The sequence below is a fragment of the Dendrobates tinctorius genome, unplaced genomic scaffold (genome assembly GCF_039654945.1).
Source record: "Dendrobates tinctorius isolate UK_male_01 unplaced genomic scaffold, ASM3965494v1 ptg000029l, whole genome shotgun sequence".
Lineage (NCBI taxonomy): Eukaryota > Metazoa > Chordata > Amphibia > Anura > Dendrobatidae > Dendrobates > Dendrobates tinctorius.
The window spans coordinates 49,078,243-50,231,675 of NW_027361697.1; the positions used below are offsets into that span (position 1 = coordinate 49,078,243).

Here is a 1,153,433-nt window from a genome sequence, read left to right on the forward strand (position 1 = left end):
GGTCGTCCCCTAGTCCGTGCAATGTATTATATCTCCTTTCAATACTATTTATTGATGTAAAACCGTTAAAATTATAGCTGTCCACTTATGTCCTCCATCTGGGTGGAAAGGCAAGTCTCCCCTCTACGCAGACATTATACAGGGGTGTATATCTCCTTCATGGCTCTTTCTCGTAGTAATGTCTTTACAACAGGCTATTATTTCGATGACCACTAGATGGCAGTAGAGTATAAGGCAAAAAGAGAGCCTTTACTGCTTTATTTTTTTTTTATTTTTTTTTTTTAAGGCAACTGCAGCCCAGTTTCCCGCTCCCTTCTTCTTCAGCTATCAGAGCTTGCAAAATGGCGTCGCCCACATGGAGCCCCGGGGTCCCGAGGGGGGCGCAATTGCCGCCGTTGCACCTCTGGAGCACAACCACTTTGTCACTTGGAGATGCCTCCTTCTCCTCAGGGACACTATCTCTCCCGTGTCTGAACTGGGACAGCACTGAAGGTAAGACCCAGGGCTGCACCCTGACTATGTGGAGGTGCTATAAGAAGGCCTTACCTCCACTGTTTCTCTGTGCGTGCTAGGAGCTGTCCCACGGGTATAGTTCCGATCTCAGTGTTCTGCTTGAAGCCCTCCTGGAGTTATGCTCCCAGCCCAGGTCTGTGTCCAGAACCCGGGGTGATAACCAGGGAACCTGGCTTGCCCCTCGCCGGCCACCCAGGGGTGCTGAATCCTACAGGTATCTTCCAGGGTAGCAGGGGAACCAAGTCAGGATGTTTTGCAGCAAATTGTAAAGTTTAAAGAGGAAGTTTCGTGTTCTAAAAGCAGGAGCCCAAGTGAAGTGCTTCTTCCCTGTTAGGTGCCCAGGCCACGCCCCCCATGATCGATATGTTTTTAAGTTTTGATTAGAGGTTTCCACTCATATATTTGTTGGGATTTGTCTCAACTGCAATATCTAAAATAATGAGATTTGGTTGTGGTCTTTGTTTAGATACATAAAGTAAGTTTTCCAATGGGAAAATTATGGAAATAAACTAGAAATCATGCTCAACTGTTTTAAAATATTGTTAAACTTCATTCCAATTTGCACCAAAAATCTGTACAAAATACCGGGTGAGTCATAAAGGACGGATGTATTTGAAGTGGCTATAACTCACCACCAGGTGGAGGTAGAGATGTGCGGGAGGCGGGGTTATGTTTGTGAGGTGAAAGCATTGTTTTTATTTTAGTTTCAGTTTAAGCTATGGTGCCGTGGACGATAGAACATTGCGTTTTTGCGTACGACAGTTTTGTCAAGAATAATGAGTGTATCACAGCCGTTCAGCGTGAGTTTCGGCGTCATTTCAATATTCACAGAAATCAAGCTGTTCCCGCTCGTAACACTATCCTACGTTGGGTTGAAGCACTCCGTACACGAGGTACACTAATGAACAAACGACCACCGGGGGCTCCACGAACGGCACGTACCGCTGCACAGCCCTAAGGTAACGGTGTGGTGCGCTATGGGCAAATATGGCGTGATCGGTCCGTACTTTTTCGAAGGCGATAATGGCAATACTGTTACCGTGAACTCACAACGTTATATCGCCATGATAAATAACTTCTTTGTTCCTGAGTTACGACGGCAACATATCCCCATCTCTAGTGTGTGGTTTCAACAAGATGGGGCAACGGCCCACACAGCCGGAGCAACAATGAACGTTCTTCGCCCTCTCTTCCCTGGTCGCATCATTTCCAGGTTTGGCGATATTAATTGGCCTCCTAGGTCCCCAGACCTGTCCATGTGCGATTATTACTTATGGGGTCACCTCAAATCACGTGTATACAAGCTTAAGCCTCGATCATTACAAGAACTGAAGGAAGCTATTCGAGTGGAAGTTGCCCAAATCGACAGAGTTGTGTTGGAACGTGTTGATGCCAACTTCCAAGAACGCCTTTGGAAATGCATCACTGATAATGGCCACCACATGGCAGATGTTGTTTTCCACACTTGAATTTGTCAAATGCTATTAGTATACGTAACCAAATCTGTGAATACATTTATATTTAATAAATATTTAACGATTTTATGATTAGTTTAAAAACGTCCGTCCTTTATGACTCACCCGGTACTAAGCTTGAAGCTGGAAATTTTGTTCAGTACACTCCTTGTTAACTAAACCTCTAAATTGGTAGATTTTAGCTGTTATCATAATTTGCAAAACAATTAGGGTTTTTTCATATCAACACCAGTACAAACCCTAGTAATATCAGAATGGGATTGCACTGATTAAACAGAATCTGTCACCTACTTTTGGCGGGCGATGAAAACGAGGTCGGTCAGGTCCGATGGGCGATGTTCCCGATGTGGGCCGCCTCCCCATCCTTGGCCGCCATCCGCAGTTTTTTGAGGAATAGGAGTAGGTGTCCGCCATTTTTTGCGCATGTGCTAAGCATTCTTGGCACAGTATGCTATGCCCAACTGCGGGCAAAGCCGAAAAGCCTGACTGCGCATGCGCCGGTTAACTAAGCCCCGGAACCCAGCAAAATACTTCCGGGGCTTAGTTAACCGGCGCATGTGCAGTCAGGCTTTTCGGCTTTGCCCGCAGTTGGGTAAAGCATACTGCGCGTGCGCTAGCCAAGAATGCTTAGCGCACGTGCAAAAAATGGCGGACACCTTGTCCTATTCCTCAAAAAACTGCGGATGGCAGCCAATGATGGGGAGGTGGCACACATCGGGAACACCTCCCATCGGACCGGACCGACCCCGTTTTCATCACCCGCCAAAGTAGGTGACAGATTCCCTTTAACTGGTGATTTCCATGTATTGCTTTTAGGGTCCATATTCATCTTCAGTAGTAACCCCACAGTGGTTAGTGTCCGGGCTCATGCATACAACTGATTTTCTCAGACCAGTGCTATACAGGTTTTTCACGTACATTGTGGAAAATTATTATTATTGTAGGTACACTTTAACTGTGAGAGACAGAATCTTTAAAAAATCCTGAAAATCACATTGTATGATTTTTTTTTGCATAAATAAATTGCATTTTATTGCATGAAATAAGTATTTGATCACCAAACATCCAGCAAGAGTTCCGGCTCTCACAGACCTGTTAGTTTTTCTTTAAGAAGCCCTTCTACGCTACACTCATTACCTGTACTAATTGCACCTGTTTGAACTCGGTACCTGTATAAAAGACACCTGTGCACACAATCAATCACACTCCAACCTCTCCACCATGGCCAAGACCAAAGAGCTGTCTAAGGACACCAGGGACAAAATTGTAAACTTGCATAAGGCTGGGATGAACTACAGGACAAAAAGCAAGCAGCTTGGTGAGAAGGCAACTGTTGGCACAATTATTAGAAAATGGAAGAAGCACAAGATGACTGTCAATTTTCCTCGGTCTTGGGCTCTAATGAAAGGGAACCTGTCACCTCCTTTTCAGCTATGAGCTGCGGCCACTGCCTTTTTGGGCTTATCAACAGCATTATAGAATGCTGTAGATAAGCCCCCAATCTAACCTGAAAGAGAAGAAAAACAAGTTTTATTATACTCACCCGGGGCGATCCGGTCTGATGGGCGTCGCAGATGTTGGGCCAGCACCTCCCATGTTCATACAATGTCGTCATCTTCCTTCCTTTGTGTCGTGGCTCCTGCACAGGCGTACTGATTTGCCCTTTTGAGGGCAGAGTCAAGTACTGCAGTGCGCAGGCATCGGGAAAGGTCAGTGAGGCCCTGCGCCTGCACACTCCAATACTTAGCTCTGCCCTCAACAGGGCAGATCAGTACGCCTGTGCAGGAGCCACGACACAAAGCAAGGAAGATGATGACATCATATGAAGATGGGAGGCGCCGGACCCGGACCTGCAACACCCATCGGACCGGGTGAGTATAATAAAACTTGATTTTCTTCTCTTTCAGGTTAGATCGGGGGCTTATCTACAGCATTCTAGAATTCTGTAGACAAGCCCTGAAAGGCAGTGGCTGCAGCTCATAGCTGAAAAACAGGTTCCCTTTAACATCTTGCCTCCTGGTGTAAGGGTGATTCTGAGAAATGTCAGTGTAAAAAGGCTGACAAACAAGGGTCAAACACCTCGAATATTGTCAATCTCACTCTTTTAGCAGCCTGAAATCAGCGCCTGTAAATACAACCAAAATTATTCTGTGTGATGGTGTAATATGTTAGCATTTGGGGCACCATTTTAAATGTTTGCCCATGGCCCCACTTTGCCTAAAACCAGCCCTGCCTGTTCCCATGATATTCTATGGGGCTGTGCACATGTTCGACATTTTCCTCAGACAGAGTGGTCCGAGTGTTGGGTCAAAATCGACAGTACAAGTCTATGGGTCCATGAAAAAAATCAGACCACAATTTCATGAACTGATAGAATGGAGAAGGCGGAGAAGCTTTGTTTTCACTCCACATCTGAGAAAAACTGATGCCACTCTGATTAAACTCTGATAAAAGTCTCTGATCAGAAAAATTGTACCATTTTTCTCGGACGTGAAGAAAACAGTGGTGTGACGCTAGCCATATGCTGTATTTGTAATTTCAGGTCATTTTGCAGAATAATCAATATCCTATATAGAAAAGAAATACCAAAAATAACCAACCAATATTTTACCAATGAATATCAGACAACAGTATATAATCCACAAAAAATATTCAGCAAAAACTAGTACCGTATATTTTGCACCATAAGACTCACTTTTTTCCCCAAAAATTTGGGAGGAAAATGGGGGGTGCATCTTATGGTGTGAACGCAGGCTTACCAGGGGGTTGGGGCAGCAGAACCGGCGGCGGCAGAGATGTGGTGATGATGCTGCGGCGGTGGGCAGTGGGGAGTGCACCTTAGCAGGATCCCTTCCTTAGGATGCCGGCAGCAGAAATGTGTCTACGCTGCCGTCCGGTGTCCACGGCGAGCGCATCACCGGTTTCCCTGCGGCCATCTTCCTGAAGCCGTAGGCCACCGGAGGATTCAGGAAAATGGCCGCCGGAGGCCACGCGTGCACAGATTGAAATCTCGGCGGCAATCTGCTTCAGGAAAATGGCTGCCGAGATCTTAATCTGCACACGCGCGGCCTCCGGCGGCCATATTCCTGAGGCCTTCCCACGTCTTCAGGAAGATTGCCGCAGAGAAACCGGTGATGCACTTGTCGTGGACACCGGACAACAGCGTGGACACCGGACAGCAGCATGGACACTGGACAGCAGAGTGGACACAGCTGACACTGGACCCGCAGCATCGCACCCCGGGACTGCAGCATTGCCCCACTTCTGCCACAGCTTGTTTCCTGAGGAAGGAACCATGCCTCCCTTGACCCCGCTGTACCACCACTGGCCCTCAGGTAAGATACCTTACATTCGGACAATAAGACGGCCCCCCATCATATAAAAATCTTTTTTCTGCTATTTTCCACCTCAAAATTTGGAGTGCATCTTATGGTCCGGTGCCTCTTATAGTCCGAAAAATACGGTATGTAATACAATTTCAATGTTTTATTTAATATACAAAAGTTATGATGACACAAAATATCATATAAAAATGAAACTTATTAAACAAATTAAAATCAGTTAAAATATAATGGATACATTAATTTATATTGTAAGTGCAGGGCAGGATATGTCAGACGAATTGGTAAAAAAAATAATAAAAATAGAATAAAATGTATAAATATATAGTGGTTATCTATGCAAAATAATTATATATCATAATGTCAAGTGAATGAAAATTAACCCAAGAGAGATATATAATTAATTCAACATGATAGAATTAAATTTGTGAATAATTATTCAAAATAGAATATATTTATAAAAAAAAAAGTGTTCACAATAAGAGGCATCAGATATAACAAAAAATAAAATATAAATGCATGAGGAAAATAATGGTGAATACTAGATCATATAAAATTCATTTATAAAAAGCAAAGTGTTCATAATGAGAAAAACCTCATGATTAAGGGTGGTTTCACATTAGCGCTTTTTAAGCGCACGCACGGCCGGGGGTAGCTCCGCCCCCGAGCCGGCTCTCTGCCCGGCGTGCCCGCCCCTTGCTTGTAGCGCCGCCTCCTAGCGCACAGCGGCGCCTGCGATCAGCGCACCCTATCTTTAGCATAGGGTGCGCAGATCGTGCGCAGGCCGTGCGCTAGTTGCGCTTTGACCTGCGCTGCGCACTTTTGACGGTGCGCCGTGCGCGCCAAAATCCGAAGTTTGATTTTGGCGCGCACGGCGCACCGTCAAAAGTGCGCAGCGCAGGTCAAAGCGCAACTAGCGCACGGCCTGCGCACGATCTGCGCACCCTATGCTAAAGATGGGGTGCGCCGATCGCAGGCGCCGCTGTGCGCTAGGAGGCGGCGCTACAAGCAAGGGGCGGGCACGCCGGGCAGAGAGCCGGCTCGGGGGCGGAGCTACCCCCGGCCGTGCATGCGCTTAAAAAGCGCTAATGTGAAACCAGCCTAATGTGAAAAAATGATTCAATAAATAGAATATATGTGCATAGTACACAACCATAAATACTAACCAGTATGACACACCTCTGCCCCTGCACATGAAGGGGATCGAAGAAAGATGCCCTTTAGGCTATGTGCCCATGTTGCTTTTTGGAAGCAGAATATTCCTGAGCGGAAACGCACACCCTCTTCCCAGAAAACGCATGCATTTTATGACGCGCTTTTGTAAGCGTTTTTGACGCTTTTGTTAAGCATTTTAGCATGGGTTTTCCTAAGCATTTTTGCAATACAATTGTATGTATGTGGAAACGCGTGTGTGCGTACAAATTTATATATTTTATTCTATTTTTTTTTTTTTTTTTTTTTCCAATTAGTCGGACATACCCTGCCCTGCACATACAATATAAATTAATATATCCATTATATTTTAACTGATTTTAATTTGTTTTAATAAAACTCTCATTTTTTACATATTTTGTGTCATCATAACTTTTGTATATTAAATAAAACATTGAAATTGTATTACGTACTAGTCCTTGCTGACCACTTTGCAGAATAAGCTGCTGTGTGTGAACATGAGGAGCAGCGCTATTTTGTTGCATTGCAGTACATGTACTGTATATGGCATTTTGCAGAATTCTTTCTGTGACATCCAACTATGTACGAGTCTGCAGCAGAAGAAGAGAGGTGGAAGAAGGTAAAAAAAGAGATAACAGACAGGACAGTTGGAGGAGAGAGCGGAATAATTCTAAGGTCCACAGACTCCCTTTACTGCCCATTACCTGCCTTCAAACCTAACACTATGGAGTCCCTTGTTGCAGAGCATTAGACATACTGATTGAGGGGGTAAAGCATTGCTTAGTTCTCCCAATGAAAAAACTGGTGTTATATTTTAAAAAGGCAAATGTAAAATCTGAATATGCTATTTTACCAAACTGAGCCTTAAGTTCAGAGAAAGGAGCAGTATGTTGTATGCATTTGGACTAATTAAATGACGTATTGTGGAGTTGAGTACAGGTATTACACAATATCATAGGAGGCAGTAGCCATACCTGGGCCCTGAGAAGAAGACAGCAGTATTACTGATGTCATGTGGTAAGTGGGTGGGCTAGGAGTTCCATGGTTATGACCCTAACCTCCCTATACATAGACTGTGGTCCTTTCCTCAAGCACGTGCACTATAGAAGCAGTAGTGCTGGTCTTTCCTCCAGACTCCCTATACATAGGGCATCTAGCTGTCCTACCCCTGCTAATAAGGTCCTTTAATTGACTATCCAACTAGCAAGTCAATTCAGTGGAACAGTCAATAGACTTGATTAGCCGTTGGGCCCTATTTGAAGGGGATTTGTCATTCGATTTCACAATTTCAACTGCATGCATTATTAATTAAATCTAAAAAATCCAATGAGGCTGATGTACTTACTTTGAAAATCTATTCCACAATGGCATTACCTTCCTGTGTAAATATTTCCATGTTGAATATTAAAATTAACATTTTAGAGGTCCAGCTTGAGACAGAATTCAAAAATGCTGATCTTAATTTTTTAAATTATACAACCATTCTAATGTGGGTTTTCAGAGTAAGTACACCAGTCTAACCAGATCTAAGTTATCTATTCAATCTCTATATATAAAACTGAATGTATGTATGTATGTATGTGTGTATCACCAACCAATCACGAAGCATCTTTCATTTCACCAGCGCTGTTCAAAAGAAGCTGAGCTGTGATTAGTTGCTATGAACAACAGTTTTCCTTGCAACCAATCACTAAGCATCTCTCATTTCACCAGAGCTGGTTAAAAGAAGCTGAGCTGTGATTGGTTGCTATGAGCAAGTTTTCCCACTTGACAACACTTCAGCAGACACTGACATGGTGGGAGAAATCTAGCATCCCCGGAAACATAAGCTCCCAAACATTGTCTGCCCACCAGAAAGGAGCAGAGTGCACATGACAGAAATGAATCCCCCCCTCCTGTGCCCTTATACACATCACACATCCTCCATGCCATAGGCACATCTTACCTCTTAAAGGGATCTCTGGTATGGAAGTCAGGGCAAATCCATCCAGTGCTTTGGTTTTGACCCCCGGCCTCTCTTAAAGGGATCCCCGGTACGGAAGTTAGGACGGTTCCACTCAGCTCTGTGGTTCTGACCCCAGGGTCTCTTAAAGGGATCATTGGTATGCAAGTTAGGAAAAATCCACTCAGCATTTTGGTACTGACCCCAGACCTTTCTTAAAGGGATTTCCAGTATGGAAGTCAGGGCAATGGCCTTCAAATGCTCTGGTACTGATCCCACGTTCTCTTAAAGGGATCTCCTGTACAGGAGTTAGGGCAAATCCCTCAGCGCTGATTCTGACCCCAGGGTTCTATTAAAGGGATCATTTGTATGCAAGTCAGAGCAAATCCATCCAGCACTCTGGTTCTGATCCCGGGCTTTCTTAAAGGGATCCCCGGTATGGAAGTGAGGGCAAATCCACTCTGCACTTTGTTACTGACCCCATGCCTCTCTTAAAGGGATCCCCAGTATGGAAGTCAGAGCAATTGCCTTCAAATGCTCTGGTACTGACCCCAGGCCTCTCTTAAATGGATCTCCTGTGCGGAAGTTAGGGCAAATCCCTCAGCGCTCTGATTCTGACTCCAGGGTTCTATTAAAGGGATCATTGGTATTCAAGTCAGGGCAAATCCACTCAGCGCTCTGGTTCTGACGCCAGGCCTCTCTTAAAGGGATCCCCGGTATGGAAGTTAGGACCGTTCCACTCAGCGCTCTGGTTCTGACCCCAGGCTGAGGGTATGATGCGGGATATTAGGGGTAGTAGTCAGGTGGCACTGGCTGATGGGATGATGTGTAGAGGTGAGGGCCGAACTGGGGGGGGTGGTCCCTCTTCTTACCGCGCAGAGATAAAAACAGAGACACGATGGAGGCAGATTCTGGGTGCAACAAGTCCAAGTTTATTTCCCACTTGCCGTCCGCCTGACGGCCTCAGAAGCACACCGCACTTCTTTTACCTCACGGCCCACCGTTTCCAGGGCCGCTTCTTACACACCGCACGTTACACTTGGGGACGTGTATGCACACACCGTCCCCTCTTCACTCGTCGACGCTCCTGACAGGTCCGTCACTGTGGCCGCCTTAGGCCCTTAAACCAACAGCGCTTCCTCTGATCAGTCATCGTGTCAAATACGGTGTCTCACACCCAGTGCCTCTTCCCTTCTGCGGTTCTTCCTGTCAGGACCACCCCCCTGACGGTTTCTCTCCTCAGTCCCCCTGGTCTGGATTCACCTCACAGCGCACAGACTGTAGCAGTCCTCCTGTCACTGGAGCTCCCCCTGGGGACTGGAACTTTCTGGAACCCTCCCTCAGTATTTATAGCTCTCCCGGTCCCCTGTCACTGTAACCCCGCCCCCATGACCAACGGTTTCTAAAGCCCTAAGCTGTTGTCAAGTCCTTTGCTCACACTCCTCCCTGCCATCTAATGGTCAACCCAAGGTACTGCACGTCCACTACACTTTCCTAGCTGTTTCCCACTGTACACCTACCTACACTGTGCAAACCTTTCCTTCTTCACTCTGACTAGTCCGTCCGTCTTTCAGGTCACCTTCCCTACACTCTCCCTTCCTTTGTCCATTGTCGTCCTCGACAATCGTCATCCCTGCCTTCGTCGTTCTGAAGCTACACCTACATTCTGTTGTCGGACCAGCTGTTGAGCCAAACCCACTATCTGCGGGGGGCCGAACCATACTGGGAGCACTATGCTCTGAGCAGCCTACTGCTACTCACCAGCGCGCATGCCACATGACAACGTCTTTCAAATTGGGCTAGGTACACCCATATTCTCTCTATGGCGTGTACCTTCCCCTACTCTCCCCTACTGTCACCTTCCACTATTCGGTACGCCATGATTGAGGTCTCTTACCTTCCAGATCATTACCAGCGCCCACCTTAATCCTTCAGGGGTGTCCGTGGTGTTGGGGACCTGACCTAGGATGGCTGTCTCTCTCACGTCTTCCAACTCATTTTCCTTTCTTTCAATAACATGTCATGGTCGGCGTCCCGGTCTCCCAGACCTCCTCAACTCTTAGATCCCTACCGCATCTCACACTTTCCTTTGGTCCCGCAGACCTTCCCTTACCCGGACCTGTTGCATTTTACCTTGGCATATTATACATTAAACAACTTTATAATAGCACAAGTACCCATTTTTATTTTTTTTTTTTTCATTTTCTTTTGCTTCTAAAACCAACATATAACAAAAAACATTGCAGATCCTCTTTCTTCCTCCTTCCTTGGACCTGAATACTCCTCCACTTCTCCGTATCCCCGTTCTGTCAAGTTTAAAATCAGCAAATAACATCCTGTAAGAGGAACATACTAAAAATAAACTCAGCACATCAAACATTTTTTTTTTTTTAACTAGAACTGTTCTCCAGAACCTGCACTACAGTGCACCGAACTCTCGACAGTCTACTTCACTACGCAGTGGCTAGTAGTGAGGGACCCCACAGCCGTGGAGCCCCCGGGGATACTGAGGGTGTCCATTCAAGTCCTCTTCTTTTCCATGACGGCCTCTCCTTGAGTGTGGAGCAGGTTCCACACTTCCTGCTCCCGGGCCTTCTTCTTCCTGATCACCTCCGCTACCCACACGGAGGGAACAGGCACGGGCCCTGGAGTCCGGTGGGCAGGACTCTGCTGAAAAAGACCGCAAGACAGACACGGCCGAAGATTTCTGTGGCCCAGCAGCCGTTGGGGTCAGGTGGCAAATGGGGACAACCGGGTCCTCGGGGGCTGGAATCACAGGGCCCGCTAAGTCGGTCGCAGCCGACTCCAGCAGCGGCATAACCGCGGCCTTAGGACAGGCCGCATCCACTACTTTCAACAGAGCCGGAGTAACGGCCGATTTCAACGATGCAGCTGCTATTAGCAGGGAAAGCGCAGCAGCGTCTTCTTTGGGTGAGCTCTGCACTGGTGACTCCAGGCGGGGTAGTTCGGGGACATGAGCGGGGGCCTCGCTCAGCTCCGCATACACCACGGGGCCCGTGGTAACTAGGCCTTCCAGTGCGCAGGGGGCCGCGTGCTGCAGCAGAATGGTGGGGGCCGCTTGCGGAGGCACTGGTAGGGCCGGGGGGTACTCTCACCTTCCCCGGGGCTGCGGCCTCCATCCCATCATCACGCGGTTTCCCCCGCAGCCTCCGTTCCCCGCTCCACTGTCCTGCGGGCCTTTCCCCCAGACTCGGGGGCTCCACTGGGAAGTCCTCTGCCGGTATTGGTGGCCGCCGCTCTCGCTGACTCCGCTCAGGCTCCGCTCCCCAGCCCAGCATCCCGCTACCTGCCTGTGGTCCTGAGGGCGACTCCTGGCACAGCTCCATCCCCTGCCGCCACTGCCACTCTAGGCGGCCGGGGCCCCGAAACCCACAGCGTCTCATACCGTCCGTGGGGCAGCAATCGAATGGTGCCAAACAGCCACAGCCAAGTCCTTCTTCTGTGCCACTCCTCCTGCTGGGTGGGGCGTCGGCAGGCCTTTCCACCCATCTGCCAGGGTCCAGTACATGGGAGCGTCGGCCTCCGGGCACATACTGCTGTCCACGGGGGTACGTTGGAGGGGGTCCCAATCCATTCAACACGACTGCAAACACCCGGACCTCTCCTCTGCGCTGAAGTAACGCCGCCATCTTGCGCAGCACCTGATACCGCCCTGGATCTTCCGTCAGCACCACGGAGTCACCACAGCGCTCCCAATTTGTAATCCACAGGTAAGCCAAATGTAATCCACAGGTAGTTACAATCCAAGCAGCACAGTCCAAATCCTTCTCCATCCTTTAAGGCAGGCCTGCTGCAGAAGATGATGTATTAGCGGCGGCGATCCTGCCGACTACGCCAAATGTAGATGTGAGGGCCGAGCTGGGGGGGGTGGTCCCTCTTCTTACCGCACAGAGATAAAAACAGAGACACGATGGAGGCAGATTCTGGGTGCAACAAGTCCAAGTTTATTTCCCACTTGCCGTCCGCCTGACGGCCTCAGAAGCACACCGCACTTCCTTTACCTCTCGGCCCTCCGTTTCCAGGGCCGCTTCTTACACACCGCACGTTACACTGGGGGACGTGTATGCACACACCATTCCCTCTTCACTCGTCGACGCTCCTGACAGGTCCGTCACTGTGGCCGCCTTAGGCCCTTAAACCAACAGCGCTTCCTCTGATCAGTCGTCGTGTCAAATACGGTGTCTCACACCCAGTGCCTCTTCCCTTCTGCGGTTCTTCCTGTCAGGACCACCCCCCTGACGTTTTCTCTCCTCAGTCCCCCTGGTCTGGATTCACCTCACAGCGCACAGACTGTAGCAGTCCTCCTGTCACTGGAGCTCCCCCTGGGGACTGGAACTTTCTGGAACCCTCCCTCAGTATTTATAGCTCTCCCGGTCCCCTGTCACTGTAACCCCGCCCCCCATGACCAACGGTTTCTAAAGCCCTAAGCTGTTGTCAAGTCCTTTGCTCACACTCCTCCCTGCCATCTAATGGTCAACCCAAGGTACTGCACGTCCACTACACTTTCCTAGCTGTTTCCCCACTGTACACCTACCTACACTGTGCAAACCTTTCCTTCTTCACTCTGACTAGTCCGTCCGTCCGTCAGGTCACCTTCCCTACAGATGTGCGATATTAGGGGTAGTTGTCCGGTGGCTCTGGCTGATGGGATGATGTGGGATATTAAGGGTAATAGTCCAGCGGCTGAGATGGGATGATGTGGGATATTAGTGGTAGTTGTCCGGTGGCTCTGGCTGACGGGATGATGTGGGATATTAGGGGTAGTAGTCAGGTGGCTTTGACAGGATGATGTGGGATATTAGGGGTAGTAGTCCGGCGGCTCTGGGTGATGGGACGATTTGGGATATTAGGGGTAGTAGTCCGGTGGCTCTGGCTGACGGGATGACGTGGGATATTATATTGAATGTGGCTATGTGAAGTGGGCGGGGCTCTACACTCAGCTTTATATATATATATATATATATATATATATATATATATAGATATAATCATTATAATTTGTTATAACTAACCATAGTTAGATACTATGCCCGGGCAGTGCCGGGCTCTTCAGCTAGTAATGTATAAAGTTTATATTATGAATTCTAATGACAGATTCACTATACGTTTACTGTTTCCTCTGCCTATAGCTATAAAGGGTTGTAGCGGTAGGACACCTAGGTCCTGTTCCCTGATAAACAGTAATACAAATGGCACATGGTAAGAGGGTAGGAGAGAAGCTCCAGAGTTATGCTTCTCATCTCTTTATATAATACAAAATCCCAGTAGCAGAAATCATCACAAACAACGGTGAATAGTTAGTACTAGACACCGCATGCAGGCATTAGCCCATGGAAAACTCCAATATACTGCATATAGAAACAAACAAAGAAAAAAGGAGTCTATATCCACCTACAAAATTCCATTATTATTTATTGATACTCACAAAATAATGTAAAATCCATTGACAAAGATTACTAGACAAAAGTTACACAACCACATATATGACAAATGCATTACAAAGAGACCAAGGTGCAACTGAGTGCAGGGTCGCTAACAGCAAACATAATTAGCATATCTATAGCAAGTGCCATTGTCTCCCAGAGGCCCCATAGGCTACTGCATAGCTTAAAGCCCCCGTTACACATAGCGATATCGCTAGCAATATCGCTGTAACGTCACTGGTTTTTGTGACGTTATAGCGATATTGCTAGCGATATCGCTATGTCTGATATTTACCTCCGACCGCTCCCCCGCTGGTTATCGCTGATCGCGCGAGAAGGTCCTGGACCATTTCTCATCGGGCGCTTCCTGCTGGGCTTCCTGTGGTGCCGACGAGCGACGCGTGGACGCGGGCGGGAGGTCGTCAGGATCGCCGCGTCTGACAGGTAAGTAGCGACCCCTGACCACTGCTATGTCGCTGGTGAGATCTGCCTGTGTGGCAGCAAACTATTGACCACTTAGCGATGCACCAGCGATCCATATCGATGTCGGGATCGCTGGTGCATCGCTAAGTGTAACGGTACCCTGAGTGAAATAATCCTCCAGTGAGGTGTGAGTTAAATACAAGTGTCCTGCTACCAGTCCTCAGGTCATAACCTCAGTAGCCTATTGTGAGTATCAATAAATAATAATGGAATTTTATAGGTGGCTATAGACTCCTTTTTTCTTTGTTTGTTTCATCTCTTTATATGTAGGGTGTTCACACAGAAGAGTTGCTTAAAGGTTCTGGCTACAACAAATCCATGAATTCAAAGTGTGGATCAGACCACCAAAAGTATGTGGTTCAGACAGTCGTTATGGGGCAAAGCGCTCACTGCTGGTATTCTGCACGATCATGGCTAGTCCCATCATGAACCACAGAAGTTCTTAGCAGGAAGCAATGACCTGATCATACACAACTAGTCCAACTCACTCCATTGCGGTAATAAATGAATAAAGTGGGCACACGAAAATGTTGTGGTGCAAGCGCACAGAGATGGTGTTCCTCTTCGTGGAAAGCAATGATGACCAGCAGATCGCTCATATTTTATTCATACAAAAGCATCATACAGTGACACACTTTGGCCTTTTTAGTCACATGTATGATCCTTTCATTTTCAATTTGCGGGTCATCATTGCTCACCCAGGAAATGTACCATCAAGAATATAAAGCTTAAAATAATCAATATTTGAGTCTTTGGGAAAAAGCTTTATATTGTTATAACTATCAACATTGACAAAGAATGACACACAAGTTAGTTTAGTTATTGCATTAGGAATTTGTAGTCATTACAGTTTGGCATTGACATGAATGGCGATAAATGGGTCCTCCGCTGAGCTGCTGATAGTAAAACGAGCTGAGCCGGTGCTGCTCACGGTGACCTGAGCGCCAGTACAACGAGTGCCGTCCTTCTGCCCAGAGATGACATCACAGTAAGTGCCAGCAGGAAGGCCGGTGTTTAAGGTGACGTCCATGTTACTGAAAGAATATTTAAACATTTTACTCTGTATAGTGGTAAAAATATGAAAACTATTAGCAATATTTCTTAAAACTTTTCAATACAAAGTACAGAGGGATATACAGATAATTCTGCAGCGCTGCTAGTCAAGAAGACATCGAATGGAGATGATGGTGTTGAATAAAGAGTATTTTATTAATCTTGGTGTTTGAGAGTTGAAAAACATCTTCATCAGGAAAAAAAAACGCAATGGCTTGTCCTCGAGATAGGTCAACAATAGTAGATCTATGTGGGTGCCCCCATCAATCAGCCAAACTTTGCTCCGGCGGCAGCTGGATGTAAATACCTTTGAGCAGAGATACTGAGCGCCACTCCATTCAAAGTGTAGCAGCTGCTGTCAGTCACTGCCAGCTACTGCAGTACAGCTTCCATTCAAAAGAGCAGGAGCTGCACTGCAGTTGTTGGCCACTGCCAGTAGCGGCAACTACACTTTGAATGGAGCGGCGCTTATCTGATCCATTCAAAGGGTTTACATCTGGCAGCTGCTGGAGCAAAAGACAGATGTTCTATGAGGGCATAAGGTATCGGAATGCCACCGATCGGTATTAATGACCTATAATAGGACATCAAATGCCTGTGCCCTGCCTACCATTTTAAGGATCTAATTGCAATAACAAATAATGAAAAGCTTAATGTAACTAAGCTGTCACTTGTTCATCTTTTATTGCTAAATTTGCTATGTAAAAATCTTGGACATGCAGCTTATACCAAATTGAATGGTTTTTCATAAAATTCATGGACATTATCTGCTTGTGTTTGCCTGTTTTCTGACAAATGTCCATTGAAGAAATATAATGGCTAGCTTTATCTATTGTTAAAAACAAACATAACTTACAAGCTCTCGTTATTGAAGATAATGAACCCTCTGTTTCCACGGCCAAAAGCAATTTGGTTGCCTCCATTTTCCCACAGGTTGGTCAGACTTTGGCCATCAACTGTATTACGGAAAATGACCATGTTCCTTCAAGCAAAACATCACATTCATGTCTGAGAACCACGTAAGACACAAACATCTAGCACAGAAAGTAGTGGAGTAGAAAATTACTTTATTTAGACATCTGTCCCTCTTGCAACAGTGGAATTTCGCTACTCACTTGATCTGGCGCCACCTGTGCTCACACACCCAATCATTGCCACAGGTGGAGTCTGCGTTAATGGTGACGGTCTTGGTTGATCCATCAGAATTCATTGGTGGTCCGATCCAATCGTTGACATCCTATAAAAAGATATTTGGCACATACAAGGATGCAATAAACAGTAAATGCTATAATAAATGTGCATTATAAAGCGAATTCATGGTCAATAGAGCTAAGTAGGTTTTTTTATCACTTATTTTCACAACATAAAGTTTGAGGAGCAATATTGTACTGAAGGATCCTGAAAGAAGATCTAATGCTGCTAAGTGTCACACCGGTTAAGTGACAGAAGGAAGAAAGTATTGCGCTTACCTGTCCGTTAACAAAGTTTCTTGTCCAGCGATAACTGGACATAACACGGGCAAGTCCATAGGGATGAGCCAACATGAAGCCAACTCCCATTTTGTAAAGGCTGTGTACATTAAAAATGGGAAAAATTTTACAATCACAAGAAAGGATATAGAGGAATTTTATGTTTGTCTTTAGTAAACTCTTACCGAGCGTCAAAGAAGGTGAGGATGGAGGCTCCACCGGCTCCATGTCCTCTCTGGTTATCGTGGTTGTCTACAAACACCAAGGCTCTATCATTGGGCATAAAACCCCATCCTTCACCCCAGTTCCTAGATAAGAGATTTGTCAGAGGAAAGTAAAATCTCTAATTCTATTAAGAGTACTGCAGTGCATGAATATTAATTCTGGATTTACCTTAGATAGGACATCTTCTCTCCATTCCACTTACGAATAACATTTCCAAGTTTGGCTCCATACTTGAATTCTGTCACTCGTCCATTTCCATAATATTCACTTGCTGAAATAGCTTCTCCACCCAAATCAATCACCTGTCAGTCACAATGATATTGATTTATTGGAAAGTGTTACATCTCCCAATGTGTAGTTTTCAAGGTGCAGAAAGCAATTGGTGGTCTACCCAAACTGACTTTAGAGCATTATTGAAATGTGAAGGTATTTGCTTTGTTTTAGACTTATTACTCTATTGCATTCATCCCCTGTTACCTCTTGGAAGATGAAAGGTCGAGATCCACTGGAGAACCACTGAGTGTTGAGGTTATTGAGCTTGTTGGTAATGGCTTTGATATCCCCTGGCCACATGTGTTTAGAAGCATCGAGTCTGAAACCTGCCACACCAATGCTGATAAGGTTGTTAAGATAGTCAGCAATCTTTGTACGCACATATTCCTTCTCCAGTGCCAAATCCAAAAGGCTCACAAGACGGCAATCTCTCACCTGCAAACAAGCACATTTGTAATGTGTTTTCATTAAACATATGTCAACATTGTGTGAAAGATCAATTTCACTGACATTAAGGCAGATCTGTCACCATATTTTACAATACAAACTGCATACATTATTAAATCATTTCTGACCTGATGAGGTTGGAGGGCTTACTTTGAAAATCCTTAAAAAGCTTGTTGTAATTTGAGATTTATACAGCCATTCTGACATGAATTACCATATATACTGGTGTAGAAGCTGAGATTTTCAGCACATTTCTTTTGCTGAAAATGCCCCCTCTTGGCTTATACACGAGTCATATGCCAGAAAGCCGGTGGGGGGGAGGGAGCGGGAAACAGAAGACATCATACTCACCCAGGCACTGCTACATCTCCGTCCCGGCGTCTGCATCTCTCTTCCTGTCTTCCTTCCTGTGCTGAGCGGTCACGTGACACCGCTCATTAAAGTAATGAATATGCTATGCGCGTGTCTCCACTCCCATAGTCATTACTTTATTGAGCGGTACCACATGACCACTCAGCACAGGAAGGAAGACAGGAAGAGAGATGCAGACGCCGGGAAGGAGATGTAGCAGTGCCAGGAGGGTGAGTAGGACTGGGGGAGCTGTTATGATTAGGTAAAACAAGGAGGACAACGGGGAATAGCCTAGGCAACAGATAACCAGAGAAGTTGGTAGTTAGCGGATTGCAGTCCCCTAAACTGACAACACAACTAGAATTAGCCGTGGGATGTACCTATGATGCCCTAGACGCCTCGGTACAGCCACAGAATTAACTAAACCTAAAGGGAGAAATGGGAAAGCTAAACTGCCCCGGAGTAGAACCCCAAAGGAATAGACAGCCTCCGAACATATATTGCCGGTGAGACAAGATAAAGCACAAAACAGAGGCATAGAATAGAGTAAGCAAATGATGGAGCCCAAACTGTCTAGATAGAACAGGACAGGAAAGGATACTGTCTGCAATCACGCAAAAAACCCTAAGAAAAATCCAACACGTCTGATATGCAAAAATTCTGAGGCCACACGACCTCTCCCCCACTAAATCAGAACTGTGGTGTGAACTGGTTACTAAAAAGACTAACATACGCTGTGGCATGTGGAACAGGGTCCAGCACAGGTCCTAACAGGGAACCAGGCTGAGCTCACACCAGCTAAGCAAAAATCAGACACAAGCAAAAATGGATCCAATGCAAAAAAAATTCAAGAAGACAAATAACTTATCTGAAAGATGCAGGACGGAGCAGGAGACAAGCAGACTTCAAAATGTGCTCAGGAAGCAATCCAAATCACCGGCAAGAGCTGAGGGAAGGTTGTTCACTTAAATCTCCCCAGTCTGTAACACCTGACCGCCAATCATCCTGCTCAGGTGATTGACTTCTGTCAGCTAAACCAGCTCCATTACCAGCAGTAACCACCAGAGGGAGCCCAAACTCAGAAGCCAGGTCAAACATGTTCACAGCAGTGAGCAATATTCACCTATCCTATTCCACCACCTCGCTGTCTTCCGGGTCCTCTGGCTGTGACGTTCAGGTCAGAGGGCATGATAACATGTTTAGTGCATGCCCTCTGCCTGAACAGTCACTGCAGACAGCCAGCAACGCTGAGGAGCAGTGGACAGCGACGAGAGGTGAGTATGTCATTTTTTTTTAATCGCAGCAGCAGCATTATATGGGGCATATTTAAATATGGAGCATCCTATGGGGCCATCATTAACATTTGGGCAGCATTATATGGGGCATGTTTTTCTATGGAGCATCTTATGGGGCCATCAATAACCTTTCTGCAGCATTATATGGGCCGTATTTTTCTATGGAGCATCTTATGAGCCATCATTAACCTTTGTGCAGTGTTATATGGGGCATATTTTAATATGGAGCATCTTATGGGGACATCATTAACCTTTGTGCAACATTATATGGGGCATATTTTCTTTGGAGCATCTTATGGGGCCCATCATGAACTTTATGGGGCATCTTATGGGGCCCATCATAAACTTTATGGAGCATTATATGGGGCTCCTGATTCAATATGGATATTCAAAAACATTTAACCTACTGATGTCTCAATTAATTTTACTTTTATTGGTATCTATTTTTATATTTGAAATTTACCAGTAGCTGCTGCATTTCCCACCCTAGGCTTATACTCGAGTCAATAAGTTTTCCCTCTTTTTTGTAGCAAAATTAGGTGCCTCGGTTTATATGTGGGTCGGCTTATACTCGCGTATATACGTTATAACCTAACTGCACCATCAAGTGTGAGAGATCTATATGCATAGCCTTATAGTTTAAAATCTGGATAGAATTTAATTTTAAAGAAAGTCTATTATTTCTTCAGCTATTTCTCTAATCTCCACCTTTTATAGGAATATTCGGATCAACTGACCGTTCATGTGTTTGCAAGAAAGTCACTGGCAGATGCATCTGGCAGGGACTTAACTGCATAGAGAAAAATATGGAACTGGAGTTTAAATGGCTGGATCCTTATCTGTGCTGACAACAAGTGACAAGGAGCTCACCATGTACATCAGATGGTCAGCTGATCACACCAAAATCTGCAAGATTAGACAAATTAAATGTGTATAGGCACAATAAAACTTACAGAGAATCTGTAAACAGGTTTTTACTAACCACTTTGAGAGCGACATGATGGAGAGGCCAGAGACTCTTATTGCAGTGATGTATTACTTACTAGGTTGCTTGCTGCATTTTTTATCAAAGTTCTATTTCATCTGCTTTAGATCTACCAGTTGAATGCTGAGAACTGATTGGCAGCTTTCTGTGTACACTGTGCATAGGCAGAAAGCTGCTAATCAGTGGTTGGTACAGGGTTATACAGAGCTCATGAATATAGGGTACAGGTTTACTAGTCCTATAGTGATAATCTCCTGTTAATAAAACACTGGTTGTATGGAAACTACAGCAAGCAGCCCAGTAAATCACAAATGACATATTGCTAGAATTGGTCTATACCCCATATATCTTGGTGCTGTCAGATTAGGTGGCAAAAACCTGCTGACAGATTCCCTTTAATCTGTACATTTATAATTTGTTGTCCTATTAAATAAAAATGATCATATCACCTGGTAAGCATCTCCATAGTTCTCAATGTCACCACTTGAAGACCTACACCTGCCATCATTGAAATCGAGGTTGGAATATGGTACAGCAGGGAAATCTCTACTTCCAGCATTGTAAGAGCTTCCACATGTAGAACCTGTGCCGGAGCCTCCACCAGCTCCACACATATGGTTGATGACAGCATCCACATATATGAACACCTAAAAAGTGTCAAATCAGGTTAAAGAGCCTATAACACTGTTACATTTTTCAATGTAAAAATTCCTTAAATGTACGACATTTAAATATAAATTATTTAACAATAAAGAGATTAAAGAGGTTGTCTGGCATTATGGTACAAGTCTGCAGTCACTTTATGAGACTGCAGACTTGTGACTCCTCACATCATGTGCACAGCACACTGTGAGGATTGAGCGTTGCCGGCAGCGGGTATATGACCGTAAGCATGTGATTTGCATACAGAGTATTGAATATAGAGTTTTGAGTGAGATCAAACACGTCTAGACGGAAATTAGCCAGAAGTATGAAAATTGCATTACTGTAGAGGATTCACACAGTGCACAGTGTGCGCAATGTGAGGATTCACAAATCTGCAGTCACATAAAATGATCCTAAGGCCAGATAACCCTTTTAATAGTGAAAAAAAAGTTGAAATCAAAAAGAATCAGCAAGGACAGTTTACTAGCTGAAGAGCCCGGCGTTGCCTGGGCATAGTAACCAACTGTGGTTAGTTATAACAAATTATAATGATTATATTGCACATATAAACATTTCACATCATATATTCAACACTACAGATTTGCAACACAAATTAACTAAACGATTACCCAAGTATTGATAGTATTTTATTTTCAACTCATTGAAGATTTTTGGTTTTTCCTTTCGGTGCAAAGATGAACAGATTTTTGGCATTTCCAACTCTTGAACAGACCACGTAAAGTTGACCATGAGAAAAGCATGGAGATTGCAAATCGATCCCTACTACTTTCAAGGACTGTCCCTGAGCATTGTTAATGGACTTTGCAAATAGCAGTTGAACTGGAAACTGGAGGCGTTTAAAATCAAAAAACAAATCAGATGGAATGAGTGGAATTCTTGGTATGAAAATGTCCTCTCCTTTGGCACATCCTGTTTCTGAGCTGTGTATCTAACCCTATCCTGTGTGATAATGTCTGCTGAGCTGTTTACCTAATCCTCTCCTGTGTGATACTTTCTGCTGAGCTGTGTATCTAATCCTATCATGTGTTACTGACTGCTCAGCCATGTATCTAATCCTATCCTGTGTGATACTGACTGCTGAGCAGTGTATCTAATCCTATCCTGTGTGATACCGTCTGCTGAGCCGTGTATCTAACCATATCCTGTGTGATACTGACTGCTGAGCCATGTACCTAATCCTATCATGTGTGTTACTGACTGCTGAGCCGTGTATCTAATCCTATCCTGTGTGTTACTGACTGCTCAGCCGTGTATCTAATCCTATCCTGCGTGATACTGACTGCAGAGCCGTGTATCTAACCCTATTCTGTGTGATACTGTCTGCTGAGCCGTGTATCTAATACTATTCTGTGTGATACTGTGTGCTGAGCTGTGTATCTAATCCTATCCTGTGTGATACTGACTGCTGAGCGGTGTATCTAATCCTATCCTGTGTGATACTGACTGCTGAGCCATGTGTCTAATCCTCTCCTGTGTGATACTGACTGCTGAGCTGTGTATCTAATCCTATCCTGTGTGATACTGACTGCTGAGACGTGTATCTAATCCTATCATGTGTGAGACTGACTGCTGAGCAGTGTATCTAATCCTATCCTGTGTGATACCGTCTGCTGAGCCGTGTATCTAACCCTATCCTGTGTGATACTGACTGCTGAGCTGTGTACTTAATCCTATCATGTGTGTTACTGACTGCTCAGCCATGTATCTAATCCTATCCTGTGTGATACTGATTGCTGAGCCATGAAACTAATCCTATCCTGTGTGATACTGACTGCTGAGCCGTGTATCTAATCCTGTTCTGTGTGATACTGTGATACTGTCTGCTGAGCTGTGTATTTAATACTATTCTGTGTGATACTGTGTGCTGAGCTGTGTATCTAATCCTATCCTGTGTGATACTGTCTGCTGAGCCATGTATCTATTCCTATCCTGTGTGATACTGACTGCTGAGCTGTGTATCTAATCCTATCCTGTGTGATACTGACTGCTGAGTTGTGTACTAATCCTATCCTGTGTGATACTGCTGAGCCATATGTCTAATCCTCTCCTGTGAGATACTGACTGCTGAGCCGTGTATCTAATCCTATCCTGTGTGATACTGACTGCTCAGCAGTGTATCTAATCTTATCCTGTGTGATACTGTCTGCTGAGCCGTGTATCTAACCCTATCCTGTGTGATACTGCTGAGCCGTGTACCTAATCCAATCATGTGTGTTACTGACTGCTCAGCCGGGTATCTAATCCTATCCTGTATGATACTGACTGCTGAGCCATGTATCTAATCCTATCCTGTGTGATACTGACTGTTGAGCCGTGTATCTAATCCTGTTCTGTGTGATACTGTCTGCTGAGCCGTGTATCTAATACTATTCTGTGTGACACTGTGTGCTGAGCTGTGTATCTAATCCTATTCTGTGTGATACTGACTGCTGAGCTGTGTATCTAATCCAATCCTGTGTGATACTGACTGCTGAGCTGTGTATCTAATCCTATCCTGTGTGATATTGACTGCTGAGCCATGTGTCTAATCCTCTCCTGTGTGATACTGACTGCTGAGCTGTGTATCTAATCCTATCCTGTGTGATACTGACTGCTAAGCCGTGTATCTAATTCTATCCTGTGTGATACTGCACTCCCCCTGCAGTCTGTGTCAGAGGGTGGTCTGTGTTGGCACGGTAATAAATTGTGTTATTTTTAGCTTTACAGAAGGACGATAACACCATAGAAATGATAAGAAAAGTAGGCCAAATTGTTTGGTGAATTGGAACGCATGGGGTTAAAATTTCACCTCACAACATGTGACGCTCTCGGGATCCAGACGTATGACTGTGCAAAATTTTGTGGCTGTAGCTGCGATGGTGCAGATGCCAATCCCGGACATACACACATGCATACATACATACATACACTTTTTCCCCATTATGTACCTAGGGGCAAATTTTTTTGGTGAATTGGAACGCGCGGGGTTAAAATTTCCCCTCACACCATAGCCTATGATGCTCTCGGGGTCCAGACGTGTGACTGTGCCAAATTTTGTGGCTGTAGCTGCGACGGTGCAGATGCCAATCCCGGACATACACACATACACACACATTGAGCTTTATATATTAGATTTTTCTGAAATTAGGAAAAGAGAATTTGTTTTTCATCCAGAAACAGAGCTTCTCCTATCCATGGCTTATGACTGATATTACAGCACAGACCTCGTCATGTGAATACCAGATACAGGAAATAGACCGCAGCTTTATTGAGATGTTAACGCTTTTCTATTATTTTCATATTGTAGCATAGGAGACCGGACACCACTGTTACCTAGCATGGAAGTGCAGTGGTCGGTCTTCAAGGCAATATGTTGAATACAAAAATGTTAATAACTCAAAAATAGTAAATTTTTTACATTTGCAAGCACTATCCAACAATAATCATTAATGAAGATGGAAAAAAACATTTAATTTCAGCTTGTGAGGAATGATAACTAACCATTTTAGGATCAGATAACATGCATTGAGGGCCAGCATTAGGGCACCCACTTTCTTGGGGATGCCCAGCATCTGCAGTAGGAGCTACGCTGATAATAACAGTAATCAATAACAATAATCAGTGTAACTTTCAATGTGGAGACTGCTTCTGCACCTTTGGTGACATCATGATCATGTGAAGAGTCATGTGAGCATGATGTCACAACAGGTCTTTCACTCTGTGGGACTTCAGGACATTTGGCGATCTCACAATCATGTGATTGGTCATGTTAGTGGTATGTCACCACAGATCCTGCACTCTGCGGGAGTCAGAAGAACTGAAGATGAGATTGACTGGAAGTAAGTCATCTATTGTCTGTGTGTGTGTCTCTGTGTGTATGTGGGTCTGTGTGTCTCTGTGAGCGCCTGTGTGTACATGTGTCTCTGTGTGTGTGTATCTGTGTGTTTGTTCATGTCTATGTGTGTTTGAGTGTCTGAGTGTGTGTGTCTTTCTGTGTGTATGTGTCTTATGTGTCTTTGTGTATGTGTATGCCTCTGTGTGCGTTTCCTGTGTGTTTGTGTGTCTGTGTCTCTCTGTATGTGAGTCTGTGCCTCTGTGTGTGTCTGTCTCTCAGTGTGTGGTTCTCTGTGTGTCTCGGTTTGTGTATATGTGTGTGTTTGTGTCTGTGTCTGTGTGTGTGTCTTTTTGTGTGTATGTGTCTTATTGTGTGCGTCATTGAGTCTAGAATGTATGGGCTCTTTATGGTAGATATTAGTGAACATATCAGAATGTATGGGCTTCTGTTAGGCATACAGTGGGTACGGAAAATATTCAGACCCCTTTTATTTTTTTCACTCTTTGTTTCATTGCAGTCATTTGGTAAATTCAAAAAAGTTCATTTTTTTCTCAATAATGTACACTCCATCTTGACTGACAAAAAGCAGAAATGTAGAAATTTTTGCAAATTTATTAAAAAAGAAAAACTGAAGTATCACATGGTCATAAGTATTCAGACCCTTTGCTCAGACACTCATATTTAAGTCACATGATGTCCATTTCCATGTGATCCTCCTTCAGATGGTTTTACTACTTCATTAGTGTCCATCTGTATTTAATTAAACTGATAGGACTTGATTTGTAAAGGAACAAACCTGTCTATATAAGACCTCACAGTGCATGTCAGACCAAATGAGAATCATGAAGTCAAAGGAACTGGCCAAGGACCTCAGAGACAGAATTGTGGCCATGCACAGATCTGGCAAAGGTTACAAAAGAACTTCTGCAGTACTCAAGGTTCCTAAGAGCACAGTGGCCTCCATAATCCTTAAATGGAAGAGGTTTGTGACCACCAGAAGTCTTCCTAGACCTGGTTGTCTAGCCAAATTGAGCAATCATGGGAGAAGAGCCTTGATGAGAGAGGTAAAGAAGAACCTCAAGATCACTGTGGCTGAGCTCCACAGATGCAGTAGGGAGATGGGAGAAAGTTCCACAAACTCAACTATCACTACAGCCCTCCACCAGTCAGGCCTTTATGGCAGAGTGGCACGCGGAAGCCTCTCCTCAGTACAAGACATATGAAAGCATGCATAGAGTTTGCTAAAAAACACAAGAAGGACTCCCAGACTATGAGAAATATTATTCTCTGCTCTAATGAGATGAAGATAGAACTTTTTGGTGATAATTCTAAGTGGTATGTGTGGAGAAAACCAGACACTGCTCATCACCTGCCCAATACAATCCCAACAGTGAAACATGGTAGTGGCAGCATCATGCTATGGGGGTGTATTTCAGCTGCAGGGACAGGATGACTGGTTGCAATTGAAGGAAACATAAATGTGGCAAGTACAGAGATATTCTGGATGAAAACCTCTTCAAGAGTGCTCTGGACCTCAGACTTGGCCGAAGGTTCACCTTCCAACACGACAATGACCCTAAGCACACAGCTAAAATCACAAAGGAGTGGCTTCAGAACAACTCTGTGACCATTCTTGACTGGCCCAGCCAGAGCCCTGACCTAAACCCAATTGAGCATTTCTGAAGAGACCTGAAAATGGCTGTCCACCAACATCCACCATCCAACCTGACAGAACTGGAGAGGATCTGCAAGGAAAAATGGCAGAGGATCCCCAAATCCAGGTGTGAAAAACTTGTTGCATCATCCCCAAGAAAACTCATGGCTGTACTGGCTCAAAAGGGTGCTTCTACTCAATATTGAGCAAAGGGTCTGAATACTTATGACCATGTGATATTTCAGTTTTTCTTTCTTAATAAATTAGCAAAAATTTCTACATTTCTGTTTTTTTCAGTCAAGATGGGGTGCAGAGTGGACATTAATGAGAAAAAAATGAACTTTTATGAATTTACCAAATGACTGCAATTAAACAAAGAGTGAAAAATGTACTGGGGTCTGAATACTTTCTCTACCCACTGTATATCAGTAACGACATCAGAACTTATATGGTTCTGTTAGGTGTATATTATTGAAGACATCAGAATTTATGGACTCCTGGTGGTGGTACATATTATTGAAGATATCAGAATGTATTGGCTCCTGATAGGTATATATTAGTGAAGACATAAGATTGCATGGGCTGCTAGTGGTATAGTATTAGTGAAGTCATCAGAATGTACTGTATGGGCTCCTGGTAGGTATATATTAGTGAATACATAAAAAAGGTTTGAGCTCCTGGTAGGTATACAGTTGTGCTCAAACGTTTGCATACCCTGGCAGAATTTTTGCTTTCTTGGCCTTTTTTCAGAGAATATGAATGATAACACCAACACTTTTTCTCCACTCATGGTTAGTGGTTGGGTGAAGCCATTTAATGTAAAACTACGGTGTTTTCTCTTTTTAAACTATAATGACAACCCAAAACATCCAAATGACCCTGATCAAAAGTTCACATACCCTGGTGATTTTTGCTTGATAATATGCACAGAAGTTGACACAAATGGGTTTGAATGGCTACTAAAGGTAAGAAAAATTGTTTGGGATGCAAAGAAAAACCCACAAATAACATCAGCTCTCTGAAAACTAGCGGTATGGCTGTTTCAATATGCACAATAAGGAGGCACTTGAAAAAAAATGGGCTGCATGGTTGAGTGGCCAGAAGAAAGCCATTACTGCACAAATACCACAAAGTATCTTACCTACAATACGCAAAACATCACAGAGACAAGCTTCAAAACTTCTGGAACAAGGTAATTTGGAGTGATAAGACCAAAATTGAACTTTTTGGCCACAATCATAAACGTTACATTTGGAGAGAGGTCAACAAGGCCTATGATGAAAGGAACACCTTTCCTACTGTAAAGCATGGAGGTGGATCGCTGATGTTTTGGGGATGTGTGAGATACAAAGGCACAGGAAATTTGGTCAAAGTTGAAGGAAAGATGAATGCATCACATTATCAGCAAATACTGGAGGCAGATTTGCAATCATCAGCCCGGAAGCTGCACATGGGACTTACTTGAACGTTCCAACATGACAACAATCCAAAGCACAAGGCCAAGTCAACCTGTCATTGGCTACAGCAGAACAAAGTGAAGGTTCTGGAGTGGCCATCTCAGTCTCCTGACCTCAATATCATTGAGCCACTCTGTGGAGATCTCAAGTGCGCAGTTCATGCTTGACAGCCCAGTAATTTTCAGGAACTGGAGGCTTTTTGCAAAGAAGAGTGGGCAGCTTTACCATCTGAGAAAATAAAGAACCTGATCCATAACTACCACAAAAGACTTCAAGCTGTCATTTATGTTAGAGGGGGTAATACATGTTATTAAGAAATGGGGTATGTGAACTTTTGATCAGGGTCATTTTGATGTTTTGGGTTGTCATTATGATTTTGAAAGAGAAAACACAGTAGTTTGACAATAAATGGCATCACACAACCACTAGTCATGAGTGGAGAAAAAGTTTTGGTGTTATCATTCATATTCTCTGAGAAAAAGGCCAAGAAAGCAAAAATTCTACTGGGATATGTAAACTTTTGAGCACAATTGTATATGTGTTTGTAGGTATGTGCTTTTTTGTATGCATATGTTTGCATAAATTGGCTCTGTGTATACAAATATGTTCATATTTATGTATGTGCTTTGTGCATGCATGTGACTGTATATACCATATATACTCGTGCATAATTCGAGATTTTCAGCACATTTTTTGTGCTGAAAATGCTCCTCTCGGCTTATACACGAGTCATTGTCCAGAAAGCTGACTGGGGAGGGGGCTTCCAGAAGATATCTATACTCACACTCCATCGCTACATCTATGTCCCTACATCTCTGTCCCAGCACTGGCAGCTTCTTCCTGTGTTCAGCGGTCACATGGTACCGCTCATTAAGGTAATTAATATGTACATGTCTCCACTCCCATAGGTGTGGAGCACATATTCATTACTTTAATGAGCATTACCACTTTACCACTGAGCACAGGAACAAGGAAGACCTGCAGAATGGGACAGAGATGCATTGCAGGGACACGCAAGGAGGGCGAGTAAGACGGGGGTGAGCCATACTGGGGGGGTTGTGAGCTATGAGGGGGTTGTGAGCCATGCTGGGGGATTGTGGGCCATGCTGGGGGGTTGTGAGCCATGAGGGGGTTGTGAGCCATGCTGGGGGGTTGTGAGCCATGCTGGGGGGTTGTAAGCCATGCTGAGGGGTTTTGAGCCATGCTGGAGGATTGTGAGCCTTGATCGGGGATTGTGAGCCATGTTGGGGGGTTGTGAGTCATGCTGGGGGGTTGTGAGCCATGCAGGGGGGTGTGAGCCATGCATACAACACGGGGAGCCACACATAGCAGGACAGGATGGGGGAGCCACACATAGCATAACAGGACAGGGTGAAGCCACACAGAACAGGACAGGATGGGGGGAGCCACACATACCAGGACAGGATGGGGGGAGCCACACATAGCAGGACAGGACAGGGGGAGCCACACATAGCAGGATGGGGAGAGCCACACATAGCAGGACAGGGATGAGGGGACAATGCATACCCGGCTTATACTAAAGTCAATAAGCTTACCCAATTTTCCGTGGCAAAATTAGGTGCCTCGGCTTATACTCGGGTTGGCTTATACTCGAGTATATACAGTATGTACTTTGTATATACATGTTTGTTTGCGTTCTGTGTAAATATAAATGTCTATGTATGTTCTCTGTATGGGCACTGTGTATACATGTGTGTATATGCTTTGTGTGTGGGTGTGTGTTTGGTATATACAGTACATGTGTGCTATGTGTGTGTACACATATGTGTGGTTAACATACAGTGTTTGAGTCACATACTGTGTATATGTATGTAGCATCCATTTATAAATCCTGGCTGCACAGACAGAAGTTCATAGCTGTAAACATATTGACAATTGATGAAAGAACAAGCAAAATGTTGTTTATTCATCCGGGTACTTAGTTTGTTCATGGCATTACAAAAATCATTATTCTCAGCGACACATCAATCGGTGTAAACTGCAGATGTGCTGCTGATAAAATGATACTGTATGCACACAGATTGATCCACTAATAATCATTCTGTGCCCATCATTCTTTGTCAACCGGTAGTTGTTTGTCCTCCTTAGTCGAAGATGACCATGACTTCATGGTTTACACTGGATCAGTGACTGTGGGTCCGGAGATGATTGAGGAAGCCAATCTGGGCCCTGAACGCTGGCCCACATATGTGACATAAGTAAGCAGATGCAGTGAGGACAGTAGATACTGCATGTGCTTTGTGCAAATCTCGCTTTTGTTTTGCCTCAAAGGTTCTCCTGTCTTCAGCTGCACGTACTCCTCAGGCGATCCAGCGTCGCCAAGCTGGACAGTTCAAGGCAAGCTTCACCCATTCGCTGATGCTGACTCCCGGGTTTTTGAGAGATGCTTTAAGGCTGACTTTGTAACATTTCTTCCGCCCCCCGACAGATTGTTTTCTCTAACACAGTTCTCATTACAGCAGTTGTTTGGTCAATCGGCTGTCTGGCATTCTGACCACATGTCTAGCCCACTTGGCTTTGGCTTTTAGCAGAAGAGTGTAAATGCTGCAGAATCCAGATTGTTCCAGGATTACCATGTTGGGGACATTGTCTTGCCACCTGATGTAGAAAATTCAACTCAGATGAAAGTGATTGAGCTGTTTGACATACCAGCTGTAGACAGCCCAGCTCTCGCTGGAATAGAGAAATGTGGTAAGGACCACCATGCTGTTGACCATCATACTTTCGTGGTAAGGCTGAGTCCCCTTCGTTACCAGGCAACGCTGGCTTTGGCAACTCTGTTCTTGACCTCAGCGTTTATGGTCACTACGCGGGAATGTGTGCTAGCCAGGTGGGTGAAGTTGTCGATTGCTTTGAAGTCACTGTAATGCGTTACTCCTAGTGTGGTTTTCCTGGAGCAGGTTGGTATATAACTTCAGACTTTCTAATATTGATAACGAGACTGAAGTTGTCATAAGCTTGTGAAAAGCAGTTCATGTCACACTTCATCTGCTGCTTTGTGCTGACATTGAATCAACCTGTCAACATGTGTAAAGACGCTGGTAAACAAGCACCAAACTTATATAATCAATATTGTCGATCGCGCTCTTTTAACTGTCTGAACTCAGTGCATTTAAATGCAACCTAAATGTTTTCATGCGATGGTGTAATTTTTAAGTATTTAAGGCCCCATTTTGCTTTAATCTGGCCCTGAATGCATTAAAAAACTTGAAAAACAAACTGCAGTGTGTGAACTCTTCTCTAACCTCAGCCTGAAGATAACAAAACATTCTTTGAATTGATTTTTTTACTACCAGCCAAAATGTTCATACCTATCCATTGACATTGCTGTATACTGTATTAAAATACATTTTTAGGGATCTTTTGGGTGTTAGTTTTATTCTTTGGATCAGTATAGTTACTTCACTACAAAATTTGTATAGTTTTTATGCTTCACTGCTTTTATTACAAAAATAATATTTCATGTCGCTATATTCTAAGGTTCAAGTTTTAAATTTTTTCATTGATGAAGCTTTCTGGGAGCTTTTTTTGCAAGAGCATTTTTTTGGGGGGAGGGGGTACAGTTGATTTTGACTATTGTTTATGACTTTCATTTGGAAGGTGAGATTTCCGTCTATTTTGACATTGCCTTGTTTTCTTTTTTTACAGTGTTCAATATGTAGGATAAATAATGTGATATTTTAATAGTTTGGACCATTATAAATTCAGCAATACTAATTATGTTGTTTTAGTGTTTAGATTTTTTATGTAACAAAAAGTAAAAAGGTTTTTTTTTTAAATGACAATGCCTCCAACTTCTCCTAACTTTTTAGACTAGAAAACTGCTTTAGGGTGAGTACATGGCTGCAATCACTCCATGTGAATGCTGACTCGTGAAGCCTCATATTGTGAGTTCTCAACCCCTGCAACCGAGGAGAATCCACAAAGTACACAATACAAACGATGCTATGCATAGCAAAAATCACAATCTCCTATGAACACTGGCCATGAGCTACAGGAGATTCACAATGAATCTGCAGAACTCCGGCTGTCATGACAAAGCATCGGCACTCAATGATCACATGACAGAGGTGTTAATGGGCAGGATTTATGACACAGCTCTGGGCGGCGCTTGCTATATTCCTTTGTCAGTCATTGAGAGCGGAATTTAACTTAACCACCACGGGTGGAGCACTGCTGATTAAGTCAGTTGTCAAATACAGACAAAAATGCAGGCTCATCAACGGAGTCCGCTTCCAGTACGTGAAAGCTTGTGAAGGTTTTAATGAATCAGACATCTTGCACTCAACCAGACCCCTCATCAAAATGACAGTTTTGGGGAATCAGGGGCCACTGTTTTTAATCTTTTTTTAACCTTTTTTTATTCCCACTGGGGACTTGAAAATGTGATCTTGCGTTTTGCAATTTATTGTTATGTCAGCATTATTATTATTAGGCCCTGGCTCTACTTTATAATAGGAATCCAAAAATGACAGATTTTAGGACTTCACTAGTTTCCTGGCTGCCATGACAACCCTTTGACAATGACTATTCATGAGTGAAAAAGGGAAGGTGATAGGTTGACAAATAGTGACTCCTCATTCTTTCTAATCGTTTACAGTGCTCAGCATAAATGAGTACACACCATTTGGAAGGCAGATTTTAATCAATATCTCACTGAGCACAAGAGCGATTTCAAAACTTTTGACAAGATTGTGTGTCATAGAACATTTTACTTAACCCATAACATGAAAGTAAGGTGAATAATATAGTATTCAATACAATTGTTTCAGTATTACTCAATTTTTTGTAACTGCATGGTGCCTACAGTGACAAATGGTGGAGACAGAGTCCTTATGGGGGGGTAAATAAGTGCTCCTGTTATTGGGAAGCTACACTTCATTCATTGTATCATGGATTCACAGATGTACTACTCTGTATTGAAAGAAAAGATGCTACCATCACTCAGAGCCCTTGGTAGACATTCCCTTTTTCAACATGACAATGATCCCAAACACATATCGGTGGCATTTCTGAAGAAAAGAATGAAATTGATTCAGTAATCAATGAGATCTTGACTAACATCATATTTTTCAAAGGATCTGTACTCAATTATGCTGAGCACTATATATTCCACGGATGCTATTGCCTGCAGCATCTAGGCTCTAAGCAGCCAGGATTGGAGTCACCTCTAATCCTGGCTGTTAAAGCATGAGCCTATTGTGTTTTACAGCAATGTCTTAAGCACGCTCTATACAGCTCCTTCCAACTTCCACTGTAAATTTATATCTGATGTTGGGAAGGTGTAATATTGAATGCATCATGGGTTACTTGATATTAAAGATTTTGTAAAATTATCACTTTAGGACTAAACAAATTTGAATTGTTAATAATTTTGCTTTATTATTTATTGTCTACTAGCTGAAGAGCCCGGCGCTGCCCGGGCATAGTAACTAACTGTGGTTAGTTATAGCAAATTATAATTATCCTCCATCCCATAGTCCCGTGCCCATATATCCATCATACATATCTACGATCCCATAGTCCCGTGCCCATATACCCATCATACATATCCTCCATCCCATAGTCGAGTGCACATATACCCATCACACATCCTCCATCCCATAGTCCCATGCCCATATACCCATCACACATCCTTCATCCCATAGTCCCATGCCCATATACCATCATACATATTCGCCATCCCATAGTTGAGTGCCCATATACCCATCACACATCCTTCATCTCATAGTCCCATGCCCATATACCCATCATACATATCCGCCATCCCATAGTCCCGTGCCCATATTCCCATCATACATATCCTCCATCCCATAGTCCCGTGCCTATATATCCATCATACATATCCTCCATCCCATAGTCCCGTGCCCATATACCCGTCATGCATATCCTCCATCCCATAGTCGAGTGTCCATATACCCATCATACATCCTTCATCTCATAGTCCCATGCCCATATACCCATCATACATATCCTCCATCCCATAGTCCCGTGCCTATATACCCATCATACATATCCTCCATCCCATAGTCCCGTGCCCATATACCCATCATACATATCCGCCATCCCATAGTCCCGTGCCCATATACCCATCATACATATCCTCCATCCCATAGTCCAGTGCCCATATACCCATCACACATCCTCCATCCCATAGTCCCATGCCCATATACCCGTCATACATATTCTCCATCCCATAGTCCAGTGCCCATATACCAATCACACATCCTCCATCCCATAGTCAACCATTATGACATCATAATGAGCGGCGGCAGGGCTTGCAACCTATGATTACATCAGTGTCGCCATGGCAACCATTGTGAGGGGCGGGGCTTGATGCGCACACACTGTTTCCCCAGTATGCAAATAGGGGCATTATTACATCATAATGAGGGGCGGGGCTTGACGCGCACACACTTTTTCCCCAGTATGTAGATGGGGGCAAATTTGTTTGGTGAATTGGAACGCGCGGGGTTAAAATTTCGCCTCACAACATAGCTTAGGATGCTCTCGGGGTCCAGACATGCGACTGTGCCAAATTTTGTGGCTGTAGCTGTGATGGTGCGGATGCCTATCCCGGACATACATACACACATGCATACACACACACACATACTGTACATACACACTTTGAGCTTTATATATTAGATATAATAAACTGAAAAGGTATTCAAATCCTCATACCCCAACATTGTTACATCTTGTCACCATGTCCCTGAATTGCTGCTCATTACCAGAACGAGTACAGATCTTGTAGCTGATCGGTTGGTATCTCTCCCACCATGGTCTGTTGGGGCTTTTAATAATCAGGTTCTCATTGGGAGGTGAGACCTGCAATAAAAATGATGAAAACAAGAATTTTAAACATACAAAAACCTACCTGAAGAAAGCATTTACATAATTAAGAAATTTCTGAATAAGCAAATATCATAAGATTTATAAGCAGGGGCAAATTATAGGAAGGGCAAAGTGAATTAAAAAAATTAGGAAACTGTATCAAGTGATATTACTACTTATCATGGAAAAAAATGGAAATTCATATGGTTTCTCCAGAGAGGGGGTATTCACTTCCCCTTCTCACACAGAATCTACAGTAGGAGAAAAAGCTTACAATCTACAACCCTTATTGAAGTAGAAATACACAGCTGACATATGGGGCAGAAAGAAAAAATAGTGGTGACTAAGAAATTAAAAAATAATTAAAACTCCATTTGAAGCCAAAACTTCTTGTTATGGACAAGTAGTTTAGACTGTTAAATTTCCTGGAAATAGACATGAAATCTTGGGTTTGTTTGATAAAAGGAGAAGTAGGCTCTTCTCCGATATGAGCTGCTATCGTGAAAGAACTTCCCTAGACTTTGTGTCTCCAATGTACATTTATGAATATTGAGGTTAGTATTGATCCAATATTAATGGGACATACATTTTCAAGTTCAGGACTACATGGGGAAGAATATGCATATTTTATCATAACTGTGAGACCTGCCGAGCAGCCCCAAATCAATAGTGACAACAGTCATGCCATGTTTCCTATTTAAGGAAACAGATTAAAAGGTAAAATCTTGATAAAAAAAAATATGACAACGATATTGAATGACTGTGATCATAAGGAGTGAAGATATCGTGAATGTTGGGAATCTCATAATTTTCTGAAACAGAAGCCACATTCCATGACCAGCTCTATTATGAGTAATCAAGCGGAGGTGTGTGGGTGTACCTTAGGTACTGATAAAAAGGCAAGGCAAATTACATTGCCGTGTAGGCTTGATCCACGTAGATGGATGTTTTCAATTGGATTGCTTCCATCTGATAAAGCTCAGAAGCCACTGTTTCATTATTTTTTATCTTATTTTATGTAATTGTATAACCTGTATTGTTTTGTCGCTTTTGTAAAATCTTGTGCATATTTTTTAAAAACACTGTCTATCTTTCTGGAATAAATATACAATTTAATACACTGCTCAAAAAAATAAAGGGAACACAAACAACAGACTATAACTCCAAGTAAATCAAACTTCTGTGAAATCAAACTGTCCACTTAAGAACCAACACTGTTTGGCAATCAATTTCACATGCTGTTGGGCAAATGGAATAGACAACAGGTGGAAATTATTGGCAATTATCAAGACACCCTCAATAAAGGAGTGGTTCTGCAGGTGGGGACCACAGACCATGTCTCAGTGCCAATGCTTTCTGACAGATGTTTAGGTCACTTTTGAATGTTGGTTGTGCTTTCACGCTCAGGGTAGCATGAGATGGACTCTACAACCCACACAAGTGGATTAGGCAGTGCAGCTCATCTAGGATGGCACATCAATGCGAGCTGTGGCAAGAAAGTTTGCTGTGTCTGTCAGCGTAGTGTCCAGAGGCTGGAGGCACTACCAGGAAACAGACCAATACACCAGGAGACATGGTGGGAGTCAGAGGAGGGCAACAACCCAGCAGCAGGACCGCTACCTCAGCCTTTGTGCAAGGAGGAACAGGAGGAGCACTGCCAGATCCCTGCAAAATGACCTCCAGCAGGCCACAAATGTGCATGTGTCTGCACAAACGGTTAGAAACCGACTCCATGAGGATGGTCTGAGGGCCCGACGTCCACAGATGGGGGTTGTGCTCACAGCCCAACACCATGCGGCCCTCCAAAGAAAATACTTTTTATAAGTTTGTTTTAATGTGTTTTTTTTTGTTTCAGTCTTTTGGTGGTGTGAACAATGTCATACAGACTAGTTCACTGTGTGCATTGCCCATGTGTTTGTGTCTAATTGGTTTCTTGTTTTTGCAAGATTGGGGAGGTTTCCACCCCTCCCTTATGGGTCATGCACACAAAAGCCGTCTTCCATAGCGTGTCCACATTGGACATTACCTGCCTGAATCCTGCTCATACAGGTACTATACACATAATCGGGTTTTTAAATACATTAGTTAGGGAGTGCTCTGAGATGGGTATACCTTGACGTTTGGTAGAGCGGATTAGTATACATTTTTTGCCAAAAAAAGTATCAAATGAATACCCTGTTTTGTTATCATCTTTTTACTAGCACTTGCTGTTTACTGTTACTTTTTTACAACAGATTATTTTTATACGTTTGCTTTACCGTGTTTTTCTGTGTTTCAGTCATTTGGTGGTGTGAACACTGTCATACAGACTTGCTCGCTGTGTGCATGGCCCATGTGTTTGTGTCTAATAGGTTCAGGATCCATAGATGGAACGGTTACCGACATGGAGTCTTAGACGGGGCTAATTCAGAGACTGATAGGATAGTCCAGATACACTGAATACTTGGATACGCACTGATTCAGATACATGGGTCACAAATACTGATTCAGGGACTAGTAACACACAAACCAAAGGGACAAGGTTCAGGCACTGACCACACTAGGACCAGTGCCTATGGGTTCAGGATTGGCCGCACAAGGACCAGGAACTACGCTTTCAGGACACTGACCACACCAGGAGCAGGGGACCTCACAACTCACTAGTAGTGCCACACTATCGAATAATTGAATGTTGCTTCAGCACATCCCTATTGGGGAGTGTGCCTGTTAAGCAGGATGCCTCTCAACTATTGACTGGGAGCCATCTTGCAGGTGCATGTGCTCACCCTTTAAGTACATAACAGCACGCTCACTAGGCAAGTTGCCAGTACTGAGAACTAAACAAGAAGCAGGAAGTATGCTGAGGACCATGCCGCATTACTGAGGTACTGAGTTTGCTGGCGTCCCTGCATGGACGGGGAAGGAGAACCTTGAAGGGGCATCGGCAATAGCGTTACAGTACCCCTGCATTATAAGAGGTTTAATGAGCATACTCTTCACTCTCTTAGACCAAAATAACCAAGACTTTACGTAAGGTAAGAATTACACAATAAACCACTGATTTAGGCTACCAGAGATATTGACAACCCTTTGCAAGCATGAATGTATTCACAGCCAGAGACCTATACTAAAGCTATCCTTTAAATGATGAGGCAAGGGTAGCACTACAGTAAGGCTGAAATCATACATCCCTTCCGAATGACAATGGTGTTGTGTCCATCCTGGGGCAATGAAAGGCATACTTACTAGGGTCTAAGTCTATGATGATGCATGATGTGCAGTTTATGGATAAAAAACAAATATTCATTTATGTCATAAAATAAACTGTCCCAAGGGTTGATATTCATGATGACAATATCACCAGCATCACCATCTTCTGTCACACAGATACATCCCAAAAGTACAAATGCAAAATTATGTAGATAAATAGATAAAAAGCAGGTATATAAAAATAATGATGTTTTTAGCTATACTCCCATTGTGGTAGAGCACAACTGTAATGTACGTGCCTCTGAGTCCCCTTTCACGGCAGAGGCACCAATGTTCTCACCACCACAGCCCGACATCTCCCTCTCCCCCTTCTGCTGTTCCTGCCCTGTCCTTGACCTTTCAGCCTCCCTCTGACAGCAGAGATTCTAACTCACCTACGCGATCCTGCGCCCTGCCTCCATCATCCTGCAACTGCCTGGGGTCTGTGTACTGCCTGCAGATTCCCGGGCATAGTGCTTAGGGCGCGCATGCATTCCCAGCCTCTTAGTAGGACAGCGCACACTATCCTAAAGTGGCTGAGGAGCACTAATTACTTAAAGCACTTCCACCAGATGAGAGGTGCCTGTGCAATGTTTTGTATTCCTAAACATTTTACCATCTGCATCCATGGTCTTCTTACTCTGCCTGCCTGTATCTATTGGACATTCCCTCAGGCCACCCCAGTTACCCATTCCCAGCTTCCATCTACCCACGGTTAGTCCTGGAGTAGCACCTGGACTATCTCCCTTGTCTCTCCTCAGATCTCAGTGTCTTATGTTGCTGCATATCCGTGGTCAGATTGGGTGAGGCTCCTCCAGGTCTTCCTTGGACTCCGACACAGTGATTCCACCACCCAGTCCGTTACAACAACATTGCATCAACCATGTTTGATATGTGAAAGTAGAAGGACCAACTTTGTTTCATTGTAGAAATAAGCTGAATTGCAAAAATCTAATGGCACTAAACTGAAGATATTCCTTACAACAATGTCCTGAGGGCAGTAAAAACAATTCTTCATTGCCAATGTATACAAGTACGAGGGTTTGGCTGCACATACCTGAACTCCTGCAAATCCATTGGGTCCAAGATATCTCTCACATTCTGCAGCAATATCAGCCCAACGCCATTCAAACAGGTGGACCATAGTCGTTCTGCCTGATCTATAGTTTGGGTTATACTGGGCAGAGCAGAGCCCAGAAACCAAAAGTAGAAGAAGGTGCTTCATTTTGCGCTCTGCTGTAAGCTAGAAACAAGATTCTTGCTATTTATACTGTAAACCTGAAAAAATTTGCCACGTGTCAATGAACACTTGGGGACTGCAGGTGACAGCACAAAAAAATTCTCACGATTATATAAGGGTAAATTCATATCATCATAAGCAAGTCGCCTTGAGGAGGCTTACCTTTGTATCTAATAACCTCTTAAATAAGAAACAGATTATGGAATTAAAGTCCAAAGGAATTTTTCCTTTTTCTATTTTTACCACATTATACCTTTTTTTTTTTTAAGAGAGGTGGGTTGTATTTTTCAATTATTATTGATACAAATAACTTAGTACGTTTTATAAATCCTTTATATGGGGAATGCAAAAAAATATAGATATACTGTCATTATTTTTACATTTTAAATATTGCACTGTGCCGTTTGCAGTACATTATAAGAATAACTTTTATTTATATTTTATTACGAATTTGGTGTAGATCTATTATCATTAAAAATTCTGACATTATTACAGTATATACTGTATATACCTGAGTATAAGCTGACCGGAGTATAAGCCGAGGCACCAAATTTTGCCACGAAAAACTGGGAAAGCTTATTGACTCGAGTATAAGCCGGGTATGCATTGTCCCCTCATCCCTGTCCTGGTATCCATGTCTCCCCCGTCCCTGTCATTGTATGCATGGCTCTCCCATCACTTTCCTGGTATGCATGGCTCCCCTGTCCCTGTCCTTGTATGCATGGCTCCTTATCCCCTGTCCTGGTTTGCATGGCTCCATTGCTGTCCTGGTATGCATGGCTCCCCCATCCCTGTATGCATGGCTCTCCCCATCCCTATCTTTGCATGCATGGCTCCTCCATCGCTGTCCTGGTATGCATGGCTCCTTATCCCCTGTCCTTGTATGCATGTTTCCTATTAACAAAAAACAAACATCCTACTTACCTTGCCTGCGTGCCCTCAATGCATCTCATTCCGGCGCCAGCAGCTCTTCCTGCCAAGCGATCACGTGGCCCCGCTCATTAAGGTAATGAATATTTACTTCACGCCTTTGGGAGTGGAGAGGCGTGCATATTCATTGCCTTAATGATAGATGCCACGTGATCGCTCGGCCAGAAATGCTGCTGGAGCTGGAACCAACGAGGTGCAGCGAGGATGTGCAGGAAGGTGAGTAGGATGTCTTCTGCAAGCCAGCAGCTGTTGGTGTCAATGTGCGTGCTATAAGAAAAATGAATATTAATTTCTCTTTAACAGTGGGCACAGTTTCAGCCGCAGGCTCCTGCCTCCAGTGCCTCCTCCTCCCCCGTCGGCCCTCTTGGACAATTGACTCATGTATAAGCCAAGGGGGGCATTTTCAGCACAAAAAAATGTGCTAGAAAACGCGGCTTATACATGAGTATATACAGTATTTTTTTAAAGTAACATTTATTTTATGATTTGTTTTCATCCCACTAGGGGACATGACAATATGATCTTCTGATAGTTGATATAATTCCTGCCCAATGACAATGTTGCTCATGTTATTGATGTTCTTACTGTAACACATACTGTAGTTGACACCCTGCTGCAATGACCACTCACCCATCTAGATACTCATCTAGATACTGGGAGCATAAGGTATTGCAGCACTTACATGGTTGATAGAAGGATTGGACTTCTTTTGTGCAAACATCTGTCACTAGTTATGTGATCGAAAGGTGCCAGCAGCAGCGTCTAATAGGCAGTGTGTCATTGTAAAATTGAGCAGTATAAAATAGAAGTATTGCAGTATATGTTATATTCAAGTCTCACAATGGGAGGTGAAAAATAAAAAGATAAAAAAAGTGTTTTCTTGGCTTTTAGCCTCGTCAACCCCCAGCCTGTTTTCACTTTCCTTATTATTATTATTATTGTTATTAATTTATATAGCACCATTGATTCCATGATGCTGTACATAAGAAGGGGTTACAAACAAATTACAGATATCACTTACAGTAAACAAACTTACAATGACAGACTGATACAGAGGGGAGAGGACCCAGTCCTTTCGGGCTTACATGCTACAGGATGGTGGGGAAGGAGACAGTAGGTTGGTGGGTTGCAGCAGTTCCGGTGTTGGTTGAGGTGATATCTCCAATAGTGGTGAGGAGGTAGCGGGGTCATTGCAGGCTGTAGGCTTTCTTGAAGAGGTGGGTTTTCAGGTTCCGTCTGAAGGATCAGAATGTGGCTGATAGTCGGACATGTTGGGGCAAAGAATTCCAGAGGATGGGGGCAGTGCGGGAGAAGTCTTGGAGGCGTTAGGGTGAAGAGCAAATAAGTGTGGAGGAGAGAAGGAGGTCTTGGGATGACCATAGATTACGTGAGGGAAGGTATCGGGAGATTAGTTCAGAGACATATGGAGGAGACAGGTTATAGATGGCCTTGTAGGTCAGTATTAGTAATTTGAACTGGATACGCTGAGGGAATGGAAGCCAGTGAAGAGATTTGCAGAGGGAAGGAGCGGAGGAGTAGCGAGGAGAGAGATGAATTAGTCGGGCAGCAGAGGTAAGGATGGACTGGAGAGGTGCGAGGGTGCTAACAGGGAGACCACAGAAAAGGATGTTGCAGTAGTCGAGTCAGGAGATGATGAGGGCATGCACAAGCATTTTAGTAGATTGAGGGTTGAGAAAAGGACAGATTCTGGAAATATTTTTGAGCTGGAGGCGACAGGAGGTAGAAAGAGCTTGGATATGCGGCTTGAAGGACAGGGCAGAGTCAAAGGTTACTCCGAGGCAGCGGACTTGCGATACTGGGGAAAGCGTGATGTCATTAATTGTGACAGATAGGTCAGGAAAGGAGGATCTGTGAGATGGAGGAAAGATGATGAGTTCAGATTTGTCCACATTGAGCTTGAAGAAGCGAGAGGAGAAGAAGGAGGATATGGCTGATAGACACTCCGGGATTCTGGATAGCAGAGAGGTGACGTCTGGGCCAGAGAGGTAGATCTGAGTGTCATTAGCATAAAGGTGGTACTGTAATCCATGGGACTTTATGAGTTGACCCAGGCCAAGGGTATAAATTGAGAAGAGTAGAGGTCCTAGAACAGAGTCTTGGGGGACTCCAACAGAGAAAGGGTGGGATGAGGAGGTAGTGTGGGAGTGGGAGATGCTGAATGTGTGGTTTGAAAGGTATGAGGAGATCCAGGATAGGGCGAGGTCTTTGATGCCAAAGGAGCAGAGGATCTGTAGTAGGAGGCAGTGCTAAACTGTGTCGAATGCAGAGGACAGGTCTAGAAGGATGTGTATAGAGTATTGTCCATTTGCTTTGGCTGTAAGTAGGTCGTTAGTAATTTTAGTCAGGGCTGTCTCAGTGGAGTGATGGGGGAGGAAACCAGATTGTAGATTGCCAAAGAGCAAGTTAGATAAGAGGTGGGAGGAAAGTTCAGCGTGGACATGCAGCTCCAGGAGTTTGGAAGCGAATGGGAGCAGTGATATTGGGCAATAGCTGGACATAGCCGTTGGGTCGAGGGTTGGATTTTTAAGGATAGGCGTGATTGTGGCATGTTTAAAAGCAGAAGGGAAAGTACAGAGCGTTAGCGATTAGAGATGAGTGACTTTGCCTTTTTTAAGGTCGAGTCGGGTTTCATGAAACCCGACTTTTGCAAAAGTCGGGTCGAACGAAATCGGCAGACTATAGCGAAAAGTCGGAGGCCGACTGAAACACGAAACCCAATGCAAGTCAATGGGGAAGCAAAGTCGGCAGGGAGTGGAGGACAGTAAGCACACCTACAGTGCCCATTTCAATGCCAAAAACATCAATTCTTATTACTGAAGCTTGTCAACCTTAATTTACTTCATAATAATAGTTACACATTGAAAACTGGGGGTTATTTGGCTAAAGTTGTGGGGGGGTAGGGCTGGCTCCAGGTTTTCGTGTGCCCTGGGCCAAAGAGTGTCAGTGCGCCCCTTTAACACATACCACAACTCATGATGCTCCGATACGGCACAGAAATATAGGTATAGTACAATGACAAATACTTCACTGCTTACATGACATGACTGATCTATTTTAAATTGTACAATAGCTCAAAAAAAGGACAGTATATTACTCCATACAGTATTATGGCCACCACATTGTGCGCCATACAGAATAATGAGCCCCATATATTTCTCCATACAGAATAATTGGTCACATATAATTTCCATACAGTATATGATGAGCTCCACATAATTCTACAGTATATGATGGTCCCCATGGACGATGCTCCAGTGTGTTATGGGCCCAAATAATGCTCCGTATACAATGGGACCCATTTGTAATGCTCCAGTGTATAATGGGCCCCATAGATGCTGCTCCAGTGTCTGATCTGCCCCATTTAGAATGCTTCATTATATGATGGGCCCCATGGATGATGCTCCAGTGTCTTATGGGCCCAAATAATGCTCCATATATAATGCACCCCATTTGTAATGCTCCAGTGTATAATGTGCCCCATAGATGCTGCTCCAGTGTCTGATCTGCCACATTTAGAATGCTTCAGTATATGATGGTCCCCATGGACGATGCTCCAGTGTCTTATGGGCCCAAACAATGCTCCATATATAATGGGCCCCATTTGTAATGCTCCAGTGTATAATGTGCCCCATAAATGCAGCTCCAGTGTCTGATCTGCCCCATTTAGAATGCTCCAATATATGATGGGCCCCATGGATGTTGCTCCAGTGTCTTATGGGCCCAAATAATGCTCCATATATAATGGGTTCCATTTTTAATGCTCCAGTGTATAATGTGCCCCATAGATGCTGCTCCAGTGTCTGATCTGCCTCATTTAGAATGCTCCAGTATATGATGGGCCCCATGGATGATGCTCCAGTGTCTTATGGGCCCAAATAATGCTCCATATGTATAATGGGCCCCAGTTGTAATGCTCCAGTGTATAATGTGCCCCATAGATGCTGCTCCAGTGTCTGATCTGCCCCATTTAGAATGCTCCAGTATATGATGGGCCTCATGGATGATGCTCCAGTGTATGATGGGCCCAAATAACGCTCCATATATAATGGGCTCCATTTCTAATGCACCAGTGTATAATGAGCCCCTGTAAATGCTGCTCCAGTGTCTGATGTCCCCCATTTGGAATGCTCCAGTATATGAAGGGCCCCATTTTTAATTAACCCAGGCATGGTATGTGAAAAGAGCTCCATGGAGTAATCTGAAGTGTGTGCTGCCGCATCCTTCACTTTTGGTGTGGGTGAAGGACGCAAGGAAAGGGGTTGCTCCTGACCAGAAGCCCGCACAGACGACTCAGTGCTTGCATTTTTTTAAAACTTCAGAAGAGGAGGCTATAGAGCTGGAGGCTGTTTCAGCAATGTAAGCCAAAAACAGATCCTGATGCTCCAGCTTTAAAAGCAGTCTACCTACTCCCAGAAAAGGGAGCCATACAGGCCTTCCAGAACTACACCATGATGCAGGCTCAACACCTCCTGCCTTAGCTGCTATTGTGTTTTTGGCACCACCAGCAGATGCACCACCACCGCCATCAGTACCAGGTGGCCCCCCCACACCCACATCCGTGTCCTCTTCCACCATACTTCCTCATGTTTTGGAAAATGCACCCAAAATACCAGCAGATATATGGTACTGTATCAGAAGCGTACAGCTCTATACAGTCTAGGGATAACAGTAAATCTCCGTGTATATTTCATGAGCCATACACAGACACTCAGAGGCTCAGTATGGAGAACACAATAAAATAAAAAGTTGAAAAAGGGTACAGTATCACCAGATACCAGGTATACATAGTATAGTGTTAACATTAGGAATCTCCGTATATATTTCAGGAGGCAGACACAAACGCTCTCAGGCCCAGTATGGATTACACAAGAATATGAAAAGCTGTAAATGGGTAATGTAACACAAGCGTACAACTGTATACAGTGTTGGGGTAATCTTAGATCTCCAAATATATTTCCGGAGTAACAGACAGACGTTCACAGGCTCATTATGGATTACACCAGAATCTAAATAGCAATAAAAGTTACTGTATCAGAAGCGTACAGCTGTATACAGTGTTGGCCAAATTTGAAATCTCGGTAAATATTTCCGGAGTCACCCTCAGACGCTCACTCACTCTGGGTTTGACCATAATAGAAAATGTTGTAGAAAAGGTACTGGATAACAAGGTAGCAAGTATAGATATTATAGGGTACAATTGAAATCTCCGTATACATAGTCCTGTAGTCACTCTAAGACGCTCACTCAATATGGATTTGACCGTAATACTAAATGCCGAACAAATGTACTGTATAACAAGATACAAGCTGTATCGAGTATAGGGTAAAAATTGGTATTTCCGATTCACCGTATATATAGAAGGCGTAAACCACACACGCTCACTCCCAATGGATGATACCGTAATAACAAATTTTTAACAAAGGTACTGTATCAGCACATACCAGGTGTATCCAGTCTAGGGGTAATTGTAAATTTCCATCTATACTTCCGGAGTCAGACACAGACATTCACAGGCTCACTATGTATTACATCAGAATTTAAAAAGTAGAAAAAGGGAAAGGTATTCGAAGCGTACAACAGTATACAGTGTTGTGGTACTTTTAAATCTTCGTTTATATTTCAATCTGAGTAAGCCAGTCCAGACTCTCCGCTACTGGAAACTATATGGATACAAGTACAGACTGTCACGCCGTTCTGTTTGTATTTGGTTGTTGGCGTGACAATGCATGTTTTTTGCTTTAACCCCTTACTCCTTTCCCCCTAATTGAGCTGGGATACTGCTGGCTTTTACCTGTATGGAGCCTGCTCAGTTCCCTGCTCTGCTGCGTAGCTGCACATGTGGTGTTGGGTCTTTGCTCTGCTGCTTGACCATTCGCATGTGCGGTCCCTGGTCGCCGCTGTGGAAGCTGTCCACGGGTTGTGAAGTCATTTGCAGCTGGTGCATGACTTTCCACGTGTGTCTTGGCTGGCAGCCATGGCCAGGTGCTCTGGGCTGCAGTTCCTGCACTGACTGTGCTGTAATGGTTTCTGTGTGTGCTTAGGGCGTGCACAGCCACACCTTCCCTGCTTTTATCAGGGTTAGTGTGTGTACTTGAAATGCTGTCCCCAGCCAATTGCTGAGGGGCAGCCCCTTTATAAACTTACCCTGCCCTATGGGCGGGGCCAGAGCTACTCACAATTCACAAAGCTCCTGCACTTTGCCATGTGTGTCTCGTGTCTGTGTCTCTGGACCTCATCTGTCTCGGTTATGGTACCAAATTCCCTGCCTTGATTCCTGCTTTGTCCTGTTCCCTCGCCCTGCCCCGGAGGTGGTATATCCGGGCCTGAATCTCTGATCCTGTACCTATCCTGTTCCCTCGCCCTGCCCCGGAGGTGGTATATCTGGGCCTGAATCCATGCTCCTGTACCTGTCCTATACCTGACCCTGTCTAAATTCGCCCTGGCCTAGAGGCGGTGTATCCAGGCTTGAATCCTTGATCCTGTACTTATCCCTTCCCTGACTATGTCTGAACTATCTGCTGTGCTATCTTGCTGGAATCCCTCTGTGTTTGGAGCCCCGCACCCAGTGACTCTGAGACTCTTGCAACCGGCGTTCCTGCTGAGCATCTATTATGCTGTGCTCTGTCTACCATGCGGTGCTAGCTCAATGCAGGCCCAGCAATCCTGCGGTGTTAGTACCATCACGCTTGAGTTCCTTCCTAGGTCCGATGCCTGGAGCCTGACGACCGCAGTCAGGAACCTGATGACCGCTACCTGGAGCCTGGAGCTGGATGACTGCAGTGGTGCCTGTAGGTCGTGTTGGATGTCCGGAACCAAACAACTCCTGTCTGATGTCTGCCGGTGACTCTGATGTCCTGTGGGTGACCCTGATGTCCTGCCTGCATCTGGATGACCTTGTGTGTCCTGATGTCCTGATGACCTCGTGTGTCCTGATGTCCTGATGACCTCATGTGTCCTGATGTCCTGATGACCTTGTGTGTCCTGATGTCCTGATGACCTCATGTGTCCTGATGTCCTGATGACCTCGTGTGTCCTGATGTCCGGCCTGTGTCCCAATGTCCCGCTTATGAGTGCCTCAGTGATCCGATGGGGCCTTGGGGTCCACTGGGTGGTACCCTTCTGGGAGGTGTGGAATCGGGAGCCTGGTTTAGCCCTGTTTTGTCTATGTACTGTGACTTTACTTTAAGTAAACTGTACTTTATTTATACCTGAAGTTGTGCGGTGTTATCTAGTCCTACGTGTCTTCTTAGTCCACATGCTCAGCTGCAACAGAATCCAGGTCGCTGCCCTTCCCTAGTTCGGGTAGGCCCGAGTCCCCCTCTGTGGTATAGAGGGTCCATATTGTGTCCTCGGGGGATGCCCGCCCCTCGCCATCGGCGTGGAGGCGCCTGCAGGGCCGCGTCTGCGGCTGCAGTCGTGACACAGACGGAAAGTTGAGTGTTAGCAGAAATTTGGGAATTACTCAAGGCGGGAAAACCTCCCAGTAGATGTTGCAGAGGCGATGCAGACCCTCAATTACTGTGTCTGTGGAGACAGTGAAAACGGTTCTTTGTAAAGAAAGGATTGCTTTATCGCAGTAGCGTGGATCACATCACCGTTACTCGTCTTCATCAAATTGTGATCACAGGGAGAGATGTAGACATGGTCCTCACTGCCTATCATGATGTGTCTGGTCATTTTGGAGTGCAAAAGACAGAAGCCACAGGCCGTAGGTGATTCTATTGGATTGGCATGAGAGGAGACATTGAAAAATTCTTGCAGGAATGTCACACGTCTGTGACTATCACAACTGTGAAAGGTGATCATAAAGCACCACTGCATCCGCTTGTAAGTTGACGTCCATTACAAATGGTAGCCATTGATCATCTGAAGGTAGAGGCCAGCAGGACAGGCCATAGCTACATCTTAACCATCATCGATCAATACACCAAATTTCTAGTGGCCAATACACCAAATTTCTAGTGGCCGTCCCTGTGAAGGATTTAACTGCCCAGACTACACAGCGTTGGAGCAGGGAGAGGTAAGTATTGCAACTTGCAAATGCTGTGGCCATGACCAAGCAGGGGGGCACACTCGTGGTCGACGGTACTGGCACAGGGCCCCTCATAGTGCGCTGGTGTGTCTGACGGCGAGTGGGACCCCCCACCGTCAGAGAGGGGCCCTGTGCCAGTGCCGTCGGCCATCAGTGGGCCCATCCACCTGTTCAGAGCAATGGCACTTGCTCAGGCGCACCAGGTGTTGACCCCAGCCCTTGGGGGGTGGGCAGCCCAGCTAGGGAGGTTTAAAAAATGGCATATGTTGATGTGTAGGCTGGACATTCATTAAGCTGCTGCAAATGGCGGAATTGGGCAAGTCCGAGGAAGAGGAGGACAAAAGTGAGGCAGTTTTCTGGCAACCTATGTGTCATCAGGGGAAGGTGAGACAAAATCCTTTGAAACCCATGCATGGTTTATTTTAATGAAGGTTAGAACATCAACATTTTGGGTCAACAGATGGGTCCTTTTTTCTGTCAGGATTGATCCAGCAGCACAGAAGACTCTTTCAGATAACACACTAGCAGCAGGGCAAGCGAGCTCCTGTAAGGCATAGTGTGCCAATTCAGGCCAGGCGTCCAGTTTAGAGGCCCAATAGTCAAAGGGGAATGACCTGTGAGGGAGAACATCAATATGGGAGGAGAAGTAGTTTGTAACCATAGTTGACAACTGCTGTCTCCTGTCACTTTTAATCGATGCAGTATTAGCAGTCGTGTGAGCGGTACTTGAGAAATCATTCCACAACATGGTCATTAAACCCCTGTCTCCAACGCCACTTCAGCTGTGTGCACCATGAACACCTCTTCCATTGTGCCCACTACGGCTCGTGGGAGAACCAGCACCGCTGTTGTGTGCTGGGAAAGCCTCAAACAAATGGTTTACCAGAGTTGCTTGTTTGTTAGCCAATATTATCTCTAGGTTCTCCTGTGGCATGATGTTGTGTAATTTGCCTTTGTAGCGTGGATCGAGGATGCTGGCCAGCCAGTAGTCGTCATCCTTCATCATTTTGGCAATGCGGGGGTCCCTTTTTAGGATCCACAAAGCATATTCCAGGTGTCAATAATGAACTGCCACTGCTGGGTGGAGGAGCACTTTCTGGTAAATCCACATCCCTACAGTCACGCACAAACACTGTACCTGACCTTGGAACGCCAACATTTTCTCTTGCCCCCTGAGAAGGATCCTCCTGCCCAAAATAATCAAACTCATCCTCCTCCTCCTCCTCTTTCTCTTCTTCCTCCACCTCGTCCAAGACAGTTCCCTGACCAGACAATGGCTGACTGTCAGCAAGGCTTCCCTCCTCCTCCTCCTGTTCCTCCTCCTCTACTGCAGACGCCAGATCCTGAATGTGCGTCAAACTTTGTATGAGCAGACGCATAAGTGGGATGCTCATGCTTATGATGGCGTCGTCTGTGCTTACCAGCCGTGTGCATTCCTCAAAACACTGAAGGACCTTACAGAGGTCTTTCAGCTTTGACCACTGCACACCCGACAATTCCATGTCTTCCCTCAAACTGCCTGCCCGTGTATTCTCCCACAAATGCATTACAGCCTGCCTCTGTTTGCACAGCCTCTCAACCATGTGCACGGTGGAGTTCCACCTTGTTGCAACGTCTATGATTAGGCGGTGCTTGGGGAGGTGGAGCAATTGCTGCAGCTTCTGCATACGTCTGGGGTGTACGGCCGAGTGATGGATGTGCGAGCACAGTCTGTGGAGCAGTGATGTTAACTCTGGATAATTATTAAGGAAGCACTGCACCACCAGGTTCAAAGTGTGAGCCAGGCAAGGTATGTGTGTGAGTTTTGAACGTGGCTATGGCTGCCTCAAAATTACGGCCGTTATCTCTGACTACCTTGCCTGCCTCAAGATGTAGACTGCCCAGCCATGACTCAGTTTGTCGCTGCAAGTAGTCGGCCAGTACCTCCGCGGTGTGTCTGTTGTCGCCCAAAGACATCATCTTTAACACAGCCTGCTGACGCTTACCACTAGCTGTTCGATAGTGGGACACCTCGTGTGCAACACTGCCAGCTGCGGATGGAGTGCTCTTGCGACTAGAGTTGAGAAAAATGGGTCAGTCAATCTCTAAAGTCGCCGACTTTTGCAAAAGTCGGGTTTCATGAAACGAAACCCGACCATAGTGTGAGGCCACGAGGTTGGCGACCATGGTGCCAAAGTCGCGTTTCAAATTATGCTTCAGCGCCCTTTTTCAGCCAATGATGGAGGACGCACACTGTGGGCAACGCGATGACATAGGCAGCGGTTACCACCATCTTTGAGAAGGGCATGCAAGTGATTGGCTTGCTTTGTGTGGCGTCACAGGGGCTATAAAAGGGCATGCACGCCGACCGCCATCTTACTTCTGCTGATCTCAGAATAGGGAGAGCTGCTGCTGATTCTGTAGGGAGAGCGTTAGGCAGGGAAGAAGATACAAAAACTGCTTCTGCTGCTAGCGATTTTGCCTGTACAACACACCAGTTAGTGTGCAGTGCAAGGGGAGGCTATATGTTGGTGCATCAGCTCTGTTGGTTATTAGGCTGCCTTATAAGGCTCCCTGATAGCTGCATTGCTGTTTTCACACTGCTGTGCAAACTGCTTTTTTAAAAGCAAAAATACTTTTCACCAGGCCTCGAAGGCTCCCTTTTCTGGGAGTAGGTAAACCGCTATTAAAGCCGGAGCTTCAGGAACATGTTTTGGCTTACATTGCTGACACAGCCTCCAGCTCTATCGCCTCCTCTTCTGAACTTTCAAAAAATAAAAGCACTGAGTCATCATTGGAGGCTCATGGTCAGGAACCACACCTTTCCTTGTGTCCTTCATCTCTACCAAAAGTAAAGGATGCGGCAGGCCACACTACAGATTACTCCATGGAGCTCTTTTCACATACCATGCCTGGGTTATCAAGTCAAATCATGAATTACCCAGTCCAAGAAGAATCTGACATGGAGTGCACTGATGCACAGCCACTGCTAGATTTATCTGCTGGTACATTCACTCAGAGCACTACATTGCCCTCGCAGTGTACTGAGCCAGAATCTGACCCTGATGAAACTCAGGTGCCCCTTCCCGCATACTATACCACCTTACATGGTGACACAGAGGAAGGTGCACATGACATTGAAGAGGAGGTGATGGATGACCCAGTTGTTGACCAGATTGGCATCTATTGGGGGAAGAAGGTGCCACTGCCAAAAGCTCAGAAGAGGAGGAGGAGCATCCGCAGCAGGCATCGACATCGCAACAGCTGTTATCTGGCAGGCCCGGAGCAGTCCAAAAACGGGTTACAAAAACCAAAAGAGTTGCAGGACAGCTAGGCCAGACGGTCAAATTAGCACAGCGTGCAAGGCCTCAAAATGTCTTCCATAGTAGGAAGAGTGCAGTGTGGCACTTTTTTGAACAAAATCCTAATGATCAGGCAAAGGTTATCTGTTAGAAGTGCGCAAAGACCTTTAGCCGAGGGAAAAATCTGAGAAATTTGAATACCAGTTGCATGCTTAGTCATTTAACCACCATGCACTTGCAAGCATGGGCGGACTACCAAACCTCACGTACCACATGTGCAACTGCTCCCAATGAAGGTAGTCAGCAATGCTACATCGTTTTCCATTTCCCCCACTGTAAGCCCACCGGTTAGCACACCACCAGCAGCAAATGTTGAGGTGTCGTTGCAAGGCCAAAGCAGTCAGGAAATCACAATGTTATTGCTACGAAAGACTGAGTCTAGGCCATTAGAAAGAACACCAACTCCATCACCATCATCAACCCTCCCTCAGTCCACCATGTCCACCGCTAGTTCCACCATATGCAGCTCTCAAGTCCAGCTCACCCTACCAGAGACTATGAGTAGGACAAGAAAGTACTCATCCTCTCATCAGAGAACACTGGATTTGAACACCCACATTGCCAAACTAATCTCGTTAGAGATGATGCCCTACCGGTTGGTTGAAAGCAAAGCTTTCCGCGAACTCATGGCCTACGCAGTACCACGCTATGATCTACCCAGTCAGCACTTCTTTTCTCGCAAAGCCATCCCAGCCCTCCACCTTCATGTGAAAGACCGCATTGTCCATGCAGTCAAGCAATCAGTGAGTGGAAAGGTGCACCTCACAACAGATGCATGGTCCAGTAGGCATGGCCAGGGCCATTACGTGTCCATCACTGCGCACTGGGTTAATGTGGTGGATGCAGGGTCCACAGGGGACAGCGGCGGTGGGACAGTGCTGCCTAGCCCAAGGTATAGGAAACAGTTGGGTGTAGGCGTTCGACCCGCCTCATCCTCCTCCTCCAGAAGCGAAAGCTCGTCCACAGAGCGCAGTCATACAAGCACTCCATCCGCAGCTGCCAGTGTTGCACACTCGGTGTCCCACTATCGAACAACTAGTGGTAAGCGTCAGCAGGCTGTGTTGAAGATGATGTGTTTGGGCGACAACAGACAAACTGCGGAGGTACTAGCTGACTATTTGCAGCGACAAACTGAGTCATGGCTGGGCAGTCTACATCTTAAGGCAGGCAAGGTAGTTAGTGATAACGGCCGGAATTTTGTGGCAGCCATAGCCCGTTCAAAACTCCGACACATACCTTGCCTGGCTCACACCTTGAACCTGGTGGTGCAGTGCTTCCTCAATAATTATCCGGAGTTAACAGGCCTGCTCCAGAAGGTCCGAAGACTGTGCTTGCACATCCGCCGGTCGCCCGTACACTCCAGTCATATGCAGAAGCTGCAGCGATTGCTCCAACTTCCCAAGCACCGCCTAATTGTCGACATTGCAACAAGGTGGAACTCCACCCTGCACATGGTTGAGAGGCTGTGCGAACAGAGGCAGGCTGTGATGCATTTGTGGGAGGATACACGGCCAGGCACTTTGAGGGCAGACATGGAGTTGTCGGGTGTGCAGTGGTCGAAGCTGAAAGACCTCTGTAAAGTCCTTCAGTGTTTTGAGGAATGCACACGACTGGTAAGCGCAGACGACGCCATCATAAGCATGAGAATCCCACTTATGCGTCTGCTCATGCAAACTTTGATGCACATTAAGGAGCAGGCGTCTGCAGCCGAGGAGGATGAGGAAGAGGAGGAGGGAAGCCTTGATGACAGTCAGCCATTGTCTGCTCCGGGATCTCTCCTAGACGAGGTGGAGGAAGAAGAGGAAGAGGAGGAGGAGGATGATGATGGGGATGATTATTTAGGGGAGGAGGATGCTTCTTGTGGGGCAAGAGAAAATGTTGGCGTAGCAAGGTCTGGTACAGGGTTTGTGCGTGACTGGAGGGATGTGGATTTGCCAGAAAGTACTCATCCACCCAGCACTCGCAGTGCATCATTGACATCTGAAACATTGGCCCACATGTCAGATTATGCCTTGCAGATCCTAAAAAGGGACCCCCGCATTGCCAAAATGAGGAACGATGATGACTACTGGTTGGCCAGAATCCTGAATCCACGCTATAAAGGTAAATTCCAAAACATCATGCCACAGGAGAACCTTGACCAAATATTGGCTAACAAACAAGCAACTCTGGTAAACCGTTTGTTTGAAGCATTTCCAGCACACAGCAGCGGTGTTGGTTCTCCAACGAGCCGTAGGGGGAAACATGGAAGAGGTGGTCATGGTGCACACATCAGAAGTGGCGTTGGAGACAGGGGTTTCATGACCATGTTGTGGACTGATTTTTCAAGTCCGGCTCACACGACTGGTAATACTGCATCGATTTAAAGTGACAGGAGACAGCAGTTGTCAACTATGGTTACAAACTACTTCTCCTCCCATATCGATGTTCTCCCTCACAGGTCATTCCCCTTTGACTATTGGGCCTCTAAACTGGATGCCTGGCCTGAATTGGCACAATATGCCTTACAGGAGCTCGCTTGCCCTGCTGCTAGTGTGCTATCGGAAAGAGTCTTCAGTGCTGCTGGCTCAATCCTGACAGAAAAAGGGACCCGTCTGTCGACCCAAAATGTTGATGATCTAACCTTCATTAAAATGAACCATGCATGGGTTTCAAAGGATTTTGTCCCACCTTCCCCTGATGACACATAGGTTGCCAGAAAAATGGCTTGCTTTTGTCCTCCTCTTCCTCGGACTTCTCCGATTCCTCCCTTTGCAGCTGCTGAATGTCCAACATCAACATATGCCATTTTTTAAACCTCCCTAACTGGGCTGCCTCCCCCCCAAGGCTGGGGTCACCACCTAGTGCTCGCAGCCGTGCGAGTGCCATTGCCCTGGACAGGTGGGTGGGCCGACTTTTGGGCACCGGCACTGGCACAGGGTCCCTCATAGTGCAATCAAGTGTCTCTGACGGTGGGGGTGCACACCCGCCGTCAGACACACCGGTGTACTATGAGGGGTCCAGTGCCAGTACCGACGCCCACGAGTGGGCCCCACTTGCTTGGGCAGGGCCCCAGCATTTGCAATATTTACCTCTCTCTGCTCCTCCGCTGTGTAGTCTGGGCTGTCAAATCCTTCCCTGGGACTGCCACTACAAATTTGGTGAACTGATAGATGATGGTTAAGACGTAGCTATGCCCTGTCCTGCTGGCCGAGCTCTAGCTTCAGAAGATCAATGGCTTCCATTTCTTATGGACGTCAACTCACAATGAGATGCAGTGGTGGTTTATCATCAGCTTTCACAGTTTTCCTACTCACAGACGTGTGACATTCCTGCCCACATTTTTAAATGTGCCCTCTCATGCCAATCCAATAAAATCGCCTACAGCCTGTGGCTTCTGTCTTTTGCACTCCAAAGTTACCTGACAGATCATGATAGGCAGTGAGGGCCATGTCTACATCTCTCCCTGTGATCAAAATTTGATGGAGATGAGTAGCGGTGATGGGATCAACGGTACTGCGATACAGCAACCATTTCTTCACAAGAACTGATTTCGCTGTCTCCACACATAAAGTAATTGAGGGTCAGCATCGCCTCTGAGAATTCTCCCGGGAGTTTTTCCCGTGATTAGTAATTCCTAAATTTCTGCAATCACTCGATTTTATGTCTGTACTTTTATCCATCTCGTTTCCTCTTGCGGAGAGTCTGGACTGTCTTTCTGAGACAGAAATATATATGAAGATTTAAAAATACCCCAACAGTGTATACTGGTGTACGCTTCAAAAACATTTCCTTTTTTCTACTTTTTAGATTGTTGTCTAATCCATACTGAGGCTGTGAGTGTCTTTGTCGTACTCCGGAAATAAACACGGAGATTTTAAATGTTTAAGCTATGCTATATGTACCTGTTATCCAGTGATACTGTACCCTTTCTCAACTTTCTGCAATCTTGTCGAATCCATACTGTGCCTGAGACCGTCTGAGTCTGCCTCCTGATTACAGATGAGTGGTGTTTGAGTGGAACTGTTGGCCAAGTTCAAATTCTAGCTGTTTTGGGCAGTGTTAGATCCGTTAGTCGAACTACAACACTTTGATTAAAATTCGGCTGTTCGAGTTTCCATTCGAGAACATTTCGCTAAACAAAAGCGTATATTTTTTCACATTAATAATGGTTTCCAATGATAATAGACAGTTTTAGGGCATAGTAGCGGTGTCTGGTAGCCAGCGGTGTAGTACACCTGTGAAGGAGCTACACCGTGTGTTTTTCTAATAATTTTTTACCGCATATTGTCCTGAAAAACCTTTTCGGCCTAGTAACTGTGTCTGCTACTCAGAAGAGGAATAAGAACAAAGAATAACACACACCAACATACCTAGTGTAATGGGGTATACCATATACTGAATACTGTCAATAAAGAGGTTAATGACAACCCCATGAAGTGCATGGTGTTATGGACTGAGTAGAGAGCATTTGTCAAATATATATATGCAAGGGGGAGGAAGAAAGAAAAACTTCCTAACAACAAAACAGGTCAATAAATAAAATTGCTTTATTAAGGATACAGGGCAAGGAACAATACCATTAAAAATTTGTATAGGTTAATAACTTGTCATGAAAAAAGATACCAACAGTCCTAACATGTCGATCAAATATAGCCCAAATAGAGAGGACAAAAAGAAAAAATCACAACAATGTTATATCAGCCACACACAATATAAAGTGGGAATATGACCCTCTCAGTGTAGCGGTAATACCATCATACTAAATATTACAAAGTCATGACATATGATAGTAGCGTGGAAATCCCACCAGATATAACCATAATACCATTAGAATGGATTACACAACGTCATGACACAAAAAGTACATTTGTCCTATATTACCAGGTAAAGTGTCCGTGCAGAGCGACAAGTGAAGGACCAGGTACCCGCCCCGACGCGCGTTTCGGGAACCTTCGTCAGGGGGCGCTATGACACAATAATCCATAGAGCTCTTTATACTGCAGAAACCGGAAGGGCTATCCATGTATTGGACGGAAGTCTCTTAGCGCTGCCCGGGTAACTGTGGACCCGCCCCCATGCTCGGCAGATGAACAGCCATGACGTCCGGATAACGCGGGGCCCCACGTGACCGGACGCCCAAAGCTGCCATGCGCCGACCAGGAGGAGGGACCAACAAGTCCCCCAATGTAAATCGGGCATGCGCATAGCAAACATGTAGTCGTGGACGCCATCTTAGTTGGGGGCAATAAGTCCAACAAACCTAAACGGTAGCAGCAAACGGACTAAGGGGCAAAACCGCCAGTATAGTATCAAGTATAGAGTATAGCATTGGTAACACGCGCGATAGAAAGAGTCATTACATAATGATACCACAAATCCAATATACTGAACATATTGATATGAACACATATATAGAGGTTATATGGGAATAGATAAACTTCTATTACAAACCAAACAAATGGTAACAATCAAATAATACCACTATGTTTGGATATAACATGTCAAATATACTGTATATTGAAAAAAAGGGGGAGAAAAAGTTCACAAAGCGGTGTTACCAATATTTATATATATGCCTGTTGTCCGTAACACTGATGCTACTGCTTAGAAGGGATAAAGAATACCCAAAAATGAATACACAAAGATAAACCCGCGCATGTATCGCTGATATATATCCAAATAGCATAAGTATACCTAAAGTAACCTTGGAAAATATAGCATAAAGGATATGCCACCATAAACACGGGTATATAAATACAACTCCACATATAGTACGTGGCCAAATTCAACTTGAAATACCCTTTAGTGGACATAATTACTCACAGCATATTTACAAAATAACCAAACATGTAAACGGCGGGATTCCAAAGATAACAACCCCAACAATACAAAGTCCATAGCATAAAATTCGTCACATGGCGTTCTTTAATGTGAAGATCCACAAGATGGAGTATGGTCCTCTTCATCATATATCCGCAAGACATTCCGGAATCCACAGTATAGAGCACTGTATATGCTAAAAAGAGGATTAAAACAAGGGGAATTAAAAACAACAGACAAGAAAACAACTATTTATCGAACATAAACACCTACTCCAAAAAAGGGGCAAAACTTAAATTTTCATTCAACCCATGAGGGTGCACAGTTTTGAGTGTCCAGATCCATCTGGATTCGAGGCGCGCCAATATGGAAGACATTCTACCACCCCTAATGCCCGCATCAACCATATCAATACCCTTTACTGTCGCTATTATGGAACAATTTAAAATGACGTGGAATTGTTTTCAACATGGATGTGTCCGTATGGTCAGCCGCCGCCTCAATTCCCAAGATGTGTTCACGTACTCGCACCTTAAGTTGGCGCGATGTCAATCCCACATAAATAAGCCTGCATGGACATGTGGCGTAATAAATCACATGACGGGTCTCACAAGTAATAGTTTTCCTTTATGGTAACAAACAGGGAGCTCTGTCGGAAAATTCCCAACAGGTTAGGTTTGTGACTAACTATAATTCTAAAGCTGACAGTATTCGTAGGGCACTTTTGAAATCATGGCCAATTCTACAAGTGGATCCGATTATTTCTAAAATCTTACCTGATAGGCCAGCCCTTTCATTCAGGAGAGCTAGAAACCTAAAGGATCATCTGACCCACAGTCTTTTTGTGGGCGAAGCAAAGACTACATTTTTGGATGTTGTTTCCAGTCGACGTGGATGTCGTCCCTGTGGTCACTGTGTTGCCTGCCCCAATATCGATCGAGCTTCCACTTTTGTGGACTCGAATGGGAAGGTCTTCCGCATTAAGAAAACTATTACTTGTGAGACCCGTCATGTGATTTATTACGCCACCTGTCCATGCAGGCTTATTTATGTGGGATTGACATCGCGCCAACTTAAGGTGCGAGTACGTGAACACATCTTGGGAATTGAGGCGGCGGCTGACCATACGGACGCATCCACGTTGAAAACAATTCCACGTCATTTTAAATTGTTACATTATAGCGACAGTAAATTGATCAGATTTAAGGGTATTGATATGGTTGATGCGGGCATTAGGGGTGGTAGAATGTCTTCCAGATTGGCGCGCCTCGAATCCAGATGGATCTGGACACTCAAAACTGTGCACCCTCATGGGTTGAATGAAAATTTAAGTTTTGCCCCTTTTTTGGAGTAGGTGTTTATGTTCGATAAATAGTTGTTTTCTTGTCTGTTGTTTTTAATTCCCCTTGTTTTAATCCTCTTTTTAGCATATACAGTGCTCTATACTGTGGATTCCGGAATGTCTTGCGGATATATGATGAAGAGGACCATACTCCATCTTGTGGATCTTCACAATAAAGAACGCCATGTGACGAATTTTATGCTATGGACTTTGTATTATTGGGGTTGTTATCTTTGGAATCCCGCCGTTTACATGTTTGGTTATTTTGTAAATATGCTGTGAGTAATTATGTCCACTAAAGGGTATTTCAAGTTGAATTTGGCCACGTATTATATGTGGAGTTATATTTATATACCCGTGTTTATGGTGGCATATCCTTTATGCTGTATTTTCCAAGGTTACTTTAGGTATACTTATGTTATTTGTATATATATCAGCGATACATGCGCGGGTTTATCTTTGTGTATTCATTTTTGGGTATTCTTTATCCCTTCTAAGCAGTAGCATCAGTGTTACGGACAACGGGCATATATATAAATATTGGTAACACCGCTTTGTGAACTTTTTCTCCCCCTTTTTTCAATATATATTTGACATGTTATATCCAAACATAGTGGTATTATTTGATTGTTACCATTTGTTTGGTTTGTAATAGAAGTTTATCTATTCCCATATAACCTCTATATATGTGTTCATATCAATATGTTCAGTATATTGGATTTGTGGTATCATTATGTAATGACTCTTTCTATCGCGCGTGTTACCAATGCTATACTCTATACTTGATACTATACTGGCGGTTTTGCCCCTTAGTCCATTTGCTGCTACCATTTAGGTTTGTTGGACTTATTGCCCCCAACTAAGATGGCGTCCACGACTACATGTTTGCTATGCGCATGCCCGATTTACATTGGGGGACTTGTTGGTCCCTCCTCCTGGTCGGCGCATGGCAGCTTTGGGCGTCCGGTCACGTGGGGCCCCGCGTTATCCGGACGTCATGGCTGTTCATCTGCCGAGCATGTGGGCGGGTCCACAGTTACCCGGGCAGCGCTAAGTGACTTCCGTCCAATACATGGATAGCCCTTCCGGTTTCTGCAGTATAAAGAGCTCTATGGATTATTGTGTCATAGCGCCCCCTGACGAAGGTTCCCGAAACGCGCGTCGGGGCGGGTACCTGGTCCTTCACTTGTCGCTCTGCACGGACACTTTACCTGGTAATATAGGACAAATGTACTTTTTGTGTCATGATGTTGTGTAATCCATTCTAATGGTATTATGGTTATATCTGGTGGGATTTCCACGCTACTATCGTATGTCATGACTTTGTAATATTTAGTATGATGGTATTACCGCTACACTGAGTGGGTCATATTCCCACTTTATATTGTGTGTGGCTGATATAACATTGTTGTGATTTTTTCTTTTTGTCCTCTCTATTTGGGCTATATTTGATCGACATGTTAGGACTGTTGGTATCTTTTTTCATGACAAGTTATTAACCTATACAAATTTTTAATGGTATTGTTCCTTGCCCTGTATCCTTAATAAAGCAATTTTATTTATTGACCTGTTTTGTTATTTAGGAAGTTTTTCTTTCTTCCTCCACCTTGCATATATATATTTGACAAATGGTCTCTACTCAGTCCATAACACCATGCACTTCATGGGGTTGTCATTAACCTCTTTATTGACAGTACTCAGTATATGGTATACCCCATTACACTAGGTATGTTGGTGTGTGTTATTCTTTGTTCTTATTTGAATATTTATACTGTGTTTTGCACAGGTCTTGGTGGCACAACTATGGACTTCCGAGCTAAAGAAAAATCCTGGCTCGGCCAAATGGAACAGGTCTTTGGTTCCAATACTGTGATTTTACAATCCGATGACTCCAAATTTGATGATCTCTGTTCCTCCATTCAAGAGCATTTGATTAGTCGTACTAAATTGTGGTGGAACAGGGCTTTTCTCGATAAATATGTCACTAGTAACATGATACCCAGGGGTTTGAGGGTTCGGGTTATTCCCACCTTCCCCATTGAGGATGCACAGTTTATTTCCAGCTGGGAGGAGGCGTGCAATCTGTGTTCTATCAACCTGATGAAACTCTTAATTGGCCACCATACAACTAGAATTTGTGAATTGGACAAACTGATCGATGCAGCTCAGAACGATATAAGGTCTAATAGTTCGGCTGAGAAAATCCGTAATTTTGACCTGAATCTTGAGAAAACATTGGATGTTACAGTCAAAAAAATACAGGAATCCCAGCAAAACAAATTTGCTAGGGATCAAAGAGATTACCAGCAACGCACTGTATATCTATGGAGAAGAAGGAAAAATTCTTCGCAGACCTTACGTCATTCCTCCTCTATGACATCTTTATCCTTGATTGGTGGCCAATCGGACATTTCATCAGCCTCTATGACCACACGGTCTGGAGCTAGGATCAATAGGTCACGCAACCAAAATTATTATCCACAAAAAAGGCGACATCTTCATTCACCAGATCATTCTAAAAATGATAACAAGGTGATTAATCTGAGTGAACATATTCTGTCAGCTGCTGATCTTTCATTACTAAGCCGTGGTTTGTCTTTTTCACCCACTGCCGGCTTTGATTCCTTCACAGTAATTAAGGATCTTCATTTATTTGCCAGAGCATTACTTTTTAAACGTCATTTTTTTGATAACCAATCATATGATCTATTTCCCACAGAGGAAGAGCAAGCTGCGGTGAGGACACTTGAGGAGCTCTCCACTGGCAAGTCCGATGAGGGAGGTAAGATTCCTCCCATGATTCGACCTCATTCCAGGAAGTTTCCCCCGCTATCAACATGCGCTAGCATTGATATGTTTGTGCAAGTGGTGACACAGGATCTCCTTAAAATTCCTCAACATTTTTGTAGGGATAATTTAAGTAGGGAGGAGAGAGTAAGGTTGCATTCCCTTAAAGAACTCCATGATATTGAATTGAAACCAGAGGGCAAGGGGGGTAACGTGGTAATTTGGCCTAAAGCCATGTATGTAAAAGAAGCTCTGGGACAGCTACACAATACAGTGTGTTATAAAAAACTAACGTATAACCCCCTGCCCGCATTCAATTCTCAATTGAATAATATCTTGTTGTTATCAGTGGAAGCTAATGTTATTACCAAGGAGTTGGCCGATGCACTAAGGGTCCCTGAACCGACTATTTCGACCCTTTATCTCCTCCCCAAAATTCATAAGGATGATAGAACACCTCCAGGCAGACCGATAATCTCTGGTAGGGGAAACTTCCTGGAAAAAGTCAATCGATGGATTGACTTCCATCTTCAACCCCTTGTAGAGACATTGCCCTCGTTCCTTAGGGACACTGGGGAGCTCCTTAAGAAGGTGGATGGTCTGAGTCTTGATGGCGATACACTGTTAGCAACGGCTGATGTTGAGTCGCTATACACAAGTATCAGACACCAGGACAGTTTGAGAGCGGTACGTTTTTTTCTGGAACAATCCAGTTTGTCCTCGCACTTTTGTGAACTCATTTTGGAAATGTTGGAATTTTCCCTAACGCACAATTTTTTTGTTTTTCAGGGGTCCTTCTTCCTACAGCTCCAGGGCACAGCTATGGGGGCGTCTTTTGCGCCCTCGTATGCTAACCTGTTCCTGGGGCTGTGGGAGAAGGACCTCTTCCAGTAAGATCATCAGTTGTCAATGGAACGGGTCCTCTTGTGGACCCGTTTCATTGACGATATTTTTTTGATCTGGCATGGTTCACAATCTGATCTGGCTGTCTTATTATCCCAACTAAATAAGAATGACCTTAATATCCGGCTTACATTTTTATGGGATTCTAATAAAATTGAATTTCTCGATGTACTTGTGAAGAAAGACACGACGGGCTCTTTGCAAACAGATATTTTCCGGAAACCTACGGCTACCAACTCTCTGTTATATGCCACGTCGTGCCATCCTCCACATGTTGTCAAGGCTGTTCCAGTGGGTCAGTTTCTTCGCCTTAGGCGAATTTGCTCTTCGGACTCCGACTTTGAGAAGCGTGCTAAGGAACTTTTTGACAGATTCCTTTGTCGTGGATATAGCCAGTGCGCTCTTAAACGGGCATATCACAAGGCTAAATTTACTTCGCGTGCCTCTCTCCTTTATGGTAACAAACAGGGAGCTCTGTCGGAAAATTCCCAACAGGTTAGGTTTGTGACTAACTATAATTCTAAAGCTGACAGTATTCGTAGGGCACTTTTGAAATCATGGCCAATTCTACAAGTGGATCCGATTATTTCTAAAATCTTACCTGATAGGCCAGCCCTTTCATTCAGGAGAGCTAGAAACCTAAAGGATCATCTGACCCACAGTCTTTTTGTGGGTGAAGCAAAGACTACATTTTTGGATGTTGTTTCCAGTCGACGTGGATGTCGTCCCTGTGGTCACTGCGTTGCCTGCCCCAATATCGATCGAGCTTCCACTTTTGTGGACTCGAATGGGAAGGTCTTCCGCATTAAGAAAACTATTACTTGTGAGACCCGTCATGTGATTTATTACGCCACCTGTCCATGCAGACTTATTTATGTGGGATTGACATCGCGCCAACTTAAGGTGCGAGTACGTGAACACATCTTGGGAATTGAGGCGGCAGCTGACCATACGGACACATCCATGTTGAAAACAATTCCACGTCATTTTAAATTGTTCCAAAATAGCGACAGTAAATTGATCAGATTTAAGGGTATTGATATGGTTGATGCGGGCATTAGGGGTGGTAGAATGTCTTCCAGATTGGCGCGCCTCGAATCCAGATGGATCTGGACACTCAAAACTGTGCACCCTCATGGGTTGAATGAAAATTTAAGTTTTGCCCCTTTTTTGGAGTAGGTGTTTATGTTCGATAAATAGTTGTTTTCTTGTCTGTTGTTTTTAATTCCCCTTGTTTTAATCCTCTTTTTAGCATATACAGTGCTCTATACTGAGGATTCCGGAATGTCTTGCGGATATATGATGAAGAGGACCATACTCCATCTTGTGGATCTTCACAATAAAGAACGCCATGTGACGAATTTTATGCTATGGACTTTGTATTATTGGGGTTGTTATCTTTGGAATCCCGCCGTTTACATGTTTGGTTATTTTGTAAATATGCTGTGAGTAATTATGTCCACTAAAGGGTATTTCAAGTTGAATTTGGCCACGTATTATATGTGGAGTTATATTTATATACCCGTGTTTATGGTGGCATATCCTTTATGCTATATTTTCCAAGGTTACTTTAGGTATACTTATGTTATTTGGATATATATCAGCGATACATGCGCGAGTTTATCTTTGTGTATTTATTTTTGGGTATTCTTTATCCCTTCTAAGCAGTAGCATCAGTGTTACGGACAACGGGCATATATATAAATATTGGTAACACCGCTTTGTGAACTTTTTCTCCCCCTTTTTTTTCAATATATATTTGACATGTTATATCCAAACATAGTGGTATTATTTGATTGTTACCATTTGTTTGGTTTGTAATAGAAGTTTATCTATCCCCATATAACCTCTATATATGTGTTCATATCAATATGTTCAGTATATTGGATTTGTGGTATCATTATGTAATGACTCTTTCTATCGCGCGTGTTACCAATGCTATACTCTATACTTGATACTATACTGGCGGTTTTGCCCCTTAGTCCGTTTGCTGCTACCGTTTAGGTTTGTTGGACTTATTGCCCCCAACTAAGATGGCGTCCACGACTACATGTTTGCTATGCGCATGCCCGATTTACATTGGGGGACTTGTTGGTTCCTCCTCCTGGTCGGCGCATGGCAGCTTTGGGCGTCCGGTCACGTGGGGCCCCGCGTTATCCGGACGTCATGGCTGTTCATCTGCCGAGCATGTGGGCGGGTCCACAGTTACCCGGGCAGCGCTAAGTGACTTCCGTCCAATACATGGATAGCCCTTCCGGTTTCTGCAGTATAAAGAGCTCTATGGATTATTGTGTCATAGCGCCCCCTGACGAAGGTTCCCGAAACGCGCGTCGGGGCGGGTACCTGGTCCTTCACTTGTCGCTCTGCACGGACACTTTACCTGGTAATATAGGACAAATGTACTTTTTGTGTCATGACGTTGTGTAATCCATTCTAATGGTATTATGGTTATATCTGGTGGGATTTCCACGCTACTATCGTATGTCATGACTTTGTAATATTTAGTATGATGGTATTACCGCTACACTGAGTGGGTCATATTCACACTTTATGTGTGGCTGATATAACATTGTTGTGATTTTTTCTTTTTGTCCTCTCTATTTGGGCTATATTTGATCGACATGTTAGGACTGTTGGTATCTTTTTTCATGACAAGTTATTAACCTATACAAATTTTTAATGGTATTGTTTCTTGCCCTGTATCCTTAATAAAGCAATTTTATTTATTGACCTGTTTTGTTGTTAGGAAGTTTTTCTTTCTTCCTCCCCCTTGCATACTCAGAAGTGGAGCCCACCCGTGAACCGAGCTATGCCGCCTGTTTATGAAAGAACCAGTTTTTGACTGCATTTACACCACTTAATACTTTGGGCCTAGTAACTGTGTATGCTACTCAGCATAGTTGGCCACCCGTGAATCAAGCTATGCCGCCTGTTTATGTAAGAACTGTGTGCTACTCAGCAGAGGAGCCCAGCTTTTAAGCAAGCTACAGCACCTGTGGTTTGGACACTTAATTTTTTCACATTCTTTCTGGAATGCCGTTTAGGCCTAATTACGTTGACCTGCACTTACTGGGAAATGCTTGTTCGCAGGGAAGAATTGTAATCCCAGATCCCCATCACTAACGGGGTTCAGCATGTTATCCACACATGTAAGCGATACACACTGGTCCTTTCATTGTAGCACGCGTGCAGCCTCGGACATGTAAGGGCATGACAGACCTGTTATAGACCGATCTCGCGTGCCAGAGCCTCGCGTGTCCCTCTAGTAAGCTGGATGCGGGCCGCGGAGGCATGCCTGAGTGTCGTTCGTTAACGGAATTAAGCTTGCAATCTGTGCAGCTTTTTTCTGGATGGCATGGTTGAGGTTGCCCGTGTTGAGTCCAATTAAGCCGCAGGCTCCACTCCTGGTGGTGCCCTTCTGGACATTCCTTTAAGGTTCAGCTTTGCAACCATACTGCCCCCGGAAACCAAACACTTTTCCTGACAGTGACATTCTGGTCAAAGAGCGCGACGACATCACGTCTGTACGCCCTCTGCCAAAACAGTCCAAGTGCAGAGAGATGGAAGATGGGGATGACGAGGTGTCCAGACTAGTACAGGGATTCCTTAGCGAGGAGACTTATTTAATTGTTTTAAAAGTTGGGAGCAATTTTTGGGGAGCACGACACTCTGGAGAATGATATCTGGGGCCCACCATGCACTGAAGCATTCCAAAGGTGGACATCAGTCACTGGAGCAGCATTTACAGGGCCCATTATACACTGGAGCATTAGAAATGGGGCCCATTATATATGGAGCATTATTTGGGCCCATAAGACACTGGAGCTTCATCCATGGTGAACAACATATACTGTAGCATTATGTGGAGCTCATCATGTACTGTATGGAACATTATATGGGACCAATGATTCTGTATGGAGAAATATATGGGCCTCATCACTCTGTATGGCGCACTATGCGGTGGCCATAATACTGTATGGAGGAATATACTGTCTGTTTTTGGAGCTATTGGAGAATTTAAAATGGATATCAGTCATGTGATGTAAGAATTGAAGTATTTTTCATTGTACTGTACCGCTATTTCTCTGCCGTATCAAAGGATCATGAATTGTGTCATGTGTTAAAGGAGCCCAGTAACACTCTTTGGCCCTGGGTCCACGAAAATCTGGAGCCAGCACTACCTCCCCCCACAACTTTAGCCAAAAAAAAACCCAGTTTTCAATGCCAAACTATTATTATGAAGTAAATTAAGGTTGACAAGCTTAAGGAATAAGAATTGATGTTTTTGGCATTAAAATGGGCACTGTAGGTGTGTTTCCTGTCCTCCACTCACTGCCGACTTTTCTTCCTCATTGACTTACATTGGGCTTCGTGTTTCAGTCGGACTTCGACTTTTCACAATAATCGGCCGATTTCATTCAACCCGACTTTTGCGAAAGTCGGGTTTCGTGAGACCCGACTCGACCCGAAAAAAGTCAAAGTCGCTCATCTCTACTTGCGACTGTGCTCTGTGGACGAGCTTTCGCTTATGGAGGAGGAGGGTCGAAAGCCTACAGCCAACTGTTACCTATACCGTGGGCTAGGCAGCACTGTTCCACCGCTGCTGTTCCCTGTGGAGCCTGCATCCACCACATTAACCCAGTGCGCAGTGATGGACACATGGACATGGCCCTTGCCATGCCTACTGGTCCATGCATCTGTTGTGAGGTACACCTTTCCACTCACTGACTGTTTTAGTGCATGGACAATGCGATCTTTCACGTGCCGGTGGAGGGCAGGGATGGCTTTTCGAGAAAAGAAGTGCCGACTGGGTAGGTCATAGCGTGGGACAGCGTAGGCCATGAGCTCGCGGAAAGCTTCGCTTTCAATCAAACGGTAGGGCATCATCTCTAATTAGATTAGTTTGGCAATGTAGGCGTTTAAACACAGTGTACACGGATGAGAGGATGAGTACTTTCTTGTCCTACTCAGAGTGTCTGGTAGGGTGAGCTGGACTGGAGAGCTGCATATGGGGGAAGTAGCGGTGGACCGGACGGAGTGAGAGGGGGTTGGTGATGGTATTGTGTTGTGAGTTCATTTTCCCCTTCGTCACTGAGGTCTGCTGAACTCCATATTCTGGTAAAGGAAGGTAATGAGCCTGATTATCAGGCACCTGAGTCTAATGAGGATGACTGGCTGAGTGGAGTCACGGACTGGATATAAGGCTGCCGACGCCCTTCTGCCCTGTGGGTGCTTTCTCTGTGGACTTCTAGGACACCAGTCTGATTCCTGCTCCTCTAAAGCTAAGTTTTCTGTTTTGCCTGTTAGCATTCTTGTTTTGTTTTTTGTTCTCCTTGCTTTTCTGTATTCTGCCATTCCCTTCTGGGGTGAGCTGAATCTCCTTTTGCCTGTAGCTCTGTCTTCAGAATATTCCTGAGTACTGACATAGCTTTTTGAAGCCTAGCGTCTTCAGGGCCTATTTCACTGTCAGTCTGTTGGCTCTTATTTTCATAGGGTTTTTCACGGATTGCAGACAGCAGCCTTCCTGTCCTTTTCTATCTAGTTAGCTCGGGCCCCATCTTTGCTCAGTCTATCTTTCTGTCTGTGTTAGTATTTTCATCTTGCTTTACCGTCATTATATGTTGGGGGCTGCCTATTGCTTTGGGGTCTGCTCTGGGGCAGTTTAGATTTCCCCTTTCTTTCTTTAGGCCTATTTAATTCTCCGGCTGTGATCGAGGGGTCTAGGGCATCGTAGGAACCCCCCACGGCTACTGCTAGTTGTGTTGATAGGTTCAGGGGTCTGCAATCCGATAGCTGCCAACTTCTCTGGTTTTCTGGACTTAGCTAGCATTTCTGTTTTTGCCTCCTACGGTGACTCATTCATAACAGAATCACCCGCCATACTGCAGATCCTAGGGTATTCAATAGCAGGAAAGAATTGTGTTTAAAAGAAAAAAAAAAAAGGTGTGTGTATATTCTTTCCTCTATATCTCTGAGGCCATAGGGGGAATTTTTTTTTTTTCTCTCAATGGAGATAAAGCAATTGTCTGATCGTGTGGAGCAGTTCGCTGCGGAAGTGCGGGGAATTTCCGCCTTCATTGCTCATTCGCATGCTGTTGAACCAAAGATCCCTACACCTGAGGTATTTTTTGGGGATCGATCTAAATTTTTGAGTTTCAAAAATAATTGTAAATTATTTTTTGCCTTGAAGCCTAACTCGTCAGGGAGCTCCGCACAGCAGGATAAAATTGTCATCTCTTTGCTGCGTGGCGATCCCCAGGATTGGGCGTTTTCTTTGAAACCAGATGATCCTATTCTGACTAATGTGAACGCATTCTTTCAAGATTTGGGGTTGTTGTATGACGAACCTAATGCTATCGATCAGGCTGAAAAGACCCTGTTGGCATTGAACCAGGGTCGAGATTCTGCAGAGTTGTACTGTCAAAAGTTCCGAAAGTGGGCGGTCCTTACTACCTGGAATGATAATGCCTTGGCTGCTCTCTTTCGGAAGGGTTTGTCAGAAGCCGTAAAAGATACTATGGTGGGATTTCCTGTTCCCTCTGGTCTGGACGATTCTATGTCATTCGCCATTCAGGTTGATCGGCGTTTACGTGAACGCAGGATTGCACGAGAGGTGTTGCCACCGGTTGAACAGACGTCTGAACCTATGCAATGTGATAGAGTTTTGCCTAAGGCGCAACGTCAGGAGTTCAGAAGGCGTAATAAGCTGTGTTTTTTCTGTGGAGATGCCTCACATATTATTTCTGTTTGTCCTAAACGAGAGAAACGCTTTGCACACACGTTTTCTGTTGGTGGTGTTCAACCTAAGTTTCTTCTGGCAATTACTCTGATCTGCTCCCTGTCCACATTTTCCGCCAAGGCTTTTGTGGATTCGGGAGCAGCGCTAAACCTAATGGACTTGGATTTTGCTAAACGTTGTGGATTTCCGATGACACCTCTGCAGACGCCTATCCCTTTGAGGGTGATTTATGCTACTCCTTTGGCTAAAAATAAACCTCAGTTTTGGACCCAGGTGGTCATGCGGGTCGCCCCAGACCATCAAGAAAATTGCAGATTTTTGGTATTGCATGGTCTGCATGATGCCGTTGTTCTGGGGTTTCCCTGGTTGCAAATTCATAATCCAGTTTTGGATTGGAAATCTGTGTCTGTGGTGAGTTGGGGTTGTCGGTGTGCCTTTAGTGAGGCTCCGGTTTTTTCCACCTCTCCTCAGTTGCATGATGTTCCTGACTATTTGGCGGACTTTTATGATGTATTTAGTGAGAATGAGTCTGCGTCCTTGCCTCCTCATAGGAGTTATGACTGTGCAATTGAACTAAGCCCGGGGTGTATATTTCCCAAGGGTCGGCTCTTCAATTTATCTGTACCCGAGCACGAGGCTATGCGGTCCTATATTAAGGAGGCGTTGGAGAAGGGTCATATTAGACCATCCTCTTCACCCTTAGGTGACGGTTTTTTTTTGTGGCCAAAAAGGATGGTTCTTTAAGGCCTTGTATTGATTATCGTGCCCTCAATAAAATTACTATTAAATATCAGTATCCGTTACCCCTGATTTCGGATCTATTCTCTAGAGTTAGAGGTGCTTGCTGGTTTACCAAGCTTGACCTCAGGGGGGCATATAATCTTATCCGCATTAAGCATGGGGATGAATGGAAGACGGTGTTTAATACTCCGGAGGGACATTTTGAGTACCTGGTGATGCCTTTTGGGCTCACTAATGCCCCTTCTGTCTTCCAGTGCTTCATGAACGATATTTTCTGAGACTTTGTCGATAAATTTTTGATTATCTATCTGGATGATATTTTGATGTTCTCCAAGGATTGGGATTCTCATGTGGAACATATTCGGACTGTGTTCCGGATCTTGAGGGAGAATTCCCTGTATGTCAAAGGATCGAAATGCCTTTTTGGAGTACAGAGGATTTCATTTTTGGGATTTATTTTGTCTCTGTCAACTATTGAAATGGATCCGGCCAAGGTACAGGCCATTTATGATTGGGTTCAGCCCACTTCTTTGAAGGCCCTCCAGAAGTTTTTGGGTTTTGCAAATTTTTATCGGAAATTTATAGCAAAATTTTCTAGTATTGCCAAGCCATTGACTGATCTGACTAAGACGGGTGCTGATGTGTTGAATTGGTCTCCTGAGGCTGTTGCTTCCTTTCAGGAGCTGAAGCGAAGATTTACCTCCGCCCCGGTTTTGCGGCAACCTGATGTCTCACTCCCGTTCCAGGTAGAGGTGGATGCTTCTGAGATTGGTGCAGGAGCTGTTTTGTCCCAAAAGGATCCTGTGACATCTAAAATGAATCCCTGTGCTTTCTTTTCCCGAAAGTTCTCTCCATTTCAACGTAACTATGATGTGGGGAATCGGGAACTGTTGGCCATGAAATTGGCATTTGAGGAGTGGAGACATTGGTTGGAGGGAGCTAAACATCAAGTTGTGGTCCTCATTGACCACAAGAATTTGATTTACCTAGAGTCGGCTAAACGCTTGAACCCTAGACAGGCTAGGTGGGCCTTGTTTTTTACACGTTTTGATTTTGTGGTCTCTTTTCTTCCTGGAACTAAGAATGTCAAGGCAGACGCCCTCTCTAGGAGTTTCTTTGCTGATTCTCCTGTGGTGACCAAGCCTGCTACCATCTTAGGCGAAGGGGTAGTTCTTTCTGCCATCTCGCCCGATTTGAGACTTGCTCTGCAAGAGTTCCAGGAGGACAAACCTGAGCGTTGTCCCAGTGGAAAGTTGTATGTTCCTGACCAGTGGAAGAAGAGAGTGATGTCTGAAGTTCATTGCTCTGCATTGGCTGGTCATCCAGGTATTTTTGGTACTAGAGATCTGGTGAGTCGCTCTTTTTGGTGGCCCACCTTGTCTCATGATGTCAGGAATTTTGTGCAGTCCTGTGGGACTTGCTCCCGGTCTAAATCTTGTTCTCGCTCTAGTGGGTTGTTGATGCCTTTGCCTGTCCCCAGGAGGCCATGGACCCATATTTCAATGGATTTCATCTCTGATATGCCGGTCTCTCAAAGAATGACTGTTATTTGGGTGAATTGTGATAGGTTCTCTAAGATGGTTCATCTTGTACCACTCCCTAAGTTGCCATCTTCCTCTGAGTTGGTGCCCCTGTTTCTGCAACAGGTGGTTCGCTTACACGGGATTCCTGAGAACATTGTATCTGACAGTGGAGTTCAGTTTGTGTCTAGATTTTGGAGGACCTTCTGTTCCAAGCTGGGAATTCAGTTGTCCTTCTCCTCTGCTTTTCACCCTCAGACCAATGGGCAGACAGAGAGAACAAACCAGACCTTGGAGTCGTATTTGAGATGTTTTATTTCTGCTGATCAGGATGATTGGGTTCCATTTTTGCCCTTGGCCGAATTTGCTTTAAATAATAGAGCTAGTTCTGCCACTTTGATGTCACCTTTTTTTTGTAACTTTGGGTTTCATTCCTTGATTTTCTTCAGGGCAGGTGGAGCCTTCTGCCTGCCCAGGTGTTGACACTGTGGTGGAGAGAATGCACCAGATCTGGGACCAAGTGGTGGATAAGTTATCTCTCTCCCAGGAAAAGGCCCAGTGGTTTTCCAATCGACATAGGACCATTGGTCCCCAGTTTAAGATTGGTGATATGGTGTGGTTATCATCAAAAAATATTGCTATGAAGGTGGCTTCTCCTAAATTTAAGCCTAGATTTATTGGACCTTACAAGATTTTGGAGATTATTAATCCGGTCTCTTTTCGTTTGGCTCTTCCTGTCACATTTAAAATCCATAATGTGCTCCATAAGTCCTTGTTGAAGAGGTTTGTTGAACCAGTTGTTCCTGGGGTGGCACCTCCAGACCCTGTATTGGTTGAAGGTAACATGGAATATGAGGTAGAGAAAATACTGGATTCCCGTCTGGCTAGACGGAGACTCCAGTATTTGGTTAAGTGGAAGGGTTATGGTCAGGAGGATAATTCCTGGGTCTCTGCCTCTGATATTCATGCCAAAAGATTGGTGCCTGCATTTCATCGGGCTCACCCTGATCGCCCTGGTGGCGTGGTTGAGGGTTCGGTGACCCCTCCTCAAGGGGGAGGTACTGTTGTGAGTTCATTTTCCCCTTCGTCACTGAGGTCTGGTGAACTCCCTATTCTGGTAAAGGAAGGTAATGAGCCTGATTATCAGGCACCTGAGTCTAATGAGGATGACTGGCTGAGTGGAGTCACAGACTGGATATAAGGCTGCCGACACCCTTCTGCCCTGCGGGTGCTTTCTCTGTGGACTTCTAGGACACCAGTCTGATTCCTGCTCCTCTAAAGCTAAGTTTTCTGTTTTGCTTGTTAGCATTCTTGTTTTGTTTTTTTGTTCTCCTTGCTTTTCTGTATTCTGCCATTCCCTTCTGGGGTGAGCTGAATCTCCTTTTGCCTGTAGCTCCGTCTTCAGAATATTCCTGAGTACTGACATAGCTTTTTGAAGCCTAGCGTCTTCAGGGCCTTTTTCACTGTCAGTCTGTTGGCTCTTATTTTCATAGGGTTTTTCACGGATTGCAGACAGCAGCCTTCCTGTCCTTTTCTATCTAGTTAGCTCGGGCCCCATCTTTGCTCAGTCTATCTTTCTGTCTGTGTTAGTATTTTCATCTTGCTTTACCGTCATTATATGTTGGGGGCTGCCTATTGCTTTGGGGTCTGCTCTGGGGCAGTTTAGATTTCCCCTTTCTTTCTTTAGGCCTATTTAATTCTCCGGCTGTGATCGAGGGGTCTAGGGCATCGTAGGAACCCCCCACGGCTACTGCTAGTTGTGTTGATAGGTTCAGGGGTCTGCAATCCGATAGCTGCCAACTTCTCTGGTTTTCTGGACTTAGCTAGCATTTCTGTTTTTGCCTCCTACGGTGACTCATTCATAACAGTATTGGTGGTGATGGCCTAGATTCAGTGTTGTGTTGCAAAACCATTGTGATTACCTGAGTGCTTTGGCCTTGCGCCGACACCTCCACATTTAGTGCTGGTGGTGTGCTTAACGGTGGCAGTGGTCTTACAGTGGGGGAAGCGATGGAGCATTGCTGGCTACCTTCAGTCGCAGCAGGTGCACATGTGGTATCTGAGGTTTTGTAGTCCGTCCACGCTTGCAAGTGCATGTTGATTAAATGTCTAAGCATGCAACTGGTATTCAAATTTCTGAGTTGTTTACCTCAGCTAAAGGTCCTTCCGCACTTCTTACAGGTAACCTTTGCCTCATCAGTAGGATTTTGGACAAAGAAGTGCCACACTGCACTCTTCCTACTATGGTATACATTTTCTGGCCTTGCACGCTGTGCTAAGTTGACCGTCTGGCCAAGCTGTCCTGCAACTCTTTTAGTTTTTGGTCCACGCTTTTGGACAGCTACGGGCATGCCAGATAACCGCTGCTGCGATGTCAATGCCTGCTGCGGATCCTTCTCCTTATCTGAACTATTGCCGGTGCCACCCTCCTCCCCCAATGGATGCCAATCCGGGTCAAGAACTGGGTCATCCATCCCCTCCTCTTCAAAGTCATCTGCACCTTCCTCTTTACCTTCCTCTGAGTCACCGTGTAAGGTGGTATAGTATGCGGGAAGGGGCTCCTGAGTTTCATCAGGGTCAGAGTCTGGCTCAGTAGACTGCGAGGGCAATGTAGTGCTCTGGGTCAATGTACCAGCACAATCATCTAGCAGTGGCTGTGCATCAGTGCACTCCATGTCAGATTCATCTTGGACTGGGGAATTCAGGATTTGACTGGATATCCCAGGCATGGTATGTGAAAAGAGCTCCATAGAGTAATCTGAAGTGTGGGCTGCCGCATCCTTAACTTTTGGTGGGGGTGAAGGACACAAGGAAAGGTGTTTTTCCTGACCAGAACCCTGCACTGATGACTCCGTGCTTGCAGGTTTTAAACGTTCAGAAGAGGAGGCAATAGAGCTGGTGGCTGTTTTGGCAATGTATGCCAAAACCTGTTCCTGATGCTCCGGCTTTAAAAGCGGTTTTCCTACTCCAAGAAAAGGGAACCTTACAGGCCTTCTTTACCAGACGATAACGCAGGCTCAACACCTCCTGCCTTAGCTGCTATTGTGCTTTTGCCAGAACCAGTCGATGCACCACCACCATCAGTACCAGCTGCACCCCCCTGCCCACGTCCGTGGCCTCTTCCACCATACTTCCTCATGTTTGGGAAAATGTTCCAAAAATACCAGCAGAGAGATGATACTGTATGAGGAGCGTCCAGCTGTGCAAGGTGTATTAAAAAAAATTAAATCTACGAACAGTTGTGGCCAAAAGTATTGACACCCCTGCAATTCTGTCAGATAATACTCAGTTTCTTCCTGAAAATTATTGCAAGCACAAATTCTTTGGTATTATTATCTTCATTTAATTTGTCTTCAATGAAAAAACACAAAAAGAATTGTCCTAAAGCCAAATTGGATATAATTCCACACCAAACATAAAAAAGAGGGTGGACAAAAGTATTGGCACTGTTCGAAAAATCTCTAATTTGTGTAATTAACAGCACCTGTTACTTACCTGTGGCACCTAACAGGTGTTGGCAATAACTAAATCACACTTGCAGCCAGTTGACATGGATTAAAGTTGACTCAACCTCTGTCCTGTGTCCTTGTGTGTACCACATTGAGCATGGAGAAAAGAAAGAAGACCAAAGAACTGTCTGAGGACTTGAGAAACCAAATTGTGAGGAAGCATAAGCAATCTCAAGGCTACAAGTCCATCTCCAAAGACCTGAATGTTCCTGTGTCTACCGTGCGCAGTGTCATCAAGAAGTTTAAGGCCCATGGCACTGTGGCTAACCTCCCTAGATGTGGACGGAAAAGAAATATTGACAAGAGATTTCAACGCAAGATTGTGCGGATGTTGGATAAAGAACCTCAACTAACATCCAAACAAGTTCAAGCTGCCCTGCAGTCCGAGGGTACAACAGTGTCAACCTGTACTATCCGTCGGCGTCTGAATGAAAAGGGACTGTATGGTAGGAGACCCCACTTCTTACCCCGAGACATAAAAAAGCCAGGCAGGAGTTTGCCAAAACTTACCTGAAAAAGCCTAAAATGTTTTGGAAGAATGTTCTCTGGTCAGATGAGACAAAAGTAGAGGTTTTTGGGCAAAGGCATCAACATAGAGTTTACAGGAGAAAAAAAGAGGCATTCAAAGAAAAGAACATGATGCCTACAGTCAAACATGGCGGAGGTTCCCTGATGTTTTCGGGTTGCTTTGCTGCCTCTGGCACTGGACTGCTTGACCATGTGCATGGCATTATGAAGTCAGATGACTACCAACAAATTTTGCAGGATAATGTGGGGCCCAGTGTGAGAAAGCTGGGTCTCCCTCAGAGGTCATGGGTCTTCCAGCAGGACAATAACACAAAACACACTTCAAAAAGCACTAGAAAATGGTTTGAGAGAAAGCACTGGAGACTTCTAAGGTGGCCAGCAATGAATCCAGACCTGAATCCCATAGAACATCTGTGGAGAGATCTAAAAATGGCAGTTTGGAGAAGGTACCCTTCAAATATCAGGAACCTGGAGCAGTTTGCCAAAGGAGAATGGTCTAAAATTCCAGCAGAGCATTGTAAGAAACTCATTGATGGTTACCGGAAGCGGTTGGTCGCAGTTATTTTGGCTAAAGGTTGTGTGACCAAGTATTAGGCTGAGGGTGCCAATACTTTTGTCTGGCCCATTTTTGGAGTTTTGTGTGAAATGATCAATGTTTTGCTTTTTGCTTCATTCTCTTTTGTGTTTTTTCATTTAAGACAAATTAAATGAAGATAATAATACCAAAGAATTTGTGTTTGCAATCATTTTTAGGAAGAAACTGAGTATTATCTGACAGAATTGCAGAGGTGTCAATACTTTTGGCCACAACTGTATATATTTTGTTAGTCACAGACGTTCTCCCAGTATGTATTTGACCGTAATTCAACAAGCAGATATGCGGAACTGTATATGAAGTGTACAGCTGTATGCGTTTTTTGTGTAACTAACAATCTCCGTATATGTTTTTAAGGAGTGTCACACACACACGCTGACTTTGTATAGATGTGACTGTAATGCGAACGGCAGATATACAATACTGTTTGAGAATCGGACAGCTCTATACGGTGTCTGTATGGAAAATTGTCAATCTCTGTCTATTTTTATACGGACTGACACACGCTGTCTCTGTCTAGTTTTGACCGTAATTAAACAGCAGATAGACAAAACTGTTTGAAAAGCAGACACCTCTATAAGGTGTAGGTCTGGAAAAATGGAAAATCTCCTCGGCTTCTTTTTCCAGAGTCACACCCAGATAGCTTCTATTTGTCCATTATACCAGCCGGTACACGGTAGTGTGTGAGGAGCGTACACCGCTATACGGTGTCGGTATGGAAAATTGTCAATCTCCGTCTATTTTTATACGGACTGACACATGCTGTCTCTGTCTAGTTTTGATCATAATCAAACAGCAGATATATACGAAACTGTTTGAAAAGCGGACAGCTCTATAAGGTGTACGTCTGGAAAAATGGAAAATCTCCTCAGCTTGTTTTTCCAGATTTGATAGCTTCTATTTGTCCATGATACAAGGCGGTACACGATAGTATGTGAGGAGCGTACACCGCTATACGGTGTCTGTATGTAAAATTGTCAATCTCCGTCTATTTGTATACGGACTGACACACGCTGTCTCTGTCTAGTTTTGACCGTAATTAAACAGCAGATATACGAAACTGTTTGAAAAGCGGACAGCTCTATAAGGTGTAGGTCTGGAAAAATGGAAAATCTCCCATGCTTGTTTTTCCAGAGTTACACCCAGATAGCTTCTATTTGCCTGTGATACCAGCCGGTACACGGTAGTGTGTGAGGAGCGTACACCGCTATACGGTGTGTGAAAAAATGAATGCTCGGTAACTCACCAGATCAAAATAATAAAAGTTGGAGTGCTTTGAAAAAAGCAGCTTGAACAGCAGTGTGCACACAGCAATGCAGCTATCAGGTTGCCTTAAAAGGCAGCCTAATCACCACCAGCGCTGCTGCACACAACAAAAATCCTCCCCTTTCACTGCACACTAACTGTACAGTGAAAAGCGCTATCAGCAGAAGCAATTTTTTTTTCTTCACTGCCTAACGCTCTCCCTATTCAGAATTAGCAGCACCTCTCTCTATTCTAAGATCGGCAGAAGTAAAATGGCGGTCAGCAGTCTCGGCCTTTTATACCCACTGTGATGCCACACAAAGCCAGCCAATCACTTCAATTCCCTTCTCTAAGATGGTGGTGGCCACTGCCCATGTCATCGCATTGCCCACAATGTGTGTCCACCTTCATTGGCTGAGAAAAGGCGCTGGAAGCATTATTTGAAACACCACATTGGCGCTCTGATTGGCGACCTCATGGCCGACTTCACGCTATGGTCGGGTTTCGATCGACGAAACCCGACTTTAGCTAAAGTCGGCTATTTTTTAATTTGACCGACCCGTTTCACTCAACTCTATTAGCGATAGGTTGAAGAGGTGGGTTAGGGATAGGATAAGTGTGGTGGTGTGGTTGGGGAGGAGGTGGGATGGGATGGGGTCAAGTGCACAGGTTGTGAGGTGCGATTTGGAGAAGAGGCAATTAAGTTCCTCTTCAGTGATGTTGGAGAGGGAGGTTATGGGGTTTGGGCATTGGTCAGGTATACAAAGGGGTTGTGGTGGTTGAGCAATGAAGACTTGCCTTGTTTGGTTGATCTTATTTTTGAAGTGTGTGGCAAAGTCCTCAGCAGAGATGAGGGAGGTTGGAGGGGGCAGTGGTGAGCAGAGGAGGGAGTTGAAAGTTTTGAACAACTGTTTGGGATTGTAGGATAGGGAAGATACAAGGGTTGTGAGGTAGGCCTGTTTAGCAGAGGTGAGGGCAGATTTGAAAGCTTGTGTTGCCTGTTTGAATGCAGTGAAGTCATCTTGTGAATTTGTTTTCTTCCAACACCACTCTGCAGACCTGGACACTTGCCGGAGCTTTTTAGTGGTGTTATTGTGCCAGGGTTGTCTATTGGTATGTCGCATTCTGCCATGAGTGAGAGGGGCGACCGTGTCAATAGCTGATTCCTTATCAGGAAATTATTTCTTTCTGCTCTTCACAAGTTGGAAGGTGTGTATGTCTGCATATCTTTGGAATTTTTTGATCATCCTTGGGCAAAACCTCTTTTTTATTAGTGTATAATAGCTTTTTTATGCTAAACATATCTATATATATAATCGTCTTATCATGTCTGTCTGTCTGTCTGTAACTGAAATCCCGCATCACTGATTGGTCGCAGCTGCCAGGCCGCGACCAATCAGCGACAGGCGCAGCTTTTTGTAACGGTAAGCTGCACCTGCCGCTGCAGGCGCAGTCGGGCCAGCGCTCAATCGGGCGCAGAGCTTAATCTGTAAAAAAGAGAACTAAAATACATAAAAGGTTATACTCACCTTCCGACTGTCTCCGATCTCCTTTTCAAGCGCCCGGCCTCACGGTCCCAGTAATTCTTTGCGCCTTAGACCAGAGATGACATCACTCTCGCGAGAGTGTGACATCATCAGTGGTCTAAGCCGCAAACATTACTGGGACCGTGAGGCCGGGCGTGAGGAAATATGTAAAAAAATAGAATTAAGATAAAGTGAAGGGCCAGAGATGACGTCACTCTTAGCATTACTGGGACCGGAAGATGCCGGGCGCGTGGAGCGTGGAGTGGAGATCGCGGGCCGTCGGAAGGTCAGTATATAACTATTTTTTATTTTAACAGAGACCATGCATACCAGGAAAGGGGGATGAGGGGGACCATGCATACCAGGAAAGGGGGGTGAGGGGGACCATGCATACCAGGAAAGGGGGGTGAGGGGGACCATGCATACCAGGAAAGGGGGGTGAGGGGGACCATGCTTACCATGAAAACTGGGTGAGGGGGACCACGCATACCAGCAAAGGGGGGTGAGGGGACCATGCATACCAGCAAAGGGGGAGGGGGACCATGCATACCAGGAAAGGGGGGTGAGGGGACCATGCATACTAGGATAGGGGGGTGAGGGTGACCATACATACCAGCAAAGGGGGGTGAGGGGACCATGCATACCTGGAAAGAGGGGTGAGGGTGACCATGCATACCAGGAAAGGGGGGTGAGGGGACCATGCATACCAGGATTGGGGGGTGAGAGGACCATGCATTCCAGGATTGGAGGGTGAGGGGACCATGCTTACCAGGATTGGGGGGGTGAGGGGTACCATGCATATAAGGATTGGGGGGTGAGAGGACCATGCATATCAGGATTGGGGGGTGAGGGGTACCATGCATATCAGGATTGGGTGGTGAGAGGACCATGCATATCAGATTGGGGGGTGAGGGGACCATGCATATCAGGATTGGGGGGTGAGGGGACCATGCTTACCAGGATTGGGGGTGAGGGGTACCATGCATATCAGGATTGGGGGATGAGAGGACCATGCATATCAGGATTGGGGGAGAGGGGATCATGCATATCAGGATTGGGGGGTGAGGGGACCATGCATACCAGGATAGAGAGTGGAGGGGTAACATGCATATCAGGTTTGGGGGTGAGAGGACCATGTGTTGTGAGCTCACCTGTTGATTCACCTTTTGTGTCCGAGGAACGCCCTCTTCTGGTGAAGGAAGGTAGTGAGGCTGATTTGGATGAAAGAAACCAAACACCTGATCAGGTGGATTGTGACTGGGTAACGGGAACTTCAGGCTGGATATAAGGCAGCCAACGCCCTTCTGAGTGGCTGGTGATTTCTCTGCTCGATTCTTGGAGACCAGTCTGATTCCTGCTTCCCAAAGATAAGTTTTTGCTCTGCTATTCAACTTATTAGTTTTGGTTTTGTTTTCCTTGTTTTCTGAGTTCAGCCATCCCCGGCTGGGGGTGTGCTGGATTCTTTTTCCTTGATCAGTGTTCTCTTTTGCTCTGCTTTCAGAATATTCTGAGTGCTGATATAGGGTTTGAAGTCTAGTGACTTCAGGGTCCTTTTTGCTTATCAGTTGTGTTGGTAATATTTTTTAGCAGGGTTTTCTCGGATTGCAGACAGCAGCTTTTCTGTCCTGTCCTTTTTAGTTAGCTTGGGCCCCATCGTTTGCTCAACCTATCTTTCTATCTGTGTTAATGTTTTCATCTTGCTTCACCGTCATTATATGTTGGGGGCTGCCTATTGCTTTGGGGTCTGCTCTGGGGCAGTCAGTTTTTCCCTTTTCTCTCTTTAGGCTTATGTAGATCTCCGGCTGTGACGAGGTGTCTAGGATCACCGTAGGAGCACTCCACGGCTACTGCTAGTTGTGTGATAGGATTAGGGGTCTGCAATCCGCTAGTTTCCAACCTCTCTAATTTTCTGGGCTGAGCTTGTGTTTTGTTTTTTCCTCCTCGGTGACTCAATCATAACAGAATCACCAGCCATACCGCAGATTCTAGGGTACTCAAAAGCAGGAAGGAATTGTTAAAAGGAAGAAAAAAAAAAAAGAAAAAGGAAAAAAAAGTGTCAGAATTTTTTTTTTCGTGTATACTTTTTCCTCTTTTTCTCTGAGGCCGTAGGAGGAATATTTTTTCTGATGGAGTTTAAGCAATTGTCTGATCGTGTGGAGCAGCTTGCTGCTGAGGTGCAAGGAATTTCTGCCTACCTTGCTCATTCACACGCTGCTGAACCAAAAATCCCCACTCCTGAATTTTAAGAATAATTGTAAATTATTTCTTGCCTTGAAACCTAACTCATCGGGGAACTCTGCGCAGCAGGTTAAAATTGTCATCTCCTTGCTGCGCGGCGATCCCCAGGATTGGGCGTTTTCTTTAGTACCAGATGATCCTATTCTAACAAATGTGGACGCATTTTTTCAGGCCTTGGGGTTGTTGTATGATGAACCTAATGCGATTGATCAAGCTGAAAAGACCCTGTTGGCATTGAGCCAGGGTCAAGATTCTGCAGAACTGTACTGTCAAAAATTCCAAAAGTGGGCGGTCCTCACCACTTGGAATGATGGTGCCTTGGCAGCTCTCTTTCGGAAGGGTTTGTCAGAAACCGTAAAAGATACTATGGTCGGATTTCCTGTTCCCTCTGGTCTTGACAATTCTATGTCATTAGCCATTAAGGTTGATCGGCGTTTACGTGAACGTAAAATTACACGGGAAATGCTGCCACCTGTTGAACAAATGTCTGAACCTATGCAATGTGATAGAGTTTTGTCTAGAGCGCAACATCAGGAGTTTAGAAGACGTAATAAGCTGTGTTTTTTCTGTGGAGATGCCTCGCATATTAATTCTGTCTGCCCTAAATGAGAGAAACGTTTTGCACACACATTTGCTGTAGGTGGTGTACAACCTAAGTTTCTTCTTGCAATTACTCAGATCTGCTCCCTGTCTACATTTTCCGCTAAAGCCTTTGTGGACTCAGGAGCGGCCTTGAACCTAATGGATTTGAATTTTGCTAAACGTTGTGGTTTCCCTATGACATCCCTGCGGACGCCTATTCCTTTGAGGGGTATTGATGCTACTCCGTTGGCGAAGAATAAACCTCAGTTTTGGACCCAGGTGGTAATGCGGGTCGCCCCAGACCATCAAGAAAATTGCAGATTTTTGGTGTTGCATAATTTGCATGATACCATCATTCTGGGGTTCCCCTGATTGCAAATCCATAATCCAGTTTTGGATTGGAAATCTGTGTCTGTGGTGAGTTGGGGTTGTCGGTGTGCTCTTAGTGACACTCCTGTTTTCTCCACCTCTCCCCAGTCGCATGAGGCTCCTGACTATTTGGCTGATTTTTATGATGTGTTTAGTGAGAGTTAAGTCTGCGTCTTTGCTTCCTCATAGGAGTTATGACTGTGCAATTGCGATGAGTCTGGGGTGTAAATTTCCCAAGGGTCGACTTTTTAATTTATCTGTACCCGAACATGAGGCTATGCGATCTTATATTAAGGAGTCGTTGGAGAAGGGTCATATTAGACCATCCTCTTCACCCTTGGGTGCTGGGTTTTTTTTGTGGCCAAGAAGGATGGTTCATTAAGGCCTTGTATTGACTATCGCTCCCTTAACAAAATTACTGTTAAATATCAGTATCCATTACCCCTGATTTCTGACCTATTTTCTAGAGTTGAAGGTGCTTGCTGGTTTACCAAGCTTGACCTCAGGGGGGCGTATAATCTTATTCGCATTAAGCATGGGGATGAATGGAAGACAGCGATTAATACTCCGGAGGGACATTTTGAGTACCTGGTGATGCCTTTTGGGCTCACTAATGCCCCTTCTGCCTTCCACTGCTTCATGAATGATATTTTCCGGGACTTTGTGGATAAGTTTCTGATCATCTATTTGGATGATATTTTGATCTTTTCCAGGGATTGGGACTCTCATGTGGCACATGTTCGGACTGTGTTCCGGATTTTGAGGGAAAACTCCCTGTATGTTAAGGGATCGAAATGTCTTTTTGGGGTACAGAGGATTTCATTTTTGGGATTTATTTTGTCTCTGTCAACTATTGAAATGGACCCGGCCAAGGTACAGGCCATTTATGATTGGGTTCAGCCCACTTCTTTGAAGGCTCTCCAGAAGTTTTGGGGGTTTGCTAATTTTTATCATAAGTTTATAGCCAATTTTTCTGTTATTGCCAAACCATTGACTGATTTGACTAAGAAGGGCGCTGATTTGCTGAATTGGTCTCCAGAGGCTGTTTCTTCTTTTCAGAAGCTGAAGCGGAGGTTCACTTCTCCGGTTTTGCGACAACCCGATGTCTCACTTCCATTTCAGGTGGAGGTGGATGCTTCAGAGACTGGTGCAGGAGCTGTTTTGTCCCAAAAGGATCCTGTAACATCTAAAATGAACCCCTGTGCCTTCTTTTCCCGAAAGTTCTCTCCTTCAGAACGCAACTATGATGTGGTGAATCGAGAACTGTTGGCCATAAAGTGGGCATTTGAGGAGTGGAGACATTGGTTGGAGGGAGCTAGACATCAAGTTGTGGTCGTCACTGACCACAAGAATTTGATCTACCTTGAGTCGGCTAAACGCTTGAATCCGAGACAGGCCAGGTGGGCCTTGTTTTTCACACGTTTTGATTTTGTGGTCTCCTTTCTTCCGGGCACTAAGAATGTTAAGGCTGATGCCCTCTCTACCCTCTCTAGGAGTTTTTTGGCTGATTCTCCTATTGTGACCAAGCCTGCTACCATCTTATGTGAGGGGGTGGTTCTTTCTGCAATCTCGCCCGATTTGAGACGTGCTCTGGAGAGGTTTCAGGAGGATAAGCCTGAGCGTTGTCCCAGTGGTAGGTTGTATGTTCCTGACCAGTGGAGGAGGAAAGTGATGTCTGAGGTTCATTGCTCCGTGTTGGCTGGTCATCCAGGTATTTTTGGTACTAAAGATTTGGTGTGTCGGTCTTTTTGGTGGCCTGCCTTGTCTCGTGATGTCAGAAATTTTGTGCAGTCCTGTGGGACTTGTTCTCGGTCTAAACCCTGTTCTCGTTCTAGTGGGTTGCTGATGCCCTTGCCGGTGCCCAAGAGGCCATGGACCCATATCTCAATGGATTTTATTTCTGATCTGCCTGTCTCTCAGAGGATGACTGTTATCTGGGTGACTTGTGATAGATTCTCTAAGATGGTCCATCTTGTACCATTCCCTAAGTTGCCATCTTCCTCAGAGTTGGTGCCCTTGTTTTTGCAACAGGTGGTTCGCTTGCACGGGATTCCTGAGAACATTGTATTGGACAGAGGAGTTCAGTTTGTCTCTAGATGCTGGAGGACCTTTTGTTCCAAGTTCGGAATTCAGTTGTCCTTCTCCTCTGCATTTCACCCTCAGACCAATGGGCAGAAGGAGAGAACAAACCAGACTTTGGAGGCTTATTTGAGATGTTTTATATCTGCTGATCAGGATGATTGGGTCTCATTTTTACCCTTGGCCGAATTTGCTTTAAATAATAGAGCTAGTTCTGCCACTTTGATGTCACCCTTTTTCTGTAACTTTGGGTTTCATCCTCGATTTTCTTCAGGGCAGGTGGAGTCCTCTGCCTGTCCAGGGGTTGACACTGTGGTGGAAAGAATGCAGTAGATTTGGTACCAAGTTGTAGAAAAGTTGTCTCTTTCCCAGGAAAAGGCCCAGCGGTTTTCTAACCGGCATAGGACCATTGGTCCCCGGTTTAAGGTGGGTGATATGGTCTGGTTGTCATCAAAGAATATCTTTATGAAAGTGGCTTCTCCAAAGTTTAAACCTAGATTTATTGGACCTTACAAGATTTTGGAGATTATTAATCAGGTCTCTTTTCGGTTGGCTCTTCCTGTCACATTTTAGATTCATAATGTGTTTCATAAGTCCTTGTTGAAGAGGTTTGTTGAACCAGTGGTTCCTATGGCGGCACGTCCTGACCCTGTGTTGGTTGAAGGTAACATGGAATATGAGGTAGAGAAGATACTGGATTCCCGTCTGGCTAGACGGAGACTCCAGTATTTGGTTAAGTGGAAGGGTTATGGTCAGGAGGATAATTCCTGGGTCTCTGCCTCTGTTATTCATGCCGAAAGATTGGTGCATGCTTTTCATCGGGCTCATCCTGATCAGCCAGGTGGCTTGGATGAGGGTTCGGTGACCCCTCCTCAAGGGGGAGGTACTGTTGTGAGCTCATCTGTTCATTCACCTTTTGTGTCCGAGGATCTCCCTCTTCTGGTGAAGGAAGGTAGTGAGGCTGATTTGGATGAAAGAAACCAAACACCTGATCAGGTGGATTGTGACTGGGTAACGGGGACTTCAGACTGGATATAAGGCAGCTGACGCTCTTCTGAGTGGCTGGTGATTTCTCTGCTGGATTCTTGGAGACCAGTCTGATTCCTGCTTCCCAAAGATAAGTTTTTGCTCTGCTATTCAACTTATTAGTTTTGGTTTTGTTTTCCTTGTTTTCTGAGTTCAGCCATCCCCGGCTGGGGGTGTGCTGGATTCTTTATCCTTGATCAGTGTTCTCTTTTGCTCTGCTTTCAGAATATTCTGAGTGCTGATATAGGGTTTGAAGTCTAGTGACTTCAGGGTCCTTTTTGCTTATCAGTTGTGTTGGTAATATTTTTTAGCAGGGTTTTCTCGGATTGCAGACAGCAGCTTTTCTGTCCTGTCCTTTTTAGTTAGCTTGGGCCCCATCGTTTGCTTAACCTATCTTTCTATCTGTGTTAGTGTTTTCATCTTGCTTCACCATCATTATATGTTGGGGGCTGCCTATTGCTTTGGGGTCTGCTCTGGGGCAGTCAGTTTTTCCCTTTTCTCTCTTTAGGCTTATGTAGATCTCTGGCTGTGACGAGGTGTCTAGGATCACCGTAGGAACACTCCACGGCTACTGCTAGTTGTGTGATAGGATTAGGGGTCTGCAATCCGCTAGTTTCCAACCTCTCTGATTTTCTGGGCTGAGCTTGTGTTTTGTTTTTTCCTCCTCGGTGACTCAATCATAACAGCCATGCATATCAGGATTGGGGGGCGCATTATTGCATTATTATTAAAACTTCAGAAATAATCTAAATACTTATTCTAGAATACCCGATGAGTTAGAATCGGGCCACCATCTAGTTATGCATAACCAAGAAACTGTAGAGAAGATCAGTGCAAAAAGGGTCTTATCCGAGAAACAAGGTTAGTTTAGCACTCAGATTAAACTCACCTGTTCAATCTGTTAAAGGTGCATATAATGTAGAAAATCAGCTGCAGCGGATCCACGGGTCAGCAAGCAACCATCAGACATCAGACTGTATAGGGAGTTAGTGGACAATATTCCGCTTGGCCGACAGAATGGAGACGCATATCCGAGAATGATACAGCAAGGTGGTGGTTTATTTCAACGCATTTCGAAGTATATAACTTATTCAGGAAAAACCAAAGGCATGACGAGACAGCAAAAGTATCATTTTAATAGGTTAACGCATTGAATGTGGGTGCCAAAAAACTGAACCACATGACTGCATGTCAGGGTTCAGTCCTGTACCACATGGTAGGATACATATTATATATAAACGTTAGTAAGTTTCAATGCAAAACAAAAGTGTCATTTTTAAAAATAACCTATATAGAAATCAATTTTTATGGAACCACAAATGGAAGCTTGAGAGAAAATACGAAAAAAAAAAAATTATACAATGTATTCACCTGGAAAATAAATTTCAAGAAACGACCTTGTGTGACAGACCCTGAGGACAACTGTTTAACTAAACGAGTGTCCCTGATCATTTTGTCTCGTCAATAGGAAAAGGACTATGTATTTAATATCAATTGTTTAGCTGTTCACGTAGTGCAAACTTCAAGAGTGATAGTAAAACCTTGCCTTTTGCTTAAATAAGCTAAAATTTTAAAAATTTAAAATGTGTGTATACTGGGTTCATCTTTATTAATTTAATTAGAATATTATATAAATGAATTTAAAACAATAATTGGTTGTTCAATGGATTAATCACCTGGGGTATTAGAAATAAAGAATTGATGTAAAAATGATTTATGAAATTTGAGAATTAAACAATAAATAAAAAATAAAATGGATAGAAATTGTATTGTGAATTTACATGAAACTGCGCAAAACAAGTACACCATTGTTGAGAACAATGATAATTCACCTGGGAATACAACTAGTGCAGAAGCTCTGATGGCGTGAGAGTCAGAAGACATTCTGCTGCGCTGCCTCTCTGAGCCATTCCCAGGACAGTGAGCGCAGAGCTAGTGGGAGATTGTGAGGTTGTGGTAAGAATTCCGGTGGGTTATTTAAGAAGAAAGAAGTGAACTGGAGTTCATTATGAGATATCGTGATTATAGAGATGAGCAAATTTCTCTTTCGTCTCATTGGGGGACACCGGAACCGTGGTCTATGCTGCTGTCACTCGGAGATTGACACTATGCCATGAAAAAAATGTTAACTCCGCCTCCACAGTATACACCACTCCGACCAGCTGTAGGACAATCAGTTTTGCTTAGTGTCAGCAGGAGGTGGACAGGGGTCTCTCACAGACCCGTGCCTACCACAATGTGTGTCGTTCCTTTTCAGGTATGGAGGGAGACAGAGTAGATCTGCTACATCTGTATTCCCACACTGGGATTATGAGTATGGCGTGTACTGCCACCCCGTATCCTCATGAATCCCACTGGCAGGACCCTAAACCCTAAACCAGGACTCGTGTTCAGGTGGCCGTTTCAGGTCCTGACCTTCGTCTCTCATCACTCGCCCACCAGAGCCTGATGATCGAGAGAGACGCCCTGCAGAAAAGGTTTGGGACAGCAATCTTTTCATGCAGATAACCGACCCCTGTTACGGGGTGAACTGGAGGTAAGAGGCTGCAGTATTTTATATTCTGCCCACCAGCCGCCCTAGGCTGAATGTGACTGCTCTAACCAGCACTCGGGCTTGCAGCCCATGGCTCTATACTTAGTTTAAGAGCCAACACTTACTTTCAAGTACGCGGTGCAACGCGGATCCAGTCTCCTCCTGTGGCAGTGTTATGGCCCTGGGCTCCAGCAGGAGCCCAGCATGGCCGACGCCAGATTCTGGCTTCCAGCAGGCTCTGCCCCTCTTCCTGTACTAGCGCCATCTTGGTGCTCCAGGAGGCCGGAGCAGGGCCCCACCCACCACTTCCAGGTGAGGATTTCATAAAGCTTCTAGGCAGCGGGGGCTGTTCACCTCACTCTCTCTCTCCCTCATCAGCCTTCGGGTGGCAGCTGTGGCAGGGACACAGGTCATGGGTATGTGAGTATTGCACTACAGGTTGCTCCCTCACTCCGCTTTCTACCCCCCGACGGTCGGCACCAGGTAAAAGCCTGTCAGTATGCCCAAGGGAGAGCAATCCCGTTCCTCCTCATCCGCTTCAGCGACCTTGGTCAAATATTTTGTATGCACCAAATGCAATATCAGGCTTCCTTCCAGTCAGTCCTCGCCACTCTGCTCAGATTGCAGCAGACCTACGGTGTCACCTACGCTAGAGAGCAGGTGCAGCCCCCCTGCCTTTCCTGTCAGAGCTCCCGCATTATCCCTGGAACAGGAGGAAGCCACCCTGCCTGCCGCCCAGGGGCCATCCATCGCCACGGGAGACAGTGAGTGTCCAGGATGGGCCTCTTCCTTATCTAAGTCCATGGCCGACCTTACCAAGGTATCACAGACCTTGGTAACGGTGCTTGACAGATTGCCACTTCAGACTCCAGTGGACACAGGAGCATCAAAGGAGCCTCCTTTTGGGCCTTCTAGAGGCCGTAAAAGGTTTAGACAGGACCACCAACCCAGGTCTCCTTCTCACTCCATCTCACTGCCAGAATTCCTCTGGATGTCTGACTCCTTTCGGTCCTCATCCCCGGAATCAGGCGAAAAGAAAAGGGGGAGACAGGGCGCTTCTAATGCGTAGGTCTGTATGGAAAGTAGATGAGTGCACAGCAAGTGTTAGGCTCACCTGATAGGGTTGTGAGAGTCACAACACCTATAATCGCATAAAACAGCTGCAGCAGTCTGCACGAGGTCCAAGGACTTGGTACAAAGAGAAGGCTGGTAGTGCAATAAGAGACTGCGCTGCTGTGGTAGAATTCAAGGTATCTTTATTGCCAATGCATTTCCTGAGCCAGTCCCAGCTCACTTGATGCCCTGATGAAGTGAGCTGGGACTGGCTCAGGAAACGCGTTGGCAATAAATATACCTTGAATTCTACCACAGCAGCGCAGTCTCTTATTGCACTACCAGCCTTCTCTTTGTACCGGAATCAGGCGAGGCATTATCAGAGACACACTCAGAGGAGAGTTCTGAGTACGGGCCAGAACAGTCCCAGGGTGTCGAGGATATGGTTCAGGGCCTCATTGCCGCAGTCAATGAGACCTTTAACATTGGGGACGCCACATCAAAACCTAAAGATCAGGCTTTTTTATTTAAGCGTCATAAGTCCCCCTCTAGGGTCTTCGCCTCCCACAAGAATGTTGAGGAAGTGTTGGCCAGAGAAAGGGAAAACACAAACAGACTGTTTCAGAGGGGAAGTCGTTTTGGGATTCTATATCCTTTCCCTCCAGATCTCACCGCCAACTGGACCGCCTCCCCTTCGGTGTATCCACCAGTGTCCAGACTCTCCAATACAGTCCTCCCACTCGCCAGTGGGGCAGCCCTAAAAGATCCCAATGATAGGATAGAATCCCTGGCAAAATCCACCTTTGAGGCAGCAGCCGCTACATTATGTCCAGCCTTCGCCTCAGCCTGGGTAGCTAAGTCCGTAACAGAATGGGCCAAACAGCTTAGACTGGGCATATTGGCCAGGGCAACACCAGCGAAATTGGCGGAGTTCGCAGATCAAATCTCTCATGCCGGGAGGTATATGGTATCAGCAGCCCTGGATGCCACGTCTTGTGCAGCTCAAGCATCCAGTAACGTGGTAGCCATCCAGCGGACGGTCTGGCTAAAGGCTTGGCAGGCTGATTTGTCCTCAAAGAAATCACTGACCAATCTGCCATTTCAGGGTGCCAGACTCTTTGGGTCAATGTTAGATCAAATCACTAAGGATGCAACGGGGGGTACAAGCTCCCTTCTCTCTCAGGCCAAGCCTCGTCGATATGTTTTCAAACATAGGGCTCAGCCCTTTCAGCCCTTTCGCCGTACCCCAGCGTCAGGCGCTTATGCTCAGGGCCCACAGAGGTCGCAAGCACCTAGAGATAGGAGGAGGGTATCCTTTCGGGCCACCCCTTCATGGCATTCCCGCAGTTCCAACAGCAGAGCTACCAGGTCAGGGCCGAGCAGAGCCACTTCAGCCTGACGCTGGCAGGGAATCCAACTCCCTTCCCAGTACCTCTCAAAGACTAGGAGGTCACCTTCTCCTCTTCAGAGATGTCTGGCAGAGTTCAGTAGAGGATATCTGGGTAAAGGAGGTGGTATCCACAGGACGCAAGATAGACTTCAACGCGCTTCCACGAGACCGTTTCTTTCTATCGCAACCTCCAAAAGACGCTGCTATGGCTCTAGGTTTTTTTGCAGCAATCGACTCTCTCCTCAACGCAGGAGTAATCATCACCATTCCTGAGCAGGAAAGTTTTACCTGCTTTTACTCAAACATGTTTGTGATACCAAAAAAGGATGGCTCTGTTCGTCACATACTAGACCACACAAGGCTAAACAAATGGGTCCGCTAACGCCATTTCAGGATGGAGTCGATTCGGTCTGTAATTACATCTATGGAGGATCAGGAATTCCTATGTTCCATAGATATTCGGGACGTCTACCTGCACGTCCCCATTTTTCAGGGACATCAAAGGTTTGTGTTTTGCTGTCCAAAAGCAGCATTTCCAGTTTGCGGCCCTGCCATTTGGGCTGGCAACAGCCCCCAGAATTTTTACAAAGATTATGGCAGCGATGGTAGCTATATTAAGGGCCAGAGGCATAATATTAGTACCATATCTCGACGATATTCTCATCAAAGCACCCTCCTTTGTTCCGGCCAAGGAAAGCCTAGCGGTGATTTTAAACACACTGTCCCGGTTTGGTTGGATCGTAAACAGGGAGAAGTCTCACCTAACGCCAACACAACGCCTAGAATTCTTAGGGATGATAATCGACACTTGCCGCTCAAGGGTCTTTCTCCCAGAAAGAAAGTGGATTACCCTCCAGCAGGGAATTCGCTCTCTGTTAAAATTCCGGCTTCTATCCTTTCCTGCCACCGTGAGTGTCCTGGGGAGGATGGTGGTAGCCTCAAAGGCAATACCCTTTGCCCTGTTCCATTCAAGGATACTGCAGAGGAACATCCTCATTCATTGGGACAGGTCCATCTCTTCGCTGGATCGCCCTTTCCTCCCTTCCATTCAGACCAGGGAGTCCCTGAAGTGGTGGCTGCCCTCCCCCTTGTTCATCTGGGATGGCCTTTTCCCCCTGTCCACTGGCAGGTGGTAACCACAGATTCCACTCTCCTGAGCTGGGGTGCGGTATTCCGTCACCTGACAGTCAAGGCGAGAATCCTCACTATCAATCAACATTCTAGAACTGAGGGCGGTCTTTCTAGCACTCCTACATTGTGAAAGATACCTCAACAACCAGCCAGTCCAGATTCAAACGGACAATGCCACAGCGGTGGCATACATCAATCACCAAGGGGGAACCAGGAGTCCCTGAGCACTGGCCGAGGTATCCAGAATCTTCAACTGGGCGGAAATCGCAATACTGACATTTACATTCCCAGCACAGACAGCACGGCCGCCGACTTCCTCAGTCGGGAGGGGCTCGCGGCATGAAAATTGTCCTTACATCAGGAATGTTCTGTCAGATATGCCGGCTATGGGGGACTCCAGACGTGGACCTTCTGGCATCACAACAGAACAGAAGGGTCCAACAGTTTGTCTCAAGATACCACGATCCTCTAGCAATAGGGGTCGACGCGCTGGTCATTCCCTGGACACAGTTAAGACTCCCTTACCTGTTCCCTCCCCTTCCTCTCCTGCCCAGACTGCTAAAGAAGATCAAGGCAGAAGGGGTGCCGGTCATATTGATCACCCCGTACTGGCCCAGGAGGGCCTGGTTCACAGATATTATCAATCTTCTCTCAGTCAGCCCCTGGAGACTCCCTGACAGACCAGATCTCCTGGCTCAGGGGCCGTTTTACCACCCGAATTCTCGGTTGCTCAATTTGACGGCATGGCCGTTGAAACCAAAATACTGAGAGCAGCGGGATTTTCGGACCAAGTCATTAATACAATGATCCAGGCTAGGAAGCCATCCTCTTCCTGGGTTTATTATCGAGCCTGGAAGGCCTATTTTGGCTGATGTGAGTCTAATCACATCACACCTATGCGCTGTTCCCTACCATCTGTCCTAGCTTTTCTCCAGGCAGGGTTAGATGCCGGTCTGGCCTTAAGTTCTTTGAAAGGCCAGGAATCTGCTCTCACTATTCTTTTTGAAAGAATTTTGGCCTCCCACTTACAGGTTAAGACCTTTCTGCAAGGGGTGGCACATGCAGGCCCTCCTTACAGATCCTCAGTGGCTCCATGGGATCTTATCTTGCTCTTGGAAGCCTTGACAGATTCACCCTTTGAACCCCTCCAGGAAGCTCCCAAGTCTTTGTTGTCCTGCAAGGTGGTATTGCTTGTAGCCATCACCTCTATTAGGTGGGTTTCAGAATTAGCGGCATTGTCCTGTCACCCTCCATTCTTAATTATGCACCAGGACAAGGTTGTTTTGCGGCCTCCTCCTAACTTTCTTCCCATGGTGGTATCGGCCTTCCACATGAACAAGGATATAATCCTTCCGTCATTTTGTCCCGCTCTAACCCATCCTCTGGAGCGTTCTTTGAATAAGCTAGACCTGGTCAGGGCGATAAGGGTCTATCTGGCCAGGACCGCTCCCTTCAGGAAGGCAGACTCGCTCTTTGTTATCCCCAATGGGTGAGAAGAGGCCTGCCGGCCTCTAAGGCAACAATTGCCCGCTGGATCAGAATGGCAATTCTGGAAGCCTACCCGGTGAAGGACAGGGTGTCCCCTGCTGGGGTCAAGGCCCATTCAACCCGGGCGATGGGCGCCTCCTGGGCGGTAGACAATAGGGCATCAGCCATGCAGTTGTGCAAGGCAGCCACATGGTCGTCCGTGCATACCTTTTCAAGGTTCTATAAGGTCCATACCTATGCTTTAGCGGACACCAGCCTAGGCAGAAGAATCTTGCAGGCGGCAGTGGTGAGTTCTCTGACCTGAAGGAAGTTTCTGTCTTCTCCCGCCCTAGGGACTGCTTTTGGACATCCCACGGTACCTGTGTCCCCCAATGAGATGAAAGAGAAAACAGGATTTTGGTTGCTTACCGTAAAATCTGTTTCTCAGAGTCTTCATTGGGGGGACACAGTGCCCTCCCATGATTTTGTTACTTGTAATGAATATATGATGACTTACATGATAATGTCTCCTCCTGCTGCTTTTTAACTAACTGATTGTCCTACAGCCGGTCGGAGGGGTGTATACTGCGGAGGTGGAGTTAACATTTTTTTCATGGCATAGTGTCAACCTCCTAGTGACAGCAGCACACACCACGGTTCCTGTGTCCCCCAATGAAGATTCTGAGAAACAGATTTTACAGTAAGAAACCAAAATCCTGTTTTGTTCGGATTTTGGCTCTGAATCTAATTTTGACATATTCGGGCCATATTCGAACACTATCCGTGTCGAATATATGTCTTATGATCGGTTCCGAACATATTCGGTAATTTCTACTCCCATTGACTATTGACGTTCGGCTGTGTTCGACGAATATTGCAAAAACAATATTCAATTCTGATCGTATTCGGAACAGAATCTGAACAAATTCACTGATCTCTATCATTCAGTAGCACTTCCGGTATAACAAAGGAGGAGAACGATTTGGTGGCTGGGAGAAGGGGTTTCTTTAGAAGTGATAAATAAGTGTGACCCATGAAAAACCATTAGTGACAATTCATTAAATCATGGTGGTTCTTATAATAATTGTGTAGGAATTTTTTCTCATCTGATATTACCGCAGACATGCTGAACCAAGAGAGGGAATGCGGTTAATAAAAACTAGTGATAAAAAAAACACTTGGTTATTAAGAGCAAATAAAACTGTATATTTGTAAAATTATAAAAAAAAGACTTCTATGACCTCATTGAGGCCATTTTGTTTAAGAGTGTTCAGTCTGCAATTCCAGTAAATCTCCTTTCTGTTTAATTTCTGGACCCGATTAGGTGTGGTTGCCAGGATTAGAGTTGAGCGAAACGGGTCGGTCATATTCAAAAGTCGCCGACTTTCGCTGAAGTCGGGTTTCATGAAACAAAACCCGACCATAGCGATAGGTCGGCCACAAGGTCGGCGACCAGAGCGCCAAAGTCGCATTTCAAAAGATTTTTCCAGCGCCCTTTTTCAGCCAATGATGGAGGACGCACACTGTGGGCAACGCGATGACATAGGCATTGGTCACCACCATCTTTGAGAAGGGCATGCAAGTGATTGGCTGGTTTTGTGTGGTGTCACAGGGGCTATAAAAGGGTGTGAACGCTGACCACCATCTTACTTATGCCGATCTTAGCATAGGGAGAGCTGCTGATGCTGATTCTGTAGGGAGAGCGTTAGGCAGGGAAGAAGAACCAAAAAACTGCTTCTGCTGTTAGCGATTTCCACTTACAACACAACACTGTGTGCAGTGACAGGGGAGGCTCTATATTTGTGCTTCAGCTCTGTTGGTTATTAGGCTGCCTTATAAGGCTCCCTGATAGCTGCATTGCTGTTTGCATACTGCTGTGCAAACTGCTTTTTTAAAAGCAAAAATGCTTTTCTTCCTCTTTTCTGCACAGTTACCAAGGGTTCATTTTTCCACCCTTTTGTGTGTGCACTGTGCAGCAGTCCTGCTTATTAGGCTGCCTGCGTACATACTTGGACTGAGAGCATCATTGTCAGCGTCCTCAAATCTCTAGTGAGATCCAAAATCTCACCAATCCTATAGACACCTTCCACCTTGTCATACACCATCCAATTTCAGCCTGTTACATTGAGGTGTAATCTCTCCTGGGCCAGAGACAATAGTTTTGCGTCCTCAAATCTATAGTGAGATCCAAATTCTCACCAATCCTATAGACACCCTACAAATTGTCATACACCATCCAATTTCAGGGTATTACATTGCGGCGTAATCTCTACTGAGCCAGAGACTATAGTTCTGCGTCCTCAAATCTATAGTGAGATTCAAAATCTCACCAATCCTTTAGACACCCTCCACCTTGTCATTCACCATCCAATTTCAGGGTATTACATTGCGGCGTAATCTCTACTGAGCCAGAGACAATAGTTCTGCGCCCTCAAATCTATAGAGAGATTCAAAATCTCACCAATCCTATAGACACCCTCCACCTTGTCATTCACCATCCAATTTCAGCCTGTTACATTGAGGTGTAAACTCTACTTTGCCTAAGAGAATAGTTCAGCATCCTCAAATCTATAGTGAGATTCAAATTCTCACCAATCCTATAGACACCCTACACCTTGTCATACACCATCCAATTTCAGTCTGTTACATTGAGGTGTAATCTCTAATGGGCCAGAGACAATAGTTCTGCGTCCTCAAATCTCACCAATCCTATAGACACCCTCCACCTTGTCATTCACACATCCAATTGCAGCCTGTTACATTGAGGTGTAATCTCTACTGGGCCAGAGACAATAGTTCTGCGTCCTCAAATCTATAATGAGATTCAAATTCTCACCAATCCTATAGACACCCTCCACCTTGTCATACCCCATCCAATTTCAGCCTGTTACATTGAGTTGTAATCTCTACTGGGCCTGAGACAATAGTTCAGCGTCCTCAAATCTCTAGTGAGATTCAAATTCTCACCAATAGTAGATACACCTTCTACCTTGTTTTACAGTACCATATAGCTGGTGGTATTTTGGGTACATTTTCACAAAAATGAGCAAGTATGGTGGAAGACGCCATGGAAGTGGGCGGGGGTTGCCAGCTGGTCCCGATAGTGGTGGTGTTGCATCTGTTGGTAGTGGCAAAAGCACAATAGCACCTAAGGCAGGAGGTATTGAGCCTGCGTCATCGTCTGGCTCCACAAGGCCTCGAAGGCTCCCATTTCTGGGAGTAGGTAAACCACTTTTAAAGCCGGAGCTTCAGGAACAAGTTTTGGCATACATTGCTGACACAGCCTCCAGCTGTCTCGCCTCCTCTTCTGAAGTTTCAAAAAATAAAAGCACTGAGTCTACATTGGAGGCTCCTGGTCAGGAACAACACTTTTCCTTGTGTCCTTCACCCCTACCAAAAGTGAAGGATGTGGCAGGCCACACTACCGATTGCTCCATGGAGCTCTTTTCACATACCATGCCGGGGTTAGCAAGTCAAATCGTGAATTCCCCAATCCAAGATGAATCTGACATGGATTGCACTGATGCACAGCCACTGCTAGATTTTTCTGCTGGTACATTCACTCAGAGCACTACATTTTCCTTGCAGTGTACTGAGGCAGAATCAGACCCTGATGAAACTCAGGTGCCCCTTCCCGCATACTATACCACCTTACACGGTGACACAGAGGAAGGTGCACATAAAATTGAAGAGGTGATGGATGACCCAGTTGTTGACCCAGATTGGCATCCATTGGGGGAAGAGGGTGCCGCTGCCAATAGCTCAGAAGAGGAGGAGGAGGATCCACAGCAGGCAATGACATCGCAACAGCTGTTATCTGGCAGGACCGTAGCAGTCCAAAAATGTGTTACAAAAACCAAGAGAGTTGCAGGACAGCTTAGCCAGATGGTCAAATTAGCACAGCGTGCAAGGTCTCAAAATATCTTCCATAGTAGGAAGAGTGCAGTGTGGCACTTTTTTGAACAAAATCCTAATGATCAGGCAAGAAGTGCGCAAAGACCTTTAGCCAACGGAAAAATCTGAGAAATTTGAATACCAGTTGCATCCTTAGACATTTAACCACCATGCACTTGCAAGCGTGGATGGACTACCAAACCTCATGTATCACATGTGCACCTGCTCCGAATGAAGATAGTCAGCAATGCTACATCGCTTCCCCCCACTGTAAGCCCACCGGTTAGCACACCACCAGCAGCAAATGTTGAGGTGTTGTCGCAAGGGCAAAGCAGTCATGGAATCACAATGTTATTGCTACGAAAGACTGAATCTAGGCCATCAGCAACACCACCAACACCAACCCTCTCTTAGTCCGCCATGTCCACTGCTAGTTCCACCATATGCAGCGCTCAAGTCCAGCTCACCCTACCAGAGACTGAGTAGGACAAGAAAGTACTCATCCTCTCATTCGCGTACACTGGCTTTGAATGGCCACATTGCCAAACTAATCTCGTTAGAGATGATGCCCTACCGGTTGGTTGAAAGCAAAGCTTTCCGCGAGCTCATGGCCTATGCAGTACCACGTTATGACCTATCCAGTCGGCACTTCTTTTCGCGAAAAGTCATCCCAGCCCTCCACGTGCATGTGAAAGACCGCATTATCCATGCACTCAAGCAATCAGTGAGTGGAAATGTGCACCTCACAACAGATGCATGGTCCAGTAGGCATGGCCAGGGCCATTACGTGTCCATCACTGCGCACTGGGCTAATGTGGGGGATGCAGGGTCAACAGGGGACAGCGGCGGTGGGACAGTGCTGCCTAGCCCACGGTATAGGAAACAGTTGGCTGTAGGCGTTAGACCCTCCTCCTCCTCCTCCAGAAGCGAAAGCTCATCCACAGAGCGCAGTCGCACGAGCACTCAATCAGCAGCTACCAGTGTTGCACACGAGGTGTCCCACTATCGAACAGCTAGTGGTAAGCGTCAGCAGGCTGTGTTGAAGATGATGTGTTTGGAAGACAACAGACACCGCGGAGGTACTGGCCGACTACTTGCAGCGACAAACTGAGTCAAGGCTGGGCAGTCTACATCTTGAGGCAGGCAAGGTAGTTATTGATAACGGCCGGAATTTTGTGGCAGCCATAGCCCTTTCAAAACTCAGACACATACCTTGCCTGGCTCACACCTTGAACATGGTGGTGCAGTGCTTCCTCAATAATTATCCTTAGTTAACACTCCTGCTCCATAAGGTGCGAAGACTGTGCTCGCACATCTGCCGGTCGCCCGTACATTCCAGTCGTATGCAGAAGCTGCAGCGATTGCTCCACCTTTCCAAGCACCGCCTAATTATCGACGTTGCAGCAAGGTGGAACTCCACCCTGCACATGGTTCAGAGGCTGTGTGAACAGAGGCAGGCTGTATTTCATTTGTGGGAGGATACACGGGCAGGCAGTTTGCAGGCAGACACGGAGTTGTCTGGTGTGCAGTGGTCGAAGCTGAAAGACCTCTGTAAAGTCCTTCAGTGTTTTGAGGAATGCACACGGCTGGTAAGCGCAGACAACGCCATCATAAGCATGAGCATCCTACTTATGCGTCTGCTCATGCAAACTTTGACGCACATTAAGGAGCAGGCGTCTGCAGCCGAGGAGGAGGGAAGCCTTGATGACAGTCAGCCATTGTTTGGTCAGGGAAGTCTCGTGGATGAGATGGAGGAAGAAGAGGAAGAGGAGGAGGAGGATGGGGATGATTATTTTGGGAAAGAGGATGCTTCTCAGGGGGCAAGAAAAAATGTTGGCTTGGCAAGGTCAGGTACAGGGTTTGTGCGTGACTGGAGGGATGTGGATATGCCAGAAAGTGCTCTTCCACCCAGCACTCGCAGTGCATCATTGACACCTGGAACATTGGCCCACATGTCTGATTATGCCTTGCAGATCCTAAAAATGGACCCCCGCATTGCCAAAATGATGAACGATGACGACTACTGGTTGGCCAGCATCCTGGATCCACGCTATAAAGGCAAATTCCAAAACATCATACCACAGGAAAACCTAGAGCTAATATTGGCTAACAAACAAGAAACTCTGGTAAACCGTTTGTTTGAGGCACTCCCAGCACACAGCGGCGATGTTTTTCCAACAAGCCGTAGGGGGCAACATGGAAGAGGTGTTCGTGGTGCACACAGCCGAAGTGGCGTTGGACACAGGGGTTTCATGACCATGTTGTGGACTGATTTTTCAAGTACCAATCACACGACTGGTAATACTGCATCGATCGAAAGTGACAGAAGACAGCAGTTGTCAACTGTGGTAACAAACTACTTCTCCTCCCATATCAATGTTCTCCCTCACCGGTCATTCCCCTTTGACTATTGGGCCAGTAAACTTGACACCTGGCCTGAATTGGCACAATATGCCTTACAGGAACTTGCTTGCCCTGCTGATAGTGTGTTATCTGAACGAGTCTTCAGTGCTGCTGGATCAATCCTGACAGAAAAAAGGACCCGTCTGTCGACCCAAAATGTTGATGATCTAACCTTCATTAAAATGAACCATGCATGGGTTTCAAAGGATTTTGTCTCACCCTCCCCTGCTGACACGTAGGTTGCCAGAAAAATGGTTTGCTTTTGTCCTCCTCTTCCGCAGACTTCTCCAATTACTCCATTTTCAGCTGCTGAATGTCCAACATCAACATAGGCCAATTTTTCCACCTCCCTAACTGGGCTGCCGACCCCCACAGGGCAGGGGTCACCACCTTGCGCACGCACCCGTGCGAGTGCCATTGCCCTGGACAGGTGGGTGGGCACACTCTTTGGCAACGGCACTGGCACAAGGTCCCTCATAGTAAAATCAAGGGTCTCTGACGTTGGGAGTGCACACCCGCCGTCAGACACACCGGCGTACTATGAGGGGCCCTGTGCCAGTGCCGTCGCCAACGAGTGAGCCCCCCTGCTTGCTCAGGATCACAGCACTTGCAAAGTTGAAATACTTACCTCTCCCTGCTCCACCGCCGTGACGTCTTCCACGTTTCCTGACAGTGACATTCTGGTCAGAGAGCGTGATGACATCATGTCTGTATGCCCTCTGCCTAAACAGTCAAAGTGCAGTGAGAAGGAAGACGGGGATGACGAGGAGTCCAGACTAGTACAGGGATTCCCTAGCGAGGAGACTTATTTAATTGTTTTCAATGTTGGGACAGCTATTTTTCGGGAGCACTATACTCTGGAGAATGATATATGAGGCCCACCATACACTGGAGCATTCCAAAGGTGGACATCAGACACTGGAGCAGCATTTACAGGGCCCATTATGCACTGGAGCATTAGAAATGGGGCCCATTATATATTGAGCATTATTTGGGCCCATAACACAGTGGAGCTTCATCCATGGGGACCAACATATACTGTAGCATTATGTGGAGCTCATCATATACTGTTTGAAACATTATATGGGAACAATAATTCTGTATGGAGAAATATATGGGTCTCATTACTCTGTATAGCGCACTATGTGGTGGCCATAATACTGTATGGAGTAATATACTGTCCGTTTTTGGAGCTATTGGAGAATTTAAAATGGATATCAGTCATGAGATGTAATAAGTGAAGTATTTTTCATTGTACTATACCGCTATTTCTCTGCTGTATCAGAGGATCATGAATTGTGGCATGTGTTAGGAGCCTATTGACACTCTTTGGCCCCGGGCCCACGAAAATCTGGAGCCAGCCCTACCCCCCCCACAAGTTTAGCCAAATAACCCCCAGTTTTCAATGCCTAACTATTATTATAAAGTAAATTAAGGTTGACAAGCTTAAGTAATAAGAATTGATGTTTTTGGCATTAAAATGGCTACTGTAGGTGTGTTTCCTGTCCTCCACTCACTGCCGACTTTTCTTCCCCATTGACTTGCATTGGGTTTCGTGTTTCAGTCGGCCTTCGACTTTTCACAATAATCGGCCGATTTCGTTCGACCCGACTTTTGAGAAAGTTGGGTTTCATGAAACCCGACTCGACCCAAAAAAAGGCAAAGTCGCTCATCTCTAGCCAGGATATGTTCAATGGGACTGACTTTTAGATTGTCAACATCTTTGTTATGAATCAGGGTGCAGTGCTTAGGGAGACCATGTAGTGGAGAAGTTAGATGTCCACTAACTCCCTCTACAGCCTGAAACATTATGCAGTAATTCATAAAAAATGTTTTGTATTTTTACTAAGTACTCTATTCTATATACTACAATAGTACTAGCTGAGCTTCATGGGTAGACTAAGATGGCAGCTATCGGGGCCTTCAGCAGGCGGCGAGCTGCCACAGTAACCCTGCTGAGGTCTGCGTGAAAAAAATCCCATGTGCATTAGCATATAGCCTAATATTTGGTCTCTGTGTTTCTCACCATAAATGTGTGATCGTACCCTTATTGACATCAACATGGGATAATATATTGTGTTCATCTCTTTTATATCAATAATTTATGACACTTGGATTGCCAGTACATTTGGTTTACCATTTGCTTTTTCTTTTTGGATTGGATGGGGGCCACATCTGATTTTGTGTGTTTGGGGTCATATTAATATCCTATCAATTAAGTCTCCTAACTTGTACAGTTATAGGCAAAGTTGTTACACTGATGCAAATTTTTGCTTTCACAAAGTGTGTCACTGCAGTGTTTTTAGAACTTTTAAGATTTTTCTATGGTTACAATGGTTCAATTATCAGAATTTCATGGGTATTTAACCTTTTTATAATAAATACATAAAGATGATACAAAGAGTTAATATTTGCAGACTTGATCCTTATTTTTTAAGACTTCTGCTAATTACCATGACATATTAGATAAGAGCTAAACTAAAGATTAACTGATGGCAACTAAGATGAGTGTGCATGCTCGCCACTGCTCAATACTCGATCTAGCATCGGGGTACTTGGGTACGCTCTTTACTCAATCAAGTATTGCAGGTGCTTGAGTGCCATACTCAAGTCTCCATCGAGCATGTTTCACACTTATTAGCCAACTAGATGGAGGCCCGATGCTAACGCATTGGGAGGGCGGTAATGTAACGTTGGGGGCAGGCTTTGCAGTGTTGAGAATCTCTCTCCCCATGTGCTCACACACCAATCCACTCTCTCTTTCCCCATGTGCTGACTTCTCCTGTTTGTAGACTCTTCTTTGACCTGTCTACCCCATATTCTATCCCCCTTGTCTGCTGTCTCTCTCCTTCCTGTGCTGTCCCGTTTGAGCTGTCTCCTCCCCCTGTGCTCTGTCTCTCACACCCCTGTGTCTGACTGTGTTCAGAACATACCACAGCTCCTGAGCAGGGGAAGAAGCAAAAGACAATACTGACATTACAGCAGGAGATCGCAGAGGATACATTTTGCGAGGTAAAATATTGTTTAAAAAGTCAGTGAAAATTTTACCTCACAAAATGGATCCTCTGTGATTCCCTGCTGTAATGTCAGTATTGTCTTTTGCTTCTTCCCCTACCCAGGAGATGTGGTATGCTCCATACACGGTCAGGCACAGACAATTTTTAAAATGAACTTTCATTTGTGGGAAAACAATGTGACCGGCTTTCTATGCCTGTAGACACATTGAACATCTGCCGACGGGATCAGCCGAATGATTCACTGTGCCTGCGCAGAATTTGCGCAGGTGCAGTGCGATGGTGTCCTGCTGGTGGTACTGAGTGAGAGACAGTGAGAGTGTGTGAATGTGAGCGTGTGTGTGTGAGTGTGTGTGCGTGTGAATGTGTGTGATAGTGTGAGTGTGAGAGTGTGTGTGTGAGAGTGAGTCTGAGTATGTGTGTGCGAGTGTGTATGAGTGTGAGTGTATGAGTCTGAGTGTGTGAGTGTGTGCGAGTGTGGTGCGTACGGCATATAGTGTGTGTGGTGCGATGGTATTCATCACCGGTATCCCAATATGGCGGTCGGTGAACTTTCTCCGCTTGGAATTCTGGGATACAGTGACATCTGGACAGAACAGGAAAAGAAAACATTACAGGGCAGTTATATAAATAGATGAACATTTGGGGATTGCCTACCATGCACTGTAATGCCATAGCCATATTGATAAGATTGCTGTGAAAGAGAAATAGAGCAATAGTGCATTATCCAATGTGCAGATAACAATTGCAAGTAATACACTCACCAAATGGAGTTTTGTAACAGGGAATGGAGGATTCGCTGCTGCAGAACCACAGATCCATGAGGGACCAACATAGAAGATTCAGGATAGGAAAAATGTGGTCAGACAATCTGGGCTGCGAATCACTAAAAACTCGGATTATTAATACAGTGGTCTTTATTCTACGTGTTTCAGAGTCTCACAGAACTCCTTCCTCAGGAGGACCACCTTTCTTCCTTTCTGAGGAAGGAGTTCTGTAAGACTCTGAAACGTGTAGAATAAAGACCACTGTATTAATAATCTGAGTTTTTAGTGATTTGCAGCGCGGATTGTCTGCCCACATTTTTGCTTTCCTGAACAGCCATATTGATAGGAATACAAGAAATACACAGGCATGTAATTCCCAGAAATCTACAGTGACTTCCCAAAGTGTTTGAATATTTTTGCCCTTCACGAATACAGACGTTCTGCACTTAAATTTTAATAGGTACGTTAGAGATGAGCGGTGTTTTTAAAATGATTTATTTATAATCTTATGATTCAGCCGAGTTCTGAGAGTTCACCGCAGTTCACAGGAAGAAATTTCACTGCTGCACCATGAGAATTTTTCTCACTGTGGTAGTGGCAATTTCACCAAAGTCATGGTAGTTCAGGGGCCTAGCTGGGAATACAGTCTCAGTGACCTGTGGTTTCTAATATATCGTGGCACAACTGAGTCGGTGCACAAAAAGAAGGTTCCCACACCAGAGTAAGTAATTCAAAAAGATTTTTGGCACTCAACTTTTGCGATAAGTGAAGAATTTTATTTGCAGTCACAAATATTAGACGTTTCGGCTATGACAGTAAGCCTTCATCAGTACACAGCAAATTTAACAAAAATTTACATGCAAGCAAATCAGACACTACTTGTAGTACAAAAGGTTCAAATTTTAACAATAATAATCCAAAGAAAGAAACTACAATCAGTGCACAAGTGATTAGGAAGGATGGGTTTAAGGTATTCAAGGGAGGGGTTTCAAAAATGAAAGAAAAAGAAAAAAAGGGAAAAAAAATGCAGATCTACCAAGACTGCTTAGTGTTCAACAAATCTCTGAATATCTAAGATAAGAAAAGAATGTACAAGTATAAGTCGCTGCTGTGGTCATGAGAAAAACATTTTGTAAATAGGATTAATCTGGACTAAATCCACGTTACTCACTCAAATGAAACACCACTAGTAGGATGAGTATGGGCCATGTTGTCCACAATGGATGTAAAAGCCTCAGAATCTAGATCTAAGTAGTATAACATTAGGTATGCAAACTGAATTGATACGTATTATCTAGGTTCAATAAGTGCAAAACTGACCTGGGGAAAATTAGAAGGGAAATAAGTATAATATCCTCAGTGTGTAAAGGGCCTGTCACACTAAGCGATATCGCTAGCAATATCGCTATAACTTGTGACGTTATAGCGATATTGCTAGCGATATCGCTGTGTCTGATACTTACCTACGACCGGCTCCCCCGCTGGTTATCGCTGATCGCGCAAGAACGTCCAGGACTGTTTCTCGTCGTTAGCTTCCTGTGGCGCTTCATGTGGAGAGGCGAGCGACGAGCGTGGAGCCGGGCGGGAGGATGCAGGATCGCCTAGTGTGACAGGTAAGCAGCGACCCCCGTCCCCAGCGATGTCGCTGGTGAGATCTGCCTGTGTGGCAGCTCACTAGTGACCACTTAGCGATGTACCAGCGATCCTGACCGCATCATATCGCTGGTCGGGATCGCTGGTACATCGCTAAGTGTGACAGTACAGTTATACAGTTATAAATGGGAATCCCCTGGAAGGTCTAATGAAGAAAAACAGAAGAACCATAAATACTGATCTATGGTCAGCCCCAAGGTGTATAATACCGTGACTTAGCAATCTCACATATGGGGTTAATATGCCTATATTAGCTAATGAAAGGTAACGGTCTCAGGAATGTATGAACAGCAGTCTACAAGATAAAAGGAACAAAGGGGTTAATACCGCTGTGACCTGTGTAAGGGTACCAATAAGTAAGCTTACCGTTGGTGGGTGGTGGCGCTGTGTAGCCTGGAGGAACGCGGTATCCACCGCTAGTGCTGCAGGTATTAGTGGCCAGCGCTGCCATGGTATAAGTAGACAATGGGCGGGACTATCGCCCAGATTGATTGAACCGCGTCACAGGTAGTGACGCTGGAGCACGCGTTATCTCCCTGTGAATCTGTGTATCAGGACAGCAAATAGGAGGCATTGTATATCTATGACGTCAGGTAGGGACGGCGCCTTGGAGCGTCATCCCCCTGTGAGACTGTGTAACAGGGCGGCAAATGAGAGGCATTGTTTATCTATGACGTCTAGTGGGGGTGGCGTGTTAGAGCGTCTTCAATATGCCAGTGTTATGTGTACTTGTATGTATCTTGTAGCTACTGAATCATTGCCCTATGTTAGAGCACATGTGCCTATGTTGTTGCGGATTAGATGTCATCCTATAAAAAAGTATATACTCATAAAAACAGGGTACAAAAATATGAAAAGGAAAAAAAACTTTAGAAAAAGAAAAGAAAAAAGCAAAAGGGAAAATATGGTCCAGACAAAAGGAGGCGGAGAGGGAGAGTCCGAGGGGTAAAAAAGAGACCAGGAGTGACATTTGCGTGACGTTCAATATAAACGGCTCTGTAAGAATAAGACAATATATTAGAATCATCGTTTGTGAATCTCATGTTTAACAGCAAAAACAGTACCCCATCATAAACACAACCCTCATTTAATTTTGTGAGTTCAAGTCAAGTAAATAGAAATGCAACAAATACCACAATCTATAAAGAAGATCCGTCAGCCAAAATGCACTCTCCCCTATGTAGAGAAAACTTATTATAAAAATGATAATAGGTCATATTCCCTATTAAGGCCCTTTGGTGTTAATGTTTGTAACTCATGTATCCAAAAGGCTTCTTTGTTTGAGAAGTTGGACACGATTACCACCTCTCCGAGGAGAGGGGACATGTTCAATGACTAAAAATTTTAATTGTGGAATGCTGTGTCCAGCTGTAATAAAATGATGTGGTAATGGCAATAATGTATTGCTACTAGTGTTGAGCATTCCGATACCGCAAGTATCGGGTATCGGCCGATACTTGCTGTATCGGAATTCCGATACCGACTTCCGATATTTTTTCAATATCGGAAGTCGGCATCGGAATCGGAAGTTCCAAGATGATTGACAGCCTGACGTCATCATGATGCGCGGTGTGTGCGCATCATGATGCGCCGTCATTTCGGGCCTTCCGGGGGTCTCTGCCGGCCTGCCGGGGGGCTGTGTGGACTGCCCGGGGTCTGTACCGGCCTGCCGGGGGGCTGTGCCGGCCTGCCGGTGGTCTGTGCACCCTGTGGGGGTCTGTACCGGCCTGCCGGGGGGCTGTGCCGGCCTGCCGGTGGTCTGTGCACCCTGTGGGGGTCTGTACCGGCCTGCCGGGGGGCTGTGCCGGCCTGCCGGGGGGCTGTGCTGATGTCCGGGGGTCTGTGCAAGCATCGTCCGATGGGACTACAAGTCCCATCGGGCGATGCCTGCTACCATGACAGTGATTGACACATTAGCCAATGATGGGACAGTAGTAGTCCCATCATCCGGCTAATGTGTTAAATGTAAAAAAAAAAAAAAAAAAAAATATTACATACATACTACATGCATGCTACATACATACTACATGCTACATACATACTACATACATACCACATACATACTACATACATAACACATATATACTACATGCATGCTACATACATACTACATGCTACATATATACTACATACATACATACTACATATATACTACATGCTACATACATACTACATATATACTACATGCATGCTACATACATACTACATACATACTACATACATACTACATGCATGCTACATGCATACTACATGCTACATACATACCACATACATACTACATACATACTACATACATGCATACTACATACATACCACATACATACTACATACATACCACATACATACTACATACATACCACATACATACTACATACATACCACATACATACTACATACATACCACATACATACCACATACATACTACATATATACTACATGCATGCTACATACATACTACATACTACATGCATGCTACATACATACTACATGCTACATACATGCTACATACATACTACATATATACTACATGCATGCTACATACATACTACATGCTACATACATACTACATGCTACATACATACTACATGCTACATACATACTACATACATACTACATACATGCTACATACATACTACACGCTACATACATACCACATACATGCTACATACATACTACATGCTACATACATACTACATACATACTACATACATACCACATATATACTACATACATACTACATACAATACATTCATACAATACATACAACATAGAGTAACATACTTACCAATACTTGTCACATTGTTCCCCGAAGCCATTGTCTTTTACGGAATAAATAGTAACATAACAAACCACAAATACCACAATCTATAAAGAAGATCCGTCAGCCAAAATGCACTCTCCCCTATGTAGAGAAAACTTATTATAAAAATGATAATAGGTCATATTCCCTATTAAGGCCCTTTGGTGTTAATGTTTGTAACTCATGTATCCAAAAGGCTTCTTTGTTTGAGAAGTTGGACACGATTACCACCTCTCCGAGGAGAGGGGACATGTTCAATGACTAAAAATTTTAATTGTGGAATGCTGTGTCCAGCTGTAATAAAATGATGTGGTAATGGCAATAATGTATTGCTACTAGTGTTGAGCATTCCGATACCGCAAGTATCGGGTATCGGCCGATACTTGCTGTATCGGAATTCCGATACCGACTTCCGATATTTTTTCAATATCGGAAGTCGGCATCGGAATCGGAAGTTCCAAGATGATTGACAGCCTGACGTCATCATGATGCGCGGTGTGTGCGCATCATGATGCGCCGTCATTTCGGGCCTTCCGGGGGTCTCTGCCGGCCTGCCGGGGGGCTGTGTGGACTGCCCGGGGTCTGTACCGGCCTGCCGGGGGGCTGTGCCGGCCTGCCGGTGGTCTGTACCGGCCTGCCGGGGGGCTGTGCCGGCCTGCCGGTGGTCTGTGCACCCTGTGGGGGTCTGTACCGGCCTGCCGGGGGGCTGTGCCGGCCTGCCGGGGGGCTGTGCTGATGTCCGGGGGTCTGTGCAAGTATCGTCCGATGGGACTACAAGTCCCATCGGGCGATGCCTGCTACCATGACAGTGATTGACACATTAGCCAATGATGGGACAGTAGTAGTCCCATCATCCGGCTAATGTGTTAAATGTAAAAAAAAAAAAAAATATTACATACATACTACATGCATGCTACATACATACTACATACATACTACATACATACCACATACATACTACATACATAACACATATATACTACATGCATGCTACATACATACTACATGCTACATATATACTACATACATACATACTACATATATACTACATACATACTACATGCTACATACATACTACATATATACTACATGCATGCTACATACATACTACATACATACTACATACATGCTACATACATACTGCATGCTACATACATACTACATACATACTACATACATACTACATGCATGCTACATGCATACTACATGCTACATACATACCACATACATACCACATACATACTACATACATACTACATACATGCTACATACATGCATACTACATACATACCACATACATACCACATACATACTACATACATACCACATACATACTACATACATACCACATACATACCATACATACTACATATATACTACATGCATGCTACATACATACTACATGCTACATACATACTACATATATACTACATGCATGCTACATACATACTACATGCTACATACATGCTACATACATACTACATATATACTACATGCATGCTACATACATACTACATGCTACATACATGCTACATACATACTACATATATACTACATGCATGCTACATACATACTACATGCTACATACATACTACATATATACTACATACATGCTACATACATACTACATGCTACATACATACTACATACATACTACATATATACTACATACATACTACATACATGCTACATACATACTACATGCTACATACATACCACATACATGCTACATACATACTACATGCTACATACATACTACATACATACCACATATATACTACATACATACTACATACAATACATTCATACAATACATACAACATAGAGTAACATACTTACCAATACTTGTCACATTGTTCCCCGAAGCCATTGTCTTTTACGGAATAAATAGTAACATAACAAACCACAAAAATACTCACCCACGATCCGAAGCAGTCCACGAGTGTGTCCCACGACGATCTTGGGTAGAGAACTGCAGCATCAGCTGTTGCTGCCGTTCTCTACGGGCTGCAGGACTCCAATGACGGAAGGTAGGTATCCTTCCGCACTGTATTCCTCCGCCACTTAAAAAAAAAAAGTCCCTAGTCTCACTTTATGCCATTGCTGTGTGGGAAATTCCCACGCAGCAATGGCATAAAGTGAGACTAGGGACTTTTTTTTAAGTGGCGGAGGAATACAGTGCGGAAGGATATGTTATATGTACTGTATGTCTATGTATGTATTGTATGAATGTATTGTATGTAGTATGTATGTAGTATATATGTGGTATGTATGTAGCATGTAGTATGTATGTAGTATGTATGTAGCATGCATGTAGCATGCAGTATGTATGTAGCATGCATGTAGTATATATGTAGTATGTATGTAGCATGTAGTATGTATGTAGTATGTATGTGGTATGTATGTAGCATGTAGTATGTATGTAGCATGCATGTAGTATGTATGTAGTATGTATGTAGTATATATGTAGTATGTATGTAGCATGCATGTAGTATATATGTAGTATGTATGTAGCATGCAGTATGTATGTAGCATGCATGTAGTATATATGTAGTATGTATGTAGCATATATGTAGTATGTATGTAGCATGTAGTATATATTAGTATGCATGTTGCATGCATGTAGTATATATGTAGTATGTATGTTGCATGTAGTATATATGTAGTATGTATGTAGTATGTATGTAGCATGCATGTAGCATGCAGTATGTATGTAGCATGCATGTAGTATATATGTAGTATGTATGTAGCATGTAGTATGTATGTAGTATGTATGTGGTATGTATGTAGCATGTAGTATGTATGTAGCATGCATGTAGTATGTATGTAGTATGTATGTCGTATATATGTAGTATGTATGTAGCATGTAGTATGTATGTAGCATGCATGTAGTATATATGTAGTATGTATGTAGCATGCAGTATGTATGTAGCATGCATGTAGCATATATGTAGTATGTATGTAGCATATATGTAGTATGTATGTAGCATGTAGTATATATGTAGTATGCATGTTGCATGCATGTAGTATATATGTAGTATGTATGTTGCATGTAGTATATATGTAGTATGTATGTATCATGTAGTATGTATGTAGTATGTATGTGGTATGTATGTAGCATGCATGTAGTATGTATGTAGTATATATGTGGTATGTATGTAGCATGCAGTATGTATGTAGTATATATGTAGTATGTATGTAGCATGTAGTATATATGTAGTATGCATGTTGCATGCATGTAGTATATATGTAGTATGTATGTTGCATGTAGTATATATGTAGTATGAATGTAGTATGTAGTATGAATGTAGCATGTATGTAGCATGCATGTTGTATGTATGTAGCATGTATGTAGCATGTAATTTTTTTTTTTTTTTTTACATTCAACACATTAGCCGGATGATGGGACTACTACTGTCCCATCATTGGCTAATGTGTCAATCACTGTCATGGTAGCAGGCATCGCCCGATGGGACTTGTAGTCCCATCGGACGATGCCTGCACAGCCCCCCGGCAGGCCGGCACAGCCCCCCGGCAGGCCGGCACAGCCCCCCGGAGCCTGCACAGCCATAGACTTGAATGGGACTTCCGGTATCGGAATCGGCGATACCGATACTTTTTTTTTTTTTTTTTTAAGATCGGCCGATCCATTCCGATCCGATACTTTGAAGTATCGGACGGTATCGCTCAACTCTAATTGCTACATCTAATTGTGGACTTGTGCTTACTGATACGCTCCCTTATCGGTTGGGTAGTCTCACCGATGTAAAGGAACCCGCAGGGGCATTTAATCTGATATACCACATGCGAGGTGTCACAAGTGGTAAAGTCTTTAATCCTATATCGCTTACCTGAGCATGGGTGATAAAAATGATCACCTTTCAGTACATTCCCACATTGATTGCAATGCAAGCATGGATGAGTGCCCGTCTTGGGGGTTGAAAGAAATCTGTGTGTTGAGGATCTTATACCTGAGCCAATATCAGCCTTAATCAGAGTGTCCCTGATGTTCTTGGGACGCTTGTAGCAGGGTAAAAAATTCTGGCGAAATTCAGTGACCTCTGGATGTGCCTCCCTCAAAAGTCCCCAGTGTTTCCTTATGGAACGATGTAAGATATGTACATAAGGATGGAATGTATGGACAAAGGAAATTTGTCCTGTCAGTGAGTTGCGAGTGGAAGTAGGAGGATGCAGTGCGCTGTCTAGTAAGTCAGCGGGATAGCCTCTACCCTTGAATTTTTTGTACATCTCACTGAGTCTGGTTTCACTAACAGTAGGATCAGAGACAATACGTTCTACCCTCCTAAATTGTGAAGAGGGTATGGATCTCTTAGTGGAGAGGGGGTGCAGACTCTTGTAGTGTAAAAGGTTGTTTCTATCTGTGCTTTTGACAAAAAGGTCAGTGCTCAATTGATCCTCCCCATTCTTAATGATCTTTGTGTCTAGGAAGCTTACTTCGTGTAAATCACTCGTGATGGTAAAGGATAAGCCAGACCAAGCTGCATTCAATATATCATGAACTTCCTCCAAAGTATGTAGTGGACCCATCCAAACACAGAAAATATTGTCTATAAATGTTTTCCAAACTAGACAGTTGGTCTTAAATAGAGGGTTAGGATACAGCCCTCAAAGATCGCCATAAAAGTATTTGCGTAAGGGGGCACGACGTTGGACCCCATCGCGGTCCCTCTCGTCTGCAAATAAAATGTGTCCTCGAAGAGAAAGTAATTCTTGGTAAGTACCAATGTCAATAATTCAACACAGAAGTTGACCATGTCACTGTCCATGTTTGATCTTAATAGTCGTTTGACACAATTGATACCCAAGTCATGTGGGATAGATGTATAAAGGTCCTTGACGTCCAAGGACACTAGGTAAGAATCCCTAAGGATAGGGCCTAAAGACCGTATAACTTTAAGAAAATCTCCTGTGTCCAATAGGTAGGATGATGCTTGGCGTGTCAGGGGAGTTAATATTTTTTCTAAAAGTATGGAAAGTGGTGACAAAATGGATTCTGTCGATGCCACTATTGGTCGGCCCGGGGCACACTCTGGTCTCTTGTCTACTTTTGGAAAAATGTAAAATACTGGGGTGATGGGGTCCGTCTTTGTCAGAAAGTCACCTGTTTTGATGTCAATCACACCTCTCATGGTGTAATCAGTAATGACGGAGTTAATAGAATCTCTAACTCCTTTCGTGGGGTCGTGTGGTAAGACAGAGTAAACCGAACTGTCACTCAGTTGGCGCATTACTTCCCTCATATAGCCTTGTCTGTCCATTACAACGATCGCCCCGCCTTTAATCGGCAGATTTGATGATGCTAGAATCTTGTCGGAGGGCTTCCAAAGCTTGTTAGTCCACTGTATCCAGATTAGGGGAAACAAGTAGAACCCCTCGCTCAATATCCTGACGTAATTTGAGAAATGCTTTGTCAACAAACTCAATAAAGGATTCAACCGCATGGGAGCCAAGTGAAGGTCGATAAGTGCTCTTATTGCGGAGTCGTAGACGATCAATGGAAATCGGACATGGGATGGTAGATAGAGGGGGAACCACCTCCTTGTCCTTTTAAGCAAAGTGTACTAGAAGTCTTATGCGGCGATAAAACCGCTGTAGGTCCATGTCCATTTGGAAAGTGCTCATTCTGAATGAAGGGCAAAAAGATAATCCCCTCTGCAAAAGATTATTCTCTGCAATGCTGAGAGTTCTGTAAGAAATATTAATAACGAGGGAGTCTGTACCTGAGATCTCGTAATCCTTTAGGAATCTGAGTTTCTTCCTCCGTTGGCTGCGGCAGATCCTCTTCTGCGTGGGCGTCTTCTGCATTAATCTAAAAAATGTGATTGTCCAGACTGATAATCTCTTCTATCCGTCTCGGAGCCCGATGTCGAAGGATCGTTGGAAGACTGATGATCAAACCTGGAGGAGTTAGATCGAGAAGTGGTATTATAACGCCAATGGTACACCCTATTACTATTATAATCGTCCGTATCTCTCTGGAACTTAATCCTCTTCCTCTGTTCAGTGTCCCGTTTATGCTGGTCTATGACCCCCTTGAGTTTGTCTTTTAGAGAATTGAGTTCCTCAGTCATGCTAGAAGCCAATTGTAACTCAAAGTTCTTAATGGTATCACAACTAGTGTTAGTAGCTACTTGTAAATGTTCAACAGTGAGGGTCATTAGGTCAAGAGCATTAAGATCATTAAGAATGGGGAGGGTCAATTGAGCACTGCCCTTTTTGTCAAAAGCACAGATAGAAACAGCCTTTTACACTACAAGAGTCTGCACCCCCTCTCCACTAAGAGATCCATACCCTCTTTTTCTTTCTTTGATTATTGTTAAAATTTGAACCTTTTGTACTACAAGTAGTGTCTGATTTGTTTGCATGTATATTTTTGTGAAATTTGCAGTGTACTGATGAAGGCTTACTGTCATAGCCGAAACGTCTAACATTTGTGACTGCAAATAAAATTCTTCACTTATCGCAAAAGTTGAGTGCCAAAAATCTTTTTGAATGATTCAGTGACCTGTGGTAACCTGGATGACGTCGCCACTGACACTGCACTCACAGCAGCTCATTCCTCAGTGGTTCTCAGCCTGGACGATTGCATCTTGGCACTATCCAGGTTAAAAACGGTTGATCCCCAGACATGGACTACGGCGTGGCACAGAACAACGGACAGGTAAGGGATATTGTTTTCAGATTTTTTAATTTTTTTACAGGAGACATTGGCTTCAGTGCAACGTGTGTTAGGGGAGTATAATTGTGTTTGTTATTTATAAATTAAAAAGTAAAAAAAATGTGTTTTTTTATTTCAAATAAAATACTTTAGTCTAGTTGTGTGTTTATTTACAATAAAACTAAAGGATTAGTAATGGATAAGTGTCTTATAGACACGACTCCATTACTAAGCCATGGGCTTGAGGTCACTGGACAATACAAAGGTGACTTCAACCCCACAAATATGAACCAAACTTGCCACCACAGGATAAGTGGAAAGAGCGGCACACTTGACAGCCATCAGCAGCAGAAAGCCAGTGGCTGACACTGCATGCTACTTTAGAGCAATGAATACTCACTGCTCTCTATGCGCATAGTCCCGGCAAGTATTCCAGCAGCTGTGCTCGCTTGTGAACAGCACATGACCTCACCGCCATGCGCCGTTTACAAGCATAAAGCAGCTGCTGGCACCGGAGCAGGACACTGCAAGTGAGCGCCAGGTAGGTAAGAGTAAGGCTTCACACGTAGCGGAACTCTTGCGGAAATTACCGCAAGAATTCCGGAATTCCATTCCACGGGAAAATCGCATTTTAAATTCCCGTGATTTTCCCGCGGAAAAACTAGCATTTTGCAAGCGTAATTAGCTTGCAGAATTGCTAGCGTTTTCCAAGCGATCTGTAGCATCGCTTGGAGAACTGATTGACAGGTTGGTCACACTCGTCAAACAGTGTTTGACGAGTGTAACCAACTTTTTACTATTGAGGCCGCCTATGCGGCCTCAATAGTAAAAGATAGAATGTAAAAAATAATAAAAAAAAAATAGTGTTATTCTCACCTTCCGGCGTCCCGCGCAGCCTTCCCGTCTCTCTCCTCGTCCTCCGGGCTCTGGGTACCATATCCCTGTAAAAAATAGAATTTAAAATAAAAATATTGTTATTCTCACCTTCCGACGTCCCGCGCAGCCTTCCCGCCTCTCTCCCGGTCCCAGTAATCCTTTGCGACAATTACTGCAATGACGACCGTTCTCACGGGATCACGACGTTTCGCGGTCATTCGCGATGACGTCGCGTGAATGACCGCGAGACTTCGCGATCCCACGAGAACGGACGTCATCGCTCGCAAAGGAGGACTGGGAGCGTGGAGAGAGGCGGGAAGGCTGCGCGGGACGTCGGAAGGTGAGAATAACAATATTTTTATTTTAAATTCTATTTTTTACAGGGATATGGTACCCAGAGCCCGGAGGACAGTCTCCTCTCCTCCGGACCGTGGGTACCATCCGCAAATGTTCTGCTTACTTGTCGCATGGTGTGCACAGCCACATGTGGAAAGTAAGCAGAACAATGCATTCCTATGGGTGTGGGATCGCCGCGATTCCGCAAAATTAATGAGCATGCCGTTTTCTACCGCGAAGCGATTCCGCCACGGTAAAAACCGCAGCATTAGCACAGCATTGCGGAATCCCATAGAAATGAATGGGATGCTTATTTTTCGCGGCAAAATCGTGCGGTTAAAACCGCCACGGAAACACGAAAAAAAATGCCACGTGTGAACTGAGCCTAATGGTGTTTTTTTTTAATGTTCTCTGAAGGGGCCATGCATACCAAGACGAGATGGGGGCCCTGCATACCAGAATAGGGATAGGGCCCTATGCATACCAGGATAGGGATGTGGCCTATGCATTATTTATTTATTTATATAGCGCCATTATTTCCACGGTGTTGTACATGGGAAGGGGGGGTTATATACAAAGTTATAGATATCGGTAACAGTAAACAAATTTACAATGACGGAATGGTACAGAGGGGAGAGGAACCTGTCCTTGCGGACTTACATTCTACGGGATAGTGGGGAAGAGAGAGAAGGTCGGGGGTGCAGCAGCTCAGGTGGTAGTGAGGCGGCAGAAAGGTTACTGCAGGCTGTAAGCTTTCCTGAAAAGATGGGTTTTCAGGTTCCGTTTGAAGGATCCGAGGGTGGTGGATAATCGGACGTGTTGAGGCATGGTATTTCAGAGGGTAGGGGATATTCGGGAGAAATCTTGGAGGCGGTTGTGTGAGGAACGAGTAAGTGTGGAGGAGAGTAGGAGGTCTTGGGAGGATCGAAGATTACGTGAGGGAAGATATTGGGAGATTAGTTCAGCGATATAGGGAGGGGAAAGGTTGTGGATGGCTTTGTAGGTCAGTGTTAGTAGTTTGAACTGGATTCGCTGGGGAATTGGGAGCCAATGGAGGGATTTGCAGAGGAGAGAGACAGGGGAGTAGCGAGGAGAGAGGTGGATTAGTCGGGCAGCAGAATTGAGGACAGACTGGAGTGGTGCAAGAGAGTTAGCAGGGAGGCCACAGAGGAGAGTGTTGCAGTAGTCAAGGAGGGAGATGATGAGGGCATGTACAAGAGTTTTAGTAGATTGAGGACTGAGGGACGGATTGTGGAAATATTTTTAAGTTGGAGGCGACAGGAGGTGGCAAGAGTTTGGACGTGTGGTTTGAAGGACAGAGCAGAGTCGAGAGTTACTCCGAGGCAGCGGATTTCAGGTGCGGGAGAGAGCGTGATGCCGTTTACCATAATAGATAGATTGGGTAGGGAAGATACATGAGATGGAGGAAAAATAATGAGTTCAGTTTTGTCTACGTTGGGATTTAGGACACGAGAGGTGAAAATGGAGGATATGACTGATAGTCACTCCGGGATTCTGGACAGCAGAGAGGTGACATCTGGGCCAGAGAGGTAGATCTGAGTGTCATCTGCATACAGGTGGTACTGGAAGCCATGGGACTTTATGAGTTGTCCTAGACCAAGAGTATAGATGGAAAAAAGTAGGGGCCCAAGGACAGAGCCTTGGGGGACTCCAACAGAGAGGGAGCGGGATGAGGAGGTAGTGTGGGAGTGGGAAACGCTGAATGTGCGGTCAGAAAGGTATGAGGAAATCCATAGGGCAAGGTCTTTTATGCCAAGGGAAGAAAGAATCTGTAGCAGTAGGCAGTGGTCAACTGTGTCAAAGGCAGAGGACAGGTCAAGAATGAGGAGGATGGAGAACTGTCTGTTAGCTTTGGGTGTATGTCATTAGTAATTTTGGTCAGGGCAGTTTCAGTGGAGTGGTGGGGGCGGAAGCCAGATTGCAGGATGTCAAAGAGGGAGTTAGATGAGAGGTGGGAGGAAAGTTGAGCATGGACATGCTGTTTGAGGAATTTGGAAGGAAACGGGAGCAGTGATATGGGGCAATAGCTGGGCATAGCAGTTGGGTCAAGGTTTGATTTTTTGAGGATGGGTATTATGGTGGCATTTTTGAAGGCAGAGGGGAAGGTACCAGAAGTTAGGTATAGGTTGAAGAGATGGGCTAGGGCTGGAATGATCATGTTAGTGAGGTTGGGGAGAAGGTGGGAAGGGATGGGGTCAAGTGAACAGGTGGTGAGGCGTGATATGGAAAGGAGATGAGTAAGCTCTCCTTCAGTGATGTTGGAGAGAGGTTATTAGGGAAGGGCAGAGTTCTGGTATTTGGAGCGGTTGGGGTGGTGGAACTGTAAAGGTTTGCCTTATTTGCCACCTACTTCAAAAACAAGATGGACCAAAGTCCTCAGCAGAGATGAGGGGAGTTGGAGGTGGCAGTGGTGGGCAGAGGAGAGAGTTAAATGTGCTTAACAGTTGTTTTGGGTTGTGGGATAATGAAGATACAAGGTTTGTGAAATAGGTCTGTTTAGCAGAGGTGCGGGCTGATTTAAAGGCAAGTGTAGCTTGTTTGAAAGCAGTGAAATCGTCTGGCAGGTGTGTTTTCTTTCAACACCGCTCCGCGACCAGGATATGAATGGGGCCCAAGCATACCAGGACGGGAATGGGGATATGCATACTAGTATAGGGATGAGGGTGATCATTCCTGCCAGGATAGGGATGAGGGGCCCATGTGTATCAGGATGGGGATGAGAAGACCATATTATATATATATATACACACACACATATACACACACCAGGATAGGGATTATTATGTACAAAATTGACATTTTTTTTCCCTTTTCCTCCTTCAAAACTTAGGTCTGAAAAATACAGTACACATTTGGTATCGTCGCTTCAGAATCACCCAATCAAGCTATAAAAAGAATTAATTCAATTGGTAAATGGCGTAGCGAAAAAACCCAAAAAACACTAGAATTACGTTTTTTTGTCGCCGCAACATTGCATTAAAATGCAAAAACGGGCAATCAAAAGATCGTATCCACACCAAAACAGTATCATTAAAAATACTAGCTCGGCACACAAAAAATAAGCCCTCACTCAGCCCCGCATCACAAAAAATGGAGACGCTACAGGTCTCAGAAAATGGTGCAATTTTTTTTTTTTTAACCCCTTACCTACAATTGACGTAATATTCCGTCCATGTGACCATGGACCTAATTACCATGGACGGAATATTACGTCATCGCGATCAGCGGCGCCCACGTGGTGAGCGCCGCTGATCGCGGCCGAGTGTCAGCTAATTATCATAGCTGACACCCGGCACAATGTGTCAGGGGCGGTCACGGACCGCCCCCGACACGTTAACCCCTTGCACACCGCGATCAAACGCGATCGCGGTGTACCGGGGGTTAAAGGGAAGCATCGGCAGGGAGGGGGCTCCCTCCGTGCTTCCCTGAGCCCCCCACGGCAGCGCAATGTGCAGCGCTGCTGCGGGGGACTCCCTTCCTCCAGGCCCCCGAATCCAAGATGGCGACGGGGGCCTTCGGGGGCCTGAGGAAGCTGGCTTCCTCAGTGCCTGCAAAGCGCAGGCATGAGGAAGTCTGCAGCAGTGCCTGTGACAGATCGCTGATCTGTCACAGTGATCTGTGATGTGACAGATCAGCGATCTGTCACAGGACAGTGATGTCCCACCTGGGACAAGGTAATAAAGTAAAAAAAAAAAAAAAAAAAAAAAGTGTTAAAAATAATTTAAAAAAAATCGCTAAATAAATTAGTTAAAAAAAAAAAATATTCCCCAATAAATCCATTTTTTGAAAATAAAAAAAAAAAAAAACAATAAAAGTACACATATTTGGTATCGCCGCGTCCGTAATGACCTGCCCTATAAAACTGTCCCATTAGTTAACCCCTTTAGCGAACCCCTTAAAAAATAAAAAAAAACGAAGCAAAAAATAATGATTTATTATCATACCACCGAACAAAAAGTGCAATAACGCGCGATCAAAAAGACGCATATAAATATCCATGGTACCGCTGAAAACGTCATCTTGTCCCGCAAAAAACGAGCCACCATACAGCATCATCCGCAAAAAAATAAAAAAGTTATAGCTCGCAGAATAAAGCAATGCAAAAATAATTATTTTTTATATAAAATTGTTTTCATTGCAAAAAACCGACAAAACATAAAAAAACGACCTAAATGAGGTATCGCTGTAACCGTACTGACCCGAAGAATAAAAACGCGTTATCAATTTTACCGCACGCGGAACGGTGTAAACGCACCCCCCAAAAGAAATTCATGAAAAGCTGGTTTTTGTTCATTCTGCATCCCAAAAATCGGAATAAAAAGCGATCAAAAAATGTCACGTGCCCGAAAATGGTACCAATAAAAACGTCAACTCGTCCCGCAAAAAATAAGACCTCACATGACTCGGTGGGTCAAAATATGGAAAAATTATAGCTCACAATATGTGGTGATGCAAAAACTATTTTTACAATAAAAAGCGTCTTTTAGCGTGCGACAGCCGCCAAACATAAAAACCGCCATAAATCGTAAATCAAACCCCCCGTTATCACCCCCTTAGTTAGAGAAAAATAATAAAACTAAAAGAAAATGTATTTATTTCCATTTTCCCGCTAGGGTTAGGGTTAGGGTAGGGTTAGGGCTAGGGTTAGGGCTAGGGTTAGGGCTAGGGTTAGGGCTAGGGTTAGGGATAGGGTTAGGGATAGGGTTAGGGTTAGGGCTAGGGCTCAGATTAGGGTTAGGGGTGTGTTGAGGTTAGGGTTGGAGTTATAATTGGGGGTTTCCACTGTTTGGGCACATCAGGTGCTCTCCAAAGGCAACATGGCGTCTGATCTCAATTCCAGCCAATTCTGCGTTGAAAAAGTCAAATGGTGCTCCTTCCCTTCCAAGCTCTGCCATGTGCCCAAACAGTGTTTTACCCCCACATGTAGGGTATCAGCCTACTCAGGACAAATTACAAAACAACTTTTGGGGTCCAATTTCTCCTGTTACCCTTAGGAAAATAAAAAACTGGGGGCAAAAATATAATTTTGCGGAAAAAAATGTTTTTTTTATTTTCACGCCCAGGCGTTATAAACTTCTGTGAAGCACTTGGGGGTTCAAAGTGCTCTCCACACATCTAGATAAGCTCCGTGGGGGGTCTAGTTTCCAAAATGGGGTCACTTGTGGGGAGTTTCAATAGTTTAGGTACATCAGGGGCTCTCCAAACGCACATGACACCCGCATACCAATCCATCAAAGTCTGCATTCCAAAACGTCACTACTTCCCTTCCGAGCCCCGACGTGTGCCCATACAGTAGTTTTCTCCCACATATGAGATATCAGCGTACTCAGGACAAATTGGACAACAACTTTTGGGGTCCAATTTCTCCTGTTACCCTTGGGAAAATAAAAAAAATGGGGACTAAAAGATGATGTTTGTTGAAAAAATACGATATTTTTATTTTCACGCCCGGTCGTTATAAACTTCTGTGAAGCACTGGGGGGTTCAAAGTGCTCACCACACATCTAGATAAGTTCATTAGGGGGTCTAGTTTCCAAAATGGGGTCACTTGTGGGGGGTTTCCACTGTTTAGGTACATCAGGGGCTCTCCAAACGCAACATGACACCCGCAGACCATTCCATCAAAGTCTGCATTCCAAAACGTCACTACTTCCCTTCCGAGCCCCGACGTGTGCCCATACAGTAGTTTTCTCCCACATATGAGATATCAGCGTACTCAGGACAAATTGGACAACAACTTTTGGGGTCCAATTTCTCCTGTTACCCTTGGGAAAATAAAAAAATGGGGACTAAAAGATCATGTTTGTGGAAAAAATACGATTTTTTTATTTTCACGCCCGGTCGTTATAAACTTCTGTGAAGCACTGGGGGGGTTCAAAGTGCTCACCACACATCCAGATAAGTTCATTAGGGGATCTAGTTTCCAAAATGGGGTCACTTGTGGGGGGTTTCCACTGTTTAGGTACATCAGGGGCTCTCCAAACGCAACATGACACCCGCAGAACATTCCATCAAAGTCTGCATTCCAAAACGTCACTACTTCCCTTCCGAGCCCCGACGTGTGCCCATACAGTAGTTTTCTCCCACATATGAGGTATCAGCGTACTCAGGACAAATTGGACAACAACTTTTGGGGTCCAATTTCTCCTGTTACCCTTGGGAAAATAAAAAAATGGGGACTAAAAGATCATGTTTGTGGAAAAAATACGATTTTTTTATTTTCACGCCCGGACGTTATAAACTTCAGTGAAGCACTGGGGGGTTCAAAGTGCTCACCACACATCTAGATAAGTTCCTTGGGGGGTCTAGTTTCCAAAATGGTGTCATTTGTGGGGGGTTTCTACTGTTTTGGTACATCAGGGGCTTTCCTAATGCGACATGGTGTCCGATCTCAATTCCAGCCAAAAACGTCAAATGGCGCTGCTTCCCTTCCGAGCTCTGCCATACGCCCAAATAGTGGTTTACACCCACATGTGGGGTATCAGCGTACTCAGGATAAATTGCACAATATCTTTTAGGGTCCTGTTACTTTTGGAAAAATAAGAATTGAGGGTGAAAAGATCATTTTTGTGGAAAAAATATGATTTTTTAATTGTACTGCTGTACGTTATAAACTTCTGTGAAGCCCTTGGGGGTTCAAAGTTCTCACCACACATCTAGATAAGTTCCTTGGGGGGTCTAGATTCCAAAATGGTGTCATTTGTGGGGGGTTTCCACTGTTTTGGTACATCAGGGGTTTTCCAATCGCGACATGGTGTCCGATCTCAATTCTAGCCAAAAACGTCAAATGGCGCTGCTTCCCTTCCGAGCTCTGCTATGCGCCCAAATAGTCATTTACACCCACATATGGGGTATCAGCGTACTCAGGACAAATTGCACAAAAACTTTTAGGGTCCTGTTACCCTTGGAAAAATAAAAATTGTGGGTGAAAAGATCATTTTTGTGGAAAAAATATGATTTTTTAATTGTACCGCTGTACGTTATAAACTTCTGTGAAGCCCTTGTGGGTTCAAAGTTCTCACCACATATCTAGATAAGTTCCTTGGGGGGTCTAGTTTCCAAAATGGGGTCACTTGGGGGGGTTTCCACTGTTTAGGTACATCAGGGGCTCGCCAAACGTGACATGGCGTCCGATCTGAATTCCAGCCAATTTTGCATTGAAAAAGTCAAACGGCGCTCCTTCCATTCTGAGCTCTGCCATGCGCCGAAACAGTGGTTCCCCCCCACATATCAGGTATCAGCGTAGTCAGGACAAATTGCACAATAACTTTTGCAGTCCAATTTCTCCTGTTACCCTTGGTAAAATAAAGAAAATTGAACCTGAAGTTTTTTTTTGTGAAAAAAAGTTAAATGTTCATTTTTTTTTTAATATTCAAAAAATTCCTGTGACGCACCTAAAGGGTTAATAAACTTCTTGAATGTGGTTTTAAGCACCTTGAGGGGTGCAGTTTTTAGAATGGTGTCACTTTTGGGTATTTTCTATCATATAGACCCCTCAAAGTGGCTTCAAATGCGAAGTGGTCCCTAAAAATAAAATGGTGTTGCAAAAATGAGAAATCGCTGGTCAAATTTTAACCCTTATAACTTCCTAGCAAAAAAAAATTTTGGTTGCAAAATTGTGCTGATGTAAAGTAAACATGTGGGAAATGTTATGTATTAAGTTTTTTGTGTGCCGTATCGCTGTGATTTAAGGGCATAAAAATTCAAAGTTGGAAAATTGCGAAATTTTCAAAATTTTCGCCAAATTTCCGTTTTTTTCACAAATAAACGCAAGTTATTTGAATGCAATTTTACCACGAACATGAAGTACAATATGTCACGAGAAAACAATGTCATAATCACCAGGATCCATGAAAGCGTTCCAGAGTTATGACCTCATAAAGGTACAGTGGTCAGAATTGTAAAAATTGGCCCGGTAGTTAACGTGCAAACCACCCTTGGTAGTGAAGGGGTTAAACAAACTTTGGATTTTTTTTTTTCACCATTTAAATAAAAATCAACCTATACATGTTTGGTATCTCCGAACTCGTAATGACCTGGAGAATCATACTGGTAGATCAGTTTTAGCATTTGATGAACATGGTAAAAAAAAAAAAAAAATCCCAAAAAGAGTTATGGAATTACACCTTCTAAATTCACCTATTGTCTCTTGAGTCCAGAGTATTCTCCCAAAAGTCTTGGGGATCATCAAGACATTTTCTTGCAAACAGCAGTGGTTTTCGTCTTGGAACTCTATCATGCAGGCAATTTTCGCCTAGGCTTTTTTATGCTTGAGTTACGAACAGTGAACTTAACTGTGGTAAGTGAGTCCTGCATTTCTTTGGATGTTGTTGAGTTGTCTTTTTCACCTCTTGGATGAGTCTTTGCTGCGCTCTTGGGGTAATTTTGGTTGCCCAGCCACCCCTAGGAAGGTTCCTAGTGGTAAGATGTGGAAAGCTCAGAGACTTTTCCAAAGCGACGTGCAGCTGTAATGCCGCAATAGGCTCTACAAAGTAAAGACTTTAGGAGGCAATGGGGAAGGGGGGGAGAATAGTTAAGCGCATTCAAGTTTTCAAGTACCTCGTCAGATTTGTTGTTTCATTCACTATAGAAAGAAAATCAAAATGTTCAGCTAAAGGCATATGTTCTTTACATGAACTGATGCAAACCCTCAAAAAACAGGGAAATTCAGGTAGCAGAACATGGAAAATGCCAAAAAGGGTTGAACACTTTCACAAGGCAATGTTTTCCTTATTGGATACTTTTGTACTGACCATTTCCATAGTCCATCAGGTGTGACTTTTGCAGAAATCCACTTTGCAGTCTCTGATAGACTGAACCGCTTTTAGGCACTATTCACATTTGTTATTTATGTGCTTTATGATTCATTGACAAGTTGATATCTGGGCTTAATTTGTGGTCCAGTCTTCTGCTTGACATCTTCATTTTGTTTTTAAAAAAAATGTATTAATTTTACTTTTGGCAATTACACTTACGTGTTGCAGGTTTGTGGTGATTTGAGGAGGGTCCTTTACTACTTTGGTTAATTATAGATTGTAGTGAAATATGTATATGTATGGATGTATGACCAGCAGTAATTAACATCTGCTCTAGACTGCAGGTCTCACAAAGGTGATAAGCATGTTTCCAGGCTGCAGCTCTTCACAAAGGTCACAACCTATGTTATCCTGAGAAGACAGTTTTCCTGGTCCCTGACCCCCAAGGGGCCTTCCTGAGAACACACACAGAATTGGGAACATTTTACACCTCCTAGTGTCTTTGATGGGGAGACGCCAAATTGCAGCCTGACACCATTTACTATGTGAAAGAAAAGTTATACAGACATCGTTCAGAGAAAAATAATGTATTCATTGGCAAAGTAACCATACTCCAGTCACAAACCAGGAATTAGAATATTAACCTGAGAGACTGGTCTCGAAATCTGATCTCCAGGTTAAATCTATAAATTAAGACTTTTATACATAGAAAGTTGTTCACAGACTGAGGGACAGCCAAGCTGGTGTGAGCCATTCCATATTCATCCCCCCCTCAGGGAGCAGAATGCCAGACTGCAAAGTTTAGATATTTCTGTAAGTTTCTCACTTATTTTTATAACTGTTTTGCATATTTGCATGTCACTTTTTATTTCCATATTTTTTATATCCTTTTATTGTAAGCACTGCACCTTTTCTATTAAAGCTTAAAACTTTAAGTTTGAACCTTGTATGCTCTAAAGGAAACCATAGCCTTAGAGTGTGTGATCCTAGTGAAAGGCATATAGTAGTAGTATTTCCAGGACTCATCGCCCATGTATTCGGTAAGTAATGGCAGAGTGTATGAAGCGGGGTGTGTGGTCTGTGTCAGGGTGTGATTTATTCTCCCACTGCAGCATAGAACAGAGGTTGAATGCTGGACTGAGTGAGAGGAGATAGATTAAACCTTGCAGGCGCAACCCCAAGTCACATGCTGAGAAGTGGGTACCTGATATAGATACTTAGTGGGACCATCCAGACCAAATGAACAATTACACAACAACCATAGAAAAAAAAGTATTACTGTTTTTTGTAAAATTAGGTTTATTTATACAGTTAATAAAAAAAAAAAAAAAAAAAACAAATAAAGTGTACGATGCAGAATATTTCTCACTGTTGTAGCCTTGGTCCAATGTCCTGCACCGTTCCCAAGAACATAAGGAATATTTCACCTGGAATATGAGAGAGATCATTTGTGAACAGTAGATTGGTGCTTGGCTTGTAAAGTCAATACATATGGGGAACCTGTCATTGGATTCCTTGTGCCTAAACCATGTGGAGCACAAGTCGAAAGTCGAAGCTTGACTGCACTCGCACAGGTATGTTTTACACAAACAATGCAGTATTTCAGAGAAAACAGTTTGAAAAGCGGGCTGGCGGCTAGAGGGAGAAAGACCCAACTAGTTCAATGGGAGAGGGTACACAAGGAAACACCTGTCAAACAACTGAGGCAGGGTGGGGAGAAGCCAGCTGGGGACATCAGACTAGTCAGGTCTCGCTCCATAGTCCTCAGCTGGCTTTTCAAACAATTTTCTCTGAAACAAAAGCAGCCATGTGCAGTCAGTGTCTCATCCATGCTGTAAGACCCACAGACAGCATGAATCTAATGGCAAGCTCCCTTTTACAAACGGTTACATCACAGTATACTCTGTATCAATACAATTAATCCAGTCGTATTAACCAAGGCTTCAGTAAGTCTTAATGCATGTGCCAGAATATGTAACTAGAAACAAAAATATGCCCAGAAGCTTATTAAACACAAATGGTGGTAATATATAAAAATAAACCACCATGTCAATATATATTCCTACTCCACATACGTGTTCAATAGAATAAACAGAGTACCAGATCAAATATGATAAAAATATAAATTTTATTAATCACAATGCAAAAAATAGAATTAAAATAAAAATAGGGATATACTTGCCCTCTGTTGGCCCCCGGGATCCTCAACGGCGCTGCCGACAAGTTCCGCTGACAAGCGTGCTTTGCGAGAATGACCTTTGTGACGTTGCAGTCGTGTGACCGCTACGTCATCAGAGATCATTCTCGCAAAGCACGCCTGGGAACAGAACTTGCCGGCAGCGACGCTGAGGACTCCGGGGGCCGACAGGGGTAAGTATATCCCTATTTTTATTTTAATTCTATTTTTTACAGCAATATGGTACCCAGGGCATGGAGGACGCATAGCCACATGCATAAAATAAGCGCTTCTATGCAATCCTATTGGCAGCGGAATCGCTGCAGAAAAACCGCAGCATTGGCACAGCAACTGCGGAATCCCATAGGATTGCATGGGAATGCGTTAGTTTTTTTTTTTAAGCGTTTCTGCAGCGGCAAAAATGCGGCAGAAACGATTAAAAACGCAACGTGGGCACACAGCCTAATAGTGACTTTTTAAATATTGCCTCAAAACAGGAGCCGTCATAAAACAAGTGATACTCACCAGTTAAATACGACTGGTCTTTGTCAACGCTCCTGCTGTTATGTGCCGACCGTGTGCAACTGACTGCTGCAACTATGGCTGGGTTCACATTGCGTCTCGGCAGTCCGTTAACGCTGCCATTGCCCTCCATTGTCGGGCGCATCGCGACACATGCTGTAAAGCGGCACGCGTTCGCGATGTGCTGTCATTCAGTGACGGAGCCTTGGACGCGGGCTGCAGCGTCTGAGCTCCATCACTGCTAGCGCAGATGGAGCATCTGCGCTAGCGGTATAGCATAACGCATATCGCGTTATGCTATAGTGTTAACGCAGCCCGTCAACGCTATGCGTTGAACGGGCTGTGTTAACCCAATGTGAACCTGGCCTAATCAGTGGTCTTATGAAGTGCATACAAGCATCACAGTGGGCATAGTGATTGGCTGCAGGAATCACATGCAGTTGCAGTTAATGACAATCAGGACAACTGACGTCATCAGGGACTTACCAGGCAACTGCAATTCATTTTGTAATTTTATCACAATCCCCGCTTTGAGGCATTATTGTTTTAATCCTGAAAAAACACTTTAGACTTCATGTGACCAACGTGCTTGCCTCTATATGAGAGGTAAAACAAAACGACCAGAAATTAACAGGAGCAAAAATACGGCTCAGGATCTTACATCTATTCTTCACGTGGGGCTTAAAAAAAATCAATTGTAGCAAAAGGATACAACAGGAAAGGATACATTTTTTTCCCATGTCAAACATCAGCTACAAGGCAATCCTTTAAGGAGAAGAATAGCAACTGTTTTCAGTGCGAGGTCTGTACTCGACAGAAGACGTAAAGACAAATTACAAACTGCAAAGTTGTAGAGGATCATGGCTGCCATAGATGGAAACCGTGCCACTTGCAGTGGCTGAAGATTATTAGACATGCACGATATAGTCAAAACTATCGGGACACCTGCACATTAATGCTACAGGAGCTTTTATGCCCTCCCATTTGAATTCTAAAGATACGACTATGGAGTGCCCCCTCCCCATTGCAGCTGATAAAGCTTCCACTCTTCTGGGAAGGCTTTCAACATGATTTTGGAGATATCTGAGAATTTGTGTTCTTTCATCCATAAGATCATTTGTGAAGTCAGACACTGATGTTGGATGTGAGGGCCAAGCTTGCAATTTCCATTCTAGATAATCCTAAAAGTGTTCAATGAGGTTGAGGTCTGGGCTCTGTTATATGCCAGTCCTGTTCCCCAAACTCCCCTCAGCAATGGCTTCACGGGCCTTGTGGTTTCAGTGCGGGAGCAGAGTCAAGGGGAGCAGAAAAGGGCCTTCAAACTGTTCCTGGAAGGATGGAAGCTATAATTGTTCAAAACGTCTTGACATGCTGGAGCATTAAGATTTCCATTCACTAGACCTAAGGGTCTAGGCCAACTCCAGAAAAGCAACCCTATAACATGATCTCTCCTGCACCTAACTGTATGGTTGGCACAATGCCGTAAAGCAGGTAACGTTCTCCTGGCCTTCACTAAACATAGACTTGTACAACAGTTGCCAGATTGAGAAAATGATTCTTCACTTTGTACTGCTCCCGAGTGCAGTGGTGGCCGCTTTACATCCCTCCATCCTATGCGTGGCAATGCAAGGCTCACTTGCAGATTCCTGGCCATTGAAACTTTTGCCATACAGTTTTTGCAATGAAGTTAATGCCAAAGAACTTTGGGTACTCTGCTTTTTAGCGACTTTTATGGATATTGCGTCTCATCACTTGGCAATCCCACTCTAACCTAATACGGTCTCCACTTTGTAGCAGAGTTGCTGTAGTTCCTAAATGCTTTTCAATGCTTAAAAGGGTAATCTCGTGAACTATTTTGTTACAATGGTGTCATACACAAATACAGCGAGCTCTTCAGAATGACAAATGTTTGTAAAGGCAGACTGGATGGTGAAAGGATGGATTTTATACACCTGTGATAAATGGACCAAATGAAAAATCTAAATTGAATGTGTGTTCAAAACTTATTTTGCTGGCCTATCCTTAAGATAGGGAAGCAGCATCGAGTACCCTAGCCAATCAGCTGTTTCCGATGCCAGCCATGTTCAGTGGCAGAGCGTACAGCTAAGTGAACCATACAGTGCCTACGACCAGGTAGTCCACATATGCCCTTATTCAAATTAGGGGGATGATTTATCTGGCCGCAGCTGCTATACAGCTGACAAAGCTGTGTAGTTCTGCTTCGCAACTGAGCACATCTGGCCATTTCATGGAAAAACAGCTGGCTGACAAGGGTGCATGGTGTCACACTCACCTATCAGATGTTAATGACCTATGATATGGATAGATTAGTAATATAAAAGTCCAAGACAACCCGTTTAAGTGCAGTGTCCCATACTTTTGTCCATATAATGTATCAAAGGACAGTTAAAGGGGTTGAAATTTAGTAGGATCTGTTTACGGCCAACAGCTTTGCAAGTCCTTGGGAGTTTTCAGTCCTGAAACATGCATACTATTAAAGGAAATGTAATAATGTTACCACGGTGTAATATACCAATTCTTCCCTATGTAAGTTACAGGCACTTGTCTGATTCCCAAGACTACGGGGCGGGCACCTGATGCTGAGAAATGTAAAGAATTTCATTTTTTACCCCCACTCTGAAATGACATAAGTGTCCCAGCTGAAAAGACTAGCGTTAAAGCAATCATCCATATTTTAATCTCGATGGCTTCCTACTTGGAAAAGTAAATGTTCCACTTTTAATTAATGGTTTTATATTGGAAATTGAAATTTAATTAAATATTATAATCACTTCAGTTTTCACCATTCGTGTTCCAAGACCGGTCCTAACTGAAAGAAGCCAGTGTCCCTGAGAGGAGGCCGTCATCTGGAGCAAACTATCAAGGCTTGTATAACTTACCTGCACCACGATTTCTTGGTCTGCGTTTTAACAGCGTTAGGCTTTGGACGAGCCGATCGTGCAAATTGCTGGTGTTGACTTAAGGTAATAATGTTCAGAAGCGATTTACATATACAGACTAGTTTGGCAGTTAAGTCTGTTACTCGGTCCGATGGGTGTCGCAAGTCTTGATCCGGCGCCTCCCATCTTCTTATGATCGCCGCCCTCCTGCTTGCTTCATGGCTCCCCAGCATCGTGCTCCTGCGCAGGCGTACTTATCTGTCCTGTTGAGGGCAGAGCAAATTCCTGCAGTGCGCAGGTGCTGGGCCTCTCTGACCTTTACCGGCACCTGCGCACTGCAGTACTTTGCTCTGCCCTCAGCAGGGCAGATAAGTACACCTGCGCAGGAGCGCGATGCCGGGAACGAGGAAGCAAGCAGGAGGGCGGCATCGCAAGAAGATGGGAGGTGCCGAACCCAGACCTGCGACACCCATCGGACCGGACCGTCCCCCCGGGTGAGTATAATAAGAGTTATTTTTCTTATCTTTCAGGTCGGACCGGGGGCTTATCTACAGCATTATAGAGTGCTGTAGATAAGCCCTGAAAGGTAGTGGCCGCATCTTATAGTGGCCAAAACAGGTGACAGGTTCCCTTTAAACTACAGCACAATGTGCACAGTTGTTCTCGTCTGTTCGTTACAGAGCAGCTAAACAAATCTCTCACCAGATTATGGCACCTAATCAGAGAACAGCAAAATGTAGAGTCAGAGACCCTGATTCTAGCATTGTGTAACTTACTGGGCAGTTAACTTGATCTGTAATAAATATCACTGTTTTATCAGCAGCAGATCAATCAGCCAAGCTCAGTATAACCCCGCCACAACCACCAATTGGCAGTTTTCTGCCTATGCACAGCATTTTCATAAAGTTTCCAATCAGTGGTGTGGTGTGGAAGGGGATTATACAGAGCTCAGCATTCAGAAAACTGGTAGACCTGCAGCAGATAAAACAGTGATTTATCAAAGCTGTAGCAAGCAGCTCCATAAGTAAAATCACTGACATTTGGGTTTCTACCCCTAGAGTATGCTGCCATCAGATATTGTTTAAAAAAATCTGGTAAACATTTTCAATTTAAGTGCAACACTAAGGAGCTGTAACAATTATATCAGGTGTAAAGTTTGCATCCTAGTAGGCAGGGCTGTGGAGTCGGTAAGCCAAACCTGCGACTCCGACTCATCAATTTCCCTTACACCGACTCCGACTCCCACACATATTGCTTATATTTAAGTGAAAAATTTATTGTAGTACAATGTGAACCTCAGACATTTAATCATTTTTATGATCCAATAATCAAGATATTTAGATTGAACAGAATATATATTGGTGTACTACCCGGTTTTCATTCTTTTTGGTAGAGATACGATATGGATAGACAGATATGGATAAATGGATAGATAGAGCAGATTTCTAATCTGCTTTTGCTATTGAAAACATTATCTATGAGCTCAAAAACCTTTCAGGTGATGCAGTTTTTTAAAAAGATGATCAGCTTTTGCAGCTGAAAAACGTATCCTCAAAAAACACAGCAAAAACGCTGTGTGTGAATGTAGCCTTAGATCAGGAATATAACAGCCATTTATAGGACATTTCATAACTTTCCCAAACTCCTATAAAAAAATATTCAGCACATCCTGCATTGAATTACTGTACCCAATTTATTATATATTTTAGGAGTCGGAGTCGGTCCATTTTATACCGACTCCAACTCCACCAAAATGAGCACCGACTCCACGACTCCGAAGCCCTGCTAGTAGGTTAGTATCACTAACTAGCACTATCTCCAATTCTAGGAGTTATTTAAAGGGGTTCTCTGAGAAATGTGATACTTTTAAATATTAATTTTTTTTCTAAATACCATATATACTCGTGTATAAGCTGACCCGCGTACGAGCCGACTCCCCTAATTTTGCCACAAAAAACTGGGAAAACTTATTCACTCATGTATATGCCGAGGGTGGTGCTGCACAAGGGTTAATGGTGGTCCAAAAAGATGATCCATACATAAATACACCCCATATATTGCTGCACAAGGGTTAATCGTGTAGATTGTGAGCCCTCGCGGGCAGGGTCCTCTCTCATCCTGTACCAGTCGTGACTTGTATTGTTTAAGATTACTGTACTTGTATGTATTATGTATACCCCTCCTGACATGTAAAGCACCATGGAATAAATGGCGCTATAATAATAAATAATAATAATATGCTGCACAAGGGTTAATGGTGGCCCAAATAGAAGCTCCATACATAAATGACCCTCATATGCTGCACAAGGGTTAATGGTGGCCTAAGTAGAAGCTCCATACATAAATGCCCCCTATATTCTGCTGCCGCTATATATATTAACCCCTTCACGACCAGTGACAGCGTATGCGTCATGAAAGTCTGTGCCATTCTGACCAATGACGCATATGCTGTGTCATGACTTCAAAGCCCCCCTGCGGGTCGGGTGACCGGGGTCAATGAAAGGTCACCCGACCCGCAGATACAGGGGGCTTTGTACTTCACCCCAGGGGGTGGCTTCGACCCCCCCCATGGCTACGATCGCTCTGATTGACTGTTAAAAGTGAAACAGCCAATCAGAGCGATAGTAATATTTCATCAATGAAAATTGATGAAATATTACAATCCAGCCATGGCCGATGCTGCAGTAGCATCGGACATGGCTGGAGAACCAGATCCGCCCCCCCCACACACACACACACCGACTCACGGGGTCGATCGGCCCCCAATACCGACTGACGGCTGTAATGTGCCGCTGCCGTCATCATCAGCTCCCCTCCCCCTTCTCTCCGCTCCCCCACCTTCCGACCACCTGCCTGAATCTGCAAACGCTGCAGATTCTCATTCATTTTGATCACTATGATATTCTTTCACAGTGATCAAAATGAAAAAAAATAGTAAATAAACCCCCCTTTATCACCCCCATATGCAGGCACATATAACAATATAAAGAAATTATTTTTATTTTTCCATTAGGGTTAGGGTTTGGAATTAGGGTTAGGGTTGGGATAAAAGCCAAACAGTGCTCCCTCCATTCCAAGCCCCGACGTATGCCCAAACAGTGGTTTACCCCCACATATGGGGTATCAGTGTACTCAGTAAAAATTGCACAACAAGTTTGGGGGTCTAATTTCTCCTGTTATCCTTGGGAAAATAAAAAATTGGGGGCTAAAAATTATTTTTGTGGAAAAAAAATGATTTTTAATTTTCACGCCTGGGCGTTATAAACTTCTGTGAAGCACTTGGGGGTTCAAAGTGCTCACCACACATCTAGATAAGTTCCTTAGGTGGTCTAGTTTCCAAAACGGGGTCACTTGTGGGGGGTTTCCACTGTTTAGGAACATCAGGGGCTCTGCAAACATAACATGACGCCCGCAGACCATTCCATCAAGTCTGCATTTCAAAATGTCACTACTTCCCTTCCGAGCCCCGACGTGTGCCCAAACAGTGGTCCCCCCCCCCACATATGGGATACCAGCGTACTCAGGACAAACTGGAAAACAACTTTTGGGGTCCAATTTATCCTGTTACCCTTGTGGAAATAAAAAATTGTGGGCTTAAAATCATTTTTTGAGGAAAAAAAAATTTTTTATTGTCACGGCTCTGCGTTATAAACTTCTGTGAAGTACCTGGGGGTTCAAAGTGCTCACTATGCATCTAGATAAGTTCCTTAAGGGGTCTAGTTTCCAAAATGGGGTCACTTGTGGGGGAGCTCCAAAGTTTAGGCACACAGGGGCTCTCCAAACAAGACATGGTGTCCGCTAATGATTGGAGCTAATTTTCCATTTAAAAAGTCAAATGGTGCTCCTTCCCTTCTGAGCCCTGCCGTGTGCCCAAACAGTGATTTATGACCACATATGGGGTACCAGCGTACTCAGGACAAACTGGACAACAACTTTTAGGGTCCAATTTATCCTGTTACCCTTGGGAAAATAAAAAATAGCGGGCTAAAAAATCATTTTTGCGAAAATAATGATTTTTTATTTTCATGGCTCTGCGTTTATAAACTTCTGTGAAGCACTTGGGGGTTCAAAGTGCTCACTACACATCTAGATAAGCTCCTTGAGGGGTCTAGTTTCCAAAATGGGGTCACTTGTGGGGGGTTTCCACTGTTTAGGAACATCAGGGGCTCTGCAAACGTAACATGATGCCCACAGACCATTCCATCAAGTCGGCATTTCAAAATGGCGCTCCTTCCCTTCTGAGCTCTCCCATGCACCCAAACAGTGGTTCCCCCCTACATGTGGGGTATCTGTGTACTCAGGACAAATTGCACAACAACTTTTGTGGTCCAATTTCTTCTGTTAGCCTTGTGAAAATTAAAAATAGCGGGCTAAAAAAATCATTTTTGAGGAAAAAAAATGATTTATTTTCACGGCTCTGCGCTATAAGTTTCTGTGAAGCACTTGGGGGTTCAAAGTGCTCACTACACATCTAGATAAGTTCCTTGGGTGGTCCAGTTTCCAAAATGGGGTCACTTGTGGGGGAGCTCCAATGTTTAGCCACACAGGGGCTCTCCAAACGCCACATGGTGTCCGCTAACAATTGCAGCTAATTTTCCATTCAAAATGTCAAATGGCGCGCCTTCCCTTCCAAGCCCTGCCGTGCGCCCAAACAGTGGTTTATGACCACATATGAGGTATCGGTGTACTCAGTAGAAATTTCCCAACAAATTTTAGGATCAATTTTATCCTGTTGCCCATTTGAAAATGAAAAAAACTGAGGCTAAATTAAATTTTGTGTGAAAAAAAAGTACTTTTTTTTTTTTTTTTTTTTTTTAAGGATCAATTTGTGAAGCACCTGGGGGTTCAAAGTGCTCACTATGACCCTAGATAAGTTCCTTGGAGGGTTGTTTCCAAAATGAGGTCACTTGTGAGGGAGCTCCAATGTTTAGGCACACAGGGGCTCTCCAAACGCGACATGGCAACCACTAAATATTCCATCATATTTGCCATTCAAAAAGTCAAATGGCGGTCCTTCCCTTCTGAGCCCTGCCGTGCACCCAAACAGTGGTTTATGACCACATATGAGGTATCGGTGTACTCAGGAGAAATTGCCCAACAAATTTTAGGATCTGTTTTATCCTGCTACAAATGTGAAAATGAAAAAAAATTGATGCTAAAAGAAAATTTTTGTTGGAAAAATTAAAATGTCCATTTTTTCCTTCCACGTTGCTTTAGTTACTGTGAAGCACCTGAAAGGTTAATAAACTTCTTGAATGTGGTTTTGAGTACCTTGAGGGGTGCAGTTTTTAGAATGGTGTCACTTTTGGGTATTTTCTGCCATATAGACCCCTCAAAATGACTTCAAATGTGAGGTGGTCCCTAAAAAAATGGTTTTGTAAATTTTGTCGTAAAAGTGAGAAATCGCTGGTCAACTTTTAACCCTTATAACTTCCTAACAAAAAAAACATTGTTTCCAAAATTGTGCTGATGTAAAGTAGACATGTGGGAAATGTCATTTATTAATAATTTTGTGTCACATAACTCTCTGGTTTAACAGAATAAAAATTCAAAATTTGAAAATTGCAAAATTGTCTAACTTTTTGCCAAATTTCTGATTTTTTCACAAATAAACGCAAAAATTATCGACCTAAGTTTACCACTAACATGAAGCCCAATATGTCACGAAAAAATCTCAGAACCGCTAGGATGTGTTGAAGCGTTCCAGAGTTATTACCTCATAAAGGGACACTGGTCAGAATTGCAAAAAATGGCCTGGTCATTAAGGACAAAATAGGCTTGGTCATGAAGGGGTTAAAAAAAAAAGAAAAAAAAAAGCACTGGCTATATTTACCGTTTCCCGCTCAATCGCTGTCTCCTGGGTCCTGTGCAGTGACATTAGCAGAGGGCACGACCTGACTACGTCATCGCGCCCTCCGCTGAATGTCACAGCCAGGGGACTCGGGAGACAGTGATGGAGCGGGGACCGGTAAATATTGCTCTGCTCCCCAGTCATACTCAGCCCCCTCCTGGCGCACGGTCTCTTCAGCCCCTGCTTCCTGCATGATCTTGGCATCCCAGCTGTTCCTGCATTCAGCGGTCACGTGGTACCGCTCATTAAAAAAGCGCATATTCATGAGTTTAATGAGCGGTACCACGTGACCGCTGAATGCAGGAACAGCTGGGATGCTGAGATCATGGGGGAAGCGGGGGCTGAAGAGGCCGTGCCAGGAGGGGGTAAGTATGGTCTCTGACACCCCCCACTCCCCCCGTATATGACTCGTGTATAAGCCGAGGAGGGGACTTTCAGCCAAAAAAATGGGCTGAAGATCTCGGCTTATACACGAGTATATACGGTATCTTTTTTAAAAGTTATGTTTTATCTACTAATTTTAAAGATAAAAGGAATGTAAGTGTAAGGCTGTGTGCCCACGATGCGATTTTTAAGCGTTTTTCCCGCGATTTTCGGCACGAAAACGTTTAAAAAAAACTCGTACAGAACGCACCCCATGCATTCCTATGGCATTCCGCACATGCTGTGCTAATGCTGCGTTTTTTCCCGTGGCGGAATCGCATTGTGGAAAAAAACGCAGCATGCTCATTCTTATTGCGGAATCGCAAAGAATTGCCGCGATTCCGCACTCATAGGAATGCATGAGAACCGCTTACTTCCCTCATGTGGCTATGCCCACCATGCACAAAGTTATGCGTCTCATGTGCGGATGGTACCCACGGTGTGGAGGAGAGGAGACTGTCCTCCAGGCCCTGGGTACCATAACCCTGTAAAAAAAAAAACAATAAAATCGGGGTATATTTACCTTCCGGCGTCACAAGCAGCCTTCCTAGGCCTCAGCGTTCCCAGTAATGCCTTGCGGCAAGGACCTGTGCTGACGTAGTCTCGCGTTACTCTAGCGGTCTCGTGAGATCGCTATAGCAACACGAGACCAACGCCATCACAGGTCTCGCAAGGCATCGTTGGGAACGGGAGCGTCGCTGAGGCTGCGCAGGATGTCGGAAGGTAAATATACCCCGATTTTTTATTTTTTTTTTATCATTTTTAACATTCTTTTACTATTGAGGCCGCATAGGCAGCCTCAATAGTAAAAAGCTGGTCTCACTTGTCAAACACTATGTTTGACGAGTGTGACCAACCTGTCAATCACTTTCCAAGCGATGCTTCAAATCGCTTGGAAAGTGCTTGAATTCCACACGCGAAAATCGCGGCAAAAACGCGAACATAATCGCTTCCAATCTCCTGGAGCAGCACGTCCACACTGAACTTTCCTCCCATCTCTCATCTAACCTGCTCTTTGACAATCTACAATCTGGTTTCCTCCCCCATCACTCCACTGAGACAGCCTTCACCAAACTTACTAACGACCTACTTACAGCCAAAGTGAACGGACAATACTCTATACTGCTTCTAGGCCTGTCCTCTGCCTTCGACACAGTTGACCACTGCCTCCTACTACAGATCCTCTCTTCCTTTGGCATCAAAGACCTCACCCTATCCTGGATCTCCTCATACCTCTCCAACTGCACATTCAGTGTCTCGCACTCCCACACTACCTCATCCCACCCTCTCTCTGTTGGAGTCCCCCAAGGCTCTGTTCTAGGGCCCATATTCTTCTCAATATATACACTTGGCCTGGGGCAACTCAAAGTCCCACAGATTCCAGTACCACCTTTGTGCCGATGATACTCAGATCTACCTCTCTGGCCCAGACGTCACCTCTCTGCTCTCCAAAATCCCGGCGTGTCTATCAGCCATATCCTCCTCCTCCTCCCGCTTTCTCAAACTGAATGTGGACAAATCTGAACTGATCATCTTTCCCCCCATCTCACAGATCTTACTTACCTGACCTATCTATAACAATCAACGACATCACGCTTTCCCCCGTATCGGAGGTCCACTACCTCAGAGTAACCCTTGACTCTGCCCTGTTCTTCAAACCGCACATCCAAGCTCTCTCCACCTCCTGCCGCCTCCAGCTCAAAAATATTTCCAGAATCCATCCCTTCCTCAACACTCACTACTAAAATGCGTGTGCATGCCCTCATCATCTCCCGTCTCGACTACTGCAACATCCTTTTCTGTGGCCTCCCTGCTAACACCCTCGCACCTCTCCAGTCCTTAACTCTGCTGCCCGACTAATTCATCTCTCCTCGCTACTCCTCGTCTTCTCCCCTCTGCAAATCTCTTCACTGGCTCCCACTCCCTCAGCGTATTCAATTCAAATTACTAATATTGACCTACAAGGCCATCTATAACCTGTCTCCGCCATATGTCTCTGAACTAATCTCTCGATACCTTCCTTCACGTAATCTCCGATCCTCCCAAGACCACCTCCTCTCCTCCACACTTATTCGCTTCTCTCTCTCTCTCCTTCCCGGCCAGCGTTTCCTTTAAATTTCCTCATTTTCAGGATCCGTCTGAAAACGTATCCTGTGCCATCCGTTCACATCAGTTGAGAACGGATCTGCTTGTCTAACTTTTTGGCGGATTTGAGCTGATGCAAAAAAGTGAAGTGTGAAAGAGGCCTAAGCCAACAAACAATACTGATTGACAGCTTATGCTGTAAATAGACAAAGATGCCAATGGAGGGCGTGTGGGGCAGCGATAACAAGCGCTGAGGAATATTCAGAACTACATAGCAAGAACTCACGACTGAGAGGACTAGCAGAGCTGCAGCAGATAAAACAGCTATGTTATCAAAACTTGCTCAAGAAGTGCAATTAGTGAACCCACTGGAATTATGTTCTCTACCCCTACAGAATACACAACACTTGCCATGGTGATCAATGATTAATTTGTGGCTCTCTGCAGCAATAACTAATCTACAAAATGTAAAAGACAAGTTTCAAGTTTCCAAGAAGGATACAATGACCATTGGTTTGTTGAAAAGTACATATCCATGGGTGTGTTTCAAGGTCTTTGCGGCAACATCTTCATTGGGAAAGCCTATAAATGCTTGTCCCTTCATCCGGCCTTCTGTCATCAGCCGAATATCAAACCTGCAATAACGAAATAGCTGGGATGAGTGGTTGGCTTGTAAGCTGGGGTTGGCGGAATAGCTGGGGAGAGTGGTTAGCGGAATAACTGAGGTGAGTGGTTGGCGGAAAAGCTGGGGTGAGTGGTGCGGGGTTGGCAGAATAGCTGGGATGAGTGCTCGGTGTATGACTAGAGTTGAGCGAATATCTTCGGCTCCCCAGCTTATTCGGTAAGCTATAGCGCTTGCCGAATAAGCTACAGCAGGAACCCGGCTTCTGGGACAGTGCCGACTGAACAGCTGGATCGCCACTGCAGCTGCATGTGTCGCGACTGTGTGACAGTGTGTTGTGCTCTCCATGCATGTGCTGTTACACAGCCGCGACACATGCAGCTGCGGCGCCAATCAGTTGTTCAGGCGGCGCGATCCTCGAATCCGGGTTCCCGCTGTAGCTTATTCGGCAAGTGCTATAGCTTGTTGAATAAGTCGGGAACCGAAGATATTCACTTAACTCTACTTATGACCACTATTGGACGAGACAAGATTTGTTTTCAGCAAGAACAAGTAACCAAGTACTAAGATAAAACACGGTTACGGTCTCCGACAATTTATTCAACAATTTACAAAAAAAAATTGGCTAAAACGTTAAATTTTTATAAAACACACACATGCACCGTCTAATGCAACTTACATGTTTTTTTCAGTGCCAGATGAAAAATCAATAAATTTCCCAAATATAAATTTCAGATCCTGGTAAAGTGAAAAGCAAAAACGTTGAGAAGTGATGATGAGAACAACAATTCGCATCCACATATCAAAGTATCGGCATACCTTTTCTGTAACTTGTCTTGATAAGTTTTTCACATAGAGCCTGCAATTTGGCTCTCCGGGATCATAGTTCTTAAACACAGAGAGCTTTCGCATTTCTAAAAGAGAAGAGAAATCCCCCACTAAAAAAAACCCTCTTATTTTGGAATTATTACAAGTAAAATCATGCAATGATTAGGCAGGAGCCATATTAGGGCATTAGGAGGGCATAAGGGGCACTTCTGCTCATCACAGAATAGGTCACTCGACTCAATTTGACCATGTAGTAAATGGTTTCCAACACGCACTGTAACTGATAGCATTGTGACACTTGGCACTTCTGCAATTCACAGCTTGTCAATATCGGAAAAACATCTGCAAACGTTAACACTTTTCTTTAATATTTGTTGCCTAGTGAATAATATCTCAAAAACTGCACAAATAAATTGCAAAGCTGCTTGTATTTATGAGCACTAACTGACAATCCCCATCTATGAAGATTGTAATAACCCTTCCATATATTTCATGCAAACATAAGCAACATTCTTCATAGTTTTTATTAAAGGTTTTCTAATCATTAGGCTTTGGCAGAGCATATGAGCAACTAATCATATGCGAGTTCAGTGCTTTCCAACACTGATACAAATTCTCCTGATCCTCGCACGCTTTCCGTTGACAGATCTGCAGTGTGCAAAGAGGGGAAAGCATGTACAGTCTCAGGGAAGGCAGAGAATACAAGCTGAAGCTGAGGAAAGCATTGTTTTTTTCTTTAGGTTTTCTTTATTGTTTTAGAACGGTGCTCATTCACGAGCTAGTGAAGACAGCAGTATCCTTGATATACAGCTCATATTCAGTCTATATTACTAGGAGAGGCACTCCCATAGGGGAGGAAGAGAAAAAAAAAATCTAAACTAGCAGCAGGATGCAAAGAGGGTCTGAAAATGGATGAAGGAAAAGAAATGCAGTCAGTTTTACCCAAAAGGAATTTACTGATAATTGTAAAAATATTTTTCCATGTCATATCATAAGTGTCCATAGCCTTTAATATCCTAGGGCCCATGTATTTAGTTAAACTTATTTTAGTCAAAACAAAGTATTTTCAGATGGCTCATCCATAAAAGTAGATACTGCTAATGAACATAAAGCTACAACATATTTATGTCCTCTACTATTACACCTTAGCGCATGGTTGCCATACATGTTGTCACTAATACTGAGGTCAGCGAGGCAATCAGTGAGCTCATCATCTCAGTCAGTGTAGACGGAACGCAACACTTTGAGCCACCCCCTCATGTCTGCCGTGTAAGATCTCCTATGAAGATCAGACTGTTGCTGGTTCCGGAGGCAGTGGAGAAGAAAGTCGATTTCTCTAATACTACAAAGTTGCTTATATTTGCCTGTACTATTGATTTATGCAAAGTTTGATGAAAGTTCTGTTCCCTTTGAAGGGGTTTATGTCAGACCACATTATAGATCCCTGTGTCACAAATACATAAGGGCCGATTAACAAGAGTGATCGCTATTTTTTTTCTAAGCTTTGTAATTGATTTTATGAACAGCATCTATCAGAAAAGACGACCCATCTTTGGACAGCCAAATACACACTATATCGGTCACACTATTACTAAAAATTGTCATTACACACTTACCTTCTTTAGAAACTCTTCCCTTCTCCAGCTCCCTCCTGGAAATAAATTCCTTTAGCAAATCATCATCATCTTCCTCATTCTCCTCCTCATCCTTGGGCTCAGTAGTTGGATAAATCTTTCCAAATCCAAAAACTTCATCTCCCTCAAGCTCCACTTCATGGTCCGAAAGATAAGCCGTGGCTAGAGGAATCACAATGAATCATCAGTGAACCGGACAATTTATAAAGAAAAATGACATATCTGTGAGAATCAGAATTCTCCCCTTCACCACCTTGGGTTTTGCAGTTTTTTGCTCATCTTCTTCCCAGAGCCATAACTTTTTTATTTTTCTGACAATATGGCCATTTAAGGGCCCGTTTTATTGCAGGATGAGATGTACTTTTGAACGATATCATTGATTTTACCATATAATGTACTGGAAAACGGGAAAAAAATTCAAAGTGCGGTGAAACTGCAAAAAAGTGCAATTCCACAATAGTTTTTTGGGCAGCAATCACAAGTATCTGGCAATGACAACCACAGGGCGCCGATGGGCGGGGTTTAGAAGTATGTTAAATGCCGCTGTCAGATTGACAGAGGTATTTAACAAGTTAACATCTGCGAGTGAATCACCATTCCACCTGCAGCTGTTAGGCACACATGTCAGCTAATGATATTAGCTGACGTGCATGAAAAGTTGCGGGCTCATCGCTGGAGCCCGCAGCAGACAGACGTATAGGTACGTCTAAGTCCTCCTCCTCCTAAGGTCGGAAAGGAGTTAATCACGTATCCTCATGAGTACAACAAAAGATACAGTCATATGTTAAAGTTTGGGCACCCCTATTAATGTTAACCTTTTTTCTTTATAACAATTTTGGTTTTTGCAACAGCTATTTCAGTTTCATATATCTAATAACTGATGGACTCAGTTATATTTCTGGATTCAAATGAGGTTTATTGTACTAACAGAAAATGTGCAATCTGCATTTAAACAAAATTTGACCGGTGCAAAAGTATAGGCACCCCAACATAAAAGTGACATTAATATTTCGTAGATCCTAATGAGTTCCTGGATCCTGGATGAAGGTATTTGTGACCATTCCTGTTTACAAAACAATTCCAGTTCAGTTACTGGGAGTTCTGTGGAAACTGTTTGGGTAAGAATACAAGGACAGAACAATGGAAAGGACACCATTGTAGGCATTTACTACAGGCCGCCTGTGCAAGCTGAAGATATGGATGAACTCTTTATGCATCAAATGGCCAAGTTCTCCAAAAAATATGACATAGTTGTCATGGGAGATTTCAACTATCCAGACATTTGTTGGGAATCTCTCTCAGGCAAAACTAACAGGTCAAGGAAATTCTTATCCTCTCTTGCTGACAACTTTATCTTCCAAAAGGTAGGGGAGAAAACAAGGGGAACTGCTACCTTGGATCTAATCCTTATAAACAGGGAGGAAATGGTTGAGGAGGTAAAAGTGGCTGGAACCCTAGGAGGTAGCGACCATGCTATTTTAGAATTTTGGATAACTAGAGGCGGAAGACCTGTGAAGACTCAGACGTCAAGGTTAGACTTCAGAAAGGCAGATTTTAAGGGATTCAGAAAGATAATTGGAGGGATCCAATGGCTGGATATCCTTAAAGACAAAAATGTCCAGGAAGGATGGGAAATCTTGAAAAATGAAATTCTCAAAGCACAGTTGTTAACAATTCCGAAAAGAGGGAAGAATAGGAAGCATTTAAGGAAACCAGGATGGGTGAACACAGAACTTAAGCACATGCTAAAAAGGAAGAAAAAAATGTTTATAAAATGGAAAGAGGGAGGCATATCTAAAGAAGAATATAATGCTGTCTGCAGAATCTGCAGGGCACACATCAGATTAGCTAAAGCTGAAAATGAATTGAGGCTTGCAAGAGATGTCAAAAGCAATAATAAAGGATTTTGGGGATATGTCAAAAGTAAAAGAAAAGTCAAAGATGCTATAGGATTTTTACAGGATGAAAATGATGAAATGGTAAGACAGGATGTTGAGAAGGCTGAACTTTTAAATTCCTATTTTGCATCTGTTTTCTCTCAGAAAGGAAATGTAACACCAACTGTTATTCACTGTCCTATTAAGGGAATAGAAGAATCCAGGATATCTATAAACAGAAAGATAGTGAGGAAACACTTAGCTAACGTAAATGAATTCAAGTCTCCAGGTCCAGATGAATTACACCCCAGAGTACTGAAGGAGATAGCAGAAGAAATTTCTGAACCACTCTCGATAATCTTTGAAAATTCTTGGAGAACAGGAGAAGTGCCAGAAGACTGGAGAAGAGCAAATGTTGTTCCTATCTTCAAAAAGGGGAAGAAGGTGGACCCAGGCAACTATAGGCCGGTGAGTCTGACTTCTATACCAGGAAAGATCTTTGAACAAATTATTAAACAACATGTAAGTCAATACCTGGATAAGAATGAAGTGATCAAACAGAGTCAGCATGGGTTTGTAACTAATAAGTCATGTCAGACTAACTTAATTTCCTTCTATGACGGTATCACTGATTGGGTGGATCAAGGAAATGCTGTAGATATAGTATATCTTGACTTCAGCAAAGCATTTGACAAAGTCTCTCATACAATCCTTATTGAAAAAATGACTAAGTATGGAATGGACAAGGCAACTGTTAGGTGGGTTCATAGCTGGCTTAGTGATCGGACCCAAAGAGTGGTCGTAAATGGCTGCACATCCAGTTGGAAGAATGTCTCAAGTGGGGTACCACAGGGCTCTGTCCTGGGCCCTGTATTGTTCAACATCTTTATCAACGATTTAGATGAAGGAATTGAGGGTAAACTGATTAAATTTGCTGATGACACAAAGCTAGGAGGGATAGCTAATACTAGAGAAGAGAGAGAGAGGATTCAAAAAGATTTAAATAAACTGGAGAAGTGGGCAGTAACTAACAGAATGGTTTTTAACAGGGAGAAATGCAAAGTACTACATCTGGGCAATAAAAATGAAAAAAGCATATATAGAATGGGAGGAATAGGGCTAAGTGACAGCACATGTGAAAAAGACTTGGGTATACTAATAGATCACAGACTGAATATGAGTCAACAGTGTGATGCAGCAGCAAAAAAGGCAAATGCAGTTCTAGGATGTATTAACAGAAGCATACAGTCTAGATCACGTGAAGTCATTATTTCCCTCTACTCCTCTTTGGTCAGACCTCATCTGGAATATTGTGTCCAGTTTTGGGCACCACATTTTAAAAAAGACATCAACAAACTGGAGCAAGTTCAGAAAAGAACGACCAGAATGGTGACCGGTCTGCAAACCCTGTCTTATGAGGAAAGGTTGCAGGATTTGGGAATGTTTAGTTTGCAAAAGAGAAGACTGAGAGGAGACTTAATTGCTGTCTACAAATATCTAAAGGGCTGTCACATTGTAGAAGGATCAACTTTATTCTCATTTGCACAAGGAAAGACTAGAAGCAATGGGATGAAACTGAATGGGAGGAGACACAGATTAGCTATTAGAAAAAACTTTTTGACAATTAGAGTGATCAATGAGTGGAACAGGCTGCCACGAGAAGTGGTGAGTTCTCCTTCAATGGAAGTCTTCAAACAGAGGCTGGACAGACATCTGACTGGGATGATTTAGCGAATCCTGCTTTGAGCAGGGGGTTGGACCAGATGGCCCAGGAGGTCCCTTCCAACTCTACGATTCTATGAGTTAAGTTTGATGGTCGCCGAGCATGGACAGCCCGCTTCAAATCATCCCACAGATGCTCAATGACATTCAGGTCTGGGGACTGGGATGGCCTTTCCAGAACATTGTAATTGTTCCTCTGCATGAATGCCTGAGTAGATTTGGAGCGGTGTTTTGGATCATTGTCTTGCTGAAATATCCATCCCCTACGTAACTTCAACTTCATCACTGATTCTTGCACATTATTGTCAAGAATCTGCTGATACTGAGTTGAATCCATGCGACCCTCAACTTTAACAAGATTCCCGGTGCCGGCATTGGCCACACAGCCCAAAAGCATGATGGAACCTCCACCAAATTTTACTGTGGGTAGCAAGTGTTTTTCTTGGAATGCTGTGTTTTTTAGCCTCCATGCATAACGCCTTTTTGTATGACCAAACAACTCAATCTTTGTTTCATCAGTCAACAGGACCTTCTTCCAAAATGTAACTGGCTTGTCCAAATGTGCTTTTCCATACCTCAGGCGACTCTGTTTGTGGCGTGCTTGCAGAAACGGCTTCTTTCGCATCACTCTCCCATACAGCTTCTCCTTGTGCAAAGTGCGCTGTATTGTTGACCGATGCACAGTGACACCATCTGCAGCAAGATGATGCTGCAGGTCTTTGGAGGTGGTCTGTGGATTGTCCTTGACTGTTCTCTTCTCTGCCTTTCTGATATTTTTCTTGGCCTGCCACTTCTGGGCTTAACAAGAACTGTACCTGTGTTCTTCCATTTCCTTACTATGTTCCTCACAGTGGAAACTGACAGGTTAAATCTCTGAGACATCTTTTTGTATCCTTCCCCTGAAAAGCTATGTTGAATAATCTTTGTTTTTAGATAATTTGAGAGTTGTTTTGAGGAGCCCATGATGCCACTCTTCATAGGAGAATCAAATAGGAGAACTACTTGCAAGTGGCCACCTTAAATACCTTTTCTCATGATTTGATACACCTGGCTATGAAGTTCAAAGCTCAGTTAGGTTACAAAACCAATTTAGTGCTTCAGGAAGTCAGTAAAAAGTAGTTAGGAGTGTTCAAATCAAGAAAATGATAAGGGTGCCCATACTTTTGCACCGGTCAAATTTTATTTAAATGCAGATTGCACATTTTCTGTTAGTACAATAAACCTCATTTGAATTCAGAAATATAACTGAGTCCATCAGTTATTAGATATATGAAACTGAAATAGCTGTTGCAAAAACCAAAATTGTTATAAAGAAAAAAGATTAACATTAATAGGGGTGCCCAAACTGACATATGACTGTATCATACCTGCAAATGATCACTATTTCAAAATAAACATAATTAATAGGCGACTCCCTATACAGAACAGCCTACAATGAATACTAGAGTCAAATGTCAAAATAGAACTTCTTTAAGATGTTTCACAAAAATATCACTCTTTACACACAAGGTGCAAAGATGATTTTTTATATATATATATATATATATATATATATATATAATAGGTATTAGACCTACCGGTAATGATGTTTCCAGGAGTCCATCCTGACAGCACTATGGAGGACGTCCTCCTCCTCCTTACAGGGACAGGAAAGCACACGAGAGGTTAAAAGGCCATGTCCCACCCCCTTTCCCTCAGTGATTTGACAAGTACCACAAGGTGGATGATGCTAGTAACGGTTTAATGAAACAGTCATATTACAGCATATGACATAACATAATACAACATAGTATAACATACCAGGGAGGGAACTACCCGTGCTGTCAGGATGGACTCCTGGAAACATCATTACCGGTAGGTCTAATACCTATTTTCCAGGACGTCCACCTGACAGCACTATGGAGAGTACCAAAGCACCTCCTCAGGGTGGGATTACTGCTTGGAGAACTTTTCTCCCGAATGCGGTTTGTTGGCCAGCTAACACATCTAGTTTGTAGTGTTTGCAAAATGTATTAAGACTAGCCCAGGTTGCCGCTCGACAAATTTGATCAACTGACGCCCCTGCCCGCTCGGCCCATGAGGCCGATACCGCCCTTGTAGAGTGGGCTTTTAAGGAATCAGGCGGGCTGGCGCCTTCAGCCTGGTAGGCGTCCGAGATTACTGAGGTAATCCAACGCGCTATGGACGCCTTAGAGGCCTTCTTCCCTTTATTCCTACCACCAAAGAGAACGAAGAGGTTCGGGTCGATACGCCAACTATTGGTGGCCTCTAGGTATTCTATAACTGCGCGCCTCACGTCTAGCGAGTGGAGCCGCCGCTCCTTCTCATTTCGGGGATTATCACAGAAAGAGGGTAACACTACCTCCTGGTTCAGGTTTCTTGTGGAGGCTACCTTCGGGGTAAATGCCGGGTCTAACCTAAGGATTATACTATCCTCTCTTATCTGGAGGTATGGATCCTTAGTGGATAGGGCCTGGATCTCCCCTATTCTTTTGGCCGTGGTAATGGCTACTAGAAAGGCCGTTTTACGAGTGAGAGCACGGATGGGTATCTTCTCACTAAGGGCGAAAGTGTCCGAGCAGAGGAACCGAAGTACCAGGCCCAGGTCCCATGGTGGGGTGAGCTGCCTAATCGTGGGACGCAGGCGTTGTGTGGCTTTTATAAACCTTATCACCCAGGGATGTGCAGCTAACTGATAATCAAAGAAGGCGCTCAAAGCTGAAACCTGGACTTTTAGAGTGCTGGGCTTGAGGCCTTTATTAAAGCCTGCCTGCAGGAACCCTAGTATGTTAGGGAGATCCGGGGTACCTGCCACGAGCTCGGACCTGCCACCCTCCAGACAGAATCTCCTCCATATCTTCCGATAGATTGCCGACGTCACCGGCTTCCTGCTGGCCTGTAGGGTGGATATGACCTGCTCTGACAATCCTTTTGCCTTCAGGATGTCCCTCTCAGGATCCAAGCCGATAGATGGAGTCTTGCTGGGTCCGGGTGGTGGATCGGGCCCTGGTGGATGATGTCCTTCCACAAGGGCAGCTCGACTGGATCTTCTACTGCCATGGCTCCCAGAAGGGAAAACCAGCTTCTCCTCGGCCAGTATGGCACTATCAATATCACTCTTGCGTGGTCCTCGCGTATCTTTCTGAGCACTGCCGGTATGAGGGCCAGTGGTGGGAACGCATAAGAGAGGGATTCTCCCCAAGTCTGACTCAGGGCGTCTACGCCCTCTGGATGGTCCATCGGATTTAAGGAGTAGAATCTGGGAACCTTCGCGTTCTTGCGGCTTGCGAAGAGATCTATACTGGGGTTCCCCCAGCGCTGACAAAGCTGGTTGAAGATCTCTATGTTCAGTTCCCACTCTGTCGGGTGGATCTGTTGTCTGCTCAGGTAGTCCGCCACTTCGTTTTGGGAACCTTCTAGATGTACCGCGGTCACGGATCGAACTGTCCGTTCTGCCCACGTGAATATCTTTTCCGCCAGTGCCTGAAGTGGTTGATGTCTGGTTCCTCCTTGGTGTTTCAGGAATGCCACTGTCGTCGTATTGTCGGATAAAATGCGGACATGACGACTCTTTAGTACCGACCGGTTTCTCCGCAACGCTTCCCAGACCGCGAAGAGTTCCTTGAAATTGGAGGATCTGGCCTTGATGCTTGCTGGCCACTTCCCCTGGAAGATCTTCCCTTCTATGTGGGCTCCCCATCCCCACGCACTTGCGTCTGTGGTGACTACTACGTATGGAGAGGTTGTCCAATGCACGCCCACCTGAAGATTCCTGGCCTGTAACCACCAGCGAAGGGACTCCTTTACTCGTCCTGAGAGTCTTAGGGGTTTGTCTAGCGACGCCTGACTCCTGTCCCACCTCGCGAGAATTTCTCTTTGTAACAACCGCGAGTGGAATTGGGCCCAACGGACACACTGGATGCAGGCTGTCATAAGGCCCAGGACCTCCATTGCTTCCCTTATGGAGCATTGACGCTTCAACAGACCTCTGGTTCTGGCCTGAATGGACTTCTGCTTCTGCTCGGGTAGCCAGGATATTCTGTCGGCAGAGTCTAGGAGGACTCCCAGGAATACCTTTCTGGTGTTTGGAGTGAGGTCCGACTTCTCCCAGTTGATCACCCAGCCCAGGAACTCCAACACAGTAGTTGTTCGGATCCTGTCTCGGATGAGCGCTTCCTTGGATCTTGCCACCAGTAAGAAGTCGTCCAGGTACGGCACAATCACAATACCCTGATCTCTCAGGTAGGCCACCACCTCTACCACCAGCTTTGTAAAGATCCTGGGAGCTGAGGCCAGCCCGAATGGAAGACCCTGAAACTGAAAATGGCAGGTCCGGGCTGGTGAACTGATCGCAAACCTTAGTAGGCTTTGGGATGAGGGATGAATAGGAACCTGATAATATGCCTTTTTTAGGTCTAGGGTGCACATAACTGCGTCCCTGTCTATCAGAGGAATTGCGGATCGGATTGACTCCATCCGGAACCTCCTGTATCTGACCCAAGCATTTAGTGGCTTCAGGTTTATGATGGTGCGGGCCTCTCCGGATTTTTTTGTAATTACAAACAGGGAAGAGTAGTGACCTTTCCCTCTTTCTGATGGTGAAACTGGTATTATGACCCCTGAGTCTAGCATGTCCTGAAGATCCGACCACATTGCGGAGTCCTCCTGGACGACAGTGGGGGCAATATATCTGTCGGGGGGAGGAGAATAGAGCTCTATCCTGTAACCCTCTCTGATGGTTCTGAGAACCCACTGATTGTTGGTGACTCGCGACCAGTTTGCTGCAAAGTGGCGAAGTCTCCCCCCAATGCCTATGGCGTCATTGTCTCCTCGACCTAGATGTCGATGCAAATGGGGGATCTCTGCTCTTCCCACTTTGGCTGAAGGAGCCTCTGTAGGAGCTTCTATTAGACCTCGCCCGGCCCCTAAACTCTGACTGTCCTCTGAAGAAGGAGCCTCTCCGAAAGGACTGGGACCGTCTGGGCTTTTCTTCCGGGAATCCCTTATTCTTATCAGACACCAGCTCAAGGATATTATCCAGGGCTGGACCAAACACCCTCAGACCCGAGAAAGGGATGGCACATAACTTGGCCTTAGAAGGGTTATCTCCCGACCAGGATCTAAGCCAGACTGCTCGCCGGGCCGCATTAGAGAGGGAGCTGTTTCTGGCCGCAAACCTAACTGATTCCGCAGACGTATCCGACAGGAACGCCGTGGCTGATTTCAAAAGAGGAAGAGATGCTAGAATCTCTGACCTCGGGGTCTTGATGGTTAGGTTTTCCTCCAACTGCCCCAACCACAGGAACATAGACCTGGCCACCGAGGTGGCTGCTATGTTGGCTCTAATCAGGGCCGCCGACGTCTCCCATGTTCTTTTTAACAAAACGTCCGCCTTTCTATCCATTGGGTCTCGAAGACCGGACGAGTCCTCGGCTGGGATAGCCGATTTCTTCGTAACCTTGGCAACCGGGACGTCGATCTTAGGGACCTCTTCCCACGCCCGAGTTTCCTCGGGATCGAAGGGCAGTCTATTTTTAAAGTTTCGGGAGAGTGTCAACCGACGCTCTGCTTCCTTCCACTCCTCCTGGATCATTGCCTTGATGTGCTCGCTCACAGGGAACACCACCTGTTTGCGGGACACCAGTCCTCCAAACATTAAGTCCTGTCTGGACTGTGGCTTAGGGACTTCTTCCATCTGCATGGTATTTCTGACCGCGTGTACCAGCTCGTCCGTATCCTCCAGTCTGAACAGGTACTTTCTGTTCTGTTCCTGACTATCCCCCAGGATCTCGCCTTCTTCCTCCTGATCTGAGTTCCGGAAATCGGATTCCTCGCTAGGGCTCGCCTCTGATACTGGGACTGGTTCCCACCTCGGACGCTTGCGACCTGGCCCAGGGCTGGGGGATCGACGGGACGTAGAGGCCTGAATCTCTTCCCTTATCAGCGACCTCATTTCGGAAAGCAGAGATGGCTGTTCCTCGCCTATGACCCTGGAGGTACAGGGACCGCATAGGGTCTTGCTATAGGTGTCTGGCAGCTTTACTCTGCACACCGGACATCTGACTGATTTGGCGGTAGCTTTCGCCGGGTCCTTTCCCGAGGGGGACTCAGCCGGGGTTCCCTTTTCCTAATAATATAAGGGGCACCTCATCAGATCTGGGCTGTGGGGACGAGTGGGGAGGGTGGTCTGCGCTATGCGCACTTACCCCTCCACCAGATGCAGTGTTGCCTTCCATCCCCTGGCGTCCTGATGCAGTCACACAGCCTGGAACCGCCTGTGACGACTCTGGAGAAGGCTTTGGTCCAGGAGCGCGCGCGCCCTGGATTTGAAACCGGCGTCTGACGTCACCGGATGTGACGCTGGTAAGCCGCGCCTCCACTTCCTGCCGGGCATCTGCGCTCGACCGCGCTCGGCGCGAGCCCTCCGGCTTCCACTGCCCAGCGTCAGCGTCGTTCTGCGGGCTCGGCCCGCCGCCCCGCTTCTGTCGGTGCCCGCATGGCCAGCCGCCTGCGGGGAGCCGACCCGTCCTGGAGCCGAGAGCCCCCCCACCGGGAGGAACGGCTCCCTCCAGGAGCGCCGTCCTGCTCCTGGCCTTTGGAACCGAGGGACTCCCCACCGGGAAGTTTCGGCTCCGGGACCTCTTGACAGGGGAAGGATTGGACCGGCCGCACGATCCCCTGGGTCCCTCCGGTAAGCTCTCGCGTGTCCCTCCGTGCAGGGACAGGAAAAACACTGAGGGAAAGGGGGTGGGACATGGCCTTTTAACCTCTCGTGTGCTTTCCTGTCCCTGTAAGGAGGAGGAGGACGTCCTCCATAGTGCTGTCAGGTGGACGTCCTGGAAATATATATATATATTATATATATATATATATATATATATATATATATATATATATATAGTGAAAGACAGGCAGATACACCAGGTACGTAAAAATACAAGGAATAGCACAAAAAAGCAAAGATGTAATGGTACCAGAAATCATACACAGCCTATAGTCCAAGGGAAGATAACCGAAGAAAAAGGGGGGTCTAAGACCTCTATTGCTGAGTAGCTGCTCCTAAATCCCAACCCACCAAGCTACTGCATAAAGTGCTGCTAATAGTGGCGAAATGCGGTCCCCACATGGGTAAGGACACATATAAATAAATTTGCCCTATTAGCGGCACTTTATGCAGTAGCTTGGTGGGCTGGGATTTAGGAGCAGCTACTCAGCAGTAGAGGTCTTAGGCTGGTTTCACATTTGCGTTTTTTTGCGCTGGAAAAAAACGCATACGTGCGCATGCGTTTTTTCCCCTATATTTAACATGGGTGCGCATACCTGCGCGCTGGTAAGCACACGTATGCGATTTTCATGCGCTGCGTTTTTTTGGGGTGTGCGTTTGTATTTTCCAGACGCAGCATGTTGCATTTTTTGGCCCTGCAAAAAAGCGTATGCGCACGTTTTGCGCTAAAAATGGCCATTATAGCCTATGGATGCGCATACATGCGCACTGGCATGCTCATGTATGCGTTTTTTTGCACATGCGGTTTTTTTTGTTAACCATGGAATTTAGGGGTTTGGGTTAGAGTTAGGGTTAGTTAAGGGGGTTTAGGGTTAGGGTCAGGGTTAGGGTTAAGTATGGTTTGGTTAAGGGTTAGGGTCAGGGTTAGGATTAAGGTTAGTTAGGGTTTGGGTTAGGGTTAAGTATGGTTTGGTTAAGGGTTAGGGTTAGGGTTAAGTATGGTTTGGTTAAGGGTTAGGGTCAGGGTTAGGGTCAGGGTTAGGGTTAAGTATGGTTTGGTTAAGGGTTAGGGTCAGGGTTAAGTATGGTTTGGTTAAGGGTTAGGGTCAGGGTTAGGGTTAAGTATGGTTTGGTTAAGGGTTAGGGTCAGGGTTAGGGTTAAGTATGGTTTGGTTAAGGGTTAGGGTCAGGGTTAGGGATGGTTTGGTTAAGGGTTAGGGTCAGGGTTAGGGTCAGGGTTAGGGTCAGGGTTAGGGTTAGTTAGGGTTTGGGTTAGGGTTAAGTATGGTTTGGTTAAGGGTTAGGGTCAGGGTTAGTTAGGGTTTAGGGTTTGGGTTAGGGTTAAGTATGGTTTGGTTAAGGGTTAGGGTCAGGGTTAGGGTTAGGGTCAGGGTCAGGGTCAGGGTTAGTAAAGTCATGGTTTGGGTTAGTGTGAGGGGCCACCTAATGTTGGAAAAACATGGATTTTTGTGAGTACTCACCGTAAAATCCTTTTCTCCGAGACGCTCATTGGGGGACACAGAGACTGTGGGTGTGTGCTTCTGCCGTCTGGAGGCCGACACTAAGTGTACAAAAAAAGAGTTAGCTCCTCCTCCGCCGCATACACCCTCGCCCCTAGGCCGGGCGTAACTCAGTTTAGTGCATAAGCAGTAGGAGAACGCGCCTTAAACTCAGGCAAGAAAGTATATGTCTGAAAAAGGGGGCCACCCTAAACCTTGTACAAGGATTTGTAAAACTCAAAATAAGTAAATGCCAACTGGCTGATAGGGTGGGTGCTGTGTCCCCCAATGAGCGTCTCGGAGAAAAGGATTTTACGGTGAGTACTCACAAAAATCCATGTTTCTCCTTCGTCTCATTGGGGGACACAGAGACTGTGGGACGTCCTAAAGCAGTCCTCTGGGCGGGATCTTAGCTCACCCAATCCATGCTAATTTGCGCCCCTGATTAGAGGTGCGCAACTGCTGCCTGGAGAATCTTTCTTCCCAGGCTTGCATCCGAGGATGCCTGGGTATGTACGTTATAATGTTTGACAAACGTATGTAAACTGGACCAGGTAGCTGCTTTGCATACCTGCTCCGCTGAAGCCTGGTGTCGTAGTGCCCATGAGGCCCCCACTGCCCGTGCCGAGTGAGCCTTGATCCCTGCCGGAACCGGCGTGCCACTGATTTGATAAGCTTCTTGGACCGTCAGGCGAACCCATCTGGCCAAAGTCGCTCTGGACGCAGCGAGCCCCTTCCGCCGTCCCTCTGGAACCACGAATAGAGAGTCTGTCTGGCGGAATGGCGCCGTCCTTGCCACATACCTCCTAAGGGCTCTTACCAGATCCAGGGTGTGCAAAGCCTTCTCTACCCTGTGCACCGGTGCCGGGCAAAACGAGGGTAAGACGATGTCTTCGTTGATATGAAATGCAGACACAACCTTCGGCAAGAAGGGGGGGGCTGGCCTTAAAACTACCTTATCCTTATAAAAGGTTAGGAACGGTGGTTTACAAGATAAGGCCGCCAATTCCGAAACCCGCCTAATAGACGTTATGGCTACTAGAAAAACGACCTTTCTGGACAGGTAAGGCAAGGGGACCTCTTGCAATGGTTCGAAAGGGGCCTCCTGAAGGGCTCTGAGCACCAAGTTCAGGTCCCATGATTCCGTCGGCGCCTTATAGGGGGGTACTAAATGTGCGACCCCCTGCATAAACGTCCTAACCTGCCAGACGGAAGCGACTTTTCGTTGGAAAAGTACCGACAGGGCCGAGATTTGCGTTCTGAGGGAACTCGGGGCCAACCCTGCGTCCAGCCCTGCCTGTAGAAAAGCCAGTACGTTGGGGATCGAAAAAACCAGGGGAGCCACTTCACGATCCCTACACCAACGGAAAAAAACTTCCCAAGTTCGATGATACACCCTCGCCGAGGAAGGCTTTCGGGCACTCACCATCTTGGCCGCCACATCGCGTCTGAATCCTGCCTGTGTTAACAGCCAAGATTCAATGGCCACGCCGTCAAACACAGGGCCCCTAAGTTCGGATGGCAGATCGGCCCTTGGGACAGTAAGTCCGGCCGATCTGGAAGACGCCAGGGTACGTCCACCACTAGTTGGACCAGATCTGCGTACCAGGCCCGCCGGGGCCAGTCTGGGGCCAGCAGAATTGCTGGAACCTTTTCTCTCCTTATTTTCCTGATAACTCTTGGAAGCAGCGGCAGCGGGGGGAACAAGTACGGGAGACGAAACTGGCTCCACGGGAGCACCAGCGCGTCTGCTGCGATCGCCTGCGGATCGAGGGATCGAGCGACAAACCTTAGTACTTTGGCATTCTCTCTGGATGCCATAAGGTCCACGTCTGGAGTCCCCCACCGTTGGCAGATCTGCTGAAAGATCTCGGGGTGCAGGGACCATTCCCCTGCCGCGACCCCCTGTCGGCTGAGGAAATCTGCCGCCCAGTTTTCGACTCCTGGAATGTGCACCGCTGAAATTACCACGCGGTTCTTCTCCGCCCAGCGTAGTACCAGTCCGACCTCGCGCATGGCTGCCTGGCTGCGCGTGCCCCCTTGATGGTTGACATATGCTACCGCTGTAGCATTGTCCGTCTGGATGCGCACCGGCCGGTGTCTCAGGAAACACTGGAAATGTTGTAGGGCCAATCGTATTGCCCGTATCTCCAGAATGTTGATCGGGAGAACTATCTCCTGAACGGACCACCGCCCCTGGGCTATGTGACTCTGGAAAACTGCTCCCCAACCTTGCAGGCTTGCATCGGTCGTCACCACCAACCATTGTTCCGGGGGAAAGGGTTTCCCCTGGACCAGAGACGAGTCGCGAGTCCACCACCGGAGTGAACCCCGTACCAGCGGAGACAACTTGCACCGATGACTGAGAGACAGCAGCCTCCGGTCCCATGCTGTCAAGAGCGCATGCTGAAGCGGACGGAGATGGAACTGGGCAAACGGGATTGCTTCTATCGCCGCCACCATTCTGCCCAACACACTCATGCCATACCGGATGGATCTGGAGCCCGGCTGTAAAAGGTTCCGTATCCCTTGCTTGATTTTTTGCGCCTTGTCCTGAGGGAGGATCACCAGCCCCCGGGAGGTGTCGAAAATCATGCCTAGGAACACGATTTTTTGGGCTGGAACCAAGGACGACTTGCTCCAATTGATCAGCCAGCCCAGACGGGCCAGGGTATCCAGAGTAATACCGACATTGTCCTGGCACTCCTGAAACGACGGCCCCTTTACCAAAAGGTCGTCCAGGTAAGGTAACACCGTTATGCCCCGTGCATGCAGGATGGCCATGACCACCGCCATTATTTTTGTAAAGACTCTGGGGGCAGTGGCCAGACCGAAGGGCAGAGCCACGAATTGGAAGTGACGTCCTCCGATCGCGAATCGCAGGAACCTCTGGTGTGGGGGGAATATCGGAATATGCAGATATGCATCCTGCACATCGATTGAGGCCAGGAATTCCCCTGGATCCATGGCTGCAATGACCGAGCGGAGAGATTCCATCCGGAATCGCCTGACCCTGATGAATCTGTTTAGGATCTTTAGATCCAGAACCGGCCTCACAGTCCCGTCTTTCTTGGGGACCGAAAAAAGATTGGAGTAAAACCCCTGCGACTCTTCGCCCTGCGGCACTGGGGCGATGACCCCCTTGTGCTGTAGCGACGTTACAGCCTGTAACAAACTCTCCGCCTGCGAATCTGTTTTGGAAAGTCGCGAACGGAAGAATCGCTGTGGTGGCCGTCCGACAAACTCTATCTTGTACCCGGACGATACAAGTTCTGCCACCCAAGTGTCGCGTGTCACTGCGACCCAAACGTGGCTGAACCTTAGTAGGCGTCCGCCCACTCTGTCGTCCGTAGGTACGAAGTGCCTCGAGTCATTTAGCTGGAGGTTTTTGGGGCTTGGCCCCCTTCGCTCTGGGTAAATGGCCTCGGCCTCTACCCAGCGGATTGGCCCTGTAAGAGACTTGTTTCTCCCTACTCTGGCCATCGTTTGCGGAGGAGTATGCCCTGGCCGAAGTCCCCCCCCAGGGGCTACGAAAGGGTCGAAAACGCCTTTGCGTTTGCCTGAATGCCGGGCAACTTCTCTGCTGCGGAAGGAAACTACTTTTCCCCCCTGTGGCTTCTGAGATAAGCCTATCCAGCTTCTCACCGAATAGTCGACTGCCCTGAAACGGCAATGAGGTTAAGGATTTTTTAGAGATAGAATCCGCTTTCCACAGCCTCAGCCATAATGCACGCCTAATGGCGATCGCATTCGCCGCCGCCACCGCCGAACACTCGGCCACGTCCAGTGAGGCGCTGACAAGATAATCACTTGCTCCTGACATCTGATTTGCCACTTCTAAGACCCCCGCGGGCAGATCCCTGTCCTGGAGGGCCTTATACAAAGCGTCCCCCCACGAAACCATGGCCTTAGCCACCCAAGTCGCCGCAAAGGAGGGGGCCAGAGCCGACCCTGCTGCCTCATATACCGAGCGGGCAAGCCCGTCCATGAGGCGATCAGTTGGGTCCTTTATAGAGGAAACACTGGGTATTGACAATAGCGATCTTGATGCTAAACGTGATACCGGAGGGTCCACTACTGGCGACTCTACCCAAGCCTTATGGAGCTCAGGAGGAAACGGATACTTTGCCTGCAGCGCTTTTTGCATTGCAAAAACGCTTATCCGGATGATCTCTATGTTTCTGGACTAGCTCCTCAAACTCCGGATGCGTGGCAAATCTTCTATGTGGTCGCCTGGATTTCTTAAAAGAGACCTTGTGACCTGAGACTGTGGGCACATCGTCCTCGATCTCTAATGTCTGGTTGACTGCCTCAATAAGACTGTCCACCGAATCCTGGAACCCCAGACTTTCTAGATTCCAGGCCTCTTCCTCCTCTCCTTCATCCTGATCGCTCCCAGCGCTCAGTGACGGGGAACGGGATGCCCTACTACCCGCCGCCGAAGCCCCGGAGGGTCCGGCCGACGGGGAACGAACTCTCTTGATATGAGCCTGCCTGGTACTGGAGCGACCTCTAATGGTTGGAGGGTCCTGAGACGAGGACGAGCTCTCTTCCGCCGGCAGACCCCCCTCCCTGTTCCTGCCCGGGCCCTGAAGGGATTCAATTGCCCTTGTAAGGGACAGCATAGACTGCGATAAGGACACCGCCCATTCCGGGGGGTCCTGACCCCTGGGTTCAGAAACAGTGGGGGGCTCCTGGGCGCGCTCCGACTGACAGGCTTCACAAAATTTACCCGCTTGTGCCTTTGGCAGCCTGACCCCACAGGACACGCAAACCGCGTAAAGGAAAGAATGAGCTTTCCCTTTGGCAGACATACTTGCACAGGCTGAAGGCAGAGTAGAAGGAGGAGGAGGGTAACCTCTTCCCTGACAAGCAGCGCGGTTCTCCAAACGGAGTTCACTCACCCACCGGCTCCTGTCTGCAGTACCCCTGCGTGGATGCGAGGTGTTAGGGCGGAAGTCTCTCCGGGATCTGTGCGCCCGCCGTTTCTCTGACCTCCTGCTCTATATCGCGCGTCTCCGCATTCGCCGCCGCCACCGCCGCGTCAGCGGGCGGGATTTCCGGCTACCACCGGAAGTCAGCCTACCACCGGAAGTCGGCGCGCGGCCTCCTGCTGCAGCGGGGCCGCGGCCGCCGGCGGGCTTCCGGCCGCGCTCCGATACACGCGGCGTGCGGAGCCCGGGTGCAACGCCCTGGCTACCGCTACTCACCAACTTGCGGTGCGCTCCAGGAGCGGCTCCCCCATATATTAAAAGGTGAGCAGGACCATCCGCCGTGCAGGCGAGGGGGGGGGGGCTCTGTCGGTTAACTCGCGGCCTCTTCCCCCTGTACCGGATCCCCCGCTCCTGGGCGCGCTCTCACCTGCGCCTCCGATTCAGCCCCCTGGACTCACAACCAAGGGGTGGACGGGACCTCCATACACTGCTGTTGTAGGAGAGGAACAACGTGGAGGCTGACCACTGGTTCTGCTCACACGTGCTCGCCTGATGAAGTTGTGGGGAAACCGAGTCCTCTAATCAGGACGCGTTGCCCCTCTTTCGTTAAAAAATAGATGTCTGGAAAAAAGTCCCAGATGTGTCCCTCGGTGCGGGAGAGGACACGTGGAGGGTTACTCACACGTGGTCGCCCGTTGGTGATTTGGGGAGATCGGATCCTCTCTATAGGATCCGTCGCCCCTATCTTATCTTCATAGAAAAGAAAAAAAAAAAAAAAAAAAAAATCTAGTCTGGAACTCCAGACTGCGTGTGCCTCCATCAGACACTAAGCAAAAACTGAGTTACGCCCGGCCTAGGGGCGAGGGTGTATGCGGCGGAGGAGGAGCTAACTCTTTTTTTGTACACTTAGTGTCGGCCTCCAGACGGCAGAAGCACACACCCACAGTCTCTGTGTCCCCCAATGAGACGAAGGAGAAAACGCAAACGCGGTAAAAACGCACTAAAAACGCATACAAACGCATAAAAACGCTGCGTTTTTTTCACGCATGCTCATAAACATGCTTGAAAAAAACGCAGCAGTTGTATGCTTTTGTATGCGTTTTTTCAATGCGTTTTTTTGCGGGAAAAACGCGCTGCAAAAAAAAGCAAGTGTGAAACTAGCCTAAGACCCCCTTTTTTCTTCGGTTATCTTCCCTTGGACTATAGACTGTGTATCACTTACTTCTGGTACCACTGTTTACATTGAATATTTATGTCTATTAGTACGCATCTTGTGTTCAGGGATACCTTTGTATCACATGTAGACTTGATTTCATTGTCCCCTCTTTTATCCTTTAAGTCCTATACAACTTGCATGGATGCCATTACATCTTTGCTTTATTCTGCTATTCTTTGTATTTTTACGTACCTGGTGTATCTGCCTTTGTCTTTCAACATATACAGTATATGTGCCCATTTGGATTGACTCTCTATTATTACATATGTATTTGTTAATAAAAATCATTTTTGCACCTTGTATGTAAAGAGTGATATTTTGGTGTGATATTTTAAAGAAGTTTTTTCGGGGGGGGCATTTGACTCTAGCATTCAACGTATCCTCATGAGCCTGATGCTTCTCTCTGAACAAATGAATCAAGGATAATAAGGTCTAAGCGCAAACTCTTCTATAGCTGGGAACCTTACGGAATAACCAATGCAGAAATTAATAACTATGAATCTGCCATGTGTTTTTTACTAGGATTTATACACTACCATTCAAAAGTTTAGGGTCACTTAGAAATTTCCTTATTTTTGAAAGAAAAGCCCAGTTTTTTCCAATGAAGCTAACATTAAATAATTCAGAAATACACTCTTTACATTGTTAATGTGGTAAATGACTATTCTAGCTGCAAACGTCTGGTTTGTAATGCAATGTCTTCATAGGTGTATAGAGGCCCATTTCCAACAACCATCATTCCAGTGTTCTTATGGTACTTTGTGTTTGCTAACTACGTAAGAAGGGTAATGGATGGTTAGAATATCCTTGAAAACCCTTGTGCAAGTATGTTAGCACAGCTGAAAACAGTTTGGCTGATTAGAGAAGCTATAAACCTGACCTTCCTTTGAGCTAGTTGAGAATCTGGAGCACTACATTTGTTGGTTCCATTAAACTCTCGAAATGGCCAGAAGAAAAGAACTGTCATGTGAAACTCGACAGTCTATTCTTGTTCTTAGAATCTCTCTCTCTCCCATGCGAGAAATTGACAAGAAATTGAAGCTTTCCTATAATGTTGTGTACTACTCCCTTCAGAGGAGAGCACAAATAGGCTCTAACCACAGTAGAAAGAGAAGTTGGAGGCCCCGCTGCACAACAGAGCAACAAGACATCTGTAGTTTGAGAAATTGACGCCTCACAGGTCCTCAAATGGCAGCTTCATTAAATAGTACACGCAAAACGACAGTGTCAACGTCTACAGTGACGAAGCGACTCCGGGATGCTGGCCTTCAGGGCAGAATGGCAAAGAAAAAGCCATATCTGAGACTGGCTAATAAAAGGAAAAGATTAATATGGGCAAAAGACACAGACATTGGACAGAGAAAGATTGGCAAAAAGTGTTATGGACAGACGAATCCAAGTTTGAGTTGTTTGGATCACGCAGAAGAACATTTGTGAGACGCAGAACAACTGAAAACTTGCTGGAAGAGTGCCTGATGCCATCTGTCAAGCATGGTGGAGGTAATGTGATGGTCTGGGGTTGCTTTGGTACTGGTAAAGTGGGAGATTTGTACAAGGTAAAAGGGAATTTGAATAAGGAAGGCTATCACTCCACTTTGCATCGCCATGCCATACCCTGTGGACAGCGCATCATTGATTGGAGCCAATTTCATCCTACAACAGGACAATGACCCAAAGCACACCTCCAAATTATGCAAGAACTATTTAGGGTAGAAGCAGGCAGCTGGTATTCTATCAGTAATGGAGTGGCCAGCGCAGTCACCAGATCTCAATCTCACTGAGCTGTTGTGGGAGCAGCTTGACCGTATGGTGCGTAAAAAGTGCCCATCAAGCCAAACCAAATTGTGGGAGGGGCTTCTGGGAGCATGGGGTGAAATTTCTCCAGATTACCTCACCAAATTAACTGCTAGAATGCCAAAGGTGTGCAATGCTGTAATTGCTGCAAAGGAAGCATTATTTGCCGAAAGCAAAGTTTGAAGGAGAAAATTATTATTTCATATAAAAAAATCTTTTTTTTTCAACCTTGTCAATGTCTGGACTAGATTTTAAATCCATTTGGCAACTCATTTGATTAACAAAAGTATGAGTTTTCATGGAAAACACAAAATTGTCGGGGTGACTCCAAACTTTTGAATGGTAGTGTAAAAAAATTAAAAAAGTTTGTCGCCATTTTATGAGATCTGTAACTTTATTATTTTCACATCCAAGGAGGTGAGTGAGGGATTGTTATTTTCTTCCCAGAGGTGACATTTTTAGTGATAACATCTTGGGATACACGACAGTTTGATTGCTTTTATTTTATTTTTTGTTGAGACAAGTAGTGACCGAAAAATGCCAGCTCGATTTTTTGTGTGGGTTTAAACTAACGGTTTACATTTTATGATTTGATTGATAGGACATTTTTAGGAATCACAATACAAATGAGTTTAATTTTAATAGGGAAAAAGGAGGAGAATAAATCAGAATTTTCACTTTGAAAATTCGCTTTTCATTTTTACTTTACTTTTACACCTAAGAGGAGTCAAACAGAACTTGAACCTGCGCTTGTTATATAGCTTATAATACATACTTCAATATGACACATTTGAAGCCCCGAGCTGCTATAGCAAACAAGCAATGGGTTCCCTGCGGAAAGGCGAGTAGTGCGAGCAATGAAGTCATTTAAATGCTGCTGTCAAAAACTGAGCAATCTCTGGTTGATGGAGTTGCAGGCACATGTCAGCTAGGTAACAGCTGGAAACCGTCTGCTATGAAGCAGACTCAACTTCTGAGCCCGCTGTATGCTTTCCTTAGCTTAACAAGACACAGATGTACATCATAGGTTATTAAAGGCATTCAAATAAAGCAGAATATCGTAGTAATCCAATCCTAGGCACCGTTGCTGCATTCGATTTTTGACAACTGAAACTCTCTAACTTGCTTACCATCGGCAGCTGTGGTTATGTCAGCAGGAATGTGAATTTCCATCTTCTTTGACCAAATCACACGTGGCTGCTCAAAAACATCAGAAGGCAACAAAGGTGCGTGGGGATGGCTGGAATCAAAATAAAAATACTTGTTAAATTTTGTATCTTGCACTTAAAACTTAAATTTATTCCTGGATATTAGGTAATAACATTTCAGCACAATACAGTGCGTCCGTAAAGTCATGGTGCACTTTTGACCAGTCACTGGAAAGCAACAAAATACAATAGAAATGTGAAAGCTGCACCAAATAAAAGAAAAACTCTCCCAGTTTCATACCTATTCAGTGCAGTTCGATGTGGGCTCCATTTGTTGCCTTACACACATCCAAACGATAGTGAAGTTCTTGCCACACACGGGTAAGGACGTCTGGTGTGACAGAGTGAATAAAGTCTGTGATTCTCTGTTTTAAGGGATTAACGTCAACATGTTGCTTCACATAACCCCCAAAGTAAAAGTCTAAGAGCATCAGATCAAGGGATCGTGGTATACTTGTATACTTTCCTGTGACTGGTCAAAAGTGCACCATGACTTTAAGGACATACTGTATAATATTATACAAACGGTTACCTTTTAAATCATTTAATCGCCATTTTTTATAAGTCTCGCATACATTGAAATAAAGTTTTGCCAAAGGCACAATTACATTCTAAATCATTCTCTGTGCATAATGCAAAATTTCTACCAGACGCAGCAGTTTAGATAGGGATTTATTTTATTAATTATGCTGATATAGCGGCATCATACTCCGCAGCACTTTACAGACATCATCATCGTTGTCCCCAATGGGACTCACAATCTAAAATCATTGTCTGTCTTAAGGAGCTCTTTCCCCATGTCATGATAGAGCCATGACACATAGTGAGGGCACCATAAGGCACAATGGAGAATGGCTATTTAAGAGGCAGGCTCGCTCACCAAATCATCTACACAGATGCAATGTATAATACATCTGCGCTACAGCAGCCAGGGCATCCTACAGCAAACAATTTGCAAACGGAGTAGTGTCTGATGGAATAATAAATAGTTATTCACACGCTGTACTCTACGTATAATGCATTTTATGTCTTGGATGGAATTGTACAATCTGATTTTAGTTATTAAATATGAACAGCTAACCTGGGCTGCACTGCAGGAGCTGATAGTAGGTCCTTTATCTTCATCTTTTTCCGCGGACGAGATTGTTTTTTGATCCTTGGTCTCTTAGGCAGCAGATCTGCCAGCTCTTTCAGCCGAGCAGCCCTATGTGCATACAAAAAATATGATCAATCACAAGGGACACAGGCCAAGAAATCCTCATCCCTTTTATACAGCCTACAGAAGCTGCACTTAAGAAAATATACAAAAAAAAGTGAAGAAAAATTGAAGCCCAACTATGGTGACTATGATTTATGTCCTGAGTGGACAACTATACTGAAATAAATTTTTTTTTTTTTTAAGATTTGGTGTAGACATTTGGAACAGACCTCTCTTTTTCCTCCTCATCTCCACTTTCATATTCTGACTCTTCTCTGCTGGAAACTTCCATATCGTAATCATCATCCAACTCTGGCAGTGGAGGGTTCTCGGGGAGGTCAGGTGGAACAGGGGGGTATGGTGACGGCTCGGCCAAACGGTCCGCATACTGCATAGGATACATTATAGTAAAATGTACAAGACCAAGCTTACATGTGCAAGTGTCTGCAGGTCAAGAATAATACATTTTGTAAAGAGGGTAAATCACCGGTTCTCCTATTTTCGCTATCAGGAACAAAGAGGACGGACCATGTAAAATGCATACAATCCCTATTAAGTGACAACTGAGGCCAGGGATATGTGATAGACCTGGATATAGCTCTGATACTGGCAATAATCATACTCAGCTAATCAGCTTTATGGATGAGTCAATTGGCCCAATAAGCCAACAGGTGAACTGTATGGTTAGACTAAATGACTTCCCGCTGTTAGAAGTGATGGTGCGTTGCTAGTATACGTCACCAGTTTCTAGTCATTTTTGATCATGCTGCCAGGAATCTGATCCATGCTCAGGATCAAGCATTGCAATGTTACTTAAAAGGAATCCTGTCCGCAGGTTTTTCTGCCCCAAGCTAATGGCATCTAAGCAAAATTGCTTTAAAAGACAATGTATACTTTGTTGTAGAAAAGTGATTTTCCCTTTTTTGCTAAACCTCTTACACAATTTTTATGCTAATGAGCTAAAAGTGTAGCGGTGATGGCACTGCACCTAGTTCTTCTGCCTCTCCCCTTCTTGCTCCAACCATCGCGTTGACCTAAAAGGGGTTGTCATCTACTAAAACAACCTTTGTTTAACTAAATGTTTGGCACTGATAAAAATACCACAAAAACAAATAACCGTACTAGTCTTCTTGGCGGCGCCGTTCCAGCAGTGTCAGAACTTGTGTTCCCGGGGTTTCTCGTTCAGCATTGTGACATGTGATGCAATCAGCGCTGGTGTCACGGTCTCCACCTTCGTATGGATTGCGCATGAAAAGGAAGTCTGGGTTACAGCTGATCCCCGACTCCCTCTCAATCCGTACAAGAGCGCTGACACCACTTGAACGGCACCGGCATCGGAGGTGAGTATAGGCCTTTTCATTTTATTGGGGCCAAACATTTAATTCAAGAATGGGTTGAATGAGTAGTGAAGACCCCTTTAACAGGTCGCTTCTATTTTTTTTTTATACAATGCCCAAGATCTCACCCAGGTGCAGTAATTGCACAGACTACAGATCATTACGAACTGGATTACTTTAAGGCTTGCTCATTGGACTGTCTTAAAGATCTCCATCTAACAAGTACTTGCATTGTGTCAATATGTACTCAGGGAACTGCTAGTGCTATTGGAAAAATAATTTTTTTAATGGGTCTGTGTGCCTCCTTTGTGCGTTTTTCTACTCCTATGTTTATGGGATATTTAAAGGACATGTCCTAAAATTTCAGAAAGATGGGATACAATTTTCTGCAGACTATAGGAAGGTTTGTCTAGAGTACCTTCATTCCTTCCTTACTACAACAGCATATTGTACACTCACCAAGGGAGGCTGTGTGGTCACCAGACCAAAAGGGGCAGGCAAATTCATTTTATTCATTAAATGTAACACCTAACAATAAAACACATCATTAAAGTCTGCGGTATCAAACCCTACACCTTACAGTATTAACTCAAATGTGCATTCTTCCATCAGTACTTGTTCTTTCATTAAAAGACCAACTCTATTTTTTTAACACATTATTTACATCCTTTAGATTTTGTCAGGGTTAAAAGTTTCTTTGAACAAATATTGTATCATGTGTAGTGTTGAGCATTCCGATACTGCAAATATCGGGTATCGGCCGATATTCGCTGTATCGGAATTCCGATACCGAGTACCGATATTTTTTCAATATCGGATACCGGAATCGGAAGTTCCCATAATGCAAAGAGCCACTGCTGTGGCTCTGATTGGCTGCCGAAATGACGTCATCATGATGTGCGGTCTGTGCGCATCATGATGCGCCGTCTGTTCGGGCCTTCCGGGGGGTCTATGCCGACTGCCCGGGGGGCAGTGCCGGCCTGTCGGGGGGGGGGGGGGGGGGCAGTGCCGGCCTGCCGGGGGGCTGTGCAGGATCGTCCGATGGGACTACAAGTCCCATCGTGCGATGCCTGCTACCATGACAGTGATTGACACATTAGCCAATGATGGGACAGTAGTAGTCCCATCATCCGGCTAATGTGTTGAATGTAAAAAAAAAAAAAAAAAAACATACATACTACATACATACCACATGCATGCAACATACATACTACATATATACTACATGCAACATACATACATACTACATGCAACATACATACTACATATATGTAACATACATATATACTACATATATACTTAGTGTTGAGCATTCCGATACTGCAAATATCGGGTATCGGCTGATATTCGCTGTATCGGAATTCCGATACTGAGTACCGATATTTTTTCAATATCGGATACCGGAATCGGAAATTCCCATACTGCAAAGAGCCACTGCTGTGGCTCTGATTGGCTGCCGAAATGACGTCATCATGATCCGCGGTCTGTGCGCATCATGATGCGCCGTCAGTTCGGACCTTCCGGGGGGTCTATACCGGCCAGCGGGGGGTCTGTGCCGACTGCCCGGGGGTCTGTGCCGACTGCCCGGGGGTCTGTGTGGGCCTGCCGGTGGTCTGTACCGACTGTCTGGGGGCTGTGCCGGCCTGCCGTGGTCTGAGCGGACTGCCGGAGGTCTGTGCCGGCCTGCCGGGGGGCTGCGCCAGCCGTCCGGGGGGCTGCGCCGACCGTCCGGGGGGCTGCGCCGACCGTCCGGGGGGCTGCGCCGACCGTCCGGGGGGCTGCGCCGACCGTCCGGGGGGCTGCGCCGACCGTCCGGGGGGCTGTGCCGGCCTGCCGGTGGTCTGTGCCGACTGCCGGGGGTCTGTACCGGCCTGCCGGTGGTCTGTGCCTACTGTCCGGGGGTCTCAGCGGACTGCCGGGGGTCTGTACCGGCCTGCCGGGGGGCTGTGCCGGCCTGCCGGTGTTCTGTACTGGCCTGCCGGGGGGCTGTGCCGGCGGTCTGCGCCGACAGTCCGGGGGTCTGAGTGGACTGCCGGGGAGCTGTGCCGGCCTGCGCCGACAGTCCGGGGGTCTGTGCAGGCATCGTCCGATGGGACTACAAGTCCCATCGGGCGATGCCTGCTACCATGACGGTGATTGACACATTAGCCAATGATGGGACAGTAGTAGTCCCATCATCCGGTCTATGTGTTGAATGTAAAAAAAAAAAAAAATACATGCTACATACATACTGCATGCATGCAACATACATACATACCACATGCATGCAACATGCATGCAACATGCATGCAACATGCATGCAACATGCATGCAACATGCATACTACATGCATGCAACATGCATACTACATGCATGCAACATGCATACTACATGCATGCAACATGCATACTACATGCATGCATACTACATACATGCATACTACATGCATGCAACATACATACTACATATATACCACATATATACTACATGCATGCAACATACATACTACATATATACCACATGCATACTACATGTATGCAACATACATATATACTACATACAATACATTCATACAATACATACATATAGACATACAGTACATACTCACCATCACTTGTCACTTTGATTTCCGAAGCCATTGTCATATGTGGATTAAATATTAAAATAACAAAGCACCAATATACTCACCCCTGATCCGCAGAAGTCCAAAGGTGTCCCACGACGATCTTGCGTGGAGAACAGCAGCATCAGCTGATGCTACCGTTCTCTACGGGCTCCAGGAAACCAGTGTCGGGAGGTAGGTATCCTTCCGCCCTGTATTCCTCCGCCACTGTAAAAAAAAAAAAAAAAAAAAAAAGTCCCTAGTCTCATTTTATGGCATTGCTGTGTCAGAAATTTCCCACGCAGCTTTTGCCATAAAGTGAGACTAGGGACTTTTTTTTTTTTTTTTTTACAGTGGCAGAGGAATACAGGGCGGAAGGATACCTATCTCCCGACACTGGTTTCCTGGAGCCCGTAGGGAACGGTAGCATCAGCTGATGCTGCTGTTCTCCACGCAAGATCGTCGTGGGACACTCGTGGACTTCTGCGGATCAGGGGTAAGTATATTGGTGGTTTGTTATTTTAATATTTATTGACATATGACAATGGCTTCGGGGATCAAAGTGACAAGTGATGGTGAGTATGTACTCTATGTTATATGTACTGTATGTCTATATGTATGTATTGTATGAATGTATTGTATGTAGTATATATGTATGTTGCATACATGTAGTATATATGTGGTATATATGTAGTATGCATGTTGCATGCATGTGGTATATATGTAGTATGCATGTAGTATATATGTATGTTGCATGCATGTAGTATATATTTAGTATGTATGTTGCATTCATGTAGCATATATGTGGTATATATGTAGTATGCATGTTGCATGCATGTGGTATATATGTAGTATGTATGTTGCATGCATGTAGTATATATGTAGTATGCATGTTGCATGTAGTATATATGTATGCTGCATGCATGTAGTATATATGTACTATGTATGTTGCATGAGGTATATATGTTGTATATATGTATGTTGCATGCATGTAGTATATATTTAGTATGTATGTTGCATGCATGTAGTATATATGTGGTATATATGTAGTTTGCATGTTGCATGCATGTGGTATATATGTAGTATGTATGTTGCATGCATGTAGTATATATGTGGTATATATGTAGTATGCATGTTGCATGCATGTGGTATATATGTAGTATGCATGTTGCATGTAGTATATATGTATGTTGCATGCATGTAGTATACACTCACTGGCCACTTTATTAGGTACACCTGTCCAACTGTGTGTTAAGACTTAATTTCTAATCAGCCAATCACATGGCGGCAACTCAGTGCATTTAGGCATGTAGACATGGTCAAGACAATCTCCTGCAGTTCAAACCGAGCATCAGTATGGGGAAGAAAGGTGATTTGAGTGCCTTTGAACGTGGCATGATTGTTGGTGCCAGAAGGGCTGGTCTGAGAATTTCAGAAACTGCTGATCTACTGGGATTTTCACGCACAACCATCTCTAGGGTTTACAGAGAATGGTCCGAAAAAGAAAAAAAATCCAGTGAGCGGCAGTTCTGTGGCCGGAAATGCCATGTTGATGCCAGAGGTCAGAGGAGAATGGGCAGACTGGTTCGAGCTGATAGAAAGGCAACAGTGACTCAAATTGCCACCCGTTACAACCAAGGTAGGCAGAAGAGCATCTCTGAACGCACAGTGCGTCGAACTTTGAGGCAGATGGGCTACAGCAGCAGAAGACCACACTGGGTACCACTCCTCTCAGCTAAGAACAGGAAACTGAGGCTACAATTTGCACAAGCTCATCGAAATTGGACAGTAGAAGATTGGAAAAACGTTGCCTGGTCTGATGAGTCTCGATTTCTGCTGCGACATTCGGATGGTAGGGTCAGAATTTGGCGTAAACAACATGAAAGCATGGATCCATCCTGCCTTGTATCAACGGTTCAGGCTGGTGGTGGTGGTGTCATGGTGTGGGGAATTTTTTCTGGGCACTCTTTGGGCCCCTTGGTACCAATTGAGCATCGTTGCAACGCCACAGCCTACCTGAGTATTGTTGCTGACCATGTCCATCCCTTTATGACCACAATGTACCCAACATCTGATGGCTACTTTCAGCAGGATAATGCGCCATGTCATAAAGCTCGAATCATCTCAGATTGGTTTCTTGAACATGACAATGAGTTTACTGTACTCAAATGGCCTCCTCAGTCACCAGATCTCAATCCAATAGAGCATCTTTGGGATGTGGTGGAACGGGAGATTCGCATCAGGGATGTGCAGTCGACAAATCTGCGCCAACTGTGTGATGCCATCATGTCAATATGGTCCAAAATCTCTGAGGAATGCTTCCAGCACCTTGTTGAATCTCTGCCACGAAGAATTGAGGCAGTTCTGAAGGCAAAAGGGGGTCCAACCCCTTACTAGCATGGTGTACCTAATAAAGTGGCCAGTGAGTGTATATGCAGTATGTTGCATGTAGTATATATGTATGTCGCATGCATGTAGTATATATGTAGTATGTATGTTGCATGTAGTATATATGTTGTATGTATGTTGCATGCATGTAGTATATATGTGGTATATATGTAGTATGCATGTTGCATGCATGTGGTATATATGTAGTATGTATGTATGTTGCATGTAGTATATATGTTGTATACATGTATGTTGCATGCGGTATATATGTAGTATGTATGTTGCATGCGGTATATATGTAGTATGTATGTATGTATGTTGCATGCATGTAGTATATATGTAGTATGCATGTTGCATGCATGTAGTATATATGTTGTATGTTGCATGCATGTAGTATATGTTGTATGTATATTGCATGCATGTAGTATATATGTAGTATGCATGTTGCATGCATGTGGTACATATGTAGTATGTATGTATGTATGTTGCATGCATGTAGTATGTATGTAGCATGCATGTAGCATGTATGTAGCATGCATGTAGCATGTATGTAGCATGTAGTATGTATTTTTTACATTCAACACATAGGCCGGATGATGGGACTACTACTGTCCCATCATTGGCTAATGTGTCAATCACCGTCATGGCAGCAGGCATCGCCCGATGGGACTTGTAGCCCCATCGGACGATGCCTGCACAGACCCCCGGACAGTCGGCACACCGGCAGGCCGGTACAGACCCCAGGCAGGCCGGCACAGCTCCCCGGACAGTCCGCCGCAGAGCCCCGGACAGTCCGCCGCAGAGCCCCGGACAGTCCGCCGCAGAGCCCCGGACAGTCCGCCGCAGAGCCCCGGACAGTCCGCCGCAGAGCCCCGGACAGTCCGCCGCAGAGCCCCGGACAGTCCGCCGCAGAGCCCCGGACAGTCCGCCGCAGAGCCCCGGACAGTCCGCCGCAGAGCCCCGGACAGTCCGCCGCAGAGCCCCGGACAGTCGGAATAGACCCTCCGGAAGGCCCGAACTGACGGCGCATCATGATGCGCACAGACCCCGCATCATGATGACGTCATTTCGGCAGCCAATCAGAGCCACAGCAGTGGCACTTTGCATTATGGGAACTTCCGATTCCGATATTGAAAAAATATCGGTACTCGGTATCGGAATTCCGATACAGCGAATATCGGCCGATACATGATATTTGCAGTATCGGAATGCTCAACACTAGTAGTATGTATGTTGCATGCATGTGGTATATATGTAGTATGTATGTGGTATATATGTAGTATGCATGTGGTATATATGTAGTATGTTTGTATGTTGCATGCATGTAGTATATATGTAGTATGCATGCAGTATATACAGTCATATGTAAAAGTTTGGGCACCCCTATTAATGTTAACCTTTTTCTTAATAGCAATTTTGGTTTTTGCAACAGCTATTTCAGTTTCATATATCTAATAACTGATGGACTCAGTTATATTTCTGGATTCAAATGAGGTTTATTGTACTAACAGAAAATGTGCAATCTGCATTTAAACAAAATTTGACCGGTGCAAAAGTATGGGCACCCTTATCATTTTCTTGATTTGAACACTCCTAACTACTTTTTACTGACTTCCTGAAGCACTAAATTGGTTTTGTAACCTCATTGAGCTTTGAACTTCATAGCCAGGTGTATCAAATCATGAGAAAAGGTATTTAAAGTGGCCACTTGCAAGTAGTTCTCCTATTTGGTTCTCCTATGAAGAGTGGCATCATGGGCTCCTCAAAACAACTCTCAAATGATCTGAAAACAAAGATTATTCAACATAGCTTTTCAGGGGAAGGATACAAAAAGTTGTCTCAGAGATTTAACCTGTCAGTTTCCACTGTGAGGAACATAGTAAGGAAATGGAAGAACACAGGTACAGTTCTGGTTAAGCCCAGAAGTGGCAGGCCAAGAAAAATAACAGAAAGGCAGAGAAGAAGAATGCTGAGAACAGTCAAGGACAATCCACAGACCACCTCCAAAGACCTGCAGCCTCATCTTGCTGCAGATGGTGTCACTGTGCATCTGTGGATTGTCTTTGACTGTTCTCACCATTCTTCTTCTCTGCCTTTCTGATATTTTTCTTGGCCTGCCACTTCTGGGCTTAACAAGAACTGTACCTGTGTTCTTCCATTTCCTTACTATGTTCCTCACATTGGAAACTGACAGGTTAAATCTCTGAGACAACTTTTTGTATCCTTCCCCTGAAAAGCTATGTTGAATAATCTTTGTTTTCAGATCATTTGAGAGTTGTTTTGAGGAGCACATGATGCCACTCTTCATAGGATAATCAAATAGGAGAACTACTTGCAAGTGGCCACTTTAAATACCTTTTCTCATGATTTGATACACCTGGCTATGAAGTTCAAAGCTCAATGAAGTTACAAGACCAATTTAGTGCTTCAGGAAGTCAGTAAAAAGTAGTTAGGAGTGTTCAAATCAAGAAAATGATAAGGGTGCCCATACTTTTGCACCGGTCAAATTTTGTTTAAATGCAGATTGCACATTTTCTGTTAGTACAATAAACCTCATTTGAATCCAGAAATATAACTGAGTCCATCAGTTATTAGATATATGAAACTGAAATAGCTGTTGCAAAAACCAAAATTGTTATAAAGAAAAAAGGTTAACATTAATAGGGGTGCCCAAACTTTTACATATGACTGTATGTATGTTGCAAGCATGTAGTATATATAGTATGCATGTTGCATGTAGTATATATGTATGTTGCATGCATGTAGTATATATGTGGTATATATGTAGTATGCATGTTGCATGCATGTGGTATATATGTAGTATGTATGTATGTTGCATGTAGTATATATGTAGCATATATGTATGTTGCATGCATGTAGTATATATGTTGTATATATGTAGTATGCATGTTGCATGCATGTAGTATATATGTTGTATGCATGTAGTATATATGTGGTATATATGTAGTATGCATGTTGCATGCATGTGGTATATATGTAGTATGTATGTTGCATGCATGTAGTATATATTTAGTATGCATGTTGCATGTAGTATATATGTTGTATGTATGTTGCATGCATGTAGTATATATGTGGTATATATGTAGTATGCATGTTGCACTTGTAGTCCCATCGGACGATGCCTGCAAAGACCCCCGCAGCCTGCACAGACCCCCGGCAGGCCGGTACAGACCCCCGGACAGTCGGTACAGACCACCGACAGGCCGGCACAGCCCCTCGGCAGGCCGGTACAGACCCCCGGACAGTCGGCACAGCCCCCCGGCAGTCCGCTCAGACCCCCGGACAGTCGGTACAGACCACCGGCAGGCTGGCACAGCCCCCCGGCAGGCCGGTACAGACCCCTGCAGCCTGCACAGATCCCCGGACAGTCGGTACAGACCACCGGCAGGCTGGCACAGCCCCCGGCAGGCCGGTACAGACCCGTGCAGCCTGCACAGATCCCCAGACAGTCGGTACAGACCACCGGCAGGCCGGCACAGCCCCCCGGCAGGCCAGTACAGACCCCCGGCAGGCTGCTCAGACCCCAGGACAGTCGGTACAGACCCCACCGGCAGGCTGGCACAGCCCCCCGGCAGGCCGGTACAGACCCCCGCAGCCTGCACAGACCCCAGGACAGTCGGCACAGACCGCGGCAGTCCGCTCAGACCCCCGGAAGGCTGGCACAGCCCCCCCCGGCAGGCCGGTACAGACCCCCGCAGCCTGCACAGATCCCCGGACAGTCGGTACAGACCACCGGCAGGCCGGCACAGCCCCCCGGCAGGCTGCTCAGACCCCCGGACAGTCGGTACAGACCCCACCGGCAGGCTGGCACAGCCCCCCGGCAGGCCGGTACAGACCCCCGCAGCCTGCACAGACCCCCGGACAGTCGGTACAGACCACCACCGGCAGGCCGGCACAGCCCCCCGGCAGGCCGGTACAGACCCCCGGCAGGCCGGTACAGACCCCCGGCAGGCCGGTACAGACCCCCGGCAGGCCGGCACAGACCACCGCAGCCTGCAGAGCCCCCCGGCAGGCCGGCACAGCCCCCCGGCAGGCCGGTACAGACCCCCGGACAGTCGGTACAGACCACCGGCAGGCTGGCACAGACCCCCGCAGCCTGCACAGACCTCCGGACAGTCGGTACAGACCACCGGCAGGCCGGCACAGCCCCCGGCAGGCCGGTACAGACCCCCGGACAGTCGGTACAGACCACCGGCAGGCAGGCACAGCCCCTCGGCAGGCTGGTACAGACCCCCGCAGCCTGCACAGACCCCCGGACAGTCGGCACAGCCCCCCGGCAGGCCGGTACAGACCCCCGGAAGGCCGCTCAGACCCCCGGACAGTCGGTACAGACCACCGGCAGGCTGGCACAGACCCCCGCAGCCTGCACAGACCTCCGGATAGTCGGTACAGACCACCGGCAGGCCGGCACAGCCCCCCCGGCAGGCCGGTACAGACCCCCGGACAGTCGGTACAGACCACCGGACAGTCGGTACAGACCACCGGACAGTCGGTACAGACCACAGGCAGGCCGGTACAGACCCCCGCAGCCTGCACAGCCCCCCGGCAGGCCGGCACAGCCCCCCGGCAGGCCGGCACAGCCCCCCCGGACAGTCGGTACAGACCACCGGCAGGCTGGCACAGACCCCCGCAGCCTGCACAGGCCTCCGGACAGTCGGTACAGACCACCGGCAGGCCGGCACAGCCCCCCGGCAGGCCGGTACAGACCCCCGGCAGGCCGGTACAGACCCCCGGCAGGCCGGTACAGACCACCGGCAGGCCGGTACAGACCACCGGCAGGCAGGCAGGCACAGCCCCTCGGCAGGCCGGCACAGCCCCCGGCAGGCCGGTACAGACCACCGGGCAGTCGGTACAGACCACCGGCAGGCTGGCACAGACCCCCGCAGCCTGCACAGGCCTCCGGACAGTCGGTACAGACCACCGGCAGGCCGGCACAGACCACCGGCAGGCCGGCACAGCCCCCCGGCAGGCCGGTACAGACCACCGGCAGGCCGGTACAGACCACCGGCAGGCCGGCACAGACCACCGGCAGGCCGGTACAGACCACCGGCAGGCCGGCACAGCCCCCGGCAGGCCGGTACAGACCCCCGGGCAGTCGGCACAGACCCCCGGGCAGTCGGCACAGACCCCCGGGCAGTCGGCACAGACCCCCCGGCAGGCCGGTACAGAGCCCCGGGCAGTCGGCACAGACCCCTGGCAGGCCGGTACAGACCCCCGGGCAGTCGGCACAGACCCCACCGGAAGGCCCGAACTGACGGTGCATCATGATGCGCACAGACCGCGCATCATGATGACGTCATTTCGGCAGCCAATCAGAGCCACAGCAGTGGCTCTTTGCATTATGGGAACTTCCGATTCCGATATTGAAAAAATATCGGTACTCGGTATCGGAATTCCGATACTGCAAATATCAGGTATCGGCCGATATTCGCTGTATCGGAATGCTCAACACTAGTAGTATGTATGTTGCATGCATGTGGTATATATGTAGTATGCATGTGCTATATATGTAGTATGTTTGTATGTTGCATGCATGTAGTATATATGTAGTATGCATGTAGTATATATGTATGTTGCATGCATGTAGCATATATGTGGTATATATGTAGTATGTATGTTGCATGCATGTGGTATATATGTAGTATGTATGTTGCATGCATGTAGTATATATGTAGTATGTATGTTGCATGCATGTAGTATATATGTAGTATGTATGTATGTTGCATGCATGTTGCATGCATGTTGCATGTATTTTTTTTTTTGGTACATTAAACACATTAGCCGGATGATGGGACTACTACTGTCCCATCATTGGCTAATGTGTCAATCACCGTCATGGTAGCAGGCATCGCCCGATGGGATTTGTAGTCCCATCGGACGATCCTGCACAGACCCCCGCAGCCTGCACAGACCCCCCGACAGTCGGCACAGACCACCGGCAGGCCGGCACAGCCCCCCGGCAGGCCGGTACAGACCCCGCAGCCTGCTACAGACCCCCGCAGCCTGCTACAGACCCCCAGAAGGTCCGTACACCCCCCTAGAGGCTGTACAAGGACAGAAAAGGGTTTTTCTTATTCCGATACCGGAAGTCCCATAGACTTGAATGGGACTTCCGGTATCGGAATCGGCAATACCCGATACTTTTTTCGTATCGGGCCGATACCATCCGATCCGATATTTTAGGATATCGGATGGTATCGCTCAACACTAATCATGTGTATTAAATACACACATACCACGTTACAATGCTCAAAAAGACAGAACACAGATGGAAGCCAAAGACCTGTGTCCACGATTTTGACCCATGGACACACAGACATGTGAACAGCTCAAAAGGGAAAAAGTCTGTAGGTACCAGATCATTGCCTGCATAGGATTAGGATAGGATGCTTGGTACATAACCTTCTGTAGCTCCATGAGGACTGGAATCGTGTTATGGTTATGAAGGATTAATATATAAAATATTTACCTGGACATAGAAATTGGGAACACTCGCCATGGCATGTGCAATGTTGGTCAATATGGTGCTTGTTGGAGGAGGGTATAAATACTTAAGACTGGATCTTATGGGAAAGACAAGTCTGAAAAAGGAAGCGACAATGAAAATTAACTACGGTATTTAAACATTAAACTGCATCCATTGTCCGATTTCTAAGTAAGTACAACATACAGTAACATGTAAAAGTTTGGGCACCCCGGGTGAAAACTACTGTTATTGTGAAGAATTAAGCAGGTTGAAGATGAAATGATATCTAAAAGACCTAAAAGTTAAAGGATTCACATTTCCAGCACCAGAGGTGCCCAAACTTTTACATACCACTGTACATTAAAGGGGATGCCCACTTTGCCGGACAATTTATTTTTAATTTAAATGCATTTATTCGGGTCTATGAGCCCTTTTTTCCACTCATTAAAAATTGTGCACCGTTTGCCACTGTGAGGGTCACTGTATGTTCCCTCCCAGGATGCGAACGGAGGCATATTGAGGCTATGAGAGTGCATTGCAGTCACAAGCGAAGCTGTGGATGCAATGCAGGCTAAAGTAAGGTCTTGAATATGCTGGTTGTCCAAGGCAGATTTAGGGAAAACGTGCTCTGGGGCTTTTGTGTACTGAAACAGACTACAGATGGTAGTGTTGCAGTCCGTTTCATTCCAGGCCGGGTTTTCCATGTGGTTGAAGGCCACAGATTCTAGGTAAAAGCCCTGGAGTAAAGGGTTTGGGGTGGGTCAGTCGGCTCTGCAGCACTCCACCTGTGTGAGGCAACACAGGCCAGCGGCGCCCAACAGCCAGGGGAGCTGAGACGCCTGGCACCCACAGCGTACACAGCGCTGCAGTCGCCCACGTCAACAGGTCTCAAGAGGAGGACTGGCGTGTTTAGTGACTGTAAACTGAAGGATATTGTGTACTGTGTAATGGTGTGTGTCAAACATTAACATGGTGGTGCAATCTCCAAAGGCACTGGTCTCTAGAGGACTGGCGTGTTTAGTGACTGTAATCCAGAGGAATATGTTTCTCGGCTGCGATCCAGAGGATATCATGTGCTGTGTTTGCCGAGTTGCTGGGTCACTGCCTCATCACTGCCTAAGTGTTCTACCACAGCACTACACCAACCTATTGCCTTGGTGTTGCACTGTCTACTGCTTCATTGGCAGAATAACCTAATGGGGACCTGACATTAATTCATGCTGCCAAAATCGCAGGCATGAATCAGAACCTGGATACACAACTGCAGCCAGGCATATTTTTCTCAGAAACACTTTAGCATGTCAGAGAAGGTGTACTCTAAAAGATCTTAAGACTTGTCATTCACCTGCAGTCAAGGATTTTTAAAGAACATCACCTCTGAAACACAGGACTGTTTGCACTGGTCTGCAATCATGCATTCGGGCTCGGATTCATGCTGCCACAGTTTGGGCACTGTTATCAGGTGACAGGTTCCCTTTAAATGAGAATCAGGCAGCCGACCATGTCAGTTTGATGTGGAGTTTAACTCTTCTATTCATCTTTTCGGAGCTTTTCTCATCTGAGTGATGACCACAGCAATGTTACATTTTCAGGGAAAAAAATGCCCATAAAAGCCAAAAGGTGAATTTTTTTTTTAGTCCTAAATACATGCATTTAGAAGTCTCCAAATCGCTGGAGAAACATACAAATATATGCACATTTATCATCACAAACCCGTGATTTGGTGCGATGCCTCTCTCGATGGTCACTTGGTCTGGAAGTTTTGAGCCTTTACCTTCATCTGCTTTTTCTCCACTAAATAAGAGTGCAAATAACAAGAAAAAAAAGAATGTTATGCCTGATAACGTATGTGGCAGCTTAAAGGAAATCTGTCAGTAGGTTTCTGCCATCACATCCGAGAGCAGCATAATATAGGGGCAAAAACTTAATTCCAGTGATGTGTCACTTACTGGGCCGATTGCTGCAGTTTTGATAAAAAACACTGTTTTCCCTGCTGATCGACCAGTTTCATAACCCCACCCCCACCACTGATTAGCAGCTTTCTACCTATAGAGAGTGTACACAGAAACCTGTCAATCAGTGGTGGAGGCAGGATTGGAAGATCAAGTAGTCCTCCATGTCCTGCTGATAAAACTGTGATTTTACAAAAACTACACTAAGAAGGCCAGTAAGTGATACATAGCTGAAACCAAGGACTCCATCACTACATTACATTGATCTCAGTTTAGGTAGCAAAAACCTGGTGAGGATAGCCAAAAAAAAAAAAAAATATATATATATATATATATATATATATATATATATATATATACACACACACCGTATTTTTCAGACCATAAGACGCACTCCCCCCCCCCCCCCCCAAAAAAAAAAAATTTTGAGGGAAAGTGGAGGGGTGCATCTTATGATCGCAATATACTCACACTGGGGCAGGTGTGGTGTGGCGTGGCTCTGTGGCGGCAGATTGTGGTCCAGTGCAGGGGCAGCGGCTCTCTGTTCTCCGTGTGGGGCTCCGCTCGCGCCGGCATTTCCTCAAAGCCCGGAGGCCCCCGCACATCCGTTGCTGCCATGTTGCGGTGGCCTCCGGGAACATGGCCGCCGGGCACTGTGCATGCTCAGGTTCAGATCTTGTCCCGAGATCTCAGGAGACGAGATTCAAATCTCGGCAACGAGATCTCATCTCCCGAGATCTGAACCTGAGCATGCGCAGTACCCGGGCCGGCGGCCACCTTCCCGGCGTCCATGTTCCCGGAGGCCACCGCAACATGGCAGCAGTGCGGGGGCCTCCGGGCTTTGAGGAAATGCCAGCGGAGTCTCCATCCTGTACCGGAGCTGCTGCCCCTGCACCTGAGCACAGCACAGCGCCCCAGCACAAGCACCCCAGCACAAGCACCGTGCCCCCAGCACAGCACGGTGTCCGCAGCACAGTACCCCCAGCACAGCACGATGCCCCCAGCACAGTGCCCCCAGCACAAGCACAGTGGCCCCAGCACAAGCACAGTGGCCCCAGCACAGCCCCACAGAACAGTGCCCCCAGCACAAGCACAGTGCCCCAGCACCGCCCCCCTTGCCCAGCACCCCTGCCCCAGCACAGAGCCGCCACCGCACCAGCTTGGGATGGGATTTCCTAGAGGCCACCGCAACAGCCTGGAACACCGAACGACCCGTGACCACTTCTCCACCTGTGCCGGATCCCTTCCCTGGTAAGCTGAATTCGGACTGTAAGACGGACCCCCATTTGACAAATTATTATTTTTTTCCCTATTTTCCTTGTGAAAATTTGGGGTGCGTCTTATGGTCCGGTGTGTCTTATAGTCCGAAAAATACAGTGTGTGTATAATACCGGGTGAGTCATAGAGGACGGATGTATTTGAAGTGGCTATAACTCACCACCAGGTGGAGGTAGAGATGTGCGGGAGGCGGGGTTATGTTTGTGAGGTGAAAGCATTGTTTTTATTTTAGTTTCAGTTTAAGCTATGGTGCCGTGGACGATAGAACATCGCGTTTTTGCGTACGACAGTTTTGTCAAGAATAATGAGTGTATCACAGCCGTTCAGCGTGAGTTTCGGCGTCATTTCAATATTCACAGAAATCAAGCTGTTCCCGCTCGTAACACTATCCTACGTTGGGTTGAAGCACTCCGTACACGAGGTACACTAATGAACAAACGACCACCGGGGGCTCCACGAACGGCACGTACCCCTGAAAATGTGGAACGCGTCAGGCAAGCCATGCTGCGTAGTCCGAGTCGATCTGCTCGGAAACATTCTTTAGAACTTGCCCTCAGTAATCGTACAGTAAGGCGTATTTTGCATTTAGACCTGCATTTCCACCCCTATAAATTGGCCATTGTGCAACAGTTGGAGCGCGGGGATTACGCAGCGCGACTGAAGTTCGCACATGAGATGGAAGCAATTATTGAGCAAAACGACAACCTTATTTTATTCATGAGTGATGAAGCTCATTTCCATGTCAATGGCATGGTTAATCAGCAGAACTGCCGTTATTGGGCCTATGAAAATCCGAAAGAATTACATGAACGACCGCTGCACAGCCCTAAGGTAACGGTGTGGTGCGCTATGGGCAAATATGGCGTGATCGGTCCGTACTTTTTCGAAGGCGATAATGGCAATACTGTTACCGTGAACTCACAACGTTATATCGCCATGATAAATAACTTCTTTGTTCCTGAGTTACGACGGCAACATATCCCCATCTCTAGTGTGTGGTTTCAACAAGATGGGGCAACGGCCCACACAGCCGGAGCAACAATGAACGTTCTTCGCCCTCTCTTCCCTGGTCGCATCATTTCCAGGTTTGGCGATATTAATTGGCCTCCTAGGTCCCCAGACCTGTCCATGTGCGATTATTACTTATGGGGTCACCTCAAATCACGTGTATACAAGCTTAAGCCTCGATCATTACAAGAACTGAAGGAAGCTATTCGAGTGGAAGTTGCCCAAATCGACAGAGTTGTGTTGGAACGTGTTGATGCCAACTTCCAAGAACGCCTTTGGAAATGCATCACTGATAATGGCCACCACATGGCAGATGTTGTTTTCCACACTTGAATTTGTCAAATGCTATTAGTATACGTAACCAAATCTGTGAATACATTTATATTTAATAAATATTTAACGATTTTATGATTAGTTTAAAAACGTCCGTCCTTTATGACTCACCCGGTATATATATATATATATATATATATATATATATATATATATATATATATACAGTGCCTACAAGTAGTATTCAACCCCCTGCAGATTTAGCAGGTTTACACATTCGGAATTAACTTGGCATTGTGACATTTGGACTGTAGATCAGCCTGGAAGTGTGAAATGCACTGCAGCAAAAAAGAATGTTATTTCTTTGTTTAATTTTTTTTTAAATTGTGAAAAGTTTATTCAGAGGGTCATTTATTATTCAACCCCTCAAACCACCAGAATTCTGTTTGGTTCCCCTAAAGTATTAAGAAGTATTTCAGGCACAAAGAACAATGAGCTTCACATGTTTTGGATTAATTATCTCTTTTTCCAGCCTTTTCTGACTATTTAAGACCCTCCCCAAACTTGTGAACAGCACTCATACATGGTCAACATGGGAAAGACAAAGGAGCATTCCAAGGCCATCAGAGACAAGATCGTGGAGGGTCACAAGGCTGGCAAGGGGTACAAAACCCTTTCCAAGGAGTTGGGCCTACCTGTCTCCACTGTTGGGAGCATCATCCGGAAGTGGAAGGCTTATGGAACTACTGTTAGCCTTCCATGGCCTGGACAGCCTTTGAAAGTTTCCTCCCGTTCCGAGGCCAGGCTTGTCCGAAGAGTCAAGGCTAACCCAAGGACAACAAGGAAGGAGCTCCGGGAAGATCTCATGGCAGTGGGGACATTGGTTTCAGTCAATACCATAAGTAACGTACTCCACCGCAATGGTCTCCGTTCCAGACGAGCCCGTAAGGTACCTTTTACTTTCAAAGCGTCATGTCAAGGCTCGTCTACAGTTTGCTCATGATCACTTGGAGGACTCTGAGACAGACTGGTTCAAGGTTCTCTGGTCTGATGAGACCAAGATCGAGATCTTTGGTGCCAACCACACACGTGACGTTTGGAGACTGGATGGCACTGCATACGACCCCAAGAATACCATCCCTACAGTCAAGCATGGTGGTGGCAGCATCATGCTGTGGGGCTGTTTCTCAGCCAAGGGGCCTGGCCATCTGGTCCGCATCCATGGGAAGATGGATAGCACGGCCTACCTGGAGATTTTGGCCAAGTACCTCCGCTCCTCCATCAAGGATCTTAAGATGGGTCGTCATTTCATCTTTCAACAAGACAACGACCCAAAGCACACAGCCAAGAAAACCAAGGCCTGGTTCAAGAGGCAAAAAATCAAGGTGTTGGAGTGGCCTAGTCAGTCTCCTGACCTTAACCCAATTGAAAACTTGTGGAAGGAGCTCAAGATTAAAGTCCACATGAGACACCCAAAGAACCTAGATAACTTGGAGAAGATCTGCATGGAGGAGTGGACCAAGATAACTCCAGAGACCTGTGCCGGCCTGATCAGGTCTTATAAAAGACGATTATTAGCTGTAATTGCAAACAAGGGTTATTCCACAAAATATTAAACCCAGGGGTTGAATAATAATTGACCCACACTTGTATGTTTAAAATTTATTAAAATTTAACTGAGCAACATAACTTTTTGGTTTGTAAGATTTATGCATCTGTTAATAAATCCTGCTCTTGTGTGAAGTTTGAAGGCTCTAACTTATTTGCATCTTATCAAACCTGCTAAATCTGCAGGGGGTTGAATACTACTTGTAGGCACTGTGTATATATATATATATATATATATATATATATATATATATATATATATATATATATATATATATACGCACACATACATACCCACATTTCAAATCTTGTAAATCCATGCTGTGCAAAATTTGTCTCAGCGGATGGATATAGAATGTTTTCATAATACATTCACTATAACTAGTCATTTATTCATTTAAAGGGTTTATCCAATCTTTCGCCAAATGTCTGTAGTCACTTTAGGTGACTGCAGACTTCAAAATCCTCAGTCTGCATACTGTAAGTTGTCAGGCTTCTCCAGTGTTGGAGGTAAGAGCGGGTATACTTTTGGCCACATTTCGACTAAACATGCATAGGATAACTCAATGGAAGTGATTGAGTGAGGCTGTGCAAGACTAGTCTGAATGTGGCCCGAAGTATGCTTATGGCCGGGGTCACACTCACGAGAAACTGGCACGAGTCTCGTGTCTCAATACCCGCTGGCACTCGTATCGGAGAGCTCAGCTACACAGAAATACATGCAGCCACACACTCCGGTCCTGAGTGCTGGCGGCAGTGCCGGGTATTAAGATGCGAGACTCGTGCGACTTTCTTGCACGTGTGACCCCGGCCTATCACATACTTACAATCACATGGCCACCAGCCCTCAACGGCAATACCAGAGAATGCTGACAGTGTTGCGTATGCATGATCTGAGATTTCAGAGGCTTTAGCATAAGAATGGACCTTCCCAAAATGTGATGTTATAGTATGTTGCAGGACAGGTCACCATGTATAGAGGAAGCCCCTTGCATATTCAATTTGTACGACTATATGTCCATGGTCAGTATTGGCAGCGCTTTGAACACAGCTCCGTCCAAAGCGCTGCCCCGTTATGTACGTGTAGTGATTCCGTATGTGTTCTTTGAACCATGCGGAATCAACGCATCCTATACATAGGACGGTGATATTTATCTTGCAGAGACTGAGCGTCTCCACAAGTTAAATAGACATGCTGAGGTCTAGAAAGATGCGCCGCATGTGTGTATACGCAGGGCAGCCGAAGGCGTCCCTGCACTCATAATGAAGATGGGATTTCGTAAAATCCCCTCCACTGTGCTGTAACATCTGGCCGCTGCGGATTGAACGCTGCAGCTGTGCGCAGAGTCCACTCCGCAGCGTCTACTGACTGTGGGAACATACCCTAATGCTACAAATCTTCTAACTTACACTCAAGGAACAGTGACCATCCTGCGAGAAAACCAAGACGTAAGGACACAGCAGGAAGACTACACAGCCCTGAGCTGCTCAAGGGGCCACCTGAGAATCACCTTTAACCCCTATCACCACGGCTGATTTTCTATTTTTGTTTTTAACTCCTCTTCTTCCAAGAGCCATAACTTATTTTTCCGTCCATGAAGCCTTTGAGCGCTTGCTTTTTTGTGGAACAAGTTGTACTTTTGAATGACATCATTCATCTTAACATGTGATGCACTGGAAAGCGGAAAAGAAATCCAAGCGAGTTCAAATTTCAAAAAATATGCAATTTCACAATTTTTTTTTTTTTTTGTTCATTATACTATAAAACTAACAGGGCAGTATGATTCTCCAGGTCAGTACGAGTACACGCATAACAAACACGTATAGTTTGTTATATAAAAGTGGTGAAAAAACTTGGAAATTTGTAAAATAAAAAAAAAACAAAAAGACTTTACTTGTGTCGCCATATTCTGAAGTGCTTTCAATTTTTGGGATATAGTGCTGTGCGATGGCTTACTTTTTACATCCGGAGCGGACATTTTTACTGCTACCATTTTGGGGTAGATACAATGTTTTAGGTTCCCTCTTTCTGCAGTGTTGCAGCTGCCCAAAAAAAAAAAAAAAAAACACAACGTAATTTTGGAGTTTTCATTTTTGTTTTCGTTACACAATTTATTGATCGGATAACTTTATATTCTGATATTTATTTTTGCTTTACTTTTAATGGAGCAAGGTGGGGGGGGGGGCGATTTAACCTTGTTTTTCTGTTTTAAAACTTTTTTTTCCCTTTAAACTTTTTACTTTAGTTAATAGTCCCTTTTAGCGGACCTGAAGCTGCGATCGTGTAATTACTTGTGCTACACGTAGCACTGCCATTTACGGTGATAATCACGGTCTCCTATGAACACCAGCTACGGCCTGGCTTTCACAGGAGAATCGTCATGAGTAGCATGGAGGTCTTCATCAGACCCCCAGCTGTCATGGAAAACCATTGACGCCCCGCGATCACATCATGGGCATGTTGAATGACGTGCCCCCTGCCAGAGCATATTAAACACCACTGCCTGGCATTGATAAAGATACGTGATAGCTGATTAAATAAGCCATCATCTGCCAGGAAAGATGCGGGCTCGCTGTGTGAGCCTGCATCAAAGTCAGGGACACGACATACGACTCAAAGTTTAATAGTGGCAAAGTCTAAGTACAGAAGGATCACCTCTTCCTCTTCTCAGAATAGGCAGGCTGGTCAGGTAGATGAATGCTGTCCTCCTTTGCATATTCTGCAATCAGTGTATGGCCCAGCACTTTGAGCTGGTGAAGAATGGATAGCGCCTGGACACAGGAGAGGAAAGTTATTATACCTAGCCTGCATGAATAGTAAAAAGCTGATCAGTGAGGGCTGATTATATATACACATATGCATACATACACAAAATGTAGACATTTTTGCAAAATTATTAACAAAAACCTGAAATATCATATGGTCATAAGAATTCAGACCCTTTGCTCATAGAACATAGTGGACACAGCAATAGATCTATTGTTCAAATACTTATTTCTCACTGCAAAATGCTAATAAATTTATATAAATTTATACAATGTGATTTTCTGGATTTTATTTTTGATATTCTCTCTCTCAATGTTAAAAATTAACCTGCCCTTAAAATTATAGATAAGATCATGTGTTTGTCAGTGGGCAAACTTAAAACGTCAGCAATGGATGCAGTGTGTGTAGATATAAAGACATCTATACATACTCACTATACGCTCTATAATAGGGATAGGCCATCAATATATACAGTATGAAATAGAGTAAATTTTCAATACACTACATATTCCCCAAATATACAACTCTTCAGCAAAGCTGCCAGGACGAGAGTGATCATTAACAAGAAGTCTGGGAAAAACGTGAGCGGAAATTACTGCAACATCAGACAATGCAGAGTCTGTTACTATGGAGAAGCATCAGATTGTATATGAGCTGAGAACGCAAAGCAATAGGAAATCAGTCATCAAAGCCACATCCAAAGTGACCACCCCAAAACACCAAAAGAAAGCCCCAGAGGTATCCGTAGTGATGGAGGTGACTGCACCAATGTCAGACTCTCATAGTGACCGTCAGGTGACCCTCTCTGGACAATCAGCGCATAGTAGCACCCACCTTTCCTGCCGCATACTCATTTGGATATGATGCAAAAGCCACATTCTTCTGAAAGAAAATATAAGATATTACTACAGCACCCGCTATACAACAGGTCCTCCCTACTGCAATCCATTCATGACAGGCGCTCCCCGCTGCCCCCGACCCCACACGACAGGCGCTCCCCGCTGCCCCCGACCCCACACGACAGGCGCTCCCCGCTGCCCCCGACCCCACACGACAGGCGCTCCCCGCTGCCCCCGACCCCACACGACAGGCGCTCCCCGCTGCCCCCGACCCCACACGACAGGCGCTCCCCGCTGCCCCCGACCCCACACGACAGGCGCTCCCCGCTGCCCCCGACCCCACACGACAGGCGCTCCCCGCTGCCCCCGACCCCACACGACAGGCGCTCCCCGCTGCCCCCGACCCCACACGACAGGCGCTCCCCGCTGCCCCCGACCCCACACGACAGGCCCTCCCCGCTGCCCCCGACCCCACACGACAGGCGCTCCCCGCTGCCCCCGACCCCACACGACAGGCGCTCCCCGCTGCCCCCGACCCCACACGACAGGCCCTCCCCGCTGCCCCCGACCCCACACGACAGGCCCTCCCCGCTGCCCCCGACCCCACACGACAGGCGCTCCCCGCTGCCCCCGACCCCACACGACAGGCGCTCCCCGCTGCCCCCGACCCCACACGACAGGCGCTCCCCGCTGCCCCCGACCCCACACGACAGGCCCTCCCCGCTGCCCCCGACCCCACACGACAGGCCCTCCCCGCTGCCCCCGACCCCACACGACAGGCCCTCCCCGCTGCCCCCGACCCCACACGACAGGCCCTCCCCGCTGCCCCCGACCCCACACGACAGGCCCTCCCCGCTGCCCCCGACCCCACACGACAGGCCCTCCCCGCTGCCCCCGACCCCACACGACAGGCGCTCCCCGCTGCCCCCGACCCCACACGACAGGCGCTCCCCGCTGCCCCCGACCCCACACGACAGGCGCTCCCCGCTGCCCCCGACCCCACACGACAGGCCCTCCCCGCTGCCCCCGACCCCACACGACAGGCGCTCCCCGCTGCCCCCGACCCCACACGACAGGCGCTCCCCGCTGCCCCCGACCCCACACGACAGGCGCTCCCCGCTGCCCCCGACCCCACACGACAGGCGCTCCCCGCTGCCCCCGACCCCACACGACAGGCCCTCCCCGCTGCCCCCGACCCCACACGACAGGCCCTCCCCGCTGCCCCCGACCCCACACGACAGGCCCTCCCCGCTGCCCCCGACCCCACACGACAGGCCCTCCCCGCTGCCCCCGACCCCACACGACAGGCGCTCCCCGCTGCCCCCGACCCCACACGACAGGCGCTCCCCGCTGCCCCCGACCCCACACGACAGGCCCTCCCCGCTGCCCCCGACCCCACACGACAGGCCCTCCCCGCTGCCCCCGACCCCACACGACAGGCCCTCCCCGCTGCCCCCGACCCCACACGACAGGCCCTCCCCGCTGCCCCCGACCCCACACGACAGGCCCTCCCCGCTGCCCCCGACCCCACACGACAGGCCCTCCCCGCTGCCCCCGACCCCACACGACAGGCCCTCCCCGCTGCCCCCGACCCCACACGACAGGCCCTCCCCGCTGCCCCCGACCCCACACGACAGGCCCTCCCCGCTGCCCCCGACCCCACACGACAGGCCCTCCCTGCTGCCCCCGACCCCACGCCATATAATCAGTCCTTCCTGCTATTGGCCCACCCCTCACATAACTGTCCCATACTACAGCGCCATTCTGTGCAGTCACAGCCCTGTCCTCTCCTGGCGCTTCCTGCTGGTAGACGCACTGTCAGCCTGGCTGCTCCCTGGGCCCATTCAGTGGACACGGAACCTCTGAACCCGGTGACTGTGTCTTTTACCAAAATCCCGCGAGTCCGCCCGGAACACAACCGCACGCTTTCCGCCCCGCTCTTCTCCAGCAGCTGTCTTTGCTCCTCCGGACTTAGTTCAGACGGGAGATGCCGAACAAGCAGCGTTTTCCTGCCCACGAACTCCATTCTCGCATTACTGGAGGCCTCCAGTATAATTCTGCGAGATCCCGCACCAATACCACCGAACATACTGCCACCTAGCGCCGGAGTGACGTCTCTACAGCCATGCATGCTGCCAATCAGTGTCGAAAGTGCTTCACTCCCGCAACACATATTGCCAACCAACGCCGTCATAACGTCACTTCCGCGATCCCAGCTGCCAACCAGCGACGTAATGACATAACTCCCACGACCCTACGTGCTGCCAACCAACGCCGTCTCAGCTGCCAACCAACGGCCATGTAACGTCACTTCCACATCTCTGCTGCCAATCAGCGCCGTAATGACACACTGCTGCCAGCCAGTGACAGAATGACACTCCTCCCGCAATACCTGCTGCCAACCAGCGCCGTCATAACGTCATTTCCGCCAAACAGCGCTGTAATGATATGATGACTTCCGTCCCTGCTGCCAGTCAGTGTCATCATTAACGTTACTTCCGCCATCCTTGCTACTCACCAGACACGACACGGTAAATGCTAGACTGTATGGGCTCCTTCCAGGTGTGATGTCAGCTCTGGGGGCGTGTCATACCAGGGGGGGCGTGTTCTGACAGCAAAGGCAGGAAGAGAAGACGCCATTACACGTGTCTCTGCCGTCTGGTGCAGGGAGAGAAGCCTCCATTACATACTGTGAGCAGTGTGGAGTTAGGTCAGCCGCGTCGGTGACAGGCAAGAGGGTTTAGTAACAGGTTGGTGTCTTCTTAGATGTTTGGTTGATGGGGCTGATACTTGGGGCTAACTAGTGGAATTTGGGGGCTTACCTGGGGGCTGTTGGGCTCCCGGAGGGGAGGGGAAATTAATGCACGCTGGTGGGGTCTGGTTGGGTCGGGGGGTTAATGCATGCTTACGGGCTCTATTTGGGTTCGGGGGGGGGGAGGTGTTAATGCACGCTTTTGGGTAGGGGTTAATGCACGCTTACGGGGTCTGTTTAGGGTCTGGAGGGGTTAATGCTTGTGGGGTCTGCTTGGGCTCCCAGAGGGGTTAATGCATGCTTGCAAGGTCTATTTGGGTCCGGGGGGTTAATGCATGCTTGTGGGGTCTGTTTGGGGCAGGGGGCTTGGGATATATAATGCACACTTGTGGGGTCTGGTTGTACTTTGGGGGGTTCTAATATATGCTTGTGGGGTCTGTTTGGGGCAGGGGGGTGGGGGTTAATGCACGCTTACGGGTCTGGTTGTGCTTGGGGGGTACTAATGCATGCTTGTGGAGTCTGGTTGGGGAAGGGGGGGTGGGGGGTTAATGCATGCTTGTGCGGTCTGGTTGTACTTTGGGGGGGTTCTAATATATGCTTGTGGGGTCTTATTGGGGCAGGGGGGTGGGGGTTAATGCACGCTTACGGGTCTGGTTGTGCTTGGGGGGTACTAATGCATGCTTGTGGGGTCTGGTTGGGGAAGGGGGGGTGGGGGGTTAATGCATGCTTACGGGTCTGGTGGGGTCCGGGGAGGGTTAATGCATGCTTGTGGGGTCTGGCTGTACTGTTGGGGGGTTCTAATGCATGCTTGTGGAGTATGTTTGGGGCAGGGGGTTAATCCACGCTTACGGGTCTGGTGGGGTCCGGGGGGGGTTAATGCATGCTTCTGGGGTCTGGTTGGGGGTGGTGGGGTTAATGCACGCTTGTGGGGTCTGGTTGTACTTCGGGGGGTACTAATGCATGCTTCTGGGGTCTGTTTGGGGCAGGGGGTGGGGGTTAATGCACGCTTGTGGGGTCTGTTTGGGCCAGGGGGGTGGGGGTTAATGCACGCTTGTGGGGGTCTGGTTGTACTTGGGGGCGGTTCTAATGCATGCTTGTGGGGTCTGGTTGGGGGGTGGGGGGTTAATGCATGCTTGTGGGGTCTGGTTGTACTTTGGGAGGGTTCTAATATATGCTTGTGGGGTCTGTTTGGGGCAGGGGGGTGGGGGTTAATGCACGCTTATGGGTCTGGTGGGGTCCGGGGGGGTTAATGCATGCTTGTGGGGTCTGGTTGTGCTTTGGGGGGTACTAATGCATGCTTGTGGGGTCTGGTTGGGAAAGGGGGGGGTGGGGGTTAATGCATGCTTACGGGTCTGGTGGGGTCCGGGGAGGGTTAATGCATGCTTGTGGGGTCTGGCTGTACTTTTGTGGGGGGGGGGTTCTAATGCATGCTTGTGGAGTATGTTTGGGGCAGGGGGTTAATCCACGCTTACGGGTCTGGTGGGGTCCGGGGGGGGTTAATGCATGCTTCTGGGGTCTGGTTGGGGGTGGTGGGGTTAATGCACGCTTGTGGGGTCTGGTTGTACTTCGGGGGGTACTAATGCATGCTTCTGGAGTCTGGTTGGGGCAGGGGGTGGGGGTTAATGCACGCTTGTGGGGTCTGTTTGGGCCAGGGGGGTGGGGGTTAATGCACGCTTGTGGGGGTCTGGTTGTACTTGGGGGGGGGGGGGTTCTAATGCATTTTTGTGGGGTCTGGTTGGGGGTGGGGGTTAATGCACGCTTGTGGGGTCTGGTTGTACTTCGGGGGGTACTAATGCATGCATGTGAGGTCTGCTTTGGGCTCCCAGGGGGGATAATGCATGCTTGCAGGGTCTGTTTTGTCAGGGGGGTGGGGGTTAATGCACGCTTGTGGGGTCTGTTTGGGCCAGGGGGGTGGGGGTTAATGCACGCTTGTGGGGTCTGGTTGTACTTAGGGGGTACTAATGCATGCATGTGAGGTCTGCTTTGGGCTCCCATGGGGGTTAATGCACGCTTGCAGGGTCTGTTTTGTCAGGGGGGTGGGGGTTAATGCACGCTTGTGGGGTCTGTTTGGGCCGGGGGGTGGGGGTTAATGCACGCTTGTGGGGGTCTGGTTGTACTTCGGGGGGTACTAATGCATTTTTGTGGGGTCTGGTTGGGGGTGGGGGTTAATGCACGCTTGTGGGGTCTGGTTGTACTTCGGGGGGTACTAATGCATGCATGTGAGGTCTGCTTTGGGCTCCCAGGGGGGTTAATGCACGCTTGCAGGGTCTGTTTTGTCAGGGGGGTGGGGGTTAATGCACGCTTGTGGGGTCTGTTTGGGCCAGGGGGGTGGGGGTTAATGCACGCTTGTGGGGGTCTGGTTGTACTTCGGGGGGTACTAATGCATGCTTGTGGGGTCTGGTTGGGGGGTGGGGGGGTTAATGCATGCTTGTGGGGTCTGGTTGTACTTTGGGGGGGTTCTAATATATGCTTGTGGGGTCTGTTTAGGGTAGGGGGTTAATGCACGCTTATGGGTCTGGTGGGGTCTGGGGGGGTTAATGCATGCTTGTGGGGTCTGGTTGTGCTTTGGGGGGTACTAATGCATGCTTGTGGGGTCTGGTTGGAGAAGGGGTGTGGGGGTTAATGCATGCTTACGGGTCTGGTGGGGTCTGGGGAGGGTTAATGCATGCTTGTGGGGTCTGGCTGTACTTTTGGGGGGGGGTTCTAATGCATGCTTGTGGAGTATGTTTGGGGCAGGGGGTTAATCCACGCTTACGGGTCTGGTGGGGTCCGGGGGGGGTTAATGCATGCTTCTGGGGTCTGGTTGGGGGTGGTGGGGTTAATGCACGCTTGTGGGGTCTGGTTGTACTTCGGGGGGTACTAATGCATGCATGTGAGGTCTGCTTTGGGCTCCCAGGGGGGTTAATGCACGCTTGCAGGGTCTGTTTTGTCAGGGGGGTGGGGGTTAATGCACGCTTGTGGGGTCTGTTTGGGCCAGGGGGGTGGGGGTTAATGCACGCTTGTGGGGGTCTGGTTGTACTTCGGGGATACTAATGCATTTTTGTGGGGTCTAGTTGGGGGTGGGGGTTAATGCACGCTTGTGGGGTCTGGTTGTACTTCGGGGGGGTACTAATGCATGCATGTGAGGTCTGCTTGGGCTCCCAGGGGTGTTAAGGCTGGCTTGTGGGGTCTGTTTGGGTCGGGGGGGTTAATGCACGCTTGTGGGGTCTGGTTGGGTCTCCGGGGGGGTGTTAATGCACGCTCCTGGGGTCTGGCTGGGTACAGGGTGTTAGTGCACGTTTGTGGTGTCTGGTAGTCCCAGGAGAGAGGGGTTAATGCACGTTTGTGGTGTCTGGTAGTCCCGGGAGAGGGGGGTTGATGATGCACGCTTGTGGTGTCTGGTAGTCCCGGGAGAGGGGGGTTGATGATGCACGCTTGTGGTGTCTGGTAGTCCCGGGAGAGGGGGGTTGATGATGCACGCTTGTGGTGTCTGGTAGTCCCGGGAGAGGGGGGTTGATGATGCACGCTTGTGGTGTCTGGTAGTCCCGGGAGAGGGGGGTTGATGATGCACGCTTGTGGTGTCTGGTAGTCCCGGGAGAGGGGGGTTGATGATGCACGCTTGTGGTGTCTGGTAGTCCCGGGAGAGGGGGGTTGATGATGCACGCTTGTGGTGTCTGGTAGTCCCGGGAGAGGGGGGTTGATGATGCACGCTTGTGGTGTCTGGTAGTCCCGGGAGAGGGGGGTTGATGATGCACGCTTGTGGTGTCTGGTAGTCCCGGGAGAGGGGGGTTGATGATGCACGCTTGTGGTGTCTGGTAGTCCCGGGAGAGGGGGGTTGATGATGCACGCTTGTGGTGTCTGGTAGTCCCGGGAGAGGGGGGTTGATGATGCACGCTTGTGGTGTCTGGTAGTCCCGGGAGAGGGGGGTTGATGATGCACGCTTGTGGTGTCTGGTAGTCCCGGGAGAGGGGGGTTGATGATGCACGCTTGTGGTGTCTGGTAGTCCCGGGAGAGGGGGGTTGATGATGCACGCTTGTGGTGTCTGGTAGTCCCGGGAGAGGGGGGTTGATGATGCACGCTTGTGGTGTCTGGTAGTCCCGGGAGAGGGGGGTTGATGATGCACGCTTGTGGTGTCTGGTAGTCCCGGGAGAGGGGGGTTGATGATGCACGCTTGTGGTGTCTGGTAGTCCCGGGAGAGGGGGGTTGATGATGCACGCTTGTGGTGTCTGGTAGTCCCGGGAGAGGGGGGTTGATGATGCACGCTTGTGGTGTCTGGTAGTCCCGGGAGAGGGGGGTTGATGATGCACGCTTGTGGTGTCTGGTAGTCCCGGGAGAGGGGGGTTGATGATGCACGCTTGTGGTGTCTGGTAGTCCCGGGAGAGGGGGGTTGATGATGCACGCTTGTGGTGTCTGGTAGTCCCGGGAGAGGGGGGTTGATGATGCACGCTTGTGGTGTCTGGTAGTCCCGGGAGAGGGGGGTTGATGATGCACGCTTGTGGTGTCTGGTAGTCCCGGGAGAGGGGGGTTGATGATGCACGCTTGTGGTGTCTGGTAGTCCCGGGAGAGGGGGGTTGATGATGCACGCTTGTGGTGTCTGGTAGTCCCGGGAGAGGGGGGTTGATGATGCACGCTTGTGGTGTCTGGTAGTCCCGGGAGAGGGGGGTTGATGATGCACGCTTGTGGTGTCTGGTAGTCCCGGGAGAGGGGGGTTGATGATGCACGCTTGTGGTGTCTGGTAGTCCCGGGAGAGGGGGGTTGATGATGCACGCTTGTGGTGTCTGGTAGTCCCGGGAGAGGGGGGTTGATGATGCACGCTTGTGGTGTCTGGTAGTCCCGGGAGAGGGGGGTTGATGATGCACGCTTGTGGTGTCTGGTAGTCCCGGGAGAGGGGGGTTGATGATGCACGCTTGTGGTGTCTGGTAGTCCCGGGAGAGGGGGGTTGATGATGCACGCTTGTGGTGTCTGGTAGTCCCGGGAGAGGGGGGTTGATGATGCACGCTTGTGGTGTCTGGTAGTCCCGGGAGAGGGGGGTTGATGATGCACGCTTGTGGTGTCTGGTAGTCCCGGGAGAGGGGGGTTGATGATGCACGCTTGTGGTGTCTGGTAGTCCCGGGAGAGGGGGGTTGATGATGCACGCTTGTGGTGTCTGGTAGTCCCGGGAGAGGGGGGTTGATGATGCACGCTTGTGGTGTCTGGTAGTCCCGGGAGAGGGGGGTTGATGATGCACGCTTGTGGTGTCTGGTAGTCCCGGGAGAGGGGGGTTGATGATGCACGCTTGTGGTGTCTGGTAGTCCCGGGAGAGGGGGGTTGATGATGCACGCTTGTGGTGTCTGGTAGTCCCGGGAGAGGGGGGTTGATGATGCACGCTTGTGGTGTCTGGTAGTCCCGGGAGAGGGGGGTTGATGATGCACGCTTGTGGTGTCTGGTAGTCCCGGGAGAGGGGGGTTGATGATGCACGCTTGTGGTGTCTGGTAGTCCCGGGAGAGGGGGGTTGATGATGCACGCTTGTGGTGTCTGGTAGTCCCGGGAGAGGGGGGTTGATGATGCACGCTTGTGGTGTCTGGTAGTCCCGGGAGAGGGGGGTTGATGATGCACGCTTGTGGTGTCTGGTAGTCCCGGGAGAGGGGGGTTGATGATGCACGCTTGTGGTGTCTGGTAGTCCCGGGAGAGGGGGGTTGATGATGCACGCTTGTGGTGTCTGGTAGTCCCGGGAGAGGGGGGTTGATGATGCACGCTTGTGGTGTCTGGTAGTCCCGGGAGAGGGGGGTTGATGATGCACGCTTGTGGTGTCTGGTAGTCCCGGGAGAGGGGGGTTGATGATGCACGCTTGTGGTGTCTGGTAGTCCCGGGAGAGGGGGGTTGATGATGCACGCTTGTGGTGTCTGGTAGTCCCGGGAGAGGGGGGTTGATGATGCACGCTTGTGGTGTCTGGTAGTCCCGGGAGAGGGGGGTTGATGATGCACGCTTGTGGTGTCTGGTAGTCCCGGGAGAGGGGGGTTGATGATGCACGCTTGTGGTGTCTGGTAGTCCCGGGAGAGGGGGGTTGATGATGCACGCTTGTGGTGTCTGGTAGTCCCGGGAGAGGGGGGTTGATGATGCACGCTTGTGGTGTCTGGTAGTCCCGGGAGAGGGGGGTTGATGATGCACGCTTGTGGTGTCTGGTAGTCCCGGGAGAGGGGGGTTGATGATGCACGCTTGTGGTGTCTGGTAGTCCCGGGAGAGGGGGGTTGATGATGCACGCTTGTGGTGTCTGGTAGTCCCGGGAGAGGGGGGTTGATGATGCACGCTTGTGGTGTCTGGTAGTCCCGGGAGAGGGGGGTTGATGATGCACGCTTGTGGTGTCTGGTAGTCCCGGGAGAGGGGGGTTGATGATGCACGCTTGTGGTGTCTGGTAGTCCCGGGAGAGGGGGGTTGATGATGCACGCTTGTGGTGTCTGGTAGTCCCGGGAGAGGGGGGTTGATGATGCACGCTTGTGGTGTCTGGTAGTCCCGGGAGAGGGGGGTTGATGATGCACGCTTGTGGTGTCTGGTAGTCCCGGGAGAGGGGGGTTGATGATGCACGCTTGTGGTGTCTGGTAGTCCCGGGAGAGGGGGGTTGATGATGCACGCTTGTGGTGTCTGGTAGTCCCGGGAGAGGGGGGTTGATGATGCACGCTTGTGGTGTCTGGTAGTCCCGGGAGAGGGGGGTTGATGATGCACGCTTGTGGTGTCTGGTAGTCCCGGGAGAGGGGGGTTGATGATGCACGCTTGTGGTGTCTGGTAGTCCCGGGAGAGGGGGGTTGATGATGCACGCTTGTGGTGTCTGGTAGTCCCGGGAGAGGGGGGTTGATGATGCACGCTTGTGGTGTCTGGTAGTCCCGGGAGAGGGGGGTTGATGATGCACGCTTGTGGTGTCTGGTAGTCCCGGGAGAGGGGGGTTGATGATGCACGCTTGTGGTGTCTGGTAGTCCCGGGAGAGGGGGGTTGATGATGCACGCTTGTGGTGTCTGGTAGTCCCGGGAGAGGGGGGTTGATGATGCACGCTTGTGGTGTCTGGTAGTCCCGGGAGAGGGGGGTTGATGATGCACGCTTGTGGTGTCTGGTAGTCCCGGGAGAGGGGGGTTGATGATGCACGCTTGTGGTGTCTGGTAGTCCCGGGAGAGGGGGGTTGATGATGCACGCTTGTGGTGTCTGGTAGTCCCGGGAGAGGGGGGTTGATGATGCACGCTTGTGGTGTCTGGTAGTCCCGGGAGAGGGGGGTTGATGATGCACGCTTGTGGTGTCTGGTAGTCCCGGGAGAGGGGGGTTGATGATGCACGCTTGTGGTGTCTGGTAGTCCCGGGAGAGGGGGGTTGATGATGCACGCTTGTGGTGTCTGGTAGTCCCGGGAGAGGGGGGTTGATGATGCACGCTTGTGGTGTCTGGTAGTCCCGGGAGAGGGGGGTTGATGATGCACGCTTGTGGGGTCTGCTTGGGCTCCCAGGAGGGTTAATGCACGCTTGCCGTGTTTGGTTGGGTCCCGGGGGGGGGTAATGTACGCTTGCCGTGTTTGGTTGGGTCCCGGGGGGGGGTTAATGCACGCTTGCCGTGTTTGGTTGGGTCCCGGGGGGAGGTTAATGCACACGCAGGGTTGTGTAGTCCTGGGGGGGGGTTAATGCACGATTGTGTGTTCTGTTTGGGTCCGGGGGGGGGGTTAATGCACGTTTGTGAGGTCTGGTTGGGCTCCCGGGGGATTAATGCAAGCTTATGGGTTCTGGTTGGATCTCAGGGGTGGTTAATGTACGCTTGTGGGTTCTGGTAGAGGTTTCCGGCGGGATTAATGCATGCTTGTGGGGTCTGGGTGCAGGGCTGTGGAGTCGGTAAGCCAAACCTGCAACTCCGACTCCGACTCCTCAATTTCCCTTACACCGACTCCACGACTCCGACTCCCACACATATTGCTTATATTTAAGTGAAAAATTTATTGTAGTACAATGTGAACCTCAGACATTTAATCATTTTTATGATCCAATAATCAAGATATTTAGATAGAACAGAATATATATTGGTGTACTACCCGGTTTTCATTCTTTTTGGTACAGATACGATATGGATAGACAGATATGGATAAATGGATATATAGATAGAGCAGATTTCTAATCTGCTTTTGCTATTGAAAACATCTATGAGCTCAAAAACCTTTCAGGTGATGCAGTTTTTTTAAAAAGATGATCAGCTTTTGCAGCTGAAAAACGTATCCTCAAAAAACAGGAAAAATGCTGTGTGTGAATGTAGCCTTAGATCAGGAATATAACAGCCATTTATAGGACATTTCATAACTTTCCCAAACTCCTATGAAAAAATATTCAGCACATCCTGCATTGAACTACTGTACCCAATTTATTATATATTGTCGGAGTCGGTCCATTTTATACCGACTCCGACTCCGACTCCACCAAAATGAGCACCGACTCCGACTCCACAGCCCTGTCTGGGTGTGCTCCTTACTGTGGGGGGATTAGTGCACGTTTTTGTGGTTTGGTTGGGCTCCAGGGGGGGTTAATGCATGCTGTTGGGGTCTAGTTGGGCCCTGGGGGGGTTAATGCACATTTGCGGGGTCTGAGTGGACCCTGCATTAACCCACCCCAGAAGCCCAACAGATCCCACAAGCGCGGAGGGTTTAATTCACACTTGTGTGTCTGGTTGGGCTCACGGGGAGGGGGTTAATGCATGCGTTTGTGGTCTGATGGGCTCCTTGGGGGTCTAATGCAGGGCCCAACCAGACCTCTCAAGCGTGCATTAACCCTTCCCCGGGGCCCTACCAGACCCCACAAGCATGCGTTAATCGACCCCCAGAAGCCCAACCAGACCCCACGAGCTTGCATTATCCCCAGTAGGGCCCCCCGGGGACAAACAGACCCCACAAGCGTGCATTAACTCCTCCTGGTCTGGTTGGGATCTTGGGACGGGGGGATTTAATGCGCAATTGTGGTGTCTTGGGGACTTGATGCTAGGGCAACGGGGCCTGTCTGCATCTGTTGTGACTTGAAAGGGGTGGATTGATTTTGGGGTAGGCGCTCGACTGGTAGGGCTTTTTGTTTGGGGAAGAGGTGCCATCTGGTGGGGGTTTATACTTTCGGGGGATGGACATCCGACGGGGGTTTATGATGGGGAAGCTGTACAACCGATGGGACTTATGCTGGGAGGGGGTGGACGTCCGATGAGGTTTATGCTGGGGAGGGGTCAGGGGTGGACGTCCGATGAGGTTTTATGCGGGGGGTGAATGTCCAATGATGGTTTTATGCTGGGAATGGCATCCAATAGGGGCTTAAGGGGGGTGGACGTCCGATAGGGGCTTAGGCTTAAGGGGGGTGGACGTCCGCTGAGGGTTTATGCTGGGGGTGTGGACGTCCGATGGGGGTTTATGCCGGGGTGGACGTCCGATGGGGGTTCGAATTTTTATTCTGTTAAACTAGAGACTTATGTGACACAAAATAGTTATAAAATAACATTTCCCACATGTCTACTTTTCATCAGCACAATTTTGGAAACAAAGTATTTTTTTTTTTTTGTTAGGAAGTTAAAAGGGTTAAAAGTTGAACAGTGATTTCTCATTTTTATAACAAAATTTACAAAAAAAAAAAAATTTTTTTAGGGACCACCTCACATTTGAAGTCACTTTGAGGGGTCTATATGGCAGAAAACACCCAAAAGTGACACCATTCTAAAAACTGCACCCCTCAAGCTACTCAAAACTACATTCGGGAAGATTAGTAACCCTTCAGGTGCTTCACAGGAACTAAACCAACGTTGAAGGAAAAAATGGACATTTTAATTTTTCCAACAAAAATTTTCTTTTAGCATCAATTTTTTTTTTATTTTCACATGGGCAACAGGATAAAATGGATCCTAGAAATTGTTGGGCAATATCTCTTGAGTACATGGATACCTTTTTGGGTGCACAGCAGGGCTCAGAAAGGAAGGAGTGCCATTTGACTTTTTGAATGGAAAATAAGCTGGAATATTTAGCGGTTGCCATGTTGTGTTTGGAGAGCCCCTGTGTGCCTAAACATTGGAGCTCCCCCACAACTGACCCCATTTTGGAAACTAGACCCCCCAAAGAACTTATCTAGATGCATAGTGACCACTTTGAACCCCCAGGTGCTTCCAAAATTGATCCTTAAAAAAAAAAATACTTTTTTAAACAAAAATTTTCCTTTAACCTCAGTTTTTTCATTTTCACATGGGCAACAGGATAAAATGGATCCTAAAATTTGTTGGGCAATTTCTCCTGAGTGCACGGATACCTCATATGTGGTCATAAACCACTGTTTCGGTGCATAGAAGGGAAGGAGCGCCATTTGACTTTTTGAATGGAAAATTAGCTCCAATCGTTATTGGACGCCATGTCACGTTTGGAGAGCCCCTGTGTGCCTAAACAGTGAAAACCCCCTACAAGTAACACCATTTTGGAAACTAGACCCCTTAAAGAACGTATCTAGATGTCTAGTGAGCACTTTGAAACCCCAAGTGCTTTACAAAAGTTTATAACAGCAGTGAAAATAAAAAATCTTTTTTTCCTCAAAAATGATTTTTTAGCACGCTATTTTTTATTTTCCTAAGGGTAATAGGAGAAATTAGCCCCCCAAAGTTGTTGTGCAATTTGTCCTGAGTACGCTGATACCTCATATGTTGGGGTAAACCACTGTTTGGGCACACGTCGGCGCCTGGAAGGGGGTGAGCACCGTTTGACTTTTGGAACGCAAAATTGGCTGGAATCAATGGTGGCACCATGACGTGTTTGGAGACCCCCTGTGATGTGCCTAAACAGTGGAAACCACTCAATTCTAACTCCAACCCTAATCCCAATACACCCCTAACCACAACCCTAACCCCAACACACCCCTAATCCCAACCCTAACCACAAGCCTAACCCCAACACACCCCTAACCCTAATTCCAACCCTAATTCTAACACTAATTCCATCTGAAACTCTAGTTGCACCCTAACCCTAATTCCAACCCTAACTCTAATTTCAACCCTATTTCCAACCCTAACCCTAATGGAAAAATAAAAATGTTCTTTATTTCATTATATGTGGCTACCTATTGGGGTGATAAAGGGGGGGTTTATTTACTTTTTATTTTACTTTGATCGCTGTTAAAGTTTATCACAGTGATCAAAATGAATGAATGAAATCTGCAGCCGCAGATTCAGGTGGGCGCACTGCGCATGCGCCCGCCATTTTCTAAGATGGTGGTGCCCATGATCTGGGACCGCGGGACACCGGGAGCAGCACTCGGAAAGGTACCAGGGGGTGGGAGGGGAGGTGATCGGAAGGCGGGGGGAGCAGATGATGACAGCGGCAGCCGATCGCCGCTGTCATTCAGCGGCGTGGGGCAGATCAACCCCGTTAACCGTGTGGGGGGGTCAGATTGGTGTCTTCAGCCATGTTCGATGCTATTGCAGCATCGGCCATGGCTGGTTTGTAATATTTCATCAAATTTCATTGATGAAATATTACTATCGCTCTGATTGGCTGTTTCACTTTTAACAGCCAATCAGAGCGAGTGGGGGCGAAGCCACCCCCCCCCCGGTGAAGTACAAAGCCCCCTGTATCTGCGGGTCAGGTGACCTTTCATTGACCCTGGGCACCCTACCCGCAGGGGGACTTTAAATCCATGACACAGCATATGCGTCATTGGTCGGATTGGCACCGACTTTCATGACGCATACGCTGCCACTGGTCGGGAAGGGGTTAAGTCATTACTTGTAGGTGGTCATTACTGTATATACAGGAGATCTTCATATAAAGATCTGTGTGGCCCGGTAGTGTACAGTGATGTGAAATACTTTTTGCCCACAACTCCTGGTTTTTTACTCTTGCATGTTTGTCACACTTAAATGTTTCAGAGTAACAAACAAATTAAAATATTTGACAGCACAAGTAAACAAAATTCAATTTGTAAATGAAGGTCTTTATTATTTATTGGGAAGAAAATACAGGGCCCTGTGTGAAAGTTATTGCCCCCTACTTTTTTTTTTTTAACTGTGGTTTGTCACATCTTCGAAAAGCAAAGTTCAGTTTCCGTAGCCCTACCCAGGCCTGATTACTGCCACACCTATCCTCAATCAAAAAATCACTTAAATAGGACCTGCCTGACAAAGTGAAGTAGACAAAAAGATCCTCAAAAAGTAGACATCATGCTGCGATCCGAAGAAATGCATGAACAAATGAGATGGAAAGTAATTCAGATCTATCAGTCTGGAGAAGGTTATAAAGCCATTTCTAAAGCTTTGATATTCCAGCGAACCACCGTGAGACCCATTATCCACAAATGGAGAAAACATGGTACAGTGGTGAAACTTCCCAGGAGTGGTCTGGTCATTAAAGTTAAAAAATACTGGGGGGATGAAAAGGTTATTGAAATTGGCATTTTTTAAAGTTTATTTTATATGAAAAAAATATTTTCTTCAACTGTACAATATAGGAACATAGAGATACATAGTACATAGCAATGCATCTCTGTACTTATATCCTCTGCTTCTGAACTCACAACCTGCAGTACAGCTCACTATTAACAAATGTTCCAATATTTTTTCAGTGTGGGCGGGAGATCACTGACAGAGCTGTTACCTGTGGGCATTATTTTTCATGATTTTAATGTTTTAAATAAAGTTTTTAGTTTATTTCTATTTTTTAATGGTGATGCAGAATTTTTTTTCTCTCTTTATTTACACTCCATTCCGATGTCATCACTGATACAATTGTGCTCAAAAGTTTACATACCGCCGTAGAACTTTTGCTTTCTTGGCCTTTTTTCAGAGAATATGAATGATAACATCAAAACTTTTTGGTGGTCAGAGTGGTCAGCTTTACCATCTGAGAAAATAAAGAACCTTATCCATAACTACCACAAACGACTTCAAGTAGTCAATTGATATTAGAGGGGGCTATACATGGTATTACAAAAAATGTGGTATGTAAACTATGATCAGGGTGATTTGGATGTTTTGGGTTGTCATAATTAAAAAAAGAGAAAACACAGTAGTATGACAATAAATGGCTTCACCCAAACACTAACCATGAGTGGAGAAAACATCAAGACTTTATCATTCATATTCTCTGAAAAAAGGCCAAGAAAGCAATCATTCTGCCAGGCTATGTAAACTTTTGAGCACAACTATACACCTGACAGGCCCATACATTCTGATATCATCACTAAAATATACCTGTCAGGGGCTCATACATTCTGTATCTACAATAATATATACCTGACAGGAGCCCGCACAGTCTGTATCTACAATAATATAGACCTAACAGGAGCCTGTAAAGTCTATATCTACAATAATACATACCTGACAGAAGCCCATACAGTCTATATCTACAATAATATATACCTGACAGGAGCCATACAGTCTATATCTACAGTAATATATAACTGACAGGAGCCCATACAGTCTTTATCTACAATAATATATACCTGACAAGCCCGTACAGTCCATATCTACAATAATATATACCTGACAGGAGCCCGTACAGTCTATATGTCCTCGAGTTTTGCCCAGAGTCACTTTATTCCCCTGGTATTACTCCCACAACCTCTGACCATCAGGGTGGTGGATGGGGCACCATTGCCGTCTCAAGTGACCCATCAGACGGTCCCACTCAGTCTCGCCATGTCCCCCTCACATCGGGAGACCCTGTCCTTGCTTATTATGCCTCATGGCATCGATCAGGTACTTCTCGGGGTTCCCTGGCTTCGTTGTCACTCCCCTCGCATTAATTGGGCGTCGGGGAGAATACTGGGCTGGAGCAAGGACTGCGAGGGAAGGTGTCTAAGGGACAGTCTTCAGGTAGCGTCTACAGAGCTGCCTACAGATCTCTCCACGCTTCCTGAACCATACCATCAGTATGCGGACGTCTTCTCTAAGAAGTCTGCGGAGACACTCCCACCGCACCGTCCCTATGATTGCCCGATTGACCTCCTGCCGGGCACAGAATCTCCTCGAGGTTGTGTCTACCCATTGTCTCTTCCGGAGACAGAGGCAATGTCCCAATATATCCGGGAGAACCTGGCGCGGGGCTTTATCAGGAAGTCGGTGTTACCGGCTGGGGCAGGCTTCTTCGTTCAGAAGAAGAGCGGAGAGTTACACCCCTGTATCGACTACCGGGGTCTCAATGCCATCACGGTAAAGAATAAGTACCCTCTCCCGTTGATCTCCGAGTTGTTCAACAGGTTGCGTGGGGCGCGGCTATTCACAAAGCTAGACCTACGAGGGGCATACAACCTGATCCGTATTCGCAAGGGAGACGAATGGAAGACAGCTTTTAATACCCGGGATGGCCATTATGAATATCTGGTCCATGCCCTTCGGCCTTTGTAATGCGCCCGCTGTCTTCCAGGACTTCGTCAACGACGTCTTCCGTGACATGCTTTCTACCTCGGTGGTGGTCTATCTGGACGACATCCTCATCTTTTCGCCAGATTTGCCCACCCACCGGAAAGATGTCTGCAGGGTATTCGACCGCCTGCGGGCGAATTCCCTGGTCACCAAGCTGGAGAAGTGTCAGTTTGAGCAGGAGTCCTTGCCATTTCTGGGCTACGTCATCTCGGCCCAGGGGTTGGCTATGGATCCGGCCAAACTGCAAGCGGTTATGGACTGGCAGGAACTCCATTCTCTTAAAGCGGTGCAGCGCTTCTTGGGGTTCGTTAATTATTACCGTCAGTTTATACCCCACTTCTCCACTCTGGTAGCTCCTTTGGTTGCTCTCACGAAAAAAGGAGCTAATCCTAAGGCGTGGACCGAACAGGTTTCTAAGGCTTTTTCCTCCATAAAATCCCACTTTGCAGGCGCTCCCATTTTACACCGTCCCGATGTGGATAAGCTGTTTATCCTTGAGGTAGACGCTTCTTCCGTCGGTGCAGGAGCAGTCCTTTACCAAAAGGATGCTCAAGGTCGGAAGCATCCCTGCCTCTTCTATTCTAAGACCTTTTCACCGGCGGAGAAAAATTACTCCATCAGCGACAGGGAGCTGCTGGCCATGAAATTGGCTTTCTCCGAGTGGAGACATCTCCTGGAGGGAGCCCGGTTCCCCTTTCAGGTGTTCACGGACCACAGAAACCTGGTCTATCTTCAGACGGCCCAACGCCTGAATTCCCGTCAGGCCAGGTGGTCGCTCTTCTTCTCTCGCTTCCGCTTCACCCTGCACTACCTCTCCGGGGAGAAGAACATCCGAGCAGATGCCCTCTCGCGCTCGGTGGTCTCAGCAGAAGAAGGAGAAGCTGAGCCCCGGTTAATTCTCCCTCCGGAGAGTTTTACGACCGTGGCTCCTATCGCTCTCGAGTCGGTACCTCCAGGCAAGACCTTGGTGCCCCCTCGGCTACGGCCAGAGGTTCTTGCCTGGGCACATGCCTCCAGGCTAGGTGGCCATTTTGGTAATAAACGGACCACCGAACTCCTGGCAAGGTCATATTGGTGGCCACTTATGGCTCGAGACGTCAAGGCATATGTGAAAGCATGCGTCTCGTGTGCCCGGAACAGGCCCTCTAGACAGAGGCCGGCGGGGCTCTTGTTTCCCCTGCCAGTAGCGGATAGACCATGGGAAATGGTGGGCATGGACTTTATAGTTGGCCTGCCCAAGTCCAGTGGCAGTACGGTCATCTGGGTGGTTACCGACCATTTCTCCAAAATGGTACATCTGGTGCCACTCGCACGCCTACCTTCCGCCCGAGGTCTGGCCGTCCTGTTCATTAAGCATGTATTCCGTTTATATGGTATGCCGGACAATATCGTAAGTGACCGAGGTCCCCAGTTTGCGTCTCGTTTTTGGAGGGAGCTCTGCAGCTTACTCAGCATCAAACTAAATCTGTCCTCCGCCTACCATCCCGAGACGAATGACTTGGTCGAAAGGGCCAATCAGACCTTGGTCACCTATCTACGACATTTTGTCTCTGCCAGGCAGGATGACTGGGCATCCTTGCTGCCTTGGGCTGAATTTGCCCTAAACAATGCGGTGGCCGATTCCACTGGTCAGACGCCTTTTCTCCTAAATTATGGTCACCACCCACGCGTCCCTGTCCCAATGCCGGTGTCCTCCACTGACTCCAGGGTGGCAGACTGGGCAGTGGAGGCCCGGGACATTTGGGATCACACTCAGGATGCTATCCGGGCATCTAAAGAAAGAATGAGGGCGTCCGCCGACACGCAACGGCGACCCGCGCCAAGCTTCTCCCCTGGCGACATGGTGTGGCTCTCCACCCGGAACATAAAATTGCGGGTCGAGTCTCCCAAGGTCGCACCACGATACAGTGGACCGTTCAAGTTCCTCGAGCGACTTAGCTCAGTGGTCTACCGCCTGGCTCTTCCTCCACATTTGGCCATATCGGACGTGTTTCATGTGTCCCTCCTCAAACCAGTTCACATGGTCCGGTTTTCTGAGCCATCCACCGGGTCATCAGACTTATCGTCTGACGAGTATGAGGTTAACGCCATCATGGGGCGCAGGTTTGTCCGTGGCAAAAAGTTCTATTTGGTGGACTGGAAGGATCATGGTCCCGAGGCTCGGACCTGGGAGCCGGTGGAAAATATTCATGCACCGCTCCGGGTCGTGGCTTTTGAGCGCAGTGAGGCTCAGAGGTAATGTTAGGCGGTCGGATTCCTGGCACTGCACAGCGGGAGTCCAGAGCCAGACATCCTGCAGTCTCCCATTCTTCCTCGACCACTCCGGGTGTTGCTCACAAACACGGCGAGCCAGGCTTGCTGCTCAGACTCGCTCTGACAGCCTGGATGTTGCTGCCACCTCTGGTGCAGCAATAGCAGCGCAACCTGCTCTGCAGGGAACTGCTCCTGAGGCTAAGTCCTCATGCCGTGCTACTGGGCATGCCCGCAACTTGACCTCTCACTGGAGAGCAGGGGTCACATGCTCAGGTCCTACGTCGGATCTGATTGGTCCTTCCCAAGCTAATGGAAGGTCCCGGAAGCGCATCGCTATAAAAAGCCCGCTTGGCGGCTCGGCGATGCGCTAGTGTAGCATATTATGCTGCGTGTGTATGGTGACGGATGTGTGGACTGGTGACTGATGCATTATGAAACCCCTTCCCTCGGATATTACGAATGGTGACAGAGAGTTGGATAGTCAGTCTCAGCTTGTGGCAAGCTACACGCCATGTGATCTGCGCCTACACTAGCGTCCGTGTCTCAGCGCCGACGTCTGCGGCTTTACCTGCCGCTGCGCTGCACTAACCGCAGCTACTCTTGGTCGCTGTTGCGACGCCACACGCAGGTCTCTGTGACATTAACAGAGCCGCATCTCGGCATCACATTGCCTCTTGCGACTCTGTGCCAGAACAGAGCCGTCCTTAGCGTTCGGGTGACGTTAACCCGAGCGCAGTACCTCATTGATTAGGTGCATCTGCCATTGTTCAGCAGCGGTCTTGTCACCTACCGCACGGTGGACTCCGGGCGGCGAACGCACCTCCTGTTATTTTATATTTGGTGCGTTCCGCCGTCCTAACACCGGCTATTTGATGTGGCTCTCCGCTCGTAACATCAGGCTGCAGGTTGAGTCCACTAAGTTCGCGCCTCACTTCATAGGTCCCTTCAAGGTCCTGGAGCAGATTAACCCTGTGGTCTACTGTCTGGCCCTTCCTCCTTGGGTATCACTGACACCTTCCACATGTCCCTCTTTAAGCCCGTTCACATGTCCCGGTTTTCGGAGTCATCTACCGGGACATCAGGCTTGTCCTCGGACGAGTACGAGGTGAACGCCATCGTGGGGTGTAAGGTGGTACTGGGCAAAAAATATCTAGTGGACTGGAAGTGTCATGGCCCAAAGGATAGGACCTGGGAATCTGAGGAAAACATACGTGCTCCTCTGCTCATTGCGGCCTTTGAGCAAAGCGAGACTCAGGAGGGAGGGGGCAATGTTAGGTGTCGGATTCTTGCCCCTGCACAGGAGGAATCTCAATCCTTGCCTTCTGCGGTCTCCCATTCAGTCCCAGCCGCAGAGGAGCCTGCTCAGCAAAGACATCGTTCCGAGTGTCTTGCTCAGGCTAGTGCTGTCAGGTTGGTTGCTACTGCCACCTCTGGGTCAGCTTTGGCAATCTGCACTAGCCAGTAGCGAGAGCTCCAGAGGCTGTCCTTTTTGCAGCCTTCTGAGCATGCCCGTGGGGCGACCTCTCATTGGAGGTCGGGGGTCACACGCTCAGGTCCTTCTCCAGCTCGAGTTGGTCCATCAGGAATGTCCTGGAAGTACGCTACTATAAAAGGTTTGCATGGCCGCTCGGCCATGCGCTAGTATAGTCTGTAATTTGTAGTGGTATGTGTGATGATGGATGCTTGTGAAACGCTGACTGACTCATTATGAAATCCCTTCCCTCTGATACATATGTTGTTAGGGTTTAGACTTCGAGTTGGCACCGGGTAGTGGCACTGCTTAGCGCTGCAGTGCTACCAGCTCCCATCACATGCTAGCACCAGTGTGCGCCACACTTCATTAGGCACTACGGTACCGCACGTTCAGCGACATCAGCCTGAGCGGCGCCATGCGCCACTAATTTGCTTTCCAGCCCAAAGCTCTGGCTGGTTAGTGGCGTCCGCCAGCACTGCCCTGTACGTACTGCGTGCGGTATTGATCTATCAGCTGTGGCTGTTAACGGCACAGCGTTCAGTAAGGGTCTCTCCCTGGCGTCGCAGTTGGGACGCCAAACACTGGTGGGTCTATAGGGACTTTAACCCTGTGTCCTTGGGGCAGGGTCCTGTGACCAAAACACTAGTGTTCACTCTGCGGTATCGTGGCCCTGTGAAGCAACAGGGTTCACCTCCTATTCACTGGGTGAAGTTAACCCGTGTGTGTTTGCTATACCTCCAGTTTCTGTCCCCCATTACCAAGCAGTAGAGTTGAGCGAAACGGGTCGAAAAAATTCAAAAGTCGCCGACTTTTGGCAAAGTCGGGTTTCATGAAACGAAACCCGACCCTAGGATGAGGTCGGCGACTTACGCGCCAAAGTCGCGTTTCAAAAGTTTGTTTTGCGCTCTTTTTCAGCCAATCAGGATCCACGGACACTGTGGGCAACGTGATGACCTAGGCACGGGTCACCACCATCTTTCAGAAGGGCATGCAAGTGATTGGCTTGCTTTGGTGGGCGTCACAGGGGGTATAAAAGGGCGTGCACGCCGACCGCCATCTTCTGCCGATCTTAGTATAGGGAGAGGTTGCTGCTGATTCTGTAGGGAGAGCGTTAGGCAGGGAAGAAGACAAAAAAACTGCTTCTGCTGCTAGCGATTTGGCCTGCACAACACACAAGTCACTGTGTGTGCAGTGCAAGAGGAGGCTATATAGTGGTGTATCAGTGGTGTTGGTTGTTGGGCTGCCTTTTAAGGCTTCCTGACACGCTGGCATTGCTGTTTACCCACTGCTCCGCAAACTGCTTTTTTAAAAGCAATCCAATCTCCCTTATCCTCTAGTCACTTTTGTCACAGCTGTGCCATCGAGCCTGTCACATAGCGCTCAGATATCAGTGGGCCTCACACAATCCACAAGTGTCCAGTGTCCAAAAGTGTGCGCAGAGATTCAAAATCTCCATTATCCTCTCGTCACTTTTGTCACAGGCAGCTGTGCCATCGAGCCTGTCACATAGCGCTCAGATATCAGTGGGCCTCACACAATCCACAAGTGTCCAGTGTCCAAAAGTGTGCGCAGAGATTCAAAATCTCCATTATCCTCTCGTCACTTTTGTCACAGGCAGCTGTGCCATCGAGCCTGTCACATAGCGCTCAGATATCAGTGGGCCTCACACAATCCAAAAGTGTCCACTGTCCACAAGTGTGTGCAGAAATTCTAAATCTCCCCTGTCCTATAGACACCTTTTACCTTGTTTTACATTACTATATACAGTGGGGAAAAAAAGTATTTAGTCAGTCAGCAATAGTGCAAGTTCCACCACTTAAAAAGATGAGAGGCGTCTGTAATTTACATCATAGGTAGACATCAACTATGGGAGACAAACTGAGAAAAAAAAATCCGGAAAATCACATTGTCTGTTTTTTTTTCATTTTATTTGCATATTATGGTGGAAAATAAGTATTTGGTCAGAAACAAGCAATCAAGATTTCTGGCTCTCACAGACCTGTAACTTCTTCTTTAAGAGTCTCCTCTTTCCTCCACTCATTACCTGTAGTAATGGCACCTGTTTAAACTTGTTATCAGTATAAAAAGACACCTGTGCACACCCTCAAACAGTCTGACTCCAAACTCCACTATGGTGAAGACCAAAGAGCTGTCAAAGGACACCAGAAACAAAATTGTAGCCCTGCACCAGGCTGGAAAGACTGAATCTGCAATAGCCAACCAGCTTGGAGTGAAGAAATCAACTGTGGGAGCAATAATTAGAAAATGGAAGACATACAAGACCACTGATAATCTCCCTCGATCTGGTGCTCCACGCAAAATCCCACCCCGTGGGGTCAGAATGATCACAAGAACGGTGAGCAAAAATCCCAGAACCACGCGGGGGGACCTAGTGAATGAACTGCAGAGAGCTGGGACCAATGTAACAAGGCCTACCATAAGTAACACACTACGCCACCATGGACTCAGATCCTGCAGTGCCAGACGTGTCCCACTGCTTAAGCCTGTACATGTCCGGGCCCATCTGAAGTTTGCTAGAGAGCATTTGGATGATCCAGAGGAGTTTTGGGAGAATGTCCTATGGTCTGATGAAACCAAACTGGAACTGTTTGGTAGAAACACAACTTGTCGTGTTTGGAGGAAAAAGAATACTGAGTTGCATCCATCAAACACCATACCTACTGTAAAGCATGGTGGTGGAAACATCATGCTTTGGGGCTGTTTCTCTGCAAAGGGGCCAGGACGACTGATCTGGGTACATGAAAGAATGAATGGGGCCATGTATCGTGAGATTTTGAGTGCAAACCTCCTTCCATCAGCAAGGGCATTGAAGATGAAACGTGGCTGGGTCTTTCAACATGACAATGATCCAAAGCACACCGCCAGGGCAACGAAGGAGTGGCTTCGTAAGAAGCATTTCAAGGTCCTGGAGTGGCCTAGCCAGTCTCCAGATCTCAACCCTATAGAAAACCTTTGGAGGGAGTTGAAAGTCCGTGTTGCCAAGCGAAAAGCCAAAAACATCACTGCTCTAGAGGAGATCTGCATGGAGGAATGGGCCAACATACCAACAACAGTGTGTGGCAACCTTGTGAAGACTTACAGAAAACATTTGACCTCTGTCATTGCCAACAAAGGATATATCACAAAGTATTGAGATGAAATTTTGTTTCTGACCAAATACTTATTTTCCACCATAATATGCAAATAAAATGAAAAAAAAAACAGACAATGTGATTTTCTGGATTTTTTTTTCTCAGTTTGTCTCCCATAGTTGAGGTCTACCTATGATGTAAATTACAGACGCCTCTCATCTTTTTAAGTGGTGGAACTTGCACTATTGCTGACTGACTAAATACTTTTTTTCCCCACTGTAGTTTGTTGGATTTTGTCTACATTTCTACCAAAAATGAGGAAGGCTGGTGGAAGAGGCCGTGGAATTGGGCGGGGGTTGGCAGCTGGTAATGATGGTGTTGGTGGTGGATCTGATGGTAGTGGCAAGAGCAAAATAGGACCGAATGCATGAGGTGCTGACCCTGCGTCATCGTCTGGCTACATAAGGCCTCGAACGCTTAGTTTTCTAGGAGTTGGCAAACCGCTTTTAAAGCCAGAGCATCAGGAAAAAGTTTTGTCTTACATTGCTGACTCAGCCTCCAGCTCTATCGCCTCCTCTTCTTCAGTTGTAAAAAGTAAAAGCACTGAGTCGTCATTGGAGGCTCATGTTCATGAACCACACCTTTCCTTGTGTCCTTCACCCCAACCAAGATTGAAGAATGACGCAGGCCATACTACTGATTACTCCATGGAGCTGTTTTCACATACCATGCCTGGATTATCAAGTGAAATGGTGAATTACCCAGGCCAAGATGAATCTGACATGGAGTGCACTGATGCACAGCCGCTGATGGATGATTCTGCTGGTACATTTACTCAGAGCACTACATTGTCCTCGCAGTGTACAGAGCCAGATTCTGACCCTGATGAGACTCAGGTGCCCCTTCCCGCACACTATACCACCATACACGGTGACACAGAGGAAGGTGCACATGACATAGAAGAGGAGGTGATGGATGACCCAGTTGTTGACCCAGATTGGCATCCATTGGGGGAAGAGGGTGCTGCTTCCAATAGCTCAGATGAGGAGCATCCACAGCAGACATCGACATCGCAACAGCTGTTATCTGGCAGGCCCGGAGCACTCCAATGACAGGTTCCAAACATCAAAAGAGTTGCTGGACAGCTTGTCCAGAGGGTCAAAAGATCACAGCGTGCTAGGCCGCAAAATGTCTGCCAAAGTAGGAAGAGTGCAGTGTGGCACTTTTTTGAACAAAATCCTCATGATCAGGCCAAGGTTATCTGTAAGAAGTGCGCAAAGACCTTTAGCCGAGGGAAAAATCTGAAAAATTTGAATACCAGTTGCATGCTTAGACATTTAACCAGCATGCACTTGCAAGCGTGGACACAACACCAAACCTCAAGTGCCACATGTGCAACTGATCACAACGAAGGTAGTCAGCAACGCTACATTGTTTCCCCCACTGTAAGCCCACCGGTTAGCACAGCAGCAAATGTTGAGGTGTCGTTGCAAGACCACAGCAGTCAGGGAATCCCACTGTTATATCAACGAAAGACTGATTCTAGGCCATCAGAAAGAACACCAACTCCATCACCATCATCAACCCTCTCTCAGTCCGCCCTGTCCACCGCTACTTCCACCATATGCAGCTCTCAAGTCCAGCTCACCCTCCCAGACACTATGAGTAGGTCAAGAAAGTACTCAGTCTCTCATCCGCGTACACTGGGTTTGAACGCCCACATTGCCAAACTAATCTCGTTTGAGATGATGCCCTTTCGGTTGGCGGAAAGCACAGCTTTCCGCGAACTCATGGCCTATGCAGTACCACGCTATGACCTACCCAGTCGCCACTTCTCTCGCAAAGCCATCCCAGCCCTCCACCATCATGTGAAAGACCGCATTGTCCATGCACTCAAGCAGTCAGTGAGCGGAAAGGTGCACCTCACAACTGATGCATGGCCAGGGCCGTTACGTGTCCATAACTGCGCACTGGGTTAATGTGGTGGATGCAGGGTCCACAGGGGACAGCGGTGGTGGGACAGTGCTGCCTAGCCCACGGTATAGGAAACAGTTGGCTGTAGGCGTTCGACCCTCCTCCTCCTCCTCCTCCTCCTCCAGAAGCGAAAGCTCGTCCACAGAGCGCAGTCGTACGAGCACTCCATCTGCAGCTGCCACTGTTGCACACGATGTGTCCCCCTATCGAGCAGCTAGTGGAAAGCGTCAGCAGGCTGTGTTGCAGATGATGTGTTTGGGCGACAGACACACCGCCGAGGTGCTGGCCGAGTACTTAAAGCGACAAACTGAGTCATGGCTGGGCAGTGTACATCTTGAGGCAGGCAAGGTAGTTAGTGATAACGGCCGTAATTTTGTGGCAGCCATAGCCCTTTCAAAACTCAGCCACATACCTCGCTTGGCTCATACCTTGAACCTGGTGGTGCAGTGCTTCCTCAAAAATTATAAAAATTATCCGGAGTTAACAGCCCTGCTCCAGAAGGTGCGAAGACTGTGCGCGCACATCCGCCGGTCGCCTGTACACTCCGTTCGTATGCAGAAGCTGCAGCGATTGCTCCACCTTCCCAACCACCGCCTCATTATCGACATTGCAACAAGGTGGAACTCCACCCTGCACATGGTGGAGCGGCTGTGCGAGCAGAGGCAGGCCATAATGCATTTGTGGGAGGATACACGGCCAGGCACTTTGAGAGCAGACATGGAGTTGACAGGCGTGCAGTGGTCGAAGCTGAAAGACCTTTGTAAAGTCCTTCAGTGTTTTGAGGAATGCACACTGCTGGTAAGCGCAGACGAAGCCATCCTAAGCATGAGCATCCCACTTATGCGTCTGCTCATGCAAACTTTGACGCACCTTAAGGAGCAGGCGTCTGCAGCCAATGTTGATGAGGAGGAAGAGGAGGAGGGAATCCTTGATGACATTCAGCCATTGTCTGCTCAGGGTCCTCTCCTGGACGAGGTGGAGGAAGAAGAGGAGGATGATGGGGATGATTACTTAGGGGAGGAGGATGCATCTCGTGGGGCAAGTGAAAATGTTGGCGTGGCAAGGTCTGGTACAGGGTTTGTGCGTGACTGGAGGGATGTGGATTTGCCAGAAAGTGCTCCTCCACCCAGCACTCGCAGTGCATCATTGACACCGGGAACATTGGCCCACATGTCAGATTATGCCTTGCGGATCCTAAAAAGGGACCCCCGCATTGCCAAAATGATGAACGATGACGACTACTGGTTGGCCAGCATCCTGGATCCACGCTATAAAGGCAAATTACAAAACATCATGCCACAGGAGAACCTTGACCTAATATTGGCTAATAAACAAGCAACTCTGGTAAATCGGTTGCTTGAGGCATTCCCAGCACACAGCAGCGGTGATGGTTCTCACACGAGCCGTACGGGCCGGGGGCAGCTTGCCAGAGGTGTTCGTGGTGCACACAGCAGAAGTGGCGTTGGAGACGGGTTTCATGACAATGTTGTGGACTGATTTTTCAAATACCGCTCACACAACTGGTAATACTGCATCGATGGAAAGTGACAGGAGACAGCAGTTGTCAACTATGGTTACAAACTACTTTTCCTCCCATATCGATGTTCTCCCACACAGGTCATTCCCCTTTGACTATTGGGCCGCTAAACTGGACACCTGGCCTGAATTGGCCCAATATGCCTTACAGGAGCTCGCTTGCCCAGCTGCAAGTGTGCTATCGGAAAGAGTCTTCAGTGCAGCTGGATCAATCCTGACAGAAAAAAGGACCCGTCTGTCAACCCAAAATGTGGATGATCTAACCTTCATTAAAATGAACCACGCATGGGTTTCCAAGGATTTTGTCCCACCTTCCCCTGATGACACATAGGGTGACAGAAAAATGGCTTGCTTTGGTCCACCTCTTCCTGGTACTTCACTTATTTCGCCTTTTGCATCAGCTGAATGTCCAACATCAACATATGCCACTTTCTAAAACTCCCTAACTGTGCTGCCTCCCCCCCCATGGCCGGGGTCAACACCTAGCGCACGACACCGTGCGAGTGCCGTTGCCCTGGACAGGTGGGTAGGCCGACTCTTGGGCGCGGGCACTGGCACAGGGTCCCTCATAGTGCAATCAAGTGTCTCTGACGGTGGTGGTGCACACCCGCCGTCAGACACACCGCTGTACTATGAGGGGCCCAGTGCCAGTACCGACGCCCACGAGTGGGCCCTTCTTGCTTGGGCAGGGCCCCAGCATTTGCAATCTTTACCTCTCCCTGCTCCTCCGCTGTGTAATCTGGGCCGTCAAATCCATACTGGGCCTAACACCGTCTGAGCCTGCCTCCTGAGACATATTTTGAATGTGTACGCTATCCATACATGTTATCCAGGGATACGGTACCCTTTCTAACCTTTGTGCAATCACGTGCAATCCATACTGGGCCTAACACCGTCTGAGCCTGCCTCATGCTGTATAGACATATATTTTGAATGTGTACGCTATCCATACATGTTATCCAGGGATACGGTACCCTTTCTAACCTTTGTGCAATCACGTGCAATCCATACTGGGCCTAACACCGTCTGAGCCTGCCTCATGCTGTATAGACATATATTTTGAATGTGTACGCTATCCATACATGTTATCCAGGGATACGGTACCCTTTCTAACCTTTGTGCAATCACGTGCAATCCATACTGGGCCTAACACCGTCTGAGCCTGCCTCATGCTGTATAGACATATTTTGAATGTGTACGCTATCCATACATGTTGTCCAGGGATACGGTACCCTTTCTAACCTTTGTGCAATCACGTGCAATCCATACTGGGCCTAACACCGTCTGAGCCTGCCTCCTGAGACATATATTTTGAATGTGTACGCTATCCATACATGTTATCCAGGGATACGGTACCCTTTCTAACCTTTGTGCAATCACGTGCAATCTATACTGGGCGTGAGAACGGCTGGCGAGCTGTTAAGCAAGCTACAGCACCTGTCCAGACAAGTACAGGGATTCCCTAGCGAGGAGACTTATTTGATTGTTTTCAATGTTGGGACAGCAATTTTTGGGGAGCAGTATACTCTGGAGAATGATAGATGGGGCCCACCATACACTGGAACATTCCAAAGGTGAACATCAGACACTGGAGCAGCATTTACAGGGCCCATTATACACTAGAGCATTAGAAATGGGGCCCATTATGTTTGGAGCATTATTTGGGCCCATAAGACAGTGGAGCTTCATCCATGGGGACCAATATATACTGTAGCATTATGTGGAGCTCATCATATACTGTTTCAAACATTATATGGGACCAATGATTCTGTATGGAGAAATAGATGGGCCTCGTCATGAGATGTAAAAAGTGAGGTATTTTTCATTGTACTATACCGCTATTTATCTGCCGTATCGGAGCATGATGAGTTGTGGTATGTGTTAAAGGGGCGCTCTTTCGCCCAGGGCACATGAAAACCTGCAGCCAGCCCTCCCCCCCCCACAACTTTAGCCAAATAACCCCCATTTTTCAGTGCGTAACTTGTATTATGAAGTTAATTAAGGTTGACAAGCTTAAGTAAGAAGAATTGATGCTTTTGGCATTAAAATGGGCACTGTAGGTGTGTTTCCTGTCCTCTCACTGCCGACTTTTATTCCCCATTGACTTACATTGGGTTTCGTGTTTCGGGACGACCCCGACTTTTCCCTATAATTGGACGATCTTGCTCGACCCGACATTTGGAAAAGTCGGGTTTCACGAAACGAAACGCGACCCTAAAAAAACAAAAGTCGCTCAACTCTACCAAGCAGCAGTCTACCATATCTGCACGGTGGACCCCGAGCTGCGAACACACCGCATTACCATCTTTTATTATTTGGTGCGTTCTGCCAGCCCTAACAGGGCGCGCAAGGAGCCGCGCGTGTACGAGGTGTACGAAGCAGAGATGTGTACAAGATGTACGGAGCGGAGCCGTGTGTGTACGGAGCGGACCCATGTGTGTGTACAGAACGGAACCGCATGTGTACGAAGTGTACGGAGCGGAGCTGTGTGTGTACTAGGTGTACGGAGCGGAGATGTGTACAAGGTGTACGAAGGGAGCCGTGTGTGTACGAGATCTACAGAACAGAACCGCGTGTTTACGGGTGTACGGAGCCGTGTGTGTACGAGGTCTACAGAGCGGAGCCGCGTGTGTACAGGGTTTATGGAGCGGAGCCGCGTGTGTACGGAGTGGAGCCGCATGTGTACGGGGTGTACAGAGCGGAGCTGCATGTGTACGGGGTGTACGGAGCGGAGACGCGTGTGTATGGGTTGTACGGAGTGGAGCTGTGTGTGTATGGGGCATACAAAATGGAGCCCTGTGTGTATGAAGTGTACGGAGCTGAGCCGTGTGTGTATGGAGCGGAGCAGAGCCGTGTGTGTACGGAGCGGAACCGCGTGTGTACGAGATGTATGAAGCAAAGCCGCATGTGTAAAAGGTTTACGGAGTGAAGCCATGTGTGTACAAGGTGTACGGAACAGAGCCGCATGTGTACGAGGTTTACGGAGTGGAACCATGTGTGTACTTAGTGGAGCCGTGTGTGTGCGAGGTGTACAGAGAGGAGCTGCATGTGTACGAGGTGTATGGAGCGGAGCTGTGGGTGTACGGAGCGAAGATGTGTACAAGGTGTACGGAGCGGAGCCGTGTGTACGAGATCTACGGAACAGAGCCGAGTGTGTACGGGGTGTGCGGAGCCGCGTGTGTACGAGGTGAACAGAGAGGAGCCGCGTGTGTGCGAGGTGTACGGAGTGGAGCCGCGTGTATACAGGGTGTACGGAGCGGGGCCGCGTGTGTACGGGGTGTACCGAGTGGTGCTGTGTGTGTATGGGGCGTACAAAACGGAGCCCTTTGTGTATGAAGTGTACGGTGCTGAGCCCTGTGTGTACGGAGCGGAGCCGCGTGTGTACGAGGTGTATGGAGCAAAGCCGCATGTGTACACGGTTTACAGAGTGGAGCCATGGGTGTACAGAGCGTGGCCACGTGTAAAAGGTGTACAGAGCAGAGCCACATGTGTACGACTTTTACTGAGTGGAGCAATGTGTGTACTGAGTGGAACCGTGTGTGTGTGCGAGGTGTACAGAGCGGAACCGTGTATGTATGAGGTGTATAGTGGGGAGCATTCATACCTCCCAGCGGGACAGTCCCGATTCTGAGAGAGAGTCAGCCCCACTGCCCTGACTTGGAGCATACTTTTCCCGCGGACACAGGAGTACACGGCGGAGCCCCGAGGAGCAGTTTAAAATTCGCATGTGACTTTCCACCGCAAGTGACGTGCAAGAAGCACTTTCTTTCTCTCTGTTCTTTCTTTCCTCTCTTTCTCTCTCTCTGTTCTTTTTCTCGCTGTTCTTTCCCTCTCTCTTCTTACTTTCCCATCTTTCTTTCCCATCTTTCTCTCTCTCTGTCCTTTCTTTCCCCTCTTTCTTTCTCTCCCTCCCTGTTCTTTCTTTCTCCTCTTTCTTTTTTTCTCTCTCTGTTCTTTTTTTCTGTCCACTCTTCCTTTCTCTCTGTTCTTTTTCGTTCTTCTTTCTATCTGTTCTTTCTTCCCTTCTTTCTTTGTTTTTCCCCTCTTTCTTTCTCTCTGTTCTTTCTTTCACTCTGTTCTTTCTTTCTCTTCCCCTTTCTCTCTCTAATATTTCTTTCTCTCTCTAAAATCTTTCTTTCTCTCTCTGTTCTTTCTTTCTCTCTCTGTTCTTCCTTTCTTTCTCTCTGTTCTTTCTTTCTCTGCAGAAAAGGATTTCCAGTTTGTCAAGGAGCGCTTCCGGCTGATTCATTAATTACTCCGAATATTTAAAGGAATATCCAGTTTATTATTAAACATAAAAACACAACGCGTTTCGACTATACATAAAATTAGCCTTCATCAGGTAAAAATGGATTTTTAGCTGATGAAGGCTAATTTTATGTATAGCCGAAACGCGTTGTGTTTTTATGTCTAATAATAAACTGGATATTCCTTTAAATATTCGGAGTAATTAATGAATCAGCCGGAATCGCTCCTTGACAAACTGGAAATCCTTTTCTGCATTCTCTGACGAATCTCCTACAAGGTAGTTCGGTCCACCTGTTTTGAGCTGCAGGCCAGCAGATCCAGACGATTACTCCAGTACCCAAACAGGGTTAGGGCAGTTTCACACGACCAGATAATTCCGGTACCGGAAAAACCAGTACCGGAGCTGTCCGTGTGCATACGTATGCCATCCGTGTGCTATCCGTATGTCCGTGTGTACCATCCGTATGCTGTCCGTGTTTTTGAAAAATTATTTTCAATGTTAACCCTTTGACTTTTAAAAACGCACACGGATCGCACACGGACAGCATCCGTGTGCGGTACGTGTTTACACGGACCCATTGACTTGTATGGGTCCGTGTGATCCGTGCTGTTGCACAAAAACGGACATGTCAGCGTGTTTTGCACACGGACACAGGGTCCGTGAAAACACGCTGACATCTGCATAGACACATTCATTCGAATGTGTCTACGTGTGTCATTGTCTCCGGTACGTGAGAAAACTGTCACTACACGTACCGGAGACACTGACGTGTGAAACTGCCCTTATACGCTGAGCAACAAGACACCAAAAAGGTGAGAAGAATTTTTTATTTCTATCTGACATAATTAAAAGTCTGCACTTAGATCTGCACCCCCCTTCTTTCTCTGGATATTCCTTGAAATACTCGGAGTAATTAATGAATCAGCCGGAAGCGCTCCTTGACAAACTGGAAATCTTTCTCTGTGTTCTTTCTTTCTCTGTTCTTTCTTTCCCCTCTTTCTTTCTATTTTCTTTCTCTCTCTGTTCTTTCTTTCTCTTTCTGTTCTTTATTTCCCCCTTTCTCTCTCTGTTCTTTCTTTACCCTCTTTCTTTCTTTCTCCCTCTCTGTTCTTTCTTTCCCCTCATTCTATTTTCTCTCTCTCTCTGTTCTTTCTTTCTCCTCTTTCTCTCTCCCTCTCTGTTTTTTCTTTCCCTTTCTTTTTTTCTCTCTCTGTTCTTTTTTCTGTCCCCTCTTTCTTTCTTTCTTTCTTTTTCTTCCTTTCTATCTCTCTGTTATTTCTTTCCCCTTTCTTTCTCTTTGTTGTTTCCTTCTTTCCCCTCTTCCTTTTGTCTTTCTTTCTTTCTTTCTTTCTTTCTTTCTTTCTTTCTCTCTCTCTGTTCTTTCTTTCTTTCCTTCCCCTTTCTTTCTTTATCTCTCTGTTCTTTCCCCTCTTTCTCTTTCTTTCTCTCTCTGTTCTTTCCCCTCTTTCTTTCTCTTTCTTTCTCTCTCTGTTCTTTCTTTCCCCTCTTTCTTTCTTTCTTTCTTTCTTTCCCTTCTTATTTTTTTTCTCTCTCGGTTTTTTCTGTCCCCTCTTTCTCTCTCTCTGTTCTTTCTTTCTTTCCCCTCTTTCTTTCTCTCACTTCTTTCTTTGTTTCTTTCTTTCCATCTTTCTTTCTCTCTCTCTGTTCTTCTTTTTCTCACTACCAGTCAGTGTGCCCACAATACCAGTAGAATAAGAGGGGTAGGAAACTAGGTGGCACTGGTCGCATTGAGCCTCTCATACTTTTTATTGGTGTATAATCATGCCCTGAGCACCCCCAAAAAGTGAAAATAGGGTACAAACAAGTCACTATTACTATCAGTCCAAGTGGACAATTATATACGTCAAGTTAATGATGTCCCTGTGCTAAGCAGTGCGGAGGATCAGAATACACTGAGAAGACCAGAGCAGCGGGGTATGGAGAGAAGAATTATATGGGGCCCATTATACTGTATGAAGTACTATATGTATGAAGTAATATTTGGGGCCCAATATACTGTATGGAGCATTATATGGGGCCCATAATACTGTATGCAGTAATATATGGGGCCCATAATACTGTATGGAGCATTATGTGGGGATAGAGGATGACTTTCTGTTTGTTGTGGATCTGACCGCTGGGACCCCCATGATCCTGGGAAACGTAGCTTTGAAGAGCACCATGTAAATGGAGCTGTGGTCAATCATACACACTGTGGTGCTATTCACATGTGGCTCTTCAAATAACTCCTTTAAGAGAATGATGAAGGGACTACAAAGTATTGCAAAAATTCCCTGATCGGAGCTGATGAGTGTTGTAGTTTGTGGGCTGGTGGGAATTGTTTGGCAGGGCTGCTTTTTTGTTCCAGTCCGACCCTGTGCCAGGGCTACCATTGCCATTAATGACCCTTGTTCTGGATACTTCTATGTTAGTATATGTGCGTGTGATGGCGCTGACATCCTTGTGTTTGGGCACCTTTTTTCTTCTATTTATCTAATTCAAAATGTCCACTATTGAACTCAGTTTTACAGGATAAATATAAAAATTTACTTTGTGTGCGGGGGGCATCATTTTGCTGTTCGCTTCAGGCAGCAGAGAGGCTAGGTTCACCCCTGAATTGACGTCACCACTATGTACTGCCTGCGCCCCTGTGCATGCTATGGATCGGGAAGAGGACACTGCTTACCATGAAAACCTAGAACAAGTAAGAAGAAATTGCACCAGGATGATAGACATTATTAAAGAAATGGCTCAGGATTGGATATTATTACAGGAAAGGGCCCAAGACAGAGGATATTATTACAATATGGGGTCAGCATGAGGAGTATTATTACAAGAAGAGGCCAGGACAGAGGACATTACTACAGGATAGGGGCCAGAACAAGAGACATTACTAGTTAAAGGAGTCAGGACAAGGAATATTATTAAAGGAAAGGGCCCAGGATAGATGAAATTATTACAAGAAGGGGCACAGGACAGAGGATATTATTACAGGAAGGGACACAGGACAGAGGACAATATTAAAGGAAGGGGCACAGGACAGAGGACATTATTACAGGAAGGGGCCCAGGACAGAGGACAGTATTACATGAAAAGACCCAGGACAAAGGACATTATCACAGGAAAGGGCCCAGGACAGAGGACATTATTACATGAAAGGGCCCAGGATAGATTACATTATTACAGGAAGGGGCACAGGACAGCAGACATTATTACAGGAAGGGGCACAGGACAGAGGACAATATTAAAGGAAGGGGCACAGGACAGAGGACATTAATACAGGAAGGGGCGCAGGACAGAGGACAATATTAAGGGAAGGGGCACAGGACAGAGGACATTATTACATGATGTCAATCCAATTGAGCATGCATTTCACTTGTTAAAGACTAAACTTCAGACAGAAAGGCCCACAAACAGCAACTGAAAACCACCGCAGTGAAGGCCTGACAGAGCATCAAAAAGGAGGAAACACAGCGTCTGGTGATGTCCATGAGTTCAAGACTTCAGGCAGTCATTGCCAAGAAAGGGTTTTCAACCAAGTACTAGAAATGAACATTTTATTTAATCTGTCCAATTACTTTTGGTCCCTTTAAAAACAGGGTGGCACATGTTAAGGAGCTGAAACTCCTAAACCCTTCATCCAATTTTAATGTGGATACCCTCAAATGAAAGCTGAAAGTCTGAACTTCAACTGCATCTGAATTGTTTTGTTTAAAATTCATTGTGGTAATGTCTAGAACCAAAACTAGAAATATGTTGTCTCTGTCCAAATATATATGGACCTAACTGCATGCAAGCACTTATTATGCGAATTCCGCGCAGGCACAGTGAATCATTCAGCTAACCGAGTATGGAGCATAGCACATCTCCTGGGCAGGGGAGGAATCAAAAGACAATACTGGCATTATAGTTAGAACATGGCTGAATGGATCACGATCTTCAATGCTGTTCACTGTCCCAATGGTATGGAGAGCAGAGAGATCATGTAACATTGCTACTTCTGCCTTAAAAATGTAACAGGATATTCAGCAAAGAACAAGAAATCAATAGAATATCCTAATCTTCCTTTAGCCATAAGACCAGTGCCACACGATGAAAGTCTTTGTGTTCCAAAGCCGCCCAAAGTATGGACAATGGAGGATGACGAAGATGAACTAACAGTGTCAGTGGAAAATGAAACTGCTGCAGACTTTGAGCCTTCTACATCTAATCCACATCTGTTCAGTCAAGCTGATCTGAGTGACTTGGTCAGAGATTTGAAATTGTCAAAGAGGCAGGCAGAATTATTGGGACCAAGGCTACTAGAATGGAATCTCTTATCACCAGGAACAAGAGTTTCCGTTTTTCGCAGTCAGGAAGACCTTAATCAAATTTTCAACCATGTCGACAGTTTAACCTTTTGCAACGACGTCTTGGGGTTGTTTGGTGCTCTTGGATGCGAACTTGATCCGAAGGAATGGCGACTGTTCATTGATTTGTCAGTTTTACGTCTGAAGGCAGTTTTACTACACAGCGGAAATATCTATCCTTCTATACATATTGGACATGCCGTACACATGAAAGAAACGTATGAGAATATGGCGCTACTGTTGACCCACATTAATTATAGAAATTATAACTGGAACATATGTGGTGATCTAAAAGTTGTTGCACTTCGTCTTGGACTGCAGCTTGGATTTACCAAGTATTGTTGTTTTATTTGTGAGTGGGACAGTCATGCATGAGAAATGCACTACTTCAGAATGGATTGGCCACTCAGCGAAAACCTGGTTGCTGGACAGAAGAATGTTAAACATAATCCTCTTGTTGATCCAGCAAAGATATTTCTCTCTCCTTTGCATATAAAACTTAGGCTTATGAAGAATTTTGTCAAAGCAATGAACAAAGAATCAGATGCCTTTTCTTACTTGCAAAAGAAATTTCGAAGAATAAGTGATGCAAAGATTAAAGAAGGTATTTTTATTGGCCCACAGATCAGAGATATAATGAATGACAGTAGCTTTGATGGTCTTTTGCAAGGTGCTGAACATGTGGCATGGAGAGCCTTTAAATATGTGACCTTCAACTTCCTTGGTAGCTGCAGGACACCAAACATTGAACAACTCGTGGACAACATGCTCACAGCATATCATTTGATGAAATGCAATATGTCACTAAAAATGCATTTTCTCCATTCTCACTTGGACTTTTTTCCAGTAAATCTTGGTGCCGTTAGCGATGGACACGGTGAAAGATTTCACCAAGACATTGCGCTGATGGAGAAAAGGTACCATGGGAAGTGGAGTACATCAATGCTGGCTGACTATTGCTGGAATCTTATTCGAAGAAGTATCTGACACGGATTATAAACGAAAGTCATCTGCAAAACACTTTTGAATAATTGCTTTTGCTGCTGACATCGATGCACATGTATGTAGTGTCTTGGACATCATAATGTAGACTATAAACTGTTGTTTCTTAATCCCTTACTGCCAGCTGACGGAATAGTTCATCAGCTGGCAGTATACTCCGCTTTGAGGTGGGCTCCGGCGGTGAGCTGTTTTTAACAACTGACATATGCCCGCAATAGGCGCGAGCGAAATCGCGATCCGCACGCACCTATTAAGTAGTTAAATGCTGCTGTCAAACTCTGACAGCGGGCATTTAAATGCACTTCTGGACGCTGGTCCGGAAATACGATCCCCCGTCACGTGATCGGGGGTCATTGCGTTGCCATCACAACCAGAGGTCTCCTCGAGATCTCTATGGCTGTTGTTGGCAGATTGCTATGAGCACCACCCTGTGGTCGGTGCTCATAGCAAGCCTGCAATTCCGCTGGCGATTGCGCTTGTATTGCCAAGTTTTTTAACACTGAGATTCGGATACGGCTTTAAAGAAGGCTAATACTTGCGATATAACGCAATTTTATTTAAAGGTACAAAATTAAAGGAATAGTATGATTGGATAGTATGATTGCGTACACATTTTTTATATTTTAAGATACAAAGGTTAAGTACATATAAAGATTGAATACATATAATGATTAAGTATATATAAAGATTAACTATATACAGTATCAGTGGCGGATTAAGTGGACTATGGGCCCGGGGCTGTTCATAAAACCTGGGCCCCTGTACCCCCCTTCCCACCTGAGCACTGCGGTGCCCGTGCGGGAATTGACAGCCGTACGGACCGCAGCACTTGGTTTGCTGCGGGTCCATACGGAAAACCCGCCACCATTCCACCATGTGAAGCCCCCACTCATCCCCCCTTCATCCTGTGAAGCCACCACTCACCCCCTTCATCCTGTACAACCCCAGTCACCCCCCGTCATCATATACAGCCCCCAGTCACCCCCCGTCATCATATACAGCCCCCAGTCACCCCCCGTCATCATATACAGCCCCCAGTCACCCCCCGTCATCATATACAGCCCCCAGTCACCCCCGTCATCATATACAGCCCCCAGTCACCCCCCTTCATCATATACAGCCCCCAGTCACCCCCCTTCTTCATATACAGCCCCCAGTCACCCCCCTTCATCATATACAGCCCCCACTCACCCCCCCGTCATCATATACAGCCCCCAGTCACCCCCCCGTCATCATATACAGGCCCCAGTCACCCCCCCCTTCATTGTGTACAGCCCCCACTCACCCCCTCCCCCATTTAATTCATTTTATAAATAAAAAAAAATAAAAAAAGTTCCCCATACTTACCTCACAGCCGGCTCGCTCCCCAGCAGCGCCTCTGCTTTCAGCATCCTCTGGGACATGTCGGCGCGTGCACGATGACGTGATCGCGCACGCCCGACATCTGACCCGGAAGTATAGCCGGAGAGATCCGGAGCTGAGCAGCCCTCAAGGTGACGGCCGTGCACAGCTCCCGGCCCCTCATAGAATGTGACGCGGGCGGCTGTCTGCTGCCGGCGGCGTCACAGGCAGCACAGGGCACGGCCGGCCCTGTACAGGTGCTGGGGGAGCGGTCCGGGTGGCATTTGCCTCTCTGCCACCCGGCCCAGCCCGCCCCTGCCCCTGCCCCTGGGCCCCCAAAAAACCTTGGGCCCGGGGTGACCGCCCCATCCGCCCCTATTAGGATCCGCCATTGTACAGTATACTCACAACCTCAATCACATGAGGCTTTTAAACATCATCCGTCTGGAATATCAGAGAAGCAACGCCAGGACAGAGAACCCCTGGAAGATTTACAACACTGCACGGACGTCCCCACTTATGCAGGTATCAACACTGTACACATACAGGTATCCAGTTTTGCTTCTGCCTTAGTCATGTTTCTCTGGCCTTATATACTAAATTACACTTATATGGTACCTTGTATAAATAATATTTGGCTCAAAATAGCCAAGGGTGGATTGTAGTGCGAATATAAAAATGGCTATTTTGAGTCCATATTGAAATATATAGAATGAATTCTGTATATTACATAGCTGCATTTCTAGTAAGACATTAACAGCTACAGACAGACAACGACGTAATCTCTGTCTGTGGTGGATTTGTCAGACCATTAGATAGCTGCATTTCTGATGTGACCGACAATGCTCCCGCAGTGACACAATGTTGAGAACTGTTGTTTCACAAATAGTTCTAAGTTTCTATGTTTGTCATTGTAAAACATTAAGGTTTACTTAACCTCTGTCTGTGTTGGTTTTATCTAAACCAGGGGTGGGGACTCTTTTTTCCTGCCAAGGGCCATTAGGATATTTATACCATCTTTCGGGGGCCGTACAAACTCTGCTCACAAAGTACATCCTGACTCTGGCTCTGGTTTCATGACTTAATCTTTCATTGCATGCCCTTCAGTGTTCAGTAGTGAACACTGTGTGTGTGTGCTAACAGAGCAAGAAGAAATTAATGAGTTTGTGGCAATCAAAAAACAGCTCCCTGCCCAAGAATGCGGTCTCTGAGAATCTGCTCGGGGGCCTGATAAAAGGTCATCGAGGGCCCGTAAATGGCCCTGGGGCCTGAAGTTCCCCACCCCTGATCTAAAACCATGTGGCTTTTGTATTGTAAGGGTTTACGACCCATTGTCTGATGATGCCATGTTGTCTGTTTCATCCGACCTTGAAGGCTGGCCACTGGAAGGGTTGGGTGAAGCAAGTTACACATAAGTGTAATTTAGTATATAAGGCCAGAGAAACATGACTGAGACAGAAGCACAACTTGGATATCTGTACACATGTACAGTGTTGATACCTGCATAAGTGGGGACACCCATGCAATGTAATGAATCTTCCAGGGGTCTCTGTCTTGATGTTGCTTCTCTGATATTCCAGATGGATGATGTTTAAAAGCCTCTTGGTGATTGATGATGTGAGTATACTGTATATAGTTAATCTTTATATATACTTAATCATATGTATTCAATCTTTATATGTACTTAACCTTTGTATCTTAAAATATACAAAAGTGTACGCAATCATACTATTCCTTTAATTCTGTACCTTGTAATAAAATTGCATTATATCGCAAGTAGTAGCCTTCTTTAAAGCCGTATCCGAACTTTAGTGTTAAAAACTTGGCAATACAGCGCTATGACAGCTTTTAGCCTCCTATGGAGTCTACTGAAGCATGCCGAAAGTAAAAAAAAAAGTGTTTAAAAAAATAAAAATGTTCAAATTACCCCCCTTTCGCCCCAATCAAAATAAAACAATAATATAAAAAATCAAACCTACGCATATTTGGTATCGCCGCGCTCAGAATCGCCCGATCTATCAATAAAAAAAGAGTTAACCTGATCGCTAAACGGCGTAGCAATAAAAAAAAATCAAAGAGAAACCTAGACATGTTTGGTGTCTATGAACTCGTAATGACTTGGAGAATCACATTGGCAGGTCAATTTTAGTATTTAGTGAACCTAGCAAAAAAGCCAAACAAAAAGCAAGTGTGGGATTGCACTTTTTTTTGCAATTTCACCGCACTTGGAATTTTTTTCCCGTTTTCGAGTACATGACATGGTAAAACCAATGGTGTCATTCAAAAGTACAACTAGTCCCGCAAAAACTAAGCCCTCACAAGGCCATATTGACAGAAAAATAAAAAAGTTATGACTCTGGAAAGAAGGGGAGCGAAAAATCGAAAATGCTCCGGTCATGAAGGGGTTAAAAACCTTACGTGATACAGACTTTTGGAGCACATATTCGTGTTCACCATATCAAAATCTATAAGATACAATAAAATTTCCTCAGGGGAAAGGACTTCCCTGAAATTTGTTGTGTAGTTTAATTAGAAATATATTTTTAGGGAGAATACCTGTTTAATACAGTGTGTAATGAAGTACATACTGTATGAAAACACAGCAGAGCACCGTGAACTTCTGTGGGGGCCTTACTGCTGTTATTAACCAAGCAGTAATACTGCCATGTACAGTACATGAGGCATTTGGAAAGATAAATGACAATCTTGTTGACATTGGGCAATCGCTTTAGTGTTTATGAGTGTTAAAGGGCTTATCTAGTTGTATTTTAATTCCGGAGACCACCTTGATGATGGTTAATGGGCATTAGTGATGAGCGAGCACTAAGGCTAAGTGCACACGTAGATTTTCCTCCTGCGGATTTTTCCTCGCAGATTTGAAGAAATCCGCAGGTCAAATGACCTGCATTTTTCCTGCGGATTTCTTCCTTTTTTATTGCGGTTTTCCACTGCGGTTTTCCCTCTGCGGATTTGGAGAATGGAGCAGGTGGAAAACCGCACAAAAGAAGTGACATGCTGCATTTTTTTGTACCGCACAAAAACCGCAGCGTCTGCACAGCAGTTTTTTTTTTGCATTGATTTACATTGTACTGTAAATCACTTTGCGGATCTACAGCATTTCTGCGCGGTAAAATCCGGATCCGCAGGAAAAATGCATCGTGTGCACATGGCCTAAAATGCTCGGGTGCTCATTGCTCGAGTCGAACAAATTGGAATACTCGGGTACTCGGACAGAACAACGAGCCCAATATAAGTCTATGGGAGACCTGAGCATTTTTATCGCGATCCCCCTGGGGGTCTTTTAAGGTCTAAAAACATCTGAAAATGATGGAAACACTGCTCAAATGACACGGGAACATCATATCAACTGCCCCTGGAAGCATTTCTCACTCCTAGGTCACAGCTCTAAACAATGTTGTCCGAGTTTCACACCCTTTTTACAGGTGCACCAAAAAACGTAGAAAAACAAAACAAAAATGGATTTTGCTGGGAAATATGTTAAGGTGCATCTTTTCCAGGTTAATGACTTGTATCTAAGCCAAAATAATTAACCCAAAACAAAAATGTTCCTCCACCACTTGGGCTATGTTGTGACGCAGCGGTTTTGAGGCATTTTGCAACTTTAGCATTGCTTTCAACCAATACAAATGCATTCACTGGGAAATGTCATTGTAACATTTTAACAACCCTAGCTGGCCATGTGGTGTGTGACACATAAGCAGACACATCTTGTTTCATTTATGAAGGAGGGACTCTTAAAGTCACAGAGCCTATTTTTACAGGGGCATCAGGCAGAATAAATCCTCTTAAAGTGCCATTATTAAGCAGTGGGTCTCCTATACTGTTATTGCCTATGCAGTGAGTGGATGGGCTACCAAGAATTATGACGCACCCCAATACCCCTTTCACAAGAGGTACAGGAGGGCTTCCTGAAAAAATGATGCATTGAATTAAAGGCCTGGCTTGCCCCAAAGTTACATGCACCCCAATAAGCTTTTCAAGCCACGTATTAAATGGCCATTGGAAAATCCACTTCATATTATTCATTTCGTAATCCCAAACTTTTCTTATGCATTGACTGCAGGGCCTGCCCTGCTACCAAGTCATATGCACCCCAATATGCCTTTGAACCCACATACTGGATGGGCACTGGAAAATCCACTTCACATTATTCATTTTGTACTCCCAATCTGTTTTCTTATGCATAGACTGAAAGGCCTGCCCTGCTACCAAGTCATATGCACACCAATAACCCCAATTTCCCCTTGGAAGAAACATGGAGGAGGGCCTCTTAAAAAGAAATGTCCCATTAAAAAGGAGCAGGTCTCCTAGACTTGTAATGCCCATACACTAAGTGTATGGGCTGGCAAACATTTTCCCCTGTGGGGTACACCTCAACCTTTTCCATAACAAGTATTTTGCGCCCCGCAAAACAACCCATCCTTGTTAGGAAGCAGCACGGAACACGCTAACCCAGGTTATCTAGTGGCGGCAGATGATGAGACGTGGAGGAAGGCTTGATTAAAAAATATGCCCAATTTAAACGAGCGGTTCTCCTAGAGTTGAAATGCCCATACACTGTGTATTGGGCTGTCAAACATTTTCCCCTGTGGGGTTCACCTCAACCTTTTCCATAACATGTATTTTACAGCCAGCAAAACCAGGAATGGAGAGTGTATTTGTTTCCCATACCTGTCCGCTGTACAGTCATGTCACACGCTGAAATCCATTTCAAGGGGTTAAATAGTTTACAACCGCGAGCGGTGGTATTGCGACCGGCCTGACTGTAAACCACGGAGGAATGAAGGAAAAGCTGCCTGTGCAGCCTCCCCTCCTGACCGGACACGAACTGATTAGTGTGGGAAAGTTTCTGAACATTTTCACATGCTGTCAGTTCAACACGGGTCAGGCGGGGAGTCAGCGCAGCCTAAGTGACGTCAGCGGTAGTCACTGAGGCAGTGACAGTGAAAAAAATGCAAATTGTAATTTTTCAAACTTGTGTTGCATAAAACTGCATAAAAAACTACTCACTACCTCCCTAGATAAATACATTAGAGGGTATAATTAGCAAAGTAGACATTTATGTTCATTTTCTGTTGCTCTTGAAGCACACAGGCTCTGCAAATATGACAATATATCTATTCCAAATCGAACTAAAATTCAAATTGTGCCCCTTCTTTTCCGAGCTCTGCCTTTTGTCCAAACATAACTTTGAGGGTACATGTGGGGTATTGACAGACTCAGAAGGATGTGGGCAGCAAACTTTGGGTACACTTTTTGATATCTCTTGCAAAAGTGAGAAATCTGGGGCTAAATCAAGATTTTTGAGAAAAAAATGAACATTTTTAATATGACAACCTACTGTCATCAAATTCTGTGTAGTTTCTATGGGTTTAAAATGCTCGCTAGACCCCTGTATAAAATCCATGAGGGGTGTAGTTTCCAAAATGGGGTCACTTGTGAGGAGTTTCTGCTGTTTAGGCACCTTAGGGGCCCTGCAAATGCGAAATGGTGCTTGCCATCTCTTTCAGGCAAATTTGTGTTCCCAAAATTCAAAAATTGCTCCTTCCATGCCAAGTTCTGCTGTTTGTCTAAACAGAATTTTTTATTACATGTGGGATATTTTCAAGCTTAAAAGAACAAGGGTAAAAAACTTTAAGGTCCACTTTTTGGTGTTATCTCTTGCAAAAGTGAGAAATTTGGGGGTAAAGCAAGATTTGTGTGAAAAAATGAACTTTTTCAATATGACAACTTAATGTCAACTACCGTATTTTTCGCTTTATAAGACGCTCCGGATTATAAGACGCACCACAAATTTTGAGGAGAAAAATAGGAAAAAACGTTTTTTTAATAAAATTATGGTGCCTCTTATAATCCAGGTGTCTTTATTGCTTACCGGGGGTGGTGGTTGCGGTGAAGTGGGGTCCCAGGGTCGCTGCTGGAGGAGGCAGGAGTGGGGTGATACTGCAGGCCGCAGGAAGGGATGAGATGGTGCTCCGATGTGCATTTTGCTGCCAGGGGGGCTTGTGCTGCTGCCAGGGGGGCTCGTGCTGCTGCCAGGGGGGCTCGTGCTGCTGCCAGGGGGGCTCGTGCTGCTGCCAGGGGGGCTCGTGCTGCTGCCTGGGGGCTCGTGCTGCTACCAGGGGGGCTCGCGCTGCTGCCAGGGGGGCTGTACTGCTGCCAGGGGGGCTCATGCTGCTACCAGGGGGGGCTCATGCTGCTACCAGGGGGGGCTCATGCTGCTGCCAGGGGTGCTCGTACTGCTGCCAGGGGGGCTCGTGCTGCTACCAGGGGGGGCTCATGCTGCTACCAGGGGGGGCTTGCGCTGCTGCCAGGGGGGCTGGACTGCTGCCAGGGGAGCTCATGCTGCTACCAGGGGGGCTTGCGCTGCTGCCAGGGGGGCTGTACTGCTGCCAGGGGGGTCTGTGCAGCAGCCCGGGGCTCTGCCCACATTTACCGGGTGTCCGTCGGCGCTGTGGGTGTCTCCGGGTGCCCATCCATGTCTCCACTTGCTCAGCGGTGTCTCCGGTTCCAATCCCGGGGCTCTGGCGACATTTTGCGACAGGCCAGAGCCCCGGGGCTCCCTCTCGGTTCCGTCTGTTTTGGGCTCCGGCAATATGGCGGCCGGGGGCGGCGCATGCGCTGATGGTGATCTCGGGACTGAGATCTCGAAAAGATGAGATTTCGGCGAGATCTGTCCCGAGATCACCATCAGTGCATGCTCTGCCCCCGCCGGCAGCCGCCATATTGCCGGAGCCCAAATCAGAGGGTACCAAGAGGGAGCCCCGGGGCTCTGGCCTGTCGCAAAATGTCGCCAGAGCCCCGGGATTGGAACCGGAGACATGGCTGGGCACCCGGAGACACCCACAGCGCCGACGGACAGCCGGACACCCCTGCGGCCTACACCTGGTAATGTATATCCTCTTTGTAAGACGCACCCCCATTTTCCCCCCAAGTTTGGGGGGAAAAAAGTGCGTATTACAAAGCGGAAAATACGGTAATTCTGTGTAGTACCTGTGGGTTCAAAATGCTCACTATTCCCCTGAATAGAATCCTTCAGAGGTGTAGTTTACAACATAGGGTGACTTTGAATGATTTCTGCTGTTTAGACACCTTAGGGGTATGCGAACAATGTCATATACAGACTTGGGAGTAATAATCACGTCTGAGCATATAATCCCTTAAAAACAATTTTATTTTAATTATAGTAATAAAAAACACCTACTCAGTGTAAATAATTGACCAAAAAAACAAATCAATGTGAGCGTAGACCAAATTGATAGTTCCCCCCCTGTGATTTCTGGCTTATCACATCCACTCCATAGACTGCAGTAAGGATTCCCACCCCCTGCCGGTCAGCTCCTGCCCATATGTGATGTGGATCTCTGCATGTGGAGTAGAGGTGGGAGAAAAACTTTTTCCCATGTTTATTGCTTGATCAGCTGCTATTACTTGCTACGATAAGCTTTATTGCAACAAGTATTGTCAGGCTATGTTCACACAACTGTAATATTTGTCCAAGTGCTGTCTATGAAAAAAAAAAATAAGCCCGACCTCAGACAGAGCTCTAGGAGCAATGTTATGGAATTGTGGTATTTAGATTACAGCTTGAAGATGTCTGTGAGAAACGTCACAGTGCCCACCGGTCTCTTCTGTATTTCGGAGCAGACTCGCCTGTTGAAGTCTATGGGTGTGCAAAAATAAAAAAAATAGGATCCCATATGAATCATCCTTATAGCATCCGATTATTACGAATACATTTCCATTACTAACACAGGATACTATTTCTTCTTTAAAATTTTATTCACTTCTGATGTCTAAAATGGATGCCATACAGATGACAATACAGATGGAAATTCGTCTATTTCTAAATGAAAAAAAACATTTTTTTTTTATACGCTCATGTAAACTTCATCACATAAGCAACTGCTTTTTGTAAAGTGACAAAATTAATATTATGCAGAATTAAGGGTGATCCGAAACCAAAGGTGACTTTCATACTAAAATTAATTCATAATCTAATCACTTTTCTAATATATTTCAGTTAAAAAAATTTCTACCTTTCCCTCTCTACTCTAACTTCCTGTCTGCTTGTGTTTTTCTTTTTTTAAACTTCTAATGACATTTTGTTTAAGAATTCCATTTCATATTGGGACTCTCACATGGGATATCATCAGGGGGCAGAGGCTGCGGTCACTGCCACAGCTGCTTTCCCCACCATGAAAAGAAGCGTCATCTGTTTCAGAGACTGGACTGGTCCCTGCCGGGTCATCTTACCTCTTAAGAACCAGCAAGGGAGCGCACTGTCACTGTGCATTCAAAGGAATATAGCACAGGGAGCTCATACTGAGTATGCGTCACAATTTACATCCAACGCATTATCAGTTTAGCAGGACTAGCCGAACCTCCAAAACAGACATCACTGATGGCGCCTAATTTCAGAGAGGATGCAGAGGCTGTGGAAGTGACCGCAGCGTCTGCCCCCAGATGACAGCTCAATCGAGTATCCCAGCATGTACTGGTGAATCTCAAACAAAATGTCATGAGACGTTAAAAAAAAAAGACAGGTAGTCAGAATGTAGAGGGTACGTTAGGGGATTTTTCATTAAAGTATATTAGAAAACAAGATTAGATTATTACACTGAATACATTTAATATGAAATTCACCTTTGGTTTCAGACCTACCCTTTAAGTTCAGCCAATTTGTTCGGCCCTCCACAGCAGTGCCAGTTTCTCGTGGCCCCTTGGTAAAATTAATTGCCCACCCTTGCTCTAATCTATTTATCTAGGGAGGTAGTGAGTAGTTTGATACCACATGTTTTATGCAATTTTATGCAACACAAGTTTGAAAAATTACAATTTGCATTTTTTACAGTGTCACGTTAATATTTTTTTTTTTTACATTCACACGTCAAATTTTATTGCACTAGTTTTTGGAGTAATTGTCGGTGTACATGTGGTACTCTTGGTGAAGAAATGGTGTCATTAGTTCCCAGATAATTTTACCTGGGATGCTAATTGTCTGGGGAAGTTTGATGGGTTAATTTGACCGTCCCTATCTTTGTAAATTAGATAGGTACACATGTGCCCTGATGTCCTCTCGCACATTTTGCATAATTTTACAACGTATTTGGAGCACTTGGAGGGAATAAATTGGCGGAATGACAAATGGCCCTTGAAATTCATGAGGGACTCTTAGACTGCAACATTTTCCTCTGGGATATAGGAATTTATGAATGATTCTTTTATGAGGGAAATTAGGGGTCACAATTTAAGGCGATTGTAGGTGGGGTCATTTCCTTTGGGTCTTAGGATTTATCACTAAAATGAAGGAATTTCGTTAGGGCTTCATATATGGCTCCAGAGATGATAGCTGCAAATACGGTGATACTGAAAACAGATTCTGTAGCCCAGTAGGAATGGAGAGTGTACTAAACCCATATTGAGAGTAAGGCCCAAATATGTTTTTATTTCAGGGACATTTGTGGGGAATGGATCTATGAATGGAATGAAAGGATGTGGGCTTTTGGAGGGTAAAATTGGTGACATCTAATTTTATTCCAGGGGCTGCTAAAAAAGGATGAGTTTGAGTGAAACATGCATTGTCAGGATACCACAATGGAGGGAGGACTGCAGAATTTGGCCCTGCCTCTGATGATTCAACAGTGACCACTAAATCTACTACCATCGGGCTGTGGGATCTTGTGGAGGAAGAGGAGCCATCACTGTCTGAAAACTGTTCTGCTTCAGAATCAGATTTCATTTGACTCCCGAAAGTAATCTAACAATAGTAGACCTAATGTAAGAGTAATAATTTTTTAATGTTATTTCTTTTATGATTTTTTTTAACTTTTGAATGAACCCTAATTTTAAATTCTAAGCCTAAGCCTAAGCCTAACCCTAATGCTAAGCAAAGCAGGGTTGTACCGCTGCACCTCAGTAACCATTCTGCCCGCCATCATTTTATTTTAAATGAATGAGTAACAATAAAAACTAACCTAATCTAACAATAGTAGACCTATTGTAACAGTATTAATTTTTTAATTTTATTTTTTTTTAATTTTTTTAAACCTTGGAATGAACCCTAACTTTAAATCCTAACCATAAGCCCAACCCTAATGCTAAGTCCAACTCTAACCCTAAACCCAACCCTACCCCAACCATAAGGAGTTATCCCTAATCCCTGGCTAAAAGCAAAGAAAGAAAGAAATCAAAATTATAAAATTAAAACAAAAATGAACAAATTTAATCTTACTCGGGGGATAACAAATATTGGACTTTTGATCACTTTGAAAGGATCTATCACATTTATCAAAAGTCAGGGACCAATAGAGAATATCTCTGATGTTGTTGGGTGCCGCCGGCTGATCATTAAGTGACGTGCGCCTCGCAATGAAGTCATTTTGCTTCAGGAAGAGGAGGAGGAAGCGAATGGTGTCGCTGGTACTAGGGTGCTATGGTGAGCCTAAGGACATCATTTCTCTCTCATCTGACATGTTAGATCATGGCAGAGGAAAGAAAAATGATTTTTAAATCAGACTTTACTTTTTTATGTGATCAATGTTATTCAGTGAATAACGGTGATTATTTGACAGAAAACCGGTAAAAAACATCCCTGATTGTGTTCTCCAGGGTCTCAGCTACCCCCAGTAACTGAAACCCCCGAGAATTTCCAACAATGGGGTTGCTATTGACTTATTTCTGAGGGCCATTAAAAAGCAGCGCTGAGGAATAAGGTCACTTAACCTCTGCTGTTAAAAGGCAACCAACATCCGCTGTACATATACAGCTGAATAAAATCCTCATAGCACACGTAGTAATATATGAAACTCATGACAATGTGCAGTGTTACCACCTTTCTATAGATCACTCACTGGTAATAAATACAGAATTACATGAGATACAGGATGATGATGTTCAATAATTAATAATTTTATTTTTTTCTCCTATCAGTATGTTTTGAGTTGTGGGAGGAAACCGGAGTACCCGGAGAAAACCCACACAGGCACGGGGAGAACATACAAACTCTGTGCAGATGGAGTCCCAGATTTACATCGAAGACCACAGTGCTGCTCGCTAACAGTGCTAATCACTGCGCCACCGTGCCGTCCTGTAGTATGATGGTCCTACCTCTCCAAGTAGCCTGCCAGCCAGATGAGAATGCAGTAGACTATGGTCCCTGATATGCAACAGAGAGGATAGAAGAATGCAGGGGCGGGATTCCTACAGACCCTGCCTGTTTCTTCAGACCACAACCAGGTCCACGCCTTCCTCAGCCAGTCGTCAGGTATTGGGAGAGGGGACTGCATTATATTCCCAATGCTGTCATTGCTGCGGCTTTCACTGCCTTCCTGAGCCAGTCAGGTATTGGGGGAGGCGACTGCATTATATTCCCATTGCTGTCATTGCTGCAGCTTTCACTGCTCTTCCTGAGCCAGTCGTCAGGTATTGGGGGAGGGGACTGCGTTATATTCCCAATGCTGTCATTGCTGCGGCTTTCACTGCTCTTCCTCAGCCAGTCGTCAGGTATTGGGGAGGGGACTGCATTATATTTCCAATGCTGTCATTGCTGCGGCTTTCACTGCCCTTCCTGAGCCAGTCGTCAGGTATTGGGGAGGGGACTGCATTATATTCCCATTGCTGTCATGGCTGCGGCTTTCACTGCTCTTCCTGAGCCAGTCGTCAGGTATTGGGGGAGGGGACTGCGTTATATTCCCATTGCTGTCATTGCTGCGGCTTTCACTGCCCTTCCTCAGCCAGTCGTCAGGTATTGGGGGAGGGGACTGCGTTATATTTCCAATGCTGTCATTGCTGCGGCTTTCACTGCCCTTCCTGAGCCAATCAGGTATTGGGGGAGGGGACTGCGTTATATTCCCATTGCTGTCATGGCTGCGGCTTTCACTGCTCTTCCTGAGCCAGTCGTCAGGTAATGGGGGAGGGGACTGCGTTATATTCCCAATGCTGTCATTGCTGCGGCTTTCACTGCCCTTCCTCAGCCAGTCGTCAGGTATTGGGGGAGGGGACTGCGTTATATTTCCAATGCTGTCATTGCTGCAGCTTTCACTGCCCTTCCTGAGCCAATCAGGTATTGGGGGAGGGGACTGCGTTATATTCCCATTGCTGTCATGGCTGCGGCTTTCAATGCTCTTCCACCTGTTGCTGATGTAGGAGAAGTCACAGAACAGCTGCTGGTCCTCCGGTGTTATAGGTGGTTTCTGAGCTTCAGTGTCAGACATCACTTGGTGTAATTCAATATGTGTGCTGGTTTCTTTAACTGGGATCTATAGAAGAAAGACAAATCAGTCTGGTTAATTCATTAGGTATTTAATTATATCCGTCCCCTCCCGAGGGCACCTGTACAGATTGTGGATGAGCCGTGGTAACCGTGTGCCGATTACCGCTAATCACCATGATGCATCGTCACCTGCAGCTTGAGAACAAGTCAACTCCTGGTGCTGCCTGGCAATCTGCGGTATCCACATCTGCTACAACTGCACCATAAAGCTGTGTTCACATGTTGCAACCACATTGGGTTCTTTTGACGCATTGTCAACAATACTGCATATTTTTGTTGTGTTTTTTCCCCAACAAATGTCCAGAGCATTATGGCTCTTTTTCGTAGAAAAAAATGCACAGTGTGAACGCAGCCTAACAGATCCAAGTTAGTCACTAAATGGTCTTCTGAAGAATTGGGGACAATAATTACACTTTTGAGAAATATGTAAAAGCCAGTCCATCCTGCCACATTCTGTAATTCCACCCATTTACCAGCCGGGGAGGATAAACACATTCTGCCCTACACTATGTAGAATTGTTACTCATTATTTGAGTATTTCTTACACATATTATCACATTACACAGGCGAGGAAGTGACATTGTAATAAAATAACGCTGTGCACTTACAGGTGTCATTGTGAATGGTGGACGGGACCTTCCCGCCTCTAATTCCTCCCAGTTTATGGGCGAGAAGAATGGATGTCCTTTTAGATTGCTGCAAACAACCTGCCTCTTTTTTGGTGTTTTACACAAGAGCTGCAAATATATAAGAATAATTATTATATCACAAGTAATATTATAAATAATCTCAGAAAAAAACAGTAACAGAATTATTTTCTCATTTTCTTATAGAAAGATGAATTTCTTAAAACAGCCATTGCTAGAAATAAATATGATAGGATAGGATAGGACAGGATAGAATAGTACATGATAGGATCGGATAATATGGGACAGGATAGAATAATACAGGGCGAGATAGGATGGTACAGGGCGGCATGGTACAGGACAGGATGGTACAGGACAGGATAGGATAGGACAGGATAGAATAGGACAGGACAGGATCAGATAATATGGGACAGGATAGAATAATACAGGGCGAGATAGGATGGTACAGGACAGGATAATACAGGGCGGCATGGTACAGGACAGGATGATACAGGATAGGATAGGATAGTACAGGACAGGATAGAATAGTACAGGATAATACAGGATGAGATAGGATGGTACAGGACGGGATGGTACAGGATAGTACAGGACAGGATACAATAGTACAGGATAGGACAGGATAGAATAGTACAGGACAGGACATGATAGTACAGGACAGAATCGGATAATATGGGACAGGATAGGATAATACAGGGCGAGATAGGATAGTACAGGACGGGATGGTACAGGATAGTACAGGACAGGATAGTACAGGACAGGATAGTACAGGACAGGATAGTACAGGACAGGATAGTACAGGACAGGATAATACAGGACAGGATAATAGAGGACAGGATAGTTCAGGATATGATAGTACAGGACAGGATAGTACAGGACAGGATGAAAGAGGATAGGATGGTACAGGACAGGGTAGTACAGGATAGGATAGTACAGGATAGGCCATCAGTAGTCGATCAGTTAGGGGCAGATACCCAATAATGCTGATGATTAGCTGTGTGAAGAGGTTTTGGTGAGCACCGCAGCCTCTTTACTGTATAAACTGGCCTGTAGATAAGAACACTGCACACTTAGGAGAGGCTGTCCCGGGGCTCCAGCATTGTCCCAATTCCTTCTATTGGACAAAGCTGAAATACCCAACACAGTGGTGATGAAATGTACGGTGTATTATCAAATCTCCTGACTCGTCTATCCTTCCTATGTCTCCAGGTGGAAGTGTCTATTTACTCACTCTCTCTATGACATCCCTGGGCTGAGAATCCATGCTGTGCGGATAGTTAGGTTTATCACATTTCACTGAACGGGCAATCCTTCGAGAACACTGACCAGAGTAAAACGGGTAAGATCCTGTGGCCATTTGGAAGACTATGATCCCAAAAGCAAACAGGTCGACCGTGTAATTAAAGGGCTGTCGACGAATCATCTGTGGAAATATAAGATTAGAAGAGTAAGTTAGTACAGTGTTCATCCTGGGAGACAGAAAACTACCGTGGTCCATGTTTACTGGTAGTGTTTTTCCACACCTAAGCCCCCATACATAGGACATGTCGGCCAAAAGATCATTTAGTTGATAGCTACCTCTCAAATCGAGAAGCCCCAGTACACATTAAACTGTTTGTTTTTTTTTTTATTTATCATGCTTTTCTTATACAGCGCTATCTTATTCTGCAGTGCTTTACGTACAGTACTTTCCCTATCAGTATGTCTTTGGAGTGTGGGAGGAAACCAGAGAAACCCACACAAACATGGTATTGTCTTTGGTGGGATTTGACCCCAAGACCCCAGCTTTGCAAGACTGTAGTACTAACCACTGAGCCACCGTGCTGCCCTAGGCTGATCCTTCTGATATTGGCCAGTTTGGCTGACTTTAGTCTAATATGTATGGGGGCCCTTACACAGTACATCTATTAGATAGCGTTAGTAAATGTGGGCTGATGTGATGATAGATCTGTGATTCCACAAGCTACACATTAAGTGAGAATTGCAGGTGTATAATAAGAGTTATTAGTAGTCATATAGTCACCTCAGGAGCCATATAGCCAGGAGTGCCGAAAAAAACTCTGATCTTCTGAGAACCAAATACATTCATAGCAGCAAGGCCGAAATCAGCAATCTTAGCGTGTCCATCACCGTCCAGAAGAATGTTGTCTGGTTTTAAATCCCTTAAAAAAAGAAAGAAAAATAGTTCTGTGAGTCAGATATAGATCAGATGTCGTGCTTGGGTTGCTGTGGGGGCTTCACAGGACCACTCACTAAACATTGGGGGACAGATTCACTAATCCTATCTTGTGTAGACATATACCAGGCTTTCTGAAAACACGCCAAATCATCACAGTGGCTGTGTGACAAATTAGGAGCAACTTCAGAGATTTTTGTCTGATGTTACACCACTATTGTTTTCATTACTTAGAGCCAATAATTTTTCACAAAAATCTGATTACAGTTTAGTTGCACGTTGTGACATTGTAAGCCACATGGATTCCTATCAAACTATTCCCATTTCCATAAAAGCCTTGTCCCCTCTTCAAGTGAGCCCCAAAAGCGTCTAAAACACTTCATAAATGTGGTACACATCATGTTCACCATATTTTTGGCTAAATAGCACCACAATTCTGGCACAGTTAACTATTTCCCATAGTAAATCTTTCCCTTGTATAAAACAAGAAATGACTTATTACCGGTGAATAATCCCACGACTGTGGAGAAACTTTATTCCACTCAAGATTTCTGCTGCAAGGAACCTAATAAGGAAGAAAAAACTCCTATCAGCATTAATTGTTCTACTGAACCACTAATAACTATGAGGGGAGACAGCGGCCACAGATATTACAGAGCGGCTGCTCTCTTACCTGGTCGTGCAGACATCCAGTGGGGCTCTGCTTTTGATAAATGCAGTCAACTCGCCACCACTCAGATATTCCATGGCATAAAATGCATAGTCCTGTGCGAGAGTAGGGAAGATGATGGTAAATAATGCAGATTTTATCTATCCTGATAACATTTACTATGGTTCTGGGACCTATACTGTATGTTCAGAAGACATGTCTTTGTGTCTGCACACACTGGAGAGGTGTCCGTCCAGGGTGACAACTAAGTCAAAATCCTCTAATGATAGCCATCAGTAATGGCGCCCAGGACATACAGGCACACAGAGCATGCAGCAGGTCTCTTCATTTACAGACAAAGATTGAATTTGCAATCTGATGGAAGCAAATGGACATGATGGGGAGAAAGGAGAGAATTCCTAGAACGTGAGGAGTCTTTTACCGCTGTCTGGAAGGTGCCATAGGCATGTGTGAAGAATCTACTGTCTTCAGTGATTTCCAGGACATCTCTCTCTATGTGGACGGTGTCTTTAGCATTTTCCAACAATTCTCTCTTCTTAACCATCTTGACCGCCAGCTGAAGTCCGCTGGGTTGATGTGTCGCCAGCATCACCTTCCCAAAACTGCCTTCTCCAAGCTTCCTGGTAAAGATTAAACTCTCCAGGGAAAAACAGGCAGTCACTTGCTCTGAAGGGCTGGTGGTCTGAGCCCCGATTACACCTAGAACAGAAAACAGATATAAGAACTAACAATTAATCACTCATATATAAAGCTCCAATAAATTGGCAATTTTTTAAAAATCTATCATGAGCTTTGAACCATGAGGAACCTGGTTACCACCATGTTCTGGCTGGAGAGCCTTAAGTATAGAAGGTGGAAAGCTCTGATGTACACGGTAGTATGTACGGGACAAGATTATGTCATTAGGTTACATTTTGTAAAATAAATGAACACTTTATATAAAACTAGCTGAAGTGCCCGGCGCTGCCCGGCCATAGTAACTAAATGTGGTTAGTTATAGAAAATTATAATTATCCTCCATTCCATAGTCCCGTGCCCATATACCCATCATACATATCCACGATCCCATAGGCCCGTGCCCATATACCCATCATACATATCCTCCATCCCATAGTCGAGTGCCCATATACCCATCACACATCCTTCATCTCATAGTCCCATGCCCATATACCCATGATACATATCCGCCATCTCATAGTCCCGTGCCCATATACCCATCATACATATCCACGATCCCATAGGCCCGTGCCCATATACCCATCATACATATCCTCCATCCCATAGTCGAGTGCCCATATACCCATCACACATCCTTCATCTCATAGTCCCATGCCCATATACCCATCATACATATCCGCCATCTCATAGTCCCGTGCCCATATACCCGTCATACATATCCTCCATCCTATAGTCCAGTGCCCATATATCCATCACACATCCTCCATCCCACAGTCCCGAGCCCATATACATATCCACCATCCCATAGTCCCGTGCCCATATACCCGTCAAACATATCCTCCATCCCATAGTCCAGTGCCCATATACCCATCACACATCCTCCATCCCATAGTCCCGTGCCCATATACATATCCACCATCCCATAGTCCCGTGCCCATATACCCGTCAAACATATCCTCCATCCCATAGTCCAGTGCCCATATACCCATCACACATCCTCCATCCAATAGTCCCGTGCCCATATACATATCCGCCATCCCATAGTCCCGTGCCCATATACCAGTCATACATATCCTCCATCCCATAGTCCAGTGCCCATATACCCATCACACATCCTCCATCCCATAGTCCCGTTCCCATATACCCATCATACATATCCTCCATCCCATAGTCCGGTGCCCATATACTCATCACACATCCTCCACTCCATAGTCAACCATTATGACATCATAATGAGCGGCGGCAGGGCTTGCAACCTTTGATGACATCAGCGTCGCCATGGCAACCATTGTGACATCATAATGAGGGGCAGGGCTTCATACGCACACACTGCTTCCCCAGTATGCAAATAGGGGCATTATAACATCACAATGAGGGGCGGGGCTTGACGCACACACTTTTTCCCCCAGTATGTAGATAGGGGCAAAATTGTTTGGTGAATTGGAACGCGCGGGGTTAAAATTTCGCCTCACAACATAGCTTAGGACGCTCTTGGGGTCCAGACGTGTGACTGTGCCAAATTTTGTGGCTGTAGCAGCGACGGTGCGGATGCCTATCCCGGACATACACACATACACACATAAATGACTATAGACTTTACCTTCTGGAGCTTGATCGATGGATTTGTCACTCTCACGTCTTCTCTTTGTGGTGGTCTCAGTGTCAGATGTCCTCTTTCTCTTAAGTTGTTCTCTACAACTTTGATTTTCAACTCTCTCTTGATGGATGTGAGAGCTTCTTCCTCTCTTATTTGGGGTTTCATCTCCTTTCTCAGGAGATGTGTTCCCTCTTTTTTTCCCCTTTTTAAGGGTCTTATTCTCTGGAGGATGTCCAGAAGATGATGTACAGGGATCATCTGTATTCTCAACAGGTACGTCCTGTACAATGTCCTGAGAAGTTACTCCTCTCTGGGAAAAACTCTCTTCCGTGCATCTTTTTTTAGCACGTCTCTTATTCTTTTCACCACACTTCCTTTTTCGTCCCATGATAAGTTAATGTCAATAATAATGAATTTGCTAAGTGCGCAAACGTCGTCTTCACTCTCCAAAAGCTGAAGGTAAAGTAAGAAAAGTGACATCGGAATCTTTAACCTAACAATCACCTAGTATTGTGACATCATCGCCATTATGACATCATCAGCCAGAGTGTAAGCGATGATGTCATCGGCTGTTGCAGGACTAAGTTTGACATAATTAGATGATCTAGTATAAAAAAAAGCACTTTCATATGTATGTGGTCTGTTTATGCAGTCCTCCACAAGCGCCCCAACGCGCGTTTGGTTTCTTCGTCAGGAGGTTCGCCTAAGCAGACCGCATAAGCAGACCACATACATATGCAAGTGCTTTTAACAATATTTTTATCATCACAGCAGCCATTTTTAGGCAACACAATAGTAGTCTTATACTGACAGCCAATACTAAGCCAATGTGGAATTTTCTTTGGCTATGTCTGTGAAATATTACATGCACTGATTTGCATAACAAGTAGGTAGGGCTTATGGCGTTTTTGACTCCTATGATGTTTCAGTAGTGACCTTGAAATTGTGAATTGATGTTTTGTGTACTATTTTTATTACAAATTCATTGAATAAAGTAGAATTCATTTTACTGGCATGTTATACTGTTTTTTTCTTATGTGGCTAATTATTGTAGTGAGTTGTGCCATTTTTTTACTTTTATGGGTTTTTGTGCTATACATTGCCTATGAGGAGTTGATTATAATAGACTGCCTATGGGGAGTGCATTATAATATGCTGCCTATGGGGGTGCATTATAATAGCCTGCCTATGGGGGTGCATTATAATAGGCTGCCTATGGGGGTGCATTATAATATAGAATCTGCCTATGGGGAGTGCATTCTAATATAGAGGCTGCCTATGGGGAGTGCATTATACTATACACTCTGCCTATGGGGAGTGCATTATACTATATTGAGGACTATCTGGTGTATTATGATATGGATGCTGTCTAGGTGGCCATCATACAGTGTGGGGATTATAGTGACGGGTCCATCATACAGTGTTGGAGCCATTAAATAGTTTGGGGATATTAAGGGGTCAGTATATATACAGTGAGGGGGCATTATACTGTGTATAGAGGAGCTGTACAAGGGGGAGACTTGGGACATTATTAAATGTGAAGTGGGCACTTGGTGTTACAGGGGAACTTGGGTTACTGTGACTGTCAAAGGGGCACACACAGGGCAATATTAAATTCTAGGGACCAAAGTGTGGGCCCTGTTTTCTAGGGCACTTGCACCCGACATTACTATTTTCTAGAGAGTTGCTTTAGAATTTAAAGGTCACACAGAACCACACAATAGGTGCAGTAATAGGGACACATACGGCAGCAGCGGCTCAGTATTGGGGTATCAGGTGCAGTAATAGGGACACATACAGCAGCAGCTCATTAATGGGGTATCAGGTGCAGTAATAGGGACACATATGTCAGCAGCGGCTCAGTATTGGGGTATCAGGTGCAGTAATAGGGACACATACAGAAGCAGCAGCGCAGCATTGGGGTATCAGGTGTAGTAATAGGGAAACATACGGCAGCAGCGGCTCAGTATTGGGGTATCAGGGGCAGTAATAGGGACACATACGGCAGCAGCGGTTCAGCATTGGGGTATCAGGTGCAGTAATAGGGGACACATACGACAGCAGCGGCTCAGTATTGGGGTATCAGGTGCAGTAATAGGGACACATACGGCAGCAGCGGCTCAGTATTGGGGTATCAGGTGTAGTAATAGGGACACATACGACATCAGCGGCTCAGTATTGGGGTATCAGGTGCAGTAATAGGGGCACATACGGCAGCAGCGGCTCAGTATTGGGGTATCAGCAGGATGAGCAGTTTGTGCAGGTTGGGAATAGTCCAATTGGTGACAGTGCTGAAAATATGAGAAGTGAAATGTGTCTTTGTTGTATTCTCTGCAGCCGAGTCCTGGCTGTAGGAGTTGTCATGTCGGTCTGGGCCAGATGGAAAAGACGTGAAAAGTGAACGGTTCCATCAGAAATAACGTCAGTGGTATGTCATTATCTGTAACTCTGCTGTAATCTATTATATGTTCTGTAGGACTGGTATTATTTCCCACTGACCATATGGCGGTAATATCAATACTGGTCTTTTTATGTATAGATTATTTTTGGCAACAGCGTGGTCATCTGCTGAGGTTCTCTGGTTAGGGGTCCACTCAGAAGTTTCGTCCCCCCTGAACCAAAATCCTAGCTACGCCTCTGACTGTATGAATTGTATTTTTTACATGTGGAGGATGGGCACTTTCTTACTGCAAAGAAAGATTAGTTTTCTGTAGTTTTTAGTGATGATTTCATTGTTAATTATAGAGACTGAAATGTCTAAGAATTCTATGAACGATAAAGAAAGGGGCACAATAGCGCAGTTACCCAATAAACAATTAGTGGATTATAAGGTAGAATTCTCACCTTTGAATGTTGTGAGTATGCACAATACATATAATGAATTTGTCAGGAGGGCTGCAGAGTGCACCGGACCCACGACGGATCTTCAAGAAATTCTTGGACAAAATCTTCAAGGACAGGATGTTCAAGATGCGGATAATTCAGCGCTCCTCCAAAATCAGACAAGGGAACCACTGGGTTCAGAAGAGTTGCATACTTTATTCAGGGCTATAAAACTATGCGTTTCGTGGACGTCCTGTCCACTTCCTCAGGTACATAGCCATAGCCAGGACGTCCACGAAACACGTAGTTTTATAGGCCTGAATGAAGTATGCAACTCTTCTGAACCCAGTTGTTCCCTTGCCTGATTTTGGAGGAGTGCGGAATTATCCGCATCTTGAATATCCTGTCCAGAATTTAAGAATTCTATGATAATACCATTAACCTTTCTAGTAAATTTCTTATTAATTGTTTTAAGTTATTATTTTTATCCTTTTTGTCATATCCCTGTATATTATCCTTACGTTGTCTGTGCGGACTTTTTTCCATCCGTTTGGCTTCTGTGTTATAATTCAGCAGTAAATAATCTTTACAAGACCAATGTGTCCTTAAAAATTGGATGGAAAACATAATGTACTGATTTTTTGCACACCCATAGGCTTGAGAAAGCGAGTCTCATCCAAAGTACCGAAGAGAATGGTGTTATCTGAACTGCTCCATAGAATAACATTGATCCGAGCGCTGTGAGGTCTGTTGAGGCCCTGTGAGGATGTAGGGAGATGGACCAGGCTAGGGCAGCTTCTTGTGGGTCTGGGCTGGAACCATAGGGGCTGTGACCATTGTTGAGGGGTGAAGCACTTTCTGACCAGAGCAGATCTTTGCACCTGACTGCAGGTGGCAGGGTAGGGATAAAAGGAGCTGAGCGCGCAAAAGGGGAACTTCTGGTGGGGAGACAGAAAAAACACAAGGAGAAGGTTGACTCCGTCGCCACGGTTCCCTGCCAATCAGCAGGCCTATGCAGCAGCTTAACCACCTCTATGGGCACAGCCTGGGTTGAGAGAGAGCCGAGCTTCTGGCAGACTTCCATACCTGAGAACTCTGACTTGACAGCACCCTTCGCAGTGCCTAACAATCGTTACCAAACAGACCACGCGCAACTCGCTGACTACGTGGGCCCTTCGGCGGCCTCCTCTCCGAAACTTTGTGGCCCACTTGTTTTTACATCTTCTACTCCCCGTGCAACACCGTGTACCAGGACTGAAAGCCCGCGCCGGGAAAAGCCAGGAACTGCCATTTTATTCAAGAGACATTTCTTCTATTCCATCTGGGATCGCTTCAGAGACTTCTCGTGTCACCTGCTTATTTCTCACTGCAAAATGCAAATAAATATATATAATTTATACAATGTGATTTTCTGGATTTTATTTTTGATATTCTATCTCTCAATGTTAAAATTAACCTTACCTTAAAATTATAGACTGATCATGTCTTTGTCAGTGGGAAAGCTTACAAAATCAGCAAGGGATCAAATACATATTTCCCCCACTGTATATATATTTTTGTTTTTCAATAATTTTTATTAACTTTTTATCATTACATTGAAAACGTATATATATTATATTCATAGGGAAAAGGGGGAAGTATATATATTTTTGTACCAATACACCTTTTGTCAATGTGTTGCTTTTCCCGATGTTTTTTCCCTTGATTTCCATTATGTTGGGGGAATGTTTATACCCCTACGCTGTTTGGTATCTAAATACATTAATGCTACGTTATTAGTGCAACAATAATGAATTCTAGACAATGGTAATACATGTTAGTGCTTCAGCGCGCATGCCTAGATTTGCATAGGAAGTTGTGCTTGCGTTCCACAGTGTGGGACTCACGCTACTGTTCAGAGGGTGCCGGTTAATATCATCAAGGAGGCGCAACAGGAAGTGACGACATTGCTCTTCCAGTCATAAACGTGTTTCCACAGAGTGGAACGCACAATATACACTGGGATATAGAAATTTAGGAATGATTCTTTTATGAGGGAAATTAGGGGTCTCAGTTTGTTAAGGCGATTGTAGGTGGGGTCATTTCTTTTGGGCCTTAGGATTTATCACAAAATGAAGGAATTTTTTAGGGCTTCATATATGGCTCCAGAGATGATAGCTGCAAATACGGTGATACTGAAAACAGATTCTGTAGCCCAGTAGTAATGGAGAGTATACTAAACCCATATTGAGAGTAAGGCCCAAATATGTTTTTATTTCAGGCACAATTGTGGGGAATGGATCTATGAATGGAATGAAAGGATGTGGGCTTTTGGAGGGTAAAATTGGTGACATCTAATTTTATTCCAGGGGCTGCTAAAAAAGGATGAGTTTGAGTGAAAAATGCATTGTCGGGATACCACAATGGAGGGAGGACTGCAGAATTTGGCCCTGCCTCTGATGATTCAACAGTGACCACTAAATCTACTACCATTGGGCTGTGGGATCTTGTGGAGGAAGAGGAGCCATCACTGTCTGAAAACTGTTCTGCTTCAGAATCAGATTTTGTTTGACTCCCGAAACTAACGGAGCAAAGCAGGGTGTACCGCTGCACCTCGGTAAACATTCTACACGTCATCGTTTTATTTTATATGAATGCCTAACAATAAAAACTAACCTAATCTAACAATAGTAGACCTAATGTAACAGTAATAATTTTTTTATTTTATTTTTTTAAACTTTTGAATGAACCCTAACTTTAAAGCCTAACCCTAAGCCCAACCCTAATGCTAAGTCCAACTCTAACCCTAAACCCAACCCTACCCCAACCATTAGGAGTTATCCCTAACCCCTGGCTAAAAGCAAAGAAAGAAAGAAAGAAATCAAAATTATAAAATAAAAACAAAAAAAACAAATTTAATCTGACTAGGGGGATGACAAATATTCGACTTTTGATCACTTTGAAGGGATCTATCACATTGATCAAAGGTCATAGACCCACAGAGAATATCTCTGATGTTGTTGGGTGCCGCCTGGCAGATCATTTACTGACGTGCGCCTCGCAATGAACTCATTTTGCTTCAGGAAGAGGAGGAGGAAGTGAATGGTGTAGCCGGTTCTAGGGTAATATTGTGAGCCTAAGGACATCATTTATCTCTCATCTGACATGTTAGATCATGGCAGAGGAGAGAAAAATGATTTTTAAATCAGACTTTACTTTTTTTTATGTGATCACTGTTATTCATTGAATAACAGTGATTATGTGACAGAAAACAGGAAAAAAAAATCCCTGATTGTGTTGTTCAGCGTCTCAGCTACCCCCAGTAACTGAAACCCCCAAGATTTTCCTATAATGGGGTTGCTATTGACTTATTTCTGAGGGCCATTATAAAGCAGTGCTGAGGCAAAAGGTCACTTAACCTCTGCTGTTAAAAGGCATATCGGAGGCCCTTAAATGTTTATTATTTTCTTATTTATTATCCTTTGCTTATATAGCGCTATCTTATTTCGCAGTGCTTTACAGACATTATCATCGCTGTCCCTGATGGGGCTCACAATCTACATTCCCAGTCACTATGTCTTTGGAGTATGGGAGGAAACTGGAGAACCCAGAGGAAACCCACACAAACACGAGGGGAACATACAAACTCCTTGCAGATGTTGCCTTGGTGGGATTTGAACCCAGGACCACTGTGATGCAAGGCTACAGTGCTAACCACTGAGCCATCTGCTGCCTACTTGTATATGCATGTATATACTATAGGGGACTAATTTGACACTATTTTGATAAAAAGGAGTCATATCATCACTCAAAACGCCATCGCAAATCGAGGCACTAAGCACCTATTATATTATCATTATACTAATTATAATTAGCTATAATTAGCTATTATATTATAGCTAAAGAAAATGTCCTTAACTCATTGAGAGGTGCACGTCACGTAATGAATTATACGTATCTTCGACCGCTTACAATCTGGCTTCCGGTCACACCACTCCACTGAAACAGCCCTTACTAAGGTCACCAATGACCTCTTAACTGCCAAGAGCAAGCGACACTACTCTGTCCTCCTCCTCCTGGACCTGTCGGCTGCCTTTGACACAGTGGACCATTCCCTATTATTACAGACCCTCTCATCCCTCGGCATCACAGACTTGGCCCTCTCCTGGATCTCATCATACCTAACAGACCGGACATTCAGCGTCTCCCACTCACACACCACCTCCTCACCTCGCCCCCTATCTGTCGGAGTCCCACAAGGTTCAGTCCTTGGGCCCCTGCTGTTCTCTATTTACACCTTTGGCCTGGGACAGCTCATAGAATCTCATGGCTTTCAGTATCATCTTTATGCTGATGACACACAGATCTACATCTCTGGACCAGATATCACCTCCCTACTAACCAGAATCCCTCAATGTCTGTCCACTATTTCATCCTTCTTCTCCACTAGATATCTGAAACTCAACATGGACAAAACAGAATTCATCATCTTTCCCCCATCTCACGTGACCCCCCCTACGAACCTATCAATTACAGTAAATGACTGCCCACTCTCCCCAGTCCCACAAGCTCGCTGCCTCGGAGTAATCCTTGACGCTGATCTCTCCTTCAAACCACATATCCAAACCCTTTCCACTTCATGCCGACTTCAACTCAAAAATATTTCACGCATCCGTTCATTCCTCACCCAAGAATCTGCAAAAACCCTAGTCCATGCCCTCATCATCTCTCGCCTTGACTACTGCAACCTCATGCTCTGTGGCCTCCCCTCAAACACCCTCGCACCCCTCCAATCTATTCTAAACTCTGCTGCCCGACTAATCCACCTGTCCCCCCGCTATTCCCCAGCTTCTCCCCTCTGTCAATCCCTTCACTGGCTCCGAATTGCCCAGAGACTCCATTACAAAACCCTAACCATGACATACAAAGCCATCCACAACTTGTCTCCTCCATACATCTGTGACCTCGTCTCCCGGTACTTTCCTGCACGCAACCTCCGATCCTCACAAGATCTCCTTCTCTACTCCCCTCTTATCTCCTCTTCCCACAATCGCATACAAGATTTCTCTCGCGCATCACCCCTACTCTGGAACTCTCTACCACAACATATCAGACTCTCACCTACCATCGAAACCTTCAAAAAGAGCCTGAAGACCCACCTCTTCCGACAAGCCTATAACCTGCAGTAACCACCGATCGACCAAACCGCTGCACGACCAGCTCTACCCTCGCCTACTGTATTACCACCCATCCCTTGAAGATTGTGAGCCCTCGCGGGCAGGGTCCTCTCTCCTCCTGTACCAGTTATGACTTGTATTGTTTAAGATTATTGTACTTGTTTTTATGTATACCCCTCCTCACATGTAAAGCGCCATGGAATAAATGGCGCTATAACAATAAATAATAATAATAATCTTACAAATGCCATGTACCACCAGCGTAAATGTTGCACTTCGATTGAAGCACATTGCTCGCGTAAGCTTGGGTCTGATTTGGTCACAGTTAACAGAGGGGTACCACATGGGTCAGTACTGATCAGATTTTGGAATAAATTCTCGGACTTTTGTGCGCTACCAGATAAATTCACCAATCCAATATTTAGGAGAAAGATTAATCCATTTATTTTCCAACGCGTTTCGAAATGTATACCATTTCTTCATCAGGGGATGACAATATATGATCAAACAGAACTGTCACAGGTTATATACAGCATGATTTCAAAAAGCGGCGCCAAAAAGGTCACATGTCATCTGGTGCAAATGTCAGGGTTCAAAGTATCACAGTTGAACTAATGCACTAATTAATCTCAATTCATTAAAAGCAATGTTTTTATTATAGAAAAAATAAAGAAAAGAAACAAGAAAGAGAAGAAAAGAAGACCGAAAGAAAAAAAAAAATATATATATATATATTAAAAAAACGAACTCATGACATCTTAAAAAAAAAACTTTTTGGCAAAGAAATGTATATCTTAGTGCACTGAACCACGGTCAGGTCATACCTGACAGAGAGGGAGAAAAAGGACTAGTGGAGAAAAGATAAAATGTTATAATTAAAAATGATATGTATAATTTATTTGACAATAAAGGAAGCTTTCTCTTGCTTTTTTTAAAAAATGTATGAATCACCAATTGAAAAAATAAAAAATATATATATATGTGTCGGTGGATACTGCAATTGATTATAAAAAACTCTCACACGTCACTTGAAAAGGAGACATTGGTTTCATTCACAAATATTCAGAATATCTGATAGTAAGAGGGCAAAGACACTGACTACGAAGAGCTTACGTAGCGTTCGATGAAAGAAACCAGGAACGCTACCCGTGTTGACCCTCATGCAGAGGGAGAGAAAGATAAAGAGGGAGAAAAAGAAAAAAACCACTCATCTTCAATACAGGAAAAATAACACTATTTTCTCACAGAAAAAATAAAAACATGTATGTAAAAGTATATAGTAAAAATATATAAAGGAAAGGGAATAAATTAATTCATCCACATTATAGAAATAAAATACATGGAATAAAAAGTCGCACATAAAGGGGTTTAAACATACCAGATTAGATAAAATTAATTCTGAATAACAGGTACATGCATCATTAAAAATTGTTAAAAGAGAAAATCATCAAATTTATTCCATTCTAAAGAAAAACCTCTGAAATTTCGTTTAAACCAAATGGCTTGAGTGTATTTAACCTATAGATCCAAAATACTTCTTTTCTATTTAATTGCCCTATCCTGTCAGGAAAATTAACAGGAATATGTTCAATTGGGCTAATTTTTAGTCCACTTGGATCCTTATTATGTTTTATAGTGAAATGTCTAGAAAGACCATGTTGTAAAAAACCTTTTTTGATGTTACATCTATGCGAATTAACCCTTAAATGTAGCGGTTGGGTTGTTCTTCCAACATATTGTTTTCCGCATCCACACTCAATAAGCTATATCACAAATTCTGTAGTGCAACTCAAATAATTCTTTATAGGAAAAATTTCATTGGTGGTAGATGATTTTACAGATTTTTCTCTATGAGTAATAATATTACAACAGAGACAATTTCTCCTTCCACATTTATAAATCCCTTTCAAAGGGGCATGAATTGGATTCAATGTTAATTCAGTTTTTTGTCGACTAGGGGCCACCAATCCCTTAATAGTTGGTGCCCTTCTGAAAGTTATTCCTGGATTATTAGGTAGAAATTTTTGTAATATAGGATCATTTAAAAGTATATACCAATTATCACACAAAATTTTCCGTATTCTTGTGTGTTCGGCACAATATTGAGTAATAAAATTAGTCATGAATTTTTTATTATCGGGTTTGACTATTTTTTGTCCATAAATGAGAGTGTCTTGTGATATATTGACACATCTATTATAGGCACTTTTGATCAGATTATTGGGGTATTTTTTATCCATGAACCTATTTTTTAAAATATCAGCCTGATCTTTAAAGTCCTCAAAGCTAGAACAATTTTTTCTAATCCTCTTAAACTGATTCTCTGGGATATTCCTCAGCCATTTTCCATAATGTCCACTATCAAAAGGAATATAACTATTAATATCCACATTTTTAAAAAAGGTTTTGGTTAAAATGGTGTTGTCCTTGATAAAATAGTTATATCTAAAAAATTGATACTCTCATGTTCATAAACTGAGGAAAATGATAGTCCCCAGTTATTGTTATTAATGTCATGAATAAAGTTATTAATGCTACTATCAGAGTTATCCCAGATAAAGAAAAGGTCATCAATAAATCTCTTATACATGATTAAATTATTGCACCACTTGGTATTAAAAATATAAAAATCTTCAAAAACCCCCATAAAAATATTTGCATATGTAGGTGCGACCTTCGAGCCCATCGCGGTCCCGAGCTTCTGGTGGTATAAATATCCATCAAATGTAAAATAATTATTTCTCAAAATAAAATCCATGCCTTTTAATAAAAACTTCTTTTGATCTTTAGACAGCCTATTGTCTCTTACTAAAATCTTGTTAAAACAGGCTAACCCTAAGTTGTGTGATATATTTGAATATAGTGAGGACACATCCATAGTGAGTAAAAGATAGCCTGATTTCCATTGAATTTGCTGTAGACATTGGATAAGATGAGTAGAATCTAATGTAGGTTTTTAAAAGTGGAACATTAGTCACCATAATTCTATCGATATAATGGGATAGGTTACTCGTTAAAGAACCTATCCCTGAGATAATCGGTCTCCCTGGGGGGTTTACTAAACTCTTATGAATTTTTGGTAGGTGATAAAAAAAAGGAATTCGTGAATTTTGAACAGTAACAAATTTTAATTCCTTTTTATTAAAAATGTTCGTTTTTTTGCCCTCCTGGATTAATATATCATAGTTTAGTTTTATTCCTGGGATGATGTCAAATGAATTTTTACTATAATATTTTTCATCAGATAGTATTCTCATTGCTTCATTACAATAATCAGATCTATTCTGAATAACTATCCCTCCTCCTTTATCTGCTGACCGAATTATAATATCAGTATTAGTCTTCAATGCCTGTAATGCCAATTTTTCACCCCTACTTGAAGACTAATACTGATATTATAATTCGGTCAGCAGATAAAGGAGTTCAAAATTCACGAATTCCTTTTTTTTATCACCTACCAAAAATTCATAAGAGTTTAGTAAACCCCCCAGGGAGACCGATTATCTCAGGGATAGGTTCTTTAACGAGTAACCTATCCCATTATATCGATAGAATTATGGTGACTAATGTTCCACTTTTAAAAACCTACATTAGAGATTCTACTCATCTTATCCAATGTCTACAGCAAATTCAATGGAAATCAGGCTATCTTTTACTCACTATGGATGTGTCCTCACTATATTCAAATATATCACACAACTTAGGGTTAGCCTGTTTTAACAAGATTTTAGTAAGAGACAATAGGCTGTCTAAAGATCAAAAGAAGTTTTTATTAAAAGGCATGGATTTTATTTTGAGAAATAATTATTTTACATTTGATGGATATTTATACCACCAGAAGCTCGGGACCGCGATGGGCTCGAAGGTCGCACCTACATATGCAAATATTTTTATGGGGGTTTTTGAAGATTTTTATATTTTTAATACCAAGTGGTGCAATAATTTAATCATGTATAAGAGATTTATTGATGACCTTTTCTTTATCTGGGATAACTCTGATAGTAGCATTAATAACTTTATTCATGACATTAATAACAATAACTGGGGACTATCATTTTCCTCAGTTTATGAACATGAGAGTATCAATTTTTTAGATATAACTATTTTTATCAAGGACAACACCATTTTAACCAAAACCTTTTTTAAAAATGTGGATATTAATAGTTATATTCCTTTTGATAGTGGACATTATGGAAAATGGCTGAGGAATATCCCAGAGAATCAGTTTAAGAGGATTAGAAAAAATTGTTCTAGCTTTGAGGACTTTAAAGATCAGGCTGATATTTTAAAAAATAGGTTCATGGATAAAAAATACCCCAATAATCTGATCAAAAGTGCCTATAATAGATGTGTCAATATATCACAAGACACTCTCATTTATGGACAAAAAATAGTCAAACCCGATAATAAAAAATTCATGACTAATTTTATTACTCAATATTGTGCCGAACACACAAGAATACGGAAAATTTTGTGTGATAATTGGTATATACTTTTAAATGATCCTATATTACAAAAATTTCTACCTAATAATCCAGGAATAACTTTCAGAAGGGCACCAACTATTAAGGGATTGGTGGCCCCTAGTCGACAAAAAACTGAATTAACATTGAATCCAATTCATGCCCCTTTGAAAGGGATTTATAAATGTGGAAGGAGAAATTGTCTCTGTTGTAATATTATTACTCATAGAGAAAAATCTGTAAAATCATCTACCACCAATGAAATTTTTCCTATAAAGAATTATTTGAGTTGCACTACGGAATTTGTGATATATCTTATTGAGTGTGGATGCGGAAAACAATATGTTGGAAGAACAACCCAACCGCTACATTTAAGGGTTAATCCGCATAGATGTAACATCAAAAAAGGTTTTTTACAACATGGTCTTTCTAGACATTTCACTATAAAACATAATAAGGATCCAAGTGGACTAAGAATTAGCCCAATTGAACATATTCCTGTTAATTTTCCTGACAGGATAGGGCAATTAAATAGAAAAGAAGTATTTTGGATCTATAGGTTAAATACACTCAAGCCATTTGGTTTAAACGAAATTTCAGAGGTTTTTCTTTAGAATGGAATAAATTTGATGATTTTCTCTTTTAACAATTTTTAATGATGCATGTACCTGTTATTCAGAATTAATTTTATCTAATCTGGTATGTTTAAACCCCTTTTTTATGTGCGACTTTTTATTCCATGTATTTTATTTCTATAATGTGGATGAATTAATTTATTCCCTTTCCTTTATATATTTTTACCATATACTTTTACATACATGTTTTTATTTTTTCTGTGAGAAAATAGTGTTATTTTTCCTGTATTGAAGATGAGTGGTTTTTTTCTTTTTCTCCCTCTTTATCTTTCTCTCCCTCTGCATGAGGGTCAACACGGGTAGCGATCCTGGTTTCTTTCATCGAACGCTACGTAAGCTCTTCGTAGTCAGTGTCTTTGCCCTCTTACTATCAGATATTCTGAATATTTGTGAATGAAACCAACGTCTCCTTTTCAAGTGACGTGTGAGAGTTTTTTATAATCAATTGCAGTATCCACGGACACATATATATATTTTTTATTTTTTCAATTGGTGATTCATACATTTTTTAAAAAAAGCAAGAGAAAGCTTCCTTTATTGTCAAATAAATTATACATATCATTTTTAATTATAACATTTTATCTTTTCTCCACTAGTCCTTTTTCTCCCTCTCTGTCAGGTATGACCTGACCGTGGTTCAGTGCACTAAGATATACATTTCTTTGCCAAAAAGTTTTTTTTTTAGATGTCATGAGTTCGTTTTTTTAATATATATATATATATATATATATTATTTTTTTTTTTTTTTTTTTTTTCTTTCGGTCTTCTTTTCTTCTCTTTCTTCTTTCTTTTCTTTATTTTTTCTATAATAAAAACATTGCTTTTAATGAATTGAGATTAATTAGTGCATTAGTTCAACTGTGATACTTTGAACCCTGACATTTGCACCAGATGACATGTGACCTTTTTGGCGCCGCTTTTTGAAATCATGCTGTATATAACCTGTGACAGTTCTGTTTGATCATATATTGTCATCCCCTGATGAAGAAATGGTATACATTTCGAAACGCGTTGGGAAATAAATGGATTAATCTTTCTCCTAAATATTGGATTGGTGAATTTATCTGGTAGCGCACAAAAGTCCGAGAATTTATTCCAAAATCTGATGTGTAAGCGGTCACGGAGCTGACCTTTGGACGTGCAGCAAGCAGATTACTGATCCTACATGCTTGAACCTCTCCTAAAAAGGGTGAGTATAATCTAAATTACTTTTCCAGCATTAACCCGGATAAGACCCTATTGCGCTCTTTGTGTTCCTTTAGTTTTGACACTATGGGTCAGTACTGGGCTTTCTTCTTTTTAACACATTTATTAATGACCTTGGTCAGAGTATAATTTCAAGATTTGCAGATGATTTTTAAAATCTGGAAGTAATTAACACTGTCAGTTAAATCTCTGTTTTGGCCCATTTTGCCTGAGGAAAAGAAGCTGCCTAATAACTCTGCACACTTTGGTAAAGGGTGTTGATATCCTTAGATCACACTCTCCTTCATAACACAAATAATCGGCTTCATCCAATAAGCATTCAAGTTTATATAACATGGAGGTGGCAAATCTACATAAAAATGATGATGTGCTCAATATACTCACTTGCCTAATAATTCTGCACACAGAGTAGAAGATTTTGTTCAGGAACAGGATGGTGGTTATACTCAGACGCTGTCTAGTGATAATATATGGTCATTGTGTGGCATTTTCCCCCTTTATTGGTTTATTGGTTTTCGTATAGCCGACTTGTTCAGTAACAATATGGTGATGATTGTTGTTTGGTAACTTATGATTACTATTTAGATGTATTGCTTAGAAAATAATCTTATTGCCAGTTTTCTATGAGATTTATATATTTTGTTTAATTTTTTCTAATGTAGGGGAGAGGGTATAAACGTTTCTCTTTATAGGATCTGGAATTCTACAGAGGGCCGTACATCTGACCAACATGCTGGCTGGAGTCCAGGTCCAAATTTCCACTGGGGTCCAGAGGACTCTAGATATTCCACTACATATACATCTTAATGAATCGGCCACATGGAGTTTAACCCCTTATGGACCGAGCCACTTTAATTTCCATTAATCACTGAGCCATGTTTTTGAAATCTGACAGACGGCACTTTTTGTGGTACTCTTAAATGTTTCAACATATCCCAGTAATTCTAAAAATCTTTTTGGTGAAACATTGTACTTCATGATAGTGGTAAATTTAGGTCGATATGATTTGTGCGTATGTCTGAGAAAAATCTCTAAAACTGTATAAATATTTTGAAAATGTGAATTTTTCAAAATTTTAATTTTTATGCTTTTAAGGTCATGGTCACACGTTCAGTATTTGGTCAGTATTTAGTCATACCACCCAAAATAGTTAATACAGGTGCTGTTTACAAAATTAGAATATCACCAAAAATTTTTCTCCTTGGCCCAGGTAAGACTCTTCTGACGTTGTCTATTGGTGATGAGTGGCTTGACACAAAGAATGCGACACTGTAGACCATGTCCTGGATACGTCTGTGTGTGGTGGCTCTTGAAGCAATGACTCCAGCAGAAGTCCACTCCTAGTGAATATCCCACAACTTTTTGAATTGCCTTTTCCTAACAATCCTTTCAATGCTGCAGTTATCCCTGTTGCTTGTGCACCTTTTTCTATCACACTTTTTCCATCCACTCAACTTTCCATTAATATGCTTGGATGCAGCATTCTGTGAACAGCCAGCTTCTTTAGCAATGACCTTTTGTATTTTTTTTCCCTTGTGGAGTGCGTCAATGACTGCCTTCTGGACATCTGTCAAGTCAGCAGTCTTCCCCGTGATTGTGGAACCTACTGAAACAGACTAAGGGACCTTTTTAAATGCTTAGGAAGGCTTTGCAGGTGTGTTTCGTTAATTATTTTAATTTACTGAGATTATGACACTTGGGTTTTCATTGGCTGTAAGCCATGATCATCAACAGAAATAAACACTTGAAATAGATCACTCTGTTTGTAATGATTCTATATAATATATGAGTTTCACTTTTGGTATTGAGGTGCAAGGGACAGGACTGTAGTCGTGACCTGAATTACTGTTATTTTCATGTCCAGTCCTTCACCTACAGAAAAATATACTGTTCTCTTCTGCATACCTGCATACCTGCATCTCCAGAATCAGCTTCCTCTGGGCACTTCCCAGGCAATTACGGTCCCTCTTCCAGGCGACCCCCAGCAAAGGAGGCACAGTCTGAGTCAACTTTAACACTTTCTTTACTGAGAATTTCATACGCTACATCCACAGTTGGTACACTGTGACATTTGCTTATTTCCTCATCTTTCCCTTTCTGGCTGTAACTGCTGTGCAGCACACGCCCGGACCGAACTGTCTTGGACTGCTCCCCAATTTCTTCCTGGCCTTACCTCGCCATGATGACAATTCCTTCTGCCTGTTTCTCCCCAGACTCAAAATCATCAGTCACCAGGTTTAGTTGTCTCTGGTAAAGCATCTGGCCTGTCTGTACTGAACTCGTCAAAGTCCCAGCTTCCTTCACTTCATCTGTCCAGCCAACTCCTGCCCTAAAAGCATCGGCCCAGGCGATAAGTCACCACATCTTTCCGTTTCTGTACTGACTCACTGCTGTGACGCACAGTGGCCATGGGTAACGTGGGCTGCAGCACTTGAACGTTGCATGGCTGCCAAGCTGTCCGGGCCTATAGCCCATGTGGATAATAGGGCACCTTGGCCCCGTCTGAACTAACTTCCTACGAAGTCCACACTTCCTGACAGCCCCTCCTACTGTTATCCCTCTATGAACGTCCTATCAGCTATATCTATAGAGCCCACTCGTATGTCCCATCTAGTGGCCCGCAACAGAACTACACTTACCCATGACTATGTAAACTATATACTAAAGTGCCCTCCTCTAGTGTCCCCAAGAGGATACACTAACTTTCCATAACTGTACATACACAACAGTAAAATTATATTATGCAATAATATAACACAGAAATACAAGACAATATGTTATAACTTTCTACACAATGGTAACACATACATGTGGCAATACCATGAAAGACTAGCGATAATACATCATTAAGTGTTGCAGTACCACAGACGTTAATCATAAGCATTATAACTTAGCACTATATACACAATAACATAGGAGGGGCAATCTGAGGAAGGGACGCAAGAAAGACATCACATTACATCACATCTCACTCCCTTACAGAGGAACTGAAAAAATTTAACTTTTTGATGATATTCCAATTTTGTGAGAAGCACCTGTAAGTTTACCTCGTCTACTTTATATCAGCATCATTCTTGATATGAATTTTTTTGTTAAACTTTTACCCTTTCAAACAATTTATCAGCAATTTTTCATTGTTTCAATGAAATTTAACAAACCTATGTTTTTAGGGACCACTTCACTTTTGAAGTGATTTTGAGCGGTCTAGATGTGAGAAAACTGGCAAAGAATACCGCATTTTAAAATCTGAGCCCCTCTAAACTTTCAATAGTGCACTCAGAAAGTGTGTTAACTTTTTTATGTGCTTCACAGGAATTAATTCAACCTGGAAAAAAGAAATTAAAAACTACATTTTCTTTTCTATAATGTCGCTTAAGCCCCATTTTTTAACTTTCAATCTTTGCAAGGGTAAAAGATGGAAATGGACACCACAGTTTGCTGTGAAATTTCTCCTGAGATCAATGATACCTTTATGTGGTTGAAAACTACTGTAAGGGCACGTGTCATGGCTCGGAAGGGGAAGAAGTGCTGTATGATTTTTGGAGCGAAAATTTGGCTAGAATAGATTGCAGCTGCCATGTTGCCTGTAACTCCAAAAGATTTATTTTTTCCCCAAGTCTTTAATTTCACAAGTACGAATAAGAGAAACTGGACCAAAAAATTTGTCACGCAATTTCAGTACTATAATAATCCATATCTGGTCAGAGCCTACTTTTCAGTCACAGTGCAAAGTTCAGAAAGGAAGGAGCGCGATATCAGAGTGCAGATTTCACTTGTCGGAGAAGGGATTTCTATGTCTCCTCGGGTATAGCTCAGGTGGAGCTTTTGCCTAGGTACCTAGGATTCGGAGAAATAAAACGAGTGACACAGGTTCTTGTCTATCAAGTAAATCTCCTTTATTAGGGGGGTTAGGCTGGATCTTTTATAGCCCATCAGAAGAGGAAATTAACAAATATGGACAATTCTGTAACATTGGCAAAATGAAGAAGAGTTTACACAATAATTGGCAAGAAAGATAAGTTATATAATGATATGTCAACTATATCCTGTTAGTGCATTTGGCCAAGAAGATATTTGGCCTCGACATATTTAGACATCATTCAAATATAGAAGAGGGGAATTTGGAGCTGACCATTGGCAAAAGTATTCAACCACGTAGACAGATGACAATTTAAATGGTGTCATGGGTTACAAACTTGTTTTTCTGATATTTTTCTACACTTTAGAGAACGAAGATTAACCATTTCTTTGACAACTCCCCTCTTTTTATCATTCTGTCTACCTTGTACCTCTATCTCACCCTGCCTTTTTTCCGAGGCCTGCAAGATAACCCTACTTCACAAAATACACGGCTTGTCCTATGTATATCATGGGATACCAGTCCTGCTGTGTATCCATTCAGATTATACTTGAGAATCAGACCTTTCCCTATTTCACTTCTACTGATTTGCCCTATCTCAGAGGAGTACAGGTTTTATTAGGGGAGTAATGTCTGTCTTGTGTGTAATATGTTAATAAGATATAGTGAATACATACTTAATGTAATACACTATAACATATATTTTAATATATTAGTATATATATATATTTTTTTTTTGTTAGTAAGTGTTAATCATTTAAAATCCATAATGCATATAAATCTTCATTGTTGTAGTTCTTTGTAGAGGCTTTATCTTTGTCTTTGTTCAGACCAGCGGTTTTCCACAATGCATACAATCAGCCAGGTCTGCTGACGTTTGCTTGTTGCAGAATATACATTCACGCTGAACAGTGGTTATGAAGGTAGTCATCACTTGGGTTTGCTTTATATCAGAGTCAGTATTGATTCTAGCTTTATGTTTACCTGGAAAATATTTACAATTAGAACCGAGAACTTTATAACCATAACAAATAACTTTATCATCACTGCAATGATCAATATCACAAAAACTGCTTGAATTAGGAAATGAATTACACCCGATATTCATCCACCTATTCATTTAAACAAATTCAAAGGATTTAACCATGCAAGCCATTCAGGGAGGGGCAGGTCTTCCAGGGAATTAACCTTCAGTGTTCCTTCCTTAATCAGCCTAGCTTGTTCTATGTCATGAGTGACTCTCATCAGTCCGGATGGATCTATATAGTGACAGCAGGCGGGTCCCACTACCTGACAGAATCCCCCTTGAGATGCTGTGAGATAGTCGAGCACCATAGAGTGTTGGTTAGTTATGACAATGAGCTGTCTCATATAAGCAGATTCTACATTAATGGCATCAAATAAATACTCTGTCACATTATCAAAGATATCACCCAATTCTTCTATCTTCTGAGCATTTCTTAGCATTCCGAACATAACTCCCAAGGGACCAGTGAGGACCATCCCAGTTTTAAGATAACATGGAGTGTGCATTAAATGCTTAGGTGGCTGTGGAGAGGGTGCTGTTGTGAGTTCATTTTCCCCTTCGTCACAGGTCTGGTGAATTCCCTATTCTGGTGAAGGAAGGTAATGAGCCTGATTATCAGGCACCTGAACCTGATGAGGATGACTGGCTGAGTGGAGTCACGGACTGGATATAAGGCTGCCGATGCCCTTCTGCCCTGCGGGTGATTTCTCTGTGGACTTCTAGGACACCAGTCTGATTCCTGCTCCTCTAAGCTAAGTTTTTCTGCTTTGCCTGTTTGCATTAGTGTTTTGTTTTTGTTTTCCTTGCTTTTCTGGATTCTGCCATTCCCTGCTGGGGTGAGCTGAATCTCCTTTTGCCTGTAGCTCTGTCTTCAGAATATTCCTGAGTACTGATATAGCTTTTTTGAAGCCTAGCGTCTTCAGGGCCTTTTTCACTGTCAGTCTGTTGGCTCTTATTTTCATAGGGTTTTTCACGGATTGCAGACAGCAGCCTTCCTGTCCTTTTCTATCTAGCTGGATTGGGCCCCGTCTTTGCTCAGTCTGTCTTTCTGCCGGTGTTGGTGTTTTCATCTTGCTTCACCGTCATTATATGTTGGGGGCTGCCTATTGCTTTGGGGTCTGCTCTGGGGCAGTTTAGTTTTCCCCTTTCTTTCTTTAGGCCTAGCTATTTCTCCGGCTGTGATCGAGGGGTCTAGGGCATCGTAGGAACCCCCCACGGCTACTGCTAGTTGTGTTGATAGGTTCAGGGGTCTGCAATCCGATAGCTGCCAACTTCTCTGGTTTTCTGGACTTAGCTAGCATTTCTGTTTTTGCCTCCTACGGTGACTCAATCATAACAGAATCACCCGCCATACCGCAGATCCTAGGGTACTCAATAGCAGGAAAGAATTGTGTTTAAAAAAAAAAAAGGTGTTGCGTATATTCTTTCCTCTATATCTCTGAGGCCGTAGGGGGAATTTTTTTTTCTCTCAATGGAGATAAAGCAATTGTCTGATCGTGTGGAGCAGCTCGCTGCGGAAGTGCGGGGAATTTCCGCCTACCTTGCTCGTTCGCATGCTGTTGAACCAAAGATCCCTACACCTGATGTATTTTTTGGGGATCGATCTAAATTTTTGAGTTTCAAAAATAATTGTAAATTATTTTTTGCCTTGAAGCCTAACTCGTCAGGGAGCTCCGCGCAGCAGGTTAAAATTGTCATCTCTTTGCTGCGTGGCGATCCCCAGGATTGGGCGTTTTCTTTGAAACCAGATGATCCTATTCTGACTAATGTGAACGCATTCTTTCAAGCTTTGGGGTTGTTGTATGACAAACCTAATGCTATTGATCAGGCTGAAAAGACCCTGTTGGCATTGAACCAGGGTCGAGATTCTGCAGAGTTGTACTGTCAAAAGTTCCGAAAGTGGGCGGTCCTTACTACCTGGAATGATAATGCCTTGGCTGCTCTCTTTCGGAAGGGTTTGTCAGAAGCCATAAAAGATACTATGGTGGGATTTCCTGTTCCCTCTGGTCTGGACGATTCTATGTCATTAGCCATTCAGGTTGATCGGCGTTTACGTGAACGCAGGATTGCACGAGAGGTGTTGCCACCGGTTGAACAGACGTCTGAACCTATGCAATGTGATAGAGTTTTGCCTAAGGCTCAACGTCAGGAGTTCAGAAGGCGTAATAAGCGGTGTTTTTTCTGTGGAGATGCCTCGCATATTATTTCTGTTTGTCCTAAACGAGAGAAACGCTTTGCACACACGTTTTCTGTTGGTGGTGTTCAACCTAAGTTTCTTCTGGCAATTACTCTGATCTGCTCCCTGTCCACATTTTCCGCCAAGGCTTTTGTGGATTCGGGAGCAGCGCTAAACCTAATGGACTTGGATTTTGCTAAACGTTGTGGATTTCCGATGACACCTCTGCAGACGCCTATCCCTTTGAGGGGGATTGATGCTACTCCTTTGGCTAAAAATAAGCCTCAGTTTTGGACCCAGGTGGTCATGCAGGTCGCCCAGACCATCAAGAGAATTGCAGATTTTTGGTGTTGCATGGTCTGCATGATGCCGTTGTTCTGGGGTTTCCCTGGTTGCAAATTCATAATCCAGTTTTGGATTGGAAATCTGTGTCTGTGGTGAGTTGGGGTTGTCGGTGTACCTTTAGTGAGGCTCCGGTTTTTTCCACCTCTCCTCAGTCGCATGATGTTCCTGACTATTTGGCGTACTTTTATGATGTATTTAGTGAGAATGAGTCTGCGTCCTTGCCTCCTCATAGGAGTTATGACTGTGCAATTGAACTAAGCCCGGGGTGTAAATTTCCCAAGGGTCGGCTCTTCAATTTATCTGTATCTGTATTGGGTCCTGGTGTCTCAATTTAGTGTGATTGATTAACGAGAAGAGAGAGAGCCCAAAAAAAAAAAAAAAAGTTCTAAGTCTTATCCTCCTATATATTCAGACATAGCTTGGGGATAGCATTTATGCAGGGGGCATTTATGCACACTTTATCCAAGTACAGTTTATCAAAGTACTGGCAGTTATAACATGGCAGTTAGACAGGGCAGGAGACAGGTAAGACATTTATATACATCTACTCCCTGTACAATAGGAGTACAACAAATATATACCATATGCATTTGTGTAATTTTAATCCTGGCCGCTGCATTCACACACATCCACCTCCCTGGCATTAACTCTCTACACTCCATCCACATTGGCCCCTCGCTTCTTTCCTCTCCTATGTATAGCACTCACGCTCTTTTCACATTGTTAAACTGCACAGATCCAGTCAGTGCCACCATTCAACATCAGAGACGCTCTCACAAATCACTTAACCATCTGCTCACTCTTTCTATCCTCCTTCTCCTAGTCGCAGGAGACATTGCTCCCAACCCTGGTCCCCCATGTTATAGAAAGTCAAACCTCCTGACTGCTACACTCAGAAACCCCTCTAATCTTATTAATATTCCCTGCATGCCATCTGTCTCTCTTAATTGTGCACTTTGGAATTCTCGCTCAGTGTGTAACAAACTCTCCTTCATTCATGACTTTTTCCTTTCTAATTCTCTTAACCTCCTGGCTCTTACTGAAACCTGGATCCAGCAGTCAGACACTACCGCTGCTGCTGCTCTTTCATACGGGGGGCTTCACTTCTCTCATACCCCAAGATCAGACAATAGAGCTGGTGGAGGCGTTGGTCTGCTCCTATCACCAAAATGTACCTTTCAGGTTATCCCTCAACTACCCTCACTTGTCTTCCCTTCTTTTGAGGTCCATGCCGTCAGACTCCACCCCCTTCTCCATGGGAGTGGCGGTGGTGTATCGTCCTCCCGGCCCCTCCCATCAGTTCCTGGATCATTTTGCCACTTGGCTTCCACATTTTCTCTCCTGTGACATCCCTACCCTCATCATGGGTGATTTCAACATCCACATTGCTCTTCCCCTCTCACCATCTGCTACTCACCTTTTATCTCTAACCTCCTCATTTGGCCTTTCGCAGCTTACTAATTCTCCAACGCATGAAGATGGAAACTCCCTCGACTTGGTCTTCTCTCGGCTTTGTGCAGTGGATGATTTTGCAAACTCCCCTCTCCCGCTCTCTGACCACAATCTTCTTTCATTCTCTATCAAGAACTGCCATGCTGCTCAGGTCACCCCCACTGTCCATTCTTATAGAAACATACAGGCCATTAACACCCAGAAACTTATGAAGAACTTGCAGTCTTCATTGGCCCCTATCTCCTCCCTCTCCTGTCCTGATTCTGCATTGAAGCATTACAAAGAAACACTTCAAAGTGCCCTGGATGAATTTGCACCCCCTATAAATAGAACACCACAATGCAGACGGCGACAACCCTGGCACACGGTGCAAACACGTTTCCTGCAGCGGTGCTCCAGGTGCGTCGAACGTCTGTGGAGAAAATCCAATCTACCCGAAGATTTCATCCATTTTAAGTTTATGCTTAGAACATACAACACTGCCCTTCACCTCTCCAAACAAACCTATTTCAACACCCTCATCACCTCACTGTCCAATAACCCGAAACGTCTCTTTGACACTTTTCATTCTCTACTCAATCCAAGAGTACAGGCCCCAACCACGGAGCTCCGAGCTGACGATCTGGCCAATTACTTCAAAGAAAAAATTGACCAGATCCGACAGGAAATTATCTCCCAATCACCTCATACCATGCACTGTCCTCCCTCCCCCACTGCATCGAACTCACTCTCTGATTTTGAACCAGTCACAGAAGAAGTAAGCAGGCTCCTTGCATCTTCTCGCCCAACTACTTGCACCAGTGACCCATTTCCGTCACAGCTCCTTCAGTCCCTTTCCCCTGCTGTCACCCCTCACCTAACTAAAATATTTAACCTCTCTCTCTCTTCTGGTATTTTTCCCATCTCATTTAAGCATGCCATCATACATCCACTACTTAAAAAACCATCCCTCGACCAAAACTGTGCCGCTAACTATAGACCTGTCTCTAATCTTCCCTTCATCTCTAAACTCCTGGAACGCCTGGTCCACTCCCGTCTTATCCGCTATCTCTCAGAAAACTCTCTTCTCGACCCTCTCCAATCCGGTTTCCTCTCTTTACACTCCACTGAAACTGCCCTCACTAAAGTCTCTAATGATCTGCTAACAGCTAAATCAAATGGTCACTACTCCATGCTAATTCTCTTGGATCTCTCTGCAGCATTCGACACTGTGGATCATCAGCTCCTCCTCACTATGCTCCGTTCCATTGGCCTCAAGGATACCGTTCTCTCCTGGTTCTCCTCCTATCTCTCCGACCGCTCCTTTACTGTATCTTTTGCCAGTTCCTCCTCCTCTCATCTTCCCCTTACTGTTGGGGTCCCCCAAGGATCGGTTCTAGGTCCCCTCCTCTTCTCCTTGTACACTGCCCCTATTGGTCAAACAATCACTAGATTTGATTTCCAGTACCATCTCTATGCTGATGACACCCAATTATACGCTTCTTCACCTGACATCACGCCAGCCTTTCTAGAAAACACCGGCGATTGTCTAAACGCTGTGTCTAATATCATGTCCTCACTATATCTGAAACTGAACCTGTCAAAGACTGAACTCCTGGTGTTTCCTCCCTCTACTAATGTACCTATACCCGACATTGCCATTTCTGTGTGTGGTTCCACTATTACTCCCCAGCAACAGGCCCGCTGTCTTGGGGTCATACTTGATTCCGAGCTTTCCTTTGCCCCCCACATTCGATCACTGGCTCGCTCTTGTCATCTGCACCTCAAAAACATTTCTAGAATTCGAACTTTTCTTACCTTTGACTCTGCAAAAACTCTTACTGTTTCTCTTATTCATTCTCGTCTCGACTATTGTAACTCTCTTCTAATCGGTCTCCCTCTTACCAAACTCTCCCCCCTCCAATCTGTCTTGAATGCTGCAGCCAGGATCATATTCCTCACCAATCGTTACACCGATGCCTCTACCTTGTGCCAGTCATTACACTGGCTACCCATCCACTCCAGAATTCAGTATAAACTTATTACCCTCACTCACAAAGCCCTCCATGGCTCAGCACCACCCTACATCTCCTCCCTTGTTTCAGTATACCACCCTACCCGCGCCTTCCGTTCTGCTGATGACCTGAGATTAGCATCCTTAATAGTCAGAACCTCCCACTCCCGTCTCCAAGACTTTACACGTGCCGCGCCAATTCTTTGGAATGCACTTCCCAGGTCAATACGATTAGTCCCCAATCCCCACAATTTTAAGCGTGTCCTGAAAACGCATTTATTCAGACTCGCCTACCGCCCCAACACATTAACCTAATCTATCCCTGTGTGGCAGAGCCAAAAGTTTTACCATAACCAGGTTCCCCGCATCATGTTCCCACATGCTTTATGCCTCCATTAGCCCTCTGTGTCTGTACTGTTACACACTTAACATTATGACTGGTCCATACAATCAGGGTAACTGTTACCACCCACCTTTCGTGTCTCCCTCTTTCCTCATAGACTGTAAGCTTGCGAGCAGGGCCCTCTTTCATCTTGGTATTTGTTATAATCTACTGTATGTGATTATTGTTATGCTGTAATGTCTATTGTCTGTACAAATCCCCTCTGAAATGTAAAGTGCTGCGGAATATGTCGGCGCTAAAAATAAAATTTATTATGATTATTATTATTATTACCCGAGCACGAGGCTATGCGGTCCTATATTAAGGAGGCGTTGGAGAAGGGTCATATTAGACCATCCTCTTCACCCTTAGGTGCCGTTTTTTTTTTTTGTGGCCAAAAAGGATGGTTCTTTAAGGCCTTGTATTGATTATCGTGCCCTCAATAAAATTACTATTAAATATCACTATCCGTTACCCCTGATTTCGGATCTATTCTCTAGAGTTAGAGGTGCTTGCTGGTTTACCAAACTTGACCTCAGGGGGGCGTATAATCTTATCCGCATTAAGCAGGGGGATGAATGGAAGACGGCATTTAATACTCCGGAGGGACATTTTGAGTACCTGGTGATGCCTTTTGGGCTCACTAATGCCCCTTCTGTCTTCCAGTGCTTCACGAACGATATTTTCCGAGACTTTGTCGATAAATTTTTGATTATCTATCTGGATGATATTTTGATCTTCTCCAAGGATTGGGATTCTCATGTGGAACGTATTCGGACTGTGTTCCGGATCTTGAGGGAGAATTCCCTGTATGTCAAAGGATCGAAATGCCTTTTTGGAGTACAGAGGATTTCATTTTTGGGATTTATTTTGTCTCCGTCAACTATTGAAATGGACCCGGCCAAGGTACAGGCCATTTATGATTGGGTTCAGCCCACTTCTTTGAAGGCCCTCCAGAAGTTTTTGGGTTTTTGCTAATTTTTATCGGAAATTTATAGCAAAATTTTCTAGTATTGCCAAGCCATTGACTGATCTGACTAAGAAGGGTGCTGATGTGTTGAATTGGTCTCCGGAGGCTGTTGCTTCCTTTCAGGAGCTGAAGCGAAGATTTACCTCCGCCCCGGTTTTGCGGCAACCTGATGTCTCACTCCCGTTCCAGGTAGAGGTGGATGCTTCTGAGATTGGTGCAGGAGCTGTTTTGTCCCAAAAGGATCCTGTAACAGCTAAAATGAATCCCTGTGCTTTCTTTTCCCGAAAGTTCTCTCCATCTGAACGTAACTATGATGTGGGGAATCGGGAACTGTTGGCCATGAAATGGGCATTTGAGGAGTGGAGACATTGGTTGGAGGGAGCTAAACATCAAGTTGTGGTCCTCACTGACCACAAGAATTTGATTTATCTAGAGTCGGCTAAACGCTTGAACCCTAGACAAGCTAGGTGGGCCTTGTTTTTTACACATTTTGATTTTGTGGTCTCTTTTCTTCCTGGAACTAAGAATGTCAAGGCAGACGCCCTCTCTAGGAGTTTCTTTGCTGATTCTCCTGTGGTGACCAAGCCTGCTACCATCTTAGGCGAAGGGGTAGTTCTTTCTGCCATCTCGCCCGATTTGAGACTTGCTCTGCAAGAGTTCCAGGAGGACAAACCTGAGCGTTGTCCCAGTGGAAAGTTGTATGTTCCTGACCAGTGGAAGAAGAGAGTGATGTCTGAAGTTCATTGCTCTGCATTGGCTGGTCATCCAGGTATTTTTGGTACTAGAGATCTGGTGAGTCGCTCTTTTTGGTGGCCCACCTTGTCTCATGATGTCAGGAATTTTGTGCAGTCCTGTGGGGCTTGCTCCCGGTCTAAATCTTGTTCTCGTTCTAGTGGGTTGTTGATGCCTTTGCCTGTCCCCAGGAGGCCATGGACCCATATTTCAATGGATTTCATCTCTGATATGCCGGTCTCTCAAAGAATGACTGTTATTTGGGTGATTTGTGATAGGTTCTCTAAGATGGTTCATCTTGTATCACTCCCTAAGTTGCCATCTTCCTCTGAGTTGGTGCCCCTGTTTTTGCAACAGGTGGTTCGCTTACACGGGATTCCTCAGAACATTGTATCTGACAGAGGAGTTCAGTTTGTGTCTAGATTTTGGAGGACTTTCTGTTCCAAGCTGGGAATTCAGTTGTCCTTCTCCTCTGCTTTTCACCCTCAGACCAATGGGCAGACAGAGAGAACAAACCAGACCTTGGAGTCGTATTTGAGATGTTTTATTTCCGCTGATCAGGATGATTGGGTTTCATTTTTGCCCTTGGCTGAATTTGCTTTAAATAATAGAGCTAGTTCTGCCACTTTGATGTCACCTTTTTTTTGTAACTTTGGGTTTCATCCTCGATTTTCTTCAGGGCAGGTGGAGCCTTCTGCCTGCCCAGGTGTTGACACTGTGGTGGAGAGAATGCACCAGATCTGGGACCAAGTGGTGGATAAGTTATCTCTCTCCCAGGAAAAGGCCCAGCGGTTTTCCAATCGACATAGAACCATTGGTCCCCAGTTTAAGATTGGTGATATGGTGTGGTTGTCATCAAAAAATATTGCTATGAAGGTGGCTTCTCCTAAGTTTAAGCCTAAATTTATTGGACCTTACAAGATTTTGGAGATTATTAATCCGGTCTCTTTCTGTTTGGCTCTTCCTGTCACATTTAAAATCCATAATGTGTTCCATAAGTCCTTGTTGAAGAGGTTTGTTGAACCAGTTGTTCCTGGGGTGGCACCTCCGGACCCTGTATTGGTTGAAGGTAACATGGAATATGAGGTAGAGAAAATACTGGATTCCCATCTGGCTAGACGGAGACTCCAGTATTTGGTTAAGTGGAAGGGTTATGGTCAGGAGGATAATTCCTGGGTCTCTGCCTCTGATATTCATGCCAAAAGATTGGTGCGTGCCTTTCATCGGGCTCACCCTGATCGCCCTGGTGGCGTGGTTGAGTGTTCGGTGACCCCTCCTCAAGGGGGAGGTACTGTTGTGAGTTCATTTTCCCCTTCGTCACTGAGGTCTGGTGAACTCCCTATTCTGGTGAAGGAAGGTAATGAGCCTGATTATCAGGCACCTGAACCTGATGAGGATGACTGGCTGAGTGGAGTCACGGACTGGATATAAGGCTGCCGACACCCTTCTGCCCTGCGGGTGATTTCTCTGTGGACTTCTAGGACACCAGTCTGATTCCTGCTTCCCTAAAGCTAAGTTTCTGCTTTGCCTGTTTGCATTTGTGTTTTGTTTTTGTTTTCCTTGCTTTTCTGGATTCTGCCATTCCCTGCTGGGGTGAGCTGAATCTCCTTTTGCCTGTAGCTCTGTCTTCAGAATATTCCTGAGTACTGACATAGCTTTTTTGAAGCCTAGCGTCTTCAGCGCCTTTTTCACTGTCAGTCTGTTGGCTCTTATTTTCATAGGGTTTTTCACGGATTGCAGACAGCAGCCTTCCTGTCCTTTTCTATCTAGCTAGATTGGGCCCCGTCTTTGCTCAGTCTGTCTTTCTGCCTGTGTTGGTGTTTTCATCTTGCTTCACCGTCATTATATGTTGGGGACTCCCTATTGCTTTGGGGTTTGCTCTGGGGCAGTTTAGTTTTCCCCTTTCTTTCTTTAGGCCTAGCTATTTCTCCGGCTGTGTTCGAGGGGTCTAGGGCATCGTAGGAACCCCCCACGGCTACTGCTAGTTGTGTTGATAGGTTCAGGGGTCTGCAATCCGATAGCTGCCAACTTCTCTGGTTTTCTGGACTTAGCTAGCATTTCTGTTTTTGCCTCCTACGGTGACTCAATCATAACAGGGTGCACTACGTTTTGCTATCATGTGGCTAAGGAAATTTTTATAAGGAAAGTTATTCTCATTCCATTCCCAGGTGGCTGGTTCTAATCTAGCCAGTATACATGCACCTTCTTCTCCTTTAGGAATCCACCTATATGCATTGCTCCCACACACTATGTTTATAAACTGAAATTCATTAAGAAAAGCTATTGCTATTGAAACTAACCGGGTAGTGGCAGTGTAAAGACACCAAGAGTCGTCTAAATCTGTAGTGACTGCCCTATAATATCGTAATGACTGGCATTCTCGGTCAGTATTTATACTTATGGACATCTCAGCAGCTCCATCTCCATACTAACCCTCTCTGGTTTCTTCATCTACATGAACTGCCTCTCTCTCTGTCAATGGAGTTACAAAATATTGCATAGTTTTTGCAGCAATTGGGGCATGTGAACAAATCCAGCAATTGGATAGATTTCTGGCCTGGGCAATATAGTTACGGTACTGGACGGACAAATTTATTAGCCCACTGTTTTGACACATCACTTTCCCATGGTTCAAAGACATCATTATCTTTTTTACATTGAATAGATACAATCACAGTGAGAAGCAAGAATGAATAGTACTTCCCAAATTCCATTCTCCTTTAGTTCTTGTGAAATCTCTTGCAGTGAGATGCGTGAATCCAGGCAGACTTTCCTTCCAGCTTAACAGATGTAGGCGTGGTAAGCTGGACTTGGTAGGGTCCTTCAAAGTGAGGAGCTAGACTTTTCCTCGGGTGCTTTTGCGTTACCACCCAGTCTCCAGGCTTAAGGTCATGCGAGCCCGATAAGGAGGATGGATCTGGAAGGGAACTGAAAACACGTGTTGCAATGCACCCACATAGGCCGTCATATTTGAATGAGAGGCCTGCATCTGCTGAGGAAAGTACAATCCTGTCTTGGGAGGGCTCCCAAGCAATACCTCATATGGACTTAAAGTTGTCCTTCTGTTGGGAGTTACCCTAACAGTGTACAATGCAATGGGAAGATACTCAGTCCATGGTTTTTACCTGTTTCTGCCATCGCTTTTTGAATTTTCAATTTTAGTGTACCATTTAACCTTTCCACCCTGCCACTGCTCTGAGGATGAAAAGGAGTGTGAAATGATTTCTCCATCCCTAAGACTCGGGTGATTCCTTGGCACACCTGTGACGTGAAATGACTACCTCAGTCACTTTCAATTACCTCTGGCACTCCAAATCTGCAATCAACTTCTGACAACAGCTTTTTAACCACAGTGTGTGCATTTTCATGAGCACAGGGCCATGCCTCTGGCCAATTGGAGAAAAGATCCACACATACCAGCGCACATTCATAGATGCCTACTCTTGGAATCCGAATGAAGTCAATCTGCAGTCGCTGAAAAGGGTACAATGGCTTGGGGGTGCACTTTGGTGGCGTCTTCACCGTTTTCCCTACATTATGGCATGCGCAGATTACACATCCCTGTACAAATTTTGAAGCAGCATAATGGAGCCCTGGTGCAACCCAACTTGCTTTAACCTGGCTTACTATTCCATCCTAGGATTGATGTATTAATCCATGGGAGAGGGAGCACACCATAGGGAACAATGCCCTAGGCAAGCAATACTTACCGTCCGCTCTCCACAATCCATCTTCTTCCTTCGCACCTGTGTGCCTTTGCAATTCTTCCTTTTCTGGTGCAGAGGCCTGTTCTTGCAGGCTCTGGAGTAATTGAAGATTCACCTCCCCCAACACCTGTACAGTGTATGTTCCTGCGGGAAAAAGGAACAAAGCAGCAGCTTTGGCTGCAATATCAGCTCGGTTATTACCGTCGGCTTCCTTTGTGTGCTCTTTAGTGTGAGCTTGCACTTTTACTATAGCAACTTTTTAAGGCAGCTCCAATGCACTGAGAAGCTGAGCCAACAATTCTGCATTTTTAATGGACTTACCAGCGGAACCAACAAACTTTCTGCTCTTCCATAAGGGACTGCAATCATGGAAAATGCCGAATGCGTGGCACTATCAGTAAATGCTCCTCCATTATACATGTCTCAGCGAGTGCTTTCAATTCAGCTTCCCCGAGCAGACATCCCAGAAGGTAAAGCTTTACTTTGTACCACCTTATGTTGATCAACCACTGAATAACCTGTATAAGGTACTTCATCTTGGTAAATCCTGTGACACATCTACATAAAACTCTGGATCTACATTAGGGATTGGTGTCTCTTGCACATTGGCAAGTAGCCATGTTAAAAATACAGTATACCCTTAGCATGTCCCCCATTCATGACAGTGAAAATGGAAGTGGAGGTCATAATTTGGGATTCCTAGAGCCAAGGCTGAGAGAATGGCCTCATTCAAGTTCTTGAACCCCTCTTTTGCTTCCGGGGTCAGTTGGCATGGCTTCTCTGCAGTAGCTGGTCAACCCCAGGAATATACTCAGTGGCAGATGGAAGTGAGCTCCATTGCTTGGCTTATGGCTTTTTCTTCTGGTGTTATGTGTTTCAGCTGAAGTGAAATGCAATGACCTAAGAGAACAACTTTTTCCTTTGCTATTGGCAGTTACCTCTTGACACCTTACATCCTTCATGGTACAAAAATATTAACAAGGAAGCTGTTTCCATTAGACATACAGTACCTGTTTGATCTGTCTGCTCAGGGGATATCGTCTAATATGCACCGGTACAGTTCCTGGCTTCAATCTGATGAAAACTGGTACTATCCTAAACCAACATCTGTCTTATTCTTTACCCATACTGCAGGTGGTACCTAATCGAACAGTTGCCAAATGTCCTCATCTTGATCAGTTGCAGTTTTTCTCACCATCTAGCTAAATTAGCAACATCATTGTGCGAGGGTTGCTTCAGACAACGGGCCAGTAACAGTAATGCCTTTCTTTCAAACTTAATTAAAAACTGCATTCATAGCACTCAGGATATCAGCACCTATCAAGATTACAGGACAGTTATCTGAGACTAGCAATTAGGCACACAAGTCTGTGGTACGTGCTATTCACGCATTCATGGGTTCTGTTTCATACAAGGGATGAACTATTCCACCTGCTCCTAATCCCTGTACCATTTTCCCTGTCATGAATTGTTGTGGCACATCCTGTTTCTTATATATTATAGTACGGCTCACCCCCTATCAATCAGGCATTTTAATTGTTTGCCAGGAGGAAGTTTTAATTATGTGATTAGTGATTGGACCATCCTGTGGGGGAACCGTTATTTTTGTTTACACTTCTCTGAGTCTGTTATCCCATCTTTCCTTTTCTTCTCTCCCTCAGTTCCCCTGTGATGTATACCTGCCGCCCGCACCACAGTATTCACAGCATTAATAAATGCATCCGGAGGTGTATTCACCATAACAGGAGTTGCCTTCTGCTGCTTCTTTACTTTCCTACTGTTAATCTGGTCCTCTATCCCCTAAACATGGGAAGGGATTGTATATACATTCTGGCCGTACTCACATCACTGCTGTTCTCAGATCTTCCTTCAATCCTGTTATAACATATTTTTACAAATCTAGCTTCTCTGGGGTTTTTCAAATCATAGTTATGAGGTGTAAGGGTTGTCTGCAAGTGAAATGTAAAATGTTTCTTCATTTCTCCCCTCCGTAGGAATTGTTTGGGGCGGTTCCTTACCAGAGTGGAGAAACTGTCTGTGAACCCCTGTGGCAACCCAAGGGTAATAAGTATAGAAGAGAAGCATCATATACAAGTCAGCTAGTTTGCATCTGCGGAGTCATGGGGATCAGTCCTCCCCCGAGTTTGGCACCTATGGGACCCCTGGCTGATGGTATATCACCAGGGTCTACCAGAGATGGGGTGGAGATGAGGCTACACGTGCCAGGCAAGTATAGTATTATACAGATGTTAAGGCTGCAGACACAGAAGAAATCTGTCAGCATGCAGCTTCACTTTTCTTTTGGGCTGCTTTCAAACAGGGGGCTAGTCTCACCCCCCCGCTACTACAGGGGTGGAGGGAGCTTTGGAAACACAGGCTAATCTTGTGAAGGGGGGCTGCCTGTGTGTGGAGATGCTGCAGATTGCCTGACATACATTCTCTCATTCTAACTTCATCACACTTAGTATTAAAGCAGACCATATCATTCAGAAGTTCTGATCCACACTGCAACTTGCACACCCTAGTCATATTTTCTAATCCATACAGCATGCTCCTTACTTAAACACTTATCGTATCTCTCAGCATCCCAACATCCATTCCTTGGCTTTCCTGCCTTTTCAAGAATTGTCAGCGGTATGGTTAACTGCTTTATAATCCTGCCCATGACGTACCAGGTCCTTTATCTTATATCTCGGATCCGTAGTCTGTCCTGACCTGGTGTGCCTGGTACCAATAACAGCTGTCAAGGGTAGCGACCCCTATCTTCAGCCCTATTATGTAATAGCGGGATCCCACTGGTCTAACTACAATAGCCAGCAATCCTATCAAAGCAATAACCTGAACTCTAGCTCTGTTCTATCCTGATGCTGATACACACTTTCCCAAACAATTAGATTACTATCAACAAAACAGCTCCAAACACAAGTGCTGTATACTCCTCATACATCTGGATCTGAGCCCTTACTAGACTCTGAATATGCAAGGTCTATTCCTGAATCCACTCTGGGTTCAATAAGATAATATTCGTGCGTGATATTATCTTGCCACCTTGGCATATACCACCTAGAGTCCAATACATCTACCCAGCTTTTAAACAATGCATATGACAAGAATATACTCTGCTCCTATACTGGTAAACTGAACACAGACCCTTATCACACAGCACATGGTACACACATGGTAAGCATTTGTCCGACATTTCAATCACATCCATACGCGCAGTACTTCTGTACTCTCTCACTCCCCACATCTTATCAAAAATGCTCTAGTGCCAAAAAAAAACATAAATCACATCTATTTGTGGAAACTCTTGCATGGTTCACTATATCCTCTAATTAGTGTCCTATCTGAGTACCGGGTTGCATACAAAAACATTTATATTCCCATGGATTGTCTTCATGTGATTTTCCCTCTTCACTACAAACTCCCACCCGGGACCCTCCTATAAGTTTTTTTTTTTTTTTTTTTCTTTCCCAAGTAGCAACTAACTGGTGAGTTTTATCTTACTCACTGCTTTGAGTAATGAAAAGGTTATTTATACACTGAGCACACATCATTTAGTCTCCATACATCAACAGCACTGCTTAGAACCCCACAACACAGATATATGGTTAAAACTAAAAGAGAAAGAGCGCAATAGGGTTTTACCCAAGTAAAATGGATATAAATCAAGCTATTATACTCACCAATAACAGGAGAGTTTCAGGCACAAAGGAATAGAGGTCAAGCTGCTGCACATCCAAATGGCCACTCAGTGACCATAAATCATCAGATTTACAAAGAAAGAATTTTTGGATTTAAACGTGCGCTGCTAGACAAACGACTCCTTGCAGATTGTATGCTTATATACTTTTAATTCCCAACGCGTTTCGAAGTTAACACTTCTTCCTCAGGGGATGATATGAGTCTGCTAGGCATTGCTTCCACCTAGCCAGAATCCTACTCCACACTGATGAGGGGCAACACCCCGAAACAGCTGTCTGTGGATGGATACCTGGCCTTGGTATTTCCCTTGTCTTATCTGTAAACTTGTAAAGAGCTGGATATTGACTTAAAGGACCACTTAATATGGTGGTAATGGTGGTTTCCGAAAGGAGCCACTCCTTGGCTGGGTCCTTCCCTGGAGGAAGATCTGGCTAGTCCCGTGTTTGAGACTCTTAAATGAGGCTCCACTGACTTTATTTGCATATTCGTATTTCCCAGGGAGCAATGCACCTACGATTTCACTGATTGAGCGCCTTTGCAAGCTACCGCAGTGTTTTCTTTGACTGGTCTCCCTGAGGTCAGTGATAGTTTGGTGATGTTGGTCTGCTAGGCATTGCTCCCACCTAGCCAGAATCCTACTCCACACTGATGAGGGGCAACACCCCGAAACAGCTGTCTGTGGATGGATACCTGGCCTTGGTATTTCCCTTGTCTTATCTGTAAACTCGTAAAGAGCTGGATATTGACTTAAAGGGCCACTTAATATGGTAGTAATGGTGGTTTCCGAACGGAGCCACTCCTTGGCCGGGTCCTTTCCTGGAGGAAGATCTGGCTAGTCCCGTGTTTGAGACTCTTAAATGAGGCTCCACGGACTTTATTTGCATATTCGTATTTCCCAGGGAGCAATGCACCTAGGCTTTCACTGATTGAGCGCCTTTGCCGGCTGCTGCAGTGTTTTCTTTGACTGGTCTCCCTGAGGTCAGTGATTTTTTCGTGAAATATAGAAGAGAGGAATTTGGAGCTGACCATTGGCAAAAGTATTCAACCACGTAGACAGATGATAACAATTAAAATGGTGTCATGGGTTGCAAACTTGTTTTTCTGATATTTTTCTAGACTTTAGAGAACTAAGATTATCCATTTCTTTGACAAACTGGGATGGATTATGGGAACCATGTCATATTGGCAGATTCTCTGAATTTTCTTGATAGCGGGACTCACCATTAGTGACCCCATTTTACAAGTGAAACGTCTTAATGAAATCGTGTAGCGCTGCAGTTACCATATTTACACCCCATGTGTTTCACAAAATTTGATACCATTGGGCGGCGATGAAAAAAGAATTACTTTTTCACTAATATCACATTTTTTATTGTTATACTCAATAGAATAAATATAATTTTGAAAAAGATTAGTGTAAAAATTACAAAATAAGGGAATCAGCGACACCCAGTTACCACACACAGGTTTAGGTAATGGTACAAATTGCAGTATCTAAACAAAGGCATATAACAATAACAAAAAGACGTCCCCCGAAGAAGCAAAACGCGCGTAGGGGTCCCGCAGTCCACACTATATTTGCCCATATATTCATTATTGACTCTTTGGCATTCATTTATATCTGGCTCTATTCCTTTCAGTATCTATTGCATTTTACACTGGCTGACAGCCTTCTTGCCTGTGATTATTAGGGTATGTGCACACATAGTTTTTTGTCTCTGCGGATTTTGTAGAGAAAACCGCAGGAAATCCGCAGGACAAAGTGCTGCGGTTTTTCTGCGGTTTTTCTGCGGTTTATCTGCGTTTTTTCTGCGGTTTTGCCCTGCGGTTTTCACCTCATAATGGATGAGGTGTAAAACTGCAGCGTTTCTGCATCAAACAATTGACATGCTGCGTTTTGAAAATCGCAGCAAAACCGCGCGGAAAAAAACGCAGCATGTGCACAGCTTTTTTTTATTTCCATAGGAAATAAAGGTACTGTACAACGCAGCAGAATCTGCTGCGTTTCTGCAGAGCCTAAAAAGCTGCAGAAACGCAGCAGAAAACGCAAAGTGTGCACATACCCTTAGATTTCTACTTGAGGATTACTCTCATACCTCTCTCACCCTGGCAGATACTTTTTATCTCCTTTTAGATACTGGCAGTAATTAACATTTGATTATATATTCCTCTTTATATACTTGGCCTAGTCCTATTTTTGGGACTATTTTTATGCACTTTATGTAAACACTGTGAGGATACTGTGTGCCTTTGTATTTCAGGAATAACATAGGGAGAGCCGTCTTTTTGTCATATTTTATTTTTTGCTCCCGGCTCTATTTTTTTCTTTGGTTTATGTATTGCTTTAATGGATGAGCTTTATTATTAATAGGCTCCCTGTGGTATCTATAATGAGGCAAGTTGAGCCAGCTGCTGTGCACAGGGGGCGGCATTATGCGCTCTGCTACCCGCAGCACCTACAATTTAGCCTCTGCACGCTGGTGCTGCTGGTAGCGTGCAGAGGCTTGTAATTGATGAGGTCACAGGAGGGAAGGAGTCAGGGCCCCCTGATCATGTGACCCCTGACTCCTCCCGTGACCTCATCACAGGTCCTGTGCGAACAGGCCTCAGTGTATGCAAGACTCTGCTGTGTTGGTTGTCATCATGCTGAATGAGGGAAGTTTATGTGTGGGGTAAGGGGGGGGTTTACAGGGTGGATGGAGCAGAGCTGTGTGTGTGTACGGAGCGGAGCGGTGTGTGTACAAGGTGTATGGAGCAGAGCCGCACGTGTACGAGGTGTATGTTAGGCGTCGGATTCCTGACCCTGCACAGGAGGAATCTCGAGCCTTGCCTCCTGCTGTCTCCCATTCAGTCCCAGCCGCAGAGGAGCCTGCTCAGCAAAGACGTCGTTCCCAGCAAGAACGGAGAACTGCGTCGCTGCATCGATTACAGGGGTCTTAACACTATCACAGTTAAGAATAAATACACCCTGCCCCTGATTTCGGAGCTGTTTGATAGGCTACGGCTTACAACCTGATTCACATCCGTGAGGGGGACAAATGGAAGATGGCCTTTAACACCAGAGATGGGCACTATGAATACCTGGTGATGCCCTTCGGGCTCTGTAATGCTCCGGCCATCTTCCAAGACTTTGTGAACGATATCTTCCGGGATATGCTTACCATCTCATTAGTAGTCTATCTGGATGATATCCTCATCTACTCTCCAGATATTGACTCCCACCGGAGAGACGTTTGCAAAGTTTTCGACCTCCTGCGGGCAAACTCCCTCTACGCCAAGTTGGAGAAGTGTGTTTGAGCAGAAGTCCTTGCCTTTCCTGGGCTATATCATCTCCGCCCAGGGATTGGCCATGGATCCTGCCAAGCTGCAGGCGGTGATGGATTGGCAGGAGCCCCATTCTCTCAAAACGGTGCAGCGCTTTATGGGGTTCATTAACTACTATCGACAATTCATCCCCCACTTCTCGACTTTGGTAGCCCCCTTGGTGGCCCTCACCAAGAAGGGAGCAAATCCCAAGTTGTGGTCGGAACCTGTCTCCAAGGCCTTCTCCCTTAAGTCCCGCTTCGCTAGCGCCCCCATTCTACATCGTCCCGATGTAGATAGGCCCTTCATCCTGGAAGTGGATGCCTCTTCCGTCGGTGCTGGAGCTGTCCTTTACCAGAAGGACACGCAAGGTCGGAAGTAGCCATACTTCTTTTTCTCTAAGACCTTCACACCGGCGGAGAGGAGTTATTCCATCGGGGACAGGGAGTTGCCAACAATGAAGTTGGCCTAAGAGTGGAGACACCTCCTGGAGGGGGCTCGCCACCCTTTCCATGTGTTCACCGACCACAAAAACTTGGTGTATTTGCAAACAGCCCAGCGGCTAAATTCTCGCCAAGCCAGATGGTCCTTGTTCTTCTCCCAGTTCCACTTCACCCTGCATTTTCTCTCCGGTGAGAAGAACGTCCAGGCCGATGCTCTCTCCCGCTCCGTGGTGGCATCGGAAGAGGAGTCTTGGCTGATAGTCCCATCTGAGGACCGTGGCTCTGGTCGCCCTTGAGTCAGTACCTCCGGGCAAGACATTTGTTTCTGCCCGTCTGTGACCGGAGGTCCTCGCTTGGGCTCACTCGTCCAGGGTGGGTGGACATTTTGGGACAAAACGGACCTCTGAGCTTCTGGCGAGGATGTACTGGTGGCTGCATATGGCCCGTGATGTCAGGGACTATATTCGAGCGTGCGTCTCTTGCGCCCAGAATCGGTCCCCTCGGCAACGACCCGCTGGGCTACTCTACCCCCTGCTAGTAGCGGACAGGCCCTAGGAGATGGTCAGGATGGACTTTGTGGTGGGACTGCCCAAGTCCAGTGGCAGCACAGTCATTTGGGTTGTCACCGACCATTTCTCCAAGATGGTGCACCTGGTGTCACTCTCCTGGTTACTTTCTGCATGGGGCCTGGCAGCGTTGTTCATTAAGCATGTCTTCCGCCTACATGGCATTCCAGACAAGATTGTCAGCGATCGGGGTCCCCAGTTTGTGTCTTGGTTTTGGAGAGAGCCATGTCACCTGCTCAGTATTGAGCTGAACCTCTTCTAGGCCTATCACCCCAAGACGAACGGGTTGGTAGACAGAGCCAACCATACCCTGGTCACATATCTACGACATTTTGTCTCAGCCAGGCAGGATGACTGGGCATCCTTGCTGCCATGGGTGGAGTTCGCTTTGAACAACGCTGTGGCCGATTCCACCGGTCAGACCCCATTCCTCCTTAATTACGGCCAACATTGGCGTGTCCCTGTGCCGTCCACAGTGGCAGACTGGGCGGTGGAGGCACGTGACATTTGGGACCGCACTCAGGATGCCATTCGGGCCTGCAAGGAGAGAATGAGGTCCTCCGCTTGATGCACACCGGCGCCCTGCTCCCACTTTTGCTCCCGGCTGTTAGGCGTCGGATTCCTGGCACTGCACAGCGGGAGTCCAGAGCCAGACATCCTGCGGTCTCCCATTCTTCCTCGACCGCTCCGGATGTTGCTCAGCAAACACGGCGAGCCAGGCTTGCTGCTCAGACTCGCTCTGACAGCCTGCATATTGCTGCCACCTCTGGTGCAGCAATAGCAGCGCAACCTGCTCTGCAGGGAACTGCTCCTGAGGCTAAGTCCTCATGCCGTGCTACTGGGCATGCCCGCAACTTGACCTCTCACTGGAGAGCAGGGGTCACATGCTCAGGTCCTACGTCGGATCTGATTGGTCCTTCCCAAACTAATGGAAGGTCCCGGAAGCGCATCGCTATAAAAAGCCCGCATGGCGGCTCGGCGATGCGCTAGTGTAGCATATTATGCTGTGTGTGTATGGTGACGGATGTGTGGACTGGTGACTGACGCATTATGAAACCCCTTCCCTCGGATATTACGAATGGTGACAGAGAGTTGGATAGTCAGTCTCAGCTTGTGGCAAGCTACACGCCACTTGATCCGCGCCTACACTAGCGTCCGTCGGCGCCCGTGTCTCAGCGACGACGTCTGCGGCTTTACCTGCCGCTGCGCTGCACTAACCGCAGCTACTCTTGGTCGCTGTTGCGACGCCACACGCAGGTCTCTGTGACATTAACAGAGCCGCGTCTCGGCATCACATTGCCTCTTGCGACTCTGTGCCAGAACAGAGCCGTCCTTAGCGTTCGGGTGACGTTAACCCGAGCGCTGTACCTCATTGATTAGGTGCATCTGCCATTGTTCAGCAGCGGTCTTGTCACCTACCGCACGGTGGACTCCGGGCGGCGAACGCACCTCCTGTTATTTTATATTTGGTGCGTTCCGCCGTCCTAACATTACACTAGCGCCAGGGTCTGGCTGACAATGGCAGACGTGCAGCAGCTGCAGCGCTACATTCGGCAGCTGGAGAGCAGGTTGGCGGCTATCGAGAGCACCAACTCAGCTGCGAATGCTGCGCTAGCTACCGCCCAGACGGTCGCTGAAGCCGTCTCACGTGTGCCCACACTTTTGCCCTCGCCAACAATCTCTTCCCTCCCGCTCCCCGATAAGTTTTCGGGTGAGAGCGCCACCTGTAGGGGATTCGTCAGTCAGTGCTCCATTCACCTGGAGTTGCTGGCTGCACGGTTTCCTACAGAGCGGCCAAGGTGGGCTTTATTGTCTCCTTGTTAGCTGGCCAGGCATTGCAGTGGGCCACACCGTTGTGGGAACGTGATGATCCCGTGGTTCAGGGGCCTGCTCAGTTCCTCGCGGCGCTCAAGCAGGTCTTCTTGGGACCACGGGTCACACACGATATGGCTCTCCAACTGTTAGCATTAACACAAGGGTCACTCTCGGTTAGGCTAGTTTCACACTTGCTTTTTTTTGCAGCGCGGTTTTCCCGCAAAAAAAAACCGCATACAAATGCATACAAACGCTGCGTTTTTTTCAAGCATTTTTATGCGCATGCAGGAAAAAAACGCAGCGTTTTTGTGCGTTTGTATGCGTTTTTTGTGCGTTTGCGTTTTTTTACAGATTTTGGAAAAAAACCCCAAAAAAGAAAAAACAACCATTCAACAACACACAAGACCAATGGGACTTCATTGTGGGTGTGGTATGTTAATATATAGACCCTGTCTACAGTATTCTTCACATTTGCTTGATTCTTCTCGTGACCATGGATCTGCGCTGGAAGAGTTTTCACTTCAACTTGGATTTGGACATCGCGATGGCTCAGGCGTATGCAGTTGCTTGCCATGAACAAAGGAAGAGAGAGAGAGGCAGCGAAGACGGCAGCGGCGGCGTATGTGGATACATCCGATTGTTGAACTCCGGGAGAGCCGTGGGGCATACCACACCCTCTACAGCGAGCTCCAGTCAAACCCGGAGAAATTTACAGATTATATCCGGATGTCCCACGAAAGTTTCATGGATTTGCTTGCTCGTGTCCAACAATCCATCCGGAGACAGGACACACAGCTCCGTCGTGCGAACGGCTACTGGTGACATTACGGTATGTAATATTTAAAAACCAAGGGGTGCGGTCTGATGTTTTTTTTTTAAATTTAGTATTCAAAACCTTGGGTAATTAGTTTTCGTGAATGTACTAATATTTTATTTTATAGTTTTTTAAAATAATATACTTAAATATTAATTTTACTTCTTTGTCTGTTCACAGATTCCTGGCGACTGGAGAAACCCTATCTTCACTACACTTCCAGTACCGTATTGGAATCTCTACCTTGTCTGGAATTGTTGCTGACACCTGCCGGGCTCTCTGGAATGTTCTTTGTCCAGAATTTATGCCCCTGCCCACCGCTGAAAAGTGGATGGAAATTGCTGACAAATTCTGGACAGTATGCAATTTTCCCAACTGTTTGGGAGCTGTTGATGGTAAACACATACGGATCATCAAACCCAAAAGAACGGGATCTGAGTACTATAATTACAAAAAGTACTTTTCAATAGTACTCATGGCCATTGCGGATGCCGGATGTATGTTTTTAGCAGTGGACATTGGAGCATTTGGCCGTGGTAATGACTCACAGGCTTTTAAAAACTCAGACATGGGCCGGAGGTTGTATGGCAACCAATTTAATTTCCCTATGCCACGGCCTCTTCCTCACACCGAAGCTCCGCCACTGCCCTTTGTAATGGTTGGCGATGAGGCTTTTCAAATGTGCGGAAACTTACTGAAACCCTACTCCAGCCGGGACTTGGACCACACCAAAAAAATATTTAATTACAGGCTGACCAGGGCCAGAAGAACTGTCGAGTGTGCTTTTGGGATTCTTGTCTCCAGATGGCGAATTCTGGGCACGGCCATTAATCTTAAACTTGAAACAGTCGATGAGGTGGTGAAGGCCTGTGTGGTTCTACATAACTTTGTGATGGCTAAAGAGCACCCGACCTTTGAACTGGACGATGATGCTCCTAACCCATTGCCTGAATTCACTCAGCACACTCTCAGGTCATCCGTTGAAGTTGGCCAAATGAGGGACCTATTTGCGGCCTACTTTATTTCTGATGTAGGACGGGTGCACTGGCAAGATGAAATGGTGTAATGTTTTTGTTTGTTTATGGTAATAAAAAACCTTATTTGATACCATTACTGAGTGCACTATATTTTTTAAACTCCAATTAAATAAAAAACTTCCCATGTATAACTGAATTTTTTGATGTTCACACACCTGGGCAGGTAAATACACATATGAGTTAAAATGCAGCATTGCTAGTCTGCGTGAAATATATTGGAACGAGCAAAGCTGCAGGCCATGAATCAGGAAACCAATTTTTTTCAAGAGAAAATTGTCCAACTAGTTGAAAAAAAAGTATGTGATTTTCTCAAAACACAACCCTCAAAACCCAACCCCAATGAAAGTCCATGGGGAATACAAGTCAGCATTGAGTGGATGAATGTAATCTGCTCAATTCCAACTTACAAGTTTCTAGAGTTATTACACTAGGCCTTGGAATGACTATACTAGGCCGTGGTATTTCAAATATGAGTATAGTAGGCCTTGGGCCTACTAGTATAGTCATATGTGAAATACCACGGCCTAGTATAGTCATACCAAGGCCTACTCGATTTTTACCAACTAGGATCTTGTTTCACGAAAAACAAACTGGTGAAACTTGACAAGTTTCAACAGTTTGTTTTTCATGAAACCAGATTCTAGTTGGTAAAACTAGAGTTATTACACTAGGCCTTGGAATGACTACACTAGGCCGTGGTATTTCAAATATGAGTATAGTAGGCCTTGGGCCTACTAGTATAGTCATATGTGAAATACCACGGCCTAGTATAGTCATACCAAGGCCTACTGTAATAACTCGATTTTTAACAACTAGCATCTTGTTTCACAAAAAACAAACTGTTGAAACTAGAAAGAAACTTATTTTTAAGACAAGTTTCAACAGTTTGTTTTTCATGAAACCAGATCCAAGTTGGTAAAACTCGAGTTATTACACTAGGCCTTGGTATGACTATACTAGTCCATGTTATTTCACATATGACTATACTAGGCCTTGGGTTGGTTTTTAACATGTATTTACCCATCAGTGTGTGTGAGCGGCGCAAACAACATTAATGAAACTTTGTAATGGTGAACCACAAATGTAAATTTATTTTTAATCACAAAAATAAACCAAAAAATTATTTTTTCCGGCGTTTGGGGGCAGATGGTTTCAATTTGGGGGTGTGCAGGGAATATGCAACACTTGCAGTTGAAGACGGTGTTTGAGGGGAAGGGGCAACAAAACTTGTGGGGGAAGGTAGTCCAGTTAAGGGAATTAAACTAGGAACACTTGGAGGAGAGGAAATCTGTTCAGGTACATTAGTTGTAATGGCATGTCGCCGTAGGCTTGTGTGCCTGGACCGACTTTGGCCCAATGCCCGCCTTGATAGATTTCGCCTTGAACTAGGGGCAAATATTGAGTGTAGGTCCCCCGTCTGCTGGTGTGGCTGCTGCTGCTGCTGAGGTGGCTGCTGCTGCTGCTGAGGTGGCGGCTGCTGCTGAGGTGGCTGCTGCTGCTGCTGAGGTGGCTGCTGCTGCTGCTGAGGTGGCTGCTGCTGAGGTGGCTGCTGCTGCTGAGGTGGCTGCTGCTGCTGCTCTTGGTTGGCAGTGCTCGTCCTTGCAGGAGGACTGGTGGCGGCAGTGATGGTCCAGGTTTGCGGAGTGGTGGTGGCAGGGCTACTACATGTTGTTGTAGCGGCAGGGCTGTTCCATGTTTGCCTAGTGGTGACTGAGCTCCACGCATGCATGGGAGTGGCGGTGGTGCTCCAGACAGGAGCAGCGCTTGCCATGGTGGTGTCGGTGAAGTGACCAGCTGCACTCAGACTTGTGGTGGTGTAACGGTGGGTGTCCTGGCTTTGAATAGAGGTGTCCGTGTAGTGGTATGCAGCACAAGTCGGTAGTGAGGTGAAGCGAGTCAATGGTGGCACAGGTGGAAATGACACCACTGACTGCTGACTGTACCGATTATGCTGCATAGCCTGCAAGAAAGCATTGTTGCAGGCCTGCAGCACATTCAGCTGTTGCTCAGGACTAAGGTGTTCCGCCATGCCCTTTTCAATCTTACTAAAAAAATGGTGTGCTGGTCTGTTGAGGTCAGCCTCCAGACGGTCAAGGCGCTGTTCTACAGAATTGAAGCGGTGTTCAAAGTGGTTAAAACCACGTTCCATGAGTGCAAAACCGCTTTCAACTCTGTCGGACAGCGACTTGAGGCTGGAATTAAAGGCCTCGCTCAAATGCATAAACTCGGGCAAGACATTCCTGTCCAAGGCCCTCTGCCGCTGGCGGGTAGTGCCCGCATAACCAGTGGCAGAGACCTGGGACAGGGGAACACCTGATGGCCCAGCTTCCTGGTCACCAGCTGTGTGTGTGGCTGACCTGCAAGGTGCTTCCTGGCTGTCGGATGGCTGGGACGGGTCAGAGGACGTCCGAGGAAGGACCGCTCCAGGGCCAGGTTGCAGGGTGCTGCTCCAGGTGCTCTGGAAGAAAGGAAAATCATTACTACCATGCCTTTACAAGAAGCATCAGCTGTGGATTAGAAAAACACAGATTAATAAAAATAAAAACCCAAAATTTATAATACTTACGATCTCGTGGCAAGGACCGGTCTTAGGAACTGCAACGCGTGATAGTGACGGTATCTAGTTCTGGTCCTTGACGCAGATCCACTGCGAACCTGGCCCTCAGCACGAACATCACTGTTGAAGCGGTCCTTGATCGAACGCCAACGTGTTCGGACTTTGTCCACTGTTGGTAAAAAAAAAACAGTGCCGTCAAGGACAACAGTCACTGCGGCACAATATAGCAATACAATACTCAAAGCAGTCACTGTAGAGCCCGATGACACTGTTGGGTTTCCTGCTAGAATATACCTAGCACGAAACCCAACAGTGCCGTCAAGGACAACAGTCACTGCGGCACAATGTAGCAATACAATACTCAAAGCAGTCACTGTAGAGCCTGATGACACTGTTGGGTTTCCTGCTAGAATATACCTAGCACGAAACCCAACAGTGCCGTCAAGGACAACAGTCACTGCGGCACAATGTAGCAATACAATACTCAAAGCAGTCACTGTAGACCCCGATGACACTGTTGGGTTTCCTGCTAGAATATACCTAGCACGAAACCCAACAGTGCCGTCAAGGACAACAGTCACTGCGGCACAATATAGCAATACAATACTCAAAGCAGTCACTGTAGAGCCCGATGACACTGTTGGGTTTCCTGCTAGAATATACCTAGCACGAAACCCAACAGTGCCGTCAAGGACAACAGTCACTGCGGCACAATGTAGCAATACAATACTCAAAGCAGTCACTGTAGACCCCGATGACACTGTTGGGTTTCCTGCTAGAATATACCTAGCACGAAACCCAACAGTGCCGTCAAGGACAACAGTCACTGCGGCACAATGTAGCAATACAATACTCAAAGCAGTCACTGTAGACCCCGATGACACTGTTGGGTTTCCTGCTAGAATATACCTAGCACGAAACCCAACAGTGCCGTCAAGGACAACAGTCACTGCGGCACAATACAGAGCAGGGAAATACTCACTAAACGCCTTTTTGGAGGATGCTGTGGCACTGTCCCAGCCATCCATCAACGCTGCGGCCACCTCATTCCATAGCCGCCGGGTCACCACAATGTCCTTGTACAGCCGGTCACGGCTGTCCCACAACGGCGAACGCTCCTGGACCAGGCTGATGAGCTGCTCATTATCCAGGTAGACGTCTTCATCCCGTTGTGGAACCTAGACAAAACACATTCATTAGAATAATCAAATTTAAATTGAATAAAAAGTTACAAAAAAAAGAAACATAAAAAAGAGTAAAAATAGAAGATTAAAAATAAAGAACATTACAAATCATTTGATACATACATTCCGTATCACCACCGGGACTTGGCTTCGCTGCTCCTGCTCTTCGCCCTCACTAGTCCCGTCCGCAGAAGATGATGATGATGATGTCTTAAAAAAGTTGAAAAAAACGTAAGAGATTTGGAGAAGCAGCAGATATACTTACCAGATGCACGAAAATAATCACCTCACAGTCTGCTTGCGCCAATTCCTGCCGCGATGGGGAATACTCGGATTCTGAAGACATACTGCATGTAAAAATAATAAAAATCATTAGTACATAAATAATTTAAAAGGACAGGCATATAATGTAATATACTCACATTCTTCGCTGATAGAAGATGGGTTCCTTGTTGACTGTCTGCTCTCCAATCTGTCAGTGTAGTAGTGGCAGAGTTTTGGCAGGCACCTCCTTTATATAGACTTTTTTTTTTTACTTTAGAAGATTATAACTAGTACAACAAGTGGACACCACCAAAAAAACGCAGCGCTAAAAAAACGCATACATGCGCATGCCAGTGCGCACGTATGCGCATCCATAGGCTATAATGGCCATTTTTAGCGCAAAACGTGCGCATACGTGCGCATGCGCTTTTTTGCAGGACCAAAAAATGCAACATGCAGCGTCTGTAAAATACAAACGCACACCCCAAAAAAACGCAGCGCATGAAAATCGCATACGTGCGCATGCCAGCGCGCAGGTATGCGCACCCATGTTAAATATAGGGGAAAAAACGCATGCGCAGGTTAGCGTTTTTTTCCAGCGAAAAAAAACGCAAATGTGAAACCAGCCTTAGGCTGGTTTCACATTTGCGTTTTTTAGCGCTGGAAAAAAACGCTAACCTGCGCATGCGTTTTTTCCCCTATATTTAACATGGGTGCGCATACCTGCGCGCTTGTAAGCGCATGTATGCGATTTTCATGCGCTGCGTTTTTTTGGGGTGTGCGATTGGATTTTCCAGACGCATCATGTTGCATTTTTTGGCCCTGCAAAAAAGCGCATGCGCACGTTTTGCGCTAAAAATGGCCATTATAGCCTATGGATGCGCATATGTGCGCACTGGCATGCTCATGTAAGCGTTTTTTTGCATATGCGTTTTTTTTTTTTAACCATGGAATTTAGGGGTTTGAGTTAGAGTTAGGGTTAGTTAAGGGGGTTTAGGGTTAGGGTCAGGGTCAGGGTTAGGGTTGGGTTTTGGGTCAGGGTTAGGGTTTAGTATGGTTTGGTTAAGGGTTAGGGTCAGGGTTAGGGTCAGGATTAGGGTTAAGTATGGTTTTGTTAAGGATTAGGGTCAGGGTTAGGGTTAGGGTCAGGGTTAGGGTCAGGGTTAGGGTTAAGTATGGTTTTGTTAAGGATTAGGGTCAGGGTTAGGGTCAGGATTAGGGTTAAGTATGGTTTTGTTAAGGGTTAGGGTCAGGGTTAGGGTCAGGGTTAGGGTCAGGGTTAGGGTCAGGGTTAGGGTTAAGTATGGTTTTGTTAAGGATTAGGGTCAGGGTTAGGGTCAGGATTAGGGTTAAGTATGGTTTTGTTAAGGGTTAGGGTCAGGGTTAGGGTTAGGGTCAGGGTTAGGGTCAGGATTAGGGTTAGGGTTAGGGTCAGGGTCAGGGTTAGGGTTAGTTAGGGTTTAGGGTTTGGGTTAGGGTTAGGGTTAGTTAGGGTTTGGGTTAGGGTTAAGTATGATTTGGTTAAGGGTTAGGGTCAGGGTTAGGGTCAGGGTTAGGGTCAGGGTTAGGGTTAGTAAAGTCATGGTTTGGGTAGTGTGAGGGGCCACCTAAAAATGTTGGAAAAAAACGCAAACGCGGTAAAAACGCGCTAAAAACGCATACAAACGCATAAAAACGCTGCGTTTTTTTCATGCATGCTCATAAAAATGCTTGAAAAAAACGCAGCAGTTGTATGCTTATGTATGCGTTTTTTCAATGCGTTTTTTTGCGGGAAAAACGCGCTGCAAAAAAAAGCAAGTGTGAAACTAGCCTTAGCCATTATGCTGTCCGGTTTCGGACATTGGCTTCCGAACTGGAGTGGCCGGACAAAGTGTTAGTCCCATTGTTCTGGAGAAGCTTAGCTGAGCACGTCAAGGATGCTCTAGCCACCCGAGATATTCCCACAACTCTGGAAGAGTTGATCTCCGTCTCCACCTGTATTGATCTCCGGTTCACGGAGCGCGGGCTGGAGAGGACTCAATCCAGACGTAAGATTAACCTGGCTCCCACCTTTACCGAACCGCTGAGCCATTCTGCTCAGGAGCCTCCCTCCATCGAGCCCATGGAGGTATCTCGCACCGGTACTAAGCCACGTCAGGTGAGGGGCTCTGTGCGCTGTTATCACTGCCGACACTTTGGCCACTCGGCTGGCACATGTCCTCAGCGGCAAAAGGGACGACCCTGTTCCATGGTTGTAGGTGGTGGCCAGTCCCAGATGGAGCCCTTTTCGCCAAAGCCGGTATTCCGGGGTACTCTGGATAATGGTTCCTCCACCTGGGAGGCAGAGTTTACTCTGGACTCCGGGGCCGAGGGAAACTTTATGTCCTCGAGTTTTGCCCAGAGTCACTCTATTCCCCTGGTATTACTCCCACAACCTCTGACCATCAGGGTGGTGGATGGGGCACCATTGCCGTCTCAAGTGACCCATCAGACGGTCCCACTCAGTCTCGCCATGTCCCCCTCACATCGGGAGACCCTGTCCTTGCCTATTATGCCTCATGGCATCGATCAGGTACTTCTCGGGGTTCCCTGGCTTCGTTGTCACTCCCCTCACATTGATTGGGCGTCGGGGAGAATACTGGGCTGGAGCAAGGACTGCGAGGGAAGGTGTCTAAGGGACAGTCTTCAGGTAGCGTCTACAGAGCTGCCTACAGATCTCTCCACGCTTCCTGAACCTTACCATCAGTATGCGAACGTCTTCTCTAAGAAGTCTGCGGAGACACTCCCGCCGCACCGTCCCTATGATTGCCCGAATGACCTCCTGCCGGGCACAGAATCTCCTCGAGGTTGTGTCTACCCATTGTCTCTTCCGGAGACAGAGGCAATGTCCCAATATATCCGGGAGAACCTGGCGCAGGGCTTTATCAGGAAGTCGGTGTCACCGGCTGGGGCAGGCTTCTTCTTCGTTCAGAAGAAGAGCGGAGAGTTACGCCCCTGTATCGACTACCGGGGTCTCAATGCCATCACGGTAAAGAATAAGTACCCTCTCCCGTTGATCTCTGAGTTGTTCGACAGGTTGCGTGGGGCGCGGCTATTCACAAAGCTAGACCTACGAGGGGCATACAACCTGATCCGTATTCGCGAGGGAGACAAATGGAAGACAGCTTTTAATACCCGGGATGGCCATTATGAATATCTGGTCATGCCCTTCGGCCTTTGTAATGCGCCCGCTGTCTTCCAGGACTTCGTCAACGAAGTCTTCCGTGACATGCTTTCTACCTCGGCGGTGGTCTATCTGGACGACATCCTCATCTTTTCGCCAGATTTTTCCACCCACCGGAAAGATGTCTGCAGGGTATTCGACCGCCTGCGGGCGAATTCCATGTTCGCCAAGCTGGAGAAGTGTCAGTTTGAGCAGGAGTCCTTGCCATTTCTGGGCTACGTCATCTCGGCACAGGGGTTGGCTATGGATTCGGCCAAACTGCAAGCGGTTATGGACTGGCAGGGACCCCATTCTCTTAAAGCGGTGCAGCGCTTTTTGGGGTTCGTTAATTAATACTGTCAGTTTATACCCCACTTCTCCACTCTGGTAGCTCCTTTGGTTGCTCTCACGAAAAAAGGAGCTGATCCTAAGGCGTGGACCGAACAGGTTTCTAAGGCTTTTTCCTCTATAAAGTCCCACTTTGCAGGCGCTCCCATTTTACACCGTCCCGATGTGGATAAGCCGTTTATCCTTGAGGTAGACGCTTCTTCCGTCGGTGCAGGAGCAGTCCTTTACCAAAAGGATGCTCAAGGTCGGAAGCATCCCTGCTTCTTCTATTCTAAGACCTTTTCACCGGCGGAGAAAAATTACTCCATCGGCGACAGGGAGCTGCTGGCCATGAAATTGGCTTTCTCCGAGTGGAGACATCTCCTGGAGGGAGCCCAGTTCCCCTTTCAGGTGTTCACGGACCACAAAAACCTGGTCTATCTTCAGACGGCCCAACGCCTGAATTCCCGTCAGGCCAGGTGGTAGCTCTTCTCTCGCTTCCGCTTCACCCTGCACTACCTCTCCGGGGAGAACATCCGAGCAGATGCCCTCTCGCGCTCGGTGGTTTCAGCGGAAGAAGGAGAAGCTGAGCCCCGGTTAATTCTCCCTCCGGAGAGTTTTACGACCATGGCTCCTATCGCTCTCGAGTCGGTACCGCCAGGCAAGACCTTGGTGCCCCCTCGGCTACGGCCGGAGGTTCTTGCCTGGACACATGCCTCCAGGCTAGGTGGCCATTTTGGTAATAAACGGACCACCGAACCCCTGGCAAGGTCATATTGGTGGCCACATATGGCTCGAGACGTCAAGGCATATGTGAAAGCATGCGTCTCGTGTGCCCGGAACAGGCCCTCTAGACAGAGGCCGGCGGGGCTCTTATTTCCCCTGCCAGTAGCGGATAGACCATGGGAAATGGTGGGCATGGACTTTATAGTTGGCCTGCCCAAGTCCAGTGGCAGTACGGTCATCTGGGTGGTTACCGACCATTTCTCCCAAATGGTACATCTGGTGCCACTCGCACGCCTACCTCCCGCCCGAGGTCTGGCCGTCCTGTTCATTAAGCATGTATTCCGTTTACATGGTATGCCGGACAAAATCGTAAGTGACCGAGGTCCCCAGTTTGCGTCTCGTTTTTGGAGGGAGCTCTGCAGCTTACTCAGCATCGAGCTAAATCTGTCCTCCGCCTACCATCCCGAGACGAATGGCTTGGTCGAAAGGGCCAATCAGACCTTGGTCACCTACTGTATCTACGACATTTTGTCTCTGCCAGGCAGGATGACTGGGCATCCTTGCTGCCTTGGCTGAATTTGCCCTAAACAATGCGGTGGCCGATTCCACTGGTCAGACGCCTTTTCTCCTAAATTATGGTCAACACCCACTCGAGTGTCCCTGTCCCAATGCCGGTGTCCTCCACTGACTCCAGGGTGGCAGACTGGGCAGTGGAGGCCCGGGTCATTTGGGATCACACTCAGGATGCTATCCGGGCATCTAAAGAAAGGATGAGGGCGTCCGCCGACACGCAACGGCGACCCGCGCCAAGCTTCTCCCCTGGCGACATGGTGTGGCTCTGCACCCGGAACATTAAATTGCGGGTCGTGTCTCCCAAGTTCGCACCACGATACATTGGATCGTTCAAGGTCCTCGAGCGACTTAGCTCAGTGGTCTACCGCCTGGCTCTTCCTCCACATTTGGCCATATCGGACGTGTTTCATGTGTCCCTCCTCAAACCAGTTCACATGGTCCTGTTTCCTGAGCCATCCACCGGGTCATCAGACTTATCGTCTGACGAGTATGAGGTTAACGCCATCGTGGAGCGCAGGTTTGTCCGTGGCAAAAAGTTCTATTTGGTGGACTGGAAGGATCATGGTCCCGAGGCTCTGACCTGGGAGCCAGTGGAGAATATTCATGCACCGCTCCTGGTCACAGCTTTTGAGCGCAGTGAGGCTCAGAGGGGAGGGGACCCTAGGGGGGGGGTAATGTTAGGCGTCGGATTCCTGGCACTGCACAGCGGGAGTCCAGAGCCAGACATCCTGCGGTCTCCCATGCTTCCTCGACCGCTCCGGGTGTTGCTCAGCAAACACGGCGAGCCAGGCTTGCTGCTCAGACTCGCTCTGACAGCCTGGATGTTGCTGCCACCTCTGGTGCAGCAATAGCAGCGCAACCTGCTCTGCAGGGAACTGCTCCTGAGGCCAAATCCTCATGCCATGCTACTGGGCATGCCCGCAACTTGACCTCTCACTGGAGAGCAGGGGTCACATGCTCAGGTCCTACATCGGATCTGATTGGTCCTACCCAAGCTAATACAGAGAAAAACTAACATGTGATGTGATTGAGAGACCCAGGATTAATAAAAATGTGTATATAACACACTGAAATAAGAACAAGGGAATAAGTATAATAAAATCAGCCTTTATTATAAATTTTGGCCAGACAACAACAACGGCAATGAGAAAATGTATATAAAAACATATAAATGGTACAAAAATTGGCAAAAAGACCGCACAATTAATTATCAAGTATCTATATTTATAATAGTGTCACCACTGTACAGACAAAAAGTAAATAATAATCTGATAGGGCATATATAGTAGTGGTACCCATATAGAGCAAAAAAAAAACAAAAAAACAAACAAAAACCAAAATAATAAGTGCAATAAATGGTGAAGTGATAAAAATTAAATAAACAATTAAAAATGTGAAAATAGCTAATAAAAATGTGCGTATATATATATAGACCAAAATTGGTGAATGATACTGAACTCACAAAATAATGAGTTCTCAAAGTAATAATGCACTTATGAAATTAGTAATTAATGTGTATCATATAAACTCCATATAAGGGGCCACTAAAAAAGTGCCACTGGAAAATGCCATATGAAGCGCTATTTAGTAACATTGGGCCAAAGCGCTATGTAGTAGACATGGGCCAGAGACCAGACAGCATACATACTAAATAATGCTGTGTAGATTACATAGGCCACGTTGAGCACAAACGTGACATGTATAGCAATGGATAACAAAGCGCTAATACAACAGAATGCTGGCCCAAGTTATACAGTGCAATATAGCGCGGTGTTTTACCTGGAAGACAAATAACCGGACAGTGGTGGAAGCGGTATGCCAATAGAACGCGCCCCGACACGCGTTTCGGAAAAGCTCCTTCGTCAGGGGGATGGTAATGACTCAGAAGGTCTATTTATAGTACACGGATTCTGGTGTATAAAGCAAAGCGGCGCATGCGCTGTCACCGTCAACCCGAGACATAGAAGGTAATTAGCGTCATGCAATTAATCACCGCACAGCGGTGCATATAGACAAATACATAAAGACGCCGATGCCTTCAAGTCTGCCAGGACCTCAGACAGCGATGCGCACAGCAATATACAAGACCTGAATGTATGATTGAACCTATATATCGCATATATAGCATATGTATAATTACTACAAAGACAATAATAATAGCCAATTACTAGTGTAACATGAAGACATATCTCTATGTATATATAACCCATACATGGCATAATACTAATAAAATGAACATATAATCAACATATAAAATATGTAAAAACCACTCACAAAAGAACAGTGGTAAGCTGTGTATAATCAATAATACTTGAAAGTATTTTTACAAAAGAAAAATTAGATAAATATAATAAAAATAAGTATTTCACAAAAAAAATTAAACAAACAAAACAATATACATATGCACAAATACATACACTTTAAATATCTATATAAAGAAAAAAATATTTTTGTGAAATAATGTTTCTTGGCCAATGTAAGGAAAAGATGTCTTCTCTTGTAATTATCACGATGTCCATATATACACAGAAGTAGAAATGCCCTTGTAGTTTCGATGTATATGTATACATTCAGAATGGTCCATAAATTCGTTCACTAGACAGACAACTGAGAAAAATAAAATTATTATAAAAATGGTATAAAAGACAGACTCATTAAGACCCAGTGGGGACAAAGTACGAAGTGTCCAAATCCACTGGGTCTCAAGTTGGGCAAGCTTTTTACTGGTGTTCCCACCTCTGATCCCACCAATAATCATATCTATCCCAACGACCCTAAGTAAAGAAGAATCACTATTGTGATACATTTCAAAATGTTTCGGCAGTGTTTTCAGTGAGGAAATGTCCTCAATGTCCTTGGCTGCTTTTATGCCCAAAACGTGCTCACGAACCCTCACCTTGAGTTGTCGGGTGGTTAGCCCAACATAGATGAGGGAGCATGGGCACGTGGCATAATACACTACCGCCGTAGAGGAACATGTAATATTCTTGGTGATATTAAAAGTACGAGAATTATCAGAATTGGTAAAAACAGAGGCTTTAATAATATTCGGACAGGCCACGCAGGACCCACAAGGTCTACACCCCTTGGTTGTAATTTGTTTAGAGACAGAAGCATTGTCATGTATATCTGAAACATAGTGACTTTTTACTAAGACATCACCCAAATTGGGTGATCTTCTAAACGTAACATTAGGATGGTCCCCTATATATTTGGAAACTATGGGGTCCAATTTCAAAATAGACCAAAATTTATTTAAACAAAATCTAATAGACTCGTGCTGTCCGTTAAATTGTGTGATAAAACGGACAACATTGTCAGAACTGGGGGTTTTTGAATTGTAGAGAGTCTCATGTCGTGACAAAGATCTAGCTCTATTATAGGCTCTCTTGATTGAACGTTTGCTATACCCCCTTTCCAAAAATCTGTCCTTCAAAATTGCTGCCTGTCTATTAAAATCATCTTCAACAGAGCAAACACGTCTAAGACGTAAAAATTGCCCTATCGGTATCGAGCGGATCAACGCTTGAGGGTGTGAGGATGTAGCATGAAGTAATGAGTTAACAGACGTCTGTTTTCTATATAGATCCGTTTGTAGGCAATCATTGGAATCCCTTGAAATCCGCACATCAAGGAACTCGATAACATCAGCATGACATTGATAGGTGAAATGCATATTGATGGCATTCAAATTAAGATTCAAAATAAATTCCGATAATGCAACATGGGTATCTTGCCAAATAAAAAACACATCGTCTATGTAACGTGTCCAAAATGGGACACGTTCTACTTGGCCATAATTACCAGATAAAAAGAGGTCCCTTTCCCACAGACCCAGGAACAGGTTAACGTAGGCTGGTGCAAAGGAAGCACCCATGGCTGTTCCCTGGGTCTGTAGGAAAAAGGACCCCTTGAATGTAAAGAAATTATGTGATAAAGAAAATTCTAATAAATTAGTAAAAAAAACAATAAATGCCCTAGAAAATGAAGAATGCTGTAAAAAATAATTAACCGCCATGATGCCATCAGAATGTCTAATATTTGTATACAAGGACTCCACGTCACAAGTAACTAACATGGAGTCCCCATCTACATACATGCCATCCACCTTTTTGAGGAAATCTCCGGTATCCCTGGTGTACGAAGGAAGAGACGTGACAAATGGCTGCAAAATGTAGTCAATATATTTGTTCACATTTTCCAAAAAATTACCTCTCCCGGAAATAATGGGTCTTCCAGGTGGAGCTTCGAGATTTTTATGTATCTTGGGCAGAAGATAAAGGGTGGGAATGGTGGGTTCCTGAATCTGAAGGCTTGAGCATAGATCACTAGAAATAATCCCCTCATCCTTAGCATCACATAATAAATTCTTAAGTTCCAGATTAAATTTAGTTAAAGGGTTAAATGTGAGTTTTTTATAACAATGGGGATTATTTAATTGTCTAAAAGCCTCAGATTCATACATAGACTTAGGCCACACTACCACATTCCCACCCTTATCTGCCGGCTTAAACACTATATCCTGCAGACCGGATAGCCTTCTAAGACCAATCTTTTCCTCACAAGATAGATTGTCAAACTGAGAAAATTTATTAATTTTTTCAAGTTCTTTAGAAACTGTCCTCACATATGTATCAATGCTTGAACATGATGATAAGGCAGGAAATTTGAATGAAGGTTTTTTAATTATCTCAGGAACCTGACCTTCATCTATGCCAGTTTGTTCTTTAGCCAGTTCAAGAGCGGCTAACGCCTCTTGTTCCGCCTCTGTCGAAAAAAGTTTAGATGTTTTATCATCATGGAAAATACGTTTATAGAAAAGTTTACGAGCAAAAAGATGTAAATCTTTGACCACTGTAAATAGGTCAAAATTGGCAGTAGGGCAAAATGTAAAGCCTCTACTTAAAAGATCAATCTCCAGACAAGAAAAGGTATGATTACTCAAATTGATTACCTTGAGTTGGTTAGAACTTAATTCTGGAGAATAATTCCTTTTATTTGGAAGAAAGCGTAAATTCCTTTTCCTTTTTGGAGTAAAAATGGAAGGCACAGAGACGGAAGACGAGGCAACAGAAACATCACTAGCAGAAATGTTAGAGGCAACCGAGATGGAACGTTCTTTGTCCTGCTCATTATTGTTCCGTCTTCTCCACCTATAGATCTTTCCAGATGATAGATCATTCTGATCTCTTAATAATTTATTGGTATGTTTAAGTTGAATATCCTTCACCAATCCCTCCAAATCCCTGTCCAAGGTATCATTAAGATTGCTGAATTGATCAGGTAGCAAAGCAATCTTCGTTTTGCCAAACAATTCATCGAGTTCTTGATCAATCCTATTGATAGATTTCATATTCAAGCCAATAAGAAGCTCCATGAGTTTCCATGATGTCTCATTACAGACTTTTTCCCACGAAGTCACAAACTCAGCATCCTCAATTACAAAGGATGGTGTCACTTTCATCCTAAGACCTCTTGGTATCAAACACTTCTGAATATAATTCTCTAAAAAGGCCTTGGTCCACCAGATTCTGGTACGCTTAAACAATAATTTTTTAATAGAAATAAAAAAAGAGTCGAAATTTAAACCATCAACAGTTGCAGTAGTTGTGCCCAAATTGCCAAACACATTATTAACTTGGTCCTGCCAGGATAATTCTCTGGTCTTAAAATCCATCACAGAAAGTTGGAAAAACCTGTGCAAAACACAGAAAAATTAGAGAGAAAAAAGAAACAACAGCAATATACAATAAATAAATAATATCCAATAAAGTACAATTTAATAAGTCACCGATGTGTTTCTTTCAAAAGTGGATGGCAGACCATCCGGTGTGTATAGAGAGAAAAACTAACATGTGATGTGATTGAGAGACCCAGGATTAATAAAAATGTGTATATAACACACTAAAATAAGAACAAGGGAATAAGTATAATAAAATCAGCCTTTATTATAAATTTTGGCCGGACAACAACAACGGCAATGAGAAAATGTATATAAAAACATATAAATGGTACAAAAATTGGCAAAAAGACCGCACAATTATCAAGTATCTATATTTATAATAGTGTCACCACTGTACAGACAAAAAGTAAATAATAATCTGATAGGGCATATATAGTAGTGGTAACCATATAGAGCAAAAAAACAAACAAAAACCAAAATAATAAGTGCAATAAATGGTGAAGTGATAAAAATGAAATAAACAATTAAAAATGTGAAAATAGCTAATAAAAATGTGCGTATATATATATAGACCAAAATTGGTGAATGATACTGAACTCACAAAATAATGAGTTCTCAAAGTAATAATGCACTTATGAAATTAGTAATTAATGTGTATCATATAAACTCCATATAAGGGGCCACTAAAAAAGTGACACTGAAAAATGCCATATGAAGCGCTATTTAGTAACATTGGGCCAAAGCGCTATGTAGTAGACATGGGCCAAAGCCAGAGACCAGACAGCATACATACTAAATAATGCTGTGTAGATTACATAGGCCACGTTGAGCACAAATGTGACATGTATAGCAATGGATAACAAAGCACTAATACAACAGAATGCTGGCCCAAGTTATACAGTGCAATATAGCGCGGTGTTTTACAAGGAAAACAAATAACCGGACAGTGGTGGAAGCGGTATGCCAATAGAACGCGCCCCGACGTGCGTTTCGGAAAAGCTCCTTCGTCAGGGGGATGGTAATGACTCAGAAGGTCTATTTATAGTACACGGATTCCGGTGTATAAAGCAAAGCGGCGCATGCGCTGTCACGTCAACCCGAGACATAGAAGGTAATTAGCGTCATGCAATTAATCACCGCACTGCGGTGCATATAGACAAATGCATAAAGACGCCGATGCCTTCAAGTCTGCCAGGACGTCAGACAGCGATGCGCACAGCAATATACAAGACCTGAATGTATGATTGAACCTATATATCGCATATATAGCATATGTATAATTACTACAAAGACAATAATAATAGCCAATTACTAGTGTAACATGAAGACATATCTCTATGTATATATAACCCATACATGGCATAATACTAATAAAATGAACATATAATCAACATATAAAATATGTAAAAACCACTCACAAAAGAACAGTGGTAAGCTGTGTATAATCAATAATACTTGAAAGTATTTTTACAAAAGAAAAATTAGATAAATATAATAAAAATAAGTATTTCACAAAAAAAATTAAACAAACAAAACAATATACATATGCACAAATACATACACTTTAAATATCTATATAAAGAAAAAAATATTTTTGTGAAATAATGTTTCTTGGCCAATGTAAGGAAAAGATGTCTTCTCTTGTAATTATCACGATGTCCATATATACACAGAAGTAGAAATGCCCTTGTAGTTTCGATGTATATGTATACATTCAGAATGGTCCATAAATTCGTTCACTAGACAGACAACTGAGAAAAATAAAATTATTATAATAATGGTATAAAAGACAGACTCTCATTAAGACCCAGTGGGGACACAGTACGAAGTGTCCAAATCCACTGGGTCTCAAGTTGGGCAAGCTTTTTACTGGTGTTCCCACCTCTGATCCCACCAATAATCATATCTATCCCAACGACCCTAAGTAAAGAAGAATCACTATTGTGATACATTTTAAAATGTTTCGGCAGTGTTTTCAATGAGGAAATGTCCTCAATGTCCTTGGCTGCTTTTATGCCCAAAACGTGCTCACGAACCCTCACCTTGAGTTGTCGGGTGGTTAGCCCAACATAGATGAGGGAGCATGGGCACGTGGCATAATACACTACCGCCGTAGAGGAACATGTAATATTCTTGGTGATATTAAAAGTACGAGAATTATCAGAATTGATAAAAACAGAGGCTTTAATAATATTCGGACAGGCCACGCAGGACCCACAAGGTCTACACCCATTGGTTGTAATTTGTTTAGAGACAGAAGCATTGTCATGTATATCTGAAACATAGTGACTTTTTGCTAAGACATCACCCAAATTGGGTGATCTTCTAAACGTAACATTAGGATGGTCCCCTATATATTTGGAAACTATGGGGTCCAATTTCAAAATAGACCAAAATTTATTTAAACAAAATCTAATAGACTCGTGCTGTCCGTTAAATTGTGTGATATAACGGACAACATTGTCAGAACTGGGGGTTTTTGAATTGTAGAGAGTCTCATGTCGTGACAAAGATCTAGCTCTATTATAGGCTCTCTTGATTGAACGTTTGCTATACCCCCTTTCCAAAAATCTGTCGTTCAAAATTGCTGCCTGTCTATTAAAATCATCTTCAACAGAGCAAATACGTCTAAGACGTAAAAATTGCCCTATCGGTATCGAGCAGATCAACGCTTGAGGGTGTGAGGATGTAGCATGAAGTAATGAGTTAACAGACGTCTGTTTTCTATATAGATCCGTTTGTAGGCAATTATTGGAATCCCTTGAAATCTGCACATCAAGGAACTCGATAACATCAGCATGACATTGATAGGTGAAATGCATATTGATGGCATTCGAATTAAGATTCAAAATAAATTCCGATAATGCAACATGGGTATCTTGCCAAATAAAAAACACATCGTCTATGTAACGTGTCCAAAATGGGACACGTTCTACTTGGCCATAATTACCAGATAAAAAGAGGTTTTTTTACTAATATATTAGAATTTTCTTTATCACATAATTTCTTTACATTCAAGGGGTCCTTTTTCCTACAGACCCAGGGAACAGCCATGGGTGCTTCCTTTGCACCGGCCTACGCTAACCTGTTACTGGGTCTGTGGGAAAGGGACCTCTTTTTATCTGGTAATTATGGCCAAGTAGAACGTGTCCCATTTTGGACACGTTACATAGACGATGTGTTTTTTATTTGGCAAGATACCCATGTTGCATTATCAGAATTTATTTTGAATCTTAATTCGAATGCCATCAATATGCATTTCACCTATCAATGTCATGCTGATGTTATCGAGTTCCTTGATGTGCGGATTTCAAGGGATTCCAATGATTGCCTACAAACGGATCTATATAAAAAACAGACGTCTGTTAACTCATTACTTCATGCTACATCCTCACACCCTCAAGCGTTGATCCGCTCGATACCGATAGGGCAATTTTTACGTCTTAGACTTATTTGCTCTGTTGAAGATGATTTTAATAGACAGGCAGCAATTTTGAAGGACAGATTTTTGGAAAGGGGGTATAGCAAACGTTCAATCAAGAGAGCCTATAATAGAGCTAGATCTTTGTCACGACATGAGACTCTCTACAATTCAAAAACCCCCAGTTCTGACAATGTTGTCCGTTTTATCACACAATTTAACGGACAGCACGAGTCTATTAGATTTTGTTTAAATAAATTTTGGTCTATTTTGAAATTGGACCCCATAGTTTCCAAATATATAGGGGACCATCCTAATGTTACGTTTAGAAGATCACCCAATTTGGGTGATGTCTTAGTAAAAAGTCACTATGTTTCAGATATACATGACAATGCTTCTGTCTCTAAACAAATTACAACCAAGGGGTGTAGACCTTGTGGGTCCTGCGTGGCCTGTCCGAATATTATTAAAGCCGCTGTTTTCACCAATTCTGATAATTCTCGTACTTTTAATATCCAAGAATATTACATGTTCCTCTACGGCGGTAGTGTATTATGCCACGTGCCCATGCTCCCTCATCTATGTTGGGCTAACCACCCGACAACTCAAGGTGAGGGTTCGTGAGCACGTTTTGGGCATAAAAGCAGCCAAGGACATTGAGGACATTTTAAAATGTATCACAATAGTGATTCTTCTTTACTTAGGGTCATTGGGATAGATATGATTATTGGTGGGATCAGAGGTGGGAACACCAGTAAAAAGCTTGCCCAACTTGAGACCCAGTGGATTTGGACACTTCGCACTGTGTCCCCACTGGGTCTTAATGAGAGTCTGTCTTTTATACCATTTTTATAATAATTTTATTTTTCTCAGTTGTCTGTCTAGTGAACGAATTTATGGACCATTCTGAATGTATACATATAAATCGAAACTACAAGGGTATTTCTACTTCTGTATATATATGGACATCGTGATAATTACAAGAGAAGACATCTTTTCCTTACATTGGCCAAGAAACATTATTTCACAAAAATATTTTTTTCTTTATATAGATATTTAAAGTGTATGTATTTGTGCATATGTATATTGTTTTGTTTGTTTAATTTTTTTGTGAAATACTTATTTTTATTATATTTATCTAATTTTTCTTTTGTAAAAATACTTTCAAGTATTATTGATTATACACAGCTTACCACTGTTCTTTTGTGAGTGGTTTTTACATATTTTATATGTTGATTATATGTTCATTTTATTAGTATTATGCCATGTATGGGTTATATATACATAGAGATATGTCTTCATGTTACACTTGTAATTGGCTATTATTATTGTCTTTGTAGTAATTATACATAATATGCTATATATGCGATATATAGGTTCAATCATACATTCAGGTCTTGTATTTTGCTGTGCGCATCGCTGTCTGACGTACTGGCAGACTTGAAGGCATCGGCGTCTTTATGCATTTGTCTATATGCACCGCTGTGCGGTGATTAATTGCATGACGCTAATTACCTTCTATGTCTCGGGTTGACGGTGACAGCCCATGCGCCGCTTTGCTTTATACACCGGAATCCGTGTACTATAAATAGACCTTCTAACTGAGTCATTACCATCCCCATGACGAAGGAGCTTTTCCGAAACGCGCGTCGGGGCGCGTTCTATTGGCATACCGCTTCCACCACTGTCCGGTTATTTGTCTTCCAGGTAAAACACCGCGCTATATTGCACTATATAACTTGGGCCAGCATTCTGTTGTATTAGCGCTTTGTTATCCATTGCTATACATGTCACGTTTGTGCTCAACGTGGCCTATGTAATCTACACAGCATTATTTAGTATGTATGCTGTCTGGTCTCTGGCTTTGGCCCATGTCTACTACATAGCGCTTTGGCCCAATGTTACTAAATAGCGCTTCATATGGCATTTTTTAGTGGCCCCTTATATGGAGTTTATATGATACACATTAATTACTAATTTCATAAGTGCATTATTACTTTGAGAACTCATTATTTTGTGAGTTCAGTATCATTCACCAATTTTGGTCTATATATATACGCACATTTTTATTAGCTATTTTCACATTTTTAATTGTTTATTTCATTTTTATCACTTCACCATTTATTGCACTTATTATTTTGGTTTTTGTTTGGTTTTTTTTTTTTTTTTGCTCTATATGTGTACCACTACCATATATGCCCTATCAGATTATTATTTACTTTTTGTCTGTACAGTGGTGACACTATTATAAATATAGATACTTGATAATTAATTAATTGTGCGGTCTTTTTGCCAATTTTTGTACCATTTATATGTTTTTATATACATTTTCTCATTGCCGTTGTTGTTGTCGTCCGGCCAAAATTTATAATAAAGGCTGATTTTATTTTACTTATTCCCTTGTTCTTATTTTAGTGTGTTATATACACATTTTTATTAATCCTGGGTCTCTCAATCACATCACATGTTAGTTTTTCTCTCTATATACAGCGGATGGTCTGCCATCTACTTTTGAAAGAAACACATCGGTGACTTATTAAATTGTACTTTATTGTATATTATTTATTTATTGTATATTGCTGTTGTTTCTTTTTTCTCTCTTCCCAAGCTAATGGAAGGTCCCGGAAGCGCATCGCTATAAAAAGTCCGCATGGCGGCTCGGCGATGCGCTAGTGTAGCATATTATGCTGTGTGTGTATGGTGACGGATGTGTGGACTGGTGACTGACGCATTATGAAACCCCTTCCCTCGGATATTACGAATGGTGACAGAGAGTTGGATAGTCAGTCTCAGCTTGTGGCAAGCTACACGGCACGTGATCCGCGCCTACACTAGCGTCCGTCGACGCCCGTGTCTCAGCGCCGACGTCTGCGGCTTTACCTGCCGCTGCGCTGCACTAACCGCAGCTACTCTTGTTCGCTGTTGCGACGCCACACGCAGGTCTCTGTGACATTAACAGAGCCGCGTCTCGGCATCACATTGTCTCTTGCGACTCTGTGCCAGAACAGAGCCGTCCTTAGCGTTCGGGTGACGTTAACCCGAGCGCAGTACCTCATTGATTAGGTGCATCTGCCATTGTTCAGCAGCGGTCTTGTCACCTACCGCACGGTGGACTCCGGGCGGCGAACGCACCTCCTGTTATTTTATATTTGGTGCGTTCCGCCGTCCTAACACCGGCTATTTGATGTGGCTCTCCGCTCGTAACATCAGGCTGCAGGTTGAGTCCACTAAGTTCGCGCCTCACTTCATAGGTCCCTTCAAGGTCCTGGAGCAGGTTAACCCTGTGGTCTACTGTCTGGCCCTTCCTCCTTGGGTATCACTGACACCTTCCACATGTCCCTCCTTAAGCCCGTTCACATGTCCCGGTTTTCGGAGTCATCTACCGGGACATCAGGCTTGTCCTCGGACGAGTACGAGGTGAACGCCATCGTGGGGTGTAAGGTGGTACTGTGCAAAAAATATCTAGTGGACTGGAAGGGTCATGGCCCAGAGGATAGGACCTGGGAATCTGCGGAAAACATACATGCTCCTCTGCTCATTGCGGCCTTTGAGCAAAGCGAGGCTCAGGAGGGAGGGGGCCCTAGGAGGGAGGGGTAATGTTAGGTGTCGGATTCCTGTCCCTGCACAGGAGGAATCTCGAGCCTTGCCTTCTGCGGTCTCCTATTCAGTCCCAGCCACAGAGGAGCCTGCTTAGCAAAGACATCGTTCCCAGTGTCTTGCTCAGGCTAGTGCTGTCAGGTTGGTTGCTGCTGCCACCTCTGGGTCAGCTTTGGCAATCCGCACTAGCCAGCAGCGAGAGCTCCAGAGCCCAAGTCCTTTTTGCAGCCTTCTGAGCATGCCAATGGGGCGACCTCTCATTGGAGGTCGGGGGTCACACGCTCAGGTCCTTCTCCACCTCGAATTGGACCATCAGGAATGTCCCGGAAGTACGCTACTATAAAAGGTTCGCATGGCCGCTCGGCCATGCTCTAGTATGGTCTGAAATTTGTAGTGGTATGTGTGATGATGGATGCTTGTGAAACACTGACTGACTCATTATGAAATCCCTTCCCTCTGATACATATGTTGTTAGGGTTTAGACTTCGAGTCGGCACCGGGTAGTGGTACTGCTTAGCGCTGCAGTGCTCCCAGCTCCCATCACATGCTAGCACCAGTGTGCGCCACACTTCATTAGGCACTATGGTACCGCACGTTCAGCGACATCAGCCTGAGCGGCGCCATGCGCCACTAATTTGCTTTCCAGCCCAAAGCTCTGGCTGGTTAGTGGCGTCCGCCAGCACTGCCCTGTACGTACTGCGTGCGGTATTGATCTATCAGCAGTGGCTGTTAACGGCACAGCGTTCAGTAAGGGTCTCTCCCTGGCGTCGCAGTTGCGACGCCGAACACTGGTGGGTCTAGAGGGACTCTAACCCTGTGTCCTTGGGGCAGGGTCCTGTGACCAAAACACTAGTGTTCACTCTGCGGTATCGTGGCCCTATGAAGCAACAGGGTTCACCTCCTATTCACCGGGTGAAGTTAACCCGTGTGTGTTTGCTATACCTCCAGTTTCTGTCCCCCATTACCAAGCAGCAGTCTACCATATCTGCACGGTGGACCCCGAGCTGCGAACGCACCGCATTACCATCTTTTATTATTTGGTGCGTTCTGCCAGCCCTAACAGTGCGCGCAAGGAGCCGCGCGTGTACGAGGTGTACGAAGCAGAGATGTGTACAAGATGTACGGAGCGGAGCCGTGTGTGTACGGAGCGGACCCATGTGTGTGTACAGAACGGAACCGCATGTGTACGAAGTGTACGGAGCGGAGCTGTGTGTGTACGAGGTGTACGGAGCGGAGATGTGTACAAGGTGTACGAAGGGAGCCGTGTGTGTACGAGATCTACAGAACAGAGCCGCGTGTTTACGGGTGTGCGGAGCGGAGCTGTGTGTGTACGAGGTCTACAGAGAGGAGCCGCGTGTGTACAGGGTTTACGGAGCGGAGCCGCATGTGTACGGGGTGTACAGAGCGGAGCCGCATGTGTACGGGGTGTACGGAGTGGAGCTGTGTGTGTATGGGGCATACAAAATGGAGCCCTGTGTGTATGAAGTGTACGGAGCTGAGCCGTGTGTGTATGGAGCGGAGCAGAGCTGTGTGTGTACGGAGCGGAACCGCATGTGTACGAGATGTATGAAGCAAAGCCGCTTGTGTACAAGATTTACTGAGTGAAGCCATGTGTGTACAAGGTGTACGGAGCAGAGCCGCATGTGTACGAGGTTTACGGAGTGGAACCATGTGTGTACTTAGTGGAGCCGTGTGTGTGCGAGGTGTACAGAGTGGAGCTGCATGTGTACGAGGTGTATGGAGCGAAGATATGTACAAGGTGTACGGAGCGGAGCCGTGTGTGTACGAGATCTACAGAACAGAGCCGAGTGTGTACGGGGTGTGCGGAGCCGCGTGTGTACGAGGTGAACAGAGCGGAGCCGCGTGTGTGCGAGGTGTACGGAGCGGAGCCGCGTGTATACAGGGTGTACGGAGCGGGGCCGTGTGTGTACGGGGTGTACCGAGTGGTGCTGTGTGTGTATGGGGCGTACAAAACGGAGCCCTTTGTGTACGAAGTGTACGGTGCTGAGCCCTGTGTGTACGGAGCGGAGCCGCGTGTGTGCGAGGTGTACGAAGCGGAACCGCGTGTGTACGAGGTGTATGGAGCAAAGCCGCATGTGTACACGGTTTACAGAGTGGAGCCATGGGTGTACAGAGCGTGGCCACATGTGTAAAAGGTGTACAGAGCAGAGCCGCATGTGTACGACTTACTGAGTGGAGCCATGTGTGTACTGAGTGGAACCGTGTGTGTGCGAGGTGTACAGAGCGGAACCGTGTGTGTATGAGGTGTATAGTGGGGAGCATTAATACCTCCCAGCGGGACAGTCCCGATTTTGAGAGAGAGTCAGCCCCACTGCCCTGACTTGGAGCATACTTTTCCCGCGGACACAGGAGTACACGGCGGAGCCCCGAGGAGCAGTTTAAAATTCGCATGTGACTTTCCACCGGAAGTGACGTGCAAGAAGCACTTTCTTTCCCTCTGTTCTTTCTTTCCTCTCTCTCTCTCTCTCTCTCTCTGTTCTTTTTCTCGCTGTTCTTTCCCTTTCTCTTCTTACTTTCCCATCTTTCTTTCCCATCTTTCTTTCTCTCTCTGTCCTTTCTTTCTTTCCCCTCTTTCTTTCTTTCTTTCTTTCTCTCGCACTCTGTTTTTTATTTCTTTCCCCTCTTTCTTTCTCTCCCTCCCTGTTCTTTCTTTCTCCTCTTTCTTTTTTTCTCTCTCTGTTCTTTTTTCTGTCCACTCTTCCTTTCTCTCTCTGTTCTTTTTCATTCTTCTTTCTATCTGTTCTTTCTTTCTTCCCTTCTTTCTTTGTTTTTCCCCTCTTTCTTTCTCTGTTCTTTCTCTCACTCTGTTCTTTCTTTCTCTTCCCCTTTCTCTCTAATATTTCTTTCTCTCTCTAAAATCTTTCTTTCTCTCTCTGTTCTTTCTCTCTCTGTTCTTCCTTTCTATCTCTCTGTTCTTTCTTTCTCTGCAGAAAAGGATTTCCAGTTTGTCAAGGAGCGCTTCCGGCTGATTCATTAATTACTCCGAATATTTAAAGGAATATCCAGTTTATTATTAAACATAAAAACACAACGCGTTTCGACTATACATAAAATTAGCCTTCATCAGGTAAAAATGGATTTTTAGCTGATGAAGGCTAATTTTATGTATAGCCGAAACGCGTTGTGTTTTTATGTCTAATAATAAACTGGATATTCCTTTAAATATTCGGAGTAATTAATGAATCAGCCGGAATCGCTCCTTGACAAGCTGGAAATCCTTTTCTGCATTCTCTGACGAATCTCCTACAAGGTAGTTCGGTCCACCTGTTTTGAGCTGCAGGCCAGCAGATCCAGACGATTACTCCAGTACCCAAACACAGGGTTAGGGCAGTTTCACACGACCAGATAATTCCGGTACCGGAAAAACCAGTACCGGAGCTGTCCGTGTGCATACGTATGCCATCCGTATGTCCGTGTGTACCATCCGTATGCTGTCCGTGTTTTTGAAAAATTATTTTCAATGTTAACCCTTTGACTTTTAAAAACGCACACGGATCGCACACGGACAGCATCTGTGTGCGGTACGTGTTTACACGGACCCATTGACTTGTATGGGTCCGTGTGATCCGTGCTGTTGCACAAAAACGGACATGTCAGCATGTTTTGCACACGGACACACGGTCCGTGAAAACACGCTGACATCTGCGTAGACACATTCATTCGAATGTGTCTACGTGTGTCAGTGTCTCTGGTACGTGAGAAAACTGTCACTACACGTACCGGAGACACTGACGTGTGAAACTGCCCTTATACGCTGAGCAACAAGACACCAAAAAGGTGAGAAGAATTTTTTATTTCTATCTGACTTAATTAAAACTCTGCACTTAGATCTGCACCCCCCTTCGTTTTCTGGATATTCCTTGAAATACTCGGAGTAATTAATGAATCAGCCGGAAGCGCTCCTTGACAAACTGGAAATCTTTCTCTGTGTTCTTTCTTTCTCTGTTCTTTCTTTCCCCTCTTTCTTTCTATTTTCTTTCTCTCTCTGTTCTTTCTTTCTCTTTCTTTCTCTCTGTTCTTTATTTCCCCCTTTCTCTCTCTGTTCTTTCTTTACCCTCTTTCTTTCTTTCTCCCATTCTGTTCTTTCTTTACCCTCATTCTATTTTTTCTCTCTCTCTGTTCTTTCTCCTCTTTCTCTCTCCCTCTCTGTTTTTTCTTTCCCTTTCTTTTTTTTCTCTCTCTGTTCTTTTTTATGTCCCCTCTTTCTTTCTTTCTTTCTATCTCTCTGTTATTTCTTTCTTTCCCCTTTCTTTCTCTCTTTGTTGTTTCTTTCTTTCCCCTCTTCCTTTTGTCTTTCTTTCTTTCTCTCTCTCTGTTCTTTCTTTCTTTCCTTCCCCTTTCTTTCTTTATCTCTCTGTTCTTTCCCCTCTTTCTCTTTCTTTCTCTCTCTGTTCTTTCTCCTCTTTCTTTCTCTCTCTGTTCTTTCTTTCCCCTCTTTCTTTCTTGCTTTCTTTCTTTCTTTCCCTTCTTATTTTTTTTCTCTCTCGGTTTTTTCTGTCCCCTCTTTCTTTCTCTCTCTCTGTTCTTTCTTTCTCTCTCTGTTTCTTTCTTTCTTTCCCCTCTTTCTTTCTCTCTCTTCTTTCTTTGTTTCTTTCCATCTTTCTTTCTCTCTCTGTTCTTTCTTTCTTTCTCTCTCTGTTTTCTTTTTCTCTCTCTCTCTCTCTGTTCTTCTTTTTCTCACTACCAGTCAGTGTGCCCACAATACCAGTAGAATAAGAGGGGTAGGAAACTAGGTGGCACTGGTCGCATTGAGCGTCTCATACTTTTTACTGGTGTATAATCACATGCCCTGAGCACCCCCATAAAGTGAAAATAGGGTACAAACAAGTCACTATTACTATCAGTCCAAGTGGACAATTATATACGTCAAGTTAATGATGTCCCTGTGCTAAGCAGTGCGGAGGATCAGAATACACTGAGAAGACCAGAGCAGCGGGGTATGGGGAGAAGGATTATATGGGGCCCATTATGCTGTATGAAGTAGTATAAGGTGCCCATTATACTGTATGAAGTACTATATGTATGAAGTAATATTTGGGGCCCAATATACTGTATGGAGCATTATATGGGGCCCATAATACTGTATGCAGTAATATATGGGGCCTATAATACTGTATGGAGCATTATGTGGGGATAGAGGATGACTTTCTGTTTGTTGTGGATCTGACCGCTGGGACCCCCATGATCCTGGGAAACGTAGCTTTGAAGAGCACCATGTAAATGGAGCTGTGGCCAATCATACACACTGTGGTGCTATTCACATGTGGCTCTTCAAATAACTCCTTTAAGAGAATGATGAAGGGATGACAAAGTATAGCAAAAATTCCCTGATCGGGGCTGATGAGTGTTGTAGTTTGTGGGCTGGTGGGATTTGTTTGGCAGGGCTGCTTTTTTGTCCCAGTCCGACCCTGTGCCAGGGCTACCATTGCCATTAATGACCCTTGTTCTGGATACTTCTATGTTATTATATGTGCGTGTGATGGCGCTGACATCCTTGTGTTTGGACACCTTTTTTCTTCTATTTATCTAAATCGAAATGTCCACTATTGAACTCAGTTTTACAGGATAGATATAAAAATTTACTTTGTGTGCGGGGGGCATCATTTTGCTGTTCGCCTCAGGCAGCAGAGAGGCTAGGTTCACCCCTGAATTGACGTCACCACTATGTACTGCCTGCGCCCCTGTGCATGCTATGGATCAGGAAGAGGACACTGCTCACCATGAAAACCTAGAACAAGTAAGAAGAAATTGCACCAGGATGATAGACATTATTAAAGAAATGGCTCAGGATTGGATATTATTACAGGAAAGGGCCCAAGACAGAGGATATTATTACAATATGGGGTCAGCATGAGGAGTATTATTACAAGAAGAGGCCAGGACAGAGGACATTACTACAGGATAGGGGCCAGAACAAGAGACATTACTAGTTAAAGGAGTCAGGACAAGGAATATTATTAAAGGAAAGGGCCCAGGATAGATGAAATTATTACAGGAAGGGGCACAAGACAGAGGATATTATTACAGGAAGGGACACAGGACAGAGGACAATATTAAAGGAAGGGGCACAGGACAGAGGACAGTATTACAGGAAGGGGCCCAGGACAGGGAACATTATTACAGGAAAGGGCCCAAGACAGAGGACAGTATTACATGAAAAGACCCAGGACAAAGGACATTATCACAGGAAAGGGCCCAGGACAGAGGACATTATTACATGAAAGGGCCCAGGATAGATTACATTATTACAGGAAGGGGCACAGGACAGAGGACATTATTACAGGAAGGGGCACAGGACAGAGGACAATATTAAAGGAAGGGGCACAGGACAGAGTACATTAATACAGGAAGGGGCACAGGACAGAGGACAATATTAAGGGAAGGGGCACAGGACAGAGGACATTATTACATGATGTCAATCCAATTGAGCATGCATTTCACTTGTTAAAGACTAAACTTCAGACAGAAAGGCCCACAAACAGCAACTGAAAACCACCGCAGTGAAGGCCTGACAGAGCATCAAAAAGGAGGAAACACAGCGTCTGGTGATGTCCATGAGTTCAAGACTTCAGGCAGTCATTGCCAAGAAAGGGTTTTCAACCAAGTACTAGAAATGAACATTTTATTTAATCTGTCCAATTACTTTTGGTCCCTTTAAAAACAGGGTGGCACATGTTAAGGAGCTGAAACTCCTAAACCCTTCATCCAATTTTAATGTGGATACCCTCAAATGAAAGCTGAAAGTCTGAACTTCAACTGCATCTGAATTGTTTTGTTTAAAATTCATTGTGGTAATGTCTAGAACCAAAACTAGAAATATGTTGTCTCTGTCCAAATATATATGGACCTAACTGTATGCAAGCACTTATTATGCGAATTCCGCGCAGGCGCAGTGAATCATTCAGCTAACCGAGTATGGAGCATAGCACATCTGGGCAGGGGAGGAATCAAAAGACAATACTGGCATAGTTAGAACATGGCTGAATGGATCACGACCTTCAATGCTGTTCACTGTCCCAATGGTATGGAGAGCAGAGAGATCATGTAACATTGCTACTTCTGCCTTAAAAATGTAACAGGATATTCAGCAAAGAACAAGAAATCAATAGAATATCCTAATCTTCCTTTAGCCATAAGACCAGTGCCACACGATGAAAGTCTTTGTGTTCCAAAGCCGCCAAAGTATGGACAATGGAGGATGACGAAGATGAACTAACAGTGTCAGTGGAAAATGAAACTGCTGCAGACTTTGAGCCTTCTACATCTAATCCACATCTGTTCAGTCAAGCTGATCTGAGTGACTAGGTCAGATATTTGAAATTGTCAAAGAGGCAGGCAGAATTATTGGGACCAAGGCTACTAGAATGGAATCTCTTATCATCAGGAACAAGAGTTTCTGTTTTTCGCAGTCAGGAAGACCTTAATCAAATTTTCAACCATGTCGACAGTTTAACCTTTTGCAACGACGTCTTGGGGTTGTTTGGTGCTCTTGGATGCGAACTTGACCCGAAGGAATGGCGACTGTACATTGATTTGTCAGTTTTAAGTCTGAAGGCTGTTTTACTACACAACGGAAATATCTATCCTTCTATACATATTGGACATGCCGTACACATGAAAGAAACGTATGAGAATATGGCGCTACTGTTGACCCACATTAATTATAGAAATTATAACTGGAACATATGTGGTGATCTAAAAGTTGTTGCACTTCTTCTTGGACTGCAGCTTGGATTTACCAAGTATTGTTGTTTTATTTGTGAGTGGGACAGTCGTGCATGAGAAATGCACTATTTCAGAATGGATTGGCCACTCAGCGAAAACCTGGTTGCTGGACAGAAGAATGTTAAACATAATCCTCTTGTTGATCCAGCAAAGATATTTCTCTCTCCTTTGCATATAAAACTTAGGCTTATGAAGAATTTTGTCAAAGCAATGAACAAAGAATCAGGTGCCTTTTCTTACTTGCAAAAGAAATTTCAAAGAATAAGTGATGCAAAGATTAAAGAAGGTATTTTTATTGGCCCACAGATCAGAGATATAATGAATGACAGTAGCTTTGATGGTCTTTTGCAAGGTGCTGAACATGTGGCATGGAGAGCCTTTAAATATGTGACCTTCAACTTCCTTGGTAGCAGCAGGACACCAAACATTGAACAACTCGTGGACAACATTCTCACAGCATATCATTTGATGAAATGCAATATGTCACTAAAAATGCATTATCTCCATTCTCACTTGGACTTTTTTCCAGCAAATCTTGGTGCTGTTAGCGATGGACACGGTGAAAGATTTCACCAAGACATTGCGCTGATGGAGAAAAGATACCAGGGAAAGTTGAGTACATCAATGCTGGCTGACTATTGCTGGAATCTTATTCGAAGAAGTATCTGACACGGATTATAAACGAAAGTCATCTGCAAAACACTTTTGAATAATTGCTTTTGCTGCTGACATCAATGCACATGTATGTAGTGTCTTGGACATCATAATGTAGACTATAAACTGTTGTTTCTTAATCCCTTACTGCCAGCTGACGGAATAGTTCATCAGCTGGCAGTATACTCCGCTTTGAGGTGGGCTCCGGCGGTGAGCTGTTTTTAACAGCTGACATATTCCCGCAATAGGCGCGAGCGAAATCGCGATCCGCCCGCACCTATTAAGTAGTTAAATGCTGCTGTCAAACTCTGACAGCGGGCATTTAAATGCACTTCTGGAAGCTGGTCCGGAAATATGACCTCCCGTCACGTGATCGGGGGTCATTGCGTTGCCATCACAACCAGAGGTCTCCTCGAGATCTCTATGGCTGTTGTTGGCAGATTGCTATGAGCACCACCCTGTGGTCGGTGCTCATAGCAAGCCTGTAATTCCGCTGGCGATTGCGCTTGTATTGCCAAGTTTTTTAACACTAAGGTTCGGATACGGCTTTAAAGAAGGCTACTACTTGCGATATAACGCAATTTTATTTAAAGGTACAAAATTAAAGGAATAGTATGATTGGATAGTATGATTGCGTACACTTTTGTATATTTTAAGATACAAAGGTTAAGTACATATAAAGATTGAATACATATAATGATTAAGTATATATAAAGATTAACTATATACAGTATACTCACATCATCAATCACCATGAGGCTTTTAAACATCATCCGTCTGGAATATCAGAGAAGCAACGCCAGGACAGAGAACCCCTGGAAGATTTTGAGTCCATATTGAAATATATAGAATGAATTCTGTATATTACATAGCTGCATTTCTAGTAAGACATTAACAGCTACAGACAGACAATGACGTAATCTCTGTCTGTGGTGGATTTGTCAGACCATTAGATAGCTGCATTTCTGATGTGACCGACAATGCTCCCGCAGTGACACAATGTTGACAACTGTTGTTTCACAAATAGTTCTAAGTTTCTATGTTTGTCATTGTAAAACATTAAGGTTTACTTAACCTCTGTCTGTGTTGGTTTTATCTAAAACAGGGGTGGGGACTCTTTTTTCCTGCCAAGGGCCATTAGGATATTTATACCATCTTTCGGGGGCCGTACAAACTCTGCCCACAAAGTACATCCTGACTCTGGCACTGGTTTCATGACTTAATCTTTCATTGCATGCCCTTCAGTGTTCAGTAGTGAACACTGCGTGTGTGTGCTAACAGAGCAAGAAGAAATGAATGCGTTTACGGCAATCAAAAAACAGCTCCCTGCCCAAGAATGCGGTCTCTGAGAATCTGCTCGGGGGCCTTATAAAAGGTCATCGAGGGCCCGTAAATGGCCCTGGGGCCTGAAGTTCCCCACCCCTGATCTAAAACCATGTGGCTTTTGTATTGTAAGGGTTTACGACCCATTGTCTGATGATACCATGTTGTCTGTTTCATCCGACCTTGAAGGCTGGCCACTGGAAGGGTTGGGTGAAGCAAGTTACACATAAGTGTAATTTAGTATATAAGGACAGAGAAACATGACCGAGACAGAAGCACAACTTGGATATCTGTACACATGTACAGTGTTGATACCTGCATAAGTGGGGACGCCCATGCAGTGTAATGAATCTTCCAGGGGTCTCTGTCTTGATGTTGCTTCTCTGATATTCCAGATGGATGATGTTTAAAAGCCTCTTGGTGATTGATGATGTGAGTATACTGTATATAGTTAATCTTTATATATACTTAATCATATGTATTCAATCTTTATATGTACTTAACCTTTGTATCTTAAAATATACAAAAGTGTACGCAATCATACTATTCCTTTAATTCTGTACCTTGTAATAAAATTGCATTATATCGCAAGTAGTAGCCTTCTTTAAAGCTGTATCCGAACCTTAGTGTTAAAAACTTAGCAATACAGCGCTATGACAGCTTTTAGCCTCCTATGGAGTCTACTGAAGCATACCGAAAGTAAAAAAAAAAGTGTTTAATAAAATAAAAATGTTCAAATTACCCCCCTTTCGCCCCAATCAAAATAAAACAATAATATAAAAAATCAAACCTACGCATATTTGGTATCGACGCGCTCAGAATCGCCCGATCTATCAATAAAAAAAAGAGTTAACCTGATCGCTAAACGGAGTAGCAATAAAAAAAATCAAAGAGAAACCTAGACATGTTTGGTGTCTATGAACTCGTAATGACCTGGAGAATCACATTGGCAGGTCAATTTTAGTATTTAGTGAACCTAGCAAAAAAGCCAAACAAAAAGCAAGTGTGGGATTGCACTTTTTTTTGCAATTTCACCGCACTTGGAATTTTTTTCCCGTTTTCGAGTACATGACATGGTAAAACCAATGGTGTGATTCAAAAGTACAACTAGTCCCGCAAAAAATTAGCCCTCACAAGGCCATATTGACAGAAAAATAAAAAAGTTATGACTCTGGAAAGAAGGGGAGCGAAAAATCGAAAATGCTCTGGTCATGAAGGGGTTAAAAACCTTACGTGATACAGACTTTTGGAGCACATATTCGTGTTCAGCATATCAAAATCTATAAGATACAATAAAATTTCCTCAGGGGAAAGGACTTCCCTGAAATTTGTTGTGTAGTTTAATTAGAAATATATTTTTAGGGAGAATACCTGTTTAATACAGTGTGTAATGAAGTACATACTGTATGAAAACACAGCAGAGCACCGTGAACTTCTGTGGGGGCCTTACTGCTGTTATTAACCAAGCAGTAATACTGCCATGTACAGTACATGAGGCATTAGGAAAGATAAATGACAATCTTGTTGACATTGGGCAATCGCTTTAGTGTTTATGAGTGTTAAAGGGCTTATCTAGTTGTATTTTAATTCCGGAGACCACCTTGATGATGGTTAATGGGCATTAGTGATGAGCGAGCACTAAAGGCCCCGTCTCACTAAGCGACATACCAGCGATCCCGACACCGATATCAAGGTGTCAGGATCGCTAGTAAGTCGCTATGTGATTGCTGATGAGCTGTCACACAGACAGCTTCACCAGCGATCAGCACAGCGATGCCGAGCGCCCGGCATCGCTTGCCATCCTGTAAAAAATAGAATCAAAATAAAAAATATAGTTATTCTCACCTTCCGACGTCGCGTTCAGCCATCCTGCCTCTCTCCACGCTCCGGTCCCAGTGATCCTTTGCACGAATGACCGCGAGATGTCACGGTCTCGCGGGATAACAAAGTCTCACGGTCATTCGTGCTAAGGATCACTGGGACCGGAGCGTGGAGAGAGGCAGGATGGCTGAACGGGACATCGGAAGGTGAGAATAACTATATTTTTTATTTTTTTTATTATTTTTTTACACCTGATCGCTGGTCTCCCGCTGTCACACACAGCGATGCGTGCTGGCCAGCGGGAGACCAGCGACCAAAGAAATGTCCAGAGATTTCTTGCAGCGATCAGCGATACCAGCAGGGGGGCCGCTCGCTGATCGCTGTCACACACAGCGATCTCGCTGGTGAGATCGCTGTTGTGTCACAAAAGTTGTGACTCAGCAGCGATCTCGCTACCGAGATTGCTTAGTGAGACGGGGCCTTAAGGCTAAGTGCACACGTAGATTTTCCTCCTGCGGATTTTTCCTCGCAGATTTGAAGAAATCCGCAGGTCAAATGACCTGCATTTTTCCTGCGGATTTCTTCCTTTTTTATTGCGGTTTTCCACTGCGGTTTTCCCTCTGCGGATTTGGAGAATGGAGCAGGTGGAAAACCGCACAAAAGAAGTGACATGCTGCATTTTTTTGTACCGCACAAAAACCGCAGCGTCTGCACAGCAGTTTTTTTTTTGCATTGATTTACATTGTACTGTAAATCACTTTGCGGATCTACAGCATTTCTGCGCGGTAAAATCCGGATCCGCAGGAAAAATGCATCGTGTGCACATGGCCTAAAATGCTCGGGTGCTCATTGCTCGGGTCGAACAAATTGGAATACTCGGGTACTCGGACAGAACAACGAGCCCAATATAAGTCTATGGGAGACCTGAGCATTTTTATCGCTATCCCCCTGGGGGTTTTTTAAGGTCTAAAAACATCTGAAAATGATGGAAACACTGCTCAAATGACACGGGAACATCATAGCAACTGCCCCTGGAAGCATTTCTCACTCCTAGGTCACAGCTCTAAACAATGTTGTCCGAGTTTCACACCCTTTTTACAGGTGCACCAAAAAACCTAGAAAAAGGAAAAAAAAATGGATTTTGCTGGGAAATGTGTTAAGGTGCATCTTTTCCAGGTTAATGACTTGTATCTAAGCCAAAATAATTAACCCAAAACAAAAATGTTCCTCCACCACTTGGGCTATGTTGAGACGCAGCGGTTTTGAGGCATTTTGCAACTTTAGCATTGCTTTCAACCAATACAAATGCATTCACTGGGAAATGTCATTGTAACATTTTAACAACCCTAGCTGGCCATGTGGTGTGTGACACATAAGCAGACACATCTTGTTTCATTTATGAAGGAGGGACTCTTAAAGTCACAGAGCCTATTTTTACAGGGGCATCAGGCAGAATAAATCCTCTTAAAGTGCCATTATTAAGCAGTGGGTCTCCTATACTGTTATTGCCTATGCAGTGAGTGGATGGGCTGCCAAGAATTATGACGCACCCCATTATCCCTTTCGCGAGAGGTACAGGAGGGCTTCCTGAAAAAATGATGCATTGAATTAAAGGCCTGGCTTGCCCCAAAGTTACATGCACCCCAATAAGCTTTTCAAGCCACGTATTAAATGGCCATTGGAAAATCCACTTCATATTATTCATTTCGTAATCCCAAACTTTTCTTATGCATTGACTGCAGGGCCTGCCCTGCTACCAAGTCATATGCACCCCAATATGCCTTTGAACCCACATACTGGATGGGCACTGGAAAATCCACTTCACATTATTCATTTTGTACTCCCAATCTGTTTTCTTATGCATAGACTGCAAGGCCTGCCCTGCTACCAAGTCATATGCACGCCAATAACCCCAATTTCCCCTTGGAAGAAACATGGAGGAGGGCCTCTTAAAAAGAAATGTCCCATTGAAAAGGAGCAGGTCTCCTAGACTTGTAATGCCCATACACTAAGTGTATGGGCTGGCAAACATTTTCCCCTGTGGGGTACACCTCAACCTTTTCCATAACAAGTATTTTGCGCCCCGCAAAACAACCCATCCTTGTTAGGAAGCAGCACGGAACACGCTAACCCAGGTTATCTAGTGGCGGCAGATGATGAGACGTGGAGGAAGGCTTGATTAAAAAATATGCCCAATTTAAACGAGCGGTTCTCCTAGAGTTGAAATGCCCATACACTGTGTATTGGGCTGTCAAACATTTTCCCCTGTTGGGTTCACCTCAACCTTTTCCATAACATGTATTTTACAGCCAGCAAAACCAGGAATGGAGAGTGTATTTGTTTCCCATACCTGTCCGCTGTACAGTCATGTCACACGCTGCAATCCATTTCAAGGGGTTAAATAGTTTACAACCGCGAGCGGTGGTATTGCGACCGGCCTGACTGTAAACCACGGAGGAATGAAGGAAAAGCTGCCTGTGCAGCCTCCCCTCCTGACCGGACACGAACTGATTAGTGTGGGAAAGTTTCTGAACATTTTCACATGCTGTCAGTTCAACACGGGTCAGGCGGGGAGTCAGCGCAGCCTAAGTGACGTCAGCGGTAGTCACTGAGGCAGTGACAGTGAAAACAATGCAAATTGTAATTTTTCAAACTTGTGTTGCATAAAACTGCATAAAAAACTACTCACTACCTCCCTAGATAAATACATTAGAGGGTATAATTAGCAAAGTAGACATTTATGTTCATTTTCTGTTGCTCTTGAAGCACACAGGCTCTGCAAATATGACAATATATCTATTCCAAATAGAACTAAAATTCAAATTGTGCCCCTTCTTTTCCGAGCTCTGCCTTTTGTCCAAACATAACTTTGAGGGTACATGTGGGGTATTGACAGACTCAGAAGGATGTGGGCAGCAAACTTTGGGTACACTTTTTGATATCTCTTGCAAAAGTGAGTAATCTGGGGCTAAATCAAGATTTTTGAGAAAAAAATGAACATTTTTAATATGACAACCTACTGTCATCAAATTCTGTGTAGTTTCTATGGGTTTAAAATGCTCGCTAGACCCCTGTATAAAATCCATGAGGGGTGTAGTTTCCAAAATGGGGTCACTTGTGAGGAGTTTCTGCTGTTTAGGCACCTTAGGGGCCCTGCAAATGCGAAATGGTGCTTGCCATCTCTTTCAGGCAAATTTGTGTTCCAAAATTCAAATATTGCTCCTTCCATGCCAAGTTCTGCTGTTTGTCTAAACAGAATTTTTTATTACATGTGGGATATTGTCAAGCTTAAAAGAACAAGGGTAACAAACTTTAAGGTCCACTTTTTGGTGTTATCTTTTGCAAAAGTGAGAAATTTGGGGGTAAAGCAGGATTTGTGTGAAAAAATGAACTTTTTCAATATGACAACTTAATGTCAACTACCGTATTTTTCGCTTTATAAGACGCTCCGGATTATAAGACGCACCACAAATTTTGAGGGGAAAAATAGGAAAAAACGTTTTTTTAATAAAATGGTGGTGCCTCTTATAATCCAGGTGTCTTATTGCTTACCGGGGGGGTGGTGGTTGCGGTGAACTGGGGTCCCAGAGTCGCTGCTGGAGGAGGCAGGAGTGGGGTGATACTGCAGGCCGCAGGAAGGGATGAGATGGTGCTCCGATGTGCATTTTGCTGCCAGGGGGGCTCGTGCTGCTACCAGGGGGGCTCATGCTGCTGCCAGGGGGGCTCGCGCTGCTGCCAGGGGGAATCGTGCTGCTGCCAGGGGGGCTCGCGCTGCTGCCAGGGGGGCTCGTGCTGCTGCCAGGGGGGCTCGTGCTGCTACCAGGGGTGCTCGCGCTGCTGCCAGGGGGGCTGTACTGCTGCCAGGGGGGCTCATGCTGCTACCAGGGGGGGCTCATGCTGCTACCAGGGGGGCTCATGCTGCTGCCAGGGGGGCTCGTACTGCTGCCAGGGGGGCTTGTGCTGCTACCAGGGGGGGCTCATGCTGCTACCAGGGGGGGCTTGCGCTGCTGCCAGGGGGGCTGTACTGCTGCCAGGGGAGCTCATGCTGCTACCAGGGGGGCTTGCGCTGCTGCCAGGGGGGCTGTACTGCTGCCAGGGGGGTCTGTGCAGCAGCCCGGGCCTCTGCCCACATTTACCGGGTGTCCGTCGGCGCTGTGGGTGTCTCCGGGTGCCCATCCATGTCTCCACTTGCTCAGTGGTGTCTCCGGTTCCAATCCCGGGGCTCTGGCGACATTTTGCGACAGGCCAGAGCCCCGGGGCTCCATCTCGGTTCCGTCTGTTTTGGACTCCGGCAATATGGCGGCCGGGGGCGGCGCATGCGCTGATGGTGATCTCGGGACTGAGATCTCAAGAGATGAGATTTCGGCGAGATCTGTCCCGAGATCACCATCAGTGCATGCGCCGCCCCCGGCGGCAGCCGCCATATTGCCGGAGCCCAAAACAGAGGGAACCAAGAGGGAGCCCCGGGGCTCTGGCCTGTCGCAAAATGTCGCCAGAGCCCCGGGATTGGAACCGGAGACATGGCTGGGCACCCGGAGACACCCACAGCGCCGACTGACAGCCTGACACCCCTGCGGCCTACACCTGGTAATGTATATCCTCTTTGTAAGACACACCCCCATTTTCCCCCCAAGTTTGGGGGGAAAAAAGTGCGTATTACAAAGCGGAAAATACGGTAATTCTGTGTAGTACCTGTGGGTTCAAAATGCTCACTATTCCCCTGAATAGAATCCTTCAGAGGTGTAGTTTACAACATAGGGTGACTTTGAATGATTTCTGCTGTTTAGACACCTTAGGGGTATGCGAACAATGTCATATACAGACTTGGGAGTAATAATCACGTCTGAGCATATAATCCCTTAAAAACAATTTTATTTTAATTATAGTAATAAAAAACACCTACTCAGTGTAAATAATTGACCAAAAAAACAAATCAATGTGAGCGTAGACCAAATTGATAGTGCCCCCCTGTGATTTCTGGCTTATCACATTCACTCCATAGACTGCAGTAAGGATTCCCACCCCCTGCCGGTCAGCTCCTGCCCATATGTGATGTGGATCTCTGCATGTGGAGTAGAGGTGGGAGAAAAACTTTTTCCCATGTTTATTGCTTGATCAGCTGCTATTACTTTTTACGATAAGCTTTATTGCAACAAGTATTGTCAGGCTATGTTCACACAACTGTAATATTTGTCCAAGTGCTGTCTATGAAAAAAAAAAAAGCCCGACCTCATTCAGAGCTCTAGGAGCAATGTTATGGAATTGTGGTATTTAGATTACAGCTTGAAGATGTCTGTGAGAAACGTCACAGTGCCCACCGGTCTCTTCTGTATTTCGGAGCAGACTCGCCTGTTGAAGTCTATGGGTGTGCAAAAATAAAAAAAATAGGATCCCATATGAATCATCCATATAGCATCCGATTATTACGAATACATTTCCATTACTAACACAGGATACTATTTCTTCTTTAAAATTTTATTCACTTCTGATGTCTAAAATGGATGCCATACGGATGACAATACAGATGGAAAATCGTCTATTTCTAAATGAAAAAAACAATTTTTTTTTTATACGCTCATGTAAACTTCATCGCATAAGCAACTGCTTTTTGTAAAGTGACAAAATTAATATTATGCAGAATTAAGGGTGATCCGAAACCAAAGGTGACTTTCATACTAAAATTAATTCATAATCTAATCACTTTTCTAATATATTTCAGTTAAAAAAATTTCTACCTTTCCCTCTCTACTCTAACTTCCTGTCTGCTTGTGTTTTTCTTTTTTTAAACTTCTAATGACATTTTGTTTAAGAATTCCATTTCATTTTGGGACTCTCACATGGGATATCATCAGGGGGCAGAGGCTGCGGTCACTGCCACAGCTGCTTTCCCCACCATGAAAAGAAGCGTCATCTGTTTCAGAGACTGGACTGGTCCCTGCCGGGTCATCTTACCTCTTAAGAACCAGTAAGGGAGCGCACTGTCACTGTGCATTCAAAGGAATATAGCACAGGGAGCTCATACTGAGTATGCGTCACAATTTACATCCAACGCATTATCAGTTTAGCAGGACTAGCCGAACCTCCAAAACAGACATCACTGATGGCGCCTAATTTCAGAGAGGATGCAGAGGCTGTGGAAGTGACCGCAGCGTCTGCCCCCAGATGACAGCTCAATCGAGTATCCCAGCATGTACTGGTGAATCTCAAACAAAATGTCGAGACGTTAAAAAAAGAGACTGGTAGTCAGAATGTAGAGGGTACGTTAGGGGATTTTTCATTGAAGTATATTAGAAAACAAGATTAGATTATTACACTGAATACATTTAATATGAAATTCACCTTTGGTTTCAGACCTACCCTTTAAGTTCAGCCAATTTGTTCGGCCCTCCACAGCAGTGCCAGTTTCTCATGTGGCCCCTTGGGAAAATTAATTGCCCACCCTTGCTCTAATCTATTTATCTAGGGAGGTAGTGAGTAGTTTGATACCACATGTTTTATGCAATTTTATGCAACACAAGTTTGAAAAATTACAATTTGCATTTTTTTCAGTGTCACGTTATTTTTTTTTTACATTCACACGTCAAATTTTATTGCACTAGTTTTTGGAGTAATTGTCGGTGTACATGTGGTACTCTTGGTGAAGAAATGGTGTCATTAGTTCCCAGATAATTTTACCTGGGATGCTAATTGTCTGGGGGCAGTTTGGTGGGTTAATTTGACCGTCCCTATCTTTGTAAATTAGATAGGTACACATGTGCCCTGATGTCCTCTCGCACATTTTGCATAATTTTACAACGTATTTGGAGCACTTGGAGGGAATAAATTGGCGGAATGACAAATGGCCCTTGAAATTCATGAGGGACTCTTAGACTGCAACATTTTCCTCTGGGATATAGGAATTTAGGAATGATTCTTTTATGAGGGAAATTAGGGGTCACAATTTAAGGCGATTGTAGGTGGGGTCATTTCCTTTGGGTCTTAGGATTTATCACTAAAATGAAGGAATTTCGTTAGGGCTTCATATATGGCTCCAGAGATGATAGCTGCAAATACGGTGATACTGAAAACAGATTCTGTAGCCCAGTAGGAATGGAGAGTGTACTAAACCCATATTGAGAGTAAGGCCCAAATATGTTTTTATTTCAGGGACATTTGTGGGGAATGGATCTATGAATGGAATGAAAGGATGTGGGCTTTTGGAGGGTAAAATTGGTGACATCTAATTTTATTCCAGGGGCTGCTAAAAAAGGATGAGTTTGAGTGAAAAATGCATTGTCGGGATACCACAATGGAGGGAGGACTGCAGAATTTGGCCCTGCCTCTGATGATTCAACAGTGACCACTAAATCTACTACCATCGGGCTGTGGGATCTTGTGGAGGAAGAGGAGCCATCACTGTCTGAAAACTGTTCTGCTTCAGAATCAGATTTCATTTGACTCCCGAAAGTAATCTAACAATAGTAGACCTAATGTAAGAGTAATAATTTTTTAATGTTATTTCTTTTATGATTTTTTTTAACTTTTGAATGAACCCTAATTTTAAATTCTAACCCTAAGCCTAACCCTAATGCTAAGCAAAGCAGGGTTGTACCGCTGCACCTCGGTAACCATTCTGCCCGCCATCATTTTATTTTATATGAATGAGTAACAATAAAAACTAACCTAATCTAACAATAGTAGACCTATTGTAACAGTATTAATTTGTTATTTTTATTTTTTTATTTTTTTTTTAAACCTTGGAATGAACCCTAACTTTAAATCCTAACCCTAAGCCCAACCCTAATGCTAAGTCCAACTCTAACCCTAAACCCAACCCTACCCCAACCATAAGGAGTTATCCCTAATCCCTGGCTAAAAGCAAAGAAAGAAAGAAATCAAAATTATAAAATTAAAACAAAAATGAACAAATTTAATCTTACTAGGGGGATAACAAATATTGGACTTTTGATCACTTTGAAAGGATCTATCACATTTATCAAAAGTCAGGGACCAATAGAGAATATCTCTGATGTTGTTGGGTGCCGCCGGCTGATCATTAACTGACGTGCACCTCGCAATGAAGTCATTTTGCTTCAGGAAGAGGAGGAGGAAGCGAATGGTGTCGCTGGTACTAGGGTGCTATGGTGAGCCTAAGGACATCATTTCTCTCTCATCTGACATGTTAGATCATGGCAGAGGAAAGAAAAATGATTTTTAAATCAGACTTTACTTTTTTATGTGATCACTGTTATTCAGTGAATAACGGTGATTATGTAACAGAAAACCGGTAAAAAACATCCCTGATTGTGTTCTCCAGGGTCTCAGCTACCCCCAGTAACTGAAACCCCCGAGAATTTCCAACAATGGGGTTGCTATTGACTTATTTCTGAGGGCCATTAAAAAGCAGCGCTGAGGAATAAGGTCACTTAACCTCTGCTGTTAAAAGGCAACCAACATCCGCTGTACATATACAGCTGAATAAAATCCTCATAGCACACGTAGTAATATATGAAACTCATGACAATGTGCAGTGTTACCACCTTTCTATAGATCACTCACTGGTAATAAATACAGAATTGCACGAGATACAGGATGATGATGTTCAATAATTAATTATTTTATTTTTTTCTCCTTTCAGTATGTTTTGAGTTGTGGGAGGAAACCGGAGTACCCGGAGAAAACCCACACAGACACAGTGAGAACATACAAACTCTGTGCAGATGGAGTCCCAGATTTGCATCGAAGACCACAGTGCTGCTCGCTAACAGTGCTAATCACTGCGCCACCGTGCCGTCCTGTAGTATGATGGTCCTACCTCTCCAAGTAGCCTGCCAGCCAGATGAGAATGCAGTAGACTATGGTCCCTGATATGCAACAGAGATGATAGAAGAATGCAGGGGCGGGATTCCTACAGACCCTGCCTGTTTCTTCAGACCACAACCAGGTCCACGCCTTCCTGAGCCAGTCAGGTATTGGGGGAGGGGACTGCATTATATTTCCAATGCTGTCATTGCTGCGGCTTTCACTGCTCTTCCTCAGCCAGTCGTCAGGTATTGGGGGAGGCGACTGCATTATATTCCCAATGCTGTCATTGCTGCGGCTTTCACTGCTCTTCCTCAGCCAGTCGTCAGGTATTGGGGGAGGGGACTGCATTATATTTCCAATGCTGTCATTGCTGCGGCTTTCACTGCTCTTCCTCAGCCAGTCGTCAGGTATTGGGGGAGGGGACTGCATTATATTTCCAATGCTGTCATTGCTGCGGCTTTCACTGCCCTTCCTGAGCCAGTCGTCAGGTATTGGGGGAGGCGACTGCATTATATTCCCATTGCTGTCATTGCTGCGGCTTTCACTGCCCTTCCTCAGCCAGTCGTCAGGTATTGGGGGAGGGGACTGCATTATATTTCCAATGCTGTCATTGCTGCGGCTTTCACTGCTCTTCCTCAGCCAGTCGTCAGGTATTGGGGGAGGGGACTGCATTATATTCCCAATGCTGTCATTGCTGCGGCTTTCACTGCTCTTCCTCAGCCAGTCGTCAGGTATTGGGGGAGGGGACTGCGTTATATTTCCAATGCTGTCATTGCTGCGGCTTTCACTGCCCTTCCTGAGCCAGTCAGGTATTGGGGGAGGGGACTGCGTTATATTCCCATTGCTGTCATGGCTGCGGCTTTCAATGCTCTTCCACCTGTTGCTGATGTAGGAGAAGTCACAGAACAGCTGCTGGTCCTCCGGTGTTATAGGTGGTTTCTGAGCTTCAGTGTCAGACATCACTTGGTGTAATTCAATATGTGTGCTGGTTTCTATAACTGGGATCTATAGAAGAAAGACAAATCAGTCTGGTTAATTCATTAAGTATTTAATTATATCCGTCCCCTCCCGAGGGCACCTGTACAGATTGTGGATGAGCCGTGGTAACCGTGTGCCGATTACCGCTAATCACCATGATGCATCGTCACCTGCAGCTTGAGAACAAGTCAACTCCTGGTGCTGCCTGGCAATCTGCGGTATCCACATCTGCTACAACTGCACCATAAAGCTGTGTTCACATGTTGCAACCACATTGGGTTCTTTTGACGCATTGTCAACAATACTGCATATTTTTGTTGTGTTTTTTCCCCCAACAAATGTCCAGAGCATTATGGCTCTTTTTCGTAGAAAAAAATGCACAGTGTGAACGCAGCCTGACAGATTCAAGTTAGTCACTAAATGGTCTTCTGAAGAATTGGGGACAATAATTACACTTTTGAGAAATATGTAAAAGCCAGTCCATCCTGCCACATTCTGTAATTCCACCCATTTACCAGCCGGGGAGGATAAACACATTCTGCCCTACACTTTGTAGAATTGTTACTCATTAGTTGAGTATTTCTTACACATATTATCACATTACACAGGCGAGGAAGTGACATTGTAATAAAATAACGCTGTGCACTTACAGGTGTCATTGTGAATGGTGGACGGGACCTTCCCGCCTCTAATTCCTCCCAGTTTATGGGCGAGAAGAATGGATGTCCTTTTAGATTGCTGCAAACAACCTGCCTCTTTTTTGATGATTTACACAAGAGCTGCAAATATATAAGAATAATTATTATATCACAAGTAATATTATAAATAATCTCAGAAAAAAACAGCAGTAGCAGAATTATTTTCTCATTTTCTTATAGAAAGATGAATTTCTTAAAACAGCCATTGCTAGAAATAAATATGATAGGATAGGATGGGACAGGATAGAATAGTACATGATAGGATCGGATAATATGGGACAGGATAGAATAATAAAGGGCGAGATAGGATGGTACAGGGCGGCATGGTACAGGACAGGATGGTACAGGACAGGATAGTACAGGACTGGATAGTACAGGACAGGATAGTACAGGACAGTATAGTACAGGACAGGATAGTACAGGACAGGATGGTACAGGACAGGATAGTACAGGACAGGATAGTACAGGACAGTATAGTACAGGACAGGATGGTACAGGACAGGATAGTACAGGACAGGATAGTACAGGATAGGATAGTACAGGGCAGGATAATAGAGGACAGGATAGTTCAGGATATGATAGTACGGGATAGGATAGTACAGGACAGGATGAAACAGGATAGGATGGTACAGGACAGGATGGTACAGGATAGGATGGTACAGGACAGGATAATAGAGGACAGGATAGTTCAGAATATGATAGTACGGAATAGGATAGTACAGGACAGGATGAAACAGGATAGGATGGTACAGGACAGGATGGTACAGGATAGGATAGTACAGGATAGGCCATCAGTAGTCGATCAGTTAGGGGCAGATACCCAATAATGCTGATGATTAGCTGTGTGAAGAGGTTTTGGTGAGCACCGCAGCCTCTTTACTGTATAAACTGGCCTGTAGATAAGAACACTGCACACTTAGGAGAGGCTGTCCCGGGGCTCCAGCATTGTCCCAATTCCTTCTATTGGACAAAGCTGAAATACCCAACGCAGTGGTAAAGAAATGTACGGTGTATTATGAAATCTCCTGACTCGTCTATCCTTCCTATGTCTCCAGGTGGAAGTGTCTTTTTACTCACTCTCTCTATGACATCCCTGAGCTGAGAATCCATGCTGTGCGGATAGCAAGGTTTATCACATTTCACTGAACGGGCAATCCTTCGAGAACACTGACCAGAGTAAAACGGGTAAGATCCTGTGGCCATTTGGAAGACTATGATCCCAAAAGCAAACAGGTCGACCGTGTAATTAAAGGGCTGTCGACGAATCATCTGTGGAAATATAAGATTAGAAGAGTAAGTTAGTACAGTGTTCATCCTGGGAGACAGAAAACTACCGTGGTCCATGTTTACTGGTAGTGTTTTTCCACACCTAAGCCCCCATACATAGGACATGTCGGCCAAAAGATCATTTAGTTGATAGCTACCTCTCAAATCGAGAAGCCTCAGTACACATTAAACTGTTTTTTTTTTTTTATTTATTATGCTTTTCTTATACAGCGCTATCTTATTCTGCAGTGCTTTACGTACAGTACTTTCCCTATCAGTATGTCTTTGGAGTGTGGGAGGAAACCAGAGAAACCCACACAAACATGGTATTGTCTTTGGTGGGATTTGACCCCAAGACCCCAGCATTGCAAGACTGTAGTACTAACCACTGAGCCACCATGCTGCCCTAGGCTGATCCTTCTGATATTGGCCAGTTTCGCTGACTTAAGTCTAATATGTATGGGGGCCCTTACACAGTACATCTATTAGATAGCGTTAGTAAATGTGGGTTGATGTGATGATAGATCTGTGATTCCACAAGCTACACATTAAGTGAGAATTGCAGGTGTATAATAAGAGTTATTAGTAGTCACATAGTCACCTCAGGAGCCATATAGCCAGGAGTGCCGAAAAAAACTCTGATCTTCTGAGAACCAAATACATTCATAGCAGCAAGGCCGAAATCAGCAATCTTAGCGTGTCCATCACCGTCCAGAAGAATGTTGTCTGGTTTTAAATCCCTTAAAAAAAGAAAGAAAAATAGTTCTGTGAGTCAGATATAGATCAGATGTCGTGCTTGGGTTGCTGTGGGGGCTTCACAGGACCACTCACTAAACACTGGGGGACAGATTCACTAATCCTATCTTGTGTAGACATATACCAGGCTTTCTGAAAACACGCCAAATCATCACAGTGGCTGTGTGACAAATTAGGAGCAACTTCAGAGATTTTTGTCTGATGTTACACCACTATTGTTTTCATTACTTAGAGCCAATAATTTTTCACAAAAATCTGATTACAGTTTAGTTGCACGTTGTGACATTGTAAGCCACATGGATTCCTATGAAACTATTCCCATTTCCATAAAAGCCTTGTCCCCTCTTCAAGTGAGCCCTAAAAGTGTCTAAAACACTTCATAAATGTGGTACACATCATGTTCACCATATTTTTGGCTAAATAACACCACAATTCTGGCACAGTTAACTATTTCCCATAGTAAATCTTTCCCTTGTATAAAACAAGAAATGACTTATTACCGGTGAATAATCCCACGACTGTGGAGAAACTCTATTCCACTCAAGATTTCTGCTGCAAGGAACCTAATAAGGAAGAAAAAAAATCCTATCAGCATTAATTGTTCTACTGAACCACTAATATCTATGAGGGGAGACAGCGGCCACAGATATCACAGAGCGGCTGCTCTCTTACCTGGTCGTGCAGACATCCAGTGGGGCTCTGGAATTGATAAATGCAGTCAACTCGCCACCACTCAGATATTCCATGGCATAAAATGCATAGTCCTGTGCGAGAGAAGGGAAGATGATGGTAAATAATGCAGATTTTATCTATCCTGATAACATTTACTATGGTTCTGGGACCTATACTGTATGTTTAGAAGACATGTCTTTGTGTCTGCACACACTGGAGAGGTGTCCAGGGTGACAGCTAAGTCAAAATCCTCTAATGATAGCCATCAGTAATGGCGCCCAGGACATACAGACACACAGAGCATGCAGCAGGTCTCTTCATTTACAGACAAAGATTGAATTTGCAATCTGATGGAAGCAAATGGACATGATGGGGAGAAAGGAGAGAATTCCTAGAACGTGAGGAGTCTCTTACCGCTGTCTGGAAGGTGCCATAGGCATGTGTGAAGAATCTACTGTCTTCAGTGATTTCCAGGACATCTCTCTCTATGCGGACGGTGTCTTTAGCATTTTCCAACAATTCTCTCTTCTTAACCATCTTGACCGCCAGCTGAAGTCCGCTGGGTTGATGTGTCGCCAGCATCACCTTCCCAAAACTGCCTTCTCCAAGCTTCCTGGTAAAGATTAAACTCTCCAGGGAAAAACAGGCAGTCACTTGCTCTGAAGGGCTGGTGGTCTGAGCACCGATTACACCTAGAACAGAAAACAGATATAAGAACTAACAATTAATCACTCATATATAATGCTCCAATAAATTGGCAATTTTTTAAAAATCTATCATGAGCTTTGAACCATGAGGAACCTGGTTACCACCATGTTCTGGCTGGAGAGCCTTAAGTATAGAAGGTGGAAAGCTCTGATGTACACGGTAGTATGTACGGGACAAGATTATGTCATTAGGTTACATTTTGTAAAATAAATGAACACTTTATATAAAACTAGCTGAAGTACCCGGCGCTGCCCGGCCATAGTAACTAAATGTGGTTAGTTATAGAAAATTATAATTATCCTCCATCCCATAGTCCCATATACCCATCATACATATCCACGATCCCATAGGCCCGTGCCCATATACCCATCATACATATCCTCCATCCCATAGTCGAGTGCCCATATACCCATCACACATCCTTCATCTCATAGTCCCATGCCCATATACCCATCATACATATCCGCCATCTCATAGTCCCGTGCCCATATACCCGTCATACATATCCTCCATCCTATAGTCCAGTGCCCATATACCCATCACACATCCTCCATCCCATAGTCCCGAGCCCATATACATATCCACCATCCCATAGTCCCGTGCCCATATACCCGTCAAACATATCCTCCATCCCATAGTCCAGTACCCATATACCCATCACACATCCTCCATCCCATAGTCCCGTGCCCATATACATATCCACCATCCCATAGTCCCGTGCCCATATACCCGTCAAACATATCCTCCATCCCATAGTCCAGTGCCCATATACCCATCACACATCCTCCATCCCATAGTCCCGTGCCCATATACATATCCGCCATCCCATAGTCCCGTGCCCATATACCAGTCATACATATCCTCCATCCCATAGTCCAGTACCCATATACCCATCACACATCCTCCATCCCATAGTCCCGTTCCCATATACCCATCATACATATCCTCCATCCCATAGTCCGGTGCCCATATACTCATCACACATCCTCCACTCCATAGTCAACCATTATGACATCATAATGAGCGGCGGCAGGGCTTGCAACCTTTGATGACATCAGCGTCGCCATGGCAACCATTGTGACATCATAATGAGGGGCAGGGCTTCATACGCACACACTGCTTCCCCAGTATGCAAATAGGGGCATTATAACATCACAATGAGGGGCGGGGCTTGACGCACACACTTTTTCCCCCAGTATGTAGATAGGGGCAAAATTGTTTGGTGAATTGGAACGCACGGGGTTAAAATTTCGCCTCACAACATAGCTTAGGACGCTCTCGGGGTCCAGACGTGTGACTGTGCCAAATTTTGTGGCTGTAGCTGCGACGGTGCGGATGCCTATCCCGGACATACACACATACACACATAAATGACTAAATGACTATAGACTTTACCTTCTGGAGCTTGATCGATGGATTTGTCACTCTCACGTCTTCTCTTTGTGGTGGTCTCAGTGTCAGATGTCCTCTTTCTCTTAAGTTGTTCTCTACAACTTTGATTTTCAACTCTCTCTTGATGGATGTGAGAGCTTCTTCCTCTCTTATTTGGGGTTTCATCTCCTTTCTCAGGAGATGTGTTCCCTCTTTTTTTCCCCTTTTTAAGGGTCTTATTCTCTGGAGGATGTCCAGAAGATGATGTACAGGGATCATCTGTATTCTCAACAGGTACGTCCTGTACAATGTCCTGAGAAGTTACTCCTCTCTGGGAAAAACTCTCTTCCGTGCATCTTTTTTTAGCACGTCTCTTATTCTTTTCACCACACTTCCTTTTTCGTCCCATGATAAGTTAATATCAATAATAATGAATTTGCTAAGTGCGCAAAAGTCGTCTTCACTCTCCAAAAGCTGAAGGTAAAGTAAGAAAAGTGACATCGGAATCTTTAACCTAACAATCACCTAGTATTGTGACATCATCGCCATTATGACATCATCAGCCAGAGTGTAAGCGATGATGTCATCGGCTGCTGCAGGACTAAGTTTGACATAATTAGATGATCTAGTATAAAAAAAAGCACTTACATATGTATGTGGTCTGTTTATGCAGTCCTCCACAAGCGCCCCAACGCGCGTTTCATTTCTTCGTCAGGAGGTTCGCATAAGCAGACCGCATACTTATGCAAGTGCTTTTAACAATATTTTTATACTAAGCCAATGTGGAATTTTCTTTGGCTATGTCTGTGAAATATTACATGCACTGATTTGCATAACAAGTAGGTAGGGCTTATGGCGTTGTTGACTCCTATGATGTTTCAGTAGTGACCTTGAAATTGTGAATTGATGTTTTGTGTACTATTTTTATTACAAATTCATTGAATAAAGTAGAATTAATTTTACTGGCATGTTATACTGTTTTTTTCTTATGTGGCTAATTATTGTAGTGAGTTGTGCCGTTTTTTTACTTTTATGGGTTTTTGTGCTATACATTGCCTATGAGGAGTTGATTATAATAGACTGCCTATGGGGAGTGCATTATAATATGCTGCCTATGGGGGTGCATTATAATAGCCTGCCTATGGGGGTGCATTATAATAGGCTGCCTATGGGGGTGCATTATAATATAGAATCTGCCTATGGGGAGTGCATTATAATATAGAGGCTGCCTATGGGGAGTGCATTATACTATACACTCTGCCTATGGGGAGTGCATTATACTATATTGAGGACTATCTGGTGTATTATGATATGGATGCTGTCTAGGTGGCCATCATACAGTGTGGGGATTATAGTGACGGGGCCATCATACAGTGTTGGAGCCATTAAATACAGTTATGGCCAAAAGTATTGACACCCCTGCAATTCTGTCAGATAATATTCAGTTTCTTCCTGAAAATGATTGCAAACACAAATTCTTTGGTATTATTATCTTCATTTAATTTGTCTTAAATGAAAAAACACAAAAGAGAATGAAGCAAAAAGCAAAACATTGATCATTTCACACAAAACTTCAAAAATGGGCCAGACAAAAGTATTAGCACCCTCAGCCTAATACTTGGTTGCACAACCTTTAGCCAAAATAACTGCGACCAACTGCTTCCGGTAACCATCAATGAGTTTCTTACAATGCTCTGCTGGAATTTTAGACCATTCTTCTTTGGCAAACTACTCCAGGTCCCTGATATTTGAAGGGTGCCTTCTCCAAACTGCCATTTTTAGATCTCTCCACAGGTGTTCTATGGGATTCAGGTCTGGACTCATTGCTGGCCACCTTAGAAGTCTCCAGTGCTTTCTCTCAAACCATTTTCTAGTGCTTTTTGAAGTGTGTTTTGGGTTATTGTCCTACTGGAAGACCCATGACCTCTGAGGTAGACCCAGCTTTCTCACACTGGGCCCTATATTATGCTGCAAAATTTGTTGGTAGTCTTCTGACTTCATAATGCTAAGCACACGGTCAAGCAGTCCACTGCCAGAGGCAGCAAAGCAACCCCAAAACATCAGGGAACCTCCGCCATGTTTGACTGTAGGGACCGTGTACTTTTCTTTGAATGCCTCTTTTTTCTCCTGTAAACTCTATGTTGATGCTTTTGCCCTAAAAGCTCTACTTTTGTCTCATCTGACCAGAGAACATTCTTCCAAAATGTTTTAGGCTTTTTCAGGTAAGTTTTGGCAAACTCCAGCCTGGCTTTTTTATGTCTCGGGGTAAGAAGTGGAGTCTTCCTGGGTCTCCTACCATACAGTCCCTTTTCATTCAGATGCCGATGGATAGTACGGGTTGACACCGTGGTACCCTTGGACTGCAGGGCAGCTTGAACTTGTTTGGATGTTAGTGGAGGTTCTTTATCCAACATCCGCACAATCTTGCATTGAAATCTCTTGTCAATTTTTCTTTTCCGGCCACATCTAGAGAGGTTAGCCACAGTGCCATGGGCTTTAAACTTCTTGATGACACTGCGCACGGTAGACACAGGAACATTCAGGTCTTTGGAGATGGACTTGTAGCATTGATATTGCTCATGCTTCCTCACAATTTGGTTTCTCAAGTCCTCAGACAGTTCTTTGGTCTTCTTTCTTTTCTCCATGCTCAATGTGGTACACACAAGGACACAGGACAGAGGTTGAGTCAACTTTAATCCATGTCAACTGGCTGCAAGTGTGATTTAGTTATTGCCAACACCTGTTAGGTGCCACAGGTAAGTTACATGTGCTGTTAATTACACAAATTAGAGAAGCATCACATGATTTTTCGAACAGTGCCAATACTTTTGTCCACCCTCTTTGTTATGTTTGGTGTGGAATTATATCCAATTTGGCTTTAGGACAATTCTTTTTGTGTTTTTTCATTTAAGACAAATTAAATGAAGATAATAATACCAAAGAATTTGTGTTTGCAATCATTTTCAGGAAGAAACTGAGTATTATCTGACAGAATTGCAGGGGTGTCAATACTTTTGGCCATGACTGTAGTTTGGGGATATTAAGGGGTCAGTATATATACAGTGAGGGGGCATTATACTGTGTATAGAGGAGCTGTACAAGGGGGAGACTTGGGACATTATTAAATGTGAAGTGGGCACTTTGTGTTACAGGGGAACTTGGGTTACTGTGACTGTCAAAGGGGCACACACAGGGCAATATTAAATTCTAGGGACCAAAGTGTGGGCCCTATTTTCTAGGGCACTTGCACCCGACATTACTATTTTCTAGAGAGTTGCTTTAGAATTTAAAGGTCACACAGAACCACACAATAGGTGCAGTAATAGGGACACATACGGCAGCAGCAGCTCAGTATTGGGGTATCAGGTGCAGTAATAGGGACACATACAGCAGCAGCAGCTCAGTAATGGGGTATCAGGTGCAGTAATAGGGACACATATGTCAGCAGCGGCTCAGTATTGGGGTATCAGGTGCAGTAATAGGGACACATACAGAAGCAGCAGCTCAGCATTGGGGTATCAGGTGCAGTAATAGGGAAACATACGGCAGCAGCGGCTCAGTATTGGGGTATCAGGGGCAGTAATAGGGACACATAGGGCAGCAGCGGCTCAGCATTGGGGTATCAGGTGCAGTAATAGGGGACACATACGACAGCAGCGGCTCAGTATTGGGGTATCAGGTGCAGTAATAGGGACACCTACGGCAGCAGCGGCTCAGTATTGGGGTATCAGGTGTAGTAATAGGGACACATACGACAGCAGCGGCTCAGTATTGGGGTATCAGGTGCAGTAATAGGGGCACATACGGCAGCAGCGGCTCAGTATTGGGGTATCAGCAGGATGAGCAGTTTGTGCAGGTTGGGAATAGTCCAATTGGTGACAGTGCTGAAAATATGAGAAGTGAAATGTGTCTTTGTTGTATTCTCTGCAGCCGAGTCCTGGCTGTAGGAGTTGTCATGTCGGTCTGGGCCAGATGGAAAAGACGTGAAAAGTGAACGGTTCCATCAGAAATAACGTCAGTGGTATGTCATTATCTGTAACTCTGCTGTAATCTATTATATGTTCTGTAGGACTGGTATTATTTCCCACTGACCATATGGCGGTAATATCAATACTGGTCTTTTTATGTATAGATTATTTTTGGCAACAGCGTGGTCATCTGCTGAGGTTCTCTGGTTAGGGGTCCACTCAGAAGTTTCGTCCCCCCTGAACCAAAATCCTAGCTACGCCTCTGACTGTATGAATTGTATTTTTTACATGTGGAGGATGGGCACTTTCTTACTGCAAAGAAAGATTAGTTTTCTGTAGTTTTTAGTGATGATTTCATTGTTAATTATAGAGACTGAAATGTCTAAGAATTCTATGAACGATAAAGAAAGGGGCACAATAGCGCAGTTACCCAATAAACAATTAGTGGATTATAAGGTAGAATTCTCACCTTTGAATGTTGTGAGTATGCACAATACATATAATGAATTTGTCAGGAGGGCTGCAGAGTGCACCGGACCCACGACGGATCTTCAAGAAATTCTGGACAGGATGTTCAAGATGCGGATAATTCAGCGCTCCTCCAAAATCAGACAAGGGAACCACTGGGTTCAGAAGAGTTGCATACTTTATTCAGGGCTATAAAACTATGCGTTTTGTGGACGCCCTGTCCACTTCCTCAGGTACATAGCCATAGCCAGGACGTCCACGAAACACGTAGTTTTATAGGCCTGAATGAAGTATGCAACTCTTCTGAACCCAGTGGATCCCTTGCCTGATTTTGGAGGAGTGCGGAATTATCCGCATCTTGAATATCCTGTCCAGAATTTAAGAATTCTATGATAATACCATTAACCTTTCTAGTAAATTTCTTATTAATTGTTTTAAGTTATTATTTTTATCCTTTTTGTCATATCCCTGTATATTATCCTTACGTTGTCTGTGCGGACTTTTTTCCATCCGTTTGGCTTCTGTGTTATAATTCAGCAGTAAATAATCTTTACAAGACCAATGTGTCCTTAAAAATTGGATGGAAAACATAATGTACTGATTTTTTGCACACCCATAGGCTTGAGAAAGCGAGTCTCATCCAAAGTACCGAAGAGAATGGTGTTATCTGAACTGCTCCATAGAATAACATTGATCCGAGCCCTGTGAGGTCTGTTGAGGCCATGTGGGGATGTAGGGAGATGGACCAGGCTAGGGCAGCTTCTTGTGGGTCTGGGCTGGAACCATACGGGCTGTGACCATTGTTGAGGGGTGAAGCACTTTCTGACCAGAGCAGATCTTTGCACCTGACTGCAGGTGGCGGGGTAGGGATAAAAGGAGCTGAGCGCGCAAAAGGGGAACTTCTGGTGGGGAGACAGAAAAAACACAAGGAGAAGGTTGACTCCGTCGCCACGGTTCCCTGCCAATCAGCAGGCCTATGCCGCAGCTTAACCACCTCTATGGGCACAGCCTGGGTTGAGAGAGAGCCGAGCTTCTGGCAGACTTCCATACCTGAGAACTCTGACTTGACAGCACCCTTCGCAGTGCCTAACAATCGTTACCAAACAGACCACGCGCAACTCGCTGACTACGTGGGCCCTTCGGCGGCCTCCTCTCCGAAACTTTGTGGCCCACTTGTTTTTACATCTTCTACTCCCCGTGCAACACCGTGTACCAGGACTGAAAGCCCGTGCCGGGAAAAGCCAGGAACTGCCATTTTATTCAAGAGACATTTCTTCTATTCCATCTGGGATCACTTCAGAGACTTCTCGTGTCACCTGCTTATTTCTCACTGCAAAATACAAATAAATATATATAATTTATACAATGTGATTTTCTGGATTTTATTTTTGAAATTCGATCTCTCAATGTTAAAATTAACCTTACCTTAAAATTATAGACTGATCATGTCTTTGTCAGTGGGAAAGCTTACAAAATCAGCAAGGGATCAAATACATATTTCTCCCACTGTATATATATTTTTGTTTTTCAATAATTTTTATTAACTTTTTATCATTACATTGAAAACGTATATATATTATATTCATAGGGAAAAGGGGGAAGTATATATATTTTTGTACCAATACACCTTTTGTCAATGTGTTGCTTTTCCCGATGTTTTTTCCCTTGATTTCCATTATGTTGGGGGAATGTTTATACCCCTACGCTATTTGGTATCTAAATACATTAATGCTACGTTATTAGTGCAACAATAATGAATTCTAGACAATGGTAATACATGTTAGTGCTTCAGCGCGCATGCCTATATTTGCATAGGAAGTTGTGCTTGCGTTCCACAGTGTGGAACTCACGCTACTGTTCAGAGGGTGCCGGTTAATATCATCAAGGAGGCGCAACAGGAAGTGACGACATTGCTCTTCCAGTCATAAACGTGTTTCCACAGAGTGGAACGCACAATATACACTGGGATATAGAAATTTAGGAATGATTCTTTTATGAGGGAAATTAGGGGTCTCAGTTTGTTAAGGCGATTGTAGGTGGGGTCATTTCTTTTGGGTCTTAGGATTTATCACTAAAATGAAGGAATTTTTTAGGGCTTCATATATGGCTCCAGAGATGATAGCTGCAAATACGGTGATACTGAAAACAAATTCTGTAGCCCAGTAGGAATGGAGAGTGTACTAAACCCATATTGAGAGTAAGGCCCAAATATGTTTTTATTTCAGGCACAATTGTGGGGAATGGATCTATGAATGGAATGAAAGGATGTGGGCTTTTGGAGGGTAAAATTGGTGACATCTAATTTTATTCCAGAGGCCGCTGAAAAAGGATGAGTTTGAGTGAAACATGCATTGTCGGGATACCACAATGGAGGGAGGACTGCAGAATTTGGCCCTGCCTCTGATGATTCAACAGTGACCACTAAATCTACTACCATTGGGCTGTGGGATCTTGTGGAGGAAGAGCAGCCATCACTGTATGAAAACTGTTCTGCTTCAGAATCAGATTTTGTTTGACTCCCGAAACTAACGGAGCAAAGCAGGGTGTACCGCTGCACCTCGGTAAACATTCTACACGTCATCGTTTTATTTTATATGAATGCCTAACAATAAAAACTAACCTAATCTAACAATAGTAGACCTAATGTAACAGTAATAATTTTTTTATTTTATTTTTTTAAACTTTTGAATGAACCCTAACTTTAAAGCCTAACCCTAAGCCCAACCCTAATGCTAAGTCCAACTCTAACCCTAAACCCAACCCTACCCCAACCATTAGGAGTTATCCCTAACCCCTGGTTAAAAGCAAAGAAAGAAAGAAAGAAATCAAAATTATAAAATAAAAACAAAAAAAACAAATTTAATCTGACTAGGGGGATGACAAATATTCGACTTTTGATCACTTTGAAGGGATCTATCACATTGATCAAAGGTCATAGACCCACAGAGAATATCTCTGATGTTGTTGGGTGCCGCCTGGCAGATCATTTACTGACGTGCGCCTCGCAATGAACTCATTTTGCTTCAGGAAGAGGAGGAGGAAGTGAATGGTGTAGCCGGTTCTAGGGTAATATTGTGAGCCTAAGGACATCATTTATCTCTCATCTGACATGTTAGATCATGGCAGAGGAGAGAAAAATGATTTTTAAATCAGACTTTACTTTTTTTTATGTGATCACTGTTATTCATTGAATAACAGTGATTATGTGACAGAAAACAGGAAAAAAAAATCCCTGATTGTGTTGTTCAGCGTCTCAGCTACCCCCAGTAACTGAAACCCCCAAGATTTTCCTATAATGGGGTTGCTATTGACTTATTTCTGAGGGCCATTATAAAGCAGTGCTGAGGCAAAAGGTCACTTAACCTCTGCTGTTAAAAGGCATATCGGAGGCCCTTAAATGTTTATTATTTTCTTATTTATTATCCTTTGCTTATATAGCGCTATCTTATTCCGCAGTGCTTTACAGACATTATCATCACTGTCCCTGATGGGGCTCACAATCTACATTCCCAGTCACTATGTCTTTGGAGTATGGGAGGAAACTGGAGAACCCAGAGGAAACCCACACAAACACGAGGGGAACATACAAACTCGTTGCAGATGTTGCCTTGGTGGGATTTGAACCCAGGACCACTGTGATGCAAGGCTACAGTGCTAACCACTGAGCCATCTGCTGCCTACTTGTATATGCATGTATATACTATAGGGGACTAATTTGACACTATTTTGATAAAAAGGAGTCATATCATCACTCAAAACCCCACCAAGGAATTCCTCTTATATAGACATATACAGTGGGGAAAAAAAGTATTTAGTCAGTCAGCAATAGTGCAAGTTCCACCACTTAAAAAGATGAGAGGCGTCTGTAATTTACATCATAGGTAGACCTCAACTATGGGAGACAAACTGAGAAAAAAAAATCCAGAAAATCACATTGTCTGGTTTTTTTTTTCATTTTATTTGCATATTATGGTGGAAAATAAGTATTTGGTCAGAAACAAAATTTCATCTCAATACTTTGTGATATATCCTTTGTTGGCAATGACAGAGGTCAAACGTTTTCTGTAAGTCTTCACAAGGTTGCCACACACTGTTGTTGGTATGTTGGCCCATTCCTCCATGCAGATCTCCTCTAGAGCAGTGATGTTTTTGGCTTTTCGCTTGGCAACACGGACTTTTAACTCCCTCCAAAGGTTTTCTATAGGATTGAGATCTGGAGACTGGCTAGGCCACTCCAGGACCTTGAAATGCTTCTTACGAAGCCACTCCTTCGTTGCCCTGGCGGTGTGCTTTGGATCATTGTCATGTTGAAAGACCCAGCCACGTTTCATCTTCAATGCCCTTGCTGATGGAAGGAGGTTTGCACTCAAAATCTCACGATACATGGCCCCATTCATTCTTTCATGTACCCGGATCAGTCGTCCTGGCCCCTTTGCAGAGAAACAGCCCCAAAGCATGATGTTTCCACCACCATGCTTTACAGTAGGTATGGTGTTTGATGGATGCAACTCAGTATTCTTTTTCCTCCAACCACGACAAGTTGTGTTTCTACCAAACAGTTCCAGTTTGGTTTCATCAGACCATAGGACATTCTCCCAAAACTCCTCTGGATCATCCAAATACTCTCTTCAGACGGGCCCGGACATGTACAGGCTTAAGCAGTGGGACACGTCTGGCACTGCAGGATCTGAGTCCATGGTGGCGTAGTGTGTTACTTATGGTAGGCCTTGTTACATTGGTCCCAGCTCTCTGCAGTTCATTCACTAGGTCCCCCCGCGTGGTTCTGGGATTTTTGCTCACCGTTCTTGTGATCATTCTGACCCCACGGGGTGGGATTTTGCGTGGAGCACCAGATCGAGGGAGATTATCAGTGGTCTTGTATGTCTTCCATTTTCTAATTATTGCTCCCACAGTTGATTTCTTCACTCCAAGCTGGTTGGCTATTGCAGATTCAGTCTTCCCAGCCTGGTGCAGGGCTACAATTTTGTTTCTGGTGTCCTTTGACAGCTCTTTGGTCTTCACCATAGTGGAGTTTGGAGTCAGACTGTTTGAGGGTGTGCACAGGTGTCTTTTTATACTGATAACAAGTTTAAACAGGTGCCATTACTACAGGTAATGAGTGGAGGAAAGAGGAGACTCTTAAAGAAGAAGTTACAGGTCTGTGAGAGCCAGAAATCTTGATTGCTTGTTTCTGACCAAATACTTATTTTCCACCATAATATGCAAATAAAATGAAAAAAAAACAGACAATGTGATTTTCTGGATTTTTTTTTTCTCAGTTTGTCTCCCATAGTTGAGGTCTACCTATGATGTAAATTACAGACGCCTCTCATCTTTTTAAGTGGTGGAACTTGCACTATTGCTGACTGACTAAATACTTTTTTTCCCCACTGTATGGTTGTCTAGCAAAGTATTCTGATGAGGGATTAAGTACATAATATATTGTAGATGGTTGAGATTAGACCATTAGTCCAGGATCCCGCTCTTCATATTCTCTCAAAGCTCGTTGGAATATAAATTTGGATATCTTGAAATAAAAAGGAAACAAAATGGTGAATTTGAAAGTAGTGATATCTTGGAAGTAAAAATTTGGATTGAAGGTCCTTAAAGGAGTGGAGGGATTTAGACCTATAGTCATTTATACCCATAAAAATATGCAGGCCTTCTTGAGACCATGGTTTAGACAAAATGGATTTAAGGGAACTGTATATGAAACATACATTAAGTTAATGTCAAATGCAAACAGGTTAGCTTAAATCTTTGGAAACATATTTTCCAAATGTCCCTAGAATTATAGGACCTAACAACATGGATGAGAGTGGAACATTTGCACCATTCCAAAGTAAGAAAGTAAAAATATTTAAATATATTTTATAAAGTGACAAAAGTTTTTACTCCACTTCCAAATTTTACAAAGATTTTGACATTTGACGGTCTTTAACGCCAGAAAACTGGAAGAAACGCCATCGCAAATCGAGGCACTAAGCACCTATTATATTATCATTATACTAATTATAATTAGCTATAATTAGCTATTATATTATAGCTAAAGAAAATGTCCTTAACTCATTGATAGGTGCACGTCACGTAATGAATTATACGTATCTTACAAATGCCATGTACCACCAGCGTAAATGTTGCACTTCGATTGAAGCACATTGCTCGCGTAAGCTTGGGTCTGACTTGGTCACAGTTAACAGAGGGGTACCACATGGGTCAGTACTGGGCTTTCTTCTTTTTAACACATTTATTAATGACCTTGGTCAGAGTATAATTTCAAGATTTGCAGATGATTTTTAAAATCTGGAAGTAATTAACACTGTCAGTTAAATCTCTGTTTTGGCCCATTTTGCCTGAGGAAAAGAAGCTGCCTAATAACGCTGCACACTTTGGTAAAGGGTGTTGATATCCTTAGATCACACTCTCCTTCATAACACAAATAATCGGCTTCATCCAATAAGCATTCAAGTTTATATAACATGGAGGTGGCAAATCTACATAAAAATGATGAGGTGCTCAATATACTCACTTGCCTAATAATTCTGCACACAGAGTAGAAGATTTTGTTCAGGAACAGGATGGTGGTTATACTCAGACGCTGTCTAGTGATAATATATGGTCATTGTGTGGCATTTTCCCCCTTTATTGGTTTATTGGTTTTCGTATAGCCGACTTGTTCAGTAACAATACGGTGATGATTGTTGTTTGGTAACTTATGATTACTATTTAGATGTATTGCTTAGAAAATAATCTTATTGCCAGTTTTCTATGAGATTTATATATTTTGTCTTCTTTTTTCTAATGTAGGGGAGAGGGTATAAACGTTTCTCTTTATAGGATCTGGAATTCTACAGAGGGCCGTACATCTGACCAACATGCTGGCTGGAGTCCAGGTCCAAATTTCCACTGGGGTCCAGAGGACTCTAGATATTCCACTACATATACATCTTAATGAATCGGCCACATGGAGTTTAACCCCTTATGGACCGAGCCACTTTAATTTCCATTAATCACTGAGCCATGTTTTTGAAATCTGACAGACGGCACTTTTTGTGGTAATTACTCTTAAATGTTTCAACATATCCCAGTAATTCTAAAAATCTTTTTGGTGAAACATTGTACTTCATGATAGTGGTAAATTTAGGTCGATATGATTTGTGCGTATGTCTGAGAAAAATCTCTAAAACTGTATAAATATTTTGAAAATGTGAATTTTTCAAAATTTTAATTTTTATGCTTTTAAGGTCATGGTCACACGTTCAGTATTTGGTCAGTATTTAGTCATACCACCCAAAATAGTTAATACAGGTGCTGTTTACAAAATTAGAATATCACCAAAAAATTTTCTCCTTGGCCCAGGTAAGACTCTTCTGACGTTGTCTATTGGTGATGAGTGGCTTGACACAAAGAATGCGACACTGTAGACCATGTCCTGGATACGTCTGTGTGTGGTGGCTCTTGAAGCAATGACTCCAGCAGAAGTCCACTCCTAGTGAATATCCCACAACTTTTTGAATTGCCTTTTCCTAACAATCCTTTCAATGCTGCAGTTATCCCTGTTGCTTGTGCACCTTTTTCTATCACACTTTTTCCATCCACTCAACTTTCCATTAATATGCTTGGATGCAGCATTCTGTGAACAGCCAGCTTCTTTAGCAATGACCTTTTGTATTTTTTGCCCTTGTGGAGTGCGTCAATGACTGCCTTCTGGACATCTGTCAAGTCAGCAGTCTTCCCCGTGATTGTGGAACCTACTGAAACAGACTAAGGGACCTTTTTAAATGCTTAGGAAGGCTTTGCAGGTGTGTTTCGTTAATTATTTTAATTTACTGAGATTATGACACTTGGGTTTTCATTGGCTGTAAGCCATAATCATCAACAGAAATAAACACTTGAAATAGATCACTCTGTTTGTAATGATTCTATATAATATATGAGTTTCACTTTTGGTATTGAGGTGCAAGGGACAGGACTGTAGTCCTGACCTGAATTACTGTTATTTTCATGTCCAGTCCTTCACCTACAGAAAAATATACTGTTCTCTTCTGCATACCTGCATACCTGCATCTCCAGAATCAGCTTCCTCTGGGCACTTCCCAGGCAATTACGGTCCCTCTTCCAGGCGACCCCCAGCAAAGGAGGCACAGTCTGAGTCAACTGTAACACTTTCTTTACTGAGAATTTCATACGCTACATCCACAGTTGGTACACTGTGACATTTGCTTATTTCCTCATCTTTCCCTTTCTGGCTGTAACTGCTGTGCAGCACACGCCCGGACCGAACTGTCTTGGACTGCTCCCCAATTTCTTCCTGGCCTTACCTCGCCATGATGACAATTCCTTCTGCCTGTTTCTCCCCAGACTCGAAATCATCAGTCACCAGGTTTAGTTGCCTCTGGTAAAGCATCTGGCCTGTCTGTACTGAACTCGTCAAAGTCCCAGCTTCCTTCACTTCATCTGTCCAGCCAACTCCTGCCCTAAAAGCATCGGCCCAGGCGATAAGTCGCCACATCTTTCCGTTTCTGTACTGACTCACTGCTGTGATGCACAGTGGCCATGGGTAACGTGGGCTGCAGCACTTGAACGTTGCATGGCTGCCAAGCTGTCCGGGCCTATAGCCCATGTGGATAATAGGGCACCTTGGCCCCGTCTGAACTAACTTCCTACGAAGTCCACACTTCCTGACAGCCCCTCCTACTGTTATCCCTCTATGAACGTCCTATCAGCTATATCTATAGAGCCCACTCGTATGTCCCATCTAGTGGCCCGCAACAGAACTACACTTACCCATGACTATGTAAACTATATACTAAAGTGCCCTCCTCTAATGTCCCCAAGAGGATGCACTAACTTTCCATAACTGTACATACACAACAGTAAAATTATATTATGCAATAATATAACACAGAAATACAAGACAATATGTTATAACGTTCTACACAATGGTAACACATACATGTGGCAATACCATGAAAGACTAGCGATAATACATCATTAAGTGTTGCAGTACCACAGACGTTAATCATAAGCATTATAACTTAGCACTATATACACAATAACATAGGAGGGGCAATCTGAGGAAGGGACGCAAGAAAGACATCACATTACATCACATCTCACTCCCTTACAGAGGAACTGAAAAAATTTAACTTTTTGATGATATTCCAATTTTGTGAGAAGCACCTGTAAGTTTACCTCGTCTACTTTATATCAGCATCATTCTTGATATGAATTTTTTTGTTAAACTTTTACCCTTTCAAACAATTTATCAGCAATTTTTCATTGTTTCAATGAAATTTAACAAACCTATGTTTTTAGGGACCACTTCACTTTTGAAGTGATTTTGAGCGGTCTAGATGTGAGAAAACTGGCAAAGAATACCGCATTTTAAAATCTGAGCCCCTCTAAACTTTCAATAGTGCACTCAGAAAGTGTGTTAACTTTTTTATGTGCTTCACAGGAATTAATTCAACCTGGAAAAAAGAAATTAAAAACTACATTTTCTTTTCTATAATGTCGCTTAAGCCCCATTTTTTAACTTTCAATCTTTGCAAGGGTAAAAGATGGAAATGGACACCACAGTTTGCTGTGAAATTTCTCCTGAGAACAATGATACCTTTATGTGGTTGAAAACTACTGTAAGGGCACGTGTCATGGCTCGGAAGGGGAAGAAGTGCTGTATGATTTTTGGAGCGAAAATTTGGCTAGAATAGATTGCAGCTGCCATGTTGCCTGTAACTCCAAAAGATTTATTTTTTCCCCAAGTCTTTAATTTCACAAGTACGAATAAGAGAAACTGGACCAAAAAATTTGTCACGCAATTTCAGTACTATAATAATCCATATCTGGTCAGAGCCTACTTTTCAGTCACAGTGCAAAGTTCAGAAAGGAAGGAGCGCGATATCAGAGTGCAGATTTCACTTGTCGGAGAAGGGATTTCTATGTCTCCTCGGGTATAGCTCAGGTGGAGCTTTTGCCTAGGTACCTAGGATTCGGAGAAATAAAACGAGTGACACAGGTTCTTGTCTATCAAGTAAATCTCCTTTATTAGGGGGGTCAGGCTGGATCTTTTATAGCCCATCAGAAGAGGAAATTAACAAATATGGACAATTCTGTAACATTGGCAAAATGAAGAAGAGTTTACACAATAATTGGCAAGAAAGATAAGTTATATAACGATATGTCAACTATATCCTGTTAGTGCATTTGGCCAAGAAGATATTTGGCCTCGACATATTTAGACATCATTCAAATATAGAAGAGGGGAATTTGGAGCTGACCATTGGCAAAAGTATTCAACCACGTAGGCAGATGACAATTTAAATGGTGTCATGGGTTACAAACTTGTTTTTCTGATATTTTTCTACACTTTAGAGAACGAAGATTAACCATTTCTTTGACAACTCCCCTCTTTTTATCATTCTGTCTACCTTGTACCTCTATCTCACCCTGCCTTTTTTCCGAGGCCTGCAAGATAACCCTACTTCACAAAATACACGGCTTGTCCTATGTATATCATGGGATACCAGTCCTGCTGTGTATCCATTCAGATTATACTTGAGAATCAGACCTTTCCCTATTTCACTTCTACTGATTTGCCCTATCTCAGAGGAGTACAGGTTTTATTAGGGGAGTAATGTCTGTCTTGTGTGTAATATGTTAATAAGATATAGTGAATACATACTTAATGTAATACACTATAACATATATTTTAATATATTAGTATATATATATATTTTTTATTTGTTAGTAAGTGTTAATCATTTAAAATCCATAATGCATATAAATGTTCATTGTTGTAGTTCTTTGTAGAGGCTTTATCTTTGTCTTTGTTCAGACCAGCGGTTTTCCACAATGCATACAATCAGCCAGGTCTGCTGACGTTTGCTTGTTGCAGAATATACATTCACGCTGAACAGTGGTTATGAAGGTAGTCATCACTTGGGTTTGCTTTATATCAGAGTCAGTATTGATTCTAGCTTTATGTTTACCTGGAAAATATTTACAATTAGAACTGACAACTTTATAACCATAACAAATAACTTTATCATCACTGCAATGATCAATATCACAAAAACTGCTTGAATTAGGAAATGAATTACACCCGATATTCATCCACCTATTCATTTAAACAAATTCAAAGGATTTAACCATGCAAGCCATTCAGGGAGGGGCATGTCTTCCAGGGAATTAACCTTCCGTGTTCCTTCCTTAATCAGCCTAGCTTGTTCTATGTCATGAGTGACTCTCATCAGTCCGGATGGATCTATATAGTGACAGCAGGCGGGTCCCACTACCTGACAGAATCCCCCTTGAGATGCTGTGAGATAGTCGAGCACCATAGAGTGTTGGTTAGTTATGACAATGAGCTGTCTCATATAAGCAGATTCTACATTAATGGCATCAAATAAATACTCTGTCACATTATCAAAGATATCACCCAATTCTTCTATCTTCTGAGCATTTCTTAGCGTTCCGAACATAACTCCCAAGGGACCAGTGAGGACCATCCCAGTTTTAAGATAACATGGAGTGTGCATTAAATGCTTAGGTGGCTGTGGAGAGGGTGCTGTTGTGAGTTCATTTTCCCCTTCGTCACTGAGGTCTGGTGAATTCCCTATTCTGGTGAAGGAAGGTAATGAGCCTGATTATCAGGCACCTGAACCTGATGAGGATGACTGGCTATTTCTCCGGCTGTGATCGAGGGGTCTAGGGCATCGTAGGAACCCCCCACGGCTACTGCTAGTTGTGTTGATAGGTTCAGGGGTCTGCAATCCGATAGCTGCCAACTTCTCTGGTTTTCTGGACTTAGCTAGCATTTCTGTTTTTGCCTCCTACAGTGACTCAATCATAACAGAATCACCCGCCATACCGCAGATCCTAGGGTACTCAATAGCAGGAAAGAATTGTGTTTAAAAAAAAAAAAGGTGTGCGTATATTCTTTCCTCTATATCTCTGAGGCCGTAGGGGGAATTTTTTTTTCTCTCAATGGAGATAAAGCAATTGTCTGATCGTGTGGAGCAGCTCGCTGCGGAAGTGCGGGGAATTTCCGCCTACCTTGCTCGTTCGCATGCTGTTGAACCAAAGATCCCTACACCTGATGTATTTTTTGGGGATCGATCTAAATTTTTGAGTTTCAAAAATAATTGTAAATTATTTTTTGCCTTGAAGCCTAACTCGTCAGGGAGCTCCGCGCAGCAGGTTAAAATTGTCATCTCTTTGCTGCGTGGCTATCCCCAGGATTGAGCGTTTTCTTTGAAACCAGATGATCCTATTCTGACTAATGTGAACGCATTCTTTCAAGCTTTGGGGTTGTTGTATGACGAACCTAATGCTATTGATCAGGCTGAAAAGACCCTGTTGGCATTGAACCAGGGTCGAGATTCTGCAGAGTTGTACTGTCAAAAGTTCCGAAAGTGGGCGGTCCTTACTACCTGGAATGATAATGCCTTGGCTGCTCTCTTTCGGAAGGGTTTGTCAGAAGCCATAAAAGATACTATGGTGGGATTTCCTGTTCCCTCTGGTCTGGACAATTCTATGTCATTAGCCATTCAGGTTGATCGGCGTTTACGTGAACGCAGGATTGCACGAGAGGTGTTGCCACCGGTTGAACAGACGTCTGAACCTATAGGAGTTATGACTGTGCAATTGAACTAAGCCCGGGGTGTAAATTTCCCAAGGGTCGGCTCTTCAATTTATCTGTACCCGAGCACGAGGCTATGCGGTCCTATATTAAGGAGACGTTGGAGAAGGGTCATATTAGACCATCCTCTTCACCCTTAGGTGCCGTTTTTTTTTTTGTGGCCAAAAAGGATGGTTCTTTAAGGCCTTGTATTGATTATCGTGCCCTCAATAAAATTACTATTAAATATCAGTATCCGTTACCCCTGATTTCGGATCTATTCTCTAGAGTTAGAGGTGCTTGCTGGTTTACCAAGCTTGACCTCAGGGGGGCGTATAATCTTATCCGCATTAAGCAGGGGGATGAATGGAAGACGGCATTTAATACTCCGGAGGGACATTTTGAGTACCTGGTGATGCCTTTTGGGCTCACTAATGCCCCTTCTGTCTTCCAGTGCTTCACGAACGATATTTTCCGAGACTTTGTCGATAAATTTTTGATTATCTATCTGGATGATATTTTGATCTTCTCCAAGGATTGGGATTCTCATGTGGAACATATTCGGACTGTGTTCCGGATCTTGAGGGAGAATTCCCTGTATGTCAAAGGATCGAAATGCCTTTTTGGAGTACAGAGGATTTCATTTTTGGGATTTATTTTGTCTCCGTCAACTATTGAAATGGACCCGGCCAAGGTACAGGCCATTTATGATTGGGTTCAGCCCACTTCTTTGAAGGCCCTCCAGAAGTTTTTGGGTTTTGCTAATTTTTATCGGAAATTTATAGCAAAATTTTCTAGTATTGCCAAGCCATTGACTGATCTGACTAAGAAGGGTGCTGATGTGTTGAATTGGTCTCCGGAGGCTGTTAATTCCTTTCAGGAGCTGAAGCGAAGATTTACCTCCGCCCCGGTTTTGCGGCAACCTGATGTCTCACTCCCGTTCCAGGTAGAGGTGGATGCGTCTGAGATTGGTGCAGGAGCTGTTTTGTCCCAAAAGGATCCTGTAACAGCTAAAATGAATCCCTGCGCTTTCTTTTCCCGAAAGTTCTCTCCATCTGACCGTAACTATGATGTGGGGAATCGGGAACTGTTGGCCATGAAATGGGCATTTGAGGAGTGGAGACATTGGTTGGAGGGAGCTAAACATCAAGTTGTGGTCCTCACTGACCACAAGAATTTGATTTATCTAGAGTCGGCTAAACGCTTGAACCCTAGACAAGCTAGGTGGGCCTTGTTTTTTACACATTTTGATTTTGTGGTCTCTTTTCTTCCTGGAACTAAGAATGTCAAGGCAGACGCCCTCTCTAGGAGTTTCTTTGCTGATTCTCCTGTGGTGACCAAGCCTGCTACCATCTTAGGCGAAGGGGTAGTTCTTTCTGCCATCTCGCCCGATTTGAGACTTGCTCTGCAAGAGTTCCAGGAGGACAAACCTGAGCATTGTCCCAGTGGAAAGTTGTATGTTCCTGACCAGTGGAAGAAGAGAGTGATGTCTGAAGTTCATTGCTCTGCATTGGCTGGTCATCCAGGTATTTTTGGTACTAGAGATCTGGTGAGTTGCTCTTTTTGGTGGCCCACCTTGTCTCATGATGTCAGGAATTTTGTGCAGTCCTGTGGGACTTGCTCCCGGTCTAAATCTTGTTCTCGTTCTAGTGGGTTGTTGATGCCTTTGCCTGTCCCCAGGAGGCCATGGACCCATATTTCAATGGATTTCATCTCTGATATGCCGGTCTCTCAAAGAATGACTGTTATTTGGGTGATTTGTGATAGGTTCTCTAAGATGGTTCATCTTGTATCACTCCCTAAGTTGCCATCTTCCTCTGAGTTGGTGCCCCTGTTTTTGCAACAGGTGGTTCGCTTACACGGGATTCCTCAGAACATTGTATCTGACAGAGGAGTTCAGTTTGTGTCTAGATTTTGGAGGACTTTCTGTTCCAAGCTTGGAATTCAGTTGTCCTTCTCCTCTGCTTTTCACCCTCAGACCAATGTGCAGACAGAGAGAACAAACCAGACCTTGGAGTCGTATTTGAGATGTTTTATTTCCGCTGATCAGCATGATTGGGTTTCATTTTTGCCCTTGGCCGAATTTGCTTTAAATAATAGAGCTAGTTCTGCCACTTTGATGTCACCTTTTTTTTGTAACTTTGGGTTTCATCCTCGATTTTCTTCAGGGCAGGTGGAGCCTTCTGCCTGCCCAGGTGTTGACACTGTGGTGGAGAGAATGCACCAGATCTGGGACCAAGTGGTGGATAAGTTATCTCTCTCCCAGGAAAAGGCCCAGCGGTTTTCCAATCGACATAGGACCATTGGTCCCCAGTTTAAGATTGGTGATATGGTGTGGTTATCATCAAAAAATATTGCTATGAAGGTGGCTTCTCCTAAGTTTAAGCCTAAATTTATAGGACCTTACAAGATTTTGGAGATTACTAATCCGGTCTCTTTCTGTTTGGCTCTTCCTGTCACATTTAAAATCCATAATGTGTTCCATAAGTACTTGTTGAAGAGGTTTGTTGATCCAGTTGTTCCTGGGGTGGCACCTCCGGACCCTGTATTGGTTGAAGGTAACATGGAATATGAGGTAGAGAAAATACTGGATTCCTGTCTGGCTAGACGGAGACTCCAGTATTTGGTTAAGTGGAAGGGTTATGGTCAGGAGGATAATTCCTGGGTCTCTGCCTCTAATATTCATGCCAAAAGATTGGTGCGTGCCTTTCATCGGGCTCACCCTGATCACCCTGGTGGCGTGGTTGAGGGTTCGGTGACCCCTCCTCAAGGGGGAGGTACTGTTGTGAGTTCATTTTCCCCTTCGTCACTGAGGTCTGGTGAACTCCCTATTCTGGTGAAGGAAGGTAATGAGCCTGATTATCAGGCACCTGAACCTGGTGAGGATGACTGGCTGAGTGGAGTCACGGACTGGATATAAGGCTGCCGATGCCCTTCTGCCCTGCGGGTGATTTCTCTGTGGACTTCTAGGACACCAGTCTGATTCCTGCTCCTCTAAGCTAAGTTTTTCTGCTTTGCCTGTTTGCATTAGTGTTTTGTTTTTGTTTTCCTTGCTTTTCTGGATTCTGCCATTCCCTGCTGGGGTGAGCTGAATCTCCTTTTGCCTGTAGCTCTGTCTTCAGAATATTCCTGAGTACTGATATAGCTTTTTTGAAGCCTAGCGTCTTCAGGGCCTTTTTCACTGTCAGTCTGTTGGCTCTTATTTTCATAGGGTTTTTCACGGATTGCAGACAGCAGCCTTCCTGTCCTTTTCTATCTAGCTGGATTGGGCCCCGTCTTTGCTCAGTCTGTCTTTCTGCCTGTGTTGGTGTTTTCATCTTGCTTCACCGTCATTATATGTTGGGGGCTGCCTATTGCTTTGGGGTCTGCTCTGGGGCAGTTTAGTTTTCCCCTTTCTTTCTTTAGGCCTAGCTATTTCTCCGGCTGTGATCGAGGGGTCTAGGGCATCGTAGGAACCCCCCACGGCTACTGCTAGTTGTGTTGATAGGTTCAGGGGTCTGCAATCCGATAGCTGCCAACTTCTCTGGTTTTCTGGACTTAGCTAGCATTTCTGTTTTTGCCTCCTACGGTGACTCAATCATAACAGGGTGCATTATGTTTTGCTATCATGTGGCTAAGGAAATTTTTATAAGGAAAGTTATTCTCATTCCATTCCCAGGTGGCTGGTTCTAATCTAGCCAGTGTACATGCACCTTCTTCTCCTTTAGGAATCCACCTATATGCATTGCTCCCACACACTATGTTTATAAACTGAAATTCATTAAGAAAAGCTATTGCTATTGAAACTAACCGGGTAGTGGCAGTGTAAAGACACCAAGAGTCGTCTAAATCTGTAGTGACTGCCCTATAATATCGTAATGACTGGCATTCTCGGTCAGTATTTATACTTATGGACATCTCAGCAGCTCCATCTCCATACTGACCCTCTCTGGTTTCTTCATCTACATGAACTGCCTCTCTCTCTGTCAATGGAGTTACAAAATATTGCATCGTTTTTGCAGCAATTGGGGCATGTGAACAAATCCAGCAATTGGATAGATTTCTGGCCTGGGCAATATAGTTACGGTACTGGACGGACAAATTTATTAGCCCACTGTTTTGACACATCACTTTCCCATGGTTCAAAGACATCATTATCTTTTTTACATTGAATAGATACAATCACAGTGAGAAGCAAGAATGAATAGTACTTCCCAAATTCCATTCTCCTTTAGTTCTTGTGAAATCTCTTGCAGTGAGATGCGTGAATCCAGGCAGACTTTCCTTCCAGCTTAACAGAGGTAGGCGTGGTAAGCTGGACTTGGTAGGGTCCTTCAAAGTGAGGAGCTAGACTTTTCCTCGGGTGCTTTTGCGTTACCACCCAGTCTCCAGGCTTAAGGTCATGCGAGCCCGATAAGGAGGATGGATCTGTAAGGGAACTGAAAACACGTGTTGCAATGCACCCACATAGGCCGTCATATTTGAATGAGAGGCCTGCATCTGCTGAGGAAAGTACAATCCTATCTTGGGAGGGCTCCCAAGCAATACCTCATATGGACTTAAAGTTGTCCTTCTGTTGGGAGTTACCCTAACAGTGTACAATGCAATGGGAAGATACTCAGTCCATGGTTTTTACCTGTTTCTGCCATCGCTTTTTGAATTTTCAATTTTAGAGTACCATTTAACCTTTCCACCCTGCCACTGCTCTGAGGATGAAAAGGAGTGTGAAATGATTGCTCCATCCCTAAGACTCGGGTGATTCCTTGGCACACCTGTGACGTGAAATGACTACCTCCGTCACTTTCAATTACCTCTGGCACTCCAAATCTGCAATCAACTTCTGACAACAGCTTTTTAACCACAGTGCGTGCATTTTCATGAGCACAGGGCCATGCCTCTGGCCAATTGGAGAAAAGATCCACACATACCAGCGCACATTCATAGATGCCTACTCTTGGAATCCGAATGAAGTCAATCTGCAGTCACTGAAAAGGGTACAATGGCTTGGGGGTGCACTTTGGTGGCGTCTTCACCGTTTTCCCTACATTATGGCATGCGCAGATTTCACATCCCTGTACAAATTTTGCAGCAGCATAATGGAACCCTGGTGCAACCCAACTTGCTTTAACCTGGCTTACTATTCCATCCTAGGATTGATGTATTAATCCATGGGAGAGGGAGCACACCATAGGTAACAATGCCCTAGGCAAGCAATACCTACCGTCCGCTCTCCACAATCCATCTTCTTCCTTCGCACCTGTGTGCCTTTGCAATTCTTCCTTTTCTGGTGCAGAGGCCTGTTCTTGCAGGCTCTGGAGTAATTGAAGATTCACCTCCCCCAACACCTGTACAGTGTATGTTCCTGCGGGAAAAAGGAACAAAGCAGCAGCTTTGGCTGCAATATCAGCTCGGTTATTACCGTCGGCTTCCTTTGTGTGCTCTTTAGTGTGAGCTTGCACTTTTACTATAGCAACTTTTTAAGGCAGCTCCAATGCTCTGAGAAGCTGAGCCAACAATTCTGCATTTTTAATGGGCTTACCAGCGGAACCAACAAACTTTCTGCTCTTCCATAAGGGACTGCAATCATGGAAAATGCCGAATGCGTGGCACTATCAGTAAATGCTCCTCCATTATACATGTCTCAGCGAGTGCTTTCAATTCAGCTTCCCCGAGCAGACATCCCAGAAGGTAAAGCTTTACTTTGTACCACCTTATGTTGATCAACCACTGAATAACCTGTATAAGGTACTTCATCTTGGTAAATCCTGTGACACATCTACATAAAACTCTGGATCTACATTAGGGATTGGTGTCTCTTGCACATTGGCAAATAGCCATGTTAAAAATACAGTATACCCTTAGCATGTCCCCCATTCATGACAGTGAAAATGGAAGTGGAGGTCATAATTTGGAATTCCTAGAGCCGAGGCTGAGAGAATGGCCTCATTCAAGTTCTTGAACCCCTCTTTTGCTTCCGGAGTCAGTTGGCATGGCTTCTCTGCAGTAGCTGGTCAACCCCAGGAATATACTCAGTGGCAGATGGCAGTGAGCTCCATTGCTTGGCTTATGGCTTTTTCTTCTGGTGTTATGTGTTTCAGCTGAAGTGAAATGCAATGACCTAAGAGAACAACTTTTTCCTTTGCTATTGGCAGTTACCTCTTGACACCTTACATCCTTCATGGTACAAAAATATTAACAAGGAAGCTGTTTCCATTAGACATACAGTACCTGTTTGATCTGTCTGCTCAGGGGATATCGTCTAATACGCACCGGTATAGTTCCTTGCTTCAATCTGATGAAAACTGGTACTATCCTAAACCAACATCTGTCTTATCCTTTACCCATACTGCAGTTGGTACCTAATCGAACACTTGCCAAATGTCCTCATCTTGATCAGTTGCAGTTTTTCTCACCATCTAGCTAAATTAGCAACATCATTGTGTGAGGGTTGCTTCAGACAACTGGCCAGTAACAGTAATGCCTCTCTTTCAAACTTAATTAAAACCTGCATTCATAGCACTCAGGATATCAGCACCTATCAAGATTACAGGACATTTATCTGAGACTAGCAATTAGGCACACAAGTCTGTGGTGCTATTCACACATTCATGGGTTCTGTTTCATACAAGGGATGAACTATTCCACCTGCTCCTAATCCCTGTACCATTTTCCCTGTCATGAATTGTTGTGGCATATCCTGTTTCTTATATATTATAGTACGGCTCACCCCCTATCAATCAGGCATTTTAATTGTTTGCCAGGAGGAAGTTTTAATTATGTGATTAGTGATTGGACCATCCTGTGGGGGAACCGTTATATTTGTTTACACTTCTCTGAGTCTGTTATCCCATCTTTCCTTTTCTTCTCTCCCTCAGTTCCCCTGTGATGTATACCTGCCGCCCGCACCACAGTATTCACAGCATTAATAAATGCATCCGGAGGTGTAGTCACCATAACAGGAGTTGCCTTCTGCTGCTTCTTTACTTTCCTACTGTTAATCTGGTCCTCTATCCCCTAAACATGGGAAGGGATTGTATATACATTCTGACCGTACTCACATCACTGCTGTTCTCAGATCTTCCTTCAATCCTGTTATAACATATTTTTTACAAATCTAGCTTCTCTGGGGTTTTTCAAATCATAGTTATGAGGTGTAAGGGTTGTCTGCAAGTGAAATGTAAAATGTTTCTTCATTTCTCCCCTCCGTAGGAATTGTTTGGGGCGGTTCCTTACCAGAGTGGAGAAACTGTCTGTGAACCCCTGTGGCAACCCAAGGGTAATAAGTATAGAAGAGAAGCATCATATACAAGTCAGCTAGTTTGCATCTGCGGAGTCATGGGGATCAGTCCTCCCCCGAGTTTGGCACCTATGGGACCCCTGGCTGATGGTATATCACCAGGGTCTACCAGAGATGGGGTGGAGATGAGGCTACACATGCCAGGCAAGTATAGTATTATACAGATGTTAAGGCTGCAGACACAGAAGAAATCTCCTGTCAGCATGCAGCTTCACTTTTCTTTTGGGCTGCTTTCAAACAGGGGGCTAGTCTCACCCCCCGCTACTACAGGGGTGGAGGGAGCTTTGGAAACACAGGCTAATCTTGTGAAGGGGGGCTGCCTGTGTGTGGAGATGCTGCAGATTGCCTGACATACATTCTCTCATTCTAACTTCATCACACTTAGTATTAAAGCAGACCATATCATTCAGAAGTTCTGATCCACACTGCAACTTGCACACCCTAGTCATATTTTCTAATCCATACAGCATGCTCCTTACTTAAACACTTATCGTATCTCTCAGCATCCCAACATCCATTCCTTGGCTTTCCTGCCTTTTCAAGAATTGTCAGCGGTATGGTTAACTGCTTTGTAATCCTGCCCATGACGTACCAGGTCCTTTATCTTATATCTCGGATCCGTAGTCTGTCCTGACCTGGTGTGCCTGGCACCAATAACAGCTATCAAGGGTAGCGACCCCTATCTTCAGCCCTATTATGTAATAGCGGGATCCCACTGGTCTAACTACAATAGCCAGCAATCCTATCAAAGCAATAACCTGAACTCTAGCTCTGTTCTATCCTGATGCTGATACACACTTTCCCAAACAATTAGATTACTATCAACAAAACAGCTCCAAACACAAGTGCTGTATACTCCTCATACATCTGGATCTGAGCCCTTACTAGACTCTGAATATGTAAGGGCTATTCCTGAATCCACTCTGGGTTCAATAAGATAATATTCGTGCGTGATATTATCTTGCCACCTTGGCATATACCACCTAGAGTCCAATACATCTACCCAGCTTTTAAACAATGCATATGACAAGAATATACTCTGCGCCTATACTGGTAAACTGAACACAGACCCTTATCACACAGCACATGGTACACACATGGTAAGCATTTATCCGACATTTCAATCACATCCATACACGCAGTACTTCTGTACTCTCTCACTCCCCACATCTTATCAAAAATGCTCTAGTGCCAAAAAAAAACATAAATCACATCTATTTGTGGAAACTCTTGCATGGTTCACTATATCCTCTAATTAGTGTCCTATCTGAGTACCGGGTTGCATACAAAAACATTTATATTCCCATGGATTGTCTTCATGTGATTTTCCCTCTTCACTACAAACTCCCACCCGGGACCCTCCTATAAGTTTTTTTTTTTTTTTTTTTTTCTTTCCCAAGTAGCAACTAACTGGTGAGTTTTATCTTACTCACTGCTTTGAGTAATGAAAAGGTTATTTATACACTGAGCACACATCATTTAGTCTCCATACATCAACAGCACTGCTTAGTACCCCACAACACAGATATAGCAATATCAGGACCGTAGTATAATCAGAACAGTTCAGTACAGCATTATCCGTACTACTTATCAATTAACATCTGACAAGGCATCAGCAAACAAAAGAAGAATAAAAGTTAGAACAAACATAAACCAAGTATAGCAGAGCAGGATCAAGACAATTTGATTCCCATATTTTCAGTATTAACAATCACTAACATCATTTACAAACAGAGACAGGAACACGTTATCGATACAGACAAAACAAATGGAAAATCATCGCACTTCATCCTGAAACAAAACAATTGTTAACAGCACTTAAACAAACAGACAAGCAAGAGATAAAAAAAATATATATATATCTTTTTTTACCCGAGGGCTTTTCCTGTTAGAAATCCCCACAGACTGACTCCAGATAGCCTCTTTTCCCGGAGAGAAAACTGTGTGAGTAACAAATCTACTCACTTACCCGGGATCTGGTTTTGTGTTCAGGATAGAGGCGGTCAATTGTCCAGTCTGAGATGAAAGTTGAAGGGGAATATTATATCTCACTGGGGCCTCCAAGTTGTCGGAGAAGGGATTTCTTTGTCTACTCGGGTAAAGCTCAGGTGGAGCTTTTGCCTAGGTACCTAGGATTGGGGGAAATAAAACGAGAGACACAGGTTCTTGTCTATCAAGAAAATCTCCTTTATTAGGGGGTCAGGCTGGATCTTTTATAGCCCATCAGAAGAGGAAATGAACAAGTATGGACAATTCCGTAACATTGGCAAAATGAAGAAGAGTTTACACAATAACTGGCAAGAAAGATAAGTTATATAACGATATGTCAACTATATCCTGTTAGTGCATTTGGCCAAGAAGATATTTGGCCTCCACATATTTAGACATCATTCAAATATAGAAGAGGCAAATAAAGTCCGTGGATCCTCATTTAAGAGTCTCAAACACAGGACTAGCCAGATCTTCCTCCAGGGAAGGACCCAGCCAAGGAATGGCTCCTTTCGGAAACTACCATTACCATCATATTAAGTGGCCCTTTAAGTCAATATCCAGCTCTTTACGAGTTTACAGATAAGACAAGGGAAATACTAAGGCCAGGTATCCATCCACATACAGCTGTTTCGGGGTGTTGTCCCTCATCAATGTGGAGTAGGATTCTGGCTAGGTGGGAGCAATGCCTAGCAGACCAAGATCACCAAACAATCACTGACCTCAGGGAGACCAGTCAAAGAAAAGACTGCGGTAGCCGGCAAAGGCGCACAATCAGTGAAATCCTAGGTGCATAGCTCCCTGGGAAATACGAATATGCAAATAAAGTCCATGGAGCCTCATTTAAGAGTCTCAAACACGGGACTAGCCAGATCTTCCTCCAGGGAAGGACCCAGCCAAGGAGTGGCTCCTTTCGGAAACCACCATTACCACCATATTAAGTGGCCCTTTAAGTCAATATCCAGCTCTTTACGAGTTTACAGATAAGACAAGGGAAATACCAAGGCCAGGTATCCATCCACAGACAGCTGTTTCGGGGTGTTGCTCCTCATCAGTGTGGAGTAGGATTCTGGCTAGGTGGGAGCAATGCCTAGCAGACCAACATCACGAAGCAATCACTGACCTCGTAAACTCGTAAAGAGCTGGATATTGACTTAAAGGGCCACTTAATATGGTGGTAATGATGGTTTCCGAAAGAAGCCACTTTCTGGCAGTGTCCTTCCCTGGAGGAAGATCTGGCTAGTCCCGTGTATGAGACTCTTAAATGAGGCTCCACGGACTTTATTTGCATATTTGTATTTCCCAGGGAGCAATGCAACTAGGATTTCACTGATTGAGCGCCTTTGCTGGCTACCGCAGTGTTTTCTTTGACTGGTCTCCCTGAGGTCAGTGATTGTTTTGTGATGTTGGTCTGCTAGGCATTGCTTCCACCTAGCCAGAATCCTGCTCCACACTGATGAGGGGCAACACCCCGAAACAGCTGTCTGTGGATGGATACCTGGCCTTGGTATTTCCCTTGTCTTATCTGTAAACTCGTAAAGAGCTGGATATTGACTTAAAGGGCCACTTAATATGGTGGTAATGGTGGTTTCCGAAAGGAGCCACTCCTTGGCTGGGTCCTTCCCTGGAGGAAGATCTGGCTAGTCCCGTGTTTGAGACTCTTAAATGAGGCTCCACGGACTTTATTTGCATATTCGTATTTCCCAGGGAGCAATGCACCTAGGATTTCACTGATTGAGCGCCTTTGCTGTCTGCCGCAGTATTTTCTTTGACTGGTCTCCCTGAGGTCAGTGATTGTTTGGTGATGTTGGTCTGCTAGGCATTGCTCCCACCTAGCCAGAATCCTACTCCACACTGATGAGGGGCAACACCCCGAAACAGCTGTCTGTGGATGGATACCTGGCCTTGGTATTTCCCTTGTCTTATCTGTAAACTCGTAAAGAGCTGGATATTGACTTAAAGGGCCACTTAATATGGTAGTAATGGTGGTTTCCGAACGGAGCCACTCCTTGGCCGGGTCCTTTCCTGGAGGAAGATCTGTCTAGTCCCGTGTTTGAGACTCTTAAATGAGGCTCCACGGACTTTATTTGCATATTCGTATTTCTCAGGGAGCAATGCACCTAGGCTTTCACTGATTGAGCGCCTTTGCCGGCTGCTGCAGTGTTTTCTTTGACTGGTCTCCCTGAGGTCAGTGATTTTTTCGTGAAATATAGAAGAGAGGAATTTGGAGCTGACCATTGGCAAAAGTATTCAACCACGTAGACAGATGATAACAATTAAAATGGTGTCATGGGTTGCAAACTTGTTTTTCTGATATTTTTCTAGACTTTAGAGAACTAAGATTATCCATTTCTTTGACAAACTGGGATGGATTATGGGAACCATGTCATATTGGCAGATTCTCTGAATTTTCTTGATAGCGGGACTCACCATTAGTGACCCCATTTTACAAGTGAAACGTCTTAATGAATCGTGTAGCGCTGCAGTTACCATATTTACACCCCATGTGTTTCACAAAATTTGATACCATTGGGCGGTGATGAAAAAAGAATTACTTTTTTACTAATATCACATTTTTTATTGTTATACTCAATATAATAAATATAATTTTGAAAAAGATTAGTGTAAAAATTACAAAATAAGGGAATCAGCGACACCCAGTTACCACACACAGGTTTAGGTAATGGTACAAATTGCAGTATCTAAACAAAGGCATATAACAATGACAAAAAGACGTCCCCCGAAGAAGCGAAACGCGCGTAGGGGTCCCGCAGTCCACACTATATTTGCCCATATATTCATTATTGACTCTTTGGCATTCATTTATCTCTGGCTCTATTCCTTTCAGTATCTATTGCATTTTACACTGGCTGACAGCCTTCTTGCCTGTGATTATTAGATTTCTACTTGAGGATTACTCTCATACCTCTCTCACCCTGGCAGATACTTTTTATCTCCTTTTAGATACTGGCAGTAATTAACATTTGATTATATACTAGATTATGGCCCGATGCTATCGCATCGGGAGGATGCGATAGCATCACACCTCTTGCCGTGTTAACCCTCAACACACACACTCCTCAACACACACTCCTCTCACCTTTCACCATCTCCACTCGCATCCACTCACTCTTTCACTCCACATACGACCCTTTCTCTCTCACTCCATCTCTCATACTCACACCGTCATCGTCGCTGCCCCGACATCTTCCTCCGCCGCCGCGATCCTGGATCCAGACGTTCTCCAGGCCGCCGACATGTTCTTGCGGCGACGCCATCTTGGATTTCGTGAAATCCCATGATATTAAAGATGGCGTCGCCGCAACAACATGTCGCTGGCGTGGACGACATCGGGATCCAAAAAGATGGCGTCGGCGAAATCTCGCGAGATTACGCCGACGCCATTTTGGATCCCGATGTCGCCATGCCAGCGACATGTTGTTGCGGCGACGCTATCTTGAATATCGCAGGACTTCACAAAATCCAAGATGGCATCCCACAAGAATATGTCGCTGGCGTGGGCGACATCGGGATCCAAAATGGCGTCGGCGTAATCTCGCGAGATTTCGCCGACGCCATCTTTTTGGATCCCGATGTCGTCCACGCCAGCGACATGTTGTTGCGGCGACGCCATCTTTAATATCGCGGGATTTCACGAAATCCAAGATGGCGTCCCGCAAGAACATGTCGGCGGCCTGGAGAACGTCTGGATCCTGGATCGCGGCAGCGGAGGAAGATGTCGGGGCAGCGACGATGACGTTGTGAGTATGAGAAACGGAGTGAGAGAAAGGAACGTATGTGGAGTGAAAGAGTGAGTGGACATGAGTGGAGGTGAAAGGTGAGAGGAGTGTGTGTTGAGGTGGTGTGGTGTGTTGAGGGTTAACATGTGCGTGTGTGTGGTGACGTCACCGGTTACAACTGGACGGAAGTTGTTACAACCGGAAGCTGGTTAGGGCATTTATTATTATAGATTCCTCTTTATATACTTGGCCTAGTCCTATTTTTGGGACTATTTTTATGCACTTTATGTAAACACTGTGAGGATACTGTGTGCCTTTGTATTTCAGGAATAACATAGGGAGAGCCGTCTTTTTGTCATTGTTATATTTTATTTTTTGCTCCCGGCTCTATTTTTTTCTTTGGTTTATGTATTGCTTTAATGGATGAGCTTTATTATTAATAGCCTCCCTGTGGTATCTATAATGAGGCAAGTTGAGCCAGCTGCTGTGCACAGGGGGCGGCATTATGCGCTCTGCTACCCGCAGCACCTACAATTTAGGCTCTGCACGCTGGTGCTGCTGGTAGCGTGCAGAGGCTTGTAATTGATGAGGTCACAGGAGGGAAGGAGTCAGGGCCCCCTGATCATGTGACCCCTGACTCCTCCCGTGACCTCATCACAGGTCCTGTGCGAACAGGCCTCAGTGTATGCAAGACTCTGCTGTGTTGGTTGTCATCGTGCTGAATGAGGGAAGTTTATGTGTGGGGTAAGGGGGGGGTTTACAGGGTGGATGGAGCAGAGCTGTGTGTGTGTACGGAGCGGAGCGGTGTGTGTACAAGGTGTATGGAGCAGAGCCGCACATGTACGAGGTGTATGTTAGGCGTCGGATTCCTGACCCTGCACAGGAGGAATCTCGAGCCTTGCCTCCTGCGGTCTCCCATTCAGTCCCAGCTGCAGAGGAGCCTGCTCAGCAAAGACGTCGTTCCCAGCAAGAACGGAGAACTGCGTCGCTGCATCGATTACAGGGGTCTTAATACTATCACAGTTAAGAATAAATACCCCCTGCCCCTGATATCGGAGCTGTTTGATAGGCTACGGCTTACAACCTGATTCACATCCGTGAGGGGGACAAATGGAAGATGGCCTTTAACACCAGAGATGGGCACTATGAATACCTGGTGATGCCCTTCGGGCTCTGTAATGCTCCGGCCATCTTCCAAGACTTTGTGAACGATATCTTCCGGGATATGCTTACCACCTCGTTAGTAGTCTATCTGGATGATATCCTCATCTACTCTCCAGATATTGACTCCCACCGGAGAGACGTTTGCAAAGTTTTCGACCTCCTGCGGGCAAACTCCCTCTACACCAAGTTGGAGAAGTGTGTGTTTGAGCAGAAGTCCTTGCCTTTCCTGGGCTATATCATCTCCGCCCAGGGATTGGCCATGGATCCTGCCAAGCTGCAGGCGGTGATGGATTGGCAGGAGCCCCATTCTCTCAAAACGGTGCAGCGCTTTATGGGGTTCATTAACTACTATCGACAATTCATCCCCCACTTCTCGACTTTGGTAGCCCCCTTGGTGGCCCTCACCAAGAAGGGAGCAAATCCCAAGTTGTGGTCGGAACCTGTCTTCAAGGCCTTCTCCATTAAGTCCCGCTTCGCTAGCGCCCCCCATTCTACATCGTCCCGATGTAGATAGGCCCTTCATCCTGGAAGTGGATGCCTCTTCCGTCGGTGCTGGAGCGATCCTTTACCAGAAGGACACGCAAGGTCGGAAGTAGCCATACTTCTTTTTCTCTAAGACCTTCACACCGGCGGAGAGGAGTTATTCCATCGGGGACAGGGAGTTGCCAACAATGAAGTTGGCCTAAGAGTGGAGACACCTCCTGGAGGGGGCTCGCCACCCTTTCCATGTGCTCACCGACCACAAAAACTTGGTGTATTTGCAAACAGCCCAGCTGCTTAATTCTCACCAAGCCAGATGGTCCTTGTTCTTCTCCCAGTTCCACTTCACCCTGCATTTTCTCTCCGGGGAGAAGAACGTCCAGGCCGATGCTCTCTCCCGCTCCGTGGTGGCATCGGAAGAGGAGCCTTGGCTGATAGTCCCATCTGAGGACCGTGGCTCTGGTCGCCCTTGAGTCAGTACCTCCGGGCAAGACATTTGTTACTGCCCGTCTGTGACTGGAGGTCCTCTCTTGGGCTCACTCGTCCAGGGTGGGTGGACATTTTGGGACAAAACGGACCTCTGAGCTTCTGGCGAGGATGTACTGGTGGCTGCATATGGCCCGTGATGTCAGGGACTATATTCGAGCGTGCGTCTCTTGCGCCCAGAATCGGTCCCCTCGGCAACGACCCGCTGGGCTACTCTACCCACTGCTAGTAGCGGACAGGCCCTAGGAGATGGTCAGGATGGACTTTGTGGTGGGACTGCCCAAGTCCAGTGGCAGCACAGTCATTTGGGTTGTCACCGACCATTTCTCCAAGATGGTGCACCTGGTGTCACTCTCCCGGTTACTTTCTGCATGGGGCCTGGCAGCGTTGTTCATTAAGCATGTCTTCCGCCTACATTGCAATCCAGACAAGATTGTCAGCGATCGGGGTCCCCAGTTTGTGTCTCGGTTTTGGAGAGAGCCATGTCACCTGCTCAGTATTGAGCTGAACCTCTTCTAGGCCTATCACCCCAAGACGAACGGGTTGGTAGACAGAGCCAACCAGACCCTGGTCACATATCTACGACATTTTGTCTCGGCCAGGCAGGATGACTGGGCATCCTTGCTGCCATGGGCGGAGTTCGCTTTGAACAACGCTGTGGCCGATTCCACCGGTCAGACCCCATTCCTCCTTAATTACGGCCAGCATTGGCGTGTCCCTGTGCCATCCACCAACTAGGGTGGCAGAGGCACGTGACATTTGGGACCGCACTCAGGATGCCATTCGGGCCTGCAAGGAGAGAATGAGTTCCTCCGCTTGATGCACACCGGCGCCCTGCTCCCACTTTTGCTCCCGGCTGTTAGGCGTCGGATTCCTGGCACTGCACAGCGGGAGTCCAGAGCCAGACATCCTGCGGTCTCCCATTCTTCCTCGACCGCTCCGGATGTTGCTCAGCAAACACGGCGAGCCAGGCTTGCTGCTCAGACTCGCTCTGACAGCCTGGATGTTGCTGCCACCTCTGGTGCAGCAATAGCAGCGCAACCTGCTCTGCAGGGAACTGCTCCTGAGGCTAAGTCCTCATGCCGTGCTACTGGGCATGCCCGCAACTTGACCTCTCACTGGAGAGCAGGGGTCACATGCTCAGGTCCTACGTCGGATCTGATTGGTCCTTCCCAAACTAATGGAAGGTCCCGGAAGCGCATCGCTATAAAAAGCCAGCATGGCGGCTCGGCGATGCGCTAGTGTAGCATATTATGCTGTGTGTGTATGGTGACGGATGTGTGGACTGGTGACTGACGCATTATGAAACCCCTTCCCTCGGATATTACGAATGGTGACAGAGAGTTGGATAGTCAGTCTCAGCTTGTGGCAAGCTACACGCCACTTGATCCGCGCCTACACTAGCGTCCGTCGGTGCCCGTGTCTCAGCGCCGACGTCTGCGGCTTTACCTGCCGCTGCGCTGCACTAACCGCAGCTACTCTTGGTCGCTGTTGCGACGCCACACGCAGGTCTCTGTGACATTAACAGAGCCGCGTCTCGGCATCACATTGCCTCTTGCGACTCTGTGCCAGAACAGAGCCGTCCTTAGCGTTCGGGTGACGTTAACCCGAGCGCTGTACCTCATTGATTAGGTGCATCTGCCATTGTTCAGCAGCGGTCTTGTCACCTACCGCACGGTGGACTCCAGGCGGCGAACGCACCTCCTGTTATTTTATATTTGGTGCGTTCTGCCGTCCTAACATTACACTAGCGCCAGGGTCTGGCTGACAATGGCAGACGTGCAGCAGCTGCAGCGCTACATTCGGCAGCTGGAGAGCAGGTTGGCGGTTATCGAGAGCACCAACTCAGCTGCGAATGCTGCGCTAGCTACCGCCCAGACGGTCGCTGAAGCCGTCTCACGTGTGCCCACACTTTTGCCCTCGCCAACAATCTCTTCCCTCCCGTTCCCCGATAAGTTTTCGGGTGAGAGCGCCACCTGTAGGGGATTCGTCAGTCAGTGCTCCATTCACCTGGATTTGCTGGCTGCACGGTTTCCTACAGAGCGGCCAAGGTGGGCTTTATTGTCTCCTTGTTAGCTGGCCAGGCATTGCAGTGGGCCACACTGTTGTGGGAACGTGATGATCCCGTGGTTCAGGGGCCTGCTCAGTTCCTCGCGGCGCTCAAGCAGGTCTTCTTGGGACCACGGGTCACACACGATACGGCTCTCCAACTGTTAGCATTAACACAAGGGTCACTCTCGGTTAGCCATTATGCTGTCCGGTTTCGGACATTGGCTTCCGAACTGGAGTGGCCGGACAAAGTGTTAGTCCCAGTGTTCTGGAGAAGCCTAGCTGAGCACGTCAAGGATGCTCTAGCCACCCGAGATATTCCCACAACTCTGGAGGAATTGATCTCCGTCTCCACCCGTATTGATCTCCGGTTCACGGAGCGCGGGCTGGAGAGGACTCAATCCAGATGTAAGATTAACCTGGCTCCCACCTTTACCGAACCGCTGAGCCATTCTGCTCAGGAGCCTCCCTCCATCGAGCCCATGGAGGTATCTCGCACCGGTACTAAGCCACGTCAGGTGCGGGGCTCTGTGCGCTGTTATCGCTGCCGACACTTTGGCCACTCGGCTGGCACATGTCCTCAGCGGCAAAAGGGAAGACCCCGTTCCATGGTTGTAGGTGGTGGCCAGTCCCAGATGGAGCCCTTTTCGCCTAAGCCGGTATTCCGGGGTACTCTGGATAATGGTTCCTCCACCTGGGAGGCAGAGTTTACTCTGGACTCCGGGGCCGAGGGGAACTTTATGTCCTCGAGTTTTGCCCAGAGTCACTCTATTCCCCTGGTATTACTCCCACAACCTCTGACCATCAGGGTGGTGGATGGGGCACCATTGCCGTCTCAAGTGACCCATCAGACGGTCCCACTCAGTCTCGCCATGTCCCCCTCACATCGGGAGACCCTGTCCTTGCTTATTATGCCTCATGGCATCGATCAGGTACTTCTCGGGGTTCCCTGGCTTCGTTGTCACTCCCCTCACATTGATTGGGCGTCGGGGAGAATACTGGGCTGGAGCAAGGACTGCGAGGGAAGGTGTCTAAGGGACAGTCTTCAGGTAGCGTCTACAGAGCTGCCTACAGATCTCTCCACGCTTCCTGAACCATACCATCAGTATGCGAACATCTTCTCTAAGAAGACTGCGGAGACACTCCCGCCGCATCGTCCCTATGATTGCCCGATTGACCTCCTGCCGGGCACAGAATCTCCTCGAGGTTGTGTCTACCCATTGTCTCTTCCGGAGACAGAGGCAATGTCCCAATATATCCGGGAGAACCTGGCGCAGGGCTTTATCAGGAAGTCGGTGTCACCGGCTGGGGCAGGCTTCTTCTTCGTTCAGAAGAAGAGCGGAGAGTTACGCCCCTGTATCGACTACCGGGGTCTCAATGCCATCACGGTAAAGAATAAATACCCTCTCCCGTTGATCTCTGAGTTGTTCGACAGGTTGCGTGGGGAGCGGCTATTCACAAAGCTAGACCTACGAGGGGCATACAACCTGATCCGTATTCACGAGGGAGACAAATGGAAGACAGCTTTTAATACCCGGGATGGCCATTATGAATATCTGGTCATGCCCTTCGGCCTTTGTAATGCGCCCGCTGTCTTCCAGGACTTCGTCAACGACGTCTTCCATGACATGCTTTCTACCTCGGCGGTGGTCTATCTGGACGACATCCTCATCTTTTCGCCAGATTTGCCCACCCACCGGAATGATGTCTGCAGGGTATTCGACCGCCTGCGGGCGAATTCCCTGTTCGCCAAGCTGGAGAAGTGTCAGTTTGAGCAGGAGTCCTTGCCATTTCTGGGCTACGTCATCTCGGCACAGGGGTTGGCTATGGATTCGGCCAAACTGCAAGCGGTTATGGACTGGTAGGAACCCCATTCTCTTAAAGCGGTGCAGCGCTTTTTGGGGTTCGTTAATTATTACTGTCAGTTTATACCCCACTTCTCCACTCTGGTAGCTCCTTTGGTTGCTCTCACGAAAAAAGGAGCTGATCCTAAGGCGTGGACCGAACAGGTTTCTAAGGCTTTTTCCTCTATAAAGTCCCACTTTGCAGGCGCTCCCATTTTACACCGTCCCGATATGGATAAGCCGTTTATCCTTGAGGTAGACGCTTCTTCCGTCGGTGCAGGAGCAGTCCTTTACCAAAAGGATGCTCAAGGTCGGAAGCATCCCTGCTTCTTCTATTCTAAGACCTTTTCACCGGCGGAGAAAAATTACTCCATCGGCGACAGGGAGCTGCTGGCCATGAAATTGGCTTTCTCCGAGTGGAGACATCTCCTGGAGGGAGCCCAGTTCCCCTTTCAGGTGTTCACGGACCACAAAAACCTGGTCTATCTTTAGATGGCCCAACGCCTGAATTCCCGTCAGGCCAGGTGGTCGCTCTTCTCTCGCTTCCGCTTCACCCTGCACTACCTCTCCGGGGAGAATATCCGAGCAGATGCCCTCTCGCGCTCGGTGGTTTCAGCGGAAGAAGGAGAAGCTGAGCCCCGGTTAATTCTCCCTCCGGAGAGTTTTACGACCATGGCTCCTATCGCTCTGGAGTCGGTACCGCTAGGCAAGACCTTGGTGCCCCCTCGGCTACGGCCGGAGGTTCTTGCCTGGACACATGCCTCCAGGCTAGGTGGCCATTTTGGTAATAAACGGACCACCGAACCCCTGGCAAGGTCATATTGGTGGCCACATATGGCTCGAGACGTCAAGGCATATGTGAAAGCATGCGTCTCGTGTGCCCGGAACAGGCCCTCTAGACAGAGGCCGGCGGGGCTCTTGTTTCCCCTGCCAGTAGCGGATAGACCATGGGAAATGGTGGGCATGGACTTTATAGTTGGCCCGCCCAAGTCCAGTGGCAGTACGGTCATCTGGGTGGTTACCGACCATTTCTCCAAAATGGTACATCTGGTGCCACTCGCACGCCTACCTCCCGCCCGAGGTCTGGCCGTCCTGTTCAATAAGCATGTATTCCGTTTACATGGTATGCCGGACAAAATCGTAAGTGACCGAGGTCCCCAGTTTGCGTCTCGTTTTTGGAGGGAGCTCTGCAGCTTACTCAGCATCGAGCTAAATCTGTCCTCCGCCTACCATCCCGAGACGAATGGCTTGGTCGAAAGGGCCAATCAGACCTTGGTCACCTACTGTATCTACGACATTTTGTCTCTGCCAGGCAGGATGACTGGGCATCCTTGCTGCCTTGGCTGAATTTGCCCTAAACAATGCGGTGGCCGATTCCACTGGTCAGACGCCTTTTCTCCTAAATTATGGTCAACACCCACTCGAGTGTCCCTGTCCCAATGCCGGTGTCCTCCACTGACTCCAGGGTGGCAGACTGGGCAGTGGAGGCCCGGGTCATTTGGGATCACGCTCAGGATGCTATCTGGGCATCTAAAGAAAGGATGATGGCGTCCGCCGACCCGCGCCAAGCTTCTCCCCTGGCGACATGGTGTGGCTCTGCACCCGGAACATTAAATTGCGGGTCGAGTCTCCCAAGTTCGCACCACGATACACTGGATCGTTCAAGGTCCTCGAGCGACTTAGCTCAGTGGTCTACCGCCTGGCTCTTCCTCCACATTTGGCCATATCAGACGTGTTTCATGTGTCCCTCCTCAAACCAGTTCACATGGTCCTGTTTCCTGAGCCACCCATCGGGTCATCAGACTTATCGTCTGACGAGTATGAGGTTAACGCCATCATGGGGCGCAGGTTTGTCCGTGGCAAAAAGTTCTATTTGGTGGACTGGAAGTATCATGGTCCCGAGGCTCGGACCTGGGAGCCGGTGGAGAATATTCATGCACCGCTCCTGGTCGCAGCTTTTGAGCGCAGTGAGGCTCAGAGGTGAGGGGACCCTAGGGGGGGTAATGTTAGGCGTCGGTTTCCTGGCACTGCACAGCGGGAGTCCAGAGCCAGACATCCTGCGGTCTCCCATGCTTCCTCGACCGCTCGGGGTGTTGCTCAGCAAACACGGCGAGCCAGGCTTGCTGCTCAGACTCGCTCTGACAGCCTGGATTTTGCTGCCACCTCTGGTGCAGCAATAGCAGCGCAACCTGCTCTGCAGGGAACTGCTCCTGAGGCCAAGTCCTCATGCCATGCTACTGGGCATGCCCGCAACTTGACCTCTCACTGGAGAGCAGGGGTCACATGCTCAGGTCCTACATCGGATCTGATTGGTCCTACCCAAGCTAATACAGAGAAAAACTAACATGTGATGTGATTGAGAGACCCAGGATTAATAAAAATGTGTATATAACACACTGAAATAAGAACAAGGGAATAAGTATAATAAAATCAGCCTTTATTATAAATTTTGGCCAGACAACAACAACGGCAATGAGAAAATGTATATAAAAACATATAAATGGTACAAAAATTGGCAAAAAGACCGCACAATTAATTATCAAGTATCTATATTTATAATAGTGTCACCACTGTACAGACAAAAAGTAAATAATAATCTGATAGGGCATATATAGTAGTGGTACCCATATAGAGCAAAAAAAAAAAAACAAAACAAACAAACAAACACCAAAATAATAAGTGCAATAAATGGTGAAGTGATAAAAATTAAATAAACAATTAAAAATGTGAAAATAGCTAATAAAAATGTGCGTATATATATATATAGACCAAAATTGGTGAATGATACTGAACTCACAAAATAATGAGTTCTCAAAGTAATAATGCACTTATGAAATTAGTAATTAATGTGTATCATATAAACTCCATATAAAGGGCCACTAAAAAAGTGCCACTGGAAAATGCCATATGAAGCGCTATTTAGTAACACTGGGCCAAAGCGCTATGTAGTAGACATGGGCCAGAGACCAGACAGAATACATACTAAATAATGCTGTGTAGATTACATAGGCCACGTTGAGCACAAACGTGACATGTATAGCAATGGATAACAAAGCGCTAATACAACAGAATGCTGGCCCAAGTTATACAGTGCAATATAACGCGTTGTTTTACCTGGAAGACAAATAACCGGACAGTGGTGGAAGCGGTATGCCAATAGAACGCGCCCCGACGCGCGTTTCGGAAAAGCTCCTTCGTCAGGGGGATGGTAATGACTCAGTTAGAAGGTCTATTTATAGTACACGGATTCTGGTGTATAAAGCAAAGCGGCGCATGCGCTGTCACCGTCAACCCGAGACATAGAAGGTAATTAGCGTCATGCAATTAATCACCGCACAGCGGTGCATATAGACAAATGCATAAAGACGCCGATGCCTTCAAGTCTGCCATGACGTCAGACAGCGATGCGCACAGCAATATACAAGACCTGAATGTATGATTGAACCTATATATCGCATATATAGCATATGTATAATTACTACAAAGACAATAATAATAGCCAATTACTAGTGTAACATGAAGACATATCTCTATGTATATATAACCCATACATGGCATAATACTAATAAAATGAACATATAATCAACATATAAAATATGTAAAAACCACTCACAAAAGAACAGTGGTAAGCTGTGTATAATCAATAATACTTGAAAGTATTTTTACAAAAGAAAAATTAGATAAATATAATAAAAATAAGTATTTCACAAAAAAAATTAAACAAACAAAACAATATACATATGCACAAATACATACACTTTAAATATCTATATAAAGAAAAAAATATTTTTGTGAAATAATGTTTCTTGGCCAATGTAAGGAAAATATGTCTTCTCTTGTAATTATCACGATGTCCATATATATACAGAAGTAGAAATGCCCTTGTTGTTTCGATGTATATGTATACATTCAGAATGGTCCATAAATTCGTTCACTAGACAGACAACTGAGAAAAATAAAATTATTATAATAATGGTATAAAAGACAGACTCTCATTAAGACCCAGTGGGGACACAGTACGAAGTGTCCAAATCCACTGGGTCTCAAGTTGGGCAAGCTTTTTACTGGTGTTCCCACCTCTGATCCCACCAATAATCATATCTATCCCAACGACCCTAAGTAAAGAAGAATCACTATTGTGATACATTTTAAAAAGTTTCGGCAGTGTTTTCAATGAGGAAATGTCCTCAATGTCCTTGGCTGCTTTTATGCCCAAAACGTGCTCACGAACCCTCACCTTGAGTTGTCGGGTGGTTAGCCCAACATAGATGAGGGAGCATGGGCACGTGGCATAATACACTACCGCCGTAGAGGAACATGTAATATTCTTGGTGATATTAAAAGTACGAGAATTATCAGAATTGGTAAAAACAGAGGCTTTAATAATATTCGGACAGGCCACGCAGGACCCACAAGGTCTACACCCCTTGGTTGTAATTTGTTTAGAGACAGAAGCATTGTCATGTATATCTGAAACATAGTGACTTTTTACTAAGACATCACCCAAATTGGGTGATCTTCTAAACGTAACATTAGGATGGTCCCCTATATATTTGGAAACTATGGGGCCCAATTTCAAAATAGACCAAAATTTATTTAAACAAAATCTAAACATGACAATGCTTCTGTCTCTAAACAAATTACAACCAAGGGGTGTAGACCTTGTGGGTCCTGCGTGGCCTGTCCGAATATTATTAAAGCCGCTGTTTTCACCAATTCTGATAATTCTCGTTCTTTTAATATCACCAAGAATATTACATGTTCCTCTACGGCGGTAGTGTATTATGCCACGTGCCCATGCTCCCTCATCTATGTTGGGCTAACCACCCGACAACTCAAGGTGAGGGTTCATGAGCACGTTTTGGGCATAAAAGCAGCCAAGGACATTGAGGACATTTCCTCATTGAAAACACTGCCGAAACATTTTAAAATGTATCACAATAGTGATTCTTCTTTACTTAGGGTCGTTGGGATAGATATGATTATTGGTGGGTTCAGAGGTGGGAACACCAGTAAAAAGCTTGCCCAACTTGAGACCCAGTGGATTTGGACACTTCGTACTGTGTCCCCACTGGGTCTTAATGAGTCTGTCTTTTATACCATTTTTATAATAATTTTATTTTTCTCAGTTGTCTGTCTAGTGAACGAATTTATGGACCATTCTGAATGTATACATATAAATCGAAACTACAAGGGCATTTCTACTTCTGTGTATATATGGACATCGTGATAATTACAAGAGAAGACATCTTTTCCTTACATTGGCCAAGAAACATTATTTCACAAAAATATTTTTTTCTTTATATAGATATTTAAAGTGTATGTATTTGTGCATATGTATATTGTTTTGTTTGTTTAATTTTTTTTTGTGAAATACTTATTTTTATTATATTTATCTAATTTTTCTTTTGTAAAAATACTTTCAAGTATTATTGATTATACACAGCTTACCACTGTTCTTTTGTGAGTGGTTTTTACATATTTTATATGTTGATTATATGTTCATTTTATTAGTATTATGCCATGTATGGGTTATATATACATAGAGATATGTCTTCATGTTACACTAGTAATTGGCTATTATTATTGTCTTTGTAGTAATTATACATATGCTATATATGCGATATATAGGTTCAATCATACATTCAGGTCTTGTATATTGCAGTGCGCATCGCTGTCTGACGTCCTGGCAGACTTGAAGGCATCGGCGTCTTTATGCATTTGTCTATATGCACCGCTGTGCGGTGATTAATTGCATGACGCTAATTACCTTCTATGTCTCGGGTTGACGGTGACAGCGCATGCGCCGCTTTGCTTTATACACCGGAATCCGTGTACTATAAATAGACCTTCTAACTGAGTCATTACCATCCCCATGACGAAGGAGCTTTTCCGAAACACGCGTCGGGGCGCGTTCTATTGGCATACCGCTTCCACCACTGTCCGGTTATTTGTCTTCCAGGTAAAACACCGCGCTATATTGCACTGTATAACTTGGGCCAGCATTCTGTTGTATTAGCGCTTTGTTATCCATTGCTATACATGTCACGTTTGTGCTCAACGTGGCCTATGTAATCTACACAGCATTATTTAGTATGTATGCTGTCTGGTCTCTGGCTTTGGCCCATGTCTACTACATAGCGCTTTGGCCCAATGTTACTAAATAGCGCTTCATATGGCATTTTTTAGTGGCCCCTTATATGGAGTTTATATGATACACATTAATTACTAATTTCATAAGTGCATTATTACTTTGAGAACTCATTATTTTGTGAGTTCAGTATCATTCACCAATTTTTGTCTATATATATATACGCACATTTTTATTAGCTATTTTCACATTTTTAATTGTTTATTTCATTTTTATCACTTCACCATTTATTGCACTTATTATTTTGGTTTTTGTTTGTTTGTTTTTTTTGCTCTATATGTGTACCACTACCATATATGCCCTATCAGATTATTATTTACTTTTTGTCTGTACAGTGGTGACACTATTATAAATATAGATACTTGATAATTAATTAATTGTGCGGTCTTTTTGCCAATTTTTGTACCATTTATATGTTTTTATATACATTTTCTCATTGCCGTTGTTGTTGTCTGGCCAAAATTTATAATAAAGGCTGATTTTATTTTACTTATTCCCTTGTTCTTATTTTAGTGTGTTATATACACATTTTTATTAATCCTGGGTCTCTCAATCACATCACATGTTAGTTTTTCTCTCTATACACACCGGATGGTCTGCCATCCACTTTTGAAAGAAACACATCGGTGACTTATTAAATTGTACTTTATTGTATATTATTTATTTATTGTATATTGCTGTTGTTTCTTTTTTCTCTCTTCCCAAGCTAATGGAAGGTCCCGGAAGCGCATCGCTATAAAAAGTCCGCATGGCGGCTCGGCGATGCGCTAGTGTAGCATATTATGCTGTGTGTGTATGGTGACGGATGTGTGGACTGGTGACTGACGCATTATGAAACCCTTTCCCTCGGATATTACGAATGGTGACAGAGAGTTGGATAGTCAGTCTCAGCTTGTGGCAAGCTACACGGCAAGTGATCCGCGCCTACACTAGCGTCTGTCAACGCCCGTGTCTCAGCGCCGACGTCTGCGGCTTTACCTGCCGCTGCGCTGCACTAACCGCAGCTACTCTTGGTCGCTGTTGCGACGCCACACGCAGGTCTCTGTGACATTAACAGAGCCGCGTCTCGGCATCACATTGCCTCTTGCGACTCTGTGCCAGAACAGAGCCGTCCTTAGCGTTCGGGTGACGTTAACCCGAGCGCAGTACCTCATTGATTAGGTGCATCTGCCATTGTTCAGCAGCGGTGTTGTCACCTACCGCACGGTGGACTCCGGGCGGCGAACGCACCTCCTGTTATTTTATATTTGGTGCGTCCTAACACCGGCTATTTGATGTGGCTCTCCGCTCGTAACATCAGGCTGCAGGTTGAGTCCACTAAGTTCGCGCCTCACTTCATAGGTCCCTTCAAGGTCCTGGAGCAGGTTAACCCTGTGGTCTACTGTCTGGCCCTTCCTCCTTGGGTATCACTGACACCTTCCACATGTCCCTCCTTAAGCCCGTTCACATGTCCCGGTTTTCGGAGTCATCTACCGGGACATCAGGCTTGTCCTCGGACGAGTACGAGGTGAACGCCATCGTGGGGTGTAAGGTGGTACTGGGCAAAAAATATCTAGTGGACTGGAAAGGTCATGGCCCAGAGGATAGGACCTGGGAATAACATACGTGCTCCTCTGCTCATTGCGGCCTTTGAGGAAAGCGAGGCACAGGAGGGAGGGGGCCCTAGGAGGAATTCCTGCCCCTGCACAGGAGGAATCTCAAGCCTTGCCTTCTGCGGTCTCCCATTCAGTCCCAGCCACAGAGGAGCCTGCTTAGCAAAGACATCATTCCCAGTGTCTTGCTCAGGCTAGTGCTGTCAGGTTGGTTGCTGCTGCCACCTCTGGGTCAGCTTTGGCAATCCGCACTAGCCAGCAGCGAGAGCTCCAGAGCCCAAGTCCTTTTTGCAGCCTTCTGAGCATGCCCGTGGGGCGACCTCTCATTGGAGGTCGGGGGTCACACGCTCAGGTCCTTCTCCAGCTCGAATTGGACCATCAGGAATGTCCCGGAAGTACGCTACTATAAAAGGTTCGCATGGCCGCTCGGCCATGCTCTAGTATGGTCTGTAATTTGTAGTGGTATGTGTGATGATTGATGCTTGTGAAACACTGACTGACTCATTATGAAATCCCTTCCCTCTGATACATATGTTGTTAGGGTTTAGACTTCGAGTCGGCACCGGGTAGTGGTACTGCTTAGCGCTGCAGTGCTCCCAGCTCCCATCACATGCTAGCACCAGTGTGCGCCACACTTCATTAGGCACTATGGTACCGCACGTTCAGCGACATCAGCCTGAGCGGCGCCATGCGCCACTAATTTGCTTTCCAGCCCAAAGCTCTGGCTGGTTAGTGGCGTCCGCCAGCACTGCCCTGTACGTACTGTGTGCGGTATTGATCTATCAGCTGTGGCTGTTAACGGCACAGCGTTCAGTAAGGGTCTCTCCCTGGCGTCGCAGTTGCGACGCCGAACACTGGTGGGTCTAGAGGGACTCTAACCCTGTGTCCTTGGGGCAGGGTCCTGTGACCAAAACACTAGTGTTCACTCTGCGGTATCGCGGCCCTATGAAGCAACAGGGTTCACCTCCTATTCACCGGGTGAAGTTAACCCGTGTGTGTTTGCTATACCTCCAGTTTCTGTCCCCCATTACCAAGCAGCAGTCTACCATATCTGCACGGTGGACCCCGAGCTGCGAACGCACCGCATTACCATCTTTTATTATTTGGTGCGTTCTGCCAGCCCTAACAGTGCGCGCAAGGAGCCGCGCGTGTACGAGGTGTACGAAGCAGAGATGTGTACAAGATGTACGGAGCGGAGCCGTGTGTGTACGGAGCGGACCCATGTGTGTGTACAGAACGGAACCGCATGTGTACGAAGTGTACGGAGCGGAGCTGTGTGTGTACGAGGTGTACGGAGCGGAGATGTGTACAAGGTGTACGAAGGGAGCCGTGTGTGTACGAGATCTACAGAACAGAGCCGCGTGTTTACGGGTGTGCGGAGCGGAGCTGTGTGTGTACGAGGTCTACAGAGAGGAGCCGCATGTGTACAGGGTTTACGGAGCGGAGCCGCGTGTGTATGGAGCGGAGCCGCATGTGTACGGGGTGTACAGAGCGGAGCCGCATGTGTACGGAGTGGAGCTGTGTGTGTATGGGGCATACAAAATGGAGCCCTGTGTGTATGAAGTGTACGGAGCTGAGCCGTGTGTGTATGGAGCGGAGCAGAGCTGTGTGTGTACGGAGCGGAACCGCGTGTGTACGAGATGTATGAAGCAAAGCCGCTTGTGTACAAGGTTTACGGAGTGAAGCCATATGTGTACAAGGTGTCCGGAGCAGAGCCGCATGTGTACGAGGTTTACGGAGTGGAACCATGTGTGTACTTAGTGGAGCCGTGTGTGTGCGAGGTGTACAGAGTGGAGCTGCATGTGTACGAGGTGTATGGAGCGAAGATATGTACAAGGTGTACGGAGCGGAGCCGTGTGTGTACGAGATCTACAGAACAGAGCCGAGTGTGTACGGGGTGTGCGGAGCCGCATGTGTACGAGGTGAACAGAGCGGAGCCGCGTGTGTGCGAGGTGTACGGAGCGGAGCCGCGTGTATACAGGGTGTACGGAGCGGGGCCGTGTGTGTACGGGGTGTACCGAGTGGTGCTGTGTGTGTATGGGGCGTACAAAACGGAGCCCTTTGTGTACGAAGTGTACGGTGCTGAGCCCTGTGTGTACGGAGCGGAGCCGCGTGTGTGCGAGGTGTACGAAGCGGAACCGCGTGTGTACGAGGTGTATGGAGCAAAGCCGCATGTGTACACGGTTTACAGAGTGGAGCCATGGGTGTACAGAGCGTGGCCACATGTGTAAAAGGTGTACAGAGCAGAGCCGCATGTGTACGACTTACTGAGTGGAGCCATGTGTGTACTGAGTGGAACCGTGTGTGTGCGAGGTGTACAGAGCGGAACCGTGTGTGTATGAGGTGTATAGTGGGGAGCATTAATACCTCCCAGCGGGACAGTCCCGATTTTGAGAGAGAGTCAGCCCCACTGCCCTGACTTGGAGCATACTTTTCCCGCGGACACAGGAGTACACGGCGGAGCCCCGAGGAGCAGTTTAAAATTCTCATGTGACTTTCCACCGGAAGTGACGTGCAAGAAGCACTTTCTTTCCCTCTGTTCTTTCTTTCCTCTCTTTCTCTCTCTCTGTTCTTTTTCTCGCTGTTCTTTCCCTTTCTCTTCTTACTTTCCCATCTTTCTTTCCCATCTTTCTTTCTCTCTCTCTGTCCTTTCTTTCTTTCCCCTCTTTCTTTCTTTCTTTCTTTCTTTCTCTCGCACTCTGTTTTTTATTTCTTTCCCCTCTTTCTTTCTCTCCCTCCCTTTTCTTTCTTTCTCCTCTTTCTTTTTTTCTCTCTCTGTTCTTTTTTCTGTCCACTCTTCCTTTCTCTCTCTGTTCTTTTTCATTCTTCTTTCTCTCTGTTCTTTCTTTCTTCCCTTCTTTCTTTGTTTTTCCCCTCTTTCTTTCTCTGTTCTTTCTCTCACTCTGTTCTTTCTTTCTCTTCCCCTTTCTCTCTCTAATATTTCTTTCTCTCTCTAAAATCTTTCTTTCTCTCTCTGTTCTTTCTTTCTCTCTCTGTTCTTCCTTTCTATCTCTCTGTTCTTTCTTTCTCTGCAGAAAAGGATTTCCAGTTTGTCAAGGAGCGCTTCCGGCTGATTCATTAATTACTCCGAATATTTAAAGGAATATCCAGTTTATTATTAAACATAAAAACACAACGCGTTTCGACTATACATAAAATTAGCCTTCATCAGGTAAAAATGGATTTTTAGCTGATGAAGGCTAATTTTATGTATAGCCGAAACGCGTTGTGTTTTTATGTCTAATAATAAACTGGATATTCCTTTAAATATTCGGAGTAATTAATGAATCAGCCGGAATCGCTCCTTGACAAGCTGGAAATCCTTTTCTGCATTCTCTGACGAATCTCCTACAAGGTAGTTCGGTCCACCTGTTTTGAGCTGCAGGCCAGCAGATCCAGACGATTACTCCAGTACCCAAACACAGGGTTAGGGCAGTTTCACACGACCAGATAATTCCGGTACCGGAAAAACCAGTACCGGAGCTGTCCGTGTGCATACGTATGCCATCCGTATGTCCGTGTGTACCATCCGTATGCTGTCCGTGTTTTTGAAAAATTATTTTCAATGTTAACCCTTTGACTTTTAAAAACGCACACGGATCGCACACGGACAGCATCTGTGTGCGGTACGTGTTTACACGGACCCATTGACTTGTATGGGTCCGTGTGATCCGTGCTGTTGCACAAAAACGGACATGTCAGCGTGTTTTGCACACGGACACACGGTCCGTGAAAACACGCTGACATCTGCGTAGACACATTCATTCGAATGTGTCTACGTGTGTCAGTGTCTCTGGTACGTGAGAAAACTGTCACTACACGTACCGGAGACACTGACATGTGAAACTGCCCTTATACGCTGAGCAACAAGACACCAAAAAGGTGAGAAGAATTTTTTATTTCTATCTGACTTAATTAAAACTCTGCACTTAGATCTGCACCCCCCTTCTTTTTCTGGATATTCCTTGAAATACTCGGAGTAATTAATGAATCAGCCGGAAGCGCTCCTTGACAAACTGGAAATCTTTCTCTGTGTTCTTTCTTTTTCTGTTCTTTCTTTCCCCTCTTTCTTTCTATTTTCTTTCTCTCTCTGTTCTTTCTTTCTCTTTCTTTCTCTCTGTTCTTTATTTCCCCCTTTCTCTCTCTGTTCTTTCTTTACCCTCTTTCTTTCTTTCTCCCATTCTGTTCTTTCTTTACCCTCATTCTATTTTTTCTCTCTCTGTTCTTTCTCCTCTTTCTCTCTCCCTCTCTGTTTTTTCTTTCCCTTTCTTTTTTTTCTCTCTCTGTTCTTTTTTATGTCCCCTCTTTCTTTCTTTCTTTCTTTCTTTCTTTCTTTCTTTCTATCTCTCTGTTATTTCTTTCTTTCCCCTTTCTTTCTCTCTTTGTTGTTTCTTTCTTTCCCCTCTTCCTTTTGTCTTTCTTTCTTTCTCTCTCTGTTCTTTCTTTCTTTCCTTCCCCTTTCTTTCTTTATCTCTCTGTTCTTCCCCTCTTTCTCTTTCTTTCTCTCTCTGTTCTTTCTCCTCTTTCTTTCTCTCTCTGTTCTTTCTTTCCCCTCTTTCTTTCTTTCTTTCTTTCCTTTCTTATTTTTTTTCTCTCTCGGTTTTTTCTGTCCCCTCTTTCTTTCTCTCTCACTGTTCTTTCTTTCTCTCTCTGTTTCTTTCTTTCTTTCCCCTCTTTCTTTCTCTCTCTTCTTTCTTTGTTTCTTTCCATCTTTCTTTCTCTCTCTGTTCTTTCTTTCTTTCTCTCTCTGTTTTCTTTTTCTCTCTCTCTCTCTGTTCTTCTTTTTCTCACTACCAGTCAGTGTGCCCACAATACCAGTAGAATAAGAGGGGTAGGAAACTAGGTGGCACTGGTCGCATTGAGCGTCTCATACTTTTTACTGGTGTATAATCACATGCCCTGAGCACCCCCATAAAGTGAAAATAGGGTACAAACAAGTCACTATTACTATCAGTCCAAGTGGACAATTATATACGTCAAGTTAATGATGTCCCTGTGCTAAGCAGTGCGGAGGATCAGAATACACTGAGAAGACCAGAGCAGCGGGGTATGGGGAGAAGGATTATATGGGGCCCATTATGCTGTATGAAGTAGTATAAGGTGCCCATTATACTGTATGAAGTACTATATGTATGAAGTAATATTTGGGGCCCAATATACTGTATGGAGCATTATATGGGGCCCATAATACTGTATGCAGTAATATATGGGGCCTATAATACTGTATGGAGCATTATGTGGGGATAGAGGATGACTTTCTGTTTGTTGTGGATCTGACCGCTGGGACCCCCATGATCCTGGGAAACGTAGCTTTGAAGAGCACCATGTAAATGGAGCTGTGGCCAATCATACACACTGTGGTGCTATTCACATGTGGCTCTTCAAATAACTCCTTTAAGAGAATGATGAAGGGATGACAAAGTATAGCAAAAATTCCCTGATCGGGGCTGATGAGTGTTGTAGTTTGTGGGCTGGTGGGATTTGTTTGGCAGGGCTGCTTTTTTGTCCCAGTCCGACCCTGTGCCAGGGCTACCATTGCCATTAATGACCCTTGTTCTGGATACTTCTATGTTATTATATGTGCGTGTGATGGCGCTGACATCCTTGTGTTTGGACACCTTTTTTCTTCTATTTATCTAAATCAAAATGTCCACTATTGAACTCAGTTTTACAGGATAGATATAAAAATTTACTTTGTGTGCGGGGGGCATCATTTTGCTGTTCGCCTCAGGCAGCAGAGAGGCTAGGTTCACCCCTGAATTGACGTCACCACTATGTACTGCCTGCGCCCCTGTGCATGCTATGGATCAGGAAGAGGACACTGCTCACCATGAAAACCTAGAACAAGTAAGAAGAAATTGCACCAGGATGATAGACATTATTAAAGAAATGGCTCAGGATTGGATATTATTACAGGAAAGGGCCCAAGACAGAGAATATTATTACAATATGGGGTCAGCATGAGGAGTATTATTACAAGAAGAGGCCAGGACAGAGGACATAACTACAGGATAGGGGCCAGAACAAGAGACATTACTAGTTAAAGGAGTCAGGACAAGGAATATTATTAAAGGAAAGGGCCCAGGATAGATGAAATTATTACAGGAAGGGGCACAAGACAGAGGATATTATTACAGGAAGGGACACAGGACAGAGGACAATATTAAAGGAAGGGGCACAGGACAGAGGACAGTATTACAGGAAGGGGCCCAGGACAGAGAACATTATTACAGGAAAGGGCCCAAGACAGAGGACAGTATTACATGAAAAGACCCAGGACAAAGGACATTATCACAGGAAAGGGCCCAGGACAGAGGACATTATTACATGAAAGGGCCCAGGATAGATTACATTATTACAGGAAGGGGCACAGGACAGAGGACATTATTACAGGAAGGGGCACAGGACAGAGGACAATATTAAAGGAAGGGGCACAGGACAGAGTACATTAATACAGGAAGGGGCACAGGACAGAGGACAATATTAAGGGAAGGGGCACAGGACAGAGGACATTATTACATGATGTCAATCCAATTGAGCATGCATTTCACTTGTTAAAGACTAAACTTCAGACAGAAAGGCCCACAAACAGCAACTGAAAACCACCGCAGTGAAGGCCTGACAGAGCATCAAAAAGGAGGAAACACAGCGTCTGGTGATGTCCATGAGTTCAAGACTTCAGGCAGTCATTGCCAAGAAAGGGTTTTCAACCAAGTACTAGAAATGAACATTTTATTTACAATTATTTAATCTGTCCAATTACTTTTGGTCCCTTTAAAAACAGGGTGGCACATGTTAAGGAGCTGAAACTCCTAAACCCTTCATCCAATTTTAATGTGGATACCCTCAAATGAAAGCTGAAAGTCTGAACTTCAACTGCATCTGAATTGTTTTGTTTAAAATTCATTGTGGTAATGTCTAGAACCAAAACTAGAAATATGTTGTCTCTGTCCAAATATATATGGACCTAACTGTATGCAAGCACTTATTATGCGAATTCCGCGCAGGCGCAGTGAATCATTCAGCTAACCGAGTATGGAGCATAGCACATCTGGGCAAGGGAGGAATCAAAAGACAATACTGGCATAGTTAGAACATGGCTGAATGGATCACGACCTTCAATGCTGTTCACTGTCCCAATGGTATGGAGAGCAGAGAGATCATGTAACATTGCTACTTCTGCCTTAAAAATGTAACAGGATATTCAGCAAAGAACAAGAAATCAATAGAATATCCTAATCTTCCTTTAGCCATAAGACCAGTGCCACACGATGAAAGTCTTTGTGTTCCAAAGCCGCCAAAGTATGGACAATGGAGGATGACGAAGATGAACTAACAGTGTCAGTGGAAAATGAAACTGCTGCAGACTTTGAGCCTTCTACATCTAATCCACATCTGTTCAGTCAAGCTGATCTGAGTGACTAGGTCAGATATTTGAAATTGTCAAAGAGGCAGGCAGAATTATTGGGACCAAGGCTACTAGAATGGAATCTCTTATCACCAGGAACAAGAGTTTCTGTTTTTCGCAGTCAGGAAGACCTTAATCAAATTTTCAACCATGTCGACAGTTTAACCTTTTGCAACGACGTCTTGGGGTTGTTTGGTGCTCTTGGATGCGAACTTGACCCGAAGGAATGGCGACTGTACATTGATTTGTCAGTTTTAAGTCTGAAGGCTGTTTTACTACACAACGGAAATATCTATCCTTCTATACATATTGGACATGCCGTACACATGAAAGAAACGTATGAGAATATGGCGCTACTGTTGACCCACATTAATTATAGAAATTATAACTGGAACATATGTGGTGATCTAAAAGTTGTTGCACTTCTTCTTGAACTGCAGCTTGGATTTACCAAGTATTGCTGTTTTATTTGTGAGTGGGACAGTCGTGCATGAGAAATGCACTATTTCAGAATGGATTGGCCACTCAGCGAAAACCTGGTTGCTGGACAGAAGAATGTTAAACATAATCCTCTTGTTGATCCAGCAAAGATATTTCTCTCTCCTTTGCATATAAAACTTAGGCTTATGAAGAATTTTGTCAAAGCAATGAACAAAGAATCAGGTGCCTTTTCTTACTTGCAAAAGAAATTTTGAAGAATAAGTGATGCAAAGATTAAAGAAGGTATTTTTATTGGCCCACAGATCAGAGATATAATGAATGACAGTAGCTTTGATGGTCTTTTGCAAGGTGCTGAACATGTGGCATGGAGAGCCTTTAAATATGTGACCTTCAACTTCCTTGGTAGCAGCAGGACACCAAACATTGAACACCTCGTGGACAACATGCTCACAGCATATCATTTGATGAAATGCAATATGTCACTAAAAATGCATTATCTCCATTCTCACGTGGACTTTTTTCCAGCAAATCTTGGTGCTGTTAGCGATGGACACGGTGAAAGATTTCACCAAGACATTGCGCTGATGGAGAAAAGATACCAGGGAAAGTGGAGTACATCAATGCTGGCTGACTATTGCTGGAATCTTATTCGAAGAAGTATCTGACACGGATTATAAACGAAAGTCATCTGCAAAACACTTTTGAATAATTGCTTTTGCTGCTGACATCGATGCACATGTATGTAGTGTCTTGGACATCATAATGTAGACTATAAACTGTTGTTTCTTAATCCCTTACTGCCAGCTGACGGAATAGTTCATCAGTTGGCAGTATACTCCGCTTTGAGGTGGGCTCCGGCGGTGAGCTGTTTTTAACAGCTGACATATTCCCGCAATAGGCGCGAGCGAAATCGCGATCCGCCCGCACCTATTAAGTAGTTAAATGCTGCTGTCAAACTCTGACAGCGGGCATTTAAATGCACTTCTGGAAGCTGGTCCGGAAATATGACCCCCCGTCACGTGATCGGGGGTCATTGCGATGCCATCACAACCAGAGGTCTCCTCGAGATCTCTATGGCTGTTGTTGGCAGATTGCTATGAGCACCACCCTGTGGTCGGTGCTCATAGCAAGCCTGTAATTCCGCTGGCGATTGCGCTTGTATTGCCAAGTTTTTTAACACTAAGGTTCGGATACGGCTTTAAAGAAGGCTACTACTTGCGATATAGCGCAATTTTATTTAAAGGTACAAAATTAAAGGAATAGTATGATTGGATAGTATGATTGCGTACACTTTTGTATATTTTAAGATACAAAGGTTAAGTACATATAAAGATTGAATACATATAATGATTAAGTATATATAAAGATTAACTATATACAGTATACTCACATCATCAATCACCATGAGGCTTTTAAACATCATCCGTCTGGAATATCAGAGAAGCAACGCCAGGACAGAGAACCCCTGGAAGATTTTGAGTCCATATTGAAATATATAGAATGAATTCTGTATATTACATAGCTGCATTTCTAGTAAGACATTAACAGCTACAGACAGACAACGACGTAATCTCTGTCTGTGGTGGATTTGTCAGACCATTAGATAGCTGCATTTATGATATGACCGACAATGCTCCCGCAGTGACACAATGTTGAGAACTGTTGTTTCACAAATAGTTCTAAGTTTCTATGTTTGTCATTGTAAAACATTAAGGTTTACTTAACCTCTGTCTGTGTTGGTTTTATCTAAAACAGGGGTGGGGACTCTTTTTTCCTGCCAAGGGCCATTAGGATATTTATACCATCTTTCGGGGGCCGTACAAACTCTGCCCACAAAGTACATCCTGACTCTGGCACTGGTTTCATGACTTAATCTTTCATTGCATGCCCTTCAGTGTTCAGTAGTGAACACTGTGTGTGTGTGCTAACAGAGCAAGAAGAAATTAATGCGTTTGCGGCAATCAAAAAACAGCTCCCTGCCCAAGAATGCGGTCTCTGAGAATCTGCTCGGGGGCCTGATAAAAGGTCATCGAGGGCCCGTAAATGGCCCTGGGGCCTGAAGTTCCCCACCCCTGATCTAAAACCATGTGGCTTTTGTATTGTAAGGGTTTACGACCCATTGTCTGATGATGTCATGTTGTCTGTTTCATCCGACCTTGAAGGCTGGCCACTGGAAGGGTTGGGTGAAGCAAGTTACACATAAGTGTAATTTAGTATATAAGGCCAGAGAAACATGACTGAGACAGAAGCACAACTTGGATATCTGTACACATGTACAGTGTTGATACCTGCATAAGTGGGGACGCCCATGCAGTGTAATGAATCTTCCAGGGGTCTCTGTCTTGATGTTGCTTCTCTGATATTCCAGATGGATGATGTTTAAAAGCCTCTTGGTGATTGATGATGTGAGTATACTGTATATAGTTAATCTTTATATATACTTAATCATATGTATTCAATCTTTATATGTACTTAACCTTTGTATCTTAAAATATACAAAAGTGTACGCAATCATACTATTCCTTTAATTCTGTACCTTGTAATAAAATTGCATTATATCGCAAGTAGTAGCCTTCTTTAAAGCCGTATCCGAACCTTAGTGTTAAAAACTTAGCAATACAGCGCTATGACAGCTTTTAGCCTCCTATGGAGTCTACTGAAGCATGCCGAAAGTAAAAAAAAAAGTGTTTAAAAAAAATAAAAATGTTCAAATTACCCCCCTTTCGCCCCAATCAAAATAAAACAATAATATAAAAAATCAAACCTACGCATACTTGGTATCGCCGCGCTCAGAATCGCCCGATCTATCAATAAAAAAAGAGTTAACCTGATCGCTAAACGGCGTAGCAATAAAAAAAATCAAAGAGAAACCTAGACATGTTTGGTGTCTATGAACTCGTAATGACCTGGAGAATCACATTGGCAGGTCAATTTTAGTATTTAGTGAACCTAGCAAAAAAGCCAAACAAAAAACAAGTGTGGGATTGCACTTTTTTTTGCAATTTCACCGCACTTGGAATTTTTTTCCCGTTTTCGAGTACATGACATGGTAAAACCAATGGTGTCATTCAAAAGTACAACTAGTCCCGCAAAAAATTAGCCCTCACAAGGCCATATTGACAGAAAAATAAAAAAGTTATGACTCTGGAAAGAAGGGGAGCGAAAAATCGAAAATGCTCCGGTCATGAAGGGGTTAAAAACCTTATGTGATACAGACTTTTGGAGCACATATTCGTGTTCAGCATATCAAAATCTATAAGATACAATAAAATTTCCTCAGGGGAAAGGACTTCCCTGAAATTTGTTGTGCAGTTTAATTAGAAATATATTTTTAGGGAGAATACCTGTTTAATACAGTGTGTAATGAAGTACATACTGTATGAAAACACAGCAGAGCACCGTGAACTTCTGTGGGGGCCTTACTGCTGTTATTAACCAAGCAGTAATACTGCCATGTACAGTACATGAGGCATTAGGAAAGATAAATGACAATCTTGTTGACATTGGGCAATCGCTTTAGTGTTTGAGTGTTAAAGGGCTTATCTAGTTGTATTTTAATTCCGGAGACCACCTTGATGATGGTTAATGGGCATTAGTGATGAGCGAGCACTAAGGCTAAGTGCACACGTAGATTTTCCTCCTGCGGATTTTTCCTCGCAGATTTGAAGAAATCCGCAGGTCAAATGACCTGCATTTTTCCTGCGGATTTCTTCCTTTTTTATTGCGGTTTTCCACTGCGGTTTTCCCTCTGCGGATTTGGAGAATGGAGCAGGTGGAAAACCGCACAAAAGAAGTGACATGCTGCATTTTTTTGTACCGCACAAAAACCGCAGCGTCTGCACAGCAGTTTTTTTTTTGCATTGATTTACATTGTACTGTAAATCACTTTGCGGATCTACAGCATTTCTGCGCGGTAAAATCCGGATCCGCAGGAAAAATGCATCGTGTGCACATGGCCTAAAATGCTCGGGTGCTCATTGCTCGGATCGAACAAATTAGAATACTCGGGTACTCGGACAGAACAACGAGCCCAATGTAAGTCTATGGGAGACCTGAGCATTTTTATCGCGATCCCCCTGGGGGTCTTTTAAGGTCTAAAAACATCTGAAAATGATGGAAACACTGCTCAAATGACACGGGAACATCATAGCAACTGCCCCTGGAAGCATTTCTCACTCCTAGGTCACAGCTCTAAACAATGTTGTCCGAGTTTCACACCCTTTTTACAGGTGCACCAAAAAACCTAGAAAAACTAAACAAAAATGGATTTTGCTGGGAAATGTGTTAAAGTGCATCTTTTCCAGGTTAATGACTTGTATCTAAGCCAAAATAATTAACCCAAAACAAAAATGTTCCTCCACCACTTGGGCTATGTTGAGACGCAGCGGTTTTGAGGCATTTTGCAACTTTAGCATTGCTTTCAACCAATACAAATGCATTCACTGGGAAATGTCATTGTAACATTTTAACAACCCTAGCTGACCATGTGGTGTGTGACACATAAGCAGACACATCTTGTTTCATTTATGAAGGAGGGACTCTTAAAGTCACAGAGCCTATTTTTACAGGGGCATCAGGCAGAATAAATCCTCTTAAAGTGCCATTATTAAGCAGTGGGTCTCCTATACTGTTATTGCCTATGCAGTGAGTGGATGGGCTGCCAAGAATTATGACGCGCCCCAATACCCCTTTCGCGAGAGGTACAGGAGGGCTTCCTGAAAAAATGATGCATTGAATTAAAGGCCTGGCTTGCCCCAAAGTTACATGCACCCCAATAAGCTTTTCAAGCCACGTATTAAATGGCCATTGGAAAATCCACTTCATATTATTCATTTCGTAATCCCAAACTTTTCTTATGCATTGACTGCAGGGCCTGCCCTGCTACCAAGTCATATGCACCCCAATATGCCTTTGAACCCACATACTGGATGGGCACTGGAAAATCCACTTCACATTATTCATTTTGTACTCCCAATCTGTTTTCTTATGCATAGACTGCAAGGCCTGCCCTGCTACCAAGTCATATGCACGCCAATAACCCCAATTTCCCCTTGGAAGAAACATGGAGGAGGGCCTCTTAAAAAGAAATGTCCCATTGAAAAGGAGCAGGTCTCCTAGACTTGTAATGCCCATACACTAAGTGTATGGGCTGGCAAACATTTTCCCCTGTGGGGTACACCTCAACCTTTTCCATAACAAGTATTTTGCGCCCCGCAAAACAACCCATCCTTGTTAGGAAGCAGCACGGAACACGCTAACCCAGGTTATCTAGTGGCGGCGGATGATGAGACGTGGAGGAAGGCTTGATAAAAAAATAGGCCCAATTTAAACGAGCGGTTCTCCTAGAGTTGAAATGCCCATACACTGTGTATTGGGCTGTCAAACATTTTCCCCTGTTGGGTTCACCTCAACCTTTTCCATAACATGTATTTTAGGCTAGTTTCACACTTGCTTTTTTTTGCAGCGCGTTTTTCCCGCAAAAAAACGCATTGAAAAAACGCATACAAAAGCATACAACTGCTGCGTTTTTTTCAAGCATTTTTATGAGCATGCATGAAAAAAACGCAGCGTTTTTATGCGTTTGTATGCGTTTTTAGTGCGTTTTTACCGCGTTTGCGTTTTTTTCCAACATTTTTAGGTGGCCCCTCACACTACCCAAACCATGACTTTACTAACCCTAACCCTGACCCTAACCCTGACCCTAACCCTAACCCTGACCCTAACCCTTAACCAAATCATACTTAACCCTAACCCAAACCCTAAACCCTAACTAACCCTAACCCTAACCCTGACCCTAACCCTGACCCTAACCCTAACCCTGACCCTAACCCTTAACAAAACCATACTTAACCCTAACCCTGACCCTAACCCTAACCCTGACCCTAACCCTTAATCAAACCATACTTAACCCTAATCCTGACCCTAACCCTGACCCTAACCCTTAACAAAACCATACTTAACCATAATCCTGACCCTAACCCTGACCCTAACCCTTAACAAAACCATACTTAACCCTAACCCTGACCCTAACCCTAACCCTGACCCTAACCCTTAACAAAACCATACTTAACCCTAATCCTGACCCTAACCCTGACCCTAACCCTTAACCAAACCATACTTAACCCTAACCCTGACCCAAACCCTAACCCTGACCCTATCCCTAAACCCCCTTAACTAACCCTAACTCTAACCCAAACCCCTAAATTCCATGGTTAAAAAAAAAAAACGCATATGCAAAAAAACGCATACATGAGCATGCCAGTGCGCACATATGCGCATCCATAGGCTATAATGGCCATTTTTAGCGCAAAACGTGCGCATATGTGCGCATGCGCTTTTTTGCAGGGCCAAAAAATGCAACATGCTGCGTCTGGAAAATACAAACGCACACCCCAAAAAAACGCAGCGCATGAAAATCGCATACATGCGCTTACAAGCGCGCAGGTATGCGCACCCATGTTAAATATAGGGGAAAAAACGCATGCGCACATATGCGTTTTTTTCCAGCGCTAAAAAACGCAAATGTGAAACCAGCCTTACAGCCAGCAAAACCAGGAATGGAGAGTGTATTTGTTTCCCATACCTGTCCGCTGTACAGTCATGTCACACGCTGCAATCCATTTCAAGGGGTTAAATAGTTTACAACCGCGAGCGGTGGTATTGCGACCGGCCTGACTGTAAACCACGGAGGAATGAAGGAAAAGCTGCCTGTGCAGCCTCCCCTCCTGACCGGACACGAACTGATTAGTGTGGGAAAGTTTCTGAACATTTTCACATGCTGTCAGTTCAACACGGGTCAGGCGGGGAGTCAGCGCAGCCTAAGTGACGTCAGCGGTAGTCACTGAGGCAGTGACAGTGAAAAAAATGCAAATTGTAATTTTTCAAACTTGTGTTGCATAAAACTGCATAAAAAACTACTCACTACCTCCCTAGATAAATACATTAGAGGGTATAATTAGCAAAGTAGACATTTATGTTCATTTTCTGTTGCTCTTGAAGCACACAGGCTCTGCAAATATGACAATATATCTATTCCAAATAGAACTAAAATTCAAATTGTGCCCCTTCTTTTCCGAGCTCTGCCTTTTGTCCAAACATAACTTTGAGGGTACATGTGGGGTATTGACAGACTCAGAAGGATGTGGGCAGCAAACTTTGGGTACACTTTTTGATATCTCTTGCAAAAGTGAGTAATCTGGGGCTAAATCAAGATTTTTGAGAAAAAAATGAACATTTTTAATATGACAACCTACTGTCATCAAATTCTGTGTAGTTTCTATGGGTTTAAAATGCTCGCTAGACCCCTGTATAAAATCCATGAGGGGTGTAGTTTCCAAAATGGGGTCACTTGTGAGGAGTTTCTGCTGTTTAGGCACCTTAGGGGCCCTGCAAATGCGAAATGGTGCTTGCCATCTCTTTCAGGCAAATTTGTGTTCCAAAATTCAAAAATTGCTCCTTCCATGCCAAGTTCTGCTGTTTGTCTAAACAGAATTTTTTATTACATGTGGGATATTGTCAAGCTTAAAAGAACAAGGGTAACAAACTTTAAGGTCCACTTTTTGGTGTTATCTCTTGCAAAAGTGAGAAATTTGGGGGTAAAGCAGGATTTGTGTGAAAAAATGAACTTTTTCAATATGACAACTTAATGTCAACTACCGTATTTTTCGCTTTATAAGACGCTCCGGATTATAAGACGCACCACAAATTTTGAGGAGAAAAATAGGAAAAAACGTTTTTTTAATAAAATGGTGGTGCCTCTTATAATCCAGGTGTCTTATTGCTTACCGGGGGTGATGGTTGCGGTGAAGTGGGGTCCCAGGGTCGCTGCTGGAGGAGGCAGGAGTGGGGTGATACTGCAGGCCGCAGGAAGGGATGAGATGGTGCTCCGATGTGCATTTTGCTGCCAGGGGGGCTCGTGCTGCTACCAGGGGGGCTCATGCTGCTGCCAGGGGGGCTCGCGCTGCTGCCAGGGGGCTCGTGCTGCTGCCAGGGGGGCTCGTGCTGCTACCAGGGGTGCTCGCGCTGCTGCCAGGGGGGCTGTACTGCTGCCAGGGGGGCTCATGCTGCTACCAGGGGGGGCTCATGCTGCTACCAGGGGGGCTCATGCTGTTGCCAGGGGGGCTCGTACTGCTGCCAGGGGGGCTTGTGCTGCTACCAGGGGGGGCTCATGCTGCTACCAGGGGGGGCTTGCGCTGCTGCCAGGGGGGCTGTACTGCTGCCAGGGGAGCTCATGCTGCTACCAGGGGGGCTTGCGCTGCTGCCAGGGGGGCTGTACTGCTGCCCGGGGGGTCTGTGCAGCAGCCCGGGGCTCTGCCCACATTTACCGGGTGTCCGTCGGCGCTGTGGGTGTCTCCGGGTGCCCATCCATGTCTCCACTTGCTCAGCGGTGTCTCCGGTTCCAATCCCGGGGCTCTGGCGACATTTTGCGACAGGCCAGAGCCCCGGGGCTCCCTCTCGGTTCCGTCTGTTTTGGGCTCCGGCAATATGGCGGCCGGGGGCGGCGCATGCGCTGATGGTGATCTCGGGACTGAGATCTCGAAAAGATGAGATTTCGGCGAGATCTGTCCCGAGATCACCATCAGTGCATGCGCCGCCCCCCGGCGGCAGCCGCCATATTGCCGGAGCCCAAAACAGAGGGAACCAAGAGGGAGCCCCGGGGCTCTGGCCTGTCGCAAAATGTCGCCAGAGCCCCGGGATTGGAACCGGAGACATGGCTGGGCACCCGGAGACACCCACAGCGCCGACTGACAGCCGGACACCCCTGCGGCCTACACCTGGTAATGTATATCCTCTTTGTAAGACGCACCCCCATTTTCCCCCCAAGTTTGGGGGGAAAAAAGTGCGTATTACAAAGCGGAAAATACGGTAATTCTGTGTAGTACCTGTGGGTTCAAAATGCTCACTATTCCCCTGAATAGAATCCTTCAGAGGTGTAGTTTACAACATAGGGTGACTTTGAATGATTTCTGCTGTTTAGACACCTTAGGGGTATGCGAACAATGTCATATACAGACTTGGGAGTAATAATCACGTCTGAGCATATAATCCCTTAAAAACAATTTTATTTTAATTATAGTAATAAAAAACACCTACTCAGTGTAAATAATTGACCAAAAAAAACAAATCAATGTGAGCGTAGACCAAATTGATAGTGCCCCCCCCTGTGATTTCTGGCTTATCACATCCACTCCATAGACTGCAGTAAGGATTCCCACCCCCTGCCGGTCAGCTCCTGCCCATATGTGATGTGGATCTCTGCATGTGGAGTAGAGGTGGGAGAAAAACTTTTTCCCATGTTTATTGCTTGATCAGCTGCTATTACTTGCTACGATAAGCTTTATTGCAACAAGTATTGTCAGGCTATGTTCACACAACTGTAATATTTGTCCAAGTGCTGTCTATGAAAAAAAAAAAAGCCCGACCTCAGACAGAGCTCTAGGAGCAATGTTATGGAATTGTGGTATTTAGATTACAGCTTGAAGATGTCTGTGAGAAACGTCACAGTGCCCACCGGTCTCTTCTGTATTTCGGAGCAGACTCGCCTGTTGAAGTCTATGGGTGTGCAAAAATAAAAAAAATAGGATCCCATATGAATCATCCTTATAGCATCCGATTATTACGAATACATTTCCATTACTAACACAGGATACTATTTCTTCTTTAAAATTTTATTCACTTCTGATGTCTAAAATGGATGCCATACGGATGACAATACAGATGGAAAATCGTCTATTTCTAAATGAAAAAAACAATTTTTTTTTTATACGCTCATGTAAACTTCATCGCATAAGCAACTGCTTTTTGTAAAGTGACAAAATTAATATTATGCAGAATTAAGGGTGATCCGAAACCAAAGGTGACTTTCATACTAAAATTAATTCATAATCTAATCACTTTTCTAATATATTTCAGTTAAAAAAATTTCTACCTTTCCCTCTCTACTCTAACTTCCTGTCTGCTTGTGTTTTTCTTTTTTTAAACTTCTAATGACATTTTGTTTAAGAATTCCATTTCATTTTGGGACTCTCACATGGGATATCATCAGGGGGCAGAGGCTGCGGTCACTGCCACAGCTGCTTTCCCCACCATGAAAAGAAGCGTCATCTGTTTCAGAGACTGGACTGGTCCCTGCCGGGTCATCTTACCTCTTAAGAACCAGTAAGGGAGCGCACTGTCACTGTGCATTCAAAGGAATATAGCACAGGGAGCTCATACTGAGTATGCGTCACAATTTACATCCAACGCATTATCAGTTTAGCAGGACTAGCCGAACCTCCAAAACAGACATCACTGATGGCGCCTAATTTCAGAGAGGATGCAGAGGCTGTGGAAGTGACCGCAGCGTCTGCCCCCAGATGACAGCTCAATCGAGTATCCCAGCATGTACTGGTGAATCTCAAACAAAATGTCGAGACGTTAAAAAAAGAGACTGGTAGTCAGAATGTAGAGGGTACGTTAGGGGATTTTTCATTGAAGTATATTAGAAAACAAGATTAGATTATTACACTGAATACATTTAATATGAAATTCACCTTTGGTTTCAGACCTACCCTTTAAGTTCAGCCAATTTGTTCGGCCCTCCACAGCAGTGCCAGTTTCTCATGTGGCCCCTTGGGAAAATTAATTGCCCACCCTTGCTCTAATCTATTTATCTAGGGAGGTAGTGAGTAGTTTGATACCACATGTTTTATGCAATTTTATGCAACACAAGTTTGAAAAATTACAATTTGCATTTTTTTCAGTGTCACATTCATATTTTTTTTTTTTATATTCACACGTCAAATTTTATTGCACTAGTTTTTGGAGTAATTGTCGGTGTACATGTGGTACTCTTGGTGAAGAAATGGTGTCATTAGTTCCCAGATAATTTTACCTGGGATTCTAATTGTCTGGGGGAAGTTTGATGGGTTAATTTGACCGTCCCTATCTTTGTAAATTAGATAGGTACACATGTGCCCTGATGTCCTCTCGCACATTTTGCATAATTTTACAACGTATTTGGAGCACTTGGAGGGAATAAATTGGCGGAATGACAAATGGCCCTTGAAATTCATGAGGGACTCTTAGACTGCAACATTTTCCTCTGGGATATAGGAATTTAGGAATCATTCTTTTATGAGGGAAATTAGGGGTCACAATTTAAGGCGATTGTAGGTGGGGTCATTTCCTTTGGGCCTTAGCATTTATCACTAAAATGAAGGAATTTCGTTAGGGCTTCATATATGGCTCCAGAGAATACGGTGATACTGAAAACAGATTCTGTAGCCCAGTAGGAATGGAGAGTGTACTAAACCCATATTGAGAGTAAGGCCCAAATATGTTTTTATTTCAGGGACATTTGTGGGGAATGGATCTATGAATGGAATGAAAGGATGTGGGCTTTTGGAGGGTAAAATTGGTGACATCTAATTTTATTCCAGGGGCTGCTAAAAAAGGATGAGTTTGAGTGAAAAATGCATTGTCGGGATACCACAATGGAGGGAGGACTGCAGAATTTGGCCCTGCCTCTGATGATTCAACAGTGACCACTAAATCTACTACCATCGGGCTGTGGGATCTTGTGGAGGAAGAGGAGCCATCACTGTCTGAAAACTGTTCTGCTTCAGAATCAGATTTCATTTGACTCCCGAAAGTAATCTAACAATAGTAGACCTAATGTAAGAGTAATAATTTTTTAATGTTATTTCTTTTATGATTTTTTTTAACTTTAGAATGAACCCTAATTTTAAATTCTAACCCTAAGCCTAACCCTAATGCTAAGCAAAGCAGGGTTGTACCGCTGCACCTCGGTAACCATTCTGCCCGCCATCATTTTATTTTATATGAATGAGTAACAATAAAAACTAACCTAATCTAACAATAGTAGACCTATTGTAACAGTATTAATTTTGTAATTTTATTTTTTTTTTATTTTTTTAAACCTTGGAATGAACCCTAACTTTAAATCCTAACCCTAAGCCCAACCCTAATGCTAAGTCCAACTCTAACCCTAAACCCAACCCTACCCCAACCATAAGGAGTTATCCCTAATCCCTGGCTAAAAGCAAAGAAAGAAAGAAATCAAAATTATAAAATTAAAACAAAAATGAACAAATTTAATCTTACTAGGGGGATAACAAATATTGGACTTTTGATCACTTTGAAAGGATCTATCACATTTATCAAAAGTCAGGGACCAATAGAGAATATCTCTGATGTTGTTGGGTGCCGCCGGCTGATCATTAACTGACGTGCACCTCGCAATGAAGTCATTTTGCTTCAGGAAGAGGAGGAGGAAGCGAATGGTGTCGCTGGTACTAGGGTGCTATGGTGAGCCTAAGGACATCATTTCTCTCTCATCTGACATGTTAGATCATGGCAGAGGAAAGAAAAATGATTTTTAAATCAGACTTTACTTTTTTATGTGATCAATGTTATTCAGTGAATAATGGTGATTATGTGACAGAAAACCGGTAAAAAACATCCCTGATTGTGTTCTCCAGGGTCTCAGCTACCCCCAGTAACTGAAACCCCCGAGAATTTCCAACAATGGGGTTGCTATTGACTTATTTCTGAGGGCCATTAAAAAGCAGCGCTGAGGAATAAGGTCACTTAACCTCTGCTGTTAAAAGGCAACCAACATCCGCTGTACATATACAGCTGAATAAAATCCTCATAGCACACGTAGTAATATATGAAACTCATGACAATGTGCAGTGTTACCACCTTTCTATAGATCACTCACTGGTAATAAATACAGAATTGCACGAGATACAGGATGATGATGTTCAATAATTAATAATTTTATTTTTTTCTCCTATCAGTATGTTTTGAGTTGTGGGAGGAAACCGGAGTACCCGGAGAAAACCCACACAGGCACGGGGAGAACATACAAACTCTGTGCAGATGGAGTCCCAGATTTACATCGAAGACCACAGTGCTGCTCGCTAACAGTGCTAATCACTGCGCCACCGTGCCGTCCTGTAGTATGATGGTCCTACCTCTCCAAGTAGCCTGCCAGCCAGATGAGAATGCAGTAGACTATGGTACCTGATATGCAACAGAGATGATAAAAGAATGCAGGGGCGGGATTCCTACAGACCCTGCCTGTTTCTTCAGACCACAACCAGGTCCACGCCTTCCTGAGCCAGTCAGGTATTGGGAGAGGGGACTGCGTTATATTCCCAATGCTGTCATTGCTGCGACTTTCACTGCTCTTCCTCAGCCAGTCGTCAGGTATTGGGGGAGGGGACTGCATTATATTTCCAATGCTGTCATTGCTGCCGCTTTCACTGCTCTTCCTCAGCCAGTCGTCAGGTATTGGGGGAGGGGACTGCATTATATTTCCAATGCTGTCATTGCTGCCGCTTTCACTGCTCTTCCTCAGCCAGTCGTCAGGTATTGGGGGAGGGGACTGCATTATATTCCCAATGTTGTCATTGCTGCGGCTTTCACTGCTCTTCCTCAGCCAGTCGTCAGGTATTGGGGGAGGGGACTGCATTATATTCCCAATGTTGTCATTGCTGCCGCTTTCACTGCTCTTCCTCAGCCAGTCGTCAGGTATTGGGGGAGGGGACTGCATTATATTTCCAATGCTGTCATTGCTGCGGCTTTCACTGCCCTTCCTGAGCCAGTCGTCAGGTATTGGGGGAGGCGACTGCATTATATTCCCATTGCTGTCATGGCTGCGGCTTTCAATGCTCTTCCACCTGTTGCTGATGTAGGAGAAGTCACAGAACAGCTGCTGGTCCTCCGGTGTTATAGGTGGTTTCTGAGCTTCAGTGTCAGACATCACTTGGTGTAATTCAATATGTGTGCTGGTTTCTATAACTGGGATCTATAGAAGAAAGACAAATCAGTCTGGTTAATTCATTAAGTATTTAATTATATCCGTCCCCTCCCGAGGGCACCTGTACAGATTGTGGATGAGCCGTGGTAACCGTGTGCCGATTACCGCTAATCACCATGATGCATCGTCACCTGCAGCTTGAGAACAAGTCAACTCCTGGTGCTGCCTGGCAATCTGCGGTATCCACATCTGCTACAACTGCACCATAAAGCTGTGTTCACATGTTGTAACCACATTGGGTTCTTTTGACGCATTGTCAACAATACTGCATATTTTTGTTGTGTTTTTTCCCCCAACAAATGTCCAGAGCATTATGGCTCTTTTTCGTAGAAAAAAATGCACAGTGTGAACGCAGCCTGACAGATTCAAGTTAGTCACTAAATGGTCTTCTGAAGAATTGGGGACAATAATTACACTTTTGAGAAATATGTAAAAGCCAGTCCATCCTGCCACATTCTGTAATTCCACCCATTTACCAGCCGGGGAGGATAAACACATTCTGCTCTACACTTTGTAGAATTGTTACTCATTAGTTGAGTATTTCTTACACATATTATCACATTACACAGGCGAGGACGTGACATTGTAATAAAATAACGCTGTGCACTTACAGGTGTCATTGTGAATGGTGGACGGGACCTTCCCGCCTCTAATTCCTCCCAGTTTATGGGCGAGAAGAATGGATGTCCTTTTAGATTGCTGCAAACAACCTGCCTCTTTTTTGGTGATTTACACAAGAGCTGCAAATATATAAGAATAATTATTATATCACAAGTAATATTATAAATAATCTCAGAAAAAAACAGCAGTAGCAGAATTATTTTCTCATTTTCTTATAGAAAGATGAATTTCTTAAAACAGCCATTGCTAGAAATAAATATGATAGGATAGGATGGGACAGGATAGAATAATACAGGGCGAGATAGGATGGTACAGGGCGGCATGGTACAGGACAGGATGGTACAGGACAGGATAGTACAGGACAGGATGGTACAGGACAGGATGGTACAGGACAGGATGGTACAGGACAGGATGGTACAGGACAGGATAGTACAGGACAGGATAGTACAGGACAGGATAGTACAGGACAGGATAGTACAGGACAGTATAGTACAGGACAGTATAGTACAGGACAGGATGGTACAGGACAGGATAGTACAGGACAGGATAGTACAGGGCAGGATAATAGAGGACAGGATAGTTCAGGATATGATAGTACGGAATAGGATAGTACAGGACAGGATGAAACAGGATAGGATGGTACAGGACAGGATGGTACCGGACAGGGTAGTACAGGATAGGATAGTACAGGATAGGCCATCAGTAGTCGATCAGTTAGGGGCAGATACCCAATAATGCTGATGATTAGCTGTGTGAAGAGGTTTTGGTGAGCACCGCAGCCTCTTTACTGTTTAAACTGGCCTGTAGATAAGAACACTGCACACTTAGGAGAGGCTGTCCCGGGGCTCCAGCATTGTCCCAATTCCTTCTATTGGACAAAGCTGAAATACCCAACGCAGTGGTAAAGAAATGTACGGTGTATTATGAAATCTCCTGACTCGTCTATCCTTCCTATGTCTCCAGGTGGAAGTGTCTTTTTACTCACTCTCTCTATGACATCCCTGAGCTGAGAATCCATGCTGTGCGGATAGCAAGGTTTATCACATTTCACTGAACGGGCAATCCTTCGAGAACACTGACCAGAGTAAAACGGGTAAGATCCTGTGGCCATTTGGAAGACTATGATCCCAAAAGCAAACAGGTCGACCGTGTAATTAAAGGGCTGTCGACGAATCATCTGTGGAAATATAAGATTAGAAGAGTAAGTTAGTACAGTGTTCATCCTGGGAGACAGAAAACTACCGTGGTCCATGTTTACTGGTAGTGTTTTTCCACACCTAAGCTCCCATACATAGGACATGTCGGCCAAAAGATCATTTAGTTGATAGCTACCTCTCAAATCGAGAAGCCTCAGTACACATTAAACTGTTTTTTTTATTTATTATGCTTTTCTTATACAGCGCTATCTTATTCTGCAGTGCTTTACGTACAGTACTTTCCCTATCAGTATGTGTTTGGAGTGTGGGAGGAAACCAGAGAAACCCACACAAACATGGTATTGTCCTTGGTGGGATTTGACCCCAAGACCCCAGCATTGCAAGACTGTAGTACTAACCAATGAGCCACCATGCTGCCCTAGGCTGATCCTTCTGATATTGGCCAGTTTCGCTGACTTAAGTCTAATATGTATGGGGGCCCTTACACAGTACATCTATTAGATAGCGTTAGTAAATGTGGGCTGATGTGATGATAGATCTGTGATTCCACAAGCTACACATTAAGTGAGAATTGCAGGTGTATAATAAGAGTTATTAGTAGTCACATAGTCACCTCAGGAGCCATATAGCCAGGAGTGCCGAAAAAAACTCTGATCTTCTGAGAACCAAATACATTCATAGCAGCAAGGCCGAAATCAGCAATCTTAGCGTGTCCATCACCGTCCAGAAGAATGTTGTCTGGTTTTAAATCCCTTAAAAAAAGAAAGAAAAATAGTTCTGTGAGTCAGATATAGATCAGCTGTCGTGCTTGGGTTGCTGTGGGGGCTTCACAGGACCACTCACTAAACATTGGGGGACAGATTCACTAATCCTATCTTGTGTAGACATATACCAGGCTTTCTGAAAACACGCCAAATCATCACAGTGGCTGTGTGACAAATTAGGAGCAACTTCAGAGATTTTTGTCTGATGTTACACCACTATTGTTTTCATTACTTAGAGCCAATAATTTTTCACAAAAATCTGATTACAGTTTAGTTGCACGTTATGACATTGTAAGCCACATGGATTCCTATCAAACTATTCCCATTTCCATAAAAGCCTTGTCCCCTCTTCAAGTGAGCCCCAAAAGTGTCTAAAACACTTCATAAATGTGGTACACATCATGTTCACCATATTTTTGGCTAAATAACACCACAATTCTGGCACAGTTAACTATTTCCCATAGTAAATCTTTCTCTTGTATAATACAAGAAATGACTTATTACCGGTGAATAATCCCACGACTGTGGAGAAACTCTATTCCACTCAAGATTTCTGCTGCAAGGAACCTAATAAGGAAGAAAAAAATCCTATCAGCATTAATTGTTCTACTGAACCACTAATATCTATGAGAGGAGACAGCGGCAACAGATATCACAGAGCGGCTGCTCTCTTACCTGGTCGTGCAGACATCCAGGGGGGCTCTGCTTTTGATAAATTCAGTCAACTCGCCACCACTCAGATATTCCATGGCATAAAATGCATAGTCCTGTGCGAGAGAAGGGAAGATTATGGTAAATAATGCAGATTTTATCCATCCTGATAACATTTACTATGGTTTTGGGACCTATACTGTATGTTCAGAAAACATGTCTTTGTGTCTGCACACACTGGAGAGGTGTCCAGGGTGACAACTAAGTCAAAATCCTCTAATGATAGCCATCAGTAATGGCGCCCAGGACATACAGACACACAGAGCATGCAGCAGGTCTCTTCATTTACAGACAAAGATTGAATTTGCAATCTGATGGAAGCAAATGGACATGATGGGGAGAAAGGAGAGAATTCCTAGAACGTGAGGAGTCTCTTACCGCTGTCTGGAAGGTGCCATAGGCATGTGTGAAGAATCTACTGTCTTCAGTGATTTCCAGGACATCTCTCTCTATGCGGATGGTGTCTTTAGCATTTTCCAACAATTCTCTCTTCTTAACCATCTTGACCGCCAGCTGAAGTCCGCTGGGTTGATGTGTCGCCAGCATCACCTTCCCAAAACTGCCTTCTCCAAGCTTCCTGGTAAAGATTAAACTCTCCAGGGAAAAACAGGCAGTCACTTGCTCTGAAGGGCTGGTGGTCTGAGCACCGATTACACCTAGAACAGAAAACAGATATAAGAACTAACAATTAATCACTCATATATAATGCTCCAATAAATTGGCAATTTTTTAAAAATCTATCATGAGCTTTGAACCATGAGGAACCTGGTTACCACCATGTTCTGGCTGGAGAGCCTTAAGTATAGAAGGTGGAAACCTCTGATGTACACGGTAGTATGTACGGGACAAGATTATGTCATTAGGTTACATTTTGTAAAATAAATGAACACTTTATATAAAACTAGCTGAAGTGCCCGGCGCTGCCCGGGCATAGTAACGAAATGTGGTTAGTTATAGAAAATTATAATTATCCTCCATCCCATAGTCCCGTGCCCATATACCCATCATACATATCCACGATCCCATAGGCCCGTGCCCATATACCCATCATACATATCCTCCATCCCATAGTCGAGTGCCCATATACCCATCACACATCCTCCATCCCATAGTCCCATGCCCATATACCCATCATACATATTCTCCATCCCATAGTCCCATGCCCATATACCCATCATACATATTCGCCATCCCATAGTCGATTGCCCATATACCCATCACACATCCTTCATCTCATAGTCCCATGCCCATATACCTATCATACATATCCGCCATCTCATAGTCCCGTGCCCATATACCGTCATACATATCCTCCATCCTATAGTCCAGTGCCCATATACCCATCACACATCCTCCATCCCATAGTCCCGAGCCCATATACATATCCACCATCCCATAGTCCCGTGCCCATATACCCGTCAAACATATCCTCCATCCCATAGTCCAGTGCCCATATACCCATCACACATCCTCCATCCCATAGTCCCGTGCCCATATACATATCCACCATCCCATAGTCCCGTGCCCATATACCCGTCAAACATATCCTCCATCCCATAGTCCAGTGCCCATATACCCATCACACATCCTCCATCCCATAGTCCCGTGCCCATATACATATCCGCAATCCCATAGTCCCGTGCCCATATACCAGTCATACATATCCTCCATCCCATAGTCCAGTGCCCATATACCCATCACACATCCTCCATCCCATAGTCCCGTTCCCATATACCCATCATACTTATCCTCCATCCCATAGTCCGGTGCCCATATACTCATCACACATCCTCCACTCCATAGTCAACCATTATGACATCATAATGAGCGGCGGCAGGGCTTGCAACCTTTGATGACATCAGCGTCGCCATGGCAACCATTGTGACATCATAATGAGGGGCAGGGCTTCATACGCACACACTGCTTCCCCAGTATGCAAATAGGGGCATTATAACATCACAATGAGGGGCGGGGCTTGACGCACACACTTTTTCCCCCAGTATGTAGATAGGGGCAAAATTGTTTGGTGAATTGGAACGCGCGGGGTTAAAATTTCGCCTCACAACATAGCTTAGGACGCTCTCGGGGTCCAGACGTGTGACTGTGCCAAATTTTGTGGCTGTAGCTGCGACGGTGCGGATGCCTATCCCGGACATACACACATACACACATAAATGACTAAATGACTATAGACTTTACCTTCTGGAGCTTGATCGATGGATTTGTCACTCTCACGTCTTCTCTTTGTGGTGGTCTCAGTGTCAGATGTCCTCTTTCTCTTAAGTTGTTCTCTACAACTTTGATTTTCAACTCTCTCTTGATGGATGTGAGAGCTTCTTCCTCTCTTATTTGGGGTTTCATCTCCTTTCTCAGGAGATGTGTTCCCTCTTTTTTTCCCCTTTTTAAGGGTCTTATTCTCTGGAGGATGTCCAGAAGATGATGTACAGGGATCATCTGTATTCTCAACAGGTACGTCCTGTACAATGTCCTGAGAAGTTACTCCTCTCTGGGAAAAACTCTCTTCCGTGCATCTTTTTTTAGCACGTCTCTTATTCTTTTCACCACACTTCCTTTTTCGTCCCATGATAAGTTAATATCAATAATAATGAATTTGCTAAGTGCGCAAAAGTCGTCTTCACTCTCCAAAAGCTGAAGGTAAAGTAAGAAAAGTGACATCGGAATCTTTAACCTAACAATCACCTAGTATTGTGACATCATCGCCATTATGACATCATCAGCCAGAGTGTAAGCGATGATGTCATCGGCTGCTGCAGGACTAAGTTTGACATAATTAGATGATCTAGTATAAAAAAAAGCACTTTCATATGTATGTGGTCTGTTTATGCAGTCCTCCACAAGCGCCCCAACGCGCGTTTCATTTCTTCGTCAGGAGGTTCGCCTAAGCAGACCGCATAAGCAGACCACATACATATGCAAGTGCTTTTAACAATATTTTTATCATCACAGCAGCCATTTTTAGGCAACACAATAGTAGTCTTATACTGACAGCCAATACTAAGCCAATGTGGAATTTTCTTTGGCTATGTCTGTGAAATATTACATGCACTGATTTGCATAACAAGTAGGTAGGGCTTATGGCGTTGTTGACTCCTATGATGTTTCAGTAGTGACCTTGAAATTGTGAATTGATGTTTTGTGTACTATTTTTATTACAAATTCATTGAATAAAGTAGAATTAATTTTACTGGCATGTTATACTGTTTTTTTCTTATGTGGCTAATTATTGTAGTGAGTTGTGCCTTTTTTTACTTTTATGGGTTTTTGTGCTATACATTGCCTATGAGGAGTTGATTATAATAGACTGCCTATGGGGAGTGCATTATAATATGCTGCCTATGGGGGTGCATTATAATAGCCTGCCTATGGGGGTGCATTATAATAGGCTGCCTATGGGGGTGCATTATAATATAGAATCTGCCTATGGGGAGTGCATTCTAATATAGAGGCTGCCTATGGGGAGTGCATTATACTATACACTCTGCCTATGGGGAGTGCATTATACTATATTGAGGACTATCTGGTGTATTATGATATGGATGCTGTCTAGGTGGCCATCATACAGTGTGGGGATTATAGTGACGGGGCCATCATACAGTGTTGGAGCCATTAAATAGTTTGGGGATATTAAGGGGTCAGTATATATACAGTGTGGGGTGTCATTATACTGTGTATAGAGGAGCTGTACAAGGGGGAGACTTGGGACATTATTAAATGTGAAGTGGGCACTTGGTGTTACATGGGAACTTGGGTTACTGTGACTGTCAAAGGGGCACACACAGGGCAATATTAAATTCTAGGGACCAAAGTGTGGGCCCTGTTTTCTAGGGCACTTGCACCTGACATTACTATTTTCTAGAGAGTTGCTTTAGAATTTAAAGGTCACACAGAACCACACAATAGGTGCAGTAATAGGGACACATACGGCAGCAGCGGCTCAGTATTGGGGTATCAGGTGCAGTAATAGGGACACATACAGCAGCAGCTCAGTAATGGGGTATCAGGTGCAGTAATAGGGACACATACGTCAGCAGCGGCTCAGTATTGGGGTATCAGGTGCAGTAATAGGGACACATACAGAAGCAGCAGCTCAGCATTGGGGTATCAGGTGCAGTAATAGGGAAACATACGGCAGCAGCGGCTCAGTATTGGGGTATCAGGGGCAGTAATAGGGACACATACGGCAGCAGCGGCTCAGCATTGGGATATCAGGTGCAGTAATAGGAGACATACGACAGCAGCAGCTTAGTATTGGGGTATCAGGTGCAGTAATAGGGACACATACGGCAGCAGCGGCTCAGTATTGGGGTATCAGGTGTAGTAATAGGGACACATACGACAGCAGCGGCTCAGTATTGGGGTATCAGGTGCAGTAATAGGGGCACATATGGCAGCAGCGGCTCAGTATTGGGGTATCAGCAGGATGAGCAGTTTGTGCAGGTTGGGAATAGTCCAATTGGTGACAGTGCTGAAAATATGAGAAGTGAAATGTGTCTTTGTTGTATTCTCTGCAGCCGAGTCCTGGCTGTAGGAGTTGTCATGTCGGTCTGGGCCAGATGGAAAAGACGTGAAAAGTGAACGGTTCCATCAGAAATAACGTCAGTGGTATGTCCTGTCCACTTCCTCAGGTACATAGCCATAGCCAGGACGTCCACGAAACACGTAGTTTTATAGCCCTGAATGAAGTATGCAACTCTTCTGAACCCAGTGGTTCCCTTGCCTGATTTTGGAGGAGTGCGGAATTATCCGCATCTTGAATATCCTGTCCAGAATTTAAGAATTCTATGATAATACCATTAACCTTTCTAGTAAATTTCTTATTAATTGTTTTAAGTTATTATTTTTATCCTTTTTGTCATATCCCTGTATATTATCCTTACGTTGTCTGTGTGGACTTTTTTCCATCCGTTTGGCTTCTGTGTTATAATTCAGCAGTAAATAATCTTTACAAGACCAATGTGTCCTTAAAAATTGGATGGAAAACATAATGTACTGATTTTTTGCACACCCATAGGCTTGAAAAAGTGAGTCTCATCCAAAGTACCGAAGAGAATGGTGTTATCTGAACTGCTCCATAGAATAACATTGATCCGAGCGCTGTGAGGTCTGTTGAGGCCATGTGAGGATGTAGGGAGATGGACCAGGCTAGGGCAGCTTCTTGTGGGTCTGGGCTGGAACCATAGGGGCTGTGACCATTGTTGAGGGGTGAAGCACTTTCTGACCAGAGCAGATCTTTGCACCTGACTGCAGGTGGCGGGGTAGGGATAAAAGGAGCTGAGCGCGCAAAAGGGGAACTTCTGGTGGGGAGACAGAAAAAACACAAGGAGAAGGTTGACTCCGTCGCCACGGTTCCCTGCCAATCAGCAGGCCTATGCCGCAGCTTAACCACCTCTCTGGGCACAGCCTGGGTTGAGAGAGAGCCGAGCTTCTGGCAGACTTCCATACCTGAGAACTCTGACTTGACAGCACCCTTCGCAGTGCCTAACAATCGTTACCAAACAGACCACGCGCAACTCGCTGACTACGTGGGCCCTTCGGCGGCCTCCTCTCTGAAACTTTGTGGCCCACTTGTTTTTACATCTACTCCCCGTGCAACACCGTGTACCAGGACCGAAAGCCCGCGCCGGGAAAAGCCAGGAACTGCCATTTTATTCAAGAGACATTTCTTCTATTCCATCTGGGATCGCTTCAGAGACTTCTCGTGTCACCTGCTTATTTCTCATTGCAAAATGCAAATAAATATATATAATTTATACAATGTGATTTTCTGGATTTTATTTTTGATATTCTATCTCTCAATGTTAAAATTAACCTGCCCTTAAAATTATAGACTGATAATGTCTTTGTCAGTGGGAAAGCTTACAAAATCAGCAAGGGATCAAATACATATTTCCCCCACTGTATATATATTTTTGTTTTTCAATAATTTTTATTAACTTTTTATCATTACATTGAAAACGTATATATATTATATTCATAGGGAAAAGGGGGAAGTATATATATTTTTGTACCAATACACCTTTTGTCAATGTGTTGCTTTTCCCGATGTTTTTTCCCTTGATTTCCATTATGTTGGGGGAATGTTTATACCCCTACGCTGTTTGGTATCTAAATACATTAATGCTACGTTATTAGTGCAACAATAATGAATTCTAGACAATGGTAATACATGTTAGTGCTTCACCGCGCATGCCTAGATTTGCATAGGAAGTTGTGCTTGCGTTCCACAGTGTGGGACTCACGCTACTGTTCAGAGGGTGCCGGTTAATATCATCAAGGAGGCGCAACAGGAAGTGACGACATTGCTCTTCCAGTCATAAACGTGTTTCCACAGAGTGGAACGCACAATATACACTGGGATATAGAAATTTAGGAATGATTCTTTTATGAGGGAAATTAGGGGTCTCAGTTTGTTAAGGCGATTGTAAGTGGGGTCATTTCTTTTGGGTCTTAGGATTTATCGCTAAAATGAAGGAATTTCTTTAGGGCTTCATATATGGCTCCAGAGATGATAGCTGCAAATACGGTGATACTGAAAACAGATTCTGTAGCCCAGTAGGAATGAAGAGTGTACTAAACCCATATTGAGAGTAAGGCCCAAATATGTTTTTATTTCAGGCACAATTGTGGGGAATGGATCTATGAATGGAATGAAAGGATGTGGGCTTTTGGAGGGTAAAATTGGTGACATCTAATTTTATTCCAGGGGCCGCTGAAAAAGGATGAGTTTGAGTGAAACATGCATTGTCGGGATACCACAATGGAGGGAGGACTGCAGAATTTGGCCCTGCCTCTGATGATTCAACAGTGACCACTAAATCTACTACCATTGGGCTGTGGGATCTTGTGGAGGAAGAGCAGCCATCACTGTCTGAAAACTGTTCTGCTTCAGAATCAGATTTTGTTTGACTCCCGAAACTAGCGGAGCAAAGCAGGGTGTACCGCTGCACCTCGGTAACCATTCTGCACGCCATCGTTTTATTTTATATGAATGCCTAACAATAAAAACTAACCTAATCTAACAATAGTAGACCTAATGTAACAGTAATAATTTTTTTATTTTATTTATTTTATTTTTTTAAACTTTTGAATGAACCCTAACTTTAACGCCTTAACCCCCAAGGGTGGTTTGCACATTCATGACCGGGCCAATTTTTACAATTCTGACCACTGTACCTTTATGAGGTATTAACTCTGGAACGCTTCCATGGATCCCGGTGATTCTGACATTGTTTTCTCGTGACATATTGTATTTCATGTTAGTGGTAAAATTTCATTCAAATAACTTGCGTTTATTTGTGAAAAAAACGGAAATTTGGCAAAAATTTTGAAAATTTCGCAATTTTCCAACTTTGAATTTTTATGCCCTTAAATCACAGAGATACGGCACACAAAAAACTTGATAACTAACATTTCCCACATGTTTACTTTACATCAGCACAATTTTGGAACCAAAATTTTTTTTTGTTAGGAAGTTATAAGGGTTAAAAGTTGACCAGCGATTTCTCATTTTTACAACACCATTTTATTTTTAGGACCACATCACATTTGAAGCCACTTTGAGGGGTCTGTATGATAGAAAATACCCAAAAGTGACACCATTCTAAAAACTGTACCCCTTAAGGTGCTCAAAACCACATTCAAGAAGTTTATTAACCCTTTAGGTGCGTCACAGGAATTTTTTGAATATTTAAAAAAAATGAACATCTAACTTTTTTTCACAAAAAAAATACTTCAGGTTCAATTTTTTTTATTTTACCAAGGGTAACAGGAGAAATTGGACTGCAAAAGTTATTGTGCAATTTGTCCTGAGTACGCTGATACCTGATTTGTGGGGGGGAACCACTGTTTCGGCGTATGGCAGAGCTCAGAATGGAAGGAGCGCCGTTAGACTTTTTCAATGCAAAATTGGCTGGAATTCAGATCGGACGCCATGTCACGTTTGGAGAGTCCCTGATGTACCTAAACAGTGGAAACCCCCTACAAGTGACCCCATTTTGGAAACTAGACCCCCCAAGGAACTTATCTAGATATGTGGTGAGAACTTTGAACCCACAAGGGCTTTACAGAAGTTTATAACGTACAGCGGTACAATTAAAAAATCATATTTTTTCCACAAAAATGATCTTTTCACCCCAATTTTTATTTTCCCAAGGGTAACAGGACCCTAAAAGTTATTGTGCAATTTGTCCTGAGTATGCTGATACCCCACATGTGGGGGTAAACCACTATTTGGGCGCATGGCAGAGCTTGGAAGGGAAGCAGCGCCATTTGACGTTTTTGGCTGGAATTGAGATCGGACATCATGTCGCGATTGGAAAACCCCTGATGTACCAAAACAGTGGAAACCCCCCACAAATGACACCATTTTAGAAACTAGACCCCCTAAGGAACTTATCTAGATGTGTGGTGAGAACTTTGAACCCCCAAGGGCTTCACAGAAGTTTATAACATAAAGCTGTACAATTAAAAAATCATATTTTTTCCACAAAAATGATCTTTTCACCCTCAATTCTTATTTTTCCAAGGGTAACAGCACCCTAAAAGTTATTGTGCAATTTGTCCTGAGTACGCTGATACCCCACATGTGGGGGTAAACCACTATTTGGGCGCATAGCAGAGCTCGGAAGGGAAGCAGCGCCATTTGACGTTTTTGGCTGGAATTGAGATCGGACACCATGTCGCGATTGGAAAACCCCTGATGTACCTAAACAGTGGAAACCCCCCACAAATGACACCATTTTGGAAACTAGACCCCCCAAGGAACTTATCTAGATGTGTGGTGAGCACTTTGAACCCCCCAGTGCTTCACAGAAGTTTATAACGCCCGGGCGTGAAAATAAAAAATTTGTATTTTTTCCACAAACATGATCTTTTAGTCACCATTTTTTTTATGTTCCCAGGGTAACAGGAGAAATTGGACCCCAAAAGTTGTTGTCCAATTTGTCCTGAGTATGCTGATACCCCATATGTGGGAGAAAACTACTGTATGGGAACACGTCGGGGATCGGAAGGGAAGTAGTGATGTTTTGGAATGCAGACATTGATGGAATGGTCTGCGGGTGTCATGTTGCCTTTGGAGAGCCCCTAATGTACCTAAACAGTGGAAACTCCCCACAAATGACCCCATTTTGAAAACTAGACCCCCTAAGGAACTTATCTAGATGTGAGGTGAGCACTTTGAACCCCCAAGGGCTTCACAGAAGTTTATAATGCCAGGGCATGAAAATAAAAAAATCGTATTTTTTCCACAAACATGATCAATTATTCCCCAATTTTTTTATTTTCCCAAGGGTATCAGGAGAAATTGAACCCCAAAAGTTGTTGTCCAATTTGTCCTGAGTAAGCTGACACCCCATATGTGGGAGAAAACTACTGTATGGACACACGTCAGGGCTCGGAAGGGAAGTAGTGACGTTTTGGAATGCAGACATTGATGGAATGGTCTGCGGGTGTCATGTTGCCTTTGGAGAGCCCCTAATGTACCTAAACAATGGAAACCCCCCACAAATGACCCCATTTTGAAAACTAGACCCCCTAAGGAACTTATCTAGATGTGAGGTGAGCACTTTGAACCCCCAAGGGCTTCACAGAAGTTTATAATGCCAGGGCATGAAAATAAAAAAATCGTATTTTTTCCACAAACATGATCAATTAGTCCCCAATTTTTTTATTTTCCCAAGGGTAACAGGAGAAATTGAACCCCAAAAGTTGTTGTCCAATTTGTCCTGAGTACGCTGACACGCCATATGTGGGAGAAAACTACTGTATGGACACACGTCAGGGCTCGGAAGGGAAGTAGTGACGTTTTGGAATGCAGACTTTGATGGAATGGTCTGCGGGTGTCATGTTGCCTTTGGAGAGCCCCTAATGTACCTAAACAGTGGAAACACCCACAAATGACCCCATTTTGGAAACGAGAACCCCTAAGGAACTTATCTAGATGTGTGGTGAGCACTTTGAACCCCCAAGGGCTTCACAGAAGTTTATAATGCCAGGGCATGAAAATAAAAAAATCGTATTTTTTCCACAAACATGATAAATTAGTCCCCAATTTTTTCATTTTCCCAAGGGTAACAGGAGAAATTGGACCACAAAAGTTGTTGTCCAATTTGTCCTGAGTACGCTGACACCCCGTATGTGGGAGAAAACTACTGTATGGACACACGTCGGGGCTCGGAAGGGAAGCAGTGCCATTTTGGAATGCAGACTTTGATGGAATGGTCTGCGGGTGTCATGTGCGTTTGGAGAGCCCCTGATGTACCTAAACTATTGAAACTCCCAACAAGTGACCCCATTTTGGACACTAGACCCCCCCACGGAACTTATCTAGATGTGTGGTGAGCACTTTGAACCCCCAAGTGCTTCACAGAAGTTTATAACACTCGGACGTGAAAATAAAAAAATCATTTTTTTCCTCAAAAATGATATTTTTTCCCCCAATTTTTTATTTTCCTAAGGGTAACAGGAGAAATTGGACCCCAAAAATTGTTTTGCAATTTGTCCTGAGTAGGCTGATACCCTACATGTGGGGGTAAAACACTGTTTGGGCGCATGGCAGAGCTTGGAAGGGAAGGAGCACCATATGACTTTTTCAACTCAGAATTGGCTGGAATTGAGATCAGATGCAATGTTGCATTTGGAGAGCCCCTGATGTGCCCAAACAGTGGAAACCCCCAATTCTAACTCCAACCCGAACCCCAACACACCCCTAACCCTAATCTCAGCCCTAACCCTAGCCCTAATGGAAAAATGGAAATAAATACATTTTTTTAATTTTATTATTTTTCCCTAACTAAGGGGGTGATAACGGGGGTTTGATTTACTATTTATGGCGGTTTTTATTTTTGGCAGCTGTCGCACGCTAAAAGACGCTTTTTATTGTAAAAATAGTTTTTGCATCACCACATATTGAGAGCTATAATTTTTCCGTATTTTGACCCACCGAGTCATGTAAGGTCTTATTTTTTGCGGGACGAGTTGACGTTTTTATTGGTACCATTTTCGGGCACGTGACATTTTTTGATCGCTTTTTATTCCGATTTTTGGGACGCAGAATGAACAAAAACCAGCGTTTCATGAATTTCTTTTGGGGGAGTGCGTTTACACCGTTCCGCGTGCGGTAAAATTGATAAAGCGGTTTTATTCTTCGGGTCAGTACGGTTACAGCGATACCTCATTTAGGTCGTTTTTTTATGTTTTGTCGGTTTTATGCAATGAAAACTATTTTATATAAAAAATAATTATTTTTGCATCGCTTTATTCTGCGAGCTATAACTTTTTTATTTTTTCGCTGATGATGCTGTGTGGCAGCTCGTTTTTTGCGGGATAAGATGACGTTTTCAGCGGTATCATGGATATTTATATGCGTCTTTTTGATCGCGCGTTATTACACTTTTTGTTTGGCGGTATGATAATAAATCATTATTTTTTGCTTCGTTTTTTATTTTTATTTTTTAAGGGGTTCGCTAAAGGGGTTAACTAATGGGACAGTTTTATAGAGCGGGTCATTACGGACGCGGCGATACCTAATATGTGTACTTTTATTGTTTTGGTTTTTTTTTATTTTCAAAAAATGAATTTATTGGGGAATATTTTTTTTTTTTTTTACTAATTTATTTGGCGATTTTTTTTAAATTATTTTTACACTTTTTTTAATTTTTTTTTTTACTTTATTACATAGTCCCAGGTGGGACATCACTGTCCTGTGATAGATCGCTGATCTGTCACATCACAGATCACTGTGACAGATCAGCAATCTGTCACAGGCAGTGCACAAGGCTTCCTCATGCCTGCGCTTTGCAGGCACTGAGGAAGCCAGCTTCCTCCAGGCCCCCGAAGGCCCCCGTTGCCATCTTGGATCCGGGGGCCTGGAGGAAAGGAGTCCCCCGCAGCAGCGCTGCACATTGCGCTGCCGTGGGGGGCTCAGGGAAGCACGGAGGGAGCCCCCTCCCTGCCGATGCTTCCCTTTAACTCCTGGTACACCGCGATCATGTTTGATCGCGGTGTGCAAGGGGTTAACGTGTCGGGGGCGGTTCGTGACCGCCCCTGACACATAGTGCCGGGTGTCAGCTGTGATAATCAGCTGACACCCGGCCGCGATCAGCGGCGCTCACCACGTGGGCGCCGCTGATCGCGCTAGACGTACTATCCCGTCCATGGGCATAGGGGCCCGGGTCCCATGGACAGGATAGTACATCTGATGTCAGGAAGAGGTTAAAGCCTAACCCTAAGCCCAACCCTAATGCTAAGTCCAACTCTAACCCTAAACCCAACCCTACCCCAACCATTAGGAGTTATCCCTAACCCCTGGCTAAAAGCAAAGAAAGAAAGAAAGAAATCAAAATTATAAAATAAAAACAAAAAAAACAAATTTAATCTGACTAGGGGGATGACAAATATTCGACTTTTGATCACTTTGAAGGGATCTATCACATTGATCAAAGGTCATAGACCAACAGAGAATATCTCTGATGTTGTTGGGTGCCGCCTGGCAGATCATTTACTGACGTGCGCCTCGCAACGAACTCATTTTGCTTCAGGAAGAGGAGGAAGTGAATGGTGTCGCCGGTTCTAGGGTAATATTGTGAGCCTAAGGACATCATTTATCTCTCATCTGACATGTTAGATCATGGCAGAGGAGAGAAAAATGATTTTTAAATCAGACTTTACTTTTTTTATGTGATCACTGTTATTCATTGAATAACAGTGATTATGTGACAGAAAACAGGAAAAAAAACATCCCTGATTGTGTTGTTCAGCGTCTCAGCTACCCCCAGTAACTGAAACCCCCAAGATTTTCCTATAATGGGGTTGCTATTGACTTATTTCTGAGGGCCATTATAAAGCAGTGCTGAGGCAAAAGGTCACTTAACCTCTGCTGTTAAAAGGCATATCGGAGGCCCTTAAATGTTTATTATTTTCTTATTTATTATCCTTTGCTTATATAGCGCTATCTTATTCCGCAGTGCTTTACAGACATTATCATCGCTGTCCCTGATGGGGCTCACAATCTACATTCTCAGTCAGTATGTCTTTGGAGTATGGGAGGAAACTGGAGAACCCAGAGGAAACCCACACAAACACGAGGGGAACATACAAACTCCTTGCAGATGTTGCCTTGGTGGGATTTGAACCCAGGACCACTGTGATGCAAGGCTACAGTGCTAACCACTGAGCCATCTGCTGCCTACTTGTATATGCATGTATATACTATAGGGGACTAATTTGACACTATTTTGATAAAAAGGAGTCATATCATCACTCAAAACCCCACCAAGGAATTCCTCTTATATAGACATATATGTGTTGTGAGTTCATTTTCCCCTTCACCACTGAGGCCCGATGAACTCCCTCTTCTGGTAAAGAAAGGTAGTGAGCCTGATTATCAAGCACTTGAGACTAATGATGATGACTGGCTGAGTGGAGTTACTGACTGGATATAAGGCCGCCAACGCCCTTCTGCCCTGCGGGTTATTGCTCTGAGGGATTCTTGGAGACCAGTCTGAATTCCTGCTCTTCTAAAGCTAAGTTTTCTGCTCTGCTTTTTGCATTTGTGCTTTGACTTTGTTTTGCTTTATTTTCTGGATTTCTGCCATTCCCTGCTGGGGTGAGCTGAATTCCTTTAGCTCTGTCTTCAGAAAATACCTGAGTGCTGATATAGTTTTTGAAGCCTAGCTGCTTCAGGGTCTTTTTCCATATCAGCCTGTTGGTTTATGTCTTTGATAGGGTTTTGGCAGATTGCAGACAGCAACCTTCCTTTCCTGTCCTGTTTAGTTAGCTTGGGCCCCATCGTTTGCTCAGCCTATCTTTCTATCTTTGTGAGTGTTTTTTCATCTTGCTTCACCGTCATTATATGTTGGGGGCTGCCTTTTACTTTGGGGTCTGCTCTGGGGCAGTTTAGATTTCCTTTTCTGTCTTTAGGCTATTTAGCTCTCCGGCTGTGATCGAGGGGTCTAGGGCACCGTAGGAACCCCCCCACGGCTACTGCTAGTTGTGTTGATAGGTTCAGGGGTCTGCAATCTGATAGTTGCCAACTTCTCTGGTTTTCAGGACGTAGCTTCTATTTTTGTGTCTGCCTCCTACGGTGACTCTTTCATAACATATATGGTTGTCTAGCAAAGTATTCTGATGAGGGATTAAGAACATAATATATTGTAGATGGTTGAGATTAGACCATTAGTCCAGGATCCCGCTCTTCATATTCTCTCAAAGCTCGTTGAAATATAAATTTGGATTTCTTGAAATAAAAAGGAAACAAAATGGTGAATTTGAAAGTAGTGATATCTTGGAAGGAAAAATTTGGATTGAAGGTCCTTAAAGGAGTGGAGGGATTTAGACCTATAGTCATTTATACCCATAAAAATATGCAGGCCTTCTTGAGACGATGGTTTAGACAAAATGGATTTAAGGGAACTGTATATGAAACATACAATAAGTTAATGTCAAATGCAAACAGGTTAGCTTAAATCTTTGGAAACATATTTTCCAAATGTCCCTAGAATTATAGGACCTAACAACATGGATGAGAGTGGAACATTTGCACCATTCCAAAGTAAGAAAGTAAAAATATTTAAATATATTTTATAAAGTGACAAAAGTTTTTACTCCACTTCCAAATTTTACAAAGATTTTGACATTTGACGGTCTTTAACGCCAGAAAACTGGAAGAAACGCCATCGCAAATCGAGGCACTATGCACCTATTATATTATCATTATACTAATTATAACTAGCTATAATTAGCTATTATATTATAGCTAAAGAAAATGTCCTTAACTCATTGATAGGTGCACGTCACGTAATGAATTATACGTATCTTACAAATGCCATGTACCACCAGCGTAAATGTTGCACTTCGATTGAAGCACATTGCTGGCGTAAGCTTGGGTCTGATTTGGTCATAGTTAACAGAGGGGTACCACATGGGTCAGTACTGGGCTTTCTTCTTTTTAACACATTTATTAATGACCTTGGTCAGAGTATAATTTCAAGATTTGCAGATGATTTTTAAAATCTGGAAGTAATTAACACTGTCAGTTAAATCTCTGTTTTGGCCCATTTTGCCTGAGGAAAAGAAGCTGCCTAATAACTCTGCACACTTTGGTAAAGAGTGTTGATATCCTTAGATCACACTCTCCTTCATAACACAAATAATCGGCTTCATCCAATAAGCATTCAAGTTTATATAACATGAAGGTGGCAAATCTACATAAAAATGATGATGTGCTCAATATACTCACTTGCCTAATAATTCTGCACACAGAGTAGAAGATTTTGTTCAGGAACAGGATGGTGGTTATACTCAGACGCTGTCTAGTGATAATATATGGTCATTGTGTGGCATTTTCCCCCTTTATTGGTTTATTGGTTTTCGTATAGCCGACTTGTTCAGTAACAATACAGTGATGATTGTTGTTTGGTAACTTATGATTACTATTTAGATGTATTGCTTAGAAAATAATCTTATTGCCAGTTTTCTATAGATTTTGTCTTCTTTTTTCTAATGTAGGGGAGAGGGTATAAACGTTTCTCTTTATAGGATCTGGAATTCTACAGAGGGCCGTACATCTGACCAACATGCTGGCTGGAGTCCAGGTCCAAATTTCCACTGGGGTCCAGAGGACTCTAGATATTCCACTACATATACATCTTAATGAATCGGCCACATGGAGTTTAACCCCTTATGGACCGAGCCACTTTAATTTCCATTAATCACTGAGCCATGTTTTTGAAATCTGACAGATGGCACTTTTTGTGGTAATTACTCTTAAATGTTTCAACATATCCCAGTAATTCTAAAAATCTTTTTTGTGAAACATTGTACTTCATGATAGTGGTAAATTTAGGTCGATATGATTTGTGCGTATGTATGAGAAAAATCTCTAAAACTGTATAAATATTTTGAAAATGAGAATTTTTCAAAATTTTAATTTTTATGCTTTTAAGGTCATGGTCACACATTCAGTATTTGATCAGTATTTAGTCATACCACCCAAAATAGTTAATACAGGTGCTGTTTACAAAATTAGAATATCACCAAAAAATTTTCTCCTTGGCCCAGGTAAGACTCTTCTGACGTTGTCTATTGGTGATGAGTGGCTTGACACAAAGAATGCGACACTGTAGAGCAGGGGTCCTCAAACTTTTTAAACAGGGGGCCAGATTACGGTCCCTCGGACCGTTGGAGGGCCGGAATATAGTTTAAAAAAAATTATGAATAAATTCCTGTGCACACTGCACATATCTTGTTTAGAAGTAATAAAACAAAAATAGGAACAAATACAATATTAAAAATGAAGTTAAATCATCAAACTTACCGATTTTTTGGGTTCTTCGAATATCCTACACTTCGAGTCATTTTTTTCTGTTTCTTGATATCATTGTTTCCTAGGGATTCAAAATTGCTATTAGTAAAATACCAACATATATACAGCGCTACAAAAACAATATACCAGCAATAAAACTGCCCACACAGAGACATACAGACTGCACTGCCCATCAATGCAGCCTGATCAGTGCCCATCAATGCAGCCTGATCAGTACCCAACAATGCAGCCTGATTAGTGCCCATCAATGCAGCCTGATCAGTACCCAACAATGCAGCCTGATCAGTGCCCATCAGCGCAGCCTGATCAGTGCCCATCAATGCAGCCTGATCAGTGCCCATCAATGCAGCCTGATCAGTGCCCATCAATGCAGCCTGATCAGTGCCCATCAGCGCAGCCTGATCAGTGCCCATCAATGCAGCCTGATCAGTGCCTATCAATGCAGCCTCACCAGTGCCCATATTGGTGGAACTCCACTTTTACCTCAGGCTCAGACTGGTGTGGTGCAAGAATCCCCAATAGGCAGCATTGGTCCCTAAAAGGCAGGTAAATGTACCCAATAGGCAGCATACGTCTCCAGTAGGCAGGTAAATGTCCCCAATAGGCAGCATAGGTCCCCAATAGGCAGGTAAATGTCCCCAATAGGCAGCACAGGTCCCCAAAAGGCAGGTAAATGTCCCCAATAGGCAGCACAGGTCCCCAAAAGGCAGGTAAGTGTCCCCAATAGGCAGCACAGGTCCCCAATAGGCAGGTAAATGTCCCCAATAGGCAGCACAGGTCCCCAAAAGGCAGGTAAATGTCCCCAATAGGCAGCACAGGTCCCCAAAAGGCAGGTAAATGTCCCCAATAGGCAGCACAGGTCTCCATTAGGCAGGCAAATGTCCCCATTAGGCAGGTAAATGTCCCCAATAGGCAGGTAAATGTCCCCAATAGGCAGCACAGGTCCCCAATAGGCAGCACAGGTCCCCAATAGGCAGCACAGGTCCCCAATAGGCAGCACAGGTCCCCATTAGGCAGCTAAATGTCCCCATTAGGCAGCACAGGTCCCCATTAGGCAGGTAGATGTCCCCATTAGGCAGATAAATGTCCCCAATAGGCAGGTAAATATCCCCATTAGGCAGCACAGGTCCCCAATATGCAGCACAGGTCCCCAATAGGCAGGTAAATGTCCCCAATAGGCAGCACAGGTCCCCAATAGGCAGGTAAATGTCCCCAATAGGTAGCGCAGGTAAATGTCCCCAATAGGTAGCACAGGTCCCCAATAGGAAGGTAAATGTCCTCAATAGGCAGGTAAATGTCCCCACTAGGCAGGAAAATATCCCCAATAGGTAGCACAGGTCCCCACTAGGCAGGAAAATGTCCCCAATAGGTAGCACAGGTCCCCACTAGGCAGAACAATGTCCCCACTAGGCAGAAAAATGTCCCCAATAGGTAGCACAGGTCCCCACTAGGCAGAACAATGTCCCCATTAGGCAGGAAAATAACCCCAATAGGTAGCACAGATCCCCACTAGGCAGGAAAATGTCCCCACTAGGCAGGAAAATATCCCCAATAGGTAGCACAGATCCCCACTAGGCAGGAAAATGTCCCCACTAGGCAGAAAAATGTCCCCAATAGGTAGCACAGGTCCCCACTAGGCAGAACAATGTCCCCACTAGGAAGAAAAATGTCCCCAATAGGTAGCACAGGTCCCCACTAGGCAGAAAAGTGTCCCCAATAGGTAGCACAGGTCCCCACTAGGCAGAACAATGTCCCCACTAGGCAGGAAAATATCCCCAATAGGACCCGGCATTTAAAAAAAAAAAAAAAAAAGTACTCACCTATGTCCCCGCGCTGCTCTGAAGAGGCGCCCGCTCGTCTCCGTCTTCTTCCGGCACAGGCCCAGGCGGCGTGACATCATCAGACCGCGCAGGCGGCGTGATGACAATCACGTCGTCTCTGTGCACTGTGCTGCGATAGGGCTGCGCAACGCCTTTCCTCGGCGCCTCGTCCCGCCCGCAATTACACGGCCCGCCGGCACTGAACTGCAGTGCAGTTCAAGAGCTCAAAGTCGGCCTGGCGGGGGGCCGGATAAAAGTCTTTGGAGGGCCGCATGCGGCCCACGGGCCGTAGTTTGAGGACCCCTGCTGTAGACCATGTCCTGGATACGTCTGTGTGTGGTGGCTCTTGAAGCAATGACTCCAGCAGAAGTCCACTCCTAGTGAATATCCCACAACTTTTTGAATTGCCTTTTCCTAACAATCCTTTCAATGCTGCAGTTATCCCTGTTGCTTGTGCACCTTTTTCTATCACACTTTTTCCATCCACTCAACTTTCCATTAATATGCTTGGATGCAGCATTCTGTGAACAGCCAGCTTCTTTAGCAATGAGTTTTTGTATTTTTTGCCCTTGTGGAGTGCGTCAATGACTGCCTTCTGGACATCTGTCAAGTCAGCAGTCTTCCCCGTGATTGTGGAACCTACTGAAACAGACTAAGGAACCTTTTTAAATGCTTAGGAAGGCTTTGCAGGTGTGTTTCGTTAATTATTTTAATTTACTGAGATTATGACACTTGGGTTTTCATTGGCTGTAAGCCATAATCATCAACAGAAATAAACACTTGAAATAGATCACTCTGTTTGTAATGATTCTATATAATATATGAGTTTCACTTTTGGTATTGAGGTGCAAGGGACAGGACTGTAGTCGTGACCTGAATTACTGTTATTTTCATGTCCAGTCCTTCACCTACAGAAAAATATACTGTTCTCTTCTGCATACCTGCATACCTGCATCTCCAGAATCAGCTTCCTCTGGGCACTTCCCAGGCAATTACAGTCCCTCTTCCAGGCGACCCCCAGCAAAGGAGGCACAGTCTGAGTCAACTTTAACACTTTCTTTACTGAGAATTTCATACGCTACATCCACAGTTGGTACACTGTGACATTTGCTTATTTCCTCATCTTTCCCTTTCTAGCTGTAACTGCTGTGCAGCACACGCCCGGACTGAACTGTCTTGGACTGCTCCCCAATTTCTTCCTGGCCTTACCTCGCCATGATGACAATTCCTTCTGCCTGTTTCTCCCCAGACTCGAAATCATCAGTCACCAGGTTTAGTTGCCTCTGGTAAAGCATCTGGCCTGTCTGTACTGAACTCGTCAAAGTCCCAGCTTCCTTCACTTCATCTGTCCAGCCAACTCCTGCCCTAAAAGCATCGGCCCAGGCGATAAGTCGCCACATCTTTCCGTTTCTGTACTGACTCACTGCTGTGACGCACAGTGGCCATGGGTAACGTGGGCTGCAGCACTTGAACGTTGCATGGCTGCCAAGCTGTCCGGGCCTATAGCCCATGTGGATAATAGGGCACCTTGGCCCCGTCTGAACTAACTTCCTACGAAGTCCACACTTCCTGACAGCCCCTCCTACTGTTATCCCTCTATGAACGTCCTATCAGCTATATCTATAGAGCCCACTCGTATGTCCCATCTAGTGGCCCGCAACAGAACTACACTTACCCATGACTATGTAAACTATATACTAAAGTGCCCTCCTCTAATGTCCCCAAGAGGATGCACTAACTTTCCATAACTGTACATACACAACAGTAAAATTATATTATGCAATAATATAACACAGAAATACAAGACAATATTTTATAACTTTCTACACAATGGTAACACATACATGTGGCAATACCATGAAAGACTAGCGATAATACATCATTAAGTGTTGCAGTACCACAGACGTTAATCATAAGCATTATAACTTAGCACTATATACACAATAACATAGGAGGGGCAATCTGAGGAAGGGACGCAAGAAAGAAATCACATTACATCACATCTCACTCCCTTACAGAGGAACTGAAAACATTTTTAACTTTTTGATGATATTCCAATTTTGTGAGAAGCACCTGTAAGTTTACCTCGTCTACTTTATATCAGCATCATTCTTGATATGAATTTTTTTGTTAAACTTTTACCCTTTCAAACAATTTATCAGCAATTTTTCATTGTTTCAATGAAATTTAACAAACCTATGTTTTTAGGGACCACTTCACTTTTGAAGTGATTTTGAGCGGTCTAGATGTGAGAAAACTGGCAAAGAATACCGCATTTTAAAATCTGAGCCCCTCTAAACTTTCAATTGTGCACTCAGAAAGTGTGTTAACTTTTTTATGTGCTTCACAGGAATTAATTCAACCTGGAAAAAAGAAATTAAAAACTACATTTTCTTTTCTATAATGTCACTTAAGCCCCATTTTTTAACTTTCAATCTTTGCAAGGGTAAAAGATGGAAATGGACACCACAGTTTGCTGTGAAATTTCTCCTGAGAACAATGATACCTTTATGTGGTTGAAAACTACTGTAAGGGCACGTGTCATGGCTCGGAAGGGGAAGAAGTGCTGTATGATTTTTGGAGCGAAAATTTGGCTAGAATAGATTGCAGCTGCCATGTTGCCTGTAACTCCAAAAGATTTATTTTTTCCCCAAGTCTTTAATTTCACAAGTACGAATAAGAGAAACTGGACCAAAAAATTTGTCACGCAATTTCAGTACTATAATAATCCATATCTGGTCAGAGCCTACTTTTCAGTCACAGTGCAAAGTTCAGAAAGGAAGGAGCGCGATATCAGAGTGCAGATTTCACTTGTCGGAGAAGGGATTTCTATGTCTCCTCGGGTATAGCTCAGGTGGAGCTTTTGCCTAGGTACCTAGGATTCAGAGAAATAAAACGAGTAACACAGGTTCTTGTCTATCAAGTAAATCTCCTTTATTAGGGGGGTTAGGCTGGATCTTTTATAGCCCATCAGAAGAGGAAATTAACAAATATGGACAATTCTGTAACATTGGCAAAATGAAGAAGAGTTTACACAATAATTGGCAAGAAAGATAAGTTATATAACGATATGTCAACTATATCCTGTTAGTGCATTTGGCCAAGAAGATATTTGGCCTCGACATATTTAGACATCATTCAAATATAGAAGAGGGGAATTTGGAGCTGACCATTGGCAAAAGTATTCAACCACGTAGACAGATGACAATTTAAATGGTGTCATGGGTTACAAACTTGTTTTTCTGATATTTTTCTACACTTTAGAGAACGAAGATTAACCATTTCTTTGACAACTCCCCTCTTTTTATCATTCTGTTTACCTTGTACCTCTATCTCACCCTGCCTTTTTTCCGAGGCCTGCAAGATAACCCTACTTCACAAAATACACGGCTTGTCCTATGTATATCATGGGATACCAGTCCTGCTGTGTATCCATTCAGATTATACTTGAGAATCAGACCTTTCCCTATTTCACTTCTACTGATTTGCCCTATCTCAGAGGAGAACAGGTTTTATTAGGGGAGTAATGTCTGTCTTGTGTGTAATATGTTAATAAGATATAGTGAATACATACTTAATGTAATACACTATAACATATATTTTAATATATTAGTATATATATATATTTTTTATTTGTTAGTAAGTGTTAATCATTTAAAATCCATAATGCATATAAATCTTCATTGTTGTAGTTCTTTGTAGAGGCTTTATCTTTGTCTTTGTTCAGACCAGCGGTTTTCCACAATGCATACAATCAGCCAGGTCTGCTGACGTTTGCTTGTTGCAGAATATACATTCACGCTGAACAGTGGTTATGAAGGTAGTGATCACTTGGGTTTGCTTTATATCAGAGTCAGTATTGATTCTAGCTTTATGTTTACCTGGAAAATATTTACAATTAGAACCGAGAACTTTATAACCATAACAAATAACTTTATCATCTCTGCAATGATCAATATCACAAAAACTGCTTGAATTAGGAAATGAATTACACCCGATATTCATCCACCTATTCATTTAAACAAATTCAAAGGATTTAACCATGCAAGCCATTCAGGGAGGGGCAGGTCTTCCAGGGAATTAACCTTCCGTGTTCCTTCCTTAATCAGCCTAGCTTGTTCTATGTCATGAGTGACTCTCATCAGTCCGGATGGATCTATATAATGACAGCAGGCGGGTCCCACTACCTGACAGAATCCCCCTTGAGATGCTGTGAGATAGTCGAGCACCATAGAGTGTTGGTTAGTTATGACAATGAGCTGTCTCATATAAGCAGATTCTACATTAATGGCATCAAATAAATACTCTGTCACATTATCAAAGATATCACCCAATTCTTCTATCTTCTGAGCATTTCTTAGAGTTCCGAACATAACTCCCAAGGGACCAGTGAGGACCATCCCAGTTTTAAGATAACATGGAGTGTGCATTAAATGCTTAGGTGGCTGTGGAGAGGGTGCTGTTGTGAGTTCATTTTCCCCTTCGTCACAGGTCTGGTGAATTCCCTATTCTGGTGAAGGAAGGTAATGAGCCTGATTATCAGGCACCTGAACCTGATGAGGATGACTGGCTGAGTGGAGTCACGGACTGGATATAAGGCTGCCGATGCCCTTCTGCCCTGCGGGTGATTTCTCTGTGGACGTCTAGGACACCAGTCTGATTCCTGCTCCTCTAAGCTAAGTTTTTCTGCTTTGCCTGTTTGCATTAGTGTTTTGTTTTTGTTTTCCTTGCTTTTCTGGATTCTGCCATTCCCTGCTGGGGTGAGCTGAATCTCCTTTTGCCTGTAGCTCTGTCTTCAGAATATTCCTGAGTACTGATATAGCTTTTTTGAAGCCTAGCGTCTAAAGGGCCTTTTTCACTGTCAGTCTGTTGGCTCTTATTTTCATAGGGTTTTTCATGGATTGCAGACAGCAGCCTTCCTGTCCTTTTCTATCTAGCTGGATTGGGCCCCGTCTTTGCTCAGTCTGTCTTTCTGCCTGTGTTGGTGTTTTCATCTTGCTTCACCGTCATTATATGTTGGGGGCTGCCTATTGCTTTGGGGTCTGCTCTGGGGCAGTTTAGTTTTCCCCTTTCTTTCTTTAGGCCTAGCTATTTCTCCGGCTGTGATCGAGGGGTCTAGGGCATCGTAGGAACCCCCCACGGCTACTGCTAGTTGTGTTGATAGGTTCAGGGGTCTGCAATCCGATAGCTGCCAACTTCTCTGGTTTTCTGGACTTAGCTAGCATTTCTGTTTTTGCCTCCTACAGTGACTCAATCATAACAGAATCACCCGCCATACCGCAGATCCTAGGGTACTCAATAGCAGGAAAGAATTGTGTTTAAAAAAAAAAAAAGGTGTGCGTATATTCTTTCCTCTATATCTCTGAGGCTGTAGGGGGAATTTTTTTTTCTCTCAATGGAGATAAAGCAATTGTCTGATCGTGTGGAGCAGCTCGCTGCGGAAGTGCGGGGAATTTCCGCCTACCTTGCTCGTTCGCATGCTGTTGAACCAAAGATCCCTACACCTGATGTATTTTTTGGGGATCGATCTAAATTTTTGAGTTTCAAAAATAATTGTAAATTATTTTTTGCCTTGAAGCCTAACTCGTCAGGGAGCTCCGCGCAGCAGGTTAAAATTGTCATCTCTTTGCTGCGTGGCTATCCCCAGGATTGAGCGTTTTCTTTGAAACCAGATGATCCTATTCTGACTAATGTGAACGCATTCTTTCAAGCTTTGGGGTTGTTGTATGACGAACCTAATGCTATTGATCAGGCTGAACAGACCCTGTTGGCATTGAACCAGGGTCGAGATTCTGCAGAGTTGTACTGTCAAAAGTTCCGAAAGTGGGCGGTCCTTACTACCTGGAATGATAATGCCTTGGCTGCTCTCTTTCGGAAGGGTTTGTCAGAAGCCATAAAAGATACTATGGTGGGATTTCCTGTTCCCTCTGGTCTGGACGATTCTATGTCATTAGCCATTCAGGTTGATCGGCGTTTACGCGAACGCAGGATTGCACGAGAGGTGTTGCCACCGGTTGAACAGACGTCTGAACCTATGCAATGTGATAGAGTTTTGCCTAAGGCGCAACGTCAGGAGTTCAGAAGGCGTAATAAGCTGTGTTTTTTCTGTGGAGATGCCTCGCATATTATTTCTGTTTGTCCTAAACGAGAGAAACGCTTTGCACACACGTTTTCTGTTGGTGGTGTTCAATCTAAGTTTCTTCTGGCAATTACTCTGATCTGCTCCCTGTCCACATTTTCCGCCAAGGCTTTTGTAGCCTGCAGACGCCTATCCCTTTGAGGGGGATTGATGCTACTCCTTTGGCTAAAAATAAACCTCAGTTTTGGACCCAGGTGGTCATGCAGGTCGCCCAAACCATCAAGAGAATTGCAGATTTTTGGTGTTGCATGATCTGCATGATGCCGTTGTTCTGGGGTTTCCCTGGTTGCAAATTCATAATCCAGTTTTGGATTGGAAATCTGTGTTTGTGGTGAGTTGGGGTTGTCGGTGTACCTTTAGTGAGGCTCCGGTTTTTTCCACCTCTCCTCAGTCGCATGATGTTCCTGACTATTTGGCGGACTTTTATGATGTATTTAGTGTGAATGAGTCTGCGTCCTTGCCTCCTCATAGGAGTTATGACTGTGCAATTGAACTAAGCCCGGGGTGTAAATTTCCCAAGGGTCGGCTCTTCAATTTATCTGTACCCGAGCACGAGGCTATGCGGTCCTATATTAAGGAGGCGTTGGAGAAGGGTCATATTAGACCATCCTCTTCACCCTTAGGTGCCGTTTTTTTTTTGTGGCCAAAAAGGATGGTTCTTTAAGGCCTTGTATTGATTATCGTGCCCTCAATAAAATTACTATAAAATATCAGTATCCGTTACCCCTGATTTCGGATCTATTCTCTAGAGTTAGAGGTGCTTGCTGGTTTACCAAGCTTGACCTCAGGGGGGCGTATAATCTTATCCGCATTAAGCAGGGGGATGAATGGAAGACGGCATTTAATACTCCGGAGGGACATTTTGAGTACCTGGTGATGCCTTTTGGGCTCACTAATGCCCCTTCTGTCTTCCAGTGCTTCACGAACGATATTTTCCGAGACTTTGTCAATAAATTTTTGATTATCTATCTGGATGATATTTTGATCTTCTCCAAGGATTGGGATTCTCATGTGGAACATATTCGGACTGTGTTCCGGATCTTGAGGGAGAATTCCCTGCATGTCAAAGGATCGAAATGCCTTTTTGGAGTACAGAGGATTTCATTTTTGGGATTTATTTTGTCTCCGTCAACTATTGAAATGGACCCGGCCAAGGTACAGGCCATTTATGATTGGGTTCAGCCCACTTCTTTGAAGGCCCTCCAGAAGTTTTTGGGTTTTGCTAATTTTTATCGGAAATTTATAGCAAAATTTTCTAGTATTGCCAAGCCATTGACTGATCTGACTAAGAAGGGTGCTGATGTGTTGAATTGGTCTCCGGAGGCTGTTGCTTCCTTTCAGGAGCTGAAGCGAAGATTTACCTCCGCCCCGGTTTTGCGGCAACCTGATGTCTCACTCCCGTTCCAGGTAGAGGTGGATGCGTCTGAGATTGGTGCAGGAGCTGTTTTGTCCCAAAAGGATCCTGTAACAGCTAAAATGAATCCCTGTGCTTTCTTTTCCCGAAAGTTCTCTCCATCTGACCGTAACTATGATGTGGGGAATCGGGAACTGTTGGCCATGAAATGGGCATTTGAGGAGTGGAGACATTGGTTGGAGGGAGCTAAACATCAAGTTGTGGTCCTCACTGACCACAAGAATTTGATTTATCTAGAGTCGGCTAAACGCTTGAACCCTAGACAAGCTAGGTGGGCCTTGTTTTTTACACATTTTGATTTTGTGGTCTCTTTTCTTCCTGGAACTAAGAATGTCAAGGCAGACGCCCTCTCTAGGAGTTTCTTTGCTGATTCTCCTGTGGTGACCAAGCCTGCTACCATCTTAGGCGAAGGGGTAGTTCTTTCTGCCATCTCGCCCGATTTGAGACTTGCTCTGCAAGAGTTCCAGGAGGACAAACCTGAGCGTTGTCCCAGTGGAAAGTTGTATGTTCCTGACCAGTGGAAGAAGAGAGTGATGTCTGAAGTTCATTGCTCTGCATTGGCTGGTCATCCAGGTATTTTTGGTACTAGAGATCTGGTGAGTCGCTCTTTTTGGTGGCCCACCTTGTCTCATGATGTCAGGAATTTTGTGCAGTCCTGTGGGACTTGCTCCCGGTCTAAATCTTGTTCTCGTTCTAGTGGGTTGTTGATGCCTTTGCCTGTCCCCAGGAGGCCATGGACCCATATTTCAATGGATTTCATCTCTGATATGCCGGTCTCTCAAAGAATGACTGTTATTTGGGTGATTTGTGATAGGTTCTCTAAGATGGTTCATCTTGTATCACTCCCTAAGTTGCCATCTTCCTCTGAGTTGGTGCCCCTGTTTTTGCAACAGGTGGTTCGCTTACACGGGATTCCTCAGAACATTGTATCTGACAGAGGAGTTCAGTTTGTGTCTAGATTTTGGAGGACTTTCTGTTCCAAGCTGGGAATTCAGTTGTCCTTCTCCTCTGCTTTTCACCCTCAGACCAATGTGCAGACAGAGAGAACAAACCAGACCTTGGAGTCGTATTTGAGATGTTTTATTTCCGCTGATCAGCATGATTGGGTTTCATTTTTGCCCTTGGCCGAATTTGCTTTAAATAATAGAGCTAGTTCTGCCACTTTGATGTCACCTTTTTTTTGTAACTTTGGGTTTCATCCTCGATTTTCTTCAGGGCAGGTGGAGCCTTCTGCCTGCCCAGGTGTTGACACTGTGGTGGAGAGAATGCACCAGATCTGGGACCAAGTGGTGGATAAGTTATCTCTCTCCCAGGAAAAGGCCCAGTGGTTTTCCAATCGACATAGGACCATTGGTCCCCAGTTTAAGATTGGTGATATGGTGTGGTTATCATCAAAAAATATTGCTATGAAGGTGGCTTCTCCTAAGTTTAAGCCTAAATTTATTGGACCTTACAAGATTTTGGAGATTACTAATCCGGTCTCTTTCTGTTTGGCTCTTCCTGTCACATTTAAAATCCATAATGTGTTCCATAAGTCCTTGTTGAAGAGGTTTGTTGAACCAGTTGTTCCTGGGGTGGCACCTCCGGACCCTGTATTGGTTGAAGGTAACATGGAATATGAGGTAGAGAAAATACTGGATTCCCGTCTGGCTAGACGGAGACTCCAGTATTTGGTTAAGTGGAAGGGTTATGGTCAGGAGGATAATTCCTGGGTCTCTGCCTCTAATATTCATGCCAAAAGATTGGTGCGTGCCTTTCATCGGGCTCACCCTGATCACCCTGGTGGCGTGGTTGAGGGTTCGGTGACCCCTCCTCAAGGGGGAGGTACTGTTGTGAGTTCATTTTCCCCTTCGTCACTGAGGTCTGGTGAACTCCCTATTCTGGTGAAGGAAGGTAATGAGCCTGATTATCAGGCACCTGAACCTGATGAGGATGACTGGCTGAGTGGAGTCACGGACTGGATATAAGGCTGCCGACGCCCTTCTGCCCTGCGGGTGATTTCTCTGTGGACTTCTAGGACACCAGTCTGATTCCTGCTTCCCTAAAGCTAAGTTTCTGCTTTGCCTGTTTGCATTTGTGTTTTGTTTTTGTTTTCCTTGCTTTTCTGGATTCTGCCATTCCCTGCTGGGGTGAGCTGAATCTCCTTTTGCCTGTAGCTCTGTCTTCAGAATATTCCTGAGTACTGACATAGCTTTTTTGAAGCCTAGCGTCTTCAGGGCCTTTTTCACTGTCAGTCTGTTGGCTCTTATTTTCATAGGGTTTTTCACGGATTGCAGACAGCAGCCTTCCTGTCCTTTTCTATCTAGCTAGATTGGGCCCCGTCTTTGCTCAGTCTGTCTTTCTGCCTGTGTTGGTGTTTTCATCTTGCTTCACCGTCATTATATGTTGGGGACTCCCTATTGCTTTGGGGTCTGCTCTGGGGCAGTTTAGTTTTCCCCTTTCTTTCTTTAGGCCTAGCTATTTCTCCGGCTGTGATCGAGGGGTCTAGGGCATCGTAGGAACCCCCCACGGCTACTGCTAGTTGTGTTGATAGGTTCAGGGGTCTGCAATCCGATAGCTGCCAACTTCTCTGGTTTTCTGGACTTAGCTAGCATTTCTGTTTTTGCCTCCTACGGTGACTCAATCATAACAGGGTGCACTACGTTTTGCTATCATGTGGCTAAGGAAATTTTTATAAGGAAAGTTATTCTCATTCCATTCCCAGGTGGCTGGTTCTAATCTAGCCAGTGTACATGCACCTTCTTCTCCTTTAGGAATCCACCTATATGCATTGCTCCCACACACTATGTTTATAAACTGAAATTCATTAAGAAAAGCTATTGCTATTGAAACTAACCGGGTAGTGGCAGTGTAAAGACACCAAGAGTCGTCTAAATCTGTAGTGACTGCCCTATAATATCGTAATGACTGGCATTCTCGGTCAGTATTTATACTTATGGACATCTCAGCAGCTCCATCTCCATACTGACCCTCTCTGGTTTCTTCATCTACATGAACTGCCTCTCTCTCTCTGTCAATGGAGTTACAAAATATTGCATAGTTTTTGCAGCAATTGGGGCATGTGAACAAATCCAGCAATTGGATAGATTTCTGGCCTGGGCAATATAGTTACGGTACTGGACGGACAAATTTATTAGCCCACTGTTTTGACACATCACTTTCCCATGGTTCAAAGACATCATTATCTTTTTTACATTGAATAGATACAATCACAGTGAGAAGCAAGAATGAATAGTACTTCCCAAATTCCATTCTCCTTTAGTTCTTGTGAAATCTCTTGCAGTGAGATGCGTGAATCCAGGCAGACTTTCCTTCCAGCTTAACAGAGGTAGGTGTGGTAAGCTGGACTTGGTAGGGTCCTTCAAAGTGAGGAGCTAGACTTTTCCTCGGGTGCTTTTGCGTTACCACCCAGTCTCCAGGCTTAAGGTCATGCGAGCCCGATAAGGAGGATGGATCTGTAAGGGAACTGAAAACACGTGTTGCAATGCACCCACATAGGCCGTCATATTTGAATGAGAGGCCTGCATCTGCTGAGGAAAGTACAATCCTATCTTGGGAGGGCTCCCAAGCAATACCTCATATGGACTTAAAGTTGTCCTTCTGTTGGGAGTTACCCTAACAGTGTACAATGCAATGGGAAGATACTCAGTCCATGGTTTTTACCTGTTTCTGCCATCGCTTTTTGAATTTTCAATTTTAGTGTACCATTTAACCTTTCCACCCTGCCACTGCTCTGAGGATGAAAAGGAGTGTGAAATGATTGCTCCATCCCTAAGACTCAGGTGATTCCTTGGCACACCTGTGACGTGAAATGACTACCTCAGTCACTTTCAATTACCTCTGGCACTCCAAATCTGCAATCAACTTCTGACAACAGCTTTTTAACCACAGTGCGTGCATTTTCATGAGCACAGGGCCATGCCTCTGGCCAATTGGAGAAAAGATCCACACATACCAGCGCACATTCATAGATGCCTACTCTTGGAATCCGAATGAAGTCAATCTGCAGTCGCTGAAAAGGGTACAATGGCTTGGGGGTGCACTTTGGTGGCGTCTTCACCGTTTTCCCTACATTATGGCATGCGCAGATTACACATCCCTGTACAAATTTTGAAGCAGCATAATGGAGCCCTGGTGCAACCCAACTTGCTTTAACCTGGCTTACTATTCCATCCTAGGATTGATGTATTAATCCATGGGAGAGGGAGCACACCATAGGGAACAATGCCCTAGGCAAGCAATACCTACCGTCCGCTCTCCACAATCCATCTTCTTCCTTCGCACCTGTGTGCCTTTGCAATTCTTCCTTTTCTGGTGCAGAGGCCTGTTCTTGCAGGCTCTGGAGTAATTGAAGATTCACCTCCCCCAACACCTGTACAGTGTATGTTCCTGCGGGAAAAAGGAACAAAGCAGCAGCTTTGGCTGCAATAGCTCGGTTATTACCGTCGGCTTCCTTTGTGTGCTCTTTAGTGTGAGCTTGCACTTTTACTATAGCAACTTTTTAAGGCAGCTCCAATGCTCTGAGAAGCTGAGCCAACAATTCTGCATTTTTAATGGGCTTACCAGCGGAACCAACAAACTTTCTGCTCTTCCATAAGGGACTGCAATCATGGAAAATGCCGAATGCGTGGCACTATCAGTAAATGCTCCTCCATTATACATGTCTCAGCGAGTGCTTTCAATTCAGCTTCCCCGAGCAGACATCCCAGAAGGTAAAGCTTTACTTTGTACCACCTTATGTTGATCAACCACTGAATAACCTGTATAAGGTACTTCATCTTGGTAAATCCTGTGACACATCTACATAAAACTCTGGATCTACATTAGGGATTGGTGTCTCTTGCACATTGGCAAGTAGCCATGTTAAAAATACAGTATACCCTTAGCATGTCCCCCATTCATGACAGTGAAAATGGAAGTGGAGGTCATAATTTGGGATTCCTAGAGCCGAGGCTGAGAGAATGGCCTCATTCAAGTTCTTGAACCCCTCTTTTGCTTCCGGAGTCAGTTGGCATGGCTTCTCTGCAGTAGCTGGTCAACCCCAGGAATATACTCAGTGGCAGATGGAAGTTAGCTCCATTGCTTGGCTTATGGCTTTTTCTTCTGGTGTTATGTGTTTCAGCTGAAGTGAAATGCAATGACCTAAGAGAACAACTTTTTCCTTTGCTATTGGCAGTTACCTCTTGACACCTTACATCCTTCATGGTACAAAAATATTAACAAGGAAGCTGTTTCCATTAGACATACAGTACCTGTTTGATCTGTCTGCTCAGGGGATATCGTCTAATACGCACCGGTACAGTTCCTGGCTTCAATCTGATGAAAACTGGTACTATCCTAAACCAACATCTGTCTTATCCTTTACCCATACTGCAGGTGGTACCTAATCGAACACTTGCCAAATGTCCTCATCTTGATCAGTTGCAGTTTTTCTCACCATCTAGCTAAATTAGCAACATCATTGTGTGAGGGTTGCTTCAGACAACGGGCCAGTAACAGTAATGCCTTTCTTTCAAACTTAATTAAAACCTGCATTCATAGCACTCAGGATATCAGCACCTATCAAGATTACAGGACAGTTATCTGAGACTAGCAATTAGGCACACAAGTCTGTGGTGCTATTCACACATTCATGGGTTCTGTTTCATACAAGGGATGAACTATTCCACCTGCTCCTAATCCCTGTACCATTTTCCCTGTCATGAATTGTTGTGGCACATCCTGTTTCTTATATATTATAGTACGGCTCACCCCCTATCAATCAGGCATTTTAATTGTTTGCCAGGAGGAAGTTTTAATTATGTGATTAGTGATTGGACCATCCTGTGGGGGAACCGTTATATTTGTTTACACTTCTCTGAGTATGTTATCCCATCTTTCCTTTTCTTCTCTCCCCCAGTTCCCCTGTGATGTATACCTGCCGCCCGCACCACAGTATTCACAGCATTAATAAATGCATCCGGAGGTGTAGTCACCATAACAGGAGTTGCCTTCTGCTTCTTCTTTACTTTCCTACTATTAATCTGGTCCTCTATCCCCTAAACATGGGAAGGGATTGTATATACATTCTGGCCGTACTCACATCACTGCTGTTCTCAGATCTTCCTTCAATCCTGTTATAACATATTTTTTACAAATCTAGCTTCTCTGGGGTTTTTCAAATCATAGTTATGAGGTGTAAGGGTTGTCTGCAAGTGAAATGTAAAATGTTTCTTCATTTCTCCCCTCCGTAGGAATTGTTTGGGGCGGTTCCTTACCAGAGTGGAGAAACTGTCTGTGAACCCCTGTGGCAACCCAAGGGTAATAAGTATAGAAGAGAAGCATCATATACAAGTCAGCTAGTTTGCATCTGCGGAGTCATGGGGATCAGTCCTCCCCCGAGTTTGGCACCTATGGGACCCCTGGCTGATGGTATATCACCAGGGTCTACCAGAGATGGGGTGGAGATGAGGCTACACGTGCCAGGCAAGTATAGTATTATACAGATGTTAAGGCTGCAGACACAGAAGAAATCTCCTGTCAGCATGCAGCTTCACTTTTCTTTTGGGCTGCTTTCAAACAGGGGGCTAGTCTCACCCCCCCGCTACTACAGGGGTGGAGGGAGCTTTGGAAACACAGGCTAATCTTGTGAAGGGGGGCTGCCTGTGTGTGGAAACGCTGCAGATTGCCTGACATACATTCTCTCATTCTAACTTCATCACACTTAGTATTAAAGCAGACCATATCATTCAGAAGTTCTGATCCACACTGCAACTTGCACACCCTAGTCATATTTTCTAATCCATACAGCATGCTCCTTACTTAAACACTTATCGTATCTCTCAGCATCCCAACATCCATTCCTTGGCTTTCCTGCCTTTTCAAGAATTGTCAGCGGTATGGTTAACTGCTTTGTAATCCTGCCCATGACGTATCAGGTCCTTTATCTTATATCTCGGATCCGTAGTCTGTCCTGACCTGGTGTGCCTGGCACCAATAACAGCTGTCAAGGGTAGCGACCCCTATCTTCAGCCCTATTATGTAATAGCGGGATCCCACTGGTCTAACTACAATAGCCAACAATCCTATCAAAGCAATAACCTGAACTCTAGCTCTGTTCTATCCTGATGCTGATACACACTTTCCCAAACAATTAGATTACTATCAACAAAACAGCTCCAAACACAAGTGCTGTATACTCCTCATACATCTGGATCTGAGCCCTTACTAGACTCTGAATATGCAAGGGCTATTCCTGAATCCACTCTGGGTTCAATAAGATAATATTCGTGCGTGATATTATCTTGCCACCTTGGCATATACCACCTAGAGTCCAATACATCTACCCAGCTTTTAAACAATGCATATGACAAGAATATACTCTGCTCCTATACTGGTAAACTGAACACAGACCCTTATCACACAGCACATGGTACACACATGGTAAGCATTTGTCCGACATTTCAATCACATCCATACACGCAGTACTTCTGTACTCTCTCACTCCCCACATCTTATCAAAAATGCTCTAGTGCCAAAAAAAAACATAAATCACATCTATTTGTGGAAACTCTTGCATGGTTCACTATATCCTCTAATTAGTGTCCTATCTGAGTACCGGGTTGCATACAAAAACATTTATATTCCCATGGATTGTCTTCATGTGATTTTCCCTCTTCACTACAAACTCCCACCCGGGACCCTCCTATAAGTTTTTTTTTTTTTTTTTTTTTTTTTCTTTCCCAAGTAGCAACTAACTGGTGAGTTTTATCTTACTCACTGCTTTGAGTAATGAAAAGGTTATTTATACACTGAGCACACATCATTTAGTCTCCATACATCAACAGCACTGCTTAGTACCCCACAACACAGATATAACAATATCAGGACCGTAGTATAATCAGAACAGTTCAGTACAGCATTATCCGTACTGCTTATCAATTAACATCTGACAAGGCATCAGCAAACAAAAGAAGAATAAAAGTTAGAACAAACATAAACCAAGTATAGCAGAGCAGGATCAAGACAATTTGATTCCCATATTTTCAGTATTAACAATCACTAACATCATTTACAAACAGAGACAGGAACACGTTATCGATACAGACAAAACAAATGGAAAATCATCGCACTTCATCCTGAAACAAAACAATTGTTAACAGCACTTAAACAAACAGACAAGCAAGAGATAAAAAAAAAATATATATATCTTTTTTTACCCGAGGGCTTTTCCTGTTAGAAATCCCCACAGACTGACTCCAGATAGCCTCTTTTCCCGGAGAGAAAACTGTGTGAGTAACAAATCTACTCACTTACCCGGGATCTGGTTTTGTGTTCAGGATAGAGGCGGTCAATTGTTCAGTCTGAGATGAAAGTTGAAGGGGAATATTATATCTCACTGGGGCCTCCAAGTTGTCGGAGAAGGGATTTCTTTGTCTACTCGGGTAAAGCTCAGGTGGAGCTTTTGCCTAGGTACCTAGGATTGGGGGAAATAAAACGAGAGACACAGGTTCTTGTCTATCAAGAAAATCTCCTTTATTAGGGGGTCAGGCTGGATCTTTTATAGCCCATCAGAAGAGGAAATGAACAAGTATGGACAATTCCGTAACATTGGCAAAATGAAGAAGAGTTTACACAATAATTGGCAAGAAAGATAAGTTATATAACGATATGTCAACTATATCCTGTTAGTGCATTTGGCCAAGAAGATATTTGGCCTCCACATATTTAGACATCATTCAAATATAGAAGAGGCAAATAAAGTCCGTGGATCCTCATTTAAGAGTCTCAAACACAGGACTAGCCAGATCTTCCTCCAGGGAAGGACCCAGCCAAGGAATGGCTCCTTTCGGAAACTACCATTACATCATATTAAGTGGCCCTTTAAGTCAATATCCAGCTCTTTACGAGTTTACAGATAAGACAAGGGAAATACCAAGGCCAGGTATCCATCCACATACAGCTGTTTCGGGGTGTTGTCCCTCATCAATGTGGAGTAGGATTCTGGCTAGGTGGGAGCAATGCCTAGCAGACCAAGATCACCAAACAATCACTGACCTCAGGGAGACCAGTCAAAGAAAAGACTGCGGTAGCCGGCAAAGGCGCTCAATCAGTGAAATCCTAGGTGCATAGCTCCCTGGGAAATACGAATATGCAAATAAAGTCCATGGAGCCTCATTTAAGAGTCTCAAACACGGGACTAGCCAGATCTTCCTCCAGGGAAGGACCCAGCCAAGGAGTGGCTCCTTTCGGAAACCACCATTACCACCATATTAAGTGGCCCTTTAAGTCAATATCCAGCTCTTTACGAGTTTACAGATAAGACAAGGGAAATACCAAGGCCAGGTATCCATCCACAGACAGCTGTTTCGGGGTGTTGCTCCTCATCAGTGTGGAGTAGGATTCTGGCTAGGTGGGAGCAATGCCTAGCAGACCAACATCACGAAGCAATCACTGACCTCGTAAACTCGTAAAGAGCTGGATATTGACTTAAAGGGCCACTTAATATGGTGGTAATGGTGGTTTCCGAAAGAAGCCACTTTCTGGCAGTGTCCTTCCCTGGAGGAAGATCTGGCTAGTCCCGTGTATGAGACTCTTAAATGAGGCTCCACGGACTTTATTTGCATATTCGTATTTCCCAGGGAGCAATGCACCTAGGATTTCACTGATTGAGCACCTTTGCTGGCTACCGCAGTGTTTTCTTTGACTGGTCTCCCTGAGGTCAGTGATTGTTTTGTGATGTTGGTCTGCTAGGCATTGCTTCCACCTAGCCAGAATCCTGCTCCACACTGATGAGGGGCAACACCCCGAAACAGCTGTCTGTGGATGGATACCTGGCCTTGGTATTTCCCTTGTCTTATCTGTAAACTCGTAAAGAGCTGGATATTGACTTAAAGGGCCACTTAATATGGTGGTAATGGTGGTTTCCGAAAGGAGCCACTCCTTGGCTGGGTCCTTCCCTGGAGGAAGATCTGGCTAGTCCCGTGTTTGAGACTCTTAAATGAGGCTCCACGGACTTTATTTGCATATTCGTATTTCCCAGGGAGCAATGCACCTAGGATTTCACTGATTGAGCGCCTTTGCTGTCTGCCGCAGTATTTTCTTTGACTGGTCTCCCTGAGGTCAGTGATTGTTTGGTGATGTTGGTCTGCTAGGCATTGCTCCCACCTAGCCAGAATCCTACTCCACACTGATGAGGGGCAACACCCCGAAACAGCTGTCTGTGGATGGATACCTGGCCTTGGTATTTCCCTTGTCTTATCTGTAAACTCGTAAAGAGCTGGATATTGACTTAAAGGGCCACTTAATATGGTAGTAATGGTGGTTTCCGAACGGAGCCACTCCTTGGCCGGGTCCTTTCCTGGAGGAAGATCTGGCTAGTCCCGTGTTTGAGACTCTTAAATGAGGCTCCACGGACTTTATTTGCATATTCGTATTTCTCAGGGAGCAATGCACCTAGGCTTTCACTGATTGAGCGCCTTTGCCGCCTGCTGCAGTGTTTTCTTTGACTGGTCTCCCTGAGGTCAGTGATTTTTTCGTGAAATATAGAAGAGAGGAATTTGGAGCTGACCATTGGCAAAAGTATTCAACCACGTAGACAGATGATAACAATTAAAATGGTGTCATGGGTTGCAAACTTGTTTTTCTGATATTTTTCTAGACTTTAGAGAACTAAGATTATCCATTTCTTTGACAAACTGGGATGGATTATGGGAACCATGTCATATTGGCAGATTCTCTGAATTTTCTTGATAGCGGGACTCACCATTAGTGACCCCATTTTACAAGTGAAACGTCTTAATGAAATCGTGTAGCGCTGCAGTTACCATATTTACACCCCATGTGTTTCACAAAATTTGATACCATTGGGCGGTGATGAAAAAAGAATTACTTTTTTACTAATATCACATTTTTTATTGTTATACTCAATAGAATAAATATAATTTTGAAAAAGATTAGTGTAAAAATTACAAAATAAGGGAATCAGCGACACCCAGTTACCACACACAGGTTTAGGTAATGGTACAAATTGCAGTATCTAAACAAAGGCATATAACAATGACAAAAAGACGTCCCCCGAAGAAGTGAAACGCGCGTAGGGGTCCCGCAGTCCACACTATATTTGCCCATATATTCATTATTGACTCTTTGGCATTCATTTATCTCTGGCTCTATTCCTTTCAGTATCTATTGCATTTTACACTGGCTGACAGCCTTCTTGCCTGTGATTATTAGATTTCTACTTGAGGATTACTCTCATACCTCTCTCACCCTGGCAGATACTTTTTATCTCCTTTTAGATACTGGCAGTAATTAACATTTGATTATATACTAGATTATGGCCCGATGCTATCGCATAGGGAGGATGCGATAGCATCACACCTCTTGCCGTGTTAACCCTCAACACACACACTCCTCAACACACACTCCTCTCACCTTTCACCATCTCCACTCGCATCCACTCACTCTTTCACTCCACATACGACCCTTTCTCTCTCACTCCATCTCTCATACTCACACCGTCATCGTCGCTGCCCCGACATCTTCCTCCGCCGCCGTGATCCTGGATCCAGACGTTCTCCAGGCCGCCGACATGTTCTTGCGGCGACGCCATCTTGGATTTCGTGAAATCCCGTGATATTAAAGATGGCGTCGCCGCAACAACATGTCGCTGGCGTGGACGACATCGGGATCCAAAAAGATGGCGTCGGCGAAATCTCGCGAGATTACGCCGACGCCATTTTGGATCCCGATGTCGCCATGCCAGCGACATGTTGTTGCGGCGACGCCATCTTGAATATCGCGGGACTTCACGAAATCCAAGATGGCATCCCGCAAGAATATGTCGCTGGCGTAGGCGACATCGGGATCCAAAATGGCGTCGGCGTAATCTCGCGAGATTTCGCCGACGCCATCTTTTTGGATCCCGATGTCGTCCACGCCAGCGACATGTTGTTGCGGCGACGCCATCTTTAATATCGCGGGATTTCACGAAATCCAAGATGGCGTCCCGCAAGAACATGTCGGCGGCCTGGAGAACGTCTGGATCCTGGATCGCGGCGGCGGAGGAAGATGTCGGGGCAGCGACGATGACGTTGTGAGTATGAGAAACGGAGTGAGAGAAAGGAACGTATGTGGAGTGAAAGAGTGAGTGGACATGAGTGGAGGTGAAAGGTGAGAGGAGTGTGTGTTGAGGCGGTGTGGTGTGTTGAGGGTTAACATGTGCGTGTGTGTGGTGATGTCACCGGTTACAACTGGCCGGAAGTTGTTACAACCGGAAGCTGGTTAGGGCATTTATTATTATAGATTCCTCTTTATATACTTGGCCTAGTCCTATTTTTGGGACTATTTTTATGCACTTTATGTAAACACTGTGAGGATACTGTGTGCCTTTGTATTTCAGGAATAACATAGGGAGAGCCGTCTTTTTGTCATTGTTATATTTTATTTTTTGCTCCCGGCTCTATTTTTTTCTTTGGTTTATGTATTGCTTTAATGGATGAGCTTTATTATTAATAGCCTCCCTGTGGTATCTATAATGAGGCAAGTTGAGCCAGCTGCTGTGCACAGGGGGCGGCATTATGCGCTCTGCTACCCGCAGCACCTACAATTTAGCCTCTGCACGCTGGTGCTGCTGGTAGCGTGCAGAGGCTTGTAATTGATGAGGTCACAGGAGGGAAGGAGTCAGGGCCCCCTGATCATGTGACCCCTGACTCCTCCCGTGACCTCATCACAGGTCCTGTGCGAACAGGCCTCAGTGTATGCAAGACTCTGCTGTGTTGGTTGTCATCGTGCTGAATGAGGGAAGTTTATGTGTGGGGTAAGGGGGGGGTTTACAGGGTGGATGGAGCAGAGCTGTGTGTGTGTACGGAGCGGAGCGGTGTGTGTACAAGGTGTATGGAGCAGAGCCGCACGTGTACGAGGTGTATGTTAGGCGTCGGATTCCTGACCCTGCACAGGAGGAATCTCGAGCCTTGCCTCCTGCGGTCTCCCATTCAGTCCCAGCCGCAGAGGAGTCTGCTCAGCAAAGACGTCGTTCCCAGCAAGAACGGAGAACTGCGTCGCTGCATCGATTACAGGGGTCTTAACACTATCACAGTTAAGAATAAATACCCCCTGCCCCTGATATCGGAGCTGTTTGATAGGCTACGGCTTACAACCTGATTCACATCCGTGAGGGGGACAAATGGCAGATGGCCTTTAACACCAGAGATGGGCACTATGAATACCTGGTGATGCCCTTCGGGCTCTGTTATGCTCCGGCCATCTTCCAAGACTTTGTGAACGATATCTTCCGGGATATGCTTACCACCTCGTTAGTAGTCTATCTGGATGATATCCTCATCTACTCTCCAGATATTGACTCCCACCGGAGAGACGTTTGCAAAGTTTTCGACCTCCTGCGGGCAAACTCCCTCTACGCCAAGTTGGAGAAGTGTGTGTTTGAGCAGAAGTCCTTGCCTTTCCTGGGCTATATCATCTCCGCCCAGGGATTGGCCATGGATCCTGCCAAGCTGCAGGCGGTGATGGATTGGCAGGAGCCCCATTCTCTCAAAACGGTGCAGCGCTTTATGGGGTTCATTAACTACTATCGACAATTCATCCCCCACTTCTCGACTTTGGTAGCCCCCTTGGTGGCCCTCACCAAGAAGGGAGCAAATCCCAAGTTGTGGTCGGAACCTGTCTCCAAGGCCTTCTCCATTAAGTCCCGCTTCGCTAGCGCCCCCATTCTACATCGTCCCGATGTAGATAGGCCCTTCATCCTGGAAGTGGATGCCTCTTCCGTCGGTGCTGGAGCGGTCCTTTACCAGAAGGACACGCAAGGTCGGAAGTAGCCATACTTCTTTTTCTCTAAGACCTTCACACCGGAGGAGAGGAGTTATTCCATCAGGGACAGGGAGTTGCCAACAATGAAGTTGGCCTAAGAGTGGAGACACCTCCTGGAGGGGGCTCGCCACCCTTTCCATGTGCTCACCGACCACAAAAACTTGGTGTATTTGCAAACAGCCCAGCGGCTAAATTCTCGCCAAGCCAGATGGTCCTTGTTCTTCTCCCAGTTCCACTTCACCCTGCATTTTCTCTCTGGGGAGAAGAACGTCCAGGCCGATGCTCTCTCCCGCTCCGTGGTGGCATCGGAAGAGGAGCCTTGGCTGATAGTCCCATCTGAGGACCGTGGCTCTGGTCACCCTTGAGTCAGTACCTCCGGGCAAGACATTTGTTTCTGCCCGTCTGTGACCGGAGGTCCTCTCTTGGGCTCACTCGTCCAGGGTGGGTGGACATTTTGGGACAAAACGGACCTCTGAGCTTCTGGCGAGGATGTACTGGTGGCTGCATATGGCCCGTGATGTCAGGGACTATATTCGAGCGTGCGTCTCTTGCGCCCAGAAACGATCCCCTCGGCAACGACCCGCTGGGCTACTCTACCCCCTGCTAGTAGCGGACAGGCCCCTAGGAGATGGTCAGGATGGACTTTGTGGTGGGACTGCCCAAGTCCAGTGGCAGCACAGTCATTTGGGTTGTCACCGACCATTTCTCCAAGATGGTGCACCTGGTGTCACTCTCCCGGTTACTTTCTGCATGGGGCCTGGCAGCGTTGTTCATTAAGCATGTCTTCTGCCTACATGGCATTCCAGACAAGATTGTCAGCGATCGGGGTCCCCAGTTTGTGTCTTGGTTTTGGAGAGAGCCATGTCACCTGCTCAGTATTGAGCTGAACCTCTTCTAGGCCTATCACCCCAAGACGAACGGGTTGGTAGACAGAGCCAACCAGACCCTGGTCACATATCTACGACATTTTGTCTCGGCCAGACAGGATGACTGGGCATCCTTGCTGCCATGGGCGGAGTTCGCTTTGAACAACGCTGTGGCCGATTCCACCGGTCAGACCCCATTCCTCCTTAATTACGGCCAGCATTGGCGTGTCCCTGTGCCATCCACCAACTAGGGTGGCAGAGGCACGTGACATTTGGGACCGCACTCAGGATGCCATTCGGGCCTGCAAGGAGAGAATGAGGTCCTCCGCTTGATGCACACCGGCGCCCTGCTCCCACTTTTGCTCCCGGCTGTTAGGCGTCGGATTCCTGGCACTGCACAGCGGGAGTCCAGAGCCAGACATCCTGCGGTCTCCCATTCTTCCTCAACCGCTCCGGATGTTGCTCAGCAAACACGGCGAGCCAGGCTTGCTGCTCAGACTCGCTCTGACAGCCTGCATGTTGCTGCCACCTCTGGTGCAGCAATAGCAGCGCAACCTGCTCTGCAGGGAACTGCTCCTGAGGCTAAGTCCTCATGCCGTGCTACTGGGCATGCCCGCAACTTGACCTCTCACTGGAGAGCAGGGGTCACATGCTCAGGTCCTACGTCGGATCTGATTGGTCCTTCCCAAACTAATGGAATGTCCCGGAAGCGCATCGCTATAAAAAGCCCGCATGGCGGCTCGGCGATGCGCTAGTGTAGCATATTATGCTGTGTGTGTATGGTGACGGTTGTGTGGACTGGTGACTGACGCATTATGAAACCCCTTCCCTCGGATATTACGAATGGTGACAGAGAGTTGGATAGTCAGTCTCAGCTTGTGGCAAGCTACACGCCACTTGATCCGCACCTACACTAGCGTCCGTCGGCGCCCGTGTCTCAGCGACGACGTCTGCGGCTTTACCTGCCGCTGCGCTGCACTAACCGCAGCTACTCTTGGTCGCTGTTGCGACGCCACACGCAGGTCTCTGTGACATTAACAGAGCCGCGTCTCGGCATCACATTGCCTCTTGCGACTCTGTGCCAGAACAGAGCCGTCCTTAGCGTTTGGGTGACGTTAACCCGAGCGCTGTACCTCATTGATTAGGTGCATCTGCCATTGTTCAGCAGCGGTCTTGTCACCTACCGCACGGTGGACTCCGGGCGGTGAACGCACCTCCTGTTATTTTATATTTGGTGCGTTCCGCCGTCCTAACATTACACTAGCGCCAGGGTCTGGCTGACAATGGCAGACGTGCAGCAGCTGCAGCGCTACATTCGGCAGCTGGAGAGCAGGTTGGCGGCTATCGAGAGCACCAACTCAGCTGCAAATGCTGCGCTAGCTACCGCCCAGACGGTCGCTGAAGCCGTCTCACGTGTGCCCACACTTTTGCCCTCGCCAACAATCTCTTCCCTCCCGCTCCCCGATAAGTTTTCGGGTGAGAGCGCCACCTGTAGGGGATTCGTCAGTCAGTGCTCCATTCACCTGGAGTTGCTGGCTGCACGGTTTCCTACAGAGCGGCCAAGGTGGGCTTTATTGTCTCCTTGTTAGCTGGCCAGGCATTGCAGTGGGCCACACCGTTGTGGGAACGTGATGATCCCGTGGTTCAGGGGCCTGCTCAGTTCCTCGCGGCGCTCAAGCAGGTCTTCTTGGGACCACGGGTCACACACGATACGGCTCTCCAACTGTTAGCATTAACACAAGGGTCACTCTCGGTTAGCCATTATGCTGTCCGGTTTCGGACATTGGCTTCCGAACTGGAGTGGCCGGACAAAGTGTTAGTCCCAGTGTTCTGGAGAAGCCTAGCTGAGCACGTCAAGGATGCTCTAGCCACCCGAGATATTCCCACAACTCTGGAGGAATTGATCTCCGTCTCCACCCGTATTGATCTCCGGTTCACGGAGCGCGGGCTGGAGAGGACTCAATCCAGACGTAAGATTAACCTGGCTCCCACCTTTACCGAACCGCTGAGCCATTCTGCTCAGGAGCCTCCCTCCATCGATCCCATGGAGGTATCTCGCACCGGTACTAAGCCACGTCAGGTGCGGGGCTCTGTGCGCTGTTATCACTGCCGACACTTTGGCCACTCGGCTGGCACATGTCCTCAGCGGCAAAAGGGACGACCCCGTTCCATGGTTGTAGGTGGTGGCCAGTCCCAGATGGAGCCCTTTTCGCCTAAGCCGGTATTCCGGGGTACTCTGGATAATGGTTCCTCCACCTGGGAGGCAGAGTTTACTCTGGACTCCGGGGCCGAGGGAAACTTTATGTCCTTGAGTTTTGCCCAGAGTCACTCTATTCCCCTGGTATTACTCCCACAACCTCTGACCATCAGGGTGGTGGATGGGGCACCATTGCCGTCTCAAGTGACCCATCAGACGGTCCACTCAGTCTCGCCATGTCCCCCTCACATCGGGAGACCCTGTCCTTGCCTTGATTATTCATCCAGAGATTTAACTCCAGATCAAATTGAGATCTTATCTTTGGGGTTAAACTTTGCTCCGGATCAGGACTTTGATTTGTTCACAACTATATTAGATGTGAATAAGTTCATGCGGAACTTGACTGTTAAAAAACACTTTATGAATGATTTACAAATAACAATGAATGAAGAAGGAGAATGTGATGACAACACTCAGACAATAACTAACGAATTTTTACATATGAACTTTCAGGAGCAGGTGTCATTGGTAACTTTACAAGATTTGGATACAGAAAAAAATAGAGAGATGGAATATGTTAATCAGTCATTAAATTTTTCCACAAAAAATCCCTATTTCTATCCGGTCCACGCGAGATCTGAGTGTATGGACCGATTCCAAGATATAGTGGAAAAGGAATTGCAAATTTTGTTTAATCAAAAAAATAGTAAATTTAAAAATTTATCTGGCAAGCAATTTATAGCCTAAGAGAATTAAAATCAATGACAGATATTGTCATAAAAATGTCAGATAAAGGTGGGGTAGTTGTGGTTCTAGATTCTAAAGATTATTATGATAAAATGATTGAGTTATTGTCAGATGAATTGACATACAGGAAACTGGATTATAACCCTTTAGAACAATTTAGGGATAAAACTAATCAAATTATCATGGAAGGTTTGGAGTTAGGAGTCATTACTAAAAAACAGGCAGAATATCTGCAAGTGAAAAAAACGGTGCTTCCAATTATATATGGAGTACCCAAAATACACAAAGGCTGTGGCATTCCTCCTATGCGACCGATTGTCTCGGGCATCGGTTCAGCACATGAGCATTTGTCACAATGGGTTGACACTTTGTTGCAACCCCTTGTACAGAGGATGCCTGGCTATATTAGAGATTCCAAACAGGTGTTACAAATGTTTTCTAATAAGATGTGGTTGTCATCATATTCATGGCTTAGTTGTGATGTAGTATCATTGTATACATGTATCCCTCATGATTTAGCAATAAGAGCTTTGCAATTTCATTTAAAAAGGTTTAGTAACTACTCTATGGATCTAATTAATTATATTTTGCAAGTAGTAATATTTTTGATGTCACATAATTTTTTCTCCTTTAACCAGTGTTATTATTTACAGTTGAAGGGAGTAGCCATGGGAGTCAAATTTTCACCGTCCCTCGCAAATCTGGTTATGTCGTATTGGGAATATGAATTTATTTTCTCAGATTCCAATCCTTTTTATGGACAGGTGGCATGGTATGGCAGATATATCGATGATACCCTATTAATTTGGGATGGAGATGTATCTGCCATACCTGCCTTTATGCTATATTTAAATTCTAACCAATACAATATTAAATTTACGCATGAACATAATATGGAACATATATCTTTCTTGGATTTGGATTTATTTGGTGTTGAGGGGGAAATAATCTCTACGAAAACACATCATAAACCCTATAGTGGGAATACCATCTTACATGCGACTAGCAGTCACAATAAACATACCCTCAAAGCAATACCAGTAGGAGAACTCACAAGGGTTAAACGTAATTGTAGTGAAGAGAGCAATCTAGATAGTGAACTGGAACATGTAAAGAAAAAATTAAAAAATCGCATGTATCCGGATTGGTCTTTAAATCGAGCACAACAAATAGTAAAAAATAAAAAACGCAATAAAATGATTTTTTCTGATGGCAATGCAAATGAGACAGTTATTGGAAAAAAACCGTATATTTGTTTTCAGTTTAGTCGCCAATTTCCACAAATCAAGGGAATCATTAATAGATATTTGCCCATTTTATATGAAGATAGCAAATTGGCAGATATACTAAAGCCAGGTATTAATATAGTATCGAGAAGAGCTCCTACATTGGGAGACAAATTATCACCTAATTTATTTTCTCTCAATAATAAAACTAATAAAACCTGGTTAACCTGCAATGGTTTTTTCAGATGTGGAGCTACAAAATGCAAAACATGTAGATATGCAAATGTCACCAAAAAATTTTCTGATGCGGCAAATAAAGTGCAATATACCATAAAACAATATATCAATTGTAATTCAACTAATGTAATATACAAGATAGATTGCACTATTTGCAAATTATCATATATAGGGTGCACATCTAGAAAAATGAAGATGCGCATTAGGGAACATCTACATGATATTGAGAATACGAATAACATGAATCGTAATATATCAGCTGTGTCGCAGCATTTCATTAGGCACCATGCTAGAAATACCTCGAGTTTCAAAGTGCAAGGAATAGAACAGGTTAAAATTCCTTTCCGCGGCGGAGATTCAAAGCGACGCCTGTTAACAAGAGAGGCTTTTTGGATTTATCACCTAGATGTCCGATCCCCGAATGGTTTAAATAAACGAAATGACCTAATGCTTCATTATTGTTGAAAAGATAAATATTTCTCTTTTGCAACATGTTTTAATTTATTTTGTACATTGTTATGTAATTTTAATGAGTTAATTGTCATGTGATTGCATTTGTGCATGTCATTGGATTAAATGTAGTATATATGCAGCTGAGATCAGTGTATCTCTATGTCTCTGACAAAGATCTTACAGATCGAAACGCGTTGCCGTGTCCGTGTGTATGGCATTTACTATGAAGATGACATAATTTTAATGTTGAAATAAAGAAGAAATTTTTTACACGCAGCTGGAACTAATTGCTTTTTCCAGTCCCAGATGGAGCCCTTTTCGCCTAAGCCGGTATTCCGGGGTACTCTGGATAATGGTTCCTCGACCTGGGAGGCAGAGTTTACTCTGGACTCCGGGGCCGAGGGAAACTTTATGTCCTCGAGTTTTGCCCAGAGTCACTCTATTCCCCTGGTATTACTCCCACAACCTCTGACCATCAGGGTGGTGGATGGGGCACCATTGCCGTCTCAAGTGACCCATCAGACGGTCCCACTCAGTCTCGCCATGTCCCCCTCACATCGGGAGACCCTGTCCTTGCTTATTATGCCTCATGGCATCGATCAGGTACTTCTCGGGGTTCCCTGGCTTCGTTGTCACTCCCCTCACATTGATTGGGCGTCGGGGAGAATACTGGGCTGGAGCAAGGACTGCGAGGGAAGGTGTCTAAGGGACAGTCTTCAGGTAGCGTCTACAGAGCTGCCTACAGATCTCTCCACGCTTCCTGAACCTTACCATCAGTATGCGAACGTCTTCTCTAAGAAGTCTGCGGAGACACTCCCGCCGCACCGTCCCTATGATTGCCCGATTGACCTCCTGCCGGGCACAGAATCTCCTCGAGGTTGTGTCTACCCATTGTCTCTTCCGGAGACAGAGGCAATGTCCCAATATATCCGGGAGAACCTGGCGCAGGGCTTTATCAGGAAGTCGGTGTCACCGGCTGGGGCAGGCTTCTTCTTCGTTCAGAAGAAGAGCGGAGAGTTACGCCCCTGTATCGACTACCGGGGTCTCAATGCCATCACAGTAAAGAATAAGTACCCTCTCCCGTTGATCTCTGAGTTGTTCGACAGGTTGCGTGGGGCGCGGCTATTCACAAAGCTAGACCTACGAGGGGCATACAACCTGATCCGTATTCGCGAGGGAGACAAATGGAAGACAGCTTTTAATACCCGGGATGGCCATTATGAATATCTGTTCATGCCCTTCGGCCTTTGTAATGCGCCCGCTGTCTTCCAGGACTTCGTCAACGACGTCTTCTGTGACATGCTTTCTACCTCGGCGGTGGTCTATCTGGACGACATCCTCATCTTTTTGCCAGATTTGCCCACCCACCGGAAAGATGTCTGCAGGGTATTCGACCGCCTGCGGGCGAATTCCCTGTTCGCCAAGCTGGAGAAGTGTCAGTTTGAGCAGGAGTCCTTGCCATTTCTGGGCTACGTCATCTCGGCACAGGGGTTGGCTATGGATTCGGCCAAACTGCAAGCGGTTATGGACTGGCAGGAACCCCATTCTCTTAAAGCGGTGCAGCGCTTTTTGGGGTTCGTTAATTATTACTGTCAGTTTATACCCCACTTCTCCACTCTGGTAGCTCCTTTGGTTGCTCTCACGAAAAAAGGAGCTGATCCTAAGGCGTGGACCGAACAGGTTTCTAAGGCTTTTTCCTCTATAAAGTCCCACTTTGCAGGCGCTCCCATTTTACACCGTCCCGATGTGGATAAGCCGTTTATCCTTGAGGTAGACGCTTCTTCCGTCGGTGCAGGAGCAGTCCTTTACCAAAAGGATGCTCAAGGTCGGAAGCATCCCTGCTTCTTCTATTCTAAGACCTTTTCACCGGCGGAGAAAAATTACTCCATCGGCGACAGGGAGCTGCTGGCCATAAAATTGGCTTTCTCCGAGTGGAGACATCTCCTGGAGGGAGCCCAGTTCCCCTTTCAGGTGTTCACGGACCACAAAAACCTGGTCTATCTTCAGACGGCCCAACGCCTGAATTCCCGTCAGGCCAGGTGGTCGCTCTTCTCTCGCTTCCGCTTCACCCTGCACTACCTCTCCGGGAGAACATCCGAGCAGATGCCCTCTCGCGCTCGGTGGTTTCAGCGGAAGAAGGAGAAGCTGAGCCCCGGTTAATTCTACCTCTGGAGAGTTTTACGACCATGGCTCCTATCGCTCTCGAGTCGGTACCGCCAGGCAAGACCTTGGTGCCCCCTCGGCTACGGCCGGAGTTTCTTGCCTGGACACATGCCTCCAGGCTAGGTGGCCATTTTGGTAATAAACGGACCACCGAACCCCTGGTAAGGTCATATCGGTGGCCACATATGGCTCGAGACGTCAAGGCATATGTGAAAGCATGCATCTCGTGTGCCCGGAACAGGCCCTCTAGACAGAGGCCGGCGGGGCTCTTGTTTCCCCTGCCAGTAGCGGATAGACCATGGGAAATGGTGGGCATGGACTTTATAGTTGGCCTGCCCAAGTCCAGTGGCAGTACGGTCATCTGGGTGGTTACCGACCATTTCTCCAAAATGGTACATCTGGTGCCACTCGCACGCCTACCTCCCGCCCGAGGTCTGGCCGTCCTGTTCATTAAGCATGTATTCCGTTTACATGGTATGCCGGACAAAATCGTAAGTGACCGAGGTCCCCAGTTTGCGTCTCGTTTTTGGAGGGAGCTCTGCAGCTTACTCAGCATCGAGCTAAATCTGTCCTCCTCCTACCATCCTGAGACGAATGGCTTGGTCGAAAGGGCCAATCAGACCTTGGTCACCTACTGTATCTACGACATTTTGTCTCTGCCAGGCAGGATGACTGGGCATCCTTGCTGCCTTGGCTGAATTTGCCCTAAACAATGCGGTGGCCGATTCCACTGGTCAGACGCCTTTTCTCCTAAATTATGGTCAACACCCACTCGAGTGTCCCTGTCCCAATGCCGGTGTCCTCCACTGACTCCAGGGTGGCAGACTAGGCAGTGGAGGCCCGGGTCATTTGGGATCACACTCAGGATGCTATCTGGGCATCTAAAGAAAGGATGAGGGCGTCCGCCGACACGCAACGGCGACCCGCGCTAAGCTTCTCCCCTGGCGACATGGTGTGGCTCTGCACCCGGAACATTAAATTGCTGGTTGAGTCTCCCAAGTTCGCACCACGATACATTGGATCGTTCAAGATCCTCGAGCGACTTAGCTCAGTGGTCTACCGCCTGGCTCTTCCTCCACATTTGGCCATATCGGACATGTTTCATGTGTCCCTCCTCAAACCAGTTCACATGGTCCTGTTTCCTGAGCCATCCACCGGGTCATCAGACTTATCGTCTGACGAGTATGAGGTTAACGCCATCATGGGGCGCAGGTTTGTCCGTGGCAAAAAGTTCTATTTGGTGGACTGGAAGGATCATGGTCCCGAGGCTCGGACCTGGGAGCCGGTGGAGAATATTCATGCACCGCTCCTGGTCGCAGCTTTTGAGCGCAGTGAGGCTCAGAGGGGAGGGGACCCTAGGGGGGGTAATGTTAGTCGGCGGATTCCTGGCACTGCACAGCGGGAGTCCAGAGCCAGACATCCTGCGGTCTCCCATGCTTCCTCAACCGCTCCGTCCTCAACCGCTCCGGGTGTTGCTCAGCAAACTCGGCGAGCCAGGCTTGCTGCTCAGACTCACTCTGACAGCCTGGATGTTGCTGCCACCTCTGGTGCAGCAATAGCAGCGCAACCTGCTCTGCAGGGAACTGCTCCTGAGGCCAAGTCCTCATGCCATGCTACTGGGCATGCCCGCAACTTGACCTCTCACTGGAGAGCAGGGGTCACATGCTCAGGTCCTACATCGGATCTGATTGGTCCTACCCAAGCTAATACAGAGAAAAACTAACATGTGATGTGATTGAGAGACCCAGGATTAATAAAAATGTGTATATAACACACTGAAATAAAAACAAGGGAATAAGTATAATAAAATCAGCCTTTATTATAAATTTTGGCCAGACAACAACAACGGCAATGAGAAAATGTATATAAAAACATATAAATGGTACAAAAATTGGCAAAAAGACCGCACAATTAATTATCAAGTATCTATATTTATAATAGTGTCACCACTGTACAGACAAAAAGTAAATAATAATCTGATAGGGCATATATAGTAGTGGTACCCATATAGAGCAAAAAAAACAACAAAAAAAAACCAAAATAATAAGTGCAATAAATGATGAAGTGATAAAAATTAAATAAACAATTAAAAATGTGAAAATAGCTAATAAAAATGTGCGTATATATATATAGACCAAAATTGGTGAATGATACTGAACTCACAAAATAATGAGTTCTCAAAGTAATAATGCACTTATGAAATTAGTAATTAATGTGTATCATATAAACTCCATATAAGGGGCCACTAAAAAAGTGCCACTGGAAAATGCCATATGAAGCGCTATTTAGTAACATTGGGCCAAAGCGCTATGTAGTAGACATGGGCCAGAGACCAGACAGCATACATACTAAATAATGCTGTGTAGATTACATAGGCCTCGTTGAGCACAAACGTGACATGTATAGCAATGGATAACAAAGCGCTAATACAACAGAATGCTGGCCCAAGTTATACAGTGCAATATAGCGAGGTGTTTTACCTGGAAGACAAATAACCGGACAGTGGTGGAAGCGGTATGCCAATAGAACGCGCCCCGACGCGCGTTTCGGAAAAGCTCCTTCGTCAGGGGGATGGTAATGACTCAGTTAGAAGGTCTATTTATAGTACACGGATTCCGGTGTATAAAGCAAAGCGGCGCATGCGCTGTCACCGTCAACCCGAGACATAGAAGGTAATTAGCGTCATGCAATTAATCACCGCACAGCGGTGCATATAGACAAATGCATAAAGACGCCGTTGCCTTCAAGTCTGCCAGGACGTCAGACAGCGATGCGCACTGCAATATACAAGACCTGAATGTATGATTGAACCTATATATCGCATATATAGCATATGTATAATTACTACAAAGACAATAATAATAGCCAATTACTAGTGTAACATGAAGACATATCTCTATGTATATATAACCCATACATGGCATAATACTAATAAAATGAACATATAATCAACATATAAAATATGTAAAAACCACTCACAAAAGAACAGTGGTAAGCTGTGTATAATAATCAATAATACTTGAAAGTATTTTTACAAAAGAAAAATTAGATAAATATAATAAAAATAAGTATTTCACAAAAAAAAATTAAACAAACAAAACAATATACATATGCACAAATACATACACTTTAAATATCTATATAAAGAAAAAAATATTTTTGTGAAATAATGTTTCTTGGCCAATGGAAGGAAAAGATGTCTTCTCTTGTAATTATCACGATGTCCATATATACACAGAAGTAGAAATGACCTTGTAGTTTCGATGTATATGTATACATTCAGAATGGTCCATAAATTCGTTCACTAGACAGACAACTGAGAAAAATAAAATTATTATAAAAATGGTATAAAAGACAGACTCATTAAGACCCAGTGGCGACACAGTACGAAGTGTCCAAATCCACTGGGTCTCAAGTTGGGCAAGCTTTTTACTGGTGTTCCCACCTCTGAACCCACCAATAATCATATCTATCCCAACGACCCTAAGTAAAGAAGAATCACTATTGTGATACATTTTAAAATGTTTCGGCAGTGTTTTCAATGAGGAAATGTCCTCAATGTCCTTGGCTGCTTTTATGCCCAAAACGTGCTCACGAACCCTCACCTTGAGTTGTCGGGTGGTTAGCCCAACATAGATGAGGGAGCATGGGCACATGGCATAATACACTACCGCCGTAGAGGAACATGTAATATTCTTGGTGATATTAAAAGTACGAGAATTATCAGAATTGGTAAAAACAGAGGCTTTAATAATATTCGGACAGGCCACGCAGGACCCACAAGGTCTACACCCCTTGGTTGTAATTTGTTTAGAAACAGAAGCATTGTCATGTATATCTGAAACATAGTGACTTTTTACTAAGACATCACCCAAATTGGGTGATCTTCTAAACGTAACATTAGGATGGTCCCCTATATATTTGGAAACTATGGGGTCCAATTTCAAAATAGACCAAAATTTATTTAAACAAAATCTAATAGACTCGTGCTGTCCGTTAAATTGTGTGATAAAACGGACAACATTGTCAGAACTGGGGTTTTTTGAATTGTAGAGAGTCTCATGTCGTGACAAAGATCTAGCTCTATTATAGGCTCTCTTGATTGAACGTTTGCTATACCCCCTTTCCAAAAATCTGTCCTTCAAAATTGCTGCCTGTCTATTAAAATCATCTTCAACAGAGCAAACACGTCTAAGACGTAAAAATTGCCCTATCGGTATCGAGCGGATCAACGCTTGAGGGTGTGAGGATGTAGCATGAAGTAATGAGTTAACAGACGTCTGTTTTCTATATAGATCCGTTTGTAGGCAATCATTGGAATCCCTTGAAATCCGCACATCAAGGAACTCGATAACATCAGCATGACATTGATAGGTGAAATGCATATTGATGGCATTCGAATTAAGATTCAAAATAAATTCCGATAATGCAACATGGGTATCTTGCCAAATAAAAAACACATCCTCTATGTAACGTGTCCAAAATGGGACACGTTCTACTTGGCCATAATTACCAGATAAAAAGAGGTCCCTTTCCCACAGACCCAGGAACAGGTTAGCGTAGGCCGGTGCAAAGGAAGCACCCATGGCTGTTCCCTGGGTCTGTAAGAAAAAGGACCCCTTGAATGTAAAGAAATTATGTGATAAAGAAAATTCTAATAAATTAGTAAAAAAAACAATAAATGCCCTAGAAAATGAAGAATGCTGTAAAAAATAATTAACCGCCATGATGCCATCAGAATGTCTAATATTTGTATACAAGGACTCCACGTCACAAGTAACTAACATGGAGTCCCCATCTACATACATGCCATCCACCTTTTTGAGGAAATCTCCGGTATCCCTGGTGTACGAAGGAAGAGACGTGACAAATGGCTGCAAAATGTAGTCAATATATTTGTTCACATTTTCCAAAAAATTACCTCTCCCGGAAATAATGGGTCTTCCAGGTGGAGCTTCGAGATTTTTATGTATCTTGGGCAGAAGATAAAGGGTGGGAATGGTGGGTTCCTGAATCTGAAGGCTTGAGCATAGATCACTAGAAATAATCCCCTCATCCTTAGCATCACATAATAAATTCTTAAGTTCCAGATTAAATTTAAATAAAGGGTTGAATGTGAGTTTTTTATAACAATGGGGATTATTTAATTGTCTAAAAGCCTCAGATTCATACATAGACTTAGGCCACACTACCACATTCCCACCCTTATCTGCCGGCTTAAACACTATATCCTGTAGACCGGATAGCCTTCTAAGACCAATCTTTTCCTCACAAGATAGATTGTCAAACTGAGAAAATTTATTAATTTTTTCAAGTTCTTTAGAAACTGTCCTCACATATGTATCAATGCTTGAACATGATGATAAGGCAGGAAATTTGAATGAAGGTTTTTTAATTATCTCAGGAACCTGACCTTCATCTATGCCAGTGTGTTCTTTAGCCAGTTCAAGAGCGGCTAACGCCTCTTGTTCCGCCTCTGTCGAAAAAAGTTTAGATGTTTTATCATCATGGAAAATACGTTTAAACAAAAGTTTACGAGCAAAAAGATGTAAATCTTTGACCACTGTAAATAGGTCAAAATTGGCAGTAGGGCAAAATGTAAAGCCTCTACTTAAAAGATCAATCTCCAGACAAGAAAATGTATGATTACTCAAATTGATTACCTTGAGTTGGTTAGAACTTAATTCTGGAGAATAATTCCTTTTATTTGGAAGAAAACGTAAATTCCTTTTCCTTTTTGGAGTAAAAATGGAAGGCACAGAGACGGAAGACGAGGCAACAGAAACATCACTAGCAGAAATGTTAGAGGCAACCGAGATGGAACGTTCTTTGTCCTGCTCATTATTGTTCCGTCTTCTCCACCTATAGATCTTTCCAGATGATAATCATTCTGATCTCTTAATAATTTATTGGTATGTTTAAGTTGAATATCCTTCACCAATCCCTCCAAATCCCTGTCCAAGGTATCATTAAGATTGCTGAATTGATCAGGTAGCAAAGCAATCTTCGTTTTGCCAAACAATTCATCGAGTTCTTGATCAATCCTATTGATAGATTTCATATTCAAGCCAATAAGAAGCTCCATGAGTTTCCATGATGTCTCATTACAGACTTTTTCCCACGAAGTCACAAACTCAGCATCCTCAATTACAAAGGATGGTGTCACTTTCATCCTAAGACCTCTTGGTATCAAACACTTCTGAATATAATTCTCTAAAAAGGCCTTGGTCCACCAGATTCTGGTACGCTTAAACAATAATTTTTTTATAGAAATAAAAAAAGAGTCGAAATTTAAACCATCAACAGTTGCAGTAGTTGGGCCCAAATTGCCAAACACATTATTAACTTGGTCCTGCCAGGATAATTCTCTGGTCTTAAAATCCATCACAGAAAGTTGGAAAAACCTGTGCAAAACACAGAAAAATTAGAGAGAAAAAAAAAAACAACAGCAATATACAATAAATAAATAATATCCAATGAAGTACAATTTAATAAGTCACCGATGTGTTTCTTTCAAAAGTGGATGGCAGACCATCCGGTGTGTATAGAGAGAAAAACTAACATGTGATGTGATTGAGAGACCCAGGATTAATAAAAATGTGTATATAACACACTAAAATAAGAAAAAGGGAATAAGTATAATAAAATCAGCCTTTATTATAAATTTTGGCCGGACAACAACAACGGCAATGAGAAAATGTATATAAAAACATATAAATGGTACAAAAATTGGCAAAAAGACCGCACAATTAATTAATTATCAAGTATCTATATTTATAATAGTGTCACCACTGTACAGACAAAAAGTAAATAATAATCTGATAGGGCATATATAGTAGTGGTACCCATATAGAGCAAAAAAACAAACAAAAACCAAAATAATAAGTGCAATAAATGGTGAAGTGATAAAAATGAAATAAACAATTAAAAATGTGAAAATAGCTAATAAAAATGTGCGTATATGTATATAGACCAAAATTGGTGAATGATAGTGAACTCACAAAATAATGAGTTCTCAAAGTAATAATGCACTTATGAAATTAGTAATTAATGTGTATCATATAAACTCCATATAAGGGGCCACTAAAAAAGTGCCACTGAAAAATGCCATATGAAGCGCTATTTAGTAACATTGGGCCAAAGCGCTATGTAGTAGACATGGGCCAAAGCCAGAGACCAGACAGCATACATACTAAATAATGCTGTGTAGATTACATAGGCCACGTTGAGCACAAACGTGACATGTATAGCAATGGATAACAAAGCACTAATACAACAGAATGCTGGCCCAAGTTATACTGTGCAATATAGCGCGGTGTTTTACCTGGAAAACAAATAACCGGACAGTGGTGGAAGCGGTATGCCAATAGAACGCGCCCCGACGTGCGTTTCGGAAAAACTCCTTCGTCAGGGGGATGGTAATGACTCAGAAGGTCTATTTATAGTACACGGATTCCGGTGTATAAAGCAAAGCGGCGCATGCGCTGTCACCGTCAACCCGAGACATAGAAGGTAATTAGCGTCATGCAATTAATCACCGCACAGCTGTGCATATAGACAAATGCATAAAGACGCCGATGCCTTCAAGTCTGCCAGGACGTCAGACAGCGATGCGCACTGCAATATACAAGACCTGAATGTATGATTGAACCTTTATATCGCATATATAGCATATGTATAATTACTACAAAGACAATAATAATAGCCAATTACTAGTGTAACATGAAGACATATCTCTATGTATATATAACCCATACATGGCATAATACTAATAAAATGAACATATAATCAACATATAAAATATGTAACAACCACTCACAAAAGAACAGTGGTAAGCTGTGTATAATCAATAATACTTGAAAGTATTTTTACAAAAGAAAAATTAGATAAATATAATAAAAATAAGTATTTCACAAAAAAAATTAAACAAACAAAACAATATACATATGCACAAATACATACACTTTAAATATCTATATAAAGAAAAAAATATTTTTGTGAAATAATGTTTCTTGGCCAATGTAAGGAAAATATGTCTTCTCTTGTAATTATCACGATGTCCATATATACACAGAAGTAGAAATGCCCTTGTAGTTTCGATGTATATTTATACATTCAGAATGGTCCATAAATTCGTTCACTAGACAGACAACTGAGAAAAATAAAATTATTATAATAATGGTATAAAAGACAGACTCTCATTAAGACCCAGTGGGGACACAATACGAAGTGTCCAAATCCACTGGGTCTCAAGTTGGGCAAGCTTTTTACTGGTGTTCCCACCTCTGATCCCACCAATAATCATATCTATCCCAACGACCCTAAGTAAAGAAGAATCACTATTGTGATACATTTTAAAAAGTTTCGGCAGTGTTTTCAATGAGGAAATGTCCTCAATGTCCTTGGCTGCTTTTATGCCCAAAACGTGCTCACGAACCCTCACCTTGAGTTGTCGGGTGGTTAGCCCAACATAGATGAGGGAGCATGGGCACGTGGCATAATACACTACCGCCGTAGAGGAACATGTAATATTCTTGGTGATATTAAAAGTACGAGAATTATCAGAATTGGTAAAAACAGAGGCTTTAATAATATTCGGACAGGCCACGCAGGACCCACAAGGTCTACACCCCTTGGTTGTAATTTGTTTAGAGACAGAAGCATTGTCATGTATATCTGAAACATAGTGATTTTTTACTAAGACTTCACCCAAATTGGGTGATCTTCTAAACGTAACATTAGGATGGTCCCCTATATATTTGGAAACTATGGGGTCCAATTTCAAAATAGACCAAAATTTATTTAAACAAAATCTAATAGACTCGTGCTGTCCGTTAAATTGTGTGATATAACGGACAACATTGTCAGAACTGGGGGTTTTTGAATTGTACAGAGTCTCATGTCATGACAAAGATCTAGCTCTATTATAGGCTCTCTTGATTGGTTTGCTATACCCCCTTTCCAAAAATCTGTCGTTCAAAATTGCTGCCTGTCTATCAAAATCATCTTCAACAGAGCAAATACTGTACGTCTAAGACGTAAAAATTGCCCTATCGGTATCGAGCAGATCAACGCTTGAGGGTGTGAGGATGTAGCATGAAGTAATGAGTTAACAGACGTCTGTTTTCTATATAGATCCGTTTGTAGGCAATTATTGGAATCCCTTGAAATCTGCACATCAAGGAACTCGATAACATCAGCATGACATTGATAGGTGAAATGCATATTGATGGCATTCGAATTGATTCAAAATAAATTCCGATAATGCAACATGGGTATCTTGCCAAATAAAAAACACATCGTCTATGTAACGTGTCCAAAATGGGACACGTTCTACTTGGCCATAATTACCAGATAAAAAGAGGTTTTTTTACTAATTTATTAGAACTTTCTTTATCACATAATTTCTTTACATTCAAGGGGTCCTTTTTCCTACAGACCCAGGGAACAGCCATGGGTGCTTCCTTTGCACCGGCCTACGCTAACCTGTTCCTGGGTCTGTGGGAAAGGGACCTCTTTTTATCTGGTAATTATGGCCAAGTAGAATGTGTCCCATTTTGGACACGTTACATAGACGATGTGTTTTTTATTTGGCAAGATACCCATGTTGCATTATCGGAATTTATTTTGAATCTTAATTCGAATGCCATCAATATGCATTTCACCTATCAATGTCAAGCTGATGTTATCGAGTTCCTTGATGTGCGGATTTCAAGGGATTCCAATGATTGCCTACAAACGGATCTACATAGAAAACACGTCTGTTAACTCATTACTTTATGCTACATCCTCACACCCTCAAGCGTTGATCCGCTCGATACCGATAGGGCAATTTTTACGTCTTAGACGTATTTGCTCTGTTGAAGATGAATTTAATAGACAGGCAGCAATTTTGAAGGACAGATTTTTGGAAAGGGGGTATAGCAAACGTTCAATCAAGAGAGCCTATAATAGAGCTAGATCTTTGTCACGACATGAGACTCTCTACAATTCAAAAACCCCCAGTTCTGACAATGTTGTCCGTTTTATCACACAATTTAACGGACAGCACGAGTCTATTAGATTTTGTTTAAATAAATTTTGGTCTATTTTGAAATTAGACCCCATAGTTTCCAAATATATAGGGGACCATCCTAATGTTACGTTTAGAAGATCACCCAATTTGGGTGATGTCTTAGTAAAAAGTCACTATGTTTCAGATATACATGACAATGCTTCTGTCTCTAAACAAATTACAACCAAGGGGTGTAGACCTTGTGGGTCCTGCGTGGCCTGTCCGAATATTATTAAAGCCGCTGTTTTCACCAATTCTGATAATTCTCGTACTTTTAATATCACCAAGAATATTACATGTTCCTCTATGGCGGTAGTGTATTATGCCACGTGCCCATGCTCCCTCATCTATGTTGGGCTAACCACCCGACAACTCAAGGTGAGGGTTCATGAGCACGTTTTGGGCATAAAAGCAGCCAAGGACATTGAGGACATTTCCTCATTGAAAACACTGCCAAAACATTTTAAAATGTATCACAATAGTGATTCTTCTTTACTTAGGGTCGTTGGGATAGATATGATTATTGGTGGGATCAGAGGTGGGAACACCAGTAAAAAGCTTGCCCAACTTGAGACCTATTGGATTTGGACACTTCGTACTGTGTCCCCACTGGGTCTTAATGAGAGTCTGTCTTTTATACCATTTTTATAATAATTTTATTTTTCTCAGTTGTCTGTCTAGTGAACGAATTTATGGACCATTCTGAATGTATACATATAAATCGAAACTACAAGGGTATTTCTACTTCTGTATATATATGGACATCGTGATAATAACAAGAGAAGACATCTTTTCCTTACATTGGCCAAGAAACATTATTTCACAAAAATATTTTTTTCTTTATATAGATATTTAAAGTGTATGTATTTGTGCATATGTATATTGTTTTGTTTGTTTAATTTTTTTGTGAAATACTTATTTTTATTATATTTATCTAATTTTTCTTTTGTAAAAATACTTTCAAGTATTATTGATTATACACAGCTTACCACTGTTCTTTTGTGAGTGGTTTTTACATATTTTATATGTTGATTATATGTTCATTTTATTAGTATTATGCCATGTATGGGTTATATATACATAGAGATATGTCTTCATGTTACACTTGTAATTGGCTATTATTATTGTCTTTGTAGTAATTATACATATGCTATATATGCGATATATAGGTTCAATCATACATTCAGGTCTTGTATATTGCTGTGCGCATCGCTGTCTGACGTCCTGGCAGACTTGAAGGCATCGGCGTCTTTATGCATTTGTCTATATGCACCGCTGTGCGGTGATTAATTGCATGACGCTAATTACCTTCTATGTCTCGGGTTGACGGTGACAGCGAATGCGCCGCTTTGCTTTATACACCGGAATCCGTGTACTATAAATAGACCTTGTAACTGAGTCATTACCATCCCCATGACGAAGGAGCTTTTCCGAAACGCGCGTCGGGGCGCGTTCTATTGGCATACCGCTTCCACCACTGTCCGGTTATTTGTCTTCCAGGTAAAACACCGCGCTATATTGCACTGTATAACTTGGGCCAGCATTCTGTTGTATTAGCGCTTTGTTATCCATTGCTATACATGTCACGTTTGTGCTCAACGTGGCCTATGTATGCTGTCTGGTCTCTGGCTTTGGCCCATGTCTACTACATAGCGCTTTGGCCCAATGTTACTAAATAGCGCTTCATATAGCATTTTTCAGTGGCCCCTTATATGGAGTTTATATGATACACATTAATTACTAATTTCATAAGTGCATTATTACTTTGAGAACTCATTATTTTGTGAGTTCAGTATCATTCACCAATTTTTGTCTATATATATATACGCACATTTTTATTAGCTATTTTCACATTTTTAATTGTTTATTTCATTTTTATCACTTCACCATTTATTGCACTTATTATTTTGGTTTTTGTTTGTTTTTTTGCTCTATATGGGTACCACTACTATATATGCCCTATCAGATTATTATTTACTTTTTGTCTGTACAGTGGTGACACTATTATAAATATAGATACTTGATAATTAATTAATTGTGCGGTCTTTTTGCCAATTTTTGTACTATTTATATGTTTTTATATACATTTTCTCATTGCCGTTGTTGTTGTCCGGCCAAAATTTATAATAAAGGCTGATTTTATTTTACTTATTCCCTTGTTCTTATTTTAGTGTGTTATATACACATTTTTATTAATCCTGGGTCTCTCAATCACATCACATGTTAGTTTTTCTCTCTATACACACCGGATGGTCTGCCATCCACTTTTGAAAGAAACACATCGGTGACTTATTAAATTGTACTTTATTGTATATTATTTATTTATTGTATATTGCTGTTGTTTCTTTTTTCTCTCTTCCCAAGCTAATGGAAGGTCCCGGAAGCGCATCGCTATAAAAAGTCCGCATGGCGGCTCGGCGATGCGCTAGTGTAGCATATTATGCTGTGTGTGTATGGTGACGGATGTGTGGACTGGTGACTGACGCATTATGAAACCCCTTCCCTCGGATATTACGAATGGTGACAGAGAGTTGGATAGTCAGTCTCAGCTTGTGGCAAGCTACACGGCACGTGATCCGCGCCTACACTAGCGTCCGTCAACGCCCGTGTCTCAGCGCCGACGTCTGCGGCTTTACCTGCCGCTGCGCTGCACTAACCGCAGCTACTCTTGGTCGCTGTTGCGACGCCACACGCAGGTCTCTGTGACATTAACAGAGCCGCGTCTCGGCATCACATTGCCTCTTGCGACTCTGTGCCAGAACAGAGCCGTCCTTAGCGTTCGGGTGACGTTAACCCGAGCGCAGTACCTCATTGATTAGGTGCATCTGCCATTGTTCAGCAGCGGTGTTGTCACCTACCGCACGGTGGACTCCGGGCGGCGAACGCACCTCCTGTTATTTTATATTTGGTGCGTCCTAACACCGGCTATTTGATGTGGCTCTCCGCTCGTAACATCAGGCTGCAGGTTGAGTCCACTAAGTTCGCGCCTCACTTCATAGGTCCCTTCAAGGTCCTGGAGCAGGTTAACCCTGTGGTCTGCTGTCTTGCCCTTCCTCCTTGGGTATCACTGACACCTTCCACATGTCCCTCCTTAAGCCCGTTCACATGTCCCGGTTTTCGGAGTCATCTACCGGGACATCAGGCTTGTCCTCGGACGAGTACGAGGTGAACGCCATCGTGGGGTGTAAGGTGGTACTGGGCAAAAAATATCTAGTGGACTGGAAAGGTCATGGCCCAGAGGATAGGACCTGGGAATAACATACGTGCTCCTCTGCTCATTGCAGCCTTTGAGGAAAGCGAGGCACAGGAGGGAGGGGGCCGTAGGAGGAATTCTTGCCCCTGCATAGGAGGAATCTCAAGCCTTGCCTTCTGCGGTCTCCCATTCAGTCCCAGCCACAGAGGAGCCTGCTTAGCAAAGACATCGTTCCCAGTGTCTTGCTCAGGCTAGTGCTGTCAGGTTGGTTGCTGCTGCCACCTCTGGGTCAGCTTTGGCAATCCGCACTAGCCAGCAGCGAGAGCTCCAGAGCCCAAGTCCTTTTTGCAGCCTTCTGAGCATGCCCGTGGGGCGACCTCTCATTGGAGGTCGGGGGTCACATGCTCAGGTCCTTCTCCAGCTCGAATTGGACCATCAGGAATGTCCCGGAAGTACGCTACTATAAAAGGTTCGCATGGCCGCTCGGCCATGCTCTAGTATGGTCTGTAATTTGTAGTGGTATGTGTGATGATTGATGCTTGTGAAACACTGACTGACTCATTATGAAATCCCTTCCCTCTGATACATATGTTGTTAGTGTTTAGACTTCGAGTCGGCACCGGGTAGTGGTACTGCTTAGCGCTGCAGTGCTCCCAGCTCCCATCACATCACCAGTGTGCGCCACACTTCATTAGGCACTATGGTACCGCACGTTCAGCGACATCAGCCTGAGCGGCGCCATGCGCCACTAATTTGCTTTCCAGCCCAAAGCTCTGGCTGGTTAGTGGCGTCCGCCAGCACTGCCCTGTACGTACTGCGTGCGGTATTGATCTATCAGCTGTGGCTGTTAACGGCACAGCGTTCAGTAAGGGTCTCTCCCTGGCGTCGCAGTTGCGACGCCGAACACTGGTGGGTCTAGAGGGACTCTAACCCTGTGTCCTTGGGGCAGGGTCCTGTGACCAAAACACTAGTGTTCACTCTGCGGTATCGCGGCCCTATGAAGCAACAGGGTTCACCTCCTATTCACCGGGTGAAGTTAACCCGTGTGTGTTTGCTATACCTCCAGTTTCTGTCCCCCATTACCAAGCAGCAGTCTACCATATCTGCACGGTGGACCCCGAGCTGCGAACGCACCGCATTACCATCTTTTATTATTTGGTGCGTTCTGCCAGCCCTAACAGTGCGCGCAAGGAGCCGCGCGTGTACGAGGTGTACGAAGCAGAGATGTGTACAAGATGTACGGAGCGGAGCCGTGTGTGTACGGAGCGGACCCATGTGTGTGTACAGAACGGAACCGCATGTGTACGAAGTGTACAGAGCGGAGCTGTGTGTGTACGAGGTGTACGGAGCGGAGATGTGTACAAGGTGTACGAAGGGAGCCGTGTGTGTACGAGATCTACAGAACAGAGCCGCGTGTTTACGGGTGTGCGGAGCGGAGCTGTGTGTGTACGAGGTCTACAGAGAGGAGCCGCGTGTGTACAGGGTTTACGGAGCGGAGCCGCGTGTGTATGGAGCGGAGCCGCATGTGTACGGGGTGTACAGAGCGGAGCCGCATGTGTACGGGGTGTACGGAGTGGAGCTGTGTGTGTATGGGGCATACAAAATGGAGCCCTGTGTGTATGAAGTGTACGGAGCTGAGCCGTGTGTGTATGGAGCGGAGCAGAGCTGTGTGTGTACGGAGCGGAACCGCGTGTGTACGAGATGTATGAAGCAAAGCCGCTTGTGTACAAGGTTTACGGAGTGAAGCCATATGTGTACAAGGTGTCCGGAGCAGAGCCGCATGTGTACGAGGTTTACGGAGTGGAACCATGTGTGTACTTAGTGGAGCCGTGTGTGTGCGAGGTGTACAGAGTGGAGCTGCATGTGTACGAGGTGTATGGAGCGAAGATATGTACAAGGTGTACGGAGCGGAGCCGTGTGTGTACGAGATCTACAGAACAGAGCCGAGTGTGTACGGGGTGTGCGGAGCCGCGTGTGTACGAGGTGAACAGAGCGGAGCCGCGTGTGTGCGAGGTGTACGGAGCGGAGCCGCGTGTATACAGGGTGTACGGAGCGGGGCCGTGTGTGTACGGGGTGTACCGAGTGGTGCTGTGTGTGTATGGGGCGTACAAAACGGAGCCCTTTGTGTACGAAGTGTACGATGCTGAGCCCTGTGTGTACGGAGCGGAGCCGCGTGTGTGCGAGGTGTACGAAGCGGAACCGCGTGTGTACGAGGTGTATGGAGCAAAGCCGCATGTGTACACGGTTTACAGAGTGGAGCCATGGGTGTACAGAGCGTGGCCACATGTGTAAAAGGTGTACAGAGCAGAGCCGCATGTGTACGACTTGCTGAGTGGAGCCATGTGTGTACTGAGTGGAACCGTGTGTGTGCGAGGTGTACAGAGCGGAACCGTGTGTGTATGAGGTGTATAGTGGGGAGCATTAATACCTCCCAGCGGGACAGTCCCGATTTTGAGAGAGAGTCAGCCCCACTGCCCTGACTTGGAGCATACTTTTCCCGCGGACACAGGAGTACACGGCGGAGCCCCGAGGAGCAGTTTAAAATTCGCATGTGACTTTCCACCGGAAGTGACGTGCAAGAAGCACTTTCTTTCCCTCTGTTCTTTCTTTCCTCTCTTTCTCTCTCTCTGTTCTTTTTCTCGCTGTTCTTTCCCTTTCTCTTCTTACTTTACCATCTTTCTTTCCCATCTTTCTTTCTCTCTCTGTCCTTTCTTTCTTTCCCCTCTTTCTTTCTTTCTTTCTTTCTTTCTCTCGCACTCTGTTTTTTATTTCTTTCCCCTCTTTCTTTCTCTCCCTCCCTGTTCTTTCTTTCTCCTCTTTCTTTTTTTCTCTCTCTGTTCTTTTTTCTGTCCACTCTTCCTTTCTCTCTCTGTTCTTTTTCGTTCTTCTTTCTATCTGTTCTTTCTTTCTTCCCTTCTTTCTTTGTTTTTCCCCTCTTTCTTTCTCTGTTCTTTCTCTCACTCTGTTCTTTCTTTCTCTTCCCCTTTCTCTCTCTAATATTTCTTTCTCTCTCTAAAATCTTTCTTTCTCTCTCTGTTCTTTCTTTCTCTCTCTGTTCTTCCTTTCTATCTCTCTGTTCTTTCTTTCTCTGCAGAAAAGGATTTCCAGTTTGTCAAGGAGCGCTTCCGGCTGATTCATTAATTACTCCGAATATTTAAAGGAATATCCAGTTTATTATTAAACATAAAAACACAACGCGTTTCGACTATACATAAAATTAGCCTTCATCAGGTAAAAATGGATTTTTAGCTGATGAAGGCTAATTTTATGTATAGCCGAAACGCGTTGTGTTTTTATGTCTAATAATAAACTGGATATTCCTTTAAATATTCGGAGTAATTAATGAATCAGCCGGAATCGCTCCTTGACAAGCTGGAAATCCTTTTCTGCATTCTCTGACGAATCTCCTACAAGGTAGTTCGGTCCACCTGTTTTGAGCTGCAGGCCAGCAGATCCAGACGATTACTCCAGTACCCAAACACAGGGTTAGGGCAGTTTCACACGACCAGATAATTCCGGTACCGGAAAAACCAGTACCGGAGCTGTCCGTGTGCATACGTATGCCATCCGTATGTCCGTGTGTACCATCCGTATGCTGTCCGTGTTTTTGAAAAATTATTTTCAATGTTAACCCTTTGACTTTTAAAAATGCACACGGATCGCACACGGACAGCATCTGTGAGCGGTACGTGTTTACACGGACCCATTGACTTGTATGGGTCCGTGTGATCCGTGCTGTTGCACAAAAACGGACATGTCAGCGTGTTTTGCACACGGACACACGGTCCGTGAAAACACGCTGACATCTGCGTAGACACATTCATTCGAATGTGTCTACGTGTGTCAGTGTCTCTGGTACGTGAGAAAACTGTCACTACACGTACCGGAGACACTGACGTGTGAAACTGCCCTTATACGCTGAGCAACAAGACACCAAAAAGGTGAGAAGAATTTTTTATTTCTATCTGACTTAATTAAAACTCTGCACTTAGATCTGCACCCCCCTTCTTTTTCTGGATATTCCTTGAAATACTCGGAGTAATTAATGAATCAGCCGGAAGCGCTCCTTGACAAACTGGAAATCTTTCTCTGTGTTCTTTCTTTCTCTGTTCTTTCTTTCCCTTCTTTCTTTCTATTTTCTTTCTCTCTCTGTTCTTTCTTTCTCTTTCTTTCTCTCTGTTCTTTATTTCCCCCTTTCTCTCTCTGTTCTTTCTTTACCCTCTTTCTTTCTTTCTCCCATTCTGTTCTTTCTTTACCCTCATTCTATTTTTTCTCTCTCTCTGTTCTTTCTCCTCTTTCTCTCTCCCTCTCTGTTTTTTCTTTCCCTTTCTTTTTTTTCTCTCTCTGTTCTTTTTTATGTCCCCTCTTTCTTTCTTTCTTTCTTTCTTTCTTTCTATCTCTCTGTTATTTCTTTCTTTCCCCTTTCTTTCTCTCTTTGTTGTTTCTTTCTTTCCCCTCTTCCTTTTGTCTTTCTTTCTTTCTCTCTCTCTGTTCTTTCTTTCTTTCCTTCCCCTTTCTTTCTTTATCTCTCTGTTCTTCCCCTCTTTCTCTTTCTTTCTCTCTCTGTTCTTTCTCCTCTTTCTTTCTCTCTCTGTTCTTTCTTTCTTTCTTTCTTTCTTTCCCTTCTTATTTTTTTTCTCTCTCGGTTTTTTCTGTCCCCTCTTTCTTTCTCTCTCTCTGTTCTTTCTTTCTCTCTCTGTTTCTTTCTTTCTTTCCCCTCTTTCTTTCTCTCTCTTCTTTCTTTGTTTCTTTCCATCTTTCTTTCTCTCTCTGTTCTTTCTTTCTTTCTCTCTCTGTTTTCTTTTTCTCTCTCTCTCTCTGTTCTTCTTTTTCTCACTACCAGTCAGTGTGCCCACAATACCAGTAGAATAAGAGGGGTAGGAAACTAGGTGGCACTGGTCGCATTGAGCGTCTCATACTTTTTACTGGTGTATAATCACATGCCCTGAGCACCCCCCATAAAGTGAAAATAGGGTACAAACAAGTCACTATTACTATCAGTCCAAGTGGACAATTATATACGTCAAGTTAATGATGTCCCTGTGCTAAGCAGTGCGGAGGATCAGAATACACTGAGAAGACCAGAGCAGCGGGGTATGGGGAGAAGGATTATATGGGGCCCATTATGCTGTATGAAGTAGTATAAGGTGCCCATTATACTGTATGAAGTACTATATGTATGAAGTAATATTTGGGGCCCAATATACTGTATGGAGCATTATATGGGGCCCATAATACTGTATGCAGTAATATATGGGGCCTATAATACTGTATGGAGCATTATGTGGGGATAGAGGATGACTTTCTGTTTGTTGTGGATCTGACCGCTGGGACCCCCATGATCCTGGGAAACGTAGCTTTGAAGAGCACCATGTAAATGGAGCTGTGGCCAATCATACACACTGTGGTGCTATTCACATGTGGCTCTTCAAATAACTCCTTTAAGAGAATGATGAAGGGATGACAAAGTATAGCAAAAATTCCCTGATCGGGGCTGATGAGTGTTGTAGTTTGTGGGCTGGTGGGATTTGTTTGGCAGGGCTGCTTTTTTGTCCCAGTCCGACCCTGTGCCAGGGCTACCATTGCCATTAATGACCCTTGTTCTGGATACTTCTATGTTATTATATGTGCGTGTGATGGCGCTGACATCCTTGTGTTTGGACACCTTTTTTCTTCTATTTATCTAAATCAAAATGTCCACTATTGAACTCAGTTTTACAGGATAGATATAAAAATTTACTTTGTGTGCGGGGGCATCATTTTGCTGTTCGCCTCAGGCAGCAGAGAGGCTAGGTTCACCCCTGAATTGACGTCACCACTATGTACTGCCTGCGCCCCTGTGCATGCTATGGATCAGGAAGAGGACACTGCTCACCATGAAAACCTAGAACAAGTAAGAAGAAATTGCACCAGGATGATAGACATTATTAAAGAAATGCCTCAGGATTGGATATTATTACAGGAAAGGGCCTAAGACAGAGGATATTATTACAATATGGGGTCAGCGTGAGGAGTATTATTACAAGAAGAGGCCAGGACAGAGGACATTACTACAGGATAGGGGCCAGAACAAGAGACATTACTAGTTAAAGGAGTCAGGACAAGGAATATTATTAAAGGAAAGGGCCCAGGATAGATGAAATTATTACAGGAAGGGGCACAAGACAGAGGATATTATTACAGGAAGGGACACAGGACAGAGGACAATATTAAAGGAAGGGGCACAGGACAGAGGACAGTATTACAGGAAGGGGCCCAGGACAGAGAACATTATTACAGGAAAGGGCCCAAGACAGAGGACAGTATTACATGAAAAGACCCAGGACAAAGGACATTATCACAGGAAAGGGCCCAGGACAGAGGACATTATTACATGAAAGGGCCCAGGATAGATTACATTATTACAGGAAGGGGCACAGGACAGAGGACATTATTACAGGAAGGGGCACAGGACAGAGGACAATATTAAAGGAAGGGGCACAGGACAGAGTACATTAATACAGGAAGGGGCACAGGACAGAGGACAATATTAAGGGAAGGGGCACAGGACAGAGGACATTATTACATGATGTCAATCCAATTGAGCATGCATTTCACTTGTTAAAGACTAAACTTCAGACAGAAAGGCCCACAAACAGCAACTGAAAACCACCGCAGTGAAGGCCTGACAGAGCATCAAAAAGGAGGAAACACAGCGTCTGGTGATGTCCATGAGTTCAAGACTTCAGGCAGTCATTGCCAAGAAAGGGTTTTCAACCAAGTACTAGAAATGAACATTTTATTTACAATTATTTAATCTGTCCAATTACTTTTGGTCCCTTTAAAAACAGGGTGGCACATGTTAAGGAGCTGAAACTCCTAAACCCTTCATCCAATTTTAATGTGGATACCCTCAAATGAAAGCTGAAAGTCTGAACTTCAACTGCATCTGAATTGTTTTGTTTAAAATTCATTGTGGTAATGTCTAGAACCAAAACTAGAAATATGTTGTCTCTGTCCAAATATATATGGACCTAACTGTATGCAAGCACTTATTATGCGAATTCCGCGCAGGCGCAGTGAATCATTCAGCTAACCGAGTATGGAGCATAGCACATCTGGGCAGGGGAGGAATCAAAAGACAATACTGGCATAGTTAGAACATGGCTGAATGGATCACGACCTTCAATGCTGTTCACTGTCCCAATGGTATGGAGAGCAGAGAGATCATGTAACATTGCTACTTCTGCCTTAAAAATGTAACAGGATATTCAGCAAAGAACAAGAAATCAATAGAATATCCTAATCTTCCTTTAGCCATAAGACCAGTGCCACACGATGAAAGTCTTTGTGTTCCAAAGCCGCCAAAGTATGGACAATGGAGGATGACGAAGATGAACTAACAGTGTCAGTGGAAAATGAAACTGCTGCAGACTTTGAGCCTTCTACATCTAATCCACATCTGTTCAGTCAAGCTGATCTGAGTGACTAGGTCAGATATTTGAAATTGTCAAAGAGGCAGGCAGAATTATTGGGACCAAGGCTACTAGAATGGAATCTCTTATCACCAGGAACAAGAGTTTCTGTTTTTCGCAGTCAGGAAGACCTTAATCAAATTATCAACCATGTCGACAGTTTAACCTTTTGCAACGACGTCTTGGGGTTGTTTGGTGCTCTTGGATGCGAACTTGACCCGAAGGAATGGCGACTGTACATTGATTTGTCAGTTTTAAGTCTGAAGGCTGTTTTACTACACAACGGAAATATCTATCCTTCTATACATATTGGACATGCCGTACACATGAAAGAAACGTATGAGAATATGGCGCTACTGTTGACCCACATTAATTATAGAAATTATAACTGGAACATATGTGGTGATCTAAAAGTTGTTGCACTTCTTCTTGGACTGCAGCTTGGATTTACCAAGTATTGTTGTTTTATTTGTGAGTGGGACAGTCGTGCATGAGAAATGCACTATTTCAGAATGGATTGGCCACTCAGCGAAAACCTGGTTGCTGGACAGAAGAATGTTAAACATAATCCTCTTGTTGATCCAGCAAAGATATTTCTCTCTCCTTTGCATATAAAACTTAGGCTTATGAAGAATTTTGTCAAAGCAATGAACAAAGAATCAGGTGCCTTTTCTTACTTGCAAAAGAAATTTCAAAGAATAAGTGATGCAAAGATTAAAGAAGGTATTTTTATTGGCCCACAGATCAGAGATATAATGAATGACAGTAGCTTTGATGGTCTTTTGCAAGGTGCTGAACATGTGGCATGGAGAGCCTTTAAATATGTGACCTTCAACTTCCTTGGTAGCAGCAGGACACCAAACATTGAACAACTCGTGGACAACATGCTCACAGCATATCATTTGATGAAATGCAATATGTCACTAAAAATGCATTATCTCCATTCTCACTTGGACTTTTTTCCAGCAAATCTTGGTGCTGTTAGCGATGGACACGGTGAAAGATTTCACCAAGACATTGCGCTGATGGAGAAAAGATACCAGGGAAAGTGGAGTACATCAATGCTGGCTGACTATTGCTGGAATCTTATTCGAAGAAGTATCTGACACGGATTATAAACGAAAGTCATCTGCAAAACACTTTTGAATAATTGCTTTTGCTGCTGACATCGATGCACATGTATGTAGTGTCTTGGACATCATAATGTAGACTATAAACTGTTGTTTCTTAATCCCTTACTGCAAGCTGACGGAATAGTTCATCAGCTGGCAGTATACTCTGCTTTGAGGTGGGCTCCGGCGGTGAGCTGTTTTTAACAGCTGACATATTCCCGCAATAGGCGCGAGCGAAATCGCGATCCGCCCGCACCTATTAAGTAGTTAAATGCTGCTGTCAAACTCTGACAGCGGGCATTTAAATGCACTTCTGGACGCTGGTCCGGAAATATGACCCCCGTCACGCGATCGGGGGTCATTGCGTTGCCATCACAACCAGAGGTCTCCTCGAGATCTCTATGGCTGTTGTTGGCAGATTGCTATGAGCACCACCCTGTGGTCGGTGCTCATAGCAAGCCTGTAATTCCGCTGGCGATTGCGCTTGTATTGCCAAGTTTTTTAACATTAAGGTTCGGATACGGCTTTAAAGAAGGCTACTACTTGCGATATAACGCAATTTTATTTAAAGGTACAAAATTAAAGGAATAGTATGATTGGATAGTATGATTGCGTACACTTTTGTATATTTTAAGATACAAAGGTTAAGTACATATAAAGATTGAATACATATAATGATTAAGTATATATAAAGATTAACTATATACAGTATACTCACATCATCAATCACCATGAGGCTTTTAAACATCATCCGTCTGGAATATCAGAGAAGCAACGCCAGGACAGAGAACCCCTGGAAGATTTTGAGTCCATATTGAAATATATAGAATGAATTCTGTATATTACATAGCTGCATTTCTAGTAAGACATTAACAGCTACAGACAGACAATGACGTAATCTCTGTCTGTGGTGGATTTGTCAGACCATTAGATAGCTGCATTTCTGATGTGACCGACAATGCTCCCGCAGTGACACAATGTTGAGAACTGTTGTTTCACAAATAGTTCTAAGTTTCTATGTTTGTCATTGTAAAACATTAAGGTTTACTTAACCTCTGTCTGTGTTGGTTTTATCTAAAACAGGGGTGGGGACTCTTTTTTCCTGCCAAGGGCCATTAGGATATTTATACCATCTTTCGGGGGCCGTACAAACTCTGCCCACAAAGTACATCCTGACTCTGGCACTGGTTTCATGACTTAATCTTTCATTGCATGCCCTTCAGTGTTCAGTAGTGAACACTGCGTGTGTGTGCTAACAGAGCAAGAAGAAATTAATGCGTTTACGGCAATCAAAAAACAGCTCCCTGCCCAAGAATGCGGTCTCTGAGAATCTGCTCGGGGGCCTTATAAAAGGTCATCGAGGGCCCGTAAATGGCCCTGGGGCCTGAAGTTCCCCACCCCTGATCTAAAACCATGTGGCTTTTGTATTGTAAGGGTTTACGACCCATTGTCTGATGATACCATGTTGTCTGTTTCATCCGACCTTGAAGGCTGGCCACTGGAAGGGTTGGGTGAAGCAAGTTACACATAAGTGTAATTTAGTATATAAGGCCAGAGAAACATGACCGAGACAGAATCACAACTTGGATATCTGTACACATGTACAGTGTTGATACCTGCATAAGTGGGGACGCCCATGCAGTGTAATGAATCTTCCAGGGGTCTCTGTCTTGATGTTGCTTCTCTGATATTCCAGATGGATGATGTTTAAAAGCCTCTTGGTGATTGATGATGTGAGTATACTGTATATAGTTAATCTTTATATATACTTAATCATATGTATTCAATCTTTATATGTACTTAACCTTTGTATCTTAAAATATACAAAAGTGTACCCAATCATACTATTCCTTTAATTCTGTACCTTGTAATAAAATTGCATTATATCGCAAGTAGTAGCCTTCTTTAAAGCTGTATCCGAACCTTAGTGTTAAAAACTTAGCAATACAGCGCTATGACAGCTTTTAGCCTCCTATGGAGTCTACTGAAGCATACCGAAAGTAAAAAAAAAGTGTTTAATAAAATAAAAATGTTCAAATTACCCCCCTTTCGCCCCAATCAAAATAAAACAATAATATAAAAATTCAAATCTACGCATATTTGGTATCGACGCGCTCAGAATCGCCCGATCTATCAATAAAAAAAAGAGTTAACCTGATCGCTAAACGGCGTAGCAATAAAAAAAATCAAAGAGAAACCTAGACATGTTTGGTGTCTATGAACTCGTAATGACCTGGAGAATCACATTGGCAGGTCAATTTTAGTATTTAGTGAACCTAGCAAAAAAGCCAAACAAAAAGCAAGTGTGGGATTGCACTTTTTTTTGCAATTTCACCGCACTTGGAATTTTTTTCCCGTTTTCGAGTACATGACATGGTAAAACCAATGGTGTCATTCAAAAGTACAACTAGTCCCGCAAAAAATTAGCCCTCACAAGGCCATATTGACAGAAAAATAAAAAAGTTATGACTCTGGAAAGAAGGGGAGCGAAAAATCGAAAATGCTCCGGTCATGAAGGGGTTAAAAACCTTACGTGATACAGACTTTTGGAGCACATATTCGTGTTCAGCATATCAAAATCTATAAGATACAATAAAATTTCCTCAGGGGAAAGGACTTCCCTGAAATTTGTTGTGCAGTTTAATTAGAAATATATTTTTAGGGAGAATACCTGTTTAATACAGTGTGTAATGAAGTACATACTGTATGAAAACACAGCAGAGCACCGTGAACTTCTGTGGGGGCCTTACTGCTGTTATTAACCAAGCAGTAATACTGCCATGTACAGTACATGAGGCATTAGGAAAGATAAATGACAATCTTGTTGACATTGGGCAATCGCTTTAGTGTTTATGAGTGTTAAAGGGCTTATCTAGTTGTATTTTAATTCCGGAGACCACCTTGATGATGGTTAATGGGCATTAGTGATGAGCGAGCACTAAAGGCCCCGTCTCACTAAGCGACATACCAGCGATCCCGACACCGATATCAAGGTGTCAGGATCGCTAGTAAGTCGCTATGTGATCGCTGATGAGCTGTCACACAGACAGCTTCACCAGCGATCAGCACAGCGATGCCGAGCGCCCGGCATCGCTTGCCATCCTGTAAAAAATAGAATCAAAATAAAAAATATAGTTATTCTCACCTTCCGACGTCGCGTTCAGCCATCCTGCCTCTCTCCACGCTCCGGTCCCAGTGATCCTTTGCACGAATGACCGCGAGATGTCACGGTCTCGCGGGATAACAAAGTCTCACGGTCATTCGTGCTAAGGATCACTGGGACCGGAGCGTGGAGAGAGGCAGGATGGCTGAACGGGACATCGGAAGGTGAGAATAACTATAATTTTTATTTTTTTTGTTATTTTTTTACACCTGATCGCTGGTCTCCCGCTGTCACACACAGCGATGCGTGCTGGCCAGCGGGAGACCAGCGACCAAAGAAATGTCCAGAGATTTCTTGCAGCGATCAGCGATACCAGCAGGGGGGCCGCTCGCTGATCGCTGTCACACACAGCGATCTCGCTGGTGAGATCGCTGTTGTGTCACAAAAGTTGTGACTCAGCAGCGATCTCGCTACCGAGATTGCTTAGTGAGACGGGGCCTTAAGGCTAAGTGCACACGTAGATTTTCCTCCTGCGGATTTTTCCTCGCAGATTTGAAGAAATCCGCAGGTCAAATGACCTGCATTTTTCCTGCGGATTTCTTCCTTTTTTATTGCGGTTTTCCACTGCGGTTTTCCCTCTGCGGATTTGGAGAATGGAGCAGGTGGAAAACCGCACAAAAGAAGTGACATGCTGCATTTTTTTGTACCGCGCGGAAAAAACCGCAGCGTCTGCACAGCAGTTTTTTTTTTGCATTGATTTACATTGTACTGTAAATCACTTTGCGGATCTACAGCATTTCTGCGCGGTAAAATCCGGATCCGCAGGAAAAATGCATCGTGTGCACATGGCCTAAAATGCTCGGGTGCTCATTGCTCGGGTCGAACAAATTGGAATACTCGGGTACTCGGACAGAACAACGAGCCCAATGTAAGTCTATGGGAGACCTGAGCATTTTTATCGCGATCCCCCTGGGGGTCTTTTAAGGTCTAAAAACATCTGAAAATGATGGAAACACTGCTCAAATGACACGGGAACATCATAGCAACTGCCCCTGGAAGCATTTCTCACTCCTAGGTCACAGCTCTAAACAATGTTGTCCGAGTTTCACACCCTTTTTACAGGTGCACCAAAAAACCTAGAAAAAGGAAAAAAAAATGGATTTTGCTGGGAAATGTGTTAAGGTGCATCTTTTCCAGGTTAATGACTTGTATCTAAGCCAAAATAATTAACCCAAAACAAAAATGTTCCTCCACCACTTGGGCTATGTTGAGACGCAGCGGTTTTGAGGCATTTTGCAACTTTAGCATTGCTTTCAACCAATACAAATGCATTCACTGGGAAATGTCATTGTAACATTTTAACAACCCTAGCTGGCCATGTGGTGTGTGACACATAAGCAGACACATCTTGTTTCATTTATGAAGGAGGGACTCTTAAAGTCACAGAGCCTATTTTTACAGGGGCATCAGGCAGAATAAATCCTCTTAAAGTGCCATTATTAAGCAGTGGGTCTCCTATACTGTTATTGCCTATGCAGTGAGTGGATGGGCTGCCAAGAATTATGACGCACCCCATTATCCCTTTCGCGAGAGGTACAGGAGGGCTTCCTGAAAAAATGATGCATTGAATTAAAGGCCTGGCTTGCCCCAAAGTTACATGCACCCCAATAAGCTTTTCAAGCCACGTATTAAATGGCCATTGGAAAATCCACTTCATATTATTCATTTCGTAATCCCAAACTTTTCTTATGCATTGACTGCAGGGCCTGCCCTGCTACCAAGTCATATGCACCCCAATATGCCTTTGAACCCACATACTGGATGGGCACTGGAAAATCCACTTCACATTATTCATTTTGTACTCCCAATCTGTTTTCTTATGCATAGACTGCAAGGCTTGCCCTGCTACCAAATCATATGCACGCCAATAACCCCAATTTCCCCTTGGAAGAAACATGGAGGAGGGCCTCTTAAAAAGAAATGTCCCATTGAAAAGGAGCAGGTCTCCTAGACTTGTAATGCCCATACACTAAGTGTATGGGCTGGCAAACATTTTCCCCTGTGGGGTACACCTCAACCTTTTCCATAACAAGTATTTTGCGCCCCGCAAAACAACCCATCCTTGTTAGGAAGCAGCACGGAACACGCTAACCCAGGTTATCTAGTGGCGGCAGATGATGAGACGTGGAGGAAGGCTTGATTAAAAAATATGCCCAATTTAAACGAGCGGTTCTCCTAGAGTTGAAATGCCCATACACTGTGTATTGGGCTGTCAAACATTTTCCCCTGTTGGGTTCACCTCAACCTTTTCCATAACATGTATTTTACAGCCAGCAAAACCAGGAATGGAGAGTGTATTTGTTTCCCATACCTGTCCGCTGTACAGTCATGTCACACGCTGCAATCCATTTCAAGGGGTTAAATAGTTTACAACCGCGAGCGGTGGTATTGCGACCGGCCTGACTGTAAACCACGGAGGAATGAAGGAAAAGCTGCCTGTGCAGCCTCCCCTCCTGACCGGACACGAACTGATTAGTGTGGGAAAGTTTCTGAACATTTTCACATGCTGTCAGTTCAACACGGGTCAGGCGGGGAGTCAGCGCAGCCTAAGTGACGTCAGCGGTAGTCACTGAGGCAGTGACAGTGAAAAAAATGCAAATTGTAATTTTTCAAACTTGTGTTGCATAAAACTGCATAAAAAACTACTCACTACCTCCCTAGATAAATACATTAGAGGGTATAATTAGCAAAGTAGACATTTATGTTCATTTTCTGTTGCTCTTAAAGCACACAGGCTCTGCAAATATGACAATATATCTATTCCAAATAGAACTAAAATTCAAATTGTGCCCCTTCTTTTCCGAGCTCTGCCTTTTGTCCAAACATAACTTTGAGGGTACATGTGGGGTATTGACAGACTCAGAAGGATGTGGGCAGCAAACTTTGGGTACACTTTTTGATATCTCTTGCAAAAGTGAGTAATCTGGGGCTAAATCAAGATTTTTGAGAAAAAAATGAACATTTTTAATATGACAACCTACTGTCATCAAATTCTGTGTAGTTTCTATGGGTTTAAAATGCTCGCTAGACCCCTGTATAAAATCCATGAGGGGTGTAGTTTCCAAAATGGGGTCACTTGTGAGGAGTTTCTGCTGTTTAGGCACCTTAGGGGCCCTGCAAATGCGAAATGGTGCTTGCCATCTCTTTCAGGCAAATTTGTGTTCCAAAATTCAAATATTGCTCCTTCCATGCCAAGTTCTGCTGTTTGTCTAAACAGAATTTTTTATTACATGTGGGATATTGTCAAGCTTAAAAGAACAAGGGTAACAAACTTTAAGGTCCACTTTTTGGTGTTATCTCTTGCAAAAGTGAGAAATTTGGGGGTAAAGCAGGATTTGTGTGAAAAAATGAACTTTTTCAATATGACAACTTAATGTCAACTACCGTATTTTTCGCTTTATAAGACGCTCCGGATTATAAGATGCACCACAAATTTTGAGGAGAAAAATAGGAAAAAACGTTTTTTTAATAAAATGGTGGTGCCTCTTATAATCCAGGTGTCTTATTGCTTACCGGGGGTGGTGGTTGCGGTGAAGTGGGGTCCCAGAGTCGCTGCTGGAGGAGGCAGGAGTGGGGTGATACTGCAGGCCGCAGGAAGGGATGAGATGGTGCTCCGATGTGCATTTTGCTGCCAGGGGGGCTCGTGCTGCTACCAGGGGGGCTCATGCTGCTGCCAGGGGGGCTCGCGCTGCTGCCAGGGGGAATCGTGCTGCTGCCAGGGGGGCTCGCGCTGCTGCCAGGGGGGCTCGTGCTGCTGCCAGGGGGGCTCGTGCTGCTACCAGGGGTGCTCGCGCTGCTGCCAGGGGGGCTGTACTGCTGCCAGGGGGGCTCATGCTGCTACCAGGGGGGGCTCATGCTGCTGCCAGGGGGGCTCATGCTGCTGCCAGGGGGGCTCGTACTGCTGCCAGGGGGGCTTGTGCTGCTACCAGGGGGGGCTCATGCTGCTACCAGGGGGGGCTTGCGCTGCTGCCAGGGGGGCTGTACTGCTGCCAGGGGAGCTCATGCTGCTACCAGGGGGGCTTGCGCTGCTGCCAGGGGGGCTGTACTGCTGCCAGGGGGGTCTGTGCAGCAGCCCGGGGCTCTGCCCACATTTACCGGGTGTCCGTCGGCGCTGTGGGTGTCTCCGGGTGCCCATCCATGTCTCCACTTGCTCAGCGGTGTCTCCGGTTCCAATCCCGGGGCTCTGGCGACATTTTGCGACAGGCCAGAGCCCCGGGGCTCCATCTCGGTTCCGTCTGTTTTGGGCTCCGGCAATATGGCGGCCGGGGGCGGCGCATGCGCTGATGGTGATCTCGGGACTGATATCTCGAGAGATGAGATTTAGGCGAGATCTGTCCCGAGATCACCATCAGTGCATGCGCCGCCCCCGGCGGCAGCCGCCATATTGCCGGAGCCCAAAACAGAGGGAACCAAGAGGGAGCCCCGGGGCTCTGGCCTGTCGCAAAATGTCGCCAGAGCCCCGGGATTGGAACCGGAGACATGGCTGGGCACCCGGAGACACCCACAGCGCCGACTGACAGCCTGACACCCCTGCGGCCTACACCTGGTAATGTATATCCTCTTTGTAAGACACACCCCCATTTTCCCCCCAAGTTTGGGGGGAAAAAAGTGCGTATTACAAAGCGGAAAATACGGTAATTCTGTGTAGTACCTGTGGGTTCAAAATGCTCCCTATTCCCCTGAATAGAATCCTTCAGAGGTGTAGTTTACAACATAGGGTGACTTTGAATGATTTCTGCTGTTTAGACACCTTAGGGGTATGCGAACAATGTCATATACAGACTTGGGAGTAATAATCACGTCTGAGCATATAATCCCTTAAAAACAATTTTATTTTAATTATAGTAATAAAAAACACCTACTCAGTGTAAATAATTGACCAAAAAAACAAATCAATGTGAGCGTAGACCAAATTGATAGTGCCCCCCCTGTGATTTCTGGCTTATCACATCCACTCCATAGACTGCAGTAAGGATTCCCACCCCCTGCCGGTCAGCTCCTGCCCATATGTGATGTGGATCTCTGCATGTGGAGTAGAGGTGGGAGAAAAACTTTTTCCCATGTTTATTGCTTGATCAGCTGCTATTACTTTTTACGATAAGCTTTATTGCAACAAGTATTGTCAGGCTATGTTCACACAACTGTAATATTTGTCCAAGTGCTGTCTATGAAAAAAAAAAAAGCCCGACCTCAGACAGAGCTCTAGGAGCAATGTTATGGAATTGTGGTATTTAGATTACAGCTTGAAGATGTCTGTGAGAAATGTCACAGTGCCCACCGGTCTCTTCTGTATTTCGGAGCAGACTCGCCTGTTGAAGTCTATGGGTGTGCAAAAATAAAAAAAATAGGATCCCATATGAATCATCCATATAGCATCCGATTATTACGAATACATTTCCATTACTAACACAGGATACTATTTCTTCTTTAAAATTTTATTCACTTCTGATGTCTAAAATGGATGCCATACGGATGACAATACAGATGGAAAATCGTCTATTTCTAAATGAAAAAAACAATTTTTTTTTTATACGCTCATGTAAACTTCATCGCATAAGCAACTGCTTTTTGTAAAGTGACAAAATTAATATTATGCAGAATTAAGGGTGATCCGAAACCAAAGGTGACTTTCATACTAAAATTAATTCATAATCTAATCACTTTTCTAATATATTTCAGTTAAAAAAATTTCTACCTTTCCCTCTCTACTCTAACTTCCTGTCTGCTTGTGTTTTTCTTTTTTTAAACTTCTAATGACATTTTGTTTAAGAATTCCATTTCATTTTGGGACTCTCACATGGGATATCATCAGGGGGCAGAGGCTGCGGTCACTGCCACAGCTGCTTTCCCCACCATGAAAAGAAGCGTCATCTGTTTCAGAGACTGGACTGGTCCCTGCCGGGTCATCTTACCTCTTAAGAACCAGTAAGGGAGCGCACTGTCACTGTGCATTCAAAGGAATATAGCACAGGGAGCTCATACTGAGTATGCGTCACAATTTACATCCAACGCATTATCAGTTTAGCAGGACTAGCCGAACCTCCAAAACAGACATCACTGATGGCGCCTAATTTCAGAGAGGATGCAGAGGCTGTGGAAGTGACCGCAGCGTCTGCCCCCAGATGACAGCTCAATCGAGTATCCCAGCATGTACTGGTGAATCTCAAACAAAATGTCGAGACGTTAAAAAAAGAGACTGGTAGTCAGAATGTAGAGGGTACGTTAGGGGATTTTTCATTGAAGTATATTAGAAAACAAGATTAGATTATTACACTGAATACATTTAATATGAAATTCACCTTTGGTTTCAGACCTACCCTTTAAGTTCAGCCAATTTGTTCGGCCCTCCACAGCAGTGCCAGTTTCTCATGTGGCCCCTTGGGAAAATTAATTGCCCACCCTTGCTCTAATCTTTTTATCTAGGGAGGTAGTGAGTAGTTTGATACCACATGTTTTATGCAATTTTATGCAACACAAGTTTGAAAAATTACAATTTGCATTTTTTTCAGTGTCACGTTCATATTTTTTTTTTTACATTCACACGTCAAATTTTATTGCACTAGTTTTTGGAGTAATTGTCGGTGTACATGTGGTACTCTTGGTGAAGAAATGGTGTCATTAGTTCCCAGATAATTTTACCTGGGATTCTAATTGTCTGGGGAAGTTTGATGGGTTAATTTGACCGTCCCTATCTTTGTAAATTAGATAGGTACACATGTGCCCTGATGTCCTCTCGCACATTTTGCATAATTTTACAACGTATTTGGAGCACTTGGAGGGAATAAATTGGCGGAATGACAAATGGCCCTTGAAATTCATGAGGGACTCTTAGACTGCAACATTTTCCTCTGGGATATAGGAATTTAGGAATCATTCTTTTATGAGGGAAATTAGGGGTCACAATTTAAGGCGATTGTAGGTGGGGTCATTTCCTTTGGGTCTTAGGATTTATCACTAAAATGAAGGAATTTCGTTAGGGCTTCATATATGGCTCCAGAGATGATAGCTGCAAATACGGTGATACTGAAAACAGATTCTGTAGCCCAGTAGGAATGGAGAGTGTACTAAACCCATATTGAGAGTAAGGCCCAAATATGTTTTTATTTCAGGGACATTTGTGGGGAATGGATCTATGAATGGAATGAAAGGATGTGGGCTTTTGGAGGGTAAAATTGGTGACATCTAATTTTATTCTAGGGGCTGCTAAAAAAGGATGAGTTTGAGTGAAAAATGCATTGTCAGGATACCACAATGGAGGGAGGACTGCAGAATTTGGCCCTGCCTCTGATGATTCAACAGTGACCACTAAATCTACTACCATCGGGCTGTGGGATCTTGTGGAGGAAGAGGAGCCATCACTGTCTGAAAACTGTTCTGCTTCAGAATCAGATTTCATTTGACTCCCGAAAGTAATCTAACAATAGTAGACCTAATGTAAGAGTAATAATTTTTTAATGTTATTTCTTTTATGATTTTTTTTAACTTTTGAATGAACCCTAATTTTAAATTCTAACCCTAAGCCTAACCCTAATGCTAAGCAAAGCAGGGTTGTACCGCTGCACCTCGGTAACCATTCTGCCCGCCATCATTTTATTTTATATGAATGAGTAACAATAAAAACTAACCTAATCTAACAATAGTAGACCTATTGTAACAGTATTAATTTTTTATTTTTATTTTTTTTTAATTTTTTTAAACCTTGGAATGAACCCTAACTTTAAATCCTAACCCTAAGCCCAACCCTAATGCTAAGTCCAACTCTAACCCTAAACCCAACCCTACCCCAACCATAAGGAGTTATCCCTAATCCCTGGCTAAAAGCAAAGAAAGAAAGAAATCAAAATTATAAAATTAAAACAAAAATGAACAAATTTAATCTTACTAGGGGGATAACAAATATTGGACTTTTGATCACTTTGAAAGGATCTATCACATTTATCAAAAGTCAGGGACCAATAGAGAATATCTCTGATGTTGTTGGGTGCCGCCGGCTGATCATTAACTGACGTGCACCTCGCAATGAAGTCATTTTGCTTCAGGAAGAGGAGGAGGAAGCGAATGGTGTCGCTGGTACTAGGGTGCTATGGTGAGCCTAAGGACATCATTTCTCTCTCATCTGACATGTTAGAACATGGCAGAGGAAAGAAAAACGATTTTTAAATCAAACTTTACTTTTTTATGTGATCACTGTTATTCAGTGAATAACGGTGATTATGTGACAGAAAACCGGTAAAAAACATCCCTGATTGTGTTCTCCAGGGTCTCAGCTACCCCCAGTAACTGAAACCCCCGAGAATTTCCAACAATGGGGTTGCTATTGACTTATTTCTGAGGGCCATTAAAAAGCAGCGCTGAGGAATAAGGTCACTTAACCTCTGCTGTTAAAAGGCAACCAACATCCGCTGTACATATACAGCTGAATAAAATCCTCATAGCACACGTAGTAATATATGAAACTCATGACAATGTGCAGTGTTACCACCTTTCTATAGATCACTCACTGGTAATAAATACAGAATTGCACGAGATACAGGATGATGATGTTCAATAATTAATAATTTTATTTTTTTCTCCGATCAGTATGTTTTGAGTTGTGGGAGGAAACCGGAGTACCCGGAGAAAAACCACACAGACACGGTGAGAACATACAAACTCTGTGCAGATGGAGTCCCAGATTTACATCGAAGACCACAGTGCTGCTCGCTAACAGTGCTAATCACTGCGCCACCGTGCCGTCCTGTAGTATGATGGTCCTACCTCTCCAAGTAGCCTGCCAGCCAGATGAGAATGCAGTAGACTATGGTCCCTGATATGCAACAGAGATGATAGAAGAATGCAGGGGCGGGATTCCTACAGACCCTGCCTGTTTCTTCAGACCACAACCAGGTCCACGCCTTCCTGAGCCAGTCAGGTATTGGGAGAGGGGACTGCGTTATATTCCCAATGCTGTCATTGCTGCGGCTTTCACTGCTCTTCCTCAGCCAGTCGTCAGGTATTGGGGGAGGGGACTGCGTTATATTCCCAATGCTGTCATTGCTGCGGCTTTCACTGCTCTTCCTCAGCCAGTCGTCAGGTATTGGGGGAGGGGACTGCATTATATTTCCAATGCTGTCATTGCTGCGGCTTTCACTGCTCTTCCTCAGCCAGTCGTCAGGTATTGGGGGAGGGGACTGCGTTATATTCCCAATGCTGTCATTGCTGCGGCTTTCACTGCTCTTCCTCAGCCACTCATCAGGTATTGGGGGAGGGGACTGCATTATATTTCCAATGCTGTCATTGCTGCGGCTTTCACTGCTCTTCCTCAGCCAGTCGTCAGGTATTGGGGGAGGGGACTGCATTATATTTCCAATGCTGTCATTGCTGCGGCTTTCACTGCCCTTCCTGAGCCAGTCGTCAGGTATTGGGGGAGGCGACTGCATTATATTCCCATTGCTGTCATTGCTGCGGCTTTCACTGCCCTTCCTCAGCCAGTCGTCAGGTATTGGGGGAGGGGACTGCATTATATTTCCAATGCTGTCATTGCTGCGGCTTTCACTGCTCTTCCTCAGCCAGTCGTCAGGTATTGGGGGAGGGGACTGCGTTATATTTCCAATGCTGTCATTGCTGCGGCTTTCACTGCCCTTCCTGAGCCAGTCAGGTATTGGGGGAGGGGACTGCGTTATATTCCCAATGCTGTCATGGCTGCGGCTTTCAATGCTCTTCCACCTGTTGCTGATGTAGGAGAAGTCACAGAACAGCTGCTGGTCCTCCGGTGTTATAGGTGGTTTCTGAGCTTCAGTGTCAGACATCACTTGGTGTAATTCAATATGTGTGCTGGTTTCTATAACTGGGATCTATAGAAGAAAGACGAATCAGTCTGGTTAATTCATTAAGTATTTAATTATATCCGTCCCCTCCCGAGGGCACCTGTACAGATTGTGGATGAGCCGTGGTAACCGTGTGCCGATTACCGCTAATCACCATGATGCATCGTCACCTGCAGCTTGAGAACAAGTCAACTCCTGGTGCTGCCTGGCAATCTGCGGTATCCACATCTGCTACAACTGCACCATAAAGCTGTGTTCACATGTTGCAACCACATTGGGTTCTTTTGACGCATTGTCAACAATACTGCATATTTTTGTTGTGTTTTTTCCCCAACAAATGTCCAGAGCATTATGGCTCTTTTTCGTAGAAAAAAATGCACAGTGTGAATGCAGCCTGACAGATTCAAGTTAGTCACTAAATGGTCTTCTGAAGAATTGGGGACAATAATTACACTTTTGAGAAATATGTAAAAGCCAGTCCATCCTGCCACATTCTGTAATTCCACCCATTTACCAGCCGGGGAGGATAAACACATTCTGCCCTACACTTTGTAGAATTGTTACTCATTAGTTGAGTATTTCTTACACATATTATCACATTACACAGGCGAGGAAGTGACATTGTAATAAAATAACGCTGTGCACTTACAGGTGTCATTGTGAATGGTGGACGGGACCTTCCCGCCTCTAATTCCTCCCAGTTTATGGGCGAGAAGAATGGATGTCCTTTTAGATTGCTGCAAACAACCTGCCTCTTTTTTGATGATTTACACAAGAGCTGCAAATATATAAGAATAATTATTATATCACAAGTAATATTATAAATAATCTCAGAAAAAAACAGCAGTAGCAGAATTATTTGCTCATTTTCTTATAGAAAGATGAATTTCTTAAAACAGCCATTGCTAGAAATAAATAGGATAGGATAGGACAGGATAGAATAGTACATGATAGGATCGGATAATATGGGACAGGATAGAATAATACAGGGCGAGATAGGATGGTACAGGGCGGCATGGTACAGGACAGGATGGTACAGGACAGGATAGTACAGGACTGGATAGTACAGGACAGGATAGTACAGGACAGTATAGTACAGGACAGGATGGTACAGGACAGGATAGTACAGGACAGTATAGTACAGGACAGGATGGTACAGGACAGGATAGTACAGGACAGGATAGTACAGGACAGGATAGTACAGGATAGGATAGTACAGGGCAGGATAATAGAGGACAGGATAGTTCAGGATATGATAGTACGGGATAGGATAGTACAGGACAGGATGGTACAGGACAGGATGGTACAGGATAGGATGGTACAGGACAGGATAATAGAGGACAGGATAGTTCAGAATATGATAGTACGGAATAGGATAGTACAGGACAGGATGAAACAGGATAGGATGGTACAGGACAGGATGGTACAGGACAGGGTAGTACAGGATAGGATAGTACAGGATAGGCCATCAGTAGTCGATCAGTTAGGGGCAGATACCCAATAATGCTGATGATTAGCTGTGTGAAGAGGTTTTGGTGAGCACCGCAGCCTCTTTACTGTATAAACTGGCCTGTAGATAAGAACACTGCACACTTAGGAGAGGCTGTCCCGGGGCTCCAGCATTGTCCCAATTCCTTCTATTGGACAAAGCTGAAATACCCAACGCAGTGGTAAAGAAATGTACGGTGTATTATGAAATCTCCTGACTCGTCTATCCTTCCTATGTCTCCAGGTGGAAGTGTCTTTTTACTCACTCTCTCTATGACATCCCTGAGCTGAGAATCCATGCTGTGCGGATAGCAAGGTTTATCACATTTCACTGAACGGGCAATCCTTCGAGAACACTGACCAGAGTAAAACGGGTAAGATCCTGTGGCCATTTGGAAGACTATGATCCCAAAAGCAAACAGGTCGACCGTGTAATTAAAGGGCTGTCGACGAATCATCTGTGGAAATATAAGATTAGAAGAGTAAGTTAGTACAGTGTTCATCCTGGGAGACAGAAAACTACCGTGGTCTATGTTTACTGGTAGTGTTTTTCCACACCTAAGCCCCCATACATAGGACATGTCGGCCAAAAGATCATTTAGTTGATAGCTACCTCTCAAATCGAGAAGCCTCAGTACACATTAAACTGGTTTTTTTTTTTTATTTATTATGCTTTTCTTATACAGCGCTATCTTATTCTGCAGTGCTTTACGTACAGTACTTTCCCTATCAGTATGTCTTTGGAATGTGGGAGGAAACCAGAGAAACCCACACAAACATGGTATTGTCTTTGGTGGGATTTGACCCCAAGACCCCAGCATTGCAAGACTGTAGTACTAACCACTGAGCCACCGTGCTGCCCTAGGCTGATCCTTCTGATATTGGCCAGTTTCGCTGACTTAAGTCTAATATGTATGGGGGCCCTTACACAGTACATCTATTAGATAGCGTTAGTAAATGTGGGTTGATGTGATGATAGATCTGTGATTCCACAAGCTACACATTAAGTGAGAATTGCAGGTGTATAATAAGAGTTATTAGTAGTCACATAGTCACCTCAGGAGCCATATAGCCAGGAGTGCCGAAAAAAACTCTGATCTTCTGCGAACCAAATACATTCATAGCAGCAAGGCCGAAATCAGCAATCTTAGCGTGTCCATCACCGTCCAGAAGAATGTTGTCTGGTTTTAAATCCCTTAAAAAAAGAAAGAAAAATAGTTCTGTGAGTCAGATATAGATCAGATGTCGTGCTTGGGTTGCTGTGGGGGCTTCACAGGACCACTCACTAAACACTGGGGGACAGATTCACTAATCCTATCTTGTGTAGACATATACCAGGCTTTCTGAAAACACGCCAAATCATCACAGTGGCTGTGTGACAAATTAGGAGCAACTTCAGAGATTTTTGTCTGATGTTACACCACTATTGTTTTCATTACTTAGAGCCAATAATTTTTCACAAAAATCTGATTACAGTTTAGTTGCACGTTGTGACATTGTAAGCCACATGGATTCCTATCAAACTATTCCCATTTCCATAAAAGCCTTGTCCCCTCTTCAAGTGAGCCCTAAAAGTGTCTAAAACACTTCATAAATGTGGTACACATCATGTTCACCATATTTTTGGCTAAATAACACCACAATTCTGGCACAGTTAACTATTTCCCATAGTAAATCTTTCCCTTGTATAAAACAAGAAATGACTTATTACCGGTGAATAATCCCACGACTGTGGAGAAACTCTATTCCACTCAAGATTTCTGCTGCAAGGAACCTAATAAGGAAGAAAAAAAAATCCTATCAGCATTAATTGTTCTACTGAACCACTAATATCTATGAGGGGAGACAGCGGCCACAGATATCACAGAGCGGCTGCTCTCTTACCTGGTCGTGCAGACATCCAGTGGGGCTCTGGAATTGATAAATGCAGTCAACTCGCCACCACTCAGATATTCCATGGCATAAAATGCATAGTCCTGTGCGAGAGAAGGGAAGATGATGGTAAATAATGCAGATTTTATCTATCCTGATAACATTTACTATGGTTCTGGGACCTATACTGTATGTTTAGAAGACATGTCTTTGTGTCTGCACACGCTGGAGAGGTGTCCAGGGTGACAGCTAAGTCAAAATCCTCTAATGATAGCCATCAGTAATGGCGCCCAGGACATACAGACACACAGAGCATGCAGCAGGTCTCTTCATTTACAGACAAAGATTGAATTTGCAATCTGATGGAAGCAAATGGACATGATGGGGAGAAAGGAGAGAATTCCTAGAACGTGAGGAGTCTCTTACCGCTGTCTGGAAGGTGCCATAGGCATGTGTGAAGAATCTACTGTCTTCAGTGATTTCCAGGACATCTCTCTCTATGCGGACGGTGTCTTTAGCATTTTCCAACAATTCTCTCTTCTTAACCATCTTGACCGCCAGCTGAAGTCCGCTGGGTTGATGTGTCGCCAGCATCACCTTCCCAAAACTGCCTTCTCCAAGCTTCCTGGTAAAGATTAAACTCTCCAGGGAAAAACAGGCAGTCACTTGCTCTGAAGGGCTGGTGGTCTGAGCACCGATTACACCTAGAACAGAAAACAGATATAAGAACTAACAATTAATCACTCATATATAATGCTCCAATAAATTGGCAATTTTTTAAAAATCTATCATGAGCTTTGAACCATGAGGAACCTGGTTACCACCATGTTCTGGCTGGAGAGCCTTAAGTATAGAAGGTGGAAAGCTCTGATGTACACGGTAGTATGTACGGGACAAGATTTTGTCATTAGGTTACATTTTGTAAAATAAATGAACACTTTATATAAAACTAGCTGAAGTGCCCGGCGCTGCCCGGCCATAGTAACTAAATGTGGTTAGTTATAGAAAATTATAATTATCCTCCATCCCATAGTCCCGTGCCCATATACCCATCATACATATCCACGATCCCATAGGCCCGTGCCCATATACCCATCATACATATCCTCCATCCCATAGTCGAGTGCCCATATACCCATCACACATCCTTCATCTCATAGTCCCATGCCCATATACCCATCATACATATCCGCCATCTCATAGTCCCGTGCCCATATACCCGTCATACATATCCTCCATCCTATAGTCCAGTGCCCATATACCCATCACACATCCTCCATCCCATAGTCCCGAGCCCATATACATATCCACCATCCCATAGTCCCGTGCCCATATACCCGTCAAACATATCCTCCATCCCATAGTCCAGTGCCCATATACCCATCACACATCCTCCATCCCATAGTCCCGTGCCCATATACATATCCACCATCCCATAGTCCCGTTCCCATATACCCTTCATACATATCCTCCATCCCATAGTCCGGTGCCCATATACTCATCACACATCCTCCACTCCATAGTCAACCATTATGACATCATAATGAGCGGCGGCAGGGCTTGCAACCTTTGATGACATCAGCGTCGCCATGGCAACCATTGTGACATCATAATGAGGGGCAGGGCTTCATACGCACACACTGCTTCCCCAGTATGCAAATAGGGGCATTATAACATCACAATGAGGGGCGGGGCTTGACGCACACACTTTTTCCCCCAGTATGTAGATAGGGGCAAAATTGTTTGGTGAATTGGAACGCGCGGGGTTAAAATTTCGCCTCACAACATAGCTTAGGACGCTCTCGGGGTCCAGACGTGTGACTGTGCCAAATTTTGTGGTTGTAGCTGCGACGGTGCGGATTCCTATCCCGGACATACACACATACACACATAAATGACTAAATGACTATAGACTTTACCTTCTGGAGCTTGATCGATGGATTTGTCACTCTCACGTCTTCTCTTTGTGGTGGTATCAGTGTCAGATGTCCTCTTTCTCTTAAGTTGTTCTCTACAACTTTGATTTTCAACTCTCTCTTGATGGATGTGAGAGCTTCTTCCTCTCTTATTTGGGGTTTCATCTCCTTTCTCAGGAGATGTGTTCCCTCTTTTTTTCCCCTTTTTAAGGGTCTTATTCTCTGGAGGATGTCCAGAAGATGATGTACAGGGATCATCTGTATTCTCAACAGGTACGTCCTGTACAATGTCCTGAGAAGTTACTCCTCTCTGGGAAAAACTCTCTTCCGTGCATCTTTTTTTAGCACGTCTCTTATTCTTTTCACCACACTTCCTTTTTCGTCCCATGATAAGTTAATATCAATAATAATGAATTTGCTAAGTGCGCAAAAGTCGTCTTCACTCTCCAAAAGCTGAAGGTAAAGTAAGAAAAGTGACATCGGAATCTTTAACCTAACAATCACCTAGTATTGTGACATCATCGCCATTATGACATCATCAGCCAGAGTGTAAGCGATGATGTCATCGGCTGCTGCAGGACTAAGTTTGACATAATTAGATGATCTAGTATAAAAAAAAGCACTTACATATGTATGTGGTCTGTTTATGCAGTCCTCCACAAGCGCCCCAACGCGCGTTTCATTTCTTCGTCAGGAGGTTCGCCTAAGCAGACCGCATAAGCAGACCACATACTTATGCAAGTGCTTTTAACAATATTTTTATCATCACAGCAGCCATTTTTAGGCAACACAATAGTAGTCTTATACTGACAGCCAATACTAAGCCAATGTGGAATTTTCTTTGGCTATGTCTGTGAAATATTACATGCACTGATTTGCATAACAAGTAGGTAGGGCTTATGGCGTTGTTGACTCCTATGATGTTTCAGTAGTGACCTTGAAATTGTGAATTGATGTTTTGTGTACTATTTTTATTACAAATTCATTGAATAAAGTAGAATTAATTTTACTGGCATGTTATACTGTTTTTTTCTTATGTGGCTAATTATTGTAGTGAGTTGTGCCGTTTTTTTACTTTTATGGGTTTTTGTGCTATACATTGCCTATGAGGAGTTGATTATAATAGACTGCCTATGGGGAGTGCATTATAATATGCTGCCTATGGGGGTGCATTATAATAGCCTGCCTATGGGGGTGCATTATAATAGGCTGCCTATGGGGGTGCATTATAATATAGAATCTGCCTATGGGGAGTGCATTATAATATAGAGGCTGCCTATGGGGAGTGCATTATACTATACACTCTGCCTATGGGGAGTGCATTATACTATATTGAGGACTATCTGGTGTATTATGATATGGATGCTGTCTAGGTGGCCATCATACAGTGTGGGGATTATAGTGACGGGGCCATCATACAGTGTTGGAGCCATTAAATACAGTTATGGCCAAAAGTATTGACACCCCTGCAATTCTGTCAGATAATATTCAGTTTCTTCCTGAAAATGATTGCAAACACAAATTCTTTGGTATTATTATCTTCATTTAATTTGTCTTAAATGAAAAAACACAAAAGAGAATGAAGCAAAAAGCAAAACATTGATCATTTTACACAAAACTTCAAAAATGGGCCGGACAAAAGTATTGGCACCCTCAGCCTAATACTTGGTTGCACAACCTTTAGCCAAAATAACTGCGACCAACTGCTTCCGGTAACCATCAATGAGTTTCTTACAATGCTCTGCTGGAATTTTAGACCATTCTTCTTTGGCAAACTACTCCAGGTCCCTGATATTTGAAGGGTGCCTTCTCCAAACTGCCATTTTTAGATCTCTCCACAGGTGTTCTATGGGATTCAGGTCTGGACTCATTGCTGGCCACCTTAGAAGTCTCCAGTGCTTTCTCTCAAACCATTTTCTAGTGCTTTTTGAAGTGTGTTTTGGGTTATTGTCCTGCTGGAAGACCCATGACCTCTGAGGTAGACCCAGCTTTCTTACACTGGGCCCTATATTATGCTGCAAAATTTGTTGGTAGTCTTCTGACTTCATAATGCTAAGCACACGGTCAAGCAGTCCAGTGCCAGAGGCAGCAAAGCAACCCCAAAACATCAGGGAACCTCCGCCATGTTTGACTGTAGGGACCGTGTACTTTTCTTTGAATGCCTCTTTTTTCTCCTGTAAACTCTATGTTGATGCTTTTGCCCTAAAAGCTCTACTTTTGTCTCATCTGACCAGAGAACATTCTTCCAAAATGTTTTAGGCTTTTTCAGGTAAGTTTTGGCAAACTCCAGCCTGGCTTTTTTATGTCTCGGGGTAAGAAGTGGAGTCTTCCTGGGTCTCCTACCATACAGTCCCTTTTCATTCAGATGCCGACGGATAGTACGGGTTAACACCGTTGTACCCTTGGACTGCAGGGCAGCTTGAACTTGTTTGGATGTTAGTGGAGGTTCTTTATCCAACATCCGCACAATCTTGCATTGAAATCTCTTGTCAATTTTTCTTTTCCGGCCACATCTAGAGAGGTTAGCCACAGTGCCATGGGCTTTAAACTTCTTGATGACACTGCGCACGGTAGACACAGGAACATTCAGGTCTTTGGAGATGGACTTGTAGCCTTGAGATTGCTCATGCTTCCTCACAATTTGGTTTCTCAAGTCCTCAGACAGTTCTTTGGTCTTCTTTCTTTTCTCCATGCTCAATGTGGTACACACAAGGACACAGGACAGAGGTTGAGTCAACTTTAATCCATGTCAACTGGCTGCAAGTGTGATTTAGTTATTGCCAACACCTGTTAGGTGCCACAGGTAAGTTACATGTGCTGTTAATTACACAAATTAGAGAAGCATCACATGATTTTTCGAACAGTGCCAATACTTTTGTCCACCCTCTTTGTTATGTTTGGTGTGGAATTATATCCAATTTGGCTTTAGGACAATTCTTTTTGTGTTTTTTCATTTAAGACAAATTAAATGAAGATAATAATACCAAAGAATTTGTGTTTGCAATCATTTTCAGGAAGAAACTGAGTATTATCTGACAGAATTGCAGGGGTGTCAATACTTTTGGCCATGACTGTAGTTTGGGGATATTAAGGGGTCAGTATATATACAGTGAGGGGGCATTATACTGTGTATAGAGGAGCTGTACAAGGGGGAGACTTGGGACATTATTAAATGTGAAGTGGGCACTTTGTGTTACAGGGGAACTTGGGTTACTGTGACTGTCAAAGGGGCACACACAGGGCAATATTAAATTCTAGGGACCAAAGTGTGGGCCCTATTTTCTAGGGCACTTGCACCCGACATTACTATTTTCTAGAGAGTTGCTTTAGAATTTAAAGGTCACACAGAACCACACAATAGGTGCAGTAATAGGGACACATACGGCAGCAGCAGCTCAGTATTGGGGTATCAGGTGCAGTAATAGGGACACATACAGCAGCAGCAGCTCAGTAATGGGGTATCAGGTGCAGTAATAGGGACACATATGTCAGCAGCGGCTCAGTATTGGGGTATCAGGTGCAGTAATAGGGACACATACAGAAGCAGCAGCTCAGCATTGGGGTATCAGGTGCAGTAATAGGGAAACATACGGCAGCAGCGGCTCAGTATTGGGGTATCAGGGGCAGTAATAGGGACATATACGGCAGCAGCGGCTCAGCATTGGGGTATCAGGTGCAGTAATAGGGGACACATACGACAGCAGCGGCTCAGTATTGGGGTATCAGGTGCAGTAATAGGGACACCTACGGCAGCAGCGGCTCAGTATTGGGGTATCAGGTGTAGTAATAGGGACACATACGACAGCAGCGGCTCAGTATTGGGGTATCAGGTGCAGTAATAGGGGCACATACGGCAGCAGCGGCTCAGTATTGGGGTATCAGCAGGATGAGCAGTTTGTGCAGGTTGGGAATAGTCCAATTGGTGACAGTGCTGAAAATATGAGAAGTGAAATGTGTCTTTGTTGTATTCTCTGCAGCCGAGTCCTGGCTGTAGGAGTTGTCATGTCGGTCTGGGCCAGATGGAAAAGACGTGAAAAGTGAACGGTTCCATCAGAAATAACGTCAGTGGTATGTCATTATCTGTAACTCTGCTGTAATCTATTATATGTTCTGTAGGACTGGTATTATTTCCCACTGACCATATGGCGGTAATATCAATACTGGTCTTTTTATGTATAGATTATTTTTGGCAACAGCGTGGTCATCTGCTGAGGTTCTCTGGTTAGGGGTCCACTCAGAAGTTTCGTCCCCCCTGAACCAAAATCCTAGCTGCGCCTCTGACTGTATGAATTGTATTTTTTACATGTGGAGGATGGGCACTTTCTTACTGCAAAGAAAGATTAGTTTTCTGTAGTTTTTAGTGATGATTTCATTGTTAATTATAGAGACTGAAATGTCTAAGAATTCTATGAACGATAAAGAAAGGGGCACAATAGCGCAGTTACCCAATAAACAGTTAGTGGATTATAAGGTAGAATTCTCACCTTTGAATGTTGTGAGTATGCACAATACATATAATGAATTTGTCAGGAGGGCTGCAGAGTGCACCGGACCCACGACGGATCTTCAAGAAATTCTGGACAGGATGTTCAAGATGCGGATAATTCAGCGCTCCTCCAAAATCAGACAAGGGAACCACTGGGTTCAGAAGAGTTCCATACTTTATTCAGGGCTATAAAACTATGCGTTTCGTGGACGTCCTGTCCACTTCCTCAGGTACATAGCCATAGCCAGGACGTCCACGAAACACGTAGTTTTATAGGCCTGAATGAAGTATGCAACTCTTCTGAACCCAGTGGTTCCCTTGCCTGATTTTGGAGGAGTGCGGAATTATCCGCATCTTGAATATCCTGTCCAGAATTTAAGAATTCTATGATAATACCATTAACCTTTCTAGTAAATTTCTTATTAATTGTTTTAAGTTATTATTTTTATCCTTTTTGTCATATCCCTGTATATTATCCTTACGTTGTCTGTGCGGACTTTTTTCCATCCGTTTGGCTTCTGTGTTATAATTCAGCAGTAAATAATCTTTACAAGACCAATGTGTCCTTAAAAATTGGATGGAAAACATAATGTACTGATTTTTTGCACACCCATAGGCTTGAGAAAGCGAGTCTCATCCAAAGTACCGAAGAGAATGGTGTTATCTGAACTGCTCCATAGAATAACATTGATCCGAGCCCTGTGAGGTCTGTTGAGGCCATGTGAGGATGTAGGGAGATGGACCAGGCTAGGGCAGCTTCTTGTGGGTCTGGGCTGGAACCATACGGGCTGTGACCATTGTTGAGGGGTGAAGCACTTTCTGACCAGAGCAGATCTTTGCACCTGACTGCAGGTGGCGGGGTAGGGATAAAAGGAGCTGAGCGCGCAAAAGGGGAACTTCTGGTGGGGAGACAGAAAAAACACAAGGAGAAGGTTGACTCCGTCGCCACGGTTCCCTGCCAATCAGCAGGCCTATGCCGCAGCTTAACCACCTCTATGGGCACAGCCTGGGTTGAGAGAGAGCCGAGCTTCTGGCAGACTTCCATACCTGAGAACTCTGACTTGACAGCACCCTTCGCAGTGCCTAACAATCGTTACCAAACAGACCACGCGCAACTCGCTGACTACGTGGGCCCTTCGGCGGCCTCCTCTCCGAAACTTTGTGGCCCACTTGTTTTTACATCTTCTACTCCCCGTGCAACACCGTGTACCAGGACTGAAAGCCCGTGCCGGGAAAAGCCAGGAACTGCCATTTTATTCAAGAGACATTTCTTCTATTCCATCTGGGATCGCTTCAGAGACTTCTCGTGTCACCTGCTTATTTCTCACTGCAAAATGCAAATAAATATATATAATTTATACAATGTGATTTTCTGGATTTTATTTTTGAAATTCGATCTCTCAATGTTAAAATTAACCTTACCTTAAAATTATAGACTGATCATGTCTTTGTCAGTGGGAAAGCTTACAAAATCAGCAAGGGATCAAATACATATTTCCCCCACTGTATATATATTTTTGTTTTTCAATAATTTTTATTAACTTTTTATCATTACATTGAAAACGTATATATATTATATTCATAGGGAAAAGGGGGAAGTATATATATTTTTGTACCAATACACCTTTTGTCAATGTGTTGCTTTTCCCGATGTTTTTTCCCTTGATTTCCATTATGTTGGGGGAATGTTTATACCCCTACGCTATTTGGTATCTAAATACATTAATGCTACGTTATTAGTGCAACAATAATGAATTCTAGACAATGGTAATACATGTTAGTGCTTCACCGCGCATGCCTAGATTTGCATAGGAAGTTGTGCTTGCGTTCCACAGTGTGGAACTCACGCTACTGTTCAGAGGGTGCCGGTTAATATCATCAAGGAGGCGCAACAGGAAGTGACGACATTGCTCTTCCAGTCATAAACGTGTTTCCACAGAGTGGAACGCACAATATACACTGGGATATAGAAATTTAGGAATGATTCTTTTATGAGGGAAATTAGGGGTCTCAGTTTGTTAAGGCGATTGTAGGTGGGGTCATTTCTTTTGGGTCTTAGGATTTATCACTAAAATGAAGGAATTTTTTAGGGCTTTATATATGGCTCCAGAGATGATAGCTGCAAATACGGTGATACTGAAAACAGATTCTGTAGCCCAGTAGGAATGGAGAGTGTACTAAACCCATATTGAGAGTAAGGCCCAAATATGTTTTTATTTCAGGCACAATTGTGGGGAATGGATCTATGAATGGAATGAAAGGATGTGGGCTTTTGGAGGGTAAAATTGGTGACATCTAATTTTATTCCAGAGGCCGCTGAAAAAGGATGAGTTTGAGTGAAAAATGCATTGTCGGGATACCACAATGGAGGGAGGACTGCAGAATTTGGCCCTGCCTCTGATGATTCAACAGTGACCACTAAATCTACTACCATTGGGCTGTGGGATCTTGTGGAGGAAGAGCAGCCATCACTGTATGAAAACTGTTCTGCTTCAGAATCAGATTTTGTTTGACTCCCGAAACTAACGGAGCAAAGCAGGGTGTACCGCTGCACCTCGGTAAACATTCTACACGTCATCGTTTTATTTTATATGAATGCCTAACAATAAAAACTAACCTAATCTAACAATAGTAGACCTAATGTAACAGTAATAATTTTTTTATTTTATTTTTTTAAACTTTTGAATGAACCCTAACTTTAAAGCCTAACCCTAAGCCCAACCCTAATGCTAAGTCCAACTCTAACCCTAAACCCAACCCTACCCCAACCATTAGGAGTTATCCCTAACCCCTGGCTAAAAGCAAAGAAAGAAAGAAAGAAATCAAAATTATAAAATAAAAACAAAAAAAACAAATTTAATCTGACTAGGGGGATGACAAATATTCGACTTTTGATCACTTTGAAGGGATCTATCACATTGATCAAAGGTCATAGACCAACAGAGAATATCTCTGATGTTGTTGGGTGCCGCCTGGCAGATCATTTACTGACGTGCGCCTCGCAATGAACTCATTTTGCTTCAGGAAGAGGAGGAGGAAGTGAATGGTGTAGCCGGTTCTAGGGTAATATTGTGAGCCTAAGGACATCATTTATCTCTCATCTGACATGTTAGATCATGGCAGAGGAGAGAAAAATGATTTTTAAATCAGACTTTACTTTTTTTTATGTGATCACTGTTATTCATTGAATAACAGTGATTATGTGACAGAAAACAGGAAAAAAAAATCCCTGATTGTGTTGTTCAGCGTCTCAGCTACCCCCAGTAACTGAAACCCCCAAGATTTTCCTATAATGGGGTTGCTATTGACTTATTTCTGAGGGCCATTATAAAGCAGTGCTGAGGCAAAAGGTCACTTAACCTCTGCTGTTAAAAGGCATATCGGAGGCCCTTAAATGTTTATTATTTTCTTATTTATTATCCTTTGCTTATATAGCGCTATCTTATTCCGCAGTGCTTTACAGACATTATCATCACTGTCCCTGATGGGGCTCACAATCTACATTCCCAGTCACTATGTCTTTGGAGTATGGGAGGAAACTGGAGAACCCAGAGGAAACCCACACAAACACGAGGGGAACATACAAACTCCTTGCAGATGTTGCCTTGGTGGGATTTGAACCCAGGACCACTGTGATGCAAGGCTACAGTGCTAACCACTGAGCCATCTGCTGCCTACTTGTATATGCATGTATATACTATAGGGGACTAATTTGACACTATTTTGATAAAAAGGAGTCATATCATCACTCAAAACCCCACCAAGGAATTCCTCTTATATAGACATATACAGTGGGGAAAAAAAGTATTTAGTCAGTCAGCAATAGTGCAAGTTCCACCACTTAAAAAGATGAGAGGCGTCTGTAATTTACATCATAGGTAGACCTCAACTATGGGAGACAAACTGAGAAAAAAAAATCCAGAAAATCACATTGTCTGGTTTTTTTTTTCATTTTATTTGCATATTATGGTGGAAAATAAGTATTTGGTCAGAAACAAAATTTCATCTCAATACTTTGTGATATATCCTTTGTTGGCAATGACAGAGGTCAAACGTTTTCTGTAAGTCTTCACAAGGTTGCCACACACTGTTGTTGGTATGTTGGCCCATTCCTCCATGCAGATCTCCTCTAGAGCAGTGATGTTTTTGGCTTTTCGCTTGGCAACACGGACTTTTAACTCCCTCCAAAGGTTTTCTATAGGATTGAGATCTGGAGACTGGCTAGGCCACTCCAGGACCTTGAAATGCTTCTTACGAAGCCACTCCTTCGTTGCCCTGGCGGTGTGCTTTGGATCATTGTCATGTTGAAAGACCCAGCCACGTTTCATCTTCAATGCCCTTGCTGATGGAAGGAGGTTTGCACTCAAAATCTCACGATACATGGCCCCATTCATTCTTTCATGTACCCGGATCAGTCGTCCTGGCCCCTTTGCAGAGAAACAGCCCCAAAGCATGATGTTTCCACCACCATGCTTTACAGTAGGTATGGTGTTTGATGGATGCAACTCAGTATTCTTTTTCCTCCAAACACGACAAGTTGTGTTTCTACCAAACAGTTCCAGTTTGGTTTCATCAGACCATAGGACATTCTCCCAAAACTCCTCTGGATCTTCCAAATACTCTCTAGCAAACTTCAGACGGGCCCGGACATGTACAGGCTTAAGCAGTGGGACACGTCTGGCACTGCAGGATCTGAGTCCATGGTGGCGTAGTGTGTTACTTATGGTAGGCCTTGTTACATTGGTCCCAGCTCTCTGCAGTTCATTCACTAGGTCCCCCCGCGTGGTTCTGGGATTTTTGCTCACCGTTCTTGTGATCATTCTGACCCCACGGGGTGGGATTTTGCGTGGAGCACCAGATCGAGGGAGATTATCAGTGGTCTTGTATGTCTCCCATTTTCTAATTATTGCTTCCACAGTTGATTTCTTCACTCCAAGCTGGTTGGCTATTGCAGATTCAGTCTTCCCAGCCTGGTGCAGGGCTACAATTTTGTTTCTGGTGTCCTTTGACAGCTCTTTGGTCTTCACCATAGTGGAGTTTGGAGTCAGACTGTTTGAGGGTGTGCACAGGTGTCTTTTTATACTGATAACAAGTTTAAACAGGTGCCATTACTACAGGTAATGAGTGGAGGAAAGAGGAGACTCTTAAAGAAGAAGGTACAGGTCTGTGAGAGCCAGAAATCTTGATTGCTTGTTTCTGACCAAATACTTATTTTCCACCATAATATGCAAATAAAATGAAAAAAAAAACAGACAATGTGATTTTCTGGATTTTTTTTTCTCAGTTTGTCTCCCATAGTTGAGGTCTACCTATGATGTAAATTACAGACGCCTCTCATCTTTTTAAGTGGTGTAACTTGCACTATTGCTGACTGACTAAATACTTTTTTTCCCCACTGTATGGTTGTCTAGCAAAGTATTCTGATGAGGGATTAAGTACATAATATATTGTAGATGGTTGAGATTAGACCATTAGTCCAGGATCCCGCTCTTCATATTCTCTCAAAGCTCGTTGGAATATAAATTTGGATATCTTGAAATAAAAAGGAAACAAAATGGTGAATTTGAAAGTAGTGATATCTTGGAAGTAAAAATTTGGATTGAAGGTCCTTAAAGGAGTGGAGGGATTTAGACCTATAGTCATTTATACCCATAAAAATATGCAGGCCTTCTTGAGACCATGGTTTAGACAAAATGGATTTAAGGGAACTGTATATGAAACATACATTAAGTTAATGTTAAATGCAAACAGGTTAGCTTAAATCTTTGGAAACATATTTTCCAAATGTCCCTAGAATTATAGGACCTAACAACATGGATGAGAGTGGAACATTTGCACCATTCCAAAGTAAGAAAGTAAAAATATTTAAATATATTTTATAAAGTGACAAAAGTTTTTACTCCACTTCCAAATTTTACAAAGATTTTGACATTTGACGGTCTTTAACGCCAGAAAACTGGAAGAAACGCCATCGCAAATCGAGGCACTAAGCACCTATTATATTATCATTATACTAATTATAATTAGCTATAATTAGCTATTATATTATAGCTAAAGAAAATGTCCTTAACTCATTGATAGGTGCACGTCACGTAATGAATTATACGTATCTTACAAATGCCATGTACCACCAGCGTAAATGTTGCACTTCGATTGAAGCACATTGCTCGCGTAAGCTTGGGTCTGACTTGTTCACAGTTAACAGAGGGGTACCACATGGGTCAGTACTGGGCTTTCTTCTTTTTAACACATTTATTAATTACCTTGGTCAGAGTATAATTTCAAGATTTGCAGATGATTTTTAAAATCTGGAAGTAATTAACACTGTCAGTTAAATCTCTGTTTTGGCCCATTTTGCCTGAGGAAAAGAAGCTGCCTAATAACGCTGCACACTTTGGTAAAGGGTGTTGATATCCTTAGATCACACTCTCCTTCATAACACAAATAATCGGCTTCATCCAATAAGCATTCAAGTTTTTATAACATGGAGGTGGCAAATCTACATAAAAATGATGAGGTGCTCAATATACTCACTTGCCTAATAATTCTGCACACAGAGTAGAAGATTTTGTTCAGGAACAGGATGGTGGTTATACTCAGACGCTGTCTAGTGATAATATATGGTCATTGTGTGGCATTTTCCCCCTTTATTGGTTTATTGGTTTTCGTATAGCCGACTTGTTCAGTAACAATACGGTGATGATTGTTGTTTGGTAACTTATGATTACTATTTAGATGTATTGCTTAGAAAATAATCTTATTGCCAGTTTTCTATGAGATTTATATATTTTGTCTTCTTTTTTCTAATGTAGGGGAGAGGGTATAAACGTTTCTCTTTATAGGATCTGGAATTCTACAGAGGGCCGTACATCTGACCAACATGCTGGCTGGAGTCCAGGTCCAAATTTCCACTGGGGTCCAGAAGACTCTAGATATTCCACTACATATACATCTTAATGAATCGGCCACATGGAGTTTAACCCCTTATGGACCGAGCCACTTTAATTTCCATTAATCACTGAGCCATGTTTTTGAAATCTGACAGACGGCACTTTTTGTGGTAATTACTCTTAAATGTTTCAACATATCCCAGTAATTCTAAAAATCTTTTTGGTGAAACATTGTACTTCATGATAGTGGTAAATTTAGGTCGATATGATTTGTGCGTATGTCTGAGAAAAATCTCTAAAACTGTATAAATATTTTGAAAATGTGAATTTTTCAAAATTTTAATTTTTATGCTTTTAAGGTCATGGTCACACGTTCAGTATTTGGTCAGTATTTAGTCATACCACCCAAAATAGTTAATACAGGTGCTGTTTACAAAATTAGAATATCACCAAAAATTTTTCTCCTTGGCCCAGGTAAGACTCTTCTGACGTTGTCTATTGGTGATGAGTGGCTTGACACAAAGAATGCGACACTGTAGACCATGTCCTGGATACATCTGTGTGTGGTGGCTCTTGAAGCAATGACTCCAGCAGAAGTCCACTCCTAGTGAATATCCCACAACTTTTTGAATTGCCTTTTCCTAACAATCCTTTCAATGCTGCAGTTATCCCTGTTGCTTGTGCACCTTTTTCTATCACACTTTTTCCATCCACTCAACTTTCCATTAATATGCTTGGATGCAGCATTCTGTGAACAGCCAGCTTCTTTAGCAATGACCTTTTGTATTTTTTTTCCCTTGTGGAGTGCGTCAATGACTGCCTTCTGGACATCTGTCAAGTCAGCAGTCTTCCCCGTGATTGTGGAACCTACTGAAACAGACTAAGGGACCTTTTTAAATGCTTAGGAAGGCTTTGCAGGTGTGTTTCGTTAATTATTTTAATTTACTGAGATTATGACACTTGGGTTTTCATTGGCTGTAAGCCATAATCATCAACAGAAATAAACACTTGAAATAGATCACTCTGTTTGTAATGATTCTATATAATATATGAGTTTCACTTTTGGTATTGAGGTGCAAGGGACAGGACTGTAGTCGTGACCTGAATTACTGTTATTTTCATGTCCAGTCCTTCACCTACAGAAAAATATACTGTTCTCTTCTGCATACCTGCATACCTGCATCTCCAGAATCAGCTTCCTCTGGGCACTTCCCAGGCAATTACGGTCCCTCTTCCAGGCGACCCCCAGCAAAGGAGGCACAGTCTGAGTCAACTTTAACACTTTCTTTACTGAGAATTTCATACGCTACATCCACAGTTGGTACACTGTGACATTTGCTTATTTCCTCATCTTTCCCTTTCTGGCTGTAACTGCTGTGCAGCACACGCCCGGACCGAACTGTCTTGGACTGCTCCCCAATTTCTTCCTGGCCTTACCTCGCCATGATGACAATTCCTTCTGCCTGTTTCTCCCCAGACTCGAAATCATCAGTCACCAGGTTTAGTTGCCTCTGGTAAAGCATCTGGCCTGTCTGTACTGAACTCGTCAAAGTTCCAGCTTCCTTCACTTCATCTGTCCAGCCAACTCCTGCCCTAAAAGCATCGGCCCAGGCGATAAGTCGCCACATCTTTCCGTTTCTGTACTGACTCACTGCTGTGACGCACAGTGGCCATGGGTAACGTGGGCTGCAGCACTTGAACGTTGCATGGCTGCCAAGCTGTCCGGGCCTATAGCCCATGTGGATAATAGGGCACCTTGGCCCCGTCTGAACTAACTTCCTACGAAGTCCACACTTCCTGACAGCCCCTCCTACTGTTATCCCTCTATGAACGTCCTATCAGCTATATCTATAGAGCCCACTCGTATGTCCCATCTAGTGGCCCGCAACAGAACTACACTTACCCATGACTATGTAAACTATATACTAAAGTGCCCTCCTCTAATGTCCCCAAGAGGATGCACTAACTTTCCATAACTGTACATACACAACAGTAAAATTATATTATGCAATAATATAACACAGAAATACAAGACAATATGTTATAACTTTCTACACAATGGTAACACATACATGTGGCAATACCATGAAAGACTAGCGATAATACATCATTAAGTGTTGCAGTACCACAGACGTTAATCATAAGCATTATAACTTAGCACTATATACACAATAACATAGGAGGGGCAATCTGAGGAAGGGACGCAAGAAAGACATCACATTACATCACATCTCACTCCCTTACAGAGGAACTGAAAAAATTTAACTTTTTGATGATATTCCAATTTTGTGAGAAGCACCTGTAAGTTTACCTCGTCTACTTTATATCAGCATCATTCTTGATATGAATTTTTTTGTTAAACTTTTACCCTTTCAAACAATTTATCAGCAATTTTTCATTGTTTCAATGAAATTTAACAAACCTATGTTTTTAGGGACCACTTCACTTTTGAAGTGATTTTGAGCGGTCTAGATGTGAGAAAACTGGCAAAGAATACCGCATTTTAAAATCTGAGCCCCTCTAAACTTTCAATAGTGCACTCAGAAAGTGTGTTAACTTTTTTATGTGCTTCACAGGAATTAATTCAACCTGGAAAAAAGAAATTAAAAACTACATTTTCTTTTCTATAATGTCACTTAAGCACCATTTTTTAACTTTCAATCTTTGCAAGGGTAAAAGATGGAAATGGACACCACAGTTTGCTGTGAAATTTCTCCTGAGAACAATGATACCTTTATGTGGTTGAAAACTACTGTAAGGGCACGTGTCATGGCTCGGAAGGGGAAGAAGTGCTGTATGATTTTTGGAGCGAAAATTTGGCTAGAATAGATTGCAGCTGCCATGTTGCCTGTAACTCCAAAAGATTTATTTTTGCCCCAAGTCTTTAATTTCACAAGTACGAATACGAGAAACTGGACCAAAAAATTTGTCACGCAATTTCAGTACTATAATAATCCATATCTGGTCAGAGCCTACTTTTCAGTCACAGTGCAAAGTTCAGAAAGGAAGGAGCGCGATATCAGAGTGCAGATTTCACTTGTCGGAGAAGGGATTTCTATGTCTCCTCGGGTATAGCTCAGGTGGAGCTTTTGCCTAGGTACCTAGGATTCGGAGAAATAAAACGAGTGACACAGGTTCTTGTCTATCAAGTAAATCTCCTTTATTAGGGGGGTCAGGCTGGATCTTTTATAGCCCATCAGAAGAGGAAATTAACAAATATGGACAATTCTGTAACATTGGCAAAATGAAGAAGAGTTTACACAATAATTGGCAAGAAAGATAAGTTATATAATGATATGTCAACTATATCCTGTTAGTGCATTTGGCCAAGAAGATATTTGGCCTCGACATATTTAGACATCATTCAAATATAGAAGAGGGGAATTTGGAGCTGACCATTGGCAAAAGTATTCAACCACGTAGGCAGATGACAATTTAAATGGTGTCATGGGTTACAAACTTGTTTTTCTGATATTTTTCTACACTTTAGAGAACGAAGATTAACCATTTCTTTGACAACTCCCCTCTTTTTATCATTCTGTCTACCTTGTACCTCTATCTCACCCTGCCTTTTTTCCAAGGCCTGCAAGATAACCCTACTTCACAAAATACACGGCTTGTCCTATGTATATCATGGGATACCAGTCCTGCTGTGTATACATTCAGATTATACTTGAGAATCAGACCTTTCCCTATTTCACTTCTACTGATTTGCCCTATCTCAGAGGAGTACAGGTTTTATTAGGGGAGTAATGTCTGTCTTGTGTGTAATATGTTAATAAGATATAGTGAATACATACTTAATGTAATACACTATAACATATATTTTAATATATTAGTATATAAATATATTTTTTATTTGTTAGTAAGTGTTAATCATTTAAAATCCATAATGCATATAAATCTTCATTGTTGTAGTTCTTTGTAGAGGCTTTATCTTTGTCTTTGTTCAGACCAGCGGTTTTCCACAATGCATACAATCAGCCAGGTCTGCTGACGTTTGCTTGTTGCAGAATATACATTCACGCTGAACAGTGGTTATGAAGGTAGTCATCACTTGGGTTTGCTTTATATCAGAGTCAGTATTGATTCTAGCTTTATGTTTACCTGGAAAATATTTACAATTAGAACCGAGAACTTTATAACCATAACAAATAACTTTATCATCTCTGCAATGATCAATATCACAAAAACTGCTTGAATTAGGAAATGAATTACACCCGATATTCATCCACCTATTCCTTTAAACAAATTCAAAGGATTTAACCATGCAAGCCATTCAGGGAGGGGCAGGTCTTCCAGGGAATTAACCTTCCGTGTTCCTTCCTTAATCAGCCTAGCTTGTTCTATGTCATGAGTGACTCTCATCAGTCCGGATGGATCTATATAGTGACAGCAGGCGGGTCCCACTACCTGACAGAATCCCCCTTGAGATGCTGTGAGATAGTCGAGCACCATAGAGTGTTGGTTAGTTATGACAATGAGCTGTCTCATATAAGCAGATTCTACATTAATGGCATCAAATAAATACTCTGTCACATTATCAAAGATATCACCCAATTCTTCTATCTTCTGAGCATTTCTTAGCGTTCCGAACATAACTCCCAAGGGACCAGTGAGGACCATCCCAGTTTTAAGATAACATGGAGTGTGCATTAAATGCTTAGGTGGCTGTGGAGAGGGTGCTGTTGTGAGTTCATTTTCCCCTTCGTCACTGAGGTCTGGTGAACTCCCTATTCTGGTGAAGGAAGGTAATGAGCCTGATTATCAGGCACCTGAACCTGATGAGGATGACTGGCTGAGGGGAGTCACGGACTGGATATAAGGCTGCCGACGCCCTTCTGCCCTGCGGGTGATTTCTCTGTGGACTTCTAGGACACCAGTCTGATTCCTGCTTTCCTAAAGCTAAGTTTCTGCTTTGCCTGTTTGCATTTGTGTTTTGTTTTTGTTTTCCTTGCTTTTCTGGATTCTGCCATTCCCTGCTGGGGTGAGCTGAATCTCCTTTTGCCTGTAGCTCTGTCTTCAGAATATTCCTGAGTACTGACATAGCTTTTTTGAAGCCTAGCGTCTTCAGGGCCTTTTTCACTGTCAGTCTGTTGGCTCTTATTTTCATAGGGTTTTTCACGGATTGCAGACAGCAGCCTTCCTGTCCTTTTCTATCTAGCTAGATTGGGCCCCGTCTTTGCTCAGTCTGTCTTTCTGCCTGTGTTGGTGTTTTCATCTTGCTTCACCGTCATTATATGTTGGGGACTCCCTATTGCTTTGGGGTCTGCTCTGGGGCAGTTTAGTTTTCCCCTTTCTTTCTTTAGGCCTAGCTATTTCTCCGGCTGTGATCGAGGGGTCTAGGGCATCGTAGGAACCCCCCACGGCTACTGCTAGTTGTGTTGATAGGTTCAGGGGTCTGCAATCCGATAGCTGCCAACTTCTCTGGTTTTCTGGACTTAGCTAGCATTTCTGTTTTTGCCTCCTACGGTGACTCAATCATAACAGGGTGCACTACGTTTTGCTATCATGTGGCTAAGGAAATTTTTATAAGGAAAGTTATTCTCATTCCATTCCCAGGTGGCTGGTTCTAATCTAGCCAGTATACATGCACCTTCTTCTCCTTTAGGAATCCACCTATATGCATTGCTCCCACACACTATGTTTATAAACTGAAATTCATTAAGAAAAGCTATTGCTATTGAAACTAACCGGATAGTGGCAGTGTAAAGACACCAAGAGTCGTCTAAATCTGTAGTGACTGCCCTATAATATCGTAATGACTGGCATTCTCGGTCAGTATTTATACTTATGGACATCTCAGCAGCTCCATCTCCATACTGACCCTCTCTGGTTTCTTCATCTACATGAACTGCCTCTCTCTCTGTCAATGGAGTTACAAAATATTGCATAGTTTTTGCAGCAATTGGGGCATGTGAACAAATCCAGCAATTGGATAGATTTCTGGCCTGGGCAATATAGTTACGGTACTGGACGGACAAATTTATTAGCCCACTGTTTTGACACATCACTTTCCCATGGTTCAAAGACATCATTATCTTTTTTACATTGAATAGATACAATCACAGTGAGAAGCAAGAATGAATAGTACTTCCCAAATTCCATTCTCCTTTAGTTCTTGTGAAATCTCTTGCAGTGAGATGCGTGAATCCAGGCAGACTTTCCTTCCAGCTTAACAGATGTAGGCGTGGTAAGCTGGACTTGGTAGGGTCCTTCAAAGTGAGGAGCTAGACTTTTCCTCGGGTGCTTTTGCGTTACCACCCAGTCTCCAGGCTTAAGGTCATGCGAGCCCGATAAGGAGGATGGATCTGGAAGGGAACTGAAAACACGTGTTGCAATGCACCCACATAGGCCGTCATATTTGAATGAGAGGCCTGCATCTGCTGAGGAAAGTACAATCCTGTCTTGGGAGGGCTCCCAAGCAATACCTCATATGGACTTAAAGTTGTCCTTCTGTTGGGAGTTACCCTAACAGTGTACAATGCAATGGGAAGATACTCAGTCCATGGTTTTTACCTGTTTCTGCCATCGCTTTTTGAATTTTCAATTTTAGTGTACCATTTAACCTTTCCACCCTGCCACTGCTCTGAGGATGAAAAGGAGTGTGAAATGATTGCTCCATCCCTAAGACTCGGGTGATTCCTTGGCACACCTGTGACGTGAAATGACTACCTCAGTCACTTTCAATTACCTCTGGCACTCCAAATCTGCAATCAACTTCTGACAACAGCTTTTTAACCACAGTGCGTGCATTTTCATGAGCACAGGGCCATGCCTCTGGCCAATTGGAGAAAAGATCCACACATACCAGCGCACATTCATAGATGCCTACTCTTGGAATCCGAATGAAGTCAATCTGCAGTCGCTGAAAAGGGTACAATGGCTTGGGGGTGCACTTTGGTGGCGTCTTCACCGTTTTCCCTACATTATGGCATGCGCAGATTACACATCCCTGTACAAATTTTGCAGCAGCATAATGGAACCCTGGTGCAACCCATCTTGCTTTAACCTGGCTTACTATTCCATCCTACGATTGATGTATTAATCCATGGGATAGGGAGCACACCATAGGGAACAATGCCCTGGGCAAGCAATACTTATGTAAGCATCGTTCCTATTCTGCTGTGTTCCGGACTTTGCCCTTACTGTTGCCCTTAAGCCTGGCTTCATTCGGCCATACTGGTTCCTGTGACATCACCGCCTGTTGGTCCCGCCCGCCGGGTTTAAATAGCTTTCCTGGACGTGACTACCTTGCTTGTATATCTCGTCCTGTACCTGATCTGCTAGCTGGGAGTTGCACGCTGTGCTACCTCCTTCCTTCCTTCTGAATCCACCTGGATTACCTGCTGCCTAACCGCCGCCGCCTGGACCTTCTGACGGTGTCTGCCTGAAGGCTCCTTCCAGCCCTGCCTCCACCGCTCACCGCTCCTACAGCACTCACGGTATGCGCTGAAGATCTTGACTGCTGTGTGCGTTTCACCTGAGAGACTTATCCCTGCTACCTTTACACATTCAGTATCAATTACCTAGTGACTTTCTCTGCCACTGCAATGTGCTCGAAGATTCCCCTCCCGCAAGGGAGAGGGCTAAGTGACTGTCCTTGCCTGCATTCTTAAGACTGTGTCTGCTTACATCTACATAGTGCTGGTGTGCAACTTGCTATCTACTGGACTGAGTTCTGCTGCTGTTACCACTGCTGTCATTGTCTGGCTCCGCCAGCACCTGTGCTGTTCTGTGCTGCTTGTTTAATACAAACTACTTTCACGTATACCTGTGTCTGTGACTCTATCATCTAGCCACTGTCTTCATAGAAACCTACTATACATCATTACAGGATATACAAGCCACCAATATGGAGACCGCAGGTGTAGAGTCCCTGGAGAAACGTGTAAGCAAGCAGCTTGCTTTGATACGGCAGGATGTGGCAGGCATTAGGACCCAGCTGGACACGCTGGAGCAACGTATCGAACACAACGCCGGGGCAGCAGAGGCACAGTTGCAACGACTGGCAAATCGGATTACGGCGCTGGAACAAGCAGCTCCTCTTCAGGGTGATCGTGTTCTGGCGTTGGAGCAAGCGATTCCTATGCAGCTCGATCGGATTGCTGCTCTGGAACAGGCCCCAGCCGAGCAGGTAGCAGGTGCTGCCCGGGATACTACACCGACCTTCCCGAAGCTTCCACCCTTCCGGTTCGCTGGTGAGAGGGATAAATTCCGAGGATTTTTGAACCAGTGCCTGATCTTCTTTGCTGCTCATGCCCCACAGTTCACTACTGAACGCTCCAAAGTTCTGACTATAGTCATGCTGCTGTCTGGTAAGGCGCTCGCATGGGCCAACCCTTTGATTGAGACCGACGACCCCCTGCTTAACTCTATGGACAATTTCATTGCCGCAATGACGCAGATGTTTGATGACCCGAACCGAGCTAATACTGCTGAGACGACGCTGCTGACCCTTCGGCAGGGGAAGCGTTCGGTGCTGGAGTATGCATTGGACTTCCGTAGATGGGCTTTAGACACCACCTGGAACGGGGCAGCCAAGCAGGCCATCTTCCGCAGGGGATTGTCTACGGCAGTTAAGGATGAACTGGCACGCGGGGACTCGCCCGTGCTTCTTGGGGACTTCATCAATCACTGCATCCGCATTGACAATCGACTCTCCGAGCGCAGACAGGAGCGCTGGTCTGATCTACGGTTTAATAACACTGTTCCGTTCTCTTCTCCCTCCAGAGATGTCACCAGCAGGAGGAATCCCGAGCCCGAGCCCGAACCGATGCAGGTGGATGCCGTACGTAGAAATCCTCCTGATGCCCGCAAGGAGCATCGCTTTAAGGAAAACCTGTGCTTCTACTGCGGGGGGACCGGTCACTTCATCTCCGAGTGTCCAGTCAGGAGACGTAAGACGGCTGCAGCTATCATTGATTGTAACTCCGAGGCGGGGGAGTCCTGCGTCCTAGATCTGAACAATTCGGGGGGCAGAGACAATCAGAGAGACCTGGACTTTGCCGATATGAATTCGCTGGCATCTCTTCCATTGAACGCAGTGGTGATCTCGATGACATCCGTCGTTTCCTCCTACTCCGCTACTAAGAAGAATTCCCACTATTACCTATCCTTGAGGGTCTGCTTCCAGGGTCGGTGTGTCGAGAGCGCCGCCATGTTGGACTCCGGGGCCAGTGGGAACTTCATGGATATCGCGTTTGCAAGGAAGCATGGAATCAGGGCAGTGAAGAGGGAGTCGTCAGTCTTGATGGAGACAGTAGACGGGTCGCCACTTACATCTGGACCAGTAACCATGGAGACTGAGTCGGTGAAGGTATGCATTGGAGAGGAACATGTGGAACATTTGTCCTTTTTACTAATATCTTCTCCTCACTTCCCTATTATCCTGGGGTTACCTTGGCTCCAGGTTCAGAATCCTCGCATCAACTGGGAGACCAGGGAAGTGCAGTTCCCTCCAAGTTCTAACAGCAACCCCGCTATTCCTAAGGTCGCTGCTATCCCCAAGGTAGTAGCTACGACTGAGGGACAATTACCACCGGAGTATCAGGATCTGGCAGAGGTATGTGACAAGAAGAGGGCAGATATGTTACCTCCCCACCGGCCTTATGATTGCCCGATAGAACTGGTATCTGGGGCGGAGATCCCATTCGGGCGTATTTACCCTTTGTCTGGTCCTGAATTAAAGGCCTTGAAGGAGTTCATCGACGAGAATCTCGCCAAGGGCTTCATCCGACCGTCTACTTCTCCTGCAGGTGCACCAATCTTCTTCGTGAAGAAAAAGGACGGGGGTCTGCGTCCTTGCATGGACTACCGTGATTTAAACAAGGTAACGGTCATGAATCGGCACCCGCTACCCTTAATCTCTGAACTACTGGAGAGGGTGAAGCAGGCTAAGATATTCACCAAACTGGATCTTCGGGGAGCCTACAATCTCGTGAGAATTCGGTCTGGAGATGAGTGGAAGACGGCCTTCCGCTGTCGTTATGGACACTTCGAGTCACGGGTCATGCCGTTCGGACTACGAAATGCTCCTGCAACCTTTCAGCATTTTGTTAATGACATTTTCCGAGATGTGCTTGATGTATTTATGGTTGTGTATCTCGATGACATTTTAATCTTTTCCAGTGATCTCGAGGAACATCGGCTCCACGTGAGGACAGTGCTGCAACGCCTGCTGCATAACCATCTTTACATCAAATTGGAGAAATGCGAGTTCCACAGGGCAACAGTGCAGTTCCTCGGTTATGTCATCTCTCCACAGGGTCTCCAGATGGACGATCAAAAGACCAGAGCGATCCAGGAGTGGCCAGCGCCAGGATCGGTGAAAGAAGTTCAGAGGTTTGTGGAATTCGCCAACTTCTATAGGCGCTTCATCCGTAACTTCTCTGAGATTGTGGCACCCATCACCCAACTGACTAAGAAGGGGGTACCGTTCCGGTGGACTCCGCAAGCCCAGGAGGCGTTCACACGGCTGAAGGACAAATTTGTGTCGGCTCCCATCTTAAGACATCAAGACCCAGACCTGAGCTTTACTCTTGAGGTGGACGCATCGGATGTCGCCATCGGCGCAGTGTTGTCACAGAGAGGAGGTGAGAAGGAAGTTCTTCATCCTTGTGCCTTTCTTTCTCAGAAGCTTTCCCCGGCGCAGAAGAACTATGACGTAGGGAACAAGGAGTTACTGGCGATTGTGACGGCATTCAAGGAGTGGAGACACTTGCTGCTGGGGTCCTCAACTCCAATTACAGTTCTTACCGACCACCGAAACTTGGAATTCATGCAGTCCGTAAGATGTTTGAACCCACGTCAGGCACGTTGGAGCTTGTTTCTAAACCAATTCAACTTCATCATCTCCTACAGGTCGGGGGCACGGAATGGTAAGGCAGATGCGCTATCTAGGATTGCTGCTCCTGAGGAAGTGATTGAGTCGTCTCCTAGTACTGTTGTGTCTCCCGCTCATTTCATCTCTGCAATCCATCATCAGGATCTTCTGTCTGAGATCAAAGCAGCATACGCAGCAGATCCGTTGCTAAGGCAACCTACCCCCGAAGTAAGCCTAAATTTCAGTGGAGGAGTGTGGTTACAGGAGAATCGGCTGTATGTACCAGAAGTGACAAGACTTGAAGTCCTCCGACTGATCCATGATTCTAAGATTGGGGGACATCGTGGAATAACGAAGACCCAAGAGTTCCTGGCTCGGTACTTCTGGTGGCCTTCGTACCGGAAGGACGTGGAGGGATACGTGTCATCCTGCGAGGTATGTGCTCGGTTCAAGACGCCTCGTGCGTCACCTTCCGGGTTGTTACAACCCTTGCCTATACCATCTCGTCCCTGGAGAGCCATCTCAATGGACTTTATTGTTGAACTACCGGTCTCCAAGGGTAAGAACACCATTCTAGTGGTCGTGGACCGCCTCACTAAGGCAGCACACTTTATCCCTTGCGCTGGATTACCCACAGCAAAACAGACTGCAGACTTGTTGATTCAAGAGGTGGTCCGTCTACACGGGGTCCCGGATGAGGTGATCTCGGATCGTGGGGTGCAGTTCACGTCTAGGTTCTGGAGGTGTTTCTGCGCGGCTCTGGATATTAGAGTAAGTCTGTCTTCGGCTTACCATCCACAGACCAATGGACAGACGGAACGTACGAATCAGACCCTGGAGCAGTACCTCCGTTGCTACTTAAGTCATCTGCAGGACGATTGGGTAGATCTGCTTCCCCTGGCAGAGTTCACATATAACAACTCGCAGCACTCCTCGACTAAGCAGTCACCGTTCTTTGCTAATCAGGGTTACCACCCAAGCATCTTGCCGCAGTTCCCCAAGGAGGCTGCAGTGCCTGCTGTGTCTGACCATCTTTCCTTCTTACAGCAGAATTTGGAAGCTCTAAAGACCACCTTGACGACAGCGCAGGAGAGGTATAAGAGAGCAGCAGATCGTACCAGGAGGCCGGCTCCGGTGTATAAGGTGGGAGATACGGTCTGGTTGTCTACCAAGAATCTGAGGGTGAGGGCACCGACTGTCAAGCTTGGACAGAAGTTTGTACGGCCATACAAGATCGTGGCTCTAGTGAATTCGGTAGCGGTGCGTCTGAAATTGCCCCCTGCCTGGAAGGTTCACCCGGTGTTCCATGTTTCCCTACTAAAGCCAGTTGTACCAAATTCCTTCCCAGGGCGTACTTCCTCTCCTCCAGCTCCAGTGCTCGTTGATGGACATGAACAATATGTCGTGGAGAAGATTCTGGATTCACGGATCTTCAGAAGGAAGCTGCAATACCTGGTCAAGTGGCAAGGATACTCTGTCTAGGAGAATTCCTGGGAACCGGTGGAGAATATCTGCTCCGCGGCTGCTGGAGCAGTTTCATCTAAGGTACCCGGACAAGCCTGGTCGAAGATTGTCCGGAGGACATTCTTTAAGGGGGGAATAATGTAAGCATCGTTCCTATTCTGCTGTGTTCCGGACTTTGCCCTTACTGTTGCCCTTAAGCCTGGCTTCATTCGGCCATACTGGTTCCTGTGACATCACCGCATGTTGGTCCCGCCCGCCGGGTTTAAATAGCTTTCCTGGACGTGACTACCTTGCTTGTATATCTCGTCCTGTACCTGATCTGCTAGCTGGGAGTTGCACGCTGTGCTACCTCCTTCCTTCCTTCTGAATCCACCTGGATTACCTGCTGCCTAACCGCCGCCGCCTGGACCTTCTGACGGTGTCTGCCTGAAGGCTCCTTCCAGCCCTGCCTCCACCGCTCACCGCTCCTACAGCACTCACGGTATGCGCTGAAGATCTTGACTGCTGTGTGCGTTTCACCTGAGAGACTTATCCCTGCTACCTTTACACATTCAGTATCAATTACCTAGTGACTTTCTCTGCCACTGCACTGTGCTCGAAGATTCCCCTCCCGCAAGGGAGAGGGCTAAGTGACTGTCCTTGCCTGCATTCTTAAGACTGTGTCTGCTTACATCTACATAGTGCTGGTGTGCAACTTGCTATCTACTGGACTGAGTTCTGCTGCTGTTACCACTGCTGTCATTGTCTGGCTCCGCCAGCACCTGTGCTGTTCTGTGCTGCTTGTTTAATACAAACTACTTTCACGTATACCTGTGTCTGTGACTCTATCATCTAGCCACTGTCTTCATAGAAACCTACTATACATCATTACAACTTACCATCCGCTCTCCACAATCCATCTTCTTCCTTCGCACCTGTGTGCCTTTGCAATTCTTCCTTTTCTGGTGCAGAGGCCTGTTCTTGCAGGCTCTGGAGTAATTGAAGATTCACCTCCCCCAACACCTGTACAGTGTATGTTCCTGCGGGAAAAAGGAACAAAGCTGCAGCTTTGGCTGCAATATCAGCTCGGTTATTACCGTCGGCTTCCTTTGTGTGCTCTTTAGTGTGAGCTTGCACTTTTACTATAGCAACTTTTTAAGGCAGCTCCAATGCTCTGAGAAGCTGAGCCAACAATTCTGCATTTTTAATGGGCTTACCAGCGGAACCAACAAACTTTCTGCTCTTCCATAAGGGACTGCAATCATGGAAAATGCCGAATGTGTGGCACTATCAGTAAATGCTCCTCCATTATACATGTCTCAGCGAGTGCTTTCAATTCAGCTTCCCCGAGCAGACATCCCAGAAGGTAAAGCTTTACTTTGTACCACCTTATGTTGATCAACCACTGAATAACCTGTATAAGGTACTTCATCTTGGTAAATCCTGTGACACATCTACATAAAACTCTGGATCTACATTAGGGATTGGTGTCTCTTGCACATTGGCAAGTAGCCATGTTAAAAATACAGTATACCCTTAGCATGTCCCCCATTCATGACAGTGAAAATGGAAGTGGAGGTCATAATTTGGGATTCCTAGAGCCGAGGCTGAGAGAATGGCCTCATTCAAGTTCTTGAACCCCTCTTTTGCTTCCGGGGTCAGTTGGCATGGCTTCTCTGCAGTAGCTGGTCAACCCCAGGAATATACTCAGTGGCAGATGGAAGTTAGCTCCATTGCTTGGCTTATGGCTTTTTCTTCTGGTGTTATGTGTTTCAGCTGAAGTGAAATGCAATGACCTAAGAGAACAACTTTTTCCTTTGCTATTGGCAGTTACCTCTTGACATCTTACATCCTTCATGGTACAAAAATATTAACAAGGAAGCTGTTTCCATTAGACATACAGTACCTGTTTGATCTGTCTGCTCAGGGGATATCGTCTAATACGCACCGGTACAGTTCCTGGCTTCAATCTGATGAAAACTGGTACTATCCTAAACCAACATCTGTCTTATCCTTTACCCATACTGCAGGTGGTACCTAATCGAACATTTGCCAAATGTCCTCATCTTGAACAGTTGCAGTTTTTCTCACCATCTAGCTAAATTAGCAACATCATTGTGCGAGGGTTGCTTCAGACAACGGGCCAGTAACAGTAATGCCTTTCTTTCAAACTTAATTAAAAACTGCATTCATAGCACTCAGGATATCAGCACCTATCAAGATTACAGGACAGTTATCTGAGACTAGCAATTAGGCACACAAGTCTGTGGTGCTATTCACACATTCATGTTTTCTGTTTCATACAAGGGATGAACTATTCCACCTGCTCCTAATCCCTGTACCATTTTCCCTGTCATGAATTGTTGTGGCACATCCTGTTTCTTATATATTATAGTACGGCTCACCCCCTATCAATCAGGCATTTTAATTGTTTGCCAGGAGGAAGTTTTAATTATGTGATTAGTGATTGGACCATCCTGTGGGGGAACCGTTATATTTGTTTACACTTCTCTGAGTCTGTTATCCCATCTTTCCTTTTCTTCTCTCCCCCAGTTCCCCTGTGATGTATACCTGCCGCCCGCACCACAGTATTCACAGCATTAATAAATGCATCCGGAGGTGTATTCACCATAACAGGAGTTGCCTTCTGCTGCTTCTTTACTTTCCTACTGTTAATCTGGTCCTCTATCCCCTAAACATGGGAAGGGATTGTATATACATTCTGGCCGTACTCACATCACTGCTGTTCTCAGATCTTCCTTCAATCCTGTTATAACATATTTTTACAAATCTAGCTTCTCTGGGGTTTTTCAAATCATAGTTATGAGGTGTAAGGGTTGTCTGCAAGTGAAATGTAAAATGTTTCTTCATTTCTCCCCTCCGTAGGAATTGTTTGGGGCGGTTCCTTACCAGAGTGGAGAAACTGTCTGTGAACCCCTGTGGCAACCCAAGGGTAATAAGTATAGAAGAGAAGCATCATATACAAGTCAGCTAGTTTGCATCTGCGGAGTCATGGGGATCAGTCCTCCCCCGAGTTTGGCACCTATGGGACCCCTGGCTGATGGTATATCACCAGGGTCTACCAGAGATGGGGTGGAGATGAGGCTACACGTGCCAGGCAAGTATAGTATTATACAGATGTTAAGGCTGCAGACACAGAAGAAATCTCCTGTCAGCATGCAGCTTCACTTTTCTTTTGGGCTGCTTTCAAACAGGGGGCTAGTCTCACCCCCCGCTACTACAGGGGTGGAGGGAGCTTTGGAAACACAGGCTAATCTTGTGAAGGGGGGCTGCCTGTGTGTGGAGATGCTGCAGATTGCCTGACATACATTCTCTCATTCTAACTTCATCACACTTAGTATTAAAGCAGACCATATCATTCAGAAGTTCTGATCCACACTGCAACTTGCACACCCTAGTCATATTTTCTAATCCATACAGCATGCTCCTTACTTAAACACTTATCGTATCTCTCAGCATACCAACATCCATTCCTTGGCTTTCCTGCCTTTTCAAGAATTGTCAGCGGTATGGTTAACTGCTTTATAATCCTGCCCATGACGTACCAGGTCCTTTATCTTATATCTCGGATCCGTAGTCTGTCCTGACCTGGTGTGCCTGGCACCAATAACAGCTGTCAAGGGTAGCGACCCCTATCTTCAGCCCTATTATGTAATAGCGGGATCCCACTGGTCTAACTACAATAGCCAGCAATCCTATCAAAGCAATAACCTGAACTCTAGCTCTGTTCTATCCTGATGCTGATACACACTTTCCCAAACAATTAGATTACTATCAACAAAACAGCTCCAAACACAAGTGCTGTATACTCCTCATACATCTGGATCTGAGCCCTTACTAGACTCTGAATATGCAAGGTCTATTCCTGAATCCACTCTGGGTTCAATAAGATAATATTCGTGCGTGATATTATCTTGCCACCTTGGCATATACCACCTAGAGTCCAATACATCTACCCAGCTTTTAAACAATGCATATGACAAGAATATACTCTGCGCCTATACTGGTAAACTGAACACAGACCCTTATCACACAGCACATGGTACACACATGGTAAGCATTGTCCGACATTTCAATCACATCCATACGCGCAGTACTTCTGTACTCTCTCACTCCCCACATCTTATCAAAAATGCTCTAGTGCCAAAAAAAAACATAAATCACATCTATTTGTGGAAACTCTTGCATGGTTCACTATATTCTCTAATTAGTGTCCTATCTGAGTACCGGGTTGCATACAAAAACATTTATATTCCCATGGATTGTCTTCATGTGATTTTCCCTCTTCACTACAAACTCCCACCCGGGACCCTCCTATAGGTTTTTTTTTTTTTTCTTTCCCAAGAGGCAACTAACTGGTGAGTTTTATCTTACTCACTGCTTTGAGTAATGAAAAGGTTATTTATACACTGAGCACACATCATTTAGTCTCCATACATCAACAGCACTGCTTAGTACCCCACAACACAGATATATGGTTAAAACTAAAAGAGAAAGAGCGCAATAGGGTTTTACCCAAGTAAAATGGATATAAATCAAGCTATTATACTCACCAATAACAGGAGAGTTTCAGGCACAAAGGAATAGAGGTCAAGCTGCTGCACATCCAAATGGCCACTCAGTGACCATAAATCATCAGATTTACAAAGAAAGAATTTTTGGATTTAAAAGTGCGCTGCTAGACAAACGACTCCTTGCAGATTGTATGCTTATATACTTTTAATTCCCAACGCGTTTCCAAGTTAACACTTCTTCCTCAGGGGATGATATGAGTCTGCTAGGCATTGCTTCCACCTAGCCAGAATCCTACTCCACACTGATGAGGGGCAACACCCCGAAACAGCTGTCTGTGGATGGATACCTGGCCTTGGTATTTCCCTTGTCTTATCTGTAAACTCGTAAAGAGCTGGATATTGACTTAAAGGGCCACTTAATATGGTGGTAATGGTGGTTTCCGAAAGGAGCCACTCCTTGGCTGGGTCCTTCCCTGGAGGAAGATCTGGCTAGTCCCGTGTTTGAGACTCTTATTGAGGCTCCACGGACTTTATTTGCATATTCGTATTTCCCAGGGAGCAATGCACCTAGGATTTCACTGATTGAGCGCTTTTGCAAGCTACCGCAGTGTTTTCTTTGACTGGTCTCCCTGAGGTCAGTGATTGTTTGGTGATGTTGGTCTGCTAGGCATTGCTTCCACCTAGCCAGAATCCTACTCCACACTGATGAGGGGCAACACCCCGAAACAGCTGTCTGTGGATGGATACCTGGCCTTGGTATTTCCCTTGTCTTATCTGTAAACTCGTATAGAGCTGGATATTGACTTAAAGGGCCACTTAATATGGTAGTAATGGTGGTTTCCGAACAGAGCCACTCCTTGGCCGGGTCCTTTCCTGGAGGAAGATCTGGCTAGTCCCGTGTTTTGAGACTCTTAAATGAGGCTCCACGGACTTTATTTGCATATTCATATTTCCCAGGGAGCAATGCACCTAGGCTTTCACTGATTGAGCGCCTTTGCCGGCTGCTGCAGTGTTTTCTTTGACTGGTCTCCCTGAGGTCAGTGATTTTTTCGTGAAATATAGAAGAGAGGAATTTGGAGCTGACCATTGGCAAAAGTATTCAACCACGTAGACAGATGATAACAATTAAAATGGTGTCATGGGTTGCAAACTTGTTTTTCTGATACTTTTCTAGACTTTAGAGAACTAAGATTATCCATTTCTTTGACAAACTGGGATGGATTATGGGAACCATGTCATATTGGCAGATTCTCTGAATTTTCTTGATAGCGGGACTCACCATTAGTGACCCCATTTTACAAGTGAAACGTCTTAATGAAATCGTGTAGCGCTGCAGTTACCATATTTACACCCCATGTGTTTCACAAAATTTGATACCATTGGGCGGTGATGAAAAAAGAATTACTTTTTTACTAATATCACATTTTTTATTGTTATACTCAATAGAATAAATATAATTTTGAAAAAGATTAGTGTAAAAATTACAAAATAAGGGAATCAGCGACACCCAGTTACCACACACAGGTTTAGGTAATGGTACAAATTGCAGTATCTAAACAAAGGCATATAACAATGACAAAAAGACGTCCCCCGAAGAAGCGAAACGCGCGTAGGGGTCCCGCAGTCCACACTATATTTGCCCATATATTCATTATTGACTCTTTGGCATTCATTTATCTCTGGCTCTATTCCTTTCAGTATCTATTGCATTTTACACTGGCTGACAGCCTTCTTTCCTGTGATTATTAGGGTATGTGCACACATAGTTTTTTGTCTCAGCGGATTTTGTAGAGAAAACCGCAGGAAATCCGCAGGACAAAGTGCTGCGTTTTTTCTGCGGTTTATCTGCGGTTTATCTGCGTTTTTTCTGCGGTTTTGCCCTGCGGTTTTTACCTCATAATGGATGAGGTGTAAAACTGCAGCATTTCTGCACCAAACAATTGACATGCTGCGTTTTGAAAACCGCAGCAAAACCGCGCGGAAAAAAACGCAGCATGTGCATAGCTTTTTTTTATTTCCATAGGAAATAAAGGTACTGTACAACGCAGCAGAATCTGCTGCGTTTCTGCAGAGCCAAAAACGCTGCGGAAACGCAGCAGAAAACGCAAAGTGTGCACATACCCTTAGATTTCTACTTGAGGATTACTCTCATACCTCTCTCACCCTGGCAGATACTTTTTATCTCCTTTTAGATACTGGCAGTAATTAACATTTGATTATATATTCCTCTTTATATACTTGGCCTAGTCCTATTTTTGGGACTATTTTTATGCACTTTATGTAAACACTGTGAGGATACTGTGTGCCTTTGTATTTAAGGAATAACATAGGGAGAGCCGTCTTTTTGTCATTGTTATATTTTATTTTTTGCTCCCGGCTCTATTTTTTTCTTTGGTTTATGTATTGCTTTAATGGATGAGCTTTATTATTAATAGCCTCCCTGTGGTATCTATAATGAGGCAAGTTGAGCCAGCTGCTGTGCACAGGGGGCGGCATTATGCGCTCTGCTACCCGCAGCACCTACAATTTAGCCTCTGCACGCTGGTGCTGCTGGTAGCGTGCAGAGGCTTGTAATTGATGAGGTCACAGGAGAGAAGGAGTCAGGGCCCCCTGATCATGTGACCCCTGACTCCTCCCGTGACCTCATCACAGGTCCTGTGCGAACAGGCCTCAGTGTATGCAAGACTCTGCTGTGTTGGTTGTCATCGTGCTGAATGAGGGAAGTTTATGTGTGGGGTAAGGGGGGGTTTACAGGGTGGATGGAGCAGAGCTGTGTGTGTGTACGGAGCGGAGCGGTGTGTGTACAAGGTGTATGGAGCAGAGCCGCACGTGTACGAGGTGTATGTTAGGCGTCGGATTCCTGACCCTGCACAGGAGGAATCTCGAGCCTTGCCTCCTGCGGTCTCCCATTCAGTCCCAGCCACAGAGGAGCCTGCTCAGCAAAGACGTCGTTCCCAGCAAGAACGGAGAACTGCGTCGCTGCATCGATTACAGGGGTCTTAACACTATCACAGTTAAGAATAAAAACACCCTGCCCCTGATGTCGGAGCTGTTTGATAGGCTACGGCTTACAACCTGATTCACATCCGTGAGGGGGACAAATGGAAGATGGCCTTTAACACCAGAGATGGGCACTATGAATACCTGGTGATGCCCTTCGGGCTCTGTAATGCTCCGGCCATCTTCCAAGACTTTGTGAACGATATCTTCCGGGATATGCTTACCACCTCGTTAGTAGTCTATCTGGATGATATCCTCATCTACTCTCCAGATATTGACTCCCACCGGAGAGACGTTTGCAAAGTTTTCGACCTCCTGCGGGCAAACTCCCTCTACGCCAAGTTGGAGAAGTGTGTGTTTGAGCAGAAGTCCTTGCCTTTCCTGGGCTATATCATCTCCGCCCAGGGATTGGCCATGGATCCTGCCAAGCTGCAGGCGGTGATGGATTGGCAGGAGCCCCATTCTCTCAAAACGGTGCAGCGCTTTATGGGGTTCATTAACTACTATCAACAATTCATCCCCCACTTCTCGACTTTGGTAGCCCCCTTGGTGGCCCTCACCAAGAAGGGAGCAAATCCCAAGTTGTGGTCGGAACCTGTCTCCAAGGCCTTCTCCATTAAGTCCCGCTTCGCTAGCGCCCCCATTCTACATTGTCCCGATGTAGATAGGCCCTTCATCCTGGAAGTGGATGCCTCTTCCGTCGGTGCTGGAGCGGTCCTTTACCAGAAGGACACGCAAGGTCGGAAGTAGCCATACTTCTTTTTCTCTAAGACCTGCACACCGGCGGAGAGGAGTTATTCCATCGGGGACAGGGAGTTACCAACAATGAAGTTGGCCTAAGAGTGGAGACACCTCCAGGAGGGGGCTCGCCACCCTTTCCATGTGTTCACCGACCACAAAAACTTGGTGTATTTGCAAACAGCCCAGCGGCTAAATTCTCGCCAAGCCAGATGGTCCTTGTTCTTCTCCCAGTTCCACTTCACCCTGCATTTTCTCTCCGGGGAGAAGAACGTCCAGGCCGATGCTCTCTCCCGCTCCGTGGTGGCATCGGAAGAGGAGTCTTGGCTGATAGTCCCATCTGAGGACCGTGGCTCTGGTCGCCCTTGAGTCAGTACCTCCGGGCAAGACATTTGTTTCTGCCCGTCTGTGACCGGAGGTCCTCTCTTGGGCTCACTCGTCCAGGGTGGGTGGACATTTTGGGACAAAACGGACCTCTGAGCTTCTGGCGAGGATGTACTGGTGGCTGCATATGGCCCGTGATGTCAGGGACTATATTCGAGCGTGCGTCTCTTGCGCCCAGAATCGGTCCCCTCGGCAACGACCCGCTGGGCTACTCTACCCCCTGCTAGTAGCGGACAGGCCCTAGGAGATGGTCAGGATGGACTTTGTGGTGGGACTGCCCAAGTCCAGTGGCAGCACAGTCATTTGGGTTGTCACCGACCATTTCTCCAAGATGGTGCACCTGGTGTCACTCTCCCGGTTACTTTCTGCATGGGGCCTGGCAGCGTTGTTCACTAAGCATGTCTTCCGCCTACATGGCATTCCAGACAGGATTGTCAGCGATCGGGGTCCCCAGTTTGTGACTCGGTTTTGGAGAGAGCCATGTCACCTGCTCAGTATTGAGCTGAACCTCTTCTAGGCCTATCACCCCAAGACGAACGGGTTGGTAGACAGAGCCAACCAGGCCCTGGTCACATATCTACGACATTTTGTCTCGGCCAGGCAGGATGACTGGGCATCCTTGCTGCCATGGGCGGAGTTCTCTTTGAACAACGCTGTGGCCGATTCCACTGGTCAGACCCCATTCCTCCTTAATTACGGCCAACATTGGCGTGTCCCTGTGCCGTCCACCGACTAGGGTGGCAGAGGCACGTGACATTTGGGACCGCACTCAGGATGCCATTCGGGCCTGCAAGGAGAGAATGAGGTCCTCCGCTTGATGCACACCAGCGCCCTGCTCCCACTTTTGCTCCCGGCTGTTAGGCGTCGGATTCCTAGCACTGCACAGCGGGAGTCCAGAGCCAGACATCCTGCGGTCTCCCATTCTTCCTCGACCGCTCCGGATGTTGCTCAGCAAACACGGCGAGCCAGGCTTGCTGCTCAGACTCGCTCTGACAGCCTGCATGTTGCTGCCACCTCTGGTGCAGCAATAGCAGCGCAACCTGCTCTGCAGGGAACTGCTCCTGAGGCTAAGTCCTCATGCCGTGCTACTGGGCATGCCCGCAACTTGACCTCTCACTGGAGAGCAGGGGTCACATGCTCAGGTCCTACGTCGGATCTGATTGGTCCTTCCCAAACTAATGGAAGGTCCCGGAAGCGCATCGCTATAAAAAGCCCGCATGGCGGCTCGGCGATGCGCTAGTGTAGCATATTATGCTGTGTGTGTATGGTGACGGATGTGTGGACTGGTGACTGACGCATTATGAAACCCCTTCCCTCGGATATTACGAATGGTGACAGAGAGTTGGATAGTCAGTCTCAGCTTGTGGCAAGCTACACGCCACTTGATCCGCGCCTACACTAGCGTCCGTCGGCGCCAGTGTCTCAGCGACGACGTCTGCGGCTTTACCTGCCGCTGCGCTGCACTAACCGCAGCTACTCTTGGTCGCTGTTGCGACGCCACACGCAGGTCTCTGTGACATTAACAGAGCCGCTTCTCGGCATCACATTGCCTCTTGCGACTCTGTGCCAGAACAGAGCCGTCCTTAGCGTTCGGGTGACGTTAACCCGAGCGCTGTACCTCATTGATTAGGTGCATCTGCCATTGTTCAGCAGCGGTCTTGTCACCTACCGCACGGTGGACTCCGGGCGGCGAACGCACCTCCTGTTATTTTATATTTGGTGCGTTCCGCCGTCCTAACATTACACTAGTGCCAGGGTCTGGCTGACAATGGCAGACGTGCAGCAGCTGCAGCGCTACATTCGGCAGCTGGAGAGCAGGTTGGCGGCTATCGAGAGCACCAACTCAGCTGCGAATACTGCGCTAGCTACCGCCCAGACGGTCGCTGAAGCCGTCTCACGTGTGCCCACACTTTTGCCCTCGCCAACAATCTCTTCCCTCCCGCTCCCCGATAAGTTTTCGGGTGAGAGCGCCACCTGTAGGGGATTCGTCAGTCAGTGCTCCATTCACCTGGAGTTGCTGGCTGCACGGTTTCCTACAGAGCGGCCAAGGTGGGCTTTATTGTCTGCTTGTTAGCTGGCCAGGCATTGCAGTGGGCCACACCGTTGTGGGAACGTGATGATCCCGTGGTTCAGGGGCCTGCTCAGTTCCTCGCGGCGCTCAAGCAGGTCTTCTTGGGACCACGGGTCACACACGATACGGCTCTCCAACTGTTAGCATTAACACAAGGGTCACTCTCGGTTAGCCATTATGCTGTCCAGTTTCGGACATTGGCTTCCGAACTGGAGTGGCCGGACAAAGTGTTAGTCCCAGTGTTCTGGAGAAGCCTAGCTGAGCACGTCAAGGATGCTCTAGCCACCCGAGATATTCCCACAACTCTGGAGGAATTGATCTCCGTCTCCACCTGTATTGATCTCCGGTTCACGGAGCGCGGGCTGGAGAGGACTCAATCCAGACGTAAGATTATCCTGGCTCCCACCTTTACCGAACCGCTGAGCCATTCTGCTCAGGAGCCTCCCTCCATCGAGCCCATGGAGGTATCTCGCACCGGTACTAAGCCACGTCAGGTGCGGGGCTCTGTGCGCTGTTATCACTGCCGACACTTTGGCCACTCGGCTGGCACATGTCCTCAGCGGCAAAATGGACGACCCTGTTCCATGGTTGTAGGTGGTGGCCAGTCCCAGATGGAGCCCTTTTCGCCTAAACCGGTATTCCGGGGTACTCTGGATAATGGTTCCTCCACCTGGGAGGCAGAGTTTACTCTGGACTCCGGGGCCGAGGGGAACTTTATGTCCTCGAGTTTTGCCCAGAGTCACTCTGTTCCCCTGGTATTACTCCCACAACCTCTGACCATCAGGGTGGTGGATGGGGCACCATTGCCGTCTCAAGTGACCCATCAGACGGTCCCACTCAGTCTCGCTATGTCCCCCTCACATCGGAAGACCCTGTCCTTGCTTATTATGCCTCATGGCATCGATCAGGTACTTCTCGGGGTTCCCTGGCTTCGTTGTCACTCCCCTCACATTGATTGGGCGTCGGGGAGAATACTGGGCTGGAGAAAGGACTGCGAGGGAAGGTGTCTAAGGGACAGTCTTCAGGTAGCGTCTACAGAGCTGCCTACAGATCTCTCCACGCTTCCTGAACCTTACCATCAGTATGCGAACGTCTTCTCTAAGAAGTCTGCGGAGACACTCCCGCCGCACCGTCCCTATGATTGCCCGATTGACCTCCTGCCAGGCACAGAATCTCCTCGAGTTTGTGTCTACCCATTGTCTCTTCCGGAGACAGAGGCAATGTCCCAATATATCCGGGAGAACCTGGCGCAGGGCTTTATCAGGAAGTCGGTGTCACCGGCTGGGGCAGGCTTCTTCTTCGTTCAGAAGAAGAGCGGAGAGTTACGCCCCTGTATCGACTACCGGGGTCTCAATGCCATCACAGTAAAGAATAAGTACCCTCTCCCGTTGATCTCTGAGTTGTTTGACAGGTTGCGTGGGGCGCGGCTATTCACAAAGCTAGACCTACGAGGGGCATACAACCTGATCCGTATTCGCGAGGGAGACAAATGGAAGACAGCTTTTAATACCCGGGATGGCCATTATGAATATCTGGTCATGCCCTTCGGCCTTTGTAATGCGCCCGCTGTCTTCCAGGACTTCATCAACGACGTCTTCCGTGACATGCTTTCTACCTCGGCGGTGGTCTATCTGGACGACATCCTCATCTTTTCGCCAGATTTTCCCACCCACCGGAAAGATGTCTGCAGGGTATTCGACCGCCTGCGGGCAAATTCCCTGTTCGCCAAGCTGGAGAAGTGTCAGTTTGAGCAGGAGTCCTTGCCATTTCTGGGCTACGTCATCTCGGCACAGGGGTTGGCTATGGATTCGGCCAAACTGCAAGCGGTTATGGACTGGCAGGAACCCCATTCTCTTAAAGCGGTGCAGCGCTTTTTGGGGTTCGTTAATTATTACTGTCAGTTTATACCCCACTTCTCCACTCTGGTAGCTCCTTTGGTTGCTCTCACGAAAAAAGGAGCTGATCCTAAGGCGTGGACCGAACAGGTTTCTAAGGCTTTTTCCTCTATAAAGTCCCACTTTGCAGGCGCTCCCATTTTACACCGTCCCGATGTGGATAAGCCGTTTATCCTTGAGGTAGACGCTTCTTCCGTCGGTGCAGGAGCAGTCCTTTACCAAAAGGATGCTCAAGGTCAGAAGCATCCCTGCTTCTTCTATTCTAAGACCTTTTCACCGGCGGAGAAAAATTACTCCATCGGCGACAGGGAGCTGCTGGCCATGAAATTGGCTTTCTCCGAGTGGAGACATCTCCTGGAGGGAGCCCAGTTCCCCTTTCAGGTGTTCACGGACCACAAAAACCTGGTCTATCTTCAGACGGCCCAACGCCTGAATTCCCGTCAGGCCAGGTGGTCGCTCTTCTCTCGTTTCCGCTTCACCCTGCACTTCCTCTCCGGGGAGAACATCCGAGCAGATACCCTCTCGCGCTCGGTGGTTTCAGCGGAAGAAGGAGAAGCTGAGCCCCGGTTAATTCTCCCTCCGGAGAGTTTTACGACCATGGCTCCTATCGCTCTCGAGTCGGTACCGCCAGGCAAGACCTTGGTGCCCCCTCGGCTACGGCCGGAGGTTCTTGCCTGGACACATGCCTCCAGGCTAGGTGGCCATTTTGGTAATAAACGGACCACCGAACCCCTGGCAAGGTCATATTGGTGGCCACATATGGCTCGAGACGTCAAGGCATATGTGAAAGCATGCGTCTCGTGTGCCCGGAACAGGCCCTCTAGACAGAGGCCGGCGGGGCTCTTGTTTCCCCTGCCAGTAGCGGATAGACCATGGGAAATGGTGGGCATGGACTTTATAGTTGGCCTGCCCAAGTCCAGTGGCAGTACGGTCATCTGGGTGGTTACCGACCATTTCTCCAAAATGGTACATCTGGTGCCACTCGCACGCTTACCTCCCTCCCGAGGTCTGGCCGTCCTGTTCATTAAGCATGTATTCCGTTTACATGGTATGCCGGACAAAATCGTAAGTGACCGAGGTCCCTAGTTTGCATCTCGTTTTTGGAGGGAGCTCTGCAGCTTACTCAGCATCGAGCTAAATCTGTCCTCCGCCTACCATCCCGAGACGAATGGCTTGGTTGAAAGGGCCAATCAGACCTTGGTCACCTACAGTATCTACAACATTTTGTCTCTGCCAGGCAGGATGACTGGGCATCCTTGCTGCCTTGGCTGAATTTTCCCTAAACAATGCGGTGGCTGATTCCACTGGTCAGACGCCTTTTCTCCTAAATTATGGTCAACACCCACTCGAGTGTCCCTGTCCCAATGCCGGTGTCCTCCACTGACTCCAGGGTGGCAGACTGGGCAGTGGAGGCCCGGGTCATTTGGGATCACACTCAGGATGCTATCCGGGCATCTAAAGAAGGGATGACGGCGTCCGCCGACACACAACGGCGACCCGCGCCAAGCTTCTCCCCTGGCGACATGGTGTGGCTCTGCACCCGGAACATTAAATTGTGGGTCGAGTCTCCCAAGTTCGCACCATGATACATTGGATCGTTCAAGGTCCTCGAGCGACTTAGCTCAGTGGTCTACCGCCTGGCTCTTCCTCCACATTTGGCCATATCGGACGTGTTTCATGTGTCCCTCCTCAAACCAGTTCACATGGTCCTGTTTCCTGAGCCATCCACCGGGTCATCAGACTTATCGTCTGACGAGTATGAGGTTAACGCCATCGTGGGGCGCAGGTTTGTCCGTGGCAAAAAGTTCTATTTGGTGGACTGGAAGGATCATGGTCCCGAGGCTCGGACCTGGGAGCCGGTGGAGAATATTCATGCACCGCTCCTGGTCTCAGCTTTTGAGCGCAGTGAGGCTCAGAGGGGAGGGGACCCTAGGGGGGGTAATGTTAGGCGTCGGATTCCTGGCACTGCACAGCGGGAGTCCAGAGCCAGACATCCTGCGGTCTCCCATGCTTCCTCGACCGCTCCGGGTGTTGCTCAGCAAACACGGCGAGCCAGGCTTGCTGCTCAGACTCGCTCTGACAGCCTGGATGTTGCTGCCACCTCTGGTGCAGTAATAACAGCGCAACCTGCTCTGCAGGGAACTGCTCCTGAGGCCAAGTCCTCATGCCATGCTACTGGGCATGCCCGCAACTTGACCTCTCACTGGAGAGCAGGGGTCACATGCTCAGGTCCTACATCGGATCTGATTGGTCCTACCCAAGCTAATACAGAGAAAAACTAACATGTGATGTGATTGAGAGACCCAGGATTAATAAAAATGTGTATATAACACACTGAAATAAGAACAAGGGAATAAGTATTATAAAATCAGCCTTTATTATAAATTTTGGCCAGACAACAACAACGGCAATGAGAAAATGTATATAAAAACATATAAATGGTACAAAAATTGGCAAAAAGATCGCACAATTAATTATCAAGTATCTATATTTATAATAGTGTCACCACTGTACAGACAAAAAGTAAATAATAATCTGATAGGGCATATATAGTAGTGGTACCCATATAGAGCAAAAAAAACAAAAAAAAAAAAACAAACAAAAACCAAAATAATAAGTGCAATAAATGGTGAAGTGATAAAAATGAAATAAACAATTAAAAATGTGAAAATAGCTAATAAAAATGTGCGTATATATATATAGACCAAAGTTGGTGAATGATACTGAACTCACAAAATAATGAGTTCTCAAAGTAATAATGCACTTATGAAATTAGTAATTAATGTGTATCATATAAACTCCATATAAGGGGCCACTAAAAAAGTGCCACTGGAAAATGCCATATGAAGCGCTATTTAGTAACATTGGGCCAAAGCGCTATGTAGTAGACATGGGCCAGAGACCAGACAGCATACATACTAAATAATGCTGTGTAGATTACACAGGCCACGTTGAGCACAAACGTGACATGTATAGCAATGGATAACAAAGCGCTAATACAACAGAATGCTGGCCCAAGTTATACAGTGCAATATAGCGCAGTGTTTTACCTGGAAGACAAATAACCGGACAGTGGTGGAAGCGGTATGCCAATAGAACGCGCCCTGACGCGCGTTTCGGAAAAGCTCCTTCGTCAGGGGCATGGTAATGACTCAGTTAGAAGGTCTATTTATAGTACACAGATTCCGGTGTATAAAGCAAAGCGGCGCATGCGCTGTCACCGTCAACCCGAGACATAGAAGGTAATTAGCGTCATGCAATTAATCACCGCACAGCGGTGCATATAGACAAATGCATAAAGACGCCGATGCCTTCAAGTCTGCCAGGACGTCAGACAGCGATGCGCACAGCAATATACAAGACCTGAATGTATGATTGAACCTATATATCGCATATGTAGCATATGTATAATTACTACAAAGACAATAATAATAGCCAATTACTAGTGTAACATGAAGACATATCTCTATGTATATATAACCCATACATGGCATAATACTAATAAAATGAACATATAATCAACATATAAAATATGTAAAAACCACTCACAAAAGAACAGTGGTAAGCTGTGTATAATCAATAATACTTGAAAGTATTTTTACAAAAGAAAAATTAGATAAATATAATAAAAATAAGTATTTCACAAAAAAAATTAAACAAACAAAACAATATACATATGCACAAATACATACTCTTTAAATATCTATATAAAGAAAAAAATATTTTTGTGAAATAATGTTTCTTGGCCAATGTAAGGAAAAGATGTCTTCTCTTGTAATTATCACGATGTCCATATATACACAGAAGTAGAAATGCCCTTGTAGTTTCGATGTATATGTATACATTCAGAATGGTCCATAAATTCATTCACTAGACAGACAACTGAGAAAAATAAAATTATTATAAAAATGGTATAAAAGACAGACTCATTAAGACCCAGTGGGGACACAGTACGAAGTGTCCAAATCCACTGGGTCTCAAGTTGGGCAAGCTTTTTACTGGTGTTCCCACCTCTGATCCCACCAATAATCATATCTATCCCAACGACCCTAAGTAAAGAAGAATCACTATTGTGATACATTTTAAAATGTTTCGGCAGTGTTTTCAATGAGGAAATGTCCTCAATGTCCTTGGCTGGTTTTATGCCCAAAACGTGCTCACGAACCCTCACCTTGAGTTGTCGGGTGGTTAGCCCAACATAGATGAGGGAGCATGGGCACGTGGCATAATACACTACCGCCGTAGAGGAACATGTAATATTCTTGGTGATATTAAAAGTACGAGAATTATCAGAATTGGTAAAAACAGAGGCTTTAATAATATTCGGACAGGCCACGCAGGACCCACAAGGTCTACACCCCTTGGTTGTAATTTGTTTAGAGACAGAAGCATTGTCATGTATATCTGAAACATAGTGACTTTTTACTAAGACATCACCCAAATTGGGTGATCTTCTAAACGTAACATTAGGATGGTCCCCTATATATTTGGAAACTATGGGGTCCAATTTCAAAATAGACCAAAATTTATTTAAACAAAATCTAATAGACTCGTGCTGTCCGTTAAATTGTGTGATAAAACGGACAACATTGTCAGAACTGGGGTTTTTTGAATTGTAGAGAGTCTCATGTCATGACAAAGATCTAGCTCTATTATAGGCTCTCTTGATTGAACGTTTGCTATACCCCCTTTCCAAAAATCTGTCCTTCAAAATTGCTGCCTGTCTATTAAAATCATCTTCAACAGAGCAAACACGTCTAAGACGTAAAAATTGCCCTATCGGTATCGAGCGGATCAACGCTTGAGGGTGTGAGGATGTAGCATGAAGTAATGAGTTAACAGACGTCTGTTTTCTATATAGATCCGTTTGTAGGCAATCATTGGAATCCCTTGAAATCCGCACATCAAGGAACTCGATAACATCAGCATGACATTGATAGGTGAAATGCATATTGATGGCATTCGAATTAAGATTCAAAATAAATTCCGATAATGCAACATGGGTATCTTGCCAAATAAAAAACACATCGTCTATGTAACGTGTCCAAAATGGGACACGTTCTACTTGGCCATAATTACCAGATAAAAAGAGGTCCCTTTCCCACAGACCCAGGAACAGGTTAGCGTAGGCCGGTGCAAAGGAAGCACCCATGGCTGTTCCCTGGGTCTGTAGGAAAAAGGACCCCTTGAATATAAAGAAATTATGTGATAAAGAAAATTCTAATAAATTAGTAAAAAAAACAATAAATGCCCTAGAAAATGAAGAATGCTGTAAAAAATAATTAACCGCCATGATGCCATCAGAATGTCTAATATTTGTATACAAGGACTCCACGTCACAAGTAACTAACATGGAGTCCCCATCTACATACATGCCATCCACCTTTTTGAGGAAATCTCCGGTATCCCTGGTGTACGAAGGAAGAGACGTGACAAATGGCTGCAAAATGTAGTCATTATATTTGTTCACATTTTCCAAAAAATTACCTCTCCCGGAAATAATGGGTCTTCCAGGTGGAGCTTCGAGATTTTTATGTATCTTGGGCAGAAGATAAAGGGTGGGAATGGTGGGTTCCTGAATCTGAAGGCTTGAGCATAGATCACTAGAAATAATCCCCTCATCCTTAGCATCACATAATAAATTCTTAAGTTCCAGATTAAATTTAGATAAAGGGTTGAATGTGAGTTTTTTATAACAATGGGGATTATTTAATTGTCTAAAAGCCTCAGATTCATACATAGACTTAGGCCACACTACCACATTCCCACCCTTATCTGCCGGCTTAAACACTATATCCTGTAGACCGGATAGCCTTCTAAGACCAATCTTTTCCTCACAAGATAGATTGTCAAACTGAGAAAATTTATTAATTTTTTCAAGTTCTTTAGAAACTGTCCTCACATATGTATCAATGCTTGAACATGATGATAAGGCAGGAAATTTGAATGAAGGTTTTTTAATTATCTCAGGAACCTGACCTTCATCTATGCCAGTGTGTTCTTTAGCCAGTTCAAGAGCGGCTAACGCCTCTTGTTCCGCCTCTGTCGAAAAAAGTTTAGATGTTTTATCATCATGGAAAATACGTTTAAACAAAAGTTTACGAGCAAAAAGATGTAAATCTTTGACCACTGTAAATAGGTCAAAATTGGCAGTAGGGCAAAATGTAAAGCCTCTACTTAAAAGATCAATCTCCAGACAAGAAAAGGTATGATTACTCAAATTGATTACCTTGAGTTGGTTAGAACTTAATTCTGGAGAATAATTCCTTTTATTTGGAAGAAAACGTAAATTCCTTTTCCTTTTTGGAGTAAAAATGGAAGGCACAGAGACGGAAGACGAGGCAACAGAAACATCACTAGCAGAAATGTTAGAGGCAACCGAGATGGAACGTTCTTTGTCCTGCTCATTATTGGTCCGTCTTCTCCACCTATAGATCTTTCCAGATGATAGATCATTCTGATCTCTTAATAATTTATTGGTATGTTTAAGTTGAATATCCTTCACCAATCCCTCCAAATCCCTGTCCAAGGTATCATTAAGATTGCTGAATTGATCAGGTAGCAAAGCAATCTTCGTTTTGCCAAACAATTCATCGAGTTCTTGATCAATCCTATTGATAGATTTCATATTCAAGCCAATAAGAAGCTCCATGAGTTTCCATGATGTCTCATTACAGACTTTTTCCCACAAAGTCACAAACTCAGCATCCTCAATTACAAAGGATGGTGTCACTTTCATCCTAAGACCTCTTGGTGGTATCAAACACTTCTGAATATAATTCTCTAAAAAGTTCTTGGTCCACCAGATTCTGGTACGCTTAAACAATAATTTTTTAATAGAAATAAAAAAAGAGTCGAAATTTAAACCATCAACAGTTGCAGTAGTTGGGCCCAAATTGCCAAACACATTATTAACTTGGTCCTGCCAGGATAATTCTCTGGTCTTAAAATCCATCACAGAAAGTTGGAAAAACCTGTGCAAAACACAGAAAAATTACAGAGAAAAAAGAAACAACAGCAATATACAATAAATAAATAATATCCAATAAAGTACAATTTAATAAGTCACCGATGTGTTTCTTTCAAAAGTGGATGGCAGACCATCTGGTGTGTATAGAGAGAAAAACTAACATGTGATGTGATTGAGAGACCCAGGATTAATAAAAATGTGTATATAACACACTAAAATAAGAACAAGGGAATAAGTATAATAAAATCAGCCTTTATTATAAATTTTGGCCGGACAACAACAACGGCAATGAGAAAATGTATATAAAAACATATAAATGGTACAAAAATTGGCAAAAAGACCGCACAATTAATTAATTATCAAGTATCTATATTTATAATAGTGTCACCACTGTACAGACAAAAAGTAAATAATAATCTGATAGGGCATATATAGTAGTGGTACCCATATAGAGCAAAAAAACAAACAAAAACCAAAATAATAAGTGCAATAAATGGTGAAGTGATAAAAATTAAATAAACAATTAAAAATGTGAAAATAGCTAATAAAAATGTGCGTATATATATATATATAGACCAAAATTGGTGCATGATACTGAACTCACAAAATAATGAGTTCTCAAAGTAATAATGCACTTATGAAATTAGTAATTAATGTGTATCATATAAACTCCATATACGGGGCCACTAAAAAAGTGCCACTGAAAAATGCCATATGAAGCGCTATTTAGTAACATTGGGCCAAAGCGCTATGTAGTAGACATGGGCCAAAACCAGAGACCAGACAGCATACATACTAAATAATGCTGTGTAGATTACATAGGCCACGTTGAGCACAAACGTGACATGTATAGCAATGGATAACAAAGCACTAATACAACAGAATGCTGGCCCAAGTTATACAGTGCAATATAGCGCGGTGTTTTACCTGGAAAACAAATAACCGGACAGTGGTGGAAGCGGTATGCCAATAGAACGCGCCCCGACGTGCGTTTCGGAAAAGCTCCTTCGTCAGGTGGATGGTAATGACTCAGAAGGTCTATTTATAGTACACGGATTCCGGTGTATAAAGCAAAGCGGCGCATGCGCTGTCACCGTCAACCCGAGACATAGAAGGTAATTAGCGTCATGCAATTAATCACCGCACAGCTGTGCATATAGACAAATGCATAAAGACGCTGATGCCTTCAAGTCTGCCAGGACGTAAGACAGCGATGCGCACAGCAATATACAAGACCTGAATGTATGATTGAACCTATATATCGCATATATAGCATATGTATAATTACTACAAAGACAATAATAGCCAATTACTAGTGTAACATGAAGACATATCTCTATGTATATATAACCCATACATGGCATAATACTAATAAAATGAACATATAATCAACATATAAAATATGTAAAAACCACTCACAAAAGAACAGTGGTAAGCTGTGTATAATCAATAATACTTGAAAGTATTTTTACAAAAGAAAAATTAGATAAATATAATAAAAATAAGTATTTCACAAAAAAAATTAAACAAACAAAACAATATACATATGCACAAATACATACACTTTAAATATCTATATAAAGAAAAAAATATTTTTGTGAAATAATGTTTCTTGGCCAATGTAAGGAAAATATGTCTTCTCTTGTAATTATCACGATGTCCATATATATACAGAAGTAGAAATGCCCTTGTAGTTTCGATGTATATGTATACATTCAGAATGGTCCATAAATTCGTTCACTAGACAGACAACTGAGAAAAATAAAATTATTATAATAATGGTATAAAAGACAGACTCTCATTAAGACCCAGTGGGGACACAGTACGAAGTGTCCAAATCCACTGGATCTCAAGTTGGGCAAGCTTTTTACTGGTGTTCCCACCTCTGATCCCACCAATAATCATATCTATCCCAACGACCCTAAGTAAAGAAGAATCACTATTGTGATACATTTTAAAATGTTTCGGCAGTGTTTTCAATGAGGAAATGTCCTCAATGTCCTTGGCTGCTTTTATGCCCAAAACGTGCTCACGAACCCTCACCTTGAGTTGTCGGGTGGTTAGCCCAACATAGATGAGGGAGCATGGGCACGTGGCATAATACACTACCGCCGTAGAGGAACATGTAATATTCTTGGTGATATTAAAAGTACGAGAATTATCAGAATTGGTAAAAACAGAGGCTTTAATAATATTCGGACAGGCCACGCAGGACCCACAAGGTCTACACCCCTTGGTTGTAATTTGTTTAGAGACAGAAGCATTGTCATGTATATCTGAAACATAGTGACTTTTTACTAAGACATCACCCAAATTGGGTGATCTTCTAAACGTAACATTAGGATGGTCCCCTATATATTTGGAAACTATGGGGTCCAATTTCAAAATAGACCAAAATTTATTTAAATAAAATCTAATAGACTCGTGCTGTCCATTACATTGTGTGATATAACGGACAACATTGTCAGAACTGGGGGTTTTTGAATTGTAGAGAGTCTCATGTCATGACAAAGATCTAGCTCTATTATAGGCTCTCTTGATTGAACGTTTGCTATACCCCCTTTCCAAAAATCTGTCGTTCAAAATTGCTGCCTGTCTATTAAAATCATCTTCAACAGAGCAAATACGTCTAAGACGTAAAAATTGCCCTATCGGTATCGAGCAGATCAACGCTTGAGGGTGTGAGGATGTAGCATGAAGTAATGAGTTAACAGACGTCTGTTTTCTATATAGATCCGTTTGTAGGCAATTATTGGAATCCCTTGAAATCTGCACATCAAGGATCTCGATAACATCAGCATGACATTGATAGGTGAAATGCATATTGATGGCATTCGAATTGATTCAAAATAAATTCCGAAAATGCAACATGGGTATCTTGCCAAATAAAAAACACATCGTCTATGTAACGTGTCCAAAATGGGACACGTTCTACTTGGCCATAATTACCAGATAAAAAGAGGTTTTTTTACTAATTTATTAGAATTTTCTTTATCACATAATTTCTTTACATTCAAGGGGTCCTTTTTCCTACAGACCCAGGGAACAGCCATGGGTGCTTCCTTTGCACTGGCCTACGCTAACCTGTTCCTGGGTCTGTGGGAAAGGGACCTCTTTTCATCTGGTAATTCTGGCCAAGTAGAACGTGTCCCATTTTGGACACGTTACATAGACGATGTGTTTTTTATTTGGCAAGATACCCATGTTGCATTATCGGAATTTATTTTGAATATTAATTCGAATGCCATCAATATGCATTTCACCTATCAATGTCATGCTGATGTTATCGAGTTCCTTGATTTGCAGATTTCAAGGGATTCCAATGATTGCCTACAAACGGATCTATATAGAAAACAGACGTCTGTTAACTCATTACTTTATGCTACATCCTCACACCCTCAAGCGTTGATCCGCTCGATACCGATAGGGCAATTTTTACGTCTTAGACGTGTTTGCTCTGTTGAAGATGATTTTAATAGACAGGCAGCAATTTTGAAGGACAGATTTTTGGAAAGGGGGTATAGCAAACGTTCAATCAAGAGAGCCTATAATAGAGCTAGATCTTTGTCACGACATGAGACTCTCTACAATTCAAAAACCCCCAGTTCTGACAATGTTGTCCGTTTTATCACACAATTTAACGGACAGCACGAGTCTATTAGATTTTGTTTAAATAAATTTTGGTCTATTTTGAAATTGGACCCCATAGTTTCCAAATATATAGGGGACCATCCTAATGTTACGTTTAGAAGATCACCCAATTTGGGTGATGTCTTAGTAAAAAGTCACTATGTTTCAGATATACATGACAATGCTTCTGTCTCTAAACAAATTACAACCAAGGGGTGTAGACCTTGTGGGTCCTGCGTGGCCTGTCCGAATATTATTAAAGCCGCTGTTTTCACCAATTCTGATAATTCTCGTACTTTTAATATCACCAAGAATATTACATGTTCCTCTACAGCGGTAGTGTATTATGCCACGTGCCCATGCTCCCTCATCTATGTTGGGCTAACCACCCGACAACTCAAGGTGAGGGTTCGTGAGCACGTTTTGGGCATAAAAGCAGCCAAGGACATTGAGGACATTTCCTCATTGAAAACACTGCCGAAACATTTTAAAATGTATCACAATAGTGATTCTTCTTTACTTAGGGTCGTTGGGATAGATATGATTATTGGTGGGATCAGATGTGGGAACACCAGTAAAAAGCTTGCCCAACTTGAGACCCAGTGGATTTGGACACTTCGTACTGTGTCCCCACTGGGTCTTAATGAGAGTCTGTCTTTTATACCATTTTTATAATAATTTTATTTTTCTCAGTTGTCTGTCTAGTGAACGAATTTATGGACCATTCTGAATGTATACATATAAATCGAAACTACAAGGGTATTTCTACTTCTGTATATATATGGACATCGTGATAATTACAAGAGAAGACATCTTTTCCTTACATTGGCCAAGAAACATTATTTCACAAAAATATTTTTTTCTTTATATAGATATTTAAAGTGTATGTATTTGTGCATATGTATATTGTTTTGTTTGTTTAATTTTTTTGTGAAATACTTATTTTTATTATATTTATCTAATTTTTCTTTTGTAAAAATACTTTCAAGTATTATTGATTATACACAGCTTACCACTGTTCTTTTGTGAGTGGTTTTTACATATTTTATATGTTGATTATATGTTCATTTTATTAGTATTATGCCATGTATGGGTTATATATACATAGGGATATGTCTTCATGTTACACTAGTAATTGGCTATTATTATTGTCTTTGTAGTAATTATACATATGCTATATATGCGATATATAGGTTCAGTCATACATTCAGGTCTTGTATATTGCTGTGCGCATCGCTGTCTGACGTCCTGGAAGACTTGAAGGCATCGGCGTCTTTATGCATTTGTCTATATGCACCGCTGTGCGGTGATTAATTGCATGACGCTAATTACCTTCTATGTCTCGGGTTGATGGTGACAGCGCATGCGCCACTTTGCTTTATACACCGGAATCCGTGTACTTTAAATAGTCCTTCTAACTGAGTCATTACCATCCCCATGACGAAGGAGCTTTTCCGAAACGCGCGTCGGGGCGCGTTCTATTGGCATACCGCTTCCACCACTGTCCGGTTATTTGTCTTCCAGGTAAAACACCGCGCTATATTGCACTGTATAACTTGGGCCAGCATTCTGTTGTATTAGCGCTTTGTTATCCATTGCTATACATGTCACGTTTGTGCTCAACGTGGCCTATGTAATCTACACAGCATTATTTAGTATGTATGCTGTCTGGACTCTGGCTTTGGCCCATGTCTACTACATAGCGCTTTGGCCCAATGTTACTAAATAGCGCTTCATATGGCATTTTTTAGTGGCCCCTTATATGGAGTTTATATGATACACATTAATTACTAATTTCATAAGTGCATTATTACTTTGAGAACTCATTATTTTGTGAGTTCAGTATCATTCACCAATTTTTGTCTATATATATATACGCACATTTTTATTAGCTATTTTCACATTTTTAATTGTTTATTTCATTTTTATCACTTCACCATTTATTGCACTTATTATTTTGGTTTTTGTTTGTTTTTTTTGCTCTATATGTGTACCACTACCATATATGCCCTATCAGATTATTATTTACTTTTTGTCTGTACAGTGGTGACACTATTATAAATATAGATACTTGATAATTAATTAATTGTGCGGTCTTTTTGCCAATTTTTGTACCATTTATATGTTTTTATATACATTTTCTCATTGCCGTTGTTGTTGTCCGGCCAAAATTTATAATAAAGGCTGATTTTATTTTACTTATTCCCTTGTTCTTATTTTAGTGTGTTATATACACATTTTTATTAATCCTGGGTCTCTCAATCACATCACATGTTAGTTTTTCTCTCTATACACACCGGATGGTCTGCCATCCACTATTGAAAGAAACACATCGGTGACTTATTAAATTGTACTTTATTGTATATTATTTATTTATTGCATATTGCTGTTGTTTCTTTTTTCTCTCTTCCCAAGCTAATGGAAGGTCCCGGAAGCGCATCGCTATAAAAAGTCCGCATGGCGGCTTGGCGATGTGCTAGTGTAGCATATTATGCTGTGTGTGTATGGTGACGGATGTGTGGACTGGTGACTGACGCATTATGAAACCCCTTCCCTCGGATATTACGAATGGTGACAGAGAGTTGGATAGTCAGTCTCAGCTTGTGGCAAGCTACACGGCACGTGATCCGCTCCTACACTAGCGTCCGTCGACGCCCGTGTCTCAGCGCCGACGTCTGCGGCTTTACCTGCCGCTGCGCTGCACTAACCGCAGCTACTCTTGGTCGCTGTTGCGACGCCACACTCAGGTCTCTGTGACATTAACAGAGCCGCGTCTCGGCATCACATTGCCTCTTGCGACTCTGTGCCAGAACAGAGCCGTCCTTAGCGTTCGGGTGACGTTAACCCGAGCACAGTACCTCATTGATTAGGTGCATCTGCCATTGTTCAGCAGCGGTCTTGTCACCTATCGCACGGTGGACTCCGGGCGGCGAACGCACCTCCTGTTATTTTATATTTGGTGCGTTCCGCCGTCCTAACACCGGCTATTTGATGTGGCTCTCCGCTCGTAACATCAGGCTGCAGGTTGAGTCCACTAAGTTCGCGCCTCACTTCATAGGTCCCTTCAAGGTCCTGGAGCAGGTTAACCCTGTGGTCTACTGTCTTGCCCTTCCTCCTTGGGTATCACTGACACCTTCCACATGTCCCTCCTTAAGCCCCTTCACATGTCCCGGTTTTCGGAGTCATCTACCGGGACATCAGGCTTGTCCTCGGACGAGTACGAGGTGAACGCCATCGTGGGGTGTAAGGTGGTAGTGGACTGGAAAGGTCATGGCCCAGAGGATAGGACCTGGGAATAACATACGTGCTCCTCTGCTCATTGCGGCCTTTGAGCAAAGCGAGGCTCAGGAGGGAGGGGGCCCTAGGAGGGAGGGGTAATGTTAGGTGTCGGATTCCTGCCCCTGCACAGGAGGAATCTCGAGCCTTGCCTTCTGCGGTCTCCCATTCAGTCCCAGCCACAGAGGAGCCTGCTTAGCAAAGACATCGTTCCCAGTGTCTTGCTCAGGCTAGTGCTGTCAGGTTGGTTGCTGCTGCCACCTCTGGGTCAGCTTTGGCAATCCGCACTAGCCAGCAGCGAGAGCTCCAGAGCCAAAGTCCTTTTTGCAGCCTTCTGAGCATGCCCGTGGGGCGACCTCTCATTGGAGGTCGGGGGTCACACGCTCAGGTCCTTTTCCAGCTCGAATTGGACCATCAGGAATGTCCCGGAAGTACGCTACTATAAAAGGTTCGCATGGCCGCTCGGCCATGCTCTAGTATGGTCTGTAATTTGTAGTGGTATTGTCATGTCGGACGCTGATCACACCACAGCGTCCGGCAGGCAGCGGTAGTTCCATCTCCGTCCACTATAGCCTCAGTGGCGCCGGCTTGATTTTACTCAGGTTATCTGGGGTTAATCTAGCTGGAAATCAGGTGGGATGTTTGGTCACGCCCACGGTCTTTAAATAGTCGTGCTGGCCTGTGGGCGTCGCCGATTATAGCTTGTGTTTTGTGCCAAGTGGTTCCGGTCTGGAGTGGAGGTGTTGGAGAGAGAAATTCATATCTGGTGTCGTATGATCCGTTGTTACCTTTTCGTCTTCCTATATTTGTGCTTTGTTTTGCCCTGTTCACATTATAGTATTGTCCTATGTGGTTGTGGCGCGGTGTGGTTTGAGTTCTCCCTGTCTGTCATTACTGTGTGGGTTTTGGTGGTTTGACAACTCACTGGGTGGAGGGTGGAGGGTTCAGCTTAGGGCTGAGCAGGAGATAAGGAGAGGCTGGAGGCTCAGGCATTTGCACCTTTAGCAAAAACCCTGGGTTGAGGGTCAGACAGGGTTTTCCCTAGTTTGAGGGACTCCGCAGGGGCCCGGGTATTTCAGCCTCCTTCGACCTAAACCTCGCATAACATTATAATCGGCCTAACATTTTTCCATGGATTCCATGACTTCCATAAACTGCCAGTTGGCGGCGCTGTCCATACAGGTCACCGAGTTGAAGGGGGCAGTTCAGCAGCAGGGCCTGGTTGTAGCTAATGTATAAGCGGCTTCTGCTGGTGCAGGTGCAGAGCCTAAGATTCCGCTGCCTGAACGATTTTCTGGGGAACGCAGCAAATTTGTCATCTTTCGGGAGGCCTGCAAGTTATACTTTCGCATGCGCCCGGTCTCCTCAGGTAATGAGGCTCAGCAGGTGGGTCTGGTGTTATCATTACTGAGTGGGGACCCCCAAGCTTGGGCGTTTTCCTTACCAGCCGACTCTGCTACGTTTCATTCGGTTTAGAATGTTTTTTCAGCACTCGGGCTCATTTATGATGACCCCGACAGATTGGCTTTGGCGGAATCTAAGATCCGCGCCCTCCGTCAGGGGGAACGTATGGCGGAAGACTATTGTTCAGAATTTCGCCGTTGGGCAGTAGACACACAGTGGAACGACCCAGCGCTGCGGAGTCAGTTTATTCATGGGGTCTCAGAAAGAGTTAAACAGGCCCTCCTGATGTATGAGACTCCTGCATCGTTAGAATCTGCCATGAGTTTGGTTATCCGTATTGATCGCCGTTTGCGTCAAGGGGCGCAGGAGACGCTGCCTCTGGGGGAAAGCAGGGGTGCCAGTGTGGTTGCTGCAGAACCTATGCAAATCACTGGGGTATCACATGTGCAGCGTCGCGTTCCTGGGTTCAGGAAGCATGGAGCATGTTTTTACTGTGGTAAAAGAGATCATTATGTAAATGCTTGTCCTGTGCTACCAAAGAAAGTCGCACCGGCGGAAAACTGGTAAGCTCAGAGGGTATGGAGGAGGCCCAACTGAGCGTATGCATATCCTCCATGATGGTATCTCAGTGTATGCTCCCTGCCAGGGTTATTATTGCGGGCAGAGAGCTACCAATATCAGTGTTTGTGGATAGCGGTTCAGCCACCAATCTCATGGATGAGGAGTTTGCACGCATGGCAGGTTTCAAGATCGAAAAACTCCCTCATCCTATTCGCGTGGTTACCATTAATGCCGCTCCCCTCCCACAGGGGGAGATTACGGAGTTTGTAGCTGAGGTTAAACTCCACATTGGGGTCCTACATTCTGAGTGGGTTACATGTAGGGTACTCAATAATCTCCCAGCACAAATAGTCCTGGGTTTTCCATGGTTGTCTAAGCACAACCCGGTGATTGACTGGAGAACCCAGGACATAGTCCAGTGGAGCAGTTTCTGCCAGGAAAATTGCTTGGCCACATGTGTGTCCACCGTGAAGTCCAACCTTCCGGAGGCATTGCTGGATTTTGCGGACGTATTCTCTGAGAGGGGTTGCTCAGAACTACCTCCACATCGAGCCTATGACTGTCACATTAGGTTAAAACCCGGGGCTAAATTGCCAAAGGCGAGGATGTTTAGTATTTCTGGTCCGGAGAGACAAGCTCTTAAGGACTGCATTGCGGAGAGTTTAAGTAAAGGGCACATCCGGCCTTCATCCTCACCTGTAGCAGCGGGGTTTTTCTTCATTAAGAAAAAAGATGGGGGGTTACGCCCGTGTCTGGATTTCCGGGAGTTGAACCAGATTACGGTCCGTGATCCCTACCCGATGCCTCTGATCCCTGATTTGTTCAACCAGGTGGCGGGTGCGAAGTGGTTTTCCAAACTTGACCTCAGGGGGGCATATTACCTCATAAGGGTCCGCCACGGGGATGAGTGGAAGACGGCATTTAATACCCCTGAGGGTCATTTTGAAAGCCTAGTTATGCCATTTGGGTTGACAACCGCGCCGGCTGTGTTCCAACATTTCATAAATGATGTATTTGCTCATGTGCTGGGGAAATTTGTGATTGTGTACCTGGATGATATCCTTATTTATTCGAGCGACCAGGACACTCATTTAGAGCATGTCAGGCAGGTGTTACAGCTGCTTCGTGAGAATAAGCTCTATGCTAAGCTTGAAAAATGCATGTTTTTTGTTCAAGAGTTGCCTTTTTTGGGATATATTGTGTCCGCCGCAGGGTTTAAAATGGATGCCGCGAAGGTGCAAGCGGTGCTGCGATGGGAACGGCCTGGTAATCTAAAGGCGCTCCAGCGGTTCCTTGGGTTTGCTAACTATTATAGGAAGTTTATTAAGAATTTCTCTACTATAGCCAAACCGCTCACGGACATGACGAAAAAAGGTACCAATCTCGCTATCTGGTCTGAGGATGCGGTGCGTGCATTTGAGCTTCTGAAGAACCGTTTTGCTTCAGCCCCCATTCTGGTGCAACCGGACGTATCTAAACCTTTTACGGTGGAGGTCGATGCGTCTGAGGTGGGAGTGGGGGCAGTACTGTCACAGGGCTCGTCCTTGAGCAATTTGCGTCCATGCGCCTACTTCTCCAAGAAGCTGTCGCCGGCCGAACGGAATTACGACATCGGCAACAGGGAGTTGTTGGCCATCAAATTGGCTTTTGAGGAATGGCGACACTTCTTGGAGGGGGCGGCCCACCAGGTCACAGTCATCACCGACCATAAAAACCTGCTCTATCTGGAGTCGGCCAAGCGTCTGTCTCCCAGGCAGGCTCGCTGGGCATTGTTTTTTACACGTTTTAACTTTCTGGTGACTTACCGTCCTGGGTCGAAAAACACCAAGGCGGATGCCTTGTCCAGGTGTTTTCCGGGGGGAAAACCTCGGGAAGATCCGGTACCCATCCTCCAGGAAGGTGTAGTGGTTTCGGCTCTCACGACTGAGGTAGAGGCAGAGATTGCCGAGGCCCAGGAGGAGGTACCACCAGGACTTCCCGCTAATAAGTCGTTCGTACCCCTTCATCTTCGTCTTAAAGTGTTGGGGGAACACCACGACTCGGTCCTGGCCGGTCATCCAGGGGTTAGGGGCACCTTGGAACTGGTATCGCGCCGCTTCTGGTGGCCAAAAATCCGGCAGGACGTGGTTTCGTACGTGACAGCTTGCATCACGTGCACCAGGGCCAAGTCGCCCAGAACCCGTCCTGCTGGCACTCTACAGCCGCTGGGGATACCTAGTAGGCCATGGACAGAAATCTCCATGGACTTTATCACAGACTTGCCTGCCTCGGCGGGGAACACGGTCATCCTGGTGGTGGTTGATCGATTTTCGAAGATGGCGCATTTTGTGTCGTTGCCTTCCTTGCCCAACGCGAAGACGTTGGCTCAGGTCTTTGTGCAGGAGGTGGTCAGACTGCACGGAGTTCCGTCGGACATAGTGTCTGATAGGGGTACCCAGTTTGTGGCGAAGTTTTGGAAAGCTTTTTGCTCACGATTGGGGATCAAGTTGTCTCATTCGTCGGCGTTTCATCCGCAGTCAAATGGTCAAACTGAGCGCATGAACCAAAATCTGGAGCAGTATTTGCGATGTTTTGTGTCTGACAACCAAGAGGTGTGGTCGACGTTCCTTCCCTTGGCCGAGTTCGCATTAAATAATCACCGCCAAGAATCATCGGGAGAGTCTCCGTTCTTTTGTGTTTATGGGCACCATCCTCAATTTTGTACCTTGCGTCAGGGGGGCTCTGGGGGCGTCCCAGAGGAGGACCGGTTAGGAGTTCAACTATCATCGGTCTGGAGGAGTGTGAAACAGCGATTGCTGAGCATGAGTGCAAGATACAAACGCGTGGCTGACTCTAGACGCGTGCCAGGTCCGGACCTGTGTGTGGGTGATTGGGTGTGGTTAGCTACTAAAAACATAAAACTCAAAATTCCATCATTGAAATTGGGTCCAAGATTTATTGGCCCTTTTAAGATTGCTGCCATCATTAACCCGGTCGCTTATCGGTTGGAGCTTCCTGCGGTATACAAGATACACAACGTGTTTCACAGGTCTTTATTGAAAAAGGTGGTAGGCTCTGTGGACACGACGCCGATGCCACCTCCAGTCATGGTGGATGGCGATTTAGAGTTTGAAGTCTCCAAGGTGGTGGACTCTCGAGTACTGCGCCGTACTCTTCAGTATTTGGTGCACTGGCGGGGGTATGGTCCGGAGGAGAGGTCTTGGGTACCAGCCTTGGACATACATGCGGATCGGCTGGTCAGTTCCTTTCACCGCCGCCATCCGGACAAGCCGGGTCCTATGAGTCTTGAGGGCCCTGGGGTCCCTCGTAGAAGACTGGGTACTGTCATGTCGGACGCTGATCACACCACAGCGTCCGGCAGGCAGCGGTAGTTCCATCTCCGTCCACTATAGCCTCAGTGGCGCCGGCTTGATTTTACTCAGGTTATCTGGGGTTAATCTAGCTGGAAATCAGGTGGGATGTTTGGTCACGCCCACGGTCTTTAAATAGTCGTGCTGGCCTGTGGGCGTCGCCGATTATAGCTTGTGTTTTGTGCCAAGTGGTTCCGGTCTGGAGTGGAGGTGTTGGAGAGAGAAATTCATATCTGGTGTCGTATGATCCGTTGTTACCTTTTCGTCTTCCTATATTTGTGCTTTGTTTTGCCCTGTTCACATTATAGTATTGTCCTGTGTGGTTGCGGCACGGTGTGGTTTGAGTTCTCCCTGTCTGTCATTACTGTGTGGGTTTTGGTGGTTTGACAACTCACTGGGTGGAGGGTGGAGGGTTCAGCTTAGGGCTGAGCAGGAGATAAGGAGAGGCTGGAGGCTCAGGCATTTGCACCTTTAGCAAAAACCCTGGGTTGAGGGTCAGACAGGGTTTTCCCTAGTTTGAGGGACTCCGCAGGGGCCCGGGTATTTCAGCCTCCTTCGACCTAAGCCTCGCATAACATTTATGTGTGATGATGGATGCTTGTGAAACACTGACTGACTCATTATGAAATCCCTTCCCTCTGATACATATGTTGTTAGGGTTTAGACTTCGAGTCGGCACCGGTACTGCTTAGCGCTGCAGTGCTCCCAGCTCCCATCACATGCTAGCACCAGTGTGCGCCACACTTCATTAGGCACTATGGTACCGCACGTTCAGCGACATCAGCCTGAGCGGCGCCATGCGCCACTAATTTGCTTTCCAGCCCAAAGCTCTGGCTGGTTAGTGGCGTCCGCCAGCACTGCCCTGTACGTACTGCGTGCGGTATTGATCTATCAGCTGTGGCTGTTAACGGCACAGCGTTCAGTAAGGGTCTCTCCCTGGCGTCGCAGTTGCGACGCCGAACACTGGTGGGTCTAGAGGGACTCTAACCCTGTGTCCTTGGGGCAGGGTCCTGTGACCAAAACACTAGTGTTCACTCTGCGGTATCGCGGCCCTATGAAGCAACAGGGTTCACCTCCTATTCACCGGGTGAAGTTAACCCGTGTGTGTTTGCTATACCTCCAGTTTCTGTCCCCCATTACCAAGCAGCAGTCTACCATATCTGCACGGTGGACCCCGAGCTGCGAACGCACCGCATTACCATCTTTTATTATTTGGTGCGTTCTGCCAGCCCTAACAGTGCGCGCAAGGAGCCGCGCGTGTACGAGGTGTACGAAGCAGAGATGTGTACAAGATGTACGGAGCGGAGCCGTGTGTGTACGGAGCGGACCCATGTGTGTGTACAGAACGGAACCGCATGTGTACGAAGTGTACGGAGCGGAGCTGTGTGTACGAGGTGTACGGAGCGGAGATGTGTACAAGGTGTATGAAGGGAGCCGTGTGTGTACGAGATCTACAGAACAGAGCCGCGTGTTTACGGGTGTGCGGAGCGGAGCTGTGTGTGTACGAGGTCTACAGAGAGGAGCCGCGTGTGTACAGGGTTTACGGAGCGGAGCCGCGTGTGTACGGAGCGGAGCCGCATGTGTACGGGGTGTACAGAGCGGAGCTGCGTGTGTACGGGGTGTACAGAGTGGAGCTGTGTGTGTATGGGGCATACAAAATGGAGCCCTGTGTGTATGAAGTGTACGGAGCTGAGCCGTGTGTGTATGGAGCGGAGCAGAGCTGTGTGTGTACGGAGCGGAACCGCGTGTGTACGAGATGTATGAAGCAAAGCCGCTTGTGTACAAGGTTTACGGAGTGAAGCCATGTGTGTACAAGGTGTACGGAGCAGAGCCGCATGTGTACGAGGTTTACGGAGTGGAACCATGTGTGTACTTAGTGGAGCCGTGTGTGTGCGAGGTGTACAGAGTGGAGCTGCATGTGTACGAGGTGTATGGAGCGAAGATGTGTACAAGGTGTACGGAGCGGAGCCGTGTGTGTACGAGATCTACGAAACAGAGCCGAGTGTGTACGGGGTGTGCGGAGCCGCGTGTGTGCGAGGTGTACGGAGCGGAGCCGAGTGTATACAGGGTGTACGGAGCGGGGCCGCGTGTGTACGGGGTGTACCGAGTGGTGCTGTGTGTGTATGGGGCGTACAAAACGGAGCCCTTTGTGTACGAAGTGTACGGTGCTGAGCCCTGTGTGTACGAAGCGGAGCCACGTGTGTGCGAGGTGTACGAAGCGGAACCGCGTGTGTACGAGGTGTATGGAGCAAAGCCGCATGTGTACACGGTTTACAGAGTGGAGCCATGGGTGTACAGAGCGTGGCCACATGTGTAAAAGGTGTACAGAGCAGAGCCGCGTGTGTACGACTTACTGAGTGGAGCCATGTGTGTACTGAGTGGAACCATGTGTGTACTGAGTGGAACCGTGTGTGTGCGAGGTGTACAGAGCGGAACCGTGTGTGTATGAGGTGTATAGTGGGGAGCATTAATACCTCCCAGCGGGACAGTCCCGATTTTGAGATAGAGTCAGCCCCACTGCCCTGACTTGGAGCATACTTTTCCCGCGGACACAGGAGTACACGGCGGAGCCCCGAGGAGCAGTTTAAAATTCGCATGTGACTTTCCACCGGAAGTGACGTGCAAGAAGCACTTTCTTTCCCTCTGTTCTTTCTTTCCTCTCTTTCTCTCTCTCTGTTCTTTTTCTCGCTGTTCTTTCCCTTTCTCTTCTTACTTTCCCATCTTTCTTTCCCATCTTTCTTTCTCTCTCTCTGTCCTTTCTTTCTTTCCCCTCTTTCTTTCTTTCTTTCTCTCGCACTCTGTTTTTTATTTCTTTCCCCTCTTTCTTTCTCTCCCTCCCTGTTCTTTCTTTCTCCTCTTTCTTTTTTTCTCTCTCTGTTCTTTTTTTCTGCCACTCTTCCTTTCTCTCTCTGTTCTTTTTCGTTCTTCTTTCTATCTGTTCTTTCTTTCTTCCCTTCTTTCTTTGTTTTTCCCCTCTTTCTTTCTCTGTTCTTTCTCTCACTCTGTTCTTTCTTTCTCTTCCCCTTTCTCTCTCTAATATTTCTTTCTCTCTAAAATCTTTCTTTCTCTCTCTGTTCTTTCTTTCTCTCTCTGTTCTTCCTTTCTATCTCTCTGTTCTTTCTTTCTCTGCAGAAAAGGATTTCCAGTTTGTCAAGGAGCGCTTCCGGCTGATTCATTAATTACTCCGAATATTTAAAGGAATATCCAGTTTATTATTAAACATAAAAACACAACGCGTTTCGGCTATACATAAAATTAGCCTTCATCAGGTAAAAATGGATTTTTAGCTGATGAAGGCTAATTTTATGTATAGCCGAAACGCGTTGTGTTTTTATGTCTAATAATAAACTGGATATTCCTTTAAATATTCGGAGTAATTAATGAATCAGCCGGAATCGCTCCTTGACAAGCTGGAAATCCTTTTCTGCATTCTCTGACGAATCTCCTACAAGGTAGTTCGGTCCACCTGTTTTGAGCTGCAGGCCAGCAGATCCAGTCGATTACTCCAGTACCCAAACACAGGGTTAGGGCAGTTTCACACGACCAGATAATTCCGGTACCGGAAAAATCAGTACCGGAGCTGTCCGTGTGCATACGTATGCCATCCGTATGTCCGTGTGTACCATCCGTATGCTGTCCGTGTTTTTGAAAAATTATTTTCAATGTTAACCCTTTGACTTTTAAAAACGCACACGGATCGCACACGGACAGCATCCGTGTGCGGTACGTGTTTACACGGACCCATTGACTTGTATGGGTCCGTGTGATCCGTGCTGTTGTACAAAAACGGACATGTCAGCGTGTTTTGCACACGGACACACGGTCCGTGAAAACACGCTGACATCTGCGTAGACACATTCATTCAAATGTGTCTACGTGTGTCAGTGTCTCCGGTACGTGAGAAAACTGTCACTACACGTACCGGAGACACTGACGTGTGAAACTGCCCTTATATGCTGAGCAACAAGACACCAAAAAGGTGAGAAGAATTTTTTATTTCTATCTGACTTAATTAAAACTCTGCACTTAGATCTGCACCCCCCTTCTTTTTCTGGATATTCCTTGACATACTCGGAGTAATTAATGAATCAGCCGGAAGCGCTCCTTGACAAACTGGAAATCTTTCTCTGTGTTCTTTCTTTCTCTGTTCTTTCTTTCCCCTCTTTCTTTCTATTTTCTTTCTCTCTCTGTTCTTTCTTTCTCTTTCTTTCTCTCTGTTCTTTATTTCCACCTTTCTCTCTCTGTTCTTTCTTTACCCTCTTTCTTTCTTTCTCCCATTCTGTTCTTTCTTTACCCTCATTCTATTTTTTCTCTCTCTCTGTTTTTTCTCCTCTTTCTCTCTCCCTCTCTGTTTTTTCTTTCCCTTTCTTTTTTTTCTCTCTCTGTTCTTTTTTATGTCCCCTCTTTCTTTCTTTCTTTCTTTCTTTCTTTCTTTCTTTCTTTCTTTCTTTCTGTTATTTCTTTCTTTCCCCTTTCTTTCTCTCTTTGTTGTTTCTTTCTTTCCCCTCTTCCTTTTGTCTTTCTTTCTTTCTCTCTCTCTGTTCTTTCTTTCTTTCCTTCCCCTTTCTTTCTTTATCTCTCTGTTCTTTCCCCTCTTTCTCTTTCTTTCTCTCTCTGTTCTTTCTCCTCTTTCTTTCTCTCTCTGTTCTTTCTTTCCCCTCTTTCTTTCTTTCTTTCTTTCTTTCCCTTCTTAGTTTTTTTCTCTCTCGGTTTTTTCTGTCCCCTCTTTCTTTCTCTCTCTCTGTTCTTTCTTTCTCTCTCTGTTTCTTTCTTTCCCCTCTTTCTTTCTCTCTCTTCTTTCTTTGTTTCTTTCTTTCCATCTTTCTTCCTCTCTCTGTTCTTTCTTTCTTTCTCTCTCTGTTTTCTTTTTCTCTCTCTCTGTTCTTCTTTTTCTCACTACCAGTCAGTGTGCCCACAATACCAGTAGAATAAGAGGGGTAGGAAACTATGTGGCACTGGTCGCATTGAGCGTCTCATACTTTTTACTGGTGTATAATCACATGCCCTGAGCACCCCCATAAAGTGAAAATAGGGTACAAACAAGTCACTATTACTATCAGTCCAAGTGGACAATTATATACGTCAAGTTAATGATGTCCCTGTGCTAAGCAGTGCGGAGGATCAGAATACACTGAGAAGACCAGAGCAGCGGAGTATGGGGAGAAGGATTATATGGGGCCCATTATGCAGTATGAAGTAGTATAAGGTGCCCATTATACTGTATGAAGTACTATATGTATGAAGTAATATTTGGGGCCCAATATACTGTATGGAGCATTATATGGGGCCCATAATACTGTATGCAGTAATATATGGGGCCTATAATACTGTATGGAGCATTATGTGGGGATAGAGGATGACTTTCTGTTTGTTGTGGATCTGACCGCTGGGACCCCCATGATCCTGGGAAACGTAGCTTTGAAGAGCACCATGTAAATGGAGCTGTGGTCAATCATACACACTGTGGTGCTATTCACATGTGGCTCTTCAAATAACTCCTTTAAGAGAATGATGAAGGGACGACAAAGTATAGCAAAAATTCCCTGATCGGGGCTGATGAGTGTTGTAGTTTGTGGGCTGGTGGGATTTGTTTGGCAGGGCTGCTTTTTTGTCCCAGTCCGACCCTGTGCCAGGGCTACCATTGCCATTAATGACCCTTGTTCTGGATACTTCTATGTTATTATATGTGCGTGTGATGGCGCTGACATCCTTGTGTTTGGACACCTTTTTTCTTCTATTTATCTAAATCAAAATGTCCACTATTGAACTCAGTTTTACAGGATAGATATAAAAATTTACTTTGTGTGCGGGGGGCATCATTTTGCTGTTCGCCTCAGGCAGCAGAGAGGCTAGGTTCACCCCTGAATTGACGTCACCACTATGTACTGCCTGCGCCCCTGTGCATGCTATGGATCAGGAAGAGGACACTGCTCACCATGAAAACCTAGAACAAGTAAGAAGAAATTGCACCAGGATGATAGACATTATTAAAGAAATGGCTCAGGATTGGATATTATTACAGGAAAGGGCCCAAGACAGAGGATATTATTACAATATGGGGTCAGCATGAGGAGTATTATTACAAGAAGAGGCCAGGACAGAGGACATTACTACAGGATAGGGGCCAGAACAAGAGACATTACTAGTTAAAGGAGTCAGGACAAGGAATATTATTAAAGGAAAGGGCCCAGGATAGATGAAATTATTACAGGAAGGGGCACAAGACAGAGGATATTATTACAGGAAGGGACACAGGACAGAGGACAATATTAAAGGAAGGGGCACAGGACAGAGGACAGTATTACAGGAAGGGGCCCAGGACAGAGAACATTATTACAGGAAAGGGCCCAAGACAGAGGACAGTATTACATGAAAAGACCCAGGACAAAGGACATTATCACAGGAAAGGGCCCAGGACAGAGGACATTATTACATGAAAGGGCCCAGGATAGATTACATTATTACAGGAAGGGGCACAGGACAGAGGACATTATTACAGGAAGGGGCACAGGACAGAGGACAATATTAAAAGAAGGGGCACAGGACAGAGTACATTAATACAGGAAGGGGCACAGGACAGAGGACAATATTAAGGGAAGGGGCACAGGACAGAGGACATTATTACATATTGTCAATCCAATTGAGCATGCATTTCACTTGTTAAAGACTTATCTTCAGACAGAAAGGCCCACAAACAGCAACTGAAAACCACCGCAGTGAAGGCCTGACAGAGCATCAAAAAGGAGGAAACACAGCGTCTGGTGATGTCCATAAGTTCAAGACTTCAGGCAGTCATTGCCAAGAAAGGGTTTTCAACCAAGTACTAGAAATGAACATTTTATTTACAATTATTTAATCTGTCCAATTACTTTTGGTCCCTTTAAAAACAGGGTGGCACATGTTAAGGAGCTGAAACTCCTAAACCCTTCATCCAATTTTAATGTGGATACCCTCAAATGAAAGCTGAAAGTCTGAACTTCAACTGCATCTGAATTGTTTTGTTTAAAATTCATTGTGGTAATGTCTAGAACCAAAACTAGAAATATGTTGTCTCTGTCCAAATATATATGGACCTAACTGTATGCAAGCACTTATTATGCGAATTCCGCGCAGGCGCAGTGAATCATTCAGCTAACCGAGTATGGAGCATAGCACATCTGGGCAGGGGAGGAATCAAAAGACAATACTGGCATAGATAGAACATGGCTGAATGGATCACGACCTTCAATGCTGTTCACTGTCCCAATGGTATGGAGAGCAGAGAGATCATGTAACATTGCTACTTCTGCCTTAAAAATGTAACAGGATATTCAGCAAAGAACAAGAAATCAATAGAATATCCTAATCTTCCTTTAGCCATAAGACCAGTGCCACACGATGAAAGTCTTTGTGTTCCAAAGTCGCCAAAGTATGGACAATGGAGGATGACGAAGATGAACTAACAGTGTCAGTGGAAAATGAAACTGCTGCAGACTTTGAGCCTTCTACATCTAATCCACATCTGTTCAGTCAAGCTGATCTGAGTGACTAGGTCAGATATTTGAAATTGTCAAAGAGGCAGGCAGAATTATTGGGACCAAGGCTACTAGAATGGAATCTCTTATCACCAGGAACAAGAGTTTCTGTTTTTCGCAGTCAGGAAGACCTTAATCAAATTTTCAACCATGTCGACAGTTTAACCTTTTGCAACGACGTCTTGGGGTTGTTTGGTGCTCTTGGATGCGAACTTGACCCGAAGGAATGGCGACTGTACATTGATTTGTCAGTTTTAAGTCTGAAGGCTGTTTTACTACACAACGGAAATATCTATCCTTCTATACATATTGGACATGCCGTACACATGAAAGAAACGTATGAGAATATGGCGCTACTGTTGACCCACATTAATTATAGAAATTATAACTGGAACATATGTGGTGATCTAAAAGTTGTTGCACTTCTTCTTGAACTGCAGCTTGGATTTACCAAGTATTGCTGTTTTATTTGTGAGTGGGACAGTCGTGCATGAGAAATGCACTATTTCAGAATGCATTGGCCACTCAGCGAAAACCTGGTTGCTGGACAGAAGAATGTTAAACATAATCCTCTTGTTGATCCAGCAAAGATATTTCTCTCTCCTTTGCATATAAAACTTAGGCTTATGAAGAATTTTGTCAAAGCAATGAACAAAGAATCAGGTGCCTTTTCTTACTTGCAAAAGAAATTTCGAAGAATTAGTGATGCAAAGATTAAAGAAGGTATTTTTATTGGCCCACAGATCAGAGATATAATGAATGACAGTAGCTTTGATGGTCTTTTGCAAGGTGCTGAACATGTGGCATGGAGAGCCTTTAAATATGTGACCTTCAACTTCCTTGGTAGCAGCAGGACACCAAACATTGAACAACTCGTGGACAACATTCTCACAGCATATCATTTGATGAAATGCAATATGTCACTAAAAATGCATTATCTCCATTCTCACTTGGACTTTTTTCCAGCAAATCTTGGTGCTGTTAGCGATGGACACGGTGAAAGATTTCACCAAGACATTGCGCTGATGGAGAAAAGATACCAGGGAAAGTGGAGTACATCAATGCTGGCTGACTATTGCTGGAATCTTATTCGAAGAAGTATCTGACACGGATTATAAACGAAAGTCATCTGCAAAACACTTTTGAATAATTGCTTTTGCTGCTGACATCGATGCACATGTATGTAGTGTCTTGGACATCATAATGTAGACTATAAACTGTTGTTTCTTAATCCCTTACTGCCAGCTGACGGAATAGTTCATCAGTTGGCAGTATACTCCGCTTTGAGGTGGGCTCCGGCGGTGAGCTGTTTTTAACAGCTGACATATTCCCGCAATAGGCGCGAGCGAAATCGCGATCCGCCCGCACCTATTAAGTAGTTAAATGCTGCTGTCAAACTCTGACAGCGGGCATTTAAATGCACTTCTTGACGCTGGTCCGGAAATACGACCCCCCGTCACGTGATCGGGGGTCATTGCGTTGCCATCACAACCAGAGGTCTCCTCGAGATCTCTATGGCTGTTGTTGGCAGATTGCTATGAGCACCACCCTGTGGTCGGTGCTCATAGCAAGCCTGTAATTCCGCTGGCGATTGCGCTTGTATTGCCAAGTTTTTTAACACTAAGGTTCGGATACGGCTTTAAAGAAGGCTACTACTTGCGATATAGCGCAATTTTATTTAAAGGTACAAAATTAAAGGAATAGTATGATTGGATAGTATGATTGCGTACACTTTTGTATATTTTAAGATACAAAGGTTAAGTACATATAAAGATTGAATACATATAATGATTAAGTATATATAAAGATTAACTATATACAGTATACTCACATCATCAATCACCATGAGGCTTTTAAACATCATCCGTCTGGAATATCAGAGAAGCAACGCCAGGACAGAGAACCCCTGGAAGATTTTGAGTCCATATTGAAATATATAGAATGAATTCTGTATATTACATAGCTGCATTTCTAGTAAGATATTAACAGCTACAGACAGACAATGACGTAATCTCTGTCTGTGGTGGATTTGTCAGACCATTAGATAGCTGCATTTATGATATGACCGACAATGCTCCCGCAGTGACACAATGTTGAGAACTGTTGTTTCACAAATAGTTCTAAGTTTCTATGTTTGTCATTGTAAAACATTAAGGTTTACTTAACCTCTGTCTGTGTTGGTTTTATCTAAAACAGGGGTGGGGACTCTTTTTTCCTGCCAAGGGCCATTAGGATATTTATACCATCTTTCGGGGGCCGTACAAACTCTGCCCACAAAGTACATCCTGACTCTGGCACTGGTTTCATGACTTAATCTTTCATTGCATGCCCTTCAGTGTTCAGTAGTGAACACTGCGTGTGTGTGCTAACAGAGCAAGAAGAAATTAATGCGTTTGCGGCAATCAAAAAACAGCTCCCTGCCCAAGAATGCGGTCTCTGAGAATCTGCTCGGGGGCCTGATAAAAGGTCATCGAGGGCCCGTAAATGGCCCTGGGGCCTGAAGTTCCCCACCCCTGATCTAAAACCATGTGGCTTTTGTATTGTAAGGGTTTACGACCTATTGTCTGATGATGTCATGTTGTCTGTTTCATCCGACCTTGAAGGCTGGCCACTGGAAGGGTTGGGTGAAGCAAGTTACACATAAGTGTAATTTAGTATATAAGGCCAGAGAAACATGACTGAGACAGAAGCACAACTTGGATATCTGTACACATGTACAGTGTTGATACCTGCATAAGTGGGGACGCCCATGCAGTGTAATGAATCTTCCAGGGGTCTCTGTCTTGATGTTGCTTCTCTGATATTCCAGATGGATGATGTTTAAAAGCCTCTTGGTGATTGATGATGTGAGTATACTGTATATAGTTAATCTTTATATATACTTAATCATATGTATTCAATCTTTATATGTACTTAACCTTTGTATCTTAAAATATACAAAAGTGTACGCAATCATACTATTCCTTTAATTCTGTACCTTGTAATAAAATTGCATTATATCGCAAGTAGTAGCCTTCTTTAAAGCCGTATCCGAACCTTAGTGTTAAAAACTTAGCAATACAGCGCTATGACAGCTTTTAGCCTCCTATGGAGTCTACTGAAGCATGCCGAAAGTAAAAAAAAAAGTGTTTAATAAAATAAAAATGTTCAAATTACCCCCCTTTCACCCCAATCAAAATAAAACAATAATATAAAAAATCAAACCTACGCATATTTGGTATCGCCGCGCTCAGAATCGCCCGATCTATCAATAAAAAAAGAGTTAACCTGATCGCTAAACGGCGTAGCAATAAAAAAAATCAAAGAGAAACCTAGACATGTTTGGTGTCTATGAACTCGTAATGACCTGGAGAATCACATTGGCAGGTCAATTTTAGTATTTAGTGAACCTAGCAAAAAAGCCAAACAAAAAGCAAGTGTGGGATTGCACTTTTTTTTGCAATTTCACCGCACTTGGAATTTTTTTCCCGTTTTCGAGTACATGACATGGTAAAACCAATGGTGTCATTCAAAAGTACAACTAGTCCCGCAAAAAATTAGCCCTCACAAGGCCATATTGACAGAAAAATAAAAAAGTTATGACTCTGGAAAGAAGGGGAGCGAAAAATCGAAAATGCTCCGGTCATGAAGGGGTTAAAAACCTTACGTGATACAGACTTTTCGAGCACATATTCGTGTTCAGCATATCAAAATCTATAAGATACAATAAAATTTCCTCAGGGGAAAGGACTTCCCTGAAATTTGTTGTGCAGTTTAATTAGAAATATATTTTTAGGGAGAATACCTGTTTAATACAGTGTGTAATGAAGTACATACTGTATGAAAACACAGCAGAGCACCGTGAACTTCTGTGGGGGCCTTACTGCTGTTATTAACCAAGCAGTAATACTGCCATGTACAGTACATGAGGCATTAGGAAAGATAAATGACAATCTTGTTGACATTGGGCAATCGCTTTAGTGTTTATGAGTGTTAAAGGGCTTATCTAGTTGTATTTTAATTCCGGAGACCACCTTGATGATGGTTAATGGGCATTAGTGATGAGCGAGCACTAAGGCTAAGTGCACACGTAGATTTTCCTCCTGTGGATTTTTCCTCGCAGATTTGAAAAAATCCGCAGGTCAAATGACCTGCATTTTTCCTGCGGATTTCTTCCTTTTTTATTGCGGTTTTCCACTGCGGTTTTCCCTCTGCGGATTTGGAGAATAGAGCAGGTGGAAAACCGCACAAAAGAAGTGACATGCTGCATTTTTTTGTACCGCACAAAAACCGCAGCGTCTGCACAGCAGTTTTTTTTTTTGCATTGATTTACATTGTACTGTAAATCACTTTGCGGATCTACAGCATTTCTGCGTGGTAAAATCCGGATCCGCAGGAAAAATGCATCATGTGCACATGGCCTAAAATGCTCGGGTGCTCATTGCTCGGGTCGAACAAATTGGAATACTCGGGTACTCGGACAGAACAACGAGCCCAATATAAGTCTATGGGAGACCTGAGCATTTTTATCGCGATCCCCCTGGGGGTCTTTTAAGGTCTAAAAACATCTGAAAATGATGGAAACACTGCTCAAATGACAGGGGAACATCATAGCAACTGCCCCTGGAAGCATTTCTCACTCCTAGGTCACAGCTCTAAACAATGTTGTCCGAGTTTCACACCCTTTTTACAGGTGCACCAAAAAACCTAGAAAAACGAAACAAAAATGGATTTTGCTGGGAAATGTGTTAAAGTGCATCTTTTCCAGGTTAATGACTTGTATCTAAGCCAAAATAATTAACCCAAAACAAAAATGTTCCTCCACCACTTGGGCTATGTTGAGACGCAGCGGTTTTGAGGCATTTTGCAACTTTAGCATTGCTTCCAACCAATACAAATGCATTCACTTGGAAATGTCATTGTAACATTTTAACAACCCTAGCTGACCATGTGGTGAGTGACACATAAGCAGACACATCTTGTTTCATTTATGAAGGAGGGACTCTTAAAGTCACAGAGCCTATTTTTACAGGGGCATCAGGCAGAATAAATCCTCTTAAAGTGCCATTATTAAGCAGTGGGTCTCCTATACTGTTATTGCCTATGCAGTGAGTGGATGGGCTGCCAAGAATTATGACGCGCCCCAATACCCCTTTCGCGAGAGGTACAGGAGGGCTTCCTGAAAAAATGATGCATTGAATTAAAGGCCTGGCTTGCCCCAAAGTTACATGCACCCCAATAAGCTTTTCAAGCCACGTATTAAATGGCCATTGGAAAATCCACTTCATATTATTCATTTCGTAATCCCAAACTTTTCTTATGCATTGACTGCAGGGCCTGCCCTGCTACCAAGTCATATGCACCCCAATATGCCTTTGAACCCACATACTGGATGGGCACTGGAAAATCCACTTCACATTATTCCTTTTGTACTCCCAATCTGTTTTCTTATGCATAGACTGCAAGGCCTGCCCTGCTACCAAGTCATATGCACGCCAATAACCCCAATTTCCCCTTGGAAGAAACATGGAGGAGGGCCTCTTAAAAAGAAATGTCCCATTGAAAAGGAGCAGGTCTCCTAGACTTGTAATGCCCATACACTAAGTGTATGGGCTGGCAAACATTTTCCCCTGTGGGGTACACCTCAACCTTTTCCATAACAAGTATTTTGCGCCCCGCAAAACAACCCATCCTTGTTAGGAAGCAGCACGGAACACGCTAACCCAGGTTATCTAGTGGCGGCAGATGATGAGACGTGGAGGAAGGCTTGATTAAAAAATATGCCCAATTTAAACGAGCGGTTCTCCTAGAGTTGAAATGCCCATACACTGTGTATTGGGCTGTCAAACATTTTCCCCTGTTGGGTTCACCTCAACCTTTTCCATAACATGTATTTTACAGCCAGCAAAACCAGGAATGGAGAGTGTATTTGTTTCCCATACCTGTCCGCTGTACAGTCATGTCACACGCTGCAATCCATTTCAAGGGGTTAAATAGTTTACAACCGCGAGCGGTGGTATTGCGACCGGCCTGACTGTAAACCACGGAGGAATGAAGGAAAAGCTGCCTGTGCAGCCTCCCCTCCTGACCGGACACGAACTGATTAGTGTGGGAAAGTTTCTGAACATTTTCACATGCTGTCAGTTCAACACGGGTCAGGCGGGGAGTCAGCGCAGCCTAAGTGACGTCAGCGGTAGTCACTGAGGCAGTGACAGTGAAAAAAATGCAAATTGTAATTTTTCAAACTTGTGTTGCATAAAACTGCATAAAAAACTACTCACTACCTCCCTAGATAAATACATTAGAGGGTATAATTAGCAAAGTAGACATTTATGTTCATTTTCTGTTGCTCTTGAAGCACACAGGCTCTGCAAATATGACAATATATCTATTCCAAATAGAACTAAAATTCAAATTGTGCCCCTTCTTTTCCGAGCTCTGCCTTTTGTCCAAACATAACTTTGAGGGTACATGTGGGGTATTGACAGACTCAGAAGGATGTGGGCAGCAAACTTTGGGTACACTTTTTGATATCTCTTGCAAAAGTGAGTAATCTGGGGCTAAATCAAGATTTTTGAGAAAAAAATGAACATTTTTAATATGACAACCTACTGTCATCAAATTCTGTGTAGTTTCTATGGGTTTAAAATGCTCGCTAGACCCCTGTATAAAATCCATGAGGGGTGTAGTTTCCAAAATGGGGTCACTTGTGAGGAGTTTCTGCTGTTTAGGCACCTTAGGGGCCCTGCAAATGCGAAATGGTGCTTGCCATCTCTTTCAGGCAAATTTGTGTTCCAAAATTCAAAAATTGCTCCTTCCATGCCAAGTTCTGCTGTTTGTCTAAACAGAATTTTTTATTACATGTGGGATATTGTCAAGCTTAAAAGAACAAGGGTAACAAACTTTAAGGTCCACTTTTTGGTGTTATCTCTTGCAAAAGTGAGAAATTTGGGGGTAAAGCAGGATTTGTGTGAAAAAATGAACTTTTTCAATATGACAACTTAATGTCAACTACCGTATTTTTCGCTTTATAAGACGCTCCGGATTATAAGACGCACCACAAATTTTGAGGAGAAAAATAGGAAAAAACGTTTTTTTAATAAAATGGTGGTGCCTCTTATAATCCAGGTGTCTTATTGCTTACCGGGGGTGATGGTTGCGGTGAAGTGGGGTCCCAGGGTCGCTGCTGGAGGAGGCAGGAGTGGGGTGATACTGCAGGCCGCAGGAAGGGATGAAATGGTGCTCCGATGTGCATTTTGCTGCCAGGGGGGCTCGTGCTGCTACCAGGGGGGCTCATGCTGCTGCCAGGGGGGCTCGCGCTGCTGCCAGGGGGGCTCGTGCTGCTGCCAGGGGGGCTCGTGCTGCTACCAGGGGGGCTCGTGCTGCTACCAGGGGTGCTCGCGCTGCTGCCAGGGGGGCTGTACTGCTGCCAGGGGGGCTCATGCTGCTACCAGGGGGGGCTCATGCTGCTACCAGGGGGGGCTCATGCTGCTACCAGGGGGGCTCATGCTGTTGCCAGGGGGGCTCGAACTGCTGCCAGGGGGGCTTGTGCTGCTACCAGGGGGGGCTTGCGCTGCTGCCAGGGGGGCTGTACTGCTGCCAGGGGAGCTCATGCTGCTACTAGGGGGGCTTGCGCTGCTGCCAGGGGGGCTGTACTGCTGCCAGGGGGGTCTGTGCAGCAGCCCGGGGCTCTGCCCACATTTACCGGGTGTCCGTCGGCGCTGTGGGTGTCTCCGGGTGCCCATCCATGTCTCCACTTGCTCAGCGGTGTCTCCGGTTCCAATCCCGGGGCTCTGGCGACATTTTGCGACAGGCCAGAGCCCCTGGGCTCCCTCTCGTTTCCGTCTGTTTTGGGCTCCGGCAATATGGCGGCCGGGGGCGGCGCATGCGCTGATGGTGATCTCGGGACTGAGATCTCGAAAAGATGAGATTTCGGCGAGATCTGTCCCGAGATCACCATCAGTGCATGCGCCGCCCCCGGCGGCAGCCGCCATATTGCCGGAGCCCAAAACAGAGGGAACCAAGAGGGAGCCCCGGGGCTCTGGCCTGTCGCAAAATGTCGCCAGAGCCCCGGGATTGGAACCGGAGACATGGCTGGGCACCCGGAGACACCCACAGCGCCGACGGACAGCCGGACACCCCTGCGGCCTACACCTGGTAATGTATATCCTCTTTGTAAGACGCACCCCCATTTTCCCCCCAAGTTTGGGGGGAAAAAAGTGCGTATTACAAAGCGGAAAATACGGTAATTCTGTGTAGTACCTGTGGGTTCAAAATGCTCACTATTCCCCTGAATAGAATCCTTCAGAGGTGTAGTTTACAACATAGGGTGACTTTGAATGATTTCTGCTGTTTAGACACCTTAGGGGTATGCGAACAATGTCATATACAGACTTGGGAGTAATAATCACGTCTGAGCATATAATCCCTTAAAAACAATTTTATTTTAATTATAGTAATAAAAAACACCTACTCAGTGTAAATAATTGACCAAAAAAAACAAATCAATGTGAGCGTAGACCAAATTGATAGTGCCCCCCCTGTGATTTCTGGCTTATCACATCCACTCCATAGACTGCAGTAAGGATTCCCACCCCCTGCCGGTCAGCTCCTGCCCATATGTGATGTGGATCTCTGCATGTGGAGTAGAGGTGGGAGAAAAACTTTTTCCCATGTTTATTGCTTGATCAGCTGCTATTACGTTTTACGATAAGCTTTATTGCAACAAGTATTGTCAGGCTATGTTCACACAACTGTAATATTTGTCCAAGTGCTGTCTATGAAAAAAAAAAAAGCCCGACCTCAGACAGAGCTCTAGGAGCAATGTTATGGAATTGTGGTATTTAGATTACAGCTTGAAGATGTCTGTGAGAAACGTCACAGTGCCCACCGGTCTCTTCTGTATTTCGGAGCAGACTCGCCTGTTGAAGTCTATGGGTGTGCAAAAATAAAAAAAATAGGATCCCATATGAATCATCCTTATAGCATCCGATTATTACGAATACATTTCCATTACTAACACAGGATACTATTTCTTCTTTAAAATTTTATTCACTTCTGATGTCTAAAATGGATGCCATACGGATGACAATACAGATGGAAAATCGTCTATTTCTAAATGAAAAAAACAATTTTTTTTTTTATACGCTCATGTAAACTTCATCGCATAAGCAACTGCTTTTTGTAAAGTGACAAAATTAATATTATGCAGAATTAAGGGTGATCCGAAACCAAAGGTGACTTTCATACTAAAATTAATTCATAATCTAATCACTTTTCTAATATATTTCAGTTAAAAAAATTTCTACCTTTCCCTCTCTACTCTAACTTCCTGTCTGCTTGTGTTTTTCTTTTTTTAAACTTCTAATGACATTTTGTTTAAGAATTCCATTTCATTTTGGGACTCTCACATGGGATATCATCAGGGGGCAGAGGCTGCGGTCACTGCCACAGCTGCTTTCCCCACCATGAAAAGAAGCGTCATCTGTTTCAGAGACTGGACTGGTCCCTGCCGGGTCATTTTACCTCTTAAGAACCAGTAAGGGAGCGCACTGTCACTGTGCATTCAAAGGAATATAGCACAGGGAGCTCATACTGAGTATGCGTCACAATTTACATCCAACGCATTATCAGTTTAGCAGGACTAGCCGAACCTCCAAAACAGACATCACTGATGGCGCCTAATTTCAGAGAGGATGCAGAGGCTGTGGAAGTGACCGCAGCGTCTGCCCCCAGATGACAGCTCAATCGAGTATCCCAGCATGTACTGGTGAATCTCAAACAAAATGTCGAGACGTTAAAAAAAGAGACTGGTAGTCAGAATGTAGAGGGTACGTTAGGGGATTTTTCATTGAAGTATATTAGAAAACAAGATTAGATTATTACACTGAATACATTTAATATGAAATTCACCTTTGGTTTCAGACCTACCCTTTAAGTTCAGCCAATTTGTTCGACCCTCCACAGCAGTGCCAGTTTCTCATGTGGCCCCTTGGGAAAATTAATTGCCCACCCTTGCTCTAATCTATTTATCTAGGGAGGTAGTGAGTAGTTTGATACCACATGTTTTATGCAATTTTATGCAACACAAGTTTGAAAAATTACAATTTGCATTTATTTCAGTGTCACGTTCATATTTTTTTTTTTTATATTCACACGTCAAATTTTATTGCACTAGTTTTTGGAGTAATTGTCGGTGTACATGTGGTACTCTTGGTGAAGAAATGGTGTCATTAGTTCCCAGATAATTTTACCTGGGATTCTAATTGTCTGGGGGAAGTTTGATGGGTTAATTTGACTGTCCCTATCTTTGTAAATTAGATAGGTACACATGTGCCCTGATGTCCTCTCGCACATTTTGCATAATTTTACAACGTATTTGGAGCACTTGGAGGGAATAAATTGGCGGAATGACAAATGGCCCTTGAAATTCATGAGGGACTCTTAGACTGCAACATTTTCCTCTGGGATATAGGAATTTAGGAATCATTCTTTTATGAGGGAAATTAGGGGTCACAATTTAAGGCGATTGTAGGTGGGGTCATTTCCTTTGGGTCTTAGGATTTATCACTAAAATGAAGGAATTTCGTTAGGGCTTCATATATGGCTCCAGAGAATACGGTGATACTGAAAACAGATTCTGTAGCCCAGTAGGAATGGAGAGTGTACTAAACCCATATTGAGAGTAAGGCCCAAATATGTTTTTATTTCAGGGACATTTGTGGGGAATGGATCTATGAATGGAATGAAAGGATGTGGGCTTTTGGAGGGTAAAATTGGTGACATCTAATTTTATTCCAGGGGCTGCTAAAAAAGGATGAGTTTGAGTGAAAAATGCATTGTCGGGATACCACAATGGAGGGAGGACTGCAGAATTTGGCCCTGCCTCTGATGATTCAACAGTGACCACTAAATCTACTACCATCGGGCTGTGGGATCTTGTGGAGGAAGAGGAGCCATCACTGTCTGAAAACTGTTCTGCTTCAGAATCAGATTTCATTTGACTCCCGAAAGTAATCTAACAATAGTAGACCTAATGTAAGAGTAATAATTTTTTAATGTTATTTCTTTTATGATTTTTTTTAACTTTTGAATGAACCCTAATTTTAAATTCTAACCCTAAGCCTAACCCTAATGCTAAGCAAAGCAGGGTTGTACCGCTGCACCTCGGTAACCATTCTGCCCGCCATCATTTTATTTTATATGAATGAGTAACAATAAAAACTAACCTAATCTAACAATAGTAGACCTATTGTAACAGTATTAATTTTTTATTTTTATTTTTTTTTAATTTTTTTAAACCTTGGAATGAACCCTAACTTTAAATCCTAACCCTAAGCCCAACCCTAATGCTAAGTCCAACTCTAACCCTAAACCCAACCCTACCCCAACCATAAGGAGTTATCCCTAATCCCTGGCTAAAAGCAAAGAAAGAAAGAAATCAAAATTATAAAATTAAAACAAAAATGAACAAATTTAATCTTACTAGGGGGATAACAAATATTGGACTTTTGATCACTTTGAAAGGATCTATCACATTTATCAAAAGTCAGGGACCAATAGAGAATATCTCTGATGTTGTTGGGTGCCGCCGGCTGATCATTAACTGACGTGCACCTCGCAATGAAGTCATTTTGCTTCAGGAAGAGGAGGAGGAAGCGAATGGTGTCGCTGGTACTAGGGTGCTATGGTGAGCCTAAGGACATCATTTCTCTCTCATCTGACATGTTAGATCATGGCAGAGGAAAGAAAAATGATTTTTAAATCAGACTTTACTTTTTTATGTGATCAATGTTATTCAGTGAATAATGGTGATTATGTAACAGAAAACCGGTAAAAAACATCCCTGATTGTGTTCTCCAGGGTCTCAGCTACCCCCAGTAACTGAAACTCCCAAGAATTTCCAACAATGGGGTTGCTATTGACTTATTTCTGAGGGCCATTAAAAAGCAGCGCTGAGGAATAAGGTCACTTAACCTCTGCTGTTAAAAGGCAACCAACATCCGCTGTACATATACAGCTGAATAAAATCCTCATAGCACACGTAGTAATATATGAAACTCATGACAATGTGCAGTGTTACCACCTTTCTATAGATCACTCACTGGTAATAAATACAGAATTGCACGAGATACAGGATGATGATGTTCAATAATTAATAATTTTATTTTTTTCTCCTATCAGTATGTTTTGAGTTGTGGGAGGAAACCGGAGTACCCGGAGAAAACCCACACAGACACGGGGAGAACATACAAACTCTGTGCAGATGGAGTCCCAGATTTACATCGAAGACCACAGTGCTGCTCGCTAACAGTGCTAATCACTGCGCCACCGTGCCGTCCTGTAGTATGATGGTCCTACCTCTCCAAGTAGCCTGCCAGCCAGATGAGAATGCAGTAGACTATGGTCCCTGATATGCAACAGAGATGATAGAAGAATGCAGGGGCGGGATTCCTACAGACCCTGCCTGTTTCTTCAGACCACAACCAGGTCCATGCCTTCCTGAGCCAGTCAGGTATTGGGAGAGGGGACTGCGTTATATTCCCAATGCTGTCATTGCTGCGACTTTCACTGCTCTTCCTCAGTCAGTCGTCAGGTATTGGGGGAGGGGACTGCGTTATATTCCCAATGCTGTCATTGCTGCGACTTTCACTGCTCTTCCTCAGCCAGTCGTCAGGTATTGGGGGAGGGGACTGCATTATATTTCCAATGCTGTCATTGCTGCGGCTTTCACTGCTCTTCCTCAGCCAGTCGTCAGGTATTGGGGGAGGGGACTGCATTATATTTCCAATGCTGTCATTGCTGCGGCTTTCACTGCCCTTCCTGAGCCAGTCGTCAGGTATTGGGGGAGGGGACTGCATTATATTTCCAATGCTGTCATTGCTGCGGCTTTCACTGCCCTTCCTGAGCCAGTCAGGTATTGGGGGAGGCGACTGCATTATATTCCCATTGCTGTCATGGCTGCGTCTTTCAATGCTCTTCCACCTGTTGCTGATGTAGGAGAAGTCACAGAACAGCTGCTGGTCCTCCGGTGTTATAGGTGGTTTCTGAGCTTCAGTGTCAGACATCACTTGGTGTAATTCAATATGTGTGCTGGTTTCTATAACTGGGATCTATAGAAGAAAGACAAATCAGTCTGGTTAATTCATTAAGTATTTAATTATATCCGTCCCCTCCCGAGGGCACCTGTACAGATTGTGGATGAGCCGTGGTAACCGTGTGCCGATTACCGCTAATCACCATGATGCATCGTCACCTGCAGCTTGAGAACAAGTCAACTCCTGGTGCTGCCTGGCAATCTGCGGTATCCACATCTTCTACAACTGCACCATAAAGCTGTGTTCACATGTTGCAACCACATTGGGTTCTTTTGACGCATTGTCAACAATACTGCATATTTTTGTTGTGTTTTTTCCCCCAACAAATGTCCAGAGCATTATGGCTCTTTTTCGTAGAAAAAAATGCACAGTGTGAATGCAGCCTGACAGATTCAAGTTAGTCACTAAATGGTCTTCTGAAGAATTGGGGACAATAATTACACTTTTGAGAAATATGTAAAAGCCAGTCCATCCTGCCACATTCTGTAATTCCACCCATTTACCAGCCGGGGAGGATAAACACATTCTGCTCTACACTTTGTAGAATTGTTACTCATTAGTTGAGTATTTCTTACACATATTATCACATTACACAGGCGAGGACGTGACATTGTAATAAAATAACGCTGTGCACTTAGAGGTGTCATTGAGAATGGTGGACGGGACCTTCGCGCCTCTAATTCCTCCCAGTTTATGGGCGAGAAGAATGGATGTCCTTTTAGATTGCTGCAAACAACCTGTCTCTTTTTTGGTGATTTACACAAGAGCTGCAAATATATAAGAATAATTATTATATCACAAGTAATATTATAAATAATCTCAGAAAAAAACAGCAGTAGCAGAATTATTTTCTCATTTTCTTATAGAAAGATGAATTTCTTAAAACAGCCATTGCTAGAAATAAATATGATAGGATAGGATGGGACAGGATAGAATAATACAGGGCGAGATAGGATGGTACAGGGCGGCATGGTACAGGACAGGATGGTACAGGACAGGATAGTACAGGACAGGATAGTACAGGACAGGATGGTACAGGACAGGATGGTACAGGACAGGATAGTACAGGACAGGATAGTACAGGACAGGATAGTACAGGACAGGATGGTACAGGACAGGATAGTACAGGACAGGATGGTACAGGACAGGATGGTACAGGACAGGATGGTACAGGACAGGATGGTACAGGACAGGATAGTACAGAACAGTATAGTACAGGACAGGATGGTACAGGACAGGATAGTACAGGACAGGATAGTACAGGACAGGATAGTACAGGATAGGATAGTACAGGGCAGGATAATAGAGGACAGGATAGTTCAGGATATGATAGTACGGAATAGGATAGTACAGGACAGGATGAAACAGGATAGGATGGTACAAGACAGGATGGTATCGGACAGGGTAGTACAGGATAGGATAGTACAGGATAGGCCATCAGTAGTCGATCAGTTAGGGGCAGATACCCAATAATGCTGATGATTAGCTGTGTGAAGAGGTTTTGGTGAGCACCGCAGCCTCTTTACTGTATAAACTGGCCTGTAGATAAGAACACTGCACACTTAGGAGAGGCTGTCCCGGGGCTCCAGCATTGTCCCAATTCCTTCTATTGGACAAAGCTGAAATACCCAACGCAGTGGTAAAGAAATGTACGGTGTATTATGAAATCTCCTGACTCGTCTATCCTTCCTATGTCTCCAGGTGGAAGTGTCTTTTTACTCACTCTCTCTATGACATCCCTGAGCTGAGAATCCATGCTGTGCGGATAGCAAGGTTTATCACATTTCACTGAACGGGCAATCCTTCGAGAACACTGACCAGAGTAAAACGGGTAAGATCCTGTGGCCATTTGGAAGACTATGATCCCAAAAGCAAACAGGTCGACCGTGTAATTAAAGGGCTGTCGACGAATCATCTGTGGAAATATAAGATTAGAAGAGTAAGTTAGTACAGTGTTCATCCTGGGAGACAGAAAACTACCGTGGTCCATGTTTACTGGTAGTGTTTTTCCACACCTAAGCCCCCATACATAGGACATGTCGGCCAAAAGATCATTTAGTTGATAGCTACCTCTCAAATCGAGAAGCCTCAGTACACATTAAACTGTTTTTTTTTTTTTATTTATTATGCTTTTCTTATACAGCGCTATCTTATTCTGCAGTGCTTTACGTACAGTACTTTCCCTATCAGTATGTCTTTGGAGTGTGGGAGGAAACCAGAGAAACCCACACAAACATGGTATTGTCCTTGGTGGGATTTGACCCCAAGACCCCAGCATTGCAAGACTGTAGTACTAACCACTGAGCCACCATGCTGCCCTAGGCTGATCCTTCTGATATTGGCCAGTTTCGCTGACTTAAGTCTAATATGTATGGGGGCCCTTACACAGTACATCTATTAGATAGCGTTAGTAAATGTGGGTTGATGTGATGATAGATCTGTGATTCCACAAGCTACACATTAAGTGAGAATTGCAGGTGTATAATAAGAGTTATTAGTAGTCACATAGTCACCTCAGGAGCCATATAGCCAGGAGTGCCGAAAAAAACTCTGATCTTCTGAGAACCAAATACATTCATAGCAGCAAGGCCGAAATCAGCAATCTTAGCGTGTCCATCACCGTCCAGAAGAATGTTGTCTGGTTTTAAATCCCTTAAAAAAAGAAAGAAAAATAGTTCTGTGAGTCAGATATAGATCAGCTGTCGTGCTTGGGTTGCTGTGGGGGCTTCACAGGACCACTCACTAAACATTGGGGGACAGATTCACTAATCCTATCTTGTGTAGACATATACCAGGCTTTCTGAAAACACGCCAAATCATCACAGTGGCTGTGTGACAAATTAGGAGCAACTTCAGAGATTTTTGTCTGATGTTACACCACTATTGTTTTCATTACTTAGAGCCAATAATTTTTCACAAAAATCTGATTACAGTTTAGTTGCACGTTATGACATTGTAAGCCACATGGATTCCTATCAAACTATTCCCATTTCCATAAAAGCCTTGTCCCCTCTTCAAGTGAGCCCCAAAAGTGTCTAAAACACTTCATAAATGTGGTACACATCATGTTCACCATATTTTTGGCTAAATAACACCACAATTCTGGCACAGTTAACTATTTCCCATAGTAAATCTTTCCCTTGTATAAAACAAGAAATGACTTATTACCGGTGAATAATCCCACGACTGTGGAGAAACTCTATTCCACTCAAGATTTCTGCTGCAAGGAACCTAATAAGGAAGAAAAAAATCCTATCAGCATTAATTGTTCTACTGAACCACTAATATCTATGAGAGGAGACAGCGGCAACAGATATCACAGAGCGGCTGCTCTCTTACCTGGTCGTGCAGACATCCAGGGGGGCTCTGCTTTTGATAAATGCAGTCAACTCGCCACCACTCAGATATTCCATGGCATAAAATGCATAGTCCTGTGCGAGAAGAGGGAAGATTATGGTAAATAATGCAGATTTTATCCATCCTGATAACATTTACTATGGTTCTGGGACCTATACTGTATGTTCAGAAGACATGTCTTTGTGTCTGCACACACTGGAGAGGTGTCCAGGGTGACAACTAAGTCAAAATCCTCTAATGATAGCCATCAGTAATGGCGCCCAGGACATACAGGCACACAGAGCATGCAGCAGGTCTCTTCATTTACAGACAAAGATTGAATTTGCAATCTGATGGAAGCAAATGGACATGATGGGGAGAAAGGAGAGAATTCCTAGAACGTGAGGAGTCTCTTACCGCTGTGTGGAAGGTGCCATAGGCATGTGTGAAGAATCTACTGTCTTCAGTGATTTCCAGGACATCTCTCTCTATGCGGACGGTGTCTTTAGCATTTTCCAACAATTCTCTCTTCTTAACCATCTTGACCGCCAGCTGAAGTCCGCTGGGTTGATGTGTCGCCAGCATCACCTTCCCAAAACTGCCTTCTCCAAGCTTCCTGGTAAAGATTAAACTCTCCAGGGAAAAACAGGCAGTCACTTGCTCTGAAGGGCTGGTGGTCTGAGCACCGATTACACCTAGAACAGAAAACAGATATAAGAACTAACAATTAATCACTCATATATAATGCTCCAATAAATTGGCAATTTTTTAAAAATCTATCATGAGCTTTGAACCATGAGGAACCTGGTTACCACCATGTTCTGGCTGGAGAGCCTTAAGTATAGAAGGTGGAAAGCTCTGATGTACACGGTAGTATGTACGGGACAAGATTATGTCATTAGGTTACATTTTGTAAAATAAATGAACACTTTATATAAAACTAGCTGGTGCCCGGCGCTGCCCGGCCATAGTAACTAAATGTGGTTAGTTATAGAAAATTATAATTATCCTCCATCCCATAGTCCCGTGCCCATATACCCATCATACATATCCACGATCCCATAGGCCCGTGCCCATATACCCATCATACATATCCTCCATCCCATAGTCGAGTGCCCATATACCCATCACACATCCTTCATCTCATAGTCCCATGCCCATATACCCATCATACATATCCGCCATCTCATAGTCCCGTGCCCATATACCTGTCATACATATCCTCCATCCTATAGTCCAGTGCCCATATACCCATCACACATCCTCCATCCCATAGTCCCGAGCCCATATACATATCCACCATCCCATAGTCCCGTGCCCATATACCCGTCAAACATATCCTCCATCCCATAGTCCAGTGCCCATATACCCATCACACATCCTCCATCCCATAGTCCCGTGCCCATATACATATCCACCATCCCATAGTCCCGTGCCCATATACCCGTCAAACATATCCTCCATCCCATAGTCCAGTGCCCATATACCCATCACACATCCTCCATCCCATAGTCCCGTGCCCATATACATATCCGCCATCCCATAGTCCCGTGCCCATATACCAGTCATACATATCCTCCATCCCATAGTCCAGTGCCCATATACCCATCACACATCCTCCATCCCATAGTCCCGTTCCCATATACCCATCATACATATCCTCCATCCCATAGTCCGGTGCCCATATACTCATCACACATCCTCCACTCCATAGTCAACCATTATGACATCATAATGAGCGGCGGCAGGGCTTGCAACCTTTGATGACATCAGCGTCGCCATGGCAACCATTGTGACATCATAATGAGGGGCAGGGCTTCATACGCACACACTGCTTCCCCAGTATGCAAATAGGGGCATTATAACATCACAATGAGGGGCGGTGCTTGACGCACACACTTTTTCCCCCAGTATGTAGATAGGGGCAAAATTGTTTGGTGAATTGGAACGCGCGGGGTTAAAATTTCACCTCACAACATAGCTTAGGACGCTCTCGGGGTCCAGACGTGTGACTGTGCCAAATTTTGTGGCTGTAGCTGCGACGGTGCGGATGCCTATCCCGGACATACACACATACACACATAAATGACTAAATGACTATAGACTTTACCTTCTGGAGCTTGATCGATGGATTTGTCACTCTCACGTCTTCTCTTTGTGGTGGTATCAGTGTCAGATGTCGTCTTTCTCTTAAGTTGTTCTCTACAACTTTGATTTTCAACTCTCTCTTGATGGATGTGAGAGCTTCTTCCTCTCTTATTTGGGGTTTCATCTCCTTTCTCAGGAGATGTGTTCCCTCTTTTTTTCCCCTTTTTAAGGGTCTTATTCTCTGGAGGATGTCCAGAAGATGATGTACAGGGATCATCTGTATTCTCAACAGGTACGTCCTGTACAATGTCCTGAGAAGTTACTCCTCTCTGGGAAAAACTCTCTTCCGTGCATCTTTTTTTAGCACGTCTCTTATTCTTTTCACCACACTTCCTTTTTCGTCCCATGATAAGTTAATATCAATAATAATGAATTTGCTAAGTGCGCAAAAGTCGTCTTCACTCTCCAAAAGCTGAAGGTAAAGTAAGAAAAGTGACATCGGAATCTTTAACCTAACAATCACCTAGTATTGTGACATCATCGCCATTATGACATCATCAGCCAGAGTGTAAGCGATGATGTCATCGGCTGCTGCAGGACTAAGTTTGACATAATTAGATGATCTAGTATAAAAAAAAGCACTTACATATGTATGTGGTCTGTTTATGCAGTCCTCCACAAGCGCCCCAACGCGCGTTTCATTTCTTCGTCAGGAGGTTCGCCTAAGCAGACCGCATAAGCAGACCACATACTTATGCAAGTGCTTTTAACAATATTTTTATCATCACAGCAGCCATTTTTAGGCAACACAATAGTAGTCTTATACTGACAGCCAATACTAAGCCAATGTGGAATTTTCTTTGGCTATGTCTGTGAAATATTACATGCACTGATTTGCATAACAAGTAGGTAGGGCTTATGGCGTTGTTGACTCCTATGATGTTTCAGTAGTGACCTTGAAATTGTGAATTGATGTTTTGTGTACTATTTTTATTACAAATTCATTGAATAAAGTAGAATTAATTTTACTGGCATGTTATACTGTTTTTTTCTTATGTGGCTAATTATTGTAGTGAGTTGTGCTGTTTTTTTACTTTTATGGGTTTTTGTGCTATACATTGCCTATGAGGAGTTGATTATAATAGACTGCCTATGGGGAGTGCATTATAATATGCTGCCTATGGGGGTGCATTATAATAGCCTGCCTATGGGGGTGCATTATAATAGGCTGCCTATGGGGGTGCATTATAATATAGAATCTGCCTATGGGGAGTGCATTATAATATAGAGGCTGCCTATGGGGAGTGCATTATACTATACACTCTGCCTTTGGGGAGTGCATTATACTATATTGAGGACTATCTGGTGTATTATGATATGGATGCTGTCTAGGTGGCCATCATACAGTGTGGGGATTATAGTGACGGGGCCATCATACAGTGTTGGAGCCATTAAATAGTTTGGGGATATTAAGGGGTCAGTATATATACAGTGAGGGGGCATTATACTGTGTATAGAGGAGCTGTACAAGGGGGAGACTTGGGACATTATTAAATGTGAAGTGGGCACTTTGTGTTACAGGGGAACTTGGGTTACTGTGACTGTCAAAGGGGCACACACAGGGCAATATTAAATTCTAGGGACCAAAGTGTGGGCCCTATTTTCTAGGGCACTTGCACCCGACATTACTATTTTCTAGAGAGTTGCTTTAGAATTTAAAGGTCACACAGAAGCACACAATAGGTGCAGTAATAGGGACACATACGGCAGCAGCAGCTCAGTATTGGGGTATCAGGTGCAGTAATAGGGACACATACAGCAGCAGCAGCTCAGTAATGGGGTATCAGGTGCAGTAATAGGGACACATATGTCAGCAGCGGCTCAGTATTGGGGTATCAAGTGCAGTAATAGGGACACATACAGAAGCAGCAGCTCAGCATTGGGGTATCAGGTGCAGTAATAGGGAAACATACGGCAGCAGCGGCTCAGTATTGGGGTATCAGGGGCAGTAATAGGGACACATATGGCAGCAGCGGCTCAGCATTGGGGTATCAGGTGCAGTAATAGGGGACACATACGACAGCAGCGGCTCAGTATTGGGGTATCAGGTGCAGTAATAGGGACACATACGGCAGCAGCGGCTCAGTATTGGGGTATCAGGTGTAGTAATAGGGACACATACGACAGCAGCGGCTCAGTATTGGGGTATCAGGTGCAGTAATAGGGGCACATACGGCAGCAGCGGCTCAGTATTGGGGTATCAGCAGGATGAGCAGTTTGTGCAGGTTGGGAATAGTCCAATTGGTGACAGTGCTGAAAATATGAGAAGTGAAATGTGTCTTTGTTGTATTCTCTGCAGCCGAGTCCTGGCTGTAGGAGTTGTCATGTCGGTCTGGGCCAGATGGAAAAGACGTGAAAAGTGAACGGTTCCATCAGAAATAACGTCAGTGGTATGTCATTATCTGTAACTCTGCTGTAATCTATTATATGTTCTGTAGGACTGGTATTATTTTCCACTGACCATATGGCGGTAATATCAATACTGGTCTTTTTATGTATAGATTATTTTTGGCAACAGCGTGGTCATCTGCTGAGGTTCTCTGGTTAGGGGTCCACTCAGAAGTTTCGTCCCCCCTGAACCAAAATCCTAGCTACGCCTCTGACTGTATGAATTGTATTTTTTACATGTGGAGGATGGGCACTTTCTTACTGCAAAGAAAGATTAGTTTTCTGTAGTTTTTAGTGATGATTTCATTGTTAATTATAGAGACTGAAATGTCTAAGAATTCTATGAACGATAAAGAAAGGGGCACAACAGCGCAGTTACCCAATAAACAATTAGTGGATTATAAGGTAGAATTCTCACCTTTGAATGTTGTGAGTATGCACAATACATATAATGAATTTGTCAGGAGGGCTGCAGAGTGCACCGGACCCACGACGGATCTTCAAGAAATTCTGGACAGGATGTTCAAGATGCGGATAATTCAGCGCTCCTCGAAAATCAGACAAGGGAACCACTGGGTTCAGAAGAGTTGCATACTTTATTCAGGGCTATAAAACTATGCGTTTCGTGGACGCCCTGTCCACTTCCTCAGGTACATAGCCATAGCCAGGACGTCCACGAAACACGTAGTTTTATAGGCCTGAATGAAGTATGCAACTCTTCTGAACCCAGTGGTTCCCTTGCCTGATTTTGGAGGAGTGCGGAATTATCCGCATCTTGAATATCCTGTCCAGAATTTAAGAATTCTATGATGATACCATTAACCTTTCTAGTAAATTTCTTATTAATTGTTTTAAGTTATTATTTTTATCCTTTTTGTCATATCCCTGTATATTATCCTTACGTTGTCTGTGCGGACTTTTTTCCATCTGTTTGGCTTCTGTGTTATAATTCAGCAGTAAATAATCTTTACAAGACCAATGTGTCCTTAAAAATTGGATGGAAAACATAATGTACTGATTTTTTGCACACCCATAGGCTTGAGAAAGCGAGTCTCATCCAAAGTACCGAAGAGAATGGTGTTATCTGAACTGCTCCATAGAATAACATTGATCCGAGCCCTGTGAGGTCTGTTGAGGCCATGTGAGGATGTAGGGAGATGGACCAGGCTAGGGCAGCTTCTTGTGGGTCTGGGCTGGAACCATACGGGCTGTGACCATTGTTGAGGGGTGAAGCACTTTCTGACCAGAGCAGATCTTTGCACCTGACTGCAGGTGGCGGGGTAGGGATAAAAGGAGCTGAGCGCGCAAAAGGGGAACTTCTGGTGGGGAGACAGAAAAAACACAAGGAGAAGGTTGACTCCGTCGCCACGGTTCCCTGCCAATCAGCAGGCCTATGCAGCAGCTTAACCACCTCTATGGGCACAGCCTGGGTTGAGAGAGAGCCGAGCTTCTGGCAGACTTCCATACCTGAGAACTCTGACTTGACAGCACCCTTCGCAGTGCCTAACAATCGTTACCAAACAGACCACGCGCAACTCGCTGACTACGTGGGCCCTTCGGCGGCCTCCTCTCCGAAACTTTGTGGCCCACTTGTTTTTACATCTTCTACTCCCCGTGCAACACCGTGTACCAGGACTGAAAGCCCGCGCCGGGAAAAGCCAGGAACTGCCATTTTATTCAAGAGACATTTCTTCTATTCCATCTGGGATCGCTTCAGAGACTTCTCGTGTCACCTGCTTATTTCTCACTGCAAAATGCAAATAAATATATATAATTTATACAATGTGATTTTCTGGATTTTATTTTTGATATTCGATCTCTCAATGTTAAAATTAACCTTACCTTAAAATTATAGACTGATAATGTCTTTGTCAGTGGGAAAGCTTACAAAATCAGCAAGGGATCAAATACATATTTCCCCCACTGTATATATATTTTTGTTTTTCAATAATTTTTATTAACTTTTTATCATTACATTGAAAACGTATATATATTATATTCATAGGGAAAAGGGGGAAGTATATATATTTTTGTACCAATACACCTTTTGTCAATGTGTTGCTTTTCCCGATGTTTTTTCCCTTGATTTCCATTATGTTGGGGGAATGTTTATACCCCTACGCTATTTGGTATCTAAATACATTAATGCTACGTTATTAGTGCAACAATAATGAATTCTAGACAATGGTAATACATGTTAGTGCTTCAGCGCGCATGCCTAGATTTGCATAGGAAGTTGTGCTTGCGTTCCACAGTGTGGAACTCACGCTACTGTTCAGAGGGTGCCGGTTAATATCATCAAGGAGGCGCAACAGGAAGTGACGACATTGCTCTTCCAGTCATAAACGTGTTTCCACAGAGTGGAACGCACAATATACACTGGGATATAGAAATTTAGGAATGATTCTTTTATGAGGGAAATTAGGGGTCTCAGTTTGTTAAGGCGATTGTAGGTGGGGTCATTTCTTTTGGGCCTTAGGATTTATCACAAAATGAAGGAATTTTTTAGGGCTTCATATATGGCTCCAGTGATGATAGCAGCAAATACGGTGATACTGAAAACAGATTCTGTAGCCCAGTAGGAATGGAGAGTGTACTAAACCCATATTGAGAGTAAGGCCCAAATATGTTTTTATTTCAGGCACAATTGTGGGGAATGGATCTATGAATGGAATGAAAGGATGTGGGCTTTTGGAGGGTAAAATTGGTGACATCTAATTTTATTCCAGAGGCCGCTGAAAAAGGATGAGTTTGAGTGAAACATGCATTGTTGGGATACCACAATGGAGGGAGGACTGCAGAATTTGGCCCTGCCTCTGATGATTCAACAGTGACCACTAAATCTACTACCATTGGGCTGTGGGATCTTGTGGAGGAAGAGCAGCCATCACTGTATGAAAACTGTTCTGCTTCAGAATCAGATTTTGTTTGACTCCCGAAACTAACGGAGCAAAGCAGGGTGTACTGCTGCACCTCGGTAACCATTCTACACGTCATCGTTTTATTTTATATGAATGCCTAACAATAAAAACTAACCTAATCTAACAATAGTAGACCTAATGTAACAGTAATAATTTTTTTATTTTATTTTTTTAAACTTTTGAATGAACCCTAACTTTAAAGCCTAACCCTAAGCCCAACCCTAATGCAAAGTCCAACTCTAACCCTAAACCCAACCCTACCCCAACCATTAGGAGTTATCCCTAACCCCTGGCTAAAAGCAAAGAAAGAAAGAAAGAAATCAAAATTATAAAATAAAACCAAAAAAACCAAATTTAATCTGACTAGGGGGATGACAAATATTCGACTTTTGATCACTTTGAAGGGATCTATCACATTGATCAAAGGTCATAGACCAACAGAGAATATCTCTGATGTTGTTGGGTGCTGCCTGGCAGATCATTTACTGACGTGCGCCTCGCAATGAACTCATTTTGCTTCAGGAAGAGGAGGAGGAAGTGAATGGTGTAGCCGGTTCTAGGGTAATATTGTGAGCCTGAGGACATCATTTATCTCTCATCTGACATGTTAGATCATGGCAGAGGAGAGAAAAATGATTTTTAAATCAGACTTTACTTTTTTTATGTGATCACTGTTATTCATTGAATAACAGTGATTATGTGACAGAAAACAGGAAAAAAAAATCCCTGATTGTGTTGTTCAGCGTCTCAGTTACCCCCAGTAACTGAAACCCCCAAGATTTTCCTATAATGGGGTTGCTATTGACTTATTTCTGAGGGCCATTATAAAGCAGTGCTGAGGCAAAAGGTCACTTAACCTCTGCTGTTAAAAGGCATATCGGAGGCCCTTAAATGTTTATTATTTTCTTATTTATTATCCTTTGCTTATATAGCGCTATCTTATTCCGCAGTGCTTTACAGACATTATCATCACTGTCCCTGATGGGGCTCACAATCTACATTCCCAGTCACTATGTCTTTGGAGTATGGGAGGAAACTGGAGAACCCAGAGGAAATCCACACAAACACGAGGGGAACATACAAACTCCTTGCAGATGTTGCCTTGGTGGGATTTGAACCCAGGACCACTGTGATGCAAGGCTACAGTGCTAACCACTGAGCCATCTGCTGCCTACTTGTATATGCATGTATATACTATAGGGGACTAATTTGACACTATTTTGATAAAAAGGAGTCATATCATCACTCAAAACCCCACCAAGGAATTCCTCTTATATAGACATATATGGTTGTCTAGCAAAGTATTCTGATGAGGGATTAAGTACATAATATATTGTAGATGGTTGAGATTAGACCATTAGTCCAGGATCCCGCTCTTCATATTCTCTCAAAGCTCGTTGGAATATAAATTTGGATATCTTGAAATAAAAAGGAAACAAAATGGTGAATTTGAAAGTAGTGATATCTTGGAAGTAAAAATTTGGATTGAAGGTCCTTAAAGGAGTGGAGGGATTTAGACCTATAGTCATTTATACCCATAAAAATATGCAGGCCTTCTTGAGACCATGGTTTAGACAAAATGGATTTAAGGGAACTGTATATGAAACATACATTACGTTAATGTCAAATGCAAACAGGTTAGCTTAAATCTTTGGAAACATATTTTCCAAATGTCCCTAGAATTATAGGACCTAACAACATGGATGAGAGTGGAACATTTGCACCATTCCAAAGTAAGAAAGTAAAAATATTTAAATATATTTTATAAAGTGACAAAAGTTTTTACTCCACTTCCAAATTTTAAAAAGATTTTGACATTTGACGGTCTTTAACGCCAGAAAACTGGAAGAAACGCCATCGCAAATCGAGGCACTAAGCACCTATTATATTATCATTATACTAATTATAATTAGCTATAATTAGCTATTATATTATAGCTAAAGAAAATGTCCTTAACTCATTGATAGGTGCACGTCACGTAATGAATTATACGTATCTTACAAATGCCATGTACCACCAGCGTAAATGTTGCACTTCGATTGAAGCACATTGCTCGCGTAAGCTTGGGTCTGACTTGGTCACAGTTAACAGAGGGGTACCACATGGGTCAGTACTGGGCTTTCTTCTTTTTAACACATTTATTAATTACCTTGGTCAGAGTATAATTTCAAGATTTGCAGATGATTTTTAAAATCTGGAAGTAATTAACACTGTCAGTTAAATCTCTGTTTTGGCCCATTTTGCCTGAGGAAAAGAAGCTGCCTAATAACGCTGCACACTTTGGTAAAGGGTGTTGATATCCTTAGATCACACTCTCCTTCATAACACAAATAATCGGCTTCATCCAATAAGCATTCAAGTTTATATAACATGGAGGTGGCAAATCTACATAAAAATGATGAGGTGCTCAATATACTCACTTGCCTAATAATTCTGCACACAGAGTAGAAGATTTTGTTCAGGAACAGGATGGTGGTTATACTCAGACGCTGTCTAGTGATAATATATGGTCATTGTGTGGCATTTTCCCCCTTTATTGGTTTATTGGTTTTCGTATAGCCGACTTGTTCAGTAACAATACGGTGATGATTGTTGTTTGGTAACTTATGATTACTATTTAGATGTATTGCTTAGAAAATAATCTTATTGCCAGTTTTCTATGAGATTTATATATTTTGTCTTCTTTTTTCTAATGTAGGGGAGAGGGTATAAACGTTTCTCTTTATAGGATCTGGAATTCTACAGAGGGCCGTACATCTGACCAACATGCTGGCTGGAGTCCAGGTCCAAATTTCCACTGGGGTCCAGAGGACTCTAGATATTCCACTACATATACATCTTAATGAATCGGCCACATGGAGTTTAACCCCTTATGGACCGAGCCTCTTTAATTTCCATTAATCACTGAGCCATGTTTTTGAAATCTGACAGACGGCACTTTTTGTGGTAATTACTCTTAAATGTTTCAACATATCCCAGTAATTCTAAAAATCTTTTTGGTGAAACATTGTACTTCATGATAGTGGTAAATTTAGGTCGATATGATTTGTGCGTATGTCTGAGAAAAATCTCTAAAACTGTATAAATATTTTGAAAATGTGAATTTTTCAAAATTTTAATTTTTATGCTTTTAAGGTCATGGTCACACGTTCAGTATTTGGTCAGTATTTAGTCATACCACCCAAAATAGTTAATACAGGTGCTGTTTACAAAATTAGAATATCACCAAAAAATTTTCTCCTTGGCCCAGGTAAGACTCTTCTGACGTTGTCTATTGGTGATGAGTGGCTTGACACAAAGAATGCGACACTGTAGACCATGTCCTGGATACGTCTGTGTGTGGTGTCTCTTGAAGCAATGACTCCAGCAGAAGTCCACTCCTAGTGAATATCCCACAACTTTTTGAATTGCCTTTTCCTAACAATCCTTTCAATGCTGCAGTTATCCCTGTTGCTTGTGCACCTTTTTCTATCACACTTTTTCCATCCACTCAACTTTCCATTAATATTCTTGGATGCAGCATTCTGTGAACAGCCAGCTTCTTTAGCAATGACCTTTTGTATTTTTTGCCCTTGTGGAGTGCGTCAATGACTGCCTTCTGGACATCTGTCAAGTCAGCAGTCTTCCCCGTGATTGTGGAACCTACTGAAACAGACTAAGGGACCTTTTTAAATGCTTAGGAAGGCTTTGCAGGTGTGTTTCGTTAATTATTTTAATTTACTGAGATTATGACACTTGGGTTTTCATTGGCTGTAAGCCATAATCATCAACAGAAATAAACACTTGAAATAGATCACTCTGTTTGTAATGATTCTATATAATATATGAGTTTCACTTTTGGTATTGAGGTGCAAGGGGCAGGACTGTAGTCGTGACCTGAATTACTGTTATTTTCATGTCCAGTCCTTCACCTACAGAAAAATATACTGTTCTCTTCTGCATACCTGCATCTCCAGAATCAGCTTCCTCTGGGCACTTCCCAGGCAATTACGGTCCCTCTTCCAGGCGACCCCCAGCAAAGGAGGCACAGTCTGAGTCAACTTTAACACTTTCTTTACTGAGAATTTCATACGCTACATCCACAGTTGGTACACTGTGACATTTGCTTGTTTCCTCATCTTTCCCTTTCTGGCTGTAACTGCTGTGCAGCGCACGCCCGGACCGAACTGTCTTGGACTGCTCCCCAATTTCTTCCTGGCCTTATCTCGCCATGATGACAATTCCTTCTGCCTGTTTCTCCCCAGACTCGAAATCATCAGTCACCAGGTTTAGTTGCCTCTGGTAAAGCATCTGGCCTGTCTGTACTGAACTCGTCAAAGTCCCAGCTTCCTTCACTTCATCTGTCCAGCCAACTCCTGCCCTAAAAGCATCGGCCCAGGCGATAAGTCGCCACATCTTTCCGTTTCTGTACTGACTCACTGCTGTGATGCACAGTGGCCATGGGTAACGTGGGCTGCAGCACTTGAACGTTGCATGGCTGCCAAGCTGTCCGGGCCTATAGCCCATGTGGATAATAGGGCACCTTGGCCCCGTCTGACCTAACTTCCTACGAAGTCCACACTTCCTGGCTGCCCCTCCTACTGTTATCCCTCTATGAACGTCCTATCAGCTATATCTATAGAGCCCACTCGTATGTCCCATCTAGTGGCCCGCAACAGAACTACACTTACCCATGACTATGTAAACTATATACTAAAGTGCCCTCCTCTAATGTCCCCAAGAGGATGCACTAACTTTCCATAACTGTACATACACAACAGTAAAATTATATTATGCAATAATATAACACAGAAATACAAGACAATATGTTATAACTTTCTACACAATGGTAACACATACATGTGGCAATACCATGAAAGACTAGCGATAATACATCATTAAGTGTTGCAGTACCACAGACGTTAATCATAAGCATTATAACTTAGCACTATATACACAATAACATAGGAGGGGCAATCTGAGGAAGGGACGCAAGAAAGACATCACATTACATCACATCTCACTCCCTTACAGAGGAACTGAAAAAATTTAACGTTTTGATGATATTCCAATTTTGTGAGAAGCACCTGTAAGTTTACCTCGTCTACTTTATATCAGCATCATTCTTGATATGAATTTTTTTGTTAAACTTTTAGCCTTTCAAACAATTTATCAGCAATTTTTCATTGTTTCAATGAAATTTAACAAACCTATGTTTTTAGGGACCACTTCACTTTTGAAGTGATTTTGAGCGGTCTAGATGTGAGAAAACTGGCAAAGAATACCGCATTTTAAAATCTGAGCCCCTCTAAACTTTCAATAGTGCACTCAGAAAGTGTGTTAACTTTTTTATGTGCTTCACAGGAATTAATTCAACCTGGAAAAAAGAAATTAAAAACTACATTTTCTTTTCTATAATGTCGCTTAAGCCCCATTTTTTAACTTTCAATCTTTGCAAGGGTAAAAGATGGAAATGGACACCACAGTTTGCTGTGAAATTTCTCCTGAGAACAATGATACCTTTATGCGGTTGAAAACTACTGTAAGGGCACGTGTCATGGCTCGGAAGGGGAAGAAGTGCTGTATGATTTTTGGAGCGAAAATTTGGCTAGAATAGATTGCAGCTGCCATGTTGCCTGTAACTCCAAAAGATTTATTTTTTCCCCAAGTCTTTAATTTCACAAGTACGAATAAGAGAAACTGGACCAAAAAATTTGTCACGCAATTTCAGTACTATAATAATCCATATCTGGTCAGAGCCTACTTTTCAGTCACAGTGCAAAGTTCAGAAAGGAAGGAGCGCGATATCAGAGTGCAGATTTCACTTGTCGGAGAAGGGATTTCTATGTCTCCTCGGGTATAGCTCAGGTGGAGCTTTTGCCTAGGTACCTAGGATTCGGAGAAATAAAACGAGTGACAGGTTCTTGTCTATCAAGTAAATCTCCTTTATTAGGGGGGTTAGGCTGGATCTTTTATAGCCCATCAGAAGAGGAAATTAACAAATATGGACAATTCTGTAACATTGGCAAAATGAAGAAGAGTTTACACAATAATTGGCAAGAAAGATAAGTTATATAACGATATGTCAACTATATCCTGTTAGTGCATTTGGCCAAGAAGATATTTGGCCTCGACATATTTAGACATCATTCAAATATAGAAGAGGGGAATTTGGAGCTGACCATTGGCAAAAGTATTCAACCACGTAGACAGATGACAATTTAAATGGTGTCATGGGTTACAAACTTGTTTTTCTGATATTTTTCTACACTTTAGAGAACGAAGATTAACCATTTCTTTGACAACTCCCCTCTTTTTATCATTCTGTCTACCTTGTACCTCTATCTCACCCTGCCTTTTTTCCGAGGCCTGCAAGATAACCCTACTTCACAAAATACACGGCTTGTCCTATGTATATCATGGGATACCAGTCCTGCTGTGTATCCATTCAGATTATACTTGAGAATCAGACCTTTCCCTATTTCACTTCTACTGATTTGCCCTATCTCAGAGGAGTACAGGTTTTATTAGGGGAGGAATGTCTGTCTTGTGTGTAATATGTTAATAAGATATAGTGAATACATACTTAATGTAATACACTATAACATATATTTTAATATATTAGTATATATATATATATATATTTTTTATTTGTTAGTAAGTGTTAATCATTTAAAATCCATAATGCATATAAATCTTCATTGTTGCAGTTCTTTGTAGAGGCTTTATCTTTGTCTTTGTTCAGACCAGCGGTTTTCCACAATGCATACAATCAGCCAGGTCTGCTGACGTTTGCTTGTTGCAGAATATACATTCACGCTGAACAGTGGTTATGAAGGTAGTCATCACTTGGGTTTGCTTTATATCAGAGTCAGTATTGATTCTAGCTTTATGTTTACCTGGAAAATATTTACAATTAGAACCGAGAACTTTATAACCATAACAAATAACTTTATCATCACTGCAATGATCAATATCACAAAAACTGCTTGAATTAGGAAATGAATTACACCCGATATTCATCCACCTATTCCTTTAAACAAATTCAAAGGATTTAACCATGCAAGCCATTCAGGGAGGGGCAGGTCTTCCAGGGAATTAACCTTCCGTGTTCCTTCCTTAATCAGCCTAGCTTGTTCTATGTCATGAGTGACTCTCATCAGTCCGGATGGATCTATATAGTGACAGCAGACGGGTCCCACTACCTGACAGAATCCCCCTTGAGATGCTGTGAGATAGTCGAGCACCATAGAGTGTTGGTTAGTTATGACAATGAGCTGTCTCATATAAGCAGATTCTACATTAATGGCATCAAATAAATACTCTGTCACATTATCAAAGATATCACCCAATTCTTCTATCTTCTGAGCATTTCTTAGCGTTCCGAACATAACTCCCAAGGGACCAGTGAGGACCATCCCAGTTTTAAGATAACATGGAGTGTACATTAAATGCTTAGGTGGCTGTGGAGAGGGTGCTGTTGTGAGTTCATTTTCCCCTTCATCACAGGTCTGGTGAACTCCCTATTCTGGTGAAGGAAGGTAATGAGCCTGATTATCAGGCACCTGAACCTGATGAGGATGACTGGCTGAGTGGAGTCACGGACTGGATATAAGGCTGCCGATGCCCTTCTGCCCTGCGGGTGATTTCTCTGTGGACTTCTAGGACACCAGTCTGATTCCTGCTCCTCTAAGCTAAGTTTTTCTGCTTTGCCTGTTTGCATTAGTGTTTTGTTTTTGTTTTCCTTGCTTTTCTGGATTCTGCCATTCCCTGCTGGGGTGAGCTGAATCTCCTTTTGCCTGTAGCTCTGTCTTCAGAATATTCCTGAGTACTGACATAGCATTTTTGAAGCCTGGCGTCTTCAGGGCCTTTTTCACTGTCAGTCTTTTGGCTCTTATTTTCATATGGTTTTTCACGGATTGCAGACAGCAGCCTTCCTGTCCTTTTCTATCTAGCTAGATTGGGCCCCGTCTTTGCTCAGTCTGTCTTTCTGCCTGTGTTGGTGTTTTCATCTTGCTTCACCGTCATTATATGTTGGGGGCTGCCTATTGCTTTGGGGTCTGCTCTGGGGCAGTTTAGTTTTCCCCTTTCTTTCTTTAGGCCTAGCTATTTCTCCGGCTGTGATCGAGGGGTCTAGGGCATCGTAGGAACCCCCCACGGCTACTGCTAGTTGTGTTGATAGGTTCAGGGGTCTGCAATCCGATAGCTGCCAACTTCTCTGGTTTTCTGGACTTAGCTAGCATTTCTGTTTTTGCCTCCTACAGTGACTCAATCATAACAGAATCACCCGCCATACCGTAGATCCTAGGGTACTCAATAGCAGGAAAGAATTGTGTTTAAAAAAAAAAAAAAAAGGTGTGCGTATATTCTTTCCTCTATATCTCTGAGGCCGTAGGGGGAATTTTTTTTCTCTCAATGGAGATAAAGCAATTGTCTGATCGTGTGGAGCAGCTCGCTGCGGAAGTGCGGGGAATTTCCGCCTACCTTGCTCGTTCACATGCTGTTGAACCAAAGATCCCTACACCTGATGTATTTTTTGGGGATCGATCTAAATTTTTGAGTTTCAAAAATAATTGTAAATTATTTTTTGCCTTGAAGCCTAACTCGTCAGGGAGCTCCGCGCAGCAGGTTAAAATTGTCATCTCTTTGCTGCGTGGCGATCCCCAGGATTGGGCGTTTTCTTTGAAACCAGATGATCCTATTCTGACTAATGTGAACGCATTCTTTCAAGCTTTGGGGTTGTTGTATGACAAACCTAATGCTATTGATCAGGCTGAAAAGACCCTGTTGGCACTGAACCAGGGTCGAGATTCTGCAGAGTTGTACTGTCAAAAGTTCCGAAAGTGGGCGGTCCTTACTACCTGGAATGATAATGCCTTGGCTGCTCTCTTTCGGAAGGGTTTGTCAGAAGCCGTAAAAGATACTATGGTGGGATTTCCTGTTCCCTCTGGTCTGGACGATTCTATGTCATTAGCCATTCAGGTTGATCGGCGTTTACGTGAACGCAGGATTGCACGAGAGGTGTTGCCACCGGTTGAACAGACGTCTGAACCTATGCAATGTGATAGAGTTTTGCCTAAGGCGCAACGTCAGGAGTTCAGAAGGCGTAATAAGCTGTGTTTTTTCTGTGGAGATGCCTCGCATATTATTTCTGTTTGTCCTAAACGAGAGAAACGCTTTGCACACACGTTTTCTGTTGGTGGTGTTCAACCTAAGTTTCTTCTGGCAATTACTCTGATCTGCTCCCTGTCCACATTTTCCGCCAAGGCTTTTGTGGATTCGGGAGCAGAGCTAAACCTAATGGACTTGGATTTTGCTAAACGTTGTGGATTTCCGATGACACCTCTGCAGACGCCTATCCCTTTGAGAGGGATTGATGCTACTCCTTTGGCTAAAAATAAACCTCAGTTTTGGACCCAGGTGGTCATGCGGGTCGCCCAGACCATCAAGAGAATTGCAGATTTTTGGTGTTGCATGGTCTGCATGATGCCGTTGTTCTGGGGTTTCCCTGGTTGCAAATTCATAATCCAGTTTTGGATTGGAAATCTGTGTCTGTGGTGAGTTGGGGTTGTCGGTGTACCTTTAGTGAGGCTCTGTTTTTTTCCACCTCTCCTCAGTCGCATGATGTTCCTGACTATTTGGCGGACTTTTATGATGTATTTAGTGAGAATGAGTCTGCGTCCTTGCCTCCTCATAGGAGTTATGACTGTGCAATTGAACTAAGCCCGGGGTGTAAATTTCCCAAGGGTCGACTCTTCAATTTATCTGTACCCGAGCACGAGGCTATGCAGTCCTATATTAAGGAGGCGTTGGAGAAGGGTCATATTAGACCATCCTCTTCACACTTAGGTGCCGGTTTTTTTTTTGTGGCCAAAAAGGATGGTTCTTTAAGGCCTTGTATTGATTATCGTGCCCTCAATAAAATTACTATTAAATATCAGTATCCGTTACCCCTGATTTCGGATCTATTCTCTAGAGTTAGAGGTGCTTGCTGGTTTACCAAGCTTGACCTCAGGGGGGCGTATAATCTTATCCGCATTAAGCAGGGGGATGAATGGAAGACGGCATTTAATACTCCGGAGGGACATTTTGAGTACCTGGTGATGCCTTTTGGGCTCACTAATGCCCCTTCTGTCTTCCAGTGCTTCACGAACGATATTTTCCGAGACTTTGTCGATAAATTTTTGATTATCTATCTGGATGATATTTTGATCTTCTCCAAGGATTGGGATTCTCATGTGGAACATATTCGGACTGTGTTCCGGATCTTGAGGGAGAATTCCCTGTATGTCAAAGGATCGAAATGCCTTTTTGGAGTACAGAGGATTTCATTTTTGGGATTTATTTTGTCTCCGTCAACTACTGAAATGGATCCGGCCAAGGTACAGGCCATTTATGATTGGGTTCAGCCCACTTCTTTGAAGGCCCTCCAGAAGTTTTTGGGTTTTGCTAATTTTTATCGGAAATTTATAGCAAAATTTTCTAGTATTGCCAAGCCATTGACTGATCTGACTAAGAAGGGTGCTGATGTGTTGAATTGGTCTCCGGAGGCTGTTGCTTCCTTTCAGGAGCTGAAGCGAAGATTTACCTCCGCCCCGGTTTTGCGGCAACCTGATGTCTCACTCCCGTTCCAGGTAGAGGTGGATGCTTCTGAGATTGGTGCAGGAGCTGTTTTGTCCCAAAACGATCCTGTAACAGCTAAAATGAATCCCTGTGCTTTCTTTTCCCGAAAGTTCTCTCCATCTGACCGTAACTATGATGTGGGGAATCGGGAACTGTTGGCCATGAAATGGGCATTTGAGGAGTGGAGACATTGGTTGGAGGGAGCTAAACATCAAGTTGTGGTCCTCACTGACCACAAGAATTTGATTTATCTAGAGTCGGCTAAACGCTTGAACCCTAGACAAGCTAGGTGGGCCTTGTTTTTTACACGTTTTGATTTTGTGGTCTCTTTTCTTCCTGGAACTAAGAATGTCAAGGCAGACGCCCTCTCTAGGAGTTTCTTTGCTGATTCTCCTGTGGTGACCAAGCCTGCTACCATCTTAGGCGAAGGGGTAGTTCTTTCTGCCATCTCGCCCGATTTGAGACTTGCTCTGCAAGAGTTCCAGGAGGACAAACCTGAGCGTTGTCCCAGTGGAAAGTTGTATGTTCCTGACCAGTGGAAGAAGAGAGTGATGTCTGAAGTTCATTGCTCTGCATTGGCTGGTCATCCAGGTATTTTTGGTACTAGAGATCTGGTGAGTCGCTCTTTTTGGTGGCCCACCTTGTCTCATGATGTCAGGAATTTTGTGCAGTCCTGTGGGACTTGCTCCCGGTCTAAATCTTGTTCTCATTCTAGTGGGTTGTTGATGCCTTTGCCTGTCCCCAGGAGGCCATGGACCCATATTTCAATGGATTTTATCTCTGATATGCCGGTCTCTCAAAGAATGACTGTTATTTGGGTGATTTGTGATAGGTTCTCTAAGATGGTTCATCTTGTATCACTCCCTAAGTTGCCATCTTCCTCTGAGTTGGTGCCCCTGTTTTTGCAACAGGTGGTTCGCTTACACAGGATTCCTCAGAACATTTTATCTGACAGAGGAGTTCAGTTTGTGTCTAGATTTTGGAGGACTTTCTGTTCCAAGCTGGGAATTCAGTTGTCCTTCTCCTCTGCTTTTCACCCTCAGACCAATGGGCAGACAGAGAGAACAAACCAGACCTTGGAGTCGTATTTGAGATGTTTTATTTTCGCTGATCAGGATGATTGGGTTTCATTTTTGCCCTTGGCCGAATTTGCTTTAAATAATAGAGCTAGTTCTGCCACTTTGATGTCACCTTTTTTTTGTAACTTTGGGTTTCATCCTCGATTTTCTAAATGGCAGGTGGAGCCTTCTGCCTGCCCAGGTGTTGACACTGTGGTGGAGAGAATGCACCAGATCTGGGACCAAGTGGTGGATAAGTTATCTCTCTCCCAGGAAAAGGCCCAGCGGTTTTCCAATCGACATAGGACCATTGGTCCCCAGTTTAAGATTGGTGATATGGTGTGGTTATCATCAAAAAATATTGCTATGAAGGTGGCTTCTCCTAAGTTTAAGCCTAAATTTATTGGACCTTACAAGATTTTGGAGATTATTAATCCGGTCTCTTTCCGTTTGGCTCTTCCTGTCACATTTAAAATCCATAATGTGTTCCATAAGTCCTTGTTGAAGAGGTTTGTTGAACCAGTTGTTCCTGGGGTGGCACCTCCGGACCCTGTATTGGTTGAAGGTAACATGGAATATGAGGTAGAGAAAATACTGGATTCCCGTCTGGCTAGACGGAGACTCCAGTATTTGGTTAAGTGGAAGGGTTATGGTCAGGAGGATAATTCCTGGGTCTCTGCCTCTGATATTCATGCCAAAAGATTGGTGCATGCCTTTCATCGGGCTCACCCTGATCGCCCTGGTGGCGTGGTTGAGGGTTCGGTGACCCCTCCTCAAGGGGGAGGTACTGTTGTGAGTTCATTTTCCCCTTCGTCACTGAGGTCTGGTGAACTCCCTATTCTGGTGAAGGAAGGTAATGAGCCTGATTATCAGGCACCTGAACCTGATGAGGATGACTGGCTGAGTGGAGTCACGGACTGGATATAAGGCTGCCGATGCCCTTCTGCCCTGCGGGTGATTTCTCTGTGGACTTCTAGGACACCAGTCTGATTCCTGCTCCTCTAAGCTAAGTTTTTCTGCTTTGCCTGTTTGCATTAGTGTTTTGTTTTTGTTTTACTTGCTTTTCTGGATTCTGCCATTCCCTGCTGGGGTGAGCTGAATCTCCTTTTGCCTGTAGCTCTGTCTTCAGAATATTAGTGAGTACTGACATAGCTTTTTTGAAGCCTAGCGTCTTCAGGGCCTTTTTCACTGTCAGTCTGTTGGCTCTTATTTTCATAGGGTTTTTCACGGATTGCAGACAGCAGCCTTCCTGTCCTTTTCTATCTAGCTAGAATGGGCCCCGTCTTTGCTCAGTCTGTCTTTCTGCCTGTGTTGGTGTTTTCATCTTGCTTCACCGTCATTATATGTTGGGGGCTGCCTATTGCTTTGGGGTCTGCTCTGGGGCAGTTTAGTTTTCTGCTTTCTTTCTTTAGGCCTAGCTATTTCTCCGGCTGTGATCGAGGGGTCTAGGGCATCGTAGGAACCCCCCACGGCTACTGATACTTGTGTTGATAGGTTCAGGGGTCTGCAATCCGATAGCTGCCAACTTCTCTGGTTTTCTGGACTTAGCTAGCATTTCTGTTTTTGCCTCCTACGTTGACTCAATCATAACAGGGTGCACTACGTTTTGCTATCATGTGGCTAAGGAAATTTTTATAAGGAAAGTTATTCTCATTCCATTCCCAGGTGGCTGGTTCTAATCTAGCCAGTATACATGCACCTTCTTCTCTTTTAGGAATCCACCTATATGCATTGCTCCCACACACTATGTTTATAAACTGAAATTCATTAAGAAAAGCTATTGCTATTGAAACTAACCGGGTAGTGGCAGTGTAAAGACACCAAGAGTCGTCTAAATCTGTAGTGACTGCCCTATAATATCGTAATGACTGGCATTCTTGGTCAGTATTTATACTTATGGACATCTCAGCAGCTCCATCTCCATACTGACCCTCTCTGGTTTCTTCATCTACATGAACTGCCTCTCTCTCTGTCAATGGAGTTACAAAATATTGCATAGTTTTTGCAGCAATTGGGGCATGTGAACAAATCCAGCAATTGGATAGATTTCTGGCCTGGGCAATATAGTTACGGTACTGGACAGACAAATTTATTAGCCCACTGTTTTGACACATCACTTTCCCATGGTTCAAAGACATCATTATCTTTTTTACATTGAATAGATACAATCACAGTGAGAAGCAAGAATGAATAGTACTTCCCAAATTCCATTCTCCTTTAGTTCTTGTGAAATCTCTTGCAGTGAGATGCGTGAATCCAGGCAGACTTTCCTTCCAGCTTAACAGATGTAGGCGTCGTAAGCTGAACTTGGTAGGGTCCTTCAAAGTGAGGAGCTAGACTTTTCCTCGGGTGCTTTTGCGTTACCACCCAGTCTCCAGGCTTAAGGTCATGCGAGCCCTATAAGGAGGATGGATCTGAAAGGGAACTGAAAACACGTGTTGCAATGCACCCACATAGGCCGTCATATTTGAATGAGAGGCCTGCATCTGCTGAGGAAAGTACAATCCTGTCTTGGGAGGGCTCCCAAGCAATACCTCATATGGACTTAAAGTTGTCCTTCTGTTGGGAGTTACCCTAACAGTGTACAATGCAATGGGAAGATACTCAGTCCATGGTTTTTACCTGTTTCTGCCATCGCTTTTTGAATTTTCAATTTTAGTGTACCATTTAACCTTTCCACCCTGCCACTGCTCTGAGTATGAAAAGGAGTGTGAAATGATTGCTCCATCCCTAAGACTCGGGTGATTCCATGGCACACCTGTGACGTGAAATGACTACCTCAGTCACTTTCAATTACCTCTGGCACTCCAAATCTGCAATCAACTTCTTACAACAGCTTTTTAACCACAGTGCGTGCATTTGCATGAGCACAGGGCCATGCCTCTGGCCAATTGGAGAAAAGATCCACACATACCAGCGCACATTCATAGATGCCTACTCTTGGAATCCGAATGAAGTCAATCTGCAGTCGCTGAAAAGGGTACAATGGCTTGGGGGTGCACTTTGGTGGCGTCTTCACCGTTTTCCCTACATTATGGCATGCGCAGATTACACATCCCTGTACAAATTTTGCAGCAGCATAATGGAACCCTGGTGCAACCCAACTTGCTTTAACCTGGCTTACTATTCCATCCTATGATTGGTGTATTAATCCATGGGAGAGGGAGCCCACCATAGGGAACAATGCCCTAGGCAAGCAATACTTACCGTCCGCTCTCCACAATCCATCTTCTTCCTTCGCACCTGTGTGCCTTTGCAATTCTTCCTTTTCTGGTGCAGAGGCCTGTTCTTGCAGGCTCTGGAGTAATTGAAGATCCACCTCCCCCGACACCTGTACAGTGTATGTTCCTGCGGGAAAAAGGAACAAAGCAGCAGCTTTGGCTGCAATATCAGCTCGGTTATTACCGTCGGCTTCCTTTGTGTGCTCTTTAGTGTGAGCTTGCACTTTTACTATAGCAACTTTTTAAGGCAGCTCCAATGCTCTGAGAAGCTGAGCCAACAATTCTGCATTTTGAAAGGGCTTACCAGCGGAACCAACAAACTTTCTGCTCTTCCATAAGGGACTGCAATCATGGAAAATGCCGAATGTGTGGCACTATCAGTAAATGCTCCTCCATTATACATGTCTCAGCGAGTGCTTTCAATTCAGCTTCCCCGAGCAGACATCCCAGAAGGTAAAGCTTTACTTTGTACCACCTTATGTTGATCAACCACTGAATAACCTGTATAAGGTACTTCATCTTGGTAAATCCTGTGACACATCTACATAAAACTCTGGATCTACATTAGGGATTGGTGTCTCTTGCACATTGGCAAGTAGCCATGTTAAAAATACAGTATACCCTTAGCATGTCCCCCATTCATGACAGTGAAAATGGAAGTGGAGGTCATAATTTGGGATTCCTAGAGCCGAGGCTGAGAGAATGGCCTCATTCAAGTTCTTGAACCCCTCTTTTGCTTCCGGGGTCAGTTGGCATGGCTTCTCTGCAGTAGCTGGTCAACCCCAGGAATATACTCAGTGGCAGATGGCAGTGAGCTCCATTGCTTGGCTTATGGCTTTTTCTTCCGGTGTTATGTGTTTCAGCTGAAGTGAAATGCAATGACCTAAGAGAACAACTTTTTCCTTTGCTATTGGCAGTTACCTCTTGACACCTTACATCCTTCATGGTACAAAAATATTAACAAGGAAGCTGTTTCCATTAGACATACAGTACCTGTTTGATCTGTCTGCTCAGGGGATATCGTCTAATACGCACCGGTACAGTTCCTGGCTTCAATCTGATGAAAACTGGTACTATCCTAAACCAACATCTGTCTTATCCTTTACCCATACTGCAGGTGGTACCTAATCGAACACTTGCCAAATGTCCTCATCTTGATCAGTTGCAGTTTTTCTCACCATCTAGCTAAATTAGCAACATCATTGTGTGAGGGTTGCTTCAGACAACGGGCCAGTAACAGTAATGCCTCTCTTTCAAACTTAATTAAAAACTGCATTCATAGCACTCAGGATATCAGCACCTATCAAGATTACAGGACATTTATCTGAGACTAGCAATTAGGCACACAAGTCTGTGGTGCTATTCACACATTCATGGGTTCTGTTTCATAAAAGGGATGAACTATTCCACCTGCTCCTAATCCCTGTACCATTTTCCCTGTCATGAATTGTTGTGGCACATCCTGTTTCTTATATATTATAGTACGGCTCACCCCCTATCAATCAGGCATTTTAATTGTTTGCCAGGAGGAAGTTTTAATTATGTGATTAGTGATTGGACCATCCTGTGGGGGAACCGTTATATTTGTTTACACTTCTCTGAGTCTGTTATCCCATCTTTCCTTTTCTTCTCTCCCCCAGTTCCCCTGTGATGTATACCTGCCGCCCGCACCACAGTATTCACAGCATTAATAAATGCATCCGGAGGTGTATTCACCATAACAGGAGTTGCCTTCTGCTGCTTCTTTACTTTCCTACTATTAATCTGGTCCTCTATCCCCTAAACATGGGAAGGGATTGTATATACATTCTGGCCGTACTCTCATCACTGCTGTTCTCAGATCTTCCTTCAGTCCTGTTATAACATATTTTTTACAAATCTAGCTTCTCTGGGGTTTTTCAAATCAAAGTTATGAGGTGTAAGGGTTGTCTGCAAGTGAAATGTAAAATGTTTCTTCATTTCTCCCCTCCGTAGGAATTGTTTGGGGCGGTTCCTTACCAGAGTGGAGAAACTGTCTGTGAACCCCTGTGGCAACCCAAGGGTAATAAGTATAGAAGAGAAGCATCATATACAAGTCAGCTAGTTTGCATCTGCGGAGTCATGGGGATCAGTCCTCCCCCGAGTTTGGCACCTATGGGACCCCTGGCTGATGGTATATCACCAGGGTCTACCAGAGATGGGGTGGAGATGAGGCTACACGTGCCAGGCAAGTATAGTATTATACAGATGTTAAGGCTGCAGACACAGAAGAAATCTCCTGTCAGCATGCAGCTTCACTTTTCTTTTGGGCTGCTTTCAAACAGGGGGCTAGTCTCACCCCCCGCTACTACAGGGGTGGAGGGAGCTTTGGAAACACAGGCTAATCTTGTGAAGGGGGGCTGCCTGTGTGTGTAGACGCTGCAGATTGCCTGACTTACATTCTCTCATTCTAACTTCATCACACTTAGTATTAAAGCAGACCATATCATTCAGAAGTTCTGATCCACACTGCAACTTGCACACCCTAGTCATATTTTCTAATCCATACAGCATGCTCCTTACTTAAACACTTATCGTATCTCTCAGCATCCAAACATCCATTCCTTGGCTTTCCTGCCTTTTCAAGAATTGTCAGCGGTATGGTTAACTGCTTTATAATCCTGCCCATGACGTACCAGGTCCTTTATCTTATTTCTCGGATCCGTAGTCTGTCCTGACCTGGTGTGCCTGGCACCAATAACAGCTGTCAAGGGTAGCGACCCCTATCTTCAGCCCTATTATGTAATAGCGGGATCCCACTGGTCTAACTACAATAGCCAGCAATCCTATCAAAGCAATAACCTGAACTCTAGCTCTGTTCTATCCTGATGCTGATACACACTTTCCCAAACAATTAGATTACTATCAACAAAACAGCTCCAAACACAAGTGCTGTATACTCCTCATACATCTGGATCTGAGCCCTTACTAGACTCTGAATATGCAAGGTCTATTCCTGAATCCACTCTGGGTTCAATAAGATAATATTCGTGCGTGATATTATCTTGCCACCTTGGCATATACCACCTAGAGTCCAATACATCTACCCAGCTTTTAAACAATGCATATGACAAGAATATACTCTGCGCCTATACTGGTAAACTGAACACAGACCCTTATCACACAGCACATGGTACACACATGGTAAGCATTTGTCCGACATTTCAATCACATCCATACGCGCAGTACTTCTGTACTCTCTCACTCCCCACATCTTATCAAAAATGCTCTAGTGCCAAAAAAAAAACATAAATCACATCTATTTGTGGAAACTCTTGCATGGTTCACTATATCATCTAATTAGTGTCCTATCTGAGTACCGGGTTGCATACAAAAACATTTATATTCCCATGGATTGTCTTCATGTGATTTTCCCTCTTCACTACAAACTCCCACCCGGGACCCTCCTATAAGTTTTTTTTTTTTCTTTCCCAAGTAGCAACTAACTGGTGAGTTTTATCTTACTCACTGCTTTGAGTAATGAAAAGGTTATTTATACACTGAGCACACATCATTTAGTCTCCATACATCAACAGCACTGCTTAGTACCCCACAACACAGATATAGCAATATCAGGACCGTAGTATAATCAGAACAGTTCAGCACAGCATTATCCGTACTACTTATCAATTAACATCTGACAAGGCATCAGCAAACAAAAGAAGAATAAAAGTTAGAACAAACATAAACCAAGTATAGCAGAGCAGGATCAAGACAATTTGATTCCCATATTTTCAGTATTAACAATCACTAACATCATTTACAAACAGAGACAGGAACACGTTATCGATACAGACAAAACAAATGGAAAATCATCGCACTTCATCCTGAAACAAAACAATTGTTAACAGCACTTAAACAAACAGACAAGCAAGAGATAAAAAAAAAATATATATATCTTTTTTTACCCGAGGGCTTTTCCTGTTAGAAATCCCCACAGACTGACTCCAGATAGCCTCTTTTCCCGGAGAGAAAACTGTGTGAGTAACAAATCTACTCACTTACCCGGGATCTGGTTTTGTGTTCAGGATAGAGGCGGTCAATTGTTCAGTCTGAGATGAAAGTTGAAGGGGAATATTATATCTCACTGGGGCCTCCAAGTTGTCGGAGAAGGGATTTCTTTGTCTCCTCGGGTAAAGCTCAGGTGGAGCTTTTGCCTAGGTACCTAGGATTGGGGGAAATAAAACGAGAGACACAGGTTCTTGTCTATCAAGAAAATCTCCTTTATTAGGGGGTCAGGCTGGATCTTTTATAGCCCATCAGAAGAGGAAATGAACAAGTATGGACAATTCCGTAACATTGGCAAAATGAAGAAGAGTTTACACAATAATTGGCAAGAAAGATAAGTTATATAACGATATGTCAACTATATCCTGTTAGTGCATTTGGCCAAGAAGATATTTGGCCTCCACATATTTAGACATCATTCAAATATAGAAGAGGCAAATAAAGTCCGTGGATCCTCATTTAAGAGTCTCAAACACAGGACTAGCCAGATCTTCCTCCAGGGAAGGACCCAGCCAAGGAATGGCTCCTTTCGGAAACCACCATTACCATCATATTAAGTGGCCCTTTAAGTCAATATCCAGCTCTTTACGAGTTTACAGATAAGACAAGGGAAATACCAAGGCCAGGTATCCATCCACATACAGCTGTTTCGGGGTGTTGTCCCTCATCAATGTGGAGTAGGATTCTGGCTAGGTGGGAGCAATGCCTAGCAGGCCAACATCACGAAACAATCACTGACCTCAGGGAGACCAGTCAAAGAAAAGACTGCGGTAGCCAGCAAAGGCGCTCAATCAGTGAAATCCTAGGTGCATAGCTCCCTGGGAAATACGAATATGCAAATAAAGTCCGTGGAGCCTCATTTAAGAGTCTCAAACACGGGACTAGCCAGATCTTCCTCCAGGGAAGGACCCAGCCAAGGACCACCATTACCACCATATTAAGTGGCCCTTTAAGTCAATATCCAGCTCTTTACGAGTTTACAGATAAGACAAGGGAAATACCAAGGCCAGGTATCCATCCACAGACAACTGTTTCAGGGTGTTGCTCCTCATCAGTGTGGAGTAGGATTCTGGCTAGGTGGGAGCAATGCCTAGCAGACCAACATCACGAAGCAATCACTGACCTCGTAAACTCGTAAAGAGCTGGATATTGACTTTAAGGGCCACTTAATATGGTGGTAATGGTGGTTTCCGAAAGGAGCCACTCCTTAGCTGGGTCCTTCCCTGGAGGAAGATCTGGCTAGTCCCGTGTTTGAGACTCTTAAATGAGGCTCCACTGACTTTATTTGCATATTCGTATTTCCCAGGAAGCAATGCACCTACAATTTCACTGATTGAGCGCCTTTGCAAGCTACCGCAGTGTTTTCTTTGACTGGTCTCCCTGAGGTCAGTGATTGTTTGGTGATGTTGGTCTGCTAGGCATTGCTCCCACCTAGCCAGAATCCTACTCCACACTGATGAGGGGCAACACCCCGAAACAGCTGTCTGTAGATGGATACCTGGCCTTGGTATTTCCCTTGTCTTATCTGTAAACTCGTAAAGAGCTGGATATTGACTTAAAGGGCCACTTAATATGGTGGTAATGGTGGTTTCCGAACGGAGCCACTCCTTGGCCGGGTCCTTTCCTGGAGGAAGATCTGGCTAGTCCCGTGTTTGAGACTCTTTAATGAGGCTCCACGGACTTTATTTGCATATTCGTATTTCCCAGGGAGCAATGCACCTAGGCTTTCACTGATTGAGCGCCTTTGCCGGCTGCTGCAGTGTTTTCTTTGACTGGTCTCCCTGAGGTCAGTGATTTTTTCTTGAAATATAGAAGAGAGGAATTTGGAGCTGACCATTGGCAAAAGTATTCAACCACGTAGACAGATGATAACAATTAAAATGGTGTCATGCGTTACAAACTTGTTTTTCTGATATTTTTCTAGACTTTAGAGAACTAAGATTATCCATTTCTTTGACAAACTGGGATGGATTATGGGAACCATGTCATATTGGCAGATTCTCTGAATTTTCTTGATAGCGGGACTCACCTTTAGTGACCCCATTTTACAAGTGAAACGTCTTAATGAAATCGTGTAGCGCTGCAGTTACCATATTTACACCCCATGTGTTTCACAAAATTTGATACCATTGGGCGGTGATGAAAAAATAATTACTTTTTTACTACTGAAACGTTATTTTAGCCCCAGATTTTAGATTTCTACGAGGTGAAATAGGTAAAAATGACCACAATGTTTCTTACACAGTATCTCCTGAACAAGTCAATACCCCATATGTGGCTGTACATTACTGTTTGACCACATGGCGATACTCGAGAGGGGCGAAGCGTTACTTGACTTTTGGAGCACAGATTTTCCTAGAATAGTTTGCATACTCCATTTGCAGAAACCCTGGATGCCAGAACAGCAGAATCCCCCCTCAAGTGACCCTTAATTGTAAATTATACCCATGTGGAAATTAATGTTCAGGTGTAGTGATGATTTTGACTCCATGGGTATTTTCCAGAAACTAGCTGCAATGAATGTTGAAGAGTGAAAATACAAATATGCCAATATAGTGCCCAGTACATTATAGTGCCCTGTACACTGTGCCCAGCTTGTGCTTCTGGAGATACTCATCCTATATATTAAGTGGGCTCTCCTCGCTACAGTTACGCCCAATGTGGCCGCTAACTGTGGTTTAGACCCATTGTGAGGAACAGAAAGAAAGGGGACATTTGGAAGCACAGATTTTGCTGGTTTTGTGGAAGGGTGAGGGAGTCATGTTGCTTTTCCAGAACCTTTGTGCTACCATTAAAGGGAATCTGTCATCAATTTTTTTGACAATCAGCTGCCGGCACCGCTATCAGGGGCTTATCTACAGCATTCTGTAATGCTGTAGATAAGCACCCGATGTAACCTGAAAGAAAAGACAAAATAGTTACATTAAACTCACCCAGGGGGGTTCCGGGTCTGATTCGAGTCCGGAGGGAGACGCGGTCCGGTCTGGCGCCTCCCATCTTGCAGCGATGACTTCCTCTTCATTCCTGCCCGTCGCGGCTCCGGCGCACTGCTCTGCCCTGTTGAGGGCAGATCAGATTATTGCAGTGCGCAGGCGCCGGAAGAGGACTTGGACTCGAGCGCTAGGTAGGCAGGACACCGGTCGACGATCCCTGTCTTTGACAGATTGCCCAATCTGTTCCCCTAATAATTGAGTCCCCCACTACCAGCACCTGTCTGGCCTGCCCTGCTCTCCTATTTCCCCCCTTACTGGAGCAGACACTCCTCCGGCTTTTAGAGGACATGCCTTGCTGACAATAAAAACTGATTAAACTGATTTAAAAAAAACACAATGCATTTTGACCTTGTAAGGCCTTCATCAGGTATATAATAAAATAGTCAAATAATAGAGCCCTTGGTTCGTACGTGTACAACGTGGATGATGAGAAAGGAGCAGTCCTCCACTAGGGATTCTGCTGCATTGCAGTCCGCATCCGTCACTCAAAATCACTACTTCACCTTTCCTGGTAGTCACACCGGGATGAGATTAAGGACTGGTTTCCTGTGGAGCGGGTTGTCTGCAGGATGATGGGTTTAGTAGACCTGCTCTGGCGGCTGCGGGTTGCTGGTCATTCCATGGATCAATCTCAATTCAGTTTTCTATTGAATTCTTAGAATTTTAAAAATAAAAGTGAAATTAAAATAAAAATAGATAAATGAAGATAGAAGAATTGAGAGATTGACACACACACAAGTAATTCTCTTTCCATCTGCTCTATTTCTAATTTTTTAGAATGGACCCATAACGATTTTTTCAGTATCTACAGACCTTGTAGTTCACCACTCACACCAATAGAAGTTTCATTAGACATCTGTACAGGTGCTTTATTTGTGAATATTTATATCGACATGTGTCATTGTCTAGATTTTATAGACGTATTATTACTGGGTTAGGTTAAGAAGAGGTGATGTGATTAAATATTTGTGCACAATATTCTTATCTTGGGGATGAAGATGTAATATATGTATTCTAATTGTTAAACAATTGTCAAACAGCTTGTAAATTTTTCTCAGTGTTGTGCCTCATTGCGCAAGTATACTATGTGAGCACAATCCAAGTGTTTTTTTTCTCACCAAATAGAATACACTCATTTACTACACTTAAATAGCACTCTCCCTCTCTTTTCTCCTTATCCTCTCTTTCCCAGGATCTCATTCACTGCAATCTTTGGGAGGCAGAATTAACAAGTCAACAGCAGTACAAGAATGGGGGAAAAAAAGGTTCTTTTTTATCACCATATTTTGAGAACTATAATATTTTGAGAACGAATGAGCAAATTTGTTCGGAAATCGATTGCCAAACATAAATTCGGCAAGAATATTGCACATTCAGATTTTATAAAATCAGAAACATTTGCTAAAAATAGCGGGAAAATATTTGTGTTCACAGAAAAGTATTTTCAGCACTTTAGCAATGGTAATGGTGGTGTATCATGAGCGTTTGGCACGTATTTGATGAGGGGAGGGGGTTTGCAGAGCTCAGAGTTCTTGTAAACAGAAACGGTGCAGGAAATATCCACAATGCCCTGACACAACAGCTTGTGTCATTTGCTGCTGAAATCACATGTCCCTCCCCATATAAAGAGGTGACATTTTGTTTTAGCGCCATTTTGACACTAACAGCACAGAGAGGCCAATTGGACACCATTTTTCTTTTGAGGTTCACATCATCAGGGTGTTCCATCTTCTCTCCCTTAGAGCAGCAGTCATATACCGGCCCCCAGGCTCATCCACCCACTTCTTTGACCACTTTTATGCATTGCTGCCACACTTCATGTCCTAAGAATTGACAACCCTTTTCCTGGGAGACTTTAACAGCTCCACCTCCCCAACGGCATCTCAGCTTCTGTCTCTAGCCAATTATTGTGGCCTCACATAACTGTCAAACTCTGAGACACACAAAGACAGTAACACCCCTGATCTGGACTTTGTCCGGCTCAGTTCAACCTCCTACCTAGATAACTCAACTCTTACCCTTTGTCACCTATGAAATTAGGAGTATAACCACAACTTAGACATTTTTTGGTGATCACTAAAAACACATTTGTTTAGGGCAGCCTATTATGTTTCCTTATCAAAGTCATTTTTATATATATAGCTTATTCTCTACTTCTCTGAACATAATTCGCCTTCAAACTCAGCTATACCCAAAAGGCTCATGCAGCCTTTATCTACCCCCCATTTCATTAAGATGGTTGTACCATGATTGTAAATAAGCACCTGTAATTGGTGACACCCCCACGTCATTGTAGATTGCAAGCTCTGAAGAGCAGGGTAATCATTATTTTTGCTTTAATTGTTTCATTATCATAAACTCAGTAACTTTTGACTGTTTTATATGAACTGCTGACTTGTAAAGCTATGCGGAATTTGTTTGCAATATGTAAATAAAGGTTATTATAAGTAGTAGATTAAAGATGGTGAAGTTCAAGTTATTAGCTTTTCCATGTGTAGAAGGAAAGAATGTTTTACGTGAGCACAACTGCACAAACGAGGATTTGTTGCTGTGCTGACACAGGGTGGAGTAGGGTGAACACGACAAGCTACTGGACTGTGAGAGAGGTGCAGGCGGAGATGTTACGGTGGATTGAGAAAGATGGTATGTGCTTGGTATGTAAGATCAGTCAAAAACAGCAGGCATGTCCAATTCAGTGTCAGCTGACAGGCAATCAGTCACCTCAACTCTTTGGGGTAAACAAGTGGAGGTTCTTTGGCTGGAGACCTGTGCGACAACACTTGCCACTGTGAGGGAGAATAAAGAATCAGAAGATGCGGTTGATGAGGTGGATGGTGGTTAGCGAGGTCCGCTAGTCTGCATTTTAGCACAGTGACATTCCCAGACTAACTCATGCTGATAGCGCATGTGTCAGTTCATGCACGTAGTAATGAAATTATTTCATTTTTTTTACTCTACTAGGTCATTTTTAAAATAGTTGACAGCGTGATTTTTTTTAGATTTTTGCCGGTCTGAAAAAAAGACCAAAGATACTGTAGGCAACTGCAGAACCGCAAATTCTGCTGTCCACTGCCAGAGTTAGGGCTCAGGATACATTGGTTGTAGTGGTTGCATAACTGTGTCTGTAACCTCCTCATCATCCTCCTCCTTCTCTGCTGAGTAGTTCAGCTGCATGCCTCTGGGTTTGCACCAATTGTGATCTACTACCTCATTGTCATCCTCTATGTTCTTCCACTTCTCGCACTGAGAATCACGTTCTTTCTGGCCCTTATCTACGAAGTGTACCGCTGTACGGCTGCCATAGAAAGGGAGTGGAGTAGCCCGTCCAGTAACAGAAGTTGTAAAAATACTGCACAATTGCTCACTGCGGCAAAACAAACTGACTTCTCATCCTTCATATCATACCTCTCTCACAACCCTAAACAGCTATTTAGTACTTTCAATTCTGTGTCTGCCAGCTCCTCCTTCCCCTCCTCTCATCTCATCTGAAGACTTTGCCTCACCACCTGTGAGCTTGACACAATAATGTCCCAATTCATTCCAATCATTACCACAGTCTTCATCTCAAGCCTAACCCACCTCTTCAACCTGTCACTAACAACTGGTGTCTTCCCTCCTGATTGAAACATACCTCGTTCACACCCATCCTCAAAAAGCACTCTCATGACTAGAGATGAGCGAATTTGTTCTGATTTTTGCCCTAAATCTGATTTTGACATATTCGGGCCATATTCGAACACTATTCATGCCGAATGTATGTCTTATGATCGGTTCCAAACATATTCTGTAATTTCAACTCCCATTGACTCTAAAGAAGTTCGGCTGTGTTTCCGATCATATTCAGAACCGAATTCAAACAAATTATCTCATCTCTATGCTTGACCCATCCTCATCATTTCTCCCCTATGCCTCCAAACTACTGGAACTACACATCCATTTTGAACTGTCCTCCCATCTCTCGTCTTTCTCTGTCTTTGACCGCTTACAATCTGACTTCAGACTGTACCATTCCACTGAAACTGCCCTGACTAAAGTCACCAACGATCTTCTAACTGCCAAATGAAAATAATGCAAGTTTGTCCTCCTTTTCCTAGACCTAGCATCTGCCTTTGAGAAAAAGGAAACGGTCTTAGGAGCGCAGGAAAGAGACTCAGACAAGAGATGGGTTTAAACCACATCGCGTTTCGACGACGCGTTGTGGTTTAAACCCATCTCTTGTCTGAGTCTCTTTCCTGCGCTCCTAAGACCATTTGCTTTTTCTCATTGCTCCTATCCTCCATTGGAGGTTTTCGGCTGGAGCTGCGATGGAGACCTGAAATCTTTGTCTGCCCCTGGGTTGCTTCCTAAGCGCTCCTCTATCACCGCTTATCACTGACTCTTAGCATCTGCCTTTGACACAGTGGACCATTCCCCCTTACTACAGACTTTCTGATCTGTTGACCTTACAGACTTGGCCCTTTGTTAGATCTCGTACCTAACAGACAGGACATTTAATGTCTCCCACTCACACACCACCGTCTCATCTCGCCCACTATGTGTTGGTATCCCCTGAGGTTCAGTTGTAGGACCAGGTACTATACATAGGGCTCGCACACTCCCTCCCTCTTAAAGGGACCACCCACATCAGCCTAAGGTATTCTCAGCCTATAGCTGGGAGACACCTTCTATTTAAGGCTTCTCCACCAATATGGAGGTGCCTGGGCTACGTTTTTAATTTGCCTTGCATGCTTCATAGTTGTCACATTCTCCAGGTGCACCTGTTTGCTTGTCTACCCTGTGCCCTTCTGCTCTTACCTGTCTGTGCTCTTCTGTCCATCAGCGGGTACAGATCATACCTGCCAGTGCCATCTGTCTAGCAACCGGTCCAGCCCACACCTGCCAGTGCTTTTCTGTTCCTCAGCCGGTCCCATCTGCACTCATGGTTCCAGAGCTTCTGCAGTGCCTGCCTGCATATTTCATCCCTCCTTCAGGCCGTAGCAAGTGACCATCTTGTAGGGGGTCAGCTGCCACCTTCTGTAGGTCAGGTGTACATTTTTTGCTCGCTATTGTTTTTTTTTTTTTCTCCTTAATGGCAGTGAACAAGGGCTTGTTTTTTGCAAGACAAATGCTGTTTTCATGGATACCACTCCTATTTACATACAATTTTTTGATCACGTTTCATTCTTCTTGTTCTGCGGTATAATGCAAACACAGTTTTTTTGCCATGTTTTATTTTATTTTTATCTTACGATGTTCATTATATGGGTTAAGTTGTGTGACAGTTTTATAGATCAGTTTGTTCCCTACGCCATGATTCCAAATATCTGTACTTCTTTTTCTTTAATTTTCTTTTTATATAAATATGCGTATTTATTTGTGTAATATTTTTCGTTCATATTTTTTTGTTTTTTTTAAAATAAGTTTTGCATTTTTTTTCTTAACTTTTTTCCCTTTTTTCTTAGTCATTTTATGGGATTTTAACTCTTATTTGTCTGATCACTGGTTTCATGCATTGTAACACACATGTATTGCAATGAATAAGAGCTGTCAGATTACACTGGCAGTCTAAGGCTGGGTCTAACAGGCCACCATACCTGGCAGCCGTGACAACTAATGGCTCCTGATGATTGCTTTCCAGGAGTTCTGATGGGTGTGAGAGTTGGAGCCCTTTCCCTGTCACAACCTTCTAAATGCTGCGATCATCATCAGCTAGGAGCGATGGCAGCACCGGCCATGGCTATTACCACAGAATCTCAACTGTCAGTTAAGCCGAGCTCTTGGCAGTGATTGATTGAGAAATGATGATGTATCTGCGCCTCTCGCCGATCGCACGTTGTGGTTAGTTAGTCCGTTTACACACAGGACAGGTTAAATCCATGACGGGTATAGCACATTGTGATGCGGATGACACCAGTGCATGACGTGCTTTACCCTTCATTCGTCATTAACCCCTTCACGACCCATGACGCCTACGTAGGCGTCATGAAAAGTCGTGCCCAAACGACCTATGACGCCTACGTAGGCGTCATGCTATAAATAGCCCCCCTGCAGGTCGGGTGACCGGGGTCACTGAAAGGTCACCCCACCCGCACACAAAGGACACTCTACAGTTAATCCCTGGGGACGTGGCTTAGCCCCCACGTGCCTACGATCGCTCTGATTGGCTGCTAAAAGTGAAACAGCCAATCAGAGCGATTTGTAATATTTCACCAATGAAATTTGGTGAAATATTACAATCCAGCCATGGCCGATGCTGCAATAGCATCGGACATGGCTGGACACTGACCCCCGACCCCCCTCACACCGACTGGCAGGGCCGATCGGCCCCCGCCACCGATGGACGGTGGCGATCGTTCGCCGCCGTCATCATCTGCTCCCCCTCCCCTGTCGATCGCTCCCTCCCACCTTCCGATCCCCCCAGGACCTCCGATCGTGCTCCCGGTGTCCCGCCGTGGCTCCCGGCGTCCGGATCATGGGCGCCGCCATCTTGCAAAATGGCGGGCGCATGCGCAGTGCGCCTGCCATTGTCCAAGATGGCGGCGCCCATGAATTTGCCGGTTCCCCGTTCATTTTTCATTTTGATCACTGTGATACACTCTCACAGTGATCAAAATGAAAAAAAAAAGTAAATACACCCCCCTTTTATGACCCCCATAGCCAGTCGCAAATAATAAAATAAAAAAAATATTTTTTTTTCCATTTAGGGTTCGAACTAGGGTTAGGGTTGGAATTAGGGTTAGGGTTGGAATTCGGGTTAGGGTTGGAATAAGGGTTACAGATAGGGTTAGGGTTAGAAATCGGGTTAGGGCTAGAATTAGGGTTAGGGTTGGAATTAGGGTTAAAATTAGGGTTAGGGTTAAAATTAGGGTTAAAATTAGGGTTAGGGTTGGAATTAGGGTTAGGGCTAGAATTAGGGTTAGGGCTGGAATTAGGGTTAGGGTTGGAATTAGGGTTAGGGCTGGAATTACGGTTAGGGCTGGAATTAGGGTTAGGGCTGGAATTAGGGTTAGGGGTGGGTTGGGATTAGGGTTAGGCTTGTAGTTAGGGTTAGAGTTGGGATTAGGGTTAGGGGTGTGTTGGCGTTAGGGCTGTGGTTAGGGTTATTATTAGGGTTGGGTTAGGGTTAGGGGTGTGTTGGGGTTAGGGTTGGAGTTAGAATTGAGGGGTTTCCACTGTTTAGGCACATCACGGGGTCTCCGAGCGCGACATGGCGCCACGATTTATTCCAGCCAATTTTGCGTTAAAAATGTCAAACAGCACTCTCTCCATTCCGAGCCCCGACGTGTGCCCAAACAGTGGTTTACCCCCACATATGGGGTATCAGCGTACTCAGGATAAACTGGACAACAACTTTTGGGGTCGAATTTATCCTGTTAACCTTGTGAAAATAAAAAATTGCGGGCTACAAAATCATTTTTTGAGGAAAAAAAAGATTTTTTATTTTCACGGTTCTGCGTTATAAACTTCTGTGAAGCACTTGGGGGTTCAAAATGCTCACCACATATCTAGATAAGTTCCTTGGGTGGTCTAGTTTCCAAAATGGGGTCAATTTATCCTGTTGTGAAAATAAAAAATTGCAGGCTAAAAAATCATTTTTTGAGGAATAAAATAGATTTCTTATTTTCACGGTTCTGCGTTATAAACTTCTGTGAAGCACTTGGGGGTTCAAAGTGCTCACCACACATCTAGATAAGTTCCTTGGGGGTCTAGTTTCCAAAATGGGATCACTTGTGGGGGGTTTCCACTGTTTAGCCACATCAGGGGCTCTGCAAACGTAACATGACGCCCGCAGACCATTCCATCAAGTCGTTATTTCAAAACATCACTACTTCCCTTCTGAGCCCCGACGTGTGCCTAAACAGTGGTCCCTCCCCACATATTGGGTACCAGCGTACTCAAGACAAACTGGACAACAACTTTTGGGGTCCAATTTCTCCTGTTACTATTGTGAAAATAAAAAATAGCGGGCTAAAAAAATCATTTTTTGAGGAAAAAAAAATATTTTTATTTTCACAGCTCTGCGTTATACACTTCTGTAAAGCACCTGGGGGTTCAAAGTGCTCACTATGCATCTAGATAACTTCCTTAGGGGGTCTAGTTTCCAAAATGGGGTGATATGTGGGGGAGCTCCAAAGTGTAGGCAGACAGGGCCTCTCCAAACACGACATGGTGTCCGCTAACGATTGGAGCTAATTTTCCATTCAAAAAGTCAAATGGCGCTCCTTCCATTCTGAGCCCTGCCGTGCGCCCAAACAGTGGTTCCCTCCCACATATGGGGTGCCACCATACTCAGGACAAACTGAACAGCAACTTTAGGGGTCCAATTTATCCTGTTACCCTTGTGAAAATAAAAAATAGCGGGCTAAAAAATCATTTTTGAGGAAAAAAAATGATTTTTTATTTTCATGGCTCTGCGTTTATAAACTTCTGTGAAGCACTTGGGGGTTCAAAGTGCTCACTACACATCTAGATAAGCTCCTTGGGGGGTCTAGTTTCCAAAATGGGGTCACTTGTGGGGGGTTTCTACTGTTTAGGCACATCAGGGGCTCTGCAAACGCAACATGATGCCCGCAGAACATCCCATCAGTCTGCATTCCAAAATTGCGCTCCTTCCCTTCTGAGCTCTCCCATGCGCCCAAACAGTGGTTTCCCCTGACATATGGGGTATCGGTGTACTCAGGACAAATTACACAACAACTTTTGTGGTCCAATTTCTCCTGTTAGCCTTGTGAAAATAAAAAATAGCGGGCTAAAAAATCATTTTTGAGGAAAAAAAAATATTTTTTTATTTTCACTTTTCTGCGTCATAAACTTCTGTGAAGCACTTGTGGGTTCAAAGTCCTCACCACACATCTAGAAAAGTTCCTTGGGTGGTCTAGTTTCCAAAATGGGGTCACTTGTGGGGGAGCTCTAATGTTTAGGCACACAGGGGCTCTCCAAACACGACATGGTGTCCACTAACGATTGGAGCTAATTTTCCATTCAAAAAGTCAAATGGCGCTCCTTCGCTTCTGAGCCCTGCCGTGCGCTCAAACAGTGGTTTATGACCACATATGAGGTATCTGTGCACTCAGGAGAAATTGCCCAACAAATTTTAGGATCCATTTTATCCCATTGCCCATGTGAAAATGAAAAAACTGAGGCTAAAAGAAAATTTTTGTGAAAAAAAAGTCCTTTTTTTTTATGGATCGATTTGTGAAGCACCTGGCGGTTCAAAGTGCTCACTATGCATCTAAATAAGTTCCTTGGAGAGTCTAGTTTCCAAAATGGGGTCACTTGTGGGGGAGCTCCAATGTTTAGGCGCACAGGGACTCTCCAAACGCGACATGGCAACCGCTAAATATTCCAGCATATTTTCCATTCAAAAAGTCAAATGACGCTCCTTCCCTTCTGAGCCCTGCCGTGCGCCCAAACAGTGGTTTATGACCACATATGAGGTATCGGTGTACTCAGGAGAAATTGCCCAACAAATTTTAGGATCCATTTTATCCTGTTGCCCATGTGAAAATGAAAAAATTGATGCTAAAAGAAATTTTTTATTGGAAAAATTAAAATGTTAATTTTTTCCTTCCACATTGCTTTAGTTGCTGTGAAGCACCTGAAGGGTTAATAATCTTCTTGAATATAGTTTTGAGTAGCTTGAGGGGTGCAGTTTTTAGAATGGTGTCACTTTGGGGTATTTTCTGCCATATAGACCCCTCAAAGTGACTTCAAATGTGAGGTGGTCCCTAAAAAAAATGGTTTTGTAAATTTTGTTGTAAAAATGAGAAATCGCTGGTCAACTTTTAACCCTTATAACTTCCCAACAAAAAAAAATTTTGTTTCCAAAATTGTGCTGATGTAAAGTAGACATGTGGGAAATGTTATTTATTAACTATTTTGTGTCACATAACTCTCTGGTTTAACGGAATAAAAATTAAAAATGTGAAAATTGCGAAATTTTCAAAATGTTCGCCAAATTTCTGTTTTTTTCACAAATAAATGAAAACATTATTGACCTAAGTTTACCACTAACATGAAGCCAAATATGTCACGAAAAAACAATCTCAGAATCGCTAGGATCCGTTGAAGCGTTCCTGAGTTATTACCTCATAAAGGGACACTGGTCAATATTGCCAAAAATGGCCAGGTCATTAAGGTCAAAATAGGCTGGGTCATGAAGGGGTTAAGGGGTTAATCTTGTCATAAGCAACGTCCTGACTGAAGCATTCTTTTTCTTCACAACCTCCCCCTGTCCTGACACAGAAAGGTCCCCTTTACATTACAGGACAAAAATAGCAAAACCCACAAACCTTAACCCCGTAGTATCACAGACAGTTTTCACCTTTATTGGCTTGTTTCGGGAGTGATAAGGTTTTTAGTAATAGTGAAGGCATTTTTTTCCCAGGGAGGAATGTAAGCAGGTTGTTTTGCATAGATCAAATATGGAAATAACAAATTTATATAGTTTACTTTTGTACAAATAATACTCTCATTGAAAAAAAATCTTTTGATTTTGGGTCATCAAATTCTGAGACCTATAATTGCACAATTTTCTGACTTCTGAGCTGCACGGGGGGCTTATTCTTTGCACTACTAGCTGTAGTTACATTGGTGCCTTTTTGTGGTACGTGTGACTTTTTGACACTTTTTTTCTTTACCCTTTGGGTGGAATCAATTCTATATTTTGTTCATGGCATCTTTATTCTCTGAGTTATTATGATCTCGACAATTTAAAATTTATATAATTTTTTGGGACGTTCGTCCAAGGATTTACATTAAAAAAAAACTTTTTTTGTCCCCATATTCTAATTATTATAACCTTTATTTCTAAAAATTATAACCTTTATTTCCCCACAGATGGGGCTGTATGAGGACTTGATTGTGGGACAAGTTTTGGTTTCTTAAGTTTACTTGATCACCTTTTAATTCATTTCTTTTGGTAGGAGGCAGGGCCAAAAACATCAAATCTGCGCTTGTTTTTAAATTTTAGTCTTTATAATGTTCATCGTGGAGAATAACTGACACGTTTGTTTTTTTCTGTGGGTCTATGCAATTATAGTGATACCAAAATTATATGTTTAATTATATTTTACTATTTTTTTTACATGAACATTATTTATTATTTTAATATTTAGAAGAAAGAAAATAGAATAATGCAAAAGTCTGAGTACCCTTGGAGATTTGTGTGCTTAAATAACTTTGTCAAGGTTTCACACCTTAACTAGCATGTTAGGGTTATGGCTTGTTCACTATCATCGTTAGGAAAGGCCAAACGATGCAAATTTCCCAGCTTTATAAAAACCCAGCCTCCTCTCATTGACCTTGTGCCACAATACTGCAGCCATAGGATTTTCTAAGCTGCTGCCTAGCTCTCAAAAAATGAAAATGGTGGAGGTCCACAAAGAAGGAGAAGGCTATAAGACGATAGCAGATTTTCAAGTTGCTCTTTCCTCAGTTTGAAATGTAATTAAGAAACGGCAGTTAGCAGGAACAGTGGGGGTCAGGATAAGGTCTGGAAGACCAAGCAAAATTTCAGTGAAAGCTGCCCGTAGGATTGCTATAGAGGAAAATCAGGAAGCCCACTTGAATGCAAAAGACCTTCAGAAAGATCAAGCAGACTCTGAAGTTGTGGTACATTGTTCAACTGTTCAGAGACATCGGCACAAATATGGCCTTCATGGAAAAGTCATCAGGAGAAAACCTCTCCACCATAAAATTCAGCCTCAGAAGTATGCTGCAAAAACATCTAAACCAGCCTGATACATTTTGGAAACTAGTCCTCTATCTAGACTGATGAGGTTAAAATAGAACTCTTTGGCCACAATGACAAAATTTATGTGTGGAGAAAAAAAACACGTAATTTCTGGAAAAGAACATGTCGCCAACCATTAAACATGGGGTTGGATCAATCATGCTTTCATGCTTTGGGGTTGTGTTGCAGCCAATGGCACAGGGAACATTTCACATGTAGAGGGAAGAATGGATTCAATGAAATTTCAGCAAATTCTTAATGCAAACATAACACCATCTGTAAAAAAGCTGAAGTTAAAAAGAGGAATCTTATGTGATTTTTATTTTTTTATTTTTATTTTTACAATTTTTACTTTTTTTACTTAGTCCCTCTATGGAACTTTCCCTTTTATCACTCTGATCGCTGTTATAAAACATTGCAATGATTTACAACTGTCATGTCTGCACTGACAAAACTCTGAATAAATGGTATAGAAGGGTCTCAAATCAAAAATCATATAAAAAAAACCCTAAAACTAATATACTTTATTATTAAAAAGCCCCAAATGGCGTCACACCACAAAGTGAACACAGAAAACAAAAAACAAAGTGCCCCAAAAAATTTTTTGACATAAAGATGGGGATTTCCTAGGAGTCCCTGATAAAGTCTACTGGTCGCACCTTCCTGACTGTGGAGGTTGGCACCCTAGGGGGGGAACTTTGTGGCACCCCCACTCAGCGATGACTATCCCTAAGGACCCTATTCCACCCTGCAGCCACTAGGGGATCCCTTCCCCGATAATAAATGGACCCCTAATACTATACAGAGACAATCCTATGATAAGGAAGACCCTATACCCCACAAAGATTTAAAAACATTTAGGAACACATTGGCAGTGTCATGGCGTTATAAGGTGACGAGTCAATGAAAGAATGATAAGTCCTCCTTGTAATCAGAGGATACAATGTCAAATTAATCATTAGCACATGCATGAGCTCCACTAGTTTTCCCACAAGGGCCAAAGAGACAACATAGGGGTTAGCCCTCAAATATATGGTATATTTTTTGGGGCATTTTGTTTTTCTGTGTTCACTTTGTGGTGTGACCCCATTTGGGGCTTTTAATAATAAAGTATATTAGTTTTAGGGTTTTTTTATATGATTTTTGGTTTGAGACCCTTCTATACCATTTATTCAGAGTTTTGCTAGCAATTCGGAATTGGAATGGCCAGTTTTCTGACAGGTCCGGTGAATTCGGATACATGGCTGCAAGATGCAAACCAGGCATTCAATATAAAGGTACTGTCACACTTAGCGATGCACTAGCGATCCCGACCAGCGATACGATGCTGCCAGGTTCGCTGTTGCATCGCTAAGTGGTCGCTAGTGAGCTGCCACACAGGCAGATCTCACCAGCGACATCGCTGGGGACGGGGGTCGCTACTTACCTGTCACACTAGGCGATCGTGACGTCCTCCCGCCCGGCTCCACACTCGTCTCTCCACAGGAAGCACTGCAGGAAGCTGACGACGAGAAACAGTCCTGGATGTTCTCGCGCGATCAGCGATAAGCAGCGGGGGAGTGGGTCGTAGGTAAGTATCACACACAGCGATATCGCTAGCAATATCGCTATAACGTCACAAGTTATAGCGATATTGCTAGAGATATCGCTTAGTGTGACAGGCCCTTTAGTGGCACTCAAGAGACTAGCACTGGCCCACTAGCACTTATGAATTTGTTCAATGAAGTTTATGGTGGCTATAAAGAATACCTAAAATCCTGGTGGGAGATTAGGACATTAGAGAACTATCTAAAAAATCGGATTGTACCAAGAGGACTTAGGATTAACATAAGTCCCTCTCAAAGAATTGCTTCCCCTGAGTTGTTGAATATATGGACAAAGGAATCCATTGAGTCATCCATAAGGTTTATGCAAATCTTATTAGCAGAAGAAAGGAGGGTTTTTGAGAAATCTACTAGCCAACTTAATAAACTAATTGAGCGAGTGCTTAAACATAAGACAGATTCTGACTTTGCCAGGAGGGAGGGACTCTTACAAACCTCCATGGAGAGATACCAGGCCCTTTTGAAGGAAAGAAAACACCTTCAGTTCCAAATGGATCTGAGGGACTTCAGTGAGAATCAGGTCTTTAATTTTCAAACAGAAAGACAGTTGGAGGCATCATCCTCGGACTTGGAGACCTCGGACACAGAGAGTGCCGAAAATACACCTGGTAGTGTATCATTTTTTAGAGGTACCTTCCCTAAACAAAGATGGCAGGGTGGAAGAGGGAGAAAAAGGGGAAGGGGGCATACAGGGGTGGTATGAGACCTCAAGTGTCTCATTCAATATCCAATACATCATCAGTACCTGTAGGACCTTCCTCTGTGGCCCCCTCCTCTACTATACCCTTATCCTCCTCTTTTTTGGAACAGGGTGCGAGGGCAGGCTATCATCTAAGAACCCGGTTCAACTAATTAGGGGCCAAATCTTGAATCTGTCCTCGTATATCCTGACCAGGGAGGAATTTAATGTGCTATCAAGAGGGTTAAATTATGTGCCTACAAATAGTTACAATTGTTTTGAGTGGGTTAAGGACCTCAACCTGTTCTGCAGAAAATTAAAATGGAAAAAATTCTTTAGACATAATGACCGGGAAGAGTGCTATAGACAGGGCCTTAATGATGAGGACTTTGAAGGCTATCAAGCACTTGTGGGCCTCCTCAGAGAGAATGATAATATCCCACAGGATGGTAAAGGTCCCCTTCACCATTCTAAAAAATAAGAGCAAAAAGATGCCACCACAAGGTGACACTAAGAATATTGACATATTCGCACTACTAGTTGAGAGAGATCTCAAAAGGATTAATAAAAGATCTGAATGGGATGATGAGGAGAATTTGTCGGCGGAGGAACGAGATGCCCTCCTATGTCTCAAGAGAAATGATCAGTTGATCATAAAATCATCTGATAAAGGTGGAAATCTTGTGATTATGAACCATCTGGAATATCGCAAGATGTGCCAAAATATTCTGCAGGACGTATCTACCTATGAGGTACTTAAGACTAGCCCACTAGTGGACTATAGGGCAGAGCTCAGGACAACAGTTGAGGAGGCTCTGTCGGATAGATTAATTTCGAAAACTGAATTTGACTTCCTATTACCCAAGTTTCTGGTGGTGGCGACTTTTTATGCACTTCCTAAAGTGCACAAGGGTCTAGACCCATTAAAAGGACGTCCAGTAGTTTCAGGGGTGGACTCCCTGATACAAAATTGTGGGGTCTACGTAGATCAGATCTTGCGTCCCTTTGTTGTCTCTGTTCTGTCATATCTTAGAGACACATCAGATCTACTACTGAAACTACAGGGCATCCATCTTGAAGAGGGCGCTTGGCTGGCATCAGTCGACATAGAGGCATTATACAGTAGCATTCCCCACCAGGAAGGAATTAGAAGTGTGGAACACTTTCTTAAGCAGAGATCAGTAGCTTGTAGAAAGCATAACAGCTTTGTGTCATCCCTTCTCAGTTTCACACTTATGCATAATGCTTTCACCTTCCATGGGAAGTACTTCCACCAGCTCAGGGGCACTGCGATGGGGAGTCTCTGTGCTCCGTCGTATGCAAATCTGTTCCTGGGCTGGTGGGAGGAAACTATTGTGTTCATAGGTGATAATAATGGTGGCAAGAGTACATCTCTATGTGGTATCGCTATATAGATGATGTCTTTGTCGTATGGTCAGGGATGAAGGAGCAATTTGAAGTGTTTGTAAGTGAATTGAATCTGTTATGAATGAGTCACCGGAGGAGGAGAAAAGAAAAATACAAGCTAAGTCCAGAAAACCGGAGAGGTTGGTAGCTATCGGATTGCAGACCCCTGATCCTATACACCACAACTAACAGTCGCCGTGGGGGGTTCCTACGGTGCCCTAGACCCCTCGTCACAGCCGGAGAACTACATAAGCCTAAAGAAGGAAAGGGGAAATCTAAACTGCCCCAGAGCAGACCCCAAAGCAATAGACAGCCCCCAACATGTATTGTCAGTGAAAAACAGATGAAAACACGAACACAGACAGAAAGACAAGCTGAGCAAACGATGGGGCCCAACGAACTAGATAGGACAGGACAGAAAAGATGCTGGCTGCAATCAGCAAAAAACCCTACCAAAAATGTCCCAACTGTGTGATAGGGAAAAAGGCCCTGAAGTCACTAGACCTCAAAATCACTATATCAGCACTCAGGTATATTCTGAAAACAGAGCAAAGAGATCAACTGATCAGAGACAAAAATGGAATTCAGCCAGTCCTGGTTGGGACAAACACTAAGTAAACCAGACAAAATCTCATGGAATAATAGCAGGGCAAAACTTAGCTTTTAGTAGACAGGAACTAAGCTGGATGCAAGAGCTCAGTGCAAAAAGGATCACCAGCAGCCCTGCAGGGCGTCGGCTGCCTTATATCCACTCAGAAATTCCAGATGTCCAATCACACTCCGCCTGTTCAGATGACAGGTTCTTCCCATCCCAATCAATTTTACTACCTCTCTTCACCAGCAGAGGGAGTTCATCAGACATCAAAGGTGAAGGGGATAATGAACTCACAACAGTACCTCCCCCTTGAGGAGGGGTCACCGAACCCTCATCCACGCCACCAGGGCAATCAGGATGGGACCGATGAAAAGCACAAACCAATCTTTCGGCATGAATATAGGATGCAGGGACCCAAGAATTATCCTCCTGTCCATAACTCTTCCATTTAACCAAATACTGGAGCCTCCGTCTAGCCAGACGAGAATCCAGTATCTTCTCAACCTCATATTCCAAATTACCTTCAACCAATGCAGGGTCAGGAGGTGCCACCACAGGAACTACTGGCTCAACAAACCTCTTTAACAGAGACTTATGAAACACGTTATGGATCTTGAATGTAACAGGAAGAGCCAATCGAAAAGAGACCGGATTAAGAATCTCCAAAATCTTGTAAGGTCCAATAAATCTAGGTTTAAAATTTGGAGAAGCCACCTTCATAGAGATATTCTTTGATGACAACCAAACCATATCACCCACCTTAAACCGGGGACCAATGGTCCTATGCCGGTTGGAAAACCGCTGGGCCTTTTCCTGGGAGAGAGACAACTTATCCACCACTTGGTCCCAAATCTGGTGCATTCTCTCCACCACAGTGTCAACACCTGGGCAGGCAGAAGACTCCATCTGCCCTGAAGAGAATCGAGGATGAAACGCAAAGTTACAAAAAAAAGGTGACATCAAAGTGGCAGAACTAGCTCTATTATTTAAAGCAAATTCGGCCAAGGGCAAAAATGAAACCCAATCATCCTGATCAGCAGAAATAAAACATCTCACATACAACTCCAAAGGTTGGTTTGTTCTCTCCGTCTGCCCATTGGTCTGAGGGTGAAACGCAGAGGAGAAGGACAACTGAATTCCCAGCTTGGAACAGAAAGTCCTCCAAAATCTAGAAACAAACTGAACTCCTCTGTCAGATACAATGTTCTCAGGAATCCCGTGCAAGCGAACCACCTGTTGCAAAAACAAGGGCACCAACTCTGAGGAAGATGGCAACTTAGGGAGTGGTACAAGATGGACCATCTTAGAGAATCTATCACAAATCACCCAAATAAGTCATTCTCTGAGAGACAGGCATATCAGAGATAAAATCCATTGAAATATGGGTCCATGGCCTCCTGGGCACCGGCAAAGGCATCAACAACCCACTAGAGCGAGAACAAGGTTTATACCGGGTGCAAGTCCCACAGGACTGCACAAAATTCCTGACATCACGAGACAAGGTGGGCCACCAAAAAGACCGACTCACAAAATCTCTAGTACCAAGAATACCTGGATGACCAGCCAATGCGGAGCAATGAACCTCAGACATCACTCTCTTCCTCCACTGGTCAGGAACATACAATTTTCCAATGGGACAACGCTCAGGTTTGACCTCCTGAAACTCTTCCAGAACACATCTCAAATCGGGCGAGATGGCAGAAAGAACTACCCCCTCACCTAAGATGCTAGCAGGCTTGGTCACAATAGGAGAATCAGCAAAGAAACTCCTATAGAGGGCGTCTGCCTTGAAATTCTTAGTGCCCGGAAGAAAAGAGACCACAAAATCAAAACGTGTGAAAAACAAGGCCCACCTAGCCTGTCTAGGATTCAAGTGTTTGGCCGACTCCAGGTAAATCAAATTCTTGTGGTCAGTAAGGACCACGACTTGATGTTTAGCTCCCTCCAACCAATGTCTCCACGCCTCAAATGCCCATTTCATGGGTAACAGTTCCCGATTCCCCACATCATAGTTACGTTCGGATGGGGAGAACTTTTGGGAAAAGAAAGCACAGGGATTCATTTTAGATGTTACAGGATCTTTTTTGGACAAAACAGCTCCTGCACCAATCTCAGAAGCGTCCACCTCTACCTGAAACGGGAGTGAGACATCAGGGTGCCGCAAAACCGGAGCAGAAGTGAACCTTCGCTTCAGCTCCAGAAAAGAAGAAACAGCCTCTGGAGACCAATTCAGCACATCAGCCCCATTCTTAGTCAAATCAGTCAATGGTTTGGCAATACCAGAAAAATTAGCTATAAATTTACGATAAAAATTAGCAAAACCAAAAAACTTCTGGAGGGCCTTCAAAGAAGTGGGCTGAACCCAATCATAAATGGCCTGTACCTTGGCCGGGTCCATTTCAATAGTTGATGGAGACAAAATAAATCCCAAAAATGAAATCCTCTGTACACCAAAAATGCATACTGTATAGGATCGCATAGCCTGGTGCTCGGGTACAGATAAATTGAAAAGTCGACCCTTGGGAAATTTACACCCAGGGCTCAGCTCAATTGCACAGTCATAACTCCTATGAGGAGGCAAAGACGCAGACTCATTCTCATTAAATACATCATAAAAATCAGCCAAATAGTCAGGAACATCATGCGACTGGGGAGAGGTGGAGAAAACAGGAGCATCACTGACGGCACACCGACAACCCCAACTCACCACAGACACAGATTTCCAATCCAAAACTGGATTATGGATTTGCAACCAGGGAAACCCCAGAACAATGGTATCATGCAAATTATGCAACACCAAAAATCTGCAATTTTCTTGATGGTCTGGGGCTACCCGCATTACCACCTGGGTCCAAAACTGAGGTTTATTCTTCGCCAAAGGAGTAGCATCAATACCCCTCAAAGGGATAGGCGTCCGCAGAGGTGTCATAGGAAATCCACAACGTTTAGCAAAATCCAAGTCCATCAGGTTCAGAGCTGCTCCCGAATCCACAAAAGCCTTAGCGGAAAATGTGGACAGGGAGCAGATCAGAGTAATTGCCAGAAGAAACTTAGGTTGAACACCACCCACAGCAAATGTGTGTGCAAAACATTTCTCTCGTTTAGGGCAGACAGAAATAATATGCGAGGCATCTCCACAGAAAAAACACAGCTTATTATGCCTTCTGAACTCCTGACGTTGCGCCCTAGACAAAACTCTATCACATTGCATAGGTTCAACATTTGTTCAACAGGTGGCAACACCTCTTGTGCAGTTTTGCGTTCACGCAAACGCCGATCAACCTGAATGGCTAATGACATAGAATCGTCAAGACCAGAGGGAACAGGAAATCCCACCATAGTATCTTTTACGGTTTCTGACAAACCTTTCCGAAAGAGAGCCGCCAAGGCACCATCATTCCAGGTAGTAAGGACCGCCCACTTTCAGAATTTTTGACAGTACAACTCTGCAGAATCCCGACCCTGGCTCGATGCCAACAGGGCCTTTTCAACCTGATCAATAGCTTTAGGTTCATCATACAACAACCCCAAGGCTTGAAAAAAATGCATTCACATTAGTTAGAATAGGATCATCAGGTTTCAAAGAAAACGCCCAATCCCGGGGATTGCTGCGCAGTAAAGAGATGACAATTTTAACCTGCTGCGCGGAGCTCCCCGACGAGTTAGGCTTCAAGGCAAAAAATAATTTACAATTATTCTTAAAATTCAAAAATTTAGACCGATCCCCAAAAAACACATCAGGAGTAGGGATCTTTGATTCAGCAGCATGTGAATGAGCAAGATAGGCAGAAATTTCAGCAGTGAGCTGCTCCACACGATCAGACAATTGCTTCATCTCCATTGAGAAAAAAAAAAATTCCCCCTACGGCCTCAGAGACATAGAGGAAAAAATATACACAAAAAAAAATTCTGACACTTTTTTTTTTTTACAGTTCTTTCCTGCTTTTGAGTACCCTAGGATCTGCGGTATGGCTGGTGATTCTGTTATGAATGAGTCACCGAAGGAGGAAAAAACAAAAATACAAGCTAAGTCCAGAAAACCGGAGAGGTTGGTAGCTATCAGATTGCAGACCCCTGATCCTATCAACAACTAACAGTAGCCGTCGGGGGTTCCTACGGTGCCCTAGACCCCTCGATCACAGCCGGAGAACTAAATAAGCCTAAAGAAAGAAAGGGGAAATCTAAACTGCCCGAGAGCAGACCCCAAAGCAGAAGGCAGCCCCCAACATATGACTGTGAAGCAAGATGAGAACACTAACACAGATAGAAAGATAGGTTGAGCAAACGATGGGGCCCAAGCTAACTAAAAAGGACAGGATAGAAAAGCTGCTGTCTGCAATCCGTAAAAAACCCTACCAAAAATGTCCCAACCGTCTGATAGGAAAAAAAGGCCCTGAAGTCGCTAGACTTCAAAATGACTATATCAGCACTCAGGTATATTCTGAAGACAGAGCAAAGAGATCAACTGATCAGAGACAAAAATGGAATTCAGCACACCCCCGGCCGGGGATGGCTGAACTCCAAAAAACAAGGTAAACAAAACCAAAACTAATAAGTTCAATAGCAGAGCAAAAACTTATCTTTGAGAAGCAGGAATCAGACTGGTCTCCAAGAATCCAGCAGAGAAATCACCAGCGACTCAGAAGGGCGTCGGCTGCCTTATATCCAGTCAGAAGTTCCCGTTACCCAGTCACCATCCACCTCATCAGTTGTTTGGTAATCAACCTCACTACATTCCTTCACCAGAAGAGGGAGTTCATCAGACATCAACGGTGAAGGGGAAAATGAACTCACAACAGGGACACATACGGCAGCAGCTGCTCAGCATTGGGGTATCAGGTGCAGTAATAGGGACACATACGGCAGCAGCGGCTCAGTATTGGGGTATCGGGTGCAGTAATAGGGGCACATACAGCAGCAGCGGCCCAGTATTGGAGTATCAGCAGGATTAGCCGTTTGTGCAGGTTGAGAATAGTCCAATTGGTGACAGTGCTGAAAATATGAGAAGTGAAATGTGTCTTTGTTGTATTCTCTGCAGCCGAGTCCTGGCTGGAGGAGTCGTCATGTCGGTCTGGACCAGATGTAAAAGACGTTAAAAGTGAACGGTTTCATCAGAAAGAACGTCAGCGGTATGTCATTATCTGTAACTCTGCTGTAATCTATTATATGTTTTGTAGGACTGGTATTATTTACCACTGACCATATGGCGGTAATATTAATACTGGTCTTTTTATATATAGATTATTTTTGTCAACAGCGTGGTCATCTGCTGAGGTTCTCTGGTTAGGGGCCCACTCAGAAGTTTCGCTCCCCCCTCAGAACGAAAGCCCTAGCTACGCCTCTGACTGTAGGGATTGGATTTTTTACATGTGGAGGATGGGCACTTTCTTACTGCAAAGAAAAATTAGTTTTCTGTAGTTTGTAGTGATGATTTCATTGTTAATTATAGAGACTGAAATGTCTAAGAATTCTATGAACGATAAAGAAAGGGGCACAATAGCGCAGTTACCCAATAAACAATTGGTGGACTATAAAGTAGAATTCTCACATTTTCATGTTGTGAGTATGCACAATACATATAATGAATTTGTCAGGAGGGCTGCAGAGTGCACAGGACCCACAACGGATCTTCAAGAAATTCTGGACAGGATATTCATGATGCGGATAATTCCGCGCTCCTCCAAAATCAGGCAAGAGAACCACTGGGTTCAGAAGAGTTGCATACTTTATTCAGGGCTATAAAACTACGCATTTCGTGGACGTCCTGTCCACTTCCTCAGGTACATAGCCATAGCCAGGACGTCCACGAAACACGTAGTTTTATAGCCCTGAATAAAGTTTGCAACTTTTCTGAACCCAGTGGTTTCCTTGCCTGATTTTGGAGGAGTGCGGAATTATCTGCATCTTGAATATCCTGTCCAGAATTTAAGAATTCTATGATGATACCATTAACCTTTTTAGTAAATTTCATATTAATTGTTTTAAGTTATTATTTTTATCCTTTTTGTCATATCCCTGTATATTATCCTTACGTTGTCTGTGTGGACTTTTTTCCATCCGTATGGCTTCTGTGTTATAATTCACCAGTAAATAAACTTTACAAGACCAAAGTGTCCTTAAAAATTGGATGTAAAACATAATGTACTGATTTTTTTGCACACCCATAGGCTTGAGAAAGCAAGTCTCATCCAAAGTACCAAAGAGAATGGTGTTATCTGAACTGCTCCATAGAATAACATTGATCCGAGCACTGTGAGGTCTGTTGAGGCCATGTGAGGATGTAGGGAGATGGACCGGGCTAAAGCAGCTTCTTGTGTGTCTGAGCTGGAACCATAGGGGCTTTCACCATTGTTGTCGGGTGAAGCACTTTCTGACCAGAGCAGATCTTTGCACCTGACTGCAGGGGGTGGGGTAGGGATAAACGGAGCTGAGTGCGCAAAAGGAGAACTTCTGTTGGGGAGACAGAAAAAATGCAAGGAGAAGGTTGACTCCGTCTCCACGGTTCCCAGCCAATCAGCAGGCCTACGCCGTGGCTTAACCACCTCTATGGGCACAGCTTACGTTGAGATAGAGCTGAGCTCCTGGCAGACTTCCATACTGGAGAACTCTGACTTAACAGCACCCTTCGCAGTGCCTAACAATCGTTACCGAACAGACCACGCGCAACTCGCTGACTTAGTGAGATCTTCGGCGGCCTCCTCTCCAGAACTTTGTGGCCCACTTGTTTTTAAACCTTCTACTCCCCGTGCAACACCATGTATCAGGACTGAAAGCCTGCGCCGGGAAAAGCCAGGAACTGCCGTTTTATTCAAGAGACATTTCTTCTATTTCATCTGGGATCGTTTCAGCGACTTCTCATGTCACCTGCTTATTTCTCACTGCAAAATGCAAATAAATTTATATAATTTATACAATGTGATTTTCTGGATTTTATTTTTGATATTCTATCTCTCAATGTTAAAATTAACCTTACCTTAAAATTATAGACTGATCATGTCTTTTTCAGTGGGAAAGCTTACAAAATCAGCAAGGGATCAAATACATATTTCCCCCACTGTATATATATTTTTGTACCAATATACCTTTTGTCAATGTGTTGCTTTTCCCGATGTTTTTTCCCTTGATTTCCATTATGTTGGTCGAATGTTTATACCCCTACGCTATTTTGTGTTAGGGACGGCGGAACTAAATATAAAATAATAGAAAGTGCGTTCGCCACCCAGGGTCCACCGTGCAGAGGTGTTAAAGTCCTGCTATATAATGGCAGACGCACAGTATGGCGGTATATCGCACACGGGTTGAACGTCACCCGGTGTACACTGGGCGTACTCTGTTATGTTCACAGAGGCGCCTTAAGGCATAAACATAAATGCCGAGCCTGTTGACCTCACAGGTCTCAGCGGTGTGCACGCACAGTATATGGTCACAGGACTCGGGCCCAAGACACAGGGTCGGTGTCCGTCTAGACCTACCGTGCGTGCGGTGTTGCTACCGTAGATGCCCCAAGTGCTGCTGACTGCAGCGCAGCGACTGAACCAGCCGCTGTACGACAATGCCCAAGAGGGGGCGCACCGTCGGACGCTAGCACTGTGTAGATGTGCAATGTGGCCTGAAGCGTGCCACTGACTGGCGCTGACTCTAAGGCTATGTGCAGACACTGCAGATTCACCTGCGGGTTTTTTCCTGCGGAACCGCAGGTAAAGTGACCTGCGGTTTGGCCTGCGGTTTTGCCCTGCGGTTTCACACCTCTACTGTGTTAAAGGTGTGAAACCACAGCAGAATCCGCAGAAATAATTGACATGCTGCGGAAAAAAAAACCGCAGCAAAACCGCACGGAAAAAACTGCAGCGTGAGCACTGCGGTTTTGAAAACCCATAGGCTAACATGGTAAAGTACCATGTCTGCGGAACTGCTGCAGTTCAGCAGGGCCAAAACCGCAGCGGAACCGCAGCAAAAACCGCAGTATGTGCACATAGCCTAAGACTAAGTCCCTATCCACACACGTAATATCAGAGGGAGTGGATCTTAATGAGTTATTCGCAGGTACATGCATCCATCATCATTCACACAGTAGCAAGTATAGTCTATACTAGCGCATGGCCGAGCGGCCATGCGGACCTTTTATAGCCATGCGGGACCTTCCAGATCTCTGGGATGGACCAATCAGATCAGGAGCAGGACCTGAGCATGTGACTCCCGATCTCCAATGGGAGATCATCTCGTGAGCATGCCCAGTGGCGCGACGAGAGGACTTAGCCACTGGAGTGTCTTGCTGCAGGAGAGCCTGCACTGCTATTGCTGACCCAGAGGTGGCAGCAGCAACCAGTCCTACAGAGCTGGTCTGAGCAGAGCGTCTGAGACGCCGAGATTGCTGTGCAGGCACCTCAGCAGTCGGAGAATGGGAGACCGCTGGATGCAAGGCTCTGGATTCCCGCTGTGCAGCTGCAGGAACCCGACGCCTAACATTACCTCCCCTCCTAGGGCCCCCTCCCCTCTGAGCCTCGGTATGCTCAAATGCCGCGATCAGGAGCGGAGCGTTGATGTTCTCGACTAGCTCCCAGGTCCAGGCCTCAGGACCATGACCCTTCCAGTCCACCAAATAAAATTTTTTGCCACGCACAATCCTGCATGCCACAATGGCAATGACCTCAAACTCATCTGAGGAGAGGTCTGATGTCCCGGCAGATAACTCGGAAAACCGAGCCATGTAAACAGGCTTGAGAAGGGACACGTGGAAGACGTCAGAGATGGCCAAGTGTGGTGGAAGAGCCAGACGGTAGACCACTGAGCTGATGCGCTCGAGGACTTTGAAGGGACCAATGTATCGCGGAGCGAACTTGGAGGACTCGGCCCGCAGCTTGATATTACGCGCAGAGAGCCACACCAAGTCGCCAGGGGCAAAAGTTGGAGCAGGATGCCGATGTGTGTCGGCTGACGCTCTCATTCTCTCTTTAGAGGCTCGAATAGCATCCTGGGTGCGATCCCAAATGTCGCGAGCCTCCACTGCCCAGTCTGCCACCCTGGAATCAGTGGAAGACACTGGCATCGGGACAGGGACGCGCGGATGCTGGCCGTAATTGAGAAGGAATGGCGTCTGACCAGTGGAATCAGCCACTGCATTATTCAGGGCAAATTCAGCCCACGGTAGAAAGGATGCCCAGTCATCCTGCCTGGCAGAGACAAAATGTCTCAGGTATGTGACCAGAGTTTGATTGGCTCTCTCAACCAACCCGTTCATCTCAGGATAATATGCGGAGAACAAATTAAGCTCGATACTGAGTAGACTGCAGAGCTCCCTCCAAAATCGAGACGCAAACTGGGGAGCTCGGTCACTAACTATTTTGTCTAGCATACCGTGCAAACGAAATACATGCTTTAAGAACAGTGCGGCGAGACCACGAGCGGAAGGCAGCCGCGTGAGTGGCACCAGATGCACCATTTTAGAGAAATGATCAGTGACCACCCAGATGACCGTGCTGCCACCAGATTTGGGCAGGCTGACCACAAAGTCCATGCCGACCATCTCCCAGGGTCTGTCTGCCACCGGCAAGGGGTACAGTAACCCAGCCAGCCTCTGCCTAGAGGACCTGTTTCGAGCACAAGAGACGCATGCTTGAATGTACTCTTTATTGTCCCGAGCCATGTGCGGCCACCAATAAGACCTTGTCAGGAGTTCTGTGGTCCGCTTAGTGCCAAAGTGACCACCCACCCTGGATGCGTGTGCCCACGCGAGGACCTCCGGCCACAGGCGAGGAGGGACAAAGGTCTTGCCTGGCGGAACTGCCTCAAGAGCAACCGGAGCCACGGTCCTCAGGCTCTCCGTGGGGACAATTAGCCAAGGCTCAGCCTTCCCTTACTCTGCTGAGACCACCGAGAGAGAGCATCCGCACGGACGTTCTCTCCAGACAGGTAATGCAAGCGGAAGCGGGAGAAGAGCAACCACCTAGCTTGAAGAGAGTTCAATCGCTGGGCCGTTTGCAAATAGACCAGGTTTTATGGTCAGTGTACACCTGGAAGGGAAACCGGGCTCCCTCCAGGAGATGTCTCCACTCAGAAAGGGCCAATTTCATGGCCAGCAACTCCCTTTCCCCGATGGAGTAGTTTCTCTCCACCGGTGAGAAGGTCTTCGAGAAGAAGCAGGGATGCTTCCGACCTTGAGTATCCTTCTGGAAAAGGACTGCTCCTGCACCAACGGATGAGGCATCTACCTCTAGGATAAAGGGTTTATCCACATCATCACGGTGGAGGATGGGAGCACCAGCAAAATGGGTTTTCAGAGACGAAAAGGCCATGGAGACCTTCTCTGACCAAGCCTTTGGATTGGCTCCTTTCTTGGTGAGAGCGACCAAAGGAGCTACCAGAGTGGGGAATGAACTGGCGGTAATAGTTAACAAACCCCAAAAAGCGCTGCACCGCTTTTAGAGAATGGGGCTCCTGCCAGTCCATCACCGCTTGCAGTTTGGCAGGATCCATAGCCAACCCCAGGGCCGAGATGATATAGCCCAGGAACGGCAAGGAATCCTGCTCAAACTGGCACTTCTCCAGCTTGGTGAAGAGAGAATTCGCCAGCAAGCGGTCGAAGACATTGCAGACGTCTCTCCGGTGAGAAGCCACATCTGGAGAAAAGATGAGGATGTTATCCAGATAGACCACCACCGAGGTAGAGAGCATATCATGAAAGACGTCATTTACGAAGTCCTGGAAGACAGCAGGCGCATTACAGAGGCCGAAGGGCATGACCAGATACTCATAGTGGCCATCCCTGGTATTAAAGGCTGTCTTCCACTCGTCTCCTTCGCGTATGCGGATCAGGTTGTACGCCCCCCGTAGATCTAATTTCGTAAAGATCCGGGCCCTTCGCAACCTGTCAAACAACTCAGAGATCAAAGGAAGAGGGTATTTGTTTTTTAGGGTAATGGCATTGAGACCTCTGTAGTCAATGCAGGGGTGCAACTCCCCACTCTTCTTCTGCACAAAGAAGAACCCTGCACCAGCCGGCGACACCGATTTTCTGATAAACCCTCTTGCCAGGTTCTCCCGGATATATTGTGACATAGCTTCTGTCTCCGGGAGAGATAGAGGGCACACGCGACCTCTAGGAGGCTCCGCGCCTGACAATACTGTATGTCTATCGGGCAATCGTAAGGACGGTGCGACAGAAGCGTCTCCGCTGATTTTTTTGAGAAGACGTCCGTGTACTGCCGGTAGAGTCCAGGGAGCGCGGAAAGATCCACGGGCACCTCCGTGGATGCTGCTTGAACACTGCCCCTCATGCACCTTCCCTCACAGTCCTTGCTCCAACCCAGTATACTCCCCGAAGACCAATCTATATGAGGGGAATGGTAATGGAGCCATGGAAGTCCGAGAAGCACCTGGTCAATGCCATCTGGCAAAATGAACAGGGACAACGTCTCGTGATGAGAGGGTGAGATTGAGAAACCAAGAGGTGCTGTCTGGTGTGTAACCTGAGATGGTAAAGGCGCACCGGCGACCACCCTGATGGTCAAGGGACGGGGCAGTAGTACCAGCGGAATAGCGTGCTTTTTGGGCAAAGGACGAGGACATGAAGTTTCCTTCTGCCCCGGAGTCCACCGTGACATCTACCTCCCAGGTGGAAGCACCGCTATCTAGCGTCCCTCGGAATACTGGTTGGGGAAAAAGGGTTTAATTTCAGGTAGCCCCCCACCTACTACCATGGTACGTGCTCGTTTTTTCGAGCGTTGCGGGCACCTGTTAGCCGGATGACCAAACTGTCGACATTGGTAAAAGCTTCACGCCGGATTCGACTTGGAGCCGGTGCGAGACACCTCCGTGGGTACAAGAGGTACAGAGAAGGTTGGAGCCAACCTAACCTTCTGTCTGGATTGAGCTCGCTCCAACCTGTGCTCCGTATAACGGAGATCAATGCGCGTGAAGATAGAAATCAGCTCCTCCAGAGTTACAGGGACCTCCCTGGTAGCTAAGGCATCTTTGACATGCCCCGCCAAACCCCTCCAGAACACAGGGATGAGTGCCTTATTAGGCCACTCCAACTCGGAAGTCAGTGTCCGAAAACGGACGGCGTAATGGCTAACCGAGAGGGAGCCCTGTGTTAAAGCTAATAACTGGAGAGAGGTGTTGTGAGTGACCCGTGGTCCCAAAAAGACCTGTTTTAGAGAGGTTAGGAACTGAGCAGCGCTCAGAACCACAGGTGTTGTGAGTTCATTTTCCCCTTCGTCACTGAGGTCTGGTGAACTCCCTATTCTGGTAAAGGAAGGTAGTGAGCCTGATTATCAGGCACCTGAGTCTAATGATGATGACTGGCTGAGTGAAGTCACGGACTGGATATAAGGCTGCCGACGCCCTTCTGCCCTGCGGGTGATTTCTCTGTGGACTTCTAGGAAACCAGTCTGATTCCTGCTCCTCTAAAACTAAGTTTTCTGCTTTGCCTTTTTGCATTTGTGTTGTGTTTTTGTTTGCCTTGCTTTTCTGGATTCTGCCATTCCCTGCTGGGGTGAGCTGATTCTTCTTTTGCCTGTTGCTCTGTCTTCAGAATATTCCTGAGTACTGACATAGTCTTTTTGAAGCCTAGCGTCTTCAGGGCCTTTTTCACTGTCAGTCTGTTGGCTCTTATTTTCATAGGGTTTTTCACGGATTGCAGACAGCAGCCTTCCTGTCCTTTCCTATCTAGTTAGCTTGGGCCCCGTCTTTGCTCAGTCTATCTTTCTCTCTGTGTTGTGCTCTTTCTTCTTGCTTCACCGTCATTATATGTGGGGGGCTGCCTTTTGCTTTGGGGTCTGCTCTGGGGCAGTTTAGATTTCCCTTTCTGTCTTTAGGCTATTTAATTCTCCGGCTGTGATCGAGGGGTCTAGGGCATCGTAGGAACCCCCCACGGCTACTGCTAGTTGTGTTGATAGGTTCAGGGGTCTGCAATCTGATAGCTGCCAACCTCTCTGGTTTTCTGGACTTAGCTAGCATTTCTGTTTTTGCCTCCTACGGTGACTCAATCATAACAGAATCACCCGCCATACCGCAGATCCTAGGGTACTCAATAGCAGGAAAGAATTGTGTTTTAAAAAAAAAAAAAAAAAAGTGTGTATATTCTTTCCTCTATATCTCTGAGGCCGGAGGGGGAATTTTTTTTTTCTCTCAATGGAGATAAAGCAATTGTCTGATCGTGTGGAGCAGCTCGCTGCGGAAGTGCGGGGAATTTCCGCCTACCTTGCTCGTTCGCATGCTGTTGAACTAAAGATCCCTACACCTGATGTATTTTTTGGGGATCGATCTAAATTTTTGAGTTTCAAAAATAATTGTAAATTATTTTTTGCCTTGAAGCCTAACTCGTCAGGGAGCTCCGCGCAGCAGGTTAAAATTGTCATCTCTTTGCTGCGTGGCGATCCCCAGGATTGGGCGTTTTCTTTGAAACCAGATGATCCTATTCTGACTAATGTGAACGCATTCTTTCAAGCCTTGGGGTTGTTGTATGACAAACCTAATGCTATTGATCAGGCTGAAAAGACCCTGTTGGCATTGAACCAGGGTCGAGATTCTGCAGAGTTGTACTGTCAAAAGTTCCGAAAGTGGGCGGTCCTTACTACCTGGAATGATAATGCCTTGGCTGCTCTCTTTCGGAAGGGTTTGTCAGAAGCCGTAAAAGATACTATGGTGGGATTTCCTGTTCCCTCTGGTCTGGACGATTCTAGGTCATTAGCCATTCAGGTTGATCGGCGTTTACGTGAACGCAGGATTGCACGAGAGGTGTTGCCACCGGTAGAACAGACGTCTGAACCTATGCAATGTGGTAGAGTTTTGTCTAAGGCGCAACGTCAGGAGTTCAGAAGGCGTAATAAGCTGTGTTTTTTCTGTGGAGATGCCTCGCATATTATTTCTGTTTGTCCTAAATGAGAGAAACGCTTTGCACACACGTTTTCTGTTGGTGGTGTTCAACCTAAGTTTCTTCTGGCAATTACTCTGATCTGCTCCCTGTCCACATTTTCCGCCAAGGCTTTTGTGGATTCGGGAGCAGCGCTAAACCTAATGGACTTGGATTTTGCTAAACGTTGTGGATTTCCTATGACACCTCTGCAGACGCCTATCCCTTTGAGGGGGATTGATGCTACTCCTTTGGCGAAAAATAAACCTCAGTTTTGGACCCAGGTGGTCATGCGGGTCTCCCCAGACCATCAAGAAAATTGCAGATTTTTGGTGTTACATGGTCTGCATGATGCCGTTGTTCTGGGGTTTCCCTGGTTGCAAATTCATAATCCAGTCTTGGATTGGAAATCTGTGTCTGTGGTGAGTTGGGGTTGTCGGTGTGCCTGTAGTGAGGCTCCGGTTTTTTCCACCTCTCCTCAGTCGCATGATGTTCCTGACTATTTGGCGGACTTTTATGATGTATTTAGTGAGAATGAGTCTGCGTCCTTGCCTCCTCATAGGAGTTATGACTGTGCAATTGAACTGAGCCCGGGGTGTAAATTTCCCAAGGGTCGGCTCTTCAATTTATCTGTACCCGAGCACGAGGCTATGCGGTCCTATATTAAGGAGGCGTTGGAGAAGGGTCATATTAGACCATCCTCTTCACCCTTAGGTGCCGGTTTTTTTTTTTGTGGCCAAAAAGGATGGTTCTTTAAGGCCTTGTATTGATTATCGTGCCCTCAACAAAATTACTATTAAATATCAGTATCCGTTACCCCTGATTTCGGATCTATTCTCCAGAGTAAGAGGTGCTTGCTGGTTTACCAAGCTTGACCTCAGGGGGGCGTATAATCTTATCCGCATTAAGCAGGGGGATGAATGGAAGATGGCGTTTAATACTCCAGAGGGACATTTTGAGTACCTGGTGATGCCTTTTGGGCTCACTAATGCCCCTTCTGTCTTCCAGTGCTTCATGAACGACATTTTCCGGGACTTTGTGGATAAATTTTTGATTATCTATCTGGATGATATTTTGATCTTCTCCAAGGATTGGGATTCTCATGTGGAACATGTTCGGACTGTGTTCCGGATCTTGAGGGAGAATTCCCTGTATGTCAAAGGATCGAAATGCCTTTTTGGAGTACAGAGGATTTCATTTTTGGGATTTATTTTGTCTCCATTAACTATTGAAATGGTCCCGGCCAAGGTACAGGCCATTTATGATTGGGTTCAGACCACTTCTTTGAAGGCCCTCCAGAAGTTTTTGGGTTTTGCTAATTTTTATCAGAAATTTATAGCAAAATTTTCTAGTATTGCCAAGCCATTGACTGATCTGACTAAGAAGGGTGCTGATGTGTTGAATTGGTCTCCGGAGGCTGTTGCTTCCTTTCAGGAGCTGAAGCGAAGATTTACCTCCGCCCCGGTTTTGCGGCAACCTGATGTCTCACTCCCGTTCCAGGTAGAGGTGGATGCTTCTGAGATTGGTGCAGGAGCTGTTTTGTCCCAAAAGGATCCTGTAACATCTAAAATGAATCCCTGTGTTTTCTTTTCCCGAAAGTTCTCTCCATCTGAACGTAACTATGATGTGGGGAATCGGGAACTGTTGGCCATGAAATGGGCATTTGAGGAGTGGAGACATTGGTTGGAGGGAGCTAAACATCAAGTTGTGGTCCTCACTGACCACAAGAATTTGATTTACCTGGAGTCAGCCAAACGCTTGAACCCTAGACAGGCTAGTTGGGCCTTGTTTTTTACACGTTTTGATTTTGTGGTCTCTTTTCTTCCTGGAACTAAGAATGTCAAGGCAGACGCCCTCTCTAGGAGCTTCTTTGCTGATTCTCCTGTGGTGACCAAGCCTGCTACCATCTTAGGCGAAGGGGTAGTTCTTTCTGCCATCTCGCCTGATTTGAGACTTGCTCTGCAAGAGTTCCAGGAGGACAAACCTGAGCATTGTCCCAGTGGAAAGTTGTATGTTCCTGACCAGTGGAAGAAGAGAGTGATGTCTGAAGTTCATTGCTCTGCATTGGCTGGTCATCCAGGTATTTTTGGTACTAGAGATCTGGTGAGTCGCTCTTTTTGGTGGCCCACCTTGTCTCATGATGTCAGGAATTTTGTGCAGTCCTGTGGGACTTGCTCCCGGTCTAAACCTTGTTCTCGCTCTAGTGGGTTGTTGATGCCTTTGCCGGTCCCCAGGAGGCCATGGACCCATATTTCAATGGATTTCATCTCTGATATGCCTGTCTCTCAGAGAATGACTGTTATTTGGGTGATTTGTGATAGGTTCTCTAAGATGGTTCATCTTGTACCACTCCCTAAGTTGCCATCTTCCTCTGAGTTGGTGCCCCTGTTTTTGCAACAGGTGGTTCGCTTGCACGGGATTCCTGAGAACATTGTATCTGACAGAGGAGTTCAGTTTGTGTCTAGATTTTGGAGGACTTTCTGTTCCAAGCTGGGAATTCAGTTGTCCTTCTCCTCTGCGTTTCACCCTCAGACCAATGGGCAGACGGAGAGAACAAACCAGACCTTGGAGTCGTATTTAAGATGTTTTATTTCCGCTGATCAGGATGATTGGGTTTCATTTTTGCCCTTGGCCGAATTTGCTTTAAATAATAGAGCTAGTTCTGCCACTTTGATGTCACCTTTTTTTTCTTTTTTTTGTAACTTTGGGTTTCATCCTCGATTTTCTTCAGGGCAGGTGGAGCCTTCTGCCTGCCCAGGTGTTGACACTGTGGTGGAGAGAATGCACCAAATCTGGGACCAAGTGGTGGATAAGTTATCTCTCTCCCAGGAAAAGGCCCAGCGGTTTTCCAATCGACATAGGACCATTGGTCCCCAGTTTAAGATTGGTGATATGGTGTGGTTATCATCAAAAAATATTGCTATGAAGGTGGCTTCTCCTAAGTTTAAGCCTAGATTTATTGGACCTTACAAGATTTTGGAGATTATTAATCCGGTCTCTTTTCGTTTGGCTCTCCCTGTCACATTTAAAATCCATAATGTGTTCCATAAGTCCTTGTTGAAGAGGTTTGTTGAACCAGTTGTTCCTGGGGTGGCACCTCCGGACCCTGTATTGGTTGAAGGTAACATGGAATATGAGGTAGAGAAAATACTGGATTCCGTCTGGCTAGACGGAGACTTCAGTATTTGGTTAAGTTGAAGGGTTATGGTCAGGAGGATAATTCCTGGGTCTCTGCCTCTGATATTCATGCCAAAAGATTGGTGCGTGCCTTTCATCGGGCTCACCCTGATCGCCCTGGTGGCGTGGTTGAGGGTTCGGTGACCCCTCCTCAAGGGGGAGGTACTGTTGTGAGTTCATTTTCCCCTTCGTCACTGAGGTCTGGTGAACTCCCTATTCTGGTAAAGGAAGGTAGTGAGCCTGATTATCAGGCACCTGAGTCTAATGATGATGACTGGCTGAGTGGAGTCACGGACTGGATATAAGGCTGCCGACGCCCTTCTGCCCTGCGGGTGATTTCTCTGTGGACTTCTAGGAAACCAGTCTGATTCCTGCTCCTCTAAAGCTAAGTTTTCTGCTTTGCCTTTTTGCATTTGTGTTGTGTTTTTGTTTGCCTTGCTTTTCTGGATTCTGCCATTCCCTGCTGGGGTGAGCTGATTCTTCTTTTGCCTGTTGCTCTGTCTTCAGAATATTCCTGAGTACTGACATAGTCTTTTTGAAGCCTAGCGTCGTCAGGGCCTTTTTCACTGTCAGTCTGTTGGCTCTTATTTTCATAGGGTTTTTCACGGATTGCAGACAGCAGCCTTCCTGTCCTTTCCTATCTAGTTAGCTTGGGCCCAGTCTTTGCTCAGTCTATCTTTCTGTCTGTGTTGTGTTCTTTCTTCTTGCTTCACCGTCATTATATGTGGGGGGCTGCCTTTTGCTTTGGGGTCTGCTCTGGGGCAGTTTAGATTTCCCTTTCTGTCTTTAGGCTATTTAATTCTCCGGCTGTGATCGAGGGGTCTAGGGCATCGTAGGAACCCCCCACGGCTACTGCTAGTTGTGTTGATAGGTTCAGGGGTCTGCAATCCGATAGCTGCCAACCTCTCTGGTTTTCTGGACTTAGCTAGCATTTCTGTTTTTGCCTCCTACGGTGACTCAATCATAACACACAGGGTCACCACGCTCCCATAACGGCGTGGCCCATTCTAACGCCCTGCCCGACAAGAGGGAGACCATAAACCCCACTTTCGCCCGCTCTGTAGGAAATTGCGCGACCAGTAACTCAAGCTGAACAGAGCACTGGCTCACGAAACCCCTGCAGGTGGCGCTGTCACCAGAAAATTTATCGGGCCACGGGAGGCGGGACATTGTCGGCACAGGCGTGGAAGTGGGCACACGCGAGACAGCCTCTGCGACTGTCTGGGCAGCGGCCATAGTAGCATTCGCAGCTGAGGTGGAGCTCTCAATTGCTGCCAACCTGCTCTCTAGCTGCCGAATGTGCCGCTGTAGCTGCTGCAGGTCCGCCATTACTAGCCAGACCCTGGCGCTAGTATAATGTTAGGGATGGTGGAATGCACTAAATATAAAATAATAGTGCGTTCGCCACCCGGGGTCCACCGTGCAGAGGTGTTAAACTGCTGCTATATAATGGCAGACGCACAATATAGCGGTATATCGCACACGGGTTGAACATCACCCGGTGTGCACTGGGCATACTCTGTTATGTTCACAGAGGCGCCTTAAGGCATAAACATAAATGCCGAGCCTGTTGACCTCACAGGTCTCAGCGGTATGCACGCACGGTGTCCGTCTAGACCTACCGTGCATGCAGCGTTGCTACCGTGGATGCCTCAAGTGCTGCTGACTGCAGCGCGGCGACTGATCCAGCAGCTGTACGACAATGCCCAAGAGGGGGCGCACCGTCGGACGCTAGCACTGTGTAGATGTGCAATGTGGCCTGAAGCGTGCCACTGACTGGCGCTGACTCTAAGACTAAGTCCCTATCCACACACGTAATATCAGAGGGAGGGGATCTTAATGAGTCATTCGCAGGTACATACATCCATCATCATTCACACAGTAGCAAGTATAGTCTATACTAGCGCATGGCAAGTGGCAATGCAGACCTTTTATAGCCATGCGGGACCTTCCAGATCTCTGGGATGGACCAATCAGATCAGGAGAAGGACCTGAGCACGTGACTGCCGATCTCCAATGGGAGATCGTCTCATGAGCATGCCCAGAAGCGCTACGAGAGGACTTGGCGTGGCTTGCTGCAGGAGAGCCTGCGCTGCTATTGCTGACCCAGAGGTGGCAGCAGCAACCAGTCCTACAGAGCTGGTCTGAGCAGAGCGTCTGAGACGCCGAGATTGTTGTGCAGGCTCCTGAACGGTCGGAGGAGAATGGGAGACTGCTGGATGCAAGGCTCTGGATTCCCGCTGTGCAGCTGCAGGAACCTGACGCCTAACAATTTTGTATCTAAATACCTTTTTGCTATTTTATAAGTGCAAGAATAATTAATTTTTCTAGGCAATGGTAATACATGTTAATGCTTCAGCGCGCATGCCTAGATTTGCATAGGATGTTATTCTTGCGTTCCACAGTGTTGAACTCACGTTACTGTTCAGAGGGTGCCAGTTAATATCATCAAGGAGTCACAACACGAAGTGACGACATTGTGCTTCCAGACATAAACGTGATTCCACAGAGTGGAATGCACAATATACACTGTATCCTACGGAGTTAGAGCCTGGATATCGAGGAGGAAGGAAATGTCATCAGGAGCATTTCCAATGGGTATTGTTGCGCTCCAGTCTGGAAGGCACACCGGCACAAGTGAGAGCTAAAACCGGTATCTTACTTGACATGAGGTGACAGTGAACCCAGTCGAATAATCCTTCGATCATCAGGTGGGCGGTGTTTATTTTGATTACTTCGGCAAATGGTGGGTATTTAAATCCACTTGCTATGATCTTATGGGGTATGTGTCATGAGAAGCCTAGGTAACTTTAGGCTGAAACCCTGGGGCCCCTGCGGTGTCCCTCAGACTAGGGGATATCCTGTCTGTCCCTCAACCTAGGGTTTACACTGAAGGTGTGCCTGCCTGGGCCTCCACCCTGTCCTTGTCTCCTGTCCAGCCCTAAGCTGAACCCACCACCCTCCACCCAGTGAGGAGACCAAACACCAGACCCCACAAATAAGTATGGACAGGGATAAAGGAAACGCACCACACCGCGTACACACAGGAGAATACAATAATGTGCAAGGGCAACCAAAAAATACAACACAGGGAGGAAAAATGGCAACAACGGAATATACTACACCAGAAACCGTATGCTCCTTAGACCACCACTCCAGACCGGTATCGCTAGCACAAGGCAAGAGCTATAGTCGGCGACGCCCATAGTCACGCAGGACAATTTAAAGACAGAGGGCGTGGCTAAGCCCTCAGCCAGAATGACAACCTGGTTAACCCAATCCAAGCCGGATCAGAAGACCAACCAACGCCGCTGAGAACCAAGTGGTAGGATGGGGTATTACTGCTGTCTGCCGGACACCCTGGTGCGAACAGTGTCCAACATGACAGTACCCCGCCTTCTACGAGGGACCCCAGGAACCTCACAATGTCGAGGACCCGGCTTGTCCGGATGGCGGCGATGAAACCCTGTAATCAGTCGGTCTGCATGTATGTCCGAAGTCGGCACCCAAGTCCTCTCCTCAGGACCATAGCCACGCCAGTGGACCAGGTACTGTAGAGTGCGACGCACTACCCGAGAGTCAACCACCTTGGACACCTCAAACTCCAACGTGCCATCCACCAAGACGGGAGGTGGTGGCACGGGAGAGACATCAACAGCACCCACGACTTTCTTAAGTAACGCCTTGTGAAACACATTATGTATCTTGTATACAGCAGGTAACTCCAAACGAAATGCCACAGGGTTGATAATTGCGGAGATCCTAAATGGACCAATGAACCTGGGACCCAACTTAAGCGATGGTATTTTGAGTTTGATGTTCCTTGTAGACAACCACACCCAATCACCCACACACAGGTCCGGACCTGGCACACGTCTACCGTCAGCCACACGTTTGTACCTAGAACCTACATTCAGCAAGCGCTGCTTTACTCTCCTCCAAACGGATGACAATTGTGCTCCCAACTGGTCCTCCTCAGGGACTCCCGCAGATCACCCTTGGCGCAAGGTACAGAATTGGGGATGTTGACCATAAACACAAAAGAAAGGAGATTCCCCAGACGATTCCTGACAATGATTGTTTATCGCAAATTCAGCCAGAGGAAGAAACGCCGACCACTCTTCCTGATTGTCAGACACAAAACAGCGTAAGTATTGTTCCAGGTTTTGGTTCATACGCTCAGTCTGCCCATTCGACTGCGGATGGAAAGCCGATGAATGAGACAATTTAATCCCTAGGCGTGAACAAAAAGCTCTCCAAAATGTTGCCACAAATTGTGTATCTCTATCAGATACAATGTCAGACGGGACACCATGAAGTCTGACCACCTCGCGAATAAATACCTGAGCAAGGGTCTTCGCATTGGGCAAAGATGGCAAAGCAACGAAATGCGACATTTTAGAGAACCGATCAACTATTACCAGAATGACCGTGTTCCCAGCTGGGGAGGGCAAATCAGTAATGAAATCCATGGAAATCTCAGTCCATGGCTTACTGGGCACACAGAGAGGATGCAACGTGCCAGCAGGATGGGAGCGTGGTGTCTTGGCCCGTGCGCACGTGGTACAGGCTGACACATATGAGGCCACGTCCTGCCGGATTTTGGGCCACCAAAAACGACATGATACAAGTTCCAGAGTGCCCTTAACCCCTGGGTGGCCCGCCAGGACAGTATCGCGATGTTCCCCTAACACCTTTAAGCGTAGGTGTAGTGGCACAAATGATTTATTAGGAGGCAGATCCGGCAGTACCTCCTCCTGAGCCTCAGCAATCTCTGCCTCAACTTCTGTCGTGAGAGCCGAGACCACAACTCCCTTTTGGAGGATAGGCACCGGATCCTCCCTTGACTCTCCACCCGGAAAACATCTGGACAAGGCGTCCGCCTTAGTATTCTTAGAACCTGGTTGGTATGTTACAAAAAAATTGAACCGGGTGAAGAATAACGCCCAGCGAGCCTGTCTGGGGGACAGGTGTTTAGCAGACTCTAAATAAAGCAGATTTTTATGGTCTGTTATAACAGTAATCTGATGGACAGCCCCCTCCAAGAAGTGTCGCCATTCCTCAAATGCCAACTTGATGGCCAACAATTCCCTGTTACCAATATCGTAATTACGCTCGGCAGGCGACAGCTTCTTGGAGAAGTAGGCACACGGATGCAATTTGCCCAAGGATGGACCCTGAGACAGTACCGCCCCCACTCCAACCTCAGATGCATCCACCTCCACGGTAAATGGTATGGAGACATCAGGCTGAACCAGGATGGGAGCTGAAGCAAAACTGTTTTTTAGGAATTCAAACGCGCGCACAGCAGCCTCAGACCAGTCAGAAAAATTGGTACCTTTTTTAGTCATGTCGGTGAGCGGTTTAGCAATCATAGAAAAATTTCCTATAATAATTGGAAAAGCCCAGGAATCGCTGAAGCACCTTGAGATTATCAGGTCGATCCCACTGCAGCACCGCTTGCACCTTAGCGGTGTCCATTTTAAACCCTGAGGCGGAAATTACATAACCCAAAAAAGGTAATTCTTGGACGGCAAATACACATTTCTCAAGCTTGGCATAGAGCTTGTTCTCCCTGAGCAACTGCAATACCTGCCTAACATGCTCTATGTGTGCATCACGGTCGCGTGAGTAAATAAGAATGTCATCAAGGTATATAATAACAAATTTCCCCAAGAGATGAGAAAAGACATCATTTATGAAATGTTGAAATACTGCTGGCACGCTTGTCAACCCAAATGGCATCACCAAATTCTCAAAATGACCCTCAGGGGTATTAAATGCCGTCTTCCATTCATCCCCTTGACGGACTCTTATGAGATTGTACGCCCCCCTGAGGTCAAGCTTGGAGAACCATTTGGCACCAGACACCTGGTTGAACAAATCGGGTATCAGTGGCATTGGGTATGGGTCACGAACCGTAATCTGGTTGAGTTCCCTGAAATCCAGACACGGGCGTAATCCGCCATCTTTCTTCTTGACAAAGAAAAACCCCGCCGCCAATGGAGATGATGAAGGCCTGATGTGCCCTTTGCTTAGACTTTCTGCAATGTATTCTTTGAGAGCTTGCCTCTCAGGACCTGAGATATTAAGCATCCTGGCTTTCGGTAACTTGGCCCCCGGTTTTAACCTAATAGCACAGTCATAGGGTCGGTGCGGTGGCAGCTCTGAACAACCTCTTTCAGAAAATACATGAGCAAAGTCCAGCAGTGGCTCCGGGATGCTGGGAGTCACAGCGGAGATACATGTGGCCAGACAACTCTCCTGGCAATATCTGCTCCACTGGATTATGTCCTGGGTCTTCCAGTCAATCACCGGATTGTGCATAGACAACCATAGAAACCCCAGAACTACCTGAGCAGGTAAATTACTGAGCACCTTACATGTTACCCGCTCAGAGTGTAGAACCCCAATGTGGAGTTTTTCATCAGCCACAAACTCTTTAATCTCCCCTTGTGAGAGAGGGGAGGCATTGATGGTAACCACCCGGATAGGATTAGGCAGCGTCTCCACCTTAAATCCCACTGTACGCGCAAACTTTTCATCAATTAGATTAGCGGCTGAACCACTATCTACAAATACAGTAATCGACAGCTCTTGGCCCCCGATTACTACCTTGGCAGGGAGCATACACTGGGAGATCACCACGGAGGATATGCAAAGGCTCAGACTAGACTCCTCCAAACCCTCTGAGCCTAGCAGTTTTCCGCCGGCACGTCTTTCTTAGGTACCAGGGGGCAAGCATTAATAAAATGTCCTTTTTTGCCACAAAAAACAGACCCCTTGCTTTCTGGGCAAGGGACATTTATGCTTGTTATTATGTGTATGTGATATACCAGCGATCTGCATAGGTTCCACGGATTCACCCGAGGCAACCTCACCAGAGACTGCCCCCGCCCCCACAAGCAATGTCTCCTGCGACCTCTGACAAAAGCGGCGATCAATGCGTACTACAAGCACCATAGCAGCCTCCAGAGAGGCAGGAGTCTCATACATTAGCAGAGCTTGTTTAACCCTTCCAGAAACCCCATGCAAAAATTGACTCCTTAGTGCAGGGTCATTCCATTGAGTGTCCACAGCCCAGCGACGAAATTCCGTACAATAATCCTCCGCCAGTCGCTCACCCTGGAGTAGAGAGCGTATTTTAGACTCTGCTAACGCCAGTCTGTCAGGATCGTCATAGATTAAACCAAGAGCAGAAAAAAAAAAGTCTACGGACTCAAATGCTGGTGAATCAGAAGGTAGTGAAAAAGCCCATGCTTGTGGATCACCACTCAGCAAGGAAATTACCAAGCCCACACGCTGAGCCTCATTTCCTGAGGAGAGTGGACGCATACGAAAATACAATTTGTAGGATTCACGAAATACAACGAACTTACAGCGATCACCAGAAAATCGTTCAGGAAGAGGTAACTTGGGTTCAGCTGCCCTGACTGCTGCCTCAGTTTGCACAGCAGGAACTGACAGGCCTTGTTGCTGGACTGCCCCCCTCAGTTCAGTGACCTGTATGGACAGAGCCTCCAGCTGCTTGGTTATGGAGACTATAGGATCCATGGTAAATAATCCTTTTTTTTTTTTTTGGGCCAACTATAATGTAATGGGAAGCCTAGGTAACTTTAGGCTGAAACCCTGGGGCCCCTGCGGTGTCCCTCAGACTAGGGGATACCCTGTCTGTCCCTCAACCCAGGGTTTACACTGAAGGTGTGCCTGCCTGGGCCTCCACCCTGTCCTTGTCTCCTGTCCAGCCCTAAGCTGAACCCACCACCCTCCACCCAGTGAGGAGACCAAACACCAGATCCCACAAATAAGTATGCACAGGGATAAAGGAAACGCACCACACCTCGTACACACAGGAGAATACAATAATGTGCAAGGGCAACCAAAAAATACAACACAGGGAGGAAAAATGGCAACAGCGGAATATACTACACCAGAAACCGTATGCTCCTTAGACCACCACTCCAGACCGGTATCGCTAGCACAAGGCAAGAGCTATAGTCGGCGACGCCCATAGTCACGCAGGACAATTTAAAGACAGAGGGCGTGGCTAAGCCCTCAGCCAGAATGACAACCTGGTTAACCCAATCCAAGCCGGATCAGAAGACCAACCAACGCCGCTGAGAACCAAGTGGTAGGATGGGGTATTACCACTGTCTGCCGGACACCCTGGTGCGAACAGTGTCCGACATGACAGTATGCTAATATTCTTTCATGGCACCTTGCATTTTTGGCATCGCCGCTATCAACCAGGCCTCCTGATGAACCGTGACAGTGGGGAATCTTCTCTTTGATAAGTCTCCTGAATGGTTATATGACATTGTACCAAGTTGTATCTGTTTAATAATCACTGTATATGGTAAATCTAATCCCTGAGCGTACTATCATGTTTTAGGCCAGGGAAATGGTAATATCAGCCAAGAAATTCTTTTTTGTCCTTTAGGAGTTGTCATAGGGATGGATGTTTAATCTATATTCAGGTTAGCTGTCATTATTGAATCTGTATAACCCACAGAGTACCTACAGGGGATTACATCTACATTTATATAAGCTACCTTTTTCCCTCAGAATTTGTTTTTTTCATCTCGTATCTCTTATCTGTATGTTTTCCCACCTGTCTATTGGTAGGGACATCTAGGGAAATAAGGGATAGTCCTTGTTGACTGGGGGTGCCAAAAAAATCAAGCTCTTAGGGTGCCAACCTCCAGTGCTAGACAGGAGTCAATTAGGACTATTGTAGGGTTCTGTGTATACTTGTTATCAATTTGGTCTGCGCTCACATTTATTTGTTTTTTTGACCAATTATTTACACTGGGTAGGTCGATTTTATTACTATAATTAAAATAAAATTGTTTTTAATGGATTATATGCTCAGACGTGATTATTACTCCCAAGTCTGTATATGATCTTGTTCGCATATCCTTAAGGTGTCTAAACAGCAGAAATCAATCAAAGTCACTCTATGTTGGAATCTACACCTCTGAAGGATTTTATTCAGGGGTATAGTGACCATTTTGAACCCACAGGTAGTACACAGAATTAGATGACATTAAGTTGTCATATTGAAAAAGTTCATTTTTTTCACACAAATTTTGCTTTACCCACAAATTTCTCACTTTTGCAAGAGATAACACCAAAGAGTGGACCTTAAAATTTGCTACCCTTGCTCTTTCGGGCTTGACAATATCCCACATGTAATCAAAAAATTCTGTTTAGACAAACAGCAGAGCGTGGAATGGAAGGAGCAATTTTTTAATTCTGGAACACAAATTTGCCTGAAAGAAATGGCGGGTACCATTTCATATTTGCAAGGGCCTAAGGTGCCTAAACAGCAGAAACTCCTCACAAGTGACCCCATTTTGGAAACTACACCCTTCATGGATTTCATGCAGGGGTCTAGTGAGCATTTTGACCCACAGAAACTACACAGAATTTGATGACAGTAGGTTGTCATATTAAAAAAGGTTCATTTTTTTCACAAAAATCTTGATTTAGCCCCAAATTACTCACTTTTGCAAGAGATAACACCAAAAAGTGTACCCACAGTTTGCTACCCACATCCTTCTGACTGTGTCAATACCCCACACGTACTCTAAAAGTTTGGTATGGACAAATGGCAGAGCTCAGAAATGAAGGGGCACAATTTGAATTTTAGTTCTATTTGGAATAGATATATTGTCATATTGGCAGAGCCTGTGTGGTTCAAGTGTGTGGCCCCGACCCCACACGAAAGGCGCTCCCCGATGACCCCAACCCCACACGACAGGCGCTCCCCGCTGACCCCGACCCCACACGACAGGCGCTCCCCGCTGCCCCCGACCCCACACGACAGGTGCTCCCCGCTGCCCCCGACCCCACACGACAGGCGCTCCCCGCTGCCCCCGACCCCACACGACAGGCGCTCCCCGCTGCCCCCGACCCCACACGACAGGCGTTCCCCGCTGCCCCTGAACCCACACGACAGGTGCTCCCCGCTGCCCCCGACCCCACACGACAGGCGCTCCCCGCTGCCCCCGACCCCACACGACAGGCGCTCCCCGCTGCCCCTGACCCCACGCGACAGGCCCTCCCCGCTGCCCCCGACCCCACACGACAGGCCCTCCCCGCTGCCCCCGACCCCACACGACAGGCGCTCCCCGCTGCCCCGACCCCACACGACAGGCGCTCCCCGCTGCCCCCGACCCCACACGACAGGCGCTCCCCGCTGCCCCCGACCCCACACGACAGGTGCTCCCCGCTGCCCCCGACCCCACACGACAGGCGCTCCCTGCTGCCCCCGACCCCACGACAGGCCCTCCCTGCTGCCCCCGACCCCACACGACAGGCCCTCCCCGCTGCCCCCGACCCCACACGACAGGCCCTCCCCGCTGCCCCCGACCCCACACGACAGGCCCTCCCCGCTGCCCCCGACCCCACACGACAGGCGCTCCCCGCTGCCCCCGACCCCTCACGACAGGCCCTCCCTGCTGCCCCCGACCCCACACGACAGGCCCTCCCTGCTGCCCCCGACCCCACACGACAGGCCCTCCCCGCTGCACCCGACCCCACACGACAGGCTCTCCCCACTGCCCCCGACCCCACAACAGGCCCTCCCTGCTACCCCCGACCCCACACGACAGGCGCTCTCCGCTGCCCCCGACCCCACACGACAGGCCCTCCCCGCTGCCCCCGACCCCACACGACAGGCCCTCCCCGCTGCACCCGACCCCACACGACAGGCCCTCCCCGCTGCCCCCGACCCCACAACAGGCCCTCCCCGCTGCCCCCGACCCCACACGACAGGCGCTCCCCGCTGCCCCCGACCCCACACGACAGGCCCTCCCTGTTGCCCCCGACCCCACAACATGCCCTCCCTGCTGCCCCCGACCCCACACGACAGGCCCTCCCCGCTGCCCCCGACAGGCCCTCCCCGCTGCCCCCGATCCCACACGACAAGCCCTCCCCGCTGCCCCCGACAGGCCCTCCCCGCTGCCCCCGATCCCACACGACAGGCCCTCCCTGCTGCCCCCGACCCCACATGACAGGCCCTCCCCGCTGCCCCCGACCCCACACGACAGGCGCTCCCCACTGCCCCCGACCCCACACACTGGTTCCTTCCGACTATCCCCCTACGCCATATAATCAGTCCTTCCTGCTATTGGCCCACCCCTCACATAACTGTCCCATACTACAGCGCCATTCTGAGCAGTCACAGCCCTGTCCTCTCCTGGCGCTTCCTGCTGGTAGACGCACTGTCAGCCTGGCTGCTCCCTGGGCCCATTCAGTGGACACGGAACCTCTGCACCCGGTGACTGTGTCTTTTACCAAAATCCCGCGAGTCCTCCCAGAACACAACCGCACGCTTTCCTCCCCGCTCTTCTCCAGCAGCTGTCTTTGCTCCTCCGGACTTAGTTCAGACGGGAGATGCCGAACAAGCAGCGTTTTCCTGCCCACGAACTCCATTCTCGCATTACTGGAGGCCTCCAGTATAATTCTGCGAGATCCCGCACCAATACCACCGAACATAATGCCACCTAGCGCCGGAGTGACGTCTCTACAGCCATACATGCTGCCAATCAGTGTCGAAAGCGCTTCACTCCCGCAACACATGTTGCCAACCAACGCCATCAGACGTCACTTCCGCGATCCCAGCTGCCAACCAGCGACGTAATAACATAACTCCCACGACCACGGTTGGTGCTGCCAACCAACGCCTTATAAACGTCTCTTCCGCCGTCTCAGCTGCCAACCAACGCCATGTAACGTCACTTCCACATCCCTGCTGCCAATCAGCGCCGTAATGACACACTGCTGCCAGCCAGTGACAGAATGACACTCCTCCCGCAATACCTGCTGCCAACCAGCGCCGTCATAACGTCATTTCCGCCAAACAGCGCTGTAATGATATGATGACTTCCGTCCCTGCTGCCAGTCAGTGTCATCATTAACGTTACTCCCGCCATCCTTGCTACTCACCAATGCCGTCATGAGAGCACTGCCGCCATGTCTGGCTTTGGAGCGACCTGTCGAATTCTACATGTGAGGTGTTTACAGTTGCTTAAAGAGATGGGAAAAGTGCGTGTCCCTAGGTGGCACCTATGCAGAGGAGGGCTAATAACTGCGGAGTTCCATTGCTCTCAGACACTTTTCCCCCTGTCCGTAAAAAGAAATGGATGTATCCAGGGTCATAACGAGGTCGCAGATGCTGCAAGCGGCCTCATGGATTAGGGAGCCTGGTGCAGTCTCTGCCTCCTTGCACCGCAGTATCTATATGTAATGCCAGTCAATCAAGAGGCGTCAACAGACGTTGGTGTACCCGTTGTGTCCGCTGCATGACGTCCAGGGGCGCACCTATAATGAGGCAATATATAAACCAAAGAAAAAAATGGAGCCGGGAGCAAAAAATAAAATATCACATTTTTTATTGTTATACTCAATAGAATAAATATAATTTTGAAAAAGATTAGTGTAAAAATTACAAAATAAGGGAATCGGCGACACCCAGTGACCACACACAGGTTTAGGTAATGGTACAAATTGCAGTATCTAAACAAAGGCATATAACAATGACAAAAAGACGTCCCCCCGAAGAAGCGAAACGCGCGTAGGGGTCCCGCAGTCCACACTATATTTGCCCATATATTCATTATTGACTCTTTGGCATTCATTTATCTCTGGCTCTATTCCTTTCAGTATCTATTGCGTTTTACACTGGCTGACAGCCTTCTTGCCTGTGATTATTAGATTTCTACTTGAGGATCACTCTCATAACTCTCACCCTGGCAGATACTTTTTATCTCCTTTTTGATACTGGCAGTAATTAACATTTGATTATATATTCCTCTTTATATACTTGGCCTAGTCCTATTTTTGGGACTATTTTTATGCACTTTATGTAAACACTGTGAGGATACTGTGTGCCTTTGTATTTCAGGAATAACATAGGGAGAGCCGTCTTTTTGTCATTGTTATATTTTATTTTTTGCTCCCGGCTCCATTTTTTTCTTTGGTTTATGTATTGCTTTAATGGATGAGCTTTATTATTAATAGCCTCCCTGTGGTATCTATAATGAGGCAAGTTGAGCCAGCTGCTGTGCACAGGGGGCGGCATTATGCGCTCTGCTACACGCAGCACCTACAATTTAGCCTCTGCACGCTGGTGCTGCTGGTAGCGTGCAGAGGCTTGTAATTGATGAGGTCACAGGAGGGAAGGAGTCAGGGCCCCCTGATCATGTGACCCCTGACTCCTCCCGTGACCTCACCACAGGTCCTGTGCGAACAGGCCTCAGTGTATGCAAGACTCTGCTGTGTTGGTTGTCATCGTTCTGAATGAGGGAAGTTTATGTGTGGGGTAAGGGGGGGTTTACAGGGTGGATGGAGCAGAGCTGTGTGTGTGTACGGAGCAGAGCTGTGTGTGTACAAGGTGTATGGAGCAGAGCCGCACGTGTACGAGGTGTATGTTAGGCGTCGGATTCCTGTCCCTGCACAGGAGGAATCTCGAGCCTTGCCTCCTGCGGTCTCCCATTCAGTCCCAGCTGCAGAGGAGCCTGCTCAGCAAAGACGTCGTTCCCAGCAAGAACGGAGAACTGCGTCCCTGCATCGATTACAGGGGTCTTAACACTATCACTGTTAAGAATAAATACCCCCTGCCCCTGATATCGGAGCTGTTTGATAGGCTACGGGGAGCGAGAGTGTTTATCAAACTTGATATGCGGAGGGCTTACAACCTGATTCGCATCCGTGAGGGGGACAAATGGAAGATGGCCTTTAACACCAGTGATGGGCACTATGAATACCTGGTGATGCCCTTCGGGCTCTGTAATGCTCCGGCCATCTTCCAAGACTTTGTGAACAATATCTTCCGGGATATGCTTACCACCTCGTTAGTAGTCTATCTGGATGGTATCCTCATCTACTCTCCAGATATTGACTCCCACCGGAGAGACGTTTGCAAAGTTTTCGACCTCCTGCGGGCAAACTCCCTCTACGCCAAGTTGGAGAAGTGTGTATTTGAGCAGAAGTCCTTGCCTTTCCTGGGCTATATCATCTCCGCCCAGGGATTGGCCATGGATCCTGCCAAGCTGCAGGCGGTGATGGATTGGCAGGAGCCCCATTCTCTCAAAACGGTGCAGCGCATTATGGGGTTCATTAACTACTATCGACAATTCATCCCCCACTTCTTGACTTTGGTAGCCCCCTTGGTGGCCCTCACCAAGAAGGGAGCAAATCCCAAGTTGTGGTCGGAACCTGTCTCCAAGGCCTTCTCCATTAAGTCCCGCTTCGCTAGCGCCCCCATTCTACATCGTCCCGATGTAGATAGGCCCTTCATCCTGGAGGTGGATGCCTCTTCCGTCGGTGCTGGAGCGGTCCTTTACCAGAAGGACACGCAAGGTCGGAAGTAGCCATACTTCTTTTTCTCTAAGACCTTCACACCGGCGGAGAGGAGTTATTCCATCAGGGAGTTGCCAACAATGAAGTTGGCCTCGGAGTGGAGACACCTCGTGGAGGGGGCTCGCCACCCTTTCCATGTGTTCACCGACCACAAAAACTTGGTGTATTTGCAAACAGCCCAGCTGCTTAATTCTCGCCAAGCCAGATGGTCCTTGTTCTTCTCCCAGTTCCACTTCACCCTGCATTTTCTCTCCGGGGAGAAGAACGTCCAGGCCGATGCTCTCTCCCGCTCCGTGGTGGCATCGGAAGAGGAGCCTTGGCTGATAGTCCCATCTGAGGACCGTGGCTCTGGTCGCCCTTGAGTCAGTACCTCCAGGCAAGACATTTGTTTCTGCCCTCTCTTGGGCTCACTCCTCCAGGGTGGGTGGACATTTTGGGACCTCTGAGCTTCTGGCGAGGATGTACTGGTGGCTGCATATGGCCCATGATGTCAGGGACTGTATTCGAGCGTGCGTCTCTTGCGCCCAGAATCGGTCCCTTCGGCAACGACCCGCTGGCCTACTCTACCCCCTGCTAGTAGTGGACAGGCCCTAGGAGATGGTCAGGATGGACTTTGTGGTGGGACTGCCCAAGTCCAGTGGCAGCACAGTCATTTGGGTTGTCACCGACCATTTCTCCAAGATGGTGCACCTGGTGTCACTCTCCCGGTTACCTTCTGCATGGGGGGGCCTGGCAGCGTTGTTCATTAAGCATGCCTACATGGCATTCCGGACAAGATTGTCAGCGATCGGGGTCCCCAGTTTGCGTCTCGGTTTTGGAGAGCGCCATGTCACCTGCTCAGTATTGAGCTGAACCTCTTCTAGGACTATCACCCCAAGACGAACGGGTTGGTAGACAGAGCCAACCAGACCCTGGTCACATATCTACGACATTTTGTCTCGGCCAGGCAGGATGACTGGGCATCCTTGCTGCCATGGACAGAGTTCACTTTGAACAATGCTGTGGCCAATTCCACCGGTCAGACCCCATTCCTCCTTAATTACGGCCAGCATTGGCGTGTCCCTGTGCCCGTGTCATCCAGCAAATAGGGTGGCAGAGGCACGTGACATTTGGGACCGCACTCAGGATGCCATTCGGGCCTGCAAGGAGAGAATGAGGTCCTCCGCTGATGCACACCGGCGCCCTGCTCCCACTTTTGCTCCAGGCTGTTAGGCGTCGGATTCCTGGGACTGCACAGCGGGAGTCCAGAGCCAGACATCCTGCGGTCTCCCATTCTTCCTCAACCGCTCCGGGTGTTGCTCAGCAAACACGGTGAGCCAGGCTTGCTGCTCAGACTCGCTCTGACAGCCTGGATGTTGCTGCCACCTCTGGTGCAGTAATAGCAGCGCAACCTGCTCTGCAGGGAACTGCTCCTGAGGCTAAGTCCTCATGCCGTGCTACTGGGCATGCCCGCAACTTGACCTCTCACTGGAGAGCAGGGGTCACATGCTCAGGTCCTACGTCGGATCTGATTGGTCCTTCCCAAGCTAATGGAAGGTCCCGGAAGCGCATCGCTATAAAAAGCCCGCATGGCGGCTCGGCGATGCACTAGTGTAGCATATTATGCTGTGTGTGTGTGTGTATGGTGACGGATGTGTGGACTGGTGACTGACGCATTATGAAACCCCTTCCCTCGGATATTACGAATGGTGACAGAGAGTTGGATAGTCAGTCTCAGCTTGTGGCAAGCTACACGCCACGTGATCCGCGCCTACACTAGCGTCCGTCGGCGCCCGTGTCTCAGCACCGACGTCTGCGGCTTTAACTGCCGCTGCGCTGCACTAACCGCAGCTACTCTTGGTCGCTGTTGCGACACCACATGCAGGTCTCTGTGACATTAACAGAGCCGCGTCTCGGCATCACATTGCCTCTTGCAACTCTGTGCCAGAACAGAGCCGTCCTTAGCGTTCGGGTGACGTTAACCCGAGCGCAGTACCTCATTGATTAGGTGCATCTGCCATTGTTCAGCAGCGGTCTTGTCACCTACCGCACGGTGGACTCCGGGCGGCGAACGCACCTCCTGTTATTTTATATTTGGTGCGTTCCGCCGTCCTAACATTACACTAGCGCCAGGGTCTGGCTGACAATGGCAGACGCGCAGCAGCTGCAGCGCTACATTCGGCAGCTGGAGAGCAGGTTGGCGGCTATCGAGAGCACCAACTCAGCTGCGAATGCTGCGCTAGCTGCCGCCCAGACGGTCGCTGAAGCCGTCTCACGTGTGCCCACACTTTTGCCCTCGCCAACAATCTCTTCCCTCCCGCTCCCCGATAAGTTTTCGGGTGAGAGCGCCACCTGTAGGGGATTCGTCAGTCAGTGCTCCATTCACCTGGAGTTGCTGACTGCACGGTTTCCTACAGAGCGGGCCAAGGTGGGCTTTATTGTCTCCTTGTTAGCTGGCCAGGCATTGCAGTGGGCCACACTGTTGTGAGAACGTGATGATCCCGTGGTTCAGGGGCCTGCTCAGTTCCTCGCGGCGCTCAAGCAGGTCTTCTTGGGACCACGGGTCACACACGATACGGCTCTCCAACTGTTAGCATTAACACAAGGGTCACTCTCGGTTAGCCATTATGCTGTCCGGTTTCAGACATTGGCTTCCGAACTGGAGTGGCCGGACAAAGTGTTAGTCCCAGTGTTCTGGAGAAGCCTAGCTGAGCACGTCAAGGATGCTCTAGCCACCCGAGATATTCCCACAACTCTGGAGGAATTGATCTCCGTCTCCAGCCGTATTGATCTCCGGTTCACAGAGCGCGGGCTGGAGAGGACTCAATCCAGACGTAAGATTAACCTGGCTCCCACCTTTACCGAACCGCTGAGCCATTCCGCTCAGGAGCCTCCCTCCATCGAGCCCATGGAGTTATCTCGCACCGGTACTAAGCCACGTCAGGTGGGGGGGTCTGTGCGCTGTTATCACTGCCGACACTTTGGCCACTCGGCTGGCACATGTCCTCAGCTGCCAAAGGGACGACCCCATTCCATGGTTGTAGGTGGTGGCCAGTCCCAGATGGAGCCCTTTTCGCCTAAGCCGGTATTCCGGGGTACTCTGGATAATGGTTCCTCCACCTGGGAGGCAGAGGTTACTCTGGACTCCGGGGCCGAGGGGAACTTTATGTCCTCGAGTTTTGCCCAGAGTCACTCTATTCCCCTGGTATTACTCCCACAACCTCTGACCATTAGGGTGGTGGATGGGGCACCATTGCCGTCTCAAGTGACCCATCAGACGGTCCCACTCAGTCTCGCCATGTCCTCCTCACATTGGGAGACCCTGTCCTTGCTTATTATGCCTCATGGCATCGATCAGGTACTTCTCGGGGTTCCCTGGCTTCGTTGTCACTCCCCTCACATTGATTGGGCGTCGGGGAGAATACTGGGCTGGAGCAAGGACTGCGAGGGAAGGTGTCTAAGGGACAGTCTTCAGGTAGCGTCTACAGAGCTGCCTACAGATCTCTCCATGCTTCCTGAACCTTACCATCAGTATGCGGACGTCTTCTCTAAGAAGTCTGCGGAGACACTCCCGCCGCACCGTCCCTATGATTGCCCGATTGACCTCCTGCCGGGCACAGAATCTCCTCGAGGTTGTGTCTACCCATTGTCTCTTCTGGAGACAGAGGCAATGTCCCAATATATCCTGGAGAACCTGGCGCGGGGCTTTATCAGGAAGTCGGTGTCACCGACTGAGGCAGGCTTCTTCTTCGTTCAGAAGAAGAGCGGAGAGTTACGCCCCTGTATCGACTACCGGGGTCTCAATGCCATCACGGTAAAGAATAAGTACCCTCTCCCGTTGATCTCCGATTTGTTCGACAGGTTGCGTGGGGCATGGCTATTCACAAAGCTAGACCTACGAGGGGCATACAACCTGATCCGTATTCGCGAGGGAGACGAATGGAAGACAGCTTTTAATACCCGGGATGGCCATTATGAATATCTGGTCATGCCCTTCGGTCTTTGTAATGCGCCCGCTGTCTTCCAGGACTTCGTCAACGACGTCTTCCGTGACATGCTTTCTACCTCGGTGGTGGTCTATCTGGACGACATCCTCATCTTTTCCCCAGATTTCCCCACCCACCGGAAAGATGTCTGCAGGGTATTTGACCGCCTGCGGGCGAATTCCCTGTTCGCCAAGCTGGAGAAGTGTCAGTTTGAGCAGGAGTCCTTGCCATTTCTGGGCTACGTCATCTCGGCCCAGGGGTTGGCTATGGATCCGGCCAAACTGCAAGCGGTTATGGACTGGCAGGAACCCCATTCTCTTAAAGCGGTGCAGCGCTTTTTGGGGTTCGTTAATTATTACCGTCAGTTTATACCCCACTTCTCCAATCTGGTAGCTCCTTTGGTTGCTCTCACGAAAAAAGGAGCTAATCCTAAGGCGTGGACCGAACAGGTTTCTAAGGCTTTTTCCTCCATAAAGTCCCACTTTGCAGGCGCTCCCATTTTACACCGTCCCGATGTGGATAAGCCGTTTATCCTTGAGGTAGACGCTTCTTCCGTCGGTGCAGGAGCAGTCCTTTACCAAAAGGATGCTCAAGGTCGGAAGCATCCCTGCTTCTTCTATTCTAAGACCTTTTCACCGGCGGAGAAAAATTATTCCATCGGCGACAGGGAGCTGCTGGCCATGAAATTGGCTTTCTCCGAGTGGAGACATCTCCTGGAGGGAGCCCAGTTCCCCTTTCAGGTGTTCACGGACCACAAAAACCTGGTCTATCTTCAGACGGCCCAACGCCTGAATTCCCGTCAGGCCAGGTGGTTGCTCTTCTTCTCTCGCTTCTGCTTCACCCTGCACTACCTCTCCGGGGAGAACATCCAAGCAGATGCCCTCTCGCGCTCGGCGGTCTCAGCGGAAGAAGGAGAAGCTGAGCCCCGGTTAATTCTCCCTCCGGAGAGTTTTACGACCATGGCTCCTATCGCTCTGGAGTCGGTACCGCTAGGCAAGACCTTGGTGCCCCCTCGGCTACGGCCGGAGGTTCTTGCCTGGACACATGCCTCCAGGCTAGGTGGCCATTTTGGTAATAAACGGACCACCGAACTCCTGGCAAGGTCATATTGGTGGCCACATATGGCTCGAGACGTCATGGCATATGTGAAAGCATGCGTCTCGTGTGCCCGGAACAGGCCCTCTAGACAGAGGCCGGCGGAGCTCTTCTTTCCCCTGCCAGTAGCGGATAGACCATGGGAAATGGTGGGCATGGACTTTATAGTTGGCCTGCCCAAGTCCAGTGGCAGTACAGTCATCTGGGTGGTTACCGACCATTTCTCCAAAATGGTACATCTGGTGCCACTCGCACGCCTACCTTCCGCCCGAGGTCTGGCCGTCCTGTTCATTAAGTATGTATTCCGTTTACATGGTATGTCGGACAAAATTGTAAGTGACCAAGGTCCCCAGTTTGCGTCTCGTTTTTGGAGGGAGCTCTGCAGCTTACTCAGCATCGAACTAAATCTGTCCTCCGCCTACCATCCCGAGACGAATGGCTTGGTCGAAAGGGCCAATCAGACCTTGGTCACCTATCTACGACATTTTGTCTCTGCCAGGCAGGATGACTGGGCATCCTTGCTGCCTTGGGCTGAATTTGCCCTAAACAATGCGGTGGCCGATTCCACTGGTCAGACGCCTTTTCTCCTAAATTATGGTCAATACCCACGCGTCCCTGTCCCAATGCCTGTGTCCTCCACTGACTCCAGGGTGGCAGACTGGGAAGTGGAGGCCCGGGACAATTGGGATCACACTCAGGATGCTATCCGGGCATCTAAAGAAAGGATGAGGGCGTCTGCCGACACGCAACGGCGACCCGCGCCAAGCTTCTCCCCTGGCGACATGGTGTGGCTCTCCACCCGGAACATTAAATTGCGGGTCGAGTCTCCCAAGTTCGCACCACGATACATTGGACCGTTCAAGGTCCTCGAGCGACTTAGCTCAGTGGTCTACCGCCTGGCTCTTCCTCCACATTTGGCCATATCGGACGTGTTTCATGTGTCCCTCCTCAAACCAGTTCACATGGTCCGGTTTTCTGAGCCATCCACCGGGTCATCAGACTTATCGTCTGACGAGTATGAGGTTAACGCCATCATGGGGCGCAGGTTTGTCCGTGGCAAAAAGTTCTATTTGTTGGACTGGAAGGATCATGGTCCCGAGGCTCGGACCCGGTGGAGAATATTCATGCACCGCTCCTGGTCGCAGCGAGGCTCAGAGGGGAGGGGAGAGTAATGTTAGGCGTTGGATTCCTGGCACTGCACAGCGGGAGTCTAGAGCCAGACATCCTGCGGTATCCCATTCTTCCTCGACCGCTCCGGGTGTTGCTTAGCAAACACGGCAAGCCAGGCTTGCTGCTCAGACTCGGTCTGACAGCCTGGATGTTGCTGTCACCTCTGGTGCAGCAATAGCAGCGCAACCTGCTCTGCGGGGAACTGCTCCTGAGGCTAAGTCCTCATGCCGTGCTACTGGGCATGCCCGCAACTTGACCTCTCACTGGAGAGCAGGGGTCACATGCTCAGGTCCTACGTCGGATCTGATTGGTCTTTCCCAAGCTAATGGAAGGTCCCGGAAGCGCATCGCTATAAAAAGCCCGCATGGCGGCTTGGCGATGCGCTAGTGTAGCATATTATGCTGTGTATGTATGGTGACGGATGTGTGGACTGGTGACTGACGCATTATGAAACCCCTTCCCTCGGATATTACGAATGGTGACAGAGAGTTGGATAGTCAGTCTCAGCTTGTGGCAAGCTACACGCCACGTGATCCGCGCCTACACTAGCGTCCGTCGGCGCCCGTGTCTCAGCGCCGACGTCTGCGGCTTTACCTGCCGCTGCGCTGCACTAACCATAGCTACTCTTGGTCGCTGTTGCGACGCCACACGCAGGTCTCTGTGACATTAACAGAGCCGCGTCTCGGCATCACATTGCCTCTTGCGACTCTGTGCCAGAACAGAGCCGTCCTTAGCGTTCGGGTGACGTTAACCCGAGCGCAGTACCTCATTGATTAGGTGCATCTGCCATTGTTCAGCAGCGGTCTTGTCACCTACCGCACGGTGGACTCCGGGCGGCGAACGCACCTCCTGTTATTTTATATTTGGTGCGTTCCGCTGTCCTAACACCGGCTATTTGATGTGGCTCTCCGCTTGTAACATCAGGCTGCAGGTTGAGTCCACTAAGTTCGCGCCTCACTTCATAGGTCCCTTCAAGGTCCTGGAGCAGGTTAACCCTGTGGTCTACTGTCTGGCCCTTCCTCCTTGAGTATCACTGACACCTTCCACATGTCCCTCCTTAACCCCGTTCACATGTCCCGGTTTTCGGAGTCATCTACCGGGACATCAGGCTTGTCCTCGGACGAGTACAAGGTGAACACCATCGTGGGGTGTAAGGTGGTACTGGGCAAAAAATATCTAGTGGACTGGAAGGGTCATGGCCCAGAGGATAGGACCTGGGTATCTGCGGAAAACATACATGCTCCTCTGCTCATTGCAGCCTTTGAGCAAAGCAAGGCTCAGGAGGGAGGGGGCCTTAGGAGGGGGGGTAATGTTAGGTGTTAGATTCCTGCCCCTGCACAGGGGGAATCTCGAGCCTTGCCTTCTGCGGTCTCCCATTCAGTCCCAGCCGCAGAGGAGCCTGCTCAGCAAAGACATTCCCAGTGTCTTGTTCAGGATAGTGCTGTCAGGTTGATTGCTGCTACCACCTCTGGGTCAGCTTTGGCAATCCGCACTAGTCAGCAGCGAGAGCTCCAGAGGCTAAGTCCTTTTTGCAGCCTTCTGAGCATGCCCGTGGGGCGACCTCTCATTGGAGGTCGGGGGTCACACGCTCAGGTCCTTCTCCAGCTCGAATTGGACCATCAGGAATGTCCCCGAAGTACGCTACTATAAAATGTTCGCATGGCCGCTCGGCCATGCGCTAGTATAGTCTGTAATTTGTAGTGGTATGTGTGATGATGGATGCTTGTGAAACGCTGACTGACTCATTATGAAATCCTTTCCCTCTGATACATATGTTGTTAGGGTTTAGACTTCGAGTCGGCACCGGGTAGTGGCACTGCTTAGCGCTGCAGTGCTCCCAGCTCCCTTCACATGCTAGCACCAGTGTGCGCCACACTTCATTAGGCACTACGGTACCGCACGTTCAGCGACATCAGCCTGAGCGGCGCCATGCGCCACTAATTTGCTTTCCAGCCCAAACCTCTGGCTGGTTAGTGGCGTCCGCCAGCACTGCCCTGTACGTACTGCGTTTGGTATTGATCTATCAGCTGTGGCTGTTAATGGCACAGCGTTCAGTAAGGGTCTCTCCTTGGCGTCGCAGTTGTGACGCCGAACACTGGTGGATCTAGAGGGACTCTAACCCTGTGTCCTTGGGGCAGGGTCCTGTGACCAAAACACTAGTGTTCACTCTGCGGTATCGCGGCCCTGTGAAGCAACAGGGTTCACCTCCTATTCACCGGGTGAAGTTAACCCGTGTGTGTTTGCTATACCTCTAGTTTCTGTCCCCCATTACCAAGCAGCAGTCTACCATATCTGCACGGTGGACCCCGAGCTGCGAACGCACCGCATTACCATCTTTTATTATTTGGTGCGTTCTGCCAGCCCTAACAGTGCGCGCAAGGAGCCGCGCGTGTACGACGCAGAGATGTGTACAAGATGTACTGAGCGGAGCCGTGTGTGTACAGAACGGAACCGCATGTGTACGAGGTGTACGGAGCGGAGCTGTGTGTGTACGAGGTGTACGGAGCGGAGATGTGTACAAGGTGTACGAAGGGAGCCGTGTGTGTACGAGATCTACAGAACAGAGTCGCGTGTTTACGGGTGTGCGGAGCGGAGCCGTGTGTGTACGAGGTCTACAGAGCGGAGCCGCGTGTGTACAGGGTTTACGGAGTGGAGCTGTGTGTGTATGGGGCATACAAAATGGAGCCCTGTGTGTATGAAGTGTACGGAGCTGAGCCGTGTGTGTATGGAGCATAGCAGAGCCGTGTGTGTTCGGAGCGGAACCGCGTGTGTACGAGATGTATGAAGCAAAGCCGCATGTGTACAAGGTTTACGGAGTGAAGCCATGTGTGTACAAGGTGTACGGAGCAGAGCCGCATGTGTACGAGGTTTACGGAGTGGAACCATGTGTGTACTTAGTGGAGCCGTGTGTGTGCGAGGTGTACAGAGTGGAGCTGCATGTGTACGAGGTGTACGGAGCGGAGCTGTGGGTGTACGGAGCGAAGATGTGTACAAGGTGTACGGAGCGGAGCCGTGTGTGTACGAGATCTACGGAACAGAGCCGAGTGTGTACGGGGTGTGCGGAGCCGCGTGTGTACGAGGTGAACAGAGCGGAGCCGCGTGTGTGCGAGGTGTACGGAGCGGAGCCGCATGTATACAGGGTGTACGGAGCGGGGCCGCGTGTGTACGGGGTGTACCGAGTGGTGCTGTGTGTGTATGGGGCGTACAAAACGGAGCCCTTTGTGTATGAAGTGTACGGTGCTGAGCCCTGTGTACAGAGCGGAGCCGCGTGTGTGCGAGGTGTACGGAGCGGAACCTCGTGTGTACGAGGTGTATGGAGCAAAGCCGCATGTGTACACGGTTTACAGAGTGGAGCCATGGGTGTACAGAGTGTGGCCACATGTGTAAAAGGTGTACAGAGCAGAGCCGCATGTGTACGACTTTTACTGAGTGGAGCCATGTGTGTACTGAGTGGAACTGTGTGTGTGTGCGAGGTGTACAGAGCGGAACCGTGTGTGTATGAGGTGTATAGTGGGGAGCATTCATACCTCCCAGCGGGACAGTCCCGATTTTGAGAGAGAGTCAGCCCCACTGCCCCGACTTGGAGCATACTTTTCCCGCGGACACAGGAGTACACGGCGGAGCCCCGAGGAGCAGTTTAAAATTCGCATGTGACTTTCCACTGGAAGTGACGTGCAAGAAGCACTTTCTTTCCCTCTGTTCTTTCTTTCCTCTCTTTCTCTCTCTCTGTTCTTTTTCTCGCTGTTCTTTCCCTATCTCTTCTTACTTTCCCATCTTTCTTTCTCTCTCTGTCCTTTCTTTCTTTCCCCTCTTTCTTTCTTTCTTTCTTTCTTTCTTTCTTTCGTTCTCTCGCACTCTGTTTATTTCTTTCCCCTCTTTCTTTCTCTCCCTCCCTGTTCGTTCTTTCTCCTCTTTCTTTTTTTCTCTCTCTGTTCCTTTTTTCTGTCCACTCTTCCTTTCTCTCTCTGTTCTTTTTCGTTCTTCTTTCTATCTGTTCTTTCTTCCCTTCTTTCTTTGTTTTTCCTCTCTTTCTTTCTCTCTGTTCTTTCTTTCACTCTGTTCTTTCTTTCTTTTCCCCTTTCTCTCTCTAATATTTCTTTCTCTCTCTAAAATCTTTCTTTCTCGCTCTGTTCTTTCTTTCTCTCTCTGTTCTTCCTTTCTTTCTCTCTGTTCTTTCTTTCTCTGCAGAAAAAGGATTTCCAGTTTGTCAAGGAGCGCTTCCAGCTGATTCATTAATTACTCCGAATATTTAAAGGAATATCCAGTTTATTATTAAACATAAAAACACAACGCGTTTCGGCTATACATAAAATTAGCCTTCATCAGGTAAAAATGGATTTTTAGCTGATGAAGGCTAATTTTATGTATAGCCGAAACGCGTTGTGTTTTTATGTCTAATAATAAACTGGATATTCCTTTAAATATTCAGAGTAATTAATGAATCAGCCGGAATCGCTCCTTGACAAGCTGGAAATCCTTTTCTGCATTCTCTGACGAATCTCCTACAAGGTAGTTCGGTCCACCTGTTTTGAGCTGCAAGCCAGCAGATCCAGACGATTACTCCAGTACCCAAACACAGGGTTAGGGCAGTTTCACATGACCAGATTATTCCGGTACCGGAAAAACCAGTACCGGAGCTGTCCGTGTGCATACGTATGCCATCCGTGTGCTATCCGTATGTCCGTGTGTACCATCCGTATGCTGTCCGTGTTTTTGAAAAATTATTTTCAATGTTAATCCTTTGACTTTTAAAAACGCACACGGACAGCATCCGTGTGCGGTACGTGTTTACACTGACCCATTGACTTGTATGGGTCTGTGTGATCCGTGCTGTTGCACAAAAACGGACATGTCAGCGTGTTTTGCACACGGACACACGGTCCGTGAAAACACGCTGACATCTGCATAGACACATTGATTCGAATGTGTCTACGTGTGTCAGTGTCTCCGGTACGTGAGAAAACTGTCACTACACGTACCAGAGACACTGACGTGTGAAACTGCCCTTATACGCTGAGCAACAAGACACCAAAAAGGTGAGAAGAATTTTTATTTCTATCTGAAATAATTAAAACTCTGCACTTAGATCTGCACCCCCCTTCTTTTTCTGGATATTCCTTGAAATACTCGGAGTAATTAATGAATCAGCCGGAAGCGCTCCTTGACAAACTGAAAATCTTTCTCTGTGTTCTTTCTTTCTCTGTTCTTTCTTTCCCCTCTTTCTTTCTATTTTCTTTCTCTCTCTGTTCTTTCTTTCTCTTTCTTTCTCTCTGTTCTTTATTCCCCCTTTCTCTCTCTGTTCTTTCTTTACCCTCTTTCTTTCTTTCTTTCTCCCTCTCTGTTCTTTCTTTCCCCTCATTCTATTTTTTCTCTCTCTCTGTTCTTTCTTTCTCTCTCTCCCTCTCTGTTTTTTCTTTCCCTTTCTTTTTTTTCTCTTTCTGTTCTTTTTTCTGTCCCCTCTATCTTTCTTTTCTTTCTTTCTTTCTTTCTTTTCTTTCTTTCTTTCTTTCTTTCTTCCTATCTCTCTGTTATTTCTTTCTTTCCCCTTTCTTTCTCTCTTTGTTGTTTCTTTCTTTCCCCTCTTCCTTTTGTCTGTCTTTCTTTCATTCTCTCTCTCTGTTCTTTCTTTCCTTCCCCTTTCTTTCTTTATCTCTCTGTTCTTTCCCCTCTTTCTCTTTCTTTCTCTCTCTGTTCTTTCCCCTCTTTGTTTCTCTTTCTTTCTCTCTCTGTTCTTTCCCCTCTTTCTTTCTCTTTCTTTCTCTCTCTGTTCTTTCTTTCTTTCCCCTCTTTCTTTCTTTCTTTCTTTCTTTCCCTTCTTATTTTTTTCTCTCTCGGTTTTTTCTGTCCCCTCTTTCTTTCTCTATCTCTGTTCTTTCTTTCTCTCTCTGTTTCTTTCTTTCTTTCCCCTCTTTCTTTCTCTCTCTTCTTTCTTTGTTTGTTTCTTTCCGTCTTTCTTTCTCTCTCTGTTTTTTCTTTCTTTCTCTCTCTGTTTTCTTTTTCTCTCTCTCTGTTCTTTCTTTCTTTTTCTCACTACCAGTCAGTGTGCCCACAATACCAGTAGAATAAGAGGGGTAGGAAACTAGGTGGCACTGGTCGCATTGAGCGTCTCATACTTTTTACTGGTGTATAATCACATGCCCTGAGCACCCCCATAAAGTGAAAATAGGGTACAAACAAGTCACTATTACTATCAGTCCAAGTGGACAATTATATACGTCAAGTTAATGATGTCCCTGTGCTAAGCAGTGCGGAGGATCAGAATACACTGAGAAGACCAGAGCATCGGGGTATGGGGAGAAGAATTATATGGGGCCCATTATGCTGTATGAAGTAATATAAGGTGCCCATTATACTGTATGAAGTAATATTTGGGGCCCAATATACTGTATGGAGCATTATATGGGGCTCATAATACTGTATGCAGTAATATATGGGGCCCATAATACTGTATGGAGCATTATGTGGGGATAGAGGATGACTTTCTGTTTGTTGTGGATCTGACCGCTGGGACCCCCATGATCCTGGGAAACGTAGCTTTGAAGAGCACCATGTAAATGGAGCTGTGGTCAATCATACACACTGTGGTGCTATTCACATGTGGCTCTTCAAATAACTCCTTTAAGAGAATGATGAAGGGACGACAAAGTATAGCAAAAATTCACTGATCGGGGCTGATGAGTGTTGTAGTTTGTGGGCTGGTGGGATTTGTTTGGCAGGGCTGCTTTTTTGTCCCAGTCCGACCCTGTGCCAGGGCTACCATTGCCATTAATGACCCTTGTTCTGGATACTTCTATGTTATTATATGTGCGTGTGATGGCGCTGACATCCTTGTGTTTGGACACCTTTTTTCTTCTATTTATCTAAATCAAAATGTCCACTATTGAACTCAGTTTTACAGGATAGATATAAAAATTTACTTTGTGTGCGGGGGGCATCATTTTGCTGTTCGCCTCAGGCAGCAGAGCGTCTAGGTTCACCCCTGAATTGACGTCACCACTATGTACTGCCTGCGCCCCTGTGCATGCTATGGATCAGGAAGAGGACACTGCTCACCATGAAAACCTAGAACAAGTAAGAAGAAATTGCACCAGGATGATAGACATTATTAAAAAAATGGCTCAGGATTGGATATTATTACAGGAAAGGGCCCAAGACAGAGGATATTATTACAATATGGGGTCAGCATGAGGAGTATTATTACAAGAAGAGGCCAGGACAGAGGACATTACTACAGGATAGGGGCCAGAACAAGAGACATTACTAGTTAAAGGAGTCAGGACAAGGAATATTATTAAAGGAAAGGGCCCAGGATAGATGAAATTATTACAGGAAGGGGCACAGGACAGAGAATATTATTACAGGAAGGGACACAGGACAGAGGACAATATTAAAGGAAGACGCACAGGACAGAGGACATTATTACAGGAAGGGGCCCAGGACAGAGAACATTATTACAGGAAAGGGCCCAAGACAGAGGACAGTATTACATGAAAAGACCCAGGACAAAGGACATTATCACAGGAAAGGGCCCAGGACAGAGGACATTATTACATGAAAGGGCCCAGGATAGATTACATTAATACAGGAAGGGGCACAGGACAGAGGACATTATTACAGGAAGGGGCCCAGGACAGAGAACATTATTACAGGAAAGGGCCCAAGACAGAGGACAGTATTACATGGAAAGACCCAGGACAAAGGACATTATCACAGGAAAGGGCCCAGGACAGAGGACATTATTACATGAAAGGGCCCAGGATAGATTACATTATTACAGGAAGGGGCACAGGACAGAGGACAATATTAAAGGAAGGGGCACAGGACAGAGTACATTAATACAGGAAGGGGCACAGGACAGAGGACAATATTAAGGGAAGGGGCACAGGACAGAGGACATTATTACATGATGTCAATCCAATTGAGCATGCATTTCACTTGTTAAAGACTAAACTTCAGACAGAAAGGCCCACAAACAGCAACTGAAAACCACCGCAGTGAAGGCCTGACAGAGCATCAAAAAGGAGGAAACACAGCGTCTGGTGATGTCCATGAGTTCAAGACTTCAGGCAGTCATTCCCAAGAAAGGGTTTTCAACCAAGTACTAGAAATGAACATTTTATTTACAATTATTTAATCTGTCCAATTACTTTTGGTCCCTTTAAAAACAGGGTGGCACATGTTAAGGAGCTGAGACTCCTAAACCCTTCATCCAATTTTAATGTGGATACCCTCAAATGAAAGCTGAAAGTCTGAACTTCAACTGCATCTGAATTGTTTTGTTTAAAATTCATTGTGGTAATGTCTAGAACCAAAACTAGAAATATTTTTTTTTTTTTTTTTTTTTTTTATATAGCGCTAACATATTCCACAGCACTTTACAGTTTGCACACATTATCATCACTGTCCCCGATGGGGCTCACAATCTAAATTCCCTATCAGTATGTCTTTGGAGTGTGGGAGGAAACCGGAGTACCCGGAGGAAACCCACGCAAACACGGGGAGAACATACAAACTCCTTGCAGATGTTGTCCTTGGTGGGATTCGAACCCAGGACCCCAGCGCTGCAAGGCTGCAGCGCTAACCACTGAGCCACCGTGCTGCCCGTAATATGTTGTCTCTGACCAAATATATATGGACCTAACTGTATGCAAGCACTTATTATGCGAATTCCGCGCAGGCGCAGTGAATCATTCAGCTAACCGAGTATGGAGCATAGCACATCTACTGGGCAGGGGAGGAATCAAAAGACAATACTGGCATAGTTAAAACATGGCTGAATGGATCACGACCTTCAATGCTGTTCACTGTCCCAATGGTATGGAGAGCAGAGAGATCATGTAACATTGCTACTTCTGCCTTAAAAATGTAACAGGATATTCAGCAAAGAACAAGAAATCAATAGAATATCCTAATCTTCCTATAGCCATAAGACCAGTGCCACACGATGAAAGTCTTTGTGTTCCAAAGCCGCCCAAAGTATGGACAATGGAGGATGACGAAGATGAACTAACAGTGTCAGTGGAAAATGAAACTGCTGCAGACTTTGAGCCTTCTACGTCTAATCCACATCTGTTCAGTCAAGCTGATCTGAGTGACTTGGTCAGAGATTTGAAATTGTCAAAGAGGCAGGCAGAATTATTGGGACCAAGGCTACTAGAATGGAATCTCTTATCACCAGGAACAAGAGTTTCTGTTTTTCGCAGTCAGGAAGACCTTAATTAAATTTTCAACCATGTCAACAGTTTAACCTTTTGCAACGACGTCTTGGGGTTGTTTGGTGCTCTTGGATGCGAACTTGACCCGAAGGAATGGCGACTGTACATTGATTTGTCAGTTTTAAGTCTGAAGGCTGTTTTACTACACAACGGAAATATCTATCCTTCTATACATAATGGACATGCCGTACACATGAAAGAAACGTATGAGAATATGGCGCTACTGTTGACCCACATTAATTATAGAAATTATAACTGGAACATATGTGGTGATCTAAAAGTTGTTGCACTTCTTCTTGGACTGCAGCTTGGATTTACCAAGTATTGTTGTTTTATTTGTGAGTGGGACAGTCGTGCATGAGAAATGCACTATTTCAGAACGGATTGGCCACTCAGCGAAAACCTGGTTGCTGGACAGAAGAATGTTAAACATAATCCTCTTGTTGATCCAGCAAAGATATTTCTCTCTCCTTTGCATATAAAACTTAGGCTTATGAAGAATTTTGTCAAAGCAATGAACAAAGAATCAGATGCCTTTTCTTACTTGCAAAAGAAATTTCGAAGAATAAGTGATGCAAAGATTAAAGAAGGTATTTTTATTGGCCCACAGATCAGAGATATAATGAATGACAGTAGCTTTGATGGTCTTTTGCAAGGTGCTGAACATGTGGCATGGAGAGCCTTTAAATATGTGACCTTCAACTTCCTTGGTAGCAGCAGGACACCAAACATTGAACAACTCGTGGACAACATGCTCACAGCATATAATTTGATGAAATGCAATATGTCACTAAAAATGCATTATCTCCATTCTCACTTGGATTTTTTTCCAGCAAATCTTGGTGCCGTTAGCGATGGACACGGTGAAAGATTTCACCAAGACATTGCGCTGATGGAGAAAAGATACCAGGGAAAGTGGAGTACATCAATGCTGGCTGACTATTGCTGGAATCTTATTCGAAGAAGTATCTTACACGGATTATAAACGAAAGTCATCTGCAAAACACTTTTGAATAATTGCTTTTGCTGCTGACATCGATGCACATGTATGTAGTGTCTTGGACATCATAATGTAGACTATAAACTGTTGTTTCTTAATCCCTTACTGCCAGCTGACGGAATAGTTCATCAGCTGGCAGTATACTCCGCTTTGAGGTGGGCTCCGGCGGTGAGCTGTTTTTAACAGCTGACATATTCCCGCAATAGGCGCGAGCGAAATCGCGATCCGCCCGCACCTATTAAGTAGTTAAATGCTGCTGTCAAACTCTGACAGCGGGCATTTAAATGCACTTCTGGACGCTGGTCCGGAAATACGACCCCCCGTCACGTGATCGGGGGTCATTGCGTTGCCATCACAACCAAATGTCTCCTCGAGATCTCTATGGCTGTTGTTGGCAGATTGCTATGAGCACCACCCTGTGGTCGGTGCTCATAGCAAGCCTGTAATTCCGCTGGCGATTGCGCTTGTATTGCCAAGTTTTTTAACACTAAGGTTCGGATACGGCTTTAAAGAAGGCTACTACTTGCGATATAACGCAATTTTATTTAAAGGTACAAAATTAAAGGAATAGTATGATTGGATAGTATGATTGCGTACACTTTTGTATATTTTAAGATACAAAGGTTAAGTACATATAAAGATTGAATACATATAATGATTAAGTATATATAAAGATTAACTATATACAGTATACTCACATCATCAATCACCATGAGGCTTTTTAACATCATCCGTCTGGAATATCAGAGAAGCAACGCCTGGACAGAGAACCCCTGGAAGATTTACAACACTGCACGGGCATACCCACTTATGCAGGTATCAACACTGTACACATACAGGTATCCAGTTTTGCTTCTGCCTTAGTCATGTTTCTCTGGCCTTAGGCTAGTTTCACACTTGCTTTTTTTTGCAGCGCGTTTTTCCCGCAAAAAAACGCATTGAAAAAACGCATACAAAAGCATACAACTGCTGCGTTTTTTTCAAGCATTTTTATGAACATGCATGAAAAAAACGCTGCGTTTTTATGCGTTTGTATGCGTTTTTAGTGCGTTTTTACCGCGTTTGCGTTTTTTTCCAACATTTTTAGGTGGCCCCTCACACTACCCAAACCATGACTTTACTAACCCTAACCCTGACCCTAACCCTAACCCTAACCCTGACCCTAACCCTTAACCAAATCATACTTAACCCTAACCCAAACCCTAAACCCTAACTAACCCTAACCCTGACCCTAACCCTGACCCTAACCCTAACCCTGACCCTAACCCTTAACCAAACCATACTTAACCCTAATCCTGACCCTAACCCTGACCCTAACCCTAACCCTAACCCTGACCCTAACCCTTAACAAAACCATACTTAACCCTAATCCTGACCCTAACCCTGACCCTAACCCTTAACAAAACCATACTTAACCCTAACCCTGACCCTAACCCTGACCCTAACCCTAACCATAACCCTAACCCTGACCCTAACCCTTAACCAAACCATACTTAACCCTAATCCTGACCCTAACCCTGACCCTAATCCTTAACAAAACCATACTTAACCCTAACCCTGACCCTAACCCTGACCCTAACCCTAACCCTAACCCTGACCCTAACCCTTAACAAAACCATACTTAACCCTAATCCTGACCCTAACCCTGACCCTAACCCTTAACCAAACCATACTTAACCCTAACCCTGACCCAAACCCCAACCCTAACCCTGACCCTAACCCTAACCCTAAACCCCCTTAACTAACCCTAACTCTAACCCAAACCCCTAAATTCCATGGTTAAAAAAAAAAAACGCATATGCAAAAAAACGCATACATGAGCATGCCAGTGCGCACATATGCGCATCCATAGGCTATAATGGCCATTTTTAGCGCAAAACGTGCGCATATGTGCGCATGCGCTTTTTTGCAGGGCCAAAAAATGCAACATGCTGCGTCTGGAAAATACAAACGCACACCCCAAAAAAACGCAGCGCATGAAAATCGCATACATGTGCTTACAAGCGCGCAGGTATGCGCACCCATGTTAAATATAGGGGAAAAAACGCATGCGCAAATATGCGTTTTTTTCCAGCGCTAAAAAACGCAAATGTGAAACCAGCCTTATATACTAAATTACACTTATATGGTACCTTGTATAAATAATATTTGGCTCAAAATAGCCAAGGGTGGATTGTAGTGCGAATATAAAAATGGCTATTTTGAGTCCATATTGAAATATATAGAATGAATTCTGTATATTACATAGCTGCATTTCTAGTAAGACATTAACAGCTACAGACAGACAATGACGTAATCTCTGTCTGTGGTGGATTTGTCAGACCATTAGATAGCTGCATTTCTGATGTGACCGACAATGCTCCCGCAGTGACACAATGTTGAGAACTGTTGTTTCACAAATAGTTCTAAGTTTCTATGTTTGTCATTGTAAAACATTAAGGTTTACTTAACCTCTGTCTGTGTTGGTTTTATCTAAAACAGGGGTGGGGACTCTTTTTTCCTGCCAAGGGCCATTAGGATATTTATACCATCTTTCGGGGGCCGTACAAACTCTGCCCACAAAGTACATCCTGACTCTGGCACTGGTTTCATGACTTAATCTTTCATTGCATGCCCTTCAGTGTTCAGTAGTGAACACTGCGTGTGTGTGCTAACAGAGCAAGAAGAAATTAATGCGTTTACGGCAATCAAAAAACAGCTCCCTGCCCAAGAATGCGGTCTCTGAGAATCTGCTCGGGGGCCTGATAAAAGGTCATCGAGGGCCCGTAAATGGCCCTGGGGCCTGAAGTTCCCCACCCCTGATCTAAAACCATGTGGCTTTTGTATTGTAAGGGTTTACGACCCATTGTCTGATGATGTCATGTTGTCTGTTTCATCCGACCTTGAAGGCTGGCCACTGGAAGGGTTGGGTGAAGCAAGTTACACATAAGTGTAATTTAGTATATAAGGCCAGAGAAACATGACCGAGACAGAAGCACAACTTGGATATCTGTACACATGTACAGTGTTGATACCTGCATAAGTGGGGACGCCCATGCAGTGTAATGAATCTTCCAGGGGTCTCTGTCTTGATGTTGCTTCTCTGATATTCCAGATGGATGATGTTTAAAAGCCTCTTGGTGATTGATGATGTGAGTATACTGTATATAGTTAATCTTTATATATACTTAATCATATGTATTCAATCTTTATATGTACTTAACCTTTGTATCTTAAAATATACAAAAGTGTACGCAATCATACTATTCCTTTAATTCTGTACCTTGTAATAAAATTGCATTATATCGCAAGTAGTAGCCTTCTTTAAAGCTGTATCCGAACCTTAGTGTTAAAAACTTAGCAATACAGCGCTATGACAGCTTTTAGCCTCCTATGGAGTCTACTGAAGCATACCGAAAGTAAAAAAAAAAGTGTTTAATAAAATAAAAATGTTCAAATTACCCCCCTTTCGCCCCAATCAAAATAAAACAATAATATAAAAAATCAAACCTACGCATATTTGGTATCGACGCGCTCAGAATCGCCCGATCTATCAATAAAAAAAGAGTTAACCTGATCGCTAAACGGCGTAGCAATAAAAAAAATCAAAGAGAAACCTAGACATGTTTGGTGTCTATGAACTCGTAATGACCTGGAGAATCACATTGGCAGGTCAATTTTAGTATTTAGTGAACCTAGCAAAAAAGCCAAACAAAAAGCAAGTGTGGGATTGCACTTTTTTTGCAATTTCACCGCACTTGGAATTTTTTTCCCGTTTTCGAGTACATGACATGGTAAAACCAATGGTGTGATTCAAAAGTACAACTAGTCCCGCAAAAAATTAGCCCTCACAAGGCCATATTGACAGAAAAATAAAAAAGTTATGACTCTGGAAAGAAGGGGAGCGAAAAATCGAAAATGCTCCGGTCATGAAGGGGTTAAAAACCTTACGTGATACAGACTTTTGGAGCACATATTCGTGTTCAGCATATCAAAATCTATAAGATACAATAAAATTTCCTCAGGGGAAAGGACTTCCCTGAAATTTGTTGTGCAGTTTAATTAGAAATATATTTTTAGGGAGAATACCTGTTTAATACAGTGTGTAATGAAGTACATACTGTATGAAAACACAGCAGAGCACCGTGAACTTCTGTGGGGGCCTTACTGCTGTTATTAACCAAGCAGTAATACTGCCATGTACAGTACATGAGGCATTAGGAAAGATAAATGACAATCTTGTTGACATTGGGCAATCGCTTTAGTGTTTATGAGTGTTAAAGGGCTTATCTAGTTGTATTTTAATTCCGGAGACCACCTTGATGATGGTTAATGGGCATTAGTGATGAGCGAGCACTAAAGGCCCCGTCTCACTAAGCGACATACCAGCGATCCCGACACCGATATCAAGGTGTCAGGATCGCTAGTAAGTCGCTATGTGATCGCTGATGAGCTGTCACACAGACAGCTTCACCAGCGATCAGCACAGCGATGCCGAGCGCCCGGCATCGCTTGCCATCCTGTAAAAAATAGAATCAAAATAAAAAATATAGTTATTCTCACCTTCCGACGTCGCGTTCAGCCATCCTGCCTCTCTCCACGCTCCGGTCCCAGTGATCCTTTGCACGAATGACCGCGAGATGTCACGGTCTCGCGGGATAACAAAGTCTCACGGTCATTCGTGCTAAGGATCACTGGGACCGGAGCGTGGAGAGAGGCAGGATGGCTGAACGGGACATCGGAAGGTGAGAATAACTATATTTTTTATTTTTTTTATTATTTTTTTACACCTGATCGCTGGTCTCCCGCTGTCACACACAGCGATGCGTGCTGGCCAGCGGGAGACCAGCGACCAAAGAAATGTCCAGAGATTTCTTGCAGCGATCAGCGATACCAGCAGGGGGGCCGCTCGCTGATCGCTGTCACACACAGCGATCTCGCTGGTGAGATCGCTGTTGTGTCACAAAAGTTGTGACTCAGCAGCGATCTCGCTACCGAGATTGCTTAGTGAGACGGGGCCTTAAGGCTAAGTGCACACGTAGATTTTCCTCCTGCGGATTTTTCCTCGCAGATTTGAAGAAATCCGCAGGTCAAATGACCTGCATTTTTCCTGCGGATTTCTTCCTTTTTTATTGCGGTTTTCCACTGCGGTTTTCCCTCTGCGGATTTGGAGAATGGAGCAGGTGGAAAACCGCACAAAAGAAGTGACATGCTGCATTTTTTTGTACCGCACAAAAACCGCAGCGTCTGCACAGCAGTTTTTTTTTTGCATTGATTTACATTGTACTGTAAATCACTTTGCGGATCTACAGCATTTCTGCGCGGTAAAATCCGGATCCGCAGGAAAAATGCATCGTGTGCACATGGCCTAAAATGCTCGGGTGCTCATTGCTCGGGTCGAACAAATTGGAATACTCGGGTACTCGGACAGAACAACGAGCCCAATATAAGTCTATGGGAGACCTGAGCATTTTTATCGCTATCCCCCTGGGGGTTTTTTAAGGTCTAAAAACATCTGAAAATGATGGAAACACTGCTCAAATGACACGGGAACATCATAGCAACTGCCCCTGGAAGCATTTCTCACTCCTAGGTCACAGCTCTAAACAATGTTGTCCGAGTTTCACACCCTTTTTACAGGTGCACCAAAAAACCTAGAAAAAGGAAAAAAAAATGGATTTTGCTGGGAAATGTGTTAAGGTGCATCTTTTCCAGGTTAATGACTTGTATCTAAGCCAAAATAATTAACCCAAAACAAAAATGTTCCTCCACCACTTGGGCTATGTTGAGACGCAGCGGTTTTGAGGCATTTTGCAACTTTAGCATTGCTTTCAACCAATACAAATGCATTCACTGGGAAATGTCATTGTAACATTTTAACAACCCTAGCTGGCCATGTGGTGTGTGACACATAAGCAGACACATCTTGTTTCATTTATGAAGGAGGGACTCTTAAAGTCACAGAGCCTATTTTTACAGGGGCATCAGGCAGAATAAATCCTCTTAAAGTGCCATTATTAAGCAGTGGGTCTCCTATACTGTTATTGCCTATGCAGTGAGTGGATGGGCTGCCAAGAATTATGACGCACCCCATTATCCCTTTCGCGAGAGGTACAGGAGGGCTTCCTGAAAAAATGATGCATTGAATTAAAGGCCTGGCTTGCCCCAAAGTTACATGCACCCCAATAAGCTTTTCAAGCCACGTATTAAATGGCCATTGGAAAATCCACTTCATATTATTCATTTCGTAATCCCAAACTTTTCTTATGCATTGACTGCAGGACCTGCCCTGCTACCAAGTCATATGCACCCCAATATGCCTTTGAACCCACATACTGGATGGGCACTGGAAAATCCACTTCACATTATTCATTTTGTACTCCCAATCTGTTTTCTTATGCATAGACTGCAAGGCCTGCCCTGCTACCAAATCATATGCACGCCAATAACCCCAATTTCCCCTTGGAAGAAACATGGAGGAGGGCCTCTTAAAAAGAAATGTCCCATTGAAAAGGAGCAGGTCTCCTAGACTTGTAACGCCCATACACTAAGTGTATGGGCTGGCAAACATTTTCCCCTGTGGGGTACACCTCAACCTTTTCCATAACAAGTATTTTGCGCCCCGCAAAACAACCCATCCTTGTTAGGAAGCAGCACGGAACACGCTAACCCAGGTTATCTAGTGGCGGCAGATGATGAGACGTGGAGGAAGGCTTGATTAAAAAATATGCCCAATTTAAACGAGCGGTTCTCCTAGAGTTGAAATGCCCATACACTGTGTATTGGGCTGTCAAACATTTTCCCCTGTTGGGTTCACCTCAACCTTTTCCATAACATGTATTTTACAGCCAGCAAAACCAGGAATGGAGAGTGTATTTGTTTCCCATACCTGTCCGCTGTACAGTCATGTCACACGCTGCAATCCATTTCAAGGGGTTAAATAGTTTACAACCGCGAGCGGTGGTATTGCGACCGGCCTGACTGTAAACCACGGAGGAATGAAGGAAAAGCTGCCTGTGCAGCCTCCCCTCCTGACCGGACACGAACTGATTAGTGTGGGAAAGTTTCTGAACATTTTCACATGCTGTCAGTTCAACACGGGTCAGGCGGGGAGTCAGCGCAGCCTAAGTGACGTCAGCGGTAGTCACTGAGGCAGTGACAGTGAAAACAATGCAAATTGTAATTTTTCAAACTTGTGTTGCATAAAACTGCATAAAAAACTACTCACTACCTCCCTAGATAAATACATTAGAGGGTATAATTAGCAAAGTAGACATTTATGTTCATTTTCTGTTGCTCTTGAAGCACACAGGCTCTGCAAATATGACAATATATCTATTCCAAATAGAACTAAAATTCAAATTGTGCCCCTTCTTTTCCGAGCTCTGCCTTTTGTCCAAACATAACTTTGAGGGTACATGTGGGGTATTGACAGACTCAGAAGGATGTGGGCAGCAAACTTTGGGTACACTTTTTGATATCTCTTGCAAAAGTGAGTAATCTGGGGCTAAATCAAGATTTTTGAGAAAAAAATGAACATTTTTAATATGACAACCTACTGTCATCAAATTCTGTGTAGTTTCTATGGGTTTAAAATGCTCGCTAGACCCCTGTATAAAATCCATGAGGGGTGTAGTTTCCAAAATGGGGTCACTTGTGAGGAGTTTCTGCTGTTTAGGCACCTTAGGGGCCCTGCAAATGCGAAATGGTGCTTGCCATCTCTTTCAGGCAAATTTGTGTTCCAAAATTCAAATATTGCTCCTTCCATGCCAAGTTCTGCTGTTTGTCTAAACAGAATTTTTTATTACATGTGGGATATTGTCAAGCTTAAAAGAACAAGGGTAACAAACTTTAAGGTCCACTTTTTGGTGTTATCTTTTGCAAAAGTGAGAAATTTGGGGGTAAAGCAGGATTTGTGTGAAAAAATGAACTTTTTCAATATGACAACTTAATGTCAACTACCGTATTTTTCGCTTTATAAAACGCTCCGGATTATAAGACGCACCACAAATTTTGAGGGGAAAAATAGGAAAAAACGTTTTTTTAATAAAATGGTGGTGCCTCTTATAATCCAGGTGTCTTATTGCTTACCGGGGGGGTGGTGGTTGCGGTGAAGTGGGGTCCCAGAGTCGCTGCTGGAGGAGGCAGGAGTGGGGTGATACTGCAGGCCGCAGGAAGGGATGAGATGGTGCTCCGATGTGCATTTTGCTGCCAGGGGGGCTCGTGCTGCTACCAGGGGGGCTCATGCTGCTGCCAGGGGGGCTCGCGCTGCTGCCAGGGGGAATCGTGCTGCTGCCAGGGGGGCTCGCGCTGCTGCCAGGGGGGCTCGTGCTGCTGCCAGGGGGGCTCGTGCTGCTACCAGGGGTGCTCGCGCTGCTGCCAGGGGGGCTGTACTGCTGCCAGGGGGGGTCATGCTGCTACCAGGGGGGGCTCATGCTGCTACCAGGGGGGCTCATGCTGCTGCCAGGGGGGCTTGTACTGCTGCCAGGGGGGCTTGTGCTGCTACCAGGGGGGGCTCATGCTGCTACCAGGGGGGGCTTGCGCTGCTGCCAGGGGGGCTGTACTGCTGCCAGGGGAGCTCATGCTGCTACCAGGGGGGCTTGCGCTGCTGCCAGGGGGGCTGTACTGCTGCCAGGGGGGTCTGTGCAGCAGCCCGGGCCTCTGCCCACATTTACCGGGTGTCCGTCGGCGCTGTGGGTGTCTCCGGGTGCCCATCCATGTCTCCACTTGCTCAGTGGTGTCTCCGGTTCCAATCCCGGGGCTCTGGCGACATTTTGCGACAGGCCAGAGCCCCGGGGCTCCATCTCGGTTCCGTCTGTTTTGGACTCCGGCAATATGGCGGCCGGGGGCGGCGCATGCGCTGATGGTGATCTCGGGACTGAGATCTCAAGAGATGAGATTTCGGTGAGATCTGTCCCGAGATCACCATCAGTGCATGCGCCGCCCCCGGCGGCAGCCGCCATATTGCCGGAGCCCAAAACAGAGGGAACCAAGAGGGAGCCCCGGGGCTCTGGCCTGTCGCAAAATGTCGCCAGAGCCCCGGGATTGGAACCGGAGACATGGCTGGGCACCCGGAGACACCCACAGCGCCGACTGACAGCCTGACACCACTGCGGCCTACACCTGGTAATGTATATCCTCTTTGTAAGACACACCCCCATTTTCCCCCCAAGTTTGGGGGGAAAAAAGTGCGTATTACAAAGCGGAAAATACGGTAATTCTGTGTAGTACCTGTGGGTTCAAAATGCTCCCTATTCCCCTGAATAGAATCCTTCAGAGGTGTAGTTTACAACATAGGGTGACTTTGAATGATTTCTGCTGTTTAGACACCTTAGGGGTATGCGAACAATGTCATATACAGACTTGGGAGTAATAATCACGTCTGAGCATATAATCCCTTAAAAACAATTTTATTTTAATTATAGTAATAAAAAACACCTACTCAGTGTAAATAATTGACCAAAAAAACAAATCAATGTGAGCGTAGACCAAATTGATAGTGCCCCCCTGTGATTTCTGGCTTATCACATTCACTCCATAGACTGCAGTAAGGATTCCCACCCCCTGCCGGTCAGCTCCTGCCCATATGTGATGTGGATCTCTGCATGTGGAGTAGAGGTGGGAGAAAAACTTTTTCCCATGTTTATTGCTTGATCAGCTGCTATTACTTTTTACGATAAGCTTTATTGCAACAAGTATTGTCAGGCTATGTTCACACAACTGTAATATTTGTCCAAGTGCTGTCTATGAAAAAAAAAAAAGCCCAACCTCATTCAGAGCTCTAGGAGCAATGTTATGGAATTGTGGTATTTAGATTACAGCTTGAAGATGTCTGAGAAACGTCACAGTGCCCACCGGTCTCTTCTGTATTTCGGAGCAGACTCGCCTGTTGAAGTCTATGGGTGTGCAAAAATAAAAAAAATAGGATCCCATATGAATCATCCATATAGCATCCGATTATTACGAATACATTTCCATTACTAACACAGGATACTATTTCTTCTTTAAAATTTTATTCACTTCTGATGTCTAAAATGGATGCCATACGGATGACAATACAGATGGAAAATCGTCTATTTCTAAATGAAAAAAACAATTTTTTTTTTATACGCTCATGTAAACTTCATCGCATAAGCAACTGCTTTTTGTAAAGTGACAAAATTAATATTATGCAGAATTAAGGGTGATCCGAAACCAAAGGTGACTTTCATACTAAAATTAATTCATAATCTAATCACTTTTCTAATATATTTCAGTTAAAAAAATTTCTACCTTTCCCTCTCTACTCTAACTTCCTGTCTGCTTGTGTTTTTCTTTTTTTAAACTTCTAATGACATTTTGTTTAAGAATTCCATTTCATTTTGGGACTCTCACATGGGATATCATCAGGGGGCAGAGGCTGCGGTCACTGCCACAGCTGCTTTCCCCACCATGAAAAGAAGCGTCATCTGTTTCAGAGACTGGACTGGTCCCTGCCGGGTCATCTTACCTCTTAAGAACCAGTAAGGGAGCGCACTGTCACTGTGCATTCAAAGGAATATAGCACAGGGAGCTCATACTGAGTATGCGTCACAATTTACATCCAACGCATTATCAGTTTAGCAGGACTAGCCGAACCTCCAAAACAGACATCACTGATGGCGCCTAATTTCAGAGAGGATGCAGAGGCTGTGGAAGTGACCGCAGCGTCTGCCCCCAGATGACAGCTCAATCGAGTATCCCAGCATGTACTGGTGAATCTCAAACAAAATGTCGAGACGTTAAAAAAAGAGACTGGTAGTCAGAATGTAGAGGGTACGTTAGGGGATTTTTCATTGAAGTATATTAGAAAACAAGATTAGATTATTACACTGAATACATTTAATATGAAATTCACCTTTGGTTTCAGACCTACCCTTTAAGTTCAGCCAATTTGTTCGGCCCTCCACAGCAGTGCCAGTTTCTCATGTGGCCCCTTGGGAAAATTAATTGCCCACCCTTGCTCTAATCTATTTATCTAGGGAGGTAGTGAGTAGTTTGATACCACATGTTTTATGCAATTTTATGCAACACAAGTTTGAAAAATTACAATTTGCATTTTTTTCAGTGTCACGTTATTTTTTTTTTTACATTCACACGTCAAATTTTATTGCACTAGTTTTTGGAGTAATTGTCGGTGTACATGTGGTACTCTTGGTGAAGAAATGGTGTCATTAGTTCCCAGATAATTTTACCTGGGATGCTAATTGTCTGGGGGCAGTTTGGTGGGTTAATTTGACTTTCCCTGTCTTTGTAAATTAGATAGGTACACATGTGCCCTGATGTCCTCTCGCACATTTTGCATAATTTTACAACGTATTTGGAGCACTTGGAGGGAATAAATTGGCGGAATGACAAATGGCCCTTGAAATTCATGAGGGACTCTTAGACTGCAACATTTTCCTCTGGGATATAGGAATTTAGGAATCATTCTTTTATGAGGGAAATTAGGGGTCACAATTTAAGGCGATTGTAGGTGGGGTCATTTCCTTTGGGTCTTAGGATTTATCACTAAAATGAAGGAATTTCGTTAGGGCTTCATATATGGCTCCAGAGATGATAGCTGCAAATACGGTGATACTGAAAACAGATTCTGTAGCCCAGTAGGAATGGAGAGTGTACTAAACCCATATTGAGAGTAAGGCCCAAATATGTTTTTATTTCAGGGACATTTGTGGGGAATGGATCTATGAATGGAATGAAAGGATGTGGGCTTTTGGAGGGTAAAATTGGTGACATCTAATTTTATTCCAGGGGCTGCTAAAAAAGGATGAGTTTGAGTGAAAAATGCATTGTCGGGATACCACAATGGAGGGAGGACTGCAGAATTTGGCCCTGCCTCTGATGATTCACCAGTGACCACTAAATCTACTACCATCGGGCTGTGGGATCTTGTGGAGGAAGAGGAGCCATCACTGTCTGAAAACTGTTCTGCTTCAGAATCAGATTTCATTTGACTCCCGAAAGTAATCTAACAATAGTAGACCTAATGTAAGAGTAATAATTTTTTAATGTTATTTCTTTTATGATTTTTTTTAACTTTTGAATGAACCCTAATTTTAAATTCTAACCCTAAGCCTAACCCTAATGCTAAGCAAAGCAGGGTTGTACCGCTGCACCTCGGTAACCATTCTGCCCGCCATCATTTTATTTTATATGAATGAGTAACAATAAAAACTAACCTAATCTAACAATAGTAGACCTATTGTAACAGTATTAATTTTTTATTTTTATTTTTTTTTTATTTTTTTAAACCTTGGAATGAACCCTAACTTTAAATCCTAACCCTAAGCCCAACCCTAATGCTAAGTCCAACTCTAACCCTAAACCCAACCCTACCCCAACCATAAGGAGTTATCCCTAATCCCTGGCTAAAAGCAAAGAAAGAAAGAAATCAAAATTATAAAATTAAAACAAAAATGAACAAATTTAATCTTACTAGGGGGATAACAAATATTGGACTTTTGATCACTTTGAAAGCATCTATCACATTTATCAAAAGTCAGGGACCAATAGAGAATATCTCTGATGTTGTTGGGTGCCGCCGGCTGATCATTAACTGACGTGCACCTCGCAATGAAGTCATTTTGCTTCAGGAAGAGGAGGAGGAAGCGAATGGTGTCGCTGGTACTAGGGTGCTATGGTGAGCCTAAGGACATCATTTCTCTCTCATCTGACATGTTAGATCATGGCAGAGGAAAGAAAAATGATTTTTAAATCAGACTTTACTTTTTTATGTGATCACTGTTATTCAGTGAATAACGGTGATTATGTGACAGAAAACCGGTAAAAAACATCCCTGATTGTGTTCTCCAGGGTCTCAGCTACCCCCAGTAACTGAAACCCCCGAGAATTTCCAACAATGGGGTTGCTATTGACTTATTTCTGAGGGCCATTAAAAAGCAGCGCTGAGGAATAAGGTCACTTAACCTCTGCTGTTAAAAGGCAACCAACATCCGCTGTACATATACAGCTGAATAAAATCCTCATAGCACACGTAGTAATATATGAAACTCATGACAATGTGCAGTGTTACCACCTTTCTATAGATCACTCACTGGTAATAAATACAGAATTGCACGAGATACAGGATGATGATGTTCAATAATTAATAATTTTATTTTTTTCTCCTATCAGTATGTTTTGAGTTGTGGGAGGAAACCGGAGTACCCGGAGAAAACCCACACAGACACAGTGAGAACATACAAACTCTGTGCAGATGGAGTCCCAGATTTGCATCGAAGACCACAGTGCTGCTCGCTAACAGTGCTAATCACTGCGCCACCGTGCCGTCCTGTAGTATGATGGTCCTACCTCTCCAAGTAGCCTGCCAGCCAGATGAGAATGCAGTAGACTATGGTCCCTGATATGCAACAGAGATGATAGAAGAATGCAGGGGCGGGATTCCTACAGACCCTGCCTGTTTCTTCAGACCACAACCAGGTCCACGCCTTCCTGAGCCAGTCAGGTATTGGGAGAGGGGACTGCGTTATATTCCCAATGCTGTCATTGCTGCGGCTTTCACTGCTCTTCCTCAGCCAGTCGTCAGGTATTGGGGGAGGGGACTGCGTTATATTCCCAATGCTGTCATTGCTGCGGCTTTCACTGCTCTTCCTCAGCCAGTCGTCAGGTATTGGGGGAGGGGACTGCGTTATATTCCCAATGCTGTCATTGCTGCGGCTTTCACTGCTCTTCCTCAGCCAGTCGTCAGGTATTGGGGGAGGGGACTGCATTATATTTCCAATGCTGTCATTGCTGCGGCTTTCACTGCTCTTCCTCAGCCAGTCGTCAGGTATTGGGGGAGGGGACTGCATTATATTTCCAATGCTGTCATTGCTGCGGCTTTCACTGCCCTTCCTGAGCCAGTCGTCAGGTATTGGGGGAGGCGACTGCATTATATTCCCATTGCTGTCATTGCTGCGGCTTTCACTGCCCTTCCTCAGCCAGTCGTCAGGTATTGGGGGAGGGGACTGCATTATATTTCCAATGCTGTCATTGCTGCGGCTTTCACTGCTCTTCCTCAGCCAGTCGTCAGGTATTGGGGGAGGGGACTGCGTTATATTTCCAATGCTGTCATTGCTGCGGCTTTCACTGCCCTTCCTGAGCCAGTCAGGTATTGGGGGAGGGGACTGCGTTATATTCCCATTGCTGTCATGGCTGCGGCTTTCAATGCTCTTCCACCTGTTGCTGATGTAGGAGAAGTCACAGAACAGCTGCTGGTCCTCCGGTGTTATAGGTGGTTTCTGAGCTTCAGTGTCAGACATCACTTGGTGTAATTCAATATGTGTGCTGGTTTCTATAACTGGGATCTATAGAAGAAAGACAAATCAGTCTGGTTAATTCATTAAGTATTTAATTATATCCGTCCCCTCCCGAGGGCACCTGTACAGATTGTGGATGAGCCGTGGTAACCGTGTGCCGATTACCGCTAATCACCATGATGCATCGTCACCTGCAGCTTGAGAACAAGTCAACTCCTGGTGCTGCCTGGCAATCTGCGGTATCCACATCTGCTACAACTGCACCATAAAGCTGTGTTCACATGTTGCAACCACATTGGGTTCTTTTGACGCATTGTCAACAATACTGCATATTTTTGTTGTGTTTTTTCCCCAACAAATGTCCAGAGCATTATGGCTCTTTTTCGTAGAAAAAAATGCACAGTGTGAACGCAGCCTGACAGATTCAAGTTAGTCACTAAATGGTCTTCTGAAGAATTGGGGACAATAATTACACTTTTGAGAAATATGTAAAAGCCAGTCCATCCTGCCACATTCTGTAATTCCACCCATTTACAAGCCGGGGAGGATAAACACATTCTGCCCTACACTTTGTAGAATTGATACTCATTAGTTGAGTATTTCTTACACATATTATCACATTACACAGGCGAGGAAGTGACATTGTAATAAAATAACGCTGTGCACTTACAGGTGTCATTGTGAATGGTGGACGGGACCTTCCCGCCTCTAATTCCTCCCAGTTTATGGGCGAGAAGAATGGATGTCCTTTTAGATTGCTGCAAACAACCTGCCTCTTTTTTGATGATTTACACAAGAGCTGCAAATATATAAGAATAATTATTATATCACAAGTAATATTATAAATAATCTCAGAAAAAAACAGCAGTAGCAGAATTATTTTCTCATTTTCTTATAGAAAGATGAATTTCTTAAAACAGCCATTGCTAGAAATAAATAGGATAGGATAGGACAGGATAGAATAGTACATGATAGGATCGGATAATATGGGACAGGATAGAATAATACAGGGCGAGATAGGATGGTACAGGGCGGCATGGTACAGGACAGGATGGTACAGGACAGGATAGTACAGGACTGGATAGTACAGGACAGGATAGTACAGGACAGTATAGTACAGGACAGGATGGTACAGGACAGGATAGTACAGGACAGTATAGTACAGGACAGGATGGTACAGGACAGGATAGTACAGGACAGGATAGTACAGGACAGGATAGTACAGGATAGGATAGTACAGGGCAGGATAATAGAGGACAGGATAGTTCAGGATATGATAGTACGGGATAGGATAGTACAGGACAGGATGAAACAGGATAGGATGGTACAGGACAGGATGGTACAGGATAGGATGGTACAGGACAGGATAATAGAGGACAGGATAGTTCAGAATATGATAGTACGGAATAGGATAGTACAGGACAGGATGAAACAGGATAGGATGGTACAGGACAGGATGGTACAGGACAGGGTAGTACAGGATAGGATAGTACAGGATAGGCCATCAGTAGTCGATCAGTTAGGGGCAGATACCCAATAATGCTGATGATTAGCTGTGTGAAGAGGTTTTGGTGAGCACCGCAGCCTCTTTACTGTATAAACTGGCCTGTAGATAAGAACACTGCACACTTAGGAGAGGCTGTCCCGGGGCTCCAGCATTGTCCCAATTCCTTCTATTGGACAAAGCTGAAATACCCAACGCAGTGGTAAAGAAATGTACGGTGTATTATGAAATCTCCTGACTCGTCTATCCTTCCTATGTCTCCAGGTGGAAGTGTCTTTTTACTCACTCTCTCTATGACATCCCTGAGCTGAGAATCCATGCTGTGCGGATAGCAAGGTTTATCACATTTCACTGAACGGGCAATCCTTCGAGAACACTGACCAGAGTAAAACGGGTAAGATCCTGTGGCCATTTGGAAGACTATGATCCCAAAAGCAAACAGGTCGACCGTGTAATTAAAGGGCTGTCGACGAATCATCTGTGGAAATATAAGATTAGAAGAGTAAGTTAGTACAGTGTTCATCCTGGGAGACAGAAAACTACCGTGGTCCATGTTTACTGGTAGTGTTTTTCCACACCTAAGCCCCCATACATAGGACATGTCGGCCAAAAGATCATTTAGTTGATAGCTACCTCTCAAATCGAGAAGCCTCAGTACACATTAAACTGTTTTTTTTTTTATTTATTATGCTTTTCTTATACAGCGCTATCTTATTCTGCAGTGCTTTACGTACAGTACTTTCCCTATCAGTATGTCTTTGGAGTGTGGGAGGAAACCAGAGAAACCCACACAAACATGGTATTGTCTTTGGTGGGATTTGACCCCAAGACCCCAGCATTGCAAGACTGTAGTACTAACCACTGAGCCACCGTGCTGCCCTAGGCTGATCCTTCTGATATTGGCCAGTTTCGCTGACTTAAGTCTAATATGTATGGGGGCCCTTACACAGTACATCTATTAGATAGCGTTAGTAAATGTGGGTTGATGTGATGATAGATCTGTGATTCCACAAGCTACACATTAAGTGAGAATTGCAGGTGTATAATAAGAGTTATTAGTAGTCACATAGTCACCTCAGGAGCCATATAGCCAGGAGTGCCGAAAAAAACTCTGATCTTCTGAGAACCAAATACATTCATAGCAGCAAGGCCGAAATCAGCAATCTTAGCGTGTCCATCACCGTCCAGAAGAATGTTGTCTGGTTTTAAATCCCTTAAAAAAAGAAAGAAAAATAGTTCTGTGAGTCAGATATAGATCAGATGTCGTGCTTGGGTTGCTGTGGGGGCTTCACAGGACCACTCACTAAACACTGGGGGACAGATTCACTAATCCTATCTTGTGTAGACATATACCAGGCTTTCTGAAAACACGCCAAATCATCACAGTGGCTGTGTGACAAATTAGGAGCAACTTCAGAGATTTTTGTCTGATGTTACACCACTATTGTTTTCATTACTTAGAGCCAATAATTTTTCACAAAAATCTGATTACAGTTTAGTTGCACGTTGTGACATTGTAAGCCACATGGATTCCTATGAAACTATTCCCATTTCCATAAAAGCCTTGTCCCCTCTTCAAGTGAGCCCTAAAAGTGTCTAAAACACTTCATAAATGTGGTACACATCATGTTCACCATATTTTTGGCTAAATAACACCACAATTCTGGCACAGTTAACTATTTCCCATAGTAAATCTTTCCCTTGTATAAAACAAGAAATGACTTATTACCGGTGAATAATCCCACGACTGTGGAGAAACTCTATTCCACTCAAGATTTCTGCTGCAAGGAACCTAATAAGGAAGAAAAAAAATCCTATCAGCATTAATTGTTCTACTGAACCACTAATATCTATGAGGGGAGACAGCGGCCACAGATATCACAGAGCGGCTGCTCTCTTACCTGGTCGTGCAGACATCCAGTGGGGCTCTGGAATTGATAAATGCAGTCAACTCGCCACCACTCAGATATTCCATGGCATAAAATGCATAGTCCTGTGCGAGAGAAGGGAAGATGATGGTAAATAATGCAGATTTTATCTATCCTGATAACATTTACTATGGTTCTGGGACCTATACTGTATGTTTAGAAGACATGTCTTTGTGTCTGCACACACTGGAGAGGTGTCCAGGGTGACAGCTAAGTCAAAATCCTCTAATGATAGCCATCAGTAATGGCGCCCAGGACATACAGGCACACAGAGCATGCAGCAGGTCTCTTCATTTACAGACAAAGATTGAATTTGCAATCTGATGGAAGCAAATGGACATGATGGGGAGAAAGGAGAGAATTCCTAGAACGTGAGGAGTCTCTTACCGCTGTGTGGAAGGTGCCATAGGCATGTGTGAAGAATCTACTGTCTTCAGTGATTTCCAGCACATCTCTCTCTATGCGGACGGTGTCTTTAGCATTTTCCAACAATTCTCTCTTCTTAACCATCTTGACCGCCAGCTGAAGTCCGCTGGGTTGATGTGTCGCCAGCATCACCTTCCCAAAACTGCCTTCTCCAAGCTTCCTGGTAAAGATTAAACTCTCCAGGGAAAAACAGGCAGTCACTTGCTCTGAAGGGCTGGTGGTCTGAGCACCGATTACACCTAGAACAGAAAACAGATATAAGAACTAACAATTAATCACTCATATATAATGCTCCAATAAATTGGCAATTTTTTAAAAATCTATCATGAGCTTTGAACCATGAGGAACCTGGTTACCACCATGTTCTGGCTGGAGAGCCTTAAGTATAGAAGGTGGAAAGCTCTGATGTACACGGTAGTATGTACGGGACAAGATTATGTCATTAGGTTACATTTTGTAAAATAAATGAACACTTTATATAAAACTAGCTGAAGTGCCCGGCGCTGCCCGGCCATAGTAACTAAATGTGGTTAGTTATAGAAAATTATAATTATCCTCCATCCCATAGTCCCATATACCCATCATACATATCCACGATCCCATAGGCCCGTGCCCATATACCCATCATACATATCCTCCATCCCATAGTCGAGTGCCCATATACCCATCACACATCCTTCATCTCATAGTCCCATGCCCATATACCCATCATACATATCCGCCATCTCATAGTCCCGTGCCCATATACCCGTCATACATATCCTCCATCCTATAGTCCAGTGCCCATATACCCATCACACATCCTCCATCCCATAGTCCCGAGCCCATATACATATCCACCATCCCATAGTCCCGTGCCCATATACCCGTCAAACATATCCTCCATCCCATAGTCCAGTACCCATATACCCATCACACATCCTCCATCCCATAGTCCTGTGCCCATATACATATCCACCATCCCATAGTCCCGTGCCATAATACCCGTCAAACATATCCTCTATCCCATAGTCCAGTGCCCATATACCCATCACACATCCTCCATCCCATAGTCCCGTGCCCATATACATATCCGCTATCCCATAGTCCCGTGCCCATATACCAGTCATACATATCCTCCATCCCATAGTCCAGTACCCATATACCCATCACACATCCTCCATCCCATAGTCCCGTTCCCATATACCCATCATACATATCCTCCATCCCATAGTCCGGTGCCCATATACTCATCACACATCCTCCACTCCATAGTCAACCATTATGACATCATAATGAGCGGCGGCAGGGCTTGCAACCTTTGATGACATCAGCGTCGCCATGGCAACCATTGTGACATCATAATGAGGGGCAGGGCTTCATACGCACACACTGCTTCCCCAGTATGCAAATAGGGGCATTATAACATCACAATGAGGGGCGGGGCTTGACGCACACACTTTTTCCCCCAGTATGTAGATAGGGGCAAAATTGTTTGGTGAATTGGAACGCGCGGGGTTAAAATTTCGCCTCACAACATAGCTTAGGACGCTCTCGGGGTCCAGACGTGTGACTGTGCCAAATTTTGTGGCTGTAGCTGCGACGGTGCGGATGCCTATCCCGGACATACACACATACACACATAAATGACTAAATGACTATAGACTTTACCTTCTGGAGCTTGATCGATGGATTTGTCACTCTCACGTCTTCTCTTTGTGGTGGTCTCAGTGTCAGATGTCCTCTTTCTCTTAAGTTGTTCTCTACAACTTTGATTTTCAACTCTCTCTTGATGGATGTGAGAGCTTCTTCCTCTCTTATTTGGGGTTTCATCTCCTTTCTCAGGAGATGTGTTCCCTCTTTTTTTCCCCTTTTTAAGGGTCTTATTCTCTGGAGGATGTCCAGAAGATGATGTACAGGGATCATCTGTATTCTCAACAGGTACGTCCTGTACAATGTCCTGAGAAGTTACTCCTCTCTGGGAAAAACTCTCTTCCGTGCATCTTTTTTTAGCACGTCTCTTATTCTTTTCACCACACTTCCTTTTTCGTCCCATGATAAGTTAATATCAATAATAATGAATTTGCTAAGTGCGCAAAAGTCGTCTTCACTCTCCAAAAGCTGAAGGTAAAGTAAGAAAAGTGACATCGGAATCTTTAACCTAACAATCAGCTAGTATTGTGACATCATCGCCATTATGACATCATCAGCCAGAGTGTAAGCGATGATGTCATCGGCTGCTGCAGGACTAAGTTTGACATAATTAGATGATCTAGTATAAAAAAAAGCACTTACATATGTATGTGGTCTGTTTATGCAGTCCTCCACAAGCGCCCCAACGCGCGTTTCATTTCTTCGTCAGGAGGTTCGCATAAGCAGACCGCATACTTATGCAAGTGCTTTTAACAATATTTTTATACTAAGCCAATGTGGAATTTTCTTTGGCTATGTCTGTGAAATATTACATGCACTGATTTGCATAACAAGTAGGTAGGGCTTATGGCGTTGTTGACTCCTATGATGTTTCAGTAGTGACCTTGAAATTGTGAATTGATGTTTTGTGTACTATTTTTATTACAAATTCATTGAATAAAGTAGAATTAATTTTACTGGCATGTTATACTGTTTTTTTCTTATGTGGCTAATTATTGTAGTGAGTTGTGCCGTTTTTTTACTTTTATGGGTTTTTGTGCTATACATTGCCTATGAGGAGTTGATTATAATAGACTGCCTATGGGGAGTGCATTATAATATGCTGCCTATGGGGGTGCATTATAATAGCCTGCCTATGGGGGTGCATTATAATAGGCTGCCTATGGGGGTGCATTATAATATAGAATCTGCCTATGGGGAGTGCATTATAATATAGAGGCTGCCTATGGGGAGTGCATTATACTATACACTCTGCCTATGGGGAGTGCATTATACTATATTGAGGACTATCTGGTGTATTATGATATGGATGCTGTCTAGGTGGCCATCATACAGTGTGGGGATTATAGTGACGGGGCCATCATACAGTGTTGGAGCCATTAAATACAGTTATGGCCAAAAGTATTGACACCCCTGCAATTCTGTCAGATAATATTCAGTTTCTTCCTGAAAATGATTGCAAACACAAATTCTTTGGTATTATTATCTTCATTTAATTTGTCTTAAATGAAAAAACACAAAAGAGAATGAAGCAAAAAGCAAAACATTGATCATTTCACACAAAACTTCAAAAATGGGCCGGACAAAAGTATTGGCACCCTCAGCCTAATACTTGGTTGCACAACCTTTAGCCAAAATAACTGCGACCAACTGCTTCCGGTAACCATCAATGAGTTTCTTACAATGCTCTGCTGGAATTTTAGACCATTCTTCTTTGGCAAACTACTCCAGGTCCCTGATATTTGAAGGGTGCCTTCTCCAAACTGCCATTTTTAGATCTCTCCACAGGTGTTCTATGGGATTCAGGTCTGGACTCATTGCTGGCCACCTTAGAAGTCTCCAGTGCTTTCTCTCAAACCATTTTCTAGTGCTTTTTGAAGTGTGTTTTGGGTTATTGTCCTACTGGAAGACCCATGACCTCTGAGGTAGACCCAGCTTTCTCACACTGGGCCCTATATTATGCTGCAAAATTTGTTGGTAGTCTTCTGACTTCATAATGCTAAGCACACGGTCAAGCAGTCCAGTGCCAGAGGCAGCAAAGCAACCCCAAAACATCAGGGAACCTCCGCCATGTTTGACTGTAGGGACCGTGTACTTTTCTTTGAATGCCTCTTTTTTCTCCTGTAAACTCTATGTTGATGCTTTTGCCCTAAAAGCTCTACTTTTGTCTCATCTGACCAGAGAACATTCTTCCAAAATGTTTTAGGCTTTTTCAGGTAAGTTTTGGCAAACTCCAGCCTGGCTTTTTTATGTCTCGGGGTAAGAAGTGGAGTCTTCCTGGGTCTCCTACCATACAGTCCCTTTTCATTCAGATGCCGACGGATAGTACGGGTTGACACCGTTGTACCCTTGGACTGCAGGGCAGCTTGAACTTGTTTGGATGTTAGTGGAGGTTCTTTATCCAACATCCGCACAATCTTGCATTGAAATCTCTTGTCAATTTTTCTTTTCCGGCCACATCTAGAGAGGTTAGCCACAGTGCCATGGGCTTTAAACTTCTTGATGACACTGCGCACGGTAGACACAGGAACATTCAGGTCTTTGGAGATGGACTTGTAGCCTTGATATTGCTCATGCTTCCTCACAATTTGGTTTCTCAAGTCCTCAGACAGTTCTTTGGTCTTCTTTCTTTTCTCCATGCTCAATGTGGTACACACAAGGACACAGGACAGAGGTTGAGTCAACTTTAATCCATGTCAACTGGCTGCAAGTGTGATTTAGTTATTGCCAACACCTGTTAGGTGCCACAGGTAAGTTACATGTGCTGTTAATTACACAAATTAGAGAAGCATCACATGATTTTTCGAACAGTGCCAATACTTTTGTCCACCCTCTTTGTTATGTTTGGTGTGGAATTATATCCAATTTGGCTTTAGGACAATTCTTTTTGTGTTTTTTCATTTAAGACAAATTAAATGAAGATAATAATACCAAAGAATTTGTGTTTGCAATCATTTTCAGGAAGAAACTGAGTATTATCTGACAGAATTGCAGGGGTGTCAATACTTTTGGCCATGACTGTAGTTTGGGGATATTAAGGGGTCAGTATATATACAGTGAGGGGGCATTATACTGTGTATAGAGGAGCTGTACAAGGGGGAGACTTGGGACATTATTAAATGTGAAGTGGGCACTTTGTGTTACAGGGGAACTTGGGTTACTGTGACTGTCAAAGGGGCACACACAGGGCAATATTAAATTCTAGGGACCAAAGTGTGGGCCCTATTTTCTAGGGCACTTGCACCCGACATTACTATTTTCTAGAGAGTTGCTTTAGAATTTAAAGGTCACACAGAACCACACAATAGGTGCAGTAATAGGGACACATACGGCAGCAGCAGCTCAGTATTGGGGTATCAGGTGCAGTAATAGGGACACATACAGCAGCAGCAGCTCAGTAATGGGGTATCAGGTGCAGTAATAGGGACACATATGTCAGCAGCGGCTCAGTATTGGGGTATCAGGTGCAGTAATAGGGACACATACAGAAGCAGCAGCTCAGCATTGGGGTATCAGGTGCAGTAATAGGGAAACATATGGCAGCAGCGGCTCAGTATTGGGGTATCAGGGGCAGTAATAGGGACACATACGGCAGCAGCGGCTCAGCATTGGGGTATCAGGTGCAGTAATAGGGGACACATACGACAGCAGCGGCTCAGTATTGGGGTATCAGGTGCAGTAATAGGGACACCTACGGCAGCAGCGGCTCAGTATTGGGGTATCAGGTGTAGTAATAGGGACACATACGACAGCAGCGGCTCAGTATTGGGGTATCAGGTGCAGTAATAGGGGCACATACGGCAGCAGCGGCTCAGTATTGGGGAATCAGCAGGATGAGCAGTTTGTGCAGGTTGGGAATAGTCCAATTGGTGACAGTGCTGAAAATATGAGAAGTGAAATGTGTCTTTGTTGTATTCTCTGCAGCCGAGTCCTGGCTGTAGGAGTTGTCATGTCGGTCTGGGCCAGATGGAAAAGACGTGAAAAGTGAACGGTTCCATCAGAAATAACGTCAGTGGTATGTCATTATCTGTAACTCTGCTGTAATCTATTATATGTTCTGTAGGACTGGTATTATTTCCCACTGACCATATGGCGGTAATATCAATACTGGTCTTTTTATGTATAGATTATTTTTGGCAACAGCGTGGTCATCTGCTGAGGTTCTCTGGTTATGGGTCCACTCAGAAGTTTCGTCCCCCCTGAACCAAAATCCTAGCTACGCCTCTGACTGTATGAATTGTATTTTTTACATGTGGAGGATGGGCACTTTCTTACTGCAAAGAAAGATTAGTTTTCTGTAGTTTTTAGTGATGATTTCATTGTTAATTATAGAGACTGAAATGTCTAAGAATTCTATGAACGATAAAGAAAGGGGCACAATAGCGCAGTTACCCAATAAACAATTAGTGGATTATAAGGTAGAATTCTCACCTTTGAATGTTGTGAGTATGCACAATACATATAATGAATTTGTCAGGAGGGCTGCAGAGTGCACCGGACCCACGACGGATCTTCAAGAAATTCTGGACAGGATGTTCAAGATGCGGATAATTCAGCGCTCCTCCAAAATCAGACAAGGGAACCACTGGGTTCAGAAGAGTTGCATACTTTATTCAGGGCTATAAAACTATGCGTTTTGTGGACGCCCTGTCCACTTCCTCAGGTACATAGCCATAGCCAGGACGTCCACGAAACACGTAGTTTTATAGGCCTGAATGAAGTATGCAACTCTTCTGAACCCAGTGGTTCCCTTGCCTGATTTTGGAGGAGTGCGGAATTATCCGCATCTTGAATATCCTGTCCAGAATTTAAGAATTCTATGATAATACCATTAACCTTTCTAGTAAATTTCTTATTAATTGTTTTAAGTTATTATTTTTATCCTTTTTGTCATATCCCTGTATATTATCCTTACGTTGTCTGTGCGGACTTTTTTCCATCCGTTTGGCTTCTGAGTTATAATTCAGCAGTAAATAATCTTTACAAGACCAATGTGTCCTTAAAAATTGGATGGAAAACATAATGTACTGATTTTTTGCACACCCATAGGCTTGAGAAAGCGAGTCTCATCCAAAGTACCGAAGAGAATGGTGTTATCTGAACTGCTCCATAGAATAACATTGATCCGAGCCCTGTGAGGTCTGTTGAGGCCATGTGAGGATGTAGGGAGATGGACCAGGCTAGGGCAGCTTCTTGTGGGTCTGGGCTGGAACCATACGGGCTGTGACCATTGTTGAGGGGTGAAGCACTTTCTGACCAGAGCAGATCTTTGCACCTGACTGCAGGTGGCGGGGTAGGGATAAAAGGAGCTGAGCGTGCAAAAGGGGAACTTCTGGTGGGGAGACAGAAAAAACACAAGGAGAAGGTTGACTCCGTCGCCACGGTTCCCTGCCAATCAGCAGGCCTATGCCGCAGCTTAACCACCTCTATGGGCACAGCCTGGGTTGAGAGAGAGCCGAGCTTCTGGCAGACTTCCATACCTGAGAACTCTGACTTGACAGCACCCTTCGCAGTGCCTAACAATCGTTACCAAACAGACCACGCGCAACTCGCTGACTACGTGGGCCCTTCGGCGGCCTCCTCTCTGAAACTTTGTGGCCCACTTGTTTTTACATCTTCTACTCCCCGTGCAACACCGTGTACCAGGACTGAAAGCCCGTGCCGGGAAAAGCCAGGAACTGCCATTTTATTCAAGAGACATTTCTTCTATTCCATCTGGGATCGCTTCAGAGACTTCTCGTGTCACCTGCTTATTTCTCACTGCAAAATGCAAATAAATATATATAATTTATACAATGTGATTTTCTGGATTTTATTTTTGAAATTCGATCTCTCAATGTTAAAATGAACCTTACCTTAAAATTATAGACTGATCATGTCTTTGTCAGTGGGAAAGCTTACAAAATCAGCAAGGGATCAAATACATATTTCCCCCACTGTATATAAATTTTTGTTTTTCAATAATTTTTATTAACTTTTTATCATTACATTGAAAACGTATATATATTATATTCATAGGGAAAAGGGGGAAGTATATATATTTTTGTACCAATACACCTTTTGTCAATGTGTTGCTTTTCCCGATGTTTTTTCCCTTGATTTCCATTATGTTGGGGGAATGTTTATACCCCTACGCTATTTGGTATCTAAATACATTAATGCTACGTTATTGGTGCAACAATAATGAATTCTAGACAATGGTAATACATGTTAGTGCTTCAGCGCGCATGCCTAGATTTGCATAGGAAGTTGTGCTTGCGTTCCACAGTGTGGAACTCACGCTACTGTTCAGAGGGTGCCGGTTAATATCATCAAGGAGGCGCAACAGGAAGTGACGACATTGCTCTTCCAGTCATAAACGTGTTTCCACAGAGTGGAACGCACAATATACACTGGGATATAGAAATTTAGGAATGATTCTTTTATGAGGGAAATTAGGGGTCTCAGTTTGTTAAGGCGATTGTAGGTGGGGTCATTTCTTTTGGGTCTTAGGATTTATCACTAAAATGAAGGAATTTTTTAGGGCTTCATATATGGCTCCAGAGATGATAGCTGCAAATACGGTGATACTGAAAACAGATTCTGTAGCCCAGTAGGAATGGAGAGTGTACTAAACCCATATTGAGAGTAAGGCCCAAATATGTTTTTATTTCAGGCACAATTGTGGGGAATGGATCTATGAATGGAATGAAAGGATGTGGGCTTTTGGAGGGTAAAATTGGTGACATCTAATTTTATTCCAGAGGCCGCTGAAAAAGGATGAGTTTGAGTGAAACATGCATTGTCGGGATACCACAATGGAGGGAGGACTGCAGAATTTGGCCCTGCCTCTGATGATTCAACAGTGACCACTAAATCTACTACCATTGGGCTGTGGGATCTTGTGGAGGAAGAGCAGCCATCACTGTATGAAAACTGTTCTGCTTCAGAATCAGATTTTGTTTGACTCCCGAAACTAACGGAGCAAAGCAGGGTGTACCGCTGCACCTCGGTAAACATTCTACACGTCATCGTTTTATTTTATATGAATGCCTAACAATAAAAACTAACCTAATCTAACAATAGTAGACCTAATGTAACAGTAATAATTTTTTTATTTTATTTTTTTAAACTTTTGAATGAACCCTAACTTTAAAGCCTAACCCTAAGCCCAACCCTAATGCTAAGTCCAACTCTAACCCTAAACCCAACCCTACCCCAACCATTAGGAGTTATCCCTAACCCCTGGCTAAAAGCAAAGAAAGAAAGAAAGAAATCAAAATTATAAAATAAAAACAAAAAAAACAAATTTAATCTGACTAGGGGGATGACAAATATTCGACTTTTGATCACTTTGAAGGGATCTATCACATTGATCAAAGGTCATAGACCAACAGAGAATATCTCTGATGTTGTTGGGTGCCGCCTGGCAGATCATTTACTGACGTGCGCCTCGCAATGAACTCATTTTGCTTCAGGAAGAGGAGGAGGAAGTGAATGGTGTAGCCGGTTCTAGGGTAATATTGTGAGCCTAAGGACATCATTTATCTCTCATCTGACATGTTAGATCATGGCAGAGGAGAGAAAAATGATTTTTAAATCAGACTTTACTTTTTTTTATGTGATCACTGTTATTCATTGAATAACAGTGATTATGTGACAGAAAACAGGAAAAAAAAATCCCTGATTGTGTTGTTCAGCGTCTCAGCTACCCCCAGTAACTGAAACCCCCAAGATTTTCCTATAATGGGGTTGCTATTGACTTATTTCTGAGGGCCATTATAAAGCAGTGCTGAGGCAAAAGGTCACTTAACCTCTGCTGTTAAAAGGCATATCGGAGGCCCTTAAATGTTTATTATTTTCTTATTTATTATCCTTTGCTTATATAGCGCTATCTTATTCCGCAGTGCTTTACAGACATTATCATCACTGTCCCTGATGGGGCTCACAATCTACATTCCCAGTCACTATGTCTTTGGAGTATGGGAGGAAACTGGAGAACCCAGAGGAAACCCACACAAACACGAGGGGAACATACAAACTCGTTGCAGATGTTGCCTTGGTGGGATTTGAACCCAGGACCACTGTGATGCAAGGCTACAGTGCTAACCACTGAGCCATCTGCTGCCTACTTGTATATGCATGTATATACTATAGGGGACTAATTTGACACTATTTTGATAAAAAGGAGTCATATCATCACTCAAAACCCCACCAAGGAATTCCTCTTATATAGACATATACAGTGGGGAAAAAAAGTATTTAGTCAGTCAGCAATAGTGCAAGTTCCACCACTTAAAAAGATGAGAGGCGTCTGTAATTTACATCATAGGTAGACCTCAACTATGGGAGACAAACTGAGAAAAAAAAATCCAGAAAATCACATTGTCTGGTTTTTTTTTTCATTTTATTTGCATATTATGGTGGAAAATAAGTATTTGGTCAGAAACAAAATTTCATCTCAATACTTTGTGATATATCCTTTGTTGGCAATGACAGAGGTCAAACGTTTTCTGTAAGTCTTCACAAGGTTGCCACACACTGTTGTTGGTATGTTGGCCCATTCCTCCATGCAGATCTCCTCTAGAGCAGTGATGTTTTTGGCTTTTCGCTTGGCAACACGGACTTTTAACTCCCTCCAAAGGTTTTCTATAGGATTGAGATCTGGAGACTGGCTAGGCCACTCCAGGACCTTGAAATGCTTCTTACGAAGCCACTCCTTCGTTGCCCTGGCGGTGTGCTTTGGATCATTGTCATGTTGAAAGACCCAGCCACGTTTCATCTTCAATGCCCTTGCTGATGGAAGGAGGTTTGCACTCAAAATCTCACGATACATGGCCCCATTCATCCTTTCATGTACCCGGATCAGTCGTCCTGGCCCCTTTGCAGAGAAACAGCCCCAAAGCATGATGTTTCCACCACCATGCTTTACAGTAGGTATGGTGTTTGATGGATGCAACTCAGTATTCTTTTTCCTCCAACCACGACAAGTTGTGTTTCTACCAAACAGTTCCAGTTTGGTTTCATCAGACCATAGGACATTCTCCCAAAACTCCTCTGGATCATCCAAATACTCTCTAGCAAACTTCAGACGGGCCCGGACATGTACAGGCTTAAGCAGTGGGACACGTCTGGCACTGCAGGATCTGAGTCCATGGTGGCGTAGTGTGTTACTTATGGTAGGCCTTGTTACATTGGTCCCAGCTCTCTGCAGTTCATTCACTAGGTCCCCCCGCGTGGTTCTGGGATTTTTGCTCACCGTTCTTGTGATCATTCTGACCCCACGGGGTGGGATTTTGCGTGGAGCACCAGATCGAGGGAGATTATCAGTGGTCTTGTATGTCTTCCATTTTCTAATTATTGCTCCCACAGTTGATTTATTCACTCCAAGCTGGTTGGCTATTGCAGATTCAGTCTTCCCAGCCTGGTGCAGGGCTACAATTTTGTTTCTGGTGTCCTTTGACAGCTCTTTGGTCTTCACCATAGTGGAGTTTGGAGTCAGACTGTTTGAGGGTGTGCACAGGTGTCTTTTTATACTGATAACAAGTTTAAACAGGTGCCATTACTACAGGTAATGAGTGGAGGAAAGAGGAGACTCTTAAAGAAGAAGTTACAGGTCTGTGAGAGCCAGAAATCTTGATTGCTTGTTTCTGACCAAATACTTATTTTCCACCATAATATGCAAATAAAATGAAAAAAAAACAGACAATGTGATTTTCTGGATTTTTTTTTTCTCAGTTTGTCTCCCATAGTTGAGGTCTACCTATGATGTAAATTACAGACGCCTCTCATCTTTTTAAGTGGTGGAACTTGCACTATTGCTGACTGACTAAATACTTTTTTTCCCCACTGTATGGTTGTCTAGCAAAGTATTCTGATGAGGGATTAAGTACATAATATATTGTAGATGGTTGAGATTAGACCATTAGTCCAGGATCCCGCTCTTCATATTCTCTCAAAGCTCGTTGGAATATAAATTTGGATATCTTGAAATAAAAAGGAAACAAAATGGTGAATTTGAAAGTAGTGATATCTTGGAAGTAAAAATTTGGATTGAAGGTCCTTAAAGGAGTGGAGGGATTTAGACCTATAGTCATTTATACCCATAAAAATATGCAGGCCTTCTTGAGACCATGGTTTAGACAAAATGGATTTAAGGGAACTGTATATGAAACATACATTAAGTTAATGTCAAATGCAAACAGGTTAGCTTAAATCTTTGGAAACATATTTTCCAAATGTCCCTAGAATTATAGGACCTAACAACATGGATGAGAGTGGAACATTTGCACCATTCCAAAGTAAGAAAGTAAAAATATTTAAATATATTTTATAAAGTGACAAAAGTTTTTACTCCACTTCCAAATTTTACAAAGATTTTGACATTTGACGGTCTTTAACGCCAGAAAACTGGAAGAAACGCCATCGCAAATCGAGGCACTAAGCACCTATTATATTATCATTATACTAATTATAATTAGCTATAATTAGCTATTATATTATAGCTAAAGAAAATGTCCTTAACTCATTGATAGGTGCACGTCACGTAATGAATTATACGTATCTTACAAATGCCATGTACCACCAGCGTAAATGTTGCACTTCGATTGAAGCACATTGCTGGCGTAAGCTTGGGTCTGACTTGGTCACAGTTAACAGAGGGGTACCACATGGGTCAGTACTGGGCTTTCTTCTTTTTAACACATTTATTAATGACCTTGGTCAGAGTATAATTTCAAGATTTGCAGATGATTTTTAAAATCTGGAAGTAATTAACACTGTCAGTTAAATCTCTGTTTTGGCCCATTTTGCCTGAGGAAAAGAAGCTGCCTAATAACGCTGCACACTTTGGTAAAGGGTGTTGATATCCTTAGATCACACTCTCCTTCATAACACAAATAATCGGCTTCATCCAATAAGCATTCAAGTTTATATAACATGGAGGTGGCAAATCTACATAAAAATGATGAGGTGCTCAATATACTCACTTGCCTAATAATTCTGCACACAGAGTAGAAGATTTTGTTCAGGAACAGGATGGTGGTTATACTCAGACGCTGTCTAGTGATAATATATGGTCATTGTGTGGCATTTTCCCCCATTATTGGTTTATTGGTTTTCGTATAGCCGACTTGTTCAGTAACAATACGGTGATGATTGTTGTTTGGTAACTTATGATTACTATTTAGATGTATTGCTTAGAAAATAATCTTATTGCCAGTTTTCTATGAGATTTATATATTTTGTCTTCTTTTTTCTAATGTAGGGGAGAGGGTATAAACGTTTCTCTTTATAGGATCTGGAATTCTACAGAGGGCCGTACATCTGACCAACATGCTGGCTGGAGTCCAGGTCCAAATTTCCACTGGGGTCCAGAGGACTCTAGATATTCCACTACATATACATCTTAATGAATCGGCCACATGGAGTTTAACCCCTTATGGACCGAGCCACTTTAATTTCCATTAATCACTGAGCCATGTTTTTGAAATCTGACAGACAGCACTTTTTGTGGTAATTACTCTTAAATGTTTCAACATATCCCAGTAATTCTAAAAATCTTTTTGGTGAAACATTGTACTTCATGATAGTGGTAAATTTAGGTCGATATGATTTGTGCGTATGTCTGAGAAAAATCTCTAAAACTGTATAAATATTTTGAAAATGTGAATTTTTCAAAATGTTAATTTTTATGCTTTTAAGGTCATGGTCACACGTTCAGTATTTGGTCAGTATTTAGTCATACCACCCAAAATAGTTAATACAGGTGCTGTTTACAAAATTAGAATATCACCAAAAAATTTTCTCCTTGGCCCAGGTAAGACTCTTCTGACGTTGTCTATTGGTGATGAGTGGCTTGACACAAAGAATGCGACACTGTAGACCATGTCCTGGATACGTCTGTGTGTGGTGGCTCTTGAAGCAATGACTCCAGCAGAAGTCCACTCCTAGTGAATATCCCACAACTTTTTGAATTGCCTTTTCCTAACAATCCTTTCAATGCTGCAGTTATCCCTGTTGCTTGTGCACCTTTTTCTATCACACTTTTTCCATCCACTCAACTTTCCATTAATATGCTTGGATGCAGCATTCTGTGAACAGCCAGCTTCTTTAGCAATGACCTTTTGTATTTTTTGCCCTTGTGGAGTGCGTCAATGACTGCCTTCTGGACATCTGTCAAGTCAGCAGTCTTCCCCGTGATTGTGGAACCTACTGAAACAGACTAAGGGACCTTTTTAAATGCTTAGGAAGGCTTTGCAGGTGTGTTTCGTTAATTATTTTAATTTACTGAGATTATGACACTTGGGTTTTCATTGGCTGTAAGCCATAATCATCAACAGAAATAAACACTTGAAATAGATCACTCTGTTTGTAATGATTCTATATAATATATGAGTTTCACTTTTGGTATTGAGGTGCAAGGGACAGGACTGTAGTCGTGACCTGAATTACTGTTATTTTCATGTCCAGTCCTTCACCTACAGAAAAATATACTGTTCTCTTCTGCATACCTGCATCTCCAGAATCAGCTTCCTCTGGGCACTTCCCAGGCAATTACGGTCCCTCTTCCAGGCGACCCCCAGCAAAGGAGGCACAGTCTGAGTCAACTGTAACACTTTCTTTACTGAGAATTTCATACGCTACATCCACAGTTGGTACACTGTGACATTTGCTTATTTCCTCATCTTTCCCTTTCTGGCTGTAACTGCTGTGCAGCACACGCCCGGACCGAACTGTCTTGGACTGCTCCCCAATTTCTTCCTGGCCTTACCTCGCCATGATGATAATTCCTTCTGCCTGTTTCTCCCCAGACTCGAAATCATCAGTCACCAGGTTTAGTTGCCTCTGGTAAAGCATCTGGCCTGTCTGTACTGAACTCGTCAAAGTCCCAGCTTCCTTCACTTCATCTGTCCAGCCAACTCCTGCCCTAAAAGCATCGGCCCAGGCGATAAGTCGCCACATCTTTCCGTTTCTGTACTGACTCACTGCTGTGATGCACAGTGGCCATGGGTAACGTGGGCTGCAGCACTTGAACGTTGCATGGCTGCCAAGCTGTCCGGGCCTATAGCCCATGTGGATAATAGGGCACCTTGGCCCCGTCTGAACTAACTTCCTACGAAGTCCACACTTCCTGACAGCCCCTCCTACTGTTATCCCTCTATGAACGTCCTATCAGCTATATCTATAGAGCCCACTCGTATGTCCCATCTAGTGGCCCGCAACAGAACTACACTTACCCATGACTATGTAAACTATATACTAAAGTGCCCTCCTCTAATGTCCCCAAGAGGATGCACTAACTTTCCATAACTGTACATACACAACAGTAAAATTATATTATGCAATAATATAACACAGAAATACAAGACAATATGTTATAACGTTGTACACAATGGTAACACATACATGTGGCAATACCATGAAAGACTAGCGATAATACATCATTAAGTGTTGCAGTACCACAGACGTTAATCATAAGCATTATAACTTAGCACTATATACACAATAACATAGGAGGGGCAATCTGAGGAAGGGACGCAAGAAAGACATCACATTACATCACATCTCACTCCCTTACAGAGGAACTGAAAAAATTTAACTTTTTGATGATATTCCAATTTTGTGAGAAGCACCTGTAAGTTTACCTCGTCTACTTTATATCAGCATCATTCTTGATATGAATTTTTTTGTTAAACTTTTACCCTTTCAAACAATTTATCAGCAATTTTTCATTGTTTCAATGAAATTTAACAAACCTATGTTTTTAGGGACCACTTCACTTTTGAAGTGATTTTGAGCGGTCTAGATGTGAGAAAACTGGCAAAGAATACCGCATTTTAAAATCTGAGCCCCTCTAAACTTTCAATAGTGCACTCAGAAAGTGTGTTAACTTTTTTATGTGCTTCACAGGAATTAATTCAACCTGGAAAAAAGAAATTAAAAACTACATTTTCTTTTCTATAATGTCGCTTAAGCCCCATTTTTTAACTTTCAATCTTTGCAAGGGTAAAAGATGGAAATGGACACCACAGTTTGCTGTGAAATTTCTCCTGAGAACAATGATACCTTTATGTGGTTGAAAACTACTGTAAGGGCACGTGTCATGGCTCGGAAGGGGAAGAAGTGCTGTATGATTTTTGGAGCGAAAATTTGGCTAGAATAGATTGCAGCTGCCATGTTGCCTGTAACTCCAAAAGATTTATTTTTTCCCCAAGTCTTTAATTTCACAAGTACGAATAAGAGAAACTGGACCAAAAAATTTGTCACGCAATTTCAGTACTATAATAATCCATATCTGGTCAGAGCCTACTTTTCAGTCACAGTGCAAAGTTCAGAAAGGAAGGAGCGCGATATCAGAGTGCAGATTTCACTTGTCGGAGAAGGGATTTCTATGTCTCCTCGGGTATAGCTCAGGTGGAGCTTTTGCCTAGGTACCTAGGATTCGGAGAAATAAAACGAGTGACACAGGTTCTTGTCTATCAAGTAAATCTCCTTTATTAGGGGGGTCAGGCTGGATCTTTTATAGCCCATCAGAAGAGGAAATTAACAAATATGGACAATTCTGTAACATTGGCAAAATGAAGAAGAGTTTACACAATAATTGGCAAGAAAGATAAGTTATATAACGATATGTCAACTATATCCTGTTAGTGCATTTGGCCAAGAAGATATTTGGCCTCGACATATTTAGACATCATTCAAATATAGAAGAGGGGAATTTGGAGCTGACCATTGGCAAAAGTATTCAACCACGTAGGCAGATGACAATTTAAATGGTGTCATGGGTTACAAACTTGTTTTTCTGATATTTTTCTACACTTTAGAGAACGAAGATTAACCATTTCTTTGACAACTCCCCTCTTTTTATCATTCTGTCTACCTTGTACCTCTATCTCACCCTGCCTTTTTTCCGAGGCCTGCAAGATAACCCTACTTCACAAAATACACGGCTTGTCCTATGTATATCATGGGATACCAGTCCTGCTGTGTATCCATTCAGATTATACTTGAGAATCAGACCTTTCCCTATTTCACTTCTACTGATTTGCCCTATCTCAGAGGAGTACAGGTTTTATTAGGGGAGTAATGTCTGTCTTGTGTGTAATATGTTAATAAGATATAGTGAATACATACTTAATGTAATACACTATAACATATATTTTAATATATTAGTATATATATATATTTTTTATTTGTTAGTAAGTGTTAATCATTTAAAATCCATAATGCATATAAATGTTCATTGTTGTAGTTCTTTGTAGAGGCTTTATCTTTGTCTTTGTTCAGACCAGCGGTTTTCCACAATGCATACAATCAGCCAGGTCTGCTGACGTTTGCTTGTTGCAGAATATACATTCACGCTGAACAGTGGTTATGAAGGTAGTCATCACTTGGGTTTGCTTTATATCAGAGTCAGTATTGATTCTAGCTTTATGTTTACCTGGAAAATATTTACAATTAGAACCGAGAACTTTATAACCATAACAAATAACTTTATCATCACTGCAATGATCAATATCACAAAAACTGCTTGAATTAGGAAATGAATTACACCCGATATTCATCCACCTATTCATTTAAACAAATTCAAAGGATTTAACCATGCAAGCCATTCAGGGAGGGGCATGTCTTCCAGGGAATTAACCTTCCGTGTTCCTTCCTTAATCAGCCTAGCTTGTTCTATGTCATGAGTGACTCTCATCAGTCCGGATGGATCTATATAGTGACAGCAGGCGGGTCCCACTACCTGACAGAATCCCCCTTGAGATGCTGTGAGATAGTCGAGCACCATAGAGTGTTGGTTAGTTATGACAATGAGCTGTCTCATATAAGCAGATTCTACATTAATGGCATCAAATAAATACTCTGTCACATTATCAAAGATATCACCCAATTCTTCTATCTTCTGAGCATTTCTTAGCGTTCCGAACATAACTCCCAAGGGACCAGTGAGGACCATCCCAGTTTTAAGATAACATGGAGTGTGCATTAAATGCTTAGGTGGCTGTGGAGAGGGTGCTGTTGTGAGTTCATTTTCCCCTTCGTCACTGAGGTCTGGTGAATTCCCTATTCTGGTGAAGGAAGGTAATGAGCCTGATTATCAGGCACCTGAACCTGATGAGGATGACTGGCTGAGTGGAGTCACGGACTGGATATAAGGCTGCCGATGCCCTTCTGCCCTGCGGGTGATTTCTCTGTGGACTTCTAGGACACCAGTCTGATTCCTGCTCCTCTAAGCTAAGTTTTTCTGCTTTGCCTGTTTGCATTAGTGTTTTGTTTTTGTTTTCCTTGCTTTTCTGGATTCTGCCATTCCCTGCTGGGGTGAGCTGAATCTCCTTTTGCCTGTAGCTCTGTCTTCAGAATATTCCTGAGTACTGATATAGCTTTTTTGAAGCCTAGCGTCTTCAGGGCCTTTTTCACTGTCAGTCTGTTGGCTCTTATTTTCATAGGGTTTTTCACGGATTGCAGACAGCAGCCTTCCTGTCCTTTTCTATCTAGCTGGATTGGGCCCCGTCTTTGCTCAGTCTGTCTTTCTGCCTGTGTTGGTGTTTTCATCTTGCTTCACCGTCATTATATGTTGGGGGCTGCCTATTGCTTTGGGGTCTGCTCTGGGGCAGTTTAGTTTTCCCCTTTCTTTCTTTAGGCCTAGCTATTTCTCCGGCTGTGATCGAGGGGTCTAGGGCATCGTAGGAACCCCCCACGGCTACTGCTAGTTGTGTTGATAGGTTCAGGGGTCTGCAATCCGATAGCTGCCAACTTCTCTGGTTTTCTGGACTTAGCTAGCATTTCTGTTTTTGCCTCCTACAGTGACTCAATCATAACAGAATCACCCGCCATACCGCAGATCCTAGGGTACTCAATAGCAGGAAAGAATTGTGTTTAAAAAAAAAAAAAGGTGTGCGTATATTCTTTCCTCTATATCTCTGAGGCCGTAGGGGGAATTTTTTTTTCTCTCAATGGAGATAAAGCAATTGTCTGATCGTGTGGAGCAGCTCGCTGCGGAAGTGCGGGGAATTTCCGCCTACCTTGCTCGTTCGCATGCTGTTGAACCAAAGATCCCTACACCTGATGTATTTTTTGGGGATCGATCTAAATTTTTGAGTTTCAAAAATAATTGTAAATTATTTTTTGCCTTGAAGCCTAACTCGTCAGGGAGCTCCGCGCAGCAGGTTAAAATTGTCATCTCTTTGCTGCGTGGCTATCCCCAGGATTGAGCGTTTTCTTTGAAACCAGATGATCCTATTCTGACTAATGTGAACGCATTCTTTCAAGCTTTGGGGTTGTTGTATGACGAACCTAATGCTATTGATCAGGCTGAAAAGACCCTGTTGGCATTGAACCAGGGTCGAGATTCTGCAGAGTTGTACTGTCAAAAGTTCCGAAAGTGGGCGGTCCTTACTACCTGGAATGATAATGCCTTGGCTGCTCTCTTTCGGAAGGGTTTGTCAGAAGCCATAAAAGATACTATGGTGGGATTTCCTGTTCCCTCTGGTCTGGACGATTCTATGTCATTAGCCATTCAGGTTGATCGGCGTTTACGTGAACGCAGGATTGCACGAGAGGTGTTGCCACCGGTTGAACAGACGTCTGAACCTATGCAATGTGATAGAGTTTTGCCTAAGGCGCAACGTCAGGAGTTCAGAAGGCGTAATAAGCTGTGTTTTTTCTGTGGAGATGCCTCGCATATTATTTCTGTTTGTCCTAAACGAGAGAAACGCTTTGAACACACGTTTTCTGTTGGTGGTGTTCAACCTAAGTTTCTTCTGGCAATTACTCTGATGTGCTCCCTGTCCACATTTTCCGCCAAGGCTTTTGTGGATTCGGGAGCAGCGCTAAACCTAATGGACTTGGATTTTGCTAAACTATGTGGATTTCCGATGACACCTCTGCAGACGCCTATCCCTTTGAGGGGGATTGATGCTACTCCTTTGGCTAAAAATAAACCTCAGTTTTGGACCCAGGTGGTCATGCAGGTCGCCCAGACCATCAAGAGAATTGCAGATTTTTGGTGTTGCATGGTCTGCATGATGCCGTTGTTCTGGGGTTTCCCTGGTTGCAAATTCATAATCCAGTTTTGGATTGGAAATCTGTGTCTGTGGTGAGTTGGGGTTGTCGGTGTACCTTTAGTGAGGCTCCGGTTTTTTCTACCTCTCCTCAGTCGCATGATGTTCCTGACTATTTGGCGGACTTTTATGATGTATTTAGTGAGAATGAGTCTGCGTCCTTGCCTCCTCATAGGAGTTATGACTGTGCAATTGAACTAAGCCCGGGGTGTAAATTTCCCAAGGGTCGGCTCTTCAATTTATCTGTACCCGAGCACGAGGCTATGCGGTCCTATATTAAGGAGGCGTTGGAGAAGGGTCATATTAGACCATCCTCTTCACCCTTAGGTGCCGTTTTTTTTTTTGTGGCCAAAAAGGATGGTTCTTTAAGGCCTTGTATTGATTATCGTGCCCTCAATAAAATTACTATTAAATATCAGTATCCGTTACCCCTGATTTCGGATCTATTCTCTAGAGTTAGAGGTGCTTGCTGGTTTACCAAGCTTGACCTCAGGGGGGCGTATAATCTTATCCGCATTAAGCAGGGGGATGAATGGAAGACGGCATTTAATACTCCGGAGGGACATTTTGAGTACCTGGTGATGCCTTTTGGGCTCACTAATGCCCCTTCTGTCTTCCAGTGCTTCACGAACGATATTTTCCGAGACTTTGTCGATAAATTTTTGATTATCTATCTGGATGATATTTTGATCTTCTCCAAGGATTGGGATTCTCATGTGGAACATATTCGGACTGTGTTCCGGATCTTGAGGGAGAATTCCCTGTATGTCAAAGGATCGAAATGCCTTTTTGGAGTACAGAGGATTTCATTTTTGGGATTTATTTTGTCTCCGTCAACTATTGAAATGGACCCGGCCAAGGTACAGGCCATTTATGATTGGGTTCAGCCCACTTCTTTGAAGGCCCTCCAGAAGTTTTTGGGTTTTGCTAATTTTTATCGGAAATTTATAGCAAAATTTTCTAGTATTGCCAAGCCATTGACTGATCTGACTAAGAAGGGTGCTGATGTGTTGAATTGGTCTCCGGAGGCTGTTGCTTCCTTTCAGGAGCTGAAGCGAAGATTTACCTCCGCCCCGGTTTTGCGGCAACCTGATGTCTCACTCCCGTTCCAGGTAGAGGTGGATGCGTCTGAGATTGGTGCAGGAGCTGTTTTGTCCCAAAAGGATCCTGTAACAGCTAAAATGAATCCCTGTGCTTTCTTTTCCCGACAGTTCTCTCCATCTGACCGTAACTATGATGTGGGGAATTGGGAACTGTTGGCCATGAAATGGGCATTTGAGGAGTGGAGACATTGGTTGGAGGGAGCTAAACATCAAGTTGTGGTCCTCACTGACCACAAGAATTTGATTTATCTAGAGTCGGCTAAACGCTTGAACCCTAGACAAGCTAGGTGGGCCTTGTTTTTTACACATTTTGATTTTGTGGTCTCTTTTCTTCCTGGAACTAAGAATGTCAAGGCAGACGCCCTCTCTAGGAGTTTCTTTGCTGATTCTCCTGTGGTGACCAAGCCTGCTACCATCTTAGGCGAAGGGGTAGTTCTTTCTGCCATCTCGCCCGATTTGAGACTTGCTCTGCAAGAGTTCCAGGAGGACAAACCTGAGCATTGTCCCAGTGGAAAGTTGTATGTTCCTGACCAGTGGAAGAAGAGAGTGATGTCTGAAGTTCATTGCTCTGCATTGGCTGGTCATCCAGGTATTTTTGGTACTAGAGATCTGGTGAGTTGCTCTTTTTGGTGGCCCACCTTGTCTCATGATGTCAGGAATTTTGTGCAGTCCTGTGGGACTTGCTCCCGGTCTAAATCTTGTTCTCGTTCTAGTGGGTTGTTGATGCCTTTGCCTGTCCCCAGGAGGCCATGGACCCATATTTCAATGGATTTCATCTCTGATATGCCGGTCTCTCAAAGAATGACTGTTATTTGGGTGATTTGTGATAGGTTCTCTAAGATGGTTCATCTTGTATCACTCCCTAAGTTGCCATCTTCCTCTGAGTTGGTGCCCCTGTTTTTGCAACAGGTGGTTCGCTTACACGGGATTCCTCAGAACATTGTATCTGACAGAGGAGTTCAGTTTGTGTCTAGATTTTGGAGGACTTTCTGTTCCAAGCTGGGAATTCAGTTGTCCTTCTCCTCTGCTTTTCACCCTCAGACCAATGTGCAGACAGAGAGAACAAACCAGACCTTGGAGTCGTATTTGAGATGTTTTATTTCCGCTGATCAGCATGATTGGGTTTCATTTTTGCCCTTGGCCGAATTTGCTTTAAATAATAGAGCTAGTTCTGCCACTTTGATGTCACCTTTTTTTTGTAACTTTGGGTTTCATCCTCGATTTTCTTCAGGGCAGGTGGAGCCTTCTGCCTGCCCAGGTGTTGACACTGTGGTGGAGAGAATGCACCAGATCTGGGACCAAGTGGTGGATAAGTTATCTCTCTCCCAGGAAAAGGCCCAGCGGTTTTCCAATCGACATAGGACCATTGGTCCCCAGTTTAAGATTGGTGATATGGTGTGGTTATCATCAAAAAATATTGCTATGAAGGTGGCTTCTCCTAAGTTTAAGCCTAAATTTATAGGACCTTACAAGATTTTGGAGATTACTAATCCCGTCTCTTTCTGTTTGGCTCTTCCTGTCACATTTAAAATCCATAATGTGTTCCATAAGTACTTGTTGAAGAGGTTTGTTGAACCAGTTGTTCCTGGGGTGGCACCTCCGGACCCTGTATTGGTTGAAGGTAACATGGAATATGAGGTAGAGAAAATACTGGATTCCTGTCTGGCTAGACGGAGACTCCAGTATTTGGTTAAGTGGAAGGGTTATGGTCAGGAGGATAATTCCTGGGTCTCTGCCTCTAATATTCATGCCAAAAGATTGGTGCGTGCCTTTCATCGGGCTCACCCTGATCACCCTGGTGGCGTGGTTGAGGGTTCGGTGACCCCTCCTCAAGGGGGAGGTACTGTTGTGAGTTCATTTTCCCCTTCGTCACTGAGGTCTGGTGAACTCCCTATTCTGGTGAAGGAAGGTAATGAGCCTGATTATCAGGCACCTGAACCTGATGAGGATGACTGGCTGAGTGGAGTCACGGACTGGATATAAGGCTGCCGACGCCCTTCTGCCCTGCGGGTGATTTCTCTGTGGACTTCTAGGACACCAGTCTGATTCCTGCTTCCCTAAAGCTAAGTTTCTGCTTTGCCTGTTTGCATTTGTGTTTTGTTTTTGTTTTCCTTGCTTTTCTGGATTCTGCCATTCCCTGCTGGGGTGAGCTGAATCTCCTTTTGCCTGTAGCTCTGTCTTCAGAATAGTCCTGAGTACTGACATAGCTTTTTTGAAGCCTAGCGTCTTCAGGGCCTTTTTCACTGTCAGTCTGTTGGCTCTTATTTTCATAGGGTTTTTCACGGATTGCAGACAGCAGCCTTCCTGTCCTTTTCTATCTAGCTAGATTGGGCCCCGTCTTTGCTCAGTCTGTCTTTCTGCCTGTGTTGGTGTTTTCATCTTGCTTCACCGTGATTATATGTTGGGGACTCCCTATTGCTTTGGGGTCTGCTCTGGGGCAGTTTAGTTTTCCCCTTTCTTTCTTTAGGCCTAGCTATTTCTCCGGCTGTGATCGAGGGGTCTAGGGCATCGTAGGAACCCCCCACGGCTACTGCTAGTTGTGTTGATAGGTTCAGGGGTCTGCAATCCGATAGCTGCCAACTTCTCTGGTTTTCTGGACTTAGCTAGCATTTCTGTTTTTGCCTCCTACGGTGACTCAATCATAACAGGGTGCACTATGTTTTGCTATCATGTGGCTAAGGAAATTTTTATAAGGAAAGTTATTCTCATTCCATTCCCAGGTGGCTGGTTCTAATCTAGCCAGTGTACATGCACCTTCTTCTCCTTTAGGAATCCACCTATATGCATTGCTCCCACACACTATGTTTATAAACTGAAATTCATTAAGAAAAGCTATTGCTATTGAAACTAACCGGGTAGTGGCAGTGTAAAGACACCAAGAGTCGTCTAAATCTGTAGTGACTGCCCTATAATATCGTAATGACTGGCATTCTCGGTCAGTATTTATACTTATGGACATCTCAGCAGCTCCATCTCCATACTGACCCTCTCTGGTTTCTTCATCTACATGAACTGCCTCTCTCTCTGTCAATGGAGTTACAAAATATTGCATCGTTTTTGCAGCAATTGGGGCATGTGAACAAATCCAGCAATTGGATAGATTTCTGGCCTGGGCAATATAGTTACGGTACTGGACGGACAAATTTATTAGCCCACTGTTTTGACACATCACTTTCCCATGGTTCAAAGACATCATTATCTTTTTTACATTGAATAGATACAATCACAGTGAGAAGCAAGAATGAATAGTACTTCCCAAATTCCATTCTCCTTTAGTTCTTGTGAAATCTCTTGCAGTGAGATGCGTGAATCCAGGCAGACTTTCCTTCCAGCTTAACAGAGGTAGGCGTGGTAAGCTGGACTTGGTAGGGTCCTTCAAAGTGAGGAGCTAGACTTTTCCTCGGGTGCTTTTGCGTTACCACCCAGTCTCCAGGCTTAAGGTCATGCGAGCCCGATAAGGAGGATGGATCTGTAAGGGAACTGAAAACACGTGTTGCAATGCACCCACATAGGCCGTCATATTTGAATGAGAGGCCTGCATCTGCTGAGGAAAGTACAATCCTATCTTGGGAGGGCTCCCAAGCAATACCTCATATGGACTTAAAGTTGTCCTTCTGTTGGGAGTTACCCTAACAGTGTACAATGCAATGGGAAGATACTCAGTCCATGGTTTTTACCTGTTTCTGCCATCGCTTTTTGAATTTTCAATTTTAGAGTACCATTTAACCTTTCCACCCTGCCACTGCTCTGAGGATGAAAAGGAGTGTGAAATGATTGCTCCATCCCTAAGACTCGGGTGATTCCTTGGCACACCTGTGACGTGAAATGACTACCTCCGTCACTTTCAATTACCTCTGGCACTCCAAATCTGCAATCAACTTCTGACAACAGCTTTTTAACCACAGTACGTGCATTTTCATGAGCACAGGGCCATGCCTCTGGCCAATTGGAGAAAAGATCCACACATACCAGCGCACATTCATAGATGCCTACTCTTGGAATCCGAATGAAGTCAATCTGCAGTCACTGAAAAGGGTACAATGGCTTGGGGGTGCACTTTGGTGGCGTCTTCACCGTTTTCCCTACATTATGGCATGCGCAGATTACACATCCCTGTACAAATTTTGCAGCAGCATAATGGAACCCTGGTGCAACCCAACTTGCTTTAACCTGGCTTACTATTCCATCCTAGGATTGATGTATTAATCCATGGGAGAGGGAGCACACCATAGGGAACAATGCCCTAGGCAAGCAATACCTACCGTCCGCTCTCCACAATCCATCTTCTTCCTTCGCACCTGTGTGCCTTTGCAATTCTTCCTTTTCTGGTGCAGAGGCCTGTTCTTGCAGGCTCTGGAGTAATTGAAGATTCACCTCCCCCAACACCTGTACAGTGTATGTTCCTGCGGGAAAAAGGAACAAAGCAGCAGCTTTGGCTGCAATATCAGCTCGGTTATTACCGTCGGCTTCCTTTGTGTGCTCTTTAGTGTGAGCTTGCACTTTTACTATAGCAACTTTTTAAGGCAGCTCCAATGCTCTGAGAAGCTGAGCCAACAATTCTGCATTTTTAATGGGCTTACCAGCGGAACCAACAAACTTTCTGCTCTTCCATAAGGGACTGCAATCATGGAAAATGCCGAATGCGTGGCACTATCAGTAAATGCTCCTCCATTATACATGTCTCAGCGAGTGCTTTCAATTCAGCTTCCCCGAGCAGACATCCCAGAAGGTAAAGCTTTACTTTGTACCACCTTATGTTGATCAACCACTGAATAACCTGTATAAGGTACTTCATCTTGGTAAATCCTGTGACACATCTACATAAAACTCTGGATCTACATTAGGGATTGGTGTCTCTTGCACATTGGCAAATAGCCATGTTAAAAATACAGTATACCCTTAGCATGTCCCCCATTCATGACAGTGAAAATGGAAGTGGAGGTCATAATTTGGAATTCCTAGAGCCGAGGCTGAGAGAATGGCCTCATTCAAGTTCTTGAACCCCTCTTTTGCTTCCGGAGTCAGTTGGCATGGCTTCTCTGCAGTAGCTGGTCAACCCCAGGAATATACTCAGTGGCAGATGGAAGTTAGCTCCATTGCTTGGCTTATGGCTTTTTCTTCTGGTGTTATGTGTTTCAGCTGAAGTGAAATGCAATGACCTAAGAGAACAACTTTTTCCTTTGCTATTGGCAGTTACCTCTTGACACCTTACATCCTTCATGGTACAAAAATATTAACAAGGAAGCTGTTTCCATTAGACATACAGTACCTGTTTGATCTGTCTGCTCAGGGGACATCGTCTAATACGCACCGGTATAGTTCCTGGCTTCAATCTGATGAAAACTGGTACTATCCTAAACCAACATCTGTCTTATCCTTTACCCATACTGCAGTTGGTACCTAATCGAACAGTTGCCAAATGTCCTCATCTTGATCAGTTGCAGTTTTTCTCACCATCTAGCTAAATTAGCAACATCATTGTGCGAGGGTTGCTTCAGACAACGGGCCAGTAACAGTAATGCCTCTCTTTCAAACTTAATTAAAACCTGCATTCATAGCACTCAGGATATCAGCACCTATCAAGATTACAGGACATTTATCTGAGACTAGCAATTAGGCACACAAGTCTGTGGTGCTATTCACACATTCATGGGTTCTGTTTCATACAAGGGATGAACTATTCCACCTGCTCCTAATCCCTGTACCATTTTCCCTGTCATGAATTGTTGTGGCACATCCTGTTTCTTATATATTATAGTACGGCTCACCCCCTATCAATCAGGCATTTTAATTGTTTGCCAGGAGGAAGTTTTAATTATGTGATTAGTGATTGGACCATCCTGTGGGGGAACCGTTATTTTTGTTTACACTTCTCTGAGTCTGTTATCCCATCTTTCCTTTTCTTCTCTCCCTCAGTTCCCCTGTGATGTATACCTGCCGCCCGCACCACAGTATTCACAGCATTAATAAATGCATCCGGAGGTGTATTCACCATAACAGGAGTTGCCTTCTGCTGCTTCTTTACTTTCCTACTGTTAATCTGGTCCTCTATCCCCTAAACATGGGAAGGGATTGTATATACATTCTGGCCGTACTCACATCACTGCTGTTCTCAGATCTTCCTTCAATCCTGTTATAACATATTTTTACAAATCTAGCTTCTCTGGGGTTTTTCAAATCATAGTTATGAGGTGTAAGGGTTGTCTGCAAGTGAAATGTAAAATGTTTCTTCATTTCTCCCCTCCGTAGGAATTGTTTGGGGCGGTTCCTTACCAGAGTGGAGAAACTGTCTGTGAACCCCTGTGGCAACCCAAGGGTAATAAGTATAGAAGAGAAGCATCATATACAAGTCAGCTAGTTTGCATCTGCGGAGTCATGGGGATCAGTCCTCCCCCGAGTTTGGCACCTATGGGACCCCTGGCTGATGGTATATCACCAGGGTCTACCAGAGATGGGGTGGAGATGAGGCTACACGTGCCAGGCAAGTATAGTATTATACAGATGTTAAGGCTGCAGACACAGAAGAAATCTCCTGTCAGCATGCAGCTTCACTTTTCTTTTGGGCTGCTTTCAAACAGGGGGCTAGTCTCACCCCCCGCTACTACAGGGGTGGAGGGAGCTTTGGAAACACAGGCTAATCTTGTGAAGGGGGGCTGCCTGTGTGTGGAGACGCTGCAGATTGCCTGACATACATTCTCTCATTCTAACTTCATCACACTTAGTATTAAAGCAGACCATATCATTCAGAAGTTCTGATCCACACTGCAACTTGCACACCCTAGTCATATTTTCTAATCCATACAGCATGCTCCTTACTTAAACACTTATCGTATCTCTCAGCATCCCAACATCCATTCCTTGGCTTTCCTGCCTTTTCAAGAATTGTCAGCGGTATGGTTAACTGCTTTGTAATCCTGCCCATGACGTACCAGGTCCTTTATCTTATATCTCGGATCCGTAGTCTGTCCTGACCTGGTGTGCCTGGCACCAATAACAGCTATCAAGGGTAGCGACCCCTATCTTCAGCCCTATTATGTAATAGCGGGATCCCACTGGTCTAACTACAATAGCCAGCAATCCTATCAAAGCAATAACCTGAACTCTAGCTCTGTTCTATCCTGATGCTGATACACACTTTCCCAAACAATTAGATTACTATCAACAAAACAGCTCCAAACACAAGTGCTGTATACTCCTCATACATCTGGATCTGAGCCCTTACTAGACTCTGAATATGCAAGGGCTATTCCTGAATCCACTCTGGGTTCAATAAGATAATATTCGTGCGTGATATTATCTTGCCACCTTGGCATATACCACCTAGAGTCCAATACATCTACCCAGCTTTTAAACAATGCATATGACAAGAATATACTCTGCGCCTATACTGGTAAACTGAACACAGACCCTTATCACACAGCACATGGTACACACATGGTAAGCATTTGTCCGACATTTCAATCACATCCATACACGCAGTACTTCTGTACTCTCTCACTCCCCACATCTTATCAAAAATGCTCTAGTGCCAAAAAAAATCATAAATCACATCTATTTGTGGAAACTCTTGCATGGTTCACTATATCCTCTAATTAGTGTCCTATCTGAGTACCGGGTTGCATACAAAAACATTTATATTCCCATGGATTGTCTTCATGTGATTTTCCCTCTTCACTACAAACTCCCACCCGGGACCCTCCTATAAGTTTTTTTTTTTTTTTTTCTTTCCCAAGTAGCAACTAACTGGTGAGTTTTATCTTACTCACTGCTTTGAGTAATGAAAAGGTTATTTATACACTGAGCACACATCATTTAGTCTCCATACATCAACAGCACTGCTTAGTACCCCACAACACAGATATAGCAATATCAGGACCGTAGTATAATCAGAACAGTTCAGTACAGCATTATCCGTACTACTTATCAATTAACATCTGACAAGGCATCAGCAAACAAAAGAAGAATAAAAGTTAGAACAAACATAAACCAAGTATAGCAGAGCAGGATCAAGACAATTTGATTCCCATATTTTCAGTATTAACAATCACTAACATCATTTACAAACAGAGACAGGAACACGTTATCGATACAGACAAAACAAATGGAAAATCATCGCACTTCATCCTGAAACAAAACAATTGTTAACAGCACTTAAACAAACAGACAAGCAAGAGATAAAAAAAAATATATATATCTTTTTTTACCCGAGGGCTTTTCCTGTTAGAAATCCCCACAGACTGACTCCAGATAGCCTCTTTTCCCGGAGAGAAAACTGTGTGAGTAACAAATCTACTCACTTACCCGGGATCTGGTTTTGTGTTCAGGATAGAGGCGGTCAATTGTTCAGTCTGAGATGAAAGTTGAAGGGGAATATTATATCTCACTGGGGCCTCCAAGTTGTCGGAGAAGGGATTTCTTTGTCTACTCGGGTAAAGCTCAGGTGGAGCTTTTGCCTAGGTACCTAGGATTGGGGGAAATAAAACGAGAGACACAGGTTCTTGTCTATCAAGAAAATCTCCTTTATTAGGGGGTCAGGCTGGATCTTTTATAGCCCATCAGAAGAGGAAATGAACAAGTATGGACAATTCCGTAACATTGGCAAAATGAAGAAGAGTTTACACAATAATTGGCAAGAAAGATAAGTTATATAACGATATGTCAACTATATCCTGTTAGTGCATTTGGCCAAGAAGATATTTGGCCTCCACATATTTAGACATCATTCAAATATAGAAGAGGCAAATAAAGTCCGTGGATCCTCATTTAAGAGTCTCAAACACAGGACTAGCCAGATCTTCCTCCAGGGAAGGACCCAGCCAAGGAATGGCTCCTTTCGGAAACTACCATTACCATCATATTAAGTGGCCCTTTAAGTCAATATCCATCTCTTTACGAGTTTACAGATAAGACAAGGGAAATACCAAGGCCAGGTATCCATCCACATACAGCTGTTTCGGGGTGTTGTCCCTCATCAATGTGGAGTAGGATTCTGGCTAGGTGGGAGCAATGCCTAGCAGACCAAGATCACCAAACAATCACTGACCTCAGGGAGACCAGTCAAAGAAAAGACTGCGGTAGCCGGCAAAGGCGCACAATCAGTGAAATCCTAGGTGCATAGCTCCCTGGGAAATACGAATATGCAAATAAAGTCCATAGAGCCTCATTTAAGAGTCTCAAACACGGGACTAGCCAGATCTTCCTCCAGGGAAGGACCCAGCCAAGGAGTGGCTCCTTTCGGAAACCACCATTACCACCATATTAAGTGGCCCTTTAAGTCAATATCCAGCTCTTTACGAGTTTACAGATAAGACAAGGGAAATACCAAGGCCAGGTATCCATCCACAGACAGCTGTTTCGGGGTGTTGCTCCTCATCAGTGTGGAGTAGGATTCTGGCTAGGTGGGAGCAATGCCTAGCAGACCAACATCACGAAGCAATCACTGACCTCGTAAACTCGTAAAGAGCTGGATATTGACTTAAAGGGCCACTTAATATGGTGGTAATGATGGTTTCCGAAAGAAGCCACTTTCTGGCAGTGTCCTTCCCTGGAGGAAGATCTGGCTAGTCCCATGTATGAGACTCTTAAATGAGGCTCCACGGACTTTATTTGCATATTTGTATTTCCCAGGGAGCAATGCAACTAGGATTTCACTGATTGAGCGCCTTTGCTGGCTACCGCAGTGTTTTCTTTGACTGGTCTCCCTGAGGTCAGTGATTGTTTTGTGATGTTGGTCTGCTAGGCATTGCTTCCACCTAGCCAGAATCCTGCTCCACACTGATGAGGGGCAACACCCCGAAACAGCTGTCTGTGGATGGATACCTGGCCTTGGTATTTCCCTTGTCTTATCTGTAAACTCGTAAAGAGCTGGATATTGACTTAAAGGGCCACTTAATATGGTGGTAATGGTGGTTTCCGAAAGGAGCCACTCCTTGGCTGGGTCCTTCCCTGGAGGAAGATCTGGCTAGTCCCGTGTTTGAGACTCTTAAATGAGGCTCCACGGACTTTATTTGCATATTCGTATTTCCCAGGGAGCAATGCAACTAGGATTTCACTGATTGAGCGCCTTTGCTGTCTGCCGCAGTATTTTCTTTGACTGGTCTCCCTGAGGTCAGTGATTGTTTGGTGATGTTGGTCTGCTAGGCATTGCTCCCACCTAGCCAGAATCCTACTCCACACTGATGAGGGGCAACACCCCGAAACAGCTGTCTGTGGATGGATACCTGGCCTTGGTATTTCCCTTGTCTTATCTGTAAACTCGTAAAGAGCTGGATATTGACTTAAAGGGCCACTTAATATGGTAGTAATGGTGGTTTCCGAACGGAGCCACTCCTTGGCCGGGTCCTTTCCTGGAGGAAGATCTGGCTAGTCCCGTGTTTGAGACTCTTAAATGAGGCTCCACGGACTTTATTTGCATATTCGTATTTCTCAGGGAGCAATGCACCTAGGCTTTCACTGATTGAGCGCCTTTGCCGGCTGCTGCAGTGTTTTCTTTGACTGGTCTCCCTGAGGTCAGTGATTTTTTCGTGAAATATAGAAGAGAGGAATTTGGAGCTGACCATTGGCAAAAGTATTCAACCACGTAGACAGATGATAACAATTAAAATGGTGTCATGGGTTGCAAACTTGTTTTTCTGATATTTTTCTAGACTTTAGAGAACTAAGATTATCCATTTCTTTGACAAACTGGGATGGATTATGGGAACCATGTCATATTGGCAGATTCTCTGAATTTTCTTGATAGCGGGACTCACCATTAGTGACCCCATTTTACAAGTGAAACGTCTTAATGAATCGTGTAGCGCTGCAGTTACCATATTTACACCCCATGTGTTTCACAAAATTTGATACCATTGGGCGGTGATGAAAAAAGAATTACTTTTTTACTAATATCACATTTTTTATTGTTATACTCAATAGAATAAATATAATTTTGAAAAAGATTAGTGTAAAAATTACAAAATAAGGGAATCAGCGACACCCAGTTACCACACACAGGTTTAGGTAATGGTACAAATTGCAGTATCTAAACAAAGGCATATAACAATGACAAAAAGACGTCCCCCGAAGAAGCGAAACGCGCGTAGGGGTCCCGCAGTCCACACTATATTTGCCCATATATTCATTATTGACTCTTTGGCATTCATTTATCTCTGGCTCTATTCCTTTCAGTATCTATTGCATTTTACACTGGCTGACAGCCTTCTTGCCTGTGATTATTAGATTTCTACTTGAGGATTACTCTCATACCTCTCTCACCCTGGCAGATACTTTTTATCTCCTTTTAGATACTGGCAGTAATTAACATTTGATTATATACTAGATTATGGCCCGATGCTATCGCATCGGGAGGATGCGATAGCATCACACCTCTTGCCGTGTTAACCCTCAACACACACACTCCTCAACACACACTCCTCTCACCTTTCACCATCTCCACTCGCATCCACTCACTCTTTCACTCCACATACGACCCTTTCTCTCTCACTCCATCTCTCATACTCACACCGTCATCGTCGCTGCCCCGACATCTTCCTCCGCCGCCGCGATCCTGTATCCAGACGTTCTCCAGGCCGCCGACATGTTCTTGCGGCGACGCCATCTTGGATTTCGTGAAATCCCATGATATTAAAGATGGCGTCGCCGCAACAACATGTCGCTGGCGTGGACGACATCGGGATCCAAAAAGATGGCGTCGGCGAAATCTCGCGAGATTACGCCGACGCCATTTTGGATCCCGATGTCGCCATGCCAGCGACATGTTGTTGCGGCGACGCTATCTTGAATATCGCGGGACTTCACAAAATCCAAGATGGCATCCCACAAGAATATGTCGCTGGCGTGGGCGACATCGGGATCCAAAATGGCGTCGGCGTAATCTCGCGAGATTTCGCCGACGCCATCTTTTTGGATCCCGATGTCGTCCACGCCAGCGACATGTTGTTGCGGCGACGCCATCTTTAATATCGCGGGATTTCACGAAATCCAAGATGGCGTCCCGCAAGAACATGTCGGCGGCCTGGAGAACGTCTGGATCCTGGATCGCGGCAGCGGAGGAAGATGTCGGGGCAGCGACGATGACGTTGTGAGTATGAGAAACGGAGTGAGAGAAAGGAACGTATGTGGAGTGAAAGAGTGAGTGGACATGAGTGGAGGTGAAAGGTGAGAGGAGTGTGTGTTGAGGTGGTGTGTTGAGGGTTAACATGTGCGTGTGTGTGGTGACGTCACCGGTTACAACTGGACGGAAGTTGTTACAACCGGAAGCTGGTTAGGGCATTTATTATTATAGATTCCTCTTTATATACTTGGCCTAGTCCTATTTTTGGGACTATTTTTATGCACTTTATGTAAACACTGTGAGGATACTGTGTGCCTTTGTATTTCAGGAATAACATAGGGAGAGCCGTCTTTTTGTCATTGTTATATTTTATTTTTTGCTCCCGGCTCTATTTTTTTCTTTGGTTTATGTATTGCTTTAATGGATGAGCTTTATTATTAATAGCCTCCCTGTGGTATCTATAATGAGGCAAGTTGAACCAGCTGCTGTGCACAGGGGGCGGCATTATGCGCTCTGCTACCCGCAGCACCTATAATTTAGGCTCTGCACGCTGGTGCTGCTGGTAGCGTGCAGAGGCTTGTAATTGATGAGGTCACAGGAGGGAAGGAGTCAGGGCCCCCTGATCATGTGACCCCTGACTCCTCCCGTGACCTCATCACAGGTCCTGTGCGAACAGGCCTCAGTGTATGCAAGACTCTGCTGTGTTGGTTGTCATCGTGCTGAATGAGGGAAGTTTATGTGTGGGGTAAGGGGGGGTTTACAGGGTGGATGGAGCAGAGCTGTGTGTGTGTACGGAGCGGAGCGGTGTGTGTACAAGGTGTATGGAGCAGAGCCGCACATGTACGAGGTGTATGTTAGGCGTCGGATTCCTGACCCTGCACAGGAGGAATCTCGAGCCTTGCCTCCTGTGGTCTCCCATTCAGTCCCAGCTGCAGAGGAGCCTGCTCAGCAAAGACGTCGTTCCCAGCAAGAACGGAGAACTGCGTCGCTGCATCGATTACAGGGGTCTTAATACTATCACAGTTAAGAATAAATACCCCCTGCCCCTGATATCGGAGCTGTTTGATAGGCTACGGCTTACAACCTGATTCACATCCGTGAGGGGGACAAATGGAAGATGGCCTTTAACACCAGAGATGGGCACTATGAATACCTGGTGATGCCCTTCGGGCTCTGTAATGCTCCGGCCATCTTCCAAGACTTTGTGAACGATATCTTCCGGGATATGCTTACCACCTCGTTAGTAGTCTATCTGGATGATATCCTCATCTACTCTCCAGATATTGACTCCCACCGGAGAGACGTTTGCAAAGTTTTCGACCTCCTGCGGGCAAACTCCCTCTACGCCAAGTTGGAGAAGTGTGTGTTTGAGCAGAAGTCCTTGCCTTTCCTGGGCTATATCATCTCCGCCCAGGGATTGGCCATGGATCCTGCCAAGCTGCAGGCGGTGATGGATTGGCAGGAGCCCCATTCTCTCAAAACGGTGCAGCGCTTTATGGGGTTCATTAACTACTATCGACAATTCATCCCCCACTTCTCGACTTTGGTAGCCCCCTTGGTGGCCCTCACCAAGAAGGGAGCAAATCCCAAGTTGTGGTCGGAACCTGTCTTCAAGGCCTTCTCCATTAAGTCCCGCTTCGCTAGCGCCCCCCATTCTACATCGTCCCGATGTAGATAGGCCCTTCATCCTGGAAGTGGATGCCTCTTCCGTCGGTGCTGGAGCGATCCTTTACCAGAAGGACACGCAAGGTCGGAAGTAGCCATACTTCTTTTTCTCTAAGACCTTCACACCGGCGGAGAGGAGTTATTCCATCGGGGACAGGGAGTTGCCAACAATGAAGTTGGCCTAAGAGTGGAGACACCTCCTGGAGGGGGCTCGCCACCCTTTCCATGTGCTCACCGACCACAAAAACTTGGTGTATTTGCAAACAGCCCAGCTGCTTAATTCTCACCAAGCCAGATGGTCCTTGTTCTTCTCCCAGTTCCACTTCACCCTGCATTTTCTCTCCGGGGAGAAGAACGTCCAGGCCGATGCTCTCTCCCGCTCCGTGGTGGCATCGGAAGAGGAGCCTTGGCTGATAGTCCCATCTGAGGACCGTGGCTCTGGTCGCCCTTGAGTCAGTACCTCCGGGCAAGACATTTGTTACTGCCCGTCTGTGACTGGAGGTCCTCTCTTGGGCTCACTCGTCCAGGGTGGGTGGACATTTTGGGACAAAACGGACCTCTGAGCTTCTGGCGAGGATGTACTGGTGGCTGCATATGGCCCGTGATGTCAGGGACTATATTCGAGCGTGCGTCTCTTGCGCCCAGAATCGGTCCCCTCGGCAACGACCCGCTGGGCTACTCTACCCACTGCTAGTAGCGGACAGGCCCTAGGAGATGGTCAGGATGGACTTTGTGGTGGGACTGCCCAAGTCCAGTGGCAGCACAGTCATTTGGGTTGTCACCGACCATTTCTCCAAGATGGTGCACCTGGTGTCACTCTCCCGGTTACTTTCTGCATGGGGCCTGGCAGCGTTGTTCATTAAGCATGTCTTCCGCCTACATGGCAATCCAGACAAGATTGTCAGCGATCGGGTTCCCCAGTTTGTGTCTCGGTTTTGGAGAGAGCCATGTCACCTGCTCAGTATTGAGCTGAACCTCTTCTAGGCCTATCACCCCAAGACGAACGGGTTGGTAGACAGAGCCAACCAGACCCTGGTCACATATCTACGACATTTTGTCTCGGCCAGGCAGGATGACTGGGCATCCTTGCTGCCATGGGCGGAGTTCGCTTTGAACAACGCTGTGGCCGATTCCACCGGTCAGACCCCATTCCTCCTTAATTACGGCCAGCATTGGCGTGTCCCTGTGCCATCCACCAACTAGGGTGGCAGAGGCACGTGACATTTGGGACCGCACTCAGGATGCCATTCGGGCCTGCAAGGAGAGAATGAGTTCCTTCGCTTGATGCACACCGGCGCCCTGCTCCCACTTTTGCTCCCGGCTGTTAGGCGTCGGATTCCTGGCACTGCACAGCGGGAGTCCAGAGCCAGACATCCTGCGGTCTCCCATTCTTCCTCGACCGCTCCGGATGTTGCTCAGCAAACACGGCGAGCCAGGCTTGCTGCTCAGACTCGCTCTGACAGCCTGGATGTTGCTGCCACCTCTGGTGCAGCAATAGCAGCGCAACCTGCTCTGCAGGGAACTGCTCCTGAGGCTAAGTCCTCATGCCGTGCTACTGGGCATGCCCGCAACTTGACCTCTCACTGGAGAGCAGGGGTCACATGCTCAGGTCCTACGTCGGATCTGATTGGTCCTTCCCAAACTAATGGAAGGTCCCGGAAGCGCATCGCTATAAAAAGCCCGCATGGCGGCTCGGCGATGCGCTAGTGTAGCATATTATGCTGTGTGTGTATGGTGACGGATGTGTGGACTGGTGACTGACGCATTATGAAACCCCTTCCCTCGGATATTACGAATGGTGACAGAGAGTTGGATAGTCAGTCTCAGCTTGTGGCAAGCTACACGCCACTTGATCCGCGCCTACACTAGCGTCCGTCGGCGCCCGTGTCTCAGCGCCGACGTCTGCGGCTTTACCTGCCGCTGCGCTGCACTAACCGCAGCTACTCTTGGTCGCTGTTGCGACGCCACACGCATGTCTCTGTGACATTAACAGAGCCGCGTCTCGGCATCACATTGCCTCTTGTGACTCTGTGCCAGAACAGAGCCGTCCTTAGCGTTCGGGTGACGTTAACCCGAGCGCTGTACCTCATTGATTAGGTGCATCTGCCATTGTTCAGCAGCGGTCTTGTCACCTACCGCACGGTGGACTCCAGGCGGCGAACGCACCTCCTGTTATTTTATATTTGGTGCGTTCTGCCGTCCTAACATTACACTAGCGCCAGGGTCTGGCTGACAATGGCAGACGTGCAGCAGCTGCAGCGCTACATTCGGCAGCTGGAGAGCAGGTTGGCGGTTATCGAGAGCACCAACTCAGCTGCGAATGCTGCGCTAGCTACCGCCCAGACGGTCGCTGAAGCCGTCTCACGTGTGCCCACACTTTTGCCCTCGCCAACAATCTCTTCCCTCCCGTTCCCCGATAAGTTTTCGGGTGAGAGCGCCACCTGTAGGGGATTCGTCAGTCAGTGCTCCATTCACCTGGATTTGCTGGCTGCACGGTTTCCTACAGAGCGGCCAAGGTGGGCTTTATTGTCTCCTTGTTAGCTGGCCAGGCATTGCAGTGGGCCACACTGTTGTGGGAACGTGATGATCCCGTGGTTCAGGGGCCTGCTCAGTTCCTCGCGGCGCTCAAGCAGGTCTTCTTGGGACCACGGGTCACACACGATACGGCTCTCCAACTGTTAGCATTAACACAAGGGTCACTCTCGGTTAGCCATTATGCTGTCCGGTTTCGGACATTGGCTTCCGAACTGGAGTGGCCGGACAAAGTGTTAGTCCCAGTGTTCTGGAGAAGCCTAGCTGAGCACGTCAAGGATGCTCTAGCCACCCGAGATATTCCCACAACTCTGGAGGAATTGATCTCCGTCTCCACCCGTATTGATCTCCGGTTCACGGAGCGCGGGCTGGAGAGGACTCAATCCAGATGTAAGATTAACCTGGCTCCCACCTTTACCGAACCGCTGAGCCATTCTGCTCAGGAGCCTCCCTCCATCGAGCCCATGGAGGTATCTCGCACCGGTACTAAGCCACGTCAGGTGCGGGGCTCTGTGCGCTGTTATCGCTGCCGACACTTTGGCCACTCGGCTGGCACATGTCCTCAGCGGCAAAAGGGAAGACCCCGTTCCATGGTTGTAGGTGGTGGCCAGTCCCAGATGGAGCCCTTTTCGCCTAAGCCGGTATTCCGGGGTACTCTGGATAATGATTCCTCCACCTGGGAGGCAGAGTTTACTCTGGACTCCGGGGCCGAGGGGAACTTTATGTCCTCGAGTTTTGCCCAGAGTCACTCTATTCCCCTGGTATTACTCCCACAACCTCTGACCATCAGGGTGGTGGATGGGGCACCATTGCCGTCTCAAGTGACCCATCAGACGGTCCCACTCAGTCTCGCCATGTCCCCCTCACATCGGGAGACCCTGTCCTTGCTTATTATGCCTCATGGCATCGATCAGGTACTTCTCGGGGTTCCCTGGCTTCGTTGTCACTCCCCTCACATTGATTGGGCGTCGGGGAGAATACTGGGCTGGAGCAAGGACTGCGAGGGAAGGTGTCTAAGGGACAGTCTTCAGGTAGCGTCTACAGAGCTGCCTACAGATCTCTCCACGCTTCCTGAACCATACCATCAGTATGCGAACGTCTTCTCTAAGAAGACTGCGGAGACACTCCCGCCGCATCGTCCCTATGATTGCCCGATTGACCTCCTGCCGGGCACAGAATCTCCTCGAGGTTGTGTCTACCCATTGTCTCTTCCGGAGACAGAGGCAATGTCCCAATATATCCGGGAGAACCTGGCGCAGGGCTTTATCAGGAAGTCGGTGTCACCGGCTGGGGCAGGCTTCTTCTTCGTTCAGAAGAAGAGCGGAGAGTTACGCCCCTGTATCGACTACCGGGGTCTCAATGCCATCACGGTAAAGAATAAGCACCCTCTCCCGTTGATCTCTGAGTTGTTCGACAGGTTGCGTGGGGCGCGGCTATTCACAAAGCTACACCTACGAGGGGCATACAACCTGATCCGTATTCACGAGGGAGACAAATGGAAGACAGCTTTTAATACCCGGGATGGCCATTATGAATATCTGGTCATGCCCTTCGGCCTTTGTAATGCGCCCGCTGTCTTCCAGGACTTCGTCAACGACGTCTTCCATGACATGCTTTCTACCTCGGCGGTGGTCTATCTGGACGACATCCTCATCTTTTCGCCAGATTTGCCCACCCACCGGAATGATGTCTGCAGGGTATTCGACCGCCTGCGGGCGAATTCCCTGTTCGCCAAGCTGGAGAAGTGTCAGTTTGAGCAGGAGTCCTTGCCATTTCTGGGCTACGTCATCTCGGCACAGGGGTTGGCTATGGATTCGGCCAAACTGCAAGCGGTTATGGACTGGTAGGAACCCCATTCTCTTAAAGCGGTGCAGCGCTTTTTGGGGTTCGTTAATTATTACTGTCAGTTTATACCCCACTTCTCCACTCTGGTAGCTCCTTTGGTTGCTCTCACGAAAAAAGGAGCTGATCCTAAGGCGTGGACCGAACAGGTTTCTAAGGCTTTTTCCTCTATAAAGTCCCACTTTGCAGGCGCTCCCATTTTACACCGTCCCGATATGGATAAGCCGTTTATCCTTGAGGTAGACGCTTCTTCCGTCGGTGCAGGAGCAGTCCTTTACCAAAAGGATGCTCAAGGTCGGAAGCATCCCTGCTTCTTCTATTCTAAGACCTTTTCACCGGCGGAGAAAAATTACTCCATCGGCGACAGGGAGCTGCTGGCCATGAAATTGGCTTTCTCCGAGTGGAGACATCTCCTGGAGGGAGCCCAGTTCCCCTTTCAGGTGTTCACGGACCACAAAAACCTGGTCTATCTTCAGACGGCCCAACGCCTGAATTCCCGTCAGGCCAGGTGGTCGCTCTTCTCTCGCTTCCGCTTCACCCTGCACTACCTCTCCGGGGAGAATATCCGAGCAGATGCCCTCTCGCGCTCGGTGGTTTCAGCGGAAGAAGGAGAAGCTGAGCCCCGGTTAATTCTCCCTCCGGAGAGTTTTACGACCATGGCTCCTATCGCTCTGGAGTCGGTACCGCTAGGCAAGACCTTGGTGCCCCCTCGGCTACGGCCGGAGGTTCTTGCCTGGACACATGCCTCCAGGCTAGGTGGCCATTTTGGTAATAAACGGACCACCGAACCCCTGGCAAGGTCATATTGGTGGCCACATATGGCTCGAGACGTCAAGGCATATGTGAAAGCATGCGTCTCGTGTGCCCGGAACAGGCCCTCTAGACAGAGGCCGGCGGGGCTCTTGTTTCCCCTGCCAGTAGCGGATAGACCATGGGAAATGGTGGGCATGGACTTTATAGTTGGCCCGCCCAAGTCCAGTGGCAGTACGGTCATCTGGGTGGTTACCGACCATTTCTCCAAAATGGTACATCTGGTGCCACTCGCACGCCTACCTCCCGCCCGAGGTCTGGCTGTCCTGTTCAATAAGCATGTATTCCGTTTACATGGTATGCCGGACAAAATCGTAAGTGACCGAGGTCCCCAGTTTGCGTCTCGTTTTTGGAGGGAGCTCTGCAGCTTACTCAGCATCGAGCTAAATCTGTCCTCCGCCTACCATCCCGAGACGAATGGCTTGGTCGAAAGGGCCAATCAGACCTTGGTCACCTACTGTATCTACGACATTTTGTCTCTGCCAGGCAGGATGACTGGGCATCCTTGCTGCCTTGGCTGAATTTGCCCTAAACAATGCTGTGGCCGATTCCACTGGTCAGACGCCTTTTCTCCTAAATTATGGTCAACACCCACTCGAGTGTCCCTGTCCCAATGCCGGTGTCCTCCACTGACTCCAGGGTGGCAGACTGGGCAGTGGAGGCCCGGGTCATTTGGGATCACGCTCAGGATGCTATCTGGGCATCTAAAGAAAGGATGATGGCGTCCGCCGACCCGCGCCAAGCTTCTCCCCTGGCGACATGGTGTGGCTCTGCACCCGGAACATTAAATTGCGGGTCGAGTCTCCCAAGTTCGCACCACGATACACTGGATCGTTCAAGGTCCTCGAGCGACTTAGCTCAGTGGTCTACCGCCTGGCTCTTCCTCCACATTTGGCCATATCAGACGTGTTTCATGTGTCCCTCCTCAAACCAGTTCACATGGTCCTGTTTCCTGAGCCACCCATCGGGTCATCAGACTTATCGTCTGACGAGTATGAGGTTAACGCCATCATGGGGCGCAGGTTTGTCCGTGGCAAAAAGTTCTATTTGGTGGACTGGAAGTATCATGGTCCCGAGGCTCGGACCTGGGAGTCGGTGGAGAATATTCATGCACCGCTCCTGGTCGCAGCTTTTGAGCGCAGTGAGGCTCAGAGGTGAGGGGACCCTAGGGGGGGTAATGTTAGGCGTCGGTTTCCTGGCACTGCACAGCGGGAGTCCAGAGCCAGACATCCTGCGGTCTCCCATGCTTCCTCGACCGCTCGGGGTGTTGCTCAGCAAACACGGCGAGCCAGGCTTGCTGCTCAGACTCGCTCTGACAGCCTGGATTTTGCTGCCACCTCTGGTGCAGCAATAGCAGCGCAACCTGCTCTGCAGGGAACTGCTCCTGAGGCCAAGTCCTCATGCCATGCTACTGGGCATGCCCGCAACTTGACCTCTCACTGGAGAGCAGGGGTCACATGCTCAGGTCCTACATCGGATCTGATTGGTCCTACCCAAGCTAATACAGAGAAAAACTAACATGTGATGTGATTGAGAGACCCAGGATTAATAAAAAATGTGTATATAACACACTGAAATAAGAACAAGGGAATAAGTATAATAAAATCAGCCTTTATTATAAATTTTGGCCAGACAACAACAACGGCAATGAGAAAATGTATATAAAAACATATAAATGGTACAAAAATTGGCAAAAAGACCGCACAATTAATTATCAAGTATCTATATTTATAATAGTGTCACCACTGTACAGACAAAAAGTAAATAATAATCTGATAGGGCATATATAGTAGTGGTACCCATATAGAGCAAAAAAACAAAAAAAAAACAAACAAACACCAAAATAATAAGTGCAATAAATGGTGAAGTGATAAAAATTAAATAAACAATTAAAAATGTGAAAATAGCTAATAAAAATGTGCGTGTATATATATATAGACCAAAATTGGTGAATGATACTGAACTCACAAAATAATGAGTTCTCAAAGTAATAATGCACTTATGAAATTAGTAATTAATGTGTATCATATAAACTCCATATAAAGGGCCACTAAAAAAGTGCCACTGGAAAATGCCATATGAAGCGCTATTTAGTAACACTGGGCCAAAGCGCTATGTAGTAGACATGGGCCAGAGACCAGACAGAATACATACTAAATAATGCTGTGTAGATTACATAGGCCACGTTGAGCACAAACGTGACATGTATAGCAATGGATAACAAAGCGCTAATACAACAGAATGCTGGCCCAAGTTATACAGTGCAATATAACGCGTTGTTTTACCTGGAAGACAAATAACCGGACAGTGGTGGAAGCGGTATGCCAATAGAACGTGCCCCGACGCGCGTTTCGGAAAAGCTCCTTCGTCAGGGGGATGGTAATGACTCAGTTAGAAGGTCTATTTATAGTACACGGATTCTGGTGTATAAAGCAAAGCGGCGCATGCGCTGTCACCGTCAACCCGAGACATAGAAGGTAATTAGCGTCATGCAATTAATCACCGCACAGCGGTGCATATAGACAAATGCATAAAGACGCCGATGCCTTCAAGTCTGCCAGGACGTCAGACAGCGATGCGCACAGCAATATACAAGACCTGAATGTATGATTGAACCTATATATCGCATATATAGCATATGTATAATTACTACAAAGACAATAATAATAGCCAATTACTAGTGTAACATGAAGACATATCTCTATGTATATATAACCCATACATGGCATAATACTAATAAAATGAACATATAATCAACATATAAAATATGTAAAAACCACTCACAAAAGAACAGTGGTAAGCTGTGTATAATCAATAATACTTGAAAGTATTTTTACAAAAGAAAAATTAGATAAATATAATAAAAATAAGTATTTCACAAAAAAAATTAAACAAACAAAACAATATACATATGCACAAATACATACACTTTAAATATCTATATAAAGAAAAAAATATTTTTGTGAAATAATGTTTCTTGGCCAATGTAAGGAAAATATGTCTTCTCTTGTAATTATCACGATGTCCATATATACACAGAAGTAGAAATGCCCTTGTAGTTTCGATGTATATTTATACATTCAGAATGGTCCATAAATTCGTTCACTAGACAGACAACTGAGAAAAATAAAATTATTATAAAAATGGTATAAAAGACAGACTCATTAAGACCCAGTGGGGACACAGTACGAAGTGTCCAAATCCACTGGGTCTCAAGTTGGGCAAGCTTTTTACTGGTGTTCCCACCTCTGAACCCACCAATAATCATATCTATCCCAACGACCCTAAGTAAAGAAGAATCACTATTGTGATATATTTTAAAATGTTTCGGCAGTGTTTTCAATGAGGAAATGTCCTCAATGTCCTTGGCTGCTTTTATGCCCAAAACGTGCTCACGAACCCTCACCTTGAGTTGTCGGGTGGTTAGCCCAACATAGATGAGGGAGCATGGGCACGTGGCATAATACACTACCGCCGTAGAGGAACATGTAATATTCTTGGTGATATTAAAAGTACGAGAATTATCAGAATTGGTAAAAACAGAGGCTTTAATAATATTCGGACAGGCCACGCAGGACCCACAAGGTCTACACCCCTTGGTTGTAATTTGTTTAGAGACAGAAGCATTGTCATGTATATCTGAAACATAGTGACTTTTTACTAAGACATCACCCAAATTGGGTGATCTTCTAAACGTAACATTAGGATGGTCCCCTATATATTTGGAAACTATGGGGTCCAATTTCAAAATAGACCAAAATTTATTTAAACAAAATCTAATAGACTCGTGCTGTCCGTTAAATTGTGTGATAAAACGGACAACATTGTCAGAACTGGGGTTTTTTGAATTGTAGAGAGTCTCATGTCGTGACAAAGATCTAGCTCTATTATAGGCTCTCTTGATTGAACGTTTGCTATACCCCCTTTCCAAAAATCTGTCCTTCAAAATTGCTGCCTGTCCTGCCTAAGACGTAAAAATTGCCCTATCGGTATCGAGCGGATCAACGCTTGAGGGTGTGAGGATGTAGCATGAAGTAATGAGTTAACAGACGTCTGTTTTCTATATAGATCCGTTTGTAGGCAATCATTGGAATCCCTTGAAATCCGCACATCAAGGAACTTGATAACATCAGCATGACATTGATAGGTGAAATGCATATTGATGGCATTCGAATTAAGATTCAAAATAAATTCCGATAATGCAACATGGGTATCTTGCCAAATAAAAAACACATCGTCTATGTAACGTGTCCAAAATGGGACACGTTCTACTTGGCCATAATTACCAGATAAAAAGAGGTCCCTTTCCCACAGACCCAGGAACAGGTTAGCGTAGGCCGGTGCAAAGGAAGCACCCATGGCTGTTCCCTGGGTCTGTAAGAAAAAGGACCCCTTGAATGTAACGAAATTATGTGATAAAGAAAATTCTAATAAATTAGTAAAAAAAACAATAAATGCCCTAGAAAATGAAGAATGCTGTAAAAAATAATTAACCGCCATGATGCCATCAGAATGTCTAATATTTGTATACAAGGACTCCACGTCACAAGTAACTAACATGGAGTCCCCATCTACATACATGCCATCCACCTTTTTGAGGAAATCTCCGGTATCCCTGGTGTACGAAGGAAGAGACGTGACAAATGGCTGCAAAATGTAGTCATTATATTTGTTCACATTTTCCAAAAAATTACCTCTCCCGGAAATAATGGGTCTTCCAGGTGGAGCTTCGAGATTTTTATGTATCTTGGGCAGAAGATAATGGGTGGGAATGGTGGGTTCCTGAATCTGAAGGCTTGAGCATAGATCACTAGAAATAATCCCCTCATCCTTAGCATCACATAATAAATTCTTAAGTTCCAGATTAAATTTAGATAAAGGGTTGAATGTGAGTTTTTTTATAACAATGGGGATTATTTAATTGTCTAAAAGCCTCAGATTCATACATAGACTTAGGCCACACTACCACATTCCCACCCTTATCTGCCGGCTTAAACACTATATCCTGTAGACCGGATGGCCTTCTAAGACCAATCTTTTCCTCACAAGATAGATTGTCAAACTGAGAAAATGTATTAATTTTTTCAAGTTCTTTAGAAACTGTCCTCACATATGTATCAATGCTTGAACATGATGATAAGGCAGGAAATTTGAATGAAGGTTTTTTAATTATCTCAGGAACCTGACCTTCATCTATGCCAGTGTGTTCTTTAGCCAGTTGAAGAGCGGCTAACGCCTCTTGTTCCGCCTCTGTCGAAAAAAGTTTAGATGTTTTATCATCATGGAAAATACGTTTAAACAAAAGTTTACGAGCAAAAAGATGTAAATCTTTGACCACTGTAAATAGGTCAAAATTGGCAGTAGGGCAAAATGTAAAGCCTCTACTTAAAAGATCAATCTCCAGACAAGAAAAGGTATGATTACTCAAATTGATTACCTTGAGTTGGTTAGAACTTAATTCTGGAGAATAATTCCTTTTATTTGGAAGAAAACGTAAATTCCTTTTCCTTTTTGGAGTAAAAATGGAAGGCACAGAGACGGAAGACGAGGCAACAGAAACATCACTAGCAGAAATGTTAGAGGCAACCGAGATGGAACGTTCTTTGTCCTGCTCATTATTGTTCCGTCTTCTCCACCTATAGATCTTTCCAGATGATAGATCATTCTGATCTCTTAATAATTTATTGGTATGTTTAAGTTGAATATCCTTCACCAATCCCTCCAAATCCCTGTCCAAGGTATCCTTAAGATTGCTGAATTGATCAGGTAGCAAAGCAATCTTCGTTTTGCCAAACAATTCATCGAGTTCTTGATCAATCCTATTGATAGATTTCATATTCAAGCCAATAAGAAGCTCCATGAGTTTCCATGATGTCTCATTACAGACTTTTTCCCACGAAGTCACAAACTCAGCATCCTCAATTACAAAGGATGGTGTCACTTTCATCCTAAGACCTCTTGGTATCAAACACTTCTGAATATAATTCTCTAAAAAGGCCTTGGTCCACCAGATTCTGGTACGCTTAAACAATAATTTTTTAATAGAAATAAAAAAAGAGTCGAAATTTAAACCATCAACAGTTGCAGTAGTTGTGCCCAAATTGCCAAACACATTATTAATTTGGTCCTGCCAGGATAATTCTCTGGTCTTAAAATCCATCACAGAAAGTTGGAAAAACCTGTGCAAAACACAGAAAAATTAGAGAGAAAAAAGAAACAACAGCAATATACAATAAATAAATAATATCCAATAAAGTACAATTTAATAAGTCACCGATGTGTTTCTTTCAAAAGTGGATGGCAGACCATCCGGTGTGTATAGAGAGAAAAACTAACATGTGATGTGATTGAGAGACCCAGGATTAATAAAAATGTGTATATAACACACTAAAATAAGAACAAGGGAATAAGTATAATAAAATCAGCCTTTATTATAAATTTTGGCCGGACAACAACAACGGCAATGAGAAAATGTATATAAAAACATATAAATGGTACAAAATTGGCAAAAAGACCGCACAATTAATTAATTATCAAGTATCTATATTTATAATAGTGTCACCACTGTACAGACAAAAAGTAAATAATAATCTGATAGGGCATATATAGTGGTGGTACCCATATAGAGCAAAAAAACAAACAAAAACCAAGATAATAAGTGCAATAAATGGTGAAGTGATAAAAATGAAATAAACAATTAAAAATGTGAAAATAGCTAATAAAAATGTGCGTATATATATATAGACCAAAATTGGTGAATGATACTGAACTCACAAAATAATGAGTTCTCAAAGTAATAATGCACTTATGAAATTAGTAATTAATGTGTATCATATAAACTCCATATAAGGGGCCACTAAAAAAGTGCCACTGAAAAATGCCATATGAAGCGCTATTTAGTAACATTGGGCCAAAGCGCTATGTAGTAGACATGGGCCAAAGCCAGAGACCAGACAGCATACATACTAAATAATGCTGTGTAGATTACATAGGCCACGTTGAGCACAAACGTGACATGTATAGCAATGGATAACAAAGCACTAATACAACAGAATGCTGGCCCAAGTTATACAGTGCAATATAGCGCGGTGTTTTACCTGGAAAACAAATAACCGGACAGTGGTGGAAGCGGTATGCCAATAGAACGCGCCCGACGTGCGTTTCGGAAAAGCTCCTTCGTCAGGGGGATGGTAATGACTCAGAAGGTCTATTTATAGTACACGGATTCCGGTGTATAAAGCAAAGCGGCGCATGCGCTGTCACCGTCAACCCGAGACATAGAAGGTAATTAGCGTCATGCAATTAATCACCGCACAGCGGTGCATATAGACAAATGCATAAAGACGCCGATGCCTTCAAGTCTGCCATGACGTCAGACAGCGATGCGCACTGCAATATACAAGACCTGAATGTATGATTGAACCTATATATCGCATATATAGCATATGTATAATTACTACAAAGACAATAATAATAACCAATTACTAGTGTAACATGAAGACATATCTCTATGTATATATAACCCATACATGGCATAATACTAATAAAATGAACATATAATCAACATATAAAATATGTAAAAACCACTCACAAAAGAACAGTGGTAAGCTGTGTATAATCAATAATACTTGAAAGTATTTTTACAAAAGAAAAATTAGATAAATATAATAAAAATAAGTATTTCACAAAAAAAATTAAACAAACAAAACAATATACAGATGCACAAATACATACACTTTAAATATCTATATAAAGAAAAAAATATTTTTGTGAAATAATGTTTCTTGGCCAATGTAAGGAAAATATGTCTTCTCTTGTAATTATCACGATGTCCATATATATACAGAAGTAGAAATACCCTTGTTGTTTCGATGTATATGTATACATTCAGAATGGTCCATAAATTCGTTCACTAGACAGACAACTGAGAAAAATAAAATTATTATAATAATGGTATAAAAGACAGACTCTCATTAAGACCCAGTGGGGACACAGTACGAAGTGTCCAAATCCACTGGGTCTCAAGTTGGGCAAGCTTTTTACTGGTGTTCCCACCTCTGATCCCACCAATAATCATATCTATCCCAACGACCCTAAGTAAAGAAGAATCACTATTGTGATACATTTTAAAAAGATTCGGCAGTGTTTTCAATGAGGAAATGTCCTCAATGTCCTTGGCTGCTTTTATGCCCAAAACGTGCTCACGAACCCTCACCTTGAGTTGTCGGGTGGTTAGCCCAACATAGATGAGGGAGCATGGGCACGTGGCATAATACACTACCGCCGTAGAGGAACATGTAATATTCTTGGTGATATTAAAAGTACGAGAATTATCAGAATTGGTAAAAACAGAGGCTTTAATAATATTCGGACAGGCCACGCAGGACCCACAAGGTCTACACCCCTTGGTTGTAATTTGTTTAGAGACAGAAGCATTGTCATGTATATCTGAAACATAGTGACTTTTTACTAAGACATCACCCAAATTGGGTGATCTTCTAAACGTAACATTAGGATGGTCCCCTATATATTTGGAAACTATGGGGCCCAATTTCAAAATAGACCAAAATTTATTTAAACAAAATCTAAACATGACAATGCTTCTGTCTCTAAACAAATTACAACCAAGGGGTGTAGACCTTGTGGGTCCTGCGTGGCCTGTCCGAATATTATTAAAGCCGCTGTTTTCACCAATTCTGATAATTCTCGTTCTTTTAATATCACCAAGAATATTACATGTTCCTCTACGGCGGTAGTGTATTATGCCACGTGCCCATGCTCCCTCATCTATGTTGGGCTAACCACCCGACAACTCAAGGTGAGGGTTCATGAGCACGTTTTGGGCATAAAAGCAGCCAAGGACATTGAGGACATTTCCTCATTGAAAACACTGCCGAAACATTTTAAAATGTATCACAATAGTGATTCTTCTTTACTTAGGGTCGTTGGGATAGATATGATTATTGGTGGGTTCAGAGGTGGGAACACCAGTAAAAAGCTTGCCCAACTTGAGACCCAGTGGATTTGGACACTTCGTACTGTGTCCCCACTGGGTCTTAATGAGTCTGTCTTTTATACCATTTTTATAATAATTTTATTTTTCTCAGTTGTCTGTCTAGTGAACGAATTTATGGACCATTCTGAATGTATACATATAAATCGAAACTACAAGGGCATTTCTACTTCTGTGTATATATGGACATCGTGATAATTACAAGAGAAGACATCTTTTCCTTACATTGGCCAAGAAACATTATTTCACAAAAATATTTTTTTCTTTATATAGATATTTAAAGTGTATGTATTTGTGCATATGTATATTGTTTTGTTTGTTTAATTTTTTTTTGTGAAATACTTATTTTTATTATATTTATCTAATTTTTCTTTTGTAAAAATACTTTCAAGTATTATTGATTATACACAGCTTACCACTGTTCTTTTGTGAGTGGTTTTTACATATTTTATATGTTGATTATATGTTCATTTTATTAGTATTATGCCATGTATGGGTTATATATACATAGAGATATGTCTTCATGTTACACTAGTAATTGGCTATTATTATTGTCTTTGTAGTAATTATACATATGCTATATATGCGATATATAGGTTCAATCATACATTCAGGTCTTGTATATTGCAGTGCGCATCGCTGTCTGACGTCCTGGCAGACTTGAAGGCATCGGCGTCTTTATGCATTTGTCTATATGCACCGCTGTGCGGTGATTAATTGCATGACGCTAATTACCTTCTATGTCTCGGGTTGACGGTGACAGCGCATGCGCCGCTTTGCTTTATACACCGGAATACGTGTACTATAAATAGACCTTCTAACTGAGTCATTACCATCCCCATGACGAAGGAGCTTTTCCGAAACACGCGTCGGGGCGCGTTCTATTGGCATACTGCTTCCACCACTGTCCGGTTATTTGTCTTCCAGGTAAAACACCGCGCTATATTGCACTGTATAACTTGGGCCAGCATTCTGTTGTATTAGCGCTTTGTTATCCATTGCTATACATGTCACGTTTGTACTCAACGTGGCCTATGTAATCTACACAGCATTATTTAGTATGTATGCTGTCTGGTCTCTGGCTTTGGCCCATGTCTACTACATAGCGCTTTGGCCCAATGTTACTAAATAGCGCTTCATATGGCATTTTTTAGTGGCCCCTTATATGGAGTTTATATGATACACATTAATTACTAATTTCATAAGTGCATTATTACTTTGAGAACTCATTATTTTGTGAGTTCAGTATCATTCACCAATTTTTGTCTATATATATATACGCACATTTTTATTAGCTATTTTCACATTTTTAATTGTTTATTTCATTTTTATCACTTCACCATTTATTGCACTTATTATTTTGGTTTTTGTTTGTTTGTTTTTTTTGTTCTATATGTGTACCACTACCATATATGCCCTATCAGATTATTATTTACTTTTTGTCTGTACAGTGGTGACACTATTATAAATATAGATACTTGATAATTAATTAATTGTGCGGTCTTTTTGCCAATTTTTGTACCATTTATATGTTTTTATATACATTTTCTCATTGCCGTTGTTGTTGTCTGGCCAAAATTTATAATAAAGGCTGATTTTATTTTACTTATTCCCTTGTTCTTATTTTAGTGTGTTATATACACATTTTTATTAATCCTGGGTCTCTCAATCACATCACATGTTAGTTTTTCTCTCTATACACACCGGATGGTCTGCCATCCACTTTTGAAAGAAACACATCGGTGACTTATTAAATTGTACTTTATTGTATATTATTTATTTATTGTATATTGCTGTTGTTTCTTTTTTCTCTCTTCCCAAGCTAATGGAAGGTCCCGGAAGCGCATCGCTATAAAAAGTCCGCATGGCGGCTCGGCGATGCGCTAGTGTAGCATATTATGCTGTGTGTGTATGGTGACGGATGTGTGGACTGGTGACTGACGCATTATGAAACCCCTTCCCTCGGATATTACGAATGGTGACAGAGAGTTGGATAGTCAGTCTCAGCTTGTGGCAAGCTACACGGCACGTGATCCGCGCCTACACTAGCGTCCGTCAACGCCCGTGTCTCAGCGCCGACGTCTGCGGCTTTACCTGCCGCTGCGCTGCACTAACCGCAGCTACTCTTGGTCGCTGTTGCGACGCCACACGCAGGTCTCTGTGACATTAACAGAGCCGCGTCTCGGCATCACATTGCCTCTTGCGACTCTGTGCCAGAACAGAGCCGTCCTTAGCGTTCGGGTGACGTTAACCCGAGCGCAGTACCTCATTGATTAGGTGCATCTGCCATTGTTCAGCAGCGGTGTTGTCACCTACCGCACGGTGGACTCCGGGCGGCGAACGCACCTCCTGTTATTTTATATTTGGTGCGTCCTAACACCGGCTATTTGATGTGGCTCTCCGCTCGTAACATCAGGCTGCAGGTTGAGTCCACTAAGTTCGCGCCTCACTTCATAGGTCCCTTCAAGGTCCTGGAGCAGGTTAACCCTGTGGTCTACTGTCTGGCCCTTCCTCCTTGGGTATCACTGACACCTTCCACATGTCCCTCCTTAAGCCCGTTCACATGTCCCGGTTTTCGGAGTCATCTACCGGGACATCAGGCTTGTCCTCGGACGAGTACGAGGTGAACGCCATCGTGGGGTGTAAGGTGGTACTGGGCAAAAAATATCTAGTGGACTGGAAAGGTCATGGCCCAGAGGATAGGACCTGGGAATAACATACGTGCGCCTCTGCTCATTGCGGCCTTTGAGGAAAGCGAGGCACAGGAGGGAGGGTGCCCTAGGAGGAATTCCTGCCCCTGCACAGGAGGAATCTCAAGCCTTGCCTTCTGCGGTCTCCCATTCAGTCCCAGCCACAGAGGAGCCTGCTTAGCAAAGACATCGTTCCCAGTTTCTTGCTCAGGCTAGTGCTGTCAGGTTGGTTGCTGCTGCCACCTCTGGGTCAGCTTTGGCAATCCGCACTAGCCAGCAGCGAGAGCTCCAGAGCCCAAGTCCTTTTTGCAGCCTTCTGAGCATGCCCGTGGGGCGACCTCTCATTGGAGGTCGGGGGTCACACGCTCAGGTCCTTCTCCAGCTCGAATTGGACCATCAGGAATGTCCCGGAAGTACGCTACTATAAAAGGTTCGCATGGCCGCTTGGCCATGCTCTAGTATGGTCTGTAATTTGTAGTGGTATGTGTGATGATTGATGCTTGTGAAACACTGACTGACTCATTATGAAATCCCTTCCCTCTGATACATATGTTGTTAGGGTTTAGACTTCGAGTCGGCACCGGGTAGTGGTACTGCTTAGCGCTGCAGTGCTCCCAGCTCCCATCACATGCTAGCACCAGTGTGCGCCACACTTCATTAGGCACTATGGTACCGCACGTTCAGCGACATCAGCCTGAGCGGCGCCATGCGCCACTAATTTGCTTTCCAGCCCAAAGCTCTGGCTGGTTAGTGGCGTCCGCCAGCACTGCCCTGTACGTACTGTGTGCGGTATTGATCTATCAGCTGTGGCTGTTAACGGCACAGCGTTCAGTAAGGGTCTCTCCCTGGCGTCGCAGTTGCGACGCCGAACACTGGTGGGTCTAGAGGGACTCTAACCCTGTGTCCTTGGGGCAGGGTCCTGTGACCAAAACACTAGTGTTCACTCTGCGGTATCGCGGCCCTATGAAGCAACAGGGTTCACCTCCTATTCACCGGGTGAAGTTAACCCGTGTGTGTTTGCTATACCTCCAGTTTCTGTCCCCCATTACCAAGCAGCAGTCTACCATATCTGCACGGTGGACCCCGAGCTGCGAACGCACCGCATTACCATCTTTTATTATTTGGTGCGTTCTGCCAACCCTAACAGTGCGCGCAAGGAGCCGCGCGTGTACGAGGTGTACGAAGCAGAGATGTGTACAAGATGTACGGAGCGGAGCCGTGTGTGTACGGAGCGGACCCATGTGTGTGTACAGAACGGAACCGCATGTGTACGAAGTGTACGGAGCGGAGCTGTGTGTGTACGAGGTGTACGGAGCGGAGATGTGTACAAGGTGTACGAAGGGAGCCGTGTGTGTACGAGATCTACAGAACAGAGCCGCGTGTTTACGGGTGTGCGGAGCGGAGCTGTGTGTGTACGAGGTCTACAGAGAGGAGCCGCATGTGTACAGGGTTTACGGAGCGGAGCCGCGTGTGTATGGAGCGGAGCCGCATGTGTACGGGGTGTACAGAGCGGAGCCGCATGTGTACGGGGTGTACGGAGTGGAGCTGTGTGTGTATGGGGCATACAAAATGGAGCCCTGTGTGTATGAAGTGTACGGAGCTGAGCCGTGTGTGTATGGAGCGGAGCAGAGCTGTGTGTGTACGGAGCGGAACCGCGTGTGTACGAGATGTATGAAGCAAAGCCGCTTGTGTACAAGGTTTACGGAGTGAAGCCATATGTGTACAAGGTGTCCGGAGCAGAGCCGCATGTGTACGAGGTTTACGGAGTGGAACCATGTGTGTACTTAGTGGAGCCGTGTGTGTGCGAGGTGTACAGAGTGGAGCTGCATGTGTACGAGGTGTATGGAGCGAAGATATGTACAAGGTGTACGGAGCGGAGCCGTGTGTGTACGAGATCTACAGAACAGAGCCGAGTGTGTACGGGGTGTGCGGAGCCGCATGTGTACGAGGTGAACAGAGCGGAGCCGCGTGTGTGCGAGGTGTACGGAGCGGAGCCGCGTGTATACAGGGTGTACGGAGCGGGGCCGTGTGTGTACGGGGTGTACCGAGTGGTGCTGTGTGTGTATGGGGCGTACAAAACGGAGCCCTTTGTGTACGAAGTGTACGGTGCTGAGCCCTGTGTGTACGGAGCGGAGCCGCGTGTGTGCGAGGTGTACGAAGCGGAACCGCGTGTGTACGAGGTGTATGGAGCAAAGCCGCATGTGTACACGGTTTACAGAGTGGAGCCATGGGTGTACAGAGCGTGGCCACATGTGTAAAAGGTGTACAGAGCAGAGCCGCATGTGTACGACTTACTGAGTGGAGCCATGTGTGTACTGAGTGGAACCGTGTGTGTGCGAGGTGTACAGAGCGGAACCGTGTGTGTATGAGGTGTATAGTGGGGAGCATTAATACCTCCCAGCGGGACAGTCCCGATTTTGAGAGAGAGTCAGCCCCACTGCCCTGACTTGGAGCATACTTTTCCCGCGGACACAGGAGTACACGGCGGAGCCCCGAGGAGCAGTTTAAAATTCGCATGTGACTTTCCACCGGAAGTGACGTGCAAGAAGCACTTTCTTTCCCTCTGTTCTTTCTTTCCTCTCTTTCTCTCTCTCTGTTCTTTTTCTCGCTGTTCTTTCCCTTTCTCTTCTTACTTTCCCATCTTTCTTTCCCATCTTTCTTTCTCTCTCTCTGTCCTTTCTTTCTTTCCCCTCTTTCTTTCTTTCTTTCTTTCTCTCGCACTCTGTTTTTTATTTCTTTCCCCTCTTTCTTTCTCTCCCTCCCTGTTCTTTCTTTCTTCTCTTTCTTTTTTTCTCTCTCTGTTCTTTTTTCTGTCCACTCTTCCTTTCTCTCTCTGTTCTTTTTCATTCTTCTTTCTATCTGTTCTTTCTTTCTTCCCTTCTTTCTTTGTTTTTCCCCTCTTTCTTTCTCTGTTCTTTCTCTCACTCTGTTCTTTCTTTCTCTTCCCCTTTCTCTCTCTAATATTTCTTTCTCTCTCTAAAATCTTTCTTTCTCTCTCTGTTCTTTCTTTCTCTCTCTGTTCTTCCTTTCTATCTCTCTGTTCTTTGTTTCTCTGCAGAAAAGGATTTCCAGTTTGTCAAGGAGCGCTTCCGGCTGATTCATTAATTACTCCGAATATTTAAAGGAATATCCAGTTTATTATTAAACATAAAAACACAACGCGTTTCGACTATACATAAAATTAGCCTTCATCAGGTAAAAATGGATTTTTAGCTGATGAAGGCTAATTTTATGTATAGCCGAAACGCGTTGTGTTTTTATGTCTAATAATAAACTGGATATTCCTTTAAATATTCGGAGTAATTAATGAATCAGCCGGAATCGCTCCTTGACAAGCTGGAAATCCTTTTCTGCATTCTCTGACGAATCTCCTACAAGGTAGTTCGGTCCACCTGTTTTGAGCTGCAGGCCAGCAGATCCAGACGATTACTCCAGTACCCAAACACAGGGTTAGGGCAGTTTCACACGACCAGATAATTCCGGTACCGGAAAAACCAGTACCGGAGCTGTCCGTGTGCATACGTATGCCATCCGTATGTCCGTGTGTACCATCCGTATGCTGTCCGTGTTTTTGAAAAATTATTTTCAATGTTAACCCTTTGACTTTTAAAAACGCACACGGATCGCACACGGACAGCATCTGTGTGCGGTACGTGTTTACACGGACCCATTGACTTGTATGGGTCCGTGTGATCCGTGCTGTTGCACAAAAACGGACATGTCAGCATGTTTTGCACACGGACACACGGTCCGTGAAAACACGCTGACATCTGCGTAGACACATTCATTCGAATGTGTCTACGTGTGTCAGTGTCTCTGGTACGTGAGAAAACTGTCACTACACGTACCGGAGACACTGACATGTGAAACTGCCCTTATACGCTGAGCAACAAGACACCAAAAAGGTGAGAAGAATTTTTTATTTCTATCTGACTTAATTAAAACTCTGCACTTAGATCTGCACCCCCCTTCTTTTTCTGGATATTCCTTGAAATACTCGGAGTAATTAATGAATCAGCCGGAAGCGCTCCTTGACAAACTGGAAATCTTTCTCTGTGTTCTTTCTTTCTCTGTTCTTTCTTTCCCCTCTTTCTTTCTATTTTCTTTCTCTCTCTGTTCTTTCTTTCTCTTTCTTTCTCTCTGTTCTTTATTTCCCCCTTTCTCTCTCTGTTCTTTCTTTACCCTCTTTCTTTCTTTCTCCCATTCTGTTCTTTCTTTACCCTCATTCTATTTTTTCTCTCTCTCTGTTCTTTCTCCTCTTTCTCTCTCCCTCTCTGTTTTTTCTTTCCCTTTCTTTTTTTTCTCTCTCTGTTCTTTTTTATGTCCCCTCTTTCTTTCTTTCTTTCTTTCTTTCTTTCTATCTCTCTGTTATTTCTTTCTTTCCCCTTTCTTTCTCTCTTTGTTGTTTCTTTCTTTCCCCTCTTCCTTTTGTCTTTCTTTCTTTCTCTCTCTGTTCTTTCTTTCTTTCCTTCCCCTTTCTTTCTTTATCTCTCTGTTCTTCCCCTCTTTCTCTTTCTTTCTCTCTCTGTTCTTTCTCCTCTTTCTTTCTCTCTCTGTTCTTTCTTTCCCCTCTTTCTTTCTTTCTTTCTTTCTTTCCTTTCTTATTTTTTTTCTCTCTCGGTTTTTTCTGTCCCCTCTTTCTTTCTCTCTCTCTGTTCTTTCTTTCTCTCTCTGTTTCTTTCTTTCTTTCCCCTCTTTCTTTCTCTCTCTTCTTTCTTTGTTTCTTTCCATCTTTCTTTCTCTCTCTGTTCTTTCTTTCTTTCTCTCTCTGTTTTCTTTTTCTCTCTCTCTCTCTGTTCTTCTTTTTCTCACTACCAGTCAGTGTGCCCACAATACCAGTAGAATAAGAGGGGTAGGAAACTAGGTGGCACTGGTCGCATTGAGCGTCTCATACTTTTTACTGGTGTATAATCACATGCCCTGAGCACCCCCATAAAGTGAAAATAGGGTACAAACAAGTCACTATTACTATCAGTCCAAGTGGACAATTATATACGTCAAGTTAATGATGTCCCTGTGCTAAGCAGTGCGGAGGATCAGAATACACTGAGAAGACCAGAGCAGCGGGGTATGGGGAGAAGGATTATATGGGGCCCATTATGCTGTATGAAGTAGTATAAGGTGCCCATTATACTGTATGAAGTACTATATGTATGAAGTAATATTTGGGGCCCAATATACTGTATGGAGCATTATATGGGGCCCATAATACTGTATGCAGTAATATATGGGGCCTATAATACTGTATGGAGCATTATGTGGGGATAGAGGATGACTTTCTGTTTGTTGTGGATCTGACCGCTGGGACCCCCATGATCCTGGGAAACGTAGCTTTGAAGAGCACCATGTAAATGGAGCTGTGGCCAATCATACACACTGTGGTGCTATTCACATGTGGCTCTTCAAATAACTCCTTTAAGAGAATGATGAAGGGATGACAAAGTATAGCAAAAATTCCCTGATCGGGGCTGATGAGTGTTGTAGTTTGTGGGCTGGTGGGATTTGTTTGGCAGGGCTGCTTTTTTGTCCCAGTCCGACCCTGTGCCAGGGCTACCATTGCCATTAATGACCCTTGTTCTGGATACTTCTATGTTATTATATGTGCGTGTGATGGCGCTGACATCCTTGTGTTTGGACACCTTTTTTCTTCTATTTATCTAAATCAAAATGTCCACTATTGAACTCAGTTTTACAGGATAGATATAAAAATTTACTTTGTGTGCGGGGGGCATCATTTTGCTGTTCGCCTCAGGCAGCAGAGAGGCTAGGTTCACCCCTGAATTGACGTCACCACTATGTACTGCCTGCGCCCCTGTGCATGCTATGGATCAGGAAGAGGACACTGCTCACCATGAAAACCTAGAACAAGTAAGAAGAAATTGCACCAGGATGATAGACATTATTAAAGAAATGGCTCAGGATTGGATATTATTACAGGAAAGGGCCCAAGACAGAGGATATTATTACAATATGGGGTCAGCATGAGGAGTATTATTACAAGAAGAGGCCAGGACAGAGGACATTACTACAGGATAGGGGCCAGAACAAGAGACATTACTAGTTAAAGGAGTCAGGACAAGGAATATTATTAAAGGAAAGGGCCCAGGATAGATGAAATTATTAAAGGAAGGGGCACAAGACAGAGGATATTATTACAGGAAGGGACACAGGACAGAGGACAATATTAAAGGAAGGGGCACAGGACAGAGGACAGTATTACAGGAAGGGGCCCAGGACAGAGAACATTATTACAGGAAAGGGCCCAAGACAGAGGACAGTATTACATGAAAAGACCCAGGACAAAGGACATTATCACAGGAAAGGGCCCAGGACAGAGGACATTATTACATGAAAGGGCCCAGGATAGATTACATTATTACAGGAAGGGGCACAGGACAGAGGACATTATTACAGGAAGGGGCACAGGACAGAGGACAATATTAAAGGAAGGGGCACAGGACAGAGTACATTAATACAGGAAGGGGCACAGGACAGAGGACAATATTAAGGGAAGGGGCACAGGACAGAGGACATTATTACATGATGTCAATCCAATTGAGCATGCATTTCACTTGTTAAAGACTAAACTTCAGACAGAAAGGCCCACAAACAGCAACTGAAAACCACCGCAGTGAAGGCCTGACAGAGCATCAAAAAGGAGGAAACACAGCGTCTGGTGATGTCCATGAGTTCAAGACTTCAGGCAGTCATTGCCAAGAAAGGGTTTTCAACCAAGTACTAGAAATGAACATTTTATTTACAATTATTTAATCTATCCAATTACTTTTGGTCCCTTTAAAAACAGGGTGGCACATGTTAAGGAGCTGAAACTCCTAAACCCTTCATCCAATTTTAATGTGGATACCCTCAAATGAAAGCTGAAAGTCTGAACTTCAACTGCATCTGAATTGTTTTGTTTAAAATTCATTGTGGTAATGTCTAGAACCAAAACTAGAAATATGTTGTCTCTGTCCAAATATATATGGACCTAACTGTATGCAAGCACTTATTATGCGAATTCCGCGCAGGCGCAGTGAATCATTCAGCTAACCGAGTATGGAGCATAGCACATCTGGGCAGGGGAGGAATCAAAAGACAATACTGGCATAGTTAGAACATGGCTGAATGGATCACGACCTTCAATGCTGTTCACTGTCCCAATGGTATGGAGAGCAGAGAGATCATGTAACATTGCTACTTCTGCCTTAAAAATGTAACAGGATATTCAGCAAAGAACAAGAAATCAATAGAATATCCTAATCTTCCTTTAGCCATAAGACCAGTGCCACACGATGAAAGTCTTTGTGTTCCAAAGCCGCCAAAGTATGGACAATGGAGGATGACGAAGATGAACTAACAGTGTCAGTGGAAAATGAAACTGCTGCAGACTTTGAGCCTTCTACATCTAATCCACATCTGTTCAGTCAAGCTGATCTGAGTGACTAGGTCAGATATTTGAAATTGTCAAAGAGGCAGGCAGAATTATTGGGACCAAGGCTACTAGAATGGAATCTCTTATCACCAGGAACAAGAGTTTCTGTTTTTCGCAGTCAGGAAGACCTTAATCAAATTTTCAACCATGTCGACAGTTTAACCTTTTGCAACGACGTCTTGGGGTTGTTTGGTGCTCTTGGATGCGAACTTGACCCGAAGGAATGGCGACTGTACATTGATTTGTCAGTTTTAAGTCTGAAGGCTGTTTTACTACACAACGGAAATATCTATCCTTCTATACATATTGGACATGCCGTACACATGAAAGAAACGTATGAGAATATGGCGCTACTGTTGACCCACATTAATTATAGAAATTATAACTGGAACATATGTGGTGATCTAAAAGTTGTTGCACTTCTTCTTGAACTGCAGCTTGGATTTACCAAGTATTGCTGTTTTATTTGTGAGTGGGACAGTCGTGCATGAGAAATGCACTATTTCAGAATGGATTGGCCACTCAGCGAAAACCTGGTTGCTGGACAGAAGAATGTTAAACATAATCCTCTTGTTGATCCAGCAAAGATATTTCTCTCTCCTTTGCATATAAAACTTAGGCTTATGAAGAATTTTGTCAAAGCAATGAACAAAGAATCAGGTGCCTTTTCTTACTTGCAAAAGAAATTTCGAAGAATAAGTGATGCAAAGATTAAAGAAGGTATTTTTATTGGCCCACAGATCAGAGATATAATGAATGACAGTAGCTTTGATGGTCTTTTGCAAGGTGCTGAACATGTGGCATGGAGAGCCTTTAAATATGTGACCTTCAACTTCCTTGGTAGCAGCAGGACACCAAACATTGAACACCTCGTGGACAACATGCTCACAGCATATCATTTGATGAAATGCAATATGTCACTAAAAATGCATTATCTCCATTCTCACTTGGACTTTTTTCCAGCAAATCTTGGTGCTGTTAGCGATGGACACGGTGAAAGATTTCACCAAGACATTGCGCTGATGGAGAAAAGATACCAGGGAAAGTGGAGTACATCAATGCTGGCTGACTATTGCTGGAATCTTATTCGAAGAAGTATCTGACACGGATTATAAACGAAAGTCATCTGCAAAACACTTTTGAATAATTGCTTTTGCTGCTGACATCGATGCACATGTATGTAGTGTCTTGGACATCATAATGTAGACTATAAACTGTTGTTTCTTAATCCCTTACTGCCAGCTGACGGAATAGTTCATCAGTTGGCAGTATACTCCGCTTTGAGGTGGGCTCCGGCGGTGAGCTGTTTTTAACAGCTGACATATTCCCGCAATAGGCGCGAGCGAAATCGCGATCCGCCCGCACCTATTAAGTAGTTAAATGCTGCTGTCAAACTCTGACAGCGGGCATTTAAATGCACTTCTGGACGCTGGTCCGGAAATACGACCCCCCGTCACGTGATCGGGGGTCATTGCGTTGCCATCACAACCAGAGGTCTCCTCGAGATCTCTATGGCTGTTGTTGGCAGATTGCTATGAGCACCACCCTGTGGTCGGTGCTCATAGCAAGCCTGTAATTCCGCTGGCGATTGCGCTTGTATTGCCAAGTTTTTTAACACTAAGGTTCGGATACGGCTTTAAAGAAGGCTACTACTTGCGATATAGCGCAATTTTATTTAAAGGTACAAAATTAAAGGAATAGTATGATTGGATAGTATGATTGCGTACACTTTTGTATATTTTAAGATACAAAGGTTAAGTACATATAAAGATTGAATACATATAATGATTAAGTATATATAAAGATTAACTATATACAGTATACTCACATCATCAATCACCATGAGGCTTTTAAACATCATCCGTCTGGAATATCAGAGAAGCAACGCCAGGACAGAGAACCCCTGGAAGATTTTGAGTCCATATTGAAATATATAGAATGAATTCTGTATATTACATAGCTGCATTTCTAGTAAGACATTAACAGCTACAGACAGACAACGACGTAATCTCTGTCTGTGGTGGATTTGTCAGACCATTAGATAGCTGCATTTATGATATGACCGACAATGCTCCCGCAGTGACACAATGTTGAGAACTGTTGTTTCACAAATAGTTCTAAGTTTCTATGTTTGTCATTGTAAAACATTAAGGTTTACTTAACCTCTGTCTGTGTTGATTTTATCTAAAACAGGGGTGGGGACTCTTTTTTCCTGCCAAGGGCCATTAGGATATTTATACCATCTTTCGGGGGCCGTACAAACTCTGCCCACAAAGTACATCCTGACTCTGGCACTGGTTTCATGACTTAATCTTTCATTGCATGCCCTTCAGTGTTCAGTAGTGAACACTGCGTGTGTGTGCTAACAGAGCAAGAAGAAATTAATGCGTTTGCGGCAATCAAAAAACAGCTCCCTGCCCAAGAATGCGGTCTCTGAGAATCTGCTCGGGGGCCTGATAAAAGGTCATCGAGGGCCCGTAAATGGCCCTGGGGCCTGAAGTTCCCCACCCCTGATCTAAAACCATGTGGCTTTTGTATTGTAAGGGTTTACGACCCATTGTCTGATGATGTCATGTTGTCTGTTTCATCCGACCTTGAAGGCTGGCCACTGGAAGGGTTGGGTGAAGCAAGTTACACATAAGTGTAATTTAGTATATAAGGCCAGAGAAACATGACTGAGACAGAAGCACAACTTGGATATCTGTACACATGTACAGTGTTGATACCTGCATAAGTGGGGACGCCCATGCAGTGTAATGAATCTTCCAGGGGTCTCTGTCTTGATGTTGCTTCTCTGATATTCCAGATGGATGATGTTTAAAAGCCTCTTGGTGATTGATGATGTGAGTATACTGTATATAGTTAATCTTTATATATACTTAATCATATGTATTCAATCTTTATATGTACTTAACCTTTGTATCTTAAAATATACAAAAGTGTACGCAATCATACTATTCCTTTAATTCTGTACCTTGTAATAAAATTGCATTATATCGCAAGTAGTAGCCTTCTTTAAAGCCGTATCCGAACCTTAGTGTTAAAAACTTAGCAATACAGCGCTATGACAGCTTTTAGCCTCCTATGGAGTCTACTGAAGCATGCCGAAAGTAAAAAAAAAAGTGTTTAAAAAAATAAAAATGTTCAAATTACCCCCCTTTCGCCCCAATCAAAATAAAACAATAATATAAAAAATCAAACCTACGCATACTTGGTATCGCCGCGCTCAGAATCGCCCGATCTATCAATAAAAAAAGAGTTAACCTGATCGCTAAACGGCGTAGCAATAAAAAAAATCAAAGAGAAACCTAGACATGTTTGGTGTCTATGAACTCGTAATGACTTGGAGAATCACATTGGCAGGTCAATTTTAGTATTTAGTGAACCTAGCAAAAAAGCCAAACAAAAAACAAGTGTGGGATTGCACTTTTTTTTGCAGTTTCACCGCACTTGGAATTTTTTTCCCGTTTTCGAGTACATGACATGGTAAAACCAATGGTGTGATTCAAAAGTACAACTAGTCCCGCAAAAAATTAGCCCTCACAAGGCCATATTGACAGAAAAATAAAAAAGTTATGACTCTGGAAAGAGGGGGAGCGAAAAATCGAAAATGCTCCGGTCATGAAGGGGTTAAAAACCTTATGTGATACAGACTTTTGGAGCACATATTCGTGTTCAGCATATCAAAATCTATAAGATACAATAAAATTTCCTCAGGGGAAAGGACTTCCCTGAAATTTGTTGTGCAGTTTAATTAGAAATATATTTTTAGGGAGAATACCTGTTTAATACAGTGTGTAATGAAGTACATACTGTATGAAAACACAGCAGAGCACCGTGAACTTCTGTGGGGGCCTTACTGCTGTTATTAACCAAGCAGTAATACTGCCATGTACAGTACATGAGGCATTAGGAAAGATAAATGACAATCTTGTTGACATTGGGCAATCGCTTTAGTGTTTATGAGTGTTAAAGGGCTTATCTAGTTGTATTTTAATTCCGGAGACCACCTTGATGATGGTTAATGGGCATTAGTGATGAGCGAGCACTAAGGCTAAGTGCACACGTAGATTTTCCTCCTGCGGATTTTTCCTCGCAGATTTGAAGAAATCCGCAGGTCAAATGACCTGCATTTTTCCTGCGGATTTCTTCCTTTTTTATTGCGGTTTTCCACTGCGGTTTTCCCTCTGCGGATTTGGAGAATGGAGCAGGTGGAAAACCGCACAAAAGAAGTGACATGCTGCATTTTTTTGTACCGCACAAAAACCGCAGCGTCTGCACAGCAGTTTTTTTTTTGCATTGATTTACATTGTACTGTAAATCACTTTGCGGATCTACAGCATTTCTGCGCGGTAAAATCCGGATCCGCAGGAAAAATGCATCGTGTGCACATGGCCTAAAATGCTCGGGTGCTCATTGCTCGGATCGAACAAATTAGAATACTCGGGTACTCGGACAGAACAACGAGCCCAATGTAAGTCTATGGGAGACCTGAGCATTTTTATCGCGATCCCCCTGGGGGTCTTTTAAGGTCTAAAAACATCTGAAAATGATGGAAACACTGCTCAAATGACACGGGAACATCATAGCAACTGCCCCTGGAAGCATTTCTCACTCCTAGGTCACAGCTCTAAACAATGTTGTCCGAGTTTCACACCCTTTTTACAGGTGCACCAAAAAACCTAGAAAAACGAAACAAAAATGGATTTTGCTGGGAAATGTGTTAAAGTGCATCTTTTCCAGGTTAATGACTTGTATCTAAGCCAAAATAATTAACCCAAAACAAAAATGTTCCTCCACCACTTGGGCTATGTTGAGACGCAGCGGTTTTGAGGCATTTTGCAACTTTAGCATTGCTTTCAACCAATACAAATGCATTCACTGGGAAATGTCATTGTAACATTTTAACAACCCTAGCTGACCATGTGGTGTGTGACACATAAGCAGACACATCTTGTTTCATTTATGAAGGAGGGACTCTTAAAGTCACAGAGCCTATTTTTACAGGGGCATCAGGCAGAATAAATCCTCTTAAAGTGCCATTATTAAGCAGTGGGTCTCCTATACTGTTATTGCCTATGCAGTGAGTGGATGGGCTGCCAAGAATTATGACGCGCCCCAATACCCCTTTCGCGAGAGGTACAGGAGGGCTTCCTGAAAAAATGATGCATTGAATTAAAGGCCTGGCTTGCCCCAAAGTTACATGCACCCCAATAAGCTTTTCAAGCCACGTATTAAATGGCCATTGGAAAATCCACTTCATATTATTCATTTCGTAATCCCAAACTTTTCTTATGCATTGACTGCAGGGCCTGCCCTGCTACCAAGTCATATGCACCCCAATATGCCTTTGAACCCACATACTGGATGGGCACTGGAAAATCCACTTCACATTATTCATTTTGTACTCCCAATCTGTTTTCTTATGCATAGACTGCAAGGCCTGCCCTGCTACCAAGTCATATGCACGCCAATAACCCCAATTTCCCCTTGGAAGAAACATGGAGGAGGGCCTCTTAAAAAGAAATGTCCCATTGAAAAGGAGCAGGTCTACTAGACTTGTAATGCCCATACACTAAGTGTATGGGCTGGCAAACATTTTCCCCTGTGGGGTACACCTCAACCTTTTCCATAACAAGTATTTTGCGCCCCGCAAAACAACCCATCCTTGTTAGGAAGCAGCACGGAACACGCTAACCCAGGTTATCTAGTGGCGGCAGATGATGAGACGTGGAGGAAGGCTTGATTAAAAAATATGCCCAATTTAAACGAGCGGTTCTCCTAGAGTTGAAATGCCCATACACTGTGTATTGGGCTGTCAAACATTTTCCCCTGTTGGGTTCACCTCAACCTTTTCCATAACATGTATTTTAGGCTAGTTTCACACTTGCTTTTTTTTGCAGCGCGTTTTTCCCGCAAAAAAACGCATTGAAAAAACGCATACAAAAGCATACAACTGCTGCGTTTTTTTCAAGCATTTTTATGAGCATGCATGAAAAAAACGCAGCGTTTTTATGCGTTTGTATGCGTTTTTAGTGCGTTTTTACCGCGTTTGCGTTTTTTTCCAACATTTTTAGGTGGCCCCTCACACTACCCAAACCATGACTTTACTAACCCTAACCCTGACCCTAACCCTAACCCTGACCCTAACCCTAACCCTGACCCTAACCCTTAACCAAATCATACTTAACCCTAACCCAAACCCTAAACCCTAACTAACCCTAACCCTGACCCTAACCCTAACCCTGACCCTAACCCTAACCCTAACCCTGACCCTAACCCTAACCCTGACCCTAACCCTTAACAAAACCATACTTAACCCTAACCCTGACCCTAACCCTAACCCTAACCCTGACCCTAACCCTTAATCAAACCATACTTAACCCTAATCCTGACCCTAACCCTGACCCTAACCCTGACCCTAACCCTTAACAAAACCATACTTAACCCTAATCCTGACCCTAACCCTGACCCTAACCCTTAACAAAACCATACTTAACCCTAACCCTGACCCTAACCCTAACCCTGACCCTAACCCTGACCCTAACCCTAACCCTAACCCTGACCCTAACCCTTAACAAAACCATACTTAACCCTAATCCTGACCCTAACCCTGACCCTAACCCTTAACCAAACCATACTTAACCCTAACCCTGACCCAAACCCTAACCCTGACCCTGACCCTAACCCTAACCCTAAACCCCCTTAACTAACCCTAACTCTAACCCAAACCCCTAAATTCCATGGTTAAAAAAAAAAAACGCATATGCAAAAAAACGCATACATGAGCATGCCAGTGCGCACATATGCGCATCCATAGGCTATAATGGCCATTTTTAGCGCAAAACGTGCGCATATGTGCGCATGCGCTTTTTTGCAGGGCCAAAAAATGCAACATGCTGCGTCTGGAAAATACAAACGCACACCCCAAAAAAACGCAGCGCATGAAAATCGCATACATGCGCTTACAAGCGCGCAGGTATGCGCACCCATGTTAAATATAGGGGAAAAAACGCATGCGCACATATGCGTTTTTTTCCAGCGCTAAAAAACGCAAATGTGAAACCAGCCTTACAGCCAGCAAAACCAGGAATGGAGAGTGTATTTGTTTCCCATACCTGTCCGCTGTACAGTCATGTCACACGCTGCAATCCATTTCAAGGGGTTAAATAGTTTACAACCGCGAGCGGTGGTATTGCGACCGGCCTGACTGTAAACCACGGAGGAATGAAGGAAAAGCTGCCTGTGCAGCCTCCCCTCCTGACCGGACACGAACTGATTAGTGTGGGAAAGTTTCTGAACATTTTCACATGCTGTCAGTTCAACACGGGTCAGGCGGGGAGTCAGCGCAGCCTAAGTGACGTCAGCGGTAGTCACTGAGGCAGTGACAGTGAAAAAAATGCAAATTGTAATTTTTCAAACTTGTGTTGCATAAAACTGCATAAAAAACTACTCACTACCTCCCTAGATAAATACATTAGAGGGTATAATTAGCAAAGTAGACATTTATGTTCATTTTCTGTTGCTCTTGAAGCACACAGGCTCTGCAAATATGACAATATATCTATTCCAAATAGAACTAAAATTCAAATTGTGCCCCTTCTTTTCCGAGCTCTGCCTTTTGTCCAAACATAACTTTGAGGGTACATGTGGGGTATTGACAGACTCAGAAGGATGTGGGCAGCAAACTTTGGGTACACTTTTTGATATCTCTTGCAAAAGTGAGTAATCTGGGGCTAAATCAAGATTTTTGAGAAAAAAATGAACATTTTTAATATGACAACCTACTGTCATCAAATTCTGTGTAGTTTCTATGGGTTTAAAATGCTCGCTAGACCCCTGTATAAAATCCATGAGGGGTGTAGTTTCCAAAATGGGGTCACTTGTGAGGAGTTTCTGCTGTTTAGGCACCTTAGGGGCCCTGCAAATGCGAAATGGTGCTTGCCATCTCTTTCAGGCAAATTTGTGTTCCAAAATTCAAAAATTGCTCCTTCCATGCCAAGTTCTGCTGTTTGTCTAAACAGAATTTTTTATTACATGTGGGATATTGTCAAGCTTAAAAGAACAAGGGTAACAAACTTTAAGGTCCACTTTTTGGTGTTATCTCTTGCAAAAGTGAGAAATTTGGGGGTAAAGCAGGATTTGTGTGAAAAAATGAACTTTTTCAATATGACAACTTAATGTCAACTACCGTATTTTTCGCTTTATAAGACGCTCCGGATTATAAGACGCACCACAAATTTTGAGGAGAAAAATAGGAAAAAACGTTTTTTTAATAAAATGGTGGTGCCTCTTATAATCCAGGTGTCTTATTGCTTACCGGGGGTGATGGTTGCGGTGAAGTGGGGTCCCAGGGTCGCTGCTGGAGGAGGCAGGAGTGGGGTGATACTGCAGGCCGCAGGAAGGGATGAGATGGTGCTCCGATGTGCATTTTGCTGCCAGGGGGGCTCGTGTTGCTACCAGGGGGGCTCATGCTGCTGCCAGGGGGGCTCGCGCTGCTGCCAGGGGGCTCGTGCTGCTGCCAGGGGGGCTCGTGCTGCTACCAGGGGTGCTCGCGCTGCTGCCAGGGGGGCTGTACTGCTGCCAGGGGGGCTCATGCTGCTACCAGGGGGGGCTCATGCTGCTACCAGGGGGGCTCATGCTGTTGCCAGGGGGGCTCGTACTGCTGCCAGGGGGGCTTGTGCTGCTACCAGGGGGGGCTCATGCTGCTACCAGGGGGGGCTTGCGCTGCTGCCAGGGGGGCTGTACTGCTGCCAGGGGAGCTCATGCTGCTACCAGGGGGGCTTGCGCTGCTGCCAGGGGGGCTGTACTGCTGCCCGGGGGGTCTGTGCAGCAGCCCGGGGCTCTGCCCACATTTACCGGGTGTCCGTCGGCGCTGTGGGTGTCTCCGGGTGCCCATCCATGTCTCCACTTGCTCAGCGGTGTCTCCGGTTCCAATCCCGGGGCTCTGGCGACATTTTGCGACAGGCCAGAGCCCCGGGGCTCCCTCTCGGTTCCGTCTGTTTTGGGCTCCGGCAATATGGCGGCCGGGGGCGGCGCATGCGCTGATGGTGATCTCGGGACTGAGATCTCGAAAAGATGAGATTTCGGCGAGATCTGTCCCGAGATCACCATCAGTGCATGCGCCGCCCCCCGGCGGCAGCCGCCATATTGCCGGAGCCCAAAACAGAGGGAACCAAGAGGGAGCCCCGTGGCTCTGGCCTGTCGCAAAATGTCGCCAGAGCCCCGGGATTGGAACCGGAGACATGGCTGGGCACCCGGAGACACCCACAGCGCCGACGGACAGCCGGACACCCCTGCGGCCTACACCTGGTAATGTATATCCTCTTTGTAAGACGCACCCCCATTTTCCCCCCAAGTCTGGGGGGAAAAAAGTGCGTATTACAAAGCGGAAAATACGGTAATTCTGTGTAGTACCTGTGGGTTCAAAATGCTCACTATTCCCCTGAATAGAATCCTTCAGAGGTGTAGTTTACAACATAGGGTGACTTTGAATGATTTCTGCTGTTTAGACACCTTAGGGGTATGCGAACAATGTCATATACAGACTTGGGAGTAATAATCACGTCTGAGCATATAATCCCTTAAAAACAATTTTATTTTAATTATAGTAATAAAAAACACCTACTCAGTGTAAATAATTGACCAAAAAAAACAAATCAATGTGAGCGTAGACCAAATTGATAGTGCCCCCCCCTGTGATTTCTGGCTTATCACATCCACTCCATAGACTGCAGTAAGGATTCCCACCCCCTGCCGGTCAGCTCCTGCCCATATGTGATGTGGATCTCTGCATGTGGAGTAGAGGTGGGAGAAAAACTTTTTCCCATGTTTATTGCTTGATCAGCTGCTATTACGTTTTACGATAAGCTTTATTGCAACAAGTATTGTCAGGCTATGTTCACACAACTGTAATATTTGTCCAAGTGCTGTCTATGAAAAAAAAAAAAGCCCAACCTCATTCAGAGCTCTAGGAGCAATGTTATGGAATTGTGGTATTTAGATTACAGCTTGAAGATGTCTGTGAGAAACGTCACAGTGCCCACCGGTCTCTTCTGTATTTCGGAGCAGACTCGCCTGTTGAAGTCTATGGGTGTGCAAAAATAAAAAAAATAGGATCCCATATGAATCATCCTTATAGCATCCGATTATTACGAATACATTTCCATTACTAACACAGGATACTATTTCTTCTTTAAAATTTTATTCACTTCTGATGTCTAAAATGGATGCCATACGGATGACAATACAGATGGAAAATCGTCTATTTCTAAATGAAAAAAACAATTTTTTTTTTATACGCTCATGTAAACTTCATCGCATAAGCAACTGCTTTTTGTAAAGTGACAAAATTAATATTATGCAGAATTAAGGGTGATCCGAAACCAAAGGTGACTTTCATACTAAAATTAATTCATAATCTAATCACTTTTCTAATATATTTCAGTTAAAAAAATTTCTACCTTTCCCTCTCTACTCTAACTTCCTGTCTGCTTGTGTTTTTCTTTTTTTAAACTTCTAATGACATTTTGTTTAAGAATTCCATTTCATTTTGGGACTCTCACATGGGATATCATAAGGGGGCAGAGGCTGCGGTCACTGCCACAGCTGCTTTCCCCACCATGAAAAGAAGCGTCATCTGTTTCAGAGACTGGACTGGTCCCTGCCGGGTCATCTTACCTCTTAAGAACCAGTAAGGGAGCGCACTGTCACTGTGCATTCAAAGGAATATAGCACAGGGAGCTCATACTGAGTATGCGTCACAATTTACATCCAACGCATTATCAGTTTAGCAGGACTAGCCGAACCTCCAAAACAGACATCACTGATGGCGCCTAATTTCAGAGAGGATGCAGAGGCTGTGGAAGTGACCGCAGCGTCTGCCCCCAGATGACAGCTCAATCGAGTATCCCAGCATGTACTGGTGAATCTCAAACAAAATGTCGAGACGTTAAAAAAAGAGACTGGTAGTCAGAATGTAGAGGGTACGTTAGGGGATTTTTCATTGAAGTATATTAGAAAACAAGATTAGATTATTACACTGAATACATTTAATATGAAATTCACCTTTGGTTTCAGACCTACCCTTTAAGTTCAGCCAATTTGTTCGGCCCTCCACAGCAGTGCCAGTTTCTCATGTGGCCCCTTGGGAAAATTAATTGCCCACCCTTGCTCTAATCTATTTATCTAGGGAGGTAGTGAGTAGTTTGATACCACATGTTTTATGCAATTTTATGCAACACAAGTTTGAAAAATTACAATTTGCATTTTTTTCAGTGTCACATTCATATTTTTTTTTTTTATATTCACACGTCAAATTTTATTGCACTAGTTTTTGGAGTAATTGTCGGTGTACATGTGGTACTCTTGGTGAAGAAATGGTGTCATTAGTTCCCAGATAATTTTACCTGGGATTCTAATTGTCTGGGGGAAGTTTGATGGGTTAATTTGACCGTCCCTATCTTTGTAAATTAGATAGGTACACATGTGCCCTGATGTCCTCTCGCACATTTTGCATAATTTTACAACGTATTTGGAGCACTTGGAGGGAATAAATTGGCGGAATGACAAATGGCCCTTGAAATTCATGAGGGACTCTTAGACTGCAACATTTTCCTCTGGGATATAGGAATTTAGGAATGATTCTTTTATGAGGGAAATTAGGGGTCACAATTTAAGGCGATTGTAGGTGGGGTCATTTCCTTTGGGTCTTAGGATTTATCACTAAAATGAAGGAATTTCGTTAGGGCTTCATATATGGCTCCAGAGAATACGGTGATACTGAAAACAGATTCTGTAGCCCAGTAGGAATGGAGAGTGTACTAAACCCATATTGAGAGTAAGGCCCAAATATGTTTTTATTTCAGGGACATTTGTGGGGAATGGATCTATGAATGGAATGAAAGGATGTGGGCTTTTGGAGGGTAAAATTGGTGACATCTAATTTTATTCCAGGGGCTGCTAAAAAAGGATGAGTTTGAGTGAAAAATGCATTGTCGGGATACCACAATGGAGGGAGGACTGCAGAATTTGGCCCTGCCTCTGATGATTCAACAGTGACCACTAAATCTACTACCATCGGGCTGTGGGATCTTGTGGAGGAAGAGGAGCCATCACTGTCTGAAAACTGTTCTGCTTCAGAATCAGATTTAATTTGACTCCCGAAAGTAATCTAACAATAGTAGACCTAATGTAAGAGTAATAATTTTTTAATGTTATTTCTTTTATGATTTTTTTTAACTTTTGAATGAACCCTAATTTTAAATTCTAACCCTAAGCCTAACCCTAATGCTAAGCAAAGCAGGGTTGTACCGCTGCACCTCGGTAACCATTCTGCCCGCCATCATTTTATTTTATATGAATGAGTAACAATAAAAACTAACCTAATCTAACAATAGTAGACCTATTGTAACAGTATTAATTTTGTAATTTTATTTTTTTTTTATTTTTTTAAACCTTGGAATGAACCCTAACTTTAAATCCTAACCCTAAGCCCAACCCTAATGCTAAGTCCAACTCTAACCCTAAACCCAACCCTACCCCAACCATAAGGAGTTATCCCTAATCCCTGGCTAAAAGCAAAGAAAGAAAGAAATCAAAATTATAAAATTAAAACAAAAATGAACAAATTTAATCTTACTAGGGGGATAACAAATATTGGACTTTTGATCACTTTGAAAGGATCTATCACATTTATCAAAAGTCAGGGACCAATAGAGAATATCTCTGATGTTGTTGGGTGCCGCCGGCTGATCATCAACTGACGTGCACCTCGCAATGAAGTCATTTTGCTTCAGGAAGAGGAGGAGGAAGCGAATGGTGTCGCTGGTACTAGGGTGCTATGGTGAGCCTAAGGACATCATTTCTCTCTCATCTGACATGTTAGATCATGGCAGAGGAAGGAAAAATGATTTTTAAATCAGACTTTACTTTTTTATGTGATCAATGTTATTCAGTGAATAATGGTGATTATGTAACAGAAAACCGGTAAAAAACATCCCTGATTGTGTTCTCCAGGGTCTCAGCTACCCCCAGTAACTGAAACCCCCGAGAATTTCCAACAATGGGGTTGCTATTGACTTATTTCTGAGGGCCATTAAAAAGCAGCGCTGAGGAATAAGGTCACTTAACCTCTGCTGTTAAAAGGCAACCAACATCCGCTGTACATATACAGCTGAATTAAATCCTCATAGCACACGTAGTAATATATGAAACTCATGACAATGTGCAGTGTTACCACCTTTCTATAGATCACTCACTGGTAATAAATACAGAATTGCACGAGATACAGGATGATGATGTTCAATAATTAATAATTTTATTTTTTTCTCCTATCAGTATGTTTTGAGTTGTGGGAGGAAACCGGAGTACCCGGAGAAAACCCACACAGGCACGGGGAGAACATACAAACTCTGTGCAGATGGAGTCCCAGATTTACATCGAAGACCACAGTGCTGCTCGCTAACAGTGCTAATCACTGCGCCACCGTGCCGTCCTGTAGTATGATGGTCCTACCTCTCCAAGTAGCCTGCCAGCCAGATGAGAATGCAGTAGACTATGGTACCTGATATGCAACAGAGATGATAAAAGAATGCAGGGGCGGGATTCCTACAGACCCTGCCTGTTTCTTCAGACCACAACCAGGTCCACGCCTTCCTGAGCCAGTCAGGTATTGGGAGAGGGGACTGCGTTATATTCCCAATGCTGTCATTGCTGCGACTTTCACTGCTCTTCCTCAGCCAGTCGTCAGGTATTGGGGGAGGGGACTGCGTTATATTCCCAATGCTGTCATTGCTGCGACTTTCACTGCTCTTCCTCAGCCAGTCGTCAGGTATTGGGGGAGGGGACTGCATTATATTTCCAATGCTGTCATTGCTGCCGCTTTCACTGCTCTTCCTCAGCCAGTCGTCAGGTATTGGGGGAGGGGACTGCATTATATTCCCAATGCTGTCATTGCTGCGGCTTTCACTGCCCTTCCTGAGCCAGTCGTCAGGTATTGGGGGAGGCGACTGCATTATATTCCCATTGCTGTCATGGCTGCGGCTTTCAATGCTCTTCCACCTGTTGCTGATGTAGGAGAAGTCACAGAACAGCTGCTGGTCCTCCGGTGTTATAGGTGGTTTCTGAGCTTCAGTGTCAGACATCACTTGGTGTAATTCAATATGTGTGCTGGTTTCTATAACTGGGATCTATAGAAGAAAGACAAATCAGTCTGGTTAATTCATTAAGTATTATATCCGTCCCCTCCCGAGGGCACCTGTACAGATTGTGGATGAGCCGTGGTAACCGTGTGCCGATTACCGCTAATCACCATGATGCATCGTCACCTGCAGCTTGAGAACAAGTCAACTCCTGGTGCTGCCTGGCAATCTGCGGTATCCACATCTTCTACAACTGCACCATAAAGCTGTGTTCACATGTTGTAACCACATTGGGTTCTTTTGACGCATTGTCAACAATACTGCATATTTTTGTTGTGTTTTTTCCCCCAACAAATGTCCAGAGCATTATGGCTCTTTTTCGTAGAAAAAAATGCACAGTGTGAACGCAGCCTGACAGATTCAAGTTAGTCACTAAATGGTCTTCTGAAGAATTGGGGACAATAATTACACTTTTGAGAAATATGTAAAAGCCAGTCCATCCTGCCACATTCTGTAATTCCACCCATTTACCAGCCGGGGAGGATAAACACATTCTGCTCTACACTTTGTTGAATTGTTACTCATTAGTTGAGTATTTCTTACACATATTATCACATTACACAGGCGAGGACGTGACATTGTAATAAAATAACGCTGTGCACTTACAGGTGTCATTGTGAATGGTGGACGGGACCTTCCCGCCTCTAATTCCTCCCAGTTTATGGGCGAGAAGAATGGATGTCCTTTTAGATTGCTGCAAACAACCTGCCTCTTTTTTGGTGATTTACACAAGAGCTGCAAATATATAAGAATAATTATTATATCACAAGTAATATTATAAATAATCTCAGAAAAAAACAGCAGTAGCAGAATTATTTTCTCATTTTCTTATAGAAAGATGAATTTCTTAAAACAGCCATTGCTAGAAATAAATATGATAGGATAGGATGGGACAGGATAGAATAATACAGGGCGAGATAGGATGGTACAGGGCGGCATGGTACAGGACAGGATAGTACAGGACAGGACGGTACAGGACAGGATGGTACAGGACAGGATGGTACAGGACAGGATGGTACAGGACAGGATAGTACAGGACAGGATAGTACAGGACAGGATAGTACAGGACAGTATAGTACAGGACAGGATGGTACAGGACAGGATAGTACAGGACAGGATAGTACAGGACAGGATAGTACAGGGCAGGATAATAGAGGACAGGATAGTTCAGGATATGATAGTACGGAATAGGATAGTACAGGACAGGATGAAACAGGATAGGATGGTACAAGACAGGATGGTACTGGACAGGGTAGTACAGGATAGGATAGTACAGGATAGGCCATCAGTAGTCGATCAGTTAGGGGCAGATACCCAATAATGCTGATGATTAGCTGTGTGAAGAGGTTTTGGTGAGCACCGCAGCCTCTTTACTGTATAAACTGGCCTGTAGATAAGAACACTGCACACTTAGGAGAGGCTGTCCCGGGGCTCCAGCATTGTCCCAATTCCTTCTATTGGACAAAGCTGAAATACCCAACGCAGTGGTAAAGAAATGTATGGTGTATTATGAAATCTCCTGACTCGTCTATCCTTCCTATGTCTCCAGGTGGAAGTGTCTTTTTACTCACTCTCTCTATGACATCCCTGAGCTGAGAATCCATGCTGTGCGGATAGCAAGGTTTATCACATTTCACTGAACGGGCAATCCTTCGAGAACACTGACCAGAGTAAAACGGGTAAGATCCTGTGGCCATTTGGAAGACTATGATCCCAAAAGCAAACAGGTCGACCGTGTAATTAAAGGGCTGTCGACGAATCATCTGTGGAAATATAAGATTAGAAGAGTAAGTTAGTACAGTGTTCATCCTGGGAGACAGAAAACTACCGTGGTCCATGTTTACTGGTAGTGTTTTTCCACACCTAAGCCCCCATACATAGGACATGTCGGCCAAAAGATCATTTAGTTGATAGCTACCTCTCAAATCGAGAAGCCTCAGTACACATTAAACTGTTTTTTTTATTTATTATGCTTTTCTTATACAGCGCTATCTTATTCTGCAGTGCTTTACGTACAGTACTTTCCCTATCAGTATGTCTTTGGAGTGTGGGAGGAAACCAGAGAAACCCACACAAACATGGTATTGTCCTTGGTGGGATTTGACCCCAAGACCCCAGCATTGCAAGACTGTAGTACTAACCAATGAGCCACCATGCTGCCCTAGGCTGATCCTTCTGATATTGGCCAGTTTCGCTGACTTAAGTCTAATATGTATGGGGGCCCTTACACAGTACATCTATTAGATAGCGTTAGTAAATGTGGGTTGATGTGATGATAGATCTGTGATTCCACAAGCTACACATTAAGTGAGAATTGCAGGTGTATAATAAGAGTTATTAGTAGTCACATAGTCACCTCAGGAGCCATATAGCCAGGAGTGCCGAAAAAAACTCTGATCTTCTGAGAACCAAATACATTCATAGCAGCAAGGCCGAAATCAGCAATCTTAGCGTGTCCATCACCGTCCAGAAGAATGTTGTCTGGTTTTAAATCCCTTAAAAAAAGAAAGAAAAATAGTTCTGTGAGTCAGATATAGATCAGCTGTCGTGCTTGGGTTGCTGTGGGGGCTTCACAGGACCACTCACTAAACATTGGGGGACAGATTCACTAATCCTATCTTGTGTAGACATATACCAGGCTTTCTGAAAACACGCCAAATCATCACAGTGGCTGTGTGACAAATTAGGAGCAACTTCAGAGATTTTTGTCTGATGTTACACCACTATTGTTTTCATTACTTAGAGCCAATAATTTTTCACAAAAATCTGATTACAGTTTAGTTGCACGTTATGACATTGTAAGCCACATGGATTCCTATCAAACTATTCCCATTTCCATAAAAGCCTTGTCCCCTCTTCAAGTGAGCCCCAAAAGTGTCTAAAACACTTCATAAATGTGGTACACATCATGTTCACCATATTTTTGGCTAAATAACACCACAATTCTGGCACAGTTAACTATTTCCCATAGTAAATCTTTCTCTTGTATAATACAAGAAATGACTTATTACCGGTGAATAATCCCACGACTGTGGAGAAACTCTATTCCACTCAAGATTTCTGCTGCAAGGAACCTAATAAGGAAGAAAAAAATCCTATCAGCATTAATTGTTCTACTGAACCACTAATATCTATGAGAGGAGACAGCGGCAACAGATATCACAGAGCGGCTGCTCTCTTACCTGGTCGTGCAGACATCCAGGGGGGCTCTGCTTTTGATAAATGCAGTCAACTCGCCACCACTCAGATATTCCATGGCATAAAATGCATAGTCCTGTGCGAGAGAAGGGAAGATTATGGTAAATAATGCAGATTTTATCCATCCTGATAACATTTACTATGGTTTTGGGACCTATACTGTATGTTCAGAAAACATGTCTTTGTGTCTGCACACACTGGAGAGGTGTCCAGGGTGACAACTAAGTCAAAATCCTCTAATGATAGCCATCAGTAATGGCGCCCAGGACATACAGACACACAGAGCATGCAGCAGGTCTCTTCATTTACAGACAAAGATTGAATTTGCAATCTGATGGAAGCAAATGGACATGATGGGGAGAAAGGAGAGAATTCCTAGAACGTGAGGAGTCTCTTACCGCTGTCTGGAAGGTGCCATAGGCATGTGTGAAGAATCTACTGTCTTCAGTGATTTCCAGGACATCTCTCTCTATGCGGATGGTGTCTTTAGCATTTTCCAACAATTCTCTCTTCTTAACCATCTTGACCGCCAGCTGAAGTCCGCTGGGTTGATGTGTCGCCAGCATCACCTTCCCAAAACTGCCTTCTCCAAGCTTCCTGGTAAAGATTAAACTCTCCAGGGAAAAACAGGCAGTCACTTGCTCTGAAGGGCTGGTGGTCTGAGCACCGATTACACCTAGAACAGAAAACAGATATAAGAACTAACAATTAATCACTCATATATAATGCTCCAATAAATTGGCAATTTTTTAAAAATTTATCATGAGCTTTGAACCATGAGGAACCTGGTTACCACCATGTTCTGGCTGGAGAGCCTTAAGTATAGAAGGTGGAAAGCTCTGATGTACACGGTAGTATGTACGGGACAAGATTATGTCATTAGGTTACATTTTGTAAAATAAATGAACACTTTATATAAAACTAGCTGAAGTGCCCGGCGCTGCCCGGGCATAGTAACGAAATGTGGTTAGTTATAGAAAATTATAATTATCCTCCATCCCATAGTCCCGTGCCCATATACCCATCATACATATCCACGATCCCATAGGCCCGTGCCCATATACCCATCATACATATCCTCCATCCCATAGTCGAGTGCCCATATACCCATCACACATCCTCCATCCCATAGTCCCATGCCCATATACCCATCATACATATTCTCCATCCCATAGTCCCATGCCCATATACCCATCATACATATTCGCCATCCCATAGTCGATTGCCCATATACCCATCACACATCCTTCATCTCATAGTCCCATGCCCATATACCTATCATACATATCCGCCATCTCATAGTCCCGTGCCCATATACCGTCATACATATCCTCCATCCTATAGTCCAGTGCCCATATACCCATCACACATCCTCCATCCCATAGTCCCGAGCCCATATACATATCCACCATCCCATAGTCCCGTGCCCATATACCCGTCAAACATATCCTCCATCCCATAGTCCAGTGCCCATATACCCATCACACATCCTCCATCCCATAGTCCCGTGCCCATATACATATCCACCATCCCATAGTCCCGTGCCCATATACCCGTCAAACATATCCTCCATCCCATAGTCCAGTGCCCATATACCCATCACACATCCTCCATCCCATAGTCCCGTGCCCATATACATATCCGCAATCCCATAGTCCCGTGCCCATATACCAGTCATACATATCCTCCATCCCATAGTCCAGTGCCCATATACCCATCACACATCCTCCATCCCATAGTCCCGTTCCCATATACCCATCATACTTATCCTCCATCCCATAGTCCGGTGCCCATATACTCATCACACATCCTCCACTCCATAGTCAACCATTATGACATCATAATGAGCGGCGGCAGGGCTTGCAACCTTTGATGACATTAGCGTCGCCATGGCAACCATTGTGACATCATAATGAGGGGCAGGGCTTCATACGAACACACTGCTTCCCCAGTATGCAAATAGTTGCATTATAACATCACAATGAGGGGCGGGGCTTGACGCACACACTTTTTCCCCCAGTATGTAGATAGGGGCAAAATTGTTTGGTGAATTGGAACGCGCGGGGTTAAAATTTCGCCTCACAACATAGCTTAGGACGCTCTCGGGGTCCAGACGTGTGACTGTGCCAAATTTTGTGGCTGTAGCTGCGACGGTGCGGATGCCTATCACGGACATACACACATACACACATAAATGACTAAATGACTATAGACTTTACCTTCTGGAGCTTGATCGATGGATTTGTCACTCTCACGTCTTCTCTTTGTGGTGGTCTCAGTGTCAGATGTCCTCTTTCTCTTAAGTTGTTCTCTACAACTTTGATTTTCAACTCTCTCTTGATGGATGTGAGAGCTTCTTCCTCTCTTATTTGGGGTTTCATCTCCTTTCTCAGGAGATGTGTTCCCTCTTTTTTTCCCCTTTTTAAGGGTCTTATTCTCTGGAGGATGTCCAGAAGATGATGTACAGGGATCATCTGTATTCTCAACAGGTACGTCCTGTACAATGTCCTGAGAAGTTACTCCTCTCTGGGAAAAACTCTCTTCCGTGCATCTTTTTTTAGCACGTCTCTTATTCTTTTCACCACACTTCCTTTTTCGTCCCATGATAAGTTAATATCAATAATAATGAATTTGCTAAGTGCGCAAAAGTCGTCTTCACTCTCCAAAAGCTGAAGGTAAAGTAAGAAAAGTGACATCGGAATCTTTAACCTAACAATCACCTAGTATTGTGACATCATCGCCATTATGACATCATCAGCCAGAGTGTAAGCGATGATGTCATCGGCTGCTGCAGGACTAAGTTTGACATAATTAGATGATCTAGTATAAAAAAAAGCACTTACATATGTATGTGGTCTGTTTATGCAGTCCTCCACAAGCGCCCCAATGCGCGTTTCATTTCTTCGTCAGGAGGTTCGCCTAAGCAGACCGCATAAGCAGACCACATACATATGCAAGTGCTTTTAACAATATTTTTATCATCACAGCAGCCATTTTTAGGCAACACAATAGTAGTCTTATACTGACAGCCAATACTAAGCCAATGTGGAATTTTCTTTGGCTATGTCTGTGAAATATTACATGCACTGATTTGCATAACAAGTAGGTAGGGCTTATGGCGTTGTTGACTCCTATGATGTTTCAGTAGTGACCTTGAAATTGTGAATTGATGTTTTGTGTACTATTTTTATTACAAATTCATTGAATAAAGTAGAATTAATTTTACTGGCATGTTATACTGTTTTTTTCTTATGTGGCTAATTATTGTAGTGAGTTGTGCCTTTTTTTACTTTTATGGGTTTTTGTGCTATACATTGCCTATGAGGAGTTGATTATAATAGACTGCCTATGGGGAGTGCATTATAATATGCTGCCTATGGGGGTGCATTATAATAGCCTGCCTATGGGGGTGCATTATAATAGGCTGCCTATGGGGGTGCATTATAATATAGAATCTGCCTATGGGGAGTGCATTCTAATATAGAGGCTGCCTATGGGGAGTGCATTATACTATACACTCTGCCTATGGGGAGTGCATTATACTATATTGAGGACTATCTGGTGTATTATGATATGGATGCTGTCTAGGTGGCCATCATACAGTGTGGGGATTATAGTGACGGGGCCATCATACAGTGTTGGAGCCATTAAATAGTTTGGGGATATTAAGGGGTCAGTATATATACAGTGTGGGGTGTCATTATACTGTGTATAGAGGAGCTGTACAAGGGGGAGACTTGGGACATTATTAAATGTGAAGTGGGCACTTGGTGTTACATGGGAACTTGGGTTACTGTGACTGTCAAAGGGGCACACACAGGGCAATATTAAATTCTAGGGACCAAAGTGTGGGCCCTGTTTTCTAGGGCACTTGCACCTGACATTACTATTTTCTAGAGAGTTGCTTTAGAATTTAAAGGTCACACAGAACCACACAATAGGTGCAGTAATAGGGACACATACGGCAGCAGCGGCTCAGTATTGGGGTATCAGGTGCAGTAATAGGGACACATACAGCAGCAGCTCAGTAATGGGGTATCAGGTGCAGTAATAGGGACACATACGTCAGCAGCAGCTCAGTATTGGGGTATCAGGTGCAGTAATAGGGACACATACAGAAGCAGCAGCTCAGCATTGGGGTATCAGGTGCAGTAATAGGGAAACATACGGCAGCAGCGGCTCAGTATTGGGGTATCAGGGGCAGTAATAGGGACACATACGGCAGCAGCGGCTCAGCATTGGGATATCAGGTGCAGTAATAGGAGACATACGACAGCAGCAGCTTAGTATTGGGGTATCAGGTGCAGTAATAGGGACACATACGGCAGCAGCGGCTCAGTATTGGGGTATCAGGTGTAGTAATAGGGACACATACGACAGCAGCGGCTCAGTATTGGGGTATCAGGTGCAGTAATAGGGGCACATATGGCAGCAGCGGCTCAGTATTGGGGTATCAGCAGGATGAGCAGTTTGTGCAGGTTGGGAATAGTCCAATTGGTGACAGTGCTGAAAATATGAGAAGTGAAATGTGTCTTTGTTGTATTCTCTGCAGCCGAGTCCTGGCTGTAGGAGTTGTCATGTCGGTCTGGGCCAGATGGAAAAGACGTGAAAAGTGAACGGTTCCATCAGAAATAACGTCAGTGGTATGTCCTGTCCACTTCCTCAGGTACATAGCCATAGCCAGGACGTCCACGAAACACGTAGTTTTATAGCCCTGAATGAAGTATGCAACTCTTCTGAACCCAGTGGTTCCCTTGCCTGATTTTGGAGGAGTGCGGAATTATCCGCATCTTGAATATCCTGTCCAGAATTTAAGAATTCTATGATAATACCATTAACCTTTCTAGTAAATTTCTTATTAATTGTTTTAAGTTATTATTTTTATCCTTTTTGTCATATCCCTGTATATTATCCTTACGTTGTCTGTGCGGACTTTTTTCCATCCGTTTGGCTTCTGTGTTATAATTCAGCAGTAAATAATCTTTACAAGACCAATGTGTCCTTAAAAATTGGATGGAAAACATAATGTACTGATTTTTTGCACACCCATAGGCTTGAAAAAGTGAGTCTCATCCAAAGTACCGAAGAGAATGGTGTTATCTGAACTGCTCCATAGAATAACATTGATCCGAGCGCTGTGAGGTCTGTTGAGGCCATGTGAGGATGTAGGGAGATGGACCAGGCTAGGGCAGCTTCTTGTGGGTCTGGGCTGGAACCATAGGGGCTGTGACCATTGTTGAGGGGTGAAGCACTTTCTGACCAGAGCAGATCTTTGCACCTGACTGCAGGTGGCGGGGTAGGGATAAAAGGAGCTGAGCGCGCAAAAGGGGAACTTCTGGTGGGGAGACAGAAAAAACACAAGGAGAAGGTTGTCTCCGTCGCCACGGTTCCCTGCCAATCAGCAGGCCTATGCCGCAGCTTAACCACCTCTCTGGGCACAGCCTGGGTTGAGAGAGAGCCGAGCTTCTGGCAGACTTCCATACCTGAGAACTCTGACTTGACAGCACCCTTCGCAGTGCCTAACAATCGTTACCAAACAGACCACGCGCAACTCGCTGACTACGTGGGCCCTTCGGCGGCCTCCTCTCTGAAACTTTGTGGCCCACTTGTTTTTACATCTACTCCCCGTGCAACACCGTGTACCAGGACCGAAAGCCCGCGCCGGGAAAAGCCAGGAACTGCCATTTTATTCAAGAGACATTTCTTCTATTCCATCTGGGATCGCTTCAGAGACTTCTCGTGTCACCTGCTTATTTCTCATTGCAAAATGCAAATAAATATATATAATTTATACAATGTGATTTTCTGGATTTTATTTTTGATATTCTATCTCTCAATGTTAAAATTAACCTGCCCTTAAAATTATAGACTGATAATGTCTTTGTCAGTGGGAAAGCTTACAAAATCAGCAAGGGATCAAATACATATTTCCCCCACTGTATATATATTTTTGTTTTTCAATAATTTTTATTAACTTTTTATCATTACATTGAAAACGTATATATATTATATTCATAGGGAAAAGGGGGAAGTATATATATTTTTGTACCAATACACCTTTTGTCAATGTGTTGCTTTTCCCGATGTTTTTTCCCTTGATTTCCATTATGTTGGGGGAATGTTTATACCCCTACGCTGTTTGGTATCTAAATACATTAATGCTACGTTATTAGTGCAACAATAATGAATTCTAGACAATGGTAATACATGTTAGTGCTTCACCGCGCATGCCTAGATTTGCATAGGAAGTTGTGCTTGCGTTCCACAGTGTGGGACTCACGCTACTGTTCAGAGGGTGCCGGTTAATATCATCAAGGAGGCGCAACAGGAAGTGACGACATTGCTCTTCCAGTCATAAACGTGTTTCCACAGAGTGGAACGCACAATATACACTGGGATATAGAAATTTAGGAATGATTCTTTTATGAGGGAAATTAGGGGTCTCAGTTTGTTAAGGCGATTGTAAGTGGGGTCATTTCTTTTGGGTCTTAGGATTTATCGCTAAAATGAAGGAATTTCTTTAGGGCTTCATATATGGCTCCAGAGATGATAGCTGCAAATACGGTGATACTGAAAACAGATTCTGTAGCCCAGTAGGAATGGAGAGTGTACTAATCCCATATTGAGAGTAAGGCCCAAATATGTTTTTATTTCAGGCACAATTGTGGGGAATGGATCTATGAATGGAATGAAAGGATGTGGGCTTTTGGAGGGTAAAATTGGTGACATCTAATTTTATTCCAGGGGCCGCTGAAAAAGGATGAGTTTGAGTGAAACATGCATTGTCGGGATACCACAATGGACTGCAGAATTTGGCCCTGCCTCTGATGATTCAACAGTGACCACTAAATCTACTACCATTGGGCTGTGGGATCTTGTGGAGGAAGAGCAGCCATCACTGTCTGAAAACTGTTCTGCTTCAGAATCAGATTTTGTTTGACTCCCGAAACTAGCGGAGCAAAGCAGGGTGTACCGCTGCACCTCGGTAACCATTCTGCACGCCATCGTTTTATTTTATATGAATGCCTAACAATAAAAACTAACCTAATCTAACAATAGTAGACCTAATGTAACAGTAATAATTTTTTTATTTTATTTATTTTATTTTTTTAAACTTTTGAATGAACCCTAACTTTAACGCCTTAACCCCCAAGGGTGGTTTGCACATTCATGACCGGGCCAATTTTTACAATTCTGACCACTGTACCTTTATGAGGTCATAACTCTGGAACGCTTCCATGGATCCCGGTGATTCTGACATTGTTTTCTCGTGACATATTGTACTTCATGTTAGTGGTAAAATTTCATTCAAATAACTTGTGTTTATTTGTGAAAAAAACGGAAATTTGGCAAAAATTTTGAAAATTTCGCAATTTTCCAACTTTGAATTTTTATGCCCTTAAATCAAAGAGATACGGCACACAAAAAACTTGATAACTAACATTTCCCACATGTTTACTTTACATCAGCACAATTTTGGAACCAAAATTTTTTTTTGTTAGGAAGTTATAAGGGTTAAAAGTTGACCAGCGATTTCTCATTTTTACAACACCATTTTATTTTTAGGACCACATCACATTTGAAGCCACTTTGAGGGGTCTATATGATAGAAAATACCCAAAAGTGACACCATTCTAAAAACTGTACCCCTTAAGGTGCTCAAAACCACATTCAAGAAGTTTATTAACCCTTTAGGTGCGTCACAGGAATTTTTTGAATATTTAAAAAAAATGAACATCTAACTTTTTTTCACAAAAAAAATACTTCAGGTTCAATTTTTTTTATTTTACCAAGGGTAACAGGAGAAATTGGACTGCAAAAGTTATTGTGCAATTTGTCCTGAGTACGCTGATACCTGATTTGTGGGGGGGAACCACTGTTTCGGCGTATGGCAGAGCTCAGAATGGAAGGAGCGCCGTTTGACTTTTTCAATGCAAAATTGGCTGGAATTCAGATCGGACGCCATGTCACGTTTGGAGAGTCCCTGATGTACCTAAACAGTGGAAACCCCCTACAAGTGACCCCATTTTGGAAACTAGACCCCCCAAGGAACTTATCTAGATATGTGGTGAGAACTTTGAACCCACAAGGGCTTTACAGAAGTTTATAACGTACAGCGGTACAATTAAAAAATCATATTTTTTCCACAAAAATGATCTTTTCACCCCAATTTTTATTTTCCCAAGGGTAACAGGACCCTAAAAGTTATTGTGCAATTTGTCCTGAGTATGCTGATACCCCACATGTGGGGGTAAACCACTATTTGGGCGCATGGCAGAGCTTGGAAGGGAAGCAGCGCCATTTGACGTTTTTGGCTGGAATTGAGATCGGACATCATGTCGCGATTGGAAAACCCCTGATGTACCAAAACAGTGGAAACCCCCCACAAATGACACCATTTTAGAAACTAGACCCCCTAAGGAACTTATCTAGATGTGTGGTGAGAACTTTGAACCCCCAAGGGCTTCACAGAAGTTTATAACATAAAGCTGTACAATTAAAAAATCATATTTTTTCCACAAAAATGATCTTTTCACCCTCAATTCTTATTTTTCCAAGGGTAACAGCACCCTAAAAGTTATTGTGCAATTTGTCCTGAGTACGCTGATACCCCACATGTGGGGGTAAACCACTATTTGGGCGCATGGCAGAGCTCGGAAGGGAAGCAGCGCCATTTGACGTTTTTGGCTGGAATTGAGATCGGACACCATGTCGCGATTGGAAAACCCCTGATGTACCTAAACAGTGGAAACCCCCCACAAATGACACCATTTTGGAAACTAGACCCCCCAAGGAACTTATCTAGATGTGTGGTGAGCACTTTGAACCCCCCAGTGCTTCACAGAAGTTTATAACGCCCGGGCGTGAAAATAAAAAATTCGTATTTTTTCCACAAACATGATCTTTTAGTCACCATTTTTTTTATTTTCCCAGGGTAACAGGAGAAATTGGACCCCAAAAGTTGTTGTCCAATTTGTCCTGAGTATGCTGATACCCCATATGTGGGAGAAAACTACTGTATGGGAACACGTCGGGGATCGGAAGGGAAGTAGTGATGTTTTGGAATGCAGACATTGATGGAATGGTCTGCGGGTGTCATGTTGCCTTTGGAGAGCCCCTAATGTACCTAAACAGTGGAAACTCCCCACAAATGACCCCATTTTGAAAACTAGACCCCCTAAGGAACTTATCTAGATGTGAGGTGAGCACTTTGAACCCCCAAGGGCTTCACAGAAGTTTATAATGCCAGGGCATGAAAATAAAAAAATCGTATTTTTTCCACAAACATGATCAATTATTCCCCAATTTTTTTATTTTCCCAAGGGTAACAGGAGAAATTGAACCCCAAAAGTTGTTGTCCAATTTGTCCTGAGTAAGCTGACACCCCATATGTGGGAGAAAACTACTGTATGGACACACGTCAGGGCTCGGAAGGGAAGTAGTGACGTTTTGGAATGCAGACATTGATGGAATGGTCTGCGGGTGTCATGTGCGTTTGGAGAGCCCCTGATGTACCTAAACTATTGAAACTCCCAACAAGTGACCCCATTTTGGACACTAGACCCCCCCACGGAACTTATCTAGATGTGTGGTGAGCACTTTGAACCCCCAAGTGCTTCACAGAAGTTTATAACGCTCGGACGTGAAAATAAAAAAATCATTTTTTTCCTCAAAAATGATATTTTTTCCCCCAATTTTTTATTTTCCTAAGGGTAACAGGAGAAATTGGACCCCAAAAATTGTTTTGCAATTTGTCCTGAGTAGGCTGATACCCTACATGTGGGGGTAAAACACTGTTTGGGCGCATGGCAGAGCTTGGAAGGGAAGGAGCACCATATGACTTTTTCAACTCAGAATTGGCTGGAATTGAGATCAGATGCAATGTTGCATTTGGAGAGCCCCTGATGTGCCCAAACAGTGGAAACCCCCAATTCTAACTCCAACCCGAACCCCAACACACCCCTAACCCTAATCTCAGCCCTAACCCTAGCCCTAATGGAAAAATGGAAATAAATACATTTTTTTAATTTTATTATTTTTCCCTAACTAAGGGGGTGATAACGGGGGTTTGATTTACTATTTATGGCGGTTTTTATTTTTGGCAGCTGTCGCACGCTAAAAGACGCTTTTTATTGTAAAAATAGTTTTTGCATCACCACATATTGAGAGCTATAATTTTTCCGTATTTTGACCCACCGAGTCATGTAAGGTCTTATTTTTTGCGGGACGAGTTGACGTTTTTATTGGTACCATTTTCGGGCACGTGACATTTTTTGATCGCTTTTTATTCCGATTTTTGGGACGCAGAATGAACAAAAACCAGCGTTTCATGAATTTCTTTTGGGGGAGTGCGTTTACACCGTTCCGCGTGCGGTAAAATTGATAAAGCGGTTTTATTCTTCGGGTCAGTACGGTTACAGCGATACCTCATTTAGGTCGTTTTTTTATGTTTTGTCGGTTTTATGCAATGAAAACTATTTTATATAAAAAATAATTATTTTTGCATCGCTTTATTCTGCGAGCTATAACTTTTTTATTTTTTCGCTGATGATGCTGTGTGGCAGCTCGTTTTTTGCGGGACAAGATGACGTTTTCAGCGGTATCATGGATATTTATATGCGTCTTTTTGATCGCGCGTTATTACACTTTTTGTTTGGCGGTATGATAATAAATCATTATTTTTTGCTTCGTTTTTTATTTTTATTTTTTAAGGGGTTCGCTAAAGGGGTTAACTAATGGGACAGTTTTATAGAGCGGGTCATTACGGACGCGGCGATACCTAATATGTGTACTTTTATTGTTTTGGTTTTTTTTTATTTTCAAAAAATAAATTTATTGGGGAATATTTTTTTTTTTTTTTACTAATTTATTTGGCGATTTTTTTTAAATTATTTTTACACTTTTTTTAATTTTTTTTTACTTTATTACATAGTCCCAGGTGGGACATCACTGTCCTGTGATAGATCGCTGATCTGTCACATCACAGATCACTGTGACAGATCAGCAATCTGTCACAGGCAGTGCACAAGGCTTCCTCATGCCTGCGCTTTGCAGGCACTGAGGAAGCCAGCTTCCTCCAGGCCCCCGAAGGCCCCCGTTGCCATCTTGGATCCGGGGGCCTGGAGGAAAGGAGTCCCCCGCAGCAGCGCTGCACATTGCGCTGCCGTGGGGGGCTCAGGGAAGCACGGAGGGAGCCCCCTCCCTGCCGATGCTTCCCTTTAACTCCTGGTACACCGCGATCATGTTTGATCGCGGTGTGCAAGGGGTTAACGTGTCGGGGGCGGTTCGTGACCGCCCCTGACACATAGTGCCGGGTGTCAGCTGTGATAATCAGCTGACACCCGGCCGCGATCAGCGGCGCTCACCACGTGGGCGCCGCTGATCGCACTAGACGTACTATCCCGTCCATGGGCATAGGGGCCCGGGTCCCATGGACAGGATAGTACGTCTGATGTCAGGAAGAGGTTAAAGCCTAACCCTAAGCCCAACCCTAATGCTAAGTCCAACTCTAACCCTAAACCCAACCCTACCCCAACCATTAGGAGTTATCCCTAACCCCTGGCTAAAAGCAAAGAAAGAAAGAAAGAAATCAAAATTATAAAATAAAAACAAAAAAAACAAATTTAATCTGACTAGGGGGATGACAAATATTCGACTTTTGATCACTTTGAAGGGATCTATCACATTGATCAAAGGTCATAGACCAACAGAGAATATCTCTGATGTTGTTGGGTGCCGCCTGGCAGATCATTTACTGACGTGCGCCTCGCAACGAACTCATTTTGCTTCAGGAAGAGGAGGAAGTGAATGGTGTCGCCGGTTCTAGGGTAATATTGTGAGCCTAAGGACATCTTTTATCTCTCATCTGACATGTTAGATCATGGCAGAGGAGAGAAAAATGATTTTTAAATCAGACTTTACTTTTTTTATGTGATCACTGTTATTCATTGAATAACAGTGATTATGTGACAGAAAACAGGAAAAAAAACATCCCTGATTGTGTTGTTCAGCGTCTCAGCTACCCCCAGTAACTGAAACCCCCAAGATTTTCCTATAATGGGGTTGCTATTGACTTATTTCTGAGGGCCATTATAAAGCAGTGCTGAAGCAAAAGGTCACTTAACCTCTGCTGTTAAAAGGCATATCGGAGGCCCTTAAATGTTTATTATTTTCTTATTTATTATCCTTTGCTTATATAGCGCTATCTTATTCCGCAGTGCTTTACAGACATTATCATCGCTGTCCCTGATGGGGCTCACAATCTACATTCTCAGTCAGTATGTCTTTGGAGTATGGGAGGAAACTGGAGAACCCAGAGGAAACCCACACAAACACGAGGGGAACATACAAACTCCTTGCAGATGTTGCCTTGGTGGGATTTGAACCCAGGACCACTGTGATGCAAGGCTACAGTGCTAACCACTGAGCCATCTGCTGCCTACTTGTATATGCATGTATATACTATAGGGGACTAATTTGACACTATTTTGATAAAAAGGAGTCATATCATCACTCAAAACCCCACCAAGGAATTCCTCTTATATAGACATATATGTGTTGTGAGTTCATTTTCCCCTTCACCACTGAGGCCCGATGAACTCCCTCTTCTGGTAAAGAAAGGTAGTGAGCCTGATTATCAAGCACCTGAGACTAATGATGATGACTGGCTGAGTGGAGTTACTGACTGGATATAAGGCCGCCAATGCCCTTCTGCCCTGCGGGTTATTGCTCTGAGGGATTCTTGGAGACCAGTCTGAATTCCTGCTCTTCTAAAGCTAAGTTTTCTGCTCTGCTTTTTGCATTTGTGCTTTGACTTTGTTTTGCTTTATTTTCTGGATTTCTGCCATTCCCTGCTGGGGTGAGCTGAATTCCTTTAGCTCTGTCTTCAGAAAATACCTGAGTGCTGATATAGTTTTTGAAGCCTAGCTGCTTCAGGGTCTTTTTCCATATCAGCCTGTTGGTTTATGTCTTTGATAGGGTTTTGGCAGATTGCAGACAGCAACCTTCCTTTCCTGTCCTGTTTAGTTAGCTTGGGCCCCATCGTTTGCTCAGCCTATCTTTCTATCTTTGTGAGTGTTTTTTCATCTTGCTTCACCGTCATTATATGTTGGGGGCTGCCTTTTACTTTGGGGTCTGCTCTGGGGCAGTTTAGATTTCCTTTTCTGTCTTTAGGCTATTTAGCTCTCCGGCTGTGATCGAGGGGTCTAGGGCACCGTAGGAACCCCCCCACGGCTACTGCTAGTTGTGTTGATAGGTTCAGGGGTCTGCAATCTGATAGTTGCCAACTTCTCTGGTTTTCAGGACGTAGCTTCTATTTTTGTGTCTGCCTCCTACGGTGACTCTTTCATAACATATATGGTTGTCTAGCAAAGTATTCTGATGAGGGATTAAGAACATAATATATTGTAGATGGTTGAGATTAGACCATTAGTCCAGGATCCCGCTCTTCATATTCTCTCAAAGCTCGTTGAAATATAAATTTGGATTTCTTGAAATAAAAAGGAAACAAAATGGTGAATTTGAAAGTAGTGATATCTTGGAAGGAAAAATTTGGATTGAAGGTCCTTAAAGGAGTGGAGGGATTTAGACCTATAGTCATTTATACCCATAAAAATATGCAGGCCTTCTTGAGACGATGGTTTAGACAAAATGGATTTAAGGGAACTGTATATGAAACATACAATAAGTTAATGTCAAATGCAAACAGGTTAGCTTAAATCTTTGGAAACATATTTTCCAAATGTCCCTAGAATTATAGGACCTAACAACATGGATGAGAGTGGAACATTTGCACCATTCCAAAGTAAGAAAGTAAAAATATTTAAATATATTTTATAAAGTGACAAAAGTTTTTACTCCACTTCCAAATTTTACAAAGATTTTGACATTTGACGGTCTTTAACGCCAGAAAACTGGAAGAAACGCCATCGCAAATCGAGGCACAAAGCACCTATTATATTATCATTATACTAATTATAACTAGCTATAATTAGCTATTATATTATAGCTAAAGAAAATGTCCTTAACTCATTGATAGGTGCACGTCACGTAATGAATTATACGTATCTTACAAATGCCATGTACCACCAGCGTAAATGTTGCACTTCGATTGAAGCACATTGCTGGCGTAAGCTTGGGTCTGATTTGGTCATAGTTAACAGAGGGGTACCACATGGGTCAGTACTGGGCTTTCTTCTTTTTAACACATTTATTAATGACCTTGGTCAGAGTATAATTTCAAGATTTGCAGATGATTTTTAAAATCTGGAAGTAATTAACACTGTCAGTTAAATCTCTGTTTTGGCCCATTTTGCCTGAGGAAAAGAAGCTGCCTAATAACTCTGCACACTTTGGTAAAGGGTGTTGATATCCTTAGATCACACTCTCCTTCATAACACAAATAATCGGCTTCATCCAATAAGCATTCAAGTTTATATAACATGGAGGTGGCAAATCTACATAAAAATGATGATGTGCTCAATATACTCACTTGCCTAATAATTCTGCACACTGAGTAGAAGATTTTGTTCAGGAACAGGATGGTGGTTATACTCAGACGCTGTCTAGTGATAATATATGGTCATTGTGTGGCATTTTCCCCCTTTATTGGTTTATTGGTTTTCGTATAGCCAACTTGTTCAGTAACAATACAGTGATGATTGTTGTTTGGTAACTTATGATTACTATTTAGATGTATTGCTTAGAAAATAATCTTATTGCCAGTTTTCTATAGATTTTGTCTTCTTTTTTCTAATGTAGGGGAGAGGGTATAAACGTTTCTCTTTATAGGATCTGGAATTCTACAGAGGGCCGTACATCTGACCAACATGCTGGCTGGAGTCCAGGTCCAAATTTCCACTGGGGTCCAGAAGACTCTAGATATTCCACTACATATACATCTTAATGAATCGGCCACATGGAGTTTAACCCCTTATGGACCGAGCCACTTTAATTTCCATTAATCACTGAGCCATGTTTTTGAAATCTGACAGACGGCACTTTTTGTGGTAATTACTCTTAAATGTTTCAACATATCCCAGTAATTCTAAAAATCTTTTTGGTGAAACATTGTACTTCATGATAGTGGTAAATTTAGGTCGATATGATTTGTGCGTATGTATGAGAAAAATCTCTAAAACTGTATAAATATTTTGAAAATGAGAATTTTTCAAAATTTTAATTTTTATGCTTTTAAGGTCATGGTCACACGTTCAGTATTTGATCAGTATTTAGTCATACCACCCAAAATAGTTAATACAGGTGCTGTTTACAAAATTAGAATATCACCAAAAAATTTTCTCCTTGGCCCAGGTAAGACTCTTCTGACGTTGTCTATTGGTGATGAGTGGCTTGACACAAAGAATGCGACACTGTAGAGCAGGGGTCCTCAAACTTTTTAAACAGGGGGCCAGATTACGGTCCCTCGGACCGTTGGAGGGCCGGAATATAGTTTAAAAAAAATTATGAATAAATTCCTGTGCACACTGCACATATCTTGTTTAGAAGTAATAAAACAAAAATAGGAACAAATACAATATTAAAAATGAAGTTAAATCATCAAACTTACCGATTTTTTGGGTTCTTCGAATATCCTACACTTCGAGTCATTTTTTTCTGTTTCTTGATATCATTGTTTCCTAGGGATTCAAAATTGCTATTAGTAAAATACCAACATATATACAGCGCTACAAAAACAATATACCAGCAATAAAACTGCCCACACAGAGACATACAGACTGCACTGCCCATCAATGCAGCCTGATCAGTGCCCATCAATGCAGCCTGATCAGTACCCAACAATGCAGCCTGATTAGTGCCCATCAATGCAGCCTGATCAGTACCCAACAATGCAGCCTGATCAGTGCCCATCAGCGCAGCCTGATCAGTGCCCATCAATGCAGCCTGATCAGTGCCCATCAATGCAGCCTGATCAGTGCCCATCAATGCAGCCTGATCAGTGCCCATCAGCGCAGCCTGATCAGTGCCCATCAATGCAGCCTGATCAGTGCCTATCAATGCAGCCTCACCAGTGCCCATATTGGTGGAACTCCACTTTTACCTCAGGCTCAGACTGGTGTGGTGCAAGAATCCCCAATAGGCAGCATTGGTCCCTAAAAGGCAGGTAAATGTACCCAATAGGCAGCATACGTCTCCAGTAGGCAGGTAAATGTCCCCAATAGGCAGCATAGGTCCCCAATAGGCAGGTAAATGTCCCCAATAGGCAGCACAGGTCCCCAAAAGGCAGGTAAATGTCCCCAATAGGCAGCACAGGTCCCCAAAAGGCAGGTAAGTGTCCCCAATAGGCAGCACAGTGTCACGCTCGCGCTTTGGCTGAATGGCGCGAGCCGGGGGTTGTGGCCCCACTGTGCCACAGACCAGACTACCCTGGAAGGGGCGTGACTGCGACAGCTACCTTGGTCTTCACTGGAGCCTCTGATGGTGAGGTCAGGCTTGTGCGGCAGGTAGCTGCCGGGTGCCACTCCAGGGTGGTGTCTGGCTGTGGCTGCTGATCCCACTCGGGAACAGGACACCTGGACAGGTGCGAGTGACAAGCAGGCTGAGACACTGGGCAAGCAGGCACGGCTTGGTACACTGGCAGGCAGGCACAGCTTGGAGACACGGCTTGGAGACACTGGGCAAACGGGCACGGCTTGGAGACACTGGGCAAGCGGGCACGGCTTGGAGACACTGGGCAAGCGGGCACGGCTTGGAGACACTGGGCAAGCGGGCACGGCTTGGAGACACAGGGCAAGCAGGAGTGGTATATGAGAGAACCGGTTTGGACCTGTTCACACAGGAGATGCAGGTATGGATCTAGGCAGGAAGGTGTGGTATATGAGAGAACAGGTTTGGACCTGTTCACACAGGAGATGCAGGTATGGATATAAGCAGGAAGGTGTGGTATATGAGAGAACAGGTTTGGACCTGTTCACACAGGAGATGTAGGTAGGCAGAGCCGCAGGAGTGCGGAGCAGGCAGAGCCGCAGAAGTGCGGAGCAGGCAGAGCCGCAGGAGTGCGGAGCAGGCAGAGCCGCAGGAGTGCGGAGCAGGCAGAGCCGCAGGAGTGCGGAGCAGGCAGAGCCGCAGGAGTGCGGAGCAGGCCGAGCCGCAGGAGTGCGGAGCAGGCCGAGCCGCAGGAGTGCGGAGCAGGCTGAGCCGCAGGAGTGCGGAGCAGGCAACGCCGCAGGAGTGCGGAGCAGGCAACGCCGCAGGAGTGCGGGGCAGACAGAGCGGCTAGGGAGCCGTGCAGACAGAGCGGCTAGGGAGCCGTGCAGACAGAGCGGCTAGGGAGCCGTGCAGACAGAGCGGCTAGGGAGCCGTGCAGACAGAGCGGCTAGGGAGCCGTGCAGACAGAGCGGCTAGGGAGCCGTGCAGATGCACAGATAAAGAGGACACAAGGAAAGACACGGCAGGGAAGGAACCACAAACAAGGAGACTGACAGACAGAGGTAAGACTGAGTTCAGACCGAGGCACAGGGACAAAGACTCAGGGGCCAGGATATTCAGCCTCCCGGCAGGCAGACAGGGTACAAAGCAAGACTAGAGAATCCTCCAGAGAAGGAGACAAACAGAACAGGGCCTGGCTAGCTCAGCAGCGGAATACTAACTGAGTATAGACATTGCTCAGGCAATGTTTCAGTGGGAGTGGCGAAACTAAATAGTCAAGGGCTCCAGGTGGTTGGTCAGGGACAGATTACACAGGTGCACCCAGACCGCATAAGAACCAGAGAGTTCAGGCGCCGCCCCCCTATACACACAGTCAGGAAACATGGAGAGCAAGCAGGAAAACAAGAGGCATAGCACATGGAGCTCAGGGCTGGCAACAGACAGATTTCACAGCATGGTTTGAAGGAGAAAGTAAGTTGGTGCGCTGGGGATGGGAGGCCATGCCGTGATGCCAGCAGGGTTGTTACACACAGGTCCCCAATAGGCAGGTAAATGTCCCCAATAGGCAGCACAGGTCCCCAAAAGGCAGGTAAATGTCCCCAATAGGCAGCACAGGTCCCCAAAAGGCAGGTAAATGTCCCCAATAGGCAGCACAGGTCTCCATTAGGCAGGCAAATGTCCCCATTAGGCAGGTAAATGTCCCCAATAGGCAGGTAAATGTCCCCAATAGGCAGCACAGGTCCCCAATAGGCAGGTAAATGTCCCCAATAGGCAGCACAGGTCCCCAATAGGCAGCACAGGTCCCCATTAGGCAGCTAAATGTCCCCATTAGGCAGCACAGGTCCCCATTAGGCAGGTAGATGTCCCCATTAGGCAGATAAATGTCCCCAATAGGCAGGTAAATATCCCCATTAGGCAGCACAGGTCCCCAATATGCAGCACAGGTCCCCAATAGGCAGGTAAATGTCCCCAATAGGCAGCACAGGTCCCCAATAGGCAGGTAAATGTCCCCAATAGGTAGCGCAGGTAAATGTCCCCAATAGGTAGCACAGGTCCCCAATAGGAAGGTAAATGTCCTCAATAGGCAGGTAAATGTCCCCACTAGGCAGGAAAATATCCCCAATAGGTAGCACAGGTCCCAACTAGGCAGGAAAATGTCCCCAATAGGTAGCACAGGTCCCCACTAGGCAGAACAATGTCCCCACTAGGCAGAAAAATGTCCCCAATAGGTAGCACAGGTCCCCACTAAGCAGAACAATGTCCCCATTAGGCAGGAAAATAACCCCAATAGGTAGCACAGATCCCCACTAGGCAGGAAAATGTCCCCACTAGGCAGGAAAATATCCCCAATAGGTAGCACAGATCCCCACTAGGCAGGAAAATGTCCCCACTAGGCAGAAAAATGTCCCCAATAGGTAGCACAGGTCCCCACTAGGCAGAACAATGTCCCCACTAGGAAGAAAAATGTCCCCAATAGGTAGCACAGGTCCCCACTAGGCAGAAAAGTGTCCCCAATAGGTAGCACAGGTTCCCACTAGGCAGGAAAATATCCCCAATAGGTAGCACAGGTCCCCACTAGGCAGAACAATGTCCCCACTAGGCAGGAAAATATCCCCAATAGGACCCGGCATTTAAAAAAAAAAAAAAGTACTCACCTATGTCCCCGCGCTGCTCTGAAGAGGCGCCCGCTCGTCTCCGTCTTCTTCCGGCACAGGCCCAGGCGGCGTGACATCATCAGACCGCGCAGGCGGCGTGATGACAATCACGTCGTCTCTGTGCACTGTGCTGCGATAGGGCTGCGCAACGCCTTTCCTCGGCGCCTCGTCCCGCCCGCAATTACACGGCCCGCCGGCACTGAACTGCAGTGCAGTTCAAGAGCTCAAAGTCGGCCTGGCGGGGGGCCGGATAAAAGTCTTTGGAGGGCCGCATGCGGCCCACGGGCCGTAGTTTGAGGACCCCTGCTGTAGACCATGTCCTGGATACGTCTGTGTGTGGTGGCTCTTGAAGCAATGACTCCAGCAGAAGTCCACTCCTAGTGAATATCCCACAACTTTTTGAATTGCCTTTTCCTAACAATCCTTTCAATGCTGCAGTTATCCCTGTTGCTTGTGCACCTTTTTCTATCACACTTTTTCCATCCACTCAACTTTCCATTAATATGCTTGGATGCAGCATTCTGTGAACAGCCAGCTTCTTTAGCAATGAGTTTTTGTATTTTTTGCCCTTGTGGAGTGCGTCAATGACTGCCTTCTGGACATCTGTCAAGTCAGCAGTCTTCCCCGTGATTGTGGAACCTACTGAAACAGACTAAGGAACCTTTTTAAATGCTTAGGAAGGCTTTGCAGGTGTGTTTCGTTAATTATTTTAATTTACTGAGATTATGACACTTGGGTTTTCATTGGCTGTAAGCCATAATCATCAACAGAAATAAACACTTGAAATAGATCACTCTGTTTGTAATGATTCTATATAATATATGAGTTTCACTTTTGGTATTGAGGTGCAAGGGACAGGACTGTAGTCGTGACCTGAATTACTGTTATTTTCATGTCCAGTCCTTCACCTACAGAAAAATATACTGTTCTCTTCTGCATACCTGCATACCTGCATCTCCAGAATCCGCTTCCTCTGGGCACTTCCCAGGCAATTACAGTCCCTCTTCCAGGCGACCCCCAGCAAAGGAGGCACAGTCTGAGTCAACTTTAACACTTTCTTTACTGAGAATTTCATACGCTACATCCACAGTTGGTACACTGTGACATTTGCTTATTTCCTCATCTTTCCCTTTCTAGCTGTAACTGCTGTGCAGCACACGCCCGGACTGAACTGTCTTGGACTGCTCCCCAATTTCTTCCTGGCCTTACCTCGCCATGATGACAATTCCTTCTGCCTGTTTCTCCCCAGACTCGAAATCATCAGTCACCAGGTTTAGTTGCCTCTGGTAAAGCATCTGGCCTGTCTGTACTGAACTCGTCAAAGTCCCAGCTTCCTTCACTTCATCTGTCCAGCCAACTCCTGCCCTAAAAGCATCGGCCCAGGCGATAAGTCGCCACATCTTTCCGTTTCTGTACTGACTCACTGCTGTGACGCACAGTGGCCATGGGTAACGTGGGCTGCAGCACTTGAACGTTGCATGGCTGCCAAGCTGTCCGGGCCTATAGCCCATGTGGATAATAGGGCACCTTGGCCCCGTCTGAACTAACTTCCTACGAAGTCCACACTTCCTGACAGCCCCTCCTACTGTTATCCCTCTATGAACGTCCTATCAGCTATATCTATAGAGCCCACTCGTATGTCCCATCTAGTGGCCCGCAACAGAACTACACTTACCCATGACTATGTAAACTATATACTAAAGTGCCCTCTAATGTCCCCAAGAGGATGCACTAACTTTCCATAACTGTACATACACAACAGTAAAATTATATTATGCAATAATATAACACAGAATTACAAGACAATATTTTATAACTTTCTACACAATGGTAACACATACATGTGGCAATACCATGAAAGACTAGCGATAATACATCATTAAGTGTTGCAGTACCACAGACGTTAATCATAAGCATTATAACTTAGCACTATATACACAATAACATAGGAGGGGCAATCTGAGGAAGGGACGCAAGAAAGAAATCACATTACATCACATCTCACTCCCTTACAGAGGAACTGAAAAAATTTAACTTTTTGATGATGTTCCAATTTTGTGAGAAGCACCTGTAAGTTTACCTCGTCTACTTTATATCAGCATCATTCTTGATATGAATTTTTTTGTTAAACTTTTACCCTTTCAAACAATTTATCAGCAATTTTTCATTGTTTCAATGAAATTTAACAAACCTATGTTTTTAGGGACCACTTCACTTTTGAAGTGATTTTGAGCGGTCTAGATGTGAGAAAACTGGCAAAGAATACCGCATTTTAAAATCTGAGCCCCTCTAAACTTTCAATTGTGCACTCAGAAAGTGTGTTAACTTTTTTATGTGCTTCACAGTAATTAATTCAACCTGGAAAAAAGAAATTAAAAACTACATTTTCTTTTCTATAATGTCACTTAAGCCCCATTTTTTAACTTTCAATCTTTGCAAGGGTAAAAGATGGAAATGGACACCACAGTTTGCTGTGAAATTTCTCCTGAGAACAATGATACCTGTGACGGACTCAGCTCCTGCTGAGCCCATTTTTTGAGTGGACCCTCTGGGTCGTGGCACCCACCCACCGAGGGCGAGCTGACCTTGTGAGAATCCACCCCCTATACAGGGAGTGTCAGGGGCAAGACCAAGGGGGTGAGCCACCACGACTGCTGGGACCAGACGGCCGGCTCAGGGGACACTAGACGAGTGTCTGACGACAAGGACGAGCAGGAAGCAAGACGAGACTAGACGTAGGTGCAAGGTATCTTCATTAGAATAACACAGGATCACATACAGGGAAAACAAGCAAAACGTGCAAGGTGCGCGCGTGGGCACGCCAAGGTCCATAACATGGTACGTGCCAGATGGCACGCCTAGGCACAGGTAATGGCATGATGGCATCGGACTCCGGACTGCTGGCAAACCGACAGGGTCCAGGGATCAGGCTGCGGACGTCAGCTCCGGACATCAGGCCGCAGTCATCTGGTTCCGGACCTCTGGCAACGGTCGGCAGGTTCCGGGCATCCGGCAGGCAAACCAGGGTTCAGGCAAGGAGGCACGACAGATATCCAAGCAGGGTGCGTGTTTAGGGAACACGCCAAGGTCCAAGGCTAGGTGCGTGTGTAGGGGACACGCCAGGGTCCAAGGCTAGGTGCGTGTGTAGGGGACACGCCAGGGTTCAAGACTAGGTGCAAGGCAAGGTGCGTGTGTAGGGGACACGCCAGGGCTCAAAGCGAGTTGCGTGTGTCGGGGACACGCCAAGGTTCGCAAACGAGACAGGGTGCGTGTGTAGCCACGCCAAAGCATAGAATAAGACAGTGCGTGTAGAGACACACCAAGGTACAAGGTATAAGACAGAGTGCGTGTAGAGACACGCCAAGGTTCAAGGTACAAGACAGAGTGCATGTAGAGACACGCCAAGGTACAAGACAGAGTGCGTGTAGAGACACGCCAAGGTACAAGACAGAGTGCGTGTAGAGACACGCCAAGGCACAAGACAGAGTGCGTGTAGAGACACGCCAAGGCACAAGACAGAGTGCGTGTAGAGACACGCCAAGGCACAAGACAGAGTGCGTGTAGAGACACGCCAGGGTTCAGAGCAGGGCTGCGTGCTAGGAGCTACGCAGGGACGCACACCTCACTGGCCAATGCACACGGCTGTAACGCCAGCACGAGGCACGACTAAGGCACAGGAGGGGGCAAAGGAACCTTCGTGCTAGGAGCCACGCCAGGTTCAGGGCAGGGTGCGTGCTAGGAGCCACGCCAGGGTTCAAGGCAGGGTGCGTGCTAGGAGCCACGCCAGGGTTCAAGGCAGGGTGCGTGCTAGGAGCCACGCCAGGGCACAAGGAAGGGCTGCGTGCTAGGAGCCACGCAGGGGGCACGCCACACTGGCCAGTACACACGGCTGTACACAAACACGTGGCACTTACCACGGCACAGGAGACGGCCAAGGGGAACTCACGCCGGGGTTCAATGCAAGGACAAGGCAGGGAACAAGGCAAGGAACACAAGCAGAAACAGAGCCAGGTCAGAGCGAGGACAGAGTCTAGCAGCGGAGCGTAGGCAGAAGCCCAGAGCCGGGCCAAGGGAAGACCTTGGGACTAGACAAAGAAACGAGCACTAAGGAGAGGAGAAATGGTGCGTGTGCCAGGGAGCACTACAGAGCACCATAGGAGAGAGCGAGGCAGAGCAAGCAAAGACTGAGACCATAGGGAGGAACACAAAGCAAGGAATAGCAAGGCAGAGAACACAGGGAGGACTACAAGTCAAAGCATAGCAAAAGCAAGACATGGCAAAACAGGCGAGGCAGAGAACAAAGGAAGGACTACAAGTCAAAGCATAGCTAAGGCGAGACATAGCAAAACAGACTAAGACAAAGAACAGCAGAAGGACTACAAGGCAAAGCAAGGCAAAGACAAACATGGCACGAGAGACAACACAAGACATGGCACAAGACAAGAGGCGGAATACGAGCACGGAGCGTGTGCAGAGACGCACTACAGAGCAAAGTGCAAGGGCACAGAATAGAGGGAGCAACCCCACAGACCCAAAGCCTTGCAGGGAAGCAACACAATAATCAGGCCCTGAGCATAGGAAGAGGCGGCCTGATATAGGGCATAGCACCTCCTCCTCCAGGTCAGGACCAGGGGAGCACTTCCGGGATTCTAGACATGACGAGATGATAGCAGAACCAGACAGTGCAGGATCTTAGGAAACGTCACATGATCAGGGTTTCAGACATGACGAGATGATCACCGAACCAACCAGTGCAGGATCCTAGGAAGAACACATGATCCGGGATTCTAGACATGACGGACGTGACAATACCTTTATGTGGTTGAAAACTACTGTAAGGGCACGTGTCATGGCTCGGAAGGGGAAGAAGTGCTGTATGATTTTTGGAGCGAAAATTTGGCTAGAATAGATTGCAGCTGCCATGTTGCCTGTAACTCCAAAAGATTTATTTTTTCCCCAAGTCTTTAATTTCACAAGTACGAATAAGAGAAACTGGACCAAAAAATTTGTCACGCAATTTCAGTACTATAATAATCCATATCTGGTCAGAGCCTACTTTTCAGTCACAGTGCAAAGTTCAGAAAGGAAGGAGCGCGATATCAGAGTGCAGATTTCACTTGTCGGAGAAGGGATTTCTATGTCTCCTCGGGTATAGCTCAGGTGGAGCTTTTGCCTAGGTACCTAGGATTCGGAGAAATAAAACGAGTAACACAGGTTCTTGTCTATCAAGTAAATCTCCTTTATTAGGGGGGTTAGGCTGGATCTTTTATAGCCCATCAGAAGAGGAAATTAACAAATATGGACAATTCTGTAACATTGGCAAAATGAAGAAGAGTTTACACAATAATTGGCAAGAAAGATAAGTTATATAACGATATGTCAACTATATCCTGTTAGTGCATTTGGCCAAGAAGATATTTGGCCTCGACATATTTAGACATCATTCAAATATAGAAGAGGGGAATTTGGAGCTGACCATTGGCAAAAGTATTCAACCACGTAGACAGATGACAATTTAAATGGTGTCATGGGTTACAAACTTGTTTTTCTGATATTTTTCTACACTTTAGAGAACGAAGATTAACCATTTCTTTGACAACTCCCCTCTTTTTATCATTCTGTTTACCTTGTACCTCTATCTCACCCTGCCTTTTTTCCGAGGCCTGCAAGATAACCCTACTTCACAAAATACACGGCTTGTCCTATGTATATCATGGGATACCAGTCCTGCTGTGTATCCATTCAGATTATACTTGAGAATCAGACCTTTCCCTATTTCACTTCTACTGATTTGCCCTATCTCAGAGGAGAACAGGTTTTATTAGGGGAGTAATGTCTGTCTTGTGTGTAATATGTTAATAAGATATAGTGAATACATACTTAATGTAATACACTATAACATATATTTTAATATATTAGTATATATATATATTTTTTATTTGTTAGTAAGTGTTAATCATTTAAAATCCATAATGCATATAAATCTTCATTGTTGTAGTTCTTTGTAGAGGCTTTATCTTTGTCTTTGTTCAGACCAGCGGTTTTCCACAATGCATACAATCAGCCAGGTCTGCTGACGTTTGCTTGTTGCAGAATATACATTCACGCTGAACAGTGGTTATGAAGGTAGTCATCACTTGGGTTTGCTTTATATCAGAGTCAGTATTGATTCTAGCTTTATGTTTACCTGGAAAATATTTACAATTAGAACCGAGAACTTTATAACCATAACAAATAACTTTATCATCTCTGCAATGATCAATATCACAAAAACTGCTTGAATTAGGAAATGAATTACACCCGATATTCATCCACCTATTCATTTAAACAAATTCAAAGGATTTAACCATGCAAGCCATTCAGGGAGGGGCAGGTCTTCCAGGGAATTAACCTTCCGTGTTCCTTCCTAAATCAGCCTAGCTTGTTCTATGTCATGAGTGACTCTCATCAGTCCGGATGGATCTATATAATGACAGCAGGCGGGTCCCACTACCTGACAGAATCCCCCTTGAGATGCTGTGAGATAGTCGAGCACCATAGAGTGTTGGTTAGTTATGACAATGAGCTGTCTCATATAAGCAGATTCTACATTAATGGCATCAAATAAATACTCTGTCACATTATCAAAGATATCACCCAATTCTTCTATCTTCTGAGCATTTCTTAGCGTTCCGAACATAACTCCCAAGGGACCAGTGAGGACCATCCCAGTTTTAAGATAACATGGAGTGTGCATTAAATGCTTAGGTGGCTGTGGAGAGGGTGCTGTTGTGAGTTCATTTTCCCCTTCGTCACAGGTCTGGTGAATTCCCTATTCTGGTGAAGGAAGGTAATGAGCCTGATTATCAGGCACCTGAACCTGATGAGGATGACTGGCTGAGTGGAGTCACGGACTGGATATAAGGCTGCCGATGCTCTTCTGCCCTGCGGGTGATTTCTCTGTGGACGTCTAGGACACCAGTCTGATTCCTGCTCCTCTAAGCTAAGTTTTTCTGCTTTGCCTGTTTGCATTAGTGTTTTGTTTTTGTTTTCCTTGCTTTTCTGGATTCTGCCATTCCCTGCTGGGGTGAGCTGAATCTCCTTTTGCCTGTAGCTCTGTCTTCAGAATATTCCTGAGTACTGATATAGCTTTTTTGAAGCCTAGCGTCTAAAGGGCCTTTTTCACTGTCAGTCTGTTGGCTCTTATTTTCATAGGGTTTTTCACGGATTGCAGACAGCAGCCTTCCTGTCCTTTTCTATCTAGCTGGATTGGGCCCCGTCTTTGCTCAGTCTGTCTTTCTGCCTGTGTTGGTGTTTTCATCTTGCTTCACCGTCATTATATGTTGGGGGCTGCCTATTGCTTTGGGGTCTGCTCTGGGGCAGTTTAGTTTTCCCCTTTATTTCTTTAGGCCTAGCTATTTCTCCGGCTGTGATCGAGGGGTCTAGGGCATCGTAGGAACCCCCCACGGCTACTGCTAGTTGTGTTGATAGGTTCAGGGGTCTGCAATCCGATAGCTGCCAACTTCTCTGGTTTTCTGGACTTAGCTAGCATTTCTGTTTTTGCCTCCTACAGTGACTCAATCATAACAGAATCACCCGCCATACCGCAGATCCTAGGGTACTCAATAGCAGGAAAGAATTGTGTTTAAAAAAAAAAAAAGGTGTGCGTATATTCTTTCCTCTATATCTCTGAGGCCGTAGGGGGAATTTTTTTTTCTCTCAATGGAGATAAAGCAATTGTCTGATCGTGTGGAGCAGCTCGCTGCGGAAGTGCGGGGAATTTCCGCCTACCTTGCTCGTTCGCATGCTGTTGAACCAAAGATCCCTACACCTGATGTATTTTTTGGGGATCGATCTAAATTTTTGAGTTTCAAAAATAATTGTAAATTATTTTTTGCCTTGAAGCCTAACTCGTCAGGGAGCTCCGCGCAGCAGGTTAAAATTGTCATCTCTTTGCTGCGTGGCTATCCCCAGGATTGAGCGTTTTCTTTGAAACCAGATGATCCTATTCTGACTAATGTGAACGCATTCTTTCAAGCTTTGGGGTTGTTGTATGACGAACCTAATGCTATTGATCAGGCTGAAAAGACCCTGTTGGCATTGAACCAGGGTCGAGATTCTGCAGAGTTGTACTGTCAAAAGTTCCGAAAGTGGGCGGTCCTTACTACCTGGAATGATAATGCCTTGGCTGCTCTCTTTCGGAAGGGTTTGTCAGAAGCCATAAAAGATACTATGGTGGGATTTCCTGTTCCCTCTGGTCTGGACGATTCTATGTCATTAGCCATTCAGGTTGATCGGCGTTTACGTGAACGCAGGATTGCACGAGAGGTGTTGCCACCGGTTGAACAGACGTCTGAACCTATGCAATGTGATAGAGTTTTGCCTAAGGCGCAACGTCAGGAGTTCAGAAGGTGTAATAAGCTGTGTTTTTTCTGTGGAGATGCCTCGCATATTATTTCTGTTTGTCCTAAACGAGAGAAACGCTTTGCACACACGTTTTCTGTTGGTGGTGTTCAATCTAAGTTTCTTCTGGCAATTACTCTGATCTGCTCCCTGTCCACATTTTCCGCCAAGGCTTTTGTAGCCTGCAGACGCCTATCCCTTTGAGGGGGATTGATGCTACTCCTTTGGCTAAAAATAAACCTCAGTTTTGGACCCAGGTGGTCATGCAGGTCGCCCAAACCATCAAGATAATTGCAGATTTTTGGTGTTGCATGATCTGCATGATGCCGTTGTTCTGGGGTTTCCCTGGTTGCAAATTCATAATCCAGTTTTGGATTGGAAATCTGTGTCTGTGGTGAGTTGGGGTTGTCGGTGTACCTTTAGTGAGGCTCCGGTTTTTTCCACCTCTCCTCAGTCGCATGATGTTCCTGACTATTTGGCGGACTTTTATGATGTATTTAGTGTGAATGAGTCTGCGTCCTTGCCTCCTCATAGGAGTTATGACTGTGCAATTGAACTAAGCCCGGGGTGTAAATTTCCCAAGGGTCGGCTCTTCAATTTATCTGTACCCGAGCACGAGGCTATGCGGTCCTATATTAAGGAGGCGTTGGAGAAGGGTCATATTAGACCATCCTCTTCACCCTTAGGTGCCGTTTTTTTTTGTGGCCAAAAAGGATGGTTCTTTAAGGCCTTGTATTGATTATCGTGCCCTCAATAAAATTACTATAAAATATCAGTATCCGTTACCCCTGATTTCGGATCTATTCTCTAGAGTTAGAGGTGCTTGCTGGTTTACCAAGCTTGACCTCAGGGGGGCGTATAATCTTATCCGCATTAAGCAGGGGGATGAATGGAAGACGGCATTTAATACTCCGGAGGGACATTTTGAGTACCTGGTGATGCCTTTTGGGCTCACTAATGCCCCTTCTGTCTTCCAGTGCTTCACGAACGATATTTTCCGAGACTTTGTCGATAAATTTTTGATTATCTATCTGGATGATATTTTGATCTTCTCCAAGGATTGGGATTCTCATGTGGAACATATTCGGACTGTGTTCCGGATCTTGAGGGAGAATTCCCTGTATGTCAAAGGATCGAAATGCCTTTTTGGAGTACAGAGGATTTCATTTTTGGGATTTATTTTGTCTCCGTCAACTATTGAAATGGACCCGGCCAAGGTACAGGCCATTTATGATTGGGTTCAGCCCACTTCTTTGAAGGCCCTCCAGAAGTTTTTGGGTTTTGCTAATTTTTATCGGAAATTTATAGCAAAATTTTCTAGTATTGCCAAGCCATTGACTGATCTGACTAAGAAGGGTGCTGATGTGTTGAATTGGTCTCCGGAGGCTGTTGCTTCCTTTCAGGAGCTGAAGCGAAGATTTACCTCCGCCCCGGTTTTGCGGCAACCTGGTGTCTCACTCCCGTTCCAGGTAGAGGTGGATGCGTCTGAGATTGGTGCAGGAGCTGTTTTGTCCCAAAAGGATCCTGTAACAGCTAAAATGAATCCCTGTGCTTTCTTTTCCCGAAAGTTCTCTTCATCTGACCGTAACTATGATGTGGGGAATCGGGAACTGTTGGCCATGAAATGGGCATTTGAGGAGTGGAGACATTGGTTGGAGGGAGCTAAACATCAAGTTGTGGTCCTCACTGACCACAAGAATTTGATTTATCTAGAGTCGGCTAAACGCTTGAACCCTAGACAAGCTAGGTGGGCCTTGTTTTTTACACATTTTGATTTTGTGGTCTCTTTTCTTCCTGGAACTAAGAATGTCAAGGCAGACGCCCTCTCTAGGAGTTTCTTTGCTGATTCTCCTGTGGTGACCAAGCCTGCTACCATCTTAGGCGAAGGGGTAGTTCTTTCTGCCATCTCGCCCGATTTGAGACTTGCTCTGCAAGAGTTCCAGGAGGACAAACCTGAGCGTTGTCCCAGTGGAAAGTTGTATGTTCCTGACCAGTGGAAGAAGAGAGTGATGTCTGAAGTTCATTGCTCTGCATTGGCTGGTCATCCAGGTATTTTTGGTACTAGAGATCTGGTGAGTCGCTCTTTTTGGTGGCCCACCTTGTCTCATGATGTCAGGAATTTTGTGCAGTCCTGTGGGACTTGCTCCCGGTCTAAATCTTGTTCTCGTTCTAGTGGGTTGTTGATGCCTTTGCCTGTCCCCAGGAGGCCATGGACCCATATTTCAATGGATTTCATCTCTGATATGCCGGTCTCTCAAAGAATGACTGTTATTTGGGTGATTTGTGATAGGTTCTCTAAGATGGTTCATCTTGTATCACTCCCTAAGTTGCCATCTTCCTCTGAGTTGGTGCCCCTGTTTTTGCAACAGGTGGTTCGCTTACACGGGATTCCTCAGAACATTGTATCTGACAGAGGAGTTCAGTTTGTGTCTAGATTTTGGAGGACTTTCTGTTCCAAGCTGGGAATTCAGTTGTCCTTCTCCTCTGCTTTTCACCCTCAGACCAATGTGCAGACAGAGAGAACAAACCAGACCTTGGAGTCGTATTTGAGATGTTTTATTTCCGCTGATCAGGATGATTGGGTTTCATTTTTGCCCTTGGCCGAATTTGCTTTAAATAATAGAGCTAGTTCTGCCACTTTGATGTCACCTTTTTTTTGTAACTTTGGGTTTCATCCTCGATTTTCTTCAGGGCAGGTGGAGCCTTCTGCCTGCCCAGGTGTTGACACTGTGGTGGAGAGAATGCACCAGATCTGGGACCAAGTGGTGGATAAGTTATCTCTCTCCCAGGAAAAGGCCCAGCGGTTTTCCAATCGACATAGGACCATTGGTCCCCAGTTTAAGATTGGTGATATGGTGTGGTTATCATCAAAAAATATTGCTATGAAGGTGGCTTCTCCTAAGTTTAAGCCTAAATTTATTGGACCTTACAAGATTTTGGAGATTACTAATCCGGTCTCTTTCTGTTTGGCTCTTCCTGTCACATTTAAAATCCATAATGTGTTCCATAAGTCCTTGTTGAAGAGGTTTGTTGAACCAGTTGTTCCTGGGGTGGCACCTCCGGACCCTGTATTGGTTGAAGGTAACATGGAATATGAGGTAGAGAAAATACTGGATTCCCGTCTGGCTAGACGGAGACTCCAGTATTTGGTTAAGTGGAAGGGTTATGGTCAGGAGGATAATTCCTGGGTCTCTGCCTCTAATATTCATGCCAAAAGATTGGTGCGTGCCTTTCATCGGGCTCACCCTGATCACCCTGGTGGCGTGGTTGAGGGTTCGGTGACCCCTCCTCAAGGGGGAGGTACTGTTGTGAGTTCATTTTCCCCTTCGTCACTGAGGTCTGGTGAACTCCCTATTCTGGTGAAGGAAGGTAATGAGCCTGATTATCAGGCACCTGAACCTGATGAGGATGACTGGCTGAGTGGAGTCACGGACTGGATATAAGGCTGCCGACGCCCTTCTGCCCTGCGGGTGATTTCTCTGTGGACTTCTAGGACACCAGTCTGATTCCTGCTTCCCTAAAGCTAAGTTTCTGCTTTGCCTGTTTGCATTTGTGTTTTGTTTTTGTTTTCCTTGCTTTTCTGGATTCTGCCATTCCCTGCTGGGGTGAGCTGAATCTCCTTTTGCCTGTAGCTCTGTCTTCAGAATATTCCTGAGTACTGACATAGCTTTTTTGAAGCCTAGCGTCTTCAGGGCCTTTTTCACTGTCAGTCTGTTGGCTCTTATTTTCATAGGGTTTTTCACGGATTGCAGACAGCAGCCTTCCTGTCCTTTTCTATCTAGCTAGATTGGGCCCCGTCTTTGCTCAGTCTGTCTTTCTGCCTGTGTTGGTGTTTTCATCTTGCTTCACCGTCATTATATGTTGGGGACTCCCTATTGCTTTGGGGTCTGCTCTGGGGCAGTTTAGTTTTCCCCTTTCTTTCTTTAGGCCTAGCTATTTCTCCGGCTGTGATCGAGGGGTCTAGGGCATCGTAGGAACCCCCCACGGCTACTGCTAGTTGTGTTGATAGGTTCAGGGGTCTGCAATCCGATAGCTGCCAACTTCTCTGGTTTTCTGGACTTAGCTAGCATTTCTGTTTTTGCCTCCTACGGTGACTCAATCATAACAGGGTGCACTACGTTTTGCTATCATGTGGCTAAGGAAATTTTTATAAGGAAAGTTATTCTCATTCCATTCCCAGGTGGCTGGTTCTAATCTAGCCAGTGTACATGCACCTTCTTCTCCTTTAGGAATCCACCTATATGCATTGCTCCCACACACTATGTTTATAAACTGAAATTCATTAAGAAAAGCTATTGCTATTGAAACTAACCGGGTAGTGCCAGTGTAAAGACACCAAGAGTCGTCTAAATCTGTAGTGACTGCCCTATAATATCGTAATGACTGGCATTCTCGGTCAGTATTTATACTTATGGACATCTCAGCAGCTCCATCTCCATACTGACCCTCTCTGGTTTCTTCATCTACATGAACTGCCTCTCTCTCTCTGTCAATGGAGTTACAAAATATTGCATAGTTTTTGCAGCAATTGGGGCATGTGAACAAATCCAGCAATTGGATAGATTTCTGGCCTGGGCAATATAGTTACGGTACTGGACGGACAAATTTATTAGCCCACTGTTTTGACACATCACTTTCCCATGGTTCAAAGACATCATTATCTTTTTTACATTGAATAGATACAATCACAGTGAGAAGCAAGAATGAATAGTACTTCCCAAATTCCATTCTCCTTTAGTTCTTGTGAAATCTCTTGCAGTGAGATGCGTGAATCCAGGCAGACTTTCCTTCCAGCTTAACAGAGGTAGGTGTGGTAAGCTGGACTTGGTAGGGTCCTTCAAAGTGAGGAGCTAGACTTTTCCTCGGGTGCTTTTGCGTTACCACCCAGTCTCCAGGCTTAAGGTCATGCGAGCCCGATAAGGAGGATGGATCTGTAAGGGAACTGAAAACACGTGTTGCAATGCACCCACATAGGCCGTCATATTTGAATGAGAGGCCTGCATCTGCTGAGGAAAGTACAATCCTATCTTGGGAGGGCTCCCAAGCAATGCCTCATATGGACTTAAAGTTGTCCTTCTGTTGGGAGTTACCCTAACAGTGTACAATGCAATGGGAAGATACTCAGTCCATGGTTTTTACCTGTTTCTGCCATCGCTTTTTGAATTTTCAATTTTAGTGTACCATTTAACCTTTCCACCCTGCCACTGCTCTGAGGATGAAAAGGAGTGTGAAATGATTGCTCCATCCCTAAGACTCAGGTGATTCCTTGGCACACCTGTGACGTGAAATGACTACCTCAGTCACTTTCAATTACCTCTGGCACTCCAAATCTGCAATCAACTTCTGACAACAGCTTTTTAACCACAGTGCGTGCATTTTCATGAGCACAGGGCCATGCCTCTGGCCAATTGGAGAAAAGATCCACACATACCAGCGCACATTCATAGATGCCTACTCTTGGAATCCGAATGAAGTCAATCTGCAGTCGCTGAAAAGGGTACAATGGCTTGGGGGTGCACTTTGGTGGCGTCTTCACCGTTTTCCCTACATTATGGCATGCGCAGATTACACATCCCTGTACAAATTTTGCAGCAGCATAATGGAACCCTGGTGCAACCCAACTTGCTTTAACCTGGCTTACTATTCCATCCTAGGATTGATGTATTAATCCATTGGAGAGGGAGCACACCATAGGGAACAATGCCCTAGGCAAGCAATACCTACCGTCCGCTCTCCACAATCCATCTTCTTCCTTCGCACCTGTGTGCCTTTGCAATTCTTCCTTTTCTGGTGCAGAGGCCTGTTCTTGCAGGCTCTGGAGTAATTGAAGATTCACCTCCCCCAACACCTGTACAGTGTATGTTCCTGCGGGAAAAAGGAACAAAGCAGCAGCTTTGGCTGCAATAGCTCGGTTATTACCGTCGGCTTCCTTTGTGTGCTCTTTAGTGTGAGCTTGCACTTTTACTATAGCAACTTTTTAAGGCAGCTCCAATGCTCTGAGAAGCTGAGCCAACAATTCTGCATTTTTAATGGGCTTACCAGCGGAACCAACAAACTTTCTGCTCTTCCATAAGGGACTGCAATCATGGAAAATGCCGAATGCGTGGCACTATCGGTAAATGCTCCTCCATTATACATGTCTCAGCGAGTGCTTTCAATTCAGCTTCCCCGAGCAGACATCCCAGAAGGTAAAGCTTTACTTTGTACCACCTTATGTTGATCAACCACTGAATAACCTGTATAAGGTACTTCATCTTGGTAAATCCTGTGACACATCTACATAAAACTCTGGATCTACATTAGGGATTGGTGTCTCTTGCACATTGGCAAGTAGCCATGTTAAAAATACAGTATACCCTTAGCATGTCCCCCATTCATGACAGTGAAAATGGAAGTGGAGGTCATAATTTGGGATTCCTAGAGCCGAGGCTGAGAGAATGGCCTCATTCAAGTTCTTGAACCCCTCTTTTGCTTCCGGAGTCAGTTGGCATGGCTTCTCTGCAGTAGCTGGTCAACCCCAGGAATATACTCAGTGGCAGATGGAAGTTAGCTCCATTGCTTGGCTTATGGCTTTTTCTTCTGGTGTTATGTGTTTCAGCTGAAGTGAAATGCAATGACCTAAGAGAACAACTTTTTCCTTTGCTATTGGCAGTTACCTCTTGACACCTTACATCCTTCATGGTACAAAAATATTAACAAGGAAGCTGTTTCCATTAGACATACAGTACCTGTTTGATCTGTCTGCTCAGGGGATATCGTCTAATACGCACCGGTACAGTTCCTGGCTTCAATCTGATGAAAACTGGTACTATCCTAAACCAACATCTGTCTTATCCTTTACCCATACTGCAGGTGGTACCTAATCGAACACTTGCCAAATGTCCTCATCTTGATCAGTTGCAGTTTTTCTCACCATCTAGCTAAATTAGCAACATCATTGTGCGAGGGTTGCTTCAGACAACGGGCCAGTAACAGTAATGCCTTTCTTTCAAACTTAATTAAAAACTGCATTCATAGCACTCAGGATATCAGCACCTATCAAGATTACAGGACATTTATCTGAGACTAGCAATTAGGCACACAAGTCTGTGGTGCTATTCACACATTCATGGGTTCTGTTTCATACAAGGGATGAACTATTCCACCTGCTCCTAATCCCTGTACCATTTTCCCTGTCATGAATTGTTGTGGCACATCCTGTTTCTTATATATTATAGTACGGCTCACCCCCTATCAATCAGGCATTTTAATTGTTTGCCAGGAGGAAGTTTTAATTATGTGATTAGTGATTGGACCATCCTGTGGGGGAACCGTTATATTTGTTTACACTTCTCTGAGTCTGTTATCCCATCTTTCCTTTTCTTCTCTCCCCCAGTTCCCCTGTGATGTATACCTGCCGCCCGCACCACAGTATTCACAGCATTAATAAATGCATCCGGAGGTGTATTCACCATAACAGGAGTTGCCTTCTGCTGCTTCTTTACTTTCCTACTGTTAATCTGGTCCTCTATCCCCTAAACATGGGAAGGGATTGTATATACATTCTGGCCGTACTCACATCACTGCTGTTCTCAGATCTTCCTTCAATCCTGTTATAACATATTTTTTACAAATCTAGCTTCTCTGGGGTTTTTCAAATCATAGTTATGAGGTGTAAGGGTTGTCTGCAAGTGAAATGTAAAATGTTTCTTCATTTCTCCCCTCCGTAGGAATTGTTTGGGGCGGTTCCTTACCAGAGTGGAGAAACTGTCTGTGAACCCCTGTGGCAACCCAAGGGTAATAAGTATAGAAGAGAAGCATCATATACAAGTCAGCTAGTTTGCATCTGCGGAGTCATGGGGATCAGTCCTCCCCCGAGTTTGGCACCTATGGGACCCCTGGCTGATGGTATATCACCAGGGTCTACCAGAGATGGGGTGGAGATGAGGCTACACGTGCCAGGCAAGTATAGTATTATACAGATGTTAAGGCTGCAGACACAGAAGAAATCTCCTGTCAGCATGCAGCTTCACTTTTCTTTTGGGCTGCTTTCAAACAGGGGGCTAGTCTCACCCCCCGCTACTACAGGGGTGGAGGGAGCTTTGGAAACACAGGCTAATCTTGTGAAGGGGGGCTGCCTGTGTGTGGAGACGCTGCAGATTGCCTGACATACATTCTCTCATTCTAACTTCATCACACTTAGTATTAAAGCAGACCATATCATTCAGAAGTTCTGATCCACACTGCAACTTGCACACCCTAGTCATATTTTCTAATCCATACAGCATGCTCCTTACTTAAACACTTATCGTATCTCTCAGCATCCCAACATCCATTCCTTGGCTTTCCTGCCTTTTCAAGAATTGTCAGCGGTATGGTTAACTGCTTTGTAATCCTGCCCATGACGTATCAGGTCCTTTATCTTATATCTCGGATCCGTAGTCTGTCCTGACCTGGTGTGCCTGGCACCAATAACAGCTGTCAAGGGTAGCGACCCCTATCTTCAGCCCTATTATGTAATAGCGGGATCCCACTGGTCTAACTACAATAGCCAGCAATCCTATCAAAGCAATAACCTGAACTCTAGCTCTGTTCTATCCTGATGCTGATACACACTTTCCCAAACAATTAGATTACTATCAACAAAACAGCTCCAAACACAAGTGCTGTATACTCCTCATACATCTGGATCTGAGCCCTTACTAGACTCTGAATATGCAAGGTCTATTCCTGAATCCACTCTGGGTTCAATAAGATAATATTCGTGCGTGATATTATCTTGCCACCTTGGCATATACCACCTAGAGTCCAATACATCTACCCAGCTTTTAAACAATGCATATGACAAGAATATACTCTGCGCCTATACTGGTAAACTGAACACAGACCCTTATCACACAGCACATGGTACACACATGGTAAGCATTTGTCCGACATTTCAATCACATCCATACGCGCAGTACTTCTGTACTCTCTCACTCCCCACATCTTATCAAAAATGCTCTAGTGCCAAAAAAAAACATAAATCACATCTATTTGTGGAAACTCTTGCATGGTTCACTATATCCTCTAATTAGTGTCCTATCTGAGTACCGGGTTGCATACAAAAACATTTATATTCCCATGGATTGTCTTCATGTGATTTTCCCTCTTCACTACAAACTCCCACCCGGGACCCTCCTATAAGTTTTTTTTTTTTTTTTTTTTTCTTTCCCAAGTAGCAACTAACTGGTGAGTTTTATCTTACTCACTGCTTTGAGTAATGAAAAGGTTATTTATACACTGAGCACACATCATTTAGTCTCCATACATCAACAGCACTGCTTAGTACCCCACAACACAGATATAGCAATATCAGGACCGTAGTATAATCAGAACAGTTCAGTACAGCATTATCCGTACTACTTATCAATTAACATCTGACAAGGCATCAGCAAACAAAAGAAGAATAAAAGTTAGAACAAACATAAACCAAGTATAGCAGAGCAGGATCAAGACAATTTGATTCCCATATTTTCAGTATTAACAATCACTAACATCATTTACAAACAGAGACAGGAACACGTTATCGATACAGACAAAACAAATGGAAAATCATCGCACTTCATCCTGAAACAAAACAATTGTTAACAGCACTTAAACAAACAGACAAGCAAGAGATAAAAAAAAAATATATATATCTTTTTTTACCCGAGGGCTTTTCCTGTTAGAAATCCCCACAGACTGACTCCAGATAGCCTCTTTTCCCGGAGAGAAAACTGTGTGAGTAACAAATCTACTCACTTACCCGGGATCTGGTTTTGTGTTCAGGATAGAGGCGGTCAATTGTTCAGTCTGAGATGAAAGTTGAAGGGGAATATTATATCTCACTGGGGCCTCCAAGTTGTCGGAGAAGGGATTTCTTTGTCTACTCGGGTAAAGCTCAGGTGGAGCTTTTGCCTAGGTACCTAGGATTGGGGGAAATAAAACGAGAGACACAGGTTCTTGTCTATCAAGAAAATCTCCTTTATTAGGGGGTCAGGCTGGATCTTTTATAGCCCATCAGAAGAGGAAATGAACAAGTATGGACAATTCCGTAACATTGGCAAAATGAAGAAGAGTTTACACAATAATTGGCAAGAAAGATAAGTTATATAACGATATGTCAACTATATCCTGTTAGTGCATTTGGCCAAGAAGATATTTGGCCTCCACATATTTAAACATCATTCAAATATAGAAGAGGCAAATAAAGTCCGTGGATCCTCATTTAGGAGTCTCAAACACAGGACTAGCCAGATCTTCCTCCAGGGAAGGACCCAGCCAAGGAATGGCTCCTTTCGGAAACTACCATTACATCATATTAAGTGGCCCTTTAAGTCAATATCCAGCTCTTTACGAGTTTACAGATAAGACAAGGGAAATACCAAGGCCAGGTATCCATCCACATACAGCTGTTTCGGGGTGTTGTCCCTCATCAATGTGGAGTAGGATTCTGGCTAGGTGGGAGCAATGCCTAGCAGACCAAGATCACCAAACAATCACTGACCTCAGGGAGACCAGTCAAAGAAAAGACTGCGGTAGCCGGCAAAGGCGCTCAATCAGTGAAATCCTAGGTGCATAGCTCCCTGGGAAATACGAATATGCAAATAAAGTCCATGGAGCCTCATTTAAGAGTCTCAAACACGGGACTAGCCAGATCTTCCTCCAGGGAAGGACCCAGCCAAGGAGTGGCTCCTTTCGGAAACCACCATTACCACCATATTAAGTGGCCCTTTAAGTCAATATCCAGCTCTTTACGAGTTTACAGATAAGACAAGGGAAATACCAAGGCCAGGTATCCATCCACAGACAGCTGTTTCGGGGTGTTGCTCCTCATCAGTGTGGAGTAGGATTCTGGCTAGGTGGGAGCAATGCCTAGCAGACCAACATCACGAAGCAATCACTGACCTCGTAAACTCGTAAAGAGCTGGATATTGACTTAAAGGGCCACTTAATATGGTGGTAATGGTGGTTTCCGAAAGAAGCCACTTTCTGGCAGTGTCCTTCCCTGGAGGAAGATCTGGCTAGTCCCGTGTATGAGACTCTTAAATGAGGCTCCACGGACTTTATTTGCATATTCGTATTTCCCAGGGAGCAATGCACCTAGGATTTCACTGATTGAGCACCTTTGCTGGCTACCGCAGTGTTTTCTTTGACTGGTCTCCCTGAGGTCAGTGATTGTTTTGTGATGTTGGTCTGCTAGGCATTGCTTCCACCTAGCCAGAATCCTGCTCCACACTGATGAGGGGCAACACCCCGAAACAGCTGTCTGTGGATGGATACCTGGCCTTGGTATTTCCCTTGTCTTATCTGTAAACTCGTAAAGAGCTGGATATTGACTTAAAGGGCCACTTAATATGGTGGTAATGGTGGTTTCCGAAAGGAGCCACTCTTTGGCTGGGTCCTTCCCTGGAGGAAGATCTGGCTAGTCCCGTGTTTGAGACTCTTAAATGAGGCTCCACAGACTTTATTTGCATATTCGTATTTCCCAGGGAGCAATGCACCTAGGATTTCACTGATTGAGCGCCTTTGCTGTCTGCCGCAGTCTTTTCTTTGACTGGTCTCCCTGAGGTCAGTGATTGTTTGGTGATGTTGGTCTGCTAGGCATTGCTCCCACCTAGCCAGAATCCTACTCCACACTGATGAGGGGCAACACCCCGAAACAGCTGTCTGTGGATGGATACCTGGCCTTGGTATTTCCCTTGTCTTATCTGTAAACTCGTAAAGAGCTGGATATTGACTTAAAGGGCCACTTAATATGGTAGTAATGGTGGTTTCCGAACGGAGCCACTCCTTGGCCGGGTCCTTTCCTGGAGGAAGATCTGGCTAGTCCCGTGTTTGAGACTCTTAAATGAGGCTCCACGGACTTTATTTGCATATTCGTATTTCTCAGGGAGCAATGCACCTAGGCTTTCACTGATTGAGCGCCTTTGCCGCCTGCTGCAGTGTTTTCTTTGACTGGTCTCCCTGAGGTCAGTGATTTTTTCGTGAAATATAGAAGAGAGGAATTTGGAGCTGACCATTGGCAAAAGTATTCAACCACGTAGACAGATGATAACAATTAAAATGGTGTCATGGGTTGCAAACTTGTTTTTCTGATATTTTTCTAGACTTTAGAGAACTAAGATTATCCATTTCTTTGACAAACTGGGATGGATTATGGGAACCATGTCATATTGGCAGATTCTCTGAATTTTCTTGATAGCGGGACTCACCATTAGTGACCCCATTTTACAAGTGAAACGTCTTAATGAAATCGTGTAGCGCTGCAGTTACCATATTTACACCCCATGTGTTTCACAAAATTTGATACCATTGGGCGGTGATGAAAAAAGAATTACTTTTTTACTAATATCACATTTTTTATTGTTATACTCAATATAATAAATATAATTTTGAAAAAGATTAGTGTAAAAATTACAAAATAAGGGAATCAGCGACACCCAGTTACCACACACAGGTTTAGGTAATGGTACAAATTGCAGTATCTAAACAAAGGCATATAACAATGACAAAAAGACGTCCCCCGAAGAAGCGAAACGCGCGTAGGGGTCCCGCAGTCCACACTATATTTGCCCATATATTCATTATTGACTCTTTGGCATTCATTTATCTCTGGCTCTATTCCTTTCAGTATCTATTGCATTTTACACTGGCTGACAGCCTTCTTGCCTGTGATTATTAGATTTCTACTTGAGGATTACTCTCATACCTCTCTCACCCTGGCAGATACTTTTTATCTCCTTTTAGATACTGGCAGTAATTAACATTTGATTATATACTAGATTATGGCCCGATGCTATCGCATTGGGAGGATGCGATAGCATCACACCTCTTGCCGTGTTAACCCTCAACACACACACTCCTCAACACACACTCCTCTCACCTTTCACCATCTCCACTCGCATCCACTCACTCTTTCACTCCACATACGACCCTTTCTCTCTCACTCCATCTCTCATACTCACACCGTCATCGTCGCTGCCCCGACATCTTCCTCCGCCGCCGTGATCCTGGATCCAGACGTTCTCCAGGCCGCCGACATGTTCTTGCGGCGACGCCATCTTGGATTTCGTGAAATCCCGTGATATTAAAGATGGCGTCGCCGCAACAACATGTCGCTGGCGTGGACGACATCGGGATCCAAAAAGATGGCGTCGGCGAAATCTCGCGAGATTACGCCGATGCCATTTTGGATCCCGATGTCGCCATGCCAGCGACATGTTGTTGCGGCGACGCCATCTTGAATATCGCGGGACTTCATGAAATCCAAGATGGCATCCCGCAAGAATATGTCGCTGGCGTGGGCGACATCGGGATCCAAAATGGCGTCGGCGTAATCTCGCGAGATTTCGCCGACGCCATCTTTTTGGATCCCGATGTCGTCCACGCCAGCGACATGTTGTTGCGGCGACGCCATCTTTAATATCGCGGGATTTCACGAAATCCAAGATGGCGTCCCGCAAGAACATGTCGGCGGCCTGGAGAACGTCTGGATCCTGGATCGCGGCGGCGGAGGAAGATGTCGGGGCAGCGACGATGACGTTGTGAGTATGAGAAACGGAGTGAGAGAAAGGAACGTATGTGGAGTGAAAGAGTGAGTGGACATGAGTGGAGGTGAAAGGTGAGAGGAGTGTGTGTTGAGGCGGTGTGGTGTGTTGAGGGTTAACATGTGCGTGTGTGTGGTGACGTCACCGGTTACAACTGGCCGGAAGTTGTTACAACCGGAAGCTGGTTAGGGCATTTATTATTATAGATTCCTCTTTATATACTTGGCCTAGTCCTATTTTTGGGACTATTTTTATGCACTTTATGTAAACACTGTGAGGATACTGTGTGCCTTTGTATTTCAGGAATAACATAGGGAGAGCCGTCTTTTTGTCATTGTTATATTTTATTTTTTGCTCCCGGCTCTATTTTTTTCTTTGGTTTATGTATTGCTTTAATGGATGAGCTTTATTATTAATAGCCTCCCTGTGGTATCTATAATGAGGCAAGTTGAGCCAGCTGCTGTGCACAGGGGGCGGCATTATGCGCTCTGCTACCCGCAGCACCTACAATTTAGCCTCTGCACGCTGGTGCTGCTGGTAGCGTGCAGAGGCTTGTAATTGATGAGGTCACAGGAGGGAAGGAGTCAGGGCCCCCTGATCATGTGACCCCTGACTCCTCCCGTGACCTCATCACAGGTCCTGTGCGAACAGGCCTCAGTGTATGCAAGACTCTGCTGTGTTGGTTGTCATCGTGCTGAATGAGGGAAGTTTATGTGTGGGGTAAGGGGGGGGTTTACAGGGTGGATGGAGCAGAGCTGTGTGTGTGTACGGAGCGGAGCGGTGTGTGTACAAGGTGTATGGAGCAGAGCCGCACGTGTACGAGGTGTATGTTAGGCGTCGGATTCCTGACCCTGCACAGGAGGAATCTCGAGCCTTGCCTCCTGCGGTCTCCCATTCAGTCCCAGCCGCAGAGGAGTCTGCTCAGCAAAGACGTCGTTCCCAGCAAGAACGGAGAACTGCGTCGCTGCATCGATTACAGGGGTCTTAACACTATCACAGTTAAGAATAAATACCCCCTGCCCCTGATATCGGAGCTGTTTGATAGGCTACGGCTTACAACCTGATTCACATCCGTGAGGGGGACAAATGGCAGATGGCCTTTAACACCAGAGATGGGCACTATGAATACCTGGTGATGCCCTTCGGGCTCTGTAATGCTCCGGCCATCTTCCAAGACTTTGTGAACGATATCTTCCGGGATATGCTTACCACCTCGTTAGTAGTCTATCTGGATGATATCCTCATCTACTCTCCAGATATTGACTCCCACCGGAGAGACGTTTGCAAAGTTTTCGACCTCCTGCGGGCAAACTCCCTCTACGCCAAGTTGGAGAAGTGTGTGTTTGAGCAGAAGTCCTTGCCTTTCCTGGGCTATATCATCTCCGCCCAGGGATTGGCCATGGATCCTGCCAAGCTGCAGGCGGTGATGGATTGGCAGGAGCCCCATTCTCTCAAAACGGTGCAGCGCTTTATGGGGTTCATTAACTACTATCGACAATTCATCCCCCACTTCTCGACTTTGGTAGCCCCCTTGGTGGCCCTCACCAAGAAGGGAGCAAATCCCAAGTTGTGGTCGGAACCTGTCTCCAAGGCCTTCTCCATTAAGTCCCGCTTCGCTAGCGCCCCCATTCTACATCGTCCCGATGTAGATAGGCCCTTCATCCTGGAAGTGGATGCCTCTTCCGTCGGTGCTGGAGCGGTCCTTTACCAGAAGGACACGCAAGGTCGGAAGTAGCCATACTTCTTTTTCTCTAAGACCTTCACACCGGAGGAGAGGAGTTATTCCATCAGGGACAGGGAGTTGCCAACAATGAAGTTGGCCTAAGAGTGGAGACACCTCCTGGAGGGGGCTCGCCACCCTTTCCATGTGCTCACCGACCACAAAAACTTGGTGTATTTGCAAACAGCCCAGCGGCTAAATTCTCGCCAAGCCAGATGGTCCTTGTTGTTCTCCCAGTTCCACTTCACCCTGCATTTTCTCTCCGGGGAGAAGAACGTCCAGGCCGATGCTCTCTCCCGCTCCGTGGTGGCATCGGAAGAGGAGCCTTGGCTGATAGTCCCATCTGAGGACCGTGGCTCTGGTCACCCTTGAGTCAGTACCTCCGGGCAAGACATTTGTTTCTGCCCGTCTGTGACCGGAGGTCCTCTCTTGGGCTCACTCGTCCAGGGTGGGTGGACATTTTGGGACAAAACGGACCTCTGAGCTTCTGGCGAGGATGTACTGGTGGCTGCATATGGCCCGTGATGTCAGGGACTATATTCGAGCGTGCGTCTCTTGCGCCCAGAAACGATCCCCTCGGCAACGACCCGCTGGGCTACTCTACCCCCTGCTAGTAGCGGACAGGCCCCTAGGAGATGGTCAGGATGGACTTTGTGGTGGGACTGCCCAAGTCCAGTGGCAGCACAGTCATTTGGGTTGTCACCGACCATTTCTCCAAGATGGTGCACCTGGTGTCACTCTCCCGGTTACTTTCTGCATGGGGCCTGGCAGCGTTGTTCATTAAGCATGTCTTCTGCCTACATGGCATTCCAGACAAGATTGTCAGCGATCGGGGTCCCCAGTTTGTGTCTTGGTTTTGGAGAGAGCCATGTCACCTGCTCAGTATTGAGCTGAACCTCTTCTAGGCCTATCACCCCAAGACGAACGGGTTGGTAGACAGAGCCAACCAGACCCTGGTCACATATCTACGACATTTTGTCTCGGCCAGACAGGATGACTGGGCATCCTTGCTGCCATGGGCGGAGTTCGCTTTGAACAACGCTGTGGCCGATTCCACCGGTCAGACCCCATTCCTCCTTAATTACGGCCAGCATTGGCGTGTCCCTGTGCCATCCACCAACTAGGGTGGCAGAGGCACGTGACATTTGGGACCGCACTCAGGATGCCATTCGGGCCTGCAAGGAGAGAATGAGGTCCTCCGCTTGATGCACACCGGCGCCCTGCTCCCACTTTTGCTCCCGGCTGTTAGGCGTCGGATTCCTGGCACTGCACAGCGGGAGTCCAGAGCCAGACATCCTGCGGTCTCCCATTCTTCCTCAACCGCTCCGGATGTTGCTCAGCAAACACGGCGAGCCAGGCTTGCTGCTCAGACTCGCTCTGACAGCCTGCATGTTGCTGCCACCTCTGGTGCAGCAATAGCAGCGCAACCTGCTCTGCAGGGAACTGCTCCTGAGGCTAAGTCCTCATGCCGTGCTACTGGGCATGCCCGCAACTTGACCTCTCACTGGAGAGCAGGGGTCACATGCTCAGGTCCTACGTCGGATCTGATTGGTCCTTCCCAAACTAATGGAAGGTCCCGGAAGCGCATCGCTATAAAAAGCCCGCATGGCGGCTCGGCGATGCGCTAGTGTAGCATATTATGCTGTGTGTGTATGGTGACGGTTGTGTGGACTGGTGACTGACGCATTATGAAACCCCTTCCCTCGGATATTACGAATGGTGACAGAGAGTTGGATAGTCAGTCTCAGCTTGTGGCAAGCTACACGCCACTTGATCCGCACCTACACTAGCGTCCGTCGGCGCCCGTGTCTCAGCGACGACGTCTGCGGCTTTACCTGCCGCTGCGCTGCACTAACCGCAGCTACTCTTGGTCGCTGTTGCGACGCCACACGCAGGTCTCTGTGACATTAACAGAGCCGCGTCTCGGCATCACATTGCCTCTTGCGACTCTGTGCCAGAACAGAGCCGTCCTTAGCGTTTGGGTGACGTTAACCCGAGCGCTGTACCTCATTGATTAGGTGCATCTGCCATTGTTCAGCAGCGGTCTTGTCACCTACCGCACGGTGGACTCCGGGCGGTGAACGCACCTCCTGTTATTTTATATTTGGTGCGTTCCGCCGTCCTAACATTACACTAGCGCCAGGGTCTGGCTGACAATGGCAGACGTGCAGCAGCTGCAGCGCTACATTCGGCAGCTGGAGAGCAGGTTGGCGGCTATCGAGAGCACCAACTCAGCTGCAAATGCTGCGCTAGCTACCGCCCAGACGGTCGCTGAAGCCGTCTCACGTGTGCCCACACTTTTGCCCTCGCCAACAATCTCTTCCCTCCCGCTCCCCGATAAGTTTTTGGGTGAGAGCGCCACCTGTAGGGGATTCGTCAGTCAGTGCTCCATTCACCTGGAGTTGCTGGCTGCACGGTTTCCTACAGAGCGGCCAAGGTGGGCTTTATTGTCTCCTTGTTAGCTGGCCAGGCATTGCAGTGGGCCACACCGTTGTGGGAACGTGATGATCCCGTGGTTCAGGGGCCTGCTCAGTTCCTCGCGGCGCTCAAGCAGGTCTTCTTGGGACCACGGGTCACACACGATACGGCTCTCCAACTGTTAGCATTAACACAAGGGTCACTCTCGGTTAGCCATTATGCTGTCCGGTTTCGGACATTGGCTTCCGAACTGGAGTGGCCGGACAAAGTGTTAGTCCCAGTGTTCTGGAGAAGCCTAGCTGAGCACGTCAAGGATGCTCTAGCCACCCGAGATATTCCCACAACTCTGGAGGAATTGATCTCCGTCTCCACCCGTATTGATCTCCGGTTCACGGAGCGCGGGCTGGAGAGGACTCAATCCAGACGTAAGATTAACCTGGCTCCCACCTTTACCGAACCGCTGAGCCATTCTGCTCAGGAGCCTCCCTCCATCGATCCCATGGAGGTATCTCGCACCGGTACTAAGCCACGTCAGGTGCGGGGCTCTGTGCGCTGTTATCACTGCCGACACTTTGGCCACTCGGCTGGCACATGTCCTCAGCGGCAAAAGGGACGACCCCGTTCCATGGTTGTAGGTGGTGGCCAGTCCCAGATGGAGCCCTTTTCGCCTAAGCCGGTATTCCGGGGTACTCTGGATAATGGTTCCTCCACCTGGGAGGCAGAGTTTACTCTGGACTCCGGGGCCGAGGGAAACTTTATGTCCTCGAGTTTTGCCCAGAGTCACTCTACCTCTGACCATCAGGGTGGTGGATGGGGCACCATTGCCGTCTCAAGTGACCCATCAGACGGTCCACTCAGTCTCGCCATGTCCCCCTCACATCGGGAGACCCTGTCCTTGCCTTGATTATTCATCCAGAGATTTAACTCCAGATCAAATTGAGATCTTATCTTTGGGGTTAAACTTTGCTCCGGATCAGGACTTTGATTTGTTCACAACTATATTAGATGTGAATAAGTTCATGCGGAACTTGACTGTTAAAAAACACTTTATGAATGATTTACAAATAACAATGAATGAAGAAGGAGAATGTGATGACAACACTCAGACAATAACTAACGAATTTTTACATATGAACTTTCAGGAGCAGGTGTCATTGGTAACTTTACAAGATTTGGATACAGAAAAAAATAGAGAGATGGAATATGTTAATCAGTCATTAAATTTTTCCACAAAAAATCCCTATTTCTATCCGGTCCACGCGAGATCTGAGTGTATGGACCGATTCCAAGATATAGTGGAAAAGGAATTGCAAATTTTGTTTAATCAAAAAAATAGTAAATTTAAAAATTTATCTGGCAAGCAATTTATAGCCTAAGAGAATTAAAATCAATGACAGATATTGTCATAAAAATGTCAGATAAAGGTGGGGTAGTTGTGGTTCTAGATTCTAAAGATTATTATGATAAAATGATTGAGTTATTGTCAGATGAATTGACATACAGGAAACTGGATTATAACCCTTTAGAACAATTTAGGGATAAAACTAATCAAATTATCATGGAAGGTTTGGAGTTAGGAGTCATTACTAAAAAACAGGCAGAATATCTGCAAGTGAAAAAACCGGTGCTTCCAATTATATATGGAGTACCCAAAATACACAAAGGCTGTGGCATTCCTCCTATGCGACCGATTGTCTCGGGCATCGGTTCAGCACATGAGCATTTGTCACAATGGGTTGACACTTTGTTGCAACCCCTTGTACAGAGGATGCCTGGCTATATTAGAGATTCCAAACAGGTGTTACAAATGTTTTCTAATAAGATGTGGTTGTCATCATATTCATGGCTTAGTTGTGATGTAGTATCATTGTATACATGTATCCCTCATGATTTAGCAATAAGAGCTTTGCAATTTCATTTAAAAAGGTTTAGTAACTACTCTATGGATCTAATTAATTATATTTTGCAAGTAGTAATATTTTTGATGTCACATAATTTTTTCTCCTTTAACCAGTGTTATTATTTACAGTTGAAGGGAGTAGCCATGGGAGTCAAATTTTCACCGTCCCTCGCAAATCTGGTTATGTCGTATTGGGAATATGAATTTATTTTCTCAGATTCCAATCCTTTTTATGGACAGGTGGCATGGTATGGCAGATATATCGATGATACCCTATTAATTTGGGATGGAGATGTATCTGCCATACCTGCCTTTATGCTATATTTAAATTCTAACCAATACAATATTAAATTTACGCATGAACATAATATGGAACATATATCTTTCTTGGATTTGGATTTATTTGGTGTTGAGGGGGAAATAATCTCTACGAAAACACATCATAAACCCTATAGTGGGAATACCATCTTACATGCGACTAGCAGTCACAATAAATATACCCTCAAAGCAATACCAGTAGGAGAACTCACAAGGGTTAAACGTAATTGTAGTGAAGAGAGCAATCTAGATAGTGAACTGGAACATGTAAAGAAAAAATTAAAAAATCGCATGTATCCGGATTGGTCTTTAAATCGAGCACAACAAATAGTAAAAAATAAAAAACGCAATAAAATGATTTTTTCTGATGGCAATGCAAATGAGACAGTTATTGGAAAAAAACCGTATATTTGTTTTCAGTTTAGTCGCCAATTTCCACAAATCAAGGGAATCATTAATAGATATTTGCCCATTTTATATGAAGATAGCAAATTGGCAGATATACTAAAGCCAGGTATTAATATAGTATCGAGAAGAGCTCCTACATTGGGAGACAAATTATCACCTAATTTATTTTCTCTCAATAATAAAACTAATAAAACCTGGTTAACCTGCAATGGTTTTTTCAGATGTGGAGCTACAAAATGCAAAACATGTAGATATGCAAATGTCACAAAAAAATTTTCTGATGCGGCAAATAAAGTGCAATATACCATAAAACAATATATCAATTGTAATTCAACTAATGTAATATACAAGATAGATTGCACTATTTGCAAATTATCATATATAGGGTGCACATCTAGAAAAATGAAGATGCGCATTAGGGAACATCTACATGATATTGAGAATACGAATAACATGAATCGTAATATATCAGCTGTGTCGCAGCATTTCATTAGGCACCATGCTAGAAATACCTCGAGTTTCAAAGTGCAAGGAATAGAACAGGTTAAAATTCCTTTCCGCGGCGGAGATTCAAAGCGACGCCTGTTAACAAGAGAGGCTTTTTGGATTTATCACCTAGATGTCCGATCCCCGAATGGTTTAAATAAACGAAATGACCTAATGCTTCATTATTGTTGAAAAGATAAATATTTCTCTTTTGCAACATGTTTTAATTTATTTTGTACATTGTTATGTAATTTTAATGAGTTAATTGTCATGTGATTGCATTTGTGCATGTCATTGGATTAAATGTAGTATATATGCAGCTGAGATCAGTGTATCTCTATGGCTCTGACAAAGATCTTACAGATCGAAACGCGTTGCCGTGTCCGTGTGTATGGCATTTACTATGAAGATGACATAATTTTAATGTTGAAATAAAGAAGAAATTTTTTACACGCAGCTGGAACTAATTGCTTTTTCCAGTCCCAGATGGAGCCCTTTTCGCCTAAGCCGGTATTCCGGGGTACTCTGGATAATGGTTCCTCGACCTGGGAGGCAGAGTTTACTCTGGACTCCGGGGCCGAGGGAAACTTTATGTCCTCGAGTTTTGCCCAGAGTCACTCTATTCCCCTGGTATTACTCCCACAACCTCTGACCATCAGGGTGGTGGATGGGGCACCATTGCCGTCTCAAGTGACCCATCAGACGGTCCCACTCAGTCTCGCCATGTCCCCCTCACATCGGGAGACCCTGTCCTTGCTTATTATGCCTCATGGCATCGATCAGGTACTTCTCGGGGTTCCCTGGCTTCGTTGTCACTCCCCTCACATTGATTGGGCGTCGGGGAGAATACTGGGCTGGAGCAAGGACTGCGAGGGAAGGTGTCTAAGGGACAGTCTTCAGGTAGCGTCTACAGAGCTGCCTACAGATCTCTCCACGCTTCCTGAACCTTACCATCAGTATGCGAACGTCTTCTCTAAGAAGTCTGCGGAGACACTCCCGCCGCACCGTCCCTATGATTGCCCGATTGACCTCCTGCCGGGCACAGAATCTCCTCGAGGTTGTGTCTACCCATTGTCTCTTCCGGAGACAGAGGCAATGTCCCAATATATCCGGGAGAACCTGGCGCAGGGCTTTATCAGGAAGTCGGTGTCACCGGCTGGGGCAGGCTTCTTCTTCGTTCAGAAGAAGAGCGGAGAGTTACGCCCCTGTATCGACTACCGGGGTCTCAATGCCATCACAGTAAAGAATAAGTACCCTCTCCCGTTGATCTCTGAGTTGTTCGACAGGTTGCGTGGGGCGCGGCTATTCACAAAGCTAGACCTACGAGGGGCATACAACCTGATCCGTATTCGCGAGGGAGACAAATGGAAGACAGCTTTTAATACCCGGGATGGCCATTATGAATATCTGTTCATGCCCTTCGGCCTTTGTAATGCGCCCGCTGTCTTCCAGGACTTCGTCAACGACGTCTTCTGTGACATGCTTTCTACCTCGGCGGTGGTCTATCTGGACGACATCCTCATCTTTTCGCCAGATTTGCCCACCCACCGGAAAGATGTCTGCAGGGTATTCGACCGCCTGCGGGCGAATTCCCTGTTCGCCAAGCTGGAGAAGTGTCAGTTTGAGCAGGAGTCCTTGCCATTTCTGGGCTACGTCATCTCGGCACAGGGGTTGGCTATGGATTCGGCCAAACTGCAAGCGGTTATGGACTGGCAGGAACCCCATTCTCTTAAAGCGGTGCAGCGCTTTTTGGGGTTCGTTAATTATTACTGTCAGTTTATACCCCACTTCTCCACTCTGGTAGCTCCTTTGGTTGCTCTCACGAAAAAAGGAGCTGATCCTAAGGCGTGGACCGAACAGGTTTCTAAGGCTTTTTCCTCTATAAAGTCCCACTTTGCAGGCGCTCCCATTTTACACCGTCCCGATGTGGATAAGCCGTTTATCCTTGAGGTAGACGCTTCTTCCGTCGGTGCAGGAGCAGTCCTTTACCAAAAGGATGCTCAAGGTCGGAAGCATCCCTGCTTCTTCTATTCTAAGACCTTTTCACCGGCGGAGAAAAATTACTCCATCGGCGACAGGGAGCTGCTGGCCATGAAATTGGCTTTCTCCGAGTGGAGACATCTCCTGGAGGGAGCCCAGTTCCCCTTTCAGGTGTTCACGGACCACAAAAACCTGGTCTATCTTCAGACGGCCCAACGCCTGAATTCCCGTCAGGCCAGGTGGTCGCTCTTCTCTCGCTTCCGCTTCACCCTGCACTACCTCTCCGGGAGAACATCCGAGCAGATGCCCTCTCGCGCTCGGTGGTTTCAGCGGAAGAAGGAGAAGCTGAGCCCCGGTTAATTCTACCTCTGGAGAGTTTTACGACCATGGCTCCTATCGCTCTCGAGTCGGTACCGCCAGGCAAGACCTTGGTGCCCCCTCGGCTACGGCCGGAGTTTCTTGCCTGGACACATGCCTCCAGGCTAGGTGGCCATTTTGGTAATAAACGGACCACCGAACCCCTGGCAAGGTCATATCGGTGGCCACATATGGCTCGAGACGTCAAGGCATATGTGAAAGCATGCATCTCGTGTGCCCGGAACAGGCCCTCTAGACAGAGGGGGGCTCTTGTTTCCCCTGCCAGTAGCGGATAGACCATGGGAAATGGTGGGCATGGACTTTATAGTTGGCCTGCCCAAGTCCAGTGGCAGTACGGTCATCTGGGTGGTTACCGACCATTTCTCCAAAATGGTACATCTGGTGCCACTCGCACGCCTACCTCCCGCCCGAGGTCTGGCCGTCCTGTTCATTAAGCATGTATTCCGTTTACATGGTATGCCGGACAAAATCGTAAGTGACCGAGGTCCCCAGTTTGCGTCTCGTTTTTGGAGGGAGCTCTGCAGCTTACTCAGCATCGAGCTAAATCTGTCCTCCTCCTACCATCCTGAGACGAATGGCTTGGTCGAAAGGGCCAATCAGACCTTGGTCACCTACTGTATCTACGACATTTTGTCTCTGCCAGGCAGGATGACTGGGCATCCTTGCTGCCTTGGCTGAATTTGCCCTAAACAATGCGGTGGCCGATTCCACTGGTCAGACGCCTTTTCTCCTAAATTATGGTCAACACCCACTCGAGTTTCCCTGTCCCAATGCCGGTGTCCTCCACTGACTCCAGGGTGGCAGACTAGGCAGTGGAGGCCCGGGTCATTTGGGATCACACTCAGGATGCTATCTGGGCATCTAAAGAAAGGATGAGGGCGTCCGCCGACACGCAACGGCGACCCGCGCTAAGCTTCTCCCCTGGCGACATGGTGTGGCTCTGCACCCGGAACATTAAATTGCGGGTCGAGTCTCCCAAGTTCGCACCACGATACATTGGATCGTTCAAGATCCTCGAGCGACTTAGCTCAGTGGTCTACCGCCTGGCTCTTCCTCCACATTTGGCCATATCGGACATGTTTCATGTGTCCCTCCTCAAACCAGTTCACATGGTCCTGTTTCCTGAGCCATCCACCGGGTCATCAGACTTATCGTCTGACGAGTATGAGGTTAACGCCATCATGGGGCGCAGGTTTGTCCGTGGCAAAAAGTTCTATTTGGTGGACTGGAAGGATCATGGTCCCGAGGCTCGGACCTGGGAGCCGGTGGAGAATATTCATGCACCGCTCCTGGTCGCAGCTTTTGAGCGCAGTGAGGCTCAGAGGGGAGGGGACCCTAGGGGGGGTAATGTTAGGCGGCGGATTCCTGGCACTGCACAGCGGGAGTCCAGAGCCAGACATCCTGCGGTCTCCCATGCTTCCTCAACCGCTCCGTCCTCAACCGCTCCGGGTGTTGCTCAGCAAACTCGGCGAGCCAGGCTTGCTGCTCAGACTCGCTCTGACAGCCTGGATGTTGCTGCCACCTCTGGTGCAGCAATAGCAGCGCAACCTGCTCTGCAGGGAACTGCTCCTGAGGCCAAGTCCTCATGCCATGCTACTGGGCATGCCCGCAACTTGACCTCTCACTGGAGAGCAGGGGTCACATGCTCAGGTCCTACATCGGATCTGATTGGTCCTACCCAAGCTAATACAGAGAAAAACTAACATGTGATGTGATTGAGAGACCCAGGATTAATAAAAATGTGTATATAACACACTGAAATAAAAACAAGGGAATAAGTATAATAAAATCAGCCTTTATTATAAATTTTGGCCAGACAACAACAACGGCAATGAGAAAATGTATATAAAAACATATAAATGGTACAAAAATTGGCAAAAAGACCGCACAATTAATTATCAAGTATCTATATTTATAATAGTGTCACCACTGTACAGACAAAAAGTAAATAATAATCTGATAGGGCATATATAGTAGTGGTACCCATATAGCGCAAAAAACAAACAAAAAAAAACCAAAATAATAAGTGCAATAAATGATGAAGTGATAAAAATTAAATAAACAATTAAAAATGTGAAAATAGCTAATAAAAATGTGCGTATATATATATAGACCAAAATTGGTGAATGATACTGAACTCACAAAATAATGAGTTCTCAAAGTAATAATGCACTTATGAAATTAGTAATTAATGTGTATCATATAAACTCCATATAAGGGGCCACTAAAAAAGTGCCACTGGAAAATGCCATATGAAGCGCTATTTAGTAACATTGGGCCAAAGCGCTATGTAGTAGACATGGGCCAGAGACCAGACAGCATACATACTAAATAATACTGTGTAGATTACATAGGCCTCGTTGAGCACAAACGTGACATGTATAGCAATGGATAACAAAGCGCTAATACAACAGAATGCTGGCCCAAGTTATACAGTGCAATATAGCGAGGTGTTTTACCTGGAAGACAAATAACCGGACAGTGGTGGAAGCGGTATGCCAATAGAACGCGCCCCGACGCGCGTTTCGGAAAAGCTCCTTCGTCAGGGGGATGGTAATGACTCAGTTAGAAGGTCTATTTATAGTACACGGATTCCGGTGTATAAAGCAAAGCGGCGCATGCGCTGTCACCGTCAACCCGAGACATAGAAGGTAATTAGCGTCATGCAATTAATCACCGCACAGCGGTGCATATAGACAAATGCATAAAGACGCCGTTGCCTTCAAGTCTGCCAGGACGTCAGACAGCGATGCGCACTGCAATATACAAGACCTGAATGTATGATTGAACCTATATATCGCATATATAGCATATGTATAATTACTACAAAGACAATAATAATAGCCAATTACTAGTGTAACATGAAGACATATCTCTATGTATATATAACCCATACATGGCATAATACTAATAAAATGAACATATAATCAACATATAAAATATGTAAAAACCACTCACAAAAGAACAGTGGTAAGCTGTGTATAATCAATAATACTTGAAAGTATTTTTACAAAAGAAAAATTAGATAAATATAATAAAAATAAGTATTTCACAAAAAAAATTAAACAAACAAAACAATATACATATGCACAAATACATACACTTTAAATATCTATATAAAGAAAAAAATATTTTTGTGAAATAATGTTTCTTGGCCAATGGAAGGAAAAGATGTCTTCTCTTGTAATTATCACGATGTCCATATATACACAGAAGTAGAAATGCCCTTGTAGTTTCGATGTATATGTATACATTCAGAATGGTCCATAAATTCGTTCACTAGACAGACAACTGAGAAAAATAAAATTATTATAAAAATGGTATAAAAGACAGACTCATTAAGACCCAGTGGCGACACAGTACGAAGTGTCCAAATCCACTGGGTCTCAAGTTGGGCAAGCTTTTTACTGGTGTTCCCACCTATGAACCCACCAATAATCATATCTATCCCAACGACCCTAAGTAAAGAAGAATCACTATTGTGATACATTTTAAAATGTTTCGGCAGTGTTTTCAATGAGGAAATGTCCTCAATGTCCTTGGCTGCTTTTATGCCCAAAACGTGCTCACGAACCCTCACCTTGAGTTGTCGGGTGGTTAGCCCAACATAGATGAGGGAGCATGGGCACGTGGCATAATACACTACCGCCGTAGAGGAACATGTAATATTCTTGGTGATATTAAAAGTACGAGAATTATCAGAATTGGTAAAAACAGAGGCTTTAATAATATTCGGACAGGCCACGCAGGACCCACAAGGTCTACACCCCTTGGTTGTAATTTGTTTAGAGACAGAAGCATTGTCATGTATATCTGAAACATAGTGACTTTTTACTAAGACATCACCCAAATTGGGTGATCTTCTAAACGTAACATTAGGATGGTCCCCTATATATTTGGAAACTATGGGGTCCAATTTCAAAATAGACCAAAATTTATTTAAACAAAATCTAATAGACTCGTGCTGTCCGTTAAATTGTGTGATAAAACGGACAACATTGTCAGAACTGGGGTTTTTTGAATTGTAGAGAGTCTCATGTCGTGACAAAGATCTAGCTCTATTATAGGCTCTCTTGATTGAACGTTTGCTATACCCCCTTTCCAAAAATCTGTCCTTCAAAATTGCTGCCTGTCTATTAAAATCATCTTCAACAGAGCAAACACGTCTAAGACGTAAAAATTGCCCTATCGGTATCGAGCGGATCAACGCTTGAGGGTGTGAGGATGTAGCATGAAGTAATGAGTTAACAGACGTCTGTTTTCTATATAGATCCGTTTGTAGGCAATCATTGGAATCCCTTGAAATCCGCACATCAAGGAACTCGATAACATCAGCATGACATTGATAGGTGAAATGCATATTGATGGCATTCGAATTAAGATTCAAAATAAATTCCGATAATGCAACATGGGTATCTTGCCAAATAAAAAACACATCCTCTATGTAACGTGTCCAAAATGGGACACGTTCTACTTGGCCATAATTACCAGATAAAAAGAGGTCCCTTTCCCACAGACCCAGGAACAGGTTAGCGTAGGCCGGTGCAAAGGAAGCACCCATGGCTGTTCCCTGGGTCTGTAAGAAAAAGGACCCCTTGAATGTAAAGAAATTATGTGATAAAGAAAATTCTAATAAATTAGTAAAAAAAACAATAAATGCCCTAGAAAATGAAGAATGCTGTAAAAAATAATTAACCGCCATGATGCCATCAGAATGTCTAATATTTGTATACAAGGACTCCACGTCACAAGTAACTAACATGGAGTCCCCATCTACATACATGCCATCCACCTTTTTGAGGAAATCTCCGGTATCCCTGGTGTACGAAGGAAGAGACGTGACAAATGGCTGCAAAATGTAGTCAATATATTTGTTCACATTTTCCAAAAAATTACCTCTCCCGGAAATAATGGGTCTTCCAGGTGGAGCTTCGAGATTTTTATGTATCTTGGGCAGAAGATAAAGGGTGGGAATGGTGGGTTCCTGAATCTGAAGGCTTGAGCATAGATCACTAGAAATAATCCCCTCATCCTTAGCATCACATAATAAATTCTTAAGTTCCAGATTAAATTTAAATAAAGGGTTGAATGTGAGTTTTTTATAACAATGGGGATTATTTAATTGTCTAAAAGCCTCAGATTCATACATAGACTTAGGCCACACTACCACATTCCCACCCTTATCTGCCGGCTTAAACACTATATCCTGTAGACCGGATAGCCTTCTAAGACCAATCTTTTCCTCACAAGATAGATTGTCAAACTGAGAAAATTTATTAATTTTTTCAAGTTCTTTAGAAACTGTCCTCACATATGTATCAATGCTTGAACATGATGATAAGGCAGGAAATTTGAATGAAGGTTTTTTAATTATCTCAGGAACCTGACCTTCATCTATGCCAGTGTGTTCTTTAGCCAGTTCAAGAGCGGCTAACGCCTCTTGTTCCGCCTCTGTCGAAAAAAGTTTAGATGTTTTATCATCATGGAAAATACGTTTAAACAAAAGTTTACGAGCAAAAAGATGTAAATCTTTGACCACTGTAAATAGGTCAAAATTGGCAGTAGGGCAAAATGTAAAGCCTCTACTTAAAAGATCAATCTCCAGACAAGAAAATGTATGATTACTCAAATTGATTACCTTGAGTTGGTTAGAACTTAATTCTGGAGAATAATTCCTTTTATTTGGAAGAAAACGTAAATTCCTTTTCCTTTTTGGAGTAAAAATGGAAGGCACAGAGACGGAAGACGAGGCAACAGAAACATCACTAGCAGAAATGTTAGAGGCAACCGAGATGGAACGTTCTTTGTCCTGCTCATTATTGTTCCGTCTTCTCCACCTATAGATCTTTCCAGATGATAGATCATTCTGATCTCTTAATAATTTATTGGTATGTTTAAGTTGAATATCCTTCACCAATCCCTCCAAATCCCTGTCCAAGGTATCATTAAGATTGCTGAATTGATCAGGTAGCAAAGCAATCTTCGTTTTGCCAAACAATTCATCGAGTTCTTGATCAATCCTATTGATAGATTTCATATTCAAGCCAATAAGAAGCTCCATGAGTTTCCATGATGTCTCATTACAGACTTTTTCCCACGAAGTCACAAACTCAGCATCCTCAATTACAAAGGATGGTGTCACTTTCATCCTAAGACCTCTTGGTATCAAACACTTCTGAATATAATTCTCTAAAAAGGCCTTGGTCCACCAGATTCTGGTACGCTTAAACAATAATTTTTTAATAGAAATAAAAAAAGAGTCGAAATTTAAACCATCAACAGTTGCAGTAGTTGGGCCCAAATTGCCAAACACATTATTAACTTGGTCCTGCCAGGATAATTCTCTGGTCTTAAAATCCATCACAGAAAGTTGGAAAAACCTGTGCAAAACACAGAAAAATTAGAGAGAAAAAAAAAAGCAACAGCAATATACAATAAATAAATAATATCCAATAAAGTACAATTTAATAAGTCACCGATGTGTTTCTTTCAAAAGTGGATGGCAGACCATCCGGTGTGTATAGAGAGAAAAACTAACATGTGATGTGATTGAGAGACCCAGGATTAATAAAAATGTGTATATAACACACTAAAATAAGAAAAAGGGAATAAGTATAATAAAATCAGCCTTTATTATAAATTTTGGCCGGACAACAACAACGGCAATGAGAAAATGTATATAAAAACATATAAATGGTACAAAAATTGGCAAAAAGACCGCACAATTAATTAATTATCAAGTATCTATATTTATAATAGTGTCACCACTGTACAGACAAAAAGTAAATAATAATCTGATAGGGCATATATAGTAGTGGTACCCATATAGAGCAAAAAAACAAACAAAAACCAAAATAATAAGTGCAATAAATGGTGAAGTGATAAAAATGAAATAAACAATTAAAAATGTGAAAATAGCTAATAAAAATGTGCGTATATGTATATAGACCAAAATTGGTGAATGATAGTGAACTCACAAAATAATGAGTTCTCAAAGTAATAATGCACTTATGAAATTAGTAATTAATGTGTATCATATAAACTCCATATAAGGGGCCACTAAAAAAGTGCCACTGAAAAATGCCATATGAAGCGCTATTTAGTAACATTGGGCCAAAGCGCTATGTAGTAGACATGGGCCAAAGCCAGAGACCAGACAGCATACATACTAAATAATGCTGTGTAGATTACATAGGCCACGTTGAGCACAAACGTGACATGTATAGCAATGGATAACAAAGCACTAATACAACAGAATGCTGGCCCAAGTTATACTGTGCAATATAGCGCGGTGTTTTACCTGGAAAACAAATAACCGGACAGTGGTGGAAGCGGTATGCCAATAGAACGCGCCCCGACGTGCGTTTCGGAAAAGCTCCTTCGTCAGGGGGATGGTAATGACTCAGAAGGTCTATTTATAGTACACGGATTCCGGTGTATAAAGCAAAGCGGCGCATGCGCTGTCACCGTCAACCCGAGACATAGAAGGTAATTAGCGTCATGCAATTAATCACCGCACAGCTGTGCATATAGACAAATGCATAAAGACGCCGATGCCTTCAAGTCTGCCAGGACGTCAGACAGCGATGCGCACTGCAATATACAAGACCTGAATGTATGATTGAACCTTTATATCGCATACATAGCATATGTATAATTACTACAAAGACAATAATAATAGCCAATTACTAGTGTAACATGAAGACATATCTCTATGTATATATAACCCATACATGGCATAATACTAATAAAATGAACATATAATCAACATATAAAATATGTAACAACCACTCACAAAAGAACAGTGGTAAGCTGTGTATAATCAATAATACTTGAAAGTATTTTTACAAAAGAAAAATTAGATAAATATAATAAAAATAAGTATTTCACAAAAAAAATTAAACAAACAAAACAATATACATATGCACAAATACATACACTTTAAATATCTATATAAAGAAAAAAATATTTTTGTGAAATAATGTTTCTTGGCCAATGTAAGGAAAATATGTCTTCTCTTGTAATTATCACGATGTCCATATATATACAGAAGTAGAAATACCCTTGTAGTTTCGATGTATATGTATACATTCAGAATGGTCCATAAATTCGTTCACTAGACAGACAACTGAGAAAAATAAAATTATTATAATAATGGTATAAAAGACAGACTCTCATTAAGACCCAGTGGGGACACAGTACGAAGTGTCCAAATCCACTGGGTCTCAAGTTGGGCAAGCTTTTTACTGGTGTTCCCACCTCTGATCCCACCAATAATCATATCTATCCCAACGACCCTAAGTAAAGAAGAATCACTATTGTGATACATTTTAAAAAGTTTCGGCAGTGTTTTCAATGAGGAAATGTCCTCAATGTCCTTGGCTGCTTTTATGCCCAAAACGTGCTCACGAACCCTCACCTTGAGTTGTCGGGTGGTTAGCCCAACATAGATGAGGGAGCATGGGCACATGGCATAATACACTACCGCCGTAGAGGAACATGTAATATTCTTGGTGATATTAAAAGTACGAGAATTATCAGAATTGGTAAAAACAGAGGCTTTAATAATATTCGGACAGGCCACGCAGGACCCACAAGGTCTACACCCCTTGGTTGTAATTTGTTTAGAGACAGAAGCATTGTCATGTATATCTGAAACATAGTGATTTTTTACTAAGACTTCACCCAAATTGGGTGATCTTCTAAACGTAACATTAGGATGGTCCCCTATATATTTGGAAACTATGGGGTCCAATTTCAAAATAGACCAAAATTTATTTAAACAAAATCTAATAGACTCGTGCTGTCCGTTAAATTGTGTGATATAACGGACAACATTGTCAGAACTGGGGGTTTTTGAATTGTAGAGAGTCTCATGTCATGACAAAGATCTAGCTCTATTATAGGCTCTCTTGATTGGTTTGCTATACCCCCTTTCCAAAAATCTGTCGTTCAAAATTGCTGCCTGTCTATCAAAATCTTCTTCAACAGAGCAAATACTGTACGTCTAAGACGTAAAAATTGCCCTATCGGTATCGAGCAGATCAACGCTTGAGGGTGTGAGGATGTAGCATGAAGTAATGAGTTAACAGACGTCTGTTTTCTATATAGATCCGTTTGTAGGCAATTATTGGAATCCCTTGAAATCTGCACATCAAGGAACTCGATAACATCAGCATGACATTGATAGGTGAAATGCATATTGATGGCATTCGAATTGATTCAAAATAAATTCCGATAATGCAACATGGGTATCTTGCCAAATAAAAAACACATCGTCTATGTAACGTGTCCAAAATGGGACACGTTCTACTTGGCCATAATTACCAGATAAAAAGAGGTTTTTTTACTAATTTATTAGAATTTTCTTTATCACATAATTTCTTTACATTCAAGGGGTCCTTTTTCCTACAGACCCAGGGAACAGCCATGGGTGCTTCCTTTCCACCGGCCTACGCTAACCTGTTCCTGGGTCTGTGGGAAAGGGACCTCTTTTTATCTGGTAATTATGGCCAAGTAGAATGTGTCCCATTTTGGACACGTTACATAGACGATGTGTTTTTTATTTGGCAAGATACCCATGTTGCATTATCGGAATTTATTTTGAATCTTAATTCGAATGCCATCAATATGCATTTCACCTATCAATGTCAAGCTGATGTTATCGAGTTCCTTGATGTGCGGATTTCAAGGGATTCCAATGATTGCCTACAAACGGATCTACATAGAAAACAGACGTCTGTTAACTCATTACTTTATGCTACATCCTCACACCCTCAAGCGTTGATCCGCTCGATACCGATAGGGCAATTTTTACGTCTTAGACGTATTTGCTCTGTTGAAGATGATTTTAATAGACAGGCAGCAATTTTGAAGGACAGATTTTTGGAAAGGGGGTATAGCAAACGTTCAATCAAGAGAGCCTATAATAGAGCTAGATCTTTGTCACGACATGAGACTCTCTACAATTCAAAAACCCCCAGTTCTGACAATGTTGTCCGTTTTATCACACAATTTAACGGACAGCACGAGTCTATTAGATTTTGTTTAAATAAATTTTGGTCTATTTTGAAATTAGACCCCATAGTTTCCAAATATATAGGGGACCATCCTAATGTTACGTTTAGAAGATCACCCAATTTGGGTGATGTCTTAGTAAAAAGTCACTATGTTTCAGATATACATGACAATGCTTCTGTCTCTAAACAAATTACAACCAAGGGGTGTAGACCTTGTGGGTCCTGCGTGGCCTGTCCGAATATTATTAAAGCCGCTGTTTTCACCAATTCTGATAATTCTCGTACTTTTAATATCACCAAGAATATTACATGTTCCTCTATGGCGGTAGTGTATTATGCCACGTGCCCATGCTCCCTCATCTATGCTGGGCTAACCACCCGACAACTCAAGGTGAGGGTTCATGAGCACGTTTTGGGCATAAAAGCAGCCAAGGACATTGAGGACATTTCCTCATTGAAAACACTGCCAAAACATTTTAAAATGTATCACAATAGTGATTCTTCTTTACTTAGGGTCGTTGGGATAGATATGATTATTGGTGGGATCAGAGGTGGGAACACCAGTAAAAAGCTTGCCCAACTTGAGACCTATTGGATTTGGACACTTCGTACTGTGTCCCCACTGGGTCTTAATGAGAGTCTGTCTTTTATACCATTTTTATAATAATTTTATTTTTCTCAGTTGTCTGTCTAGTGAACGAATTTATGGACCATTCTGAATGTATACATATAAATCGAAACTACAAGGGTATTTCTACTTCTGTATATATATGGACATCGTGATAATAACAAGAGAAGACATCTTTTCCTTACATTGGCCAAGAAACATTATTTCACAAAAATATTTTTTTCTTTATATAGATATTTAAAGTGTATGTATTTGTGCATATGTATATTGTTTTGTTTGTTTAATTTTTTGTGAAATACTTATTTTTATTATATTTATCTAATTTTTCTTTTGTAAAAATACTTTCAAGTATTATTGATTATACACAGCTTACCACTGTTCTTTTGTGAGTGGTTTTTACATATTTTATATGTTGATTATATGTTCATTTTATTAGTATTATGCCATGTATGGGTTATATATACATAGAGATATGTCTTCATGTTACACTTGTAATTGGCTATTATTATTGTCTTTGTAGTAATTATACATATGCTATATATGCGATATATAGGTTCAATCATACATTCAGGTCTTGTATATTGCTGTGCGCATCGCTGTCTGACGTCCTGGCAGACTTGAAGGCATCGGCGTCTTTATGCATTTGTCTATATGCACCGCTGTGCGGTGATTAATTGCATGACGCTAATTACCTTCTATGTCTCGGGTTGACGGTGACAGCGAATGCGCCGCTTTGCTTTATACACCGGAATCCGTGTACTATAAATAGACCTTCTAACTGAGTCATTACCATCCCCATGACGAAGGAGCTTTTCCGAAACGCGCGTCGGGGCGCGTTCTATTGGCATACCGCTTCCACCACTGTCCGGTTATTTGTCTTCCAGGTAAAACACTGCGCTATATTGCACTGTATAACTTGGGCCAGCATTCTGTTGTATTAGCGCTTTGTTATCCATTGCTATACATGTCACGTTTGTGCTCAACGTGGCCTATGTATGCTGTCTGGTCTCTGGCTTTGGCCCATGTCTACTACATAGCGCTTTGGCCCAATGTTACTAAATAGCGCTTCATATAGCATTTTTCAGTGGCCCCTTATATGGAGTTTATATGATACACATTAATTACTAATTTCATAAGTGCATTATTACTTTGAGAACTCATTATTTTGTGAGTTCAGTATCATTCACCAATTTTTGTCTATATATATATACGCACATTTTTATTAGCTATTTTCACATTTTTAATTGTTTATTTCATTTTTATCACTTCACCATTTATTGCACTTATTATTTTGGTTTTTGTTTGTTTTTTTGCTCTATATGGGTACCACTACTATATATGCCCTATCAGATTATTATTTACTTTTTGTCTGTACAGTGGTGACACTATTATAAATATAGATACTTGATAATTAATTAATTGTGCGGTCTTTTTGCCAATTTTTGTACTATTTATATGTTTTTATATACATTTTCTCATTGCCGTTGTTGTTGTCCAGCCAAAATTTATAATAAAGGCTGATTTTATTTTACTTATTCCCTTGTTCTTATTTTAGTGTGTTATATACACATTTTTATTAATCCTGGGTCTCTCAATCACATCACATGTTAGTTTTTCTCTCTATACACACCGGATGGTCTGCCATCCACTTTTGAAAGAAACACATCGGTGACTTATTAAATTGTACTTTATTGTATATTATTTATTTATTGTATATTGCTGTTGTTTCTTTTTTCTCTCTTCCCAAGCTAATGGAAGGTCCCGGAAGCGCATCGCTATAAAAAGTCCGCATGGCGGCTCGGCGATGTGCTAGTGTAGCATATTATGCTGTGTGTGTATGGTGACGGATGTGTGGACTGGTGACTGACGCATTATGAAACCCCTTCCCTCGGATATTACGAATGGTGACAGAGAGTTGGATAGTCAGTCTCAGCTTGTGGCAAGCTACACGGCACGTGATCCGCGCCTACACTAGCGTCCGTCAACGCCCGTGTCTCAGCGCCGACGTCTGCGGCTTTACCTGCCGCTGCGCTGCACTAACCGCAGCTACTCTTGGTCGCTGTTGCGACGCCACACGCAGGTCTCTGTGACATTAACAGAGCCGCGTCTCGGCATCACATTGCCTCTTGCGACTCTGTGCCAGAACAGAGCCGTCCTTAGCGTTCGGTTGACGTTAACCCAAGCGCAGTACCTCATTGATTAGGTGCATCTGCCATTGTTCAGCAGCGGTGTTGTCACCTACCGCACGGTGGACTCCGGGCGGCGAACGCACCTCCTGTTATTTTATATTTGGTGCGTTCCGCCGTCCTAACACCGGCTATTTGATGTGGCTCTCCGCTCGTAACATCAGGCTGCAGGTTGAGTCCACTAAGTTCGCGCCTCACTTCATAGGTCCCTTCAAGGTCCTGGAGCAGGTTAACCCTGTGGTCTACTGTCTGGCCCTTCCTCCTTGGGTATCACTGACACCTTCCACATGTCCCTCCTTAAGCCCGTTCACATGTCCCGGTTTTCGGAGTCATCTACCGGGACATCAGGCTTGTCCTCGGACGAGTACGAGGTGAACGCCATCGTGGGGTGTAAGGTGGTACTGGGCAAAAAATATCTAGTGGACTGGAAAGGTCATGGCCCAGAAGATAGGACCTGGGAATAACATACGTGCTCCTCTGCTCATTGCGGCCTTTGAGCAAAGCGAGGCACAGGAGGGAGGGGGCCCTAGGAGGGAGAGGTAATGTTAGGTGTCAGATTCCTGCCCCGGAGGAATCTCGAGCCTTGACTTCTGCGGTCTCCCATTCAGTCCCAGCCACAGAGGAGCCTGCTTAGCAAAGACATCGTTCCCAGTGTCTTGCTTAGGCTAGTGCTGTCAGGTTGGTTGCTGCTGCCACCTCTGGGTCAGCTTTGGCAATCCGCACTAGCCAGCAGCGAGAGCTCCAGAGCCCAAGTCCTTTTTGCAGCCTTCTGAGCATGCCCGTGGGGCGACCTCTCATTGGAGGTCGGGGGTCACACGCTCAGGTCCTTCTCCAGCTCGAATTGGACCATCAGGAATGTCCCGGAAGTACGCTACTATAAAAGGTTCGCATGGCCGTTCGGCCATGCTCTAGTATGGTCTGTAATTTGTAGTGGTATGTGTGATGATGGATGCTTGTGAAACACTGACTGACTCATTATGAAATCCCTTCCCTCTGATACATATGTTGTTAGGGTTTAGACTTCGAGTCGGCACCGGTACTGCTTAGCGCTGCAGTGCTCCCAGCTCCCATCACATGCTAGCACCAGTGTGCGCCACGCTTCATTAGGCACTATGGTACCGCACGTTCAGCGACATCAGCCTGAGCGGCGCCATGCGCCACTAATTTGCTTTCCAGCCCAAAGCTCTGGCTGGTTAGTGGCGTCCGCCAGCACTGCCCTGTACGTACTGCGTGCGGTATTGATCTATCAGCTGTGGCTGTTAACGGCACAGCGTTCAGTAAGGGTCTCTCCCTGGCGTCGCAGTTGCGACGCCGAACACTGGTGGGTCTAGAGGGACTCTAACCCTGTGTCCTTGGGGCAGGGTCCTGTGACCAAAACACTAGTGTTCACTCTGCGGTATCGCGGCCCTATGAAGCAACAGGGTTCACCTCCTATTCACCGGGTGAAGTTAACCCGTGTGTGTTTGCTATACCTCCAGTTTCTGTCCCCCATTACCAAGCAGCAGTCTACCATATCTGCACGGTGGACCCCGAGCTGCGAACGCACCGCATTACCATCTTTTATTATTTGGTGCGTTCTGCCAGCCCTAACAGTGCGCGCAAGGAGCCGCGCGTGTACGAGGTGTACGAAGCAGAGATGTGTACAAGATGTACGGAGCGGAGCCGTGTGTGTACGGAGCGGACCCATGTGTGTGTACAGAACGGAACCGCATGTGTACGAAGTGTACGGAGCGGAGCTGTGTGTGTACGAGGTGTACGGAGCGGAGATGTGTACAAGGTGTACGAAGGGAGCCGTGTGTGTACGAGATCTACAGAACAGAGCCGCGTGTTTACGGGTGTGCGGAGCGGAGCTGTGTGTGTACGAGGTCTACAGAGAGGAGCCGCGTGTGTACAGGGTTTACGGAGCGGAGCCGCGTGTGTACGGAGCGGAGCCGAATGTGTACGGGGTGTACAGAGCGGAGCCGCATGTGTACGGGGTGTACGGAGTGGAGCTGTGTGTGTATGGGGCATACAAAATGGAGCCCTGTGTGTATGAAGTGTACGGAGCTGAGCCGTGTGTGTATGGAGCGGAGCAGAGCTGTGTGTGTACGGAGCGGAACCGCGTGTGTACGAGATGTATGAAGCAAAGCCGCTTGTGTACAAGGTTTACGGAGTGAAGCCATGTGTGTACAAGGTGTACGGAGCAGAGCCGCATGTGTACGAGGTTTACGGAGTGGAACCATGTGTGTACTTAGTGGAGCCGTGTGTGTGCGAGTTGTACAGAGTGGAGCTGCATGTGTACGAGGTGTATGGAGCGAAGATGTGTACAAGGTGTACGGAGCGGAGCCGTGTGTGTACGAGATCTACGGAACAGAGCCGAGTGTGTACGGGGTGTGCGGAGCCGCGTGTGTACGAGGTGAACAGAGCGGAGCCGCGTGTGTGCGAGGTGTACGGAGCGGAGCCGCGTGTATACAGGGTGTACAGGGCGGGGCCGCGTGTGTATGGGGCGTACAAAACGGAGCCCTTTGTGTACGAAGTGTACGGTGCTGAGCCCTGTGTGTACGGAGCGGAGCCGCGTGTGTGCGAGGTGTACGAAGCGGAACCGCGTGTGTACGAGGTGTATGGAGCAAAGCCGCATGTGTACACGGTTTACAGAGTGGAGCCATGGGTGTACAGAGCGTGGCCACATGTGTAAAAGGTGTACAGAGCAGAGCCGCATGTGTACGACTTACTGAGTGGAGCCATGTGTGCACTGAGTGGAACCGTGTGTGTGCGAGGTGTACAGAGCGGAACCGTGTGTGTATGAGGTGTATAGTGGGGAGCATTAATACCTCCCAGCGGGACAGTCCCGATTTTGAGAGAGAGTCAGCCCCACTGCCCTGACTTGGAGCATACTTTTCCCGCGGACACAGGAGTACACGGCGGAGCCCCGAGGAGCAGTTTAAAATTCGCATGTGACTTTCCACCGGAAGTGACGTGCAAGAAGCACTTTCTTTCCCTCTGTTCTTTCTTTCCTCTCTTTCTCTCTCTCTGTTCTTTTTTTCGCTGTTCTTTCCCTTTCTCTTCTTACTTTCCCATCTTTCTTTCCCATCTTTCTTTCTCTCTCTGTCCTTTCTTTCTTTCCCCTCTTTCTTTCTTTCTTTCTTTCTTTCTTTCTTTCTCTCGCACTCTGTTTTTTATTTCTTTCCCCTCTTTCTTTCTCTCCCTCCCTGTTCTTTCTTTCTCCTCTTTCTTTTTTTCTCTCTCTGTTCTTTTTTTCTGTCCACTCTTCCTTTCTCTCTCTGTTCTTTTTCGTTCTTCTTTCTATCTGTTCTTTCTTTCTTCCCTTCTTTCTTTGTTTTTCCCCTCTTTCTTTCTCTGTTCTTTCTCTCACTCTGTTCTTTCTTTCTCTTCCCCTTTCTCTCTCTGATATTTCTTTCTCTCTCTAAAATCTTTCTTTCTCTCTCTGTTCTTTCTTTCTCTCTCTGTTCTTCCTTTCTATCTCTCTGTTCTTTCTTTCTCTGCAGAAAAGGATTTCCAGTTTGTCAAGGAGCGCTTCCGGCTGATTCATTAATTACTCCGAATATTTAAAGGAATATCCAGTTTATTATTAAACATAAAAACACAACGCGTTTCGACTATACATAAAATTAGCCTTCATCAGGTAAAAATGGATTTTTAGCTGATGAAGGCTAATTTTATGTATAGCCGAAACGCGTTGTGTTTTTATGTCCAATAATAAACTGGATATTCCTTTAAATATTCAGAGTAATTAATGAATCAGCCAGAATCGCTCCTTGACAAGCTGGAAATCCTTTTCTGCATTCTCTGACGAATCTCCTACAAGGTAGTTCGGTCCACCTGTTTTGAGCTGCAGGCCAGCAGATCCAGACGATTACTCCAGTACCCAAACACAGGGTTAGGGCAGTTTCACACGACCAGATAATTCCGGTACCGGAAAAACCAGTACCGGAGCTGTCCGTGTGCATACGTATGCCATCCGTATGTCCGTGTGTACCATCCGTATGCTGTCCGTGTTTTTGAAAAATTATTTTCAATGTTAACCCTTTGACTTTTAAAAACGCACACGGATCGCACACGGACAGCATCTGTGTGCGGTACGTGCTTACACGGACCCATTGACTTGTATGGGTCCGTGTGATCCGTGCTGTTGCACAAAAACGGACATGTCAGCGTGTTTTGCACACGGACACACGGTCCGTGAAAACACGCTGACATCTGCGTAGACACATTCATTCGAATGTGTCTACGTGTGTCAGTGTCTCCGGTACGTGAGAAAACTGTCACTACACGTACCGGAGACACTGACGTGTGAAACTGCCCTTATACGCTGAGCAACAAGACACCAAAAAGGTGAGAAGAATTTTTTATTTCTATCTGACTTAATTAAAACTCTGCACTTAGATCTGCACCCCCCTTCTTTTTCTGGATATTCCTTGAAATACTCGGAGTAATTAATGAATCAGCCGGAAGCGCTCCTTGACAAACTGGAAATCTTTCTCTGTGTTCTTTCTTTCTCTGTTCTTTCTTTCCCCTCTTTCTTTCTATTTTCTTTCTCTCTCTGTTCTTTCTTTCTCTTTCTTTCTCTCTGTTCTTTATTTCCCCCTTTCTCTCTCTGTTCTTTCTTTACCCTCTTTCTTTCTTTCTTTCTTTCTCCCATTCTGTTCTTTCTTTACCCTCATTCTATTTTTTCTCTCTCTCTGTTCTTTCTCCTCTTTCTCTCTCCCTCTCTGTTTTTTCTTTCCCTTTCTTTTTTTTCTCTCTCTGTTCTTTTTTATGTCCCCTCTTTCTTTCTTTCTTTCTTTCTTTCTTTCTTTCTTTCTATCTCTCTGTTATTTCTTTCTTTCCCCTTTCTTTCTCTCTTTGTTGTTTCTTTCTTTCCCCTCTTCCTTTTGTCTTTCTTTCTTTCTCTCTCTCTGTTCTTTCTTTCTTTCCTTCCCCTTTCTTTCTTTATCTCTCTGTTCTTTCCCCTCTTTCTCTTTCTTTCTCTCTCTGTTCTTTCTCCTCTTTCTCTCTCTGTTCTTTCTTTCCCCTCTTTCTTTCTTTCTTTTTTTCTTTCTTTCTTTCCCTTCTTATTTTTCTCTCTCTCGGTTTTTTCTCTGCCCTCTTTCTTTCTCTCTCTCTGTTCTTTCTTTCTCTCTCTGTTTCTTTCTTTCTTTCCCCTCTTTCTTTCTCTCTCTTCTTTCTTTGTTTCTTTCTTTCCATCTTTCTTTCTCTCTCTGTTCTTTCTTTCTTTCTTTCTCTCTCTGTTTTCTTTTTCTCTCTCTCTCTGTTCTTCTTTTTCTCACTACCAGTCAGTGTGCCCACAATACCAGTAGAATAAGAGGGGTAGGAAACTAGGTGGCACTGGTCGCATTGAGCGTCTCATACTTTTTACTGGTGTATAATCACATGCCCTGAGCACCCCCATAAAGTGAAAATAGGGTACAAACAAGTCACTATTACTATCAGTCCAAGTGGACAATTATATACGTCAAGTTAATGATGTCCCTGTGCTAAGCAGTGCGGAGGATCAGAATACACTGAGAAGACCAGAGCAGCGGGGTATGGGGAGAAGGATTATATGGGGCCCATTATGCTGTATGAAGTAGTATAAGGTGCCCATTATACTGTATGAAGTACTATATGTATGAAGTAATATTTGGGGCCCAATATACTGTGTGGAGCATTATATGGGGCCCATAATACTGTATGCAGTAATATATGGGGCCTATAATACTGTATGGAGCATTATGTGGGGATAGAGGATGACTTTCTGTTTGTTGTGGATCTGACCGCTGGGACCCCCATGATCCTGGGAAACGTAGCTTTGAAGAGCACCATGTAAATGGAGCTGTGGTCAGTCATACACACTGTGGTGCTATTCACATGTGGCTCTTCAAATAACTCCTTTAAGAGAATGATGAAGGGACGACAAAGTATAGCAAAAATTCCCTGATCGGGGCTGATGAGTGTTGTAGTTTGTGGGCTGGTGGGATTTGTTTGGCAGGGCTGCTTTTTTGTCCCAGTCCGACCCTGTGCCAGGGCTACCATTGCCATTAATGACCCTTGTTCTGGATACTTCTATGTTATTATATGTGCGTGTGATGGCGCTGACATCCTTGTGTTTGGACACCTTTTTTCTTCTATTTATCTAAATCAAAATGTCCACTATTGAACTCAGTTTTACAGGATAGATATAAAAATTTACTTTGTGTGCGGGGGGCATCATTTTGCTGTTCGCCTCAGGCAGCAGAGAGGCTAGGTTCACCCCTGAATTGACGTCACCACTATGTACTGCCTGCGCCCCTGTGCATGCTATGGATCAGGAAGAGGACACTGCTCACCATGAAAACCTAGAACAAGTAAGAAGAAATTGCACCAGGATGATAGACATTATTAAAGAAATGGCTCAGGATTGGATATTATTACAGGAAAGGGCCCAAGACAGAGGATATTATTACAATATGGGGTCAGCATGAGGAGTATTATTACAAGAAGAGGCCAGGACAGAGGACATTACTACAGGACAGGGGCCAGAACAAGAGACATTACTAGTTAAAGGAGTCAGGACAAGGAATGTTATTAAAGGAAAGGGCCCAGGATAGATGAAATTATTACAGGAAGGGGCACAAGACAGAGGATATTATTACAGGAAGGGACACAGGACAGAGGACAATATTAAAGGAAGGGGCACAGGACAGAGGACAGTATTACAGGAAGGGGCCCAGGACAGAGAACATTATTACAGGAAAGGGCCCAAGACAGAGGACAGTATTACATGAAAAGACCCAGGACAAAGGACATTATCACAGGAAAGGGCCCAGGACAGAGGACATTATTACATGAAAGGGCCCAGGATAGATTACATTATTACAGGAAGGGGCACAGGACAGAGGACATTATTACAGGAAGGGCACAGGACAGAGGACAATATTAAAGGAAGGGGCACAGGACAGAGTACATTAATACAGGAAGGGGCACAGGACAGAGGACAATATTAAGGGAAGGGGCACAGGACAGAGGACATTATTACATGATGTCAATCCAATTGAGCATGCATTTCACTTGTTAAAGACTAAACTTCAGACAGAAAGGCCCACAAACAGCAACTGAAAACCACCGCAGTGAAGGCCTGACAGAGCATCAAAAAGGAGGAAACACAGCGTCTGGTGATGTCCATGAGTTCAAGACTTCAGGCAGTCATTGCCAAGAAAGGGTTTTCAACCAAGTACTAGAAATGAACATTTTATTTACAATTATTTAATCTGTCCAATTAATTTTGGTCCCTTTAAAAACAGGGTGGCACATGTTAAGGAGCTGAAACTCCTAAACCCTTCATCCAATTTTAATGTGGATACCCTCAAATGAAAGCTGAAAGTCTGAACTTCAACTGCATCTGAATTGTTTTGTTTAAAATTCATTGTGGTAATGTCTAGAACCAAAACTAGAAATATGTTGTCTCTGTCCAAATATATATGGACCTAACTGTATGCAAGCACTTATTATGCGAATTCCGCGCAGGCGCAGTGAATCATTCAGCTAACCGAGTAGGGAGCATAGCACATCTGGGCAGGGGAGGAATCAAAAGACAATACTGGCATAGTTAGAACATGGCTGAATGGATCACGACCTTCAATGCTGTTCACTGTCCCAATGGTATGGAGAGCAGAGAGATCATGTAACATTGCTACTTCTGCCTTAAAAATGTAACAGGATATTCAGCAAAGAACAAGAAATCAATAGAATATCCTAATCTTCCTTTAGCCATAAGACCAGTGCCACACGATGAAAGTCTTTGTGTTCCAAAGCCGCCAAAGTATGGACAATGGAGGATGACGAAGATGAACTAACAGTGTCAGTGGAAAATGAAACTGCTGCAGACTTTGAGCCTTCTACATCTAATCCACATCTGTTCAGTCAAGCTGATCTGAGTGACTTGGTCAGAGATTTGAAATTGTCAAAGAGGCAGGCAGAATTATTGGGACCAAGGCTACTAGAATGGAATCTCTTATCACCAGGAACAAGAGTTTCTGTTTTTCGCAGTCAGGAAGACCTTAATCAAATTTTCAACCATGTCGACAGTTTAACCTTTTGCAACGACGTCTTGGGGTTGTTTGGTGCTCTTGGATGCGAACTAGACCCAAAGGAATGGCGACTGTACATTGATTTGTCAGTTTTAAGTCTGAAGGCTGTTTTACTACACAACGGAAATATCTATCCTTCTATACATATTGGACATGCCGTACACATGAAAGAAACATATGAGAATATGGCGCTACTGTTGACCCACATTAATTATAGAAATTATAACTGGAACATATGTGGTGATCTAAAAGTTGTTGCACTTCTTCTTGGACTGCAGCTTGGATTTACCAAGTATTGTTGTTTTATTTGTGAGTGGGACAGTCGTGCATGAGAAATGCACTATTTCAGAATGGATTGGCCACTCAGCGAAAACCTGGTTGCTGGACAGAAGAATGTTAAACATAATCCTCTTGTTGATCCAGCAAAGATATTTCTCTCTCCTTTGCATATAAAACTTAGGCTTATGAAGAATTTTGTCAAAGCAATGAACAAAGAATCAGGTGCCTTTTCTTACTTGCAAAAGAAATTTCAAAGAATAAGTGATGCAAAGATTAAAGAAGGTATTTTTATTGGCCCACAGATCAGAGATATAATGAATGACAGTAGCTTTGATGGTCTTTTGCAAGGTGCTGAACATGTGGCATGGAGAGCCTTTAAATATGTGACCTTCAACTTCCTTGGTAGCAGCAGGACACCAAACATTGAACACCTCGTGGACAACATGCTCACAGCATATCATTTGATGAAATGCAATATGTCACTAAAAATGCATTATCTCCATTCTCACTTGGACTTTTTTCCAGCAAATCTTGGTGCCGTTAGCGATGGACACGGTGAAAGATTTCACCAAGACATTGCGCTGATGGAAAAAAGATACCAGGGAAAGTGGAGTACATCAATGCTGGCTGACTATTGCTGGAATCTTATTCGAAGAAGTATCTGACACGGATTATAAACGAAAGTCATCTGCAAAACACTTTTGAATAATTGCTTTTGCTGCTGACATCGATGCACATGTATGTAGTGTCTTGGACATCATAATGTAGACTATAAACTGTTGTTTCTTAATCCCTTACTGCCAGCTGACGGAATAGTTCATCAGCTGGCAGTATACTCTGCTTTGAGGTGGGCTCCGGCGGTGAGCTGTTTTTAACAGCTGACATATTTCCGCAATAGGCGCGAGCGAAATCGCGATCCGCCCGCACCTATTAAGTAGTTAAATGCTGCTGTCAAACTCTGACAGCGGGCATTTAAATGCACTTCTGGACGCTGGTCCGGAAATACGACCCCCCGTCACGTGATCGGGGGTCATTGCGTTGCCATCACAACCAGAGGTCTCCTCGAGATCTCTATGGCTGTTGTTGGCAGATTGCTATGAGCACCACCCTGTGGTCGGTGCTCATAGCAAGCCTGTAATTCCGCTGGCGATTGCGCTTGTATTGCCAAGTTTTTTAACACTAAGGTTCGGATACGGCTTTAAAGAAGGCTACTACTTGCGATATAATGCAATTTTATTTAAAGGTACAAAATTAAAGGAATAGTATGATTGGATAGTATGATTGCGTACACTTTTGTATATTTTAAGATACAAAGGTTAAGTACATATAAAGATTGAATACATATAATGATTAAGTATATATAAAGATTAACTATATACAGTATACTCACATCATCAATCACCATGAGGCTTTTAAACATCATCCGTCTGGAATATCAGAGAAGCAACGCCAGGACAGAGAACCCCTGGAAGATTTTGAGTCCATATTGAAATATATAGAATGAATTCTGTATATTACATAGCTGCATTTCTAGTAAGACATTAACAGCTACAGACAGACAATGACGTAATCTCTGTCTGTGGTGGATTTGTCAGACCATTAGATAGCTGCATTTCTGATGTGACCGACAATGCTCCCGCAGTGACACAATGTTGAGAACTGTTGTTTCACAAATAGTTCTAAGTTTCTATGTTTGTCATTGTAAAACATTAAGGTTTACTTAACCTCTGTCTGTGTTGGTTTTATCTAAAACAGGGGTGGGGACTCTTTTTTCCTGCCAAGGGCCATTAGGATATTTATACCATCTTTCGGGGGCCGTACAAACTCTGCCCACAAAGTACATCCTGACTCTGGCACTGGTTTCATGACTTAATCTTTCATTGCATGCCCTTCAGTGTTCAGTAGTGAACACTGCGTGTGTGTGCTAACAGAGCAAGAAGAAATTAATGCGTTTACGGCAATCAAAAAACAGCTCCCTGCCCAAGAATGCGGTCTCTGAGAATCTGCTCGGGGGCCTTATAAAAGGTCATCGAGGGCCCGTAAATGGCCCTGGGGCCTGAAGTTCCCCACCCCTGATCTAAAACCATGTGGCTTTTGTATTGTAAGGGTTTACGACCCATTGTCTGATGATACCATGTTGTCTGTTTCATCCGACCTTGAAGGCTGGCCACTGGAAGGGTTGGGTGAAGCAAGTTACACATAAGTGTAATTTAGTATATAAGGCCAGAGAAACATGACCGAGACAGAAGCACAACTTGGATATCTGTACACATGTACAGTGTTGATACCTGCATAAGTGGGGACGCCCATGCAGTGTAATGAATCTTCCAGGGGTCTCTGTCTTGATGTTGCTTCTCTGATATTCCAGATGGATGATGTTTAAAAGCCTCTTGGTGATTGATGATGGTAGTATACTGTATATAGTTAATCTTTATATATACTTAATCATATTTATTCAATCTTTATATGTACTTAACCTTTGTATCTTAAAATATACAAAAGTGTACGCAATCATACTATTCCTTTAATTCTGTACCTTGTAATAAAATTGCATTATATCGCAAGTAGTAGCCTTCTTTAAAGCCGTATCCGAACCTTAGTGTTAAAAACTTAGCAATACAGCGCTATGACAGCTTTTAGCCTCCTATGGAGTCTACTGAAGCATACCGAAAGTAAAAAAAAAGTGTTTAAAAAAATAAAAATGTTCAAATTACTCCCCTTTCGCCCCAATAAAAATAAAACAATAATATAAAAAATCAAACCTACGCATATTTGGTATCGCCGCGCTCAGAATCGCCCGATCTATCAATAAAAAAAGAGTTAACCTGATCGCTAAACGGCGTAGCAATAAAAAAAATCAAAGAGAAACCTAGACATGTTTGGTGTCTATGAACTCGTAATGACCTGGAGAATCACATTGGCAGGTCAATTTTAGTATTTAGTGAACCTAGCAAAAAAGCCAAACAAAAAGCAAGTGTGGGATTGCACTTTTTTTTGCAATTTCACCGCACTTGGAATTTTTTTCCCGTTTTCGAGTACATGACATGGTAAAACCAATGGTGTCATTCAAAAGTACAACTAGTCCCGCAAAAAATTAGCCCTCACAAGGCCATATTGACAGAAAAATAAAAAAGTTATGACTCTGGAAAGAAGGGGAGCGAAAAATCGAAAATGCTCCGGTCATGAAGGGGTTAAAAACCTTACGTGATACAGACTTTTGGAGCACATATTCGTGTTCAGCATATCAAAATCTATAAGATACAATAAAATTTCCTCAGGGGAAAGGACTTCCCTGAAATTTGTTGTGCAGTTTAATTAGAAATATATTTTTAGGGAGAATACCTGTTTAATACAGTGTGTAATGAAGTACATACTGTATGAAAACACAGCAGAGCACCGTGAACTTCTGTGGGGGCCTTACTGCTGTTATTAACCAAGCAGTAATACTGCCATGTACAGTACATGAGGCATTAGGAAAGATAAATGACAATCTTGTTGACATTGGGCAATCGCTTTAGTGTTTATGAGTGTTAAAGGGCTTATCTAGTTGTATTTTAATTCCGGAGACCACCTTGATGATGGTTAATGGGCATTAGTGATGAGCGAGCACTAAAGGCCCCGTCTCACTAAGCGACATACCAGCGATCCCGACACCGATATCAAGGTGTCAGGATCGCTAGTAAGTCGCTATGTGATCGCTGATGAGCTGTCACACAGACAGCTTCACCAGCGATCAGCACAGCGATGCCGAGCGCCCGGCATCGCTTGCCATCCTGTAAAAAATAGAATCAAAATAAAAAATATAGTTATTCTCACCTTCCGACGTCGCGTTCAGCCATCCTGCCTCTCTCCACGCTCCGGTCCCAGTGATCCTTTGCACGAATGACCGCGAGATGTCACGGTCTCGCGGGATAACAAAGTCTCACGGTCATTCGTGCTAAGGATCACTGGGACCGGAGCGTGGAGAGAGGCAGGATGGCTGAACGGGACATCGGAAGGTGAGAATAACTATATTTTTTATTTTTTTTATTATTTTTTTACACCTGATCGCTGGTCTCCCGCTGTCACACACAGCGATGCGTGCTGGCCAGCGGGAGACCAGCGACCAAAGAAATGTCCAGAGATTTCTTGCAGCGATCAGCGATACCAGCAGGGGGGCCGATCGCTGATCGCTGTCACACACAGCGATCTCGCTGGTGAGATCGCTGTTGTGTCACAAAAGTTGTGACTCAGCAGCGATCTCGCTACCGAGATTGCTTAGTGAGACGGGGCCTTAAGGCTAAGTGCACACGTAGATTTTCCTCCTGCGGATTTTTCCTCGCAGATTTGAAGAAATCCGCAGGTCAAATGACCTGCATTTTTCCTGCGGATTTCTTCCTTTTTTATTGCGGTTTTCCACTGCGGTTTTCCCTCTGCGGATTTGGAGAATGGAGCAGGTGGAAAACCGCACAAAAGAAGTGACATGCTGCATTTTTTTGTACCGCACAAAAACCGCGCGGAAAAAACCGCAGCGTCTGCACAGCAATTTTTTTTTTTGCATTGATTTACATTGTACTGTAAATCACTTTGCGGATCTACAGCATTTCTGCGCGGTAAAATCCGGATCCGCAGGGAAAATGCATCGTGTGCACATGGCCTAAAATGCTCGGGTGCTCATTGCTCGGGTCGAACAAATTGGAATACTCGGGTACTCGGACAGAACAACGAGCCCAATATAAGTCTATGGGAGACCTGAGCATTTTTATCGCGATCCCCCTGGGGGTCTTTTAAGGTCTAAAAACATCTGAAAATGATGGAAACACTGCTCAAATGACAGGGGAACATCATAGCAACTGCCCCTGGAAGCATTTCTCACTCCTAGGTCACAGCTCTAAACAATGTTGTCCGAGTTTCACACCCTTTTTACAGGTGCACCAAAAAACCTAGAAAAAGGAAAAAAAATGGATTTTGCTGGGAAATGTGTTAAGGTGCATCTTTTCCAGGTTAATGACTTGTATCTAAGCCAAAATAATTAACCCAAAACAAAAATGTTCCTCCACCACTTGGGCTATGTTGAGACGCAGCGGTTTTGATGCATTTTGCAACTTTAGCATTGCTTTCAACCAATACAAATGCATTCACTGGGAAATGTCATTGTAACATTTTAACAACCCTAGCTGGCCATGTGGTGTGTGACACATAAGCAGACACATCTTGTTTCATTTATGAAGGAGGGACTCTTAAAGTCACAGAGCCTATTTTTACAGGGGCATCAGGCAGAATAAATCCTCTTAAAGTGCCATTATTAAGCAGTGGGTCTCCTATACTGTTATTGCCTATGCAGTGAATGGATGGGCTGCCAAGACTTATGACGCACCCCAATACCCCTTTCACGAGAGGTACAGGAGGGCTTCCTGAAAAAATGATGCATTGAATTAAAGGCCTGGCTTGCCCCAAAGTTACATGCACCCCAATAAGCTTTTCAAGCCACGTATTAAATGGCCATTGGAAAATCCACTTCATATTATTCATTTCGTAATCCCAAACTTTTCTTATGCATTGACTGCAGGGCCTGCCCTGCTACCAAGTCATATACACCCCAATATGCCTTTGAACCCACATACTGGATGGGCACTGGAAAATCCACTTCACATTATTCATTTTGTACTCCCAATCTGTTTTCTTATGCATAGACTGCAAGGCCTGCCCTGCTACCAAGTCATATGCACGCCAATAACCCCAATTTCCCCTTGGAAGAAACATGGAGGAGGGCCTCTTAAAAAGAAATGTCCCATTAAAAAGGAGCAGGTCTCCTAGACTTGTAATGCCCATACACTAAGTGTATGGGCTGGCAAACATTTTCCCCTGTGGGGTACACCTCAACCTTTTCCATAACAAGTATTTTGCACCCCGCAAAACAACCCATCCTTGTTAGGAAGCAGCACGGAACACGCTAACCCAGGTTATCTAGTGGCGGCAGATGATGAGACGTGGAGGAAGGCTTGATTAAAAAATATGCCCAATTTAAATGAGCGGTTCTCCTAGAGTTGAAATGCCCGTACACTGTGTATTGGGCTGTCAAACATTTTCCCCTGTTGGGTTCACCTCAACCTTTTCCATAACATGTATTTTACAGCCAGCAAAACCAGGAATGGAGAGTGTATTTGTTTCCCATACCTGTCCGCTGTACAGTCATGTCACACTCTGCAATCCATTTCAAGGGGTTAAATAGTTTACAACCGCGAGCGGTGGTATTGCGACCACGGAGGAATGAAGGAAAAGCTGCCTGTGCAGCCTCCCCTCCTGACCGGACACGAACTGATTAGTGTGGGAAAGTTTCTGAACATTTTCACATGCTGTCATTTCAACACGGGTCAGGCGGGGAGTCAGCGCAGCCTAAGTGACGTCAGCGGTAGTCACTGAGGCAGTGACAGTGAAAAAAATGCAAATTGTAATTTTTCAAACTTGTGTTGCATAAAACTGCATAAAAAACTACTCACTACCTCCCTAGGTAAATACATTAGAGGGTATAATTAGCAAAGTAGACATTTATGTTCATTTTCTGTTGCTCTTGAAGCACACAGGCTCTGCAAATATGACAATATATCTATTCCAAATAGAACTAAAATTCAAATTGTGCCCCTTCTTTTCCGAGCTCTGCCTTTTGTCCAAACATAACTTTGAGGGTACATGTGGGGTATTGACAGACTCAGAAGGATGTGGGCAGCAAAATTTGGGTACACTTTTTGATATCTCTTGCAAAAGTGAGTAATCTGGGGCTAAATCAAGATTTTTGAGAAAAAAATGAACATTTTTAATATGACAACCTACTGTCATCAAATTCTGTGTAGTTTCTATGGGTTTAAAATGCTCGCTAGACCCCTGTATAAAATCCATGAGGGGTGTAGTTTCCAAAATGGGGTCACTTGTGAGGAGTTTCTGCTGTTTAGGCACCTTAGGGGCCCTGCAAATGCGAAATGGTGCTTGCCATCTCTTTCAGGCAAATTTGTGTTCCAAAATTCAAAAATTGCTCCTTCCATGCCAAGTTCTGCTGTTTGTCTAAACAGAATTTTTTATTACATGTGGGATATTGTCAAGCTTAAAAGAACAAGGGTAACAAACTTTAAGGTCCACTTTTTGGTGTTATCTCTTGCAAAAGTGAGAAATTTGGGGGTAAAGCAAGATTTGTGTGAAAAAAATGAACTTTTTCAATATGACAACTTAATGTCAACTACCGTATTTTTCGCTTCATAAGACGCTCCGGATTATAAGACGCACCACAAATTTTGAGGCGAAAAATAGGAAAAAACATTTTTTTAATAAAATGGTGGTGCCTCTTATAATCCAGGTGTCTTATTGCTTACCGGGCGGGCAGTGGTTGCGGTGAAGTGGGGTCCCAGGGTCGCTGCTGGAGGAGGCAGGAGTGGGGTGATACTGCAGGCCGCAGGAAGGGATGAGATGGTGCTCCGATGTGCATTTTGCTGCCAGGGGGGCTCGTGCTGCTACCAGGGGGGCTCGCGCTGCTGCCAGGGGGGCTCGCGCTGCTGCCAGGGGGGCTCGTGCTGCTGCCAGGGGGACTCGTGCTGCTACCAGGGGGGCTCGCGCTGCTGCCAGGGGGGCTGTACTGCTGCCAGGGGGGCTCATGCTGTTACCAGGGGGGGCTCATGCTGCTACCAGGGAGGCTCATGCTGCTGCCAGGGGGGCTCGTACTGCTGCCAGGGAGGCTCGTGCTGCTACCAGGGTGGCTCGCGCTGCTGCCAGGGGGGCTGTACTGCTGCCAGGGGGGCTCATGCTGCTACCAGGGGGGCTCATGCTGCTACCAGGGGGGCTCATGCTGATGCCAGGGGGGCTCATACTGCTGCCAGGGGGGCTCGTGCTGCTACCAGGGGGGCTCATGCTGCTACCAGGGGGGCTCATGCTGCTACCAGGGGGCTCATGCTGCTGCCAGGGGGGCTCGTACTGCTGCCAGGGGGGCTCGTGCTGCTACCAGGGGGCTCATGCTGCTACCAGGGGGGCTTGCGCTGCTGCCAGGGGGGCTGTACTGCTGCCAGGGGAGCTCATGCTGCTACCAGGGGGGCTTGCGCTGCTGCCAGGAGGGCTGTACTGGTGCCAGGGGGGTCTGTGCAGCAGCCCGGGGCTCTGCCCACATTTACCGGGTGTCCGTCGGCGCTGTGGGTGTCTCAGGGTGCCCATCCATGTCTCCACTTGCTCAGCGGTGTCTCTGGTTCCAATCCCGGGGCTCTGGCGACATTTTGCGACAGGCCAGAGCCCCGGGGCTCCCTCTCGGTTCCGTCTGTTTTGGGCTCCGGCAATATGGCGGCCGGGGGCGGTGCATGCGCTGATGGTGATCTCGGGACTGAGATCTCGAGAGATGAGATTTCGGCGAGATCTGTTCCGAGATCACCATCAGTGCATGCGCCGCCCCCGGCGGCAGCCGCCATATTGCCGGAGCCCAAAACAGAGGGAACCAAGAGGGAGCCCCGGGGCTCTGGCCTGTCACAAAATGTCGCCAGAGCCCCGGGATTGGAACCGGAGACATGGCTGGGCACCTGGAGACACCCACAGCGCCGACTAACAGCCTGACACCCCTGCGGCCTACACCTGGTAATGTATATCCTCTTTGTAAGACGCACCCCCATTTTCCCCCCAAGTTTGGGGGGAAAAAAGTGCGTATTACAAAGCGGAAAATACGGTAATTCTGTGTAGTACCTGTGGGTTCAAAATGCTCACTATTCCCCTGAATAGAATCCTTCAGAGGTGTAGTTTACAACATAGGGTGACTTTGAATGATTTCTGCTGTTTAGACACCTTAGGGGTATGCGAACAATGTCATATACAGACTTGGGAGTAATAATCACGTCTGAGCATATAATCCCTTAAAAACAATTTTATTTTAATTATAGTAATAAAAAACACCTACTCAGTGTAAATAATTGACCAAAAAAACAAATCAATGTGAGCGTAGACCAAATTGATAGTGCCCCCCTGTGATTTCTGGCTTATCACATCCACTCCATAGACTGCAGTAAGGATTCCCACCCCCTGCCGGTCAGCTCATGCCCATATGTGATGTGGATCTCTGCATGTGGAGTAGAGGTGGGAGAAAAACTTTTTCCAATGTTTATTGCTTGATCAGCTGCTATTACTTGCTACGATAAGCTTTATTGCAACAAGTATTGTCAGGCTATGTTCACACAACTGTAATATTTGTCCAAGTGCTGTCTATGAAAAAAAAAAAAGCCCGCCCTCAGACAGAGCTCTAGGAGCAATGTTATGGAATTGTGGTATTTAGATTACAGCTTGAAGATGTCTGTGAGAAACGTCACAGTGCCCACCGGTCTCTTCTGTATTTCGGAGCAGACTCGCCTGTTGAAGTCTATGGGTGTGCAAAAATAAAAAAAATAGGATCCCATATGAATCATCCATATAGCATCCGATTATTACGAATACATTTCCATTACTAACACAGGATACTATTTCTTCTTTAAAATTTTATTCACTTCTGATGTCTAAAATGGATGCCATACGGATGACAATACAGATGGAAAATCGTCTATTTCTAAATGATTTTTTTTTATACGCTCATGTAAACTTCATCACATAAGCAACTGCTTTTTGTAAAGTGACAAAATTAATATTATGCAGAATTAAGGGTGATCCGATACCAAAGGTGACTTTCATACTAAAATTAATTCATAATCTAATCACTTTTCTAATATATTTCAGTTAAAAAAATTTCTACCTTTCCCTCTCTACTCTAACTTCCTGTCTGCTTGTGTTTTTCTTTTTTTAAACTTCTAATGACATTTTGTTTAAGAATTCCATTTCATATTGGGACTCTCACATGGGATATCATCAGGGGGCAGAGGCTGCGGTCACTGCCACAGCTGCTTTCCCCACCATGAAAAGAAGCGTCATCTGTTTCAGAGACTGGACTGGTCCCTGCCGGGTCATCTTACCTCTTAAGAACCAGCAAGGGAGCGCACTGTCACTGTGCATTCAAAGGAATATAGCACAGGGAGCTCATACTGAGTATGCGTCACAATTTACATCCAACGCATTATCAGTTTAGCAGGACTAGCCGAACCTCCAAAACAGACATCACTGATGGCGCCTAATTTCAGAGGACGCAGAGGCTGTGGAAGTGACCGCAGCGTCTGCCCCCAGATGACAGCTCAATCGAGTATCCCAGCATGTACTGGTGAATCTCAAACAAAATGTCATGAGACGTTAAAAAAAAAAGACAGGTAGTCAGAATGTAGAGGGTACGTTAGGGGATTTTTCTTTGAAGTATATTAGAAAACAAGATTAGATTATTACACTGAATACATTTAATATGAAATTCACCTTTGGTTTCAGACCTACCCTTTAAGTTCAGCCAATTTGTTCGGCCCTCCTCAGCAGTGCCAGTTTCTCATGTGGCCCCTTGGGAAAATTAATTGCCCACCCCTGCTCTAATCTATTTATCTAGGGAGGTAGTGAGTAGTTTGATACCACATGTTTTATGCAATTTTATGCAACACAAGTTTGAAAAATTACAATTTGCATTTTTTACAGTGTCACGTTCATATTTTTTTTTTTTACATTCACACTTCAAATTTTATTGCACTAGTTTTTGGAGTAATTGTCAGTGTACATGTGGTACTCTTGGTGAAGAAATGGTGTCATTAGTTCCCAGATAATTTTACCTGGGATGCTAATTGTCTGGGGGAAGTTTGATGGGTTAATTTGACCGTCCCTATCTTTGTAAATTAGATAGGTACACATGTGCCCTGATGTCCTCTCGCACATTTTGCATAATTTTACAACGTATTTGGAGCACTTGGAGGGAATAAATTGGCGGAATGACAAATGGCCCTTGAAATTCATGAGGGACTCTTAGACTGCAACATTTTCCTCTGGGATATAGTAATTTAGGAATGATTCTTTTATGAGGGAAATTAGGGGTCACAATTTAAGGTGATTGTAGGTGGGGTCATTTCCTTTGGGTCTTAGGATTTATCACTAAAATGAAGGAATTTCATTAGGGCTTCATATATGGCTCCAGAGATGATAGCTGCAAATACGGTGATACTGAAAACAGATTCTGTAGCCCAGTAGGAATGGAGAGTGTACTAAACCCATATTGAGAGTAAGGCCCAAATATGTTTTTATTTCAGGGACATTTGTGGGGAATGGATCTATGAATGGAATGAAAGGATGTGGGCTTTTGGAGGGTAAAATTGGTGACATCTAATTTTATTCCAGGGGCTGCTAAAAAAGGATGAGTTTAAGTGAAACATGCATTGTCAGGATACCACAATGGAGGGAGGACTGCAGAATTTGGCCCTGCCTCTGATGATTCAACAGTGACCACTAAATCTACTACCATCGGGCTGTGGGATCTTGTGGAGGAAGAGGAGCCATCACTGTCTGAAAACTGTTCTGCTTCAGAATCAGATTTCATTTGACTCCCGAAAGTAATCTAACAATAGTTGACCTAATTATAAGAGTAATAATTTTTTAATGTTATTTCTTTTATGATTTTTTTTAACTTTTGAATGAACCCTAATTTTAAATTCTATCCCTAAGCCTAACCCTAATGCTAAGCAAAGCAGGGTTGTACCACTGCACCTTGGTAACCATTCTGCCCGCCATCATTTTATTTTATATGAATGAGTAACAATAAAAACTAACCTAATCTAACAATAGTAGACCTATTGTAACAGTATTAATTTTTTAATTTTATTTTTTTTTAAATTTTTTTAAACCTTGGAATGAACCCTAACTTTAAATCCTAACCCTAAGCCCAACCCTAATGCTAAGTCCAACTCTAACCCTAAACCCAACCCTACCCCAACCATAAGGAGTTATCCCTAATCCCTGGCTAAAAGCAAAGAAAGAAAAATCAAAATTATAAAATTAAAACAAAAATGAACGTTATGACGAGTTTCTTTACCTCGGAGTCATTATCAATAAAAATTTGGCTAAGACAGTTAAATCTAACATGAAGACTATAACTGATTCAATTATTAGGGATAGTGCCGTCTTCAAAGACAGAGGCTTGACTTGGTGGGGAAGAACTTTGGCAGTCAAACTGTTTACCCTGCCAAAAATTTTATACATTTTGAGATGTATTCCACTACCTATCTCTACGCCATGTTTGACGAATATTCAGTCCCAGGTGAATAATATAGTTTGGAACAATAAGAAATCCCGAACCGACACTAGAACTCTGTTTAAGAGTAAACCACATGGTGGTCTAAGCCTTCCTAACATCACTGCCCAGTACCATACACTTTTATTAAAGCAAAGTGCTCCGTGGCTTTCAGATCTTCCTGCTCCCGCATGGCTGGATCTTGAAATTGAAATCAATAAAGGTAAACACCCTAAACTCCTGATCAATAAAGCCATTTCCAATCTCCCGACCTGCGAACAGTCACATCCGTTATTCCAAGCAATTACTTCGGCTTGGTACAAAATAGCTAGAATTGACAGTCGTAGCCAGAAACGGTCTACGTTACATAAAGTACCTATAGCCTTTATTTACTCTTTCCTGGGTCTTACCGCACGCTATCAATGGGCCGACTTTAACATCCGAACATTGGGAGATATCTCGGAGGGTCCTAACCTTTTAAGTTTCAGCTCTATTAAAACTGTATTCAAAGTACCATCCTCCGCCTTCCACGAATACATGTTATTAAAAGAATACGCAAAGACGTTTCTTAACAAGAAACCGAGATTTTCAGAGGCGTCCTTAAAGATTATGACCAACCCAATGCACCGGATCTTTTGGGGACATAAGTTTATTTATAATTGCTTTAATAAAGATTCATCTGTAACTAAGAGTTCTTATATGAATGCTTGGGAGAAATCCCTCAGCCTTTCTGTCTCCTCAGAGGAGTGGGAAGATGCTTTTACGTTTTCCAACGATGCCACAATTTCTATGCCCCTTCTGGAGTCGCACTTCAAAGTGTGCTCCAGATGGTACTACACACCATCTAGATTGTCTCATATGAACTCTTCAAATTCTCCACTTTGCTGGAGAACATGCGGTTTCAGGGGGGACCTGTTACATGTTTTTTGGAGCTGTCCTACAGTGATGGCTTTCTGGTCTGAGATTTCCTCTACCATTATTTCTAAACTCACAGGTTTTACATTTACTCTATCACCTCAATTGGCCTTACTTTCTCTGGATACCAAATGCTTAGATAGAACTCTGCAATCTATTGTCCTACACATGTGTATGGTGGCTAAGAACTGTATTGCCTTTCATTGGAAAAGCCCCACCTTACCCAATTCTAGTTTCATAATCAAATTACTCTCTCAACACAGAGCACTGGAACTTAAATTTGCTTTATCTAATAATAGTTTTGGTAAGTTTTACCAGAAATGGTCTAGGTGGGACCAGGCCTTTCCACCCTCACTAGTCTAAATAGATCTAATAGCCAGATTTTAGGCCTATGATATGTTATGTCGTTGCACTGTCTCTTCTGATCCGTGTATCTTTATGACTTTATGATACTGCTATTTGTCAAGGGATGATTCCCTTGCTTTTCAGGCTAAAATGTTGCTAGCCTTTAACTATATGTTATGTTATGTATGTTCTGTTTTGAGTTCTCCTTCCCCCTTCCTTCCCTCTTTCCTCGTTCCTTCCCCCCCTCCCTGCCCTTCCTTCTCCGTCCCTCCCTACACTTTAAATTTAAAAACCCAATAAACTGTTGGAAAAGAATGTACCAGCAGAAAAAAAAAAAAAAAAAAAATGAACAAATTTAATCTTACTAGGGGGATAACAAATATTGGACTTTTGATCACTTTGAAAGGATCTATCACATTTATCAAAAGTCAGGGACCAATAGAGAATATCTCTGATGTTGTTGGGTGCCGCCGGCTGATCATTAACTGACGTGCGCCTCGCAATGAAGTAATTTTGCTTCAGGAAGAGGAGGAGGAAGCGAATGGTGTCGCTGGTACTAGGGTGCTATGGTGAGCCTAAGGACATCATTTCTCTCTCATCTGACATGTTAGATCATGGCAGAGGAAAGAAAAATGATTTTTAAATCAGACTTTACTTTTTTATGGGATCAATGTTATTCAGTGAATAACGGTGATTATGTGACAGAAAACCGGTAAAAAACATCCCTGATTGTGTTCTCCAGGGTCTCAGCTACCCCCAGTAACTGAAACCCCCGAGAATTTCCAACAATGTGGTTGCTATTGACTTATTTCTGAGGGCCATTAAAAAGCAGCGCTGAGGAATAAGGTCATTTAACCTCTGCTGTTAAAAGGCAACCAACATCCTCTGTACATATACAGCTGAATAAAATCCTCATAGCACACGTAGTAATATATGAAACTCATGACAATGTGCAGTGTTACCACCTTTCTATAGATCACTCACTGGTAATAAATACAGAGTTACACGAGATACAGGATGATGATGTTCAATAATTAATAATTTTATTTTTTTCTCCTATCAGTATGTTTTGAGTTGTGGGAGGAAACCGGAGTACCCGGAGAAAACCCACACAGACACGGGGAGAACATACAAACTCTGTGCAGATGGAGTCCCAGATTTACATCGAAGACCACAGTGCTGCTCGCTAACAGTGCTAATCACTGCGCCACCGTGCCGTCCTGTAGTATGATGGTCCTACCTCTCCAAGTAGCCTGCCAGCCACATGAGAATGCAGTAGACTATGGTCCCTGATATGCAACAGAGATGATAGAAGAATGCAGGGGCGGGATTCCTACAGACCCTGCCTGTTTCTTCAGACCACAACCAGGTCCACGCCTTCCTGAGCCAGTCAGGTATTGGGAGAGGGGACTGCATTATATTCCCAATGCTGTCATTGCTGCGGCTTTCAATGCTCTTCCAGAGCCAGTCGTCAGGTATTGGGGGAGGGGACTGCGTTATATTCCCAATGCTGTCATTGCTGCGGCTTTCAATGCTCTTCCTGAGCCAGTCGTCAGGTTTTGGGGGGGGGGACTGCGTTATATTCCCAATGCTGTCATTGCTGCGGCTTTCAATGCTCTTCCTGAGCCAGTCGTCAGGTATTGGGGGAGGGGACTGCATTATATTTCCAATGCTGTCATTGCTGCGGCTTTCACTCCTCTTCCTCAGCCAGTCGTCAGGTATTGGGGGAGGGGACTGCAATATATTTCCAATGCTGTCATTGCTGCGGCTTTCAATGCTCTTCCTCAGCCAGTCGTCAGGTATTGGGGGAGGGGACTGCGTTATATTCCCAATGCTGTCATTGCTGCGGCTTTCAATGCTCTTCCTCAGCCAGTCGTCAGGTATTGGGGGAGGGGGCTGCATTATATTTCCAATGCTGTCATTGCTGCGGCTTTCACTGCCCTTCCTGAGCCAGTCGTCAGGTATTGGGGGAGGCGACTGCATTATATTCCCATTGCTGTCATTGCTGCGGCTTTCAATGCTCTTCCTCAGCCAGTCATCAGGTATTGGGGGAGGGGACTGCGTTATATTCCCAATGCTGTCATTGCTGCGGCTTTCAATGCTCTTCCTCAGCCAGTCGTCAGGTATTGGGGGAGGGGACTGCATTATATTTCCAATGCTGTCATTGCTGCGGCTTTCAATGCTCTTCCTCAGCCAGTCGTCAGGTAATGGGGGAGGGGACTGCATTATATTTCCAATGCTGTCATTGCTGCGGCTTTCACTGCCCTTCCTGAGCCAGTCGTCAGGTATTGGGGGAGGGGACTGCGTTATATTTCCAATGCTGTCATTGCTGCGGCTTTCATTGCCCTTCCTGAGCCAGTCAGGTATTGGGGGAGGGGACTGCGTTATATTCCCATTGCTGTCATGGCTGCGGCTTTCAATGCTCTTCCACCTGTTGCTGATGTAGGAGAAGTCACAGAACAGCTGCTGGTCCTCCGGTGTTATAGGTGGTTTCTGAGCTTCAGTGTCAGACATCACTTGGTGTAATTCAATATGTGTGCTGGTTTCTATAACTGGGATCTATAGAAGAAAGACAAATCAGTCTGGTTAATTCATTAAGTATTTAATTATATCCGTCCCCTCCCGAGGGCACCTGTACAGATTGTGGATGAGCCGTGGTAACCGTGTGCCGATTACCGCTAATCACCATGATGCATCGTCACCTGCAGCTTGAGAACAAGTCAACTCCTGGTGCTGCCTGGCAATCTGCGGTATCCACATCTGCTACAACTGCACCATAAAGCTGTGTTCACATGTTGCAACCACATTGGGTTCTTTTGACGCATTGTCAACAATACTGCATATTTTTGTTGTGTTTTTTCCCCCAACAAATGTCCAGAGCATTATGGCTCTTTTTCGTAGAAAAAAATGCACAGTGTGAACGCAGCCTGACAGATTCAAGTTAGTCACTAAATGGTCTTCTGAAGAATTGGGGACAATAATTACACTTTTGAGAAGTATGTAAAAGCCAGTCCATCCTGCCACATTCTGTAATTCCACCCATTTACCAGCCGGGGAGGATAAACACATTCTGCTCTACACTTTGTAGAATTGTTACTCATTAGTTGAGTATTTCTTACACATATTATCACATTACACAGGCGAGGAAGTGACATTGTAATAAAATAACGCTGTGCACTTACAGGTGTCATTGTGAATGGTGGACGGGACCTTCCCGCCTCTAATTCCTCCCAGTTTATGGGCGAGAAGAATGGATGTCCTTTTAGATTGCTGCAAACAACCTGCCTCTTTTTTGGTGATTTACACAAGAGCTGCAAATATATAAGAATAATTATTATATCACAAGTAATATTATAAATAATCTCAGAAAAAAACAGAAGTAGCAGAATTATTTTCTCATTTTCTTATAGAAAGATGAATTTCTTAAAACAGCCATTGCTAGAAATAAATATGATAGGATAGGATAGGACAGGATAGAATAGTACATGATAGGATCGGATAATATGGGACAGGATAGAATAATACAGGGCGAGATAGGATGGTACAGGGCGGCATGGTACAGGACAGGATGGTACAGGACAGGATAGTACAGGACAGTATAGTACAGGACAGGATGGTACAGGACAGGATGGTACAGGACAGGATAGTACAGGACAGGATAGTACAGGATAGTATAGTACAGGACAGGATGGTACAGGACAGGATAGTACAGGACAGGATAGTACAGGACAGTATAGTACAGGACAGGATGGTACAGGATAGGATAGTACAGGACAGGATGGTACAGGACTGGATAGTACAGGATAGGATAGTACAGGGCAGGATAATAGAGGACAGGATAGTTCAGGATATGATAGTACGGGATAGGATAGTACAGGACAGGATGAAACAGGATAGGATGGTACAGGACAGGATGGTACAGGATAGGATGGTACAGGACAGGATAGTACAGGACAGTATAGTACAGGACAGGATAGTACAGGACAGGATAATAGAGGACAGGATAGTTCAGGATATGATAGTACGGAATAGGATAGTACAGGACAGGATGAAGCAGGATAGGATGGTACAGGACAGGATGGTACAGGACAGGGTAGTACAGGATAGGATAGTACAGGATAGGCCATCAGTAGTCGATCAGTTAGGGGCAGATACCCTATAATGCTGATGATTAGCTGTGTGAAGAGGTTTTGGTGAGCACCGCAGCCTCTTTACTGTATAAACTGGCCTGTAGATAAGAACACTGCACACTTAGGAGAGGCTGTCCCGGGGCTCCAGCATTGTCCCAATTCCTTCTATTGGACAAAGCTGAAATACCCAACGCAGTGGTAAAGAAATGTACGGTGTATTATGAAATCTCCTGACTTGTCTATCCTTCCTATGTCTCCAGGTAGAAGTGTCTTTTTACTCACTCTCTCTATGACATCCCTGAGCTGAGAATCCATGCTGTGCGGATAGCAAGGTTTATCACATTTCACTGAACGGGCAATCCTTCGAGAACACTGACCAGAGTAAAACGGGTAAGATCCTGTGGCCATTTGGAAGACTATGATCCCAAAAGCAAACAGGTCAACCGTGTAATTAAAGGGCTGTCGACGAATCATCTGTGGAAATATAAGATTAGAAGAGTAAGTTAGTACAGTGTTCATCCTGGGAGACAGAAAACTACCGTGGTCCATGTTTACTGGTAGTGTTTTTCCACACCTAAGCCCCCATACATAGGACATGTCGGCCAAAAGATCATTTAGTTGATAGCTACCTCTCAAATCGAGAAGCCTCAGTACACATTAAACTGTTTTTTTTGTTTATTATGCTTTTCTTATACAGCGCTATCTTATTCTGCAGTGCTTTACGTACAGTACTTTCCCTATCAGTATGTCTTTGGAGTGTGGGAGGAAACCAGAGAAACCCACACAAACATGGTATTGTCCTTGGTGGGATTTGACCCCAAGACCCCAGCATTGCAAGACTGTAGTACTAACCACTGAGCCACCGTGCTGCCCGAGGCTGATCCTTCTGATATTGGCCAGTTTGGCTGACTTTAGTCTAATATGTATGGGGGCCCTTACACAGTACATATATTAGATAGCGTTAGTAAATGTGGGCTGATGTGATGATAGATCTGTGATTCCACAAGCTACACATTAAGTGAGAATTGCAGGTGTATAATAAGAGTTATTAGTAGTCATATAGTCACCTCAGGAGCCATATAGCCAGGAGTGCCGAAAAAAACTCTGATCTTCTGAGAACCAAATACATTCATAGCAGCAAGGCCGAAATCAGCAATCTTAGCGTGTCCATCACCGTCCAGAAGAATGTTGTCTGGTTTTAAATCCCTTAAAAAAAGAAAGAAAAATAGTTCTGTGAGTCAGATATAGATCAGATGTCGTGCTTGGGTTGCTGTGGGGGCTTCACAGGACCACTCACTAAACACTGGGGGACAGATTCACTAATCCTATCTTGTGTAGACATATACCAGGCTTTCTGAAAACACGCCAAATCATCACAGTGGCTGTGTGACAAATTAGGAGCAACTTCAGAGATTTTTGTCTGATGTTACACCACTATTGTTTTCATTACTTAGAGCCAATAATTTTTCACAAAAATCTGATTACAGTTTAGTTGCACATTGTGACATTGTAAGCCACATGGATTCCTATCAAACTATTCCCATTTCCATAAAAGCCTTGTCCCCTCTTCAAGTGAGCCCCAAAAGTGTCTAAAACACTTCATAAATGTGGTACACATCATGTTCACCATATTTTTGGCTAAATAACACCACAATTCTGGCACAGTTAACTATTTCCCATAGTAAATCTTTCCCTTGTATAAAACAAGAAATGTCTTATTACCGGTGAATAATCCCACGACTGTGGAGAAACTCTATTCCACTCAAGATTTCTGCTGCAAGGAACCTAATAAGGAAGAAAAAAATCCTATCAGCATTAATTGTTCTACTGAACCACTAATAACTATGAGGGGAGACAGCGGACACAGATATTACAGAGCGGCTGCTCTCTTACCTGGTCGTGCAGACATCCAGGGGGGCTCTGCTTTTGATAAATGCAGTCAACTCGCCACCACTCAGATATTCCATGGCATAAAATGCATAGTCCTGTGCGAGAAGAGGGAAGATTATGGTAAATAATGCAGATTTTATCCATCCTGATAACATTTACTATGGTTCTGGGACCTATACTGTATGTTCAGAAGACATGTCTTTGTGTCTGCACACACTGGAGAGGTGTCCAGGGTGACAACTAAGTCAAAATCCTCTAATGATAGCCATCAGTAATGGCGCCCAGGACATACAGGCACACAGAGCATGCAGCAGGTCTCTTCATTTACAGACAAAGATTGAATTTGCAATCTGATGGAAGCAAATGGACATGATGGGGAGAAAGGAGAGAATTCCTAGAACGTGAGGAGTCTCTTACCGCTGTGTGGAAGGTGCCATAGGCATGTGTGAAGAATCTACTGTCTTCAGTGATTTCCAGGACATCTCTCTCTATGCGGACGGTGTCTTTAGCATTTTCCAACAATTCTCTCTTCTTAACCATCTTGACCGCCAGCTGAAGTCCGCTGGGTTGATGTGTCGCCAGCATCACCTTCCCAAAACTGCCTTCTCCAAGCTTCCTGGTAAAGATTAAACTCTCCAGGGAAAAACAGGCAGTCACTTGCTCTGAAGGGCTGGTGGTCTGAGCACCGATTACACCTAGAACAGAAAACAGATATAAGAACTAACAATTAATCACTCATATATAATGCTCCAATAAATTGGCAATTTTTTAAAAATCTATCATGAGCTTTGAACCATGAGGAACCTGGTTACCACCATGTTCTGGCTGGAGAGCCTTAAGTATAGAAGGTGGAAAGCTCTGATGTACACGGTAGTATGTACGGGACAAGATTATGTCATTAGGTTACATTTTGTAAAATAAATGAACACTTTATATAAAACTAGCTGGTGCCCGGCGCTGCCCGGCCATAGTAACTAAATGTGGTTAGTTATAGAAAATTATAATTATCCTCCATCCCATAGTCCCGTGCCCATATACCCATCATACATATCCACGATCCCATAGGCCCGTGCCCATATACCCATCATACATATCCTCCATCCCATAGTCGAGTGCCCATATACCCATCACACATCCTTCATCTCATAGTCCCATGCCCATATACCCATCATACATATCCGCCATCTCATAGTCCCGTGCCCATATACCCGTCATACATATCCTCCATCCTATAGTCCAGTGCCCATATACCCATCACACATCCTCCATCCCATAGTCCCGAGCCCATATACATATCCACCATCCCATAGTCCCGTGCCCATATACCCGTCAAACATATCCTCCATCCCATAGTCCAGTGCCCATATACCCATCACACATCCTCCATCCCATAGTCCCGTGCCCATATACATATCCACCATCCCATAGTCCCGTGCCCATATACCCGTCAAACATATCCTCCATCCCATAGTCCAGTGCCCATATACCCATCACACATCCTCCATCCCATAGTCCCGTGCCCATATACATATCCGCCATCCCATAGTCCCGTGCCCATATACCAGTCATACATATCCTCCATCCCATAGTCCAGTGCCCATATACCCATCACACATCCTCCATCCCATAGTCCCGTTCCCATATACCCATCATACATATCCTCCATCCCATAGTCCGGTGCCCATATACTCATCACACATCCTCCACTCCATAGTCAACCATTATGACATCATAATGAGCGGCGGCAGGGCTTGCAACCTTTGATGACATCAGCGTCGCCATGGCAACCATTGTGACATCATAATGAGGGGCAGGGCTTCATACGCACACACTGCTTCCCCAGTATGCAAATAGGGGCATTATAACATCACAATGAGGGGCGGGGCTTGACGCACACACTTTTTCCCCCAGTATGTAGATAGGGGCAAAATTGTTTGGTGAATTGGAACGCGCGGGGTTAAAATTTCGCCTCACAACATAGCTTAGGACGCTCTCGGGGTCCAGACGTGTGACTGTGCCAAATTTTGTGGCTGTAGCTGCGACGGTGCGGATTCCTATCCCGGACATACACACATACACACATAAATGACTAAATGACTATAGACTTTACCTTCTGGAGCTTGATCGATGGATTTGTCACTCTCACGTCTTCTCTTTGTGGTGGTCTCAGTGTCAGATGTCCTCTTTCTCTTAAGTTGTTCTCTACAACTTTGATTTTCAACTCTCTCTTGATGGATGTGAGAGCTTCTTCCTCTCTTATTTGGGGTTTCATCTCCTTTCTCAGGAGATGTGTTCCCTCTTTTTTTCCCCTTTTTAAGGGTCTTATTCTCTGGAGGATGTCCAGAAGATGATGTACAGGGATCATCTGTATTCTCAACAGGTACGTCCTGTACAATGTCCTGAGAAGTTACTCCTCTCTGGGAAAAACTCTCTTCCGTGCATCTTTTTTTAGCACGTCTCTTATTCTTTTCACCACACTTCCTTTTTCGTCCCATGATAAGTTAATATCAATAATAATGAATTTGCTAAGTGCGCAAAAGTCGTCTTCACTCTCCAAAAGCTGAAGGTAAAGTAAGAAAAGTGACATCGGAATCTTTAACCTAACAATCACCTAGTATTGTGACATCATCGCCATTATGACATCATCAGCCAGAGTGTAAGCGATGATGTCATCGGCTGCTGCAGGACTAAGTTTGACATAATTAGATGATCTAGTATAAAAAAAAGCACTTACATATGTATGTGGTCTGTTTATGCAGTCCTCCACAAGCGCCCCAACGCGCGTTTAATTTCTTCGTCTGGAGGTTCGCCTAAGCAGACCGCATAAGCAGACCACATACTTATGCAAGTGCTTTTAACAATATTTTTATCATCACAGCAGCCATTTTTAGGCAACACAATAGTAGTCTTATACTGACAGCCAATACTAAGCCAATGTGGAATTTTCTTTGGCTATGTCTGTGAAATATTACATGCACTGATTTGCATAACAAGTAGGTAGGTCTTATGGCGTTGTTGACTCCTATGATGTTTCAGTAGTGACCTTGAAATTGTGAATTGATGTTTTGTGTACTATTTTTATTACAAATTCATTGAATAAAGTAGAATTAATTTTACTGGCATGTTATACTGTTTTTTTCTTATGTGGCTAATTATTGTAGTGAGTTGTGCCGTTTTTTTACTTTTATGGGTTTTTGTGCTATACATTGCCTATGAGGAGTTGATTATAATAGACTGCCTATGGGGAGTGCATTATAATATGCTGCCTATGGGGGTGCATTATAATAGCCTGCCTATGGGGGTGCATTATAATAGGCTGCCTATGGGGGTGCATTATAATATAGAATCTGCCTATGGGGAGTGCATTATAATATAGAGGCTGCCTATGGGGAGTGCATTATACTATACACTCTGCCTTTGGGGAGTGCATTATACTATATTGAGGACTATCTGGTGTATTATGATATGGATGCTGTCTAGGTGGCCATCATACAGTGTGGGGATTATAGTGACGGGGCCATCATACAGTGTTGGAGCCATTAAATAGTTTGGGGATATTAAGGGGTCAGTATATATACAGTGAGGGGGCATTATACTGTGTATAGAGGAGCTGTACAAGGGGGAGACTTGGGACATTATTAAATGTGAAGTGGGCACTTTGTGTTACAGGGGAACTTGGGTTACTGTGACTGTCAAAGGGGCACACACAGGGCAATATTAAATTCTAGGGACCAAAGTGTGGGCCCTATTTTCTAGGGCACTTGCACCCGACATTACTATTTTCTAGAGAGTTGCTTTAGAATTTAAAGGTCACACAGAACCACACAATAGGTGCAGTAATAGGGACACATACGGCAGCAGCAGCTCAGTATTGGGGTATCAGGTGCAGTAATAGGGACACATACAGCAGCAGCAGCTCAGTAATGGGGTATCAGGTGCAGTAATAGGGACACATATGTCAGCAGCGGCTCAGTATTGGGGTATCAAGTGCAGTAATAGGGACACATACAGAAGCAGCAGCTCAGCATTGGGGTATCAGGTGCAGTAATAGGGAAACATACGGCAGCAGCGGCTCAGTATTGGGGTATCAGGGGCAGTAATAGGGACACATACGGCAGCAGCGGCTCAGCATTGGGGTATCAGGTGCAGTAATAGGGGACACATACGACAGCAGCGGCTCAGTATTGGGGTATCAGGTGCAGTAATAGGGACACATACGGCAGCAGCGGCTCAGTATTGGGGTATCAGGTGTAGTAATAGGGACACATACGACAGCAGCGGCTCAGTATTGGGGTATCAGGTGCAGTAATAGGGGCACATACGGCAGCAGCGGCTCAGTATTGGGGTATCAGCAGGATGAGCAGTTTGTGCAGGTTGGGAATAGTCCAATTGGTGACAGTGCTGAAAATATGAGAAGTGAAATGTGTCTTTGTTGTATTCTCTGCAGCCGAGTCCTGGCTGTAGGAGTTGTCATGTCGGTCTGGGCCAGATGGAAAAGACGTGAAAAGTGAACGGTTCCATCAGAAATAACGTCAGTGGTATGTCATTATCTGTAACTCTGCTGTAATCTATTATATGTTCTGTAGGACTGGTATTATTTTCCACTGACCATATGGCGGTAATATCAATACTGGTCTTTTTATGTATAGATTATTTTTGGCAACAGCGTGGTTATCTGCTGAGGTTCTCTGGTTAGGGGTCCACTCAGAAGTTTCGTCCCCCCTGAACCAAAATCCTAGCTACGCCTCTGACTGTATGAATTGTATTTTTTACATGTGGAGGATGGGCACTTTCTTACTGCAAAGAAAGATTAGTTTTCTGTAGTTTTTAGTGATGATTTCATTGTTAATTATAGAGACTGAAATGTCTAAGAATTCTATGAACGATAAAGAAAGGGGCACAATAGCGCAGTTACCCAATAAACAATTAGTGGATTATAAGGTAGAATTCTCACCTTTGAATGTTGTGAGTATGCACAATACATATAATGAATTTGTCAGGAGGGCTGCAGAGTGCACCGGACCCACGACGGATCTTCAAGAAATTCTGGACAGGATGTTCAAGATGCGGATAATTCAGCGCTCCTCGAAAATCAGACAAGGGAACCACTGGGTTCAGAAGAGTTGCATACTTTATTCAGGGCTATAAAACTATGCGTTTCGTGGACGTCCTGTCCACTTCCTCAGGTACATTGCCATAGCCAGGACGTCCACGAAACACGTAGTTTTATAGGCCTGAATGAAGTATGCAACTCTTCTGAACCCAGTGGTTCCCTTGCCTGATTTTGGAGGAGTGCGGAATTATCCGCATCTTGAATATCCTGTCCAGAATTTAAGAATTCTATGATGATACCATTAACCTTTCTAGTAAATTTCTTATTAATTGTTTTAAGTTATTATTTTTATCCTTTTTGTCATATCCCTGTATATTATCCTTACGTTGTCTGTGCGGACTTTTTTCCATCCGTTTGGCTTCTGTGTTATAATTCAGCAGTAAATAATCTTTACAAGACCAATGTGTCCTTAAAAATTGGATGGAAAACATAATGTACTGATTTTTTGCACACCCATAGGCTTGAGAAAGCGAGTCTCATCCAAAGTACCAAAGAGAATGGTGTTATCTGAACTGCTCCATAGAATAACATTGATCCGAGCCCTGTGAGGTCTGTTGAGGCCATGTGAGGATGTAGGGAGATGGACCAGGCTAGGGCAGCTTCTTGTGGGTCTGGGCTGGAACCATACGGGCTGTGACCATTGTTGAGGGGTGAAGCACTTTCTGACCAGAGCAGATCTTTGCACCTGACTGCAGGTGGCGGGGTAGGGATAAAAGGAGCTGAGCGCGCAAAAGGGGAACTTCTGGTGGGGAGACAGAAAAAACACAAGGAGAAGGTTGACTCCGTCGCCACGGTTCCCTGCCAATCAGCAGGCCTATGCCGCAGCTTAACCACCTCTATGGGCACAGCCTGGGTTGAGAGAGAGCCGAACTTCTGGCAGACTTCCATACCTGAGAACTCTGACTTGACAGCACCCTTCGCAGTGCCTAACAATCGTTACCAAACAGACCACGCGCAACTCGCTGACTACGTGGGCCCTTCGGCGGCCTCCTCTCCGAAACTTTGTGGCCCACTTGTTTTTACATCTTCTACTCCCCATGCAACACCGTGTACCAGGACTGAAAGCCCGTGCCGGGAAAAGCCAGGAACTGCCATTTTATTCAAGAGACATTTCTTCTATTCCATCTGGGATCGCTTCAGAGACTTCTCGTGTCACCTGCTTATTTCTCACTGCAAAATGCAAATAAATATATATAATTTATACAATGTGATTTTCTGGATTTTATTTTTGATATTCGATCTCTCAATGTTAAAATTAACCTTACCTTAAAATTATAGACTGATCATGTCTTTGTCAGTGGGAAAGCTTACAAAATCAGCAAGGGATCAAATACATATTTCCCCCACTGTATATATATTTTTGTTTTTCAATAATTTTTATTAACTTTTTATCATTACATTGAAAACGTATATATATTATATTCATAGGGAAAAGGGGGAAGTATATATATTTTTGTACCAATACACCTTTTGTCAATGTGTTGCTTTTCCCGATGTTTTTTCCCTTGATTTCCATTATGTTGGGGGAATGTTTATACCCCTACGCTATTTGGTATCTAAATACATTAATGCTACGTTATTAGTGCAACAATAATGAATTCTAGACAATGGTAATACATGTTAGTGCTTCAGCGCGCATGCCTAGATTTGCATAGGAAGTTGTGCTTGCGTTCCACAGTGTGGAACTCACGCTACTGTTCAGAGGGTGCCGGTTAATATCATCAAGGAGGCGCAACAGGAAGTGACGACATTGCTCTTCCAGTCATAAACGTGTTTCCACAGAGTGGAACGCACAATATACACTGGGATATAGAAATTTAGGAATGATTCTTTTATGAGGGAAATTAGGGGTCTCAGTTTGTTAAGGCGATTGTAGGTGGGGTCATTTCTTTTGGGCCTTAGGATTTATCACAAAATGAAGGAATTTTTTAGGGCTTCATATATGGCTCCAGAGATGATAGCTGCAAATACGGTGATACTGAAAACAGATTCTGTAGCCCAGTAGGAATGGAGAGTGTACTAAACCCATATTGAGAGTAAGGCCCAAATATGTTTTTATTTCAGGCACAATTGTGGGGAATGGATCTATGAATGGAATGAAAGGATGTGGGCTTTTGGAGGGTAAAATTGGTGACATCTAATTTTATTCCAGAGGCCGCTGAAAAAGGATGAGTTTGAGTGAAACATGCATTGTCGGGATACCACAATGGAGGGAGGACTGCAGAATTTGGCCCTGCCTCTGATGATTCAACAGTGACCACTAAATCTACTACCATTGGGCTGTGGGATCTTGTGGAGGAAGAGCAGCCATCACTGTATGAAAACTGTTCTGCTTCAGAATCAGATTTTGTTTGACTCCCGAAACTAACGGAGCAAAGCAGGGTGTACCGCTGCACCTCGGTAAACATTCTACACGTCATCGTTTTATTTTATATGAATGCCTAACAATAAAAACTAACCTAATCTAACAATAGTAGACCTAATGTAACAGTAATAATTTTTTTATTTTATTTTTTTAAACTTTTGAATGAACCCTAACTTTAAAGCCTAACCCTAAGCCCAACCCTAATGCTAAGTCCAACTCTAACCCTAAACCCAACCCTACCCCAACCATTAGGAGTTATCCCTAACCCCTGGCTAAAAGCAAAGAAAGAAAGAAAGAAATCAAAATTATAAAATAAAAACAAAAAAAACAAATTTAATCTGACTAGGGGGATGACAAATATTCGACTTTTGATCACTTTGAAGGGATCTATCACATTGATCAAAGGTCATAGACCAACAGAGAATATCTCTGATGTTGTTGGGTGCCGCCTGGCAGATCATTTACTGACGTGCGCCTCGCAATGAACTCATTTTGCTTCAGGAAGAGGAGGAGGAAGTGAATGGTGTAGCCGGTTCTAGGGTAATATTGTGAGCCTAAGGACATCATTTATCTCTCATCTGACATGTTAGATCATGGCAGAGGAGAGAAAAATGATTTTTAAATCAGACTTTACTTTTTTTTATGTGATCACTGTTATTCATTGAATAACAGTGATTATGTGACAGAAAACAGGAAAAAAAAATCCCTGATTGTGTTGTTCAGCGTCTCAGCTACCCCCAGTAACTGAAACCCCCAAGATTTTCCTATAATGGGGTTGCTATTGACTTATTTCTGAGGGCCATTATAAAGCAGTGCTGAGGCAAAAGGTCACTTAACCTCTGCTGTTAAAAGGCATATCGGAGGCCCTTAAATGTTTATTATTTTCTTATTTATTATCCTTTGCTTATATAGCGCTATCTTATTCCGCAGTGCTTTACAGACATTATCATCACTGTCCCTGATGGGGCTCACAATCTACATTCCCAGTCACTATGTCTTTGGAGTATGGGAGGAAACTGGAGAACCCAGAGGAAACCCACACAAACACGAGGGGAACATACAAACTCGTTGCAGATGTTGCCTTGGTGGGATTTGAACCCAGGACCACTGTGATGCAAGGCTACAGTGCTAACCACTGAGCCATCTGCTGCCTACTTGTATATGCATGTATATACTATAGGGGACTAATTTGACACTATTTTGATAAAAAGGAGTCATATCATCACTCAAAACCCCACCAAGGAATTCCTCTTATATAGACATATACAGTGGGGAAAAAAAGTATTTAGTCAGTCAGCAATAGTGCAAGTTCCACCACTTAAAAAGATGAGAGGCGTCTGTAATTTACATCATAGGTAGACCTCAACTATGGGAGACAAACTGAGAAAAAAAAAATCCAGAAAATCACATTGTCTGGTTTTTTTTTTCATTTTATTTGCATATTATGGTGGAAAATAAGTATTTGGTCAGAAACAAAATTTCATCTCAATACTTTGTGATATATCCTTTGTTGGCAATGACAGAGGTCAAACGTTTTCTGTAAGTCTTCACAAGGTTGCCACACACTGTTGTTGGTATGTTGGCCCATTCCTCCATGCAGATCTCCTCTAGAGCAGTGATGTTTTTGGCTTTTCGCTTGGCAACATGGACTTTTAACTCCCTCCAAAGGTTTTCTATAGGATTGAGATCTGGAGACTGGCTAGGCCACTCCAGGACCTTGAAATGCTTCTTACGAAGCCACTCCTTCGTTGCCCTGGCGGTGTGCTTTGGATCATTGTCATGTTGAAAGACCCAGCCACGTTTCATCTTCAATGCCCTTGCTGATGGAAGGAGGTTTGCACTCAAAATCTCACGATACATGGCCCCATTCATTCTTTCATGTACCCGGATCAGTCGTCCTGGCCCCTTTGCAGAGAAACAGCCCCAAAGCATGATGTTTCCACCACCATGCTTTACAGTAGGTATGGTGTTTGATGGATGCAACTCAGTATTCTTTTTCCTCCAACCACGACAAGTTGTGTTTCTACCAAACAGTTCCAGTTTGGTTTCATCAGACCATAGGACATTCTCCCAAAACTCCTCTGGATCATCCAAATACTCTCTAGCAAACTTCAGACGGGCCCGGACATGTACAGGCTTAAGCAGTGGGACACGTCTGGCACTGCAGGATCTGAGTCCATGGTGGCGTAGTGTGTTACTTATGGTAGGCCTTGTTACATTGGTCCCAGCTCTCTGCAGTTCATTCACTAGGTCCCCCCGCGTGGTTCTGGGATTTTTGCTCACCGTTCTTGTGATCATTCTGACCCCACGGGGTGGGATTTTGCGTGGAGCACCAGATCGAGGGAGATTATCAGTGGTCTTGTATGTCTTCCATTTTCTAATTATTGCTCCCACAGTTGATTTATTCACTCCAAGCTGGTTGACTATTGCAGATTCAGTCTTCCCAGCCTGGTGCAGGGCTACAATTTTGTTTCTGGTGTCCTTTGACAGCTCTTTGGTCTTCACCATAGTGGAGTTTGGAGTCAGACTGTTTGAGGGTGTGCACAGGTGTCTTTTTATACTGATAACAAGTTTAAACAGGTGCCATTACTACAGGTAATGAGTGGAGGAAAGAGGAGACTCTTAAAGAAGAAGTTACAGGTCTGTGAGAGCCAGAAATCTTGATTGCTTGTTTCTGACCAAATACTTATTTTCCACCATAATATGCAAATAAAATGAAAAAAAAACAGACAATGTGATTTTCTGGATTTTTTTTTTCTCAGTTTGTCTCCCATAGTTGAGGTCTACCTATGATGTAAATTACAGACGCCTCTCATCTTTTTAAGTGGTGGAACTTGCACTATTGCTGACTGACTAAATACTTTTTTTCCCCACTGTATGGTTGTCTAGCAAAGTATTCTGATGAGGGATTAAGTACATAATATATTGTAGATGGTTGAGATTAGACCATTAGTCCAGGATCCCGCTCTTCATATTCTCTCAAAGCTCGTTGGAATATAAATTTGGATATCTTGAAATAAAAAGGAAACAAAATGGTGAATTTGAAAGTAGTGATATCTTGGAAGTAAAAATTTGGATTGAAGGTCCTTAAAGGAGTGGAGGGATTTAGACCTATAGTCATTTATACCCATAAAAATATGCAGGCCTTCTTGAGACCATGGTTTAGACAAAATGGATTTAAGGGAACTGTATATGAAACATACATTAAGTTAATGTCAAATGCAAACAGGTTAGCTTAAATCTTTGGAAACATATTTTCCAAATGTCCCTAGAATTATAGGACCTAACAACATGGATGAGAGTGGAACATTTGCACCATTCCAAAGTAAGAAAGTAAAAATATTTAAATATATTTTATAAAGTGACAAAAGTTTTTACTCCACTTCCAAATTTTACAAAGATTTTGACATTTGACGGTCTTTAACGCCAGAAAACTGGAAGAAACGCCATCGCAAATCGAGGCACTAAGCACCTATTATATTATCATTATACTAATTATAATTAGCTATAATTAGCTATTATATTATAGCTAAAGAAAATGTCCTTAACTCATTGATAGGTGCACGTCACGTAATGAATTATACGTATCTTACAAATGCCATGTACCACCAGCGTAAATGTTGCACTTCGATTGAAGCACATTGCTCGCGTAAGCTTGGGTCTGACTTGGTCACAGTTAACAGAGGGGTACCACATGGGTCAGTACTGGGCTTTCTTCTTTTTAACACATTTATTAATGACCTTGGTCAGAGTATAATTTCAAGATTTGCAGATGATTTTTAAAATCTGGAAGTAATTAACACTGTCAGTTAAATCTCTGTTTTGGCCCATTTTGCCTGAGGAAAAGAAGCTGCCTAATAACGCTGCACACTTTGGTAAAGGGTGTTGATATCCTTAGATCACACTCTCCTTCATAACACAAATAATCGGCTTCATCCAATAAGCATTCAAGTTTATATAACATGGAGGTGGCAAATCTACATAAAAATGATGAGGTGCTCAATATACTCACTTGCCTAATAATTCTGCACACAGAGTAGAAGATTTTGTTCAGGAACAGGATGGTGGTTATACTCAGACGCTGTCTAGTGATAATATATGGTCATTGTGTGGCATTTTCCCCCTTTATTGGTTTATTGGTTTTCGTATAGCCGACTTGTTCAGTAACAATACGGTGATGATTGTTGTTTGGTAACTTATGATTACTATTTAGATGTATTGCTTAGAAAATAATCTTATTGCCAGTTTTCTATGAGATTTATATATTTTGTCTTCTTTTTTCTAATGTAGGGGAGAGGGTATAAACGTTTCTCTTTATAGGATCTGGAATTCTACAGAGGGCCGTACATCTGACCAACATGCTGGCTGGAGTCCAGGTCCAAATTTCCACTGGGGTCCAGAGGACTCTAGATATTCCACTACATATACATCTTAATGAATCGGCCACATGGAGTTTAACCCCTTATGGACCGAGCCACTTTAATTTCCATTAATCACTGAGCCATGTTTTTGAAATCTGACAGACGGCACTTTTTGTGGTAATTACTCTTAAATGTTTCAACATATCCCAGTAATTCTAAAAATCTTTTTGGTGAAACATTGTACTTCATGATAGTGGTAAATTTAGGTCGATATGATTTGTGCGTATGTCTGAGAAAAATCTCTAAAACTGTATAAATATTTTGAAAATGTGAATTTTTCAAAATTTTAATTTTTATGCTTTTAAGGTCATGGTCACACGTTCAGTATTTGGTCAGTATTTAGTCATACCACCCAAAATAGTTAATACAGGTGCTGTTTACAAAATTAGAATATCACCAAAAAATTTCCTCCTTGGCCCAGGTAAGACTCTTCTGACGTTGTCTATTGGTGATGAGTGGCTTGACACAAAGAATGCGACACTGTAGACCATGTCCTGGATACGTCTGTGTGTGGTGGCTCTTGAAGCAATGACTCCAGCAGAAGTCCACTCCTAGTGAATATCCCACAACTTTTTGAATTGCCTTTTCCTAACAATCCTTTCAATGCTGCAGTTATCCCTGTTGCTTGTGCACCTTTTTCTATCAGACTTTTTCCATCCACTCAACTTTCCATTAATATGCTTGGATGCAGCATTCTGTGAACAGCCAGCTTCTTTAGCAATGACCTTTTGTATTTTTTGCCCTTGTGGAGTGCGTCAATGACTGCCTTCTGGACATCTGTCAAGTCAGCAGTCTTCCCCGTGATTGTGGAACCTACTGAAACAGACTAAGGGACCTTTTTAAATGCTTCCTGTCCTTTTCTATCTAGCTAGATTGGGCCCCGTCTTTGCTCAGTCTGTCTTTCTGCCTGTGTTGGTGTTTTCATCTTGCTTCACCGTCATTATATGTTGGGGACTCCCTATTGCTTTGGGGTCTGCTCTGGGGCAGTTTAGTTTTCCCCTTTCTTTCTTTAGGCCTAGCTATTTCTACGGCTGTGATCGAGGGGTCTAGGGCATCGTAGGAACCCCCCACGGCTACTGCTAGTTGTGTTGATAGGTTCAGGGGTCTGCAATCCGATAGCTGCCAACTTCTCTGGTTTTCTGGACTTAGCTAGCATTTCTGTTTTTGCCTCCTACGGTGACTCAATCATAACAGGGTGCACTATGTTTTGCTATCATGTGGCTAAGGAAATTTTTATAAGGAAAGTTATTCTCATTCCATTCCCAGGTGGCTGGTTCTAATCTAGCCAGTGTACATGCACCTTCTTCTCCTTTAGGAATCCACCTATATGCATTGCTCCCACACACTATGTTTATAAACTGAAATTCATTAAGAAAAGCTATTGCTATTGAAACTAACCGGGTAGTGGCAGTGTAAAGACACCAAGAGTCGTCTAAATCTGTAGTGACTGCCCTATAATATCGTAATGACTGGCATTCTCGGTCAGTATTTATACTTATGGACATCTCAGCAGCTCCATCTCCATACTGACCCTCTCTGGTTTCTTCATCTACATGAACTGCCTCTCTCTCTGTCAATGGAGTTACAAAATATTGCATCGTTTTTGCAGCAATTGGGGCATGTGAACAAATCCAGCAATTGGATAGATTTCTGGCCTGGGCAATATAGTTACGGTACTGGACGGACAAATTTATTAGCCCACTGTTTTGACACATCACTTTCCCATGGTTCAAAGACATCATTATCTTTTTTACATTGAATAGATACAATCACAGTGAGAAGCAAGAATGAATAGTACTTCCCAAATTCCATTCTCCTTTAGTTCTTGTGAAATCTCTTGCAGTGAGATGCGTGAATCCAGGCAGACTTTCCTTCCAGCTTAACAGAGGTAGGCGTGGTAAGCTGGACTTGGTAGGGTCCTTCAAAGTGAGGAGCTAGACTTTTCCTCGGGTGCTTTTGCGTTACCACCCAGTCTCCAGGCTTAAGGTCATGCGAGCCCGATAAGGAGGATGGATCTGTAAGGGAACTGAAAACACGTGTTGCAATGCACCCACATAGGCCGTCATATTTGAATGAGAGGCCTGCATCTGCTGAGGAAAGTACAATCCTATCTTGGGAGGGCTCCCAAGCAATACCTCATATGGACTTAAAGTTGTCCTTCTGTTGGGAGTTACCCTAACAGTGTACAATGCAATGGGAAGATACTCAGTCCATGGTTTTTACCTGTTTCTGCCATCGCTTTTTGAATTTTCAATTTTAGAGTACCATTTAACCTTTCCACCCTGCCACTGCTCTGAGGATGAAAAGGAGTGTGAAATGATTGCTCCATCCCTAAGACTCGGGTGATTCCTTGGCACACCTGTGACGTGAAATGACTACCTCCGTCACTTTCAATTACCTCTGGCACTCCAAATCTGCAATCAACTTCTGACAACAGCTTTTTAACCACAGTGCGTGCATTTTCATGAGCACAGGGCCATGCCTCTGGCCAATTGGAGAAAAGATCCACACATACCAGCGCACATTCATAGATGCCTACTCTTGGAATCCGAATGAAGTCAATCTGCAGTCACTGAAAAGGGTACAATGGCTTGGGGGTGCACTTTGGTGGCGTCTTCACCGTTTTCCCTACATTATGGCATGCGCAGATTACACATCCCTGTACAAATTTTGCAGCAGCATAATGGAACCCTGGTGCAACCCAACTTGCTTTAACCTGGCTTACTATTCCATCCTAGGATTGATGTATTAATCCATGGGAGAGGGAGCACACCATAGGTAACAATGCCCTAGGCAAGCAATACCTACCGTCCGCTCTCCACAATCCATCTTCTTCCTTCGCACCTGTGTGCCTTTGCAATTCTTCCTTTTCTGGTGCAGAGGCCTGTTCTTGCAGGCTCTGGAGTAATTGAAGATTCACCTCCCCCAACACCTGTACAGTGTATGTTCCTGCGGGAAAAAGGAACAAAGCAGCAGCTTTGGCTGCAATATCAGCTCGGTTATTACCGTCGGCTTCCTTTGTGTGCTCTTTAGTGTGAGCTTGCACTTTTACTATAGCAACTTTTTAAGGCAGCTCCAATGCTCTGAGAAGCTGAGCCAACAATTCTGCATTTTTAATGGGCTTACCAGCGGAACCAACAAACTTTCTGCTCTTCCATAAGGGACTGCAATCATGGAAAATGCCGAATGCGTGGCACTATCAGTAAATGCTCCTCCATTATACATGTCTCAGCGAGTGCTTTCAATTCAGCTTCCCCGAGCAGACATCCCAGAAGGTAAAGCTTTACTTTGTACCACCTTATGTTGATCAACCACTGAATAACCTGTATAAGGTACTTCATCTTGGTAAATCCTGTGACACATCTACATAAAACTCTGGATCTACATTAGGGATTGGTGTCTCTTGCACATTGGCAAATAGCCATGTTAAAAATACAGTATACCCTTAGCATGTCCCCCATTCATGACAGTGAAAATGGAAGTGGAGGTCATAATTTGGAATTCCTAGAGCCGAGGCTGAGAGAATGGCCTCATTCAAGTTCTTGAACCCCTCTTTTGCTTCCGGAGTCAGTTGGCATGGCTTCTCTGCAGTAGCTGGTCAACCCCAGGAATATACTCAGTGGCAGATGGAAGTTAGCTCCATTGCTTGGCTTATGGCTTTTTCTTCTGGTGTTATGTGTTTCAGCTGAAGTGAAATGCAATGACCTAAGAGAACAACTTTTTCCTTTGCTATTGGCAGTTACCTCTTGACACCTTACATCCTTCATGGTACAAAAATATTAACAAGGAAGCTGTTTCCATTAGACATACAGTACCTGTTTGATCTGTCTGCTCAGGGGACATCGTCTAATACGCACCGGTATAGTTCCTGGCTTCAATCTGATGAAAACTGGTACTATCCTAAACCAACATCTGTCTTATCCTTTACCCATACTGCAGTTGGTACCTAATCGAACAGTTGCCAAATGTCCTCATCTTGATCAGTTGCAGTTTTTCTCACCATCTAGCTAAATTAGCAACATCATTGTGCGAGGGTTGCTTCAGACAACGGGCCAGTAACAGTAATGCCTCTCTTTCAAACTTAATTAAAACCTGCATTCATAGCACTCAGGATATCAGCACCTATCAAGATTACAGGACATTTATCTGAGACTAGCAATTAGGCACACAAGTCTGTGGTGCTATTCACACATTCATGGGTTCTGTTTCATACAAGGGATGAACTATTCCACCTGCTCCTAATCCCTGTACCATTTTCCCTGTCATGAATTGTTGTGGCATATCCTGTTTCTTATATATTATAGTACGGCTCACCCCCTATCAATCAGGCATTTTAATTGTTTGCCAGGAGGAAGTTTTAATTATGTGATTAGTGATTGGACCATCCTGTGGGGGAACCGTTATATTTGTTTACACTTCTCTGAGTCTGTTATCCCATCTTTCCTTTTCTTCTCTCCCTCAGTTCCCCTGTGATGTATACCTGCCGCCCGCACCACAGTATTCACAGCATTAATAAATGCATCCGGAGGTGTATTCACCATAACAGGAGTTGCCTTCTGCTGCTTCTTTACTTTCCTACTGTTAATCTGGTCCTCTATCCCCTAAACATGGGAAGGGATTGTATATACATTCTGGCCGTACTCTCATCACTGCTGTTCTCAGATCTTCCTTCAATCCTGTTATAACATATTTTTTACAAATCTAGCTTCTCTGGGGTTTTTCAAATCATAGTTATGAGGTGTAAGGGTTGTCTGCAAGTGAAATGTAAAATGTTTCTTCATTTCTCCCCTCCGTAGGAATTGTTTGGGGCGGTTCCTTACCAGAGTGGAGAAACTGTCTGTGAACCCCTGTGGCAACCCAAGGGTAATAAGTATAGAAGAGAAGCATCATATACAAGTCAGCTAGTTTGCATCTGCGGAGTCATGGGGATCAGTCCTCCCCCGAGTTTGGCACCTATGGGACCCCTGGCTGATGGTATATCACCAGGGTCTACCAGAGATGGGGTGGAGATGAGGCTACACGTGCCAGGCAAGTATAGTATTATACAGATGTTAAGGCTGCAGACACAGAAGAAATCTCCTGTCAGCATGCAGCTTCACTTTTCTTTTGGGCTGCTTTCAAACAGGGGGCTAATCTCACCCCCCGCTACTACAGGGGTGGAGGGAGCTTTGGAAACACAGGCTAATCTTGTGAAGGGGGGCTGCCTGTGTGTGGAGACGCTGCAGATTGCCTGACTTACATTCTCTCATTCTAACTTCATCACACTTAGTATTAAAGCAGACCATATCATTCAGAAGTTCTGATCCACACTGCAACTTGCACACCCTAGTCATATTTTCTAATCCATACAGCATGCTCCTTACTTAAACACTTATCGTATCTCTCAGCATCCCAACATCCATTCCTTGGCTTTCCTGCCTTTTCAAGAATTGTCAGCGGTATGGTTAACTGCTTTGTAATCCTGCCCATGACGTACCAGGTCCTTTATCTTATATCTCGGATCCGTAGTCTGTCCTGACCTGGTGTGCCTGGCACCAATAACAGCTGTCAAGGGTAGCGACCCCTATCTTCAGCCCTATTATGTAATAGCGGGATCCCACTGGTCTAACTACAATAGCCAGCAATCCTATCAAAGCAATAACCTGAACTCTAGCTCTGTTCTATCCTGATGCTGATACACACTTTCCCAAACAATTAGATTACTATCAACAAAACAGCTCCAAACACAAGTGCTGTATACTCCTCATACATCTGGATCTGAGCCCTTACTAGACTCTGAATATGCAAGGGCTATTCCTGAATCCACTCTGGGTTCAATAAGATAATATTCGTGCGTGATATTATCTTGCCACCTTGGCATATACCACCTAGAGTCCAATACATCTACCCAGCTTTTAAACAATGCATATGACAAGAATATACTCTGCGCCTATACTGGTAAACTGAACACAGACCCTTATCACACAGCACATGGTACACACATGGTAAGCATTTGTCCGACATTTCAATCACATCCATACACGCAGTACTTCTGTACTCTCTCACTCCCCACATCTTATCAAAAATGCTCTAGTGCCAAAAAAAAACATAAATCACATCTATTTGTGGAAACTCTTGCATGGTTCACTATATCCTCTAATTAGTGTCCTATCTGAGTACCGGGTTGCATACAAAAACATTTATATTCCCATGGATTGTCTTCATGTGATTTTCCCTCTTCACTACAAACTCCCACCCGGGACCCTCCTATAAGTTTTTTTTTTTTTTTTTCTTTCCCAAGTAGCAACTAACTGGTGAGTTTTATCTTACTCACTGCTTTGAGTAATGAAAAGGTTATTTATACACTGAGCACACATCATTTAGTCTCCATACATCAACAGCACTGCTTAGTACCCCACAACACAGATATAGCAATATCAGGACCGTAGTATAATCAGAACAGTTCAGTACAGCATTATCCGTACTACTTATCAATTAACATCTGACAAGGCATCAGCAAACAAAAGAAGAATAAAAGTTAGAACAAACATAAACCAAGTATAGCAGAGCAGGATCAAGACAATTTGATTCCCATATTTTCAGTATTAACAATCACTAACATCATTTACAAACAGAGACAGGAACACGTTATCGATACAGACAAAACAAATGGAAAATCATCGCACTTCATCCTGAAACAAAACAATTGTTAACAGCACTTAAACAAACAGACAAGCAAGAGATAAAAAAAATATATATATATCTTTTTTTACCCGAGGGCTTTTCCTGTTAGAAATCCCCACAGACTGACTCCAGATAGCCTCTTTTCCCGGAGAGAAAACTGTGTGAGTAACAAATCTACTCACTTACCCGGGATCTGGTTTTGTGTTCAGGATAGAGGCGGTCAATTGTTCAGTCTGAGATGAAAGTTGAAGGGGAATATTATATCTCACTGGGGCCTCCAAGTTGTCGGAGAAGGGATTTCTTTGTCTACTCGGGTAAAGCTCAGGTGGAGCTTTTGCCTAGGTACCTAGGATTGGGGGAAATAAAACGAGAGACACAGGTTCTTGTCTATCAAGAAAATCTCCTTTATTAGGGGGTCAGGCTGGATCTTTTATAGCCCATCAGAAGAGGAAATGAACAAGTATGGACAATTCCGTAACATTGGCAAAATGAAGAAGAGTTTACACAATAATTGGCAAGAAAGATAAGTTATATAACGATATGTCAACTATATCCTGTTAGTGCATTTGGCCAAGAAGATATTTGGCCTCCACATATTTAGACATCATTCAAATATAGAAGAGGCAAATAAAGTCCGTGGATCCTCATTTAAGAGTCTCAAACACAGGACTAGCCAGATCTTCCTCCAGGGAAGGACCCAGCCAAGGAATGGCTCCTTTCGGAAACTACCATTACCATCATATTAAGTGGCCCTTTAAGTCAATATCCAGCTCTTTACGAGTTTACAGATAAGACAAGGGAAATACCAAGGCCAGGTATCCATCCACATACAGCTGTTTCGGGGTGTTGTCCCTCATCAATGTGGAGTAGGATTCTGGCTAGGTGGGAGCAATGCCTAGCAGACCAAGATCACCAAACAATCACTGACCTCAGGGAGACCAGTCAAAGAAAAGACTGCGGTAGCCGGCAAAGGCGCACAATCAGTGAAATCCTAGGTGCATAGCTCCCTGGGAAATACGAATATGCAAATAAAGTCCATGGAGCCTCATTTAAGAGTCTCAAACACGGGACTAGCCAGATCTTCCTCCAGGGAAGGACCCAGCCAAGGAGTGGCTCCTTTCGGAAACCACCATTACCACCATATTAAGTGGCCCTTTAAGTCAATATCCAGCTCTTTACGAGTTTACAGATAAGACAAGGGAAATACCAAGGCCAGGTATCCATCCACAGACAGCTGTTTCGGGGTGTTGCTCCTCATCAGTGTGGAGTAGGATTCTGGCTAGGTGGGAGCAATGCCTAGCAGACCAACATCACGAAGCAATCACTGACCTCGTAAACTCGTAAAGAGCTGGATATTGACTTAAAGGGCCACTTAATATGGTGGTAATGATGGTTTCCGAAAGAAGCCACTTTCTGGCAGTGTCCTTCCCTGGAGGAAGATCTGGCTAGTCCCGTGCATGAGACTCTTAAATGAGGCTCCACGGACTTTATTTGCATATTTGTATTTCCCAGGGAGCAATGCAACTAGGATTTCACTGATTGAGCGCCTTTGCTGGCTACCGCAGTGTTTTCTTTGACTGGTCTCCCTGAGGTCAGTGATTGTTTTGTGATGTTGGTCTGCTAGGCATTGCTTCCACCTAGCCAGAATCCTGCTCCACACTGATGAGGGGCAACACCCCGAAACAGCTGTCTGTGGATGGATACCTGGCCTTGGTATTTCCCTTGTCTTATCTGTAAACTCGTAAAGAGCTGGATATTGACTTAAAGGGCCACTTAATATGGTGGTAATGGTGGTTTCCGAAAGGAGCCACTCCTTGGCTGGGTCCTTCCCTGGAGGAAGATCTGGCTAGTCCCGTGTTTGAGACTCTTAAATGAGGCTCCACGGACTTTATTTGCATATTCGTATTTCCCAGGGAGCAATGCACCTAGGATTTCACTGATTGAGCGCCTTTGCTGTCTGCCGCAGTATTTTCTTTGACTGGTCTCCCTGAGGTCAGTGATTGTTTGGTGATGTTGGTCTGCTAGGCATTGCTCCCACCTAGCCAGAATCCTACTCCACACTGATGAGGGGCAACACCCCGAAACAGCTGTCTGTGGATGGATACCTGGCCTTGGTATTTCCCTTGTCTTATCTGTAAACTCGTAAAGAGCTGGATATTGACTTAAAGGGCCACTTAATATGGTAGTAATGGTGGTTTCCGAACGGAGCCACTCCTTGGCCGGGTCCTTTCCTGGAGGAAGATCTGGCTAGTCCCGTGTTTGAGACTCTTAAATGAGGCTCCACGGACTTTATTTGCATATTCATATTTCTCAGGGAGCAATGCACCTAGGCTTTCACTGATTGAGCGCCTTTGCCGGCTGCTGCAGTGTTTTCTTTGACTGGTCTCCCTGAGGTCAGTGATTTTTTCGTGAAATATAGAAGAGAGGAATTTGGAGCTGACCATTGGCAAAAGTATTCAACCACGTAGACAGATGATAACAATTAAAATGGTGTCATGGGTTGCAAACTTGTTTTTCTGATATTTTTCTAGACTTTAGAGAACTAAGATTATCCATTTCTTTGACAAACTGGGATGGATTATGGGAACCATGTCATATTGGCAGATTCTCTGAATTTTCTTGATAGCGGGACTCACCATTAGTGACCCCATTTTACAAGTGAAACGTCTTAATGAATCGTGTAGCGCTGCAGTTACCATATTTACACCCCATGTGTTTCACAAAATTTGATACCATTGGGCGGTGATGAAAAAAGAATTACTTTTTTACTAATATCACATTTTTTATTGTTATACTCAATATAATAAATATAATTTTGAAAAAGATTAGTGTAAAAATTACAAAATAAGGGAATCAGCGACACCCAGTTACCACACACAGGTTTAGGTAATGGTACAAATTGCAGTATCTAAACAAAGGCATATAACAATGACAAAAAGACGTCCCCCGAAGAAGCGAAACGCGCGTAGGGGTCCCGCAGTCCACACTATATTTGCCCATATATTCATTATTGACTCTTTGGCATTCATTTATCTCTGGCTCTATTCCTTTCAGTATCTATTGCATTTTACACTGGCTGACAGCCTTCTTGCCTGTGATTATTAGATTTCTACTTGAGGATTACTCTCATACCTCTCTCACCCTGGCAGATACTTTTTATCTCCTTTTAGATACTGGCAGTAATTAACATTTGATTATATACTAGATTATGGCCCGATGCTATCGCATCGGGAGGATGCGATAGCATCATACCTCTTGCCGTGTTAACCCTCAACACACACACTCCTCAACACACACTCCTCTCACCTTTCACCATCTCCACTCGCATCCACTCACTCTTTCACTCCACATACGACCCTTTCTCTCTCACTCCATCTCTCATACTCACACCGTCATCGTCGCTGCCCCGACATCTTCCTCCGCCGCCGCGATCCTGGATCCAGACGTTCTCCAGGCCGCCGACATGTTCTTGCGGCGACGCCATCTTGGATTTCGTGAAATCCCATGATATTAAAGATGGCGTCGCCGCAACAACATGTCGCTGGCGTGGACGACATCGGGATCCAAAAAGATGGCGTCGGCGAAATCTCGCGAGATTACGCCGACGCCATTTTGGATCCCGATGTCGCCATGCCAGCGACATGTTGTTGCGGCGACGCTATCTTGAATATCGCGGGACTTCACAAAATCCAAGATGGCATCCCACAAGAATATGTCGCTGGCGTGGGCGACATCGGGATCCAAAATGGCGTCGGCGTAATCTCGCGAGATTTCGCCGACGCCATCTTTTTGGATCCCGATGTCGTCCACGCCAGCGACATGTTGTTGCGGCGACGCCATCTTTAATATCGCGGGATTTCACGAAATCCAAGATGGCGTCCCGCAAGAACATGTCGGCGGCCTGGAGAACGTCTGGATCCTGGATCGCGGCAGCGGAGGAAGATGTCGGGGCAGCGACGATGACGTTGTGAGTATGAGAAACGGAGTGAGAGAAAGGAACGTATGTGGAGTGAAAGAGTGAGTGGACATGAGTGGAGGTGAAAGGTGAGAGGAGTGTGTGTTGAGGTGGTGTGGTGTGTTGAGGGTTAACATGTGCGTGTGTGTGGTGACGTCACCGGTTACAACTGGACGGAAGTTGTTACAACCGGAAGCTGGTTAGGGCATTTATTATTATAGATTCCTCTTTATATACTTGGCCTAGTCCTATTTTTGGGACTATTTTTATGCACTTTATGTAAACACTGTGAGGATACTGTGTGCCTTTGTATTTCAGGAATAACATAGGGAGAGCCGTCTTTTTGTCATTGTTATATTTTATTTTTTGCTCCCGGCTCTATTTTTTTCTTTGGTTTATGTATTGCTTTAATGGATGAGCTTTATTATTAATAGCCTCCCTGTGGTATCTATAATGAGGCAAGTTGAGCCAGCTGCTGTGCACAGGGGGCGGCATTATGCGCTCTGCTACCCGCAGCACCTACAATTTAGCCTCTGCACGCTGGTGCTGCTGGTAGCGTGCAGAGGCTTGTAATTGATGAGGTCACAGGAGGGAAGGAGTCAGGGCCCCCTGATCATGTGACCCCTGACTCCTCCCGTGACCTCATCACAGGTCCTGTGCGAACAGGCCTCAGTGTATGCAAGACTCTGCTGTGTTGGTTGTCATCGTGCTGAATGAGGGAAGTTTATGTGTGGGGTAAGGGGGGGGTTTACAGGGTGGATGGAGCAGAGCTGTGTGTGTGTACGGAGCGGAGCGGTGTGTGTACAAGGTGTATGGAGCAGAGCCGCACATGTACGAGGTGTATGTTAGGCGTCGGATTCCTGACCCTGCACAGGAGGAATCTCGAGCCTTGCCTCCTGCGGTCTCCCATTCAGTCCCAGCTGCAGAGGAGCCTGCTCAGCAAAGACGTCGTTCCCAGCAAGAACGGAGAACTGCGTCGCTGCATCGATTACAGGGGTCTTAATACTATCACAGTTAAGAATAAATACCCCCTGCCCCTGATATCGGAGCTGTTTGATAGGCTATGGCTTACAACCTGATTCACATCCGTGAGGGGGACAAATGGAAGATGGCCTTTAACACCAGAGATGGGCACTATGAATACCTGGTGATGCCCTTCGGGCTCTGTAATGCTCCGGCCATCTTCCAAGACTTTGTGAACGATATCTTCCGGGATATGCTTACCACCTCGTTAGTAGTCTATCTGGATGATATCCTCATCTACTCTCCAGATATTGACTCCCACCGGAGAGACGTTTGCAAAGTTTTCGACCTCCTGCGGGCAAACTCCCTCCACGCCAAGTTGGAGAAGTGTGTGTTTGAGCAGAAGTCCTTGCCTTTCCTGGGCTATATCATCTCCGCCCAGGGATTTGCCATGGATCCTGCCAAGCTGCAGGCGGTGATGGATTGGCAGGAGCCCCATTCTCTCAAAACGGTGCAGCGCTTTATGGGGTTCATTAACTACTATCGACAATTCATCCCCCACTTCTCGACTTTGGTAGCCCCCTTGGTGGCCCTCACCAAGAAGGGAGCAAATCCCAAGTTGTGGTCGGAACCTGTCTTCAAGGCCTTCTCCATTAAGTCCCGCTTCGCTAGCGCCCCCCATTCTACATCGTCCCGATGTAGATAGGCCCTTCATCCTGGAAGTGGATGCCTCTTCCGTCGGTGCTGGAGCGATCCTTTACCAGAAGGACACGCAAGGTCGGAAGTAGCCATACTTCTTTTTCTCTAAGACCTTCACACCGGCGGAGAGGAGTTATTCCATCGGGGACAGGGAGTTGCCAACAATGAAGTTGGCCTAAGAGTGGAGACACCTCCTGGAGGGGGCTCGCCACCCTTTCCATGTGCTCACCGACCACAAAAACTTGGTGTATTTGCAAACAGCCCAGCTGCTTAATTCTCGCCAAGCCAGATGGTCCTTGTTCTTCTCCCAGTTCCACTTCACCCTGCATTTTCTCTCCGGGGAGAAGAACGTCCAGGCCGATGCTCTCTCCCGCTCCGTGGTGGCATCGGAAGAGGAGCCTTGGCTGATAGTCCCATCTGAGGACCGTGGCTCTGGTCGCCCTTGAGTCAGTACCTCCGGGCAAGACATTTGTTACTGCCCGTCTGTGACTGGAGGTCCTCTCTTGGGCTCACTCGTCCAGGGTGGGTGGACATTTTGGGACAAAACAGACCTCTGAGCTTCTGACGAGGATGTACTGGTGGCTGCATATGGCCCGTGATGTCAGGGACTATATTCGAGCGTGCGTCTCTTGCGCCCAGAATCGGTCCCCTCGGCAACGACCCGCTGGGCTACTCTACCCCCTGCTAGTAGCGGACAGGCCCTAGGAGATGGTCAGGATGGACTTTGTGGTGGGACTGCCCAAGTCCAGTGGCAGCACAGTCATTTGGGTTGTCACCGACCATTTCTCCAAGATGGTGCACCTGGTGTCACTCTCCCGGTTACTTTCTGCATGGGGCCTGGCAGCGTTGTTCATTAAGCATGTCTTCCGCCTACATGGCAATCCAGACAAGATTGTCAGCGATCGGGGTCCCCAGTTTGTGTCTCGGTTTTGGAGAGAGCCATGTCACCTGCTCAGTATTGAGCTGAACCTCTTCTAGGCCTATCACCCCAAGACGAACGGGTTGGTAGACAGAGCCAACCAGACCCTGGTCACATATCTACGACATTTTGTCTCGGCCAGGCAGGATGACTGGGCATCCTTGCTGCCATGGGCGGAGTTCGCTTTGAACAACGCTGTGGCCGATTCCACCGGTCAGACCCCATTCCTCCTTAATTACGGCCAGCATTGGCGTGTCCCTGTGCCATCCACCAACTAGGGTGGCAGAGGCACGTGACATTTGGGACCGCACTCAGGATGCCATTCGGGCCTGCAAGGAGAGAATGAGTTCCTCCGCTTGATGCACACCGGCGCCCTGCTCCCACTTTTGCTCCCGGCTGTTAGGCGTCGGATTCCTGGCACTGCACAGCGGGAGTCCAGAGCCAGACATCCTGCGGTCTCCCATTCTTCCTCGACCGCTCTGGATGTTGCTCAGCAAACACGGCGAGCCAGGCTTGCTGCTCAGACTCGCTCTGACAGCCTGGATGTTGCTGCCACCTCTGGTGCAGCAATAGCAGCGCAACCTGCTCTGCAGGGAACTGCTCCTGAGGCTAAGTCCTCATGCCGTGCTACTGGGCATGCCCGCAACTTGACCTCTCACTGGAGAGCAGGGGTCACATGCTCAGGTCCTACGTCGGATCTGATTGGTCCTTCCCAAACTAATGGAAGGTCCCGGAAGCGCATCGCTATAAAAAGCCCGCATGGCGGCTCGGCGATGCGCTAGTGTAGCATATTATGCTGTGTGTGTATGGTGACGGATGTGTGGACTGGTGACTGACGCATTATGAAACCCCTTCCCTCGGATATTACGAATGGTGACAGAGAGTTGGATAGTCAGTCTCAGCTTGTGGCAAGCTACACGCCACTTGATCCGCGCCTACACTAGCGTCCGTCGGCGCCCGTGTCTCAGCGCCGACGTCTGCGGCTTTACCTGCCGCTGCGCTGCACTAACCGCAGCTACTCTTGGTCGCTGTTGCGACGCCACACGCAGGTCTCTGTGACATTAACAGAGCCGCGTCTCGGCATCACATTGCCTCTTGCGACTCTGTGCCAGAACAGAGCCGTCCTTAGCGTTCGGGTGACGTTAACCCGAGCGCTGTACCTCATTGATTAGGTGCATCTGCCATTGTTCAGCAGCGGTCTTGTCACCTACCGCACGGTGGACTCCAGGCGGCGAACGCACCTCCTGTTATTTTATATTTGGTGCGTTCTGCCGTCCTAACATTACACTAGCGCCAGGGTCTGGCTGACAATGGCAGACGTGCAGCAGCTGCAGCGCTACATTCGGCAGCTGGAGAGCAGGTTGGCGGTTATCGAGAGCACCAACTCAGCTGCGAATGCTGCGCTAGCTACCGCCCAGACGGTCGCTGAAGCCGTCTCACGTGTGCCCACACTTTTGCCCTCGCCAACAATCTCTTCCCTCCCGTTCCCCGATAAGTTTTCGGGTGAGAGCGCCACCTGTAGGGGATTCGTCAGTCAGTGCTCCATTCACCTGGATTTGCTGGCTGCACGGTTTCCTACAGAGCGGCCAAGGTGGGCTTTATTGTCTCCTTGTTAGCTGGCCAGGCATTGCAGTGGGCCACACTGTTGTGGGAACGTGATGATCCCGTGGTTCAGGGGCCTGCTCAGTTCCTCGCGGCGCTCAAGCAGGTCTTCTTGGGACCACGGGTCACACACGATACGGCTCTCCAACTGTTAGCATTAACACAAGGGTCACTCTCGGTTAGCCATTATGCTGTCCGGTTTCGGACATTGGCTTCCGAACTGGAGTGGCCGGACAAAGTGTTAGTCCCAGTGTTCTGGAGAAGCCTAGCTGAGCACGTCAAGGATGCTCTAGCCACCCGAGATATTCCCACAACTCTGGAGGAATTGATCTCCGTCTCCACCCGTATTAATCTCCGGTTCACGGAGCGCGGGCTGGAGAGGACTCAATCCAGATGTAAGATTAACCTGGCTCCCACCTTTACCGAACCGCTGAGCCATTCTGCTCAGGAGCCTCCCTCCATCGAGCCCATGGAGGTATCTCGCACCGGTACTAAGCCACGTCAGGTGCGGGGCTCTGTGCGCTGTTATCGCTGCCGACACTTTGGCCACTCGGCTGGCACATGTCCTCAGCGGCAAAAGGGAAGACCCCGTTCCATGGTTGTAGGTGGTGGCCAGTCCCAGATGGAGCCCTTTTCGCCTAAGCCGGTATTCCGGGGTACTCTGGATAATGGTTCCTCCACCTGGGAGGCAGAGTTTACTCTGGACTCCGGGGCCGAGGGGAACTTTATGTCCTCGAGTTTTGCCCAGAGTCACTCTATTCCCCTGGTATTACTCCCACAACCTCTGACCATCAGGGTGGTGGATGGGGCACCATTGCCGTCTCAAGTGACCCATCAGACGGTCCCACTCAGTCTCGCCATGTCCCCCTCACATCGGGAGACCCTGTCCTTGCTTATTATGCCTCATGGCATCGATCAGGTACTTCTCGGGGTTCCCTGGCTTCGTTGTCACTCCCCTCACATTGATTGGGCGTCGGGGAGAATACTGGGCTGGAGCAAGGACTGCGAGGGAAGGTGTCTAAGGGACAGTCTTCAGGTAGCGTCTACAGAGCTGCCTACAGATCTCTCCACGCTTCCTGAACCATACCATCAGTATGCGAACGTCTTCTCTAAGAAGACTGCGGAGACACTCCCGCCGCATCGTCCCTATGATTGCCCGATTGACCTCCTGCCGGGCACAGAATCTCCTCGAGGTTGTGTCTACCCATTGTCTCTTCCGGAGACAGAGGCAATGTCCCAATATATCCGGGAGAACCTGGCGCAGGGCTTTATCAGGAAGTCGGTGTCACCAGCTGGGGCAGGCTTCTTCTTCGTTCAGAAGAAGAGCGGAGAGTTACGCCCCTGTATCGACTACCGGGGTCTCAATGCCATCACGGTAAAGAATAAGTACCCTCTCCCGTTGATCTCTGAGTTGTTCGACAGGTTGCGTGGGGCGCGGCTATTCACAAAGCTACACCTACGAGGGGCATACAACCTGATCCGTATTCACGAGGGAGACAAATGGAAGACAGCTTTTAATACCCGGGATGGCCATTATGAATATCTGGTCATGCCCTTCGGCCTTTGTAATGCGCCCGCTGTCTTCCAGGACTTCGTCAACGACGTCTTCCATGACATGCTTTCTACCTCGGCGGTGGTCTATCTGGACGACATCCTCATCTTTTCGCCAGATTTGCCCACCCACCGGAATGATGTCTGCAGGGTATTCGACCGCCTGCGGGCGAATTCCCTGTTCGCCAAGCTGGAGAAGTGTCAGTTTGAGCAGGAGTCCTTGCCATTTCTGGGCTACGTCATCTCGGCACAGGGGTTGGCTATGGATTCGGCCAAACTGCAAGCGGTTATGGACTGGTAGGAACCCCATTCTCTTAAAGCGGTGCAGCGCTTTTTGGGGTTCGTTAATTATTACTGTCAGTTTATACCCCACTTCTCCACTCTGGTAGCTCCTTTGGTTGCTCTCACGAAAAAAGGAGCTGATCCTAAGGCGTGGACCGAACAGGTTTCTAAGGCTTTTTCCTCTATAAAGTCCCACTTTGCAGGCGCTCCCATTTTACACCGTCCCGATATGGATAAGCCGTTTATCCTTGAGGTAGACGCTTCTTCCGTCGGTGCAGGAGCAGTCCTTTACCAAAAGGATGCTCAAGGTCGGAAGCATCCCTGCTTCTTCTATTCTAAGACCTTTTCACCGGCGGAGAAAAATTACTCCATCGGCGACAGGGAGCTGCTGGCCATGAAATTGGCTTTCTCCGAGTGGAGACATCTCCTGGAGGGAGCCCAGTTCCCCTTTCAGGTGTTCACGGACCACAAAAACCTGGTCTATCTTCAGACGGCCCAACGCCTGAATTCCCGTCAGGCCAGGTGGTCGCTCTTCTCTCGCTTCCGCTTCACCCTGCACTACCTCTCCGGGGAGAATATCCGAGCAGATGCCCTCTCGCGCTCGGTGGTTTCAGCGGAAGAAGGAGAAGCTGAGCCCCGGTTAATTCTCCCTCTGGAGAGTTTTACGACCATGGCTCCTATCGCTCTGGAGTCGGTACCGCTAGGCAAGACCTTGGTGCCCCCTCGGCTACGGCCGGAGGTTCTTGCCTGGACACATGCCTCCAGGCTAGGTGGCCATTTTGGTAATAAACGGACCACCGAACCCCTGGCAAGGTCATATTGGTGGCCACATATGGCTCGAGACGTCAAGGCATATGTGAAAGCATGCGTCTCGTGTGCCCGGAACAGGCCCTCTAGACAGAGGCCGGCGGGGCTCTTGTTTCCCCTGCCAGTAGCGGATAGACCATGGGAAATGGTGGGCATGGACTTTATAGTTGGCCCGCCCAAGTCCAGTGGCAGTACGGTCATCTGGGTGGTTACCGACCATTTCTCCAAAATGGTACATCTGGTGCCACTCGCACGCCTACCTCCCGCCCGAGGTCTGGCCGTCCTGTTCAATAAGCATGTATTCCGTTTACATGGTATGCCGGACAAAATCGTAAGTGACCGAGGTCCCCAGTTTGCGTCTCGTTTTTGGAGGGAGCTCTGCAGTTTACTCAGCATCGAGCTAAATCTGTCCTCCGCCTACCATCCCGAGACGAATGGCTTGGTCGAAAGGGCCAATCAGACCTTGGTCACCTACTGTATCTACGACATTTTGTCTCTGCCAGGCAGGATGACTGGGCATCCTTGCTGCCTTGGCTGAATTTGCCCTAAACAATGCGGTGGCCGATTCCACTGGTCAGACGCCTTTTCTCCTAAATTATGGTCAACACCCACTCGAGTGTCCCTGTCCCAATGCCGGTGTCCTCCACTGACTGCAGGGTGGCAGACTGGGCAGTGGAGGCCCGGGTCATTTGGGATCACGCTCAGGATGCTATCTGGGCATCTAAAGAAAGGATGATGGCGTCCGCCGACCCGCGCCAAGCTTCTCCCCTGGCGACATGGTGTGGCTCTGCACCCGGAACATTAAATTGCGGGTCGAGTCTCCCAAGTTCGCACCACGATACACTGGATCGTTCAAGGTCCTCGAGCGACTTAGCTCAGTGGTCTACCGCCTGGCTCTTCCTCCACATTTGGCCATATCAGACGTGTTTCATGTGTCCCTCCTCAAACCAGTTCACATGGTCCTGTTTCCTGAGCCACCCATCGGGTCATCAGACTTATCGTCTGACGAGTATGAGGTTAACGCCATCATGGGGCGCAGGTTTGTCCGTGGCAAAAAGTTCTATTTGGTGGACTGGAAGTATCATGGTCCCGAGGCTCGGACCTGGGAGCCGGTGGAGAATATTCATGCACCGCTCCTGGTCGCAGCTTTTGAGCGCAGTGAGGCTCAGAGGTGAGGGGACCCTAGGGGGGGTAATGTTAGGCGTCGGTTTCCTGGCACTGCACAGCGGGAGTCCAGAGCCAGACATCCTGCGGTCTCCCATGCTTCCTCGACCGCTCGGGGTGTTGCTCAGCAAACACGGCGAGCCAGGCTTGCTGCTCAGACTCGCTCTGACAGCCTGGATTTTGCTGCCACCTCTGATGCAGCAATAGCAGCGCAACCTGCTCTGCAGGGAACTGCTCCTGAGGCCAAGTCCTCATGCCATGCTACTGGGCATGCCCGCAACTTGACCTCTCACTGGAGAGCAGGGGTCACATGCTCAGGTCCTACATCGGATCTGATTGGTCCTACCCAAGCTAATACAGAGAAAAACTAACATGTGATGTGATTGAGAGACCCAGGATTAATAAAAATGTGTATATAACACACTGAAATAAGAACAAGGGAATAAGTATAATAAAATCAGCCTTTATTATAAATTTTGGCCAGACAACAACAACGGCAATGAGAAAATCTATATAAAAACATATAAATGGTACAAAAATTGGCAAAAAGACCGCACAATTAATTATCAAGTATCTATATTTATAATAGTGTCACCACTGTACAGACAAAAAGTAAATAATAATCTGATAGGGCATATATAGTAGTGGTACCCATATAGAGCAAAAAAAAAAAAAAAAAAAAAAAACAAACACCAAAATAATAAGTGCAATAAATGGTGAAGTGATAAAAATTAAATAAACAATTAAAAATGTGAAAATAGCTAATAAAAATGTGCGTATATATATATATAGACCAAAATTGGTGAATGATACTGAACTCACAAAATAATGAGTTCTCAAAGTAATAATGCACTTATGAAATTAGTAATTAATGTGTATCATATAAACTCCATATAAAGGGCCACTAAAAAAGTGCCACTGGAAAATGCCATATGAAGCGCTATTTAGTAACACTGGGCCAAAGCGCTATGTAGTAGACATGGGCCAGAGACCAGACAGAATACATACTAAATAATGCTGTGTAGATTACATAGGCCACGTTGAGCACAAACGTGACATGTATAGCAATGGATAACAAAGCGCTAATACAACAGAATGCTGGCCCAAGTTATACAGTGCAATATAACGCGTTGTTTTACCTGGAAGACAAATAACCGGACAGTGGTGGAAGCGGTATGCCAATAGAACGCGCCCCGACGCGCGTTTCGGAAAAGCTCCTTCTTCAGGGGGATGGTAATGACTCAGTTAGAAGGTCTATTTATAGTACACGGATTCTGGTGTATAAAGCAAAGCGGCGCATGCGCTGTCACCGTCAACCCGAGACATAGAAGGTAATTAGCGTCATGCAATTAATCACCGCACAGCGGTGCATATAGACAAATGCATAAAGACGCCGATGCCTTCAAGTCTGCCAGGACGTCAGACAGCGATGCGCACAGCAATATACAAGACCTGAATGTATGATTGAACCTATATATCGCATATATAGCATATGTATAATTACTACAAAGACAATAATAATAGCCAATTACTAGTGTAACATGAAGACATATCTCTATGTATATATAACCCATACATGGCATAATACTAATAAAATGAACATATAATCAACATATAAAATATGTAAAAACCACTCACAAAAGAACAGTGGTAAGCTGTGTATAATCAATAATACTTGAAAGTATTTTTACAAAAGAAAAATTAGATAAATATAATAAAAATAAGTATTTCACAAAAAAAATTAAACAAACAAAACAATATACATATGCACAAATACATACACTTTAAATATCTATATAAAGAAAAAAATATTTTTGTGAAATAATGTTTCTTGGCCAATGTAAGGAAAATATGTCTTCTCTTGTAATTATCACGATGTCCATATATACACAGAAGTAGAAATGCCCTTGTAGTTTCGATGTATATTTATACATTCAGAATGGTCCATAAATTCGTTCACTAGACAGACAACTGAGAAAAATAAAATTATTATAAAAATGGTATAAAAGACAGACTCATTAAGACCCAGTGGGGACACAGTACGAAGTGTCCAAATCCACTGGGTCTCAAGTTGGGCAAGCTTTTTACTGGTGTTCCCACCTCTGAACCCACCAATAATCATATCTATCCCAACGACCCTAAGTAAAGAAGAATCACTATTGTGATATATTTTAAAATGTTTCGGCAGTGTTTTCAATGAGGAAATGTCCTCAATGTCCTTGGCTGCTTTTATGCCCAAAACGTGCTCACGAACCCTCACCTTGAGTTGTCGGGTGGTTAGCCCAACATAGATGAGGGAGCATGGGCACGTGGCATAATACACTACCGCCGTAGAGGAACATGTAATATTCTTGGTGATATTAAAAGTACGAGAATTATCAGAATTGGTAAAAACAGAGGCTTTAATAATATTCGGACAGGCCACGCAGGACCCACAAGGTCTACACCCCTTGGTTGTAATTTGTTTAGAGACAGAAGCATTGTCATGTATATCTGAAACATAGTGACTTTTTACTAAGACATCACCCAAATTGGGTGATCTTCTAAACGTAACATTAGGATGGTCCCCTATATATTTGGAAACTATGGGGTCCAATTTCAAAATAGACCAAAATTTATTTAAACAAAATCTAATAGACTCGTGCTGTCCGTTAAATTGTGTGATAAAACGGACAACATTGTCAGAACTGGGGTTTTTTGAATTGTAGAGAGTCTCATGTCGTGACAAAGATCTAGCTCTATTATAGGCTCTCTTGATTGAACGTTTGCTATACCCCCTTTCCAAAAATCTGTCCTTCAAAATTGCTGCCTGTCTATTAAAATCATCTTCAACAGAGCAAACACGTCTAAGACGTAAAAATTGCCCTATCGTTATCGAGCGGATCAACGCTTGAGGGTGTGAGGATGTAGCATGAAGTAATGAGTTAACAGACGTCTGTTTTCTATATAGATCCGTTTGTAGGCAATCATTGGAATCCCTTGAAATCCGCACATCAAGGAACTTGATAACATCAGCATGACATTGAAATGTGAAATGCATATTGATGGCATTCGAATTAAGATTCAAAATAAATTCCGATAATGCAACATGGGTATCTTGCCAAATAAAAAACACATCGTCTATGTAACGTGTCCAAAATGGGACACGTTCTACTTGGCCATAATTACCAGATAAAAAGAGGTCCCTTTCCCACAGACCCAGGAACAGGTTAGCGTAGGCCGGTGCAAAGGAAGCACCCATGGCTGTTCCCTGGGTCTGTAAGAAAAAGGACCCCTTGAATGTAACGAAATTATGTGATAAAGAAAATTCTAATAAATTAGTAAAAAAAACAATAAATGCCCTAGAAAATGAAGAATGCTGTAAAAAATAATTAACCGCCATGATGCCATCAGAATGTCTAATATTTGTATACAAGGACTCCACGTCACAAGTAACTAACATGGAGTCCCCATCTACATACATGCCATCCACCTTTTTGAGGAAATCTCCGGTATCCCTGGTGTACGAAGGAAGAGACGTGACAAATGGCTGCAAAATGTAGTCATTATATTTGTTCACATTTTCCAAAAAATTACCTCTCCCGGAAATAATGGGTCTTCCAGGTGGAGCTTCGAGATTTTTATGTATCTTGGGCAGAAGATAATGGGTGGGAATGGTGGGTTCCTGAATCTGAAGGCTTGAGCATAGATCACTAGAAATAATCCCCTCATCCTTAGCATCACATAATAAATTCTTAAGTTCCAGATTAAATTTAGATAAAGGGTTGAATGTGAGTTTTTTATAACAATGGGGATTATTTAATTGTCTAAAAGCCTCAGATTCATACATAGACTTAGGCCACACTACCACATTCCCACCCTTATCTGCCGGCTTAAACACTATATCCTGTAGACCGGATGGCCTTCTAAGACCAATCTTTTCCTCACAAGATAGATTGTCAAACTGAGAAAATGTATTAATTTTTTCAAGTTCTTTAGAAACTGTCCTCACATATGTATCAATGCTTGAACATGATGATAAGGCAGGAAATTTGAATGAAGGTTTTTTAATTATCTCAGGAACTTGACCTTCATCTATGCCAGTGTGTTCTTTAGCCAGTTGAAGAGCGGCTAACGCCTCTTGTTCCGCCTCTGTCGAAAAAAGTTTAGATGTTTTATCATCATGGAAAATACGTTTAAACAAAAGTTTACGAGCAAAAAGATGTAAATCTTTGACCACTGTAAATAGGTCAAAATTGGCAGTAGGGCAAAATGTAAAGCCTCTACTTAAAAGATCAATCTCCAGACAAGAAAAGGTATGATTACTCAAATTGATTACCTTGAGTTGGTTAGAACTTAATTCTGGAGAATAATTCCTTTTATTTGGAAGAAAGCGTAAATTCCTTTTCCTTTTTGGAGTAAAAATGGAAGGCACAGAGACGGAAGACGAGGCAACAGAAACATCACTAGCAGAAATGTTAGAGGCAACCGAGATGGAACGTTCTTTGTCCTGCTCATTATTGTTCCGTCTTCTCCACCTATAGATCTTTCCAGATGATAGATCATTCTGATCTCTTAATAATTTATTGGTATGTTTAAGTTGAATATCCTTCACCAATCCCTCCAAATCCCTGTCCAAGGTATCATTAAGATTGCTGAATTGATCAGGTAGCAAAGCAATCTTCGTTTTGCCAAACAATTCATCGAGTTCTTGATCAATCCTATTGATAGATTTCATATTCAAGCCAATAAGAAGCTCCATGAGTTTCCATGATGTCTCATTACAGACTTTTTCCCACGAAGTCACAAACTCAGCATCCTCAATTACAAAGGATGGTGTCACTTTCATCCTAAGACCTCTTGGTATCAAACACTTCTGAATATAATTCTCTAAAAAGGCCTTGGTCCACCAGATTCTGGTACGCTTAAACAATAATTTTTTAATAGAAATAAAAAAAGAGTCGAAATTTAAACCATCAACAGTTGCAGTAGTTGTGCCCAAATTGCCAAACACATTATTAACTTGGTCCTGCCAGGATAATTCTCTGGTCTTAAAATCCATCACAGAAAGTTGGAAAAACCTGTGCAAAACACAGAAAAATTAGAGAGAAAAAAGAAACAACAGCAATATACAATAAATAAATAATATCCAATAAAGTACAATTTAAAAAGTCACCGATGTGTTTCTTTCAAAAGTGGATGGCAGACCATCCGGTGTGTATAGAGAGAAAAACTAACATGTGATGTGATTGAGAGACCCAGGATTAATAAAAATGTGTATATAACACACTAAAATAAGAACAAGGGAATAAGTATAATAAAATCAGCCTTTATTATAAATTTTGGCCGGACAACAACAACGGCAATGAGAAAATGTATATAAAAACATATAAATGGTACAAAATTGGCAAAAAGACCGCACAATTAATTAATTATCAAGTATCTATATTTATAATAGTGTCACCACTGTACAGACAAAAAGTAAATAATAATCTGATAGGGCATATATAGTGGTGGTACCCATATAGAGCAAAAAAACAAACAAAAACCAAGATAATAAGTGAAATAAATGGTGAAGTGATAAAAATGAAATAAACAATTAAAAATGTGAAAATAGCTAATAAAAATGTGCGTATATATATATAGACCAAAATTGGTGAATGATACTGAACTCACAAAATAATGAGTTCTCAAAGTAATAATGCACTTATGAAATTAGTAATTAATGTGTATCATATAAACTCCATATAAGGGGCCACTAAAAAAGTGCCACTGAAAAATGCCATATGAAGCGCTATTTAGTAACATTGGGCCAAAGCGCTATGTAGTAGACATGGGCCAAAGCCAGAGACCAGACAGCATACATACTAAATAATGCTGTGTAGATTACATAGGCCACGTTGAGCACAAACGTGACATGTATAGCAATGGATAACAAAGCACTAATACAACAGAATGCTGGCCCAAGTTATACAGTGCAATATAGCGCGGTGTTTTACCTGGAAAACAAATAACCGGACAGTGGTGGAAGCGGTATGCCAATAGAACGCGCCCGACGTGCGTTTCGGAAAAGCTCCTTCGTCAGGGGGATGGTAATGACTCAGAAGGTCTATTTATAGTACACGGATTCCGGTGTATAAAGCAAAGCGGCGCATGCGCTGTCACCGTCAACCCGAGACATAGAAGGTAATTAGCGTCATGCAATTAATCACCGCACAGCGGTGCATATAGACAAATGCATAAAGACACCGATGCCTTCAAGTCTGCCAGGACGTCAGACAGCGATGCGCACTGCAATATACAAGACCTGAATGTATGATTGAACCTATATATCGCATATATAGCATATGTATAATTACTACAAAGACAATAATAATAGCCAATTACTAGTGTAACATGAAGACATATCTCTATGTATATATAACCCATACATGGCATAATACTAATAAAATGAACATATAATCAACATATAAAATATGTAAAAACCACTCACAAAAGAACAGTGGTAAGCTGTGTATAATCAATAATACTTGAAAGTATTTTTACAAAAGAAAAATTAGATAAATATAATAAAAATAAGTATTTCACAAAAAAAATTAAACAAACAAAACAATATACATATGCACAAATACATACACTTTAAATATCTATATAAAGAAAAAAATATTTTTGTGAAATAATGTTTCTTGGCCAATGTAAGGAAAATATGTCTTCTCTTGTAATTATCACGATGTCCATATATACAGAAGTAGAAATGCCCTTGTTGTTTCGATGTATATGTATACATTCAGAATGGTCCATAAATTCGTTCACTAGACAGACAACTGAGAAAAATAAAATTATTATAATAATGGTATAAAAGACAGACTCTCATTAAGACCCAGTGGGGACACAGTACGAAGTGTCCAAATCCACTGGGTCTCAAGTTGGGCAAGCTTTTTACTGGTGTTCCCACCTCTGATCCCACCAATAATCATATCTATCCCAACGACCCTAAGTAAAGAAGAATCACTATTGTGATACATTTTAAAAAGTTTCGGCAGTGTTTTCAATGAGGAAATGTCCTCAATGTCCTTGGCTGCTTTTATGCCCAAAACGTGCTCACGAACCCTCACCTTGAGTTGTCGGGTGGTTAGCCCAACATAGATGAGGGAGCATGGGCACGTGGCATAATACACTACCGCCGTAGAGGAACATGTAATATTCTTGGTGATATTAAAAGTACGAGAATTATCAGAATTGGTAAAAACAGAGGCTTTAATAATATTCGGACAGGCCACGCAAGACCCACAAGGTCTACACCCCTTGGTTGTAATTTGTTTAGAGACAGAAGCATTGTCATGTATATCTGAAACATAGTGACTTTTTACTAAGACATCACCCAAATTGGGTGATCTTCTAAACGTAACATTAGGATGGTCCCCTATATATTTGGAAACTATGGGGCCCAATTTCAAAATAGACCAAAATTTATTTAAACAAAATCTAAACATGACAATGCTTCTGTCTCTAAACAAATTACAACCAAGGGGTGTAGACCTTGTGGGTCCTGCGTGGCCTGTCCGAATATTATTAAAGCCGCTGTTTTCACCAATTCTGATAATTCTCGTTCTTTTAATATCACCAAGAATATTACATGTTCCTCTACGGCGGTAGTGTATTATGCCACGTGCCCATGCTCCCTCATCTATGTTGGGCTAACCACCCGACAACTCAAGGTGAGGGTTCATGAGCACGTTTTGGGCATAAAAGCAGCCAAGGACATTGAGGACATTTCCTCATTGAAAACACTGCCGAAACATTTTAAAATGTATCACAATAGTGATTCTTCTTTACTTAGGGTCGTTGGGATAGATATGATTATTGGTGGGTTCAGAGGTGGGAACACCAGTAAAAAGCTTGCCCAACTTGAGACCCAGTGGATTTGGACACTTCGTACTGTGTCCCCACTGGGTCTTAATGAGTCTGTCTTTTATACCATTTTATAATAATTTTATTTTTCTCAGTTGTCTGTCTAGTGAACGAATTTATGGACCATTCTGAATGTATACATATAAATCGAAACTACAAGGGCATTTCTACTTCTGTGTATATATGGACATCGTGATAATTACAAGAGAAGACATCTTTTCCTTACATTGGCCAAGAAACATTATTTCACAAAAATATTTTTTTCTTTATATAGATATTTAAAGTGTATGTATTTGTGCATATGTATATTGTTTTGTTTGTTTAATTTTTTTTTGTGAAATACTTATTTTTATTATATTTATCTAATTTTTCTTTTGTAAAAATACTTTCAAGTATTATTGATTATACACAGCTTACCACTGTTCTTTTGTGAGTGGTTTTTACATATTTTATATGTTGATTATATGTTCATTTTATTAGTATTATGCCATGTATGGGTTATATATACATAGAGATATGTCTTCATGTTACACTAGTAATTGGCTATTATTATTGTCTTTGTAGTAATTATACATATGCTATATATGCGATATATAGGTTCAATCATACATTCAGGTCTTGTATATTGCAGTGCGCATCGCTGTCTGACGTCCTGGCAGACTTGAAGGCATCGGCGTCTTTATGCATTTGTCTATATGCACAGCTGTGCGGTGATTAATTGCATGACGCTAATTACCTTCTATGTCTCGGGTTGACGGTGACAGCGCATGCGCCGCTTTGCTTTATACACCGGAATCCGTGTACTATAAATAGACCTTCTAACTGAGTCATTACCATCCCCATGACGAAGGAGCTTTTCCGAAACACGCGTCGGGGCGCGTTCTATTGGCATACTGCTTCCACCACTGTCCGGTTATTTGTCTTCCAGGTAAAACACCGCGCTATATTGCACTGTATAACTTGGGCCAGCATTCTGTTGTATTAGCGCTTTGTTATCCATTGCTATACATGTCACGTTTGTGCTCAACGTGGCCTATGTAATCTACACAGCATTATTTAGTATGTATGCTGTCTGGTCTCTGGCTTTGGCCCATGTCTACTACATAGCGCTTTGGCCCAATGTTACTAAATAGCGCTTCATATGGCATTTTTTAGTGGCCCCTTATATGGAGTTTATATGATACACATTAATTACTAATTTCATAAGTGCATTATTACTTTGAGAACTCATTATTTTGTGAGTTCAGTATCATTCACCAATTTTGGTCTATATATATATACGCACATTTTTATTAGCTATTTTCACATTTTTAATTGTTTATTTCATTTTTATCACTTCACCATTTATTGCACTTATTATTTTGGTTTTTGTTTGTTTGTTTTTTTTGCTCTATATGTGTACCACTACCATATATGCCCTATCAGATTATTATTTACTTTTTGTCTGTACAGTGGTGACACTATTATAAATATAGATACTTGATAATTAATTAATTGTGCGGTCTTTTTGCCAATTTTTGTACCATTTATATGTTTTTATATACATTTTCTCATTGCCGTTGTTGTTGTCTGGCCAAAATTTATAATAAAGGCTGATTTTATTTTACTTATTCCCTTGTTCTTATTTTAGTGTGTTATATACACATTTTTATTAATCCTGGGTCTCTCAATCACATCACATGTTAGTTTTTCTCTCTATACACACCGGATGGTCTGCCATCCACTTTTGAAAGAAACACATCGGTGACTTATTAAATTGTACTTTATTGTATATTATTTATTTATTGTATATTGCTGTTGTTTCTTTTTTCTCTCTTCCCAAGCTAATGGAAGGTCCCGGAAGCGCATCGCTATAAAAAGTCCGCATGGCGGCTCGGCGATGCGCTAGTGTAGCATATTATGCTGTGTGTGTGTGGTGACGGATGTGTGGACTGGTGACTGACGCATTATGAAACCCCTTCCCTCGGATATTACGAATGGTGACAGAGAGTTGGATAGTCAGTCTCAGCTTGTGGCAAGCTACACGGCACGTGATCCGCGCCTACACTAGCGTCCGTCAACGCCCGTGTCTCAGCGCCGACGTCTGCGGCTTTACCTGCCGCTGCGCTGCACTAACCGCAGCTACTCTTGGTCGCTGTTGCGACGCCACACGCAGGTCTCTGTGACATTAACAGAGCCGCGTCTCGGCATCACATTGCCTCTTGCGACTCTGTGCCAGAACAGAGCCGTCCTTAGCGTTCGGGTGACGTTAACCCGAGCGCAGTACCTCATTGATTAGGTGCATCTGCCATTGTTCAGCAGCGGTGTTGTCACCTACCGCACGGTGGACTCCGGGCGGCGAACGCACCTCCTGTTATTTTATATTTGGTGCGTCCTAACACCGGCTATTTGATGTGGCTCTCCGCTCGTAACATCAGGCTGCAGGTTGAGTCCACTAAGTTCGCGCCTCACTTCATAGGTCCCTTCAAGGTCCTGGAGCAGGTTAACCCTGTGGTCTACTGTCTGGCCCTTCCTCCTTGGGTATCACTGACACCTTCCACATGTCCCTCCTTAAGCCCGTTCACATGTCCCGGTTTTCGGAGTCATCTACCGGGACATCAGGCTTGTCCTCGGACGAGTACGAGGTGAACGCCATCGTGGGGTGTAAGGTGGTACTGGGCAAAAAATATCTAGTGGACTGGAAAGGTCATGGCCCAGAGGATAGGACCTGGGAATAACATACGTGCTCCTCTGCTCATTGCGGCCTTTGAGGAAAGCGAGGCACAGGAGGGAGGGGGCCCTAGGAGGAATTCCTGCCCCTGCACAGGAGGAATCTCAAGCCTTGCCTTCTGCGGTCTCCCATTCAGTCCCAGCCACAGAGGAGCCTGCTTTGCAAAGACATCGTTCCCAGTGTCTTGCTCAGGCTAGTGCTGTCAGGTTGGTTGCTGCTGCCACCTCTGGGTCAGCTTTGGCAATCCGCACTAGCCAGCAGCGAGAGCTCCAGAGCCCAAGTCCTTTTTGCAGCCTTCTGAGCATGCCCGTGGGGCGACCTCTCATTGGAGGTCGGGGGTCACACGCTCAGGTCCTTCTCCAGCTCGAATTGGACCATCAGGAATGTCCCGGAAGTACGCTACTATAAAAGGTTCGCATGGCCGCTCGGCCATGCTCTAGTATGGTCTGTAATTTGTAGTGGTATGTGTGATGATTGATGCTTGTGAAACACTGACTGACTCATTATGAAATCCCTTCCCTCTGATACATATGTTGTTAGGGTTTAGACTTCGAGTCGGCACCGGGTAGTGGTACTGCTTAGCGCTGCAGTGCTCCCAGCTCCCATCACATGCTAGCACCAGTGTGCGCCACACTTCATTAGGCACTATGGTACCGCACGTTCAGCGACATCAGCCTGAGCGGCGCCATGCGCCACTAATTGGCTTTCCAGCCCAAAGCTCTGGCTGGTTAGTGGCGTCCGCCAGCACTGCCCTGTACGTACTGTGTGCGGTATTGATCTATCAGCTGTGGCTGTTAACGGCACAGCGTTCAGTAAGGGTCTCTCCCTGGCGTCGCAGTTGCGACGCCGAACACTGGTGGATCTAGAGGGACTCTAACCCTGTGTCCTTGGGGCAGGGTCCTGTGACCAAAACACTAGTGTTCACTCTGCGGTATCGCGGCCCTATGAAGCAACAGGGTTCACCTCCTATTCACCGGGTGAAGTTAACCCGTGTGTGTTTGCTATACCTCCAGTTTCTGTCCCCCATTACCAAGCAGCAGTCTACCATATCTGCACGGTGGACCCCGAGCTGCGAACGCACCGCATTACCATCTTTTATTATTTGGTGCGTTCTGCCAGCCCTAACAGTGCGCGCAAGGAGCCGCGCGTGTACGAGGTGTACGAAGCAGAGATGTGTACAAGATGTACGGAGCGGAGCCGTGTGTGTACGGAGCGGACCCATGTGTGTGTACAGAACGGAACCGCATGTGTACGAAGTGTACGGAGCGGAGCTGTGTGTGTACGAGGTGTACGGAGCGGAGATGTGTACAAGGTGTACGAAGGGAGCCGTGTGTGTACGAGATCTACAGAACAGAGCCGCGTGTTTACGGGTGTGCGGAGCGGAGCTGTGTGTGTACGAGGTCTACAGAGAGGAGCCGCATGTGTACAGGGTTTACGGAGCGGAGCCGCGTGTGTATGGAGCGGAGCCGCATGTGTACGGGGTGTACAGAGCGGAGCCGCATGTGTACGGGGTGTACGGAGTGGAGCTGTGTGTGTATGGGGCATACAAAATGGAGCCCTGTGTGTATGAAGTGTACGGAGCTGAGCCGTGTGTGTATGGAGCGGAGCAGAGCTGTGTGTGTACGGAGCGGAACCGCGTGTGTACGAGATGTATGAAGCAAAGCCGCTTGTGTACAAGGTTTACGGAGTGAAGCCATATGTGTACAAGGTGTCCGGAGCAGAGCCGCATGTGTACGAGGTTTAAGGAGTGGAACCATGTGTGTACTTAGTGGAGCCGTGTGTGTGCGAGGTGTACAGAGTGGAGCTGCATGTGTACGAGGTGTATGGAGCGAAGATATGTACAAGGTGTACGGAGCGGAGCCGTGTGTGTACGAGATCTACAGAACAGAGCCGAGTGTGTACGGGGTGTGCGGAGCCGCATGTGTACGAGGTGAACAGAGCGGAGCCGCGTGTGTGCGAGGTGTACGGAGCGGAGCCGCGTGTATACAGGGTGTACGGAGCGGGGCCGTGTGTGTACGGGGTGTACCGAGTGGTGCTGTGTGTGTATGGGGCGTACAAAACGGAGCCCTTTGTGTACGAAGTGTACGGTGCTGAGCCCTGTGTGTACGGAGCGGAGCCGCGTGTGTGCGAGGTGTACGAAGCGGAACCGCGTGTGTACGAGGTGTATGGAGCAAAGCCGCATGTGTACACGGTTTACAGAGTGGAGCCATGGGTGTACAGAGCGTGGCCACATGTGTAAAAGGTGTACAGAGCAGAGCCGCATGTGTACGACTTACTGAGTGGAGCCATGTGTGTACTGAGTGGAACCGTGTGTGTGCGAGGTGTACAGAGCGGAACCGTGTGTGTATGAGGTGTATAGTGGGGAGCATTAATACCTCCCAGCGGGACAGTCCCGATTTTGAGAGACAGTCAGCCCCACTGCCCTGACTTGGAGCATACTTTTCCCGCGGACACAGGAGTACACGGCGGAGCCCCGAGGAGCAGTTTAAAATTCGCATGTGACTTTCCACCGGAAGTGACGTGCAAGAAGCACTTTCTTTCCCTCTGTTCTTTCTTTCCTCTCTTTCTCTCTCTCTGTTCTTTTTCTCGCTGTTCTTTCCCTTTCTCTTCTTACTTTCCCATCTTTCTTTCCCATCTTTCTTTCTCTCTCTCTGTCCTTTCTTTCTTTCCCCTCTTTCTTTCTTTCTTTCTTTCTTTCTTTCTCTCGCACTCTGTTTTTTATTTCTTTCCCCTCTTTCTTTCTCTCCCTCCCTGTTCTTTCTTTCTCCTCTTTCTTTTTTTCTCTCTCTGTTCTTTTTTCTGTCCACTCTTCCTTTCTCTCTCTGTTCTTTTTCATTCTTCTTTCTATCTGTTCTTTCTTTCTTCCCTTCTTTCTTTGTTTTTCCCCTCTTTCTTTCTCTGTTCTTTCTCTCACTCTGTTCTTTCTTTCTCTTCCCCTTTCTCTCTCTAATATTTCTTTCTCTCTCTAAAATCTTTCTTTCTCTCTCTGTTCTTTCTTTCTCTCTCTGTTCTTCCTTTCTATCTCTCTGTTCTTTCTTTCTCTGCAGAAAAGGATTTCCAGTTTGTCAAGGAGCGCTTCCGGCTGATTCATTAATTACTCTGAATATTTAAAGGAATATCCAGTTTATTATTAAACATAAAAACACAACGCGTTTCGACTATACATAAAATTAGCCTTCATCAGGTAAAAATGGATTTTTAGCTGATGAAGGCTAATTTTATGTATAGCCGAAACGCGTTGTGTTTTTATGTCTAATAATAAACTGGATATTCCTTTAAATATTCGGAGTAATTAATGAATCAGCCGGAATCGCTCCTTGACAAGCTGGAAATCCTTTTCTGCATTCTCTGACGAATCTCCTACAAGGTAGTTCGGTCCACCTGTTTTGAGCTGCAGGCCAGCAGATCCAGACGATTACTCCAGTACCCAAACACAGGGTTAGGGCAGTTTCACACGACCAGATAATTCCGGTACCGGAAAAACCAGTACCGGAGCTGTCCGTGTGCATACGTATGCCATCCGTATGTCCGTGTGTACCATCCGTATGCTGTCCGTGTTTTTGAAAAATTATTTTCAATGTTAACCCTTTGACTTTTAAAAACGCACACGGATCGCACACGGACAGCATCTGTGTGCGGTACGTGTTTACACGGACCCATTGACTTGTATGGGTCCGTGTGATCCGTGCTGTTGCACAAAAACGGACATGTCAGCATGTTTTGCACACGGACACACGGTCCGTGAAAACACGCTGACATCTGCGTAGACACATTCATTCGAATGTGTCTACGTGTGTCAGTGTCTCTGGTACGTGAGAAAACTGTCACTACACGTACCGGAGACACTGACATGTGAAACTGCCCTTATACGCTGAGCAACAAGACACCAAAAAGGTGAGAAGAATTTTTTATTTCTATCTGACTTAATTAAAACTCTGCACTTAGATCTGCACCCCCCTTCTTTTTCTGGATATTCCTTGAAATACTCGGAGTAATTAATGAATCAGCCGGAAGCGCTCCTTGACAAACTGGAAATCTTTCTCTGTGTTCTTTCTTTCTCTGTTCTTTCTTTCCCCTCTTTCTTTCTATTTTCTTTCTCTCTCTGTTCTTTCTTTCTCTTTCTTTCTCTCTGTTCTTTATTTCCCCCTTTCTCTCTCTGTTCTTTCTTTACCCTCTTTCTTTCTTTCTCCCATTCTGTTCTTTCTTTACCCTCATTCTATTTTTTCTCTCTCTCTGTTCTTTCTCCTCTTTCTCTCTCCCTCTCTGTTTTTTCTTTCCCTTTCTTTTTTTTCTCTCTCTGTTCTTTTTTATGTCCCCTCTTTCTTTCTTTCTTTCTTTCTTTCTTTCTTTCTTTCTTTCTATCTCTCTGTTATTTCTTTCTTTCCCCTTTCTTTCTCTCTTTGTTGTTTCTTTCTTTCCCCTCTTCCTTTTGTCTTTCTTTCTTTCTCTCTCTGTTCTTTCTTTCTTTCCTTCCCCTTTCTTTCTTTATCTCTCTGTTCTTCCCCTCTTTCTCTTTCTTTCTCTCTCTGTTCTTTCTCCTCTTTCTTTCTCTCTCTGTTCTTTCTTTCCCCTCTTTCTTTCTTTCTTTCTTTCTTTCTTTCCTTTCTTATTTTTTTTCTCTCTCGGTTTTTTCTGTCCCCTCTTTCTTTCTCTCTCTCTGTTCTTTCTTTCTCTCTCTGTTTCTTTCTTTCTTTCCCCTCTTTCTTTCTCTCTCTTCTTTCTTTGTTTCTTTCCATCTTTCTTTCTCTCTCTGTTCTTTCTTTCTTTCTCTCTCTGTTTTCTTTTTCTCTCTCTCTCTCTGTTCTTCTTTTTCTCACTACCAGTCAGTGTGCCCACAATACCAGTAGAATAAGAGGGGTAGGAAACTAGGTGGCACTGGTCGCATTGAGCGTCTCATACTTTTTACTGGTGTATAATCACAGGCCCTGAGCACCCCCATAAAGTGAAAATAGGGTACAAACAAGTCACTATTACTATCAGTCCAAGTGGACAATTATATACGTCAAGTTAATGATGTCCCTGTGCTAAGCAGTGCGGAGGATCAGAATACACTGAGAAGACCAGAGCAGCGGGGTATGGGGAGAAGGATTATATGGGGCCCATTATGCTGTATGAAGTAGTATAAGGTGCCCATTATACTGTATGAAGTACTATATGTATGAAGTAATATTTGGGGCCCAATATACTGTATGGAGCATTATATGGGGCCCATAATACTGTATGCAGTAATATATGGGGCCTATAATACTGTATGGAGCATTATGTGGGGATAGAGGATGACTTTCTGTTTGTTGTGGATCTGACCGCTGGGACCCCCATGATCCTGGGAAACGTAGCTTTGAAGAGCACCATGTAAATGGAGCTGTGGCCAATCATACACACTGTGGTGCTATTCACATGTGGCTCTTCAAATAACTCCTTTAAGAGAATGATGAAGGGATGACAAAGTATAGCAAAAATTCCCTGATCGGGGCTGATGAGTGTTGTAGTTTGTGGGCTGGTGGGATTTGTTTGGCAGGGCTGCTTTTTTGTCCCAGTCTGACCCTGTGCCAGGGCTACCATTGCCATTAATGACCCTTGTTCTGGATACTTCTATGTTATTATATGTGCGTGTGATGGCGCTGACATCCTTGTGTTTGGACACCTTTTTTCTTCTATTTATCTAAATCAAAATGTCCACTATTGAACTCAGTTTTACAGGATAGATATAAAAATTTACTTTGTGTGCGGGGGGCATCATTTTGCTGTTCGCCTCAGGCAGCAGAGAGGCTAGGTTCACCCCTGAATTGACGTCACCACTATGTACTGCCTGCGCCCCTGTGCATGCTATGGATCAGGAAGAGGACACTGCTCACCATGAAAACCTAGAACAAGTAAGAAGAAATTGCACCAGGATGATAGACATTATTAAAGAAATGGCTCAGGATTGGATATTATTACAGGAAAGGGCCCAAGACAGAGGATATTATTACAATATGGGGTCAGCATGAGGAGTATTATTACAAGAAGAGGCCAGGACAGAGGACATTACTACAGGATAGGGGCCAGAACAAGAGACATTACTAGTTAAAGGAGTCAGGACAAGGAATATTATTAAAGGAAAGGGCCCAGGATAGATGAAATTATTACAGGAAGGGGCACAAGACAGAGGATATTATTACAGGAAGGGACACAGGACAGAGGACAATATTAAAGGAAGGGGCACAGGACAGAGGACAGTATTACAGGAAGGGGCCCAGGACAGAGAACATTATTACAGGAAAGGGCCCAAGACAGAGGACAGTATTACATGAAAAGACCCAGGACAAAGGACATTATCACAGGAAAGGGCCCAGGACAGAGGACATTATTACATGAAAGGGCCCAGGATAGATTACATTATTACAGGAAGGGGCACAGGACAGAGGACATTATTACAGGAAGGGGCACAGGACAGAGGACAATATTAAAGGAAGGGGCACAGGACAGAGTACATTAATACAGGAAGGGGCACAGGACAGAGGACAATATTAAGGGAAGGGGCACAGGACAGAGGACATTATTACATGATGTCAATCCAATTGAGCATGCATTTCACTTGTTAAAGACTAAACTTCAGACAGAAAGGCCCACAAACAGCAACTGAAAACCACCGCAGTGAAGGTCTGACAGAGCATCAAAAAGGAGGAAACACAGCGTCTGGTGATGTCCATGAGTTCAAGACTTCAGGCAGTCATTGCCAAGAAAGGGTTTTCAACCAAGTACTAGAAATGAACATTTTATTTACAATTATTTAATCTGTCCAATTACTTTTGGTCCCTTTAAAAACAGGGTGGCACATGTTAAGGAGCTGAAACTCCTAAACCCTTCATCCAATTTTAATGTGGATACCCTCAAATGAAAGCTGAAAGTCTGAACTTCAACTGCATCTGAATTGTTTTGTTTAAAATTCATTGTGGTAATGTCTAGAACCAAAACTAGAAATATGTTGTCTCTGTCCAAATATATATGGACCTAACTGTATGCAAGCACTTATTATGCGAATTCCGCGCAGGCGCAGTGAATCATTCAGCTAACCGAGTATGGAGCATAGCACATCTGGGCAGGGGAGGAATCAAAAGACAATACTGGCATAGTTAGAACATGGCTGAATGGATCACGACCTTCAATGCTGTTCACTGTCCCAATGGTATGGAGAGCAGAGAGATCATGTAACATTGCTAATTCTGCCTTAAAAATGTAACAGGATATTCAGCAAAGAACAAGAAATCAATAGAATATCCTAATCTTCCTTTAGCCATAAGACCAGTGCCACACGATGAAAGTCTTTGTGTTCCAAAGCCGCCAAAGTATGGACAATGGAGGATGACGAAGATGAACTAACAGTGTCAGTGGAAAATGAAACTGCTGCAGACTTTGAGCCTTCTACATCTAATCCACATCTGTTCAGTCAAGCTGATCTGAGTGACTAGGTCAGATATTTGAAATTGTCAAAGAGGCAGGCAGAATTATTGGGACCAAGGCTACTAGAATGGAATCTCTTATCACCAGGAACAAGAGTTTCTGTTTTTCGCAGTCAGGAAGACCTTAATCAAATTTTCAACCATGTCGACAGTTTAACCTTTTGCAACGACGTCTTGGGGTTGTTTGGTGCTCTTGGATGCGAACTTGACCCGAAGGAATGGCGACTGTACATTGATTTGTCAGTTTTAAGTCTGAAGGCTGTTTTACTACACAACGGAAATATCTATCCTTCTATACATATTGGACATGCCGTACACATGAAAGAAACGTATGAGAATATGGCGCTACTGTTGACCCACATTAATTATAGAAATTATAACTGGAACATATGTGGTGATCTAAAAGTTGTTGCACTTCTTCTTGAACTGCAGCTTGGATTTACCAAGTATTGCTGTTTTATTTGTGAGTGGGACAGTCGTGCATGAGAAATGCACTATTTCAGAATGGATTGGCCACTCAGCGAAAACCTGGTTGCTGGACAGAAGAATGTTAAACATAATCCTCTTGTTGATCCAGCAAAGATATTTCTCTCTCCTTTGCATATAAAACTTAGGCTTATGAAGAATTTTGTCAAAGCAATGAACAAAGAATCAGGTGCCTTTTCTTACTTGCAAAAGAAATTTCGAAGAATAAGTGATGCAAAGATTAAAGAAGGTATTTTTATTGGCCCACAGATCAGAGATATAATGAATGACAGTAGCTTTGATGGTCTTTTGCAAGGTGCTGAACATGTGGCATGGAGAGCCTTTAAATATGTGACCTTCAACTTCCTTGGTAGCAGCAGGACACCAAACATTGAACACCTCGTGGACAACATGCTCACAGCATATCATTTGATGAAATGCAATATGTCACTAAAAATGCATTATCTCCATTCTCACTTGGACTTTTTTCCAGCAAATCTTGGTGCTGTTAGCGATGGACACGGTGAAAGATTTCACCAAGACATTGCGCTGATGGAGAAAAGATACCAGGGAAAGTGGAGTACATCAATGCTGGCTGACTATTGCTGGAATCTTATTCGAAGAAGTATCTGACACGGATTATAAACGAAAGTCATCTGCAAAACACTTTTGAATAATTGCTTTTGCTGCTGACATCGATGCACATGTATGTAGTGTCTTGGACATCATAATGTAGACTATAAACTGTTGTTTCTTAATCCCTTACTGCCAGCTGACGGAATTGTTCATCAGTTGGCAGTATACTCCGCTTTGAGGTGGGCTCCGGCAGTGAGCTGTTTTTAACAGCTGACATATTCCCGCAATAGGCGCGAGCGAAATCGCGATCCGCCCGCACCTATTAAGTAGTTAAATGCTGCTGTCAAACTCTGACAGCGGGCATTTAAATGCACTTCTGGACGCTGGTCCGGAAATACGACCCCCCGTCACGTGATCGGGGGTCATTGCGTTGCCATCACAACCAAAGGTCTCCTCGAGATCTCTATGGCTGTTGTTGGCAGATTGCTATGAGCACCACCCTGTGGTCGGTGCTCATAGCAAGCCTGTAATTCCGCTGGCGATTGCGCTTGTATTGCCAAGTTTTTTAACACTAAGGTTCGGATACGGCTTTAAAGAAGGCTACTACTTGCGATATAGCGCAATTTTATTTAAAGGTACAAAATTAAAGGAATAGTATGATTGGATAGTATGATTGCGTACACTTTTGTATATTTTAAGATACAAAGGTTAAGTACATATAAAGATTGAATACATATAATGATTAAGTATATATAAAGATTAACTATATACAGTATACTCACATCATCAATCACCATGAGGCTTTTAAACATCATCCGTCTGGAATATCAGAGAAGCAACGCCAGGACAGAGAACCCCTGGAAGATTTTGAGTCCATATTGAAATATATAGAATGAATTCTGTATATTACATAGCTGCATTTCTAGTAAGACATTAACAGCTACAGACAGACAACGACGTAATCTCTGTCTGTGGTGGATTTGTCAGACCATTAGATAGCTGCATTTATGATATGACCGACAATGCTCCCGCAGTGACACAATGTTGAGAACTGTTGTTTCACAAATAGTTCTTAGTTTCTATGTTTGTCATTGTAAAACATTAAGGTTTACTTAACCTCTGTCTGTGTTGGTTTTATCTAAAACAGGGGTGGGGACTCTTTTTTCCTGCCAAGGGCCATTAGGATATTTATACCATCTTTCGGAGGCCGTACAAACTCTGCCCACAAAGTACATCCTGACTCTGGCACTGGTTTCATGACTTAATCTTTCATTGCATGCCCTTCAGTGTTCAGTAGTGAACACTGCGTGTGTGTGCTAACAGAGCAAGAAGAAATTAATGCGTTTGCGGCAATCAAAAAACAGCTCCCTGCCCAAGAATGCGGTCTCTGAGAATCTGCTCGGGGGCCTGATAAAAGGTCATCGAGGGCCCGTAAATGGCCCTGGGGCCTGAAGTTCCCCACCCCTGATCTAAAACCATGTGGCTTTTGTATTGTAAGGGTTTACGACCCATTGTCTGATGATGTCATGTTGTCTGTTTCATCCGACCTTGAAGGCTGGCCACTGGAAGGGTTGGGTGAAGCAAGTTACACATAAGTGTAATTTAGTATATAAGGCCAGAGAAACATGACCGAGACAGAATCACAACTTGGATATCTGTACACATGTACAGTGTTGATACCTGCATAAGTGGGGACGCCCATGCAGTGTAATGAATCTTCCAGGGGTCTCTGTCTTGATGTTGCTTCTCTGATATTCCAGATGGATGATGTTTAAAAGCCTCTTGGTGATTGATGATGTGAGTATACTGTATATAGTTAATCTTTATATATACTTAATCATATGTATTCAATCTTTATATGTACTTAACCTTTGTATCTTAAAATATACAAAAGTGTACGCAATCATACTATTCCTTTAATTATGTACCTTGTAATAAAATTGCATTATATTGCAAGTAGTAGCCTTCTTTAAAGCCGTATCCGAACCTTAGTGTTAAAAACTTAGCAATACAGCGCTATGACAGCTTTTAGCCTCCTATGGAGTCTACTGAAGCATGCCGAAAGTAAAAAAAAAAGTGTTTAAAAAAATAAAAATGTTCAAATTACCCCCCTTTCGCCCCAATCAAAATAAAACAATAATATAAAAAATCAAACCTACGCATACTTGGTATCGCCGCGCTCAGAATCGCCCGATCTATCAATAAAAAAAGAGTTAACCTGATCGCTAAACGGCGTAGCAATAAAAAAAATCAAAGAGAAACCTAGACATGTTTGGTGTCTATGAACTCGTAATGACCTGGAGAATCACATTGGCAGGTCAATTTTAGTATTTAGTGAACCTAGCAAAAAAGCCAAACAAAAAACAAGTGTGGGATTGCACTTTTTTTTGCAATTTCACCGCACTTGGAATTTTTTTCCCGTTTTCGAGTACATGACATGGTAAAACCAATGGTGTCATTCAAAAGTACAACTAGTCCCGCAAAAAATTAGCCCTCACAAGGCCATATTGACAGAAAAATAAAAAAGTTATGACTCTGGAAAGAAGGGGAGCGAAAAATCGAAAATGCTCCGGTCATGAAGGGGTTAAAAACCTTATGTGATACAGACTTTTGGAGCACATATTCGTGTTCAGCATATCAAAATCTATAAGATACAATAAAATTTCCTCAGGGGAAAGGACTTCCCTGAAATTTGTTGTGCAGTTTAATTAGAAATATATTTTTAGGGAGAATACCTGTTTAATACAGTGTGTAATGAAGTACATACTGTATGAAAACACAGCAGAGCACCGTGAACTTCTGTGGGGGCCTTACTGCTGTTATTAACCAAGCAGTAATACTGCCATGTACAGTACATGAGGCATTAGGAAAGATAAATGACAATCTTGTTGACATTGGGCAATCGCTTTAGTGTTTGAGTGTTAAAGGGCTTATCTAGTTGTATTTTAATTCCGGAGACCACCTTGATGATGGTTAATGGGCATTAGTGATGAGCGAGCACTAAGGCTAAGTGCACACGTAGATTTTCCTCCTGCGGATTTTTCCTCGCAGATTTGAAGAAATCCGCAGGTCAAATGACCTGCATTTTTCCTGCGGATTTCTTCCTTTTTTATTGCGGTTTTCCACTGCGGTTTTCCCTCTGCGGATTTGGAGAATGGAGCAGGTGGAAAACCGCACAAAAGAAGTGACATGCTGCATTTTTTTGTACCGCACAAAAACCGCAGCGTCTGCACAGCAGTTTTTTTTTTGCATTGATTTACATTGTACTGTAAATCACTTTGCGGATCTACAGCATTTCTGCGCGGTAAAATCCGGATCCGCAGGAAAAATGCATCGTGTGCACATGGCCTAAAATGCTCGGGTGCTCATTGCTCGGATCGAACAAATTAGAATACTCGGGTACTCGGACAGAACAACGAGCCCAATGTAAGTCTATGGGAGACCTGAGCATTTTTATCGCGATCCCCCTGGGGGTCTTTTAAGGTCTAAAAACATCTGAAAATGATGGAAACACTGCTCAAATGACACGGGAACATCATAGCAACTGCCCCTGGAAGCATTTCTCACTCCTAGGTCACAGCTCTAAACAATGTTGTCCGAGTTTCACACCCTTTTTACAGGTGCACCAAAAAACCTAGAAAAACGAAACAAAAATGGATTTTGCTGGGAAATGTGTTAAAGTGCATCTTTTCCAGGTTAATGACTTGTATCTAAGCCAAAATAATTAACCCAAAACAAAAATGTTCCTCCACCACTTGGGCTATGTTGAGACGCAGCGGTTTTGAGGCATTTTGCAACTTTAGCATTGCTTTCAACCAATACAAATGCATTCACTGGGAAATGTCATTGTAACATTTTAACAACCCTAGCTGACCATGTGGTGTGTGACACATAAGCAGACACATCTTGTTTCATTTATGAAGGAGGGACTCTTAAAGTCACAGAGCCTATTTTTACAGGGGCATCAGGCAGAATAAATCCTCTTAAAGTGCCATTATTAAGCAGTGGGTCTCCTATACTGTTATTGCCTATGCAGTGAGTGGATGGGCTGCCAAGAATTATGACGCGCCCCAATACCCCTTTCGCGAGAGGTACAGGAGGGCTTCCTGAAAAAATGATGCATTGAATTAAAGGCCTGGCTTGCCCCAAAGTTACATGCACCCCAATAAGCTTTTCAAGCCACGTATTAAATGGCCATTGGAAAATCCACTTCATATTATTCATTTCGTAATCCCAAACTTTTCTTATGCATTGACTGCAGGGCCTGCACTGCTACCAAGTCATATGCACCCCAATATGCCTTTGAACCCACATACTGGATGGGCACTGGAAAATCCACTTCACATTATTCATTTTGTACTCCCAATCTGTTTTCTTATGCATAGACTGCAAGGCCTGCCCTGCTACCAAGTCATATGCACGCCAATAACCCCAATTTCCCCTTGGAAGAAACATGGAGGAGGGCCTCTTAAAAAGAAATGTCCCATTGAAAAGGAGCAGGTCTCCTAGACTTGTAATGCCCATACACTAAGTGTATGGGCTGGCAAACATTTTCCCCTGTGGGGTACACCTCAACCTTTTCCATAACAAGTATTTTGCGCCCCGCAAAACAACCCATCCTTGTTAGGAAGCAGCACGGAACACGCTAACCCAGGTTATCTAGTGGCGGCGGATGATGAGACGTGGAGGAAGGCTTGATAAAAAAATAGGCCCAATTTAAACGAGCGGTTCTCCTAGAGTTGAAATGCCCATACACTGTGTATTGGGCTGTCAAACATTTTCCCCTGTTGGGTTCACCTCAACCTTTTCCATAACATGTATTTTAGGCTAGTTTCACACTTGCTTTTTTTTGCAGCGCGTTTTTCCCGCAAAAAAACGCATTGAAAAAACGCATACAAAAGCATACAACTGCTGCGTTTTTTTCAAGCATTTTTATGAGCATGCATGAAAAAAACGCAGCGTTTTTATGCGTTTGTATGCGTTTTTAGTGCGTTTTTACCGCGTTTGCGTTTTTTTCCAACATTTTTAGGTGGCCCCTCACACTACCCAAACCATGACTTTACTAACCCTAACCCTGACCCTAACCCTAACCCTGACCCTAACCCTAACCCTGACCCTAACCCTTAACCAAATCATACTTAACCCTAACCCAAACCCTAAACCCTAACTAACCCTAACCCTAACCCTGACCCTAACCCTAACCCTGACCCTAACCCTGACCCTAACCCTAACCCTAACCCTGACCCTAACCCTTAACAAAACCATACTTAACCCTAACCCTGACCCTAACCCTAACCCTGACCCTAACCCTTAATCAAACCATACTTAACCCTAATCCTGACCCTAACCCTGACCCTAACCCTTAACAAAACCATACTTAACCCTAATCCTGACCCTAACCCTGACCCTAACCCTTAACAAAACCATACTTAACCCTAACCCTGACCCTAACCCTAACCCTGACCTTAACCCTAACCCTGACCCTAACCCTAACCCTAACCCTGACCCTAACCCTTAACAAAACCATACTTAACCCTAATCCTGACCCTAACCCTGACCCTAACCCTTAACCAAACCATACTTAACCCTAACCCTGACCCAAACCCTAACCCTGACCCTAACCCTAAACCCCCTTAACTAACCCTAACTCTAACCCAAACCCCTAAATTCCATGGTTAAAAAAAAAAAACGCATATGCAAAAAAACGCATACATGAGCATGCCAGTGCGCACATATGCGCATCCATAGGCTATAATGGCCATTTTTAGCGCAAAACGTGCGCATATGTGCGCATGCGCTTTTTTGCAGGGCCAAAAAATGCAACATGCTGCGTCTGGAAAATACAAACGCACACCCCAAAAAAACGCAGCGCATGAAAATCGCATACATGCGCTTACAAGCGCGCAGGTATGCGCACCCATGTTAAATATAGGGGAAAAAACGCATGCGCACATATGCGTTTTTTTCCAGCGCTAAAAAACGCAAATGTGAAACCAGCCTTACAGCCAGCAAAACCAGGAATGGAGAGTGTATTTGTTTCCCATACCTGTCCGCTGTACAGTCATGTCACACGCTGCAATCCATTTCAAGGGGTTAAATAGTTTACAACCGCGAGCGGTGGTATTGCGACCGGCCTGACTGTAAACCACGGAGGAATGAAGGAAAAGCTGCCTGTGCAGCCTCCCCTCCTGACCGGACACGAACTGATTAGTGTGGGAAAGTTTCTGAACATTTTCACATGCTGTCAGTTCAACACGGGTCAGGCGGGGAGTCAGCGCAGCCTAAGTGACGTCAGCGGTAGTCACTGAGGCAGTGACAGTGAAAAAAATGCAAATTGTAATTTTTCAAACTTGTGTTGCATAAAACTGCATAAAAAACTACTCACTACCTCCCTAGATAAATACATTAGAGGGTATAATTAGCAAAGTAGACATTTATGTTCATTTTCTGTTGCTCTTGAAGCACACAGGCTCTGCAAATATGACAATATATCTATTCCAAATAGAACTAAAATTCAAATTGTGCCCCTTCTTTTCCGAGCTCTGCCTTTTGTCCAAACATAACTTTGAGGGTACATGTGGGGTATTGACAGACTCAGAAGGATGTGGGCAGCAAACTTTGGGTACACTTTTTGATATCTCTTGCAAAAGTGAGTAATCTGGGGCTAAATCAAGATTTTTGAGAAAAAAATGAACATTTTTAATATGACAACCTACTGTCATCAAATTCTGTGTAGTTTCTATGGGTTTAAAATGCTCGCTAGACCCCTGTATAAAATCCATGAGGGGTGTAGTTTCCAAAATGGGGTCACTTGTGAGGAGTTTCTGCTGTTTAGGAACCTTAGGGGCCCTGCAAATGCGAAATGGTGCTTGCCATCTCTTTCAGGCAAATTTGTGTTCCAAAATTCAAAAATTGCTCCTTCCATGCCAAGTTCTGCTGTTTGTCTAAACAGAATTTTTTATTACATGTGGGATATTGTCAAGCTTAAAAGAACAAGGGTAACAAACTTTAAGGTCCACTTTTTGGTGTTATCTCTTGCAAAAGTGAGAAATTTGGGGGTAAAGCAGGATTTGTGTGAAAAAATGAACTTTTTCAATATGACAACTTAATGTCAACTACCGTATTTTTCGCTTTATAAGACGCTCCGGATTATAAGACGCACCACAAATTTTGAGGAGAAAAATAGGAAAAAACGTTTTTTTAATAAAATGGTGGTGCCTCTTATAATCCAGGTGTCTTATTGCTTACCGGGGGTGATGGTTGCGGTGAAGTGGGGTCCCAGGGTCGCTGCTGGAGGAGGCAGGAGTGGGGTGATACTGCAGGCCGCAGGAAGGGATGAGATGGTGCTCCGATGTGCATTTTGCTGCCAGGGGGGCTCGTGCTGCTACCAGGGGGGCTCATGCTGCTGCCATGGGGGCTCGCGCTGCTGCCAGGGGGCTCGTGCTGCTGCCAGGGGGGCTCGTGCTGCTACCAGGGGTGCTCGCGCTGCTGCCAGGGGGGCTGTACTGCTGCCAGGGGGGCTCATGCTGCTACCAGGGGGGGCTCATGCTGCTACCAGGGGGGCTCATGCTGTTGCCAGGGGGGCTCGTACTGCTGCCAGGGGGGCTTGTGCTGCTACCAGGGGGGGCTCATGCTGCTACCAGGGGGGGCTTGCGCTGCTGCCAGGGGGGCTGTACTGCTGCCAGGGGAGCTCATGCTGCTACCAGGGGGGCTTGCGCTGCTGCCAGGGGGGCTGTACTGCTGCCCGGGGGGTCTGTGCAGCAGCCCGGGGCTCTGCCCACATTTACCGGGTGTCCGTCGGTGCTGTGGGTGTCTCCGGGTGCCCATCCATGTCTCCACTTGCTCAGCGGTGTCTCCGGTTCCAATCCCGGGGCTCTGGCGACATTTTGCGACAGGCCAGAGCCCCGGGGCTCCCTCTCGGTTCCGTCTGTTTTGGGCTCCGGCAATATGGCGGCCGGGGGCGGCGCATGCGCTGATGGTGATCTCGGGACTGAGATCTCGAAAAGATGAGATTTCGGCGAGATCTGTCCCGAGATCACCATCAGTGCATGCGCCGCCCCCCGGCGGCAGCCGCCATATTGCCGGAGCCCAAAACAGAGGGAACCAAGAGGGAGCCCCGGGGCTCTGGCCTGTCGCAAAATGTCGCCAGAGCCCCGGGATTGGAACCGGAGACATGGCTGGGCACCCGGAGACACCCACAGCGCCGACGGACAGCCGGACACCCCTGCGGCCTACACCTGGTAATGTATATCCTCTTTGTAAGACGCACCCCCATTTTCCCCCCAAGTTTGGGGGGAAAAAAGTGCGTATTACAAAGCGGAAAATACGGTAATTCTGTGTAGTACCTGTGGGTTCAAAATGCTCCCTATTCCCCTGAATAGAATCCTTCAGAGGTGTAGTTTACAACATAGGGTGACTTTGAATGATTTCTGCTGTTTAGACACCTTAGGGGTATGCGAACAATGTCATATACAGACTTGGGAGTAATAATCACGTCTGAGCATATAATCCCTTAAAAACAATTTTATTTTAATTATAGTAATAAAAAACACCTACTCAGTGTAAATAATTGACCAAAAAAAACAAATCAATGTGAGCGTAGACCAAATTGATAGTGCCCCCCCCTGTGATTTCTGGCTTATCACATCCACTCCATAGACTGCAGTAAGGATTCCCACCCCCTGCCGGTCAGCTCCTGTCCATATGTGATGTGGATCTCTGCATGTGGAGTAGAGGTGGGAGAAAAACTTTTTCCCATGTTTATTGCTTGATCAGCTGCTATTACGTTTTACGATAAGCTTTATTGCAACAAGTATTGTCAGGCTATGTTCACACAACTGTAATATTTGTCCAAGTGCTGTCTATGAAAAAAAAAAAAGCCCGACCTCAGACAGAGCTCTAGGAGCAATGTTATGGAATTGTGGTATTTAGATTACAGCTTGAAGATGTCTGTGAGAAACGTCACAGTGCCCACCGGTCTCTTCTGTATTTCGGAGCAGACTCGCCTGTTGAAGTCTATGGGTGTGCAAAAATAAAAAAAATAGGATCCCATATGAATCATCCTTATAGCATCCGATTATTACGAATACATTTCCATTACTAACACAGGATACTATTTCTTCTTTAAAATTTTATTCACTTCTGATGTCTAAAATGGATGCCATACGGATGACAATACAGATGGAAAATCGTCTATTTCTAAATGAAAAAAACAATTTTTTTTTTATACGCTCATGTAAACTTCATCGCATAAGCAACTGCTTTTTGTAAAGTGACAAAATTAATATTATGCAGAATTAAGGGTGATCCGAAACCAAAGGTGACTTTCATACTAAAATTAATTCATAATCTAATCACTTTTCTAATATATTTCAGTTAAAAAAATTTCTACCTTTCCCTCTCTACTCTAACTTCCTGTCTGCTTGTGTTTTTCTTTTTTTAAACTTCTAATGACATTTTGTTTAAGAATTCCATTTCATTTTGGGACTCTCACATGGGATATCATCAGGGGGCAGAGGCTGCGGTCACTGCCACAGCTGCTTTCCCCACCATGAAAAGAAGCGTCATCTGTTTCAGAGACTGGACTGGTCCCTGCCGGGTCATCTTACCTCTTAAGAACCAGTAAGGGAGCGCACTGTCACTGTGCATTCAAAGGAATATAGCACAGGGAGCTCATACTGAGTATGCGTCACAATTTACATCCAACGCATTATCAGTTTAGCAGGACTAGCCGAACCTCCAAAACAGACATCACTGATGGCGCCTAATTTCAGAGAGGATGCAGAGGCTGTGGAAGTGACCGCAGCGTCTGCCCCCAGATGACAGCTCAATCGAGTATCCCAGCATGTACTGGTGAATCTCAAACAAAATGTCGAGACGTTAAAAAAAGAGACTGGTAGTCAGAATGTAGAGGGTACGTTAGGGGATTTTTCATTGAAGTATATTAGAAAACAAGATTAGATTATTACACTGAATACATTTAATATGAAATTCACCTTTGGTTTCAGACCTACCCTTTAAGTTCAGCCAATTTGTTCGGCCCTCCACAGCAGTGCCAGTTTCTCATGTGGCCCCTTGGGAAAATTAATTGCCCACCCTTGCTCTAATCTATTTATCTAGGGAGGTAGTGAGTAGTTTGATACCACATGTTTTATGCAATTTTATGCAACACAAGTTTGAAAAATTACAATTTGCATTTTTTTCAGTGTCACATTCATATTTTTTTTTTTTATATTCACACGTCAAATTTTATTGCACTAGTTTTTGGAGTAATTGTCGGTGTACATGTGGTACTCTTGGTGAAGAAATGGTGTCATTAGTTCCCAGATAATTTTACCTGGGATTCTAATTGTCTGGGGGAAGTTTGATGGGTTAATTTGACCGTCCCTATCTTTGTAAATTAGATAGGTACACATGTGCCCTGATGTCCTCTCGCACATTTTGCATAATTTTACAATGTATTTGGAGCACTTGGAGGGAATAAATTGGCGGAATGACAAATGGCCCTTGAAATTCATGAGGGACTCTTAGACTGCAACATTTTCCTCTGGGATATAGGAATTTAGGAATCATTCTTTTATGAGGGAAATTAGGGGTCACAATTTAAGGCGATTGTAGGTGGGGTCATTTCCTTTGGGTCTTAGGATTTATCACTAAAATGAAGGAATTTCGTTAGGGCTTCATATATGGCTCCAGAGAATACGGTGATACTGAAAACAGATTCTGTAGCCCAGTAGGAATGGAGAGTGTACTAAACCCATATTGAGAGTAAGGCCCAAATATGTTTTTATTTCAGGGACATTTGTGGGGAATGGATCTATGAATGGAATGAAAGGATGTGGGCTTTTGGAGGGTAAAATTGGTGACATCTAATTTTATTCCAGGGGCTGCTAAAAAAGGATGAGTTTGAGTGAAAAATGCATTGTCGGGATACCACAATGGAGGGAGGACTGCAGAATTTGGCCCTGCCTCTGATGATTCAACAGTGACCACTAAATCTACTACCATCGGGCTGTGGGATCTTGTGGAGGAAGAGGAGCCATCACTGTCTGAAAACTGTTCTGCTTCAGAATCAGATTTCATTTGACTCCCGAAAGTAATCTAACAATAGTAGACCTAATGTAAGAGTAATAATTTTTTAATGTTATTTCTTTTATGATTTTTTTTAACTTTTGAATGAACCCTAATTTTAAATTCTAACCCTAAGCCTAACCCTAATGCTAAGCAAAGCAGGGTTGTACCGCTGCACCTCGGTAACCATTCTGCCCGCCATCATTTTATTTTATATGAATGAGTAACAATAAAAACTAACCTAATCTAACAATAGTAGACCTATTGTAACAGTATTAATTTTGTAATTTTATTTATTTTTTTTTTTTTTAAACCTTGTAATGAACCCTAACTTTAAATCCTAACCCTAAGCCCAACCCTAATGCTAAGTCCAACTCTAACCCTAAACCCAACCCTACCCCAACCATAAGGAGTTATCCCTAATCCCTGGCTAAAAGCAAAGAAAGAAAGAAATCAAAATTATAAAATTAAAACAAAAATGAACAAATTTAATCTTACTAGGGGGATAACAAATATTGGACTTTTGATCACTTTGAAAGGATCTATCACATTTATCAAAAGTCAGGGACCAATAGAGAATATCTCTGATGTTGTTGGGTGCCGCCGGCTGATCATTAACTGACGTGCACCTCGCAATGAAGTCATTTTGCTTCAGGAAGAGGAGGAGGAAGCGAATGGTGTCGCTGGTACTAGGGTGCTATGGTGAGCCTAAGGACATCATTTCTCTCTCATCTGACATGTTAGATCATGGCAGAGGAAAGAAAAATGATTTTTAAATCAGACTTTACTTTTTTATGTGATCAATGTTATTCAGTGAATAACGGTGATTATGTAACAGAAAACCGGTAAAAAACATCCCTGATTGTGTTCTCCAGGGTCTCAGCTACCCCCAGTAACTGAAACCCCCGAGAATTTCCAACAATGGGGTTGCTATTGACTTATTTCTGAGGGCCATTAAAAAGCAGCGCTGAGGAATAAGGTTACTTAACCTCTGCTGTTAAAAGGCAACCAACATCCGCTGTACATATACAGCTGAATAAAATCCTCATAGCACACGTAGTAATATATGAAACTCATGACAATGTGCAGTGTTACCACCTTTCTATAGATCACTCACTGGTAATAAATACAGAATTGCACGAGATACAGGATGATGATGTTCAATAATTAATAATTTTATTTTTTTCTCCTATCAGTATGTTTTGAGTTGTGGGAGGAAACCGGAGTACCCGGAGAAAACCCACACAGGCACGGGGAGAACATACAAACTCTGTGCAGATGGAGTCCCAGATTTACATCGAAGACCACAGTGCTGCTCGCTAACAGTGCTAATCACTGCGCCACCGTGCCGTCCTGTAGTATGATGGTCCTACCTCTCCAAGTAGCCTGCCAGCCAGATGAGAATGCAGTAGACTATGGTACCTGATATGCAACAGAGATGATAAAAGAATGCAGGGGCGGGATTCCTACAGACCCTGCCTGTTTCTTCAGACCACAACCAGGTCCACGCCTTCCTGAGCCAGTCAGGTATTGGGAGAGGGGACTGCGTTATATTCCCAATGCTGTCATTGCTGCGACTTTCACTGCTCTTCCTCAGCCAGTCGTCAGGTATTGGGGGAGGGGACTGCATTATATTTCCAATGCTGTCATTGCTGCCGCTTTCACTGCTCTTCCTCAGCCAGTCGTCAGGTATTGGGGGAGGGGACTGCATTATATTTCCAATGCTGTCATTGCTGCCGCTTTCACTGCTCTTCCTCAGCCAGTCGTCAGGTATTGGGGGAGGGGACTGCATTATATTCCCAATGTTGTCATTGCTGCGGCTTTCACTGCTCTTCCTCAGCCAGTCGTCAGGTATTGGGGGAGGGGACTGCATTATATTTCCAATGCTGTCATTGCTGCGGCTTTCACTGCCCTTCCTCAGCCAGTCGTCAGGTATTGGGGGAGGGGACTGCGTTATATTTCCAATGCTGTCATTGCTGCGGCTTTCACTGCCCTTCCTGAGCCAGTCGTCAGGTATTGGGGGAGGCGACTGCATTATATTCCCATTGCTGTCATGGCTGCGGCTTTCAATGCTCTTCCACCTGTTGCTGATGTAGGAGAAGTCACAGAACAGCTGCTGGTCCTCCGGTGTTATAGGTGGTTTCTGAGCTTCAGTGTCAGACATCACTTGGTGTAATTCAATATGTGTGCTGGTTTCTATAACTGGGATCTATAGAAGAAAGACAAATCAGTCTGGTTAATTCATTAAGTATTTAATTATATCCGTCCCCTCCCGAGGGCACCTGTACAGATTGTGGATGAGCCGTGGTAACCGTGTGCCGATTACCGCTAATCACCATGATGCATCGTCACCTGCAGCTTGAGAACAAGTCAACTCCTGGTGCTGCCTGGCAATCTGCGGTATCCACATCTTCTACAACTGCACCATAAAGCTGTGTTCACATGTTGTAACCACATTGGGTTCTTTTGACGCATTGTCAACAATACTGCATATTTTTGTTGTGTTTTTTCCCCCAACAAATGTCCAGAGCATTATGGCTCTTTTTCGTAGAAAAAAATGCACAGTGTGAACGCAGCCTGACAGATTCAAGTTAGTCACTAAATGGTCTTCTGAAGAATTGGGGACAATAATTACACTTTTGAGAAATATGTAAAAGCCAGTCCATCCTGCCACATTCTGTAATTCCACCCATTTACCAGCCGGGGAGGATAAACACATTCTGCTCTACACTTTGTAGAATTGTTACTCATTAGTTGAGTATTTCTTACACATATTATCACATTACACAGGCGAGGACGTGACATTGTAATAAAATAACGCTGTGCACTTACAGGTGTCATTGTGAATGGTGGACGGGACCTTCCCGCCTCTAATTCCTCCCAGTTTATGGGCGAGAAGAATGGATGTCCTTTTAGATTGCTGCAAACAACCTGCCTCTTTTTTGGTGATTTACACAAGAGCTGCAAATATATAAGAATAATTATTATATCACAAGTAATATTATAAATAATCTCAGAAAAAAACAGCAGTAGCAGAATTATTTTCTCATTTTCTTATAGAAAGATGAATTTCTTAAAACAGCCATTGCTAGAAATAAATATGATAGGATAGGATGGGACAGGATAGAATAATACAGGGCGAGATAGGATGGTACAGGGCGGCATGGTACAGGACAGGATGGTACAGGACAGGATAGTACAGGACAGGATGGTACAGGACAGGATGGTACAGGACAGGATGGTACAGGACAGGATGGTACAGGACAGGATAGTACAGGACAGTATAGTACAGGACAGGATAGTACAGGACAGTATAGTACAGGACAGGATGGTACAGGGCAGGATAATAGAGGACAGGATAGTTCAGGATATGATAGTACGGAATAGGATAGTACAGGACAGGATGAAACAGGATAGGATGGTACAAGACAGGATGGTACCGGACAGGGTAGTACAGGATAGGATAGTACAGGATAGGCCATCAGTAGTCGATCAGTTAGGGGCAGATACCCAATAATGCTGATGATTAGCTGTGTGAAGAGGTTTTGGTGAGCACCGCAGCCTCTTTACTGTATAAACTGGCCTGTAGATAAGAACACTGCACACTTAGGAGAGGCTGTCCCGGGGCTCCAGCATTGTCCCAATTCCTTCTATTGGACAAAGCTGAAATACCCAACGCAGTGGTAAAGAAATGTACGGTGTATTATGAAATCTCCTGACTCGTCTATCCTTCCTATGTCTCCAGGTGGAAGTGTCTTTTTACTCACTCTCTCTATGACATCCCTGAGCTGAGAATCCATGCTGTGCGGATAGCAAGGTTTATCACATTTCACTGAACGGGCAATCCTTCGAGAACACTGACCAGAGTAAAACGGGTAAGATCCTGTGGCCATTTGGAAGACTATGATCCCAAAAGCAAACAGGTCGACCGTGTAATTAAAGGGCTGTCGACGAATCATCTGTGGAAATATAAGATTAGAAGAGTAAGTTAGTACAGTGTTCATCCTGGGAGACAGAAAACTACCGTGGTCCATGTTTACTGGTAGTGTTTTTCCACACCTAAGCCCCCATACATAGGACATGTCGGCCAAAACATCATTTAGTTGATAGCTACCTCTCAAATCGAGAAGCCTCAGTACACATTAAACTGTTTTTTTTATTTATTATGCTTTTCTTATACAGCGCTATCTTATTCTGCAGTGCTTTACGTACAGTACTTTCCCTATCAGTATGTCTTTGGAGTGTGGGAGGAAACCAGAGAAACCCACACAAACATGGTATTGTCCTTGGTGGGATTTGACCCCAAGACCCCAGCATTGCAAGACTGTAGTACTAACCAATGAGCCACCATGCTGCCCTAGGCTGATCCTTCTGATATTGGCCAGTTTCGCTGACTTAAGTCTAATATGTATGGGGGCCCTTACACAGTACATCTATTAGATAGCGTTAGTAAATGTGGGTTGATGTGATGATAGATCTGTGATTCCACAAGCTACACATTAAGTGAGAATTGCAGGTGTATAATAAGAGTTATTAGTAGTCACATAGTCACCTCAGGAGCCATATAGCCAGGAGTGCCGAAAAAAACTCTGATCTTCTGAGAACCAAATACATTCATAGCAGCAAGGCCGAAATCAGCAATCTTAGCGTGTCCATCACCGTCCAGAAGAATGTTGTCTGGTTTTAAATCCCTTAAAAAAAGAAAGAAAAATAGTTCTGTGAGTCAGATATAGATCAGCTGTCGTGCTTGGGTTGCTGTGGGGGCTTCACAGGACCACTCACTAAACATTGGGGGACAGATTCACTAATCCTATCTTGTGTAGACATATACCAGGCTTTCTGAAAACACGCCAAATCATCACAGTGGCTGTGTAACAAATTAGGAGCAACTTCAGAGATTTTTGTCTGATGTTACACCACTATTGTTTTCATTACTTAGAGCCAATAATTTTTCACAAAAATCTGATTACAGTTTAGTTGCACGTTATGACATTGTAAGCCACATGGATTCCTATCAAACTATTCCCATTTCCATAAAAGCCTTGTCCCCTCTTCAATGAGCCCCAAAAGTGTCTAAAACACTTCATAAATGTGGTACACATCATGTTCACCATATTTTTGGCTAAATAACACCACAATTCTGGCACAGTTAACTATTTCCCATAGTAAATCTTTCTCTTGTATAATACAAGAAATGACTTATTACCGGTGAATAATCCCACGACTGTGGAGAAACTCTATTCCACTCAAGATTTCTGCTGCAAGGAACCTAATAAGGAAGAAAAAAATCCTATCAGCATTAATTGTTCTACTGAACCACTAATATCTATGAGAGGAGACAGCGGCAACAGATATCACAGAGCGGCTGCTCTCTTACCTGGTCGTGCAGACATCCAGGGGGGCTCTGCTTTTGATAAATGCAGTCAACTCGCCACCACTCAGATATTCCATGGCATAAAATGCATAGTCCTGTGCGAGAGAAGGGAAGATTATGGTAAATAATGCAGATTTTATCCATCCTGATAACATTTACTATGGTTTTGGGACCTATACTGTATGTTCAGAAAACATGTCTTTGTGTCTGCACACACTGGAGAGGTGTCCAGGGTGACAACTAAGTCAAAATCCTCTAATGATAGCCATCAGTAATGGCGCCCAGGACATACAGACACACAGAGCATGCAGCAGGTCTCTTCATTTACAGACAAAGATTGAATTTGCAATCTGATGGAAGCAAATGGACATGATGGGGAGAAAGGAGAGAATTCCTAGAACGTGAGGAGTCTCTTACCGCTGTCTGGAAGGTGCCATAGGCATGTGTGAAGAATCTACTGTCTTCAGTGATTTCCAGGACATCTCTCTCTATGCGGATGGTGTCTTTAGCATTTTCCAACAATTCTCTCTTCTTAACCATCTTGACCGCCAGCTGAAGTCCGCTGGGTTGATGTGTCGCCAGCATCACCTTCCCAAAACTGCCTTCTCCAAGCTTCCTGGTAAAGATTAAACTCTCCAGGGAAAAACAGGCAGTCACTTGCTCTGAAGGGCTGGTGGTCTGAGCACCGATTACACCTAGAACAGAAAACAGATATAAGAACTAACAATTAATCACTCATATATAATGCTCCAATAAATTGGCAATTTTTTAAAAATCTATCATGAGCTTTGAACCATGAGGAACCTGGTTACCACCATGTTCTGGCTGGAGAGCCTTAAGTATAGAAGGTGGAAAGCTCTGATGTACACGGTAGTATGTACGGGACAAGATTATGTCATTAGGTTACATTTTGTAAAATAAATGAACACTTTATATAAAACTAGCTGAAGTGCCCGGCGCTGCCCGGGCATAGTAACGAAATGTGGTTAGTTATAGAAAATTATAATTATCCTCCATCCCATAGTCCCGTGCCCATATACCCATCATACATATCCACGATCCCATAGGCCCGTGCCCATATACCCATCATACATATCCTCCATCCCATAGTCGAGTGCCCATATACCCATCACACATCCTCCATCCCATAGTCCCATGCCCATATACCCATCATACATATTCTCCATCCCATAGTCCCATGCCCATATACCCATCATACATATTCGCCATCCCATAGTCGATTGCCCATATACCCATCACACATCCTTCATCTCATAGTCCCATGCCCATATACCTATCATACATATCCGCCATCTCATAGTCCCGTGCCCATATACCGTCATACATATCCTCCATCCTATAGTCCAGTGCCCATATACCCATCACACATCCTCCATCCCATAGTCCCGAGCCCATATACATATCCACCATCCCATAGTCCCGTGCCCATATACCCGTCAAACATATCCTCCATCCCATAGTCCAGTGCCCATATACCCATCACACATCCTCCATCCCATAGTCCCGTGCCCATATACATATCCACCATCCCATAGTCCCGTGCCCATATACCCGTCAAACATATCCTCCATCCCATAGTCCAGTGCCCATATACCCATCACACATCCTCCATCCCATAGTCCCGTGCCCATATACATATCCGCAATCCCATAGTCCCGTGCCCATATACCAGTCATACATATCCTCCATCCCATAGTCCAGTGCCCATATACCCATCACACATCCTCCATCCCATAGTCCCGTTCCCATATACCCATCATACTTATCCTCCATCCCATAGTCCGGTGCCCATATACTCATCACACATCCTCCACTCCATAGTCAACCATTATGACATCATAATGAGCGGCGGCAGGGCTTGCAACCTTTGATGACATCAGCGTCGCCATGGCAACCATTGTGACATCATAATGAGGGGCAGGGCTTCATACGCACACACTGCTTCCCCAGTATGCAAATAGTTGCATTATAACATCACAATGAGGGGCGGGGCTTGACGCACACACTTTTTCCCCCAGTATGTAGATAGGGGCAAAATTGTTTGGTGAATTGGAACGCGCGGGGTTAAAATTTCGCCTCACAACATAGCTTAGGACGCTCTCGGGGTCCAGACGTGTGACTGTGCCAAATTTTGTGGCTGTAGCTGCGACGGTGCGGATGCCTATCCCGGACATACACACATACACACATAAATGACTAAATGACTATAGACTTTACCTTCTGGAGCTTGATCGATGGATTTGTCACTCTCACGTCTTCTCTTTGTGGTGGTCTCAGTGTCAGATGTCCTCTTTCTCTTAAGTTGTTCTCTACAACTTTGATTTTCAACTCTCTCTTGATGGATGTGAGAGCTTCTTCCTCTCTTATTTGGGGTTTCATCTCCTTTCTCAGGAGATGTGTTCCCTCTTTTTTTCCCCTTTTTAAGGGTCTTATTCTCTGGAGGATGTCCAGAAGATGATGTACAGGGATCATCTGTATTCTCAACAGGTACGTCCTGTACAATGTCCTGAGAAGTTACTCCTCTCTGGGAAAAACTCTCTTCCGTGCATCTTTTTTTAGCACGTCTCTTATTCTTTTCACCACACTTCCTTTTTCGTCCCATGATAAGTTAATATCAATAATAATGAATTTGCTAAGTGCGCAAAAGTCGTCTTCACTCTCCAAAAGCTGAAGGTAAAGTAAGAAAAGTGACATCGGAATCTTTAACCTAACAATCACCTAGTATTGTGACATCATCGCCATTATGACATCATCAGCCAGAGTGTAAGCGATGATGTCATCGGCTGCTGCAGGACTAAGTTTGACATAATTAGATGATCTAGTATAAAAAAAGCACTTACATATGTATGTGGTCTGTTTATGCAGTCCTCCACAAGCGCCCCAACGCGCGTTTCATTTCTTCGTCAGGAGGTTCGCCTAAGCAGACCGCATAAGCAGACCACATACTTATGCAAGTGCTTTTAACAATATTTTTATCATCACAGCAGCCATTTTTAGGCAACACAATAGTAGTCTTATACTGACAGCCAATACTAAGCCAATGTGGAATTTTCTTTGGCTATGTCTGTGAAATATTACATGCACTGATTTGCATAACAAGTAGGTAGGGCTTATGGCGTTGTTGACTCCTATGATGTTTCAGTAGTGACCTTGAAATTGTGAATTGATGTTTTGTGTACTATTTTTATTACAAATTCATTGAATAAAGTAGAATTAATTTTACTGGCATGTTATACTGTTTTTTTCTTATGTGGCTAATTATTGTAGTGAGTTGTGCCTTTTTTTACTTTTATGGGTTTTTGTGCTATACATTGCCTATGAGGAGTTGATTATAATAGACTGCCTATGGGGAGTGCATTATAATATGCTGCCTATGGGGGTGCATTATAATAGCCTGCCTATGGGGGTGCATTATAATAGGCTGCCTATGGGGGTGCATTATAATATAGAATCTGCCTATGGGGAGTGCATTCTAATATAGAGGCTGCCTATGGGGAGTGCATTATACTATACACTCTGCCTATGGGGAGTGCATTATACTATATTGAGGACTATCTGGTGTATTATGATATGGATGCTGTCTAGGTGGCCATCATACAGTGTGGGGATTATAGTGACGGGGCCATCATACAGTGTTGGAGCCATTAAATAGTTTGGGGATATTAAGGGGTCAGTATATATACAGTGTGGGGTGTCATTATACTGTGTATAGAGGAGCTGTACAAGGGGGAGACTTGGGACATTATTAAATGTGAAGTGGGCACTTGGTGTTACATGGGAACTTGGGTTACTGTGACTGTCAAAGGGGCACACACAGGGCAATATTAAATTCTAGGGACCAAAGTGTGGGCCCTGTTTTCTAGGGCACTTGCACCTGACATTACTATTTTCTAGAGAGTTGCTTTAGAATTTAAAGGTCACACAGAACCACACAATAGGTGCAGTAATAGGGACACATACGGCAGCAGCGGCTCAGTATTGGGGTATCAGGTGCAGTAATAGGGACACATACAGCAGCAGCTCAGTAATGGGGTATCAGGTGCAGTAATAGGGACACATACGTCAGCAGCGGCTCAGTATTGGGGTATCAGGTGCAGTAATAGGGACACATACAGAAGCAGCAGCTCAGCATTGGGGTATCAGGTGCAGTAATAGGGAAACATACGGCAGCAGCGGCTCAGTATTGGGGTATCAGGGGCAGTAATAGGGACACATACGGCAGCAGCGGCTCAGCATTGGGATATCAGGTGCAGTAATAGGAGACATACGACAGCAGCAGCTTAGTATTGGGGTATCAGGTGCAGTAATAGGGACACATACGGCAGCAGCGGCTCAGTATTGGGGTATCAGGTGTAGTAATAGGGAGACATACGACAGCAGCGGCTCAGTATTGGGGTATCAGGTGCAGTAATAGGGGCACATATGGCAGCAGCGGCTCAGTATTGGGGTATCAGCAGGATGAGCAGTTTGTGCAGGTTGGGAATAGTCCAATTGGTGACAGTGCTGAAAATATGAGAAGTGAAATGTGTCTTTGTTGTATTCTCTGCAGCCGAGTCCTGGCTGTAGGAGTTGTCATGTCGGTCTGGGCCAGATGGAAAAGACGTGAAAAGTGAACGGTTCCATCAGAAATAACGTCAGTGGTATGTCCTGTCCACTTCCTCAGGTACATAGCCATAGCCAGGACGTCCACGAAACACGTAGTTTTATAGCCCTGAATGAAGTATGCAACTCTTCTGAACCCAGTGGTTCCCTTGCCTGATTTTGGAGGAGTGCGGAATTATCCGCATCTTGAATATCCTCTCCAGAATTTAAGAATTCTATGATAATACCATTAACCTTTCTAGTAAATTTCTTATTAATTGTTTTAAGTTATTATTTTTATCCTTTTTGTCATATCCCTGTATATTATCCTTACGTTGTCTGTGTGGACTTTTTTCCATCCGTTTGGCTTCTGTGTTATAATTCAGCAGTAAATAATCTTTACAAGACCAATGTGTCCTTAAAAATTGGATGGAAAACATAATGTACTGATTTTTTGCACACCCATAGGCTTGAAAAAGTGAGTCTCATCCAAAGTACCGAAGAGAATGGTGTTATCTGAACTGCTCCATAGAATAACATTGATCCGAGCGCTGTGAGGTCTGTTGAGGCCATGTGAGGATGTAGGGAGATGGACCAGGCTAGGGCAGCTTCTTGTGGGTCTGGGCTGGAACCATAGGGGCTGTGACCATTGTTGAGGGGTGAAGCACTTTCTGACCAGAGCAGATCTTTGCACCTGACTGCAGGTGGCGGGGTAGGGATAAAAGGAGCTGAGCGCGCAAAAGGGGAACTTCTGGTGGGGAGACAGAAAAAACACAAGGAGAAGGTTGACTCCGTCGCCACGGTTCCCTGCCAATCAGCAGGCCTATGCCGCAGCTTAACCACCTCTCTGGGCACAGCCTGGGTTGAGAGAGAGCCGAGCTTCTGGCAGACTTCCATACCTGAGAACTCTGACTTGACAGCACCCTTCGCAGTGCCTAACAATCGTTACCAAACAGACCACGCGCAACTCGCTGACTACGTGGGCCCTTCGGCGGCCTCCTCTCTGAAACTTTGTGGCCCACTTGTTTTTACATCTACTCCCCGTGCAACACCGTGTACCAGGACCGAAAGCCCGCGCCGGGAAAAGCCAGGAACTGCCATTTTATTCAAGAGACATTTCTTCTATTCCATCTGGGATCGCTTCAGAGACTTCTCGTGTCACCTGCTTATTTCTCATTGCAAAATGCAAATAAATATATATAATTTATACAATGTGATTTTCTGGATTTTATTTTTGATATTCTATCTCTCAATGTTAAAATTAACCTGCCCTTAAAATTATAGACTGATAATGTCTTTGTCAGTGGGAAAGCTTACAAAATCAGCAAGGGATCAAATACATATTTCCCCCACTGTATATATATTTTTGTTTTTCAATAATTTTTATTAACTTTTTATCATTACATTGAAAACGTATATATATTATATTCATAGGGAAAAGGGGGAAGTATATATATTTTTGTACCAATACACCTTTTGTCAATGTGTTGCTTTTCCCGATGTTTTTTCCCTTGATTTCCATTATGTTGGGGGAATGTTTATACCCCTACGCTGTTTGGTATCTAAATACATTAATGCTACGTTATTAGTGCAACAATAATGAATTCTAGACAATGGTAATACATGTTAGTGCTTCACCGCGCATGCCTAGATTTGCATAGGAAGTTGTGCTTGCATTCCACAGTGTGGGACTCACGCTACTGTTCAGAGGGTGCCGGTTAATATCATCAAGGAGGCGCAACAGGAAGTGACGACATTGCTCTTCCAGTCATAAACGTGTTTCCACAGAGTGGAACGCACAATATACACTGGGATATAGAAATTTAGGAATGATTCTTTTATGAGGGAAATTAGGGGTCTCAGTTTGTTAAGGCGATTGTAAGTGGGGTCATTTCTTTTGGGTCTTAGGATTTATCGCTAAAATGAAGGAATTTCTTTAGGGCTTCATATATGGCTCCAGAGATGATAGCTGCAAATACGGTGATACTGAAAACAGATTCTGTAGCCCAGTAGGAATGAAGAGTGTACTAAACCCATATTGAGAGTAAGGCCCAAATATGTTTTTATTTCAGGCACAATTGTGGGGAATGGATCTATGAATGGAATGAAAGGATGTGGGCTTTTGGAGGGTAAAATTGGTGACATCTAATTTTATTCCAGGGGCCGCTGAAAAAGGATGAGTTTGAGTGAAACATGCATTGTCGGGATACCACAATGGACTGCAGAATTTGGCCCTGCCTCTGATGATTCAACAGTGACCACTAAATCTACTACCATTGGGCTGTGGGATCTTGTGGAGGAAGAGCAGCCATCACTGTCTGAAAACTGTTCTGCTTCAGAATCAGATTTTGTTTGACGCCCGAAACTAGCGGAGCAAAGCAGGGTGTACCGCTGCACCTCGGTAACCATTCTGCACGCCATCGTTTTATTTTATATGAATGCCTAACAATAAAAACTAACCTAATCTAACAATAGTAGACCTAATGTAACAGTAATAATTTTTTTATTTTATTTATTTTATTTTTTTAAACTTTTGAATGAACCCTAACTTTAACGCCTTAACCCCCAAGGGTGGTTTGCACATTCATGACCGGGCCAATTTTTACAATTCTGACCACTGTACCTTTATGAGGTATTAACTCTGGAACGCTTCCATGGATCCCGGTGATTCTGACATTGTTTTCTCGTGACATATTGTACTTCATGTTAGTGGTAAAATTTCATTCAAATAACTTGCGTTTATTTGTGAAAAAAACGGAAATTTGGCAAAAATTTTGAAAATTTCGCAATTTTCCAACTTTGAATTTTTATGCCCTTAAATCACAGAGATACGGCACACAAAAAACTTGATAACTAACATTTCCCACATGTTTACTTTACATCAGCACAATTTTGGAACCAAAATTTTTTTTTGTTAGGAAGTTATAAGGGTTAAAAGTTGACCAGCGATTTCTCATTTTTACAACACCATTTTATTTTTAGGACCACATCACATTTGAAGCCACTTTGAGGGGTCTGTATGATAGAAAATACCCAAAAGTGACACCATTCTAAAAACTGTACCCCTTAAGGTGCTCAAAACCACATTCAAGAAGTTTATTAACCCTTTAGGTGCGTCACAGGAATTTTTTGAATATTTAAAAAAAATGAACATCTAACTTTTTTTCACAAAAAAAATACTTCAGGTTCAATTTTTTTTATTTTACCAAGGGTAACAGGAGAAATTGGACTGCAAAAGTTATTGTGCAATTTGTCCTGAGTACGCTGATACCTGATTTGTGGGGGGGAACCACTGTTTCGGTGTATGGCAGAGCTCAGAATGGAAGGAGCGCCGTTTGACTTTTTCAATGCAAAATTGGCTGGAATTCAGATCGGACGCCATGTCACGTTTGGAGAGTCCCTGATGTACCTAAACAGTGGAAACCCCCTACAAGTGACCCCATTTTGGAAACTAGACCCCCCAAGGAATTTATCTAGATATGTGGTGAGAACTTTGAACCCACAAGGGCTTTACAGAAGTTTATAACGTACAGCGGTACAATTAAAAAATCATATTTTTTCCACAAAAATGATCTTTTCACCCCAATTTTTATTTTCCCAAGGGTAACAGGACCCTAAAAGTTATTGTGCAATTTGTCCTGAGTATGCTGATACCCCACATGTGGGGGTAAACCACTATTTGGGCGCATGGCAGAGCTTGGAAGGGAAGCAGCGCCATTTGACGTTTTTGGCTGGAATTGAGATCGGACATCATGTCGCGATTGGAAAACCCCTGATGTACCAAAACAGTGGAAACCCCCCACAAATGACACCATTTTAGAAACTAGACCCCCTAAGGAACTTATCTAGATGTGTGGTGAGAACTTTGAACCCCCAAGGGCTTCACAGAAGTTTATAACATAAAGCTGTACAATTAAAAAATCATATTTTTTCCACAAAAATGATCTTTTCACCCTCAATTCTTATTTTTCCAAGGGTAACAGCACCCTAAAAGTTATTGTGCAATTTGTCCTGAGTACGCTGATACCCCACATGTGGGGGTAAACCACTATTTGGGCGCATGGCAGAGCTCGGAAGGGAAGCAGCGCCATTTGACGTTTTTGGCTGGAATTGAGATCGGACACCATGTCGCGATTGGAAAACCCCTGATGTACCTAAACAGTGGAAACCCCCCACAAATGACACCATTTTGGAAACTAGACCCCCCAAGGAACTTATCTAGATGTGTGGTGAGCACTTTGAACCCCCCAGTGCTTCACAGAAGTTTATAACGCCCGGGCGTGAAAATAAAAAATTCGTATTTTTTCCACAAACATGATCTTTTAGTCACCATTTTTTTTATTTTCCCAGGGTAACAGGAGAAATTGGACCCCAAAAGTTGTTGTCCAATTTGTCCTGAGTATGCTGATACCCCATATGTGGGAGAAAACTACTGTATGGGAACACGTCGGGGATCGGAAGGGAAGTAGTGATGTTTTGGAATGCAGACATTGATGGAATGGTCTGCGGGTGTCATGTTGCCTTTGGAGAGCCCCTAATGTACCTAAACAGTGGAAACTCCCCACAAATGACCCCATTTTGAAAACTAGACCCCCTAAGGAACTTATCTAGATGTGAGGTGAGCACTTTGAACCCCCAAGGGCTTCACAGAAGTTTATAATGCCAGGGCATGAAAATAAAAAAATCGTATTTTTTCCACAAACATGATCAATTATTCCCCAATTTTTTTATTTTCCCAAGGGTATCAGGAGAAATTGAACCCCAAAAGTTGTTGTCCAATTTGTCCTGAGTAAGCTGACACCCCATATGTGGGAGAAAACTACTGTATGGACACACGTCAGGGCTCGGAAGGGAAGTAGTGACGTTTTGGAATGCAGACATTGATGGAATGGTCTGCGGGTGTCATGTTGCCTTTGGAGAGCCCCTAATGTACCTAAACAATGGAAACCCCCCACAAATGACCCCATTTTGAAAACTAGACCCCCTAAGGAACTTATCTAGATGTGAGGTGAGCACTTTGAACCCCCAAGGGCTTCACAGAAGTTTATAATGCCAGGGCATGAAAATAAAAAAATCGTATTTTTTCCACAAACATGATCAATTAGTCCCCAATTTTTTTATTTTCCCAAGGGTAACAGGAGAAATTGAACCCCAAAAGTTGTTGTCCAATTTGTCCTGAGTACGCTGACACCCCATATGTGGGAGAAAACTACTGTATGGACACACGTCAGGGCTCGGAAGGGAAGTAGTGACGTTTTGGAATGCAGACTTTGATGGAATGGTCTGCGGGTGTCATGTTGCCTTTGGAGAGCCCCTAATGTACCTAAACAGTGGAAACACCCACAAATGACCCCATTTTGGAAACGAGAACCCCTAAGGAACTTATCTAGATGTGTGGTGAGCACTTTGAACCCCCAAGGGCTTCACAGAAGTTTATAATGCCAGGGCATGAAAATAAAAAAATCGTATTTTTTCCACAAACATGATAAATTAGTCCCCAATTTTTTCATTTTCCCAAGGGTAACAGGAGAAATTGGACCACAAAAGTTGTTGTCCAATTTGTCCTGAGTACGCTGACACCCCGTATGTGGGAGAAAACTACTGTATGGACACACGTCGGGGCTCGGAAGGGAAGCAGTGCCATTTTGGAATGCAGACTTTGATGGAATGGTCTGCGGGTGTCATGTGCGTTTGGAGAGCCCCTGATGTACCTAAACTATTGAAACTCCCAACAAGTGACCCCATTTTGGACACTAGACCCCCCCACGGAACTTATCTAGATGTGTGGTGAGCACTTTGAACCCCCAAGTGCTTCACAGAAGTTTATAACGCTCGGACGTGAAAATAAAAAAATCATTTTTTTCCTCAAAAATGATATTTTTTCCCCCAATTTTTTATTTTCCTAAGGGTAACAGGAGAAATTGGACCCCAAAAATTGTTTTGCAATTTGTCCTGAGTAGGCTGATACCCTACATGTGGGGGTAAAACACTGTTTGGGCGCATGGCAGAGCTTGGAAGGGAAGGAGCACCATATGACTTTTTCAACTCAGAATTGGCTGGAATTGAGATCAGATGCAATGTTGCATTTGGAGAGCCCCTGATGTGCCCAAACAGTGGAAACCCCCAATTCTAACTCCAACCCGAACCCCAACACACCCCTAACCCTAATCTCAGCCCTAACCCTAGCCCTAATGGAAAAATGGAAATAAATACATTTTTTTAATTTTATTATTTTTCCCTAACTAAGGGGGTGATAACGGGGGTTTGATTTACTATTTATGGCGGTTTTTATTTTTGGCAGCTGTCGCACGCTAAAAGACGCTTTTTATTGTAAAAATAGTTTTTGCATCACCACATATTGAGAGCTATAATTTTTCCGTATTTTGACCCACCGAGTCATGTAAGGTCTTATTTTTTGCGGGACGAGTTGACGTTTTTATTGGTACCATTTTCGGGCACGTGACATTTTTTGATCGCTTTTTATTCCGATTTTTGGGACGCAGAATGAACAAAAACCAGCGTTTCATGAATTTCTTTTGGGGGAGTGCGTTTACACCGTTCCGCGTGCGGTAAAATTGATAAAGCGGTTTTATTCTTTGGGTCAGTACGGTTACAGCGATACCTCATTTAGGTCGTTTTTTTATGTTTTGTCGGTTTTATGCAATGAAAACTATTTTATATAAAAAATAATTATTTTTGCATCGCTTTATTCTGCGAGCTATAACTTTTTTATTTTTTCGCTGATGATGCTGTGTGGCAGCTCGTTTTTTGCGGGACAAGATGACGTTTTCAGCGGTATCATGGATATTTATATGCGTCTTTTTGATCGCGCGTTATTACACTTTTTGTTTGGCGGTATGATAATAAATCATTATTTTTTGCTTCGTTTTTTATTTTTATTTTTTAAGGGGTTCGCTAAAGGGGTTAACTAATGGGACAGTTTTATAGAGCGGGTCATTACGGACGCGGCGATACCTAATATGTGTACTTTTATTGTTTTGTTTTTTTTTTATTTTCAAAAAATAAATTTATTGGGGAATATTTTTTTTTTTTTTTACTAATTTATTTGGCGATTTTTTTAAAATTATTTTTACACTTTTTTTAATTTTTTTTTACTTTATTACATAGTCCCAGGTGGGACATCACTGTCCTGTGATAGATCGCTGATCTGTCACATCACAGATCACTGTGACAGATCAGCAATCTGTCACAGGCAGTGCACAAGGCTTCCTCATGCCTGCGCTTTGCAGGCACTGAGGAAGCCAGCTTCCTCCAGGCCCCCGAAGGCCCCCGTTGCCATCTTGGATCCGGGGGCCTGGAGGAAAGGAGTCCCCCACAGCAGCGCTGCACATTGCGCTGCCGTGGGGGGCTCAGGGAAGCACGGAGGGAGCCCCCTCCCTGCCGATGCTTCCCTTTAACTCCTGGTACACCGCGATCATGTTTGATCGCGGTGTGCAAGGGGTTAACGTGTCGGGGGCGGTTCGTGACCGCCCCTGACACATAGTGCCGGGTGTCAGCTGTGATAATCAGCTGACACCCGGCCGCGATCAGCGGCGCTCACCACGTGGGCGCCGCTGATCGCGCTAGACGTACTATCCCGTCCATGGGCATAGGGGCCCGGGTGCCATGGACAGGATAGTACGTCTGATGTCAGGAAGAGGTTAAAGCCTAACCCTAAGCCCAACCCTAATGCTAAGTCCAACTCTAACCCTAAACCCAACCCTACCCCAACCATTAGGAGTTATCCCTAACCCCTGGCTAAAAGCAAAGAAAGAAAGAAAGAAATCAAAATTATAAAATAAAAACAAAAAAAACAAATTTAATCTGACTAGGGGGATGACAAATATTCGACTTTTGATCACTTTGAAGGGATCTATCACATTGATCAAAGGTCATAGACCAACAGAGAATATCTCTGATGTTGTTGGGTGCCGCCTGGCAGATCATTTACTGACGTGCGCCTCGCAACGAACTCATTTTGCTTCAGGAAGAGGAGGAAGTGAATGGTGTCGCCGGTTCTAGGGTAATATTGTGAGCCTAAGGACATCTTTTATCTCTCATCTGACATGTTAGATCATGGCAGAGGAGAGAAAAATGATTTTTAAATCAGACTTTACTTTTTTTATGTGATCACTGTTATTCATTGAATAACAGTGATTATGTGACAGAAAACAGGAAAAAAAACATCCCTGATTGTGTTGTTCAGCGTCTCAGCAACCCCCAGTAACTGAAACCCCCAAGATTTTCCTATAATGGGGTTGCTATTGACTTATTTCTGAGGGCCATTATAAAGCAGTGCTGAAGCAAAAGGTCACTTAACCTCTGCTGTTAAAAGGCATATCGGAGGCCCTTAAATGTTTATTATTTTCTTATTTATTATCCTTTGCTTATATAGCGCTATCTTATTCCGCAGTGCTTTACAGACATTATCATCGCTGTCCCTGATGGGGCTCACAATCTACATTCTCAGTCAGTATGTCTTTGGAGTATGGGAGGAAACTGGAGAACCCAGAGGAAACCCACACAAACACGAGGGGAACATACAAACTCCTTGCAGATGTTGCCTTGGTGGGATTTGAACCCAGGACCACTGTGATGCAAGGCTACAGTGCTAACCACTGAGCCATCTGCTGCCTACTTGTATATGCATGTATATACTATAGGGGACTAATTTGACACTATTTTGATAAAAAGGAGTCATATCATCACTCAAAACCCCACCAAGGAATTCCTCTTATATAGACATATATGTGTTGTGAGTTCATTTTCCCCTTCACCACTGAGGCCCGATGAACTCCCTCTTCTGGTAAAGAAAGGTAGTGAGCCTGATTATCAAGCACCTGAGACTAATGATGATGACTGGCTGAGTGGAGTTACTGACTGGATATAAGGCCGCCAACGCCCTTCTGCCCTGCGGGTTATTGCTCTGAGGGATTCTTGGAGACCAGTCTGAATTCCTGCTCTTCTAAAGCTAAGTTTTCTGCTCTGCTTTTTGCATTTGTGCTTTGACTTTGTTTTGCTTTATTTTCTGGATTTCTGCCATTCCCTGCTGGGGTGAGCTGAATTCCTTTAGCTCTGTCTTCAGAAAATACCTGAGTGCTGATATAGTTTTTGAAGCCTAGCTGCTTCAGGGTCTTTTTCCATATCAGCCTGTTGGTTTATGTCTTTGATAGGGTTTTGGCAGATTGCAGACAGCAACCTTCCTTTCCTGTCCTGTTTAGTTAGCTTGGGCCCCATCGTTTGCTCAGCCTATCTTTCTATCTTTGTGAGTGTTTTTTCATCTTGCTTCACCGTCATTATATGTTGGGGGCTGCCTTTTACTTTGGGGTCTGCTCTGGGGCAGTTTAGATTTCCTTTTCTGTCTTTAGGCTATTTAGCTCTCCGGCTGTGATCGAGGGGTCTAGGGCACCGTAGGAACCCCCCCACGGCTACTGCTAGTTGTGTTGATAGGTTCAGGGGTCTGCAATCTGATAGTTGCCAACTTCTCTGGTTTTCAGGACGTAGCTTCTATTTTTGTGTCTGCCTCCTACGGTGACTCTTTTATAACATATATGGTTGTCTAGCAAAGTATTCTGATGAGGGATTAAGAACATAATATATTGTAGATGGTTGAGATTAGACCATTAGTCCAGGATCCCGCTCTTCATATTCTCTCAAAGCTCGTTGAAATATAAATTTGGATTTCTTGAAATAAAAAGGAAACAAAATGGTGAATTTGAAAGTAGTGATATCTTGGAAGGAAAAATTTGGATTGAAGGTCCTTAAAGGAGTGGAGGGATTTAGACCTATAGTCATTTATACCCATAAAAATATGCAGGCCTTCTTGAGACGATGGTTTAGACAAAATGGATTTAAGGGAACTGTATATGAAACATACAATAAGTTAATGTCAAATGCAAACAGGTTAGCTTAAATCTTTGGAAACATATTTTACAAATGTCCCTAGAATTATAGGACCTAACAACATGGATGAGAGTGGAACATTTGCACCATTCCAAAGTAAGAAAGTAAAAATATTTAAATATATTTTATAAAGTGACAAAAGTTTTTACTCCACTTCCAAATTTTACAAAGATTTTGACATTTGACGGTCTTTAACGCCAGAAAACTGGAAGAAACGCCATCGCAAATCGAGGCACTATGCACCTATTATATTATCATTATACTAATTATAACTAGCTATAATTAGCTATTATATTATAGCTAAAGAAAATGTCCTTAACTCATTGATAGGTGCACGTCACGTAATGAATTATACGTATCTTACAAATGCCATGTACCACCAGCGTAAATGTTGCACTTCGATTGAAGCACATTGCTGGCGTAAGCTTGGGTCTGATTTGGTCATAGTTAACAGAGGGGTACCACATGGGTCAGTACTGGGCTTTCTTCTTTTTAACACATTTATTAATGACCTTGGTCAGAGTATAATTTCAAGATTTGCAGATGATTTTTAAAATCTGGAAGTAATTAACACTGTCAGTTAAATCTCTGTTTTGGCCCATTTTGCCTGAGGAAAAGAAGCTGCCTAATAACTCTGCACACTTTGGTAAAGGGTGTTGATATCCTTAGATCACACTCTCCTTCATAACACAAATAATCGGCTTCATCCAATAAGCATTCAAGTTTATATAACATGAAGGTGGCAAATCTACATAAAAATGATGATGTGCTCAATATACTCACTTGCCTAATAATTCTGCACACAGAGTAGAAGATTTTGTTCAGGAACAGGATGGTGGTTATACTCAGACGCTGTCTAGTGATAATATATGGTCATTGTGTGGCATTTTCCCCCTTTATTGGTTTATTGGTTTTCGTATAGCCGACTTGTTCAGTAACAATACAGTGATGATTGTTGTTTGGTAACTTATGATTACTATTTAGATGTATTGCTTAGAAAATAATCTTATTGCCAGTTTTCTATAGATTTTGTCTTCTTTTTTCTAATGTAGGGGAGAGGGTATAAACGTTTCTCTTTATAGGATCTGGAATTCTACAGAGGGCCGTACATCTGACCAACATGCTGGCTGGAGTCCAGGTGCAAATTTCCACTGGGGTCCAGAGGACTCTAGATATTCCACTACATATACATCTTAATGAATCGGCCACATGGAGTTTAACCCCTTATGGACCGAGCCACTTTAATTTCCATTAATCACTGAGCCATGTTTTTGAAATCTGACAGATGGCACTTTTTGTGGTAATTACTCTTAAATGTTTCAACATATCCCAGTAATTCTAAAAATCTTTTTGGTGAAACATTGTACTTCATGATAGTGGTAAATTTAGGTCGATATGATTTGTGCGTATGTATGAGAAAAATCTCTAAAACTGTATAAATATTTTGAAAATGAGAATTTTTCAAAATTTTAATTTTTATGCTTTTAAGGTCATGGTCACACATTCAGTATTTGATCAGTATTTAGTCATACCACCCAAAATAGTTAATACAGGTGCTGTTTACAAAATTAGAATATCACCAAAAAATTTTCTCCTTGGCCCAGGTAAGACTCTTCTGACGTTGTCTATTGGTGATGAGTGGCTTGACACAAAGAATGCGACACTGTAGAGCAGGGGTCCTCAAACTTTTTAAACAGGGGGCCAGATTACGGTCCCTCGGACCGTTGGAGGGCCGGAATATAGTTTAAAAAAAATTATGAATAAATTCCTGTGCACACTGCACATATCTTGTTTAGAAGTAATAAAACAAAAATAGGAACAAATACAATATTAAAAATGAAGTTAAATCATCAAACTTACCGATTTTTTGGGTTCTTCGAATATCCTACACTTCGAGTCATTTTTTTCTGTTTCTTGATATCATTGTTTCCTAGGGATTCAAAATTGCTATTAGTAAAATACCAACATATATACAGCGCTACAAAAACAATATACCAGCAATAAAACTGCCCACACAGAGACATACAGACTGCACTGCCCATCAATGCAGCCTGATCAGTGCCCATCAATGCAGCCTGATCAGTACCCAACAATGCAGCCTGATTAGTGCCCATCAATGCAGCCTGATCAGTACCCAACAATGCAGCCTGATCAGTGCCCATCAGCGCAGCCTGATCAGTGCCCATCAATGCAGCCTGATCAGTGCCCATCAATGCAGCCTGATCAGTGCCCATCAATGCAGCCTGATCAGTGCCCATCAGCGCAGCCTGATCAGTGCCCATCAATGCAGCCTGATCAGTGCCTATCAATGCAGCCTCACCAGTGCCCATATTGGTGGAACTCCACTTTTACCTCAGGCTCAGACTGGTGTGGTGCAAGAATCCCCAATAGGCAGCATTGGTCCCTAAAAGGCAGGTAAATGTACCCAATAGGCAGCATACGTCTCCAGTAGGCAGGTAAATGTCCCCAATAGGCAGCATAGGTCCCCAATAGGCAGGTAAATGTCCCCAATAGGCAGCACAGGTCCCCAAAAGGCAGGTAAATGTCCCCAATAGGCAGCACAGGTCCCCAAAAGGCAGGTAAGTGTCCCCAATAGGCAGCACAGTGTCACGCTCGCGCTTTGGCTGAATGGCGCGAGCCGGGGGTTGTGGCCCCACTGTGCCACAGACCAGACTACCCTGGAAGGGGCGTGACTGCGACAGCTACCTTGGTCTTCACTGGAGCCTCTGATGGTGAGGTCAGGCTTGTGCGGCAGGTAGCTGCCGGGTGCCACTCCAGGGTGGTGTCTGGCTGTGGCTGCTGATCCCACTCGGGAACAGGACACCTGGACAGGTGCGAGTGACAAGCAGGCTGAGACACTGGGCAAGCAGGCACGGCTTGGTACACTGGCAGGCAGGCACAGCTTGGAGACACGGCTTGGAGACACTGGGCAAACGGGCACGGCTTGGAGACACTGGGCAAGCGGGCACGGCTTGGAGACACTGGGCAAGCGGGCACGGCTTGGAGACACTGGGCAAGCGGGCACGGCTTGGAGACACTGGGCAAGCAGGAGTGGTATATGAGAGAACCGGTTTGGACCTGTTCACACAGGAGATGCAGGTATGGATCTAGGCAGGAAGGTGTGGTATATGAGAGAACAGGTTTGGACCTGTTCACACAGGAGATGCAGGTATGGATATAAGCAGGAAGGTGTGGTATATGAGAGAACAGGTTTGGACCTGTTCACACAGGAGATGTAGGTAGGCAGAGCCGCAGGAGTGCGGAGCAGGCAGAGCCGCAGAAGTGCGGAGCAGGCAGAGCCGCAGGAGTGCGGAGCAGGCAGAGCCGCAGGAGTGCGGAGCAGGCAGAGCCGCAGGAGTGCGGAGCAGGCAGAGCCGCAGGAGTGCGGAGCAGGCAGAGCCGCAGGAGTGCGGAGCAGGCAGAGCCGCAGGAGTGCGGAGCAGGCAAAGCCGCAGGAGTGCGGAGCAGGCAACGCCGCAGCAGTGCGGAGCAGGCAACGCCGCAGGAGTGCGGGGCAGACAGAGCGGCTAGGGAGCCGTGCAGACAGAGCGGCTAGGGAGCCGTGCAGACAGAGCGGCTAGGGAGCCGTGCAGACAGAGCGGCTAGGGAGCCGTGCAGACAGAGCGGCTAGGGAGCCGTGCAGACAGAGCGGCTAGGGAGCCGTGCAGATGCACAGATAAAGAGGACACAAGGAAAGACACGGCAGGGAAGGAACCACAAACAAGGAGACTGACAGACAGAGGTAAGACTGAGTTCAGACAGAGGCACAGGGACAAAGACTCAGGGGCCAGGATATTCAGCCTCCCGGCAGGCAGACAGGGTACAAAGCAAGACTAGAGAATCCTCCAGAGAAGGAGACAAACAGAACAGGGCCTGGCTAGCTCAGCAGCGGAATACTAACTGAGTATAGACATTGCTCAGGCAATGTTTCAGTGGGAGTGGCGAAACTAAATAGTCAAGGGCTCCAGGTGGTTGGTCAGGGACAGATTACACAGGTGCACCCAGACCGCATAAGAACCAGAGAGTTCAGGCGCCGCCCCCCTATACACACAGTCAGGAAACATGGAGAGCAAGCAGGAAAACAAGAGGCATAGCACATGGAGCTCAGGGCTGGCAACAGACAGATTTCACAGCATGGTTTGAAGGAGAAAGTAAGTTGGTGCGCTGGGGATGGGAGGCCATGCCGTGATGCCAGCAGGGTTGTTACAGTACCCCCCCCTTTACGGCCCCTCTTCCTCAAGCCTGCCAGAATGACCTGAAGAAGGAGTATGGGACCACACACAGTCCAGGTTGACATGACATCCTTCACGTAGGGTGGAATATGTGTGCCATCAGGAATCCCAGGGTGCCAAGCTTCTTGGTGCCCGATGGAGTCAGCTTCCAACACCGAGGGTATAAGGACTTGGATCTCTTCCTCCAGAGTGGAAGAAAGCAGGGACCTGGAAGCCTCAGACTTGACCCCTACATCAGCCGGCCAACTAGAAACAGCAGACACCCTCACTGAGTCTAACTTCAGCCCAACATGCCCAAAAAATTCGACCTCCTCCTCCCGATTGGTGAGGAACGGAGATACGTAGGCCACTGTTCCAACCTCTTCACCCACCTGCCAAATGGAAGCTGGAGGCATACATACAGGGAGCCACTTCAGCCTGTTACCCTGAAAAAACTGAACCACATCCTTCTGGTTAGAGGATGAGAGAAGCTCTGTCTTGGGACCCTCACCCCTAGGCCACAGGGGAGCTGAAGGCATACACTCTGGATCCATCTTCAGCCCTTTATCCTGGGGAAGACAATCAAGAGGCAGGGGTGCTCTTGGGAGCAGAACACTGGTATAGTCGCTGGGGATGTGTGAGGAGACTGAGACCGCCTCCCCCTCTTCAGAGGCACCCTCACACCTTGACTCGGCGACTAGCAAACCAGGCGAAGAAGACGACCTTGACTGAATGCGACGCAAGGGAACCAGACACCTCTTGTCACTTGATTGTTTCAAGCACGGTGCCCTGCTAGGTTTCCAGACATAAATGGGTGCTAGAATCTCTGGATCACAATGACCCATGGGCATACCAGTCAGCAGGTGGAAGATGAACTTCTTCGTGTATAAAGCTCCGACCTGGAGCTGTAGTTGTCCTTGCAGGACTAGACTATTCTCAAAGAGGGCTCGGCCACCTTTAGATGATGCCCATGCCGGGTTCTGGAGCTGAAGAATGGAGACCACACACCGACTCTGTGTGGCTGGTGGCTCGAACACCCCAAAGCTCCCAGAAGGCAACGAAACAGTCATAGGCTTTAATGGAGAGGGAGGACTCTCACCAGGGGCAGCCTCTCCTACTGGCCCAGGGTTCTGGAGTACGAGCTTCACAGGGCAGAGGCTAGATTCCGGCTGCAACTTGGCCCGCTTCTTCTTCTTAGACCTCTTGGATCTTGCATGGGTGGCCGCATCGGCAGACTGTGGAACGGGTGATGGCTGGACAGTCATAGGAGGTTGAGACGATTCACCCACAGGTTCCTCTTGTCTCTGGAAGCTTGGAGGGGAAGACTTTTCAAGAGCAGCTGGACAAGGCATGTCGAACACTTTACGGAAGGCCACCAGGAAGGCCCCCAGGCTCATGACGACAGGATCCCATGCTTACCAAAGGGGACAGATCCACATCAAGGCATCACCAGCTAGGTAGGACATGATGTATCCCACCTTGACCCGATCAGAGGGGAAACAAGCTGCATTCTGCAGGATGTAGTGCAGGCATCTCTTCAGGAACCCTTGGCACTCTTTAGGGTCCCCATAGAACCTAGGCGGGTCTGCTGGGTTGTGCTCTTCATAGGCCAGGAGCTGATTGTAGAGAGCATTGGAGATGATGATTGGTTCAGAGGTCTCCACGATCGGTACCACGCAGGACGGAACAAATTCCTCTGGTTTCTCATACTGGCAGGGAGAAAGTTCATCATGCTCCGCAAGCGGAAAGACATGGGACTCAGCGGGGACCATGGCCTGAGCAAACTGTCACGCTCGCGCCTTGGCTGAATGGCGCGAGCCGGGGGTTGTGGCCCCACTGTGCCACAGACCAGACTACCCTGGAAGGGGCGTGACTGCGACAGCTACCTTGGTCTTCACTGGAGCCTCTGATGGTGAGGTCAGGCTTGTGCGGCAGGTAGCTGCCGGGTGCCACTCCAGGGTGGTGTCTGGCTGTGGCTGCTGATCCCACTCGGGAACAGGACACCTGGACAGGTGCGAGTGACAAGCAGGCTGAGACACTGGGCAAGCAGGCACGGCTTGGTACACTGGCAGGCAGGCACAGCTTGGAGACACGGCTTGGAGACACTGGGCAAACGGGCACGGCTTGGAGACACTGGGCAAGCGGGCACGGCTTGGAGACACTGGGCAAGCGGGCACGGCTTGGAGACACTGGGCAAGCGGGCACGGCTTGGAGACACTGGGCAAGCAGGAGTGGTATATGAGAGAACCGGTTTGGACCTGTTCACACAGGAGATGCAGGTATGGATCTAGGCAGGAAGGTGTGGTATATGAGAGAACAGGTTTGGACCTGTTCACACAGGAGATGCAGGTATGGATATAAGCAGGAAGGTGTGGTATATGAGAGAACAGGTTTGGACCTGTTCACACAGGAGATGTAGGTAGGCAGAGCCGCAGGAGTGCGGAGCAGGCAGAGCCGCAGAAGTGCGGAGCAGGCAGAGCCGCAGGAGTGCGGAGCAGGCAGAGCCGCAGGAGTGCGGAGCAGGCAGAGCCGCAGGAGTGCGGAGCAGGCCGAGCCGCAGGAGTGCGGAGCAGGCCGAGCCGCAGGAGTGCGGAGCAGGCCGAGCCGCAGGAGTGCGGAGCAGGCAACGCCGCAGGAGTGCGGGGCAGGCAACGCCGCAGGAGTGCGGGGCAGACAGAGCGGCTAGGGAGCCGTGCAGACAGAGCGGCTAGGGAGCCGTGCAGACAGAGCGGCTAGGGAGCCGTGCAGACAGAGCGGCTAGGGAGCCGTGCAGACAGAGCGGCTAGGGAGCCGTGCAGATGCACAGATAAAGAGGACACAAGGAAAGACACGGCAGGGAAGGAACCACAAACAAGGAGACTGACAGACAGAGGTAAGACTGAGTTCAGACAGAGGCACAGGGACAAAGACTCAGGGGCCAGGATATTCAGCCTCCCGGCAGGCAGACAGGGTACAAAGCAAGACTAGAGAATCCTCCAGAGAAGGAGACAAACAGAACAGGGCCTGGCTAGCTCAGCAGCGGAATACTAACTGAGTATAGACATTGCTCAGGCAATGTTTCAGTGGGAGTGGCGAAACTAAATAGTCAAGGGCTCCAGGTGGTTGGTCAGGGACAGATTACACAGGTGCACCCAGACCGCATAAGAACCAGAGAGTTCAGGCGCCGCCCCCCTATACACACAGTCAGGAAACATGGAGAGCAAGCAGGAAAACAAGAGGCATAGCACATGGAGCTCAGGGCTGGCAACAGACAGATTTCACAGCATGGTTTGAAGGAGAAAGTAAGTTGGTGCGCTGGGGATGGGAGGCCATGCCGTGATGCCAGCAGGGTTGTTACACACAGGTCCCCAATAGGCAGGTAAATGTCCCCAATAGGCAGCACAGGTCCCCAAAAGGCAGGTAAATGTCCCCAATAGGCAGCACAGGTCCCCAAAAGGCAGGTAAATGTCCCCAATAGGCAGCACAGGTCTCCATTAGGCAGGCAAATGTCCCCATTAGGCAGGTAAATGTCCCCAATAGGCAGGTAAATGTCCCCAATAGGCAGCACAGGTCCCCAATAGGCAGGTAAATGTCCCCAATAGGCAGCACAGGTCCCCAATAGGCAGCACAGGTCCCCATTAGGCAGCTAAATGTCCCCATTAGGCAGCACAGGTCCCCATTAGGCAGGTAGATGTCCCCATTAGGCAGATAAATGTCCCCAATAGGCAGGTAAATATCCCCATTAGGCAGCACAGGTCCGGGGGGCCGGATAAAAGTCTTTGGAGGGCCGCATGCGGCCCACGGGCCGTAGTTTGAGGACCCCTGCTGTAGACCATGTCCTGGATACGTCTGTGTGTGGTGGCTCTTGAAGCAATGACTCCAGCAGAAGTCCACTCCTAGTGAATATCCCACAACTTTTTGAATTGCCTTTTCCTAACAATCACACTTTTTCCATCCACTCAACTTTCCATTAATATGCTTGGATGCAGCATTCTGTGAACAGCCAGCTTCTTTAGCAATGAGTTTTTGTATTTTTTGCCCTTGTGGAGTGCGTCAATGACTGCCTTCTGGACATCTGTCAAGTCAGCAGTCTTCCCCGTGATTGTGGAACCTACTGAAACAGACGAAGGAACCTTTTTAAATGCTTAGGAAGGCTTTGCAGGTGTGTTTCGTTAATTATTTTAATTTACTGAGATTATGACACTTGGGTTTTCATTGGCTGTAAGCCATAATCATCAACAGAAATAAACACTTGAAATAGATCACTCTGTTTGTAATGATTCTATATAATATATGAGTTTCACTTTTGGTATTGAGGTGCAAGGGACAGGACTGTAGTCGTGACCTGAATTACTGTTATTTTCATGTCCAGTCCTTCACCTACAGAAAAATATACTGTTCTCTTCTGCATACCTGCATACCTGCATCTCCAGAATCCGCTTCCTCTGGGCACTTCCCAGGCAATTACAGTCCCTCTTCCAGGCGACCCCCAGCAAAGGAGGCACAGTTTGAGTCAACTTTAACACTTTCTTTACTGAGAATTTCATACGCTACATCCACAGTTGGTACACTGTGACATTTGCTTATTTCCTCATCTTTCCCTTTCTAGCTGTAACTGCTGTGCAGCACACGCCCGGACCGAACTGTCTTGGACTGCTCCCCAATTTCTTCCTGGCCTTACCTCGCCATGATGACAATTCCTTCTGCCTGTTTCTCCCCAGACTCGAAATCATCAGTCACCAGGTTTAGTTGCCTCTGGTAAAGCATCTGGCCTGTCTGTACTGAACTCGTCAAAGTCCCAGCTTCCTTCACTTCATCTGTCCAGCCAACTCCTGCCCTAAAAGCATCGGCCCAGGCGATAAGTCGCCACATCTTTCCGTTTCTGTACTGACTCACTGCTGTGACGCACAGTGGCCATGGGTAACGTGGGCTGCAGCACTTGAACGTTGCATGGCTGCCAAGCTGTCCGGGCCTATAGCCCATGTGGATAATAGGGCACCTTGGCCCCGTCTGAACTAACTTCCTACGAAGTCCACACTTCCTGACAGCCCCTCCTACTGTTATCCCTCTATGAACGTCCTATCAGCTATATCTATAGAGCCCACTCGTATGTCCCATCTAGTGGCCCGCAACAGAACTACACTTACCCATGACTATGTAAACTATATACTAAAGTGCCCTCTAATGTCCCCAAGAGGATGCACTAACTTTCCATAACTGTACATACACAACAGTAAAATTATATTATGCAATAATATAACACAGAAATACAAGACAATATTTTATAACTTTCTACACAATGGTAACACATACATGTGGCAATACCATGAAAGACTAGCGATAATACATCATTAAGTGTTGCAGTACCACAGACGTTAATCATAAGCATTATAACTTAGCACTATATACACAATAACATAGGAGGGGCAATCTGAGGAAGGGACGCAAGAAAGAAATCACATTACATCACATCTCACTCCCTTACAGAGGAACTGAAAAAATTTAACTTTTTGATGATATTCCAATTTTGTGAGAAGCACCTGTAAGTTTACCTCGTCTACTTTATATCAGCATCATTCTTGATATTAATTTTTTTGTTAAACTTTTACCCTTTCAAACAATTTATCAGCAATTTTTCATTGTTTCAATGAAATTTAACAAACCTATGTTTTTAGGGACCACTTCACTTTTGAAGTGATTTTGAGCGGTCTAGATGTGAGAAAACTGGCAAAGAATACCGCATTTTAAAATCTGAGCCCCTCTAAACTTTCAATTGTGCACTCAGAAAGTGTGTTAACTTTTTTATGTGCTTCACAGGAATTAATTCAACCTGGAAAAAAGAAATTAAAAACTACATTTTCTTTTCTATAATGTCACTTAAGCCCCATTTTTTAACTTTCAATCTTTGCAAGGGTAAAAGATGGAAATGGACACCACAGTTTGCTGTGAAATTTCTCCTGAGAACAATGATACCTGTGACGGACTCAGCTCCTGCTGAGCCCATTTTTTGAGTGGACCCTCTGGGTCGTGGCACCCACCCACCGAGGGCGAGCTGACCTTGTGAGAATCCACCCCCTATACAGGGAGTGTCAGGGGCAAGACCAAGGGGGTGAGCCACCACGACTGCTGGGACCAGACGGCCGGCTCAGGGGACACTAGACGAGTGTCTGACGACAAGGACGAGCAGGAAGCAAGACGAGACTAGACGTAGGTGCAAGGTATCTTCATTAGAATAACACAAGATCACATACAGGGAAAACAAGCAAAACGTGCAAGGTGCGCGCGTGGGCACGCCAAGGTCCATAACATGGTACGTGCCAGATGGCACGCCTAGGCACAGGTAATGGCATGATGGCATCGGACTCCGGACTGCTGGCAAACCGACAGGGTCCAGGGATCAGGCTGCGGACGTCAGCTCCGGACATCAGGCCGCAGTCATCTGGTTCCGGACCTCTGGCAACGGTCGGCAGGTTCCGGGCATCCGGCAGGCAAACCAGGGTTCAGGCAAGGAGGCACGACAGATATCCAAGCAGGGTGCGTGTTTAGGGAACACGCCAAGGTCCAAGGCTAGGTGCGTGTGTAGGGGACACGCCAGGGTCCAAGGCTAGGTGCGTGTGTAGGGGACACGCCAGGGTTCAAGACTAGGTGCAAGGCAAGGTGCGTGTGTAGGGGACACGCCAGGGCTCAAAGCGAGTTGCGTGTGTCGGGGACACGCCAAGGTTCACAAACGAGACAGGGTGCGTGTGTAGCCACGCCAAAGCATAGAATAAGACAGTGCGTGTAGAGACACACCAAGGTACAAGGTATAAGACAGAGTGCGTGTAGAGACACGCCAAGGTTCAAGGTACAAGACAGAGTGCGTGTAGAGACACGCCAAGGTACAAGACAGAGTGCGTGTAGAGACACGCCAAGGTACAAGACAGAGTGCGTGTAGAGACACGCCAAGGCACAAGACAGAGTGCGTGTAGAGACACGCCAAGGCACAAGACAGAGTGCGTGTAGAGACACGCCAAGGCACAAGACAGAGTGCGTGTAGAGACACGCCAGGGTTCAGAGCAGGGCTGCGTGCTAGGAGCTACGCAGGGACGCACACCTCACTGGCCAATGCACACGGCTGTAACGCCAGCACGAGGCACGACTAAGGCACAGGAGGGGGCAAAGGAACCTTCATGCTAGGAGCCACGCCAGGTTCAGGGCAGGGTGCGTGCTAGGAGCCACGCCAGGGTTCAAGGCAGGGTGCGTGCTAGGAGCCACGCCAGGGTTCAAGGCAGGGTGCGTGCTAGGAGCCACGCCAGGGCACAAGGAAGGGCTGCGTGCTAGGAGCCACGCAGGGGGCACGCCACACTGGCCAGTACACACGGCTGTACACAAACACGTGGCACTTACCACGGCACAGGAGACGGCCAAGGGGAACCCACGCCGGGGTTCAATGCAAGGACAAGGCAGGGAACAAGGCAAGGAACACAAGCAGAAACAGAGCCAGGTCAGAGCGAGGACAGAGTCTAGCAGCGGAGCGTAGGCAGAAGCCCAGAGCCGGGCCAAGGGAAGACCTTGGGACTAGACAAAGAAACGAGCACTAAGGAGAGGAGAAATGGTGCGTGTGCCAGGGAGCACTACAGAGCACCATAGGAGAGAGCGAGGCAGAGCAAGCAAAGACTGAGACCATAGGGAGGAACACAAAGCAAGGAATAGCAAGGCAGAGAACACAGGGAGGACTACAAGTCAAAGCATAGCAAAAGCAAGACATGGCAAAACAGGCGAGGCAGAGAACAAAGGAAGGACTACAAGTCAAAGCATAGCTAAGGCGAGACATAGCAAAACAGACTAAGACAAAGAACAGCAGAAGGACTACAAGGCAAAGCAAGGCAAAGACAAACATGGCACGAGAGACAACACAAGACATGGCACAAGACAAGAGGCGGAATACGAGCACGGAGCGTGTGCAGAGACGCACTACAGAGCAAAGTGCAAGGGCACAGAATAGAGGGAGCAACCCCACAGACCCAAAGCCTTGCAGGGAAGCAACACAATAATCAGGCCCTGAGCATAGGAAGAGGCGGCCTGATATAGGGCATAGCACCTCCTCCTCCAGGTCAGGACCAGGGGAGCACTTCCGGGATTCTAGACATGACGAGATGATAGCAGAACCAGACAGTGCAGGATCTTAGGAAACGTCACATGATCAGGGTTTCAGACATGACGAGATGATCACCGAACCAACCAGTGCAGGATCCTAGGAAGAACACATGATCCGGGATTCTAGACATGACGGACGTGACAATACCTTTATGTGGTTGAAAACTACTGTAAGGGCACTTGTCATGGCTCGGAAGGGGAAGAAGTACTGTATGATTTTTGGAGCGAAAATTTGGCTAGAATAGATTGCAGCTGCCATGTTGCCTGTAACTCCAAAAGATTTATTTTTTCCCCAAGTCTTTAATTTCACAAGTACGAATAAGAGAAACTGGACCAAAAAATTTGTCACGCAATTTCAGTACTATAATAATCCATATATGGTCAGAGCCTACTTTTCAGTCACAGTGCAAAGTTCAGAAAGGAAGGAGCGCGATATCAGAGTGCAGATTTCACTTGTCGGAGAAGGGATTTCTATGTCTCCTCGGGTATAGCTCAGGTGGAGCTTTTGCCTAGGTACCTAGGATTCGGAGAAATAAAACGAGTAACACAGGTTCTTGTCTATCAAGTAAATCTCCTTTATTAGGGGGGTTAGGCTGGATCTTTTATAGCCCATCAGAAGAGGAAATTAACAAATATGGACAATTCTGTAACATTGGCAAAATGAAGAAGAGTTTACACAATAATTGGCAAGAAAGATAAGTTATATAACGATATGTCAACTATATCCTGTTAGTGCATTTGGCCAAGAAGATATTTGGCCTCGACATATTTAGACATCATTCAAATATAGAAGAGGGGAATTTGGAGCTGACCATTGGCAAAAGTATTCAACCACGTAGACAGATGACAATTTAAATGGTGTCATGGGTTACAAACTTGTTTTTCTGATATTTTTCTACACTTTAGAGAACGAAGATTAACCATTTCTTTGACAACTCCCCTCTTTTTATCATTCTGTTTACCTTGTACCTCTATCTCACCCTGCCTTTTTTCCGAGGCCTGCAAGATAACCCTACTTCACAAAATACACGGCTTGTCCTATGTATATCATGGGATACCAGTCCTGCTGTGTATCCATTCAGATTATACTTGAGAATCAGACCTTTCCCTATTTCACTTCTACTGATTTGCCCTATCTCAGAGGAGAACAGGTTTTATTAGGGGAGTAATGTCTGTCTTGTGTGTAATATGTTAATAAGATATAGTGAATACATACTTAATGTAATACACTATAACATATATTTTAATATATTAGTATATATATATATTTTTTATTTGTTAGTAAGTGTTAATCATTTAAAATCCATAATGCATATAAATGTTCATTGTTGTAGTTCTTTGTAGAGGCTTTATCTTTGTCTTTGTTCAGACCAGCGGTTTTCCACAATGCATACAATCAGCCAGGTCTGCTGACGTTTGCTTGTTGCAGAATATACATTCACGCTGAACAGTGGTTATGAAGGTAGTCATCACTTGGGTTTGCTTTATATCAGAGTCAGTATTGATTCTAGCTTTATGTTTACCTGGAAAATATTTACAATTAGAACCGAGAACTTTATAACCATAACAAATAACTTTATCATCACTGCAATGATCAATATCACAAAAACTGCTTGAATTAGGAAATGAATTTCACCCGATATTCATCCACCTATTCATTTAAACAAATTCAAAGGATTTAACCATGCAAGCCATTCAGGGAGGGGCAGGTCTTCCAGGGAATTAACCTTCCGTGTTCCTTCCTAAATCAGCCTAGCTTGTTCTATGTCATGAGTGACTCTCATCAGTCCGGATGGATCTATATAATGACAGCAGGCGGGTCCCACTACCTGACAGAATCCCCCTTGAGATGCTGTGAGATAGTCGAGCACCATAGAGTGTTGGTTAGTTATGACAATGAGCTGTCTCATATAAGCAGATTCTACATTAATGGCATCAAATAAATACTCTGTCACATTATCAAAGATATCACCCAATTCTTCTATCTTCTGAGCATTTCTTAGCGTTCCGAACATAACTCCCAAGGGACCAGTGAGGACCATCCCAGTTTTAAGATAACATGGAGTGTGCATTAAATGCTTAGGTGGCTGTGGAGAGGGTGCTGTTGTGAGTTCATTTTCCCCTTCGTCACAGGTCTGGTGAATTCCCTATTCTGGTGAAGGAAGGTAATGAGCCTGATTATCAGGCACCTGAACCTGATGAGGATGACTGGCTGAGTGGAGTCACGGACTGGATATAAGGCTGCCGATGCCCTTCTGCCCTGCGGGTGATTTCTCTGTGGACGTCTAGGACACCAGTCTGATTCCTGCTCCTCTAAGCTAAGTTTTTCTGCTTTGCCTGTTTGCATTAGTGTTTTGTTTTTGTTTTCCTTGCTTTTCTGGATTCTGCCATTCCCTGCTGGGGTGAGCTGAATCTCCTTTTGCCTGTAGCTCTGTCTTCAGAATATTCCTGAGTACTGATATAGCTTTTTTGAAGCCTAGCGTCTAAAGGGCCTTTTTCACTGTCAGTCTGTTGGCTCTTATTTTCATAGGGTTTTTCACGGATTGCAGACAGCAGCCTTCCTGTCCTTTTCTATCTAGCTGGATTGGGCCCCGTCTTTGCTCAGTCTGTCTTTCTGCCTGTGTTGGTGTTTTCATCTTGCTTCACCGTCATTATATGTTGGGGGCTGCCTATTGCTTTGGGGTCTGCTCTGGGGCAGTTTAGTTTTCCCCTTTATTTCTTTAGGCCTAGCTATTTCTCCGGCTGTGATCGAGGGGTCTAGGGCATCGTAGGAACCCCCCACGGCTACTGCTAGTTGTGTTGATAGGTTCAGGGGTCTGCAATCCGATAGCTGCCAACTTCTCTGGTTTTCTGGACTTAGCTAGCATTTCTGTTTTTGCCTCCTACAGTGACTCAATCATAACAGAATCACCCGCCATACCGCAGATCCTAGGGTACTCAATAGCAGGAAAGAATTGTGTTTAAAAAAAAAAAAAGGTGTGCGTATATTCTTTCCTCTATATCTCTGAGGCCGTAGGGGGAATTTTTTTTTCTCTCAATGGAGATAAAGCAATTGTCTGATCGTGTGGAGCAGCTCGCTGCGGAAGTGCGGGGAATTTCCGCCTACCTTGCTCGTTCGCATGCTGTTGAATCAAAGATCCCTACACCTGATGTATTTTTTGGGGATCGATCTAAATTTTTGAGTTTCAAAAATAATTGTAAATTATTTTTTGCCTTGAAGCCTAACTCGTCAGGGAGCTCCGCGCAGCAGGTTAAAATTGTCATCTCTTTGCTGCGTGGCTATCCCCAGGATTGAGCGTTTTCTTTGAAACCAGATGATCCTATTCTGACTAATGTGAACGCATTCTTTCAAGCTTTGGGGTTGTTGTATGACGAACCTAATGCTATTGATCAGGCTGAAAAGACCCTGTTGGCATTGAACCAGGGTCGAGATTCTGCAGAGTTGTACTGTCAAAAGTTCCGAAAGTGGGCGGTCCTTACTACCTGGAATGATAATGCCTTGGCTGCTCTCTTTCGGAAGGGTTTGTCAGAAGCCATAAAAGATACTATGGTGGGATTTCCTGTTCCCTCTGGTCTGGACGATTCTATGTCATTAGCCATTCAGGTTGATCGGCGTTTACGTGAACGCAGGATTGCACGAGAGGTGTTGCCACCGGTTGAACAGACGTCTGAACCTATGCAATGTGATAGAGTTTTGCCTAAGGCGCAACGTCAGGAGTTCAGAAGGTGTAATAAGCTGTGTTTTTTCTGTGGAGATGCCTCGCATATTATTTCTGTTTGTCCTAAACGAGAGAAACGCTTTGCACACACGTTTTCTGTTGGTGGTGTTCAATCTAAGTTTCTTCTGGCAATTACTCTGATCTGCTCCCTGTCCACATTTTCCGCCAAGGCTTTTGTAGCCTGCAGACGCCTATCCCTTTGAGGGGGATTGATGCTACTCCTTTGGCTAAAAATAAACCTCAGTTTTGGACCCAGGTGGTCATGCAGGTCGCCCAAACCATCAAGAGAATTGCAGATTTTTGGTGTTGCATGATCTGCATGATGCCGTTGTTCTGGGGTTTCCCTGGTTGCAAATTCATAATCCAGTTTTGGATTGGAAATCTGTGTCTGTGGTGAGTTGGGGTTGTCGGTGTACCTTTAGTGAGGCTCCGGTTTTTTCCACCTCTCCTCAGTCGCATGATGTTCCTGACTATTTGGCGGACTTTTATGATGTATTTAGTGTGAATGAGTCTGCGTCCTTGCCTCCTCATAGGAGTTATGACTGTGCAATTGAACTAAGCCCGGGGTGTAAATTTCCCAAGGGTCGGCTCTTCAATTTATCTGTACCCGAGCACGAGGCTATGCGGTCCTATATTAAGGAGGCGTTGGAGAAGGGTCATATTAGACCATCCTCTTCACCCTTAGGTGCCGTTTTTTTTTTGTGGCCAAAAAGGATGGTTCTTTAAGGCCTTGTATTGATTATCGTGCCCTCAATAAAATTACTATAAAATATCAGTATCCGTTACCCCTGATTTCGGATCTATTCTCTAGAGTTAGAGGTGCTTGCTGGTTTACCAAGCTTGACCTCAGGGGGGCGTATAATCTTATCCGCATTAAGCAGGGGGATGAATGGAAGACGGCATTTAATACTCCGGAGGGACATTTTGAGTACCTGGTGATGCCTTTTGGGCTCACTAATGCCCCTTCTGTCTTCCAGTGCTTCACGAACGATATTTTCCGAGACTTTGTCGATAAATTTTTGATTATCTATCTGGATGATATTTTGATCTTCTCCAAGGATTGGGATTCTCATGTGGAACATATTCGGACTGTGTTCCGGATCTTGAGGGAGAATTCCCTGTATGTCAAAGGATCGAAATGCCTTTTTGGAGTACAGAGGATTTCATTTTTGGGATTTATTTTGTCTCCGTCAACTATTGAAATGGACCCGGCCAAGGTACAGGCCATTTATGATTGGGTTCAGCCCACTTCTTTGAAGGCCCTCCAGAAGTTTTTGGGTTTTGCTAATTTTTATCGGAAATTTATAGCAAAATTTTCTAGTATTGCCAAGCCATTGACTGATCTGACTAAGAAGGGTGCTGATGTGTTGAATTGGTCTCCGGAGGCTGTTGCTTCCTTTCAGGAGCTGAAGCGAAGATTTACCTCCGCCCCGGTTTTGCGGCAACCTGATGTCTCACTCCCGTTCCAGGTAGAGGTGGATGCGTCTGAGATTGGTGCAGGAGCTGTTTTGTCCCAAAAGGATCCTGTAACAGCTAAAATGAATCCCTGTGCTTTCTTTTCCCGAAAGTTCTCTCCATCTGACCGTAACTATGATGTGGGGAATCGGGAACTGTTGGCCATGAAATGGGCATTTGAGGAGTGGAGACATTGGTTGGAGGGAGCTAAACATCAAGTTGTGGTCCTCACTGACCACAAGAATTTGATTTATCTAGAGTCGGCTAAACGCTTGAACCCTAGACAAGCTAGGTGGGCCTTGTTTTTTACACATTTTGATTTTGTGGTCTCTTTTCTTTCTGGAACTAAGAATGTCAAGGCAGACGCCCTCTCTAGGAGTTTCTTTGCTGATTCTCCTGTGGTGACCAAGCCTGCTACCATCTTAGGCGAAGGGGTAGTTCTTTCTGCCATCTCGCCCGATTTGAGACTTGCTCTGCAAGAGTTCCAGGAGGACAAACCTGAGCGTTGTCCCAGTGGAAAGTTGTATGTTCCTGACCAGTGGAAGAAGAGAGTGATGTCTGAAGTTCATTGCTCTGCATTGGCTGGTCATCCAGGTATTTTTGGTACTAGAGATCTGGTGAGTCGCTCTTTTTGGTGGCCCACCTTGTCTCATGATGTCAGGAATTTTGTGCAGTCCTGTGGGACTTGCTCCCGGTCTAAATCTTGTTCTCGTTCTAGTGGGTTGTTGATGCCTTTGCCTGTCCCCAGGAGGCCATGGACCCATATTTCAATGGATTTCATCTCTGATATGCCGGTCTCTCAAAGAATGACTGTTATTTGGGTGATTTGTGATAGGTTCTCTAAGATGGTTCATCTTGTATCACTCCCTAAGTTGCCATCTTCCTCTGAGTTGGTGCCCCTGTTTTTGCAACAGGTGGTTCGCTTACACGGGATTCCTCAGAACATTGTATCTGACAGAGGAGTTCAGTTTGTGTCTAGATTTTGGAGGACTTTCTGTTCCAAGCTGGGAATTCAGTTGTCCTTCTCCTCTGCTTTTCACCCTCAGACCAATGTGCAGACAGAGAGAACAAACCAGACCTTGGAGTCGTATTTGAGATGTTTTATTTCCGCTGATCAGGATGATTGGGTTTCATTTTTGCCCTTGGCCGAATTTGCTTTAAATAATAGAGCTAGTTCTGCCACTTTGATGTCACCTTTTTTTTGTAACTTTGGGTTTCATCCTCGATTTTCTTCAGGGCAGGTGGAGCCTTCTGCCTGCCCAGGTGTTGACACTGTGGTGGAGAGAATGCACCAGATCTGGGACCAAGTGGTGGATAAGTTATCTCTCTCCCAGGAAAAGGCCCAGCGGTTTTCCAATCGACATAGGACCATTGGTCCCCAGTTTAAGATTGGTGATATGGTGTGGTTATCATCAAAAAATATTGCTATGAAGGTGGCTTCTCCTAAGTTTAAGCCTAAATTTATTGGACCTTACAAGATTTTGGAGATTACTAATCCGGTCTCTTTCTGTTTGGCTCTTCCTGTCACATTTAAAATCCATAATGTGTTCCATAAGTCCTTGTTGAAGAGGTTTGTTGAACCAGTTGTTCCTGGGGTGGCACCTCCGGACCCTGTATTGGTTGAAGGTAACATGGAATATGAGGTAGAGAAAATACTGGATTCCTGTCTGGCTAGACGGAGACTCCAGTATTTGGTTAAGTGGAAGGGTTATGGTCAGGAGGATAATTCCTGGGTCTCTGCCTCTAATATTCATGCCAAAAGATTGGTGCGTGCCTTTCATCGGGCTCACCCTGATCACCCTGGTGGCGTGGTTGAGGGTTCGGTGACCCCTCCTCAAGGGGGAGGTACTGTTGTGAGTTCATTTTCCCCTTCGTCACTGAGGTCTGGTGAACTCCCTATTCTGGTGAAGGAAGGTAATGAGCCTGATTATCAGGCACCTGAACCTGATGAGGATGACTGGCTGAGTGGAGTCACGGACTGGATATAAGGCTGCCGACGCCCTTCTGCCCTGCGGGTGATTTCTCTGTGGACTTCTAGGACACCAGTCTGATTCCTGCTTCCCTAAAGCTAAGTTTCTGCTTTGCCTGTTTGCATTTGTGTTTTGTTTTTGTTTTCCTTGCTTTTCTGGATTCTGCCATTCCCTGCTGGGGTGAGCTGAATCTCCTTTTGCCTGTAGCTCTGTCTTCAGAATATTCCTGAGTACTGACATAGCTTTTTTGAAGCCTAGCGTCTTCAGGGCCTTTTTCACTGTCAGTCTGTTGGCTCTTATTTTCATAGGGTTTTTCACGGATTGCAGACAGCAGCCTTCCTGTCCTTTTCTATCTAGCTAGATTGGGCCCCGTCTTTGCTCAGTCTGTCTTTCTGCCTGTGTTGGTGTTTTCATCTTGCTTCACTGTCATTATATGTTGGGGACTCCCTATTGCTTTGGGGTCTGCTCTGGGGCAGTTTAGTTTTCCCCTTTCTTTCTTTAGGCCTAGCTATTTCTACGGCTGTGATCGAGGGGTCTAGGGCATCGTAGGAACCCCCCACGGCTACTGCTAGTTGTGTTGATAGGTTCAGGGGTCTGCAATCCGATAGCTGCCAACTTCTCTGGTTTTCTGGACTTAGCTAGCATTTCTGTTTTTGCCTCCTACGGTGACTCAATCATAACAGGGTGCACTACGTTTTGCTATCATGTGGCTAAGGAAATTTTTATAAGGAAAGTTAGTCTCATTCCATTCCCAGGTGGCTGGTTCTAATCTAGCCAGTGTACATGCACCTTCTTCTCCTTTAGGAATCCACCTATATGCATTGCTCCCACACACTATGTTTATAAACTGAAATTCATTAAGAAAAGCTATTGCTATTGAAACTAACCGGGTAGTGGCAGTGTAAAGACACCAAGAGTCGTCTAAATCTGTAGTGACTGCCCTATAATATCGTAATGACTGGCATTCTCGGTCAGTATTTATACTTATGGACATCTCAGCAGCTCCATCTCCATACTGACCCTCTCTGGTTTCTTCATCTACATGAACTGCCTCTCTCTCTCTGTCAATGGAGTTACAAAATATTGCATAGTTTTTGCAGCAATTGGGGCATGTGAACAAATCCAGCAATTGGATAGATTTCTGGTCTGGGCAATATAGTTACGGTACTGGACGGACAAATTTATTAGCCCACTGTTTTGACACATCACTTTCCCATGGTTCAAAGACATCATTATCTTTTTTACATTGAATAGATACAATCACAGTGAGAAGCAAGAATGAATAGTACTTCCCAAATTCCATTCTCCTTTAGTTCTTGTGAAATCTCTTGCAGTGAGATGCGTGAATCCAGGCAGACTTTCCTTCCAGCTTAACAGAGGTAGGTGTGGTAAGCTGGACTTGGTAGGGTCCTTCAAAGTGAGGAGCTAGACTTTTCCTCGGGTGCTTTTGCGTTACCACCCAGTCTCCAGGCTTAAGGTCATGCGAGCCCGATAAGGAGGATGGATCTGTAAGGGAACTGAAAACACGTGTTGCAATGCACCCACATAGGCCGTCATATTTGAATGAGAGGCCTGCATCTGCTGAGGAAAGTACAATCCTATCTTGGGAGGGCTCCCAAGCAATACCTCATATGGACTTAAAGTTGTCCTTCTGTTGGGAGTTACCCTAACAGTGTACAATGCAATGGGAAGATACTCAGTCCATGGTTTTTACCTGTTTCTGCCATCGCTTTTTGAATTTTCAATTTTAGTGTACCATTTAACCTTTCCACCCTGCCACTGCTCTGAGGATGAAAAGGAGTGTGAAATGATTGCTCCATCCCTAAGACTCAGGTGATTCCTTGGCACACCTGTGACGTGAAATGACTACCTCAGTCACTTTCAATTACCTCTGGCACTCCAAATCTGCAATCAACTTCTGACAACAGCTTTTTAACCACAGTGCGTGCATTTTCATGAGCACAGGGCCATGCCTCTGGCCAATTGGAGAAAAGATCCACACATACCAGCGCACATTCATAGATGCCTACTCTTGGAATCCGAATGAAGTCAATCTGCAGTCGCTGAAAAGGGTACAATGGCTTGGGGGTGCACTTTGGTGGCGTCTTCACCGTTTTCCCTACATTATGGCATGCGCAGATTACACATCCCTGTACAAATTTTGCAGCAGCATAATGGAACCCTGGTGCAACCCAACTTGCTTTAACCTGGCTTACTATTCCATCCTAGGATTGATGTATTAATCCATGGGAGAGGGAGCACACCATAGGGAACAATGCCCTAGGCAAGCAATACCTACCGTCCGCTCTCCACAATCCATCTTCTTCCTTCGCACCTGTGTGCCTTTGCAATTCTTCCTTTTCTGGTGCAGAGGCCTGTTCTTGCAGGCTCTGGAGTAATTGAAGATTCACCTCCCCCAACACCTGTACAGTGTATGTTCCTGCGGGAAAAAGGAACAAAGCAGCAGCTTTGGCTGCAATAGCTCGGTTATTACCGTCGGCTTCCTTTGTGTGCTCTTTAGTGTGAGCTTGCACTTTTACTATAGCAACTTTTTAAGGCAGCTCCAATGCTCTGAGAAGCTGAGCCAACAATTCTGCATTTTTAATGGGCTTACCAGCGGAACCAACAAACTTTCTGCTCTTCCATAAGGGACTGCAATCATGGAAAATGCCGAATGCGTGGCACTATCAGTAAATGCTCCTCCATTATACATGTCTCAGCGAGTGCTTTCAATTCAGCTTCCCCGAGCAGACATCCCAGAAGGTAAAGCTTTACTTTGTACCACCTTATGTTGATCAACCACTGAATAACCTGTATAAGGTACTTCATCTTGGTAAATCCTGTGACACATCTACATAAAACTCTGGATCTACATTAGGGATTGGTGTCTCTTGCACATTGGCAAGTAGCCATGTTAAAAATACAGTATACCCTTAGCATGTCCCCCATTCATGACAGTGAAAATGGAAGTGGAGGTCATAATTTGGGATTCCTAGAGCCGAGGCTGAGAGAATGGCCTCATTCAAGTTCTTGAACCCCTCTTTTGCTTCCGGAGTCAGTTGGCATGGCTTCTCTGCAGTAGCTGGTCAACCCCAGGAATATACTCAGTGGCAGATGGAAGTGAGCTCCATTGCTTGGCTTATGGCTTTTTCTTCTGGTGTTATGTGTTTCAGCTGAAGTGAAATGCAATGACCTAAGAGAACAACTTTTTCCTTTGCTATTGGCAGTTACCTCTTGACACCTTACATCCTTCATGGTACAAAAATATTAACAAGGAAGCTGTTTCCATTAGACATACAGTACCTGTTTGATCTGTCTGCTCAGGGGATATCGTCTAATACGCACCGGTACAGTTCCTGGCTTCAATCTGATGAAAACTGGTACTATCCTAAACCAACATCTGTCTTATCCTTTACCCATACTGCAGGTGGTACCTAATCGAACACTTGCCAAATGTCCTCATCTTGATCAGTTGCAGTTTTTCTCACCATCTAGCTAAATTAGCAACATCATTGTGTGAGGGTTGCTTCAGACAACGGGCCAGTAACAGTAATGCCTTTCTTTCAAACTTAATTAAAACCTGCATTCATAGCACTCAGGATATCAGCACCTATCAAGATTACAGGACATTTATCTGAGACTAGCAATTAGGCACACAAGTCTGTGGTGCTATTCACACATTCATGGGTTCTGTTTCATACAAGGGATGAACTATTCCACCTGCTCCTAATCCCTGTACCATTTTCCCTGTCATGAATTGTTGTGGCACATCCTGTTTCTTATATATTATAGTACGGCTCACCCCCTATCAATCAGGCATTTTAATTGTTTGCCAGGAGGAAGTTTTAATTATGTGATTAGTGATTGGACCATCCTGTGGGGGAACCGTTATATTTGTTTACACTTCTCTGAGTCTGTTATCCCATCTTTCCTTTTCTTCTCTCCCCCAGTTCCCCTGTGATGTATACCTGCCGCCCGCACCACAGTATTCACAGCATTAATAAATGCATCCGGAGGTGTAGTCACCATAACAGGAGTTGCCTTCTGATGCTTCTTTACTTTCCTACTATTAATCTGGTCCTCTATCCCCTAAACATGGGAAGGGATTGTATATACATTCTGGCCGTACTCACATCACTGCTGTTCTCAGATCTTCCTTCAATCCTGTTATAACATATTTTTTACAAATCTAGCTTCTCTGGGGTTTTTCAAATCATAGTTATGAGGTGTAAGGGTTGTCTGCAAGTGAAATGTAAAATGTTTCTTCATTTCTCCACTCCGTAGGAATTGTTTGGGGCGGTTCCTTACCAGAGTGGAGAAACTGTCTGTGAACCCCTGTGGCAACCCAAGGGTAATAAGTATAGAAGAGAAGCATCATATACAAGTCAGCTAGTTTGCATCTGCGGAGTCATGGGGATCAGTCCTCCCCCGAGTTTGGCACCTATGGGACCCCTGGCTGATGGTATATCACCAGGGTCTACCAGAGATGGGGTGGAGATGAGGCTACACGTGCCAGGCAAGTATAGTATTATACAGATGTTAAGGCTGCAGACACAGAAGAAATCTCCTGTCAGCATGCAGCTTCACTTTTCTTTTGGGCTGCTTTCAAACAGGGGGCTAGTCTCACCCCCCCGCTACTACAGGGGTGGAGGGAGCTTTGGAAACACAGGCTAATCTTGTGAAGGGGGGCTGCCTTTGTGTGGAGACGCTGCAGATTGCCTGACATACATTCTCTCATTCTAACTTCATCACACTTAGTATTAAAGCAGACCATATCATTCAGAAGTTCTGATCCACACTGCAACTTGCACACCCTAGTCATATTTTCTAATCCATACAGCATGCTCCTTACTTAAACACTTATCGTATCTCTCAGCATCCCAACATCCATTCCTTGGCTTTCCTGCCTTTTCAAGAATTGTCAGCGGTATGGTTAACTGCTTTGTAATCCTGCCCATGACGTATCAGGTCCTTTATCTTATATCTCGGATCCATAGTCTGTCCTGACCTGGTGTGCCTGGCACCAATAACAGCTGTCAAGGGTAGCGACCCCTATCTTCAGCCCTATTATGTAATAGCGGGATCCCACTGGTCTAACTACAATAGCCAGCAATCCTATCAAAGCAATAACCTGAACTCTAGCTCTGTTCTATCCTGATGCTGATACACACTTTCCCAAACAATTAGATTACTATCAACAAAACAGCTCCAAACACAAGTGCTGTATACTCCTCATACATCTGGATCTGAGCCCTTACTAGACTCTGAATATGCAAGGTCTATTCCTGAATCCACTCTGGGTTCAATAAGATAATATTCGTGCGTGATATTATCTTGCCACCTTGGCATATACCACCTAGAGTCCAATACATCTACCCAGCTTTTAAACAATGCATATGACAAGAATATACTCTGTGACTATACTGGTAAACTGAACACAGACCCTTATCACACAGCACATGGTACACACATGGTAAGCATTTGTCCGACATTTCAATCACATCCATACGCGCAGTACTTCTGTACTCTCTCACTCCCCACATCTTATCAAAAATGCTCTAGTGCCAAAAAAAAACATAAATCACATCTATTTGTGGAAACTCTTGCATGGTTCACTATATCCTCTAATTAGTGTCCTATCTGAGTACCGGGTTGCATACAAAAACATTTATATTCCCATGGATTGTCTTCATGTGATTTTCCCTCTTCACTACAAACTCCCACCCGGGACCCTCCTATAAGTTTTTTTTTTTTTTTTTTTTTCTTTCCCAAGTAGCAACTAACTGGTGAGTTTTATCTTACTCACTGCTTTGAGTAATGAAAAGGTTAATTATACACTGAGCACACATCATTTAGTCTCCATACATCAACAGCACTGCTTAGTACCCCACAACACAGATATAGCAATATCAGGACCGTAGTATAATCAGAACAGTTCAGTACAGCATTATCCGTACTACTTATCAATTAACATCTGACAAGGCATCAGCAAACAAAAGAAGAATAAAAGTTAGAACAAACATAAACCAAGTATAGCAGAGCAGGATCAAGACAATTTGATTCCCATATTTTCAGTATTAACAATCACTAACATCATTTACAAACAGAGACAGGAACACGTTATCGATACAGACAAAACAAATGGAAAATCATCGCACTTCATCCTGAAACAAAACAATTGTTAACAGCACTTAAACAAACAGACAAGCAAGAGATAAAAAAAAAATATATATATCTTTTTTTACCCGAGGGCTTTTCCTGTTAGAAATCCCCACAGACTGACTCCAGATAGCCTCTTTTCCCGGAGAGAAAACTGTGTGAGTAACAAATCTACTCACTTACCCGGGATCTGGTTTTGTGTTCAGGATAGAGGCGGTCAATTGTTCAGTCTGAGATGAAAGTTGAAGGGGAATATTATATCTCACTGGGGCCTCCAAGTTGTCGGAGAAGGGATTTCTTTGTCTACTCGGGTAAAGCTCAGGTGGAGCTTTTGCCTAGGTACCTAGGATTGGGGGAAATAAAACGAGAGACACAGGTTCTTGTCTATCAAGAAAATCTCCTTTATTAGGGGGTCAGGCTGGATCTTTTATAGCCCATCAGAAGAGGAAATGAACAAGTATGGACAATTCCGTAACATTGGCAAAATGAAGAAGAGTTTACACAATAATTGGCAAGAAAGATAAGTTATATAACGATATGTCAACTATATCCTGTTAGTGCATTTGGCCAAGAAGATATTTGGCCTCCACATATTTAGACATCATTCAAATATAGAAGAGGCAAATAAAGTCCGTGGATCCTCATTTAAGAGTCTCAAACACAGGACTAGCCAGATCTTCCTCCAGGGAAGGACCCAGCCAAGGAATGGCTCCTTTCGGAAACTACCATTACATCATATTAAGTGGCCCTTTAAGTCAATATCCAGCTCTTTACGAGTTTACAGATAAGACAAGGGAAATACCAAGGCCAGGTATCCATCCACATACAGCTGTTTCGGGGTGTTGTCCCTCATCAATGTGGAGTAGGATTCTGGCTAGGTGGGAGCAATGCCTAGCAGACCAAGATCACCAAACAATCACTGACCTCAGGGAGACCAGTCAAAGAAAAGACTGCGGTAGCCGGCAAAGGCGCTCAATCAGTGAAATCCTAGGTGCATAGCTCCCTGGGAAATACGAATATGCAAATAAAGTCCATGGAGCCTCATTTAAGAGTCTCAAACACGGGACTAGCCAGATCTTCCTCCAGGGAAGGACCCAGCCAAGGAGTGGCTCCTTTCGGAAACCACCATTATCACCATATTAAGTGGCCCTTTAAGTCAATATCCAGCTCTTTACGAGTTTACAGATAAGACAAGGGAAATACCAAGGCCAGGTATCCATCCACAGACAGCTGTTTCGGGGTGTTGCTCCTCATCAGTGTGGAGTAGGATTCTGGCTAGGTGGGAGCAATGCCTAGCAGACCAACATCACGAAGCAATCACTGACCTCGTAAACTCGTAAAGAGCTGGATATTGACTTAAAGGGCCACTTAATATGGTGGTAATGGTGGTTTCCGAAAGAAGCCACTTTCTGGCAGTGTCCTTCCCTGGAGGAAGATCTGGCTAGTCCCGTGTATGAGACTCTTAAATGAGGCTCCACGGACTTTATTTGCATATTCGTATTTCCCAGGGAGCAATGCACCTAGGATTTCACTGATTGAGCACCTTTGCTGGCTACCGCAGTGTTTTCTTTGACTGGTCTCCCTGAGGTCAGTGATTGTTTTGTGATGTTGGTCTGCTAGGCATTGCTTCCACCTAGCCAGAATCCTGCTCCACACTGATGAGGGGCAACACCCCGAAACAGCTGTCTGTGGATGGATACCTGGCCTTGGTATTTCCCTTGTCTTATCTGTAAACTCGTAAAGAGCTGGATATTGACTTAAAGGGCCACTTAATATGGTGGTAATAGTGGTTTCCGAAAGGAGCCACTCCTTGGCTGGGTCCTTCCCTGGAGGAAGATCTGGCTAGTCCCGTGTTTGAGACTCTTAAATGAGGCTCCACGGACTTTATTTGCATATTCGTATTTCCCAGGGAGCAATGCACCTAGGATTTCACTGATTGAGCGCCTTTGCTGTCTGCCGCAGTATTTTCTTTGACTGGTCTCCCTGAGGTCAGTGATTGTTTGGTGATGTTGGTCTGCTAGGCATTGCTCCCACCTAGCCAGAATCCTACTCCACACTGATGAGGGGCAACACCCCGAAACAGCTGTCTGTGGATGGATACCTGGCCTTGGTATTTCCCTTGTCTTATCTGTAAACTCGTAAAGAGCTGGATATTGACTTAAAGGGCCACTTAATATGGTAGTAATGGTGGTTTCCGAACGGAGCCACTCCTTGGCCGGGTCCTTTCCTGGAGGAAGATCTGGCTAGTCCCGTGTTTGAGACTCTTAAATGAGGCTCCACGGACTTTATTTGCATATTCGTATTTCTCAGGGAGCAATGCACCTAGGCTTTCACTGATTGAGCGCCTTTGCCGCCTGCTGCAGTGTTTTCTTTGACTGGTCTCCCTGAGGTCAGTGATTTTTTCGTGAAATATAGAAGAGAGGAATTTGGAGCTGACCATTGGCAAAAGTATTCAACCACGTAGACAGATGATAACAATTAAAATGGTGTCATGGGTTGCAAACTTGTTTTTCTGATATTTTTCTAGACTTTAGAGAACTAAGATTATCCATTTCTTTGACAAACTGGGATGGATTATGGGAACCATGTCATATTGGCAGATTCTCTGAATTTTCTTGATAGCGGGACTCACCATTAGTGACCCCATTTTACAAGTGAAACGTCTTAATGAAATCGTGTAGCGCTGCAGTTACCATATTTACACCCCATGTGTTTCACAAAATTTGATACCATTGGGCGGTGATGAAAAAAGAATTACTTTTTTACTAATATCACATTTTTTATTGTTATACTCAATATAATAAATATAATTTTGAAAAAGATTAGTGTAAAAATTACAAAATAAGGGAATCAGCGACACCCAGTTACCACACACAGGTTTAGGTAATGGTACAAATTGCAGTATCTAAACAAAGGCATATAACAATGACAAAAAGACGTCCCCCGAAGAAGCGAAACGCGCGTAGGGGTCCCGCAGTCCACACTATATTTGCCCATATATTCATTATTGACTCTTTGGCATTCATTTATCTCTGGCTCTATTCCTTTCAGTATCTATTGCATTTTACACTGGCTGACAGCCTTCTTGCCTGTGATTATTAGATTTCTACTTGAGGATTACTCTCATACCTCTCTCACCCTGGCAGATACTTTTTATCTCCTTTTAGATACTGGCAGTAATTAACATTTGATTATATACTAGATTATGGCCCGATGCTATCGCATCGGGAGGATGCGATAGCATCACACCTCTTGCCGTGTTAACCCTCAACACACACACTCCTCAACACACACTCCTCTCACCTTTCACCATCTCCACTCGCATCCACTCACTCTTTCACTCCACATACGACCCTTTCTCTCTCACTCCATCTCTCATACTCACACCGTCATCGTCGCTGCCCCGACATCTTCCTCCGCCGCCGTGATCCTGGATCCAGACGTTCTCCAGGCCGCCGACATGTTCTTGCGGCGACGCCATCTTGGATTTCGTGAAATCCCGTGATATTAAAGATGGCGTCGCCGCAACAACATGTCGCTGGCGTGGACGACATCGGGATCCAAAAAGATGGCGTCGGCGAAATCTCGCGAGATTACGCCGACGCCATTTTGGATCCCGATGTCGCCACGCCAGCGACATGTTGTTGCGGCGACGCCATCTTGAATATCGCGGGACTTCACGAAATCCAAGATGGCATCCCGCAAGAACATGTCGGCGGCCTGGAGAACGTCTGGATCCTGGATCGCGGCGGCGGAGGAAGATGTCGGGGCAGCGACGATGACGTTGTGAGTATGAGAAACGGATTGAGAGAAAGGAACGTATGTGGAGTGAAAGAGCTAGTGGACATGAGTGGAGGTGAAAGGTGAGAGGAGTGTGTGTTGAGGCGGTGTGGTGTGTTGAGGGTTAACATGTGCGTGTGTGTGGTGACGTCACCGGTTACAACTGGCCGGAAGTTGTTACAACCGGAAGCTGGTTAGGGCATTTATTATTATAGATTCCTCTTTATATACTTGGCCTAGTCCTATTTTTGGGACTATTTTTATGCACTTTATGTAAACACTGTGAGGATACTGTGTGCCTTTGTATTTCAGGAATAACATAGGGAGAGCCGTCTTTTTGTCATTGTTATATTTTATTTTTTGCTCCCGGCTCTATTTTTTTCTTTGGTTTATGTATTGCTTTAATGGATGAGCTTTATTATTAATAGCCTCCCTGTGGTATCTATAATGAGGCAAGTTGAGCCAGCTGCTGTGCACAGGGGGCGGCATTATGCGCTCTGCTACCCGCAGCACCTACAATTTAGCCTCTGCACGCTGGTGCTGCTGGTAGCGTGCAGAGGCTTGTAATTGATGAGGTCACAGGAGGGAAGGAGTCAGGGCCCCCTGATCATGTGACCCCTGACTCCTCCCGTGACCTCATCACAGGTCCTGTGCGAACAGGCCTCAGTGTATGCAAGACTCTGCTGTGTTGGTTGTCATCGTGCTGAATGAGGGAAGTTTATGTGTGGGGTAAGGGGGGGGTTTACAGGGTGGATGGAGCAGAGCTGTGTGTGTGTACGGAGCGGAGCGGTGTGTGTACAAGGTGTATGGAGCAGAGCCGCACGTGTACGAGGTGTATGTTAGGCGTCGGATTCCTGACCCTGCACAGGAGGAATCTCGAGCCTTGCCTCCTGCGGTCTCCCATTCAGTCCCAGCCGCAGAGGAGTCTGCTCAGCAAAGACGTCGTTCCCAGCAAGAACGGAGAACTGCGTCGCTGCATCGATTACAGGGGTCTTAACACTATCACAGTTAAGAATAAATACCCCCTGCCCCTGATATCGGAGCTGTTTGATAGGCTACGGCTTACAACCTGATTCACATCCGTGAGGGGGACAAATGGCAGATGGCCTTTAACACCAGAGATGGGCACTATGAATACCTGGTGATGCCCTTCCGGCTCTGTAATGCTCCGGCCATCTTCCAAGACTTTGTGAACGATATCTTCCGGGATATGCTTACCACCTCGTTAGTAGTCTATCTGGATGATATCCTCATCTACTCTCCAGATATTGACTCCCACCGGAGAGACGTTTGCAAAGTTTTCGACCTCCTGCGGGCAAACTCCCTCTACGCCAAGTTGGAGAAGTGTGTGTTTGAGCAGAAGTCCTTGCCTTTCCTGGGCTATATCATCTCCGCCCAGGGATTGGCCATGGATCCTGCCAAGCTGCAGGCGGTGATGGATTGGCAGGAGCCCCATTCTCTCAAAACGGTACAGCGCTTTATGGGGTTCATTAACTACTATCGACAATTCATCCCCCACTTCTCGACTTTGGTAGCCCCCTTGGTGGCCCTCACCAAGAAGGGAGCAAATCCCAAGTTGTGGTCGGAACCTGTCTCCAAGGCCTTCTCCATTAAGTCCCGCTTCGCTAGCGCCCCCATTCTACATCGTCCCGATGTAGATAGGCCCTTCATCCTGGAAGTGGATGCCTCTTCCGTCGGTGCTGGAGCGGTCCTTTACCAGAAGGACACGCAAGGTCGGAAGTAGCCATACTTCTTTTTCTCTAAGACCTTCACACCAGAGGAGAGGAGTTATTCCATCAGGGACAGGGAGTTACCAACAATGAAGTTGGCCTAAGAGTGGAGACACCTCCTGGAGGGGGCTCGCCACCCTTTCCATGTGCTCACCGACCACAAAAACTTGGTGTATTTGCAAACAGCCCAGCGGCTAAATTCTCGCCAAGCCAGATGGTCCTTGTTCTTCTCCCAGTTCCACTTCACCCTGCATTTTCTCTCCGGGGAGAAGAACGTCCAGGCCGATGCTCTCTCCCGCTCCGTGGTGGCATCGGAAGAGGAGCCTTGGCTGATAGTCCCATCTGAGGACCGTGGCTCTGGTCACCCTTGAGTCAGTACCTCCGGGCAAGACATTTGTTTCTGCCCGTCTGTGACCGGAGGTCCTCTCTTGGGCTCACTCGTCCAGGGTGGGTGGACATTTTGGGACAAAACGGACCTCTGAGCTTCTGGCGAGGATGTACTGGTGGCTGCATATGGCCCGTGATGTCAGGGACTATATTCGAGCGTGCGTCTCTTGCGCCCAGAAACGATCCCCTCGGCAACGACCCGCTGGGCTACTCTACCCCCTGCTAGTAGCGGACAGGCCCCTAGGAGATGGTCAGGATGGACTTTGTGGTGGGACTGCCCAAGTCCAGTGGCAGCACAGTCATTTGGGTTGTCACCGACCATTTCTCCAAGATGGTGCACTTGGTGTCACTCTCCCGGTTACTTTCTGCATGGGGCCTGGCAGCGTTGTTCATTAAGCATGTCTTCTGCCTACATGGCATTCCAGACAAGATTGTCAGCGATCGGGGTCCCCAGTTTGTGTCTTGGTTTTGGAGAGAGCCATGTCACCTGCTCAGTATTGAGCTGAACCTCTTCTAGGCCTATCACCCCAAGACGAACGGGTTGGTAGACAGAGCCAACCAGACCCTGGTCACATATCTACGACATTTTGTCTCGGCCAGACAGGATGACTGGGCATCCTTGCTGCCATGGGCGGAGTTCGCTTTGAACAACGCTGTGGCCGATTCCACCGGTCAGACCCCATTCCTCCTTAATTACGGCCAGCATTGGCGTGTCCCTGTGCCATCCACCAACTAGGGTGGCAGAGGCACGTGACATTTGGGACCGCACTCAGGATGCCATTCGGGCCTGCAAGGAGAGAATGAGGTCCTCCGCTTGATGCACACCGGCGCCCTGCTCCCACTTTTGCTCCCGGCTGTTAGGCGTCGGATTCCTGGCACTGCACAGCGGGAGTCCAGAGCCAGACATCCTGCGGTCTCCCATTCTTCCTCAACCGCTCCGGATGTTGCTCAGCAAACACGGCGAGCCAGGCTTGCTGCTCAGACTCGCTCTGACAGCCTGCATGTTGCTGCCACCTCTGGTGCAGCAATAGCAGCGCAACCTGCTCTGCAGGGAACTGCTCCTGAGGCTAAGTCCTCATGCCGTGCTACTGGGCATGCCCGCAACTTGACCTCTCACTGGAGAGCAGGGGTCACATGCTCAGGTCCTACGTCGGATCTGATTGGTCCTTCCCAAACTAATGGAAGGTCCCGGAAGCGCATCGCTATAAAAAGCCCGCATGGCGGCTCGGCGATGCGCTAGTGTAGCATATTATGCTGTGTGTGTATGGTGACGGTTGTGTGGACTGGTGACTGACGCATTATGAAACCCCTTCCCTCGGATATTACGAATGGTGACAGAGAGTTGGATAGTCAGTCTCAGCTTGTGGCAAGCTACACGCCACTTGATCCGCACCTACACTAGCGTCCGTCGGCGCCCGTGTCTCAGCGACGACGTCTGCGGCTTTACCTGCCGCTGCGCTGCACTAACCGCAGCTACTCTTGGTCGCTGTTGCGACGCCACACGCAGGTCTCTGTGACATTAACAGAGCTGCGTCTCGGCATCACATTGCCTCTTGCGACTCTGTGCCAGAACAGAGCCGTCCTTAGCGTTTGGGTGACGTTAACCCGAGCGCTGTACCTCATTGATTAGGTGCATCTGCCATTGTTCAGCAGCGGTCTTGTCACCTACCGCACGGTGGACTCCGGGCGGTGAACGCACCTCCTGTTATTTTATATTTGGTGCGTTCCGCCGTCCTAACATTACACTAGCGCCAGGGTCTGGCTGACAATGGCAGACGTGCAGCAGCTGCAGCGCTACATTCGGCAGCTGGAGAGCAGGTTGGCGGCTATCGAGAGCACCAACTCAGCTGCAAATGCTGCGCTAGCTACCGCCCAGACGGTCGCTGAAGCCGTCTCACGTGTGCCCACACTTTTGCCCTCGCCAACAATCTCTTCCCTCCCGCTCCCCGATAAGTTTTCGGGTGAGAGCGCCACCTGTAGGGGATTCGTCAGTCAGTGCTCCATTCACCTGGAGTTGCTGGCTGCACGGTTTCCTACAGAGCGGCCAAGGTGGGCTTTATTGTCTCCTTGTTAGCTGGCCAGGCATTGCAGTGGGCCACACCGTTGTGGGAACGTGATGATCCCGTGGTTCAGGGGCCTGCTCAGTTCCTCGCGGCGCTCAAGCAGGTCTTCTTGGGACCACGGGTCACACACGATACGGCTCTCCAACTGTTAGCATTAACACAAGGGTCACTCTCGGTTAGCCATTATGCTGTCCGGTTTCGGACATTGGCTTCCGAACTGGAGTGGCCGGACAAAGTGTTAGTCCCAGTGTTCTGGAGAAGCCTAGCTGAGCACGTCAAGGATGCTCTAGCCACCCGAGATATTCCCACAACTCTGGAGGAATTGATCTCCGTCTCCACCCGTATTGATCTCCGGTTCACGGAGCGCGGGCTGGAGAGGACTCAATCCAGACGTAAGATTAACCTGGCTCCCACCTTTACCGAACCGCTGAGCCATTCTGCTCAGGAGCCTCCCTCCATCGATCCCATGGAGGTATCTCGCACCGGTACTAAGCCACGTCAGGTGCGGGGCTCTGTGCGCTGTTATCACTGCCGACACTTTGGCCACTCGGCTGGCACATGTCCTCAGCGGCAAAAGGGACGACCCCGTTCCATGGTTGTAGGTGGTGGCCAGTCCCAGATGGAGCCCTTTTCGCCTAAGCTGGTATTCCGGGGTACTCTGGATAATGGTTCCTCCACCTGGGAGGCAGAGTTTACTCTGGACTCCGGGGCCGAGGGAAACTTTATGTCCTCGAGTTTTGCCCAGAGTCACTCTATTCCCCTGGTATTACTCCCACAGACGGTCCACTCAGTCTCGCCATGTCCCCCTCACATCGGGAGACCCTGTCCTTGCCTTGATTATTCATCCAGAGATTTAACTCCAGATCAAATTGAGATCTTATCTTTGGGGTTAAACTTTGCTCCGGATCAGGACTTTGATTTGTTCACAACTATATTAGATGTGAATAAGTTCATGCGGAACTTGACTGTTAAAAAACACTTTATGAATGATTTACAAATAACAATGAATGAAGAAGGAGAATGTGATGACAACACTCAGACAATAACTAACGAATTTTTACATATGAACTTTCAGGAGCAGGTGTCATTGGTAACTTTACAAGATTTGGATACAGAAAAAAATAGAGAGATGGAATATGTTAATCAGTCATTAAATTTTTCCACAAAAAATCCCTATTTCTATCCGGTCCACGCGAGATCTGAGTGTATGGACCGATTCCAAGATATAGTGGAAAAGGAATTGCAAATTTTGTTTAATCAAAAAAATAGTAAATTTAAAAATTTATCTGGCAAGCAATTTATAGCCTAAGAGAATTAAAATCAATGACAGATATTGTCATAAAAATGTCAGATAAAGGTGGGGTAGTTGTGGTTCTAGATTCTAAAGATTATTATGATAAAATGATTGAGTTATTGTCAGATGAATTGACATACAGGAAACTGGATTATAACCCTTTAGAACAATTTAGGGATAAAACTAATCAAATTATCATGGAAGGTTTGGAGTTAGGAGTCATTACTAAAAAACAGGCAGAATATCTGCAAGTGAAAAAACCGGTGCTTCCAATTATATATGGAGTACCCAAAATACACAAAGGCTGTGGCATTCCTCCTATGCGACCGATTGTCTCGGGCATCGGTTCAGCACATGAGCATTTGTCACAATGGGTTGACACTTTGTTGCAACCCCTTGTACAGAGGATGCCTGGCTATATTAGAGATTCCAAACAGGTGTTACAAATGTTTTCTAATAAGATGTGGTTGTCATCATATTCATGGCTTAGTTGTGATGTAGTATCATTGTATACATGTATCCCTCATGATTTAGCAATAAGAGCTTTGCAATTTCATTTAAAAAGGTTTAGTAACTACTCTATGGATCTAATTAATTATATTTTGCAAGTAGTAATATTTTTGATGTCACATAATTTTTTCTCCTTTAACCAGTGTTATTATTTACAGTTGAAGGGAGTAGCCATGGGAGTCAAATTTTCACCGTCCCTCGCAAATCTGGTTATGTCGTATTGGGAATATGAATTTATTTTCTCAGATTCCAATCCTTTTTATGGACAGGTGGCATGGTATGGCAGATATATCGATGATACCCTATTAATTTGGGATGGAGATGTATCTGCCATACCTGCCTTTATGCTATATTTAAATTCTAACCAATACAATATTAAATTTACGCATGAACATAATATGGAACATATATCTTTCTTGGATTTGGATTTATTTGGTGTTGAGGGGGAAATAATCTCTACGAAAACACATCATAAACCCTATAGTGGGAATACCATCTTACATGCGACTAGCAGTCACAATAAACATACCCTCAAAGCAATACCAGTAGGAGAACTCACAAGGGTTAAACGTAATTGTAGTGAAGAGAGCAATCTAGATAGTGAACTGGAACATGTAAAGAAAAAATTAAAAAATCGCATGTATCCGGATTGGTCTTTAAATCGAGCACAACAAATAGTAAAAAATAAAAAACGCAATAAAATGATTTTTTCTGATGGCAATGCAAATGAGACAGTTATTGGAAAAAAACCGTATATTTGTTTTCAGTTTAGTCGCCAATTTCCACAAATCAAGGGAATCATTAATAGATATTTGCCCATTTTATATGAAGATAGCAAATTGGCAGATATACTAAAGCCAGGTATTAATATAGTATCGAGAAGAGCTCCTACATTGGGAGACAAATTATCACCTAATTTATTTTCTCTCAATAATAAAACTAATAAAACCTGGTTAACCTGCAATGGTTTTTTCAGATGTGGAGCTACAAAATGCAAAACATGTAGATATGCAAATGTCACAAAAAAATTTTCTGATGCGGCAAATAAAGTGCAATATACCATAAAACAATATATCAATTGTAATTCAACTAATGTAATATACAAGATAGATTGCACTATTTGCAAATTATCATATATAGGGTGCACATCTAGAAAAATGAAGATGCGCATTAGGGAACATCTACATGATATTGAGAATACGAATAACATGAATCGTAATATATCAGCTGTGTCGCAGCATTTCATTAGGCACCATGCTAGAAATACCTCGAGTTTCAAAGTGCAAGGAATAGAACAGGTTAAAATTCCTTTCCGCGGCGGAGATTCAAAGCGACGCCTGTTAACAAGAGAGGCTTTTTGGATTTATCACCTAGATGTCCGATCCCCGAATGGTTTAAATAAACGAAATGACCTAATGCTTCATTATTGTTGAAAAGATAAATATTTCTCTTTTGCAACATGTTTTAATTTATTTTGTACATTGTTATGTAATTTTAATGAGTTAATTGTCATGTGATTGCATTTGTGCATGTCATTGGATTAAATGTAGTATATATGCAGCTGAGATCAGTGTATCTCTATGGCTCTGACAAAGATCTTACAGATCGAAACGCGTTGCCGTGTCCGTGTGTATGGCATTTACTATGAAGATGACATAATTTTAATGTTGAAATAAAGAAGAAATTTTTTACACGCAGCTGGAACTAATTGCTTTTTCCAGTCCCAGATGGAGCCCTTTTCGCCTAAGCCGGTATTCCGGGGTACTCTGGATAATGGTTCCTCGACCTGGGAGGCAGAGTTTACTCTGGACTCCGGGGCCGAGGGAAACTTTATGTCCTCGAGTTTTGCCCAGAGTCACTCTATTCCCCTGGTATTACTCCCACAACCTCTGACCATCAGGGTGGTGGATGGGGCACCATTGCCGTCTCAAGTGACCCATCAGACGGTCCCACTCAGTCTCGCCATGTCCCCCTCACATCGGGAGACCCTGTCCTTGCTTATTATGCCTCATGGCATCGATCAGGTACTTCTCGGGGTTCCCTGGCTTCGTTGTCACTCCCCTCACATTGATTGGGCGTCGGGGAGAATACTGGGCTGGAGCAAGGACTGCGAGGGAAGGTGTCTAAGGGACAGTCTTCAGGTAGCGTCTACAGAGCTGCCTACAGATCTCTCCACGCTTCCTGAACCTTACCATCAGTATGCGAACGTCTTCTCTAAGAAGTCTGCGGAGACACTCCCGCCGCACCGTCCCTATGATTGCCCGATTGACCTCCTGCCGGGCACAGAATCTCCTCGAGGTTGTGTCTACCCATTGTCTCTTCCGGAGACAGAGGCAATGTCCCAATATATCCGGGAGAACCTGGCGCAGGGCTTTATCAGGAAGTCGGTGTCACCGGCTGGGGCAGGCTTCTTCTTCGTTCAGAAGAAGAGCGGAGAGTTACGCCCCTGTATCGACTACCGGGGTCTCAATGCCATCACAGTAAAGAATAAGTACCCTCTCCCGTTGATCTCTGAGTTGTTCGACAGGTTGCGTGGGGCGCGGCTATTCACAAAGCTAGACCTACGAGGGGCATACAACCTGATCCGTATTCGCGAGGGAGACAAATGGAAGACAGCTTTTAATACCCGGGATGGCCATTATGAATATCTGTTCATGCCCTTCGGCCTTTGTAATGCGCCCGCTGTCTTCCAGGACTTCGTCAACGACGTCTTCTGTGACATGCTTTCTACCTCGGCGGTGGTCTATCTGGACGACATCCTCATCTTTTCGCCAGATTTGCCCACCCACCGGAAAGATGTCTGCAGGGTATTCGACCGCCTGCGGGCGAATTCCCTGTTCGCCAAGCTGGAGAAGTGTCAGTTTGAGCAGGAGTCCTTGCCATTTCTGGGCTACGTCATCTCGGCACAGGGGTTGGCTATGGATTCGGCCAAACTGCAAGCGGTTATGGACTGGCAGGAACCCCATTCTCTTAAAGCGGTGCAGCGCTTTTTGGGGTTCGTTAATTATTACTGTCAGTTTATACCCCACTTCTCCACTCTGGTAGCTCCTTTGGTTGCTCTCACGAAAAAAGGAGCTGATCCTAAGGCGTGGACCGAACAGGTTTCTAAGGCTTTTTCCTCTATAAAGTCCCACTTTGCAGGCGCTCCCATTTTACACCGTCCCGATGTGGATAAGCCGTTTATCCTTGAGGTAGACGCTTCTTCCGTCGGTGCAGGAGCAGTCCTTTACCAAAAGGATGCTCAAGGTCGGAAGCATCCCTGCTTCTTCTATTCTAAGACCTTTTCACCGGCGGAGAAAAATTACTCCATCGGCGACAGGGAGCTGCTGGCCATGAAATTGGCTTTCTCCGAGTGGAGACATCTCCTGGAGGGAGCCCAGTTCCCCTTTCAGGTGTTCACGGACCACAAAAACCTGGTCTATCTTCAGACGGCCCAACGCCTGAATTCCCGTCAGGCCAGGTGGTCGCTCTTCTCTCGCTTCCGCTTCACCCTGCACTACCTCTCCGGGAGAACATCCGAGCAGATGCCCTCTCGCGCTCGGTGGTTTCAGCGGAAGAAGGAGAAGCTGAGCCCCGGTTAATTCTACCTCTGGAGAGTTTTACGACCATGGCTCCTATCGCTCTCGAGTCGGTACCGCCAGGCAAGACCTTGGTGCCCCCTCGGCTACGGCCGGAGTTTCTTGCCTGGACACATGCCTCCAGGCTAGGTGGCCATTTTGGTAATAAACGGACCACCGAACCCCTGGCAAGGTCATATCGGTGGCCACATATGGCTCGAGACGTCAAGGCATATGTGAAAGCATGCATCTCGTGTGCCCGGAACAGGCCCTCTAGACAGAGGCCGGCGGGGCTCTTGTTTCCCCTGCCAGTAGCGGATAGACCATGGGAAATGGTGGGCATGGACTTTATAGTTGGCCTGCCCAAGTCCAGTGGCAGTACGGTCATCTGGGTGGTTACCGACCATTTCTCCAAAATGGTACATCTGGTGCCACTCGCACGCCTACCTCCCGCCCGAGGTCTGGCCGTCCTGTTCATTAAGCATGTATTCCGTTTACATGGTATGCCGGACAAAATCGTAAGTGACCGAGGTCCCCAGTTTGCGTCTCGTTTTTGGAGGGAGCTCTGCAGCTTACTCAGCATCGAGCTAAATCTGTCCTCCTCCTACCATCCTGAGACGAATGGCTTGGTCGAAAGGGCCAATCAGACCTTGGTCACCTACTGTATCTACGACATTTTGTCTCTGCCAGGCAGGATGACTGGGCATCCTTGCTGCCTTGGCTGAATTTGCCCTAAACAATGCGGTGGCCGATTCCACTGGTCAGACGCCTTTTCTCCTAAATTATGGTCAACACCCACTCGAGTGTCCCTGTCCCAATGCCGGTGTCCTCCACTGACTCCAGGGTGGCAGACTAGGCAGTGGAGGCCCGGGTCATTTGGGATCACACTCAGGATGCTATCTGGGCATCTAAAGAAAGGATGAGGGCGTCCGCCGACATGCAACGGCGACCCGCGCTAAGCTTCTCCCCTGGCGACATGGTGTGGCTCTGCACCCGGAACATTAAATTGCGGGTCGAGTCTCCCAAGTTCGCACCACGATACATTGGATCATTCAAGATCCTCGAGCGACTTAGCTCAGTGGTCTACCGCCTGGCTCTTCCTCCACATTTGGCCATATCGGACATGTTTCATGTGTCCCTCCTCAAACCAGTTCACATGGTCCTGTTTCCTGAGCCATCCACCGGGTCATCAGACTTATCGTCTGACGAGTATGAGGTTAACGCCATCATGGGGCGCAGGTTTGTCCGTGGCAAAAAGTTCTATTTGGTGGACTGGAAGGATCATGGTCCCGAGGCTCGGACCTGGGAGCCGGTGGAGAATATTCATGCACCGCTCCTGGTCGCAGCTTTTGAGCGCAGTGAGGCTCAGAGGGGAGGGGACCCTAGGGGGGGTAATGTTAGGCGGCGGATTCCTGGCACTGCACAGCGGGAGTCCAGAGCCAGACATCCTGCGGTCTCCCATGCTTCCTCAACCGCTCCGTCCTCAACCGCTCCGGGTGTTGCTCAGCAAACTCGGCGAGCCAGGCTTGCTGCTCAGACTCGCTCTGACAGCCTGGATGTTGCTGCCACCTCTGGTGCAGCAATAGCAGCGCAACCTGCTCTGCAGGGAACTGCTCCTGAGGCCAAGTCCTCATGCCATGCTACTGGGCATGCCCGCAACTTGACCTCTCACTGGAGAGCAGGGGTCACATGCTCAGGTCCTACATCGGATCTGATTGGTCCTACCCAAGCTAATACAGAGAAAAACTAACATGTGATGTGATTGAGAGACCCAGGATTAATAAAAATGTGTATATAACACACTGAAATAAAAACAAGGGAATAAGTATAATAAAATCAGCCTTTATTATAAATTTTGGCCAGACAACAACAACGGCAATGAGAAAATGTATATAAAAACATATAAATGGTACAAAAATTGGCAAAAAGACCGCACAATTAATTATCAAGTATCTATATTTATAATAGTGTCACCACTGTACAGACAAAAAGTAAATAATAATCTGATAGGGCATATATAGTAGTGGTACCCATATAGAGCAAAAAAAAAACAAAAAAAAACCAAAATAATAAGTGCAATAAATGATGAAGTGATAAAAATTAAATAAACAATTAAAAATGTGAAAATAGCTAATAAAAATGTGCGTATATATGTATAGACCAAAATTGGTGAATGATACTGAACTCACAAAATAATGAGTTCTCAAAGTAATAATGCACTTATGAAATTAGTAATTAATGTGTATCATATAAACTCCATATAAGGGGCCACTAAAAAAGTGCCACTGGAAAATGCCATATGAAGCGCTATTTAGTAACATTGGGCCAAAGCGCTATGTAGTAGACATGGGCCAGAGACCAGACAGCATACATACTAAATAATGCTGTGTAGATTACATAGGCCTCGTTGAGCACAAACGTGACATGTATAGCAATGGATAACAAAGCGCTAATACAACAGAATGCTGGCCCAAGTTATACAGTGCAATATAGCGAGGTGTTTTACCTGGAAGACAAATAACCGGACAGTGGTGGAAGCGGTATGCCAATAGAACGCGCCCCGACGCGCGTTTCGGAAAAGCTCCTTCGTCAGGGGGATGGTAATGACTCAGTTAGAAGGTCTATTTATAGTACACGGATTCCGGTGTATAAAGCAAAGCGGCGCATGCGCTGTCACCGTCAACCCGAGACATAGAAGGTAATTAGCGTCATGCAATTAATCACCGCACAGCGGTGCATATAGACAAATGCATAAAGACGCCGTTGCCTTCAAGTCTGCCAGGACGTCAGACAGCGATGCGCACTGCAATATACAAGACCTGAATGTATGATTGAACCTATATATCGCATATATAGCATATGTATAATTACTACAAAGACAATAATAATAGCCAATTACTAGTGTAACATGAAGACATATCTCTATGTATATATAACCCATACATGGCATAATACTAATAAAATGAACATATAATCAACATATAAAATATGTAAAAACCACTCACAAAAGAACAGTGGTAAGCTGTGTATAATCAATAATACTTGAAAGTATTTTTACAAAAGAAAAATTAGATAAATATAATAAAAATAAGTATTTCACAAAAAAAAATTAAACAAACAAAACAATATACATATGCACAAATACATACACTTTAAATATCTATATAAAGAAAAAAATATTTTTGTGAAATAATGTTTCTTGGCCAATGGAAGGAAAAGATGTCTTCTCTTGTAATTATCACGATGTCCATATAAACACAGAAGTAGAAATGCCCTTGTAGTTTCGATGTATATGTATATATTCAGAATGGTCCATAAATTCGTTCACTAGACAGACAACTGAGAAAAATAAAATTATTATAAAAATGGTATAAAAGACAGACTCATTAAGACCCAGTGGCGACACAGTACGAAGTGTCCAAATCCACTGGGTCTCAAGTTGGGCAAGCTTTTTACTGGTGTTCCCACCTCTGAACCCACCAATAATCATATCTATCCCAACGACCCTAAGTAAAGAAGAATCACTATTGTGATACATTTTAAAATGTTTCGGCAGTGTTTTCAATGAGGAAATGTCCTCAATGTCCTTGGCTGCTTTTATGCCCAAAACGTGCTCACGAACCCTCACCTTGAGTTGTCGGGTGGTTAGCCCAACATAGATGAGGGAGCATGGGCACGTGGCATAATACACTACCGCCGTAGAGGAACATGTAATATTCTTGGTGATATTAAAAGTACGAGAATTATCAGAATTGGTAAAAACAGAGGCTTTAATAATATTCGGACAGGCCACGCAGGACCCACAAGGTCTACACCCCTTGGTTGTAATTTGTTTAGAGACAGAAGCATTGTCATGTATATCTGAAACATAGTGACTTTTTACTAAGACATCACCCAAATTGGGTGATCTTCTAAACGTAACATTAGGATGGTCCCCTATATATTTGGAAACTATGGGGTCCAATTTCAAAATAGACCAAAATTTATTTAAACAAAATCTAATAGACTCGTGCTGTCCGTTAAATTGTGTGATAAAACGGACAACATTGTCAGAACTGGGGTTTTTTGAATTGTAGAGAGTCTCATGTCGTGACAAAGATCTAGCTCTATTATAGGCTCTCTTGATTGAACGTTTGCTATACCCCCTTTCCAAAAATCTGTCCTTCAAAATTGCTGCCTGTCTATTAAAATCATCTTCAACAGAGCAAACACGTCTAAGACGTAAAAATTGCCCTATCGGTATCGAGCGGATCAACGCTTGAGGGTGTGAGGATGTAGCATGAAGTAATGAGTTAACAGACGTCTGTTTTCTATATAGATCCGTTTGTAGGCAATCATTGGAATCCCTTGAAATCCGCACATCAAGGAACTCGATAACATCAGCATGACATTGATAGGTGAAATGCATATTGATGGCATTCGAATTAAGATTCAAAATAAATTCCGATAATGCAACATGGGTATCTTGCCAAATAAAAAACACATCCTCTATGTAACGTGTCCAAAATGGGACACGTTCTACTTGGCCATAATTACCAGATAAAAAGAGGTCCCTTTCCCACAGACCCAGGAACAGGTTAGCGTAGGCCGGTGCAAAGGAAGCACCCATGGCTGTTCCCTGGGTCTGTAAGAAAAAGGACCCCTTGAATGTAAAGAAATTATGTGATAAAGAAAATTCTAATAAATTAGTAAAAAAAACAATAAATGCCCTAGAAAATGAAGAATGCTGTAAAAAATAATTAACCGCCATGATGCCATCAGAATGTCTAATATTTGTATACAAGGACTCCACGTCACAAGTAACTAACATGGAGTCCCCATCTACATACATGCCATCCACCTTTTTGAGGAAATCTCCGGTATCCCTGGTGTACGAAGGAAGAGACGTGACAAATGGCTGCAAAATGTAGTCAATATATTTGTTCACATTTTCCAAAAAATTACCTCTCCCGGAAATAATGGTTCTTCCAGGTGGAGCTTCGAGATTTTTATGTATCTTGGGCAGAAGATAAAGGGTGGGAATGGTGGGTTCCTGAATCTGAAGGCTTGAGCATAGATCACTAGAAATAATCCCCTCATCCTTAGCATCACATAATAAATTCTTAAGTTCCAGATTAAATTTAAATAAAGGGTTGAATGTGAGTTTTTTATAACAATGGGGATTATTTAATTGTCTAAAAGCCTCAGGTTCATACATAGACTTAGGCCACACTACCACATTCCCACCCTTATCTGCCGGCTTAAACACTATATCCTGTAGACCGGATAGCCTTCTAAGACCAATCTTTTCCTCACAAGATAGATTGTCAAACTGAGAAAATTTATTAATTTTTTCAAGTTCTTTAGAAACTGTCCTCACATATGTATCAATGCTTGAACATGATGATAAGGCAGGAAATTTGAATGAAGGTTTTTTAATTATCTCAGGAACCTGACCTTCATCTATGCCAGTGTGTTCTTTAGCCAGTTCAAGAGCGGCTAACGCCTCTTGTTCCGCCTCTGTCGAAAAAAGTTTAGATGTTTTATCATCATGGAAAATACGTTTAAACAAAAGTTTACGAGCAAAAAGATGTAAATCTTTGACCACTGTAAATAGGTCAAAATTGGCAGTAGGGCAAAATGTAAAGCCTCTACTTAAAAGATCAATCTCCAGACAAGAAAATGTATGATTACTCAAATTGATTACCTTGAGTTGGTTAGAACTTAATTCTGGAGAATAATTCCTTTTATTTGGAAGAAAACGTAAATTCCTTTTCCTTTTTGGAGTAAAAATGGAAGGCACAGAGACGGAAGACGAGGCAACAGAAACATCACTAGCAGAAATGTTAGAGGCAACCGAGATGGAACGTTCTTTGTCCTGCTCATTATTGTTCCGTCTTCTCCACCTATAGATCTTTCCAGATGATAGATCATTCTGATCTCTTAATAATTTATTGGTATGTTTAAGTTGAATATCCTTCACCAATCCCTCCAAATCCCTGTCCAAGGTATCATTAAGATTGCTGAATTGATCAGGTAGCAAAGCAATCTTCGTTTTGCCAAACAATTCATCGAGTTCTTGATCAATCCTATTGATAGATTTCATATTCAAGCCAATAAGAAGCTCCATGAGTTTCCATGATGTCTCATTACAGACTTTTTCCCACGAAGTCACAAACTCAGCATCCTCAATTACAAAGGATGGTGTCACTTTCATCCTAAAACCTCTTGGTATCAAACACTTCTGAATATAATTCTCTAAAAAGGCCTTGGTCCACCAGATTCTGGTACGCTTAAACAATAATTTTTTAATAGAAATAAAAAAAGAGTCGAAATTTAAACCATCAACAGTTGCAGTAGTTGGGCCCAAATTGCCAAACACATTATTAACTTGGTCCTGCCAGGATAATTCTCTGGTCTTAAAATCCATCACAGAAAGTTGGAAAAACCTGTGCAAAACACAGAAAAATTAGAGAGAAAAAAAAAACAACAGCAATATACAATAAATAAATAATATCCAATAAAGTACAATTTAATAAGTCACCGATGTGTTTCTTTCAAAAGTGGATGGCAGACCATCCGGTGTGTATAGAGAGAAAAACTAACATGTGATGTGATTGAGAGACCCAGGATTAATAAAAATGTGTATATAACACACTAAAATAAGAAAAAGGGAATAAGTATAATAAAATCAGCCTTTATTATAAATTTTGGCCGGACAACAACAACGGCAATGAGAAAATGTATATAAAAACATATAAATGGTACAAAAATTGGCAAAAAGACCGCACAATTAATTAATTATCAAGTATCTATATTTATAATAGTGTCACCACTGTACAGACAAAAAGTAAATAATAATCTGATAGGGCATATATAGTAGTGGTACCCATATAGAGCAAAAAAACAAACAAAAACCAAAATAATAAGTGCAATAAATGGTGAAGTGATAAAAATGAAATAAACAATTAAAAATGTGAAAATAGCTAATAAAAATGTGCGTATATGTATATAGACCAAAATTGGTGAATGATAGTGAACTCACAAAATAATGAGTTCTCAAAGTAATAATGCACTTATGAAATTAGTAATTAATGTGTATCATATAAACTCCATATAAGGGGCCACTAAAAAAGTGCCACTGAAAAATGCCATATGAAGCGCGATTTAGTAACATTGGGCCAAAGCGCTATGTAGTAGACATGGGCCAAAGCCAGAGACCAGACAGCATACATACTAAATAATGCTGTGTAGATTACATAGGCCACGTTGAGCACAAACGTGACATGTATAGCAATGGATAACAAAGCACTAATACAACAGAATGCTGGCCCAAGTTATACTGTGCAATATAGCGCGGTGTTTTACCTGGAAAACAAATAACCGGACAGTGGTGGAAGCGGTATGCCAATAGAACGCGCCCCGACGTGCGTTTCGGAAAAGCTCCTTCGTCAGGGGGATGGTAATGACTCAGAAGGTCTATTTATAGTACACGGATTCCGGTGTATAAAGCAAAGCGGCGCATGCGCTGTCACCGTCAACCCGAGACATAGAAGGTAATTAGCGTCATGCAATTAATCACCGCACAGCTGTGCATATAGACAAATGCATAAAGACGCCGATGCCTTCAAGTCTGCCAGGACGTCAGACAGCGATGCGCACTGCAATATACAAGACCTGAATGTATGATTGAACCTTTATATCGCATATATAGCATATGTATAATTACTACAAAGACAATAATAATAGCCAATTACTAGTGTAACATGAAGACATATCTCTATGTATATATAACCCATACATGGCATAATACTAATAAAATGAACATATAATCAACATATAAAATATGTAACAACCACTCACAAAAGAACAGTGGTAAGCTGTGTATAATCAATAATACTTGAAAGTATTTTTACAAAAGAAAAATTAGATAAATATAATAAAAATAAGTATTTCACAAAAAAAATTAAACAAACAAAACAATATACATATGCACAAATACATACACTTTAAATATCTATATAAAGAAAAAAATATTTTTGTGAAATAATGTTTCTTGGCCAATGTAAGGAAAATATGTCTTCTCTTGTAATTATCACGATGTCCATATATATACAGAAGTAGAAATACCCTTGTAGTTTCGATGTATATGTATACATTCAGAATGGTCCATAAATTCGTTCACTAGACAGACAACTGAGAAAAATAAAATTATTATAATAATGGTATAAAAGACAGACTCTCATTAAGACCCAGTGGGGACACAGTACGAAGTGTCCAAATCCACTGGGTCTCAAGTTGGGCAAGCTTTTTACTGGTGTTCCCACCTCTGATCCCACCAATAATCATATCTATCCCAACGACCCTAAGTAAAGAAGAATCACTATTGTGATACATTTTAAAAAGTTTCGGCAGTGTTTTCAATGAGGAAATGTCCTCAATGTCCTTGGCTGCTTTTATGCCCAAAACGTGCTCACGAACCCTCACCTTGAGTTGTCGGGTGGTTAGCCCAACATAGATGAGGGAGCATGGGCACGTGGCATAATACACTACCGCCGTAGAGGAACATGTAATATTCTTGGTGATATTAAAAGTACGAGAATTATCAGAATTGGTAAAAACAGAGGCTTTAATAATATTCGGACAGGCCACGCAGGACCCACAAGGTCTACACCCCTTGGTTGTAATTTGTTTAGAGACAGAAGCATTGTCATGTATATCTGAAACATAGTGATTTTTTACTAAGACTTCACCCAAATTGGGTGATCTTCTAAACGTAACATTAGGATGGTCCCCTATATATTTGGAAACTATGGGGTCCAATTTCAAAATAGACCAAAATTTATTTAAACAAAATCTAATAGACTCGTGCTGTCCGTTAAATTGTGTGATATAACGGACAACATTGTCAGAACTGGGGGTTTTTGAATTGTAGAGAGTCTCATGTCATGACAAAGATCTAGCTCTATTATAGGCTCTCTTGATTGGTTTGCTATACCCCCTTTCCAAAAATCTGTCGTTCAAAATTGCTGCCTGTCTATCAAAATCATCTTCAACAGAGCAAATACTGTACGTCTAAGACGTAAAAATTGCCCTATCGGTATCGAGCAGATCAACGCTTGAGGGTGTGAGGATGTAGCATGAAGTAATGAGTTAACAGACGTCTGTATTCTATATAGATCCGTTTGTAGGCAATTATTGGAATCCCTTGAAATCTGCACATCAAGGAACTCGATAACATCAGCATGACATTGATAGGTGAAATGCATATTGATGGCATTCGAATTGATTCAAAATAAATTCCGATAATGCAACATGGGTATCTTGCCAAATAAAAAACACATCGTCTATGTAACGTGTCCAAAATGGGACACGTTCTACTTGGCCATAATTACCAGATAAAAAGAGGTTTTTTTACTAATTTATTAGAATTTTCTTTATCACATAATTTCTTTACATTCAAGGGGTCCTTTTTCCTACAGACCCAGGGAACAGCCATGGGTGCTTCCTTTGCATCGGCCTACGCTAACCTGTTCCTGGGTCTGTGGGAAAGGGACCTCTTTTTATCTGGTAATTATGGCCAAGTAGAATGTGTCCCATTTTGGACACGTTACATAGACGATGTGTTTTTTATTTGGCAAGATACCCATGTTGCATTATCGGAATTTATTTTGAATCTTAATTCGAATGCCATCAATATGCATTTCACCTATCAATGTCAAGCTGATGTTATCGAGTTCCTTGATGTGCGGATTTCAAGGGATTCCAATGATTGCCTACAAACGGATCTACATAGAAAACAGACGTCTGTTAACTCATTACTTTATGCTACATCCTCACACCCTCAAGCGTTGATCCGCTCGATACCGATAGGGCAATTTTTACGTCTTAGACGTATTTGCTCTGTTGAAGATGATTTTAATAGACAGGCAGCAATTTTGAAGGACAGATTTTTGGAAAGGGGGTATAGCAAACGTTCAATCAAGAGAGCCTATAATAGAGCTAGATCTTTGTCACGACATGAGACTCTCTACAATTCAAAAACCCCCAGTTCTGACAATGTTGTCCGTTTTATCACACAATTTAACGGACAGCACGAGTCTATTAGATTTTGTTTAAATAAATTTTGGTCTATTTTGAAATTAGACCCCATAGTTTCCAAATATATAGGGGACCATCCTAATGTTACGTTTAGAAGATCACCCAATTTGGGTGATGTCTTAGTAAAAAGTCACTATGTTTCAGATATACATGACAATGCTTCTGTCTCTAAACAAATTACAACCAAGGGGTGTAGACCTTGTGGGTCCTGCGTGGCCTGTCCGAATATTATTAAAGCCGCTGTTTTCACCAATTCTGATAATTCTCGTACTTTTAATATCACCAAGAATATTACATGTTCCTCTATGGCGGTAGTGTATTATGCCACGTGCCCATGCTCCCTCATCTATGTTGGGCTAACCACCCGACAACTCAAGGTGAGGGTTCATGAGCACGTTTTGGGCATAAAAGCAGCCAAGGACATTGAGGACATTTCCTCATTGAAAACACTGCCAAAACATTTTAAAATGTATCACAATAGTGATTCTTCTTTACTTAGGGTCGTTGGGATAGATATGATTATTGGTGGGATCAGAGGTGGGAACACCAGTAAAAAGCTTGCCCAACTTGAGACCTATTGGATTTGGACACTTCGTACTGTGTCCCCACTGGGTCTTAATGAGAGTCTGTCTTTTATACCATTTTTATAATAATTTTATTTTTCTCAGTTGTCTGTCTAGTGAACGAATTTATGGACCATTCTGAATGTATACATATAAATCGAAACTACAAGGGTATTTCTACTTCTGTATATATATGGACATCGTGATAATAACAAGAGAAGACATCTTTTCCTTACATTGGCCAAGAAACATTATTTCACAAAAATATTTTTTTCTTTATATAGATATTTAAAGTGCATGTATTTGTGCATATGTATATTGTTTTGTTTGTTTAATTTTTTTGTGAAATACTTATTTTTATTATATTTATCTAATTTTTCTTTTGTAAAAATACTTTCAAGTATTATTGATTATACACAGCTTACCACTGTTCTTTTGTGAGTGGTTTTTACATATTTTATATGTTGATTATATGTTCATTTTATTAGTATTATGCCATGTATGGGTTATATATACATAGAGATATGTCTTCATGTTACACTTGTAATTGGCTATTATTATTGTCTTTGTAGTAATTATACATATGCTATATATGCGATATATAGGTTCAATCATACATTCAGGTCTTGTATATTGCTGTGCGCATCACTGTCTGACGTCCTGGCAGACTTGAAGGCATCGGCGTCTTTATGCATTTGTCTATATGCACCGCTGTGCGGTGATTAATTGCATGACGCTAATTACCTTCTATGTCTCGGGTTGACGGTGACAGCGAATGCGCCGCTTTGCTTTATACACCGGAATCCGTGTACTATAAATAGACCTTCTAACTGAGTCATTACCATCCCCATGACGAAGGAGCTTTTCCGAAACGCGCGTCGGGGCGCGTTCTATTGGCATACCGCTTCCACCACTGTCCGGTTATTTGTCTTCCAGGTAAAACACTGCGCTATATTGCACTGTATAACTTGGGCCAGCATTCTGTTGTATTAGCGCTTTGTTATCCATTGCTATACATGTCACGTTTGTGCTCAACGTGGCCTATGTATGCTGTCTGGTCTCTGGCTTTGGCCCATGTCTACTACATAGCGCTTTGGCCCAATGTTACTAAATAGCGCTTCATATAGCATTTTTCAGTGGCCCCTTATATGGAGTTTATATGATACACATTAATTACTAATTTCATAAGTGCATTATTACTTTGAGAACTCATTATTTTGTGAGTTCAGTATCATTCACCAATTTTTGTCTATATATATATACGCACATTTTTATTAGCTATTTTCACATTTTTAATTGTTTATTTCATTTTTATCACTTCACCATTTATTGCACTTATTATTTTGGTTTTTGTTTGTTTTTTTGCTCTATATGGGTACCACTACTATATATGCCCTATCAGATTATTATTTACTTTTTGTCTGTACAGTGGTGACACTATTATAAATATAGATACTTGATAATTAATTAATTGTGCGGTCTTTTTGCCAATTTTTGTACTATTTATATGTTTTTATATACATTTTCTCATTGCCGTTGTTGTTGTCCAGCCAAAATTTATAATAAAGGCTGATTTTATTTTACTTATTCCCTTGTTCTTATTTTAGTGTGTTATATACACATTTTTATTAATCCTGGGTCTCTCAATCACATCACATGTTAGTTTTTCTCTCTATACACACCGGATGGTCTGCCATCCACTTTTGAAAGAAACACATCGGTGACTTATTAAATTGTACTTTATTGTATATTATTTATTTATTGTATATTGCTGTTGTTTCTTTTTTCTCTCTTCCCAAGCTAATGGAAGGTCCCGGAAGCGCATCGCTATAAAAAGTCCGCATGGCGGCTCGGCGATGTGCTAGTGTAGCATATTATGCTGTGTGTGTATGGTGACGGATGTGTGGACTGGTGACTGACGCATTATGAAACCCCTTCCCTCGGATATTACGAATGGTGACAGAGAGTTGGATAGTCAGTTTCAGCTTGTGGCAAGCTACACGGCACGTGATCCGCGCCTACACTAGCGTCCGTCAACGCCCGTGTCTCAGCGACGACGTCTGCGGCTTTACCTGCCGCTGCGCTGCACTAACCGCAGCTACTCTTGGTCGCTGTTGCGACGCCACACGCAGGTCTCTGTGACATTAACAGAGCCGCGTCTCGGCATCACATTGCCTCTTGCGACTCTGTGCCAGAACAGAGCCGTCCTTAGCGTTCGGTTGACGTTAACCCAAGCGCAGTACCTCATTGATTAGGTGCATCTGCCATTGTTCAGCAGCGGTGTTGTCACCTACCGCACGGTGGACTCCGGGCGGCGAACGCACCTCCTGTTATTTTATATTTGGTGCGTTCCGCCGTCCTAACACCGGCTATTTGATGTGGCTCTCCGCTCGTAACATCAGGCTGCAGGTTGAGTCCACTAAGTTCGCGCCTCACTTCATAGGTCCCTTCAAGGTCCTGGAGCAGGTTAACCCTGTGGTCTACTGTCTGGCCCTTCCTCCTTGGGTATCACTGACACCTTCCACATGTCCCTCCTTAAGCCCGTTCACATGTCCCGGTTTTCGGAGTCATCTACCGGGACATCAGGCTTGTCCTCGGACGAGTACGAGGTGAACGCCATCGTGGGGTGTAAGGTGGTACTGGGCAAAAAATATCTAGTGGACTGGAAAGGTCATGGCCCAGAAGATAGGACCTGGGAATAACATACGTGCTCCTCTGCTCATTGCGGCCTTTGAGCAAAGCGAGGCACAGGAGGGAGGGGGCCCTAGGAGGGAGAGGTAATGTTAGGTGTCGGATTCCTGCCCCGGAGGAATCTCGAGCCTTGCCTTCTGCGGTCTCCCATTCAGTCCCAGCCACAGAGGAGCCTGCTTAGCAAAGACATCGTTCCCAGTGTCTTGCTTAGGCTAGTGCTGTCAGGTTGGTTGCTGCTGCCACCTCTGGGTCAGCTTTGGCAATCCGCACTAGCCAGCAGCGAGAGCTCCAGAGCCCAAGTCCTTTTTGCAGCCTTCTGAGCATGCCCGTGGGGCGACCTCTCATTGGAGGTCGGGGGTCACACGCTCAGGTCCTTCTCCAGCTCGAATTGGACCATCAGGAATGTCCCGGAAGTACGCTACTATAAAAGGTTCGCATGGCCGTTCGGCCATGCTCTAGTATGGTCTGTAATTTGTAGTGGTATGTGTGATGATGGATGCTTGTGAAACACTGACTGACTCATTATGAAATCCCTTCCCTCTGATACATATGTTGTTAGGGTTTAGACTTCGAGTCGGCACCGGTACTGCTTAGCGCTGCAGTGCTCCCAGCTCCCATCACATGCTAGCACCAGTGTGCGCCACGCTTCATTAGGCACTATGGTACCGCACGTTCAGCGACATCAGCCTGAGCGGCGCCATGCGCCACTAATTTGCTTTCCAGCCCAAAGCTCTGGCTGGTTAGTGGCGTCCGCCAGCACTGCCCTGTACGTACTGCGTGCGGTATTGATCTATCAGCTGTGGCTGTTAACGGCACAGCGTTCAGTAAGGGTCTCTCCCTGGCGTCGCAGTTGCGACGCCGAACACTGGTGGGTCTAGAGGGACTCTAACCCTGTGTCCTTGGGGCAGGGTCCTGTGACCAAAACACTAGTGTTCACTCTGCGGTATCGCGGCCCTATGAAGCAACAGGGTTCACCTCCTATTCACCGGGTGAAGTTAACCCGTGTGTGTTTGCTATACCTCCAGTTTCTGTCCCCCATTACCAAGCAGCAGTCTACCATATCTGCACGGTGGACCCCGAGCTGCGAACGCACCGCATTACCATTTTTTATTATTTGGTGCGTTCTGCCAGCCCTAACAGTGCGCGCAAGGAGCCGCGCGTGTACGAGGTGTACGAAGCAGAGATGTGTACAAGATGTACGGAGCGGAGCCGTGTGTGTACGGAGCGGACCCATGTGTGTGTACAGAACGGAACCGCATGTGTACGAAGTGTACGGAGTGGAGCTGTGTGTGTACGAGGTGTACGGAGCGGAGATGTGTACAAGGTGTACGAAGGGAGCCGTGTGTGTACGAGATCTACAGAACAGAGCCGCGTGTTTACGGGTGTGCGGAGCGGAGCTGTGTGTGTACGAGGTCTACAGAGAGGAGCCGCGTGTGTACAGGGTTTACGGAGCGGAGCCGCGTGTGTACGGAGCGGAGCCGCATGTGTACGGGGTGTACAGAGCAGAGCCGCATGTGTACGGGGTGTACGGAGTGGAGCTGTGTGTGTATGGGGCATACAAAATGGAGCCCTGTGTGTATGAAGTGTACGGAGCTGAGCCGTGTGTGTACGGAGCGGAACCGCGTGTGTACGAGATGTATGAAGCAAAGCCGCTTGTGTACAAGGTTTACGGAGTGAAGCCATGTGTGTACAAGGTGTACGGAGCAGAGCCGCATGTGTACGAGGTTTACGGAGTGGAACCATGTGTGTACTTAGTGGAGCCGTGTGTGTGCGAGTTGTACAGAGTGGAGCTGCATGTGTACGAGGTGTATGGAGCGAAGATGTGTACAAGGTGTACGGAGCGGAGCCGTGTGTGTACGAGATCTACGGAACAGAGCCGAGTGTGTACGGGGTGTGCGGAGCCGCGTGTGTACGAGGTGAACAGAGCGGAGCCGCGTGTGTGCGAGGTGTACGGAGCGGAGCCGCGTGTATACAGGGTGTACGGAGCGGGGCCGCGTGTGTATGGGGCGTACAAAACGGAGCCCTTTGTGTACGAAGTGTACGGTGCTGAGCCCTGTGTGTACGGAGCGGAGCCGCGTGTGTGCGAGGTGTACGAAGCGGAACCGCGTGTGTACGAGGTGTATGGAGCAAAGCCGCATGTGTACACGGTTTACAGAGTGGAGCCATGGGTGTACAGAGCGTGGCCACATGTGTAAAAGGTGTACAGAGCAGAGCCGCATGTGTACGACTTACTGAGTGGAGCCATGTGTGTACTGAGTGGAACCGTGTGTGTGCGAGGTGTACAGAGCGGAACCGTGTGTGTATGAGGTGTATAGTGGGGAGCATTAATACCTCCCAGCGGGACAGTCCCGATTTTGAGAGAGAGTCAGCCCCACTGCCCTGACTTGGAGCATACTTTTCCCGCGGACACAGGAGTACACGGCGGAGCCCCGAGGAGCAGTTTAAAATTCGCATGTGACTTTCCACCGGAAGTGACGTGCAAGAAGCACTTTCTTTCCCTCTGTTCTTTCTTTCCTCTCTTTCTCTCTCTCTGTTCTTTTTCTCGCTGTTCTTTCCCTTTCTCTTCTTACTTTCCCATCTTTCTTTCCCATCTTTCTTTCTCTCTCTGTCCTTTCTTTCTTTCCCCTCTTTCTTTCTTTCTTTCTTTCTTTCTTTCTCTCGCACTCTGTTTTTTATTTCTTTCCCCTCTTTCTTTCTCTCCCTCCCTGTTCTTTCTTTCTCCTCTTTCTTTTTTTCTCTCTCTGTTCTTTTTTTCTGTCCACTCTTCCTTTCTCTCTCTGTTCTTTTTCGTTCTTCTTTCTATCTGTTCTTTCTTTCTTCCCTTCTTTCTTTGTTTTTCCCCTCTTTCTTTCTCTGTTCTTTCTCTCACTCTGTTCTTTCTTTCTCTTCCCCTTTCTCTCTCTGATATTTCTTTCTCTCTCTAAAATCTTTCTTTCTCTCTCTGTTCTTTCTTTCTCTCTCTGTTCTTCCTTTCTATCTCTCTGTTCTTTCTTTCTCTGCAGAAAAGGATTTCCAGTTTGTCAAGGAGCGCTTCCGGCTGATTCATTAATTACTCCGAATATTTAAAGGAATATCCAGTTTATTATTAAACATAAAAACACAACGCGTTTCGACTATACATAAAATTAGCCTTCATCAGGTAAAAATGGATTTTTAGCTGATGAAGGCTAATTTTATGTATAGCCGAAACGCGTTGTGTTTTTATGTCCAATAATAAACTGGATATTCCTTTAAATATTCGGAGTAATTAATGAATCAGCCGGAATCGCTCCTTGACAAGCTGGAAATCCTTTTCTGCATTCTCTGACGAATCCCCTACAAGGTAGTTCGGTCCACCTGTTTTGAGCTGCAGGCCAGCAGATCCAGACGATTACTCCAGTACCCAAACACAGGGTTAGGGCAGTTTCACACGACCAGATAATTCCGGTACCGGAAAAACCAGTACCGGAGCTGTCCGTGTGCATACGTATGCCATCCGTATGTCCGTGTGTACCATCCGTATGCTGTCCGTGTTTTTGAAAAATTATTTTCAATGTTAACCCTTTGACTTTTAAAAACGCACACGGATCGCACACGGACAGCATCTGTGTGCGGTACGTGTTTACACGGACCCATTGACTTGTATGGGTCCGTGTGATCCGTGCTGTTGCACAAAAACGGACATGTCAGCGTGTTTTGCACACGGACACACGGTCCGTGAAAACACGCTGACATCTGCGTAGACACATTCATTCGAATGTGTCTACGTGTGTCAGTGTCTCCGGTACGTGAGAAAACTGTCACTACACGTACCGGAGACACTGACGTGTGAAACTGCCCTTATACGCTGAGCAACAAGACACCAAAAAGGTGAGAAGAATTTTTTATTTCTATCTGACTTAATTAAAACTCTGCACTTAGATCTGCACCCCCCTTCTTTTTCTGGATATTCCTTGAAATACTCGGAGTAATTAATGAATCAGCCGGAAGCGCTCCTTGACAAACTGGAAATCTTTCTCTGTGTTCTTTCTTTCTCTGTTCTTTCTTTCCCCTCTTTCTTTCTATTTTCTTTCTCTCTCTGTTCTTTCTTTCTCTTTCTTTCTCTCTGTTCTTTATTTCCCCCTTTCTCTCTCTGTTCTTTCTTTACCCTCTTTCTTTCTTTCTTTCTTTCTTTCTTTCTCCCATTCTGTTCTTTCTTTACCCTCATTCTATTTTTTCTCTCTCTCTGTTCTTTCTCCTCTTTCTCTCTCCCTCTCTGTTTTTTCTTTCCCTTTCTTTTTTTTCTCTCTCTGTTCTTTTTTATGTCCCCTCTTTCTTTCTTTCTTTCTTTCTTTCTTTCTATCTCTCTGTTATTTCTTTCTTTCCCCTTTCTTTCTCTCTTTGTTGTTTCTTTCTTTCCCCTCTTCCTTTTGTCTTTCTTTCTTTCTCTCTCTCTGTTCTTTCTTTCTTTCCTTCCCCTTTCTTTCTTTATCTCTCTGTTCTTTCCCCTCTTTCTCTTTCTTTCTCTCTCTGTTCTTTCTCCTCTTTCTCTCTCTGTTCTTTCTTTCCCCTCTTTCTTTCTTTCTTTTTTTCTTTCTTTCTTTCCCTTCTTATTTTTTTCTCTCTCGGTTTTTTCTCTGCCCTCTTTCTTTCTCTCTCTCTCTGTTCTTTCTTTCTCTCTCTGTTTCTTTCTTTCTTTCCCCTCTTTCTTTCTCTCTCTTCTTTCTTTGTTTCTTTCTTTCCATCTTTCTTTCTCTCTCTGTTCTTTCTTTCTTTCTCTCTCTGTTTTCTTTTTCTCTCTCTCTCTGTTCTTCTTTTTCTCACTACCAGTCAGTGTGCCCACAATACCAGTAGAATAAGAGGGGTAGGAAACTAGGTGACACTGGACGCATTGAGCGTCTCATACTTTTTACTGGTGTATAATCACATGCCCTGAGCACCCCCATAAAGTGAAAATAGGGTACAAACAAGTCACTATTACTATCAGTCCAAGTGGACAATTATATACGTCAAGTTAATGATGTCCCTGTGCTAAGCAGTGCGGAGGATCAGAATACACTGAGAAGACCAGAGCAGCGGGGTATGGGGAGAAGGATTATATGGGGCCCATTATGCTGTATGAAGTAGTATAAGGTGCCCATTATACTGTATGAAGTACTATATGTATGAAGTAATATTTGGGGCCCAATATACTGTATGGAGCATTATATGGGGCCCATAATACTGTATGCAGTAATATATGGGGCCTATAATACTGTATGGAGCATTATGTGGGGATAGAGGATGACTTTCTGTTTGTTGTGGATCTGACCGCTGGGACCCCCATGATCCTGGGAAACGTAGCTTTGAAGAGCACCATGTAAATGGAGCTGTGGTCAGTCATACACACTGTGGTGCTATTCACATGTGGCTCTTCAAATAACTCCTTTAAGAGAATGATGAAGGGACGACAAAGTATAGCAAAAATTCCCTGATCGGGGCTGATGAGTGTTGTAGTTTGTGGGCTGGTGGGATTTGTTTGGCAGGGCTGCTTTTTTGTCCCAGTCCGACCCTGTGCCAGGGCTACCATTGCCATTAATGACCCTTGTTCTGGATACTTCTATGTTATTATATGTGCGTGTGATGGCGCTGACATCCTTGTGTTTGGACACCTTTTTTCTTCTATTTATCTAAATCAAAATGTCCACTATTGAACTCAGTTTTACAGGATAGATATAAAAATTTACTTTGTGTGCGGGGGGCATCATTTTGCTGTTCGCCTCAGGCAGCAGAGAGGCTAGGTTCACCCCTGAATTGACGTCACCACTATGTACTGCCTGCGCCCCTGTGCATGCTATGGATCAGGAAGAGGACACTGCTCACCATGAAAACCTAGAACAAGTAAGAAGAAATTGCACCAGGATGATAGACATTATTAAAGAAATGGCTCAGGATTGGATATTATTACAGGAAAGGGCCCAAGACAGAGGATATTATTACAATATGGGGTCAGCATGAGGAGTATTATTACAAGAAGAGGCCAGGACAGAGGACATTACTACAGGACAGGGGCCAGAACAAGAGACATTACTAGTTAAAGGAGTCAGGACAAGGAATATTATTAAAGGAAAGGGCCCAGGATAGATGAAATTATTACAGGAAGGGGCACAAGACAGAGGATATTATTACAGGAAGGGACACAGGACAGAGGACAATATTAAAGGAAGGGGCACAGGACAGAGGACAGTATTACAGGAAGGGGCCCAGGACAGAGAACATTATTACAGGAAAGGGCCCAAGACAGAGGACAGTATTACATGAAAAGACCCAGGACAAAGGACATTATCACAGGAAAGGGCCCAGGACAGAGGACATTATTACAGGAAGGGGCACAGGACAGAGGACATTATTACAGGAAGGGGCACAGGACAGAGGACAGTATTAAAGGAAGGGGCACAGGACAGAGTACATTAATACAGGAAGGGGCACAGGACAGAGGACAATATTAAGGGAAGGGGCACAGGACAGAGGACATTATTACATGATGTCAATCCAATTGAGCATGCATTTCACTTGTTAAAGACTAAACTTCAGACAGAAAGGCCCACAAACAGCAACTGAAAACCACCGCAGTGAAGGCCTGACAGAGCATCAAAAAGGAGGAAACACAGCGTCTGGTGATGTCCATGAGTTCAAGACTTCAGGCAGTCATTGCCAAGAAAGGGTTTTCAACCAAGTACTAGAAATGAACATTTTATTTACAATTATTTAATCTGTCCAATTAATTTTGGTCCCTTTAAAAACAGGGTGGCACATGTTAAGGAGCTGAAACTCCTAAACCCTTCATCCAATTTTAATGTGGATACCCTCAAATGAAAGCTGAAAGTCTGAACTTCAACTGCATCTGAATTGTTTTGTTTAAAATTCATTGTGGTAATGTCTAGAACCAAAACTAGAAATATGTTGTCTCTGTCCAAATATATATGGACCTAACTGTATGCAAGCACTTATTATGCGAATTCCGCGCAGGCGCAGTGAATCATTCAGCTAACCGAGTAGGGAGCATAGCACATCTGGGCAGGGGAGGAATCAAAAGACAATACTGGCATAGTTAGAACATGGCTGAATGGATCACGACCTTCAATGCTGTTCACTGTCCCAATGGTATGGAGAGCAGAGAGATCATGTAACATTGCTACTTCTGCCTTAAAAATGTAACAGGATATTCAGCAAAGAACAAGAAATCAATAGAATATCCTAATCTTCCTTTAGCCATAAGACCAGTGCCACACGATGAAAGTCTTTGTGTTCCAAAGCCGCCAAAGTATGGACAATGGAGGATGACGAAGATGAACTAACAGTGTCAGTGGAAAATGAAACTGCTGCAGACTTTGAGCCTTCTACATCTAATCCACATCTGTTCAGTCAAGCTGATCTGAGTGACTAGGTCAGATATTTGAAATTGTCAAAGAGGCAGGCAGAATTATTGGGACCAAGGCTACTAGAATGGAATCTCTTATCACCAGGAACAAGAGTTTCTGTTTTTCGCAGTCAGGAAGACCTTAATCAAATTTTCAACCATGTCGACAGTTTAACCTTTTGCAACGACGTCTTGGGGTTGTTTGGTGCTCTTGGATGCGAACTAGACCCAAAGGAATGGCGACTGTACATTGATTTGTCAGTTTTAAGTCTGAAGGCTGTTTTACTACACAACGGAAATATCTATCCTTCTATACATATTGGACATGCCGTACACTTGAAAGAAACATATGAGAATATGGCGCTACTGTTGACCCACATTAATTATAGAAATTATAACTGGAACATATGTGGTGATCTAAAAGTTGTTGCACTTCTTCTTGGACTGCAGCTTGGATTTACCAAGTATTGTTGTTTTATTTGTGAGTGGGACAGTCGTGCATGAGAAATGCACTATTTCAGAATGGATTGGCCACTCAGCGAAAACCTGGTTGCTGGACAGAAGAATGTTAAACATAATCCTCTTGTTGATCCAGCAAAGATATTTCTCTCTCCTTTGCATATAAAACTTAGGCTTATGAAGAATTTTGTCAAAGCAATGAACAAAGAATCAGGTGCCTTTTCTTACTTGCAAAAGAAATTTCAAAGAATAAGTGATGCAAAGATTAAAGAAGGTATTTTTATTGGCCCACAGATCAGAGATATAATGAATGACAGTAGCTTTGATGGTCTTTTGCAAGGTGCTGAACATGTGGCATGGAGAGCCTTTAAATATGTGACCTTCAACTTCCTTGGTAGCAGCAGGACACCAAACATTGAACACCTCGTGGACAACATGCTCACAGCATATCATTTGATGAAATGCAATATGTCACTAAAAATGCATTATCTCCATTCTCACTTGGACTTTTTTCCAGCAAATCTTGGTGCCGTTAGCGATGGACACGGTGAAAGATTTCACCAAGACATTGCGCTGATGGAAAAAAGATACCAGGGAAAGTGGAGTACATCAATGCTGGCTGACTATTGCTGGAATCTTATTCGAAGAAGTATCTGACACGGATTATAAACGAAAGTCATCTGCAAAACACTTTTGAATAATTGCTTTTGCTGCTGACATCGATGCACATGTATGTAGTGTCTTGGACATCATAATGTAGACTATAAACTGTTGTTTCTTAATCCCTTACTGCCAGCTGACGGAATAGTTCATCAGCTGGCAGTATACTCTGCTATGAGGTGGGCTCCGGCGGTGAGCTGTTTTTAACAGCTGACATATTTCCGCAATAGGCGCGAGCGAAATCGCGATCCGCCCGCACCTATTAAGTAGTTAAATGCTGCTGTCAAACTCTGACAGCGGGCATTTAAATGCACTTCTGGACGCTGGTCCGGAAATACGACCCCCCGTCACGTGATCGGGGGTCATTGCGATGCCATCACAACCAGAGGTCTCCTCGAGATCTCTATGGCTGTTGTTGGCAGATTGCTATGAGCACCACCCTGTGGTCGGTGCTCATAGCAAGCCTGTAATTCCGCTGGCGATTGCGCTTGTATTGCCAAGTTTTTTAACACTAAGGTTCGGATACGGCTTTAAAGAAGGCTACTACTTGCGATATAATGCAATTTTATTTAAAGGTACAAAATTAAAGGAATAGTATGATTGGATAGTATGATTGCGTACACTTTTGTATATTTTAAGATACAAAGGTTAAGTACATATAAAGATTGAATACATATAATGATTAAGTATATATAAAGATTAACTATATACAGTATACTCACATCATCAATCACCATGAGGCTTTTAAACATCATCCGTCTGGAATATCAGAGAAGCAACGCCAGGACAGAGAACCCCTGGAAGATTTTGAGTCCATATTGAAATATATAGAATGAATTCTGTATATTACATAGCTGCATTTCTAGTAAGACATTAACAGCTACAGACAGACAATGACGTAATCTCTGTCTGTGGTGGATTTGTCAGACCATTAGATAGCTGCATTTCTGATGTGACCGACAATGCTCCCGCAGTGACACAATGTTGAGAACTGTTGTTTCACAAATAGTTCTAAGTTTCTATGTTTGTCATTGTAAAACATTAAGGTTTACTTAACCTCTGTCTGTGTTGGTTTTATCTAAAACAGGGGTGGGGACTCTTTTTTCCTGCCAAGGGCCATTAGGATATTTATACCATCTTTCGGGGGCCGTACAAACTCTGCCCACAAAGTACATCCTGACTCTGGCACTGGTTTCATGACTTAATCTTTCATTGCATGCCCTTCAGTGTTCAGTAGTGAACACTGCGTGTGTGTGCTAACAGAGCAAGAAGAAATTAATGCGTTTACGGCAATCAAAAAACAGCTCCCTGCCCAAGAATGCGGTCTCTGAGAATCTGCTCGGGGGCCTTATAAAAGGTCATCGAGGGCCCGTAAATGGCCCTGGGGCCTGAAGTTCCCCACCCCTGATCTAAAACCATGTGGCTTTTGTATTGTAAGGGTTTACGACCCATTGTCTGATGATACCATGTTGTCTGTTTCATCCGACCTTGAAGGCTGGCCACTGGAAGGGTTGGGTGAAGCAAGTTACACATAAGTGTAATTTAGTATATAAGGCCAGAGAAACATGACTGAGACAGAAGCACAACTTGGATATCTGTACACATGTACAGTGTTGATACCTGCATAAGTGGGGACGCCCATGCAGTGTAATGAATCTTCCAGGGGTCTCTGTCTTGATGTTGCTTCTCTGATATTCCAGATGGATGATGTTTAAAAGCCTCTTGGTGATTGATGATGTGAGTATACTGTATATAGTTAATCTTTATATATACTTAATCATATTTATTCAATCTTTATATGTACTTAACCTTTGTATCTTAAAATATACAAAAGTGTACGCAATCATACTATTCCTTTAATTCTGTACCTTGTAATAAAATTGCATTATATCGCAAGTAGTAGCCTTCTTTAAAGCTGTATCCGAACCTTAGTGTTAAAAACTTAGCAATACAGCGCTATGACAGCTTTTAGCCTCCTATGGAGTCTACTGAAGCATACCGAAAGTAAAAAAAAAGTGTTTAAAAAAATAAAAATGTTCAAATTACTCCCCTTTCGCCCCAATAAAAATAAAACAATAATATAAAAAATCAAACCTACGCATATTTGGTATCGCCGCGCTCAGAATCGCCCGATCTATCAATAAAAAAAGAGCTAAACTGATCGCTAAACGGCGTAGCAATAAAAAAAATCAAAGAGAAGCCTAGACATGTTTGGTGTCTATGAACTCGTAATGACCTGGAGAATCACATTGGCAGGTCAATTTTAGTATTTAGTGAACCTAGCAAAAAAGCCAAACAAAAAGCAAGTGTGGGATTGCAATTTTTTTTGCAATTTCACCGCACTTGGAATTTTTTTCCCGTTTTCGAGTACATGACATGGTAAAACCAATGGTGTCATTCAAAAGTACAACTAGTCCCGCAAAAAATTAGCCCTCACAAGGCCATATTGACAGAAAAATAAAAAAGTTATGACTCTGGAAAGAAGGGGAGCGAAAAATCGAAAATGCTCTGGTCATGAAGGGGTTAAAAACCTTACGTGATACAGACTTTTGGAGCACATATTCGTGTTCAGCATATCAAAATCTATAAGATACAATAAAATTTCCTCAGGGGAAAGGACTTCCCTGAAATTTGTTGTGCAGTTTAATTAGAAATATATTTTTAGGGAGAATACCTGTTTAATACAGTGTGTAATGAAGTACATACTGTATGAAAACACAGCAGAGCACCGTGAACTTCTGTGGGGGCCTTACTGCTGTTATTAACCAAGCAGTAATACTGCCATGTACAGTACATGAGGCATTAGGAAAGATAAATGACAATCTTGTTGACATTGGGCAATCGCTTTAGTGTTTATGAGTGTTAAAGGGCTTATCTAGTTGTATTTTAATTCCGGAGACCACCTTGATGATGGTTAATGGGCATTAGTGATGAGCGAGCACTAAAGGCCCCGTCTCACTAAGCGACATACCAGCGATCCCGACACCGATATCAAGGTGTCAGGATCGCTAGTAAGTCGCTATGTGATCGCTGATGAGCTGTCACACAGACAGCTTCACCAGCGATCAGCACAGCGATGCCGAGCGCCCGGCATCGCTTGCCATCCTGTAAAAAATAGAATCAAAATAAAAAATATAGTTATTCTCACCTTCCGACGTCGCGTTCAGCCATCCTGCCTCTCTCCACGCTCCGGTCCCAGTGATCCTTTGCACGAATGACCGCGAGATGTCACGGTCTCGCGGGATAACAAAGTCTCACGGTCATTCGTGCTAAGGATCACTGGGACCGGAGCGTGGAGAGAGGCAGGATGGCTGAACGGGACATCGGAAGGTGGGAATAACTATATTTTTTATTTTTTTTATTATTTTTTTACACCTGATCGCTGGTCTCCCGCTGTCACACACAGCGATGCGTGCTGGCCAGCGGGAGACCAGCGACCAAAGAAATGTCCAGAGATTTCTTGCAGCGATCAGCGATACCAGCAGGGGGGCCGATCGCTGATCGCTGTCACACACAGCGATCTCGCTGGTGAGATCGCTGTTGTGTCACAAAAGTTGTGACTCAGCAGCGATCTCGCTACCGAGATTGCTTAGTGAGACGGGGCCTTAAGGCTAAGTGCACACGTAGATTTTCCTCCTGCGGATTTTTCCTCGCAGATTTGAAGAAATCCGCAGGTCAAATGACCTGCATTTTTCCTGCGGATTTCTTCCTTTTTTATTGCGGTTTTCCACTGCGGTTTTCCCTCTGCGGATTTGGAGAATGGAGCAGGTGGAAAACCGCACAAAAGAAGTGACATGCTGCATTTTTTTGTACCGCACAAAAACCGCGCGGAAAAAAACGCGCGGAAAAAACCGCAGCGTCTGCACAGCAATTTTTTTTTTTGCATTGATTTACATTGTACTGTAAATCACTTTGCGGATCTACAGCATTTCTGCGCGGTAAAATCCGGATCCGCAGGGAAAATGCATCGTGTGCACATGGCCTAAAATGCTCGGGTGCTCATTGCTCGGGTCGAACAAATTGGAATACTCGGGTACTCGGACAGAACAACGAGCCCAATGTAAGTCTATGGGAGACCTGAGCATTTTTATCGCGATCCCCCTGGGGGTCTTTTAAGGTCTAAAAACATCTGAAAATGATGGAAACACTGCTCAAATGACAGGGGAACATCATAGCAACTGCCCCTGGAAGCATTTCTCACTCCTAGGTCACAGCTCTAAACAATGTTGTCCGAGTTTCACACCCTTTTTACAGGTGCACCAAAAAACCTAGAAAAAGGAAAAAAAAATGGATTTTGCTGGGAAATGTGTTAAGGTGCATCTTTTCCAGGTTAATGACTTGTATCTAAGCCAAAATAATTAACCCAAAACAAAAATGTTCCTCCACCACTTGGGCTATGTTGAGACTCAGCGGTTTTGATGCATTTTGCAACTTTAGCATTGCTTTCAACCAATACAAATGCATTCACTGGGAAATGTCATTGTAACATTTTAACAACCCTAGCTGGCCATGTGGTGTGTGACACATAAGCAGACACATCTTGTTTCATTTATGAAGGAGGGACTCTTAAAGTCACAGAGCCTATTTTTACAGGGGCATCAGGCAGAATAAATCCTCTTAAAGTGCCATTATTAAGCAGTGGGTCTCTTATACTGTTATTGCCTATGCAGTGAATGGATGGGCTGCCAAGACTTATGACGCACCCCAATACCCCTTTCACGAGAGGTACAGGAGGGCTTCCTGAAAAAATGATGCATTGAATTAAAGGCCTGGCTTGCCCCAAAGTTACATGCACCCCAATAAGCTTTTCAAGCCACGTATTAAATGGCCATTGGAAAATCCACTTCATATTATTCATTTCGTAATCCCAAACTTTTCTTATGCATTGACTGCAGGGCCTGCCCTGCTACCAAGTCATATACACCCCAATATGCCTTTGAACCCACATACTGGATGGGCACTGGAAAATCCACTTCACATTATTCATTTTGTACTCCCAATCTGTTTTCTTATGCATAGACTGCAAGGCCTGCCCTGCTACCAAGTCATATGCACGCCAATAACCCCAATTTCCCCTTGGAAGAAACATGGAGGAGGGCCTCTTAAAAAGAAATGTCCCATTAAAAAGGAGCAGGTCTCCTAGACTTGTAATGCCCATACACTAAGTGTATGGGCTGGCAAACATTTTCCCCTGTGGGGTACACCTCAACCTTTTCCATAACAAGTATTTTGCACCCCGCAAAACAACCCATCCTTGTTAGGAAGCAGCACGGAACACGCTAACCCAGGTTATCTAGTGGCGGCAGATGATGAGACGTGGAGGAAGGCTTGATTAAAAAATATGCCCAATTTAAATGAGCGGTTCTCCTAGAGTTGAAATGCCCGTACACTGTGTATTGGGCTGTCAAACATTTTCCCCTGTTGGGTTCACCTCAACCTTTTCCATAACATGTATTTTACAGCCAGCAAAACCAGGAATGGAGAGTGTATTTGTTTCCCATACCTGTCCGCTGTACAGTCATGTCACACGCTGCAATCCATTTCAAGGGGTTAAATAGTTTACAACCGCGAGCGGTGGTATTGCGACCGGCCTGACTGTAAACCACGGAGGAATGAAGGAAAAGCTGCCTGTGCAGCCTCCCCTCCTGACCGGACACGAACTGATTAGTGTGGGAAAGTTTCTGAACATTTTCACATGCTGTCATTTCAACACGGGTCAGGCGGGGAGTCAGCGCAGCCTAAGTGACGTCAGCGGTAGTCACTGAGGCAGTGACAGTGAAAAAAATGCAAATTGTAATTTTTCAAACTTGTGTTGCATAAAACTGCATAAAAAACTACTCACTACCTCCCTAGGTAAATACATTAGAGGGTATAATTAGCAAAGTAGACATTTATGTTCATTTTCTGTTGCTCTTGAAGCACACAGGCTCTGCAAATATGACAATATATCTATTCCAAATAGAACTAAAATTCAAATTGTGCCCCTTCTTTTCCGAGCTCTGCCTTTTGTCCAAACATAACTTTGAGGGTACATGTGGGGTATTGACAGACTCAGAAGGATGTGGGCAGCAAAATTTGGGTACACTTTTTGATATCTCTTGCAAAAGTGAGTAATCTGGGGCTAAATCAAGATTTTTGAGAAAAAAATGAACATTTTTAATATGACAACCTACTGTCATCAAATTCTGTGTAGTTTCTATGGGTTTAAAATGCTCGCTAGACCCCTGTATAAAATCCATGAGGGGTGTAGTTTCCAAAATGGGGTCACTTGTGAGGAGTTTCTGCTGTTTAGGCACCTTAGGGGCCCTGCAAATGCGAAATGGTGCTTGCCATCTCTTTCAGGCAAATTTGTGTTCCAAAATTCAAAAATTGCTCCTTCCATGCCAAGTTCTGCTGTTTGTCTAAACAGAATTTTTTATTACATGTGGGATATTGTCAAGCTTAAAAGAACAAAGGTAACAAACTTTAAGGTCCACTTTTTGGTGTTATCTCTTGCAAAAGTGAGAAATTTGGGGGTAAAGCAAGATTTGTGTGAAAAAATGAACTTTTTCAATATGACAACTTAATGTCAACTACCGTATTTTTCGCTTTATAAGACGCTCCGGATTATAAGACGCACCACAAATTTTGAGGCGAAAAATAGGAAAAAACATTTTTTTAATAAAATGGTGGTGCCTCTTATAATCCAGGTGTCTTATTGCTTACCGGGGGGGCAGTGGTTGCGGTGAAGTGGGGTCCCAGGGTCGCTGCTGGAGGAGGCAGGAGTGGGGTGATACTGCAGGCCGCAGGAAGGGATGAGATGGTGCTCCGATGTGCATTTTGCTGCCAGGGGGGCTCGTGCTGCTACCAGGGGGGCTCGCGCTGCTGCCAGGGGGGCTCGCGCTGCTGCCAGGGGGGCTCGTGCTGCTGCCAGGGGGACTCGTGCTGCTACCAGGGGGGCTCGCGCTGCTGCCAGGGGGGCTGTACTGCTGCCAGGGGGGCTCATGCTGTTACCAGGGGGGGCTCATGCTGCTACCAGGGAGGCTCATGCTGCTGCCAGGGGGGCTCGTACTGCTGCCAGGGAGGCTCGTGCTGCTACCAGGGTGGCTCGCGCTGCTGCCAGGGGGGCTGTACTGCTGCCAGGGGGGCTCATGCTGCTACCAGGGGGCTCATGCTGCTACCAGGGGGGCTCATGCTGATGCCAGGGGGGCTCATACTGCTGCCAGGGGGGCTCGTGCTGCTACCAGGGGGGCTCATGCTGCTACCAGGGGGGGCTCATGCTGCTACCAGGGGGCTCATGCTGCTGCCAGGGGGGCTCGTACTGCTGCCAGGGGAGCTCGTGCTGCTACCAGGGGGCTCATGCTGCTACCAGGGGGGGCTTGCGCTGCTGCCAGGGGGGCTGTACTGCTGCCAGGGGAGCTCATGCTGCTACCAGGGGGGCTTGCGCTGCTGCCAGGAGGGCTGTACTGGTGCCAGGGGGGTCTGTGCAGCAGCCCGGGGCTCTGCCCACATTTACCGGGTGTCCGTCGGCGCTGTGGGTGTCTCCGGGTGCCCATCCATGTCTCCACTTGCTCAGCGGTGTCTCTGGTTCCAATCCCGGGGCTCTGGCGACATTTTGCGACAGGCCAGAGCCCCGGGGCTCCCTCTCGGTTCCGTCTGTTTTGGGCTCCGGCAATATGGCGGCCGGGGGCGGTGCATGCGCTGATGGTGATCTCGGGACTGAGATCTCGAGAGATGAGATTTCGGCGAGATCTGTTCCGAGATCACCATCAGTGCATGCGCCGCCCCCGGCGGCAGCCGCCATATTGCCGGAGCCCAAAACAGAGGGAACCAAGAGGGAGCCCCGGGGCTCTGGCCTGTCACAAAATGTCGCCAGAGCCCCGGGATTGGAACCGGAGACATGGCTGGGCACCCGGAGACACCCACAGCGCCGACTAACAGCCTGACACCCCTGCGGCCTACACCTGGTAATGTATATCCTCTTTGTAAGACGCACCCCCATTTTCCCCCCAAGTTTGGGGGGAAAAAAGTGCGTATTACAAAGCGGAAAATACGGTAATTCTGTGTAGTACCTGTGGGTTCAAAATGCTCACTATTCCCCTGAATAGAATCCTTCAGAGGTGTAGTTTACAACATAGGGTGACTTTGAATGATTTCTGCTGTTTAGACACCTTAGGGGTATGCGAACAATGTCATATACAGACTTGGGAGTAATAATCACGTCTGAGCATATAATCCCTTAAAAACAATTTTATTTTAATTATAGTAATAAAAAACACCTACTCAGTGTAAATAATTGACCAAAAAAACAAATCAATGTGAGCGTAGACCAAATTGATAGTGCCCCCCCTGTGATTTCTGGCTTATCACATCCACTCCATAGACTGCAGTAAGGATTCCCACCCCCTGCCGGTCAGCTCATGCCCATATGTGATGTGGATCTCTGCATGTGGAGTAGAGGTGGGAGAAAAACTTTTTCCAATGTTTATTGCTTGATCAGCTGCTATTACTTGCTACGATAAGCTTTATTGCAACAAGTATTGTCAGGCTATGTTCACACAACTGTAATATTTGTCCAAGTGCTGTCTATGAAAAAAAAAAAAGCCCGACCTCATTCAGAGCTCTAGGAGCAATGTTATGGAATTGTGGTATTTAGATTACAGCTTGAAGATGTCTGTGAGAAACGTCACAGTGCCCACCGGTCTCTTCTGTATTTCGGAGCAGACTCGCCTGTTGAAGTCTATGGGTGTGCAAAAATAAAAAAAATAGGATCCCATATGAATCATCCATATAGCATCCGATTATTACGAATACATTTCCATTACTAACACAGGATACTATTTCTTCTTTAAAATTTTATTCACTTCTGATGTCTAAAATGGATGCCATACGGATGACAATACAGATGGAAAATCGTCTATTTCTAAATGAAAAAAACAATTTTTTTTTTATACGCTCATGTAAACTTCATCACATAAGCAACTGCTTTTTGTAAAGTGACAAAATTAATATTATGCAGAATTAAGGGTGATCCGATACCAAAGGTGACTTTCATACTAAAATTAATTCATAATCTAATCACTTTTCTAATATATTTCAGTTAAAAAAATTTCTACCTTTCCCTCTCTACTCTAACTTCCTGTCTGCTTGTGTTTTTCTTTTTTTAAACTTCTAATGACATTTTGTTTAAGAATTCCATTTCATATTGGGACTCTCACATGGGATATCATCAGGGGGCAGAGGCTGCGGTCACTGCTACAGCTGCTTTCCCCACCATGAAAAGAAGTGTCATCTGTTTCAGAGACTGGACTGGTCCCTGCCGGGTCATCTTACCTCTTAAGAACCAGCAAGGGAGCGCACTGTCACTGTGCATTCAAAGGAATATAGCACAGGGAGCTCATACTGAGTATGCGTCACAATTTACATCCAACGCATTATCAGTTTAGCAGGACTAGCCGAACCTCCAAAACAGACATCACTGATGGCGCCTAATTTCAGAGGACGCAGAGGCTGTGGAAGTGACCGCAGCGTCTGCCCCCAGATGACAGCTCAATCGAGTATCCCAGCATGTACTGGTGAATCTCAAACAAAATGTCATGAGACGTTAAAAAAAAAAGACAGGTAGTCAGAATGTAGAGGGTACGTTAGGGGATTTTTCTTTGAAGTATATTAGAAAACAAGATTAGATTATTACACTGAATACATTTAATATGAAATTCACCTTTGGTTTCAGACCTACCCTTTAAGTTCAGCCAATTTGTTCGGCCCTCCTCAGCAGTGCCAGTTTCTCGTGGCCCCTTGGGAAAATTAATTGCCCACCCCTGCTCTAATCTATTTATCTAGGGAGGTAGTGAGTAGTTTGATACCACATGTTTTATGCAATTTTATGCAACACAAGTTTGAAAAATTACAATTTGCATTTTTTACAGTGTCACGTTCATATTTTTTTTTTTTACATTCACACGTCAAATTTTATTGCACTAGTTTTTGGAGTAATTGTCAGTGTACATGTGGTACTCTTGGTGAAGAAATGGTGTCATTAGTTCCCAGATAATTTTACCTGGGATGCTAATTGTCTGGGGGAAGTTTGATGGGTTAATTTGACCGTCCCTATCTTTGTAAATTAGATAGGTACACATGTGCCCTGATGTCCTCTCGCACATTTTGCATAATTTTACAACGTATTTGGGGCACTTGGAGGGAATAAATTGGCGGAATGACAAATGGCCCTTGAAATTCATGAGGGACTCAGACTGCAACATTTTCCTCTGGGATATAGTAATTTAGGAATGATTCTTTTATGAGGGAAATTAGGGGTCACAATTTAAGGTGATTGTAGGTGGGGTCATTTCCTTTGGGTCTTAGGATTTATCACTAAAATGAAGGAATTTCATTAGGGCTTCATATATGGCTCCAGAGATGATAGCTGCAAATACGGTGATACTGAAAACAGATTCTGTAGCCCAGTAGGAATGGAGAGTGTACTAAACCCATATTGAGAGTAAGGCCCAAATATGTTTTTATTTCAGGGACATTTGTGGGGAATGGATCTATGAATGGAATGAAAGGATGTGGGCTTTTGGAGGGTAAAATTGGTGACATCTAATTTTATTCCAGGGGCTGCTAAAAAAGGATGAGTTTAAGTGAAACATGCATTGTCAGGATACCACAATGGAGGGAGGACTGCAGAATTTGGCCCTGCCTCTGATGATTCAACAGTGACCACTAAATCTACTACCATCGGGCTGTGGGATCTTGTGGAGGAAGAGGAGCCATCACTGTCTGAAAACTGTTCTGCTTCAGAATCAGATTTCATTTGACTCCCGAAAGTAATCTAACAATAGTTGACCTAATTATAAGAGTAATAATTTTTTAATGTTATTTCTTTTATGATTTTTTTTAACTTTTGAATGAACCCTAATTTTAAATTCTATCCCTAAGCCTAACCCTAATGCTAAGCAAAGCAGGGTTGTACCACTGCACCTCGGTAACCATTCTGCCCGCCATCATTTTATTTTATATGAATGAGTAACAATAAAAACTAACCTAATCTAACAATAGTAGACCTATTGTAACAGTATTAATTTTTTAATTTTATTTTTTTTAAAATTTTTTTAAACCTTGGAATGAACCCTAACTTTAAATCCTAACCCTAAGCCCAACCCTAATGCTAAGTCCAACTCTAACCCTAAACCCAACCCTACCCCAACCATAAGGAGTTATCCCTAATCCCTGGCTAAAAGCAAAGAAAGAAAAATCAAAATTATAAAATTAAAACAAAAATGAACGTTATGACGAGTTTCTTTACCTCGGAGTCATTATCAATAAAAATTTGGCTAAGACAGTTAAATCTAACATGAAGACTATAACTGATTCAATTATTAGGGATAGTGCCGTCTTCAAAGACAGAGGCTTGACTTGGTGGGGAAGAACTTTGGCAGTCAAACTGTTTACCCTGCCAAAAATTTTATACATTTTGAGATGTATTCCACTACCTATCTCTACGCCATGTTTGACGAATATTCAGTCCCAGGTGAATAATATAGTTTGGAACAATAAGAAATCCCGAACCGACACTAGAACTCTGTTTAAGAGTAAACCACATGGTGGTCTAAGCCTTCCTAACATCACTGCCCAGTACCATACACTTTTATTAAAGCAAAGTGCTCCGTGGCTTTCAGATCTTCCTGCTCCCGCATGGCTGGATCTTGAAATTGAAATCAATAAAGGTAAACACCCTAAACTCCTGATCAATAAAGCCATTTCCAATCTCCCGACCTGCGAACAGTCACATCCGTTATTCCAAGCAATTACTTCGGCTTGGTACAAAATAGCTAGAATTGACAGTCGTAGCCAGAAACGGTCTACGTTACATAAAGTACCTATAGCCTTTATTTACTCTTTCCTGGGTCTTACCGCACGCTATCAATGGGCCGACTTTAACATCCGAACATTGGGAGATATCTCGGAGGGTCCTAACCTTTTAAGTTTCAGCTCTATTAAAACTGTATTCAAAGTACCATCCTCCGCCTTCCACGAATACATGTTATTAAAAGAATACGCAAAGACGTTTCTTAACAAGAAACCGAGATTTTCAGAGGCGTCCTTAAAGATTATGACCAACCCAATGCACCGGATCTTTTGGGGACATAAGTTTATTTATAATTGCTTTAATAAAGATTCATCTGTAACTAAGAGTTCTTATATGAATGCTTGGGAGAAATCCCTCAGCCTTTCTGTCTCCTCAGAGGAGTGGGAAGATGCTTTTACGTTTTCCAACGATGCCACAATTTCTATGCCCCTTCTGGAGTCGCACTTCAAAGTGTGCTCCAGATGGTACTACACACCATCTAGATTGTCTCATATGAACTCTTCAAATTCTCCACTTTGCTGGAGAACATGCGGTTTCAGGGGGGACCTGTTACATGTTTTTTGGAGCTGTCCTACAGTGATGGCTTTCTGGTCTGAGATTTCCTCTACCATTATTTCTAAACTCACAGGTTTTACATTTACTCTATCACCTCAATTGGCCTTACTTTCTCTGGATACCAAATGCTTAGATAGAACTCTGCAATCTATTGTCCTACACATGTGTATGGTGGCTAAGAACTGTATTGCCTTTCATTGGAAAAGCCCCACCTTACCCAATTCTAGTTTCATAATCAAATTACTCTCTCAACACAGAGCACTGGAACTTAAATTTGCTTTATCTAATAATAGTTTTGGTAAGTTTTACCAGAAATGGTCTAGGTGGGACCAGGCCTTTCCACCCTCACTAGTCTAAATAGATCTAATAGCCAGATTTTAGGCCTATGATATGTTATGTCGTTGCACTGTCTCTTCTGATCCGTGTATCTTTATGACTTTATGATACTGCTATTTGTCAAGGGATGATTCCCTTGCTTTTCAGGCTAAAATGTTGCTAGCCTTTAACTATATGTTATGTTATGTATGTTCTGTTTTGAGTTCTCCTTCCCCCTTCCTTCCCTCTTTCCTCGTTCCTTCCCCCCCTCCCTGCCCTTCCTTCTCTGTCCCTCCCTACACTTTAAATTTAAAAACCCAATAAACTGTTGGAAAATAATGTACCAGCAGAAAAAAAAAAAAAAAAAAATGAACAAATTTAATCTTACTAGGGGGATAACAAATATTGGACTTTTGATCACTTTGAAAGGATCTATCACATTTATCAAAAGTCAGGGACCAATAGAGAATATCTCTGATGTTGTTGGGTGCCGCCGGCTGATCATTAACTGACGTGCGCCTCGCAATGAAGTAATTTTGCTTCAGGAAGAGGAGGAGGAAGCGAATGGTGTCGCTGGTACTAGGGTGCTATGGTGAGCCTAAGGACATCATTTCTCTCTCATCTGACATGTTAGATCATGGCAGAGGAAAGAAAAATGATTTTTAAATCAGACTTTACTTTTTTATGGGATCAATGTTATTCAGTGAATAACGGTGATTATGTGACAGAAAACCGGTAAAAAACATCCCTGATTGTGTTCTCCAGGGTCTCAGCTACCCCCAGTAACTGAAACCCCCGAGAATTTCCAACAATGTGGTTGCTATTGACTTATTTCTGAGGGCCATTAAAAAGCAGCGCTGAGGAATAAGGTCATTTAACCTCTGCTGTTAAAAGGCAACCAACATCCTCTGTACATATACAGCTGAATAAAATCCTCATAGCACACGTAGTAATATATGAAACTCATGACAATGTGCAGTGTTACCACCTTTCTATAGATCACTCACTGGTAATAAATACAGAGTTACACGAGATACAGGATGATGATGTTCAATAATTAATAATTTTATTTTTTTCTCCTATCAGTATGTTTTGAGTTGTGGGAGGAAACCGGAGTACCCGGAGAAAACCCACACAGACACGGGGAGAACATACAAACTCTGTGCAGATGGAGTCCCAGATTTACATCGAAGACCACAGTGCTGCTCGCTAACAGTGCTAATCACTGCGCCACCGTGCCGTCCTGTAGTATGATGGTCCTACCTCTCCAAGTAGCCTGCCAGCCACATGAGAATGCAGTAGACTATGGTCCCTGATATGCAACAGAGATGATAGAAGAATGCAGGGGCGGGATTCCTACAGACCCTGCCTGTTTCTTCAGACCACAACCAGGTCCACGCCTTCCTGAGCCAGTCAGGTATTGGGAGAGGGGACTGCATTATATTCCCAATGCTGTCATTGCTGCGGCTTTCAATGCTCTTCCTGAGCCAGTCGTCAGGTATTGGGGGAGGGGACTGCGTTATATTCCCAATGCTGTCATTGCTGCGGCTTTCAATGCTCTTCCTGAGCCAGTCGTCAGGTTTTGGGGGAGGGGACTGCGTTATATTCCCAATGCTGTCATTGCTGCGGCTTTCAATGCTCTTCCTGAGCCAGTCGTCAGGTATTGGGGGAGGGGACTGCATTATATTTCCAATGCTGTCATTGCTGCGGCTTTCACTCCTCTTCCTCAGCCAGTCGTCAGGTATTGGGGGAGGGGACTGCGTTATATTCCCAATGCTGTCATTGCTGCGGCTTTCAATGCTCTTCCTCAGCCAGTCGTCAGGTATTGGGGGAGGGGGCTGCATTATATTTCCAATGCTGTCATTGCTGCGGCTTTCAATGCTCTTCCTCAGCCAGTCGTCAGGTATTGGGGGAGGGGACTGCGTTATATTCCCAATGCTGTCATTGCTGCGGCTTTCAATGCTCTTCCTCAGCCAGTCGTCAGGTATTGGGGGAGGGGACTGCATTATATTTCCAATGCTGTCATTGCTGCGGCTTTCAATGCTCTTCCTCAGCCAGTCGTCAGGTAATGGGGGAGGGGACTGCATTATATTTCCAATGCTGTCATTGCTGCGGCTTTCACTGCCCTTCCTGAGCCAGTCGTCAGGTATTGGGGGAGGGGACTGCGTTATATTTCCAATGCTGTCATTGCTGCGGCTTTCACTGCCCTTCCTGAGCCAGTCAGGTATTGGGGGAGGGGACTGCGTTATATTCCCATTGCTGTCATGGCTGCGGCTTTCAATGCTCTTCCACCTGTTGCTGATGTAGGAGAAGTCACAGAACAGCTGCTGGTCCTCCGGTGTTATAGGTGGTTTCTGAGCTTCAGTGTCAGACATCACTTGGTGTAATTCAATATGTGTGCTGGTTTCTATAACTGGGATCTATAGAAGAAAGACAAATCAGTCTGGTTAATTCATTAAGTATTTAATTATATCCGTCCCCTCCCGAGGGCACCTGTACAGATTGTGGATGAGCCGTGGTAACCGTGTGCCGATTACCGCTAATCACCATGATGCATCGTCACCTGCAGCTTGAGAACAAGTCAACTCCTGGTGCTGCCTGGCAATCTGCGGTATCCACATCTGCTACAACTGCACCATAAAGCTGTGTTCACATGTTGCAACCACATTGGGTTCTTTTGACACATTGTCAACAATACTGCATATTTTTGTTGTGTTTTTTCCCCCAACAAATGTCCAGAGCATTATGGCTCTTTTTCGTAGAAAAAAATGCACAGTGTGAACGCAGCCTGACAGATTCAAGTTAGTCACTAAATGGTCTTCTGAAGAATTGGGGACAATAATTACACTTTTGAGAAGTATGTAAAAGCCAGTCCATCCTGCCACATTCTGTAATTCCACCCATTTACCAGCCGGGGAGGATAAACACATTCTGCCCTACACTTTGTAGAATTGTTACTCATTAGTTGAGTATTTCTTACACATATTATCACATTACACAGGCGAGGAAGTGACATTGTAATAAAATAACGCTGTGCACTTACAGGTGTCATTGTGAATGGTGGACGGGACCTTCCCGCCTCTAATTCCTCCCAGTTTATGGGCGAGAAGAATGGATGTCCTTTTAGATTGCTGCAAACAACCTGCCTCTTTTTTGATGATTTACACAAGAGCTGCAAATATATAAGAATAATTATTATATCACAAGTAATATTATAAATAATCTCAGAAAAAAACAGAAGTAGCAGAATTATTTTCTCATTTTCTTATAGAAAGATGAATTTCTTAAAACAGCCATTGCTAGAAATAAATATGATAGGATAGGATAGGACAGGATAGAATAGTACATGATAGGATCGGATAATATGGGACAGGATAGAATAATACAGGGCGAGATAGGATGGTACAGGGCGGCATGGTACAGGACAGGATGGTACAGGACAGGATAGTACAGGACAGTATAGTACAGGACAGGATGGTACAGGACAGGATGGTACAGGACAGGATAGTACAGGACAGGATAGTACAGGATAGTATAGTACAGGACAGGATGGTACAGGACAGGATAGTACAGGACAGGATAGTACAGGACAGTATAGTACAGGACAGGATGGTACAGGATAGGATAGTACAGGACAGGATGGTACAGGACTGGATAGTACAGGATAGGATAGTACAGGGCAGGATAATAGAGGACAGGATAGTTCAGGATATGATAGTACGGGATAGGATAGTACAGGACAGGATGAAACAGGATAGGATGGTACAGGACAGGATGGTACAGGATAGGATGGTACAGGACAGGATAGTACAGGACAGTATAGTACAGGACAGGATAGTACAGGACAGGATAATAGAGGACAGGATAGTTCAGGATATGATAGTACGGAATAGGATAGTACAGGACAGGATGAAGCAGGATAGGATGGTACAGGACAGGATGGTACAGGACAGGGTAGTACAGGATAGGATAGTACAGGATAGGCCATCAGTAGTCGATCAGTTAGGGGCAGATACCCTATAATGCTGATGATTAGCTGTGTGAAGAGGTTTTGGTGAGCACCGCAGCCTCTTTACTGTATAAACTGGCCTGTAGATAAGAACACTGCACACTTAGGAGAGGCTGTCCCGGGGCTCCAGCATTGTCCCAATTCCTTCTATTGGACAAAGCTGAAATACCCAACGCAGTGGTAAAGAAATGTACGGTGTATTATGAAATCTCCTGACTTGTCTATCCTTCCTATGTCTCCAGGTAGAAGTGTCTTTTTACTCACTCTCTCTATGACATCCCTGAGCTGAGAATCCATGCTGTGCGGATAGCAAGGTTTATCACATTTCACTGAACGGGCAATCCTTTGAGAACACTGACCAGAGTAAAACGGGTAAGATCCTGTGGCCATTTGGAAGACTATGATCCCAAAAGCAAACAGGTCAACCGTGTAATTAAAGGGCTGTCGACGAATCATCTGTGGAAATATAAGATTAGAAGAGTAAGTTAGTACAGTGTTCATCCTGGGAGACAGAAAACTACCGTGGTCCATGTTTACTGGTAGTGTTTTTCCACACCTAAGCCCCCATACATAGGACATGTCGGCCAAAAGATCATTTAGTTGATAGCTACCTCTCAAATCGAGAAGCCTCAGTACACATTAAACTGTTTTTTTTATTTATTATGCTTTTCTTATACAGCGCTATCTTATTCTGCAGTGCTTTACGTACAGTACTTTCCCTATCAGTATGTCTTTGGAGTGTGGGAGGAAACCAGAGAAACCCACACAAACATGGTATTGTCCTTGGTGGGATTTGACCCCAAGACCCCAGCATTGCAAGACTGTAGTACTAACCACTGAGCCACCGTGCTGCCCTAGGCTGATCCTTCTGATATTGGCCAGTTTGGCTGACTTTAGTGTAATATGTATGGGGGCCCTTACACAGTACATCTATTAGATAGCGTTAGTAAATGTGGGCTGATGTGATGATAGATCTGTGATTCCACAAGCTACACATTAAGTGAGAATTGCAGGTGTATAATAAGAGTTATTAGTAGTCATATAGTCACCTCAGGAGCCATATAGCCAGGAGTGCCGAAAAAAACTCTGATCTTCTGAGAACCAAATACATTCATAGCAGCAAGGCCGAAATCAGCAATCTTAGCGTGTCCATCACCGTCCAGAAGAATGTTGTCTGGTTTTAAATCCCTTAAAAAAAGAAAGAAAAATAGTTCTGTGAGTCAGATATAGATCAGATGTCATGCTTGGGTTGCTGTGGGGGCTTCACAGGACCACTCACTAAACACTGGGGGACAGATTCACTAATCCTATCTTGTGTAGACATATACCAGGCTTTCTGAAAACACGCCAAATCATCACAGTGGCTGTGTGACAAATTAGGAGCAACTTCAGAGATTTTTGTCTGATGTTACACCACTATTGTTTTCATTACTTAGAGCCAATAATTTTTCACAAAAATCTGATTACAGTTTAGTTGCACATTGTGACATTGTAAGCCACATGGATTCCTATCAAACTATTCCCATTTCCATAAAAGCCTTGTCCCCTCTTCAAGTGAGCCCCAAAAGTGTCTAAAACACTTCATAAATGTGGTACACATCATGTTCACCATATTTTTGGCTAAATAACACCACAATTCTGGCACAGTTAACTATTTCCCATAGTAAATCTTTCCCTTGTATAAAACAAGAAATGTCTTATTACCGGTGAATAATCCCACGACTGTGGAGAAACTCTATTCCACTCAAGATTTCTGCTGCAAGGAACCTAATAAGGAAGAAAAAAATCCTATCAGCATTAATTGTTCTACTGAACCACTAATAACTATGAGGGGAGACAGCGGACACAGATATTACAGAGCGGCTGCTCTCTTACCTGGTCGTGCAGACATCCAGGGGGGCTCTGCTTTTGATAAATGCAGTCAACTCGCCACCACTCAGATATTCCATGGCATAAAATGCATAGTCCTGTGCGAGAAGAGGGAAGATTATGGTAAATAATGCAGATTTTATCCATCCTGATAACATTTACTATGGTTCTGGGACCTATACTGTATGTTCAGAAGACATGTCTTTGTGTCTGCACACACTGGAGAGGTGTCCAGGGTGACAAGTCAAAATCCTCTAATGATAGCCATCAGTAATGGCGCCCAGGACATACAGGCACACAGAGCATGCAGCAGGTCTCTTCATTTACAGACAAAGATTGAATTTGCAATCTGATGGAAGCAAATGGACATGATGGGGAGAAAGGAGAGAATTCCTAGAACGTGAGGAGTCTCTTACCGCTGTGTGGAAGGTGCCATAGGCATGTGTGAAGAATCTACTGTCTTCAGTGATTTCCAGGACATCTCTCTCTATGCGGACGGTGTCTTTAGCATTTTCCAACAATTCTCTCTTCTTAACCATCTTGACCGCCAGCTGAAGTCCGCTGGGTTGATGTGTCGCCAGCATCACCTTCCCAAAACTGCCTTCTCCAAGCTTCCTGGTAAAGATTAAACTCTCCAGGGAAAAACAGGCAGTCACTTGCTCTGAAGGGCTGGTGGTCTGAGCACCGATTACACCTAGAACAGAAAACAGATATAAGAACTAACAATTAATCACTCATATATAATGCTCCAATAAATTGGCAATTTTTTAAAAATCTATCATGAGCTTTGAACCATGAGGAACCTGGTTACCACCATGTTCTGGCTGGAGAGCCTTAAGTATAGAAGGTGGAAAGCTCTGATGTACACGGTAGTATGTACGGGACAAGATTATGTCATTAGGTTACATTTTGTAAAATAAATGAACACTTTATATAAAACTAGCTGGTGCCCGGCGCTGCCCGGCCATAGTAACTAAATGTGGTTAGTTATAGAAAATTATAATTATCCTCCATCCCATAGTCCCGTGCCCATATACCCATCATACATATCCACGATCCCATAGGCCCGTGCCCATATACCCATCATACATATCCTCCATCCCATAGTCGAGTGCCCATATACCCATCACACATCCTTCATCTCATAGTCCCATGCCCATATACCCATCATACATATCCACCATCTCATAGTCCCGTGCCCATATACCCGTCATACATATCCTCCATCCTATAGTCCAGTGCCCATATACCCATCACACATCCTCCATCCCATAGTCCCGAGCCCATATACATATCCACCATCCCATAGTCCCGTGCCCATATACCCGTCAAACATATCCTCCATCCCATAGTCCAGTGCCCATATACCCATCACACATCCTCCATCCCATAGTCCCGTGCCCATATACATATCCACCATCCCATAGTCCCGTGCCCATATACCCGTCAAACATATCCTCCATCCCATAGTCCAGTGCCCATATACCCATCACACATCCTCCATCCCATAGTCCCGTGCCCATATACATATCCGCCATCCCATAGTCCCGTGCCCATATACCAGTCATACATATCCTCCATCCCATAGTCCAGTGCCCATATACCCATCACACATCCTCCATCCCATAGTCCCGTTCCCATATACCCATCATACATATCCTCCATCCCATAGTCCGGTGCCCATATACTCATCACACATCCTCCACTCCATAGTCAACCATTATGACATCATAATGAGCGGCGGCAGGGCTTGCAACCTTTGATGACATCAGCGTCGCCATGGCAACCATTGTGACATCATAATGAGGGGCAGGGCTTCATACGCACACACTGCTTCCCCAGTATGCAAATAGGGGCATTATAACATCACAATGAGGGGCGGGGCTTGACGCACACACTTTTAACCCCAGTATGTAGATAGGGGCAAAATTGTTTGGTGAATTGGAACGCGCGGGGTTAAAATTTCGCCTCACAACATAGCTTAGGACGCTCTCGGGGTCCAGACGTGTGACTGTGCCAAATTTTGTGGCTGTAGCTGCGACGGTGCGGATTCCTATCCCGGACATACACACATACACACATAAATGACTAAATGACTATAGACTTTACCTTCTGGAGCTTGATCGATGGATTTGTCACTCTCACGTCTTCTCTTTGTGGTGGTCTCAGTGTCAGATGTCCTCTTTCTCTTAAGTTGTTCTCTACAACTTTGATTTTCAACTCTCTCTTGATGGATGTGAGAGCTTCTTCCTCTCTTATTTGAGGTTTCATCTCCTTTCTCAGGAGATGTGTTCCCTCTTTTTTTCCCCTTTTTAAGGGTCTTATTCTCTGGAGGATGTCCAGAAGATGATGTACAGGGATCATCTGTATTCTCAACAGGTACGTCCTGTACAATGTCCTGAGAAGTTACTCCTCTCTGGGAAAAACTCTCTTCCGTGCATCTTTTTTTAGCACGTCTCTTATTCTTTTCACCACACTTCCTTTTTCGTCCCATGATAAGTTAATATCAATAATAATGAATTTGCTAAGTGCGCAAAAGTCGTCTTCACTCTCCAGAAGCTGAAGGTAAAGTAAGAAAAGTGACATCGGAATCTTTAACCTAACAATCACCTAGTATTGTGACATCATCGCCATTATGACATCATCAGCCAGAGTGTAAGCGATGATGTCATCGGCTGCTGCAGGACTAAGTTTGACATAATTAGATGATCTAGTATAAAAAAAAGCACTTACATATGTATGTGGTCTGTTTATGCAGTCCTCCACAAGCGCCCCAACGCGCGTTTCATTTCTTCGTCAGGAGGTTCGCCTAAGCAGACCGCATAAGCAGACCACATACTTATGCAAGTGCTTTTAACAATATTTTTATCATCACAGCAGCCATTTTTAGGCAACACAATAGTAGTCTTATACTGACAGCCAATACTAAGCCAATGTGGAATTTTCTTTGGCTATGTCTGTGAAATATTACATGCACTGATTTGCATAACAAGTAGGTAGGGCTTATGGCGTTGTTGACTCCTATGATGTTTCAGTAGTGACCTTGAAATTGTGAATTGATGTTTTGTGTACTATTTTTATTACAAATTCATTGAATAAAGTAGAATTAATTTTACTGGCATGTTATACTGTTTTTTTCTTATGTGGCTAATTATTGTAGTGAGTTGTGCCGTTTTTTTACTTTTATGGGTTTTTGTGCTATACATTGCCTATGAGGAGTTGATTATAATAGACTGCCTATGGGGAGTGCATTATAATATGCTGCCTATGGGGGTGCATTATAATAGCCTGCCTATGGGGGTGCATTATAATAGGCTGCCTATGGGGGTGCATTATAATATAGAATCTGCCTATGGGGAGTGCATTATAATATAGAGGCTGCCTATGGGGAGTGCATTATACTATACACTCTGCCTATGGGGAGTGCATTATACTATATTGAGGACTATCTGGTGTATTATGATATGGATGCTGTCTAGGTGGCCATCATACAGTGTGGGGATTATAGTGACGGGGCCATCATACAGTGTTGGAGCCATTAAATACAGTTATGGCCAAAAGTATTGACACCCCTGCAATTCTGTCAGATAATATTCAGTTTCTTCCTGAAAATGATTGCAAACACAAATTCTTTGGTATTATTATCTTCATTTAATTTGTCTTAAATGAAAAAACACAAAAGAGAATGAAGCAAAAAGCAAAACATTGATCATTTCACACAAAACTTCAAAAATGGGCCGGACAAAAGTATTGGCACCCTCAGCCTAATACTTGGTTGCACAACCTTTAGCCAAAATAACTGCGACCAACTGCTTCCGGTAACCATCAATGAGTTTCTTACAATGCTCTGCTGGAATTTTAGACCATTCTTCTTTGGCAAACTACTCCAGGTCCCTGATATTTGAAGGGTGCCTTCTCCAAACTGCCATTTTTAGATCTCTCCACAGGTGTTCTATGGAATTCAGGTCTGGACTCATTGCTGGCCACCTTAGAAGTCTCCAGTGCTTTCTCTCAAACCATTTTCTAGTGCTTTTTGAAGTGTGTTTTGGGTTATTGTCCTGCTGGAAGATCCATGACCTCTGAGGTAGACCCAGCTTTCTTACACTGGGCCCTATATTATGCTGCAAAATTTGTTGGTAGTCTTCTGACTTCATAATGCTAAGCACACGGTCAAGCAGTCCAGTGCCAGAGGCAGCAAAGCAACCCCAAAACATCAGGGAACCTCCGCCATGTTTGACTGTAGGGACCGTGTACTTTTCTTTGAATGCCTCTTTTTTCTCCTGTAAACTCTATGTTGATGCTTTTGCCCTAAAAGCTCTACTTTTGTCTCATCTGACCAGAGAACATTCTTCCAAAATGTTTTAGGCTTTTTCAGGTAAGTTTTGGCAAACTCCAGCCTGGCTTTTTTATGTCTCGGGGTAAGAAGTGGAGTCTTCCTGGGTCTCCTACCATACAGTCCCTTTTCATTCAGATGCCGACGGATAGTACGGGTTGACACCGTTGTACCCTTGGACTGCAGGGCAGCTTGAACTTGTTTGGATGTTAGTGGAGGTTCTTTATCCAACATCCGCACAATCTTGCATTGAAATCTCTTGTCAATTTTTCTTTTCCGGCCACATCTAGAGAGGTTAGCCACAGTGCCATGGGCTTTAAACTTCTTGATGACACTGCGCACGGTAGACACAGGAACATTCAGGTCTTTGGAGATGGACTTGTAGCCTTGATATTGCTCATGCTTCCTCACAATTTGGTTTCTCAAGTCCTCAGACAGTTCTTTGGTCTTCTTTCTTTTCTCCATGCTCAATGTGGTACACACAAGGACACAGGACAGAGGTTGAGTCAACTTTAATCCATGTCAACTGGCTGCAAGTGTGATTTAGTTATTGCCAACACCTGTTAGGTGCCACAGGTAAGTTACATGTGCTGTTAATTACACAAATTAGAGAAGCATCACATGATTTTTCGAACAGTGCCAATACTTTTGTCCACCCTCTTTGTTATGTTTGGTGTGGAATTATATCCAATTTGGCTTTAGGACAATTCTTTTTGTGTTTTTTCATTTAAGACAAATTAAATGAAGATAATAATACCAAAGAATTTGTGTTTGCAATCATTTTCAGGAAGAAACTGAGTATTATCTGACAGAATTGCAGGGGTGTCAATACTTTTGGCCATGACTGTAGTTTGGGGATATTAAGGGGTCAGTATATATACAGTGAGGGGGCATTATACTGTGTATAGAGGAGCTGTACAAGGGGGAGACTTGGGACATTATTAAATGTGAAGTGGGCACTTTGTGTTACAGGGGAACTTGGGTTACTGTGACTGTCAAAGGGGCACACACAGGGCAATATTAAATTCTAGGGACCAAAGTGTGGGCCCTATTTTCTAGGGCACTTGCACCCGACATTACTATTTTCTAGAGAGTTGCTTTAGAATTTAAAGGTCACACAGAACCACACAATAGGTGCAGTAATAGGGACACATACGGCAGCAGCAGCTCAGTATTGGGGTATCAGGTGCAGTAATAGGGACACATACAGCAGCAGCAGCTCAGTAATGGGGTATCAGGTGCAGTAATAGGGACACATATGTCAGCAGCGGCTCAGTATTGGGGTATCAGGTGCAGTAATAGGGACACATACAGAAGCAGCAGCTCAGCATTGGGGTATCAGGTGCAGTAATAGGGAAACATACGGCAGCAGCGGCTCAGTATTGGGGTATCAGGGGCAGTAATAGGGACATATACGGCAGCAGCGGCTCAGCATTGGGGTATCAGGTGCAGTAATAGGGGACACATACGACAGCAGTGGCTCAGTATTGGGGTATCAGGTGCAGTAATAGGGACACCTACGGCAGCAGCGGCTCAGTATTGGGGTATCAGGTGTAGTAATAGGGACACATACGACAGCAGCGGCTCAGTATTGGGGTATCAGGTGCAGTAATAGGGGCACATACGGCAGCAGCGGCTCAGTATTGGGGTATCAGCAGGATGAGCAGTTTGTGCAGGTTGGGAATAGTCCAATTGGTGACAGTGCTGAAAATATGAGAAGTGAAATGTGTCTTTGTTGTATTCTCTGCAGCCGAGTCCTGGCTGTAGGAGTTGTCATGTCGGTCTGGGCCAGATGGAAAAGACGTGAAAAGTGAACGGTTCCATCAGAAATAACGTCAGTGGTATGTCATTATCTGTAACTCTGCTGTAATCTATTATATGTTCTGTAGGACTGGTATTATTTCCCACTGACCATATGGCGGTAATATCAATACTGGTCTTTTTATGTATAGATTATTTTTGGCAACAGCGTGGTCATCTGCTGAGGTTCTCTGGTTAGGGGTCCACTCAGAAGTTTCGTCCCCCCTGAACCAAAATCCTAGCTGCGCCTCTGACTGTATGAATTGTATTTTTTACATGTGGAGGATGGGCACTTTCTTACTGCAAAGAAAGATTAGTTTTCTGTAGTTTTTAGTGATGATTTCATTGTTAATTATAGAGACTGAAATGTCTAAGAATTCTATGAACGATAAAGAAAGGGGCACAATAGCGCAGTTACCCAATAAACAGTTAGTGGATTATAAGGTAGAATTCTCACCTTTGAATGTTGTGAGTATGCACAATACATATAATGAATTTGTCAGGAGGGCTGCAGAGTGCACCGGACCCACGACGGATCTTCAAGAAATTCTGGACAGGATGTTCAAGATGCGGATAATTCAGCGCTCCTCCAAAATCAGACAAGGGAACCACTGGGTTCAGAAGAGTTGCATACTTTATTCAGGGCTATAAAACTATGCGTTTCGTGGATGTCCTGTCCACTTCCTCAGGTACATAGCCATAGCCAGGACGTCCACGAAACACGTAGTTTTATAGGCCTGAATGAAGTATGCAACTCTTCTGAACCCAGTGGTTCCCTTGCCTGATTTTGGAGGAGTGCGGAATTATCCGCATCTTGAATATCCTGTCCATAATTTAAGAATTCTATGATAATACCATTAACCTTTCTAGTAAATTTCTTATTAATTGTTTTAAGTTATTATTTTTATCCTTTTTGTCATATCCCTGTATATTATCCTTACGTTGTCTGTGCGGACTTTTTTCCATCCGTTTGGCTTCTGTGTTATAATTCAGCAGTAAATAATCTTTACAAGACCAATGTGTCCTTAAAAATTGGATGGAAAACATAATGTACTGATTTTTTGCACACCCATAGGCTTGAGAAAGCGAGTCTCATCCAAAGTACCGAAGAGAATGGTGTTATCTGAACTGCTCCATAGAATAACATTGATCCGAGCCCTGTGAGGTCTGTTGAGGCCATGTGAGGATGTAGGGAGATGGACCAGGCTAGGGCAGCTTCTTGTGGGTCTGGGCTGGAACCATACGGGCTGTGACCATTGTTGAGGGGTGAAGCACTTTCTGACCAGAGCAGATCTTTGCACCTGACTGCAGGTGGCGGGGTAGGGATAAAAGGAGCTGAGCGCGCAAAAGGGGAACTTCTGGTGGGGAGACAGAAAAAACACAAGGAGAAGGTTGACTCCGTCGCCACGGTTCCCTGCCAATCAGCAGGCCTATGCCGCAGCTTAACCACCTCTATGGGCACAGCCTGGGTTGAGAGAGAGCCGAGCTTCTGGCAGACTTCCATACCTGAGAACTCTGACTTGACAGCACCCTTCGCAGTGCCTAACAATCGTTACCAAACAGACCACGCGCAACTCGCTGACTACGTGGGCCCTTCGGCGGCCTCCTCTCCGAAAGTTTGTGGCCCACTTGTTTTTACATCTTCTACTCCCCGTGCAACACCGTGTACCAGGACTGAAAGCCCGTGCCGGGAAAAGCCAGGAACTGCCATTTTATTCAAGAGACATTTCTTCTATTCCATCTGGGATCGCTTCAGAGACTTCTCGTGTCACCTGCTTATTTCTCACTGCAAAATGCAAATAAATATATATAATTTATACAATGTGATTTTCTGGATTTTATTTTTGAAATTCGATCTCTCAATGTTAAAATTAACCTTACCTTAAAATTATAGACTGATCATGTCTTTGTCAGTGGGAAAGCTTACAAAATCAGCAAGGGATCAAATACATATTTCCCCCACTGTATATATATTTTTGTTTTTCAATAATTTTTATTAACTTTTTATCATTACATTGAAAACGTATATATATTATATTCATAGGGAAAAGGGGGAAGTATATATATTTTTGTACCAATACACCTTTTGTCAATGTGTTGCTTTTCCCGATGTTTTTTCCCTTGATTTCCATTATGTTGGGGGAATGTTTATACCCCTACGCTATTTGGTATCTAAATACATTAATGCTACGTTATTAGTGCAACAATAATGAATTCTAGACAATGGTAATACATGTTAGTGCTTCAGCGCGCATGCCTAGATTTGCATAGGAAGTTGTGCTTGCGTTCCACAGTGTGGAACTCACGCTACTGTTCAGAGGGTGCCGGTTAATATCATCAAGGAGGCGCAACAGGAAGTGACGACATTGCTCTTCCAGTCATAAACGTGTTTCCACAGAGTGGAACGCACAATATACACTGGGATATAGAAATTTAGGAATGATTCTTTTATGAGGGAAATTAGGGGTCTCAGTTTGTTAAGGCGATTGTAGGTGGGGTCATTTCTTTTGGGTCTTAGGATTTATCACTAAAATGAAGGAATTTTTTAGGGCTTCATATATGGCTCCAGAGATGATAGCTGCAAATACGGTGATACTGAAAACAGATTCTGTAGCCCAGTAGGAATGGAGAGTGTACTAAACCCATATTGAGAGTAAGGCCCAAATATGTTTTTATTTCAGGCACAATTGTGGGGAATGGATCTATGAATGGAATGAAAGGATGTGGGCTTTTGGAGGGTAAAATTGGTGACATCTAATTTTATTCCAGAGGCCGCTGAAAAAGGATGAGTTTGAGTGAAACATGCATTGTCGGGATACCACAATGGAGGGAGGACTGCAGAATTTGGCCCTGCCTCTGATGATTCAACAGTGACCACTAAATCTACTACCATTGGGCTGTGGGATCTTGTGGAGGAAGAGCAGCCATCACTGTATGAAAACTGTTCTGCTTCAGAATCAGATTTTGTTTGACTCCCGAAACTAACGGAGCAAAGCAGGGTGTACCGCTGCAACTCGGTAAACATTCAACAACTTCATCGTTTTATTTTATATGAATGCCTAACAATAAAAACTAACCTAATCTAACAATAGTAGACCTAATGTAACAGTAATAATTTTTTTATTTTATTTTTTTAAACTTTTGAATGAACCCTAACTTTAAAGCCTAACCCTAAGCCCAACCCTAATGCTAAGTCCAACTCTAACCCTAAACCCAACCCTACCCCAACCATTAGGAGTTATCCCTAACCCCTGGCTAAAAGCAAAGAAAGAAAGAAAGAAATCAAAATTATAAAATAAAAACAAAAAAAACAAATTTAATCTGACTAGGGGGATGACAAATATTCGACTTTTGATCACTTTGAAGGGATCTATCACATTGATCAAAGGTCATAGACCAACAGAGAATATCTCTGATGTTGTTGGGTGCCGCCTGGCAGATCATTTACTGACGTGCGCCTCGCAATGAACTCATTTTGCTTCAGGAAGAGGAGGAGGAAGTGAATGGTGTAGCCGGTTCTAGGGTAATATTGTGAGCCTAAGGACATCATTTATCTCTCATCTGACATGTTAGATCATGGCAGAGGAGAGAAAAATGATTTTTAAATCAGACTTTACTTTTTTTTATGTGATCACTGTTATTCATTGAATAACAGTGATTATGTGACAGAAAACAGGAAAAAAAAATCCCTGATTGTGTTGTTCAGCGTCTCAGCTACCCCCAGTAACTGAAACCCCCAAGATTTTCCTATAATGGGGTTGCTATTGACTTATTTCTGAGGGCCATTATAAAGCAGTGCTGAGGCAAAAGGTCACTTAACCTCTGCTGTTAAAAGGCATATCGGAGGCCCTTAAATGTTTATTATTTTCTTATTTATTATCCTTTGCTTATATAGCGCTATCTTATTCCGCAGTGCTTTACAGACATTATCATCACTGTCCCTGATGGGGCTCACAATCTACATTCCCAGTCACTATGTCTTTGGAGTATGGGAGGAAACTGGAGAACCCAGAGGAAACCCACACAAACACGAGGGGAACATACAAACTCCTTGCAGATGTTGCCTTGGTGGGATTTGAACCCAGGACCACTGTGATGCAAGGCTACAGTGCCAACCACTGAGCCATCTGCTGCCTACTTGTATATGCATGTATATACTATAGGGGACTAATTTGACACTATTTTGATAAAAAGGAGTCATATCATCACTCAAAACCCCACCAAGGAATTCCTCTTATATAGACATATACAGTGGGGAAAAAAAGTATTTAGTCAGTCAGCAATAGTGCAAGTTCCACCACTTAAAAAGATGAGAAGCGTCTGTAATTTACATCATAGGTAGACCTCAACTATGGGAGACAAACTGAGAAAAAAAAATCCAGAAAATCACATTGTCTGGTTTTTTTTTTTCATTTTATTTGCATATTATGGTGGAAAATAAGTATTTGGTCAGAAACAAAATTTCATCTCAATACTTTGTGATATATCCTTTGTTGGCAATGACAGAGGTCAAACGTTTTCTGTAAGTCTTCACAAGGTTGCCACACACTGTTGTTGGTATGTTGGCCCATTCCTCCATGCAGATCTCCTCTAGAGCAGTGATGTTTTTGGCTTTTCGCTTGGCAACACGGACTTTTAACTCCCTCCAAAGGTTTTCTATAGGATTGAGATCTGGAGACTGGCTAGGCCACTCCAGGACCTTGAAATGCTTCTTACGAAGCCACTCCTTCGTTGCCCTGGCGGTGTGCTTTGGATCATTGTCATGTTGAAAGACCCAGCCACGTTTCATCTTCAATGCCCTTGCTGATGGAAGGAGGTTTGCACTCAAAATCTCACGATACATGGCCCCATTCATTCTTTCATGTACCCGGATCAGTCGTCCTGGCCCCTTTGCAGAGAAACAGCCCCAAAGCATGATGTTTCCACCACCATGCTTTACAGTAGGTATGGTGTTTGATGGATGCAACTCAGTATTCTTTTTCCTCCAAACACGACAAGTTGTGTTTCTACCAAACAGTTCCAGTTTGGTTTCATCAGACCATAGGACATTCTCCCAAAACTCCTCTGGATCATCCAAATACTCTCTAGCAAACTTCAGACGGGCCCGGACATGTACAGGCTTAAGCAGTGGGACACGTCTGGCACTGCAGGATCTGAGTCCATGGTGGCGTAGTGTGTTACTTATGGTAGGCCTTGTTACATTGGTCCCAGCTCTCTGCAGTTCATTCACTAGGTCCCCCCGCGTGGTTCTGGGATTTTTGCTCACCGTTCTTGTGATCATTCTGACCCCACGGGGTGGGATTTTGCGTGGAGCACCAGATCGAGGGAGATTATCAGTGGTCTTGTATGTCTTCCATTTTCTAATTATTGCTCCCACAGTTGATTTCTTCACTCCAAGCTGGTTGGCTATTGCAGATTCAGTCTTCCCAGCCTGGTGCAGGGCTACAATTTTGTTTCTGGTGTCCTTTGACAGCTCTTTGGTCTTCACCATAGTGGAGTTTGGAGTCAGACTGTTTGAGGGTGTGCACAGGTGTCTTTTTATACTGATAACAAGTTTAAACAGGTGCCATTACTACAGGTAATGAGTGGAGGAAAGAGGAGACTCTTAAAGAAGAAGGTACAGGTCTGTGAGAGCCAGAAATCTTGATTGCTTGTTTCTGACCAAATACTTATTTTCCACCATAATATGCAAATAAAATGAAAAAAAAAACAGACAATGTGATTTTCTGGATTTTTTTTTCTCAGTTTGTCTCCCATAGTTGAGGTCTACCTATGATGTAAATTACAGACGCCTCTCATCTTTTTAAGTGGTGGAACTTGCACTATTGCTGACTGACTAAATACTTTTTTTCCCCACTGTATGGTTGTCTAGCAAAGTATTCTGATGAGGGATTAAGTACATAATATATTGTAGATGGTTGAGATTAGACCATTAGTCCAGGATCCCGCTCTTCATATTCTCTCAAAGCTCGTTGGAATATAAATTTGGATATCTTGAAATAAAAAGGAAACAAAATGGTGAATTTGAAAGTAGTGATATCTTGGAAGTAAAAATTTGGATTGAAGGTCCTTAAAGGAGTGGAGGGATTTAGACCTATAGTCATTTATACCCATAAAAATATGCAGGCCTTCTTGAGACGATGGTTTAGACAAAATGGATTTAAGGGAACTGTATATGAAACATACATTAAGTTAATGTCAAATGCAAACAGGTTAGCTTAAATCTTTGGAAACATATTTTCCAAATGTCCCTAGAATTATAGGACCTAACAACATGGATGAGAGTGGAACATTTGCACCATTCCAAAGTAAGAAAGTAAAAATATTTAAATATATTTTATAAAGTGACAAAAGTTTTTACTCCACTTCCAAATTTTACAAAGATTTTGACATTTGACGGTCTTTAACGCCAGAAAACTGGAAGAAACGCCATCGCAAATCGAGGCACTAAGCACCTATTATATTATCATTATACTAATTATAATTAGCTATAATTAGCTATTATATTATAGCTAAAGAAAATGTCCTTAACTCATTGATAGGTGCACGTCACGTAATGAATTATACGTATCTTACAAATGCCATGTACCACCAGCGTAAATGTTGCACTTCGATTGAAGCACATTGCTCGCGTAAGCTTGGGTCTGATTTGGTCACAGTTAACAGAGGGGTACCACATGGGTCAGTACTGGGCTTTCTTCTTTTTAACACATTTATTAATGACCTTGGTCAGAGTATAATTTCAAGATTTGCAGATGATTTTTAAAATCTGGAAGTAATTAACACTGTCAGTTAAATCTCTGTTTTGGCCCATTTTGCCTGAGGAAAAGAAGCTGCCTAATAACGCTGCACACTTTGGTAAAGGGTGTTGATATCCTTAGATCACACTCTCCTTCATAACACAAATAATCGGCTTCATCCAATAAGCATTCAAGTTTATATAACATGGAGGTGGCAAATCTACATAAAAATGATGAGGTGCTCAATATACTCACTTGCCTAATAATTCTGCACACAGAGTAGAAGATTTTGTTCAGGAACAGGATGGTGGTTATACTCAGACGCTGTCTAGTGATAATATATGGTCATTGTGTGGCATTTTCCCCCTTTATTGGTTTATTGGTTTTCGTATAGCCGACTTGTTCAGTAACAATACGGTGATGATTGTTGTTTGGTAACTTATGATTACTATTTAGATGTATTGCTTAGAAAATAATCTTATTGCCAGTTTTCTATGAGATTTATATATTTTGTCTTCTTTTTTCTAATGTAGGGGAGAGGGTATAAACGTTTCTCTTTATAGGATCTGGAATTCTACAGAGGGCCGTACATCTGACCAACATGCTGGCTGGAGTCCAGGTCCAAATTTCCACTGGGGTCCAGAAGACTCTAGATATTCCACTACATATACATCTTAATGAATCGGCCACATGGAGTTTAACCCCTTATGGACCGAGCCACTTTAATTTCCATTAATCACTGAGCCATGTTTTTGAAATCTGACAGACGGCACTTTTTCTGGTAATTACTCTTAAATGTTTCAACATATCCCAGTAATTCTAAAAATCTTTTTGGTGAAACATTGTACTTCATGATAGTGGTAAATTTAGGTCGATATGATTTGTGCGTATGTCTGAGAAAAATCTCTAAAACTGTATAAATATTTTGAAAATGTGAATTTTTCAAAATTTTAATTTTTATGCTTTTAAGGTCATGGTCACACGTTCAGTATTTGGTCAGTATTTAGTCATACCACCCAAAATAGTTAATACAGGTGCTGTTTACAAAATTAGAATATCACCAAAAATTTTTCTCCTTGCCCCAGGTAAGACTCTTCTGACGTTGTCTATTGGTGATGAGTGGCTTGACACAAAGAATGCGACACTGTAGACCATGTCCTGGATACATCTGTGTGTGGTGGCTCTTGAAGCAATGACTCCAGCAGAAGTCCACTCCTAGTGAATATCCCACAACTTTTTGAATTGCCTTTTCCTAACAATCCTTTCAATGCTGCAGTTATCCCTGTTGCTTGTGCACCTTTTTCTATCACACTTTTTCCATCCACTCAACTTTCCATTAATATGCTTGGATGCAGCATTCTGTGAACAGCCAGCTTCTTTAGCAATGACCTTTTGTATTTTTTGCCCTTGTGGAGTGCGTCAATGACTGCCTTCTGGACATCTGTCAAGTCAGCAGTCTTCCCCGTGATTGTGGAACCTACTGAAACAGACTAAGGGACCTTTTTAAATGCTTAGGAAGGCTTTGCAGGTGTGTTTCGTTAATTATTTTAATTTACTGAGATTATGACACTTGGGTTTTCATTGGCTGTAAGCCATAATCATCAACAGAAATAAACACTTGAAATAGATCACTCTGTTTGTAATGATTCTATATAATATATGAGTTTCACTTTTGGTATTGAGGTGCAAGGGACAGGACTGTAGTCGTGACCTGAATTACTGTTATTTTCATGTCCAGTCCTTCACCTACAGAAAAATATACTGTTCTCTTCTGCATACCTGCATACCTGCATCTCCAGAATCAGCTTCCTCTGGGCACTTCCCAGGCAATTACGGTCCCTCTTCCAGGCGACCCCCAGCAAAGGAGGCACAGTCTGAGTCAATTTTAACACTTTCTTTACTGAGAATTTCATACGCTACATCCACAGTTGGTACACTGTGACATTTGCTTATTTCCTCATCTTTCCCTTTCTGGCTGTAACTGCTGTGCAGCACACGCCCGGACCGAACTGTCTTGGACTGCTCCCCAATTTCTTCCTGGCCTTACCTCGCCATGATGACAATTCCTTCTGCCTGTTTCTCCCCAGACTCGAAATCATCAGTCACCAGGTTTAGTTGCCTCTGGTAAAGTATCTGGCCTGTCTGTACTGAACTCGTCAAAGTCCCAGCTTCCTTCACTTCATCTGTCCAGCCAACTCCTGCCCTAAAAGCATCGGCCCAGGCGATAAGTCGCCACATCTTTCCGTTTCTGTACTGACTCACTGCTGTGACGCACAGTGGCCATGGGTAACGTGGGCTGCAGCACTTGAACGTTGCATGGCTGCCAAGCTGTCCGGGCCTATAGCCCATGTGGATAATAGGGCACCTTGGCCCCGTCTGAACTAACTTCCTACGAAGTCCACACTTCCTGACAGCCCCTCCTACTGTTATCCCTCTATGAACGTCCTATCAGCTATATCTATAGAGCCCACTCGTATGTCCCATCTAGTGGCCCGCAACAGAACTACACTTACCCATGACTATGTAAACTATATACTAAAGTGCCCTCCTCTAATGTCCCCAAGAGGATGCACTAACTTTCCATAACTGTACATACACAACAGTAAAATTATATTATGCAATAATATAACACAGAAATACAAGACAATATGTTATAACTTTCTACACAATGGTAACACATACATGTGGCAATACCACGAAAGACTACCGATAATACATCATTAAGTGTTGCAGTACCACAGACGTTAATCATAAGCATTATAACTTAGCACTATATACACAATAACATAGGAGGGGCAATCTGAGGAAGGGACGCAAGAAAGACATCACATTACATCACATCTCACTCCCTTACAGAGGAACTGAAAAAATTTAACTTTTTGATGATATTCCAATTTTGTGAGAAGCACCTGTAAGTTTACCTCGTCTACTTTATATCAGCATCATTCTTGATATGAATTTTTTTGTTAAACTTTTACCCTTTCAAACAATTTATCAGCAATTTTTCATTGTTTCAATGAAATTTAACAAACCTATGTTTTTAGGGACCACTTCACTTTTGAAGTGATTTTGAGCGGTCTAGATGTGAGAAAACTGGCAAAGAATACCGCATTTTAAAATCTGAGCCCCTCTAAACTTTCAATAGTGCACTCAGAAAGTGTGTTAACTTTTTTATGTGCTTCACAGGAATTAATTCAACCTGGAAAAAAGAAATTAAAAACTACATTTTCTTTTCTATAATGTCGCTTAAGCACCATTTTTTAACTTTCAATCTTTGCAAGGGTAAAAGATGGAAATGGACACCACAGTTTGCTGTGAAATTTCTCCTGAGAACAATGATACCTTTATGTGGTTGAAAACTACTGTAAGGGCACGTGTCATGGCTCGGAAGGGGAAGAAGTGCTGTATGATTTTTGGAGCGAAAATTTGGCTAGAATAGATTGCAGCTGCCATGTTGCCTGTAACTCCAAAAGATTTATTTTTGCCCCAAGTCTTTAATTTCACAAGTACGAATACGAGAAACTGGACCAAAAAATTTGTCACGCAATTTCAGTACTATAATAATCCATATCTGGTCAGAGCCTACTTTTCAGTCACAGTGCAAAGTTCAGAAAGGAAGGAGCGCGATATCAGAGTGCAGATTTCACTTGTCGGAGAAGGGATTTCTATGTCTCCTCGGGTATAGCTCAGGTGGAGCTTTTGCCTAGGTACCTAGGATTCGGAGAAATAAAACGAGTGACACAGGTTCTTGTCTATCAAGTAAATCTCCTTTATTAGGGGGGTCAGGCTGGATCTTTTATAGCCCATCAGAAGAGGAAATTAACAAATATGGACAATTCTGTAACATTGGCAAAATGAAGAAGAGTTTACACAATAATTGGCAAGAAAGATAAGTTATATAATGATATGTCAACTATATCCTGTTAGTGCATTTGGCCAAGAAGATATTTGGCCTCGACATATTTAGACATCATTCAAATATAGAAGAGGGGAATTTGGAGCTGACCATTGGCAAAAGTATTCAACCACGTAGGCAGATGACAATTTAAATGGTGTCATGGGTTACAAACTTGTTTTTCTGATATTTTTCTACACTTTAGAGAACGAAGATTAACCATTTCTTTGACAACTCCCCTCTTTTTATCATTCTGTCTACCTTGTACCTCTATCTCACCCTGCCTTTTTTCCAAGGCCTGCAAGATAACCCTACTTCACAAAATACACGGCTTGTCCTATGTATATCATGGGATACCAGTCCTGCTGTGTATACATTCAGATTATACTTGAGAATCAGACCTTTCCCTATTTCACTTCTACTGATTTGCCCTATCTCAGAGGAGTACAGGTTTTATTAGGGGAGTAATGTCTGTCTTGTGTGTAATATGTTAATAAGATATAGTGAATACATACTTAATGTAATACACTATAACATATATTTTAATATATTAGTATATAAATATATTTTTTATTTGTTAGTAAGTGTTAATCATTTAAAATCCATAATGCATATAAATCTTCATTGTTGTAGTTCTTTGTAGAGGCTTTATCTTTGTCTTTGTTCAGACCAGCGGTTTTCCACAATGCATACAATCAGCCAGGTCTGCTGACGTTTGCTTGTTGCAGAATATACATTCACGCTGAACAGTGGTTATGAAGGTAGTCATCACTTGGGTTTGCTTTATATCAGAGTCAGTATTGATTCTAGCTTTATGTTTACCTGGAAAATATTTACAATTAGAACCGAGAACTTTATAACCATAACAAATAACTTTATCATCTCTGCAATGATCAATATCACAAAAACTGCTTGAATTAGGAAATGAATTACACCCGATATTCATCCACCTATTCATTTAAACAAATTCAAAGGATTTAACCATGCAAGCCATTCAGGGAGGGGCAGGTCTTCCAGGGAATTAACCTTCCGTGTTCCTTCCTTAATCAGCCTAGCTTGTTCTATGTCATGAGTGACTCTCATCAGTCCGGATGGATCTATATAGTGACAGCAGGCGGGTCCCACTACCTGACAGAATCCCCCTTGAGATGCTGTGAGATAGTCGAGCACCATAGAGTGTTGGTTAGTTATGACAATGAGCTGTCTCATATAAGCAGATTCTACATTAATGGCATCAAATAAATACTCTGTCACATTATCAAAGATATCACCCAATTCTTCTATCTTCTGAGCATTTCTTAGCGTTCCGAACATAACTCCCAAGGGACCAGTGAGGACCATCCCAGTTTTAAGATAACATGGAGTGTGCATTAAATGCTTAGGTGGCTGTGGAGAGGGTGCTGTTGTGAGTTCATTTTCCCCTTCGTCACTGAGGTCTGGTGAACTCCCTATTCTGGTGAAGGAAGGTAATGAGCCTGATTATCAGGCACCTGAACCTGATGAGGATGACTGGCTGAGGGGAGTCACGGACTGGATATAAGGCTGCCGACGCCCTTCTGCCCTGCGGGTGATTTCTCTGTGGACTTCTAGGACACCAGTCTGATTCCTGCTTCCCTAAAGCTAAGTTTCTGCTTTGCCTGTTTGCATTTGTGTTTTGTTTTTGTTTTCCTTGCTTTTCTGGATTCTGCCATTCCCTGCTGGGGTGAGCTGAATCTCCTTTTGCCTGTAGCTCTGTCTTCAGAATAGTCCTGAGTACTGACATAGCTTTTTTGAAGCCTAGCGTCTTCAGGGCCTTTTTCACTGTCAGTCTGTTGGCTCTTATTTTCATAGGGTTTTTCACGGATTGCAGACAGCAGCCTTCCTGTCCTTTTCTATCTAGCTAGATTGGGCCCCGTCTTTGCTCAGTCTGTCTTTCTGCCTGTGTTGGTGTTTTCATCTTGCTTCACCGTCATTATATGTTGGGGACTCCCTATTGCTTTGGGGTCTGCTCTGGGGCAGTTTAGTTTTCCCCTTTCTTTCTTTAGGCCTAGCTACGGCTGTGATCGAGGGGTCTAGGGCATCGTAGGAACCCCCCACGGCTACTGCTAGTTGTGTTGATAGGTTCAGGGGTCTGCAATCCGATAGCTGCCAACTTCTCTGGTTTTCTGGACTTAGCTAGCATTTCTGTTTTTGCCTCCTACGGTGACTCAATCATAACAGGGTGCACTACGTTTTGCTATCATGTGGCTAAGGAAATTTTTATAAGGAAAGTTATTCTCATTCCATTCCCAGGTGGCTGGTTCTAATCTAGCCAGTATACATGCACCTTCTTCTCCTTTAGGAATCCACCTATATGCATTGCTCCCACACACTATGTTTATAAACTGAAATTCATTAAGAAAAGCTATTGCTATTGAAACTAACCGGGTAGTGGCAGTGTAAAGACACCAAGAGTCGTCTAAATCTGTAGTGACTGCCCTATAATATCGTAATGACTGGCATTCTCGGTCAGTATTTATACTTATGGACATCTCAGCAGCTCCATCTCCATACTGACCCTCTCTGGTTTCTTCATCTACATGAACTGCCTCTCTCTCTGTCAATGGAGTTACAAAATATTGCATAGTTTTTGCAGCAATTGGGGCATGTGAACAAATCCAGCAATTGGATAGATTTCTGGCCTGGGCAATATAGTTACGGTACTGGACGGACAAATTTATTAGCCCACTGTTTTGACACATCACTTTCCCATGGTTCAAAGACATCATTATCTTTTTTACATTGAATAGATACAATCACAGTGAGAAGCAAGAATGAATAGTACTTCCCAAATTCCATTCTCCTTTAGTTCTTGTGAAATCTCTTGCAGTGAGATGCGTGAATCCAGGCAGACTTTCCTTCCAGCTTAACAGATGTAGGCGTGGTAAGCTGGACTTGGTAGGGTCCTTCAAAGTGAGGAGCTAGACTTTTCCTCGGGTGCTTTTGCGTTACCACCCAGTCTCCAGGCTTAAGGTCATGCGAGCCCGATAAGGAGGATGGATCTGGAAGGGAACTGAAAACACGTGTTGCAATGCACCCACATAGGCCGTCATATTTGAATGAGAGGCCTGCATCTGCTGAGGAAAGTACAATCCTGTCTTGGGAGGGCTCCCAAGCAATACCTCATATGGACTTAAAGTTGTCCTTCTGTTGGGAGTTACCCTAACAGTGTACAATGCAATGGGAAGATACTCAGTCCATGGTTTTTACCTGTTTCTGCCATCGCTTTTTGAATTTTCAATTTTAGTGTACCATTTAACCTTTCCACCCTGCCACTGCTCTGAGGATGAAAAGGAGTGTGAAATGATTGCTCCATCCCTAAGACTCGGGTGATTCCTTGGCACACCTGTGACGTGAAATGACTACCTCAGTCACTTTCAATTACCTCTGGCACTCCAAATCTGCAATCAACTTCTGACAACAGCTTTTTAACCACAGTGCGTGCATTTTCATGAGCACAGGGCCATGCCTCTGGCCAATTGGAGAAAAGATCCACACATACCAGCGCACATTCATAGATGCCTACTCTTGGAATCCGAATGAAGTCAATCTGCAGTCGCTGAAAAGGGTACAATGGCTTGGGGGTGCACTTTGGTGGCGTCTTCACCGTTTTCCCTACATTATGGCATGCGCAGATTACACATCCCTGTACAAATTTTGCAGCAGCATAATGGAACCCTGGTGCAACCCAACTTGCTTTAACCTGGCTTACTATTCCATCCTAGGATTGATGTATTAATCCATGGGATAGGGAGCACACCATAGGGAACAATGCCCTGGGCAAGCAATACTTATGTAAGCATCGTTCCTATTCTGCTGTGTTCCGGACTTTGCCCTTACTGTTGCCCTTAAGCCTGGCTTCATTCGGCCATACTGGTTCCTGTGACATCACCGCCTGTTGGTCCCGCCCGCCGGGTTTAAATAGCTTTCCTGGACGTGACTACCTTGCTTGTATATCTCGTCCTGTACCTGATCTGCTAGCTGGGAGTTGCACGCTGTGCTACCTCCTTCCTTCCTTCTGAATCCACCTGGATTACCTGCTGCCTAACCGCCGCCGCCTGGACCTTCTGACGGTGTCTGCCTGAAGGCTCCTTCCAGCCCTGCCTCCACCGCTCACCGCTCCTACAGCACTCACGGTATGCGCTGAAGATCTTGACTGCTGTGTGCGTTTCACCTGAGAGACTTATCCCTGCTACCTTTACACATTCAGTATCAATTACCTAGTGACTTTCTCTGCCACTGCACTGTGCTCGAAGATTCCCCTCCCGCAAGGGAGAGGGCTAAGTGACTGTCCTTGCCTGCATTCTTAAGACTGTGTCTGCTTACATCTACATAGTGCTGGTGTGCAACTTGCTATCTACTGGACTGAGTTCTGCTGCTGTTACCACTGCTGTCATTGTCTGGCTCCGCCAGCACCTGTGCTGTTCTGTGCTGCTTGTTTAATACAAACTACTTTCACGTATACCTGTGTCTGTGACTCTATCATCTAGCCACTGTCTTCATAGAAACCTACTATACATCATTACAGGATATACAAGCCACCAATATGGAGACCGCAGGTGTAGAGTCCCTGGAGAAACGTGTAAGCAAGCAGCTTGCTTTGATACGGCAGGATGTGGCAGGCATTAGGACCCAGCTGGACACGCTGGAGCAACGTATCGAACACAACGCCGGGGCAGCAGAGGCACAGTTGCAACGACTGGCAAATCGGATTACGGCGCTGGAACAAGCAGCTCCTCTTCAGGGTGATCGTGTTCTGGCGTTGGAGCAAGCGATTCCTATGCAGCTCGATCGGATTGCTGCTCTGGAACAGGCCCCAGCCGAGCAGGTAGCAGGTGCTGCCCGGGATACTACACCGACCTTCCCGAAGCTTCCACCCTTCCGGTTCGCTGGTGAGAGGGATAAATTCCGAGGATTTTTGAACCAGTGCCGGATCTTCTTTGCTGCTCATGCCCCACAGTTCACTACTGAACGCTCCAAAGTTCTGACTATAGTCATGCTGCTGTCTGGTAAGGCGCTCGCATGGGCCAACCCTTTGATTGAGACCGACGACCCCCTGCTTAACTCTATGGACAATTTCATTGCCGCAATGACGCAGATGTTTGATGACCCGAACCGAGCTAATACTGCTGAGACGACGCTGCTGACCCTTCGGCAGGGGAAGCGTTCGGTGCTGGAGTATGCATTGGACTTCCGTAGATGGGCTTTAGACACCACCTGGAACGGGGCAGCCAAGCAGGCCATATTCCGCAGGGGATTGTCTACGGCAGTTAAGGATGAACTGGCACGCGGGGACTCGCCCGTGCTTCTTGGGGACTTCATCAATCACTGCATCCGCATTGACAATCGACTCTCCGAGCGCAGACAGGAGCGCTGGTCTGATCTACGGTTTAATAACACTGTTCCGTTCTCTTCTCCCTCCAGAGATGTCACCAGCAGGAGGAATCCCGAGCCCGAGCCCGAACCGATGCAGGTGGATGCCGTACGTAGAAATCCTCCTGATGCCCGCAAGGAGCATCGCTTTAAGGAAAACCTGTGCTTCTACTGCGGGGGGACCGGTCACTTCATCTCCGAGTGTCCAGTCAGGAGACGTAAGACGGCTGCAGCTATCATTGATTGTAACTCCGAGGCGGGGGAGTCCTGCGTCCTAGATCTGAACAATTCGGGGGGCAGAGACAATCAGAGAGACCTGGACTTTGCCGATATGAATTCGCTGGCATCTCTTCCATTGAACGCAGTGGTGATCTAGATGACATCCGTCGTTTCCTCCTACTCCGCTACTAAGAAGAATTCCCACTATTACCTATCCTTGAGGGTCTGCTTCCAGGGTCGGTGTGTCGAGAGCGCCGCCATGTTGGACTCCGGGGCCAGTGGGAACTTCATGGATATCGCGTTTGCAAGGAAGCATGGAATCAGGGCAGTGAAGAGGGAGTCGTCAGTCTTGATGGAGACAGTAGACGGGTCGCCACTTACATCTGGACCAGTAACCATGGAGACTGAGTCGGTGAAGGTATGCATTGGAGAGGAACATGTGGAACATTTGTCCTTTTTACTAATATCTTCTCCTCACTTCCCTATTATCCTGGGGTTACCTTGGCTCCAGGTTCAGAATCCTCGCATCAACTGGGAGACCAGGGAAGTGCAGTTCCCTCCTAGTTCTAACAGCAACCCCGCTATTCCTAAGGTCGCTGCTATCCCCAAGGTAGTAGCTACGACTGAGGGACAATTACCACCGGAGTATCAGGATCTGGCAGAGGTATGTGACAAGAAGAGGGCAGATATGTTACCTCCCCACCGGCCTTATGATTGCCCGATAGAACTGGTATCTGGGGCGGAGATCCCATTCGGGCGTATTTACCCTTTGTCTGGTCCTGAATTAAAGGCATTGAAGGACTTCATCGACGAGAATCTCGCCAAGGGCTTCATCCGACCGTCTACTTCTCCTGCAGGTGCACCAATCTTCTTCGTGAAGAAAAAGGACGGGGGTCTGCGTCCTTGCATGGACTACCGTGATTTAAACAAGGTAACGGTCATGAATCGGCACCCGCTACCCTTAATCTCTGAACTACTGGAGAGGGTGAAGCAGGCTAAGATATTCACCAAACTGGATCTTCGGGGAGCCTACAATCTCGTGAGAATTCGGTCTGGAGATGAGTGGAAGACGGCCTTCCGCTGTCGTTATGGACACTTCGAGTCACGGGTCATGCCGTTCGGACTACGAAATGCTCCTGCAACCTTTCAGCATTTTGTTAATGACATTTTCCGAGATGTGCTTGATGTATTTATGGTTGTGTATCTCGATGACATTTTAATCTTTTCCAGTGATCTCGAGGAACATCGGCTCCACGTGAGGACAGTGCTGCAACGCCTGCTGCATAACCATCTTTACATCAAATTGGAGAAATGCGAGTTCCACAGGGCAACAGTGCAGTTCCTCGGTTATGTCATCTCTCCACAGGGTCTCCAGATGGACGATCAAAAGACCAGAGCGATCCAGGAGTGGCCAGCGCCAGGATCGGTGAAAGAAGTTCAGAGGTTTGTGGAATTCGCCAACTTCTATAGGCGCTTCATCCGTAACTTCTCTGAGATTGTGGCACCCATCACCCAACTGACTAAGAAGGGGGTACCGTTCCGGTGGACTCCGCAAGCCCAGGAGGCGTTCACACGGCTGAAGGACAAATTTGTGTCGGCTCCCATCTTAAGACATCAAGACCCAGACCTGAGCTTTACTCTTGAGGTGGACGCATCGGATGTCGCCATCGGCGCAGTGTTGTCACAGAGAGGAGGTGAGAAGGAAGTTCTTCATCCTTGTGCCTTTCTTTCTCAGAAGCTTTCCCCGGCGCAGAAGAACTATGACGTAGGGAACAAGGAGTTACTGGCGATTGTGACGGCATTCAAGGAGTGGAGACACTTGCTGCTGGGGTCCTCAACTCCAATTACAGTTCTTACCGACCACCGAAACTTGGAATTCATGCAGTCCGTAAGATGTTTGAACCCACGTCAGGCACGTTGGAGCTTGTTTCTAAACCAATTCAACTTCATCATCTCCTACAGGTCGGGGGCACGGAATGGTAAGGCAGATGCGCTATCTAGGATTGCTGCTCCTGAGGAAGTGATTGAGTCGTCTCCTAGTACTGTTGTGTCTCCCGCTCATTTCATCTCTGCAATCCATCATCAGGATCTTCTGTCTGAGATCAAAGCAGCATACGCAGCAGATCCGTTGCTAAGGCAACCTACCCCCGAAGTAAGCCTAAATTTCAGTGGAGGAGTGTGGTTACAGGAGAATCGGCTGTATGTACCAGAAGTGACAAGACTTGAAGTCCTCCAACTGATCCATGATTCTAAGATTGGGGGACATCGTGGAATAACGAAGACCCAAGAGTTCCTGGCTCGGTACTTCTGGTGGCCTTCGTACCGGAAGGACGTGGAGGGATACGTGTCATCCTGCGAGGTATGTGCTCGGTTCAAGACGCCTCGTGCGTCACCTTCCGGGTTGTTACAACCCTTGCCTATACCATCTCGTCCCTGGAGATCCATCTCAATGGACTTTATTGTTGAACTACCGGTCTCCAAGGGTAAGAACACCATTCTAGTGGTCGTGGACCGCCTCACTAAGGCAGCACACTTTATCCCTTGCGCTGGATTACCCACAGCAAAACAGACTGCAGACTTGTTGATTCAAGAGGTGGTCCGTCTGCACGGGGTCCCAGATGAGGTGATCTCGGATCGTGGGGTGCAGTTCACGTCTAGGTTCTGGAGGTGTTTCTGCGCGGCTCTGGATATTAGAGTAAGTCTGTCTTCGGCTTACCATCCACAGACCAATGGACAGACGGAACGTACGAATCAGACCCTGGAGCAGTACCTCCGTTGCTACTTAAGTCATCTGCAGGACGATTGGGTAGATCTGCTTCCCCTGGCAGAGTTCACATATAACAACTCGCAGCACTCCTCGACTAAGCAGTCACCGTTCTTTGCTAATCAGGGTTACCACCCAAGCATCTTGCCGCAGTTCCCCAAGGAGGCTGCAGTGCCTGCTGTGTCTGACCATCTTTCCTTCTTACAGCAGAATTTGGAAGCTCTAAAGACCACCTTGACGACAGCGCAGGAGAGGTATAAGAGAGCAGCAGATCGTACCAGGAGGCCGGCTCCGGTGTATAAGGTGGGAGATACGGTCTGGTTGTCTACCAAGAATCTGAGGGTGAGGGCACCGACTGTCAAGCTTGGACAGAAGTTTGTAGGGCCATACAAGATCGTGGCTCTAGTGAATTCGGTAGCGGTGCGTCTGAAATTGCCCCCTGCCTGGAAGGTTCACCCGGTGTTCCATGTTTCCCTACTAAAGCCAGTTGTACCAAATTCCTTCCCAGGGCGTACTTCCTCTCCTCCAGCTCCAGTGCTCGTTGATGGACATGAACAATATGTCGTGGAGAAGATTCTGGATTCACGGATCTTCAGAAGGAAGCTGCAATACCTGGTCAAGTGGCAAGGATACTCTGTCGAGGAGAATTCCTGGGAACCGGTGGAGAATATCTGCTCCGCGGCTGCTGGAGCAGTTTCATCTAAGGTACCCGGACAAGCCTGGTCGAAGATTGTCCGGAGGACATTCTTTAAGGGGGGAATAATGTAAGCATCGTTCCTATTCTGCTGTGTTCCGGACTTTGCCCTTACTGTTGCCCTTAAGCCTGGCTTCATTCGGCCATACTGGTTCCTGTGACATCACCGCCTGTTGGTCCCGCCCGCCGGGTTTAAATAGCTTTCCTGGACGTGACTACCTTGCTTGTATATCTCGTCCTGTACCTGATCTGCTAGCTGGGAGTTGCACGCTGTGCTACCTCCTTCCTTCCTTCTGAATCCACCTGGATTACCTGCTGCCTAACCGCCGCCGCCTGGACCTTCTGACGGTGTCTGCCTGAAGGCTCCTTCCAGCCCTGCCTCCACCGCTCACCGCTCCTACAGCACTCACGGTATGCGCTGAAGATCTTGACTGCTGTGTGCGTTTCACCTGAGAGACTTATCCCTGCTACCTTTACACATTCAGTATCAATTACCTAGTGACTTTCTCTGCCACTTCACTGTGCTCGAAGATTCCCCTCCCGCAAGGGAGAGGGCTAAGTGACTGTCCTTGCCTGCATTCTTAAGACTGTGTCTGCTTACATCTACATAGTGCTGGTGTGCAACTTGCTATCTACTGGACTGAGTTCTGCTGCTGTTACCACTGCTGTCATTGTCTGGCTCCGCCAGCACCTGTGCTGTTCTGTGCTGCTTGTTTAATACAAACTACTTTCACGTATACCTGTGTCTGTGACTCTATCATCTAGCCACTGTCTTCATAGAAACCTACTATACATCATTACAACTTACCATCCGCTCTCCACAATCCATCTTCTTCCTTCGCACCTGTGTGCCTTTGCAATTCTTCCTTTTCTGGTGCAGAGGCCTGTTCTTGCAGGCTCTGGAGTAATTGAAGATTCACCTCCCCCAACACCTGTACAGTGTATGTTCCTGCGGGAAAAAGGAACAAAGCTGCAGCTTTGGCTGCAATATCAGCTCGGTTATTACCGTCGGCTTCCTTTGTGTGCTCTTTAGTGTGAGCTTGCACTTTTACTATAGCAACTTTTTAAGGCAGCTCCAATGCTCTGAGAAGCTGAGCCAACAATTCTGCATTTTTAATGGGCTTACCAGCGGAACCAACAAACTTTCTGCTCTTCCATAAGGGACTGCAATCATGGAAAATGCCGAATGTGTGGCACTATCAGTAAATGCTCCTCCATTATACATGTCTCAGCGAGTGCTTTCAATTCAGCTTCCCCGAGCAGACATCCCAGAAGGTAAAGCTTTACTTTGTACCACCTTATGTTGATCAACCACTGAATAACCTGTATAAGGTACTTCATCTTGGTAAATCCTGTGACACATCTACATAAAACTCTGGATCTACATTAGGGATTGGTGTCTCTTGCACATTGGCAAGTAGCCATGTTAAAAATACAGTATACCCTTAGCATGTCCCCCATTCATGACAGTGAAAATGGAAGTGGAGGTCATAATTTGGGATTCCTAGAGCCGAGGCTGAGAGAATGGCCTCATTCAAGTTCTTGAACCCCTCTTTTGCTTCCGGGGTCAGTTGGCATGGCTTCTCTGCAGTAGCTGGTCAACCCCAGGAATATACTCAGTGGCAGATGGAAGTTAGCTCCATTGCTTGGCTTATGGCTTTTTCTTCTGGTGTTATGTGTTTCAGCTGAAGTGAAATGCAATGACCTAAGAGAACAACTTTTTCCTTTGCTATTGGCAGTTACCTCTTGACATCTTACATCCTTCATGGTACAAAAATATTAACAAGGAAGCTGTTTCCATTAGACATACAGTACCTGTTTGATCTGTCTGCTCAGGGGATATCGTCTAATACGCACCGGTACAGTTCCTGGCTTCAATCTGATGAAAACTGGTACTATCCTAAACCAACATCTGTCTTATCCTTTACCCATACTGCAGGTGGTACCTAATCGAACATTTGCCAAATGTCCTCATCTTGATCAGTTGCAGTTTTTCTCACCATCTAGCTAAATTAGCAATATCATTGTGTGAGGGTTGCTTCAGACAACGGGCCAGTAACAGTAATGCCTCTCTTTCAAACTTAATTAAAAACTGCATTCATAGCACTCAGGATATCAGCACCTATCAAGATTACAGGACAGTTATCTGAGACTAGCAATTAGGCACACAAGTCTGTGGTGCTATTCACACATTCATGGGTTCTGTTTCATACAAGGGATGAACTATTCCACCTGCTCCTAATCCCTGTACCATTTTCCCTGTCATGAATTGTTGTGGCACATCCTGTTTCTTATATATTATAGTACGGCTCACCCCCTATCAATCAGGCATTTTAATTGTTTGCCAGGAGGAAGTTTTAATTATGTGATTAGTGATTGGACCATCCTGTGGGGGAACCGTTATTTTTGTTTACACTTCTCTGAGTCTGTTATCCCATCTTTCCTTTTCTTCTCTCCCCCAGTTCCCCTGTGATGTATACCTGCCGCCCGCACCACAGTATTCACAGCATTAATAAATGCATCCGGAGGTGTAGTCACCATAACAGGAGTTGCCTTCTGCTGCTTCTTTACTTTCCTACTGTTAATCTGGTCCTCTATCCCCTAAACATGGGAAGGGATTGTATATACATTCTGGTCGTACTCACATCACTGCTGTTCTCAGATCTTCCTTCAATCCTGTTATAACATATTTTTTACAAATCTAGCTTCTCTGGGGTTTTTCAAATCATAGTTATGAGGTGTAAGGGTTGTCTGCAAGTGAAATGTAAAATGTTTCTTCATTTCTCCCCTCCGTAGGAATTGTTTGGGGCGATTCCTTACCAGAGTGGAGAAACTGTCTGTGAACCCCTGTGGCAACCCAAGGGTAATAAGTATAGAAGAGAAGCATCATATACAAGTCAGCTAGTTTGCATCTGCGGAGTCATGGGGATCAGTCCTCCCCCGAGTTTGGCACCTATGGGACCCCTGGCTGATGGTATATCACCAGGGTCTACCAGAGATGGGGTGGAGATGAGGCTACACGTGCCAGGCAAGTATAGTATTATACAGATGTTAAGGCTGCAGACACAGAAGAAATCTCCTGTCAGCATGCAGCTTCACTTTTCTTTTGGGCTGCTTTCAAACAGGGGGCTAGTCTCACCCCCCGCTACTACAGGGGTGGAGGGAGCTTTGGAAACACAGGCTAATCTTGTGAAGGGGGGCTGCCTGTGTGTGGAGATGCTGCAGATTGCCTGACATACATTCTCTCATTCTAACTTCATCACACTTAGTATTAAAGCAGACCATATCATTCAGAAGTTCTGATCCACACTGCAACTTGCACACCCTAGTCATATTTTCTAATCCATACAGCATGCTCCTTACTTAAACACTTATCGTATCTCTCAGCATCCCAACATCCATTCCTTGGCTTTCCTGCCTTTTCAAGAATTGTCAGCGGTATGGTTAACTGCTTTGTAATCCTGCCCATGACGTACCAGGTCCTTTATCTTATATCTCGGATCCGTAGTCTGTCCTGACCTGGTGTGCCTGGCACCAATAACAGCTGTCAAGGGTAGCGACCCCTATCTTCAGCCCTATTATGTAATAGCGGGATCCCACTGGTCTAACTACAATAGCCAGCAATCCTATCAAAGCAATAACCTGAACTCTAGCTCTGTTCTATCCTGATGCTGATACACACTTTCCCAAACAATTAGATTACTATCAACAAAACAGCTCCAAACACAAGTGCTGTATACTCCTCATACATCTGGATCTGAGCCCTTACTAGACTCTGAATATGCAAGGGCTATTCCTGAATCCACTCTGGGTTCAATAAGATAATATTCGTGCGAGATATTATCTTGCCACCTTGGCATATACCACCTAGAGTCCAATACATCTACCCAGCTTTTAAACAATGCATATGACAAGAATATACTCTGTGACTATACTGGTAAACTGAACACAGACCCTTATCACACAGCACATGGTACACACATGGTAAGCATTTATCCGACATTTCAATCACATCCATACGCGCAGTACTTCTGTACTCTCTCACTCCCCACATCTTATCAAAAATGCTCTAGTGCCAAAAAAAAACATAAATCACATCTATTTGTGGAAACTCTTGCATGGTTCACTATATTCTCTAATTAGTGTCCTATCTGAGTACCGGGTTGCATACAAAAACATTTATATTCCCATGGATTGTCTTCATGTGATTTTCCCTCTTCACTACAAACTCCCACCCGGGACCCTCCTATAAGTTTTTTTTTTTTTTCTTTCCCAAGAGGCAACTAACTGGTGAGTTTTATCTTACTCACTGCTTTGAGTAATGAAAAGGTTATTTATACACTGAGCACACATCATTTAGTCTCCATACATCAACAGCACTGCTTAGTACCCCACAACACAGATATATGGTTAAAACTAAAAGAGAAAGAGCGCAATAGGGTTTTACCCAAGTAAAATGGATATAAATCAAGCTATTATACTCACCAATAACAGGAGAGTTTCAGGCACAAAGGAATAGAGGTCAAGCTGCTGCACATCCAAATGGCCACTCAGTGACCATAAATCATCAGATTTACAAAGAAAGAATTTTTGGATTTAAACGTGCGCTGCTAGACAAACGACTCCTTGCAGATTGTATGCTTATATACTTTTAATACCCAACGCGTTTCGAAGTTAACACTTCTTCCTCAGGGGATGATATGAGTCTGCTAGGCATTGCTTCCACCTAGCCAGAATCCTACTCCACACTGATGAGGGGCAACACCCCGAAACAGCTGTCTGTGGATGGATACCTGGCCTTGGTATTTCCCTTGTCTTATCTGTAAACTCGTAAAGAGCTGGATATTGACTTAAAGGGCCACTTAATATGGTGGTAATGGTGGTTTCCGAAAGGAGCCACTCCATGGCTGGGTCCTTCCCTGGAGGAAGATCTGGCTAGTCCCGTGTTTGAGACTCTTATTGAGGCTCCACGGACTTTATTTGCATATTCGTATTTCCCAGGGAGCAATGCACCTAGGATTTCACTGATTGAGCGCCTTTGCAAGCTACCGCAGTGTTTTCTTTGACTGGTCTCCCTGAGGTCAGTGATTGTTTGGTGATGTTGGTCTGCTAGGCATTGCTCCCACCTAGCCAGAATCCTACTCCACACTGATGAGGGGCAACACCCCGAAACAGCTGTCTGTGGATGGATACCTGGCCTTGGTATTTCCCTTGTCTTATCTGTAAACTCGTATAGAGCTGGATATTGACTTAAAGGGCCACTTAATATGGTAGTAATGGTGGTTTCCGAACGGAGCCACTCCTTGGCCGGGTCCTTTCCTGGAGGAAGATCTGGCTAGTCCCGTGTTTTGAGACTCTTAAATGAGGCTCCACGGACTTTATTTGCATATTCATATTTCCCAGGGAGCAATGCACCTAGGCTTTCACTGATTGAGCGCCTTTGCCGGCTGCTGCAGTGTTTTCTTTGACTGGTCTCCCTGAGGTCAGTGATTTTTTCGTGAAATATAGAAGAGAGGAATTTGGAGCTGACCATTGGCAAAAGTATTCAACCACGTAGACAGATGATAACAATTAAAATGGTGTCATGGGTTGCAAACTTGTTTTTCTGATATTTTTCTAGACTTTAGAGAACTAAGATTATCCATTTCTTTGACAAACTGGGATGGATTATGGGAACCATGTCATATTGGCAGATTCTCTGAATTTTCTTGATAGCGGGACTCACCATTAGTGACCCCATTTTACAAGTGAAACGTCTTAATGAAATCGTGTAGCGCTGCAGTTACCATATTTACACCCCATGTGTTTCACAAAATTTGATACCATTGGGCGGTGATGAAAAAAGAATTACTTTTTTACTAATATCACATTTTTTATTGTTATACTCAATAGAATAAATATAATTTTGAAAAAGATTAGTGTAAAAATTACAAAATAAGGGAATCAGCGACACCCAGTTACCACACACAGGTTTAGGTAATGGTACAAATTGCAGTATCTAAACAAAGGCATATAACAATGACAAAAAGACGTCCCCCGAAGAAGCGAAACGCGCGTAGGGGTCCCGCAGTCCACACTATATTTGCCCATATATTCATTATTGACTCTTTGGCATTCATTTATCTCTGGCTCTATTCCTTTCAGTATCTATTGCATTTTACACTGGCTGACAGCCTTCTTTCCTGTGATTATTAGGGTATGTGCACACATAGTTTTTTGTCTCAGCGGATTTTGTAGAGAAAACCGCAGGAAATCCGCAGGACAAAGTGCTGCGTTTTTTCTGCGGTTTATCTGCGGTTTATCTGCGTTTTTTCTGCGGTTTTGCCCTGCGGTTTTTACCTCATAATGGATGAGGTGTAAAACTGCAGCATTTCTGCACCAAAAAATTGACATGCTGCGTTTTGAAAACCGCAGCAAAACCGCGCGGAAAAAAACGCAGCATGTGCATAGCTTTTTTTTATTTCCATAGGAAATAAAGGTACTGTACAACGCAGCAGAATCTGCTGCGTTTCTGCAGAGCCAAAAACGCTGCGGAAACGCAGCAGAAAACGCAAAGTGTGCACATACCCTTAGATTTCTACTTGAGGATTACTCTCATACCTCTCTCACCCTGGCAGATACTTTTTATCTCCTTTTAGATACTGGCAGTAATTAACATTTGATTATATATTCCTCTTTATATACTTGGCCTAGTCCTATTTTTGGGACTATTTTTATGCACTTTATGTAAACACTGTGAGGATACTGTGTGCCTTTGTATTTAAGGAATAACATAGGGAGAGCCGTCTTTTTGTCATTGTTATATTTTATTTTTTGCTCCCGGCTCTATTTTTTTCTTTGGTTTATGTATTGCTTTAATGGATGAGCTTTATTATTAATAGCCTCCCTGTGGTATCTATAATGAGGCAAGTTGAGCCAGCTGCTGTGCACAGGGGGCGGCATTATGCGCTCTGCTACCCGCAGCACCTACAATTTAGCCTCTGCACGCTGGTGCTGCTGGTAGCGTGCAGAGGCTTGTAATTGATGAGGTCACAGGAGGGAAGGAGTCAGGGCCCCCTGATCATGTGACCCCTGACTCCTCCCGTGACCTCATCACAGGTCCTGTGCGAACAGGCCTCAGTGTATGCAAGACTCTGCTGTGTTGGTTGTCATCGTGCTGAATGAGGGAAGTTTATGTGTGGGGTAAGGGGGGGTTTACAGGGTGGATGGAGCAGAGCTGTGTGTGTGTACGGAGCGGAGCGGTGTGTGTACAAGGTGTATGGAGCAGAGCCGCACGTGTACGAGGTGTATGTTAGGCGTCGGATTCCTGACCCTGCACAGGAGGAATCTCGAGCCTTGCCTCCTGCGGTCTCCCATTCAGTCCCAGCCACAGAGGAGCCTGCTCAGCAAAGACGTCGTTCCCAGCAAGAACGGAGAACTGCGTCGCTGCATCGATTACAGGGGTCTTAACACTATCACAGTTAAGAATAAAAACACCCTGCCCCTGATGTCGGAGCTGTTTGATAGGCTACGGCTTACAACCTGATTCACATCCGTGAGGGGGACAAATGGAAGATGGCCTTTAACACCAGAGATGGGCACTATGAATACCTGGTGATGCCCTTCGGGCTCTGTAATGCTCCGGCCATCTTCCAAGACTTTGTGAACGATATCTTCCGGGATATGCTTACCACCTCGTTAGTAGTCTATCTGGATGATATCCTCATCTACTCTCCAGATATTGACTCCCACCGGAGAGACGTTTGCAAAGTTTTCGACCTCCTGCAGGCAAACTCCCTCTACGCCAAGTTGGAGAAGTGTGTGTTTGAGCAGAAGTCCTTGCCTTTCCTGGGCTATATCATCTCCGCCCAGGGATTGGCCATGGATCCTGCCAAGCTGCAGGCGGTGATGGATTGGCAGGAGCCCCATTCTCTCAAAACGGTGCAGCGCTTTATGGGGTTCATTAACTACTATCAACAATTCATCCCCCACTTCTCGACTTTGGTAGCCCCCTTGGTGGCCCTCACCAAGAAGGGAGCAAATCCCAAGTTGTGGTCGGAACCTGTCTCCAAGGCCTTCTCCATTAAGTCCCGCTTCGCTAGCGCCCCCATTCTACATTGTCCCGATGTAGATAGGCCCTTCATCCTGGAAGTGGATGCCTCTTCCGTCGGTGCTGGAGCGGTCCTTTACCAGAAGGACACGCAAGGTCGGAAGTAGCCATACTTCTTTTTCTCTAAGACCTTCACACCGGCGGAGAGGAGTTATTCCATCGGGGACAGGGAGTTACCAACAATGAAGTTGGCCTAAGAGTGGAGACACCTCCAGGAGGGGGCTCGCCACCCTTTCCATGTGTTCACCGACCACAAAAACTTGGTGTATTTGCAAACAGCCCAGCGGCTAAATTCTCGCCAAGCCAGATGGTCCTTGTTCTTCTCCCAGTTCCACTTCACCCTGCATTTTCTCTCCGGGGAGAAGAACGTCCAGGCCGATGCTCTCTCCCGCTCCGTGGTGGCATCGGAAGAGGAGCCTTGGCTGATAGTCCCATCTGAGGACCGTGGCTCTGGTCGCCCTTGAGTCAGTACCTCCGGGCAAGACATTTGTTACTGCCCGTCTGTGACCGGAGGTCCTCTCTTGGGCTCACTCGTCCAGGGTGGGTGGACATTTTGGGACAAAACGGACCTCTGAGCTTCTGGCGAGGATGTACTGGTGGCTGCATATGGCCCGTGATGTCAGGGACTATATTCGAGCGTGCGTCTCTTGCGCCCAGAATCGGTCCCCTCGGCAACGACCCGCTGGGCTACTCTACCCCCTGCTAGTAGCGGACAGGCCCTAGGAGATGGTCAGGATGGACTTTGTGGTGGGACTGCCCAAGTCCAGTGGCAGCACAGTCATTTGGGTTGTCACCGACCATTTCTCCAAGATGGTGCACCTGGTGTCACTCTCCCGGTTACTTTCTGCATGGGGCCTGGCAGCGTTGTTCACTAAGCATGTCTTCCGCCTACATGGCATTCCAGACAGGATTGTCAGCGATCGGGGTCCCCAGTTTGTGACTCGGTTTTGGAGAGAGCCATGTCACCTGCTCAGTATTGAGCTGAACCTCTTCTAGGCCTATCACCCCAAGACGAACGGGTTGGTAGACAGAGCCAACCAGGCCCTGGTCACATATCTACGACATTTTGTCTCTGCCAGGCAGGATGACTGGGCATCCTTGCTGCCATGGGCGGAGTTCTCTTTGAACAACGCTGTGGCCGATTCCACTGGTCAGACCCCATTCCTCCTTAATTACGGCCAACATTGGCGTGTCCCTGTGCCGTCCACCGACTAGGGTGGCAGAGGCACGTGACATTTGGGACCGCACTCAGGATGCCATTCGGGCCTGCAAGGAGAGAATGAGGTCCTCCGCTTGATGCACACCAGCGCCCTGCTCCCACTTTTGCTCCCGGCTGTTAGGCGTCGGATTCCTAGCACTGCACAGCGGGAGTCCAGAGCCAGACATCCTGCGGTCTCCCATTCTTCCTCGACCGCTCCGGATGTTGCTCAGCAAACACGGCGAGCCAGGCTTGCTGCTCAGACTCGCTCTGACAGCCTGCATGTTGCTGCCACCTCTGGTGCAGCAATAGCAGCGCAACCTGCTCTGCAGGGAACTGCTCCTGAGGCTAAGTCCTCATGCCGTGCTACTGGGCATGCCCGCAACTTGACCTCTCACTGGAGAGCAGGGGTCACATGCTCAGGTCCTACGTCGGATCTGATTGGTCCTTCCCAAACTAATGGAAGGTCCCAAAAGCGCATCGCTATAAAAAGCCCGCATGGCGGCTCGGCGATGCGCTAGTGTAGCATATTATGCTGTGTGTGTATGGTGACGGATGTGTGGACTGGTGACTGACGCATTATGAAACCCCTTCCCTCGGATATTACGAATGGTGACAGAGAGTTGGATAGTCAGTCTCAGCTTGTGGCAAGCTACACGCCACTTGATCCGCGCCTACACTAGCGTCCGTCGGCGCCCGTGTCTCAGCGACGACGTCTGCGGCTTTACCTGCCGCTGCGCTGCACTAACCGCAGCTACTCTTGGTCGCTGTTGCGACGCCACACGCAGGTCTCTGTGACATTAACAGAGCCGCTTCTCGGCATCACATTGCCTCTTGCGACTCTGTGCCAGAACAGAGCCGTCCTTAGCGTTCGGGTGACGTTAACCCGAGCGCTGTACCTCATTGATTAGGTGCATCTGCCATTGTTCAGCAGCGGTCTTGTCACCTACCGCACGGTGGACTCCGGGCGGCGAACGCACCTCCTGTTATTTTATATTTGGTGCGTTCCGCCGTCCTAACATTACACTAGTGCCAGGGTCTGGCTGACAATGGCAGACGTGCAGCAGCTGCAGCGCTACATTCGGCAGCTGGAGAGCAGGTTGGCGGCTATCGAGAGCACCAACTCAGCTGCGAATACTGCGCTAGCTACCGCCCAGACGGTCGCTGAAGCCGTCTCACGTGTGCCCACACTTTTGCCCTCGCCAACAATCTCTTCCCTCCCGCTCCCCGATAAGTTTTCGGGTGAGAGCGCCACCTGTAGGGGATTCGTCAGTCAGTGCTCCATTCACCTGGAGTTGCTGGCTGCACGGTTTCCTACAGAGCGGCCAAGGTGGGCTTTATTGTCTGCTTGCTAGCTGGCCAGGCATTGCAGTGGGCCACACCGTTGTGGGAACGTGATGATCCCGTGGTTCAGGGGCCTGCTCAGTTCCTCGCGGCGCTCAAGCAGGTCTTCTTGGGACCACGGGTCACACACGATACGGCTCTCCAACTGTTAGCATTAACACAAGGGTCACTCTCGGTTAGCCATTATGCTGTCCGGTTTCGGACATTGGCTTCCGAACTGGAGTGGCCGGACAAAGTGTTAGTCCCAGTGTTCTGGAGAAGCCTAGCTGAGCACGTCAAGGATGCTCTAGCCACCCGAGATATTCCCACAACTCTGGAGGAATTGATCTCCGTCTCCACCTGTATTGATCTCCGGTTCACGGAGCGCGGGCTGGAGAGGACTCAATCCAGACGTAAGATTATCCTGGCTCCCACCTTTACCGAACCGCTGAGCCATTCTGCTCAGGAGCCTCCCTCCATCGAGCCCATGGAGGTATCTCGCACCGGTACTAAGCCACGTCAGGTGCGGGGCTCTGTGCGCTATCACTGCCGACACTTTGGCCACTCGGCTGGCACATGTCCTCAGCGGCAAAATGGACGACCCTGTTCCATGGTTGTAGGTGGTGGCCAGTCCCAGATGGAGCCCTTTTCGCCTAAACCGGTATTCCGGGGTACTCTGGATAATGGTTCCTCCACCTGGGAGGCAGAGTTTACTCTGGACTCCGGGGCCGAGGGGAACTTTATGTCCTCGAGTTTTGCCCAGAGTCACTCTGTTCCCCTGGTATTACTCCCACAACCTCTGACCATCAGGGTGGTGGATGGGGCACCATTGCCGTCTCAAGTGACCCATCAGACGGTCCCACTCAGTCTCGCTATGTCCCCCTCACATCGGAAGACCCTGTCCTTGCTTATTATGCCTCATGGCATCGATCAGGTACTTCTCGGGGTTCCCTGGCTTCGTTGTCACTCCCCTCACATTGATTGGGCGTCGGGGAGAATACTGGGCTGGAGCAAGGACTGCGAGGGAAGGTGTCTAAGGGACAGTCTTCAGGTAGCGTCTACAGAGCTGCCTACAGATCTCTCCACGCTTCCTGAACCTTACCATCAGTATGCGAACGTCTTCTCTAAGAAGTCTGCGGAGACACTCCCGCCGCACCGTCCCTATGATTGCCCGATTGACCTCCTGCCAGGCATAGAATCTCCTCGAGTTTGTGTCTACCCATTGTCTCTTCCGGAGACAGAGGCAATGTCCCAATATATCCGGGAGAACCTGGCGCAGGGCTTTATCAGGAAGTCGGTGTCACCGGCTGGGGCAGGCTTCTTCTTCGTTCAGAAGAAGAGCGGAGAGTTACGCCCCTGTATCGACTACCGGGGTCTCAATGCCATCACAGTAAAGAATAAGTACCCTCTCCCGTTGATCTCTGAGTTGTTTGACAGGTTGCGTGGGGCGCGGCTATTCACAAAGCTAGACCTACGAGGGGCATACAACCTGATCCGTATTCGCGAGGGAGACAAATGGAAGACAGCTTTTAATACCCGGGATGGCCATTATGAATATCTGGTCATGCCCTTCGGCCTTTGTAATGCGCCCGCTGTCTTCCAGGACTTCTTCAACGACGTCTTCCGTGACATGCTTTCTACCTCGGCGGTGGTCTATCTGGACGACATCCTCATCTTTTCGCCAGATTTTCCCACCCACCGGAAAGATGTCTGCAGGGTATTCGACCGCCTGCAGGCGAATTCCCTGTTCGCCAAGCTGGAGAAGTGTCAGTTTGAGCAGGAGTCCTTGCCATTTCTGGGCTACGTCATCTCGGCACAGGGGTTGGCTATGGATTCGGCCAAACTGCAAGCGGTTATGGACTGGCAGGAACCCCATTCTCTTAAAGCGGTGCAGCGCTTTTTGGGGTTCGTTAATTATTACTGTCAGTTTATACCCCACTTCTCCACTCTGGTAGCTCCTTTGGTTGCTCTCACGAAAAAAGGAGCTGATCCTAAGGCGTGGACCGAACAGGTTTCTAAGGCTTTTTCCTCTATAAAGTCCCACTTTGCAGGCGCTCCCATTTTACACCGTCCCGATGTGGATAAGCCATTTATCCTTGAGGTAGACGCTTCTTCCGTCGGTGCAGGAGCAGTCCTTTACCAAAAGGATGCTCAAGGTCAGAAGCATCCCTGCTTCTTCTATTCTAAGACCTTTTCACCGGCGGAGAAAAATTACTCCATCGGCGACAGGGAGCTGCTGGCCATGAAATTGGCTTTCTCCGAGTGGAGACATCTCCTGGAGGGAGCCCAGTTCCCCTTTCAGGTGTTCACGGACCACAAAAACCTGGTCTATCTTCAGACGGCCCAACGCCTGAATTCCCGTCAGGCCAGGTGGTCGCTCTTCTCTCGTTTCCGCTTCACCCTGCACTTCCTCTCCGGGGAGAACATCCGAGCAGATACCCTCTCGCGCTCGGTGGTTTCAGCGGAAGAAGGAGAAGCTGAGCCCCGGTTAATTCTCCCTCCGGAGAGTTTTACGACCATGGCTCCTATCGCTCTCGAGTCGGTACCGCCAGGCAAGACCTTGGTGCCCCCTCGGCTACGGCCGGAGGTTCTTGCCTGGACACATGCCTCCAGGCTAGGTGGCCATTTTGGTAATAAACGGACCACCGAACCCCTGGCAAGGTCATATTGGTGGCCACATATGGCTCGAGACGTCAAGGCATATGTGAAAGCATGCGTCTCGTGTGCCCGGAACAGGCCCTCTAGACAGAGGCCGGCGGGGCTCTTGTTTCCCCTGCCAGTAGCGGATAGACCATGGGAAATGGTGGGCATGGACTTTATAGTTGGTCTGCCCAAGTCCAGTGGCAGTACGGTCATCTGGGTGGTTACCGACCATTTCTCCAAAATGGTACATCTGGTGCTACTCGCACACTTACCTCCCTCCCGAGGTCTGGCCGTCCTGTTCATTAAGCATGTATTCCGTTTACATGGTATGCCGGACAAAATCGTAAGTGACCGAGGTCCCTAGTTTGCATCTCGTTTTTGGAGGGAGCTCTGCAGCTTACTCAGCATCGAGCTAAATCTGTCCTCCGCCTACCATACCGAGACGAATGGCTTGGTTGAAAGGGCCAATCAGACCTTGGTCACCTACAGTATCTACAACATTTTGTCTCTGCCAGGCAGGATGACTGGGCATCCTTGCTGCCTTGGCTGAATTTGCCCTAAACAATGCGGTGGCTGATTCCACTGGTCAGACGCCTTTTCTCCTAAATTATGGTCAACACCCACTCGAGTGTCCCTGTCCCAATGCCGGTGTCCTCCACTGACTCCAGGGTGGCAGACTGGGCAGTGGAGGCCCGGGTCATTTGGGATCACACTCAGGATGCTATCCGGGCATCTAAAGAAGGGATGACGGCGTCCGCCGACACGCAACGGCGACCCGCGCCAAGCTTCTCCCCTGGCGACATGGTGTGGCTCTGCACCCGGAACATTAAATTGTGGGTCGAGTCTCCCAAGTTCGCACCACGATACATTGGATCGTTCAAGGTCCTCGAGCGACTTAGCTCAGTGGTCTACCGCCTGGCTCTTCCTCCACATTTGGCCATATCGGACGTGTTTCATGTGTCCCTCCTCAAACCAGTTCACATGGTCCTGTTTCCTGAGCCATCCACCGGGTCATCAGACTTATCGTCTGACGAGTATGAGGTTAACGCCATCGTGGGGCGCAGGTTTGTCCGTGGCAAAAAGTTCTATTTGGTGGACTGGAAGGATCATGGTCCCGAGGCTCGGACATGGGAGCCGGTGGAGAATATTCATGCACCGCTCCTGGTCTCAGCTTTTGAGCGCAGTGAGGCTCAGAGGGGAGGGGACCCTAGGGGGGGTAATGTTAGGCGTCGGATTCCTGGCACTGCACAGCGGGAGTCCAGAGCCAGACATCCTGCGGTCTCCCATGCTTCCTCGACCGCTCCGGGTGTTGCTCAGCAAACACGGCGAGCCAGGCTTGCTGCTCAGACTCGCTCTGACAGCCTGGATGTTGCTGCCACCTCTGGTGCAGTAATAGCAGCGCAACCTGCTCTGCAGGGAACTGCTCCTGAGGCCAAGTCCTCATGCCATGCTACTGGGCATGCCCGCAACTTGACCTCTCACTGGAGAGCAGGGGTCACATGCTCAGGTCCTACATCGGATCTGATTGGTCCTACCCAAGTTAATACAGAGAAAAACTAACATGTGATGTGATTGAGAGACCCAGGATTAATAAAAATGTGTATATAACACACTGAAATAAGAACAAGGGAATAAGTATTATAAAATCAGCCTTTATTATAAATTTTGGCCAGACAACAACAACGGCAATGAGAAAATGTATATAAAAACATATAAATGGTACAAAAATTGGCAAAAAGATCGCACAATTAATTATCAAGTATCTATATTTATAATAGTGTCACCACTGTACAGACAAAAAGTAAATAATAATCTGATAGGGCATATATAGTAGTGGTACCCATATAGAGCAAAAAAAACAAAAAAAAAAAAACAAACAAAAACCAAAATAATATGTGCAATAAATGGTGAAGTGATAAAAATGAAATAAACAATTAAAAATGTGAAAATAGCTAATAAAAATGTGCGTATATATATATAGACCAAAGTTGGTGAATGATACTGAACTCACAAAATAATGAGTTCTCAAAGTAATAATGCACTTATGAAATTAGTAATTAATGTGTATCATATAAACTCCATATAAGGGGCCACTAAAAAAGTGCCACTGGAAAATGCCATATGAAGCGCTATTTAGTAACATTGGGCCAAAGCGCTATGTAGTAGACATGGGCCAGAGACCAGACAGCATACATACTAAATAATGCTGTGTAGATTACACAGGCCACGTTGAGCACAAACGTGACATGTATAGCAATGGATAACAAAGCGCTAATACAACAGAATGCTGGCCCAAGTTATACAGTGCAATATAGCGCAGTGTTTTACCTGGAAGACAAATAACCGGACAGTGGTGGAAGCGGTATGCCAATAGAACGCGCCCCGACGCGCGTTTCGGAAAAGCTCCTTCGTCAGGGGCATGGTAATGACTCAGTTAGAAGGTCTATTTATAGCACACAGATTCCGGTGTATAAAGCAAAGCGGCGCATGCGCTGTCACCGTCAACCCGAGACATAGAAGGTAATTAGCGTCATGCAATTAATCACCGCACAGCGGTGCATATAGACAAATGCATAAAGACGCCGATGCCTTCAAGTCTGCCAGGACGTCAGACAGCGATGCGCACAGCAATATACAAGACCTGAATGTATGATTGAACCTGTATATCGCATATGTAGCATATGTATAATTACTACAAAGACAATAATAATAGCCAATTACTAGTGTAACATGAAGACATATCTCTATGTATATATAACCCATACATGGCATAATACTAATAAAATGAACATATAATCAACATATAAAATATGTAAAAACCACTCACAAAAGAACAGTGGTAAGCTGTGTATAATCAATAATACTTGAAAGTATTTTTACAAAAGAAAAATTAGATAAATATAATAAAAATAAGTATTTCACAAAAAAAATTAAACAAACAAAACAATATACATATGCACAAATACATACACTTTAAATATCTATATAAAGAAAAAAATATTTTTGTGAAATAATGTTTCTTGGCCAATGTAAGGAAAAGATGTCTTCTCTTGTAATTATCACGATGTCCATATATACACAGAAGTAGAAATGCCCTTGTAGTTTCGATGTATATGTATACATTCAGAATGGTCCATAAATTCATTCACTAGACAGACAACTGAGAAAAATAAAATTATTATAAAAATGGTATAAAAGACAGACTCATTAAGACCCAGTGGGGACACAGTACGAAGTGTCCAAATCCACTGGGTCTCAAGTTGGGCAAGCTTTTTACTGGTGTTCCCACCTCTGATCCCACCAATAATCATATCTATCCCAACGACCCTAAGTTAAGAAGAATCACTATTGTGATACATTTTAAAATGTTTCGGCAGTGTTTTCAATGAGGAAATGTCCTCAATGTCCTTGGCTGGTTTTATGCCCAAAACGTGCTCACGAACCCTCACCTTGAGTTGTCGGGTGGTTAGCCCAACATAGATGAGGGAGCATGGGCACGTGGCATAATACACTACCGCCGTAGAGGAACATGTAATATTCTTGGTGATATTAAAAGTACGAGAATTATCAGAATTGGTAAAAACAGAGGCTTTAATAATATTCGGACAGGCCACGCAGGACCCACAAGGTCTACACCCCTTGGTTGTAATTTGTTTAGAGACAGAAGCATTGTCATGTATATCTGAAACATAGTGACTTTTTACTAAGACATCACCCAAATTGGGTGATCTTCTAAACGTAACATTAGGATGGTCCCCTATATATTTGGAAACTATGGGGTCCAATTTCAAAATAGACCAAAATTTATTTAAACAAAATCTAATAGACTCGTGCTGTCCGTTAAATTGTGTGATAAAACGGACAACATTGTCAGAACTGGGGTTTTTTGAATTGTAGAGAGTCTCATGTCATGACAAAGATCTAGCTCTATTATAGGCTCTCTTGATTGAACGTTTGCTATACCCCCTTTCCAAAAATCTGTCCTTCAAAATTGCTGCCTGTCTATTAAAATCATCTTCAACAGAGCAAACACGTCTAAGACGTAAAAATTGCCCTATCGGTATCGAGCGGATCAACGCTTGAGGGTGTGAGGATGTAGCATGAAGTAATGAGTTAACAGACGTCTGTTTTCTATATAGATCCGTTTGTAGGCAATCATTGGAATCCCTTGAAATCCGCACATCAAGGAACTCGATAACATCAGCATGACATTGATAGGTGAAATGCATATTGATGGCATTCGAATTAAGATTCAAAATAAATTCCGATAATGCAACATGGGTATCTTGCCAAATAAAAAACACATCGTCTATGTAACGTGTCCAAAATGGGACACGTTCTACTTGGCCATAATTACCAGATAAAAAGAGGTCCCTTTCCCACAGACCCAGGAACAGGTTAGCGTAGGCCGGTGCAAAGGAAGCACCCATGGCTGTTCCCTGGGTCTGTAGGAAAAAGGACCCCTTGAATATAAAGAAATTATGTGATAAAGAAAATTCTAATAAATTAGTAAAAAAAACAATAAATGCCCTAGAAAATGAAGAATGCTGTAAAAAATAATTAACCGCCATGATGCCATCAGAATGTCTAATATTTGTATACAAGGACTCCACGTCACAAGTAACTAACATGGAGTCCCCATCTACATACATGCCATCCACCTTTTTGAGGAAATCTCCGGTATCCCTGGTGTACGAAGGAAGAGACGTGACAAATGGCTGCAAAATGTAGTCAATATATTTGTTCACATTTTCCAAAAAATTACCTCTCCCGGAAATAATGGGTCTTCCAGGTGGAGCTTCGAGATTTTTATGTATCTTGGGCAGAAGATAAAGGGTGGGAATGGTGGGTTCCTGAATCTGAAGGCTTGAGCATAGATCACTAGAAATAATCCCCTCATCCTTAGCATCACATAATAAATTCTTAAGTTCCAGATTAAATTTAGATAAAGGGTTGAATGTGAGTTTTTTATAACAATGGGGATTATTTAATTGTCTAAAAGCCTCAGATTCATACATAGACTTAGGCCACACTACCACATTCCCACCCTTATCTGCCGGCTTAAACACTATATCCTGTAGACCGGATAGCCTTCTAAGACCAATCTTTTCCTCACAAGATAGATTGTCAAACTGAGAAAATTTATTAATTTTTTCAAGTTCTTTAGAAACTGTCCTCACATATGTATCAATGCTTGAACATGATGATAAGGCAGGAAATTTGAATGAAGGTTTTTTAATTATCTCAGGAACCTGACCTTCATCTATGCCAGTGTGTTCTTTAGCCAGTTCAAGAGCGGCTAACGCCTCTTGTTCCGCCTCTGTCGAAAAAAGTTTAGATGTTTTATCATCATGGAAAATACGTTTAAACAAAAGTTTACGAGCAAAAAGATGTAAATCTTTGACCACTGTAAATAGGTCAAAATTGGCAGTAGGGCAAAATGTAAAGCCTCTACTTAAAAGATCAATCTCCAGACAAGAAAAGGTATGATTACTCAAATTGATTACCTTGAGTTGGTTAGAACTTAATTCTGGAGAATAATTCCTTTTATTTGGAAGAAAACGTAAATTCCTTTTCCTTTTTGGAGTAAAAATGGAAGGCACAGAGACGGAAGACGAGGCAACAGAAACATCACTAGCAGAAATGTTAGAGGCAACCGAGATGGAACGTTCTTTGTCCTGCTCATTATTGTTCCGTCTTCTCCACCTATAGATCTTTCCAGATGATAGATCATTCTGATCTCTTAATAATTTATTGGTATGTTTAAGTTGAATATCCTTCACCAATCCCTCCAAATCCCTGTCCAAGGTATCATTAAGATTGCTGAATTGATCAGGTAGCAAAGCAATCTTCGTTTTGCCAAACAATTCATCGAGTTCTTGATCAATCCTATTGATAGATTTCATATTCAAGCCAATAAGAAGCTCCATGAGTTTCCATGATGTCTCATTACAGACTTTTTCCCACGAAGTCACAAACTCAGCATCCTCAATTACAAAGGATGGTGTCACTTTCATCCTAAGACCTCTTGGTGGTATCAAACACTTCTGAATATAATTCTCTAAAAAGTTCTTGGTCCACCAGATTCTGGTACGCTTAAACAATAATTTTTTAATAGAAATAAAAAAAGAGTCGAAATTTAAACCATCAACAGTTGCAGTAGTTGGGCCCAAATTGCCAAACACATTATTAACTTGGTCCTGCCAGGATAATTCTCTGGTCTTAAAATCCATCACAGAAAGTTGGAAAAACCTGTGCAAAACACAGAAAAATTACAGAGAAAAAAGAAACAACAGCAATATACAATAAATAAATAATATCCAATAAAGTACAATTTAATAAGTCACCGATGTGTTTCTTTCAAAAGTGGATGGCAGACCATCCGGTGTGTATAGAGAGAAAAACTAACATGTGATGTGATTGAGAGACCCAGGATTAATAAAAATGTGTATATAACACACTAAAATAAGAACAAGGGAATAAGTATAATAAAATCAGCCTTTATTATAAATTTTGGCCGGACAACAACAACGGCAATGAGAAAATGTATATAAAAACATATAAATGGTACAAAAATTGGCAAAAAGACCGCACAATTAATTAATTATCAAGTATCTATATTTATAATAGTGTCACCACTGTACAGACAAAAAGTAAATAATAATCTGATAGGGCATATATAGTAGTGGTACCCATATAGAGCAAAAAAACAAACAAAAACCAAAATAATAAGTGCAATAAATGGTGAAGTGATAAAAATTAAATAAACAATTAAAAATGTGAAAATAGCTAATAAAAATGTGCGTATATATATATATATATAGACCAAAATTGGTGCATGATACTGAACTCACAAAATAATGAGTTCTCAAAGTAATAATGCACTTATGAAATTAGTAATTAATGTGTATCATATAAACTCCATATACGGGGCCACTAAAAAAGTGCCACTGAAAAATGCCATATGAAGCGCTATTTAGTAACATTGGGCCAAAGCGCTATGTAGTAGACATGGGCCAAAACCAGAGACCAGACAGCATACATACTAAATAATGCTGTGTAGATTACATAGGCCACGTTGAGCACAAACGTGACATGTATAGCAATGGATAACAAAGCACTAATACAACAGAATGCTGGCCCAAGTTATACAGTGCAATATAGCGCGGTGTTTTACCTGGAAAACAAATAACCGGACAGTGGTGGAAGCGGTATGCCAATAGAACGCGCCCCGACGTGCGTTTCGGAAAAGCTCCTTCGTCAGGTGGATGGTAATGACTCAGAAGGTCTATTTATAGTACACGGATTCCGGTGTATAAAGCAAAGCGGCGCATGCGCTGTCACCGTCAACCCGAGACATAGAAGGTAATTAGCGTCATGCAATTAATCACCGCACAGCTGTGCATATAGACAAATGCATAAAGACGCCGATGCCTTCAAGTCTGCCAGGACGTAAGACAGCGATGCGCACAGCAATATACAAGACCTGAATGTATGATTGAACCTATATATCGCATATATAGCATATGTATAATTACTACAAAGACAATAATAATAGCCAATTACTAGTGTAACATGAAGACATATCTCTATGTATATATAACCCATACATGGCATAATACTAATAAAATGAACATATAATCAACATATAAAATATGTAAAAACCACTCACAAAAGAACAGTGGTAAGCTGTGTATAATCAATAATACTTGAAAGTATTTTTACAAAAGAAAAATTAGATAAATATAATAAAAATAAGTATTTCACAAAAAAAATTAAACAAACAAAACAATATACATATGCACAAATACATACACTTTAAATATCTATATAAAGAAAAAAATATTTTTGTGAAATAATGTTTCTTGGCCAATGTAAGGAAAATATGTCTTCTCTTGTAATTATCACGATGTCCATATATATACAGAAGTAGAAATGCCCTTGTAGTTTCGATGTATATGTATACATTCAGAATGGTCCATAAATTCGTTCACTAGACAGACAACTGAGAAAAATAAAATTATTATAATAATGGTATAAAAGACAGACTCTCATTAAGACCCAGTGGGGACACAGTACGAAGTGTCCAAATCCACTGGATCTCAAGTTGGGCAAGCTTTTTACTGGTGTTCCCACCTCTGATCCCACCAATAATCATATCTATCCCAACGACCCTAAGTAAAGAAGAATCACTATTGTGATACATTTTAAAATGTTTTGGCAGTGTTTTCAATGAGGAAATGTCCTCAATGTCCTTGGCTGCTTTTATGCCCAAAACGTGCTCACGAACCCTCACCTTGAGTTGTCGGGTGGTTAGCCCAACATAGATGAGGGAGCATGGGCACGTGGCATAATACACTACCGCCGTAGAGGAACATGTAATATTCTTGGTGATATTAAAAGTACGAGAATTATCAGAATTGGTAAAAACAGAGGCTTTAATAATATTCGGACAGGCCACGCAGGACCCACAAGGTCTACACCCCTTGGTTGTAATTTGTTTAGAGACAGAAGCATTGTCATGTATATCTGAAACATAGTGACTTTTTACTAAGACATCACCCAAATTGGGTGATCTTCTAAACGTAACATTAGGATGGTCCCCTATATATTTGGAAACTATGGGGTCCAATTTCAAAATAGACCAAAATTTATTTAAACAAAATCTAATAGACTCGTGCTGTCCATTACATTGTGTGATATAACGGACAACATTGTCAGAACTGGGGGTTTTTGAATTGTAGAGAGTCTCATGTCATGACAAAGATCTAGCTCTATTATAGGCTCTCTTGATTGAACGTTTGCTATACCCCCTTTCCAAAAATCTGTCGTTCAAAATTGCTGCCTGTCTATTAAAATCATCTTCAACAGAGCAAATACGTCTAAGACGTAAAAATTGCCCTATCGGTATCGAGCAGATCAACGCTTGAGGGTGTGAGGATGTAGCATGAAGTAATGAGTTAACAGACGTCTGTTTTCTATATAGATCCGTTTGTAGGCAATTATTGGAATCCCTTGAAATCTGCACATCAAGGATCTCGATAACATCAGCATGACATTGATAGGTGAAATGCATATTGATGGCATTCGAATTGATTCAAAATAAATTCCGATAATGCAACATGGGTATCTTGCCAAATAAAAAACACATCGTCTATGTAACGTGTCCAAAATGGGACACGTTCTACTTGGCCATAATTACCAGATAAAAAGAGGTTTTTTTACTAATTTATTAGAATTTTCTTTATCACATAATTTCTTTACATTCAAGGGGTCCTTTTTCCTACAGACCCAGGGAACAGCCATGGGTGCTTCCTTTGCACTGGCCTACGCTAACCTGTTCCTGGGTCTGTGGGAAAGGGACCTCTTTTCATCTGGTAATTCTGGCCAAGTAGAACGTGTCCCATTTTGGACACGTTACATAGACGATGTGTTTTTTATTTGGCAAGATACCCATGTTGCATTATCGGAATTTATTTTGAATATTAATTCGAATGCCATCAATATGCATTTCACCTATCAATGTCATGCTGATGTTATCGAATTCCTTGATTTGCAAATTTCAAGGGATTCCAATGATTGCCTACAAACGGATCTATATAGAAAACAGACGTCTGTTAACTCATTACTTTATGCTACATCCTCACACCCTCAAGCGTTGATCCGCTCGATACCGATAGGGCAATTTTTACGTCTTAGACGTATTTGCTCTGTTGAAGATGATTTTAAAAGACAGGCAGCAATTTTGAAGGACAGATTTTTGGAAAGGGGGTATAGCAAACGTTCAATCAAGAGAGCCTATAATAGAGCTAGATCTTTGTCACGACATGAGACTCTCTACAATTCAAAAACCCCCAGTTCTGACAATGTTGTCCGTTTTATCACACAATTTAACGGACAGCACGAGTCTATTAGATTTTGTTTAAATAAATTTTGGTCTATTTTGAAATTGGACCCCATAGTTTCCAAATATATAGGGGACCATCCTAATGTTACGTTTAGAAGATCACCCAATTTGGGTGATGTCTTAGTAAAAAGTCACTATGTTTCAGATATACATGACAATGCTTCTGTCTCTAAACAAATTACAACCAAGGGGTGTAGACCTTGTGGGTCCTGCGTGGCCTGTCCGAATATTATTAAAGCCGCTGTTTTCACCAATTCTGATAATTCTCGTACTTTTAATATCACCAAGAATATTACATGTTCCTCTACAGCCGTAGTGTATTATGCCACGTGCCCATGCTCCCTCATCTATGTTGGGCTAACCACCCGACAACTCAAGGTGAGGGTTCGTGAGCACGTTTTGGGCATAAAAGCAGCCAAGGACATTGAGGACATTTCCTCATTGAAAACACTGCCGAAACATTTTAAAATGTATCACAATAGTGATTCTTCTTTACTTAGGGTCGTTGGGATAGATATGATTATTGGTGGGATCAGAGGTGGGAACACCAGTAAAAAGCTTGCCCAACTTGAGACCCAGTGGATTTGGACACTTCGTACTGTGTCCCCACTGGGTCTTAATGAGAGTCTGTCTTTTATACCATTTTTATAATAATTTTATTTTTCTCAGTTGTCTGTCTAGTGAACGAATTTATGGACCATTCTGAATGTATACATGTAAATCGAAACTACAAGGGTATTTCTACTTCTGTATATATATGGACATCGTGATAATTACAAGAGAAGACATCTTTTCCTTACATTGGCCAAGAAACATTATTTCACAAAAATATTTTTTTCTTTATATAGATATTTAAAGTGTATGTATTTGTGCATATGTATATTGTTTTGTTTGTTTAATTTTTTTGTGAAATACTTATTTTTATTATATTTATCTAATTTTTCTTTTGTAAAAATACTTTCAAGTATTATTGATTATACACAGCTTACCACTGTTCTTTTGTGAGTGGTTTTTACATATTTTATATGTTGATTATATGTTCATTTTATTAGTATTATGCCATGTATGGGTTATATATACATAGGGATATGTCTTCATGTTACACTAGTAATTGGCTATTATTATTGTCTTTGTAGTAATTCTACATATGCTATATATGCGATATATAGGTTCAGTCATAAATTCAGGTCTTGTATATTGCTGTGCGCATCGCTGTCTGACGTCCTGGCAGACTTGAAGGCATCGGCGTCTTTATGCATTTGTCTATATGCACCGCTGTGCGGTGATTAATTGCATGACGCTAATTACCTTCTATGTCTCGGGTTGATGGTGACAGCGCATGCGCCACTTTGCTTTATACACCGGAATCCGTGTACTTTAAATAGTCCTTCTAACTGAGTCATTACCATCCCCATGACGAAGGAGCTTTTCCGAAACGCGCGTCGGGGCGCGTTCTATTGGCATACCGCTTCCACCACTGTCCGGTTATTTGTCTTCCAGGTAAAACACCGCGCTATATTGCACTGTATAACTTGGGCCAGCATTCTGTTGTATTAGCGCTTTGTTATCCATTGCTATACATGTCACGTTTGTGCTCAACGTGGCCTATGTAATCTACACATCATTATTTAGTATGTATGCTGTCTGGACTCTGGCTTTGGCCCATGTCTACTACATAGCGCTTTGGCCCAATGTTACTAAATAGCGCTTCATATGGCATTTTTTAGTGGCCCCTTATATGGAGTTTATATGATACACATTAATTACTAATTTCATAAGTGCATTATTACTTTGAGAACTCATTATTTTGTGAGTTCAGTATCATTCACCAATTTTTGTCTATATATATATATACGCACATTTTTATTAGCTATTTTCACATTTTTAATTGTTTATTTCATTTTTATCACTTCACCATTTATTGCACTTATTATTTTGGTTTTCGTTTGTTTTTTTGTTTTTTTTGCTCTATATGTGTACCACTACCATATATGCCCATTCAGATTATTATTTACTTTTTGTCTGTACAGTGGTGACACTATTATAAATATAGATACTTGATAATTAATTAATTGTGCGGTCTTTTTGCCAATTTTTGTACCATTTATATGTTTTTATATACATTTTCTCATTGCCGTTGTTGTTGTCCGGCCAAAATTTATAATAAAGGCTGATTTTATTTTACTTATTCCCTTGTTCTTATTTTAGTGTGTTATATACACATTTTTATTAATCCTGGGTCTCTCAATCACATCACATGTTAGTTTTTCTCTCTATACACACCGGATGGTCTGCCATCCACTATTGAAAGAAACACATTGGTGACTTATTAAATTGTACTTTATTGTATATTATTTATTTATTGCATATTGCTGTTGTTTCTTTTTTCTCTCTTCCCAAGCTAATGGAAGGTCCCGGAAGCGCATCGCTATAAAAAGTCCGCATGGCGGCTTGGCGATGTGCTAGTGTAGCATATTATGCTGTGTGTGTATGGTGACGGATGTGTGGACTGGTGACTGACGCATTATGAAACCCCTTCCCTCGGATATTACGAATGGTGACAGAGAGTTGGATAGTCAGTCTCAGCTTGTGGCAAGCTACACGGCACGTGATCCGCTCCTACACTAGCGTCCGTCGACGCCCGTGTCTCAGCGCTGACGTCTGCGGCTTTACCTGCCGCTGCGCTGCACTAACCGCAGCTACTCTTGGTCGCTGTTGCGACGCCACACTCAGGTCTCTGTGACATTAACAGAGCCGCGTCTCGGCATCACATTGCCTCTTGCGACTCTGTGCCAGAACAGAGCCGTCCTTAGCGTTCGGGTGACGTTAACCCGAGCACAGTACCTCATTGATTAGGTGCATCTGCCATTGTTCAGCAGCGGTCTTGTCACCTATCGCACGGTGGAGTCCGGGCGGCGAACGCACCTCCTGTTATTTTATATTTGGTGCGTTCCGCCGTCCTAACACCGGCTATTTGATGTGGCTCTCCGCTCGTAACATCAGGCTGCAGGTTGAGTCCACTAAGTTCGCGCCTCACTTCATAGGTCCCTTCAAGGTCCTGGAGCAGGTTAACCCTGTGGTCTACTGTCTTGCCCTTCCTCCTTGGGTATCACTGACACCTTCCACATGTCCCTCCTTAAGCCCCTTCACATGTCCCGGTTTTCGGAGTCATCTACCGGGACATCAGGCTTGTCCTCGGACGAGTACGAGGTGAACGCCATCGTGGGGTGTAAGGTGGTAGGGGACTGGAAAGGTCATGGCCCAGAGGATAGGACCTGGGAATAACATACGTGCTCCTCTGCTCATTGCGGCCTTTGAGCAAAGCGAGGCTCAGGAGGGAGGGGGCCCTAGGAGGGAGGGGTAATGTTAGGTGTCGGATTCCTGCCCCTGCACAGGAGGAATCTCGAGCCTTGCCTTCTGCGGTCTCCCATTCAGTCCCAGCCACAGAGGAGCCTGCTTAGCAAAGACATCGTTCCCAGTGTCTTGCTCAGGCTAGTGCTGTCAGGTTGGTTGCTGCTGCCACCTCTGGGTCAGCTTTGGCAATCCGCACTAGCCAGCAGCGAGAGCTCCAGAGCCCAAGTCCTTTTTGCAGCCTTCTGAGCATGCCCGTGGGGCGACCTCTCATTGGAGGTCGGGGGTCACACGCTCAGGTCCTTTTCCAGCTCGAATTGGACCATCAGGAATGTCCCGGAAGTACGCTACTATAAAAGGTTCGCATGGCCGCTCGGCCATGCTCTAGTATGGTCTGTAATTTGTAGTGGTATTGTCATGTCGGACGCTGATCACACCACAGCGTCCGGCAGGCAGCGGTAGTTCCATCTCCGTCCACTATAGCCTCAGTGGCGCCGGCTTGATTTTACTCAGGTTATCTGGGGTTAATCTAGCTGGAAATCAGGTGGGATGTTTGGTCACGCCCACGGTCTTTAAATAGTCGTGCTGGCCTGTGGGCGTCGCCGATTATAGCTTGTGTTTTGGGCCAATTGGTTCCGGTCTGGAGTGGAGGTGTTGGAGAGAGAAATTCATATCTGGTGTCGTATGATCCGTTGTTACCTTTTCGTCTTCCTATATTTGTGCTTTGTTTTGCCCTGTTCACATTATAGTATTGTCCTGTGTGGTTGTGGCGCGGTGTGGTTTGAGTTCTCCCTGTCTGTCATTACTGTGTGGGTTTTGGTGGTTTGACAACTCACTGGGTGGAGGGTGGAGGGTTCAGCTTAGGGCTGAGCAGGAGATAAGGAGAGGCTGGAGGCTCAGGCATTTGCACCTTTAGCAAAAACCCTGGGTTGAGGGTCAGACAGGGTTTTCCCTAGTTTGAGGGACTCCGCAGGGGCCCGGGTATTTCAGCCTCCTTCGACCTAAACCTCGCATAACATTATAATCGGCCTAACATTTTTCCATGGATTCCATGACTTCCATAAACCGCCAGTTGGCGGCGCTGTCCGTACAGGTCACCGAGTTGAAGGGGGCAGTTCAGCAGCAGGGCCTGGTTGTAGCTAATGTACAAGCGGCTTCTGCTGGTGCAGGTGCAGAGCCTAAGATTCCGCTGCCTGAACGATTTTCTGGGGAACGCAGCAAATTTGTCATCTTTCGGGAGGCCTGCAAGTTATACTTTCGCATGCGCCCGGTCTCCTCAGGTAATGAGGCTCAGCAGGTGGGTCTGGTGTTATCATTACTGAGTGGGGACCCCCAAGCTTGGGCGTTTTCCTTACCAGCCGACTCTGCTACGTTTCATTCGGTTTAGAATGTTTTTTCAGCACTCGGGCTCATTTATGATGACCCCGACAGATTGGCTTTGGCGGAATCTAAGATCCGCGCCCTCCGTCAGGGGGAACGTATGGCGGAAGACTATTGTTCAGAATTTCGCCGTTGGGCAGTAGACACACAGTGGAACGACCCAGCGCTGCGGAGTCAGTTTATTCATGGGGTCTCAGAAAGAGTTAAACAGGCCCTCCTGATGTATGAGACTCCTGCATCGTTAGAATCTGCCATGAGTTTGGTTATTCGTATTGATCGCCGTTTGCGTCAAGGGGCGCAGGAGACGCTGCCTCTGGGGGAAAGCAGGGGTGCCAGTGTGGTTGCTGCAGAACCTATGCAAATCACTGGGGTATCACATGTGCAGCGTCGCGTTCCTGGGTTCAGGAAGCATGGAGCATGTTTTTACTGTGGTAAAAGAGATCATTATGTAAATGCTTGTCCTGTGCTACCAAAGAAAGTCGCACCGGCGGAAAACTGGTAAGCTCAGAGGGTATGGAGGAGGCCCAACTGAGCGTATGCATATCCTCCATGATGGTATCTCAGTGTATGCTCCCTGCCAGGGTTATTATTGCGGGCAGAGAGCTACCAATATCAGTGTTTGTGGATAGCGGTTCAGCCACCAATCTCATGGATGAGGAGTTTGCACGCATGGCAGGTTTCAAGATCGAAAAACTCCCTCATCCTATTCGCGTGGTTACCATTAATGCCGCTCCCCTCCCACAGGGGGAGATTACGGAGTTTGTAGCTGAGGTTAAACTCCACATTGGGGTCCTACATTCTGAGTGGGTTACATGTAGGGTACTCAATAATCTCCCAGCACAAATAGTCCTGGGTTTTCCATGGTTGTCTAAGCACAACCCGGTGATTGACTGGAGAACCCAGGACATAGTCCAGTGGAGCAGTTTCTGCCAGGAAAATTGCTTGGCCACATGTGTGTCCACCGTGAAGTCCAACCTTCCGGAGGCATTGCTGGATTTTGCGGACGTATTCTCTGAGAGGGGTTGCTCAGAACTACCTCCACATCAAGCCTATGACTGTCACATTAGGTTAAAACCCGGGGCTAAATTGCCAAAGGCGAGGATGTTTAGTATTTCTGGTCCGGAGAGACAAGCTCTTAAGGACTACATTGCGGAGAGTTTAAGTAAAGGGCACATCCGGCCTTCATCCTCACCTGTAGCAGCGGGGTTTTTCTTCATTAAGAAAAAAGATGGGGGGTTACGCCCGTGTCTGGATTTCCGGGAGTTGAACCAGATTACGGTCCGTGATCCCTACCCGATGCCTCTGATCCCTGATTTGTTCAACCAGGTGGCGGGTGCGAAGTGGTTTTCCAAACTTGACCTCAGGGGGGCATATAACCTCATAAGGGTCCGCCACGGGGATGAGTGGAAGACGGCATTTAATACCCCTGAGGGTCATTTTGAAAGCCTAGTTATGCCATTTGGGTTGACAACCGCGCCGGCTGTGTTCCAACATTTCATAAATGATGTATTTGCTCATGTGCTGGGGAAATTTGTGATTGTGTACCTGGATGATATCCTTATTTATTCGAGCGACCAGGACACTCATTTAGAGCATGTCAGGCAGGTGTTACAGCTGCTTCGTGAGAATAAGCTCTATGCTAAGCTTGAAAAATGCATGTTTTTTGTTCAAGAGTTGCCTTTTTTGGGATATATTGTGTCCGCCGCAGGGTTTAAAATGGATGCCGCGAAGGTGCAAGCGGTGCTGCGATGGGAACGGCCTGGTAATCTAAAGGCGCTCCAGCGGTTCCTTGGGTTTGCTAACTATTATAGGAAGTTTATTAAGAATTTCTCTACTATAGCCAAACCGCTCACGGACATGACGAAAAAAGGTACCAATCTCGCTATCTGGTCTGAGGATGCGGTGCGTGCATTTGAGCTTCTGAAGAACCGTTTTGCTTCAGCCCCCATTCTGGTGCAACCGGACGTATCTAAACCTTTTACGGTGGAGGTCGATGCGTCTGAGGTGGGAGTGGGGGCAGTACTGTCACAGGGCTCGTCCTTGAGCAATTTGCGTCCATGCGCCTACTTCTCCAAGAAGCTGTCGCCGGCCGAACGGAATTACGACATCGGCAACAGGGAGTTGTTGGCCATCAAATTGGCTTTTGAGGAATGGCGACACTTCTTGGAGGGGGCGGCCCACCAGGTCACAGTCATCACCGACCATAAAAACCTGCTCTATCTGGAGTCGGCCAAGCGTCTGTCTCCCAGGCAGGCTCGCTGGGCATTGTTTTTTACACGTTTTAACTTTCTGGTGACTTACCGTCCTGGGTCGAAAAACACCAAGGCGGATGCCTTGTCCAGGTGTTTTCCGGGGGGAAAACCTCGGGAAGATCCGGTACCCATCCTCCAGGAAGGTGTAGTGGTTTCGGCTCTCACGACTGAGGTAGAGGCAGAGATTGCCGAGGCCCAGGAGGAGGTACCACCAGGACTTCCCGCTAATAAGTCGTTCGTACCCCTTCATCTTCGTCTTAAAGTGTTGGGGGAACACCACGACTCGGTCCTGGCCGGTCATCCAGGGGTTAGGGGCACCTTGGAACTGGTATCGCGCCGCTTCTGGTGGCCAAAAATCCGGCAGGACGTGGTTTCGTACGTGACAGCTTGCATCACGTGCACCAGGGCCAAGTCGCCCAGAACCCGTCCTGCTGGCACTCTACAGCCGCTGGGGATACCTAGTAGGCCATGGACAGAAATCTCCATGGACTTTATCACAGACTTGCCTGCCTCGGCGGGGAACACGGTCATCCTGGTGGTGGTTGATCGATTTTCGAAGATGGCGCATTTTGTGTCGTTGCCTTCCTTGCCCAACGCGAAGACGTTGGCTCAGGTCTTTGTGCAGGAGGTGGTCAGACTGCACGGAGTTCCGTCGGACATAGTGTCTGATAGGGGTACCCAGTTTGTGGCGAAGTTTTGGAAAGCTTTTTGCTCACGATTGGGGATCAAGTTGTCTCATTCGTCGGCGTTTCATCCGCAGTCAAATGGTCAAACTGAGCGCATGAACCAAAATCTGGAGCAGTATTTGCGATGTTTTGTGTCTGACAACCAAGAGGTGTGGTCGACGTTCCTTCCCTTGGCCGAGTTCGCATTAAATAATCACCGCCAAGAATCATCGGGAGAGTCTCCGTTCTTTTGTGTTTATGGGCACCATCCTCAATTTTGTACCTTGCGTCAGGGGGGCTCTGGGGGCGTCCCAGAGGAGGACCGGTTAGGAGTTCAACTATCATCGGTCTGGAGGAGTGTGAAACAGCGATTGCTGAGCATGAGTGCAAGATACAAACGCGTGGCTGACTCTAGACGCGTGCCAGGTCCGGACCTGTGTGTGGGTGATTGGGTGTGGTTAGCTACTAAAAACATAAAACTCAAAATTCCATCATTGAAATTGGGTCCAAGATTTATTGGCCCTTTTAAGATTGCTGCCATCATTAACCCGGTCGCTTATCGGTTGGAGCTTCCTGCGGTATACAAGATACACAACGTGTTTCACAGGTCTTTATTGAAAAAGGTGGTAGGCTCTGTGGACACGACGCCGATGCCACCTCCAGTCATGGTGGATGGCGATTTAGAGTTTGAAGTCTCCAAGGTGGTGGACTCTCGAGTACTGCGCCGTACTCTTCAGTATTTGGTGCACTGGCGGGGGTATGGTCCGGAGGAGAGGTCTTGGGTACCAGCCTTGGACATACATGCGGATCGGCTGGTCAGTTCCTTTCACCGCCGCCATCCGGACAAGCCGGGTCCTATGAGTCTTGAGGGCCCTGGGGTCCCTCGTAGAAGACTGGGTACTGTCATGTCGGACGCTGATCACACCACAGCGTCCGGCAGGCAGCGGTAGTTCCATCTCCGTCCACTATAGCCTCAGTGGCGCCGGCTTGATTTTACTCAGGTTATCTGGGGTTAATCTAGCTGGAAATCAGGTGGGATGTTTGGTCACGCCCACGGTCCTTAAATAGTCGTGCTGGCCTGTGGGCGTCGCCGATTATAGCTTGTGTTTTGTGCCAAGTGGTTCCGGTCTGGAGTGGAGGTGTTGGAGAGAGAAATTCATATCTGGTGTCGTATGATCCGTTGTTACCTTTTCGTCTTCCTATATTTGTGCTTTGTTTTGCCCTGTTCACATTATAGTATTGTCCTGTGTGGTTGCGGCACGGTGTGGTTTGAGTTCTCCCTGTCTGTCATTACTGTGTGGGTTTTGGTGGTTTGACAACTCACTGGGTGGAGGGTGGAGGGTTCAGCTTAGGGCTGAGCAGGAGATAAGGAGAGGCTGGAGGCTCAGGCATTTGCACCTTTAGCAAAAACCCTGGGTTGAGGGTCAGACAGGGTTTTCCCTAGTTTGAGGGACTCCGCAGGGGCCCGGGTATTTCAGCCTCCTTCGACCTAAGCCTCGCATAACATTTATGTGTGATGATGGATGCTTGTGAAACACTGACTGACTCATTATGAAATCCCTTCCCTCTGATACATATGTTGTTAGGGTTTAGACTTCGAGTCGGCACCGGTACTGCTTAGCGCTGCAGTGCTCCCAGCTCCCATCACATGCTAGCACCAGTGTGCGCCACACTTCATTAGGCACTATGGTACCGCACGTTCAGCGACATCAGCCTGAGCGGCGCCATGCGCCACTAATTTGCTTTCCAGCCCAAAGCTCTGGCTGGTTAGTGGCGTCCGCCAGCACTGCCCTGTACGTACTGCGTGCGGTATTGATCTATCAGCTGTGGCTGTTAACGGCACAGCGTTCAGTAAGGGTCTCTCCCTGGCGTCGCAGTTGCGACGCCGAACACTGGTGGGTCTAGAGGGACTCTAACCCTGTGTCCTTGGGGCAGGGTCCTGTGACCAAAACACTAGTGTTCACTCTGCGGTATCGCGGCCCTATGAAGCAACAGGGTTCACCTCCTATTCACCGGGTGAAGTTAACCCGTGTGTGTTTGCTATACCTCCAGTTTCTGTCCCCCATTACCAAGCAGCAGTCTACCATATCTGCACGGTGGACCCCGAGCTGCGAACGCACCGCATTACCATCTTTTATTATTTGGTGCGTTCTGCCAGCCCTAACAGTGCGCGCAAGGAGCCGCGCGTGTACGAGGTGTACGAAGCAGAGATGTGTACAAGATGTACGGAGCGGAGCCGTGTGTGTACGGAGCGGACCCATGTGTGTGTACAGAACGGAACCGCATGTGTACGAAGTGTACGGAGCGGAGCTGTGTGTACGAGGTGTACGGAGCGGAGATGTGTACAAGGTGTATGAAGGGAGCCGTGTGTGTACGAGATCTACAGAACAGAGCCGCGTGTTTACGGGTGTGCGGAGCGGAGCTGTGTGTGTACGAGGTCTACAGAGAGGAGCCGCGTGTGTACAGGGTTTACGGAGCGGAGCCGCGTGTGTACGGAGCGGAGCCGCATGTGTACGGGGTGTACAGAGCGGAGCTGCGTGTGTACGGGGTGTACAGAGTGGAGCTGTGTGTGTATGGGGCATACAAAATGGAGCCCTGTGTGTATGAAGTGTACGGAGCTGAGCCGTGTGTGTATGGAGCGGAGCAGAGCTGTGTGTGTACGGAGCGGAACCGCGTGTGTACGAGATGTATGAAGCAAAGCCGCTTGTGTACAAGGTTTACGGAGTGAAGCCATGTGTGTACAAGGTGTACGGAGCAGAGCCGCATGTGTACGAGGTTTACGGAGTGGAACCATGTGTGTACTTAGTGGAGCCGTGTGTGTGCGAGGTGTACAGAGTGGAGCTGCATGTGTACGAGGTGTATGGAGCGAAGATGTGTACAAGGTGTACGGAGCGGAGCCGTGTGTGTACGAGATCTACGAAACAGAGCCGAGTGTGTACGGGGTGTGCGGAGCCGCGTGTGTACGAGGTGAACAGAGCGGAGCCGCGTGTGTGCGAGGTGTACGGAGCGGAGCCGAGTGTATACAGGGTGTACGGAGCGGGGCCGCGTGTGTACGGGGTGTACCGAGTGGTGCTGTGTGTGTATGGGGCGTACAAAACGGAGCCCTTTGTGTACGAAGTGTACGGTGCTGAGCCCTGTGTGTACGAAGCGGAGCCACGTGTGTGCGAGGTGTACGAAGCGGAACCGCGTGTGTACGAGGTGTATGGAGCAAAGACGCATGTGTACACGGTTTACAGAGTGGAGCCATGGGTGTACAGAGCGTGGCCACATGTGTAAAAGGTGTACAGAGCAGAGCCGCATGTGTACGACTTACTGAGTGGAGCCATGTGTGTACTGAGTGGAACCGTGTGTGTGCGAGGTGTACAGAGCGGAACCGTGTGTGTATGAGGTGTATAGTGGGGAGCATTAATACCTCCCAGCGGGACAGTCCCGATTTTGAGATAGAGTCAGCCCCACTGCCCTGACTTGGAGCATACTTTTCCCGCGGACACAGGAGTACACGGCGGAGCCCCGAGGAGCAGTTTAAAATTCGCATGTGACTTTCCACCGGAAGTGACGTGCAAGAAGCACTTTCTTTCCCTCTGTTCTTTCTTTCCTCTCTTTCTCTCTCTCTGTTCTTTTTCTCGCTGTTCTTTCCCTTTCTCTTCTTACTTTCCCATCTTTCTTTCCCATCTTTCTTTCTCTCTCTCTGTCCTTTCTTTCTTTCCCCTCTTTCTTTCTTTCTTTCTCTCGCACTCTGTTTTTTATTTCTTTCCCCTCTTTCTTTCTCTCCCTCCCTGTTCTTTCTTTCTCCTCTTTCTTTTTTTCTCTCTCTGTTCTTTTTTTCTGTCCACTCTTCCTTTCTCTCTCTGTTCTTTTTCGTTCTTCTTTCTATCTGTTCTTTCTTTCTTCCCTTCTTTCTTTGTTTTTCCCCTCTTTCTTTCTCTGTTCTTTCTCTCACTCTGTTCTTTCTTTCTCTTCCCCTTTCTCTCTCTAATATTTCTTTCTCTCTAAAATCTTTCTTTCTCTCTCTGTTCTTTCTTTCTCTCTCTGTTCTTCCTTTCTATCTCTCTGTTCTTTCTTTCTCTGCAGAAAAGGATTTCCAGTTTGTCAAGGAGCGCTTCCGGCTGATTCATTAATTACTCCGAATATTTAAAGGAATATCCAGTTTATTATTAAACATAAAAACACAACGCGTTTCGGCTATACATAAAATTAGCCTTCATCAGGTAAAAATGGATTTTTAGCTGATGAAGGCTAATTTTATGTATAGCCGAAACGCGTTGTGTTTTTATGTCTAATAATAAACTGGATATTCCTTTAAATATTCGGAGTAATTAATGAATCAGCCGGAATCGCTCCTTGACAAGCTGGAAATCCTTTTCTGCATTCTCTGACGAATCTCCTACAAGGTAGTTCGGTCCACCTGTTTTGAGCTGCAGGCCAGCAGATCCAGTCGATTACTCCAGTACCCAAACACAGGGTTAGGGCAGTTTCACACGACCAGATAATTCCGGTACCGGAAAAATCAGTACCGGAGCTGTCCGTGTGCATACGTATGCCATCCGTATGTCCGTGTGTACCATCCGTATGCTGTCCGTGTTTTTGAAAAATTATTTTCAATGTTAACCCTTTGACTTTTAAAAACGCACACGGATCGCACACGGACAGCATCCGTGTGCGGTACGTGTTTACACGGACCCATTGACTTGTATGGGTCCGTGTGATCCGTGCTGTTGTACAAAAACGGACATGTCAGCGTGTTTTGCACACGGACACACGGTCCGTGAAAACACGCTGACATCTGCGTAGACACATTCATTCAAATGTGTCTACGTGTGTCAGTGTCTCCGGTACGTGAGAAAACTGTCACTACACGTACCGGAGACACTGACGTGTGAAACTGCCCTTATATGCTGAGCAACAAGACACCAAAAAGGTGAGAAGAATTTTTTATTTCTATCTGACTTAATTAAAACTCTGCACTTAGATCTGCACCCCCCTTCTTTTTCTGGATATTCCTTGACATACTCGGAGTAATTAATGAATCAGCCGGAAGCGCTCCTTGACAAACTGGAAATCTTTCTCTGTGTTCTTTCTTTCTCTGTTCTTTCTTTCCCCTCTTTCTTTCTATTTTCTTTCTCTCTCTGTTCTTTCTTTCTCTTTCTTTCTCTCTGTTCTTTATTTCCACCTTTCTCTCTCTGTTCTTTCTTTACCCTCTTTCTTTCTTTCTCCCATTCTGTTCTTTCTTTACCCTCATTCTATTTTTTCTCTCTCTCTGTTTTTTCTCCTCTTTCTCTCTCCCTCTCTGTTTTTTCTTTCCCTTTCTTTTTTTTCTCTCTCTGTTCTTTTTTATGTCCCCTCTTTCTTTCTTTCTTTCTTTCTTTCTTTCTTTCTTTCTTTCTGTTATTTCTTTCTTTCCCCTTGCTTTCTCTCTTTGTTGTTTCTTTCTTTCCCCTCTTCCTTTGTCTTTCTTTCTTTCTCTCTCTCTGTTCTTTCTTTCTTTCCTTCCCCTTTCTTTCTTTATCTCTCTGTTCTTTCCCCTCTTTCTCTTTCTTTCTCTCTCTGTTCTTTCTCCTCTTTCTTTCTCTCTCTGTTCTTTCTTTCCCCTCTTTCTTTCTTTCTTTCTTTCTTTCCCTTCTTAGTTTTTTTCTCTCTCGGTTTTTTCTGTCCCCTCTTTCTTTCTCTCTCTCTGTTCTTTCTTTCTCTCTCTGTTTCTTTCTTTCTTTCCCCTCTTTCTTTCTCTCTCTTCTTTCTTTGTTTCTTTCTTTCCATCTTTCTTCCTCTCTCTGTTCTTTCTTTCTTTCTCTCTCTGTTTTCTTTTTCTCTCTCTCTCTGTTCTTCTTTTTCTCACTACCAGTCAGTGTGCCCACAATACCAGTAGAATAAGAGGGGTAGGAAACTAGGTGGCACTGGTCGCATTGAGCGTCTCATACTTTTTACTGGTGTATAATCACATGCCCTGAGCACCCCCATAAAGTGAAAATAGGGTACAAACAAGTCACTATTACTATCAGTCCAAGTGGACAATTATATACGTCAAGTTAATGATGTCCCTGTGCTAAGCAGTGCGGAGGATCAGAATACACTGAGAAGACCAGAGCAGCGGAGTATGGGGAGAAGGATTATATGGGGCCCATTATGCAGTATGAAGTAGTATAAGGTGCCCATTATACTGTATGAAGTACTATATGTATGAAGTAATATTTGGGGCCCAATATACTGTATGGAGCATTATATGGGGCCCATAATACTGTATGCAGTAATATATGGGGCCTATAATACTGTATGGAGCATTATGTGGGGATAGAGGATGACTTTCTGTTTGTTGTGGATCTGACCGCTGGGACCCCCATGATCCTGGGAAACGTAGCTTTGAAGAGCACCATGTAAATGGAGCTGTGGTCAATCATACACACTGTGGTGCTATTCACATGTGGCTCTTCAAATAACTCCTTTAAGAGAATGATGAAGGGACGACAAAGTATAGCAAAAATTCCCTGATCGGGGCTGATGAGTGTTGTAGTTTGTGGGCTGGTGGGATTTGTTTGGCAGGGCTGCTTTTTTGTCCCAGTCCGACCCTGTGCCAGGGCTACCATTGCCATTAATGACCCTTGTTCTGGATACTTCTATGTTATTATATGTGCGTGTGATGGCGCTGACATCCTTGTGTTTGGACACCTTTTTTCTTCTATTTATCTAAATCAAAATGTCCACTATTGAACTCAGTTTTACAGGATAGATATAAAAATTTACTTTGTGTGCGGGGGGCATCATTTTGCTGTTCGCCTCAGGCAGCAGAGAGGCTAGGTTCACCCCTGAATTGACGTCACCACTATGTACTGCCTGCGCCCCTGTGCATGCTATGGATCAGGAAGAGGACACTGCTCACCATGAAAACCTAGAACAAGTAAGAAGAAATTGCACCAGGATGATAGACATTATTAAAGAAATGGCTCAGGATTGGATATTATTACAGGAAAGGGCCCAAGACAGAGGATATTATTACAATATGGGGTCAGCATGAGGAGTATTATTACAAGAAGAGGCCAGGACAGAGGACATTACTACAGGATAGGGGCCAGAACAAGAGACATTACTAGTTAAAGGAGTCAGGACAAGGAATATTATTAAAGGAAAGGGCCCAGGATAGATGAAATTATTACAGGAAGGGGCACAAGACAGAGGATATTATTACAGGAAGGGACACAGGACAGAGGACAATATTAAAGGAAGGGGCACAGGACAGAGGACAGTATTACAGGAAGGGGCCCAGGACAGAGAACATTATTACAGGAAAGGGCCCAAGACAGAGGACAGTATTACATGAAAAGACCCAGGACAAAGGACATTATCACAGGAAAGGGCCCAGGACAGAGGACATTATTACATGAAAGGGCCCAGGATAGATTACATTATTACAGGAAGGGGCACAGGACAGAGGACATTATTACAGGAAGGGGCACAGGACAGAGGACAATATTAAAAGAAGGGGCACAGGACAGAGTACATTAATACAGGAAGGGGCACAGGACAGAGGACAATATTAAGGGAAGGGGCACAGGACAGAGGACATTATTACATAATGTCAATCCAATTGAGCATGCATTTCACTTGTTAAAGACTAAACTTCAGACAGAAAGGCCCACAAACAGCAACTGAAAACCACCGCAGTGAAGGCCTGACAGAGCATCAAAAAGGAGGAAACACAGCGTCTGGTGATGTCCATAAGTTCAAGACTTCAGGCAGTCATTGCCAAGAAAGGGTTTTCAACCAAGTACTAGAAATGAACATTTTATTTACAATTATTTAATCTGTCCAATTACTTTTGGTCCCTTTAAAAACAGGGTGGCACATGTTAAGGAGCTGAAACTCCTAAACCCTTCATCCAATTTTAATGTGGATACCCTCAAATGAAAGCTGAAAGTCTGAACTTCAACTGCATCTGAATTGTTTTGTTTAAAATTCATTGTGGTAATGTCTAGAACCAAAACTAGAAATATGTTGTCTCTGTCCAAATATATATGGACCTAACTGTATGCAAGCACTTATTATGCGAATTCCGCGCAGGCGCAGTGAATCATTCAGCTAACCGAGTATGGAGCATAGCACATCTGGGCAGGGGAGGAATCAAAAGACAATACTGGCATAGATAGAACATGGCTGAATGGATCACGACCTTCAATGCTGTTCACTGTCCCAATGGTATGGAGAGCAGAGAGATCATGTAACATTGCTACTTCTGCCTTAAAAATGTAACAGGATATTCAGCAAAGAACAAGAAATCAATAGAATATCCTAATCTTCCTTTAGCCATAAGACCAGTGCCACACGATGAAAGTCTTTGTGTTCCAAAGTCGCCAAAGTATGGACAATGGAGGATGACGAAGATGAACTAACAGTGTCAGTGGAAAATGAAACTGCTGCAGACTTTGAGCCTTCTACATCTAATCCACATCTGTTCAGTCAAGCTGATCTGAGTGACTAGGTCAGATATTTGAAATTGTCAAAGAGGCAGGCAGAATTATTGGGACCAAGGCTACTAGAATGGAATCTCTTATCACCAGGAACAAGAGTTTCTGTTTTTCGCAGTCAGGAAGACCTTAATCAAATTTTCAACCATGTCGACAGTTTAACCTTTTGCAACGACGTCTTGGGGTTGTTTGGTGCTCTTGGATGCGAACTTGACCCGAAGGAATGGCGACTGTACATTGATTTGTCAGTTTTAAGTCTGAAGGCTGTTTTACTACACAACGGAAATATCTATCCTTCTATACATATTGGACATGCCGTACACATGAAAGAAACGTATGAGAATATGGCGCTACTGTTGACCCACATTAATTATAGAAATTATAACTGGAACATATGTGGTGATCTAAAAGTTGTTGCACTTCTTCTTGAACTGCAGCTTGGATTTACCAAGTATTGCTGTTTTATTTGTGAGTGGGACAGTCGTGCATGAGAAATGCACTATTTCAGAATGGATTGGCCACTCAGCGAAAACCTGGTTGCTGGACAGAAGAATGTTAAACATAATCCTCTTGTTGATCCAGCAAAGATATTTCTCTCTCCTTTGCATATAAAACTTAGGCTTATGAAGAATTTTGTCAAAGCAATGAACAAAGAATCAGGTGCCTTTTCTTACTTGCAAAAGAAATTTCGAAGAATTAGTGATGCAAAGATTAAAGAAGGTATTTTTATTGGCCCACAGATCAGAGATATAATGAATGACAGTAGCTTTGATGGTCTTTTGCAAGGTGCTGAACATGTGGCATGGAGAGCCTTTAAATATGTGACCTTCAACTTCCTTGGTAGCAGCAGGACACCAAACATTGAACAACTCGTGGACAACATTCTCACAGCATATCATTTGATGAAATGCAATATGTCACTAAAAATGCATTATCTCCATTCTCACTTGGACTTTTTTCCAGCAAATCTTGGTGCTGTTAGCGATGGACACGGTGAAAGATTTAACCAAGACATTGCGCTGATGGAGAAAAGATACCAGGGAAAGTGGAGTACATCAATGCTGGCTGACTATTGCTGGAATCTTATTCGAAGAAGTATCTGACACGGATTATAAACGAAAGTCATCTGCAAAACACTTTTGAATAATTGCTTTTGCTGCTGACATCGATGCACATGTATGTAGTGTCTTGGACATCATAATGTAGACTATAAACTGTTGTTTCTTAATCCCTTACTGCCAGCTGACGGAATAGTTCATCAGCTGGCAGTATACTCCGCTTTGAGGTGGGCTCCGGCGGTGAGCTGTTTTTAACAGCTGACATATTCCCGCAATAGGCGCGAGCGAAATCGCGATCCGCCCGCACCTATTAAGTAGTTAAATGCTGCTGTCAAACTCTGACAGCGGGCATTTAAATGCACTTCTGGATGCTGGTCCGGAAATACGACCCCCCGTCACGTGATCGGGGGTCATTGCGTTGCCATCACAACCAGAGGTCTCCTCGAGATCTCTATGGCTGTTGTTGGCAGATTGCTATGAGCACCACCCTGTGGTCGGTGCTCATAGCAAGCCTGTAATTCCGCTGGCGATTGCGCTTGTATTGCCAAGTTTTTTAACACTAAGGTTCGGATACGGCTTTAAAGAAGGCTACTACTTGCGATATAGCGCAATTTTATTTAAAGGTACAAAATTAAAGGAATAGTATGATTGGATAGTATGATTGCGTACACTTTTGTATATTTTAAGATACAAAGGTTAAGTACATATAAAGATTGAATACATATAATGATTAAGTATATATAAAGATTAACTATATACAGTATACTCACATCATCAATCACCATGAGGCTTTTAAACATCATCCGTCTGGAATATCAGAGAAGCAACGCCAGGACAGAGAACCCCTGGAAGATTTTAAGTCCATATTGAAATATATAGAATGAATTCTGTATATTACATAGCTGCATTTCTAGTAAGACATTAACAGCTACAGACAGACAACGACGTAATCTCTGTCTGTGGTGGATTTGTCAGACCATTAGATAGCTGCATTTATGATATGACCGACAATGCTCCCGCAGTGACACAATGTTGAGAACTGTTGTTTCACAAATAGTTCTAAGTTTCTATGTTTGTCATTGTAAAACATTAAGGTTTACTTAACCTCTGTCTGTGTTGGTTTTATCTAAAACAGGGGTGGGGACTCTTTTTTCCTGCCAAGGGCCATTAGGATATTTATACCATCTTTCTGGGGCCGTACAAACTCTGCCCACAAAGTACATCCTGACTCTGGCACTGGTTTCATGACTTAATCTTTCATTGCATGCCCTTCAGTGTTCAGTAGTGAACACTGCGTGTGTGTGCTAACAGAGCAAGAAGAAATTAATGCGTTTGCGGCAATCAAAAAACAGCTCCCTGCCCAAGAATGCGGTCTCTGAGAATCTGCTCGGGGGCCTGATAAAAGGTCATCGAGGGCCCGTAAATGGCCCTGGGGCCTGAAGTTCCCCACCCCTGATCTAAAACCATGTGGCTTTTGTATTGTAAGGGTTTACGACCTATTGTCTGATGATGTCATGTTGTCTGTTTCATCCGACCTTGAAGGCTGGCCACTGGAAGGGTTGGGTGAAGCAAGTTACACATAAGTGTAATTTAGTATATAAGGCCAGAGAAACATGACTGAGACAGAAGCACAACTTGGATATCTGTACACATGTACAGTGTTGATACCTGCATAAGTGGGGACGCCCATGCAGTGTAATGAATCTTCCAGGGGTCTCTGTCTTGATGTTGCTTCTCTGATATTCCAGATGGATGATGTTTAAAAGCCTCTTGGTGATTGATGATGTGAGTATACTGTATATAGTTAATCTTTATATATACTTAATCATATGTATTCAATCTTTATATGTACTTAACCTTTGTATCTTAAAATATACAAAAGTGTACGCAATCATACTATTCCTTTAATTCTGTACCTTGTAATAAAATTGCATTATATCGCAAGTAGTAGCCTTCTTTAAAGCCGTATCCGAACCTTAGTGTTAAAAACTTAGCAATACAGCGCTATGACAGCTTTTAGCCTCCTATGGAGTCTACTGAAGCATGCCGAAAGTAAAAAAAAAAGTGTTTAAAAAAATAAAAATGTTCAAATTACCCCCCTTTCGCCCCAATCAAAATAAAACAATAATATAAAAAATCAAACCTACGCATATTTGGTATCGCCGCGCTCAGAATCGCCCGATCTATCAATAAAAAAAGAGTTAACCTGATCGCTAAACGGCGTAGCAATAAAAAAAATCAAAGAGAAACCTAGACATGTTTGGTGTCTATGAACTCGTAATGACCTGGAGAATCACATTGGCAGGTCAATTTTAGTATTTAGTGAACCTAGCAAAAAAGCCAAACAAAAAGCAAGTGTGGGATTGCACTTTTTTTTGCAATTTCACCGCACTTGGAATTTTTTTCCCGTTTTCGAGTACATGACATGGTAAAACCAATGGTGTCATTCAAAAGTACAACTAGTCCCGCAAAAAATTAGCCCTCACAAGGCCATATTGACAGAAAAATAAAAAAGTTATGACTCTGGAAAGAAGGGGAGCGAAAAATCGAAAATGCTCCGGTCATGAAGGGGTTAAAAACCTTACGTGATACAGACTTTTGGAGCACATATTCGTGTTCAGCATATCAAAATCTATAAGATACAATAAAATTTCCTCAGGGGAAAGGACTTCCCTGAAATTTGTTGTGCAGTTTAATTAGAAATATATTTTTAGGGAGAATACCTGTTTAATACAGTGTGTAATGAAGTACATACTGTATGAAAACACAGCAGAGCACCGTGAACTTCTGTGGGGGCCTTACTGCTGTTATTAACCAAGCAGTAATACTGCCATGTGCAGTACATGAGGCATTAGGAAAGATAAATGACAATCTTGTTGACATTGGGCAATCGCTTTAGTGTTTATGAGTGTTAAAGGGCTTATCTAGTTGTATTTTAATTCCGGAGACCACCTTGATGATGGTTAATGGGCATTAGTGATGAGCGAGCACTAAGGCTAAGTGCACACGTAGATTTTCCTCCTGCGGATTTTTCCTCGCAGATTTGAAAAAATCCGCAGGTCAAATGACCTGCATTTTTCCTGCGGATTTCTTCCTTTTTTATTGCGGTTTTCCACTGCGGTTTTCCCTCTGCGGATTTGGAGAATAGAGCAGGTGGAAAACCGCACAAAAGAAGTGACATGCTGCATTTTTTTGTACCGCACAAAAACCGCAGCGTCTGCACAGCAGTTTTTTTTTTGCATTGATTTACATTGTACTGTAAATCACTTTGCGGATCTACAGCATTTCTGCGCGGTAAAATCCGGATCCGCAGGAAAAATGCATCATGTGCACATGGCCTAAAATGCTCGGGTGCTCATTGCTCGGGTCGAACAAATTGGAATACTCGGGTACTCGGACAGAACAACGAGCCCAATATAAGTCTATGGGAGACCTGAGCATTTTTATCGCGATCCCCCTGGGGGTCTTTTAAGGTCTAAAAACATCTGAAAATGATGGAAACACTGCTCAAATGACACGGGAACATCATAGCAACTGCCCCTGGAAGCATTTCTCACTCCTAGGTCACAGCTCTAAACAATGTTGTCCGAGTTTCACACCCTTTTTACAGGTGCACCAAAAAACCTAGAAAAACGAAACAAAAATGGATTTTGCTGGGAAATGTGTTAAAGTGCATCTTTTCCAGGTTAATGACTTGTATCTAAGCCAAAATAATTAACCCAAAACAAAAATGTTCCTCCACCACTTGGGCTATGTTGAGACGCAGCGGTTTTGAGGCATTTTGCAACTTTAGCATTGCTTTCAACCAATACAAATGCATTCACTTGGAAATGTCATTGTAACATTTTAACAACCCTAGCTGACCATGTGGTGTGTGACACATAAGCAGACACATCTTGTTTCATTTATGAAGGAGGGACTCTTAAAGTCACAGAGCCTATTTTTACAGGGGCATCAGGCAGAATAAATCCTCTTAAAGTGCCATTATTAAGCAGTGGGTCTCCTATACTGTTATTGCCTATGCAGTGAGTGGATGGGCTGCCAAGAATTATGACGCGCCCCAATACCCCTTTCGCGAGAGGTACAGGAGGGCTTCCTGAAAAAATGATGCATTGAATTAAAGGCCTGGCTTGCCCCAAAGTTACATGCACCCCAATAAGCTTTTCAAGCCACGTATTAAATGGCCATTGGAAAATCCACTTCATATTATTCATTTCGTAATCCCAAACTTTTCTTATGCATTGACTGCAGGACCTGCCCTGCTACCAAGTCATATGCACCCCAATATGCCTTTGAACCCACATACTGGATGGGCACTGGAAAATCCACTTCACATTATTCCTTTTGTACTCCCAATCTGTTTTCTTATGCATAGACTGCAAGGCCTGCCCTGCTACCAAGTCATATGCACGCCAATAACCCCAATTTCCCCTTGGAAGAAACATGGAGGAGGGCCTCTTAAAAAGAAATGTCCCATTGAAAAGGAGCAGGTCTCCTAGACTTGTAATGCCCATACACTAAGTGTATGGGCTGGCAAACATTTTCCCCTGTGGGGTACACCTCAACCTTTTCCATAACAAGTATTTTGCGCCCCGCAAAACAACCCATCCTTGTTAGGAAGCAGCACGGAACACGCTAACCCAGGTTATCTAGTGGCGGCAGATGATGAGACGTGGAGGAAGGATTGATTAAAAAATATGCCCAATTTAAACGAGCGGTTCTCCTAGAGTTGAAATGCTCATACACTGTGTATTGGGCTGTCAAACATTTTCCCCTGTTGGGTTCACCTCAACCTTTTCCATAACATGTATTTTACAGCCAGCAAAACCAGGAATGGAGAGTGTATTTGTTTCCCATACCTGTCCGCTGTACAGTCATGTCACACGCTGCAATCCATTTCAAGGGGTTAAATAGTTTACAACCGCGAGCGGTGGTATTGCGACCGGCCTGACTGTAAACCACGGAGGAATGAAGGAAAAGCTGCCTGTGCAGCCTCCCCTCCTGACCGGACACGAACTGATTAGTGTGGGAAAGTTTCTGAACATTTTCACATGCTGTCAGTTCAACACGGGTCAGGCGGGGAGTCAGCGCAGCCTAAGTGACGTCAGCGGTAGTCACTGAGGCAGTGACAGTGAAAAAAATGCAAATTGTAATTTTTCAAACTTGTGTTGCATAAAACTGCATAAAAAACTACTCACTACCTCCCTAGATAAATACATTAGAGGGTATAATTAGCAAAGTAGACATTTATGTTCATTTTCTGTTGCTCTTGAAGCACACAGGCTCTGCAAATATGACAATATATCTATTCCAAATAGAACTAAAATTCAAATTGTGCCCCTTCTTTTCCGAGCTCTGCCTTTTGTCCAAACATAACTTTGAGGGTACATGTGGGGTATTGACAGACTCAGAAGGATGTGGGCAGCAAACTTTGGGTACACTTTTTGATATCTCTTGCAAAAGTGAGTAATCTGGGGCTAAATCAAGATTTTTGAGAAAAAAATGAACATTTTTAATATGACAACCTACTGTCATCAAATTCTGTGTAGTTTCTATGGGTTTAAAATGCTCGCTAGACCCCTGTATAAAATCCATGAGGGGTGTAGTTTCCAAAATGGGGTCACTTGTGAGGAGTTTCTGCTGTTTAGGCACCTTAGGGGCCCTGCAAATGCGAAATGGTGCTTGCCATCTCTTTCAGGCAAATTTGTGTTCCAAAATTCAAAAATTGCTCCTTCCATGCCAAGTTCTGCTGTTTGTCTAAACAGAATTTTTTATTACATGTGGGATATTGTCAAGCTTAAAAGAACAAGGGTAACAAACTTTAAGGTCCACTTTTTGGTGTTATCTCTTGCAAAAGTGAGAAATTTGGGGGTAAAGCAGGATTTGTGTGAAAAAATGAACTTTTTCAATATGACAACTTAATGTCAACTACCGTATTTTTCGCTTTATAAGACGCTCCGGATTATAAGACGCACCACAAATTTTGAGGAGAAAAATAGGAAAAAACGTTTTTTTAATAAAATGGTGGTGCCTCTTATAATCCAGGTGTCTTATTGCTTACCGGGGGTGATGGTTGCGGTGAAGTGGGGTCCCAGGGTCGCTGCTGGAGGAGGCAGGAGTGGGGTGATACTGCAGGCCGCAGGAAGGGATGAGATGGTGCTCCGATGTGCATTTTGCTGCCAGGGGGGCTCGTGCTGCTACCAGGGGGGCTCATGCTGCTGCCAGGGGGGCTCGCGCTGCTGCCATGGGGGCTCGTGCTGCTGCCAGGGGGGCTCGTGCTGCTACCAGGGGGGCTCGTGCTGCTACCAGGGGTGCTCGCGCTGCTGCCAGGGGGGCTGTACTGCTGCCAGGGGGGCTCATGCTGCTACCAGGGGGGGCTCATGCTGCTACCAGGGGGGCTCATGCTGTTGCCAGGGGGGCTCGTACTGCTGCCAGGGGGGCTTGTGCTGCTACCAGGGGGGGCTTGCGCTGCTGCCAGGGGGGCTGTACTGCTGCCAGGGGAGCTCATGCTGCTACCAGGGGGGCTTGCGCTGCTGCCAGGGGGGCTGTACTGCTGCCAGGGGGGTCTGTGCAGCAGCCCGGGGCTCTGCCCACATTTACCGGGTGTCCGTCGGCGCTGTGGGTGTCTCCGGGTGCCCATCCATGTCTCCACTTGCTTAGCGGTGTCTCCGGTTCCAATCCCGGGGCTCTGGCGACATTTTGCGACAGGCCAGAGCCCCGGGGCTCCCTCTCGTTTCCGTCTGTTTTGGGCTCCGGCAATATGGCGGCCGGGGGCGGCGCATGCGCTGATGGTGATCTCGGGACTGAGATCTCGAAAAGATGAGATTTCGGCGAGATCTGTCCCGAGATCACCATCAGTGCATGCGCCGCCCCCGGCGGCAGCCGCCATATTGCCGGAGCCCAAAACAGAGGGAACAAAGAGGGAGCCCCGGGGCTCTGGCCTGTCGCAAAATGTCGCCAGAGCCCCGGGATTGGAACCGGAGACATGGCTGGGCACCCGGAGACACCCACAGCGCCGACGGACAGCCGGACACCCCTGCGGCCTACACCTGGTAATGTATATCCTCTTTGTAAGACGCACCCCCATTTTCCCCCCAAGTTTGGGGGGAAAAAAGTGCGTATTACAAAGCGGAAAATACGGTAATTCTGTGTAGTACCTGTGGGTTCAAAATGCTCACTATTCCCCTGAATAGAATCCTTCAGAGGTGTAGTTTACAACATAGGGTGACTTTGAATGATTTCTGCTGTTTAGACACCTTAGGGGTATGCGAACAATGTCATATACAGACTTGGGAGTAATAATCACGTCTGAGCATATAATCCCTTAAAAACAATTTTATTTTAATTATAGTAATAAAAAACACCTACTCAGTGTAAATAATTGACCAAAAAAAACAAATCAATGTGAGCGTAGACCAAATTGATAGTGCCCCCCCTGTGATTTCTGGCTTATCACATCCACTCCATAGACTGCAGTAAGGATTCCCACCCCCTGCCGGTCAGCTCCTGCCCATATGTGATGTGGATCTCTGCATGTGGAGTAGAGGTGGGAGAAAAACTTTTTCCCATGTTTATTGCTTGATCAGCTGCTATTACGTTTTACGATAAGCTTTATTGCAACAAGTATTGTCAGGCTATGTTCACACAACTGTAATATTTGTCCAAGTGCTGTCTATGAAAAAAAAAAAAGCCCGACCTCAGACAGAGCTCTAGGAGCAATGTTATGGAATTGTGGTATTTAGATTACAGCTTGAAGATGTCTGTGAGAAACGTCACAGTGCCCACCGGTCTCTTCTGTATTTCGGAGCAGACTCGCCTGTTGAAGTCTATGGGTGTGCAAAAATAAAAAAAATAGGATTCCATATGAATCATCCTTATAGCATCCGATTATTACGAATACATTTCCATTACTAACACAGGATACTATTTCTTCTTTAAAATTTTATTCACTTCTGATGTCTAAAATGGATGCCATACGGATGACAATACAGATGGAAAATCGTCTATTTCTAAATGAAAAAAACAATTTTTTTTTTTATACGCTCATGTAAACTTCATCGCATAAGCAACTGCTTTTTGTAAAGTGACAAAATTAATATTATGCAGAATTAAGGGTGATCCGAAACCAAAGGTGACTTTCATACTAAAATTAATTCATAATCTAATCACTTTTCTAATATATTTCAGTTAAAAAAATTTCTACCTTTCCCTCTCTACTCTAACTTCCTGTCTGCTTGTGTTTTTCTTTTTTTAAACTTCTAATGACATTTTGTTTAAGAATTCCATTTCATTTTGGGACTCTCACATGGGATATCATCAGGGGGCAGAGGCTGCGGTCACTGCCACAGCTGCTTTCCCCACCATGAAAAGACGCGTCATCTGTTTCAGAGACTGGACTGGTCCATGCCGGGTCATCTTACCTCTTAAGAACCAGTAAGGGAGCGCACTGTCACTGTGCATTCAAAGGAATATAGCACAGGGAGCTCATACTGAGTATGCGTCACAATTTACATCCAACGCATTATCAGTTTAGCAGGACTAGCCGAACCTCCAAAACAGACATCACTGATGGCGCCTAATTTCAGAGAGGATGCAGAGGCTGTGGAAGTGACCGCAGCGTCTGCCCCCAGATGACAGCTCAATCGAGTATCCCAGCATGTACTGGTGAATCTCAAACAAAATGTCGAGACGTTAAAAAAAGAGACTGGTAGTCAGAATGTAGAGGGTACGTTAGGGGATTTTTCATTGAAGTATATTAGAAAACAAGATTAGATTATTACACTGAATACATTTAATATGAAATTCACCTTTGGTTTCAGACCTACCCTTTAAGTTCAGCCAATTTGTTCGGCCCTCCACAGCAGTGCCAGTTTCTCATGTGGCCCCTTGGGAAAATTAATTGCCCACCCTTGCTCTAATCTATTTATCTAGGGAGGTAGTGAGTAGTTTGATACCACATGTTTTATGCAATTTTATGCAACACAAGTTTGAAAAATTACAATTTGCATTTTTTTCAGTGTCACGTTCATATTTTTTTTTTTTATATTCACACGTCAAATTTTATTGCACTAGTTTTTGGAGTAATTGTCGGTGTACATGTGGTACTCTTGGTGAAGAAATGGTGTCATTAGTTCCCAGATAATTTTACCTGGGATTCTAATTGTCTGGGGGAAGTTTGATGGGTTAATTTGACTGTCCCTATCTTTGTAAATTAGATAGGTACACATGTGCCCTGATGTCCTCTCGCACATTTTGCATAATTTTACAACGTATTTGGAGCACTTGGAGGGAATAAATTGGCGGAATGACAAATGGCCCTTGAAATTCATGAGGGACTCTTAGACTGCAACATTTTCCTCTGGGATATAGGAATTTAGGAATCATTCTTTTATGAGGGAAATTAGGGGTCACAATTTAAGGCGATTGTAGGTGGGGTCATTTCCTTTGGGTCTTAGGATTTATCACTAAAATGAAGGAATTTCGTTAGGGCTTCATATATGGCTCCAGAGAATACGGTGATACTGAAAACAGATTCTGTAGCCCAGTAGGAATGGAGAGTGTACTAAACCCATATTGAGAGTAAGGCCCAAATATGTTTTTATTTCAGGGACATTTGTGGGGAATGGATCTATGAATGGAATGAAAGGATGTGGGCTTTTGGAGGGTAAAATTGGTGACATCTAATTTTATTCCAGGGGCTGCTAAAAAAGGATGAGTTTGAGTGAAAAATGCATTGTCGGGATACCACAATGGAGGGAGGACTGCAGAATTTGGCCCTGCCTCTGATGATTCAACAGTGACCACTAAATCTACTACCATCGGGCTGTGGGATCTTGTGGAGGAAGAGGAGCCATCACTGTCTGAAAACTGTTCTGCTTCAGAATCAGATTTCATTTGACTCCCGAAAGTAATCTAACAATAGTAGACCTAATGTAAGAGTAATAATTTTTTAATGTTATTTCTTTTATGATTTTTTTTAACTTTTGAATGAACCCTAATTTTAAATTCTAACCCTAAGCCTAACCCTAATGCTAAGCAAAGCAGGGTTGTACCGCTGCACCTCGGTAACCATTCTGCCCGCCATCATTTTATTTTATATGAATGAGTAACAATAAAAACTAACCTAATCTAACAATAGTAGACCTATTGTAACAGTATTAATTTTGTAATTTTATTTTTTTTTTATTTTTTTAAACCTTGGAATGAACCCTAACTTTAAATCCTAACCCTAACCCTAAGCCCAACCCTAATGCTAAGTCCAACTCTAACCCTAAACCCAACCCTACCCCAACCATAAGGAGTTATCCCTAATCCCTGGCTAAAAGCAAAGAAAGAAAGAAATCAAAATTATAAAATTAAAACAAAAATGAACAAATTTAATCTTACTAGGGGGATAACAAATATTGGACTTTTGATCACTTTGAAAGGATCTATCACATTTATCAAAAGTCAGGGACCAATAGAGAATATCTCTGATGTTGTTGGGTGCCGCCGGCTGATCATTAACTGACGTGCACCTCGCAATGAAGTCATTTTGCTTCAGGAAGAGGAGGAGGAAGCGAATGGTGTCGCTGGTACTAGGGTGCTATGGTGAGCCTAAGGACATCATTTCTCTCTCATCTGACATGTTAGATCATGGCAGAGGAAAGAAAAATGATTTTTAAATCAGACTTTACTTTTTTATGTGATCAATGTTATTCAGTGAATAATGGTGATTATGTAACAGAAAACCGGTAAAAAACATCCCTGATTGTGTTCTCCAGGGTCTCAGCTACCCCCAGTAACTGAAACTCCCAAGAATTTCCAACAATGGGGTTGCTATTGACTTATTTCTGAGGGCCATTAAAAAGCAGCGCTGAGGAATAAGGTCACTTAACCTCTGCTGTTAAAAGGCAACCAACATCCGCTGTACATATACAGCTGAATAAAATCCTCATAGCACACGTAGTAATATATGAAACTCATGACAATGTGCAGTGTTACCACCTTTCTATAGATCACTCACTGGTAATAAATACAGAATTGCACGAGATACAGGATGATGATGTTCAATAATTAATAATTTTATTTTTTTCTCCTATCAGTATGTTTTGAGTTGTGGGAGGAAACCGGAGTACCCGGAGAAAACCCACACAGACACGGGGAGAACATACAAACTCTGTGCAGATGGAGTCCCAGATTTACATCGAAGACCACAGTGCTGCTCGCTAACAGTGCTAATCACTGCGCCACCGTGCCGTCCTGTAGTATGATGGTCCTACCTCTCCAAGTAGCCTGCCAGCCAGATGAGAATGCAGTAGACTATGGTCCCTGATATGCAACAGAGATGATAGAAGAATGCAGGGGCGGGATTCCTACAGACCCTGCCTGTTTCTTCAGACCACAACCAGGTCCATGCCTTCCTGAGCCAGTCAGGTATTGGGAGAGGGGACTGCGTTATATTCCCAATGCTGTCATTGCTGCGACTTTCACTGCTCTTCCTCAGCCAGTCGTCAGGTATTGGGGGAGGGGACTGCGTTATATTCCCAATGCTGTCATTGCTGCGACTTTCACTGCTCTTCCTCAGCCAGTCGTCAGGTATTGGGGGAGGGGACTGCATTATATTTCCAATGCTGTCATTGCTGCCGCTTTCACTGCTCTTCCTCAGCCAGTCGTCAGGTATTGGGGGAGGGGACTGCATTATATTTCCAATGCTGTCATTGCTGCGGCTTTCACTGCCCTTCCTGAGCCAGTCGTCAGGTATTGGGGGAGGCGACTGCATTATATTCCCATTGCTGTCATGGCTGCGGCTTTCAATGCTCTTCCACCTGTTGCTGATGTAGGAGAAGTCACAGAACAGCTGCTGGTCCTCCGGTGTTATAGGTGGTTTCTGAGCTTCAGTGTCAGACATCACTTGGTGTAATTCAATATGTGTGCTGGTTTCTATAACTGGGATCTATAGAAGAAAGACAAATCAGTCTGGTTAATTCATTAAGTATTTAATTATATCCGTCCCCTCCCGAGGGCACCTGTACAGATTGTGGATGAGCCGTGGTAACCGTGTGCCGATTACCGCTAATCACCATGATGCATCGTCACCTGCAGCTTGAGAACAAGTCAACTCCTGGTGCTGCCTGGCAATCTGCGGTATCCACATCTTCTACAACTGCACCATAAAGCTGTGTTCACATGTTGCAACCACATTGGGTTCTTTTGACGCATTGTCAACAATACTGCATATTTTTGTTGTGTTTTTTCCCCCAACAAATGTCCAGAGCATTATGGCTCTTTTTCGTAGAAAAAAATGCACAGTGTGAACGCAGCCTAACAGATCCAAGTTAGTCACTAAATGGTCTTCTGAAGAATTGGGGACAATAATTACACTTTTGAGAAATATGTAAAAGCCAGTCCATCCTGCCACATTCTGTAATTCCACCCATTTACCAGCCGGGGAGGATAAACACATTCTGCTCTACACTTTGTAGAATTGTTACTCATTAGTTGAGTATTTCTTACACATATTATCACATTACACAGGTGAGGACGTGACATTGTAATAAAATAACGCTGTGCACTTACAGGTGTCATTGTGAATGGTGGACGGGACCTTCCCGCCTCTAATTCCTCCCAGTTTATGGGCGAGAAGAATGGATGTCCTTTTAGATTGCTGCAAACAACCTGTCTCTTTTTTGGTGATTTACACAAGAGCTGCAAATATATAAGAATAATTATTATATCACAAGTAATATTATAAATAATCTCAGAAAAAAACAGCAGTAGCAGAATTATTTTCTCATTTTCTTATAGAAAGATGAATTTCTTAAAACAGCCATTGCTAGAAATAAATATGATAGGATAGGATGGGACAGGATAGAATAATACAGGGCGAGATAGGATGGTACAGGGCGGCATGGTACAGGGCGGCATGGTACAGGACAGGATGGTACAGGACAGGATAGTACAGGACAGGATAGTACAGGACAGGATGGTACAGGACAGGATGGTACAGGACAGGATAGTACAGGACAGGATAGTACAGGACAGGATAGTACAGGACAGGATGGTACAGGACAGGATAGTACAGGACAGGATAGTACAGGACAATATAGTACAGGACAGGATAGTACAGAACAGTATAGTACAGGACAGGATGGTACAGGACAGGATAGTACAGGACAGGATAGTACAGGACAGGATAGTACAGGATAGGATAGTACAGGGCAGGATAATAGAGGACAGGATAGTTCAGGATATGATAGTACGGAATAGGATAGTACAGGACAGGATGAAACAGGATAGGATGGTACAAGACAGGATGGTATCGGACAGGGTAGTACAGGATAGGATAGTACAGGATAGGCCATCAGTAGTCGATCAGTTAGGGGCAGATACCCAATAATGCTGATGATTAGCTGTGTGAAGAGGTTTTGGTGAGCACCGCAGCCTCTTTACTGTATAAACTGGCCTGTAGATAAGAACACTGCACACTTAGGAGAGGCTGTCCCGGGGCTCCAGCATTGTCCCAATTCCTTCTATTGGACAAAGCTGAAATACCCAACGCAGTGGTGATGAAATGTATGGTGTATTATGAAATCTCCTGACTCGTCTATCCTTCCTATGTCTCCAGGTGGAAGTGTCTTTTTACTCACTCTCTCTATGACATCCCTGAGCTGAGAATCCATGCTGTGCGGATAGCAAGGTTTATCACATTTCACTGAACGGGCAATCCTTCGAGAACACTGACCAGAGTAAAACGGGTAAGATCCTGTGGCCATTTGGAAGACTATGATCCCAAAAGCAAACAGGTCGACCGTGTAATTAAAGGGCTGTCGACGAATCATCTGTGGAAATATAAGATTAGAAGAGTAAGTTAGTACAGTGTTCATCCTGGGAGACAGAAAACTACCGTGGTCCATGTTTACTGGTAGTGTTTTTCCACACCTAAGCCCCCATACATAGGACATGTCGGCCAAAAGATCATTTAGTTGATAGCTACCTCTCAAATCGAGAAGCCTCAGTACACATTAAACTGTTTTTTTTTATTTATTTATTATGCTTTTCTTATACAGCGCTATCTTATTCTGCAGTGCTTTACGTACAGTACTTTCCCTATCAGTATGTCTTTGGAGTGTGGGAGGAAACCAGAGAAACCCACACAAACATGGTATTGTCCTTGGTGGGATTTGACCCCAAGACCCCAGCATTGCAAGACTGTAGTACTAACCACTGAGCCACCATGCTGCCCTAGGCTGATCCTTCTGATATTGGCCAGTTTCGCTGACTTAAGTCTAATATGTATGGGGGCCCTTACACAGTACATCTATTAGATAGCGTTAGTAAATGTGGGTTGATGTGATGATAGATCTGTGATTCCACAAGCTACACATTAAGTGAGAATTGCAGGTGTATAATAAGAGTTATTAGTAGTCACATAGTCACCTCAGGAGCCATATAGCCAGGAGTGCCGAAAAAAACTCTGATCTTCTGAGAACCAAATACATTCATAGCAGCAAGGCCGAAATCAGCAATCTTAGCGTGTCCATCACCGTCCAGAAGAATGTTGTCTGGTTTTAAATCCCTTAAAAAAAGAAAGAAAAATAGTTCTGTGAGTCAGATATAGATCAGCTGTCGTGCTTGGGTTGCTGTGGGGGCTTCACAGGACCACTCACTAAACATTGGGGGACAGATTCACTAATCCTATCTTGTGTAGACATATACCAGGCTTTCTGAAAACACGCCAAATCATCACAGTGGCTGTGTGACAAATTAGGAGCAACTTCAGAGATTTTTGTCTGATGTTACACCACTATTGTTTTCATTACTTAGAGCCAATAATTTTTCACAAAAATCTGATTACAGTTTAGTTGCACGTTATGACATTGTAAGCCACATGGATTCCTATCAAACTATTCCCATTTCCATAAAAGCCTTGTCCCCTCTTCAAGTGAGCCCCAAAAGTGTCTAAAACACTTCATAAATGTGGTACACATCATGTTCACCATATTTTTGGCTAAATAACACCACAATTCTGGCACAGTTAACTATTTCCCATAGTAAATCTTTCCCTTGTATAAAACAAGAAATGACTTATTACCGGTGAATAATCCCACGACTGTGGAGAAACTCTATTCCACTCAAGATTTCTGCTGCAAGGAACCTAATAAGGAAGAAAAAAATCCTATCAGCATTAATTGTTCTACTGAACCACTAATATCTATGAGAGGAGACAGCGGCAACAGATATCACAGAGCGGCTGCTCTCTTACCTGGTCGTGCAGACATCCAGGGGGGCTCTGCTTTTGATAAATGCAGTCAACTCGCCACCACTCAGATATTCCATGGCATAAAATGCATAGTCCTGTGCGAGAAGAGGGAAGATTATGGTAAATAATGCAGATTTTATCCATCCTGATAACATTTACTATGGTTCTGGGACCTATACTGTATGTTCAGAAGACATGTCTTTGTGTCTGCACACACTGGAGAGGTGTCCAGGGTGACAACTAAGTCAAAATCCTCTAATGATAGCCATCAGTAATGGCGCCCAGGACATACAGGCACACAGAGCATGCAGCAGGTCTCTTCATTTACAGACAAAGATTGAATTTGCAATCTGATGGAAGCAAATGGACATGATGGGGAGAAAGGAGAGAATTCCTAGAACGTGAGGAGTCTCTTACCGCTGTGTGGAAGGTGCCATAGGCATGTGTGAAGAATCTACTGTCTTCAGTGATTTCCAGGACATCTCTCTCTATGCGGACGGTGTCTTTAGCATTTTCCAACAATTCTCTCTTCTTAACCATCTTGACCGCCAGCTGAAGTCCGCTGGGTTGATGTGTCGCCAGCATCACCTTCCCAAAACTGCCTTCTCCAAGCTTCCTGGTAAAGATTAAACTCTCCAGGGAAAAACAGGCAGTCACTTGCTCTGAAGGGCTGGTGGTCTGAGCACCGATTACACCTAGAACAGAAAACAGATATAAGAACTAACAATTAATCACTCATATATAATGCTCCAATAAATTGGCAATTTTTTAAAAATCTATCATGAGCTTTGAACCATGAGGAACCTGGTTACCACCATGTTCTGGCTGGAGAGCCTTAAGTATAGAAGGTGGAAAGCTCTGATGTACACGGTAGTATGTACGGGACAAGATTATGTCATTAGGTTACATTTTGTAAAATAAATGAACACTTTATATAAAACTAGCTGGTGCCCGGCGCTGCCCGGCCATAGTAACTAAATGTGGTTAGTTATAGAAAATTATAATTATCCTCCATCCCATAGTCCCGTGCCCATATACCCATCATACATATCCACGATCCCATAGGCCCGTGCCCATATACCCATCATACATATCCTCCATCCCATAGTCGAGTGCCCATATACCCATCACACATCCTTCATCTCATAGTCCCATGCCCATATACCCATCATACATATCCGCCATCTCATAGTCCCGTGCCCATATACCCGTCATACATATCCTCCATCCTATAGTCCAGTGCCCATATACCCATCACACATCCTCCATCCCATAGTCCCGAGCCCATATACATATCCACCATCCCATAGTCCCGTGCCCATATACCCGTCAAACATATCCTCCATCCCATAGTCCAGTGCCCATATACCCATCACACATCCTCCATCCCATAGTCCCGTGCCCATATACATATCCACCATCCCATAGTCCCGTGCCCATATACCCGTCAAACATATCCTCCATCCCATAGTCCAGTGCCCATATACCCATCACACATCCTCCATCCCATAGTCCCGTGCCCATATACATATCCGCCATCCCATAGTCCCGTGCCCATATACCAGTCATACATATCCTCCATCCCATAGTCCAGTGCCCATATACCCATCACACATCCTCCATCCCATAGTCCCGTTCCCATATACCCATCATACATATCCTCCATCCCATAGTCCGGTGCCCATATACTCATCACACATCCTCCACTCCATAGTCAACCATTATGACATCATAATGAGCGGCGGCAGGGCTTGCAACCTTTGATGACATCAGCGTCGCCATGGCAACCATTGTGACATCATAATGAGGGGCAGGGCTTCATACGCACACACTGCTTCCCCAGTATGCAAATAGGGGCATTATAACATCACAATGAGGGGCGGGGCTTGATGCACACACTTTTTCCCCCAGTATGTAGATAGGGGCAAAATTGTTTGGTGAATTGGAACGCGCGGGGTTAAAATTTCACCTCACAACATAGCTTAGGACGCTCTCGGGGTCCAGACGTGTGACTGTGCCAAATTTTGTGGCTGTAGCTGCGACGGTGCGGATGCCTATCCCGGACATACACACATAAATGACTAAATGACTATAGACTTTACCTTCTGGAGCTTGATCGATGGATTTGTCACTCTCACGTCTTCTCTTTGTGGTGGTATCAGTGTCAGATGTCATCTTTCTCTTAAGTTGTTCTCTACAACTTTGATTTTCAACTCTCTCTTGATGGATGTGAGAGCTTCTTCCTCTCTTATTTGGGGTTTCATCTCCTTTCTCAGGAGATGTGTTCCCTCTTTTTTTCCCCTTTTTAAGGGTCTTATTCTCTGGAGGATGTCCAGAAGATGATGTACAGGGATCATCTGTATTCTCAACAGGTACGTCCTGTACAATGTCCTGAGAAGTTACTCCTCTCTGGGAAAAACTCTCTTCCGTGCATCTTTTTTTAGCACGTCTCTTATTCTTTTCACCACACTTCCTTTTTCGTCCCATGATAAGTTAATATCAATAATAATGAATTTGCTAAGTGCGCAAAAGTCGTCTTCACTCTCCAAAAGCTGAAGGTAAAGTAAGAAAAGTGACATCGGAATCTTTAACCTAACAATCACCTAGTATTGTGACATGATCGCCATTATGACATCATCAGCCAGAGTGTAAGCGATGATGTCATCGGCTGCTGCAGGACTAAGTTTGACATAATTAGATGATCTAGTATAAAAAAAAGCACTTACATATGTATGTGGTCTGTTTATGCAGTCCTCCACAAGCGCCCCAACGCGCGTTTCATTTCTTCGTCAGGAGGTTCGCCTAAGCAGACCGCATAAGCAGACCACATACTTATGCAAGTGCTTTTAACAATATTTTTATCATCACAGCAGCCATTTTTAGTTAACACAATAGTAGTCTTATACTGACAGCCAATACTAAGCCAATGTGGAATTTTCTTTGGCTATGTCTGTGAAATATTACATGCACTGATTTGCATAACAAGTAGGTAGGGCTTATGGCGTTGTTGACTCCTATGATGTTTCAGTAGTGACCTTGAAATTGTGAATTGATGTTTTGTGTACTATTTTTATTACAAATTCATTGAATAAAGTAGAATTAATTTTACTGGCATGTTATACTGTTTTTTTCTTATGTGGCTAATTATTGTAGTGAGTTGTGCCATTTTTTTGCTTTTATGGGTTTTTGTGCTATACATTGCCTATGAGGAGTTGATTATAATAGACTGCCTATGGGGAGTGCATTATAATATGCTGCCTATGGGGGTGCATTATAATAGCCTGCCTATGGGGGTGCATTATAATAGGCTGCCTATGGGGGTGCATTATAATATAGAATCTGCCTATGGGGAGTGCATTATAATATAGAGGCTGCCTATGGGGAGTGCATTATACTATACACTCTGCCTTTGGGGAGTGCATTATACTATACACTCTGCCTATGGGGGTGCATTATAATAGGCTGCCTATGGGGGTGCATTATAATATAGAATCTGCCTATGGGGAGTGCATTATAATATAGAGGCTGCCTATGGGGAGTGCATTATACTATACACTCTGCCTTTGGGGAGTGCATTATAATATAGAATCTGCCTATGGGGAGTGCATTATAATATAGAGGCTGCCTATGGGGAGTGCATTATACTATACACTCTGCCTATGGGGAGTGCATTATACTATATTGAGGACTATCTGGTGTATTATGATATGGATGCTGTCTAGGTGGCCATCATACAGTGTGGGGATTATAGTGACGGGGCCATCATACAGTGTTGGAGCCATTAAATAGTTTGGGGATATTAAGGGGTCAGTATATATACAGTGAGGGGGCATTATACTGTGTATAGAGGAGCTGTACAAGGGGGAGACTTGGGACATTATTAAATGTGAAGTGGGCACTTTGTGTTACAGGGGAACTTGGGTTACTGTGACTGTCAAAGGGGCACACACAGGGCAATATTAAATTCTAGGGACCAAAGTGTGGGCCCTATTTTCTAGGGCACTTGCACCCGACATTACTATTTTCTAGAGAGTTGCTTTAGAATTTAAAGGTCACACAGAAGCACACAATAGGTGCAGTAATAGGGACACATACGGCAGCAGCAGCTCAGTATTGGGGTATCAGGTGCAGTAATAGGGACACATACAGCAGCAGCAGCTCAGTAATGGGGTATCAGGTGCAGTAATAGGGACACATATGTCAGCAGCGGCTCAGTATTGGGGTATCAAGTGCAGTAATAGGGACACATACAGAAGCAGCAGCTCAGCATTGGGGTATCAGGTGCAGTAATAGGGAAACATACGGCAGCAGCGGCTCAGTATTGGGGTATCAGGGGCAGTAATAGGGACACATACGGCAGCAGCGGCTCAGCATTGGGGTATCAGGTGCAGTAATAGGGGACACATACGACAGCAGCGGCTCAGTATTGGGGTATCAGGTGCAGTAATAGGGACACATACGGCAGCAGCGGCTCAGTATTGGGGTATCAGGTGTAGTAATAGGGACACATACGACAGCAGCGGCTCAGTATTGGGGTATCAGGTGCAGTAATAGGGGCACATACGGCAGCAGCGGCTCAGTATTGGGGTATCAGCAGGATGAGCAGTTTGTGCAGGTTGGGAATAGTCCAATTGGTGACAGTGCTGAAAATATGAGAAGTGAAATGTGTCTTTGTTGTATTCTCTGCAGCCGAGTCCTGGCTGTAGGAGTTGTCATGTCGGTCTGGGCCAGATGGAAAAGACGTGAAAAGTGAACGGTTCCATCAGAAATAACGTCAGTGGTATGTCATTATCTGTAACTCTGCTGTAATCTATTATATGTTCTGTAGGACTGGTATTATTTTCCACTGACCATATGGCGGTAATATCAATACTGGTCTTTTTATGTATAGATTATTTTTGGCAACAGCGTGGTCATCTGCTGAGGTTCTCTGGTTAGGGGTCCACTCAGAAGTTTCGTCCCCCCTGAACCAAAATCCTAGCTACGCCTCTGACTGTATGAATTGTATTTTTTACATGTGGAGGATGGGCACTTTCTTACTGCAAAGAAAGATTAGTTTTCTGTAGTTTTTAGTGATGATTTCATTGTTAATTATAGAGACTGAAATGTCTAAGAATTCTATGAACGATAAAGAAAGGGGCACAACAGCGCAGTTACCCAATAAACAATTAGTGGATTATAAGGTAGAATTCTCACCTTTGAATGTTGTGAGTATGCACAATACATATAATGAATTTGTCAGGAGGGCTGCAGAGTGCACCGGACCCACGACGGATCTTCAAGAAATTCTGGACAGGATGTTCAAGATGCGGATAATTCAGCGCTCCTCGAAAATCAGACAAGGGAACCACTGGGTTCAGAAGAGTTGCATACTTTATTCAGGGCTATAAAACTATGCGTTTCGTGGACGTCCTGTCCACTTCCTCAGGTACATTGCCATAGCCAGGACGTCCACGAAACACGTAGTTTTATAGGCCTGAATGAAGTATGCAACTCTTCTGAACCCAGTGGTTCCCTTGCCTGATTTTGGAGGAGTGCGGAATTATCCGCATCTTGAATATCCTGTCCAGAATTTAAGAATTCTATGATGATACCATTAACCTTTCTAGTAAATTTCTTATTAATTGTTTTAAGTTATTATTTTTATCCTTTTTGTCATATCCCTGTATATTATCCTTACGTTGTCTGTGCGGACTTTTTTCCATCTGTTTGGCTTCTGTGTTATAATTCAGCAGTAAATAATCTTTACAAGACCAATGTGTCCTTAAAAATTGGATGGAAAACATAATGTACTGATTTTTTGCACACCCATAGGCTTGAGAAAGCAAGTCTCATCCAAAGTACCGAAGAGAATGGTGTTATCTGAACTGCTCCATAGAATAACATTGATCCGAGCCCTGTGAGGTCTGTTGAGGCCATGTGAGGATGTAGGGAGATGGACCAGGCTAGGGCAGCTTCTTGTGGGTCTGGGCTGGAACCATACGGGCTGTGACCATTGTTGAGGGGTGAAGCACTTTCTGACCAGAGCAGATCTTTGCACCTGACTGCAGGTGGCGGGGTAGGGATAAAAGGAGCTGAGCGCGCAAAAGGGGAACTTCTGGTGGGGAGACAGAAAAAACACAAGGAGAAGGTTGACTCCGTCGCCACGGTTCCCTGCCAATCAGCAGGCCTATGCCGCAGCTTAACCACCTCTCTGGGCACAGCCTGGGTTGAGAGAGAGCCGAGCTTCTGGCAGACTTCCATACCTGAGAACTCTGACTTGACAGCACCCTTCGCAGTGCCTAACAATCGTTACCAAACAGACCACGCGCAACTCGCTGACTACGTGGGCCCTTCGGCGGCCTCCTCTCCGAAACTTTGTGGCCCACTTGTTTTTACATCTTCTACTCCCCGTGCAACACCGTGTACCAGGACTGAAAGCCCGCGCCGGGAAAAGCCAGGAACTGCCATTTTATTCAAGAGACATTTCTTCTATTCCATCTGGGATCGCTTCAGAGACTTCTCGTGTCACCTGCTTATTTCTCACTGCAAAATGCAAATAAATATATATAATTTATACAATGTGATTTTCTGGATTTTATTTTTGATATTCGATCTCTCAATGTTAAAATTAACCTTACCTTAAAATTATAGACTGATCATGTCTTTGTCAGTGGGAAAGCTTACAAAATCAGCAAGGGATCAAATACATATTTCCCCCACTGTATATATATTTTTGTTTTTCAATAATTTTTATTAACTTTTTATCATTACATTGAAAACGTATATATATTATATTCATAGGGAAAAGGGGGAAGTATATATATTTTTGTACCAATACACCTTTTGTCAATGTGTTGCTTTTCCCGATGTTTTTTCCCTTGATTTCCATTATGTTGGGGGAATGTTTATACCCCTACGCTATTTGGTATCTAAATACATTAATGCTACGTTATTAGTGCAACAATAATGAATTCTAGACAATGGTAATACATGTTAGTGCTTCAGCGCGCATGCCTAGATTTGCATAGGAAGTTGTGCTTGCGTTCCACGGTGTGGAACTCACGCTACTGTTCAGAGGGTGCCGGTTAATATCATCAAGGAGGCGCAACAGGAAGTGACGACATTGCTCTTCCAGTCATAAACGTGTTTCCACAGAGTGGAACGCACAATATACACTGGGATATAGAAATTTAGGAATGATTCTTTTATGAGGGAAATTAGGGGTCTCAGTTTGTTAAGGCGATTGTAGGTGGGGTCATTTCTTTTGGGCCTTAGGATTTATCACAAAATGAAGGAATTTTTTAGGGCTTCATATATGGCTCCAGAGATGATAGCTGCAAATACGGTGATACTGAAAACAGATTCTGTAGCCCAGTAGGAATGGAGAGTGTACTAAACCCATATTGAGAGTAAGGCCCAAATATGTTTTTATTTCAGGCACAATTGTGGGGAATGGATCTATGAATGGAATGAAAGGATGTGGGCTTTTGGAGGGTAAAATTGGTGACATCTAATTTTATTCCAGAGGCCGCTGAAAAAGGATGAGTTTGAGTGAAACATGCATTGTCGGGATACCACAATGGAGGGAGGACTGCAGAATTTGGCCCTGCCTCTGATGATTCAACAGTGACCACTAAATCTACTACCATTGGGCTGTGGGATCTTGTGGAGGAAGAGCAGCCATCACTGTATGAAAACTGTTCTGCTTCAGAATCAGATTTTGTTTGACTCCCGAAACTAACGGAGCAAAGCAGGGTGTACCGCTGCACCTCGGTAACCATTCTACACGTCATCGTTTTATTTTATATGAATGCCTAACAATAAAAACTAACCTAATCTAACAATAGTAGACCTAATGTAACAGTAATAATTTTTTTATTTTATTTTTTTAAACTTTTGAATGAACCCTAACTTTAAAGCCTAACCCTAAGCCCAACCCTAATGCAAAGTCCAACTCTAACCCTAAACCCAACCCTACCCCAACCATTAGGAGTTATCCCTAACCCCTGGCTAAAAGCAAAGAAAGAAAGAAAGAAATCAAAATTATAAAATAAAACCAAAAAAACCAAATTTAATCTGACTAGGGGGATGACAAATATTCGACTTTTGATCACTTTGAAGGGATCTATCACATTGATCAAAGGTCATAGACCAACAGAGAATATCTCTGATGTTGTTGGGTGCTGCCTGGCAGATCATTTACTGACGTGCGCCTCGCAATGAACTCATTTTGCTTCAGGAAGAGGAGGAGGAAGTGAATGGTGTAGCCGGTTCTAGGGTAATATTGTGAGCCTGAGGACATCATTTATCTCTCATCTGACATGTTAGATCATGGCAGAGGAGAGAAAAATGATTTTTAAATCAGACTTTACTTTTTTTATGTGATCACTGTTATTCATTGAATAACAGTGATTATGTGACAGAAAACAGGAAAAAAAAATCCCTGATTGTGTTGTTCAGCGTCTCAGTTACCCCCAGTAACTGAAACCCCCAAGATTTTCCTATAATGGGGTTGCTATTGACTTATTTCTGAGGGCCATTATAAAGCAGTGCTGAGGCAAAAGGTCACTTAACCTCTGCTGTTAAAAGGCATATCGGAGGCCCTTAAATGTTTATTATTTTCTTATTTATTATCCTTTGCTTATATAGCGCTATCTTATTCCGCAGTGCTTTACAGACATTATCATCACTGTCCCTGATGGGGCTCACAATCTACATTCCCAGTCACTATGTCTTTGGAGTATGGGAGGAAACTGGAGAACCCAGAGGAAACCCACACAAACACGAGGGGAACATACAAACTCCTTGCAGATGTTGCCTTGGTGGGATTTGAACCCAGGACCACTGTGATGCAAGGCTACAGTGCCAACCACTGAGCCATCTGCTGCCTACTTGTATATGCATGTATATACTATAGGGGACTAATTTGACACTATTTTGATAAAAAGGAGTCATATCATCACTCAAAACCCCACCAAGGAATTCCTCTTATATAGACATATATGGTTGTCTAGCAAAGTATTCTGATGAGGGATTAAGTACATAATATATTGAAGATGGTTGAGATTAGACCATTAGTCCAGGATCCCGCTCTTCATATTCTCTCAAAGCTCGTTGGAATATAAATTTGGATATCTTGAAATAAAAAGGAAACAAAATGGTGAATTTGAAAGTAGTGATATCTTGGAAGTAAAAATTTGGATTGAAGGTCCTTAAAGGAGTGGAGGGATTTAGACCTATAGTCATTTATACCCATAAAAATATGCAGGCCTTCTTGAGACCATGGTTTAGACAAAATGGATTTAAGGGAACTGTATATGAAACATACATTAAGTTAATGTCAAATGCAAACAGGTTAGCTTAAATCTTTGGAAACATATTTTCCAAATGTCCCTAGAATTATAGGACCTAACAACATGGATGAGAGTGGAACATTTGCACCATTCCAAAGTAAGAAAGTAAAAATATTTAAATATATTTTATAAAGTGACAAAAGTTTTTACTCCACTTCCAAATTTTAAAAAGATTTTGACATTTGACGGTCTTTAACGCCAGAAAACTGGAAGAAACGCCATCGCAAATCGAGGCACTAAGCACCTATTATATTATCATTATACTAATTATAATTAGCTATAATTAGCTATTATATTATAGCTAAAGAAAATGTCCTTAACTCATTGATAGGTGCACGTCACGTAATGAATTATACGTATCTTACAAATGCCATGTACCACCAGCGTAAATGTTGCACTTCGATTGAAGCACATTGCTCGCGTAAGCTTGGGTCTGACTTGGTCACAGTTAACAGAGGGGTACCACATGGGTCAGTACTGGGCTTTCTTCTTTTTAACACATTTATTAATTACCTTGGTCAGAGTATAATTTCAAGATTTGCAGATGATTTTTAAAATCTGGAAGTAATTAACACTGTCAGTTAAATCTCTGTTTTGGCCCATTTTGCCTGAGGAAAAGAAGCTGCCTAATAACGCTGCACACTTTGGTAAAGGGTGTTGATATCCTTAGATCACACTCTCCTTCATAACACAAATAATCGGCTTCATCCAATAAGCATTCAAGTTTATATAACATGGAGGTGGCAAATCTACATAAAAATGATGAGGTGCTCAATATACTCACTTGCCTAATAATTCTGCACACAGAGTAGAAGATTTTGTTCAGGAACAGGATGGTGGTTATACTCAGACGCTGTCTAGTGATAATATATGGTCATTGTGTGGCATTTTCCCCCTTTATTGGTTTATTGGTTTTCGTATAGCCGACTTGTTCAGTAACAATACGGTGATGATTGTTGTTTGGTAACTTATGATTACTATTTAGATGTATTGCTTAGAAAATAATCTTATTGCCAGTTTTCTATGAGATTTATATATTTTGTCTTCTTTTTTCTAATGTAGGGGAGAGGGTATAAACGTTTCTCTTTATAGGATCTGGAATTCTACAGAGGGCCGTACATCTGACCAACATGCTGGCTGGAGTCCAGGTCCAAATTTCCACTGGGGTCCAGAGGACTCTAGATATTCCACTACATATACATCTTAATGAATCGGCCACATGGAGTTTAACCCCTTATGGACCGAGCCACTTTAATTTCCATTAATCACTGAGCCATGTTTTTGAAATCTGACAGACGGCACTTTTTGTGGTAATTACTCTTAAATGTTTCAACATATCCCAGTAATTCTAAAAATCTTTTTGGTGAAACATTGTACTTCATGATAGTGGTAAATTTAGGTCGATATGATTTGTGCGTATGTCTGAGAAAAATCTCTAAAACTGTATAAATATTTTGAAAATGTGAATTTTTCAAAATTTTAATTTTTATGCTTTTAAGGTCATGGTCACACGTTCAGTATTTGGTCAGTATTTAGTCATACCACCCAAAATAGTTAATACAGGTGCTGTTTACAAAATTAGAATATCACCAAAAAATTTTCTCCTTGGCCCAGGTAAGACTCTTCTGACGTTGTCTATTGGTGATGAGTGGCTTGACACAAAGAATGCGACACTGTAGACCATGTCCTGGATACGTCTGTGTGTGGTGTCTCTTGAAGCAATGACTCCAGCAGAAGTCCACTCCTAGTGAATATCCCACAACTTTTTGAATTGCCTTTTCCTAACAATCCTTTCAATGCTGCAGTTATCCCTGTTGCTTGTGCACCTTTTTCTATCACACTTTTTCCATCCACTCAACTTTCCATTAATATTCTTGGATGCAGCATTCTGTGAACAGCCAGCTTCTTTAGCAATGACCTTTTGTATTTTTTGCCCTTGTGGAGTGCGTCAATGACTGCCTTCTGGACATCTGTCAAGTCAGCAGTCTTCCCCGTGATTGTGGAACCTACTGAAACAGACTAAGGGACCTTTTTAAATGCTTAGGAAGGCTTTGCAGGTGTGTTTCGTTAATTATTTTAATTTACTGAGATTATGACACTTGGGTTTTCATTGGCTGTAAGCCATAATCATCAACAGAAATAAACACTTGAAATAGATCACTCTGTTTGTAATGATTCTATATAATATATGAGTTTCACTTTTGGTATTGAGGTGCAAGGGACAGGACTGTAGTCGTGACCTGAATTACTGTTATTTTCATGTCCAGTCCTTCACCTACAGAAAAATATACTGTTCTCTTCTGCATACCTGCATACCTGCATCTCCAGAATCAGCTTCCTCTGGGCACTTCCCAGGCAATTACGGTCCCTCTTCCAGGCGACCCCCAGCAAAGGAGGCACAGTCTGAGTCAACTGTAACACTTTCTTTACTGAGAATTTCATACGCTACATCCACAGTTGGTACACTGTGACATTTGCTTATTTCCTCATCTTTCCCTTTCTGGCTGTAACTGCTGTGCAGCACACGCCCGGACCGAACTGTCTTGGACTGCTCCCCAATTTCTTCCTGGCCTTACCTCGCCATGATGACAATTCCTTCTGCCTGTTTCTCCCCAGACTCGAAATCATCAGTCACCAGGTTTAGTTGCCTCTGGTAAAGCATCTGGCCTGTCTGTACTGAACTCGTCAAAGTCCCAGCTTCCTTCACTTCATCTGTCCAGCCAACTCCTGCCCTAAAAGCATCGGCCCAGGCGATATGTCGCCACATCTTTCTGTTTCTGTACTGACTCACTGCTGTGACGCACAGTGGCCATGGGTAACGTGGGCTGCAGCACTTGAACGTTGCATGGCTGCCAAGCTGTCCGGGCCTATAGCCCATGTGGATAATAGGGCACCTTGGCCCCGTCTGAACTAACTTCCTACGAAGTCCACACTTCCTGACAGCCCCTCCTACTGTTATCCCTCTATGAACGTCCTATCAGCTATATCTATAGAGCCCACTCGTATGTCCCATCTAGTGGCCCGCAACAGAACTACACTTACCCATGACTATGTAAACTATATACTAAAGTGCCCTCCTCTAATGTCCCCAAGAGGATGCACTAACTTTCCATAACTGTACATACACAACAGTAAAATTATATTATGCAATAATATAACACAGAAATACAAGACAATATGTTATAACGTTCTACACAATGGTAACACATACATGTGGCAATACCATGAAAGACTAGCGATAATACATCATTAAGTGTTGCAGTACCACAGACGTTAATCATAAGCATTATAACTTAGCACTATATACACAATAACATAGGAGGGGCAATCTGAGGAAGGGACGCAAGAAAGACATCACATTACATCACATCTCACTCCCTTACAGAGGAACTGAAAAAATTTAACTTTTTGATGATATTCCAATTTTGTGAGAAGCACCTGTAAGTTTACCTCGTCTACTTTATATCAGCATCATTCTTGATATGAATTTTTTTGTTAAACTTTTACCCTTTCAAACAATTTATCAGCAATTTTTCATTGTTTCAATGAAATTTAACAAACCTATGTTTTTAGGGACCACTTCACTTTTGAAGTGATTTTGAGCGGTCTAGATGTGAGAAAACTGGCAAAGAATACCGCATTTTAAAATCTGAGCCCCTCTAAACTTTCAATAGTGCACTCAGAAAGTGTGTTAACTTTTTTATGTGCTTCACAGGAATTAATTCAACCTGGAAAAAAGAAATTAAAAACTACATTTTCTTTTCTATAATGTCGCTTAAGCCCCATTTTTTAACTTTCAATCTTTGCAAGGGTAAAAGATGGAAATGGACACCACAGTTTGCTGTGAAATTTCTCCTGAGAACAATGATACCTTTATGTGGTTGAAAACTACTGTAAGGGCACGTGTCATGGCTCGGAAGGGGAAGAAGTGCTGTATGATTTTTGGAGCGAAAATTTGGCTAGAATAGATTGCAGCTGCCATGTTGCCTGTAACTCCAAAAGATTTATTTTTTCCCCAAGTCTTTAATTTCACAAGTACGAATAAGAGAAACTGGACCAAAAAATTTGTCACGCAATTTCAGTACTATAATAATCCATATCTGGTCAGAGCCTACTTTTCAGTCACAGTGCAAAGTTCAGAAAGGAAGGAGCGCGATATCAGAGTGCAGATTTCACTTGTCGGAGAAGGGATTTCTATGTCTCCTCGGGTATAGCTCAGGTGGAGCTTTTGCCTAGGTACCTAGGATTCGGAGAAATAAAACGAGTAACACAGGTTCTTGTCTATCAAGTAAATCTCCTTTATTAGGGGGGTCAGGCTGGATCTTTTATAGCCCATCAGAAGAGGAAATTAACAAATATGGACAATTCTGTAACATTGGCAAAATGAAGAAGAGTTTACACAATAATTGGCAAGAAAGATAAGTTATATAACGATATGTCAACTATATCCTGTTAGTGCATTTGGCCAAGAAGATATTTGGCCTCGACATATTTAGACATCATTCAAATATAGAAGAGGGGAATTTGGAGCTGACCATTGGCAAAAGTATTCAACCACGTAGGCAGATGACAATTTAAATGGTGTCATGGGTTACAAACTTGTTTTTCTGATATTTTTCTACACTTTAGAGAACGAAGATTAACCATTTCTTTGACAACTCCCCTCTTTTTGTCATTCTGTCTACCTTGTACCTCTATCTCACCCTGCCTTTTTTCCGAGGCCTGCAAGATAACCCTACTTCACAAAATACACGGCTTGTCCTATGTATATCATGGGATACCAGTCCTGCTGTGTATCCATTCAGATTATACTTGAGAATCAGACCTTTCCCTATTTCACTTCTACTGATTTGCCCTATCTCAGAGGAGTACAGGTTTTATTAGGGGAGTAATGTCTGTCTTGTGTGTAATATGTTAATAAGATATAGTGAATACATACTTAATGTAATACACTATAACATATATTTTAATATATGAGTATATATATATATTTTTTATTTGTTAGTAAGTGTTAATCATTTAAAATCCATAATGCATATAAATGTTCATTGTTGTAGTTCTTTGTAGAGGCTTTATCTTTGTCTTTGTTCAGACCAGCGGTTTTCCACAATGCATACAATCAGCCAGGTCTGCTGACGTTTGCTTGTTGCAGAATATACATTCACGCTGAACAGTGGTTATGAAGGTAGTCATCACTTGGGTTTGCTTTATATCAGAGTCAGTATTGATTCTAGCTTTATGTTTACCTGGAAAATATTTACAATTAGAACCGAGAACTTTATAACCATAACAAATAACTTTATCATCACTGCAATGATCAATATCACAAAAACTGCTTGAATTAGGAAATGAATTACACCCGATATTCATCCACCTATTCATTTAAACAAATTCAAAGGATTTAACCATGCAAGCCATTCAGGGAGGGGCATGTCTTCCAGGGAATTAACCTTCCGTGTTCCTTCCTTAATCAGCCTAGCTTGTTCTATGTCATGAGTGACTCTCATCAGTCCCGATGGATCTATATAGTGACAGCAGGCGGGTCCCACTACCTGACAGAATCCCCCTTGAGATGCTGTGAGATAGTCGAGCACCATAGAGTGTTGGTTAGTTATGACAATGAGCTGTCTCATATAAGCAGATTCTACATTAATGGCATCAAATAAATACTCTGTCACATTATCAAAGATATCACCCAATTCTTCTATCTTCTGAGCATTTCTTAGCGTTCCGAACATAACTCCCAAGGGACCAGTGAGGACCATCCCAGTTTTAAGATAACATGGAGTGTGCATTAAATGCTTAGGTGGCTGTGGAGAGGGTGCTGTTGTGAGTTCATTTTCCCCTTCGTCACAGGTCTGGTGAATTCCCTATTCTGGTGAAGGAAGGTAATGAGCCTGATTATCAGGCACCTGAACCTGATGAGGATGACTGGCTGAGTGGAGTCACGGACTGGATATAAGGCTGCCGATGCCCTTCTGCCCTGCGGGTGATTTCTCTGTGGACTTCTAGGACACCAGTCTGATTCCTGCTCCTCTAAGCTAAGTTTTTCTGCTTTGCCTGTTTGCATTAGTGTTTTGTTTTTGTTTTCCTTGCTTTTCTGGATTCTGCCATTCCCTGCTGGGGTGAGCTGAATCTCCTTTTGCCTGTAGCTCTGTCTTCAGAATATTCCTGAGTACTGATATAGCTTTTTTGAAGCCTAGCGTCTTCAGGGCCTTTTTCACTGTCAGTCTGTTGGCTTTTATTTTCATAGGGTTTTTCACGGATTGCAGACAGCAGCCTTCCTGTCCTTTTCTATCTAGCTGGATTGGGCCCCGTCTTTGCTCAGTCTGTCTTTCTGCCTGTGTTGGTGTTTTCATCTTGCTTCACCGTCATATGTTGGGGGCTGCCTATTGCTTTGGGGTCTGCTCTGGGGCAGTTTAGTTTTCCCCTTTCTTTCTTTAGGCCTAGCTATTTCTCCGGCTGTGATCGAGGGGTCTAGGGCATCGTAGGAACCCCCCACGGCTACTGCTAGTTGTGTTGATAGGTTCAGGGGTCTGCAATCCGATAGCTGCCAACTTCTCTGGTTTTCTGGACTTAGCTAGCATTTCTGTTTTTGCCTCCTACAGTGACTCAATCATAACAGAATCACCCACCATACCGCAGATCCTAGGGTGCTCAATAGCAGGAAAGAATTGTGTTTAAAAAAAAAAAAAGGTGTGCGTATATTCTTTCCTCTATATCTCTGAGACCGTAGGGGGAATTTTTTTTTCTCTCAATGGAGATAAAGCAATTGTCTGATCGTGTGGAGCAGCTCGCTGCGGAAGTGCGGGGAATTTCCGCCTACCTTGCTCGTTCGCATGCTGTTGAACCAAAGATCCCTACACCTGATGTATTTTTTGGGGATCGATCTAAATTTTTGAGTTTCAAAAATAATTGTAAATTATTTTTTGCCTTGAAGCCTAACTCGTCAGGGAGCTCCGCGCAGCAGGTTAAAATTGTCATCTCTTTGCTGCGTGGCTATCCCCAGGATTGAGCGTTTTCTTTGAAACCAGATGATCCTATTCTGACTAATGTGAACGCATTCTTTCAAGCTTTGGGGTTGTTGTATGACGAACCTAATGCTATTGATCAGGCTGAAAAGACCCTGTTGGCATTGAACCAGGGTCGAGATTCTGCAGAGTTGTACTGTCAAAAGTTCCGAAAGTGGGCGGTCCTTACTACCTGGAATGATAATGCCTTGGCTGCTCTCTTTCGGAAGGGTTTGTCAGAAGCCATAAAAGATACTATGGTGGGATTTCCTGTTCCCTCTGGTCTGGACGATTCTATGTCATTAGCCATTCAGGTTGATCGGCGTTTACATGAACGCAGGATTGCACGAGAGGTGTTGCCACCGGTTGAACAGACGTTTGAACCTATGCAATGTGATAGAGTTTTGCCTAAGGCGCAACGTCAGGAGTTCAGAAGGCGTAATAAGCTGTGTTTTTTCTGTGGAGATGCCTCGCATATTATTTCTGTTTGTCCTAAACGAGAGAAACGCTTTGCACACACGTTTTCTGTTGGTGGTGTTCAACCTAAGTTTCTTCTGGCAATTACTCTGATGTGCTCCCTGTCCACATTTTCCGCCAAGGCTTTTGTGGATTCGGGAGCAGCGCTAAACCTAATGGACTTGGATTTTGCTAAACTATGTGGATTTCCGATGACACCTCTGCAGACGCCTATCCCTTTGAGGGGGATTGATGCTACTCCTTTGGCTAAAAATAAACCTCAGTTTTGGACCCAGGTGGTCATGCAGGTCGCCCAGACCATCAAGAGAATTGCAGATTTTTGGTGTTGCATGGTCTGCATGATGCCGTTGTTCTGGGGTTTCCCTGGTTGCAAATTCATAATCCAGTTTTGGATTGGAAATCTGTGTCTGTGGTGAGTTGGGGTTGTCGGTGTACCTTTAGTGAGGCTCCGGTTTTTTCCACCTCTCCTCAGTCGCATGATGTTCCTGACTATTTGGCGGACTTTTATGATGTATTTAGTGAGAATGAGTCTGCGTCCTTGCCTCCTCATAGGAGTTATGACTGTGCAATTGAACTAAGCCCGGGGTGTAAATTTCCCAAGGGTCGGCTCTTCAATTTATCTGTACCCGAGCACGAGGCTATGCGGTCCTATATTAAGGAGGCGTTGGAGAAGGGTCATATTAGACCATCCTCTTCACCCTTAGGTGCCGTTTTTTTTTTTGTGGCCAAAAAGGATGGTTCTTTAAGGCCTTGTATTGATTATCGTGCCCTCAATAAAATTACTATTAAATATCAGTATCTGTTACCCCTGATTTCGGATCTATTCTCTAGAGTTAGAGGTGCTTGCTGGTTTACCAAGCTTGACCTCAGGGGGGCGTATAATCTTATCCGCATTAAGCAGGGGGATGAATGGAAGACGGCATTTAATACTCCGGAGGGACATTTTGAGTACCTGGTGATGCCTTTTGGGCTCACTAATGCCCCTTCTGTCTTCCAGTGCTTCACGAACGATATTTTCCGAGACTTTGTCGATAAATTTTTGATTATCTATCTGGATGATATTTTGATCTTCTCCAAGGATTGGGATTCTCATGTGGAACATATTCGGACTGTGTTCCGGATCTTGAGGGAGAATTCCCTGTATGTCAAAGGATCGAAATGCCTTTTTGGAGTACAGAGGATTTCATTTTTGGGATTTATTTTGTCTCCGTCAACTATTGAAATGGACCCGGCCAAGGTACAGGCCATTTATGATTGGGTTCAGCCCACTTCTTTGAAGGCCCTCCAGAAGTTTTTGGGTTTTGCTAATTTTTATCGGAAATTTATAGCAAAATTTTCTAGTATTGCCAAGCCATTGACTGATCTGACTAAGAAGGGTGCTGATGTGTTGAATTGGTCTCCGGAGGCTGTTGCTTCCTTTCAGGAGCTGAAGCGAAGATTTACCTCCGCCCCGGTTTTGCGGCAACCTGATGTCTCACTCCCGTTCCAGGTAGAGGTGGATGCGTCTGAGATTGGTGCAGGAGCTGTTTTGTCCCAAAAGGATCCTGTAACAGCTAAAATGAATCCCTGTGCTTTCTTTTCCCGAAAGTTCTCTCCATCTGACCGTAACTATGATGTGGGGAATCGGGAACTGTTGGCCATGAAATGGGCATTTGAGGAGTGGAGACATTGGTTGGAGGGAGCTAAACATCAAGTTGTGGTCCTCACTGACCACAAGAATTTGATTTATCTAGAGTCGGCTAAACGCTTGAACCCTAGACAAGCTAGGTGGGCCTTGTGTTTTACACATTTTGATTTTGTGGTCTCTTTTCTTCCTGGAACTAAGAATGTCAAGGCAGACGCCCTCTCTAGGAGTTTCTTTGCTGATTCTCCTGTGGTGACCAAGCCTGCTACCATCTTAGGCGAAGGGGTAGTTCTTTCTGCCATCTCGCCCGATTTGAGACTTGCTCTGCAAGAGTTCCAGGAGGACAAACCTGAGCGTTGTCCCAGTGGAAAGTTGTATGTTCCTGACCAGTGGAAGAAGAGAGTGATGTCTGAAGTTCATTGCTCTGCATTGGCTGGTCATCCAGGTATTTTTGGTACTAGAGATCTGGTGAGTCGCTCTTTTTGGTGGCCCACCTTGTCTCATGATGTCAGGAATTTTGTGCAGTCCTGTGGGACTTGCTCCCGGTCTAAATCTTGTTCTCGTTCTAGTGGGTTGTTGATGCCTTTGCCTGTCCCCAGGAGGCCATGGACCCATATCTCAATGGATTTCATCTCTGATATGCCGGTCTCTCAAAGAATGACTGTTATTTGGGTGATTTGTGATAGGTTCTCTAAGATGGTTCATCTTGTATCACTCCCTAAGTTGCCATCTTCCTCTGAGTTGGTGCCCCTGTTTTTACAACAGGTGGTTCGCTTACACGGGATTCCTCAGAACATTGTATCTGACAGAGGAGTTCAGTTTGTGTCTAGATTTTGGAGGACTTTCTGTTCCAAGCTGGGAATTCAGTTGTCCTTCTCCTCTGCTTTTCACCCTCAGACCAATGTGCAGACAGAGAGAACAAACCAGACCTTGGAGTCGTATTTGAGATGTTTTATTTCCGCTGATCAGCATGATTGGGTTTCATTTTTGCCCTTGGCCGAATTTGCTTTAAATAATAGAGCTAGTTCTGCCACTTTGATGTCACCTTTTTTTTGTAACTTTGGGTTTCATCCTCGATTTTCTTCAGGGCAGGTGGAGCCTTCTGCTTGCCCAGGTGTTGACACTGTGGTGGAGAGAATGCACCAGATCTGGGACCAAGTGGTGGATAAGTTATCTCTCTCCCAGGAAAAGGCCCAGCGGTTTTCCAATCGACATAGGACCATTGGTCCCCAGTTTAAGATTGGTGATATGGTGTGGTTATCATCAAAAAATATTGCTATGAAGGTGGCTTCTCCTAAGTTTAAGCCTAAATTTATTGGACCTTACAAGATTTTGGAGATTACTAATCCGGTCTCTTTCTGTTTGGCTCTTCCTGTCACATTTAAAATCCATAATGTGTTCCATAAGTACTTGTTGAAGAGGTTTGTTGAACCAGTTGTTCCTGGGGTGGCACCTCCGGACCCTGTATTGGTTGAAGGTAACATGGAATATGAGGTAGAGAAAATACTGGATTCCTGTCTGGCTAGACGGAGACTCCAGTATTTGGTTAAGTGGAAGGGTTATGGTCAGGAGGATAATTCCTGGGTCTCTGCCTCTAATATTCATGCCAAAAGATTGGTGCGTGCCTTTCATCGGGCTCACCCTGATCACCCTGGTGGCGTGGTTGAGGGTTCGGTGACCCCTCCTCAAGGGGGAGGTACTGTTGTGAGTTCATTTTCCCCTTCTTCACTGAGGTCTGGTGAACTCCCTATTCTGGTGAAGGAAGGTAATGAGCCTGATTATCAGGCACCTGAACCTGATGAGGATGACTGGCTGAGTGGAGTCACGGACTGGATATAAGGCTGCCGACGCCCTTCTGCCCTGCGGGTGATTTCTCTGTGGACTTCTAGGACACCAGTCTGATTCCTGCTTCCCTAAAGCTAAGTTTCTGCTTTGCCTGTTTGCATTTGTGTTTTGTTTTTGTTTTCCTTGCTTTTCTGGATTCTGCCATTCCCTGCTGGGGTGAGCTGAATCTCCTTTTGCCTGTAGCTCTGTCTTCAGAATAGTCCTGAGTACTGTCATAGCTTTTTTGAAGCCTAGCGTCTTCAGGGCCTTTTTCACTGTCAGTCTGTTGGCTCTTATTTTCATAGGGTTTTTCACGGATTGCAGACAGCAGCCTTCCTGTCCTTTTCTATCTAGCTAGATTGGGCCCCGTCTTTGCTCAGTCTGTCTTTCTGCCTGTGTTGGTGTTTTCATCTTGCTTCACCGTCATTATATGTTGGGGACTCCCTATTGCTTTGGGGTCTGCTCTGGGGCAGTTTAGTTTTCCCCTTTCTTTCTTTAGGCCTAGCTATTTCTCCGGCTGTGATCGAGGGGTCTAGGGCATCGTAGGAACCCCCCACGGCTACTGCTAGTTGTGTTGATAGGTTCAGGGGTCTGCAATCCGATAGCTGCCAACTTCTCTGGTTTTCTGGACTTAGCTAGCATTTCTGTTTTTGCCTCCTACGGTGACTCAATCATAACAGGGTGCACTACGTTTTGCTATCATGTGGCTAAGGAAATTTTTATAAGGAAAGTTATTCTCATTCCATTCCCAGGTGGCTGGTTCTAATCTAGCCAGTGTACATGCACCTTCTTCTCCTTTAGGAATCCACCTATATGCATTGCTCCCACACACTATGTTTATAAACTGAAATTCATTAAGAAAAGCTATTGCTATTGAAACTAACCGGGTAGTGGCAGTGTAAAGACACCAAGAGTCGTCTAAATCTGCAGTGACTGCCCTATAATATCGTAATGACTGGCATTCTCGGTCAGTATTTATACTTATGGACATCTCAGCAGCTCCATCTCCATACTGACCCTCTCTGGTTTCTTCATCTACATGAACTGCCTCTCTCTCTGTCAATGGAGTTACAAAATATTGCATAGTTTTTGCAGCAATTGGGGCATGTGAACAAATCCAGCAATTGGATAGATTTCTGGCCTGGGCAATATAGTTACGGTACTGGACGGACAAATTTATTAGCCCACTGTTTTGACACATCACTTTCCCATGGTTCAAAGACATCATTATCTTTTTTACATTGAATAGATACAATCACAGTGAGAAGCAAGAATGAATAGTACTTCCCAAATTCCATTCTCCTTTAGTTCTTGTGAAATCTCTTGCAGTGAGATGCGTGAATCCAGGCAGACTTTCCTTCCAGCTTAACAGAGGTAGGCGTGGTAAGCTGGACTTGGTAGGGTCCTTCAAAGTGAGGAGCTAGACTTTTCCTCGGGTGCTTTTGCGTTACCACCCAGTCTCCAGGCTTAAGGTCATGCGAGCCCGATAAGGAGGATGGATCTGTAAGGGAACTGAAAACACGTGTTGCAATGCACCCACATAGGCCGTCATATTTGAATGAGAGGCCTGCATCTGCTGAGGAAAGTACAATCCTATCTTGGGAGGGCTCCCAAGCAATACCTCATATGGACTTAAAGTTGTCCTTCTGTTGGGAGTTACCCTAACAGTGTACAATGCAATGGGAAGATACTCAGTCCATGGTTTTTACCTGTTTCTGCCATCGCTTTTTGAATTTTCAATTTTAGTGTACCATTTAACCTTTCCACCCTGCCACTGCTCTGAGGATGAAAAGGAGTGTGAAATGATTGCTCCATCCCTAAGACTCGGGTGATTCCTTGGCACACCTGTGACGTGAAATGACTACCTCCGTCACTTTCAATTACCTCTGGCACTCCAAATCTGCAATCAACTTCTGACAACAGCTTTTTAACCACAGTGCGTGCATTTTCATGAGCACAGGGCCATGCCTCTGGCCAATTGGAGAAAAGATCCACACATACCAGCGCACATTCATAGATGCCTACTCTTGGAATCCGAATGAAGTCAATCTGCAGTTGCTGAAAAGGGTACAATGGCTTGGGGGTGCACTTTGGTGGCGTCTTCACCGTTTTCCCTACATTATGGCATGCGCAGATTACACATCCCTGTACAAATTTTGCAGCAGCATAATGGAACCCTGGTGCAACCCAACTTGCTTTAACCTGGCTTACTATTCCATCCTAGGATTGATGTATTAATCCATGGGAGAGGGAGCACACCAGTGGTAACAATGCCCTAGGCAAGCAATACCTACCGTCCGCTCTCCACAATCCATCTTCTTCCTTCGCACCTGTGTGCCTTTGCAATTCTTCCTTTTCTGGTGCAGAGGCCTGTTCTTGCAGGCTCTGGAGTAATTGAAGATTCACCTCCCCCAACACCTGTACAGTGTATGTTCCTGCGGGAAAAAGGAACAAAGCAGCAGCTTTGGCTGCAATATCAGCTCGGTTATTACCGTCGGCTTCCTTTGTGTGCTCTTTAGTGTGAGCTTGCACTTTTACTATAGCAACTTTTTAAGGCAGCTCCAATGCTCTGAGAAGCTGAGCCAACAATTCTGCATTTTTAATGGGCTTACCAGCGGAATCAACAAACTTTCTGCTCTTCCATAAGGGACTGCAATCATGGAAAATGCCGAATGCGTGGCACTATCAGTAAATGCTCCTCCATTATACATGTCTCAGCGAGTGCTTTCAATTCAGCTTCCCTGAGCAGACATCCCAGAAGGTAAAGCTTTACTTTGTACCACCTTATGTTGATCAACCACTGAATAACCTGTATAAGGTACTTCATCTTGGTAAATCCTGTGACACATCTACATAAAACTCTGGATCTACATTAGGGATTGGTGTCTCTTGCACATTGGCAAATAGCCATGTTAAAAATACAGTATACCCTTAGCATGTCCCCCATTCATGACAGTGAAAATGGAAGTGGAGGTCATAATTTGGAATTCCTAGAGCCGAGGCTGAGAGAATGGCCTCATTCAAGTTCTTGAACCCCTCTTTTGCTTCCGGAGTCAGTTGGCATGGCTTCTCTGCAGTAGCTGGTCAACCCCAGGAATATACTCAGTGGCAGATGGAAGTGAGCTCCATTGCTTGGCTTATGGCTTTTTCTTCTGGTGTTATGTGTTTCAGCTGAAGTGAAATGCAATGACCTAAGAGAACAACTTTTTCCTTTGCTATTGGCAGTTACCTCTTGACACCTTACATCCTTCATGGTACAAAAATATTAACAAGGAAGCTGTTTCCATTAGACATACAGTACCTGTTTGATCTGTCTGCTCAGGGGATATCGTCTAATACGCACCGGTATAGTTCCTTGCTTCAATCTGATGAAAACTGGTACTATCCTAAACCAACATCTGTCTTATCCTTTACCCATACTGCAGTTGGTACCTAATCGAACAGTTGCCAAATGGCCTCATCTTGATCAGTTGCAGTTTTTCTCACCATCTAGCTAAATTAGCAACATCATTGTGCGAGGGTTGCTTCAGACAACGGGCCAGTAACAGTAATGCCTTTCTTTCAAACTTAATTAAAACCTGCATTCATAGCACTCAGGATATCAGCACCTATCAAGATTACAGGACATTTATCTGAGACTAGCAATTAGGCACACAAGTCTGTGGTGCTATTCACGCATTCATGGGTTCTGTTTCATACAAGGGATGAACTATTCCACCTGCTCCTAATCCCTGTACCATTTTCCCTGTCATGAATTGTTGTGGCATATCCTGTTTCTTATATATTATAGTACGGCTCACCCCCTATCAATCAGGCATTTTAATTGTTTGCCAGGAGGAAGTTTTAATTATGTGATTAGTGATTGGACCATCCTGTGGGGGAACCGTTATATTTGTTTACACTTCTCTGAGTCTGTTATCCCATCTTTCCTTTTCTTCTCTCCCCCAGTTCCCCTGTGATGTATACCTGCCGCCCGCACCACAGTATTCACAGCATTAATAAATGCATCCGGAGGTGTATTCACCATAACAGGAGTTGCCTTCTGCTGCTTCTTTACTTTCCTACTGTTAATCTGGTCCTCTATCCCCTAAACATGGGAAGGGATTGTATATACATTCTGGCCGTACTCACATCACTGCTGTTCTCAGATCTTCCTTCAATCCTGTTATAACATATTTTTTACAAATCTAGCTTCTCTGGGGTTTTTCAAATCATAGTTATGAGGTGTAAGGGTTGTCTGCAAGTGAAATGTAAAATGTTTCTTCATTTCTCCCCTCCGTAGGAATTGTTTGGGGCGGTTCCTTACCAGAGTGGAGAAACTGTCTGTGAACCCCTGTGGCAACCCAAGGGTAATAAGTATAGAAGAGAAGCATCATATACAAGTCAGCTAGTTTGCATCTGCGGAGTCATGGGGATCAGTCCTCCCCCGAGTTTGGCACCTATGGGACCCCTGGCTGATGGTATATCACCAGGGTCTACCAGAGATGGGGTGGAGATGAGGCTACACGTGCCAGGCAAGTATAGTATTATACAGATGTTAAGGCTGCAGACACAGAAGAAATCTCCTGTCAGCATGCAGCTTCACTTTTCTTTTGGGCTGCTTTCAAACAGGGGGCTAGTCTCACCCCCCGCTACTACAGGGGTGGAGGGAGCTTTGGAAACACAGGCTAATCTTGTGAAGGGGGGCTGCCTGTGTGTGGAGAAGATGCAGATTGCCTGACATACATTCTCTCATTCTAACTTCATCACACTTAGTATTAAAGCAGACCATATCATTCAGAAGTTCTGATCCACACTGCAACTTGCACACCCTAGTCATATTTTCTAATCCATACAGCATGCTCCTTACTTAAACACTTATCGTATCTCTCAGCATCCCAACATCCATTCCTTGGCTTTCCTGCCTTTTCAAGAATTGTCAGCGGTATGGTTAACTGCTTTGTAATCCTGCCCATGACGTACCAGGTCCTTTATCTTATATCTCGGATCCGTAGTCTGTCCTGACCTGGTGTGCCTGGCACCAATAACAGCTATCAAGGGTAGCGACCCCTATCTTCAGCCCTATTATGTAATAGCGGGATCCCACTGGTCTAACTACAATAGCCAGCAATCCTATCAAAGCAATAACCTGAACTCTAGCTCTGTTCTATCCTGATGCTGATACACACTTTCCCAAACAATTAGATTACTATCAACAAAACAGCTCCAAACACAAGTGCTGTATACTCCTCATACATCTGGATCTGAGCCCTTACTAGACTCTGAATATGCAAGGTCTATTCCTGAATCCACTCTGGGTTCAATAAGATAATATTCGTGCGTGATATTATCTTGCCACCTTGGCATATACCACCTAGAGTCCAATACATCTACCCAGCTTTTAAACAATGCATATGACAAGAATATACTCTGCGCCTATACTGGTAAACTGAACACAGACCCTTATCACAGAGCACATGGTACACACATGGTAAGCATTTGTCCGACATTTCAATCACATCCATACGCGCAGTACTTCTGTACTCTCTCACTCCCCACATCTTATCAAAAATGCTCTAGTGCCAAAAAAAAACATAAATCACATCTATTTGTGGAAACTCTTGCATGGTTCACTATATCCTCTAATTAGTGTCCTATCTGAGTACCGGGTTGCATACAAAAACATTTATATTCCCATGGATTGTCTTCATGTGATTTTCCCTCTTCACTACAAACTCCCACCCGGGACCCTCCTATAAGTTTTTTTTTTTTTTTTCTTTCCCAAGTAGCAACTAACTGGTGAGTTTTATCTTACTCACTGCTTTGAGTAATGAAAAGGTTATTTATACACTGAGCACACATCATTTAGTCTCCATACATCAACAGCACTGCTTAGTACCCCACAACACAGATATAGCAATATCAGGACCGTAGTATAATCAGAACAGTTCAGTACAGCATTATCCGTACTACTTATCAATTAACATCTGACAAGGCATCAGCAAACAAAAGAAGAATAAAAGTTAGAACAAACATAAACCAAGTATAGCAGAGCAGGATCAAGACAATTTGATTCCCATATTTTCAGTATTAACAATCACTAACATCATTTACAAACAGAGACAGGAACACGTTATCAATACAGACAAAACAAATGGAAAATCATCGCACTTCATCCTGAAACAAAACAATTGTTAACAGCACTTAAACAAACAGACAAGCAAGAGATAAAAAAATATATATATATCTTTTTTTACCCGAGGGCTTTTCCTGTTAGAAATCCCCACAGACTGACTCCAGATAGCCTCTTTTCCCGGAGAGAAAACTGTGTGAGTAACAAATCTACTCACTTACCCGGGATCTGGTTTTGTGTTCAGGATAGAGGCGGTCAATTGTTCAGTCTGAGATGAAAGTTGAAGGGGAATATTATATCTCACTGGGGCCTCCAAGTTGTCGGAGAAGGGATTTCTTTGTCTACTCGGGTAAAGCTCAGGTGGAGCTTTTGCCTAGGTACCTAGGATTGGGGGAAATAAAACGAGAGACACAGGTTCTTGTCTATCAAGAAAATCTCCTTTATTAGGGGGTCAGGCTGGATCTTTTATAGCCCATCAGAAGAGGAAATGAACAAGTATGGACAATTCCGTAACATTGGCAAAATGAAGAAGAGTTTACACAATAATTGGCAAGAAAGATAAGTTATATAACGATATGTCAACTATATCCTGTTAGTGCATTTGGCCAAGAAGATATTTGGCCTCCACATATTTAGACATCATTCAAATATAGAAGAGGCAAATAAAGTCCGTGGATCCTCATTTAAGAGTCTCAAACACAGGACTAGCCAGATCTTCCTCCAGGGAAGGACCCAGCCAAGGAATGGCTCCTTTCGGAAACTACCATTACCATCATATTAAGTGGCCCTTTAAGTCAATATCCAGCTCTTTACGAGTTTACAGATAAGACAAGGGAAATACCAAGGCCAGGTATCCATCCACATACAGCTGTTTCGGGGTGTTGTCCCTCATCAATGTGGAGTAGGATTCTGGCTAGGTGGGAGCAATGCCTAGCAGACCAAGATCACCAAACAATCACTGACCTCAGGGAGACCAGTCAAAGAAAACACTGCGGTAGCCGGCAAAGGCGCTCAATCAGTGAAATCCTAGGTGCATAGCTCCCTGGGAAATACGAATATGCAAATAAAGTCCATGGAGCCTCATTTAAGGTTCTCAAACACGGGACTAGCCAGATCTTCCTCCAGGGAAGGACCCAGCCAAGGAGTGGCTCCTTTCGGAAACCACCATTACCACCATATTAAGTGGCCCTTTAAGTCAATATCCAGCTCTTTACGAGTTTACAGATAAGACAAGGGAAATACCAAGGCCAGGTATCCATCCACAGACAGCTGTTTTGGGGTGTTGCTCCTCATCAGTGTGGAGTAGGATTCTGGCTAGGTGGGAGCAATGCCTAGCAGACCAACATCACGAAGCAATCACTGACCTCGTAAACTCGTAAAGAGCTGGATATTGACTTAAAGGGCCACTTAATATGGTGGTAATGGTGGTTTCCGAAAGAAGCCACTTTCTGGCAGTGTCCTTCCCTGGAGGAAGATCTGGCTAGTCCCGTGTATGAGACTCTTAAATGAGGCTCCACGGACTTTATTTGCATATTTGTATTTCCCAGGGAGCAATGCACCTAGGATTTCACTGATTGAGCGCCTTTGCTGGCTACCGCAGTGTTTTCTTTGACTGGTCTCCCTGAGGTCAGTGATTGTTTTGTGATGTTGGTCTGCTAGGCATTGCTTCCACCTAGCCAGAATCCTGCTCCACACTGATGAGGGGCAACACCCCGAAACAGCTGTCTGTGGATGGATACCTGGCCTTGGTATTTCCCTTGTCTTATCTGTAAACTCGTAAAGAGCTGGATATTGACTTAAAGGGCCACTTAATATGGTGGTAATGGTGGTTTCCGAAAGGAGCCACTCCTTGGCTGGGTCCTTCCCTGGAGGAAGATCTGGCTAGTCCCGTGTTTGAGACTCTTAAATGAGGCTCCACGGACTTTATTTGCATATTCGTATTTCCCAGGGAGCAATGCACCTAGGATTTCACTGATTGAGCGCCTTTGCTGTCTGCCGCAGTATTTTCTTTGACTGGTCTCCCTGAGGTCAGTGATTGTTTGGTGATGTTGGTCTGCTAGGCATTGCTCCCACCTAGCCAGAATCCTACTCCACACTGATGAGGGGCAACACCCCGAAACAGCTGTCTGTGGATGGATACCTGGCCTTGGTATTTCCCTTGTCTTATCTGTAAACTCGTAAAGAGCTGGATATTGACTTAAAGGGCCACTTAATATGGTAGTAATGGTGGTTTCCGAACGGAGCCACTCCTTGGCCGGGTCCTTTCCTGGAGGAAGATCTGGCTAGTCCCGTGTTTGAGACTCTTAAATGAGGCTCCACGGACTTTATTTGCATATTCGTATTTCTCAGGGAGCAATGCACCTAGGCTTTCACTGATTGAGCGCCTTTGCCGGCTGCTGCAGTGTTTTCTTTGACTGGTCTCCCTGAGGTCAGTGATTTTTTCGTGAAATATAGAAGAGAGGAATTTGGAGCTGACCATTGGCAAAAGTATTCAACCACGTAGACAGATGATAACAATTAAAATGGTGTCATGGGTTGCAAACTTGTTTTTCTGATATTTTTCTAGACTTTAGAGAACTAAGATTATCCATTTCTTTGACAAACTGGGATGGATTATGGGAACCATGTCATATTGGCAGATTCTCTGAATTTTCTTGATAGCGGGACTCACCATTAGTGACCCCATTTTACAAGTGAAACGTCTTAATGAATCGTGTAGCGCTGCAGTTACCATATTTACACCCCATGTGTTTCACAAAATTTGATACCATTGGGCGGTGATGAAAAAAGAATTACTTTTTTACTAATATCACATTTTTTATTGTTATACTCAATAGAATAAATATAATTTTGAAAAAGATTAGTGTAAAAATTACAAAATAAGGGAATCAGCGACACCCAGTTACCACACACAGGTTTAGGTAATGGTACAAATTGCAGTATCTAAACAAAGGCATATAACAATGACAAAAAGACGTCCCCCGAAGAAGCGAAACGCGCGTAGGGGTCCCGCAGTCCACACTATATTTGCTCATATATTCATTATTGACTCTTTGGCATTCATTTATCTCTGGCTCTATTCCTTTCAGTATCTATTGCATTTTACACTGGCTGACAGCCTTCTTGCCTGTGATTATTAGATTTCTACTTGAGGATTACTCTCATACCTCTCTCACCCTGGCAGATACTTTTTATCTCCTTTTAGATACTGGCAGTAATTAACATTTGATTATATACTAGATTATGGCCCGATGCTATCGCATCGGGAGGATGCGATAGCATCACACCTCTTGCCGTGTTAACCCTCAACACACACACTCCTCAACACACACTCCTCTTACCTTTCACCATCTCCACTCGCATCCACTCACTCTTTCACTCCACATACGACCCTTTCTCTCTCACTCCATCTCTCATACTCACACCGTCATCGTCGCTGCCCCGACATCTTCCTCCGCCGCCGCGATCCTGGATCCAGACGTTCTCCAGGCCGCCGACATGTTCTTGCGGCGACGCCATCTTGGATTTCGTGAAATCCCGTGATATTAAAGATGGCTTCGCCGCAACAACATGTCGCTGGCGTGGACGACATCGGGATCCAAAAAGATGGCGTCGGCGAAATCTCGCGAGATTACGCCGACGCCATTTTGGATCCCGATGTCGCCATGCCAGCGACATGTTGTTGCGGCGACGCCATCTTGAATATCGCGGGACTTCACAAAATCCAAGATGGCATCCCGCAAGAATATGTCGCTGGCGTGGGCGACATCGGGATCCAAAATGGCGTCGGCGTAATCTCGCGAGATTTCGCCGACGCCATCTTTTTGGATCCCGATGTCGTCCACGCCAGCGACATGTTGTTGCGGCGACGCCATCTTTAATATCGCGGGATTTCACGAAATCCAAGATGGCGTCCCGCAAGAACATGTCGGTGGCCTGGAGAACGTCTGGATCCTGGATCGCGGCAGCGGAGGAAGATGTCGGGGCAGCGACGATGACGTTGTGAGTATGAGAAACGGAGTGAGAGAAAGGAACGTATGTGGAGTGAAAGAGTGAGTGGACATGAGTGGAGGTGAAAGGTGAGAGGAGTGTGTGTTGAGGCGGTGTGGTGTGTTGAGGGTTAACATGTGCGTGTGTGTGGTGACGTCACCGGTTACAACTGGCCGGAAGTTGTTACAACCGGAAGCTGGTTAGGGCATTTATTATTATAGATTCCTCTTTATATACTTGGCCTAGTCCTATTTTTGGGACTATTTTTATGCACTTTATGTAAACACTGTGAGGATACTGTGTGCCTTTGTATTTCAGGAATAACATAGGGAGAGCCGTCTTTTTGTCATTGTTATATTTTATTTTTTGCTCCCGGCTCTATTTTTTTCTTTGGTTTATGTATTGCTTTAATGGATGAGCTTTATTATTAATAGCCTCCCTGTGGTATCTATAATGAGGCAAGTTGAGCCAGCTGCTGTGCACAGGGGGCGGCATTATGCGCTCTGCTACCCGCAGCACCTACAATTTAGGCTCTGCACGCTGGTGCTGCTGGTAGCGTGCAGAGGCTTGTAATTGATGAGGTCACAGGAGGGAAGGAGTCAGGGCCCCCTGATCATGTGACCCCTGACTCCTCCCGTGACCTCATCACAGGTCCTGTGCGAACAGGCCTCAGTGTATGCAAGACTCTGCTGTGTTGGTTGTCATCGTGCTGAATGAGGGAAGTTTATGTGTGGGGTAAGGGGGGGGTTTACAGGGTGGATGGAGCAGAGCTGTGTGTGTGTACGGAGCGGAGCGGTGTGTGTACAAGGTGTATGGAGCAGAGCCGCACATGTACGAGGTGTATGTTAGGCGTCGGATTCCTGACCCTGCACAGGAGGAATCTCGAGCCTTGCCTCCTGCGGTCTCCCATTCAGTCCCAGCTGCAGAGGAGCCTGCTCAGCAAAGACGTCGTTCCCAGCAAGAACGGAGAACTGCGTCGCTGCATCGATTACAGGGGTCTTAACACTATCACAGTTAAGAATAAATACCCCCTGCCCCTGATATCGGAGCTGTTTGATAGGCTACGGCTTACAACCTGATTCACATCCGTGAGGGGGACAAATGGAAGATGGCCTTTAACACCAGAGATGGGCACTATGAATACCTGGTGATGCCCTTCGGGCTCTGTAATGCTCCGGCCATCTTCCAAGACTTTGTGAACGATATCTTCCGGGATATGCTTACCACCTCGTTAGTAGTCTATCTGGATGATATCCTCATCTACTCTCCAGATATTGACTCCCACCGGAGAGACGTTTGCAAAGTTTTCGACCTCCTGCGGGCAAACTCCCTCTACGCCAAGTTGGAGAAGTGTGTGTTTGAGCAGAAGTCCTTGCCTTTCCTGGGCTATATCATCTCCGCCCAGGGATTGGCCATGGATCCTGCCAAGCTGCAGGCGGTGATGGATTGGCAGGAGCCCCATTCTCTCAAAACGGTGCAGCGCTTTATGGGGTTCATTAACTACTATCGACAATTCATCCCCCACTTCTCGACTTTGGTAGCCCCCTTGGTGGCCCTCACCAAGAAGGGAGCAAATCCCAAGTTGTGGTCGGAACCTGTCTTCAAGGCCTTCTCCATTAAGTCCCGCTTCGCTAGCGCCCCCATTCTACATCGTCCCGATGTAGATAGGCCCTTCATCCTGGAAGTGGATGCCTCTTCCGTCGGTGCTGGAGCGATCCTTTACCAGAAGGACACGCAAGGTCGGAAGTAGCCATACTTCTTTTTCTCTAAGACCTTCACACCGGCGGAGAGGAGTTATTCCATCGGGGACAGGGAGTTGCCAACAATGAAGTTGGCCTAAGAGTGGAGACACCTCGTGGAGGGGGCTCGCCACCCTTTCCATGTGCTCACCGACCACAAAAACTTGGTGTATTTGCAAACAGCCCAGCTGCTTAATTCTCGCCAAGCCAGATGGTCCTTGTTCTTCTCCCAGTTCCACTTCACCCTGCATTTTCTCTCCGGGGAGAAGAACGTCCAGGCCGATGCTCTCTCCCGCTCCGTGGTGGCATCGGAAGAGGAGCCTTGGCTGATAGTCCCATCTGAGGACCGTGGCTCTGGTCGCCCTTGAGTCAGTACCTCCGGGCAAGACATTTGTTACTGCCCGTCTGTGACTGGAGGTCCTCTCTTGGGCTCACTCGTCCAGGGTGGGTGGACATTTTGGGACAAAACGGACCTCTGAGCTTCTGGCGAGGATGTACTGGTGGCTGCATATGGCCCGTGATGTCAGGGACTATATTCGAGCGTGCGTCTCTTGCGCCCAGAATCGGTCCCCTCGGCAACGACCCCCTGGGCTACTCTACCCCCTGCTAGTAGCAGACAGGCCCTAGGAGATGGTCAGGATGGACTTTGTGGTGGGACTGCCCAAGTCCAGTGGCAGCACAGTCATTTGGGTTGTCACCGACCATTTCTCCAAGATGGTGCACCTGGTGTCACTCTCCCGGTTACTTTCTGCATGGGGCCTGGCAGCGTTGTTCATTAAGCATGTCTTCCGCCTACATGGCATTCCAGACAAGATTGTCAGCGATCGGGGTCCCCAGTTTGTGTCTCGGTTTTGGAGAGAGCCATGTCACCTGCTCAGTATTGAGCTGAACCTCTTCTAGGCCTATCACCCCAAGACGAACGGGTTGGTAGACAGAGCCAACCAGACCCTGGTCACATATCTACGACATTTTGTCTCGGCCAGGCAGGATGACTGGGCATCCTTGCTGCCATGGGCGGAGTTCGCTTTGAACAACGCTGTGGCCGATTCCACCGGTCAGACCCCATTCCTCCTTAATTACGGCCAGCATTGGCGTGTCCCTGTGCCATCCACCAACTAGGGTGGCAGAGGCACGTGACATTTGGGACCGCACTCAGGATGCCATTCGGGCCTGCAAGGAGAGAATGAGTTCCTCCGCTTGATGCACACCGGCGCCCTGCTCCCACTTTTGCTCCCGGCTGTTAGGCGTCGGATTCCTGGCACTGCACAGCGGGAGTCCAGAGCCAGACATCCTGCGGTCTCCCATTCTTCCTCGACCGCTCCGGATGTTGCTCAGCAAACACGGCGAGCCAGGCTTGCTGCTCAGACTCGCTCTGACAGCCTGGATGTTGCTGCCACCTCTGGTGCAGCAATAGCAGCGCAACCTGCTCTGCAGGGAACTGCTCCTGAGGCTAAGTCCTCATGTCGTGCTACTGGGCATGCCCGCAACTTGACCTCTCACTGGAGAGCAGGGGTCACATGCTCAGGTCCTACGTCGGATCTGATTGGTCCTTCCCAAACTAATGGAAGGTCCCGGAAGCGCATCGCTATAAAAAGCCCGCATGGCGGCTCGGCGATGCGCTAGTGTAGCATATTATGCTGTGTGTGTATGGTGACGGATGTGTGGACTGGTGACTGACGCATTATGAAACCCCTTCCCTCGGATATTACGAATGGTGACAGAGAGTTGGATAGTCAGTCTCAGCTTGTGGCAAGCTACACGCCACTTGATCCGCGCCTACACTAGCGTCCGTCGGCGCCCGTGTCTCAGCGCCGACGTCTGCGGCTTTACCTGCCGCTGCGCTGCACTAACCGCAGCTACTCTTGGTCGCTGTTGCGACGCCACACGCAGGTCTCTGTGACATTAACAGAGCCGCGTCTCGGCATCACATTGCCTCTTGCGACTCTGTGCGAGAACAGAGCCGTCCTTAGCGTTCGGGTGACGTCAGCGGTCTTGTCACCTACCGCACGGTGGACTCCGGGCGGTGAACGCACCTCCTGTTATTTTATATTTGGTGCGTTCCGCCGTCCTAACATTACACTAGCGCCAGGGTCTGGCTGACAATGGCAGACGTGCAGCAGCTGCAGCGCTACATTCGGCAGCTGGAGAGCAGGTTGGCGGTTATCGAGAGCACCAACTCAGCTGCGAATGCTGCGCTAGCTACCGCCCAGACGGTCGCTGAAGCCGTCTCACGTGTGCCCACACTTTTGCCCTCGCCAACAATCTCTTCCCTCCCGTTCCCCGATAAGTTTTCGGGTGAGAGCGCCACCTGTAGGGGATTCGTCAGTCAGTGCTCCATTCACCTGGATTTGCTGGCTGCACGGTTTCCTACAGAGCGGCCAAGGTGGGCTTTATTGTCTCCTTGTTAGCTGGCCAGGCATTTCAGTGGGCCACACTGTTGTGGGAACGTGATGATCCTGTGGTTCAGGGGCCTGCTCAGTTCCTCGCGGCGCTCAAGCAGGTCTTCTTGGGACCACGGGTCACACACGATGCGGCTCTCCAACTGTTAGCATTAACACAAGGGTCACTCTCGGTTAGCCATTATGCTGTCCGGTTTCGGACATTGGCTTCCGAACTGGAGTGGCCGGACAAAGTGTTAGTCCCAGTGTTCTGGAGAAGCCTAGCTGAGCACGTCAAGGATGCTCTAGCCACCCGAGATATTCCCACAACTCTGGAGGAATTGATCTCTGTCTCCACCCGTATTGATCTCCGGTTCACGGAGCGCGGGCTGGAGAGGACTCAATCCAGATGTAAGATTAACCTGGCTCCCACCTTTACCGAACCGCTGAGCCATTCTGCTCAGGAGCCTCCCTCCATCGAGCCCATGGAGGTATCTCGCACCGGTACTAAGCCACGTCAGGTGCGGGGCTCTGTGCGCTGTTATCGCTGCCGACACTTTGGCCACTCGGCTGGCACATGTCCTCAGCGGCAAAAGGGAAGACCCCGTTCCATGGTTGTAGGTGGTGGCCAGTCCCAGATGGAGCCCTTTTCGCCTAAGCCGGTATTCCGGGGTACTCTGGATAATGGTTCCTCCACCTGGGAGGCAGAGTTTACTCTGGACTCTGGGGCCGAGGGGAACTTTATGTCCTCGAGTTTTGCCCAGAGTCACTCTATTCCCCTGGTATTACTCCCACAACCTCTGACCATCAGGGTGGTGGATGGGGCACCATTGCCGTCTCAAGTGACCCATCAGACGGTCCCACTCAGTCTCGCCATGTCCCCCTCACATCGGGAGACCCTGTCCTTGCTTATTATGCCTCATGGCATCGATCAGGTACTTCTCGGGGTTCCCTGGCTTCGTTGTCACTCCCCTCACATTGATTGGGCGTCGGGGAGAATACTGGGCTGGAGCAAGGACTGCGAGGGAAGGTGTCTAAGGGACAGTCTTCAGGTAGCGTCTACAGAGCTGCCTACAGATCTCTCCACGCTTCCTGAACCATACCATCAGTATGCGAACGTCTTCTCTAAGAAGTCTGCGGAGACACTCCCGCCGCATCGTCCCTATGATTGCCCGATTGACCTCCTGCCGGGCACAGAATCTCCTCGAGGTTGTGTCTACCCATTGTCTCTTCCGGAGACAGAGGCAATGTCCCAATATATCCGGGAGAACCTGGCGCAGGGCTTTTATCAGGAAGTCGGTGTCACCGGCTGGGGCAGGCTTCTTCTTCGTTCAGAAGAAGAGCGGAGAGTTACGCCCCTGTATCGACTACCGGGGTCTCAATGCCATCACGGTAAAGAATAAGTACCCTCTCCCGTTGATCTCTGAGTTGTTCGACAGGTTGCGTGGGGCGTGGCTATTCACAAAGCTAGACCTACGAGGGGCATACAACCTGATCCGTATTCACGAGGGAGACAAATGGAAGACAGCTTTTAATACCCGGGATGGCCATTATGAATATCTGGTCATGCCCTTCGGCCTTTGTAATGCGCCCGCTGTCTTCCAGGACTTCGTCAACGACGTCTTCCGTGACATGCTTTCTACCTCGGCGGTGGTCTATCTGGACGACATCCTCATCTTTTCGCCAGATTTGCCCACCCACCGGAATGATGTCTGCAGGGTATTCGACCGCCTGCGGGCGAATTCCCTGTTCGCCAAGCTGGAGAAGTGTCAGTTTGAGCAGGAGTCCTTGCCATTTCTGGGCTACGTCATCTCAGCACAGGGGTTGGCTATGGATTCGGCCAAACTGCAAGCGGTTATGGACTGGTAGGAACCCCATTCTCTTAAAGCGGTGCAGCGCTTTTTGGGGTTCATTAATTATTACTGTCAGTTTATACCCCACTTCTCCACTCTGGTAGCTCCTTTGGTTGCTCTCACGAAAAAAGGAGCTGATCCTAAGGCGTGGACCGAACAGGTTTCTAAGGCTTTTTCCTCTATAAAGTCCCACTTTGCAGGCGCTCCCATTTTACACCGTCCCGATATGGATAAGCCGTTTATCCTTGAGGTAGACGCTTCTTCCGTCGGTGCAGGAGCAGTCCTTTACCAAAAGGATGCTCAAGGTCGGAAGCATCCCTGCTTCTTCTATTCTAAGACCTTTTCACCGGCGGAGAAAAATTACTCCATCGGCGACAGGGAGCTGCTGGCCATGAAATTGGCTTTCTCCGAGTGGAGACATCTCCTGGAGGGAGCCCAGTTCCCCTTTCAGGTGTTCACGGACCACAAAAACCTGGTCTATCTTCAGACGGCCCAACGCCTGAATTCCCGTCAGGCCAGGTGGTCGCTCTTCTCTCGCTTCCGCTTCACCCTGCACTACCTCTCCGGGGAGAATATCCGAGCAGATGCCCTCTCGCGCTCGGTGGTTTCAGCGGAAGAAGGAGAAGCTGAGCCCCGGTTAATTCTCCCTCCGGAGAGTTTTACGACCATGGCTCCTATCGCTCTCGAGTCGGTACCGCTAGGCAAGACCTTGGTGCCCCCTCGGCTACGGCCGGAGGTTCTTGCCTGGACACATGCCTCCAGGCTAGGTGGCCATTTTGGTAATAAACGGACCACCGAACCCCTGGCAAGGTCATATTGGTGGCCACATATGGCTCGAGACGTCAAGGCATATGTGAAAGCATGCGTCTCGTGTGCCCGGAACAGGCCCTCTAGACAGAGGCCGGCGGGGCTCTTGTTTCCCCTGCCAGTAGCGGATAGACCATGGGAAATGGTGGGCATGGACTTTATAGTTGGCCTGCCCAAGTCCAGTGGCAGTACGGTCATCTGGGTGGTTACCGACCATTTCTCCAAAATGGTACATCTGGTGCCACTCGCACGCCTACCTCCCGCCCGAGGTCTGGCCGTCCTGTTCAATAAGCATGTATTCCGTTTACATGGTATGCCGGACAAAATCGTAAGTGACCGAGGTCCCCAGTTTGCGTCTCGTTTTTGGAGGGAGCTCTGCAGCTTACTCAGCATCGAGCTAAATCTGTCCTCCGCCTACCATCCCGAGACGAATGGCTTGGTTGAAAGGGCCAATCAGACCTTGGTCACCTACTGTATCTACGACATTTTGTCTCTGCCAGGCAGGATGACTGGGCATCCTTGCTGCCTTGGCTGAATTTTCCCTAAACAATGCGGTGGCCGATTCCACTGGTCAGACGCCTTTTCTCCTAAATTATGGTCAACACCCACTCGAGTGTCCCTGTCCCAATGCCGGTGTCCTCCACTGACTCCAGGGTGGCAGACTGGGCAGTGGAGGCCCGGGTCATTTGGGATCACACTCAGGATGCTATCTGGGCATCTAAAGAAAGGATGATGGCGTCCGCCGATAGCGCCAAGCTTCTCCCCTGGCGACATGGTGTGGCTCTGCACCCGGAACATTAAATTGTGGGTCGAGTCTCCCAAGTTCGCACCACGATACACTGGATCGTTCAAGGTCCTCGAGCGACTTAGCTCAGTGGTCTACCGCCTGGCTCTTCCTCCACATTTGGCCATATCGGACGTGTTTCATGTGTCCCTCCTCAAACCAGTTCACATGGTCCTGTTTCCTGAGCCACCCACCGGGTCATCAGACTTATCGTCTGACGAGTATGAGGTTAACGCCATCATGGGGCGCAGGTTTGTCCGTGGCAAAAAGTTCTATTTGGTGGACTGGAAGTATCATGGTCCCGAGGCTCGGACCTGGGAGCCGGTGGAGAATATTCATGCACCGCTCCTGGTCGCAGCTTTTGAGCGCAGTGAGGCTCAGAGGTGAGGGGACCCTAGGGGGGGTAATGTTAGGCGTCGGTTTCCTGGCACTGCACAGCGGGAGTCCAGAGCCAGACATCCTGCGGTCTCCCATGCTTCCTCGACCGCACGGGGTGTTGCTCAGCAAACACGGCGAGCCAGGCTTGCTGCTCAGACTCGCTCTGACAGCCTGGATTTTGCTGCCACCTCTGGTGCAGCAATAGCAGCGCAACCTGCTCTGCAGGGAACTGCTCCTGAGGCCAAGTCCTCATGCCATGCTACTGGGCATGCCCGCAACTTGACCTCTCACTGGAGAGCAGGGGTCACATGCTCAGGTCCTACATCGGATCTGATTGGTCCTACCCAAGCTAATACAGAGAAAAACTAACATGTGATGTGATTGAGAGACCCAGGATTAATAAAAATGTGTATATAACACACTGAAATAAGAACAAGGGAATAAGTATAATAAAATCAGCCTTTATTATAAATTTTGGCCAGACAACAACAACGGCAATGAGAAAATGTATATAAAAACATATAAATGGTACAAAAATTGGCAAAAAGACCGCACAATTAATTATCAAGTATCTATATTTATAATAGTGTCACCACTGTACAGACAAAAAGTAAATAATAATCTGATAGGGCATATATAGTAGTGGTACCCATATAGAGCAAAAAAAAAACAAAAAACAAACAAACACCAAAATAATAAGTGCAATAAATGGTGAAGTGATAAAAATTAAATAAACAATTAAAAATGTGAAAATAGCTAATAAAAATGTGCGTATATATATATATAGACCAAAATTGGTGAATGATACTGAACTCACAAAATAATGAGTTCTCAAAGTAATAATGCACTTATGAAATTAGTAATTAATGTGTATCATATAAACTCCATATAAGGGGCCACTAAAAAAGTGCCACTGGAAAATGCCATATGAAGCGCTATTTAGTAACATTGGGCCAAAGCGCTATGTAGTAGACATGGGCCAGAGACCAGACAGCATACATACTAAATAATGCTGTGTAGATTACATAGGCCACGTTGAGCACAAACGTGACATGTATAGCAATGGATAACAAAGCGCTAATACAACAGAATGCTGGCCCAAGTTATACAGTGCAATATAGCGCGTTGTTTTACCTGGAAGACAAATAACCGGACAGTGGTGGAAGCGGTATGCCAATAGAACGCGCCCCGACGCGCGTTTCGGAAAAGCTCCTTCGTCAGGGGGATGGTAATGACTCAGTTAGAAGGTCTATTTATAGTACACGGATTCTGGTGTATAAAGCAAAGCAGCGCATGCGCTGTCACCGTCAACCCGAGACATAGAAGGTAATTAGCGTCATGCAATTAATCACCGCACAGCGGTGCATATAGACAAATGCATAAAGACGCCGATGCCTTCAAGTCTGCCAGGACGTCAGACAGCGATGCGCACAGCAATATACAAGACCTGAATGTATGATTGAACCTATATATCGCATATATAGCATATGTATAATTACTACAAAGACAATAATAATAGCCAATTACTAGTGTAACATGAAGACATATCTCTATGTATATATAACCCATACATGGCATAATACTAATAAAATGAACATATAATCAACATATAAAATATGTAAAAACCACTCACAAAAGAACAGTGGTAAGCTGTGTATAATCAATAATACTTGAAAGTATTTTTACAAAAGAAAAATTAGATAAATATAATAAAAATAAGTATTTCACAAAAAAAAAATAAACAAACAAAACAATATACATATGCACAAATACATACACTTTAAATATCTATATAAAGAAAAAAATATTTTTGTGAAATAATGTTTCTTGGCCAATGTAAGGAAAATATGTCTTCTCTTGTAATTATCACGATGTCCATATATACACAGAAGTAGAAATGCCCTTGTAGTTTCGAAGTATATTTATACATTCAGAATGGTCCATAAATTCGTTCACTAGACAGACAACTGAGAAAAATAAAATTATTATAAAAATGGTATAAAAGACAGACTCATTAAGACCCAGTGGGGACACAGTACGAAGTGTCCAAATCCACTGGGTCTCAAGTTGGGCAAGCTTTTTACTGGTGTTCCCACCTCTGAACCCACCAATAATCATATCTATCCCAACGACCCTAAGTAAAGAAGAATCACTATTGTGATATATTTTAAAATGTTTCGGCAGTGTTTTCAATGAGGAAATGTCCTCAATGTCCTTGGCTGCTTTTATGCCCAAAACGTGCTCACGAACCCTCACCTTGAGTTGTCGGGTGGTTAGCCCAACATAGATGAGGGAGCATGGGCACGTGGCATAATACACTACCGCCGTAGAGGAACATGTAATATTCTTGGTGATATTAAAAGTACGAGAATTATCAGAATTGGTAAAAACAGAGGCTTTAATAATATTCGGACAGGCCACGCAGGACCCACAAGGTCTACACCCCTTGGTTGTAATTTGTTTAGAGACAGAAGCATTGTCATGTATATCTGAAACATAGTGACTTTTTACTAAGACATCACCCAAATTGGGTGATCTTCTAAATGTAACATTAGGATGGTCCCCTATATATTTGGAAACTATGGGGTCCAATTTCAAAATAGACCAAAATTTATTTAAACAAAATCTAATAGACTCGTGCTGTCCGTTAAATTGTGTGATAAAACGGACAACATTGTCAGAACTGGGGTTTTTTGAATTGTAGAGAGTCTCATGTCGTGACAAAGATCTAGCTCTATTATAGGCTCTCTTGATTGAACGTTTGCTATACCCCCTTTCCAAAAATCTGTCCTTCAAAATTGCTGCCTGTCTATTAAAATCATCTTCAACAGAGCAAACACGTCTAAGACGTAAAAATTGCCCTATCGGTATCGAGCGGATCAACGCTTGAGGGTGTGCGGATGTAGCATAAAGTAATGAGTTAACAGACGTCTGTTTTCTATATAGATCCGTTTGTAGGCAATCATTGGAATCCCTTGAAATCCGCACATCAAGGAACTCGATAACATCAGCATGACATTGATAGGTGAAATGCATATTGATGGCATTCGAATTAAGATTCAAAATAAATTCCGATAATGCAACATGGGTATCTTGCCAAATAAAAAACACATCGTCTATGTAACGTGTCCAAAATGGGACACGTTCTACTTGGCCATAATTACCAGATAAAAAGAGGTCCCTTTCCGACAGACCCAGGAACAGGTTAGCGTAGGCCGGTGCAAAGGAAGCACCCATGGCTGTTCCCTGGGTCTGTAAGAAAAAGGACCCCTTGAATGTAAAGAAATTATGTGATAAAGAAAATTCTAATAAATTAGTAAAAAAAACAATAAATGCCCTAGAAAATGAAGAATGCTGTAAAAAATAATTAACCGCCATGATGCCATCAGAATGTCTAATATTTGTATACAAGGACTCCACGTCACAAGTAACTAACATGGAGTCCCCATCTACATACATGCCATCCACCTTTTTGAGGAAATCTCCGGTATCCCTGGTGTACGAAGGAAGAGACGTGACAAATGGCTGCAAAATGTAGTCAATATATTTGTTCACATTTTTCAAAAAATTACCTCTCCCGGAAATAATGGGTCTTCCAGGTGGAGCTTCGAGATTTTTATGTATCTTGGGCAGAAGATAAAGGGTGGGAATGGTGGGTTCCTGAATCTGAAGGCTTGAGCATAGATCACTAGAAATAATCCCCTCATCCTTAGCATCACATAATAAATTCTTAAGTTCCAGATTAAATTTAGATAAAGGGTTGAATGTGAGTTTTTTATAACAATGGGGATTATTTAATTGTCTAAAAGCCTCAGATTCATACATAGACTTAGGCCACACTACCACATTCCCACCCTTATCTGCCGGCTTAAACACTATATCCTGTAGACCGGATGGCCTTCTAAGACCAATCTTTTCCTCACAAGATAGATTGTCAAACTGAGAAAATGTATTAATTTTTTCAAGTTCTTTAGAAACTGTCCTCACATATGTATCAATGCTTGAACATGATGATAAGGCAGGAAATTTGAATGAAGGTTTTTTAATTATCTCAGGAACCTGACCTTCATCTATGCCAGTGTGTTCTTTAGCCAGTTCAAGAGCGGCTAACGCCTCTTGTTCCGCCTCTGTCGAAAAAAGTTTAGATGTTTTATCATCATGGAAAATACGTTTAAACAAAAGTTTACGAGCAAAAAGATGTAAATCTTTGACCACTGTAAATAGGTCAAAATTGGCAGTAGGGCAAAATGTAAAGCCTCTACTTAAAAGATCAATCTCCAGACAAGAAAAGGTATGATTACTCAAATTGATTACCTTGAGTTGGTTAGAACTTAATTCTGGAGAATAATTCCTTTTATTTGGAAGAAAACGTAAATTCCTTTTCCTTTTTGGAGTAAAAATGGAAGGCACAGAGACGGAAGACGAGGCAACAGAAACATCACTAGCAGAAATGTTAGAGGCAACCGAGATGGAACGTTCTTTGTCCTGCTCATTATTGTTCCGTCTTCTCCACCTATAGATCTTTCCAGATGATAGATCATTCTGATCTCTTAATAATTTATTGGTATGTTTAAGTTGAATATCCTTCACCAATCCCTCCAAATCCCTGTCCAAGGTATCATTAAGATTGCTGAATTGATCAGGTAGCAAAGCAATCTTCGTTTTGCCAAACAATTCATCGAGTTCTTGATCAATCCTATTGATAGATTTCATATTCAAGCCAATAAGAAGCTCCATGAGTTTCCATGATGTCTCATTACAGACTTTTTCCCACGAAGTCACAAACTCAGCATCCTCAATTACAAAGGATGGTGTCACTTTCATCCTAAGACCTCTTGGTATCAAACACTTCTGAATATAATTCTCTAAAAAGGCCTTGGTCCACCAGATTCTGGTACGCTTAAACAATAATTTTTTAATAGAAATAAAAAAAAGTCGAAATTTAAACCATCAACAGTTGCAGTAGTTGTGCCCAAATTGCCAAACACATTATTAATTTGGTCCTGCCAGGATAATTCTCTGGTCTTAAAATCCATCACAGAAAGTTGGAAAAACCTGTGCAAAACACAGAAAAACTAGAGAGAAAAAAGAAACAACAGCAATATACAATAAATAAATAATATCCAATAAAGTACAATTTAATAAGTCACCGATGTGTTTCTTTCAAAAGTGGATGGCAGACCATCCGGTGTGTATAGAGAGAAAAACTAACATGTGATGTGATTGAGAGACCCAGGATTAATAAAAATGTGTATATAACACACTAAAATAAGAACAAGGGAATAAGTATAATAAAATCAGCCTTTATTATAAATTTTGGCCGGACAACAACAACGGCAATGAGAAAATGTATATAAAAACATATAAATGGTACAAAATTGGCAAAAAGACCGCACAATTAATTAATTATCAAGTATCTATATTTATAATAGTGTCACCACTGTACAGACAAAAAGTAAATAATAATCTGATAGGGCATATATAGTGGTGGTACCCATATAGAGCAAAAAAACAAACAAAAACCAAAATAATAAGTGCAATAAATGGTGAAGTGATAAAAATTAAATAAACAATTAAAAATGTGAAAATAGCTAATAAAAATGTGCGTATATATATATATAGACCAAAATTGGTGAATGATACTGAACTCACAAAATAATGAGTTCTCAAAGTAATAATGCACTTATGAAATTAGTAATTAATGTGTATCATATAAACTCCATATAAGGGGCCACTAAAAAAGTGCCACTGAAAAATGCCATATGAAGCGCTATTTAGTAACATTGGGCCAAAGCGCTATGTAGTAGACATGGGCCAAAGCCAGAGACCAGACAGCATACATACTAAATAATGCTGTGTAGATTACATAGGCCACGTTGAGCACAAACGTGACATGTATAGCAATGGATAACAAAGCACTAATACAACAGAATGCTGGCCCAAGTTATACAGTGCAATATAGCGCGGTGTTTTACCTGGAAAACAAATAACCGGACAGTGGTGGAAGCGGTATGCCAATAGAACGCGCCCGACGTGCGTTTCGGAAAAGCTCCTTCGTCAGGGGGATGGTAATGACTCAGAAGGTCTATTTATAGTACACGGATTCCGGTGTATAAAGCAAAGCGGCGCATGCGCTGTCACCGTCAACCCGAGACATAGAAGGTAATTAGCGTCATGCAATTAATCACCGCACAGCGGTGCATATAGACAAATGCAAAAAGACGCCGATGCCTTCAAGTCTGCCAGGACGTCAGACAGCGATGCGCACTGCAATATACAAGACCTGAATGTATGATTGAACCTATATATCGCATATATAGCATATGTATAATTACTACAAAGACAATAATAATAGCCAATTACTAGTGTAACATGAAGACATATCTCTATGTATATATAACCCATACATGGCATAATACTAATAAAATGAACATATAATCAACATATAAAATATGTAAAAACCACTCACAAAAGAACAGTGGTAAGCTGTGTATAATCAATAATACTTGAAAGTATTTTTACAAAAGAAAAATTAGATAAATATAATAAAAATAAGTATTTCACAAAAAAAATTAAACAAACAAAACAATATACATATGCACAAATACATACACTTTAAATATCTATATAAAGAAAAAAATATTTTTGTGAAATAATGTTTCTTGGCCAATGTAAGGAAAATATGTCTTCTCTTGTAATTATCACGATGTCCATACATATACAGAAGTAGAAATGCCCTTGTAGTTTCGATGTATATGTATACATTCAGAATGGTCCATAAATTCGTTCACTAGACAGACAACTGAGAAAAATAAAATTATTATAATAATGGTATAAAAGACAGACTCTCATTAAGACCCAGTGGGGACACAGTACGAAGTGTCCAAATCCACTGGGTCTCAAGTTGGGCAAGCTTTTTACTGGTGTTCCCACCTCTGATCCCACCAATAATCATATCTATCCCAACGACCCTAAGTAAAGAAGAATCACTATTGTGATACATTTTAAAAAGTTTCGGCAGTGTTTTCAATGAGGAAATGTCCTTAATGTCCTTGGCTGCTTTTATGCCCAAAACGTGCTCACGAACCCTCACCTTGAGTTGTCGGGTGGTTAGCCCAACATAGATGAGGGAGCATGGGCACGTGGCATAATACACTACCGCCGTAGAGGAACATGTAATATTCTTGGTGATATTAAAAGTACGAGAATTATCAGAATTGGTAAAAACAGAGGCTTTAATAATATTCGGACAGGCCACGCAGGACCCACAAGGTCTACACCCCTTGGTTGTAATTTGTTTAGAGACAGAAGCATTGTCATGTATATCTGAAACATAGTGACTTTTTACTAAGACATCACCCAAATTGGGTGATCTTCTAAACGTAACATTAGGATGGTCCCCTATATATTTGGAAACTATGGGGCCCAATTTCAAAATAGACCAAAATTTATTTAAACAAAATCTAAACATGACAATGCTTCTGTCTCTAAACAAATTACAACCAAGGGGTGTAGACCTTGTGGGTCCTGCGTGGCCTGTCCGAATATTATTAAAGCCGCTGTTTTCACCAATTCTGATAATTCTCGTTCTTTTAATGTCACCAAGAATATTACATGTTCCTCTACGGCGGTAGTGTATTATGCCACGTGCCCATGCTCCCTCATCTATGTTGGGCTAACCACCCGACAACTCAAGGTGAGGGTTCGTGAGCACGTTTTGGGCATAAAAGCAGCCAAGGACATTGAGGACATTTCCTCATTGAAAACACTGCCGAAACATTTTAAAATGTATCACAATAGTGATTCTTCTTTACTTAGGGTCGTTGGGATAGATATGATTATTGGTGGGTTCAGAGGTGGGAACACCAGTAAAAAGCTTGCCCAACTTGAGACCCAGTGGATTTGGACACTTCGTACTGTGTCCCCACTGGGTCTTAATGAGTCTGTCTTTTATACCATTTTTATAATAATTTTATTTTTCTCAGTTGTCTGTCTAGTGAACGAATTTATGGACCATTCTGAATGTATACATATACATCGAAACTACAAGGGCATTTCTACTTCTGTGTATATATGGACATCGTGATAATTACAAGAGAAGACATCTTTTCCTTACATTGGCCAAGAAACATTATTTCACAAAAATATTTTTTTCTTTATATAGATATTTAAAGTGTATGTATTTGTGCATATGTATATTGTTTTGTTTGTTTAATTTTTTTTTGTGAAATACATATTTTTATTATATTTATCTAATTTTTCTTTTGTAAAAATACTTTCAAGTATTATTGATTATACACAGCTTACCACTGTTCTTTTGTGAGTGGTTTTTACATATTTTATATGTTGATTATATGTTCATTTTATTAGTATTATGCCATGTATGGGTTATATATACATAGAGATATGTCTTCATGTTACACTTGTAATTGGCTATTATTATTGTCTTTGTAGTAATTATACATATGCTATATATGCAATATATAGGTTCAATCATACATTCAGGTCTTGTATATTGCTGTGCGCATCGCTGTCTGACGTCCTGGCAGACTTGAAGGCATCGGCGTCTTTATGCATTTGTCTATATGCACCGCTGTGCGGTGATTAATTGCATGACGCTAATTACCTTCTATGTCTCGGGTTGACGGTGACAGCGCATGCGCCGCTTTGCTTTATACACCGGAATCCGTGTACTATAAATAGACCTTCTAACTGAGTCATTACCATCCCCATGACGAAGGAGCTTTTCCGAAACGCGCGTCGGGGCGCGTTCTATTGGCATACTGCTTCCACCACTGTCCGGTTATTTGTCTTCCAGGTAAAACAACGCGCTATATTGCACTGTATAACTTGGGCCAGCATTCTGTTGTATTAGCGCTTTGTTATCCATTGCTATACATGTCACGTTTGTGCTCAACGTGGCCTATGTAATCTACACAGCATTATTCAGTATGTATGCTGTCTGGTCTCTGGCTTTGGCCCATGTCTACTACATAGCGCTTTGGCCCAATGTTACTAAATAGCGCTTCATATGGCATTTTTTAGTGGCCCCCTATATGGAGTTTATATGATACACATTAATTACTAATTTCATAAGTGCATTATTACTTTGAGAACTCATTATTTTGTGAGTTCAGTATCATTCACCAATTTTTGTCTATATATATATACGCACATTTTTATTAGCTATTTTCACATTTTTAATTGTTTATTTCATTTTTATCACTTCACCATTTATTGCACTTATTATTTTGGTTTTTGTTTGTTTGTTTGTTTTTTTTGCTCTATATGTGTACCACTACCATATATGCCCTATCAGATTATTATTTACTTTTTGTCTGTACAGTGGTGACACTATTATAAATATAGATACTTGATAATTAATTAATTGTGCGGTCTTTTTGCGAATTTTTGTACCATTTATATGTTTTTATATACATTTTCTCATTGCCGTTGTTGTTGTCCGGCCAAAATTCATAATAAAGGCTGATTTTATTTTACTTATTCCCTTGTTCTTATTTTAGTGTGTTATATACACATTTTTATTAATCCTGGGTCTCTCAATCACATCACATGTTAGTTTTTCTCTCTATACACACCGGATGGTCTACCATCCACTTTTGAAAGAAACACATCGGTGACTTATTAAATTGTACTTTATTGTATATTATTTATTTATTGTATATTGCTGTTGTTTCTTTTTTCTCTCTTCCCAAGCTAATGGAAGGTCCCGGAAGCGCATCGCTATAAAAAGTCCGCATGGCGGCTCGGCGATGCGCTAGTGTAGCATATTATGCTGTGTGTGTATGGTGACGGATGTGTGGACTGGTGACTGACGCATTATGAAACCCCTTCCCTCGGATATTACGAATGGTGACAGAGAGTTGGATAGTCAGTCTCAGCTTGTGGCAAGCTACACGGCACGTGATCCGCGCCTACACTAGCGTCCGTCAACGCCCGTGTCTCAGCGCCGACGTCTGCGGCTTTACCTGCCGCTGCGCTGCACTAACCGCAGCTACTCTTGGTCGCTGTTGCGACGCCACACGCAGGTCTCTGTGACATTAACAGAGCCGCGTCTCGGCATCACATTGCCTCTTGCGACTCTGTGCCAGAACAGAGCCGTCCTTAGCGTTCGGGTGACGTTAACCCGAGCGCAGTACCTCATTGATTAGGTGCATCTGCCATTGTTCAGCAGCGGTGTTGTCACCTACCGCACGGTGGACTCCGGGCGGCGAACGCACCTCCTGTTATTTTATATTTGGTGCGTCCTAACACCGGCTATTTGATGTGGCTCTCCGCTCGTAACATCAGGCTGCAGGTTGAGTCCACTAAGTTCGCGCCTCACTTCATAGGTCCCTTCAAGGTCCTGGAGCAGGTTAACCCTGTGGTCTACTGTCTGGCCCTTCCTCCTTGGGTATCACTGACACCTTCCACATGTCCCTCTTAAGCCCGTTCACATGTCCCGGTTTTCGGAGTCATCTACCGGGACATCAGGCTTGTCCTCGGACGAGTACGAGGTGAACGCCATCGTGGGGTGTAAGGTGGTACTGGGCAAAAAATATCTAGTGGACTGGAAAGGTCATGGCCCAGAGGATAGGACCTGGGAATAACATACGTGCTCCTCTGCTCATTGCGGCCTTTGAGGAAAGCGAGGCACAGGAGGGAGGGGGCCCTAGGAGGAATTCCTGCCCCTGCACAGGAGGAATCTCAAGTCTTGCCTTCTGCGGTCTCCCATTCAGTCCCAGCCACAGAGGAGCCTGCTTAGCAAAGACATGGTTCCCAGTGTCTTGCTCAGGCTAGTGCTGTCAGGTTGGTTGCTGCTGCCACCTCTGGGTCAGCTTTGGCAATCCGCACTAGCCAGCAGCGAGAGCTCCAGAGCCCAAGTCCTTTTTGCAGCCTTCTGAGCATGCCCGTGGGGCAACCTCTCATTGGAGGTCGGGGGTCACACGCTCAGGTCCTTCTCCAGCTCGAATTGGACCATCAGGAATGTCCCGGAAGTACGCTACTATAAAAGGTTCGCATGGCCGCTCGGCCATGCTCTAGTATGGTCTGTAATTTGTAGTGGTATGTGTGATGATTGATGCTTGTGAAACACTGACTGACTCATTATGAAATCCCTTCCCTCTGATACATATGTTGTTAGGGTTTAGACTTCGAGTCGGCACCGGGTAGTGGTACTGCTTAGCGCTGCAGTGCTCCCAGCTCCCATCACATGCTAGCACCAGTGTGCGCCACACTTCATTAGGCACTATGGTACCGCACGTTCAGCGACATCAGCCTGAGCGGCGCCATGCGCCACTAATTTACTTTCCAGCCCAAAGCTCTGGCTGGTTAGTGGCGTCCGCCAGCACTGCCCTGTACGTACTGCGTGCGGTATTGATCTATCAGCTGTGGCTGTTAACGGCACAGCGTTCAGTAAGGGTCTCTCCCTGGCGTCGCAGTTGCGACGCCGAACACTGGTGGGTCTAGAGGGACTCTAACCCTGTGTCCTTGGGGCAGGGTCCTGTGACCAAAACACTAGTGTTCACTCTGCGGTATCGCGGCCCTATGAAGCAACAGGGTTCACCTCCTATTCACCGGGTGAAGTTAACCCGTGTGTGTTTGCTATACCTCCAGTTTCTGTCCCCCATTACCAAGCAGCAGTCTACCATATCTGCACGGTGGACCCCGAGCTGCGAACGCACCGCATTACCATCTTTTATTATTTGGTGCGTTCTGCCAGCCCTAACAGTGCGCGCAAGGAGCCGCGCGTGTACGAGGTGTACGAAGCAGAGATGTGTACAAGATGTATGGAGCGGAGCCGTGTGTGTACGGAGCGGACCCATGTGTGTGTACAGAACGGAACCGCATGTGTACGAAGTGTACGGAGCGGAGCTGTGTGTGTACGAGGTGTACGGAGCGGAGATGTGTACAAGGTGTACGAAGGGAGCCGTGTGTGTACGAGATCTACAGAACAGAGCCGCGTGTTTACGGGTGTGCGGAGTGGAGCTGTGTGTGTACGAGGTCTACAGAGAGGAGCCGCGTGTGTACAGGGTTTACGGAGCGGAGCCGCGTGTGTATGGAGCGGAGCCGCATGTGTACGGGGTGTACAGAGCGGAGCCGCATGTGTACGGGGTGTACGGAGTGGAGCTGTGTGTGTATGGGGCATACAAAATGGAGCCCTGTGTGTATGAAGTGTACGGAGCTGAGCCGTGTGTGTATGGAGCGGAGCAGAGCTGTGTGTGTACGGAGCGGAACCGCGTGTGTACGAGATGTATGAAGCAAAGCCGCTTGTGTACAAGGTTTACGGAGTGAAGCCATATGTGTACAAGGTGTCCGGAGCAGAGCCGCATGTGTACGAGGTTTACGGAGTGGAACCATGTGTGTACTTAGTGGAGCCGTGTGTGTGCGAGGTGTACAGAGTGGAGCTGCATGTGTACGAGGTGTATGGAGCGAAGATATGTACAAGGTGTACGGAGCGGAGCCGTGTGTGTACGAGATCTACAGAACAGAGCCGAGTGTGTACGGGGTGTGCGGAGCCGCGTGTGTACGAGGTGAACAGAGCGGAGCCGCGTGTGTGCGAGGTGTACGGAGCGGAGCCGCGTGTATACAGGGTGTACGGAGCGGGGCCGTGTGTGTACGGGGTGTACCGAGTGGTGCTGTGTGTGTATGGGGCGTACAAAACGGAGCCCTTTGTGTACGAAGTGTACGGTGCTGAGCCCTGTGTGTACGGAGCGGAGCCGCGTGTGTGCGAGGTGTACGAAGCGGAACCGCGTGTGTACGAGGTGTATGGAGCAAAGCCGCATGTGTACACGGTTTACAGAGTGGAGCCATGGGTGTACAGAGCGTGGCCACATGTGTAAAAGGTGTACAGAGCAGAGCCGCATGTGTACGACTTACTGAGTGGAGCCATGTGTGTACTGAGTGGAACCGTGTGTGTGCGAGGTGTACAGAGCGGAACCGTGTGTGTATGAGGTGTATAGTGGGGAGCATTAATACCTCCCAGCGGGACAGTCCCGATTTTGAGAGAGAGTCAGCCCCACTGCCCTGACTTGGAGCATACTTTTCCCGCGGACACAGGAGTACACGGCGGAGCCCCGAGGAGCAGTTTAAAATTCGCATGTGACTTTCCACCGGAAGTGACGTGCAAGAAGCACTTTCTTTCCCTCTGTTCTTTCTTTCCTCTCTTTCTCTCTCTCTGTTCTTTTTCTCGCTGTTCTTTCCCTTTCTCTTCTTACTTTCCCATCTTTCTTTCCCATCTTTCTTTCTCTCTCTGTCCTTTCTTTCTTTCCCCTCTTTCTTTCTTTCTTTCTTTCTTTCTTTCTCTCGCACTCTGTTTTTTATTTCTTTCCCCTCTTTCTTTCTCTCCCTCCCTGTTCTTTCTTTCTCCTCTTTCTTTTTTTCTCTCTCTGTTCTTTTTTCTGTCCACTCTTCCTTTCTCTCTCTGTTCTTTTTCGTTCTTCTTTCTATCTGTTCTTTCTTTCTTCCCTTCTTTCTTTGTTTTTCCCCTCTTTCTTTCTCTGTTCTTTCTCTCACTCTGTTCTTTCTTTCTCTTCCCCTTTCTCTCTCTAATATTTCTTTCTCTCTCTAAAATCTTTCTTTCTCTCTCTGTTCTTTCTTTCTCTCTATGTTCTTCCTTTCTATCTCTCTGTTCTTTCTTTCTCTGCAGAAAAGGATTTCCAGTTTGTCAAGGAGCGCTTCCGGCTGATTCATTAATTACTCCGAATATTTAAAGGAATATCCAGTTTATTATTAAACATAAAAACACAACGCGTTTCGACTATACATAAAATTAGCCTTCATCAGCTAAAAATGGATTTTTAGCTGATGAAGGCTAATTTTATGTATAGCCGAAACGCGTTGTGTTTTTATGTCTAATAATAAACTGGATATTCCTTTAAATATTCGGAGTAATTAATGAATCAGCCGGAATCGCTCCTTGACAAGCTGGAAATCCTTTTCTGCATTCTCTGACGAATCTCCTACAAGGTAGTTCGGTCCACCTGTTTTGAGCTGCAGGCCAGCAGATCCAGACGATTACTCCAGTACCCAAACACAGGGTTAGGGCAGTTTCACACGACCAGATAATTCCGGTACCGGAAAAACCAGTACCGGAGCTGTCCGTGTGCATACGTATGCCATCCGTATGTCCGTGTGTACCATCCGTATGCTGTCCGTGTTTTTGAAAAATTATTTTCAATGTTAACCCTTTGACTTTTAAAAACGCACACGGATCGCACACGGACAGCATCTGTGTGCGGTACGTGTTTACACGGACCCATTGACTTGTATGGGTCCGTGTGATCCGTGCTGTTGCACAAAAACGGACATGTCAGCGTGTTTTGCACACGGACACACGGTCCGTGAAAACACGCTGACATCTGCGTAGACACATTCATTCGAATGTGTCTACGTGTGTCAGTGTCTCTGGTACGTGAGAAAACTGTCACTACACGTACCGGAGACACTGACGTGTGAAACTGCCCTTATACGCTGAGCAACAAGACACCAAAAAGGTGAGAAGAATTTTTTATTTCTATCTGACTTAATTAAAACTCTGCACTTAGATCTGCACCCCCCTTCTTTTTCTGGATATTCCTTGAAATACTCGGAGTAATTAATGAATCAGCCGGAAGCGCTCCTTGACAAACTGGAAATCTTTCTCTGTGTTCTTTCTTTCTCTGTTCTTTCTTTCCCCTCTTTCTTTCTATTTTCTTTCTCTCTCTGTTCTTTCTTTCTCTTTCTTTCTCTCTGTTCTTTATTTCCCCCTTTCTCTCTCTGTTCTTTCTTTACCCTCTTTCTTTCTTTCTCCCATTCTGTTCTTTCTTTACCCTCATTCTATTTTTTCTCTCTCTCTGTTCTTTCTCCTCTTTCTCTCTCCCTCTCTGTTTTTTCTTTCCCTTTCTTTTTTTTCTCTCTCTGTTCTTTTTTATGTCCCCTCTTTCTTTCTTTCTTTCTTTCTTTCTTTCTTTCTTTCTATCTCTCTGTTATTTCTTTCTTTCCCCTTTCTTTCTCTCTTTGTTGTTTCTTTCTTTCCCCTCTTCCTTTTGTCTTTCTTTCTTTCTCTCTCTCTGTTCTTTCTTTCTTTCCTTCCCCTTTCTTTCTTTATCTCTCTGTTCTTCCCCTCTTTCTCTTTCTTTCTCTCTCTGTTCTTTCTCCTCTTTCTTTCTCTCTCTGTTCTTTCTTTCTTTCTTTCTTTCCCTTCTTATTTTTTTTCTCTCTCGGTTTTTTCTGTCCCCTCTTTCTTTCTCTCTCTCTGTTCTTTCTTTCTCTCTCTGTTTCTTTCCCCTCTTTCTTTCTCTCTCTTCTTTCTTTGTTTCTTTCCATCTTTCTTTCTCTCTCTGTTCTTTCCTTCTTTCTCTCTCTGTTTTCTTTTTCTCTCTCTCTCTCTGTTCTTCTTTTTCTCACTACCAGTCAGTGTGCCCACAATACCAGTAGAATAAGAGGGGTAGGAAACTAGGTGGCACTGGTCGCATTGAGCGTCTCATACTTTTTACTGGTGTATAATCACATGCCCTGAGCACCCCCCATAAAGTGAAAATAGGGTACAAACAAGTCACTATTACTATCAGTCCAAGTGGACAATTATATACGTCAAGTTAATGATGTCCCTGTGCTAAGCAGTGCGGAGGATCAGAATACACTGAGAAGACCAGAGCAGCGGGGTATGGGGAGAAGGATTATATGGGGCCCATTATGCTGTATGAAGTAGTATAAGGTGCCCATTATACTGTATGAAGTACTATATGTATGAAGTAATATTTGGGGCCCAATATACTGTATGGAGCATTATATGGGGCCCATAATACTGTATGCAGTAATATATGGGGCCTATAATACTGTATGGAGCATTATGTGGGGATAGAGGATGACTTTCTGTTTGTTGTGGATCTGACCGCTGGGACCCCCATGATCCTGGGAAACGTAGCTTTGAAGAGCACCATGTAAATGGAGCTGTGGCCAATCATACACACTGTGGTGCTATTCACATGTGGCTCTTCAAATAACTCCTTTAAGAGAATGATGAAGGGATGACAAAGTATAGCAAAAATTCCCTGATCGGGGCTGATGAGTGTTGTAGTTTGTGGGCTGGTGGGATTTGTTTGGCAGGGCTGCTTTTTTGTCCCAGTCCAACCCTGTGCCAGGGCTACCATTGCCATTAATGACCCTTGTTCTGGATACTTCTATGTTATTATATGTGCGTGTGATGGCGCTGACATCCTTGTGTTTGGACACCTTTTTTCTTCTATTTATCTAAATCAAAATGTCCACTATTGAACTCAGTTTTACAGGATAGATATAAAAATTTACTTTGTGTGCGGGGGGCATCATTTTGCTGTTCGCCTCAGGCAGCAGAGAGGCTAGGTTCACCCCTGAATTGACGTCACCACTATGTACTGCCTGCGCCCCTGTGCATGCTATGGATCAGGAAGAGGACACTGCTCACCATGAAAACCTAGAACAAGTAAGAAGAAATTGCACCAGGATGATAGACATTATTAAAGAAATGGCTCAGGATTGGATATTATTACAGGAAAGGGCCCAAGACAGAGGATATTATTACAATATGGGGTCAGCATGAGGAGTATTATTACAAGAAGAGGCCAGGACAGAGGACATTACTACAGGATAGGGGCCAGAACAAGAGACATTACTAGTTAAAGGAGTCAGGACAAGGAATATTATTAAAGGAAAGGGCCCAGGATAGATGAAATTATTACAGGAAGGGGCACAAGACAGAGGATATTATTACAGGAAGGGATACAGGACAGAGGACAATATTAAAGGAAGGGGCACAGGACAGAGGACAGTATTACAGGAAGGGGCCCAGGACAGAGAACATTATTACAGGAAAGGGCCCAAGACAGAGGACAGTATTACATGAAAAGACCCAGGACAAAGGACATTATCACAGGAAAGGGCCCAGGACAGAGGACATTATTACATGAAAGGGCCCAGGATAGATTACATTATTACAGGAAGGGGCACAGGACAGAGGACATTATTACAGGAAGGGGCACAGGACAGAGGACAATATTAAAGGAAGGGGCACAGGACAGAGTACATTAATACAGGAAGGGGCACAGGACAGAGGACAATATTAAGGGAAGGGGCACAGGACAGAGGACATTATTACATGATGTCAATCCAATTGAGCATGCATTTCACTTGTTAAAGACTAAACTTCAGACAGAAAGGCCCACAAACAGCAACTGAAAACCACCGCAGTGAAGGCCTGACAGAGCATCAAAAAGGAGGAAACACAGCGTCTGGTGATGTCCATGAGTTCAAGACTTCAGGCAGTCATTGCCAAGAAAGGGTTTTCAACCAAGTACTAGAAATGAACATTTTATTTACAATTATTTAATCTGTCCAATTACTTTTGGTCCCTTTAAAAACAGGGTGGCACATGTTAAGGAGCTGAAACTCCTAAACCCTTCATCCAATTTTAATGTGGATACCCTCAAATGAAAGCTGAAAGTCTGAACTTCAACTGCATCTGAATTGTTTTGTTTAAAATTCATTGTGGTAATGTCTAGAACCAAAACTAGAAATATGTTGTCTCTGTCCAAATATATATGGACCTAACTGTATGCAAGCACTTATTATGCGAATTCCGCGCAGGCGCAGTGAATCATTCAGCTAACCGAGTATGGAGCATAGCACATCTGGGCAAGGGAGGAATCAAAAGACAATACTGGCATAGTTAGAACATGGCTGAATGGATCACGACCTTCAATGCTGTTCACTGTCCCAATGGTATGGAGAGCAGAGAGATCATGTAACATTGCTACTTCTGCCTTAAAAATGTAACAGGATATTCAGCAAAGAACAAGAAATCAATAGAATATCCTAATCTTCCTTTAGCCATAAGACCAGTGCCACACGATGAAAGTCTTTGTGTTCCAAAGCCGCCAAAGTATGGACAATGGAGGATGACGAAGATGAACTAACAGTGTCAGTGGAAAATGAAACTGCTGCAGACTTTGAGCCTTCTACATCTAATCCACATCTGTTCAGTCAAGCTGATCTGAGCGACTAGGTCAGATATTTGAAATTGTCAAAGAGGCAGGCAGAATTATTGGGACCAAGGCTACTAGAATGGAATCTCTTATCACCAGGAACAAGAGTTTCTGTTTTTCGCAGTCAGGAAGACCTTAATCAAATTTTCAACCATGTCGACAGTTTAACCTTTTGCAACGACGTCTTGGGGTTGTTTGGTGCTCTTGGATGCGAACTTGACCCGAAGGAATGGCGACTGTACATTGATTTGTCAGTTTTAAGTCTGAAGGCTGTTTTACTACACAACGGAAATATCTATCCTTCTATACATATTGGACATGCCGTACACATGAAAGAAACGTATGAGAATATGGCGCTACTGTTGACCCACATTAATTATAGAAATTATAACTGGAACATATGCGGTGATCTAAAAGTTGTTGCACTTCTTCTTGAACTGCAGCTTGGATTTACCAAGTATTGTTGTTTTATTTGTGAGTGGGACAGTCGTGCATGAGAAATACACTATTTCAGAATGGATTGGCCACTCAGCGAAAACCTGGTTGCTGGACAGAAGAATGTTAAACATAATCCTCTTGTTGATCCAGCAAAGATATTTCTCTCTCCTTTGCATATAAAACTTAGGCTTATGAAGAATTTTGTCAAAGCAATGAACAAAGAATCAGGTGCCTTTTCTTACTTGCAAAAGAAATTTCGAAGAATAAGTGATGCAAAGATTAAAGAAGGTATTTTTATTGGCCCACAGATCAGAGATATAATGAATGACAGTAGCTTTGATGGTCTTTTGCAAGGTGCTGAACATGTGGCATGGAGAGCCTTTAAATATGTGACCTTCAACTTCCTTGGTAGCAGCAGGACACCAAACATTGAACAACTCGTGGACAACATGCTCACAGCATATCATTTGATGAAATGCAATATGTCACTAAAAATGCATTATCTCCATTCTCACTTGGACTTTTTTCCAGCAAATCTTGGTGCCGTTAGCGATGGACACGGTGAAAGATTTCACCAAGACATTGCGCTGATGGAGAAAAGATACCAGGGAAAGTGGAGTACATCAATGCTGGCTGACTATTGCTGGAATCTTATTCGAAGAAGTATCTGACACGGATTATAAACGAAAGTCATCTGCAAAACACTTTTGAATAATTGCTTTTGCTGCTGACATCGATGCACATGTATGTAGTGTCTTGGACATCATAATGTAGACTATAAACTGTTGTTTCTTAATCCCTTACTGCCAGCTGACGGAATAGTTAATCAGCTGGCAGTATACTCCGCTTTGAGGTGGGCTCCGGCGGTGAGCTGTTTTTAACAGCTGACATATTCCCGCAATAGGCGCGAGCGAAATCGCGATCCGCCCGCACCTATTAAGTAGTTAAATGCTGCTGTCAAACTCTGACAGCGGGCATTTAAATGTACTTCTGGACGCTGGTCCGGAAATACGACCCCCCGTCACGTGATCGGGGGTCATTGCGTTGCCATCACAACCAGAGGTCTCCTCGAGATCTCTATGGCTGTTGTTGGCAGATTGCTATGAGCACCACCCTGTGGTCGGTGCTCATAGCAAGCCTGTAATTCCGCTGGCGATTGCGCTTGTATTGCCAAGATTTTTAACACTAAGGTTCGGATACGGCTTTAAAGAAGGCTACTACTTGCGATATAACGCAATTTTATTTAAAGGTACAAAATTAAAGGAATAGTATGATTGGATAGTATGATTGCGTACACTTTTGTATATTTTAAGATACAAAGGTTAAGTACATATAAAGATTGAATACATATAATGATTAAGTATATATAAAGATTAACTATATACAGTATACTCACATCATCAATTACCATGAGGCTTTTAAACATCATCCGTCTGGAATATCAGAGAAGCAACGCCAGGACAGAGAACCCCTGGAAGATTTTGAGTCCATATTGAAATATATAGAATTAATTCTGTATATTACATAGCTGCATTTCTAGTAAGACATTAACAGCTACAGACAGACAATGACGTAATCTCTGTCTGTGGTGGATTTGTCAGACCATTAGATAGCTGCATTTCTGATGTGACCGACAATGCTCCCGCAGTGACACAATGTTGAGAACTGTTGTTTCACAAATAGTTCTAAGTTTCTATGTTTGTCATTGTAAAACATTAAGGTTTACTTAACCTCTGTCTGTGTTGGTTTTATCTAAAACAGGGGTGGGGACTCTTTATTCCTGCCAAGGGCCATTAGGATATTTATACCATCTTTCGGGGGCCGTACAAACTCTGCCCACAAAGTACATCCTGACTCTGGCACTGGTTTCATGACTTAATCTTTCATTGCATGCCCTTCAGTGTTCAGTAGTGAACACTGTGTGTGTGTGCTAACAGAGCAAGAAGAAATTAATGCGTTTGCGGCAATCAAAAAACAGCTCCCTGCCCAAGAATGCGGTCTCTGAGAATCTGCTCGGGGGCCTTATAAAAGGTCATCGAGGGCCCGTAAATGGCCCTGGGGCCTGAAGTTCCCCACCCCTGATCTAAAACCATGTGGCTTTTGTATTGTAAGGGTTCACGACCCATTGTCTGATGATACCATGTTGTCTGTTTCATCCGACCTTGAAGGCTGGCCACTGGAAGGGTTGGGTGAAGCAAGTTACACATAAGTGTAATTTAGTATATAAGGCCAGAGAAACATGACCGAGACAGAAGCACAACTTGGATATCTGTACACATGTACAGTGTTGATACCTGCATAAGTGGGGACGCCCATGCAGTGTAATGAATCTTCCAGGGGTCTCTGTCTTGATGTTGCTTCTCTGATATTCCAGATGGATGATGTTTAAAAGCCTCTTGGTGATTGATGATGGTAGTATATTGTATATAGTTAATCTTTATATATACTTAATCATATGTATTCAATCTTTATATGTACTTAACCTTTGTATCTTAAAATAAACAAAAGTGTACGCAATCATACTATTCCTTTAATTCTGTACCTTGTAATAAAATTGCATTATATCGCAAGTAGTAGCCTTCTTTAAAGCCGTATCCGAACCTTAGTGTTAAAAACTTAGCAATACAGCGCTATGACAGCTTTTAGCCTCCTATGGAGTCTACTGAAGCATACCGAAAGTAAAAAAAAAGTGTTTAAAAAAATAAAAATGTTCAAATTACCCCCCTTTCGCCCCAATCAAAATAAAACAATAATATAAAAAATCAAACCTACGCATATTTGGTATCGCCGCGCTCAGAATCGCCCGATCTATCAATAAAAAAAGAGTTAACCTGATCGCTAAACGGCGTAGCAATAAAAAAAATCAAAGAGAAACCTAGACATGTTTGGTGTCTATGAACTCGTAATGACCTGGAGAATCACATTGGCAGGTCAATTTTAGTATTTAGTGAACCTAGCAAAAAAGCCAAACAAAAAGCAAGTGTGGGATTGCACTTTTTTTTGCAATTTCACCGCACTTGGAATTTTTTTCCCGTTTTCGAGTACATGACATGGTAAAACCAATGGTGTGATTCAAAAGTACAACTAGTCCCGCAAAAAATTAGCCCTCACAAGGCCATATTGACAGAAAAATAAAAAAGTTATGACTCTGGAAAGAAGGGGAGCGAAAAATCGAAAATGCTCTGGTCATGAAGGGGTTAAAAACCTTACGTGATACAGACTTTTGGAGCACATATTCGTGTTCAGCATATCAAAATCTATAAGATACAATAAAATTTCCTCAGGGGAAAGGACTTCCCTGAAATTTGTTGTGCAGTTTAATTAGAAATATATTTTTAGTGAGAATACCTGTTTAATACAGTGTGTAATGAAGTACATACTGTATGAAAACACAGCAGAGCACCGTGAACTTCTGTGGGGGCCTTACTGCTGTTATTAACCAAGCAGTAATACTGCCATGTACAGTACATGAGGCATTAGGAAAGATAAATGACAATCTTGTTGACATTGGGCAATCGCTTTAGTGTTTATGAGTGTTAAAGGGCTTATCTAGTTGTATTTTAATTCCGGAGACCACCTTGATGATGGTTAATGGGCATTAGTGATGAGCGAGCACTAAAGGCCCCGTCTCACTAAGCGACATACCAGCGATCCCGACACCGATATCAAGGTGTCAGGATCGCTAGTAAGTCGCTATGTGATCGCTGATGAGCTGTCACACAGACAGCTTCACCAGCGATCAGCACAGCGATGCCGAGCGCCCGGCATCGCTTGCCATCCTGTAAAAAATAGAATCAAAATAAAAAATATAGTTATTCTCACCTTCCGACGTCGCGTTCAGCCATCCTGCCTCTCTCCACGCTCCGGTCCCAGTGATCCTTTGCACGAATGACTGCGAGATGTCACGGTCTCGCGGGATAACAAAGTCTCACGGTCATTCGTGCTAAGGATCACTGGGACCGGAGCGTGGAGAGAGGCAGGATGGCTGAACGGGACATCGGAAGGTGAGAATAACTATATTTTTTATTTTTTTTATTATTTTTTTACACCTGATCGCTGGTCTCCCGCTGTCACACACAGCGATGCGTGCTGGCCAGCGGGATACCAGCGACCAAAGAAATGTCCAGAGATTTCTTGCAGCGATCAGCGATACCAGCAGGGGGGCCGCTCGCTGATCGCTGTCACACACAGCGATCTCGCTGGTGAGATCGCTGTTGTGTCACAAAAGTTGTGACTCAGCAGCGATCTCGCTACCGAGATTGCTTAGTGAGACGGGGCCTTAAGGCTAAGTGCACACGTAGATTTTCCTCCTGCGGATTTTTCCTCGCAGATTTGAAGAAATCCGCAGGTCAAATGACCTGCATTTTTCCTGCGGATTTCTTCCTTTTTTATTGCGGTTTTCCACTGCGGTTTTCCCTCTGCGGATTTGGAGAATGGAGCAGGTGGAAAACCGCACAAAAGAAGTGACATGCTGCATTTTTTTGTACCGCGCGGAAAAAACCGCAGCGTCTGCACAGCAGTTTTTTTTTTGCATTGATTTACATTGTACTGTAAATCACTTTGCGGATCTACAGCATTTCTGCGCGGTAAAATCCGGATCCGCAGGAAAAATGCATCGTGTGCACATGGCCTAAAATGCTCGGGTGCTCATTGCTCGGGTCGAACAAATTGGAATACTCGGGTACTCGGACAGAACAACGAGCCCAATGTAAGTCTATGGGAGACCTGAGCATTTTTATCGCGATCCCCCTTGGGGTCTTTTAAGGTCTAAAAACATCTGAAAATGATGGAAACACTGCTCAAATGACAGGGGAACATCATAGCAACTGCCCCTGGAAGCATTTCTCACTCCTAGGTCACAGCTCTAAACAATGTTGTCCGAGTTTCACACCCTTTTTACAGGTGCACCAAAAAACCTAGAAAAACGAAACAAAAATGGATTTTGCTGGGAAATATGTTAAGGTGCATCTTTTCCAGGTTAATGACTTGTATCTAAGCCAAAATAATTAACCCAAAACAAAAATGTTCCTCCACCACTTGGGCTATGTTGAGACCCAGCGGTTTTGATGCATTTTGCAACTTTAGCATTGCTTTCAACCAATACAAATGCATTCACTGGGAAATGTCATTGTAACATTTTAACAACCCTAGCTGGCCATGTGGTGTGTGACACATAAGCATACACATCTTGTTTCATTTATGAAGGAGGGACTCTTAAAGTCACAGAGCCTATTTTTACAGGGGCATCAGGCAGAATAAATCCTCTTAAAGTGCCATTATTAAGCAGTGGGTCTCCTATACTGTTATTGCCTATGCAGTGAATGGATGGGCTGCCAAGAATTATGACGCACCCCAATACCCCTTTCACGAGAGGTACAGGAGGGCTTCCTGAAAAAATGATGCATTGAATTAAAGGCCTGGCTTGCCCCAAAGTTACATGCACCCCAATAAGCTTTTCAAGCCACGTATTAAATGGCCATTGGAAAATCCACTTCATATTATTCATTTCGTAATCCCAAACTTTTCTTATGCATTGACTGCAGGGCCTGCCCTGCTACCAAGTCATATGCACCCCAATATGCCTTTGAACCCACATACTGGATGGGCACTGGAAAATCCACTTCACATTATTCATTTTGTACTCCCAATCTGTTTTCTTAAGCATAGACTGCAAGGCCTGCCCTGCTACCAAGTCATATGCACGCCAATAACCCCAATTTCCCCTTGGAAGAAACATGGAGGAGGGCCTCTTAAAAAGAAATGTCCCATTAAAAAGGAGCATGTCTCCTAGACTTGTAATGCCCATACACTAAGTGTATGGGCTGGCAAACATTTTCCCCTGTGGGGTACACCTCAACCTTTTCCATAACAAGTATTTTGCGCCCCGCAAAACAACCCATCCTTGTTAGGAAGCAGCACGGAACACGCTAACCCAGGTTATCTAGTGGCGGCAGATGATGAGACGTGGAGGAAGGCTTGATTAAAAAATATGCCCAATTTAAATGAGCGGTTCTCCTAGAGTTGAAATGCCCGTACACTGTGTATTGGGCTGTCAAACATTTTCCCCTGTGGGGTTCACCTCAACCTTTTCCATAACATGTATTTTACAGCCAGCAAAACCAGGAATGGAGAGTATATTTGTTTCCCATACCTGTCCGCTGTACAGTCATGTCACACGCTGCAATCCATTTCAAGGGGTTAAATAGTTTACAACCGCGAGCGGTGGTATTGCGACCGGCCTGACTGTAAACCACGGAGGAATGAAGGAAAAGCTGCCTGTGCAGCCTCCCCTCCTGACCGGACACGAACTGATTAGTGTGGGAAAGTTTCTGAACATTTTCACATGCTGTCAGTTCAACACAGGTCAGGCGGGGAGTCAGCGCAGCCTAAGTGACGTCAGCGGTAGTCACTGAGGCAGTGACAGTGAAAAAAATGCAAATTGTAATTTTTCAAACTTGTGTTGCATAAAACTGCATAAAAAACTACTCACTACCTCCCTAGGTAAATACATTAGAGGGTATAATTAGCAAAGTAGACATTTATGTTCATTTTCTGTTGCTCTTGAAGCACACAGGCTCTGCAAATATGACAATATATCTATTCCAAATAGAACTAAAATTCAAATTGTGCCCCTTCTTTTCCGAGCTCTGCCTTTTGTCCAAACATAACTTTGAGGGTACATGTGGGGTATTGACAGACTCAGAAGGATGTGGGCAGCAAACTTTGGGTACACTTTTTGATATCTCTTGCAAAAGTGAGTAATCTGGGGCTAAATCAAGATTTTTGAGAAAAAAATGAACATTTTTAATATGACAACCTACTGTCATCAAATTCTGTGTAGTTTCTATGGGTTTAAAATGCTCGCTAGACCCCTGTATAAAATCCATGAGGGGTGTAGTTTCCAAAATGGGGTCACTTGTGAGGAGTTTCTGCTGTTTAGGCACCTTAGGGGCCCTGCAAATGCGAAATGGTGCTTGCCATCTCTTTCAGGCAAATTTGTGTTCCAAAATTCAAAAATTGCTCCTTCCATGCCAAGTTCTGCTGTTTGTCTAAACAGAATTTTTTATTACATGTGGGATATTGTCAAGCTTAAAAGAACAAGGGTAACAAACTTTAAGGTCCACTTTTTGGTGTTATCTCTTGCAAAAGTGAGAAATTTGGGGGTAAAGCAAGATTTGTGTGAAAAAATGAACTTTTTCAATATGACAACTTAATGTCAACTACCGTATTTTTCGCTTTATAAGACGCTCCGGATTATAAGACGCACCACAAATTTTGAGGAGAAAAATAGGAAAAAACGTTTTTTAATAAAATGGTGGTGCCTCTTATAATCCAGGTGTCTTATTGCTTACCGGGGGGGTGGTGGTTGCGGTGAAGTGGGGTCCCAGGGTCGCTGCTGGAGGAGGCAGGAGTGGGGTGATACTGCAGGCCGCAGGAAGGGATGAGATGGTGCTCCGATGTGCATTTTGCTGCCAGGGGGGCTCGTGCTGCTACCAGGGGGATCGCGCTGCTGCCAGGGGGGCTCGTGCTGCTGCAAGGGGGGCTCGTGCTGCTACCAGGGGGGCTCATGCTGCTGCCAGGGGGGCTCGTACTGCTGCCAGGGGGGCTCGTGCTGCTACCAGGGGGGCTCGCGCTGCTGCCAGCGGAGCTGTACTGCTGCCAGGGGGGCTCATGCTGCTACCAGGGGGAGCTCATGCTGCTGCCAGGGGGGCTCGTACTGCTGCCAGGGGGGCTCGTGCTGCTACCAGGGGGGCTCATGCTGCTACCAGGGGGGCTTGCGCTGCTGCCAGGGGGGCTGTACTGCTGCCAGGGGAGCTCATGCTGCTACCAGGGGGGGTTGCGCTGCTGCCAGGGGGGCTGTACTGCTGCCAGGGGGGCTTGCGCTGCTGCCAGGGGGGCTGTACTGCTGCCAGGGGAGCTCATGCTGCTACCAGGGGGGCTGGCGCTGCTGCCAGGGGGGCTGTACTGCTGCCAGGGGGGTCTGTGCAGCAGCCCGGGGCTCTGCCCACATTTACCGGGTGTCCGTCGGCGCTGTGGGTGTCT

At 44.6% G+C, this 1,153,433-nt stretch overlaps 2 protein-coding genes and 10 long non-coding RNA genes across 27 annotated transcripts; 10 read left to right on the forward strand and 2 right to left on the reverse strand.

Moving 5' to 3' along the window:
- Positions 1-280: 280 nt before the first annotated feature.
- Positions 281-65,243, forward strand: LOC141085986 (uncharacterized). Its single transcript, XR_012231451.1, has 3 exons — positions 281-492; positions 61,574-61,636; positions 63,797-65,243. It is a non-coding gene; the product is annotated as an uncharacterized lncRNA (long non-coding RNA).
- On the reverse strand, positions 15,121-39,583 carry LOC141085985 (pancreatic alpha-amylase-like). Its single transcript, XM_073571703.1, has 10 exons — positions 39,204-39,583; positions 34,766-34,912; positions 20,919-21,116; positions 17,596-17,826; positions 17,287-17,420; positions 17,079-17,201; positions 16,894-16,993; positions 16,540-16,661; positions 16,281-16,406; positions 15,121-15,405 (listed from the first exon to the last, which is right to left on the reverse strand). Exons 1-10 carry the CDS (start codon positions 39,369-39,371, stop codon positions 15,216-15,218), a joined length of 1,539 nt encoding a protein of 512 aa, XP_073427804.1. The 5' UTR covers positions 39,372-39,583; the 3' UTR covers positions 15,121-15,215.
- Positions 65,244-103,647: 38,404 nt separating the features above from the next.
- Positions 103,648-642,620, reverse strand: RNPC3 (RNA binding region (RNP1, RRM) containing 3). Of its 10 annotated transcripts, XR_012231460.1 has the most exons (17): positions 187,563-188,088; positions 185,742-185,789; positions 184,797-184,912; positions 177,735-177,815; positions 176,025-176,136; positions 165,025-165,093; positions 163,459-163,616; positions 163,112-163,234; positions 161,953-162,062; positions 141,039-141,218; positions 139,414-139,508; positions 139,274-139,332; positions 138,475-138,607; positions 129,614-129,681; positions 125,385-125,442; positions 113,089-113,266; positions 103,648-105,542 (listed from the first exon to the last, which is right to left on the reverse strand). XR_012231460.1 is itself a non-coding variant. In XM_073571709.1 (15 exons), exons 1-15 carry the CDS (start codon positions 187,938-187,940, stop codon positions 125,439-125,441), a joined length of 1,734 nt encoding a protein of 577 aa, XP_073427810.1. In that variant the 5' UTR covers positions 187,941-188,088; the 3' UTR covers positions 125,291-125,438. The 10 variants fall into 10 exon arrangements, 8 of the variants coding, with proteins under 8 accessions (XP_073427810.1, XP_073427808.1, XP_073427805.1 ...); XR_012231459.1 differs by lacking the exon at positions 113,089-113,266; XM_073571709.1 differs by lacking the exons at positions 103,648-105,542; positions 113,089-113,266 and having other exon boundaries at positions 125,291-125,442.
- On the forward strand, positions 188,296-246,396 carry LOC141085993 (uncharacterized). 2 transcript variants are annotated; one of them, XR_012231461.1, is made up of 4 exons: positions 188,296-188,496; positions 233,676-233,912; positions 235,065-235,398; positions 238,260-246,396. It is a non-coding gene; the product is annotated as an uncharacterized lncRNA (long non-coding RNA). The 2 variants fall into 2 exon arrangements; XR_012231462.1 differs by lacking the exon at positions 233,676-233,912 and having other exon boundaries at positions 188,302-188,496.
- LOC141085987 (uncharacterized) lies at positions 324,460-338,866 on the forward strand. Of its 2 annotated transcripts, XR_012231453.1 has the most exons (5): positions 324,460-325,308; positions 326,455-326,785; positions 329,353-329,482; positions 337,001-337,091; positions 338,126-338,866. It is a non-coding gene; the product is annotated as an uncharacterized lncRNA (long non-coding RNA). The 2 variants fall into 2 exon arrangements; XR_012231452.1 differs by lacking the exon at positions 338,126-338,866 and having other exon boundaries at positions 324,463-325,308; positions 337,001-337,758.
- Positions 396,098-408,872, forward strand: LOC141085988 (uncharacterized). 3 transcript variants are annotated; one of them, XR_012231455.1, is made up of 4 exons: positions 396,098-396,405; positions 397,552-397,882; positions 400,161-400,290; positions 408,554-408,872. It is a non-coding gene; the product is annotated as an uncharacterized lncRNA (long non-coding RNA). The 3 variants fall into 3 exon arrangements; XR_012231456.1 differs by lacking the exon at positions 408,554-408,872 and adding an exon at positions 406,862-407,593; XR_012231454.1 differs by lacking the exon at positions 408,554-408,872 and adding an exon at positions 406,362-407,595 and having other exon boundaries at positions 396,099-396,405.
- LOC141085989 (uncharacterized) lies at positions 482,809-495,154 on the forward strand. The gene is made up of 4 exons (XR_012231457.1): positions 482,809-483,129; positions 485,757-485,886; positions 493,278-493,368; positions 494,403-495,154. It is a non-coding gene; the product is annotated as an uncharacterized lncRNA (long non-coding RNA).
- On the forward strand, positions 570,667-575,003 carry LOC141085990 (uncharacterized). The gene is made up of 2 exons (XR_012231458.1): positions 570,667-573,222; positions 574,257-575,003. It is a non-coding gene; the product is annotated as an uncharacterized lncRNA (long non-coding RNA).
- A 30,528-nt stretch (positions 642,621-673,148) lies between the features above and the next one.
- Positions 673,149-687,429, forward strand: LOC141085994 (uncharacterized). Its single transcript, XR_012231463.1, has 4 exons — positions 673,149-673,868; positions 675,015-675,345; positions 677,907-678,036; positions 685,553-687,429. It is a non-coding gene; the product is annotated as an uncharacterized lncRNA (long non-coding RNA).
- Positions 687,430-750,656: 63,227 nt separating this feature from the next.
- Positions 750,657-761,586, forward strand: LOC141085995 (uncharacterized). Its single transcript, XR_012231464.1, has 3 exons — positions 750,657-751,006; positions 752,153-752,483; positions 754,565-761,586. It is a non-coding gene; the product is annotated as an uncharacterized lncRNA (long non-coding RNA).
- A 146,080-nt stretch (positions 761,587-907,666) lies between these two features.
- Positions 907,667-920,453, forward strand: LOC141085996 (uncharacterized). 3 transcript variants are annotated; one of them, XR_012231467.1, is made up of 4 exons: positions 907,667-908,055; positions 909,202-909,532; positions 911,751-911,880; positions 918,450-919,187. It is a non-coding gene; the product is annotated as an uncharacterized lncRNA (long non-coding RNA). The 3 variants fall into 3 exon arrangements; XR_012231465.1 differs by lacking the exon at positions 918,450-919,187 and adding an exon at positions 920,142-920,453 and having other exon boundaries at positions 907,668-908,055; XR_012231466.1 differs by lacking the exon at positions 918,450-919,187 and adding an exon at positions 917,950-918,193 and having other exon boundaries at positions 907,668-908,055.
- Positions 920,454-1,082,928: 162,475 nt separating this feature from the next.
- Positions 1,082,929-1,093,917, forward strand: LOC141085997 (uncharacterized). The gene is made up of 4 exons (XR_012231468.1): positions 1,082,929-1,083,330; positions 1,084,483-1,084,813; positions 1,087,005-1,087,134; positions 1,093,329-1,093,917. It is a non-coding gene; the product is annotated as an uncharacterized lncRNA (long non-coding RNA).
- Positions 1,093,918-1,153,433: the final 59,516 nt, after the last annotated feature.

Bases quoted from the DNA above. Each gene is read 5' to 3' on its own strand.
- LOC141085985 (XM_073571703.1), bottom strand. From the start codon at position 39,371: ATGAAGCACCTTCTTCTACTTTTGGTTTCTGGGCTCTGCTCTGCCCAG. The intron at 17,827-20,918 runs GTGATATGATCA...GCTTGTTTGCAG, and splicing joins ACTATGGAGATGCTTACCAG to GTGAGAGATTGCCGTCTTGT. The intron at 17,202-17,286 runs GTAAATCCAGAA...TCTCTTATCTAG, and splicing joins GAGAAGATGTCCTATCTAAG to GAACTGGGGTGAAGGATGGG.
- RNPC3 (XM_073571704.1), bottom strand. From the start codon at position 187,940: ATGACGGCGTTGGTTGGCAATATGTGTTGCGGGAGTGAAGCACTTTCG. The intron at 138,608-139,273 runs GTAAGTTGCATT...TCGTTATTGCAG, and splicing joins TCTGGCACTGAAAAAAACAT to GTTTGATATTCGGCTGATGA. The intron at 127,466-138,474 runs GTATCCTTCTTG...ATTGCCTTGTAG, and splicing joins TCAACAAACCAATGGTCATT to CTGATGTTTGACATGGGAAA.